Genomic DNA, 1,045,209 nt, shown 5'->3' with positions numbered 1-1,045,209 from the left:
ATTGATGAAATGCAGTGTGTGCTGGATGTGAGGATCCAACTCAATGCAGGGCCATTCCCTCTTTGTGGACAAGCCCATGTTTTTGCAGTGAAGGGGGCTGAGGCAGAGAAGGGCTTGAGGACGTGGGTTATGCTCTGGTGAAGCTATCGGGGAAGTCATCGATTCAGGCCAAGCTCCGCCCTCCATGTGCTCCTTCAGGAAGTGATTAAAACACTAGAACTGACAGTAAAATGAGTCATTAGGTTCACAGAAAAGTTAGGCAGCAGCGATGTAGTTATGGAACCGCAGGTCATAGCTTTTTCTCATTTTTCTTTTATTTTGTGGCATCGTTGCTGTTTTGTGGAAAATTTTCTTTCTCGAAGTTGTCCAGCTGTGAGTCAGTTTCTTTGCCTGAGAACATTGTCTGCGGCAGCAGCAGAGCTATATTTTTCCTTCAGCCTCTATCACTTTTTTTATCCCCGCAAAGGAAAAAGTTAGCTACATTATCTGACTTGTGGATTTGATTTTGGGTTTGTAATTGGCTGATGAAAGCTCTCCTGACTGGGAGTGGGAGGGAAAATAGGAGAGGAGAAGAGGATTTCCACTGGGAAGCAGTGGTCCCTACTGCCCAGAGGGGCCATAGGTAGTGGTTGCCCTCAGTTTTGCTGGGGCAGTAGTTGAGTTGAACATGCACAGTCCCTGGGTTTTCTCCCCCTGGACTGCCCTATCCTTTAAGAAGTAATGGACTGAGTGTTGACTCTGTGCTGAGTACTGTTATGTGCTTTATGTATTCTTTCTGTCCTTCCAACAACCCTGTGAGGTAAGAATGAGTGCCCCTATTTGAAAGCTTTCTTACGGAAAACTAAGGTTTAGAGAGGTGAAGTGGTTTGCTCAAGATCACACAGCAAATTAGCAGGAGACCTGCGTGACATACTCTAGTTCTGTCCAGCATCAAAGTCATAGTGCTCCCCTATTTATGCTACCTCTTTACCTTGCTAACCTATACATAACTGAAGCTCAAGTTCTACTATATCCACCTACCTCTCTCTGATAATAACAACCCAGAGATATTAATAGTGTTCTCTATTTACTCACAGCACCCAATTAGTATTTAATGATATTACGTTTTATAATATTATAATTTAAATGACTATATGAATATAGTTTCTCACTTGACAGCCACTTGAAGACATGATCATGAATTAGGTGTATGTCTACTTACAGTGCTCCGTTTAAAGGAGGAGGGAGAATGACAGTGGGCTTGAGATTTGACAAAGACAGAAATAGCGTTCGCTATAAAATAGAATGAGCCCAGAGCAAGCTGTCAAACTATAAATGGACAGAAAATGAAATGCAACAGGATGTTGTGAAAGAAAGATAATTAACACAAGATAGAAATATGTTTGTAAGAGGAAAGTAAAATTCTGAAAAATAAACAAGGATAAGTGGCTTATTTTTGCTGAGATGACAAGATGAGTATATTGAAAGTATTCAGCAACATATCTTGATTTTGTAGTAAAGTTTTGTTTCTTTATATGAAATCTGTCTAGCTTTAAATTTATTAGCTTTAAAATTATTCCTAGAAAAATCTATAGAAATGTATTGAAAAGAGGAGACTGTTCGCTATTATTTAGTTTACAACAAGCTTTAATTAAATTGATCTAGTAATTTGAATCAATTTTGGGTATATCTGGAATACATTTTGGTATATATGCAAAGCATATATATAACATAAGCATGATGACATATAATTTAACCTATTTAAAAGATTTATTTTAAAATCCTTTAAATAATTATTAGCATATATATTCACATATTATTATTCATTAATATAGTTCATGTTATAGTTGAAAATACTAAAGCATATTTTAAAATTATGTAATTAATATTGTTGAATACATTGGAATGATATTACTGCTAATTTGAATGAATGATAAAATCATCAAATCAAAAATTTTCTGAGTCCTGCTATGAACGAAATACTGTGGCAAATGAAAAGAAACATGATTTAGCTAGGGATGGTATTTAACAGTAATTACATTTAAGTAATAAGAAAAATTGCAAAAAAATTACAGTTGATACGAACATTATCAATGTGATCAGAAGATGGAAAGAGCATTGCAGGTTGAATGGATACAATTCATTCAGGGGCTTTATGGAGAAGCACTTTGAACTGATTCATGAAAATCGTAAATGTGGGTCAGGTAGAGGTGATGGATACAGTATGGGGGCCACTTTGGCAGTCTGTCAGTAGAATATTTTAGCATGAATTAAGATTTCTGTAGGAGGGAGTGAGAAGTTAAATTGGGGCCATAATATGGAGAACTTTAAAAGTTAGGGTAATACATTTAAACAATGAAGAGTTATTGAATGTTGCAATGGTCATTCCTTACCAGATGGTTTATCTACCTCCACTCAAAGTACATCTATTGAACATCAGGTACTTGTAAGGCACTGTACTGAGTGTTATAAGAAAATAAAATTAACAGTCACAACTTCTGCCCTCAAGTCATTTGCAGTCTACATTAGATACATATAGTTTATATTGGAGAAAATATGTGTACATGAATGACTATTACATAAATCAGAATATAGGTAGAATTATGAGATGTAAGTGTAAATCAAATATTAGACACAACAGGAGAAAAATAATTAATTCCAGCTGGGAGGATCAGCAATGAGCAGGCATTTAAGTTGGTCATTGAAAGATGGGGGCAACTTTGACAACACCTTCTCTCTATGAGGGGAACATGCTTTTTAAATAGGAAAACCAAGGACATAGGGGTAGGAAATTGCAGAACAAATTAAAGGACTAGAAAGTAGTTTAACTTGGCTAGAACCCAAAGTATTTAAGGAGGACAAGTGGGAGGTATGGCCAGAAATGGAGAATGAGGCCTGGACTTGAAGGGGCTTTAACGCCAAGCTAAGAAGCTTGACTCTTTAAAAAAAAAACCTTCCCTGGCATTCTCATAAGCACCTCCAGGGATTCATGTCCTGGTAATTGATATACATATGGTGAATGATAAGAACTGTACTTTTGGGAACTAATAGGAAAGGACTGTGAGTGGGATGAATTGGGGAGATTACAGGCAGGAAGAACTTTGGGAGCCGTCATAACAGTGCAGGTGGGTCTATGAGGATTAGAATTAGTAAGTTCTTAATTAACCTCTCATCAGTCTGCACTTTCCATAGGGGCAATGAGAATATTAAATGGGAAACAGATTTCAAAAAGCTTTGCAGGGTATAAGAAGGTTCAAAGACTGAGTAGATGTGGGGATCAAGGTTAAGGAGAAATTAAGGATAATTTCATGATTTAAATCCTTAACTAAAAGATAATGTCTATCTTAAAATTAAATAAAACATGAAGAAAGCAGAATAGAAGAGTTATTCTGGTTGCTTGGAAAATAGTGCATTTGGGTCCAAGATTTCAAAATGGCAGTCAAGCATGTTTATTTACTCATCTTTCATCTCTAATCCTGTTGAAGTCACAGTAAAGTAGTTAGGCTAGAAATTCATAACAACCAGGAGAAAGGGAGGCAGAGGTAATCAGCAGATGAGAGTTTTAACGCATTTCTGGATGATAGAACAGAGAGAAATGTGAGAAGAGAGAATGGAGGAGATAGGACTCATGAACATGTGGAAAGTGGAATGGAAGATCATCCAGAACTAAGTAGGCAGATGTGGGGTGCAGGACATGGAAGCCATGGATGAAGGTTGGTCTATGCAGTGCAAGGGGTGCGTCCTTCCCTACCTCTGTGTATGGAGCTGCCGGGAGGCCTGGAGTTGCCAGAGCTGCTGGGAGCAGTCTCTGGCTGGCAGCAAAGTGCCCCTTTGAAAAATCACTTTTTCAAGACCATCCTGGCTAACACAGTGAAACCCCGTCTCCGCTAAAAATACAAAAAATTAGCCAGGCGTGGTGGCAGATGCCTGTAGTCCCAGCTACTCAGGAGCCTGAGGCAGGAGAATGGCGTGAACTCAGGAGGTGCAGCTTGCAGTGAGCCAAGATCACGCCACTGCACTCCAGCCTGGGCAACAGAGTGAGACTCCATCTCAAAAAAAAAAAAAAAGAAAAGAAAAAGGAAAAAGAAAAATCACTTTTGATATATTTAATGGTAAGAAAGAGGTTAGCAAGCAGTGCTCTGAAGAAAACCTGGAGAAAACTGAGGTTTCTAGTGAACTAGTGTTCTCATTCTGGCAGTCTGAATGCCCACTCAACATTTAAAATCCTCCCAGCCCATACTCTTGCTGATGACCACATAATTTATGGTCATTCATCCCACTCAGGGAAGGGGCCTATCTGAAACTAGTATAGAGGAAACTCCTACAAGATATCTAGAATAACATATCTAGACTTTCATTCTTAAATATGAATGGATATTCAAGATACCAAACATTAAAGAAAAAGCAGTAGTAAGAAAATAAAATGGTATCAAAGTTAACAAAGAAAGAAAAAAACAACCCAAGACAAGCAAATATATGTTATATACATATAAATATAAACATATATGAAATGTATAAAGATACATATTGACCCGAGAGGAAATAGAGGTAAGTTAGGAAACAGAAGAAAACTTCAAAAAATTCTATTTTATTAGTATTGGTATTCATATTTGAGAAAGTATTACATCCATAAAACAAAAGCAGAATTTCATGAAAAAAGAAATAAGCAAAACAAGAAATTACTTTTATAAATTATAAGTGATTGTTGAAAAATAAAACTCGAAGAACATCAAGTAAAAACAAAATCAGCAAAATATGAGATAAGATATTATAAATCTGAAAAACCCCAAATCAGATTAATAGGAATTCCAGAAATGGAAAGCAGAGAAAAGAGAGGTAGAGAAATTAACAAAATATTGGAAGAAAATTTCCCAGAGCTTAATTTAAGATTGGGAGAGCTCACCAAGTAATGTAAAGGACCGTCAGAAATACCCTCACAGCGATACGTTCTTAAAGAAATTGCAGAACACTCAGGATGCAGATATGATCCTAGGGAAGTGTTTAAAAAGAAAAGTTTCTCTAAAAGGCAAGGAGAATCAGACTGATATTAGGCAGGCACACTGGGTGTTAGAATATAACAGAGTAATGCCTTCAAAGTTCTGAGGAAAAGTTATTTTGATACAAAAGTTCCATACTCAATCTATGAATCAAGTATTCGAGTAGAATCAAGATATTTTCAGACATGCAAGGGCTCAGAAAATTTACCTCCCAGCTGCACATTTTAAAGAAGATATTTCTCAATGATGGCCAGATGAGAGAGAGACCCAAGGAAGAAGTCACAGGTCCAAGCCAGGTGTGAACATAGGAAAGCCAGGCTGAGCGCTGTGTGGAGGCCCCACAAGCCATTGGTCCATGTGTGAGGAGGAGGGCCTAGGACTGTAGGAGACATGTCCCTGGGAAAAAGTAGATTTTGTCATATGGTTGAGAGTACATTTCAGGATATGGTAGAAGTATATGTTTCTTCAATTTACAAGGGAAAAACAAGATAATTAAACACCTCCTCCCCTCTGTCCTCCAAACTGAACCAAATATAAAAAGTATAAGAAAGCCATGGTTCAAATAGGAAGCTAACAAAAATGTGACGTGATATAGAACAACTGAGGCCACATGATAAAAGAGAATCCCTTTGTCTGGGATGACAGGAGTGCTTCCTTGTGCTGCCCAGTGTGGTGAAATGACACTATCGAGAAGGACAGGTAAACCAGTACATTTCTTGGCTTTGCAGTAAATAACATTTAAATAGTCATAAAGGCATGAATGGTGTTTATTGGTTTTTAAATTTTTAGAATTGATTTATGCGCCAAACATTAAAGATAATTATGGTTATAGTACAGAAGATAAATTATAAAATTAGAGGTTTAGATAATGGAATTTAGAAGAGAACAGGGGGCAGGAAAAGTGGAGGAAAGGGCAGGTGTGCTAATATCTTCATCACTGAACACACTGAGAAGTCACTAGATCATGTCAAAAGTTGACAGAATAAGACATAGAGGTTTTTAAAATATTTACATTTCATATGTGACAAATAAGGAAATTGATAATACCTACAACATGTAGGGAGAATGGGGGAGTGATGGATTGAGTGAGCTAAATGCTCATCTTTTATAAGCTTATCTTTGATAGTTAAAGAGGTAAACAACAGCAAAAGTAAAATCAGAATTGTTAGAAGTGCTTACCTCTAGGGATCAGGTGGTGTGGGCCATTTATTTTATTTAATAGAGTAATTTAGTAAAATTGAACAACTAAAAACCAAAAGAAAGACAATACCAGTTTGATGCAATGGTAGATAGGTCGGAAAAGTTTCTTATAAGAAAAATAGATAGATTTATAAGACTGAAATCTGCCTGTTTACTAGGCTATGACTGATGATATAGACAGCAGGCAAAAATCTCTCGTAGGTGAATTCCAGTGGTAAAGTTTGAAGATCAGAAAACGGAGTTAGAGTACCGATAAAAGCTAAACTTCAAGGTAAAGCCATTTTGGGGTAGTTAGTTGCTTTAGGAAGTGCTGCATTGTGTAGTAGTTTCTTAAGGATGTGGTGGCTCCCAGTTCAAGGACTTTGAAAAAATTTTCTTTTTCTGATTATAAAAGCAATAGATGTTCTTGTAGAAAATTGGAGAATTACAGAAAGTATAAAGAGGATTCAGCCTAATGAGTGTGTGGCACCCTACCACCCCCAGCCTTTTTTTTCTCTTCCTCGAAGCACCAAATGAAATAAACTCCCACCTCCATTACCACCCCCAGGTAAAAATTACCCCGCAGTAGGGCAAAAATCAGTAGTTAGGATAAGTGAAGTAGTTTAGCCTACTCATGGTATTCCCGAGCCACCATCCAAACTTTCTAGACTTGGAACACACCTCCTCCTACTGCCCTGTTGCTACTTCAGCTGTCACCAGAGAAATTCGCTAACATAGACTCAGGTGTTGCTACCTCGCAGAGGTGATGCAGCGAATTAAACGCTTCTCAAAATTTAGTGTGTATAAGAATCACCTGTGGAGCTGCTCAAATAGTGCTGATCTCTGTAGCTTCCATTGGCCAGAGGTGGGGCTGAGAAATCTGAATTTCTAAGTACTTGCTACTCAAGTGTAGTCCGTGGATCAGCAACGCTGGCATTACCTGGGAGCTCGTTGAAAATACAGCACCTTGGGCTCACCCCAGACCTACGGAATCAGAATATGTATTTTAACAAGATCACCAGGGGATTCGAAAAGCACGGGGTAGGTGATCTTATCATTGTTCTAGGTATCATTTTTTTGGTCAAACACCATCTAGCTGGTCTTAATTAAAGCACTCCACTCAGAGTCAGTAGCAGTGATTTCTCACCACCATCTCTTCTCCCTTCTTCTTTTCCTCTTTGGGGAGCTTTAATCTTTTCACTGACATCCAGGAAGACGGTAACCATAACATTTTCAGGTTTAACTTAAGTCAGTATCAAAGGAAGGAGGCCCTGAAGACACCTGTGGACTTCGTAGGATGACGGGTCAGCTGGAATGGGGGCGGGGGGGCACATTCACACAGGAGCAGCTCACAGGGACCCGAGGGTCCCTTTTCAGCTGGGTCCTCCTTAGATCACTACTGGGGAATATATTAGATATTGGTCAAAGGCGGTTATATGAATGTTTAGCAAGATCTGTGGCATTTTGTGGTGTTTTTGTGCATGCAGTGAGTTAGTTGATGAGGTAAATTAGCACTTGTTCTTAGCTCCCAGCCCCAAGAGAAAGGAATCTGTGAGGAGAAAGAATTCAAGTCCACAGCTGAGGGGATTTTGGTAGCTGATGCACACTTAAACATCCGGGGTATGACTTCTAGGACACTGATTATTATGGGAAAGATTCATGCAGGCCAGAAAATGTTTCAGTGGGACTAACATTTTTGAAACTATAAAATAGAACCCTTTCAAATCCTTTGATCTAGTTTGTTTTTTAAAGAGAAAATTTGGAGTTATGTTTTCTTTACATATTTTGCTTCCTTTGAAATTTGATTGAAAACAGTCTGGGTATGTGTATGTCAAAGTTGCATTTTACTCATTGTTGGTTTGTCTCTTGCCCCTGGGCAGAAGTATGCAGGATTCGTCCTGCCCAACAATAGGAGATGCATTTTCTACTCAAAGCATTCTTCCTAGGCATGGACTGTAGACGTTATTGTAGCATGTGATGATTCAGTTGCTTAGCACACAGTTCATTCCCTGGCTGCTCTGGAGATGGGGACAGCGTGCTTGTATTGGGTTTGAGCCAAGTCTGAGCCACGTCCGTCTGCTCGGGGCTGGCCGGCTGTGCTGTAACTCTGGTCAGCACTGGTTGTTACTCTCCTAGTCATCTTTTTATCTTCCTGGGTAATCTCGGGCTTAATTTGGTTCCTGCCTTTAATACTCCCATCTGGCTTCTTTCTTTCTTTTCTTTTTTTTTTAAAACATCTGTCTGAAGCTTATATAGTCATCCTCATGAGCACTTGGTTATTTAGAGTAATAATTCTCTTCTGTGTGGACCTGGGATCCATGTTAACTCCTTATATAGAACACAGAAGAAGTTAGCTGCAAGTTTCATGTAACTCTTTAGATGCCTTGAGAACGTTCAGGTCATTTTCTTCTTTGGTCTCTCTGGTTGGTTGGTACCTATTCAACAAGCTACTTTGGGGAGCAAAGAGTTTGTGCCCCCTCCTGCAAATATTAACCATCTCTGAAGATGATATAGTCTTTGGAAGAAGATATAGTTGTGTAGGCACTCTAATCAAACTGATACAGATAGAAGTAAGATGTATGTAAGTTCAATGTTAGATTACTTCTCTGGAGGCATTTGTCTTTTTATAGTCTATGCCTTTGTTATTAAGTATCATCTCTTGGTTTTTCATAATTTGTCTTGATACTTTTATTGAGGGATTAATTTAAGTGATCATTGTAGGTAACAGAGTTTGTCTTTCATTTACTTGGTGTTAACATCAGTGGCTAAATTGATCAACCTCAGGGCTTGCTTTAAAGCAGAATGATAAGTAAAAGAGGCATGTGGAACTTTCTGAAGTGGAGAATGTGCCCGATATGTTGACTGCATGGATGGTTACAGGATAACTATATATATGTTTCAAAACCCATAAAATTGTACACTTAAAATTGGTGAATTTTGATGTACACAAATAATATCTCAATAAAGCCGATTAAAAAGAAACATAATGCTAAGTAAAAATTACCCAAATCTGAGATTTTCCTACAACATTTTAGTTTGTTGTCCTCCAAACCACCCAAAGTTACATTCTTCCCTTTGCTCCTTAGATATTATAGTCATGATATCATCATCCACTAATGGTCACAGGTGATAGGGTTTCAGGGGCTGGACAGATTCACTGGATTTGTGCTTATTTGTCTTGGAGAGATTAGATAAACTAGCATAAGGTGGATCCTTGTAAACTGTTACTCTTACTAGCTAATAGGAATGGTCAGAGGAGCAAACCATTCGTTGATGATTACATATCTGCATGTATTAATACAATAATTCTCAAATGCCTACTGTGTGCCAGGCTAAACACCAATAAGTGTGCCTAATTTGCATTTCTCTGGCCCTACTTCATTAATCTATGGCCTAGGCTTGTTTTCCTGAATCAAACTAGTTTGGTTTTGCACTTCTCATTTGTCTTCCTTGAGTTAAAACAAACAAACAACAGACAAACCCCAAAACTTAATTGCTTCTCCTGTTTTAAAAAAGTGGTTGTGCATTGCTTTATTTGTATCACTTTGCATATCTGTTATCTCCCAAATGAGATGGTAAGGTCTCCGAGGGCAGGTGCCGGGTGTCCCCCATACACCAGAAAACAACGCCTTGTGTAGAGTAGGTTTTTAATTCATGTTCTACCCTAGCACTTGCATGCCTCTATTATTGCATTTACCACACTTTACTAAATATATCTTTGTGTTTGAGACCTCGTGAAATTATACACTCCTAAGTGGCTTGACTGACTGTGTGTTTTTATTCATTATTTTCTCAGCATACAGTACTGCACTTTGTAAGACATTTAAAAACCTTACTGACAAAGCAGGTTTATTAATGTAAGGGATGCTGAAAGACCCAACTAACCAAAATATTTACCCTTTTGTTCTGTAAATGTACTTGAAATCCCAGACTTCTTACTTTTGTTTTGTTACTGTACTGTGACCTATTTGGGACCGTATGTTATCTGAGTGGAATGATACACTAGCAAGCTAACACAGCCAGATTTAGTTTTTGGTTCAGTGTTTTTCAAATTTTTTGGATGGTAACCCATTTTAAGAAAATCATTTAACCTGGAACCAGGAATATAAAGATATATTACGTATATGCAGATATATGTATATACAGAAGCCATACTTACCCCCTTAGATTTACTTATTGTAGTGATATACTGTGATATTTTCTTCTCTAATCTGTTTTATTCAATTTCTATTTTCAAAAATACAGGTTGTCAAAACTCACCTCATTGATTTCATGACTCACTAATGCAGTTTGAAAAACACTGGCTCTGTTTATTGCTTAATCCATTATGATGATCACACATCTATCTATGCTACGTATGGAGAGGAAAAAAAAGAATTCTGAAATGTAGTTCTGGATGTTCAGTGTTGCTAGAGGAGTGATGGTTAGTAGAGGAAAGACCTGTGGGCCCCTGGATTAGATGAAAGAGGGGCATTCAAGGACAAAGGGATGTGAGAAGAAGGGGCAGCAAAGACAATTTCTCTTATTTCTCATTGGGCTGCTAGTCCAATGTACAACTATCTTTCCAAATGGACTGTGAACATTTCTAGGGCACTAACTACACATTATTCATATCTTCATTGACAAACAAGGGTCCTGGGCTTAATAAATGCCAAGTTGAAGATAAAATAAAGAGCTCATAATGATCAAGCACCTACGATGTGCCACATAGGCATGTGTGGTAGATGCTGTTGGTTTCTTGCTCGGCTTCCTTTACCTGCTTTAAAGATTGATTGTTAATACAGCTACCCTTTTCTCTATAAAATTACCATCTGGCTCCTCTGGTCTCTTTCTTCCTCTAAATCTCTAACCAGTGACCAATGGCCAACTGACTACAGAATACAAAAGTCCAGGCCCCTGCCTTAAGATGGGACCAATCTGCAATATAATCTGTGTTCCAGAACTCCCCATGGGGTCAGGCTGAAGCTAGTCTCCAGCCGAGACCACATCTTGCTTAGCTTTCTTCCCTTGCCCATTCTACTTCTCTTACTCCCTCAAAAAATCACATTAACGAGAATCCCCACCTCAAGCTTTGCTTTTAGGGAATCCATCCTAAGACAATATGGTTCCAAGCAACTTACAGTATTGTCTATTTAGTCCTTAGAGCAAGCAACTGTTGGAGAGAGCCATTTATAAATGAGAAAACTCAGGCACACTGTGGTGAACTGAGATCCACAGTGAGGCAGTCTGAGAGCTTCTTGGCAAAGCTCTTAACCATTACATGAACTGCACCCAGCATCAAGTTTGTGTCTGGCTACCAGGACACATGATGATTCTCTTGATGGGTCAATGGGCACTTGGGTAGAGGTGGTTGGTTCCCTAGCGCTGCATATAGAGCTGTTTACTAGTACTATTGAATGTATGTATAAGAGTGTTTAAAATTTTGAAAAGTATAACATAGAAATATTTATTAGTTCAATCCAAATTTTGTGGGTAGATGAAGGAAATCTCATCTTCTATCCTATCAATTTCAGTAACAGAGAACTAATTTTAAACATAAAACTAACGTGATAGATGATACTGGTGTATGCTCACTTTTTCATTGAACTTGACTAATCCACAGGCATTTGATTGAAAACCTGCCGGTGCTAGTGGTTGGAATCCAATTTGCAGTAAGTCACTTATTCACTGCTAAGGTTAACAGTTTCTAAGCTACAGAGAGATGAGGAAAACATTCGCAGTAAATTACCATTCTCTTTTTGAAAAACATGATTCTGGCTTTTTTTTGTTTCATGTATTAGCTGTGTGGTTGCTGCTACCTGCTATTCTGTAACTAGATTATCAATCACTGTGGCCAACACCAAACATACTGATCACAGTTTAGACACTTTTAGAGTTTTCTTTTTAACATTGAAATTTGGAGTATTGAGCACTTGGTTGTTTACTGCCTACAGTTAATTAGAGGAGTAGTGGTTAAGCAGTTTTTGTATCAGACCATGTTTCCATTTTCTGGTTGTGTGGTGCAGGGTATGTTATTCAACATATCTAAGCTCAATTAGGTAATCTTTAAAATGAGATAATATTTTCTGTTTAATAAGATCGTGATAATAGTTCAGTAAGATAATAGATGTAAGGTGCTTAACATAGTACCTAATATGTAGAAGGCACTCATTAAAAGCTAGATCTTCTTCTTCTTGTTATTGATATTTGTTGTATTTTAGCCACCATCATCCATTTTTTTTCTTTTGGTAACACTACCCTCATTTCCTTTTGGGGACTGACCTTTCTTCTGTTGTGGGGAGTCTTGGTGGGATTATCATTAAAGGTGGTTTGACCTTTCTTAGCTGATATATGCTGTAAGAGAGGCTGTTAGAGTCTCTTTTCTGGGACTCTGCTGCCTGAGAGGGTAGATACAAGGAAGGAAGCTAAACAAACATAAGATGGCTGGAGCACATTCATCCATATGGCAGATCTGATGAGCTGTGAGAACTCAAGAGTGGCTCTGTCTCTACTCTTGCTGAGCCTGCTTTTTCAGGCCTTTGGTTCTCTAAGCCACATGTATCTTTGCAATGAATTGCCATTTATTCAAATTACTTGGAGTAGGGCTCTGTTTCTTGCAACCAAAGAATGCAAAATGAAATAAATATTAACTATATGGATATGATTAAGGCCAATTTTTCAAGGCAAGAAAATTGTGCTGTGAGTCTGAAATACATTATTTCTTGGACCTATGATACCATTAAACTTATGACAGTATCAATGAGCAACAAATAGGACTTGCATTGTGGTAAGATTCCCACTCTTGTTCACTGATGTACCCTGAGTACAGGACCTGGTGCTCAGTGAACATTCGCTAAGTGATTGGAGGAATATTCTTAGCCTGCCTTCTTAGGTTACATCATTCTTGCAGTTCAAATGATGTTCTGATTCTTTTGTAGTGGGTGGAACTTTATTATGTAGAGCTTCTTTTGAGGATGGAATTCAATAGTTCTTTAAATGTATTGCTTCACGAATCCTCATAATGATTCCAAGAGATAGGTGTTTTAAATTTCCATTTTAGATTAGTTAACTGATGCTCAGATAATTTAAGAAAATTGCCTAAGGCCACACACTTTGTAAGAGGCAGAGCCAGAGTTTGAACACTGCTGTGCCCAATATCAAGACTTTATGTGGTTTCAGTACCTCTGAATTATCCTCTTTATTTCATACCCTTTTCCTTCCTATTCTTTTCTTTCACAAACTTGTCTGGCATCCTATTTTTGTGCACTTCTTTGGGATAAGTACAAAGAATGATGTTATGACTATCAAGTATACAACTGACATCTAAACAAGTATCTTAAAACTTGTACAGCCAAATGAGTATTGTCCCTCTTGAAGCGGTCATCTTGGGAAGTTGTGCTCTCTAATGCTTGATATATTGTTTACAGGCCTGCCTCCCATTCTCTCGAATGCTCTTAATGTGGCAACTCATTGTTTTTTGGGGTGAGATTTGATCTTGAAAACAGCCAAAGGCATTTGGAGGGCAATCTAGTGAAGTCATGCTGGAAAGGACCATTTTAAATGAAAAATGAGGTATGAGCATAAGTGTTGAGACTGGGCCAGTGCGTGGCTTTTGAATTGTTTTGAAGGCTGTTCTCCACTGGGGATCCCTAAAGTCTTTCCTGTCATCTAACAAATGTGATGCCCTGTGCTAAGCCCTGAATATACAGAGACAAGCAAGACGGGTATGAGCTTGGTCCTCCTGGGGATCCCAGTGTAGCACCGAACACGGATATAACAACAAATGATGGGTTTTCATTACATTTGTGACACATACACTAAAGAAAAGCCCAGGCTGTGATGAGAACCCATCCCAGAGGAGTCACGGAAAACTTCTGAGTAATTGCCATTTAAGCCAAGGAGGGCAGGGCAGGGTTTCTTAACCTCCACAAGACTGACTTTTGAACCAGATAATTCTTTGTTGTGGAGGGATTCTCCTGTGCATTATGTGATGTTTAGCAGCATCCTTGGTCTCTGCCAACTAGAGGCCAGTCAGTAGCAACTCCCTCCAGCTGTGACACCCTTTACAAATCTCCAGACATCATTAAATGTCCCCCAGTGGACAAAATCACCCAGAAAAAGAACCACTGGTGGAGGTGAGAAAGGAGTGAGAATATTCCATGCAGAGTGAATAGCATGTGCAAGGCCTCAAGATGGGAAGGAAGAAGACAGGCATTTTTGTGGAACTGAAGGAATGCTAGTGAATTACTGGTGAGACAGCTGTGATGTTGGGATGGTTTGTAGCCTCCTTGTAATGAAGACAGTTGTCCCTGGCCTATTTTAAAAATAGTTCAATCTCCTACTCTTATGCTGCATACTTAGTCTCTGCCCTTATCTTTCTGTTCCTTTTCTTTTCTTCCTTACTTCCGTATTCTTTCTTCCTTCGGGTTTTCTAGAGTCTACCAGACAACTTAGGTGACAAGAAGTATGCCGGGTCATGCTGAATCCATTCATTGAGTATTCAGGCAAATATTTTAGTAGCAGCCTTTTCCTCAATTGGTTTGTGATCTTATAATAAACTGAGCCCACTTTGAGTTAATTAAAATGAAAATAAAAGCATACTGATAAGCTGGGAAAAATCCCTGTAGGGAGAGGGAGGCATCTAAACCAGAGGTTATAACAAAAAGCAGGGGGCTGCCCTGTGCGTGTCAGGATGTTCGGCATCACTGGTGTCCACCCACTAGATGCCAGTGGAACCAGGGTATTTACATATTTTAACACAATAAAACAACTTGTTGATGTTGTTGAATGAGGAAAACAGCTATCTCCCCTTAACTTTCTGGCTGTAGTAAAGGAAACAGGCAGCACAGGCACTGTGGGAAGCATGTAAATTACATGTGGGAGTCGATACTAATCCCTAAGCCCTAGGAGGGACCAGGGTGGCCAGAGCTGTCAGGTGGTTGCCTTTGTTCGCAGCCTTGTCAGCTTATCCCAGGGTGCAGTATAAGTATAATCATTATCTCTATTGTCCATACTGTGAAAACATTAGAAAGCAATGCTAGGTAAGCAAACTTGCTAGAACATTATATAAAATAGTATATATTGGTCTTAAATGAATAGTCTTGGGCTCTTTCATTTCTAAAAGGTTTTGTGTTACAAGGCCACAATTTAGCAGCTCTTCTCAGATACAGTTATTCATATTTTAAGTATTTTATTCTAATATCATTCACATGGATGACAATTTAGTTGTCTGCTGTTGTTGCCAGAGCACTGCTTCTGGCATACTACCTTTGATGTGACCCATTGCTATTTGTTTATTAGAAACCACTTTGATACTCAGATGAATGGAATACTTCCTTTCATTGGAAAAATAATCAACTTTAACTTGCTTTTTCTTAAAGGGATGGGTTTTGAGCCTCTGCCAGTTATTTTTGGTTGCTGTAATAAGTCTCAAAGACCATGAACCTCTCTGTTTAAAGACTGTTTAAAGTCTTCACCAAGACTTTAAGCTTCAAGAGGAAGCAGCCACTTTTCTTTTGTTCATGTAGCATCTCCATCGTCCAACAGACATACAATAGGCTCCCTGTAAAAAATGGGTTGAATTATAATGGTGTCTTAGTCTGTTTGTGTTGGTATAAAAAATACCTGAGGCTGGGCAATTTATAAAGAAAAGAGGTTTATTTTACTCATGGTTCTGCAGGCTGTACAAGAAGCATGGCACCAACATCTGTTTCTGATGAGGGCCTCAGGAAGCTTCCGCTCATGGTGGAAGGCAAAGGGGAACCAACATGTGCAGAAGTCACATGATGAGAGTGGAGGCAAGAGACAGGGAAGGTGCTAGACTCGTTATAACAACCAGTCCTTGAGGAAACTCTTGTGAATACTAATAGAGTGAGAACTCACTTGGTGCCCCCAATCCCAAGGAGGGCATTAATTTCTTCATGAGGAATCCATCCTAAAGACCCAAACACCTCTCATCAGGCCCTGCCTCCAACATTAGGGATCAACATCCAAACCATAGCAAATAGTCATTAATTTAGGAAAGTGGAAGAACCTAAGTAAAGAGGACTCTAAAAAGGATAAACAGGGAGGTGAGAGGAATTACATTCTTTTACTGGACATAGGATATTGTCTTGGGCGATTTTTACTACCCCCTTAAAAGTTTGGCTGACTTCAGCTCATGTTTGGCTGACTCCAGCTTAGATGTGATAAGAATTTGGTTATAGTTTATGAAGACTAAATATACATTTGCTATTTTTAAATTGCTTATTTGTACTGAATAAGTGCCCTACCACATTGTGTGAATATGAAGTTCACAGGCTGGTATTCCATATCAGTCTATTCATACTTGGTTGGCTATGCATGTAAAGCAATTAAGGGGGGGTGGGTCACCTCACAGTAAGAGAAGAAAACCTTCTTTACTGCTGTCAGCCTGAACTGTTAAGAATGACCTTCTAAAGGTGGAAATTGCCCTCTGTGGTATCAGGCAGGGTTGGCGGTGGGGACCGGCAGCCCCCTCCTCTTCTGCTCAACTTGAGTTTAATTTCTTAGCCAGTTTGTTTCTCTTCATGTTTCACTGCTTTCCCACCCTCCATCTCAAAACATGTCCGAGACAACAGATAATTTTGGAGTGGCTTTTATATTTAAGGGCAGGCCAATACTAAGAACATATTAATTTAAACAGTAGCAAATTAGCATTTTGTGAACATAAAAGGATTACGTAGGAAGTTCTGGCCATGCAGTCCAAAGCTTTCCCACAGGAAGGAATGTATGTTGTGTTGAGGAGAATGTCTCTCTGAAATACATAAGCACAAGTCACTGGTGGTTAGTGAATCACTCCCAGTCAGATTCATGAACAAAACCCTCTAGGTTGGGCAAAATTGGGCAGGATTTCAATTTAATTCCACAAACACTTGTTGAGCAAGACTTGGGTTTCTGTTTGCTCTGCCCCATATATATGAATTGTTCTCCATTCTGTGTTGAGGTAATGTGAGGAGTAGAGAAATTGCTTTAGACAAACATTACTGTTTGGAAATACTCGACCTAAGTGGATTCAGTTACTTTCTGAGAGTTCAGCGAGGTTGGAATGAAGATTGTAATTTGAGTTGTATATAAAACAGAGAAAGAAAAACATTTTGCCAACTCTTGCATTCATATATATTTTCCATCCCTGACATGATTATGTTTTTATATTTCCCCAACTAGATTTTAAACCATTTGTAGGGAGGAAACTGGGTTTCTTTTAACAAGGTCTCCCAGGCACGTACCACAGGGTTAAGTACCTTACAGACTCTCGGTAAATACTGACTGCCTGAGGGGAAGTGAATATTCCCAAGGGTGTTTCCTTAGGGCTTGGTATTTTCCGTGAGAAGCAGACCTCGTGTGGAAGCGTTGTTCCTTTAAGTTGGGATGGTTTCCTGAAAGGTTTCAGCACAATGACACTGATTAGCTGCCAGACTAATTGCTCACCACCACCAACCTTGTTTTGTAGGCAAACTGGGCCCGAGGGTAAAATAACATGCACACTGAGCCAAACTTTCCAACATGTGCTCCTAACCCTTCCCCCTTGAATTCAGAAAGTGACCTTTTGGTGAACAAATGTTCTTTCACCTTCACTGTTTAGAAGTTGTTAACACCGGGCCAGCGACGTGATTGATGCACGTGCTTTCCCCTCCTCTGGAGTAGGTTCCACTGTTTCCCCCTCGGAGCTGTGAGCTTTTATATTGTTTTCCTTTGATAAGGTGGCTGGGTTGCCCATAAATTTGAATGTATGTTTTAATGACCTGGTGGTTGCTGAAAGAGTGTTATTCTGCTTTGTCGGCTTCTGGCTTTTCTTCTTCAAGGCACACTTCTGGCTAAACGTTTTCTGAACATGGCCTTCTCTTAGTAATCTGTTTGAAAAGTCTGTGATTTCCCACCCTCCCCCCACACCTCCACAAGCCCACCTGGGTCTCTTGTTTGCAGTTTAATTAGTTTAATTCTCAGGCAAATGAGAAATCTTTTTTGAATCTAAGGATGCCAGATCTTTAAAGTCAGTTCTTTCAGCAAGCTTCAGTTTTCCAAGTAGAAGAAACATCAGAAAGGATGGAAAGATCAGTGCTGATAATTCTTAGTTATTTTTAATTTTGGGGGGTGGGGGCGAGTGTGGAGAGTAAGGGTAAATCCTTCCTCAAAGCCCAACATTGCAGATACCAACAAAAGGGGAGATGGAGGCAGTAGGGAAGAGTGATTAAAGGTACCAACTAGGAGGTTAAGTGTGTGACTTTGGGCAAATTACTTATCCTGTCTGTGTCTCAATTCCCTTTCCTATAAAGTGGAAATTATACTAATAGTACCTACCTCACAGGGTTGTTATGAAGAGTAAATGAGTTAATATATACAAAGTGCATAGGCCAGAGTGCCCGGTGCATTGAAGGTGCTACGTGAATGTTAGCTAGTATAGATTCTCCAACAATTCTGGAATCCCAACAGTTTTGACATCAAACAATGGTTATTTTTCAGTTTTTTAAAGTAATTTATTTGATGGCAGAACTAACCTGAACTGTTGAGAATATTTTTGTCTTGATTCCATTTAATGTGAATATAAGTTTTGCTATGGAAATATTAATGTGTTTGATGTGGGGCCTGCCCCAGTCTACTAGGTGGGTTATAGATATACGGTATATGCACCATATTACATTTACAACATCAGAAACATGCTGAATTCTGAAACATATCTGACAGCACAGGTTCAGATAAAACACTGGATGTATGCTGAGATAGAAAAATATATTGGCAAAAATACTTCCTATTTATTACCTATCCTGCTTCTTCTTGGTTATACCCCTTGGTGTTTTTCTCATAGGATTGAAAAAAAATAGAAATTTCACAGGCTGTTATTTTATTTGTGAATATTTATTGAACCCATACCATGTGCTAAGCAGTCAAGGTCCTCTGCTGTCAGGGAGCTGATTGGCCAGTGTTAGCTATATATTATTAAGGGCCTATAATGTAAAAGGCCTTAATCTAGATACATTATTCACATAATCTCTAGTTCTAACAATAATCAGTTCTACAAATAAAGGAAAAATGCTCTGAGGCATTAAATAACCTGCTCAAAGCTAGTCACCCATTCAAAGCTGGTAAATGGTTGAGCTGGGACTTAAATTCCAGTCTGGGTGGCTCCATGGCCTGTGCTCTTTCCACTTTACCACATTTCCTCTTGCTAAGAGCACTCAGATCTAATGGCTCTTAAAGAGAGTCTTGTAGACTTTAATCTCTTTCTGACATGCCACGTTATGTGAGGCCTGACAAACAAGAAAAGCTCACTGGTGCACTTGACCTCCCTGGAAAGGTTGTGTCACCATGTGCAGGGGACACGTCAGCAGTCAGTGGACAAGTCAGGCAAGTCACAGATGAACATTATGGAATGGGGCATACATGAAATACTGGAAACTAGTTTGTGTAACAACAATTTGTAATTCTTATGGAAGTAAAATTTATATACCATTGAAATCACAGATCTTAACTGTCCAATTCAATGAATTTTGGTAAGAATTCCACACCTGCATATCCACCACCCCAGAAAGTTTCCTTGACTTCTTCCAGTCAAACCTCACCCCTTAGGAACCACTGTTCAGATTTCTTTTCTGCGTAGTTTAGCTTTGGCAGTTCTTGAGCTCCATATAAATGGAATCAAACAGAATGCACTGTTCTGTAAATGGCTTCTTTTGAACTGTCTACTATTTTTAAGACACATCCAAATTGTTCATGCATCAGTAGCTCATTCTTTAATATTCTGTGTAGTATTGCACTGTCTGAATAGACCACAATTTCCATTTTCCCGTTGTTGGATATTTGAGTTGCTTCCAGTTTGGAGCTATTTAATAAAACTGCTACAAACATTATTGTACAAGTCTTTTATGGATGAAAATTTTAATCTCTCCTGGGTACATACCTAGGATGGTAATTGATGTATATGAATTATAATAATATATAATTTTCATAAGGCAGATGTATATTTAGTTTGACAAGAAACTGCCAAACAGTTTTTTTTAAAGAGCTTGTTTACATTTAATACCATCGATATCTGAGAGTACCAGTTGCTCCACATCCTTGGCAATTAGGTGTCATCAGTCTTTTAAATTTTAGCTATTCTAGTGGGTGTGAAATGATAAATCATTGCAGTTTTTGTTTGTATTTACCTGATAATTAATGATGTTAATTAACTATATTTTTATGTGCCTATTGGCCATTTGTATATTTTCTTTTGGGAAATGATTTTTCAAGACATTAGTTCACTTTTTGCTGGTTGCATTTTCATTGATTTCAGGAGTTCTTTATATATTGAGATAATAGGTCTTTCTCAGATATATCCATGTATGGCAAATATTTTTTTCCCCGTTCTGTAGAAAACTTCCAAGTTGGATTTTTAAATCTCTGATTTCCTAGGTGAGATGACCTTGGGTTTTGGTTCCTGTCTCATGCTGATTGTATTATTTGTTAGGATGGTTTCCTCTTTCTAACAAGTTTATTTGCAATTTACAACAGGAGGAACATTTGCAAAAAGAAGCCCATGTTGCTTGTGGCCCCCAAATTATTCCCTTTCTAGACACTCCTCTGAAGTTATAATGAAAATATGTGATTCCTTCTTCAAAACTGCTTTGTACCCTGTTTAGGATCATACTTATTTAATTATGTAAAATAAAAATTACTGGACAAATTAAAAACACAATAGCTAAAAACTTTTATTTTTCCAAAAAAAGAGACTTTTAGAAGGGTGTGGTAATTGTTTAGAAGTTTTCTTAATTATAAAAGTAAAACACATTTCATGTAATGTAAGTTGGCAGTTTTGTTTTAGAAAAGGAAAACTGAGTGCTGAAAGTTAAAATTAAAGTTAAAAAGTTATTAAAAAGCAAATAAACCACTCATAGATTTCTGACTTTCAGGATTAATCTGTACTGCACTTTTGTTCGACAAAGTATGCTCTATTTTTTTCTGAAGGTAAATGTATTAACAATTCAGGAGATATCACTGGAATTGGCTCCTGCTCACATAATTAAGCCAGATCCTTCAAAAGGCTGAGAGGCAGAATTGGGCTCATTAATTTCTAACATCAAATCTACTTCATATATGTTCCTGTTCGAACTCTCACCTAATTTAAGAGGATCAAATCACAATCTAAGGTCACAATTAGGGGAAGGAAGCATGAGTTTCAGCCAAATTTTATCCTCTTGGGTTCATACTAACTGCAGTGATGAAGCATTTTTCCCATTTGGAGAGTGGCGAAGTTGGGCTATTATTCAAAGAATTCTCTCCTATCCTCTGGATCCAATCCCTTCAGAAAGAGGTCACATCTCCAACCCAGGTTTCCTAGCTTCTTTGGCACATTCCTGTTCGTCTTAGTGACTTTTTCTTAATTCACAGGCCATTGCTTCTGTTATGGGGTAAACTGTGTCCCCTCAAAATGCATATGCTGAATGTGACTGTGTTTGGAGATACAGTCTTTTAAGGGGCTATTAATGTTAAAATGAGGTCATTAGGGTAAGCCCTAATCCAATGTGACTGATGTCCTTATAAGAAGAGAATATCTGGACACAGGTAGATGAACAGAGGGAAGACCTTGTGAAGACACAGAACGAAGATGGCCACCTGCAAGCCAAGGAGAGAGGCCTCAGAAGCAACCAATCCTGCCACCCTCGATCTTAGATTTCTAGCCTCCGGGTCTGTGAGAAAAATGCAATTCTGTTGTTTAAGCCACCAGTCTGTGGTACTTGACTGTGGCAGCCCTATAGCAAACTCATATAGCCTCTAATGGACCATCACTCCAATGCTGTGAATATTAAGTTCTACTAGGTTCAGGCAGACCCTGAGCTAAATGGCAGCCTATGTATTACTCAAAACCTCAGAACATTTACACCAATCAATTCTTTTAAAAAAATTCTAGTCGATATTTAAAAAAAATACTTATTTGATGGTTTCGAAATATTACATTAAGTTTGGCTGGGCGTGGTGGCCCACACCTGTAATCCCACCACTTTAGGAGGCCAAGGTGGGCGGATCACTTGAGGTAAGGAGCTGGAGACCAGCCTAGCCAACACGGCGAACATCCATCGCTATTAAAAATACAAAAATTAACCAGACATGATGGCTGGCAACTGTAATCCCAGCTCCTAGGGAGGCAGAGGCCGGAGAATCATCTGAGCCAGAGAGGCAGAGGTTGCAGTGAGCCGAGGTTGTGCCACTGCACTCCAGCCTGGGCAACAGAGTGAGACTCAGTCTCAAAACAAAAACAAAAACAAAAATACAAACCAAAATATTATAGAAGTTTGGATTAATATATATCTCCTGAATTCTACCTGATTTTATATAAAATGTAAAATATCACATTTATTTTAGAACTTAAAAAAAATCTTTTTTTGAGACAGGGTCTTGCTCTGTCACCCAGGCTGGAGTGCAGCGGTGTGATCACGGCTCACTGTAGCCTTGCCCTCCCAGGCTCACGTGATCCTCCTACCTTAGTCTCCCGAGTAGCTGGGACTACAGGTGTGCCACTACACCTGGATAATTTTTGTATTTTTTGTAGACATGTGGTTTCGTCACGTTACCCAAGCTGGTCTCAAACTCCTGGGCTCAAGCAATTGCCCGCTTTGGCCTCCCAGAGTGCTGGGATCATAGGCGTGGGCCACCACGCCTGGCCTATTTTTGAAATTTAGAATGACAAACAAAAATCTTTCTTTAGATGTTTAGCTGTAAAATTATTTTATTCCTGGGAGAAGTTGCTGAACATTTCTGTGCCTCAATTTCTCCTCTAAAATGGGAGATAATAACAGTGCCTAGCCTAGTTTATGGAATTTTTGGGGAATCAAATAAGATTTTTACTCAGAATAGTGTTGGCACATGATATTTATTAGATAAAATACTTTGGAATCATACTGATTAGAAGATCAGCTCGGGAATACATGTGTATACATACACACCATTTTTTTTTTCTTAATATACTTATTGTGTTGAGTTAAAACCAGGACAGAGGGAAAAGTTTTCAAGGTGTGAGAACCCACTCTGAGAAGCAGTGGTGTTTCCTGTTTGTTTTCAGCACTTCTGAGTGGCTGGCTTCAGGAGAGAGCTTCGGACCCATTCATTAGGGGCCACAGGTGTCTTTCTGCTGCTCTCCATCTGGGCTCCATCACTGGAGGAGGCACCATGGGACCACTCCTGGGCGATGACTTTTGGCCCCCTTCTCTCCCCCTCCTGCCCTTTGCTTCCTGAAGCCTCCAGTTTATTAATATGAAATTGAGGGAGGTCATCTTCTCCAAAGTGAATACAAATTGGCTGGTCGCAGTTCTTCAAATGTGTGGAAGCTTGTTCTGCTCAGAAATGTAGCCCTCCTTCAGGGAATTCATTAGAGTTGATAGCTCTTTAAGGAGTACACAATTTCTGGGAAGTATCCCTATTAGCCATTCACCCCCTCAGAGTTTGTTTCTGAAATCAGATAATGGCATTTTCTCCTCTGATACCTCACTGCAGGAACTGGAGGGTGCAAGCAGGCAACGAGGCTGGAGAAGCAGGCCTGAGCAGCAGAGGAGGCTGAAGGGGCAACGGGCTGTGGGGAAGAAGAAACACAGCCCTGGGAACTTGGAAGGGAGAGCTTAAAGGGGCAGCAGGCCCTTTATACACGTTCTCGCGATAATACTGTTTAAGGTTCTGTGGAACTTTGTTGTTGCCTAATAGGGACCGAGTATACCAGTTCCCCTCGCCATTATTTATTTATGGGAGCATCTCTGGCCTGAGGCCCGGCACTGCTGGAGGTGGAAGCTACCCTCCTCAACCTCATACTGTGTTTACCTGCCCTCCCCGTTTCTCCATCAGCCCCCACCCTGCTGTGCCCACCTCATCTCCTTAGTTCAGGGCCTACTGTTGGTCCTACTTAGCCAGCATCAGGGTTCCCTCTGGGATCCCACATTCAGACTTGTGTTCCCTCTGCTAGAAGTGCTGAGCTGTCCTTATCTCTTTGCCTGTTTATCCTCCAGAATCTACACAGATGTCACCTCCTTAGGGAGGCCTTGTCTGAGTCCCCTGAATGGGGCCAGGCTCCTCTCTCTTATAGCTCCCAGCAACCACAATCCCATCCTTCCCAGTGCGTACCTCGGCTGGCAATGACACATTTGTCATTGTCATTAATATCAGTAGATATTGACAATGATATTTGTCATTGTCATTAATATCTACTTCTTATGCTAGACTGTAAACCCCGTGAGGGAAGACACATCTGTCTTTTCCAACATTGTGTCCCCAGGTCAAGTATAATGTCTGACATGAAGTGAACTCTCCTTAAATGTTTGTTCTAAAGACTAAACGAGGGCCCCTTGGGGCATGCTTGTTCTTCCTCTGCCTGACATCTAAACAATGAAGCTATCTTCACCTTATAAGGAGGCTGGCATGCACATGTGAACTAGAGTAATTCCGAGGAGCAGACCAGGTGTTTCCAAGGCCTCCTGAAGCTCTGGCCCAGGTGACTCCTGTGCCCATGAATCTTGGGAACATGCACTAGGCATGGCGGTATCATAGGCGGCAGGGAGCAGAGGAACTGGCTCTCCATGGGTCTCCTGGATAGTGGCTATGGAGAGCACAATCATAGTTTATGTGTTTATAAGACCAGTTCAGAGGAGCAGAAATTCATTAGATGCAACTTTGGTCATTTCCCCTGTAATTTCAACTGTGACTTTGTCCCATTAGGAAGGACTATAATAACCTAAAAACGTTATTTGAGCTGATTGTACAATTGTTGACAAATGATGCAAGCTTGCATTTTCTCTGAATTTTGCACATTTCTAGTGTATTCATGACTTTATATGGATGTAGCTCTAAGGCTTTAATAGAATGTCTTATTTCTCATTCCTGTGGTTAGTAGAAATAGAAAAGCAAAGTCTCACTTACTTTTGTACTCTATTGCGAAATTTTGATGATTTATTTTAAATGAGGCTGATTTTTTTTTCATGACCACAAAACAACTGCCAAACCTCATTTCAATGTATCAGATGCATGAATTATAATGATGAGAACTGCCTGCGTGTCTGTTACCTACAAAACTTGTGTTTTATAAGCATTAAAAAGTACCAGTGAGAAACTGGAGTTTTAGAGACACTTGCAGCTATTTGGCATGTTCTTTTCATTTTCTGAGATTGGAAGTCTGACTTTTGAGTGCTAAGCATGAGTTTAGAGTGCTCTGTGCTCCAGAGTGAGGGCATGGGCAATGGAGACTGGTCTAAATGGAATGATTCATGGTCTACAGATTTAATATTTAGGGAGTAAGATATAATTACATCAATGAAAACCAGAGACCTTATCTCCTGGTTAAAATGAATTTCATTTTATTGAGGATCTGAGGTTCATAGTCTATCCTAACATTTCATATTTGGAAGAGGCTCTCTAGGTCAATGAGAGCGTACCAGAAAGATACTAGATCAATTCCAGCTCTGCCATTCCCTAATTATGTGACATTGGCCAAAACACATTTAACTCTCTACTTCTTACTTTCATTTGGAAAATGGGAGTTGTAAAATCTGTCCTAATCTACCTCACAGGATTTGTGGTGATGACTAAATAAAACAATGTTGGTAAATTTCAAGGGTGTGCAAAGGTAAGAAATTGTTTTCCTATATCTTGTAGTTTTCTTTTTCTTTTTTTTTTTTTTTTTGACATGTAGAGTCCTATTTCCTCAACCAAGTTATAAGCATTCTAAGACTTAAAAATTGGCCATAATTATTAGCTGGGGTTCAGTTACAGAGGCAGAACAACTAAAAAGGTGTAATATGTGAGGTTTGTTGTCACAGGCATTTAACTTTACACAATTGCAGGAGCTGATTAGGGAGTAGTCTTTGTGTCTGTTGCTGCAGCTTTAAGTCCAGAAAGTAGGCCACCTGGAAGGGAAGATGGGCATAAAATGGAGGTGAGCAAGAACAATTGGAAGCCACAGCACATATCGGAACTCAAGTCCACCTTGCTATCTCCCACCATGATGTGTGTGTCACATGGGAAAAGTGGGTGCCCCTCGTCATGGAGCTAAAGACATAGCTGGCCCAGAAATTGAAGAAGCTGATGGAGGATCCAGGTGGGGCATCTGTAGGCCCAATCTCTTCCCTGTGCTTGTGTGTTAAGCCAGAAGATACATGATAATGTACCTGTGCTGCAAAAGCATCTTCCTCTACCCTTTGAAGGTCAAAAACAATATAACTGCTTTACTTTCTTGCTCTAAATCTTGTGCAAATATATCTATCATGGCACATCCTGACACATGAAACACAAATGAGGCAGCTACTTGCTACATCATTTGTGGGACCAGTGTAAAATGAAAATGTGGGAGCCCTTTATGCAAAAAAGCAGGACAACTGCACTTTCTTTTGCATTCTCTCTCTGGACCTGTCATGGTGTTTATTATTTACCATTTAATGTCACAGTCCCTAACACGTGGGATACTTGGCAGGTAAACACAGACCTCATAGGCAACTTGGGCCCTGACCCTGAGTGCATGCCTGTCTCCACTCTGCCATGCTCTGTGCCCAGGACCCCACTGGTTTGGAGGGAAGTAACAGTCAATATGGGTGGAAGGAGAGTGGGTGGCTGAGAACCAATCAGGGAGGTGGGGAGGAAGTAAGAGGCAGGACCATGCATGAGCCAATTCTTCAAGCCTCCAGAACATGCTCCAGTATCTCACTGGACTGCACTGATAGAACATGAATTGAAAGGCAATAAATATTCCCATACTGAGTATTAAACCAAAAGCACAAGGCCCTCCTTCTGAGGACAGGTCACTGGGCATCTGCACTGTTTGCATGTCCATCAAGCCAGCCCTGCCTGCAGGAAGGGCATTCTGGAAAAGGCAGTTCAGCCTAGCCAAGCTGACATGTTACAAGCTCATGACACCCTGCTCACTGTCTATCTCCTGCACTTTTCTCAAAGGGCTATCATTATGTGTTAAAGCAAATATAACAGAGGGCTATGAACACAGCCTTGTTATTTTTCTGGGGTAGTCTCTCAGACATGGACACACACCACATTGTGGCATTGCTACTAGTGTTTCCCAGCCACTGTTTCCCTGAGGACCAAGACTTTTTTTTTTTTTTTTTTTTTTTTTGAGACAGAGTCTCACTTTATTGCCCAAACTGGAGTGTAGTGGCATGATCTTGGCTCACTGTAGCCTCTGCCTCCTGCGTTCAAGCGATTCTTGTGCCTCAGCCTCCTGAGTAGCTGGGACTTCAGGCATGTGCTATCATGCCTGGCTATTTTTTTTTTTTTGGTAGAGATGGGGTTTTGCTATGTTGGCCGGGCTGGTCTCGAACTCCTGACCTCAAGTGATCCACCCACCTTGGCCACCCAAAGTGCTGAGATTACAGGCATGAGACACTGTGCCTGGCCGAATCAAGACTTATGATGTGACATTGTTAATGATATGCTATTACTCACCTGTGTCAATCCTTTATAATTGAGAGAGATTTCGTTTTACAGTTGGATTCCACAGGCTGATGGGGATATTTGCATGACTGAATTTTTCATTTCAACAATGCAGTCTTTAAGATTTCTCCGATGGGATGTTGCAAGATACATGCTGAGCATCTTGTTGAAGGAGACAGTCCCCTGTGGAGCCCTACACCTCTACCTGTCTTACAGGGTATGCCAAAATGCAAGGCCCTGGTTGCTCTCTACCTGGGCCATTTCTCAAGGTTGTGTTTGCAGCCAGAATCCTTAAGAGATGAGGTAATGTCTCCCTCTGTGACAAAGAGCAGGCTGCTACAAAAGCAGCAGATTCCCCATGTTCAGCATTTGTATTCATTTGCTAGGGCTGCCACAACAGCGTATCAGAGACTGGGTGATTTCAACAACAGAAATTTGTTTTCTCATAGTCCTGGAGGCTAGAAGTCCAAGTTCGAGGTATCAGCAGGGCTGGTGTCTTTTGAGGCTTGCAGATGGCTGTCTTCTCCAAGTCTTCACATAGTCTTCCCTCTGTATCTGTTTGTGTCCAGATTTCCTCTTCTTAGAAATACACAAGACACACTGGATTAGGGCCACCCTAATGTCTGACTTAACTCAGTTACCTCCCTAAAAACCCTATCTCCAAATACAGCTACATTCTGAGGCACTTAGGGGTTAAGGCTGGAACATATAAATTTTGGGGTCACAATTCAGTCCATACCAGTGTTCCTTCCTGTAACTCAACTTACTGCCCTCCATGTCAGCACTGTAGGACTTGAGGGTAAGAAGAACTAACACCATCACACTGTTTGCTGTGCTATGAGTAACAAGGCCTATTGTTTTGAACTTAGGTGTTTGGTGTCTTCTAGCATCAAGGAAACAGTAATATGCTAATAATCAGATTATAGACAGGCCAAAATAAAATCCCAGACCTGATATACCTTGCATGTGGCATCAAAAACAACATTTCCAGTAGTATCTCATGACGGATCCAAATGTAACAGTGGGAGTGACTTTAATAGTAGCCTGCCTGTTGAGAAATCACTACTGGTCCTATTTTTTTCCTTCTCATTGGAGTGAAATTTGTCTCTCAATCTTCCATCCCTACACAAGGTATTTAAGCCTTTCACTTTCTCGTCCTAGGGCGTCCATGTGTCTAGGACCCCTGAATAATGGCCTGTCTGTAGCAGGACAAGGCGCAGACAAAACCTCTCAGACACCGAGTTAAAGAAGGAAGGGCTTTATTCAGTTCAGAGCTTCGGCAAGACTCAAGTCTCCAACAACCGAGCTCCTCGAGTGAGCAATTCCTGTCCCTTTTAAGGGCTCACAACTCTAAGGGGGTCCACATGAGAGGGTTGTGATCGATTGAGCAAGCAGAGGGTATGTGACTGGGGGCTGCATGCACCAGTAATTAGAACGGAACAGAACAGGACAGGGATTTTCACAGTGCTTTTCTATACAATATCTGTAATCTATAAATAACATAACCAATTAGGTCAGGGGTAGATCTTTAACAACCAGGCCCAGGGTGTGGCGCCGGGCTGTCTGCTTGTGGATTTCATTTCTGCCTTTTAGTTTTTACTTCTTCTTTCTTTGGAGGCAGAAATTGGGCTTAAGACAATATGAGGGGTGGTCTCCTCCCTTATGTCCACAGATGGTGAGTTGCTGATGGGCTTCCCTGGAGAACAGCTTCTACTGCACTTCATTCCCTCCTTCTTGTGGCAGAAGAGTTTGTTCCCTCACCCCTGACCTTCAGGAGCCCTCTTCCCTCCTGTATGCTTGTCTCCCTTTTGGGTCATAACTCTGTCTCATCTCCACCCTTCCCTAGCTTCATCTAGTCTCTGGGACAGGGAAACTGGCTTCATAAGCAGGAGTAAAAGACTCTTCACTTTGCACTTGGGGCAGCAGTTTCTTTGGATATTTGTTTTGGCTTTTGTGGAGGAGGAATGCTCTCTTAGGAATGCTCTCTTCTGGTGCCCATGAATGAAAAGAGGAGGAGGGATGTGCACAAGGACAGCCAGATAAATATCTCAAGCTATGATCTGCTATGCAGCTTTGACATTTCCATGTCTTTCAGAAATGAAAACAATAGTTGCTAATCTAAGTGCTATTCCTAGCACACAGGCAGAGTGCTCTAGACAAGGTCAGTTGCTTTAGAAATAGAAGCCTCAGCTCAGATTCAAAGATACTCAGATCAGATTCTGGACCACTTTGAGAATGCGTTATTAAAAAATGACCAGACTAAATGTCAGAAGTTCTGATAGGAGGCCTTGTTACATGGGATTTTAGTAGCAGCAATCTCAAATGACTAACAAGTGCAGAATTTATAACCCAGTCTAGGTGTGGTGCTTTGTTCTGAGTGTTAAATAAGCACAGCATTGGTAGCCATCTCAGCCCATGCTCTATGGTCCCCCAAGTTGGAGGTAATTAGACTTTGGTTACGATGGCATCTGAACAGGCAGAAAGACTGTTGGCAACATTTTCTCACAAAGCCGTATGCCAGCATCACTGGAGTGACTGCATCTCCAAGGACATGTGTGCCACTGTGGGAGGACACCTAAGCTGTGTGTAGAGGGAAGCCACTTCACTAAGAGGCCTCCACCCTTCAGAGTTAGAGGATGGTGTGAAACCTCCTGCCAGAAAGGCTGGTAGAGAAGGCCTTCTAAGTTCAGAATTTAATCCTTCCTTCTGTCTCCTGTTATCCTCTGAATTGTGACCCCAAAATTCATATGCTGAAATCCTAGTTCCTAATACATAAAAATGTGATTGTATTTGGAGAGAGGGTCTTTAAGGAAGTAATTAAATGAAAATGAAGTCATTGGGGTGGGCCCTAATTCAGTGTTACTGGCATCCTTAGAAGAAGAGAAAATCTGGACACAGATAGGTACAGAGGGAAGGCCACGGGAACAAGATGGCCACGTGCAAGTGCAGGAGAGATGCTGCAGTAGAAATCAACCCTGACAACCTTGATCTTAGACTTGTAGCCTCCAGGACTGTGAGAAAATAAATTTCTGTTGTTTAAGCCACCTGGCCTATGGTATGTTGTTGTGGCATCACCAGCAAATTAAAGACCACCCCCACCCCCACCCCCATTTATACTCCAAACACATAAAATGATAGATAAAATAGAGCAAGAGGTAAACTAGAAATATCTAGCCATGTTTTAAGATAAGGTAAATATCTCAATGGATGAGATTTGCAAAATAGCCTGAGGGGCTAAAGCTGTGTGTCTGCTGGATGTCAAGTCAGGTAGCAGGCCGTGAATCTAACATGTGATAGGGTAGGAATAAAAACACCCTTTCCAACTCACTCAGGTGGGGACCAGAGCCAAGCTCACTGCTTGAAGCCAGGGCCTAATGTGATTCATCCACCTGTGAGTGGGGGCTGCTAACAGAAGCTGTTACCAGTGACTACCTTATGCTAATTACTACATGCCTAGTGAGTGGGAGATGGAAGGACACATATAAGGCAAATGTACATTGCCTTGAGATTAACATTTGAGCCAAAATGCTCCAGTTAGATCTGTGATATCTCCAATGTCATTAAGAGACAAGAGCTTCAAAGCCTCATTTCTAAGTCTCTTAGTTCTAGACTAGGAAGTCAAGGTCACTGCAAAACTGCTTTACAGGAGGGAGGGAGGCAGAGAGACAGAGAGAACTTCTCACTCAAGGAGAATCTGCAAACTAAAATCCCAAGCATGTAAAGAAAATTAACACCTGAACTAACAGCCTATCCCTTTAAGAGTTGAAAGGAGGACACTGTTAGGTCTTTTTCTCCCTCGCAGTGGAGTTTTTGCATGATAGTCTCTTCCATTCACTATTTCAACCTTGTAGTCTGGTGGCAAGATGAAAACTGAGGGGGACTGCTTAAAGACTCTCCATAACCTGTCAGCTACTTACTGTTCTTGCAGATAAAAGCGTCCTGCAACAAAAGATCTTATTTAAAATGTACCAGTGGCATGCTTTCCAGGATGCTACTGTAGACACCCGAAGAATCATTTCCTTGTATAGAAACTTGACAAGAAAAATCTTCTGACATAGATTTTTTTGTTGTGTTTTACCCCTGAATAGTAACCAGATGTACAAAATGATAGAAATAGCTTGGAAATGCTAATTATTGGAAATGCTGTACTGGTGTCAAGAGCTTTATCTGGGCCAATTGATATATGGTGATAAACATAGCCTTCCATGGCTGCCCAAGTATTGTGTACCTAAGGTTAAGGGAGGAGACCACCCCTCATATTGTCTTATGCCCAATTTCTGCCTCCAAAGAAAGGAGAAGTAAAAACTAAAAGGCAGAAATGAAATCCACAGACAGCCCGGCGCCACACCCTGGGCCTGGTTATTAAAGATCTACCCCTGACCTAATTGGTTATGTTATCTATAGATTACAGACATTGTATGGAAAAGCACTGTGAAAATCCCTGTCCTGTTCTGTTCCATTCTAATTACTGGAGCATGCAGCCCCCAGTCACGTACCTCCTGCTTGCTCAATTGATCACGACCCTCTCACGCAGACCCCCTTAGAGTTGTAAGCCCTTAAGAGGGACAGGAATTGCTCACTTGGGGAGCTTGGTTGTTGGAGACGTGAATCTTGCTGATGCTCCCAACCCAATAAAGCCCTTCCTTCTTTAACTTGGTGTCTGAGGGGTTTTGTCTGCAGCTCGTCATGCTACAAGGTGATGGTGGTACCTTTACTACTGGATTCAAAGTGATCATGTGGCTTGTGAGTTCCTGTGGTGTATGCAAGATTGATTTAAAGTGGGAGTGCAGTCTCTACCTCAATGAAGTGTTGGTTGTTAAAGGTTTACTTCCTCTATGCCTATTTTAATGCTCCTTACTTATAAGCTGAAACTGAAGGAATGCATTTGGCCAGGATCCCAAATTGCCAACTCATTCATCAGTCATTGCTTCATGTTCCTAGGAGGTATGTATATCAAATACTGCACCAGATGCAATTACTGTATAGCGAGTTATAGAAATCTCATGAGATAACTCTAGGACCCGCTCTGCTGGTGTCTCAGCAGAACCACACATAGTTGAGAGGATTCCTTTTGCCTCTCCAGACTAAGGTGTCTCCTTGGTCCCTCTCTTCTGGATTCACTCCTTATCTTAGTCTTCTTGACACTGCCATTCTCCCTAATGAAGAGGTGTAGAAAAGTGAGTTCAAATAGAGAATTTCCCTGTAAGATCTAGAATAGAGCTGGATTAAGTGGCTTACTTCCTAATAATAAAGTTTCCAGTGGAAAGGTGACACCAAGATATTTTCCCTTGGAAGATAGAAAAATGCCATCCCAAAGTTTACAAACATGGATGTCTTTTAAATTTGAGATTGTAATTTATTTTTGCAGAAGCTTAACATTTTGATGGGAAAAGCCACTTGAGTTAGCTCTTTTACTTAAACACGTATAAGGCAAATACCTTTTTTCACCCTATCATTGGGGAAAAAACTAGAATGCATTCATATAACACAAACTAGATGCTTTAGCATCTAGTTAAATGTTTTGTTTAGTAATTGGAAGAATTTTGCCTCTGCAAAATTAGGTATAGTTTTCTCTTAAATTTGGAGTTAGGCCACTCTGTACTTGAAATTATAATTTTTTTTGTAGGGGGGAGGTACATATGTGTATATGAGTTTGTGTTTCATAGCATGTGTGTTATTCAGTTGCTTCTAGGAAATTGGAAGTAGGACTTTGATTGTGGCAAAGGCAACATACAGAATTGGTCTTCTTGCCTAATGTTAGAGGTGAAATCAAGATTTTGACTAAGCTGGTATAAGACTTGCTAGGCTGGATTACTGGTATCCTACATTTGGTGTTATCTCAGATTGACTAATCCACACTTTGAAAAATACATTCTCAAACTTATGGATTCCTACAGGGTTTCTGGCCTAGTCTTTGACGTCAGATCAAATGCTTGGGTAGTTAAGCAACTCCAAGGGAATGGCTACTCCTAAAGCTCAATATCCTAGGAAAAGGCTACTTTTGGATAAATACAAGACAGCCTTGGATTTGGAGGACAAAAAGATGCTATTTTCTTTCTAGGGCTAGTGAACTCTGGGGCATGGGGATTAGTGTGGAGATAGGGCAGGAGCCAGATAGGGAGCTGGCCCAGGAAGCGCCTCCGAGGTCATATTCAGACCTGCGGACTCTTGGAGTGATAAATTTTAGCAAGAATCATTAATTTACTCTGGTTTGCTTCTATTATCTCCTAGCCACAATTAAGTATTATTAAAAGTTACCAGCTGATCTCTGGTGACTGAGGAGCCCTGGTGCATGTTTCAGGACTGACAAAAGTGGGAGAATTTTCCCCTCCCTGAGGCCAGAATAGGAGGACCGGGAGCAGGCACAGCAGACGACAGTTGAGTTCGGCAGAGAAGCCTCCCATTAGGGTGTGGTTAGAAAGGACAGAGTGTGACAGGACAACAAGGAAACTCCACTAGAGGAAGCTGGGGACTTTCGCTAGGGCAGAAATTAATAAGCATTCTTGGAAACTGCTGAGCTGATCTAGGCCTAGATTCCAGGAATTGGGGTAATGGGAACTTATGTCACAATAATTTGGGAATACAAAAGAAGTGCGGACTCATTTCCTAGTCACGGGCTGGCGAGGAATCATGAGGTTACGTTGATTACTCGATTTGGAATCTCATCCTGCATGTCTTAGGTCTCCCAACAAATGAGGGGCTTTCCTTTGTGGGAGGAGGCCTAGGCCCTTCTGCTTGTTCCAACTGCATAGAAAGGAGGAAAGAGAAGAGCTTTAGAAAGGGAGAAAATGTACATGCAGGAGTGGAGAAAACTTTTTTTTTTTTTTTTTTTTTTTGAGACGGAGTCTCGCTCTGTCGCCCAGGCTGGAGTGCAGTGGCGCGATCTAGGCTCACTGCAAGCTCCGCCTCCCGGGTTCACGCCATTCTCCTGCCTCAGCCTCCCGAGTAGCTGGGACTACAGGCGCCCGCCACCACGCCTGGCTAATCTTTTTTTTTGTATTTTTAGTAGAGACGGGGTTTCACCACTTTAGCCAGGATGGTCTCGATCTCCTGACCTCGTGATCCACCCGCCTCGGCCTCCCAAAGGGCTGGGATTACAGGCGTGAGCCACCGCGCCTGGCCGAGAACACTTTTAATATTGTATTTTCCTCCCACTAAAGATTTTAGCTTCTAGCGCTCCTTAGCCATGATGTACTGAGAACTGCATTGAATCTGTGACCCACTTCAGACCTTTTCCTCTGTGGGTGACATAAGCTGGCTAATGTCAGACATGGAGGCCACTACCACCTAGTTCTTTCTGTTGCTGATGCCCTTGGCCCCTGTGGTCCCTCGCCTGCTTCTGCCACCATGTCTGCATCACTCACTCACTTTCTCTCAACCAGGGCCCAGCATCCATCAGGCACCATGAGCATGGTGTTGAAGACCCAGGGATTTTCAAAGGCTTACAATGATGATTAAGTCATGAAAAAATCCTATTGCCTCCAAAATACACCATGAAAAAAACTGACTAAACAAACAAAACCTTCAAAGTAAGAAATAATAAATCTTGAATTAACAGTCCATAAGTCTTCTTTCATCACTATATATAAATTTCTTTTAATGTGGGGCATAGCTGCATTTGAAAACATTTGTTGTTATGTAAGGTGGGTGTGGTTTCCAAAACTGAGAGCTCTTGGGGTCTAAGAGGGCCTTAAAATAGAAGCTAGTTTTCCCTGCCCCATTTAATCTCTTACCTCCCCTCAAATCTTTTTCATATTATCCTGTCGTCCTCCACCACTCAGCTTTTTTTCAGCTAAACAGCTGGGATATCATCCAGCAGAAAAAATATAATAAAAGCCCAGTGAAGAAAGAAATGCATTTTCTTCCCAAGGCCAAAGTCCCTGGTGCTTAGAGGACTTGTACTACAGGACACCGACTTGAAGCTCTTGCCATCTGGCCTGGGGTTAAACAGGTGTTCTGTTGAAAGGCAAGTAACTCAGGCTGGAGAGAAAAGTGAGATGCTGCATGGTTGATTTCTTCTCAGCCAGTCCCCGGTGAGCAGGATCCTTTTTCAACCTGCACCTGCATCTTCCATCCATCCAAAGCTGGGGTCGTGTGGGGATTGGAGCAACTGGTTGCTGTTTTGCAGTATCCTTGGGGGTTGGACTTTCCTGGTACCAAGAAGGCACTTTCCCTTTTTTGATCATGGAGGGCCCGATTCTAAATATGTAAAACTGAAATATATAAAAAAACTGGAGAGAAAGTTTCTGAATTACATTTTTCATCAATTCTTTAGATTTGCAGTTACTGTTTTGGGTGTGGGTAATACATGAAACAGGTAGGGCTTGGAGATCTGTCCTTTCTAATCAATACGTCATTCTGTCTAGCTCCCAGGCTCAGGAAGCAGAATCTCAAAGCCCCCTTGGGGAACTGAGTATTTAGGCTGGAAGATGCAAGTTGTGAAATACGAACCATAGACGAGTCCTGGCAAGGTGGCAATTTCTAGCAGTAGAGCATTAAGACCAGTAAGCTTAATCTGAAGTACGTTGTATTAGTCTGTTCTCACACTGCTGTAAAGAAATATCTGAGACTGGGTAATTTATAAAGAAGGGAGGTTTAATTGGCTCACAGTTCCCCAGGTTGCACACGAAGCATGGCAGCATCTGCTTCTAGGGAGGCCTCAGGGAGCTTTGACTCATGGTGGAATACAAAAGGAAAGCAGTCAAGTCTTATATGGCCAGAGCAGGGCAAGAGAGAGATAGGGAGGGAGGAGGTGCTACACACTTTTAAACAAACATATCTTGTGATAACTCATTCACTTTTACAAGAACAGCACTGAGGCCAGCTCTGGTGGCTCACACTTGTAATCCCAGCACTTTGGGAGGCTGAGGTGGGTGGATCACCTGAGGTCGGGAGTTCGAGACCAGCCTGACCAACATGGAGAAACCTACTAAAAATACAAAATTAGCCAGGTGTGGTAGTACATGCCTGTAATCCCATCTACTTGGGAGGCTGAGGCAGGAGAATCGCCCGAACCCGGGAGGCGGAGGTTGCGGTGAGCTGAGATGGCACCATTGCACTCCAGCCTGGGCAACAAAAGCAAAACTCTGTCTCAAAAAATAAAAAAGAAGAAGGAGGAGGAGGAGGAGGAGGAGGTGGAGGAGAAGGAGAAGGAGAAGGAGAAAAAGAACAGCACCAAGAAGTTGGTGCTAAACAATTCATGAAGGATCCACCCCCATGATCCAATCACTTCCTGCCAGGCCCCACCTCCAACACTGGGGATTACAATTCAGCATGAGATTTGGGTGGGGATACAGATCCAAACCCTATCACACATGAACCACTGGAAAGTGAAAAATTCACCTGGCACTATGTCAACACCATCACTCCAAGTCCAGTGTGCTGGTGCCAAAGACGGATCATGGTCTGTCTACTTGGCCTTACTCCAGTCCTGGCCTGATTTTATATCCCATTCCTGTTAGTGAGTCATAGTTCAATGGTTGTTGTCATGATCCCCAAAGATCAATGGATTGGGACCTCAGGTGACCTGGATTATGGCCATTAATTAGTGGAAGGATTTGGTGCAAAACCCTTAATCCTTCTGTGTATAAATTTCTCATCCAATGAGCACAGTCATATAGTACATGTCTTACAGAGTTGTATGAGAGTAAAATGGGGTAGAATGCTCTAGAAACTTTGGTATAGATGTAGGAACATCCTGTGTAAGGGAACTGTGGTCACATGGAAAAATAATGAGGGGAGGGACCAAGGTCCTAGTTTGTGCTTTGCCATTCACTAATTGTTGAGTTTAGTGCTTCATTTTAGCTGGGGCTCTGGTGTCTCAAGTGTGCATAACCATTATTATATCTCAAAAGTGTTGCAAAGGATAAATGAGATACTGTAAGTGAAAAGGTCCTTACGGACTACAAAGTGCTATGCAAATGTTAGTTAATCAAAATAGTGATTAATTTGGTGCCTTGCTATTCTCAAGCTGATTAGCTGGCTTATTTCGCTTTAATTAAACATTTTGGTTATTATAGTCCTGATAAATCTCAGATTTATTGAATGTTGGATTCACAAGGCTGGCCTCTAACATGTTCCCAACCACACTGGGAAGAGGAGAAAGCAGGACTGCTGTTCCTGGTAGCCCTTTCCATGTGCAAGCACTCTGTACAGGTCCTTGGGGATGCCAGCATGTTCCAACACTGCCCTTTCAGCTGCTTTTGCAACTGGAGGCTCAGAGGTGGGTTCCAGGAGGATGGTCCCCATGATGCTTGGGAATGCTGTGTTTGGCATCACTGCTTGACTTGGGGATTTCTGTTGGAACACTTGACCACAGCTTCCTGGAACTTGCCTGCTGTCTGGCTGGATGCAAAGTAGGGAATCAGATTTAAAATGTTTAGACAAAGTCAGGATGACAGAGTCCCAAACTTGTTGGCCTCCAGGTCGGGGGGCATGACTTTTGTTTTGCTTTGTGGGTTGCTTATCCTTGGAGTTCTGTGGGTTTTCTGGAAAGACATTGCTGGGTGGGGACCGAACCACTGAGTGGACTTTCTGTTTCCTTGTGTTGTGCCCTTTCTCCTCTGGCTCATCAGAGGCCACGCTGTTGACATCAACAGTGTGTAGGGAAGAAAGCTCAAGATTGCTGCTCCTGCTTTTTTCCCTTTCACCTGGCTTTGCTGCTTCGAGATTTGAAGTATGCTGAATTTCAGTTCCAGATTGTTAAGGCTGCAAATGGATAATCTTGCTCTCGGGTCTGAGAAGCAAAGCTCTATAAGAAAACTGCCTGTTCTATCTTTCCATCTGTTTAGCCCCACAATAATCCCACAGAGGGAAACTGTAGCAAGTTGGGCAAAAAAAAAAAAAAAAAAAAAAGAAAAGCCACTGTTTGTCTACATGATAAAATCTCAGAAGCCCCAGCAATTTCAGGAAAGATGTTCTAGGGCTTCAAGCAGGGCTTCAAGACAAACCAGTGGTCATGTTAATGGAGTCATGGGCCATGTGCAAGTAAGAGAAAGTCAGAAATAAACAAGTAGAAGTAGTCATTTCCCGAAGATAGATGATTGCCTATATTTATGTGACTTCAAGCAGAAGAATAATGAAAGCAGGTTCTCTTGTTCTTATATCTTACCGAAGACTGGAATAAAAAATATTGGAGGGGTTGAGATTGGCTTTTTGCTTATAGGCTATAGTACAAATGGTGCAGCCAGAATGAGTAGTGTTTACAAGAAGTTAGTCAATTGCCTTTGGTTGATTTTGTTTCTGGTACAGTTCGCTGTCTAGTCACCATGTAAATATCTTAAATAAGAAGTGCTGAAAACAAACAAAACAAACAAAAAATGGGAAATAAGGCAGGAACTAGGAGCTCAAAAATTCACAGGTTTATTGCAAATCCATGAAGGGATACAAGACAGTTATACAAGGATAGATTTTTCTACCTCTTTATATCATGAATGTTCTTTTTAAGTACATTTAAATGTGATTTTATAGAAGAAACTTATATGATCTTTTCTCTTTGGAGAAGAGTTGGTCCTTGATCTTCCTCTTTGCCTCCCTAAACTGAGAGCCTCTTCAGAGGGTATTTAAGTTGGAGGCGACTCAACATTGGGAAGACTTGACATACTGCCTCAGTTGGTCAGCTGCAGGTGTCATGGGAGCTAGAATCGTAGGCGTTGAAGCATTGTAGGGGGAAGCTGATTCCTTTCACTCCTACTGGAAAGCTGTTCTTGGAGTAAGAAATAGGAGTGGCAAGGGGTTTTGATGTTGAAAGGTATCTGCAGAACAGTTGCCCTGTTTTCTTGGGTTGACCACATTTCCCTCAGGTCAGGCTGTGAATCAGCGAGAGTTGGTTCTCATGCTGTTTGGACTCAAAGAGCCCCTTTTTGCTCTGCTGATAAGAGATAGAAGCAGAGAAAGCAGACCAGAACCAGAAGCACATCTTGAGGACAGCCTGTTCTCTCCAGTTCTTCCTGCAAAAGAGAGAAAAGTAGGAAAGCATCTTCTTCCTCTTTTTAGATGGACTAAACGTGGTGATAAAGGCAGTGAAGTTTCTGGTACTGCTGTTGGCAAAGGGGCAGCATAGTACAGGGAACTCCTGTGGTTTCTGCAGGGCAGAAGCTATTGTCTAGAAAAGCGGTGCAGTGGTAACTTTCAATGATAAGTATATGAACTTTCTTGTCTTCAGTTGGTGACAGAGGGCAGTGCCCAGTAGTGAAGCACAGAGACCATGAGAGCAGGAGAAGAAGCTGACTTGTACAAAACACTCAAGCCACCTAAAACAGACTCCTATAGATGCCACATCCACACACAGGTAATAATGGGATTTGAAACTTGTACAAAACACCTAGCTGTGTGTAAAAGGAGGATGGTGTTGGCAGAGGGCTCAGGCCTTGGCTTGTGAAGGACTACATTTAGCTCTGAGTAACTGGAAAAGGGAATCTTAGTGTGGCTGAGGCTCATCAAACTATCATCATCATTATCATCATTGTCATCATCATCATCATTCCTTCTATAAATAGTTCTCTTTGTTTGTTCTGTGACAAATAGTGTCCTAAGTGTTTTATACATATTATTTCACTTTTGGTAAATGTAGAAACAGACCCACGTAGAGAGAGTTTCATCCAATTTCTTGTATAGCTTGTATGCAGTAGTTAGAGTTTGAACCCATGACACCTGGTGGCCAGGCCTGGGCCTTTGGCAACCACGATGTGCTACCTCTGAAGTCATGTTGTGCAGCCTTATGTGAAGGAAAGAACCAAGAAGTTTCCTTTGTGCAGGATTTGGGACTTTTTCCAATCATCACCATGTAGTTTATCTTAAGAAGTACTGAAGCACAGTCTCCCTGGTTGGAGGCTGCAGTCTATGAGAGGTAGGTGTGCCCTGGGACCATCTTGAGACTGCTGCTGAAGGAATGCAGGACCCACCTTTGTGTCTAACCTGCTGCCAGTGAGGAAGTGAGAGACTGAGGTGATGGGGGACCTTTGTGTTCCAAGTTTCTTTTTTTTGTTAGGATTTTTTTTTTTATTATTATACTTTAAGTTTTAGGGTACATGTGCACATTGTGCAGGTTAGTTACATATGTATACATGTGCCATGCTGGTGCGCTGCACCCACTAACTCGTCATCTAGCATTAGGTATATCTCCCAATGCTATCCCTCCCCCCTCCCCCCACCCCACCACAGTCCCCAGAGTGTGATATTCCCCTTCCTGTGTCCATGTGATCTCATTGTTCAATTCCCACCTATGAGTGAGAATGTGCGGTGTTTGGTTTTTTGTTCTTGTGATAGTTTACTGAGAATGATGATTTCCAATTTCATCCATGTCCCTACAAAGGACATGAACTCATCATTTTTTATGGCTGCATAGTATTCCATGGTGTATATGTGCTACATTTTCTTAATCCAGTCTATCATTATTGGACATTTGGGTTGGTTCCAAGTCTTTGCTATTGTGAATAATGCCACAATAAACATACGTGTGCATGTGTCTTTATAGCAGCATGACTTATAGTCCTTTGGGTATATACCCAGTAATGGGATGGCTGGGTCAAATGGTATTTCTAGTTCTAGATCCCTGAGGAATCGCCACACTGAATTCCACAATGGTTGAACTAGTTTACAGTCCCACCAACAGTGTAAAAGTGTTCCTATTTCTCCACATCCTCTCCAGCACCTGTTGTTTCCTGACTGTTGAATGATTGCCATTCTAACTGGTGTGAGATGGTATCTCATTGTGGTTTTGATTTGCATTTCTCTGATGGCCAGTGATGATGAGCATTTTTTCATGTGTTTTTTGGCTGCATAAATGTCTTCTTTTGAGAAGTGTCTGTTCATGTGCTTTGCCCACTTTTTGATGGGGTTGTTTGTTTTTTTCTTGTAAATTTGTTGGAGTTCATTGTAGATTCTGGATATTAGCCCTTTGTCAGATGAGTAGGTTGCGAAAATTTTCTCCCATTTTGTGGGTTGCCTGTTCACTCTGATGGTAGTTTCTTTTGCTGTGCAGAAGCTCTTTAGTTTAATTAGATCCCATTTGTCAATTTTGTCTTTTATTGCCATTGCTTTTGGTGTTTTGGACATGAAGTCCTTGCCCATGCCTATGTCCTGAATGGTAATGCCTAGGTTTTCTTCTAGGGTTTTTATGGTTTTAGGTCTAATGTTTAAGTCTTTAATCCATCTTGAATTGATTTTTGTATAAGGTGTAAGGAAGGGATCCAGTTTCAGCTTTCTACATATGGCTAGCCAGTTTTCCCAGCACCATTTATTAAATAGGGAATCCTTTCCCCATTGCTTGTTTTTCTCAGGTTTGTCAAAGATCAGATAGTTGTAGATATGCGGCGTTATTTCTGAGGGCTCTGTTCTGTTCCATTGATCTATATCTCTGTTTTGGTACCAGTACCATGCTGTTTTGGTTGCTGTAGCCTTGTAGTATAGTTTGAAGTCAGGTAGTGTGATGCCTCCAGCTTTGTTCTTTTGGCTTAGGATTGACTTGGCGATGCGGGCTCTTTTTTGGTTCCATATGAAATTTAAAGTAGTTTTTTCCAATTCTGTGAAGAAAGTCATTGGTAGCTTGATGGGGATGGCATTGAATCTGTAAATTACCTTGGGCAGTATGGCCATTTTCACGATATTGATTCTTCCTACCCATGAGCATGGAATGTTCTTCCATTTGTTTGTATCCTCTTTTATTTCGTTGAGCAGTGGTTTGTAGTTCTCCTTGAAGAGGTCCTTCACATCCCTTGTAAGTTGGATTCCTAGGTATTTTATTCTCTTTGAAGCAATTGTGAATGGGAGGTCACTCATGATTTGGCTCTCTGTTTGTCTGTTGTTGGTGTATAAGAATGCTTGTGATTTTTGTACATTGATTTTGTATCCTGAGACTTTGCTGAAGTTGCTTATCAGCTTAAGGAGATTTTGGGCTGAGACAATGGGGTTTTCCAGATATACAATCATGTCGTCTGCAAACAGGGACAATTTGACTTCCTCTTTTCCTAATTGAATACCCTTTATTTCCTTCTCCTGCCTAATTGCCCTGGCCAGAACTTCCAACACTATGTTGAATAGGAGTGGTGAGAGAGGGCATCCCTGTCTTGTGCCAGTTTTCAAAGGGAATGCTTCCAGTTTTTGCCCATTCAGTATGATATTGGCTGTGGGTTTGTCATAGATAGCTCTTATTATTTTGAAATACATCCCATCAATACCTAATTTATTGAGAGTTTTTAGCATGAAGGGTTGTTGAATTTTGTCAAAGGCCTTTTCTGCATCTATTGAGATAATCATGTGGTTTTTGTCTTTGGTTCTGTTTATATGCTGGATTACATTTATTGATTTGCGTATATTGAACCAGCCTTGCATCCCAGGGATGAAGCCCACTTGATCATGGTGGATAAGCTTTTTGATGTGCTGCTGGATTCGTTTTGCCAGTATTTTATTGAGGATTTTTGCATCAATGTGCATCAAGGATATTGGTCTAAAATTCTCTTTTTTGGTTGTGTCTCTGCCCGGCTTTGGTATCAGAATGATGCTGGCCTCGTAAAATGAGTTAGGGAGGATTCCCTCGTTTTCTATTGATTGGAATAGTTTCAGAAGGAATGGTACCAGTTCCTCCTTGTACCTCTGGTAGAATTCGGCTGTGAATCCATCTGGTCCTGGACTCTTTTTGGTTGGTAAGCTATTGATTATTGCCACAATTTCAGATCCTGTTATTGGTCTATTCAGAGATTCAACTTCTTCCTGGTTTAGTCCTGGGAGAGTGTATGTGTTGAGGAATTTATCCATTTCTTCTAGATTTTCTAGTTTATTTGCGTAGAGGTGTTTGTAGTATTCTCTGATGGTAGTTTGTATTTCTGTGGGATCGGTGGTGATATCCCCTTTATCATTTTTTATTGCGTCTATTTGATTCTTCTCTCTTTTTTTCTTTATTAGTCTTGCTAGCGGTCTATCAATTTTGTTGATCCTTTCAAAAAACCAGCTCCTGGATTCATTAATTTTTTGAAGGGTTTTTTGTGTCTCTATTTCCTTCAGTTCTGCTCTGATTTTAGTTATTTCTTGCCTTCTGCTAGCTTTTGAATGTGTTTGCTCTTGCTTTTCTAGTTCTTTTAATTGTGATGTTAGGGTGTCAATTTTGGATCTTTCCTGCTTTCTCTTGTGGGCATTTAGTGCTATAAATTTCCCTCTACACACTGCTTTAAATGCGTCCCAGAAATTCTGGTATGTTGTGTCTTTGTTCTCATTGGTTTCAAAGACCATCTTTATTTCTGCCTTCATTTCGTTATGTATCCAGTAGTCATTCAGGAGCAGGTTGTTCAGTTTCCATGAAGTTGAGCGGTTTTGAGTGAGATTCTTAATTCTGAGTTCTAGTTTGATTGCACTGTGGTCTGAGAGATAGTTTGTTGTAATTTCTGTTCTTTTACATTTGCTGAGGAGAGCTTTACTTCCAAGTATGTGGTCAATTTTGGAATAGGTGTGGTGTGGTGCTGAAAAAAGTGTATATTCTGTTGATTTGGGGTGGAGAGTTCTGTAGATGTCTATTAGGTCTGCTTGGTGCAGAGCTGAGTTCAATTCCTGGGTATCCTTGTTGACTTTCTGTCTCGTTGATCTGTCTAATGTTGACAGTGGGGTGTTAAAGTCTCCCATTATTAATGTGTGGGAGTCTAAGTCTGTTGTAGGTCACTCAGGACTTGCTTTATGAATCTGGGTGCTCCTGTATTGGGTGCATATATATTTAGGATAGTTAGCTCTTGTTGTTGAATTGATCCCTTTACCATTATGTAACGGCCTTCTTTGTCTCTTTTGATCTTTGTTGGTTTAAAGTCTGTTTTATCAGAGACTAGGATTGCAACCCCTGCCTTTTTTTGTTTTCCATTTGCTTGGTAGATCTTCCTCCATCCTTTTATTTTGAGCCGATGTGTGTCTCTGCTCGTGAGATGGGTTTCCTGAATACAGCACACTGATGGGTCTTGACTCTTTATCCAATTTGCCAGTCTGTGTCTTTTAATTGGAGCATTTAGTCCATTTACATTTAAAGTTAATATGGTTATGTGTGAATTTGATCCTGTCATTATGATGTTAGCTGGTGATTTTGCTCGTTAGTTGATGCAGTTTCTTCCTAGTCTTGATGGTCTTTACATTTTGGCATGATTTTGCAGCGGCTGTTACCGGTTGTTCCTTTCCATGTTTAGCGCTTCCTTCAGGAGCTCTTTTAGGGCAGGCCTGGTGGTGACAAAATCTCTCAGCATTTGCTTGTCTGTAAAGTATTTTATTTCTCCTTCACTTATGAAGCTTAGTTTGGCTGGATATGAAATTCTGGGTTGAAAATTCTTTTCTTTAAGAATGTTGAATATTGGCCCCCACTCTCTTCTGGCTTGTAGGGTTTCTGCCGAGAGATCAGCTGTTAGTCTGATGGGCTTCCCTTTGAGGGTAACCCGACCTTTCTCTCTGGCTGCCCTTAACATTTTTTCCTTTATTTCAACTTTGGTGAATCTGACAATTATGTGTCTTGGAGTTGCTCTTCTCGAGGAGTATCTTTGTGGTGTTCTCTGTATTTCCTGAATCTGAACGTTGGCCTACCTTGCTAGATTGGGGAAGTTCTCCTGGATAATATCCTGCAGAGTGTTTTCCAACTTGGTTCCATTCTCCCCATCACTTTCAGGTACACCAATCAGACGTAGATTAGGTCTTTTCACATAGTCCCATATTTCTTGGAGGCTTTGCTCATTTCTTTTTATTCTTTTTTCTCTAAACTTCCCTTCTCACTTCATTTCATTCATTTCATCTTCCATCGCTGATACCCTTTCTTCCAGTTGATCGCAGTAGCTCCTGAGGCTTCTGCATTCTTCACGTAGTTCTCGAGCCTTGGTTTTCAGCTCCATCAGCTCCTTTAAGCACTTCTCTGTATTGGTTATTCTAGTTATACATTCTTCTAAATTTTTTCAAAGTTTTCAACTTCTTTGCCTTTGGTTTGAATATCCTCCCGTAGCTCAGAGTAATTTGATCGTCTAAAGCCTTCTTCTCTCAGTTCGTCAAAGTCATTCTCCATCCAGCTTTGTTCCATTGCTGGTGAGGAACTGCGTTCCTTTGGAGGAGGAGAGGCACTCTGCATTTTAGAGTTTCCCATTTTTCTGTTCTGTTTTTTCCCCATCTTTGTGGTTTTATCTACTTTTGGTCTTTGATGATGGTGATGTACAGATGGGTTTTTGGTGTGGATGTCCTTTCTGTTTGTTAGTTTTCCTTCTAACAGACAGGACCCTCAGCTGCAGGTCTGTTGGAATACCCTGCCGTGTGCGATGTCAGTGTGCCCCTGCTGGGGGTGCCTCCCAGTTAGGCTGCTCGGGGGTCAGGCGTCAGGGACCCACTTGAGGAGGCAGTCTGTCCATTCTCAGATCTCCAGCTGCGTGCTGGGAGAACCACTGCTCTCTTCAAAGCTGTCAGACAGGGACATTTAAGTCTGCAGAGGGTACCGCTGTCTTTTTGTTTGTCTGTGCCCTGCCCCCAGAGGTGGAGCCTACAGAGGCAGGCAGGTCTCCTTGAGCTGTGGTGGGCTCCACCCAGTTCGAGCTCCCCGCTGCTTTGTTTACCTAAGCAAGCCTGGGCAATGGCGGGCGCCCCTCCCCCAGCCTCGCTGCCGCCTTGCAGTTTGATCTCAGACTGCTGTGCTAGCAATCAGCGAGACTCCGTGGGCGTAGGACCCTCCGAGCCAGGTGAGGGATGTAATCTTGTGGTGCCGTTTTTTTAAGCCGGTCCGAAAAGCGCAATATTCGGGTGGGAGTGACCCGATTTTCCAGGTGAGTCCGTCACCCCTTTCTTTGACTTGGAAAGGGAACTCCCTGACTCCTTGCGCGTCCCGAGTGAGGTAATGCCTTGCCCTGCTTCGGCTCGCGCACGGTGCGCGCACCCACTGACCTGCGCCCACTGTCTGGCACTCCCTAGTGAGATGAACCCGGTACCTCGGATGGAAATGCAGAAATCACCCGTCTTCTGCGTCGCTCATGCTGGGAGCTGTAGACCGGAGCTGTTCCTATTCGGCCATCTTGGCTCCTCCTTCTGTGTTCCAAGTTTCTAACTCCTGCCTCAGAGCTGTAATGAAAATGGAAGTTCGTGTCTTCACACAACCAACGGATGCTTGCCTTGCTGTGACTTGCTGTGAGCCAATATAGGTGCAGTTACGTGCATTTTAAACTTTTTTGTTCTACAGATGTCTGTTCAGTCTTCCTGTGGTAAGACTAATTTCTTTCCTAGAAGCATCTGAATACTATCATGTTTCAAATCCCATTATTAGCTGTGTGTGGATGTGGCATCTGTAGGAGCCTTACGGTTTTAGATGGTTTAAGTCAATATCATTGTGCATGAAAATTTAGAATTTTTCTAGCTCCCTGGTGCAGTTCCTTTCCTCATAACATAATAACCATCTTTATCCTTAACAAATTTTTTGCCTCAAACTCCATTTATTTTGATATTAACATAGCTATTCCAGTTTTCTTTTGATTTGTATATTCCCAGTATATGTTTTTTATTCTTTTTATTTAAACATTGATTTGTTCTCTTGATTTAAATGTGTCTATTCTAAAGAGCACAGAGGATGATTTTGCTCTTTTAATTAAATCTAGCAATCATTTTATATGGACAAGTTTAGTCCACTTATTACTGAGGGATTTTGATTTATTTCAATCATATTGCTTTGTCTTTTTCCTGCCTTTTCTATGTTTTTCTTTTCTTCTTATATTTACTGACAAATGTTATTTTATTTTTGTCTAATGTTTTAGTGCCATTTTGTATTCCTGTTGCTTTATTAGTTCAGGTTCTCCAGAGAAACAGAACCAATAGCATGTGTGTGTGTGCATGTGTGTGTGTGCATGTGTGTGTGCATGTGTGTGTATATACCCTCACCCAATATATGAATATATATGTGTGTATGTGTGTGTGTGTGTGTCAGCCTCCACAATTGTGTGAGCCAATTCCTTAAAATAAATCTCTCTTTCTCTCTCTCTCTCTATATATATGCCAGCCTCTACAATTGTGTGAGCCAACTTCTTAGAAAAATATCACGTTTTCTCTCTCTCTCTATATGAGACATATGTCATATATATATAACACATATATATAAAATATGTCAGCCTCCAAAATCATGTAAGCCAATTCCTTAAAATAAATATCATTTCCCTCCCCCCACCATCTGAGAGAGAAGCTGAAAAGTCCAAAATCCTCAGGGTAGGCCCGCAGACTGGAGACCTAGGGAAGAGTTGCAGTTCGAGTCAAAGGCAATCTGTTGGAAGAGTTTGCTTTGCCCTGGGGGAAGTGAGTGTTTTTCTTAAGTCCTTCAGCTGTTTGGATGAGGCCCATCTACATTATGGTGGGCAATTTGCATAGTTCAAATGTTAATCCCATCCAAAGAAAATACCTTCATAGAAACATTGGTGGAGTTTGACCAAATACTTGGGTACCATGGCCAAGCCAACTGACACATAAAATTAACCATCACAATTACTCATTGGTTATTATTATTATTGGTACTTTGTAGAGTCTGAGATTTGTTTAGATTTACCTACATGTTTACCTTTTTATTTTCTGCATGTAATTCACTTTTTTTCCTAGACTTAAAGTACTGAACAAAAAATAACTATCAAACCCACAATTTCTTTTTTTGCCCAGACATGCTATTGTGAGTTAGAGACAATATGAAGACATTTTATCAGACATTTCAGAAAGTTTAACCTTACCAGAACTACTAAAGGTTTACTTCAAAATGAAGTACTTTGAAAATTATTCCATGACTTCAGGATTTTAGTTTATTTTAAAAAGCCTGCTGTTAGCCTAGCTCTTGCTTCCATCCCTTCTTCCTTTTTGGTGGGTAATCCATTTTTTTCTCTCTAGCTGCTTTAAGGTCTCTATTTCTTGTGTCCTATGGTTTCACCAAAATGAATTTAGATATGAAAGTTTTATTTATCATACCTTGAAATTATTATGCCTAATGTGTCTAAAAATCATGTTTTTGATCAATTCTGGAAAATTCTGAAAAATTTTCAGATGTTATTTTAAATGTTGTCTCTCCCCTAATTCTCTCTCTTTTTTTAAAAAAAAATTTTAAGTCCCATGGGACATGTGCAGGATGCGCAGGTTTGTTACATAGGTAAACGTGTGCCATGGTGGTTTGCTGCACCTATCAACCCATCACCCAGGTATTAAGCCCCCAGCATTTTTCCTGATGCTCTTCTCACCCCTACCCGGGCCTCCCCTGACAGGCCCCAGTGTGTGTTGTTCCCCTCCCTGTGTCCATGTGTTCTCATTGTTCAGCTCCCACTTATAAGTGAGAACATGCGGTGTTTTGTTTTCTGTTCCTACCTTAGTTTGGTGAGGATAATGGCTTCCAGTTTCATTCATGTCCCTGCAAAGGACATGATTGCGTTCCTTTTTATGGCTGCATAGTATTCCGTGGGGTATATGTATCATATTTTCTTTTTCCAATCTATCATTGATGGATATTTAGGTTAATTCCATGTCTTTGTGAATTGTGAATAATGATGTAGTGACATATGCATGCATGTATCTTTATAATAGAATGATTTATAATCCTTTAGATACCATCTCATGTCAGTCAGAATGGTGATTATTAAAAAGTCAAGAAACAACAGATGCTGGTGAGGTTGTGGAGAAATAGGAATGCTTTTACACTATTGGTGGGAATGTAAATTAGTTCAACCATTGTGGGAGACAGTGTAGTGATTCCACAAAGATTTAGAATAGGAAATACCATTTGATCCAGCAATTCTCTTTTTAAGATTAGTTATTTTGGATCTTTTGCCATTCTTTCCTTCATGATTCTTAACCTCTTTTTTCATATTATCTCTTTTTTATTGCTCTATGCTACCTTTGGAATTATTTACTCATATTTATTTTTAGTTCACTTTCTTTCTTTGATACGATTCATTGGAAGTTTGAAATGATTGAGCTTTTAATTCCAATGCCTTTTACTTCTAGAAGCTCTATTTTTCCTTCAATTATATCCATTCTTTTTAGATATTGTTTTGTGTATTTTTCTTGCTCTTAATTTCTCTTTTAGGTATTCTTTTAAACATGTTAATTTTATAGTTTCCTTCCTTTTAATAGTTCTAGGATCTAGTGTTATTGGAGTTTAATACTGCTCTTTGCTATATCTGCTTCAGTGGTTCATTCTCAATTGTTTCCTTCAGTGCTTTGTAATTTTGGATTGTAAGAAATCTTAAGGCGGGCTTTGCTTGAAGACTTTTATCTGGCCTGTGTTGAAAGTATGCCCCTCAGGACTGGTTCTATGTCTGTTTATGCCAGGCATCCCAAGGGTATCATTGTCCCTGGGTCTATTTATATGTTATTTCTCACCTGGCAGATTCTGGACCAAGCCAGAAGTATAAATTTGAACCCCAAACCCAAGTGTGGCCTGCCTAGGGTTTGGCCACTTATGTAAAGTGGCCACTTACGTAAAGTCTTTTCTTTCAGGAAAGACCATTTCACTCACTCAGATCCCAGGCCCAAATAGACAAGCTTGCTTCTTATTTCCCTAGGCTAGTGTAAGAATTTTTTTCTAAAATACCTTTTCAGTTAAGGTATGGATCTTCCAACTTTATGTGAAGGTCTTAATTCCACTGCCCTACCTGTTCCTATGCAGAGATTAAAACTTCAGCTCTTTGGATTCCTGGGGCTGGCAAATCATTCCAAGAATTATCACTGTGGTTTTTACTTTTTCCTTCACGTTTGGCCAATAGAGATTTTCTTTACCGTTTTTGTGAAATCAGCTACATATTTAAACATTTTTCTTTTTTTTTTTTTTAAAAAAAAAAGCAGGAAGTTTTTGTGATTATTTAGTTACACAAAATTGCTAGAAAGAGAATTATAAATGACTCTGTAAAGCTCCTACCATGACTTTCTGCTGGTCAATAGAGCAGGATGATGCCTCATGTTTCACACCACTTTAGAGACTTTGCTGGCTTTTCCTAAATGTACACTTTCCACAAAGATGCATGTTTGCCTGCCTGTCTTTCTCCCTTTTTCTGCCTCTATCTCCAAGAAAGATGAATAGAGATAGATGCAGAAAGGCCGGATGTGGTGGCTCACACCTGTAATCCCAGCACTTTGGGAGGCCGAGGCGGGTGGATCACGAGGTCAGGAGTTCAGGACCAGCCTGGCCAAAATGGTGAAACCCCGTCTCTACTAAAAATACAAAAATTAGCCGGGCCTGCTGGCAGACGCCTGTAATCCCAGCTGCTTGGGAGGCTGAGGCAGAGAATTGCTTGAACGTGGGAGGCGGAGTTTGCAGTGAGCCGAAATTGTGCCACTGCACTCCAGCCTGGGCGACAGAGCGAAACTCCGTCACCAAAAAAAAAAAAAAAAAAAAAAAATCATTGTTTTCTCCAGTAACCGGCTGGCCTTTCTCATCTTGTCAAAGCTATTTTTTTTTTTTTCACCTTAACAGGTTAACATAAGGCTCCCATTCAGTAGATCAGAATCTCCCAGTAGATCTAAAAGTTGCTTCCTGCTGGAGCAAACTTTCTCCTGTTCTTTATTTTTCCTTGAATCCTAAAGACAAGCTGAGCATAGTTCTCAGTGTTGTCCTGCCTCTGTTTCTAGAGAATGATGGCTGTGACCAATTCAGAGTCATGTCAGTCAACAGCACAAAGAGTACAAAAAGAATGCTTTTTGACATGAATATACTGTTCAATTCCAAGAAAAAAACCTCAAATGCCCACGAACTTTAGAAACCGAAGTTTAGGTCGGTTGCGAAAGGTATTTCTAAGTGACCCTCAAGGTTTATTTTTAAGTAATAAATTGCTTGTTTCAGAATCATGTTATTCTGAAACTGAGCAAGTACAGAAGCCATTGGGGAAATTGGTGAATTCACTAGATTTTGGCAGAGTATGTAGTTCTGTTGCAATCTTTACTTTTGCTGCATTAGACATCAGGAAACTACTTTGTATATGCTGAGCTCTTCTTCTGTTTGCCAAGAGAAAAGTTTCACAAGTAGAGCAGATGCATATCTATTAATTTATAGCCAAGAGGTTAAAAAACTTAGGGTCTGTTATGTCTAAAGCTCATGTTTTAAATGTGAGAGATAAGTTACCAGTTCCTATAAAATAGGAGCATATTTAGCATAGTCAATTTATTATTATTATTTTTTTCAAGATGGAGTTTCACTTTTGTTGCCCAGGCTGGAGTACAATGGCACGATCTCGGCTCACTGCAACCTCCGCTTCCCGGGTTCAAGCGATTCTCCTGTCTCAGCCTCCCGAGTAGCTGGGATTACAGGTGTGTGCCACCACACCTGGCTAATTTTTGTATTTTTAGTAGAGATGGGGTTTCATCATATTGGTCAGGCTGGTCTCGAACTCCTGAGGAGGCCGAGGCAAGGATAGTCAATTTCTGATTATCATTTCTCCATGAATTCCCCACTTACTTCTTCCTATATTAGGTGATTAGAAATTTTGTTCAAAATATTTCTGGAACTCGATTTTTGTAAACAACTGTATTTGCTCTCTACATCCATTAGCCTTTTCTCACCATTTATGTTGCTTACTGGCAGGTATCCTCCAGTATCTATTCTTCCATCCTCCTCCTGTACCTCCTTTTCCTTCTCTTTCTTTTAGTATGACAACCCATGCATTTAGCTTGGCGTTTGGCCAATAGCCAGAGATTACATTCCCAGCCTCCTTTGAGGCTAGGTATGGCCAATGGGATGTGAGCAGAGGTGATGCAAGCATCTCCTGGTTCATGATCTTAGAGGGACTTCTAGACACTAAGGGTACCCAAAGATCTTGCAAGAGACTACAGAGAAAAAGAAGAAAGAAAGAAAGGCCCATGAGTTGCAGGAAAGGGGCAAAAGTTTTGGAGACTTTTTTAGGAGAAGGCAAAGGATTTTACAGAGTCTTTTGATTTATATTTATAAACTTTGAAATATTCTCATATACTTTTATATAGTATTTCCTTGTATATAATTTTTTTTCTGAAAGAAATTACATATAATTTTATTTTACATAATTAGACAACTGTAGTATGGTGGGATAAGGTCTGTAACACAAGTATGAACCAACACTGCAAGAGCAGAGGAGGGGAGAGCAGCCCAGACTGGTGAGGCTAAGGAAAACTTTCTGGAGAAAAATTAGCTCAACTATGAAGAGTGAATAATCTTATCCAGGAGATGTCCCCATGCAATCAGTGAGGGGAAGGGCACTCCAGGTAGAAGGGACAGTGTAGGGAAAGCCATGGCCACAGGAGAGAGGATGGAGAATTCTGGGAACTGCAAATGATGCATTATCATGAGGACATAGGGTAGGAGTAGGGGAGTAAAGGTGGTGTAGGACAGGGGAGAAGGCTTTGTATGCTATGCTAAGGTGTTTTGAGTTTTATATGAAGTCTATGAAGATGGAGGGATTCTGAACAAGGAAGTGACATGATTGGATCTACATTTCAGAATGGCCATTTTCTGGCAGCATTGTGGAGAATGTACAGACAGGCCCAAAGGCTAGAAGAAGAATTTAAAGTATTATTTTGAAAATCATTCCTAAGGATAAAGTTGTAAGATATCTTCATGAAAAAAGGGCTTTGTTGATTAGATTCACAAAAGAGAGAGCAAGATGGTTGTAATGATACGAGAGTCTGCTGCATTTTTTTTCCCAGACAAGAGGGGAGCTTGATATCTTTCTGCTACATAATTATGAGAATCTACCCCTTTGAGATGCTACCTCTTTGAGATTCTTTCCCAAAGGGCCAACCCTTTTTCATTCTGTGTCATGGACTTCTTGATAAACTGCAATAAAGTTTCTCAATGTCTTTATCCTTTTAAGAAGTGAGGACTTCAATGTGACCTTATGCATGTGTCTCTCAAGGGTATTGGGAGGGGAGATGGGAAGGTTTTTACTGTCTATCTTAATTTACTGTTTGACATTATTGATGCTAGTTTATAAGCCCATACCCTAAGGTGTTAGTTAAACATTTAATGCCAAGATTATCTCCTATTCCTCCAAAAATGGATCAATTAGGTATCTTATTTTGGCTTGGAAATAAATGACGAGGTCACAACTCTGCATATAGTATGACAATTTGCTGAGTATGTTTCCATTAGCTAGAAAGACTTTGAGGGCATGAAGAGTAGGCACTTTTTGGACTAACACCTGGTGTTATGTGAGCAGTGGTGTTGCTCTAATTTATTGAATGTCACAATTCTGTAAGGGAACAAAGAACTCTGTTAGGCAGATATAACCTGGGACTATTGCCAAATTGCTTTCTGTGGTGGATATCAAAATCAATGAATAGGGTGGATGTGCAGCATAATCATTGGAAATGTGCTTGATGTTGGTCACTGGTATGTAGCCCTCTTGCAGGTATATTCAGGGAAAATTCTACCTATGACATACTTGTAGAAGTACAAGGTGAGCCAACATTTTTGCTGTATGTTAGCTGGCATTAAGTAAGAAAACACCGCTGGATTTTTTGCAGAAAAAAGTCACTAGACTCAGAATTTTGGAAGATGGTTTTAGTCGTTTTCTGGATATCTGCACACAGGAGGAAGTCAGGTTGAATGATCACCCTACTGTTTGTCACACATCCAATCACAGGCTATCTTTATATGTGAATACAACCTAAGAATAACTCCACATCCCAAAATGGCTTTGTGGTCAGCAGAAGAGATGGGACCTTGGACATTTAGGTAGGATGATACTGTGACATTTAACAGAGGCATGTAAGCTAGACCCGAAGTCACAAGTTGGAAAACCTTAAAAACCATTAGACTGTAATCCTAGCACTTTGGGAGGCCGAGGCGGGCAGATCATGAGGTCAGGAGTTTGAGACCAGCCTGGCCAACATGGTGAAACCTTGTCTCTACTAAAAATACAAAAATTAGCTGGGCGTGGTGGTGGGCGCCTGTAATCCCAGCTGCTCAGGAGGCTGAGGCAGGAGAATCATTTGAACCCCTGAGGCAGAATTGCAGTGAGCTGAGATCGTGCCATTGCACTCCAGCCTGGGCGACAGGGTGAGACTCCATCTCAAAAACCAAAACCAAAACCAAAACAAAAACAAAAAAACAAACAAACAAAAAACAAAACAAAAACCATTAGAAAAGGGAAAGGGATAATCTATACTTGGAAAAGATGTAGTGCTTATCTGTTAAAACAAAAGGAGTCCTAACTGTTTTCCAGCCGAAAGAAGGGAGAGTATAACACTGAAGATTGCAAAGGGGTGGCAATATTTGTTCATGGCAGTAAAACATTAGAAGTCTTTTGTTTTAGTTGAGATTTTAACTGCATATGTGATATGAAGTTCTTCTAACGTGGCAGTTGCTTTCTTTTGTAGAGGCTTCCAGGTCCTCAGAGGTTCCTGGAAGAGCTCAATGCCAGTCACAGGACCAAACATTGCAACCTGAGATGCAATCTCAGGGGTGACCCTCTTTAACTTCTGGTAGACCTCCCCCAGGGGTCTGTAGTATACTTCCCAGCTGTGACCGATTCCTATCAGTAGGTTTCCTGGTAAGTGGAGTAGGGTTGGGGAAGCAGGGGATAATGGAGAAAGAAAACTTTTCTTCAGCCTTGTATTTCTTTTAATATTCCTCTTTGATTGAGGTTGATTTTCTCATTTGGTTCAAGAAAGCATTAGCTGTGTCCTCATTTTGGGCATATAGAAAAATTTTCTTTTTACAACCTAGATTCTTCCTTTGAGTTCATGACTTCTCTCCCTCCTTCTAGCAACAATTTTGGGCAAAATGAGGTCAGCTTGGTTTATATTTTTAGAAGGAATTGCTGATAAAGTGGCACTTGGTAAGTCACCCCCTTCTTCCTGTCACGATAATGGTCTTGGCATCATGAGGGCTTCATCGCAGAGTTTTGCAGTGGTAACTGGCTGGAGAGAGGATAGAGACAGACAGGCATGCAATATGCACATACATATGAACACATGTAATTGAGGAATGAAAACATATATTAATAAATGTGCCAGTGGTTGGACTGGTGGATAGTTATATGTTAGGAAGTGGGTGACTTCTGACAAGTTTGAAATTTAGAGCAAAGCTTGGGGTCAGAGACAGTATCCCTGTAGCCAGGACAAGTGGGCTACTGGCTTGGCCCTGTGCTTCAGAAACTCTGGGCTTTGGATTCATGTTCTCCAGCTTTTCTAAGTGTCCCTCTGGTGCTTGGGAGAGCTGGAACTGGCAATGTACTTATGGGTGGGGTGATCCCAACTAGATCACTCCATTGCCCAGCAGGGTCTTTCTTTTTTAGAATGGTATGAAATTAGGCCACCAGAAGGGTGCTAACAGGCTGATTTTTGGGCGACTCAAGTTGTTTATATAAACAGGGATAGGCAAAAACCATTTACCCAAGCCGAGTGGCCCTGGCTGAAGACACAAATGTGGAAGTAGTTTGTTAATAAAAATCATAAATATAGATGAGATCATCCAGGAGTGAGTGTGGATAGAAAAGGAGCTCACACTTTGGGGGTTGTGGGGTTGGCATGTCTGTGTTCTTGACTTCCTCTGTTGCATGCTTTCAATTGAGATCCTCTCTAGTAGTGATGGGAGGTTCTGCTTTGTCCAGGAGGGATTTTCTTACACAGATGGGCTGCCAAACAAAAATGAGACCTTCATAGCAAATGCAGGCAGGCACAGAAGGCCATCTTCATGTGATTGCCTGGCCAGATGGCTTTTAAGTTTAATTATTTCCTCTCCTCATTTAATGTGGGTAGACTGAGCAAATATAAACCAGCTTATAGGTATAATTATTTAGATAAACCACACTAAGTTATTACTATTCAGAACAAGGGGAGAGGTTTTATAGGGGAAAGAATAGGACAACGAATGTGTATGACTTGGAGGGGGCAGAATGGAGGCTGATTTATTTGGCTTTTCTATTCATTTCTACTTATTTCGGTCTATTTTACTTACATGATTTCCTGGAGCCTGGATTTATTATCTGGATGGACCAAAAACAACTGAATATCTAACGCTTTACTTTTGGTTTTGTAGATATAGAACTGGCATTTTTATCTGAATATTTTTAAACATTAGCCAGTCTGCCATTCTTCCTTCAATTGTCTGGAAGTTTTAGTTTTGGATCAGAATTATCAACACTTGCTTGAATTCTTTCCTTGACTGCTTATATGAAGTAAACACCTTTCCATTTTCCTGGTTCCTAGCATAGGGACTTGCAAAAAAGGGACCTCAATTAGGGTTTACTGATGCTCTTACCACAGTTTGGTAAGAATTAAGCACAGAATAAGAATTGGAGAAGGACGATTTTCTACAATTTACATGTATGAAAGCCCAAAAGTTAAAACAATCATCCTTCCCAATGAACGCATAGCTGCTTGAATTAAATAGGTCAAAAATATTTTCTTTGAGGCAGTGGTTTTGTATGAGATGCAGCTAATTAGAACAATTTTGGCTTTCAATTCAGTGAAGTTGGTACTCTGGAATAATGCTCAAGGAGTTTCCATGTCAAACAAAGCATTTGCTCCTGATGAATTTACCCTTGGCTTCCTGTGCCTGTTGTACTCTAAGCTTTCCAAGATGACATCTTAGCACCAGCAGGACAGGGAGATTTACTGTATGTGAATGAATCTATCCAGAGTTGTCTGGGAAACATTAATCACTCCAGGACATCCCTCACTGTCCACTAACTGGGTCACACACAGAAAAGATCTAATGGGCCGCTCTGAATGGAAAGAAAAGCCACAGAAGAACATAATGTAGGTTTTTTATTTTTCCTGAGATAGGAGAGTAAAGGCAACTGCTGACAGTGTTCTGGGTGTGATCACAGGCAAAGAGGAGAGCTTGGTCTTCCAAAGTCCAAAGGATTATATCCTCAGACAAGGCTGATCGAAGGCAAGAGTGTAGGTGAGGGAGTGAACAAGGAAGAAGAAAAATGTTGTTGGGAGAATGGGACTGGGATGCAGTCAGGGTCAGATGCCACATATATTTAGACTCTAGATTTGCTGCTTCATGTGTATACAAGTTGAACTAAACACTCTTGATAGCTATAGGATGAGCCAGTTATTGACCTACTATGAGCTGTGGGCTCTGCCCGACTGGTCTTAGTGTAAGTGGGTGATGAGGTAACCAGGTGTCCATCAACCAGGCAGTGTGCCATATGATTCCCTGTAATTAAATGTATTCTTTAGTCATCTGTGTTGGTGCTGCCTTGTTGTTGTTGTTGGGGTGTGTGCGTGTATGTGTGTGTGCATGTACGTGTGTGTATTTGAGTTACCGGTCTGTGTGGAGCCTGTAGAAGCTTCATGCAGCATTAGGATACCCAACATCTAACGGCCTTGGAAGGAGGCTGTGTATCTACCGAGGGTGGGAGATGGGGTGGGGAAACAGTTTTCTTCATTTACAGTTTTGCCTAGGCTGGCTTTCACCATTGGGGGTCAGTGCTCCTGGGATGAGAAAGTCCTGAGGTAAATAAGCTTGTGCTATTAAAAGAAATTTCTTCCCAAGGGGATCTTTATTCATTTTTGGATTTTCCTCTTGTAATTCTCCAGCTGAATTCCTTTGAGTTGAGATATAAGGAAAAAAGAGGTAGGAAACATCCAAAAGTGAGCTTGGGGAACAGTAGTTTTGCAACTTATTAAAAAGAGGACTTCTGGGAATGTTGTTCTGTTGAAATAAACCCAACCCTGTTTGGCTTTACAGAAAACATGATCTTTTCTTGAACAGATACTCTCCCCTAGCAGTTTAGAAGACTATTAGCTTCCCTTCCTTTGCCCTTTTAACTGGGGGAAGGCTGTTAGGTTGTCTTTGAGTCCTGGTTACTCCTGCAAATCCTGATGGACCTTCCACATGGAAAATGCATAATTTCTGAGTGGGGATTTGGGAACATAGGCATCTTTTTCAGCCAAAGAATCACATCAAACCTGGCTCTGAGAAGCTTGAAATATAAAAATGAGGCCATATTCCTTCCCCCTTTCCTTACCCATTTCTTTTATGAGATGTATAGTCATATAGTCCTTTTCCCTAGGCAGGTGATGTGTTGGAGGGAAAGTTGATGGGCTGTTGTTTATGAGAGGTTTTGTCTGAATCCTGACCCCATCGCTTATTTTTGATGCAAAGCAGACACCAACCCCTCTCAGCATCTGTTTCCTCATCTGTAAAATAGGGATCATAATATCTGCTTAGTTGTGTTATTGTGTGGATTAAATGAGAGAGCGAGAGAGAGAGAGACAGAGAGAGAGAAAGACAGAGACAGAGAGAGAAGAGAGACTGGATAGAGAAGGGCTAGGAACATGGACTCTGGAATCAAACTGCCCAACATCCAGTCCTGACTCAACCACTTGCTAGCTGAGGATCTCAGCCAAGTCACTTAATCCTTCTTTGTCTCCCTTTCTCATTTGTAAAATGATGATACTAGTATCTTCCTCACACGTTGTTGTAAGGAATAAATGTCATAATATATACAGAGTGCTTAGAAGCCTGGCACATAATAAGGGTTGGCTGTTGTTATCGAAATGGTGTTCACATAGGAACACGTGAGCAGTTCAGGAGGTGTTGCTCAGCTCCTGTGTTGGTGATCTGTATAGGATGGTGTTCAGTACAGGATGGCTGTTAGAATTATTATTAAACCGATAGGTTTGACTTTTCTTGCTCATTTGAGTAACAATAGCCGTTTCACAAAGACCCTCTTTTGCTCAGAATTTCCACCAGGATCAGTCGTGGATTTTCTTCATCCTTTGCTCCAGATTACTGTATCTTGTGTGTGTATGACCTCATCTCTCCTGCCTCTGATTAGGAGTGGCCTCTGCCTTCCTTTCCAGGATCATATCGCAACTGTTCTCAGCGTCCCATTTCTAAGTGTGTAGGCAATGAACCCCGCTAGCTTATGAAGCCGCGTGTTATTGAAACATGTTGCTCACCCTTCTGTCCCTTGCTTTCTTCATCCCTCCTTCCCTCTAAGCCCTATTTGTCCCCTTATGTTTTATGATGCCTCTGTCTAATAAGGGAACTTGAAAGGCAGCCCCTCTGGTATTTCCAGAGCTCTATTTTGCAGGTAAAAGGCAAAGATTACTTTCTACTGCACAATTAGAAGGAAGCCAGCACATAAAATCGTCCATTCATTGATTCTAGCTGATTTGTGGTCCTTATGCACCAGCCACATATTTCAGTACTTTAAACTGCCACTTCTTCAACACTCTATTCCCTTGGCTATGTTACCTTTAGTTTATTAGGAACCGTGTAGGAGGTTAGTGAGAGGCAGTGGAGCCACTGTTCCTGGAGTAAACACCACCCAGGAGTGTAAAGGTCCATTTTACAAAGGCAGGGGGAGGGCTCACACTTTACTCTCTTCCAAACAGACTCTAGCAACTCCAGCCATTCAGAAAGAAGACCTGGATGCAGGGAGATAATGTAGAAGACAGAACTGGGGAAAATTCACCTTGCAAATTATGACAAAGGAGTCTTTCCATTTCCTTGGTCTGCTTTGGAAAACAATGAAGCGGACAGTCAAGAAAGAAAATGTTCGTGTTGAGAAAATGAAAACACCTTACATTTGTGAAGGATAGAAGGTTACTTATTGGGGGCTTAGGCAAATCACTTAATCTCTTTGAACTTTATTTTCCATCTGATAAAATGAGAATAATATTGGCTGAGCTCACTGAGAATTAAAATAATACGTATACATATATATATACTTTACAAACTATGAAGTTCCATTTAAATGTAAGAAACTATGTTTTTCTTTCTTTTTTCTTTTTCTTTTTCTTTTTCTTTTTTTTTTGAGAGGGAGTCTCGCTTTTCTGCCTAGGCTGGAGTGCAGTGGCGCGATCTCAGCTCAGTGCAACCTCTGCCTCCTGGGTAGGTGTCTCAGTCTCCCGAGTAGCTGGGGTTACAGGTGCGTGCCATCACGCCTGGCTAATTTTCTGTATCTTTAGTAGAGACGGGGTTTCACCATGTTGGCCAGGCTGTTCTCGAACTCCTGACCTCGTGATCCGCCCACCTCGGCCTCCCAAAATGCTGGGATTACAGGCGTGAGCCACTGCGCCTGGCTGAAACTATGTTTTTCAAGGTGCTTTCCAATATTTAATGTGTTTTGCTTTCTCTCATTTGTTAATTTAACAAATGTGCCAAGGACTCTGCAGGATGCTAGGGACACTGATCTGGCCTTGCAAGAGCTCATGGCCTGAAGTGTGGATGTGTGTATCAGTTGGGTGGGCTGTCTGTGGGGTTACAGACACATACAGAAGCACTTAAATACTTGGGAAATGCAGAGTATTATGCTTCTCACAATTATCCTATTTTACAGGTGAGAAAATGTTGAGGCGCTACAGACTGGACCTCAATTTGAGTAGATTTCTTGGCTATTAGTGTGGTCTTTACTGTCTCATGTTTCCTCTTGAGTTTGGGCTGTAGTGAAGACCCAGGAGGACAGTGGCTGGCTGGCTATAGGTCTAGGTTGGGGGTGGGTAGTGGGGATGGAGTCCTTCTCCCATAAGTATCTCCAGAAGAGCTTTCTAGTGTGTTTCAAAAGGAAAACAGCCAGAAAGTCTTCAGCAACATAATCTCCAGAGAGCACTCCCAGTTGTACTAGTCTCTGAAAACATACTAAAATCGGCCTCTGTCTCCAGGTGTAGTAACTCTGTAACCAGGTTGTTCTGAAGGGGCTGGGAGAAATGCCTCTTCAGGTGTCTCAAAACAAGTAGATTCTCTAGGGATGCAGAGCTGGACTCCAAGTTGTGGCCAAGTTGGTTTCTAGGGAGTTAAAACTCACCTATACAGTTATTTTTATGTAGTTATGTGTGTGTGTGTGTGTGTGTGTGTGCGCGCGCGTGTGTGTGTTACAGTTTTCTCACCTGTAAAATTGACTCAGTAATTATCTGCTTCAAACTCTCATTATCTCATCCTGAAAACTAATTTTTAAAAAAGCCATTTATTTATATGTCCATAATAGCACTCCTTACTTAAAAAATTTCATTGTCACCATAGTAAACATTAGAAATTATGAGACCAACTTACACTGCTCCTTTATTGTTTGATAGCATCACAAATAATAACTTTGTGAACATAAAGGAAAAACAAAATAAAGCATGAGATCAACTCAAAATTGCAACCTGCATCTTTGCTCATTCCAGAGAAAATTACACTAACTTTATCAATACAGTCATGCATTGCTTAATGATGAGGCTACATTTTGAGAAATGCATCCCTAGGAGATTTCATCCTTGTGCAAACATCATGGAGTGTACTTCACAGATCTAGATGGTGTAGCCCACTGTACGTCTGAGCTATATGGTGTAGCTGATTGCTCCTAGGCTACAAGCCTGTACAACATGTTACTATACTGACTATTGTAGGCCATTGTAACACAATGATAAGCATTTGTGTGTCTAAACATTTCTAAACAAAAAAGATACAGTAAAAATATGGTATTATAATCTTACAGGACCACTGTCATATATTTGGTCCATTGTTGAGCAAAACATTATGCAGCATGTGACTGTAGTTTTAAATAGCAATGTAGATGAAAGTCTTGTGTTTTGGGCCTGAGTTGGGACTGGAATGCTGTGAGTCCTGAGTAAACGTAGTCTTCAAGTTTGCAAATGATACTTAACATTTGTTAATAATAAAATGCCAAGTGGGGATTAAATGGTAGATCTTTTGTGTATTATGTGCTAGGACTTCTATCCTTGCATCCTTCTAATGTTGATACTGGAACCTATTTAGGCCCCATCTCAGACTCAGCTTAGTCTTAGAGAGTAATCATTGTCTTTTGCAAAGGGGTTTGGGAGGACTATGGGCAGTAACTCCTGAGATCAGCATCAATGTAGGCTTGAAGCTATTGCTGGTGTCACCTTAGTACCAGTGCCCATTACTTTTGTTGATTTTTTGGCTCCATTTCTGTATTACAAGGGGCTGGAAGCCTGTGAACTACATTTATTTTATTTATTTATTTTTTAAATTATACTTTAAGTTCTATGCTACATGTGCACAACATGCAGGTTTGTTACACAGGTATACACGTGCCATGTTGGTTTGCTGCACCCATCAACTCATCATTTACATTAGGTAGTTCTCCTAATGCTATCCCTCCCCCAGCCCCCACCCCCGACAGGCCCTGGTGTGTGATGTTCCCACCCTGTGTCCATGTGTTATCATTATTCACCTCCCACTTATGAGTGAGAACATGCAGTGTTTGGTTTTCTGTCCTTGTGATAGTTTGCTGAGAATGGTGGTTTCCAGCTTCATCCATGTCCCTGCAAAGGACATGAACACATCCTTTTTGATGACTGCATGGTATTCAATGGTGTATATGTGCCACATTTTCTTAATCCAGTCTGTCATTGATGGACATTTGGGTTGGTTCCAAGTCTTTGCTATTGCGAATAGTGCTGCAATAAACATATGTGTGCATGTGAAATTTATAGTAGCATGATTTATAATCCTTTTGGTATATACCCACTAATGGGATGGCTGGGTCAAATGGTATTTCTAGTTCTAGATCCTTGAGGAATCACCACACTGTCTTCCACAATGGTTGAACTAATTTACAATCCCACCAACAGTGTAAAAGTGATCCTATTTCTCCACATCCTCTCCAGCATCTGTTGTTTCCTGACTTTTTAAAGATTGCCATTTTAACTGGTGTGAGATGGTATCTCATTGTGGTTTTGATTTGCATTTCTCTGATGACCAGTGATGATGAGCATTTTTCCATATGTCTGTTGGCTGCATAAATATCTTCTTTTGAGAAGGGTCTGTTCGTATCGTTTGCCCACTTTTTGATGGGGTTGTTTGTTTTTTTCTTGTAAATTTGTTTAAGTTCTTTGTTGATTCTGGATATTAGCCCTTTGTCAGATGGGTAGATCACAAAAATTTTCTCCCATTCTGTAGGTTGCCTGTTCACTCTGATGGTAGTTTCTTTTGCTGTGCAGAAGCTCTTTAGTTTAATTAGATCCCATTCGTTAATATTGGCTTTTGTTGCCATTGCTTTTGGTGTTTTAGTCATGAAGTCTTTGCCCATTCCTATGTCCTGAATGGTATTGCCTAGGTTTTCTTCTAGAGTTTTTATGCTTTTAGGTCTTATGTTTAAGTCTTTAATCCATCTTGAGTTAATTTTTGTATAAGGTGTAAGGAAGGGATCCAGTTGTAGCTTTCTACGTATGGCTAGCCAGTTTTCCCAGCACCATTTATTAAATAGGGAATCCTTTCCCCATTTCTTGTTTTTGTCAGGTTTGTCAAAGATCAGCTGGTTGTAGATGTGTGGTATTATTTCTGAGGTCTCTGTTCTGTTCTATTGACCTATATATCTGTTTTGGTACCAGTACCATGCTGTTTTGGTTACTGTAGCTTTGTAGTATAGTTTGAAGCCAGGTAGCATGATGCCTCCAGCTTTGTTCTTTTGGCTTAGGATTGTCTTGGTGATGCAGGCTCCTTTTTGGTTTAAAGTAGTTTTTTCCAATTCTGTGAAGAAAGTCATTGGTAGCTTGATGGGGATGGCATTGAATCTATAAATTACCTTGGGCAGTATGGCCATTTTCACAATATTGATTCTTCCTATCCATGAGCATGGAATATTCTTCCATTTGTTTGTGTCCTCTTTTATTTTGTTGAGCAGTGGTTTGTAGTTCTCCTTGAAGAGATCCTTCACATTCCTTGTAAGTTGGATTCCTAGGGATTTTATTCTCTTTGAAGCAATTGTGAATGGGAGTTCACTCATGATTTGGCTCTCTGTTTGTCTGTTATTCGTGTTTAGGAATGCTTGTGATTTTTACACATTGATTTTGTATCTGGAGACCTTCCTGAAGTTGCTTATCAGCTTAAGGAGATTTTGGGCTGAGATGATGGGGTTTTCTAAATATACAATCATGTCATCTGCAAACAGGGACAACTTGACTTCCTCTTTCCCTAATTGAATACCCTTTATTTCTTTCTCCTGCCTGATTGCCCTGGCCAGAACTTCCAACACTATGTTGAATAGGAGTGGTGAGAGAAGGCATCCCTGTCTTGTGCCAGTTTTCAAAGGGAATGCTTCCAGTTTTTGCCCATTCAGTATGATATTGGCTGTGGGTTTGTCATAAATAGCTTTTATTATTTTTAGATACGTCTCATCAATACCTAATTTACTGAGAGTTTTTAGCATGAAGGGCTGTTGAATTTTGTCAAAGGCCTTTTCTGCATCTATTGAGATAATCATATGGTTTTTGTCTTTGGTTCTGTTTATATGCTGGCTTATGTTTATTGATTTGCATATGTCGAACCAGCCTTGCATCCCAAGGATGAAGCCCACTTGATCATGGTGGATAAGCTTTTTGATGTGCTGCTGGATTCGGTTTGCCAGCATTTTACTGAAGATTTTTGCAGCGATGTTCATCAGGGACATTTGTCTAAAATTCTCTTTTTTTGTTGTGTCTCCATCAGGCTTTGGTATCAGGATGATGCTGACCTCATAAAATGAGTTAGGGAGGATTCCCTCTTTTTCTATTGATTGGAATAGTTTCAGAAGGACTGGTACCAGCTCCTCCTTGTACCTCTGGTAGAATTCAGCTGTCAATCTGTCTGGTCGTGGACTTTTTTTGGTTGGTAGGCTATTAATTATTGCCTCAATTTCAGTGCCTGTTATTGGCCTATTTGGAGATTCAACTTCTTCCTGGTTTAGTCTTGGGAGGGTGTATGTGTTCAGGAATTTATCCATTTCTTCTAGATTTTCTAGTTTATTTGCGCAGAGGTGTTCATAGTATTCCCTGAAGGTAGTTTGTATTTCTGTGTGATCAGTGGTGATATCCCCTTTATCATTTTTTATTGCATCTATTTGATTCTTTTCTCTTTTCTTCTTTATTAGTCTTGCTAGCAGTCTATCAATTTTGTTGATCTTTTCAAAAAACCAGCTCCTGGATTCATTGCTTTTTTGAAGGGTTTTTTGTGTCTCTGTCTCCTTCAGTTCTGCTCTGATCTTAGCTATTTCTTGCCTTCTGCTAGCTTTTGAATGTGTTTGCTCTTGCTTCTCTAGTTCTTTTAATTGTGATGTTAGGGTGTCAATTTTAGATCTTTCCTGCTTTCTCTTGTGGGCATTTAGTGCTATAAATTTCCCTCTATACACTGCTTTAAATGTGTCCCAGAGATTCTGGTATGTTGTGTCTTTGTTCTCATTGGTTTCAAAGAACATCTTTATTTCTGCCTTCATTTCGTTATGTACCCAGTAGTCTTTCAGGAGCAGGTTGTTCAGTTTCCATGTAGTTGAGCGGTTTTGAGTGAGTTTCTTAATCCTGAGTTCTAGTTTGATTGCAGTGTGGTCTGAGAGACAGTTTGTTGTAATTTCTGTTGTTTTACATTTGCTGAGGAGTGCTTTACTTCCAAGTATGTGGTCAATTTTGTAATAAGTGCAACATGGTGCTGAGAAGAATGTATATGCTGTTGATTTGGGGTGGAGAATTCTGTAGACGTCTATTAGGTCCGCTTGGTGCAGAGCTGAGTGCAATTCCTGGATATCCTTTTTAATCTTCTGTCTCATTGATCTGTCTAATAGTGACAGTAGGGTGTTAAAGTCTCCCATTATTATTGTGTGGGAGTCTAAGTCTCTTTGTAGGTCTCTAAGGACTTGCTTTATGAATCTGGGTGCTCCTGTATTGGGTGCATATATATTTAGGATAGTTAGCTCTTCTTGTTGAATTGATCCCTTTACCATTATGTAATCTCTTTTGATCTTTGTTGGTTTAAAGTCTGTTTTATCAGAGACTAGGATTGCAACCCCACTATTTTCTTTTTCCATTTGTTTGGTAGATCTTCCTCCATCCCTTTATTTTGAGCCTATGTGTGTCTCTGCACGTGAGATGGGTTTCCTGAATACAGCATACTTGATGTGTCTTGACTCTTTATCCAATTTGCCAGTCTGTGTCTTTTAATTGGAGCATTTAGCCCATTTACATTTAAGGTTAATATTGTTATGTGTGAATTTGATCCTGTCATTATGATGTTAGCTGGTTATTTTGCCTGTTAGTTGATGCAGTTCCTTCCTAGCATCAATGGCCTTTATAATTTGGCTGGTTTTTGGGTGGCTAGTACCAGTTGTTCCTTTCCATGTTTAGTGCTTCCTTCAGGGGCTCTTGTAGGGCAGGCCTGATGGTGACAAAATCTCTCAGCATTTACTTGTCTGTAATGGATTTTATTTCTCCTTCACTTATGAAGCTTATTTTGGCTGGATATGAAATTCTAAGTTGAAAATTCTTTTCTTTAAGGATGTTGAATATTGGCCCCCACTCTCTTCTGGCTTGTAGAGTTTCTGCGGAGAGATCAGCTGTTAGTCTGATGGGCTTCCCTTTGTGGGTAACTCGACCTTTCTCTCTGGCTGCCCTTAACATTTTTTCCTTCATTTCAACTTTGGTGAATCTGACAATGATGTGTCGTGGAGTTGCTCTTCTCGAGGAATATCTTTGTGGCATTCTCTGTATTTCCTGAATTTGAATGTTGGCCTGCCTTGCTAGGTTGGAGAAGTATTCCTGGATAATATCCTGCAGAGTGTTTTCCAACTTGGTTCCGTTCTCCCCATCACTTTCAAGTACACCAATCAGACGTAGATTTGGTCTTTTCACATAGTCCCACATTTCTTGGAGGCTTTGTTCATTTCTTTTTACTCTTTTTTCTCTAAACTTCTCTTCTTGCTTCATTTCATTCATTTGATCTTCAATCACTGATACCCTTTCTTCTAGTTGATCGAATCGGCTACTGAAGCTTGTGCATTCCTCATGTAGTTCTCGTGCCATGGTTTTCAGCTCCATCAGGTCATTTAAGGACTTCTCTACATTGGTTATTCTAGTTAGCCATTCGTCTAATCTTTCTTCAAGGTTTTTAGCTTCTTTGTGTTGGGTTTGAACTTCCTCCTTTAGCTCGGAGAAGTTTGATCATCTGAAGCCTTCTTCTCTCAACTTATCAAAGTCATTCTCCATCCAGCTTTGTTCTGTTGCTGGTGAGGAACTGTGTTCCTTTGGAAGGGGAGAGGCACTCTGATTTTTAGAATTTTCAGCTTTTCTGCTCTGTTTTTTCCCCATCTTTGTGGTTTTATCTACTTTTGGTCTTTGATGATGGTGATGTACAGATGGGGTTTTGGTGTGGATGTCCTTTCTGTTTGTTAGTTTTCCTTCTAACAGTCAGGACCCTCAGCTGCAGGTAGGTCTGTTGGAGTTTGCTGGAGGTCCATCCCAGACCCTGTTTGCCTGGGTATCAGCAGCGGAAGCTGCAGAACAGCGAATATTGCTGAACAGCAAATGTTGCTGCCTGATTATTCCTCTGGAAGTTTCGTCTCAGAGGGGTACCCAGCCGTGTGAGTGTCAGTCTGCCCCTACTGGGGGGTGCCTCCCAGTTAGGCTACTCGGGGGTCAGGGACCCACTTGAGGAGGCAGTCTGTCCGTTCTCAGATCTCAAACTCCGTGCTGGGAGAACCACTACTCTCTTGAATGCTGTCAGACAGGGACATTTAAGTCTGCAGCGGTTTCTGCTGCCTTTTGTTCGGCTATGCCCTGCCCCCAGAGGTGGAGTCTACAGAGGCAGGCAGGCATCCTTGAGCTGTGGTGGGCTCCACCCAGTTTGAGGTTTCTGGTCACTTTGTTTACCTACTCAAGCCTCAGCAATGGCGGGCACCCCTCCCATAGCCTCACTGCCACCCTGCAGTTGGATCTCAGACTGCTGTGCTAGCAATGAGTGGGACCCTCCAAGCCAGGTGTGGGATATAATCTCCTCATGTGCCATTTGCTAAGACTGTTGGAAAAGTGCAGTATTAGGGTGGGAGTGACCGAATTTTCCAGGTGCCATTTGTCACAGATTTCCTTGGCTAGGAAAGGGAATTCCCTGACCCCTTGGGCTTCCCGGGTGAGGTGATGCCTCACCCTGCTTCAGCTCATGCTCGGTGGGCTGCACCCACTGTCCTGCATCCACTGTCTGACAAGCCCCAGTGAGAGGAACCCAGTACCTCAGTTGGAAATGCAGAAATCACCCATCTTCTGCGTCACTGATGCTGGGAGCTGTAGACTGGAGCTGTTCCTATTCAGCTATGTTGGAACCGCCACTCTCACATATTATTTTAAACATAATTTTAAATGAAGGTATAACTGACCACTGAGATTTTTCCAACGATGCTTATTTTTTTTAAAAAGATTCCCTTCTTATTGAACATTTAGTTTTTATACAGTATCCATCATTATTATTAATATTGTAATAAACTTCTTTGGCTATAAAGATGTTTCCATATTTTAAATTTTGGTCTTAATGAGGCTTCATAGATGTGAATTACTGGCTAGAACATAGAAAATTATAATCCAAGAAATGGCACTTGGAGAATGGAATGTGATTCATTCCTTTAAGTTTGCCCAACGTGAGGCTATGGTAAAAATTCTGAACCCAGATCGCCTGTGTGCACATTTGGCACATGTGGCTCTACCCCTCCCTTGTGACCTGGATTAAGTTACTCATTTCTGTGAACCTCAGTTTCCTTATCTGTAAAACTTTTGTAAGTTGTCCTGAGGTTTAAATAAGCTAATATCTATAAAGTGCTTACAGTCATGTCTGGCACATAATAAACAGTATATAATATTATTCAATGTTTTTTTATTAATATAAAACTGAAGCTATAAACAAGAAGTTGAGCTGAGATTCTGGAAGCTTTGACCAAGCTGACAAAAAAAGTGGATTGGAGGCTTTTAATGTGCTTCAGCCACTTAAAAATAGCAAGATAGTGCATAAAGATCAACTCTGTGAGCTTTAATTCAAGAAGGAAAATGGGAATCCACCAGAATTGTAAAGGACACCCAGATCCTTGGGAATACTGGTAAACAGCCCTTGTGATGGCATCTGGCTGATAAAAGTGACTGAAACGCCAGCATGTAAGAGAGGCAGTGAGCCTCCCTCTGTGACTCACCTTTCCACTGGGGACCCAAGCAACCCAGGTAGAGGGAGAGCATTTTGTTTCTCCAAAGCCCTGGAGCTAACATGGTGAGTGCCTTGGAGATGCTGTGAGGGAAAGACGTAGGGAAAAGTTGCAGATACTAACCCCAGACCTGGGACTGACAGCAGGATGTCATTTTGAATTTGGGCATATACAAAGTCAGCCATTCTTTGGTGACCTAGCAGCATAGCTGCTTGGCATTTTAGTCTTGGGCCAGAGACTAGAGTGCCTTCTCTGGCAGGATAAGGGCCTTCATAGCCAGAACTGTGAAAAACACCTCAGTAGTAGGCTGTGGGATGGTGCTCTCCTCCATCGCAGGCCAGGGATAGAAGGAGAGCTGCTATGGCTGAAGTTTCTCCTTGGTGATGAGATTTGCAGGCAGGGCCAGATTGGCAACCTGGAACCTGTCTGCATGTGCCATTGCTGGTTGTCCCAGTCTGCTCCCTTGAGATCGAGGTGCAGTGGGGCTCTCTCTGCTCCACCCCCAGGCAGAAATGTAGGCATTTGGAATGCTCAGTTGCCTGGAACAGCATGAGCCACCCCACCCTTCATGGACATAGACCCTAGTACAGTGAGGCACTCTCTGCTCCACACCCAGGCAGATCTCCAGGCATTCAGAGCACCTACTCATCTGGATCAGCAGCTTGGCCCACTCCACACTTCCTGTGCAAAGGTCCTAGTGCAGGGAGGCCCTCTCTGCTCCATGCCCATGTAGATCTCCAGGCATTTGGAGCGCCTGCTCTCTTCAATCAGCAGCCTGACCTGCCTCACCTTTCCTGTGCAGAGATCCTGGTGTAGGGCAGGGGGACCTTTCTGCTACATGCCCAGGCAGATCTCCAGGCATTCAGAGCACCTGCTTGCCTGGTTCAGGCTTGGGTCATCCCACACCTCCTGTGAAGAGATGTTGGTGCAGAGGGTCCCTCTCTGTTGCATGCCCAGGCAGATCTCTAAGCACTTGCAGTACCCACTGCCCTAGATTTTAGGAGTTTAGGCTGCTCCCATCCCCATGTAGAGATCTTGAGGCCAGTGGAGTTTCCCAGTTCCACGCCTAGGCACAGTGCTGGGAGCTTGGTGGCTGGCACTGGATTCTCCCTTGGTGCTGGTGCTTGTGTCTGCCCTTTCTGGATCTGTAGGCGAACCTGTCTGGTTCTGCCCTGCCTGTCATGGTCTCCGTTCCCCCAGGGCTGAGCAGGGAGCTCAGATCACTGTCTACTCCATGGATCAGCCCATTGCCTGAGACAACGAAGAGCTTCTGCCAGTAAACAAGGATCAATTATATACCCAGCTGCATTGGCCATAGTCCACTCTTACCTGTAAGCACTATCTACTGGCTCGTAGGTCAGACTGCACAGCCCAATATAAAACCTGGCGAAAGAAGTGCACAGAGCTATAGAAGCAAAGCCAAAAGATCCTACACAGCATTCTCTACAGTTCCACTCCCTACAGAGGGAGGGAAAGGGAAAAAAATATAGAGAAAGAAAAAAAGGAAAAGTCTTACCTGCATGAAAATGATTATGAAAATTAGAAGGGCAAGTATCTTCAGATGAGAAGGAACAGTGCAAGAATTCTGACACCATGAAAAATCTGAATGTAGTGACATCACCAAAGGATCGCACTAGCTCTCCAGCAATGGTCCCTAACCAAAATGGAAACTCAGAAATAACAGATAAAGAATCTAAATCATGGATTGGAAGGGAGCTCAATGAGATCCAAGATAAGGTTGAAAATCAACAGAAAAAAACTTCTAAAGGAAGAGATAAACATCTTAACAAGAAATCAATTAGAGCTTCTGGAATTAAAATACTCACTTAAAGAATTTCATAATACAGTTGAAAATTTTGATAGACTGGACCAAGCAGAAGAAAGAATTTTGGAACTTGAAGACTGGTCCTTTGCACCAACTCAGTCAGATAAAATTAAAGAAAAAATATTTTTAAAAAGTGATGTAAGTCTTTGAGAAATATGGGATTTTGTAAAGTGACCAAACATACAAACTATTGGCATTCCTGAGAGAAAAATACACTTAAGTACATAGTTCACAGACCCTATAAAGCAACCACATAATAGAAACTACAAAGCAACCAGCTAATAACTTCATGATAGGATCAAAATCGCACATATCAATATTAACCTTGAATGTAAATGGTCTAAATAACCCACTTAAAAGGCAGAGTGGCAAGTTGAATAAAAAAACAAGACCCATCTATCTGCTGTCTCCAAGAGACTCATCTCACACATAATGACACCCATAGGCTCAAAATCAAGGGCTGAAGAATGACCTACCACACAAATGAAAAACAAAAAAGAGCAGAGGCCACGATTTTTATATCGGATAAAAGAGTATTTAAACCAATAACAGTAAAAAAAGGACAAACAAGGGTATTATATAATAATAAGGGTTCCTAAATATATATGCATCCAAAGTTGGAGTATCCAGATTCATAAAACAAGTACTTCTAGAACTGCAAAAAGACTTAGACAGCCACACAATCGTAGTGGGGGACTTTAACACCCCACTGACAGCATTAGACACATTATCAAGGCAGAAGGCTAACAAAGAAATTCTGGACTTAAACTTGACACTTGACCAGTTGGACCTAACAGACATCTACATAATGTAGATGTTGATGTGCTGTTGGGTTTGGTTTGCTAGTATTTTGATTGTCCACCCATCAACCACAAAATATACATTTTTCTCATCTGCACTTGGAATATACTCTCAGATGAAACACATGGTTGGTCATAAAGCAAGCCTAAATATATTTTCAAAAAAACTGAAATCATGCCACCATACTCTCAGACCATAGTGGAATAAAAACAGAAATCAATACCAAGAAGATCTCTCAAAACCACACAATTACATGAAAATTAAACAACTTGCTCCTGAATAACTTTTGGGTGAACAATTAAATTAAGGCAGATATACAAATTCTTTGAAATAAATGAAAACAGAGACACAGCATACCAAAATCTCTGGGATGCAACAAAAGCAATGTTAAGAGGAAAGTTCATAACACTTAAACGTCTACCTTAAAAAGTTAGAAAGATCTCAATTTAATAATCTAATATCACACCTAGAAGAACTGGAAAAATAAGAACAAACCCAGCCCAACTCTAGCAGAAGAAAAGAAATAACTAAAATCAGAGTGATACAAAGCATCAGTGAACCCAAAAGATGATTCTTGCACAGCATAAACAGGATCAATAGAATACTAGCTAGGTTAACAAAGAAAAAAGAGAGACAATCCAAATAAGCACAATCAGAAATGACAAAGGTGACATTACAACCGATTCCACAGAAATACAAAAGATCCTCAAAGACTATTATGAACACCTCTGTGTATACAAACTAGAAAATCTAGAGGAAATAGATAAATTCCTGGAAACATACAATCTCTCAATATTGAATCAGGTAGAATATGAAACCCTGAACAGCAATATTGAGTTCTGAAATTGAATCCATAATAAAAAACCTACCAACCAAAAAAACTCTAGACTAGATGGAATCACAGATGAATTCTTCCAGATGTACAAAGGAGAGCTGGTACCATTCCTACTGAAACTATTCCCAAAAATCTAGGACTCCTCCCTAATGCATTCTATGAAGCCAGCATCACTCTGATATCCAAACCTGGCAAAGAGTCAACAACAACAAAAAAAGAAAACTACAGGCCAATATCCCTAATGAACTTAGACACAAAGATCCTCTGCAACATACTAGGAAATCAATTCCAACAGCACATCAAAAAGTTAATTCACCATGATCAAGTAGGCTTCATTCCTGGGATGTAAGATTCGTTCAACACAGACAAATCAACAAATGTGATTCACTACATAAAAAGAATTAAAAATAAAAACTATATGATCATCTCAATGGATGTGAAAACATCCCTTCATGAGAAAAACCCTGAAGAAACTGGGCATCAAAGGAACATACCTCAAAATAATAAAAGCCATCTATGACAAACCCAGCGCCAGCATCATACTGAACAGGCAAAAATTGGAAGCATTCTCCTTGAGAACTGGAACAAGACAAGAATGCCCACTCTCACCACTCCTATTCAACATAGTATTGAAAGTGCTATCCAGATAAATAAGATAAGAGAAATAAAGAAAAGTCATGCAAATGGGAAAAGAAGAAGTCAAACTATCTGTCTTCATGGACAATATGACTCTATACCTAGAAGACCCTAAAGACTCCCTCAAAAGGCTCCTGGAACTGATAAACGACATCAGTAAAGTTTCAGGATACAAAATCAATCTACAAAAATTAGTAGCATTTCTATACACCAATATCATTCAAACTGAGGGTCAAATCAAGAATGCAATCCCATTTAAAATAGCCACAAAACAAAATACTTAGGAGCACAGCTAACCAGGGAGGTGAAAGAGCTCTACAAGGATAACTACAAAACACTGCCAAAAGAAATAATAGATGACACAAAGGGAAAAACATTCTACACTCATGGATTGGAAGAATCAATATTGTTAAAATGGCCATACTGCCCAAAGCAATCTACAGATTCACTGCTGTCTTATTCCTATCAAACTACCAATGTCATTTTTCACAGGACCTGAAAAAACTATTCTAAAATTCATATGAAACCAAAGAAGAGCCCAAATAACCAAAGCAATGCTAATCAAAAAGAACAAAGCCCGAGGCATCACATTACTCAATGCCAAACTATACTATAAGGCTACAGTAATTAAAACAGCATGGTAGTGGTACAAAAACAGACACAGACCAATGGAACAGAGTAGAGAACCCAGAAATAAAGCTGCATACCTATAGCTATCTGATCTTTGATAAAGTTAACAAAAATATGTAGTGGAGAAAGGACTCCCTATTTAATAAATGGTACTGAAATAGCTGCTTAGCCATATGTAAAAGAATGAAACAAGAATACTACCTTTCACCATATACACAAATTAACTGAAGATGAATTAAAGATATAAATGTAAGACCTCAATCCATAAGTATTCTAGAAGAAAATCTAGGAAACACCATTCTGGACATTGGATTTGGGAACAAATTTATGACTAAGTCCTGAAAAGCAATTGCAACAAAAGCAAAAACTGTCAATTGGGAGATAATTAAATGAAAGAGCCTCTGCACAGCAAAAGAAACTATCAACAGTGTGTAAACAGACAACCTATGGAATGGGAGAAAATGTCACAAACTATGCATCCAACAAATATCTAATAACCAGAACGTATAAGTAAGTTAAACAATTATGCAAAAAACAACCCCATTAAAAAATGGGCAAAAGTCGTGGACACTTCTCAAATAGAAGACATACAAGCAGCCAACAAATAAATGAAAAAATACTCCACATCACGAATCATCAGAGAAATGCAAATCAAAGTCACAATGATATATAAACTCACACCAGTCAGAATGGCTATTATTAAAAAGTTAGAAAACAGGCCGGGTGTGGTGGCTTATGCTTGTAATCACAGCACTTTGGAAGGCCCAGGTGGGCGGATCACCTGAGGTCAGGAGTTTGAGACCAGCCTGGCCAACATGGCAAAACCCCATCTCTACAGGAAAATACAAAAATCAGCTGGATGATATGGTTTGGCCGTGTGTCGCCACTCAAATCTCATCTTGAATTGTAGCTCCCATAATTCCCTCATGTTGTGGGAGGGACCAAGTGGGAAATAATTGAATCATGGGGGTGGTTTCCCCCATACTGTTCTCATGGTAGTGAATAAGTCTCACAAGATTTGCTGGTTGGGAGGCTGAGGTGGGTGGATTACTTGAGGTCAGGAGTTCGAGACCAGCCCGGCCAATGTAGTGAAACACTACCTCAACTAAAAATACAAATATTACCCAGGCGTGGTGGCATGTGCCTGTAACCCCAGCTACTCAGGAGGCCAAGGCAGGAGAATTGCTTGAACCCGGGAAGGGGAGGCGGCAGTGAGCTGAGATCATGCCACTGCACTCCAGCCTGGGTGAAGAGCAAGACTCTGTCTCAAAAAAAAAAAAAAAAAAAAAAAAAAAGAATAAAAGAAGTCAGAAAACAACAGATGCTGGCAAGGCTGCAGAGAAAAGGGAATGCTTATATACTGTTGTTGGGAATGTAAATTAGTTCAGCCCCTGTGGAAAGCAGTTTTGAGATTTCTCAAAGAACTTGGAACTACCATTCAACCTAGTAATCCCACTACTGAGTATAAATCCAAAAGGAAATAAATCATTCTACCAAAAAGACAAATGCAATAGTGTTGCATGTTCATTGCAGCACTATTCACAATAACAAAGATATGGAATCAATCTAGGTGCCCATCAACGGTGAACTGGATAAAGAAAATGTAGTGCATATACACCATGGAATACCATGCAGTCATAAAAAGAATGAAATCGTGTTCTTTGCAGCAACGTGTATATGGTTGGAGGCCATTATCCTAAACAAATTAATGCAGAAACAGAAAACCAAATACTTCATGTTCTCACTTAGAAGCAGGAGCTAGATGTTGGGCAGTCACGGACATAAAGATGGCAACAATAGAAACTGGGGATTATGGGGTTGGGTGAAAGGGTTGAAAAACTACTGGGTACTAATTATTTGGACCCAAACCTCAGCATTGTGTAATATACCCAGTTAACAAACCTGTACATATACTTCCTGAATCTGAAATGAAAGTTAAAAAAAGAAGGGATTATCCTCCAATTGTATGTCTTTTAGAGTACCAGTTCTCATAGAGGAAATCCAGGAAGAGTATATTAGAGCTGTGTGAAGTACAGAGGGCTCAACTTGTGGAAGGTTTTACAGTTTCCAAAGTCTTTTGATGTTGGTATTCCCAGACACCACCTCTCCCACCCACCCACAACATTCTTGTGAAGTGTGGGTCATATTTGGTCTATTTTACAGATAAGAAAGCTGAGGCTTAGAGTCATGGAGTGACTGAACAAAAATCCATAGTTACTAAGTGGAATATCCATGACCTGACTTCAAGTCTTCTACCTGCTATCGTAACAGTTGATGACATTACAGAATGAGTCCAGACAAGCGGAATATGAATGAATTTATACAAATTCTCGAACAATTGAATAAAAAGGCAATTTTAGGATAAATGATAGAAAATATTCCTATTTGCCTATAAAAATGGAAAATGCTAAATGTCTAATTCCCCACAGGATAAATTCTTGAAGAAATTCCATAAATGTCATGGCTTCACATCAAAACACTTCAATGGCAAAATTAATTGTCTCTAAATCCTTTGTGTGATGGTTACATCATAGGGTTGGTTTACCATAGGTCAAATCCACTATGGTTTTTTTTTTTTTTTTTTTTTGAGATGGAGTTTTGCTCTTATTGCCCAGGCTGGAGTGCAATGGTGTGATCTCGGCTCACTGCCCTCTCCACCTCCTGGGTTCAAGCGATTCTCCTGCCCCAGCTTCCCAGGTAGCTGGGATTACAGGCATGTGCCACCACACCCGGGTAACTTTTTTGTATTTTTAGTGAGACAGGGTTTCACCGTGTTGGTCAGGCTGGTCTCAAACTCCTGACTGCAGGTAATCCGCCTACCTCAGCCTCCCAAAGTGCTGGGATTACAGGCATGAGCCACTGCGCCTGGCCTGCTACTATATATATATATATATATATATATATATATACACACACATATATATAGTATATATATAAAAATATATATTTATATATAATATATATTATATACTATATATATTATATATAATATAATATATATAAAATATATATAATATATATATAATATATATATAAAATATATAATATAATATATATAAAATATATATAATATATATATAATATATATATAAAATATATATTATATTTATATATTATTATATACAATTATAATATATTATATATTTTAATATATAATTATATATTATATATATTTTAATATATAATTATAATATATTATATATTTTAATATATAATTATAATATATTATATATATTTTAATATATAATTATATATTAAAAAATATATATATTTTACAGCAGAAGTTATTGCTCCCAACTTACATAGGTAGTAAGAATTGTTCACACCTGATGTGTTTTATACTAAATTAGATACAGACCAAAGAGCTTTTATTAATTGCTAAAACTTTGAAAATTTATACCTTTCTGGGAGAATCGGCAAGTAGGAAAACATAATAGCAATTTAATTAATTAATTAATTTCATTAGCCTTCACAGAGCACTTTGTATAGAGTGAGGCACAGAGTGGCTAGTGAAAGAACTAAAGGTGACAAATGGAGGAGTTTTCCAGGCAGTGAATCGGTGCATCTTTCCAGATTATGAGCAGCAGAGCCTGTGGTAGGTAACACTGCTCTGATTCTATGCCTGATTCTGTCTTTATGGAAGAGCTTAAAATTGGTTTTGGAAGAGCGAGTGTGTGGACATAAAGTTTTCATTTGGTTTCATTTTCCTGAAACCAACTTAATTCTGATGTGACCTTTCCAAATGAAACGCTGCTCCCCCGCATGGCCTCAGAGAGGCCCAGCATCCATCTGTGTTGTATTAAAAGGAAAGACAAACAGTTTTGGACTTCACATTCATGGTGGCTTAGTTTTCAACAGAAACGGAAGATTTAAACAAAAGGTTTCTTGTAAGGAAAGCCTTTTCTCCTTTATTGTTAGATATTATAAAAATACAAGCTTTTCCTCAAGTTGGTGTCATTGTACTCCCACTCTTAATAAAAGAAAACAGAATAGAAAATTTAAATAGCCCTGTATCTATTAAAGAAATTGAATTTGTAATGAAAAACCTTCCCGTAAAGAAAAGGAAATAAGACATGACTTGATGAATTAACATTTTGCTTTCAGAAACTGGTTTGTGTATTTTGGCAGTTGAATAAAATTCTGCTAAACTCTGGAGCAAAATGAAGGTCCCTGTAATGGCGGCTAAATAGGGATGTGGCGATTCCCTGAATGGGGACGCTGACTGTATCACCCTCACAGAGGGGCCTATTCCAGACTTAGCTTACACATGGCTGAAATGGTCAACTAAAGGGTTGTTTTGTTCCATTTGGTCGCTTTAGTGTGTGAAGATACAGTTCAAGCGTCATCAGGAAAAAAAAAAAAGTGTAATACAAAGAAAAGTAGTAAATAGAAAATTGACATCTTGAACGGTGACTGAGTCTGTGAACTCCAGCCCTTGCCACACATGAGGTTCATTGAAGGTCTGGGTTTGCACGATCTGGTGGACTTTTGGAAGAGCCATTTTCTACACCCTCCATCCGACTTCAGCCTTTACCTCTATGCTGAAGATGTCCACATTTAAAGTTCATTTCTTAGTCTTGCCCTCAAGATCCATTTTCCTGTGGCATATATTTTATCTGTCACAACAGACCTTAAAATCAAGATGTTTAAAACTGAAATTTTCATTTCCTCTCATACATTCTCTCTTCTCAGTAATAGCGTGTCCATTCTTCCGGTCACCCACATTTGGAAATCTAAGCATTCCCCCTGCCATCACCTTCTTAGCTGACTTCCAGGCAGCTGTTAGGAGAGTAGAATACACTTGCATCTGCAGATCCTTGACATTTCCTGGGAATGGATTCCTAAGACTTCCAGAACCTGTAGATATTCAAACAGTACTGTAATAGATTTTTGTACCATAAATTGCAGCAAAATTAAACTTTTGCTACTAAAGACAAAGAAAACAAAAAGCCATGGTATAGAGAAAAGACTGAGCAATCAGCTGATCTTACTCACTGGCTAAACTATTCCTTCCAATGTAATGTGCCTGAGCTAAGCTACCAACTTAGCAAAATGGTATATTACAGGGGGCCCTTGGAGATGTAACTTCTGGGCTTCGCTGAGTATTGGGACTCTGAAGGTCTGTGAAGTTTATTAATTTTGTTAGGCCAGTATAACAAAGGCATTGCATGAAATGACTCCAGCCATTGCTCCAGCCAGCACAAGAATTGTTCAACAGGGGAGGCATTAAACTTCAATGAAAGTGGAAAAGGCAGTTAACTTGTGGTGTGAGGATATGCACAGGAGACACACAACTCTTAATGGAAATGAAAATAAAATGTTGAAAAAGCCAGAAGCGCATGTAAATATTTCTGTGAAGGACCAATGAAATTGTTTCAAATTTTCATTTATATGTTAGTACTTTTTGGGGAGAAATTATATGTGAAAGGTGCACTGTGACTGGGATTTTTGACTGTCTGGAGATGTGTTCTCTCAGAGTGCTAAGGAGCTACAAAACTATATGTTGTGAATCTTTGAGGTTGCTCACAAGTATTAAGATCTATAATATTTCAAAATAAATATGCATATATCCACATATACATATATATGTATAAACACACATACATAGATGTACTTTTATACTAAATGCATGTAGATTTCCTTGATTCTTTTGGTGCTCTTATGTGTCATAGGTGAAAATTCTCAGTCAATCCTGCAACCTAGCATTTGTGATGTGTATCAATCCTAACATGAAATAACTAAATTAATCCTTAGGCCCCCGTTTAGACTCCCAAACATTGTAGATGTTTATTTTCCTTGCTAAAAATTGAATTTAGCCCCCCATTACACTTCATGAAGATTAGTGGATGGTAATTGCTTCCCAGTTGAGTTGGGTTGGGTTTGAACCAATGACATTTTTTTTTTGAGTCTCTTTATTCAGCCATTTGCCTGGTTAAAATCTCAAAGTTGAAAAAAAAACTCTTGAAAATACTCCATGGGTTGTCTTGATCGTTAAGTTGCATGTCCCAATATAAAATCAATTTATAGAGCAGCTTTGCTAAGTGTCCTTTTACTCCTGATGTTTTAGGACAGTTTTTTTAAAAAACAAGTTTTATGGTAGGAATTCAGAATGACTTTCCAAATGTTATGTAAAGTGGGAGGCAGGATAGGTTGTTTTAGTCTTGATATTTTATTTAAGTGCTGTTTTCTATAAGCACTTAAAAGTTTATTGTGCAGGGAACTGAGTTCCCCAAATGAAGCACGGAGTAGTTCCAATGAAATTTACTGAGAATTTCAGGCTACTGTGAAATCTCAGTGTCCTTTTAAAAATGGAAATGTGAGAAAACTACTGTCATGGTGGTCTTTAAGTTTTTCCCTTTGACCTGAGCATTTGCCATGGGAATAAAGAAAAAACAAACACAAGAAGACTTATTTTCTATGGCTTGTCAATATGGATATCAGAAGCTTGATTGATTTGTGTAGGGATCAATTAGGTCATGTGTAAAAGGCTGATGGATTTCTAGACCTTGTTGCTTCAAACATTACATAAACCAGGTTATATCCTTCCCAGAAGCTGTAGTCTGGTTACAATTCAAGGTCTCTGTAATTAACTCATGACCCAAACTTCTTTCTGGTGGAAAATAGTGCTTTTCCTTTTCTCAGTAAGAAAGCACACTGGAATGATGAATTTGAGTAGATCCACTGAACAATAAGGTCTTCCTAAGCTGATCTGTCCTATATCTGCTGCTACCAGTGCTGACTCATGGCATCAACTCTGGCAGCATTTCCTTCACTGCACCTTTCCATCTAATTGATCCTTGAATCTTCCTTTTTCATTTCCCCTTCTCTCCAGGACTCATATCCCTCCAGAGGCCCGCTACTTAATCTATCAGAAGCTCTGTAAACTCTATATTTAGTATAGATTCTGTCTGGTTTACTTATCTGTATTTTCGCTATCATCCCCCTTGTTCAGGACAAGGGTGTGGGTCTTTGCTTCTCTCCTGGGCCGATACTACAGCTTTCTAATTGGAATCTCTGTTTCCCCTCTTGTGCTTGCAATCTATTCTTTACACAGAGCTAGTCGTCTTTTTTTTTTTTTTTTTTTTAATGTGCATTGTGAATGCAGCTGGAGGCCATTATCCTAAGCAAATTAATGCAGGGACAGAAAACCAAATACTGCGTGTCCTGACTTAGAAGTGGGAAGTGGGAGCTAAACATTGGGTACACAGGGACATGAAGATGGGACAACAGACACTGGAGGCTACTAGAAGCAAGGGAGAGGGAGGAGACAAGGGCTGAAATCTGCCTATTGGGTACTATGCTCACTCCAAAGGTGACGGAGTTATTCATACTCCAAACCTCAGTGTCATGAAAATACCCATGTAATAAATCTACACACATACCCCCTGAATCTAAAATAAAAACTGAGATTATAAAAAAGTACATCAAATTATATATCTCTCCTGCTTTCCACTTCCATGTAGCTTAAAATTCAAATTCCTTAACCTTGCAAGATTTATATCCTATCTCAATCTATGCCTCTTTCTTCTTGGACCACTGTGCTTTATCTACTCTGATTTTTTTTTTGACTTCTCAGAAACACTAGACTTAAATCTAGACCTGTGTACTAGAGTTTCTCTCTAACAGAGACTATCTCTCTGTTCTCAACCTCCTTCCCACCCCATATATTTATTTCATAGCTGCCTCTCCTTGACATTCAGATCATGTCAAATGATATAGCCCCAAAAGTCTTCCTTTGACCACCCAGTACACAGTAGTTATCAAGTCACTCTCAGACAAATTATCCTATTTTAATCATTAACATCATATGATATTTTAAAATCTATCAATCTTCTATTTATCTAATCTGTCATGTATCTTTTTATTGTCTTCTTTTACAGAAATGGGTTATTGTAACCTCCATGAGAATATGAATCTATCTTTAAGGTTCAGTGCCTAGAACTATGAGCTTGGTACATAGTAGGTGCTCAATAAATGTTTGTTAATAAATAAACTTGTGGCATCTAGGCTAGTTATGATTCATCAAAGCTAGAAAGATGGGTTTGTTCATTTTTCTGCCAGGATCAAACAACCCTGTTATTGCAATTTTTCCCCAAAATACCTCCATTATTATCCTTTATTCTCTATTCTCACTCCACACCCTGATCTAACTCCATGTCACTTCCAGCCGGGAATATGTTACCAGCCTCCTATTTAGATTTTATAACCGTAGGCTCTTAATTCTTCAATAGATCCTGTTTTTATCATATTATTGCCATGAAAAAACATTAAAATTCCGTAACAAAAAAAGGATTTATTAAAACACTATTAAAAGTGTGAAGGCAACATTGAAAGAGCACAAGGAAAAGAAATCACACTTAACCAATATTCTAATAAGATTGTCTTTCCTTTCTTAGTATTTATGTTCCAATCTATCCATTCATGAGTTATTTTTACATGGCCGTACATGTGAAAATAAGTGTGCACACACTTTTGTTTTCTACATTCTACTTAATAGGTCATAAACAGTTTCATGTTACTTCATAGTTTCCCTATTTTGCTTGTTATGGTCACATAATGCTTCATTGATTATGTTCATAATTAAATGTCCAATAACAGGGAATGATTGGACTATTTCCAGTTTTTTCTTAATGTAATATGGCTATGAATGTTGTTCAAATGCCTTTTTTCTTTTCATTTTTTTTTTGGAGAAATTCAAAGTGGTAGGATTAATGGGCTATTGGTTATGATCATTTTGTCTATTTATCTGTCTATCTATCTACCTACCTGTCTCTGTGTATGTATATATGTTATATATAATTATAATATACATGAATATATTATATATAATTATATATCAGTACATAATATATGATTATAATATACGTCAATATATGTTATATATGATTATAATATATATCTATATATTATTATATATATAATAACATATAGAATAATATTATATTTATATATAATATAATATATATAATATATGATATATATATAATAATATATATAATATATAATAACACCAAGTCCTCCATTAATAAATAGACAAAATGTGTGAACAGTTGAACTCACATGAGGGAAAAACAAATAAGAAAGAAACATATGGAAATACATTCAACTTTACAACTCAAAATTAAGAAATAGAACTGCAAATGAAAACCAGAATTCAACTATTAAATTAGCCAAAATTTTACAGAGGAAACCCAATCTAGGCAAGTTTCAGGAGAAATTATTGTATTTATACATGGTTTATAGCATTGAAAATTTGTATAAGACTTTTGAAGGGGAATTTAGTAATACACTCATGCAAAACCACTATATATATATGTATTATATATTTAATATATATCGTGTGTTCAGACAATACATTATATATATTCAGTATATATATGTATATATATATACACACACACATATACTGTGTGTGTGTATTGTGGATTCATTGTGCTAACTTTCATGTTAGCAGAGATATAATATATATCGATATAATATATATCGATATATATTATAATCATATAATATAATATACTGATATATATTATAATCATATAATATAATATACTGATATATATTATAATCATATATAAAACTAATATATATGATTATTATATATTGGTATATATTATATGTGATTATTATATATAGGTATATATTATATATAATTATAATATATAGGTATATATTATATATAATTATAATGTATATCGATGTATGTATGTCACCAATACCAATAAGATTTTATTGGAATATAGAATGTGAACAGATGTTTTAAACAAATAATCTACCCTTACAAAAATACATGGCATTATTAAATAGTTAATAAAGAAATCTTAAAGTGTGATGTGGTAGACACCTCTAGTTCTAGCCTAGGTGTGTGAAGTCCCCAGAGCTGTGACATGGCCCTGCAGCTGGGGTGAGGGGACTGCCTACAAACCATGTTGGTGATGAGTCCCCAAAATGAAATCAGCCCTAGTTTTTTTAAACAAATTCTAGCTTTCTCTGCTAACATGAAAGTTAGCACAATGAATCCACAATACACACACACACAGTATATGTGTGTGTGTATATATATATACACATATATATACTGAATATATATAATGTATTGTCTGAACACATGGTATATATTAAATATATAATACATATATATATAGTGGTTTTGCATGAGTGTATTACTAAATTCCCCTTCAAAAGTCTTATACAAATTTTCAATGCTATAAACCATGTATAAATACAATAATTTCTCCTGAAACTTGCCTAGATTGGGTTTCCTCTGTAAAATTTTGGCTAATTTAATAGTTGAATTCTGGTTTTCATTTGCAGTTCTATTTCTTAATTTTGAGTTGTAAAGTTGAATGTATTTCCATATGTTTCTTTCTTATTTGTTTTTCCCTCATGTGAGTTCAACTGTTCACACATTTTGTCTATTTATTAATAGAGATCTTGGTGTTATTATATATTTATATTAACCCTTTCTTGAACTAAATTTTTGCCATACTTGTCTGCTTCTATTTTCTAACGTGGCTTCACCTTACCTCCCAGCCCCATTGACAACTGCTCTACTACAGCTGGTCAGGTCAGCTTTGCTGACTTGCCTTCACCAGGTTTCGGCAAGCTTGGTGTTTATTCTTATTGCTGCTCATGTTGCAATCTTGCTTCCTTCAATTTATGTAGCCATTTTATCCCTTTTCTAAGTCTTTTTACATCCACAAAATTCCAGTTGATGAAAACTTCCTCAACTTCACTCTGTTGACTTCTTCTCTTATAATCTATAGCAATATAGCACTTACAATGATAAAATCCAAGATTAGAGACCCACAGAGCATCTCTAATAGAGAGATGCATAAACATAATTGACAAGATTCCCACTTTCTACTTTAACACTCCTTTAATGGTGGCTCATTCGTAACTTCTCTCCCAGAGACTTAGGGTAACTAAAATCAGGTCAGAGTGTGTGGAATCGCAGGTGACAGATCAAATATGATCTATGCAATGGAGTCCTTAGGTTTTTATTGTTTTAAATTGTTATATTTATTGTAGTATTATTTGCTCATGATCAGAGAAAAAATACATTTGTGATATATATTTCACAATTTGTATAATTCATTTAATGTAATAACATTATATTTCCAATAGGTGAAACACATTTTTTTTTTTTGCCTCTGGCAAAGTAATATAGCTCATTGGACTATTGTGGAAAGCCAATTGTGGTATGTGGAGTTATATCCTTTTTTCACCACTGCACTGTTCCCTGATACTACCTTAATTTATGTTTTAACATTGGATTTAGTTTTGCCTTCTTATACATAATGGAAACATATCTCCTTCATTTTTTAACACATGCCAATCAGCCCTTCAAATATTTGCATATAATTATCAGTGTTCTATTTCCAAGACCCTTTTTCAGGTTCAGCTGCTCCAGTTTCTTCAACTAATCTTTGTATATCATGATCTCCAGTTTTTATCCTCTCTGTCTTCTTCCTCTGGTCTTTCCCTCCTCTCTCTCTCTCTCTCTCTTTCATTTAAGGGATATCCTTAAAGAGTAGTACCCAAACCGAGGAAACCATTCTAGTCACAGTTAGAGCATTACTAATTGTACCAAAAATATGGCATTACTCTTTTTCCTAAAAATTGTGTAGTTCAGGACAGCATGAGAGGCATTTGTTGAACACTTTCTCTGATAAACATTGCGCTAGACACTGTTTACGTGGGTTTCACATGTTACTTATCTCTCACATTAGGATGCAAGCACTTTGACAGTAACCAAACAATGATCATGTTTGTGACATCCCCCTTCATATTGTCCGCAGGGCTGAGCCATGTAAGGTGCTCAATAAATACTTTCAGATTACTTGCTCATTTCTTTGAAGCTGTTGTAAGCTTTTTAAGAAACTGTTCAGAGGACTGACATAATATTGCATGTTGCTTTCTTCACAAATGCCGTCAACCAAAAGGATGGACATTGTTTTCCCAAGAATAGAACAAGAAAGGGAAGCCGAATCTAGAAGGGAATTGAGGAAGAGTCATGTGAATGAAAACAGACCACTTTAAACTAGCCTTTGACTTCTGAATTTCAAAGATCAATCTGTAAAAAGGACTCAGCACATCTTAAAAAACAAAAATTTCCTGAAAATGAGCCAAATCATCTTTACTAATGTGAAAGTCTTCTATCAGTACATCTATTGTTTATGGTGTATCCTGTCATTTACAGTTCTTCTACAAACAACACAGAGAAGGAAAACTACAAAGACTGCACCTGGAGCAGTTGAGCAAAGGGAACATGTCAAATTATGACAGGCAAGTAGAAAATTCCTAGGTCAGGGAAGCCTGTGGTCACCTGGTCTAGCCCTCTCATTGAACATTTGAAGAGTTTGAGACCCAGAGAAGTAAAATGACTTGATATAGATCACACAAGTAGGAAGAAAGGGTAGAAATAATGTAGGATACAAGTATCCTGACTTCCATATAAATGTTTTCTTTAAAGTACATTGTACTGTTTTCCATGTTTTATTTGACAATAATTTCTTATTTAACAATAAAAGATGTATAGTCTAATCTGAAAATCTAAAATCTATCTAAAATCCAGTAATATCTCACTGTTAAAAATGTTCTAGCTATGAATGCCAGGCAGATCTCAAAGCCATGTATCAGACCTGGTTACTGTTGTGCTTTGAGGGTCCCTAGGGTTACTTGACCTTCATCATTGAACCTCAGGAAGCAGACAAGGGCTGCCACTAATGGCTTGTAAAACAGAAGCGGCCACACACTGTTGCTAAATAATTTACAACCTGAATTGGAAAGTGAGGCTTCAGTAAACTTTAACTGTGAATACTAATGGCTGGATTTTTATAAGTTAGAAAGCACCCAGATACAGTTGGGTGAACATTTAGAGAATAATTATTTATTTCATAGGTTTATACAAGTTCAGAGTGAATTGATTGTCTCTTAGGGAAGCTGTGCGGCTGGGTTTTAGTTTTTCAAACTGGATGACTGGACTTTTTGTCTGTCTCTGGTATTAGTTTCCTCTTAGCTTTCAAATTAGATGATAGAGTAATCAGGTAGATTATGGACCAGCCAGACAGAAGAAATAAAAAAATATATAAGATGGTATTTGGCTTTTGGAGAAAGTTTTCAGTCAGATCTTATTGTTATGTATATATTATTTGGTTTTCCATATCAATGCTGAGGATTTTCCTTTTTAAAATAAAAATTGTGCTGGGCATGGTGGCTCACGCCTATAATCCCTGTACTTTGGGAGGCTGAGGTGGATGGATCACTTGAGGTCAGGAGTTCAAGACCAGCCTGGCCAACACAGTGAAACCCTGTCTCTACCAAAAATACAAAAATTAGCTGGGCATGGTGGTGGGTGCCTGTAATCCCAGCTACTTGGGAGGCTGAGGCAGGAGAATCGCTTTAACCTGGGAGGAAGAGTTTGCAGTGAGCCAAGATAGTGCCACTGCACTCCAGCCTGGTGACAGAGTGAGATGCCATCTCAAAAAAAAAAACAAAACTGAGTTCATGAAGAACAAAAGAATTAGTTTCTAATAGATTTGCTGATGGCTTTCAGCCTCTCTTTCTGAAGGGGGCCAGCTTACATCACTTACTGTTTGAGGTGGTCTGAGGTACTCACAGGAGAGTGGTGACCTGGGATACAGGCCCCCTTTCTGCTCTTGTCACTGAGTGGACAGTCTAAGCTTGTACAGGTCATGTGATTTCTCCCCTCAGGCTCAGTTTTCTCATCAGTAAGTAGGGTATGAGAACTGACATTCCAGCATCCTCTGACCCATTGGAAGAGCCAGCTCATTCCAGGCAGGCAGGTGCACAAAGCTGGACCCCAAACATCTGAATGACTCTAACTCTGAATCCTGGAGTACAGTAGGCTGTAGGGAGCTGGGCTTCTCATCTCCTGGGCCTTAGAGGGAGGAAAGAGACTGTGATCCCATTGACCCTTGGGAGAATGGTTTTCTCTTATATATCAATGTCTTGGTCTTGGGGATGCCAAGGGTGGGGAGCGGTCATTGTCTTTTTTCTCATATCTCCAAAGAGTAAATATGTTCTGTTTTTTGTTAATCATTGAGTTACATGATAGAGATGGAAATATCAAAGTTGAACATGGTTTTTGTTCCCCAAGGTTACTGATTAATGTTTTACATTATCCTCAAAGGCAATTTTTAAATTTAAATTGAAGGGATGAATATACTTTTTATTTTCACATTGTAGTCCTCTACTTTCATTGTTTTTCCGTAGCTAATGTCTCCCATTGTTTTAGCTTCTTTCTTTCTTCCACTTTGGTTTATTAGAGAAAGTCTTGGTCTCCCACACCTCATATCCACACTTCATATTAGAAGACCTTGAACAGCTCTCACTGATGGCTAAAGAGAGGAAAATGTTTCTTGGCACATTGTTAGCAGCTAATTAGAAAAGGTTTTGTTTTTAGTCTAGGAAAGGCACTAGACAATCATTCTACAACTTTTATTCGAAGTTATGTATTAGAGAAACTAGCATTATTCTAAAGCAGATGCTATTGGAAGAGAACAGCTTTGTGTAGCTATCGAGTACATTTTGTCACTCAGGTTTCATTTTCAGGACTACATTAAAAAGGTCTCCATTTAAGCTACTTTGCCTTCCTGGCAGCAGCTAGTTTATACACCCTAGCCGTGGCAGTCCTGATAAAGTTAAATGTGCCTTGGATGTGAGGCAAGGTAAGGGGCTGGGAGAAGAGGGATATGGGGAGGTGACGGGGTAGATATTGGAGTTTCGGGACCAGAGTGGTCGAAGAAAACTGTATTAGTGTGCTAGAGCTGTGGTAACCATATGCCACAGACTGGTGGCTTAAACAACAGAAATTTATTTTCTCATCATTCTGGAGAATGGAAGTTCAAGATCAAGGTGTTGACAGGGTTGGTTTCTGGTGAAGTCTCTCCTTGATTTGCAGAGGGCTGCCTTCTTACCATGCCCTAACATGGCATTTTCTCTGTATGTGTGCTCTGAGAGAGAGAGAGAAGAGATCTCTGGTGTCTCTTTCTCTTATAAGGACACTAATCCTGTTGGATTAAGGCTTCACTTTTATTATGTCATTTGACCTTCATTACCTCCTTAAAGACACCATCTCCAAATGCAGCCACACTGCAGGTTAGGGATTCAACATAACCAGGACCCATATAGCCACCCTGGCCTCAACATTCCCTTGCAGTCGTGCAAAGGTTGCCATGGCTCTGTCAATCAGTTGTAACCTAGTTCAGGGGTAACAACCAGATGTGCTTATGTTGAAAAACCATACCTGGGGGATAACCATACCCATGTAAGGGACTAAGGCCAGGTAGCCTTCAAAAGTCTCAGGAAATCTTCAGGATTGGAGAAATCCTATGTGAATTAGAAATCCTGGTCGGGCAAGGTGGCTCACACCTGTAATCCCAGCTCTTTGGGAGGCTGAGTTGGGCGGATAACTGAAGACCAGCTTGGGCAACATAGCAAAACCACATCTCTACTAAAAAATATAAAAATTAGCCAGGCCTGGTGGTGCATGCCTGTAATCCCAGCTACTCAGGAGGCTGAGGCAGGAGAATCACTTGAACTTGGGAGGTGGAGGTTGCAGTGAGCCGAGATGGCACCACTGCACTCCAGCCTGGGAGACAGAGCAAGACTCTGTCTCAAAAAAACAAAACAAAACTATAACAAAAAGAAATCCTCATTCATTTCCTGATACCTACATGCCAGGAGGAAGACGAGGAACCTCACCAAGTGACCATGTCAGTGGAGGTGAGCGTTCTAGAATAACCATTTAGAGTGTGCTGCACCATGCATCTAGTTCATCATATTGCTTTCCTCCTATGTGCCCCAAGTTTGGGACATCTGTTAATTTCAAATGAGGCCTTTTCATTGACTCCATGCTTTGTGGGTGACTGATTACCTCATTGAGGGTGAGTTTGAGATTTAGTAATTCATTTAAGAAATAGGTGGTGGGAAATTAATGTCTCCTTTAGAATATGTGGCAGCTAATTTATATAAATCATTATAACCTGCTGAGCATATACGTCAAGGTCTCCTACAGCCAAGATGTTAGATACTGCTAATCAGTCTTTTGACACTTGGGAGATGGAGACAGTCAATCTATATTTGATGATGATTACTTCAGATATACGATGCAAGGCTTTTGTGTTTTCATCTAGATTTTAAAAGTATTACTGAAATTGGGCTATAAAAGTGCCTCTCCTTGAAATAATAAAGTCCTGTTTATATGATATTCACAGCACATTCCTTCAATGACTTTTTGGAGCAAACCTATTTCTGGAGGTTCAACATTATCTTAGGATAACACTCTCAGAAATAAAACTTTGATCAAGCATTAATTCTTTGATTTGACACACATATATTGAGTGCTTATTCTGTGTCAGGCACTGTGCCTAGTGTTGACAAGAGCAGACAGACAACTTGCTTATTTTTGGAGCTTACATTTTCATGTGGAAATAAACACTGAGCAAACAAATAAATACACAAAAGAAAGATCCAACAATAGTTAGTACTATGCAGATAATTAAAACAGGGTGATTTGAAAAGTGGTCAAGGGATGTCTTAAATGCTTAAGGCACCAGCGGTGCACCAATCAGGGGAGCGGTGTGGCAGGCAAGGAGCCCAGCAGACGAGAAGTTTCCACAGCTGGGACAAGTGTGGTGTGCTTAAAGAGCTGAAAGAAGGACATTGTTGCTGGACACAGAGGGTGAGAGGAGAGAGTGGTATAAAATAGTGATGGTGTTGGAACTAGACTCTGTAGGAGAAGTGGAGAGTTCAGATTTTGATCTAAGAACTGTGGAAAACCACTTGAGGTTTTTGAAATACCACTTTTCCTGCTGGCAGGGAGAAAGGATGGGAGAGGGACAAGAGTGAAAGCTGCAAGACATGCCGAAGATTTTTGCAAGAGGTCAGGCTGCGGACGAGAAGAATGGTTTAGACTACGGTGGTGGAATTGAGACTTGAAAGAAAGTCATGGGTTTAGGTTGCATTTGGGTTATGTGTGGGTGGATGGTGGCATCTTTAACTGAGCTGGAGAAGGCAGAGAGAGGGGCAGGATTAGGTGGGAGTAGGGAAGGAGTGGAAACCAGGATTTATGTCTTCCTTCATAGAAGGCATTCCTCCCCCAATGTTTGATATTTTATTAAAATCTTAAATTGTTCTTTTCAAAATGGCTTGCTACTAATCAGTACTCTTGCTTTAAAAAGCAATTTAAATGTATTGGCTGTGCTCAGGTGTTTTATCCTCTTTGTAAGCGTTAAGATTATTTTATCCAACTACACCTTGTATTCCCTGTCTACCAACATAAAATGACAAATGACCTCCATTGAAAATTCAGTTAGAATGACATTATCTTTATTTATTAATTTTGAGAAAATTAATCTTTTTAATATGCTGTCTTCCCATTAATGAACATGAACATGGTGTATCTCTCCCTGTGTTCAAATTTTATGTCCTTTAATATAATTTTATAATTTTCTTCATGTAGGTCTTGTGCTTTACTTGTTAAATTTATTCATAAGTATTTTTTAGTACTGTTTCTATTTCAAACTTTTTTTAAAAAGCTATCTTCTTCCTTTAGGTGATTATAGATAAAATGAAGAAAAAAACTATTTCTTTTTTTTGGTATTTATCTTGTATTCTATGACTTAACAAATTTTCTTATTAATGCAACTAATTTTTTCATACCTTAGATTTTCTAGTCATTCAGTTATATCAACAAAAGAGACATTTTTATTTCTTCTGTTCTATGTATACCAGCTATTTAATTTTTTTGTATTTATTAGAACTTCTGAAACAGTGCTAAATAATAATAGGAATGACTAATTTTAATTGAAATTATTTTAGTGTCTCATGATTAGGAATATACTGTTGTTTTTTGTTTTTAGTGAATTATCTTGATTCTATTAATTTTATTCTACTGATAATTTTTATCACTAATATTTGTTGAATTTTATCAAATACATTTTTCAGTATTTATTGATATAATATTTTTTCATTTTGTAGGTATGATAGGTTATATTGATAAAATTCCTGAATATGTTGATATATAGATTATGTTGATAATAAGTAGTTCTTGGTCACACAATGTATTAATCTTTTGATATATTGCTGAATACTATTTGCTAATACCTCATTAAGCATTGATATATAGTCGGATAAATCAAACTGGACAAATATGAATAAGGACATAAATGAAAATGAAAAATAAATGAGGATATAAAGAAATGTTAGGCCAGATGTGGTGGCTCATGCCTGTAATCCCAGCTCTTTGTGAGGCTGAGGTGAGGGGATCACTTGAAGCCAGGCATTTGAGACCAGCCTGGGAAACATAGGGAGACACTCCACCCCATCTAAACAGAAAAAAATTAAAAACTAGCTGGGTGTTGTGGCACACACCTGAGTCCTAGCTACTCAGGAAGATGAGGTGGGAGGATCACTTGAGCCCAAAAGTTGGTGCTACAGTGAGCTATGATCATGCCACTACACTCCAGCCTGGGTGACAGTCAGAGCCTTTCTCTAAGGAAAACAAACTCAAAACTTTGTATTTAAAAATTTAAAATACAGCTTATAAACTGGATTGAGCAGATACATAGAAAGACCCTTGCAATCCTCAAGTATAATATACCTTTTCAAACTTATAATATTTGAATATTTATAAAGATTGATTTTGTACCTGCCTATGAATTTCAAAAATGTCAATATTTTACAGGCTACATTTTTCTTCATAATCTAATGAAATTAAAATGAATAGTTAAGTATGGTAAAAAAATATCTATTTGAAAAACAAGAAGCACATTCCCTGACAACCCTTGAATCAATTTTTAAATCAAAATTATAAACTCTATAAAAGCAATGAAAAGGAAAACGCTTTATACAAAAATCAATGGAACGTAGTGAAAGATGGATTTGGAAAAAGTTTTGTCTTATGTGCTTTCATTTTTAAAGAGATGAAAAAATCTTTAGAAAGCACCATAAGAAATTAGAAAAAGAGCACAGATTTTCAGGATTTATACTTCGTCACCTCTTTTTCTTTCCAATGTCCATCTTTTTGTATTTCTGTGCCATGCTTTAACATATATCTTCCATATGGTCTTCCAGACCTCTAATATGTGTCTGTAACTTCTCCTTCAATACATCCACTCGTTATTACAGTAGAAATTACAAGATGATTTTCTTTATATTCAGAAAATATTCCTTTGTACTGTATTTGAATTTGTTTAAGTCCCTCAAAGAGCTCTTTTAATTTCCCTTCACTTATGCTTCAGCCATTCTACTGAGCTGGGGTTCCATCCATTCTAACTGATTTTTCTCTTTGTTGAGCTGGCATGCAGTCTTCTGACTCTGGAGAGGAAGACAGATCTGACTAGGTAGTGGGGGAAAGTGAGTTGTGTCTGGGCTTCTCCTCCTCCTCCACCTCCTCCTCCTCCTCCTTTAGAATTGTCTACTCTCCTTTGACTTAATTACATCTTGTATTAGGCATTTTGGTTTGTGATAGACATGGCAAATGTGACCAGCCAGTTTTCACCAATGATGGAGGCAACAATGTTAGGGACATGGTAGAAATTAACCATGGGTACTAAGAGAGAAAAGATCATAATACATACAAGTGGTATTTGGAGGAGATGGAAGGTCGGCGTGTGTTAGATAGCAGGTAAAGCACCATGGCAAATGTGGAACTTGAGATGGCAGGTTATGAAGAAGGAAGGAATAAAGTGAATGGGTGGAGACAAGTAGTGTTATGGAGAACCATTAATTCCAGGCTAGATGCTCTTGATCCTAGAGGCTTAAGAATATTTCGTTAATGTTTTGGTTAGGTGTTATAAAATCAACATTTAACAATATTAGTAAGATGGCCTGGAGTGCAGTGGGAATGAGATAAACACATCTTATGGGTTGAAGAGGAGGACTCCAAGTTGCCTGTAAGGAATAAAACTTCGTAGCTCATGAATTCCATTATTTATATCTATCTTTTCTTATTGAGAAACATCTATTTGATTTTATTAAGAATATAGTATTTTTATAAACCAAAATGTCATAGGAGAGGAGTTCATAGCAAGCCACTGTGACTGGAAGTGGTGACTGGAAGCGGGAGCCAGTGAGGGGAAGTGGATCTTATCCAGGGTGAATAGGAAAATAAAAGGCATTTCTAAAGCAGGGTAAAAAGAAGCGGAAAGTGGGAATCCAAGGAGAGCCATTAATTACAGGTTCTAGAGATGCACGAGGACCACTTACTTTCCCAGGCTTGGGTTTAGTATTGAGCTGGTTCTTTGGCTGCCAGCTCCTTCTCTGATATCAGAAGGTTTTCAAGAAAGGATATTGGTTTTCTTTGAAAATAAATATACTTTCACGTATTAATATCACAGGAAAGGGAAAAGTATCAGGTCATAAAGCATCAAAGAATTACTTTATCATCTGTCTTACTCTATGAAGGGTCTTCAAAAAGTTTATGGAAAATGCATATTATGAAAAAAGGATTGATGGATTTCATTTTTTTTGCAACAAAATAAATGCATACTAACTTGTTATAACATGTCTGAACAGCATCTAAGGCACTAAGAGGGATAAAATACTAGTTTAATAAGAGTCCCTCAGGAGGCTGAGGCAGGAGAATGGTGTGAACCCGGGAGGCGGAGCTGGCAGTGAGCCGAGATTGCGCCACTGCACTCCAGCCTGGGCGACAGAGCGAAACTCCGTCTCAAAAAAAAAAAAAAAAAAGAAAAAAAGAAAAAAAAATTAGTCCCTATCAGAGCCACATAAGTTCTACTAAAATTGAAGCAAGAGCAAACATCGAATTTATAGTCAATCTTGGGTGGAAAAATGATGAAATCTTCCTTGCTTTATAGAAAGTTTAGGGGGACAATATCCTAAAGAAATCAGCTGTTTATAAATGGATAGTTTTAAGAGGAGACCATGAATGGAGCTGGAGGCCATTATCCTTAGCAAACTAATGCAGGAATAGAAAACCAAATACTGCATGTTCTTACTTATAAGTGAGAGCTAAATGATGAGAGCACATGGACACATCGGGGGAACAACAGACAATGGGGCCTATTGGAGGGTGGAGGGTGGGAGGTGGAAGAGGTTCAGGAAAAATAACTAATGGGTACTAGGCTTAATACCTGGGTGACAAAATAATCTGTACAACAAATCTCCATGACACCAGTTTATCTATATTACAAACCTGCACATGTGCCTCTGAACTTAAAAGTTAAAAAAGAGATGGGATGAGACAATGTTGACAGTGAAGCCCACAGCGATAGACCATCTACATCAATTTGCAAGGAAAAAATTAATCTTGTTCATGCCCTAATTGAAGACGACCAACGACTAACAGCAGAAACAATAGTCAACACCATAGTCATCTCAACTGGTTCAGCTTACACAATTCTGACTGAAAAATTAAAGTTGAGCAAATGTTCTACTCAATGGATGCTAAACCCACCACACCCAGATCCACTGCAGACAAAATCAGAGCTTTCCATGGAAATTTTAAATAAATGAGAGGAAGATCCTAAAGCATTTCGTTGAAGAATTGTAACAGGAGATAAAACATGGCTTTACCAGTACAATTCTGAAGACAAAACACAATCAAAGCAATGACTACCAAGAAGTGGAAGTGGTCCAGTGAAAGCAAAATTGGACCAGTCAAGAGCAAAAGTCATGGCAACAGTTTTTTGGGGATGCTCAAGGCATTTTGCTTGTTGGCTTTCTGAAGAACCCCAAAATGGTAACATCTGCTTATTATGAGGGTATCTTGAGAAATTTAGCCAAAGGTTTAGCAGAAAATCCCCCAGGAAAGCCTTACCAGAGAGTCCTTCACCATGACAATGCTCCTATTCATTCCTCTTATCAAACATGGGTGATTTTGCAAGAGATTTGATAGGACATCATTAGGCATCTATCATCTTACAGTCTTGATTTGGCTCCTTCTGCCTTTGTTTCTAAATCTTAACAAGTTTTTAAATGGCTCAATTTTTCTTCAGTTAATAATGTAAAAAGACTCTGTATGCATGGTTCCATTTTCTGGACTCTATTCTGTTCTATGGGCCCATTTTCTATCTCTGTACAAATACCACATCATACAAATTACCATAGCTTTATATTATATTTTATACTTGCCCTTTGGTAGAGTAAGACCCTCATTTTGTCATTTTGTTCTTTGTCTTCAAGAGTATCTGTTTTATCTATAAACTATCATCATCTCTTCTTTTTTCCCCCTAGAAGTTAAGGGACAATCAATCTGTCATTTTTAAAGCAAGGTGACCTAGAATTTAATCTATCACTCGTTACTTTTTAAAATCATCTATCATTCTTTAAAATTCTTTATTTGTAAATGGGAAAATTAATAGTATCCTTTCAGATGATGGATGCTAATGCATTTGAACTTAGCAGTTAGGATTGTAATCGCACACTGTCTGGGTTTGAATTTCTACTCTCCCGTTTACAAGATGAGACCTTGAACAAGATTCTCAACCTTTTGAAACCTCAGTTTCCTCATCTGTAAAATGGGGATAATACATTATTTTTTAAATATGAGATTATATATCAACTTAACCACAGTATTAGTATATAAACAATAAATAAATGTCACTATTTTGATTTGTTCTCTATTGAAGTCATGAATCAAGATATGGAGGTGGGAAAACTAAAGGCATATACAGAGGTTTTGTGTAGGAAAAATAATATGGCAAAGAGTGATGAAAATTGCAGAACAATAAATTAGAAAGGAAGATGGGGTCAGATTATAAAAGATATTCAAAAGTTGGTGAACTTAGGGAAGAGAACAGACTGGTAGAAAGCATTTATTATTTGGTTATGGCTTTTCATATTTATTTATTTCTCTACTCACCCTGGTGAGATTTGATGATTATACCCATTTTATACATGACATCAAACAACTTAGCCAAGTCATGCAGATGGTAAGTGTTTGAACCAGGGTGTGGGCCTGTGTATGATTCTAAATCTTTTGTTCTTCTCTCTGCGTAAGGCAGAAAGAGTTTGGGCTACATCATAAATGTTTTAAAAAGAAGAAAAATGTAGTAAAAATAATGTTTCACCTAGATGGATTCGGCAGTATGTGCAGATTGTCATGTGAGGTGTGGCTGGGAAGTGACACTAGGGGCTCAGAGGTAGAAGGGCCAGGCTATTTCACGCTTGTGGAGACAAGGAAATGCAGGCTTAGATGCAGGCAATGGCAGCAGGGATGGCAAGAGAGGGCATGCAATCTGTCAGACACTTGTCCTGCTTGTCCTTTGTGCCTTGTCCGTTAACACTGGACTAAAGATATGTCACCTATTCAGTTAATGCCTTTTGATTCACTAAGCCTTTTATTTCAAGATTCCTTTTGAACTGAACTTTATTTGAAGTGTCTTTTAAAATTTTATTTTCTTCTAAAAGGCTAGCTTACAAGTGATTATACAAAAAAAGAAAGCTATTAAACTAAACTATACTAAATCCTAAAATATTACTAAATACAACACTAAAATCTGAAAAGTATTCATAATTTCATGGAGGGTGAATTATAAGAAAATGAAAATTTGCGTATAATAGAGAAATACCTTTTCAATATTTTTAGATCTGTAGAGTATTTAGGGCATTTTGTTAGTTCAGATGTACCGATACTTTCCATTTGAATTAAAAAACAGAAGTTAGATTTTTAAGGGGAAATGAACACTTCCTTGGTTTGTAGTTCATTTTGATGCATGTGAATTTGTAGAATTTTTGCCCAGAAGACAAGCAAAGCAAAATAAGCTGTGGTGACTCCTCTTATATTCCCTATTGTTACAGACAAAAGCAAGGAAAATCTCGCGGACTCATTTTGGTTTTAAATAGTAAACCTTCTATGGAGCTTCTGTAGTTAACTGCAGACAATCAAAACTAAACCAAAAACCAACCAAACAAATAAATAAAAAAACTACATTAAATTAAAACATGGATGCTAATAAAAGTACTTAATCTTTCAAAAACCTGTTAGTAGATTTCACACCATATTTATTATGTTAATTAATTGAGCCATTTTCTGAAATAAAACATTTTTAGTGTTCAGAATTATTAATGATTTCATTTCTTTCTTTCTTTCTTTTATTTTCTTTTTGAGATGGGGTCTTGTTCTCTTGCCCAGGCTGGAGTGCAGCGGATGCAATTGCGACTCACTGCAGCCTTGACCTCCTGTGCTCAAGTGACCCTCCTGCCTCAGCCTCCTGAGTAGCTGGGACCACAGGCATTGTGCCACCATGCCTGGCTAGTTTTTGTATATTTTTTTGTAGAGGTGAGGTTTTGCCATATTGCTCAGGCTGATCTCAAACTCCTGAGCTCAAGCTTGGCCTCCCAAAATGCTGAGATTACTGAAAAAACCAAAACCCTAGCTTCAAAGGAGACTGAGATAGGAATAAAATGTAAGATGATAACTACATTTCACTTTCTTTTAGATAATATTATTGCAAAAGAAAATTAATAAAGACCAGAGACCAAAGGTTGAGTTCTGAATGGGGAAGTTCTGCTGCAGGTAGGGTGCCTGACCCAGCGCTCAGAGCCCAGTCCCTGGGGAGGAGATTTGAGAAGGGGAAATGGCCAGCAGGTCTTTCAGAGCCAGAAGACCATCATTTCTCTCCCACGTTGGGAAAGCAAGGCCTGTGGGTGTTGCGGATTGGTTGGAGCTCTCTGGGATCATATCTTAGATGAGCTCTGAGCTGACTGGAGGTGGGCTCTTGTGTAAGTGAGGAGTGTGTCTCACTCAGGATTCAGGATTCCAGCTGCCTCAGCCACGTAGGGGAGGGTCTCCAGTCAGGAGAATGGCACACGGTCTGGTCTGCCTCACTGTTAGCTGGCTAGACAGCTGGTTGAGATTTGTCATTATCTTAGGATTCCTTTGCATGCTTCTTCATGAGGGAACAGCGAACTTTGGATAGTTTCCACATTTGGATAGAATCTGACTACTACCTATAATCTTTCATGTTTCCTTTCTTTTTTTTTTAAGACAGAGTTGTCACTCTGTCGCCCAGACTGGAATGCAGTGGCACAATCTTGCCTCACTGCAACCTCTGCCCCCCAGGCTCAAGCGATCCTCCCACCTCAGCCTCCCAAGTAGCTGGGACAACAGGCGTGCACCACTACATACAGCTAATTTTTGTAGTTTTAGTAGAGATGGGGTTTTACCATGTTGCCCAGGCTGGAAAGCCACCATGCCCAACCATGTTTCTTTTTCTAAATTGGGTAAATTGTATTTTTATTACCCAATTTTGTGACTATAAATTAAGAGTATAAGAATCATATAGTTACAAGTCAATGAACAAAATTCATTGTCCATATTCAATGAACAAAATTTAGAAAACACAGATATGTAAATTTTTTTGATTTTTTTTTAAAATTATACTTTAAGTTCTGGGATACATGTGCAGAACGTGCAGGTTTGTTACATAGGTATACACGTGCCATAGTGGTTCGCTGCACCCATCAACCCATTATCTATATTAGGTATTTCTCCTAATGCTATCTCTCCCCTAGGCCCCCACCCCCTGACAGGCCCTGGTGTGTGATGTTCCCCTCCCTGTGTCCATATGTTCTCATTGTTCAACTCCCACTTGTGAGTGAGAACATGTGGTATTTGGTTTTCTGTTCTTTTGTTAGTTTGCTGAGAATAGTGGTTTCCAGCTTCATCCATGTCCCTGCAAAAGACATAAACTCATCCTTTTTTATGGCTGCATAGTATTCCATGGTGTATATGTGCCACATTTTCTTTATCCAGTCTATCATTGCTGGGCATTTGTGTTGGTTCCAAGTCTTTGCTATTGTGAACAGTGCTGCAATAAGCATATGTGTGCATGTGTCTTTATAGTAGAATGATTTATAATCCTTTGGGTATATATCCAGTAATGGGATGGCTGGGTCAAATGGTATTTCTAGTTCTAGATCCTTGAGGAATTCCCACACTGTCTTCCACAATGGTTGAACTAACTTACACTCCCACCAACAGTGTAAAAGTGTTCCTATTTCTCCACATTCTCTCCAGCAACAGATAAGTAAATTTTAACAGTGACTATAAAAATCAATTGCTTCTCCTATCTGTGGAATTCCTACACATTTTCACTTTCCTCAGGTCACTTCAGCCCAGCTTCTGTCCCCTGCACCTCCTCCCCAACTCCCCTCAGTCTAATTTATCAAGGCTGTCCCATTTAATGCTCCACCTACGTTTACCAATGTTTAGCAAGGGTCAAAGCCCAAGGACTAGATCTATGTAGTGGAGACCAAATTTTTTCCCACTGTTACTGAGATTATGGGCTAATAAATGACACACAGCAAATAGGTAAATGAAGAGACAATTTCATAATTACAAATTGCAAGGACTGCTGTGAAGGGAAAGATCCAGGGGCTATGAGTGGAGTAACTCTGTAATTCATTATCCAAACTGGGGCACTCTTGAGAGTGGAAGGAGGCATCATTAAGTATTATATTGGAAAAACGGGTGAAAACCAGGACTATGCCAGGCAAGTCAGGATCCATGGTCACCATTCAGGGAACTTGACTTTCATTTGACTATACAGAGAAGAGAGACCCAGAGGATCAGGACTTAGCCATGCAAAGAGTCTCAAAAAGGACAATCTGGGCAGAGGAACAGAGAATCAAGAAAGTTTGTGAGTTTGAGGAACTGCAAGAAAGAGTGTTTGGAACAAAATGATCAAGGCATAAAGTGATGTCAGGTGAGGCTGAGGCCAGATCACTCAGGGCTGTAGATCGAATTATGCAGATTGGATTTTTTATTTCTAAATATAGTATTTGGCCAGTGAAATATTTTATTAAGCAGGGAAGGTGATAACAACCAGAGTTTTTTAAAAAAAGATTATTGTGCTTATTGATATAGGAAGGATTTCACAATTCATTAAATGAAAAAAATTGGACTGCAGAGTTGTCTGCATAATATGATTGCATTAGTGTGTTTGTTTGTGTACATGTTAACATATACATAAGCAAACAGATAGCAGATGGCCTGGAGAGACCTTTAGCAAAATGAGATTACCCATGCTTAAAAATGTTACTTATCTATATTTTCTAAATTTTATTCATTGTATATGAACTATACTTGTGATAATATTTCTAAACTGGGCAAAACCAAAACCAAAAGGTTGCTTTGATTACTTTTGGAAAATAGACGGGAGAAAAGTCCTGCATCTCATCTTCTCACAGCTCTTCTGGGATATCGCCCATCAATTATTCTTCTTCTAGACTACAGCTTTAATCTCCATTTTTCAGGCTCATTTTTCACTGAGAATTCTCCCAAATTGATTTGTCCTACTCTGAAAGAATCCTTCCATCTACTTCACCTTCTCCCTTCTTTCTCTCTACCAAATGTCTTGAAAAGGAGCAATCTGTACTCATTGCTTTCTCTATCTCCTCCCATTGACTCCTTTTCGGTAAAGCTTTCATTCTCCCATTCTCCTCTTTCCTCCAAGGTCACCATTGCCCTCCTAGTTGCCAAATTTGATGGCAGTTTCTTGATTCTTATCTTGCTGGAGTATCTGAAATGATCAAATATCATTTTAAAAAATGTTTTACTATAGAGAATTTCAAATATGTACAAATATAGAGAAAATATTATTAATAAACTCTCATATATTCTTTTGGAGAAATGAGGCAATCCTGGCCCTGACCCCTCTGTACCAATATAGAATAAAGCAAGAGCACAATTTATTATTGGGTAAGCACTAGCAGATTTATGTACATAAAACAGCACAAAAATGACTGCAGTCTGGACGGAATTTCACACAAATTTATACAGTAAAGTAGGAGAAAGAATAGCTAAACTCTTTTCATCTTCTTGAGAGATAAATGTTTGCTCCTTGGGACTGTCTTCTGTATACCTCCTGGGAGACTACTGAGTTAAATTCATAAGTAGGTGCTTACAGTTCCAAGGGTCAAAAAGCCTACAACTTGGCAATAAAAACCAAGAGGTTGGGCCTCTTTGGGGTGGATTATGTTTTCAAGGAGAGAAGAGTGAGAAGCACCTGCCTTGTCCTGATTTCATCATGTTACCCTTACAATCCATCATCTTGCTTCAGCTACGATCACAGCATGGTCTATCTTATTTCATCTATACTTCCACTGGTTTCTCCCAGACCCCAAACTTTACGCCATTGTGTTGTAAACATTTCTGTATGAAACTTCTAGATATTGTCTAAAATTATTACATGTAAATACAGTACATTCTGTAAACTCCCCAAACATCAATTCATTAATATAATCAAACATTCAGTATTCACATGGTCCTATATTTTTGTATCCCCGCTTCTCTGGATAATCTAGAATATTCCTCATTTCCCAAGGAGTTTGCATATTTTCTTCCCCTCTACCTTTGCTTCTGCTTGTTTTTCTGTCTGGAACATCCTCCTTTGTCTCTGCCATAGGTCACCCCCCAGCCTTCAAGACCTACCTGAAATATCTGCATCCCTCTCTTTCAGATAGAAGGTACTAATCCTTCTTTTGAACTTTCACAGCATCTTTGTAACAGGTATGCATCCTAGTCCCTACATCCAGAGGTGCGAGAAATACCACCTTATTGCCTTTAATTTAATTTGATTTCAACTCTGAACCTATGTGATAGGGCAGGTGTCCCCAACCCCTGAGCCACAGACCAGTACCAGTCTGTGGCCTGTTAGGAAGCAGGCCACACAGCAGGAGGTGAGCAGTGGGTAAGTGAAGCTGAGCCCTGCCTCCTGTCAGATCAGCAGCAGCATTAGGTTCTTATGGGAGTACGAACCCTATTATGAACTGTGCATGTGAGGGATCTAGGTTGCATACTCCTTATGAAAATCTAATGCCTGATAATCTGTCACTGCCTCCCATCACCCCCAGATGGGACCGTCTAGTTGCAGGAAAACAAGCTCAGGGCTCCCACTGATTCTACATTATGGTGAGGATGTAATCATAACAGAAGTAAAGTGCACAATAAATGTAATGCACTTGAATCCTTCCCACCCCTCTCCCACATCTGTGGGAAGGTTGTCTTCTATGAAACCTGTCCCTGGTGTCAAAAATGCTGGGGACGGCTGTCATAGGGAATAGACAGTAAATTCCACCTCAATCATTATTGGAGTCCCTTCTGCCTCTCAGCATCATACCTCTCCATTCTTTCATCTCTTCAATTTCCCAGAAGATGGGGAAGTACCTTTAATCTCCCTCTCATAATATCCCTGATGACTTTATAGTCTTGGGTCTTGGTGGCCCCTTGAGGTTGAGAAGCTCTTTCCTTCCAGATGGCATGTGAGGCTCAGGAATCCTTGCCAAAGCTGGCAACTCACTGCCGAAATTCTTGCTCTGTTATCCCAGGAAGCAGCCAGCCTGACTGAGATTGCACCATGAAGCACAGCATGGGTACCATTAACCTCCAGGAACCACAGTCCTCTCTCTCCTTCCCATACCACTCCCCTGGTATGTCTCTCCCTCTTGCCTGCCCTTTAATAACTCCTGGTGTTAATCTCTTCCAAAAGCTTTCTAACTTACAAAAGACAGCTCTTCTTTTTGCTCCTGCAAAAATAATTCCCCAAGTTGCATGGTACAAATTGGAGTGATATCATGAGGCTCCATATTATGTCATCTTCCTGGGACAGGTGTGTTCAAGTTCCATTTCTTTTCATTCTTATTTCTTTAGTTAGCCATTTGCAATTGCAATCCTGTTCTGTGTTTGCTAAGATGACAACAGTATTCTGTCCACTATGCATAGTGAGGTGACTAAATCTCAACCTCAGAGCCAGACACCCTGGGAAGGAAGACCTGCTACACACCTTACTAGTTGTGTGATCTTGGGTGAGATAACCAAACTGCTCTTTGCCCCAGTTTCTTCATCTCTAAAGAGGAGATAAAAATGTTTCTCAGCTCAGGGAATTGTTACAAAGATTAAAGAAATTAATATTTGTGGTGTGCTTAGAAGCCTTGCACTTGGCATCATATAGGTCAATAAGTAAAATATGAGGTAAATTGCTACTATTTCATTTTAAGATGCGACAACTTAACATAGGAAAGTTAATTGCCCAGGTTCACACAGCAGATAAGTGGGAGGGCAGAGAAGGGATTATAACCAAGTTAAGCAATTGAAATATCTTATGCTAACTAACTTTATTTAAAAATCCTTAACCTTCAAGCCATATAAATTATGCAGTAATTATCCTAATAAATTGTTAGTCTTATGTCCTTGCAAATAACTTGCTTTCTAAATCCAAACACAGTTTGCTTCCCTTATATATAATTGAATGACATTTTCTTCCAAATTACACAATCTCTTCTCATTGTTTATAGGGTCCTATTATGGAGTGAATCTATACCTAATTATAGCGGTTTGCTATTTCAGGATTTGCTTTTTTGACTCAGTAGATTTCAGAATATAGACTGATTGGGTATTTCAGCCTGTCAGTTTATAGAATTGATATGGACCAAAAGTTTTCCATTCCACATGAGAAATTTCATTCTAGTCATTAGATTTGACTAGTCACTATATTTGGTTTGCACATGCAGGGTGATCAACATTGCTCTGATTTTGAGAGTTCCCACAGCTGTTACTTCCTCACTGCTGAGTGGGTTGTCAGCACCCTTGCGATGTCTTCTCCCTGTAATGGAAGATTTAAAAAGAAGAATTATGATGTTACCAGCCTATATGATAAACTAGGTGTATTAGTCTGCTGAGGTGCCTTTAAAAATACCATATATGGAGTGACAATAACATATTTCTCACAATTCTCGAGCCTGGAAAGTCCAAGATCAAGGTGCCATTTGATTTGCTTCCTGGTAAGGGCCTGCGTCCTGGCTTGCAGATGGCCACCTTCTTGTGTTCTCACATGGTAGAGAGAGAGCTCTTTCTCCTTCTTTCTCTTACAATGCCACTAATCTCATCATAGGACTGCTACCCTCATGCACTCACTTAACTCTAATTAACTTCCAAAGGCCTCATCTCCAAACACCATCAAATAGAGGGTTAGGGCTTCAGAAGATAAATTTCTGGGGGACACAATTCCATCTATAGCACTAGGTTCAGGAGTTTATCATTTAGAGAATTAACAAGAGCAGTAAATGAACACATTATTGGTCTCTCAGAGCCCTCTCAGCCATTCAATTCATACAGCACAAACTTGCAAAATTTAGATTTGAAGTGAAGGCTGTATGTACATGAAATGTGTCAGAGATCCTAAGAGATCATTCGTTTGTTCATTTTTTAACCCATGATTTTTAGTGTTAGATGCTGAATATATTCAATGACCTGGCTGCCACTGGCCTGGTACAGCTTGTAATTTTGCTATTATATGACATCAATTTTAACCAAACATTCAGCATTCTCAGAGAAGATACAGTACTAATGTAAGTGTCTAGTTTGTATTTAAGAGAGGCATCTGAAACAGAGTTACCTGTTTCTTCTAGATCTGCATAATCCTGAAGAGTGGAAGCTATCATCATAGTGTGAATTTAGAGACCTAGAAATATCTCCTGCCCCCTACAGGAGGCAAACTTGACTGAAATGGTATTATTCTATCATCATACCACAGACTCATTTTTAAAGACATTTTGTAAACAAATAACTTGTATTACTGAATGCTTCTTTTGTACCTGATAATATACTAGATACTGGGAATACAAAGTGAACAAGACAGACAAATGCAAGACAGATACTGGGAATATAAAACTTCCTGCACTGAGAGAGCTTACATTTGAGAAGGCTGGGAGTGAACAGTTACAAATAAACCAATAAATCAAAAAATAAATAAAATTGTAAATAGAGTAGGAAGAAAATAGAATGCAAGGATAGCATGGGTAATCAAAGATGATCTCTCTGAAGAAGTAAAATTAAGCTGAGATCTAAAGAATGAAATGGAATAATTATGTCAAGAGCACAGGAGTAAGTGTTCTAGGCCGAAGAAATAGAAAGTGCAAAAACCTTGATGGAGAGAGAGGCAAGAATTTGTAGGAGTCCAAACTACAGATAATTATGGTTTGAACTAGGGAACTAGGGTAGTGGTAGTGATAATGAAGAGAAGTGGAGAGTATAAGAGTTTTACATATGCAATAAGATTTTTATGGCAGGAAAGTCAGGTCTTGATGATTTGGATTTAGGAGTGAGAGATGACTCCTAGGATTTTGATTTGACAACTGGGTGTATAGAACTCCTTTTTACTGTCAAAGGGAATAAGTGAAGAAGACCCATGTCTAGGGAGAAAAACCAAGAGTTCCAGTTTAAGTTTGAGAAACCTCTAGACATCCAGTGAGATGTCATGTTGTTAACTGGATGGATGAGTCTGGAACCCAGAGTAGAGGTCTGGGCTATAGAAATAAATTAGAGTGGTGAGCATGTGACTGCTATTTAATGTCATGAGAATTAATGGAATCACCTCAGAGGAGGAAGAAAAGGAAATAGAAAAGGTGGCCTAAGATAGAACTCTGAGGACCCATTTAGAGGTAAGAAAGAGAAAAAGATGACAGCAAAAGAGACTGAGAATAAACGGTTACCAAGGGAAGGAATTTAAAAAGGGGAAGAGGGGGAAGGGGTGGAGCATTATAGCAGAGCTAAGTGAGGTGATAGTTTCAACATACAAAAAATGTCCAAAACAAGAACATTTCAATGAAGAGATAAGGCTAGATGTCAGGTTAGAATGGGTTTAAAGGTAAAGTAGGACTTTAGTTTCTGACAGTATAGCAGACTAAACACCAGAAACCTTGTCCCAGTAAAAACAACAAAAAAAAATTCTGGATAAAAATTTTTTTTGAGAAGCTTTATAATTACATAACTAGCAAGAAAGTAAAATCCTCAAATATGAAATGGACAAGGAAGCATGAATTCAGAGAGGTCAATAAATCATCTCGGACAAATGCAAGTCTTGGGTGGGATGGAGTTTGGGTTTTTGGGAACACCTATTCCAGCCTATGGCTGATCTAAGGTGGGATAATAAATCCAAGACCCATGCACAAAACTGAGACTACTGAATGACAATCCCTTTAGAGGCTGAGTTTAAAACAAATCCCACTCCACAGAAAGCCATAGCAAGGAAATGTGCCTTCTTAGCCTTGCTTCTGAATAGAGGGGGAGAATGTCTACCCTTGAGAATTTCCAACCACAAGACCACCCTTATGTATGCTTGGAGAAATAATTTATGCTATTCCCAAGTAGCTCAAAAAAACTTGAAGCTGAAAATTTAAAGTAGTGTTCAATTGGAAATATACTTCTTCTCCCTTTCCAAGCTTGGCAGTTGCAAATACAACTTAACTCTTAAAACCAAAAAATTTTAAAGAATTCACATAGATAAAGGTCCAAATAATTAACTTCACAATTTTAAAAATTACGAAACATCTGAAGAAATAAACCACCAAAAGCTAAAAACAACAAATTGTAGAATCAGACATAAAAATACTATAGATATTGGCTAACTCAGATTCAGTTGTATAAGTTTACTTGTTTAAATAAATAAAGTATAGAATTGAAAATGTTAGCAGAAAATAAGAAATTATCAAAAATTACCATACAGATTTGAAAAAAACCATAATTGAAACTAGACACTCAATAGACATATTAGACACAACTTACTAGGGAATTAGTTTGGAAGATAAATCTGAAAAAAAAAAAAGCTAGCATTCATGACAGGGATAGAAAGAGTTGGAAATATGAAAGACATATTAAGTGACATGGAAGATAGAGAGAGATGGTCTACCATATAGTTAATTGGCATACTAGAAAGAAAATAGAAAAAATGATTAAGAGAAAATCTGCAAAGAAATATACCTGATGATTTTTCAAAAATTAATGAAATTTACAGATTTAAGAAATATAAAATAACATGTTTATCTAGAAAAAGTTTAGCAAAACTGCATAATATCTAAGAGAGATCTTAAAAATATCTTAAAAATATGAAAGACAAATGACCTACATTGATTTATAAAACAATAGTTTTAAGATTTAATTTGTGGAGTTAATGAAAAACAAGCTAAAATGCTGAAGAAAATAAATCTTGTAAACCAAGAGGAAGGATTAGGTGTAAAACATACTAATTCCTTGTATTATTTAACAGGAAAGAAAAGTAAATAACTTACACTGTTTATATTGGATTATGTATGTATATTAAAATTTGTAAAGCCATCAACTAAATGAATGTAAGAGGGTATATGTGTTTTGAACAATAGGAAAAAATGAAATTTATTAAAAAAGTAAGAAAAGAAGGCAAGAAACCAAGAAAGAGAAGAAAAATGAATGCAGAAATGTTGGGACAAAAAAAAAGCACCCTAAATAGGTAGTAATAAATCTGAATATATCAATAATAATAGTTGTAAGGTGAGCTCTCTAGTAAAAGGTATAGATTATCAAGACTGGATGTTAAAAAATCCAACCATATACTGTTTGTAAGATCATATCTAAAACATAAAGACCAAAACGTTTTAAGTAAAACAACAGAAAATGATAAATGCAATAATATAAGTTATATAATAATCGTATAAACAATAAAATGCAAACCAAGAGAAAGTTGGTATAGTTATATTGTGAAAGATAAAATCGACTTCAAGAAAAAAAGCATTATATAAGTTATGAGGTCATTATATCGTGATAAAAGTTTTAAATCACTGGTAGGATGATTGTGATGTGCTACCCATATCCCTCTTCAGGATTAAAGGACTTATCATTTCAGTGGCTGGGAGTGTCACCAGCAGATAGCCCTCAACTGCCAGTTTCTTAAGAAGACGGGGGCCTCCTCAACCAACTTCACACCCACTTTCCAGGGCAGCTCAAACCAAATGACTGATAGACCAACATGGTGCACTCCGAATGGTCAATCGATCTTTAGAACTCCCCACATGGTCAGTTCAGGCTTTCCATTGATAATGCATCACATCTTGACTTCCCTCTCTGGCCAATCCTGCTCCCTCCCCTCCCCTCCCCTTCCCTTTTGAGACAGAGTCTCGCTCTGTCATCCAGGCTGGAGTGCAGTGGCGCAATCTTGGCTCACTGCAACCTCCGCCTCTCAGGTTCAAGCGATTCTCCTGCCGCAGCCCCCCGAGTAGCTGGGACTGCAGGTGCAGGACACCATGCCGAACTAATTTTTGTATTTTTAGTAGAGACGGGGTTTCACCATGCTGGCCAGGCTGGTCTTGAGCTCCTGACCTTGTGATCCACCCGCCTCGGCCTCCCAAAGTGCTGGGATTACAGGCATGAGCTACTGCGCCTGGCCTTGCCTTTCTCAATAAACCTCCTGCATGCTAATTTCTGTCTCAGTCTTGGCTTCCTTGGAAACCCAATCTGCAACAAATGGTACCTGAGTGGCCAAAGAAAACAAACTTGGGAATGAGATTTTAAAGCTGTATCATTGACTCTCAGCTGGCCCTGGAGACTTCAAAACTGATGGTAGGTGGAACACATTTAGCTCCTGGCATAAAATAGAAAATGGTTTAATTGTTAGAACTTTCTGTGGTGGAGAGTTGGAATGATCTATCAATGGAAAGAAATGCACTAGTTTGCATGATGTTTCTAGCACTTGAAAATTACAGGAAAATAGTAACTATAAGGACAATGGAATTGGATGACCATTGCTAAGCTCAACTGATGCTCTAGAGAAAACAACAAAAAGCTAAGACCATTTAATTGACAATTAAAAGCTAAGTGTGAAAGCCAGAGGGTCTCCTTGGTAACATATAAAGCAACAATTCATCTTCTACAGTAGAAAGGCAGAGAAAGCCCAACACTTAGTTATGAAATTAGTAGAGCTCCAAAGTGAGTTAAACATCCAGCCAAAACATATCTGGTATGGTAGGACTTCAAAACTATAGAGGCATGGTGCTAATATATATTTCTTTGGACTCAAATATTACAATGAGTGGCAAGGTTGGAGGGGCTGCTACAGGAGCCTGAGCCACAGAGAGTTTTGGAGATGGCTAATAGAACATGAGATCCCTAGGGGCTAAATAGATGGGCAGCCAACAAGGACATTACAGAATCTGTACTATCAAATGGAACCAACGACAAACAATCAGGAGGCTGAGGGCAGGCCACCCAAAAGTCATAATCCCTTGCCCAGCTTCTGGACAGGAGTCAGTTTTTGAATTCAAAACCCACTGAAAATCAGTTTTAAAGAAGTCAAGAAAAGGTTTATTCCCAATCCATAGTTATAAAACCACTAGTCGAGGAACATGCTTTTCACTATAATCAGAGCAGAAAACCATATCCTTTAGTTTTCTTCAAAAGAGCCGTCAGCACATTCTGAGTCACTTTTTTGCCCTTTGGACAGCCCTAAAAGAACATTTCTTTAGAAAACTGTTTCTGAGATGCAGTCTGGAGGTTTACTTTAGATGTGGCCACCTGTGTGAGGTGCAGGGGTTATTTTAAAAGGAGTTCTTTCATTTGTCTTTGTGGGAGAGAGGTTACTCCAATCAAAATGACATCACATTCATGGGGCACCTGTGAAACTGTGCAGAGGTTGGCTCAAGACAAAAGAGTTTGTTTCCTTTTTCTTTCCTATGGTAGTTAACTTGATTTCTTCTTTTCATAAATTCTTTAATTAGTTTAATAAAATACACAGCAAACTGTGAGTGCGCTTTTCTATTATTGCATTGGGTCCATTTATATAGTTAAGTTCAACTAACCAAAACATAGCATTTTGTGCAAAAAAAAAAAATTTAAAGGTTTCAGAGCAGCTAGAAAATGCTTAAAAGAAGATAAATTTTAAAGCAGTAAAGATTTCTTTGATAATTCTCACGTTCACATTCATTGCTCTTACATAAAACCTCCTGTGGCATTCTGCAGGCAATGAAGAAAGCATAATCCCTCTTTATTTTTATTTCTGTAGCATGTGAAGTTTTACTACTGAGGGTGTTAAGCTTTTTTTTCTTTTCTTTTCTTTTTTTTTTCAGATAGAAACAAGAGAAGGGATTTATTATTAATTATTGCTGTGCCCTAAGGTTAATCAGTCAGCTGGGGACTGCCCCCAAATTAATACAAGAATATAGCACTTTCCAGGAAAGGCTTAATTTTTCTTTTGAGGGGGGATCTCATGCAATAAACAGAAATAGTGCAGGAGGTCAGAATTTCAGATTGATTATGTGGTCAGATTCATTACTGACCCTTCAAGTGACTTCAGGTTAAGTTTCAGTTATTCTTAAGAGGTAACATTCAATAGCTTCCTTCTTCCCTTCATTCTGCCCTTCCTTCTTCCCTTCCCTTCCCTCTTTCCTCCTTCTCTCTGTCTCTCCCTCCCTCAGTTTTGTTTGTTCCTTCCTTCTTTTTTTAGCCAAACTCATAAGAATTAACCTTTCTTTCTTTCTTTTCTTTTCTTTCTTTCTTTCCTTCTTTCTTTCTTTTTCTTTCTCTTTATTTCCTTTCTTTCTCTCTCTTTTCCCTTCTACCTTCCCTTCTTCCCTCCCTTCCTTCCCTTTTTCTTTCTTTCTTTCTTTCTCTCTTTCTTTCTTTGTTTCTTTCTTTCTTTCTCTCTTTCTTTCTTTCTCTCTCTCTCTTCCTTCTTCCTTTCTGCCTTTCTTTCAACTTTCAGTTATTATTAAAATTCAGCTTTTTCCTTCCTTCCTTCCACCTTCTTCTGCACCTTTTACTTTGGCAAAGTGTGATTTTGCATATTTGATGCAAGCTCTAAACCATTTCAATTCTATAAGACCATTTTCTATGCCAGGTCTCTTAGTGTCTAAAATGTGACTACATAGTGGAGGTAGAGATCAAGATGATGAAAAAGGGAGGGAGCAATGAAGAAAGGAAGGGGGGAAGGTAAGAGAAATCAAGAAAATGAAAGAGAAAGTAGAGAAGAAAAAAAAGAGAGAAAAGAAAGAAGAGCAATAAAGGGCAAGGAAAAGGGAATGGTGGATTAAGTATGCTGCTTGGAGAACAAGTGAATGAGAAAATAGACCTGGTCTTTATTTAAGGTTTGATCTTCTGCAATTGGCTGCTACTTTATGTTCTGAGTCTGATATTTTGTAAAAGAAGCCTTCTTTGAGGTGGAAAATCAATCAATTATATAGTCAAGACTAGGATGATGTTGAGAAGATGTGTATTAAACAGAAACAGGAATGGATTCTGATTTTGTGGACCTAAAGCTTATGCCATTTGGGCGATCCTCTTTGAGAAAAATAATTTAAAATTACTAATTCAAAATTAGATCTAAAAATGAATATTTATTTACAGTAAGAAATAGCCAAGTACACAAACTTTCAAAGCTAATATCATGAACATCACAAACTCCAGAAAATAACATATGTATATTAACTGCCTGACACACCTTTATAAGAACTTTTTAATCTACATTTTTGACTACATACATTTAACTGCATTTTCATATGATAACAATTTTGTATAGTAAGAACAGAAAGATGTCTCAGGTTCTAGCATGGTTAATTGAATTTTTTTTTTTAATTTACCATTTATAGTTTAGAAAGGTTTCTTTCTGTCTTACAAATTGTCACTGGTGATAGCACAAAAAAATGTTAAAGTTAAAATACAGTTTACATATAGTGAAATGCACAGATATTGTGTGTATACTTATATGAGTGTGGAGAACGGCATGAACTGATGTAACCTCTATCTCTGTCAAGATATAAAATGTTTCCAACACTCTACAAAGATCTTTTATGTTCTCTTCCCAGTCAACCCCGAGACATTCCCCCTGAAAAGTCAACCAGTATTTTGTTTCACCATAGATTATTTTTGCTAGTTTTAGACCTTCTTGTAAATGGAGTCATAGAGTATACATATTCTTATGTGTCTGGACTCTTACTCAGCAGAATGCTTCTGAGGTTTATCTATGTTATTGCATGTATCAGTAATTCATTTCTTTTTATTGTTGTCTATTATTTCATTGCATAGATATACCATCATTTGTTTATCCGTTTTCTTTTTTTTATTTTAATTTTTTTATTATTTTATTATTATTCTTTAAGTTTTAGGGTACATGTGCACAATGTGCAGGTTAGTTACATATGTATACATGTGCCATGCTGGTGCGCTGCACCCACTAACTCGTCATCTAGCATTAGGTATATCTCCCAGTGCTATCCCTCCCCCCTCCCCCCACCCCACGACAGGCCCCAGAGTGTGATGTTCCCCTTCCTGTGTCCATGTGTTCTCATTGTTCAATTCCCACCTATGAGTGAGAATATGCAGTGTTTGGTTTTTTGTCCTTGCGATAGTTTACTGAGAATGATGATTTCCAATATCATCCATGTCCCTACAAAGGACATGAACTCATCATTTTTTATGGCTGCATAGTATTCCATGATGTATATGTGCCACATTTTCTTAATCCAGTCTATCATTGTTGGACATTTGGGTTGGTTCCAAGTCTTTGCTATTGTGAATAGTGCTGCAATAAACATACATGTGCATGTGTCTTTATAGCAGCATGATTTATAATCCTTTGGGTATATACCCAGTAATGGGATGGCTGGATCAAATGGTATTTCTAGTTCTAGATCCCTGAGGAATCACCACACTGACTTCCACAGTGGTTGAACTAGTTTACAGTCCCACCAACAGTGTAAAAGTGTTCCTATTTCTCCACGTCCTCTCCAGCACCTGTTGTTTCCTGACTTTTTAATGATCGCCATTCTAACTGGTGTGAGATGGTATCTCATTGTGGTTTTGATTTGCATTTCTCTGATGGCCAGTGATGGTGAGCATTTTTTCATGTGTTTTTTGGCTGCATAAATGTCTTCTTTTGAGAAGTGTCTGTTCATGTCCTTCGCCCACTTTTTGATGGGGTTGTTTGTTTTTTTCTTGTAAATTTGTTTGAGTTCATTGTAGATTCTGGATATTAGCCCTTTGTCAGATGAGTAGGTTGCGAAAATTTTCTCCCATTTTGTAGGTTGCCTGTTCACTCTGATGGTAGTTTCTTTTGCTGTGCAGAAGCTCTTTAGTTTAATTAGATCCCATTTGTCAATTTTGTCTTTTGTTGCCATTGCTTTTGGTGTTTTAGACATGAAGTCCTTGCCCATGCCTATGTCCTGAATGGTAAAGCCTAGGTTTTCTTCTAGGGTTTTTATGGTTTTAGGTCTAACGTGTGAGTCTTTAATCCATCTTGAATTGATTTTTGTATAAGGTGTAAGGAAGGGATCCAGTTTCAGCTTTCTACATATGGCTAGCCAGTTTTCCCAGCACCGTTTATTAAATAGGGAATCCTTTCCCCATTGCTTGTTTTTCTCAGGTTTGTCAAAGATCAGATAGTTGTAGATATGCGGCATTATTTCTGAGGGCTCTGTTCTGTTCCATTGATCTATATCTTTGTTTTGGTACCAGTACCATGCTGTTTTGGTTACTGTAGCCTTGTAGTATAGTTTGAAGTCAGGTAGTGTGATGCCTCCAGCTTTGTTCTTTTGGCTTAGGATTGACTTGGCGATGTGGGCTCTTTTTTGGTTCCATATGAAATTTAAAGTAGTTTTTTCCAGTTCTGTGAAGAAAGGCATTGGTAGCTTGATGGGGATGGCATTGAATCTGTAAATTACCTTGGGCAGTATGGCCATTTTCACGATATTGATTTTTCCTACCCATGAGCATGGAATGTTCTTCCATTTGTTTGTATCCTCTTTTATTTCGTTGAGCAGTGGTTTGTAGTTCTCCTTGAAGAGGTCCTTCACATCCCTTGTAAGTTGGATTCCTAGGTATTTTATTCTCTTTGAAGCAATTGTGAATGGGAGGTCACTCATGATTTGGCTCTCTGTTTGTCTGTTGTTGATGTATAAGAATGCTTGTGATTTTTGTACATTGATTTTGTATCCTGAGACTGCTGAAATTGCTTATCAGCTTAAGGAGATTTTGGGCTGAGACGATGGGGTTTTCTAGATATACAATCATGTTGTCTGCAAACAGGGACAATTTGACTTCCTCTTTTCCTAATTGAATACCTTTTATTTCCTTCTCCTGCCTAATTGCCCTGGCCAGAACTTCCAACACTATGTTGAATAGGAGTGGTGAGAGAGGGCATCCCTGTCTTGTGCCAGTTTTCAAAGGGAATGCTTCCAGTTTTTGCCCATTCAGTATGATATTGGCTGTGGGTTTGTCATAGATAGCTCTTATTATTTTGAAATACGTCCCATCAATACCTAATTTATTGAGAGTTTTTAGCATGAAGGTTGTTGAATTTTGTCAAAGGCCTTTTCTGCATCTATTGAGATAATCATGTGGTTTTTGTCTTTGGTTCTGTTTATATGCTGGATTACATTTATTGATTTGCGCATATTGAACCAGCCTTGCATCCCAGGGATGAAGCCCACTTGATCATGGTGGATAAGCTTTTTGATGTGCTGCTGGATTTGTTTTGCCAGTATTTTACTGAGGATTTTTGCATCAATGTTCATCAAGGATATTGGTCTAAAATTCTCTTTTTTTGTTGTGTCTCCATCAGGCTTTGGTATCAGGATGATGCTCGCCTCATAAAATGAGTTTGGGAGGATTCCCTCTTTTTCTATTGATTGGAATAGTTTCAGAAGGAATGGTACCAGTTCCTCCTTGTACCTCTGGTAGAATTCGGCTGTGAATCCATCTGGTCCTGGACTCTTTTTGGTTGGTAAGCTATTGATTATTGCCACAATTTCGGATCCTGTTATTGGTCTATTCAGAGATTCAACTTCTTCCTGGTTTAGTCTTGGGAGAGTGTATGTGTCGAGGAATTTATCCATTTCTTCTAGATTTTCTAGTTTATTTGTGTAGAGGTGTTTGTAGTATTCTCTGATGGTAGTTTGTATTTCTGTGGGATCGGTGGTGATATCCCCTTTATCATTTTTTATTGCGTCTATTTAATTCTTCTCTCTTTTTTTCTTTATTAGTCTTGCTAGCAGTTTATCAATTTTGTTGATCCTTTCAAAAAACCAGCTCCTGGATTCATTAATTTTTTGAAGGGTTTTTTGTGTCTCTATTTCCTTCAGTTCTGCTCTGATTTTAGTTATTTCTTGCCTTCTGCTTGCTTTTGAATGTGTTTGCTCTTGCTTTTCTAGTTCTTTTATTTGTGATGTTAGGGTGTCAATTTTGGATCTTTCCTGCTTTCTCTTGTGGGCATTTAGTGCTATAAATTTCCCTCTACACACTGCTTTGAATGCGTCCCAGAGATTCTGGTATGTTGTGTCTTTGTTCTCATTGGTTTCAAAGACCATCTTTATTTCTGCCTTCATTTCGTTATGTATCCAGTAGTCATTCAGGAGCAGGTTGTTCAGTTTCCGTGTAGTTGAGTGGTTTTGAGTGAGATTCTTAATCCTGAGTTCTAGTTTGATTGCACTGTGGTCTGAGAGATAGTTTGTTATAATTTCTGTTCTTTTACATTTGCTGAGGAGAGCTTTACTTCCAAGTATGTGGTCAATTTTGGAATAGGTGTGGTGTGGTGCTGAAAAAAATGTATATTCTGTTGATTTGGGGTGGAGAGTTCTTTAGATGTCTATTAGGTCTGCTTGGTGCAGAGCTGAGTTCAATTCCTGGGTATCCTTGTTGACTTTCTGTCTCGTTGATCTGTCTAATGTTGACAGTGGGGTGTTAAAGTCTCCCATTATTAATGTGTGGGAGTCTAAGTCTGTTTGTAGGTCACTCAGGACTTGCTTTATGAATCTGGGTGCTCCTGTATTGGGTGCATATATATTTAGGATAGTTAGCTCTTCTTGTTGAATTGATCCCTTTACCATTATGTAATGGCCTTCTTTGTCTCTTTTGATCTTTGTTGATTTAAAGTCTGTTTTATCAGAGACTAGGATTGCAACCCCTGCCTTTTTTTGTTTTCCATTTGCTTGGTAGATCTTCCTCCATCCTTTTATTTTGAGCCTATATGTGTCTCTGCACGTGAGATGGGTTTCCTGAATACAGCATACTGATGGGTCTTGACTCTTTATCCAATTTGCCAGTCTGTGTCTTTTAATTGGAGCATTTAGTCCATTTACATTTAATGTTTATCCGTTTTCTTGCTGATGATTATTTGGGCTGTTTTCTAGTTTTTAGTATTGTTACAGTTACTATGTATGGCTGCATAAAAGTGATTTAAAATATCATTTATGTTGCTCATGAATCCGCAGCTGGGGCAGGGCTTAGTGGGGATGGCTTATCTCTGCTCCATTCAGCATTGGCTGGAATGTCTCCAAGTCTCGGACTTGGAGTCTTCTGAAGGCTCACACATTCATATGTCTGTTGGCTTTCAGTTAGCTGAGGCTTTGGCTGGAGTTGTTGGCCAGGCAATTCAAACAACCTCTTTATGTGGCTTTGGTTCCCTACAGCACAGTGGCTGGGTTTCAAGTGCTAATGTCCCAAAAAAGAAAGAGAGCCAATCACAAGCCATTCTGCCTTCTGTGACCTCTCCTCAGAAGTCACAGCAGCACTTCCAGCATTTCCAGAGCATTTTCTTTGTCGAAGTGGTCATAGAGTCCTGCCCAGGATCAAGGAAAGGAGAAATAGACTTTACTTCTTAATGGGAATGGCAGTTATAGAGGTGTGGCTATTTAAGCAATACATAATCTATCTTAGCTATGATAAGCAAAGATGCCTTTCCTGAACATTTTTGTATGGGTCTCTGACAGTAACAAAACTAGCTTATATTTTCTTTAATATAATTACTTATTTGCTAAGTGTGATGGTTTATTTTATATGTCAGTTTGACAGCACCACAGGGTGCCTTGATTTAATTTTGCTTGTCGTGTGTCTATAGGATTGTTTCCAAATGAATTTAACATTTGAATCAATGGACTCAATAAAGTAGATTGCCCTCCTCAATGTGGGTGAGCATCACTCAATCCTTGAGGACCTGAATAGAACAAAAGGCAGAGTAAGGAGTAATTCACTGCTTAATTTCCTGCCTCACTGCTTGAGCTGGAACATCTTATCTCATGTTCTCCAGCTCATGGCCTGGGATTTACAGCATCAGCTCCTTTGGTCCTCAGGTCTTCAGACTCAGACTGAGTTACATCACTGGCTTCTCTGGGTCTCCAGCTTGCAATTGGTAGATAGTGGGACTCAGCCTCCATCATCATGAAACTACCTTTGAAAAGATTATGACAGTGAGAGAAATCTAACATGGCTGGCTGTCCTCACTCATTCCTGGGAGTAGGCCAGGCTAACCATGGGAGGAATTTAGTTTATAGTTTAAAGCAAGGTTAATAAGAGCCCTTCCCAAAACTAAACTGCCTTTGTAAAACTAATGAAAGTACACAAGTTTAGGATTATGAGAGGCTCCTGAATTCTGCTAAGATATAGGCACAGTTAAACAATGACCAGTCATTGTTCCAGAGGTTATAAGATTTGTGACTTCTCCAATTGTTCATATAGATAGTATCACTATTGTAGAACCTAAGATTGGTCTTTTGAGATGTTTTTCAATCTTTTGCATTCTGGTAATTGACTAACCCCACCAGGGCACATGATGGTGGCCCCCTACTCAGAGGCAGACTCAGTGCACAAAGACCGTTTTCCACACCCCTGTGATTACATCCCCAACCAATCAGTAGCACCTATTTCCTAGTCCCCGTGCCACCAAACTATCCTTGAAAAACCCGAACCTCTGAGCCTTCAGGGAGTCTGATTTGAGTGATAACTCCAATTTTCCCATGTGGCCAGCCTTGTGTTATTTAAACTCTTTCTTTACTGCAATACTGTGTTCTTAGTGAACTGACTTTGTCTGTACAGCTGGCAGGAAGGCCCTGTCAGGTTACTACAATCACATCAGCCAGTTTCTTAGAACAAATATCTCTCTCTGGTGCATCTCTTCCACCATATACACATGTATACATATATGTGTGTGTATGTGTGTGTTTTTCCTGCTGGTTCTGATTAATACAGGAAGTAATGGATTTCTCTGTGTGTAACCTGTCTTCTACTGCTGCTGCTCCTCCCACCCTCCATCACCCTTCTCACCCTGCTGGGGCTCCAACCCCTCACAGTTGGCAATCCTCTTGTGTGGACACCTTTTCATCTCTCCCAGCCTCTGGTTCTCTGTGCCTGGTCCCACTCCCACATGGATGGCCTTCTACCCTACTTGTGCGGTGACACCCTTACTAGGCCACTTCTCCCCTGGGATGCCCTCTTTTTCCTGCTTGGGCTCTGACACTCTACAGTGGACTACACCAAGTTAAGACAATGGTCTTTACTGATTGCCATTAACATATCTTACTTTTGTGAATGGAATATGTGTGACTATATGAACAAATTTCTAGATTTCTCTCAGGGCCCTGAAAGGGGCCATGCAAGTGAATGACCCTTTCATCATAGAGTTATCTTTAGTCTTATTAATACTCCTTCCTGCCATAAACATTGTTAAAGAAGAAATGATTGTGGCTCATATCTTCTGCTTCTCACATTACTTCTATGACATATTCATTTTGTGGTGCTTGATTCTGCACATACTTAGGCCATTTATATATACAGTCGTCCATCAGTATCCATGGATGATTGGTTCCAGGATCTTCCTTGGATACCCGAATCCACAGATGCTTAAGTCCCTGATATAAAATGGCGTAGTGTTTGCATATAACCTATGCACATCCTCCCATATACATTAAATCATTTCTGGATTACTTACAATACCTAATATAATATAAATGTTATGTAAATAGTTGTTATATTGTAACATTTAGGGAATAATGACAAGAAAAAAACATCTATACCTGTTCAGTACAGACACAATTTTTTTTCCAAATATTTTCCTCCTATGGTTGGCTGTGTCCGCAGATGTGGAACCCGTGAATATGAGGGGCTGACTGTGTCTGGCACTGCCTCAGAATGTCCTGTCATCTTGGGTAGAAAACAACCCTGTTTCTAAAGTTTTTCCAGTTTACCATTTGAATATTTTACTTGACTTTTAACCATATTGTGGGTTAATTCAACATTTATTAAATACAAGGGCATTTTACTCCTGTGCTGATGCTATAGGGAATCACAAAGAAATAGATGGTCTGGGCTTTGAGTCACCTGCAGTCTTGTTAGAAAGTCAAGAATATTATTAACAGAAGCCTCTAAGGAAATAAGCCAATAGCCTAGAGGAAATATATTACCTTACACATATACATCAGGGTTCTGACAATGTCCTAAAAAAGAGATTTAACTGAAGAGAATTTCATAGAGAATTTCACATACAGCTTTTATTTTTTTCCCCCAGAGATATACACAGACAATATACACAGATACGCAATATATTTGGCTACTTGAGTCTAGCTCCACATGAAGTCAACACCAACTCCAAGCCTGAGGGGCATGAAAAGGAGGGAGTGTGACTAGAGCCTGGTGGCTGCATTGTGGACAAAGGCTGCCCAGCAGGAACTGCAGTCTTAGTTGGGGGTGCAGTCCCTGAAAGGATCACAGCGTCAAAGTCGAAAGAGACTCAGGGAAGAAATACCCTGGCACTTTTCTCTACTCACTGTCAGATATCCCAGAAGCCAGAAGGCAAGGGAGCCTGGGTGTGCAGTCCTTGTGGTCAGCCACCTCCACTCCCTGTACATAACAGGGCAGAAAATGTAGAGCATGGCTGTTGGGGGTGGGTGGAGAAGAACCAGCATTTCAAGTTTCCTCATTTCTTTTTACCCTGCATATGAGTATTATAGTCCTGCAGTTACAAATTGTCACAAATGTAGTGGCTTAGAAAAACATAAACTTATTACCTTACAGTTCTTGAGGTCAGAAGTCTAAAACGGGTCTCACATGACTAAAATCATAGCAGGGCTCTGTTCCTTCTGGAGACCCTAGGGGAAATCTGTTTCTATGTGTTTTTCAGCTTCTAGACACTGCCTTTGCCCCTTGATTCATGGCCCTATTCCTCCATCTTCAAAGCTGGCAACAACAGGCTGAGTCCTCACATTGCCATATCTCTGGTTCTCCCTCTTTCGTCTCCCTCTTCCACTTATAAGGACCCCTGGGATTACATTGCGTCCACTTGGATAACTCAGAATAATCTCCCTACCTCAAGGTCATTGGATTAACAACCTTAATTCCATCTGCAGCCTTCAGTCCCTCTATGCCATGCAACCTCACATACTCACAGGTTCTGGGGATCAGGGTGTGGACACATCTGGGGGGATTGTTATTCTCCCTTCCACACACTATTAGTTCAAAGAAATTTCCTAGGAATATTGTGACTCTGCTTTTGCCTCACAGTCTTGCAGGTAAGGCAATGATCAAGGGCCCAACTAACTACACTTTGAGGATTGTCACATACCTCCTCTCCTGGTGTTTGTTATTAAATGTAACATAAAGGTGTCACTAGCGGGGTGAGGAGAGTCATAGATCTGCAGGAATTCCATTTGAACACAGCGTTGAATTAGAGAATTTATCAACTGTTCCTTCAGTTGGCACTCTGTGATGTTTCAGGTTCTGGCCTTAGGAAAAGATCACATGATAAGGCAATCCTCTTCAACAGGCATTCAGTCAAGTCTCTGAGGGAAGACCAGCCTATATAGTGAGTTATGTGTCTTTCCAGCCTGAGGGAAGGAAATCTGCCCTAACTACTTCATATTTGTACTTTCAGGACTTAAAACTTCTTTACAAGTTACAGATTCATTTGAGGACTAAAGAAAATGCCCATTTTGCCCTGAGGGAGACTGGAGAGGCTGGTGGTAGCCTTTCTCTATATTCCTAACTGACGGTCCCTAAGCTGTCCAGGCTCCCTTAGGGCAACTGACTGCTTCAGATTGAAGCTCAACTAACTGGTACATGCGTAACATCACGCTGTGTATGTTAAAGTCTTCAAAACTTTATGACAGGCACCATAAAAATCAGCAGTGAAACTTTTAAAGCCCACTAAGGAAAACTGCAGAGCTGACTTTTTTTTGTTGATCAAGAAAAAGAATTTGTGGCCTGTGAAGTCGAATTTTCCTGGCTAGTGTAGGTCTACCATACTATAAATATGATATAGATTAGATGGAAACTGATTAGTATTTGCTGAATTATAGTATTAGGTAGTATAACCTTTTCTTCAGGTATAGCTTCAATGGAGGAATTACCCTGAGCCTTTGATTAGATGGGCGTTGGGAATTTTAAGAGGGCCCTGTAAAGAGTATCCTTTGAACAAACTAAGATTAAAGATAAAAGAGGAAGGCAAATGGAAGGTTAACTAGTATATCAAGTGTAACTCCTTTAGCGCATGTGATACATGGAATAGTGGTTAGAGCCTGGACTCTAGGACCACACGGACTACATTTGAATCTCAGGCATGCTGCTTCCTGGCTGTGTCATCTTAGGGAAAATTACTTCCACCCTCTGTGTCTCATTTTCTTCAATGTAAAATGAGGGTCACAAGAGTATGTCTACAACTGATCACTGTAAGGATTAAATACATTTGTACGCAAAGCACTTAAAGTTCCAAGAGGAGAAAAAAATGCCTGATGTGTAGTAAGCAGTATGTATTAGCTATTATTGTTATTATTATTATTTCAAAGGGTAGATTGGAGGATATGGTTCTCTTGGTAGGAAAGTAATCCTACTATTACTGAATCCCAGAATTAATGAGATTAAACATCCTCTATCCCCCAGTGGAGTCATGGCAGTCCTGGACCAGGCTGGCCTTGACTGAGGAAGGCCTACTCGGGTGAAACTTGCAGCAGAGAGGCTGGGAAATTCCTCCCACTGCAGGAAGCTTGCTCTCAAGAGAACAAAAGAAAGTAGCTAAACTGAGCATGCTCTGTTTATTCTTCTCAAATTTACAGATAAGATGAGTTAGTCTATGTCCTCTGAGATGAAGTGAAAAAAGACAGGGCGGCCAGGAGTATTTGGAAAATACCTCCCCTCATAGAAGAAGAGAAAAAATGTTCCTCATGGCAGTTAATTTTTTCCATAGGATACTGCAAGTTTCCTTTTAATTGGAATTAATAAAAAACCAATTTTATCATAAGTGTAACATGGATTTTTGAACTTGCAACTGAAAAGAATTGGAGTAGCAGGCTTCAGGCTTAGAAGGTGCAGATATTTAAACATTTTGAAAAAACTCCGTTTCTTTCTTATTCCTGCTTGTCTTGTTCATGTTCATTATCTCCTCTTGCCAGCAAATTTTTTTCACAAGGCAAGGAAGAAGGTCTTTTAACTCTGTGACACAAAAGTCAAGACCCCTTCAACCTGGAAAACCCTGAGCAGATTCTCTGATTGGTCAACTTGTCACATGCCTGCCTCTGAACCAATTCTTTGGCCAGGAGAATGGTCCGGCTGGGTCACCTAACCATCTCCCTGTGGTCAGAGAATAGTGTTTTGTGATTGGCAGCTCCACAAGAATCATGCTAAACTTGGGAACCTTTTAGCTATTTCCGAGGTTCCTGGGAGGGTCCCAGGTCTTCCCCCCTCTGCTTGCATTGTACCTGGTGCAATATTGAATTAAGGAGTGAATAAATGAATGAGTGAATATTACTTGGCCATCTCTGACTCTATCAATAGTTTTTATATTTTAGGCTATTTGCTATCTATTTTCCTAATCTCTAAAATGTATTTTAAAATCTACTTTTCTGGATCTTTAATAAATAGTTATAATTATAGCCTTCGGTGGGGATTTGTGGAAATAAAGAATATGCTTTCTAATATGTCTTTCAGCAATCAATTAATCATTAGGAACATCTCTGAGTTCCTGGAAATCTCTTAAATCAAGGGAGCCATTTGGCCAGATAAAGAGTGAAAAGAGGCCAATGTAGTTCAATGTAGTTCAGAAACAATTGATTTTTTTTTTGAGAGTCTCACTCTGCCACCCAGGCTGGAGTGCAGTGGTGTGATTACAAATAATGGATTTTTAAAACTTATTTATATTTGAGTCTCACCAGCTTCCCATGTACTCTTTGTCCAAATACAGTTTTGTGCCATAAGATAAAATAATGTTCAACCTATTATTTGATAAACAATAGACTATAATGCTTAACTTAAATCCTCCCTTGCAAATGGAAAGATTTTTTTCACTCTCTGATTTGGATGTAAGAACAGAGCCAGAAATTAAGAATGGCAGGGCAGGTGGTTTACTTGGGAACACAATCCTAGGGAGCAGGAATGCAAGGAAGGAAGTGAAATAACACAGGAGAAAATTTTGGCCACTGTTACAGGTGACTCTTCCTTCTGGGGACACTTATGAAATGTGTCTGGGAGCGCATTCTCCACTGGCCAAGGCTGGCTCCCAGGGCATTAATTTTTCTCTCATTCCTTATGTGTACACATGTGAGTTCCAAGTATGTTTTTCTGAGTAGCCCGCCCTGGGATGCCACAGAAATTCCAGATAGGAGGAAGAGGTATGCCATGCAGGCCCAAGCAGAGGCTCTGTTCTCTTGTCCTTGTAGAATCTGGCCAGACTGTGCTGCCCTAGTTGCCATAGCAGCAGCTGGAATAAGAGGTGGAGCGGATCAGGAGGACTTGGAAGTGGAGCACAAGAGGTGTGTGATGTGCTGATGCCTTCGGCTGTACATTTCTCTGATGAATTTATTTAAAGTCAGCAGCCTGCCTCCTGACATTGTTAACAATCTCCCTCATGTTTTCACCCACAACTAGTGTATTAGCCAGGGAGTATATTCTTAGGCAGGGGCTATGCATGGATCTGTTCTCAGAACTTCTTCATAGGCTCTTCCCTGAAGTTCCCAGAATCTACTAACAGTTACTAATTTGCTCTTGTCTCTTCTAGTCTGTAGTAGTTGTGATAATTGATTTTATGTGTCAACTTATCTGGGCCTCAGTGCCCAGATATCTTGTCAAATATTATTCTGGATGTTTCGAGAGCATTTTTGGATGAGATTTGCATTCCAATTTGTGGGCTTTGAGTAAAGCAGATTGCTGTCCATGATGTGGATGGGCCTCATTCTATTAGCTGAAGGTCTGAATAAATAAAAAGCTGACCTCCTTTACCACTTCCAAAGAAAGAGGGAATTCCCTGGAAGACTGCCTTTGGACTCAAATTGCAACTGTTTCCTAAGTCTCTAGTGTTTTGGGCTGCCCATCAGATTTTGGACTCACCAAGCCTCCACAATTTCAAGTGCCAACACCTTAAAATCAATATCTATCTATCTGAAAGCTTTGTAGTTCATTTGGAGAATGATTTGCCATAATTGCACATACACATATATATATGTGTGTGTGTGTGTGTGTATATATAGAGAGAGAGAGGGAGAGAGAGAGAGAAACAAATATATATATTTTCCAAGAAGAAAAAATATAATTTTTTCCAAGAAGTATATTTTCTTGGAAGATTTTCCAAGAAGGACTGTGGCATGTTGGGTTGAGATAGAAGCTGATGTCAAACAAGGATGATAGAGGTAGAAATAAATAGAGTGATGTTGATTTGTCAATGGTCTGCTCTTCAGAGTTATAACTATGTTTGCTTCCTCTGGAGGAACCTGTAACTGCAGGGGCTCAGACAGAGAAACAAGGACTCATTTTATCTAAAGACCACTAAAGGACCTTCAACTAAGTCTATCTATCTACAGCTCCCTAAGACTGGCAGAATCCCAGTTCAAAATCATATGCCCCACAGGTTGCTGGCCACTGCTTCAGCTGTTAGCTTTCTAGAGATTATTTGTAGCTTTAGCTCCCATTCTGTGTTAGCTTGTAATAGCTTCACTGTATTTCAGATTTTACAGATATGTCAAAAATGGATAGGTCATGTTGCTTTTGGAACAGTTTACCAAATTCAGCTATTTTATCTGGGATATCCATAGAGACTCCTTCAGACAGGAGCCTGTGTACTTGGTAATGTTTGTTAAGCAAGTTGATAGAGTTGATGAACACAAGCCACCAATTCAGAAAGTCTTTGATTTTCTTTGTTCGCTTGGATGCAAGGTGACTTTCATCTAGAGCACACACAGTTTTCAGGAGCTTTAGAGCCTGTGATTTCTGCAAAGTGGTTATTTCAACAAATGGCTTTGAGAGCCTGAGCTAATATGTCCTTTGACAAGATGGTAGGAAAACATATGCTGATATATGTTGGGGTCAGATTCAACTCTGTGAGGAAGTAACCTTCTTTGTCCGAAAGTCTACCTGGACAAAAGTATCTGTTATTTGGCCTATGGTATAATCATTAAAGAGTGGTGGCTTCAGAGTCAGAAGGCTGTGCTTGAACAACAGAGGCATTTTGTGATCTTTGCCTAGCCCTGTTACTGCCGGAGTCCTAAGTTCCCTTATTTGTAAATTATAGACATGAACAGTACCTGCTCCGTTAGGTTGCTGCAAGGATTACAAGAGATAATGCACATAAAGGGATGCAGCAGATGTTCCCAGATGTTCTCAGTTCATGAAGCCCTCAGGGTCTCAAGCCAAAAGAAATACCCAAGAGTTCCATGTATTAAGTAGTTAGGTCCATGTAACTTAATACATATTTTTGTCCTAACAACTTACTGGCTTCTTTAAAAGGTAATATATGTGCACTGAAATTAAAAATATACGTTTCATTCTTAACCACAGTTTCTTACCAATGTGAGGTATGTGTCTATTGGGCACTGATAAATTTCTCAGACAAAATCAGATTGGACATTGCTGCTCTCACTTCCTGTTCTACATTGATTTTCCAGCACCACTTGCTTTTTTATCACAGTATTTGTGGGACACCCAGCTTCACCAAGATTTAATGTCATCCCAAAGAATGTAGCATGATCTAATGTTGAAACTGTTAACTTCCTCCAATTAGTAGCTCATGCAGCATTCTGTAGATGGAGAGGATCATGATTATCATGTAAAATATCCTCCAGAGCTCCTTTAAGCTCACTATGATGACCTGAGGCAGGATACTATTTGACCACCTCAGGATGACACGGTGTCTGGCACTTTGGTGTCCCTTCTGGAGTCCACCTTTCCTACTCCAGTTGCATATGTTCTTAAAAGTTCTGGGCTGGGTGCAGTGGCTCACGCCTGTAATCTCAGCACTTTGGAAGGCCGAGGCAGGTGGATCACCTGAGGTCAGGAGTTTGAGACCAGCCTGATCAATATGGTGAAACCTTGTCTCTACTAAAAATACAAAAATTAGCCGGGCGTGGTGATAGGTGCCTGTAGTCCCAGCTACTCGGGAGGCTGAGACATGAGAATTGCTTGAACCCAGGAGGTGGAGGTTGCAGTGAGCCAGGATCACACCACTGCACTCCAGCCTGAGTGACAGAGCAAGACTCTGTCTCAAAAAAAAGAAAAAGAAATTTCTTCTGGGTGATTTATATGTATAACATGCCTTGTTGTGGAAGGATGACATTTCAGCAAAGACAATGACAGGCTTATGTAATCTGATTAAATCATCATTACTCAGTATGGGTAGCTGCTTTGCACAGCACCATTCTGGATGTCCTTTCTGTCTGTGTTGCACTCCTGAGAACACAGCATGAATGATGTCCCTGGGAGTACAGACTGGAGACCCTGGAGAATAGGGCTATGGGCATGTTGCTAAAAATTGCTATGGGTTTTCTCATTTTATCATTTAGAATACCTTAATAGGCTTAGGAGAGGCAATATAGCTTAATAATAAATTTGTTTCTGGAGGTTGTGTTAAAATCTTGGCTCTGTTGCTTAACACTGGTGTGATCTTGATAAAGTTGCTGAATGTCTGTTTCTCCATCTACAAAACAAGTTGGTAATAGTCACCTACCTCCCTATTCTCAGGAGGATAAGTTATTGAGTGCATACAAAGTCCTTAGAATAGTGCCCGACACCTGCTAAACATTAGCTTTTATTTGTAAGTACTATTATCTTTCTTTTATATATTATTATTTATAATAGAAAATTAAGGCTTTAGAGATATTAAATAGCTTGTCTGAGTTTTATGGCTGGTAAGCAGTGATGCTGGTGTTTGTCTTTTTCCCATTACAGTGTTCTGGAGGGAATGTTTTTCTCCAATTTGAGAGGGCTAAGTGTCACCTTCTAGATAAACAGTTATAACTTCAGGGTACCAAAATACCTTATTATTTAAACCCTTATGATTTAGGGAATGTATAACCCATTTCAAAGTCTGTTATCAGCTCTTTTTACACGTAGCTCTTTAATTTTGCCAACCTGTGGCTCAATAGTAAATCAATACAACAATGTTGTATTATAACATTTCGCCATGACCAGCTTATTTCTTTACTTAAGGGAAGTCCAATGTCTAGTCTTGTACTTTCCTCTCGTACAACAAGACTACCAAGGCCAGTCAAAAAATTATGGCATGTGCATATCTAGTTTCCCTTGTGTGTTTCCATCCATGCCTATCCGCCTTAAGAAATAACAGTGAATGATCTCATTTTACACAGCATCTTTTAACCAAATGGCTATACTGAAAAAATGGTAAGAGGATTTCAGACTTTTGGCTTGGAGGAGATAGATAGAAATATGCAAAGCCTGAGCCCTTTGGGCAATACCATGGATATGTTATTTCAGGTAGTCTTACCTGCAGAAAGAGCCTGAGATCCTAATGCTCAGGGTGGGACACTGGGACAGGGACCTGAAGGAAAGGGAAGGACAGGGAAGAAGGGGAAGAAGCAGTAGACTTTTTCTTTCATAATTAGCTGAGTCCAGCTTCATAGGCAGCCATTTAAAGGGGAGAAAACACAAGAGAGAGGCTACTGACATTTACTGATTCCCTGTGCCAGGTATTGTGCTAAGCATTTTCACTTCTTAACCTTTTATGTTCTACAAAATAATACTGCAATATATATACTATTAAGCAGAATATACTGTTGAGGAAATCCAGAAAGCTCAAGTAAGTTGATTAAGATGCAGTGCTTGCTCACAAGTGATATAGCTGGGGTTCCAAAGAATCTCTGCCCCTGCATTGTATTATGGAGTACTTGACATGGCTATTAAAAACGCTCCTATTTATGTTTGTTTTAATATAGCCAGTTGTGTGTAAATTTGCAAGAGTTAATTATGCTATGACTTCTTAACTCTGAGTTAAGTGACATCACATTGGTAGCTTGAAATCAGCCAGCATAGTGTCTCAGTCTTCTTGGGCTACAGTAACAAAACACCACAGATCAGTGGCTTAAACAACAGACATTTATTTATCACAGTTCCAGAGGCTGGGAAGTACCAGACTAGGAATTGATTTGGTTCCTGGTGAGGGCTCTCTCCCTGACTTGCACACAGCTGCCTTCTTGCTATGTCCTCACATGGCAGAGAGTGGAAGCAAGCTCAATGGTGTCTTTTCTTAGAAGGGCACTAATCCCTTCATGATGGTCCCACCTTTATGACTTCATTTAAACTTAATTGCTTACCAAAGGCCCCATATCCAAATGCCACTGGAGGTTAGGGCTTCAGCAGGTGAATTTTAGGGGGAAACAAATTATTCCATAGCATGGTGGCAGCTTTAAATTGCATATTTACACTATGGAAATTGACAAACATTGCTTGACTTCCTGGAGTAATATACCAACCTTTTCCTTGGGATGATGCATAATAGTAAGGTTTGGGATGGTAGAAGGGTATGTTTCTATATGGTAAAAAAGGAGAAGGGCATCTGTGGAAGGGCACAAGAAAAAGAAAAACACTAGTGAATTATCAGGCAGATTAATTTTAGGAAAAAGATTTAGGAAAAAGCAGGGGCAAATGCTGCAGATGAAAGTTGAACAACTGAAAATTGATTCCCGTGAAATTATTATATAGGTGCTTGCATTTACCCTAGACAATCTTTGTGTATCCCCAGAGATACGTGTAATCTAGTTTGAAGACTACCAAAGAAAAGATCTAGTATTAAAAAGAAGAAAGACACGGTCCCTTTAAGTAGCTCACAGTGTAATGGGAGGGATAGATAAGGAAATAGACAATTCAAATAAGGTATAAATCATGTTACAGAGTCTCGTCAGGTCCCTTCTACACGAGGTGAGAAGTTTGCAAGGCTCAGAGGATATATTCATCCACAGCATGTTACCCTTCCTTTGGGTCACGGTCAGAATACCTGGGATCCTGGAATTCTAACTCTGCACAGCCTCTTTCCTGGACTTGTCCTCCTGAGGACACTTGTGTGCACCTGCTAGGCCTGAAGGGTGGGGAAGGGAGAGCTGTTTGTGGGGAATGTGGGCAGAGGGTGAGATTGCAGACCGGGATATCTACATATGGACATGAGTCACCTGATGTGCTGGATGAAGCCAGGGGTGAGAGGATAAAGGAAGAGGACTCTGGGTTAGGGATGGCTCATTGTGTGCAGCCAAGTACTGGCAAAGAACATTGCAGAGCCTGAGAAGGCTAAATCTGAACCAAGCGTTTCACATTATGAAAGTTTATTCAAGATAAAAACAGAACATATTTAATGGCTTGTTAGCTGGATTTATAGATTTCAAATATTGAGGTACATAATATGTGCACCTCCATTTCTACTCTTACTCTAGACCCCAGCAATGTTGAGGTGGGGAGTTTGGGGCAGCTACATAAGTTTTAAAGCATAATATTTCAGAGGAATAAAATAACCATTGGATTTCACAAAGATTAGGAGCAGTCAGACTAACAGAGATTAAGGTTGGAGAGAGGGAAACAAGAAACAAGAAACAGGAAAGGCAGGCAAAAAGTGACAATTAATTAATATGATGACAGTGAGAATAAAGAAGATGGATGGGTTAAAGAAATAATTAGGATGTATAATCTACAGAGCTTACTTGTGACATTCAATTACTATTCAGCTTGAGATACCCCGAAACCAGTTGCCTACTTTGGCAAGGATCTTAGGAGAAAAGTTGGGGCTTGAGGTATGAATTTGGGGGTCATAAGTGTGTGCAGGGGTTGTTGAAGTCATGGGTGGAGAGTGGGGTCCCTTGAGAGGTGTGTAGCGTAAGATGAGGAGAGCCCTAAGACCAGATCCCTGGGGTGCACCATTTAAGATACAAGTAGAGAGAGGAGAGACCTTGAAGAATGCTGAGAACAAATGGCTAGAGAGTACAGGAGAAACCCTTAGGCTATAGTGTCAGAAGCCAAGAGGGAAGCATCTTTAGAGGAGAAAGGTCAACAGGTGCAAATGCTGCAGAATTGCCACATAAAATACATACGGGATAGTGTCTACTGGATTTGGCGATATTTCACATTGATTTAATCTGCTCGGTAAATATTCTTAAATGATTATGTATTGGATATCAGGAATAAAGTAAATGTGTAACAAAAAAAAGACACAAAATATTCACCACCATGTAGGACTGTTTTCTCTAGGATGTAAATATAGCCATGTTCTTCTAGTTACATTGAACTTAAATCATCATTATATAGCCAGGTACTTGCCACTGGCCAAGAGCCTAGCACAACGTAATTATTGTGGAGATGTTAATATCTGGAAGCAGGTTGACTTTTAAAGAAGGGGGAAATAAGATAAAGTAAAAACAGATGAATTTGTGGGCAAAATTTTCTAAAATTTCATGTCAGTCAGTGACATTTGAATAATAGAACAGGAAGTCTAAAAAATTACTGAATTCTTCCCAATTAAGGAAAGCCAGAACCACTGCAGTCTTATACTACCTGCCCCTATTTTACTGGAAAGCCTTATGGCATGCTTGCTTTAATAAACAAAATGCTACCAAATAATACCTCAGCTGAAAGGGCATCATGATTATCATATCAAAATCATTTGGCCAAAGAGAGAAGAATCTCAACAAGTATTCCCCGAATCTGAGAAATAAACCTGTTCCCCTTTATGATAGTATGCTCCTGGTGTTGAATTATGTGTGTATTTCTGCCTCCAAATCGTGGTGCCTGCACTTCTTTCTGAACTGCTATTCCCAGCCAAACCAAATACCACGCATCCTCCACAACCTGCAAAAATCCCACTTCTTCCAAAACTTCTTTTCCAGGCTTGCCCTCTGATGGTATATTCTGCTCATTTGGCTTTCCTCATCGACTGCTTTTTGATATCTTGTGAACCATTACCCTACATTAGTCATTTATTTGGACTATCTAATCTCCCTTGTCATCTTCTCTCTTTCCCACAGTACCTATTACTGTGGTTAGGAGATTCTAAAAAAATATTTTTCGAAGGAATATATGATCAGCACAGGACAGTAAATATGCCAAATGAAAGGTGTTCTTGCATAGGTGACATGAACAAGGGCTACTTGTTCATGTCTTAGAAATGAATAATCAACGGACTGTTAGAGTCAAAAGGGGCCTGGTCTAGTTCTAAGGTCAATTTCTGACTTTAATTCAATGTTTGGAGTGATCATGTTGGAAGAGAGCTTTGAGGAATGTCCTTTATATCTAGGTAGGTGGAGCTTTAGGGACTGGGACAGTCAGTTTCCAGCCTCTTGCTCTCACATGCATTGCTTGCTCCTCTTTGTGCATGACGGATAAACTGACCTTGTAGACTGCATTTTTCAGGCTTCCAGCTGAGTTCAGCTGATGGGAGATTGGAGGGTGGGGGAGAGGAACCAGGGTATCTCGCCCTTGCTCTAATATTTCCGGGAGTGGTTCTATCTCCTTCATGGCTCCATATCCTGCTGGACAAGCTGCTATGGCTCTGGTTTTGCTGGCTTTCAGGATCTGACAATCCTGTGTCCACCTTTGAGTGGTAGTGGTTTACTGTGTTGCTAATCTCTGGGTGCCTCACTGATTCCTATTTGGTTTTCTTAAAAAACATTTATAGGAGGCCATTGATTTGGACTGTGCTTCTGTACTAGGTCCAAGTAGGCCAAACCAAATGGTGTCACTCATGCTAAAGAGTTCCATGTCACTAAGCCGAAATAAAATTGTTTGTCTGGTCTTCCCAGGAATCAGGAAAGAAGGAGGGATAAACAGAGGGAGAGAGTAGCCAAATTCCCAAACCAGCCAGTTTTAGCCAATATGACAAGGAAGTTCCCTAGTACCCTCTGCCATAACCTTTACAAGAAAAGTTACTTTGAAATGACCGAACTGTTTTTGTTGTTGTTGTTCCTTGTGTCTGCTTTCTTCAGCCTTTTCTTTTCTCTAAATACTCACTGCCTGTGTTGCAGAGAAGAGCTCTCTGAACCTCTCCTGGTTCTGAGGGTGGCCTGACTCATGAATTGTTCTTTGCTTAAATAAACTCTGTTATATGTGTTTTGTCTGAAGTTTTTTCTTTTATCAGCTTCTAAATTATGCCATCAGCGAATAATCAAATTTCTTTTATCAAATTCCCTTGTTTGAAATATATGTTATATATTTCAAAGGTGAAGAGGGGTTTGGAGAAGAAGAAAAGCACAGAAAAACGAATGGTCTCTTCAAGAAAGAAATACGGGAATAGGTTACTGAAAACAACACGTGCAAAAACATTGACAACAAATGTGAGACTTCACTAGAATTACCAGCAGAAAAAAGATTTTATCGTTGGAGTAATTTGAGAATCGATTTCTCTGCCTGAGCTCAGTGGAGCCAGAAAGGAGACAAAGGAGAGCTTGTGATCTGATGGAGATGAGCTGGGAAAATTGACTTTGGCACTTTGGCCCGGGGAAGGAAATGAACCGTACATAAGTAGTAAAAAGGGAGTCAGCTGCTACTTGGATGAGTCTTGATTTTAACGTGGTGCCACTGACAGGTCTTTGACATCGTGGGAAGTTTCTACCTACACAAGACTGGCAATGCAGTGGACTGAATAGCCATGAACACTTATTGGTGACAGAGCAGAATTTCCAGATTAGCACCCTTTTGCCTTATTTGTTTATAAATCACCAGTAGATACATTTCTTTCATAGAAAACCTCCTACATCTAAAGATGGTCTTTAGGCTGTGTAATTTCCCTACTGTGGGCAATTTCAGTGCCTGTATCTTTTTTTTTTTTTTTTTTTTTTTTAATGGAGCTATGAGTTGATGTTCCTTGAATTGGAAAATGAGAGTATGCCGAGGGTCCTAGAGACCATACTCCTAGATAAAAGAGAAAAATATTCTCATGAAAACAGCAACAACAACATAAAAGAATCTAATTTATCCCTTTCTCTAACCTTATTTTTTCAATCAAAACTGAGGCTGTAGAAAATTAAAGCAAATTTCTAATCTGAAGAAGGATACATCATAGGGTGATTTGGAAAATGTAGCCAAGGAGATCAAATCTGGGAACAGGCTGGTTTCCAATTAGTTGAAAGCATTTAATCTTTGCAGATTTTCTAGGAAATGCCACCTAGACATTGGTTCTTTCAAATCCTTTTGTTTTCTGGTTTTCCTAGGGTTGAGAGTGGTTTGCTGGTTGGATTAGGATCAGGTGGACTTTTGTGATGTAAATGGAATGTTAGTATTCTGCCAAAGGCAACCTTTGCATTATTTGATGACATTTCCTCAGGATCCTCCAAAGGAAGTCAGAGGCCCCCAGACTTCCACATTGAATTGGGGTGGCACCATTTGTTCACATTTTGAGGGAAATCAGTCTTTGCCCCTTAAGCCAGAGCTGTTCCGGTTTTTGGACCCTGATTAGCAAGGAACTTTCCAGAAATCACATCTTGTTTTGGTATTTTGCTTCTTTCTCTTATTTATTTAGTTTTTAAAGGCTTCATTCAAGACCTAGATGAGGTGGTATGTGCCTGTATTCCAGGCTACTCTGGAAAATGAATGGTCTCTCCAAGAAAGAAATATGGGAATAGGTTACTGAAAACAACCCGTGTGAAAACACTGACAACAAATGTGAGACTACTACTCTGCAGGCTGAGGTGGAAGGATCACTTTGAGTCCAGGAGTTCTTCCCTCCTGGGACCATGCCTCTAAAAAAAAAAAAGAGAGAGAGAGAGAAAGAAAGAAAGAGAGAGAGAAAAAAAGATAAAAAGAAGCTCTATTCAAATGCTTCACAAACTTCTCTTTTAACCTCTTTTGACTGAATTTTTATAAGGGAGATGTATACAAATATATGATTTTCTATATATCTTACATAAATTTCTTTTTCTAATTAACTTTCAACCTGCAGTGTGATTTCAAATACTAATACAAGGCTCAAGACCTTACTAATAGCAGCAGATTTCCAATTTACCAATAATTTGGATTTGTATATTATGACATGTCATGGATTTCAGGAAAATAAATTGCATAAATCCTAAAAGAACAGGGACCCAGGACTGTAGATCAATGAAAGTGGAAGTGCTGAGGGCAGTTTGTTTCCATCCTTCCTTCTCTGTGCGCTTGCTCTGAGGCTGGAGGCTCCGGGCTAGGCAACAGGGGTCTGGAGCTGAGGCTCTTAGACAATGGAAGTTCATAACAGAGACAGAAAACAACTACAATATCAATTGCTTCCCTTCTTAAAGTCTCAGTTTCTTCATTGCTTACATGGATCCTTGTGAAATAATTATAATAGTAATAATAGATAACATTTTTTGAGTATTCCTTCCTTGCAGTATTTTAAGCATTCTTCACGTATCAGCTTATTAAATCTTCCAAATAATCCTACAACGTAGGTCCTTCTGTTCTGCCTCCTCTCTCTTGTCTCTCTCATTCCCAAATCTCTTGAATGCTGACTACTTCTCTGCAGAGTAACTCCTGGTCTCTCAGTTCAGTGGAGTGACTTCAGGTTTTTTTTCATTGTGGGCAATGGCTTCTCCAATCCATGTAATTTTCCATAGCTTACCTGTAAGTTTGGAAAGGGAGTAAGCATGCAGAACCTCCCCTTACTAGCAGCAAGTCCTCAAGCATTCTTTTTAAGGGGCTTTGTGTCCAAAGAGGTGATGAACATACTCTTGGATTTTGTTATCTATTGTCTATGGAAGTGCCGTGAGTACTATATATAACTGTAAATGAAACTCAGTTTGCAGCTATATACCTTACAAGCCTACACAGCATTTAATCTCTTTTCATCTCTTTTAGGAAAGCTGTGCTTTGAAAGCTCCCATCTCTCAACACGCCATCCATGGCCACACAAGCTGTCTGCCCACCAGACTGGGGTCTCTTCTGTTGAACAGAAGGCTGACCAAAAGCTGACCCAGCACAAAGTCCAGCTTTCCACACCAACAGTTACTATTAGCTAGGCTCTCAATTACAGTATCAACTTTCTGAAGGAAGACTAGAAAAGAATCACTCTCCTCATTTCCAGATATATCTGAAACAAGGGCACAATGGTAGTCATTAACCATAAAGATAAGGTTAATTTGCTTTCCTTCTAAATCTGAATGCTAATGTAACCATTTAAATAGTGCCAACAATGGAAATAAACACAAGGCTGAGTTAAACCACAAATGTACAGGCCTGTATCATTTGGCAAAACATAAGGGCTAGCGGTATTGAAATCACAGCATTAAAGCTGACATGTAAAAACTAATTGTAGGACTATTTGGGGCCAGCAGAGCAATTTATCAAATGGTACCAAGGGGACCCTAGAGATAGGAATGTGTCTTATTTGAAATAAGGAAATACAATGTGGTAACATTACTTAGAAACTGAGTACTTGAAATTCTTCTAGCCCAAATCTCCTCTCTTGTACTCCACATTCTGCACGTTTTTGGAGTTTTGAGATGTAGGTTGGGAAGAACTCCCAAAGTGCACATGAGTTGCCCAGAGGGAAAGAGAGGAAGGTGATGTGGTGGGAAGCCAGTAGGAAATGGCTCTGCCCTTCAACCTGCCCTGGGTCACTGCTGAAGAACAACAGGTCCTTTCTTCTGCCTGGCATGTTTTCTACACATTTTCGTAACCCTAAATTATATGGTACTCTTAATCCTACACGGTAGAAATGGACGATGATTTCTAGAGGACTTCTCTGCAAATAAATGAACGATATATGTGTGTTAAAACACAGCATTCTGCATGAAGCTTCATACACCTCAGTGTGAACTGGCCTAGTTCCTGTGCTTTGGCCAAGTGCTTGTGCAGTCTACCATGTGTAGTAGGGGTGTTGTGTGGTGGTTAGTGTAGCTAGTAGGAATTGTGGTGATGATATTTGGGGCCAATCACTTGCAGTTGTATAGCTCCATGCAAAATGTTTAGTTTGTCTCTACCTCAGTTTCATCATTTGTAAAATGGGTGTGATGATCTCTACTTCATACACACTCTACTTATCCTAACAGAGTGTGTGTGTTTATCTATTTTACTTGCAATATGTCTAGTAATTATTAGTTCTCAACAAATAACTGTCACACTAGTATTGCTGAAAGCCAGTGCTGCCCCATAGACTTAGAGAATCTGGGGGAGGACATAGGATATTTATCTATGAAACAGTGAGTAAGCAGGGCTTTTTTTCACTTTCTCAAATTGAAAGTCATTTCTCTCATTTTCATTTTCCTGTGTCGGTTTGTTTTCCTAAGGATGGATTGCTGGGCAGCCTGCATGGTGCTCTTGTAGGCACAGGACTAGAAGTGGAAGACCTAATTATCTTCCCATTTCTTGTTGGCTGACCTTGGCCAAGTTCCTTAACTCTTTGGAGTCTCCATTTTTTTTAATCTATAAATTGAGAATAATACCATAGTTCTCTATTTGTGAAGTCCAAAGAGATCATGAAATACTTGTTTCCTGCAATTTATTATAAAGCATAAGGCTTTATTATGTTGTGGTCATTTATGAATGTGTCTTGCTTCTCACACTAGACAGAAAGATTCAGAGCATAGTGACTTGAGCAACCAGTTTTCAAAAGCTATAAGCTAATGAGGGAAACCCACTGTAAAAATTACAGTAGAGTAACTATTATTAGATAGGCATTTCTAGTCCACTGTTTTGTCCATTGAGGCTTGTTGCCTTTTTCCATATAAATTGTTTTGATTTTTCCAAAGAAAATCCAACAAAGGAGAAAATGGATGGTTGGTATTATCAGGGAGAATTTCCAAGATCCAGGACTAGGAAGGGCAGACAATCAACAGTAATGACAGGCTCAAGGTACCCTCTTACTGGGGTGAGTTTTCAGTTATGATATTATATGGGGTACATTTATCCTCCTGTTCCCAGAACAACAACAACAACAAAAAACCCAAACCAAAACAAAGAAAGAAAAAAAGCAACCAATCACCAACAACTAACCAATCAACAACTCCCCTAGTCAACATCAGAGAAGCCAAATACGAGTAGTTTTAAGTTGCTGCTCCTTGGATGGCACAGAATTAAATCTCTCTGATGCTTAGGTCAAGAGTGTTCAATTACGGACAGCCACAGTCTGGGACTCTGATGATGTGTATTTGGTGCCCTCACACTGGGCTCCCAAGAGAAACCGACAATGCTTATTGAGTAACTGTAGTATAGTCCTGTAGAGACTAGGGATGAAGTTTCATTCTTTCTTATTACCACCTCCTGTGATCCTAACAGGGATCCTTATTTGGGGTAATCTAAATCTCAAAGTTGATTAGTTCTTTGGAGTGATGTTTTGTTAGGATGTGTAAGTGTTCTTGTTTGAAATATATAAGCAACAGTTATTTACACATAAGATCTAAGACATCTACAAACAGTATGTTTGCCTCTAGCCACATTGCTCAGGAAAACTATTAACCATTGTTAAATCTACAGTTGCCCATGTAAGAAGCTTCTTGATTACAGATTCTGAGAGACTACCCTTGTGACTTTGATTGGGACTCATATTTGAAACCATAGAGTCTTAAAATGCCTTCTAATAAATAGATCTACTGGATTTGAGTACTCCAGTGTATTAGTCCATTCCCACACTGCTAATAAAGACACACCTGAGATGGGGTAATTTATAAAGGAAAGAGGTTTAATTGACTCACAGTTCGGCAGGGCCTCAGGAAACTTACAATCTTGATGGAAGGGGAAGCAAACACGTCCTTCTTCACATGGCAGCAGCAAGGAGAAGTGCAGATTGAAGAGGGGGAGAAGTCCTTTATAAAAGCATCAGATCTCGTGAGAACTCACTATCATGAGAACAGCATGGAGGTAACCATCCCCATGATTCAATTACCTCCCACCAGGGTCCTCCCATTACATGTGGGGATTATGGAAACTACAATTCAAGATGAGATTTGTGTGGGGACACAGTCAAACCATATCATCCAGTTTCAGCTGTTCTGTAAAACATGAAGCCATTCCTCTAAGCTTCCATCCCCAGGCCTTGCAAAGTGAAATTCCTCAACACTTCTTAGTTTTTAATTTAAAGCACATCATCCCAGACATACTGTCTACTCAGTTCTTGCTACATAATGTGATAACTTAATTTTTATTTATGTAGATTTTGTGAGTAAAAGGACCCAGATGACCATGGTTAAAGAGCATACCTGAAAGATCAGTTTCAATAAAAATGACAGAATGGATTAATATGCAACAAAGGGTAGCTGAACAGCTACTATATGCCCAAGGCAGTGGTGGAGAATTTCACATTATCACACTTTAACAATCTGTGAAGGAGACATTATTATTTTTGCTTTACTGATAAGAAATATAAGGATCAAAAAAGTTAGGTAACTTTTCCAGTGTTACATTGCTGGTTAATGATGTAGCTAAATTATTAAATTTTATCTTGAATCCACTGTTTCTGGAGGAGATAGTTTTTTTTTTTTTTTTGCTTTTATTGTGTTTTTTTTTTCTTTCTTTTTTTATTATACTTTAAGTTTTAGGGTACATGTGCACATTGTGCAGGTTAGTTACATATGTATACATGTGCCATGCTGGTGCGCTGCACCCACTAACTCATCATCTAGCATTAGGTATATCTCCCAATGCTATCCCTCCCCCATCCCCTCACCCCACCACAGTCCCCAGAGTGTGATATTCCCCTTCCTGTGTCCATGTGATCTCATTGTTCAATTCCCACCTATGAGTGAGAATATGCGGTGTTTGGTTTTTTGTTCTTGCGATAGTTTACTGAGAATGATGATTTCCAATTTCATCCATGTCCCTACAAAGGACATGAACTCATCATTTTTTATGGCTGCATAGTATTCCATGGTGTATATGTGCCACATTTTCTTAATCCAGTCTATCATTGTTGGACATTGGGGTTGGTTCCAAGTCTTTGCTATTGTGAATAATGCCGCAATAAACATACGTGTGCATGTGTCTTTATAGCAGCATGATTTATAGTCCTTTGGGTATATACCCAGTAATGGGATGGCTGGGTCAAATGGTATTTCTAGTTCTAGATCCCTGAGGAATCGCCACACTGACCTCCACAATGGTTGAACTAGTTTACAGTCCCACCAACAGTGTAAAAGTGTTCCTATTTCTCCACATCCTCTCCAGCACCTGTTGTTTCCTGACTTTTTAATGATCGCCATTCTAACTGGTGTGAGATGGTATCTCATTGTGGTTTTGATTTGCATTTCTCTGATGGCCAGTGATGGTGAGCATTTTTTCATGTGTTTTTTGGCTGCATAAATGTCTTCTTTTGAGAAGTGTCTGTTCATGTCCTTCGCCCACTTTTTGATGGGGTTGTTTGTTTTTTTCTTGTAAATTTGTTTGAGTTCATTGTAGATTCTGGATATTAGCCCTTTGTCAGATGAGTAGGTTGCGAAAATTTTCTCCCATTTTGTAGGTTGCCTGTTCACTCTGATGGTAGTTTCTTTTGCTGTGCAGAAGCTCTTTAGTTTAATTAGATCCCATTTGTCAATTTTGTCTTTTGTTGCCATTGCTTTTGGTGTTTTAGACATGAAGTCCTTGCCCATGCCTATGTCCTGAATGGTAAAGCCTAGGTTTTCTTCTAGGGTTTTTATGGTTTTAGGTCTAACGTGTGAGTCTTTAATCCATCTTGAATTGATTTTTGTATAAGGTGTAAGGAAGGGATCCAGTTTCAGCTTTCTACATATGGCTAGCCAGTTTTCCCAGCACCATTTATTAAATAGGGAATCCTTTCCCCATTGCTTGTTTTTCTCAGGTTTGTCAAAGATCAGATAGTTGTAGATATGCGGCGTTATTTCTGAGGGCTCTGTTCTGTTCCATTGATCTATATCTCTGTTTTGGTACCAGTACCATGCTGTTTTGGTTACTGTAGCCTTGTAGTATAGTTTGAAGTCAGATAGTGTGATGCTTCCAGCTTTGTTCTTTTGGCTTAGGATTGCCTTGGTGATGCGGGCTCTTTTTTGGTTCCATATGAACTTTAAAGTAGTTTTTTCCAATTCTGTGAAGAAAGGCATTGGTAGCTTGATGGGGATGGCATTGAATCTGTAAATTACCTTGGGCAGTATGGCCATTTTCACGATATTGATTCTTCCTACCCATGAGCATGGAATGTTCTTCCATTTGTTTGTATCCTCTTTTATTTCGTTGAGCAGTGGTTTGTAGTTCTCCTTGAAGAGGTCCTTCACATCCCTTGTAAGTTGGATTCCTAGTTATTTTATTCTCTTTGAAGCAATTGTGAATGGGAGTTCACTCATGATTCGGCTCTCTGTTTGGCTGTTATTGGTGTATAAGAATGCTTGTGATTTTTGTACATTGATTTTGTATCCTGAGACTTTGCTGAAGTTGCTTGTCAGCTTAAGGAGATTTTGGGCTGAGACGATGGGGTTTTCTAGATATACAATCATGTCGTCTGCAAACAGGGACAATTTGACTTCCTCTTTTCCTAATTGAATACCCTTTATTTCCTTCTGCTGCCTAATTGCCCTGGCCAGAACTTCCAACACTATGTTGAATAGGAGTGGTGAGAGAGGGCATCCCTGTCTTGTGCCAGTTTTCAAAGGGAATGCTTCCAGTTTTTGCCCATTCAGTATGATATTGGCTGTGGGTTTGTCATAGATAGCTCTTATTATTTTGAAATACGTCCCATCAATACCTAATTTATTGAGAGTTTTTAGCATGACGCGTTGCTGAATTTTGTCAAAGGCCTTTTCTGCATCTATTGAGATAATCATGTGGTTTTTGTCTTTGGCTCTGTTTATATGCTGGATTACATTTATTGATTTGCGTACATTGAACCAGCCTTGCATCCCAGGGATGAAGCCCACTTGATCATGGTGGATAAGCTTTTTGATGTGCTGCTGGATTCGTTTTGCCAGTGTTTTATTGAGGATTTTTGCATCAATGTTCATCAAGGATATTGGTCTAAAATTCTCTTTTTTGGTTGTGTCTCTGCCTGGCTTTGGTGTCAGAATGATGTTGGCCTCATAAAATGAGTTAGGGAGGATTCCCTCTTTTTCTATTGATTGGAATAGTTTCAGAAGGAATGGTACCAGTTCCTCCTTGTACCTCTGGTAGAATTCGGCTGTGAATCCATCTGGTCCTGGACTCTTTTTTGTTGGTAAGCTATTGATTATTGCCACAATTTCAGATCCTGTTATTGGTCTATTCAGATATTCAACTTCTTCCTGGTTTAGTCTTGGGAGAGTGTATGTGTCGAGAAATTTATCCATTTCTTCTAGATTTTCTAGTTTATTTGCGTAGAGGTGTTTGTAGTATTCTCTGATGGTAGTTTGTATTTCTGTGGGATCGGTGGTGATATCCCCTTTATCATTTTTTATTGCGTCTATTTGATTCTTCTGTCTTTTTTTCTTTATTAGTCTTGCTAGCAGTCTATCAATTTTGTTGATCCTTTCAAAAAACCAGCTCCTGGATTCATTAATTTTTTGAAGGGTTTTTTGTGTCTCTATTTCCTTCAGTTCTGCTCTGATTTTAGTTATTTCTTGCCTTCTGCTAGCTTTTGAATGTGTTTGCTCTTGCTTTTCTAGTTCTTTTAATTGTGATGTTAGGGTGTCAATTTTGGATCTTTCCTGCTTTCTCTTGTGGGCATTTAGTGCTATAAATTTCCCTCTACACACTGCTTTGAATGCATCCCAGAGATTCTGGTATGTTGTGTCTTTATTCTCGTTGGTTTCAAAGAACATCTTTATTTCTGCCTTCATTTCGTTATGTATCCAGTAGTCATTCAGGAGCAGGTTGTTCAGTTTCCGTGTAGTTGAGTGGTTTTGAGTGAGATTCTTAATCCTGAGTTCTAGTTTGATTGCACTGTGGTCTGAGAGATAGTTTGTTATAATTTCTGTTCTTTTACATTTGCTGAGGAGAGCTTTACTTCCAAGTATGTGGTCAATTTTGGAATAGGTGTGGTGTGGTGCTGAAAAAAATGTATATTCTGTTGATTTGGGGTGGAGAGTTCTTTAGATGTCTATTAGGTCTGCTTGGTGCAGAGCTGAGTTCAATTCCTGGGTATCCTTGTTGACTTTCTGTCTCGTTGATCTGTCTAATGTTGACAGTGGGGTGTTAAAGTCTCCCATTATTAATGTGTGGGAGTCTAAGTCTGTTTGTAGGTCACTCAGGACTTGCTTTATGAATCTGGGTGCTCCTGTATTGGGTGCATATATATTTAGGATAGTTAGCTCTTCTTGTTGAATTGATCCCTTTACCATTATGTAACGGCCTTCTTTGTCTCTTTTGATCTTTGTTGGTTTAAAGTCTGTTTTATCAGAGACTAGGATTGCAACCTATTGTGGTTTTCAAGAAGCACCTCAGAGATTTCACCTTGTCCTTTAAGCAGTACTTGAGGGACTTAGATTGATTGCTTCAGGACACTGTGACTAGTGAGAGACATATGCAAAACTACTTACATTATGATAAACTTTTCAAATGGAGAGTCTACTTTGTGGCTACTTTCAATCTATATTTTAGAAAACAATTCTTTTTGTTTGCCTTCTACATATTCCTGTATATATGTTCAGCAGCAGGGCAGATTCTTATAAGAAAGGCAATCATAGATTAACTTTTGAACTAATCAATAAAAAAATTTCAACTCTAGTCCGAAAGACTATCATGATTTAATTGTAGATAAAATCCAGCATGCCTAAATGAGGCTACTTGATTTCTTTTTTTTTTTTTTTTTTTTACATTGTGAGCAGCTGTTTTTTTGGTTAACTGATTTTTTTTTGGAAGAAAGTGTATTATCATATGATGAAGAATTTTCTTCAAAAATGGGATGATTTCCTTCAACAGTTCTCTAATATATATAGTGTGTAGCAAAAGTAGCATCATGGAACAAGATACTTGTATTTAAAATTCTATTTAAAAGGCTCTGGAGATATTTCCTGTAATGTTTAATAAAACTTTTAAAATTAAACCTACATACTGTTTGCTTAGTTAAGAGTGCTTTTCTATTTTTGCATAATTTAAGACACTGTAAGGAAAATAGGATTCTTGAATCTGGGAAATAAATTCCTTTCTCTTGAGCCAGTCTGATTTTGGTGGTCAAAGTGCCTTCCTCATTTCCCCTGTGATTGAACACCAAAGGTGTCTTCAGGGTCATCACTCTATGTGGGACATTAAAGGTCACTTGTATATAAATAGAGAGCCAAAAGCTTGTCTAAGTGTTTTAGGAAAGTTCAGAGTCTTTCCATAGGCTAATTTATCATAATTTCTACTAAGTCTCACCAAATGAGAGAGCACAATGCATGAGGATGAGAATCTGACAGAAGTGTAAGCCTGGTCTGGGCAAAATTGTGAATTTAGCCAAGTTTGTCCTGGGTTCCCCTCCTTTCTCTTTTCCTGCAGTCCCTACCCACTGAGATCAGTTACCCTGTTGCTTAACATTGCATAACATTCTTCCACTGAAAAGTCTTATCCTGAGTGAAGCCCAACTTTTCCATCTCCTTTTGTCCAACAAGAATCTTATATGCATTGAATACCTTCAAGTCAGATACTCGACATTGTTTTATCCTTTCAACAACCTCAAAGTAGTGTTAGAGGACATAGTTTACATTTTATGCACAAGGCTCATATATATTAAACAAATTTCCCAACTCACATCACTAATGATTAGTAGAACTAGTGATATGGACCCAGGTATGTTTGAGTGACATCTCATATGCTTACCACCATAAAATGCTGCTTCCCAGTCTAATTTACTAGTTTAATTTTTCTACTTCTTTAGAGGCCAGCAAAGTGAGAACAACTCACAAAACAGCTCCACATAAGGTATTAATGGCTGATATAATCAGTGGGAGCATGGAGGAGGGCCACCATTTGTCTGCAAGTATTATAGTTCTTCCTCCTGAGGTCAGCCATTCTTGCCCTTGGGTGATCCTGCCCTTGTAATGAGCCTTGATCTCAGGAGGTGAGCTTGTGGCCCTTCACCCAAGGAGAAATTTCATCTTCTCACTTGCCCCTTCAACAGTTCTTATTTGTTGAACATCCTAGCTCAAAGTATATTCCTCTCTGATAATCTTCATATGTTAAAAGTAGCCTTAAATACCCTAACCCAAGTGATAGAATTGTGTAGATATTTTAGGCACAGGACAAGGGAAACAGCACTTTTGTCCTGGTGCTCCACCCCGCCTACCAAGCCCATCTCCTCCCAAAGAAGTGACCTACATCACTTGCATACAGAGTCAGCCCTTGCATCTTCCTCGAAGCATCATCAAACCTAATCTCCCTGTATTAGTCTTCTCATGCTGCTGATAAACACTTACCTGAGACTGGGTAATTTATAAAGAAAAAGAGGTTTAATGGACTCACAGTTTGACATCACTGGGGAGGCCTCACAATCATGCAGAGACAAAGGGAGAGCAAAGGGACTTCTTAGATGGTGGTGGGCAAGACAGAGGGAGATAACTTGTGTGGGGAAACTCGTTTTTATAAAACCATCAGATCTTATGAGACTTATTCACTATCATGAGAACAGCATGGGAAAGACCCATCCCCATGATTCAATTACCTTCCATCGGGTCCCTCCCACAACATATGGGAATTGTGGGAACTATAATTCTAGATGAGATTTGGATGGGGACACAGCCAAAGCATATCACTCCACCCCTGGACCCTCCCAAATCTCATGTCCTGATATTTCAAAAGCAATCATGCCTTTCCAACAGTCACCCAAAGTCTTAACTCATTTCAGCATTAACTCAAAAGTCCACAGTCCAAAGTCTCATCTGAGACAAGACAAGTCCCTTTAGTAAAATCAAAAGCAAGTTAGTTACTTATTAGATACAATGGGGGTATAGGCATTGTGTAAATACAGCCATTCCAAATGGGAGAAATTGTCCAAAATGAGGAGGCTACGGCGCTGTGCAAGTCCAAAATCCAGTGAAGCAGTCAAATCTTAAAGTTCCAAAATGATCTCCTTTCACTCTATGTCTCACATCCAGGTCATACTGATATAAGAGGTGGGTTCCCATGGTCTTGGACAATTCCACCCTTGTAGCTTTGCAGGGTACAGCATCCCACCTGGCTGCTTTCATGGGCTGGCATTGAGTATCTGCAGCTTTTCCAGGCACATGGTGCAAGCCGTTGGTGGATCTACCATTGTGGGGTCTGGAGACTGTGGCTCTCTTCTCACAGCTCCACTAGGCAGTGCCCCAGTGGGGCCTTTGTGTGGGGTCTTCAACTGCACATTTCCCTTCTGCACTGCCTTAGCAGAGGTTCTCCATGAGGGTCCTGCCCCTGCAGCAAACTTTTGCCTGGGCATCCAGGCATTTCCACACATCCTCTGAAATCTAGGCGGAGATTCCCAAACCTTAATTCTTGACTTCTATGCACCTGCAGGCTCAACACCACATGGAAGCTGCCAAGGCTTGGGGCTTGCACCTTCTGAAGCCATGGCCCAAGCTGTACCTTGGCCCATTTTAGCCATGGCTAGAGTGGCTGAGATGCAGGAAACCAAGTCCCTAGGCTGGACACAGCAGGGGGACTCTGGGCCCAGCCCTCGAAACCATTTTTTCTTCCTAGTCCTCTGGGCCTGTGATGGGAGGGGCTGCCATCAAGTTGCAAATTTTCCGAACTTTTATGCTGTGTTTCCCTTTTAAAACTGAATGCTTTTAACAGCACCCAAGTCATGTCTTGAATGCTTTGCTGCTTAGAAATTTCTTTTGCCAGATACACTAAATCATCTCCTTCAAGTTCAAAGTTTCATAAATCTCTAGGGCAGGGGCAAAATACCACCAGTCTTTTTGCTAAAACTTAGCAAGAGTCACCTTTACTCTAGTTCTCAACAAATTCCTCATCTCCATCTGAGACCACCTCAGCCTGGATTTTATTGTCCATATCATTCATTATCAGCATTTTGGTCAAAGCCATTCAATAAGTCTCTAAGAAGTTTCAAACTTTCCCACATTTTCCTGTCTTCTTCTGAGCCCTCCAAAGTGTTCCAACCTCTGCCTGCTACCCAGAGAGATTGGCTGGAGAGGCCTCACAATTATGGTGGAAGACGAAAGAAGAGCAAAGAGACTTCTTACATGGTGGCAGATGAGAGAGAGACAGAGAGAGAGAGACAGAGAGACAGAGAGAGCTTATGCAGGCAGGCTTCCTTTTATAGAACCATCAGATCTCGTGAGACTTATTCACTATCCTGAGAACATTATGGGAAAGACTCACTCCCATGATTCAATTACCTCCCACTGGGTCCCTCCCATGACATGTGGGAATTGTAGGGTCTACAATTCAAGATGAGATTTGGGTGGGGACACAGCCAAACCGTATTACTCACCCAGCATCAGAAATTAAGTGTAGAAATGTGAATGTGGCAAAGACAGTTAGTATGAGCTAAATATTTCCTGTGCTTTTCTAAATCACCTCAGTTCCCTGCAGTTAATTTCAGACCATGTGACCAGTTTGGGCCCATAGGCTATGAATACAAGCTAAAATTAGTGTTCTTCCTCTATCTCTCACGCCCTGCTTAAGGAAAGGTGGAGAAACCTAGATCCCTGAATTCCCACATGAAGGAGCATGAGCATGGAAAATTTGTCCCATCCACATCAGACTTTTCCTGAGAGAGAAAAGCATCTTTGCTTTGTTAAGTTACTGAGATTTTGAGGTTTATTACTGGAGCCTATCATGTTCTGGAGAAAACAGGGCGATTTTTGTATGAAATGTCCTCCTTATTCTCAGGTTATCTGCTCTATGAACTGACCTTGCAGAAAGAGACATTATTTGAAGGAAAATCCTGCCTACAAATTTGGAATTTGTTTCAGCTTCACAACGGCAGTCTTCAAAAACCTTCAATCAGCAGTCTAGCTTATATTAATATTTAGGTTATTGAGGCTATTGAGTATTGAGGAACAAAATTAGTTGCAGTCTTAGAGTATAGGTAATAACTATCATTCCCTCATAGATGCTGTGATTTTACCCATTCCTGCAGATAGCTGGCAAAGGCTGATGTTTGACACGTAATGCAGTATTGCAGACACTGCTTTTCCATGTTGAAATGGCATGGATGATAGAGCTGCTATTTAATGACAGATGCTACTATGGCCTGTAATAGGTAGTTCTGGCTTTGGCACTAGTTTCTCTTCTTTCTCAGGGATTTCCAGGGTTAAAGTAATAGATATTTTCTGTATTATTCTTACAAAGACAAGAACAAAACTATAGATCACTATAAAGGAAGTTTACAACATTGCTCCCAACCCTCCCTGGGCCATTTGGCCAGGACATTCCTGTGTGTTTGACAGAAGGCTCTGCCTGCCTCTCTCAGCCTCCAAGCTTTGTGTCATGCTCCAAGGAACATGCAGATGGCAAAGATGCCAGATGCCCCAACCACATTTTTCTGGGTTGAAGATGTTTAGAAAATTGTAAGCAATATTTTTTGTGTTTTTTTTCTTTTTCTCCGTTAAGTTTCATCTCAATTATTTTTATTGGTTAAAATTATCTCCTTCCCTCAAATTGGAGATTTCTATTTCTAGAATTTTTTCACTTAGGCATTTGGGTTTTTTTCTGTGTCAGTTTTTTCTGTAATAGTTTTAGCCTCATCTCTCAAGGGATATCTTGTCTTCCATGAGGACAGTTCTATGTTGTCTCAGCAGGGCCAGCTTTTGAACTCATTGCCTTGTTTGCATTGAGGTTTACCGCACCAACATTTGCTGTCTCTTCCTGTTCTGTTTTTTTTTTTTTTTTTTTTTTTTTTTTAATTTTAACATTTTAGTTGTCTCCACTGGGATCCAGTTAGGGCTCCCTCATGTGTGTCTATTCCAGCTTCATTATAATCTCCATCCTGCCCACTCTCAATTGACTCTCAGCTCTAACTCAGGTTAGAACCTGAGGTTAACTCACTCAGGTTCCATCTGTTGTGTTTTTGGAGAGAGGCACTAAAGCAAATCTCAAAGATGGTTGGTCACCTCAGTATCCAAATTCTGTAGAGTAGCTGAGAAGTAGTGTTACTGTATTTTGGAAGCATCTAAACCCTGACTCTTTTAAGGGCTATTCAGGAATGACACTGATGCACATTTTAAAGGTAAGGAATTAACAACTCTTATGAAATGTTACAAAGCCCTCAAAGGGCTGAATGGACTTGATACCATTCTTAGATGGAGGAGACACTATGTCACTTTCAAATAACACTTTCATCATGCTTTACCCATATTTCTACACCTTCCTTAGGGTGGTCCATAACCCAGACTCTCCAGGAGTTCACAGGGAAAGTCTGAAGAAGATAAGTGGTAGCTTTCCTGATTTAGCTGTTTTAATCTATTGCTTTAGGACAATGTGTTGGGAGATAGACCACAATGATTTCTCAAACCTCAGTCAAGAATGGACTACAGTAAAGTCATATGGTAAAGGGGGGATTAGATTCCAAAGGCAGTGAGTAAGTGAAAAATCACATAGAGACAGAATAATTCTTGGAAAGCTTTAAGAAAGATTCTCTGTTGGAAACCAAGATAGAGCCAGTTTTAGTTCTGATTTTCAAGCAGATGAGCACCAGATGAAGAGGTTGGCTTGTGTTTTGGGGCCATGCTATTCCAAAAATATGTGTTTTTATAAAAAATTATCCAATCACACTGAAGGGAAAAGTGGATTCACCTCTTTCATCTCTGGGGCATTTTCTCATGGAATAGAAGGCAAGTAAGATTGCCCTCAATTGCAATCTCAATGGCAAACTCAGTTGCCAAATTTGTATGCCTAACTTTGTGTAATTTAGATACACATGTTGATGTGGCTCCAAGGTAGTTTCTTGAAGAAACATTGTCAGTTCCACTTTGGAGAGATAGAAGGGAGGTCCAGAGTCCATCCTGTTAAATGTCAGTAGCACGGATAGCGGAAATGCTGTAATGAAGGAATTAAAGAGCATGTCCTCAGTTCCTCAGTGCAGAGACAAGACTCCTATCTTCTCAATGAGTCTTTGTTCTTAGAGAAGCTTCTGAGATGAGAGGGAATGAGGCTTCTGTGGAGAAAATTTCCAGTTAACTGTATTAGAGCTGAAGCTCTAAGTGGATGAATTGTTAGTACTTGCCGATTCAGGAGGGGAACTGAAGGGAACCCTCTCCTAAAGTCTGAAGAGCCCAGGCAGTGCTGTGGCTGCCGGAAGCCTGGAAGACCCTTGCATCCCATGATGTCAGACTTCCAAGCAGGTTATTGTGAGGAAAGCACCAGCAGCAACGGGGGATCTCAGCATTGGAATCCCTGCTCTGGAAAGATTCTCTTTCTTAGAGTTTTAAAAGATATTTGGCCGCCGGGCGCAGTGGCTCACGCCTGTAATCCCAGCACTTTGGGAGTCCGAGGAGAGCGGATCACGAGGTCAGGAGATCGCGACCATCCTGGCTAACACGGTGAAACCCCGTCTCTACTAAAAAAATACAAAAAAAATTAGCTGGGCGTGGTGGCGGTCGCCTGTAGTCCCAGCTACTTGGGAGGCTGAGGCAGGAGAACGGCGAGAACCCAGGAGGTGGAGCTTGCGGTGAGCGGAGACAGAGCCACTGCACTCCAGCTTGGGCGACTGATCGAGACTCTGTCTCAAAAGAAAAAAAAAAAGTTATTTGGCAAAGTTTTGCTGAAGGAGTGTGCTAATTTTAAGTTACTGTAACTCACTTTGGAGATTTCCACTGTAGCCAGTAGAATCTTTTTAAGTACTTTCCCTTTCACCCAGAGTAGGTGCAAGTGGCTGTCCTGAGCAAGTAAGAAGAGACATTTCTATAGATTTCTGGGTAGGACTTGAATGAAAGAAACTTGGTTGACTTGTCCAAGGGCATTTCTGCCATAATGTGGGCAGAGGAAACAGGATGTCTATGAATTATGTCCTCTAGACCTCATCACTGGAGGGTGTACCTGTGAGCCTGCCTCATACACCAAATTGGGATCCAAGCCCTGACCAGAAGTGATTGCCATTTCTCTAATGAAGAAACTCGAGACACCAATATAGTCTGTGAGCTTTGACTGGGTGACAAATCAGTAGCATGGTTGCCATGTGGCCTCTAGGTCACATTTATCTAGTAATGCCAGTGAGCAAGTTTGTGTGTAAGAATTCCATATTCAGGAAAACTCTCCAAATTTAATCAGGTATTGGGAGACCCCAGATTTGATTTTGGATTGCTTCTAAACTTGAATGAATAGCGGGGGGACCACAACAACTCACTGGGTTTTTTTTCCTTTGCAAAGTAAGGTGATGGAGATTGGGCTGGTGGAGAGCGGGTGGGTGTTGGGTGTGGACTAGTCTAAGATGTATTGCTGGGCTAGCATTTTATGAGTCTGTGATGGGCAGCTCTCTTTGTGTAGAATACAAATGAAATGTGTTCTGAAACATGTTCTTTAATTAGTGGCCCTTGCAGGAGCGTTTCTCTGTTGATAACTACAGTTCTGTATTTTGGACTTCAGTAAACAAAAAGAACCATGTGCTCTTTAATAATCCTTGTGCTATTTGATTTCTGATGAGCAATGTGGCTCCAGAGCTGGAGTCTGTGAGCTCTTCAGGGCAAATGTGTAAATTAACTAGCTGAGGCCAAGTTGCAGAAGAGAGAGAATAGTGACTGAATACTGACCATGGACCAAGCGTTCTATCAATTGCTCTACCTGCTTTGTTTTATTAATGCTCACAATAACCCTAGGAGTTTGAGATTATTTTGATCTTATTTAATAAATAGTTGTAGTCAGGCTTAGAGAATAATTTGTCCAAGCTCACAGAGCTAGAAGGTGGCAGGGACAAGATTTGAATGCAGGTTGCTTATTGCTGAGAAGGCTCTTTTAAACATAGTGTGATGGTCTGTTGACTTTTTATGTTTATTCCATTAAACTCATTTCTGCAATGCTTTGGGAAAATTGAAAATATCTTTAAAAGCTACATGTGATAAATGTTTTAAAATTGCCATCTAAAAACAAGCATGTAACTTAACCAACCATTAAAAAATTTATATAAACTTACTGCACAATAAAATGTTGTTCCAATTTTAAATTAAACAGATTAAAATAAATATCCAGTGTAATTCCCAGAACTGTCAGCTACTCACTATCTGTTCAGTCAATTAAACATCATCAGCTATTTGTGTACTCAAGAGTTTTATTGAATTAACCACCAGGCTTTTGGTGTTTTGATTGTTACTACAGATGCCACTGCTTTGCTTCGCTTTGAGAACTGCTGTCAGAAAGACGCAAGCACACAGAGCTAAACTGATGGTCTCTTCAGAGAAAATACTTTAAATGGAAGACTGGCTTATTACTAATTACTTTTAATAAAGACTGCAGACAGTGAAACTTGCCTCTAACATTCTCACACGTTATCTTTCTCTGCATGCATACGTAAAACCTCAAACAAAAGCCAGTGTCAACAACAATATTCCCAGATAGCTTATTTCTTTCACAAAATGTCCCGAAGCCTCGAATAGCTCAGTTTTTCACACCTGAGTTGATACATTTTTAAAGAATGGGTGAAAAGCACTGAAGGGGGCAGATTCAGAAAGGTGCATATGAGGCTAGAAGGAAGAGTGACGACTTCTTATGTTTGTATTTGCTTTTCCTTCCAAATAGGTTTTGTTCATGGGGACCTATTTGGGCAACCATGATGTTTTCTTATTTTTCATGGTATGGCAAAATATTAAAATTTTCTTACTGCTGAGCAGGAAGAGTTGTCATAAAACACATTAAGGACATTTTTGGTTTCAGTCTACCCTAGTTTAATGTCCTCCTATTACATACCACAAAAGCCAGCCCCCACCCTCTCCATGGGGTTCAGGATATCGCTTCCATCTGTTCAGTTTCTGATCAGGCATGTGTGAGATAAGGCAGAGAAAGCATTCTCAACATGAACCACACTTCCTTATGAATCCACAATAGCTTAGGAAGACAAGCTTCATGTTCTTAAGCTTTATAGATATGTTTCCCAAGCCTCCTCTGTCTTTCCCATTGTTTCTGCTGAAATAAGGCCTCTCCTGTCTTGCCCTGGCTGCTCCTACACTGATTTTCTCACTGCATTGGCTGGTGAGCATGTTAACTATCGTGAGAATAAGCTGCTCCCTGTCCTGGCACTGCTTTTTGAAGAAAACATTTCCTTCCCTTGTGCAAGCCAAGGAGTTACTTCCGTGGGGAGAAAGCTGCAGTGCTGATTGGAAACATGCGTTATTGCTGGTTTAAATTTGGCTTATTTGCAACAGACAGAGATTGGGAGAGATAGGAGAATGGGCCTCTCCTGGTCCTGAGGTGGTTCCCACATCTGCTTCATATTAGGTGCACTGTGGAGAAAAGACTTTGAAATTAACTTTAGTTGTGGAATAATAAGGTAGGCTTCTTAGTGTGGGGGATTGTGAATGATTACCCTCCAAAATGAAGGGTTGATGTTTCATCCTCTGGGTACTTTTTCCAGGGTGGTTTGGCACTAAATAGAAACTGGAGAGGTGTCCTGCACCCTCTCTATCCCCAGTGGATGAAGGTGCTATTTTACTTCCTCTTCCTCAGAAGACTAGAGTCTGGCTTTCAGGGCGTAGCATGCACAGCCATCTGGAGTCATCACCTCCACTTCCCTAGTCCTCTGGGACCTACAGCAACCAGGGGTATTCTTGATGACATGTGCAGATTTGTGTCTACTGGGGATAAGGCAGACCTGCTGCTGGTCTTACCTGTTCTAGAGTTTTCAGATGGCGCTCTAGAAATAGTCACTGTGGCACAGGTCTGCAAAAAGAAAAGGATATATTTTAAAACTTTTTTGACTATCTTTCTCATCATTTCAGATCTCAACCTCTTTTGAGATAATCTGAAGAACACACCCAGACACTCATGAGTAAGTTATTTTCTGTATATTCTCATTTCTCATTTAATTGTTTTTATTTTTCTCTCCTTATATTGAATGTAAGAGCTGTCACAGCAAAGCTCTTGTTACTGTCTCGTGTTCCCTGGGCCTAAGCAATGTTTGGATATTGTAAGTACTTCAAGATTGAAGGTTGACTAAGTGAACCAAAGAATAAATGAAGGGAAGTCTCTACCAATAAAGGGTACTTCTGGAAGCTGCATTAGACCCTTGGATTCTTGATGGAGGGGACATTGGCACTGGGACAAAAGCTCTGGAGTTGCAATAGATCAGTCTGACCCCTCTGAGGTCAACTTAACCAATATCCTGGGATTAGACAGGAGAAAGACTGGACAGAAGAAATTAGAAAGTCGATGACCTTCCAGACTACTTTCAATAACCATGATTTGGGGAGCTTTTACGTTCACTAGGATCAGCCTCATCAGAGAGCTTTCAAAATAGAAACAACAATCATCCATTGTGTGTGGTGTAAGTTTGCAGGCAGAGGCCTCAATTAGTTCTCTTCTTTAATGACCATCTAATTCTGCAGTTCTCTGATTTCCCCTCATTAAAGTACCCCTAGATAGTTGATTTGAGAGTTGTTTTAACTAGTCTTTTTTGATTTTAAGATTCTGATCAGAAAATCACTCAGATTACCCCAGAAAATGAAAGTTTATGGTAAAGACAGATTTTACATTTTATCATAAGGATTTTCACATTGTTATTTTATATTTGCCCTGCTAGAGAGTTAGGAAGGTAACCTCTTCATGCCTCATGAGAAGAGAAGTTGTAATTGAAATCATATCTGTTGGTCCTTGTGGAAGTGGAAGAAGGAGACAAGTCATTCCACATAAAAGAACCCATGACAGGTCCAGCCTCAGCCCCCCGAAGACAGGGATGTCTCCAGGCTGTACTTGCATTTCTGAAGCAGTTATGGAGGGAAATCTCACCACAGGTGGCTGTGACTAATCACAACCCTTGTGACTAATAACTCATTTTTAAAAAATATTATCCCGAGGAGAAAACAAAGGGGCCTTTTGGAAATAATCTGAATAATGTCTGCCTCAAAGAATTCCAAACCTTCTATGTGCTAACTTATAAAAAGTCTAATTAATGTGGTACTAGCGATAATCAAGCCTCCCTAATCTTTGAACAAAATTATTTGAAATTTCTTGAGCTTGCATATAATCCACCATGGCCTTTCCAGCTTCTCTGCTAGTAATGACTATAGATCTCCAAATCCTATGAGTAATTGACTTATTCTTTTGTCTAATTCAAAATTTCCAGGCATTCAGAGAACCTTATTGGCCTTCCTCATTGAGTTGCAAAAGAACATGGCCTGGATTCCTACTTATGAGCCAAGTGGCCATGTTGGATTCAGTCATGTTGACTTCCATGAGGCTGGCCCTGGAGATGCCTAAACAGGAATTTTTCCTCAGAAGGAGCTATGCACATGGCAGTGATTCAGAAGCTTGTTGTGTTCAGTACAGGGTAGAATCAGAAACGTGGCTTGTTTAATTCTGTTCATTCTTCCGTATCAACTTATTAAAGAATAACGTGGAAGAATTTAGCTTCTATGGAAGCTGAAAGCAACTTTGGATAGCATTTAGATGAACCTCCACATTTTAAAGATCAGAAATCTGATAAACAAATGCCCTGGCCAAGATCACAAAGGCAATTAAAGGCAGAACCAAAATAATTCAGGTAGACTCACTTGAAGAGTGATGACATGGCTTTGGCAAACTATCTCTGAAACAGTTGCTCCTCACATCTACCCCCTCCCCATTTTCTTCGGTAAAGAGCAGAGTTTAATTTCCAAATAAGTTCATTAAAATCATAATTAGAAAACCAAGTTAGAAGGCAATAAATAATCCAGTATCCTGGAAGGTTTTAAAATGTTTGCCTCATTTATTTTGTGAAGTGAAAATAACTTTATCCAAATTGTGGTAATATTTTTTAACGTTGTTTAGACCCTTTGACTTCTCACTATAAAATTGAATAATATACCCCTGACTACTTAAATGGAGGAAGAAAAGATGAATATTAGTGGTAAACCCCAAAATTTCATTTATTTTAGAGAGATACATGAGTTGATAAAAAAGAAATAATTTGTAGAACAAAGAAGCACAATTCATTGCCGTCAAGTACATAAAACAAATAGAGCCAGGCCAACAAATTTATCTAATGGTGTTTTTAAGGAGACTCATTATAAGTATTTAATTACTATACTATTTAATATGTTTTTTTTTGTGGTCATCAATTGTGCTTTTGGAGTATATATAAAATCATCCAGAAATGGGGATACAGTAAAACTAACTTCATTCCAGACCTTGTTCTAATAAATAGCAATTTTTAGTATGCTCAGACTTAAAAGTTTATATAGTTTTGAATATTTTGGTTTTAAAATCATGTGTTTCTCTGACAGATCTCAACATGCTTTAATATCATTAGATGAGTGTCATTATTATCTAAGGACTACATTTTGCTGATGGGAATCTGAATCTCAGGACAAAGGAGGAAGGGGAGGGTGTTGTTCTCCAAACACTAATTCTTAGGCTAATAACTGACTTAGGAGATCATACCCTGCTCTTTCCATTTACTTTTCATTTAGTTCTTCAGGTGTTTGGAATAGAAAAGTGGGAAATAAAATATGGTAAGGGCAATTTATTATTAGACTGTAGATATTTTAAAGAAAAACAGCCCTTTATACTCTTTGACCCTATGACATATGTTAAAAAGCAGGAAGAACAGCAGTGCCCTGTAAGTTGATATTTAGGACCTATATGATTCATGCCCACTCTAGTTCAGGAACAACTTAATATCTACTGGTAAACCTCTGGAAAACAACAAGGCCAACCCTATCACTTTTTTCCTAGTTGTGGATTGCTGACTTTTCATCCTTAATCTTTCAGGAAAATTTAACTTTGTTGAATTTACTTTGACAGGTTAGCTCGATGTAACTGCATTAAAAAAAAATCACAATTTTTTAAATGCACAACTGCATTAAAAAATCACAATTTTAACTGCATTAAAATTTAATCACAAGAAATGGAAGAGGAGAGAATTCACTAATGGCTGTTGCTGTTACAAAGGTAGTCATAGCAGTTTTTAAAATAGTTTTCTTCTGTTTTTTTTTTTTTTTTTTTTTGGCCATTTCAGACAGTCCAAAAAGGAAAGAGGGCCTGCTGAGTATATTGCCAGGGAGCTAGAGAATGAGACAAAGAATGCCAGTGATACATGCATTAGTTTCTCTTGGGAAACCCAGGCTGTTTTAAAAAGCCATGAGCTCAAGGAATCTTGGTGAAACCACTTAAGAAAAAGCTTATCAATGTTAAAGGACATTGTAAAACTTTTTGGAGATATTTATTTCACCCTATTAAAGAATACTTTATTAGATTGAGTCTATTTTATGTGTAGGGTCAACAGAACCAATCTCATCCTTCCTTCCCTTGTCCTCTTTAGACAGCCCTCAGGACTGACTCCAACTTGAGTCATTACAGAATATAGTTACAGGAATCTCAAAAGGAACAAAAGCACTAATATTGAAGCATGCTCCCTAATACAGTTTGCATATTTGTCCTCACCTAAATGTCATGTTGAATTGTAATCCCCAGTATTACGGGTGGAACCTGATAGGAGGTGATTGGATCATAGGGGTGGATTTCTCATGAATGCTTTAGCTTCCTTCCCTTGGTGCTGTCCTCACAACAGTGAATTCTCACAAGATCTGGTCATTTAAAAGTGTGTGGACCTCCCCCTGAACTCTCTTTCTTGCTCCTGTTTTTACCATATGAAGTGCCTGCTCCTGCTTCACCTTCCACCATGAGTAAAAGCTTCCTGAGGCCTTTCCAGAAGCAGATGCTAGTGGTATGCTTCCTGTAAAGCCTTCAGAACTGTAAGCCAATTTAATCTTTTTTCTGTATACATTACCCAGTCTCAGGTATTTCTTTATAACAATGCAAGAATGGCCTAATACAGAAAATTGGTACAAGGAGTGGGGTATTGCTATAAACATATCTAAAAATGTGGAAGAAACTTTGGAAGTAGGTAATAGGCAGAGGTTGGAAATTCTTGGAAGGCTCAGGAGAAGACAAGAAAATGAGAGAAAGCTTGGATTTTCTTAGAGACTGGTTAAATGGTTGTGACCAAAATGCTGATAGTGATATTGATAGTAATATCCAGGCTGCTGAGGTCTCAGATGGAAATGAGGAACTCATTGGGAACTGGAGCAAAGGTCATGCATGTTATACCTTAGCAAAGAACTTGGCTGCATTGTGCCCCTACCCTAGGGATCTGTGGAAGTTTGAACTTCAGAGTGATGATTTAGGGTATCAGGCAGAAAAACATTTCTAAGCAGCAAAGTGTTCAAAATGTGGACTGGCTGCTTCTAACAGCTAATCCTCAGATGCAGGAGCAAATAAATAACTTGAAGTTGGAGTAATATTCAAACAGGAATGAAAATGTAAAGTTTGGAAATTTTGCAGCCTAGCCACGTGGCAAAAGAACAAAAAGCTTTTTTGGGATAGGAATTCAAGTAGGCCATGGAAAAACCACTTGCTAGATATTTGCATAACTAAAAGGGAGCCAAATACTAATATCCAAGACAATGGGAAAGGCCTCAAAGACATTTCAGAGATCTTCAAGGCAGCCTTTTCCATCAAAGGCCTAGAGGCCTAGGACAGAAAAATGGTTTAGTGGGCCAGGCCCAGGGCCTTGCTGCCCTGCTCAGCCTCAAGACACTGTTCCTCATATCCTGGCCACTCTGGCTCCATTCTCAGCTCAAAGGGGCCCAGGTACAGCTCAGGCTGCAGCACCAGAGAGTGTAAGCCATAAGCCTTGGCAGCTTCCATGTGGTATTAAGCCTGCAGTGCACAGAGTGCAAGAGTTGAGGCTTGGCAGCCACTGCCTAGATTGTAGAGCATGTATGGAAAAGCCTGGGTGTCCAGGCAGAAGGCTGTTGCAGAGACAGAGCCCTCACAGAGAACCTCTACTAGGGCAATGCCAAGGGGGAAATGCGGGGTTGGAACATCCACACACAGTCTCCACTGGGGCACTGCCTAGTGGAGCTGTGAGAAAGTGGCTACCACCCTCCAGATGTGAGAATGGTAAGTCCATCGGCAGCCTGCACCCTGTGCCTGGAAAAGTCATAGGAAGTCAACAACCTGTCAGAGCAGACTTGGGGCTGAACCCTGTAAAACCTAAGGGATGAAGCTGCCCAAGACTTTGGGATTCCACCCCTTGTGGCAGTGTACCCTGATGTGGGACATGGAGTCAAAGGAGATTATTTTGGATATTTAAGACTTAATGACTGCTTTGCTAAGTTTTGAGCTTGCATGGGTCCTGTAGCCCTTTTCTTTTGGCCAATTTCTCCCTTTTGGAATGGGAATGTTTACCCAGTGCTGCTACTTCTATCATATCTTGGAAGTGAGTAACTTGTTTTGATTTTACAGTTTCATAGGTGGAAGGAATTCATTTCTAGATGAGACTTTGAATTTTGTACTTGGGACTTTTGAGTTAATGCTGGAATGAGTTAAGACTTTGGGGGGACATTGAGAAGTGATTGTATTTCAAAATGTGAAAAGGATATGAGAGGCCGGGCATTGTGGCTCACACCTGTAATCCCAGCACTTTGGGAAGCCAAGGTGGGCAGATCATGAGGTCAGGAGATCGAGACCATCCTGGCTAACACGGTGAAACCCCATCTCTCCTAAAAAATACAAAAAATTAGCAGGGCATGGTGGCACGTGCCTATAGTCCCAGCTACTCAGGAGGCTGAGGCAGGAGAATCGCTTGAACCTGGGAGGTGGAGGTTGCAGTGAGCTGAGATTACACTACTGCACTCCAGCCTGGGTGACAGAGTGAGACTCCATCAAAAAAAAAAAAAAAAGAAAGGACATGAGATTTGGGAGGGACCATGGGCAGAATATGGGTCCTGGTGGGAGGTGATTGGATAATGGAGGTAGATTTCTCATGAATGGTTTAGCACCATCCTCTTGGTGCTGTCCTTGTGTGGTGAGTGAGTTCTCACAAGATCTGATCATTTAGAGGTGTGTGCCACCTGCCCCTACATTCTCTCTCTTGCCCATTTTCACCCTGTGAAGTGCCTGCACCTGCTTTGCCTTCCACCATGAGTAAAAGCTTCCTGAGGCCTTTCCAGAAGCAGATGCCAGTGCTATGCTTCCTGTACAGCCTGCAGAACCATGAACCAATTAAACCTCTTTTCTTTATAAATTACCCAGTCTCAGGTATTTCTTTATAGCAATGTAAGAATGGCCTAATACACTCCCTGATATATCACAGCCTCCACCCCACAGTGAACAAATGCTCTTAATGAAGCATATAGGGTCTTTTTTAAAACTGTCTTTGAGACAATGGATAGAACAACAGGTGACACTCTAATAGCAGCTCTGGTGGCCAGAGAATTATTGCTTTCTTCACTTTGTGGCTCTATTGAGCTACCCAAAAATAAGTGAAAAAATCACAGGCAGATGACTTTGTTCTATAGGAAATGCTCATTATGATTCTGCCGTAGTTAGTAAGGCATTTACAAATAATCCACCTTCCTCTATTTATTTCCTTGTTCATATATTAAAAAATATTATTTAGTGCCAGCTTGTGTGAGACATTATGTTAAGTGGTATGTAGTAATTGTGAGTTGAGCAACAAGGAACTCCTTCCTTCTCTTTCTTCATTTCTTCACTTACATATATTGTAACACTAAGTCCTGTCCTGGTCACCCTGTTCATAATTACAACCTCACACACACACTTATTATCACTCTTCCCTGCTTTTACTATCTTTAATCCTTACTCACATCTAATATGTGATAAATTTGATTTATTGACTACTTGTCTCTCCCACTATAATGTAAATTTCATGAAGCTAGGGATTTTTATTTTTTTGTGTTCACAGACCCAGCATTTAAAAAAAATGCCTGGAAATAGGCTGTCAATAAATATTTCTAACCAATCAATTAATGAATAAAGCAACTGCAGACAAAAACATAATAATGAAGTGGCACTAAAGACCCCTCTTGTTTTTTATTTGGATCCATTAATCGGTACGAATTGCATCTGTTTTTTTCAGATTTCTAGACATTTTATCATCTCTTCTCCAAAAATGTCAGGTATGATAGTGCCTGAAGACTTGGTGAAAATACAGTTAATTATATCTATTTTCCTCTGATCTACACATCAAACATGCATGGCAATAAAGATCATATTTTCCTGGAAAAACTTGATAAATTGATAACCGTATGCTTCCAAGAGGGCTCCAAAAATCATCTGCTAAAATTTATTACTAGGGTTGATACTGCTTATTTTGCTGGGTTCCTGTGAAAACTATGTGGGATAAAGTTTACAAAAACCTGTTAAATCTGGCATTGGAGATCAAGGAGATGCAGAAGAAGTAGTAAAGGAGACTGAACATGAACTTCCAGAGAGGCAGAGAAAACCAGGCTACAAAAGTGTTCAAGGGCAAGTGATAAACTTTGCTGGTCTAGTTTATAGCTCAACTAATGAACTAATAGTAAGGAGGAGGTTATTGATGACTTTCATAAAGGAAGCTTCAATAGATTGGTTAGGCAAAACTTTACTGAAATAAATTTAAGATAAAATGAGAGTAAATACATATAGGGGACAATTGGTATAGACAATACTTTCATAAACTTTTGCTATAAAGGAAAGAAGAGACATGGAGTGTAAGGTCATAAAGAGTTTTCTGTATTTTTTATGGTTCCCCAAATAATAGCCTGTTGGTATGAGAATGATTCAGTAGAAAAGAAAAAAAATATTGATATGATTTATAGAAAAAATGATGCCTGGAGGAATGTTCTTGGTGGATGAGAGGAATGGGGTCTAGTGGACAGGTAGCAATACTGACCATAGCTAGAACAGAAAAGAAGCCTCAACATTTTCACCCGTGACCTGGAGGAAGACATTAATAAATACTGCAAATTCAGTAAAAATAGCTGATATACTAGATAGCAACATTGAAATTTAAAATATCTGTCATGTATAAATATAAAATAGGGCCAGATAATCTGAAATATATGGGCTTATAAAAAGGTAAATGAAAATACAGATAATCAAAAGCATGTAACTTGGGAGGGAAATAATTAAGGTTAAATTGTTATAAGATTTGTATATAGTTTTTCAAGGTGGATAAAAATTTTTATTAACTTCACAATGTTAAATTAATTATGAAAGCTAAAACTTTTAAGTGCAATCACTAAAACAAAAAAATAAAGTATGTATAATAGTCTATTACAGGAAAAATAATGGAATTCCAAATATAAAATAGCTTTATCTACTAGAATAGTAGATAAGGAAGAGTAACCAGATTGTTCAAGGGTCTGAAAACAATGGTTAAAGGCATAAAATATATAGTTTTGGTAAGAAAAGTCATTTTCTTTGCAGGACTTAATGCTCAAATTATTTCTTCAATTTGATAGTCTTTAAATATTTTAAGATCTATCATAAGTAGGGGAAGGGATTAAATGTACTCCTTATTTAATGTTAGAAAGTTGAACAGGCTATGGATATGAGTTATGGGGAGGTAGTTTGGGGGTTTATTGTAAGAAAAATATTTATAAAAATGGAATGGCTACAGGTGAGATACTGAGCTCTCCTTCAGAGGTCATAGGATCATCTATCTGTCAGGAAATTTTGATATGGGTTACTGTAGCAAAAGTTGGACTAAATGAACTGAATAAACCCTGTGCCAACTCAAAGATTTTAAAATAATAGTAATGATTTAAAAAAATGTTCTAATCACCTTATAGACATTACTTTATTCAACCTTTGCATCAACATCATCAGATAAGTATTATTCCTGTTTTTGAAGATGTTAAATTTAGAGGTTTAAGTGCCTTGTTGAGGATGTGCAGCTTGTGTGGGGATAGAAATCCAGGAATGCCTCATTCTAAAGTGGGAGACTTTTCATTATGCCTCACGGAATCCCAGAATGAGAGTCATCAACTCATTTCTAATCTTGCCAAATTCCCACAAAGAAGTCCTTTCTGTCTCATAATAGTGGTGTAAAATATCATAAGCCAAAATCAGCAAAGGTAGATATATATATATATATATATATATACACACACACATATATATGATATATACATGTATTATATGTACATATATTTCATGCATACACACACACAATTTCAGTAAAGACTTTGCTCCTTCTTCTTTTCCAAAAACCTAGAACCTAAAAGAAGCCTTCTTCATGCATAAAAGTAAATTTCTCCAAATGAATTTTGGCAGTAATTTTTTTAGAACTAATTGTTTCCAGTATACAAAGTGAATCTTTATTAATTTTTATGTAATTTCTCTTCTTTTGTATTTGGTCCACAGATAATTGTTCTTTTTTTCTTTTTTTGCATTTGATTCTTTTATAAAGTCTGATGGTGTTGGATATTCTTATACAAATTCTGATAATAAACCTTAATATTGATTTGTCTAATAGGAGAGGCACAGCTTGAACATACTACTACTGAATGAAAATAAGCATAACTCGGAAGATTTCTTTTAGTAAATCAGTTGGTGTATAGTGACATTTCAGAGGGAAGTGGATAGAAGATGCATGGATAAAAATTATTTTATGCAAAATAAAAATTGAACATATCTCTACTCTGAATTTGCACTAACTTAAAACTCTAAAGACTACTAAATGCTAAAAGGATTCATTGTGGTCCTGAACTTGGTGGACAGAAATGTGACATTCTGATATTCTGACTTGTGATGCACTACTTCCAGTGTATTTTCTACAAACTTAGCTTGATGGAACTTTCCTGGGAGCAAATTTTCTAGTGAGATTTCCAAGCCAAATTTGATGGCATTTGGTTGAATTGGATGAGCTTCAAAGTAAACACGCCAAATCTGAATCTTTGTTTGAATTGGCTGAAACCCATTGGGTTCATGTCACTGGTGAAAAATGGCTTTGTTTGGATGAATAGATTTTGCTGAGGCTTCCAGTAGCTATCTCGTGGCTAAGGAAAGGCATGGAAAAATTTGGCCTCAAAAACAAAAAACAAACAACAACAACAACAACAAAAAACAAAAAAACCTGAGAATGTGGAGCAGTGTTATTGGGATCTCATCATCCCTAAAGTTCTTGCTGACATTTAGGATGAGTGTAGACTCTGCCCTTCAGTTTTGTAGGGGTTGAATTCCAACTTTGCTAGTTGACTTCTAAGTATGTCATTTTTACTTTTTAATAACCAATACCTAACAATTACTCTTATTGTGATTGAATTTTAGATCTCTCTTTACCCTGAAAACACAAAACTTATTGTGGGACCATAGGGATGGTGGTGGGGATGCTCTTTCCCCTTCCTTCTTGCAAACTGAAATTTGGAGGTCAAATAGGAAGAAAGAGGAGTCCCTTGCTGAGTCACAGTCCACTTTGGCTTACTCAGTCATAAAATAGGTTTCCCAATTTGGGGTGTGTGTCTGTGTGTGTGTGTGTGTGTGTGTGTGTGTGTGTGTGTGTGTGTGTGTATGTGAGCGTAATTGTTTTGGGTATCTCTTCTGAAGAAATATTCACAGAACTTCAAACATGTGGCTCATTAAGACCTATCTTAGAGGACTTGTTCTCATCTGCCAGCACTCCTTTCTTGGAGAGTTGTACCGTTCTTGCTTTTATGTAGTAAGGCACAGAAAGCTATGCTAAATAGGAAAAGCTAGTGTTAAAATATACCTCCCTCACTTTATGCAGGTAAGCAGAGGAAGCTACTGTTAGGTTAGAAAGTTTTGAGACTTCATCTGTCAACGGTCAACTTGCCTCCAAGATGGAGAAAGTCTACATGTACAAGAAAGTCAAGCAAAGAGAATTGGAGTTGAGAGATGGAGGGAGAAGCTCTCTGCATATAGTTTTGCCTAAATACAGCACTATCTCTTGATATTTCAATTACATGAGCTGGTAAACTCACTTCTTTTGCTTAAACTTAGTTTGAGTTGCAGTTTGTCACTTACAACCAAAACCATATAACCTCCACGAGGTTATAAAATAGGTAAGAGAGACCCGTGATACCTATTTCATTTGAATGACTGTGATGGCAAGATATTATATTTATCCACAGTGTTAAAACTGGCATCACCAAACCATCACTTAGGATTTCCAAATGACCTTACCTTTGCATTGTTCACAGAAGGTGGTGACTGACTCATGAGTATGACCTGAAGTTCTATAAAACACCATATACTCAGCACTTCAATATAAATGCATGGATATCATAATGCAATGAGGGGCTACTAGGGTGCCTGACAGCCTTTGGTCATTTTGCAGTTGTTTTGATTGAGGAGATTTCTTTCCTCTTCCTTGACATACTGTTTCATGGCTCCTAGGTACTGTCAGATGCTATATTTCTTGTATTAGTGAATTTTTTTCCTGAATGCACTACGGTTTTCTGTAACACTATCCACCTATCCTCTTCTCCCACTCCCTTGTTAAAATGGTTTTTAGGGAAAGATACTCTTTAAATTTTCAGTAGCATTGGAATATTACAAACATGGAATGCTAAGTTAAATCTGACATTCTTCCTCTTAGCTCACTTTTTTATTACAAGCACATAAGTTAAGAATCCACTGTGAGCTTTAATTGAATTTCTTGAGATGTTTTTATGATAACCCTATCCTACAATTAGAATTTTAAAAATATGATTCACATAGTTATCTTTACTAGATTTATGTTTATGCTCATGTTCACTTTCACCAATTCTTCTGCCAATATGGCAGGTTTTCATTTGAGTACCATAAAAATGCATTTGTTTTAGTGGACAGAATAATGGAATTACTGTATTTTAATGATGTTGTTTTCTTTGTTCAGCATCCAGGCCATTGCTACAATTTTCCAGTCTGGTCATGGCTAAAATGTTTTAGGCAGTATTTAGGATGGCTTGACTCCACCATGCTAAAACATGCTGCTAATATTATAAACCCTTGTAACTTTGGAGATTTTTCTCAATGTATAAATACAGAAGTGTGGAATGGATTTTGCTTTTGGTGGTTTCAGAGGGGTGGCCATGCAAGAAATTGTTTTCAAAACAATCACCCCCACCATCTGTGCTGCAGAATACAGATTCAAGGGGCTGATAGAGACCCTTGGGCCTCCCAGCAGAAAAGAGCTCATGAAACCTCTGAGATCACCTACCCTTTGTGAGAAAATCACTGGGCCGGGGGTGGGGTGGGGGTGGGGTGGGGGAATGGCTTTACAGAACTGACTTTACCCGATGGGAGGACATGTTCAGGTTTTCAGGATAATGCTTATTTTTGTGGGTTTTGTTTACACAACGTGATTTACTGCTGCCTTACTGGCTAAGTATTCTCTTCTCTTCTCTTTTTAGTGAAAGTTTCGTACCTATGCTATTAGGAGGTTCTGTAAGAGGTCCAACTTTTTAAGACAATAAGGTATCAGTGAGTAAAGAGCATGGAAATGTTGAATTTACAAAGATAGACTGTTTTCCTTAGGAGAAAATGTCCTCCAAATTTCAAACCCTCTCCAGAGGGCTAAGGAAAGCTTTAAATATCCATTCAAAATTCTTCACAGCCAGACATCCCTTTTAAAGGAATTAGGTTACATCAGTTGATGTAATTAACTCAGATTGTTTGGGTGATCCAAATCCCAAAGGCAGCAATACATCTGTGCAGCACACACATTTCCTCTTCTGTGCAAAGGCGCCAGTGGTTTCGATTCTGGGTGTGTATTTGAGGGAGTTGACGAAATGGGGGCAACAGCAGGAGCTGGTGAAAGGTAATATAGAGAACAATCATGTACCAAAAATGTTTTTTTTTTTTGATGCTATCTGATTTCCTTTTAAATCTTTGTTTGAAAAAGGAATACCAGTTTGGAATCTCTCAATAATCAAATATATTAAAATAAACCATCTTTTGTTTCATTAGCCCAGTTATTCATTACTGCTCTTTGGGCATCTGGCCAGCAGCGTAGAGCTGGAGGGAGAGGTATCTTTTAGTCAATCAGTGAACTGGAAGATGTGCCATTTTTTCACCTCTGACTTGCAGGAAGAGGGCTCAAGAATCTGTGTTTGCGAAACGAATCCAGTTGCTTTATATTGTATGTGAATATCATCTCACATCGAATCTTGACGCTATAAAGGTATATTTATGCTTCAATACTTCCATCTCCAGGTGATGTTGCACCTGACCCATTTCATATAGTTTTCTGTCTAATTCTTTTAAGAATTTGAAACTCAGAGCGTCAGAGTATGCTGTCTTTGAAAATCTCTTTCTGATAGACTCTCTTTCAATTATTACAAAGCTTCATCTCCATAACACTCTATTTCTTGACCAGATTCTACATAGGTTGTCCAGTTTGTATCTACTCTTAGTGTCACATCAGCAAATGTGAAATACAATTATTGCTTTCTCTATATATTAAATTCTTTCTGATATTTTAAAACTGCAGGTCTTCTACGGTGAGAAGAGTTATAACAAGAGGTAGAGATAATGCACTAAATTAATTAAGAACATGTATATATTAAGAGACTTCTGTTGACTATGACTAGATCACTAAAGATAAAACATAATTTTTTTAATAAGACAAATTTCTATTTATATTTTATGTTGCTCTCAGTTCTGCATATTCATTTGTAATAGGAAAACATTATTTTAAGCAAACATAAATAATTGCACAGCTTTTTCAAGACTTTTTTTGGCTTTGAGGTACTTTTCTGGAGTAAAAGGGCTTTTTAAACATCACTATTTTGTCCATGTTCTTAGGAATGTCTGGTAAGAAGATATCTGAGTCTTAGTGAAAGGATATAAAATATAAGTCAATTGCATTTGAAAGAAAAACTCCCACCTAAGACTGACCACAGTATTTAGGGGGCTTAGGTGTTTTCAAATAACTGTTTCAGTTTTGGCCCATTTGTCTAGACAACACAAGGGAGAATGCTTTTTTCCATCAATTCTAGGTCTAATCTATACAGTTCTGTTCAGCTTTTTTTCTATCTCTCCCATCCAGTCCGGGGAACTTTCCAGATTGGTAATGGTACACTGAATTCACTCTTATCCCTGGAGTTGTTCAATGTTACGGTTGGAAGCATCTTTAGGGATTAGTCCAACTCTTACTTTTTAAAAACTTTTGTATTTTCTTGTAGTAAGAACATTTAATATGAAATTAACCCTCAATAGATTTTTAAGTGTACAATACAGTATTGATATACAATGTTGTACAGCAGATTTCTAGAACTTATTTATTTTAATAACCGAAACTATATATCCATTGGTAAGCAACCTGTCCCTGGCAGCAACAGTCCCTGGCAACCACCATTTTACTCTCCGCTTCTAAGAGTCTATTTTAGATGTCTCATGTAAGTAGAATTATACAGTATTTGGCCTGCCCTAACTGGCTTATTTTATTTAGCATAATGTCCCCATGGTCGATCCATGTTGTTGCATATTGCACTATTTTCTTCTTTTTTAAGGCTAATATTCCATTGTATTTACATACCACATTTTCTTTATTCATTCATCTGTTGATAGAAATTTAGATCGTTTCCCTATCTTGCCTATTGTGTATAGTACTGCACTGAATTTAAGAGTGCTAATGTCTCTTGGAGATTTTGATTTCAATTCTTTTCTAAAAATACTCAGAAGTGGGAAAGCTGGATTATATGATAGTTCTATTTTTAATTTTTTTGAGGAAACTCTATACTGTTTTTCGTAGTGGCTGTACCCTTTTGTATTCCCAACAAAAATATACAAGTTTTCCAATTTCTCTACAGCCTCACAAACACTTGTTAGTCTTGAGTTTTTGATAATAATCATCTTAACACTATCTCACTGTGGTTTTGGCTTCCATTCCCCTAATGATTAGTGATGTTGAGCACCTTTTCATATACCTGTTGGCCATTTGTATGTCTTTGGAGAAATGTCTGTTCAAGTCCTTAATCCACTTTTAAAATTGGGTTCTTAGCGCTTTTTTTGCTATTAAGTTGCAGGGGTTCCTTAAATATTTTGGAAATTGACTCCTTATGAAATATATGGTTTGCAAATATTTTCTCCCATTCCATAGGTTGCCTTTTCATATATGACCTTTACTGTGTTGAGAAAATTTCCCTCTATTCCTTGTTTATTGAAAGTTTTTATAATGAAAGAGTATTGATTTTTATCAAATGCTTTTTCTGCATTTATTGAGATGATCATACAATTTTCATCCTTCATTCTGTTATTCCAGCCTGATCATGGCTAAAATGTTTTAGGCAGTATTTAGGATGGCTTAATTGATCTTTGTATGTTGAATCATCTTTGCATCTTAGAAATGAACCCCACTTGGTCATGGTGTGTGGTCCTTTTAATGTGCTGTTGAATTTGGTTTGCTAGTAAGTTGTTGAGGATTTTTGCAATTATATTCATCATGGATATTGGCCTATAGTTGGTTTTCTTGCAGTCTCTTTGTCTGTTTTTTTTTTTTTGAGATGGAGTCTCGCTCTGTTGCCTAGGCTGGGTGCAATCTCGGCTCACTGCAACCTCCACCTCCCAGGTTCAAGCCATTCTCCTGCCTCAGCCTCCTGAGTAGCTAGGACTACAGGCATACTCCACCATGCCTGGCTAACTTTTTTATTTTTAGTAGAGATGGAGTTTCACCATGTTGGCCAGGCTGGTCTCGAACTCCTGACCTCAAGTGATCTGCCTGCCTTGGCCTCCCAAAGTGCAGGGATTACAGGCATGAACCACCATGCCTGGCCCTCCTTGTCTGGTTTTATATAAGGGTAATGCTGGCCTCAAAAATGAGTTTGAAAGTGTTTCCTCCTCTTTAATTTTTTGGAAGAGTTTGAGAAGGATTGGTGTTAATTCTTCTTTAAATGTAGAATTCATTGGTGAAGTCGGCTGGTCCTGGGCTTTTCTTTATTGAAAGGTTTTTGATTACTGATGCAATATTCTTACCAGTTATAGGTCTGTTCAGATTCTCCATTTCTTCATAATTCAGTCTCAGTAGGTTGTATGTTTCTAGGTTGTTCATTACTTCTAGGTTATCCAATTTGTTGGCATATAATTGTTCACAGTAGCCTCTTATGATTCTTTTTCTTTCTGTGGCATCAGTTGTAGTGTCTCCTCTTGCATTTCTAATTTTATGTGGGTATCATCATATCTTTTTTCCCCCTTAGTCTAGCTAACAGTTTGTCAAGTTTGCTTTTCATAAAACCAGCTCTTAGTTTTGTTGATTTTTTTCTACTCACTATTTTGTTTGTTTCTACTCTAATCTTTATTATTTCCTTCCTTCTGCTAACTTTGGGCTTACTTTATTCTTTTTCTAGTTCCTTCAGGGTGTACCAGTAGACGATTGTTTATTTTAGATCTTTCTTTTTAAATGTAGGTATTTATCACTGTAGTTTTCTCTTAGTACTGCTTTAGCTGCATCCCATAAGTTTTGGCAAGTTGTGTTTCTATTTTCATTGGTCTCAAAATATTTTCTAATTTCCCTCTTGATTTCTTCCTTGACCTATTGGTTGTACAAAATATGTTGTTTAATTTCCACATATTCATGAATCTTTCAGTTTTTCTTTTGTTATTGATTTCTGGCTTCATTCTTTTGTGGTTGGAAAACATATTTGGTATAATTTAAATCTTCTTAAAATTTTTAAGACTTGTTTTGTGACCTAATATATGAACTATCCTGGAAAAAGTTCCATGTGCATTTGAGAATAATGTATATTCTGCTGGTGTTGAGTGAAATGTTCTGTATATCTCTGTTAGGTCCATTTGGTCTATAGGATTGTTAAGTATTGTTTTCTTGTTGATCTTATGTCTGGATGTTCTGTTTATTATTTAAAGTAGGGTATTGAGGTCTCCTACTATCATCATTATTTTTTCTATTTCTACCTTCAGTTCTATCCATGTTTGCTTTATGTATATTTAGGAATTCTAATGTTCTCTGTATCATTTTATATTCCTGTATATACATTTTATCACTGTATACTGTCCTCTTTTACTCTTGTGACAGTTTTGACTTAAAATCTATTTTGTCTGATGTATCACCATTCCTGCACTCTTTTGATTACCATTTGCATGAATATCTTTTCCACCCCTTCACTTTCTTCTTAACCTAAATCTAAATCTAAAATTAGCTTCTTGTAGACAGCATATAGATAGATTTTTAAAAATATATTCAGCCATTCTATGTCTTTTGATAGGGGACTTTAATCCATTTATATTAAAAGTAATTATTGATAGGAAAGAATTTACTATTGTTAATTGTTTTCTGTTTGTCTTTGTTTTTGGTCCCTCTTTTCCTTTCTTGTGATTTCCTTTGTGTTTCATGAAATATTTTTGTATTAATATATTTGATTTGTTTTTCTTTTTTCTTTTATGTAGCTTCTATAGGTATTTTCTTTATTTTTATTTTATTTTACTTTATTTTACTTTTGAGACAGGGTCTCACTCTGTCACCCAGGCTGGAATGCAGTGGCCCAATCAGCGTTCACTGCAGCCTTGAACTTCTGGGCTCAAGCAATCCTCCTGCCTTAGCCCCCCTGAGTAGCTAGGATAGGACTACAGGCACATGCCGCTGTGCCTGATAATTTAATCTCTGACAGTGCTGAGATTACAGCTGTGAGGCACCATGCCTGGCCAACAGGTGTTTTTTGTGATTACCATGGAGCTCACATAAAATATAACAGTTTGTTTTTTAAGCTGATGAAAACTTTAGTTCAATGACCTAGGAGAATGCTACACTTTTACTCCTTCCCCCACTCTTTGTGTTATTGATGTGATATTTGTATAGTGTACCCATTAAGATATTTAAATTTATACTTATTTTGAATACTTCTCTCCTTTAATTTACTATGCCATAATTAAAAGTGATTTAACAACCATCGTTACAGTAATATTCTGTATTTGTCTATATATTTACCTTTATCAATGTATTGTATAGTTTCTTATGCTGTTATGTCACTATTTAACATCCTTTGGTTTCAAGTTTAATAACTCCCTTTAGCATTTTTTATAAGGTAGTACTAGTTGTGTTGAACTCTCTTGGATTTTTTTGTCTGGTTAAGTCTTTACTTCATTTATGAAGGACAGCTATAGTATTTCTGATTGGCAGTTCTTCTATTTTAACACTTTGAATATCTGATTCTACTCCCTTCTATCCTCCAAAATTTCTGCTGAAAAAGTCACTGATAGTCTTATGAGTATTGTCTTGTATGTAAATAGTCTTATGAGTATTGTTTTGTATGTAACAAGTCTCTTTTCACTTCCTGCTTTCAAAATTCTCTTTGTCTTTGGACAATTTGATTATAATATGACTTGATGTGGATTTCTTTGGGTTCATCTTATTTGGAATCCTTTGGGCTTCCTTGATTTGGATGTCCATTTCCTTCCCTGTATTTCAGAAGTTTTCGGCCATTATTTCTTTGCATAAGCTTTCTGGTGCTGCTGCTGCTTCTTGTTCTTGTTCTTGGTGTTATTGTTGTTCTTGTTCTTATTCTACTTCTTCTTCTTTTTCACATCTCATAATGCATATATTGGTCTGCTTAATAATGTCCCATAGTGCCTTAAGTTTTGTTCATCCTTTTTCATTCTTCTCTGCATTTCTCCCGATTGGATTATTTCAAATGACCTGTCTTTGATTTTGAGGATTCTTCTGTTTGCTCTAATCTTTGGTTAAACCCCTATATTGAATTTTTCAGCTCAGTTTTGAATTTTTTTAGCTTCATGATTTCTGTTTGGTTCTTTTATGACTCTTTGTTGAAATTCTCACTTTGTTCCTGCATTAGTCTCCTGAGCTCACAGAGTATTTTTATGATGATTATTTTGAATTCTTATCGGGTAATTCATATACTTGATATAGAGTCAGATTCTGGAGTTTTATCTTGTTTCTTTGTTTTGATTGTGTTTTCTTGTTTTCCTTGATTCACTATGTTACTATCTGTACATTAGGAAAAAAACTGCCACTTCTCCCAGTCTGGATTGGCCTCATACAGGAGAAGACCTTCACCAATCAACTCAGCCAAAGCCTCTGTGGGCCTCTAAAACTTTTGTGCTGGTAAAAACCACTGTCTTTGCTCTTAGTGTTCACTGGACATCTAGAGTATACTAGGATTTGTCAGTGCTCCAAGACAGGTGAGACAGAGGCAAATCCCTTGGAAGCACCCGAAGTTGCAACATTGGATGTGGCATCCAATTCCATTTGGAGGTTTTCACCTGTTCACTTTCTGCTGGTCCAGGGGGAGGACATAGTTCAGACTGCATCCTTTATTCTCCGTGGCTCCCAGGAATGTAAAACATGCTGGGTCATATCAACACTCTGAGATAGGTAAGAGAGGAACCAGTCACTCAGGCAGCACTCCAAAAATTGAGATATTGGATATGTGGCACAACTCTTTTTTTCCTCAGAGTGAAGCTACAGTTGGGAGTTTCTTCTTGATCATAGGACACTATAATGAGAGTTGGGATTATAACAAGGGGGTTGACTCCAATTTTCTTACTGGGTTTGATGTAGACTAAATGCCTGACCACCCTTACCTGTCACAAAGAAAACTTAAAAATAATAAAACTAAAATAAAAACTTAAACTTTAAAAACTTAAAATAAAAACTTAAAAATAACAAGCATAAAGTAACTAGTTCACATTTGCTTTATATTTGTCTTTGTCATATGTCAGGTCTAATGATATAAACAGGTATTACATCCGAAATTATTAATGATATAAATAGGTATTTCATCAGAAATTATTAAATCCAAATTCTGTTTTGAAAAATGATATATATATATAATTTCCAGAAAAGTCTGCAAAGCAAAATCTATTCCAACAGTTTCTAATTGCCTTAGTTGCTTTGATTTTACACTTACACACACACACACACACACACACACACACACATGCTTTCAACACATTTTTTTTCCAAATTTTAATTTTGACTTGGTCAGCTCAAAGAGTAGCTGTTTTATTTTCTAAAAATGGTGTGGAGATTAAATTTACCTTAATCTCAGAAATCTATTTAGATGTGTAATCAAAACAATAACTTCAAATAAATTAGCTAGGTTGCTACTATAGACTTCCATCTTCGAATTCCACCCTTTGGCCCATGAAGAGTCACCAAACCACTTTGATTATTAAGAACACATGTTTGGTTCTGTTTCTTGACACTAGTATCAGTGGATTCTAAAAGTGGCTTTACTTACTTTGTTTTTAATAGATAGTATACACACACACATTCACACTTGTGCACTTAGGCTTGCTTTCTAAAATGCTTAGTAGTATACAGGATAAGGCAGGTCAAATAATAAAATTATTTTCTGATTCTGTTCTATTAAAAGAATCCAATAAAGTAGAATACTACTTGGAGAAAATTTTTTGTGATAGGCAACTTACTAATTATGAAGGTATTGCAATTTTGCAGAACTCTGACTTTTAAGAAGTCATTTTTATAATGATTGGAAATCAATTTTCCACTAGACTGTATAGCATTAGTACAAGTTTGTGTCTTTGGGTCCATCCAGAATGAGGTTAATATGTAAGAACGCTTCTAATGTTTAAAGACAAGTGTTTAGTTTACCTTCCCTCTCCAATCCTGTTACTTCTTAAATATTTAGGTTGTATCTCCATTTATTTTACCCTCCTTGTCTTAGCTCTGAATGTGTTCCATTACTATATTAAATGGTAGTGCCTAGTGCCAGAGTTCAATGTGATTATACTTGGAAATAATTCTTGAATTTCAAAAATAAAGATTTTAGTTAGGTAGGAATTTAAACTTTGCAGTGAAACACTGGTCTCTGAGAGTATGATTTGAAGAGTAGCAATGTTCACACATACAAGGAAATAATCCTGAACTTGGTGGTGACTAAATTCTGACGGAAGTCCCTAACCTCCTTCATTTTTGCTAGTTTCAGATATGATGTGTGGAAGGGGCAGTGACACATACAGCACCATCTTGCTTCATGCCATGGCCACTGCCATCTCACAGAAACCCCACTACTCTGCAGTTGTAAATGATGAGCCAATCATGAATTGGGCAGGCCAGCTGAGAAAAGCAAGAAACACCATCCAGGCAGATGTGTATCTTGCTTCAATTCTTTCATTATTTCTCCAGGTTGCAATTTTACTCCTGGCGTTCACTGAGTACTTAGCTCCAGTAGATGAACAATATTTTGGCAGTGCTGAATACTGAATGAAAACAGAGTAAGGATTAATTTTAAGGGTACTTCCAAACCATAGAATTGGTGGCAGAATGCCAGCTCTTCTAAATGCCTTTCCCGACTGCTCAAATCAGCAAACCCTTGGCAGTTCCAGTCAAATGAACGTTGCAATTTTCAGGGGTACCTGTTATATTAAATCACATGTTGATGGGGAAATAAAGCAGAAACATCACGCCATTGTGTAGAAAAAAATGAAGTCTAGAGCTTTTCTGCCAATAGTAGGCTTTTTTATATGTGAGAAACATTTTTGGGGTTTTATGGTACTTCTATTTAATTGAATATAAACCAAAACAGAATTTTTCAAAGTGTTAGCATGAGTTTCTATGTTAGCTCCAAGGCTGTTTCTCCTCTGGCACAAGAGAGTCCTGGAGATCACGTTTTCTACACTCCTAGGTGTAGAAAGCAAACAGGTACATAAAACAAATCCCAGAATCCTAGTTAATAATTCAGTAAGCTGGCAGGCAGATTGGCAGACAGATTATTAACTACAGTGTTACCTTCAAATAAATCAGTAAGTTAACAGCACACTGTTAGATGTGCTAGGCATAATGACACAGCCCAGATTTAACTTATGCTGGGCAATGTGGAGTGGATTTGTGGTATTCAAAGTCATTCTCATTCATCCTTTCTCTCCATGTCCTGAATAGTCACTTTTCTAACCTGGTCTATTTTTCCTGACTTCTCTCACACACCATTCTTGTTATTTACTCTATAACATGGCCAATATTGTTCCTGCCACCCAGAAAACACCAGCCCTTCTCTATATTTCTGTTTGGTCTTCTTGAGACAGTGGTTTCACTTCACCATTTCCTCACCTCCTGCTCATTCAATCAACAACATGTTCTATTCCCACTACTTTATCACAGCTGCTGTTGCCCAGGGCTCCAAGGCCTAAGTTGCCATTTCCAAGGGACAGTTTCTAGTTCCTTTGGCTTTCTCTCCCTCTCAGGCTATGTTCTCAGGTTCCTGTGTCAGCATCACCTTCTATACTTAACTTTAAATGTTTGAGTTCCTCATGGATCTCGCATGGACCCGCATCTCATTTTACACACATACCCTAGTCAATTTCATTTGTTTGTGTGGCCTCGTTTAAACCTATATCGCAGATTCACATTTCCTGACAACAAGTTTTTTTGTTTGTTTTTGTTTTTGTTTTTTTAAATTTTCAGCTGCATGGTAGACATCTCTACTTGGCCTCATAGTAAATATATCACAAGACTATAACTGAATTCATGGACTTGCCCTGTCAAACTTAATCCTCTTGCTGCACTTCTTATTTCAGGGAATAATGCCAACATCCACCCACTTGCTCATGCTAGAAATCCTGGAGACAGCCAAGTTTTTCTGAATTCCCTCCATTTTTTTCTCAATCCCTATTTTAAAACTGGAACCAATTCTGATGAACTTTACTGTATGAAAATCTCTTGAATAATCTGCTTCTCCCCATATGACTACCTCTGTCATTATCACCTCTTATTAGGTATATTAGTTTCCTACTGCTGCTATAACAAATTACCACAAACTTGGTGGCCTAAAACAACATAAATTTGTTATCTTATGGTTCTGGGGGTCAGTAGTACATGGGTCTAAAAGGGGCTAAAATAAGCTTCTACTCTATAAACAAGAAAATAATAAACCAAGAAGTAGTAATGCAATGAATCCATAACAGTAGTAATGTATTAATTTCCTATTGTTGCTGTAATAAATTGCTATACTTAGTGGCTTAAAGCAACACAAATTTATCTTATAGTTCTGAAGATCAGAAATCTAAAATGAGAGCAGTTTGGCCAAGATGGCTGACTAGAAGCAGCTAGTGTGCACCACTCTCATGGAGAGAAATGGAAGGGGCAAGTAAATACAACACCTTCAGCTGAGACATCCGGGTACACACATTGGGACTCATCAAGGAAACAACTCAACCCACAGAGAATGGAGAGAAGTAAAGCAGGATGAGTTCCCACCTGGGCGTGACACAGAGCAAGGGGAACCTCCCCTGCCCAGGGAAGCAGTGAGTGAGTGAGCGACCTTGGGGACCTATGTTTCTCCTATGGATCTTTGCAGACCATGGATCAGGAGATCCCCTTGTGAACCCACTCAACCAGGGGCTTCAGTCTGACACACAGAGCTACATGGAGTCTCAGCAGAGCAGCCACTCAGGCACCTGTGGAGCCCCAAGAGCCTTAGATACCTTGCAGGACTAGACTCACTGGCTTGGGAGTCCAGCCAGCCTCTTGTAGCAGCGCTATATCTCCCTGAGATGGAACTCCTAGGGCGTAGGGTGGGCCGCCATCTGTGTTGTTTTGCAGCCTTAGCCATTGTTGCTTTTGGCCTCTAGGGAGTCTGAGATGACTAGGGACTGGAGCTGTTCCTTGGCACAGTCCAGCAGCAATAAGGTGAAGCAGTCAGACTGGTTTTTCATGCAGATGCTGAATCCCATTTCTATTCACTGGGTGGAATCTCCCAACCGGGGTCTCCAGTCATTTCCATTGGTGTTTCCCAGGAGACAGCTGTTTCAAACTTCCCTGGGATGGAGCTCCCAAAGGGAGGGGCAAGCTGTTTCTTTGCTGTTTCACAGCCTTAGCCATTCTTACCTTCAGGCGTTGGAGAATCCAAGGCGACCAGGTGCTGGAGTAGACCTCCAGCACAGTACAGCTGCTCTATGAAAAAGTGCAGACTGCTATTTTACATGGGTCCCCAATCCTGTTCCTCCTCACTGGGCAGGATCTCCCGACTGGCATCTCCAGCCACCTCCTGAAGGTGTGTTTGGCCCAGCAACGGGTCTGTACCTCCCTGGGATGCAGCTCTGCAAGGGAGGACCAGGCCACCATCTTTGCTGTTTTGCAGCCTTCACTATTGATACCTTCAGGTACAGGAAAATCCAAGGTGACTAGGTACTGGAGCTGACCCCCAACATACTGCAGCAGCCCTGTAGAAAAGTGGCCAGACTGTTTATTACATGGGTTGCCAATCCTGTATCTTCCCACTGGGTGGGTCCTTCAGGCCTGAGTCTCCAGCCAACCCACAATGGGGCAAGCCAGTAGAAGCTCTGAAACTCCCTGAGACAGAGCTCCCAGTGGGAGGCATGGGTTGCCATCTTTGTTGTCTTGCAGCCCTCACCCTTGCTGTCTCCAGACTCTGGAGAGTCTGTGAGGACCAGGGGCTGGTCTGGACCCCCAGCAGAGAGCAACCACCTCACAGAAAACTGTCCACATTGTTCTCCAGGCAGGTCCTGGTCCTCACTTCTCCTCACTGGGCAGGGCCACCCACCTGGGACTCCAGTACAACCACCTTGCCCCTGCCTGATCACTGCAGTCAGAGGCAGCCCAGCATTTCTCCAAGGAGGAAATTCCAGAGTCAACCCACAACCTCTTCACCACTACAGTTGTAGTGGTACTGACCTAACAGCCCTGAGGCTGGGAAAGAAACAAAGGGCCAAGTCATTACACTGGCACCTCCAGCACACCATAGCCACCATATGGAGAGGAGTCCAGCCCCTCTTCCCTGAAAGCCCTCATCCCCACTCTTCACCGGGCAAGAGTCCCAGCTCTTGAATGCAGAACAGTCACTCCATCCACGGCTGAGCATACACACTGGTAGTGGCCCAGAGTGTCCCTGGGGAGAGGCCTCCTGAGGCATACAACAGCACCTCTGCTGATGCTACAGCAACAGTCCTATCCATGCTGCCCTAGTTCTGGGGAAGAAACAAAGAGTCTGAGGGCTACACTCGAGCTTGCAGCATGCCGCAGTCACCATACAGAGAGGAGACCAAACTCTCCTCCTGGTGAGCCCTCAACCCCCTGCTCCCAAACAAGTGGAACCCGAAGTTCATGTCAGCAGTGCAGCCACCCAACCCCACTGACTGAACAGTCCCAGTATGAATGGCTCTGCATTTCTCAGAAGTGGAGCACAATGGGCAAATAAAGCCTCTCTGCCACTGTATCTGCAGTGGTACTACCCGTGCTACCCTTGGAGTTACAAAGGAGAAAAGACCCTAAGTACTTTATCCACACCTCTCACAAGCAGTAATCAACTCAATGAGAGGAGGCCACTCCATCTCCCATGGATACCACCTACCCTCTCTGCTTGTCACCAGGCAGGGAACCCCTGGCTTGGGCCCACAGCATAGACACCCCCATCCTGTTGATTGCACTGAGAGATTGCTGCCCTGCATTTCTCTGGGGTGGAGCCCCAGGAGACAAGCAAAAGACCCTCAAAACCTCTATAAGGTCCCTTTCTATGCTGCCTCCAAGTTGGGGAGGAAATATAAACCCTGAGATCACCCCTGAGCTGTGGTGGGCAGCCTGAGAGTGCCAAGCCATGATCTACAGCTGGCACTCAAGTGGGAGAGGAGCCCACATTTCAGAGCATTGAAAGGGAGCATGGCTACAACTCTAAGGAAATATAGGGGAGCTACAAGATTGAGCAAGAGCCTACCAACTGACCTCTATGACTAAGTGCCATTAACTAATTCACACTCCAAAGCTTTAACACCAAAAATACCTCACTAATATACTCCCTTGTAAAACCTATGACAAGTCAGCTACAAATAAAGACCCTGAACAAAGCCTCAGCCCTGTGAAACCATCCAGAAAAGAACTATATTGACTGTACTCAAGCTACACTGCAATTAAAGGAACACCCACATGCAGAGATAAGAAAGAACCAGTGCAAGAACTGGCAACTCAAATAACGAGAGTATCTTATGTCCTCAAAATGATCATATTAGTTCTCCAACAAGGGTTCTTAACCAGGCTAAATTGGCTAAAATGACAGAAATAAAATTTAGACTATGAATAGGAACGAAGATCATCAAGATTCAGGAGGATGGCAAAATCCAATCCAAGGAAATTAAGAATGACAATAAAATGATACAGGAGCTGATAGATGAAATGGCGAGTATGAAAAAAGAACTTAACTGATCTGACAGAGCTAAAACATACACTACAAGAATTTCACAATGCAATGGCAAGTATTAACAGCAGAATAGAAAAAGCCAAGGAAAGAATCTTGGAACCCAAAGGCTGACTCTCTGAAATAAGACAGTCAGGCAAAAATAAAGAAAAAAAGAATAGAAATGAACAGAAGCTCAAAGAAATATGAGATTATGTAAAAAGGCCAAATCTACATAACATTGGCATCCCTGAAAGGGATGGGAAGCAAGCAAATAACTTGAAAAATATGTTTCAGGATATCATCCATGAAAACTTCTGTAACCTTGCTAGAGAGGACAACAGTCAAATTCAGGAAATATGAAGAATCCCTGCAAGATTCTACTCAAGAAGATTATCCCCAAGACATATAATCATCAGATTTTCCAAGGCTGAAATGAAAGAAAGAATGTTAAAGGCAGCTAGAAAGAAAGGGCAGATCACTGACAAAGGGAACTCCATCAAGCTAATGGCAGACTGCTCAGCAGAAACCCTACAAGCCAGAAGAGACTGGGGGCTTATATTCAACATTTCTAAAGAAAAAATCTTTAAGCAACATGCCTAAAGAAAAAATCTTTAACCAAGAATTTCATATCCAGCCAAACTAAGCTTCCTAAGCAAAGGAGAAATAATATCCTTTTCAGATAAGCAAATGCTGAGACAGTTCATTACCACCAGACCAACTTTATAAGAGATCTTGAAATAAGCACTAAGTATGGAAAGGAAAGGCAGTTACCAGCCACTACTAAAACACACTTAAGACACTATAAAGGAACCATACAAACAAGCTGGCATAATAACCAGCTAACAACACAATGACAGGATCAAATCCACACACATCAATACTAACCTTGAATGTAAAGAAGCTAAATGCCCCATTTAAAAGGTACGGATAAGCTGGATAAAAGAGGAAGACCACATGGTGTGCTGTCCTCAAGGGATCCATCTCACATGCAATGATACACATAGGCTCAAAATAAAGGGATGGAGGAAAATCTATCAAGCAAATGGGAATCAGAAAAAAGCAGGGATTGCAACCCTAATTTCAGACAAAACAGACTTTAAACCAACAAAGATCAGAAAAGACAAAGAAGGGTATTACACAATGGTAAAGAGTTCAATTCAACAAGACCTAACTATCCTAAATATACATGCACCCAACACAGAAGCATCTGGATTCATAAAGCAAGTTCTTAGAGACCTAGAAAGAGCTTAGACTCTCACACAATAATAGTGGGAGATATCAATACTCAACTGACAGTATTACACAGATCATCAAGGCAGAAAATTAACAGATATTCAGAACCTGAACTCAACATTAGAGCAAATGGATGTGATAGACCTCTACAGAATGCTTCACTCAGCAACCACAGAATATACATGTTTCTAATTGCCACATGGCACATAACTCAAATAAACCACACAATTAGACATAAAATGCTTCTCAGCAAATGCAGATGAACCTAAATTATACCAAACACACTCTTGGAACACAGCACAATAAAAATAGAAGTCAAGACTAAAAAAATTCCTCAAAACCATGCAATTACATGGAAATTAAACAATATGCTCCTGAATGACTTTGGGGCAAATAATATAATTAAGGCAGACATCAAGAAATTCTTTGAAACTAACGAGAACAAAGATACAGCATACCAGAATATCTGGGGCACAGGTGAAGTAGTGTTAAGAGGGAAATTTATAGCTCTAAATACCCATATTGAAAAGTTAGAAAGATCTCAAATTAAAAACCTAACATCACACCTGAAAGATGAGAAGTAAAAGCAAATCAACCCCAAAGCTCACAGAAGATAAGACATAACCAAAATCAGAGCTGAACTGAAGGATATCGAGACACACACAAAAATTTAAAAGATCAACAAATCTAGGAGCTGGTGTTTTGAAAAAAACTAATAAGATAGACCACTACCTAGACTAATACAGAAGAAAAGAGAGAAGATTCAAATAAACACAATTATAAGTGACAAAGGGGATGTTACCACTGACCCTACAGATATAAAAATAACCATCAGAAGCTACTAGAAACACCTCTATGCACACAAACTAAAAAACATAGAAGAGATTGATACATTCCTGGACACATACACCCTCTCAAGACTGAACAAGGAAGAAAGTGATTCCCTGAACAGACCAATCATAAGCTCTAAAATCGAATCAGTAATAAACAGCCTACCAACCAAAAAATGCCCAACATCAAATGGATTCACAGCCAAACTCCACCAGATGTACAAAGAAGAACTGGTACCATTCCTACTGAAACCATTCCAAGAAAATGAGGAGGAGGGACTCCTCTCCAATGCATTCTATGAGGCCAGCATCATCCTGACAGCAAAACCTGGCAGAAACATAACAACAACAAAACAAACTTCAGGTCCATAACCTTAATGAACACTGTTATGAAAATTTTCAGCAAAATACTTGCAAGCTGAATCCAGCAGCACATCCAAAAGCTAATCCACCCCGATCAAGTAGGCTTCATCCCCAGGATGCAAGGCTGATTCAACATACGGAAATCAGTAAATGTGATTCATCACATAAACAGAACTAAAGACAGAAAACACATAATTATCTTAATAGATGCAAAAAAGGCTTTTGATAAATTCAACACCTCTTCATGTTAAAAACTCTCAATAAATTAGATATCAAAGGAACATACCTCAAAACAATAAGAGCTATCTATGGCAAACCCACTGCCAACAACATATTGAATGGGGAAAAGCTGAAAGCATTTCCCTTGTAAACCAGCACAAGACAACGATGCCCTCTCTCACTACTCCTGTTCAACATAGTATTGGAAGTTTTGCCAGAGCAGTCAGGCAAGAGAAAGAAATAAAGCGCATTCAAATAGGAAGAGAGGAAGTCAAACTATCCCTGTTTGTAGACAACATGATTCTATATCTAGAAAATTCCATAGTATCAGGCCCAAAGCTCCTTTATCTGATAAATAACTTCAGCAAAGTTTCAGGGTACAAAATCAATGTAAAAAAAACTAGCATTTCTATACATCAACAGCCAAACCAAGAGCCAAATCAGGAACAGAATCCCATTCATAATTGCCAAAAAAAGAATAAAATACCAAGAAATACAGCTAACCAGGAAGGTCAAAAATGTCTACATTGAGAATTATAAAACACTGCTTAAAGAAATCAGAGATGACACAAACAAATGGAAAAACATGCTCATGAATAGGAAGAACCCTTGTCATTAAAGTGGCCATACTACCCAAAGAAATTTACAGATGCATTGCTATTCCTATCAAACTACCAATGACATTGTTCACAGAATTAGAAAAACTATTTTAAAATTCATATGGAACCAAAAAAGCCTGAATAGCTAAGGCAATCCTAAGGAAAAAAACAAAGTTGAGGCATCACATTACCCAACTTCAAACTGTACTACAGGGCTACAGTAACCAAAACAGCATAGTGCTGGCACAAAAATAGACACATAGACCAATGGAACAGAAGATAGAACCTAGAAATAAGGCCACACACCTACAACCTTCTGATCTTTGACAAAGCTGACAAAAACAAGCAATGGAAAAGCATTCCCTATTAAATAAATAATGCTGGGATAAGTGGCTAGCCATATGCAGAAGACTGAAACAGGACCTGTTCCTTACACCATATACAACAATTAGCTAAAGATGGATTAAAGACTTAAATGTAAAACCTAAAACTATAAAAACCCTGAAAGACTACCTCAACAATACTATTCTGGATATTATCCAGAATACTATTCTGGATAATATCCAGAATACTACTATCCAGAATACTACTATTCTGGATATATCCAGAATACTACTATTCTGGATATATCCAGAATACTACTATTCTGGATATATCCAGAATACTACTATTCTGGATATATCCAGAATACTACTATTCTGGATATATCCAGAATACTACTATTCTGGATATATCCAGAATACTACTATTCTGGATATATCCAGAATACTACTATTCTGGATATATATAACTGGCATAGATTGTCATCAAATCTGGGGAAACCTCTTTCAAAATTCTTTCATAGCTATAAGACTTCTTGGGCAGGGACTAATCTTAAACATGCTTCCAGTTGATAACACACGTTAACCTGTTTTCCATAATGTCTTTATTGTAGTATCATGTTAGGAATTTTATATAAAATTCATTAATGTCAGAATTTTGGATCAAATCAGCAAAAAAATTTAAACATTTTTCCAATATGTTTATACTATTCCTTTCTCTTCTCTAATTAGAGTATCAAACAAAGAACCTGCTCACTGTTTCTACTTGCAAATTTCCTCTTTTTCTGAATGAATTATTGCTTTTGGTAAAATTTATTTTTTTTTCATTACTCTTTGGTTCTTGATGTCAGAATAATTTGTATTAGTTTTATTACTCATCTTTATAATTTCAGTTTGTTATAAATCTTTAGTTTCAGTAGTCTTTCAATTCTTTAATAAGTAAAATCAGCAATTAAAAACAGTTCCCTTCATAAACATCTAAATCAGGAGTTTGTGAAATATTTATTTATTGCCAAATACTTTTGAATCCACTTTTCTATAACACCCTTGTGTAGTACTTAAGGGAAGAGTTCACACATGGAGAAACTGAGCTTAAAAGGCATTTCATATCATATATTTTGTCAGCAGTGGTATAGCTGAGAAAAGAAGTTACATTACTCACAGTATTCTTGAATTTTGTCCTTCCTAAGGACAAACTGCCAGAGCATTAACCATTGTCATTATTTCGAGATTTTAGAATTACAGTGCCTAGTTCTCATTCTATGGGGCTGATCTAAGATTTGAGAAGTTAACCTAAAAGTACAAGTTTTCAGCTAGGTGCGGTGGCTCATGCCTGTAATCCCACTACTTTGGGAGGCTGAGGTGGGCGGATCACTTGAGGTCAGGAACTCGAGACCAGCCTGGCCAACATGGTGAAACCCTGTCTCTACGAATACAAAAATTGGTCAGGTATGGTGGCAGGAGCCTGTAATCCCAGCTACTTGGGAGGCTGAGGCAGGACAATTGCTTAAACCTGGGAGGTGGAGGTTGAAGTAAGCCAAGATCGTGCCACTGCACTCCAGCCTGGGCAACAGAGCGAGACTCCCTCTCAAAAAGAAAAAAAAAAAAAAGTAAAATTTCTCACAGGTCACAGTACAAAGATGATAAATTGGTCTAGGATAAGTTCTAGTTTTGCAGTTTCCTCATTTCATAAAAATATTTAATAAGAAGACATTGATTGAAAGGTTTTTCCATAATGTGAAGCCTCAATATATTACCCAAGTCTAGGAACAACTTTTAAAGATGAAAATAGACTTTTGGATATGGGTAAGTTTCAAGTAAAAAATAGTACCAAAAATGGAGATCTGAAATATATATTTTTAATGATTATAGTTTTTAATCTGCTTTTACAAATTATCTTTAGGGCTACTTGAAAATTTGAGTTCTTTGAGTGTCTCAATTAAAGGAATAATCACAAAATTGTAGCAGAGCAAATATTATTTAATAAAAACAGTAAAGCATAAACAACTTTAAGTAATTCTTACCTGGAAATTTTACTAAACATTACATATTTGTAATAATGTTGATTATTAAGTTACAAGTTAAATGGGAGGGAGAGAAACAGAGAGAGAAAGAAAGAGACATACACATATACATGCACACACACAGAGAGGTAATAACCTCATTAAATGTATGCAGGTTTCTAGTCTAATTAGGCTGAGATTATTGATCCTCCTTGATGGATGTTAATGGGGTTTAAAATGAATACTTTATTAAATCGTTTACTGATATTTGGGGATTACCACAGAAACCTTAGAAAGAGAAACCATTCACTGAAATTTCTAGTGTGCATTTTCTGAGAGACTCCTTCAGCACAAAGGGGCTCACAGATACTTTGTCCATGCAATAATAGGCCCATAGCGGGTTCTCCATAAATGTTCAATGAATGTATAAATACTATATCTGTGCTATCTCAACCCCAAGTGTATTTCAGTTGAACACATGCACACAGAGGGTCTTAATAGCCTTAGCTATTATTGTTATTATTATAACTTTCAGATCAGATCTGTCCCCTTATAACTTTTACCAATTGGCCTAAGTTCAAGGCCTTGAGATCAAAAATGGCAAATCTAAACTTTTCTACCCATTCAAATGTGAAAAGACAATTATTGTGACCTCAGACACTTTCTGGTCCTTTCACCATATGGTAACAATGTTTTTGATGATCTAAAGCTTAAAATGCATAGAAGAGTATCCTTGTCCTATTAGATTAAAATAGGCTTTTTTTCCTATTTTCTCCTTAAAAAATAGTTTTTTTCCCTAAAACCAAAATAAGTTTTCTTTCCTAAATATAGCCAGAGGCAAGCGTATATTGAAGTCAGCTAATTTAATCTCAAGGAAACAAATTTTTCCTTATTTGCCATAGAAAGCACAAGTATCACCACCACATTTTAAGGAACTTTGAGTCTGTGGGAAATTATATCTTACTAGAGGGAGTTCTGTGTTCTTTCATAGGGTCATGTAATATTTTAATTGGAAATCCGGCAGAGATGGCTTGTTTAAAAGGTCAGGTGCCTCTGCTTAGCACTTGTATTATTGTGAAGTGATTTTGAGGTTCTCAACCTGAAGAGATTTGGTTTGCATTGCAGAATGTTCTCAGACTTTGGAAAAGGTTTGCAAATATGTTCTGAATATTTGAAAGGTTCCTAGGATAAATTGCCATTGAATTTGTTTGGGTCACTATGAAAGATGAGTTAATAAAAGGAGGGCTGACTTCCAATTTAGTTGGAGTAACTCATTAAGCCAAGACAGCATGCTATTAGATAATTGCAAATTGTTTAGCCATGACCATTGGATTAAAAACAGAGCAATGTGTTTTTATATACTCGTATGTGAGTAGAATATTGCTTTCATGGAAGTGATCAGTCTAATAGGGCATGTGCAAGAGACATCATGGAAATGCCAGAAATGTCATGGGCATGCACTCACTGAATTTCTCTCTCCCTCCTTAGCTCCCTCACTCACTTCCTTGTCTTGGTTATACAAAGGCAGAAATGTGTTCTCCTGTGCTATATATTGAGGTCATTAGACCCAGTGACCAGATTAAGTAATTTGTTTAGGTTTCACCTAATGTGGCTATGCAGGATTTGGTGGAAACTTCTCAATGCTTGGCTCTCTCCCACAGAAAGAGCTAGTTGTTGCAAGTGTGCAAAAAGACATCTCTTGGATGCATACTTAAGTGAAGGAAGTTCCTTTCTCTTTTCTAGCCATGGTATATGTGTACTTTATACATCCCTAGTAATGGCAGGGTTTAGGCAGAAACATTTGGCCTGGAGCAGCTAGCTTTCCTCCTGAATGATGCCTTAGCAAATACTGCAGAAAGGAAGAAAGCACTATGTATAATCTGGGGAACTGGATAGGCCCTTTTCTGGTAGCTATTCAAACTGGATAAAGGCTGACCTTTCTCTCCACAAATAGGTCATCCCACAGAGTGTTTTATTTCTCCATTATGTCCTGAAACTGCTACTCTTCCTCCCTCATCTTCTTATCCCCGTGAACATGAAATCTAGCACTTTCCATCGAGAACCTTAAACAACATGAAAAGCTTTCCCCAAATCAATGTCCTTCCAGGGTCATAGGTGAATATGCTTCCCAGTGTGCCTGTGGTCCAGAAGCTGCCCTTGTGGCCCTGGGGCAATCTACCCATGATTATGTTGGAGGGTGAAACAGATTGACCACAGGTAGTGTTTTGTTGTTAATTCTGCAAGGAGATTCTGAGAGGCTTTACATGTATCTGACAATTACCTAAAATGCTGCTCAATGTAATGATGTGTTGCGAAGTGGAAAATGCTGAGGGGGTCATTTAGCAATCATGTCCTGATAGTATTCTTTCAGCAGATTATAGGTTTCTTCCTTTCTCTTTAAAGTAATGTATGGAAGTAAATATAACAACTTTTCACAGCAACAGCAAATACATATCCAGATTACAACAGGTCTTTATCAACGTTAAACAATTAGAAAACTTATTTGAGAAGAGATCTTTTTGATGTATCCCGACTGTTCATTAATAAACCCCAGAGGGATGTGCATGCATCTTCCCCGTAAATACAGTTTTTGAGCTCTTCAATGTACACAGGTGTAAGTTCTTATGCTCGTACACGTTCCATTATTTCTCACAATTCCTTGTCAAAATTATCTTTGAAAATAAGAGGATATAAATCTGTGAATTTAACACTTAATTGTCATTCAAGGCTGTCCACTTTTATTAGAGATTGCTTAAATATTCAAGATTGTCTCCAACTCTGAAAATCAGTAATGCTCAAGGATACCAAGCTGAAGTCTTAACTTGCTTGAAAGTGGTATCTTCCAAATTTCATCTTAGCTTTTTTTTTTTTAAAAAGAGATTGATGTTAGAAACTCTTAAAAATGTTTTTATTTAAATATACAGTTCTATTTTATTGTTTATGAATTAATGATGCAATCAAATTGAGTTTTGACTAAAAAATAAATGTCATTACTATTGGATAAATAATCTTATTATTTTTAATCACTAATATAAATTAAATGTGTGATCAGATGCCTATCTGGAATCTCTAACTCAATTTTCCTCTTACTTAGTTTAAATCTGTTTTTAAAACAATAAACCATGCCAAGTAGTTTTACTTTCCTTAAATATCATATAAAAATGTATTTCTATTTTCTGAAACTTGATCAAGCATACTGTGAAAGAACGTTTAATTCCCATTCCTCCTTGAAAGTTAAATAAAAGCTATAAAGATTTCCTTCTTCGTTTGCTGTTTTGGTTTTGTACTGAAATCCCATGGACCATATTATTTACTGAATCAGGTCCTCAGAATAATCCATTGTTTACCAAGGCATGTAAACATGGTTTCTAGTTAATAGGTGCTATTTACTGAAGAGAACCACCGTTTATACAGCACAACACAGTTACAAGAGATGCTTTCTATCATGTGAAGAAAAGTTTCTCACCAGATTATTATGTTTTTCTGATTTTTTCTGGATAGTGGGTGGGGAGAATTAGTGGGCTGGAGAAAGATTACAAGTTCAATAGCATAAATGGTGTGTGTAAATAGCACAGGGTACTTTTATGCTGCCAAACATTCATAGAAGATTGCATTATTAAGCTAAAAACTTGTAAGCTTTTAAACACAAATTGGCAAAATGTCTAAACAGGCCATTCTTATATGTATTGATCTAAAGCTATGTGGTGAAATATCCAATTTGTTTATTTTTGGTTGTCTTCATGTTAGAATATGATAATTATTATAGTCAACATTTATTGAATACTTATTATGTGTCAGATACTGTTTAAGGGCTCCAGATGCATTATCAATTTATTTACTCATTGACATGGTTTTGCTGTGTCCCCACCTAAATCTCATCTTGAATTGTAGTTCCCATAATCCCCATGTGTTGTGGGAGGGATCAGGTGGAGATTATTGCATCATGGGGGTATCTCCCATCCTGTTCTCATGATAGTGAGTGAGTTCTCATGAAATCTGATGGTTTTATAAGCGGCTTCCCCCTTCACTGGGCACTCATTTCCTCTCCTTGCTGCTGCCATGTGTTTGCTTCAGCTTCCACCATAATTGTAAGTTTTCTGAGGCCTCCCCAGCCCTGTGGAACTGTGATTCAACTAAACCTCTTTCCTTTATAAATTACCCAGTCTCAGGTATTTCTTCATAGCGGTGTGAGAACAGACTAATACACTCATACCCAATCTTCCATGCATTATTTTTAGTCTCATTTGTATGAGGAAATAGGACTTGATAGCAATTTGCATAAAAAGGTAAAAAATTGTGCTCTCCAAATGTTCAGTATTTGTCTCATTTATTTTTCATTTTTGTCATTCATAAATAAGAACACTTCCTAAGGTTTTGTTTGAAATGCTCTTTGATTTGCTGCTTCTATTCCCTCCTCTTGTAAGCTCATTCACTCACAAAGTCTGCTGTCCATGTCAATTACTTCACAGGTCTTATTGCTCCCTCACTCTTTTCTCTCCCTTTCCTGCCTCCCACACCCAGCTCAACAGCAGTGCTGGAGCTTCTAATGATACAATGAAAATTTTTACATGGGCACAGCCACTGCTCAGGTCAATTTGATGGTCACCATAGGATAATGTTGCTCTAGTGTTGTCATAGTCTAGATTTTTAAATGAGAAGATAAAAATCAAAGTTTTTATACAAAATCTTTGACATTAGAATAATGGCTCAAGTTTAGGGGAAAAATCTGTGAACTCCCTTTGCCTCCAAAAACAATATGTCCTTGGGGATATATAGGCTACAAGTTCGAGGTCTCCATTTGGACTCCAGTCAGTACTTAGCTCAGTGCTCATGCTTGTAGGTGTTAATAAACAACAGCTATGCTTCCAAGTAGAAAACCTTCAATCCTACAAATTTAAAACCTCAAATATGTAAAAGAAAAGCCATACAACATTACAAAAGCCACTGACTTCAATAATTAAAAAATTAATTTAAGGACAATCAAAGTCTCTATTATAAGTCTTTTTGTTTTTTTATCTTTCTGCTTCTCTAGTCATATTTCCTGTTCTTTTAGTTCATTTAGGAGCATTCTTTAGGGACACTAGAAGTTTAACTAAGAATTCAGTGGCCATAATTTCAAAGAGAAAAGCAGAGAGAACTAAAGATTCAACAATGATGATTCCATTTGCTGTGTGGTCCACTCAGAGAAAAATTTCCAAATAAAACATAGCAAATGCTTACAGGTATGTCGGTTTGCCTCTGTGGCCTTCAACACCCCTCTGTCAAATGTGATTCTCACCTGTGCCTAGTATCCTTTAATCTTTCCTTTGGTCACATTCAGGACTCAAAATAGGAAGAAGATATGCAGGGGGAGATTATTGTTAATTTTTATCAAGACTCTTACCCAGAGCTTGCTGTCTTTGAGCCCATAGGAGTTCTTTCAGGGCCTATGTCTAAGACTGGATAGGCTAATAGTGTTTGATATTTGCCTTCTCTCTAGGTCAGCTTGGGCTGCTATAGCAGAAAATCACAGATTGAGTGGCTTAAACTACAAACATTTATTTCTCACCTTTATGGAAGCTGAAAGTCCAAGATTGAGGTGGCAACATAGTTGAGTTCTTGGTGAAGGACCTTCCCTGGTTTCTAGATGGCTGGTTTTTTGCTGTATCCTCCCATGGAGGGGAGGGGGAGAGACAGAAAGGGGGAAGAGAGAGAGAGAGAGAGAGAGAGAGAGAGATCACTTTGGTCTTTTCATGCTCTTTAAGGGCACAATCTCATCAAAGATGCCCCACCTCCATGACCTCCTCTAAACCCAATTACCTCCCAAAGGCCCCACCCGTCACACTGGGGATTAGGACTTCAACATAGCATTTTGGGGGTCACAAATATTCAGTCCACAGCACTTTCCATTGGAAAGTAGTAGAGACATTAAACTTAATCAGTTTGTGAATTTGAGTGTTACGGTTTCTCTTGTGTCTCAGTTTCCTCATCTTTAGAATAGGGATAATAATTTCACACACCTTATAGGTTTTTTGTGAGCATTGAAGAAGTTAATATATGCAAAAAGCCCTTGGCATAGTGGCTGCCACAGGTTAGTATTTGATAAGTGCTGGCTATTACTACCCACAGACCACAGTAAGAATACACCCACCCAGCTAGATACCACACATCAGAAACAACATCTTCCTTGCTCTTTTTTTGTGTGTTGAGAGCAGCCAAATAACTGAGGTCATGGCAAAATATTTGGTGGAAAACTCTAAACCAATATTTGCAATCTGGGTGGAACTGAAAAAGTGTTCTGTGTTTTGCTGTCCTAGTTAAGTCTGCAGTCACATTTACAAGCTATTCGCTCTTTCTCACAGGCTCTGGTCCAAGCAGTTACGTAGAACAACTAGGCAAGTCTTCATCGAGAGTTGCCTACTCAGAGAACATGAATTCCAGGGTGATCATGAGAGGTGGTGGGTGTGATTCTTCGGGTTGTATCATGAAAGGGTATCGAGGCTGCAGCCTCAAGGCCTTACTGTGCAGCTTGTGTTCAAATGTTTTTTGCACATCTACGGAGTGGGAAGAGGAGGGCAAGAGAGAAAGCTGGATGTTAGAGAAGAGAATAGATGCTAAACATTCTTCAGCAGAAGACCCCAGCAAGAGATTTGACACGGCAGCTATTCCTAAGTTATTTAGGCTGTCTTGTTAGTATGTAGAAAATAAAAACAATGCTACTGATTTTCCACAGCTTCAATTTCTTTAGCGATTTAATTTTGCTTTGTCATTTACCAAGCAATTCTTCAATATGTGTGCCTCTGATATTTTTTTCAAGCTGGAAAGTAAAATGGACACTGCTCTTTAAAAATTTTCCTACAAAGACACTTTGAAGAATAATGAATATCAGATAAGTGTTCTCTAAAACCTTAAACTTTTAAATGAATATACTAAAAGATGCTATTCCTAAAGAGCCAGTAAGCTCACAGATTCTCTGCAATATGCTCATTGCTCTTATCTCTGGAATACAAAGCAAAGAATTGAGAAGCTTTTGGTTTTGTTTATTTCTTTCACTTTTGGTATAAACGACGCATAGGGAAATATAATCTAGAATTGATATCACATGTCAAATACAGTTTGAAATGATTGGTTAAATTGTGGTTTGGAGAGAGGCTGAGGTGACATTGTTCTTCAACATACAGTCTAAGTTGGTGAGGCCCGTGGTGGGAAAAAGAATGCATTATTCTTTAATATCTTTGATAAAAATTATAGCTTTTGGCTAGGGAAATGTTCCAGATTAAAGGACACTAAACTGAGGCAGGAGAATTGCTTGAACCAGGGAGGCTGCAGTGAGCCGAGATCATGCCACTGCACTCCAGCCTGGACGACAGAGCGAGACTCCATCTCAAAAATTAGAAAGAATGACACTAAAGAGATTGGACTAAGGAGATATGGTAATATCAAATGCTAGACTAGATGCTGTAGTAGAAGAAAAAATCCTATAAAGAACATTATTGGGTCAATTTAGAAAGTTGGAAAAGGACACCCAATTAAATGATAGTATCAGTAATGTACAATTACAGTAAAGTTTATAGCTGTACAGTTCATGTAAGAACATATCCTTATTCTTAAAAAAAACATTGAAGTATTTAAAGGTAAAGACCCATGATGTATGCAACTTACATTCAAATGATGTAGAAAAAATATTGCATCTATTTTTATAGATGTGCATATATATAAATGTATGCAAATGCACACATATAAGTACACACACATATGTATGTGTGCATGTGTATGTGTGTGTGTATATGAATATCAGATAAGTGTTCTCTAAAATCTTAAACTTTTAAATGAATATACTAAAGGATGCCATTCCTAAAGAGTCTCAGCAAGCTCACAAAGGGTGAACTTCACCTTCAAATGGCCTTTGTGTATGTGTGTGTATATATATATGTGTGTGTGTGTGTGTGTACACACACACATACAGTTTTTTTTAAGTTTCAGGGTACATGTGCAGGTTTGTTACATAGGTAAATATGTGCCATCGTGGTTTGCTGCACCTATCAACCCATTACCTAGGTATTAAGCCCAGCAAGCATTAGCTATTTTTCCTAATGGTCCTAATGTTCTCCCTCTCCTACCCCACTTCCCAACAGGCCCCAGTGTGTGTTGTTCCCTTCCCTGTGTCCATGTGTTCTCATTGTTCAGTTCCCACTTATAAAGGGGAATATGTGGTGTTTGGTTTTCTGTTCCCACCTTAGTTTGCTGAGGATGATGGCTTCCAGCTCCATCCATGTCCCCGCAAAGGACATAATCTCATTCCTTTTTATGTCTGCATAGTATTCCATGGTGTATATGTACCACATTTTCTTTATACAGTCTATCAATTATGGGCATTTGGGTTGATTCCATGTCTTTGTTATTGTGAATAGTGCTGCAGTGAATGTACGCATGTATGTATCTTATTAAATTTTTATTTATTTTTATTTTTTGAGTTGGAGTTTCACTCTCGTTGCCCAGGCTGGAGTGCAATGGCACAATCTTGGCTCACCACAACCTCCACCTCCCAGGTTCAAGTGATTTTCCTGCCTCAGCCTCCCGAGTAGCTGGGATTACAGGCATGTGCCACCACGCCCAGCTAATTTTGTATTTTTAGTAGAGATGGGGTTTCTCCATGTTGGTCAAGCTGGTCTTGAACTCTCGACCTCAGGTGATCTGCCCACCTTGGCCTCCCAAGTGTGTATGTTTCTTTGTAATAGAATGATTTCTATTCCTTTGGGTATATACCCAGTAATGGGATTACTAGGTCAAATGGTATTTCTGGTTCTAGATCTTTGAGGAATTGCCACACTGTCTTCCACAATGGTTGAACTAATTTACATTCCCACGAATCGTGTAAAAGCATTCCTATTTCTCCACAACCTCACCAGCATCTGTTATTTCTTGACTTTTTAATAATCATAATTCAGACTGGAGTGAGATGGTATCTAATTTGGATTTTGATTTGCATTTTTCTAACGATCAGTGATGTTGAGCTTTATTTCATGTGTTTTTTGGCCACATGAATGTCATCTTTTGAGAAGTTTCTGTTCATGTTCTTTGCCCACATTTTAATGGGCTTTTTTTTTCTTGTAAATTTGTTTAAGTTCCTTGTAGATTCTGAATATCAGACCTTTGTCAGATGAAGAGATTGCAAACATTTTCTCCCACTCTGTAGGTTGCTTGTTCGCTCAGATGATACTTTCTTTTGCTGTGCAGAAGCTCTTTAGTATAATTAGATTCCATATGTCAATTTTTGCTTTTGTTGCAATTGCTTTTGGTGATTATGTCATGAAATCTTTGTTTGCACCTATGTCCTGAATGGTATTGCCTAGATTTTCTTCTAGAATTTGTACAGTTTGGGGTTTTACATTTAGGTAATCCATCTCGAATTAATTTTTGTATAAGGTGTAAGGAAGGGGTCCAGTTTCCATTTTCTGCATATGGCTAGCCAGTTCTAACACCATTTATTAAATAAGAAATCCTTTCCCCGTTGCTTGTTTTTGTCAGGTTTGTTGAAGATCAGATGGTTGTAGATATGCGGTTTTATTTCCGAATTCTCTATTTTGTTCCATTGGTCTATATGTCTGTTTTTGTACCAGTACCATGCTGTTTTGGTTACTGTAGCCTTATAGTATAGTTTGAAATCTGGTAGCATGATGCCTCCAGCTTTGTTCTTTTTGCTTAGTATTGTGTTGGCTATATGTGTTCTTTTTTGGTTCTGTATGAATTTTAAAATAGTTTTTTTCTAATTCTAAGAAGAATGTCAATGATAGTTTAATGGGAATACCATTGAATCTATAAATTACTTTGGGCAGTATGGCCATTTTCATGATACTGATTCTTCCTATCCATAAGCATGGAATTTTTTTCATTTGTTTGTGTCCTCTCTGGTTTCCTCAAGCAGTGGTTTGTAGTTCTTCTTGAAGAGGTCCTTCACTTTTCTTGTTAGCTCTATTCCTAGGTATTTTATTCTCTTTGAAGCAATTGTAAATGGGAGTTCATTCATGATTTGGTTCTCTGCTTGCCTGTTTTTGGTGTATAGGAATACCTGTGACTTTTGCACATTGATTTTGTATCCTGAGACTTTGCTGAAGTTGCTTATCAGCTTAAGAAACTTTTGGGCTGAGACCTGGGGTTTTCTAGAGACAGGATCATGACATCTGCAAACAAAGACAATTTGACTTCCTCTCTTCCTATTTGAATACCCTTTATTTCTTTCTCTTGCCTGACTGTTCTGGTTTGAACTTCCAATACTATGTTGAATAGAAGTGGTGAGAGAGGGCATTCTTGTCTTGTGCCAGCTTTCAAGAGGAATGCTTTGAGCTCTTGCCCATTCAGTATATTGGCTGTGGGTTTGTCAGAAATGGCTCTTATTATTTTGAGGTATGTTCCTTCAATACCTAGTTTATTGAGAGTTTATAATATGAAAGGATGTTGAATTTTATCAAAGGCCTTTTCTGTGTCTATTGAGATAATCATGTGGTTTTGTCTTTAGATCTGTTTATGTGATGAATTATGTTTATTGATTTGCGTATGGTGAACCAGCCTTGCATCCTGGGGATGAAGCCAACTTGATCATGGTGGATAAGCTTTTTGATGTGCTGCTATATTCAGTTTGCTAGGATTTTATTGAGAATTTTTGCAGCGATGTTCATCAGGAATATCGGCCTGAAGTTTTTGTTGTTGTTCTATCTCTGCCAGGTTTTGGCATCAGGATAATGCTGGCCTCATAAATGAGTTAGGGAGAAGTCCCACCTTTTCAACTGTTTGGCATAGTTTCAGAAGAAAGTGTATCAGCTCCTCTTCATACTTCTGTTAGAATTCAGCTGTAAATCCATCTGATATTGTGCTTTTTTTGTTGTTGTTGGTTGGTAGGCTATTTATTACTGCCTCAATTTCAGAACTTGTTATTGGTCTATTCAGGGATTCAACTTTTTCCTGGTTCAGTCTTGGGAGGGTGTATGTGTCCAGGCATTTATCCATTTCTTCTAGACTTTTTAGTTTATTTGCACAGAGGTGTTTACAGTATTCTCTGGTGGTTGTTTGTATTTCTGTGGGGACAGTGGCGATATCCCCTTTATCATTTTTTATTGTGTCTATTTGATTATTCTCTCTTTTCTTCTTTATTAGTCTAGCTAGCAGCCTATCTGTTTTATTAATTTTTTCAAAAAAACAGCTCCTGTATTCATTGACTTTTTTGAAGGGTTTTTCATGCCTCTCTCTCCTTCAGTTCTGCTCTGAGCTTGGTTATTTCTGGTCTTCTGCTAGCTTTTGTGTTTGTTTGCTCTTGGTTCTCTAGTTCTTTTAGTTGTGATTTTAGGGCATCAATTTGAGATCTTTCTAGCTTCCTGATGTGGGCATTTAGTGCTATAAATTTTCCTCTTAAAACTGCTTTAGCTGTGTCACAGAGATTCTGGTACATTGTTTCTTTGTTTTCATTGGTTTCCAAGAACTTCTTGATTTCTGCCTTAATTTCATTATTTTCCCAGGAGTCATTCAGAAGCAGGTTATTCAGTTTCCATGTAGTTGTGTGGTTTTGAGTGAGTTTCTTAATATTGAATTCTAATTTGATTGTGCTGTGGTCTGAGAGACTATTTGTTATAATTTCAGTTCTTTTGCATTTGCTGAGAAGTGATTTACTTCCAATTATGTGATCAATTTTAGAGTAGTGCCATACAGTGCTGAGAAAAATGTATATTCTGTTGTTTTGGGGTGGAGAGTTCTGTAGCTATCTATCAGGTCCACTTGATCCAGAGCTGAGTTCAAGTCCTGAATATCCTTGATAATTTTCTGTCTTGATGATCTGTCTAATATTGACAGTGGGATGTTAAAGTCTCCCACTATTATTGTGTGGAAGTCTAAGTCTCTTTGTAGGTCTCTAAGAACTTGTTTTATGAATCTGGGTGCTCTTGTGTTGGGTGAATATATATTTAGGATAGTTAGCTCTTCTTGTTGAATTGACCACTTTAGCATTATGTAATGCCCTTCTTGGTGTCTTTTGATCTTTGTTGATTTAAAGTCTATTTTGTCAGAAACTAGGATTGCAACCCCTGCTTTTTTCTGTTTTCCATTTGCTTAGTAAACTTTCCTCCATCCTTTTATTTTGAGCCTATGTGTGTCTTTGCACATGAGGTGGCTCTTTAGAAGATAGCATACTGATGGGTCTTGGCTCTTTATCCAGCTTGCCATTCTGTGTCTTTCAATTGAGGCATTTAGCCCACTTACATTTAAGGTTAGTATTGTTATGTGTGAATTTGATCCTGTCATCACGATGCTAGCTGGTTATTTTGCAGACTAGTTAATTGTTGGGAACAGGCCCCCAAATCTGGCCATAAACTCACCCCAAAACTGGCCATAAACAAAATCTCTGCAGCACTGTGACATGTTCGTGATGGCCACGACACCCACGCTGAAGGTTGTTGGTTTACCGGAATGAGGGCAAGGAACACCTGGCCCACCCAGGGCGGAAAACCGCTTAAAGGTGTTCCTAAACCACAAACAATAGCATGAGCGATCTGTTCCTTAAGGACATGTTCCCACTGCAGATAACTGGCCAGAGCCCATCCCTTTGTTTCCCGTAAGGAATACTTTTAGTTAATCTATAATCTATAGAAACAATGCTTATCACTGGCTTGCTGTCAATAAATATGTGGGTAAATCTCTGTTTGTGGCTCTCAGTTCTGAAGGCTGTCAGCCCCCTGATTTCCCACTCCACACTCTATATTTCCATGTGTGTGTCTTTAATTCCTCTTGTGCCTCTGGGTTAGGGTCTCCATGACTGAGCTGGTCTTGGCAGTTAATGTAGTTGCTTCATAGTATCACTGGTCTGTGTGTTCCTCTCTAAACTGGTTATTCTGGTTAACAGCTCCTATACTGTTTTATCATGCCTCTTAGCTTCTTTGCAGTGAGTTAGAACATACTTCTTCAGCTCAGCGAAGTTCATTATTACCCATCTTCTGAAGCCTACTTCTGTCAATTCATTTATCTCAGTCTCAGCCCAGTTTTGTGCCCTTCCTGGAGATGTGTTGTGATCATTTGGAGGAGAAGAGGTACTCTGGCTTTTTGAGTTTTCAGCATTTTTTTCATTGATTCTTTCTCATCTTCATGAGTTTATCTGCCTTTGATCTTTGAGGCTGCCGACCTTTGGGTGGGGTTTCTGTGGGGTCCTTTTCATTGATGTTGTTGCTTTGTGTTTTTCTTTTAGCAGTCAGGCTGCTCTACCATAGGGCTGCTGCGGTTTGCTGGGGGTCCACTCCAGACCCTAATCGCCTGAGTTTCTCCTGCCCCTGGAGGTATCACCAGTGGAGGCTGCATAACAGCAAAGATAGCACCTCTTCTTTCTCTGGGAGCTCTGTCCCAGAGGGGCACCAACCTGATGCTGGCTGGGACACTCCCGTATGTGGTGTCTGGAGACCCCTTGTTGGGAGGTCTTACCCAATCAGGAGGAGGGGGATCAAGAACCCACTTAAATAAGCAGTCTGGCTGCCCCTTGGCAGAGTGGGTATGCTGTGCTGAAGGAAATTCTCCTTGTCCGGGCTGCCCTGACTCTCCAGGGCTGGCAGGCAGAAAAGAGTAAGACCGCTGATCTACAATCCTGTAGCCACCCCTTCTCCTAGTGGCTCATCTCAGGGATATCAGAGATCTGTCCATAACCCCCTGACTGGGGATGCTGAAATTCCTGCAGGGGGCCTTCCCTGGTGAGGAGGAATGGATCAGGGTCCAGCTTAAAGAAGCAGTCTGGCCATGAACTGTCCCAGCCACTGTGCTGTGCTGTGGGGGAATTGCTCCCAGTCCAAACTGCCCAGTCTCACTGGCACCGGTGGCAGGGGAAAACAGCCAACTGGAGCTGCAGTGATGCTGGCTGCCCCTACCCCCCAGAACTCAGTGTTCTTGGGCAGTCTCCAGCCTGCTGTGCTGGCCGGTGGGGATTTCAAGCCAGTGAGTTTTAGCTTGTGGGGTTCCGTGGGTGTGGGGCCCGCTGAGTGAGGCTGCTTGGCTCCCTGGTGTCAGCCCCCTTTCCATGGGAGTGGATGATCTCCTGCCTCACCGAGCTCCTGGAGCTGGAGTAGGTAAAAACTCCTGCAGCTCTGTGCCTGCTCTGAGCAGCACCCACCTGAGAAGCCACCATAAGTCTGCACAGCTCTATGCTTTGGATCCAAGGCCCTGGTTGCATGAGCTTATGAGGGGACCTTCTGATCCATGGGTTGCAAAGATCTGTTGGAAAAGCATGTCTTTCAGTGAGGGGGTAGCACAATCCCTCACCACCTCCCTGGGGTGGGAGAGGGAGCTCCCTTTGCCCTGTGCAGTTCCCAGGTGGGCCCTCGCTCCACCCTGCTTTTCCTGTCTCTCTGTGGGTCGCGCCAACCGCCTAGTCAGTCCCAATGAGAGAACCTTGGTACCTTAATTGAAGATGTAGCATTCACTCACCATTTTCATTCTCAGTGGGAGCCGCAAAGTGGAGCTGTTTCTATTCGGCAGTCTTGGCTGCTCCCCCACATATACAGTTGACCCTTAAACAACATGGGTTTGAACTGTGCAGGTCCACTAATATGCAAATTTTCTTGCTCCTCTCCCACCCCTGAAACAGCAAGAGGAATTTCTCCTCCTCTTCCTCCTCCTCCTCAGCCTATTCAATGTGGAGAGAATGAGGATAAAGACCTTTATGAACATCTACTTCCACTTAATTATAGTAAATATATTTTCTCTTCTTTATGATTTTCTTAATCACATAACCTTTTCTCTTCTCTAGCTTACTTTATTGTAAGAATACAGCATACAATATACGAAATATGTATTAGTTGATGTTATTGTTAAGGCTTTTGGTCAACTGTAGGTTATTAGTAGTTAAGTTTTGGGGGAGTTAAAAGTTATTAAATGTGGATTTTTGACTGTGTGGGGCTCTGTGCCCCTAACCTCCAGGTTGTTCAAGGGTCAGCTGTACACACACACGAAGAGAGAGAGTGAGCATAAATATAAAGCAAATTTACAATGTTATTAATAAGTGCATCTGCGCTAAGGATATACAGGTCTTCTGTACATTATTATTAATTCTTGGAACTTTTCTCTGTGTTAGATTATTTCCAAATAAAAAGTAAAAAAAAAAAAAAAAAAAGAATTCAACAACAACCAAAAACAAGACTTTCTAATTTTCAGCATAATATTATTTGGATGGTTTTGGGGATGGTACACTTCACTACATCATAAGCAAGTTGTTTAAGAAAATATTACAGGCAGAAGGCAAACTTCAATTAACACTCTAAAGCTGGGCCCTTAAAACAGGCAAAAATACATGGGTGGTGTTTACAAGTTGACGAAAGACATACTGTGGTAACAAAGCTGACAGAGTCTTGAATGAGAGCCAGTGGGGCCTATAAGCAGAGGGGCTTCCTGTGCAGGGACTGTGGGTCTTCCTAGATGTCACTGACAAGCATAAGGCTGAGGCTGGGGAGACATGTAAAGGGAAAGGAAGGAGAAAGGAAGAGAAACAGAGGAGGAACATGGAGACAGAAAACAGGAGAGAACTGTAAAAAGTAGCTACTATTCCTTGAGTGCTTACAATGTGCTGACTTTGTTTTTGGCTTATTTACTTGCATTTAATCCCCTCCCCTTGTTCCTAGTAACCTTACAAGGCTCTTGTTACTGTTTCCACAAAAAAAAAAAAAAAAAAGAAAAGAAAAAAACCCCTGAGACTCAGAGAAGCGTCTATGCCAGTTAGGCAGTAGTAGAAGCTAATATTTAAACCAAAGTCTGTCTGACCTCAAAACTATTAACCACTATATTATATGCACCCCACCCCGATCCAATGTCTTTGTGGGGAAAGGTAAACAAGGAGTCCTAACTGTTCTCTCAAAGGCCTGTTGGCAGCTCCTTGGCTGGGCCATTGGTGTCAATATGTTAAGAACACTCACCTTGACTTTGGCTCTTTCAGCATTAAAATCACTGGAAGTCAATAAAAAACTACATGGTATGTCCCAGGGAGAAGCGTCTTAGACTGCCTATGCCCTTAAGCCAAAAGAAGCAATTCCATTTCTCATGTGGCCCCATGTAGTTCCAACTCCCTTTCCTTCCTTGTTATATAGACATGCACTGTGGGGTGTAAAAAGTTATTTAAGGGCCAAATACTACAGTACAGATGGAAAACCCTTGCCTCATGCAGAAGCAGCTGTGGAGTCCTTGGTATTATTCTTTCTTCTTAGACTGTCTGTTAAAGAAGCCAAGTGAAAATGTACTCTCTGGCATGACAGGCAGATTGTTTAAAGAGCTGCACACATCACAGAAGTATTAACTTGTCTACAAGGTTTTTGATAGGTCAATAGTAGCTTTCTAGGTAGAGGCAATGATACTCATTTATAAGATGGAGATTTTCAACTTTCAGGTTCTATTTTTCCTACTCCCCAAACATGAAACAAAATTGCAATTCAGCCTGTCTCCTACCATAGTTATGGTCTGTGAGTTCATTTCTGTTTTTCAAAAACCAGGACGCACAAATTTAAGAGGACTATTACGTTTCAAAGACTTAATCCTGCTTTTTTTTTAAAGCTAAAGCAAAGCTTATTATGCCCAAAGTGCAGACTGAAAAAAAGAGAATTGGCCAAACCAGCTGTTGTAGGGTGTGTAGCCCATTAAAAGTTATCTTGCTAATAAGAGGTAGTTACAACTTCTTCAGTCTTAGTTTTCTTGCTACTTTTCTATTTGCCAGATTTTAGATCCTTGTGTACAGATAATATATCTCATATATCTAAATGAAATCTTTCTCAAAGAACCAAAAGGATTATTACTACTAATCCCCAGTGTAGGCCCTAAATGCCAATTAGTTTGTCTTTGGTTTTTCATTTGTTGATTGATTGGTTAAGTTTTTATTTATTTGTTTTTCTTTGTTGTTAGTGCAAAGATCAAACAAATACTATAACTAACTAACTAATTAAATAATTTTAAAATGTACTGAACACTTATTCTGGGTTATATATGGTGACACCATGATTTACTCCCTCCCCCAGAAACTCTCATAGTCTGAAAGGAGAGACAGAGAATAGACAAACACCACATGAATATAAGTAGTCCTGGCTCTACCTTTAAGGTTGGCTACTCCTTCTCCTTCATTCCAGTGAAAATATCTTCCTAACAGAAAAGAAACACCCAAAAGCAAACTCTCCCTCTGAAGGTATTGCTTCTGATGAGAAAGGGGATTTGGGAGTCAAAGAAGAGAACTGACTTGATGTATGACATGTTCTTCCAGGCTTGTGGTAAGGCATGGACCTAGGAGTCTGTGGTCAGAAGCAGAGGATGGAGTCTCCTCTTATCTGGAGCAGCAAAGCTCTTGGAAGTTGGTTGCAATCAAAATTAGGGTGCAGGTAGAGCATTGGAACATTCATTTTAAGCCAATAGAATAGAAAGAACAAGGAATAAATACCTCTGAGAGCTTTATGAGAGGTTTTGTCCCAGTCTTCCTTGAGTGCAGAGCAATAGGAGTGATGAAAGGAGAAGTCTAGTTTTTGAGCTATAGTTTTCATTTTCAGAGTTCGAGTAACTGAACTATAAAGAAAAGTGCCCCCATGGAAGGCAAAAATTGGCTGTACTTTACTTTTTTTTTTATAGTGTAGTTACTCTATGGAAGCCTAACTAGTTTGACAAAGCAAAGAGTAATTGTCTACATATTTACTTCATGTGGAGAAGTATTATTTGGAGCACTTGCTGTAACTTCTTCACATAGGTCTCTGTTTGAGTCATATACAGAAATGTGACTTTGATGTATGGTTCATCAGCCAGAATAAAGGTTGTTTTTGACTTCTTGAAAGATGGTTGTGTGTGGAGATGAGAGGAAAAAATTATTAGTTGTATTTTTGGTTAATTTGAATTTAAATGGTAGAATCATGAACTGAATTTAGAGGCTACTTCAGCCAGTGTTTACTGAGAAATTCACCAGATGTTATGTGATTATAGGTGAGCACACGTGTAGAGGATTTTAAACACTAGTTAAAGTCTGAATCCAAAATTTTTCTGTAACATGTTTAATTGTTCTTTAAAAGACTCTTAAAACTAAAGAATAATAATGTTTGGGAGGTAAGCTTATCAAGGTCCAATCAGTGAAGCCAGATCTACGTGAAGCCTCAAATCAACTTCTTCCTGGTGGGGTTTTAGAATTGTCTTAAATGGCAGGAAAAGTTGTCCATAACTGCAAGTGGAAGTAGTCATTAAGACAGGCACAAACACCACCAAATAGACCACTTTTAAACTTAAATATGTTTCATTATTGGGCACTATAGTAAACTAGAACTGAACAACAGTGACACACTTAAATTTACCAGAAAGTTCACTTTCTGAGAAACTCCTTCCCTTCTCTATTCTCTCATACTTCAACACCTTATATGTGAGACATTAAAGAAAGCAAACTAAGAAAATATGCATCACACCAGACTTGATCATATATGGGAAGTAAGGTGTGGCTGCCAAAGTTTGTAGGTTTGTAGTCGTCCTGAACATATTTGTGCTATTCAGCCAGTCACTTTGATATTGTTGAGTCCATGAGGGACATTTAACAAGATCTAACTTGTCCTCTGGTCAGGACCAGAGGACTCTGGCCACATTGTGTCTGGAGCATTCCTCTTTCTTTCCTTGCCCTAATGTCCTCCCCACTAGTAAGCATGGTCTTTTGCTACTGGGGTCTCAACAATGGAAAATGATCCCATGCCTTTTTTGTAAATTTTTCTTCTGCAATTATTTTATTTACAGAACATTTGCAAAGACAGTCAAAGAATCTCTGTATCCCTTCACCTAGCTTTCCCTAACCTTAGCCATTCTGTGTATTGCTATTTCATTATGGTTGGAATTTATATTTCCCTAATGACTAATTATTTTGAACATCCTCTCATGTGCTTATTGCCGCCTAGATACCTTTTTTTGGTGAAACGTCTCAGAAATACATCCCAGTTTTTAAAATTAGGTTATTTGTTTTGTTATTCAGTTTTGAGAGTTCTCTATATATTCTGGGTATAAGTGAGTTATCATGCAGCTATTTCCTCCCACTGTGTGGTGCTTTTTCTTTTTGTATATATGAGTTTTGGTTTGATATATCTCTACTATCTGAAGAATTTCTTTTAACATTTATTGTAGAGTACATCTGCAGGTAATGAATTCCATCAGCTTTTATTTGTTTGGCAGAGTCTTTATTTCTCCCTCAGTTTTGAGGGTTGTTTTCACAGGTTATAGAATTCTGGGTTGGTGGTTCACCCCAACCCTGGCCTCTCCTTTCCTCCCCTAGCACTCTAAAGATGTCTTTCCATTGTCTTCTGGTTTACATGATTTCTGATGAGAAATCTGCTGTAATACTTCCCTGTATTCCTTCTTTTCTTCTTGCTTTCAAAATTTTATGTTTGTCTTTTATTTTCAGCAGTTTGAATACAGCAAATGAAGGTGTGTGTGTGTGTGTGTGTGTGTGTGTGTGTGTGTGTGTTTATATTGCTGGGTTTTCTATGGCCATCATGTACTTGCGTTTGGTGTTTGCCATTAATTTTGGGAAATTCTTGGACTTTTTCTTCAAATATTTCTTCTGCCCTTTTCTTTCTTTCTTCTCCTTTTTGGGATTCCAATTGTGTGTATATTACAAATATCTTTGTTCCCCAGCTCTTGAATATTTTGGTTGTTTTCTTTTTCTCACCTTTGTTTCCCTTTGTGTTACAATCTCCGTAATTTCTGTTGATTTATTTTTACGTTAACTGATGCTTTCATTGGTGGAGTTTAGTTTGCTGATGAGTCTGTCAAAATCATCCTTTAGCTCTGTTCCTGTGCTTTTCATGTTGAACATTTTCATTAGATTCTTTCTTATCTCTCTGATTAAATTACTCATCTGATCTTGCATGTATCTCACTTTTTTCTTTAGAGCATTTAATGTATTAATTATCATTATTTTGAAATTTTCTTTCAGATAATTCATATAGCTGTGTTTTAGCAAGGTCTGGTTCTGATGGTTGCTTTGCTTTGTGTGTTCTTTCTTTCCTATTTGTATACCTTTTAATATTTTTTGAAAGCTGGATAGCTTGTATAGGACAGAGGAGACTGAGGTAAATAGTTTTTATGCCTGAAAATGGGCATATCTTTCCTTCTGTTGGGTCTTTACATGGGAATTTGAGTTGGTTTAGTTAAGGGTGGAGCTAAGTTTGATATTTGCTATTGCTGTGATTACCCTCAATGCTCCAGATGACTCAAATTTCTTAGTGATGCCTTATGTTTAAGGTGGTGATTCATTATCCAGAGCAATGTCTGTTTGGTCCTGCACCCTAAGTCTTTCCTCTCTACTTTGCCTTACAGTGGGTCTAATTTGCACATTCTTGCTCCTTCAATGACCTTCTCCCTGCAGTATTCTTATTGTTATTTAAACTTATTTTCTTGGATGACAGTGGAAGAGAGCATTCTCTATTGTTATAAATTTCAGGCTTATGTAGAATTTTAGGAGTGTGGCTTTCTTAATGCTTCTTCTCCTTCCCTGGCTGTTATTTTTGGCGCAGTGTGTATTTCTGCCCCTGACACAAGATTAGGCTTTTTTCTCTTTTATTTTTTCTTCTCTCAGCTACAAAGAATTTTTACCTACGCCTTAAAGGCAAGAGTGATTTTTGTTCCTGCCTAACCATCTCTTTTCCTTTCCCCACCCGTATAGTTTAAGACTTTTGTTCAATAGAGGAGACAGACAAAAAACTCTGATGAAGTTTCCGGTTTCTCTCATATAGCTGCTATTTTTCCCCAGGTTTGCCTCGCAATTAAGACTTTCTATTTCTGTGAGCAGCTGGTGGGGTTTGCAGGGAAAGAGGGGCAGGAGGGTATGAACTCTTTAAATTTCTGTGTCTCTTAGTGGTTTCCTGCTGTCCTCCCAGTCTTGCTTTGGCCTTCATGAATTCACCAATTATTTGAGTCAGAATCTGATTGATGTTCAGTTACTTTTGATCTAGGTAAGAGAGTGCTCATATCTCCTATCTCCCAGCAGGCAACTGTTTTTCCTAAAATTTTGAGCCAGTTATTTGTTTGCAAACTCAGTTCTCTGATGGGTTCAAAAAGTGTTATGGATTTAAATCTAGTTTAGCTCATTTTCATTGTAAGATTAATAGTGATATTCCTTGCAGCTAACATTGTCAGATAAAACACAGGATATACAATTAAATTTGATTTTCAGATAAACAATGAATACTGTCTTAGTATAAGTATATTCTATACAAAATTTAAGTTTAAATGGGTGTTCTATATTTTTATTTCCCATATCTGGCAACCCTACTTTGAGCTCCCTATATCTTAGTGCTGAAGTTCCCATTATCATTATTTTCTTCTTTCTTCTTCTTCTTCTTCCTCTTCTCCTTCTTCCTCTTCTTCTTCTTCTCCTTCTTCTTCCTCTTCCTCTCCTTCTCCTCCTTCTCATCCTCATCCTCATCCTTACCTTCCTCCTTCTCCTCCTCCTCCCTCTTATTATTATTCTTTCTTTTTTTTTGGTGAAGTACTATCACAAACAAGTTTCATGATTGAAGAATGTTTTAAAACAAAGGGTATTTTAAAAAAGGAATTGAAAGAAAAATATAATAGTAAACACAAAAGAATCAAGTAATGGTGATATTTGGTGTTTCAATGAAGAGTGTATTTTTTAACTTGAATGATTTTTATCTCTCTGCTGCTCTCTCATGCATACTATATAAGCTGGACTGAAATTTAGCTTTAGTGATCAGTTTCATTTTTTCATTTATTCATTAATGATATGATTTTTCCTACTTTGGGATCATAGAGTTCTGCGACAACTGTGGGTAGTGATGAATATTCTTCTGAGAAAAATTTGTATAACACTTTCACTTATGATTTCAGAGGTTCACATATCTTGTAAAGACCTTCTATATAACCTTAGATGAGGCAGAGAGGGAAGAATTATTGAATGTTGCCTCAGCCTATTAATGTCATGTCAAACATACAGAGTGGTGTCATATATTATGGAATGTGAGACAGCATACTGATTGTTATCAGACTGGGACATATCTATTTTGGTCAAGGAGATACTTATTTTAGAAATAGCTTACTTTAACCATTTTCTGCTTGAGATAATGATCCATTTGCATTTTTATTTATTTCTATGTTTCACATAGCTATCCATTGCACACAGCAGCAATTTTTTTGGACTTCCAAACTCTAGTGGTCACACTGTGAAGCTAAACTTGGATGATCTATCAGAACAGACAGACCTGTATTATTTTCAATTGTGTTTCCTATCCTGGACATTTTTCAAAGTTATGAATTTCCATATTCACCACAGACATATCTCTCCACTTTCCATATATTATAATATACCCAAATATAGTGGCTGAGTCATGGGGACAAAAGAATTTCATAGGAACATAAAGATGGTAACTTCTTTCCATAGTTCTTTAAGTTTCTTGTTCTAAACAGGAGTTGGAAAGATACAGCTGGCAGACTAGCATTGTCTATGGCTGTTTCATGCTTAAAGGACAGAAATGAGCCATTGTGACAGAGACTTTATGGTTCACAAGCCATATTTGGTATATGGCCCTTTAATAGAGAATTTGCTGACTTCTCTTTTAGACAAAATACAAAGAAAGATAAGAAAAGAACAAATTAATACATGACCACAGGCTGTTGTGTGACTCATTTAGTTTCCACAGCAAGCTTGTTGCTATGTGAAATTTGCTTATTTATACTTAAATTCTTTAGAAGGCCCCAAGTTGCCCCGAGATGGTCAGAAGCAATTTGAATAGCCTCTTTAGGCTAGTTTGGAAAATTTCCTCAATTCTCCCTTCTATTTTCATCCCTCATTAGTTTTGGGATAAATATCAAGTACAGTTGAGAGCCAATCAGCTTGGGTTTTGGGATAAAAAATGAGCAGAGTTGAGAGAGAGAATTAGAAGTTTTATCTCAGCATGAGATCAGGAAGGAAAAGAGAGAACACTATGTAATCCAATAATAAATGCATTTTATTTGGTGGTCTCTTTTATCATTATTGAAAATTTTGCCAGTGATTTTAAAAGGAAAGAAATTTTCTTTCTAATTTAGAAAATCCTGAGAGGGCATTACATTTTTCTTTTTAAAAAATAGATCTATAGAATTTCTTGAAAGGTCAGTTGTAAAATGCTCTTTCTCACTGACACATACAGACACATACAGACACAGACACAAAGACACACACACACACACCCCTTTTGTAAAAATTTTTATCTGGATTCTGGGGCAAAGACTATGAAGCGAACATTTGGAATTTGGCCTTCTTTCTGCAGAGAGCTGTCAGGTATTACATAAGCTCTACAGAAACTGGTTTTGTTTGAGAAACTGAAATAGGCTACACATCTTAGAGTCTAGGTGCAGTTGACCAGATAGCTGATCCAAGCAGTAATCAGAGGTATTCTTTATACTTTTGTAAAAATAACGAAAAGATTAACTGGGAGTTAAACCTGCACCATGGAATTAACTTAAACAAATATATTTGCTAGGGGTTCTCAATTGTTATACTGTATATGATAAACTGATACCCTGCAAACATTTCAGGTTGGGCCACTGAATTTTGATCCAAGCATACAGTGTATTTGAGTTGTGATAGTGTGTATATGCTGTTGTGGCAATGTCTGTCAGAGGAAATGTTGGGCTGAACAGGTTTTGTGCCGGTAGGGTGAGAAATGCTATGAATAAGAGATAAGAGGCATCATATTGTACTATAAAGCCAAGGAAACTATATATATTTACTAGAATTTGCTAGAAATTTTGTTCTTCAATATATAAGAAACAAAGAACCATCAATACCTTAATCACTCCTTGACCTGTTAACATTGTGCTGAAAGGAGACAAAATGCCTTAGCTTGGGTTCCTACCCCTTAACCAAAAACAGTCTGAAACAAAGGGTTGAGTGGCAGTTTATTTTGCAAAATGACTTCTTTGAGAGGAGGTTAACAGGTAGGAGGGAAAGCCAATGAAGAATAGATAACTGAGTTAATCACTGCTGTCAGTAACTGGTGCTTGATGTGTGCAACCTATATTTCAGAACTGTCCATCTGTGAGACCGAAGAGGAAACATGTTTCCACTGGCTCCTACCCTTCACTGGTCAAGGGTTGCCCCACTGGGTGGTAACCCTCTCATAGTTCCAGGTCTGCACATGTGTAATGCTGAGCAAGTTCCCACAGGAGCCCCAGACCAGCGGTGTCAGAAAGTTCAGAACACAAAGTGAGCAATTAACAGTATTTACACTTAAGGAGAGGTGCTGTCAGACTATACCTGCGAGAAGCTGGTTGCCATAGCAACAGCTGGACTACAAGGTGTACTGTGAGGATATTAGGTAGGAACCAGAAGCATGCATTAGAGTTATTTATTGCTGGTAACAAATTACCCCAAAACGTAATGGCTTGAAACAATAGCATTTATTATCTCCATTTCTATAGGCCAGGAATTCAGGTGGAGCTTAGTTGAGTCCTCTGTTTCTCTCACAGGCTGCCTGAGAGTCCCAGGCATAGTTATAGTCATCTCAAGCCTCTACTTGGGAAATATCTGCTTCCAAGATTACTCACACGTTGTTGGTAGAATTCAGTTCCTTGTGAACTGGATTGGGTTGTTGCTAGTCCTTATGATTCCATATGATATGGCAAGGTGAAACATTGGTAGAGGCATACGTATAAAAATAGTCTCTCACTCCCTCTCTGCTTTCTTAACCCCTTAATTTTGGTGGTCTAGTTGCTGCTAAAAATAGTCTCAAAGACATTTATAGTTTACGTTGTGATGCTCTAGGGGTTCCCTCTCTGTACAGGACACATTCTAGGCAGCAGAGCTATTTCCTGAAGATGCTACTCCCTCTTTCTGAAATACCTTTTCCTTCCTGTTTACTAAATAAACTCCGATTTATCCTTTAAAGTCCTTCCCAAAAGCACCACCTCTGTGAAGCACTTCTGACTCCCCAGGCTTCATCCTCGGACTTACTTGGAAATGTATCTTCTGCGGCTTTTATTCCATGTTTTTTAACTTCCATTTCTGTCCTACTGGATGGTGAACACAAGAGTCCTGTATTTATTCTGAATGTTTTCTCTGCAATTGTAGAGCACACGTTTTCAGATGTTTGTAAGTTCGTTTATGTTTCTATGTCTTTGTGTGCTACTATGTTTAGAGCTATTTAGCTCTAGTGATAGAATCAAAATTGACTCACAAATTATAAATTTAATAGAATAAATATTTCCCATCCTTTCAAATTGTCTTTGTTGCTGGATTTATTATCTAGAATTTGAAATACATTTCTGGAAGTAAATTTGCATAATCAGAGAGTAAAGGGGGAAAAAATGGCAAAATATAAAACCAAGTTGGTCTAGTGTATAATCCAAGGGTGGTTTTAACATCTTGCTATACTCTGAAAATTTATTTTCATTTAACAATTCTGAATAGGTATATGTAAATATATATAGTTTAAATTATAGCTAATTTCCTTGTAAGAAGCTGAAGGCATAAAAGAGGGAGATGGATTCTGTTTCACTAAACCAAAGCTGACAGCTCTGGTCTGATCCCAAAAATCTTAAAGGCTACAAAGAGAGAGGAAACAGCCCAACTTGCAACTCAGACCATGAATGAGTTTGCCAAGCTACACGTTAACAGCAAGCTCCACTAGGTTTATAAACTGCCCAAACTTGGAACATACTGGACTCAGTTTTATTTTTAGGCTGTTGACACTTCAATATCATGTTTTAGAATAATCCAAAATATCATGCTTAAGAAAAGCAATATGGCCTACGTAGTGGATCACTGGAAAATAAGATCTCCCAAGTGACACCAGGGTGTCCACGTTTTAATTACATTCTACCCAGGGAATAACAAATGCTTCAAAGACAGCAAATAGAAACCCAGAAATAGTGTCCACCCTAAATGTTAAGTAGATATTCTACTAGGCTGAACTGATTTTTGCTTAAACTGTAAAATCGGAATTGCTAACTTTTAGGACTTCTCAAATGTGGGGACAGAAGGCAGTTTGCATTGTTTTACATTTCAAGATTTAACAAAACTTCCAGTGTAAAGCAACATATCTAATTTAGCCAGTGGCTGCCAGTGCTAGACCCTAGTTAACAAGGCCCTAATGCAGAGAAGTATCAATCAAGACAAAGCATGAATTAAAGGAAAATGAAGCAAATTCTCATTAACAGCTAAGTGCCAATAAAAATGAAAAATCAAAATGAAAATGAATCAGAAGGAAATTGTATGCCTAAAAAAATCACCAGGGAAAAACGGACTATCTGCAAAATCACATTGTCATTTCTTTAGATTCAGCTCTCCATTAGGAATGAAAAATAGTCCAATTATACTAAAAGTTGTTTTGGACAATCTTAGTACCTGTACTTGTTATTTTCTGCATACCAACCACCTTCCTAAATCAGATTCGTTCTCCACTGTTCCCTGCCCTACTGTGGGCTACAAGACACTGACCCCTAAGAACTCTATGACCTGGGCTCCTTGATGAACGGCCTTGGCCAATGATAAGCAGCAGCAGGATTAAAGAGGGTGCTGTGAGGCATTTTTTTCCTAAATGCTGCCTGCTTTGGAATGGGTTTTCTGGCATTGGGTGTACTCCTTCACCACTAGAGGTCCTTCCAGATGGACTACCCCTCCATGGCTCTTTCTGTCATTGGGCCTCAGCAATGTTAATGCCTCTCCTGCCCCTTCAAGCCTAGGCATAGTAGTGGTTTCCTACTGATAGTTTCTAGGGGATTCAAACATCTTTTTTCAATTTCCAGTTGCTAGTTTCTAGGGGAATCCAAACATCTTTTTGTGTTCCCGAGCCCTGCCTGCACCTCTGTAAATTATCCCTTTATTAAAATCTATTTTACCATGTGAGTTGGATTCTATTTTCCAAGGAAATTCATTGATCCAGTCCTTCTCTGAGCCCTGGGAGGTAGCTAAACTCACTCCTGAAGGATGAAGACACCTACTTTTGCATCCTTAATCTTTCTTTCTTGTCCAAGAAAATCTTAGTACCTGTGCTGTTTATTTTCTGTATACCCCTCTATAAACTGACTTCAGTAATATAAGAAAATGTGCTTGGACTCTAAATACTGCACTGTAGTTCTGTTCCTCAAACTTCATTTTACCCACACTCACTGAAACCGTGTCACCTCTATGTAGTTATATTGGTGCCCAGATCACCAAGCCACAAGTTTTGCCTCAAAGCTGATCTTATGCACAAGATGGTTGGGCAATGGTTGTCTAAAGGAGTTGGAAAGGACATTTTTGGATGTAGAGATAGGGCTTGTGTTGAGAGTGTCATTAGAAGGGAAGGTGACAGGCTGCCCAAGCTGAGAAAACTGCAATGAAATGTTTTTCTACCCCACACTGACATTTGAAAATTTGTTGAAGTGAGATTTCAGAGAGAATAGAATGTTATTGCTGGAGAGAGTAGAATTCATGTAGTCCAACAGCTTCACTTTATAGATAAGAAAACTGAGGGTCAGAAATATTAAGTGACTTTCCTAAAGTTAAGAAACTGCTTACTACAGAACCATGACTAAAACTCCAACTCCAAATCTGTACTGAGCTCCTTGTGTTCACTATACTGTTTAATATGATCTTATTGTGATCCTACACTCCCGGTTTATAAGAGTAAACAAAATAATGTGCCAAGTTTATAGCAAAAATAATTTATATTAACCAAAGAAATAAAGAATTAGGAATTGATCTTATTTCATTTAAAGATTGGATGTCAGAACTACCATGGAATGAGATAAAATCTCGGTCTCATGGTCTTGCTATATTGTAAGATGGCTTCTGGGGGACTAAGTTTTCAGTGATGCAAGTAAGAAAGGCAGGAAGAAAAGAAAAGATGGAGGGAAAAGCTAGTTTATCTAAAATTAAACTTTCTAAGAAATCAAAAAATGTGCATATCTAATAGTCTATATTATGTTGTCTGCCAAGTAGACATTGTCACTCATTCATGATGGGGCATGCTCGGTTTCTTTTTGAGTTCAGAAAGCTCCTGGTTCATTGAAAATAGCTTCAAATTCAAAATAATTTTCAGTCATCCTCTCACGTTTAAAGAAGTGTATACACTCAGCCATAAGTCTTCTTTTCATTTATTTAAGGTATCATGTCCAATTGTGAAATATTTATACCTACTTTCCATTATAACATACATTCCACCAAAGTCTAAGAAGTATTATGCAATGATACATTCACAGGTTTGCAGTCAGACAGCCCAGACACAGGTTCTCCCTGTGACACTTCCACTAATTATGTGACTGGGAAAATACAAAGCCTCTCTGAGCCTCCGTTGCCTGTCCCAGTAGTCAAATAAAGATGAGTACCTACCTTTTAAAAATGTTGAAATAAGATTTTTTAAAAAATGTACAGTTCTTAATATAATGTCTGGAGTATAGTATGTGTGCAATATAGGATAGCTATTACAAGTAGGAATAATTATTTATAACCACAGTCTACCCTCTTCTTACTTCTTAATTTCTCAATTAATAAGACAAAAAAAGCAAAATCCTATCCTTGTTGCAGCAACTGTATTTCATTATAGATATAGTATCTTGCTAATAGAATTAATTGCTAAGGATTTAACCTAAATTTTCTAGTTCTATACAAGTAATAATAGTAATTAAAGGGAGAGTTCCATGTTTAGATTTAACTTTTTTTATTGTATCAAAAAAATGAGTCAATTGAAAATATTATCCAGGAGAAAATTATCTTTGCCTCTTGTGTGGCTATGGAAGTTAGTATTTTTTTTTTTAATTGAAACAAATTCTACAGTTTAACTTGTTTTCATCTTGTGGTGAAAGTTTCCAAAGGCCATCAGGAAAATTGTCTAACAAGTAAAATATTTGCCTAGAAAATTGAAACATGTGTCTGCATAATTCAGACCTATATTCTTTCTCTCTTCCCACTATGTCCAGATAATTGAATAAAAGTTTTGACATAACTTTTTTGTGGTCATTTGCCAACAGAATTATTTAGTTCTTGCTCATCAAATACACTAGATAAAAAACAATGGAAGACATCTTAATATAAGATGCAAAGATCTTGAACATTTCAAAGATAATTTCCCAATAGTTACTAGTTACCATGGAAGTTTAACAAATCATCTTTGAGGTGTCCCTTTTAAAAATATAAATAATACCCTCATTTGTAAGTCATAAAGATCAATGAAGACTATTTCATAAACATTATGAATAACCTAACATTCTAATTTCAATTTGGTTTATGTTGCTCACACCATGAACAATTTTAGTTTGACTCCTGGAATAGAAGTTACACATGCAACCTATGACCAGGTTAGTCTGTTCCAGTTAGTAAAATCACCAAATCAGTCCATCATTCGAAGCCCTTTCATGATTCTCCCACTATGTATGTTTCAATCCTAACTTTATCCTTATTCCTATTTCTAAATTTGTACATGTCATCATATAGCAAAGGTATGACCTCTATTATACCTTTAATATATTAGCCAGAAATACTCTTCTGCATTGAAGCTAAGCATTGGTTGGTGGTTGCATTGAAGCATTATTGGTGGTTGCATTTATGTAAGAGCTAAACTTTTACTTCAAGCTTAGCCTATGGGATTTGTTATCTTTCAGAATCCATTCCATTATCAACAGCATCAGCTGGGATTAGGTTCAGCTGGCAGTAACAGAATATTCAAACAAGAATGGCTTTATCACAAAAAAGTATATTTTTATCAAGTTATAAGATGTTCAGGTAGGAATTTGCTGGCTGTTTCAGCACCTCTAAGATGTCTTGGCCAACATCTCTAAGATTCTCTTTGCTTTTTCCTCATGAATTCATGATGGCTACTGGAGATCCTGCAATAATTTTCACTTCCCAGGCAGCAGGATGGAAAACTAATAAGGTGGCAAAAATGGTTGGAATATTTCATTTTCCAGCTTTATCTGCAAGGAAGGCAGTAAAATAAACTATGTGTAAGAGAAAAGAAGAGTAGGCAAGAATAGATATTAAGGTAGCGACTAGCATTTTGCCACTCCAATCAGTCTTAGTTGATGTTAATTCTTCTACCCACACCCTCCTAGAATATAAGAATTCTACAAGTTTCCTTACTTAAAAGCAAGCCCTAAGCCTGTCATAAACAGGCCTTAAAGAGACTGGCCATAAACAGGATTTCTGCAGCAATGTGACATGCTCATGATGGCTATCATGCACACTGCTAAAAGTTGTTGGTTTACTGGAGCAGGGCAAGGAACACCTGGCCCCACCTGGAGCAGAAAACTGCTCTAACCACAAATTATAGCAGGAGTGGCCTGTGCCTTAACAATATGCTTTTGCTGCAAATAATCAGCCAGAGTCTGTTTCTCTGCTCCTCGCTAGGAATGCTTTTAGTTAATCTATAATCTATAAGAACTATGCTTATCACTGGCTTTCTGTCAATAAATGTGTGGGTCAAACTCTGTTCGTGGCTCTCAGCTCTGAAGTCTGTCAGCCCCCTGATTTCCACTTTATACTCTATTCCTGTGTCTTTGTCTTTAATTCCTCTGGTGCCACTGGGTTAGGGTCTCCACGACCGAGCTGGCCTTGGCAATTGCCATATTTTACATTATTCTTACATATTTGTTTTCTTCCTAAAATCTGTCCATGTTTATAAACTTGTGTTAGCTTCAAAATCCTCCAAAACAAAACAAAAATAGAACTGACGTGGAAATGAGGACCAAACATGTTACTTAGTCACAAATGAACAATAAACTGGCAGGGTGACCAAATGAATCCAATACATTATCTAATATGTGTGTGAGGGGAAATGAATGACTATTATAGACACAAAACGAGTTGCCCTACTAGAGCCCTAAAACATGTATTAGGGTAATTGCAATTCCTTGCACCTCTTGTCACACCTGCTTCTCATTTGACCCTGCATTACATGTGTATCTCAATCCATTTGTGCTGCTATAGCATAATATCCAAGACTGGGTAATTTCTAAACAACAGAATTTATTTGTCACAGTTCTGGAGGCTGAAAAGTTCAAGATCAAGGAGCTGGAAGGCTGGGGGTGAGAGCTGCTCTTGCCTTGATGTGGCATCTTGTTGCTGCATCCTTTGCAGGGGATGAATGCTGTGTCCTCAAATGGCAGAAGGGATGGAAAGGTAAAAATGGTCTTAAGCTAGTTCCCTCTAGTCCTTTTATAAGGCATTAATTCATTCACGAAGGAAGATTTAGTCACTTTCCAAAAGTCCTTACCTCTTAATACCACCACAATGGGGATAAGTTTCAACATAAATTTTGGAGGGGCCAAATTCAAACCATAGCAATATGTTTGGAGTTAGCTTGGCTTTAGTATGTAAATCTGCCTGCAATTCCTGAGCTCTATAGAATGATTGAATCTCTCTAGGGTTGTTAAAGTTCAAGCCAGTGAGTATTCATCCATGAAAAAGCCAAAATGAATTCCATGTTGTTTATAAAACAACAAAAATACTTAAATCACTTCTAAGAATCAGAGAACAACATCACATACTTGAAAATTCACTAACATGATTTACCTGGGAAATACAGGTAAAATGGACAATAGGTCGGTAGAATCAGGAACATTTAACTACTGAGATATTACATTTAACTAAGCTTGAAGTAAAAGTTTAGCCCCTACATAAATGCAACCAACAATTAGAAGTGACATTTGCCATACTGGCTTTATGTACAATGAAAGCAGTGTGTATTGCTGAAGTTATGATAGAACAAACATTTATTTCCCTTATATACTAATTTTTAGATTTAAAATCTGTAGCAGTTAGAGTTTTTGTTTTGCTTACAGTGTACCGATACATGTAACAATAAGCTATAGCATTATGGGGGTCACAAATCTATGCTTTATAGGATATTTTAGAGATTTAAAATTATGTTCCCATAGCTTCCCTCATGTTGGTCTACCTTTTGATGTCTCTGTTACTTCCATGAAATAAGAAAGTTTCACCTTCTTGGAGTTCTATTATTAAGCTCAAAGACACATATTCAACAGATTAATTTACTTCAATAAACCTCCTTGTGCTTGGTGGAGAAGATAACGATTCCTACCCTCCGGAAACTCTCCATAACAAAGTAAATGGCATTGGTCATTTTTCCAGCAGACACATGACTGTATTTCTGAGCAGCCTAGTTTCTTTGGATGAAAGATTTTGGAGAATGCAGTTATTTTTTAGCTAGAGATGTTAGCTATCACTAAAAATTAATGTGGCTTAAACAGTCTTTAGCATATAAAAAGATGTTCAACTTACTACCCTTTAGGGAAATGCAAATGAAAATCACAGTGAAAAACTTCTGGTTTCTGGTCTGACACGTATAAGGAACTTATAAGTCTTAATACCATCCTAATAAGTAGAACAACTTGTTAAAGTTGAACAACCCGAAAAGTTAAGAAGGCCTCTTGGATCTGTCAGTGAATTGAGGTCACAGGGCAAACCACTACCCCATAACTGGAGAGACACATAGGAAGATACAGAGAACAACAACTTACTAGAGCAGAAACCCTTGAGTAGAAACCAGTGTCAGAATGGGAAAACCTGAACTGACAAGTTGCTGGAGGCTCAGTGTGGACAAGTCTGAGAGTTAAAAACTCCAGGGGGGATCAGGCAGAGATGGTGGCTTCCACACTTTTGTGAGTTTTACCTCCAGAAGCTCTATTCAGTTCTCACGGTGAATATTGAGGAAAAAATTGCCTCATGCTTCTGGCAGTGGGAGGGGAAAAGGAACCATTTAAAAATATGCCAAATCATTCTGTTCTTTTCAACAAAGTTTGCCCACAGAAGAAACTTCAACCAGAGCTTAACCTGTTAGAACTTTATCAGAGACTAATCTACCTGGGGGAAGAAAAATAGCCAACTCCAGCCCCTCTAGACATCTTGTTAGAGAAACTAAGAAGTAACTAAGTTTTTCTTGTAAGAGAAAAACTAAGAAGCACTGGCGAGGTGCACAGTCTAGGGGCACAGGCTCACCAAAAGACTGAGACTTAATATTAGGACTATAGAATACTTCCCCCCAGCACCTTACCACCGCATTACTAAAGGCCCATCTACCACAGTTCCTTTTACCCTATATATCAGGTTCATCTTCCAACACAAAGTTGCAAGGCACACTAAAAGACAAAAAACAGTTTGAAGAGACTAAACAAGAACCAGATTCAGATGTGGCAGGCATGTTGGAATTATTAGATGAAGAATTTAAGCAAACTATAATTATTATGCTAAGGGCTTTAATAGAAAAAGTAGACAACATGCAAAAAAAATGGATAATGTAATCAGAGGTGGACATTCTAAAAAAGAATTAAAAAAGAAATGTTAGAGATCAAAAACACTGTAACAAAATGAAGAATGTCTTTGGGGCAACATTAATGGACTGGACATAGCTGAGGAAAGTATCTCTGAGCTTGAGGATATAACAATCAAAACTTCCAAAATTGAAAAACAAAGAAAAAATGATTAATCCCCTGCTCCGCCCCCCCAAATACGATGGAACAGAGTATCGAAGAATCGTGAGACTACAAAAGACATATCACACATGCAAGGGGAATACCAGAAAGACCAAAAAAAAAAAAATAGAGAAAGAAACAGATAAAATAATTGAAACAATAAAGACAGATAATTTCTTCCAAATTAATGTCAGACACCAGACCACAGATAGGAAACTCAGGGGACATTAAGTTAACATTAAGGATAAATAGAAAAAAATACACCTAGACATACCATATTAAACTTCAGAAAATCAAAGATTAATACAACATCTTAAAAGAAGCCAGAGGACAAAAGCCATCTCACCTATAGAGGAGCAAAGATAAGAATTTTATCTGAAGTGAGTAGAGTAAACTATTTAAAGTGTTGAGAGAAAAAAATACACCAACCTAAAATTACATACTCTGCGAAATTATCTTTCAATTGTGAAAGAGAGGAGGGGATTCAAGATGTCTGACTAAAGGCATCCGACACTCACCTCTTCCACAAAGGGAACAAAAATTGTAAAAAGATAGTTACACTTTCAGTAAATAATCTGAAAGGACCCTACAATTCAATAGAGAAATGAAAGGAAACACCTAAGGCAAGGAAGGAGAGGGAAGTGAGTGAGGCAACCTGCTTGGCTAGGAGCCTGGAGAAGCTCCCCAGTGTGGAGAAAGGGAAAGAGAGACCCCCCACTTCCCCCGCCCCCTGGCAGTCCACATTCCCACTACAGACTTCTGCAATCCGAGCCTCAAGAGAGGCCCTTGACCCTTATGGGCCCTGACACTAACATAGGGAGCTGCGTGGAGACCGTGTGAAGGCATTGCTCCAGAGAGGGAGCTCATCATGGGTCCCACAGAGACACTGAGATCTAAGCAGCTTCAGCAAAGCACCATTTTGAGAGTTCGGCTCCTACCAGATTATATCCTACCTTGAGGCAGAACAGCTCCTGAATAGCAACATCACTGGAACCACATTGATATCCTCCATCTGCAGCTGCCACCACTGCTGGCCACTGCCACTGGGACCAAAGCATAAGCCACTGGCAGTGACCCCAATACCTCCAGCACCAGGATGGTCATACATTTGCATATTCCCTGAGGACAGGCTCCCCTGCTCACAGCTGCTGCTGACTGCTGCCACCAGTGGTGGAGTGGAAGCCACTGACAGCAACCCCGCAGCTCCCAGCCCTCCACAGCAGAACAGCCACAGAGCACTTGCCCTGAGGGTAGGCTCCCTGACTCCACGCCTACCACTGCTGCCCTCACTTGAGCACTCTGCCAAGGCCCTGGGGGTCACCCAGTCCCTGCTCACCACAGCCCAGTGCTTGTATGCACCACCAGGTGCTTGAGGACAGGCCTGCCCAGCTGAGCTTCACACTCCATAGCACCTAAGCATGCCATTTCGGAGGTCTTGGGATTAACCACACCAATCCACCACCATAGGCACTTGAACACTTCTCCTGGAGGCCTGAGGTTGGGCCCACCCAACTTGTCACTGCTACTTCACCTGGCATCTACATGCCACCTGTGGGCCTAAGGACTGGCCTGCCCAGCCCCTTCACCACTGCCACCACCAACAGCATGGACTGCTTGGGAGACAGAGGTTTATCACACCATGACTACTGCCATCACCTACACTCTGCCTGCTGCCCAGAGGCCTGTGAATCCATCTGCCCATTCAGCTCTTTGCTACCACTACTGGAACCTGAGCAAGTTGTCTGGAGTCCCAACAATCAACTTGCTTGGATATACTAACACCAGTGCCACTGTGTGCCTCCCTGGGCCCCAAGAACAGGCATACTTAACCTACTGCTGCCACCACTGGGCACTGGCCCACCTGGGGTCTCCATCACTAGCAAAACATCATCACAGCCTTCACTAACAACTGCACTCTGAAGTCACCGACAAAATCGCAGATACTACCTACACCCTTTATAGCCAAAGAAATTATACAAAGACTACACTACTGCAGGCACCCAGAATCAAAGCCAAAGTGCCCTACATAACCAACATCACAGATACATCTTCATTAAGAAGTACATCCTTATGACTGCAAATCCAAAAGATTGGAAGAAGCAACAGTTATGCCAGATGCACAGGTATCAGTGTAAGGACACCAGAAACATGAAAAACATGACACCTCCAAAGGAACACAAGAAATCTCCAACAACAGATTCCAGTGAAAAAGAAATTTATAAAATATTAAAAAAAGAATTCAAAATAATGATATACTACCTCATTGAGTTAAAAGAGAATACAGATAAACAATACAGTGAAATCAGAAAAACAATTCAGGATATGAATCAGAAATTTAACAAATGGACAAATATTGTTTTAAAAAAACAAGCAGAAATCCTGGAACTGAGGAATTTCTTAAATGAAATAAATATATTCAAGAACTTCAGCAATAGACTAGAGCAAGCAGAACTTCAGAACTTGCAGAAAGGTATTTTGAAATAACCCAGTTAGACAATAATAATAAAAAAGATTAAAAAGAATGAACAAAGCCTATGTAGCATATTGGATACCATAAAGCAACCAAACTTTTGAAGATTTCATGTTCCAAAAAGTAAAGAAAAGATCAAAGGAATAGAAAACCTATTTAATAAAATAATAGCTGAAAATTTCCCAAGTCTGTAAAGAGATTTGTACATTCAGATACAGGAAGTTCAGAGATCCCCAAATAGATACAACTTAAGAGGTCTTCTCCATGGCAAGTTATGGTCAAATTGTCAAGTCAAAGACAAAGACAGAATTATAAAATAGCAAGAGAAAAGTGTCTAGTCATTTATAAGGGAACCCCCTTCAGACTAATGGTGAATTTCTCAGCAGACACTGTACAGGCCAGGAGAGAATGGGATGATATATTCAAAGTGCTGAAACTAAAAACAAACAAACAAACAAACAAAAAACCATCAGTCAAGGATAGTATACCCAATAAAGTTATCCTTCATAAACTAAGGAAAAATGAAATCTTTCTCAGACAAGCAAAAGCTGAGGGACTCTATCTCCACTAGACCAGGACTACAAGAAATGCTTATGGAAGTGCTAGACCTGGAAGCAAAAGGAAAATATATACAATCATGAAAATACATGAAAAATCCACTGGTAGAACAAACTCACAAATGAGTAAGAGAAAGGATTCAAATGTTACCACTACAGGAAACCACCAAACCATAATGATAAACAAGAAAGAAAGGAACAAAAGACATACAAAACAATCAGAAGTCAATTAACAAAATGACACGAACAAGCCTTCACATATCAATAATAACCTTGAATATAAGTGGATTATTTTCCATTTAAAAGATTTAGACTGCCTGAATTGATTTTTTTAAAAAAAAACCATGATCCAACTATATACTGCCAACAATAAACTAATCTCACTTGTAAAGACACATATAGACAAAGTAAAAAGGTGGAAAAAGATATTCCATGCAAATGAAAAACCAGGAGTGAGCAGGAGTGGCTATATTTTATTATATAAAATAGATTTTAAGTGAAGAACAGTGAAAAGAGAAAAAGAAAGTCATTATATAATAAGGGGATTAGTTCAGCAAGAGGATATAATAATTCTAAACATATATGCACCCAACACTGGAGCACCCAGATATATAAAGGAAATATTAGATCTAAAGGGAGAGATAGACTCCAATGCAATAAATGTTGGAGACTGCAACACTCCATTCTCAGCATTAGACAGATCATCTAGACAGAAAATTAACAAAGAAATATTGAATTTAAACTAGACATTAAACCAGATGGACCTAACAGACATTTACAGAACATTTGATCCAATAGCTATAGAATACACATTCTTCTCATCAGCACATGGAATGTGCTCCAGGATAGGCCATATGTTAGGATACAACACAAGTGGCAACAAATTTAAAAAAAAATCAAAGTCATATCAAGTTTTTTATCAGACCGCAATGGAACAAAACCAGACATCAATAAAAAGAAGAGCTTTGGAAGCTGTACAAATACATGGAAATTAAATAACAAGTCCCTGAATGACCACTGGGTCAAGAAAGAAATTAAGAAGGATATTAAAACATTTCCTAAAACAAGTAAAATTGGAAACACAACATACCAAAACCTATGAGATACAGCAAAAGCAGTGCTAATGGAGAAATTTATAGCAATAAATGCCTGCATCAAAAAAGTAGAAAGATTTCAAACAAGCAATCTAACAATCATGTCAAGGAAGTAGAAAAGCAAAAACAAACCAAACCTGACATTAGCGGAAAGAAAGAAATAATAAAGATCAGAGCAGAACTAAATGAAATAGAGACTAAAAACAACAACATCAAAGGATTAAAAAAAAAAGTCGATTTTTTGAAAATATAAAAATCAATAAACTTCTGGCTAGTCTAAACAACAATAAAGAGGGAAAACCCAAATAAAATCAGAAACGGAAAAGGAAACATAACTGATACCACAGAAATAAAAAGATTGTCAGACTATTATGAAATACTTTTTGCTAACAAACTGGAAAACCTAGAGAAAATGTATAAATTTTTGATCACGTGTAACTTACCATGATTGAAACAGGAAGAAGTAGAAAACCTGAACAATAATGAGTAAAGAGATTGATTCCATAATAAAAAAATCTCCCAACAAAGAAATAAATGCTCAGGAACAGATAGATGGCTTCACTGCCAAATTCCACCAAACTTATAAGAAGCTCTAACACCAATTTTCCTCAAACTCTTCCAAAAAATTAAGAAGAGGGAATGTTTCTTAATTCATTCTACAAGTCCAGCACTACTCTGATACCCAAACCGAAAAGAATACAACAACAACAAAAAGAAAATTGCAGGCCAATATCCCTGATGAACATAGATGTGAAAGTCCTCAATGAGATGCTAGCAAACCAAATCCAACAGCACATTCAAAAGATAAGACCTCATAATCAAGTAGGATTTATCCCAGGGATGCAAGGATGGTTTAACATATGCAAATCAATAAATATGATGCATCACATTAACAGAATTATGGACAAAAGCCATGCAGTCACCTTAATAGATGCAGAAAAAACATTTGATAAAATTCAACATCCCTTCATGATAAAAATTGTCAATGAATGAAACATAGAAGAAACATACTCAATGTAATAAAGGTGATTTATGAAAAACCCACACCTAACATTATACTAAATGGGAAAAGCTGAAAGCCTTTGCTCCAAAAACTGGAACCAGATCAGGATGCCCACTTTCACCACTTCTGTTCAACATAGTACTGGAAGTCCTAGCCACAGCAATCAGGCAAGTGAAAGAAATAAGGCATCCATATTGAAAAAGAGGAGGTCAAACTATCTTTCTTTGCAGATAACATGATCTTATGTCTAGAAAATCTAAAGACTACATTAAAAAACTCAGAGCTGATAAATTCAGTAGAGTTGCAGGATACCAAATCAACATACAAAAATCAGCGCATTTATATACACCAACAGTGAACACTCTAAAAAGAAATAAAAAAAGCAATCCCATTTACAATAGTTACAAAAATATAAAATATCTAGAAATCAATTTATCCAAAAAGGTAAAAAATGTATATAAGTAGAACTACAAAACAATCATGAAGGAAATTGATATGGATACACAAAAATGGAAAGACATGCCATGGTCATGGAGCAGAAGAATTAAAATTGTTAAAATGACTGATGACCATACTACCTAAAGCAATCTGATCTCCTTTGGTTTAATGAAAAGGAAGGGATCCAAAGGCTTAGGGAGATTGGGATGGTGGAGTGGATTAGTCACTTTAGACCTACTCATCCCAGCTGGGAGGGTCCAGAAGATATACCCCCCCTTTTTAAATTCCCTTTTCCTTTATCATGTGACATAAAATTTATTGACTTCATATCAGCATTTAAGTATTGTTAACTTTATGTAATAGCATTTGGGTTGGGGATTGGTGCATTTCTGGTTTTACGAAGGATAGTTGTATTATGTTAGGCATAATTATGACCTCATTATTGTCTTTATTTGAAGATTATGTATGATCTCAGGAGATGTGTATGGGTTCAAGTTGACAAAGGGTGGACTTGTGATGGTTAATACTAAGTGTCAACTTGATTGGATTGAGGGATACAAAGTATTCATCCTGAGTGTATCTGTGTGTGTGTTGTCAAAAGAGATTAACATTTGATTCAGTAGAATAGGGAAAGCAGATCCACCCTTAATCTATGTAGAGAGCCAGCAAAGGGATAGTGACCAACTCAGCATTCCACTGGAGGCTATATGATCAAACAGCAAACTGTTTATCATGAATGCAGGATGTGGGCAAACTCACACTGCGCCTGCCACCAAAATGTTTGCTTAGGGCCATCACTCCCTGGCACCAGGCTCCTTGAAGTTATCTACTGGGAAATCTAGCGCCTGTTGGTTGAAGGATGTAGTCTTGCAAGCCTGCTGTGAGATATCTTACCCCAATCAGAATGGCTATTTTTAAAAAGACAGAAATTTATAGGTATTGGTGAGGGTGCAAAGAAAAGGAAACTCTTATACACTGTTGATGGGAATGTAAACTAGTACAGCCAATATGGAAAATATTATAAAGATTTCTTAAAAAACTAAAAATAGAATTACCATCTATTCCAGTAATTCCACTAGTGGGTAGTTATCCAAAGGAAAGGAAATCAGTGTATCAAAGGGATACTTGCACTTGCATATTTATTGCAGCACTATTCACAATAGCTAAAATATGGAATCAACCTATGTAGTCATCGATGGATGAATAGATAAGGAAAACGTGATATATATACATAATGGAATACTATGTGGCCATAAAAATGAATGAAATTATGTCATTTGCTGCAACATGAATAGAACTGGAGGTCAGTATCCTAAGTGAAATAATCCAGGCACAAATACACAACTATTGCTATTCTCAATACTTGGCAGCCAAAATATTTGATCACATGGAGGTAGAGAGTGGAAAGATAGACAACTGAGACTGGGAAAGGTGAGTGGGGGTAAGGAGGGAGAATGAAGAGAACTGGGCTATGTGTACAAATACACAGTAAGATAGAAGCAATAAATTCAGTGTTTGATAGCAAAGTAGGGTGACTATACTTAACAAAAATATATTGTACTGGGGTGATGGACACACTAAATACCCTGAATTGATTCTTACACATTATATGCATGTAACAAAATTTCTCACATACTTCATAAATTTGTAAAAAACAATGGCTACTATTAAAAAGACAAAAAATAACAGGTAATTGATAAGGATGCAGGGAAAAGACAACTCTTATACACTCTTGGTGGAAATGTGAATTACTATTGCCATTATGAAAAACAGTATGGGGCTGGGCGCAGTGGCTCACACCTGTAATCTCAGCACTTTGGGAGGCCAAGGCAGGCAGATCACAAGGTCAAGAGTTCAAGGCCAGCCTGGCCATTATGGTGAAACACCGTCTCTACTAAAAATACAAAAAATTTAGCTGGGTGTGGTGGCACATGCCTGTAATCCCAGCTACTTGGGAGGCTGAGGCAGAAGAATTGCTAGAACCCAGGAGGCAGAGGTTGCACTGAGCTAAGATCGTGCCCCTGCACTCCAGCCTGGGTGACAGAGCAAGACTCTGTCTCAAAAAAAAAAAAACCAAAAAAACCAAAACAACAACAACAACAAAACAGTGTGGAGATTTCTCAAAAATCATAGAACTATCAGAAAATCCAGCAATCCCACTATTGGATATTTATCCAAATGAAAGGAAATCACTATATCAAGAGATAACTGCACCTCCATGTTTACTGCAGCACTATTCACAATAGTAAAAATATGGCATCAGTCTAAGTGTCTTTCAATGGATGAATGAATAAAGAAAATGTGGTATATATACATGATGGACTACTATATTGCCATAAAAGATAATGAAAATCATATAATTTTCTGCAACATGGATGGAACTGGAGGTTATAATGTTAAGTGAAATAAACCAGGCACAGAAGGACACATACCACACATTCTCCCTCATCTATGAAAACTTAAAAACTTGATTTCATGGAGATATAGAATGATGGATACCAGAGGCTGGTAAGTATGTATGTGTGTGGGGGGTGGGAGGGTGATGGAGAGGTGTGCTAATGGGTATTAACATACAGTTAGATAGAAGGAATGACCATAGACCACAACAATATGTTATATACTTCAAGATAGCTGGAAGAGAGGACTTGAAATTATCCTAACACAAAGAAATGGTAACTACTCAAGGTGACAGATACCTGCCCCAAATACCTTGAATTGATCACTACACAGTCTGTGCATGTAACAAAATATCACATGTACCCCGCGAATATGTACAAATGTGTGTCAATGAAAAGATTAAAAGATAAATACTCCCCCAGGCAAACAAAAATAGAAGGAATTTGCTTCCAGTAGACCTGCTTTGCAAGAAATGTTGAAAGAAGTTCTTCAGAGAGAAAAAAATGCCGTAGATCAGAAATTCTTATCTACATAAAGAAAAAAAAGAATGAGTGAAGGTAAAACAAAAACATTTTTTTTTTATTTTGAATTGATCTAACAGATAACAGTTTATTCAAATAATAATAGCAACAAGGAGGCTGAGGCAGGTGGATCATGAGGTCAGGAGTTTGAGACCAGTCTGGCCAACATAGTGAAACCCTGTCTCTACTACAAATACAAAAAAATTAGCCAGGTGTGGTGGTGTGCACCTGTAATCCCAGCTACTCAGGAGGCTGAGGCAGGAGAATCACATGAACCTGGGAGGCAGAGGTTGCGGTGAGCCACTGCACTTTAACCAGGCGACAGTGCAAGACTCCATCTCAAAATAAATAAATAAATAAAATGATAATAGCAACAATGTATCAATTATGTATGCTTATATATAAACAAACATTTATCTATGTATACTTATGTGTAAGTGAATTGAATGACAACAATGATACAAAAAATGGAAGGGAGAGATTAGGAATATTTTGTTACCATAAGGTACTTGTATTACCTGTGAAGTGGTACAGGGGTATTTAGTGGACTTGAATTATTTGTTAATGTATATGGCACACTCTAGGACAATCATTAAAATAAAGTTTAAAAAAGAAGTATAATTCATATGCTGAGAAAGAAAGGAAAATGGAATAATATGAAATGCTCAATTAAAACCACAAAATGCAGAAAATGTGGAAGACAAAATTGGGAACAGAGAACAAGGGAAACAGAGAAAACCATAATAAATATAGTAAATATTAATCCATCTGTATTAATAATCACTTTAAACATCAATGGTCTAAATATATCAAGTAAAAGACAGAGATTGTCATAGTGAATCATAAAACAAGATCCAACTATACGTTGATATTTTGCAGTGGGCAGGCCTGTACAAAACTACCTCCAAAGTCTGAGGAAGCCAAGAGGCTGAAGAAAGAGGCTGACACATCCAGCTTCTCAGAAAGAAACATTTAATAGGGACTTATAAACAGAATCCATGTCTGTGTCTTGGGTGTCAGCTAAACAAGATTGTGGATCCCTGTATCATTACCCTCTAGACCTAGGGCTTATGTACCATAGGAAAGGAATGTGTTGAACAATGACTGGGAAAGTCAAGAATGCTCTATGAATCTGCTTAAAGGCAGATTGACTGGACTTATGGTTAAGGTTGTCTTGATCTAAGAGCAGGAATTACGATAAATTCATGCTCTTATACAAGAAACAGTAGATAAAATAGAAATCTCAGAGGCTTTTCCAGAACTGAAGTTAATCAGAAGTCAACATGGTGGATTAGCATCCATGATGGAGTTGCTTTAGCCTCCACTGTTATCTGCAAGAAATCCCCTTTAAACATAAAGACATAGATAGATAAAAAGTAAAGGAATGTAGAAAGTTACACCGAGCCAACACTAATGAAAAGAAACCAAGAGTAGCTATATTAATTTCAGAGCAGACTGCCGAGCAAGGAAATTTGCAGAAATAAAGAGGAGTATTACCTAATGATAAAGGAGTCAATATTCCAAGGAAGCATAACAATTTGTAATGCATTTGTGCCTAACAGCAAAGAATCAAAATATGTGAGGCAAAAACTGATTGACCCTCAGAGAGAAATAGATTAATCTATTGCATTGGGCAAAAGTAATTGTGGTTGTTGCCATTACTTTTAATGGCAAACACCACAATTACTTTTGTGCCACACTAATACTATTATAGTTGGAGACTTTAACATCCTTTTATTAGAAATGCATAGATTCAGCAGGCAGAAAAACAGTAAAGATATAGTTAGCCTCAACAACACCATCAGTCAACTGGATGTAATTAATATCTGTAGTCTACTGTATCCAAAAACAACAGATTACACATTCTTCTCAAGCTCACAAGAAACATTCACCAAAAGACCACATTCTGGGCCATAAGACATACATCGAAAAGAACAGAAGTCATAGAATATCTGTTCTCAGATCACAATGGAATTAAGCTAGAATTCAATAACTGAAATATAGCTAGACAATTTCCAAATACATGGACATTAAACACCATTCTTCTGAGTAACACATAGGTCAGAAAGATGGATTAAAGACTTAAATGTAAAACCCTAAACTATAAAAACCGTGGAAGACAACCTAGGCAATACCATCCTGGACATAGGAATAGGCAAAAATTTCATGACAAAGATACCAAAAGCAATCACAACAAAAGCAAAAGTTGACAAATGTGATCTAATTAAACTTAAGAGCTTCTGCACAGCAAGAGAAAGTATCAATAGAGTAAACAGATAACCTACAGAATGGGAGAAAATATTTGTGAACTATGCAACTGACAAAGGTCTAATATCCAGCATCTATAAGGAACTTAAACAAATTTACAAGAGAAAAACAACCCCATGAAAAAGTGGGCAAACAACATAAACAGACACTTTTCAAAAGAGGGCATACATGTGGCCAACGATCAGATTAAAATAAAAGCGGCCAGGTGCGGTGGCTCACGCCTGTAATCCCAGCACTTTGGGAGGCCGAGGCAGGCGGATCACGAGGTCAGGAGATCGAGACCATCCTGGCTAACACCGTGAAACTCTGTCTCTACTAAAAATACAAAAAACTAACTTGGTGAGGTGGCGGGCGCCTGTAGTCCCAGCTACTTGGGAGGCTGAGGCAGGAGAATGGCGTGAACCCGGGAGGCGGAGCTTGCAGTGAGCTGAGATCGCACCACTGTACTCCAACCTGGGAGACTGAGCGAGACTCCGTCTCAAAAAAAAAAAAAAGCTTGACATTACTGATTATTAGAGAAAAGCAAATCAAAACCACAATGTGATACCATCTCACACCAATCAGAATGGCTATTAATAAAAAGTCAAAAGAGAACAGATGCTGGCAAGGTGGCAGAGAAAAAATGACGCTTATGCACTATTGATGGGAGTGCAAATCAGTTCAACCACTGTGGAAAACAGTGTGGCAATTTCTCAAAGACCAAAAACGGAAACACCATTCGACCCAGCAACCCCATCATTACTGAGTATACACCTAAAGGAATATAAATCATTCTATCATAAAGATATATGCATACATATATTCATTGCAGTACTATTCACAATAGCAAAGACATGGAATCAACCTAAATGCCCATCAATGGTAGACTGGATAAATAAAATGTGGTACATATACACCATAGAATACTATGCAGCCATAAAAAAAGAAAGAGATCATGTCTTTTGCAGGAACATGGATGGAACTGGAGGCCATCATCCTTTGCAAACTAACACAGGAACAGAAAACCAAATACCACACGTTCTCACTTAAAAGTGGGAGCTAAATGATGGGAACACATGGACGCATAAAGTGGAACAACACACATTGGGGCCTATCAGAGGGTGGAGGGTGGGAGGAGGGAGAAGATTAGGAAAAATGACTAATGGGTACTAGGCTTAATTCCTGGGTGATGAAATAATCTATACAACAAATTCTCATGATGCAAGTTTACCTATATAACAAACCATGTGTACCCCTGAACTTAAAGGTTAAATAAGAAGTAAAATAAATAATATTAAATAATATAAATGAATAAATAGATAAATGCAGAAAGCACCAGGCCTCAATGGGATTGCTGGTAAATTCTACTAAACAGTTAAGGAAGAAATTGTACCAGTTCTCTACAATTTCTTCCAGGAGATATAGGCAAAGGAAATACATCTTAACTCATTCTATAAGGACAGCATTACCCTTATACCAAAGCCGGACAAAAAGTTACAAGAAAAGCAAACTACAGACCAACATCTCTCAGGAACATGGATGCAAAAATTCTGAACAACATAGCAAATCACATCTAAAATTCAAAAAGACTCATAGAACACAATGAAGTGATATCTTAGTCCATTTGTGCTGCTCTAACAAAATACCTGATGTTAGTTAATTCACAGTAACAAAAACGGCATGGTACTGGTACCAAAACAGAGATATAGACCAATGGAACAGAACAGAGGCCTCAGAAATAACACCACACATCTCCAACCATCTGATCTTTGACAAACCTGACAAAACAAGAAATGGGGAAAGGATTCCCTATTTAATAAATCGTGCTGGGAAAACTGGCTAACCATATGTAGAAAGCTGAAACTGGATCCCTTCCTTACACCTTATACAAAAATTAATTCAAGATGGATTAAAGACTTAAATTTTAGACCTAAAACCATAAAAACCGTAGAAGAAAACCTAGGCAATACCATTCAGGACATAGGCATGGGCAAGGACTTTATGACTAAAACACCAAAAGCAATGGCAACAAACGTCAAAATAGACAAATGGGATCTAATTAAACTAAAGAGCTTCTACACAGCAAAAGAAACTACCATCAGAGTGAACAGGCAACCTACAGAATGGGAGAAAATTTTTGCAACCTACCCATCTGACAAAGGGCTAATATCCAGAATCTACAAAGAACTCAAACAAATTTACAAGAAAAAATCAAACAACCCCATCAAAAAGTGGGCAATGGATATGAACAGACACTTTTCAAAAGAAGACATTTATGCAGCCAACAGACACATGAAAAAATGCTCATCAACACTGGTCATCAGAGAAATGCAAATCAAAACCACAATGAGATACCATCTCACACCAGTTAGAATGGTGATCATTAAAAAGTCAGGAAACAACAGGTGCTGGAAAGGGTGTGGGGAAATAGGAATGCTTTTACACTGTTGGTGGGAATGTAAACTAGTTCAACTATTGTGGAAGACAGTGTGGTGATTCCTCAGGGATCTAGAACTAGAAATACCATTTGACCCAGCCATCCCATTACTGAGTATACACCCAAAGGATTATAAATCATGCTACTATCCAGACACATGCACACGTATGTTTATTGCAGCACTATTCACAATAGCAAAGACTTGGAACCAACCCAAATGTCCATCAATGACAGACTGGATTAAGAAAATGTGGCACATATACACCATGGAATACTATGCAGCCATAAACAAGGATGAGTTCATGTCCTTTGCAGTGACATGGATGAAGCTGGAAACCATCATTCTGAGCAAACTATCACAAGGACAGAAAACCAAACACCACATGTTCTCACTCATAGGTGGGAATTGAACAATGAGAACAGTTGGACACAGGGTGGGGAACATCACACACCGGGGCGTGTTGTGGGGTGAGGGGATGGAGGAGGGATAGCATTAGGAGATATATCTAATCTAAATGACAAGTAAAGGGTGCAGCAAACCAACACGGCATATGTATACATATGTAACAAACATGCACGTTGTGCACATATACCCTAGAACTTAAAGTATAATAATAATTAAAAAAGAACAGAAATTTACTTTCTCACAGTGCTGGAGACTGGGAAGTTCAAGATCAAGGTGCTGACACTTTCAGTTGTCTGGTGAGGTCTGCTCTTCATCTCCAAGATTGTGGCCTATTGCTGCATCCTCTAGAGGAGAGGAACACTGTGTCCTCACATGGCAGAAGGTTGAAGGGCAAGTGAGAGATGAATGCTCTGTGAAGCCTCTTTGATAAGATCCATAATCCCATTCATGACTGAAGACCTGTGATGGGCATGGCATCACAGAAGTCTCTGAAATGCCTTCAGGGTCATTCTCCCATTGTCTTGATGAACAGCACATGGCTTCCTCCTATCTGTACCAATCTCCTTATCAAATGATCACTTGGCCATATCCTTTTTTATTCTTTACATGGCCAGGCTGAGTGTTTTCCAAATCTTCACATTCGGTGCTTTCGATTTGAAATTCTGTCTTTAAATAATTTCTCCCTTCTCATATTTTACTCTAAGCAGGTAGGAGAAGCCACACAGAATCCTGAACATTTTGCTGCTTAGATATTTCTTCCACCAGTATCCCAGTTACTGCTCTTAAGTTTGTTTTCACAAAGTCCTAGGACATGGACATAATTCAGCCAAGTTACTCACCACTTTATAACAAGGATGGTCTTTCCTCCAGTTTCTAATATCTTGTTTCTCATTTTCATCTGTGGCCTCCTAAGAATAGTCTCTGCTACCTATATTTCTAACCTGTATTTCTATTTTGGTTACAACCACATAGGTATTCCCTAAGAAGACTGAGGCTTTTTTCTACAGCTCTTCTCTTTTTCAGAACCTTCACCAGAATCACTCTTAATTCTATGTTTATGGCAACACAGGTTTTTTTTTTTTTTTCAGTGTTCACTTCAAAACTGTTCCAGCCTCTACCCCTTAGACAATTCCAAAGCTGCTTGCACATTTTCAGGTACTTGTCATAGCAACACCCCAGTCTCAGTACTATTTCTATCTTAGTCCATTTGTGCTGTTCTAACAAAATACTTGGATTGGACAATTTAAAAAACAAAAAATTATTTTCTGATAGTTCTGGAGTCTAGAAAGTCCAAGATCAAGGCACAGTGGTTTCGTTGTCTGGTTGGGGCTTCTGTCTGTCTCCAAGGTGGCACGTTTCTGCCATGAAACACTGTGTTTTTATATGGTAGATGGTGGAAGGACAAGTGAGAGATGAATGCTGCATGAAGTTTATTTTACAAGGTTGTGAATGCCATTCACAAGGGAGAAGTCTTCATAGCTTAATCACCTCTTAAAGCTATCACATGGGCAACAACTGAATTTTGGAGGGGATTCATTCAAAACATAGCATGTGGGTTTTATCCAAGGTATGCAAGGCTGGTTCAACATTAGAAAATCAATTAACATAATTCATCACATCAGCAGGCTAAATAGGACAAATCATGTAATCATATCAATAAATGCAAAAGAAGCATTTGACAAAGTCCAACACCCATTCATGATAAAAACTCTCAGAGAACTAGGAATAGAGGGTAATTTCCTCAACTTGAAAAAGAACATCTACAAAAAAGAACATCTACACAGCTACCATCATACTTAATGGTAAGGAACTTGAAGCTTTTTCACTAATATGAGAAAGAAGGAAAGGATATCCCGTATCACCACTTCTTTCCCACATAATACTGGAAGTCCTAGCTAATAATACCAGAAAAAAGGTATACAGATTGGGATGAAGTAAATAAAACTGTATTATTCACAGATGATGATTGTCTATGTAAAAAATCTGAAAGAATAGACAAAACAAAACAAACAAACTTCTGGAACTGATAAGCATTTATAACAAGACTGTAGTATAAAAGAGAATGTGTAAAAGTCAATTGCTTTCCTATATGCCATAAATGAACAAGTGGAATTTAAAATGAAAAACACATTACCATTTGTATTAGCACTCCCAAAATCAAATACTTACGTGTAAATCTAACAAAATCTGTACAAGATCTGTATGAGGAGAACTACAAAACTCTAATGAAAGATATTGAAGAAGAACTAAATAAATAGAGAGATACTCCATGTTCATGGATTGGAAAACTTATCGTCAATATGCCAGTTCTTCTCAATTTGACCCACAGATTCAATACAATCTCAATCAACATTCCAGAAAATTATTTTGTGGATATTGGGCAACTAATTCTAAAGTTTATATGGACAGGCAACAGATTCACAATAGTTAACTCAAGATGGAAGAAGAACAAAGTTAGTGGACTGACACTGATTGACTTCAAGACTTACTATAAAGCTATGACAATCAAGATGGTATGGTATCCACCAAAGAATAGACAAAGAAACTAATGGAACAGAATAAAGGGCCCAGAAACAGTCCCTTTTAAACACAGTTAACTAATCTTTGACAAAGGAGCAAAGGCAAAACAATGGAACAAAGACAATTTTTTTCAACAAATGGGTGCTGGAACAACTGGACATCTACATACAAAAAAATCTATACACAGCTTATGCCTTTCACAAAAAGTAACTCGAAATGTTTCATAGACCTAAATGTAAAATTCAAGATGAAAATTCCTAGAAGACAGCATAGGATAAAACCTAGATGACCTTGAGTATGGCAATGACATTTTATGTACAACATCAAAGGCATGATTGATGAAAGAAATAATAAGGTAGACTTCATTAAAATTAAAAATTTATCTGTGAAAGACGATGTCAAGTGGTTGAGAAGACAAGCCACAGACTGGGAGAAAAATATTTATAAAAGACACATCTTATAAAGGACTGTTATCCAAATACACAAAGAACTCATAAAACTCAACAAGCAGGGTTGCAGTGGTTTGTGGTTTGTGCTTGAATCTCAGCTACTCAAGATGCTGACACAGAAAGATCTCTTGAGGCCAGGAGCTCAAGATCAGCATGAACAACACACTTTTTTAGAGTCAAAAAGTGTTGCTTTTTGTCTCTAAAAAGGTCAGAGAAGAGTATAAATCCACATTGATATAACATCACAAATCTAAGGCATCACCCTGAGTGGTCATGGGTCATGGTTAACCTTGCTGGGGGTGCCCCACCATTTCACAAGTCAGTAGAGGCAAAGATAAACAAAGTTTCTAATAGCACAATTTTGGCTTGAGTTTTTCTATGTAGCCACACCTCACTGATTCTCCAAATCCAATTTTATTGAGAAATCTTGCTATGAATGCTTCCCTTCTAACTGACACCAGTACTATATTTCATTTTATGTTGTCTGTGCAATTTCTGATTCTGAATTTGCTGAGTCTGAGCACAGTTTCCCTATAACCTTCTTTATTCCCTTTCCAAAAAGATTGAGAAAAGTGGGTGACTCGATGTGTTGGTGACACCATTGAACACATTAAAACTCTCTCACTAAGTAGACCTAAGAACAGCCCTGGAATTTTTTTTCCAGTGCTGGGTCACTAGTTGCTGATGAAGACATTCTCAAAAGCAATTATGACAACCTGGAGAAGTGCAAGCTGCGGGAAATGATGTGTTTCCACAGTGGCATATGAAAGGGAAGTCTTTCATTCAAGAGCGCAGATAATGGCACATAGGTATGAATAGGGCACCCTGCTAAGAATGCCATTAAATAAGCTTGCTATAGACTTTCAGAAATAGAACATTATTGCTTGGCACAGCCACCATTATACATTGGAGAGAAAAAGAATACATTTTTCACTATATGGCTTCTGTGTCCCTTCTATTAAGAGGATCAGAAGACTTTCCCCCGCTTGTGTTAAGCACTTCACCAACTTCCCATTAACAGAGAAAACACACAGTTTATATTGCCTTTCAGGACCCTAAGCATTTCTTCACACTTCTACAATTCAAAATTTCACGAAGACCATAATTTTAAAAAATATTTTCTGTGAATGGGTAGAAATTATTGACAGTGAGTCTCACTCAGCATCTCGGGGCAAACTGCTCTGTGTTCTGTTTTGCCCTAGTTTGTGGAATAAGCCCTCATAAAATTAACATGCCTAGGACCTGTGGTTGCCTGTGGAATTATTTCATCCAACAATGAAATATTTGGATGGCTGATGTGGGCTACCAGCTGGCTGAACATTGGTGAGACTGGGTGTATTGAAATGCTCTCAGTAGTAGAAGTTGGCAGACAGTTCATGGAGATACCAACCGCTATGGCAGGACTGTGTCCAGCCAATAACGGGGAATATTATAAGAGTGAAGGCAAAACCTCAAGCCTACAATATTTATAAAGTGTTTTGCAATTGCAAATAGATTTTCTAGAGTCATTTTTCTCACACTTAAAAGTTTGCTTGTATATCTAACATCATCCATATCCTGATATAAAAGTAAATATTCCTTTAAGGAAACAATGGTGGCTTGTTCAGGGCCCCAGACCAAATTTCCGGAGAGACCATCTCACTGTTATTGTTTAAGTCATGTTGACCTGCGGCTCAGAAAATGCATTCTCAGCAGCTGTCTTTATTCTTCTTACATGTTAGCTGTCTCCCATGACAAGCCTTTAGGGTTACCAAAAAAAAGATGTATGTTGAAAACTCTTATTGTTTGTTTTTCCTGCAGTTCCCTATAAAATGTCAGTATTTTTGAAGAGGTTCTCCTTAAATTGAACCCCCGAGGCTGGAGATTTACCAGGTTGATTTAGGAGTTTGAAATCCTGGAGTGTTTCCATAAAATGAGGATTTACAGTTCATAAATATAATGACAAAAGTGTGAAGATACATTTTTGTCCTTGAAAAACTACTGGAACAAAAGTACTTTTCATAAAAGGCCCACAAGCTGCCATTTCCTTCAGACAGAGGCCTATCCTGGCTAGGAAGAGTGAAGTGGCGTTTTATTGCCACTTGTTTAAGATGGTCTCCCTCTCTGCTTCTTGGGGAGCCACTTTCTCCTGACAGGTACACAGGTGGACATCGGAATTGAGCACTGCGACATTTAAGCAGTGACAAGTATAAAGAAATAACAGGAAAACATGTTAATAGGTAGAGCACATTTCTTTTATTTGCCCCATTCCTGCGTGGGTTCAGCTTCTGGATCACTATAGTCTGGTTGTGATCTTTGCTCTCAGATCGTTAGCTGAGTTTCTTCTTGCATATGGCAGCAAACAACCTGGTTAATAATTGACATTAAATTATCTGCTGTGACAAACTGTTTAGGGAAAATATATGCCATGCTTTGGCTTTATAAAATGTTAAGGGGGAACACTAAGGAAACTGTGTCACTAATGGACCTTGTTTTTTTTTTTTTTTTTTGAGATGGAATCTCGCTCTGTTGCCCAGGCTGGAGTGCAGTGGCACAATCTCAGCTCACTGCAACCTCCACCTCCCAGGTTCAAGTGATTTTCCTGTCTCAGCCTCCTGAGTAGGTGGGATACAGGCGCACACCACCATGCCGGCTAATTTTTGTATTTTCAGTAGAGATGAGGTGTCACCATGTTGGTCAGGCTGGTCTCGAACTCCTGACTTCATGATCCACCCGCCTCAGCCTCCCAAAGTGCTGGGATTAGAGGTGTGAGCCACCATGCCTGGCAAATGGACCTTCTTGATAGGTGATAGAAATGGTGTGAGGCTAGCAGTTATGTAGCTCTGCAGAAAATGGCCTAGGTTGAATAGTAGCAGTGGATTCGTGAGTCTGGGGAAAACCTCTGGATTTTCTTTCAATTTAGTTGTGAATTGAATTGACATAATTTTCAAACTTAAGATGAATGTTGGAGCTTACCCTGAGGTTAAAGAAGGGACAGCCTTCCAGATTTGCTTACTTTATCCCAATTCTTGGAAAGGCAGAATCATGTCTCCATTCTACTCTGACTAATTCACTTCTATAAATGTCTAGTAACCCAGAAGGAGGGGGGAAGTGTTGTGCCTACCCCACACCTACTTCCCTTAATGCTGATGTTTGGTTATAATTAGAAATAACTTTATATTGTGGAAAGAGCACTATGCCATGAGTCAGAGAAACTAAGTTCTAGTCATGGATTCACAACTGATAATAGTTTCCTGAGCAAAGCAAGATATATTGAGATTGAAAGGGAGTATTATTAACACTTATACTGGTCCACAGGCATTAACCAGGACTGTTGTGAGGAAACTGGGATGTATGGCCATTCTTCTACTTCCTGTGTGTTTGGGCAAGATAATATTCTAAGGGAATATTGAAGGAACCAAAGTAGGATGGGCTCCTTTTGGTAGTCTTTTCCTGTAAACCAGCATAATTTTTAAGAAGTAAGACCAATGTAAGGAGAGGGCTGTGTTTGAAGAGACATTAGGGAATACTGTAGATCCCGATGGTGCAGTTAAGCAAGCCTATAGCTGTGTATATTTGGCATCTAACCAGAAATATACAGTTCTGACATTTTGGGGAATTAACTTTGCTGTTAAGTCGTTGCAGCCCTGGAGACTAAAATTAAGGACTCTTGGTCCTCCTCATGTCATAATTTGACGTTCCTTGGCCTAAATCTGGCGATCAGCCTCAGGCCCTCTGCCTCATTGTGTTTTGCAGAATTAGAAGGAATCAAGATACTTTCTGTAGAGCTCCTGCTACCACACTGACAACTGTGTTCATGGCCCATGTAGCCCAAACCCCTTCAGCCATCTGCTCAGCCTACTGGCCACAGTTCTGAATTAAGCAACTGGAGGCCAGTCATTAACAAACACCTTCTGTTGGCTTATATACCATGACCAAGAAACTTCAATTGGCAGTTTGAGGTCATACAAGACACTTAACTTGAATATGTTTTATGCAGGAAAATCAACTCATAGGTACTGCCATGTAAGCATTATACATATTGATTAAATAATATTAATGCAAGGTCCATGGGCAGGTTATATACAAAATGACTCTGCTGCCACGTAAGGAGGTTCTGGCTGTATGAGCATCCCTTTAAATCATGCAACAATATTTTGGAATATCTTTCAAGTAGGTAACAGGGTTAATTAGGTCATCAACAAAGATTTGTGTTCCCCTTCCATAGAGTAAAGCTGGGTGCTGGGAGGCTGCTGTCCACCTAGGATCTAGATTTCCCTGAATACCAGGCATAGGTGGAGCCTAGTGTCTAGTTTCTTCATGGTGAAACATGAAGAGATATCTTTCTGTAGTCTTGTCTCCATATACCAGTGGAATGTGACTGTCTCCAGGATCCTGGAAGAAGAACCCTGGGTCCCTACATAATCATGTGAAATGCTGCTAGCCAAGGAAATTAATGTGTGAGAAATATAACTCTATTGTGTTAAGATTTGAGGGGTGATATGGTTTGGCTGTGTCCCCACCCAAATCTCATCTTGAATTGTAACTCCAACAATTCCCACATGTCATGGGAGGGACCCAGTGGGAGGTAATTTAATCATGGGGGCGTGTCTTTATTATGCTACTTGTGATAGTGGGTAAGTCTCATAAGATCTGATGGTTTTATAAATAGGAGTTCCCCTGCACAAGCTCTCTCTCTTTGCCTGACACCATCCATATAAGGGACTTGCTCCTCCTTGCCTTCTGCCATGATTGTGAGGCCTCCCCAGCCACATGGAACTGTAAGTCCATTAAACATCTTTATCTTCCCAGTCTCGGGTATGTCTTTATCAGCAACATGAAAATGGACTGTACAGTAAATTGGTACCAGTAGAGTGGGGTGCTGCTAAAAGGATACCCAAAAATGTGGAAGCGTCTTTGGAACTGGGTAACAGACAGAGGTTGGAACAATTTGTAGGGCTCAGAAGATGACAGGAAAATGTGGGAAAATTTGGAACTCCCTAGAGACTTATTGAATGGCTTTGACCAAAATGCTGATAAAGATATGGACAATGAAATCCAGGCTCAGATGGTCTCAGATGGGTATGAGGAACTTGTTGGGAACTGGAGCAAAGGTGACTCTTGTTATGTCTTATCAAAGAGACTGGCAGCATTTTGCCCCTGCCCTAGAGATTTGTGGAACTTTGAACTTGAGAGAGATGATTTAGGTTATCTGGCAGAAAAAAAATTCTAAGCAGCAAAGCATTCAAGACATGACTTGGGTGCTGTTAAAGGCATTGTTTCATAAGGGAAGGATAGCATAAAAGTTTGGAAAATTTGTAGGCTGACAATGTGATAAAAAAGAAAATCCCATCTTCTGAGGAGAAATTCAAACTGGCTGCAGATATTTGCAGAAGTAATGAGAAGCCCAATGTTAATCCCCAAGACAATGGGGAAAAGGTCTCCAGGGCATGTCAGAGGGTTCTTCATGCAGCCCTTCCCATCACAGGCCTGGAGGCCTAAGAGCATAAAATGGTTTTGTGGTCTGGGCCTAGAATCCCTGTGCTGTGTGCAGCCTAGGGACTTGGTTCTCTGTGTCCCAGCTGCTCCAGCCATGGCCAAAATGGGTCAATGTAGAGCTCAGGCTGTAGCTTCAGAGGGTGTAAGCCCCAAGCCTTGGTAGCTTCCACATGGTGTTGAGCCTGCGAGTGCACAGAAGTCAAGAATTGGGGTTTGGGAACCTCCATCAAGATTTCAGAGGATGTATTGAAATGCCTGGATGCCCAAGCAGAAGTTTGCTGCAGGGGTGGGGCCATGATGGAGAACCTTGGCTAGGGCAGTGCAGAAGGGAAATGTGGGGTTGGAGCCCACACACAGAGTCACAAGTGGAGCACTGCCTAGTGGAGCTGTGAGGAGAGGGCTACCATCCTTCAGACCCCACAATGGTAGTTCCACCAACAGGTTGCACTGTGCACCTGGAAAAGCCACAGACACTCAACCCCAGCCTGTGCAAGCAGCCAGGAATGAGGTTGTACCCTGCAAAGCCACAGGGGTGGAGCTGCCCAAGACCATGTGAAACCACCTCTTGCAATATGTGACTCAGATGTGAAACGTGGAGTCAAAGGAAATCATTTTGGAACTTTAAGATTTGACTGCCCCATTTGGTTTCAGACGTGCATGCGGCCTGTAGCCTCTTTGTTTTGGCCAATTTCTCCCATTTGGAATGGCTGTATTTACCTAATGCTTGTACCCCCATTGTATCTAGGAAGTAACTAACTTGCTTTTGATTTTACAGGCTTATTGGCAGAAGGGACTTGCCTTTTTTCAGATAAGACTTTGGACTGTGGACTTTCGAATTAATGCTGAAATTAGTTAAGATTTTGGGAAACTGTTGGGAAGGCATGATTGGATTTGAAATGTGAGGACATGAGATTTTGGAGGGGCCAGGGGCAGAATGATATGGTTTGGCTGCATCCCCACCCAAATCTCATCTTGAATTGTAGCTCCCATAATTTCCAAGTGTTATGGGGGGGACCCAATGGGAGATCATTGAATCACGGGGGCACTTTCTCCTATACTATTCTCATAGTAGTGAATAAGTCTTATGAGATCTGATGGTGTTATAAGGGGAAACTCTTTTCACTTGATTCTCATTCACTCTCTTGCCACTGCCACATAAGAAGTGCCTTTTGCCTTCCGCCATGATTGTGAGGCCTTCCTAGCCACATTGAACTGTAAGTCCATTGGACCTCTTTCTTTTGTAAATTGCCCAGTCTCAGATATGTCTTTATCAGCAGCATGAAAAGGGACTAATACAAGGAGTTATCTGTTAGAGAAGCTAATGTGTTATTAATTAATACAGCTAAGCATGGTTGATTTATTTATAATTTACTTTGTTTCACAAAATTTTTGAGATAACCTACAAGATTACATACATTTAAATGAAAATAAATATAAGAAAATAAAAATTAGAATATAAGGCTAAGATCAATGGACATTTGGAGCAGAAATTTTCAGGATATGCAGAAATATAAAGTTGAGCCACAAATTTGGTTCCCGACTTCCTGGAAACCAAAGCGATAATAAGAAATTCTGTTTCATGTATATAATTCATATTGCCCATAAGGAGAAAACATACTAATTTCTGAAGCACAGAAAAAAATTTCTGGCACTTCAGTTTGAAAGAAATTTATCTTATAGGGTGTCATATAAGAAATACTGAGGAATATGATAAACAGTGTCCTCTATCATATTTCTTAGTAAATACAGATAGTGACGTTTGTAAAGACATTTCTTGTAAGCTATTGGCATCCATCACGGGTCACTTGTCAATGTGATTATGGTGGTGGTGGCTAGACACAGAGATAAATAAGATCTATATCCCGAACCAGAGAAACTCAGTTTCTAGTGGGAAAGAAGGATATGTTATGCAGAAAATGATAATACAGAGTGATAAGTACTGGGAGAGAAGAATTAATTAGCATGTTCTGGTCAATTTTATAAAGGTTTTTGTTTCTTTCCTTAATGATTCAAAAAAAAAAACAGCCTTATTTTTCTTGGCTGTATTTTATTTTAATAACATAAATTTCCAAGATAAGAGTAGGGGACTAGACTTGTGAGTCACTCTTAAGGTGGTAGCTCACAGTTTCTGATTCTTGTAACTGGAAAACATGAGGATGGTAGGCAGAGGCTACAGAAAAAACACAGGTTTTGGGTCACATATTCCTGGGCTTGAGATCCAGCTTTCATATTTATTGGCTGTGTAACCCTAGTCAAGTTACTTCACATCTCTCAGCCATCTTTTGCATTAAAATAAGACAATAGAGGACAAGTACAGTGGCTCATCCTGTAATCCCAGCTCTTTGGGAGGCCAAGGCGAGCAGATCACTTGAGCCCAGGAGTTCAAGACCAGCCCAGGACAACATGATGAAACCCCATCTCTACAGAAAAATACAAAAATCAGCCAGGTGATATGGTTTGGCTGTGCGTCCCCACCCAAATCTCATCTTGAACTGTAGCTCCCATAAATCCCTTATGTTGTGGGAGGGACCCAGTGGAAGATAATTGAATCATGGCAGTGGCTCCCTCATACTGTTCTCATGGTAGTGAGTAAGTCTCACAAGTTCTGATGGTTTTGAAAGGGAAAACCTCTTTCACTTGGCTCTCCTCTTCTCTTGTCTGCTGCCATGTGAGATGTGACTTTCGCCTTTTGCCATGATTGTGAGGCCTCCCCAGCCATTTGGAACTGTGAGTCAATTAAACCTCTTTCTTTTGTAAATTGCCCAGTCTTGGGTATGTCTTTATCAGCAGTGTGAAAACGGGCTAATACAATGGGCATGGTGGCATAGGCCTGTAGTTCCAGCTACTCTGGAGGCTGAGGTGGGAGGATTGCTTGAGCCTTGGAGGCAGACGTTGCAGTAAGCCCAGATTGCACCACTGCACTCCAGCCTGGGTGACAGAGTGAGACCCTGGCTGAAAAACAAAACAAAACAAAACAAAACAGAGAGACAATAATACCTACCTCAATGATAATGAATGTGAAGAGTCTGACACTTCATCCGATCTCAAGTCCAATCATCTGAAAGCCTACTCTGGTTAAAATATAAATCTAAACTTCAATATTTTCCCAAAATTCAGCCTTCAACTTCCTTTTAGAAGAAAGAAGTGAACTTCCTTTGAAAGATGCAAATGAGTTTACATCCCTTGAATCTACATGTCTCCTCTAGTCAGTTCAAATCCAGCAGTGTTTCTCAAAGCGTGCTCTTCACATAACCTGTATAAAAATTCTCAGAGATGCTTGTTGGCACTTTCTCTTAAGCTTCACTCTCTCTTAATGAATCAGAATGTTTAGAGACAGTCAGAGAATCTGCATTCTAAACAAATTCTCCAGGAGATTTTTATGTGTATAGAAGTTTGAGAACCACTGCCTTAAACATTGAGAAATGGTAATATCTTAAATTGCAAAAGAAGAATCTTTATGGTCACCAGTTCATATGAAAATAGGAAAAAAATTTTTCATATTGTTTTAATATCAGTATTAAATATAAGATATTAAGGTATAGGTGGCAGAAGGATAAGCAGTTATTTAAAAAGTTGATTGAAAACATTTGAATTTTTAAAGAAATTAATCTGTCACATAGGCATGCCCTGAGGTCATTGTGCATAAGTACTCCTCATAAATAGATGTAATTAGGTTTACTTTTCTATAGCCACAATTTTAACCTTTCTCCTTTCTTTCATAAGTCTCCAGTGTCTATTAGGAACATGAAAATGAGTTGTTTTCCTTGGGACCATGTATAGTTTATTTATTTTTATTTTTTATTTTTTTGAGACAGGGTCTCACTTTGTCACCCAGGCTGGAGTGCAGTGGTGAAATCTTGGCTCACTGCAGCCTTGACCTCCCAGGTTCAAGCAATCCTTCTTCCTCAGCCCCTCCAGATAGCTGGGACTACAGGTGCATGCCACCACACCTGGCTAATATTTGTATTTTTTTGTAGAGATGGGATTTCACCATATTTCCCAGGTTGGTCTCGAACTCCTGGACTAAAGCCATCCACCCACCTTGGCCTCTCAAAATGCTAGGATTACAGACGTGAGTGACCGCACCCAGCGGTTCATTCTTGCCATATACACTGAGAGTTATACTTAGTTACTCAGTGAGAAGGCCTGCCCTTGGGAAGAGGAGTTTTAAGACTTGAGACTGCAGCAGAGGAAAACAGTTATTGTATGTCTCAGTCACTCCACTTTTCCCCAGACTTACAAACCAATTTCTCATCACCCCTATGTTTACTAACGTAGATACTTCAGATATGGATGCATCATCCATGTCTGAACTTTTCTTCTCTGCTACCCTACCACTTGACTGAATCTAATAAGTACAATACTGAATTATTTAGAAGAGTTCCAACACATCTCTCTAGGAAAACACACAGGAAAGAAGACAATGTAACATTTATAAAGAGCTAAAATAAAATATTTCCAACCTAGATTTCTATCCTAGAAAAAATGTCTTTCAAAATTGAAGGCAAAATAAAGATTTTTTCAGACCAACCAAATAGAATTCATAGCCAGCAGTCTTGCTCTATGGGAAATGTTAAAGGAAGTTTTTTTTTTCCTACTAAAAAGAAAATGATACTAGATGAAAGTTTTAATCTCCACAGAGGAGTAAAAACCTGCAGAAGTGGTAACCATGCATGTATCCATGTATAAAAATATTTTGCTCTCATGTTTAATCTCATCAAATGGTTTGACTAAAGCAAAAATAATAATAATGTATTGCAGGGCTTATAACATATGTAAAGTTGAAATATATGCCAACAATAGCACAAAAGAGAAGAGGGAGGAAATGGAAGTACACTGCTGGAAGGTTCTCATAATATATATAAGTTGTTATAAATATTATTGGAAGTCAGACTGTGGTATGTTAAAGATGTATACTGTAAACTTAAAGCAACCACTAAAATAACACAACAAGGACTTGTGAGACAGATTTCTTAGGACACAAAATTGTGAACTATAAAATAAAATGGGCCAGGCGTGGTGGCTCACGCCTGTAATCCCTGCACTTTGGGAGGCTGAGGTGGGTGGATCACCTGAGGTCAGGAGTTTGAGGCCAGCCTGACCAACATGATGAAACCCCATCTCTACTAAAAATACAAAAATTACCTGGGCGTTGTGGCGGGCGCCTGTAATCCCAGCTACTTGGGAGGCCGAGGCAGGAGAATCATTTGAACCTGGAAGGTGGAGGTTGCAGTCCTCCTTCCTCCACCGAAAGGATCATGCCATTGCACTCCAGCCTGGGCAACAAGAGCGAAACTCTACATCAAAAATATAAATAAACATAAACAATAAATAAAATAGATAATTTAAACTTTATCAAAATCAATATTTTTTCCCTTCGCAAGTTATGGTTTTGAAAATGGTTTGTAAGCCACAGACTGGAAGACAATGTTTTCTTTTTTTTTTTTTGAATTATACTTTAAGTTCTAGGGTACATGTGCACAATGTGCAGGTTTGTTACATATGTATACATGTGCCATGTTAGTGTGCTGCACCAGTTAACTTGTCATTTACATTAGGTATATCTCCTAATGCTATCCCTCCCCCCTCCCCCACCCCATGACAGGCCCCAGTGTGTGATGTTCCCCACCCTGTGTCCAAGTGTTCTCATTGTTCAATTCCCACCTATGAGTGAGAACATGCAGTGTTTGGTTTTCTGTCCTTGCTATAATTTGCTCAGAATGATGGTTTCCAGCTTCATCCATGTCACTACAAAGGACATGAACTCATCGTTTTTTATGGCTACATAGTATTCCATGGTGTATATGTGCCACATATTCTTTTCTTTTTTATTAAGACAGAGTCTCACTCTCGCCCAGGCTGGAGTGCAGTGGCGCGATCTCGGCTCACTGCAAGCTCCGCCTCCCGGGTTCACACCATTCTCCTGCCTCAGCCTCCCGAGTAGCTGGGACTACAGGCGCCTGCCACCATGCCCGGCTAATTTTTTGTATTTTTAGTAGAGATGGGGTTTCAGCATGTGAGCCAGGATGGTCTCGATCTCCTGACCTCATGATCCACCCACTCGGCCTCCCAAAGTGCTGGGATTACAGGCGTGAGCCACCGCGCCTGGCCTATGTGTCACATTTTCTTAATCCAGTCTATCATTGTTGGACATTTGGGTTGGTTCCAAGTCTTTGCTATTATGAATAGTGCCTCAATAAACACAGGTGTCATGTGTCTTTATAGCAGCATGACTCACAATCCTTTGGGTATATGCCCAGTAATGGGATGGCTGGGTCAAATGGTATTTCTAGTTCCAGATCCTTGAGGAATCACCACACTGTTGGAAGACAATGTTTTCAAAACACATGTCTGATAAAGGATTTGTACCCATAATACATACAGAATACTTAATCTCAATAGCAAGCATAGAAACAACTCAATTAAAAAATAGGCAAAGATTTGGATGTACACTTATCCAAAGAACATATACAAATAGAAAAATAAAGATAGCAAAGGATGCTCAATATTATTAATCATTTGGAAAATGCAAATTAAAATGACAGTAAAATATTCTGACTCATGCACTAGAATACCTAAACTTAAAAAGACCGACAATACCCATTGTTGGCTAGGGTATGGAGCAACTGGAATTCTCATATGTCACTGGTAGGAATGCAAAATGGCAGTCAGTGTGGGTGAAGTTAGGATAGTTATTAGAAAGTTAAACAATCACTTGCCATATATATCTTACCAAGAAAACTAAAAACCTATGTCCACATAAAGACACGTACGTGAATGTGCATAGCATTTTTATTCATAATAACCTTGAACCAATTGAGATATGTCCATATAACAGGATACTATTCATCAAGAAAAAGGAACAGACCACTGGTGTATGCAAGAACATGGATAAATCTCACAAGCATTATGCTGAATGAAAGAGTCAGACACAAAAATCGGGTACTCTATGATACAATTTAGCTAAAATTCTACAAACTATAGTGACAGAAAGCAGATCAGTTTTTGCCAGGAGCCAAGGAGTGGGGAGGATTAACGGCAAAAAGGTACAGGACAAGCCATGAAAATGACTTGACTCGGGCCATGGTTACAAAACTGCGTACACATTGGACTGTACAATTAAAATTGGTAAATTTTATTGTATGTGAATTATGACTCAGCAAAGCTGATTTTCTGAAAAACTTGGAGAAATGGTGAATCCAGTACTATGCAAGAGAAAGTACAGAATAAATCTAGAATATCTCTTTGTGTAAGAATATAAAGAAGTGCTCAATAAATAATGGGGGAATGTCAAAAGGAAAAAGGGGCCAATTTGAAGGGGCTCCCACTGAGCAGAGCAGCGATAATTTTAGCATCAAGATAAATAATAATATAATGAATTATAACTCATTGAACAAAATAAGAATCAGTTAATCCATACTGTTATAAATAAGTCAATGAAAAATAAGTCAATGGGAGCAAAGAGAATGCCATTAAAGTATAGAAGGAATGAAGGTATTAGAAAATCATCAGCAGAGAGTAAAAGTGGTAGGTTAAAGTTTTACAATCAACAGGCTGTTGATGTAGTCTCAAAGTATCCCACTGTTCATAATTCTTAGATATAAAGGGAATAATAGTAACTTTACAGTGAAGAAAGCTGGCTAACACTACCTTAACCAAGTGATCAAAGATAACAGGTGAGACATGAGAGAAGTACCAACAGAGATTTGGAAGGCATGGAGACTCCTTGGAGCAGATGGCTTTTGAGCTGTGCTTGGAGAGTTGAATGGTATTTCACCAGGCAAAGGAGGCACAAGAGGCTTCCAGGCCGAAGGTGTACCAAATGCAAAGAAATGGGAAGTATAAGGATACCCTGCGTTTAAAGACATGCAAGCAGTTAGTTGTGAATGATAGGGTAGGTGTGAAGGGAAAAGAGATGAAGTATGAACCTAGAAGAAGGCCAGTGTCAAATTGTGAGAATTCACAGTGCCATTTGTTAAAGGTTTTTCACTATATCTTGAATGTGATGTATTTGAAGATAGTCAAGTAGAGATGTTTTTTCAAGGCAGAAGAGTCTGTGGCTCAGGAGGAAGTTCTGGGCTTGAAATTAGATGTTTGGAAGTCGTTAAAGTACAGTTGTTAGTGAAGCCAGTGGGGTAGATGGGCTCAACAGGAAAGAGGGAGGCAGAGCAAGAATAGAAAAAAATACACATGCCCCTAACATCAGCATTTATAGGACACTAGAAGGGAGGAAGCAAACTCAGAAAATAAGGCCAAGGAGTTGGAGGAAAACCAGGAGAGAATAGGATGTCAGAAACCAACCAAAAGTTAACAATTTTATCCCCCAGATTAAAATTCTATATATAATGTATAAACTAAATATCCATTTTGTGTCATCTGCACATTCCTTGCATGTAATTTGCTGAGCTATATAGAAAAGTAGGCCAGTTACCATGCCTCTTTGTCAGTGGATCTTTAGCAGGAAAAATGAGGAACTATATGAGCTGATTTCTGAGGTCTTTTCTGCTTTAACTCTCTCTGATATTATTGATGCTTGGTCAGAATTCAGAACTCAGGTTTTCAATGTTAATAGAAAACAAAGTTAAATGTGTTTCATTTATACTATGATGTGGCAGGAACTGCAGCTGGGTATGACTTATTTCCAAAGAAGGCAGAGGCAAGCCTTTGGAAACATATTTCAAATCATTCTAACTCTGCAGTCATATGAAACTTAAGTGTTTAAGGCAGCAGAAGAAATAGCACTGCTATTTGTTAGAACTGCTCGACCACATGGCTTCATTTACATCGTTACATTGGGCTGAGTTGTGGGGCTGAGGTTAAAAGTTTAGTCTTCAGACAAAACAGGTGATTCAGACACTGTCACAGCTGAAGGGCCCAGCCACATACCCTCAAGCAGATTGTTTCTGGTTTTTCACAAGGATTCTAGTTATTCATTGACTTGAAAGTATTTGTACACATGTGTCATTTGTGTGTTTTTCCTGAATCAGTTTGCTCAGCAAAGAGCCAGTGAATAGGTACTTTGTGTAAACACTGTGCTATCCACTGCTGAGGAATAGAGAGATGAAAACAACATAGCCCCAGACAACAAGAAACTTACAGTCTAACAAGGGCAGACAGATATCTAAATATGTGTACTCTTTAAGGTAAAATAGAATTGATGCTATGGTAGAGGAAGAAAAAAAAATCTTAGCTCATCATTTTCTGCTACAGGCACAAATAGTACACCAAATCTCTTGATTTGTATTGTAACAGTAGAGGCCTTTGAAAGCAAGGGATATCGAACATTTGAACTTGGCTCTTAGCTACAGCATTAATGGGATGTGATTAAAATGTACCTGAAGACCAATATTTAAAGCAGGAGAAAATTCTGTTTCTAATTGTTCCCCTTCTCAAAAGAAGAAAGAAGGAGCTTCTAGAGGGATAAGGTAGTTGTATGTTGAGGCTTTAATATTCTGGTAAACTGTGAGATTCTTTAGCACCCTTGTTTACATTGTTTATACGGTAAGGAAGGTTTGGAAAAAGTAAAACATATATTTATCAGTCACTTAAATAGTACTTACTTTGTGCCAGGGCTGTTCTAAGTGATTTACAAATATTATCTCAATGGTCTTAATAGACATGTAAAACCTTATTCTTTCCATTTTGCAGATAAAAATGGAGATGCAGAGAGGTCAAGTAATTTAGCATGGTCCTATTTATTTTCTTTCATTTTGTTGAGAGGTCTCAGAGGTACAAATGGCCTACAGGACTGTTCAGAAGGCAAGTGCAGCACCTGACCAATGGCATTACAGATCATTCAGTATGCAGGATCACAACTTTGATGCCATCTTCAATGTCTCTCTCTCCACTTTGTGTGCAATCTTCAGAGCTTATTACTCATACCTTATGTCCCTCAAATTGCTTCCCTTACATCTGGGCAAGTGGGACTCCTGCTCTGGGTCCCACACAGCAGAGCCTCGTGCTTAACAGTGGCTTCCTCAACTTTCTCTAAGTCTCCCTTTGGTTCCTGGAGCTGTCTGCAACTATTAGTGCTATTCCAGGAGGTGACCCAAGCCCTGTAGATGGCCCCTGTGGTACCAGCTCCCTATTTCTCCCCACAGTGCATTATCTGACCCTCATTTGCCAGGAATCAACACAATGCCCTAAGGAACTTCAGGACTTCTGAATTTGGAGTCACCTTAGGGAAGATATCACTCCTGCCAGTTAGCATGATATTTCTTTCATGAAATCATACAAGTTTGGCTACAAGAATGATGCTGATGAACTGATTTTGAGTTATTCCTACCCATGAAATACACAAGATGAATTCTGGCCTCTGGCCCATCACCAACAATTTGTATGAGCCATGCATTGGCTTTCACTTATGCCTGTTCTGATCATGGTGCTGCAGTGGGAATGGTGGCAGCCCCCTTCTCCCTGTGTGTCTTCCACTGCTGGCACTCAGGGTGGTCCCTCCATCCATCCACAGCTTGGTGCTCCAAGTCAGAGATCTTCTGGGATGGCTGTACCTGACACATTTGAAGGCTTTCAAGATTACTGCTCTACAATGCCAACAAACCTTTCTGACTGACATCCTTTCTTGCTTGTGATCAATGTGGAGACATTGTCTTCTCCTGAGACAGTCTTAAGCCAATGTAGATGAGGGATGTATATTTCTTGCAGGAATGGAAGAATTATTCTTGATCTGTCCATGAGCTTCTTATTTGTCTTTTTGATTGCTGTTCATGCAAAAGGAAGTTTGAAAGAAATCACATTCCAAGAACAAAATTATTATAAAGAATTCAAGAGAAAAGTATGGTTGAAGGACAAATTGTTCTACATTTACAGTATAAAATCCAAATGGTAATTTAAAATGACCAGGACATGACTTATTGCTAACATTTTCCCACAAACTAATTGAAATTTGCACCATTAACAAAGAACAGTAACAATATTTGAGATTATCATTGGAATCCATTATTCTCAGGAAGTACAATGGATGGTACAGCATCTTAAATAATGATCTAACAGTATTAAATAAATGGTGCTAGGAAACCAGTGGCAAGAAGGGCAATATTGTTTCAATATAAATAGATTCTGGCTGGGCACGGTGGCTCACGCCTGTAATCCTAGCACTTTGGGAGACTGAGGTGGGCAGATCATGAAGTCAGGAGTTCGAGACAAGCCTGACCAACATGGTGAAACCCCATCCCTACTAAAAATACAAAAATTAGCCAAGCATGGTGGCACATGCCTGTAATCCCAGCTACTCAGGAGGCTGAGGCAGGAGAATTGCTTGAACCCGGGAGGCAGAGGTTGCAGTGAGCCAAGATCACACCACTGCCCTCCAGCCTGGGTGACAGAGCGAGACTGTCTCAAAAAAAAAAAAAAAAGAAAAAGAAAAAAGATTTTGAAGAGCTCTGGCTTTGTATTAACAATTTGCCTCCTTTTCATTATAGTGGGAGGTAAGAAATTAGGTAGGAACAATGTCTATGACAATAAAGAACATGAAGAAATGTTTCCTGAACACTACAATCTCTATATGCATTGACTAGACAATTAACAAATGTATATGTACCTCTTCAATACATGGCTATATTTCACGTAGATCTATAAATTTTGTAAAACAGTTTTTAAAGATCAGTGGTTTACATAGAGAAGGGCCTTGCAAAAAACAAAAAACAAAGAAAAAAAAACTGCCTGTGACCCCATGCATCTTAGGAGTGGCTCCAGTCCCATATTTCTATTTTTAAATTTTCATTCTCTCTGCCTTATTACCTTTCCCTTAGCCCATTGCAATACTTTTTCTAACTGGCTGGATGTTATCCTTTCTTCCCCTTATAATCTTCCTTAAACACATCTGCCTAATTGCTCTGGAGGTTTTGGAGTTACTTCTATACTTTAAACTTCCACTGACTCTCCATTGTTCTCTGGTGAAGTACAGACCATTCATTCATCTTCTGCAATCTAACTACAAACCACCTTTCCTACTCCATCTCTCAGTATGTAATGTTACCACACAGTAAGTCTGTAACGAAACTGAACCTCTGGCTGTTCTTCAACATGTCTTTCTCCTTCTCATCTTTACACATTTGCTTTTAATATTCCTGCCCCACTTCTGTCTCTCCCATTTCTCTCCATTACAATTATACCCAATCTTGAAGGCCTCAAATGCCTCCATTTTCCCAAGCCCTAAGTCAGATGCCTCCTTCTTTTCATCTACATGCTTATTTAGCTGTATCTCTTTTGCAGTTTTTTTTTGTTTGTTTTTTTGTTTTTGCCTCTTTACAAGCTGACTTAAGTGACATGAAGATGAAGGGACTTGGCCAGGGTTAGGGTTCAAATTAGTCAAATAATTGTTCATATTGGCAGAAACATATTTTTATTGCTTCCAACCATTGGCACTTAGATGATTAGTTTTATTAAAGAGAATCACAGACATTAAAGAGAACACAGACAAGACTGTGCTCTTAGTGGAAGCTGATAACAGAAATAAGCTTATGGTTTGCAAGATGAAAAGCCCAAATGCTACATTGAATAAAAACTAAGAACAAAAAAGGTCTAAAGCAAGAAGGTCTAGAAAACTTGTTAAACGCCATGCATTCACAAAGACATTTTTTCTTTTGAAAAAGAATAGAGTCAGAGGAAAGCAAGATTTCTATTTACTGCCTTTGTTGTCTTTAAAGAGCAGACCTTGCCAAAACTACAGCAGTCATGCAGATCTTGGCATCTGCAATCTCTAACAGGTTTCAGATTTCCAAAACTGACTTGAAAATCACATGTCAGCAAACTAAAGGGGCAAGGGGAAATGCTGATAGGAAACAAGTGAGTTTTATGTGCTCTTGAAATTCTATGAAAAAAATATGCTAAATGCTAATCAGAAAGTCTGCAATCTTTCATTTTCTCTTTATGACAATGATTAAGCTCATAATGTCTTTCAGAGACTTGAGCAAAGAAAACAAGCTGGAAAATCAGTGCAGTAAATGGCAAACATGCCACGGATGTGGATTGGACTGGGAACTAGAGTCAGTGAGAACATGGTATTTGGGTAACACTGTCCCTAGATTGGCAAATCTGTCTGAGATCTGTTATATTTTGAGTCTCAAAGACACTGAAACACAGATGTGGCCATAAAGGCCATATGATTAGAACAGGAAGTCTGCAGATGAAAGTTCAGATACTTCTGATTTAATCTAGGTCTAGCCCACCCCTATCACAGATGAGGAAAAGATGTCTCCAGAATAGTAAAGTGACTTGCTCAAGTTAACAGCTTAGCTGGAAACAGGCCCACAATTAGCATCTAGGTCTGTTGACTCCTAGTGCTGTCTGCTCCTTCATATTGCCTCTCCCTTTAAATTCCTTTTCACTCGCTTAATGAGTATTGTTAGAGCCTAAAAGCCTGTGTATGTGTTGTGGTTATATTGCTGTCAGGAAAGGACAATTAGAAAATAGATCAAAGTTGTATTTATACTTCAACTGTGAAGAAACGCAACTTGATGGTTTAAGGACGGCCTTATGCCAACAATCAATCAGGTAAGTCTGTGATGGTGCTCTTGGGGGCTGGTGTGCTCCGTGGGTCATCACACTGAGCCCTACTGAACCGCTGCTTTAACAACAGAAATTTAAATAGAGGACATTTTTATGTTTTGCAGACTTATTTTGTGTGTATTTGCATATAAATATATATAATTTGCACATAATCTATAATTACAAAAACTTTTTTTTTTTTTTTTGTAAAGGTCAGGACCTGATATTTTCTGAAATTGGTAGTGGTTAGGAGGTGCCTAGAAACAAAAGACTATCATCACTTAGCCAAATTGCTTTGGGACATGGACCAAGGGGTTGTGGAAAACAGCAGGGAAATATAGATCAGATTGGGATCAAGTGAAACATTTGAGTTTTCCAGGTAAACATATCACAGGGCCTTGAAACTAAATTTTAAGAAGATAATTTTACATTGTATTTATTTGTCTGAAATGCTTTGGAACTGATCTCTAACAGGAATGCTTTCAGACCTACACAAACATATCACTTGCAAAATTTAGACTCTCTTGTAAAACACAAAAGGTGTTTATGAAGTTGAATATAAACTGCAGAGTTATCAAAAGCTATCCCCCAAGGCACGTTAGTTTTTAACTGTAAAGCAGAATTCAAGGGAAGGTGTAAAACAGGGAATGCAGAGATATTTCTTCCTTGCTCACAATGCCCCTGGAGTCCAACATCAGATCCATGCTGCAGCAAACTCTCCATCAGAAGGGCCAGCCAAGGAGGAGGGTGTTTACTATATGAATAGACCAGACTGTCTCAAAGAGATTAGCCCATGCCAGTAACAGTTCTTAGACTAAATCGCTCTATTTCAGAAGTTCTTTCTAAAACCCTTATTTCTGAATCAAAAACATGCCCTTTTATTAATTTGTATCCGTGTTCTCCTGAAATAGGAACAATTGACAAAAACCATGGTCAAGGATTGCCATTTAACACTGACTTCAATCAAGCATAGGTTCGGGAGGGTGTGTTTCATATGAATTTCTTTTCATTAGGTCATATAGCTAGCATTAGATGCTAGAAAAGTCTGCAGCTCCCATAGAGGAGGGAGATGTGAAAATCTGGTGCTGGCAATGATGGCAACTTGCCATTCTGACAGAATTGCACAATCAGCTTCCAGGACACGTTTCACCAGTTTATTTTAGGAACCAGTGAGCTACACTAGAGGGCAGACTAACCTAGACCTTTTTATTCCCTTCCAATGAGAGTCTAATCCATTGTGTCTGACATGAAGCATTACAGAAATAGAATCCTACAAGTGAATAAAACTGTGACACTGTTTCATTATCATTGATGAGGATTGTGCCTCAGATGGTTTCTCCTTATTTAACTTTGTACTGAGGGCATTTAATATCTTAAATACTTAATTTAGAGAAGGTTTAAGGAAAACAAAACAAAAAGCCTGTGAAAATAGTGGAGGGTGTACGATTATTACAGCTATGTTATTGCAAAGACAAGCATCACTGTGAGAGTGTGATAATGACCGGGAACACACAGAAACCTTCTCCAGAGGAACATGAAATCTATAAGACATTGTCACAGTGAGATAAACTAGATCCATAATGGCAATTTTTGCTTAGTATGGTGCTTTGTAATTTCTCATTTTTAAAACTATGAAATCTCATTTTCTTTTCTTTTGTGTGACTGTGAAGCGGTCTAAGGGTCAAGAGGACAAGCTGTGTGGAAATGGGTTATCCTGGAAATAAATTTAGCATTGCTCTAGCTGGGATTGTCCTATACCACCTTGGAATCTTTAGTCCCTTTAGTGATTTTAGGATGTGGTGGAGGAGAGGGGTATGGAATTTTCAGGATTGTCATTGGGCATAGATGTTGTCATGAAACTGGTTGATTGACACAACTGCCCACTAGTCATTCTTTTAAATTATCCAACTCACGGGTGTAAGAAATAAATATTTTTCATAGCTAGTGTATTAATCAAGATTCTTCAGCGATAAAACCAATAGTATATTTATTTATTTATTCATTCATTTTAAAGAATTGGCTGATGTGATTATGGAGACTGAGAAGTCCCAAGATAGTAGTAGTCAGCAAGCTGGAGACCCAGAGAGTCAATGGTATAATTCCAGTCTGAGTTCAGAGGCCTGAGAACCAGGAGAACTGATGGTGCAAGTTCCAGTCTGAATTAGTTTAAACGCAATAGAAGATCCATATCCTAGTTCAAAGACAGTTAGGCACAGAGAGCATGCAAATTCTCCCTTACTCAAAGGATTGGGTGAAGCCCACCCATATTGGGTAGGGCAATCTACTTTACTCAGTCTACCAATTCAAATGTTAGTTTCATACAGAAGCATCCCACAGACACAACCAGAACAGTGTTTGACCAATTATCTGGGCACGTAATGGCCTAGTCAAGTTGACACATTAAATTAGCCATCACAGTTAATCTCTTGTTTGTGTTTACTTTGTGCTTACAGATTATAAATCACTTTCATAAACATTATCTCTTTGTCCTCACTACAAGCTAGGTAGGGCAAATTTTCATTAACGTTATCACAAGGGGTTATTATGCATAAGTAATTATTAAGACACTGAATGGTCTTCATGTCTTTTATGAAAATGAAGCATAGAAAGGTTTTGCAACTTGAGTAACAAGCAATTTGTATTATTTCTTTCAACTCTTAGTCCTAGGCTCTTTTGACTACATTTTACATTTATTTCAAAGTCTAAGCAACGATAGCTACAGCAACTGCCAAATCTCCTAAAGATGAATATTCTGACATACAATGTAAAAATTTCCCTTGCCAAATCTGTCCTGTGTTAAAATATACATAGTGCACCTGTAGTAGGCTTGGCACATTAAAATAAATGCAACTTGAAGTCAGTGGTGGCAGGGGTTAAAGTGGGCAAGAAATAAATGGAATAAGTATGTCAGTATAATTAATAATCACAGAACTCCAGAATGCTCCCTGCTCAAAGGCTTCTTCCCCGTTAATGATTCAGATTTGTCAGCCCTGTTAATGATTCAGATTTGTCAGAGATTTCCTTTTGTTTGTTACTTTTTCCAGACAGCATTGCCTCGCCTCCAAATAAAACAACCTGAGACATATAGCACATTAAGGTTATTGGATGTTTTCATTTGGTGACCAGGGACATCAGGGCACTTTAGCCACTCTGATAGCAGAGTGATAAAAAGGGGCAAAGAGCCCAGACAGGAGAAAGGGAAGGAAAGCTGACTTGGACAGATTTATTTATGCTCTTGATTTTATGACTATAGACTAGCCATCAAGACAATAATGTTAACTCACTAATTCATGTAAACTATTTCTTCATCCTGTAAGTGAGAGTTCACTGGAGTCACATCTTACTTAGGGACAAGATCTAAAGTTACCATGTAAGGCAAAAATCACTTACAACCAAAATCACCCTTGAAAACCTTAAATCACCATTGAATTAAAGTGTACAGGGTTCTGTAACTGTGTTTAACAATTATTTTATGTTATATAATGTATAGCATGTAATAAAGATGCATATGCAAGATTTTTTTTTTTTTTTGAGATGGAGTCTCCCTTTGTTGCCCAGGCTGGAGTACAGTGGCGCGATCTTGGTTCACTGCAACCTCCGCCTCCTGGGTTCAAGCGATTCTCCTGCCTCAGCCTTTTGAGTAGCTGGGATTACAGATGCGCGCCACCACACCCGGCTAATTTTTGTATTTTTAGTAGAGATGGGGTTTCACCATGTTGACCAGGCTGGCCTTGAACTCCTGACCTCAAGTGATCCATCCGCCTCAGCCTCCCAAAGTGTGGGGATTACAGGCATGAGCCACCGCACCCGGGCAAGATTTTTTAAATACAGTTTTATACCAGAAATACATATTTTGAAACAGTAGAGTGATACTGAGCATGGCATGATGCTCACATTATAAGGGACACATTAACTGGGGCTAACTGAAGATCTCATTTCCCATCTTCTCTTATTCCATGGCCTATATTCATTTAGTAGAATGGCAGGCTGAGTTGCAAGGTAATTCTTTCTTTTAATTATTTATTGTGACACAATTTGAGACTTACTGAAAAGTTGCAAGGACAGCACAAAATTCCCAGTGTTAACATTTTAACCACATTTGCTTTATTCTTTCCTCTTTCTCTCTCTCATGTCCTTTTATAGCCTATTTTCCCTCATTTGTGCATGTATTATTAAATTTGCATATTTTAAATGTACAAATGATGCAAACTTTATATCTCAGAGGAATTATGAAATTGGTTTAATCAATGTTGCTGTGCATTAGGAGCTGAAAAAAATGGATAAATATGAGTTAAGTGAAATAAAGATGTCCAAAATGTTGACCTGGCCAAGCAAAATGAATCCTAGCAACAGTAAAGAATAAAAACAGGCACTTCACTAAGGATGCTGTGTGGACCGAATTATGAAAATCATCACTAAACCAGAATAAAGTCTGCCTTTTGGTAATTTGCATCACTAATGTGCTATTACACTCTAGTGTTTTTTTTTTTAACATACAGATGAGAGTGACATGTATGATCTCATGAATAATTCAAAGATTCACTGCAAGTTCTCACCTCTGGTTTCTATTGTTCCTCGGCAGAGAAGGACGGCTTTCAGTTAGTGTCAGAGCTGGAAGAATTGTCACCATGCAATATTATTGTTATTAACATTATTGCCAGTGATTATTGTGATTACAAGTGATTATTCTTACAACTAATTATTAAGATCCTGTATTATCTGGTCTTCAAACACCAAGACACAACTCACGCATTTCAAAACATAACTCACTGCATCTTAATGTATGTTAGCCAGTGGGGCTGGTTAGTAAGTTACTACCTGATGGAGAATTTGCCTATGTTTGTGTCCTTGTACAGGCTTAGCATGTAAATTACACTTTCTTAAACAATTGGTTTCAGATTATAGAAAATGCTGAAACACTTCTGATAGCATAGTAAGAAATATCCAAAAGAAAAGGGAACCCCAGTGAATGAAACAAGTCAATTGAAATCTACTGCATCTCTAGAAATAATAGTTTGCCAGCTGGTTGCCTTATGGTTTTAATGAAATTCTCACGGTATAGTTCCCAAATCTGAGTACTTATCAATAATCTCCATGACTTCCTTTGTTTGTAGAACATATCATTTTATTTCAGTTAGCATGTCTCACCCTTATCCCCCTCAAAAATAAAAAAAAAAGTCATTGGTTGTTCCATAGCTTACAGAGAAGGTAGCTTTTCAAATGAATGTCTAGGGAATGTTGAGGAACACCAGCTTCTTGCTCTTCTCTATTACATAACATCGACTTTGGGCATATAAGTAGTGGAACTGCAATAAATGTTATGAACAGAAGAAAATGCCTTTTGTGATTATTGCATAGCACTGGCATATTGTGGAAGAGACTTGTGGCAAGCTAAAAACATAGAAGCAGAGGACATAGGTCTTGGCACTGGATCTACCATTTGTTAGCAGCATAACCTTTAGAAAATCCCCCAAGAGAAAGCTGGAGAGAAATAAACATCTTTTATGGAGTATTTACTGGGGCAAGAATTTAGTAAAAGTCATGCCATTTAATCCACATAATAGTTGCAGAGATAGATGTTGTTAGCTGCATGTTATCCATGGGGAAACTGAAACTCAAGGACGTTAAGTCACCTGCCAAAATTCATAGAGCAGAGTATATGGTGGAGGGTGGGCTACTGTAATTGTTAAGATCATGGTCTCTGAGTCAGACAGAAAGAGGGTCAAATTCTGCATCCGGGTGCCATCACTTATGGGCTGGGTGTCCTGAAGCAAGTTATTGATAAGCTTTATTTTTCTTATTTCTAAAATGGGAATATATTTCTATTTCTATCTCATAAGGTTGTTTTAAGCTGTAACTAAGATATTGTACATAACTGCTTACCTCAGCACCTGATTTTATTGTTTAATCCTTTAATTATATTATTTTACAGAATAACTGAAGGTTTTCAAGCCCAAAAGCCTGCATTGTCTCAGTTTTGCCAACTAAAAAAGGAAGATAAAAATAATGGCTCTCCTCTCCTTCCATATTATACGAGAATTACAGGACTAGTGAAATAATGAGAGGAAAGTATCTTGCAAGTGGATGTGTGTGCACGTCTTTACAATTGCTCTGAACTTGTTTCTTGTAGGTCTTGAGTCTCCAGATACAATGTAAGCTACTGGAAAACAGAGGTCATATTTTCACTTCTGCTGAATGCTACATTTCTAATTCAGATTTCTGAAACATGAAGTGCCCAATAAACCCTAATACAGTAACTCTTACAATCATTTATTAGCAGCACTTTCACTCAAATTAGAAACTGTTTTTGTGTTTATTATTTTTTTATGGAAAGCCATATAATCCATTTTGTCTTATGTAGAATGAGGGTATTATTGAGACCCACGAATGCTACTAGAGTCCAGCAATCACATTTTTATGATATTATAAATCTCCCTCTTCCATGTGTCTTGAATATTGTTCCTAGCAACAGAAATAATTTTAAAGGGGCATGTTACCATTTTTAATACCCACAGGTGTTTCATTCTTAAACCCCTTTCTTGCCCACATTAATTGCTACCCTTATCCAGTACTGAAATAAATGCATATTAATTTTAAGTGTTGTTTATTTTATTTCTGCAGGTGTGTATTAATTTCAGAGTTCAGTTAAGCCTGTCTAGACCTTAAATGCCACCAGATCTCTTAAGCACACATTTATTTTTTATTGTTTTTGTTACATTCTTTATTATCAGAATTCATGAATGTAGTTTTTATAAAGCTTGTTACTTACCCTGAAGACTGGATTTGAACGTGCCGTTCTGGTTGGCTGAGTAAATGGAGATTTAATTACAGATATTTAATTGCTTATTATGAACTTGATGGACTGGAACTGAATGAGCCCTTCTTCCCCATTTTCTGCCTTCAACTCCACTACATGAACTCATCGTGGGCTGGCTGCTATTCTGTACAACTTTCATTACCAACTTATGGATCGTCACTCCTTCGAGTTCAGTGTAAAAATTTATGTATGTCTGACAATAACAGGGGGTAGTCTCTAGCTTTCTTAAAATAAATGAAGGAGGAATATTTTATTTGAAAATAGAAAATGAGGTTAAGCTTAGGAGAAATAAATTCATGAACTAGCATGAGAGATAATCTTCAATTTGAAGAAAGCCTGATTGGAGTTTAGAAAACAGAAAGTGTATTCCCGGATTCAAGTAAAATGTAGAAGAAAATGCAATTCTAATATGTAGCTATATTTATTCTCTTAAAAGTCAAATACAAAATGGGGTATAATGGAATAGAGGAAGTTTAGTCGTACTAGGACATACGAGAACATGTAAAAAACTGTAGCAGTGATTGATTAAAGTTTGGTTACAGTTCCCTTTCACATTATTTTTTGATGCAATGTTATAAAGAAAACTATAATACAGACTTACCAAACTTAATTTTAGTCAAAAACTTTTTTTTTTTTGCACTAGACATATGTTTATCCTGCTGTATAAATAAACTTAAAATGCTTATGTGATCTTGCTGGTGGATCAGCATTTTAATCTGAAGGATTTTGTTATTAAGTTTTCACTTCAAATGACAGCAGGTATTCGTATTTGTACTTAGAATTTGGGTATTGTTTATGTTGGTATGAGAGTAGGGAGTTTAAAAAAGCTGGTTCCAGCAAAATTGTCTTAATCAATATGACTCCTAATGTAGTGCCAAAAATATTGTAAATTTACAAATAGTTTTTTACTTTAGGTGTTCCTTGAGTATTATGTAATGTTGTTGTTCCTTTTCGCGGTCAGGGATAATAGGCTGTGTGGAGGTTTCCTTTATGAGAAAATTTGTCTCCTCCCCTTGCCCCTCGCCCTGGTATGTCCAAGAATCCTTCAGGATGCTAACTCATGTTTTCTAAAGGGTAACCTCTGGAGCTGGATCCAACCTCAGCTAGGTCCGTGCACCCATGAGGCTGGAGAACTCCACAATCATCTTTAAAGTAGTTGTTTCAGATGGAGCTACTAAAGTAGATCTCAGCTCAAATCCAGATGGTCAGGGAATTGTCCTGCTTTCACCACTGTGGCCACTTCTAATATTGAAGAGCATCGCTGCTTCCTGTTCCACCCAAAGTGCTGATGCTGGGGCTGAGTTTTCTGTTCCAGTGGTTGTCACTGAGGCTAGTGTAAATTCCTCTCTTGGCTGCAGTAGTTCAAGGAGATGATACTGGCCTAGGGCAGCAGTGTAACTCTTTGATTTCATTATACAACCACATTCTCAGCATACAAGCTGGCTCCCTCTTGGCTGCTGAAATATGTTCTGGGGTTCAGTAGTTCAGAAATGTGGAACTTCCATCCCACCTTGACCTCCCTACTGATACATGGTTAGATGTTATCCCCTCTCTTGGTGATTTTATTTCAGGACTTTCATTGCCCTTCTTTGCCACTTGTCCTTTGTCAGGAGTATCCCATTTCACTCTGTTAAATTTCAATAAGATGAATCTTTTGAAACTTTATGAAGATTTACCAACTTCTGTCCACTTACCAACTGGAAGAAGGACAGAAGATTTACCAACCTCTGCCCTTCAAGATCTCTATCCAGCACCTACAAAATATCAGTTCTGCCTCCCTGGATTATCCTCTGTAAATGTTTTCATTGAAGCAACTGTTTTCATAAAATATATTCTGTTTCATGAGCATTTGAATTTATGAAATTATAGTATTTTTGGTTTTCAGATCATGGACAAGATTCGAGTTAAAGTTACCTGAAAGTGTAGTAACTTAGTATAAATGATTTTCATTTTAAAAACCTAGTACGGTTTTAAAAAAACTTAATTTGTCTCATTGAACAAATTTTGTAATTTTTCCACAAAAAGAAGAAACATTCATAAAAATATGTTGATTTATATTTGATGTAACATCTTTAGTTATTACTACACATTTTCTTTCTCACTTCCTATGAGGGTAACAAAAAGAGTTTAAACAGTACTCACAATATTTAACACTGCTTTTAACCTTTGAAAATTCAGATATACACAATAAACTTTAAAAAATAGCTCTGCATTATCATGGTCTACTGGGCACAAACCCAAAACCAGTTGACGGACTTCACCTATCCAGTTTGGGATGTAAAGGAATTGTAGACTGAGACATGGAAGGGGGCTCTGAATGTGGTGGGCTGGAGCAAATGGGTTGAAGTATGCAACATCATGGTGACTAAGGGTAAAGATATAAACACTTTCCTTCTTGTGCTATCCTAAAGGACAGATGGAAAGCTATTTGGATATAAGACAAAAGATACACCTAACTGTCACAAAAATATTCAACAGTATTTTCTGAGTGTGGGGAACAGGAAAACATTTTCTGCTTCATCTTTGACCCATCCTTAAAGAGTATCATGACAATGATTAGAGCATACGACGGGCAGTCAATGGCTGAAAAGTCCTGGGACATTCTCAGTACATTGGGGTTACAGTTGGTGATCAGCAAATACAAGCAAAGTCAGTATTAAGGACAGCACTTTTTATTAAACTAAAGCAGATTAAAAATGTATATGCTTTCTTTCTCTTGAATAATACTTTTATAAAGAATTATCTGCCAGACCCTTTGAGGGAAGGAAACATCAAGCATTCCATTATCTCAGGGATTATTTTGAATGATCAATTCAGTCAATTTGTTGGAGATATCAGCAGGGGAAGGAGGTCGACCTTCACTATATCCAGTTCCTATTGGTGGATATGTTATCGTGGACTCAGAATAATGGGAGTGATTTGCAACTCATATTTCTTCAACTCTGCACTTGGATGCAATTTTAGCTGATTACTCTTGGCTCTCTGACAGCCCAACATGTCAAAGTCACAGCCATGGGAATGAAATCCCATCATTTTTTAGTAGGATGAGGTCCCTTATAATTGTTTAGTCCAGCACTTTTATTTTAGAGCTAAGACCCATACAAATGACTGGTAACAAGAATAATAATAGCCAATGTTTACGGGCATTGTGTTAAGCAAATAACATTTATTATTTCATTTAATCCTCATGACAATCCTGTGAGGTAGGGACTGCAATCCCCATTGTGTAGTGATAAAACAAAGTCACAAATACATTAAGAAACTTGCCCAGAGTCAAGTTATTAATAAGTGCAAAGTGAAATTTGATCCCAGTAGTCTGGCTTCAAAGGCCAGACTTAACTACTGCACCTTACCACCCTTTTATTTTAAAAATCAAATTACTTAGAATATATTAATAACAGTTTAGTAGTACTGCATCCTAGATTTTCTGCTTCCCAGCCCTCTGAAATTAATGAATTGCATTGAACAATGGTGATAGCCACTGACTTTTAATATATTCAGTCATATATATGTATACACAGACGTACATTCACGCACAAACATACACACATACATACGCACATGTATACTCTCTCCCTCTCTCTCACACACATACACTTGTATAACCAGTAGTGCCTACTTCATTGTCCTGCTCCTTTCTCATTTCACCAGTATTTAAAGATCTTTGCTGGGAGCTTAATTTACTCAACCTTAGGAACTTTGTACAACCCTTTTATCTAAGTAGCTGCAAACTAGCAGCATCTTTCTGTCCTTTCCCAGCCCAATTTCCACATACGAGTTATCTTTTCATTTTTTCCCCTTTAAACAAAAGGCTGTTTCTCCTCTGTATTTCCCTATTGAAGAATTATTCTCCTCCAGTTCAAACACAAATAAATTCCACACCTTGCTAGTATCTCCAGGAATTGATTAGATGCTTTTTGTCTTACTTTTGAGCTTATCATACAGAAAAGTGCATGAACATATGACCTTCACAGATTAATTACCATGCAACGAAGCCACACAGGTCAAGAAATCAAACACTGCCACCATGGAAAAGTCCTTTTTGGGGACTCTCCCTCATTATAAGCTCCTACCTCGCAAAAGGCAAACTCTGTCCTTGGGGTTGTGTTAATTATTCCCTGGATTCTTTTTTTAACATATAGTTTTACCAGCCATGTATGCATACATTGGGTTTAATTTGATCAATGTAATCTTTGTTTTTTCTCTTTTCTTTGTCTCCTACGTGATGTCTTATGTTCTTTATTTTGTCACCTTCATATTTCCAGTACAGAAACCCATTAATTAACCTTTCTGTGGTGCATATATCTTTTCTTTTTAAAATTTCTGTGGGTACATAGCAAATGTGTGCGTGTGTGTGTGTATATATATATACACACACGTATATATATACACACACACATATATACATATATATGTATACACATACTATATATATATTTTTGTTTTGTTTTGTTTTGTTTTGTTTTGAGACAGTCTAGCTCTGTTGCCCAGGCTGGAGTGCAGTGGTGCAATCTCAGCTCACTGCAACCTCCGCCTCCTGGGTTCAAGCGATTCTCCTGCCTCGGCCTCCCAAGTAGCTGGGATTACAGGTGTGTGCCACCACACCCAGCTAATTTTTGTATTTTTAGTAGAGATGTGGTTTCACTGTGTTGGCCAGGCTGGTCTCAAACTCCTGACCTCGTGATCCACCCACCTCAGCCTCCTAAAGTGCTGGGATTACAAGCATGAGCCACTGCACCCAGCCAATAAGTGTATGTATTTATGGGATAAATAAGAGACTTTGATGTAGGCATGCAAATACATAATAATCGCATCATGGTAAATGGGGTACCCTTCCCCTCAAGCATTTATCCATTGTGTTACAAACAATAAAATTATTCTCTTTTAGTTATTTTTAAATATAAAATTAAATTGTTATTGACTATAGTCAATACAATGTTGTGCTATCAAATACTAGGTGTGGTTCATTTTTTCTAACTACTTTTTGTACCCATTAATCCTTCATTTCCCTGCATCGCCCAACGACCCTCCACAGCCTGTGGTATAACCATCCTTCTACTTTCTATCTCCAGGAGTTCCATTGTTTCTTAGCTCCCACAAATAAGTGAGAACATGCAATGTTTGTCTTTCTGTGCCTGGCATATTTCACTTAACATAATGACCTCCAGTTCCATCCGCACTGTTGTAAATGATAGGATTTCATTCTTTTTTTATGGCTGAATGATGCTTCATTGTGTGTAAGTATCACATCTTCTTTATCCATTCATCTGTTGTTGGACACTTAGGTTGCTTCCAAATGTTGACTGTTGTGAACACCAGGACAACAAACATGGGAATGCAGATGTCTCTTCTACATACTAATTTCCTTTATTTTGGGTATATACCCAGCTGAGGGATTGCCAGCTCATATGGTAGCTCTATTTTCAGTTCTTTGAGGAAAATCCAAACTGTTTGCCATAGTGGTTTTACTAATTTACATTCCCACCAACAGTGTCCAAGGGTTCTCTTTTTTCCACATCCTCACCAGCATTTGTTATTGCTTGTTTTTTGGATAAAAACCATTTTAACTGAGGTGAGAGGATATCTCACTGTAGTTTTGATTTGCATTTCTCTAATGATCAACAATGTTGAGCACCTTCTCATATTTGCGATTTATATGTCTTCTTTTGAGAAATGTCTATTCAGATCTTTTGCCTATGTTTTAACTGGATTATTAGATTTTTTTTCCTATAGAGTTGTTTGAGCTCCTTGTATATTCTGGTTATTAATCCTTTATCATATGGGCAGTTTGCAAATATTTTCTCCCATTCTGCGGGCTGTCTCTTCATTTTTTTTTTTTTTATCATTTCTTTTGCTGTGTGGAAGCTTTTTAACTTGATGTGATCTGATTTGTCTAGTTTTGCATTGGTTGCCTGTGCTTCTGGGGTGTTACTCGAGACATTTTTGCCCAGACCAGTGTTCTGGAGAGTTTCCCTAATGTTTTCTTGTAGTAGTTTCATAGTTTGAGGTCTTAAATTTAAGTCTTTGAGTCATATTGATTGGATTTTGTATATGGCAAGAGATGGAGGTCTAGTTTCATTCTTCTGCATGTGGATATCCAGTTTACCCAGCACGATTTATTAAAGAGACTATCTTTTCCCCGGTGTATGTTCTTGGCAGCTTAGTAAAAAATGAGTTTACTGTAAGTGTGTGGATTTTTGTTCCTTTGGTCTATATATCTGTTTTTATGCCAGTACCATGCTGTTTTGGTTACTATAGCTCTGTAGTAGTAATTTGAAGGCTGGTGTCTCCCTAGGTCATGTACTCCTCTAGTTCACTGGCTCTAAGCCCAACACAGCACTAGGACTTGGATAAGATTTACAGTCCTTGTGTCCTAGGCTGCCTTTCAAGTTGACCTAGGACCCCAGAGGCCTTTAGCCTGCAGTGTGGAGACTTGCTGAGAAACTCAAGTTCTGACTGTTGGGATGGGAAATTGCCCTCTGGCTAGGACTGGTCCAAATGCTCCTTTGGTGGGTGCACCCCGGCTGAGCCCAGCATGGCTTTGTCCTCCATTGTGACAGGGCAGCACTGAGTTCAATGCCATGTTCCCCATTCACTTTGATCTCCTTCCCCTAAGTGCATAGATTCTCTTTGCAGACTTAGCTCTGCTGCCAGGATACGGGGGAGGGATGGTGTTCATGATTCAAAACTATCTTTCCTACCCTCTTCAGTGTCTCTTTCAGTGATATGAAGCTTAAACCAGGTACTGTGATTGTTCATTTGACTTTTGGGCCTTATGATGGTGCTTTTTTGTGTGTAGTTAGTTGTTGAAATTTGGTGTTCCAGCGGTGGGGGGAGGTGGGGGTGGCGATCAGTAAAGGCTTCTATTTGGCCATCTTCCTCCACACTCCTGTGTTGCATATTTAATCACCATTTTAATCAAAGTTTGTCATAATCTCTGTCATAGTAGTGTACGCTCATTTCTTTTGAGTTCTCTGCTTGCCTTTCTATTTATTGCTTCATTTTTTTTCTCAGTACATCCCATCATTCCCTAACATCCTGAAAATAAAGCAGAAATTCAGAAATGTTAGGGAAGAAGAAGTGGCAGGGTTTGGCATTACTGCTTCTTGCCTTTGGAGACAATGGCTGGAGAGTAGAGTTCCACATATGGTGAGCTCAAAGCTCTAATCTGCGGAAGACTACAGATCAGCTTTTCCTACTCCTCAATGAACCTGCTGAATTAGGGCTTCTTCCACCATCCTACCTCAGAAAATTCTTAATGAAAAAATGAAATACACAGAATAAAATCTAGTAAGTACATGTACTTATTAGAAAAGGCCTATGATCTTATCCAACTTAAAATATTTCAACCTTGTTCCATTAAAGAAAATGACTATTCCACCATCCCAAATTGTATTTTGAAGACTACTTAGTGATCTGGGGAAAATGCTTACATTATAGGAAATTTAAAAAGCAGGGCCCTAAACTACATGGAGCATAATTCCAATTTGTTCACATAAATGCATGGGAAATAAATGATGGAAGAAAATACTTCACAATAGTAACAATGTTTATCTCTGGGTTATTTCTATTTTCTTCTTTGCATTTTTCTGTATTTACAGAATTTTCTATAAGGAGGATGTTACTTTCATAACTGAAGAAAAGGTTATATTTTTATTTCAAGAAAAGCTAATGGCTTCCTTAGATAGTTTTCTGCCTTTTAACCGACAAAAATAAAGGCCCAGAAAGGGTTGCAGACCCCTCAGTTTTTGTCTCAGAGTCCGAGACCTGGTACATCTCAGTGCCCACCACAGCTCACCCAGCAGGATCAAAGGGTGCAGCCTCAGTGAACAAAGTGCCAGAGCTGTCAAAGTCTCAACCTGGAGAAGATTTTTGTTCTGATTACAAGCCTGTGAACTGGCACTCCTTGCCCTTTCACTCCCATTTTCTGTATGCCGTGATCTCGGGCGCTTTCTAGTCCTGCTCACCTCCCGGACTTTTCACCTTACACACCTGCAAGTGTTTCAGAGGGACTGGAGAGTCATGTTTCCCTGATGAGTGAGGAGACCCACAGAAGAAAAACCTGCCTAACCTTGTCATCCTCTCCAGGCCAGAGCTGCGTTCTCATGACAGTGAGGGACACAAGGGGCTCAAGGGCACTAGAGCGACACTGACTGGGAACGCTCTTTATGCCTCCTCTGAGCTCATGCTTCCCCCTTCACCAGGGACTGCTAAGTGAGTGGCACCACCAGGAAACAACTAAGAGCACTGGGTCCCTGTGAAAATGGGAGTTTGGGTTGCAGTATTAATTACAGTTTTCATCAGGATAAAGATATCCAGATGTGAGAGAGAATCAAGTTCTTTCCCTGCCGTGGAACAGATGATTGAGCTAAAAGAAACATTAATTCTGTAAGGGAAGAAAATGAATACACCTGCACTATCTTTTTTCTACTCTCACATTCCCCACATTAAATAAAACCATTAAATTGGTCATACTCACTAATGGAACAAATGGTATATTGTACTCAAGAGCTTTTGATGCAAATTTCTTAATGAGGAAAGAAATATATTTATATGGTATTTACGGATATTGTAAGCCTAGCAAGAAGTATTTACAAATCCATATTTCCAAACCTACCATATAAATGGGCTGAATCCATTCTGTACATTTTATGTACAGAATATTTGTAAGATATTACAGGTGAGAACAATTTTCAGATGTGGCTTGTGTTTCATTACTTTATAGTAATGCCTTATAGAGTTAATGACTGAATCAGAGAATTTTGAGGTTGGATCTCAGTGATTGAGATCATGTACTTAATTTTTTATTTGAAAGAAGAACAACAAAAAAAGACACTACCACCAAAGTCCAGAAATAAACATGCATATGTAATGTATATGTGTGTATGAGTTAAAAGTTAAAATGAAATTATTAGACTGTTTTTAATATAAAAAATATGCCACAAGTTCAACACTATAATATTTATATTTGTCAACTGACTAGTTAATATCTTTTAACCATGATGAAAAAAATAATATTCAGCAAGAAAAGTAAGAAGGATTGAAATAAAAATTATCCATCTTGAAAGTGGAAACCATGACTTGGCATATGAAAGAAATAACATGTTATTTTTTGCTACTAGTTACACAGTATAATTTTTAGCAGTGTTCTCATCCCAGATGACAGAAATCACCATCACACCCTAAATAACAAACAGCATGGACTGTGGATGAAAAAAAGACATACAGAGAGATGAAGTTTGGGCCAAGTCTGCAGAGAAGAGGTTCAAATATCTTATAAAGTATCAGACCAAAATGAAGTCTTTCAAAATTTGGAGTGGTTTATTTTTGGCAAAGCCCAACTTCCTGTTCACAAGAGTGATGGCTTCAGATTATTTTTTTGAACATCAAACAGGCTTTTTGCAGGGCTTCGTTTTGATGAGTTCTAATGGGTAATCAGAAATACGTGGATTAATTCTACCTTCAAATAAACATGGGTTTAGCAATTGCAGAGACAAAAGCTTGGCACAGCATGTTCTGAGTCCTGCCAAACTCTAAACATGGGAGTAGTCAGTTCAGGATATTGGATGAGAATATGTGGTTGAACTTGGCCTCCTTTAGTATTATCTTAATAAGCTTCAGGTCACCCTGTTTTACTCAGCTCCATCCTGGCAGGTGGGGACTGGGGAGACTATGAGCTGACTGTCTCCCCACACTCTCTGCTTTCAGCAAGCGGCTCATTATACCTGCGTCCCACAGTGACTGGAGGGTGTGGAGACTGCATCTGTGGGCTGGTCTCAAGATCTGCCCCTTCACCTTCCCTGTAGTCTTCTCCCTGGCTGAGCTCCTCTGGATAATAAAGTGCGTGTTTTTTTGTTTGTTTGTTTGTTTTGTTTTGTTTTGTTTTAACTGCTTGTGCTACTTTTCTCATCTGAGTTTCGAGCTTCTTAGTTTATATGCCAGAAAACCAGCTGACAAGAAGACACCAGATAGATGGCTCTTTGTAGAGTGCCATGTTGCGAATCTGTGGGCATCATGTCAGGAGGCTTGCATTTTCTGACAGCTCTGTGCTGAGCTAAATGCAGAGGTCACATTGTGCCTTTATAGAGTCCTAAAGACATTGCACTAAATTCTAAATTTGAAGTGCCTCAACTTTTTGCTGGAATATTGCAAAGGTGCGAACTTCAGATTTAGTGCATTTCTATCTTACCATGCAGCACCTCTTTCCTAACTTGTGAGATCAACTCTTCCATCTCCTTTTCCTTGTGTGTTCTTTGTTGTCCTGGTGACTCTCAGCTATCAGCACTTCAAGCACCCACTTGGCAGTGGGACACATGTGGATTTCCTCCCCAGTCTCTCTCTTCTTTCCTGTTACGTTTTTGGATCTCAGGTTTAGAAAGCTGAATGAATCATACTACCCAATTCAGGGTACATTACATTATGATATTTCTTCCTTTTTTTCTCTTCTTCCTTCCCAACCTCCCTCCCATGGCCCTTCCCTCCTCTCTCTCTTCTTTTGCCTTATCCTTCATATCCATTCTCCTTCTTGCATAGTTAACCACTGATGCACATGCTTGAATTTTCCTGTGTCCATAAATACATGCAGTATTTTTGTGTGCATGATTTAAAATTTTACACAGAAGCTATAGTGCTTATTAACATTCTTGTTTTTTATACACAGCTCTATGTTTTAAGATGTATTTTTTGTTACTCTGTGAAAATCTAGTCCTGAGTCTCCAAATGCTGCATACTATTGCATATTCTGTATCTACTGGCTTTCATATATCCTTTCTGCCAAAATGGGCCTGGTGTTCATCAACATGCTATGCATGCCCTCATATGAATCTGTGTTAGCCGGGATATCTTTCTGTTCGCTTCTTTCATGACATATTCAGCTAACTGGTTAGTTTGGAAGGAAACTAACACATGAACTTGTTCTGAAATATTAATATGGATAAACATAAAAAATGGAAATTTGGAAAGAGCTCACTCTTAAATCATCATTCTCCACTTGCAAATTGTGGAAATTTGGGCAAGTTATGTAAGCTCCCTTGAGCCTCAGCCTCTCTGTCAATCATAGGTAATAAAACCTATCGAACAAAATTGCTGAAAGAAGAAAAGAGATAATGTATGTAGATAATCTGGTACAATTTCTGGAATATGGTAGGCACTCAGTGAGATTGTAGCTATTACACATTAGCTATTGCAGCTAAAAAGAAGAATACATGATAGCTAAAAATAATAATGATAATAAAAATGTGTCACACCTTCCAAGGGTTTTTCATTTTAACAATGTACAATGCCTTAATCTAGATGAAAAATTGCTAACACCGCAGTGGTATTTCAAATACTTCTCAGGGAAAGCTTTGTGGGGCAGAAGATGTCCTAAAAAAACACACCATATGGGCATTCACCTATGATATCTTTCAAAAGGCACTGCTTTTGACCTCTGCCAAGTTATAATTGCTAACTTTCTTAAGGCTGCTTATAAGAAGGAAATTCATGCTGAGAAAACTCTTGGTGCCGGTATATTAGAGACTATCTATTGACACCTATATGGCAGAGGTTCAGATAACTGAGACTATGCCGTCAGCTATCTACTTTTAGATATATGCCTACAAACCTTCTTAGATTTTTTTCACTTCACACGACAGTACAGAATGGTGGATAAGGGTATAGTTTCTGGAATAAGACTCAAATCCCAGCTCAACCACTTTCTACTTGTGGGACCTTCAGCATGTTACTTAACATCCCTCAGCTTGTTTACCTATAAAATGGGAACAATAATACCGCCTATTTCAGTGGGTTGCTGTGGCCATTTAATATGGTAATAAACAAGTGCCCAATACGTGTTAGCTATTGTCGGCATCTGACTGAGGAGTTGACTGTGATTTGTCAAAATTTGTGTCTCAGGCTATTAAAACTAGACAGCACTGTTAACTGTCTAATGGTGTGATATTTCCAAAGAGGGCTGGATGAGAAAAGGGTTAGTGTTCTTAAAGGCCACATTAGGTAAGAGACAGATATGGGAATGCTGTTATTCTCAGCACTCAGGGCTATGGATTTACAGTCTTCAGGAAGAAACCACATTAACTAGGTTGTGCATTGTCAGCGAAAGTACTGATAAAGTATGGAAAGTTGACAAGGAGGACAGTATGAATTTCTCTTAAAGGCTGATCTACATGAGAAAAGTAGACACTTGCTGCTGCAGTGGGTACTCAGTGAAAAAATAAAAAGAAAAAAGAAAAGTAGACACTTGAGATGTCTTTAGCTAAGCATTTCCCAAAGTAAGTTCAATTGAACACTGGTCCTGTCAGAAGCACCTTGAAAAAAGGGTTCTGTGGGAAATCTATTTGGGAAATGCTGATTTCCATTTTGACACCTTAGGAATTCATAATGTATCTTAGCTTATTAAAGGCTTTGATTAGGCCTGCTGTAAGGAAACTTATTTAACTTTAACCCAGTATTTCCCAAAGTTATCTGACTACAGATCCCAGGGAAATTTTCCATGCAACACATTGTGGAACATAGTGGTATATAATAGCTAAAGCAAAAACCATTACTTTGATTGTGCAAACCCAGACATGGTGGGAGAAGGCTGGAATACTTTGAAATCTTTCAGATTGTTACCTGAATGTTTAAAAATTGAGGAAGAAATCTGAAAAATTGTTTGGTAGAGTAGTCCTGCTTTGTTCGACCAGAAAGCCACACCTTAAGCTGCTTTTCCTCAACTGAGATTACAGAGAAATGGAAATTTCTGCAGGTAACCTCCAAATAATTGTACTTCTGTACTTTCAGAGTCATCCACTTAAATAAGCATTCTGTGTCCACTCTGCTTCCTCAGCTTTTGAAGTAATTTGGAGCAAGGGGTTACATATTCAGACCTTTATAGCTTTGACCAGAAAGCTAGTGGGTAGAAATCTACTGGGATTACAAACCGAAGACCATAATAGGAATGACAAAGTGCCAGCTGCCTCAGTTACTTGGAAGAAAGGGCCCTAACTCCCGTTGCCATTATAGCAGATGGAACTCATTCCTAGATGGGAGACTTTGGGGACCCCACAGGTGAGGGACCATTGCTCTATAATACAGCAGAAATGCTCAGATTTTCCTCTTTCCAGATTGCAATCAGTGCCAGAGTCGTTGGGAGAGGAAGCAGCAATGAAAACCAAGTCAAACAAATTCTGAGCCTCAGAACGTCTGAATAAGGCACTCTGCTGTTAGACCTGTTCTGCAGATTAACAACTGAGTGCAACATTGGTAGGGAACAGACCTAGACCTTCCCCTTCACTCTTTTCAGAGCTGGAGATGATGGATGGGAGAGGGGAAACAAAAGGTCATTCACGGTGGAGGAGCAGCATTTCATAGATGCTCATAGCTTTTCCAAGCTATGACTGTAACAAGGGCGAAGGGGTCTGGGTTCTCCAGATGTTCTTGTACTTAGATCAATAGGGATGGTTGCATGGGGGAGAGTGATCTGGCATCAAGAGCGCTGTGAGAAGGGGCAGCAAATACCCTTGAGACTTTCCCACCACTGAGCCAGGGAATTAAACTGATCTCACTGTGGGGATAAACCATAGATTTAATTACTGTCAGAGTTCCTTCCTGGCAACCCAAGAAAAATCCACTAAATTCTTGCTAAACTACTGTTCACTTGTTCACTTTCTGTCTTCTATCCTACTTATATGGGTGACTCTACCTTCCCCACTAACTGTATGTGCCTTAAGGGCAAAAGCTATACCTGATTTCCTTGGGTAATGCCTGCAGCTCTGAGCACAGTGCCTTTCAAATAGCAAGTACTCTAGCCAGTGCCTACCGAGTAAGAGTCAGTAGCACAGATCTTTCTGATCCTTAACTGATCCTAAGTGAGTCAGTACAGCCACTGAAAGGATCATGCTCACAGTAATGGAGCGTTAGGCCTTCATGGGGCTAGAGAAAGGTGTGGCACTGAGTGGGGTGTGACAGATGGATTCCCATGTGGCAGGAATGGAATGGCAGTCGTGCAAGGTGGACGGTGGGAGACAAGCTGTAGAAGGAAGTGCTGCAGATCCTGCAACCAAGCCTGGTTGTGAAATCATTAACCTTGGTTTTACTGTGGGTTAGGCTCTAATTCTAGAGTTTGATGGGAACGAAGTGGACTCTGAAGTCAGACCTGGGTTTGGATCCCTGCTCCATTGCATATGAACCATGTTCAAGGCACTGCAGTAGAGATACCGGGGCTCAGACACGGTTCTTGTCCCCGAGGATCTCAGAGCTGAGAAGAGCGAAGCAGACACATAAACAATAGCCAATAGTGGCACATAAAGAGGAGAGGTCAGTTCTGCTAATAGTGTATGAGGAAGAACAGGCTTCATTAAACTCAGCTTTTGCTGAAATAGACAAGTTAGTGGGTAGCTTAAATAATTTCAGGGTGAAAGGGCATTGTAAACAGAAGGAACATCATGGACCAAGGCAAGGAAGTAAATTACGTCAATGAGTGGGGAAGGCAAGTAGTTGAGAGGGCATAGGCATGAATAGGGGTGGTTGCAAAAGGCTGAAAAAGTCAACAGAGGCAGGGGTGGTTGCAAAAGGTTCTTGGAGGTCCTGGCATGTCTCCCTAAGGAAAGATTGGGAAGTCACTTTTCAGCTGGATTTGAAATGTGCATTTGAAAATGACCACTCAGCCACAAAGGAAAAATATAAAAGGCCAAGACTGCAAGACTAGAGACAGGAAGATCAGTTAGAAAAATCTGACAATAACTGATATAAAAGACAACAAGGGCCTGAAAGAAGCAAGAGAGAGAGAGAGAGAGCTGACACAGAAAAGTTAAGAAGACAAGAATATTAGAATTTAATTATCTATTGGTGTCTTGGCATGAGCATCTCTCTGATCAAATGTCATCTCTTCTAGAACATCCTTGACCTCCCTTTCTAAAATAGTGACCTCGACCTCTGCTGAGTCACTGTCCTTATCTTGCTGTGTTTTCTTCATAGCTCTATTCACTCTCTGAGAGAACATTTTTGTCTTCACTTGTTTATTGCCTATAAGGGCAAGGACTTGGCCTGATTCTTCATCTCTGTCTCCCTAGCACTGAGAATAGTACCTGGTAAGAATTAGACACCTAATAAATATTTGTTGAAAGAAGAAATAAATGATAGTGTTGTCCTTATTGAGACTCCTTCTAGCAGAGGAGGAGTACGTTTTTAGGAGGAAATAAAACAGGTTTAGTGTTTTCCATAGTGCTTTTGAAGGGAGTCATTAGACACAAATATTTGTGGGAGTAATAGGAATGAGACCTCCCATGTTAGCTGTGGGCCTGGAAGAGGGCCAAGTGCATCATAATAACAATAGCAGCAACAACAACAGCAGCAACAACTCTGTTTATTGAGGGCTTACTATGTGCCAGGAATGATTCTAAGCACATTCCACATACAAATTCATTTCATCAGCACAAGAGCCCTTGGAGGTAGGTATTATTATTCTTCCCATTGACAAGGTAGAAAATCCAAGGCTTGAGTGATTGAAGAAACTCATCCAAGTTTGCAGAGCTAGAAAGTGATGGAATGTGAATCCTTGCTATTCCCTTAGAAAAACTATCATTTAGGAGTTGGACAGTGGAAGGGGGAAAGGGTAAAGAACAGTGGAAGGAGGAGGCCAGGGGCATCAGTAGGCAGGAGAGTTTTAAGAAGGAAAAGTTGACACTATCAAATGCTGCAAGGTGAGAAAAAAGAATAATTTCTTAATTTGGAAGTTTTATTTACTTTCTTTAACGGCTCTTTTGGTGGTATCATTATCTGGACAAGGCAGTGGCAGTGGTTTGCAGAATAGCCGAGGGCAAGTTGGTCTATTAGACTATTCTTTTGAAGAGCTTGGCTGTCAAGGGTGGGAGAGAGATGGGGAAGTAACTAGAAGTAGGTATAGAGTATGGGAAGCATCTTCAGAAATATATAGAGTAATGGAGAATACGAGTGTGTGATGCAGGGAGGAAAACTGTAGAGATGGAAAGAATGAAATTACAGGAGAGAGAGAGAAAAGCCCTAGTTTTGAAAATGGTGGAAAGAGATGGGACAAAGAACCTGAGTAGCAGATAGATGATAGCCAGTGGGCTTGGAAAATGTGGTTATGATTTGGAATAGATACTCCATGAAATAGCAGAGAAAGATGACCAGGACCATGTATGCGGAAGAACTACAGGCTTCTGTGCTTTTAAATAAATTTCTCATGAACTCCATCTGAACCCGTGTGTGTTTGTGTGTTAATACATAATACTTAATACTATGTATGTAGAAACTAAAAGGCCAATAATGAAATTAAACCAAAATAAAGAACAGGGTGGCAGAGGACGTGAGAATTATTATTGAAGTGATATTGTGGGGTGTCTGAGGGTAGAAAAGGAAATGAAGGCAGGGTTAAGGACTATGAGAAGGCAGAGGAGGGGTTTTGAAGGTCTTTGCCTGAAGTGCAGTTACATTGGAATGGAAGAGGTGAGGCCGTGGGGGCTCAGGGTGTGCTCAGAAATTTCTAGATAGAGCAACCCTGGGTGATCTTGGGGCCTGTGATGTGTCCATGGGAGCCGGTGGCTGTGGTGGAGTAAAGGTGAGCATTGTTGGCTTGAGGAAGAGAGAAACTATGCAGGTGGGTGGATGGATTTGCCATTCACATATTTTGGAACCTGTCCAGGACGATAGTAGGCCTTGGAGCGGAGAGGAGAACTGTGACCTGGGGGCTGTGTTTTCTGTGAATGGGGTCTCTGGGAGATGTGGGGCCTGATAGGTGCGTAGATGACAGCAGCAAGGTGAGTGGAGTGGCTGGACGGCATTGACTGCATGGATGAGTGGTCATTCTGTGAAGGTGAAAGTGAATGGTCTGGAGGTGATAAGTAGAGAACTGGACAAATGCTGTAAGCTATTTCCCCATTCTAGCTCTTGCTTCAAATCAAATTTGACGTCTTTCAATTCTGTCAGTTTAGGATACTCTGAATATATCCATGAGGACCAGGCTTATGCGGATAGAGTGTAAGTGCTCTTCCCCTTACCCCCACCTCCCTATATAACAAATACAAGTTTTCCAATACAAGTGTCTCCAAAGACAGCTCCTATTTTAAGCTTTTGTTGACTAGGAACTGAATTCTGATCAACTTGGCCGCTTGGCTAGAAAACAAGGACCTGAGAGATGAGAAGAATGATGAACAAGATTTGCCAAGAAGGCACCAACAAGAAAAAGTCAGGCACAGAGTGCATTTTCTGGCCTCTCCAGTGATACCATCTATAAATATGAATTCTGACCCTGTAGCGTGCTGACATGGAGTTCTGGGCTACTGAAGGGCTGCATAAGTGCCCAGGGAAAATTCGGGGCACTTGAAAAGTGGGTGACAAGAGGTGAAGCCTCAACCATTCACAATATTGACTAAGCCTGTGTGGAAGCTTAGGGCTTCCTAGTTGCAGTACGTATGGAAGACAGTTTCCTTATAAATACAATGTTTATCTCACATCTACCCTTTCTCACATCTATATCTAACTTGTAAAGACAGGACTAAATATTGTCTGCACAGACGAGGTAGCAGCTGTGGGGATGGAGTTGGCAGAGTTTTTAAGTTCCTATTCTTTTGTGTGTTTCATTTGATAAAGAGATATGAGGTTCCAGGCCAGCCTCAGCTCTCCACCCACTGCTTGCTGCGTGCTGAGATCTCTGACCCTGTGTCCTGGGGCCTCTGTTCAGACACCTCTATAATGCCATTCTCAGTGAGCTCAGGGTTGTAGTGTGGCAGTGTAGCCCTCTATCGGGGCTCCAGGAACAAACTGCTCTCCTCCATTGGTAAGCCTCTCTAGTCCTCACTCTTTGTGGGTAGAATCAAACACAAGATCAGTGTTTGCACAGGTGCTGTGGTGAGATGCGGGTCCATTGTTAAAAAACACACAAAGATATTCAAGCACTGGGGCTCAAGAAAAATAGTCCAGCCAGAGACAGGCTAGAAAACTTCTCTCTAAATGTTCCATTATCATCCCTGTTATTTTTAATGGGTTACCCCAAAACAGGAGTAGGCAAACTGAGAGGTGGCAAAGCAAAAATATAACTTCAGAGTGCCTGATTTTATTGGGTGACAAATACACTGGGTAGCGAAAAGTGTCTTGGATGATTTGAACACTGAGCAGATACCATGAATATTTTGGTCGCAGGGCTTTTTCCTAGATGAGTAAACATCTGCTTCTTGCGGGTAGAACTGTGAGTAGCTAATACTCAAGCACTTCCTTGCCCTTTCACCTCTTGGAGATTCACCTGTTGATTTTGATTAGGGTCTCTCTCATCGTCTCAGCTTATAAAACCTTCACATTTTAAAGAATGCTCTCTCTCTAACAGGTGGGTTCACATTCTCACAGGTTTCTCCATTACTGACAAAACAGGTTAAATTTCAAGTTTCTAGCCAGAGGAAGCAATCGTTACTTCCATTACTATGGGAGATGTGGGAAAGGGAAGTGACAAGCAAATTAGAGTAGGTGGGCTTTCAGGTTCCTTCTAGTCCTGCTAGAATTCGCTTGATGTTTGTCCATTCGGAAGGCTCATAGATGCATTTTGTCACAATGGAGACGTTTTTCTCTTTCATATTATGTGGAACATTAAAAAAAATAATAGTCTGGCAATGCTTTGGGGAGTTACGCTTTTCCTAGTGTGTGGTTCTTGGCTGAAGGTATATGATGGTTGGGAAAAAATCAACAAAGGACTGCTCTGTATAATATTATGTCTCTGGTAGAAAGTGGTTTGGAGGGTTTTATGAAGCAAAGATTCTAAAGGTAAAATCTTTAACAAGTCACAACTCTGAAAGGCTGATCAAACCTTACATAAATAAACTAAAAATCTCCAAAAGAAGCAAGTCACCAAGTGTTCACATTTGATTTGAATATTTCATTTAAATATTTTCCAAGTTTGATACTTCTACCCTTTCTTTTATAAGGAATCAAATAAACAAATATGTTGGAAATGCATGCATCTTATTTATGTGATAGCTTCATGTTTGTTAGAATTTTATTATTCCCCTTCTAAAATTATTTGTTGCTCTTTAGTTTTCCCAAGGAGACTTGAGGCTAGACTCTGAAGCAGAGTTTGCTGAACAACACTTCCTCTACACTAAACTTCTATGATTTTTATATTTAATGGTCTTCATTTCACCCATATCTTGGGTTTCCTTCCTCTTACACTATATCAGAAATGTTCAGGGTAGTCCATAAAGCCCATTACTAGTCTGTGGCACAAAAGGATTATCAGGCACATATGGTTTTACATAACCCTGATGGTTTAAAGAAGGACTGAGGAAGAAATAACAGATTCCAGGGGTGTAGCAAGACCTTAGCCTAAGGTGGCGGATGTGGTAAGGAGGGCATAACACTTGATTCTGAGGCTAAATTGGTAAAGTGCAAGACAAATGTGGCTTCCGGAAGTGCTATCTCCACAAAGAAAGGGGTTTATTGGGAAAAATTTGGGAGTCATCCTTGACTCCTTCCACTTTGCTGTTATCCCCTAATATCCAATTACCTCCAAATTCTTTTGTTTCATCTAAAATATCTCTTGAGCCCATCCTGCTCAATCCACCTGTGTAGCCACTGATCTAGCTCAGGTTGTCATTCAAAGCTGCATTGCTTCTAAGCTCACTTGGCTGCCTTGGTTTCTCTCCCTTTCTACCTTCTCCTGTCACAATGAAATCTCAGTTTTATCAGGTACAGGTAACATCCCTGATGAGATATGTCACTTTCCTCCCAGTGCCTACTGACTAAAGGTAAAAAAATCTTTATATGTCCCACTAGGTCCTATGTGATGTGCTCCTCGCCAACCTACAGCTTCATCCCTCATTATCCTCCCCTCTTATGTCCATTTCCAGCCCTATCTCTCCATTCACATTTCAAGTCACAGCAACACGAAACTGGCTGTGGTTTCTGCCCAGTAATCAGGCCACTTCCATCTCTGGGTGTCTGCTAATGCTGGGATTTCTGTTTTCTTGCCCTTTTCTGTAAGTTTCTAGGCTCACTTCTTCCCCCTTTGCCACCCTAACTCATTTCTCATTACTGGACGCTCTACCAAGGGGGCTGCTTCACTAGGAAGGCTTCTGTAAGCTCCTCCCTGCCCATTGTCCCAGGCCAGACCAAACACCTCTGCCTTATGCCCCCAATGCTGTCTGTGAATCTCTCACCAACATGTTCTCCTTCTTTATATCCCTAGTACTGTACCTGGCACAGAGTAGGTATTTAAAATGATTTGTGGGCAGGCGCAGTGGCTCATGCTTGTAATCCCAGCACTTTAGGAGGCCGAGGCAGGCAGATCACTTGAGGTAAAGAGGTCGAGGCCAGCCTGGCCAGCATGGTGAAACCCCGTCTCTACTAAATATCCAAAAATTAGCCAGGCATGGTGGCACAAACCTATAATCCCAGGTACTTAGGAAGCTAAGGCAGGAGAATTGCTTGAACCTGGGAAGTGGAGGTTGCAGTGAGCTGAGATTGTGCCATTGCACTCCAGCCTGGGCCACAAGAACAAAACTCTGTCAAAAAAAAAAAAAAAAAGAAAGATTTGTTTGTTAAATAAGTGGAAGAAAGTATACATAATGAGAAATTGGTGAATACTTTTGATGCTGCCAAACAGTGGTTTAGGCAGAGTTTGTCTCCATTTAGCCCATTTTGACCCTGCCCCTTTTTTAAAGGAAATAAAATGTTATTTGAAGGTCTGGGTACCCTTCCCTGATCCCTCTCTTTCCAAAGGTAAGAGATATTCTAAATTTTGTTTATCATGTATATAAGAGATAGCTGTAAATAATGTATTTTCTTGCATATCTTCAGACTTCACATAAATGGTATCACACTTAAATGCCATTCTCTGTTCTCTTCAATCAGTATTATGTTGTGAAGATTTTTAAATATTAATGCATAAGACTCCAGTTCATTCATTTTAATGCTATGTCATATTGCATTGTATAATATACCACATTCTTATATTGATTAGAGTATTGCAAACACTGCTGCTATGAACATTCTTCCCCATGTGTCTAGGGTAAATATTCAGAGGAAGAATTGCTAGGTTGAAACGTATAGTATCAACTATACTAGATATTGTTAAATTTCCTACTCAGTCGTGCCAATGTATGCTTCCACCAGCAGCTTATGAGAGTATCTACGGCTCCAAATTCTTTAAATAATTTTAATAAAATAATTTACACTTGAAATAATTTAAAATAATTTTAATTTGATGAATTTGAAATGCGTTTCATTTTCTTTGGTTTAATTTAAATAACCCTGACTACTGATATTAAGCATCTTATGTTTATTGGTCATTCAGATTTTGTTTTCTATGAATAGACTTATATAATAAATAATAAAAAGTAAAAAATCCAATAGGTTGAATACTTGATCTAAACTGGGGTATTGTTGAAAGGGAGAAAGGATAGAAAGTGTTTAGTAACCCACAAAGTCTGCTACCGCCATTAGAGCATATCAATTACCAAAGACCTCTTGTGGTGGTGGCCCCTGTGAATCTCTCATGTTTTCCTGGTTTCCCTGCTTTAGAAATAAGGAGGAAGAAGAGCTGAAGATACAATCATATTTCATATTTCTATGAATCAAAGTGTCTCTAGTTAGAAAAAAACTAAGCCTCATAAGGGAGAGAAGATACTTGGATAACGAAACCAAAAAATAACAAGACTGATATTTCCTTCATGTACAATGCAATCAAAGAAACAAATAGATGCAAATACAAGTACATATTTTGGCATGAACCCATATAGCTCCAGGCACAGCGATTAGTTTTTTTCCCTTCCAATCTGCTTCTATCTTCCCTCTACTTCCAGCCCTACCCTTCAATCTCAGTCTTGCTTCTTGGCTATGCAATAGGGAACAGAAATCCTTCAGGGTCCATGTAAGGTCAGCAAATGTCTAAATCAACACCACCTGGTAAAAATGCAGGGTGAGCCACAGAAGTGATCTTAAATTTTTGAAAAGGCACATTTTTAAAAAGTAAAAAGAAAACAGTAAAATTAATGTTAGTAATATATTTTATCCAAAATATAATCATTTCAACATGTAATTAATATTAAGTTATTGAAATATTTTCCATAGTTTTTTTATACAAAGTCTTCAAAATCAATGTGTATTTTGCACTTATAGTTCATCTCAACTCATACTAGCCAAGTGCTTAATACCCAAGTGACAACTACCCGCCTTATTGGACAGCTTGGGACTAAATAATTTGTAGCTCATTGCGAAGTAATCCAACATAATTATCCATTCTTTACTTCTATTGTCTCACTTTCTCATAATCTACCGAAATTCTGTGTTCTGCATTCTGAGTACCTTTTCAAATCAAGACAAGGGCCCAGGGTTATCCCCCAAGAAAACCGTGGAACAGTATTTCTTCTCTTCAACAAAATGACCCCTATATTCATTGCCCATCAGTCATTAATTTAGCAGTTCAAAGACTCCTAAAACAGAATGTGGGGTCATCACTCTAATTTTAGTTGCCCTCAGAACAACTGCATTCTAGTGTGCATGAATGTTATTCATTCAGTGAGAGACTTAAAAATGATTTATTTACAAAAGATATTCATGGCTCCTTGTAAAAAAAAAAAAACTCTAGAATGTAGAACTATAAAGGATCATAATTTTTATCTAATCCAACTCTGAGGGAGACACAGCCAACAAGCAGATACACATCTAGAACTTATGTTCCTGAACTCCTGTACCAGTGTTTATTCTGTTACTCAATATGAATAATAATGATCTATAATCAGGACTCTGAGGCCCAGTAAACAGTGTCCCTCTTACCTCTCTAATTGCCCTCAGGGCTATGCAGCTTGATTTCTTCTTGGCAAACATGATTGGGAAATGTGAATGTCACATAGGTTAGATTATTAGGCACCCTATCTCAAATGCAATATTTCTTTCAGTATAGCTGAGTTAAATCTATAGCCAATCTTTAACCAAAATAAAGACTAAAAATTGTTCCTCTTCTAGGGATAAAGATGCTCTTTCCTCATGCATTCCACTACATTCTCTTCCTCCCATTTAGCTTCCAGTGAAGGGTATACATAAAGAATGGGATTTCCTTTTTGTGAGACTTAGCTGATAGACTCATCCCATGATGAGTCTTGGGATGAACTGAACGACCTTGTCAGAGAGTGAGAAGCATTCAGCTACTTCTATTTAATTTTTGCTTTTATTTCAAGTTTTTTTTTTCTTCTGTTTGGAAAGCACCAGACTCCTTATTTGTTCCACTTTCAAGTAATGTGTGAAAAATGCCATCATTACTGGCAATGGCTTCCCTGGGGCTTTTTTTTTTTTTATCCTGGTTCAGCAGCTGCAGGGTAACTAATCTGAAAATTACTTCCATGTTAAGTTCTCTCTTTTATGTTAAATAATAAAATAATAAACAATCAAGCATGCCTAGGAACTATTTACTTATTTTAGAACAAGCTTAGTGGACACAGCATCTTTAAAAGATGTGGGTTATGTTCAGTCTATGCTTGACTTATTCTAAATCACTAAGTGGGGAGAGCATAGTTACAGAATTCAAACCTGAGCTGTGATCTATCTATGTATCTATGTATCAATCTATCCATCCATCCATCATCTATCTCACATACTTACGCACACATGAAATTTAATTATGCAGTCTGAAAGGCACAAAAATCTCTTTATGAAAATAACTTGGGCAATTATTAAAGAGGTTTCTGTAGTGTGCCAGTTAAAACAAATAGAAAGGAGGCTTGGAGCATTAAACCATAAAACAGTCATCGGCACTGTCCTCTAGGCCAGATGTTTTTCAAAGATGGCTATGAAGATTTCTCCCAAAGAAAATTATCTGATGATTGACTATTTAGCCACTTCAATAAGTGGAAACATATTTCTTTGCAGGCACAATTTTCTTTGGAGTGGCACGCTTAAGATCCTAGAATGTTATAATTTTCCCATTGCAGATGGTAAGCTGAGGGACACAGCAGTTTTGTGACTTGAAAAAGGTCACTGTGTGAGAGAGTGGCAGAGCTGGGACTGAAACTCAAACCCGTTTATAACATTTCCTCAAAACCAGAGGGTCTGTAGTTTGCTTCAGTTTGTTTAATTCACTCATCAGAGATATTTTATGATGAGTGACAAGAGAAAATATACCAGATTCTTCTCACTGGAAAAGCATCTAAGTTTATACTAGGCATTATTCCTATCCACAGTCTTTGTTGAATGAAACAGAAAAACCATTTAGAATTCATGTTATTAATTCTGTCTTTATGCTTTCCCACTCTAGAAGACAGGTAAGCCACTGAAGCCACTGATGAGAAATCAGTTTTGTTCCAATCCAGCCAATTTAACCTGGGGGTAAACTAGATCGGGAGAATTATAACATGGCAGTATTTCCTGGCTCAGCTGTCATCTAAAAAACTGTGGAGACTTGATCTTCTTAAATTTCTCAAGTAGTTCAAGAAATCCATATGTGGTCATGTAAACAGTCCTCCTGGCCACTAGCTGAACTCTTCAATTTTCTCACATATGTACTTGGGAATGCTGGCCTCTTATTACCTTATTGTACCACTGTTTTATCAATTTTTGTCTTTGACCATATATCTGTTATAGTGATGTTGAATCTTCCTCACCCCATCTGATTCTCCATGATGCAGTATGTCCTCTGTCCTCTGGGACTTCCAAACAACTCCAGATATAGACTAGTCAGAGTAGTCTGGCTGTTATGACCTCTCCTGCTTTGCATCTTATGTTAGATTCATCTCCCAGTTCAAGATCCTGCTGAAGTAAAGGAAAATTTTCTACCCTTGGCCATGGTACACCATTACATGGGTCCCAAAGCTGATGCTTTCAATATCATATAGCGGTTTTAGGAAAAATTGCATATTTGCTTCTGCTCTTGCCCTTTCTTCTTCAGAAGCTTCATTATGCAGGACTCTGGCACAAACCTAAAGTGAAAGAAAGAGAAGTAGAGAACAACATACACCCAGCTGTGCTCACAAAAGTCATCCCCTCTCACACCCCTGCCCTTGAACCGTACTTGTGTGAATCACATTTTTCTTTCCTTAGGACGTGTTATTTTTCATGAAATTCTTCATTTCCTCATGCAAACATTGTCTTTGAGGCCCTACCCACCTTGCTCAGATAGGTGTGGATTTGTATGGTACATAACTCAAGTTCCTAAGTTGAGTACATTTCCTTCTACAACAATGAAAGAATGCATTTAACTTAAAGATGTTTCTGATTTCTACCAGAGTTCAAGACACAGAGAGGCTTTTTGTCAAGTAATTAATTTATTTTGATTCATAGTTATTCATAAAACTTGAAGTCAATATGGTATCATTTGTAGTACAAATGATGGAAAACTTTAGACACTGATGTGCTAATAAATGATCAGCAACCACCACTCTGGAGGGCAAAAACCTTGATTTATAGCAATTATTGACTTCTGCTCCATAAATGCCAGTGTTGATTTCTTGCCATCAACGTAACATCAGTGAAAGTCGAATTGGGAAGAGATGATCAGTAGAACACCACTATAGAGTATTTCCACCACATAGATATAATAGTTGTAAATAACCTTCAGGGCATAGATACTAGTAAAATATAGTAAAATAATTAGGAAGTAATGAAATTTGAGTATTTGTTACTTTTGCTTTGAATATATTGTAAATTTTTGGAAGGTAATTTTTAATAATGGCTGTGTTGAACAAGCACTCACACAATTCCTAAAAATTTGACAATCGGCTCTCACAAGCTAGCACATACCGGCTCCGGCACTCCACTGGGCATAATATAATGAGGCAAGTCTAACGCTTATCTTCCACAACTGTGTAAGCTTGCATTGCAGCTTTTTGGGGTGCACACATAAAATGAAAATGCCTATTATAATGCCTGGCACATTAGTGCTCAATAAATTCTGGGTAAATCCAGAAGGATAGTCTGAATGTTAGAAGTGGCAGGAAATAATTGGTAAAATGTATGAGTACTTGGTTCTCTGAAGCACATCAGAGCTCCCACTTTAATAGTTCTGAGACTCTGTGTATAGTTTTTGTTTCATTCAGGGTGGATCAAATCCTGCAGTTAGACAGGGAAAGGGAGGAGAGAGAGACCAGATGACATCATTTCACTTATGTGTCTCAAATGGTCCTCATTAAGTTGACTGCACAGACTATAAAGAGGGATTTTAAAAGCCTGGAAAGTTGAAGGCAGACAATCTCTTGCTCAGAGGATGAAATGGGGTAAACCATAACATATGTACCAAATAATATAGTCTTTGTTTCATGTAATAATTTATTTTCCTCCCTCTCCTTCCTCTACGTGGAAGAGACCTAACTCAAGGTCAATTCTCAGTACCCGTGAAAGGCTGAAGAAAGAGCTGGACTGATTTGATGGCTTCCTTGGCAGGCACACGGCTGGGGCCCACTGAACAGTGGCAGCCTCCCCAGTTAAATTACGATGACTGCTTTGACGAGACGAGGTTTCATGCTTTATGAGGTTGATAGTAGTCAACGTTTAAACCATTAAATTTGCATCTGGGAAAGCCCTGGTCAGGAAGAGGTAAAAAGGTCAAATTTTCATAATGGTTCTTAGAGCCAAAATGGTATATTTCCTGAGGGGCTGGCTGGAAAACATTCAGCTTTTTGTTGTAATAGAGGTCCTGCCTAATTGAAAATAAGTGAGATAAAAAGATCTTTTAACAAGAATACTTAAATTCATTGACAGATATTTTCCTACTAATCATTAGGACTAGTGGCTGAATACAGTGTGCTTCTGTGAACAGAATGAATCTTCACATTTAAACTTTTCATTTCCCTCGAGTTTTGCCAATATTGTCAAACTAAGCAGATAATTCCAAATCGGAATGAAAGTGTAATACAAAACCAAGAAAGACAATTTTTCAAACTTGTTTAGACACAACTCCATAATTTAATTGTGTTTTCATAATTTTATTGAGTCAATGACATCTTATATAAAGATGATAAGCTTGCTGTCCCAAGAGTTCTTAATTCAATTTCTCCCAAGTACAGTCAGTTCTGCTATAATGTGACATGTGTGTGCCTAAAAACCATCATGCTATGCAAAATCATGCAGTGGACACCAAAGCATGAGCCATAAAAGGAAAAATTAATAAACTGGACCTCATCAAAATGAAAAACTTTTCATTTGTGGAAGACCCTGTTAAGAACATGAAAAGACAAGCTGGGAAAAAAATTTTGCAAACCACATATCTGACAAGGGATTAGTATCTAGAATATATAAAGAATTCTGAAAACTTAACAGTAAAACAGCAAACAATCCAACCCAACTAGAAAATGAGTCAAAGACATGAAGAGATATTTTACTGCAGAGAATATCCAGATGCCATATATGTACACAAAAGATGTTCAACAACATTAGCCATTAAAGAAATGAAAATTAGGCTGAGTGCAGTGGCTCACACCTGTAATCCCAGCATTTTGGGAGGCCAAGGCAGGTGGATCACGAGGTCAGGAGATCAAGACCATCCCAGCTAATATGGTGAAACCCTGTCTCTACGAAAAATACAAAAAATTAGCTGGGCATGGTGGCACTTGCCTGTAGTCGCAGCTACTCAGGAGTCTGAGGCAGAAGAATCACTTGAGCCTGGGAGACAGAGGTTGCAGTGAGCCGAGATCATGCCACTGCACTCCAGCCTGGGTGACAGAGCGAGATTCCATCTCAAAAAAAAAAAAAAGAAAAGAAAAGAAATGAAAATTAAAATATTAAAATCACAATTAGATATTTATACACTTATCAGAATGACTAAAATAAAAAATAATGACAATGCCAAATGCTGGCAAGGATGTGAAGAAACTGTGTCACTCATACATTGCTGGTGGGAATGTAAAATGGTACAGCCACTCTAGAAACCAGTTTAGCAATTTCTTACTAAACTAAGTATTCAACTTCCGTAAGGCCCGGCAACTTTACTCCTGGGCATTTATCTAGAGAAATCAAGACTTATGTTCATACAGAAACTTGAACATGGATATTTATAGCAGCCTTATTTGCCATAGTCCAAAACTGTGAATAACTCAGGTATCCCCCAACCCTGAATGGTTATTTGTGTACCACAAACTATGGCACATCCATACGATGGACTATTACTCAGCAATAAAAAGGAAACAAACCATTGATAACTGCAGCAACTCTAATGAATCTCCAGATAATTACACTGAATGAATAAAGCCAATACCCAAAATATTACATACTATAGATTTCATTTATATAACATTACTGAAATGACAAGACTATAGAAGTGGAGAACAGATTAGTAGTTGCCAGGGTTTAAAGACAGGGAAGGGAATCAAGAGGGAAGTGAGAGTGGCTATAAAATAGCAACAGAAGGAATCTGTGTGGTAATGAAATTGCTCTATATCTTGACTGTCTCCATGCCAATAGACTGGTTGTAGTATCATCAGGGAACTAACTGGGTAGAGGATACACTGGATCTGTCTGTATTATTTCTTACTACTGCATGAGAATCTATTATTTCAAAATTAAAAAGTTTTATTCAGAAATTATAGGGACTATATGAAAAATGGGTTTGGGGTACAGTATTCAAAAACTTTGTCAATAACATTAAAAAATAATAGGAACCTTATAAAACTGGTGGCATAGGTTTACACACATTAAATGATTAAGAAACACAGAAACACTTCATTAAATACGGCCCTTTGCTTTGGAAAGACCTGTAGTTTGCTTGTGGAAGTGGGCATTAAGAAGGTTGCAGCCTGTGAGTTACTATGAGGTGGTGAGGGGAGGGTTATCTGAAATAGGATGGAAAGTTTTACCACCACATGAGGATTGATGGAGCTCGTAATACCCACAGTGAACTGAAGTAGCTGGTAGATGTTTGAGAACTGAGGTGTGTGCGTGTGCATGTTTTGTGTATTCTTACTCATCTTGTTGTTGATCTAGGTGCAGCTTTCTGTGCTCACCTACTTCTTCTTGTGGAAAAAATCACATATATACAAACGCAAAATCCATACTATGCTAAAATTATTTCCTAATATATTAGTTGCTTTAAAACAAATTTGCATCTTTCAAAACAGATATTAAAACACAACTAATTGCATATTCGGTATACTCAAACAACATACTGCCCAGATAATTGCTGGAATAGAAAGAAAATTCCACTTCTAATAATAGGTAATGCCATGGAAGATTTCAGAGACTTTTGACCATAATGATCCTAAACAAACTACTCTTTACACCTGGAAAGCTTGTTAAAAATTTGGCAAGATTTGTTCGCCTTTGTGTTCCTGTTGTAAACAAAATTGATTAAATTTAAAAATAAACAAGTAACTCTAATAGACTTTGACTTAAAGACAGTTATTATAGCCAGATATAATCTAAAAGAAAGTCAAAAAACATAAATTTGCCACAATTTTAGAAAAGAGAGAGGGCACAAAATATTTATGCTTTTCTTCCATTTTGTTGGTTTTCTTACCTATATTCTAGTCTAAGAAATAAGAGAGAGAAAAATGTGTATGTGTTAGAAAACAATAAATACACTTACATTGTTTTTTAAAAGAAACTGAGAATGTATTATACATATTTGTTATTAGAAGTATTATACCTATTAGGGTAGATGGAAAGATAAATAGACTGAGTTATTAGAACACGTTACTTATGGAATAGGAAACTGAGTCTGTGGTTGATTTGCTCATTTGGGTAGAAACATAGTGCTAATAAAATAAAAGTTATAGGTTTGATTCCTATGGCCTAGTGAACTATGTTTATTTCTGTTGATACAGATGGCTCACCTAGACCTGCCGTCTTGCTGTATGATCCATTGGTCACAAAGAAATTTATGAAATTATACATTAGTTCAAATCTGTTACTACTTGGAAACTCTATTGATATAGATCAATATTGTAAAGGAATTCAACTTAGAAATCCAGACAACGAGGCAGCTCATTAGACATTTCTATAATCACAAATTATTTTTGTATAACTGGCCCCAGAGCTCAGACATTGAAATATGATGTGATGATACACATATTATGGGGAAAATGGCACTATGGGATTTTCCTGTTTTTAATTTAAAGTTACTAACTCCCATACATAGTGGGAGGAAAACTGGTTGTGGAGAAAAATTCTGAGCCTAATGCTGACATTATTTCAAAAGGTGCAGTATTTTCTAGAAGTGAGAAGATGACAGCAACAATGTCAAAAAGAAGGGGATGTATGTGGGCAGGTTCGGCTCCAGAAAGGAAGAGCACTATGGGTCATAACACATGCTCTCACGAACCCAATGGTAAATAACAAGTTAGTCAAAAATAAAAGGGAAAAGATCTCCATTTTCAATATGAGAAAGAAACAGCCACAACCTCAAACCACAAATTATAAAGCAAACTTTCCGGTAACTGAGAGGTCTATACCAGTGAAAATGAGAGGAAGCTGAGTGCCCACACAAGCCCCTTCAGACATCAAGCAGGATACACATTTTCTTAAAAGTCAGTGTTACAGTCCTGAGAAGTCCAGCTGAAAATTCTTTAATTAAAGAGACAAGATCTCCAGATTGTGAGCAAACCTGAAAGGAAGTCTACTTCTTGAATATACCCAGTTCAAGCAGCTCGGAATGACCAGAGGGGTCATTATTTCTGATCTAGCCTCCTAAAGACAGGGCAAAGTGAAACATCAATCCAAAGATTCAGAAATCTTAACAAATCCCAAGAAGAATAAATTTAAAAATTCCTACCTACACACATTGATGTGAAATTGCAATCAAACCAAGGGAAAGATTTTGAAAGCATTCAGACAGAAAAGACAAGTTATCTGTAAAGGAAAGACAATTATATTGATGACTAGGTTTTCAACTACAACGGAAGTCAGAAGATAGTGAAATAACATCTTCAAATTGCTGAGACAAAATTATTGTCAACTTAGAATTTTTTCCTGAAGAACAAAAAAATAGGCCATTTTCAGATAAATCAAAACAGACTAGACTATCATGAACTCTCGCTATAGGAAGTTTTAAATGATGAACTTCACACACACACAAAATTGAACCTCGAAAGGACTCAGATTCAAAAAGGAAAGATAAAGAAATTATTAAACACATTGGTAAGTCCTAAAAAATATAAAACAATAACGACTTTTATTAAAAAAAGAGTATAAATGAATAGAAACATGAACAACAGTGAAATGTAAGATGAAATGGAACGCTTGTGTTCCAAGGTCTTTGTATTGTATGAGAAGAAGGTGGAAATGATTAACTTTAGGTTTTAAGTTAAAAATCAGTATGATAGTTTTATCGTAAGCCAAATGTTGTGTATGACTTAAAAACTAATAGAGGAGGAAAAATGGTGGGGGAAGCAGGGAGGGATAGCATTAGGAGATATACCTAATGTAAATGACGAGTTAATGGGTGCAGCACACCAACATGGCACACAGATACATATGTAACAAACCTGCGCATTGTGCACATGTACCCTAGAACTTAAAGTACAATAATAATAAAAAAAGAAAAATGGAAACAAAATAACAGAAACAAACCAAAAGAGGGCAGAGAAATTAGGGGGAAAGAAAATCATAGTGAAAATAACACAAATTATAATACAAAATGACATGTGAGAAGTAATAGCAAATAGATGAACAATCAAAATAAATTTAAACAGATCAAACTCCCTGGTTACTATATTGATATTATCATGTTGGCTTAAAAAATCTAGTTCTGTGAGGTCTGGGAGAGATATACCCAAGGTAAGAATATAGAAAGGCTACAGTTAAAATATAGGAAAGAATATACAGCATGAGGCAAACTCTAATCAAGAGAAATCTAATGTAAAATTAGTACCAGACACTATTTAGGAGTATGTCTAACAAAAGATGTATATGACTTTAACTGAAAAAGCTATAAATGCTTTTTTAAGACATCAAATATCTCAATGAATGTTAATAGGAAGACAATATTATAAAGATACCATTATCTTCTAAAGTCATTTGTAAATTCAATAGAATTGTAACAACAAAAAAAGTCAACAGGAATTTTCATAGAACTTTATGAACTGACTCCAAGAGTTATGTGAACCTTAATGTAAAGAACAACAATTTAAAGCTTTTTGAAGACAATATAGAACATATTTTTATGATTCTGGAGAAGGAAAAAATTTCTTGATAAAGACACACAAATAACAATTATTAAAGAAAAAGCCTTGAATGTAAAAATAATTAATATTTTGAATATTTATAAGTGAAAGAACAAGTTACAGACTGGAAGACGTGATTTATAGCAATGTAACTGACAAGAACTTACATATAATTTAAAAGGATATATAAGTTGTATAAAGAGCTTCTAAAAATCAAGTAAAAGTAAAACATCTTAATACAAAAATGAACAATGGAAGTTTATGTGTTCTGTTGATGGAAGTGTAAAGTAATACAAGCACTTTAAAGAATAAACTTTAACCAACAATTTCACTACTAGGTACAAACCTGCATAAGAATATATATGCACAAAAATTCTATAAAGCATTGTTAATAATTAGAAACATTTGTAAAGAACCCAAAGTCCATCCACAGAGGAATGGTTAAATAAATTATTAACTAGAGACAACAAAAGATACAAAAATAATAAACTCTCAAGTAAATCATTTGTTTATACATGGTGTCATTCTACAAATACTTGTTGAGATTTACCATGTTGTCCCCACAGTACAGTTGCCATTACAAGGAGCTAACACCTGGTAGCAGGAGGTGGGTACCACAAATAAACACAGTGAAGTGTTGTGTAGCCAGGATAGGCATGTGCACAAGTTACAGTGAGGGTACAAAGGAGAAAGTGCTTGGTTTTCTCTGAGTCAAAAAGGGCTTCATATGGAAGGTTTTCTTAAGTCAAGTATATCTAATTATTATTGTTATTGTTGTCATCATCATGATTAAATCACACAAAACAGAAATTAATAAACATGGTAAAAATTACCAATTAATATTGGTAAAACTAGTAACTTGGAAATTATATATTTGAACATATATTAGAGCAGCTTCAACAAATGGTGAGAACCAAGACAGAAAGCCAGGGAAGAAATACAAAGAATGGATCATTTTGGGGGCAGAATCTTCTATTCATGACTTTGTAGCTTGAGTTTGTATTTGTTTACTGTGACCCCACTGTTGTGACTTGGCATTGAAACCCGACAGTTTTGCAGGACCACTCCTGCCTTACTGCCCTCCCCACCACTCCTTTTGTCAAAGCATGAGTAGACCCAGTGTGCACACCTGTGAGATCAACTTTCCAGTCTAAATATCTTATATAAAATCTTTTGAGAGCAACGGGGTGCATTCACTTAAAGCTTTAGGACTGGGAGCCAATTTTTAATTTGTTCCTCCTGTTTGCTGAAAATATAGTATTTCTCTTTTAAAGACTTTATTAGAAATCTGGCTTTCTTATGGGAATATAGACAAGCAATTTACAGTGATGCATTAGTGATGACGGTTAGAGTCAAGAGGTTCTTTAGTTATTAGGAGTTGTTTTTCTGTTTTTTTATTTTTTAAGAAGGCTTTAAAGTTGCATAAAGATTTTCAGATTTTAAAGGAGCCAGTTCCAAAAAGAGAAAAAAGAACAATTAATGACAACCATGATGACAAATAAGGATGACAGTGACTAATACCATATTTGATGATATGCCAGGCACCATTCAAAGCATTTCACATATAGTTTCTTATTTAAGGATAAGTGCAAATGAATGGCATAGTCTCATTACAATTAAGTCAGGAAGTCTATTACAAAAACGTCGATGTCTGAAAAAAAGAAAACCTTACTTTAGGTTATTTTTTGAAACCATAAAGCAAATAAAAAATAGGTCAATAGGCACCCAAGGACAATGGTGCCATTTTGGAGGACACAAAAAGCCAAAATCCACGTGCTGTTTTCGTTCTCTCTTTTCCATCAAGGAGAATGATCTTGGGTTGGAAAATAGTGAGATGAATATAGAGAAGGGGAAGTAAACCCAATATAACAAAATGGATCTAAGAGGGCTTCTAATATCTCTAAAAGACTCTACCTAATGGCTGGAATGAATTCAACCACAAGTACAAAAACAGCTTTCAAAGAAGAGCAGCAGAAGTTACGGAATCTTGGAATACAGAGGGCTGCTGAGAAACTAGGGGTACGTGTAATTCTGCTCCTTTACAAAAGGAGAAAAATGTATTCCACAAAGTACTTTGAGATTTTAAGAAAGAATATTATATTTTCCTGATTTTAAATCACATTTTTATTTTTAGCATATTAACATTTTGGAAAATCAGAGGTGTCTAATAACAAATGACAAAATACACTCTTCAGCTACCATATTCAATATAAATTGTTACTGCCTACAAATGCTTTAGGGATGACTAGCTACCACATGTTCTTCCATGAAGTTATTTGCATTTAACACATGGGGTTGAACTTAAATTTGGATCCTTTTTGTCATATAAAATATCTTAAAAACCAATATAATGTAGCATTGGAATAAAAAGCTCTGGGGCATTTAGAACATGCATTACAAAGGAATGTAATTATGAGTGGTAGGAATGGTCACATTTTCTGGATTAGATTACAGAAATTTCAAAGTTCAAAGACCTTGGTGTGACCAGTCCAGGTGATGTTTCAAAAACCTCAAGATATATTTTGAAATGTTATTAGTAGCCAATTCTAACAATAATAAGAGATCATGATCATGAGTGTGGGTTTTGAAAAGAAGAATATCATAGCAAAAATGATTCCAAAGAATCCTTCAAGGTTCTGAATGTAAAGAAGTCTAAGATTTTCTAAAGTGGTATATAATTATAGGGTAACTATACATTTTTCAATAAAAAGAAAACAATTCCTCTCAAAATGTAATTAAATACCCTAGAATTAGATTTAAATGGCATTACAAATAAATTCTAATATTTATGGCCAAATGGTTTTAGACAAAAGGATCAAGACAATTCAATGGGGAAAAAAGTCTTTTCAAAAAATCATGCTAGTACAAGTCACCTACGTAACAAAGAATTAATTTAGGTATGACCCCTACCTCATACCATGCACAAGCATTAACTTGAAGTGAATTATATACATACATGTAAGAGTTACAACTACAAAACTGTTCGGAGAAAGCACAAGAGTGAATCTTCATATTCTGGGGTTAATCAATACTTTCTTAACTACAACACCAAAAGCACAAGATAAAAGATTGATAAACAATGCAGTATTACTAACTATAGTAACCATCCTATGCATTAGATCCCCAGAACTTAACTCATGTTATAATTGAAAGCTCGAACCCTCTGACCAATATTTGCCGATTTCCCCCACCCAGCAGCCATGGCAACTACCACTCAATTTTCTGCTTCCACGAGTTCAACTTTTTTAAATGCCACATATAAGTGAGATAATACAATGTTTGTCTTTCCGTGTCTGGCTTCTTTCGCTTAGCAAAACATTCTCCAGTTTCATCCATGTTGTCAAAAATGATAGGATTTCCTACTTTATGGCTGTATAATATTCCATTGTTTATATATACCACTTTTTCCTTATCCATTCTTTCATTGGTGGGCACTTGGGTTGTTTCTGTATCTTGGCTACTGTTAATAATGCTGCAGTGAACTTAGGAATGCAGATATCTCTCTGACATACTGATTTCAATTTCTTTGACTATATATCCAGTAGTGGGATTGCTGGATTATACGGTAGTTTCATTTTTAATTTTTTGAGAAATCTCAAAAAGTTATGTTTTCTATAATTACTGTACCAATTTACATTTCCACCAATAGTGTATAAGAAATCTAATATATAGCATAGCGACTATAGTTCATAATTCTGTATTTTTACTTGAAATTTGATGAGAACAGATTTTAATTATCTTTACCATACGCATGCACAAAATGGTAACTATAAGTGGCTATGGATATGTTTATTAATTTGACTATTGTAATTATTACACAATGTATACATATATCAGATCATCTCATTGTATGCTTGGAATTTATAAAATTTTTGTCACTTAAAAATTTTAAAATTTAGAAAGATTGATAAATGGGACTTCATCAACATTAAAAACTTTTGTGTTCCAAAGGGCATTACCAAGAAATTGAAAAGACAACCAGCAGACTGAGGGAAAATATTTACAAATCATCACCCTGTTAAGAGAATTCTAGTTATAATATTAAAAGGACTGTTACAAGTCAAAGGTAAAAAGATGAATAACCAAAGTTTTGAATGTACAAAGGATTTGAATAAAGATTTCTCCAATAAGATATATAAACAGCTAATGAGCACATGAAAAGATGCTCAACATTTTTAATCATTAGGAAAATGCTAATTGAAACCACATGATACTACTTCACACCCACTAGAGTGGCTATAATAAGCTACAGGCAATAACAAGTGTTGTCAAGGATGTCGAAAAGTTGAAATTCTTATCTATTCTTGGTAGAAATGTAAAGTGGGTCAACCACTTTGGAAAACAGTTTGGCAGTGCCTCAAAATGTCAACCGTAGTGTGGCACAGCAATTAAACTCTTAAGTATTTTATTCCCCTAGGGAATAAGAACACATGTTCACACAAAAATTTGTACACAAATGTTCACAGCAGCATTATTCAGAATAGCTAAAAAGTGGAAACAACCCAAATGTCCCTCATCTGATAAATGGATGAATAAAATGAGATGCATCTATGCAATGGAATATTGTTTCACCATAAAAATGAAGTACTGATACATGCTACATAACATGGATGAATCTCAAAAACATTATACTAAATGAAAGCAGCCATTCACAACAGAACACATATCATATGTTATTCAAAGGAATTATCAAGAATAAGCAAATCTACACAGAAAGTAGATTCGCGGTTACCTGGGGCTGCAGGGAAGGGGAATGGAATTGGGTGGGAAAGGATGGGGAGTAACTGCTGTCAGGTACAAGATTTCTTTTGAGGATGATAAAGATGTTCTAAAGGTAGATTACAGTGATGGTTGCATAATTCCGTAAATATACTAAAAACCATGGAATTGTTCATTTTAAAAGGGTAAGCTATATCTCAATAAAGCTGACTTTTTTTAAGGCAAAAAAAGTGAATAGGTCTTGAGCAGCTAGAAGAAAAATCAGGGGTTACCAGGACCCAGACTAAGTTTACTAGAAATAAGTCATATTGGCCTAACTCACTTTTTTCACAGATAAGATTACACATCTACTATATCCAGAAATGCTATAAGCCTAGTGTATCTGGATTTCATTAAGGTATTTTATAAAAATAACTCATAATGTCCCATTGGAAAATTGGGTAATTTTGGGAAATATGATTTAAAATCATGGAGAATTTGATGGATTCATAACTGAACAAATGTACTAAGGAGGGGTTGATTGATGAATATATATTATTGCTAGAGGAATGCTTCATTCTGAGAGTCAGCATTATGTATCAAATATTATTCTGATTAGCATTTTTGTTAATGACTTGGTACATGATAGACCATGGAAGAGAACCACTTGTACAATACCAGGAGCAAAATGCTAACTATCATTGAAAAAACATCTCAATATGTTGGCTAATAATTCTTTAGATGCACCTAGTGAAAGAAGCAAAATGAAATGAAAGGCAAAAATTATTTCCTGTGATTAAAGTTTTGCAGTTTATCATGTATTTATATGTTCCAAATAACTATAAACAGTTAAACTTCAGAAAAACAGGATCTCACATTATTTAGTTCTGTATTTCCCAGTGTGATCCCAAATTTCAATCCTGAATTGAGTAACCGAAGCCCCTGGAAGTTACATATATATGGAGCAACACTGTTAGTTTTGGCCAGGCACAGGCCCCCATGGACTGGAGCTGTGCACGGGCCATGACTAAATTGGGCTTTATTTCCAGACAGAAATCACTTCCTAAGCAAGAAGAGGGTAAGAGAGTCTTGGGGAGTTAACATCCTAAAAGAACCTATCAAGTCAACCTTCTCCTCATCCAGCCAGTTTGAAGCAAAATTGATGGTTCCATGCATATGTTGTCTTTCCCCTGGATTGCAGGCTGGCTGCTCTGTGATATTTATTAAAAGTAAAACAGCCAAGGACAGCATGTTTTGGAAAGTAAATACCTGGTGTTCTGACACACTTTCTGGATGAGCCTTGAGTTGGTGGCTTCCTCAAAAATACTGGTCTGTTTATTCAAAGTTTTTTGGAAACGATGTTTTCTCTCTCTTTCTGATTTTTTGTTGTTAGAATATATTTTTTCTTTGGAGCTTTGAATGAAGTTAGAAGCCCTAGTTCTGTCAAGACACAGGTTGCAAAACATCTCTAAGTGGTCTATGCTACCACACCAGACATGAATCACTGAAGTCCATGCTTTCAACACTTTAGCAGAACGGTCTTTCAAATACAGTGTTCTGTTCTCCCATGAAATAGATACTGTGTGCTTTTCTTTAGGGCTTCTCTCAGCAACCTGCTTCCACTAACAATGCAAAGCAGAAAAGTCATAGCATTTAACAGGATAAATGCTGAAGATTACATTTCCTCTCTAAAGAATATGTGCTATGTGAGGACTTTAATAATTAATTTAAAGTACTTCAGAATATTGTAATTTCTACCTAGAATTCTCCAATAACATTTTTTTCTTTAGCTATAATAACATAATTTAGGCCAAACCACATGATTGCTTTAGTTTAGGTATGGGATTACTTTGCCTTGATTCTCGAGTTTTCAATGACTCTAGTAATCATAACATGTATCGTACATTGAGAAAAGTGCCGAGCACGTGACAGGTAGCATTTCTCAGCCTTGTCACATTCCTGCAAGACAGATGTTACCATCCCCATTTTCCAGCTGAAGACCTTGGCCCTCAAAGGATGAAGTAACTTGGGCTGTCTTACAGCTAGTAAGTGGCAGAGTCAGGAGTTGAACTCATGTTTGTCTGACTCCAGTTTGTCCCCTCCTTTGAGTTGGGAAAGCCAGGCTCATATCCTTTTCCTTTGAGGTTTGCAAAGCTTTGTAATCATGTAAATGGGAATATGTAAGTATCCTTACCAGGCATATGAAAAAGAGCAACAAATTTTAAGTGAGGAAAAATATTCCATTCAAGAATGTTTACTATACATGATTTTAAGTCTTCATTTTATAAAAGTTATGATTATCTTGTCTGTTTTTCCATAGCATTAATTATTTTCTTAGTTTAAAAACCACACAATTATTCTACTTATATTAACTCCCAAGTCTTACATTTTGATATGATTCTTTGTTATCTTTACTTCTTATTTATTCTAAACTACACACTTCTTTTTCCCCATTGCCTTAACTCTTTCTTCACATTTTTCTCAGATAAGTTACACATAAGAAGAATATTGTAGGCCAAAAATATCAGAAAAGATGAAGCTACCAAGTTTTTAAAATTCTCTACATTCTCATGAATTTGGCAGTGATGTTGTTTCTGTCTTATCCATGCCTTATAATCAAATATTTAAGAAGTGCTAGAGTTGCAGTCTTTTTAATTAACAAAATACCCAAAATGTACAAAAAGACTTCCTCTAGAAGAGGGAATTAATAAGACTAGATTTTTGTTTCAGGAAGTATACTCTGAACGTATAAAACATATTTAGAAAATTAATGTAATGATTTAGGCAAGAGCAAGTGAGGTTTGAACCAAAATAGAGAGGACAGGGAGAGGTATCAGATGTGGGAGACATTAAGGAGATCACATCTACAGAGCTTGAGGACTAACTGGATGAGGGGTATAAGAAAGAAGAACAGTTCTCGGATGTCTCCCCAAAATAAGGAGGAGTAAGTTTGGGAGGAAGGCTGACACTTACAAATAGATTTTCTTATAGATTTGCTTACTGTTCTTCCATTAGACTGTAAGAGCCAGTAGGGCATGAACATAGTTTAGTCTGATGCCATACATGATATTTAAGAGGCATTCAATTTAGAGTAGGTTCAATGTTGGTTATGTTGAGTTTGGGTGTTAAAGGGTCATATAGAGATATACAAGAGACTAAAATAAAATAAACAAAGTACGAATTGTGATTCTCTCTAGTTATTAAAATTATGCTAATTTGTATATTATTATTTTACTTGTAACATATTTTTGAATATCCCAGATAGCTACAATGAACATATATTTACATTATTTTTTTTAAAGTTAAAAGTTATTTATTATTTTAAAAAATAATGAGGCTGGACAGAAAAATCTGGAATCATTAGGCCAGCCCTCAGAGACAAATAATATGTATCAGAGAAATTGTTAGAAGTTTGATAAGAAAGTTTATATTAATTTATATTCCCATCCCAATTTTGATAATATGATGGTCACCACACGATCCAGCACGGGTTTTGTAGCTCATATTCAAATGTCACACATTTCCTTATGATTTATTAGAGGAATCAGTGGTTCCCCAGACTCTAAAAAATGCAAGTAGCTGGTCACACACCTCGGTCATCAGCTCACCTCTTACTGTCTGCCTCTCTTTCTGAGTTTCTGAACAGTGTTTCATGTCAAGGCAAAAGATGTCACTCTGTCTGTAACTGCTCCAGTTGTCTTTCGAACGCACATTTTGTAACAAAATTTCTTACGGCAGGCAGATTGTTTTACAACAAAACTAAATATGAGAGAAATAAAATTAATACCACACATATAAATTAGACATTCATAAAAACAGGGTTATTTTTGCTTTTGTTTTTGTCTTTTTCAGCCTAGAGTAAAACTTAGAATTAAGTTTCTCTGGAGCAGAAAGGATAAGACCTAAATTTATGTAAACCAATATAGCTGCTTCCCATGCTAACCTGAAACCAAAAATTGTAAAAAGCCAAAGAAAGCTCTTCCAAAAATCATAGAAATAGAGAATTAAAGAGTGTATGTTACAGTGGAGGAGTGGTGACCCATATGAGGAAACAAACAAAACAAATAGATGAACAAGGAAGAGAATAGGTAAAATCCTCAGACACATTTTCTGTTGGCATTAATACATGAAATACTAAGTACTCATTAAAGGAAACATTGGGAGTAAAGTAGAAGAGATGAAGACAAAAAAGAACAAAGGTCGTCAAATGTCATATTGTATTTCTTGTCCTTAGCTTATATCATTTTAAGCTCTAAGAGGGTATATGATGCTTCCATTTTTTACTACAGGTCTGTAATGTGAACATATACATTTAATATTTCAGGAAAACCTGGTTTTTACTATCAACATCCTTCCTCTACAAGACGTGTCTTGGAGGCAGATACACATAGTTTTACTGAGAGCTGACATTTTAATAAAGTATGAAGTATTAGGAATAACAGACCTAAATGGTATCTAATGTCCCAAGAAGAGGAGAGGAAAAAAATTTATCTGTAGGGAGAAAGACCAATCTCAAACCATCCTAATAATTAATTCAGCATCAGAATGAAATTCAAAGAAGTTATCAAATGCATCCTTAAGGATTTTGCTGTGAGCATCTTCACTGAAAAGTCACTGAAAATATCACAAATTCCAAGTATAAACAATCATGATCTAAGGTTTACAGAATAAGGAAATTCATGACTCACTATTGAAAACCCATGTAGAAAGAAATAGTAAAAAGTGTTGGCTGTGTTCTCACTCATAAGTGGGAGTTGAACAGTGAGAACATATGGACACAGGGAGGGGAACATCACACGCCGAGGCCTGTCAGGGGATTGGGGGCAAGGGGAGGGATAGCTTTAGGAGAAATACCTAATGTGGATGACGGGTTGATGGGTGCAGCAAACCACCATGGCACATGTATACTTATGTAACAAACCTGCACGTTCTGCGCATGTATCCCAGAATTTAAAGTATAATGGAAAAAAGTGCTGGCTGGCAATATGCCATCAGGACATGGATATGTATTCATATATTATTTACAAGCGGAAATGTTGCTTGTGAGGCCATCATTGCATAAGCCTCATGGTGATATTACAGAAGTCCGCTGTGAACCAGATTCTAGGCAGATTTGAGGTATTTATGGAAGAATATAAATATATGGGGCTATTGTGACTAGGAACGACTAGTATAAACCATCAACCATGACTCTTTTCCATGATAATTCTGCAAACCTACAGGAGATATATTTGCCTGTCAGATAACCATCGTAAATTTGGGTTTTAGGTATACTTAAATTTGGCTTGTGCAAAATTTAAATGTTTCAGTTGCAGTCAACAGAGGCACACTAGAATGTAGAGAAAATATATATATATTATATTATTTGCTTGATCATAAAATTATAGTTCTTCTAGAGTAGGAGAAATGGAACCTAATTTGCATAAGATATCTTGTGAGATAAACTGATAAATACAAGAAAGATAAAAGGTGATCCAAGTGGCATTTAAAGGGCAATGCATGTCTACATTATTATATTATGATGCATGAAAGTTACTGGTCCAGGTTGTGAATTATATTAGCCTGATAAACTTTGTGGCAATGATCTACATGAACATGGGTGTGGCAGACTGGTAATATTAACCATTTCAGTTCTTCATCTTTCCCTAGGTCCATGTCCCTTACCATGTGACTTTGCAGCTCTTGCCCTCAGGAGTATATTTCTCTGCCTCTTGATTCTTAGCTTGGTGATTTGGCTTGCTTTCACGAATAGGATGTAGAAAATATAACCAACCGAGCTTGAAAAAGTGTGTGTGCCTTTCTGCTTGGGCTTTTGCCCTCTGCCATCACCATGACAACATGTCTAAGCTAACCTGGATGATAAGATTCATGGGAAGTATAATGGTGACATCCCAGCTGACGTAAGCACAGCCATGTCACATCAGCCATCAGTTAGCCAACACTGAGATAGGTGAGCAAACCCTGTCTTGATTATAGAAACGCTTAGCTGCAGATATGTGAGAAGTAGACACTTATTGTTGTATGCCACTGAAAATTTGTGGTTGGTCTTTATAGAGCATTTTAGTGGTTGAAGAAGACAGCTGCAATGAGTAAGGTGATTATATTTGTAAAGACCAAGATGGCCAAATGATTTCTTATGAATAGACAGACTGATGGTTTCCAGCTTCATCCATGTCCCTGCAAAGGACACGAACTCATCTTTTTTTATGGCTGCATAGGAAAACCGAGACCTGGAGAGATTAGGAAACTTGTTCAGAAACACAAAACTAGGAAGTGGTCAAGCTAGGATTTAGTTAAGGCTTCAAACTCCACACTTTCTACCACCACACTTCATTAGCATAAAAAATAAGGAAATAATTAAGTGCTGGATTTGGCAATACACTTTGCAGTTGTATTTTATTTTTAAGGCAGTATTTCAGTTTAAATGTATGTTAATCATTTGCAAATGTCCAATACTTGTAATAGCTTTTTAATTCAATAAACTGAAAAGAAAAAGTGTGGAGTTAAGCATTTTGGCACCTGCTGCAAGTTCTATCACCTTCATTTTTAGACATTTTTTACAAGAAGCTTAACTACTTTTGTTTTCATTTCCACCGTGTACATAATTAGGGCAATAGTACTTGCTTCATTTAAAAAATAGGGCTTTGCATTTCTTACATTTAAAGACACAGATAGTATATTTTTGTTGTTTCATTAATACTTAAGAGTTAGTAGTGGATGGCAAACTATCAAATCACATGATTCTGCAATGTGTCAACAGGGCACTGACATGTTGATGGTACCCCCATCGGTAGAGATGCCAAAACCCTTTGTACACAGTGTTTATGGTCCAAGGCTGATACATTACTGCCCTGTCATTTGTGGGCAGTCAGGACCAACACACTATTAAGCTTTCAAAAGATCTAGGCCTAATGAAAGCAGAATACACCACTTTTATTTAGTTAGTTAACTAACATTAGACACTTAGACACTTTAAACTCAGGCACCCTTAAAAGTTGCACCTCCAGCTACTGTGGAAGGAAGTTGCAATAGGGGATATGCTTGGCTTGGGTTGGTCCTTACACTGTAGAGGCCTAGAAGAAATAAAATGAGTAAAATATTTCACCGGGTTTTTGGCAATAGCTCAAGAAAATGAGTGATATGGATCAGGAATTTTTAATTCTCTTTCAAGCAGAGATTTCCTAAATTTGTTCTTGTTATTATTCTTAAAAATACTGAGATGTTCACATTATTTTTTTTTTAAAAGCAGAGGTCTTAAACAGAGATTCTTAACTTTTTCATATCATGATCCCCTTCAGCAATCTAATAAAATCTATGCATACCTTCTCAGAAGAATGTTTTTAATGCATGAAATAAATGCATACCACTACCAAAAATTATAATAAAATATAGCTAGAACATTTAAGAATATTGTGAGATGATAACTTATATGTTCCTTTATTAATGCATTAAATATCTAGGCAATATATTTTAAATATATTTAAATAGATTTTAAGTAAAGTTAAATATTATATTCTAATACAGTATGAAGGCTAGATTGAGAATATTAGGTAAAAGGAGATCTTTAATTAACTACCTTCAAAGTATTAGCACCAACAAATAGAGGTATGAAGTGCTGGAAGGTAACATAGATTTCTGGGTTACCAGAGTGAGAATCTTCAACTTCATTGTGTTGACTGCACTACAAAGCGCCAAATGCCCAGATAGTTCCTTTGAGCATCTGTGGGAAGGAAGGCTTCAACCACTTGCAATCCAGCAGTAATATTAAAGTACTCATACATATAAATGATGTTTAAGATATCTTTTTCTACTGTAAGGTGCTATGAAAATATCTTATTTCTATAGTGACAAAGTCACAGGTACTATGAGTACTACTGAGGTTTATTGCATACATTTATAATAGAAAGAAATGGTTAGTTAGAAGCTATAAAAATAAAGATATAAACTTTTTCCTAACTGTTCATGGATATCCTAAATTAGAACCATACACTTGGGTTTAAATAAGGGTTCTACTACTTATTTGACTGTGTGACTTTGTCATGTCATTTAAATTTTCTTGGCTTAGTTTTTCTTTTAATCTATAAAATGGGGGCATGAATGTGTATTTTATAATGTTGTCATGATCAGGTGAGATAACGAATGTGGGAAGGCTCTGCAAATTTTAAAGTGATAAATAATGTGAGCTAATTTTATTGTTTCTTTATGCTTGCTCCCTTAAGAAAATTAAATAAGGTTTGAATCCAGTTTGTTCTATGACCAACTCAAATGATTTTTCAATCTCCCATCACCTTTTATGTGAGATATGAAGAAAAAAGGTGAGAGAAAAAGAGATGAAGGAAAAAAAAAAACAGAAGTTAAATAAAAACAAAGGAAGGAGACTAATTAAAGCTAACTCTTTTGCTCTTTTTATTTTTAATTGAGACATTTATAAATGAAATTCAAAATTTCATATATGAAAGCATATACGAAGTACAAAAAATGTACTAATCTTAAGATTATACAGTTTGATGATTTTTTTTTAACTTATATGCAGACCTGGGTAACCACCACCTAGATTAAGCTGTAGAACATTTCCATACCCAGAAGCTTCCTTCATGCTCTTACCAAGGCATGTTTCACTCCTAATCTCCTGAGATAACCACTATTCTGACTTCAACACCATAGATTAGTTATGCCTGTTCTTGAACTTCATATAATGAATAATTCAATATATAGGTTTTTATGTCTATCTTTTTTGAACAATATAATGGCTGTGAGATTCATCCGTTTAGTTGCCTGTTATCAGTAGTTTATTGTTTTTATTATTGTGCAGAGAGTCCCCTTCACTTTTATCATTGGTTTCATCTTGCTCAGAATCCTATTACTTTAACAAATAATCTGTGTCTCCTTTAGAGGTGGTACAAATATGACGAACAATTGCCTTCTTAAAAGAAGTATAGTTTTTCAAAAGCAGTTCATAATTCCATTTTCTTTCCTATTCAGGAAGAAAACTCTTCCATTTCTTGTTTTCTTTCTCTAGGTCTGGAATGCATGAAAATGCAAATAATCTGTAGTGTTAAACGAGATGATATGAGCATTTGTTTGGTCTTTTCTTGTTATCTTAGAGCAATTTCCCAATAAATAAAATCAACATTGAATCAGTAATAACCATTGCTCATCATAAGTTAAAGAAAAAACAATTCAGATCTAACATTGACAGTAGAACAGCAGAAAATCAGCTGAGAATCTCATATAAACTTCTTTGGAAATTTGTGAGTAAAACCCTGGTTCCACCATATTAAAGATTGTTATGCTCGTAGAAATGCTGGGAGACTGGAATCTGTTTGCAATTACCAAATCAAAATGCAATTTACTAGTCACTGGGAATAAACAATGATGTCTTTAAATGCCCTTTTGGAAATGTAGAATTGGCAATGGAGATCAGGTTCCCAAGGTTCGGATGTTTTCACTTATGCATCTCCCTATAAAACATTGTTCTGAGGACCATTGCAATAGTTTCTTCTGTGAGGAGGGAGGAAGAGAGGGAGACATGGCACCTGATCCAAGCATTGAGGCTTCTCTACTTCAAAGAAAACTTTTCTGCTGTCCCCCCATCTTTTTGTTCTGATCTCACATACGATATAAAAATATATTTCAAACTAAGGATTGAATTTTGCTGGCACATGACCTTTTTTCCTTACAAAATTATTATAAGAACTGTCTCTGATATGGCTGAAGGGTGTAATTCAGGTTAAAAAAACTCTGCTGTGTTATGAAAAAAATTCTTCTTCTCTCTTTCAATAATGGCATAGCTGACAAGCCAGAAATATTCACTTTCACCCTTCTCCTTTGTAAAAGCATTTCTCTAGTGTCTGATTTTCTACATATTCATTTCATTTGTATTACCTATTTGTTGTATCTCCTTAAAATCGGCCTTTAGTCAGCTTTTGGCTGTAGCTTTTAATGGAGAGCAAAAACATTTAAGTAGATCCATAATAGTGACAATAATATTAATAATAGGAAAATAACATTTTTTATACTTTGAATATGTATCCATTACAAGGGACTATAGGTGAACTTAATGGCCATTCCCCTTATATTTCCTCTGATGCTGCACTGGTGGAGGTGGAAAAGAGCAGTGGAATGTCCAAAAACTGAGCCGAAAGAGAAGCTGTGGGAGCTTGGATAATCTATGAACTATTTCACACACTGAAGTTTAATTCATTAATGGCAAAATAACGATGGTATCAGAGAACGCGGAGGCTGTGAAGGATTCCCCTGGATTTGGTTGACTTCTCAGGCCAGTGATCTGCTCACTCAGAACAGTGGGCTTTAGCAGATGAGTTGACTCTAAGCACTTTATGCAAAAAAAGTAGGAAAAAAATCTTTTTTTTAAAGGAGCGCTTCCCTCAGCAATACAAAATAGCTGTTGGCTCACCTCTAATGATTATGGGCCAGGGCAAGAATACAAAGGAAGCCCTGAATACGTAAACATTATAACTCAAGAGAAAATACAGTTAAATTCAATGCCCTAGCCTCCTACCTTGACAACTGCACCTTGCTAATATGCTGGGAGGCCAGGTTGGAATTTGGAACTCAGTCTCCTCAGAGTTCCCCCAGGAAGGTGACAGGGCTGGGGAAGCTGGTCCAGGGTCTGGCCCCCCAGCCTGCAACATGTTCCAATTCTCTTTCCATCCTCAGCTCCATCCCAAAGCTCAAGGTGTCTCATGAGTTGACATGTGTAGACTCTAGTCCTCTGGTCCAAGGTCCATCTGTAATCTCTGCAAACCAGTAGTCCCATGACCAGTCTCTAAGCCTAGGGGTGCACAGACTTGTGGCTCAAAGGGAACCTCTAGGAGATGAGATCTGTGGAGAGGTCTGCTCAGGCTCTTCAAGTGTGTTCATGGTCATCCATCTGCAGTAGATCTAGAGAACCTGGGAGGGTCCCTGGATGGGCATGACTGAAGGATGTCAGCACAGATCACTTTATAGAAGGGCCCCCTCTTTCTAGGGTCTAAGACAGTACTGAATAGCTGCTCTTGATTATACATCAGGAATGTCAGACACCTCCAAAGTCTTCCCTTTAATTGTACTATGGGCTGTGCCAAATACTGCAGATTTGGAGAAGAGTAAGTTACCACCCTTGAATGAATTATGCCCTTCTGAAAAGGCCACTCTAAAATGCAAACACAGGCACAGAGGGGAGTTCCTTCCTCTCCTAGGACTACTGTAATGTGAATTTGTCTCTCAAATGGGCTAACTGTCCCCATTTAAGGGTAGCACAGAAAGCCAGACCCTGGTCATCACAACCACTGATTCATGTGTTAAAAGAGACACACATGCTCCAGTAATCAGCTCTCCACCTAGTTCTTGCTTGTCTTGGCCCACTGCCTGCTCCCCACCCTCTTTCCTCTGACTGCAGTTTCCTAATCACTAACTCCTGAGAGGGGTCCATTCCCTGCCAGCCAGTGCCCACATTAATGCATCTGGGATTTAGAGCCCTCTGCAGCTCCACCTGTCAGAAGTCGCCTTGATCAGCAGATACAAACAGGAGTGCTCTCTCTCTCTCTGGCTTAGACCAAGACCCAAGAGAGACAGCATCGGGGTCCCTTGGGTTTCCATCCCTACTCCCCCAACAAGATTACCTGAATAACCGGACAAATCTGGAAAGTGAAACACTCTATGAGACTACTGCCCCTGTCGACAAGTTAAAGTAAAAATAAAAAGACCATGCTTGACTAGAAGAGATGAAAGAGACCAAACAGCCAAATACAATTAATTTTCTTTAACTAGGTCCTGATTTGGACAAAAATATTTTAGGAACAACTGAGTAAATTTGAATATGGCCCCAGTATTAGATGAGATAAAAATATGGCAAAATGGAAAGATGGAGATCATTGACTGGGGGCGGTGGTGAGAGGAAGTTGGCTATATATGTGTTTGTGTGTATTAATACATATTTGTATGTGTGTATATATATATGTACACTAATACACATAGATCTATCTGGAAATACATGACTAGCAATTTACTGTGGTGATCATTGGGTTGTAGCAATGTGCAGTGATTTTTTTTGCTAATTATCTACAAAGATTGCATGCTTCTATAATAAAAGTATTACTTTAAAACAGGAAAATGTAATGTTACATTTCTATTTGTTTAGAAAATCACTACATTCTCTGTACCTCTCAGCCTATACTTCGACTAGCTCAGGCCTGGTAAGAAACCAATTGCAAGTTGTGATATAAAAATTAGGGGTTCCCAGAAGTTTTCTCAGACAGAACCACATTAATCTTTCACCCACATAAGTTTATGGAGTTAAAGTTTAATGTTATTCCTTCAGCTTTCACAGAAAGATGAAATGGAAACATCCATTTGAAGAATAGTTTTCAAAACTATAACAGAAGTAATTTTCAATTAATTCATGTGGTATCTCTTCAATAAGTACCTAATTTATGGATTCCTTTTTGAGTTCCGTGCCTGGGGAAAAAAAGTCTTTTTCTTTTATTGATTCTTTCTTTTCTATATAATAGAACTCTCTATAATCCATTTGGTTTCCTATTATCTTGGGTACTGGGGAGCTCAGATGTAAATTAAGCACGTAATTGCATTAACAAACTTATTATCTAGTAGCTGGAAAGAGTAATTTCCTTTCTCTTTACACTGCTTTATTATTTCATAAAAATCTAATTTAAAAGTGCCAATTCTAATTCCTCCTTTTTGCTCATATGATCATTTTCTACGCCATTTTGGAAGAAGGGAGAGTATAAATAAATAATATGCTGCCCTACAGATCTCTGTGGAATCTGTGCAAGCAACCTAACAAGTAGTTGACGGTTTTTTGTTTGTTTGTTTGTTTTTATGAGATGGAGTCTCGCTCTGTCGCCCAGGCTGGAGTGCAGCGGTGCGATCTCGGCTCACTGCCAGTTCTGCCTCCCGAGTTCACGCCATTCTCCTGCCTCAGCCTCCCAAGTAGCTGGGACTACAGGTGCCTGCCACCACGCCCAGCTAATTTTTTGTATTTTTAGTAGAGACGGGGTTTCACCGTGTTAGCCAGGATGGTCTCGATCTCCTGACCTCGTGATCCGCCCGCCTCCGCCTCCCAAAGTGCTGGGATTACAGGCGTGAGCCACCGCACCCAGGCTGTAGTTGATGGTTTTAAGGGTGTCTTCTCAACCCACAACTCTTCTCACTTTCTCTGAATGGGGAAGCCCACAGGGTTGAAAATCCCTCACTCCTGCCACAGTTGCAGTGTTGGATCAAATGGACACATGACCAAATCCAGGTGTGAAGAGTATCTATTCTGACCGAGCATTTGGAATTGATAAAGCAATTCTCTAATGCTGTGAGGCATACATAAGCCAATAATTTAAACAATCAGTTTGTAGTAGTCTCATTTTGTCTTTGAAAAAGAAATTTAGCTTAAAACAAACCATGCTGAATTATCGTATTTCACTTTTTCCCCCTAAAAGACAGATATTGAATATAGAAGAATATTCTAAGTTCTGGAATGAAAGAGAAGATTTACGTGGTAGTATAAATACCCATGTTGCAGAATTCAGTGACACAGCCTCAGTGAGGTGGGTTGGGTGGGTATTTACACAGTGTAGATACCCGTGCTGCAGCATTCAGTGACACAGCCTCAGTGAGGTGGGTTGGGTGGGAGGAAGATGACCATTAGTATCACCTGGGGAGTTTTTACCCAAAGCACACTTCACTCCTACATCTTCCACCAACCTGCAGAGGAGGCAGGCTTCAGGAAGATTTTTTTTTAAGGCCAAAGATAATCCTGATACCTACTTGCTTCCCCACCTTCTCAAAGAATGGATAAAGTATTTGTGTTCTTATGTAGACTGACTATTCTATTGAACATCATTGCAATGACCGTGATGTATCTATAGCAAAGTCCCTGCCAAGGAAAATGCACTTATTTTCTTTTCCTACATGTGATTAGCATTCTCAATCAGCTTCACCTTTGTAGATTCATACAGCAATTTTTGTTGTTGCTGATGTACTGTGGCATTTAGTGTGCTGCTTCCCAACTTTAGGTTTATTATGACCATTGGAGTTGTTCCCCAGAAACTATGAATTACACTAAAATTCATGTTTTGTGTCATCATTCCAGCCTATCTAACAAAGTAGGTTGGAATAGCAATTCTCTTTTCTCCAAAGTGGAACTAATAAGGTAAGCCTTCAATGAATGGTCACTGGTTTTAATCAAATTAGAATATTAAGACTACCCTATTTTAGAGGCATATGATAGCAGCTTGTTAAGTAAGTTTCTTCTGGTTTGGAAGAGTCAATGAGTTTCTCAGATGAAAAAGGCTCAGAGTTCTTATAATTCAACTGCCCAGAATGGGGCAGTGAGAGGTGGCTGGAGTTGGCTAAAGCTCTGCCAGATTAAGGATCTACTTACAGTGAATCCACTCCACTCCCACCCCCACTCTCACCACACAGACTCAGATTCTCTGCACAGACTTCTGGTTCCTTCATTTTCTGTTTTCACATGTATGTTAAAAAAAAAAAGAAGTGATATACTCTCAAAATAGAAACAGATGTGAGATCTAATTTCTTACTGGAAGTGACGAAATATATAAAGATTTGGCAAAATATGTATTCACATATTTCAAGATTTCAAAAATAGTCATTGAATAAATAAAAGAAGCACTAGATAGAAGGGTGGTCTTTTTTTGGTTTTTGCATGCTTTTGGTCAGATTGCCAAGATGGTCTATTGTCAATAAAGTATAGAACATACAGAAATGTCATATATAATAGAAGCTTATAATATAAATACATATTTTCAAAAATAATGATTTAAGAAAAAATAGCAAATTTTTTTTAGTTTTAAAGAAGAACCAAATTTGGTAATTTCTATGTTTTCATTTCACTGTGAACTTCTATCATCCCCTTTGACCAACTGAGATTTTTCTATCAAAAAAAGAAAAAGTTCAGAAATGAATAATTTCACTCATTAAATTTTAAGGGCAGTTGCTGTACAGAGCAAAGCAGATGTAATAGGTTTTAAGAAAGAAAGATGTGAGGAGGCATATACTGATGAGTATGTGTGATTGTGGTGAGTAAGTAAATTTGCATTTTTATAGCACCATTTTTCAGGTGAGACAATTGGTAATGTATTTGCTACAGTGCATTGCTGTGATGTAAAATCTATACCAAGGAGAAATGGTGTAGCTCTTTTTAAAACAAAGGCATTTGGATTTGATGAAAATTTATCTAGTGCCTTCAATGTGCCAGGCATTGTCTAACCAGGGAATTCTTGCTGTCCTTGAACTTTCATGATAAGCCTATTTGGTATTACTCCCTTCATTTTTGAAAATGAAGGAACTGAGAATCCAAAAAAAATGAAATGACTTGGTTAAAGTCACGTATTTGGTAAATTGAAGAGCCAAGATTAGAATGCAGATCTTTCCGAGTCTAAAATTATTTCCACTCTACCCCAATTAAATCAAGGAAAAATGCTGCAAAGTTTCAGAAGTCCTTATATTTAATTAGTGCTTAAAGTTCACAAGTTAATTTTACAACCTTTGTTTCTAACCCTTAAAATAAATTCATAAGGTACACAGACACCCATGTTGAAGATGAGGAACGTTCAGAAAGTTTCAGGGCCGTGCCACAGTTTGGCATGGTTTGTGACAGAACAGCCATTGGGCAGCTTTTGGTGACCTGGGTTAGTGCCTGACACCCCCACTCCAAGTAAGTTCCACCAGAAAGAAGTTATCGCATATGTCCCATGAAAAATGTTCTTTCCCCTTTGTCCAGGGGTTCTATGATGAGCCTCAGGTGGGAGGCTGGGAGGGAGATGCAAAATAGCCAGGGAACTGGGGTGGGATCTATGATGGGGCTTGAACTCTTCTCTTCCTTTAACCAGAGACGTTCTCTATCAATTTGCTTTATATAGTTAACTATCCCATAAGAGTCTACTTGAAGAAAGGAGTTCTGTGGCTTCAAAATATTTCAAAACTATATCTTTATTCCACATAGATATTGTGCCATTTTGAGGTTTTTATACTTTTTGTGCTCAGACATTTGAGGAACCAGTGATTAAGATAAAGACAAAAAAGGAAAGTGGAGCAGGGTTTTAAGAGTGCATATGCCACTGGGGTTGAGAATCTCTGCTTTAAAATGTGTGGTGACAACCTCTCTCATGTTCCAGCTACCCAACTGGGAAGTTATAAGGGGTTTGATGATTCCAGCCAGCACATTTGGCTCAATTACCTTCAGCTAAAAAAGTAGACTAGCAGCATTGCTGACAGCAGCTTAGAAAGTGACCTCTGAACTACCAGAAATTTACAGAGCCAAGTTCATGCGACTCTAAATGTTAGCGGTCAGCCTGAATTCACAGCTCATCACCTATCACACACACACACACACACACACACACACACACACACACACACACACACAGACACACACACACAATAAGCACATATTTGTTAAGGAATTGAAAGGAAAAAGGAGGATTCGTTAGGAGACAGGGGGTTAGAAGTATCTTCAAACAGGATATCTCTCATCTTCCCATTCAACTTACTCTGGAAGTGAATGTTTTCGTGTTTTCCTTTGCCTCCCGAAAGAAAGTCAGGATACAGATTTAACCAAGGGGTAAAGCAGGTACCCAAGGCAACTGGTACAGAGTGGAGAAGTGGTTAGAATGGCCCCTGTGACACCTGCGAGGCCGTTCCCTAGTAGAGAGATCTCTGGGTTGTGCAAAGTTATGGACCAGTAGGCAGATTTACCTACCTTTTCTGAGTGTCACAGAGAGAATGCCATCCCCAGGTATGCAACCCCATCCCTGAGATGCGCCATTGCACTCCAGCCTGGAGTGTCAATTCCTGAGATGGGGTTGACACTCAGGTAGTGGGGAATACTCCTTGAGTTACACAAGACAGACACCACTCCACTTCACTTCAACTGAATTAATTTTTAGAAAAAATGGAAAATAGGGCAGAAAACCAATGTACAACAATCATGATGGTTTTGGTATTGATAGTATATAAGCTTGGATGTTCTCCTAATACTCTTCTTTTCTCAAAGCTTCACCAGGCATCTATTGTGCATTATTTTACATGTATGTCATGTCACAATTCACCAGTTGGCTAATATTTACCAATAATTAGAAAAGTAACCAACTATGTCTATGTGACACTTCTGGTATCAAACCTAATAGTTCTTCCTAAGATGAACTTGTTAGCACACCCCAAAAACTGCCTGTGGAACCTGACAAAGTACACATCCTGCTGGTAGTGAGACTTTCAGTTTTTAGGACAACTGTAGGTCTTAGAAGTAAGATGTCCAGATTTCCTAAGAAAGACAAATAAATAGATCTCATTACAGGCATTTTCTGGAATTTATTAATCACTTGGGATATTCACATATGCACACCCTCACGCAGATACAAATACATACACCCATCTGTTTTCTTATGTCACTTCTGATTCTGTGCCCTAAAGGTGTTTGCATATACCTTCAGTACAGCCCTACTGCACAGTCTAGTGGTGTCTGTGTCTGTTTCTAACAGGAATTCAGAGTAGGTGACTGAGAATTTAAAGCTGAAGGCCATGGCATAAGACATGGACAATTTCAAAATATCTACTGTTTGCTTTTTCAGCTGAAGGTAGTCTACTAGTCTACCTTTTCAACTGAAAGCAATTGAGCCAAATGTGATGGCTGGAATCATCAACCACCTTATGACTACCCAGTTGGGTAGCTGTAACATGATAAAGGAGGTTGTCACCATACATTCTGGAGCAGAGGTTCTCAACCTTGATGGCACATGAGTGTGCCTGTAGTTTATCAGCCCAACCCTACAACCATCTCTAGGAGTAGAGCCAAGTCATCAGGGTTGCCAAAAAGATCTTCATCTGATTCCAAAGTACAGCCAAGCAATCACTCTTCTAGAAATAGCTATCATCTGCCAACAAAAAGGGTGATTGGGAACTAATTCATGAAACACATTTTATGCTTTATTTCTTGCTAACAAAATAAATATCCTAGATGAAAAATTTATCCTTTATAAATCTAAGTTACCATGAGAAAATTTGACCAAGCCTGATTCTGGTTTCTTTCAAAATTAGGTACATAATATAAATAGAACAAAGTTGAAACACTGCTCTCTCACATGAGCTCAGAGGTAGATAATATGTCTTTGTGATAAAAGAATACTACATTTAACATTTATAATTCATTTTCACTGCCATGAAAGATAAATTGCTCAATCACTGGTAATTCTAAGTTTCTTGACTTTTATATTAGATGATAGAAAACCAATGTGAGTGTCTGTTTCCCAAAACCCTTCTCTTATAATCTGCTTCTTTTCTTTTTTCCCCTCCTATGAAAGTTTGGTGTTGAGGATTAAGATTTATAAAGAAGTGGATCTAGAAATATCTAACATTTTTAAGGAACAGTAGGTGTTTAAAATAGCCAGTGTCTTATGCCATGGCCTTCAGCTTTAAATTCTTAGTCAGTGTTTAAAAAGGCATGACTTGTGTAAATGTCCAAGTATTTATCTTTTTATTCAAGCCCAGAAGTGTTTATTCTACTTTTTGGAAAGAGACATGGTAGAGATGTTTGCTATTTAGAACACTTCTTGCTGGTAAGAAAGCCTCCAAGTTTAGAATGGAGCAAAGAAAGACCCCAGAGAATCGATATCATAGAGCTGTAAAGCAGGCAAAAAAAAAAAAAAAAAAAAAGAAAGAAAAAGAAAAGAAAAACACTAGTTGCAGACATCACTTTAAAATGAGAGGATAAATTGGCTTTGTCAGATTTGATGGATGTGCCATAAATGGAAAGCCAGATTTGTCTCCTAGGAAATAACGATTAGTCTTTGATTGGTAACTACCTTCTGTGAAATACATTTCTCTTTTTTAAAAAATTGAATATAAGGCCAATGGTCTGGGCAGGATATTGGGAGGGTTGGCCTCACTGATTCTAACGGTTTGATTGATGACCGCCCAATCACTTTGTCTTTACAGTGGTAGAAAAGGACATTGCTTCCTCACTCCTCTAGATGCTATGTTAATTAATTAATTAGTCTGATAAATCTACTGATGTTACCCTTATTTTCTGGAAGAGCAAGGAGACATAAATCTAGAAATAGTCTCAAAACTGAGCTGAGAGATTCTTTTTATAAAGTAGCATCCCTCCTGCATAGTCAGACAATGATAAAAAAGAGGAGTCCTGCTTTATTTGAAAGAAATAGAATATATTCCCTTTTATTATAATGTGAAATATTTTGATTCCTTCTTTCCTGGAGAAGTTAGAAATCTATCAAGATTCCAGAGGTTTTCTGTTTTCAGTGCTGATTGTGAACATCATCAAGAAGTTTAAAAGGCTCTGCATAGAAAGGATCTCTCCTTGCCCACTCAACTTTAGACCCCTCCCTCCATCACATCAGACATACAGCATGTTTGTGATTCATAATCTCTACCTTTTCTGCATTCCTGTTGCCATGATTTAAAATGTTTTTATCTACAAAATTATTTATCATCTTGATTTATTTCTTTCGATCTGCTTGATTACTAACTTTCAGAGACTTGGACAATAAAATTGCTAGAGATGAATTGAAGTGAGAGACGATGTTAGTTTGGACCAGGAAGGTAACAGTAAAGGTGGTGAGAAATGGTCACATTCGGGGTATACTTTGAATGTAGGGCCACTAAGATTTGTAGATGGATATTAAGGAAAGTGAAATATAAAGGATAACTTCAAGATTTTTGGGTAAAGCAACTAGAAAAATAGAACTCTCATTTATGAATATGGAAAGAATTGAGGTAGAGCATTTTTTGCTGTTGTTGTTTTGTTTTGTTTCCCCCGAGACAAAGTCTTGCCCGAACACCCAGGCTGGAGTGCAGTGGTGCGATCTCAGCTCACTGCAACCTCTGTCTCCCAGGTCCAAGCAATTCTCCTGCCTCAGCCTCCCAAGTAGCTGGGATTACAGGTGCACACCACCACACCCAGCTAATTTTTGTATTTTTAGTACAGACAGGGTTTCACCATGTTGGCCAGGCTGGTCTCAAACTCCTGACCTCGTGATCCACCTGTCTCAGCCTCCTAAAGTTCTGGGATTACAAGAGTGAGCCACTGTGCCCAGCCAAGCATGTTTTTAAGGAAAAATAAGAGCTTCATTTGGACATATTGTTTGAGATAACTATTAGTTGTTTTTTTTTTTTTACAGTGTGCATAAAAGATTTAGTAATTACAGAGACAAATCTGGAGTTCAGAGCAGCTATCTGGGTTGCATATAAATTTGAGAGGCCTCAGCATATAGATAGTGTTTAAAGCCATCAGACTGTATGAAATTGATAAGGCAGGGACTGCAGACAGAGAAGGAGACTTCACTACTATCTTTCAGAGAGACTCCTGAGTAGGGTTCTAGTGCTTCTGGATCCAATTCTGGCTTGCAATCACATATGAAGCCAACTCATCTGTGACCCAATTTCACCCTTTATCCTCCTCAGTCAGCAGGAAATAAGGGAATCACCTCCCCCGAACCCTTTCCACATGTGGCCATAGGTGAGACTAGAGGGAAAGCCATAGATACAATATTGATGAAAGACATGAGAATCTGAGACACCTGATTTGCAGCTTGCTTCTGTGCTATGGCCTTGCTTGTGCCCAATCCTAGATGTACCATTTACCGCAGGGCTTACTAGACTTTATGAAATGGTGGGTCTGAGAGAACTCAGCTCAAGATGGGCTCAGGATGGGGTCATGGCTATGTAGTCACTTCATACACCATGGTCAGAACTCCATCTCTACCAGGGCCCAGGAACATACCAGTCGATATGGTGGATAATTTTCCTCTGCTGAGGGCGGAGTTTTGTTCTGAGACTCTGAGACTTGTTTTCCTCTGGAGGAGAGCTTGCACTACAACCGAGACCTGCTGTGGAACATTTTCCTGCTCTGGGTCCCATGCAAACCTGGAAGCCTTCCAAGTCATTCAGTTAATGAATTGAAGCAATACTCCCATGTGTGTGAAATATGCTGCCTCCAGACCATAAATAAGCTAACAGGTGTTGTGATTGCTTTTTAATGGTGTAAGAGGCAAGATGAAATAATTTATCCTTTACTCTGAAGAGGAGATTCAGGTATTCTGTAAGACACTGGATCCTAAAAACCTCATTGATGTGGCAGGCCCCCGAATCTTTGCATGGTTTATCTCTCAAATACACGTGTCTTCTAATGATCAATAAATTTTTCACAACCTGCTTATCTGGTCTAATTTGGAAGATGTCATTAATATAGTAAATTAGTTCAATTTTTGCAGAATGTCCAGAGAATCCACAACATCCTTTCAGACTATACTATGACAAAGAATGGGAAAGGTACAGCCCTAGAGAAAAATCATAAATGTGTACTGTTGTCTTTAATGGAAGTGAACACCTTCTGGTCCTGCCCCCTGATAGGAAGTGAAGAAAATGTGTTCTTAAGACCCATGATCACATATCACATACCTAAGACTGTGTTAATCTGCTCTATCAAAAATACACAGGAGCAGAAATTGAGACTTCTTTATTATTGAGTCCACTGTCATTTTTCAAGATCCTTCTCATCTTCATAGGGTCCACACCAGAGAATAAAATGAAGATATTATGGAACAATGGGCACTGCATCTCTTTAGATAACACCAGGCTATGCCATAAAGATATAATATTGGTTTTGATTTACTATGTCTAATGGTTGATTTTATGTGTCAACTTGACTGGGCCATAGGGTGCCCAGATATCTCATTAAACATAATTCTGGGTATGTCAGTGAAGCTGTTTGAGATGAGATTAACGTTTAAATCAGTAGACTGAGTAAAATAGATTGCCCTCTCCTATGTGGGTGGGTCTCATCTAATCTGTTGAAGGCCAGACTTGAACAAAATTTGAGTGGGGTTTTAACTTTTCTATTAGGGCATATTCCCTCAGCCTCCTTGATATCTTTTGATTATATGGATTAAGCAATATATTTGTTCACTGCCCATCTATCTTTCCCTTGGCAAAGTGGTCCTCTATTAAATGCATCTATGCCTCTCTGTGCATCCACACATCCTGGCTACCTCTCTGACTGTGATGCTCATGATAAATGTGCTCACCTTGCTTCTGATGACCAAGTGCTGCTACCTGGTCTCCATTAGTTCTGGATCCTTTCGTTTCCATTCCCATCAGGAAGCTTGGTTTTACAGTAGCATTTTATACATCAGCCCTCACCTACAGAGGAAAGACACCATTGAACTTCTTACCAGTGCATTTCTTATCGCTTTGGTAAATGGTGCATACACCAGACACTTCCATTAACATAGTCAGCTGGGTTTTTTTTGTTTGTTTGTTTTTTGGTTGTTGTTTTGTTTTGTTTTTTGCCTCACGCAGTATATTCACTCAAGCAATTCAGCTTTTGTAAGCTGTTTGATCCCTTCTCCTCCATTATCTATAGTGGCTTTCACACTTCTACTCCATTTGCTATGGGCCATTGCTTTTTCCAAGCTTCCAAGAGCCAACCCAGCAATCTGTTAGTAACACCTAGCAGTGTAGTATCAATGCTATATCACAGGAGCATATTCTCATATTAACAAACTCTTTCCTATTCAACTTTATATTACATGTACCTTAATCCAAAACCTTCAGGATACAGTCCACACATACACTCCTGGCTCCTATGAGGCCACATTAGCAAGGTCCTGCAGTTCCTTTGAGAATTTCTTCCATAAAGGCCTGGAAATTTTATGTCCAGGTAATGTTGTGACCCAATCTTATTCATTGTTCTCGTGGCCAAGAGTGGAGTTGGAGATAGATCTTAATAGGGGTGTTTCTTGCAAGACAGACATATTTTATCACTCAAGCAAGAAAAGAGTGCTGGTCTTTTTCAGGAAGGAGAGGGCGCCTTCCACAATCCAAAAGGTTCAAAAGAATCTATAAATTCAAGGTGTTTGAGTGTATTGATCTAAATGTCCCCACCCTAAGTCTCAGGGTCTCACTCTTTTCCAACCAGATTTTGTGATAGCAGTCTCAGTGGTGCTGAAAATTCAGTGTTCTCTAGAGATTCTAAACTTCAGTATTTTCTGCCTCTGGCTGAGTCGATGAGGATCTCTATATGTGGCCCTCTGCTTTTTATACTTTTTCTTATTTAGGCAATAAGTTTTAAGTTAACTTTCTTTAATGCACTCCTAGTCCTTAGCAGAAATCATCCAATGCAGTACGCTTTTCATTATCACTTGCCCTGAACCTCCCACATGCCTGGGATATTGCACCTGCCAGTGTATTTCCTTTCACCACAGATCCCACTCCCGTTCACTATCAGTAAAAGTTTTAACAATTCAACACTAGTGGCTGGGGCCTATTACTACTCCACTCATAATCATTACCTACCAGCTATTTGGGAATTCAGTTTCAAAATCTATTTTAGTGGCTCCATGGGTCACTATTGTACTAATTGTCCTAGGTCAAGCTCTCAGGGAAATAGACTCTGAGATGGAGTTTTATATGTAGTTGTGTATTGGAGAATGTTATCAGGAATAACACATTTGAGACACACACACACACACACACACACACACACACAGAGCAGAATTGCACAGAGGGAGAGGTTAACCTGCAAAGCGATGCCAATATTGGACTTCTCAAACAATGCCATGGAGAGATTTGAGGTTGAGATATCCTTTCTGAGACATCCTAAATGGAACAAGTAGGCTGGCCTTTACATACCTACACTGACCAGTCACTGGAAGTGGACTGTCCCTGGGAGAGACATAACCTTGGATGAAGCAGCTTTATTCAACTAAGGGTGATTTCTTGGGAGGAATTCCGCTATGAGCTTTCAGCAGGGGCAACATTCTTGGCAGCTAGGGGAGTGAGTATCTCTATCCTACAGGGGAATCTGGGAGTTATACAGCATCTGCTCGAACTAGCTTTAAGCTAATTAGCTAACCAACTCACCAAAGAAAAGTAAAAGACACGGAGAATTTTATTCTAAATTCTCGAGGATCCAAAAAGGGTTCTTGATCTTTTATTCTTTGCAGAGAATCTTATCTACACAATAGCGAGGAAGGGGGAAAAGGAGTCAAATGAACTAATAATTATCTGCTCTTTCATTTTTTAAATGAGGTTCCAGCTAAATTCATTTCAGGCCCAAGGCTAAAATGTTTTTGTTTTGTTGAGAACCCACCTATATTATGTGGGTAAGTCACTGGAAAAGATTAGAAAGTTGGAAAGTAAATTTGTACAGCCTTTTGAGGATCATAGGAATCTAGGATTTGTGTTGAATCACCCACTGTGACCACAGGTCATAAAATCTCTGGTATGAACACGTGCTTCTGTTTCAATAGTGGACAAAGTCAATACCTGCTGTACAACAATGAGAATCCTTATGGAGATTTGATTCACCTCTCATTTCTCTTTCCAGTGTGGCTCGCTTTAGCTGAGTCTGAACAAAGAGTAAAATTGCTTTTTTACAGATTTTAAAGTGTGGAAGAAATTACCTTTGTTTTTAAAGACTTATTTAAAGGAATTAAAGTCAAAATTAGAACAAATTAGTTAAAGCTGTGGGTATGAATAATATCAATTAGATAAAGATCAACTTTTACCTTCATTACCAGATATCTTATTTTGATGGTTCTTAAAATAAAAAATTAAGGAGATAAGGAAAAAATTATAAGTCCAATAATACTTGAACAAAAATGTAAATAAATGCAATATAGTGACCAATTACCTCTTTTTTGTTTTTTGGTTTTCTTTTTTTGAGACAAAGTCTCACTCTGTTGCCCAGGCTGGAGTGCAGTGGGGTGATCTTGGCTCACTGTAACCTCTACCTCCCAGGTTCAAGCAATTCTTGTGCCTCAGCCTCCCAAGTAGCTGGGATTACAGGCACTCATCACTGTGCCTGGCTAATTTTTTTGTATTTTTAGCACAGATGAGGTTTCACCAAGTTAGCCAGGTGGTCTCGAACTGCTGACCTCAGGTGATCCGCCCGCCTCAGCCTCGCAAAGTGCTGGGATTACAGGTGTGAGCCACTGTGCCCGGCCAATTATCTCTTTCTTGAAGCACTTTCTTCACTTGGCCTCTGGGACACCACCACTCTCCTCGTGTTGCTCCTAGCTTACCAGACACTCCTTTGCTGTCTTCTTTGTTGGGGTTTCCTTTTATTTCCGACGTCTACCCACACATATGGCTTAATAAGTGTATCTTAGTCTGTTTCATGCTTTAAATACTTCCTACAACTCTCCAGTGTCCATCTTTATTCCGACCTCTTGATTGTATTTCTGATTCACACATTCAACTAGTTACCTAGATTCACTGTTTGAATGTTTAAGAGACATGTCAATCATTTATTGTGTATTATCAAATAGCTAGAAGAATGGATTTTGAATGTTCTCAACATAAAGAAATAAGAAATACTTAAGGCAATGAATATGCTAATTACTCGGATTTGATAATTATACATTGTATACAAGTATTGAAATATCACACTATACTCCATAAATACGGATAGTTATTATGCATCAGTTTAAAACAATAAATTAAATTAACGGCATGCCAAATGAACATGTCAAAACCCACTCTTGCTCTGGTGCAGTGGCTCACACCTGTCATCTCAATGTTTTGGGAGGCCAAGGTGGGAGGATCACTTGAGGCAGGAGTTCAAGACCAGCCTGGGAAACATAGTGAGACTTCTTGTGCACCGAAAAAGAAAATGCACACACACAAACACAAACACACGAACTCCATTCTTAATTTTCTTCACCCAAACCTGCTACCCTACCAGTCAACCAACACATTTTTCTAATTTTAGGGAATAACAACTCCTTTCATCTAATTGCTCAAACCAAAAATGTTAATGTCTTCTTTGACTTCTTTCTCTCTCTCTCTCATCTAAAACTCCAACAACAAAAATTCCTCTTAGCTGTGACTTCAAGAAAAAGTTATACGCCCAGGATTTAATGAAGAGCCAAACTGACCTTCAGATAAAAAATACTGGAGCAAACCATATGATCATAAAATGATGAGTTCATGTCCTTTGTAGGGGCATGGATGAAACTGGAAATCATCATTGTCAGTAAACTATCACAAGAACAAAAAACCAAACACCGCATATTCTCACTCATAGGTGGGAATTGAACAATGAGATCACATGGACCCAGGAAGGGGAATATCACACTCTGGGGACTGTTGTGGGTTGGGGGGAGAGGGGAGGGATAGCATTGGGAGATATACCAAATGCTAGATGACGAGTTAGTGGGTGCAGCGCACCAGCATGGCACATGTATACATATGTAACTAACCTGCACAATGTGCACATGTACCCTAGAACTTAAAGTATAATAAAAAATAATAATAATAAAAATAAAAATAGAAACATTTTGCTAAGAGCCTTATAAATATTGTCCAGAATAAAAGAATATTACATAGAATTGAATTTGTATTAAGAAGCAGGGAGAAGGTGAGAAAACAATCTCCCTAGAAGATTTTTTTTTAATGAGAGGAAACCAGTAGACAACACCTAATGAAAGAGGAATTAAGAGTATTATATGAGGTGTTGTATTAAATGTAAATATTACCATAAAAATAAAAATCTTTCTAAATATCAAAAATATACTGAGAGAAAGAGAGAGGGAGGAAGAGTGAGAGAGAACAGCCTACATAGTGGTATCTATAAAATAAATGAGCTTAACATACCTATTAAAAAGAAAAACATTTTCAGGTTTTCTAACAAAGCAAAACAAAACCAAACCCAAAAGATTCAGAAAAGTTAAAAACACAAGGATACAAATATGTACACCAGACAAATACAAAGAAACAGAAAGCAGGATATTTTTATATTTGATAAGATAGGATTCAACCTAAAATGTCTTAAAATAATTTTTTAAAAGGATACTTTTAATACCAGAAGCTATAATTTATAAATATAAAATTGATATTAGTATTTATATACTCAAAAAATCAACAATTTTCATAAAGCAGAAACTATAGGAAATGCAAGAATGCAAGAAGAAATAGGTGGAAACACACAAAAAATAGAAAACGTTAACATATCACTCTCAATACAAGACAAATAGTCACACATTTAGTAAGAATATAGAAGAACAATTTATAAGATGTATCTTATAGATATATCAAACTCTGTACACCTGTAGTAGAGAATATATGTCTTATTTTCAGGTACACAGAGAATACTCATGAATACTGAGACAACCAAAAAATTAAAAGCTCAAAAAAAACCCAAAGAATAGAAAAAATATGAGTGGTACTTTCTAAACATAAGGCAATAAAATTAAGAATTACTAGCACATTTTATAGACCCTTCAACATGAAAATTATTCATAATCTTACTTTATTAAACTCTTAGGTCCAGGAAAAAAACAGACTGAACTTACATATTTTCTCTCTCCCTAATAATAAAATACATAAACACTTCTTGAAGTTAAGTAGGAGAAATCGACTCCAGTTTTAAATTATTGGTATATGCTAGAGGAGACCAACTGTTTTTTCTAATAAGTAAATAATGTTGAATGTGTTTTTCTTCCTTATATTTTTATATTTATTTTATATTTTTAGCTGAGTTGGTTAATGTTTCATTTTTTGAATATTTATAAAAATGTGACCTTAACAAAAACCGTTCAACTACTATCATAGTTTGCATCTTAGAGTGTAAGAAGAAATAAAATCAAACATCAACCAAGTGTCCAAAATAATGTTTCCATGACCAAAACTGAAAAGTAATGATCAAAGTTTGATTTAAATTATTACCCTGCAATGGCTTTTTTATATTGGTTGGCATCAACCAGTAAACTCACAATGTTTAAAAGCAATTATTTTCAAAACTTGACTGATCATAAGATTTTCCTTGATGTGACTATTAAAAATGCAGATTCAAGTCTCCCCTCTGTAGATTCTGCTTCCATTCCACTGGGCTGTAGGCTGGGTTGAATATTAAGCCAACTCACCAAGCGATTCTTACGATAAGTAAGGTTGGCAAAAGTCAAATCAAAGAGTGATCCTGTTACCATCCTAATGGGCTCACTTTAATGAATCCCAGGGGATGGAGAGAAGGAAGGCTTGCGTGGAAAAGGGAGCTTTTACCTTCACTCAGCCTCAACATCTGGATTGGAACTGAGGTGGGAGAGTGAAAGGTAAAGTTAGATAATTATGATTTGAATCAAAAGAATCTCTCCTCTAAAAAACAGAAAGTTATATACAAGTGGTTCTACAACTTGAATGAGCATCAAAATCCCCTAGGGTGAAACTCAGTGCAGCAGAACTGGGGCTTGGCCATGTGTTTTTTTAAACAAACACCCTAGGTAATTCTGATGCAGATGGTCCACAGGCCTCACTTTGAGACAGACTTCTATAAATTACTTTTCAGACACATAATAATCGTCAGCCTCCTCAAGCCTTTCCTGATGAATTCACTTGTCTTTCTCTTACTCTCCAGACTTGTTCAGCAGGAGTTTGTATGTGTGTGTTCTCTCTCTCCAAATATACTCAAAATTTGTTTAACAATGATGATGTATTTTATCTATTAGAACTCCCACATAGTAGATGTTAATGATACCTTGCTGATTGATTTCTTAACTAACATTTACCAAACACTATGTGTAAGAAAGGCATGGAGCTAAATGCTGAGTAAATGATATTTGATGATAGATGTTCCTTTGTTCCTCAGATGGCTTAATGTGTTTGGAAAGAGAGGAGGGGAGCCCAAGTGTAGACCAGTGTTTTCTTGTGTGTATTCCTTGAATGTGTGCATGTTTCCCATGTAGGCTCACACTCACAGCACAACCAGGGCTAAGGCTATTTGCAATTTTGGATGAGTATGGAAGGAGGATAAGTCCAGTGTACATGTGATGCCTTTGCCCCTTCTTGTAATGAAATACTATGAGCACCATGAATAGCAATTGCATGATGCTTCAGAGATGAGGGTTCTAGGAGAAATTCCAGATGTCTGGCATCATCTCTTCCTAATAAAAGTATTTATTGGCCTCTCATTAGGTACCAGACACTGATACATGATTTTCATTCATTATCTCATTTAATGGCCACAGCAACTCTATAAAATAGCATTACATCCATTTCAAATTTGCAAGAAGAAAATGGGAGCAAAGAAAATTAAGTAACTTTCCCAAGACAAAAAGAGGGTTGAGCTTGGCTTCAGAACCCACTCCAAATTCTCCTCCACACAATTTTAGTTCAAACCACTGGGGAGGGAAATGGCCCCGGGCAATGACTTTTAGAAGGCAGAGGAAGCAAGTTAATACTTAGACTTACCTCTATGCCATATCCTGTTCTTAGCTGTAAAACTCAAATCTCATCACTTTACTTAGTGAAACCTATCAATGGCTTCAATATTCATCCCAGACTCCTTAGAAAGATAACTAAAGCCCCTTAGCATTGGATTAAAGCTTTTCTCCTCAGCCCTCTGGAATCACTGGAATTTTTTCAAAAGTATTTTGCAAATATTATTCAATTTCTAGCTGAAATGGCTTCTTTCTCACCCCAAGTCTGCTCCTAGGGAAGAAATAATACAGCTCTCCTAACTGACTCTCTGGAGCCAGTTAAAACCTTATCTTCTCATAAAAATTCTCTCTGTTAGGTTCCCACCTCCCAATAACCCAAACTGAGTTAGGCTCTTCATCTCTGCTTTCCCAAACATCCTGGGCCTACCTTTCATTATAACCATGATTCACAACTAATTAATAAAATTGCTGTGGTTTCTCTGGGAATTCCTTCTCATTTCTCTGTTTTCCTCCAATGTCCATTGGCAGTTAGGGGTAGCATCTGGGCTCAGAGATTCTTTCTTGGCTCATAAGGTTTGGTGCATGTGAGTGTAAAACAGGATGTCTCTGGAGACAGAGAGCCAGGTTGGATGGTTAAAAGTTTCTCTATCTGAGTTTGAAGGAAGGGCTGGCTTCTCCTAGAGAGACTGCATATGCCAATGAACTCTGGTTCCTACTGGCAGAGGCCACTGGTAAGAGCAGTCTGAACCTTAGAAACTGTCTCCCTTTCTGGAGGTAGAGATACTTACCTTGTAGTCCTACAACCTCTTTCAAAATGTGTATTCTAGCCTTATGGCTATGTAAAAATATACTGAATACACATTTCTTCATCTTAGCTCTGATATCTGGCTACTTTTTCTTTCTTGTGAGATCCTCAGTCCCCTTCCTCCTCAAGGCATCCCCACATATAGCCCTTCTAGCCCATATTTTCACCCAGCTTCACCCTAAAATCCTCCACTTAGGCCAGCCTTCTGGTGCAAAATTTCCCATACCCAGAAACCTCTTGAATTGGTCATTATCATAGAAGAAATTAAGTCTCACTTTTTAATCCACTGTTTCTCTCTCTCTTTCTCTCTTTCTTCTCTCTCTCTCTTTCTCTTTCTTTCTTTTTCCAGTGTTTCACTCTGTCATCCAGGCTGGAGTGCAGTGGTTCAATCACTGCTCACTGCAGCCTCAACTTCCTATGCTCAAGTGACCCTCCTGCCTCAGTCTCCTGCATAGCTGGGACTACAGGTGTGCACCACCATGACCAGCTAATTTAAAAAAAGAAAAAAATGTGAGGTCCGGAGTTCAACACCAGCCTGGCCAACTTGGTGAAACCCAATCTCTACTAAAAATACAAAAACAATAGCCAGGTATGGTGGCAGATGCCTGTATTCCCAGCTACTTGGGAGGTTGAGGCAGGAGAATCAGTTGAACCTGGGAAGTGGAGCTTGGAGTGAGCCAACATTGAGAGGTGACAGCGTGCTGGTAGTCCTCGCCCCTATCCAGCAGGAAGTAGCTAGAGTGGTCATCGGCCAAATTCCCAACAGCAGTTGGGGTGTCCTGTTTAGAGGGGGGATTGAGAGGTGACAGCAGTGCTGGCAGTCCTCACAGTGCTCGCTCGCTCTCGGTGCCTCCTCTGCCTGGGCTCCCACTTTGGTGGCACTTGAGGAGCCCTTCAGCCCACTGCTGCACTGTGGGAGCCCCTTTCTGGGCTGGCCAAGGCCGGAGCCCACTCCCTCAGCTTGCAGGGAGGTGTGGAGGGAGAGGCATGAGCGGGAACCGGGGCTGCATGCAGCGCTTGCGGGCCCGCTGGAGTTCCGGGTGGGCGTGGGCTTGGCAGGCCCTACACTCGGAGCAGCCAGCCGGCCCGGCTGGCCCTGCCGGCCCTGGGCAATGAGGGGCTTAGCACCCGGGCCAGCAGCTGCAGAGGGTGTACTGGGTCCCCCAGCAGTGCTAGCCCACCAGTGCTGCGCTCAATTTCTCGCAGGGCCTTAGCTGCCTTCCCGTGGGGCAGGGCTCGGGACCTGCAGCCTGCCATGCCTGAGCCTCCCACCCCCTCCGTGGGCTCCTGTGCGGCCAGAGCCTCCTCAACAAGCGCCGCCCCCTGCTCCAGGGCGCCCAGTCCCATCGACCACCCAAGGGCTGAGGAGTGCAGGCCCACGGCGCGGGACTGGCAGGCAGCTCCACCTGCAGCCCCGGTGTGGGATCCACTGGGTGAAGCCAGCTGGGCTCCTGAGTCTGGTGGGGCCTTGGAGAACCTTTATGTCTAGCTCACGGATTGTAAATACACACCAGTTGGCACTCTGTCTCTAGCTCAAGGTTTGTAAACACACCAATCAGCACCTTGTGTCTAGCTCAGGGTTTGTGAGTGCACCAATCGACACTCTGTATCTAGCTACTCTGGTGGGGCCTTGGAGAACATTTGTGTCTAGCTCAGGGTTTGTGAATGCATCAATCGACACTCTGTATCTAGCTACTCTGGTGGGGAGGTGGAGAACCTTTATGTCTAGCTCAGGGACTGTAAATACACCAATCGGCACTCTGTCTCTAGCTCAAGGTTTGTAAACACACCAATCAGCATCCTGTGTCTAGCTCAGGGTTTGTGAATGCACCAATCAACACTCTCTATCTAGCTACTCTGGTGGAGCCTTGGAGAACCTTTGTGTCCACATTCTGTATCTAGTGGGGACGTGGAGAACCTTTGTGTCTAGCTCAGGGATTGTAAATGCACCAATCAGCACCCTGTCAAAACAGACCACTCGGCTCTACCAGTCAGCAGGATGTGGGTGGGGCCAGATAAGAGAATAAAAGCAGGCTGCCCAAGCCAGCAGTGGCAACCCGCTCGGGTCCCCTTCCACACTGTGGAAGCTTTGTTCTTTCGCTCTTTACAATAAATCTTGCTACTCCTCACTCTTTGGGTCCACGCTGCTTTTATGAGCTGTAACACTCACCATGAAGGTCTGCAGCTTCACTCCTGAAGCCAGCGAGACCAGGAGCCCACCGGGAGGAACGAACTACTCCAGACGCGCCGCCTTAATAGCTGTAACACTCACCGCGAAGGTCTGCAGCTTCTCTCCTGAGCCAGTGAGACCACGAACCCACCAGAAGGAAGAAACTCGGAACACATCTGAACATCAGAAGGAACAAACTCCAGACTCCCCACCTTAAGAGCTGTAACACTCACTGCGAGGGTCCGCGGCTTCATTCTTGAAGTCAGTGAGACCAAGAACCCAGCGATTCTGGACACAACATCACGCCACTGCACTGCAGCCTGGGCAACAAGGCGAGACTCTATCTCAAAAAAAAAAAAAAAAGGAAAGAAAGAAAAGGAAAGAAGAGGAAAAGGAAAAAAGAGAAAAGAAAAGAAAAGAGAAAAGAAAAGAAAAAATGTCTGGAGACAGGGTACCACTATGTTGCCCAGGCCAGTCTCAAATTCCTGGGCTTAAGCCATCCTCCTGCTTCAGCTTCCCAAAGTGCTGGGATTGCAGGCATAAACCACAATGCCTGGCCCTGTTTTCCTTATGTTTAGTTAATTAAAAAACAAACAACTTTTTATGACTCAATTTCTTTTGCTCACACCCCCTATATTCTATTTTTGTTTTCTTCTCTTTACTATTTTTTTAATCTTTCAGATATTCTTCCTTTCAGGTCTTTCATCATTTACCTTTTATTGGTCAGTTTCCTTTTAATAGGTCACTACTAAATGCCCTAATTGGCAATTTAATTTGTTTTATAACAAAAAAATTGACATTTGATACATATTCATTAAGAGAACAGACACTGTTACCATGAGGCCTTACGTTTCCCTAAATCTAATCATATCCTAAAATTATTCAAGTGTCACGTGTTTTGTTGAAGATTGTTTTTAGATTTGATCTAAAATATTTCCTTATATAAAGGGTTTTTTGGGAAGAGAAAGCACCAGTGAGTAGGAGCCAAGATTCTGGTTTAACATTTCACGATTTGGGACCCCAAATGAATGAACAATTCATTTATTACAAGATAAACAGAACAATCCCAAACTAAGTATAGTTTTGTTTTGTTTTCTGGGCCTTTTTTACATTTCCCCAATTCACTGATAGAATTTTCTTCCTCCTGGTCACCTTTCTTATGTTAACATATGGTGGAATCCTCCATAAATATTAGTTATCAAATTAAAAGAATCTCTTCTTTAACACTCTTGTTAGGTGGGAGAATGGTTGAATGTTGCATTTTTTTCTTATACAGAGGTGACAACAATAACCAGTCTTTAAGATTTTAAGAATAATGGAACTGATCCATTTATAGCTGAGTGCCTCATTCTCCTTTTATTCTGTAGTACATGTACAAAGTTAAAAACTTTATAAGACACTCGACTAGCCTACTATCACAGAGTAAGTATAAATTCTGGGATTAGTTCCATATCCTTGATCTCATTCGCTTTTTTCCTTTAGTTTTCATAACTGAGATATCATGGCAGAAGGAGAAAGAATTAGATCAATTTCAGGAGAACGAGATTATAGTTCTGATTCTACTTCTGACACGGAGTGAAGTGGTGTTTAGGTCACTAAATCTTGTACAGTTGTCCATCAGTATCTACAGGCATTTGGTTCCAGGACCCCCTGAGGATACCAAAATCCATGGATACTAAAATCCTTTATACAAAACAGCATGGTATTTGTATAAAACCTGTACACAGCCACCCATATACTTTAGCTCATCTCTAGATTACTCATAATACGTAATACCACATTACTGCTACATAATAGTTCTTTTACTGTATTTTTACTTGCATTATTTTTTATTGATATATTGTTATTTTTAAAATATTGTTATGTTGTTGTTTTTAAAAACATTTTGAACCCACAGCTGTTGCATCTGCAGATGTGGAACCCATGCCAACTGTACTTGGTATTCTTATCTGTAAGATGGTTTCAACAAGAGTGTTTCTTAAGATGCCCAAATTTTATGGTCATCAGAATTCTGTTAAGTATAACTAGTGATATGGTTTGGATCTGTGTCCCTATCAAATCTCATGTTGAATTGCAATCTCCAGTGTTGGAGGTGGGGCCTGGTGGGAGGTGACTGGATAGTGAGGGTGCAGTTCTCACAAATGGTTTAGCACCATCCCCTCAGTGCTATTCTTGTGATAGTTAGGGAGTGAATACTCATGAGATCTGGTTGTTTTGAAAGTGTGTAGCACCTCCCCGCTCTCTCTCATCCTCCTACTCCAGCCATGTGAAGTGCCAGCTTCCCCCTTGCCTTCTGCCATGATTAGAAGTTTTCTGAGGCCCTGTCAGAAGCTGAGCAGATGCCGGTATTATGCTTCCTGTACAGCACGCAGAACAATAAGTCAATTAAACCTCTTTTCTTTATAAATTACCCAGTCTCAGGTATTTCTTTATAGGAGTGTGAGAACAGACTAATAATACAACTAGTCAGTAGGCACTTTCATTACAAATAGTCTTTTCATTTTCCATGATATCATGTTATGTCTGTAACATGTCAATTCTATCTGTTTATTTAAGCCTAAACATGAGTGAAGGGAAGGAGAAAAGAAAGAAGGAGGGAGAGTTTATGAATAATCTAAAATATAAAGCATGAGAAAATTGACCTGATGGCAAGGTTTTGAATGCAATGTTATAATTTCATAATATAGGTTTTCAGAAGATAAATAAGTAAAATGTTTTCTTATATTGTCATACAGTCTTACGTCAAAAATGTGTCTGCTCTCAGAATCTTTCAGTGTCCATCTTAAAAGGATATTGGATGTAACCTCAATGTTATTTGAATTTTGTCTCCAAATAATAACTGAGGATTACTGTCATGTTTAAGAAAAATTTGCTGATAGGTTGATCTATCCTGATTTGAAGAAAAGTATAAATTAAAATCCTGAGTGAATTATAATCTGATCTCAATGCCAGTTCCTTTACCTGTATTTCATGTAAAATTAAGAAAGATGATAAAGAATCTCATTAGTTCTGCCTAAAACAAAAGCACTGTAGTAATATAGTGTACCATTAGAAAATTCTTCCATCAAACATTGTTTAATTTTATGAGCCTAAAGGATTAGAAGGTACCATTAAAAAAATCCCTTGAATAACCTTACTGTATGCACCTAGGGACTCAAAGCCCAAAAGGGTTATATGATTCTATATGCCAGTAACTTGTGCATAATGAGCAATCCGGAAATTCATAAGAATATCATAAAATATTGAATGAATCATGGCTTATGGATGTGGAAAAGGGGATAGTATGGAGTAAGAAAGAAGAAACGAGAGAAAGATCTTCACAATTAAAGTTGATTGTATCTACTTAGGTGATAATCTAGAACAAGGTCAACCACAAATTTAAATCTGAGTGGCATGATAGAAATTTAAAAGTCTCCATAAAAGGGCCTCAGATATGTCTCATACATGACATATGACTAGACCACAAATAAAAAATCATAAAATGTAGGTAGGTTTAAGTTAATGTTAAGTTTATGTTAATTTAACTAACATTTATTCAGTAACTAGTTTGCTGGGCCGTCTTCTAAATGTTTTATATGAAATCAATTCATTTGTTAAATTCTATGTAGTATATATCAATATTCTTATTTTATATGGGAGGAAACAGTCTCAAATGCTAAATTAATTTGCACAAGGTCATTGCAAAATGGTGATGCACAAGTCTGCTAGTTCTAGTTCCCAAATCCTTTTTATTATAAAGTGCTACACTGTATGAGGATGTGGAGTAGCAAAACTTCACAGAGTCTGATACAGAGTCAGTCACCAGCCAGCTGTGCTGTGTCATTACATCATCTAAACTTCTGAGCTTCCTCCTACTCATTTTTAGAATGAACAGTGGGGAATTAGGCAGCAATGCCAGCCACTGCTGACCTATTCACCTTGTAGTGAAGGCCTCACTACATAAAATGACAACAACAACAAAAGATCAGAAAAGAAAGAAGTTTAAGGATTAAAATAAAAATTGCAATTTTTCCACACTACTTACTTATCTTTCAAAAAAAATACAAGAGAACTTAAAGGATATATTTAACAACCGGGCTGACCTTTTTAATTAGTTTAACGCATTATGTTAAAATTAATTTAGAAGGTCAATGTATTAAACTAATTAAAATATATTAAAACTAATTAGAAAGGGCAGCCCAGTTGTTAAATATATTTTAAAATTAATAGCATTCATACAGACCAGCAAAAAACCAATTAGAAAATGTGAAAGGTAAAAAAACGTAACATTAGCAATTAGCAGTGAAAACTAGGAACAGACCTAAGAAACTGCAAGAGCTTTATACAAAAACTACACAATATTCTTGAGAGGCGTAAAAGACCTCAATAAACAGGGAGAGCTTCATTCCCTCATAAAACAAATATTTCATACCTATTCTGTGCCAGTCATACTTGTAGGCTTTAATTCTTAAGTAGCAAGACAGGAGAAAGACAGAAAATAAAAAATAAATATAATGTTAAGTGGGAGTGAGTAATAAAAGTGAAAATGAAGGAATGTAAGGTAAGTTACTGTTTTATGGAAGGTGATGTAAGCTTCTGGAAAGAGAAACATTTTACCAGAGATGTAAAGAGAGGAAGCAAGCTGTGGGAAAATCTGGGTAGATTCTCCCTCTACCCAGGCAGAGAGAGAACAATGAACAAGATAACATGCTCAGCATTGTTGAAGAGCAGCAAGGTGGTGCAGAATGAGGAATGTGGGTGGGAGATGAGGTCAGAGAAAGAGTAGGGAGCCAGATCGTTTTACTAACCAGCCAGATTCTACCATAAGAAATAATGTTAAAATGAATGAAATTATATCTTTGTTTGCTTGTTTATTTTCTTGAATAAATTCCCAGAAGGAAGCAGTCTGACTTTTAAGAAACAAACTAAAAAAACTTAATCCTGGATTGCTTACTGTAGGAACTGCCAACCTAATGTTCCCTTTCCCCTTATTTTTTACCATTAGAACTTTGCTTTTTCCGGGGTGGTGGTGGAGGGGGGGGGGTGCTATAAGTGGCACAATTACTTTTTCCAGCTCTTTTGTTGCTAGGAATTAGCATGTGACACACCAGCCAATGAGATTCGAGCTCTTTATCTGCGGCTGACTTAGCACGTTTGTCTCTTGTTCTTCTCCCTATTTCCTGCCTGGAACATAGTCTTGATGTCTAGTTGGGGTTGGACTGGGAGCACTGAGGGGATTGAATGGAATGGTGGAAATGGAACCATCTTGTAATCATGAGGAAAAGGGAACAGGAAAGAATGGCTGAGTAAACAGGGAAGGAGCCTGGGTTCCCACTGACATCATGAAGCTGTCCTGCTAATCCTAGACTCTTCCTTCAGACTCATTGTTATCCTTGTTTTGTGGGTTTCTGTTGGTGGCTAAATACAATTCTTGAAATTATTTATGTAATAATCATCTTATGTTTATAGATTCCCTAAAAATCCAGTGTTTTCTTTATATATTTCCCTTCTGGAGTAGCAATAAAGAATATTCTGTGACTTGTATTATGGGATTATAAAGAAGAATGTCTTCTGTATATCTTGGAAGTGACATTCCCTGGGAGCCTGAAACCTCCCTCATAACTCCCTAGTTGTGACTTCTGGTACTTTTTTCTTTGGTCCAAGGAAACGAACCCTCTAAAACCACATAAGACTGTACAATTCCAAAATAGTTACTTACTCAAGTTGATAAAGTCTGTCCAATTTTAAGGCAAATCTGATTGCAAATATATATAGAAAAATATATACATATATACATGCAATATATTATATATCTATCTTAATCATATTAGTTTTTCCTGCAGGTATTTGACTAGGCTTCCAAAAGAAATTTGTTGATTGATTGATAATAGGTTACTGTTAAAATGAGACAAAGATAATTCTCTTGAATAATAAATGAGATAGTTCTGAGGCTGTCTGAACAGTGCATGTGCAAGAGGAATGAGGAATGACCTAGAATAATATTTTTACACATGGGCTGAGTTCCTAGAACTATAACCCATTTCTGGACTTTGGTTTGGTTGATACTGAGAGGTCGGCTTTGAACTGGGAATTGGGGAAATTCAAGCTTGAGAGCTAGAGAAGATAGTGGGTGACCTATTCAGGGGTCCTTATCAGGGGTCCAGATTGGGGTCTAGGGTAGTCTTCCTAACAGGCACAGCACACCCAGCCAACTCACTAGGTGCAAGGAGCAGGGGAATAGTCACGTATGGTACTTTCTTTCTTTTCTCTTTTGAAAAAATAAAACCATAGCAAAATTATTGTTATCTGAAGTTAGTTCATTAGACTTTGGGGAGAATGGGGAAAACTACAAGAATAATGCAGGCTTTTTGTAATAATTCAAACAATGCTTAGGTGTTGTATTAAAAAATGTTAATATCTCCCTTTCCTGCCAAACCCACTCCATTCCATTAGACAACGTTCTCGGTCTAGTGTGATGCCTCACCTACCTTTTCCTATGCTATTTATAAACACATACAAAAATGTAGGATTTCCCCCTATTATTTTTCACAAGGATAAGAACATAACATATGCATTACTTTTAAATAATTCTTTATAGCAATTGCATAATAAGCTCTAGTATGAATGTACCACAGTTGATTCAAGCAGTCAGTTCCTTTTTACGACCTTGAAAGTATGTACGTGTGTGGAGAAATGCCATTTTCCTTTTCTTATAGGATAGATTCATAGAAGTTGTCTGATTGGGTCAAAGAACTGTTAAGTTTAATAGACACTTTTCCACATGTGATTTTTGATTTGAGTTAGATGTATGAAAATTAGCACAATGAAGTACAGCTTTTCCATTTCCCGTTCAATACGGTAAAGGAGTGCATGAAACATGTAAGTTCTCAAGCTCTTTATCTCAACTAAAGGCCTTATCAAAAAAATTGATGTGTGTGTGTGTGTGTGTGTATCTTTCATGGGTGTCTCTGTGTGTTAAGACAAATCTGGCTTCATAGAGCTTGACCTGGGAAGTTTTGGAACTCCTGTAGTTATGATATCAGTCAGGGTTAAATCAGAGAAGCAGAAACACTATGATAGAGATAGATAGTAGATAGATACAGACATACATAGCTCTGTCATCTACAATTATAGATATAGATATGCATTTATACTTTTATAGTGATCTGACCATACATAATTGTAGGAGCTGGCTATGCAGTCTCTGTAAGATTTGTCTTTTTATTTGAGGCTAGAGCCTGAAATCCACAGAGCAGGCAGTAAGGAAGGGAAGGTGGATGTAAAATGCGGGTGAGCAAGAACAAGATGGAAGTACAAGCATGTGCTGGAGTATGTGAAAACACACTGGAGCCCATGTCATTTCTCATTGTCTCTGATCTTTATGGTGTGGGTGTCCTACATGTGCTGGGGAGCATTTGTCATGGAGTCAAACAGAGACACTTAGCCCAGGAATTAGAGAAGCTGATCCCTGAGGGAGGATGTGGGGAAGGAGGAGTAATTGCAATCTCCTCAGGTGTGTGAGCTACAAAATGGCTGCTAATTCACTTTTGGTCTCCAAATCTCATTAAATCTCTCATGTGGTCTGCCCTAACATGAAATGTACAGAAAAATAAATTCTGGGAAATGTAGTTCATCATAGCCAGGCGAAAACCTTACACCTTACAAAGCCACTATAATTACCATGAAAAAACCACAGTAGCAACCACCAACCTACCCTCAGTATTTCTGCAATACTATTTGGTTACCTAGCCAGCCCCCAAGAAATTATGTAGTGAAAAACAACATTCCCAGGCCAGGCACGGTGGCTCACACCTGTAATCCCTGCACTTTGGAAGGGCAAAGTGGGCTAATCACCTGAGGTCAGGAGTTCAAGACCAGCCTGGCCAACATGGTGAAACCCCGTCTCTACTAAAAATACAAAAATTAGCCAAGTGTGGTGGCAGGCGCCTGTAGTCCCAGGTACTCAGGAGGCTGAGACATGAGAATTGCTTGAACCCGGCAGGCAGAGGTTGCAGTGAGCCAAGATCCTGCCACTGCACTCCAGCCTGGGAGACAGAGTGAGACTCTCTCTCAAAAAAGAAAAGAGAAAAAGAAAACAGAAAGGCCGGGCACAGTGGCTCACGCCTGTAATCCCAGCACTCTGGGAGGCCGAGGCGGGCAGATCATGAGGTCAGGAGATTGAGACCATCCTGGCTACGGTGAAACCCCGTCTCTACTAAAAAATACAAAAAATTAGCCGGGCGTGGTGGTGAGCGTCTGTAGTCCCAGTTACTCAGGAGGCTGAGGCAGGAGAATGGCGTGAACCCAGGGGACACAGCTTGCAGGGAGCCAAGGTCACGCCACTGCACTCCAGGCTAGGCAACAAAGCGAGACTCCATCTCAAAGAGAAAGAAAAAAGAAAAACAACATTCCCAGAAAGATAAGATTGTTGGTATGACACAAAATTACGTGCTTGGATACACACAGATATTCACACAGACAGAAACACATTCACTGATAATGGGTACTACAAAGTTTCCTATTTTTAACTTCTAATTCACCTGAGTTTTTACCTTAACCCTAAACCCCAATTTTTATTATTCCATGCACCAACAAAACCTAAAAAATATAACTTCTATATAATTTGAAAGTTAAAATACCTTATTTTATTTTTAAAATATGGTAGAATGTTTCTCAAGACAATTTTTGGCTCTTGTCGAAAGTTCTCAAAGTATCTTCATGCCATTTGTGTTTTGTTGTGGTATGTTAATACGCTATTAAACAAACTATACATCTCCTATCCATTAGCACCTTGGATAGAAGACAATCACTCTTCTGTTCAACAATGTCTTGTTGACAGCAATGTTGTCTCATGTGAGTGAGTCTTGATTCAAAGGATATTTCTGTCTTTTATGACTAATATTACATTTAGCTAAAGGCATCCTTGTTCTTGGGTCACTATCATAGGAAATGGCACAAGTAGTTTTGAAGATGCAGGAAGCTAAAATCTTAGAAAATGCTGAGGTGTTCCATTTGGGTGTTAGAAGTATTATTGAATTCATACCAAGTGTGGCTGTCTCATGAAATCTCGAAGACCTTTTCTTTTTTATTAAATTTAATGGTCTTTCTGGCTTCCTGTCTTCTCATCCTTCATTGTCCACACCACACATTTCAGCTGAGGTCACTTACAACCATACACAAGCCATTTTCCACCTCAAGTTCTGAGGCTGATACTTTTCTTAGTCTCACTAGACTAGCTCAGGTGAAGTACCTTCCAGTCAACCTTACCCAGTCCTGTTCTGACCCCATGCTCTGGTTTATTGCTGTTGTTGTTGTCGTTACATAATATATTGCTACTATTAAAAATCTTAAGATGGCTGGGCGCGGTGGCTCATGACTGTAATCCCAGCACTTTGGGAGGCCAAGGTGGGTGGATCTCCTGAGATCAGGAGCTTGAGACCAGCCTGGCCAACATGATGAAACCCCATCTCTACTACAAAAATGAGCTGGGCATGGTGGCACACATCTGCAGTCACAGCTACTTGGGAGGCTGAGGCGGGAGAATGGCGTGAACCCGGGAGGCGGAGCTTGCAGTGAGCTGAGATTGCGCCACTGCACTCCAGCCTGGGCGACAGAGCGAGACTCCGTCTCAAAAAAAAAAAAAAAAAAAGAAAAGAAATATGTACCACTTTCTCCGAGCTACTGAACATCCGTGTTTTCTAATGTCCTTATATTGAGAGAATCTATAAGAATCTTCCAGAAGCCACTGACTTCAAAAGCAGATTTAAGATGATGGAACAAGATCCATTTTCTGATTCTTCAACACCTATTTCTGTCCCTTTACTACCAATATTGCCTATTATTCCACTTTATCTCACACATTGCTGGGTGAAATTTGTCAACATTCAACCAAGACTATATTGTAACAAGAAAGGAGCTAACTCGGCCGGGCGCGGTGGCTCACGCCTGTAATCCCAGCACTTTGGGAGGCCGAGGCGGGCAGATCACGAGGTCAGGAGATGGAGACCATCCTGGCTAACACGGTGAAACCCCGTCTCTACTAAAAATACAAAAACTTAGCCGGGCGAGGTGGCGGGCGCCAAGTAGTCCCAGCTACTTGGGAGGCTGAAGCAGGAGAACGGCGTGAACCCTGGGGGGCGGAGCCTGCAGTGAGCCGAGATCGCGCCACCGCACTCCGCCTGGGCAACAGCGAGACTCTGTCTCAAAAAAAAAAAAAAAAAAAAAAAAAAAGAAAGGAGCTAACTCTTCCGTTCATAATTGGGTACAAAATGTGAGGAAGGAATGACCTCTGCTACCAGATAGGTAACTCTCCTAGTAATGTGGACTTTTCCATTCTGATGTGGTTATTGAGATCACAAGCCTTAGTTCTTATGGGTATCAGGATGGATATCCTCTTAGGGAATAGACATTCACATCTGTCAGTCAGGCTGAGAAGAAGTGCATCTTGGGACAGGAAATGAGAAAATGGAAGTTTGATGTTACTCCGAAGGGACATATAGGATGAGAAGTTCCTCTGGGTCTTCTCCGACCTGAACAGGAGATGTTCAGAGGAATTCCCAGATGGTGAGGGAAAGAGGACCTCACTAAGAACTAGGCAGGGAGCAAAATTTGTAATTGACAGGAAAGAGCCTATGGCACAGCATAGAGGCACCACAAAGGGCTTTTCTTACTTAAAATCAGCCAGAGTCTGTGGTGTAGGATCGATCCTATAGGTACAGAGCCAAGTGGTATCTCTGTGTTATAATTCTCTTTCATTAACTTGGAACCTTTACTAAAGTCTTGTTAAACTTTCTACACCGATCTTAGATATTATAGGAATGGAAAGGAATGATACGTTTCCTCACTCATTATAAGAGTCACAGACAACACTCCTATAACAAAAGACAGGTTAACGAGAAAAAAGCATAACAAACTTATTTAATCAAAGTTTTATGTGACACAGGAGCCTTCAAAAATGGAGACCCAAAGACCCAGGGAAAACTATCTTTTTTTTATGCTTACGTTTGATGAAGAATGTACAACCATAGAAATGTGATTGGACAAAAGGGTATAATCTAATGGTCATAGACAAAGGGGAGAATCCAGCAAGGCCTATCTGTTCAGAGTCCTCTTGGCCTCTCTGTGTTGCATTACTTCCGCCTACGTATGGGCCAGGATTCTTCAGAAATGAGAGTTTACAAGGGACAGAGCAGCATTTCTCAATTTTATGGCTTGCTTTGGGGGAAAGCAGTTCTAGTTTCATTGATTTGCCTAAAAGAAGAATAATTCTGGTTTCTATGACTCACTTTACAGAAGAAAGAGGGGTGGATGACAGGAGGACAGGAGAAGATCGGGAAGGCCTTGCATCTGAGGCCCTTCCAATTTTCAGTTCAAAATATTCCACATGCCAAGGTGCCATACTTTGAGATGTTATGTTCTGAACCCCAATAATATGCAGGGAAGACAAAACTTGCATTGCCTAGGGTTTTCTGGGTTGCAAGTGACAGAAAATATCTTGTATTCATCTAAAGTAATAAAGGCCATTTATTGGCTTACAAAACTACAAAGTTGAGGAGTCGGCTTGCTTAATTCCTTGCTAGATCTGGAAATGCAGATGGGTTGCTGGAGATCTCTTTCTATCCACCCCTTGGCTCTGCTTCTCTTTCCCATAATGGCTGTGTTGTTTCTCTCCTGCTGTAGCCTTTCCTAGGGTGGCAGAGGACACTTACTGGCCACCTTGAGCCCCAGTCTCTCACCAGTCCTTGTTCCACCTGACTTCTTGACAACCAAGGCTTCGAGTCCCAGTTATGGAAAAAAAAAAATCCTTCCATATGCTAAGTTCTTTATGTTTCAGATGGGAAGAACAAGAAAAGGAAAATAGAACTTCTGAATGTAAGAAGAAAGAATATCATGAATATGGCATACTGCCTTCCTTATGCATTAGAAAAAAGAGTCAACCTATCTCTTTCCAAATCTAGGTAAGAAGATGGCAAATGTTTCCAAATATATTATCACTGAAAACTGCAACATCAACGTTTGAAAATAAAATTTTAAATCAGTTTTATTGATTTTTAGTAATCATAGCAACAAAGGGAATATAGTCAGGACCTAAGATAAAGATGCAAAACTGCCATTTTCTTAAGGAAAAAAATTAGTGAAATGGAAATGAGATACATTTAGGCCATGGAAAGAGGTAAATCTGTTTTATATCCACAACGTGCCATTTCTGTTTTCCCCTCAGAAGTCAGTCTTTTTCAGCTGCTGATACCCTTTTCCTTCTGTAAACTGTGATAATAAATAGGAATGGGAAATCACTATGGAAATAGGATTATTACTGCTGTTGAGGGACCTCCTTTCCTCCAGGCATCATAATTCCATGTGGAGGAATTTAGGATTAGCACTGCTCACCTCTCACTGTCCTTCCCTCGCTCCTACTCAGAGGAGGGAGAAAGGCAGGGCACAGGGGTCTCAGAGTTTCTGAGCTGTCTCATCAGACCACCCGGTTTGTGCTCTGCCAGGCTCTCTGGAGCCCACCATCCCAGAGGAGAGCTGCAGGAGCCCAGCTGTCAGAAACTGCTGTGTGTACATTTAAGGGTATAAAATTACAACCCCTTTGGCTGCACATCTAAAGTGACATTGTGCAGTTTATCAGCAGCAAAAGTGATACTTTGGCTTTCATCTATCTGACTCTCGGTTCTTTTTCCCAACTGGTTCAGAACTCAAGTAGTCAGGAAAAGGGCGCTAGGTATTGACCCAACATTATTATTATTATAACAAACCACAGCAAAACTCATAAAATAAAGGACCATGTCTTCTAAAGTTGTTTTTCACAGTAGCAAGGGAATGACTACATACAAATAGCTTTAAAAGGTGTGGTTTCCAATACGGAATTGGAACACATGCCAAATCGTTTTCCTGCCTGTGGAGCCAAAAAAAAAGAGAGTAATTCAGGCTAAAATGCGAGGTACACCTCCAGCCTTGTGTGGAATCATGGAGCAGCCCAGAGATAATCAACAACTTTGCTGCTAGCTTTCTGCTTTGCTAATGTATGTGTCCTCATTTTTCTGAAAATTAGACCAATCTAAAAAAATTCCATAAACATTTTTTCTCTTGCTTTATTCTAAATACCTGCTTCAATATATAAATGACCATTTTGCCTTTATAAGGAGAAATGAAGATGGTATTTCACTGTAGAAGTTGCACCATTACCTCAACGCTTGCCTCTCCTGCCTCCCCTTCTACCTCCTCCACCTCTGCCACCCCTGAGACACCAAGACCAACCCTTCCTCTTCCTCCTCCTCCTCAGCCTCCCCAACACAAAGGATGAAGACCTTCATGATGATCCGCTTCTACTTAATGAATAGTTAGTATATTTGATCTTCCTTATGATTTTCTTTTTTCTAGCTTAATTTATTGTAAGAATACAGTATATAATACATACAGTATATAACACATAAAATATGTGTTAATCAACTCTTCATAAGGAAGGCTTCTGGTCAACAAAAGGCTATTAGTAGTTAAATCTGGCAGGACTAACAGGTTATACTGGGATTTTTGACTGTGCTAGGCATCAGTCCCCCAGCCCCCAAGTTGCTCAACAGTCAACTATGTTTGCTTGGTTGTATTTTTTGGCGCCCCTTTTCCTTAGTGCTTTTAAACACTAGGCAGGGTATAAGCATGGATATAGATTAGACAGACACAATTTATGCTGATAGTATTTAAAGGCATTACCGTCTAATTCTATGTCTCAAATTATGCTCCAAAACCCAGTAATATTGACTTTCCTTTGTGGCTTTAATACTTTAAATTGATTTTAGAAAGGAACTTGACCAAAGAGCCATTATTACTCAAGAACAATGGTTCTTACACATAATGTGAATCATTTTAAAAATTCTAGATTTCTGAGACCCAGGTTCTGAGGTAGGACCTATGCAATGTGCTGTGATTACAGAGGATGCTGCTGTCAGCTAGACTTGTCCCTGCAGACAGCACAAACCTACAAATATTTCAAATAGAAATTCCTGGCCAGAAGGTAAAAATGGTATGCAAATACAACCCTTACTCTCTGAAACTGGGTCGTTTACTTCCAGTTCTCCTGTCTTATGAGCACCTCCACCTTCCTCCCACTTCTTGAGATTAATACCACAAACACATCACACACACACACACACACACACACACACACACACACACACACACACACCCCTCTCCCTGGAAACACAATGTTACCATTTTCTTCTCTCTCAGGCTAGTCGGTGATAAGAACTATATTTAAAGGCCAAAATAGAACAAAGCTAACCTCCTTCGTTGCAAACGCACAAGATGCCATTTAGAAAAACATTGATGCAATCACCCTGGCCCTGTTAAATAAGGGGACCCTAATGTGGCCCGCGATCAAACTCACTTCCTCATTAAGAGCACAAGCCTAAGGTAAGACAGAGCCTCCTTTGTTTAAAAAGAGGCTGTGTGAACTCTGCCACGGGTCCCCAGACACCCCTAAGTCCTCTGTTCTGAACTTGCAATTAATTCGTAAGAAACCAGGTACCACAGCAGCAGCAGTTTGACAGTAGATTCATTCAGCACCAGCCAGATGTGAAAGGCTTTGAAAGGGACCAAAAGACACTCCTGTTGCCCAGGGAGGCAGGAAACGGTAACCTCTGGTTTGCAGCCCTACCATCATCTGATAATGCCGTTTCTAATATATTTCAATTCACTTTAATAATAGCAGCTGTTTTTTGCAAAACCAAAGGTTATTGATTAACCCAGAGCAAGTAGGAGGTCACTATTTGATTTGTTATATTTTTCAGCCTAAAATGACTTAAAAACAGCTCAATAGGAATGCTCACATCAATGATATTTTACTACTTTCTATGCTCTTTTTGAAGTGTGAATAGAGTTTCACAAATTAAAGGGAAAAACGTTTTCTTTTAAAAAAATTGTAGGTTATTTTCAGAGAATTTGCTCTATGGAGAGGCATAATAAAAAATCTTCCTCTGGGAAGACTGTATTAGAGTGTCACTAAATTCAGTTCTATTCAACCTCTATCAGCAATTTGGAAGATGTAGAGGTTGACTTTTTACTGTCTGAAATTACACAAAGCTTAGAGGGATATTTAATGTAATAAGCTACTTCAAGATGAAAAATTATCTTGACATTAGAATCAATAATACAAAATTTGTCAGCAATAAATATGAAAATTTACATTTAGGATTTAATAATCAATTATGCAAGAACGGAATAAAGGAGGCTGGGTTCCTTTGAATTCATATGAGAAAAATGCCTCAGAATTTACTTTATCATAAGTGCACTAGGAATTGGCCATATGGTTTGGCTATTTAAAAATCTAACATAATTTTGGACTATATTAATAAAATGTAATTTGTATATTTAATCATTTTGTATTTACCCTAGTTGGACCATATCTGCAGTATTACAGTAAACTCTGTACCTTGCATTTTAAGAGTGACTGGGCTTGTCCAGATGGTTCAAATATCAAGGAATTTTAAAATTCCATCGGAGAGTGTTAAACAAACTGAATACATTTCTTCTAATACTGCCTCCCAACCAGCATGGAAAAATACTGTTCAGCATCTATGCCTGATGGTCACTTATCTTGTTTAGAATATGTTTAGTTATACAGAGATCATTACTCTGCATTGTCAGGCAGGTCTCACTTTAAAGTCCTTTCGAACTCTTCCTCATGTTATTGCCACTCTTTAATTCTAGATTATTAGTAACCTATTTTTCCTTGCACTTTCTCTTGACAAACCATTATAAACTTGAAAGCCTACTATGGCTTCTTCAGAGGATGTAAAGAGATTCTTTCTTTCTTTCGGAAAAATCAACTTGCAAAAAAAAAGAAATGTATTAGTCCATTCTCATGCTGCTGACAAAGACATGCCTGAGACTGGGTAATTTCTAAAGGAAAGAGGTTTAATTGACTCACAGTTCCACATGGCTGGGGAAGCTTCACAATCATGGCAGAAGATGAAGGAAGAGCAAAGGGACGTCTTACGTGGTGGCCAGAAAAGAGAGAATGAGAACCAAGTGAAAGGGGTTTCCCCTTATAAAAACATCAACTCTCGTGAGACTTACTCACTACTATAAGAACAATATGGGGGAACCACTCCTATGATTCAATGATCTCCCACCGTGTTCCTCCCACAACACATGGGAATTATGGGAGCTACATTTAAAGATGAGATTTGGGTGGGGACACAGCCATACCATACAAAGAAAAGCTTATATTGATAAGCAAAGCTTATCAATACAATAATAAATACAGATGTCCATAAAGTATTTAAGACCCCATGGTAAATACAGATTATAATTTCAGAAGGCTATTATTTAATTACTGATAAATAATCAAATTTTTAAAATTTGATCAATTTTAAAATTCTTCACCAATTTTTATGTTTTGTCATTTGAGAGCCTTGACTGATCTTTAAACATGCTTAGTAAATTCACCTGAAAGACCGACTTCGAATTGGTACAGGATACTCCTCAGCATTCATTTCCTATCTATTCAATTTCATGACTAAAGCAAGCTGTAGCTGGTGGCTTGAGAATGAGTTTATTTTTGCCTTTAGGGAAATTTAACAAATAAGTAATGTTCTGACTGGTGAAAGTAATAATTTACTATTTAAATTAAATTATTTAATTAAATAATTAAAGGTCCTAATTACTATTTACTTCACTGAAGACTTACCACACACAGGTAAAGAGAAACCATCCCATGGAAGTTCAAGCTTCCCCCCTAAAGTGTAAGTCTGCTGAAATGAATTGACAATACACATTAACAGAAGAAAAGCCATAACAAAGTTATTCGATCATAGTTTTATATGACATGAGAGCTTTCACATTGATGACCCAAAGGCTCAGGGTGAACTATCCATTTTTACGCTTAGGTTCTATTAATCATGGACAGCCATGTAGGCATATGATTAGGCAAAAGGCTATGATCTAATAGTAATAGACCAAGGGGGAAACGTAGCAAGGCAGGTTAGAGCAATATTTTTAGAGTCACAGTTTTAGGTCTTATGGCTGGCTTTGGGGAAAAGGGATCCTGGTTTCTATGACCGCCTTAAGGAAGAGAGATTCTAGTTTCTATGGCGTGCCTCAGGGGGAAATGAAGGATGAGAGACAGGAGGGAAGGAGAAGGCCAGAGAAAAATTTTGTTACTTCTGAAGTGTTCGCTTTGGGGTATCATTGTCTGAGCCCAACACTATCAAAGATCATGGGTTTTCATGTCATGTCATGTTTGTAATTAATGATTTAAGGCCTATTGAGAGAAAGAGGAGGAAGGAACATGCAAGAAGTGGGAGCTAAATAATTCCAAATTAGAGCCAGCTCACTAATACCCCTAAGTATCAATATACCAAGCATGTTGAGAGAATCTCACACCTCAGCCCTCATGTGTTAAATGTTCCACCTGCCTCTGACACAGGCGATGATCTCAGAGGCAGTCCCATGTCCTTGGACTTACCTCCCAAAAGGAAATTTCTTATCCAGCACTCCCCTACATTCTTCAGACAGCTCTGGTTTTTCCAAGTAGAACTTTCTTCAGTCTATCTGTAGCAATAGCAGAAAATATTTCCTTGGCTTCCAAATTCAAGGAGACTTGTGCATAGAAATTCTATTTTTTTTTTTTTTCATTTTTGGTAAGTTTTAGTGTCAGGGGCAAATGTCAGGTTTCCCTGAGGTCATTTGGGAATTGAGGATGTCCCCATGTGAGATATTGCCGTACATGAAAAGGGCTCTGGGTGATAGAGAGACAAGAGAGGAAAAGAGAAAAGGAGCCATGTGGAGACTGGAGGTCTTGGGTGGGAGTGCTGACAGGCACTGGGTGGGGAGGCCGAGTTTATTACCCTGTTAACAGGTTCCTTTGTAAATTCATCATTTGAGGGGAGTCCTGACGCAAGGAGTGGGAACTGAGAAAAGAGAAAACAGGAAATACACACCAACAATAAAAAGCAGGCTTTCAAATGAAGAACAGAACATCCAAAATTTCAGCAATGAGAGATGTAAAATTCATGGAAACACTGACTCACGAGGTCAGTTAGCCATAGTTTAATGTCTTTAGTTCACTCTTTCTTTCCCTTCCTCAAAAGGAAGAATAAGGAGAAAATAAAAACTTTTATCCATAGTATATAATATCAAATGAAGTATATTTCAAAGCATTGCACAGAATTAACATCCTTGCTACTTTAATGCTGTAGTTAATTGTCTGGCCTATATGAAAAACTGAAAAATGAGAGAACAGTGAAATGAAGCAGATGCCAAAGGATTCTGGAATGAGAACAAAACACATCAATAATCCATGGGCAGATTTTCAGAAGTTTACAGATGATAATCCTGAAATATTGTTTCAGCATTTGTTTTGTTTAGGACAGTCTTAAGTACTTAGAAAAAAAAATCTTAAAATATATATGCCTAGTCAAAGATTCAAAGAGCAAAATGAAGCTATTTATCTCCAATCAATGTATAAGCATGTAAATTTTTTTTGTAGGTGACTAGATAAAGACAGAGAAATCTAGAAATGCCACAACCTTTTAAGGTTTTGAATTGCATTTCAGAGAGTCTGATAGTACACAATATTCAGAAATTAAAGAGATGGTTCCCTTCTACTTTCTTTTCAATCGCTGCCTCAAGAACAGGGGACCTTTGTTACACTCCATGGTATACTGAGCGTATGTATGGGAAATATCCTGTGTGGCTTAGGATGAAATAAATAACCTCCTGTGGTCACAAGCCACTCTACAAAATGGCACTAAGAAGACTGAGTTTAAAGGCAGAGGCCTTTAAGCATGGCCTTTGGAATCAATTGGTTATTAACACTGTTATAACACAGTTTAATTTTTATATGAACATTAAATAACACTTATTGAACAAGCTCAATTTCAGGACTTTTCTCCCCATTTATCTCACAAGTTTTTTTTTTTTTTAAAGCAACAGAAAAGGTCTCCCTATATTAGAAGTCCTAGAGTGACAGAGGAAATGAGTCATCAAGATAATTTATGAACTTTCCCATAGCTTGCAATGCACGAGCATAATAATCCTTTGTTATTTAGCCTACTCAGAGACCAAACTCCAAGACCTTGATGGAACACAATTAAAACAGGATTTCTGTAGACTCACGTCTCTGCTTCACATCCAAAAATGGTTTTACCTTATTGCAATATACTCAATTAATTTTTTTTTTTTTGAGACAAAGTCTCGCTCTGTCACCCAGGCTGGAGTGCAGTGGCGCAATCTCGACTCACTGCAACCTTCACCTCCGAGGTTCAAGAGATTCTTGTGCCTCAGCTTCCTGAGTAGCTGGAATTCCAGATGTGCACCATCACGCCTGGCTAATTTTTGTATTTTTAGTAGAGACGGGGTTTTGACACGTTAGCCAGGCTGGTCTCGAACTCCTGGCCTCAAGTGATCCACCTGCCTCGGCCTCCCAAAGTGCTGGGATTATAGGTGTGAGCCACGGTGCCAAGCCTCAATTAATATTATTTACTATTTTTCACTTTTCTACTGTAGTCACAACAAGCTAGTCTCGGTAAGAAATTATTTTTAAAATGAATTTTTAAAAAGTTTCTGGGTTTTAGGAACTTATAATTCATAGGAGAAAAAGAGAAGCCCCAAACAGCTGGCATACTCAGTAAAGTATATGGTGAAAGTCACAGGAGAGCTTCAAAGTATTAGAAAAGAGGTAATTTGCATTCCAACAGATTTTTGTTTTATTTAATAATTGAAGCTTCTGGATCAATGGGGAAAAACGAATCAGGCATGATGTTTAAAACTCTGGTTATTTTTGAGAATCTTTTGATAGGGAGTCAAAATGATGTTCTTCAACTCATTTCCAAAGAAAAAAGTGTTCAACAATCTTAACGACCTAAAAGGTGTGTAGAGACTTATATTGTTAAAGATAGTCACGTTTTCCATAGTTTTGTAAAACTGTACTTTCTAAATGCAATTGTACTTTCTAAATATACTTTCTAGGTATAGTACATATTACCTTAAATATTCTCCCGCCTGTGAAATGTCATTTAGCTTGACTGGGTGTTGAAGGGTGTCCTCCAGTCTCAGAGCAAGGATAGCCTTTCACATCCTGTCTCTTCTCAAACACTGTGTCTTAAGGCACCTATCCTCAACACCTTGGAAAATTGGGCAAGGCCTGGCCTTCTGTCTGCCACATTATTTATCATGTGGATGTGATCTATTGACAATTCTAGACACCACGCATGGGAATAGGGGTTTCTAAGTTAACCCATCAACTTCTCTCCTGAGCAGCAAGAAACGCCATTCTATTTGGTAATATTTGCTGAGTCAAATTCTGGTTTGGTAAAAATATGTTAAGAGTGGATCCAATTCAGTCCTGAAACACATCTATGCACTCCATGAGGACCACACTGGATATTGTTTAGGCCAGTGCTTTTAGTCCTGGCTATGCTAGCCCACTTACCTGCCTTCCAGGAGACCGCTAAACCGCATGTCTGCACATGAGCACAGGTGTGTGCTCATCACACACAGTTCTTACATTACATGAGGTTAGCTCCCAATTGCTCATTAGAATGTTAAATGCATTTTCCTAAAGGTTAAGCACTTACCAAATTATGCAAAACATAAAGATTAAGAATATTTTTTTCCCATTCCTAGACCATGGGCCTGTAGGAGTGAAAAGGTAATAATACCTTTTCTTCATATATTATGAGAGTCATGGCCAACACTCCTTTAACAAAAGACAGGTTAGCAAGAGAAAAGCATAACAAAATTATTTAACAGTTTTCTAAGACATGGAAGCCTTTAGAAACAGAGACCCAAAGACCCAGGAAAAACTGTTTTATGGAGAGTTTGAAGAGGAATGGACAGCCATGTGGAAATGTGATTGAACAAAAAGGGTATGATCTAATGGCAATAAGCTGAGGGTGGGGTGATGGGGAGCAGTGTGGGAAAGGGAGTGGTATCCCAGCAAGGCCTGTCTGTTCAGGATCTTCTTGGCTTCTCTGTCTAGCACTCCTTCCCACCACATATGGGGCAGAAGTCCTCTGGAATGAGGGTCTTATGACCTATTTTGAGGCAAGGTAGGTCAGATAATTCTTTTACAACCATGCTTCACACAGAAAGGTGGAGGAAAGGCAGAGTGACCTTGCTTCTGAGCCCCACCCAATCTCCTTCAGTTCAAAGCACTTTGGGATAGTGTTTTCTGAGCCTGACAGGCTCTAGTTTTTGGTTTGAAAAATGTGATCACCAAGTATATACAACAACGCTCCTGACCCACATTAGTAAGGCATACTTTTTTGCAGTTTCCTAGTAATAATCAATCCCACTTAATTATATGAGAATAATAAATGTATTTGTAAGATGCTTGGCTAGATCTTGAAATATTGTTTGAATCAAGTTACAGCCACTACGTGGAATAATTGGGGACAAAGGGAGTATTTTTTTGAAAATGATGCACTACACAACTAGGAAACAGTAAGATCCACATAAGTCCCACACAGGACCAACAACTCGAAAGAAACCAGTGCAATCACAAGATTCTACTCTATTTTCCCATCGCTCAGATGCTTATAATCCCTTTTCCAGGAAAGCTTTTCCAAAATATGATTCTTTTAAGGCATACAATTTGTGCACCCATGCACTGCTTCCAAGTTGGGCACTTCTACTTAGAAAGATTTCTACAATATGTGGGATTGACTCTTACGTTCATTGAGGTTAAAAAATTGCTAATTAGCCAGGGTGTTTAATAATAATAAAACACCTAGACCTGATGATTCAAGTGCTAAACCTAACTTTATATTATGTCAATTTAACAAATAATAAATAATTATTTTTTTACTTAAAGGATGAGGTGGGGTGGAAGAAGCAGATTTTTTTTAATAGTCTACTATGAGTTATGTATTTTACAAACAGTATCTTCCTTCCACTACATAACAAGTTCTGTTCTTATCCCTTTCTTACTTAGGAAGAGGACATAGAGACTCAAAGAAATTAATAGCTAGCCTGATGTCACACAGCTAGTAGTCAGCAGAGCTGAAATTTGGTATTTGCTTGGCTGCAAAATCCAGGCTCTTTTCAAAACTCCAAGCTGTTTCTTTCTTACCCAAGTTGGGTTGATATTGCCCAAATGAAGAATAGTAAGCCAAAAACCTAAAACCAAGGAAAGGCAGGGGGGAATGTCCCTGTGTGTTCCACGTATACTTTATTCTTTCCTGGCAGCTCAAATAACCACAGAATCCCTGGTGATCCTAAGCATTTGACGATGACTGTGAGAAGCGCTTGCATTGAAGAACTAACTAATCAACTAAATCACTCCAACATGTAGTACATTGCAGCCTTTGCTTCACAGTATGCCTGGGAAAATGAGATATAAAAGAGAGAAAGTACTTCAGGTCCTTTTATTGGAGTGGAAACATAAAAGAGGAGGTTAAGCAATAACACATATGAACAGTCATTTGCAATTACTTCTAACGCGATCTGGATCCATGGGTCATATGATCAACTAGCAGTTTGGGCACTTCAAGGCATAATAATTTCCTCTCTTTTCATAGATCAGAGTCATAGAATAACTCTCCCAAGTCGTAGGTTTCTACATGTCTCTATAATTAGCCTTTTGGCGCTACCCAGTCTGCTTTTTAGCCTTTTAAGTGATCTTCTAACACTTTTCTCCAAAACCTTAGGCCTGTGGTTTGCCAAATCTCCCACAGGTCTTTTTCTTAGGAATCACTTTCCTTTTTCTTATTTTTGCATTGTTCCCCCTTATTAATGACAGACTAAATTTACCAGTTGGGAATCTTCTTAAGGACAACATGTAAATCATGTATTTAGGATTAAAGTGAATTTCCAAAATGGTTATGTATACAGATGAGCCCAAAAAGTCCAGTTAATAAATGATCTTTCTGAGTTGTGGAACTGAGATACCATTGAGCCTATCTCTAAACATAATTTATAGCAATTTATAGCACTGTTTTTTTATCAGAAAAAGAGTGTGTTCCCAGTTCTATATCCATTTATTTACTAAACACATATTAATGAATGCCTACCTGGGGCCAGATTTTATGGATAAAATGGTAAGTAAAAACCATGAGTTTCTGGAGCATTCAATATAGTGGTTGAAATAGTCAATTAAACACATTAATATACACCCCAAAACATATGAGACAGTGCAGGATGCTACTGAATATACTGCAGGGATATGTCACAACCTAAATGATGGACAAGAGAAAGCCAGGTAAAAGTAGTGACAAAGGGAAGGGAAGAGGTGACAGGCAGAAAGAACATGTGTGAAAGATGAAGCAGAAGAGAACACAGTTCACTGAAACCACTTTGGAAAGCTGAGCAAACTGGAACTCAGGTACAAAAAAAATTAGTGACAGGTGTAGTGGGGCAGGTGAACATTGGTTGGAGTTCACAGGGTTTGGAAACTAAGTGAAAGGGTTTATAAACATATTTGAAATTTAATAGGACATGGCATCCTTAGCAGCAAGATGAATGGATAGACAACAACAATATTAAACTATATAGTAAAAATAAATGAAAGGGAATAGAGAAAATTAAATAGCCTGGAGGAAACTATCCAATATAAAGTCAGGATCCCTTTCCTGGTTTTAGGAACTGAGCCCATTTTTAGGCTCAGAGCTTACTGACTGTGGGAGAGGCCAGATTCCTAAGGAAAAGGATCCTGCAATAATATCATGGTAATTATAAGAAGTAATAATTCCCCCAACCTTCTCCAAAGGAGGCCAATTGCTCATTTAACTGTGTTCTTGAAAAAGGATAATACTCAGATATGATGAGGTCTACAGTACATAGGGTTGAAGTTGACATTGGTACCAAGGGACCTAAAGCATCAAGGTGGCAAGTTGTTTCCATCGAGCTTTTTCTATACTAGAAAAGTCAGTGACTTGTCTTGGCTGGAATTGTCATGAATTCTGAGACAGGGCCTCAACCAGCACCACTCTTTAAGGGCTTACAGAGTGTTTGATGCACTAACATGGCATCCTATCTATCACTCAATCAAACAAAAGAACACACTTTAAAATAAAAGTGAGGATGCAGTGGGCACATCCCCATGGGATTCACTGATCCTACCACATACTAGAGCACCTGGAAGTTGTCAGGCTGAAAAACAACAAAACATCCTTGTATTGATGCAGCTGAAGTAGTGGTTTGGAGATGATACTCATGAAGATGAGGTACATTCCTGCAGCACAGAGTCAACCACAAATCAATGACTATCATTTGTTGCTTTGTCCTCACTGAAATCCAGAAATCAAGAAATCAAGAGCAGAAACAGGAGTGGCCCCACTTATTATTGTGCCCAGTAATCCACTCCCTACATGGCTAGGGTTTACAAGCATGCAGTAGCTGCAAAGTCTTCTTAAGATGTAGGTATAGAGCTGGGACAGTGATGTTTCTGCTACATTTCACTGGTTAAAGCAGGTCACAGGGCTAGTCCATGGTCAACAGGTATCCACTGACCTTTCCAGCATAAAGAGGCTTAATGTAAAAACTCACCATCTTGATGCTTCAGGTCCTCAGGTGTCAATGTTAACTTGGACTTTGTGTCCTGAATTCCTCAAAATATTCCAGTATTCTCTTTTCCCTGGAATACAGTTACATGAGTAAATTGTTATAAGCCCCATTGGGGAAGTCTGGGGGAATTATTATTACTCTATATACGTACCATGATGCTGCAGGGTCCTTCCTCCTGGGGACCTGGCTTGACTATGTTGCCCTCTTTAGGGACAACAAAAGGGCATGAATACTGGGAGTGCAATTCACTGGGAACCACTAATGTGTCAAACTACAACACTCTCCAAGACTGAATTCACCATTTCCCTAACATTATTGATTGGAAATCAGATTCTATCCTGTTTCAAAGGCAGTGACTTAAGTAATCTTCCAACATTGTATAGGAAAGCACCTCTAGGGTAAAGTGAGGGCTCCCCTTCTGAGCACACAATACCTGTTGTCTCCAAGGTAGGATTACAGACGTGGGTTAATTAGTACAAATATCCTAGGTCTTTTCTTGTGTGGTCCTGTATTTCTGCCTTAGGGTTTTGTGTTTTTGTCAGGTAAACTTTTTCCTGGTAACTGTAGATCCTGTAAATATTCTTAATGTCTAGCTCCTCTGACACTTCTCTCTCTCAATTTTATTTATTAATATTTGTGGATAGGTAGAGGAGGGAGAATCAGGAGTAAATAGTTTCCTGTTTTCATAATTAAGAACAAGAGTTTGGTTCAGTAATTTAAGGCTAGGGTTAGTGAGGGAAGTCAGTGGGGAGAGGAGAGGATGAACAACATAATCTAGGAAACTTTTCAAATTATATACTTTGCTCTCTCGAGTTAGTAGAGAGCGGAGAGAGGGAATTTGAGGACCACCATTATTATCTTTTTAATGCAGAGCAGGTTGCAAATATAATCCTTACTTTCCCAAAGTTTATTATTGAGGGATATTTATCTATAATTTTCATCTAAACCCTAGTTTATCATTTATAATTTTAAAATTCTTTTAACCACAAAATGTTTCACAGAAGCTGACTTTTAGCAGTTAACATGAGCTATCATTGCTTTTTTTTTTTTTTTTTTTTTTAAGAGATGGGGTCTCAACATCTTGCCCTGGCTGGTCTCAAGCTCCTGGGCTCAAGCGATCCTTCCGCCTCATTCTCCCAAAGTGCTGGGATTACAGGCATGAGCCACTGAACCTGGCCTATCATTGCTTTTCGTGAAAGTTTTTCTTATGTCTGTACATACCTGATAGGTAAGATAAAGTATGAGATACAGTATGAAAATTTTGAAGACATAGAATGTTGTTTAGAAAGAAACTTAAAATTTGACAAAAAGTAAATGTATTTTCAGTACCCTATCTGTAGGCCTCTTTAGATACCTAAAATTACATTGTTAGTTTCTCAACGGGTATGATTTATGCATTTATCCTTTACACAGTGACTTTAAGGGATGTAGTCTCTGGGTCAAATTATTATTATGAGTGAACTGGAGGTTTCTGGGTTTTCTGCATACCACCAAAGTAGCTTGAGGCTTTGATCATGCTAAAAACCAACTGTCCTAAATCTGTCAGTGTACCCCTGCCAAACTCAGTGAAAAGGGTCCCCTTGATAGCTCAAATTCCAATTCAAAATTTGGATTCTAAATGGAACCCAAAATTAAAACATTTAACAGGAGATGATAAATGGTTGATAAAATATAAAAATATGCTTAACTCCTCTCAAAGTGAAATGGAAATTAAAACTAAGCCAGGATACTATTGTTAACTATTATATAGGCAAAGATTTAAAATATTCCTAGTAAACAATTTTGAATACTCTATAGGAAGACAGGCATGCTTACATATTGTTGACAGGGGCATAAATTGGATACTTTTAGATACAACTGTTATTATTTTTAAAGACTTTCTTTGTTTTCTACAAAGATTTCAGGAAGTGTTATGGCTCTGTTTTACTCTAAAATGCAATCTTGAAAACAAATTTTTAAAGTTTTTAGAAAATCATATTCAACCTAATCTCTTCCCACCATGTTCCCAAAAACATTTCTTACTTTTTTCTATCTATAGTCATCTCCAGATTCAACCATTTCCATCACTATTGACCTCTGCCTGCAGTCCACTAAAATGATCAGATATCCTGGAACTGAATCAGTGTGTTGATTAACTTGTTGATTACCAGTCCAAAAAATTCAGTAAGTGTTTTGCATGTCTTGCCAACGTTTTAAATTTGGGTACTCGGGAGGCTGAGGCAAGAGAATTGTTTGAACCTGGGAGTTGGAGGTTGCAGTGAGCTGAGATCGTACCACTGCCCTCCAGCTAGGCAACAGAGCGAGATTTCGTCCCGTCACCCACCCCCCCCAAAAAATCTGGGAGTGTTCACATAAAAACCTGTATTTCTGGCCATCCTTAAATACTGGCAACTGAGTCTATATTTCCATATAGTGTCAATATAATAAAGCTGATGAGCAGTCACTGAAGAAAGTCACATGTAAAGGAGCTTAGGAAATATAAAATCTGACTGCACAGCCATGTGCCCGGCAACAATTAACTCTACCCATATGCAAGAAGGGGAGAATGAGATCTTACGGGTTGCTAGTGATCTCCACAATACCATTAGATACACAGTTTATCTAAAGCAAAGACAAAATGCACTTGGTATTCAACATTTTTTAAATTATTTTTTTATTCATTAGAGGATGGCCTTTCAAGAATGAGATTCCAGTTCCAAAATGGCAGCAGAGAGGCAAGAAGATTTCTCCCTGTGCCACTATATATGTATATATATATGTGTGTATATATATATATAGTGGGTATATATACATGTGTGTATATATATATAGTGTGTATATATATATATGTGTATATATGTGTGTGTGTGTGTATATACGGTGCTGAGATTTTCACCAGTAACGTGACAGAACTCATATACGAGGATGAGACAGTTCCTAGGGCCACAGAGAAGTTAAAAAACTGACCAGATGGTAAGAGAATCAGATTCCATATATGAGATGTCCCTCTCCCATTCTGCCTGGCACCAAGCTGCTGGAAAATCTCCCCCGAACTCACAGTTTCTACACTGGAAAATTGAGTTTGAGGTGGACAACCAGCTTCTCCACCATCCTGAGTTCCCTGGCAGAAGTTTCTACACTGGAAAAGTGAGTTTGAGGTGGACAACCAGCTTCCCCACCATCTGGAGTTCCCTGGCAGAAGACCTGTCCCTGCTTTAACTCATGGAAGTACTGTGAGTACCTAAAGAAAGACATGTCCCTGAGGTTAGGCAGAGACAAACAGGGGAGGCAGAACTACCATCCCCAGCCCTGGAAACTCTGCTCTGTAAATAGGCCAAAGGAAACACCAAATTACATTAGCTGTTCAGCAGCGCCATGCTGTACGAGGTATGTTCCACAGGCCCCTGGATACAAACCTCCAGCCAGCCTTCCCACACTGCCAAGATAATCCCTTTGGGACCTCCCCCATTCAGGATAGGCAGCACTCTGAACATTTGCTACAGGTGAGGCCAACCTGGGCTTAAAGTACCGCCTAGAGCTGAAATGGAGGCAGCAACCTAGCAGTAAAGATTTGCTAAACAAACATATCCAATAAATAATGAAACAAGCTGTACAGAGAAAACTGGAGTAAATAATTAATCCTTCAATGCAAGGACGTAGACGTATACCCACAAGTGACAACATCACATAGAGAATCAAGAATGAGGACTTGCTATGGTTTAGCTCTGTGTCCCCACCCAGACTGCATATCGAATCGTAACCCCAACATATTGAAGGAGGGGCTTGGTGGGAATTGATTGGATCATGGGGGCAGCATCCCCCTTGCTGTTCTCATGATAGAGTTCTCACAAGATCTTATGGTTTACAAGTGTGGCACTTCCCCGCTTACCCTCTCCTGCTCTGCCATGGTAAGACGTGCTTGCTTCCCCTTTGCCTTTCACCATGATTGTAAGTTTCCTGAGGCCTCCCAGTCATGCTTCCTATTAAGCCTATGGAACTGTGAGTCAACTAAACCTCTTTTCTTCATGAATCACCCAGTGTCAGGTAGTTCTTTATAGCAGTGTGAGAACAGGCTAATACAAGACTCAAAGCACATGTGGAAGCTTGATGAAGAAAAATAGCTACGTGCTATAAAAATACCAACCCATTAAGGCTTGATGTCACCCAAAAAGCTGGTGATTCTCAGTGAGTCAGTGCATGGTGCACCATCAAACTCCTACTGTGGTTTACACAGGGTTTCTGGCACTGCTGACATTTGGGGCTGGATAATTATTTGTTGTGGGTGTTGTCCTGTGCATTGCAGGATGTTTAGCAGCATCCCTGTCTATACCTACTGGATGCTAGGAGCACCTTCCCATCCTCACCCTCCACTGTGGCAACCAAAAACTGTCTCCAGACATGGCTAGGTGTCCCCCAGAAGCAAAATTGTCACCATAACACTGGCTGGGAACCAGTGGCTTAACTATAAATCAAAACTATGATTTTTATAAAACATGCTTTCAGTTGACCTCTTCTTATGGATGTATTGCTAACCCTCCATTTAATATTTAAACAGGTTCAATACAACACCACCTGCATTCTGAAAGTGATTTCTGTTAGCATCAGTAGTCTCTTTCCTTACTTTAAATTGGATTCTGCTGCTTCAGATGTTTTCAATCACCGTTTATGAATCATTCTTGACATCAAGGTTTGGATTATCAGGTTAAGTAAAAAGCAATTTGAAAATGGTTCAGTGGTGGCAAAAATAAGACATTTATGATGAATGTAAATTATGCAGGATCTTAAGGTTGCAAAGAGTCAGCAACCCCTGTTTTTGAAGAAAGTTGACTGCGTATCAGTTGAGCTTTAACTCAATAGTAATACCTCGAGTCCAGAATTTGTCTAATCCTGTTGAGATCCTTGTTCATCTCTGACAAGATCAAAAAGCCACCAAGAAAAAAGGTTAAAAAAATTTTTCTACTTACTTTTTCTACGTTTGGATTGAAACAAATATTTAATTATCAAAGCACTAGCTAGATTCTATGGAGACTACAGGGTTCCTTCTTTCAAGGGGCTGATGGTAGGGGGTAAGAGAGGGGAAGGTGGTTGGGAGCCTTAGCAAGACTTCATGCTCCTTCCCACCAAACTCTTCTGAAGGATTTAAGGAGAAAGGTCTTGTCACCTAGGATTGAAGGGTATCTCCTTATGGCTTTATCCCCTTGCATTCAGCCTGACAGCAGTGCCTGCCTAGCTCATAGAAAAATTTCCACACCCACAGCCTCTTATGCCTGGGTAGCCACATTTTCTCTCTCCTGCATGCCACCCCCCTGCTGCCCACTAATGGCGGCTGATTGGATTGAGATGAACACGGGGACCCAAGGACATCTAATTATCTGGCAGTGACTTGTGACATTGTCTTGTCCTAAAAGATAAGCTAGACCAAATGTATTTCCTCTTGAGAATTTAATCTAGGAAATATCCAGTGGAAGCTGAAGTCAATAAACTGCATGGAAGAATGCGCCATGAGGCAGTCGGGGCTTTAAGATGGACTCAGAGCTATAAGGCATTATGTCAAACTAAAGTTATGAATAAGAAACACATCTATGAGCATACAGAATCTAAAAATTAGAACACATATATTCAGAGGAGAAGAAAAAAATAAATCACTTGGGATGAAAATAAAAAACAAAAACTATTTTTTAACTCCCCCCCTCCCTTTTCACCAGAATTATTATAACAACTCCAGCAAAAGATAATATTGTGGACTGGTTAAGTAGGTCTGCTGTGGAGTCAGGCAACCTGGGTTTAAATCGCAGCTTGTCTACTTAATAGCTGAAGGTTCATAATCATGCAAATTAGAAAACTCTTTATGCAGCAGTTTCCTCCTGCCTCAGAATCTGGAGAGGATAAAACTGAAAGGAGTGCTTTTAAGAATCATTTTCTTATTATTAGGTGAGATTTTGGGGATGCTCACCACCTTTTGTTTCCAAGTCACTGACATTTTCTGGAGACTTCAGTGTCCCAGTAACCTTCCTAGTCCCCGAGTATGTTTTTAAAAGCACCTACCCATTGGAAACTAGTCTCTAGCTGAGATATCACACTCTGCTAGGGGGCTTTGGAGCAAGATGTCACTTTAGAGGACACTGACTACTCAAAACCTCCTGTATTCCTGCACAATACAGCTCCACCTCTTCCAGCCTTAGCTCTTTTTTTCCAAGATAATTGCTCTAGTCCTGACAGAGTTATTGATTTCAAACATTTCCCTAAAATACAAGTTTCCAAATTCATTTATTTTCTATCTCTAACTGGAGTTTTCTGCATATGTCGCTCCTCTTCGCCTCTCCCGAATCCTCCCCTCCTATAAGGTCTTCCGTGAACTTTTCCCTACTCATTCCACCACACATTAGTCTTGCCTTCCTCGAGTCTCCCTGTGTGTGCAGTTCATTTCCACCTGTGTAGGCTATCTGTGGCATTATTTCTAGGCTGCAGGATCTACACAAGACTGCTCCATGCTGTCTAGTACTGTGCCTCAAACACTGTGTTTAGTGAACAACTGTTAATTCTTTGGGGGAGGATCATATTTCTGTCAGTTTGCCACAAGACTCAGCAATATGGTGAAAAACCACCAAAACCACCAAAAAGAAGCTTTATCCATGACTTGTAGGAGCAAGGGAAGATCATATTGTTTCAGGTTGGATTGTCTAGGAAGCAGATTCTGGGATGCAGGTTAATAGACAGGAGATTCATCAGGCAAAACTCTCATGGTCAATCACTGCAGAAGGGGAAGGAAGGAAGGAGGCAGGATTGGGCAGAGAGAGAAATCAGGCTGCAGAGCAATTATAACAAGACCTCTGCAGACCCCATGGGTGACTTTGAACCCAGCATAGCCCTTCAGAGACTTCCCAAATGGGAAAAAGGGCACAAGGCCTTTATACCTGTTCCCACCCCACTGACCAGTTTTTAGATGTGGACTGGCCTGGGAAGGGGCAGGTCTCTTCAACTGAGGAAAGACCCAGAGAGGGCTGACAATGGAAGCCCATCTGCTGGCATCATTCCCAGCAGCTGGAGGAATTTGTCCTTTGAGGATCTGGGAGACACAGCACAGAATCCAAAACAGACTTCTGCAAAGGCTTAAGAATCCTGGAGCTAAAAAGATCCAGTCTAGACAGTATCAGACAAGGTCCATATCTGTGGCAATAACCTGCTTTTGATTCTTCAGCAGGTTCTCTCTTGCCCATTTCATAAAGTACACACACTCTTCTGCCTGGCATCTAAGCCCCGCAAGGGACAAATCCAAAAACACAAGAATGATTTCTCCTTGGCTCATGGTTTTTCCTCCATATTCATCCTTTGACACCCCAAGCCCTGTCCACCATGAAAGCCAACTCATTTCTCCCATCTCTTCCTCCACTGAGCCCTTGTCCCAGCCTTTGCCGCCAGCTCCTGCCCGGGCACATGTAGATTCTTCCACCTGCTCCATTCATTTGGGTCCCTGAAAATTCCTACTGTATGTGGCTGTATACCTAGGAGATGTGTATAACCTGCTCTGCCTGTGAGATATTAAGCTCCTTGAGGGTGAGAACTGTGTTTCTAACACTTGGCAGAGAGCCGAGTGCACAACAGTCACCCAAAATATACTTACTCCTCAAAACCAGACCCATCTCAGGTCAGCAGTGTAGAAGAAAAAAATGCGCATCAATGAGCCTCACTTAGCTGTCTTCTCACGTGGGTTCCTGTGCTTCAGTAAGAACTCAGAAAGCACAGTTCATTAGACAAAGACAAAGGGGGAAAAATAAAGGAAAAGGCCCCTGCTCAGATGTTCTCCTCACTCACAGCATACTTCAGGACAGGAAATAGAAACTTCCTGCCAATTCAAACAACATTATTTTTGTAAAAGCTTATCCACAGGCATGTAGAAAGAGGTGCACATGAAATGAGTTCATCATATATCATATGAATTGGTTAAAATTGAATTCAAGTAAATCAGAAAATTTTGAAGAGCCACACAATTTTAAAATTCACAGTCATTTCCCGAAAGTACCGTCTGGTAAAATTGGCTTATCACCTCACTTTTAATACACATATGCGATTTCCTGCTTACAGCATTTCCCCAAGGAATGAAAAAAAAATTACAACTGAGAAAGTTTTCTAAGAGGGATTATCTATGGTTTCTGAATAAGAAGCCTTCTGCCTCTCCAAGCACACCTGCAGCTCCTAATGACCGATTTACGCAATTTTCCTCTCTACTTGAATCAAAAATGGTAATAAATGTTGTACATGTCTCAAACAGTGAATTTTTTTTAATTTTGTATTTACTGGTTCGTGGAAACGATTCCATCTAGTTTGCCAAAGTGGAGGGGTAGGTTTGCATGGAGCAATAAGGGATAAGATAGCCAAAGAGACAAAGTCAGTTGAAAAAAAAAATCTGTGTGTCTGGCTTTCTGTATGAATTATGACTATTCAAGGGGGGAAAAAAATCTGAACATTTGCCAAAAAGACTGGCGTGTAAAGGGACAGCTGGAGTTTTCTGTTAGAGGTTACAATGCATTGCTTGTTCTGCTAGGGCAGAATGGAATCACTTACCACAGCGACCCACACATTGCTTGAGACACTGGCACATCGATACCTCACGAAGCATTTTCTTCAAAGGAAAAGAACCAGATATTTCAGGAAGGTCATTGAAGATGCTTTGACCACAGACATGCTGACCTTACTGATAGAGATTTGTAGCCTTTGTGGCGTGTGGACTTAGTCTCTATAGATGCCTTCATTGTGCTATAACTTTTATACAGGATGTATTGTTTGAAATGCCAACCCTAATTCTAATTCCCTTGGGGACTCAGGAAATTCTAACTAAATAAAATAAAACCCCATTGTATTTTTCCTTGTTTGAGATGCAAATATGCAAATAACATTTTTAACAAGAATATGAATAAACACATAGCACATGACACACAGTTGGAACTTTCAATGGGACTCTAAAACTGAAATAATTTCAACAGCAAAGTAAAAATGAGGGAAGAAAAATGAAAATTGAACCAAAACCATGTTAAAACATCTCTCATCAGAACCAGAGACTCTGCCACCACTGTGCTAGGTGTTCCCAGCAGGTCTGTTTGCTCATCAGCCCTGAGAACACCACTAACCAATCCTGCATGGGCAACCCTCTTTACCGGGGTCAAATGCAGACACTTAGGGAGAATCATGTCTTTTTTAACCCTAGATTTAAAGAAACAAACAGAAAACTTTATTTTTTTAAATTTTACTTTAATTTCTGGGATACATGTGCAGAACGTGCAGGTTTGTTACATAGATATACATGTGCCATGGTGGTTTATTGCACCTATCAACCCTTCATCCAGGTTTTAAGCCCACATGCATTAGTATTTGTCCTAATGCTCTCCTTCCCCTTGCCCCCAACGCCCAATCAGGCCCCAGTGTGTGATGTCCCCCTCCCTGTGTCCATGTGTTCCCATTCTTCAACTCCCACTTATGAGTGAGAAAATGCAGTTTTTGGTTTTCTGTTCCTGTGTTAGTTTGCTGAGAATGATGGCTGCTTCCAGCTTCATCCATGTACCTGCAAAGAACATAAACTCATTCTTTTTTATGTCTGCATAGTATTCCATGGTGTATATGTGCCACATTTTCTTTATCCAGTCTATCATTGATGGGAATTTTGGTTGGTTCCAAGTCTTTGCTATTGTGAATAGTGCTACAATAAACATACATGTGCATGTGTCTTTATAGTAGAATGATTTATAATCCTTTGGGTATATATCCAGCAATGGGATTGCTAGGTCAAATGGTATTTCTGGTTCTAGATCCTTGAGGAATCATCACACTGTCTTCCACAATGGTTGAACTAATTTACACTCCCACCAATAGTATAAAAGTGTTCCTATTTCTCCACATCCTCACCAGTAGCTGTTGTTTCCAGACTTTTTAATGATTGCCATTCTAACGGCATGAGATGGTACCTCATTGTGGTTTTGATTTGCATTTCTCTAATGACCAATGATGATGAGCTTTTTTTCATATATTTGTTGGCCACGTAAATGTCTTGTTTTGAGAAGTGTCTGTTCATATCCTTCACCCACTTTTAGATAGGGTTGTCTGTTTTTTTCCTGCAAATTTGTTTAAGTTCCTTGTAGATTCTGGATGTTAGACCTTTGTCAGATGGGTAGATTGCAAAACCTTTTTCCATTTTAACAGAAAACATTTTAAAGACTGATTTAACAAATCGGTTTTAGTGAGCCAGGATCTGTTCACTGTATGTAATTAATGTTCACATCCTAGACTCCCCAAATTGGCAGAACAGTCAGACTCCATCTCATTGGTTAAGCATATCAGGACATATTAATTAAAACATTTATCTCATATTTAATTTGCCTTAGAAAGCCATATGTTTAAATAAGTACTCATGATGCCTACGGAGGGAAAAAATATTTGCTAAGTTCAGGACTTGGAGCATAAACCAACTTCAGGCCAAATGGAGCAGACTCCAGGATTTAGAATGAGAGACTTCTAGAGGGCTGTTAGCTGGAGACTCCATTTGGTTTCCTTAATTGTGGCGTATGTACCAGTGCTTGTGTCGTCTCAGACCATGGCCAGCAATGAAGCTGCAATAATGGCCCAAGAGTTGTTCAAATTCAAGGGCAACTCTGAATCACATAACTGAGAGTGGGCCAGTCTCTGGCCATTAAACAACCCCCAACATTCTTTTTAGATCTTTAGCATTTGTCGTGAGACTTAAATAGGAAGAAATAACTATAGTAGATAAATGATGTTTTCCAAAAAGATTCCAGCTACCAGAAGAATCTCCTATCATTTAAAATGACTACTGTCAGGTATACTGAATAAAAATAATCTATTACAAAATTTTTGAATGCTCATATTAATGATAAAAGATCTAAAAGAAAATAAGAGAAGTCCACATTATGTTTAATGCTTTATTTGTTCAGATCACATAATGTTCCAGAAAGTAGTTCATTATTATTTCTGTTGAAGAAATCACTTTCTACTTCATTCATGAGGTTTGCTTTCTTTATTATTCCACTGACTAAAGGAGTCCATTTAGCATTTTTGTCATTGATCTTTTATCTTTATTCACATTTTACTCTATAATAGCTTATATGACAGTATATATTTCTTAGAATGGGTATTGTCTGTAAATTTTTACTCAAAAAACAAAAAAGGACATCCCTAGTAATTGATTTAAAAACTATAGTTTGTAACCACAATTATTATCATCATCATCTAAGTTTTTTAAATTGTGGTCAAATATGTATAATATAAAATTTACCATTTTTAAGTGTACAGTTCAGTAGTAGTAAGTACATTCACATTGTTGTGAAAGCAATCTTGAACTGTTTTGATTTTATAAAACTGAAACTCTGTACCCATTAAACAACTTCCTATTCTCCTCTCCACCCAGCCTGTGGCAGTCACCATTCTACCTTTTTTTCTAGGATTCTGACTACTCTCGTTACTTCATATAAGTGGAATCATGCAGTATTTATCTTTTTGTGACTGGCTTATTCCACTTAGCATAATATCCTCAAGGTTCATCCATGTTGTAGCATGTGTCAGAATTTCTTTCTTTTTTAAGACTGAATACTATTCTACTGTATGTATATGCTACATTTTGTTTTTCCATTCATCCACCAATGACCATTTGAGCTGCTTTTATCTTTTGGCTATTGTGAATAATGCTGCTATAAACATACTTATGTAAATATCTCTTCAAGATCCTGATTTTAATTCTTTCGGAAATATACCTAAATGTGGAATTGCTGAGTCATATGGTAATTCTATTTTTAATTTTTTCAGGAAGCACCATACTGTTTTCCAAAGCAGCTATGCCATTTGACATTCCCACCAACAGTCCACGAGGGTTCCAACTTCTCCACATCCTTATCAACACTTGTTATTTTCTGTTTCTTTGACAGTAGCCAACCTGATGGATGTGAGAAGATATTTCATTGTGGTTTTGATTTCCACTTCCCTAATTATTTGTGATATCAAACATCTTTTTATATGCTTTTTGACCATTTGTATATCTTCTTTGGAGAAATGTCTATTCAAGTCCTTTGCCTATATTTTAATCAGGTTATTTGAATTTTTATGTTGTTGAGTTGTACAAGTTCTTTGTATATTCTGGATATTAAGCCCTTATCGGACGTATGATTTGCAAATATTTTCTCCCATTTTCTCTAGGTTGCCTTTCACTCTGTTGATTGTGTTCTTTGATGCACAGAAGCTGTTTATATTTTTAGAAGTTTTCAATTCTGATGAGGTTTAGTTCATCTAGTTTTACTTTTGTTGCCTAAAACCACAGTTCTTCAGTTAGCTTTTTACACTGTATACAAATTAATTAGAATTCTATATCCATCATTGAATTTAGTGCTGCTCCCATTTGGCAATAATTTCCAGTAGTTTTTCAATGTTTTTGCTTCATGGATGAGATGATGACATCATCATTTTAAAGTGTTAATTGAGTTGATGAAAATACAGAGATTAGGGTATATTTAGAGAAAAGAATCTTTTGCCCAGCCAAATTTATGCTACCCACTCTTTTCTGGTTACAAGTAAAAGGATTTTTAAATTACCATATATTTTAGCTTTCGTAAGCATAATAAAAGGGAGAAAATTGTGCTTTAAATATATAATCAGAAATCTATGCATTTGAAACCAATCAACCAATCAAAGCAAAAGATATTATTACTTTCTATAAGTACAATTAACACAGTCTGCCATTCTCCAAAAACCAAATCTTTTGATCTACATTGGGACTAAACAGGAGTTTCTTTGTATACTCTTAGAAGCCCTGAGTGCTGAGAAGCTAACTATGCCGGATAAAATATTAAAGAAGCTCTCTTTGTGTTAACAGAGTTATTTCTCAACATTCATGCAAGACTTAGTACCCCACTTTGGTGAAAGTACTACTGTAGGATCATAGTTTCCTGGTGAGAAATATTGTTGCAAACTATCAATAAAGCATATGTGTGTTTATAGGAAAAGGAAGAAAAGAGTAACAAGAAAGTACAAACATTCATTATTATTTTTTAATCACCACCATTAAAATCTTTTGCTTACTTCCCTCTATTTCTTTGTGGCATGTGTTCAAAGATCTACAATGTGGTGTACTGTGTTATTGTTTTTGGCTCAATGCTATATTTAAGCAATAAGAAGTATTTTAGTTTCCTTTTTTCCTTGATAATCTAACAGCTATTGGAGTGCATAAAGTTTAGGGTCCACTGTCTTTCATTGCAGATTCGTTCTTACAGGTCAAATTGAATTTGGTTTCTGCAGAGCATTCAAGGTCTCAAGGCTATCTCAGACTCTGCTGCCTTTTGTCACTTGATTTTCAATTTACTGGAAGAAAGTATATTCCTGCTGGTCATGAGTAACTTCTTGTTCCTACGTTTATGAGATTTATAAGGGCCAAAGTTATTTATTGATGACCATATGTCACCTCCTAGAGATGAGTACCTGGTCAGATGATGCATAAATGACTCTTAAAATAAATATTTGACTATCTATGGAAAGGCAAATTAGCCTGGTTAGATTAAAAGAAATATTTTCTTTCTTTGTGTTTTTTCTTTATTCTTTATTTTTTGTTACTTTGATATTAACATTGCTTTTATTTGATGTACTTTTGTATTAGAAGGAGAATAAATGTTATGGTGAGCAAATTTAGAAATAAAATGGAGAGTTAAGAGAAATGTAATTAAAAGAAATAATGGAGAGTAAAGAGAAGGGAGGGAGAATTGCTAGGAGAGTGGAGTAGGGAACTGAAAAAACAAAAACAAAAACCAGAACACTTTAACTTCCCCCTCTACTAGTTTCTTACAGCTTGGGGATTTATACAGTTTCGTTGTTGTGGTGGTGGTGGTTTTGTTTTTTTGTTTTTGTTTTGTTTTGAGATGGATCTCACTCTGTCACCCAGGCTGGAGTGCAGTGGTGCAATCTTGGCTCTATGCAACCTCCACCTCCCGGGTTCAAGCGATTCTCCTGCCTCAGCCTCCCGAGTTGCTGGAACTACAGGTGCATGCCACCACACCTGGCTAATTTTTGTATTTTTAGTAGAGATGGGATTTCACCATGTTGGTCAGGCTGGTCTCGAACTCCTGACCTTAGGTGATCCGCCCACCTCGGCCTCCCAAAATGATGGGATTACGGGTGTGAGCCACTGCACCCAGCCAGATTTATACTGCAGTTTTAATTCAAATAACTTTATGTGTTAGTACAGTGAATTCAGAAGAACTGATTAACTGGGAATTTCAGGTGAAGGAATCTTTGAAAGAACTTCATCTAGCTTAGCCCCACAATTTGCAAGAGAAGATACTACACTGTGAAATCGTTTTCCCAGATTCTCCCTGGTTGTTAATAATAGAACCAAAATTAGAACTAATGACCAAGTCACTGTTATAAATTGATAAATGGAGGGTAATCAAAATTCTAAGATTGAAACAACTCAAAATTTAATGAAGACCACTTTCCATATGTTATACATTCTAAATCATGTCATTGCAATCTGTGTGAATAGTGCCCCAGGAGTTGTACAACATGATGGGACTGCTTCAGAGGCCCTGAAAAAGAAATCAGGAAACTTGGGTTTAGGCCCTGCTACAGTAGGCAAATCTCTTCACCTTTCTAGGCTTCAGTTTCCTCATGTATAACATATAAGGGTTAGACAAATGTTTTCTAAAGTCTTTTCCAGGTCTGAAAATAAAGCTATAAGATTATCCTCATTCAAGTTCACATATAATTCCCCATATACCCTATCCTGGAACACTTTTCCCAGAGCAATCTTTGCCCAGTCGATTTCATTGGCATGTAGTCTGCCACATCCATACTCAATCACCTTGTTTGGCCAGCCAAGGTTTGGAAGAGCTTTGCTGCTTTACTCGCTTTGAAGCAAGCAGAGCTACGCTTCTTTTCTGCATCTATACCACCCAAGAATATATTCCTGATCTGGCCAAGCAAAGTTGCTGAACAGTTCAAAAGGGCAGGGTTTTATTTTTTCTTTTCCTTTTTAAATTCTCACTGGAGAACAAAGCAAAGGGCATTACAAGAACCACATATATCTCAGTTACTGGGCTATGCTCTGTACACAGTCCTAGAGAGAACAGGTCTCCTTCAGCCCTGAAAATATAAAAAGCAAATCTTAAATTTGTACAGCATGAAGTCAACTCCATTGCTCTGTGGGAAGAACCTCAAAAATAGACTTGGTTTATTGAAGAACAAAAGAATAAAAACAGATGTAAGCCTTTTGTAAACAGTAGAAAATGATCTGCAGATGATGCAGGGACGGCCATAAGAGCTGACAAACTTTTAACAAGTACAGTAAGCATGCATCCAGTTTGCCTGAGACAGCCCTGATTATTCCTGTTATCCCAAATTGTTAATAGTACCTCCTTTAACTGTAAAAATGCCCCAGTTGGAACATTAAATGACATGGTCATTTCTCAAATAAGCGACGCTGCTGAAAGGAAGTCTTCCCCATCCCAGAGGTGGCGGGGACAGCTCTCTTTAAGGATCCCTTTCAAGAACCTCACCTTGATTTCAGTGTTCAGGAACACTGGGCCCTGTATGCCTATAATGTTGTTCAACTCCAAGAGCACTATTCATGTAGACTGCAATGACATGATTTAGAAAGTATAACATATGAGGAATGGTCTTCATTAAATTTTGAGTTGTTTCAGTCTCAAAATTTTTGCTTATCCTCTATTGCCAATTTATTACACTGACTTGGTCATTAGTTCTAATTTCAGTTCTACCATTAACTTACCAGGGAGAACTTAGAAAAACCATCTCATAGTGTAGTTTCTTCCCTTGCAACTTGTAGGGCTAAGCTAGATGAGGTTCTTTCAAAGGTTCCTTCAGCTAAAATTCCCAGTTAGTCAGTTCTTTTACCACCAAGCTTTATTGTCCTACCTCAGTTGCCTATCAGCCAAAACATGAGAAAGCTATTTGATCACATATAGGGCTGATCCCATTCCTATCTAAGCCCACATGAGAGCCAGTTCCCAATTACAGCATATTCTTGGCCGTGTGTCGTGGAACTGGGAGGAGAAACCATCTTTGTTGAGACATATTGCCTTTCCACAGCTGAAGAACGACTTAGCCCTTATTCTTTCTTTTGCTGGGAGAGTTTTCTCCCAATAAGGGCTCCTCAAAGATAAGAGATAGGAGAGGCTGTAGTGTGGTAACTGTGAACATGCACCATATGCCAACAATAACTAGAAGGGACAGTTTTATACTGGCATACAAGAAATTCAAGAGCTTTTTTGTGGTCAAGGGAAGTGGACTGTCAATCCACTGTGTATTTTTATAAACAGGAGCCAAAACAAATCTTCAGATTTTTTTGTATGGATCATGTGCTTGGAGAGAGTGATGGTTGTCACTGGGCAAGACATGTAACATCATCACTCATAGGGAAAGTCAGATCATCACAGAGAAACACATGCACATAAAAGTGGCCTCTGTCGTTCACTGTGAGCCCAGACACATCCTGGGGGCACAAATGGGAAGAAAGGGAATGAACCATCCGCAGGAGGCATGTTTACTCTGTGGCTCTCTTGTGTGTGTGTATGTGTGTGTGTGTATTTTCTGACAGTGGGTTTTATTTTTAGTTTTTTAAAAGGAAACAATTAACTAGCCAATTCATTTTTGCTTTGTAACAAATGGAGTTTCTCTAAATAAGCAGGTATTCCTGCATTAGACAATAATCATCCATATCAAGTATATCTTCAGGGAAGAACAGCAAGAAGGATAAGATGTATACAATTTGTGACTACGTGAACAGAAAGAAAATTATTTTGCTTTGTTTTCTTTTGTTTTTATTTTTTTTTTTGTCTTCAGAAAATGCTAAATGGAAATTTTAAGTAACCATATCATACTCTAGGAGTTTTGTCTTTATTTGAAGCATTAATTGTATCAAGACATGTCAAAGTAACATAATCAGAGTTAAATAAATAATTCACCTCTTCATAAGATAACAAATATTAGTGCTATTATTATTGTTATGACTATTTAAGTAGAAGAGAAAAAGCCATTTGTTATGAAAATATTTTAGTAAACTCACACTCCATTTCCTGGAAACACACCACCACCACTCTCATGTCTGGCTTGTTCATCCTATCTAAAATTTCTTTTTTTCTTTTTTCGTAGAAATTTGTCATCACCCATAATCCCTGAAGCCATGACTTTCTATAATGTTCTTTTGATGACTTTGGAGTAAAGCTTTTCTTCCTCAAAGCTATTTTAGCGAGCTTGTAAATACTCTTAAAACTCACAAAAGGAGCTGAATTGAACTAAACCCATTCCTTTTCAACTTATGGTTATTTGTCCAATCGTTTCTAGAGAATTTTCCTGAGATACACAATGAAGACAATAAAATAGGAGGCCTTAAGTATTTGTGTATAACTATGTATTTGCATTGAATTTGCATAGGCCTCCATGGAACATTAAGTTTGTTTTCTGCCTAAAAATATTTATTTGTTAGGCTTAGATTTGTTTTCCCCTGATATTAAATCTTACCCATATTTGTATCCATCATGCCATTTATTTAAAAATATTTGTTGAGCCTAACTGTCCCATAAGTTGATGAGAATAAATAGGGAATAAATAAGTTCAGGCAGTCCTTGGGAGGCTCTTCATGGAAAAGATTTCAATCTTTGTCTGACATTTTTGTTTTTTTAAATTTTCTGTTTTTGTTTTTAAAAACTTTGTTTTGGTTCCAGTAAGGAAATATTTCAAGTAAGAGACTCTTAAATAACACTCTGGATCTAGTTTGCCTCTGTCCACATTTTTTTTTAAGTCTCTGGCTTGTTAAGAAAATCTAAAAGTGGGAGAGAACCAGGAAGGGGAAAAATAACTGGAGTGGGGTCAGGGGAGAGCCTTTGAGGAATACATTATAGCCTCACCTAGTTTCATGTCCACTACACTCCCGCGGTCCCTGAAGCATACCCTATCTCCCTGACAGCACGCATCACTGTGGTTCTAACTACTCTGTTACATGACCATTTTCCCTAATCTTTTAATGGTTCTATTGCTTTAGGAAAGATGTCCCCTGAGAATATAAATGGAAGAATCTTGAGCCATTCCTCATGATGTACCTTACTTATTAGAATTTATAACTGTTTTTTCAAAAATTAAATAAAAATCTGCTAAGTTAAACTGCATTATTGTCTCTTTTGCTTATAAGAACTAGGATGATTCGGTATCTTACTCTTTTTTTAGGGGAGAAGGGTGGGGATGGAGTCTCGCTCTATCACCCAGGCTGGAGTACAGTGGAGCGATCTCGGCTCACTGCTACCTCCGCCTCCCGGGTTCAAGCAATTCTCCTGCCTCAGCCTCCCGAGTAGCTGAGACTACAGGCGCGTGCCACCATGCCCAGCTAATTTTTGTATTTTTAGTAGAGACGGGGTTTCACCGTATTGGCCAGGCTGCTCTCAAACTCCTGACCTCGTGATCCGCCCACCTAGGCATCCCAAAGTGCTGGGATTACAGGCGTGAGCCACCGTGCCTGGCCCTGATATCTTATTCTTATTAAAACATCATACTGCTATAAAAATCCTTCTCAGTTATACTGTCTACTAGATGCTTTCTTTGCCCTTTAGACCAAAGTAGCAGTCTCACTTTCATCTCTGCTCTGGGTTTAAACTTACTTGAAGTAAAATAAAAATAATGTCCAACTTCTTCACACATCAGCTTTCTTCATATGTGAAAACATTTGCTTTCTTACTTCAGAGCAATGATCTGATTATTCTCTTTTTAAAAATATAGCCTTGGAGGGCTAGGGTTCATTGGTATTTGCATTTCATTTATTTGGATTATACCCCTTTGAGAAAATGGCAAATCCTTTCAATATGCCAGCAGGAGAGGTGGTGTGCTTATATACAAAAGCGGAAATTACTTTTGTTTTTAAGAAATAATTTTTTTCATCTGGCTTTCCATCCAAACATGGATTTCTGTACAAACCATCAGTTGATTCTACCACACAGTAAATTAGACGCAATTGTTTAATTGACAGGAAATTAGTTTGAATGGGTTTGGATTTTTTTTTTTCATTTTAAAGAAAAGGGTTCAACCTCCAGGAATACCACTTTAAAATCAGAACTTAATTTCTTTTCAGAATTACAACCACTCAATCTTCTCTCGTTCCTTATTCTTTTTTTACTTAATAGTTTTCTAAATCATTTGTTAACTATTTTACAACTATAATACAACTTCATGAAGCAATCATAATACATAACAGTGAAGAGCTATTTATAAATACTAATCAAAAGGGAACAACCTAATGATAGGAGCAGGAGGCAGGGAAATACTGGGTAGAAGAGGGCAGTCCCCAGTGAGGTCCACACCCTTAAGCCTGGAACCGCAGCCCAAAGTGAGAACATGCATTTGTTTTCCCGCTTGAATGTTGCTTTTTGGCCTGCCACCCCGCACCCCCAATCCTGTACCCATAAAAACCCCAGGCTCCACTGGCAGAGCAGCAGACCAACAGAGTGGCAGGAAAGGAGAGAAGAGAAGAAGCACCTTGACATCAGCGAGAAGCAGCTTGACTTCAGAGCAATGGCTTGATGGCAGGACCTCAGAGAAGAGTTCAGCAGGGGATGGCCAAACTCCAGAGGAAGACCACCTTCCCACTCCATCCCCTTTCCAGCTCCCCTTCCTGCTGAGAGCCACTTTCATCAGCAATAAAATCTTTCACATTTACTATCTTCAATTTTTTCGTGTGATCTGATTTTTCCTGGACGCCGAACAAGAGCTCTGATACAGAGGCTGTCACACTGAGCTATTAAATATTTCAGCTGGCTGTCCACGGATAGCAAAGCTAAAAGAGCACTGTAACACATGGCCCCTGGGGCTCCAGGGGTCACAGGCACCCCCAACACTGCGGGGGCTACACGGAGTTCTGCCCCTGCTGGAGCCCAGAAGCACTTGTCGCAGCCCCTGCACCCGCTCACCTGCATGCTCCCCCTCCCGCCAGGGGTTGAGAGCTGAGTAAGGGGCTGAGTAAATGAGCCACTCCCTTCATAAGTCCCACAAAGGGGTCAGGGAAATTGCCTGTTTCACTAACATTTTAATATTCATGTAGAGTATTATCCACCAAATAAATGGTTATCACCTGGTTTGGCTAGTCAACCATTTTGTGCGTTAAATACACAATACCCACCACTTTCTCCAAGTCAATTTGGCACTCATTTGCTGTGTTTAAAGATATTCTTAATTGACATGTAACTTCTAGTAGAAAATGGGAGGTACTAAACAGTACTGGAGAGATTTTTTTTTTTTTGAGACTGTAACGTTCGGTATTGATAGGAAAAAGGAATCTCTCTAGCTTCTGCATCTAAAGCGAAAGTTTATTTTTTATTTGTACAAATTTATGGGGTACATATGCAATTTTGTTACATGCATAGATTGCATAGTAGTAAAGTCAGGGCTTTTTAAGGGTATCATTACCCAAATAACATACATTGTACCCATTAAGTAAATTATCATCATCCACCTCTCCCTGACAACCTCCTGCTTTTATTTTTTACAGATTACCTTGTGGTGGTATTGAATTAAATAGGTCAGAGCATGTAGTGTAGCAGAAAGCACATTATAGTTGAAATCAGAAAACCTTTCTGGCATGTGATCTTGGAGAGGTCACTTGACTTTTCTGGAATTAGTTTCATCATCAGTGAAATGAGGACATAGACTAGATTTCTTTATAGATGTAAGTTTCTAATAATCCATTTTATTAAGTATAAATCCTTTTTATTAGGGCACTTTATTTTATACATTCGCTGGAAAATAACGATAGCCAACAGACACCATGCTGAATATTTTATTGTCTTGTTTAATTTACTTCTTAAAACAACCTATGGAATATATGTATCTCCATTATACATCTAGGAAAATGGAGGTTCAAGTTAGAATATTGTAAAATGTTCAGAACATCCTCTCTATGTAGAGCGCTTTAGGGAGGTGATTGTGAATCAGCAATGGTTGTAAATTAGACTTAGTGCAGTGCTTCTCAGTCTTGCATTTCGTGATGATTAATATTGAGTGTCAACTTGATTGGATTGAAGGATGCAACGTATTGTTCCTGGGTGTGTCTGTGTCTGTGAGGGTATTGCCAAAGGAGATTAACATTTGGTCAGTGGAGCTAGAGAGGCAGGCCCACCCTCAATCTGGGTGGACTCTATCTAATCAGCTGCCAGCATGGCTGGACTAAAACAGGCAGGAAAAGATGGAAGAGCAGACTTGCTGAGTCTTCCAGTCCTCATCTTTCTCCTGTGCTGGATGCTTCCTGCCCTCAAATATCAGACTTCAAGTTCTTCAGCTTTCAGACTCTTGGACTTACACCATTGGCTTGCCAGGGGCTCTCAGGCCTTTGGCCAAAGACTGAAGGCTGCACTGTCAGCTTCCCTACTTTTGAGGTTTGGGGACTCAGGCTGATCCACCACTGGCTTCCTTGCTCCTCAACCTGCAGATGGCATATCGTGGGACTTTACTTTGTGATCGTGTGAGCCAATTCTCCTTAATAAACTCCTTTTCATTTATACATATATCCTATTAGCTTTGTCCCTCTAAAGAACCATGATTAATACACACACATATTTAAATCCCCAGAGGATCCTGCTAAAACTCTGATTCCAATTTAGTATGTTTAAGATGGGTTTGAGATTCTGCATCTCTAGCAGGCTTCTGGGTTTTGCCAATGTTGCTCATCTGTGGGCCACACTTGGAGTGACCATCAGATTGAGGAAGTTTCCTTCTAGTCCTAGTTTGCTGCAATGTTTATCAGAAACGCATGTTGGATTTTGTCAAGTGCTTTTTTTTTGCATATATTGATATGATCATATACTTTCCTTAAATAGTCTGCTGAAATGATAAATTACATTGATTGGTTTTCTGTTGTTAAAAAAATGCATTCCTGACAAAAACTACATTTGGTCATGATGTATCATACTTTTTATATATGCTGAATTCAGGGTGTTATTTTTTTATTTTTTGTAACTATGTTAATGAAGGGTATTGGACTGTTTTCCTTTCTTGAAACCCTTTTACCTGATTTGGTATAAGAATAATGCTGGTTCATAGAATGAGTTGGGAAGTATTCACTCCTCTTCAATTTTCTGGAAGAATTTGTATAGAATATGTTTTTTTAATATTTAGTAGAATTTATTAGTGAAGCCATCTGGGTCTGGACTTTTCTTTGTGGGAAGGTTTTTTAACTACAAATTTATTTTAATGTTATCTATTTCTTTTTGATTGAGCTTTGGTAGTTTGTATCTTTCAAGGAATTGGCTCATTTCATCTAATTTGTCCAATTAATCGGCATAGAGTTGTTCATAATATCTTTTACCTTTTTGATATCTTTATGATTTATAGTGAAGAAATGTCTTTCATTCTTATTATTGGTTGTGTTTTCTTTCTTTTTTACTGATCTGTCTGGTTAGAGGTTTAGCAATTATATCAATATTCTCAAAGAACTGGCTTTTAGTTTCATTGATTTTCTCTATTATTTTTCCCTTTTCTAATTCATTGATTTCCACTCAGACTTTTATTATTTCTTTTCTTCTGCTTACTCTGCACCTAATAAGCTTGTCTTTTCTAACTTCTTAAGGTGGAAACTGAGGCCATTGATTAGAGAACTTCCTTTTTTTTAGGCATTGAAAGCTATAAATTTTCTTCTATATATGACTTTAGCTGCACCAGAAAGTTTGATATGTCGTGTTTCCATTTTTGTTCAGTTCAAAATACTTCGTATTTAAAAAATTTTTTTCTTTGACCCATAGGTTATTTAGAAGTGTATAATATGATTTGCATATCTGAGAATTTTCCAGATATCTTTGTTATTGATTTCTTAGTTAATTCCACTGTGGGCAGAAAATATATTTCATATGACTTGAATTGTTTAAAAATTTTTTGTCTTTAATTTTATTGAAATATGTTTTATGGCCCAGAATATACTGTGTTTTCATCAATGTTCAGTGTGCACTTGAAAATAATGTGTATGCTGGTGCTGTAAGGTGGAGTGGTCAATAAATGTCAATTAGATCAGGTTGGTTGATAATCTTCAAGTCTACTATATTCTTACTGATTTCTGTCCTTGTATTTATTGACTGTTGAGACTAGGTTTTGAAATCTCTGACCATGATTGTGGATATGTCTGTATCTTGCAATTCTATTGATTTTTGCTCCATATATTTTGAGGTTGTGTTACCTAATACATAAATAATAAATATGATTATGTCCTTCTAAAGAATTGGCCCTTTTATCATTATGAAATGACCCTCTTTATCTCTGACAATATTCTTTGCTCTGAAATCTATGTCTTGTATAAATAAGGTCATTCAAACTGAATTTTTATTAGTTACATAACATATGTTTGTCCAGTCTTCTAATTTATAGAGTATTTTTGTCTTTATATTTAAAGTATAATTATGTTCTTTTTAATTCATTTGAACAATCTCTGCCAAATTTGTTTAAACAATTTGCATTAAATGTGACTATTGATATGATTGGGTTAAATCTACCATCTTACTTTTGATTTCTATTTATCCCATTTGTTATTTGTTAACATTTTTCCTATTTTTCTGTATGCTTTTGAATGAATTGAATAATTATATGATCTTATTTTATCTTCATTGCTGGCTTATTCAGTATACCTTGATATATTATTCTTTAGTGGCAATTCCAGCATTTATAGTATACAACTTTTACTTACCACAGTCTACCTTCCAATAATACTATTCTACTTCCCATTTAGTATAGGAACTTTCAACACTATTTCTCCATTTCTCCCTTCCTATCTTTTAGGCTATCGAAGTCGTATATTTTAGTTCTATATACAGATGCTTGTCAACTTAACAATGGGATTACATGCTACCCAATAAATTCATCACAGCTAAAAATGTCACAAGTCGAAAATGCGCTTAATATACCTAGCCTACCAAACATCATAGTTTAGCCTAGCCTACCTGAAACATGCTCAGATCACTTACAGTAGCCTATAGTTGAACAAAATCAGCTGACACAAGGCCTATTTTATAACAAAGTGTTGAATATCTCATGTAATTTAGTAAATACTGAAAGTGAAAAACAATGATTATGTGGGTTCTCAAGTAAGGTTTCTACTGAATGTGTGTCACTTTTGCACCATTGTAAAGTAGAAAAATTGTTAAGTCAAACCATTTCAAGCTGGGAATTGTCTTTATACTACAGAGTATACCTGTTATTTTTGTTTTAAGTGAGTAATTTTTTTCCATAAAGTTTTCTTTTATTTAAAAGATCATTCACAAAGATTGTATCCATAGATTTACTTTCAGTCATATAGCTAAAGTATTTGGAATTCCATTCTTACATTTAAAAGGCAACTGGATTGCCTAGAAGTTTAGATGAATTCTTTTTGTTCTTTACTTTTTCCACATTGAAGATGTAATTAGGTCATCTGAAAACGTTAGGTTTGATTATAACTGCATAGTGCATGTTATTCTTAAGTATTAGTATAACATTGCACAAATGGTTCTTATCTCCAAAGCAGAGAAGATCACAGGTGGAAGGAAGGAAAGGAGAGAGAGTTCTGTAAATTGCTGAGAACTTGTAACATAAACAACGTAACAGAAGCCAAGGATGACAGCCAGTGATGAGCTATTATCTAAGTGCACCACACTGCACAAGCCAGGCTAGCCCTCAGCTCTGCAGTCATCCTAGTGAGGGTCTCCTTTCCTTAGGTTTCTAGCTGCTAACTGACCCTAAACTGCTCCCAATGGGACAGACTGTGACTCAAATGCTTAGAAATTTTTCATTTGTTTACACACTGGTGTGTAAGCTCAAAAGCTATTGCCTAACCTTCTACTCCTGGATGAGTGCTAAATGCTGTAGATGAGAACAATAAACTTTGTCCCAAAGATGAGGCAGCATACCTGAAAATTTATTGTCATCTACAGTTATTTTAAGGTTCTTGACAGCTCCACTTAGTAAAAATTTCAATTCATCAAGTGAAATAAAGTGTCAGATTCTAGGCCCATTTTCACTATGAATTAACAGGACAGTGGGAAGCACAGCATCTCATTATGCTACTTATACTAAAGAACAGATAAACACAAGACAGATGAAAAGCACAAGGACAACAGAGATTTGGGGGAGAAGCACTGTCAGCCTTATAAAGTTAGCCCAGTGCAGCTCCAGCACCACCAAAATGGGTGATTATTTTCTAAAAGCCCTTAAGTATTCAGAAAAAAACCTTTACATAAACCCATATAGTTGTGATTTCTGTGGCTTTCATTCCTTTGTAAAGATTCATATTTCCATCTGGTATTTTCCTTGAAGGATTTCCTTTACCATTTCTTATGGTGCAGCTTTGCTAATTTAAAAATAAAAGCTATTTTAGCTTTTATATTTAGGAAAGATTCTTTATTCTGCTTTCTTTTACAAAGATATTTTCACTGCTTAAAGAATTCTAGGTTGCTAAGGTTTTTTTCTTTCACTCAGTATTTTAAAGATCCTGCCCACTTTCTTCCAGTGTGAATTGTTTCTGATGTAAAATCTGCTGTCTTCTTTATGACTGTTCCTCTGTACATAATGTCTCTATTTTCTTCTGGCTCCTTTGATCTCTATTAATTAAAATGTGTCTTGATGTAGTTTTCATTATATTTCTCGTGCTTCAGGTTTATGGAGATTCTTGGATCTGTGGACTAATAGTTTCATCAGTTTAGACAATTTTTCTCAATTATGTCTTCAAATATGTTTTATGTCTCACCCCTCTCAACTCTCTTTTGGTTACTCTAATTATTTGGTCATTTGATGTCATCCCACAGATCACTATGCTCTGGTTTTTGTTGTTATCGTTGTTTAGCATTTTTTCTCTGTTTTTTTTTGGGGGGGTGGTGGGGAGGGAGGCAGGCTGTTTCTATTGCTATACTTTTAAGCTTCTTAATCTTTTCTATTGAAACGTCTATTCCGCTATTAGTCCCATCCAATGAATGTTTTAATCACACAGTGTGGTTTTCATGTGTACAAATTAAATTTTGGTTATTTTTATATTTTATATATTATAAATATATATAATATATAATATATAAATATATATTTTTATTTATATATTAACTTTTTCAATTTTGCCTCTAGCTTCTTTGGCTTATGGAATACTGATACGGTTTGGCTGTGTCCCGACCCAAATCTTGAATTCTAGCTCCCATAATTCTCATGTGTCACGGGAGGGATCTGGTGGGAGGTAATTGAATCATGGGGGCAGGTCTTTCTTGTGCCATTCTCGTGATAGTGAATAAGTCCCACAAGATCTGATGGTTTTATAAAGGGGAGTTCCCTGCATAAATTCTCTCTTGCCATCCACCATGTAAGATGTCCCTCTGCTCTTCCTTGATTGTGAGGCCACCATGATTGTGAGGCCTCCCCAGCCATGCAGAACTGTGAGTCAATTAAACCTCTTTCCTTTATAAATTACCCAGTCTCAGGTATGTCTTTATCGGCAGTGTGAAAACGGACTAATACAAATACAAATATAGTAATGATTGCTTAAGTATCCTAATCTACCAATTCCATCATCTGTGTCAACTACAGATCAGGGTCAGTTCCAAATGAGTGATTGATCTTCCAATTATTTTCTTATGTTTTTTTTTGGCATGTCTTTAGGTTCAAGACATTGTGAATTGTACCTTGCTGAGTGCTAGATATTTTTCAGTTACTTTGTTCTTGATGGATCTTATTTTTAAGCTTTATTAGAAGAATCACAGCAGCATTTCATTTAGGGTTAATTTTTTCCGCACAATTTTTGCAACACTCTTCTTAGTTCTCTAGCAGATGTCCTCTGAATTGTGAGGTTTTCCCCTGTAGCTGTTGGAAACAGGCAGTATTTCTGGCCCCTTGTGAGTTCCGCTTACTATTTCCCCCTATTCTTTCAGGAAAATTTTTCTTCAGGTTTGGGTACTTTCCTCACACACATGCTAATATGGTTTAACTCTGGGTTCCCACCCAAATCTCATCTTGAATTATAATCCCACGTGTTGAGGAAGAGACCTGTAATCCCCATGTATCGAGGGAGGGAAGTGACTGGATTATGCGGATGGTTTCCCCTATGCTGTTCTCACAATAGCAAATTCTCACAACACCTAATGGTTTAATAAATGGTAGTTTTTCCTGGACTCTCACACACTGTCTCCTGCTGCCTTATGAAGAAGGTGCCTGCTTCCTCTTCTGCCATGATTGTAAATTTCCTGAGGACCCCCCCACCCATAGAGAATTGAGTCAATTAAACCTCTTTCCTTTAAATTACCCAGTCTCAGGCACTTCTTTATATTAGTGTGAGAGTGGACTAATAGAGTAAATTGGTACTGCAGAGAGTGGGCGTACTTGAAAATGTGGAAGCGACTTTGAAACTGGGTAATGGGCAGAAGTTGGAACGGTTTGAAGGGCTCCAAAGAAGACAGAAAGATGTGGGAAAGTTTGGAGCTTCCTAGAGCCTGGAGACTGGTTTTGAGCAAAATGCTGATAGTGATGTGGACAATGAAGTCCAGGCTGAGGTGATCTCAGATGGATGTGAGGAATTTGTTGGGAACTGGAGCAAAGGTCCCTCTTGCTATGCTTTAGCAAAGAGACTGGTGGCATTTTGTCCCTGCCCTAGAGATCTGTGGAACTTTGAACTTGAGAGAGATGACTTAGGGCATCTGGTGGAAGAAATTTCTAAGCAGTAAAGTGTTCAAGAGGTGACACAGCATAAAACTTTTTAAAAAATGCAGCCTGATCATGTGATAGAAAAGAAAAACCCATTTTCTGGGGAGAAATTCAAGCCTCCTGCAGAAATTTGCATACAAACTGAGGAGCCAAATGTTAATCGGCAAGACAATGGAGAAAACGTCTCCAGGGCATGCAGAGACCTTTGTGGCAACCCCTCCCATCCCAAGCCTAAAAGGAAAAAATGGTTTCCTGTGCCCAGCCCAGGGCCACCCATGCTCTGTGCAGCCATGGGACTTGGTGTCCGCATCCCAACAGCCAGGGCTAAAGGGACCAAGGTATAGCTCTGGCCATGGCTTCAGAGGGAGCAAGCCTCTAGTCTTAGTGACTTCCACATGGTGTTGGTGACTTCCACATGGGCCTGCAGGTACACAGAAGTCAGCTATTGAGGTTTGGGAACCTCCACCTAGATGTCAGAGGATGTATGGACACACCTGGCTGTCCAGGCAGAAGTCTGCTGCAGGGGCAAAGCCCTCATAGAGAAACTCTGCTAGGGCAGTATGGAAGGGGAATGTGGGGTTGAAGCCCCCACATAGAGACCCCACTGGGCCACTGCCTAGTAGAGCTGTGAGAAGAGAGTCACTGACCTCTAGACCCCAGAATGGTAGATCCACCGACAGCTTGCACCGTGTGCCTGGGAAAGCCATAGACACTCGACACCAGCCCATGAAAGCAGCTGGGAGGGGGTTGTACCCTGCAAATCAACAGAGGCAGAGCTGCCTAAGGCCATGGGAGCCCACTTCTTGCATCACTGTGAGGTGGAAGTGAGACATGGAATCATTTTGGAGCTTTAAGATTTAATGACTGCCCTGCTGGATTTGGACTTGTGTGGGGTAGTAGCCCTTTTGTTTTGGCCAATTTCTCCCATTTGGAATGGGAGCATTTACCCAATATCTGTACCCCCATTATATCTAAGAAGTAACTAACTTGCTTTTGATTTTACAGGCTCATCAGTGGAAGGTACTTGCCTTTTCTCAGGTGAGACTTTGGACTGTGGACTTTTAAGTTAATGCTAAAATGAGTTAAGACTTTAGGGGACTGTTGGGAAGGCATGATTGGTTTTGAATTGTGAAAAGACATGAGATTTTGGAGGAGCTGGGGTGGAAAGATATGGTTTGGCTCTGTGTTCCCACCTAAATCTCATCTTGAATTGTAATTTCCACATGTTGAGGGAGGGACGTGTAATCCCCATATGTCAAGGGAGGGAAGTGATTGAATTATGGGGGCAGTGTTCCCCATGCTGTTCTCATAATAGTGACTGAATTCTCACAAGAGCTGATGATTTTATAAATGGTTGTTTTTTCCCGCACTCTCATACACTTTCTCCTGCCACTTTGGAAAGAAGGTACCTGCTTCCTGCCAGAATTGTAAGTTTCCTGAGGCCCCCCACTAGCCATGCGGAACTGCGAGTCAATTGAACCTCTTTCCTTTATAAATTACCCAGTCTCAGGCTGGGCATGGTGGCTCATGCCTGTAATCCCAGCACTTAGGGAGGCCAAGGCGGGTGGATCACAAGGTCAGGAGATCAAGACCATTCTGGCTAACATGGTGAAACCCTGTCTCTACTAAAAATACAAAAAATTAGCCAGGTGTGGTGGGGGGTGCCTGTAGTCCCAGCTACTCAGGAGGCTGAGGCAGGAGAATGGTGTGAACCTGGGAGGCGGAGCTTGCAGTGAGCCGAGATTGTGCCACTGCACTCCAGCCTGGGTAGCAGAGCGAGACTCCATCTCAAAAAAAAAAAATTACCCAGTCTCAGGCAGTTCTTTATAACAGGGTGAGAATGAATTGATACACATGCCCTAATCTGGACTCAGCTGAATGAATACTCTCAAGGGGGGTTCCTCTATAGATATCCGGAGTTCTCTGTGCAGCCTTCTCCTCTCTGGTACTCTGCTCTGTGATCTGTTACTACTTTGGTGTCCCCAGACTCACAGCTGGCTCTCCAGCTCATGAGATCACTGGACTCTGCCTGGGCTCCCTGTCCTTGCACTGTGACCTGGAAACTTTCTCCAGGCAGTAAGCAGGGCCATTGTTTGGCTCACTTAATTTGTTTTTCATATCTCAGACATCCTTCTCCCTGTGATGTCCAATGTCTTAAGAGTTGTTTTATATATTTTGTCTGGTATTTTAGTTGTTTCAGTCATAAGGGTAAATCCAATATCTATTCCTCCAGCAGAAATGGGTTTTCCAGAGTTGTTTGTGAAACATAAATAATTTTACATTAGTATCTTGCTGCAAACCTTCTAATAGCTTCCTTTCAAAGACTCCTTACTAACTTATCCACATCCACAGATTCTACATATTCTAATCTGTGCTTACCTTTCAGAGCTTATCTACCATTCTAACCCCACTTTGCTCTCAAAGGGTGTCTTGTTTTTTCCCAATATGCCAAGCTTGTTCCTGCCTCAAGGCCTTTGCTATAGCACAGCAGTCCCCAACATTTTTGGCACCAGGGACCAGTTTCGTGGAAGACAATTTTTCCACAGACCAGGGACGGGGGATGGTTTCAGAATGAACCTAGCACATTATATTTATTGTGTACTTTATTTCTATTATTATTACATTGTAATATAAAATGAAATAGTTATGCAACTCACCAAAATGTAGAATCAGTGGGAGCCCTGAGCTTGTTTTGCTGCAACTAGATGGTTCCATCTGGGGGGTGATGGGAAACAGTGACAGATCATCAGGCATTAGATTCTCATAAGGAACATGCAACCTATATCCCTGTGCAGTTCACAGCAGGTTTCCTGCTCCTAAGAGAATCTAATGCCCCTGCTGATCTGACCAGAGGTGGAGCTCAGGCAGTAATGCAATGGAAAACAGCTGTAAACAGAGATGAAGCTTCACTTGCCCGCCACTCACCTCCTGCTCTGCAGCCCACTTCCTAATAGGCCACCAGTACCATGGCCTGTGTGTTCGGGACCCGTGCTATAGCAAACCTGTCCACCTGGTCCATCTTTTCCCCACATTTTCCAATAGCTGACTCCGTCTCTACTTAAGAGTCCACTCAAATATCACCTCCTCAGCAGGGCCATTTTATCTAAAATAGGTGTGTGTCATCCCCTCACTATATTTCTTTAACTGCTGAGCTTTTCTAATGAGCCCTTATTCCTGACATTATTTTATATAATTAACTTATTTGCTTATTTTCTGTTTTCCCTATAAAATAAGGGAAAGGACTTTGTCTTATTCACTACTCTATCCTTAGAGCTTACAACATTGCTTGGCACTTAGTAGATGATCATTACATATTCATTGAATGGATGGCTGGATGGATGAATAGAACCTCAAAATTAAAGGGCAATAGAGAGGACCCTATACACTAGAATTCAGGTACTGGTTCACATCTCAGACAGTTCTTGTGTCATCAGCCAATAGCATGTGGCTGAAGAAAGAAATGTGTTTTTGTAGGAAACGGTAGTTTAAAAATTACTGTCTTCTTGCCTTTTCTGAATTCAAAGGAATTCCACAGTCCAGCAGTCAGAGGCTGGGAGTGTTGAAGATTTGCTCTAAGGACCTTCGACCCTGATTTTTGTTTCTTGTTGCTTCAGCTGTTGTTTTTCTTTCCTTTCATCTGAGAAAATCCTCTATGTGGCTCAAAAGGCAGGTTCCCTACCCCTATGGATGGCTGCATTCATGGTTCTTTTGTCTTAAGTCCTATAGGGATGCTTACTTTTGCCTGTTTGGCCCAATGCCCCATTACCTTTGTAGTGCCCGTCACATCTTTGTCACTTTATAAGGCATAAAAATAAGTCTTCAGAGCAAAATTTCCACGCTACCTTTCAAAGCCATCTTTGGGAAAACATTTTTTTCTCCACTAATACATCTGTCATAAGGCCCTAAAATTTGTCTGAAGTCGTTCTTTCACTGGAGTTTATTGCTGAAATGCCAAACATCCTCAAAGATGGCATGCTCTGTGCTCCATACTATAGTTTCAAGACACAAAATTGCCAAGTTGGTATTAGATATGATTAGACTGATGCACTGAATACTCTTAACAAAATTTTAAATACAAAAATGTATATTTTTCTTGATGAAAGCAATTCTGCTAGGAAGCGAATATGTGGATTTTATCCATCTGTCTTATTCATAAATATATGCATTTATAAAACATAAACCTGGAGGGAAGATTCTCTCATTCCCCACCCCAAACCCTGCAAAATAAACAAGTTGAACGTCTTATCAAGTTATGCACTGATCGGGGTATATTTACTCCAATATGATTTCCCAAAAATGTTGCTATAGCAGGACTGCTGGGGAGGAGATATCTATATATGAGGAGACAGTACCTGATTAATTCTTTGGGCAGAGAGAGAGGCACTGGATTTACAAGTCGAGATTTCCTGACTTGAAAACTCCTATTTCCTTGGTTACATATGATTACATTCCTTCAGGAATGTTTATGATGAAAGCTTTTCATGAATTGACCTGGGAACCTAACCACCACATATTATATTGTTTCTATAGGAGAGACATAATATTTGTACAAATAACTACATTATATCTGAACTTTTGAAACACAATTTCTTTATAAGCTGAAAGCCATCTATATTCAGGGAACAAAAAAACATAATAGCCAGTAAGTGCCCTTAGGAAGAAGAAACAGCACTTGCTTCCATAGAACAAAGTAAACCCAAGGAATGGAGAAGTGGTCTGGATTGTGGTCTAGTGGAGAATAGTAGATTGGGTTGGGGACCTGACTCCTTGTCCTATCTCTTTTGCTGCTAGCCTCACTTGGCTGTGGATGGCTGCTGCTCAGCCATCTGTCAGCCCATGGTATCAGCCTAGATCTGCTCTCTGATCCCCAAAGGCTTAAGGACCAAAAGAATGGCTGGATGGGGCCCTATTGTTACCCCGTTACCCCCTTGTAACCACTGAATCGTGTCTTTCCAGTTTCAGAAGTGGGAGTCTGTACCTACAAGTCTCCTGCGTCCAGCAGTCTGCAGAGGTCATCCTCAGGAATAAGATCTAGACAAAATTGAGAAGGTTGATTTAGTCTCTAGTTCCCCTTTCCTGTCCCTATCCTGGTGTTGTCCTTCCTGATACCCCAACATTCCCTCTGACTTTGCTGCCTTTTCTTCCTCTTTTAAAATACACAGAATGATTAAAGTGACTCAAATCAGCTCCATATACTCCTTCTTTCTGAAGTGTGTGCTTTATAACACAGAACAAGGTCAATGTTGGATTAAGCCAAAGGAAGACATCTCAAATTGTAGAATTTTTGTGCATTAAGGTGTAGGTAAGGGAGGAACTCAGGGGAAAGTGGATTCTTCCAGCACCCAAGAAATTGTACTATATAAATGGCTAATCCATCTTACCTGCCCTTTAAGAGGCTGATAATACAGTAGTGATTTTCAACCCTGGCAGCCTTTTAGAATCTCTGAGAGTTTTTTTTTTTTTTTTTTTTTAGAAGGAGTCTCACTCTGTCGCCCAGGCTGGAGTGCAGTGGCGGGATCTCAGCTCACTGCAAGCTCTGCCTCCCAGGTTCATGCCATTCTCCTGCCTCAGCCTCCCCAGTAGCTGGGACTACAGGCGCCCACCACCAAACCTGGCTAATTTTTTTCCTATTTTTAATAGAGGTGGGGTTTCATCATGTTAGCCAGGATGGTCTCGATCTCCTGACCTCGTGATCCACCCGCCTCGACCTCCCAAAGTGTTGGGATTACAGGTGTGAGCCACCGCGCCCAGCCAAATCTCTGAGAGTTTTAAAGACATATATGATGGCACAGGCCCTGCCCATAAAGATTCTGACTTCACTGATCCAAGTGGAACGTGGGTATTGATATAGTATTTTTAAAGTTTTGCCAGTAATTCTAACAGCGAGCCAGAATTGAAAACTATTTTATGTAGGTGCAAATGCTCCTGTGCCCTTCCCTCCAGAGACTCTTCTCTCTCATCCCTACCCTGGTCTCTAGACCCCTAGCAGACCTGACAGTTCTTCATTTTTCCTTCTCTGCTCACCTCTCTTTCCCTGCTCCACAGGGCTGAGTGGGCAAGTGTGTCTGTGCCCAACAGCCCTGTGATGGACCGGGAGTACTTCCTTGCCTATGAAGGAGTTTCTCTACAGGAGAAGGGTGTGTCCGCAGAGCAGCTGATTTGCCTCTGTGGGCCTGAGCAGGCAGAATGAAGCCTGCAGGATAGGATAACCTGTTCCTTATTCTTTGAGAATGTTCCTTAGGAGATAGACTTGCCAGGGGGATTTTCTGAGCAATTTGATTCCAATTACAACTTATTTCTGCCTCTGTAAGGACCACAAATCAATACAGCAGTTTCTATTTTAAGTCAATGAGCTTGAGCATTGGTACTAATGTTTTACGTGCTGACAAATCTATACATTTACTCAGAGATATTTTCAGAAAACTTTGATCATATCTCTTTTTGCAAATGCTTGAGAAAGGTATGCACATCAGATGGATATTTGAATGAATTAGGTAAAGTTTCCTGGTTCATAGCACTTGATTAATTAATTGTTCCTGCAGAAAACAGAATTCACTTGGGCCAGTTTCTTAATGGTTTCCAATTCTGACTGTACATGGAATCATCTCCAGAGTTTTTTAAAAATTTCTAATTGCCAGGCCCCATCCCAGAGGAAAAAAAATGTCTGGGAATGGGGCCCACGCAATGGTATTTCTGAACCATGCCCCAGGCCTGGAGATTTCTGTGTGGAGACAGGGTTGGAAGTTGCCACTCCTCAGCAACACTCAGCAGGCTGTGTTGGGGGCAAGCCTACCACTTCAGCAAGTTCACTGGCACCTGTCCCACATAGAATAGGTTGAATCTTCTCAGGGATGTTAGGTTTCATTTTGTTTTGTCTGCTTGGTAAATCCCATAATGTTAAATTTTGAGGAATATTGTTGACCAGAAACAAATGTCAGCAAACCTTTGGGAATGATCTATTTTTCTGTGTTTGGAAAGCTGTTTTCTACTTAATGTCATAGAAACTACCAACATTATTGCTTTTTCTGCACAAATTTTATTATAAAACTTAGCAAGAAAGAAACTGGCCCATTGTGAGAATGAGATATTTCTTTAGCACTTCTAAAACACAAGAATCCTGAAGCAACACAATCATCTCCCTCTCCACAGCCAGCAGAAGGGCGGGATGTCATATGACTTGACGTGAGATGTGAATATCAGGAAACTCTGAAATCAGAGATTATTTCTGGGAAGTTTTTTTTTTTTTTTTTTTAACCTGTAAGGAACAAGACATGAATTTTCCTTGCCTCTGACATTTAGGACAGCCCTTTAAGTCTCTACATTAAAACTTTGGACATTAGGATCTGAACGTTCTGTTTACCAGCCTTGCAGTAAATGTCCTGTACTACCACAATAGAGACTTTTCTTGGGGTAAAGAGGAGAATGTAATCTGATCGCTCCTGATTCCATGGAGGCAGCCAAACAATGTCAGCACCAATGACGGACTTTATTAGGTGTGCTGGGCAAAGACACAGTTGAATTTAGCTTTCTAGTCTATGCGGACATCTACCTAATGACATTTAGCAACCACTTCTAGTTGGAATATCATTATGACTACATAATTTTGTGGGGAAAAAAAGTATATATATATATATGCCACTTTTTACAAAGTATGAGAAACACACCATTAATAAGAATTATGGTTAAAATATGTCAAGAGAATTTTATTAGAAAACAAGATAAGGAAGGAAGAAGGAAAGAAAAAAAGAAAAAAGAAGAAAGCAAGAAAGAAAGAAAGAAAGAAAGAAAAGAGAGAGAGAACAAAGAATCTCAGATTTTGAGAAATTCTCTGTCTAGACTGGCCATATCCACCCAAGTTCTAGAAAACAATTTGAGTGCTGAGTGAATGCACTACAACGTAGAGAACTAGAGAGGTGTCTGGGAGTTCTTGGTTCAATGTTTAATCACCTGTATGACCTGAGACAGGTTTTTCTTCACTTCTCAGGGCCTCAACTTCTGAAAAAGGGCTGATTTTTTTTTTTTTTTTTTTTGAGTTCTGAGATTTCCTGGGAAGAGGAATGAGGAAACGAGCTTCACCTAGAAGGCAAAAGAAGACATTTGCTGACAAAAAGTCAAAAAAATGCTAGTTAAATTCAAAACAAGTAAAGGTAAGCTCCATTTTTGGGGAAAAGAGTATGTGTGAGCTTTCCCCTATCTCTGATGTATTGACATAAGCATTATTGGCATGCTTAGGTTAATTTAAACAGAAGAATTGTGCTTTATGCCACTGTACTGCTAGCCAGCAGCTTACAGAAAGAAAGGAATGTTTTAAATATATGAAGAAGAAACTGCAGGGGCATCGTTAAGCATTTTGAACCTGAAGGTTTTCCTGTTTTCTCTGGTAAATGTTAGGGATTTGTGTTAGCAAATGGAGGCCACGGCATATTATTTTGAGGAAGGTGGGGACATGTGTCTTTTCCTTGTTCCTCCTACATCAGACCTTCTAGGTGAGGTTCTAGAACACTTAGGATTTTCATCAGTATTAGTAGAGCGACTACAGAACGTTATCAATTCTATTCGTTATTCAATACTTGCTGTGCCAAGTAGGACTGTGCTCCGAGAAAACACATACAAAGCTGGACACATCCTGTCCCACCGAGGAGTAGCTGTTACTGGAGATGAAATGCGAAGCATTCAGTCTTCAGTAACCCCGTCTTTTCATTCGAGATTTGGAAGGCTCTTATGGTAATTAACAGTAGAGCCACTGGACTTAGTGAGATCCATCCTCTTGGGAAATCTGGGAAACTGCCCACAAAAAGCTGGAGCTTTTTGCCCAAGGAGGGGATTACATTCTGATCCTCTGGGAGAGACCCTCTCGTGTGTCCTTTGAAGTGACTGCTTCTCTGCAGGTGTCAAGTAGCTCAGATTTGGAGCTCTCTGCTAAGCACTCTGAGTGACCTTTCTCCACGGGTCTTTGGGAAATTCACATAGTAATCCCTTAAAAGCATTATGGCGATCAGAAACAGTTTTTAAAATAAAATGGAAGAAGGCTGCCCAGTACTGTCATTCCTGGCTTCAGTTTTTGTTGTTGTTGTTGTTGTTGTTTTTTGTTTTTTTTTTAAGGTGGGGCTATTTCAGGTAAGGTTTTTCTAGCACTCTCCCCTCACCCACCAGACATTCAATGCCCTGCCTGCCCATCCCTAGCCAAGCACATGGGTCCAGATGCAGTGTTTCCCAGGCTTGGTCGTTCTTTGCTAAATGTGCTATGTTGAGATTTGCTCCACCAAGAAGGATGCAGTAGGAGGTGTGTCCTATTCCTGTGTCTGTCTGGTGACTTCCCTATTCTAGCCTTAGGCTTTGGGAGCAGTCATTGCCCCAGAGTTAGGTCCTGGTGTTCACTGTTCCTGGTTCAACTCTCTCTCCTCAGCACCTGCCCCCACTACCTGCCAGCCAGGAAAAGGAAATGATGGCCCTGCTTGCTTCTCTCTCTATTTGGAATATTAGTATTTTCTATCCTTTGCTGATGATGCCCATTAGTGCTGCGGCTGGCACGGTAGGGCAAGGCCACACCAGAACACATCCTTTGCTTCTTTTCCCAGCTGTCACTTTTTGAAGTTAGCATCATTGGTTATGACCCTTTGTTTAGTTGTTTCTCACAAAGTTTTTTAAGCTCGGCCTTACTACTCTTTTAAATTATATTAAAAGATTGTACATAACTAATTAATTTCATTCATTATATTTCATAGTAGGGAAGGTAATGTTGTTTGTTTGTATTTAATAGAAGGAGTCTCACTATATTTCCCAGGCTGGCCTGGAAATCCTGGCTCAAGGGATCCTCCTGCCTCAACCTCCCAAGTAGCTGGGATCCAGGGGAAGGTAGATGTTTGATGGTTCTTCATTTCACCATCTTTAATCAGAATAATTGTTAAATAATTGCTAAAAATGTTTTTTGACTAACAAACAATGGACAACTTTATTTGATGATAAGATGGGTTTGGGTTCAAACTCTTGCTATGTGACTTTAACCAAGCTACTTCACCTCTCTAAGACTTAGTTTTGTCATATTTTAAGAATTTGAGGTAACTCACAACCCAGCAATGTTGGAAGTATTGCATGGAGGAATGGGGTCTAGCTTTCAGCAGAACACCTCACATATGGTAAGCCATCCATAATGACAGTGACAATGGGAATGATGAGTGAATGCACTTTGGGAGGAGCAAGGGACAGGGTTGATGGAAGAGGAAGAAATCAGTCTATTAGGAATCTGCAAGTTTGAAGCAAACATGCAAGCAAAAACAACAAGAAAACATTGTTTTTTAATGACTATGGTGATAAACAATAGAAAATAGCCGAAATAGCACCTATCACCAGCAGTGGGATAGAACCCACTCGCATATACATACACATCCACACAGATCCACACGCACACACCACACTCATGTACACACTCAGCCACATACACTCACTGACATATACACGTATATGTACACAGACTGCATGGTTTGGAAAGCTGTAGAGAGTGAGACCTTTTTAATTATGTGTTTAGCTTAAATATTCAACCTGCCCCAGTCTTACTGTCAGGAGTGTCCGGGGCTCTTTCTGACACAGTTCTACCCCAGATACAGGTCACTCACTTGACTACACTTTGACTTGACCTTGTAAACAAGCTTCTTCCCCTTCTGAGGTCCATGTGGTTTCTGTGGTCTTTTATTTTTTAACCTGTTAAAACACTTTTAAGTTCAATTTTGTGGTTTTGACATCCCTCTCCCGCTGGAACCTGACAGTGGTTTCCTATTTCTGGTTTATTGCTAAGGAATGATGAGAAATAAAAAGCATTAGAGCAAGGTCACCACAATATAGTAAATAAGAAATCTATCCATGGTGAACATTTCCAAAGAAGGCTTCCTCTCAGGGTGATTTTCTCTTTGTCCTGTCTTAGAAGATGAGCTATAATTCTCTGAATTATTTGCCACATTACTTACTTTATCAAGCATGATATTTCAATCTTCACATCTGCTTGTAATTAAAGAGAAGAGTCTCTGAATGTCACAAGGACACTGGAATACATGCAATGGGACCTGTAAGCTGCTGCAGGAAGATTTTGGTAGAATTTCCCTTGATTCTCAAAAAACAAAACAATGTCTTACTAATACATTTTCCCTGTGAGTGCTGGTAGACCTACAGCTGGTCTCTGTTTAACCAGATGATATTTGTTCTAGTTGTTAAGAATCAAGCCTATCTCCAGAGAGTTCAAGTGCAATAAAAGAGAAGGTGAGAGGGTAGAACTGATTTCTAATCTCAGAAATGCTTGGTAATCTGGATTAGGAACAAGTCAAACATACCCAAATGAAAGATGATAGTGTTACCAACAGAGGAGTCATTTGAAAAGTGCTTACGCTCATGAATTCTCAAAGTGTGAAGATCCATCTTTGTGGAACCTGTGTGCCTATTGTGTACCCACACTACTTCTTAATGGATTTAGCATGAATGAAATCTATGAAAACATTTCTAAATATCAAGTGGAGGCAAGCACAGGTGAAGGCAAGGTAGAATGTAGTAAAGGCCAACCTGGTACATTTGCATGATGTTCGGATGCAGGCCTCAGCAGAAGTATCCATGGAAATAAACTTTCTGGGGCTCTGAAGGAGCTGTCGATGGAAGCATATTCAGTCCTCACAGAACCAAATGAGTACCAGTTTATGGTTCAGAAAGCCAAGAATTCAATATAGAAGCACATCAAGGGAAGAAGATATAGGGGCCTACAATAACCCATTTTCTCTATTCATTTAAACATAACTCCACACATCATAAGGAAAATGTACAAGAAAATTTATGAAGCTATATGAAATCCAGTCTAAGGGGAAAAAAATTCTAAGAAAAAGGTACTTTTATTTTAAACAGAACGATTCCAAAATGTCTCTTGCCTAAAAGACAAATGAGGTAACTCAGAAGATAAGCATCCTCAGAGATTAGAAGTGTGCAGCAAACAGCTAAATCAAACAATTATAATCTCTGATTTTCTAAGATTTTTCAGATTAAGATAATAAACATATTGATCAAGAAATAAACATCCCACTAACATGCCAATTACATTCTCCGTCCTAAGGACACAATGCAATACATGAAGAAATGGCTACTATGCAATATGATAGGAAATATTTTCAAACTCACAAAATAATCGCAAAAACTTAAAAACAGAAGGAAATAATACCAATAATTAAGATTATGAAATCATACTGTTGCTCTTCTGATCTAGTCTTATTCCTCCAAGCAGCAGGGCTCCTAAACCATGTAATTATGTGGTGAACAAATGGCATAACAACTTTAAATATAGCCTGTTTCTATTCAGTGTAAAATATCTGGAGATAAATTTAATGCCTTCTCTTCTGTTTTTTGTTGCCTGTAATCCTACAACATGACCAAGTTTTATCTTCAAGGTCCTCTGCTTTATTTTTCCTTCAGACAGGACACTGATTCATTATTTGTTCACTCATTCAACATTCAACACACACTATGTGGCAGGCTCCACTGGCCTGAATGATCATGTTCTCTACTAGATAACCCCAGACCCTTTCCTTAACCACAGCTCATTGGACCTGATGCAACAACTGACCCAAATATGGTGGCTCCATTTGCTTCTAAAACTTACGGCTTGTGAGGCTTGGCTAAAAACTAGGTAGAGCCAATCTTCCCTGGGAATTTGGAGCCTGACGTCCTTGGCTAATCAGCAGATGAGGGTCAGAAACATAACTATAAAAGGTTTCATGATTTAACAAGGACTGGATCAGCCCCTCTAAGTTATGTACAAGCTGAATAAGAGGTAGGCAGAGATGAAGATGGATCATAGACACAGAGAGTAGCAGAGACCCCATAACCCTGAAGCCCCCACAGAGATAGAGTAACCTCAATTCCTGATAGCTATACAATTTTAGGTCCCAGGACCTGGTTACATAATGAATCTAATTTTTGATTTCTATCACCCTTACTATATTTTTGTAAAAATTTAAGTTCTTAAGCTATCTTAGGTGGGTTTCTGTTCCTTGAAACAAAAGAGCCCTGACAGGAACACTGCCTGATTACATATGTCCTGAAGAATATGGCTGAGTCCATGAATATGTGAAAGAGGCATTTCAGTGCAGGTCAATTGGAAGTTGGGCTCACTCTTTTCAGCTAGCCATTGTCACCTTTATAATGATGTCCATTTTAAAATCTATACTTGTAGCAAACCCAGCTATCCATTTATATGTAAAAATTGAATTTGCTATCCCATCATGCTAGGTACAATTTTGAACACACTACATATACAATATATAGCAACTTATGGTTGAAACTTATCTTACTGGCAAGTCTGAAGTAAGAGTTGGGTAAGAAACCAAAGTCCCTATGACTGTTACTGTGAATATAACACTATACATTTAAAACCTCTTCTACACTATTTCCTTTCCAAAATATAAACCTAGAACTCCTGCTATGCATCTGTGAGGTTATAGTCTTAAACTTCTGTTTCATCCCTCTATGACATACTTTAGATCATGAAACATGTTCTTTCATCTTGTTGAACATGTCATTATAATGTCTATTTTGCAGTAAATCTGAACCAATAAAAACTTCCAGAGTGAAATAATTCTTCAAGATTCTAATGTCATTTTTAAACTCAAAAATGGGTATATCTACAGTCCAGGAATATGTGTATGATCTGTGTTTTAGAAAACTAAATTGTGTTCTTCCTCTTTATATAAAATAAGTGGTAATATTTTAATAACATGGACATATCAGTAGAGTTTGCGTTGTTTCCCTGGAATTAAAAAAATTAGTCATTATATCAGTGTTTACAAATGAGCCCTAATGGTAAAAATAAAATATGTATGTAGTTTAATAGTGATGAGTCAATTGCAGCTCATGAGATACTTTTTATACATATTTATAAAAGGAAGCATCTTCCATAATACAAAACAAAGCAGTTAGAAAAATTAATTGGAAAACGCAACCAATAAATGTTTGTCAAATAGGGAAAAGCTTTTGTGGTCAAGAAAACCACATAGATAAGAAAAGTGTTAACAAAATGCTGGGTCAAAGAAAGATAGATGAATTAATAGTAGCTCTGACTACCGCAATATAATATATACATGGAAATATAAAGGACATAAACTAACCAAAGCAATCTTGAAAAGTAGAACAAAGCAGGAGGACTTAGCAATATCTGATTTCAAGAATTACTATACTATTGTAATCAAGACAGTATGGTGCCACTGTAAAGCGCAATGAAATAGAATAGAGAATTCAGAAATAGACTATGAATATTTGGTCAATTGATTTTTGATTAAGCATTTTCAACAAATGCTACAGGAACAATTGGATATATATATAGGAAAAAATTAACCTCAACTCTTACCTCCTACCATACATAAAAATTAACTTGAATGGATTATAAACCTAAATGTAAATAATTAAAGCCATACAATTTATTTTTTTTAAAAAGCATAGAAAAAAAATCTTTATGACACCGGTATGGGAAAGATTTCTTGGAATTCAAAAAGCACAAGCCATAAGAGTAAAAATTGTTCATTGAATTTCATCAAAAGAAATATTTCTGCTCTTAAATAGACACCATTAAAATATGAAATAACCAAGTCATAAGCTAAGAGGATATATTCACAATACATACATCTGATAAAAATCTTGTATTCAGGATATATTAAGAATTCTTAAAATTTAGGAATAAAAAGACAAACAGTTCAATTAAAATAAACAGGGAGAAGATTTAAACTGACATTTCATACACAAAAATATGAATGGCCAATAAACACATAAAAATATGTTTAAAATCATTAGTCATCAGGGAAATATAAGTTAAAACCATGAGATATCACTTCATACCCACTAAAATGGCTAATATGAAAAAGACTGAAAATCTTGGAAATGATGTGGAAGAACTAGAACTCTCATAAATTGCTGGTGGGAAAGTAAAAGTGGTGTAGCAAAACCAGCAGTTTCCTACAAAATGAAATGTACGCTTACCACACGACCGAGCAATTCCACTCAGAGATAGTTACTCAAAAGAAATAAAAACATGTTCTCATAAAAACTTGTCTGTAAATGTTTATAGAAACTTCATTCAAAAAAGCCAATAATTAGAAATAACCCATATATACATCATATGAATAGACAACCTCCAGTATGTCTATACACTGAAATATTGTACAGCCATCTAAAGGGCAACAACATGGAGGAAGCTCAAAAACCTTACACAGTTGAAAGAGGCCAGAAATATAATATTCCATTTATATGAGATTATAGAAAGAACAAAACTAATCTACAGTGAGTAAAAGCAAATCAGTGGTTACCTGGGGTTCTGTGGTCGTGTGTGTGTGTGTGTGTGTGTGTCGGTGTGTGTGTGTGTAGGGAGTGTGGTTGACTGGCAAGGTACACAGAGAATTTGGGGATTAATAAGAACATTCTATATTTTGCTGGTTATGGTGGTCCTATAGATCTATGCATTGAATACGTGAAGAAGGAAAACCCATCTTAAGAGTTATGACTGAAAATCTTTTGACCAAACTAGCAAAATTTAACTATACAGAGAAAGTTCAGCTAAATGACCTGTGTGTGCGTCTACTTGGAAGGAGCATCCAAGTTCCACTGTCTCAACAAGAAATTGATCCACTGATTATCCAGATCTTGTGGCTTATTTTGGCTAAGGAGGTGTTCTTTTTCTTTTTGGCCTGGTAATGTTTCTCTAACCCTAGGAATATGTTAACATTATATTCTTAAAACCTTTGGAAAATATCAAAATTAACATAACTAAAATGCCAGTCTCATATAGAAACTAACATATAAAAAAGAAGCGACTTTAAACCCATAGTGTTGGTGTTTTAGAATAAATTTATATATAACTGTATTCATTTGTGCATATTTGTCTGATTTTTAAAATATTTAATTTATGCAAACTATTCAGCAATACCAGTATTTTAGTTGTTTAAACTGTTTCAGGAAATTTAATTGATTAAATTTGTCATTAATGACCAGATGCTTCAGGAAAAGTTTCTAAAGTTTTTATCTGATGTAAGAATTTAATAATTCTTCCACTCAAAGTGTTATGTGGTTAAATGTCTTTACATCTTTATACAAGGTACACAAAACCATCTTGCCATAATTAAAGAACTACGGTTGACTCTTGAATAGTTTTGAAGTATACAGGTATACTTATACGACACTTTTCTTTCAGCTCTGCCACCACTCCTCTTCCTCTTCCTCCTCAGCCTGCTCAACATGAAGACTACAAGGATGAAGACCTTTATAATGGTCCATTTCCATTTAATGAGTAGTAAATATATTTTCTCTTCCTTATTGTTTTCTTAATAACATTCTCTTTCCTCTAGCTTATCTTATTGTAAGAATACAGTATATAATACACATAACACACAAAATATGTGTTCATTAACTGTTTATGTTGTCAGTAAGGCTTCCAGTCAACAGTAGGATATTCATAGTTAAGTTTTGGGGAAGTCGAAAGTTATACGTGAATTTTTGGCTGCATAGTGGGAGGCAGTACCTCTAACCTCTGCATTGTCAAGGGTCAACTGTACTATACACGGCTCCCCATGAAGCATCAAAGAATCTGGGATCCAGCATTTTCCTAGGAAAGGACTTGTCATTTGCATAGTTAGGCTTATCTCAATTTCAAGGAACAGAAAAGGTTTAGGTAAATAAAGAAATAAATTATGGGCAGCGTCTCAGCAGCCACATGCTTTTAAGCACTTCTGAGGCTGAAATATATAGCCATGACTTGACCAAGAATTGTGGGCACCCTGTTGTCATAGTTTGGGTTTACCCCAAACACAAAGCCTGAGCAGAAATTCAGGTGCAATGATTTACAAAAGACCAATAAGGGAGTGGGGAAGCAGGATAGGAAAGGGGAAGAAGCTAAGTAAGTGATTTTAGCCTAATCTCAAGGGCATCACAGGCTTGAGATGAAGGAACTGGACTTATATCCCACCCCGGTACATGTAGGCTACAAGCCACCCTGGAAGGACAAAGGTCGAGGGAGGCTTGAGAAGAAAAGAATGGGAAATTTCAGAAGAATGGCAGCTCCAGTGGCTCCAGTGGCCAAGGGCAGTTGTAAGTGACAGTTGTTAGGGACAAAGCCCAGCAGTTTGAGGGATGCACTCACAGAGCTAGTGATCCGGGTGGGATGGCAACACTGCCCACTGCACTCGTGCGGTCTAATAATGTCACCCCTTCAACCCAATATTCTCCAATACTAGGAGACATGCTAAGAATTACTTGGAAAAAAAGATAGAAAGGACAGACTTGAGTGGCAGGGCTTAATCAATTTTCCAAAGAAAACCAATTTTCCAAAGAAATTCAAGTTTGACTCCAAAATGCAAAATTCATCCAGGAAAGAGAAACATCCCCCAAATAAAAGCCTATAGATAAGAGATTTTTCCTTCTTCAACGTGAGTTTAGGAATTAGGTGAATACAATGTCTAAGAGACATTGATATCCCTTGAGATGGATCTCCCCGTACCTTAAAAACCTTTTTCAAGAATTCCTTTCAACCAAATATAATACTGTTTCTGAGAGAAGTTCTAGTGAGTACATCTTGTTACAGTTTTAGGGCTGTTTTAGCATCCCTTATAGATTGGTGCCACAGGCAACTACCCAGTGGGCCCCCTTTCATACAACTCAATATAGCAAACCTAAAAGTGGATTCGAACAGTGGGACATCATCTATTGGCTATCCATATACCTAACTTCATCACCTCCTTCAAGTGTTTGCTCAAACATCTTCTTAGTATGACCTGCTCTGAATACTCTGTTTAAAATTGCAAGCCCCCACCTATCAGCATTATGAATTCTCTTGATCCCCCCTTACCAAACTCTACCTTTCTTATCCATAGAATACTTACCACCTTCTAAGTGATAGTGCTATTAATCTATTATATCAATATCTTATTGTCTGTTCCTGTCCCCATTAAAAAGAAACTACATGAAGTTAGGGCTTCATTTATTATGTGTTTCAAGCATCTGGAACAGTGTCCAGCGCATAGTCAGTGCTCAAAAAATATTTACTACTTTAGTAATCCTACAGTTTAAGTGACTCAGATAACCTGTTGTTCTCTAAGAAGCATGAGCCCTTTGTTCCCAGTGTTGGTGATTGAACCATTCTCATAATTTAGCCACAGCTCATGGCTGAATAGGTGTGATCAGTTATCATTGATTTGAAACATCTCTAGGGGATATGCTTCTCAAGACAAACCAACGGTTTCCTATGTGTGTGCTTAAATGGTGTTTCCTAAGGTATAGATCCATGCACCAATCAACTGTGGCCACCATAACAGGACTACAGGACATGACACATAACAACTTTTGCAGAACAAATGTCCTGTGGTGACCTTTTCCCATGCCACAGGGTCTGTGGGTATAGACTGGTGTAGTATGAACTGGCCAATGCCGTTTAAGCTAGTCATGAGCCCTTTTCCACTGTGCTGAATTTTTGCAACAATTCATTTTCTTTTCCATCTAAATGAGGTCAGTGGGAAAAGTTCACACTTGGGCTGCACTTGAAATGTTCATTTTAAAATAAATATGTATGTAAATATATGTGGATATTAACTGATGACTTCAGGGCTTTGGCCCTCTGTCAATTGACTCTCAATGTTACCTGTTTCAGAAACCCTTAAGAAAAGTCATATCTTATGACAGAGTTGCTGGCAAGGAAAACAGCCCAGAAGAGAGGTTTGGAGTTTAGTAGAAAACTGCAATTGTATCTAAGTAAACATGTTTATAGATTACTGTCTAAATGTGGGATTAAAAAGTGATGTGGATATAGTAATTCCTTTGACTTCCACAAGTCCATAAAAATTAGAAAGGAATAAAATAAAATTTAATGTTGTGGAAAGAACTGTATACCAGTATTCTCATTTAGCTCTGTCTCTAAGAAATTATGCAACACTGGCTAAATACTTTAACCTCTCCAGGACCCCATTCACACATCTTTAAAACAATAGGGCTGGAAGAGAGAGCCTCTAAGGCTTGCCAGTCATGACCACTTAGAATTCTGGATTCAAAGTACTTGGGCAAACAGTCTGCTAAACTCCCCCAAATCCATCACCTACTCAGTAAGTACATTTTCCACAGATAGCATTTTGAAACCACTACACACATTTTACATTTTAAAAGCTCTATTCATGCAGAAACTAAAGAAATAATATTTACAAAATCAATTTCTGTTATTATCTGGCATTGTTTTATGCCATGTAGACTATTTTAACCACTTAAGAAAGATACTCTTTTATCCATAAAATATTAGATGTGGTACTAATCCATTGTAAACTAAATGCAGGCCATTTAGTTTACACAGGGCCACAGATAATCCTGCAAGTACAAGGTTACTGCATTATGCTGAGAGAAATAGATTATACAGCACAGTGCACTGCCTGTATGATTAGGTCATAAAATTCATGAGTTTTGTATTGCTTTGCAACAAGAATTGTTAGTCTTTTAACTAGAATCCTGCCATGTGCACCCTATAGTGCTGCAGACTTTGTTCAGTGGCTACTGTTCAACTGTCCTTTGCCCATGATATCAGTAAAACATACAGAAGTTTATCTAATATTTATTTAGTAAAATGATTCATTCTTTTGGTTTCTCTCTGGGACTAGACTGAGTATGCCATCAGAGAACTCATAACTCTTGTATCCTGATAATACAGCAGTTTGTCTCCAACCCTAAATCAGCTGTAGAATGATAGAACACAAACTTGGTGTCCAGCTTGTCTAAATCCATCATTTAACACCTGGGCAACCTTTTAGATGAAGTGACAAGTTATGATGTCATTTTTTAAAAGCCTACAGAAATAGTAACAAGTATTAATGCAGCCCTTATATGTGCCAAGCACTGTTTTAAGGGTTGTACATGTACTAATTTACTTAGTCCATTCTTCAACCTGATAGTTAACAATCCTGAGGGGCATGCTATTTATATCCTGTTTTACATATGTGGAAACTGAAGAAAGAGGTGCTAAGTAACCTGGTTAAGAACACACAGCTAGTATGTGAAAGGGCCAGTATTTGAACCCAAACAGTTTGTCTCCACATATAAACATATATGTATGTATTAGAAGAGAAATAGACTCCCAGTAAATAAAAGGCTTTTTACTAGAATTTAAACACACAAATATTCGTATTTCACTCATTTGCACTTCTACACCAAAAATAACAATCTGCTTTCATGGGTGAGTTTTCTTTTGTTGAATCATGAACATTATGCTGGAGAATTACGGTGGGTCTGAACTTATTACCAGCATGGCACACTGGGAACTCAGTTTGGATTTACAACATGCTCATCACACGTCATGTTAAATAGAAGCATTGACAGCTAACTTTCTGGCTTTTAGTAAGACTAATTATATAGGTTTAGTCTGCTCTAGGATTCAGTGAATGAATTTAACATAAGAAATATGCTATTTGGCACAAAGTAAGAAGATTTAAATTTGTATCATGATTCAAAGGAATGAGGAGAAAGAAAGCAAATCCTGAACCTCTTTATAAAATTTTAAGGAAGGAATAATTAAGAAGCAAAATTAAGCTAGTAGAATCTCTTTTATACAAGCTGACCTTCAGAATAAAGTCAGCTCAAATTATTTTGCCCTCTACCAAGGGTGAGTTTCTCCTTAATTCTTTTCCCTTTAAATATCTTCACAGTGATGGTTGTTGTAACGGTTAATTTTATGTGTCAAATTGACTGGGCCATGAGATGCCCTGATATCTGATTAGACATTATTTCTGGGTATGTCTGTGAGGGTGTTTCTGAAAGAGATTAGCATTTGGATTGATGGAGTGAGTAAATCAGGTGGCCCTCCCCAGCCAGTTGAGGAGCTAAACAGAGTAAAAAGGTGGAGGAAGGTTGATTTACTCTCTCTCTGCCTGACTGTGTGAGCTGGAACATGAATCTTTGGCCCTTAGCGTTCCTGGTTCTCGGACCTTCAGACTCCAACTGGAATCTATACTATCAACTTTCTGGCTCTCAGGCCTTTGAAATACACCACCAGCTTTCCTAGGTCTCCAGCTTGCAGATACCAAATTTTTGGACTTCTCAGCCTCCATGGTCACATGAGCCAATTCTTTGTAATCTGTCTCTCAATCTCTCTCTCTCTCTCTCTATATATATATATGGAACATATATATTTATTTATATTTATGGAATAGATAAATATGGAATAGATGTATATCTCTCCTATTGGTTTTGTTTCTTTGGAGAACCCTAATAAATTTGCCATTGTTCTTATAGATTTTTATCATTTCTAGTAAGCCTAGGTACTTTACATACATTGCTTCTTATTTCTTTTTTTTTTTTTCTTTTTTTTGAGATGGAGTCTTGCTCTGTTGCCCAGGTTGGAGTAGAGTGGCGCGATCTCCGCTGACTGCAAGCTCCACCTCCTGGATTCACACCATTCTCCTGCCTCAGCCTCCCAAGTAGCTGGGAATACAGGTACCTGCCACAACACCTGGCTAATGTTTTTGTATTTTTAGTAGAGACAGGGTTTCACAGTGTTAGCCAGGATGGTCTCGATCTCCTGACCTCGTGATCCACCCGCCTCGGCCTCCCAAAGTGCTGGGATAACAGGCGTAAGCCACCACACCCGGCCCATTGCTTCTTATTTCTAATCCTTACTATGATACCGCAAATTATTGCTATCCCCATTTTCAGTGTAAGAACTCGAGGTTCTAAGACAAAGTAACTTGCCTAAGGTTGTACCACCATTCTTCAGGATGGCAGAGTTTATCATTATTAATATCCAAACCTAACTGCACAATGAGGTATCACCTCATACTCATCAGGGTGCCCACTATTTAAAAAAGAAGAAGAAAAGAAGTATTGGTGACAATACGGAGAAACTGGAAACCTTGTGCACTGTTGGTAGGAACGTAAAATTGTGCAGCCACTATAGAAGATTAAATGGCAGTTTCTAAAATAATTAAAAATAGAATTACCATATGATCCAACAATTTCACTTATGGGTATACACCCAAAAGAACTAAAAGCAGGGCTCAAAGAGCTATTTGTACATTCATGTCCATTATAGCACTATCACGATAGCTGAAAGGTAAAAGCAGCTAGTGTCCACTGATAGATTAATGGATAAACAAAATGCGGCATATACAAACAATAGAATATAATTTAGCCTTAAAAAGGAAAAAAAATTCTGACACATGCTACAACATGAATGGACCTTAGGGTCACTACACTAGGTGAAATAAGCCAGTCACAAAAAGAAAATGCTGTATATATGATTCCACTTTCCTGAGATACTTAGAGTAGTCAAATTTATAGACATAGAGTAAAATGGTGCTTGCCAAGGGCTGGTGGGGGAAGGAATGGGAAGCTGTCGAATGGGTATAGAATTTCAGTTTTACAAAAAGAAGAGAGCTCTGCAGAAGATTTGCACAACAATGTAAATGTACTTAACACTACAGAGCTGTACAGTTGATAAAGGTTAAGATGGTAAATTTTGTGTATATTTTACCACAATTAAAAATTAGAAAGAAAACTAACTTTACTCAGAATGCATTACATGTGTCAAGCAGTGACACTGGCCATTTAATCCTTACAGTAATCCCATAAGGTAGGTATTATTATTCCTTTTCTACTGGTGAGGGTTGTGGTAGGCTGAATAATGACTCATAAAGATGTCAGTGTTCAAATCCTCAGAGCCTGTGAATATGCGCACTTTATAGATGTGATTAGCTAAGGACCTTGAGATGGGGAGACTAAACTGGATTTCCTGAGTGGGCCCAATGTAATCAGAAGTGTCCATATAAGAGGGAAATAGGAAAGACTTGATCATAAGAGAGGAGTCTGAGAGTGATGCAGCATGAGAAAGACTTAACTAGTCACTGCTGGCCTTGAAGATGGCAAAAGGGGCCACAAACCAAGGAAAGCATACGGTAGGAAACTCAAGGAAATGAATTCTCCCCTAGTTTCTCCAGAAGAAACACAGCCCTGCTTATTTATTTTAGGACTTCCAGTCTCCAGAACTGCAAGATGATAAATCTGTGTTGTTTTAAGTCCCCAAGTTTGTTATAATTTTACAGCAGCAATAGGAAACTAATTCAAGAGCTTCTATAACATGTTCAATATCATATAATTACTAAATTTTACACTTAAGATGCCAATTCAGATCTATCCAACTACAGAAGCTTGAGTTCTCAACCAGTGAGTCTATGACAGAGTCAGTCAAATGAACTGCGTGGTACAATGAAATAAGAATGTGTTCATACCAATCATATGGTGATATCCGCCTTACACTTACTCATATATACATTCCTCTTCTTAAGAGTTCTCAGAATGTTTGACGCTAACTTTTCAATTATTTGAAATTGATGTTAAGTAGCACCCACTGGGTAGAACACTGAAATATAAAAATTAATATTTCTGCCAAATGTCATCTATACAAAAATTTTAACTGAAAATAGATTACTTTCTTATTGGAATATTTTTCTGGAAATAATTGCTTGAATTAAAGAGAGGAAAAAATATCTGACAAAGAGGAGTTGCAAACATACCCTAATACTGCAAAAAAGTCAGATTGTCATCACCCTGAGAGATTGTCACTTATAACTTTAAAGCATCATTATTGTTTTCATTATTACATAACAATGTTCCCTGTTTCCTAATTTTTTCACTGAGGTATTACTGCATATAGTAATAGATCCTAAGTTTACAATCTGATGAATTTTGAGTTATATAGCCAATATCCCAGTCTAGATAGAACATTTTCATCATCAAATGATAACAAGGAAAGAGGCACCCTCTTCTCATGCCCCTTTCCAGTTTTGATCTTCAGGAAACTATTTATGATCAGATTGTAAGCAACCCATTTCTTACCCCCTAAGCCATAATTCTGCTATGCCCATAACTGATCATGCACGTATTTGGAATAGAAATTAGGGTTATATTATATATGGTACACAAAGGGAATACTTATTCACCTTTCAATATGTCATTTCATGCTCTCCATAGTTCAGCCCCTACCTGCCTCCATAATTTTGGTCCCCCTCTCTCCTTTGAGTTTTCTTCTTCAATTGTATGCTCCTATACCCAGCATAACCTCCTCCCCTCCCTATAAATCTACATAATACCTATTCCTCTTTTAATGTTGAAACTGCCTTTGCAAAATTATGACAGTAAGAGAAATCTGACATAGTTAACTCCATCTTGCTTCTAACCTCCAAGCTGTCCTTGGTCATTCCTGGGTGTGGGCCAAACTCACTTTGGGAGGAATTTAGCCTATAGTTTAACCTTAAAGCAAGGATGATAATAGCTCTTCCCAAAATTAAACCACCTTTGTAAAACTAGTGAAAGGCCAGAAGGTTAGAATTATGAAAGGAGCCTTAGTGCTGCTAAGATATACTTAAACACTAACCAGCCATTTCTCTGGAGGTCACAAGACTTGTAACCTCCCCCAGTTACTCCTGTAGATAATATCACTATCATAGAACCTAAAATTGGCCTTTTAAGATTTTTTTTCAGACTTTTGCATTTCTAATGACCAGCTGACTCAAGACTCACATAGTCCTGTGGCCCCCACTGAGAGGTTGACTCAGTGCACCAGGATCATTTTCCACACCCCTATTATTTCATCCCCAACCAATAAGCATTCTCCATTCTCTAGCCACCTGCCCACCAAACTATTCTTGAAAAAACCCTAACCTCTGGGCCTTTGAGGAGACTGATTTAAGTAATAACTCTATCTTCCACATGGTTGGCTTCACGTCCATTAAACACTTTCTTTACTGCAATACCACAGTCTCAGTGAACTGGTTTTGTCTGTGCAGTAGACAGGAAGAATCCGTCAGGTAATTACAGTGACAATTCAAGGGCTACTTCTTTATTGAAACGTTTCCTGAAGTCTTCCCCAATCTATGAAAAATTACCTCCTCCTTTTTGTCCCCAGTGTATCTTAATCACTATGCTCAAATAAAATCCAATATTGCATTTCTTTATACATGTTAGACCATAAAAGAGGGTTGCAAATCAAATGCCTTCATGACCGAGGGAGGCATAAGTGAGTGAAGCAGCTAGAATTAATATAATATGGAATGGTGAGAGTGTAGCAAAGTAGAAAGTGCATACCACTACCTATAGCATGCAAATAAATTTATTTTAGAACAAACAAAAACTGAAAAGTCTGGGAGCGAAAAACTTATGACACTATCTTTTTTAAATGTAAGCCACTAAAGTTGGTGTATACTCTTCAAGATGGAAGGGGACAAATACTAGTGACCAGCCAAGGTTTAAAGAAGTCTGTATGTTAAAGAGTTTCCCAGCTCAATCCCAGTCTAGCAATCCACTCTATTGCTTGTGAGAGTAAACCACAACTAATTGCCTTTACTTAAAGTTCTAAGTATTATCCAAGAAAACAGGAAACAATTTTCATCCCAATACCTTATTATGCACAGATTAATTTTACTTTCATAGAGAAAGTCAAAGATATGATTTCTCAAAAATGCAATATTACTCTGTTTGACATCATACAACAGCTTTTTCTCATTAAGCATTAAACTTGGGATTTTAAAGTATCTACAACATGTTCACATTTTATAGGCAACTATTGTATATCCTGTGTTTAATTGGGATCTAAATTTATGACATATAGTCAGATAATTTCCTCACTAATGCCCACAAATAGTCTCTTACAATGTTTATTCGTTTTGACAGCATTGCTTTCTTGGATCTTTTCACTTTCTTTGTAAGGGGTCTTGCTTCAAACTACATTTTATGAAGTATGTGCTAAGAAAGAAACACAAGCCAAAAGTTTGAGCAATGCCACTAGTTAGATGTTGCATTGAGGAAATCAAGTCTCAGAACTTCCAAGGGAAATGTGGAATGAAGAACGAACAGTTTTGGTAAACTCTCCTTAATCCTCTAAAAGACTATAATGAGTGATTTTTGTTAGAATTTTAGATGATGCTAATGTCATCTGAAACATCTACTTAGGTAGGCAACACAGTGCAGATATTAATGTCACAGACTCTGAAGTCAGAGGCCTCAGGTCAAATCCAAGGTCACTTAATCACTTGAGCCTCAGTTCCTCATCTATAAATTTGAATTTATCACCAAAACTATGATAGGAATACTAGCTACCTGTTAGGCATGTTAAAAAGTGCAAGTAACATAATTTGCAAAGTGCTTAGCATCACTTGACACATGGTAGGTGATATGGTTAGGCTTTGTGTCCCCACCCAAATCTCATCTTGAATTGTAATCCCCATAATCCACATATGTCAAGGGACAGACCAGGTGGAGATAATCGAATCATGAGGGCAGTTTCCCCCATGCTGTCCTCATGATAGTGAGTGAGTTCTCACAAGAGCTGATGGTTTTATAAGGGGCTCTTCCCCCTTTGCTCAGCACTTCTCCTTCCTGCTGCCTTGTGAAGAAGGTGCCTTGCTTCCTCTTTGCGTTCTGCCATGATTGTAAGTGTCCTAAGATATCCCCAGTCTTTCTGAACTGTGTGTCAAACCTCTTTTCTTTATAAATTACCCAGTCTCGGGCTGTTCTTTATAGCAGTATGAAAATGGACTAATACAGTAGGACCCAAGAAATTATAACATGTACTATTGCTATTTACCTGGAATTATCAATAAGTTAGATGACATTTAATTATTTTTGGTAATAAAGAAGTTTGCGTTCTACTATTTTTCATACTGATTGTTTAAAAGCTTCAACATCTGTTTTGTACACATACACAACCACATATGTGTAAACAATTTTTATAATAAGCCTATAGTATAAAAAAGGATAATTCTACCTAGAGTTATCATGAGGAGGGAATGATCTTTTATGCAAACCTCCATCAGTAGTGTTGGAAACTAGCAGGAAACTACAGTGTAATTACTACACATACAAGGCTCTGCATTCTTATTCAATTACTGCCTTCGCAGGCCTTTTATATTTTTACTCAAGCATAGTGAAGACAATATGGCATATTCAATCTCTACTTGGATAATTATAAATAATTAAATTTAATTAAGCCCTAATTATGCATAATGAAAAAAACCTAGCATTTCCCTGGGATGTTCATGCAATCCCATGACTAGCTTGGCTAACTGTACACTGCAGCACAAAACTTGAAAATTATTAAGAAACCTAAAAAGCAGCAGATACCGCTAATTTAAGATGTGTCCTGGAACAAGCCGCTCAATTTCTGTGGGACTTAGCTTCCTCACCTACATAGCCTTGGGTGGAATTAATTCTTTCCAAGACTTCTTCCAGACTTCAGAGTCTGTGTTTATATGATTATCTAGTCTACCTTTTTCTTATCTCAACACAACTTAAGGAAAGCAGCACAATCCCATCTTCAGTGGTGGCAGAGATCCTCAAATGACGTGATAGGTGCCCCCTACTGGAGTGTCTCAGAATTGCTAGTGTGGTGGGAAAGAGGAATTTGTAGATTGAAAAACAAATAAACAAACAAAAAAAACCCGCCAAGGGAAAGTAAAGTGGGGCTTTACTTCTGTTGTCCCTATTGACTAAAGTATTCCAACCATCCAAATACTAAATTTTAAAAATTATTATATTTAGAAAACCTTGTGGGGGCCAAGAGAGACTTCCCCTTTGCCCTCTGGGGAGTTGCTGAAAAATCAACTCACAAAAGGCAGATTAACTGGAGAAAAGGCACACATATTTATTTAATGTGCACATAGGGAGAATCACTGAGGGATGCCCACCATCCCAAATGGTTCAGAAGCTTAGATACTGCCCTGGCAAAACAGGTTACCTGAGAGGGGCAAAGAGAAATTCTGTTGAGGGGATTACTAGGGAGAATGAATGTCTCAGGGAACAGAAATTAGCTTGTCCATTATCTTGTGAAAGGGTCTGTTCAGGCATCGTTGCATTCTTGGTTTTACAGGGAGAAGAAAAAACAATTGTTCCTTTTGGTGGGCCTGGATCTTAGGCAGATAAAGGTTTTGGGAGAGACGGTGGGTGGAGGAGGGCACTCTCATGAGGTTTCTGCAGTTCAGCATGTCAAAACACCACATTTGGAGTTACTGACTTCTGAGCCCTAACAATCTCTAATCCAGGGATCATAGAAAAGCTGCCCTCAAACCATAAACAGTCTATATATGTGTTTTATACGGTCAAACAATGTTCTTAAAATATTGGAATTTGTCACCAAAACTTACAACCCAAGAGAATTCACAAAATCCGAATTTCTGGTTTGCTTTGAAAATTCAGAGGACCAGGCTACAGTAGGCTCACATTCTTGCAGCATGATAATGGTTGTAGCTGAGTAGCAGCTGACTCCCTGACTACCATTCTCAATGGCCTCTTTAGCATTTGTCACTATGTGTTTCTCTCTTTTTCTTCTAGTAGAGAAACATTTTTCTGTATCTCAGCTCTATCAAAGGTAGGAAATCTAAAGACAAACCATGTTTCTTATGCCATCCGATTTCATTCATTCATCGTCAGTGTCTCATATTTGACTCACCACTACTGTTTCCCAAAAATTGGCCAGTCAAATATCAGGGAACTTATTTTCTGCTTTGTCACTTTGAGAAATATCGATTTGACCAGTTTTTACTCTTACTCTTTTTATTCATTTACTCTCAGGATGATTGCCAGATTTTCCCTTTCTCTGAAGCTCATTTATTTTAATAAAGTATAATATACTTTATTACTAATTTACATTCCCAGAAAATATATGTACTATATAATATAATATATAAATATACATTAAATATACAATGTAGGTATATATAACATTTATATATTATAATATATAGTATATATAATACTTATAATATATAACATTATATTTTCTATAATATATACATAATATATGTATAAAATAGAAAAAAAGATCCACAACAGACACAAATACTGTCAGTCACACATAAAAAAATGAGCAAAACTTCCTATCAATTATAAAATGTTTCTAAAAAATATAAAGAGTATCTAAGTATAAGGAACAATATGCCATATTCATTAATAGGAAGATGCAATAATACGAAGATATCATTATCCTAGCATTCATTTATAACATCAGTAAAATGCTTAAAATTTTTTGAATTTTTTTCCATGAAACTTAATAAGCTGATTCTAAATTTATATGTAATTCCAAAAGGGTCAAATCTATTCAAGAGAATTTTCAAGAAGAAAAGGTAAAAAAAACTTATCCTAAAAATTCCAGGACTTTAAGCTATGGAAGTTAAGATGGTAAGGTATTGTGACAAGAATAAAGAGACCAAACATAAATCTACATGTATGTACCCCTAATTCAACAATGTAACTACACTTAGTCTCTAAATACCATTTCCTACTAAAATGAACAAAGGCTCCTTGGAGAAAGAGCTGAGTCCAGATCTGGAAACATAATTTACAGAATTGTCAGAAATATTTTGTCACTTTCAAGAGCAAGGAAGCTCTCCAAACTACTAGGGTCATGACAAAAGGACTTAGGAGCCAACTTAAAGAGGCTCCCAGTGGCCAAAAATAAGCATCAATAAGAATAATAACCAAAAAAAATTTAAGGTATTGAGGTATATATGTATAGATTCTTGAGATAACAATGTGTCTACACAACAATTACCACCATGACAAACCTTGTTCATCACTTTTAAAGGATGCCAGAAAGCCAACTCATTTTAGTAGCTTATAAATAAAGATAAAGAATCAAATATTCTTTCTGACTTTCCAATAAAAACCATAACCCAAGAGAACCAAATAAGTAATGAAAATTTCTCTTTACAAACGATTTCTTGCTAATAAATGAAGAAAAATGACAGAATGAGAATATCACCATTTTACAACCCTTATTGAAATAAATTAATGGAGGCAATGATTGCTAACATCACCAAAAGTAAGAAAAGACATTACATGCTTTCTAATAGAAGTACATGTGTCATGTACCCATGGGATTTTAATTTGTAGAGGTGGCTGGGTGACAACATAGAGAAGCTAATACCATTGAAAGATTTTTATTATTTACATTGCACAAGCGGAGTGGGTGTATCACAGCATTCAGGGCCACATGGAGAAATGCCAGGTTTGGTCAGTAAGCAGAAGGGGTGCAGGGACAGCACGGTCCAGAGCCTTTGTTGTGTTTTCCAAGGGGAAGGCAAAGCAGAGCAGTTTAGGTCGGGTTGTTTGAAGAATGTTGGCAGTTGCTGGACTATAGTGGTGGTCTTTGGTTGTCTGGTACTTGGCCCTCAGTGCTTAGGACAGAGGAACACTGCCTCTTGGAGATAAGAGCCAGATAAGAGGTGCCTCAGAGTACAGACTCTGGTTGGTTAGTTTACATGTGAAAGACATGCTTCTAGGCAAGTCTTTTACTATGTCTTGCTAGCCCTGGAGGGACAGTCTCTTCCCATTCAGAGAGGCCACTAATGCTAGAGCATTAAAAATACAAAAATAAGAAAACATAGTTAATATAATACATACTGCCATGTATGAAATATTACTGGAAATTCTTACATAATACCCTAGGATAGTACTGTGGCTTTCATGTGTGTCCTTCCAAAATTCATGCTGAAACTTAATCCCCAATGCAACAGTATTAAGAAGTGGGACCTTTTGTGAAGTGATAGTCATGAAGGCTCTGTCATTACAATAGGATTAATACCTTTACAAAAACGCTGGAGGGAACTTGCTAGGCTCCCTTTTCCCTTTTCCCTCCAGAGGACATAGCATTCATGGCGCCATTTGGAAGCAAAGAACAGCTCTTACCAGACATTGAATATGCTGGCACCTAGGTCTTGGACTTCCTAGCCTCCAGAACTGTGAGCAATACATGTCTATTGTTTATAAATTATGCAGTCTCAGATATTTTGTTGTCATAGCACTATTGGATTGAGATGGAAATAATCAGCAAAACTCAGACTATGAGAAACTTTATGTCAAATATCCCTGTTTCTTCAAAAAATGAATGTAAAAGTAATAAATAAATAGAAAAAGGGGGACATACAGATTAAAAGAGACAAGACATCAAAATTTGGATCTTATTTGGATCTCACACAGATAAACTATAAACATGTATAATACAACTGGGAAAATTTGAACACTAACTGGATATGTAACTACGTTAAAAGATTATTGTTAAAATTTTTAGGTATGGTAATGATTTTATCATTTTTTTGAAAGAATTTTTTTGATTTTATCAGTTTTTTTGAAAGAATTCTCATATTTTAGAGACATCAAATGAATTAGCTTCAGATGCAATAATGTGCTGTTAGTGACTTACTTTAAAATATCAAAAAATGATAATGGAGTGGGCGTATAGAGAGTGGCTGTGTGCCTAAACCAAGACTGACCATAAGTCAGTAATTATTGAAACTGTAAAAGAAGTACATCAAAGTTCATTATATTACATTTCACTGAGCTTAAAATTTTACATAATAAAAATTTTTAACAGAAAGCTCACAAAAATTAAATTAGAGTCTGAGAATATCTAGTTTTGCAAGGTTGTTGAGCACTGGGAGTATACCCACGACATGGAACAATTTGGCAATATCTGGTAAATCTGAAGACAGGTATACTCCATAATGCAGCAATTTCACATCCGGATATATACCTCAGAGAAACTTTTTCACCGATATATGAGAATACACATACAAGCCCAAAAAAAGAGAAAATAATCTAAATGTCTATTAACAGAAAAGAGGATAAATGCACTGATGCAAACAAAAGATATTCCACAAATGTTAAAAGTAATGAGTGAGAGCAGCATGCATCATCATGAGTATATACCAAAGCCATAATTTTTAGTAGAAAGAATGCAAGTTGCAGGATAATAGTTGTAATATCATTTACATGTAAGTTTATATAGAACTTTAAAATAAGCAAAATTATACTCTAGAACATTTATGAATATGTAATTATACAATAAATGTTTAAAATATATGCAGTTATAATAAACACCAAATTCAGGACAGTGATTTTTCTCTGAGAAGGAAGGGGATGGTATAGAATCTCAGAGAAATCTCCAGGGGATAAATGTGTAGGTAACACTTTTGTTTCGAATACTTCTTCTCTGAAACAAAAACAAAACTGAAGCAAATATAGCAAATTATGAAAATTCACTAAGTGGATGGTGGCTACTTTGTGTTTTGCTAAACTGTTTGCCGTAGTTGTCAGCATGTTTAAAATAGTTTAACATTCTAAAATAAAAATGGTGGTGTGTTCTGTGTCAATAATGCAATAATGGAATGTTGCAGCTGTCTCAAAAGTGTCTAAAATAATTAAATAATTTCAGCCAAGGCAAACATAATCATTCGAGGAAATTGAGAGCTTGAACCTCTGTGTGGTCAAATGGGCATTGTGACACCCAACTGGCCTCTTAGCAAAGGTTTAGCTTTAACCGCTGCTAGAAGGAGAGAATAACCTGTGTCATTACACTAGATTCTGTTTCTAGTGCACACAATGGAGATTAGCTGTTTATTTCTTCCCCTGACTTTTGAAAATCATAGTTTCCACTTGTAATATAAAACTTTTTTTTATCTTAGCTTGACTTTGTGGGGTGACTGCATGATAAGATACATATAAATCCTCACTTGTAAAACATTTCAAAGTGCCCAAATGAAACATTTGCTTCTTTTTTTACATTACATTCAAAACTAGGCTGTAGAAAAACAGACACTTTAGTGATGACTCTACCCAAATACTGAAGTCAAATAAGGAGCTGCAGAACAGTCTTTTCCTTGTTGGTTACAAATAGTTTCTTTCCTAATGACAAAGATATTTCAAATACTCAGGGTTTTTGTTTTTCCTTCCTCCTTTTCAAACTTATTTTCTGTCTTTCTTATTCGTTATTAGTGTTGTCCTATAAAGGATGACCTGTGACATCTCTTAAATTCTGAGCAAGTTTCTTTTAATACTGTAGCCATATTTTAACGTCAGCAGTTGGCACTTCACATGTTCATTCTCACGGAGTGCAATGTGTGAAATGTGCTGTAGAACTGCCCCATATGCATGACTCCACAAAGATGCCTTCTGTTGCAATCAAAGCCTGTCAGCAATATCTTTGGGGTGCAGCATAACACGTAGTGGTAAATGGAGACAGAAGGCCAGCCTCTGAGTACACTGCAAATGCTCAGCCTCTGTGAGGGTTATTCTCTGTATCTTGCTAAGGAAGCAATAGTAAGAGTCCAAATGTGTTTGGTAGAACCACTGAAAGAAAGCTCAATCAAAAATTTTTAGAATTCCCATCCCCTCAATTTCAGACTGTTAAAACAAGAAAGATCTACTTCTTTATTCAGGTGAGTGATGAAATGCCACAACTACCCTAGTGGCCTGCTTGAAGATAGTATTGCTTTTATAGTGTTGGATGATGTACATGATCTTCAGAAGCAAGATCCTATGTAACTATGTGTGTGTGTGATGTTCAGGGGGCATTAGCCCAGTGCTCTCTTTTTCAAACAATGATACAAAACAGAAACAAAACAGAAAATCACCTTCAGGTTTGGGAAGAATGGTCAGATTCTAGCCTCCTTCCTTTTCCTAAGTTTTTCCTAAACTGAAAAGCACTGAAAAATGACCTCAGTTATATAGGCAGCCACAGTATGTAAGACTAGATCTGTGCTTAAGCCAGAGAAAAGACCCTCCTCTGTTTCAGCAGCCTTCCTTTCTATAGAGGTAGTGGAATGGAATAAACTCTTCAATATCTTTTTATCTATGTTTATCTATCTATCTATCTATCTATCTATCTATCTATCTATCTATCTATCCATCCATAGCTTCTCAGCCTTTTGGCTAAGATCAGTGTATTTATCTACATATTTGCCTTCCATTTTCTTTCTAGTTATCTTCTCGTCCCTTTCTTAATTTTCTTTCTCTTGTATTCATAATAACCTTTTCATTTGGTTCCTACCCCAAACCACGTTTGTATATTTGTTCTTATAACTTCTGGTTATTGCAGTTGTCATAATTTTTTGCTGACTGCCTTTAACAATCTCATCAAACTTGGATATCTTTAGGAAGATAAAACAACATAAACTATCACTCATACTAAATTTCAATATCTCAAATTAATCCAAAACATCATAATTTTTCATGAAATCCTGAGATTTAATGGGTCAGTAAATAATTGCATGGTTTTCTCCAAAAAAAAAGTATTTTTACCACCAAAGTGAACAGAGAATGTGTATTTACCCCCCAAAAGACTCTGAAAAATATGTGAATAATTAATTCCTGCAAACATAATTCTCATCCCCTGGTTGGAATTAATTTGACTGAAACCTTAGATGTATTCCTGAGTTTTTCTTGAGTCTACAGAGTCTACAATCTAGTCCTAGGGGTCACAGTTTGTAACAGTTCTTGGAATAACAAGAAAATCACTGCATGTGTTCAGCTCCTCTTTGTCTCTGTCTATGAACTTTCATTGGTCTAATATTTTGTCAACAGTTCATCAAGGAAATTAATGAGCAGTCTGACAGTTTTAGCTCATGGGGCCACCATTTCCATCTGTGCGGTCTTCAAGTTGTCTCTCTGGGAAGGAGTGAATACACAGGATTGTTTTAGGGGCTGGATGGAAGAACAGCATTCTTCCATCTTCATGAGTCTAATCCAATGATGATAATAAGCCCAAGTCATTCACTCTTTCTCAAAATGTGTTTACAAAATAATATTTGTTTGTTCAAGCTCTGTTGTTTGTGCAATGTTATGGTATATTTACCAGCCAATTTTCATTTCCGAAGATCTTTGATAGTGAGCTGTTCTAACTGAAACCACATCTTTCTCATTGTTGCACCTCCACTGCCAGCACAGTGTTTAATTGAACAACATGGTATGTAGAACTTTACAAACATTAACTCATTTAATATCCAGAAAAGCCCTGTGAGATGTTTCATTCTTGTCTCCATTGTAAGGATTAGGAAACTAAAGCAATAAGCCATTTAGTGACCTTGCTCAAGGCCCAGATAGCAAGTGGCAGAGCCTGCTTCCGAAGACCCCACTACTGCTGTGCTAGATTATGCGTCAATGCTATGCTGCTTTGGGAGCGTCTGTGTATTCAGTACTAGTCTGTGGATGCAAGAGCAAGTGAAAAAGACTAAAAGAGGAAAAGGGAAGGGAAAAGAAAACAATTTGAAGAACAGTTGAAGCTAAAAATATCATTAGTAATTCAGAGACAAACTGGGATTTGAGTTTCCTTCTTATAAGATAGGATCATCTGAAATAAATGCTCTCATTTTATTTTAATATAATTTTGATAACTATAAAATATAGGTAACTTAATTTTTGGAGCATAATAATAATATAATGAATACCCATGAACCCACCATTTACCTCAAAACTAGAACATGACTCATCTGTGTGTTTTTTCTCTAGCTCATCTTCTGGTCTTCCCCCAGAAGTAAGAGCTACACTGAATTTTGTGCTTATCATCCCCTTCCCATTTTAATATAGTTTTATCATATACATAGGTAGCCTAAACAAGCTTTTCTTGTTTTTGGTCTTTATCAAAATGATATGATACTATTTAAAATTCTCTTTTGCCTTTTTCACTTAAAGTTATCTTAACAAGATTCATCTATGTTGAATAGAATGAACTCTCCTTTATAAAATGTCATAGGAGTTTTCAAAACACTTTGTTTGTTTGTTTGTTTGTTTTTGAGACGGAGTCTCTCTCTGTCGCCCAGGCTAGCGTGCAGTGGCGCAATCTCAGCTCACCGCAACCTCCACCTCCTGGATTCAAGCAATTCTCCTGCCTCAGCCTCCCGCATAGCCGGGACTACAGGCACGCGCCACCATGCCCAGCTAATTTTTATATTTTTAGTAGAGATGGGGTTTCACCATGTTGGCCAGGATGGTCTCAATCTCTTGACCTCGTGATCTGCCTGCCTCGGCCTCCCAAAGTGCTGGGATTACAGGCGTGAGCCCCCACGCCTGGCCCTCAAAACACTTCTATATAAATTATCTCATTTCATTCACATAAAATCTATTGGAAATAAGTAGATTGCTCTAATTTTTCCTATTTTTTTAAATTGCGATAGTACCAAAAACCATGCTGGCAGCCACTAACAAATCTGGGTGTTTTGCTGGGCCCGCCCACGTGCTTCAAGACCCACATGTCATTATGGGCTCCAGGTCTTGCAACAAACAGGGATATTACGAACTTTGCATATCAATAAGTCTGTTTGAATGCTTGTAACTGTGATTTTATTTTCCATGTGGTATGGGTGTTCTCTCATTATATTGAGAGAGAAAAAAAATAAATAAAAAAGCAATCAAAGCACTTAGGACTTCTTGGAAATTCATTTTATTTCCATATGTATGGCACATAAATAAAGCTTTATGTTCATTCCAAATGTGACTGTCATGTCCATTTCACCATAGCTGATAGGATGTGATAAACAATAGCACATGTAAATTCCCACCAAAAATATATATCTGGAGGAAGTTCTGTCTTTTATTACCTTGCAAATTTCTTTTTTAGACATTCTTTCAGCTGCCTGGCAAGCATGTGAGGCAGTAAGAGACCTGACGTTCCTGTGGTTGGCTTGAGTTTTGTGTTATTTATTACTCAGGGATGTGCTAATATCTACTACCTTACAAAATAACTACAGCAGAAAAACTAGAATTCTGCTTCCCACACGAAATATGCAAAACAAATATGCCAGTGGGCCATAACGCCTATGAGATTAAGAACTCAGAAAGCTCAGTTGACTAAAATGAAAAAATGCCCAATTCTCTGGTGGTTTCCTCCATGGCATTGGACTAACAGATAATTCCTCATCGGACACGGTATATTTAATGCAACATTAGATACTTTCTCCATAACTTTTTACTAAAGTTATGTCAGTATAAGGGAATTTATTAATAATTGAATAAACTAACATGGTAATTCAGAGCACACTTCCCTGACCATCAGGAAAGGGGTGAGGAATGGACTTTTCACATAAACTTTTCAAGTTTACTCTTACCTGTGGGTTGATTAGTCATTACTTCCAACGAGTAAAATACATGTATATACCACCATCAGAGTTGTCTGTAAAAGCAGTGAGAACTGCCTTGTGTTAAATAGTAAGACTAAAGCATTGACCGTCTTAAAGATAAAAACAAGTTGTTCTGTATCTTAAGTAGCCAAAAGATCTGCTTCCTTTTGAGGTCACATGATGTAAGAAAAAAATACTGAGCAAAAGTTGTTTTCCCTTGCCACATTGGCCTGCAATACCATGAAAAGTTTGGGAGCACACATTTAGAGTCTGCCGGACTAGGGTTCAAGTCCTATCTTTGCTACTTGATATATTTGTACCTTAAAAAACTGTCTTAACCTCGTTGAACATCAGTTTTCAATATCAAAAAATGGAGACTTTCTTCTGGTCTTTATCCACAGGCTTGTTATGAATATTAAAGGAGGTAAACCACCTGACAGTGTCTGACACATAGCAAGGGCTCCTTAGAGACAGTGTCTTCTTGGGCAATCTGATATCCTGCTGATATAAACAGCTCTATCATACTTGCCATTCTAGAACCATGTTTCCTGCAGACAGAGAGTTGGTGATTGCATTCTCAGACATCACTCAGCCTTTGGTTTCCATGTGTCCCACAGCTGGAGCTGGGGGACAGGAGTCAGTGCTCAGCAGCACATGAGCTGCCAGTTTGCACCAGAGCTGCACTTTCTGTGCTCAGCCATCTGACCTGCCGGAAGAGGTCCAGAAGCCTCCTGTCTCCTCAGTGTAATCCCTATGGAGAGTCTGTGTACACAACTCACTTTCATTTTGCCTCCACATGGCGATTGTTGTCCTTTTCTAGGGCTTTGTGTTTTCTTTCTTACTAGGTCCTTTTCATGTTGAAGTTGGGCAAGACCTACTTGCACAGCAGGCATACTCACTCCTCCTGAGGAGTATCCATCTCTTGTTTCTACCCAGCATGGTTAAAGATGGTTGTTTTGTGAAACAAACAGGCTTGGCCCAAGTTAGGGCTAACAGGATGTGTTACTCCTCAGGGGTGAAAGAATAGGAAAAGTCCCACATGAGGTGCTCTCTCACCCCATTACTCTGTTGGAAATGGTCAGGAAGAGCAAAGAAAATCTGAACAAAAGAAATAAAGTTAGATTTGCTAGTTTTGATCAGAGACTTTTGCCTCACAAACAAAACTGGGCATGATATTTTAAAGATAAAATTCACTTGGAAACTATAATCAAGTAGCATAAATGTACTTATGATATGAAACTGAAATTAGAAGTGCCATTCTCAAAACTGAGTGATCCCAAAGGGCTTCTGATGACTGGTATTTAACTAAACTATGATGATTTTACCTCACCACTGAATAACATGTATCACAGAGATGCAGAATGAAAAAAAAGGAGAGGGGACCTTCTGATTCTGTTCAGGAATGGAACTTGGAAAGAATAAGGGGAGAGTGGAGAAAGGGAAATCTAAAGGAAAGTCATGGAGTGAGTTGAAAAAAACGAATCTCAAACAAGGAATGGCTGTTCCCTGAATTCAGAGTTCTTTGGGAGCTTCTTCCTTCCCCAGGACTGAAATCTCAAGGTTATTTCTTGCCCACTCCTTTCCTTCTCTTTAGATGTGTATGGACAGGCAGTCAGTTAGAGGTGAGAGCCATGCCTGGCAATTTCTTAGGCCGTATGTTCCTCTCATGGTATAGCTTAACCTTTGGCTGTTTGGCTTGTCATTTCTTTTTCCCAGTATAATTCTTCTGCTTATGGTCATTCTTGAAGTCTATACAATAAGCTGCATTAGTCAGGACTGCCTAGGGTTCTCCATTTAAACAGATTTTGAACACAAACATATTTCCATTGAAATTATCTTCATGCACTCTAGCACACATTCCTTAAAACACTTAACTTTTTAAGAAAAAAATAACTATTGATTGTGATGGTGGTTTCAAAACTCCTAAAACTGTACATTAAAAAGGGTGAAATGTATGTAAATTACACCTCCATTTTAAAAAAGCTTTTTAAAAAAGTAAATGTTGCCACATTATCTGCTATAGACAAGTAGAGCACGTAGGGAATCATGTACTGAAACTAAGAACATCACAAGCCCTAGATTTTTAGGCCCAATAAGCTACTAATTAACTGTAGGATCTTAGGCATGCAATTTCGTCTTTAACAAGTCAGTTTTATCATCTGTAAAATGAGGAATGTGTTCAGATTAGCATTTGTGAAAGTATGTTTGGCAAAATACTAATTTTTCAGAATATTTTTTAAGATTTTTTTTTTTTGAGACAGAGTCTTACACTGTCACCCAGGCTGGAGTGCAGTGGCGTGATCTCGGCTCACTGCAAGCTCCACCTCCCGGGTTCACGCCATTCTCCTGCCTCAGCCTCCTGAGTAGCTGGGACTACAGGCGACCGCCACCATGCCTGGCTAATCTTTTGTACTTTTAGTGGACATGGGGTTTCACCGTGTTAGCCAGGATGGTCTCCATCTCCTAACCTTGTGAACCACCCGCCTTGGCCTCCCAAAGTTCTGGGATTACAGGCGTGAGCCACCACACCCGGCCTTAATTTTTTAACTATTATTATTTTTTAATAGAGATGGGATCTCACTCTGTTGTCCAGGCTGTTCTGGAACTCTGATACTCAAGAGATCTTCCTGCCTCAGCCTCCCAAACTGCTCGGGTTACAGGTGTGAGCCACCACACCCAGCCATGTTTGTAGTTTTTATGCGAGGCAAAAAAATATTTCCTTCATCAAATATTTTAAAGAATGGCTACATCAAGTAAAATGAAGTAGATTCATGAAGTACAGGACATGTCACAGCTTTTTCACCATGTGAAAATGTATACACCGTTTCCTCAGCTTATCCAATCACTATAGTCTTTATCTACTCCACCCCACTCAGCCTTCAGCATCTGCGGGTTTAATGTATAAATGCTGGGAAACACTTAAGTAATCCTTCTTGACAATCATCTCCCACAAAATGTTCCTTCCACAAAATGTTTCTCAGGCATCAATTTTATTTGCACTTAAATTGACACATAGGAGCAGAATGAAGTTATTAAGTGGTTATTCTAACAAAGTGATTTGCCATTTTGTTAGAGTCTGAATATAATTGGGAGAAATCTTTACTTCATACTGCATGTATAGACACAGATGTGGTCAGTGAATAATTGTATAAACACGTTTCAGAATTGCTCCAGCCTCTTTTGAGTGGAGTATATGTAGAAAGCAGGCTGAGGCTAGCAGAAGTGAGAGATAACAATAGAAGTGTAGGCAAGAGTCAAACGAAATTCTATTGGAAAATAAAAACAATGGTGAACCTGAAAAGTGTTTGAACCCTGTTACAAACTCGCATCAACGGTTTTCTTTTTTCTCTGCGACAAATGTGACAGCCAAGTTACTGTATAAAAAGAGGCCTCATTTTTAGCCCCATTCTGGGAGCCCATGTAATTACTACTGGAGTATAAAGCTGGGAATAGGGGATCATTTTGCACTGAATGAACTATAATCAGCACCCCAGCTTTGTGCAGTCATGTCTCCAAGGAAAAGTTCATCTGAACTTTTCCAAAGTTTCTTTCGTATATATCAAAATTATTTATATGCTGTCAAAAATTGGCTGAAACCCAGCTGTCCACAGCTATCCACAATTCCTAGAAAATTTAGCATATGATGTTTCTGGAGCATTTTTCTGCCTTTCTGCAAGGAACTTATCTAGTTATATTAATGATTATTGGCCTCTTTTACCACTCTTTTGCAAGAAAATCCTTCTGGACAATACAAATATTAAAAATGTAAATACAGTCACATATAATAAATGACTGCTTTTACAATACCTTGGCTATATGCTGTATATGATGAATCCCAGCAGCCTTCTCTCTTTCCTAGTTATATTTATTAGCAGTGTTTTTCTTATGTAACCATAAATAATACTCTACTAAGCAATTCCTAACACATATATTTAATAAGTTAAATACAAATAAAATCTTAGTAATTAAATTAATAGCATAATTTTCTTGGAAAGAAGTTGAACAAATGCATTAAGGAAAATTTCAAGTCCTCAAAGTTGCAGAAAATAAACTTGTAACACACACAACTGGAATCAGAAGGATAATAGTAATTTGTAGCCCCTCCAACGCAAAATTTCAGGAGTGGCCTCACTAGCCTTTTACCTAAAACTGATGACTTTAGGTGTCTACTCTGTCACAATACTACAGCTACTTATGTTTCCTTTAAGCCTAAACAGAAAAAAGGAAAACACAGCAAATATTTTTTGCCTTTATATTAGAGCAGTGTTTAATTATCAGCAAAGTGAACAACTGGTCTTTAACAATAGGCTGCTTCCTTCTACTGAAACTTCTACTTACACTGCTATACTCCAATTATCCTGCAAGTAAATAAAGTGGATCCATTAAGGTCCCTAATAAACATCAATAAATATCTTGAATTTATTTCACTGAACTTTGATTTAGTTCATTATAGGCTCACCTTTAGCTCCTGAGCTGTAACCTTTAACATTTCCATATTCTGCCTGGTCCCAAATGCTCCTGGGAATACTTAGGTAAAAACCACACCCATAATTGCAATATTTCTATGTTGGGTTTAATATTATTAACATGGAATTAGATATAGGTAATTAAATCCATTTGCAGCTAATATAGAGATATTAATTCTTGACTTAAAGGTCAAAAATAAAAATCTTATGAGATAAAATTGTACTGGTCTTTAGATTTTTATTTTTTAAATTGCATTCAGTTCAAATATTTACAGAAGCACTTAAAAATAATATATTTGAATTTCTGAGAGAAAATAACTATCAGCTATGTATAGTTATCTTCTTTCTATTTTGTGGAGGAAAGAAAAGGAAGACTGAAGATATTATTTCAGTTTCCTGGTAACGTATTCAACAGACACCACAAGGGATTTAAAATATTTATTGAATTGAAAGAATATCAGCTAATACATAACAATTTGATAATTAATATCTACAAACCCCATCAGTCCAAGGTTGCCAAAATTAAAGTACAGAGTAAAAAGTTTCAAAAAGCTCCAGAATGAAATAAGACACTGGACCTTCTTTCCTGATGCAGCAGAAAAGCAGACTGAACACATCCCAGGCACAAAGAATTTCACTATCCAGTGAATCTTCTACTGACCGTTTCTTTCAAATGCCAGCAAATTCTTCACAGAGGGAAACGCAGCAGCCATCTTCTTTGTCCTTGGGACAGAGCAAGAAGGGTCTGTTCAAGCTGGTGACCTAGATTTGAGGAGCAAGAAAAACAAATGATGATCCCTGTCCCAAAATATCTTCATTTTTCCTAAAATGAAATTTCCTAAATGAGCCCATTTTTCCTAAAAAGAAGGTATTTCCTAAATATCTTTCCTAAATTATTGCCTCCAACTCCTGCATTACTGTTTCAAGTTAAGACTTGGAAGACTGTTGTAGTAGTCTGTTCTCACACTGCTAATAAAGACATACCCAAGAGGTTCAATTGACTCACACTTCCACACGGCTGGGGAGGCCTCATAATCATAGCTGAAGGGGAATGAAGAGCAAAGTCACGTCTTTCATGGCAGCAGGCCAGAGAGCCTGTGTAGGGGAACTCCCCTTTATAAAACCATCAGATCTCATGAGACTTATTTTATCACAGCAACAGCATGGGAAAGAACTGACCCCATGATTCAATTACTCCCACTGGGTCCCTCCCACGACACATGGGAATTATGGGAACTACAATTCAAGATGAGATTTGGGTGGGGACACAACCAAACCATATTACCTGTTAAAAGGCAAATATTTGGGTGAGCAATACCCTTTACACTGCCATGGCAAATAGATTTGACCCCGTATGACATCTCTGATAAAGTGACAGAGGTTGCTGTAATGTGCTGAAAAGATTCTAAGGCCATCCCCAAGCTCAATAGAAAAGAATACTCTTTGAATAGCAATGTCCACTGTGAGCACAAAAGAGACTTGCAACATATAAGTTGACTATTTCCTGACTGTTGTTTTTCCTTATCCAGCATCTACTCATCTTTCTTTTGCCAATATCATGCTGATTTTCCTTTAAGTATCCACCCCTTCCCTAATTTGCATTCTCCCATTTGCATTCCAAATTTTTTCCATCTCTGTTTTTACACATTCAAAACTCACATCAGTTTGATTAAGCAAGAAATGTGTCAATAATCATAGATGTCCCCTCCTGGGAACCATGTAGGTGGGCTAATTTGTTGGTGCAGAGAAGGGAGATTTGCTCTAGATTCAGCCTTATAAGAAGTGAATTGAAGATAAAGCCTTAGAAGCTCCAGTAGTGCAGTTGGTTAGCACACGATACTTAAATGAAGATAAAGCGTTAAAAAATTGCATTGAATATTCATATGACTTGTGAGAACATCTGGCAATTACAGAGCATTTTGCCAAGACTTAATAAAATAAATAAGGAGAATAAAGATCAGAATATATTTCAAGCTAGTACAGGCTTGCTCAATATATTTTTTAATTGGTCAAGAATTATATAACAAAACCTTATGAGATAATCTGTAGCAGCAATTCTTTTTCTCAAAAATTAAAGAAGCTATTTAAAGAGAAGGGCTGTCCACCACAGCAACTTTCTAACACTGACCTACCTAGTTTCTACTGTAAGGGGATACCTTATTCTATTTAATGTACTCTAAAAATACATTTACTTCCATGTTATTGTTTTATCATGACCATTTATTTATTCAATTTTTTTGAGATAAGGTCCTGCTGTGTCTCCTAGGCTGGAGTACAGTGGTGCAATCACAGCTCACTCACTGCACCCTCAAACTCTTGGGCTCAAGCGATCTTCCTGCCTCCTGCCTAGCCAGGACTACAGGTGGACACCACCACGTTCAGCTAATTTTTTTTTTTAATTTTTTGTAAATTAGGGCCTCACTTTGTAGTCCAGGCTGGTCTCAACCTCCTGGCTTCACTCAACTCTCCTGCCTTGGCCTCCCAAAGCACTGGGATTACAGGCATGAGCCACCACACCCAGCCCTAACCATTTTTCGTGAGCATTTGATCTTGCTCTTCATGACACTTTTGAAGAAGTGAACCCAGAGTTTGTCAAAGGGATGTTACATTTTCCATAACACAATTTTTTTTTTAGGCAGAGTCTCACTCTGTTACCCAGGCTGGAGTGCAGTGGCGTGATCTCGGCTCACTGCGACCTCCGTCTCCTGGGTTCACACCATTCTCCTGCCTCAGCCTCCCAAGCTGCTGGGACTACAGGCGCCCACCACCACACCTGGCTAATTTTTTGTATTTTTTAGTAGAGACGGGGTTTCACCATGTTAGCCAGGATGGTCTCAACCTCTTGACCTTGTGATCCGCCCACCTTGGCCTCCCAAAGTGGTGGGATTACAGGCGTTAGCCACTGTGTTGGGCCTCCATAACACAATTTTTAAGGCTTCTTTAATAGAGCCGCTCTTGGGATCTATGTTTCCAAAAAGAAGTTCAAACTGTCCTTCCGTTTCATTGCCCTGTATTTTCCTTTATGATACATCACAATCTGTATTTATTTTGCTATTTGTTTCCTTGTTCTTTGTCTATGTCATACAAGCTGTATGAGGTGGCACTTTGTCTGTCCTTTTCACTATGTCTCCAACACCAAGCAGAGTGCCTGGCACAATAATTATGTGTGAAAAGAATGCTTAATAAATCAATGAATCTATGAATCAATGAAATAATTCATAAATGAAACTGATGGTGATACAACACAGTGGAGGTGCTTTTATTTTGTAAGCAGCTTTGTTCATAAATTCATGAGAGTTCAGAAGTGGAAAGCTCATAAGTAGAGGCACTTCTGTTCTCCTTCCTGCTTATCTCGGACATGGCATCAATACCCATCTCACGTAGATTCCTAGGCAGCCACTTCAAATGGATTCCTTCCATCTCTGGGATAAGGTACTAAAGCCAAAGTAGGTATTCATGCCTCTGTTTGCCCTGACCCTGCCTTGGACTCTTTATTCCAGTAAAGCAAGCTATGGTACATTTTCCTCTCATTGTCTTGCCATTCTGTCTATACAAAAGTTTGGACCTTTCTATGCGTTGCCATGATACACTCTTTATACCATTCATAACATCTGGCTCACAGCTTCTAATAACCCACAAATGCCTTGACATAAGCAACAGCTAATTTCGTATTATGCAAGGTTTTAGTTATATTAGAAAATGACATAATGTATATAAAAGCGTTTTATGAGCTAAAAATTCCCATGCAAATGAAAGAGATAATGATCATGATTATCACTATCATTGTTGTTGCCTCAGCAAAGACGGAAAACTCTTTGAAGAGTCTTTTCACATTCTCCCTTTTTGGCTTTTAAGAAATATTGAACTACATGCTTCCAGAGAAGAAATTGTTTCTTGGCATTAAAATGGAAATTTTAATAAAATCACATTAACTCTTCCAGGCACTGTTACATTACAGAGGAAAACAAACAAACAAACAAAACCAGATCCTATTGTCCCAGATCCACTATTTATCTAAAATGTGAAGAACAGGCATTTCTTAGTAGTTTACATTTTCTTTTTTTTTTTTCCATTAACTTTTATTTTAAGTTCTGGGGTTGAAGTGCAGGATGTGTAGGCTTGTTACATAGGTAAAGCTGTGCCATGGTGGTTTGCTGCACAGATCCACCCATCACCTAGGCATTAAGCACACAGTCCATTAGTTATTCTTCCTGATGCTCTCCCTCCCCCGCCCCTCAACCCTGACAGGCCCTAGTGTGTTTGTTCCCCTCACAGTGTAAGCTTTGAAACATACTTTCATTTCCTATGCAGAGGATGATTTTGATTCCCCACTTTACACAAACTACCCGCTTAGAGAGGAGACCCCACTAGGCCAGTCAACCCAGCAATATCTCAGATCACATCAGACTCATTGGAAGAGAGGTAGAAGTTGCCTAAACACTATAATTTGAAGCACATCAAAAAGGTCCACACATGGCTCTGCCTAGAGGTCTAGCCCTGGGGACTGAATAAATTAAATAATAAGCCTAATGTCCTTGAGCACTCTCAGCTACCAAACAAAAGCCATGCTAAGCAAATGGAAGTACAAAAATGGATGCATACAAACATGCTTCTTTCGCACACAAATGTTCCCAGAAAGTATTGAATTGCATGCTAGCAAGAGAGCTAGCCACAGAAAGGATTGTATAAGCAAATTCCTGTTTCCCAATTTTGACCTTTACTGACTGTTCAAGAATATTCAGCTGTCTCACACTACCTTGAGCAATATTACCATTTCCTATTTATCCAGATAAAAGAAAATGCATACCAAGAGTCTCTGGTAGCTATAACTTACTAAATGATACCATGGGAGCCTAAATAAGTTAATATAGATTTCACATGTATAATATATTCTTTGAACAATTGTACTTACAGCAATAATATAGCTCATCAGTTTTTGGAAGCACTTTTCAGGGCTTATTTTTGCAATATCACATGCTCTCCTAGCTTTCCTCCAGTTATGAGAAGTCAGAGGGGAAAATAATGAAACCCATCTCTGGTCATAGGCATCTGACTGAAGAACTTTGTTACTATTATTTGCAAGGATTTGACACTGACTTGAGGTTTCAGTGATGATTGGCATTTGTAAAGAAGCCTTTGCATAGCATTCAGCAGGCTGTTAAAAACATGTATAATTTAGCTTTGGTAGTTTCAATAAAGTAAAGGTTAGGTTCTGCCAATGACCTTTCTTGAACTTCTAGGAGTATATAGTCTTTTGGTGAAAAGGTAAAAAACAAAGACTATATTTTCCTACTTAGGTGGTAATTACACTTCAGTTTATGTAGTTCTGATGTTCGTGGGAGATCTTTATAATTTATCCCTGGGCAGGCTCTCACTGTGAAGCTTTTTTTTCCCCTTGAGAGAGTTGGTTGTTTTTTTTTTTTTTTTTTTTTAACTAACATTCTTGCAAATTGGATAAGTGTTGCATTACAGTGATTTGCAACTCATTGATAGACTTACATGTTTGAACCTTAGGAATAGCACTTGAAAGAAAGATTACAAATCCCCTTAACCTGCAAGCATTCACTTTCCAAAAATACCTGTTTGCAAGGCATGAAAGCACTGAATTTTGAAAGCCCTGGTAAATCCAAGCAAAGTGAAATGTACCTCTGCTCAAATGAGTTCAATGGTGGTCGGCCTTTAAGAAGACAACGTTTTTTGAGGCTTTCTACAGATAGCCAAAGAAACTCGTCCTTCATTCAACATCACAGGGTTCCTCTGCCATCATGGTAATTACACATGTTGCCAACTCAATTAAGATTGCACAAGGAAAGATGATTATTCATTGTAGCAATTTCACTTTATAGTCAGTGGTAAATTCTGTGAGAAAACTTCATCCGGCAACTTTCCCATCCTCCTGGAAGGGGGGTCCTTGGTGGTCAGCCAGAAACATGCAAAACTATCAGTATAATTCATGCTGCTTAGGGGTTCAAAAAAAAAAAAAAGAGGCATTTCCAAAGCCAGGGCAAATTAGCCTTTGGCATTGAAACTCTCGATTATTTATCTACTCAGGCGCATCTATACAATGAGAAACAACTGCCTTGAAAGGCAATAAAATGTTGCATACAGTTCCCAGGGGTCTGTCTGCCTGATGAAGCATTTAATCAACCAGGCCACAGAACCATTTGCGTTCTATGTATCTAGCTAGGGGAGGTAGTCAGTGAAACTCATTAAACAGTACTCAGAAGAAACTATCCAGCCCAGGTCTTTATTTTCTCCACAGGCTCTCAGGCAAAGTCCCAAAAGTCCATCTTTGGGCTATTGATGAGTGTTACCAACCTCCAGCTCCATTTTCTCAGAAAACTCAGGTCAGGAAGGTGTTTCTTCCTTTAATCTCTTCCTTAACTCCCAGGCTGTGGTCAGCATCTCATGCTCTCATTTTGCATGCTTTTGTTTTCTTTCCCCAATAATAATGCAATCTATCGAGTAGGAATGATGGCATTCTTCTCCCACAGCATCTAAAACGATGTTTGGATAGATCATTGGGTCTTGAAAAGTACATTTTCATTGTACTGGGCTGGATGGTTTCTTCTGAGCACTGTTTAATGGGTTTCACTGACTACTTCCCCTAGCCAGACACATAGAATGCAAATGGTTCTGTGGCCTGGTTGAATAAATGGATTTGTACTTCATTTTACTACTAGCGGCTCTTCACCTAAACAAAATTTCCATTTGGAAATGGGAATATCCCTCTCACTTATGTAAACACTACTTTCCCTTTCTTTTGATCAAGGACCTTCCTTCAACTTCAAAGTTTTTCATCTCCTCTGTACACATGATGCTTCCGGATTCTGAAGACTTGTAAGTCAAAAATTTAATGCCTAAAAATTTTTCAATGTACCATCTTTCATAGACACAGAGTAACTATGCATCAGAACAAAAGCACAACTACTTATTTATATAATGGTACTTTGTATATAAGAATGAAAGGGAAGGCCAGGTGCAGTGGCTCAAAGCTGTAATCCCAGCACTTTAGGAGGCTGAGGTGGAAGGATTGCTTGAGGTCAGGAGTTCAAGACCAGCCTGGGAAATGTAGCAAGTCCCTGTCTCTACAAAAAAAAAAAAAAAAAATAGAATAAAAGGGGAAAGATTTTTTGGAACTCAAGCTATTCATCCGTTGAGGAGTCTCTGTACAAATTATCTGGTCTCCTTATTGTCAGGAAGCACACAGAACCTTTCTTTATGTATTTGAGTATTACATATGCATTTATTTGAAGAAAATTCACAGGCTTTACAATGAGTTATAACACCAATCCCAGTTCCTTCTCACTGTGGAACTGTTAGCGACCCATTTGGTCATTTTAGGTGCACCATTAGGTGCATTAGTATACCTTTGAGATAACCTCAGATCTACTGCTTATTAGTTGCATGACGTGGCCACATTTTTTAATGTCTTTGCTTCAGTTTCCAAATCTGTGAAACAGAAGTAGCAATAGCAATCACCTATGGGTTATCAGGAGGATTAAATGAGTTACTACATGTAAGGCACATAGAGCCTGGCACTTGGTATGAACTCATCAAATAGTAACTTTTTTTTTTCTTCCAGATCTGGGGACATTCTCATGTGTCCCTCATGAATTTTGTTCCATTCCAACTGAGAGTAGTGGGAGGATGCCACTTCTTAATTCAGGGTCCTCATTGCTAAGTCTTCGGCCTTTTGTTATGTACTCGTTCAAAATACAGGCTTCAAGTGATGACTCTGTATTTCTATAATCTCCACTTAGACAGAGATTCCTAAGGACAGGAACTCGGTCCTAAGGTTGTTTCTATGGCCCACCATGTTTAAGGCAGTGTCTCACATGGAGTAAGAGCTCCATATTTATTTTTGTTGATATTTTTTACTGTTCCTTCCTCTCTGGTTACCCAACACTGATTATGGCAGCATTCCACTCTTTCTCCTCTTCCACACCACGTGTAATTTGATCCAATAGAGGTTACAGAGCCTGTAAGGCATACTACAAGGGACTTACCAGTAACCAAATATGTGATCCTTACCAGAACTCTTATTGTTTAGATAGGAGAAAGAGCAGATAATTTTTTGGACAGATGTGTGTCCTGGGTTGTGGGCTGCTTGTGGGTTTCTCATGTGCTGGCAAGCTGATAAAATTGAAAGGCAATGAAAACATTTGGACAAGCATTCCAGTGAAGCTAACACAAGAATTCTTGATTTTGACCAACTTTGGCTACATTATTAGGAAAAGATAGCCCATGAAGGTGTTTTCTATGGGAAACACTCTACTATAAGAAGATAACCAATGAAAATTTTTAATTCACTGAGCCAGACTTCTTTCCACATAGTCTCAAGTGATTCAATTACAAAACACGTTTTTCGGCAGGGTGCGGTGGCTCACGCCTGTAATCCCAACACTTTGGGAGGCCGAGGTGGGTGGATCTCAAGGTCAGGAGTTCAAGACCAGCCTGGCTAACATGGTGAAACCCCGTCTCTACTAAGAATACAAAAATTAGCTGGGCATGGTGGCACGTGCCTGTAATCCCAGCTACTCGGGAGGCTGAGTCAGGAGAATTGCTTGAACCGGGACCCGGGCGGCGGAGGTAGCAGTGATTGAGATCTCGCCATTGCACTCCAGCCTGGGTTACAGAAAGAGACTCTGTCTCAAAAACAAAATGAAACAAAAACAAAAACAGAGAACACTTTTCTCTTACCTGCTTACTGGCATCTTTGAATGCAGATTCAATAGTGAACTGGACTTACTCTCTTCAGAAGGTACTCCTACTGATGCTAGAAAATGCAGCCACAAAGGAAAAACATTGTAGAGGAATTTCACTCCAGCAGAAAGAAGCAACTCCCTCATTACCAGATTGTTGTTTTCAGTAATTCTGTGGAAAGTCCCTTCTCTTGTTCAGTCCCTTGCTTCTCCATTTGGCTTAATCCCCCCAGCTGTAGTTTTCAGAGTCTTATGATTATTATTAATGTTATTGACTGGCTATTTCAGATAGCGTAGGTTCAAGTCTTCATGAGTTGAAACTTAGCCTTTCTAATCCATCTGCTCACGAAGGTCCCTCGTGGATTCTTTTCCTTTAAGTTGTGACTTGGCACTTTGGTTTCGCCTGATTTGTTCTGTGACCTATGTACAAGCCATGTTTTTTTCAGTATTGGAAACGGGCTATTTTTTTGGTGATCACTTACACATGTTGCTGTTTTCCCTCTGTTTCTCTGCTTACTCCATTCTAAAATCCAACACATGATATGCTGAATTCAAATGGTTTTTGGAACCAGGTGAGAATTGAGCTTTGGTCTTTTTTTTTTTTAATGGGCAGGTTTTTCCAGTGAAGGATTTTCAAGCTTTTTTCTTTTGAATTTTGCTCCTTTAAAATCCAGATGCTGTTTAAAATTAGTAGAAGGCATTTGAACTGTATGACTAAAAAAACCATAAACTGTTAGTATTCATGAATTATATATTTCTTTCAGAGATGAAGGCTCCCTATGTTGGCCAGGATGGTCTCGAACTCCTGACCTCAGGTGATCCACCTGCCTCGGCCTCCCAAAGTGCTGGGATTACAAGTGTGAGCTACCATGCCTGGCCACTTAGTGACTTTTAAAAGAAAAGGATTTGGACCACAAGAAATTTATGCTATTGTAGAGCATTAATTAGTGAGGATATCTGAAATAATGAAATCTCCTTCCATTCAAATTGGCTTGAACATAAGAGAAGGACCATTATATATATTTCAGGCTGGTTTCAGTGATGGCTGCCAAAGTGGTCTAGAAAATCCTTGCATTAGTCCACTTTTATGCTGCTGATAAGGACATACTCGAGACTGGACAATTTACAAAAGAAAGAGGTTTAATGGACTTACAGTTCCACATGGCTGGGGAGGCCTCACAATCATGGTGGCAGGTGAAAGGCGTGTCTCACACGGTGGCAGACAAGAGAAGAGGGCTTGTGCAGGGAAATTCCCATTTTTAAAACCATCAGATCTCATGAGACCTGTTCACTATCCTGAGAACAGCGTGGGAAAGACCCAGACTCATAATTCAGTGACCTCCCACAAGGCCCCTCCCACAACATGTGGGAATTCAAGATGAGATTTAGCTGGGGATACCACCAAACCATATTAGTTCTTAACTATATGGGACTACGGTAGAGATAATTGCAGAAAACAGAGACTTCTTAGTTTCCTGAGCCTGAGAGAAACCAGGAGAAGAGGGTCTTGAAGATCTTTCTTGCCCATCCAATAAGCCATCTCTTTTCCACCAGAATCTATAAAGGGGCTAAAAGTCTAGCATTAAATGTTGAATCAAATTGTTAGTTTCAGTAAGAGTAAAAAGCCTGTCAAATCTCCCGGAAGTAACACTAGGTGATTCCCCTCCCCGACCCCTCACCTCCACAAACAGCAAAGTGTTAACCTCTCTGTGCTTCAGTTCCCTCATCTTTAAAGTCTCTGTAGCATGCCTCCTCATGACCTCCTACATACATAAACAAAAATGGCTAGACAAGCCCTGATTGTTTCACAAGCTATACAGCCTTGACTCTTCATCACAGGCTATTTCTATACAGCTAAAGGGAAATGGAGAATTGAAGCTAATGTGGAGAATTGACATCTCATGCTCAATTTTACTCTTGCAACATTCGGATAATGACTATTTTTTGAAAACCTATTCAAGTGTGCTGGAACCAGGGCCTGGATAAATAAATTTTTAAAAATAGATCTAATATAGGTGATACTTAGGAGCTCATTTGCTTCAGAATTCTACTGCCTCAAATCCACTGAAACAACTTGTGCTAAGATCACTAGTATTTTCCTAATCCTCAAACTCAATGGATACTTTGCATTTATTATCTTAATTGAATTCTCTGGACCATATGGCATTGTGCAAATGTGGGTCGCTGTCTCCACGTTGAAACTCTTTTTCCTTTGCTGAGGTATTGTAGAATAGACTAGGGTACAGATTCTGGAATCAGATAAATTTAATTCCAACCCCACCACTTTCTAGTTGGTAGTCTTAGGGAAGTTACTTGAATTTCCTGTGCCTCAGTGTCCTCATCTTAAAAATGAATGTAATATAACTTATTTTATAAGATTGTTCTATTAGTTGATTTACCTTATGCACAATGCTTAAACAGAGCTCTCCCACATAGATGGCATTCAGTAAATATTAGCTCAATTATTCATAACACCATTTTCCTTCCTTATTCTGATCATTGTCTCACGGTCTCCTTCACTGGTACTAATTCCTCTGCCTAGCCTATAAAACCAGTGTCCTTGTCTCTTCTTGTTGTACATAATCACCTTAGATGATCTCTTTTACCTCAAACCTTCACATACAATCATTAGGTGAAAGCTTCTTAAATCTCAGTGTCCAGCCAGACCTCTCTCTTGAGCGCTGAGCTCTCTCTCCAACTCTTTAATGCACAATTCACCCTTGGTTGCACCATCAATACCTCATATTTAGTATGTCCAAAGAGGAATGCACCCGCCCCTTTCCTGGAACTTCAGCCACCAGAGATGACAGCATGCCCCTCAAAGCAATGTGGTAGGGAAATCAAGATGTGGGTGTTTAGTGAATGGTGAGTGTTCTCCATCTCAGTTCCAGCAAAGGGTGGCTGTGGACAGGCAAAGAGGCTTGATTCTGAGTAGGTAGAATTAGCTTAGATTTTTACAAAACTTGCTTATAATTGGGAATTCCATTCTGTAGTAAATAAATAGAGAATTATTGAAAATGTATGATAGCACAGTTCCTAAAAAATATTGTCGCATGTTTCTAGCTCTCATTTCCATGAGCTATAGACTTTACTGACATCAGGGATAATCTCCAGTCTCTTCCTTTGTATCCTATGTATCTCTGTCAAGAACAAAAAGTCTGTTGCTCTTGGTTACTCTATGAGTGGCCGGGCAAGGTCCAATATATGAATATGAATCTTTTCCACAATAGAAACCCAAAAACCAGCTGACCTGACTTCATGCCTCTGAAATCTTTGGTGCAATCAGATAATCCATTTCCAGTTATTGGACATCAAGCTAGTCTGATAGCTGTTGTTTCATGGCCAGTTATGCTGTGCCATTTTAACTTATACATGGGAGGGTATTTTTCACAGATTTCCTGAGTTATGGTAGTGGTTTACTATCAGTCATCTCAATAGATAATAGATTCCTGTTTCTTCCATCAATATATTCATGTAGAAAAAGTCCTGAGGCCAGGATCCAAAATGTATGTTCACTGGTGATAATTTAAGTAATCCTACAGAGTTGGCAGGGATGCCTGACAACTCATAGGAAATGGCCTCAAGGCATCTTTGCTTTGTCATCTAGTAAGAAAATGTAACACAAGTCATAGAAGGTGTCCTGCTCCAAACCATCACCATAGCACAGGGTATATTAGCACCAGGCAAAAGATTATAACCATTCTGAGTGGGAGTAACGACAGGCACATTCATAGTGAGGAAGAGTAATTTCTGACTGTTACATGCCTGACACACAGAATTTACTGAGGAGGAACGCTGATATTCATACCACTTCATCCAACAACTATTATTTTAGCAACTACTATATACCAGACACTCTTCTATACACCAGGAATATACCAATCAACATGCAGACCAAAGTCCCCATGCTTATGTAACTCATACCCTATTGCACTGAGAAAGGTTTGAGACATGGGAGAAAGTTGGGTCGGAGATTTTTGCTTAGTTGTTTATTGAGACCAAGTTCCTTGATTGTACAACTATGCTCTAGTATTTTTTAAAAAGAGAAAAAAGTAAAGAAAGACACTACACACACACACATACACATATACAAATACACATAAATATATACCTATTTATGTATATATTCATGCATAATCATATATATAATTAACAATACCACTCCCCTCACCCCATATGTGTTTCTATGAGGAAGAAGGTATTCGTTCTCTCAGATGGTTTCACAGTTGAAAAGCAAAGCAGATGGCTCTTCTAGAGGAGGCAGCTTGCTTGCTAAAATGTCATGGATATACAGAAATAAAACCGAAAATGAAATGAAAGGCAAGAAAATATTCTCATTTGAATAATGAACTATCTGATGTTTCCTTAGAGCCACACAGCTCAGATAACAAAAAGAAACACTCTCAGACCCTTTGTTCTGCATTTACGACAAAACTCAAACCACATGTCTGTCATGTAATAAGCCACTCTGGATAATTTTTTGAAGAGTAATAATCATTGTTTGATGGAACCACTTGTAAAACACAGAAGGCACCCCAGAGAAGCTGGCACTCATAGTAAACTATCCAAGGGATAATTTGTGGCAACAAATGATACACTGAATATTGCATTTAAACTTTAAAACAATTGTTCACACACAAAAGAAAACTAATGGCTGAGCTCTCGCTCCACCCCAGCTTCCTGTCACTGTTCATTTTTCAGTTTCCCCATGGTTGAAGGAAGCCCTTGGGACTTATGGCAGCAGATAGCTCAAAACGATGCCTGTAGAGCTTTTGTAATTATTATTATGTTAAACACATAATTTGGTTGCTTTGTTCTGTGAGTATATGTGCTTATTTCAGCCTCATAATAGTTGCCAGATTCAGCTGTGTGATTTGTATCCTGCAATAAAATGCACCAACCACAAGTTTGCCTTTCTGCACCCACGTTTCCACCAGAACTGTGCAAACCAACAATGCCCATTATTGTCTCGGGAGTTTTGCGTAGACCTGAAGTGACAAAGGGGAGTAACTTCAGACAAATCAACAGAATGTAATTACAGGTAAGGAGTTTGGCTTTACTCCCCCTAAAGGTCTTTGAGGCCTGGGATAAATTTTGACGCAACAGCAATTGGACTGGTTTTAAGATCAGTTGTTTACTTAAATCTATTACATCCAGATTTCACATGAGCCAAGAGACCCACCTGCAAAGCCTGACCAAAGTTTGCTGTCTTTCCAACTACCTCCTGGGACAGGAAAAATCCCCAGAAAAAGATTAAATGAAAGATACTAGAGATGTGACCTCCAGCACTGTCAGTGTGGACTAGAACCAAGTTGTTAAGGCCCCTGGGATCTCCATGATAGGAAAGAGGAGCCAACCATTGTATAAACCCTTCTGATTGCCGTCCCACCCTGGGATCCCTCCTCCTCAAGCTTATTCTGAGAACAAAGCAATTTGCCTGCTGCTTAGAAACAAATCACCCAGGTCTGAACAAACAAAGCAGACACTTCTTTTATGGAGGAGAAGTTGAGAGACCCTAAAAGCACTGTGAGTTAGAAAGGGAAGAGGTTTAAAAAATTGATGAAATTGTTTTCCCTTAAGAGTAACTTAACTGAATAGTGAGCGGCCAATTGTTAGGATTTGAAAACAATTCAGAAGCTATAGAAATCCTTTTGACTGTAACCTCCCTTACCCAGACCTTGGTCTCATGAGAAAGAAAACTTTCTTAGCTTAGAGTCATAGCAGATAATGCCTCCACTAAAGTTCCCAGTAAGGGCAGATGAATGAATCAACAGGAAGCAGCCAGCAGTGCTTTGTGCTTTGACAAATCCTGGCTTTCAAACTCAGGCCTCTCTCCTATATAGTGGAGAAATCAGATAATATATTGAAGAGGTGATCACAACTTAAATTATCAAGGAGGCGTAGACAGACATTGGGTGCCTCTGGTGCAACATCCTAAGAAGGACATGACGTCACCTAGGTAGTCTTCCAGCAGAACACAGAAAAACTAAATCTAATCATGAGGAAACGTCAGAAAAAAATCAGAAGCATTTTATTTAAAAAATTAGAAGCATTTTATTTAAAAGGGGAGAGAGGCTGGAGGTTTCACAAACGGTGATGTGATAAAAGTCATAGTCACTGAAAAGTTGAGGAACTCTTGCAGATTAAAGAAAATTAAAGAGATATGAAAACTAAATATAATATGTGATCTTAGAGTGGATTCCATATGGAGGGGGAAATGCTATAAAGAACATGATCAGATCATTGAGAAATTGATCTGGCTGGCTCAGGAGTGAAGCTGCAGACCTTCACGGTGAGTGTTACAGCTCATAAAGGCAGTGTGGACCCAAAGAGTGAGCGGCAGCAAGATTTATTGCAAAGAGCAAAAGAACAAAGCTTCCACAGTGTGGAAGGGGACCCGAGCTGGTTGCCACTGCTGGCTCTGGCAGCCTGCTTTTATTCTCTTATCTGGCCCCACCCACATCCTGCTGATTGGTCCATTTTACAGAGAGCCGAGTGGTCTGTTTTGACAGGGTGCTGATTGGTGCGTTTACAATCCCTGAGCTAGATTGTATTTTTTGTATAGACAAGGTTTCACCATGTTGGCCAGGATGGTCTTGATCTCCTGACCTTGTGATCCACCTGCCTCAGCCTTCCAAAGTGCTGGGATTACAGGTGTGAGCCACCGTGCTTGGCCTTATAAATTTTTTTAAATGAACTCAGTAATACTATAATAGAGCATTTAGTAAATGTAAATCAATTTCTAAACTTAATAATTAAGCTTCCTTCAAGCCTGTGTCCTTATCCTGGACACCTCATTTCTCTGGGTCCTGGTTTCCTTACAGCAAAATGGAGATAATAAAGCTACTTTAACTTCTTCAAAGGTTTATATGAGATAATATATGCATCATCAGTGCCTACAGAAGCATAGGGGAAATATATCTATATGGTTGCATGTATATATCAGTATAACTTTTTTACTGTAAGGGACTGAAAACAGAACTCAAAATAGTTTAAAGAGTAAACCATTCATATCTCATTCAACAGGGTGTTCCAAAACAGCACATTGTACAAGAATAAATATGCTAACCATACTCTTCTTCCTCCTTGCCATCTCCTGCCTGTGTTCCCCATTGGTTAAAGCCAACCAGAAGCCAGAGGGCAAGAAATCCATTGACACAGACCATATAGGTCAGCCTTTCAGGGAAAAGCAGGGTGAGAAAAGTGAGTGATGGGTATGAGGACTGAAGAGAAGATATTTGCTGTAAAGTGGTTTCAGCTTGGTTGACTTAATACGTGACTCAATGACATCAAGGTTCTAGATCCTTGCATTAATCAGTTGCCCACAGCTAAACCCTTCCCCAAAAATGGGGGAAAATATTTCCTCTCAATCTGAATGCCCAGTTTAGGTCTCATGCCCAGCCATAATCCAAGGAGTCCTTAGGTGAATGCAATGCTCTGATTGGCTTAAGCCGAGGTGCCAGAATCCATCATAGGCAAGGAAATGGGTGAGTTACTATGATAGGATTAGACTGTAGATTCAACCTCAAGGTCCACAATAAACATAAAGCACCCACAAATCTTTTTACCCCTCCTTATTTAACAAGGCTCTGCAAAGTACTGTTCTTCATTCTGTGGACATTAAAACGCAATACATGATCTCTTCTTTTAGAGAGTTTACAATCCAGATGAAGAAAAAGAGGAATGTTAACAGAAAAATATAAAATATAACCTGAGAATACAAGATGGCATGTTAAGTGCCCAACTAGTGGTATAGATATGGAGCATTTAGGATAGTGGTTTCCCAGATATGATCTATTGTGGACTGGTGAACAGAGTAAGTAATTCTAAGGGTTTGGGAATTCAAATGCTCACCCAGGATTGACCGTGGGCGCTAGGCTGTAGAGGCAAAGTATAGCATATACTGTAGTAAAATAAATATGCATCCCAAGCACACACACATGTGCATCTCAGTCATGAAGTGGCCTCTGTGGTCTCTTCTGCAAACTCCGTGGCCTATCATCTCTGTCCCTGCCACCCATGATGGTGTGCCAGTGTTTACATCAGCCCACCAGCAGGAACACAGCAGCCATCTCTTCCAGTGGCTCATTCCCACTCATGCGTGACTATTACAAATGCTCCTAGGCTCCACTTCCACCAATGGCTTCTGTGGAAGTGTTTATTATTTGGGGATGCCATCCCCCTACCATCACCAGAGTCTCCCCAAGGCTGGTCCTAATCACTGGTGAGCAAGCTTCTTTTTGAGAAATGTATACTCCCATTCATGGCCACAGTATTGGAGTCCTCAGAGCACTCAGGATCTCCTCAGGTTTCCAGCTGCATGTCCACCCATGACCTGTCTGGGGAAGCCTTGAGAAAGAGGCCTGACCCACTTCTGGAGGTCCTAGGCCCATCACAGCCCTAGACTAGGCAGGCTGCAATGAGCTGAAAGCAGTTGGGTTATTTTTACGTCAAAGAGCAAAATATCAAAAAGGAAGTTGAGAGCACGCCACTCTTCACTATCCAAGTCACACCCAAGCTTACCTGATATCCTGTAACTATTTGTCTCGCACCAAGAAGAAAACAAACTTCCAGCAGCTAGCAAAAAATAATAAAATGAAATAAAATATTTTAAAAAATAAAACGATATTAGTATTTGTAAAAATGTTTAGATACAAGCTAAAGTATTACTAAATTCATTGTAGCTTTTTGCTATTATACATTTCACTCAAAATTGAAAAAAGAACAGCCATTGTCATAACACAATATCAAAATGCTTTTGTCCTTATAAGATATCAAACTGGAAAAAGTTGAGTCCCACTGCTTTAAAAGTTCTTAAACTGGAAATGATCATTGCCCTTTTAACCTTTCCCTATGCCAGCATATAATCATATGAGAATCATTTGGGCTGCTTCATTCTCATGAGGCTGCTCTGTGGCCTATCCACCTTATGCTGGAGCTTGTCTTAAATAAAGTACTGAGGAAAGGAAGAGATGGTGGCTTGAAGGAGATATTTTCCCTTAAAAGATTCTGCTGCCACATCCTTCCTGCTCAGCTTCCACCCAGACCACTGGTCTGGCTCACAGAGTATCCCATCTTCTCTCTAGAACACAAAAACACCCTGTCATATGTCTTGGGTTGGAGACTCACCTTGGCAAGGAACTATTTTCTGCCAGCCAATCAAGAGCTATAAGTATAAAGTATCTGGGGAAAAATTTTATTTTCCCTAATTTCACATTCTCAAAAGAGCAAGGTAATGTTTTTCCTGTAGAGACAATATTCTCCCTATTTTATTGTTTCTAGAGGATTTGGAATTAGATAGATTTTTGTCTCAAATCTTGACTGTCACTTACTAGTTGCATGAGCTCAAGCCTTATTTTCCCCATCTGTAAAAATGGGAGATATATATACACACACTTATGATGAAGGATGTGAATTATTTATCTTTATATCATCAAATATATAATAAATACTCAGTAAAGTGTTGAGCACATGAAAGTAGAATAAACACACATATTCCTACATCCCAGCCAAGCTATACCATGCTCTTTTTAAAGTTGTAATAATGAGACCTTGAGTGGCAAATATGGCTGGGGTGGTTTTGAGTGATCCAGAGAAGACGTTCTTTTAGGCCGAAAATCTCCAGCTATTCTGTTCTTGATACACATCTCAAAGAGGTTCATACACAGATCCAAGGGGACGTGTACAAGGATATGCGTTACAGCATTATATGTGGTGGCAAAGAGTTAGAACAACCTGGTTGTCTATCAAATAATAATGTGGTAGATAAACACCAGGTCTGTAGCTGTTAGAAACAACAGATTCAATATACACATGGCAACACATGAATGTATCTCACAACCATGGTGCTTAGGGACAATAAGTAAAACACAAACCCATTTACATATAGTCATGCAAAGCAGCAACGCTCATTTTGCAAGAAAAGCACACTAACAAAAGATTCGCAATAAAAGCATTAGAGAATTTGACTACAGGATAGAGAAAAATGACCAACTGGAATGGAGATAAAAGGAAATAGATAAAGTGGGGGGGGAGAAAGAAAGAAGGGAGGTAGGGAGGGAAGCAGATCCTTTGCTCTCAACAATGATTATTATGTGCCATGAACTGTGGACTGAAAGTACAATTAATTGTTCCTTCTGCATTTAGCTCAGAAAAGAAGAAAGAAAGAAAAAGAAAGTAAGCCTGTGGAATAGTTCTCAAATATTTTCCCTTCCATCACAGAGGTCCAATAGACTTCCATCAGGACCCTGATCCTCCAGGGCCTGGAGGAGAGGAGAACAGGAGGAAGGTGCGGGTTCTAGGGTTCTAGAGCAGAGATTCTCAACATTGTGGTCTGAGAACCACCTGTATCAGGTACACTGGAGGCTCTGGTTTATGTGCAGGTTAATGAGTGCCATCCCAAACCTACAAATCAGAACCTCTGGAGGAGAGGCCTGGGAATGCATTTTGACAAACTCCTTAGAAGATTCTCTGTCACCTGAAGTTTGAGGACCACCGCTGTAGAAGTATACCTCATTCATCTACTTAAATCAGACTGAGTCTTTTCTTAAGCTGAATTCAGATACATATCTTTCTGCCCATTTTTTGCTTTTATTATTATTTTTCATTGACACAATAATTGCACATATTAATGGAGTTCAGTGTAATATTTCAATACATGTATACAATGTGTAATGATCAAATCAGGCAAATTACCATATTGATCATCTTAAACACCTGTCATTCCTTTGTGTTGGGAACATTCAAAATCTGCTCTTCTAGGTATTTAAAAATATACAGTTAATTATTATTAATTATATTCGCTACAGAACACTAGCGCTACAGCGCTATAGAACACTAGAACTTATTCCTTCTATATAGCTATAATTGCTTTCTGTTAACCAACCTCTGGCTATGTGCCCCACGCCCCTTCCCTAGTAACCACAATTCTACTCTCTACTTCTCTGAAATCAACTTTTTTAGCTCCCACGTATGAGTGAGAACATGCGGTACTTGTCTTTCTGTGCCTGGCTTATTTCACTTAACATAATGTCCCCCAAACACATCCATGTTGCCAGATACATTTTTATAAACCGATTTGTGTTGCCTAGCTTCAGGCTGTGAACCTCTCAAGTGAGTAGTCATAGAAGCCATCTCCTTTCATTTTTTAACTTATTTGTGTCAGGCAAGATGGAAAAAAGAGGAAAAATCGGGCTTCTTAATCAGATGTTATAAAAACAGTGTACCATTCCTTTATACACAAAAGTAAAAAGCAAATTCAACAAATTAGTTTGCATTGGCACTTCTTGGGTGCTTTAAATCACTTGACAATGGGAATAGAACATCAGTGAGCTGGTATCTGCTATAATTACACCTACTGTTGCATGTTATTTCTTCTTCCATGGAACACATGGCAACTTTCCAGAAACTTTGTTCTGTTATTATACTGTAATATTCTTCAATGCAGGGGGAAAGAGTATTTTTAAATTTTTTCCCTTTCCTTTGAAATTATTTCCCATGCCTTTCATGGACCTTGGTAATGTTCCAAAACTTTTCTAATCAATATAACATTGTAAGCTGTCAGAATGGATTTTCTTCGCTAGAATTTATATGGCACTACACATTTAATATCTGTGCTACATAAATCGTTTTTTGGCATTATTTTCTTGTTTCTTCAGAGTCTTTTTTTTCAGACCTGTTGAATTATCTCCAATTTTAAAGGCTTTATTAAAGTAGCTCTAGAGTTCCATTTCCGGAAACACTGAACAGCAAAATCTTCTTGACAATTTGCTATCATGTTACTTAGAGACTGAGACTCATTCCATTTGCAAAGTGCCTAAAAAGAGGGTATTAGACATTTGAGGAGGATGAACTGCTTTGATCAAACTGGTTAGTACATTCAGTCATATAACCAGTGAATTCTGGTAGCAAGCTTGATGATTGGGGAATTGTTTTTTGTTCCTTTAGTATATTGAGTGGCTGCCTTCATGAATTTACGAAAACACTGGGGTTTTTTTTTTGGTTGCTTGTTTTTTGTTATTGCCTCATTGTAGTCCATAACCATAAAAATAACTTCTTATTGAACACAAAAATGAAGCTTAACATTGAACAGTAATGGCAACTCAATAATAAAGCAAATTAAAATGGAAAAAATCTACTCTGATATGTACCAAATAAAATATTATTCTTTATATAATGTCTTCGTAGCTGTGCAATTACAATTATGATTCAAGTTCTATACTGTGATATTTCAGCATTATAATAGTTTTGTGTTTTATTGGTTTTTTTCAAGAACATACGTTGAAAAATATATGCAGAATTACATATATTATTTGCATTTATTAATACCGACCAACCAGTGGAAAGATGTGGTAATGGATATGTACTGAAGTTTAAACCACTTACCTTTGTGCTATTCCTGTATTGTAATATGGAAATGAAAAAAAAGGAAATAAACGTTAAAGACTATGTGATGGACTAAGAATAATAGAGACCAGCCAGGTCAGTGCTCATGAGTGAGTGAAAATATTGGTTATTTTGCAAGATGATTATTTCTGTTAATTTGTTTCTAGGGCTAAATGGCACTGTATAAATACATTGAAGTTAGAATGCTGACAGAGTGAAAATGTTTTGCTTTCTGAGAATGCCACAGACTATTTCTGAAACATTTAAACTTTGGCATTAACTAAATACATTTTCCAAGCACCTTTCCTCTATTTGAAAATATGACTACATATAGTCCATATGTTTCTGATTCATTTGCAACTAATTTATCAAAATTGGCAAGACCTATTTGCTAACCACAAGTTCTAGGAAGCCAGTTTTTTATGTGTGTGTTTTTTTAAAGGTATTCTTAAATTTTCCATTTGGACCACTCAGTTAATTCAGAGGAGATTCAAACTCTGATTATGAGAGTTTCTTAAAAAACAGAGAAGCTGTTGAGTGTTTCCTTTCACTCTATTTTTTCTACCTAATCTATTTTGCCAACCTGAGAGACCCTTTTTTCCTTTAGATGCCCTATTCTCAAGGTAAGTGGAACGTGTTTATTGATAATATTAGTAATAACAAATTCAAAAAATATTTATTCTGGATAATGCTTCCATTCCCCATGGATCTTATATTCTAACAGAAAAAAGGTTATTATTAATAGAAGTCAACTGGCTGGGCATGGTGGCAGACGCCTGTAATCCCAGAACTTTGGGATGCCAAGGCGGGTGGATCCCTTGAGGTCAGGAGTTCAAGACCAGCCTGATCAACATGGCGAAACCCCATCTCTACTGAAAATACAAAATTAGCTGGGCATGGTGGCGCATGACTGTAATCTCAGCTACTCGGGATGCTGAGGCAGGAGTTTTGCTTGAACCTGGGAGGTGGAGGTTGCAGTGAGCCAAGATCATGCCATTGCACTCCAGTGTGGGCAACAAGAGCAAAACTCCATCTCAAAAAAAAAAAAAAAACAGAAAAAAAAAGAAGTCAACTGTATAATACATTCAGTGCATTTACTTTTAGTTTCTTTCATACTTAACTGACACTGTGTTTCAGGACACGTCTTTTATGTAAACTTTCCCCTGAAGACCCAATACAGAGACCGAACCTGCACATTAGCAATTAAACACTTGAATATCTACACATCAATCTATCTGTTAATTAATCAGTTAAATATTGCAGTTGTATTTCTCATATTATCCAATCTCCCAAATGCACCTAATCATAAACTTATTTAACACACAGAATCCCAGGTCCCTGCTCTGGAGGCTGGGGACTGTGCATGTTTAAATAATACCTCAAAGTGATTCTTAGCAATCTGGAACCCATAGACACCGTGCTGGCTAATTATACTTTCTGTTACACAGAGTTCTCATATGACCCTGATTTCAGGTCATTTTCATCTTTTCAACAATGATAATGTTTTCAATGTGCAATTATATGTGACAATATTTAAACATCATAAGACCTTTCCTGCTAATATATTTACCAACAGAAAAATTTTCTGTCACACTACTTGTCATAATTTTTCCTTCAGAAAAAGGATCTTTATAATATTAAGTGTGGTCTCTTTCCTTAAGAAGATTGAATGTGCTGTTTAGAAAGGAGACAGCAAATGATGGTGACAGCCACAACCTATTTTTGGGAATTTGGGGGCAGGTCATTTAATCTATTTGAAGTTTATCTGGATTTTAAGGAAAATATCAAAATTGGAAATAAGTTTTATATTATTTGAAGACAAAGCAACTCTTTATGTCATTGCTTTGATTTTTTTTGTCAAAATATTTTATTTTTATTTTAGGTTACACCATAAAAAGGGTTAAATGTATATATTTACATTTATGAAATGGAGCATGGATTAAAACAGATTGAAAAGTATTAGTTTAAAAGGTGTATTCATTTTCTATCGTCATAGCTAATTACCGCAAGTGTTAATTAATGTTAACAAATGTTAATTAATCAGTTAAATATTTCAAAGAACACACACTTAATAGTTTCTGTGAGTCAGAAATCTCGGCACAATTTAGTTGGGTCTTCTGGTCAAATACTAACCAAAACCTCAATGAGATCTCATAAGGCTGCATACAATGTGTTGGTTTGATTTGAAGACTTGGCTAGGGAAGAATCTACTTCCAAGCTCATTCCGGTTGTTGGGATAATTACTTTCTTTGTGGTTGTGTGACTGAGAAGTCCTTGCTTCTTATTGGCTGTCAGCTGAAGACTGCCTACAGTTCCCAGCCCTCTCAATAGGCAGCTCATACCATGGCTGTTTGCTTCTTCAAGATCAGCAGGAGAATCTCTCTCCCCAGTCCACTAAGACAGAGTCTTACATAACAAGACAATTACAGGGGTGCTATCCCATCACCTCTGCTATATCTTATTGGTTAAAGGCAGATCTCAGTTTCCATCACTCAAGGGGAAGGCACTATATACTAGGGCTGTGAATCATTAGCGATGACCCTAGGGCATAATTGGACTTCATCAAAATAAAAACTTTTGTGCCTCAGAGGACACTACCAAGAAAGCAAAAAGACAGCCTACAAAATGGGAGACAACATTTACAAACCTTGCGTCTGATAAGTCCTTTATGTATTCTACTTTCTAGAATATATAAAGGACTCGTCCAACTCAAAAACAAAAAGACAATCCAGTTGAAAATGGGCAGAGAATGTGAATAAACAGTTCTCCAAAGAAGATATACAAATGGCCAATGAACACATGAAAAGATATTCAACATCATTAGTCATTAGAGAAATGCTACTCAAAACCTCGATGAGATACCACTTTACACCCACTAGGATGCCTACGATAAAAAGGACAGACAAAACAAGTGTTAATGAGGATGTGGAGTTGGAACCCTTATATAGTACTGGACTCCCTCCTTGGTCAAACTTTAGCCAGCCTCCTCTTAGGCCTCTTCTCTATTAGGCATTATTGTTAACCTGCTCTCCTTGCTCTGCTGAGCCCACTTTAGCAAAAATTGTGCCAAGCCAGTTTAACTAGAATCACACACCCTTGGTGTCCAACCAGGTTCCTCTTGGTACTCTTCCATCCATGGACTCCCTCACTCTGCCTATTGCTATAAATCTCCAGCTGCCCCTGTTGTACCCAAAGTTCAGTTCAATTTCTCTTATTGCAATAGTCTTGAATAAAGTATTTCTTGCCTGTTTAATTCTATTCAATGCAATAGATTTATGATTGCATTACAAATGCATTTTTACCATCTAATATAATTTTTTGTGACGCTAGTGAGAATTTTAAATCAAACAGCTACTGTAGAAAGCAGTTTAGCACTTTCTCAAGTGGTTAAACATAGAGTTACTCAGCAATTCCACTCTTAGGTATATACTCAAGAGAATTGAAAACATATGTTCACACAAAAACTTGCATGTGAATATTCATAGAATAATTATTCATAATAGCCAAAAAGTGAAAACAACTCAAATCAACTAATGAATGGATAATCAAAATGTCCATAAATAACCATAAATGGAATATTATTCATCCATAAAAATAAATAGTACTGATATATGCTAAAACATGGATGACTATGAAAACATTATGGTTAGTGAAAGAAGCCAGACATAAAAGGCCATATAGTGTATAATTCCATTTCTATGAAATGCCCAGAAGAGGATAATCCATAGAGACAGATAAGAAATTGGTGGTTGGCAGAGCTGGGGGAAGACAGAAATTGAGAGGCACTGCTCAAGGGTATTATAATAGATTTATTTATGCGGTGATGAAAATGTTCTGGAATTAGATAGTGGTGATAGTTACACGACCTTGTGAATACACTGAAGGCCCCAGAATTTTACACTTTTAAGAGTGAGAATTTTATGGTATATGAATTTTATTTTAATCTGTTAGAAGTGTGGGGGCCAAGGGAAAACTTTCTTTTTACCCTCTGAAGTTTCACTGAAAATCAACTGAAAGATGGCATATTCATAAGAGAAGACATACCAAATTTGTTAATGTGCACCGAAGAGTCATACAAAATAGGAAAACACAAAGAGAGGGCCAGATGGTTGATACTTTTATATCATCTTGAAGTTACAGAAAGAACAGGGGCTTGGAGCATGGCAAGGCAAGTTATGGGAGGAAGAGAGAAAAAAGTCATGGGGCAAACGCAGTCTTGCAATGCAGATGAAACCTCACATGTAGCAGCTCTCAGAAAGAATAGACAGTAGCCTGCGGTTGAGTTAACCTTTTCAAGATCTGGACGCACCAATGCAGATTTTCTCTACAGATGCAAATCTCCTTCCTGCAAAAGCATCTTTTTAGCTATTCTGTGTTTCTTGCCACTGTGAATAGTTATCTTGAAATATGTCAAAGAAGTATATTTTGGGGTAAAATATTTTGGGGTGGTTCATTTAAAAGTATACAAAAAAAAAAAACAGTGAAAAGGCATCATTTTCTAAGTGAACTTACTCCATTGTATGTTTGTGTGGTGTGTGACATTTAAAAATTAATTTTAATTATAATGCTAAAATATAGAATAAGAAGTGTTAATATTTCTAAACAAGTACAACATCAAAGTTAGTTATCTTTGCTCAAGCACTAAACCTAACATTGCAGTAAGCTTTTAAGGATTCATCATTCCCAAACAGTCAATAGTAAAGGGAACAGTAACTAATGTGTAATGAATAAAGCAGTTCTGTAGCACATTGTCAAATATATATGTATTTTCTCAGGTATATAACTTATCTCTCTTGTGCTTCTCAGAAGGTTTGTGTTATCCAGTGGGGAAGGAGGCAGGGTGGAAGGAGCAGAGAGGGGAAGAGAGGAAAAAAGAAAAGAAGAGGAGACGAAATAGTCATTAAAGCTCATCCCTGATTTCTGCCTTAGGGCTTTCAAGATATTGCTGTTTTTCTCCAGCACCTAATTGAGATTAAGCATTTAGGCTGCAAAGCATTCTGTAAATTATTTTGCAATATTAATTTGTACTGGTTGAGCTGCATATCCAAGAGTTGGGAAGGAGACCACAAAACCCAGAGAGAAATAAACTGCTTTGCACAAGAAAGAAACAGGAAATTCATGGGTGAGGGCACACAGTTAAAAACAGCTTAAAGAGAAGAGGGAGAACCTAGGGAATAAGCAGAATCCTGGTAAAATAGTGAAACATCTGGCTCTGCCTGAGGTATTGGAAAGCAGAGGGACTTTTTATGAATCCAAATACCTAATGTAAGTTTAAATCACTTGCTGAGTGGTACCACAATTAACATCACTTTGGCAGACTTCAAAAACAAGTGATGTTATTTTGCAATACTAATATTATAATCATGAATTTTAAACCACTTATATCTTTATAAGAAGACTAAAAAACAAAACTGTGAAAAATAATAGCTACAACAATTTGTTAAGAGACAGGCCATACAAAAATGCAAATTGTGACATCAAAAATTCAAAATATTGCGGAGAAGGCACTTAATGTGTGCAGTTTTTTTGTTTGTCTCTTTTTTTGCAATCAAAGTTAAATTCTCCCATTAAAAGACAGAGTGGCCGAATGTATTAAAAAACAACACCCAATTATATGCTGCCTACAAGAAACTCACTTCACCTACAAAGACATACATAGATTGAAAGTGAAGGGATAGAAAAAGAAATAAATCAAAGGCAAGTTATTTGCTTCCAAGATTCAATGATGGAACAGACATTGGTAAATATTCCCATTCCAAGAGGAAAAAATCAGCCAAAATGGTGGGTAACAGGGCCCATGCAAGTATGGAACCCAGCAGAGCAAATATTACAGTTTAAAACTCTAAAATAATCCCTCTTGACTGCACATTCTGTATCCAGGGCACACTGGTGAGAAGAGTGGGCACCCAAGGCCTTGAGCAGCCGTGTTTCCATGGCTTTGCTAGATGCAGCCTACATGGTAGTTCTCACAGTTTGGAGTTAAATGCCTTTGGCTTTTCCAGACTGAAGGTGCACATTGCCGGTGGCTATATAACTCTGGGGTTTGGAAGGTAGTGGTCCCACTCCCACAACTTCACTAGACAGTTCCCCAGTGGGATTCTGTGAGGGCCCCAATCCCATATTTCTGCTCAGCATTGTCCTAGTAGTCTTGCCATGGGGACTCTCCACCGGAGTAGTCTCTCTTGTGTTGGTCTTCTGCCTGAGCACCCAGGCTTTCTGCTATATCCTCTGAAATCTAGGTGGCAGGTGCCAATTCTCCACCACCACTCCTACATTCTGCACACCTACAGACCTAACACAACATGGAAGCTGCCAAGGCTTATGGCTTGTGCCCTTTGTAGCAGTGGCTCCAGTGGTACCTGGGGCTATTTGAGCTGTGTCTGGAGGCAGAGTGGCCAGGATGTGGAGAGCAGAATGCCCAGGTGGCAAAGGACGGCAGCACCCTGGGCCTGGCCCTTGAAACCATTCTGTCTTCCTAGGCCTCTGGGCCTGTGATGGGAGGCTCAGCCTTGAAATTTTCAGAAACGCTTTTGGGAACTTTTCCCCATTGTCTTGACTATTAGCACCTGCCTGCCGTATATCTCTGCTAATCTCTCTAGCAAGTGCTTGCTTCCCAATACCCTAGGACTTCTATCTTGAAAATGCTCTTTTCTCCTCTAACACATGGCCAGGATGTGAATTTTCCGAATTTTTCCACTCTGTTTGCTTTTTCTCTACCAGTTTACCATAAGCAGTTAGAAGTAACCACACAGCAGCCTGAGCCCTTTGCTGCTCAGAAATGTCTTCTGTCAGATACTCTAGTCATCAATCTTAAGTTCCGCCTTCCACAAAGCCCTAGGGCATGCACACAATGTAGTCAAGTTCTTCGCTAGATGTAAAAAGGATGATAGCTGCAGTTCCCAGTAAGTTCCTCATTTCCATTTGAGACCTCATCAACGGCCTTTACTGACTGTATTTCTATAAGCATTTTGATCACAACCACTTAACTAATCTCTAAAAAGTTCCAAACTTTCTCTCAAATTCTTATCTTTTTCTGAGCCCTCCAAATTCTTCCCATCTCTACCCATTACCCAGTTCAAAAGCCTCTTCTGCATTTTCAGGTATCTTTAGTGTAACACTCCACCTCTGGGTACCAATTTTTTGTCTTAGTCTGTGTTGCTGTAAAGGAATACCTGAGACTGGGTAATTTATAAAGAAAATAAAGAGGTTTATTTAGCTCACAGTTCTGCAGGCTGCACAAGAAGCATGGTGAGAACATCTGCTTCTGATGAGGGCCTCAAGAAGCTTCCAATCATGGTGGAAAGTGAAGGGGAGCCAACATGTGCAGATCACATGGTGAGAGAGGAGGCAAGTGAGAGGAGGAGGTGCCAGGCTGTTTTCAACAACCATTTCTCAGGGGAACTCTCATGGAAACTAATATAGTGAGAGCTCAGTACCCCAAGGATGACACCATGCCATTCATGAGGGATCTACCCCCATGACCCAAACATTCCCATTAGGCTCTACCTCTAATTTTGGGATCAAATTTTAACATGCAGTCTGAAGGGTCAAATATCCAAACTATAGTCAGATAGATCAATAGGTGAAAAAATTGGAAAATGGCCTAATAGCAAAGTTGTAATTTCATATTGTAAGCAATAGATGAGGGTAGCAGGTGGGGAGTGCATCTTGTCTTAGTCTGCTCAGGCTGCCATAACAAAATAGCAAGCACCAGTATTTTTTACTTAAACAACAGACATTTATTTCTCACAGTTTTGGAGGCTGGGAAATCTGAGATCAAGGTGCTGATAAATTTGATTCTTGGTGAGGGTCCAGTTCCTGGCTTGCACATGGTAATCTCCCAGTATCCTCACCTGATGAAGAGAAGACACCCTGGTGTCTCTTTTTCTCTTGTAAGGGCATTAATGCCATCACTAGTGGCTCCACCCTCATGGTATTATCTAAACATAACTATCTCTCAAAGGCCTCAATTTCTAATGCCATCACATTGGAGATTAGGGCATCAAAATATGGATGTGGGGGGCACACAAATGTTCAGTCTGTAAGATGGCTGGTGAGTTGGCCAAGTCTTGTTAGAGTAATAGTTGACTATCCAGAATAGTTACCCTGTAGGCAATTGCGTGCACCATCATGATACTCTGCAAAGACTTACCTAAGTTCAGGATTTGGGTTTTTTAAGCCATCAACCTAAAGATGATGGTTTAAACCAAAGATGTACCTAAGGTGACACATGTAGACAGTATGAAGTGAACAAAGAAGAGGGCCAAAACCCCTGGATACTCCAAGGGACACAGAGAGAAAGGAATCTGCTTAGGAAACTAGAAGATTCTGTTAGAAAAGGAGGAGAAGGGAAATGTGGAATCAAAGAAGCGAGAGAAGAGTCAAAGATCAGGGAAGGGCTGAAAGATTAGGGTGCAGCCACAGTCCTTCCTATTCACCAACTATTTTGCTTGCAATTTTGTTATCTGATCATTCCAGATGCTAGTAACCTGATGATAGAAAAATGCAAAAGTATCTTGACTCAGCCTGTTTTCAGTTCAGACTTTGCTACTTTTTGTGTCACTGTCAGAGATGTTGGAACCAGAGCGACTCTATTTTGAGTGAGGGCTAGGAAAATGAGGCTGGGATTTGCTGGGCTGCATTTCCAGAAGGTTAGTCATTCCTAGCCTCTAGATGTCTATGGTTAAGGGAACAAATTAATAATGTTTACTAAACAGACCCAGACTTGGGCGTGTCCAGATATCCTGATATCTGGAGAACAAAGGCATTCCTAATTTTGCTTTAAAGATAATAATATCGATTCTCGCAAAATATAGTAATCAAGCAAATTAATCCTTTATCACAAATCCTTGTAGCAGAGCACATCTCCCCATATATACAAGTATTGTACTTAGGGTGGATGTGTTTCTCCTCTTACTTTCAGGAACATCCTACTCTGTCTATGGAGTAGACATTCTTTCACCACTTTACTCACTTAATAAACTTGCTTTTACTTTGCACTGCGGACTCGCCCTGAATTCTTTCTTGCACGAGATCCAAGAACCCTCTCTTGGGGTCTGAATCCAGACCCCTTTCCTATAACATCTTTCTGGCAAAACCTAAAGGAACTATAGTGAGGAAACCTTTAACCCAAAGGCTAACTTTGGGTAAGTGGTGGGGTCCTGTAACATCTTTCTGGTGACCACAGAAGGGACTATAGTGCAGAAACCCTGACCCAATGGCTACCTTTGGGTAAGTGCTGGGGTCCTGTAACATCACCATCAGCAAATCGTTTAGCCCTTCAGAAATGCAGTGTTGTCACCTACAAATGGAAATATTTCTAGCCACATCTTCTCCTTCACAGGGTTGTTGTGAATATTGGGTAACATCATATTGTGCAAAGTGATAATATTTCAAAAGTCTCCTGCTAAGCTGCAATACCTCAACTGAGAAGGGCTTATTATCATCCATAATCACATTCATGGATGACTAATTTCTCATCAGCTTTCTCTCGGAGATAGAACATAAGCTCAAGTGATCTCAGAAAATGTCCATAGCAGGAAATACAAAGCTGGACATCAGAAGGACGCTGAGAAGAGAGATGACAACAAAGGACAGGGGGTGTTGAAGAGGAAACTTGTCCAGGACCAGAATTACTGGGAACATGAATTTACAGCATTCCAAAGTCCTTACAGTTTAATGAAAGGAGAGGCAGTCCTTTGAACTCAAGTTTTAAAGATGTTACATTTAAAAGGCACATGCAACAGAATAGGCACATGCAACAGAATAGGCCCTTTCCAAGAAACAATAGCGTAAGTGCTGGCACAATTACCAGCAGGTTTTCTATGTTAAGTATATATTCTGAAAATAGAAAGGACATTTCATACAACTTTTTCTTTAACCAAACAATCAAGAAGCAAGTGGTACAGCTCTCAGACCTTCAGATGACAATTACTGAACTCGGGGAAGAGAAATGTTTCTTCCCCTGGGACCTCTAAAATTACTGGTAACATGACTACGGAAAATGCGTCAAATAAACCAAAGCACCAACTTCAGAGACTGAAAGTCATTGGCTTTCCTGTGAAAATATCAAATATTTCACAGTTACTTGGCCAAATGTATGCTCACATTAGGTAAACAGAACATATTGTAATATTTTTCATTTATCCTGCTCTGCATGTATTATTAACATATTACAAATAAAATGAAAGTGATAGGTAGGAGAGAGTGCAGACTAGATGTCTTTATGGTCTAATTCATTTTGATGAAGGCAGTTGCTATAAGGCACTTTCCCATTCAGGGGTTTAAGTCTTCCAGCCTTGGGCATAAGGAGCAGAAGAAATCCTTGGTGTAGAAATAAATGAAATAAAGAAAACAGGACTAAGGAGATGCTCTACCAAGTGGGGGATTCTAAGAGCCAAATTTTCTTCAATTTGTTTACTCATTCATAAAAGGAATTCACACATCAATTATTGATTGAAACCCTTTAATGTGCCAGACACATGGAGGGGGACATGTTGCAGGGAGAGCAGGAGGGAGGCGGATGAGGCCTTTGCTCTTAGGAAGCTTCCAATCTAGGAGAGAAGACTTCTATTAAAAAATTAATTAAACAAAGCACCACATCACTATTTGGATAGAGAATGGGTATTGAAGGGAGATGAACAGAAACTCAACTGGGGCTGTAGATAACTACATTAATGTCTTCGACCTCTTCCTTTCCTCAGATTGCTATATGCCTCCATGCTTTTGATTCTCTCTCTTCCTTTCCCTCTCTTCCAGTGTTCCACTGATTTTAACAACAATGAAAAAAAAAAAAAAAAAAAAACAAGGAGTGGGGCAAGCTTTGGGTTGTGTGCCAGAAGCTGAAGAAACTCCTTAGCTCAGCATAGAATCAAATGCTAGCTTCTGTGGCAGCCAAAGTGAATCTATCAGACTAATAACATTACAGTCTACATTGTGCTTCATCGTAACTAACCTTAAGTGGTTCGGGTAAATCACTTTAATTTGTTATGTGTGGGCAGAATCAAACTACTTTTTTTGCTTCTTCTTCTCTTTGCCTTTTAGTTTAATCTTGTTTATCATCAACATCATAGCTTATGCTAGGAAATTATCAGTGGAAGCCCCTGTTTTCTACTATCTGAAATTCCTTCCACAATGGAAAGAAAGGGGAGTGGTGTCTTGCATCTCAACATGATAGCTGGAATGAATGAGAGTGAAGAGCCTCTTTCCAAGCAGTTTTTGTGTTTTTAATTTCACATTCTTTTACTTGAAGAGGGCCCCCAAATCTTGGATCCACCCTCAAATGATATTAAGACTAAAAAAGTATATAACCCATAAGAATAAAAAATGTTGACTAAAATAGATTGATATCATATCAGTGGGACATCAGAGTAAAAGACATATTTGTGTGTGAGACAGAATAATAAAGGGAAGAAAAGGGCATAGAAATAAGCATAGCTGGGCTGGGCGCAGTGGCTCATGTCTATAATCTCAGCCATTTGGAGGGCTGAGAGAGGAGGATCCCTTGAGCTCAGAAGTTTGAGACTAGCCTGGGCAACATGTTGAGACCCCATATCTACAAAAAATTTTTTAAAAAATTAGCCAAATATGGTGGTGCATGCCTGTAGTGCCAGCTACTCAAGAGGCTGAGGAAAGAGGATCACTTGAGCCAGGAGGTTGAGGCTGCAGTGAGCTGTGATCACACCACTGCACTCCACCCTGTATAGAGAGCAAGACCCTGTCTCAAAATAAATAGATAAGTAACTGGTTTATTCTACCTTTGGTTGGGATGGAGCATTCTTCAAACATTCAATGAATATTTACTGTGCACTCCTATGTGCCAGGCACAGTTCCAGAAAAATGAGATACATCAGGAAACAAAACAATCAATAATGCCTGCCTTGTGGAGCTTACATTCTAACAAGGGAAGATAGACAATAAACACTAAGCATATTAAGTAAGCATATATTGCATTAGAAGGTGATAAGCACAATGGGAGGATTGGGAGTTTGGGATAAGGACATAGAAGATTTGAAAAACACAATCAACCAACAAGATAGATGCCATACTCTGTATATGAATACTCCACACAACAACAGCAGCAGTCACATTTTTTTCTTGCACCCATAGAATTTCAAGATAAACCATATCCTGGAAAATAAAATGAACTTAGATAATTAAAAAGAGAAGGAAGACATTTGGCTTTTACTGAGAATGAACTGAGGCTCATTGTAGGGTGTTGAACAAAAGGGACCTTGTAAGGCTGTTCTGGCTATTGCATTTCCTCTTGTTGGGGAAGAGAGGCACAAAGCTAGAGGCTAAGAGATCAGTTAGGAGGCTGTTGCCACCACCTGAGTGAGAGATGGTGGTGGTTTGGGGTCAAGGTCTTAGCTTTGAAGGCAAAAAAGAGTAGCCTGATTGTGATAACTTCAGGGAAGTATAATACAAAATTGTTTTAATATTGCTATCATTTGAAATAATATGGGGAATAGTAACACACCGCATCTCAGAATAGAAGCACTATTATGTCTTTTAAAAAATTTTTTAATTTAATTTTATTTATTTTTTATTATACTTTAAGTTCTAGGGTACATATGCACAATATGCAGGTTTGATACATAGGTATACGTGTGCCATGTTGGTTTGCTGCACCCATTAACTCATCATTTACATTAGGTATTTCTCCTAATACTAACCCTCCCCCAGCCCCCCACCTTATTACAGGCCCCAGTGTGTGATGCTCCCCACACTTGTCCAAGTGTTCTCATTGTTCAATTCCCACCTATAAGTAAGAACATGCAGTGTTTGGTTTTCTGTCCTTGTGACAATTTGCTCAGAATGATGGTTTCCAGCTGCATCCATGACCCTGCAAAGGACATTAACTCATCCTTTTTTATGGCTGCATAGTATTCCATGGTGTATATGTGCCACATTTTCTTAATCTAGTCTATCATTGATGGACATTTGGATTGGTTCCAAGTGTTTGCTATTGTGAATAGTGCCACAATAAACATACCTGTGCATGTGTCTTTATAGTAGCATGATTTATAATCCTTTGGGTATATACCCAGTAATGGGATTGCTTGGTCAAATGGTATTTCTCGTTCTAGATCCCTGAGGAATCACCACACTGTCTTCCACAATGGTTGAACTAATTTACACTCCCACCAGCAGCGTAAAAGCGTTCCTTTTTCTCCACATCCTCTCCAACATCTGTTGTTTCCTGACTTTTTACTTATCGCCATTCTAACTGCTGTGAAATGGTATCTCATTGTGGTTTTAATTTGCATTTCTCTGATGACCAGTGATGATGAGGACTTTTTCGTGTGTCTATTGGCTGCATATATGTCTTCTTTTGAGAAGTGACTGTTCATATCCTTTGCCCAATTTTTGATGGGGTTGTTTGATGTTTTTCTTATAAATTTGTTTGAGTTATTTGTAGATTCTGGATATTAGCACTTTGTCAGATGGGTAGATTGCAAAAATTTTCTCCCATTCTGTAGGTTGCCTGTTCACTCTGATGGTAGTTTCTTCTGCTGTGCAGAAGCTCCTTAGTTCAATTAGATCCCATTTCTCTATTTTGACTTTTGTTGCCATTGCTTTTGGTGTTTTAGTCATGAAGTCCTTGCCCATTCCTATGTCCTGAATGGTATTGCCTGGGTTTTCTTCTAGGGTTTTTATGGTTTTAGGTCTAACATTTAAGTCTTTAATCCATCTTGAATTAATTTTTGTATAAGGTGTAAGGAAGGGATCCAGTTTCAGCTTTCTACATATGGCTAGCCAGTTTTCCCAGCACCATTTATTAAATAGGGAATCGTTTCCCCATTGCTCATTTTTGTCAGGTTTTTCAAAGATCAGATGGTTGGAGATGTGTGGTGTTATTTCTGAGGCCTCTGTTCTGTTCCATTGGTCTATACCTCTGTTTTGGTACCAGTACCATGCTGTTTTGGTTACTGTAGCCTTGTAGTATAGTTTGAAGTCAGGTAGCATAATGCCTCCAGCTTCTTGGCAATGCGGGCTCTTTTTTGGTTCCATATGAACTTTAAAGTAGTTTTTTCCAATTCTGTGAAGAAAGTGATTGGTAACTTGATGGGGATGGCATCGAATCTATAAATTACCTTGGGCAGTATGGCCATTTTCATGATATTGATTCTTCCTATCCATGAGCATGGAATGTTCTTCCATGTCTTTGTGTCCTCCTTTATTTTGTAGAGCAGTAGTTTGTAGTTCTCCTTGAAGAGGTCTTTCACATCCCTTGTAAGTTGGATTCCTAGGTATTGTATTCTCTTTGTAGCAATTGTGAATGTGAGTTCACTCATGATTTGGCTCTCTGTTTGTCTGTTATTGGTGTATAGGAAAGCTTGTGATTTTTGTACATTGATTTTGTATCCTGAGACTTTGCTTAAGTTGCTTATCAGCTTTAGGAGATTTTGGGCTGAGATGATGGGGCTTTCTTTTCTTTCTTGCTTTCTTGCTTTTTTTTTTTTTTTGAGATGGAGTCTCACTCTGTCTCCCAGGCTGGAGTGCAGTGGCATGATCTTGGCTCACCGCAAGCTCTGCCTCCTGGGTTCATGCCATTCTCCTGCCTCAGCCTCCTGAGTAGCTGGGACTACAGGTACCTGCCACCACGCCCAGCTAATTTTTATTTTTATTTTTTTGTATTTTTAGTAGAGACGGAGTTTCACCATGTTAGCCAGGATGGTCTTGATCTCCTGAACTTGTGATCCATCCGCCTCAGCCCCCTAAAGTGCTGGGATTACAAGTGTGAGTCCCCACACCTGGACAGATGATTGGGTTTTCTAAATATACAATCATGTCATCTGCAAACAGGGACAATTCGACTTCCTCTTTTCCTAATTGAATACCCTTTATTTCTTTCTCCTGCCTGATTGCCCTGGCCAGAACTTCCAACACTATGTTGAATAGGAGTGGTGAGAGAGGGCATCCCTCTCTTGTGCCAGTTTTCAAAGGGAATGCTTCCAGTTTTTGCCCATTCAGTATGATATTGGCTGTGGGTTTTTTATAAATTGCTCTTATTATTTTGAGATAGGTCCCATCTATACCTAGTTTATTGAGAGTTTTTAGCATGAAGGGCTGTTGAATCTTGTCAAAGGCATTTTCTGCATCTATTGAGATAATCATGTGTTTTTTTGTCATTGGTTCTGTTTATGTGATGGATTACATTTATTGATTTGCTTATGTTGAACCAACCTTTCATCCCAGGGATGAAGCCACCTTGATTATGTTGATAAGCTTTTTGATGTGCTGCTGGATTCAGTTTGCCAGTATTTTATTGAGGATTTTTGCATCAATGTTCATCAGGGATATTGGTCTAAAATTCTCTTTTTTTGTTGTGTCTGTGCCAGGCTTTGGTATTAGGATGATGCTGGCCTCATAAAATGAGTTAGGGAGGATTCCCTCTTTTTCTATTGATTGGAATAGTTTCAGAAGGAATGGTACCAGCTCCTCTTTGTACCTCTGGTAGAATTCGGCTGTCAATCCATCTGGTCCTGGACTTTTTTTGGTTGGTAGGCTATTAATTATTGCCTCAATTTCAGAGCCTGTTATTGGTCTATTCAGAGATTCAACTTCTTCCTGGTTTAGTCTTGAGAGGGTGTATCTGTCCAGGAATTTATCCATTTCTTCTAGATTTTCTAGTTTATTTGCATTTATAGTGTTCTCTGATGGTAGTTTGTATTTCTGTGTGATCAGTGGTGATATCCCCTTTATCATTTTTTATTGTGTCTATTTGATTCTTCTTTCTTCTTTATTATTCTGGCTAGCCGCCTATCAATTTTGTTATCTTTTCAAAGAACAAGCTTCTGGATTTGTTGATTTTTTGAAGGGTTTTTTGTGTCTCTGTCTCCTTCAGTTCTGCTCTGATCTTAGTTATTTCTTGCCTTCTGCTAGCTTTTAAATTTGTTTGCTCTTGCTTCTCTAGTTCTTTTAATTGTGATGCTAGGGTGTCAAATTTAGATCTTTCCTGCTTTCTCTTGTGGGCATTTAGTGCTATAAATTTCCCTCTACACACTGCTTTAAATGTGTCCCAGAGATTCTGGTACCTTGTGTCTTTGTTCTCATTGGTTTCAAAGAACATCTTTATTTCTGCCTTCATTTCATTATTTACCCAGTAGTCATTCAGGAGCAGGTGGTTCAGTTTCCATGTAGTTGTGCGGTTTTGAGTGAGTTTCTTAATCCTGAGTTCTAATTTGATTGCACTGTGGTCTGAGAGACAGTTTGTTATGATATCTGTTCTTTTACATTTGCTGAGGAGAGCTTTACTTCCAAATATGTGGTCAATTGTGGAATAAGTGCAATGTGGTGCTGAGAAGAACATATATTCTGCTGATTTGGGGTGGAGAGTTCTGTATATGTCTATTAGATCTGCTTGGTGCAGAGCTGAGTTCAATTCCTGGATATCCTTGTTAACTTTCTGTCTCGTTGATCTGTCTAATATTGACAGTGGGGTGTTAAAGTCTCCCATTATTATTGTGTGGGAGTCTAAGTCTCTTTGTAGGTCTCTAAGGACTTGCTTTATGAATCTGGGTGCTCCTGTATTGGGTGCATATATATTTAGGATAGTTAGCTCTTCTTGTTGAATTGATCCCTTTACCATTATGTAATGGCCTTCTTTGTCTCTTTTGATCTTTGTTGGTTTAAAGCTTGTTTTATCAGAGACTAGGATTGCAACTCCTGCTTTTTTTGCTTTCTCTTTGCTTGGTAGATCTTCCTCCATCCCTTTATTTTGAGCCTATATGTGTCTCTGCACTTGAGATGGGTCTCCTGAATGCAGCACACTGATGGGTGTTGACTCTTTATCCAATTTGCCATTCTGAGTCTTTTAATTGGGGCATTTAGCCCATTTACATTTAAGGTTAATATTGTTATGTGTGAATTTGATCCTGTCATTATGATGTTAGCTGGTTATTTTGCCCATTAGTTGATGCAGTTTCTTCCTAACATCGATGGTCTTTACAATTTGGCATGTTTTTGCAGTGGCTGGTACTGGCTGTTACTTTCCATGTTTAGTGCTTCCTTCAGGAGCTCTTGTAAGGTAGGCCTGGTGGTGACAAAATCTCTCAGCATTTGCTTGTCTGTAAAGGATTTTATTTCTCCTTCACTTATGAAGCTTAGTTTGACTGGATATGAAATTCTGGGTTGAAAATTCTTTTCTTTAAGAATGTTGAATATTGGCCCCCACTCTCTTCTGACTTGTAGAGTTTCTGCCAAGACATCCACTGTCAGTCTGATGGGCTTCCCTTTGTGGGTAACCCAACCTTTCTCTCTGGCTGCCCTTAGCATTTTTTCCTTCATTTCAACCTTGGTGAATCTGACAATTATGTGTCTTGGGTTTGCTCTTCTCAAGGAATATCTTTGTGGTGTTCTCTGTATTTCCTGAATTTGAATGTTGGCCTGCCTTGCTAGGTTGGGGAGGTTCTCCTGGATAATATCCTGAAGAGTGTTTTTCAACTTGGTTCCATTCTCCCCATCCACTTCCAGTACACCCATCAAATGTAGATTTGGTCTTTTTTATAGTCTCATATTTCTTAGAGGCTTTGTTCATTTCTTTTTACTCTTTTTTCTCTAAATTTCTGTTCTTGCTTTATTTCATTCATTTGATCTTCAATCACTGATACCCTTTCTTCTACTTGATTGAATCAGCTACTGAAGCTTGTGCATGCATCACATAGTTCTTGTGCACGGTTTTCAGCTCCTTCAGGTCATTTAAGGTCTTCTCTATACTGCTTATTCTAGTTAGCCATTCGTCTAATCTTCCTAAGCTTCCTTGTGATGGGTTTGAACATTCTCCTTTAGCTTGGAGAAGTTTGTTATTACCGACCTTCTGAAGCCTACTTCAAAGTCATTCTTTGTCCAGCTTTGTCCCGTTGCTGGTGAGGAGCTGTGATCCTTTGGAGGAGAAGAGGCATTCTGGTTTTTGGAATTTTCAGCTTTTCTAAAAAGCTCTGGTTTCTCCCCATCTTTGTGGTTTTATCTACCTTTGGTCTTTGATGTTGGTGATCTACAGATGGGCTTTTGATGTGGATGTCCTTTTTGTTGACATTGATGCTATTCCTTTCTGTTTGTTACTTTTCCTTCTAACAGGTCCCTCAGCTGCAGGTCTCTTGGAGTTTGCTGGGGGTCCACTCCAGATGCTGTTTGCCTGGGTATCACCAGTAGAGGCTGCAGAACAGCAAAAATTGCTGCCTGATCCTTCCTCTGGAAGCTTTGTCCCAGAGGGCACCTGCCTGAATGAGGTGTCAGTCGGCCCCTATTGGGAGGTGTCTCCCAGTTAGGCTACGCAGAGGTCAGGGACCCACTTGAGGAGGCAGTCTGTCTGTTCTCAGAGCTCAAATGCCATGCTGGGACAACCACTGTTCTCTTCAGAGCTGTCAGACAGGGATGTTTAAGTCTGCAGAAGTTTCTGCTACCTTTTGTTTAGCTATGACCTGCCCCCAGAGAAGGAGTCAACAGGCAGCAGGCCTTACTGAGCTGTGGTGGGCTCCACCCAGTTCGAGTTTCCCCGGCTGCTCTACTTACTCAAGCCTCAGCAATGGCCGACACCCCTCCACTGCCAGACTATTGCCTCACAGGTTGATCTCAGACTGCTGAGCTAGCAGTGAGCAAGGCCCTGTGGGTAAGGGACCCACTGAGCCAGGCATGGGATATAATCTCCTGGTGTACTGTTTGTTAAGACCATTGGAAAAGTGCAGCATTTAGGTGGAAATGTCTGGTTTTTCCAGGTACAGTTTGTCATGGCTTCCCTTGGCTAGGAAAGGGAAATCCTCTGTCCCTTTGCACTTCCTGGATGAGGCGATGCCCTGGCCTGCTTCATCTCGACCTCCATGGGCTGCACCACTGTTCAACCAGTCCCAGTGAGATGAACCAGGTACCTCAGTCAGAAATGCAGAAATCACCCGTCTTCTGCGTCCATCATGCTGGGAGCTGCAGACTGGAGCTGTTCCTATTCAGCCACCCGAGAAGCTTATGACTTACATGACACAACTTGAGTTATCTTTCCCAAATGAAAATTAATAAGGGTTGCACCTCAAGATGTTAGTAAAAGGTCATTGCTTTATATTTAATTTTTCTAAATTCAATTATTGTGTCTTGGCAAAAACAGACAAAAGGAGGAGTTGGTCAAAGAGGAGGAAACAAATCACTTAAATTGGGTCACAATTCTGGCCTGCCATTTCACTAAATGACCATGAGATGAAAAGGAAGTTTGCTCTTCTCAGATCAGGCTTAGTTCTTGGTGCCTCTGAACATGAAGTTGTTTCAAAATGTGGCCTTTTGGTGTGATATGTTCCCTACAGGCAAACCTGCTATACTACTTAATGTTCAATCCGAGAAACCAACAATTTGTTTTAACATTGAAGGAAAAATTGACAGTGCTAGATATATTGAGAGGTGGGCTGTGGGTCTCCAAAAATGTTGCTTCCTAAGGACTTTCAAGAATCAGTTATGTTTAAATTCATTTTCCTTACTGATTGTCAAATCTAATCACTAAGTAGCAATGTAAGTCCCTTGTATTGAGATATAATACCATTAATATTGTATGCCAGGTGCTAGTATGTTCATTTATTCAATACTCATAATAAGTCTATACTTATATTTATATATCCATACTATCCTATGAACTTTTCATTTTAATTATGAAGGAACTGAGGAACACAGAGATTTGACAACTTGTCAGCATCATACATTTGGTAAGAGTAGAGCTTGGGTTTCAAACCCAGACAGTCTGGCTCTGAAGTCTGAACTTATTTAAGACTAGGATATAATTTTATGAATAAATATTGACTTAGTTTTTTAAACATTTTATTTATTTATTTATTTATATGGGTGCCAGGGCATAGGGATTGAGGGGAGGGGGTGCTCAGGGAAGGGGCTAAATATTGACTTTAGCAACCCAAAAATGGTTACTTACTTCCAAGCAAAAGAAAAATTCCTTCCCATCTTCTACCAGTCAGTATGAAGACACTGAATTCATTATGTAGCCAGAAAGGTAATAAAATGTTTGAAGATTGAAAAAGAAAAAAAAAGATATAGAATGGAGAGATCCCTGCTGCTGAGAAAAATGAAAAGCTCTTAAAGGCCATAGGCAAAGCTTCATTGACCTCCGCAGGGGCCCAGAGGTAACCCTACTCCTTTCTGGGAATTAATGGTCTGCTTATTCTTCATTCTCCATGTCCTTCCCCACCTAGATTGTGAACATCTCAATGGGTAGAACTCTGCTGTCTTAATCATACTAGAATCTAAAGTGCTTAGTACAGTGCCTGGTGCATAATAAATGCTTTCAAATGTGTTGAATGAAATACTAAATGAATGAAAAAGATAATAAAATTGTGATTCCTATGGTGACTGGATTTTTATTCTTTATCTCTCTCTAATAGACAAACGGGCAACGATACATTATTCAGTAACCTTGAGGCTGATGCTTTTCACTCTTACAAGCCTCAGGTAATTATGCTGTCCTGAAAACACCCATTAAGGACCTTATGCAGAATCCTCAGATGTTTATCTCCAGGGGCCGTAAGTGACCTAAAGCAATTTTTGGAAGCAGTGATAGTGCCATTAAAACTAGTAGAAAGTGGTCACTCTCTTTTCTGTATGTGGTAAGCTTACTGTCTTTATTGTCACCTTCATAATAAGAGAAAATATTTTATTTTATTATTATTTTTTTTTTTCTGAAGAGTGTGGATAATGAATTGGTGAGGGAGAGGCTAAATCCTTTGCTGACTTCTAATGATGAGCAAAAAAGACAATTCAAGTTCAAGGGTGTTTTCTCTGAGACAGAGTTTTTCACCTCAGGGCAATCTTTGCTTCTTTGTGAAACCAAACCTGCTAATTGGTATCCTCCTCTGACAATGCCCACATTGGGTCCCTGGAGCCCAATAAGTATCTAGGGCCCCCAGCTATCTAACAATCATGGGAACAAGAGAGGAATAAATTATCATTAAAGACTCATTGTTCTCCATAGCTGGGAGTTTGGGCTTTTAAAAACATCAAAATGTGCTAGGTCATTTAATAATTTACTTCCTGAAGTACATTCTAATTCTAATTGAAATGTGTGTTTTACTTAGGACTAGGTGGGAAACATAGAACCACACTCTTGAAGGTATCTCTTTGAGAGCCACTTGCTTTATTGAATAGCTTTGCCTTCAGCTTTGTAACTTTGTATTACAGTTCATATAGTCTTTATAAAGATAACTATTCCTGTAAATCTGGCATAGCCTTAGTTTTTTTCTCTAGGCTTTGCTCACAGAATTCAGACGCCTGACTCTGGAACAGAAAGTGAACATGCGTGCTTTGCAGATGATTCTGACTTAAACATATGGCTATTATGTTGTACATTTTAAAAAGTATATTTAATGCAGTGAATTCAACTGCTTTCCATATGGTTTGATTTTGTTTTTTCCCCCCCTTCCAACTCCATGCAGGTTAGTTCTTCCCCTACTACTTCACAGCCTTGTGGGGGTGTGTTCATCAGTGTCAGAGCATGACAACATGTCAGCTTGCACATTGTATATAGCTGGCACTCTTTTAGCTGGAAGCAACACAAGCTAGCTTAAACAATTGAGACAATTATTATCTCACTAAATAGAAAGTTCAGAGTCAGGGCAAACTCCAAGTTTAATCAGCAGCCCAGTATTGTCACCAAACCCCTGGGATTTTTCTCTCCATCCTGCTCATTTCAATGTCAGTTTCATCCAAAGTCTGGTTCTCCTCATAAATCCCAAGAAAGCTCATGGGTTGATCAGACCTTTATTCTTTCTTGTTCTTGCCAGCAGGAGAGAGAAAGATGATCTTTGCCAACAGGAAAGATCTTTGCTGTCAGCCTAGTTGGGCCATCATAGGCTTCACACCAATCATAGTTGTCAGGTGAATGTAAAATGGGTTTGACCGTCGATGTCCAATATGGTGGCCATTAGCCATATTGAGCCCTTGAAATATGGCTAGTCCAAAATGACATGCACTGTAAGTGAAAAAGATACACTGGATTTTAAAGACGTAATACGAAAAAAATGTAATATAGCTCATTAATAATTTCTATACTGATTATATTGACAATATATTTCAGATAGATTAAATAAAATACATTAGTAAAATTAATTTACCTGTTTCTTTCTACTTTTTTAAAAATGTGACTGCTAGAAAACTTTAAATTACTTATATGCCTTCCTATATTTCTATTGGATGGTGCTAGCTAACTAATCGAGATTCCCTCTGAAGTGGGGGTGAGGTACACACTCGAATGAAATTTAAGGTTTTCTTAGAAAAAGGAAAGCAAGAATCAATGTGAAGTAAGCAGCCACATGGTCTACTTCGTCTGAAGGACCATTTTTTAAATTGCTTTCTTGTTGTTTTTATTCTAATTTCTAATTGGTGACTGGAGGATATAAGAAAATCAGTAGTAACATGTGGGTTTTGTTGGGGACCAGGCCAGTTTTTTCTAAGCATTCCAAACTATGTACTATGTGGGAGTTTTGAGACAGCAGAGATGTCATATACTGTTCTTGATTGCCAAGTAAGTTCACTGGGAACAACGCTGGATTAAGCTCACAGGCCTGAATCCTTTTCCATTGCTTAGTCTTAAACAATTTTATTTTGTTTCATGTTCAGCATTTATTCTGTTATTAAAGCAATATGTAACAGTGGCACCAAATGTATAAAAATGATTAATACACTGTGGGGCACAGGAGACCTTTCCTGGTGTCCGTTGCTTGTTGCTTTCTACTCTACACCATTTCTCTTTTTTTTCCTTCTTGTTTCTTGCCTTACACTCATAGGCAGAAGGACTCCTTTTCACACTTACCTTATTGTAGGTAACCTCTGTCTGTTTCACAGCTAATTGTGCAACGAAGAACAAGGATTTGGTAGAGTTTGTAGAATAATCGGGAAGCCTGTAGACATTAGTGAAGAAAAATCAGCGTGAATTCTTAACAAATTATAAGTTACTGTCAAGATGGCCAATTGTAAAGCCAAGACTCTTCCTTGAGAAAAGTCTCTTATCATCAAAGGTGTGTGGGCAGGGCAGGACGATATTCTACTTTAGGTTCAACTCACCCCAGGGCTGGTATTCTCCTTGCACATAGCAGCACAGCCTACACCAGGAGCTGCACTACTGAAATACTTCTGCAGCAGTTACTAAATAGCCACTGCCCAAAACCTCCACATTCCTTTCTTACCACCCTGGCTTTTCTGGCCTCTCCCCCTGAAATCTGGCAGGGAAGATGCAGACAGGACCTCCAGGGTCCTCTTGGCGCTGAAGGGACCTCCAGGACTCTGCCGTACTTTTAAACAATGCTTCAACTGCCCAACATTTAAACCTGCCTTAAACTAGTGATCAGTTTCCATCTTAGCAAAGAGACAAAGGAAAACAAAATATCTGGAATGAAAACTAAGAAGGCGAAGGGCCGGGCACAGTGGCTCACGCCTGTAATCCCAGCACTTTGGGAAGCCGAGGCGGGTGGATCACGAGGTCAGGAGTTTGAGACCAGCCTGCCCAACATAGTGAAACCCCGTGCCTACTAAAAATACAAAAATTAGCCAAGCGTGGTGGCAGTCACCTGTAGTCCCAGCTACTTGGAAGGCTGAGGCAGGAGAATCGCTTGAACCCGGGAGGTGGAGGTTGTAGTGAGCTGAGATAGCGCCATTGCACTCCAGCCTGGGCAACAAGAGTGAAACTCCGTCTCACAAAAAAAAAAAAAGAAAGAAAGAAAAGAAAAGGAAAGAAAACTAAGAAGGCAACTTAATGTTTTCTTTGATGATTTCTAATAAAAAAAAATCATTATAATTTTTTATTCATACACTCCATTTAAAGACTTCTCTTGAAGAGTCATAGTGGAGCGGAAAGAAAACTGTAGCACTTTGTGATATGATAACTAGATTCCAGTTTTATCCTGACACTGGCCACCTGTGTGAACTTGGTAAGTTTCTTCATTTCTGCAAGCCTCACTTCCTCATGAGTAAAAAGCAATAATGCCAGTTCTTACTTCACAGAGTTATGAAGGTAAAAATCAAATAAAATATGAAAGCAACCGGCCCTGTTCTTGGCACATCACCAATGCTTGATAAGCTCTGGTCGAATTAGAATTTGAGAAGCTGGAGAACAACTGCATGAAAAAATTTTTTGTAACTTTGTATTGAAGTAAAACACACAGGCAGAAAAATTTAAATTATTGTATTTAGTGTAATAAATTCCTGTAGAGAGAACACATGTAACCAGCACCCCCATCAGGAAATTAAACGTTATCCATACCCCAGGAGTCCCCTCCTGCCTCCTTCCAGTCACCCATCTCTAAGGAACTTTTCATACCAGACTGATTGTTTTAATGTGGGAACAGAATATTGCACATGCCCTGATGGGCTTGAGTGCTTAAAAACAAACAAAAAAGGTTCAGGTGAGTTGTTCTCCAGACTGAATGGAGAACCTGTGATAGATTATGTAGAGGCGTGTTAAAGACAAGCACAAAATCTCTCACTCACTCATACACTCGCACAATCATACACTGCAAATGTGTAAGGACTTCCTTTTCTGTGAACAATGCCAGGTTAGGGATTGTGGCATTTGCAAACATGCTCCCTGTTCTCCAGGATTTTTTTTTTGAGAAGAAGTCTCACTCTGTCACCCAGGCTGGAGTGCACTAGAGTGATCTCAGTTCACTGCAACCTCCACCTCCCAGGTTCAAGCAATTCTCCTGCCCTAGTCTCCCAAGTAGCTGAGATTACAGGTGCATGCCACTACACTAGGCTAATTTTTGTATTTTTAGTAGAGATGAGGTTTTACCATGTTGTACAGGCTGGTCTTGAACTCCTGACCTCAGGTGATCTGCCCACCTTGGCCTCCCAAAGTGCTGCAATTACAGGCATGAGGCACTACGCCTGGCCAGGATTTTTACCAAAGGAGCAGCATAAGCAAAATGGGAAACCATTGTCTAGGGATCAGCAAGCCTGGTTTCTCCTATTCTGCTAGTGAACTGAAGCCTAGGGTTGGGGTAGACCAGTGAAGGCATGAATGCCAGGCAAAGGATGTCTGCAGGCAGTATGGAGCCACTGGATGCTTTTGAGTGTGGGGTGACAAGGCAAAAATATTTTTATTGTGGAGGATGGATCTGGGAAAAGAGAGCCTAGCCACAGAAAGTCAATGAGGAGGCTCTGCAAAACAGTCTAAGCCAATGAAGCCTCAGAATCACCTAGAGAGGTTTAAGCCACAGATTGCTGGGACCCTTCCCCAGGGTTGCTGCTTTAGAGGGTCTAGTTAATCTGAGAATTTACATTTTAAGTTTCCAGGTAATACACTTTGAGAATCACAGTTCTGAGCCAAAAGTTCTCAACACTCACAATACATTAGACTCACCTAGAGAGTGTTTTACAAACACCCATGCCCACGTCTCACCTCCAAAAAAAGACTAGGATTTAATTAGTCTGGGGTAAAGTCTGGGCATTAACATTTTCTAAGAGTGATTCTATCGCGTTGCCAATTTTGAGAACTACTTATCTAGACAGGGATTCTGGAATGTGGCTCCTTATCAGAATTACCCAGAGAGCATGATAAATAGATACCTGGGCACCACCCCAGATAAAGGACATCTAGGGTGGAGTCCTGGCATTCCTATGCTTGATCTTCACAGACTGGTCACTCTGATGCAGATGGTTCTCACACTGGCTTTTGGGAACTGCTGGTCTGGAAAGGCAGATGAGGACGCAAACCCTAAAAACAAAGTATGAGGAATGGCAATAAATGAGAGCTCCTAGGATTTTCTGACTGCTTAGATGGGCAGATCCTGGAATGGAATTGAAGCCCAGAGGGTGGGAAATCTACATACGGGTCACAAGAAAGCCTTGTGTGGCTGTCAAGGTGTGGCCACCGAAAACCACTGGTCGCACAAAGAGCCACCACTTGAATCAGTTATCTTCCTGCCAACAGCCTGACACATCCAGATGCCTCATCTTATCAAACCCTGACAATTAGTGGGTGCTAATTCATGCTGACTAAGCCCTAGGAGGTTCAAGTCTCTAACACAGCACAGCAACTGTTAATTTTCACTGAGAATCAATAACAACCAAGGTAGCCAAACACTTGTATTCTTCCCACGGGTAAATCACACAGAAAGCCAAATTGTCATCAGAAAGTTACTGGGTAGAGATGGAATCAGAGCGGAGAGGAGTTAATTGCATGATTCAAATGTTTAGGGGCATCAGGTTGTGAAAGCTGGGTGCCTCCTCTACAAGTGAATATTGGGAGGAGTCTGAAAAGACACAGCCTCTAATGGACAGTTCCTAATGGCCACAACCAGTATTTGCCCCAGTGACTCGGCTGGATTTGTGCTCCACCATCCACAGGCTAATTAATTCATTAAGTCTTTAGATATATGAATATCCTTAATCAAACGAGTCTCATCTTGCTCACCCGTGAGTCCCTATGTTTCTTAGGGTGATTTTGCCTATCTCTCATCTGAACAATGATGTAGTTTATAGTTTAGTTCTCAGAGGACAATTCCATTTCCTTAATACTACACTTCTGGAGTGGTAGTATTGGGGAAAAATACTGTCGCCACATACAGTTCGATTTCACTCTTTTAGCAACAATTAGTCTTATTTTATGTGGCAGAATTAGAGGCTAATATTTTAATTATTTTTATGTTTTTTCAAAGCATAGTATACTGTCATGAATAAAAGAGACATAGTTAACCCTGAGCATATGAGGCCTTTATGCTCAGATCATGAGGCCACAATACCTGGGTCACTTCTCACCTACTAAGAGCTTCCTCGAAAAGCAGGCAGGCAACTGTAGTTAGAAAACAAAGAATTAAGTTCTGCAAGTGTGCCTGGCAACCTAAACCTGCAAAATGATGGCAAACGTCCCAACCATATTTTAGCTTTACAGTTATGTTGATGATGAAACAGGCTCTTTGTGAGAGCCAAAAGTAGAACAAAGCATTTTTATCATGCTTGATAAAGATAACGAGAGAAATAAATCCAAACCATAGCATTTAGTTGGCTTCTTGAGGAGAGAGAAGGAGTGGGAGTGATGAGATGTGGACTCCCCAAGTGCACATTTGTTGCTTAGTGACATGAGGAGCAGCTCTTTACCAGGAGGGGGAAGAAGGCGCAGGTGGGGAATCCTTGAATCTGCTTTCTATAGAAGCAGACAGGATGTGTCTTCTCCGACCCCTTGATACTCTTCTATTTATGTCAGGCCTTCTGGGTGACTGTGCTCAGATTCTTATTTAAATCCAATTAAATCTGGGACTTGAGTAAACACAGATGTATATCATGCAGAAGATAGTAGTAAAGGATTCTGCATATAGGCCAGAGCAGCTGTATCTTTTCTGCTATTTAAGGTTTGGGTTTTTTCTTAGTATCTTGGAAAGAAAAAGTGGCAGTAAATATTGGCGGTTTTAATTTTATACAAAACCAGAGTGTCTCCTTTTTCTGGCCTTTTCTCTTGGCCTAGGCCAGATTGACTTTATTATAACAATCTGATTGGGCCCCTCTCCTTCCTGTGGCGACCCCACTATCCACAGAAAAAAGTTCATTCCCAGGGGGACCTCAGACTCCCTTCATGACGGGTTCCCCCTTGGCTACATAGCCTAACATCCTGCCACGTCTCTCCATCCAATGCAGACTTTTGGGGTGTCCCCACTTCAGAGCTCTTTCACCTCTGCACACTTTATCTACCTCCTTTACCTTGCCTGAAAGTGAGAATTACAGAGTCTGGAGCAAAACTGCCACCCATTATGGCTCTGCGCCTTCATTGGTGGTGTGACCTTAGGCAAAGTACTTAATCTCTCAGTGCCTCAGTTTTCTCTTGTCCAGTAAAAGAATGGTAGTGGCTAACTAGGCTCACAAGGTTGTTGGCCTTAAATGCATTAATGTGTAAAATATGCAGAGCAGTGCCTGGCACATAGGAAATAGTTAATATTTTTAACTTCTACATATCCCACAAGACTAAGCCTAAACATCATTTTCTGTGGGAAGTCTTACCTGAAAAAGCCTCCCCTCCCCTGTCTAGGAGAGTTGATTTGTTTAATTTTTCCATTTTGTCTGCATCTCCTATTACTGCATTTATGTCCCTCAACTACCAATCCACATCCTCTTACCCCCACATCCATTATCATCATGTATGTATGTGTGTACCTGATCCTCAAGTAGCATGTGGGCTCTGTAAGGGATGGTCCTCTATCTTAATTGGCCTATACTTTCCAGTGGGTAGTATAATAACCGCTACATTGTAGCTGTTTAGTGAGTATCCAACAAAAGCATATGCAAGCATGTTCCTGAGGAATAGGATTACACGTGCACTGTCTCAGTACTGAACTGTTTCTAGAAAGAAGGTGCTGTGGTTTGGATGTGTCCCCTCCAAATCTCATGTTGGACTGTGATTCCCAGTGTTGGAAGTGGGGCCTGGTGAGAGGTGACTGGATCATGGGAATGAATCCATCATGAATGGTTTACCACTATCCCCTTGGTGACAAACAAGTTCTTGCTCAGTTAGTTCACGTGAGATCTGGTTGTTTAAAAATCGGAGACCCCCTCCACAACCCTCCCTTTAAGGTCATCCTGTGCACTTTACCTTTATTAATTCATTTAACCCTAACAACAACTCTATAAGGTAAGTGCTTTATTACCCTTATTTTACAGACGAGGAAGCTGAGGCAAAGTGACAAAGTAGGGTTTGAACTCAGTCTTGCTCCAGAAATTATGCAGAGTCAGTTAAGACTAAGTTCTTCCATGCTGGGTCCCCCACTAGAAGTCATCTGACTTCCCATCTTAAATGGTTTTTAATGGTTGTTTTATTTTCTTTTTATTGTCATCTTTGGCAGAGAAATTGACTCTGGCTTATTCAGTCTTCTTAACAGAGGACCTACTGATTTTGAGATGTTAGACCGATTAGAGAGGAAAATAACAGCAACACAAAAAGGGGAATAAGAAAATAAACCTCTGAAGAATTTGATGTTTGAGTCTAGTGTTGTATGTAAAAGCACTTTGCAAGTTGCAAGGCAGTGGTTTTCAAACGATGATGTATTCAAACTATGATGTATTCCAGAACAACCAGGAGAGCTTGTTAAAAATGCCGACTTCCCAGTATCACCCTCAGAGATTCTGATTGCACGAATCTGGGGCCTTGCCCAGGAATCTGCCTTTTTAACAAGCTCCCAGGTGACCTTGATGCAGGTGGTCCAAGGTGCTCACCTTGGAAACACTGCTGTACATATGGGGCTTAGAAACGAGAGCTAGCAAATCCCAGAAGAATACTTGAGTTTTTGCCTGTACAATAATTCAAACCACCTGAGTGGTAGCTTATTAGTGCTTTTCTGGTTCCCCGGTAACTCACTAGCTTTCGGCCAAGGAACTTGATTGAGAGGGTATTGATGGGGAGGAAGGGGAGGAAAAGAAAGGAATAGGGCCAATTAAAACCACCTTCCCACTGAGGTGATTGTTTCTCTGTGGACAATGAAGGAGCTGTGGAGCACCTTCTTCCTTCAGTGTCTCCCTAATTGGCTGTTGTGACTATCATTCTGCCCTGAGGGAGGTTAATAGAAACAAGAGAGAGAAGAAAAGGATGCCAAGTAACTTAGAGCAGGAACAAAAAAGGAGCTGGAACTCATTTCCACCAGGACAGAGAGAAGCCCTGATTGGTCTCTTTCCCTAAGGTCCTCTTTCACACATCTCTACGACCTTTCCCCTCCTTTTTTCTTTTCTCCCTCAGAGGGACCAATAAACATGGGTTGTCTGGACAAGCAATGCTTTATTAATGATCCAGGGAAAATTCCGATGACCCAGAATTCTGCCATAAAGTGATATCGTGTTATTGCAAAGTGATAGTGTTCTTAACCTTCTTGCTGAACCACATTTTTTTTTTGAGATGAACAACAGCCAGAGGCTCTTTTATTCTGAGCATCTTTCCAAGAGAACAGTTGAGTTATTTGGATTTTCATACTGGACCATTACATGGCATGCATTAACAGTGTGTGCTATAAACAACTTACCTTTCGCTGAACTAAGTAATTTAAAGTAATTTTAACAACATAGTTTGGCATCGTGATTAAGATTTCCTGGCTTCAATCCTAGCTCTGCAAATCACTAACTGTGTGTCCTCGAAGGTGACTTTACATCTCTAAGCTGCAGGTTCCAATCTGTAAAATTGAGATAATAATAGGACCTCCCTCCCAACATACACACACACAAACACACACATACAACAGCGAATTGTTATGACCACCAAGTGAGACAATACATGTAAAATACAGTGCCTCACCCACAGTAAGCCCACAATAATGGTGGCCTCCATTGTTTTTTATTTTTCTGAATTATTATTTGATATTTCTAACATAATAATTGCTGAATTGCTGGACAAAAAAAAAAAAAAACAAAACCTAGAAAAAAAGGAACTTTTTAAAAAGTGTTTCCTCTCTATTAGCATTGAACTTCAAATGCTCATAGCACACTGTAAGCAGAGCCACAGATGGATTCCATCCAACGGGAAGGACACACAACTTAGGAAGCAAACAGACATAGGAGAGCAAGATAAATCACTTAGTTGCTTACCACACACATTGTGAGATACCGAATGTGGATTAGAAGTTTCTTACCAATAGTTGGGCCTCCGTTTCTTGAATGGTTTTATATTTCCAGACTGCAAACAAATGATTATATGTGTGAAAAAAATATGGAATAGGCAGGAGGACATATTCAAGTGAACCAGAATACCAGGGGCTCTGGTGTTCTCTTGGAGCTCTCTGCACCGGGTAAATCCTTTGAGTGTAGGCTTGCTGACAGCCGTCTCATTCACACGCAGGTTCCTCCCGGGTATAGCTCTGAGAGCAACAGCCCCTAGTCAGTGCAGGGTTACTAAGCAACTATACTCTCACTGAGGTATGCAATAAGAGAAAGTCTTGATTTTAAAAACAAAAGAAAACCAAAACACCATAGTAAGCAGAGCTAATAATACAACCTGCTCTTCTCCTTTGAGTATGTTAACCCTCAAGCTAGTTTACCTTTACCAGCATAACACAACCTCATGGAAATCAAATTAGAAAGCATGCTGCAGTTGTATAAAGTAACTTCAAGCAATGTTTTAAATTACTGCTAATACATTTCATGTTAAAATGGCACCTTATATAGTGAACCCTTTTGTGTGTATCATCTCTCAACAGGGCACCTTAATGGAGAGCGATTGTCATTTGAATAATGGTTTTAGCAACTAAGTCAATGTTTAGTTTTGGACTTAATTTTTTACTGTTTTTGTATTATCTAAGTTATACATTCTTATGACATAAATTATTATTTTTGAAGTAGCTAATACAAAGATAATGACAAGGAATCGTTGACTGGATCTTTAGAGTAAGGATTCCAAATAGATCTATACATGTTTACATGTTCCCTGCATATCCCCTTAGGAGGACACAGAGAAACACTTCCTTGTTCTGATTCTTACTTTGATTAACATTTGTTAAGCACTCAATTTGTGCAGAGAACTATGTGAGACACTGGAGTTGAAGAGGGAGAAGGAAGAAGATGTACAAGGAGACAATACAAGGTCCAACCATTCAAAGAAGTGTTGTATAGTTTTAATGAAGGAGATAAAATTGTACACAGATACTACAAGAGGCAATGAAAGGAGGAATTAAGATATTCTGAATGATGTAATAATTATAGAAATCACTAGCTTCAAATTGCCAAATCAGAACATTACAGTTCTAATCTACTGGGATAGGGCAGGAGAGCAGTACAGAGGGAATGTTAAAGAATTAGAGCTCTCAAATAGAAATGAAAGTGGGTATGACAGCATTCTATACATTCCAGCCTTTTCAACATCATGGTGTATGTGCATAGATAGATAAATAGATAGGTAGACATAATTTTATTTTTACAATGCCTCAAGGCGTAAAGGATTTGTGTCAGAGGAAAACAAGTCACCAGCGACCTAGGCCTTGTCCAGCTGCTTCCAAGGTTAACAGGACTGGTGCCCCTGAGGCCCACCATACCCACTGGGAAGCTCTGCATATTTGAGACATGCTCCTTACATGGATTTTCCCACTAGAGAGTCAGAATCTCAAATATAATATGAAGGAATGTTGGCCCAACACAGTTGACCACGGTACATGTGATGTGGCATGGTTAGCAAGGCGATATGAGCCGGGATGGAACTCCAGCCTGTACACTCACTAGCTTCCATCACCTTGGCAAGTTAGCTCACTTCTCTAAGCTTCATGAAAATGTCACTAATAAACTGGAATGCCCTGCTGAGCCATGTCGGAGCCTGAAACAAAACGAAGACTGCATGTTCCTATATACGTTATCAAAATAGCCCCCTTTATTGTGAATCAAACGGGAATAGTTAACTAGAGCTTTTCAGGGACAAATCATGACTTCTGTTTAAAGCTCTGCATTGCCCAATCTGTTTGCATGACATTATCAACCCTAATAAACTGGCTGGTGGGGCATGCTGCTGATTGGAAATGACTGTTCCTGTTGCACAATAACACAGAGTTGTAGAACAAAACAGCCTGTTTTTATTTAAAATTATGGTGTTTATGCTTTGCGAATGCTTGGCATTAATTTGTTTTTAAATATTTCATTAAAATATTATTTACATTGAGTGCTGGGTTTTTTTGGTTCCCCATTAAATGTTGCTTGCCCCTGTGGTGAATGCCTCACTCTCTTCACCCTAATTGAGGTTCCAAAAAATGTACTTTGAAGGACCACTATAACTACAAATAAAGACTATAAAATATCTTTATAAAATCTGTACTTAAAAATAATAGTCATTGCTATATGATTTTATAATACCTAACAGATTCCTTAGCTATTAGTGAATGTGTTTTCTGAGAGTCCCTGAAAAAGCAGTGTGAAAGAGAACAATACGCAGTTTATTCAACATGCTGAAAAGATACACAGTGAGTTCTGAAATCTGCCTCCGATCCTGTCACCAAGGAAATGCTGATGACCCTTAACCAGAATATACAAGGGAAAGGTGCTGGCCCAGCTGGGATTTCTCTTCTTCCAAGTTCTGGGAACTCTCTTGTGTATCCAAGACAATCTGCTCTCTGATGTCCCCTCTGTCGCTTTAGACTCCCAACAATTATACTCAGATAGCTTTTAGTCTTTGCTTGTACCAAAAATGCTCGAAGTACTGAGTTTACCAATAGATTTCCATAAAAAACTCTGATTCCCTCCTTTAGGTTCAGCAAGATGCTAAAGGACAGCTTGACTAATTGTACCATCATTCCTTCTGTCTTCCTCATAGGTAACTCTTCTTTCTGGGCCAATATTGATTCTCTATGGACAGACATGAGGATTTTAAATTCCCTCTTTGGCAGGAAGAATAACTTCCTGACAGAAGGGTGACCCAATGTGTTTCCCTGTTAGCAGGTTCGCAGTGGTGGCTTCTTTCCTCAGCATCAGCAGCAGCAGCAGCAGCTGGAAAGCATTCCTATTGAAGCACTTCACGTCCAATACCGGGAGAGCTACAGAAAATAAACTAACATGAAACATCATCTGCCTTTGCCTCTGAGAATGGTACCCTAGGGCAATTTCATGGCAAGCACAATAAAGGCACCAATGTGCAGTTGCATTAAACAAATACTGAAAAATTAGCACATTGACTATTTCTAATTATCTCCATTTATTCTGTAATGTGGTGTCTAGAGGAAATGGTTCTGTGGTAATTCTGCAAGATGTTGCTTTCAGCCTAGGAAGACAAATAAACAGGTACTACTTTAGCTTTTCCTTCTCTTGGTTGTTCACAGAGTGAAAAAAAAAACCCAACTTGTTTAAAAATTGAAAAAATATTACCCATCAAAAGAGAAAGTGCTTACAAAAGGAAAGACTTGACAAAATGTAATATGTAGACACAGCACCAGGCTTTTCACTTCTGATGAATTTGCAGCCTAAATACTAAAATATGCTGTTTCCCATTTCACCTTGTTTCCACAGAGACCACGGCTGACAAAGAGCCCGTCACCAACAGTTACCGCCCTTTGTCTGCCCTGGATGCTGAAGGCTGCATGAGCAGAGAATGAGCAAATGTGGGATAAATGTAAGCTGCTGATTTCATTCACACTTGGAACCTTATCTCTTTCATATTTCAGTCGCTAAGGAGTTCTCAAATTTGCCTCAAACTGACTCATTTTACACTCTGGCTTTTCTTCCATCTACCTTTTCTTCTTTGTGTGTAATAAAAATAACACATGGAAAGTTAGAAAGCAAAAAGTTAAGAATCACTGATAATTTTCCAAATGAATTTTAAATAATCAAAAAATAAATACAAACTAATATTTGGATATATTTTCTTCCAGATTTTTCCCTGGCTCCTTCTCCTTATGTATTTATTCTGTATGTTCTTTCCCACTTATCTGAAATACCACTGAGTAAGTGAATTCCCAAGTATTCTTAGGTCTGTTTCTAGACTCAGTTCCAGTGACTTTTTTTTCCATATTAACTTGCAGAGTTCTGAAGGCTCCTTAGATCCTTTGTAATGTGACTTCAGAGGAATTAGGGGAGAGGATCAGTCTGCTATAAGCACGAAGACTAGGTCTCCCAGCCCTCCTTTTACCAGACCGGCTTTTATTTTTTAACAAACTTTGGACTTCTGTGTTGGATTTTGTTTGAATAAAGGGCTTTGTGGCAAAACCAAAATAAAATAAAAACATCACATATTCTGTTTCATTTTTCTGTAGGGTACATGAAATTTTGATGTTATGCTTTTGCAGCGGCCATTTGAATGTGTCAATATTGATATTATTGTTTTCTAGTGATGATGCTTCCATACAGACTAAAGAGCAATGATACATATAAATCATACATGAGTACTATGTAAAATACATTCCCTCATCTACTCCCTGAGCCAACTCTGGCCATCGTCACCCTCTTCTGATGTCCCCTACGATGCCTTCGTCCATTCCAGGGAGAGAACAGAGTTCTCACAAGACCTGGGCTCATCCCTGACTGCTCTCAAATCATTAGTAATGGGAAATCCAGATGTACTTCCTAAGACCAGAGAAATCCACAGTGGCTGAACCCGACGTGCTGCCTAGAGACTGACTGCCCGCATGCTGCACTATTTTTCTTCTCATAGTAACTTCCATATGCAAAATACGGAACTTCCGTGTCCCAGTTGCTCCATGTCTGTCTTTATCACCACCCTACTGCTGGACCGTTCTCCCTCACATTCCCCATACTCACAAACAAAGCTCTTTAGGCCTCTCCACACTCATTTTCTGCTCCAAAAGTAATCATTTTCCAGGATTACTGAGAGAAGGACTATTCTTTCTGAGTTGGTAAAATATCCACTTTGTAAACCAGCATGTAGCCTTCCCTCATGACCCAAGCAAGAAAATAACGAAAAAGTTTTACACTGGCCTAACCTATTACCTATTTATATGTAATATGCTTTATCTATCCTACCCATGAATATTTCATCAGAGAAGTCAAGTAAGCAAAGAAATCTGTGCATCTTCTGAGAGTTTTTCTCATTTACATATTAAATGGTCTGGCCCTCAATACTGTGATTTCTCTCTTGATGTGGCTATGATCTTGTTCATTTACATTCAATTAGTGAATGATTTGACTGTTTACTAATGGCACTTACTGAAAATCTAAAAGATATACATTTCCATTTTTGTGGACTTTCTCATTATTCTAAATCTCTTTGAATGAATGCAAAGTAGGTACAATGGAGCAGTAGATGTGGGAATGGGGGGATAGTCAGACCTCATATAAATGATGACCATTTATTCAATATGTTCAATGATTATGTTAATTATATTTATAATCATAGTTAATAAGGATAAAATATATTATTGGAGGCTAAGTTATTACAGGCTTTTGAAATATTTTATTGAGTTAATATGACTGTAAAACTGATATATATTTAATTTTAAAATGCCAACAGTGTGGTATTAAACAAAGTAAAAGTTTTTCCTCATTGGTTTAAGGGTTAAAGATAGAATAAGGGTCAAGAATTTTTTCAATACACATTTCTTGGTAATACGAAATGTTTTTTATACTATAGCAGGGTCCTTTTGGTGTGATTATGTAAAAATATCTCAGTTTGGAGGTCTACACCAAAATCACAAGAGTTTCAATTGCTGTAGTTATATAAAGCAATTTAATATCTAGTGGGGCAAAGCTATACTATGAAATAATTACTGTTATTTTTTCCTTAGGATTTTATTGGTGGATCTTACTTGCTTAGTCTTCCAGATATACTTTAGAATCATTTGGTCAAGAAATGAATTAAACTTTGACTTTATGGAAGTATTATTTTGGGCAGCTAAGAGAAATTACAATATCTGTAGGCATGATCTTTAAACGCAACTCTATTAAATGCTATCGACATTCTGCTTCAGTGAGGATCACCAGATGCTCTGTTGACGTTTAATGCCTAACATTTGTCCTCATGGTAAATTAGAACTTGTGAACACAGTTGGTGGTTCATTCTATTTTTACACTCTATTTTTTCCAGAATGTCTGAGAGGTGTGAGCAGGTCATCCTGATCCATCAGCACCTCATGAAGGTGAGGTGTCATTAGACCCTCAGTTGACGGCTGCCGTCTTTATAGGGATCATATGGTATAAGCTGTTGTCAAGGAAAAGCATAGATGTGGAAAGGAGGAACAAACTTTAAACTACAAGTAGGGAGGTGGGCTATGAAAGACTAATTTTGGTCTTCCTGCTGGTTATTCTTTATTCTTTTAGAAAATATATTCAAACATATATGTACATGCAGTTTCTGGTTGGCAACACAAACTTACCACCTGTTCACTTGCCTCTTCGCCTTTGTCTTATGTTTTTGTAGGTGGCCATGAACAGGAACACACTTAAGTTACCTCATGGTTGTGGAATTTTATTTTAAAGAGTCCTGGTGAAATGAGCAGTCATTCACCTCTTTCAGGTTCTGAGAAAATGAGAACCTTGTAGTGGTAGTTAAATATAAGGATGCCCGTTGAAATAAGAATGACAGAAAATAACGAAAGAGTTTTATACTGATATATGTGTATTACATATTTGAAGTGTGAGTTATCTGTCCTACCTATAAATACTTTCTCACATAAGCAGAAAACAAAAATCCTGGGCATTTTCTGAAAATATACAAAGGACAATTTGCATATTAATCGGTCCACCTCTTGAATACTATGATTTCCCTCTTGACTTTATCATGGTCTTATTCATTTACATTCAACGACTACATTATTTGACAGTTTAATAGAGCTGCTCACTCAGGCTTCAAGGAACTAGAACAGGATTTAAAGTGGCATCAGAACACAATGCCTCCACTCTAATATGCTGTTCTAGTAGTGATTCAAGTTATCTGCTTTTACTTCTTCTGAGACTATTGACCCCTTCAGACTAATTCCCTCTACTCTTCTTTTATTTATTTATTTATTTATTTTTATTATTATTATACTTTAAGTTTTAGGGTACATGTGCACAATGTGCAGGTTAGTTACATATGTATACATGTGCCATGCTGGTGTGCTGCACCCAATGACTCGTCATCTAGCATTAGGTATATCTCCCAATGTTATCCCTCCCCTCTCCCCACCCCACAACAGGCCCCAGAGTGTGATGTTCCCCTTCCTGTGTCCATGCGTTCTCATTGTTCAATTCCCACCTATGAGTGAGAATATGCGGTGTTTGGTTTTTTGTCCTTGGCGATAGTTTACTGAGAATGATGATTTCCAATTTCATCCATGTCCCTACAAAGGACATGAACTCATCATTTTTTATGGCTGCATAGTGTTCCATGGTGTATATGTGCCACATTTTCTTAATCCAGTCTATCATTATTGGACATTTGGGTTGGTTCCAAGTCTTTGCTATTGTGAATAATGCCGCAATAAACATACGTGTGCATGTGTCTTTATAGCAGCATGATTTAGAGTCCTTTGGGTATATACCCAGTAATGGGATGGCTGGGTCAAATGGTATTTCTAGTTCTAGATCCCTGAGGAATCGCCACACTGACTTCCACAATGGTTGAACTAGTTTACAGTCCTACCAACAGTGTAAAAGTATTCCTATTTCTCCACATCCTCTCCAGCACCTGTTGTTTCCTGACTTTTTAATGATTGCCATTCTAACTGGTGTGAGATGGTATCTCATTGTGGTTTTGATTTGCATTTCTCTGATGGCCAGTGATGGTGAGCATTTTTTCATGTGTTTTCTGGCTGCATAAATGTCTTCTTTTGAGAAGTGTCTGTTCATGTCCTTCACCCACTTTTTGATGGGGTTGTTTGTTTTTTTCTTGTAAATTTGTTGGAGTTGATTGTAGATTCTGGATATTAGCCCTTTGTCAGATGAGTAGGTTGCGAAAATTTTCTCCCATTTTGTAGGTTGCCTGTTCACTCTGATGGTAGTTTCTTTTGCTGTGCAGAAGCTCTTTAGTTTAATTAGATCCCATTTGTCAATTTTGGCTTTTGTTGCCATTGCTTTTGGCGTTTTAGACATGAAGTCCTTGCCCATGCCTATGTCCTGAATGGTAATGCCTAGGTTTTCTTCTAGGGTTTTTATGGTTTTAGGTCTAACGTTTAAGTCTTTATTCCATCTTGAATTGATTTTTGTATAAGGTGTAAGGAAGGGATCCAGTTTCAGCTTTCTACATATGGCTAGCCAGTTTTCCCAGCACCATTTATTAAATAGGGAATCCTTTCCCCATTGCTTGTGTTTCTCAGGTTTGTCAAAGATCAGATAGTTGTAGATATGCGGCGTTATTCCTGAGGGCTCTGTTCTGTTCCATTGATCTATATCTCTGTTTTGGTACCAGTACCATGCTGTTTTGGTTACTGTAGCCTTGTAGTATAGTTTGAAGTCAGATAGTGTGATGCCTCCAGCTTTGTTCTTTTGGCTTAGGATTGACTTGGTGATGTGGGCTCTTTTTTGGTTCCATTTGAACTTTAAAGTAGTTTTTTCCAATTCTGTGAAGAAAGTCATTGGTAGCCTGATGGGGATGGCATCAAATCTGTAAATTACCTTGGGCAGTATGGCCATTTTCATGATATTGATTCTTCCTACCCATGAGCACGGAATGTTCTTCCATTTGTTTGTATCCTCTTTTATTTCCTTGAGAAGTGGTTTATAGTTCTCCTTGAAGAGGTCCTTCACATCCCTTGTAAGTTGGATTCCTAGGTATTGTATTCTCTTTGTAGCAATTGTGAATGTGAGTTCACTCATGATTTGGCTCTCTGTTTGTCTGTTGTTGGTGTATAAGAATGCTTGTGATTTTTGTACATTGATTTTATATCCTGAGACTTTGCTGAAGTTGCTTATCAGCTTAAGGAGATTTTGGGCTGAGAAAATGGGGTTTTCTAGATATACAATCATGTCGTCTGCAAACAGGGACAATTTGACTTCCTCTTTTCCTGTTTGAATACCCTTTATTTCCTTCTCCTGCCTAATTGCCCTGGCCAGAACTTCCAACACTATGTCGAATAGGAGTGGTGAGAGAGAGCATCCCTGTCTTGTGCCAGTTTTCAAAGGGAATGCTTCCAGTTTTTGCCCATTCAGTATGATATTGGCTGTGGGTTTGTCATAGATAGCTCTTATTATTTTGAAATACGTCCCATCAATACCTAATTTATTGAGAGTTTTTAGCATGAAGGGTTGTTGAATTTTGTCAAAGGCCTTTTCTGCATCTATTGAGATAATCATGTGGTTTTTGTCTTTGGTTCTCTTTATATGCTGGATTACATTTATTGATTTGCGTATATTGAACCAGGCTTGAATCCCAGGGATGGAGCCCACTTGATCATGGTGGATAAGCTTTTTGATGTGCTGCTGGATTTGGTTTGCCAGTATTTTATTGAGGATTTTTGCATGAATGTTCATCAAGGATATTGGTCTAAAATTCTCTTTTTTTGTTGTGTCTCTGCCTGGCTTTGGTATCAGGATGATGCTGGCCTCATAAAATGAGTTAGGGAGGATTCCCTCTTTTTCTATTGATTGGAATAGTTTCAGAAGGAATAGTACCAGTTCCTCCTTGTACCTCTGGTAGAATTCGGCTGTGAATCCGTCTGGTCCTGGACTCTTGTTGGTTGGTAAGCTATTGATTATTGCCACAATTTCAGATCCTGTTATTGGTCTATTCAGAGATTCAACTTCTTCCTGGTTTAGTCTTGAGAGGGTGTATGTGTCCAGGAATTTATCCATTTCTTCTAGATTTTCTAGTTTATTTGCGTAGAGGTGTTTGTAGTATTCTCTGATGGTACTTTGTATTTCTGTGGGATTGGTGGTGATATCCCCTTTATCATTTTTTATTGCGTCTATTTGATTCTTCTCTCTTTTTTTCTTTATTAGTCTTGCTAGCGGTTTATCAATTTTGTTGATCCTTTCAAAAAACCAGCTCCTGGATTAATTTTTTTGAAGGGTTTTTTGTGTCTCTATTTCCTTCAGTTCTGCTCTTATTTTAGTTATTTCTTGCCTTCTGCTAGCTTTTGAATGTGTTTGCTCTTGCTTTTCTAGTTCTTTTAATTGCGATGTTAGGGTGTCAATTTTGGATCTTTCCTGCTTTCTCTTGTGGGCATTTAGTGCTATAAATTTCCCTCTACACACTGCTTTGAATGCATCCCAGAGATTCTGTTATGTTGTGTCTTTGTTCTCGTTGGTTTCAAAGAACACCTTTATTTCTGCCTTCATTTCGTTACGTACCCAGTAGTCTTTCAGGAGCAGGTTGTTCAGTTTCCATGTAGTTGAGCGGTTTTGAGTGAGATTCTTAATCCTGAATTCTAGTTTGATTGCACTGTGGTCTGAGAGATAGTTTGTTATAATTTCTGTTCTTTTACATTTGCTGAGGAGAGCTTTACTTCCAAGTATGTGGTCAATTTTGGAATAGGTGTGGTGTGGTGCTGAAAAGAATGTATATTCTGTTGATTTGGGGTGGAGAGTTCTGTAGATTTCTATTAGGTCTGCTTGGTGCAGAGCTGAGTTCAATTCCTGGGTATCCTTGTCGACTTTCTGTCTTGTTGATCTGTCTAATGTTGACAGTGGGGTGTTAAAGTCTTCCATTATTAATGTGTGGGAGTCTAAGTCTCTTTGTAGGTCACTCAGGACTTGCTTTATGAATCTGGGTGCTCCTGTATTGGGTGCATATATATTTAGGACAGTTAGCTCTTCTTGTTGAATTGATCCCTTTACCATTATGTAATGGCCTTCTTTGTCTCTTTTGATCTTTGTTGGTTTAAAGCCTGTTTTATCAGAGACTAGGATTGCAACCCCTGCCTTTTTTTGTTTTCCATTTGCTTGGTAGATCTTCCTCCATCCTTTTATTTTGAGCCTATGTGTGTCTCTGCACATGAGATGGGTTTCCTGAATACAGCACACTGATGTGTTTTGACTCTTTATCCAATTTGCCAGTCTGTGTCTTTTAATTGGAGCATTTAGTCCATTTACATTTAACGTTAATATTGTTATGTGTGAATTTGATCCTGTCATTATGATGTTAGCTGGTTATTTTGCTCGTTAGTTGATGCAGTTTCTTCCTAGTCTCGATGGTCTTTACATTTTGGCATGATTTTGCAGTGGCTGGTACCGGTTGTTCCTTTCCATGTTTACCACTTCCTTCAGGAGCTCTTTTAGGGCAGGTATGGTGGTGACAAAATCTCTCAGCATTTGCTTGTCTGTAAAGGATTTTATTTCTCCTTCACTTATGAAGCTTAGTTTGGCTGGATATTTAATTCTGGGTTGAAAATTCTTTTCTTTAAGAATGTTGAATATTGGCCCCCACTCTCTTCTAGCTTGTAGAGTTTCTGCCGAGAGATCTGCTGTTAGTCTGATGGGCTTCCCTTTGAGGGTAACCAGACCTTTCTCTCTGGCTGCCCTTAACATTTTTTCCTTTATTTCAACTTTGGTGAATCTGACAATTATGTGTCTTGGAGTTGCTCTTCTCAGGGAATATCTTTGTGGCGTTCTCTGTATTTCCTGAATCTGAATGTTGGCCTGCCTTGCTAAATTGGGGAAGTTCTCCTGGATAATATCCTGCAGAGTGTTTTCCAACTTGGTTCCATTCTCCCTGTCACTTTCAGGTACACCAATCAGACATAGATTTGGTCTTTTCACATAGTCCCATATTTCTTGGAGGCTTTGCTCATTTCTTTTTATTCTTTTTTCTCTAAACTTCCCTTCTCGCTTCATTTCATTCATTTCATCTTCCATTGCTGATACCCTTTCTTCCAGTTGATTGCATCGGCTCCTGAGGCTTCTGCATTCTTCGCGTAGTTCTCGAGCCTTGGTTTTCAGCTCCATCAGCTCCTTTAAGCACTTCTCTGTATTGGTTATTCTAGTTATACATTCTTCTAAATTTTTTTCAAAGTTTTCAACTTCTTTGCCTTTGGTTTGAATGTCCTCCCATAGCTCGGAGTAATTTGATCATCTGAAGCCTTCTTCTCTCAGCTCGTCAAAGTCATTCTCTGTCCAGCTTTGTTCCATTGCTGGTGAGGAACTGCGTTCCTTTGGAGGAGGAGAGGCGCTCTGCTTTTTAGAGTTTCCAGTTTTTCTGCTCTGTTTTTTCCCCATCGTTGTGGTTTTATCTACTTTTGATCTTTGATGATGGTGACGCACAGCTGGGTTTTTGGTGTGGATGTCCTTTCTGTTTGTTAGTTTTCCTTCTAACAGACAGGACCCTCAGCTGCAGGTCTGTGTGTGGTGTCAGTCTGCCCCTGCTGGGTGGTGCCTCCCAGTTAGGCTGCTCGGGGGTCAGGGGTCAGGGACCCACTTGAGGAGGCAGTCTGCCCGTTCTCAGATCTCCAGCTGCGTGCTGGGAGAACCACTGCTCTCTTCAAAGCTGTCAGACAGGGATATTTAAGTCTGCAGAGGTTAGTGCTGTCTTTTTGTTTGTCTGTGCCCTGCCCCAGAGGTGGAGCCTACAGAGGCAGGCAGGTGTCCTTGAGCTGTGGTGGGCTCCACCCAGTTCGAGCTTCCCAGCTGCTTTGTTTACCTAAGCAAGCCTGGGCAATGGTGGGAGCCCCTCCCCCAGCCTCGCTGCCGCCTTGCAGTTTGATCTCAGACCGCTGTGCTAGCAATCAGCGAGACTCCCTGGGCGTAGGACCCTCCGAGCCAGGTGTGGGATATAGTCTCCTGGTGCGCCGTTTTTTAAGCCCGTCGGAAAAGTGCAATGCCTTGCCCTGCTTCGGCTCACGCACGGTGCACGCACCCACTGACCTGCGCCCACTGTCTGGCACTCCCTAGTGAGATGAACCCGGTACCTCAGATGGAAATGCAGAAATCACCCGTCTTCTGCCTCGCTCACGCTGGGAGCTGTAGACCGGAGCTGTTCCTATTCGGCCATCTTAGCTCCATATCCCCCTCTACTCTTATCTGCTTCGTTTTGGGGCTTCTTCTTACTCATGGTAAGTGACTACATCAACCCCTTCTTTCTCTCTGTCTCTCTCATCCTGTGCAACTCCACCCTGCCAAATCTTTCTGGATGTCTGGCCTTCAAACTCACCCAGAGAGAGAATCTGATTAGTTCAGCCGGTGACCATCCTTACTGAAAATTTTTGTCGTGGCCTTTAAATGGGCTATTTTTGTTTGTATTAGGCATCAGTCCCTAGTCCAGTTAACTGTGGCTGGGGCAGGGTCACATGGCAGAAAACATGAGTATCTGTGTCCAGGGAATCCCGCCCCCTGCAGCTGCTTTTCTCAGAAAGACACCATGCATGTGTCAGGCCTTCAGAGTGGAATGGCCTGTTTAGTATGGGAAAATTTTAGATTTTCGTTCCTTGTTGAAGACATCAACTCTTATTCTTCCATAAACATTGGTCTTGACATTGGTCATTGAAATGACAGAACATCGCAGAATGCAGCTCAAAGCAGCATGTGTTGGCAGCAGAGATTTCTTGGCCTTAGCCCCTCAAACAGAATCAGTGAGTGACTTCAGCCAGAAAGGTGTAGCTGCTGGTATGGTACCTGTTTCCTGTGTTTCCTAAGTCATACCAGCCTGGAGGTGGAACATGAAAATCAGCAGCCAAATAATGTTTTTCAAGGTCCACCCTCTTGTGCACTGAAAGAACTGCTCTCTCCCCCTTAAAATTTTCCCAGTAGAGCTGTGGTTCCCGGAGGGTTTCTCCTATGTGTGCTGAGAAGTAAGCCTCTCAACTTCTTGCATTCCTGCATTCTATACCTCCTTTGTCTTGAATCCTTGCAATGAATACCCTGGCTGCAGTTGATGCCAACAGTAGTAACTGTGTCTCCTGCCAGAAACACCACTGCAGCTGCTTCTGCTGCTGCCACTGCATTCCAGGCTGAGACTACTCCTACCTGCAGAAAAAGAGGTCACTACATAAATATCAAGGGTAACTATGTCCAATGTCGAGAGCACTGACATCCAGCCACAGCTGCAGCAAACTCTGCTTCCACTAAAGTTACTGCTTTCTTTGCCAGTTCTGCTGTCACCACCATCCATGCCACTCCTGGTGCCTAACAGCTTGATGCCCCAGAGACATCTAAGGAAAAACAGCTTTTTAAACTTGTTCTTTCATTAAAATTTTGTCTTCTACAAGCTCAGCATGAGTCCACAGAAATTGAGCCAGAGTATAGTCTAGGTGAAATTTGTGTTCAGAATCACCCCTCTTCTTCAATATCACTGTGCAGGCATCTCTACCTCTCTGTATTTCTTTGGGATGAGTTATTTCCCACAAACTTCTTGGTTCCTCATGAGTATCAGAACAGATAGGTCTCAGCCACCCCACAGAGTAGCGAAGTGATTAGCTACTTCAGGGTAGTTAACTCTACCTAATTATGTAATTAATTAATTCATAGTCACCCAGGCTAAAAAAAAATCTACAAGTATGTGTTTTAGGAGATTTAAGGATATCCTAATATACAAAATTGATATGAGGAAGAATTAAAATTTTATCAACTATACTCTTCAGTCTAAACAAAGAATACAGAAGGCAGGTGGTCTGCCTCAATTACAGAAATAGGAAGATCAATATGCAAAATGTTTACATTTTTTATTCAATATCATCAGAAAATGAAGACACAGAATCTGGTAGACAAGAAGATCCCAGTCACTACAAATGTGTAGTCTGTTTTAGCACAAATACCTCATTATATTTCACCATGGCCTCAGAATATTTCATCAAGATTATTAAAGTATTATTGTGGTATTTCTATCTTTATTAAAATATGCTTGTGTATTATTAATAGAGTTTATTCTGAGCACTAATAAATTTGAGGCAGTACAAATCACTCAAATGGACCTGTTGTGTAGATACCTGAATATATAGAAAGAGGACTGACCTAGAGATATAAATTGGTGCATTTCAGATATAAATTAGATGAAAGCAGGAGAGTAGATGAAATCATCTAGAGAAAGAATATAAAAAAGAGAATAGGGCTTCTAGTCAAGCCCAAAGGAACCCCAATATCTAAATAATGAATAGAAGGGAAGGACCTGGCAAACAAAATCAAGAAAGAGTGGCCCAGTGAAGTAGGAGAAAGACTAGAAGAATGGAATGTCATGGAAATTTAAGAGACTATTTCCAGCTGGAGAGAGTGGTTGGTGCTGTCCATGCACCTGAATGACCCAAAAGTACGATTTTCTAAAAGTTAAAAACATGACTTTCATAAAACTATAAAATTCGCCCAAATCAAATAATTTTTTCAATTCATTAATTAAAGAAGGAAACAGTATGACTGGTTCAGAGGAGAATTTGAAGGCCAGATATTTGAATAGTCAAAGGCATAATAAAATTAATTTACTACTAAACAAAAAATTGGTTAATATCCTACAGGCCAATAAACTGTAATGTTTGGGGTTACCTTTTCTACCTGATAAAAATAAGTTGCATCTATTCTAAACCAAATTAGTTTATTGCAGTAGGCAGGAATAATTTGCATTTCTCTCAGTCCAGAATCACTTGCATTAATACCAGTTTTTCTCTATATGTTAATCTCTATTACTATTAAGTTGCGAAATAGCCTAGTCAATAAAAACTCAATCAAATTTGCATACTCCTATAGAATTGTAGAATACCCAGATGAGTTAGACAATGACTACGTGACTAGTTTATTTCACTTAATATAATGACCTCCAGGCTCATCCATGTTGCTGCAAATGACAGGTTGTCATGGTTTTTGATGGCTGAACAGTACTGCATTGCGGATATATACTATTTTTTGTTATTTATTCATTGATGGATACTAAAGTTAATTCCATATCTTGGCTGTTCGGAATAGTGCTGCAATAGATATGGAGATGCAGGTGTTCCTTTGATACACCGATTTCCCTTCCTTTAAACAAATACTCTTAAGTGAAATTGTTAGATCATGTGGTAGTTTTTTTTTTGAGAAATCTCCATACTATTTTTTATAATAGCTTTGTTAATTTTACATTTCCACCAACATTATCGTTTTCTTCCATTCTACAGGCTGTCTCTTCATTCTGTTCATTGTTCCTGTTGCTGTATGGAAGCTTTTTAGTTTAATACAGTCTCATTTGTCTGTTTTTGTTGCCTGTGCTTTTGAAGTCTTAGTCATAAAATCTTGGCCTAGACCTATGTCCTTAAGCATTTTCCCCTGTGCTGTCTTCCAGGAATTTTATATTTTGGGGTCTTATGTTTAAGCCTTTAGTTTATTTTGAGTTGATTTTTTTCTACTAGTTTTATATTTTTGAGTCTTACGTTTAAGCCTTAATTCATTTGGAGTTGACTTTTGTGTATGGTGAGAGATAGGGCGTTAAATTTTATTCTTCTGTATATGGATGTCTAGTTTTCCCACCATCATTTATCATAGAAGGTATCTTTTCCCTAATGTATGTTCTAGGCACCTTTGTCAAAAATCAGTTGGCTGTAAATACATGGGTTTATTTCTGGGTTTTTAATTCTGTTCCATTGGTCTATGTGTCTGTTTTTATACCAATATCATACTGTTTGGGTTACTATTGCTTTGTAGTATATTTTAAAGTCAGGTAGTGTGATGCCTCCAGTTTTGTTCTTTTTGCTCAGGATTGCTTTCATTATATAATCACACAATCTTTTATGATTTCTTATAATTTTCAGGATTATTTTTTCTATTTCTGTAAAGAATGTCATTGGTATTTTGATAGGGATTAAATTGCTTTAGATAGTATGGCCATCTTAGCAATATTAATTCCTCTGATCCATGAGCATGGGCAGTCTTTCCATTTGTGTTCTTTTCAAAATTTTTCATAGTGTTTTATGCTTTTCATTGTAGACGTCTTTCACCTCCTTGGTTAAATGTATTCCTAGGTATTTTTACTCTTTTTTGTAACTATTGTAAATAGGATTACTTTCTCAATTTATTTTTCCACTAGTTATTGGTTTAAAGAAATGCTACTGATTATTGTATGTGATTTTTGTATCCTGCAACTTTACTGAATTTATTCTATCAGTTCTAAGCATTTTTGTTGGAGTATTTAGGGTTCTTTTAGCACACAAGATTATATCATCGCAAAAAAGGACAGTTCAATCCCCTCTTTTCCAATTCAGATGTCTTTTATTTCTTTCTTTTGCCTGATTGCTCTGGCTAGGACTTCCAATACTGTTTTGAGTAAGTTGGCGAAAGTGGGCATTCTTGCCTTGTTCCAGTTCTTAGAGGAAAGTCTGTTAGCTTTTCCCCATTCAGCACAATATTAGCTGTGAGTCTGTCATATATATCCTTTATTATGTTGAGGCATGTTCCTTCTATACCTATTTTGTTGAGAGTTTTTATCATAAAGGGATATTGAGTTTCATCAGATGCTTTTTCTGCGTCTATTGAGATGACAATACAGTTTTTGTCCTTCATTCTGTTAATGTAATATATCACATTTATTGATTTGCATATATTGAACTATCTCTGCATCCCTGGGATAAACCTCACTTAATCATGGTATATTACCTTTTTGATGTATTGTTGGATTCAGTTTGCTACTATTATATTGAGAGTATTTTTTTGCATCTATGTTCACCAGGGATATTGGCCAGTAGTTTTCTTTTTTGTTGTTATGTCCTTGTCTGTTTTGGTATCAGGGTCATGCAGGTCTTATAGAATGAATAGGAAACATTCTTTCTCCTTCAATTTTTTTTTTTGAATCATTTGAGAAGAATTGGTGTTAGTTCATTATAAATTTGGTAGAATTCAGGAGTAAAGCCATTTGGTCCTGGGCTTTTGTTTTTTGAGAGGCTGTTACTGATGCAACCTCACTACTCGTTACTGGTCTTTTCAATTTTTCTTTCTGGTTTAATTTTGGTGGGTTGTATGTGTCCAGAAATGTATCCCATTTTTTTCTAGGTTTTCCAATTTGTTAGTGTATAGTTGTTCATAACAGTCTCTAATGATCTTTTGTATCTGAGTTGTAATATCTCCTTTCTCTTTTTTTTATTTTATTTATGTGGGTTGTTTCTCTTTTTTCTTGGTTAGTGTAGCTAGCAGTTTATCAATTTTGTTTATCTTTTCAAAAAACCACCTTTGGTTGATCTTTTGTATTTTTTTTTTTTTTTTGTCTGTATGTCATTTAGTTCTGCTCTGGTCTTTATTATTTCTTTTCTTCTATTAGCTTTGGGTTGAAATTGTTTTTGCTTTTGTAGTTCCTTGAGGTATACCATTAGGTTGTTTATTTGAAATTTTTCTACTTTGTTGACCTAGGTATTTGTTGCTATAAACTTTTCTCTTACCACTGCTTTTGCTATATCCCATAGGTTTTGGCATGTTGTGTTTCCATTTTCATTTGTTTCAAGAAATTATTTTATTTTATTTTTACCTTTTTCATTGGCCTAATGGTCATTCGGAGCATGTTATTTAATTTCCATGCATTTGTAGTATTTCTAAAGTAAAAAAATCTTGTCATTGATTTCTAGTTTTATTCCATTGTGCTCTCAGATGATATTTGGTATAAATTTGATTTTTACAGATTTCTTGAGACTTGTTTTGTGGCCTAACATATATTCTATCCTGGAGAATGTTCTGTTTACTAATGAGAAGAAAGTGTATTCTGCAACTGTTGAATCAAATATTTGGTAAATGTCTGTTATGTTCATTTGGTCTATAATACAGATTAAATCCAATGTTTCTTTGTTGATTTTCTGTCTAGACTCTCTGTCTAATGCTGAAAGTGGAATGTTGAAGTCCCCAACTATTACTGTACTGGAGTCTAGCTCTCTTTTTAGCCCTAATAATATTTGCTTTATATATCGGGCTGCTCCCTTGCTAGGTGAATATATATTTACAGTTTTTATATTCTTTTTCTGAATCAATCTCTTTATTATTATATAATGGCCTTCTTTGTTTGTTTTTCTCTAACATAAATATAAAGAAAGTCTGTTTCCTCTAACATAAATATAGCTACTTCTGCATGCTTTTGGTTTCAATTTATATGGAATATTTTTCCATCCCTTCACTTTCAATCTATGTGTGTCTTTACAGGTGAAGGGAGTTTCTTGTAGAAAGGAAATAGTTGGATATTAAATTTTTTCAAAATCCATTCAATCAGGATGTATTTTAATTAATGGATTTAAACCATTTATATTCAAGGTTGTTATTAATAGGTGAGGTTTTTTGTAGTGATAACATTTGGATTTTTTCTCATTTGTGTATATGTTCTACCCATGAGTTTTATACTTTCATGTGTTTTCACAATGGTAGATATCTTCCTTTTTGCTTTCAGATGTAGAACTCCCGTGGGCATTTCTTGTAGGGCTGGTCTAGTGGCAATGAATTACCTGTTTTTGCTTTTTAAGGAAAGACTTTATATTTCTCCTTTAGTTTTGAAGGATAGAATTGTTAGGTAAAGTATTCTTGGCTGGAAGTTTTTTCTTTCAGTACTTTGAATATATCTCTCCATTATCTCCTGGTCTGCAAGGTTTCTGCTGAGCAATCCATTGCTAGTCTGATGATAATTCCCATATATGTAACTTGATGCTTTTCTCTTGCTGTTTTGAGAATTCTCTTTGTCTTTGACTTTTGACAGTCTGACCAAAAGGGGTCTTGGAGACCCCTTGTTGGTTGAATCTATGTGTAGATCTTGGAGCTTCCTGTATCTGGATGTATATATCCTTTGCAGGACTTCATAAGTTTTTAGCTATTATTTCATTAAATAGATTGTCTATGCCTTTTCCCATATCTTCTCCTTTAGGAACTCCAAAAATTGAAATATTTGACCACTTTAACATGTCTCATATGTCATATGGCTTTCTTCATTTTTAAAAATTCTTTATTTTTTGTCTGACTAGATTCTTTCAAAAGATTTTTCTTCAAGTTTAGAAATTCCTTCTTCTACTTGATCTAGTCTATTGTGGAAGCTCTTGATTGTATTTTTAATTTTATTCATTAAATTCTTTAGTTCCAAAATTTTGGTTTTGTTCTTTTTTTTATTATTTCTATCTCTTGATTAAATTTCTCATTCAGAACATGAATTGTTCTTTGTTCTTTGTATTGGTTATCTGTGTTATCTTGTATCTCACTGGTTTCAAAATACTAATATCAGTATTTTGAATCTTTTTCAGGCATTGCACAGACTTTCTTTTCTTTGGACTCTTACTGGATAATTATTGTGTTCTTTTGGAAGTGTCATGTTTTCTTGCACTTCCATGTTTCTTGTATTTTTAGGTTGATACCTGTGCATCTGTTGTAACAGTAGCTTCATCCAATTTTATGAATTTGCTTTTGTAGGTAAAGACTTTTTCCTGTAGATATATTACATTAGGTTGTTCTTGCATTGCTACAGAGAATACCTGAGACTGGGTATTTATAAAGAAAAGAGGTTTAGTTGGCTCACAGTTCTGTAGACTTTATAGGAAGCCTGATGCTGGCAACTGCACAGATTCTAGGGAGGCCTCTAGAAGCTTACAGTCATGGTGGAAGTCAAAGGGGAGCAGGCATGTCCTGTGGTGAAAGCAAGGGAGGGGAGGTGCCACACACTTTTAAAGAACCAGATCTCACAAGAATTCACTCACTATTGTGAGGACAGCACCAAGGAGATGGTGCTAAATCTTTCATGAGAAATTTGTCCCTGTGATAAAATTGCCTCTTACCAGGCCCCATCTCCAACACTGAGGATTACATCTCAACATGAGATTTGGGTGGGGACAAATGTACAAACTATATCATATATCTATACTGTTGGTTGGGTAGGGTGCTTTGGCTTTGATTCTGGGTGGGCACAGTAGTGTAGTCTCTGTATTTCTTTGGTTGTAATCAGCATTATTGATATCTGTGAGTTCCTTGGTGGCTTAGGCTGTAGGTCTTAGTGAAGACTGTGGTGAGGCTTTCCTGGGAAGATGGGCACCAGGCTGATCAGTCTGATCAGTCCTCTGGCACCAGTGATGGCAGTGATGGGCCAGGTGTGCTGGTCCTCAGGCTCCTTGGTGGTGTATGCTGGCACTGGCAGATGTAAGCCCAGAGGGGGTTGGTCCTGCAGCCACCAGGTAACATGCTAAAGTGCCAGCAGTGCCAGGAGCAGGCCAGGTGTGTGGGTCATGTGTGGCATTAGCAGTGGCAGTAGCATTGACAGTCCAAACCTTGGGCTGCTGAGTGGCTCATGTGGGCACCAGTAGCAGTGGGCTGGGCAGTTCAGTCCTTAGGCCCCAGGAGGCATGTGCAGGCACTGGTGATAGACTGGACAGGCTAGTCCTTATACCCTTGCACTACAAGTATATCAGTCAGTAGTGGCAGTTGGATTGAGCCTATACCCAGCCCCTAGACAATGTACATGGGCAGTACAGTGGGCAGGTTGGTAGTGGGTGGGGAGGGTTGATCCCCCATCCTCCAGATGGTGCACATGGGTGCTAGCTTTGGTGGTTATAGGAAGGGCAAGCCTGTCTTGAGATCCCTGCATGGTGCTCATGTGTGCCAGTGGCAGTGAGCAGGGCAAGTCTATTCCCAAATCCCTGGACAACATGCACAGACACTAGGGGTGGTGGGTGGGGCAGGTTAACCCCTAGGCTCCTGGATGATCCATTTGGGTGCCAGCAGCAGCAGCATTTGTATTGGGCCTGCCGTCAGCTATTTGAACAATTAAAATTTTCCTTTTTTAGTTCATTTTTGACTTCAGAAGCTCTAAAAAGTTCTGTGTGTTCTGCACAACTCCCACAGCAGCTGTGACAGAGAAACAAAGGAGTATGAGTTTCTATTTCACCAAGTGATCCTCAAGCCACACATCCCTTAAGAAAAATGGTTACATGACCCTGACACCCTAGGTGCTGCTAGTTAGATCAAGAGTAAGTTTCTGACTTAGGAAGAGACAATCTATAGGTTGGCCAATAACTAATAAGGTAGCTTGGTATAAGCACTCTCTCCAGCAAAGTTAATACCAACTACCAGAACCAAAAGATCTTCTCAGAAAGACTGAAAATTAGAAAATAATCAGCAGAGGAAATGAGTAATTGGAAAGGAAAAAAGAAACTAAAATGCACAAAGAAAGAAGAAAAAAAGCAACTGTGATTAAGTGGAAGTCTAAAAAAAGAAAGAAGAGTTTCTTTTTTTAGAAACTCTCACACCCAAATGGGGAGTGAGAGCAGTATTGGCAGAGAGAGCAATGGTAAAGAAAGAGATCAACTGCGTTACAAGTACAGTGAAATTGCTATGATAGGTATCAATAGTCATGAGCTTCTGAGAGGACCGCTACCAGAATTTCCTTTCTCTGAGTCTCCAGAGTGGCAGTTGCAAGTACTGCTGTTAGAGATGCTAGAGTGTAGTAATTTTTCACAGGAAGATATCTTTTTTATTTTGAGGATTAAATGATATTTTGTTAATGTGTCTTACTCTAATCAAGGTAATTTATTATTCTGATGTTTTCCAATAACAATCAGACTTTTTTTTTTAACTTTTATTTTAGGTTCAGGGCCGCATTTGCAGGATTGTTATATAGGTAAACTGTGTGTTTACCTATATAACACACAGTTATATGTGTATGTTCCTTCAATGCCTAGTTTATTGAGGATTTTTAACATAAAGGGGTGTTGAATTTTATCAAAAGCTTTTGTTGCATCTATTGAGATAATCATACAGCTTTTGTTTTTGGTTCTGCTTATATGATGAATCACATTACTGATTTGTGTATGGTGAACCAACCTTGCACCTTATGGAAGAAAGCTACTTGATTGTGGTGGATTAACTTTTTGACATGCTGCTGGATTTGATTTGCTAGTATTTTGTTGAAGATTTTTGCATCTATGTTCATCAATGATATTGGCCTGAAGTTTTCTTTTTTTAATTGTGTCTCTGCTAGGTTTTGGTATCAGGATGATTGCTGACCTCATAGAATTAGTCAAGGAGGAGGTCCCCCTCCTTAATTTTTTGGAATAGTTTCAGTAGGAATGGTACCAGCTCTTCTTTACACATCTGGCAAAATTTGTCAGTGAATCTGACTGGCTCTGGCTTTTTTGGGTTGGTAAGGTTTTTTAAATTATTATTGATTCAATTTCAGAACTTGTTATTGGTATGTTCAGGGATTCAATTTCTTCCTGAATCAGTCTTGGGAGGTTGTGTGTGTCCAGGAATTTATCTGTTTCTTCTAAATTTTTTAGTGTTCATAGAGGTGTTCTTAGTAGTCTCTGAGGGTATTTTGTATTTCTGTGGGGTCAGTGGTAATGTCTCCTCTGTCATTTCTGATTATGTTTATTTAGATCTTCTTTTTTTTTCTTTATTAGTCTAACTAGCAGCTTGTCTATCTTATTAATTTTTTCAAAGAACCAACTCCTGGATTTGTTGATCTTTAGTATTTTTTTTGTGTCTCAATTGTCTTCAGTAGTTTAGCTCTGATTTTTGTTATTTCTTGTCTTTTGCTAGCTTTGGGGTTGGTTTGCTCTTCTTTCTCTAGTTCCTATAGTTGTGATGTTGGGTTCTTAATTTGAGATCTTTCTAACTTTTTGATTTGAACATGTAGTGCTATAAACTTCACTCTTAATGCTACCTTAACTGTGTCCCAGAGATTCTGGTATGTTTTACCTTTGTTCTCATTGGCTTCAAATAATTTATTGTTTTCTGCCAGAAAGATATATTAAACCACTTTTAACTGATCATTTTTCCTCAACCAAGAACTGCAATTACATAGTCTGACAATAAATATATGCTTATAGGTTCAAGTAAATGAAAAAAGAACTATTCACAAAAATTTATCCTCATGCTTAGTGTTGGACAGTTTTAGCATTCTGTATAATATTAAGGACACACTATATTTAATGATTATTTTCTACCTTAAAGTTTTAGAAAGTAACTCAAACTAAACACTTCTGTAGGAATTGTGAACACTCTTGATTCACAAATATCTTTATCTTCCTAAATTCATCCACTTATGTATGATACTTACTTTAAATGGGAAAGCAGAGAGACATTGCCTAGTTTCTTTAAAAATAATTTTTCGGAAACTATGAAGTTTCTTTTGTGAATAAAAAACGTATTTACGCTTTTTTCCTCCCCAGGACTATTAAACACTGCGTGGTAGTCCTTTATCAGCAGTGTTTATACTGCATGATTTTGTTTATTTAGATGGTTGTAGAGTGTAAAATTACAGGTTTGGTGGTTTGTAACCAGAATTTTCTTCTCCACTTCCACCCTCCTTTTACTTGAATTTTAAAGGTTTATTTATGCTTTGGCGGGGGTGGGGATATGTTTGTGTTTTCCTCTGTAGAGCAGATGAAAATTGTGTGAACTCCCCAAGGAATGCCCCATTGATTGATAATTGGGAAGAATTCCTCTTCACTGTGGAGCTGCACAATTTTCAAGTCAAGTCATATAAAATCTTGGGTCAGACTGCAGATAGGATTTGTAATATCTACAGCTTTTTCATACCAAAATAGTTCATTGACTTTTCGTTAAAACTTCTCCGAAGGGATCCTATTCTCTTTTTAATTTAGGAAGCAATTTAGGAAGGCTGATTGACTCAAAGCAGGGGAGAATACCAATTTAGTTCATTTATTCTCTGTGTGAGATACATATAAATCTACTTTGAAAGAAGAATCTGTAACGGGGTTGTTCACCTTTAGTTCTCTAAATAAATATGTTGCTACTTAGACTATGTCAAACTCTTGGCTGTTCTCAGCTCATCTTAATTTTGTGCTGTCCACACTCTTAAATCTCATGGACTCTTGGAAGCTAAAGTCAATCTTCTTTTCTTAAGTCTGCATGGCATTATAATTGTAGAATCCACCCAGCCCATGCACATCTATGTGGTATCAATTATATTAGTTCTTATTTGTATTTTTGTTTTGGAAGGCCAGGAAGTTTTGACTTTTTATTTGTTTGCAAGTAACAGAAAATCAACTTCAACTAATTCAGACAGCCAAAATAGGCAAAGAGATGCATTGGTTAATGAAAACTCAAGATTGAAGAAACAGGAAGGATGCAAATGCATCTAGCCTTAGATCAACAGGACATCTTGGCCTGATTTTTGCAAGATCGCTTTCTCGCTCTCTCTCTCTTTCTCTCTCTCATTCTTCCTCACCTTGACTCACTTTTGCTCTTCTCAGGGGGTTGGTTCATTCTGTTTCACTGAAGACTTACCTTCTTCACGAGGTAAGCTGGAGGTGTGGAATGTGAGCTGACAGCTTCTCAATTTCCCATTGTGTAGTTCTTATGCACTGGAGAGGTACTGAGTCTCTTCTTTACCTGAGGGTTGAAATTGCTCAGGAAAGAGCTTTGAATGGCTGTCTGAAGAAGGTGTCTATCCCTGAACTAATAAAAAAAACTAATCAACAGTGCTGCCTTGTAAGAACTTCGTGGCTTTCATAGGAACCACAGGCTGGATTGAGGAGGGGAGAGGAGATTAGGAAAGAGGTTCCAGAGGAAGAGGAGGAGCAAGGGCAGTTGGTATTAACAGAAAGAGGAAACAGTACATGCCCACTAGAGAAACAATACGTGTCCATGTCATACAACTCTCTGAGTACAAAATATTCTTTATCTTTGTTTAAGTAAATGAGCTGACGTATGCTGATTTCTCACTACCCTACATCCACTCCCAAATTGTTTTTTTCTCCTTTTAATTATGTGGGGAAAAAAATAGGCTTATTTGTATGTACGTGATAATTCAGACTTTTTTATGTTATAAAATGTTGTCTCATAAAATTCAATTTTTTCCTTCATTTATTTGTTTGTTCATTGGCTATTCCTGGCTCCACAAAAAAGTTTGAAACAATTTAAAGAAAACACATTCAGACCCCTTCCATTATGTTGATGTGCTAAAAGTAAAACAAATCCTTCACATAGCCTGGGCTGAAAATAAACTATGATCTCAAATGCAGACTCAAAGCATCATCCTGAAACCCACCCTGCAGAAGTCTCATAAAACTGCCATTTGAGTCACTTTTTATTTCTTCAGACTTTACTCTAAAGGTTATGTAAGCATTGTGCAGCCCATGGCTCATCTCAATAATGGGTAAAGGAAAACTTCAAAAATCTCCCAGGAATTTCCTTTGGTTATAAATTAATAGAAAGGGTTGAATTGTTGACAGTCAATGGATAAATTTGACAAAGGATTACTCATTAAAAGCACAAACAAAAAGAAACCAAAACCACCCTGGTTTTGAGAACTGACCTCACTAGCAATATTTTTTTTCCCTTTTCTTCTCCTTTTTGCCCTTTTTTGGATGGCTCTAAAGTGTAAAGTACTGTTGAAAAATTGAACAGAGCAATTATTTTAGCACACCTTTCTTGCTTTACTTTCTCTGGCATTCATCTTTTCAGGAATAGTTGCAGAGTGTGTCCTGATAGGCAGAGAACATTGCCCACTGGAGGGCACTTTGGCATGCTTTATTCATGTAGTCGACCTACACTCATGAGAACCTACTGGGTGCCCGGTAGAGTTCTAGATGCTGAGGTTACAATCTGGAACAATCAGAGCAAGTAACAATCTCCATAACATTCATAATATTCTCTGGCTTTTCTTCTTACTTCTGTTCTTGGAGTTTTTTTTTTTTATTTGATCTCATTTGGTTATCACATACAAATTTCCAAATATATAACTTCCAAATAGGTAGCAACATGTGTCTAATAGAGTCCCATAAATCTGATGGCACGGAAATATGTCTGCATTTCTGGTTGCCACTTCAATTCAATATTTTCTAAAAAGGAATCATCGCCATGTGCTTTCAGTGTCCTCCTTCATTTGGACACTGTTCTCTAGTAATTATGGCTTCTCTATCCCCAGCCTGTCACTCAGACTTAAAATCCCAGGCACCATTCTAATGGCTTCAAACAGGTCTTTTTATCTCCAGTATTTCCTCTCTCTGCTCCAGATTAAATATTTTTGCCAGAGGAAAATTCATGACAAAAAAAATCGCTAAATTAGAGCATATATAGGAAATAATTTTGTAAACTCTGAAGGAGTGTCCCATGCTGGCTTTTGTTTGCTTGTTTGTTTAAATGACTGTGTTACTATCCAGCTGAGGAATTTTCAAACTCTTGAACCAGATGTTTGAGGCCCTATGAGATCTATTCCTTGTAATTATTTGCTTACAAATTTTCTATGAATTGGATGACTTTAATTGTTCACTGTATCTTTCACAGACACAATGAAGACACTTCTTGCTCAGATCATGCTTTTCCTTTGTCCTGGAATTCATATCTCCCAATACACTTCTTCATGCCTCTCTTCTTGCCAGCAACCACTTAACTCTGCCAGAAAGAGAGGCCATGTAATAGGAGTAATGGAATTCCACAGGGCACAGGATAACTGTGGCTTCATGGGTCAGTTAACATAAACCTTTATTTGAAAATGTCAGTCGTAGGAAGGCTAGAAAGAAGTGTTCTACTTTGGGGAAGGAGGGTGAGGTTTTATGAGACTTTAGTGGTAAGGGGCCAGTCAATGAACACTAGTTTCAGAAATAGGACTAAAGAGATTGTTCTTGCAGTGTGGATAGTTGGACAGTCTGGAGTTTATTGAGAGTGGTGGGGAGGATGTGTTAGGGGCTAAGGTTATTTGCAAGAAGCAGTGGGGAGAAGCAATGCAGGGAAAGAGGACAGGAGGGCTGCAAGGGAAAATTGTCAGGCCTCAAGTCCTTCAGGGTCTCACAATGCACTCCTATCTCCACTGTGGATTTGCCTTAGGGCACAGAGCTAGTAAGATTGCTTCCAAATCTCAGAGACTGACCTTGAAATTTTCAGTAAAGAGAAAAATAAATGAAAGTCTGTGTTGTAAAAATTTTTTGTGGTTGATTTAACTTGCACAGACAAAGAACAACTGAAATCTTGAAATTTCCCAAAGATTTATTGTTTGCGCTTGTCAGTACACCTGAGTAAAATCAAACTCTTAAGAATTATCTAATCTAACTTTACAGGTGGCTTCAGGTAGAAATAAACATCTAAATGCTTAGGGGCAAGTCAGGTGTAAAATATGCTTTGTGCAAACGCCTAATGAAGTTTGACATGACATGCTTTATTATAACAATGGATGATCTGATGGTAAGGGCCCTCGGGCTTTTGAGGCTCATTGGTGTCAATTTTGGGAACAAGGGTAAAAGATTATATCTTCAAGCTTCACTATTATGCTTTATTTTGAGGATCTCCTTAGAAATGTTTTTAGTTGTTGTGCAACAAAATACAGAAGACCTGTCATAGCATTTTTATAGGTAAGATCCAGGATTATCATCAAGCTATAAATTTATCTTATATTTAGTCTGTATAAACTCAATTTTTGAATGAATATAATAAAGCTAGATGTTTATTTCTTGGTTGCTCATATAAACTTTCCATTTGTATATGTAACAGATTTCTCAAATTTGGAATGTTTTATATTGAACTCCTGCTCTGTCCACCAACCTGAAGACATTTCCATCTCAGAAAGTGGCACCAACCTCTTCCAGTTGCCCAGGCCATAACTTTGGAATCATTCTTGACTCCACTCTTTCTCTTATTTCTCAGCATTCAAATGATAGGCACATCCTGTTGATTCTCTCTTCAAAACAGATCCAGAGTCCAATCACTTCTCATTCCCTTCACCACCACCTTCCTGGTCCAAGCAATCGTCATCTGTGACCTGGTTGATAGTAATGGTCTTATTTTGGCCTCCCTGTTTCACTCTTACCCTATAGTGTCTACTCTCAGTAGAGCAGTCAGAATGATCCTTTAAAAGTCTCATTTCTTCTGCTTATAACTTTCCATTACCTCCCATCTCTCCCAGAGTAAATAAAAGTCCTTCAAAGTCTTCTAAGGTCCTAGAAAATCTACCTGCTTCCCTCAGCATCCCATTCGTCTCTCTAACCTCACCTCCTGGTACTCCTTCCCTTGCTGGCCTTCAGCCACATTTGCCTTCCTTGCTCCTCTTCCATTCTGGAGGTGCTGGTGGCAACCTCTGTGGCTCTTTCCTCCAACCTGAGTTTTCTGCTCCTGACCCCATAGGACTCAGCATAAGAACTAGCAGTCTCCAATCTAGCAGTGTACTGCCACCAAGAGAGAACAGTTCCTATCACACTCCTTTAAAGTACCTAGTTCAAATCACGTTTCCTCTAAGCATGAAGATCAGCTAAATGTGTGATGAAGACAAAGGAAAGGAAATATGGGGATGCCAAATAAAACTGCAAAGTAATGAGAATGGAGCCATAGCTGCTGATGAGATTACTTCCAAAAGTACCTCATATTTATGTTTTAATCTCACCTTTCATTAAAGGTAGAAATTTCATGTGAGCCTTGCTGTACCATTTAGAAAAGAGGCAACCATTTGAGATTTCCAGCAGATAGCACATTTTAGCCAAGCTCTTGAAACACAAATATATGAAGAATATGGTTTCTAGGCATCCAACAAAAGCTGCCAGGGCAGGGTTTCCTTCCAGTTTCTGAGAAACTCTGGTTAGCTTTGGCAGCTAGAAGTGTTTTCATCATTGACACCTCTAGCCTATGCAAACAACTGAATAGAATCATGAGTGTTAAGGTCTTAGAATCTGACCAAAGAATAAAAGAAATCAAATAGCTAAAATAAAAAAGTACATGTTCTATGAGGCCCAAATTGAGAAGCGTTGATGAAATTCACCAAAACAAGCATTACTATTTTAAGTGTGTATTCCATTTTTTTTCTTCTTTTGAGACAGGGTCGCACTCTGTCACCCACTTTAGGGCAGTGGCACTCACGCAATCCTCCCACCTCAGTATCCCAAGTAGCTACAACCACAGGCATGTGCCACCATGCCTGGCTGCTTTTTTTTTTTTTGTATTTTTTGTAGAGACAGGGTCTCACTATGCTGCCCAGGCTAGTGTCAAACAGCTGGGCCCCAGCAATCCTCCCAACTCTGCCTCCCAAAATGCTGGGATTACAGACTTGAACCACCATGCCTAATCCCACATTTTCTTAACTTTTACTTTCAGTTCATGGGTACATGTGCAGGTTTTGTTATATAGGTAAACTCATGTCATGGGGGTTTGTTAATTAAAGAAGAGTGTGCACATGATCCATCTCTAGTTGCTTTTCAACAGAGATTCAGGATAAAGATCAAGTTTCCAGGACTGACTACATATGTGCTTATCCTTTGGGAACATGGGAAAGGAACTCTAATGATGCCAAATATTAATAGAGAGCAGCCAGGAAAGAAAGAGACCAGAAGAAGAATGAACTGGGCAACAAAAGGTACCCCAAAGTGCTTAAAGTTAATAGTTAAACACCTCCCCAAACTAAGCTTGATAATTTTAAGAGGTAACAGAAGTAAAAACTGATTGACATTAAACCTCACTTGTTTTTCAGATACACTGTGATTTTTGCTTGACTTTATCAATAAAAGTAAGCATTATCTCTGTCTCTTATAGCCAATTACTAAATCATTTTAAAATGGTCAAATTTTGTCATTGCCAGAAATTGGCATTCCTTCTCCATAGTTTTCATATTTTCCATACTCTCTGAGTTTCCTGAAATTCATAGCAAGAATTCTTGGTAACTTAGTGTTAATTTTATTTCTTGTTAAACATATGTATTTTTTTATTTGAAATACATTTTTAATCACATAGGAAATTCCCATGTGCAAAAAACATTTATTTTTTAATAAAAGTAATGCATGTATGTAATTAAAATATAAAACACTACAAAAGGGTTTAAAATGCAAAGCAACAGTCTCCCACTCTCACCTCCCACTCTGACTCCTCCTTTACCTTCCTCAATGCTCAAAGAGAACCACCTTTATTTCTTCCAGGTTCCTTGTATAGCTTTACATTATAATCTTACATGCTAGTTTTTGATTTATTAGTTATAATCTATTATTAGCTTTTCAGTCTGATATATTATAATTTAGCTCCATTACACATTTATATTGCCAATTTTTGTTTCTCTCTCAGTTGCCTTTATTTTTGTTTTTATTAACTATAAGCCTTACCTCTTGACTCCAATTCACTATTCCTCCCCACTTTTAGTCATTTGTATTTATGTATTTATATTGACAAATTGGATAACATTTCATTTTTCTTCTGTGTCAATAAATACTTGTGTGTGTTCTTGTTTCAGCTGACCCCTGTTGAGGCCTTACTATGTGTCAAGCACTACGCTACATACTTTGTATAAAGTAGCTCATTTAAGCCTCGCAAGACTATAACATAGATAACTATTGTTATTCTCATGTTACAGAAAGGAAATTGAGTAACATAGAAATTAAGTAAATTTCTGGATGCACACAGCCAGTATGATTTTTAGAGCCTGTATTTCTAATAATTGTATAATATGAACTCTTTACGTTGTCTATTAAATTTGAAAGTCATTAACCACTATTTACATTTTAATGGCAATAAGTCGCACTGTAGTGCCAAGTAGTGTATTATCATTACCCTTAGTTTCTTTTTTTTTTTTTTTTTTTTTTTGAGACGGAGTCTCGCTCAGTCGCCCAGGCTGGAGTGCAGTGGCGCGATCTCGGCTCACTGCAAGCTCCGCCTCCCGGGTTCACGCCATTCTCCTGCCTCAGCCTCGGCCTCCCAAAGTGCTGGGATTACAGGCGTGAGCCACTGCGCCCGGCCTACCCTTAGTTTCTTACTTGGTTTGTTTTGTTAAAAGTTCCTAAATGCTTTTCCTTCTTTCTTACATTGACTGCCTTTCTGTCTCCTAAATTATTTTAATACAAAAATAGTATTAAATCTCCTTTTTTCCCCCTTGATATCTTTCTTCCAAAGCTTTTCATTATTCTCCTCCAAGTTGTTCTAATTTCTCTTCATTGTGCTTGCTGCCCAGGCCTCTCCTGGACTGGATCATGTTTCGAGAGCTCATGTTTTCCTCTCTCTTGGTTTACGATCTCATCATGCTACAACATATTCTCCAATAATATTCTAAGAAATGGCAGCAGAAAGTATCTTCCAGGGGCCTTAAGGTTGAAAAAATGTGTCCTTCTTTGGACAGATAGTTTGACTACTTATGCTCTTCTAAGTTAAAAGTAATTTCCACTTTTAGCTTTGAAGATATTGCTCCATTACTTTTTAGCCTTCAAAATTGGTGAATGGATGACCGATGCCAAATTTACACTTATTATGTTGTTGATGTGCTATTTCTTCCCCTGGAAACTATTAGGATAACTTTCTCCTTGGAATTCTGAAATTTTTAACACTATGACTGTGACAATAAGAGTGGGCTCTAATGGTCAATGCACTGAGGACCACTGGGCTTTTTTAGTCAAAGGACATTTATCTCCCACTCTGAGAAATCTCTTCTTTTTATTTCCTTCCCTCTGTTTTCCTCTTCTCTTTCTAAAATTCCTAAATATAGGATGCTGACCTTTTAAATAAATACAGATGTAGTATGTGTCTTAACTTTTCTCTCATATTTTCTTCTTTTGATGTTTATCTTTCTTCTAGTTTATTCAACAATCTCTTCTAATGATTCAATTTTTCTTTCATTTCAGAAAACATTATTTAAGTATCTAGAGATATTTTTGCTCTCTAATTGTTCTTCTCTTGTTTGCAGCAGTCTGCTTTTGTTTTGGATGTAAAATCTCTCATTTCTCTAATATTAATTACAAGGATTTTTTTCCCTAAATTCTGAATTAACTACGTTTTCTCCAGAATCACTTTTTTCTTCTTGTTAATTTTGATCTTTCTCTTTATTTGTTGCATAATTTTCTCATTTGGTGAGCATTGTTTGCTTGTTTGTTTGTTTCTATTGAAGCTGGAGGCCATAAAATTTTGAGTCCATCTATGGGCTCTAGGAGAGTGGGTGGGGTTTACCAATTGGCAAGATACATTAAGGGTGAGTGGTTTTGGAGCCACCTTTCACACTAGGGGTCTTCAAAATGACACTACACAGAGGGCATTTGCTCCAGTGCCCTTCCTGGTTGTCTGGTTCTCCTTAGAGTGTTCACTTAATACCATGAGTAGAGACCTTCCTTCTTTGTTTATTTGCTGTAGAAGTACATCCCTGGCTTCCCAGAGTGCTGCATACAGGGGAGGAGAGGGCCATGTCAGGGTAGCCTGTTCAGTATTTGATACTTTTATTAACCTCCTATTCTGTGTCTCCTGTTTCACTCCCATTTCCTGCTCTCCCTGTAATCCTAAGAGCCACACCCCTCTGGTGCTGCGCAGGACCAATGGGCATGCTTCTTGCCTACAACCCTCTCCCCTTGCATCTCAGGCTTCATCTTCTTCTCTTCCACCTTAACAAACATCAACCATCCTTGCACTTCCAGAAAAATGCTGACATCTCTACTGGGATGATGGCTCCCTTACTGCTCTCCCCATCGTCACAAGCTTACACCTTTACTATTGCTGTTCTGAGACTACAGTCTTCACTAGCAGAATGTGCTGGGTGCTGTGAGTTGGCTACTGTACATTGTATGTCAACTTTTTTCCTCCAAATGTACCCCTCTTCACTTGCTGGAACTGAAGATATTCCTTTACAGTTCTCATTGTTCTTCCACCTCCATTTAAATACATCAGAAGTCCCAGGGGGAGGCTTAGATATGAGGTATTTTTTTTTTAATTCTGTGGAAGATTATAATATGCAACTGGGGCTGAGAACCACCAGTCCTGCTGCAGACACAGAGGAGGCAAGTGGCAGACCATCTCAGGGCTGATATTTGTCTCTTCGTATGATCTAAATCAAATTTCCTGACTTTATAGACATTTGTGAAAGACTTGCTTAATTATATATGAATAGTCTAACCAAAGTTTACAGAGTTCCCTATCAAGCTACTTAAGTGTTATTATCAAGTTCTGTTAGTGGTCAAATACAAGTAAGTGTGTTTAACAGTCGTAGGATGAGGACATTGCTGAGTTCCGCAAGTCCATGGTGTGATGAAAAATCTCCTGTGGTGCACATTCACAGGAAACTCAGGTCTCTGTGAACACTCATGAATGAAGTAAGGTTATATTACTTTTAAACTTTATGTAAGGAAAAGTATGTATTTCTTACTTTAGGCATATATCTGACAATGCCCAGTCTACTTTGCCAATGAGTTACTAATATGATTAAATTACTGTAAGATGCTATTGTAAACATACATTTTTAAGTGTATACATTTACAAAACTTCTACTTGAAGCATGGTTGGGTTCCCTTGGCTAGAAAGTTCTGAGTTCTCTGTCCATACCCCACTTTTAAGTCAAATGTGCTATTCTCTGGAAAATAAATTTTCCCACTATGAAAAAATCCTGGAATTCTAGTGTGCATCACCTGGTGGATTTACTGGGAATGCAAACTCCTGGGCCTCAACTCCAAAAACTCAGATTCAGAAGATCTGGGCTGGGACCCAGAAATCTGCATTGTACTAAGTTGTCCATATTATTCAGATGCAGAGGGTACTTGGACCTACCTTTGAAAATGCCACTCTAAGGCATTAAGGAGAAAGAGGCAGATTAATTAATAAGCTTGTGCCTTCTGACAAATAAGAGGAAACAGAGCAGAGAAAATCCATATGTAAAGGTCTCTAAAGTACCTGAGTCCCACTAGGGTTAAGTAGGTGGTAATTCCTCACATTATACATATACATTATACATCTGAAAGGATATTGATGTTATTATTAGGTTAATTTCATTTTTTAAAGAAAAACTTATTTATTTAGGTAAAGAACTTGCACCTATCAAACTACCAAACTTTGAAATGACAATGTTTGAGTTTGATATGTGAAATACTAATTCCACAGAATAATGTGTCTTCTGCATACTGATCAATTTGTCTCTCCTAAACACAAAAGGTATGTAGCCTCAATCTGACCTTTGAAAATAAATGGCAGTTTTCATACTTGCATTTTTCCAAGAATATCTCTTATATTCTGCACCCCTATGTTCTAGTGCATTGTGTCAGGGCAAACTGCAGACTCAAAAGTGAGCAGATAAGCATGTTGAAACTAGAAATCTTTTTTTTTTTTTCTGTCAACTATTTTCCTGAAAGGAAAGATCACCAAAGCAAGCTATTTGGTTGTATGTAAATATTTAAATAAAGACAAGATTACATTTAAGCTATTTTATTCATTTTTCTTAAAACCTGCTATTTTTCACTGTGTTATAAATGTAGGCAGGCAGAAACCTGCAAACATGAACTCTGAGGCAAGAGAATGTGACAGAAGTCTTTGTTAGATTCTTGAAGAAGATTGGCCCGTCTTCCTCTAGTGTCTATCCACCAGACAAGTAGTTATGATGGCTTTATAGATATTAATTTCTGCAGGGAAGTTACTCACCCTGATTGAAAAGCCTAATGTGATTGAACTCTAAATAACCATGGCCAGACGCCAAGTGAAATTTCCCCTTTCCCCCCTCCTTCTCACCCATTTTCACAATCCTAGACAAGGGCTGTTTCAAATCTACTCCCCACCCACTCATCCCTCTGCTAGTTAGAGCAAATGCCCTTGCTTTTCCTCCCTTGAGTTGTTTTCCCTAGCTTGTGTTTCCTACCAAGCTATGTTTGTGGGTGTTCAACAGCTGAAATGTAGACTGATTTAGCAGGGTTTAGATCTGCTCAGATTGCAGTTAAAAAATGTTTTTAATTCAAAAATGATTAATCTCTTTGTATGCATAAAAATTGTCACGTTTTTTGGCTAGTCACACAAGAAAGAGGAGAAAAAAGAGGAGGCAAAGGGGAAAAGAAAGGGCGCCTGGACAACCTCCACGATGAGGCCAGTCCTGGGTCTGTCTTTGAACCCTTGACCCACCTGTAACCTACCAGTTCATTCACTCCTCAGAGCTTAGAAATGGGCTTAGGTCTTCTCTCTTCATTATTTATCTCATTATTTACTTTTAAAAAAAGAATCAATTTATCTACAAAAGATTATCAACAAAAAGTAAAAAGCAAGACAAGTTGAATTATTCACATATATTTAATAGAGTGATGAGAGTATGCTAAGCCTTAAGCCAAGTGTATATTAGTAGGTCAATCATTTTTATTCATTAAAAAAAAATGCATTTACTGATTGTCTACTCTATGCCAGGCACTGAGTTTAAACAAAGGTACCCCTGATTCATCTCATCCAAACTTAGGAAAAAGTGTAATTTTAATTTCTACCTGCCACTTGTATTTATTCACTTTATCCTACAAAAAGTTTTTCATTTTCTTCTCTTTGCTCTGACAAAAGAATATTTCCTATGTTTTCAAAATCTTTTAGAATGTCACAATGTGTAATCAGTTCTCAGACTATGGTGTCTGCTGGAATGGGCCTGCCATCCAACGTCTCAGTGTATTTGGAGCATAGAGGAGTCAAAATATCACAATCCAGTGTTGTAATCAAATCTGCAATTTCAAGTTGAGGGTTTTTTTGTTTTGTTTTGTTTTTGCCTGATAGGTAACAATAACAACAACAACTAAACTATTTCCTACTTTTTTTCCTGGGCACTAATGGTATAATGTGAGTACAGACAACAGAAACTACTGATAATCAAAATATTCTCATTTGGTTTTAATTTTTTTCTTTTATCTACAATAGGACATGAGCTTACCTTTGTTTTACAATACTTCAAATTACAATATTTCAAATTTATGAAAATAGGTTGATTCTCTGTAGTCCTATGAGTGAATTTCCTGGGTCCAGGAGTAGGAAGGGGCTGCTCCATCACATGCTGCTAAATACCCCACAGCAAGCAAAGCTGACATGGAGAGGTATTGATGAGGTAATTAGGCTTATGAGTGAGGACCAAATAGTGTCAAATAATTTCATTCTATCCTTTTTCACTAATCTTTAAAAGCTAGGGCATGGGGAGTTTTGACCATTTCCTTCTGGTACCCACAAATTACAAGGGTTGCATTCCAAACTTCTGTTGCCAGCCTAGGTTTACAAAATAGCTCAGGGATTAGATTAGCAATGCAAGGTTTGAGAATATGACCTAAGATTTTGACTAATTGAATGTTCTTTCCATTACAATACAATATGCTGGTCTTTTGCTGGAATTTATTTTTTGTAGGTTATACAGGCAAATAATAGGATCTTTTATGGAATCCCTAATAGAATCCTTTAGCTTTAGTCTTCAAGATGTGGCCGGGCGCTGTGACTCATGCCTGTAATCCCAGCACTTTGGGAGGCAGAGGCGGGTGGATCACAAGGTCAGGAGATCGAGACCAGCCTGGCTAACACAGTGAAGCCCCATCTCTACTGAAAATACAAAAAATTAGCCAGACGTGGTGGCACATGCCTGTCGTCCCAGCTACTCAGGAGGCTGAGGCAGGAGAATCGCTTGAACCTGGGAGGCAGAGGTTGCAGTGAGCCAAGATCATGCCACTGCACTCCAGCCTGGACAACAGAGCTTGACTGTCCAAAAAAAAAGATGCAAGTCTGAGCAGCTGTCTCAAGCAGCCAGTTTTCAGTTAGAGATGTGTATGGACACAAGGGCAAGGCTGAGGTTGGAAGAAGTAAGAAGGAATGTTTTCCTATTCTTCCCTGTCCTGCCCCAGGCCAAAATGTACCCATGACTCTCATTTCAAAATCAGTTTTGAAGGAAAAATTAGCACCTGCAGAATAGCTGAATATTCACAGAAGCACTGCTCTTCCTTTTAGCATCTGCACAATCTGAAATCCAGAGCAATTGGAATCTTTGTTCATTAGATCAAACCACAGGATTTAAAAACAGCTTTATGAAGAGAGAGGCTAAACTACTGCTCTAAGTTATTTCCTAACCTATGCTACAATCAGGTCACAAAACCTGACAAATTTAAATGCAGCTTAACTTGCTTTCAAAATCAAAATCACAATGAGATATCATCTCACCCCAGTTAGAGCAGTTATTATCAAAAAGACAAAAAGTATCAAATGCTGGGGAAGGTATGGAGAAAAGGGAGCTTTTATACATCATCGATGGGAATGTAGTATACAGCCACTATAGAAAACAGTAGGGAGGTACCTCAAAAAAACTAAAAGTAGAACTACCATCTGATCCAGCAATCCCACTGCTGGGTATTTATCCAAAAGAAGAGAAATCAGTATATCACAGGGACATCTGCACCCCCACATTTATTGCAGTACTATTCCCAACAGCCAAGATATGGAATCAACCTCAGTGTCCATCAATGGATAAATGGATAAAGAAAATGTGGTATATATACACAATGGAATACTATTTGGCCCTAAAAAAGAAGGAAATCCTGTCATTTTCAGCAACATGGATGACCTTGGAAGACATTATATTAAGTGAAATAAGTCAGGCACAGAACGATAATTACCACATGTTCTAATTCATATGTGGGATCTAAAAAAGTGGAGCTCATAGAAGTAGAGAGTAGAGCTGTGGTTACTGGAGGCTACGAAGAGTGTTAGGGAGGGAGTGATAGGAAGAAGGTGGTTAAAGGATACAAAATCGCAGCTACATAGGAGGAACAACTTCTAGTGTTATACGTCACTGTAGGGTGACTATAATTAATAATAACTTATGGTATATTTTCAAATAGCTAAAAGATAGGATTTTGAATGTTTCCAACACAAAAAAAGATGGATATGCTGATTACTCTGATTTGATTTTTATACATTATACACATATATCAAAATATCACTCTGTACCCTGTAAATACATACAATTATCAGGTGTCAATTAAAAATTTTTTAATTAAAAAAACTTGCTTTTACTTATTATCATAAAATATATAATAATTATTACATTAGTTGTTCATGACAATCTTTTTCCTTTAAATGCTGCATTCTATTGAAATTTAAGAAACACTGACCTAAATGCACAAAGTTCTCAAACTTGAAGGCCAACCAAGCATAAATATTTACTTTAAAATAATTACTTTTGTAGAAAAAAACTAAATGATCTAATGAATACGAAAGATGTTTGAAAAGTTTTTAAATGCTAAGAATGAAATGTCAGTTGCTTGATCATCATTGTCAGAAATGTCTCCTGGCACAGCACTTTATCACTTGATAAGATGTACGTAAATGACTCGGAAAGAAGTTACCCTGAACTACAAAAACATGGAGTTATGACTAATTAACAACAACAACAGTAATGGTGATCCTATGAAATTAGTTATTTAAATTCAGTAAACACATACTGTAAGTGAGGAGAATGAGAGATTGCTAAAGAAGTTGAAGGAGAGAAAGGAAGGAAATAGAGGAGTTTGGATAGGACTATATGAACATGGTAATATTAAAAAATAGAATAGAGAGAATGCAAGTCAGAATGTAGAGTGAACGAACTAGTGAGAGCAAGAGAAGGAAGGAAGGAATTAAGGTTTGTCTTTTGTTTTTAAAGCAATCAGAAATGCAAGGTCTGGGTGCTGTTTTGGGATCTGCCCAATGTTCTATTTCTGGGTACCCCGTTCTTAGTACACTATACTTTTTCTCACATTTCTGTAGGTTCGTTGGTGGAAAGTATGGGAGACCAATTGCAAAAATATTCCCAAATGTTACCTTTTTTAAATATCCGTGTCTTTGGAATATGGATTGGATATTCCATACATTAAGACTTGGAGTCTATTTCCTCATCACTAGAATCGAAATTGGTCCTGTGACATACTTTGGCCTATAAAATGCACAGAAGTAATGGTTGATGGTGCCAGTTCTGAGCTTAGGCCTCAAGAGGCCTTGCATACTTCCACTTTCTTGAACTCTCCTGCTACTGTATGAGCAAGCCTGATCTATCCTGAGAGACCTAGTCATTCCACGGTTCCAACCAATAACCCAGACACAGCTGACTCCAGATGCTTGAGTGAGCTCACCCAAGATTAGCTAAGCCTGGTTCAGATCTTCAGCACTGCCTAGACAAACTATAGGCTGGTTATGCTTTGTCTATAATATGTCTATAAACCATAGGCTGGTTATGGTTTGTCTATAATATGTCTATAAACCATAGGCTGGTTATGGTTTGTCTAATAACAATAATACATCTTTATTGCTTGTGCTGCTAAATTTTGGATTGGTTTGTTACACAAGAGCTAACTGACAGAGAAAGGCACAGGTTTCTAAAGACTATCAACAAAGAGGATAAAAGGGACTTCTGTTATTTATTCAAGTATTTATTGAAAATCTACTGTGCATCGCGTATGTTTATTGCGGCACTATCCACAATAGCAAACATTTGGAACCAACCCAAATGTCCATCAGTGATATACTGGGTTAAGAAAATGTGGCTCATATACACCATGGAATACTATGCAGCCATAAAAAAAGGATGAGTTCACATCCTTTGCAGGGACATGGATGAAGCTGGAAACCATCATTCTCAGCAAACTATCACATGATCAGAAAAACAAACACCACATGTTCTCACTCATAAGTGGGAATTGAACAATAAGAACCATGGACACAGGGAGGGGAACATCATACACTGGGGCCTGCGGGGGGTGGCGGGCTAAGGGAGGGATAACATTAGGAGAAATACCTGATGTAGGTGGTGGGTTGATGTGTGCAGCAAATCACCATGCCACTTGTATACCTATGTAACAAACATGTATGTTCTGCACATGTAATCCAGAACTTACAGTGCAATAAAAAAAAGAGGCCAAAAAAAAAAAAAAAGAAAATCTACTGTGCATCAAGGACTGTATTAATTTGTTACAAAGAAACCTGGTATTATTCTTTGTAATTGGATTGAACTGCAAATTTTAGTCCATCCAATTTTCTCCTAACTTACTCTAAATTTCTATATTATTGTTTCATTCATCAGGGAATTTTATATGTTTAAGGCCTATTTATATTATTCTTTTAAGAGTGATCTGTTGATAGTTTTTCCTTACTTTTCTACTGAGCCATCAATTTTTTTTTAAATTAACTTCTAAAAACTCCTTATATATTAGAGAAGCTGTTGTTTGCAACACAATGGTGGTATTCTCCGAGATTAACATTGTCATTAGAATTTGTTTATATCTTTTTGACATAAAGATTTTTTCATAAATGTTATTTTATTTTATGTGTTTGACTATATTATATATTACTTATATTTTGTGGCATCTATATTTTTAGTAATAATTTTAAAATTCTTCCTCATTAGAAGGTTTAAATGAATTCTCCTATAGTAGTTCTTTTACAGTTTCATGTTTGACATCAAGTATTTCATTTATTTTGCATCTATCCTGGTGTTAACGTGAGACATGAATTCAACTTCGGTGATTCCTTTCTAGTTTAATTGCATTGTAAATAAAGTGTGCTCTAGACACTACTCCACCTTTTAGAATTTACTGTAGTTTTATTATGGCCCAATATTTTATGAATGTTCTAAGAAAGAAGGCCCGATCTTTCTTTTTAGTGGACAGAACTTGATTCATATCACTCAAAGATGTCTTATTTCTCATATTATTTTGGTCTTTCATATCTTTATTTTTTTGTCTATAGAAATGTCACAAACTGAAAGAAATAAATAAGATTTCCTATTGTTTGTGTGTTTCTACTGCTCCACAAATCTCTTTTATTTATGCTTTTTAAATGTTGCTGCTTAGTTATTGAGCCATAGATATTTTTATTGGTTTTAACTTCATTAACTATATACTGACTTTTCTATTATAAAAAGCCCTTCTTTGGTTCATTTAATGTTTTTGGACTTGAATTTCAAATTGACCACTACTTTATTTTTGTTGTCACTTGCCTGGTATACTACTACCAAATCTTTTATTTTCAATGTTTTTGAGTCTTTTTAAAAAAGTATACTTGTTTTAAATATTATGGAGTTGAGTTTGGCTATGTGGTCCAATGTGAAAATATACTTTTAAAATTAGGCTTTTTCAGGCCTATTATTTTTAATGATATAATAGATTGGTTTGGTCTTGATTTCTTTATATTATTTCATGTTGTATTGTGTCTTAAGCACTGTGACTATGTCATCCCACTGTTTTCTGGGTTCCATGGTTCTGGATGAGATGTCAGTTGTTAATCTTATTGAGGAAAACTTGCATATGATTAGTTACTTTTCTCTTGTTGATTTCAAGATTCTCTCTTTGTCTTTCAACTGTCTGTCTAGGTGAGTATCACATTGAGTTTATAATATTTGGAGTTTATTGAATTTCTTGGATGTGTAGCTTTTTCATCAAACTTGAGAAAGTTTTTACCATTTTTTCTTCAAATATTCCTTCTGCCCCCATCTGTCTTGACTTTCTGGACTCTTATTGTGTGCATGTTGGACTCCCATTGATGGTATTCCTTAGGTCTCTGAGGCACCGTTAAGTTTTCTTCATTCTTTTTTTTCTATTCTTTAGACTGGATAATTTTAATCAACCTATCTTAGAGTTTGCTGGTTCTTTCTTCTGTTGGTTAAAATCTACTATTGAGTGCTTTTAGTACATTTTTTATTTCAGTTATTGTACTTTTCAGCTCCAAGATAGCTATGTGGTTTTTTGTAAAAAAAAAAAAATATATATATATATATATATTTTTTTTTTTTTCTATCTCTTTATTGATATTTCTTATTTGGTGAGATATTATTCTCAGATTATCTTTTAATTCTTTACACATGGTTACCTTTAGTTCTTTAAACATTTATAAATAGCTAATTTAACATCTTGCTTAGTAAGTCAAACGTCTTGGCTTCCTTAGTGACTATTTCTATTGATGACTTTTTTATTTCTGTGTATGATCCATATTTTCCTTTTTCTTTGCATATATCATGGTTTTTTGCTGAAAACTGAACATTTTAAATCATAAAATGTGGCAAATCTGGAAATCAGATACCCCCCTTTCTCCAACATATATTGTTTTTACAGTTTGTTGGTTTAGTGACTTTCCTAGGCTAATTCTATAAAGTCTGTATTCTTTGTTTAGCCAGCAAACTTTGTACTAGATTAGCTCAGTGGTCAGTTAATGATTGGACAGAGCATTTCTCAAATTTCCTTAAACCATACATCTCCTAGCCTTTGCTAAGAGGCTCTGTGTGTATGTTAAAGTATGTTTTCCATATTTGGCAAGCAGTTTATAGCTCTCCATTAGCCTTTACTTCCTGCTTGTTCAGAAACTCAAGGTAACGAAGAAGTGAGAGAAGAGAACCTTTTAATATCTTCCTTGGGCATTCATACAGCCTTATACAAGTACATAATCTACTAGATTACCAGGAATATGTCAGAGCTTTTCAAGTCCCCCAAAGACATTTCATTCCCTTTATTCCTTGGAAGTTTTTTGGTCAGCCTCTTCTTAGCTCCAACTAGTAATGCTGTCTCAGGCAGCCACCATGTTAAACAATCACTACTGGTTGTTTTCCACAGATTCCCTGTGGGCAGATGTTAACAAAGTGTGAGCTCTGAGTAAGGTCAAATAAAGACAAGCCTTGAGAATTGAGATTTTCAGAAACTTGCCAGATAGGTCAAAGAGTGACAATTTTCTCTAGTGAGGCTTTTGGTGGGAGTTCCAAAACCATTCTGCTGCCTCCAGTGGCTTCAGGTCTTCAAGTCTGTACAGCCAACATGGTTTCGAGGCTGTTGGTTATCAAGGCTCCCATAGAGCTGGGAGAGGACGATGATAATAGGGAAGTTAAAAAGCCACAAAACCCGTTGTTCTTACTTAGATTCAGACATTTTTCTTGTTGGTCGCCAGTCTTTGATAAATTTTAAGAGCTCTAAAACATTGATTGTCCTAGTGTTCTCACTGATCTTTTTGAAGAAGGGAATTTTTGGAGGTTTTTACTCTACCATTCTTGGAGTATGGGTTGTGTTTTTATAGTTAAAAAAATCAAATATCTTTTATGTGGTCTCATATTTTTGCTTTGTTTTACTTATGCAGTAACTCTAAAATTTAGGAAGTTACATATTTTAATCAGGGATTTACTTTTTAAAGTAGCACTCTTATATGTACTTACTTTTATATGTAGCACTCTTTTTTTTAACTCTTTAGACAGTATATATGTTAGCTTCTTCTATAAGCAATGCAGGGTTGGCATTTTCTTCTCTTTCCTCTCCCTTCCTTTCCTCTACCACCCAAATTTTTATTGTTTAAATCAATAAACTTTATTTTTTAAAGCAGTTTTAGATTCACAGCAAGACTGAGTAGAAAATATAGAGAGTACCCATATATCCTGTCTTCTTCCCCCATACACATAACCTCCCCCACTGTTGATATCACATACCACGGTGGTACATTTGTTATAAGTGATGAGCCTACACTGACACATTATCATCACCCAAATTCTGTAGTTTACATTAAAGTTCACTGTTGATATCGTATATTTCATGGGTTTAGACAAATGTATAATGACGTGTCTCTACCATTATAGTATTATATAGAATAATTTCACTGCCCTAAAAATCCCCTGTGCTCTGCCTATTTACCCTTCCCACTCCATAGCCCCTGGAAACAACCAATCTTTTTACTGTTTCCATAGTTTTGCTTGCTCCAGAATGCCACAGAGTTGGAATCATACAGTATGTAAACTTATCAAATTGGGTTCTTTCACTTAGTAATACACATTCAAATTTCCTCCCTGCTTTTTTATGGCTTGGTAGCTCATTTATTTTTATCACTGAATAACACTGCATTGTCTAGATATACCACAGCTTATTTATCCATTCACCTACTGAAGGACTTCTTGGTTGCCTCTAGGTTTTGATCATTATGAATAAAGCTGCTATAAACATCCATGTGAAGGGTTTTGTGCGGACATAAACTTTCACCTCTTTTGAGTAAATACCAAGGAGTATGACTGCTTATAGATTGTATGATAACAGCATTTTTAGTTTTGTAAAAAGCTGCCAAACTGTCTTCCAAAGTGGCCGTACCATTTTGCATTCCCACAAGAAATGAATGAGAGAACCAAATCCTTGCCACCATTTGATGCTGTCAGTGTTTTGGATTTTGAACATTCTAGTAGATATGTAGTGGTATCTCATTGTTGTTTTAATTTGCACTTCTTTAATGACATATGATGTTGGATATATTTTAATATGCTTACTTTGCATCTGTATAGCCTCTTTGATGAGGTGTCCCTTCAGGTCTTTTGTCCATTTTTCAATCAGGTTGTTTGCTTTCTTATTGCTGATTTTTAGTAATTTTTAAATGTTTGGATAACAGTCCTTTATCAGATATATCTTTTGAACATATTTTCTCTCAATCTGTGCTTTCTCTTCTCATTCTTTTGACAATATCTTTTGCAAAGCAAAAATTATTTTATTTTAGTGAAGTCTAGCTTATCAATCGTTACTTTCATGGATTATGCCTTTGGTGTTGTATCTATAAAGTCATCTACCACAGATTTAATTAATAATATTATCCTTCTTAGCATTTAATTTTTCTGTTATATAGACTTACAATGTTGATTACTTGGTTTGTTTGATTTAAATGCTCTCCTTTAGCTTTAAAAGAGGTAAAGGGGAAATTTACTCTAGTTCCCTCTTTCCTTTTCCAATTTGTCTTAGCTGTATCATTTCTACATTTTCAGCACTTATAAAATTAACATTCTATTTGGTTACATTGGCTCCACATTTGTTTTTAATTTTGAATTGCATCTAAAAATATTCTGTGACCACCATGAACGCCTTTGTTGTAATTCCTGGACTTTGGCTGGCTGGAGTCTGTCTTCTAGCAATTTTATCAATAAGGACTTTGAAGGACAACATTTTCTGGATTCCAGAATGTTCAAGACTTTTTGTTTGTACCCTTTATATTTGAAGAATAGTTTGGCTATATATAAAATCTTTAGCTCACATTTCTTTCCTTGAGAATATTACAGGTGTTACTTTAAGAATTTTGGCATTGGATGAAGGTATGGAGAAGTCTGAGGAACACCTATACATTTTTTCCTGTTGTAAATTATCCGATTATTTTGTCTGCGATTCTTTCTTTATCTTTACATTCAGTATATTTACTGGATGGGTCTTGGTGTTAACTGTTCTGGGTTATTATTCCTGGACACAGAGTGTACTCTTTCAGTATGTGATTGTAGGTCATCTTTTACATTAGGAAAGTTTTCTTCAATTATACCATTAGCAATTTGTTCTGTTTTACTTGGTTATTTCCCTCTTTGACAGCTTCAAAGGACTATGTTGAATCTTCTTTACTTGTTTTTATGCTACACCTTTTCCCTCCAGTTCTCTCATTACTATTCTCTAAGTTTCCTACTTGCTTTTTACATTCTTTTCTCTGTGTGCTTCTTCCATTTTTTCCTTCTTTGTACTTCTCCTTTATAATTTTCCTTCATAAAGACTAGTGTTTTTTTTTTATTTTAAAATTCACAATAAAACATTTGGCTACAATTTTTATTTGCTCTGTGTCAACATTTTTTCTGGCTTGTGTCCTTTGTGTTTGGAAGGTTTACTGCTATTTCTTTCTTACATCTTCTCTTATATAATCTTGGTGTCAGTGCTATGCTAATTCCTTTCATTAATGAACAATTTGAGTTTTTCTGAGCAACTTTTTTTCAGAAAGTTCCATTAAGAGAAAAAACATAACTGTACCCTTTCAGACTCTTAATTCCTTTTTTTCTTTCTTAGAGACAGACTTCTTTCTTCCAATATGGCTCATCTGTGTGGTTATTCCATAGCCCTGCACTTTTGTTTCTCTGAGAGTCACTGGGTCCATGAAGGCTCTTGTTGCCACCCCCGATTACACAGGATCTACACCCATTGCTGCCAGCATGAATACAGCTTCTGCACTTCTCAGATAACCTCTCACCTGCAGGAAGTGCAATTTTCTGAAATCTGCCGCCATGGGATCCTCTCGTGCGTCTCTTTGCTTCTTCTCCTCATGTTTTATATGTGGCTTTTGTCTGGTCTTGTTGCTTTTGGCAGCCTTTAAACTTATTTTGAAGACTGCAGTAAATTTGCTTCCTAGTTTTGCCAAAAATGGAATATGTAGGTTCTTTTTGTATTTCTTATTTTTTTATTTGTTTGATTTCAAAAGTAGAAGAGGGAAATATTAACACATCTATGTTAATACCAGAAGTGCCTCTAATTCAAATTTAAGCTGCTTCAACATGACCTAATTCAGTGCTGTTTCTGTTAGGGCATTGAGACCATCCTGAACATGTATTACAAGACAGGATGTTGCCCAGATGGAAAATGTCCACCGTATTTTATGTATGGATCTGTAGATTTAAAAAAAATGCTAAGTTAAAAATAACATTGGAAATGATAATTTGAAATAATTCTGTTAAATATAAAAATAGAGAATATGGTTATTCAAAATAATTTTGTCTGGTAATTCTAGCGGTTAGAAACCATTTTAGAGAGAGTAAGAATAATTTACATGTAAAAACTAGAAGAAATTGTGTCTACAGAGATCATGCTCTTTTGAGTTTTTGTAAGGAAAAAAGTTATCCATGCATTTTCTTCAATAAAATTTGCTATAACTTAGTTGGGCCACAATTAGGATTGTAGCAGAAATTTGTAGTTTCCAGATAGTCTCACCGAGCTTATACATCTAAAATATTTTTAGAAAGTTTTGCTTTTATTAGGTCTATATTTTATCATGAGAAAAGGGGATTATATGCTTATAAAAATTATAAGAACGCTTAAGTCTTTTCTATGTAATACATAGCAAAATGAAAATATTCAGAGGGCTTTGAGTGTCATCTACATAACAGATGATGTTTACTCAGAATAGCAAAATATAGACCAAAAAGAATGAGATTTTCCAATGATTTCACAAAGCCAACTGTTGCTAGAATGGTCCTAAGAAGCCGGCATATAGAGAAAATACAGAGAGAAAAGGTATTTTCTTTCTGACTTAAAGAAAAAAAATTTCTTAAATGATTTGGATAAGTGTTTCTTCTGGGGTAATATGTGTTAATAATCAGGTAAATGAAAAATAATGTTCGTTCCTCTTCTAATCATTTCCAGATGTTTTGGAAGGGATATGTATGCGGATATATTTATTTTATAAATAATATAAATTATAATTAATAACTATGTAATAAATAAACATATATGTTATGAATTATATTAACAGATACACTTCAAGAAACTTTCCATGTCAATGCATGTGAGAAATATTTTACATATACACTTAGACCAGTTGTTGCATAGTATTTAGTTTTATGAATATATAATAATTAATTTAACCAAATCTCTACCTGGAAACATTTTTATTTTTGTATGCATAACTTTTTTCATTTGTATAAAAACTTCTATACGTGGCATTGCTTGGCCAAATTTTTATGTGTATATGTGTATAAATATACGTACATGATCTATAATGTGTGAGAGGACACTTTTCTGGCTGGAATAACAAGTGAGGTGGAAGCAGAAGAAGGGAATTAGATAAGAGGGGCAGAGTGAGATAAAGGAGCCAGATCATGCAGGCCTTTTAGGCCATTGTAAAGACTATCATTAATCTTTTTAATTTTGCTGTCTTAGTCAGTTCAGGCTGCTACAACAGAATACCATATATTGGGTGGCTTAAACAACAAACATTTATTTCTCACAGTTCTGGAGGCTTCCAAGTCCAAGATCAAGATACCAGCAGATCTATTGTCTGATGAGGACAGTTTGCAGACAGCTATCTTCTCCTTGTAGCCACACCTGGTGAAGAATAAAAGCTCTGGTTCATCCATCTCATAAGGGCACTAACCCATTATGGAGGCTCCACTCCCATTACTTAATATAACCCTGATTTCCTCCCAAAGCCCCCACCTTCAACTACTATCAATCACCTTGGGGGTTAACACTTTAACATATGACTGCTGGGGAAACAAACATTCAGCACATAGTACTTGCTGATCTGAGATATAAAAGAAGACTTCTCACAATATATGCATTGCTCATTTGTATGCCTTGGTACATAAATTGCTCATTTTGCCCCTGTTTTCTGTTGGGTTGTTCATATCATTCTTTTTTATTTATAAAATCATTTTTAAAAAATATTAGAAATATGAGCTCTTTGTGTCTTGTATGTTACCACAGTTCACTATTAATAGTTTTTCCATTCTAAAGGATCTTAAAAGGTCTTCCTTATTTATGACTTACATTTAAAATATATCTTTGGGGCTGGGTGCAGTGGCTCAGGCCTGTAATCCCAACACTTGGGGATGCTGAGGCAGGCGGATCATGAGGTCAACGGATCGAGACCATCTTGGCCAATGTGGTGCGACCCCGTCTCTACTAAAAATACAAAAATTAGCTGGGCATGGTGGCGTGTGCCTGTAGTCCCAACTACTCAGGAGGCTGGGAGAATCGCTTGAACTCAGGAGGCAGATGTTGCAGTGAGCCGAGATTGTGCCACTGCACTCCAGCCTGGGTGACAGAGCGAGACTCCATCTCTCTCTCTCTCTCTCTCTCTCTCTATCTATATATATATATGTATATATATATGAGCATTTTATGCCTATTCTTTGCTTTGTGATGTTTATCAGTTATGGTACCTGGCATCTAGTTACTAAATGTAGTTTGAATGAAATTAACACACATATTTGCTAGATCCTTAGTCACTGATGAAGATTAGACTTTTTGGTTGTCATTTGTGGTAGGCAGAATAATGCTCTTCCCTCCAAAAATGTCCATGCCCTACAATTCCCCAAACCTGTGAATGTTACTTTACATGGCAAAATAAATTTGAGTTTGTGATTAAATTAAGGATTTTGAGATGGAGAGGTTATTCTGGATTAGCCAGGTGGGACAAATGCAATCACAGGGGTTTGTATAAGAGAGAGGAAGAAGTGTCAGAGTCAGAGAAGAGACAAGACAACAGAAGCAGAGCTCATAGAGGAAAAAGATTTGATAATACCATGCTGCTGGCTTTGAAGATGGTTAATGGGGCCATGAGCCAAAAACTGCCAGTAACCTATAGATGCTAGAAAAGGCAAGGAAATGGATTCTCTCCTGGGACCTCCAGAAGGAATTCAGCACTGCCAACTCAGTTTGGGCTCCTGACCTCCAGAACTCTAAGATAACAAATTTGTGCTGTTTCAAGCTTGTGGTAATTTCTTACAGCAGCAATAGGAAATGAATGCATTACTCTATTTATTGACCTGGATTAATTACTTTACTACTTCTTGATGTATCAGTTTCTTCATTTATGGTGTGGAACTTCTATGATATTGTATTAGTCCTTAGATTCCTCTTAGATGAAGCCCTGAGGGGTTGTATGTTTTGTGTAATGAAGCAGAATGCAGATTTGTCACTCTTCTCACTTTATCATTCATAGGAAGGAGGCAGTGTGTTTAGTATAATACCCTCAGGGAATTTCTACCATGTGAGTTTGGCTCTGGTATACGTTGCTTGCTGTGCTCTACTTAGTAAATAAAAGCCTTGTAGAATCAGGATCAGAGGGGACGAGAAGCTCTGCTATCCTAAAAAAAAGTCCAAAAGAGGGTGCACAACATGCGCCAGGGCAGAGAAGTGGTGCAGTCGGTGCAGGTGGCTGTTAGTGGAAGCTTTGAACACAGGCTGACTTCCTGAAGGCTCTCTGGGTTTTCTGTTGTGTGTTCACTGGCTGTGTGAAATGGACTACACAGCCAGGTTAGGGGATTGCAGAGAGAGATAATGGTACAGGGCCCACAGCTGGTTGATCTCAAGAGCTGTTTTTTCACTAACAGGCGAAAGGTCCGGGATGAACCATCCATGAAGGTCCAATATCTTTTGTGTTCTAGTCAAGGCTGGCCAGACAGAAGTTTGTCACTGTATAAAATACATGGTTTCTAGAGGGACTGAACAAGCCACATGGCCATATTTGCACCATGAATGAGATGGATGAATGGACTTGATACACTGTGTGGACAATTTTTTGCTGCTGAGGCACTAACCAAACAAGCCCAACCGTTCTTCAGGCACATAAGAGATAGGGATGCAAGCCCACAAACTTTCATAAACCATCATCTCATGATTGAAATTTTAAACCTATAGTTATACAGAGAAAATATGTGTATGATAAGGAATATCATTAATATCATTGTCTTCCTAGGACCAAGAATAACATTTTGGTTAAAGTGACAAAACTATTAAGTCAAATACAAGATACATTCTCTGTACTTTTCTTCTGAAAGCCTCGTGGGATCTAGAATGAGTTTTCAATTCCATTGCTCATAGTTATACATACATAGTTGAATACAAGATGTCTAGTTTTTATTCTTTCTGATTAATTAGCCAGATTTGACTCTAGCCAGCTATGTGACTACCCTGTGAAAGGGACCAGATGTATCTGTCTTGTTATTTAAGGGAGGTTTTATATAATCTGACTGAATTGCACAGCCTGAATGTTTCCGTGTTCCCATAAGAGTGATGAATGAATAAACAACTGAAAACACTAAGCTAGCCATTAATTTATCTTGGGGACCACCACAAAATATAGTAAAAATAAAAATAGATATGGTGCTTTGTGACTTGATGGCAACTGACTTATGAAAAGTTTCACCCTATAATTGAGACAGTTGAATTCACTAACTTGTGACTCCAGGTTGGATTCAAGTATGGTTTTCTATTTTTCTTCTGATTGTTGGACAAACTGTGTGTTTCTCAAAGGAACAGTATTAGTCTTTTTGGTCCCTGGGTTCAGAGGCCACATTTGTGGCTTGTCAACATTTTGCCAAAAGTTTTGTTAAAATAAAATAGGCCATTATCTAATCTGTGTGGAAACTCTGGGGGTGGTAAGAAGGAGAATTTTCTTACTGGGGATAAAATAATTTTGCTTTGGTTTCAATAGAGTATTCATTTCTTATTTGACTCATGAACAATTTAATGTACAGCCTACTCAGTTTGGGATAATGTTTAATTTTAGGGTATTGTTAATAACAAATAACAATAATTCTTTGAACATAGTCTTTTATATTTTTAAAGAACTCATTATATTTAAATAAATTGTCTTTCTTTTCAGTTTTTATTTACCAAGAAATATAATAGTGGTCAAACGAACCTCATTCAATTCTAAACCAAAGTAAATAATGTTTTCTGAGGGTAATCAATTATTTGGGGAGTCCACAGGCTACCATTTAATGTGCTAATGGAAACAGCTCATTCTTCCTCATCATTTCTTCGCATTAACTATCACCTCCTCTTAGCATTTATGGCTCACGTTTGGTACGTGACTTGGGTTCAGGTGATGGAAATCATCTTTAACTAATTAACTTCTCTCTTCCTGAGAGCAGAATCTCAACAAAGTGCTCACTGAGACCTGCCCTGACAAATCTCCCAGGAAAGGCAGTGTGACGTGGAGCAAGGAACACCACAGTAGGACTCCAAAGGGCAACTTGTTTGTCTTAGCTCTTCTACTGGTCATATGATCATGTATGGATCTCCTTCCCCGTAGAGTGATGATAATACACGTGCCCTGCCAAGAGCACAGGCCAATGTGTGGCATAAATCAGATCAAGAATCTGCAAGTACTTTGTAGGTCATAATGTGTTGGGCAAATGTAAGATACCACTGATATTTGATTCCATGTAGGCCCTGCCCTAACATAGCTGAGTCTCTCTATGCTGCCTACCCAAGTATCTGGTCTCTTACCATGAATGGAACAGCAGGAGCCCCACCCTTGGTAGCCAGAAGGCAGAGTCATCCTCTGTTGGATGTTTCATTCAAACAGCTGTTTCACTCACACAGCTCATTTCTCCCACCTCCTCCAGCTCCCATCTGCTTTACACGGAAACCACCACTCTCGGGATGTGACCCAGTTGCCTCACCACACACAGAGCCTTCCTCCCAGAGCACACACACCCAGAGCACAGGAGAGTCACTTTGCTGCCCCTAAGCTCATGACCAACACATCTCATTATCCATATGGTACATCCAGGGTTTGCCCTTCGCTGCTGCTTCCATCTCCCAGTTGCCACTTAAGAGTGTTCCTATTTCTTGGAGGTGTCACTGTAATCTCCTTCTCATTATTGGTGTTCTCAGGATGTAATTTATTCACTAGGACTCAATGTAAATTCTAGCACTTCTAACAATGTTATTTACAAATTAGAAATTGGTGTTAATAATGTTGAAAAATGATTGAGTCAATTTTTTCACACTGCTCAGTCCTCAGCAGGCCCTAAACATGAAAGGGAATTGCAGGCAGACCTATGTGAGTCCTGAATGCAGAAATAAGTTACGTGACAAAGCCGGCAGGCAAGTGATATATTTTCGGTTGGGGCAGGATGACAGAGGTTGGTGATAGTACCAGTGGCTTTTTGATTTCGGTTGGGAGAGCACCTGTGGTTGGTGGTGTGGGGGCGGCTTCTTCACTGCGGCAGAGAAGACTTGGGTAAAGCAGGTCCTTTTCCAGGGTGGTCCTCTAGTGAGGCTAGGAGCTGGGTGTTACTCCTGGAAGCTCATTCCCCCTTCTGCTGAGCCTAAGGAGGCAAGCCTGTGTTGTGTGGGAAAGACTGTGTGTTTGGGGCGGGTGGAGAGTGGAGGAGGAGGTTCTCCCTTCTATGCTCCTGATGGATCATCATTCGCCTCACAGAGCAGGAGGTAGGGCTCAGCTCTACCCTTCAGCTTCTCTGTAGCAAGCTGCCAAGCCGCCAAATGGTTCCAGAAGTAGCTTGCTTGTTTCCTCCCCACATGTAGATCCATGAGTATCTGTAAGCTCCTTGATGGCCAGGTCTTCCACATATTTGTAGCCTTAACAGTCTTGAACAGTGTCCCAACATGGGAAGATGTTTAATAAATGTTCAGTCCCTGGCTAACCTATGTAAACATGAGCTTGTGTGTGTGTCTGGGTCAGAATTTCTTCTAAATTTCAGTGTTTTTCTTTAATTAATTATGCTTTAAGCTTACACACATCATGGTTTGCCAGTGACCTAAGAAGGTTGCACAACTATCATGCATTAGGATTTCCTGACACCTACATATATAAAAAAGAAATAATATGAAAGATTGAAAAAATCTTTTAATATTATTATGCAGTTGAAACAGCAAACATGTATATAGGGTTACTTTGAGAGAGGCACTCTTCTACAGGCTTTATATGCATTAACTCATTTAATCTTCACATTGATCGCATTTTACTAATGAGAAAATTGAGACATAGAAGGATTCATTAATTTACCTGAGGTCACACAGCTAGTAAATAGTAGAGTTGGTATTTAAACTCAGGCAGTCAAACTCTAGAGTCTGTGTTCCTAACCCCTATACAGACTCCATTTTACATTTCACTGAAGACACAGTGAGGATACATTGATTTTATAGTAAGTGAAATAGCTAGGGCTCAACATAGGTGCACTCCAAATTCTGTGGTACTTATCTGTAATGACTGGTATTTGTATAGCACCTCACATTTTCTAATACCTTTCACGATAGTATTACTTTATTGGTATCCTTTGTTTGCATGTTGCTATAGGTGTGTGATACTTTAGGAGATCCATTATCCCATCCAATCTTCCCATTCGTCCTGTCCTATAAAATAGAGATGAGTTGTTATTTAAGGATATAAGTAACATTTAAAAATCAAATAATACCAGCAAATGCTAAAAAATCAAATAATATAGAGCTAATATTGAAAAGCAAATCTATTACTCCCTCCCTCAACTCAATCCTGCTTCCCAAAAGCAACTTACTTTAAATTTGTTTTTAGTTATTCAGCTGGTTACATTTAAACTCTAAAGTAGAGATTTTTAAATCTATTCTTAACTTAAAATGTTCAGACATGATCCATTGGCTGCCTGCTACAAAGAATGAAAATTCAGCTCACTGCCAGCATCTTCTTTTCCTTCCAATGTTTATTACTTATATTAGAACTTTAATTTTTTTGAGGATGGATTATCTTTGTAACTTTAAATTCTATATATTTCTAATTTTTTTTGGTTCAACTGTATCTGGAACCCCATTCTAAATAAGGGAGGATTTTAGTACATGCACTTTCACTTTATCTTACCACTTTCTCTCACCACTTTCTCTCTCCCACTTTCTGCTGACTGTATCTTGAATACCATCAACGTTGCTGCTATTTATATTATGTAATATGTTGTGTAATTAGAATTAAGGCCTCTGTGCTTTGTCCATAAGTTGACTATAAAATTTAGAAGTCAAGAAATGGCCTACATATTATGACAGTATTGGTACTTTTTAGTACATAACCTAAGAATTACACTTTCTTTTCAGCATGTTCAAATCATGACTATTGATTGACCTACTTGAAAGAGACTGTTCTTGGGATCAAGATCAACTAGATTCTCAATAACTAAATAATCATGTCATATTTAAGGCTTCATTTTTGGAATAAGAGTATTGGTTTGCCCTGGGTTCCTTCAACTTTTCTCATCAAGCTTATTCAGTCTTTGACCATGATGGATAAATCTTCCCCTACCTGGACATGCACGGTGACTCATGCTTGTAATCGCAGCACTTTGGGAGGCCAAGGCAGGCAGATCACAAGGTCAGGAGATCAAGACCATCCTGGCTAACATGGTGAAACCCTGTCTCTACTAAAAATACAAAAAAAAAAAAAATTAGCTGGGCATGGTAGCGGACACCTGTAGTCCCAGCTACTCAGGAGGCTGAGGCAGGAGAATGGCATGAACCCAGGAGGCGGAGCTTGCAGTGAGCCAAGATTGTGCCACTGCACTCCAGCCTGGGCGACAGAGCAAGACTTCGTCTCCAAAACAAAACAAAACAAAACAAAACAGCTTCTTCTACCTTTTCCACCTCCTGAGATCATTATCCCCTTGTCACAGTCTGGACCAGGGCTCTGAAGATCAGTAGCAGATCTTCCATCCTTGGTCTCCTCTTTGTTGTTCTCCTAGGTTGAAACCTGTTTCCTGGATTCTATGTCCTTTCCCTAATCATCAATCCCATGTATGTTTGAGTACAGTCTTAAACATTGCAGGTTAATAGTCTTAGATCTTAATATTGAATACAGTGAGTTCTAAATTTCTCTTCAAAGAATCAGTATGTCAGTATGTTCAGTTCTTTGTTCTCCATTTTAAAGTTTAACTTCCTTGTTCTCCTCGCCCCTAGTTTCAGTAAACAACCTTTTCCACCAGTTCTAATCAGTAGTTCACATCTGTTCCCCTGGTCACCTCCTCCGTCCTGAGTCACCCCTGGTCACCTGCTCTGACCTGAATCATCCTGAATCACCTGTTCTGTAACCACCTTCCCACCAAACTACTCACTCCGTGACTCCAACTCCTACCCCCTCTCTCTTTAAAATAGCCAGTCAGAATTAGCTTAGACTGTGCGGTCCAACCCTAGCCAGCAGGGGAATGACACAGCAGTAGGGGCTACCTGCATCAGGAAAAAAAAATCTCTTCTCCTCCCTTGTTCAGGTGTGCTCTCACCATTGCTCCATCCGTGAGTCATACCCTTCTATAGAAGTAAAATTGCCTTGCTGAGAAAATTAATGTTCGAGTGCTATTTCTTTTGTGGCATTGAAAATGTATTTATAACATTAATGTTTCATGTTTCTAAGTGTATTAACTTTTCTTTCATGTATTTTATATTATGACTGTGCACAGAATTCTAGGTTGGAAACTATTTTCCTTCAAAATCTTGAAGGAATTGCTACACTGTCTTCCAATATCCAGTCCTTGCTGTTGAGATGTTTAAGACTAGTCTCATCTTTGTTTATTGATAGGAGACATGCTTTATCTTCAAAAATGTGTAGAATGCTTGGTGTTCTGAAATCCTACCACATAATGGTAATTGTTAAAACACACACACACAAACACACACACACATTTTTTCTGAAGATCTTTTTAGTTAAATATTAAACCTCCTAGATTGGTCTTTTATGTCTCTTAGTTTTACCTCATCTTTTCTATTTCTTTTACTTTATTTTCTTTGAGATTACTTTACTTTTATCTTCCAGTCCTCTAAGTCCTATTGAATCTTTCTTTTTCTTTTCTTTTCCTTTTTTGAGACAGGGTCTCACTCTGTTGCCCAAGCACTCTCTCAGCTCACTGCAGCCTCTGCCTCCTGGGTTCAAGGGATTCTCCTGCCTCAGCCTCCCAAGTAGCTGGGACTACAGGTGCACACCACTGCACCTGGCTAATTTTTGTATTTTGGGTAGAGACAGGGTTTCACCATGTTGTCCAGGCTGGTCTTGAACTCCTGAGCTCAAGTAATCTGCCTGCCTCAGCCTCCCAAAGTGCTGGGAGTACAGGTGTGAGCCACTGTGCCTGGCCCTATTGAACTTTTCTATTTTAGCTGTCATGTTTTGAATCTCTAAAGTTTCTTTATTATAGATGAACTGTTCCTTATTCATTGCATTCTATTCTTATTACATGAGTGTAATGATTTCTCACATCGTGACTAGGATACCAATTAAAATTGGCAGATAATTAGAGAGCAAACTCTGGGGCCAAGCTGACCTGGATAGAATCATGGGCTCCACCACTTAGCTATAACTGTGGGTAACTGTGGAAACAAAAGTGGCCCTATTTTCATGCTAATCTGCCATGTTGATTTCTGATTAGTTCCAGTATCATGAATGCTTCTTGATTCCTGCTTTATTTACTGTCCTTAGTGTAAGAACTTGGTCAACCTTGATGTTGTTGCAGAAATTATAGGCTGTGATGCATATAGTATTCTTGCCTCTTCTGGAGGGTGCCTTTGTGTTGCTGGAGCACATACACCCTTTCCCTATGGTCTATAAGCCTTGGATCTGGGGAGTAGCAGTGTGGAGATCTACCTGTCTTGCTGCTGCTCAAGACCCCATTTCTGTCTGCAAGTTCCCTCAATGAAGCACCCTTTATCGGCAAACTGAATTTGTCTGCATGGTTCTTTGGTTTCTCAACTCCTTCAGCATTTGGGGACTGCTTCCTGTATACAGCCCTTTCACACAGCAGTAACTCACTCCACCTCCCTGTGCTTCAGTTTTCTTATTTGTTAAATGGAGATGGTAAAAATTCATATTTTGTAAGATAGTTCTCAGGAAGAAATGAGTTAATATATATAAAGCTCTTGGAATAATGCCTGACTTCAAATAAGTGCAATATAAATGCTGTTATTATTAAGTTATCTTCTGTTTTCTGCAGAGTTGGTTTTTCTGTTTTATTATTTTGGTCTTTTACTTTGTGCTTTTGGTTTTCATACATATATATATATATATATATAACATATATATTTGTTATCCAATCACTTTTAAGAATAAAGAATGGGGCTCATTATTCTAGTTAATTTGTGTAGGTTTCCCGCGCTGCTGTGTGAATAGGTCTTTTCTCAAAAACTCCCCTTCACTGCTTTGAAATTCGACTGGCAGTTTATTTATGTAGGCAAGGGCTTGTTAAATGACCTGCTTTGTTTCAATATGAGTGATATGGATATCAGCTGACAGGTTGCAGTTTCCCTAAATGCTAAAACAAAGAGGTTTTAAACCTCTATACCCCCAATAAAAGCCTAAGCAGTTCAGCCACTTTATTTATCAAGGAGATTCCACTTGCTGGTGTAGGGAAAGCGGGATGAGAGGCACTGGGGAGCAATTTGGTTCAAAGACCTCTGGATAATCTTCCCATTTGCTCGACTTCCCATGTCTACCTTCTGCCTCATTTGCCAACTTCAGTTGGTGCCTCCAGTGAGAATACTGACTTTCACCTCCACCTCCACTGCAGTCTGCTCTTACTGGATTTGCATCTGCACTTTGCTCTGCTCCATTTCATATTTCAATAGGTTTTTATTCTCTTTCTGTATTTCAAAAATGTGTTGGAATCTCTGTTCAGATGTTAACTCTCTCCAATTATCTTCTTTGTTAATGAAATCTATTTTTTGTTACTTTTATATATCTTAAAATCACTAGGATTTCCAGGGAGTCCTGAGATTGATGGGAACTTTGTTGTTCATTCTACTCTCTTGATCCGGAACTGACATCACAAATATTATTGTTGAGATCACTGCAGATTACCAGTTAATGCCTCATCCCCCACCCTGCCCCACCCCGCTTCTTGATTCTGGAGCAATTGACAACAAAGCTAAAAGTCTTATGTCTCAAAAAAAAAAAAAGACCACACATAAACAGTGACAATTGATGCATTATCTCTTCCAAAAACAGAAACCATGACTAATAGATGTTTGACTCTAATTGCTTCAATCAGTTAAGTCATTCCTTCTTCCTAGGAGAAGGAGAAGTAAGAAGTAAAGAGAATAGCTGGTGCTTGATCCCTGTCTTAACCCATTTGGGGTGCTGTAAAGGGATGCCTGAGGCTGGACAGTTCATAAAGAAAAGAGGCTTAATTGGCTTATAGTGCTGCAGGTTGTACAAGAAGCATGGCACCAGCATCTGCTTGGCTTCTGGTGAGGGCTTTTGTGCTGCATCAAAACATGGCCTAGGAAGTCAAAGGGGAAGCAGGCATGTATGAAGTGGGACCAAACAGGAAGTGGGACCTCTCTTTATAACAACCCATGCTCAAGGGAAATAACCCATTCCCACGAGGACTAATTCTGTCTAGCCAGAAGGAGAATGTACACTCATTACCTGGAGGATAGCACCAAGCCTTTCATGAAGAATCTGCCTCCAGGACCCAAATACCTTCCACTAGGCCCAACCACACCACTACAAATTGGGGATCAAATTTCAACACGAGCTTTGGGTGAGGACAAACAAATAACCAAATCACAGCAGTCCCAAAGACTTGCCTGTGTGGTGAGAAGTATTAGTAAGTTCCTGTTTTTGAGCTGGGTAGGAATACAGAGTGGAGAATGGAAGCGATATCCTTTTCCATTTATTTTACAGCTAAAGTACCTGAAACTTTGGAGGTTAAATGACTGGCTCGAGGGTACGGAAGTGATAAATGATAAAGTTGGATTCTTAGATTTCTAACTTGGCGCCCTTTAATTCTTCAATGCTGCATCCCTGCTCTATGTTATGGTACTATGACCTCAAACATCAAAACACGAAATTTTCAAAGATGTATTTGATGAAGTTAAAAATATTTATTAATATTTAGAACTATCTTTTCTCACATGATCACAGTACTGTAATTCCTAAGGCAAGAAAGGGAACTAATATAGTTTAGAAATTCCAAAAAATATACTGGAAGCAAAAACATGTTCAAGTTCTCACTAATCTACACCATCTTATTAACCAGAATTTCTGTGCCCTTTGCCTCACTTTTCAGGCTTTCTGGTATATAGTTTTCTAACACAGAAAATATTTTTATTTTCTGAATTTCTCATTTCAGTCTTTGAGTTTCTTAGGAAATAGTTGACTCCATTCCTATAAGTGCCCAGTAGTAAATCACAAGTGTCTGTATTTCTTAGTGCCAGAAAAAGCACAAAACAAAAAGGCTCCCTCAGGAGACATACATGTTGTGAGCTTCCATGACCTGCAGATGGATGGAATTTGGTCAAAGTCCATTTTACATGTGGATGGCTCCTAACATAGCTCTTCTCACAAAATAGCTGGTGATGACATTTGGCCATTTTCATGAAGCATCTCATTTTTTCCTCTGCTCAGCTTGAGATTGGTTCCTGAATTACAATCTCTGGCAGCACAGCTGAAACAGGAAACATTAAGTTGCTGGCACAGAGAAACCCCTTTCCTTTACCCTGAGCTTCCATTAAAGCATCTCAGCTAAAAGTTTTTATAATAGGTATTTCCATGTATTTGAGAAAAAGGAAACAACTAGCTGAAATAAAGCTTTCTGATGTTTTGTCCTTCATAACAAAAAAAAATGATAAAGTAAAGAGAACATACTATCCAGGTAATTTAGCTAATTCAAAACCATATTTGTGACCTGACCATCTGAATAGTTTAGAAACAGTCTTTCTTCCATCATTTCAATATCTATAGAGGACCTCCGATGTGTTATGTAGTGGATGACCAGGGCTGAGACCCTACTTTTAAGGAGCTCATAAGTCTGGAGAGGGAGACAGAAGAATGAACTATTAAGTACAGTATTACATATTCCACACCACACTAGGATGTGCTTTAGGCAAGTGTAGGAATACAGGATAATGAAGAAGAGCAGCTTATCTATCCAGTGCAAAGGGTAGGGGTGGCATGAGAGATGAACATGATCTTTGAACTTAACCCTAATTTAAAAAAAAGAAAGACAGACTTTCCAAAAAGACAAGATACGAAAGGGTATCCTAGGCAGAAGGAGTGGAATATTTAGATAAGGAGGCATGAAAGAGGAAAGTGTGCTCTGAGCACAAAGCCTTTAGAGCTAGAGCAGAGCATGAGGTGAAGGGAAGGTAGATGACACCAGAGAATGGAAAAATGGTGTTGTTGACATGGCAATAGTTTGAACTTTGTCCTCCAGACCCATCTTTCCCAATATCTGTGAGTTTCTTACATGCTTTTGCAGACTGGAATTTCTGGTGGTGCAGTAGAATAAACTTGCATCTCTAGTTACTGCAGAATTTTTTCAGTCATGGTTTGAGCACAACTGCATCCTGCCCTGATCATGTGAAGAAGGAAATATTCCCTCATGTTCCATGGACACATGCTTTCCTGAACCCAGCCTGGCACTTCTCTGAGTGACTTCGCTTACCTGCAGCAACCTGCGCTGCTGCTGCTCCATCCATCTCGGGATCGCCTCCATTCAGTGTTTCGTGTGAGAGGTGGCTCTGTCAGAGGATTAGCCCCCGCTGGAGCTAACGAAACCACATATGTATGCATTGACCCAAATGTAGCAATATGCCTCTGAAAATGACAAATTCAGAAAATGACCCGTTGAAATTAAGTGGATGGTGACAAGAAAACATTTGTGCATTAGAAACTTAATTCTGAAGGATGAATTATCTACCTACATCATGGTCAGAACTTTAGGTAGTATCTATGGGATGAAAATGCACACATTTAAATTTATATAAATACACAATAATTTTAGAAAGCAGTATAGCATTGAGGTTAAGAGCCTAGGCTCTGGAGCAAATCAGCCTGGATCCAAATCACTGATCTCCTACTAGCCTATTTTTAATGACATTATATAGAGAATTATAAAACATCTCTGTACTTCTGTTTCTTTATCTGTAAAGTGGGGGGTTATAATAGCACTTATTTATTGGAGTTGTTGTGAGGATTAAATGTAATAGTACATATAAAGCAATTAGAATAATATATCTGGCACAGAATTTATGCTCAGTAAAAGTTAGCTGTTATAATAAGATAAATTGATAGGATAAAGGAAGAAGGAAAAGAGGAGACATAGGGTAACTTGAACAATGGGAATGATAATTGATTGTATGGAAGGAAGCTAGAAGGAGGTAAAAGCAAGAATCTAGAAGGAAAGAATCTAGAAGGAGGTAAAAATTGGGGGAAGATCATGAAAGAAGAAAGAATTTCAGTATTTGAGGTGTTAAATGTGAAGAGGTTGTGATATACATAAAGTGAGATGCCAAGAAGTCAGTTGGGTATATGTAAGTTGGAGGCTTATATGAAAGATGGGTCTGAGGATATAAATTTTGGGAACTCCAGTTTACAGGTGAAAGTTGGGGCCATTAGGGTATAGGAGACTGCCAATGAGAGAGTGAGGAGAAAACCCAATTTATCCTTAAGATAATTGCTTAAAATATTCAGATAATTTCCTCTTTTTTCCTCTTTAAGTTAATGTGGTTTTATTTTTCTGATGATGCAAGTAATACATGTTTTCTGCATAAAATTCTGGCTGATCTTCTTAATGGTCGTTTTTAAAAAATTGTGATTCTTCCCCACGAGTTAGCCTTTGCTTGAGGAGAAAATCTTCTTGAGTTACCCCACATTGGGACTTTCACCACAAGACAAAATGCAAAAGTACCTCCTGCTCTGTTGTCTTCAGTGAAGGCCAAACAAAAGTAATCAGCTGGAGTTCTCCCCTCCTTAGATGAAAGCCCAGCTGTGTCCTGTCCAGACAGGGAGCTTGGAGCCAAGCGGCGGGGGGATAGGCCACTTACTCTGTGATGGAGGATAAATAGTGGGGCCCTTTGTGCTGCTGGCACGTTGGCAGGACAGGCTGGTATTAGAGGAGAAAGCCTATGATTACTTCAAATACAGACATTTTCCCTCCAGTGGTGTTACTGTGCAGCCTGGAAGTTAAACTGCAAAGTGACCACCAGGGCACTTCCACGGCTCCAATGCAGCAGCCCCTGGTGAGAAGGAGGGCTACCGCCTGCCTAGGGGTGCTGAGGCCTAGGACCTGTGGCCCCTTCGGAGGGAAATGGATTCAGAAAGTCTTTCCACAGTGCACCTGTGCAAGCCTTATGAGTGCTGGCCCCTCTCCCTCTGCCATTTCCAGCTTCTGGATCTGGACACGTCCACGGTAGATAAAACAGCAGGCTGACTCAGCTTGGGCACAGACACTAGCAAAGCTGAGCCACCAACCCCATGCCAATGAGCAAAGTTAAGCTTCGTGAAATCACACAGCTTTTAGCAATCAAAACATCTAGAAAAAAGCAATTTTGATTTCAGCATTCCTGCAAGTTGTGCTTCACTCTTTAGGTCTTATTCTGATCACTAACGTGGAGGACTCATCATATTTTTATGCTAAGAGCTTCTAAAGGTTAATTGACCCTGAGCAAATCACCAAAACAAATGCTCAGTGTCGGTATTAGGGGGTGGTAGGTGGTGAGCACAGAATATCCATTCCAATCTATTTCTAAGACTATGACCATTTCCCTTGCATGTGGGGAGGAAGAAACAACCTAATGTTCTCTTTCCAGGCTCTTGGTCAGTTGTTTTCATGCATCTGGTCGCCCTCCTCAGCTGAGATACGAATAGAGATACAAATAGAGGATCTGCTTCTTTTGGCATTTTATTCCCTGCTGCCTCCTTACAGCCAGCTTTAGATTTACCACTCACCCTCAGTTACTCTCTTGGCTGCAATTCTACTCTGCTACTGCTTATAGACCTAACATTCCTTGGACAACTCCTCAGTATTTTAGGAAGTTTTCATGAAGTTATCCTGTATTCTCTCTCTCTCTTTTTTTTTTTTTTTTAGAGACAGGGTCTTGCTCTGTCACCCAGGCTAGAGTGCAATGGTGTGACCTTGGCTCACTGCAGCTTGGAACTCCTAGACTCAAGTGATCCTCCCACCTCAGCTACCCAAGTAGCTGGGTCTACAGGTGCACACCACCATGCCCAACTAATTTTTAAATTTTCTGTGGAGATTCGGTCTCACCATGTTGCCCAGGCTGGTCTCAAACTCCTGGCCTCAAGTGACTCTCCTGCCTCAGCCTCCTAAAGTGCTGGGATTATAGCATGAGCTGTGCCCAGCCCGTCCTGTATTCTTTGAGTATGCTTTGTCCAAGTGTCATTAAATGCTGCAGAGGGTTACTGATTACTATAAATCACACCAGGCAAGGCCAACACATGGTGAACTCTTTTCTTGAACCTCCAGAGAATCTAAGTATGTAAAGTTAAAAACAAACAACAACAACAAAACCATGGCCAGTCTGAAAGCAACTGCAAAACCCTCAAAGATTTTGCCTCTTGGCCATGAAAGCTTATTGTATGGGACGCCTCAAATTTTTCACCCACTCTTTCTTCTTACTTTCTTTCCTTTTGCTTTTCTTGGGGTTTCCGATTGCAGGACGGCAATGATGTCACCATACAGAGCTCATGGCAGTTAGTCGGAGGATGCTACTTAAATCCTGACACTTACCCTACATTTACCATCCTCAGTCTTTCCTCAATCTTAGAGTCATGCCTTCATCTCCCCAAATATCCCCTTCTCTCTCCTATTTTTCTATCACCCTCCCCCCTCAACACATTTCCATTAGGAAGGCCAAGGGGAAAATAACCCACTAACCTCTAAGAAAAAAAGACCTTTGGTTTTCTTGTTGATGTTGAAGGAAAAAGAGACATCAACAGGACACCTCCTCCATCCCTTTAAATCCTAGCTACTACTAGGATTTGACTGATTTCCAACTCTGAAAAGGCTTCAGAAAATACTCAGCAACTCTGCAAACATGAGTAAGAGAATTTTGATAGATTAGGAACAAATGTTAACAGTCAAGATATTCTAAGAATGTTCTGCCTTTTCTATCCAGAAATATTTCAGTCGTGCTCCCTTTAAAAGACACAATTCGTTGTGTAACATATCTGACCTTTGACCCTTAGGATGTGGGGTATCAGGTGGTGATGGTGGGATGGAGGCTTTTGCAGTCACTCTCTAGAATGAGCCTCTTCTTTAACAAGAAAAGGGTGGTTCTCGCACCAAACATGGGAAAACAAATATTTTGAAAAGCAAACCTTTTTTGAAAAGCAAAAACAAATATTTTGAAAGCAAAGACCTTGGAAAGAAAAGCTTTAATGTCTATAATTCGTTCATGTCGTTTATCGCAATCTAAGTGGGAGTTGACTTGAACACACTGTGTGTGTGTGTGTGTGTGTGTGTGTGTGTGTGTGTGTGTGTGTGTGTACAAGAGAAGGATTGGGTAGGATGTCCCCCAACTCTGTTTTTGCAGAGGAGTTAAGATGAATTATAGTAAGAGTTGTTTCACTCCCAGAAAAGATTAATTTGGAAAACATTTCTTTTGACACGCTGCTTATAATTAAAGTAATTCTTCATTTTTCTCTGTTTCCTTTAAGTAAAAACTTGTGGCTTTATTTAACCTTCCATCAATCAACTCTCTCAAAGAAAAATAACCCTGAGCCCCATAAACACGCATATTTAATTCTTTATTGACAGAGAACAGAAGAGCAATGACTGCCACTGGCTGCAGGGACTCCAGCATTACTACAGCTCCCAAGTCAGACACTCTGTGTGCAGCAACCTCCAGCTCCCAAGTCACATACCCTGTGTGCAGCAACCTCCAGCTCCCAAGTCAGATACCCTGTGTGCACCAACCTCCAGTTTCCTGCTTTCTCTGACAGGGGTTTTGATTCTGAAATCCTGCCTCCTACAAGTTTCACCAATGCATACAGTTAGATACAGTAATTCTACTAAAATTATGCGGTTGGAAATGTTTGCATAGGAACATTCTTCATTCATGAAGTATGTTTCGATCTCTTTTGTGCTAGGCACTGAGGACACACTAGTGAGCAAAATAAACATTATCACTTCCTTTGGCTTGTAGTCCAGTGGGGAAGAAAGAAATTAACCAAATAATTAAAATAATACACAATTAAAAATAATAGAAAGCATTATAAAGAAAAGTACTTCTTGCTTTGAGAATGCCACATTAGGGGAACTGACTTATACAGAGTAAGAGTGTGTTAGGGGAAGTTATCAGGAAAGTTATCAGAAAGGTCTTTCCTGAGGATACGTCTGAACTAAGACCTGAAGGATGACTGCTGTGTTAATACCATGGAATTCCATATAGCAATTAAGGACACATGAAGAAAAACATGTATTGAAATAGATGGCCTTCTAAATCTAGTGTTTGGGAAAAATCAAGTTGCAAGATGATATTATGATATATTGAATCATTTTTTAACTTTTTTTGTATGCCCTGTTCTTTTTGCCATGTGGCTTTGTAGTAACTTCCTCTAGAATTGTGGATTACATATCCTTGCCCCGCTGAAACTAGGTTTAGCTGTATCATTGGCTTTGGTTCGTGAAAAGTGGGCAGAAGTGACCATGTGTCAGTTTCAACGGAGACCTCAGAGACATGGCGTCTTTCTTCCTATCCTCTTATATTCAGGTGATCTTCTGTGAGATGAGCAAGGCTCAGGTAGCCTCTACCTCTTCATCCCAAACCCAGAACAAACACATATGGAACAGACATGAACACAACCACACCCAGAAGACCCACAGCCTACTCTGCACAGCTACCTGTCTGAGCCCATCTGATTAACCAAACTTTAGCTGACTTGCAACCTCATGAGTTTGGGAAAAAATGCTTATTGTAAATCACCTAGTTTTGGGGTGGTTTGCTAGATAGCATTGTTGTAGCAATAATCAACAACACAGTTATACAATATAATACCATTTACGTAAATTTTGAAAATCTGTAAAAGAAAGCTATGTATTATACATGAATACACATGTAATTTAATATCGTAAGAAAAGGAATGGAAAAGAGATGCACCAGAATCACAAGAGTCATTAGGGTACAGTGCTGCCTTTGACAGTATCTAAAGTGTTTCATTTCTTAAAAACAAAACCAAAACCCAGAGTGTGATTGGCAAGCTTTTAGACGTCAATAGGGCTAGACGGTAGATAAACAGGCTCTGGTTCAAATATATATATATATATATATATATATATATATATATATATATATATAATTTTTTTTTTTTTTTTTTTTTTTGAGACGGAGTCTTGCTCTGTTGCCCAGGCTGGAGTGCAGTGGCACGATCTCAGCTCACTGCAAGCTCCGCCTCCCAGGTTCATGCCATTCTCCTGCTTCAGCCTCCCAAATAACTGGGACTACAGGTGTCCGCCACAATGCCTGGCTAATTTTTTGTTGTTGTTATTGTATTTTTAGTAGAGATGGGGTTTCACCATGTTAGCCAGGATGGTCTCGATCTCCTGAATTCGTGATCTGTCCACCTCGAGCTCCCAAAGTGCTGGGATTCCAGGCGTGAGCCACCGCGCCCGGCCTCAAATTTAACTTTACCCTGGGGTCCATACTGCTTTGCCGTTCAATTTTCACCCACCACACCCTTGCCAATTTAATTTCAAATTGCTTTAAATTGAGGCTGAACACTATACAAATTTGGGGTGTTGTAGATATAATTTATGGGGACTAGCTGGAGAGCCAAAACTTTTATCAGATTATAAATGTTAATGGGACTATCTATATATAAGTGATTGATGGCATAATTTGACCCTGCTAATTGATTGTTTTTCACAGAATTACCTCTGCTTCTTGAAGTTCTGGTACCGTCATCCATCACTTCCAGAAGATAAGAAGAATGTGTTAAATACTTTCACTGAAGGGAGTATTTCCTGTGACTTCTATTATCAATTGTAAAAACTTAATTTCTGGTCTCCCTATTAGACTGTTAGTTTCACCAACTATTAATATTAACTACAATATTTATTATAATGCCAAAGTGTACAGATATAAAAAGAAATTAGTTGCAATCTCTGTTTTCTCACAGTTCTGACACAACTATAAAAACAGATTTATAAATAAATTTAAACAAAATTACAGAAATGATTTTAAAAATCAAAATTAACGGATTATGTGACAATATTTGAGGAAATGATGTTACCTCTCACAAGACAGAGAGCTTACATGCCCCACCTCTGTGGGCTTTTGAAGATTCAATTTGAAGTGATACCTAACTATGTGATTTGGTGTTTACTTAGTGCAAAGCCATTATTTCTAAATTATCTTTTCTTCCTTTTCTAACTAGCACATGACAGTAACATGGCATTTTTTGGTTCCAATGAAATAGTTGTAAGCACTAAAATCCTAAGGTATTGTTCAGCCATAAACATTCAGAATACCCAGATAAGCTTCTCTTAATTTTAGTTTGTCATTGAATTCAAAACACAGGATTTTAAAATTATGTTTAGTGATCAGAACCCCTTGAATGAGTAATATTAACTTAGATTTTTTTTAAAACTTAAAAATTCTTAATAACCATCTGTAGACAACCAGAATTGGTATGTTCATGGTGAGTGAAGTCTGATTTTAAGATGTCTCATAATTCCCACTGCCTCAGTATTATATTGGACAAAAAAGTACCACTCTGTGGCCTGGTTTTAAGGCTTACATCAGTATGGCAGTGTTAGGAATTTAATGTTTCACCTTTCCTGAGAGTAATAAAGGATCTGAAGAGTGAGAACTCAGGGTAAGTCTCTGCAGATTTAAGCAGACTTAGATGGGAATGGTGGCTCATACCTGTAATCTCAACACTTTGGGACACTGAGACAGGGGGATTGCTTGAGGCCAGGAGCTCAAGACCAGCCTGGGTAACATAGTGAAATCCTGCCTCTAATTTTTTTTTTTATTAAAAAAAAAAGAAAAAAAAGAAATTGAAGTCAATTAGAAGACCATACAAAACTCTGGGATATGTAGCTTAAGGTCAGTCCCAATAGACAGATGAAAACCCCTGGAGGTGGGAAATAATGAAAACAATAAGATACATAAAGATATAAAGTGTTATTACCATTACATATTACTATATGTATAGGACACTTGCAAATAGTAGGGGTTAGATCCAGAGCCACCCAACAAAGAGCCTGGGATTCCACCAGTCAACACCCCCAGCACTGAGTCTGTAGACTCTCTGGGTTTTTACCAGATGGCCTCAACACAGAAACATCCATTGGATACAGGAGCTCAGAAACTGCTTGTTGATCACAGTTGTTTTGCAGAAGTGGCTCTTTATGAGAAGTATTGTGGCCTGTTCTTTACCTCTCATCCTTTCGATGCTCACCTGTTCTAGAAAAAAACTGCTGTGGAAGTCCCTTCAAAGCAATGTCTTTTCTGAAGGACAATGGACAGCAGAAGGTGCTTAAAACTTGTTTTCTGCATGAGAATAATGATGGAAAATATCGTGGGTCTCTCTTAAAAGATGGAACGAAGTTAGCATTTAAGCCATGAGTAAGTAAAAGCCATAGACAGAATCAACTAGTTCTTGATCACATTCTGCATGTGCTTATAACTGATTGTAAAAATAATAATAATAATAATGATAAAATTAAAAATTGTTCAGGTTAAGAATGCCAGGAACTAGATTAGTTGTTGCTTTCAGTGCTTTGTCATGCAGGGCACTTTTAAGCAATAAGAACTGATAAAAATACTGGCTCCAAACAATATTGGTTTTTTTGTTTGTTTGTTTTGTTTTTCTATTGTTTTTTTTTTTTTTTTTTTTGAGACAGAGTCTCACTCTGTTGCCCAGGCTGGGGTGCAGTAGTGGAGCGACCTTGGCTCATTGCAACCTCCGCCTCCTGGGTTCAAGAGATTCTCCTGCCTCAGCCTCCTGAGTAGCTGGGATTACAGGCGTGCACCACCACTACTGGCTAGTTTTTGTATTTTTAGTAGAGATGGGGGTTTCACCGTGTTGGTCAGGCTGGTCTCGAACTCCTGAACTCAGGTGATCCACCTGCCTCGGCCTCCCAAAGTGCTAGGATTACAGGTGTGAGCCACCACGCCTGGCCTACCACATTGTTTTATCACAAAAATATGGAAAGAGCTGTCAGTGCAGTAAAAGTATAATAATTGTACAGATGTTATCATGCAAGCCTGGTTTACTGAAGGGAAATCTCTGGGTCAGGTCTAGACCCAGAATCTAGGTTTTCTAGTAATAACACACTGCAGTTCACAGAAGGGGGGCTTTATCCCCGCCTTTGCTTAAATTTGCTACACTAACTTAGTTTTTTAAAACACAGTGTGTCAAAGATAGGTTTACTTCCCTCGGGCTTTATTGCCAGATTATGGCATTTATTTCAGTGTTATTCCTAGTCTGTAACACACTAACAAAAACTTGTGATATACAAAGTAACTGCTAATATTCTAGAGAGTCCCATTAGCTGTGCCCTTACAGTAATATAGAGACTTAGCAACATACATTTTGAATAATTATGAATCACATATGGGAACAAACATCGTTCTGTAACATCTTGTTCTACTTTAAGTATTTTCAACATTTGCCCCAAGAAATTTTGTAATGAACTGCAAGTTTTCTTCTTTCCCCATTGTAGATATGGAGATATGGTATGACACAAGGTGTTTTCAGATACCTCCTGTGACCACTACCATTTTAAATGTCTGGATGGCACACTCCTCCTGCACTTTGCTATTGGAAGTGGTCCTTGCCAACTAAGGAAATAGCTTTGGTTCATGTATTACTCAGCTAGGGCTACCATAACTCAATGTTACAGGCTGGGTGACAAAAACAACCAAAATTAATTTCTTTACAGTTCTGGAGGCTGAACATCTAAGATCTAGGTTTTTCTCAGGATTGGTTTCTCCTGCAGTCTCTCTTTATGGCTTGCAGGTGACTGTCTTCCCCCTGTGCCCTCATATAGCCTTTGCTTTGTGCACGTGCATCCGTGCCATCTCTCCCTGTTCTCATATTGGATTAAGTTCCCACCCTTATGACCTCATTTAAGTTTTATCACTCTTCAAAAGCTCTATCTGCAAATACACACTAGGGTCAGGGCTTCAACATACAAATTTTGGGGGACACAATTCAATCTGTGACATTCCACAACCTCATGGAGATAATGGAGAGGTGTCTTATGACCATCTTCATAGGTAAAAGACACATCACATTTCTCCTCCAGACTTTACAGATCTCATGATGTATAATCTGACCACCAGGATGCCATGTTATTCCACCCAGTATTATAATGAAGCACATACTCCCAGATGTTCTCTGCTGCCTGAATCAGCCTACAGCTGGCTTCATCACCCCTTTTGTTGCCAGATTCAGAAATAATGCTATCGTGTGCTCCAACTGATTCGTGGATGGAGTTACTTCAAGTGGCATCTTTCTGTCTGACACAAAATTGAAATATAGCGTCATAAAACAAAGAAGGTCAAAATTATCCAGGTTAGGGATTAGAGACCACTCTTGGTACAGTCTCTGACAGGAGTTGCTCAAGCAAGATCCTAACGGTGCTCCAAGCCAACAAAGCATTCAGATCATGAGGGCGTTTCCTAACAAGTGTCCTTTAAGTTAAAACTAGGATGTATGCCCTTGTTTAAGTGAAAGGCTGCTAGGATTATCTTTTCATAAAATAAAATACCACTTGCTCTAGAGGCGGAGAGACTACACAAAACACAAAGACGTGAGTGTGATCACTTGGCAGCCGGACAGAAGTTAGGAAAAGATACCTGTGCTCTAAAATAAAGAATATTCTGTGCATACCAAAAAATGTAAACTATGTAGACTCTTGTCATTCCTTATCAAAATATACTGGAAGATACAGGGTGGTACAAACCAGGTCAGAAAAACTAAAAAGAACTGCAAGACTTTATTTCCTCTTCAGTAACCATTTGGGTTTCATTTTGAAGAAGAGGGAAAGAACCTTCCACAAAATAACTTTGTCATTGTTGATTACTCGCCAGATCCCAGATATGATTCATTCCTTTATTTGGAATCGGAAAAGAGCCACACAAGACTGTGAGTACATATAAAACCAGATAGACCAATGAGGTCAATGTTGATTTGTGCAATTAGCCAGACCTGGGAGCTCTCAGTAGAAACTGCTTTGATTTTTGACTTTCAGAAAGTTATTCTACCAGAGAATTATTATGGTAATTGAAATTAGGAATGGAATTACGGTTGAACCCTAAATAACATGATGTAGATGCTAAAACTGCTATTTAGCTGTTACACTGAACTATTTGGAACAATGGAAGGACAGGGTCTACTTGTGAGAGCACTAATTTTAATTTTGGGATTGCCAATTTGTTGGCCTTTCACTGCTTCCTTAAAGGAAATGCAGGGTCTGAAAGAACTTGCCTAAGGCCTATATTCAAGGAGAAAATTATGAGCTTCACTTCCTAAGGAGGAGACATTTAACTTCTTCCTCCTTTGAGGGTGGTGCAGGCTTCACATTCACGGGTCTCAAAATCTCTGCTACAAAATGAGAGATTCCCTATGATGGATAAGTTGTAAGAGCTAACTACTTTGGAAATGATCTTGTCCTTTACAAGTGTTTACATACCTCATTATTTTTCTGAAATAAAGAGGAGTGTGCAGGAGTGCTACTATTAAGATGTGACTTATAGATATCATGTATCCTAAAAGATCAGGGCTAAAGTTTGATTATCATAAAGCATAATTCTGACAGTTAATTTCTTTATGTCTTCATCTGTCAAGACATTAGCAGATATTTAACGAACGGATATCAAATGGCAAACATTTATCTTTATGAGATGATTGAGAGGATTATTACGGTGGTGAATTAAGAGTCACAAAGAAGCAAGTTAGAAAGTAGAGAGTCACGAGAAGCAAATCAGTGAAAGTTACAAAACACATTTTGAAAAAAGTGAGCATGGTTTGTCCTACGTTTTTCCCAAATTGACAACGAATTTTACTTTTTGTTCCTATCTTTTCGAAAATATAAAATACATGCATGTTGTGATATTCAAACACAATAGAACTAGATGAGAGTCCTTGGTAACAGTAGCCCAGAGAGACAAGCACTGTTAACCATATGGCGTCTTGTTTTTTCAAATTTATTTTACATATATATTATCAAGTTACTATTGTTATAAAAATGGGTATATGGGAGAGGAGCCAAGATGGCCAAATAGGAACAGCTCTGGTCTACAGCTCCCAGCGTGAGCGACGCAGAAGACGGGTGATTTCTGCATTTCCATCTGAGGTACCGGGTTCATCTCACTAGGGAGTGCCAGACAGTGGGTGCTGGTCAGTGGGTGCACACACCGTGTGCGAGCTGAAGCAGGGCGAGGCATTGCCTCACTCAGGAAGCGCAGGGGGTCAGGGAGTTCCCTTTCCTAGTCAAAGAAAGGGGTGACAGACAGCACCTGGAAGATCGGGTCACTCCCACCCGAATACTGCACTTTTCCCAAGGGCTTAAAAAACAGCGCACCAGGAGATTGTGTCCGGCACCCGGCTCCGAGGGTCCTACGCCCGCGGAGTCTCGCTGATTGCTAGCACAGCAGTCTGAGATCAAACTGCAAGGCGGTAGCGAGGCTGGGGGAGGGGCGCCCGCCATTGCTCAGGCTTGCTTAGGTAAACAAAGCAGCCCGGAAGCTCGAACTGGGTGGAGCCCACCTCAGCTCAAGGAGGCCTGCCTGCCTCTGTAGGCCCCACCTCTGGGGGGCAGGGCACAGACAAACTAAAAGACAGCAGTAACCGCTGCAGACTTAAGTGTCCCTGTCTGACAGCTTTGAAGAGAGCAGTGGTTCTCCCAGCATGCAGCTGGAGATCTGAGAATAGGCAGACTGCCTCCTCAAGTGGGTCCCTGACCCCTGTGCCCCGAGCAGCCTAACTGGGAGGCACCACCCAGCAGGGGCAGACTGACACCTCACATGGCAGGGTACTCCAACAGACCTGCAACTGAGGGTCCTGTCTGTTAGAAGGAAAACTAACAAACAGAAAGGACATCCACACCAAAAACCCATCTGTACATCACCATCATCAAAGACCAAAAGTAGATAAAACCACAAAAAGATGGGAAGCAGAGCAGAAAAACTGTAAACTCTAAAAAGCAGAGCGCCTCTCCTCCTCCAAAGGAATGCAGTTCCTCACCAGCAATGGAACAAAGCTGGACGGAGAATGACTTTGACGAGCTGAGAGAAGAAGGCTTCAGATGATCAAATTATTCCGAGCTACGGGAGGACATTCAAACCAAAGGCAAAGAAGTTGAAAACTTTGAAAAAAATTTAGAAGAATGTATAATTAGAATAACCAATACATAGAAGTGCTTAAAGGAGCTGATGGAGCTGAAAACCAAAGCTTGAGAACTACACGAAGAATGCAGAAGCCTCAGGAGCCAATGTGATCAACTGGAAGAAAGGGTATCAGCGATGGAAGATGAAATGAATGAAATGAAGCGAGAAGGGAAGTTTAGAGAAAAAAGAATAAAAAGAAATGAGCAAAGCCTCCAAGAAATATGGGACTATGTGAAAAGACCAAATCTACGTCTGATTGGTGTACCTGAAAGTGACAGGGAGAATGGAACCAAGTTGGAAAACACTCTGCAGGATATTATCCAGGAGAACTTCCCCAATATAGCAAGGCAGGCCAACATTCAGATTCAGCAAATACAGAGAACGCCACAAAGATACTCCTTGAGAAGAGCAACTCCAAGACACATAATTGTCAGATTCACCAAAGTTGAAATGAAGGAAAAAATGTTAAGGGCAGCCAGAGAGAAAGGTCGGGTTACCCTCAAAGGGAAGCCCATCAGACTAACAGCTGATCTCTCGGCAGAAACTCTACAAGCCAGAAGAGAGTGGGGGCCAATATTCAACATTCTTAAAGAAAAGAATTTTCAACCCAGAATTTCATATCCAGCCAAACTAAGCTTCATAAGTGAAGGAGAAATAAAATCCTTTACAGACAAGCAAATGCTCAGAGATTTTGTCACCACCAGGCCTGCCCTAAAAGAGCTCCTGAAGGAAGCACTAAACATGGAAAGGAAAAACTGGTACCAGCCGCTGCAAAAATCATGCCAAAATGTAAAGACCATTGAGACTAGGAAGAAACTGCATCAACTAACGAGTAAAATAACCAGCTAACATCATAATGACAGGATCAAATTCACACATAACAATATTAACTTTAAATGTAAATGGACTAAATGCTCCAATTAAAAGACACAGACTCGCAAATTGGATAAAGAGTCAAGACTCGTCAGTGTGCTGTATTCAGGAAACCCATCTCACGTGCAGAGACACACATAGGCTCAAAATAAAAGGATGGAGGAAGATCTACCAAGCAAATGGAAAACAAAAAAAGGCAGGGGTTGCAATCCTAGTCTCTAATAAAACAGACTTTAAACCAACAAAGATCAAAAGAGACAAAGAGGGCCATACTTAATGGTAAAGGGATCAATTCAACAAGAAGAGATGACTATCCTAAATATATATGCACCCAATACAGGAGCACCCAGTTTCATAAAGCAAGTCCTGAGTGACCTACAAAGAGACTTAGACTCCCACACATTAATAATGGGAGACTTTAACAGCCCACTGTCAACATTAGACAGATCAACGAGACAGAAAGTCAACAAGGATACCCAGGAATTGAACTCAGCTCTGCACCAAGTGGACCTAATAGACATCTACAGAACTCTCCACCCCAAATCAACAGAATATACATTTTTTTCAGCACCACACCATACCTATTCCAAAATTGACCACATACTTGGAAGTAAAGCTCTCCTCAGCAAATGTAAAAGAACAGAAAATATAACAAACTATCGCTGAGACCACAGTGCAATCAAACTAGAACTCAGGATTAAGAATCTCACTCAAAACTGCTCAACTACATGGAAACTGAACAACCTGCTCCTGAATGACTACTGGGTACATAACGAAATGAAGGCAGAAATAAAGATGTTCTTTGAAACCAACGAGAACAAAGACACAACATACCAGAATCTCTGGGAAACATTTAAAGCAGTGTGTAGAGGGAAATTTATAGCACTACATGCCCACAAGAGAAAGCAGGAAAGATCCAAAATTGACACCATAACATCACAATTAAAAGAACTAGAAAAGCAAGAGCAAACACATTCAAAACCTAGCAGAAGGCAAGAAAAAACTAAAATCAGAGCAGAACTGAAGGAAACAGAGACACAAAAAACCCTTCAAAAAATTAGTGAATCCAGGAGCTGTTTTGAAAGGATCAACAAAATTGATAAACCGCTAGCAAGACTAATAAAGAAAAAAAGAAAGAAGAATCAAATTGACGCAATAAAAAAATGATAAAGGGGATATACCACCGATCCCACAGAAATACAAACTACCATCAGAGAATACTACAAACACCTCTATGCAAATAAACTAGAAAATCCAGAAGAAATGGATAAATTCCTCGACACATACGCTCTCCCAAGACTAAACCAGGAAGAAGTTGAATATCTGAATAGACCAATAACAGGATCTGAAATTGTGGCAATAATCAATAGCTTACCAACCAAAAAGAGTCCAGGACCGGATGGATTCACAGCCGAATTCTACCAGAGGTACAAGGAGGAACTGGTACCATTCCTTCTGAAACTATTCCAATCAATAGAAAAAGAGGGAATCCTCCCTAACTCATTTTATGAGGCCAGCATCATCCTGATACCAAAGCCAGGCAGAGACACAACAAAAAAAGATAATTTTAGACCAATATCCTTGATGAACATTGATGCAAAAATCCTCAATAAAATACTGGCAAACCGTATCCAGCAGCACATCAAAAAGCTTATCCACCATGATCAAGTGGGCTTCATCCCTGGGATGCAAGACTGGTTCAATATATGCAAATCAATAAATGTAATCCAGCATATAAACAGAACCAAAGACAAAAACCACATGATTATCTCAATAGATGCAGAAAAGGCCTTTGACAAAATTCAACAACCCTTCATGCTAAAAACTCTCAATAAATTAGGTATTGATGGGACGTATTTCAAAATAATAAGAGCTATCTGTTACAAACCCACAGCCAATATCATACTGAATGGGCAAAAACTGGAAGCATTCCCTTTGAAAACTGGCACAAGACAGGGATGCCCTCTCTCACCACTCCTATTCAACATAGTGTTGGAAGTTCTGGCCAGGGCAATTAGGCAGGAGAAAGAAATAAAGGGTATTCAATTAGGAAGAGAGGAAGTCAAATTGTCCCTGTTTGCAGATAACATGATTGTATATCTAGAAAACCCCATTGTCTCAGCCCAAAATCTCCTTAAGCTGATAAGCAACTTCAGCAAAGTCTCAGGATACAAAATCAATGTACAAAAATCACAAGCATTCTTATACACCAACAACAGACAAACAGAGAGCCAAATCATGAGTGACCTCCCATTCACAATTGCTTCAAAGAGAATAAAATACCTAGGAATCCAACTTACAAGGGATATGAAGGACCTCTTCAAGGAGAACTACAAACCACTGTTCAAGGAAATAAAAGAGGATACAAACAAATGGAAGAACATTCCATGCTCATGGGTAGGAAGAATCAATATCATGAAAATGGCCATATTGCCCAAGGTAATTTACAGATTCAATGCCATCCCCATCAGGCTACCAATGACTTTCTTCACAGAATTGGAAAAAACTACTTTAAAGTTCATATGGAATGAAAAAAGAGCCTGCATCGCCAAGTCAATCCTAAGCCAAAAGAACAAAGCTGGAGGCATCACACTACCTGACTTCAAACTATACTACAAGGCTACAGTAACCAAAACAGCATGGTACTGGTACCAAAACAGAGATATGGATCAATGGAACAGAACAGAGCCCTCAGAAATAACACCGCATATCTACAACTATCTGATCTTTGACAAACCTGAGAAAAACAAGCAATGGGGAAAGGATTCCCTATTTAATAAATGGTGCTGGGAAAACTGGCTAGCCATATGTAGAAAGCTGAAACTGGATCCCTTCCTTACACCTTATACAAAAATCAATTCAAGATGGATTAAAGACTTACACGTTAGACCTAAAACCATAAAAACCCTAGAAGAAAACCTAGGCATTACCATTCAGGACATAGGCATGGGCAAGGACTTCATGTCTAAAACGCCAAAAGCACTGGCAACAAAAGCCAAAATTGACAAATGGGATCTAATTAAACTAAAGACCTTCTGCACTGCAAAAGAAACTACCATCAGAGTGAACAGGCAACCCACAAAATGGGAGAAAATTTTCTCAACCTCCTCATCTGACAAAGGGCTAATATCCAGAATCTACAATGAACTCAAACAACTTTACAAGAAAAAAACAAACAACCCCATCAAAAAGTGGGCAAAGGACATGAACAGACACTTCTCAAAAGAAGACATTTATGCAGCCAAAAACCACATGAAAAAATGCTCACCATCACTGGCCATCAGAGAAATGCAAATCAAAACCACAATGAGATACCATCTCACACCAGTTAGAATGGCAATCATTAAAAAGTCAGGAAACAACAGGTGCTGGAGAGGATGTGGAGAAATAGGAACACTTTTACACTGTTGGTGGGACTGTAAACTAGTTCAACCATTGTGGAAGTCAGTGTGGCGATTCCTCAGGGATCTAGAACTAGAAATACCATTTGACCCAGCCATCCCATTACTGGGTATATACCCAAAGGACTCTAAATCATGCTATAAAGACACATGCACACGTATGTTTATTGCGGCATTATTCACAATAGCAAAGACTTGGAACCAACCCAAATGTCCAACAATGATAGACTGGATTAAGAAAATGTGGCACATATACACCATGGAATACTATGCAGCCATAAAAAAATGATGAGTTAATGTCCTTTGTAGGGACATGGATGAAATTGGAAATCATCATTCTCAGTAAACTATCACAAGAACAAAAAACCAAACACCGCATATTCTCACTCATACGTGGGAATTGAACAATGAGAACGCATGGACACAGGAAGGGGAACATCACACTCTGGGGACTGTTGTGGGTTGGGGGGAGGGGGGAGGGTTAGCATTGGGAGATATACCTAATGCTAGATGACGAGTTAGTGGGTGCAGCGCACCAGCATGGCACATGTATACCTATGTAACTAACCTGCACATTGTGCACATGTACCCTAAAACTTAAAGTATAATAATAAATAATTTTTTTAAAATGGAAAAAAAATAAAAATAAATAAAAATAAAAATGGGTATATAATATATATTGCTCTGCAATATTTATTCACTAATCATATTATGGGTAACTTTTGCATACATATTAATCACACACTTACGCTAGTAAACACATTAAATTTGATAAAACAAGAAATTATGAGCTGTGCTTTGCTCTATTAAGTGGAAATAAAGATGAGTTGGAGGACTTTTAGCTGTCAACTTATACTCTTCTGAAGAATTTAAATTTTATTCACAACCATTTATTATTTTTATGATAGCTAGAAAAAGCAAGTGAACAAGAGAGAAAAAGAGAGAGGTTAAACTTAAAAGAATAAAGTAGAATAATAACTCACGTGGTTGGTTGTGATTTTTCTATTAAAAATATTTTTTGAAAAATTAAGCATTTAAATAGCAAATCTTTTTACCATTTGTGGACAAATCTACAAACACCAGGCAAAATTTTGTCCATATTCTCAAGAGAAATCATTTGCTCTGGTAGAAATCATGTCCACCCTTTTCCAGTTATCTTAGGTGAGTGTTCATTCTGAGTGGCCTGATCTTGCTTATTGTAATCATGTGTGCTCTCTTCCTGTGAGGGAAAATTCTGATTCAAAGCTTTTTGTTGTTGTTACCAACCTGACTAATGACTCTTAAGAACACAAGGTTCAGTAAATTCCCTGAGAAGTTTTATTTCTATGGCCTAGTTTTTTATTATTTTTTATTCTGAGGTAATGCCTGGACCCAGTAGAGGGAAATCTTTATTTACTTTGATCTTACTAAGAGCTCATGTAAAGCTGGGAACTGCATGCGAGGACAAATATACTAAAAAGTATGATTGTTTGGTATTGTGTTTCTTTCCAGTACATTACACAGAGTTTTCTCTATGAAGGCTCCTGGGAGAAGTTTCTTTCTGGTCTCAAGTACAGTTGAAAGCGTTTAAGCAATTAATGTGTTTTTACATTACAGACAATGTGGATTTTGCAACAAAGACAATTTCTGGCTTTTATATTACTTAAAATGTGTAACCTAGATGTCTCTAGACCCCACCAGCCTAGGGGCACAAATGAGTCACATTAACATTAATTCCCCTATACTATAGAGCTGATGTGCCTCAACCCCCTACAGAGAAGACTCCTACTCCAAACATACTGCATATCCCTCAGGGTGTATCATGCGTGCTTACATTTGTTGGTTGTAAGTAACAGAAACCAATTATTTCAGCTTAAGCCAAGAAAAAGACATTTGTTATAATGACTAGGAGATGACCTGTAGAAACTAAGGGCAGAAAGGCACCCTTGCCTCAGAAAAGACTGGAACCAGAGATTTGAGTGTCATCAGGAAGCGCCCTCTGTCTTTCATATCTGCTCCTTGATGCATAATTCTCTCCCCTTCCCTCCCTCTCCCTCTTCTACCTTTCCCCTCTTCCTCTCCCTCCCCCTTCTCTCTCTCTGTCTCTCTCTCTCAGCTTCTTCTGCTGGTCCAACTCAGTGACAGGACTTTGAAGTTTACATGACACAGATCTAGCTACCTGGAGAGAAACTGCAACTATTTCTTGGTCTCAATTTGAATGGGACTGATAGTCCTGTTACAGTAGGTAATTAGACAAAAGCAGGGCAGGAGAGCGTTCCCCACACACCAGGAATGTCAGGCAGCCATCAGATAATGGTCAGGTGGTTGTTAACTGTCGCTCTAAAATAATAATTGGTCACAGCTGGTGCCAGGGAAAGGCAGACTCTCAATAGACAGAAAACCTGAAACTGATGATCAGCAGCTTCCTGATAAGATTTCAGGAGTCGGGCAAGCAGGCTCAAGCATCCACACTAAGATGCAAAATGGCGGAGTTTAACTGGTATATGACCTTTCTCTAGGAACACTCGACTGGTAAGGGAAAAACGCCTCAAGTGAGCATACGTACAACTTAAACACACTGCATATGCAGCCCCTCCCAAGTGCTAGCAGGCCACTGCAGGTGTGGAATGCCAACATATCAAATCCCAAGTCAAAGGTCAAACCAGGCACTTGAATCTCTTAAGTAGCTCACTTCGCCCTCTTCCAACTGTACTTTACTTCCATTCATTACTGACCTAAAACTTTTTAATAAACTTTCATTCCTGCTGTAAAACTTGCCTCAGTTTCTCACTCTGCCTTATGCCCCTTGGTTGAATGGTTTCTTCTGACAAGGCAAAAATGGAGGTTGCTGTAGACCCATATGGATTTGCCACTCCTAACAGTCCTAGCTTGAGCAGATTGCCCACCTCTGTGCCAGCCCACTGTGGCAAGGGTGGCAAGTCATGTGACCCTCGAATGTCCTGGTGGCCAGGTGGGTGAAAGAGTATAGTTTCCAGAGAAGGGGATGAGTGGGACTACACTGACAGCACATGACAGCTTAAAGTGGAACTGTGGCTGTCTGGTCATGGCTTCTCATCTCATGGAGCAGTACCTTCCATGCTTCTCAAGACCATTCCACCAAGAAACATGCTGCTCAATTGTGATGCCCTTACAACAAATTGTAAAGCTGCAAGCTCTCAAGATGATGAAACATCAACAACAATCAAACATCAAGATGCTGAAACAAACAATCAGTCCTTTTGCTCTGGAGCCATCAGTGTACCCGCAGGAAGATAAGAAGAATGTCTGTCTTCCTAAGAGGCAGATCTCCTCCCTGACTCCAGGCTAGGTTTATTTTGCCCAAGTTTACACAACAAAAACAGAGTGAAAATAGTATTTGAGCCCACATCTGTCTGATTTTGAAATCACTTAGCATTGATTTTCCTGGTCCCTTGAAACAACCTCCCTTAATCTTTCTTGAAATGTAATAGACTACCTCTAAGCAAAATTGTGAAGAAGGAAAGTCATATCTCATTGCCCTATAAACGAAATATCCAAGTCTCTCATAACAGATTCCCTGGAGTCTGTTTCTCCAGGATCAAGCTCTTTACTATTAACACCAGGTATTGAATTAATCAAGAAAACATATGCTAAAGTACTCACCATCAAATGCTACTGCCGGCATGAAAATTGAGAGTTCACTGATATTGTTATGTGCATGTCTCTGGAAGAGCATTACAAAAACAATCCAATTTAGATCCTGTGTTAGGCAGGAGAAGTACCACCATGATTTTTTTCTCACCCCTCTAATCAACTCATAAAGACATCTTTTCCTACACATCAGTTTGCATTTGCTTTCTCACAACACCCCACTGAAATATTTAAAATAAAAAATAGAAAAAATATATATCTTAATGATAGAAAAGGGAGAAGAAAATCATCAATAAGTCAAATATTTTGAGGAATTTCTAAAAGTTAAGTGCACACAGGACTTCATTGGAAGATATAGCAAATTGCTAGCAGTTCAACAAATACAAAGAAAACAATCTTTATGGTCCAGATAGCTTTAGAGGTAAATTTTATTATTCTTCCTGAAATGGGATTCCAATGATACTTAAACTCTTTCAACAACTTAAAAAAGAAATTCAACTTCCAAATATACTGTATCGAGACTATAAAATTGTGCAGGATATTTAAAGTACTTATAGCTGTTGTCTAGGCAGTTCAAGTTTTAAAAAAAAGTAAGGTAAGTTATACATTTGGGGATTTAATTTTTTAACCAAATATTTTCATTGTTAATTACCCCTTGGAAACAAAAAGTGAGCATTATATTGACAAGTCTAGCCTCCACATAGTAAATATGTTCTTTTAACATACCATTCAACAAAGATAGTGTAGACATTTTAAGTCAGAGTCTAAAAGAGGTCATTTATATCACACCTGTTACATCCATTCTGGGAAAAATTGTGAGTCTCCTATCTGTAGACCACAGCTGAGAGAAGAGGGAAATGGACTATGTGGTTTCACTTTATTGTTTTACTTTAAGTCTAAAACAAACAAAGTACCTTCTTTTTCTTTCTAAGGACCTGATTGTAAATGTGTTTAATTTAATTAAAATATACTAGAAGGTTAGGAAGTTGAAAAGGCTATTTATAACTATTCAAGGGAACACCAGAGCTATTCTGTAACTCCAAGCTATTAGGACCTAATACCAAACCCACAGATAAATCACAGAAAGAAAAGCAGAATGTTAGCTTAGTTATTTATAGGTATAAAATATTAAATTAATATTAGTAAATCATATGCCCCAATATCTACACTATGTCTAAAATAGTTGGTCTAAAAAAGTGCCTATAAAGATAGTTCACTATTTTAAAAGCTATTAATAGACCAGAGGAGATTTTACCCTGATAGAAACTGAAAGGACATTTGGTGAAATATTGTTGACTAAAATAAAATTTTTGGTAAAACAAGAAGAAATATCTACTTCTTTAACACAATAAATGTTAAACAACTGAAAGTTTTCTTTCCTAGTTTTTCATTTCTGTTTTAACTTTTAAGTTAAAATTTAGCATTATACCAATTTTCCATTATAAGTACGAGTGCAGGTTTGTTACATAGGTAAACTTGTATCATGGGGGTTTGTTGTACAGATTTTTTCATCACCCAGGTATTAAGCCTAGTAGTGCCTCTTAGGTATTTATCTTGATCATCTCCCTCTCCTCCCACCCTCCAAAGGGCCCCAATATGTGTTGTTCCCCTCTGTGTCCATGTGTTCTCATCATTTAGCTCCCACTTATAAGTGAGAAATGTAGCATTTGGTTTTCTGTTCTTGTGTTAGTTTTCTAAGAATAATGGCCTCCAGCTCCAATTATGTCCCTGCAAAGAATATGATCTTGTTCTTTTTAATGGCTGCATAGTATTCCGTGGTGTATATGTACTACATTTTCTTCATCCAGTCTATCATTGATGAACATTTAGGGTGACCCATGTCTTTGCCATAAATAACTGTTTCAGACAGTCATCATTACTTGCAAAATACTAGAAACTTACCATTAAAGTTTATAACAAGATAAGGATTGTAAATTATTTTATTTAATATTGTTTTGGATGTTCTAGCCAATACAATTAATAATTAGTTAAAGAAAATAAATTAGTTAAAGAAAATAGACTGGGTGTGTTGCTCATACCTGTAATCCCAGCACTTCGGGAGGCTGAGGTGGGTGGATCATCTGAGGTCAGGAGCTCGAGACTAGCCTGGTCAACATGGTGAAACCCCGTCTCCACTAAAAAATACAAAATTAGCTCGGTGTTGTGGTGTGTACCTGTAATCCCAGCTACTCAGGAGGCTGAGGCAGGAGAATCACTTGAACCCAGGAGGCGGAGGTTGTGGTGAGCCAAAATTGTGCCATTGCATTCCAGCCAGGGCAACAAGAGTGAAATTCCATAAAAAAAAGAAAAAAAAGAAAAAAGAAAAAGAAGAAGAAGAAGAAAGAAAATGGTAGCAAAATTCTAAATAATGAAATTTTTTACCCAGTAATTTCAAAGGAACCTATTTTAAAACTTAAAAAAAATTAATGGTAGAGTTCAACATGGTGGCAAGCTATAAAATAAACACATACAACTCTTTCTTATATACCAATATTATGTGTTAAAAATTAAAATTTAAAAATTGACCAAGTTAAAAAATCCCAAAACTGGTTCAATTATTTATATAACAATTGAATTGACAAAGGTAGGATTTGCAATTAGTAAGTAAAAGATTAATAACGAACAGTAGGATGGCCAAATAGGAACAGCTGCAGTCTACAGCTCCCAGCGTGAGCAATGCAGAAGATGGGAGATTTCTGCATTTCCAACTGAGGTACCAGGTTCATCTCACTGGGGCTTGTCAGAAAGTGGGTGCAGCCCACCGAGTGAGAGATGAAGCAGGATGAGGCATCACATCCCCAGGGAAGCACAAGGGGTCAGGGAGTTCCCTTTCCTAGCCTAGGGAAACTGTGACACACGGCACCTGGAAAATCAGGTCACTCCCACCCTAATACTGCACTTTTCCAATGGTCTTAGCAAACTGCACACCAGGAGATTATATCCCACACCTGGCTTGGAGGGTCCCACGCCCACAGACCCTCGCTCATTGCTAGCACAGCAGTCTGAGATGGAACTGCAAGGCAGCAGCGAGGCTAGGGGAGGGGTGTCTGCCATTGCTGAGGCTTGAGTAGGCAAACAAAGTGGCCGGGAAGCTGGAACTGGGTGGATCCCACCACAGCTCAAGGAGGCCTGCCTGCCTCTGTAGACTCCACCTCTGGGGGCAGGGCATAGCTGAACAAAAGGCAGCAGAAACTTCTGCAGACTTAAGTGTCCCTGTCTGATAGCTTTGAAGAGAGTAGTGGTTCTCCCAGCACGGAGTTTGAGATCTAAGAACAGACAGACTGCCTCCTCAAGTAGGTCCCTGACCCCCCAGTAGCCTAACTGGGACGCACCTCCCAGTAGGGGCCAACTGACACCTCACACGCCATGGTGCCCCTCTGAGACAAAGCTTCCAGAGGAACAATCAGGCAGCAACAATTGCTGTTCTGCAATATTTGCTGTTCTGCAGCCTCTGCTGGTGATACCCAGGCATACAGGGTCTGGAGTGGACCTCCAGCAAACTCCAACAGACCTGCAGCTGAAGGTCTTGACTGTTAAAGGAAAACTAACAAACAGAAAGGACATCCACACCAAAACCCCATCTTTACGTCACCATCATCAAAGACCAAAGGTAGATAAAACCACAAAGATGGGGAGAAACCAGAGCAGAAAAGCTGAACATTCTAAAAATCTGAGCACCTCTTCTCCTCCAAAGGAATGCAGCTCCTTCCCAGCAATGGAACAAAGCTGGATGGAGAATGACTATGACGAGTTGAGAGAAGAAGGCTTCAGACGATCAAACTTCCCTGAGCTAAAGGAGGATGTTTGAACCCATCGCAAAGAAGCTAAAAATCTTGAAAAAAGATTAGACGAATGGCTAACTACAATAACTAGTGTAGAGAAGTCCTTAAATGATCTGATGGAGCTGAAAACCATGGCATGAGAACTACATGACACATGCAGAAGCTTCAGTAGCCGATTCAATCAACTAGAAGAAAGGGTATCAGTGATTGAAGATCAAGTGAATGAAATGAAGTGAGAAGTTTAAAGAAAAAAAAGTAAAAAGAAATGAACGAAGCCTCCAAGAAATATGGGACTATGTGAAAAGACCAAATCTACGTCTGATTGGTGTACCTGAAAGTGACGGGGAGAATGGAACCAAGTTGGAAAACACTCTGCAGGATATTATCCAGGAGAACTTCCCCAATCTAGCAAGGCAGGCCAACATTCAAATTCAGGAAATACAGAGAATGCCACAAAGATACTCCTTGAGAAGAGCAACTCCAAGACATAATTGTCAGATTCACCAAAGCTGAAATGAAGGAAAAAATGTTAAGGGCAGCCAGAGAGAAAGGTCGGGTTACCCTCAAAGGGAAGCCCATCAGACTAACAGCTGATCTCTCGGCAGAAACTCTACAAGCCAGAAGAGAGTGGGGGCCAATATTCAACATTCTTAAAGAAAAGAATTTTCAACCCAGAATTTCATATCCAGCCAAACTAAGCTTCATAAGTGAAGGAGAAATAAAATCCTTTACAGACAAACAAATGCTCAGAGATTTTGTCACCACCAGGCCTGCCCTAAAAGAGCTCCTGAAGGAATCACTGAACATGGAAAGGAACAGCCAGTACCAGCCACTGCAAAAACATGTCAAATTGTAAAGACCATTGATGCTAGGAAGAAACTGCATCAACTAATGAGCAAAATAACCAGCTAACATCATAATGACAGGATCAAATTCACACATAACAACATTAACCTTAAATGTAAATGGGCTAAATGCTCCAAGTAAAAGACACAGCATGGCAAATTGGATAAAGAGTCAAGGACCATTAGTGTGCTGTATTCAGGAGCCCCATCTCACGTGCAGAGACACAAATAGGCTCAAAATAAATGGATGGAGGAAGATCTACCAACCAAATGGAAAACAAAAATAGTGGGGTTGCAATCCTAGTCTCTGATAAAACAGACTTTAAACCAAGAAAGATCAAAAGAGACAAAGAAGGCTATTATGTAACGGCAAAGGGATCAATTCAAGAAGAAAAGCTAAATATCTTAAATATATACACACCCAATAGAGGAGCACCCAGATTCATAAAGCAAGTCCTTAGAGACCTACAAAGAGACTTAGACTCCCACACAATAATAATGGGAGACTTTAATACCCCACTGTCAACATTAGACAGATCAATGAGACAGAAAGTTAACAAGGATATCCAGGAATTGAACTCAGCTCTGCACCAAGCAGTCCTAATAGACATCTACAGAACTCTCCACCCCAAATCAACAGAATATACATTCTTTTCAGCACCACACCACACCTATTCCAAGACTGACCACATAGTTGGAAGTAAAGCACTCCTCAGCAAATGTAAAAGAACAGAAATTATAACAAACTGTCTCTCAGACCACAGTGCAATCAAACTAGAACTCAGGATTAAGAAACTCACTCAAAACTGCTCAACTACATGGAAACCGAACAACCTGCTCCTGAAAGACTACTGGGTACATAACTAAATGAAGACAGAAATAAAGATGTTCTTTGAAACCAATGAGAACAAAACACAAGGTACCAGAATCTCTGGGACACATTTAAAGCAGTGTGTAGAGGGAAATTTATAGCACTAAATGCCCACAAGAGAAAGCAGGAAAGATCTAAAATTGACACCCTAATATCACAATTAAAAGAACTAGAAAAGCAAGAGCAAACACATTCAAAAGCTAGCAGAAGACAAGAAGTAACTAAGATCAGAGCAGAACTGATGGAGATATAGACACAAAAAACCCTTCAAAAAATTAATGAATCCAGGAGCTGGATTTTTGAAACAATCAACCAAGTAGATAGACCGCTAGCAAGACTAATAAAGAAGAAAAGAGAGAAGAATCAAACAGATGCAATAAAAAATGATAAAGAGGTTATTACTACTGATCCCTCAGAAATACAAACTACCATCAGAGGGTACTATAAACACCTCTACACAAACAAACTAGAAAATCGAGAAGAAATGGATAAATTCCTGGACACATACACCCTCCCAAGACTAAACCAGGAAGAAGTTGAATCCCTGAATAGACAAATAACAGGTTCTGAAACTGAGTCAGTAAATCATAGCCTACCAACCAAAAAGTCCAGGACCAGAAGGATTGACAGCCGAATTCTACCAGAGGTACAAGGAGGAGCTGTTACCATTCCTTCTGAAACTATTCCAATCAATAGAAAAAGAGGGACTCCTTCCTAACTCATTTTATGAGGCCAGCATCATCCTGATACCAAAACCTGTCAGAGACACAACAAAAAAAGAAAATTTTAGGCCAATATCCCTGATGAACATCAATGCAAAAATCCTCAATAAAATACTGAAAAACCTAATCCAGCAGCACATCAAAAAGCTTATCCACCACGATCCAGTCAGCTTCATCTCTGGGATGCAAGGCTGGTTCAACATACATAAGTCAATAAATGTAATCCATCATATAAAGAGAACCAAAGACAAAAACCACACGATTATCTCAATAGATGCAGAAAAGGCCTTTGACAAAATTCCACACCCCTTCATGCTAAAAACTCTTAATAAACTAAGTATCGATGGAATGTATCTCAAAATAATATGAGCTATTTATGACAAACCCACAGCCAATATCATACCGAATGGGCAAAAACTGGAAGCATTCCCTTTGAAAACTGGCACAAGACAGGAATGCCCTCTCTCACCACTCCTATTCAACATAGTGTTGGAAGCTCTGGCCAGGGCAATCAGGCAGGACGAAGAAATAAAAGTTATTCAATTAGGAAAAGAGGAAGTCAAATTGTCCCTGTTTGCGGATGACATGATTCTATATTTAGAAAACCCCATCGTCTCAGCCCCAAATCTCCTTAAGCTGATAAGCAACTTCAGCAAAGTCTCAGGATACAAAATCAGTGTGCAAAAATCACAAGCATTCCTATACACCAATAACAGACAGAGAGTCAAATCATGAGTGAACTCCCATTCACAATTGCTTCACAGAGAATAAAATACCTAGGAATCCAACTTACAAGAGATGTGAAGGACCTCTTCAAGGAGAACTACAAACCACTGCTCAATGAAATAAAGAGGACACAAACAAATGGAAGAACATTCCATGCTCATGGATAGGAAGAATCAATATCGTGAAAATGGCCATACTGCCCAAGGTAATTTATAGATTCAATGCCATCCCCATCAAGCTACCAATGACTTTCTTCACAGAATTGGAAAAAACTACTTTAAAGTTCATATGGAACCAAAAAAGAGCCCACATTGCCAAGACAATACTACGCAAAAAGAACAAAGCTGGAGGCATCACACTACCTGACTTCAACCTATACTACAAGGCTACAGTAACCAAAACAGCATGGTACTGGTACCAAAACAGAGATATAGAGAAATGGAACAGAAGAGAGCCCTCAGAAATAATACCACACATCTACAAACATCTGATCTTTGATAAAACCTGACAAAAACAAGCAATGGGGAAAGGATTCCCTATTTAATAAATGGTGCTGGGAAAACTGGCTAGCCATATGTAGAAAGCTGAAACTGAATCCCTTCCTTACACCTTATACAAAAATTAATTCAAGATGGATTAAAGACTTAAATATTAGACCTAAAACCATAAAAACCCTAGAAGAAAACCTAGGCAATACCATTCAGGACATAGGCATGGGCAAGGACTTCATGTCTGAAACACCGAAAGCAATGGCAACAAAAGCCAAAATAAACAAATGGGATCTAATTAAACTAAAGAGCTTCTGCACAACAAAACAAACTCCCATCAGAGTGAAGAGGCAACCTACAGAATGGGAGAAAATGTTTGCAATCTACCCATCTGACAAAAGGCTAATATCGAGAATCTACAAAGAACTAAAACAAGTTTACAAGAAAAAAATCAAACAACCCCATCAAAAAGTGGGTGAAGGATATGAACAGCCACTTCTCAAAAGAAGACATTTATGCAGCCAACAGACACATGAAAAAATGCTCATCATCAACTTGGGGCAGTTCCAAGATGGCCGAATAGGAACAGCTCCAGTCTACAGCTCCCAGCCAACAGACACAGGAAAAAATGCTCATCATCACTGGCCATCAGAGAAATGCAAATCAAAACCACAATGAGATATCATCTCACACCAGTTAGAATGGCGATCATTAAAATCAGGAAACAACAGGTGCTGGAGAGGATGTGGAGAAAGAGGAACACTTTTACACTGTTGGTGGGACTGTAAACTAGTTCAACCATTCTGGAAGTCAGTGTGGCGATTCCTCAGGGATCTAGAACTAGAAATACCATTTGACCCAGCCATCCCATTACTGGGTATATACCCAAAGGATTATAAATCATGCTGCTATAAAGACACATGCACACGTATGTTTATAGCGGCACTATTCACAATAGCAAAGACTTGGAACCAACCTAAATGTCCAACAACGATAGACTGGATTAAGAAAAGGTGGCACATATACACCATGGAATACTATGCAGCCATAAAAAATGATGAGTTCATGTCCTTTGTAGGGACATGGATGAAACTGGAAACCATCATTCTCAGCAAACTATCACAAGGACAAAAAACCAAACACCGCATGTTCTCACTCATAGGTGGGAATTGAACAATGAGAAAACATGGACACAGGAAGGGGAACATCACACACCGGGGACTATTGTGGGCTGGGGGGAGGGGGGACGGATAGCATTAGGAGATATACCTAATGCTAAATGACGAGTTAATGGGTGCAGCACACCAACATGGCACATGTATACATATGTAACAAACCTGCACGTTGTGCACATGTACCCTAAAACTTAAAGTATAATAATAATAAAATTAAAAAAAGAAAAAGAAATGGTAGCCAAACCTAGCAATTTCATAAGACGAATATGCTTATCTTCCTAGATTATCAACTTTACTCAATGTTAAGTCATTTTAAATAGTCTATTAAAACAAATATATACCATGGGAAAAAAAAAAGAAAATGTGGCACATATACACCATGGAATACTATGCAGCCATAAAAAAGGATGAGTTCATGTCCTTTGTAGGGACATGGATGAAGCTGGAAACCATCATTCTCAGCAAACTATCTCAAGGACAGAAAACCAAACACTGCATGTTCTCACTCACAGGTGGGAACTGAACAATGAGAACACTTGGACACAGGATGGGGAGCATCACACACCAGGGCCTGTCGTGGCATGGGGGGAGGGAGTGAGGGATAGCATTAGGAGATAGACCTAATGTAAATGATGAGTTAATGGGTGCAGCACACCAACATGGCACCTGTATACATATGTAACAGACCTGCACGTTTGTGCACATGTACCCTAGAACTTAAAGTATAATAATAAAAAAAAAACTTATAATTTACAAGAAAACACAGTCCAGTGGATATGTGAACTAATACTACAGGGATGCAATCAGCAAAATCCAGGCTATGGAAACTATAGGACAAATGATTCAATTTCCTGAACGAATGAATTACAAGGAGGAAAGAAGAGATGGAGGAGCAATCTATAGATTAAAAGAAATTTCAGAAACCTGAACCAATCCAACATGTGGATGCAATTTGGCTCCCGATTCAAACAAACTAACATTTATGAGACAATTAGGGCAAATTTGGACCTGGTAATATGATAATATTAAACATTATTAATTGTAAAAGGTATAATATTGGAATTGTAATTTAAGAAAAGAGAAAAAATAACTAATAGTAAGATAATAGCCAAACATTTGGGAAAGTACAAAGTTATATAACCTAAAGGAAAATTAATTACATATGGATGAAAAATCAAAATGTAAAACAAAAAAAATTACTAAAACAATTATAAATAAAAATTTAACCTTGGATTATATAAGCTGTTTCTAAAAGAAAACAAAAAATAAAATTAAATGTTGATTATGCTCATCATTTATGAGTTTTTAGAATGTCTAAACAAACACCATAAACAATATTGAAAGTTCAAATGACAAAGTTTATATATGGAGAAGACTTAATATTTATACCATCTATAAAAAGATGATCACTGTAATTTTAAAATGCTCAAAAGGCATAAAGAGACAATCTATAGAAGATGAAATAGAAATGATTCATAAGCATATGAAACATAAAAAAATCCAACTCCACAAATAGTCAAATAAATGCACATAATAATGGCATTTGAGGGTCTTGTTAGTTTTTTCTTTTCCAATTGCAAAGAAATTTTAAAAGAGATTTTTAGATGAAAACAGTATTTTCCAAAGATCTCAGCAAAGTGGCACTCTTTGATATTGCTAATTTGTGAAAAAACTTTCTGGAAGAAAATTTGAAAATATGTATTCTTAAAAGCTTAAAATGAGAAGACCATCTGACTCATTTCAGATAAGAAAATAATTAGACAAATGTATTTGAGGTTTATCCCATAATAAAATTGTTTATAATGGAAAATTAGTATAATGCTAAAGTCAAATAGTGGTTGAATAAATTGTAGTAAAGTGTGTTCATGTCACGAACTATAATAATGTCTGCCTAAACATACAGTGTGGGTATTTATTGACTGGAAACATGTTTACATATAGGTTTAAATATGTAAAACATGTTTACAATAGGTTTAAAACAGAAAGAATACAGCATAATGTTAACTGCTTATCCCAGGTTGAACAAATATGGTTGGATGTTTATTTGCTTCAGATTAGCGTATTTACGTTTTCTAATTTGTCCTCAGTAATCATGCGTCAGTTCTATAATAATCCTTCTAACGCTTCTGAAAATTCACTTCAGTGATATAAATTACTTATATTCATAAAAGTTACCCCAGCACTGGAGATAAATATGTATGTACAACCTTCATTGTTTTAAAAGAAACAGAAGGAACAGCTCCCATAGTTATATATACTATGCTTAAGGCATACTCTCACTCCCTATAAATTCTTTCACGGTAAGTATTCAAAAATAAGAGAAGAAAGAAGGGAATAAAGAAAAAGTGAACACAGGTCTAGTCACAACCCTGCCCTGTTTAACACCTATCAGATCTCTATCCTTCAGTGGTTCTGAAGCAGGGATGGTATCACTCCAAGGGCTTTGGAAATACTGCCTGGAGGGCCTTTTCTGGTTGTCCCAATGGCTGGTCAGCATGACTAACATTTCATGGGTGAACAGAAGAAAGCCTATCCTGCCCTGCAATGCTTGGAAAGTCCAGAACAAGTAAGAATTGTCCTGCCCAAGATGTGAGCAGCATTCTCCAGTTGAGATATCCTGCTTAACTAAACCTCTTTTTGAGTAAACTTCAAGGCCTTCACTCCCCAGCCCCTGCCTGTTTCTCTAATCTCACCTCTTTCAGCTTCCCTTCCTATTTTACACCCCTTTCTCCCACCTCTATTCTTTTCCTTTCTCCTCTGCTCCATGCCTGAGCCATACCAAATTGCTGGCAATTCTCGTAGAGCACCAAGAAGTATTATGCTTCTCAGCTTTCATTTGGCTTAGATTATTTGCTCTGCCTAGATTATTCCTGAGCTGATCCTTTAATAATGCCCTATTTATTCTTGAAGACTCATCTTAATCATCTCTTTTGCAGAGCCTTTTTTGGGTCATGGATTTCTCCCCTGTTTTGCCCTGTTACTTGAACACATCTTCATTACAATACTTAAACTTAAAACTAAATACTTAATACTTAATTAACTTAAAAACTTAAAACTTAATACTAAATACTTAAAACAATGTACAGTATTTATTTTTTGTCTATATCCTCCCACTTTACTCAACAAGTTCTTGTTGGCTGAGAAAAAAAAGGTACATTGAAAGCACCATCTCTTTTTGCTGCCATTGAAAAAAGTAGAGAGAAAATAAATTCAATCAGTAAAAGAAGAGAATAAAGGTTGATTTCTACTTTCAAATTATTTACCATTTAATAAATATAATGTTTAGTATCTGCCTTCCAATTATTTACCATTGCAGTATATTGCCATCATATAAAGTGATTGGAAGAATCCAAGGGGATTCCTTTTTACTGACAGCAGAATCTTCTTCCTGCTTGCAGAACATATGGTATGTTAATAGTGATCACTGACTTCAGGTGATTTTATACAGGAACATATTGAGTAATTTAAAAATTAAGAGTCAGGGCTGGGCTCGGTGGCTCACACCTGTAATCCCAGCACTCTGGCAGGCCGAGGCAGACAGATCATGAGGTCAGGAGATCGAGACCATCCTGGCTAACACGGCGAAACCCCGTCTCTACTAAAAATACAAAAAGTTAGCCAGGCGTGGTGGCGGGCGCCTGTAGTCCCAGCTACTTGGGAGGCTGAGGCAGGAGAATAGCGTAAACCCGGGAGGCAGAGCTTGTAGTGAGCCCAGATCACACCACTGCACTCCAGCCTGGGCAAGAGAGCGAGACTCCATCTAAAAATAAAAATAAAAAAGAGTCAGGGGGCCAGAGACAGGGACCTCATTTTAGTTTTAAAGCTAAATGTTTTTCTCTTTCCATTAGTATAAACTGTTTCAAAATATACTATTTAGTCATTTACTAATAGGGAACATCTTAGTTGTACTCACATTTTAGGAGACAAATACAGTTCCTTAATCTAAGTAACAAATTGAAATAATTAAAACATAAGACTTATGAAGGGAATATCACAGCTATCTAATGTTTCAGCTACCTATTTTATCTCACATCACAGACATCACTTTTTTCCCTTGAAAATTATATAACTACAATGCACTAAGCATGCTGTATGTTACTGTGACAGATACAAAAAATAAGAATTCAAAACCTTCTAATAATTCAGACTTTAGTAGGAGGGAGGAAACTAATATATAGATAAAATATAGATAAGGTATAAGAAAGGTAATGACACTTGGGCCGGGCGTGGTGGCTCACACCTATAATCCCAGCACTCTGGGAGGCCAAGGCGGGCTGATCACCTGAGGTCAGGAGTTCTAGACCAGCCTGACCAACATGGTGAAACCCCGTCTCTACTAAAAATACAAAAATTAGCCGGGCCTGGTGGCAGGTGCCTGTAATCCCAGCTACTCAGGAGGCTGAGGCAGGAGAATCGCTTGAACCCAGAAGACAGAGGTTGCAGTGAGCTGAGATTGCACCATTGCACTCCAGCCTGGGGGACAAAGCAAGACTCCATCTTAAAAATAAATGAATAAAAAATTAAAAAAAGAAAGGTAATGACAATTCAGAGGAGAAAGAACCTTCTGGCTACAAGAGATACAATATCTGAGATGAAAATCAAAAGATGAGCAAGTTTTGGACTGATTGATGTGAATGAAGAATGTGACAGATTAAAAAGAAACAGTTCATAAAATCATAACAATTTCACAAAGAGTAAATTATTTTATTTGAAAGTTGTGATATATCAGTTATTTATTTGAAAAATTATGAATGGGATTTCTCCTTTCAGTCAAAATAGAGTAACAGGGACTGGATTTACCTGCCCGCCTAAAACAATAAAAAATCAGCAAATACTTGAAACGATGATGTTTAAGACATTCTATCAATCAACAAAAGACAGTGATCCATGAGAGATAGGAAACAAAGTGAGCCAATCGCCCCAGCTTACTGCCATGGGAGGGCGAATTTATAGGCCTTGGCACAGGGAGGGAGAACTTGGACAGTCCAGCAGATTTCCTGAGCTGAGACGATGCAGCTGAGGATCTGGGGGAATAAAGGTAACTAGAGCTTGAAGGACAGAAAAACAGAGAAGAGAAAACTGCACAGAAAACAGCTCTTGAGCCCTTTATAGGGCTCAGCAGAGTATTGTTAAGCACATGCATGTTAGGGAACCACCCAAAGCTGGGGAAAGAACTACTCAAAAAGATAAGAAAAAACAGAACTCGCCACTCACACAGGGTCAGAAACATTGTCTGTCATCACCAGTCAGACAGAAAAATCTCACAGTTCAGAGGTTATCAGGTAGAGTACTCAGAATGGTCTTACCTAAGAGTAGAGAACAATTAGTCTTAACTTATACATGAATCTAGTCCTGCCTAACAAATCTTAAAACCAAGACTCCAAAGGATCAAACTATTTCCTAAGTAACTTAGCACCCCAGAACAAGTCTCAATAATATTTTTAGGATTATAAAAATATCCAACACCTAACAGCATGAAATCCACAGTGCTTGGCATCCCATTACTAGACATAAAAAGAAAGAGAAAAATGTAATGAATAATAAGTGGGGAAAATCAATCAAAACCAGAAGAACTGATACTGATGTCAGCCACAGAAGACAAAGATATTCAAACTGTTAATATAACTATTCATATGGTCAAAAGCTACGTAGAGATGAAGAAAATATATAACAAACACAAGAAGTCAAACTCTTAGAGATGAAAACTATAATGTGTGATATGAAAACTACGCTGAGTAGAATAAATGGTAGATTATACATTGTAGAGAACAAAAAATAGCAAAATTAAAGGCACGGCAATAGAAACTATCCAAAATTTTACATAGAGGAAAAAGAGAACAAATAAATAGTATATCTATGAACTGTGAGACAACTTAAAGTAGCCTAGTATATCTTTAAATGAAGACCCCAAATAATAGGAGAAAGAAAAAAGACAAAAAAACGATTTCAAGAATAGCTGAAAATGTTCCAAATTTTATAACTATAAACTCACAGATATAAAAATATTAATGAACCCCAAACATCATAAACATAAAGAAAATGAGCAGCTGTGGTGGTTCACACCTGTAATCTCAGCACTTTAGGAGGCCAAGGCAGGCAGATCATTTGAGCCCAGGAGTTCAAGACCAGCCTGGGCAACATGGTGAAACCCTGTCTCTACAAAAAACACAAAAGAATAAGCCAAGCATGGGTGTGGTGGTGCACACCTGTGGTCCCAGCTACTTGGAAAGTTGAGATGGGAAGATCACTTGAGCCCAGGAGGTTGAGATTGCAGTGAGCCATGATTGCACCATTCCACTCCAACCTGGGCAACAGAGCAAGACCCTGTCTCCAAAAAAAGGAAAGAAAAAGAAAATTACACAGACACACATTGTAATCAAATTGCTCAAAATCATTGACAAGAGAAAGTCCTAAAACCAGCCAAAGAAAAGAGACAAATTACATGCAGAGAAAGATAAAATGGACAACATATTTCTCATTAGAAACAATGCAATTGTGAAGACAATGGAGCAACATCTTTAAATTACTGAAAGAAGAAAAAAAACTGTCAACCTATAATGTTATAGCCAGCAAAATCATTTTTTGCTGAAATAAAGTGAAAATATGTCAGACATATAAAAACTGGATGAACTAACTGCCTCCAGAAACATTCAAGCCTTTCAGACAGAAAGAAAGTAGTACCAAATGAAGATGTGAATCTACACAATGGAATGAAAAGCATTGGAAATGGGGATCATATCAGTAAATACATAATAGCTTTTTCTTGTAATTGAAAACAATCATCAATAGTTAATTGTTTAAGCAAAAATAATAATATAATATGAGGTATATGACATATGTAAAAGTAAAATGCTTGACAATACCACCACAAAAAACTGAAAAAGGAAAAATGGAAGTATACTATTTTAAAATTCTTATACTATTATGAAGGGCTATGATATCCCTTGAATGTTAAACTGTGTTAAACTGTGATAGGTTAAAAATGTACACTATAAATCCTAAAGCACCCACTAAAAATAACAAAGAGTTATAGCTAATAAACCAATGAAGGACTTAAAACGGAATTCAAAAAACAAAAAAAATTAAAACACTGCTTATCTTTCTGGCCTAATTACATAACTCCACACTCCCTTTATGCCGTAAACATGAATACACACTCCCAAGTTGACAAAATTCAAAGTAGGTCTCAGAACAGATAAATATTACATAGGATAAAGGAGGCCATTTCGTGATAAATAAGTTAATTCATCAAACAGATAACAATCTTAAAAGTTTATGCATCTAATAAACTTCAAGTCACATAAAGCAAAAATTGTTAGAACTGTAAGGAGAAAGAGACGATACTACAATTATAGTAAAAAAAATTCTAATACCTTTGTCTCATTAAGTGGGCAGAAAATCAGTAATATAGAAGATGTGAACAATACAATAAACACAAAAAGCAAACCACAGTAAGACCAAGTTGACATTTACAGACCATCCACTCAACAATAGCAAAATATAATTTCTTTTCTTTTTTTTTTTTTTTTCGGGACGGAGTCTCGCTCTGTTGCCCAGGCTGGAGTGCAGTGGTGCATCTCAGCTCACTGCAAGCTCCGCCTCCCAGGTTCATGCCATTCTCCTGCCTCAGCCTCCTGAGTAGCTGGGGACTACAGGCGCCTGCCACTACGCCTGGCTAATTTTTTTTTTGTATTTTTAGTAGAGACGGGGTTTCACGGTGTTAGCCAGGATGGTCTTGATCTTCTGACCTCGTGATCCGCCCGCCTCGGCCTCCCAAAGTGCTGGGATTACAGGCGTGAGCCACCACTCCCAGCCAATATAATTTATTTTCAAATGATCATGGGACATTTACCAAGATATACCATATTCTGGACCACAGAATAAGTCTCAATTCCTTTTTTAAAATTCCAGTTATACAAGGTTTGTTTTTTGACCTAAATGGAATTAATTTAGAATTAAATAATAAAGACATCTAGAAATCCTCAAATTTTTGGAAACTAAGTAACAGACTTCTAAAAAGACTACAAGTCATTAAAAAATCAAGAGATAAAAAAGAATTTTAAACTGAATAAAAATAAAAATATATAAAATATGTGACATACTGCTATGGGTAATATGTGACATACTGCTGAGGGAAATATGCATCCCTAAATGCCAATATTAAAAAAAAAATAGAAAGGCCCATCTTAAGAAAATGAAAAAAGGAAATCAAATGAAACTGGAAGTGAACGGAATAAAGAAACTGATAAATATCAAAATACAAATCAATGAAAACAGAAGCTGTTTTTTGGAAGATCAATAAAATTGATAAATCTCTATCCAAATTGATTACAGGAAAAAAGAGAAGACAAATTGGCAATACCAGGAATGAGAGAGGTAACATTGTTACAGCTATTAAGAGAAAAGTAAGGGATGATTGAGAACAAGTTCATACAAATAAATTTGACAATTTAGATGAAATGAACAAATGCCTTTAAAGATACCAAGTTACCAAAACTCCTTGAGAAAAAATAGACATCCTAAATAGTTCTATATCTATTTTTAAAATTGAAAATTATATTAATATTTAATATGGTGTATATTCTGGATGTAAAAAGAAAAAAATTATAGTTAAAAACTTACACACAATAAATTAACAAATTAATCAATTAACTTTATAAACCTCCATGCACCAAAAGCTTCATTGGTAAATTCTACCAAATATTTGAGGAAAATATTATACCAATTCTTTATTATTCCAGAAATAAAAGAAAGAGAAAATACTTCACTTATTATATGAGGTCAGCCTTATCCTGATACCAAAACCTGAAAAAGACATTGTAAGAAAGCAAAACTACCAAGCATGTATTTCATGAACATAGATGCAAAAGTTCTAAACAAAATATTAGCAAATCAAATCAAACATTATATAAGAAAGAATACATCATGCCCAAATGGGGATTATCCTAGAAATGCAAATTTTGTTTCATATTTTATATTGATCAATATAATTCACCACATTAGAAAACTAAAAAAAGAAACACCCAAAACCATAAAGTATGTAAATGGATACACAGAAAGCATTTGACAAAATCTAAACATATTCTTGATTAAAAAGAAAAAAAAATTATTGGCACAGTTGGAATTTAAGATTTATCAACCTAATAAAGGGTATCCATGAAAAACCTATAACTCACATAATTACTGGTGAAAGACTGAATGCTTTCCCTCCTAATCATAGCAACAAGAATGAAATCCACTTTCACTACTTCTATTCAACCTTGTACTGGAAGTTCTAGCAAGTGCAGTAAGGCAAGATAAATAACAGCATCCAGTTTGGAAAGGAAGTAAAACTGTCATTATTCACAGACCACATGACCATCCATGTAGAAAATACTATGATCTCACCAAAAACCCACTGAACCTAATAAATGAGTTTATCAAGTATGCAGGATAAAACACCAATAGACAATTTTTTTTTTCAGACAGGATTTCACTTGTTTGCCCAGGCTGGAGTGCAGTGGTGTGATCGGCTCACTGAAACCTCCAACTCCCAGGCTCGAGTGATCCTTCCACTTCAACCTCCCAGGCAGCTGGGACTACAGGCACGCACCACCACACCTGGCCAATTTTTGTATTTTTAGTAGAGATGGGGTTTTGCCATAATGCCCAGGCTGATGTCAAACTCCTGGGCTCAAGTGGTCCAACTGCCTCAGCCTCCCAAAGTGCTGGGATTACAAGCATGAGCCACCATGCCCAGCCAATAGAAAATTATTAATAAACAATATCAATTGTCTAATATTAGCAAGAATCAGAAATAGATATTTTAAAAACATAATTTACAATAGCATCAAAAATTAATACTCAGTAGTAAATCTAAGAAGATATCTAAGATCTCTATATTAAACACTATCAAATATTATGGAGAAAAATTAAAGAAAAGCAAATAAATGAGAAGCATATCACATCAATGAGTTGGAAGGCTCAATATTATAAAGATTTCAATTCTTCCCAAAATTAATCTATAAATTCAAGTCAATCATAATTAAAATGCTTATACTTTTTTCATAAATGGAGTAGCTATTTTTAAAATTTCTTTGAAAAGAAGTGCAAAAGGGCAGAAAGAGACAAGGTAATCTGAAGACAAACAACCAAGCCAGAGGACTTATAATATCAAATATCAAGACCTAAATTACTATAAAGCTTTAGTAATTATGAGAATGTTGTTGGCACAATAATAAATAAAAAATATGTGGGGGGAAATGTAGAGAGTCCAGAAACATTCACATATATAGTTAGTAAACTTATGACAAAGACAACAATGCAAAGAGTGCTAAAGGATGCTCTTTTGAATAATGGTTCTGGGGCAATTGCTGTGTATGTGCCAAAATAATGCATCTGGACCTCTACCTCATAACATGGAAAAATAATTAATTTTAGATAGAGGGCAGGCCTAAATGAGAAGTAAAGCATTTAAATTCAACTATAGGAGAAAAAATTGCAATCTTGGAGTAGGCACAATTTTTCTTTTAAATATGACACTGAAACGCATAAATCAAAAACACTTTTGCAAATGTTAAATTATACTTAATAAAAATTAAGAACTATTTATCTAAAACAACCATTAAGACAATAAAAAGTGAAAACTTGAAATGGGAGAAAAATATTTGCTATACATAGCTAATAAAGGACAACCATCTAGATTCTATGAAAGTCTACAAATCAATCAGACAGAGACAATTCAATTGAAAAGTGGCATAATATTTTAACATACACTACACAAAAGAGGACAGATGACCAATAAACATACGAAAATATCATTAAGTTGTGAAGAAGATGCATATAAAACTATGATGACAAAACACCGTGCACTCACTAGAAAAGCTAAAATGAAAAATAGAGAATATCATTTTTGGCATTTAGTGAGGGTGCGAATCAACTGACATGCTCAAAAATTGCTGGTGGAAGCAAAAAACTAATTCAGCCACTTTGGAAAATGTTTGGCACTATCCATTAAAACTAAACACACACATGCACGCGCGCACACACACACACACACATCTACTTTGTGATCTAGCAATTCTTCTAAGTATATATCCAAAGAAAATATATACATATGTTCACGAAAAGATATAAATTAGACTGTTCATAGCAACACTGTATAAACTGGAAACTATCCAAATGCCAACCAAAAATGAATGGATTAATAAATTGTGATATATTCACACAATAGAATACTGTGCAACAATTAGAATAATTGATCTAGAACTACTCATAACAGTATGCGTAAATATCACAAACATAATGTTGAATGGAAGAAACCAGACAAGAAAACAGGGGAAACTAATCAATGCTGTTAGACGTCAAGATTGTGATTATTCTTGGAGGTGGACATGGGGCAGCCTTCTGGGATACTGGTGATATTTTGTTTCTTGATCTGGGTATTGTTTACCTGGCTGTGTTCAGTTAGTAAAAATTCAAAGAGCTGCATAATTATGTATACTTTTTTGGTATTCATACAATAGGTCAATAAATTATTTTTAAAATGTACATAGGGTGTAACTTTGCTTCTGTTTCATATTTTTCTTTAGAATGGATTTTTTAAAGTAAGAATCCTAGGCAGTGGTCTTTTAAAAGTTGAGATTTTTACTCATTATAAATGTTCTTACTGATAACAAGTGACAAATAAATGATAAGAGGGGAAATAACAGATTATTAAACCAATTCTTACAGTTCTAATATATCCCCAAACTTTAGGTAGAAACTATCTCATTTAACTCTCTAATGTTCACATTATAATCATATGAAAGCTACAGAAATAGAAACTTGACAAAGAATCTTGCTGGGAGAATTGGAAATAGATTCTAGGAATCAAAAATCTTTGCTCTATCATCATTTGATAATTTGCCGATCGACAATATGAAGTGTGGTAGAGCCAGTCTGCCTGGGAACACTTAACAACTCTCCCCTTGCTATCTGGGTAAACTTGTGCAAGTTACTTAACTTCTGTGTCTCAGTTTCCACATCCACAAAATTGGGATGATAAAAACATATATTTCACAATCTTGTTTTGAGGATAAAATGAATTAATGCATGTAAAGCTCTTATAACAGTGGGTTATCCCTATTATCATCTGTTCCACCCGGTTAGAAGAATAACCATAACGTTCCTAGTGAAAGATTTGTACAGTTTTTTTTTTTTTTCACGAAACCATACTTCTTAGTTGGTATTAAGTGTTAAATGGTGTTTGAACACATGCATTTTCCTACTTGTCTTGCATCTTATTGAAAACAGAAATGTCTTCAGGTTTGTGTGTCTAAAACAGATTTAAAATCTATAACAGATTGCCTTATCAAAGAAACTGAAATCTCCCAGCACCAGAAGATTATGTCTGAAAATAAAACTGCTTATGACCACCATCATTTCAAAAAATAATTGCTCTTTCTCAAATGACTGCAGTTGAAAACCTGACTTTTCACTAAATGTACATGTGCTTTACCTCAAAAACCTATGACATTTTGCTGTGAGTTCAATAGTCTGTAAGTGCTCAGACCTCAAGTGTAAAATCACATTCCTGTTTTCCTCCAGTCTTAAGGACTGACCTGCATGTCTTCTAAATGTGCTCTAAATATCTCTATCTACATGTGGTAGCTTCAAAAAAAGAAATTATCAGAGATCAGCTGAGTAACAGGCATTCTGATAGGGACTTATTTCCATCTTTTAGGTTTTATGAGAATGAAACAAACTTGTGATGCAAATTTCTCCAGTAAATATTATTTGATTATCAAAATTAGATTTCTCACCAATCTTTCAAATTTTACATCAGAAAAAAAAGATGAAGGGAAGAAAGGCAATGTTTATATAGGGAAGCTGAACGGTTGCTCAGCAATGAGTTCCAGATGCTATCCCCATGAAGACCTTGCTTCCATGGAAGAACTTGTGTCTTTTATGGTATAAGAAGCTCAAGAGGATAAATTTCCTTTCAAAACCAAATGACTCAATCCAGTCAGTAGCTGCAACTTGAAAGAAGAGGATTTGCTTACCCTGTCAGGTTATGTCAATCTACCTAACAAGACTGTGGTGGGGCCAGATTTGTTAGAGAAATCAGACTATCTCAGAGGAATTTGCATGTATGAAATATCAATTTATTATAGGTTCTGCTGCTATTTTAATTCCACTGCTCATTTATCACAATTCAAAAGAATGAGAAGTTTTCTATAACCTCACATACGGAAAACAGCAAAAGTCAGAATTTTTTGGATGGTTTGCTTTTTGAGGCTTTTTCTTAGAGAAGTTTAACAGCTTTATAGTTGCTTGTTAAATAAAAAAATTATAATAGATACAAAATCTGCTTAAATAAGTCAAAGATAATTCTACCATTCTAATTTTCTGTGAATTATAACTTTTCTACCATGAGTTTTGTACATATTTTTATATCAAACATTCTTTATGTGATTCTGTTAAAAACAAGACTATTTGTTATCAATTTTACAGAGGTGGTAAGTCATTATGCATTTACTGAGCACAATTCTGTAGAACACTGATGCTCAAAAACTTGTTATTCCTCATACCCGGTGTAATAACTAGAAGACAAAAAAATCTATTAATAATTATTAATAAATATCTGATTTATGAGGAGATACACACACACACACACACACACACACACACACATACTGTCCTGGAAAAAAGCATGATCTTTGGAGTTACTTAGAGAATCAAAACCCAGCTCTGCCACTTCCAACTCTGTGACCAGAGTAACTCACTTACCTTTCTGAATCTCAACTTCTACTTAGAGACAGTAATGTTTATGCTGCAGGGTTTGGAAGAAAATTCACTAAGTCTGTGTATATTATGCATCTGGAACTCTACCTGGTCCCTAATAGTCTCTCAATAATAGGAAATATTATTTCTGATAATTTGACTTTAATAAATGTTTGTTGAGTACAATTATGTGCCTAGCATTGTTTAGATACCATGAATCAAGTGACAAACAAGAGTGTTAGAGCCGCAGCCTTCGTGGAGCTTATACTAGTGAGAAAAGAGTCAATGTGTAAACAAATAAATAAGAAAACTTCAGATTCTGATAGCTGCAAATGAAGTAACTGGAAGTGGAGAGAGGCTATTTTGGAGATGTCAGGGAAATGATGATAAGGTAACCCTTGAGCTCAGCCAGACTCAGCCCTGTGAAAACCTGTGGAAAGACCATTGAAAGCAAAGGGGCCAGTGAGCCCAGCCCTGGATCAAGAATAAGCATGGCCTGTGCAAGGAGCTGAGAGGAAGCCAGCATGTCTGGAGCACAATAGGCAAAGAAGAGAGTAGAAGATAAGGTCACGAAATAGGCAGAGATCAAACCATGTAGGGCCTGTAGGCCACAGAAAGACGTTTGAATTTAATTACATATAAAAAGCAAAACTATTGAAGAAGTTCAGACAGAAAAAAGTGATCTGATTCTAGTAACTGAATGAGGAATGGACAATAGCAGGGCAAAAGTGGAAAGTGGAAGACCAATTTGGAGGTTACTGCAGTATAACAAATAAACCAAAGATGATGACAGTGTGCCCCAGGATAGTAGTGATGGTGAAGATGAATATAAGAGGGTGGATGACCTACGGGAAAGAGTCCTGTCTCAGATCTTTAATACTCCACTTCTTTCAAAGTAAGTACATGCAAAAATTTTCCCATATACACACCCATATATTGTACATATACAACACCAAAGTGTGACCTAATCCGAGCAGATTCCAGAAGTAGCCTGGCACTCCGCCTTCTGCCAGTTCAGCTCTTTTGCTACCCTTCACTCCCACATCAGCACCAGACCAGACCCTCTTACTCCTAGGTTATGCTTAATATCATAGACCCCATTCCTGCAAAACTGACATCAATCAGAAAAGCCTAGCCACAAGACATGGTTTACATCCTTGGACCTTTCTTGTTTCATTCAACAAGCTTCTATGGCAATATACAGGATCCAAATGCAAATGGATATGTTATAAGGGAAGAAGGGTGAGTCATAACTGCTTCAACCAATGGCCTCTAAGCCCCAGAACCTTGAGCAGCCAAAAACTTTTTTGTAATATGCAATTTAACAATGTCATCCATAGTTATAACATTAAGCTTTATAAAAATTGAATGATATAGATGATTTTACACTGGTGTGCTGAGCTGAAGAAGAAATTTTTCCAAGATCAAGAACTAAAATAGTTTTTGATTGCTTTAGTATACTTGGAACACAATATCTCACCTTATCACCTCCATGCATTGTTTTGACCAAAGGTTACATTGTGGAGATCATGCTTACTCTTAGGTTCTGAAAGACCTGGATCTACCTGAGGACCAAAAAAGTGAACACGTTTGCTTTCAAGGACCTGCAAGTTTAAAAAGAAAGCATCTCACCTCCAACAGTAGTTGGTAAATTAGAGTTGGTGGATGATAGCAGCTACCAAGTAAGAAAACAGAATGATGGAAGATGGCATATATCCATAGTTTCTGTCAACAGTGCAAGTAGAAGTTTCCATTTTTGTGCAAATACGGGAAGATAATGCTTATTATAAATTAACAAACAACATGCATGCAAAGGAGTTCTTCTACCAGCGTACACTTTAAATATACCTGGAGAGCCTACTGTCTATCCTGCTTTTTCTTTTACTTGTGGACGAACTATACTCTTGTGTTAATATCCTCCTTATACACCATTGTTTTGATCGGTATCCTAAAGAAGAGATGGAGAAAAGTAGAGGTACATAGCTAAGAAGTCCTCTCTCAAATTAAAGCAGGTTTAAAAATTAATTTCTTATCATATAGACCCTTTCATTATAGTTTATTTTTACATTCACAGATTGAGATTAATACTTGGGAATTATCATAGGGGGATTAAAATAACAATTCTGGGAATCCTGGCCATGTTACTCTCATATTGTTTGACTCTGACTGGTTTGCATTTGCTTACTTATGAGGCAAGGAGAGAAAAGGGTAGCATCAGTCTGCCTTTAGGTTCATTTCTCCCAGTGGCCAACATGGAATATCTGTATCCACATTTGGATGTTAATATGATCTGTGTTGTTATTTTAAGTTTTATGTACATTAAATAGCAATCCCAATTTTTCAATTCAACGTCTACTACCCTTCAACTACCAAATACTGAGCTCTTGCTAAAAACTGGAATCTCATCTACATGGTTTAAATATGTTATAACAAAGCAACTTGCAAGTATTTTATAAAGTGAAATCATAGCAGCCATTTTATACTTGAGGAAACTGAGAGTTTAAGTGGCTTATCCAAATACATGCATCTGGTAAATGCAACTGGGCTGAACAACCAAGGAACTTTCTTTTATCCTAGACTGATGAGTATTTGTGGCTGATTATCTCAGCTGGTTAGAGGTTAAAGTTCAGTGTTAATGAGGTCAAAGTCATAAATGTGAACTTTAAGTGGAGGATTTCCCTTGATTCATAAGTGCAAGTTCAACATTTAACCCTAGCCAGTCACAAGGAACAGTGCATGGCTCAATATAAATCCATCACCAGTGCTGGAAGCAATACTCAGAAAACACGTTTCTTGTTAAATAGCCAAAGTCATCTTCTTTTTACAAAACAATAATAAGTTAAACTTACTTTAGTTTATTTAAGCTAGGAAGTCATCTATAGTTTTTAATTTAAAAGCCAGGCAATGGGAAAAGGAAAATCAGAGAATGGTTCAGCTGGATGACACTAGTGGGTCTCTCTCTCATACATCCCTTCATTTGGCAGAGAAAAGAACAAATTAAAATTCATGAGTAGGGATTATTGTATTATTTTCATGAAGTTTCTAAGCCAGAGACAGACAGCAGAAAATAGAAGTCAATTTTCTAATACCCAGTTTATGATTTTTCTACCAAACTTAGAAGGAATGCATTGTGGCCTCAAGCCTGAAAGAAATGATTTGCTGGCCACCTACTGAATGTGAAGAGCACATAGCTAACCTAGCTTTACATATGAAAGGATGGCGTTTATTGTTTCCCATAGGAAATGGAAAGTTCTGCTATAATCCTTTCTCAATTCCTAGTGAAATTCTCTACTTTTCCCTTAAGCTTATGGAATTTTACATTGAAAATTTTTCTTTGCTTTGTTAGTTTCCCTTTTCTTCTTCTCCAAATTCTAAATTATAGCATTATCTATAAACAATAACCCCAATATTGTCTTTCATCTATAAAACACTAACCAGTCTCTTTCAAAGAATGCGTATTACTAAAGAATCATGCATGTGGACTTCTGGTTCCAAAATGGAGGCACAGAAGCAAGCTGGCTTCACTGTCCCCAGCAGAAAACCAAAACTAAAAATATAGTGCTGGGATTATCACTAGCATATCCCAGAACTCAAACATGAGAATGAAATACTTCCTGTGGTCACAGAGAAGTATAAAAAAACAAACAAAACTCTGAGTAGATGGTAAGAGAATCAGATTTCTACACCAGTGATGTCCCTCCCAACATTCTGCCCAGCATCAAATGCACACAAAATTTCCTCTCAGCTCATGATTTCTACACTGGAAAAACTGAGATTGAGGTGGACAGAAAACTTGCCCTCCAGTTTGGTTTCCCTGGCAGGCGACCTGTCCTCACCTTACTCCATAGGAAACCAAATGAAGGGAGAAATATCCCTGAGATCAAGCAAAGACCAAGGAGGGAGGTGGGACTACTGTCACCAGTCTTGGAAACTATGCTCTGGAACACAGCCAAAGGAGACACCAAATGGGAGTGGCTGTCCTGCAGCATCATGCTGTAGAGGATTCATGCCACAGGGCCCCTGTGCAGGAATCCCTAGCCAGCCTTCCCACACTACCAAAATACCCCATTTGCAACAATCCTCACTGGGGAGAGCAACGCTCTGATTGTTTATAGAGCCATTATAAACCCGGGCTTAAGGTAAAACCTACAGCCGAAAAAGGAGGTAGTGATCTAGCAATAAAGAATCTGTAAGCAGGGCCGGGCATGGTGGCTCACACCTGTAATCCCAGCACTTTGGGAGGCTGAGGCGGGTGGATCACCTGAGGTCAGGAGTTCAAGACCAGCCTGGCTAAACATGGTGAAACCCTGACTCTACTAAAAATACAAAAAAATTAGCCAGGTGTGGTGGGGGAGCACCTGTAATCCCAGCTACTCCGGAGGCTGAGGCAGGAGAATCGCTTGAACTCGGGAGGCAGAGGTTGCAGTGACCCTACATCACACCACTGCACTCCAGCCTGGGCAAAAAGAGTGAGACTCCATTTCAAAAAAAAAAAAAAAAAAAGAATCTCTAAGCAAATATATCCAATAAAAACCAAAACAAGCCAAACAGAAAAGACTGGAATAAATAATCCTTTAATGCAAAGACATTAGACATATATCCACAAGGGAAAAATGCCCTCTCTAAATGGACAAAACAAGGAACCAGTGACTGACCCTAACAAGATGGCAGTATGTGAGCTCTCTCACCAAGAATTCAAAATACCAGTTTTATTCTGTGTAATCTCCAAGATAACACAGAAAAGCAATTCATAAATTTATCAGAGTCTTCTGCGTGGTCATGTCAAGCCGTGCCTGGGCCTGGAACTGAGCTGCAGCCCCTCAGCTTTGCCCATCACCTCCCAACCATGGACCCCCGCAAAGTGAACGAGCGTTGGGCCTTTGTGAAAATGTGTAAGCCAGATCTGACCATTCTGCACACCAAGGAAATGCACTTCCTGAGGGAGTGGGTGGAGATCATGGGGGGTGAAGTACCACCTGCTACTCAGAAAGCTAAATGAGAAGAAAATACCAAGGGGAAAAAAAAAACTGATAGTAAGAAGGTAGAGGAAGACTTAAAGGCAGATGAACCATTGTTAGAAATAGATAATCAGTGCCATGAAGAAAAGTCAGCATGGAGACAAATGATCTCACAACAAGGCCATCTTTACTTTCTGCAGAAAGTGTGCTCAGTTGTAGATGGAACAATGGTGAGAGCACACCTGGACAAGGGAGGGGAAGGGGTTCTTATTCCTGATGCACATGGCCCCTGCTGCTGTGTCATTCTCCTATTGGCTAGGGTTAGACTGCACAGGCTAAACTAATTCCAACTGGCTAATTTAAACAGAGTGACGGGATGAGTGGTTTGGCGGGAAAAATGGTTATGGAATGAGTCAGAGTGGAGGATGAGTCAGGGCAGAGCAGGTAATTGGAATGAGTCAGGGTGGAGCAGGTAATCGGAATGAGTCAGAGTGGAGCAGATGATCAAAAAAGGTTGCTTTATGAGGAAGTTAAGTTTAAAAGTAGAAGGCAAAGAATTGAACATACTGACATATTGATTCTTTGAAGAGAAATTTATAACTCATATCTAACATTCCCTCCTCTTGCATTTACCTTACAGCTCTTTCTCTTCAAACTTCTTTAACATGTCTTGGCTTAGTTGTTCTGCTTGATTTTCCAAAAGAAGCAGCTTCTCTGGATAAGGTGTAGGATAGTTAAAGGAGGTTCTAGTAAGAGCCATTTTTATGAGCCTCTGTACCAAACCATGGATGCATGATATGACACAGCACCCTACAAGAATAAGTAAACCCATTACGGCTGCGAGGGAAGTAAAAATTGAGGCTATTATTCTTTTCCATTTAACGAACCACTTTTCTAGCCATCCTGTAAAATGGTCGTTTACCCCTGAGTTGTTGGCTAACTTATTGGATAGAACAGTCAGACCTTGCAATGTCTTTTTTATACTTTCATCAGGGGCAGTGTTGTTTGGGATGAAGGTGCAACATTGAGTTTTAATTATGACACAAACTCCTCCTTTTTCTGCTAATATCATGTCTAAGGCTATCTTATTTTTCCCAAGCCATCTGGCTAGTAGCCCCTAATTATCCAGCTATTCCTTTAACAGCATCTCCAGTGTAATTAATAGATCGCTGTTGGTTGTAATAGATGTAGTTTATCCAATTTACATTTTCTTAATTGTCACCCACTAAAATATTGACTCAAATCCTGCAGCTATATGATTTCGGACTTTAAATTGATCTGGTATTCCCCATGGGACTCTAATTGTGTCTAAATAGACGTGATAGTAGAATGACCCATAAGAGGCTTCTTTTGCTTTACGATGTCTTATTTTTCCTTTCTCTGGTTGATGAAATGCCAGGGTGAAAGGGATAGCCAATTGGACTAAAGAATAAGTCCCACTTGAGTTACTCAGCAGAGTGTTCAGTAAAGGTCCACCATAATACTACTACACATCCGCTCAGGGAGGAATAAGGGCGACTGATTGGTAAGCTTTTGAAAATTTTTAAGCTTACTGCATCCCTTCAGGTCTCCAAGGAACACTAAGTTTCCTCCCTGTCGTGATGTTACCCGGGGGTCCTTGCTCCCAGAGCTCCCAAGATGGCGGTGGGCCACTTCCAAAATGGCGGTGGGCCACTTCCAAGATGGTGGCAAGCCTCGTGTTCTCTGACCTGGGGTTCTTGGCCTCGCGGATTCCAAGGAATGGAATCTTGGGCCATGCAGTGAGTGTTATAGCTCTATTAGAAGCCGTGGGTCACAGAAGAGAACCGTGGAACCCAGTGACTGGTGTTCAGCTTGATTAGGACAAACCCAGGCACTTAGCCATGCAGGAAAAATAGCAAGCCTTTAGCCCGATTGGGAGTGGCAATGGGCGCCTTGCTGGATCAGAAGCACAGCAGACACCCTGCTGGATCCGGAGGGATGGAAGTCAGCAGCGGGTCTGCAACACTGGCAAAACAGCAGTGGTGGACAGTGAGCGAAAGCTCAGCTAGAGCCATAACAAACAAGGACCAGAAGAGTGCAGTTGCAAGATTTAATAGAGTGAAAACAGAGCTCCCATACAAGGAGGGGACCCAAAGGGGATTGCCGTTGCCTGCTAGAATGCCTGGGTTTATGGCCTGATCCTTGTTCTTCCTGCTGTGCTCTCAGGCAATAGATGATTGGCTGTTTCTTTACCTCCTGTTTTTGCCTAATCAGCATTTTAGTGAGCTCTCTGATTGGTCAGGTGTAAGCTCAGTTGCAAGCCCCGTGTTTAAAAGTGGATGTGGTCACCTTCTCAGCTAGGCTTAGGGATTCTTAGTCAGCCTAGGAAATCCAGCTAGTCCTGTCCTTCAGTCTGAGATACTTAGTGAACTTTGTGTTGGGAGATGGAAGCTGGATGGCCCTCGGGGTCTGACCTGCAGGGTGTTGAAATTTGGGATATAGCAGAGAGAGAACTTGGCACAACTTGTTACTGCAGGCTGTAGAATCCTGTAAGAGAGCTGCCATGCAGCCCACGCCCGGTCGACTGGAGGACCGCCCTAGTAGAAAGGGGACAATCTGGGCCTCTGGCCTGCAGTGCACACAAGCATAACAATTGCCTTTGTTTAACATGTGGACGGAACATTTAATCCATTTTAACCAGGCATTTACATCTTTATACCCTGTTTCAATGGATATGGTTTGCCTTAGGTCTCCTATTTCTACTACTGAGATCTTGCTTTTGTCACTTGGCATGAAGCGAGTCATAGTTTGATTTCATAGGTTTGGGAAAGGGGCAGCCATAGGAGGTGGAGGAGGGAGAACAAAGCATACCTTGAAGAAGCCTATAGGATCCTTTCCAGTGACTTCTGCTCCTAAACCATAGAAGTGCTCTAAAGTGGGGTAAGAGTTGCTAGTGGTAGGAATAGTAATGGATATAAGCACTGGGTAAGGAAAGGAAAGGAAAAGATAGATGGACTAAGCTTTTTTTAGCTTTAATTTGGTAGAGGATTGTCCAGGAACAATGACCCATGATTCTGATGATAATGGCACTTGCTTGACTCGGGTGTGATGTGTCCATCCTTTTCTGCTGTACAAACAGCAGTCTCGGTGGTTAGCAGCACAATGCAGGGTCCTTCCCAGGCTGGCTCAAGTTTCCCTTCTTTCCACCCTTTGATGAGAACGTGATCCCCAGGCCAATGCTGATGTACTGGAAACTCCAAAGGCGGCGCCTCTGCTGAAAGACCTCTTGTTTTAAGGGAGGAGAAAGTGGAGGTTAACCCAAGTAAATAATTTCTAAGAAATTGATCTTTTGTTTTAAATGTGGGGACATCAGCAGTGGACTTTATAGTCCTTGGTGCCTTCTCGCTGAGAAATTTTCTTTTTTTTCTTTTTTTTTCAGAAGGAGTCTTGCTCTGTCACGCAGGCTGGAGTCTGGAGTGCAGTGGCACGATTTCGGCTCACTGCAAGCTCTGCCTCCCAGGTTCATGCCATTCTCCTGCCTCAGCCTCCCGAGTAGCTGGGACTACAGGCGCCCGCCACCACGCCCGGCTAATTTTTTGTATTTTTAGTAGAGACGGGGTTTCACCATGTTAGCCAGGATGATCTTGATCTCCTGACCTCGTGATCTGCCTGCCTCGGCCTCCCAAAGTGCTGGGATTACAGGCATGAGACACTGCGCCCAGCCTGAGAAATTTTCTTTAGCACCTATTTTTATTAGTTTTTAGACCAAAGAAAGCCAAACACCATTTTATATTTAACAATGCTTCCTGTATGATTTTATACCAGATGAACTAAATTTCACCTTTATATTAGTGTTATTAATGTTAAACTTAATTTTAATAAAACCTTATAGACATATTTATCCAATTTTAATGTCTGACCATAAGGTAAGATTTTTATAGACTCTTTTTAACCATTTATAATTTTTGTTAAAGAGCAGGTTAGTGCTTTAAGAAAAATCTGTTGTGCTTTTATTTTAATGTCCCGTTCACAGAAAAACTGGATGATACCCCTTTAACTTTAGCCAATATGTTTACACACAGAATTTCCTTTACAATTAACATTTCAAAACTTGCTTAAACCTTTAAAACAAATTTTTTTTTTTTTTTGAGATGGAGTCTCGCTCTTTTGCCCAGGCCGGAGTGCAGTGGCGCTATCTCGGCTCACTGCAACGTCGACCTCCCAGGTTCACGCCATTCTCCTGCCTCAGCCTCCCGAGTAGCTGGGACTATAGGTGCCCGCCACCACACCCAGCTAATTTTTTGTATTTTTAGTAGAGATGGGGTTGCACCATGTTAGCCAGGATGGTCTCAATCTACTGACCTCGTGATCTGCCCACCTCAGCCTCCCAAAGTGCTGGGATTACAGGCGTGAGCCACCGCGCCCAGCCAATAAAGTATTTTTTTAACCTTTTAATGTAGGTAAAAATCCATATTCTTATGCCTCCTTGTAATCCTTTTACCAAAAATACATTTTACTTTCCTTACACACCTTGCACATAAACTGTTTCTTCAATAGTTTTACATTCAGGAGGCCTAATTACTTTTAAATTATACAACATTTCCCTTTTATAACTTTTTTTCACGACTTTCACAGACAATTCTTCAATGTGCCTCAACTTTCTGACTTGTTGCAAACATCCCTTTCTTTAAACAACCAATTAATTTGTTTTAGGACAAGAATTTACCATATAATATTCTTTTTACATAAATTCTCCCCCATTTTTTGTTTTCAAAGATAACCATTCTTCTCCAAAGTGAACTTCCTTCATGTCTGTGGACTAGGCTGCCTTAGGCCACAAAATTAGAAGTTAGGATAATACATGTTACACTGTTAACTTTTAGCAAATTTTACTTTTGTTGAAAACTTTGTAAGTTTGGGATTTCAATTATTCTTTGCTATTAGTAAGACTTCGTTCAGTCCATATTAACTTAGAATTGGTATAGATGGCTCCTTCCTGATTCTGTAAGTATTTTAAGGCTTGGTTGAATGCAAACAGCTCACACGTTTGAGCAGACCAACTATTAGGCAATTTTCCTAACTCTGCTTCTACAAGAGTTTCCTTATCACTCACTGAATACCCATTGTGTCTTTTTCCCTCAATCACCCGGGAGGAACCATCTATTGTCCTGTCCTGAAGGGAGTTCCTCCTAGGTCTGGTTGGACCTTTGTATGGTAATCAATTAAGATTTAGATCCCCTGTTAGGAAGCCTGCTGGGTTAAGGGAATTTTCAGTGTTTAATGTTAAATCATCTTTTTCTAACAGAATAGCCTCATACTTTAAGGTTCTTGAGTCAGTATGCTACATTTTTGCTTTTTTTTTTTTTTTTTTGACTTAGGATAGTTCCAACCTGATGAGGTGTGCTCACAATGAAGTTTCCTCTAAAAGTTATTTTTCTACTTTCTTCTGTTAACAAAGCAGTCGCCACTACAGATTAAATGCATTTGGGCTATCCACAGGTTACAGGGTTAAGGATTTTTGATTAGGAAAGGCTACGGGTTGTCAGTGGCCTCAGTGCTTTCAGGCTACACCCTTGTTTACACTGACAACAAGGTGGTATTGGAATGTTATAGGGTCAAGGAGAAGACCTTCAATTATCAATTATAGGTTTTTAATTTATCCTGGCACTTAAAGGAATAGGGTACACTGTTTTCTCTTTACTACTTCTATCTCTCTCTCTCTCTCTTTGACTCTCTGTCTCTTTCTCTCTGACTTCCTCTCCAAGTTTCTCTTTCCTCTCTGCTGGTCTTTCCCTGCCTCTGCCAGCTGCTTATGCTGCTGTTTCCCCCTCTCCTTCCCCTTCCCCTAGGGGAGGGACCAGCAGGAGTGGAGCTACTCTTTCTTCCCCACAAGAAGAAAGGAAAGGGGAGTTCTGAATATTTTTCTAACTACCAGAGGTTTGTGTAAGGTTCAACCCCCTGAAATTTGTGGAAGGCTCAACCACTCAAACCAGGGGTGCCTTGCCTTGCCTGTCCTGGAAGTCTCAACCCCTCAAACCAGGGATGTCTTGCCTTGCTGCCCTGGAAGGTTGACCTGTTTCCTCCCTTTCCCCATCTGACGGTCCTTTGCACACTTCCCACTCATGTTGTCCTCTCTGGCTGCTCCCCCAAGGAAGAATTAGACCCCTCTTAGCATTGGTATGCCGGTGTAAATCCCACAGCAGGATCTGCCCTAAGCCGTATGAGGTAGCCACAGAACCGTGGAGAGGACCCACTCACTCCAGCAGTAGGACTTGTCACCATCCACATGAACAATACCATAAGAAGGGTTGTTTGTGATCATTCACGCACACACACATTTAGCCCTCCAGAATTTGACCACCAAGGAAGTACTTTACCAGCTCCCATGGTTTCTTCTTCCTTGGTCTGTGCAGAGTCATCACCGCAGTATGTGAGGATCCTTTACCCTACGTTGCTAGCCAGTTTCTTTCCACGTTGCTGAGAGTCCCAGTTTATTCATCACACTGGGTGGATCTCGGTTCCTCACACCTGAGGCTGCCAAAAACGAGGTAGTGGGGCATGCCTTCTCACAAGAGAGGACTGGAGACCCACCCTAGAGGAGACTGTAATCCTGGATGAGACCCCAAAATTGTTAGAAATAGATAATCGGTGCTGCGAAGAAAAGTCAGCTTGGAGACAAATGATCTCTTAGCAAGGCTATCTTTACTTTCTGCAGAAAAGGTGCTCAGTTGCAGATGGAACAATAGAGAGAACACACCTGGGTGGGAAAGGGGTTCTTATTCCTGATGCACGTGGCCCCTGCTGCTGTGTCGTTCCTCTATTGGCTAGGGTTAGACTGCACAGGCTAAACTAATTCCGACTGGCTAATTTAAAGAGAGTGATGGGGTGAGTGGTTTGGCGGGAAAAATGGTTATGGAATAAGTCAGAGTGGAGGAGAAGTCAGGCAGGAGCAGGTAACCGGAATGTGTCAGGGTGGAGCAGGTAATTGGAATGAGTCAGGATGGGGCAAGTGATCAGAATGAGTCAGGTTGGGGAAGGTGATCATAATGAGTCAGGGTGGGGCAGGTGATCAGAATGAGCCAAGGCAGGCAGGTAATTGGAATGAGTCAGGGTGGAGCAGGTAATTGGAATGAGTCATGGTGGGGCAGGTGATCAGAATGAGTCAGGGTGGAGCAGGTAATCGGAATGAGTCAGAGTGGAGCAGGTGATTGAAAAAGGTTGCTTTATGAGGAAGTTAAGTTTAAAAGTAGAAGGCAAAGAATTGAACATACTGACATATTGATTCTTTGAAGAGAAATTTAGAACTCATATCTAACGCCATCAAGTGAGGAAAGTGATCTAGTTATTGATAATGAAGGTATGATTGAACCAGACACTGATGCCCCTCAAGAAATGGGAGATTAAAATGCAGAGATAACAGAGGAGATGATGGATCAGGCAAATGATAAGAAAGTGGCTGCTATTGAAGCCCTAAATGATGGTGAACTGCAGAAAGCCATTGACTTATTCACAGATGCCATCAGGCTGAATCCTTGCTTGGCCATTTTGTATGCCAAGAGGGCAAGTGTCTTTGTCAAATTACAGGAGCCAAATGCTGCTATCTGAGACTGTGACAGAGCCATTGAAATAAATCCTGATTCAGCTCAGCCTTACAAGTGGTGAGGGAAAGCACACATACTTCTAGGCCACTGGGAAGAAGCAGCACATGATCTTGCCTTTGCCTGTAAATTGGATTATGATGAAGATGCTAGTGCAATGCTGAAAGAAGTTCAACCTAGGGCACAGAAAATTGCAGAACATCAGAGAAAGTATGAGTGAAAACGTGAAGGGTGAGAGATCAAAGCAAGAATAGAAAGAGTTAAGAAGGCTCAAGAAGAGCATGAGAGAGCCCAGAGGGAGGAAGAAGCCTGATGACACTAAGGAGCTCAGTATAGCTCTTTTCCAGGTGGCTTTCCTGGGGGAATGCCTGCTAATTTTCCCTGAGGAATGTCTGGAATGGCCAGAATGCCTGGACTCAATGAAATTCTTAGTGATTCAGAGGTTCTTGCAGCCATGCAGGGTCCAGAGGTTATGGTGGCCTTCCAGGATGTGGCTCAGAACTCAGCAAGTATGTCACAATACCAGAGCAACCCAAAGGTTATGAATCTTATCAGTAAATTGTCAGCCAAATTTGGAGGTCAATTGTAATGCCCTTCTGATGAATAAAGCCCTTGCTGAAGGAAAAACAACCTAGATCACCTTATGGATGTCACAATAATACAAAGCAGTGTACCTCTGACCTTCTCATCAAGAGAGCTGGGGTGCTTTGAAGATAATCCCTACCCCTCTCCCCTAAATGCAGCTGAGGCATTTTACAGTGGTTTGCCATTAGGGTATTCATTCAGATAATGTTTTCCTACTAGGAATTACAAACTTTAAACAATTTTTAAACCTTAAAAATATTTAAAACAAATTTAAAGGGTCTGTTAATTCTTATATTTTTTTACTAATGATTTTGGATTTGTTTTGAATTATTGGGCAGGGAAAACATTTATGTATGGAAGATTATTGCTCTAATTTGAGTGAAATAAAATTTATTAGTGTGAAGCAAACATAACTCATTTGAGGATAAAGTTTGTGCTGGATATGTCATTCCTGAAGCATTTTGACTTGTCTTTTTAAATGCTTTATCTTTTCTTTAAAGAATTATTTTAATAAAACTAATTGGGAACACCAGTATTTCAGTAGGACCTGGGTAGGGACTGGAAGTACTTGGCAGGGCAGTAGCAATCTTGTTGTGTTTTATATAACATGCATCCTTGGGCAGGCTGCCCTTAAATCTTACACTGTGGTGAAGGGATGAATTTTTTGTAATGCTGCGGTACAGTTGCAGTACTTAGTTCTGTTCTTGTCCAGTAGATCTAATAAATGTTTCATACTATTTCCACATAGGGAAAATAAGGGAGTACTTTTCTTTGTATATTTCTATGCTTAAAATTCTCTTTCCTAGTCAAAAAATGCCCAACTCTCTGTCTGATTTCTGCTTGTTACATTTTTCTCCCTTACTTTTCTTGGGCTAAAGACAGGTTTTTTCTACCAGCATCATCACTGCTATCATCATTAACAGCATAATTATACAATCATATTTCATGCTGAGTTTAATTTAATATGTAATACATACGTGAATTGTAAGGTAATACCCAAAACAACTAGTTTCTTACTTGGCCATGAGAATGCTTACTTAAGTTTTAGAGTTCAACTCTGGCAAAATCTTGTCATATCAAAAGACATTGGAAAGAGGGATTCCCTTTGATGTTTGGTCTTCTACTTAGAAAATACCTATTGCAGTAAGAGTTTATCTTGCAGTATTCATCTTTGTATTTTGAAGATAATAAGGTTTGAATTAAATTGATATATACAGAGGGGAACCAATTTTTTTGATCCAATGTGAATTATAAATGAGATAATCCACATTCATTGTGGAGTTGTTGAGACTATGAAAGACTCATTGTCTTTGTATTCAGCTCTTCCTTAAATAGTGTAACCATACCCCCACCTCTGTTTGCTTTCTTTCCATGCCCTCCAATGAGAAAGAAAATTATAAATAAAAACATAAATTTATCAGAGAAATTTAACAATGAGATTGAAATAACTGACAAAAAAATCAAACGGAAATCTTGGAACTCGGAAATATATTTGCTGAATTAAAAATTCATTAGAGGCCCTCAATAGCAGAATGGATCAAGCAGAGGAAAGACTCAGTGAGCCCAAAGAAAGGCCCTGTATATTTGAGAATACACAGGGGAGAAAAGAGAATGATAAAGAAAAAAGACCACCTGCAAGATACAGACAATTACCTCAAAAGAGCAAATTTAAGAATTATTAGTATTCAAGTGGGAGATGAGCAAGAACAAGGGGTAGAAAACTTATTCAAAGAAATAACAGAAAATGTTCTAAAATGTGAGAAAGATATAAATATCCAGGTTCAGGAAAGTCAGAGAACACTAAACAGATTTGACCCAAATAAGACTACTCCAAAGTATGCAATAATCAAACTCTCAAAGGTAAAAGATAGAGAGAGGATCCTAAAAGCAGTAAGGGAAAATACACAAATAGCAAAAGAGGTACAATTCATCTGGCAACAGACTTCTCAATGGAAACTGTACATGCCAGGAGGGAGTAGAATGACATTTTCCAAGTGCTGAAAGAAAAACCTTCCATCAAAAATACTGCATGCAGCAGTCATTCTTCCAATATGAAGGCGAGATAAGGTATTTCCCAGACAAACAAAAGTGCAGAAAATTCACCACCTTCAGACTCATCTTATAAGAAATGCTTAAAGGGAGTTTTTCCTGCAGAAAAAAAAGAAAGAAAGAAAGGGAGAAAAGAAGAAGAAAGAAAGAAAGAAAGAAAGAAAGAAAGAAAGAAAGAAAGAAAGAAAGAAAGAAAGAGGAAGGAAGGAAGGAAGGAAGGAAGGAAGGAAGGAAGGAAGGAAGGGAGGAAAGAAAGAAGAAAGAAAGACCATTAACATGAGAAAAAAGCATTTGAAGGTATAAAACCCACTGACAGAAGGACACAGACAAACACGGAATACTGAATTGCAGTGTACGATCCACTCTTAATTCTAGTATGAAGCCCAAAAGACAAATCTACCAAATAATAATAGCTACAGTAGTCTGTCAAGAGGTAGGTAATATAAAAAAGGTAGACTGAGACAAGTAAAAGTCAAAATTTAGGGGAGATGGAGTTGAAGTGTAGAACTTTTACCTTTTTTTTTTTCTTTTTATCTATTCTTTTCTTTGTGATCTAAGATAAATTGTTGCCATGCGCAGTGGCTCACGCCTGTAATTCCAGCACTTTAGGCGGCTGAGGTGGGCAGATCACGAGGTCAGGAGTTGGAGACTAGCTTGGCCAACATGGTGAAATCCTGTCTCCACTAAAAATACAAAAATTAGCTGGGCATGGTGGCGGGTGCCTGTAATCCCAGCTCTTCAGGAGGCTGAGGCAGAAGAATCACTTGAACCTGGGAGGCGGAGCCTGCAGTGAGCTGAGATTGTGCCACTGCACTCCAGCATAGGCAACAAGAGCGAAACTTCATCTCAGAAAAAAAAAAAAAAAAAAAAAAAAAGATAAATTGTCACCTCCTTAAAACAACTTACTATACCTACAAGGTATTTTTTGTAAGCCTAGTGGTACCCGCAATGCAAGAACCTACAATAGATTTGCTAAAAATAAAAGCAATGAATTAAAACATAGTACCAGAGAAAATCACTTAACCACAAAGAAAGATGGAAAGAAGGAAGAGACAAGTTATAAAACAACCAGAAAATAAGCAACTAAATGACAGTAGTAAGTCTTACTTATCAAGAATAACACTGAATATAAATGGACTCAATTCTTCAATTAAAAGCCATAGAGTGAGCCGGGTGCGGTGGCTCACGCCTGTAATCCTAGCACTTTGGGAGGCCGAGGCGGGCAGATCACGAGGTCAGGAGATTGAGACCATCCTGGCTAACACGGTGAAACCTGTTTCCACTAAAAATGCAAAAAATTAGCCGGGTGTGGTAGTGGGCACCTGTAGTCCCAGCTACTCGGGATGCTGAGGCAGGAGAATGGCGTGAACCTGGGAGGCAAGCTTGCAGTGAGCCGAGATCACACCACTGCACTCCAGCCTCACTGCAACCTCTGCCTGCCGGGTTCAAGCAATTCTCCTGCCTCAGCCTCCTGAGTAGCTGGGATTACAGGCACGTGCCACCATGCCCGGCTAATTTTTTGTATTTTTAGTAGAGCCAGGGTTTTACCATGCTGGCCAGGCTGGTCTCGAACTCCTGACCACCTACCTTGGCCTCCCAAAGTGCTGGGATTATAGGCGTGAGCCACCATGCCCAGCCAAAAGGTTGTGTTTTTATGAAAGATAAAAAAAGATGATAAGCCTTTAGTTAGTCTAACTAAGAAAAAGAGAGAGATGATACAAATAAATAAAATCAAATAGAAAAGGAGGTATAAGAACTGAGACCACAGAAATACAAAGAATCATTAGAGACTCTTAGGAACAACTATATGCCAACAAATTGAGAAATTCCTGAACACATACAACCTACTAAGATTGAACCATGAAGGAATAAAAAAGTCTCAACAATCCAATAATGAGCAACAAGATTAAGCTGTAATTTAAAATAAGATTCCCATCAAAGAAAAACTCAGGACCTTAGGCCTTCACTGCTAAATTCTACCAAACATTTAAAGAAGAAGTAATACCAATTATACTCTAACTCTTCAAAAAAAATTGAAGAGTAGGGAATACTACCAAACTCATTTTGCAAGGCCAGAATTACCCCAATACCAAACCAGACAAGAACACAACAGGACCAAAAAAAAAAAAAAAAAAAAAAAAAAAAAAAGAACACTACAGGACAGTATCACCAATGAACATAGGTACAACAATCTTCAACAAAATACTAGCAACCTGAATGTAATAAGGCATTATAAAGATCATTTACTATGATCAAGTGGGATTCATCCCAGGGGTGCAAGGATGATTCAACATATACTAATCAATAAATGTTATACATAACATTAACAAAACCAAAAGTAAAAACCGTATGATGTTTCAATAGATGCCAAAAAAGTATTCAATAAAATTCAACACCCCTTTATGATAAAAGTCCTCATCAAACTGGGTATAGAAGGAACATAACTCAAAATAATAAAGGCCATATATGACAAACCTACAGCAAATATCATACTGAGTGGGGAGAAATTGAAGGTCTTTCCTCTAGGATCTGAAACAAGACAGGGATGCCCACTTTCATTACTTTTATTCAACCTAATACTGTAAGTCCTGGACAGAGCAATTGGGCAAGAGAAAGAAATAATGAGCATTCAAATTGGAAAGGAAGAGCTCAAATTATCCTTGTTTGCTGATGATATATTCTTATATTCAGAGAAACCTAAAAATTCCACCAAAACCTCGTAGAACTGACAAATGAATTCAGTAAAGTTGCAGGATACATATCAGCCTAAAAAGTCAGTGGCATTTCTATATGCTAACAGCAATTGATCTGAAAAAGAAAGAAAAGAATCCCATTCATCAAAGCTCCAAAGAATATAAAATACCTAGATATCAATTTAACCAAAGAAGTGAAAGAAAACTATGAAACACAGATGAAAGAAATTGAGAGGGACACAAAAATAGAAAGACATTTCATGTTCATGGATTGGAAGAATTAACATTGTTAAAATGACCACACTACCCAAATCTATTTACAGATTCAATGCAAATGCCCCATCAAAATACCAATGACACTCTTTACAGAAATAGAAAAAACAATACTAAAATTTGTATGGAACTACAAAAGACTCCAAACAGCCAAAGCAATCCTGAGCAAAAAGAGCAAAGCTGGAGGCATTTGAAGACACTACCTGACTTCAAAGTTTACTACAAAGCTATAGCAATCAAATCAGTGTGGTACTGGCATAAAAACACAATGGGACAGAATAGAGAACCCAGATATAAATCCATACATTTAAACCCAATTCACCTTTGACAAAGGCACCAAGAATAAATGGGGGAACAATAGTCTCTCTAATAAATGGTGCTGTTAATATTGGATAAGTATATGCAGGTGAATGAAGCTAGACTTAAATCTAAGACCTGAAACTATGAAGCTGCTGGAAGAAAAACTGGGGAAACACTCCAGGACATTGATCTGGGCAAAGATATTTTTGTGTGTGAGATCTCAAAAGCACAGGCAACCAAAGTAAAAATAGACAATTGAGATTACATCAAGCTGAAATGCTTCTGCAGAGCAAAGGAAACAGTCAACAAAGTGAAGAGACAACCTACAGAATGGGACAAAACATTGGCAATCTTTCCATCTGACAAGGGATTAATAACTACACTATAGGAGGAACTCAAACAACTCAATAGCAAAAAACAATAATCCAATTTAAGTAAGAAAAATATGTGAATAGGTATTTCTCAAAAGAAGACATACCAATGGCTAACAGCTATATGAAAAAAAAATTCAAAATCACTAATCTTCAGAGAGATGCAAATTAAAACCACAATAAGATATCATCTCACCCCAGTTAAAATGGCCTTCATCACAAAGACGGGTGATAACAAATTCTGGTGAGAATTTGGAGAAAGAGGAACCCTCATATTGGTGGGAACGTAAATTAGTACAACCACAATGAAGAACAGTTTTGAGGTTCCTAAAAATACTAAAAATAGAACTACCATATGATCCAGCAATTCTACTATTGGGTATATACCCAAAAGAAAGGAAATCAATATATCAAAGAGGCAGCTGCACTCCCATGTTAATTGCATCATTATTTACAATAGCCAAAATATGGAACCTACCTAAGTACCCATCAGTGGATGAATGGATAAAGAAATTGCAGTATAGATACACAATGGACTATTATTCAGACATAAAAATGAATGAAATTCTATCATTTGCAGCAACATGGATAGAACTGGAGGTCATTAAGTTAAGTAAAATAAGCCGAGCACAGAAATACAAATATCACACGTTCTCACTCATATGTGAGAGCTAAAAAAGTGGATCTTATAAAGATAGATGGTAGATTGGTGGTTACTACAGGCCAGGAAGATTAGTGGGGAGTGGGAGATGAAGAGAAGTTGATTAACGGGTACAAATATGCAGTTTGATAGAAAAATTAAGACCTAGTGTTCAATAGATCAGTAGGTTGACTATAGTTTATTGATATAGACAATAATCTATTAAACATTTAAAATTACCTAGAAGAGAATAATTCAAGTGTTTCTAGCATAAAAAAGACAAATATTTAAGGTGTTGGATATCCCAAATACACTGATTTGATCTGCACAAGTTATATGAATTGAAAGATCACATGTACTGTGAAAATATGAACACCTATTTTTGCATCAATGAAAAAAAAATTCCCACCCAAGAAAGAACCATGCATGTCCTTTTAGATTCCTTTGCTTTTTCACATAGAAAATTCTAGAAATATTCTAGAAAGTGAGTGAAATTTAAAAGTACTGATTTCTAGCAGATGTCTGTCTACGTAGGTGAATTCTCCTTTTCATTTTTCAATTGTATAATTTGGCAGGCAGTTGACAATGACAAACAACAATCATACAGACTAGGCAGCTCTACGGAAAGAAAAATAAATCAAAATCAGAATTCAAACGTTTAGTATATACATAACTTACACTGTTTTCAGCAAGTTAGAGTCACCTTTTTTCCCTCAAATGAACTCAAAACAAGTGAAAAGAAAGGGATTTGATGGTGCTGCAATGCCATTAAGATTTTTGCTTAAATCAGAGTGAAGCTTTACATTTTGCTTTTAAAATTTGACTTCATATCTCCATATACCCAAGTGAAAATTATAAAGTAATTGTGTAGATTTTATTCAGATTTATGATCGCGTTGCTTTAAATTACTCATAAACTTGAAACATCAGGGTCACCCAAAGGGCTTATTAAAACACATTTCACTGGGCCCCCACTCCCAGAGTTTCTAATTCAGTAGGTGTGGTGGTGCTTGAGAATTTGCATTTTTAACAAGTTCCCATGTAAAGCTGCTCCTGAGACCACAATTGGAGAACCACTGATTTGTACTAATAAAAGTGTGAATTCTTTCTTATTGTAAATAAACACCTTAACACTAATCATTTGACAAGAATCAGATTTGGCTTCTATAACCACCTGGAGGAAATTACTGTACACAATTGTACTTTGCTTCTTTTTGACAAAGTCACTTGGTCCAGGTGAGCTTCAGGTTACTGATTCCCAGCCAGATTGTCAAATCTAATCCCAAATACTAGGCTACTTAAAAAATACAATAAAATGTTTATAAATGCAGTTGATCTCGTGAACACCTAACAAGTGTCCTTGGGAACTAACAGTTCATTGCTCAAATTATGAAAATGATTTATAATTTTCATAATATGCAAACAGGAAATACTAAAAGAAAGAAGAAACAAACTCTCAGCAGTTTTGTTTTACGAACTGCCTGGGTGGTATCGTTCATTCAGCCTTGTTCTCATCCTGGATGAAGTCAGAGGCACTTTGCCAAGTAGTCAAAATAAATATTAGCAAGGTTAGAAAGAAGGAAATAACAAAGAAAAACTTATGTAAATAAGTGCCTTGTAGTTACTTGCAATATTGCTGCAGTCTTTAGGCATAATAGACATAGTCCCAGCTTTGCTTCCATTTAAAAGAAAAGTTTCTGAATTGTAAATATAAATCATGCTCATTTACTTCCACCGTGACAGTGTCTGCCTCAACAATGCAGAGTGCAGAGATTTATCGTGCTAGACGACTGTTTTAGATCTCCAGAAGCTGCTAGGAGAGACAGATCAGCACAACCTGACTTAGAAACACTAAGGTCACTTCAGTCAGTGTGGTCTTCACGAATACATGTTCCTGAATGAAAAATCATCTGTTTTGCAGTAGATTTTAGTACCTTTTGTTAGAAACCCTCTATGCTCAAAACCTTAAGCAGGAACTTCAGGCTTCACTGCATCAGGCCTCCCTAGAAAGTCCAGTAACAGCCATAAAAGGGCTTTATAATTTAAGGTGAAAAGGCGTGATTACGAGTCTCAAAACCCTAAGTGCCAAAAAGCATTTTAAACAGGAGAAGACTGACAAGCCTGTCAGTGGTAATGCATCTGTATTTGCATCTGACCTGAAAGCACTTTCAACATCTGCAAGGAAAAAAACAACAACGGAAGAAAGGTTGTCTTGGAATGAAAGATTAACGACACAGCAAAATGCCTAGTTCTGGTGGGAAAGCCTTATACCCCAAATCCAGTTGTCACCTAGAATTGAACATTCTTTGGAATGAGCTCTTTCTTTAGGGTTATATATTTGTCTTCTTGCATGCTAAAGTAAGGACAAGGAGGACAAAAAGAATATATTTCACATCTTTTTAAGCTGTGAACCCACAGGCACTGGTTCAAAGATGAAGATTGAGCTGTCTGTCAACTTGGATAGATGTCTCCTTTGTAAACACTTTAGTGACTAGCTTCCTTGTGGTCTGGCCGTGGTATTTGTAATCACTTCTTAGCATAAGGGATTGGAAAAAAGTATCAGTTTCAATAGATTGACAATAGGTCGAAGTCTCTGTTGACAAAGTTTGGAGAGTGAAAGCCAAAAATATTTTAACCATCGACTGTTTATTTTGTTTAGCAAAATAAACCCATACATGAAATTAATGAATGGGTCTTGCAAAGGCATATGCAAACTAGAGAAAAAAATATTAACATTTCTTTTACAGTTACTGGCTCATTACTCTCAGTTGCCATTGTATCTGTAACATGATGTAGATTCACAGGTTTTGATATGGAATTTGATTATACTTATTATTATACTGTAATGCTGTGCAATAATCTTATTACACTGTAAATTGTAAATGTGTTATAAATTGATCAAATACATATGCCTTTGTAAAAAGGAAAGTTTTGAAGTAATTTTACAGTATTTTTCCAGATATGCTTAAGTCCAGTTTCAGCTGTAATTAACATAAGGAGAGCTCTCTTGAAGCCATTTACAGAATGAAATGTCTCTAGGGGTTAGTAAATTGCATGCTTTTGAGGTAATTTCCTAAGGAAGAAGCTTTTATACCTTACTATGAAATCTCTTAGCCACCTCCTATGGAGCTGCAGTTGACTTTCATAAACAGCATAATGACTACATGTCAAAGAAAGAGTGATAAACTGTGGCTCTTCAAAGAAATAAAAGGTGCCTACAAGCTTTCTTTCTTTCTGCTGACATGTATAACATAAAATTAGCTCACAAAGACATGGAAAATATACTTTCTTTTGCAAAGGTGGGCAATTATTTTAAACATTGCAAAGCAACTATAGTGTCCTTGTTTAAATTTTTTTTTTTTTTTTTTTTGAGACAGGGTCTCATTCTGTCGCCCAGGCTGGAGTGCAGTGACGCCATCTCACTCACTGCAACCTCCACCTCCTGGGTTCAAGCGATTCTCCTGCCTCAGCCTCCCAGGTAGCTGGGAACACAGGCATATGCCACCATGCCTGGCTAATTTTTGCATTTTTAGTAGAGATGGGGTTTCAACATGTTGGCCAGGCTGGTCTCAAACTCCTGTCCTTAGTGAGCCACACACCTCAGCCTCCCAAAGTGCTGAGCCACCATGCCCAGCCTTGTTTAAAATATTTTGCTTATTATTGTTTTATTAAGGAAGAAGAAAACTTCAGCCATGTAAGTATTTTTTTAAATACACCTTAATAAAAATCATATTATATATTGTGAAAAAAACAAGCAAAAAAAATCTTAACCAAAGTTCCCAGGAACTTAATAATTACAGGCTTAAAAGGATAAATTTACATATGTAAGTCCATGTTCTTTGCATTAAAACTTAGGGAATCCTACATATTCTTCCATGTATTTAACTAGCATCATGTCCTGTCCTATCCTATCCTATCCTGTCCTGTCCTGTCCTGTCCTTTCTTAGTGTGAATAAATGTGTCACTGCTGTTCATGAATGTCTCATCATTATATGGTGGCTTAGTGTAGATGTACATATTGCAGGTCTCGCATTTTGTGTGTGTGTGTTTTTAATTAACTGAGCTATTATAAGTGCAACCAAATACTATTCATCAAGATTTTAAGAAAGAAATTATTCTGCCAAAAGCAATTCATTGCAAGAATAGTAAATATTTTGAATGAACTAGTCTCAATAGTAAATATTTATATGTGTAATAGAAACAAAAGAAATAATCATATTATCTTGAGAATATAATTCAAAATAGAATTAAGATAAATAAAAAAATTGTTTTAGATTCCTAAAGTTAAAATGTTATATTTAAGAAATTTGGTGCCATAGTATTATTACATTAAATGTCTTTAGTGTTTTTTGAGTTTTCAAAACACTTTCAAATATACCATCTTTTCTAGTCTTCATAATAGCTTCTTAAGGCAGACAGGGTTAGTCACCATTTTCCAAATAGGAGATTGATGCTCAAAATGGTTGTTAGTTTTCCAAGTTTATGCAATAAAATATGATAAAGCCTAACACCTGTATTCCTCTTTTCCAACCCAATGTTATTTTCATATGGACTCCTAATATAAAAAGAAGACTAATATAAATAATATAAATAGAAAGACTAATATAGATATAATATAAATAGAAAGATACATAATATAAATAGAAGACTGTATAATTAGAACTCTATATAATTAGAATTCTATATAAATCAAAGACTTCTATATAAATAGAAGACTATATGACTATATATAATAGAAGTTTATATAATATAAAGATTAATAGACATAATATAAATATAAAGATATATAATATAAATAGAAAGACTCCCAAAAGAAACTCATCCCCAAATGTCTATAGACAAGGATTTATTTCCCATGGCCCCTATACATGTAAAGCGCTACTTATTACCTAAACCCTTGCTCACAACACCCTCCATCACCCCAGCTGCCACAGTCCCTGCCCTGGGAATCCAGGGACCTCTGCATGATCCAACAACTGAAGGATTAAGGCCTGGTTGGGCAGGAGACCTTGGGGATCTTCCTCCTGTCTTCTAGCTGGAGTGTCTTCTGAATGGTCAGTGGCATGGCAAACAGGTAATTCAACATTTTGAAAATCGCCCTTGGTTTCACATGCCCATCTCAAAATGACCATAGTCCAAAACATTTGGCATACAGAATATGGTAACTGTTCCCAAATTGCTTAGTTCTCTTGTATTTCCTATTATAGGGTGCTTCATGAGAGACTGATCTCTTGGTTTCTTTTTGTGTATGTGGTGAAAACCACTTTAGGGTAAAGTGTAAAAATGAAGAGAAGAGTATTTTCTGTCATTGACAAGGAACATGCGAAATCCGTGGTATATGAAACATTAGGAGTATATGAGGTCAACTATTAGACACATGAGATGAGGTCATGTTTAATGTTTGTACTTAATAGTTGCTACAAATAGTTAATAAAGACAAACAAGGACTAATGTCTCTAGGAGGAAATATAACACAATTTTTAACCAAATTCAATCAAAGTAATATTTTTTGAGGATCTCCACAGTGAAGTTACTTGGTTAGGTATTAGCTATTCAAATTTTGGAAAGAAGCCCACGGTTCAGTGGGGTAGAGACAAATTATAAATAAATCAATAAATGAGGCCCAATAGATCCACTATTCTCAAAACTAATTATTTGTTTTATATTAGGTCTTTCCTCTTAGTTCAATGATTAGTATACACATAATGAATGACAGGCAATACAAGGTAGCAAGAGAAGACAAATCTACAGTCAACACCAGTTGGAGCCCTGGTTTTGTCATTTCCTTGTCCCTTAACTTTGCAAAAGTACTTTAAATAGATTCAAACACATCTTTGACCCTCATATACCAGTTTCCTGGAATTTTATATCCTTTCTGGAGTGTGTACAATTCATGTAGAAAATGTTACAGATTTAAATCTAACAACTGGTCTAAGTGGTTGAGTTGAGGAGACAAAGGAGAGTCTAGATTTGAAGACATTTTTGGGATTAATTATCAGAATTGTGTGATCATTTGGATGTGGACTATGAAAAGGGAATAAAGATGACCCCTAGTTTTTTAGCTTAGGGAACTGCTTAGGTGACATTGTCGTTAATGCAAGAGAGAAGGCAGAAGGAACTGGTTTGGGAAAGAAAATAGTGGCTTATTTTTAGGACCTGTTATGATCGAGGTATCTGTGGGAGTCACTGGACTCCTTTTGGGCACCACCTTCAAGCCTCTCAGCTGTGCTTCTGATTCCAACCAAGTCATAATAAGCATTTGGTATAGGTTTTGACCCACTTACTGCTGACCATGCCCATCTTGAAATATCAACTGTGGAATGCTAGCTTCTTCCCATAGGGATTTCTCTGACACTATGGTGTGCGATGCCCATGGCCAGGAAGCCCACTCACATTCATACATACGCAACCAGAATGCAAGGGAATAAACACTAAGTGGGAAAATTGGAAAGAAAGGGGTGATGGCAGCGCATGAATAGATGGATGGATTTATTTTGGTTTTGTTTTTTATTAATTTTATTTGTTTGGTCTACTAAATGTGTCAACTTTCATGCTGTCACGTGGGATGCTGAAATTAAATGAGTTCACAGAAGTTAGTTGGTTTTCCCTGACAGGAACTGAAATTTTTGTTGTTGTTGTTGTTGTTTGTTTTTTTTTCTGAAGGTTTGACGTTTAAAGGGAATTTAGAATAAGAAGTGAAATTCTTGAACAAAAGGCTTTAATTTATAAGAGACAATTTGTGCCTCCAAAGGCATAGCTCTGAGCACTGCTAAGGATTTAGTGGTGGGTGAACCCTGTGGGTTTTAGGAATCTCTTTGGTTTATGGTGCAAGGCACCAAATCCCTTCTATTAGTGGTTTCCAACGCCTCAAAACTAAGAGCCCTTTCTACAAGAAATAAAAAACATCAGGAGAACTCTATGTAATAGCTGTTGATTAAGGAAATACATAATGTTAGTGAGCTATTATAAATTCACTATGTCTTTGAAATAAATGTTTTATTTTAATAGATTAGAGCAGCACCCACATAAGTTTGGAAACACAGGTCATATATCTGGGAGTCTAAACAATGAAAGCATCAAAAATGGAGACTTCCCATTTTTCTTTATGACCATCCCTTTAAAAAAATCACTGTAATAATTGAAGGGCAATTTGTTATAAGACATACAATAAAGACAACATATTACAGGAATAAATAAGTAATATTGACAGGGTGATATGTCTCAAACAATTGAAACACTGACACATCAGTTTTGCTGTTTGCATATTTTGGCAAGTAACAAATGTTTTAAAGATTTAAGCTGCAATGGTTAAAATGCATATTTTTATGCATCTCATTTCTTAATTTATATAACAGAAAGAAAATCCATAAGAAAACAACCAGAAAATTTGATAAATAAATCGTTACTTTTATCATTATGCCCTTTTTGAATTAACCTATCTAAACTCTGGAAATATCATTAATTTGGAACAAGTTATTTCTGTATAATCTGAGTAAACAATCTTCTACCGTACGTTTAAGATGTATGTGGAAGAGCAATGTTTTGAGATCGAATGTATATTTTGGTTACTTTTAAAATTTTTCCCTTTACTTTATTCAAGCATGGAGCTCAGTGTTATCAGTGAAGATTTTTCAGTAAGGACACTCCTTTGTAATGTAAAATAAAATCACCACAAAAGCTTATTTATTGGCTCCCCTGGAAAGTCCAAGCATGACTGGAACCAAAGCTCAAATGTTATCTGTCTCTTCCCATCTCTCTGCTCTGCTTCCCTCTGGGCTGGTTTCTTTCTCCTGAGGGCTCTCTCCCTGGCTCCCAGCAGCTCTAGGCCTATTGACGCCAGCAGAGACAGCCTCTATCCTACTGTCCCCATCATTCCTGGATTGGATCTTAACGGCCTAGCTTGAGTCTCCTCTCCGTCTCTTAGCCAGGGTCCAAGGAATGAAATGCCCTTATTGGCCAGGACTAGGTCATGGGTTTATTACAAGAAAAATTGCTCCCTTATAAGCAAAGGGAAGATAACAAGAAGGTATATTCCCAAAGGAAATTGAGTGCTTTGCCAAAATAAAGAACAGTTACTGGGCCAACAAAGGCAAAAATATTCAATTCACCTAGTCTTAAGAATTTTTAGAGGGATTAAAGCAGAAGTTTGCTTGAAGATCACATTCTGATAGATCCTGAGACCACAGGGATCCCAGAAGCCCAGGAGCCAGAGAGCAACTGGATAGCAAGTGGCCATAGACTGGGCCTTGCGGTGGTGACCAATGGGAAACACAGGGGCCTCCTCATGCCGTGGTGCTGTACAAAGCCCAAGGACCTTCACATAAACGTGGGGAAAGAAACCCGGTAGTGACTATAATGGGATTTCCTGTCAGCCTGGTCTGTTGGGTGCTTGGTGTCTGATGACTAAGATTTATGTGACCACTCATATTATTTACAGAAAGTACTTAGAGCATGTATGGATTTATGTCAACTTTGAAAAAATTATACGACACCCTAGGAACCTGTGAGCTATGGATTAGAAACTGCTCTTTAGAACGAGGTAACATTTCTCTGATCTGGAAACTGAATACATTCCTAAACATGCCTAGTTCTCTATCTTTTAATACAAAACTTTGGGCATTAACAGGATATGCAAGTCATAAACGTGGCGTCTAAGAATGCATATTTTGTAGTTGACTGCAAGAGTTCAAATCCCTACCTCAAAAACAAACAAAAAAATCTGTTTCATCACTTTGTAGTTGTGTGGTCTTGGTAAAGCCAGTTAACATTTGTAAGTCTCAGGTCCTCATCTTTAAAATGAAAATAAAAGCAGTACAGGTTGATGTAAAGATTTGAAAGGCTATTGCTTATACAGTGTTAACACACCTGACATATAGTAAATGCTCAATAAATGTCAGCAGCTATTATCAAGCCCCAAGAAAGTTGGAAAGGGTCAGGGTATATCTATCACCACATTTCAAACACCAACGCAAAATGCTTAGCTTAAAGACCTTCAGGTGCAGTTGGCTGAATTACTGAGGGACAGATTTGCCAAGCAGTGGAGAAGGGATGTATTGCTAGTTCTGTTTGTATTTATCATAACCCAGTTGTCAGCTGGATGCCTTCCTACCTCCACCTGCAGCCATCAACCAATCAACACATCTCCCTGGCCTTACCTACATGCTCCCAACACAAGATTTAGGTACACATGGCATACACTCCTCATTTTCATGACCGGGAAATTCCACGCTTTCCACTTATTTCTGACAACTCACTGCATCTTCTCCCTGCGCCTGTATATGCTGCCTTGTTTCAGCCTCTGCTGATCTAGATCCAAAATTCTGCTTCTTAGCTGATTTCTGCAAAAGATCAATTCAAACCAACAATTTCACACATTCTCAAACTTTCCTAAAGTTTCACAAGGTCGTGGGAAGAGGTCACATCTCATGCTGCCATTTGACTAGACCCACCCTATTCATGCTCTTCTTCCTTTGCTCTGACCTCTCTGGAATAACAAGCAATCCCTTGGAATGAAGTTTTTACTTCCAAGTAAAATTATCAAGATATATTTTCCAAACAAATACAGTTTTCTTACTGAGGAATTGTGTCACAGATGTTGGAGAAATAATGTTTTTAACCTCATGACATTATGTTAGGTTTTATTCTATACACCCATATAGGAGACACATAGTGTGCACTTACTTTGAAAAAGGTTCTATATGGGAGATGAAACCTGGAGCATAGATGCTACTATGACCGAATCTACCAAGAATGAAATTATATCACATTTCAATGTACCAATAATGAATGTCAAGGATATAATGAATCTGTAAGAATTTTAAAATGAAATATTAAGGTGTTTTAAAATTCAAAATGTGGATATTTAAGTCTTGACAACTGACAGACTTTTATCTCTATTTCAATGATATTTTATATAATTTGTATCTATTTAATTAAACTCGGGGGATTACATCTAAAAAAAAAACTTGAATATCTAGCCTATAGGAAATTGAGATTCTTACAGACAATCTGCATTTCCAAGAGGAGAGAACTCTGAAATTACAAAATTATTTACTTAGAAAGCTAATAAAAAATATAAACTTCAGGAAAGCAGCAGCTTTTTCTCTTTTGTTCACTAATATGTTCCAAGCTCCTGAAACAGACTCTGGCAGATAATCCACAATTGCAAATTAGTTAACACACAATAATTCATAGAACTTCATTTATCCAACACACATTTATTATTTGTCTATTTTATGTCTGACTGGTTCTAGGTGACTTGGAGATCTAATTTTATTTTTAAGGTCCCAAAATATTAAAATTTCTACCACTTTCTTAGGGAGATTAGTAGCTCTCAGAAAGTTTTCCCTGACAGGCTGTCGCAATGGCTCACACCTGTAATCCCAGCACTTTGGGAGGCCGAGGCAGGCAGATCACGAGGTGAGGAGATCGAGACCATCTTGGCTAACACGGTGAAACCCTGTCTCTACTAAAAATACAAAAAATTAGCCAGGCGTGGTGGCAGGCCCCTGTAGTCCCAGCTACTCGGGAGGCTGAGGCAGGAGAGTGGTGTGAACCCGGGAGGGCAGAGCTTGCAGTGAGCGGAGATTGCGTCACTGCACTCCAGCCTGGGTGACAGACTCCGTCTCAAAAAAAAAAACAATTTTTTCCCTGACAATTAAGTGTTTCATTTTTCTTTTAATCTTTCCTCATAACTCAATCCTTCAGTTTTCTGCTCAGTTGTTCTTTACTGACCTATGTGCAATTAGGCAGTATCTTTTTCTGAACTGTATGCATGCCCTAAACAAAGCATTATATTCCAGGCATGAACCCTCAAGTCATTTTGCAAGGAACTGTTCTCTGATTTTAGGCACAATAATTGTTAAAATGTAGTTTTTGTAGCATTGAGTTTTCTTTATTTTTCACTGACATAATTGCTATTGAAAGTTTCTTTTCTTACCTTCACTTGGAGCTCTTTCAGAGTAACCGCCTTTCGTGTCTTTATCAGTTCCATCAGTATCTTGCTACCGCTAACATGTAAGAAACATCTACAGCCAACTTTGAGAAATATTTTGCATATATTTTTTCATGTAATTCTCACAAAATAAAACCCTTATGGTGCAAATATTATTACTGTGACTTCAACATAGATAAGAGAACAGGGGTCACATATAACGAACTGAGATTTCAGCCTGGGTGTTCTGATTGAAGTGCTTAATCTCTCCGTTAATGTTGTCATACATGTTAGATTAAGTTTATTCACACCATCTTTCCTTTACTTTTGGATAATATTTTTAACTTCTGTGTCTTTTGTTGATCTATACCTCAAGACAAAATCTTGGGATTGTAAAGTTCTTATTTTTCTTCAAGGTTTAAGTAAAAATACATGTTCAACTTGGAAATAGATGTTTGTTAGTGGCCAAGTAAGTATCTACTCATCCATTCATGTCTTCCGCCATATTAAGAACATCCAAGTTTACCTTTGGGAATATCAGCCTTCTCCCGCTGTGTAGCAGAGTCCTGCCTCCAGGTATGGACTCTGACTGATGTTAATCTGTTAATCTAATCTCCGTTGATTGAGGGAGGAGCAGCAATTTAGATTAAAGTCAATCAGGATATAAAGATCATCTGACTTCAGTGACTGGCTCAGGTGGGTCTAGACTGTAATTCAGGCATCTATGCCGTGGTGGAAGGGAAAAAAGTCCGTTCTCTGGCTCAGAACAGTATGATGAACTGATATGCACTCTCACTTTTATATCTAAATTTAAATTTTTTTCTCTTTCACTTGATCGAGAAATTTCTTTCAAATTTCTTCTTTTGAACGATACCTTCTATGTTTAATTCTGTCCTAGGAATAACTTTTAAAAACTCATTCAAATTAATTTCTCTAATTTCCTAATCTTTTCTTTCTTGAAGTTCAGTTTACTTGAAAATCTTTTCCTGAAACTCATTTATTAGTGCACTGAATTATCACAGTTCAAGGTCACCAGTAGCAAAGTTGCCTCTTAAAGTCACATTGCAAATTAATTAGTTCCTGCCAATAAGCTGTATATATAATATGTCTTTGTCTCCATTCAGACCACAAAAACCATATAATGCTGATGGTGGAAGAAAACCTAGGGGTCATCTAATCCTACTTAATTATTTTACAGATGGGAAAACTGGGGCCAAAAGAAATTATGTGACCTGCCTAAGGTCACACAGTTAATGGGAGGTATCCTGTGATTCCTGGCTCTTTCCATTAAATCATGCCTTCTCATATTCAATGAAGCCTACCAAAATTAAATAAATAAAACCTTGTATTTCAGGAAATGAGTCCAATATCATAATGTCTGGTACAATCAGTATGCCATAAACCATGGAGGCAACTTAAAAGGGGCACTAAATTGAACTGAATTGATTTTCAACTCTCAATGCAAATTAATATAATTTTTCTGTGGATAAAATTCTATTTAAATTTTGACGCTCACTGAAAATTAATTTTTAAATAATTTTGGATCATAAAGTTGACTTGATGCTAGGAAACTATGTTGCAGATGCAATATATTTGCTTTTATAAGACAACAGAAATTCAGATGTAAAATAACACCATTTTTGGTAGACTTTTCTTTACCTGCTTTAAGATAGTGATAATTAAATACTAAAATATTTTTTCATGTGGTTCCTACGGAGCAGATAGACATTCTTCTTTTGTTCTCCTCATTTGCAGCATGGTTTTATTAAAAGCTCTCTGATCACCAGAATCAGTCCTGAAGCTTTTTTAAAGTGCGGATTTTCAACTGCATCCCAAATCAGAACCTCAGAGGGAGAGCTCAGATAGGTGTATTGTTTAAAAAGTCCTCTGGTAATTCTGCTAGTTGGTCTAGTTAAGAAGCATAGCGCTCTAGCATTTTATGAAATATGCCTCTGGAAACATTTTACTGTTAAAAAAGAAAATTCCATCATACAATCATACCCAAATATACTCATTCAGTGGACAATGGATAAGTGGAATATTATCAAGATAGTCACATCTTCTTCATTGGTAAAAATAAACATGTAAACAAATTCCAAATTTCATTGACTCTAAGATACCATTAATTGTAAGATGAACCATTATTTGTGCACCGCTAAGAAAAGAAGAACGTTGGTAGTTAAGCTGACGTGCCATTAATTCTAAGTTGCTTTGTGATTTAAAGTTGATAAAAACATGCATTTTAAAATTGATGGTGTACAGTAAGTTCTACTGTAGTAATTGAAGTTATAGTGGTGCCTGCCAGGTTGAAAGTGAGTAAAAGAGGGAGATCAACCTCCAGGATATGAGGAAAAGGGAAAACCCGTATTAATGATTCTAGCAAGTCATCTCTGTGGGTCTTATAAGCATCAACATCTAAGGCTTTCCTGATAGCTAGATATTCATCCTGCTGAGCTCTGAGTTCCCATGATGTCTTAGGGAGGAGCTTTGCATAAAACCGATGGCAGGATGGGGCCCTTCACCTACAGATCTGACTTTGATGCACACCCTCACCTTCCTCCACCTTCCACACACACATCTCTGAGAGGTCACTGAGAAGCAAAGCATTGAAGGCAAACCATGCTTTCAAAAAGTGATTTTTCATAAGGGTGACATTTGATCGTTGCTGTGTATCTAGGAGGGAGGATTTAATTTTAATAGGCATCATATTATCATTTCTTGTACCAAAAATGTAGGAGTTGAATTTCCTGTTATGGTACTTGCTTCTAGTTTGTCTCATTTTTAAAAGCCAAGATTTAAACTGAAAGTTTTTACTTTTAACAATACAGTACTTATTGGAAAAAATGGATAAAACTTGAAGCTAGACTTTTCCATTCTCCGTCCTTGATATTCAGTGTGAATAATGATACATTTGGATTTATCTGTCCTTTTCGTTTCATAACTACTCATACTGATTTCATGAACACAATATCCTTTTTATTTATAATCTTAATTTTATATATTTTAAATTCTATTCTGGTTGCTTTGCTAACTTTGTTTACTTTGATATTGTGTATACTGCCTCCATTTATGCTGTAGGCATTCCTTAAATATATTACAGTTTTGGATTGTGCATTCATGTGTACCACTGAGAGTCCTTATTAGATTGCTGGAAGCATCCATTTGTGTAGTTTATTTGGGAGAAAGTAGGAGCTGCTTCTGTAGCTTCCATGCCATGCTGTTTTTAGTGAGAAAGGGGGAGGGGCAAGATATGTCGCTGGGCAGTCACTGTTTTCATGATCATGGGTGTTCCCCCTTCATCTAAGCAACATCAACCATCAGGAGCACTGCCCTTTCTCTTCAACCAGGGTACCCCTTTTCATTGTTCCTAATTGGTGGCAGACTTCCTGCCTAGGTTTTGTGGTCCAAAGGAGAAACATGAACAGCGCACAGTATGTATTTCTGCTCCTTACTAATGACCTCCAAATAATGATCTTATCCAATGCCTAGGCCCCAACTATGCTGGGCTTCCACTGCCTCTGTCTGCGGCCCACCATTAGTGTTTCCTTTCACACATTCTTACCTACAATTTCTCTGTTCCGTTTCATCCCGTCTGCTTTCCAGTGTTCATGAATTCATCACAAATTTTGGTCTTCTGAGTTTGATGTCTTATTTTCAAGAGCAGTGACATATGTAGGCATGTTGTACGTGTATTTTTAGAGATAATGAAGGATTGACTGTCAATTTGATCTTTTATCACCTCTCTGCTTCATATTTCAGGGAACTTCGGTTTCTGGGTTCCCTGTCTACTTCTGGGCCACTTTGCAAATAACAGGCACTGGCAAAGATTACAAGATTGGAGAAGGGGAAAAGCCAGATTATTTCCCTCCCTCCTCTCTGCTTCTTTTGGCATTTTGAGCAACGGCTTTGTTTCCTCTGTGACATCAGCACCCACTCACTGCCTCCTTTTAGGGTCCCAGGTGAGGGTTGGGACCATAGCTGGATGGCTCTACCTCCTGAGTTCTATCACCAGAGTGTAGAAATAGTGGCTCTCTGCCGTTTTATATCTTTTATTTCTCTTTCTCCTGTTTTCCTTCTTTGCATTTCCATCATGTGGTAACCGATGTCCTGTATTAAATTCCTTTTATTAAAAAGGCAGAATGATTTGTTTTCTTGATGATCCCTGAATGATACAAAGTAGGAGACCAAAACCTGTTCTCAGTTCATCACCTTGAAATGAAGGCCTAGAAATGTTAATCCATTTTAAAAGCAGAGTTTAAATGCTATTTAAAATCATATATAATAGAAAACCATGTAAGCACCCGCCAGTTTAAGTCCAGAACTTCCTAGCTAAGTAATTTGTTAGAGTAGTTGGATTATTCCAGTCCTTACACAGTTCTCCATTTTCTAGTGTACTTGCAGTAGTGCCTTAGTGACAATGATTATTATTTATCTAATGCTGCCAATTTCCATTTAGATATTTGCAACCTGGTATAAATAAAAATCATTTTCAACTTGCACTGTACCCATTTTTCTACTTAAAAAAAATTGGATGTCAACTCTATCCAGGGTTTGGCAGTTTGTTGTCACTTTATTACTGCCATGTTTAGGATGAGAGACATTGATTCAGCCACCAACAGCCTTTAATCATCCATGTATTTTAGTTGCTTTGGCAAGCACTTTACCTGTTGTTGCTGCCTGTTCAACCCAAGAAATCAAAATCCTTAAAACTTACTTTTCCAAAGAGAATTCCCTGCCTGTATTCTCACTGTTTCATGACAGGCAAGGAAAAGACAGTTATCAAGGGACTGCTCTTATGCATGTCGTATTTCTCCAAGGCCCTTTTCCTCTCAAGAATCCATAAGTAGCTCTTCTTTCAATTGACTCCTTGCTCTTAACTAAAATTTGAAGTTCAAATCTGCTATTATGTATTACTTTGAATGATTCGAGATTATTCATTACTAGTTCAGCATAATGTTTTTGTTTAACTAGAGACTTTTTAATGGCCTAACTTCTCTTTTTTTCATGAATATTTACACTGTTGAACTATAAAAGCTTTCAGTCATCCAGGTGATGGTTTGTTCACAGGTGTTTGCAATTAAAGCAAATATTTTTTTCCTTGGATTAACTATCATTTATTGAGTGCCAATTATTATATAATTTCAAATATATAATTTATATATTGTTGCCTTGTTAGATATGTTATTACCCTTATTTTAAAACCAAACTCAGATTTAGCAAATTTATATAGCTAATAAACATAGTCCGGTTTCTTTTCTACTAAATTAAACTGTTAGAATCATTGATTTTGTTGATTTGTAATATTGGTAACTGATGATCTGGTGCATTTTTCAAATTTTGTATTGTTGTGACAGGACGTGATTTTTGGAATAAAGATTAAAATTTCCAGGGTCGCAGGTATTGGCTGCTTTTGTAAAGCAAATATATTTTAAAATGTTATTTTATATATGAATACATCTTGTACTATGAAGTAATAAACATTATAATTAAACCTGACAGCTAAAAATATTAGTTTGCGTCTTCCTTTTCTAAATTTCAGAAACAACTTCAGATTTTGTTAAGGCTCTGAGAAACCACAGTTTTATAGCCACATAGAAGCTTTTGAAAAATGGTCTATGACAAAACAACTTCCAAACAGTGTCCCTAGTGAGTTTTAAGAGTTCCATCACTTCTTTGTTAAAACACCGAATCAAAAAACCCTGTTGGTTTATTCAATCTAAAAGATTCCGTAGGACTAGACTCTTTGAAGATGGCCGAAGAACTGCTACCAGGTAAGAAAAAAAAGTTTTTACCTGTCATTCTGGAACTTAAAATAGACTCTTCTCCATTCTGCTCAATCTCACCTGCTAGCAGAGTTTCACCCACTGGTCTGACTGAGGTTACGTGCTCTGTCTCACGTATTTGTGCTGATGGAAAACGTTTTACTTCTGGGAGTTAAAACAAGACTCCATGGCATATCAATGCCAATATAATTAAGATTCTCTACACAGGAAACAGAAGATGTGCATCGTTTTCTATATTGATTTATTTTCCCCCACTTTCCATCTGGAACTACCATTTTCAAGCAATCACCACAAATATGTGGAGGGCCAATTTAGCAGCCTGTGTAAGTACTTACGCTTTGGAAAACTCTTTTTTATTTTTTATTTTTTATTTTGGATTCCACAGGGACAGCCAATGTGGGCACATTTAGCATCAGCTTTTAGTCCCAGTTCACTCCTTCCTGCCTGAGTTTCTAAGCCACATATGCTTTCATCATTCCAGCCCACTGACTCATTGAAAAATAAATACTGAGGTGATAATTAATTAGAAAGGCTGCATTTCCCTTTCCTACAACAAGTTAAGTGTTTCTTCCTGCCAGCATTCGGCTTTCAGGAAAGGAGGTGTGTAATATCCTTACGTTTGGGTTTACATTGGTTCATTTTTCATCAGATTCTCCAAGCTTTGATACCTGTGGCTTAATATTCATAACATTTTGCTTGGATTTTTAACTTTATTCAAAACCCATATAACTTCCACAACCAGTTGAGACAAACCAGATGAAAGATTCCAACCACATCCACTCACCACACCAATTTGTTGCTGTTTCCTTAGGTTTCTGGTCCCCCATCTGTGTGGCTTGGTTCGTGTGAGGCCAGATGCAGAAATGGGTGGGAAATTATTACCTAACTAAAGGAGTGTTAATCATTTCCACTTAATAGAGGGAGCGTTTTTATTGCTACTTTACTGATGGACTCTTTCCCCAAGGCAAGAAACAATAACAAAATCCCTCCTACCTGCCTGTCTCAAAGGAATTCTAATCTGTCTGGGAAATAACCAACACCAAGGGATGTTTATTGAATGCCCTCAGGGAGGTGGTACTCCTTTGGATGTCCTAGGAATTGTAGAACAGTTCAAACAAGCATTGGTTAAGCCAGGTGAAAAGAATAAGCACTAAACTTGGACTCAAAGGTTCCAGGTTCCAGTCCTGGCCTGTATTTATCAGCTGTGACCTTGGAACTCTCAAGAACTGTCACTATTTATCGAACAACTCAAATTTGCCAAGCATTTTACATTCATTTCTAAAAATGTCAGAAACCCTACAATAATTACTGAGCCCCATTTTGCAGATTAAAACAGAGTAAGGCACAGAGAGTTTCAATGACCTGTTCAAGTCCAAACAGCAATTTGCTGAGCCAGGAACTAGCTCTGGGTTTTATTTTTCTGACTCCAAAAGCTACTACTTTTCACGATACTATGACAAATAATTTTCCTTTTCTGAGTTTTAGTTTTGATTTACTTTAATCTAACAAAATACAGTGATTGGGCTAAACCTTAAAAATGCCTTTGAACTTGGATACCATATGATTCTATAATTGAGCCTAAGCCTTAGACCTGGGGAGATTACAGTTTGGTTCAGTTCAGCCCGAACAATACACATATTTATAAAGTAAAGCTGGGCAGCAGCACTGGGTAGGAAGGAGGTGGAGGTGGTATGAGATTAAGGGTCTGGTATTAATCTGGGAAAGCTTCCGGCCTAAAGGGTTTTCATCTGGTACAGGCAGGAAGAGGCACAATGTCAGGTGGCAGATGGGAGGAGGTCGGCTCAAGCCTAAGAGGAACTGGGGGCAAACACTGTTGCAGATGATTCAAAGTGAGAGACCATTAGCAGGTCTGACTGACCGAATAACAGACTCTCGGGATCAAGGCGCTCGTGCTGTGGAAAACGAAAATGGGCCCCTCACTCAGTATTCTTCCCTCCATGGGAATTCAATAAACATTATTGACCGACTGACAGGTGAACTGAACTGCAGAATTGCTTTGAAGCCCACAGCTACAAGCTATAATTGAGAAACTGTCAAGAGATTCAGATTCATGGAAAACCATGAAAGAATAATGTTTGCATGTTTCAGAGCTTGCCAAAATATAAAGTTTCCTTTCTGCTGTTAATTTCCTCCCCCTTCTAATTCATTTTTTAAAACTTTTCCATCAAGAAGAATTCTATTTTGTAACTATACATAATTAAGATTTAGCATTTTTCTTTTCAGAATCTTCAAAATGTTAGCAAATGTTGACAATATAACTTTTCTAGTATCCTAAGAGGAAAAGGGGCACTAGTTGTAGATACTTCTCTAGTTTTTCCTAAGGTAAAACACTATTAAGAAAGGAATTCTAACAGCCATTGGATCACAAGCTACAAAGTAGCTCATTAAAAAATGCAGGCTGGGAAACTATAGCAGAACTCTTTATTATGAGTTCTAATTGTTTTTGTTTTTTTTTTTCTGTAATGTGGTATTAGTCAATTGCTCCTAAGTGTGGCTTAGGAGATGCAATCTTTGAACCTATAAAAACAATCATATCTACTATGTGCCAGGCACCTTTTGCTAGAAACTTTATGTGTATTATCCTTAATCCTCCAAGCAATTCTCTAACGTAGAAGAAATTTCAGGACAGAGTGGTTCAATAACACCCAAAGCGGCAAAGCCAGGGTTGCAACTCTGGTCTGTTTGACCCCAGATTTTTTGCTGCTTCCATGCTGCACCTTATAAAACATAACTTTAGACTGACAAGTACCTGTGCTTGCCCTCTAACAAAAGTCATTGACATACATATTTAATAATTATTTCAGAATATCTTTAGACCTTTACAGAATCACTTGAAATATGCCATAAAGCACAGCCACTCCAAAATATTTCTCTTACCTTGACAGGAAGGAAATTTTCAATTTTGAAGTTAATGGGTCCACCCAGACCCCATCAAAAACTGGGATAGTTGTGAAGAAATGTTTACCAGAAATCTAAAACTGTTGTTTAAATAAGGGCAAAACCTGGGGTCAGGCAAATTTGCGATGAGTGGGATCCTGCCACATTTATTAACTGTCACCTTGGAAGATGGAAGATTTTGCCCTTAGTGGGGGGATAGCTAGATTTGGTAAGATTAGTTTCCTGCAGAAATGGGGTATGGAGTTAGATTTCAGGAAAGAAGACATCAGAACAGAACAAATAAATGGCTGGAATGAAAAATATCAAGGGTCCTCCATGGATTGGTGTCCATCCCCCCCAAAAAAATCTTTTACCTTTCCCACTATTAAATGAAAAGGGGGAGCTAAATGACTTTCAACTAAATAACATTCCTGTTCTGAGTTTCTCTGAATGTATTTTGCTGAGAAAGGAAAGTACGAGGGCCTGTGGCTTAAAAAAATTAAAAAAATTTTTAAAAGTGGCTACAAAACCCAAATTTCTCCAGAGAAAAAAGAGAAGTTACACAGCAAAGCACAGCTTGAGATTTTAGCCTAAAGCATCAATAGAACTATGGGTGCATATCCACAGACTCCTCTAAATCAGAGCCTTCCATGTTGTGCATGTGACATAGTCTGTATATTAACCTCTTTGGTACCTGTTACAACACCCTTTCCTCCTGCTTGCTTTGTCTTCAGATCTGAAAAGCATCTTGCATTGAAGCTAAGAATGGGCTTGTGATCTTGTGGTCAGTTCTCTCCAACAAGCTATAGGCAGAATTCTAGTGAAGACTTGCCTTCACATAAAAGAAGAAATCTTCCTTTTCTCCTTCCTGATGATTCCTGCCAGGAATTCAGATGCAACGCCACTTTGGCAGCATAATCTTGTGACCATGATTAGGAAAACCTCTCAGCGGGGATAGAAGAGTAAGAAGATAAGGCTTCCTTGATGACATTTGCTCCCAGCCTTTTTCCAGATTGTTGCATAAGAAAAGTAAACTCCCTACTGGTTTTAGACATTGCTTATTGTGTTTTCTGTTACAACCAAAAGCAATCCTAACAAATATGTGCATCTCTGAGATGCTTAATCCTATGTGCCCTATAGTCTTACAAACTTGCTTTGCTGTTCTCACACAGATTAATAATTACAATTATTACAATGTGCCTTGCAAATGTGGCACAGTGTGTAGATAATAAACTGCTCTAGGTGAATTCCATTTCTTCTAAATGTAAGAAATGACATGGATCACTATTAAAATCAAATCCATCTGCATGTAAACATCTATGCCTATGTGAACACAAATGTGTACCTATAGTTGGCCCATGAGCTCAGCGCTACACCCCACACTGAGATTTTTGCAATTCAAAACAAATGTGCGAACTAAAAAATATTTCTTGATGAATGCCAGCAACCTGACCATTCCCACAGGTACTCAAAAAGCCTCAGGTACAATACTGCCATAGAAGGGTTGGGTGTTTGAAGACATCAACTAGGGTAGCCTCAGTTGGCAGATAGGATTTGGGTCAATAACCACTCCAAAAATAATCACCACAAAAACAGTCAAAAGGCTTCTTATTCTTTATATCAGATGAGTTATTTTTGTATTTGTGCACTTACTCTTGCCACAAAATCAGACTCAAAGACTGTGAAAATATAAAATGGATGGAGTGGAATTGAAGCCAGTACATAAAGAAGGTTGCTGTCCATATTCTCCTGATTTCCTCATAGAATGTAGCTGACTTTCTGTTTTCTTAGCTTTGTCTGCTACTTACCTTCCCCATGGCAAAGACTGAGTTCTTTGTTCAAAGTAAAAAAACAGTCATTGTTTTATTTATTTCATGTCTTCATGTTTAATACATTGTCTTCTTTCTGTGCTACCAGTAGTAAGCTTTAATGTTCTTTTTTGTAAATGCTTGAATGAAAATATACATTAAACAAAGACAAAACATTTAAATTTCTTAACAGGTACATGGCCTCTGTTTTAGTCTTTTCCTATACAATTCTTCCTTTTTCTTGCTTTATTTAAACATACTGTTTTTAAATAAAGCAAGAAAAAGGAAGAATTGTATAGGAAAAGACTCACAAAGATTTTTTTTCAAATTCTGAAATTTAATTAGAAAACCTCACCCATTATACAGCAATTAGATATCATTTTAGAGCCATTCTTTTCCCCAGGGGGTTGGCAGTATACATGGGAGACTGAAATCTTCTGGCACATCAATCACCTAACACTTTCAGCCTTTCCTTTCAGGGTAGAACAGGCCCATATGAATATTTAACTACAGCTTTATTAAGGAAACTAGTGATAAATATAAGTTTGATATTAATCTAGGAAGGTAACTATGTACCTTGACCTATTAGCTCGCTCTTCTGAAAATTCTTAACATATATTGCCTTCATGTTTTAACTGCATCTTAACGAACAGACTGGCCTAGTCATTGTAATGGAGTAAAGACCACATTCTCAAAAATAACTGCTATAAATATCTGATATCTGAATAATTATTCGTCTCCCTCAGTAGCATTACATTTTATTACAAAGTAAAAACCAAGCCTTCATTTTATGGTACTGGATTAGTTATCACACAATCAAGCCCAAGAGATACGATCTTCCTGCTATAAGCTTCAGAAATAAAAATTATGTCTTCACATCACCACACATAACATATATTAATTCCATCAATGGGACCTAAGTCCTGTTTGGTACCATTAAAAAACATTTTTAAGTATTTTCACCAGAATTCTTTTCAGAGGATTCTTTTTTCATTCTAAAGAATTTTCAGAAATTCTTTAGAAAAAAATTCATGAACATTTGGGGCTGGTTGAAGGTGCAAATAAGATATTCTTCATAGTGTTCTACAAAACAAAGTGGAAGAATTTCCTGGTTATATCAGAAAGGTATGGAAAAGAGTGGAAAATGAGACACGGAGTAAGACGGGTGAAACTCTACAGAAAGACACCATTTCCCAAATATCTTCAATAAAGTTACAGGATCCTGATCTACTGTAGTGTGTGTGGATTAATTAATATATTCATTTACTTATTCACTGACTTATTAAAATGGTGACAAGGAGAGCAGGTTGGACCCAGGGCTTTAGCAGGGAGGTACAAGAAGTAGAAGAAAGGGAAGGAAATTTCAAATTTTAGGAGCTGTTTTACTAATACTTCACAGGGAAAAAAGCCACAAAGGAGTATGAGCTTCATAGGGTTTTTCCAGATCTTTCCAAGCACAACCCAGTGAGATTCTAAGCACAATCATCTCATACACGGAAAAATATTTGCTGAAGAATAATACCACTGCTATGTGCCCTAGATGAAAATTTTTATACTAACCTTTCTTAGTGAATATTTGTATATCATAAAGACTTCTTATGCCTATAATTCTGAATATTCTCCAGTTAGATCATACTGAGTTGGTTACGAACAAATAGAGGTATTCCACCAGGTGTCCTTTAATGCAGCTGGAATAGGTTTCAAATAATGTTTAAAATTTGTCAGGAATTATATATTTTCAAAGCATGAAGATAAAGTGAATTATAAATTCTCTTTGTGCTGTTACTATGCAGCAGTCCCACTTTAGCTGATAAATACTAAGTACTTGCCATCCTTTTTGATTCATGGGAAATTAGTTTGAATTATGCATGTTATTCAAGGTAATCGGGGATGCTTCTTAGGCAAAGACTGTGATCATCCTGCTATTAAAGAAATTGGGAAAAGCATCAGAGAGTAGCTAGAATGAGATATGGAACTTGAATGACAGGACTGTGACAGCAGAAATGGGAAGATGTCATTTCCAAAAGACAGAAGACACAGAGACAAGAAAACAGGGTGTGTTTGGGAAGGAGCCTACGGTCTCAGTCATCTGGAGGGTGATGTACGGAGTCAGCATTAGGAGCCAGTTTTTGGCACTAGTGTTGATGTTCTCATGATGGAACAGTGGTCAGGCGTCTTCAGTGAGTTTTTCATGCATTGGGCGTTGACAAGTGAAAGCCAGAAAGGAATAAGTTGGATGATGCCAAGTGTTGACTACAGCTGGCAAATGGGAGTGATGGAGACCAAAATTATTAATGTATGACTGTTGCCGTCTTCCCCATCTGCACATCTACTCAAGAAGAATATGACTTTTCTATACCATTTCTTCCTTTTCTCTACTTGCCTAGGAGAGCTCTGCCTTGTCAGTTCCGTTCTTTTGGCTCTCACAATCAAGAATGAAAAATAGATTTTAAAAAGTACACAATCAGAGAGGCCTGTGCCACTGTTATTGGAATGCAACAATCTTCAGAAAAACCCAATACACAAGTTGAAAACAGCTTTCCTTTAAAAAAAAGATCCACACAAAGTTAGATAATCAGAACCAGAAGTTTAAGGGATATTTTCTGCAGGGGGTAGCTCAGCACCATTATAATTTGGACATAAATATAATTTATATTCATTGGTTAGTGTGGTCAGGGGCTATTATGGTAGGCATAAATGAAAGGCTAGGGAGATTTTACTTAATTAGACAGGGACTTGGGAGCCATCGAGGGCTGCTGAACAAGGGGCTGATGTGATTAGTATTTTTAGGAAGAATATTCTAACAATTTATCCATTTAAGTGAAAGAAAAAAAATACAAGTGAAATCAGATAGGAGACTTTGAACTATGCCTGGTGAAAGATACTGAGGAACTGTAATAAAATAGGGAAGACTGAGAATAGAAAAGAGAAAATGGCAAGGTATTTGGAAAGTAAAATTAACAGAACCATTGTAAGAGGCAAAGGAAAAGAAAGAGTTGACATTTGGTGCTTGAGGTCTCAGGAGCTGAAGGAATGAGAGTGCCATTAACATATGTAAGGATGCCAGGAAAAAAGCTGACTTCAGGGTAGAAATAATCAGCTCAACTTTACCAAAGTTGTTTTTGATGTACAGGAAGAAATCTGAGTGAGGGTGACCAGTGAACAACTGGAAATGCAAGTGTGAGAGGAAAGGTGTGTGTCTGTGGTGCTCACTTTTCACCACCATGTGTATCTCCGAAGCTCAGCATATATTAGATGACCAATGCACACTGTGTGCATATCTACACCTATGCATACACATGAATGCAGAATGAACACAGGGCTGTCCAATACTCTATTAGAGTTTTTATGATATACTATTGCTGTTTCCTCATGCTTGATTCTCTTTATAGATTCTGAGTTTTACATATACCTCTTATATCTTCATTATCAAGTGCCTGGTAGGCATTAAATCCTCAATACATGTTTGTTGAATTAATAAGTTAGTAGATCCTCTTTTAGTTTATATACAGCCCGATTCACAACTCTCAACTCCCTTTTTTAAATTAAAATAAGATAGATTTGCTAAATGTCATATCAATAAATAGCTAAATGTACATATCTATAAAACTTATTTTAAACAAAGAGTAACATCATGGGTTTGTCCCATTGCTTTGGGAATATAATTTCAGGTATTTTAACATTTGGTAATCCTGTTTGGGCTAATGGCTTCCTTAAAGTTGTCAGAAATTGAGGCCTGGCACAGTGGTTCACGCCTGTAACCCCAGCACTCTTGGAGACCAAGGCGGGTGGATCACTTGAGGTCAGGAGTTCGAGACCAGCCTGGACATCATGGCAGAAACTGTCTCTACTAAAAACACAAAAAATTAGCTGGACGTGGTGGCGGGTGCCTGTAGTCCCAGCTACTTGGGAGGCTGAGGCAGGAGAATCCCTTGAACTTGGGAATTGGAGGCTGCAGTGAACCTAGATCTTGCCACTGCACTCCGGCCTGGATGACAGAGTGAGACTCCATCTCAAAAAAAGAGAAAAGTTGTCAGAAATTATATTTTCTTCCAATTACAAAAAGCCTAAAAATGACCTTTGAGCAACAACTTGGATATGATTTTTTAAGGTAAGTTTTTTTTGTTTCATGAATGGCTGAGCTTCCCCATAACATATGACTCACTTTTGTCCCCAGCACAAGCTTTCAGAGCACATACTGACTGCAAAAACAAAGTCTCACAAGTCTCCTGTGATGCCAAGTTCTTCCCAAGTTCCTCCGTCTCCCACTGCAGAGTGTGAGGGACTTCTTAAGGAACATGGCATTTCTACTGGGAGCATATTTTTATCCCATATTCTAGGTTAAAAGGATTGGACAATATACGATATATATATATATACACACACACACACACACACACAAACACATACATATAAACACACGCATATATACACACACACACACACACATATATAAAGGATCTCTTTTGTTATTATGGATCATTCACTGGAGATGTTCACCATAAGCATGGCTTAATAGCAAAATATAAAATTAAAAATTTTGGTCTGCAAGGAGTTCCCCCATCTCCCTTGGACTGAAATGGCTTCATGAAAGTTGAAAAAAAAAAAAAAAGACAAACCTTGAAAACAACATCTGGTGTTGAGTTCAGAAATGAGAACCAGATATGCTTTATCATCCGTATTTCAGTTCACATGATTAGCCTGCCAGTATGGTGAAAGGGAAAAGGTTTACTAATTTAATTTGTGTTTTGTTTTGAAGAAATAATAGAAATATTTTCACTCTTAAAATAGTTATGGGTCCTTTTTTAAAGTATGCAGGCCATCCCTAAATATACATAAAGAATATTAGAATTAATATGATTTTTAAAATATGTTTAGCATTATTATAATCCACTTTAAAGGATTCTCTGAAGGGTTTCCTCTAAGTAGCAACAACCAAACGATATTAAGGGTGCATTTAAAAAGCTTTAAAAGCTGGTTTTCCAAGTAACTTATGGTAGATGGGTTCCTGAAAGAAAAAAACTAAGAGCAAATAACCATTTGATTCAGCAATCTCATTGTCAGTACACATCCCATTCAGAGTGCCATCATAAAAGAACAAGTCGAGTTTTTGTTTTTTGAAAACTTCAGTGAGTTACATTATGAAAACGAAAAATTGAAGATATATGCAGACACTTTGGGGAAGGGGATTAGTACAATTATAAGTTGTTTAAAATTTACCAAGCACTATGGAGCCCTTTCTGTTTTACCTTTACAGTAAACTCAAAGAAAACCAAGCATATATTGTTATTCCTGTTAAGCAGATGATAATATTGAAATTGATAAACATGGTATGTTATACTTACTTTTATAGTGCTAACATGTACTAGAACCTAGAACTTCTGTACCTTAGATCTGGGCATTTTTTAAAAAATTATTTCATGCTATTTTTCTACAAGTTACTGAAAATCCAACAAGCTATGTCCCTGTATAGCTGGTTTTTGGGACCTAGAGTTTAACTGCACTCAATCCTAGAAAAATACACCTATGTGAAACATCAGAACTTAAAAACAAAGATATTAACATTGCACTTGGAATATCAATGTGGTAAAGAATCCCATAGATCTGGACCTCATGACTTTGATGGAATATTTTTATTAATGAATTTTTCTAATTGACTTTGTAAATAATTTCATGTTCTACTTTTTCATTTGTTTTACATGTAACCTTCTCCATAATCATTCCATTCCAAGCAATTCTATGGTTATAAAAATAGGTCCTTTATTCATTCAAGAACAGAAAAAGAATAAAATTGTCTAATGCATATTCAGCATTAATAAGATTTATTTCCTTTTTTTGAGGGGAGATGCAAAGACATCATTTAAAATATACTCTTAAATCTTACAAATGAGAAAATTGAAGTGGAATGTTTCTCTTTCTTAAAATGGAGCATTCTTTCTTTTTTTTTTTCTTTTATTTATTTATTTTTTTGATATGGAGTCTCGCTCTGTCGCCAAGCTGGAGTGCAATGGCACAATCTCAGCTCACCGTAACCTCCGATTCCCTGGTTCAAGCAATTCTCTTGCCTCAGCCTCCTGAGTAGCTGGGATTACAGACAAGTGCTACCATGCCCAGCTAATTATTGTATTTTTAGTAGAGACAGGGTTTCACCATGTTGGCCAGGATGGTCTCAATCTCCTGACCTGGTGACCTGCCTGCCTTGGCCTCCCAAAGTGCTGGGATTAGAGCCGTGAGCCACCATGCCCGGCCAAAATGGAGTTTTCTAAGTTTCATGGTGGCACAGCCCTTTGGCTATCCTGCCAAGATCAGTCCTAAAGTCTTATTCCAGTACTAAATTATCAAGTTTCCCAAAATGACCATGAACCCTGGAACATTTTTTCCTTTTTCTTATTCCCTCCCTAATTAATATATAGTCAATTCTGTTACTTTATGCAGGATTAGCAATAATAACAGCAACAATAATAGATGTCCATCATTATTACAATTTATTATTTCCATGGAAAAGCAGAATACTTGAGAAAATCACAAAATAATCACAATATATACTATTGTTTTGTACTTTATAATATATGCAGTTTGGCTTACTTCTCAAAACCAATTACATAAACAGTGAAGATTTTATTCTTCCAATGCTAATGAAATAGGGGCTTGGAGAAGGTCAATAAGATATACAAGGTTACTGTATTAGTCCATTTTCACACTGCTCATAAAGACATACCCAAGACTGGGCAATTTACAAAAGAAAGGAGTTTATTGGACTTACAGTTCCTCGTGGCTGGGGAGGCCTCACAATCATGGAAGAAGGTTAAAGGCACATCTCATATGGTGGCAGACAAGAGAAGAGAGCTTGTGCAGGAAAACTCCCCCTTACAGTAACCATCAGATCTCGTGAGCCTTACTCACTATCACAAGAATAGCATGGGAAAGACCTGCCCCCATGATTCAATTACCTCCAACCAGGTTCCTTTCACAACATATGGGAATTCAAGATGAGATTTGGGTGGGGACACAGCCAAACCCTGTCATTTACATTGTCAGTAAATGACAGAGTTGGATTAAGAATCTAGGCATCTCTGCTCTGCTGCGGATTTGCAGGGGGTTCACGATATCAAGTTCCCTAATTCTGAAGCTACATTCACTTTGAATAGCCAGATGAGTCAAGTGTGGACCAGTCTGAAATTCAGAAGCTCTGAATTCTTCTGAGCACTCCCAGCCTGACTTAGTATTCTAAGGTGATATGACATCACAGTTTAGGGCATGGGCCCCAGAGGCATCCAGACCTTGTTTCACATCCCTAATTCCTCCACTTACTAGCTCAATGAGCTTGAGCAAGGTAGTTTCAGTCTCAGTTTTCTTCTCTGTAAATGGAGATTTTCATGAAACTTAAATGAGATAACAAATGTAAAATTCTTGGCCACAATAAGTGTTGCATTAATCATTGCTACTAGCATTTTACTTTATGCTCATTTCTCTTCTCCCATTAACGCTCTGCAACTGTTAATATGTATATAAAAGTTTCTTAGAGGAAAGAAAATGAAAACACATATAGGTTTCATCACACACAAAACACTGAACACACATGGAGACTCTTTCCCCCAGGGACTTACATTCCACCTCTTGGAATTACTGCAAAGTCCCTTGAATCCAGATGTAACATAGCATTTCTTTGGACTGAATAAATAATACATCTTGCTTAGTCATGTGACTCCATTTTTTAATCTCTAGGTTTTTGCTGTAATAAGAAATAAATTCAAATATTTACTAAAAAGCTGTACTGAATTCCATTATGAATTTTCTTGCTCAACAAATAGTTAAAATAGCATTATAATTTTAGATGAGGTAGTAAAGCATTGCTTTGTGAAAATATTTGACATTATTCAAAAGGAATGGAAATCAATGTTCTAGGGCATTTTAGCTTTCAAACTTTAATCAACATGAATTTATAAGATTTTTAAAAATTATATAGTCTTACACTGATTCATAGAGGTTAGAGGATTCCTTTTTATTTATGGTTAGATCCATTCCCTTGAATGTATGCCAAAAACTAAATTATGATCATATTTGATGAAATAGTCATAGTTAACAATAAATACTTTGTTTTTTCCTTGTCTCCTTTTGATTTTATCATCCCCCCTATTTAGGATTAAAATACAGTAACAACGAATGTAAATGTCAGAAACTTGATCCTAATTCTAAGTGATTCATTCAAAGACGCCCCAAGCTCTTAATACGTATTTTAGATGGCAATGACTTCATTAACATACTTGTGTGCATAAATTCAGAATATTTCTGTATCTTTTAGCATGCTCTCAGTCACATGTAATAGAAAACTCAAAATGGCTTAAATATTAAGGACATTGTTGGCTTGCATAGCTGCTAATTCAGAGATAAGGTGGGCTTCAGGGAGGTATTAATCCAACGGTTCTGGCTGGGCTCCCCTACAGTTCTCTCAGCTCTGCTCTACTCCACATATAATATGGTCCTTGGGATGGAACAGGATAGCTTCTGAATATACAAGTTCTACGCCAAAAATGACCACAGCCAAGAGAAGAAAATAAAGTACTTTTCAGTACTCTTTCATAACAGAGAAAAAACTTCTTTCTGATTTGTCCAGTAACTGCCCTCTTCTTCAAATACTTTTGGTTAAAATTGGGTTGCATGCCCACTTGTGTGCCAATACTTGATTCAGTGGGGTAGTGGAATCACAAAGGTCAGTTTCCCCTGAGGTACTTGACTACATGACAAAAGGGTGATGAAAGAAACAAAATTGGGATTCCTTGTAAATGAAAAGAGGAAAACACATACTACTTCACAGGCAACCATCAGCATTCTCTACCTCTTTCCATATCTACCCATTCATTTTTCTGAGGGGTATTAACTAAGTTAATTAAGTTTCTGAAACAGAAATACCCATTCTGACATGCCCTTGGAAGGAAAGTACAAATGTTTTAAATACTAAATAAATTGGCTTGAGGTAAGAAATTCTTATACTGCTGGCAACAGACCACATCACAAGTCATGGATGAGATTAAATTTTAAGTATAATGGGTGGGATAAGTCCAAGCATAAGAAAACAGGTCTCTGCAAGTATGTTTTATGCATATATAATGGGAAATATCACCCTTTAAAAATATAAACCAGAAGATTTCATACAAACTAACATGAAAAAAGAAAAATGAGGTTTCTTATGAAAAGCACACTGGGATTAGGCATGCAGGTGTGATCCCGTATTAAGATTCCTATAACACCAGTTACTACTATAATCCACAGATAAATTTCAGCCAGTGATCTGTCCAAAACCCAGTAACAAAACTTCTCTGGAAATGAGATTTTACTTACAAGAAGATTTACACACTACTGGTAATGTTTACTGTAATTTTACAAAATGCAAAATGAGGGATTTTCAGAGCTCTAATAAAACCAAAGGAAAATATTGACTTTCTGGAAATGATGTTTTGGAAATTAGTGACCGTATCAAAGTAGAAAATTTTTTTTAATTTTAGAATTTCTTTTTGATCCACTGCCCCCATAATTGTTCCAAACTGCTTGCAAATATCTGCCCCAAAGAAGCAACTGGGCATTATTCTAAAACTAATTTAAGGCTGAAAGGTGATTAATTATTTATATTAATCGATTATTTCAGTATTCATAGAACAGATACTATATGCCTAGAAATAATTATAATACATACCTCCTGCCCTCAAAGAGTTTAAAATCTATTAGAGTCAATCCAAAACTTAGGAAACAATTAGTAAAGAATAAAACATTGTATTTCATTAACTATTAAATTATGAATCAGGGCATATTGATGTAGAAAAGTCCAAATTAGGAAAATTGTGTGGTTTAGACAAATTACAGAAGTCATCACCATCACATCAACATCTATTAAACACTCATCATGGACCAGATATATTCCATATCAATTGATCTCATAACAATGCTGTAAATTCTAATCATTATCATCAATATTTTATAGACAAGGAAATTAAGGCTTGGAGCAATAAACTTGCTCAAAGTTAAAAAGTTAATAAAACGCAGGATTAGGCCGGGCACTCTGGCTTGCACATTTGAGAGGCTGAGGAGGTGGATCACCTACGATCAGGAGTTCAGGACCAGCCTGACCAACATGGCAAAACCCCGTCTCTATTAAAAATACAAAAATTAGCTGGACTTGGTGGTGCGCACCTGTGCCCCAGCTACTTGGGAGGCTGAGGCAGGGAGAGTCGCTTGAACCTGGGAGGCAGAAGTTGCAGTGAGCTGAGATCTCCCCAGTGCATTCCAGCCTGGGCAACAGAGCAAAACTCCATCTCAAAAAAAAAAAAAAAACCAGGATTAGGAATTGAGCACATATAGTCAAATACTGGAATCTAGTTGCTTAGCTACTAAGGTATTTTGCCTTCAGAAGTAAGACAAATTTGGTAAGCACTTGCAGACTTAGCAGTCCTTAATCAAGAAGGAGATTGAAGGGCATTTTAGGAAGGAGGACCAATATAAGTGAAAGCATAGTCACTGAAGTGCATGGTAGGTATTGTGGTCCTTAAAGTAATTGCCCAGACTGAATCTAAAGTATGGATAAGGTAGTAAGGGGAGAAAATATTGGAAAAATCTAGTGGGGTTGGATTACAGAGGTTAATGAAAGCATTGAGCAGTTTTGTAAAACAATTTCTCAGTATAAAATAACTGTGCAAACTGTCTCATCTCCTCTCTTTCTCATCTTCAACTGCATTTTTAAACTCAAAGCACTTGAAATGAATCACCAGGGACCACCCAACATCTTTCAGATGTTTAGATTAAACTCAAAAGTGTAGATGTGTTCTTAATAGCTAAAAGGTTAATACTTTTCAAATCCTGGGTCAGACTACTCCAGGGAGAAAGCAAGAGATATTCTGATGACCTGGAAATCCCACAGGCCCCAGGTGGCTTCCCAGGACTGCTCCTTCACATTCCATACATTTTGCAGTCTGGCATTGCCATGTCAGCTTGAAATGGAATGCAGACTTACACCATGTCAGAGTCGAAGTTCTCCTCATAAACTGAAATGGAAAGAGCTCCAAAACTGAAATAGTTTATACATACAAGTTTATAAACATGTGGGTAACCTCTAGAAAAAAAAAAAAGGTCATTGTGATTGCCCCTGGGAAAGGTAGCTGGGAGGCTGGAGGACATTGGAAGAGAAGAAATGTATTTTTCCCTGTCACCTTGTACTTTTTCCATTCAGAAGGATATATATGTTTTATTAAGTATTCAAAAATTTGTATATTGAGAGTGAATTAGCTTTCTATTGAAGATTATGTTCAAGTTACCTCAAAATCTCCCAATTTTCAGGTGCAACTCCTCTAGTTTCTAGTTTGTAATACCCTTGTCATCCTGGTTAAGTCGTCTCTGGTTTGTTGCAGTGGATCAAAAATTTTGGCACTGGAAAGTAGACATAGCATTATAGGTATTGTCTGGTTCAAAAGAGAATAGAACTGTACCATATCTCTTAGTTGCTATAACTTTATCTATGCAGCCTCAACATTTAATTAGTTGTTTTGGCAGCTACAAATCTCTGTTGACTCATATTGTGATTGCAGTCAACTGAAACCCCCAAGTTCCATTAAAGCTCATCTTCTTCAACTTGTGTTTCCAGTTAGATATTCGAACTTTATATCTATCCCTGTTAAATCTCACTGTGTTTATACTGGCCCATTATTTCTTTTTTTTTTTTTTTTTTTTTTTTTTTTTGAGACGGAGTCTTGCTCTGTCACCCAGGCTGGAGTGCAGTGGCGTGATCTCAGCTCACTGCAAGCTCCACCTCCCGGGTTCACGCCATTCTCCTGCCTCAGCCTCCCGAGTAGCTGGGACTACAGGCGCCTGCCACTGTGCCCGGCTAATTTTTTGTATTTTTAGTAGAGATGGGGTTTCACTGTGGTCTCGATCTCCTGACCTTGTGATCCGCCCGCCTGGGCCTCCCATAGTGCTGGGATTACAGGCGTGAGCCACCATGCCCGGCCATACTGGCCCATTATTTCAACCTGTCAAGGTCTCTTTTTGGATTTGATTCTAGAACCCTTTCTTCTTGATTTCTGTCTCATAAATTTGATGTATATGTCATTCATTCTTTCCTCCAGGCCACTAATAAACAAGCAAAATAGAAAAGGAACCTAGCTTCAGGCTGCTAGTGCCCTGTCTCTAGGTTTCAAGATTAAAGCTGGTCCTTCAATATTTTTTTGATAATAGTCATCTATTTGTCACTGATCCACCCAACTCTATTGTCAGATTTCTTACTTTGTCTTCCAGAATACTGTGAAAAAATTATTGGATTCTTTGCTGAAATTAAAATAAACTAACAAGTACTCGGATGGATTTTATTGGATGTAGATGGGTTATACGAAAAATCTCTGTGTGTGTATACGTGTGCACATGTATGCATGTACATATTAATATGTGCTTTCCTTGGAGGTGGATATATAGTTTTCACTGGATTTTCAGAAATTTTCCTGAAATAAAAAGATTTAAAACCATTAATGTAGTCAATTCTATTGTGATATAATATATTAAAAATTCTCTGTTTGAAATTTCCAGTGATTCTTATTTACTGAGTGCCTACTTTGTGCCAGGACTGCTTTAGATATCATGGATCCAGATGTGAACAAAATAGACCAAGCTTCTGCCCTCACTGAGCTTACATTCTAGTGAGGAAGAACACTAGGTCATTACGACCAAGATGAATAAGAAAATATGTAGTATGTTTTATAGTGATAAGTGCTAAAGAGCAAAAATTAAGCAGAGCAGCATGTATAAGATGGCTTCCTCAATGAGAAGTTGACATGTAAAGACCTCGAAGAACTAAGGTGACTTGAGGGAAGAAGATCCCAGGCAACAGCAAGGGCAAAGTACCCTGAGAGCAAAATTCTTACCCTACCCAATAAGCAGCAAGCCTGTGTCAGAGTAACCCAAAAGGAAGCAGGTAGAGATGAGTTACGAGAGGATGTGGTTAGAGGAGCCAAAATGGTTTTCCACTAGGGATGGTATTGCCATCTCCAGTGCAGTTGGAAGTACATTGGGAACATTTTTTCATTGTTACATGAATATGGGGTTTTACAGGCACTTGGGGCAAGCAGGGATATCAAAAATCTTACAACCAGAAGGACATTTTCACATTAAAAACTCTTGTCCAGGCCGGGCGCAGTGGCTCACGCCTGTAATCCCAGCACTTTGGGAGGCCGAGGTGGATGGATCACAAGGTCAGGAGATCGAGATCATCCTGGTTAACACAGTGAAACCCCGTCTCTACTAAAAATACAAAAAATTAGCCAGGCGTGGTGGCGGGCGCCTGTAGTCCCAGCTACTCGGGAGGCTGAGGCAGGAGAATGGCGTGAACCCGGGAGGCGGAGCTTGCAGTGAGCCCAGATCGTGCCACTGCACTCCAGCCTGGGCAACAGAGTGAGACTCGACTCAAAAAAAAAAAATAAATAAATAAATAAAAAATAAAAAAAAGTAAAACCTCTCGTCCAAAATGTAAACAACATCCTCCCTGAGAGACTTAACAACTTAAGCCATCTTTTAAACCCTGGATTTTACTCTGAATGAGATGGGAAGCCATTACCGGCCTCTGTACAGAAGAATGAATGGTCTAACTTATATTTTTTGAGACTCAGTCTAGCCATTGTGTCAGAAGTTAGGGAGCCCAAGACAGAAGCACAGAGTACAGTTAAGAGGCCATCACCATCATCCATGCAAGAGATGGTGATGGCTAATGATGCCTTCCTACCAGGTTGGTAGGAAGGAGATGATAACTGATAGATTCTGCATAAATGCTTAAGATAGAGTCAGTAAGTATTAGAAGTATTGGAAGTGGAGTGTGAGAGAGAGAAGTAGAGAATGAATCCAAGATTTGTGGCCTGGATAATTGGAAAGACAGAATTATCATTTGTTGCCATGATTGAACACACGGGGAGAAAAGATTTGGTTGGAGTGGAGGGATTAGATGGAAAAACCACATCAGGCAGCTACTTAGATTAATAGACAGATGTAAATGTATAAGGATATGCATTGTATATAGATACAGTTGTAGAGAGATGAGGATATGGATATGGGTATTGACATGGTCAAAAATATAGATATAGAGATAGACAAATGTGGAAAGAGTTCTAAAAGAAACCAAAACTATTATATCAGCTATCTCTAGTTTTTCAGGTCATTGATGAATTTTTTTTCTTATATGTTTTCTAAATTATTTACATTAAACATGTCTTAATTTTGTGAAATGTATAATTTATTTTGAATACCCACAACTTCATAAAGCTCACTTGTAACAGAACTCTAATTTAATTTTTCTTTTTACTAGGCTCTTTCTCCAACTCTTTACTCATCAGCTACCAACCGATTCCTCACTTTATTGGGGGATTCTGCTTTGGGAGAGTTTAGATTTCAGCCTTACTCTACTATAGTCATTATAACCATGCAATGTATTTTCAGACCCCCAGGATTTTCTTTCCAAAGAGAAACAATGGAATTGTTAGCAGCTGGATGCTCTTTGAAAGAGCAAGCTGCACATATTTACTAGAGCTTTGGGGGATTGTAGGAGGAGAGAAAGAATTGTCACTTGGGTCCCCTTTGCTGGCAGCACCTCAAAGGTTACCAGGTGAGAACAGCAGTACCCAGCTGCCCTAAAAAGCCGAAGAGAGTGAAATGTAAAACTTGAATTGCCTCTCTCTTCTCATTATGTATTATTTGTCAATCATGGATAAAAGGTGGTTTTTGCCCTCCAGCTGTTAGCCCTGGGGTACATATATCACTCAGTGGTGCCACTTTCTTGCAGAACATTGCAAGAAAAATCAATGATTGCACATTTCTTTGAAAGGGAAGGTGGGCTTTTCCCCTCATTTTAAAATGTTTTTATTTTAACCTGATGGTTTAAACTAAGAAGGCAAAAGTCACTTGGGGAAAAAAAGAAAAAACCATAAACTTTGTTCTCATGGTGATGGACAACTTTAATGCCTATTTGAACACATATGAGGAAATTTTTCCCTCTTCCTATTCGAGCCAAAATATCTGAAATTTACTAGATTACTGCAGCTTGGTGGGAGAGGGATATTGTACTGCTTTACCAAGTACTGACCTTGCCAATGAGCAATAAAAGGCATCCTATCACTCAGTGTGAAACACAGACCTTTAAAAATAGATTCATTTTGATGTCCGCTTTCCACTTATTTTTACAATATTAAAACACATTGCCCTCCTGTGTACATTTTATTCATGTGATACAGAAAGTGCTTTCAAATATTTTTAGCACCATTTTAGGATAAATAACTTTTTATGCTACTATGAAGTGAAGACATAAAGCTCAGGTATATTTTAAGTTCGTGTAATAAATACACATTAAGCCATACTACACAAGTCTGTCTAATGTTCTTCAACAAAACACCAAAGCATCATGTAAATTATTCAAGCACATTCATATTAGACGCTCTTCAGCATCTATTTATTTCTAAAGTTTGCACCTTTGGTTTCCATAAAGAAGAAAAGTCCCAGTGGAGGCAATGCTGAACTTTTCTTAAGATTTATTAAACCAGGAAAGTGTAGCAAAAGCATTGCTAGTCACAGCTTTTATTCTTTTATAAGCTAAATACCATTCACAAAACAATTAGAAACTGTGATAAATGTATGTATTTTACAGGTAAATCAAAATGCTAACATAATTGATTACCTGCAATAAAATGGAGCCTGTTGAAGTAAGATAGAACATTTTCTCCCTCTCGTTCTCTTTTTTCTTTGTCTCCTAATTCCAGCTAGGAACAGAAGGTGTTGTCAATTTTAAAAATTCAACAGTGGAAGCCCCAGCAAGACAAGCTTCCCTCTCGAGCAGTAATTTACATGGAAATGTGAGGTGACTGAATCTGTTGTAAATTTTACAGAACATAGGTTTGAACAGTGAGCACAGTTTCATAGTTTCGACCCAGCTATTTCCTCAAGCTTCTTAGTTTCCATGGGCAGGTTGGGCATCCTGCTATACACTCAGGATCAATCGGAAATAAAACCACTGAGAGAGCCCCAGCGGAAGGCACAGAGCTGCCCAGGCTTCTGGTTGAAGCTGTGCAAGGCCATGACATTTCATATGGTTTCCATCTGAAGCTATGAAGGACTGGGGTTTGTCTGTCTGTACCTATGAATGTATGCATGTGGGCTTCCACCTCGGCTGGTTATGATTTATGCCTAACTCACTCCAGGCTCCATGGAAATGAACTTCGGTGAACTTCATACAAGTTCAATATTTGTAACCAAACCTGAAATTCCAGGAGTTTTGTCTGGGATCCAATTTCAAAATGAGGACATATCTTTCCAAGGTACATGCTTCCAGCTATTGTTGATTATTTGGCCTCAATATCTGTTAATTTTAATATTGTGCATTCCTGTGTAACTAGAATAACTTCAGATAATTGAAACTTACAGGACTAGCCCTGTGTGGTGGGGTAGTTGTAGAACACCCTAAATTTCAAAGCATATTCCATAAAGGAGCTTCCAAATAATGAGGATTCTGTGGTGGTCCTTGGCAACAAACATTTATTAGTCACTTATAACTATCCTCTTTTCTTTCCATACCTCTACCTCATCCCTAACCCACTCTATCAAAAATGAGATGAGAAGTCAGCCGGACTGAATGGTTGCTGCTCCTTTGTTGATTCTGAATTCCCAACTTTCTGCCTTTATTTTTGTGTCTTTTACCTGGAATAGCTTCTCTCCTTTTGCCATATGCATATAACCGCTCTAATCATAAGGCCCAGTTTACAGCTTCTTCATCCAGGGAGGCTTTCCTGACTCTGTTAATTGGAAATAACCTTTTATCTGTATTTTCATAACTGTATGGAGTGGCATAATCATCATGATGTATATACATATATTATCTCCCACCCTAGGCCATAGGATGCTTGAGGGCAGGACTAATGAATCTTACTATCATTCAATTGTTAGAAAGATGACTTAGTCAATTTATACTTATTGAAAGAAGAGTAAATGAATCAATAAATGAATGTTCATTGTATTCAAATATAAAGTAACAGGAGAATTTGAACATATCCTTTAAGTCCCATAAGAGAAGAATGGAGTGAAAGACAGTATTTAAGGAAGAAAGATATTTTCAGGGCCCTTATTGCTCTTGTGTATTGTCTAGTTAATGCTAACCTCTTCGCCACTGTCAGTCCTAGAAGGGCAAGCATTTCATTGTCCTCATTCACTGCTACATCCCCAGCCCCCAGCATAGTAATTGGCACATGACAGACACTCACTACATGTTTGCTAAATAAATTACATAGGGAATTTTTTAGAGCAAAGACTCGTTACAGAGAGGGAAATTTTTGAGGCATTAAAGGAAGATAATACAAACCAAACAAAACCTAAAGCATCTTAAGTCAAATCACTAAAAATGGTCTCCAAATTTCTCTGTGTCTGACCTTGTCTGAGCCTCACTGAACTTTGAGCTCTCCCCCTGTACAATGTCAAGCCAGGGAGGCAGCCATAAGTGATAATCTATGTAAACTCAACCACTCTCTCATTACCCCAGAGTAGATTGTAAAAACTGATACTGCCTCTTGAGAGTTCTTTTGGAGAGCACTCTCTACTTCCAAAGTAGCTCCCAAACTTGATAAGATCCAAATCTTTGGAGGAAAGATTAACATAGAACCCAGTGGGGATTTTTAATCACATTTAAACAAGATAACGCGTTATCGGAGTGAAAATTAATCCACACTTCTAGACTATGTTACTTGTGCAACTTGACCCATGGAAATTCATTTAACTAGTTATCTGGTCCTTTTCATGTCATAGGCTTTACTGTCTTGACATCTAAATATTTTTAATTTATGAGTATTCAAATGGCTCTTGATTATGAGAGCTAAAAATTTTATTATTATTTCTTGCTTCATAAAGTAAGTAAAACAGTCAAACTCCTAAAGGGAGTATATCAGAATCACATTTCCAATTAGAAGTGCAGTTTTATAACATCAGGTATCCAAAGCTGACAACACAAACAAATTCATTTAGTTCTGCATTCAAAATTTAATATCAGCTGGAAGAAATCTACATAAAATTACATAGTATCCTACCTTTATTCAAAGAGATGAAGAATGGTTGATGCATATTTTAATGAACTTTGTAAAACAACTAATCTCTCGCTTGAAATTGTTCACATTTCCAGACAGTTCTCGTGACTTTTTTTTTTTTTGAGACGGAGTCTCACTCTGTCGCCCAGGCTGGAGTGCAGTGGCGTGATCTCGGCTCACAGCAAGCTACGCCTCCCGGGTTCACGCCATTCTCCTGCCTCAGCCTCCCAAGTAGCTGGGACTACAGGCGACCGCCACCATGCCTGGCTAATTTTTTGTATTTTTAGTAGAGACGTGCTTTCACTGTATTAGCCAGGATGGTCTCGATCTCCTGACCTCGTGATCTGCCAGCCTTGACCTCCCAAAGTGCTGGGATTACAGGCGTGAGCCACCTTGCCCGGCCAGTTCTTGTGAATTTTGATGGCATCAGATCCTATTTAAAAATAGACAAAAACGTTATTTATAGTGCTACCTATTCACATCTCTTTCCACAAATGATTTTAAATGGAATTCTCATTGATATTTCATTAGAAAAAGAATAGGGAGGATTATCTTCACTTAACAAACTTTATTTACCTGGTTAATGGAAATGAAAATTATAAATACAATGACAGGAAAAAGAGCTTAAGACTTTCTAATACTTCAAATACCTTAATTCGATAAGCATTATTCATATGTCAACTACTCAGCCAGGAAACGTTTCTCAAACACTAATATGAAATGAGGAATGCACAGCAAAAAGTGGTTTGTATCCAGTTTCATGCAAATTATTACAGGTGAATTACTGATTATTTTTATTTACTTATTAAAAAGAAAGGCAGTTCCAAAAGATTTATCTGTTAACTTGGCTTGATACTGTTTATAATTATAATTATAATAGCTATCAAATTCTATAAAGTTGTTTTAAAGGCATATTAATATCACATTCTCAAACTTCTTCATTTTTACAATATCAAGCGCTAACAGGTGACAGTATAAACAAATTCATTTAGTTCAACCATTTATTTTACTTTAAAATGTCATAATATAATTCCAGCACTTTGTATATGATATGCATATGCAAACTACTCATAGGATGAATTCTAATCTCCAAATACAAACTATAATTACCTACATAATTGCATTTCTGAGTTGGACGAGTGCAGTAAAATAGCTTCAGAATTCTGATGAGAAAAGCCTTCACTCAATATTTTAGGTCTTTTTTTTTTTTTTTTTTTTAATGAGACAGGGTCTCTCTCTGTCAGGGTTGTTGAGGCTGCAGTGAGCTGTGACCAGGCCACTGTACCCCTGACCTCCTAGGTTCACGTGATACTCCCACCTCACCCCCAGAAGTAACTAGGACTACAGGTGCACACCACAACCCCTAGTTAATTTTTATATTTTTTGTAGAGACAGGGTTTTGCCATGTTGCCCAGGCTGGTCTCAAACTCTTAGACTCAGCAATCCGACTGCCTCAGCCTCCCAAAGTGCTAGGATTACAGCCGTGCGCCACCATGCCCAGTTAACATTTTAGGTCATTCTTAACTTTCTTTGAAAACACAAAATGGCTAATTTAGTGATGAATTTAAATATAATTATATTTTCTAAAGTGTTACATTAGTCAATACATGACAAATAGTCACAAAATCAGCATTTCTTCTCTACATTCATTTACTATTAGAAATGTGATGAATAGGGACATAGATGAAGCTGGAAACCATCATTCTCAGCAAACTAACACAAGAACAGAAAACCAAACACTGTGTGTTCACACTCATAAGTGGGAGTTGAACAATGAGAACACATGGACATAGGGAGAGGAACATCACACACCAGGGGCTGTCGGGGGGTGGGGGGCTAGGGGAGGGATAGCATTAGGAAAAATACCTAATGTAGATGACGGGTTGATGGGTGCAGCAAACCACAATGGGACATGTATACCTATGTAACAAACCTGCACGTTCTGCACATGTACCCCAGAACTTAAAGTATAATAATAAAAAAAAGGGAACTGTAATAAACAACAAAAAACTGAAGAAAAAACAAAGACAGAAATGTGATGAATAGGCCAAAACTATGTTATTACATATTCCCTGTTTTTTGGAAATCAAAACAAACCTATGATGTTCGCAGGGCAGGCATTTTCCCTCCTTTTTTAAATATGAGAAATCTGAGACATAGCCTGAGTTCCTCAAGATCACATAGTTAGTAAGAAGAAGACACAGAGAGCTACGTTAGAGAGAAAGGATCTGTCAGCAAAAAATTAATGAAACATTATGCATTTAGGTCAGCCAGAACTATTACCTCCATTTTCAATATTTTTTTCCAAGAACCCTGATTTGCTTTCTATGGATCACCCTAATTTGTTTTCCCTGTACTTATATGGTAGCATGTCCTCCACATGTGACCAGTTTATTCCAATCAGATTTCTATTTTCCATTGTCCTCAGATTCAAGTGCTGGCATATCCTTACACAGTTCTTTTTAGGTTGTCAATCAAAGGTCCTACAACTCTTCCTTTTGAAGCACTTTGTACCTCAGAGAAATCAGAAGGCCAGAAACAAAATTCTACCAGGTCAAAAACATGTTCTAGGAAGAAACTTGCTTTGTATATAGTCATTCAACAAACATTCACTGATTTTTACCATATATCTGACAACGGCTGAGGACATCACTCCCTAGTCAACAGATAACTATAGTGTACCATGGTATGTGCTCTAATAGAAGCAATACATTAGAGAGCTCCCAGGAGGGGGTTAGAAAACACTGAGGAGGTTAGGGAAGGCTAACAGAGAAGAGAACAATTGAGACAGCCATCAGAAGACGAAAAGGAATCAGCAAGTAAAGAAAGTAAAGAGCAATTCGAGCAAAGAATAGGGCTGGCCGGCCTGGTGTGAAACTGATAAGAATCTGACACCCTCTGGTAGAATGAGATAGGTCCCACAGAGCAGGAATTTAGGATAGGTCAGATGACTTGTAAATCCAAGTTTTATGCCATATTAAAAACCTGCCCTTGTTCCTGAGGTAAAGGTGAGCCACTGAAGGTTTTTAAGCTGCAGTGTGCTTAGACTTGCATTTTAGAAGGATCATTCTGGGGGCATATAACGAAAGGGAGAAGAAGACTGTAGAGAATTTGAGGACCTTTTTATACCCCCATTGTGAGAAGATGAAATTCTCAACTTTTGTGGTGGGAGGGGCAAAAAGGAGGAGATAAAGAGACAAGAAATATTCGAAAAATAGACTCATCTTATGCCTTGATAAGGAAAGTGAGTCAGTGAGGATTCCAAGGTCTCCAGCCTGGCTGTTGGTGAGTGCCGACAGCATCAGCATAGAGAGAGAGAGAGAGAGAGAGAGAAAGAGAGAGAGAGAAAGAGAGAGAACTCAGGAGCTGGTCTAAGAGACAAGACACTGAGTTGTGTTACAGCACTATGATCAAGCTTGCTTGTGTCCAGATTGTTCTTCCAAGTCAATATTATAGCTGAAATTTTTTAAAAAGAAAAAGTTACCTCTTAGAGACCTGTCAAGAGTGTAAATTACTTGAACACTAAGTCTGTGGGCTGTCCTTTCTGAGCCTGGCTTCAGTTTCTCTATTTACTCCATTTCTAGAATATTAGTAGGCACCAGAGAAAGAATCCACTGTTATCTTCCAAATCAGCATCTTGGCCTCACGGGGAAAGAGCCCACCCAGCAGGTTTTTAATTGCCTGTATAGCTAACCATTCAAATATCTTTGCTGTCTTCTCTTTTTTTGAATGGCATGACTCATCAGACCACCAGGTAAAAAGCCCCAGGTCAGCAACCCAGCAGCCAGGGAGTGCATACATAATGGTTCTTAAAGTCTCTCATTTCAAGTTTTTGTAGTTTGTTCTTGCCAAGCAGAAAGCAACTTTTACATAGTACAGATTTATTGAGATACCACAAGCCTCACCCAGTTGAGATTAAGCCTAATATGAAAACACAAATTGGTTTTCCATGCTAAGAAAACCAAAGCTATGGACATTTCCTCAGAGCCCAATATTTCATCACATGGACTAAAGCCTCTGTCTTAGTCGTAGGTCATATGTCAACAGGAGAGTTGTTTATTTTTTTAACCATGTGTCACATGACCCAACTACATCATCTGTAGTAATTTTCTGGAGTGAACGAGACAACTAGGACCCTCTTTCAAACACAAATCCTGAGAGAAGGTCAAATTGGCAGCTGTTGTGTTTCTCTGAATGGGCTGTTGTAATTTAAATGTCTCATTCCACGGGGAGCTAAGGAAAGTGACATAACCCAGAAGAAGCTCGGAAGTGAGAGTGTTTGTGGGGGTGGCTGCCCTCCGATCCTGAGTCTCTGGAGTCAATGAATGTGCTTCAGGAGTAGTACTAGGAGCTCAGGACAAGCTTCTTGGGAGGTTTCTTTAAAAGGAAAAGAGAAGTTAGGCTGCAAATAGGTGGATATGATGGCAGACTGTTCTTAATATTGTCTTCCTCAGAAAGTATTTTTAAGTAACTAATTATAGATGTCTGTTATGTTACATTCTCTATTGTGAGAAAAGAGGAAGTTGGACATCTTGAACCAAATCCATAATACAATGAATGGAAGGCGTCTAGACAGCAGTAACAGGCAAAGATCAAGCTGAGTCTAGTAAACTGCTTTAACTCAGCCAAGAAGAATATCACTAAGCACTCCCTAATTTCTTTCTTTTCTTTTCTTTTCTTTTTTTTTTTTTAAGTAGAGTTTGTTACAAAGGACCTAAAACCAGACATGCAAACTATCACTTCAATATGGTGGTCAAATTTTCTCATGAAGTGTGGATCTTAATTTTTATTCTAAAATTTCAATCTTTAAACTGTACACTGAATCAGTTTTTCTATACACTAAACGGTATCATTCATCTAGCATTCAAGAATGCCTAATATACTTGGTTTGTTGTATCATACTCCAAGTGGCACAATGCTATATTAAAACCCTTAAGGCATAACTCCTTTTTCTGCTTTTTTTTTTTTTTTTTTTGAGATGGAGTCTTGCTCTGTCGCCCAGGCTGGAGTGCAGTGGCGTGACTCGGCTCACTGCAACCTCCACCTCCTGGGTTTAAGCGATTCTACTGCTTCAGACTCCCAAGTAGCTTGGGTTACAGGTGACCGCCACCATACTCAGCTAATTTTTTTGTATTTTTAGTAGACACTGGGTTTCACCATGTTGGCCAGGCTGGCATTGAACTCCTGACCTAAAGTGATCTGCCTGACTTGGTCTCCCAAAGTGCTAGGATTACAGGCATGAGCCACCACACCCCACCAGGCATAACTCTTAATATTGGCTGAATACTCAAGGTAGGATTTTTACTACTTATTATTAATATTTTTTGAAGAAAACTAATTAGCATGATCTTTTGGTTGGGCTAAGAGCATGTTATAAATTAATATTTTATTAATTACATTGAACAGTAGTGTGTACAATAAATATCTTGGATATTTTCCAGTTAAAGAATTTCACTTATAAGATTAAGATTGCTGTTAAAGCTAACATTTATGATAGGATCATAATAAGATTAAGAAAGTTTTTAAAGACTCTGCCTCTGTAAAAGCATAAAGTTACTGAGTGAAAGGGTCTAATGATCGTGGTATAAGGTCATTTGCCATATTCCACACCTTACCATGAACTCTGAGTTTATATTCCAAGTGATATATAGTACCAATTTCAATTCCAAAGGATCTAGAAGTTACTCATATTTAATCATTTATGTTATATATTGAACCAATTTCTCATCCTCTGTGAGGACTGCCTCTTAAGTTTTATACGCCTGAAATTTCCCCCTGGGACCATGTCCATCTGTACCCAAGTGCTCTGCGTTTCTTGGATCAAGGTGTTCTATTTACAGGCTTTGAATTGCCATGCAGCGTCCATTGATTTCAGATCATGGGTGGAAGTTTGGATATAGAAGTCATTATCACTTGCCTGTGGACCTCCGTAGACATGGGGTCTCATCCTACTCTGTTCCTACCCTCATTTGACTCTCAAATCCAGGACTACTTCTTTAGCATAGCTTGGAAGCGGAGCACACCCAACGAAGCTTTAATGACTGATTCCAAAGTGATGATTTCAGAGTAAACATGGGAATCTCATCAGGCCTTCATCTGGAGCTCTTTTCCAAAGTAAATAGGTAGGTAGCTAGTCTGCTCTCATGGAGGTGAAGCATAGCTCCCTGCTAAGCTTGTCCTATAGTAGCTTCTTTCCAAAGGGCGCTATTTTTGTTTGCTGGACTCAGAATTGGAACAGAGGAGGAGGAGCGAGATGGCCAAATGGAAACCTCTACTGATTGTCCTCCCCATAGAACACTAAATTGAATAATTGCCCACACAAAAAAGCACCTTCATAATATCCAAAAATCAGGTGAGTGACCACGGTACCTGGTTTTAACCTCAGATCACTGAAAGAGGCACTGAAGAAGGTAGAAAAGACAGCCTTGAATTGCTGACACCACCCTACCCTCATCTCCCAGCAGCTGCCATGTGGTGCTGAGAGAAGATCTGTGCTCTTGGTGGGGAGAGTGCAGTGATTGTGGGACTTAGCATTGGAACTCAGTGCTGCCCTGTCAGAAAAGCAACACTGTACAGAACTTAGTCAATGCCTATGGAGGGAGCATATACACCAGCCCTAGCCAGAGTGGACTCACCCATCCCAGTTGTTGGACCCTTTCTTCTAGCAAGCCCCACCACCATGGGCTAAGATGCCATGGGGTCCTAAGTAAACTTGAAAGACAGTCTAGGCCAAGAGGACTGCAATTCCTTGGCAAGTCCTGGTGCTGTGCTGGACTCAGAGAAAGTAGACTTGGGGAACACGTGACCCAGCGAGACACTGGCTAGGACAGCCGAGGGCGTGCTTGCACCACCACTCCCAAAACCCCAGGTAGCACAGCTCACAGCTCTGGGAGAGACTTCTTTCTGCTTGAAATGACGAGAAGGAAGAATAAAGAGGACTTTGTCTTGTAACTTGGATACCAGCTCAACCACAGTAGGATAGAGCACCAGCCAGAGACTTGAGGCTCCCATTCCAGGCCCTAGCTCCTAATGTTATTTCTAGACACACCCTGGGCCAGAAGAGAACCAGCTGCCTTAAAGAGAAGGACTAAGTCCTGCCACAATTCATTAACTACTGACTAAAAAGCCCTTTGGCCCCGCATAGTTAGCAGTGGTAGCTAGACAGTACTTGCTACCGGCCTTGGGTGAGATTCAGAGACATGCTGGCTTCAAGTGTGACTCAGCACATCCCCAGCTATGCTGGCTATGATGAGAGACTCCTTCTGCTTGAGAAAAGGAGGGGGAAGAGTAAAGGGGACTTTGTCTTGAAGCTTAGGTACCATATTGGCCACAGAGGGATAGAGAACCAAGTGGGCTCTTGGGGTCCATGATTCCAGGCCTTGGCACATGGATGGTATTACTGGACTTTTCCTGGGCTAGAGGGGAGCACTGTCCTGAAGGGAGAGTCCCAGGCTCAACGGTATTCATCACAAGCTGACTGAAGGGTCCTTGGGCCTTGAGTGAACACTGATGTATTTGCTGCAGGCCTGGGGTGGTGGTGGGTCCTGGTTTTCTTTCTACTTTGGCTTTGTTTTTATTCTCTAGGTCTTGGCTTAACCTGGTCCCTGCCTCTCACTGCTTAAATAGAGTAGTTTAAAGAATACTGATTAATGGATTAATATCAAATTGAAAGGAGCACTTCCAAAACCTGTGCAGAGTATCTCCCTTGCTCTGTTCTCATACTCATCTATTCCAATGACTTGGAGAGGACAGTGTGCTTGTCAAATTTTCAAACTCTATACAGTAGAACTGACATTAATATATTTTATATTTATTCAGTGCTTTGCCACTTCAAAAAATTTCAGGATATGGTATCTCATTTGATTCCAAGAATGATAGGCACAGATGAAAAGATCAATTTCAGTTCAGTATGAAGGACAGCTTTCCATAAATTGGCCTGTCCAAATGAAACACCAAGCTTCACAAAGAAGTAAGCTCCACACAGTGAAGACAGTTTTAGTAAACAGTAAAAGTTGACTCTCAGGGATTTTGTGGAAAAATCCTTGGTTTGAGTGAAAGCTTGGATTAAATGGCTGTGTGTGTGTGAGAGAGAGAGAGAGAAGAGAAGAGAAATACACATTAATTTAAATATATTATCTAGGGAGAGAGAACAATTGAGAACACAGGCTACTGTTTTCTTAAAACCTTTGTTAAGATAACTCCCAAATAGACTTTTAATATAGGACCTTAATCACATGTAGTTGAACAATTCAACATTTTTAAGGTTTTATTTCAAAAGTTCAAGAAGTCTGAAGTAGTATAGGTCTAGATCATGGTTTCTGGATTACACCAGGGGTGCTGACTCTTCTAAACATGAAATAGGTCCCAAACTGAAGGGTTAATGAGAATATCTGATGGTTTAAGGGCAAGTGGAAGCAAGATGCATGTGAGGACTGAAGACATCACACAGGCATAGAAGGAAGGATGCGAGTATGGAGAGCAGCAGCCTGCAGAAAAAGCTGGGGTGGCCAGTTGAAGGGAGTGGATATCAAACCAGCATGGGGCAGGGCTAGCATGAGGTCACTGCCCTACTCAATTAGAAGCAGAAGAATTAAACCAAATACCAGAACTGGTTTGCTTTGCTTTTTCCATAGTTGGACTAAATGCCTCCCTTCATGGCTCCAAGACCAGCTCCAGTGGAATGTTTTAGTGAAATGCTCACTTGGCTTAGTTTAACTTTGCCTTAAAAAATGATCATTCCATGACTTCTTTGAAAATTTTGTTTAATGATTTTGTGATACTGGGGCAGGTGGGGCAAGAAAGGAACAGTATAAAGGATTTGGCAACTGAATAGACCAGAGTAAAATATTATTCAGTGTGAGCTTCTGTTCTTGTAAGAACAGAAAAATATCCTCTTAAATTTTTTTTGATTATTTGAATAATATTAAACTAAATGCTTATAATAAAGTTAGGCAGAAACATTTAGAAATTATAATTATAATCCAGTTTATTTAAGAAACACTTGTATGCTATATACCAGGTGTTGTGCTTAGAACAAGTTTTTAAAAAGTAATTTTTAAAGACCTTACAACCTATTCAGCACACACACAAACACCACTGCATAATTTTAATTCTTTTTCAGTTTGATAGTAGTAATCTTCCCTTGGGCCAACACATTTTCTTTTAGATTCCACTGAGGTGAGTTTTTTTTTTTTTAAGGTAGTATGTAATATTTTAATCTCTTGCCATCTTTCATATTTGACTCGTCAAGAAAAGGTTGTGAAAAGTCTTAGTTTGCCCTTTTTTATCTTACTTTTTTTTTTATCTTACATCTGCATTGCCACTGACAGGAATGCCTTAGTAATATTCCTAGAGATTCCAGATGTTCTTCAAATTTTACCGTATGCCTGCCACTTGGAAAGTGTTCAGTATAGTATATGTTGCTCTTTTTTTTTTTTCCAGAGTAACTTGATTATAAATTACAGACAATGCTCTGTAAGTAAGTTAAACACCTGGCACCCAGATCTTGGTTTTGTTGTTGTTTAACCATTCTACATTAAAAAGAACCAGGGTTCCTTGGAGAAACATCTGATTCTAGGACTGGGGCAGGAAATATACAAGATGAGCCTGGAGCATCTTACAGTGTCAGAAGGCAAGGCAGTTCTCAACAACAAAACAATAAAACAAACAGAACCCAAAGACCACAGTGATGGGGATCTGTCAAAAAGACACAGAAGCCAACTGAAAGAGCTCCTAATAGCCAAAGCTGAAACATTTGAGCAACAAAAGCAAGTAGTATTAGATTATAACCCACAGTATAAAATAAATATTTATGACTCCAAATGACATAAAAAAATGATTGAATAAAAGAATAAGTAGGCGAGACTAGACAATTTTTTCATGCAAAAGAACAAGTCTGCCCTCAAGGAGGTGAAGCATAACTCCCTACTCCTTAAGTTTGCCCTGTGTATAATAACTTCTTTCCAAAGAGTAAAATAAGGAAAGGTAAATTAGAGTCACTTTAGAGTATAGAACCCTGACAAACACTGCCCCAGCCAGGTGGTCAAGGTTAATATCAGCAGTCATAAGTCATAATAGATAATATGTACTCTTGATGTGATAAGAGTGGCACTTTACCTCTGTGCTCTTTCTCCCAAACACCCATAACTCTATGCTAATTATGAAAAAAAAATTAAACAAATCACAATTGCAGAACAGTCTATAAAATACTTAACTGGTACACCTCCAAACTATCAAGGCTAATAAAATCAAGAAAAATCTGAGAAACTGTCACAGCTAAGAAGAGCTTAAGGAGACATGATGACTAAATGTAATAGGGTATCTTGATGGGACCATGGAACAGAAAAAGGACACTAGGAAAAAGCTAAGAAAATCTGAATAAAGCATGGACTTTACTTAATAACAATATATCATATTAGTTCATTAATCATAACAAATATTGCATACAAATTTATTGTCATTAATATTTGGGGAAACTGGGCATGAAGTATATGGTAACTCTTTGTATTAGCTTCACAATTTTTCCCTATATCTAAAACTATTTTAAAATAAAATTTTATTAAAAGAAATCTAAATATGTGATCTTGTGAGTAAGTAGAAATTCTGCTATCCACCTTTCAAAGTTGTAAGATCTGGTACTATTTGAGATAATCTCAGTGTCCAGAATCACTGCATTTTGAAGGTATGAATGATTATATGTCTTGGTGTGTCTTGGAGGCACTTTGCTAATAATGCTTTTTAAAAAAACATTTGTGAAAACAAAAGGTAATGAACTGTCCATATTCAGAGACATTAATTCCTTTTGATCCCTCAGGCAGCATTACATGTCCTGGTAAAAAGCAATGGATTAACTCTGTTCTGTCCAATACTGTAGCTATTAGCATATGTGATTACTGAGCACTTGAAATGTAGCTGGATAAAACTGAGATGTGCTATTGGTACAAAATACATACTAGATTTTAAAAACAAAAAAAAAACCAAAATATTTTGTTAATAGTTTTTTATACTGTTTACATGTCAAAATTATGTTTTGGATATAGTGGGTTAACTTAATATATTGTTAAAATTTATAACACTTGCTTTTTTTTATTCTAGTATGGCTAATAGTAGCCACTTGAAATTTAAAAATAGATGTGTGGCTCACATGTCTATTAGACAGTGCTGGATTAAGTGGATCCTAGGAGACTGGAAGAGTTAATGGATTTCCCAAAAGCAAACAAGGTCCCTCAGAGAAATTGTCAGACTCCGTTGTGGGTTTCTAGGCTCTCACCACAAATAGCTGGATATGTGCAACATTAAGGCAATTTCCCGGAGATGACTCTTGCCACCATGAAAAGCCACCTGCAGTGACAAGAGGCTTTCTTGATTTTTCTCTCTTATTTCCTTGAAGATTGTGCTTAAAAAGGAATGTTGGAGAGTAGTTTCTTGAAGGATTTGTGAGTGAGGAAATTAAAATGTATAAGGAAATATGAACCACTATATAGAGCACTTCTAATGCTACCTTTTTTTTGGATGGGTTTGCCTTGAAGTTGGAGATGTAGTTTTTTCCAAACCTCTTTGGAACAACATATTTTAAAGCATGAAAATATTCTAAGGCAGTATCCACATTACAATAAAGCAACTGGCAGAAAAATGAAATGTTAACAACTTAGTTGTTTGGACTACAGAGACTATCAGACAACCAACATGAACAATGCACGGGAGACATCTTACTTTGCTAAATGTAAATTTCCTCTTGGTAGATGAGTGAGGAAGAACAAGTTCCAGCTGGTTGGCGGGCAGGGGGAGGGGTGTGGAAAATGTGTGTGGGTTTTTTTTGAAAAAAATTATTTTTAACAAAATTGTGTTTTTTAAACTGTATTTCCTTGAGTACATTATCTTGAGAAAAAAAGAAAGAAAAGCCAAACAGAGTGTTTTAGTTTTACATAAGTAATATAGGTAGATCTGATCATAAATTCCTAAATTTTACCAAAGTTTGTCATTATAAGCAAGATAAATCAATTGTCAGTAATTACTGTCACCCTCTGCTCTGAGTGGCTCTTAGAAGGAAATTATCTGAAAAGAGATAAGCCCTGTTTTTTCAAGTAAGAGCCTTGGGGAAAAGGGCTCAGGGTATAGTTTGCCTCACTCTGATGGGCAGAATTGAGTGTTGGATGTTAGGAGACGACAGCATAAAAATACTGTGTTATAATTTATGATTTGACTATTGCAATACCACTTACGTTGGCACTGCAGGAGATTTACCTTAAAATTATATCAAATAACCTAGGCTAGCAATCTATGTATTTACACATGCAAGAGGTAGATGAGAAAGTGGAGGCACAGGAAGCCAAGTTATTTGTAGTTGTATAGTCACACACGGGTTCTAGACCGGTGGTCTATAATCCTAGGCTCTTTGTATGAGCCTTCTCTGCCTCTCTTACAAATACCATGCACAGCTGTCACACCTAACCAGTGTACTAGAAGATTACAAGACACCTAATGCCAGGTTGGAGAAGCACAGGTTGATTGAGCTTGATTCTTTAAGCTGAAAGCAGAAAGTCTGCTTCTACCTTTTTCTGTAGTCTCCTGGCGAGACCATCCCTCCTCAGCATTATGGGAGCTGCTCTCAGGGCTTTGTTAAAGGCTCTGTCTGAGTGGTGTATTTTTGCCTCAGAGGCTCAATTTGATCAATTCATATGCCTATGTAAAAACCACCAAGCTTCTAAAGCGATCACATTAGGCTCACGGTGGGAGTCTCTACACATGAAGAGCAGGACATGTGTCCACTGCATTTCAGCATCTGTGCAGGACAGCCGTGCGTGCTGCTCTGCCCTGGGCAGAAGCTGTCTCAGTTGGCCTGCTTTATTCCAGCTCTGAAACCCAAGTCCCGTGCTAAGGGCCAGAGGAGAGGTTCATGCTGCATTAGGCTAGCTCTGCTGAGCAAGGCTGGAGAAACACATCAGTAATAATTTAGCACTCAGCAGCTGCAAGAGTGCAGGCCCCTGCCAAGTGCCAGCCTTTGGTTCTCCTCTCTACCAGGCAGTAGCTAGTTCATTCTCTGGGCACTCAGCCACATTTCAGAGAGAGCCGTACTGGTGATGGCTGGGACAGCACAGACACACAGGACAGCACAGACACACAGCCCCCTCAACAAGGCACTACTGTGAACTATCCTGCTGCACAAACTGTGTTTAAGAATTGAGCCATTAGCAGCTAAGAGGATACAGGGAATGGTTGACTTAAAGAATTATAAAGCCAGTGATAAAATATAAAGTTCTAAATAAACACATTATAATAAGCAGAACATGATTTAGAATACATGCTGCTGAGTGGCTACTAAATGAGACCCAATTTTAAATACACAGATTCTAGAGCTCAATTTGTTTCCTAACTGAAAAATAAATAAACAATCCACCATTTCCTGTCAGATCCCAGGGTGGTTTCCTGGAACCAAAAGAATCAATCATTCCAAACATAAGATAATCAATGTATTGGAGTGGGGGCGGGGGCAGGAAGGGGTGGGAGGAGAGATAGGGTTTATGAAGCCTTGGCTGCCTCAGCAGTGTGTAGAAGGCATCTCAAATCTACCCAACATAAAATCTCATTCATATCCCCCTAGTTTTTCACCCTTAATCTCATCTAGATCAGATCTATGATTTCAACAACAAACCTTGTTCACCATGGCATTATTGCAGCACTCTATTTTTATTGGAAATGGCAGCTCTTATTCCAACAGACCCCTTGGCTTCTGTGTGTGGCAATCTGAGTTTGTGTCAGTTGTCAGCCTAAGGGGTTAAAATTCATTTTAAATAGCAGCACGGTGGGTGCAATCCTTCCTTTCACTTGCCTTGGGAATAATTTAGCAATTTGCATTTAAAGTCACAGAGTCTATTTGGGTTTGAGAGAGCAAATTTTATGACAATTAGACTTGTTTTTTGAAGGTGCAGGAAAAACCAAAATGGCCATTTAATAGACATTGAGCTAATCTGACATGTTGCAGCAAAATTTTTGAAGGCTAACAATAGGTTAATTCTGTAATACTTAAGATAGATGATAATGCTATTGCAGTCAACATGTTTTTTAAATCTGTATACTTTTTTTTTTTTTTTCAAGAAAGAAAGAACCTTGAAGCATCCTGTGGTCTTAATCTCTTAGGCGTTCTAAGGAATTCTTCAGCCAATTAATAAAGTGCCCCTTCACTTGAAGTCTATGAAAGCCAACATTTGTGGTGAGCAGGGAACGTCAGTTAATCACATATTAGGGATGATTCCTTTGTTCATTGTGCAAAAGTGGTTTCTAGCAGACATTCTTATATTCCCATACACAATATTTATCTTCTGAAAGCCAAACGAATTCAAACAAGCCAATGTGACCTTTAAATAGTGTTTTTTTTCTGTCTCTTGGAAAACAATTAAGGGGTTTCACTATATTAGTGGGATTTCCCCTTTCTTCAGTTTTCAAAAGATTTTTCTTTCATCTTCTTTTTCTTTCTCTCCAGCTACAAAATGTGCTCATTACGGGCCTGTCAGCTACAAAAGGGAGACTTTTTCTTTTTCAGCAGGTATGAAAATCTCAATAGCTTCTTTAATCTCCAGAGCGTTCTCTTCTGCTCTATTTAATAAAACTCAGCACTTCAGTTATCAGAGTCATTAGAAGGAAGCAGGATTGGAAGAAGGAGCCTTAATTTATTTTGGTGTCATATGTAATTAAACCATTTTTTTCCCAATGGCTCTATATTTTTCCACTACCTTTTTTTTTCTTTCAGAATATTTCTGAAGAAAATCTCCTCATATGGAAAATGAAGATTAAGCAGCAATAAAATAAAATACCCACTCCTTCAGAAACCAAAATAATTCTATTACCAGGCAATTAGCACAAATAAGGGCCTGATGCCATTCACCCCCAAATAAACCCGATTCCCTTGAATATCATTGGCACTTTTTTTACTGTCTTTTTCTCTCAACTAATCTGAAACATATCTGATGAGCCAAGTTTGCTCGATGGTCCTGTACAAAAGGATGTGAGTTTGATAACATTAAAGGGCTAGAAATCTCTGTGCACTGTAGACATGACAGAGAAAGTGGATAAAGTGCATCTTCTGAAGCTACAGTCAGAAATCCAGCACTACGTTAGCACATGGCAACCAAGCTCAATTAATTATTTTTTTCTAGTTAATTATTCCTTAAGGAACCAAAAAAGTTAAAAAGTTGCAATTAGTTGAAAATACAAAATATTCTAAAAATTATCAACCTTAGGTCTGGGGGAAATTGGATTTCAATGGCTCTCCACTGTCACCCATATCTCGGTACCCCAAAATTTAGTGGGTGTGTTAAAGAATAAGCCCTCCCCCTAATCCTAACTGATGATTAATTCAAATGATTTTTTTTTTTTTGGAGATGGAGTCTCGCCCTGTTGCCCAGGCTGGAGTGCAGTGGCACAATCTCGGCTCACTGCAACCTCTGACTCAAGGTTAATCCATCAATTGATGATCATTCCTTGTACAGTCAGCTGGTGTTTTGTGACGTTCTTCACATGCAGTTGTTGATTCAGTGTATTTAATAAACAGAAACAGAAGCTTTGTAACACGAAGCAAAATTTTCTCTAACTTGCCCTTAGTGTCCAAGGTCAATTATTTTATTATAGCTATATAGATTAACCTGACAATCTTTATTCCCTAGAAATCAATGCTAGTTCTCAATAAATCTCTATTCTATATGTAAAATATATTTAAACATTAACTTCTATACATTTTTTTTCATATTTTTCCACTATATTATTAAAGTGTTCAGGGCTACAGTTTCTAGTCTTTATGGAATGAAATCAGAAACATGAATTTCATTGAGGAGTGAATTGGAAACCTGTAAAGATATGGATGACATATGCACCATATGGAAAACATTGTTCAAAATTCAAATTATACCTTTCAAGTGTCTCTCACATCTCAATATGGTTTTGTTTTTCTAATATAAAAAGGTCAAATCACTGGTATTAGGTGTCTTTTGCCTAGATTGGATATCCTGCAGTACCAAGAGTCTTTTTTGTTTTGTTTTGTTTTTCTACTTCCACATCTTCTGGTATTAGTTTATTCCTTCTCTCTCCCCAACCTACCTCATCCCATGCATTCTCTTCTTCCTGTTCAGCCTTCCTTACCAGAAAAAGAAAACAAAACTCATGATGTCATGGAAAAGTCAACCAAAGTAAACCATCCTGACAATTACGTGGAAAACAACAAAAACACAAGTAATTAAAACTAAATTGTAAAGAAAGAGCCAAGATTCCCAGTAATCTGAAAATAAGAGGGGGAAAATCTCACTTTTAAAATTTATTTAAAATGTACAAAGACAACAAAATAGGATATAGGGTAGGTGGCCACAAATGCTGGTGGAGTTTCCTCTAGATCTACTTAAGGAAACACCACATGTGTGGTATAGCCAAAACCAGTTTCCCTGGCAAGAAGAGAGAGTAGTTATTATACAAGTACCACTTTTTTTTTTTTTTTTTTTTTTGAGACGGAGTCTCACTCTTGTTGCTCAGGCTGGAGTGCAATGGTGTGATCTCGGCTCACCGCAACCTCTGCCTCCCAGGTTCAACAATTCTCCTGCCTCAGCCTCCCAAGTAGCTGGGATTACAGGTGCCAGCCACTACACCCAGCTATTTTTTGTATTTTTAGTAGAGACAGGGTTTCTCCATGTTGGTCAGGTTGGTCTCAAACTCCCGACCTCAGGTGATCCTCCTGCCTTGGCCTCCCAAAGTGCTGGCATTACAGGCATGAGCCACCACACCCAGACAGTACCACTTTTTTATACAAACATATTTCACTGGTTTCAACACTGACAGCATTCATTGTTGCTTTCTTCTTTTTAGTAACATTTTCATTTATCTAGCCTACAAAAATCTGAGGTATATGACATGAAGAGTTCTGACCCTGGTGTCAAACCGTCTAGGTCTCAGCCTGGAGCCACCACTTTCTAACACTGTGACTAGTCACTCAATCTCATGAAGCCTTATTTTATTTAGCTACAAAATGGGAATAACAATAGTATTTACTTCATAGGATTATTGTGAGGTGTTAATAAGATCATGAATGGAAAGCAACATGTCTGACACACCTCAAGTATGCCACGAACCTCACAGTTATTAGCAGTTATTTTTATTACTATTAAACTCTATGACTTGAGTTCTTGAATCAGAAAACACTCTACAGTGCCCATTCCATTGGGGTTGCAAATTTTTCATCTTAAAATCCTTCTATACTAGTGGTTCTCAGGCTTTAGTCTGCATCAGAATCACCTAGAAGGCTTGCTAAAATCACAGATTGCTGGGCTCCACTCTTAGAGTTTCTGATTTAAAAGTTTGGGGTGGGCCCAAGACTCAGCATTTCCAACAAGTTTCCAATAGTAATGATGCCACTAGTCATGGATCACGCTCCGGTGTTCTATATCAGGGATTGGCAAACTTTTTGTATAAAGTTTCAGATTGACCATTACTAAATACATCTCTAAAATATTCTAGTCCCTTAAGTCAAATGAGGGAAGTGAATTAGATCAGTGGTTTTCAAACATTTTCTAACAGTGAGGCCCTTTCTTTAAATAAAGTCTTATGCAGAATTCAAAAACTGCTACCCAAATGGGTGCCCAAAACTCTGCTTTCCTTCTTCTGCAATCTCAGGAATTATCTATGCCTTGGAGGAGAAAGAACAGTTTGAAAAATACTGGCAGTGGTGATCTGGAGACTGGAATTAGTCAAGAACACAGGGTTGGTGTCTGACAGACATGGATTCCGGTTCAAACTCTGCTGCATCCACTCTCTATCTGACCATGGATAAGTTACTTAACTTAGTAAACTTCATTTTTCTCATTTATAAACAGAATAATAACAGCACTGATCTCATTGGGTTGTTTCCAGAACTAAGAGATAGTGTATTGGAAGTCCCCAGCACGGTTTCTGGCACTGTGAGAGCTCACATGTTAACAGTGATTAAGGTTCTTTATACAATTCTTTGATTTAAGCAGCCATCAAAAAACTTCAAAAATCTTTCTCCCCTCCTCTTTTCTCTTGTGGGATACACTTCAATTAGGCCTTACACCCAGGAGTAAGGGATAAAAGAACAAGTGATTAAACCATTTCTACGATCTTAATTACCACTAATTTAATGAAACCCTTAGTGTGGTAGAATAAAATGGTTTCTGCAAGTCTGTTATATCAAAAGACCATTTGGGGAGTAGAGAGATTGTCAAGGTAAGCTGGCAGGAATTATAAGCATCTTTTGATTCCCATCCACATGTCGTTTCTCATTATAAAAAGTTGACCTATGACTTATCTAGAAACATCTGGATACTTCGAGGGATCTTCCAAGAACTCTCTTAAGAAAAGATTTGAACATACAAAGTGCCTGATAAATAAATGCATAATTATGACTTTTCAGGTAGAGTTAAATGCCACTTTAGTTAAGTCCTTCAGCATTCTCCAGGATTTAAAAGCATCACTAAGCTGTTGCTTGACCTCATCTAGTTGTTCGTCCTAGTAAGAAGATGGGAAGCATTCATGCAGCCACCTTTCTAGAGGATGTTATTAGGAGGGGCGCTTGACAATGAGCCCTTCCTAGAATCTCTGGTGGGTATAATACTGTGTAATTGTGAGAGTTTCTGGAGTGCCTTCATGTCCTTGAACTCGTGTCTGCTCCCCAAAGGGAGTGTGTTTGGTATAGTGTTTTTAGTTTCAAACAACGGGCACAAAATCAGCTAATTCAAGCAAAATAAATAAATAAATGAAAAGCAATAGAAAAGTTAAAACCTTTGAGGGTTTTCATGATTATCTGATCAGAGTGTTGCCATTAACACACCTTAAATCCACTTACTCCAAGCCAGGTTTCAAATACCTGGCAGAAAGAATCTGAGTGCCTAGGTGGGCTAGGTGTCACCCACACCTAGAAGAATTGGCCCCATGTGCGGCAGTTCTCAGAGAAGCAGGAAGATGAAGCTGGATTGGTGCCTCAAGAGGGTCCAGTACAGAAAACATGTGCCAACTACACATCACTGAAGTACATGTGATCTCCATGAAAGTGCCAGAGATGAGGGCAGAGACTTAACTTCTACAAAAGGAAGATGTCCATTTTTTTGCCATTGTTGTTGTTGAATTTAATCAGACTAAAATGTTTTTATTTACTAAAGAAAAACTCAGTATGGCGCTTACACCTGCATTTTGATGGCCAGGCCATAGCAGATGTTTCATGGCCTCTGTATTCAATAGTTCATTTACATTGAACTGCTAGGAATATGGAAGCTGTATTAGATGTTCCTTAGGGACTGGGTGAAGTTAATGGTAGATGCTCTCTTGAAAGAGTCCCCTGGAACCTGTTTCTTATCTGGAGAAGTGAGTATAACAAATGCTCATCAATAGCAATAGGAACAGCTTCTTATTTACAAATTTGAGCCCTCTTATGAGTCCCTTTCGCCGTAACAGTATTAATAAAATAACTGGCCCATCTCTAAGCCTTGCAGGGTTTTCCAGTGAATGACCCTAGAACTGTCTCCAGCAACAATCTAGATGGACCTTGTCCTGGTTGGAGGGGTGGGGGCCGTGTCTGAACTCAACTTCTCATAGGAACCTGAATCCCCAAAATCACCAGGTGCTGAGAGGCTTGTATCTTCTATCACTGCCCCCAACTAACTGACTTATTTTGCTTGGCAGCTGAATGTAAAACATTCATTCCCCCAACCAAAGGTGCTTTCACACCTGACCTGTAAAAAGGAGGAGGAAGCAGTGCAAGGTCCCTTTCCTGGAGCACAGCTGTGTACCGGCCCAACCATGCCTTTCTGAAAGGTGTGGTGCAACTGGTTACCCATGAACCAGCTCACCGCTTGGCTCCACATTCTCATCCTCAGCAAACTTGTGTTAACTCTGGATTCTTTGCCCAACACATACTTATGCCTGAAGTCACATTTAGAAAGGTTACAGAAATCAAGAGACTAGAGGTAGAATTAAATGAGATTTGCCTGTATTTTTGTTTTTGTTCTCAGAGAGGAGTACAAGTAATAATTGTTAAAGGGCCAAGGTCTCTCTCTGTTGCCCAGGCTGGTCTCAAACCATCCCATGGCCTTGGCCTCCTCAAGTGCTGGGATTACAAGTGTGAGCCACTGTGCCTAGCCCTAACATTCTTAAGAGGCAAAAAGGTGGTGTTTGGCAGAAGACTTCCATGATGTGTTTTCGAGGGAGTTTAATTGTTGCTCTTAGGTTACGTGTATGCAGGGGATTGAACATCTTTATGAATAAGAGTGTTCCTTTCTTTCCATTTCACATACATTTGCTTCCAGTAAGCCTGGGGTACAAAGACAAGAGATCAACAGAATATTGATTCAAGTTTCTGTGTGGATTCAGGGCAAAGGTCTTGCAAGTATGATTCTCCGTTTTTTGTTTTTGTTTTTTTTCTTGTTGTTGTTATTGTTGCTCTTTGAGACAGGGCCTTTCTCTGTCACCGAGGCTGGAGTGCAGTGGTGCAATCATTGTAACCTCAAACTCCTGGGCTCAAGCGATCCTCCTGCCTGAGCCTCTGGAGTAGCTAAGACTACAGGCATGTGCCACCACGCCCAGCTAATTTTTTTTTCTTTTCTTTTCTTTTTTTTTTTTTTTGTAGAAATTAGGTCTTGCTATGTTACTCAGGTTAGTCCTGAACTCATGGCCTCAAGTAATTCTCCTGCTTTGGCCTTCCATAGTGTTGGGATTACAGGTGGCAGCCGTTGCACCTGGCCACAAGTATGATTATCTCATTGTCATTTCTCTGCAGAGAATGTTTTCTCCTCTTTTCCTACTATGCAATCCAAGTCTCCAAATCCCTACTTTGATTTAACTTCCACTTTTCAGTTACGACACTTCTTTACCATCTACCTGAACACCACTGAAGAGAGAGTAAAAACATAATAATTAGCCACTTAGGATGCAAATTTGTTACTTTGATGGCTGCTCAGCATTTAAACTTTTTTGCTATATGAGGACTCTGTCATTGTGTGAATCTTGGCGGAGGATAAGGGCTTTCTTCTCTACAAAAATAGGACCAAATAACTTTCACTACTTATCCCTTGACAGCTAGGGCACTATCATAAGATTTGAACTTGACCAATAAGAATTATCACTGGAGGCTGGGTGCGGTGGCTCATGCCTGTAATCCCAGCACTTTGGAAGGCCAAGGCCGGTGGATCACTTGAGGCCAAGAGTTCGAGACCAGCCTGGCCAACATGGTGAAACCCCGTCTCTACTAAAAATACAAAAATTAGCCGGAACTAGTGGCAGGCGCCTGTAATCCCAGCTACTAGGGAGGCTGAGGCAGGATAATTGCTTGAACCCAGGAGGCGGAGGCTGCAGTGAGCCAAAATCGTACCACTGCACTCCAACCTGGGTGACAGAGTGAGACTCCATCTAAAAAAAAAAGAATTGTCAATGAAATAAATTAAAATATTAGTCCCAGTTCTTTACCCTATCCTGTGCCCATGACTTTTGCTATTGACTTCAGAGCTCTTTTCAGTGTTTTTCACTGCCCTTTGACTGGATTTGCCATACGACTTGCTTTTGCCAACAGAATGTCCGCAGATGTGATGTTGCAGAGGTGTGAAATGTACTTACACAATCTGGCTTGCCATCTAGAACTTCTGCCATCACAATGAGAAGAAATGTCAGGCAACTCACTGATCTAATAAGAATGAGAGACAGGAGTTGAGATTGAACTCACCTGAAGTCCAGAGCCAAGCACAGCCAAGCACAGCTTAGAGATCAGCTAATCCCTACCTCACCCACAGACAAATGGGCAAAAATAAATTGTGGTTTTTAAGCCATTGAATTTTGGAGTGGTTTTGTTACATAGCACTAATGTGGAAACAGTTGACTGATCCACTCCATCTTGGAAATTTGAATCTGTAGCCCTTGATGCAGAGAAACAGAGATGATGCAGAATTTATTTCATCCACAGTGGTACCACATTTGGAGACAAGTGTGGAATCCAAGTGACAAGATCCAGTGTTCAATACCTTGGCTGAGGTTTCAGCTACCCAGTTTTCTTATGTTCTGATTTTCTTCCCTGGTTTGCTGGCCTTCTGGGTTATTTTATAACTGACAGCCTTCCAATAAACTTATTTCCTGCTTAATTTTACTGGGCCAGTATCTGTTATTTGCAGATAAGAGCCCTGGCTGAGTCAGCCCTTATATTTCATGGGAAATACAGGATTGAGAAAAGCAGAGTGAAACTGGGCAATCGTGGAGAAAGTAGGGACATTAGTCCATGAGTCCACAGTTCTGGGGACAGGGTGTAGAGGATAATTTCTCTATACTATAGGCAGAATTTTCATTTTATGCCTCAGAGAACTTTCAACGGTTGCTATGTTCACACAAAGCATGTAAGTAATGAGGTAGGTGAGTAGGTTCCAATTCAAAAGGAGTGATCAAAGTTTTATTTTTTATTTATTTTTTAACCAGTAAACTATGGTCACCAAGAATCTGCAAACTAATAAATTGTGCCTCACTGAGACTTCTATTCATTAATTTTTGATACTTAGACCGCTTTCGGATATGCTAAGAACTCCTAATGAGGAAACGTAGAATAAATCATCAGGTAGGAAAAATATTTCAATGGAGAAACATAACCCTCATATAATATGCTTCTTTACCATGTCATTCATTAACCTGGATTCAGTAATTAACAGGATTACATAAAAAACATTTAAATGTCCAAAGCCATATTTAACTACTATAAAATCATTCATGTACAGATTTTCTTACTGAGTTGTCAAGAGAAGTATAAACATTTTTTACTAGTTGTTTTTTGTCTGGCTCTTGAATATTCTTCAGGCTTTCATGAGCCTCAAAGTGTACATAACTGAGTGGTGTAATAAATGCCAGATTCTCCAGGATTTTAGAAGGTATGTGAAGTGAATGTAGATATGTTTGCCATTATTGTCCTAAACCAGAAAATCGGGGAAAAGTATAAAGTTGGTATCTTTGTGGCACGTAATCTCAGATAGATGTATTTTATTTTAAGATAGATGAGAATTGAACTTCTTCACTCAAAAAATAAACTAATTTACTTAGCCTTAATTTTATATTTAACACAAGGCATTTGTTTCTGGAAATTGGATCACACTGTTGTATATGTAGGACTTTCATTGACTAGTATATACGCTTTAAGTTTATTATCTTTTGCCTTTACACAAAACCCTTGGCAGACTATTCTTAATGCATGTATTTAGGAGATAGCTGAGTCTGTTTCTTGTCAGTTCTAAATTTAAATGATTTACTTTTCTTGATGGTTGAAAATGCTTGAAGTCAGGGCAATGGAGGTAAATACAGTCCATTTGTGCTTCTTCAAAGAATTAAGAATTTACATAATAGATGAAAGTTTACTAAATACTGTGCACATTCTGGGTTTCCAAAGGCAAATAAGAATTGACCACCCTTAAATACTTTTAATTCCTATGAAACGTCTAGTGTGAGAAAGTAGGAGAGCGGGAGGAAAAAAGGGAGACAAAGATACAGATTCAGAGAGAAAATGACAAAGACTTTTCATTTTTCACGGGAATGAAACAAAGAGAAAATAATCATTAAAACAAGGTGTAATAAGGGTCTGATGGTCTGAAAGTATCAAGCATAAATTTAAAAAGTATGTCATGAAATTCAAATGTATATACTTGGTATTTATCTTATCACTTTTTTTAACCATAAAAATATAGATTTTAAAAAATAAAAGGAAAGAAAACTCACTGTTATTCCCACCTCCTAGAGAAAATTATTATGTTGGTATTTTTTATAATTCTTTTCTTATAAATGTGTGTGTGTGCATGCACCCATGCATAAAATATTTTGTAACATAATTTCTTTTCTTTCTTTTTCTTGTTTCTTAAAATTTAAGATGGAGCCTCACTCTGTCACCCAGGCTGGAGTGCAGTGGCGCGATCTCAGCTCACTGCAACCTCCACCTCCTGGGTTCAAACGATTCTCCTGCCTCAGCCTACTGAGTAGCTGGGATTATAGGCACACGCAATCACATCCAGCTAATTTTTGTATTTTTTAGTAGAGACAGGGTTTCACCATGTTGGCCAGGCTGGTCTCAAACTCTTGATCTCAAGTGGTCCCTCCCCCTTGGCCTTCCAAAGTGCTGGGATTACAGGCATGAGCCACCGTGCCTAGCCTGTAACATGATTTCATCACTAAATATATTGTGTCTATCCTTTCATGTTGAAAGTTTTACTTCAATATACATTTAATAGCCATGTAAATATTCCATTTTGTATAATAAAAAAATTATTTCAAAATGTTCTATAAATCAATCTCCTACAACTTCCATTATTAAAATGGAACTATAGCCCTACTGCACTCTGAATGAGTGAAAAATTGGAAGACTGTAAAATAGATGGCCACATGCCCTTCAGGCTCTCGCATCCAGGAGTGCTTTGCTCAGTCTGAATGTTCTGTGGTATGCCCACAGCCTCATCGAACTTTTCAAAGCTCCTGTCTATTACTTTATCACTTACCAGATCCTAATTTCTTTTCTCAGCCTGGGAGCATCAGTTTCTATACTGAGAGCATTGAAATTATCGTTGCACTTCTCCAGTTTGCCCAGTGTCCTGCAGTGTTTAATAGAATTAGATTTAAATATGATACTTCAGCAGATGATTCCCACATCTAATGCACCTCATTCTAATGTACTTCATCTGAAGATTCATGGTAGGAGGAGGGAGTTATTTAAAATGAAATATGCTCTACCACACTAAAAATTTATGAAACATAAATGGTAAGCTTTTTAAAGGTGTAATTTCAGGTTACAGGTAGGTTGGAGTGGAGATATATTTCCAAATCACATTGAAATAATGAGAAGTAAGAAGCAAACCCTTCTGCCTATATATACTTACCCTGAACAAAAGATCTGTTCGTGTAGATCTAAATAGAAACTTAGGATACCATGCCCATTTAAGTACATGTGATATAAATTAATCTTAACAAGACATCAATGTGATTTGTGCCATGTTGTCCTTTTAAATATATCACTTCCCAAGTGGAAACAATTTAAGTGTCCAATAACAGGGGACAGGTTAAATACATTTTATTGTATTCTATGGTGGGATATTCTCCAATTATTTAAAAATGGTATAATAGCAAAAATCTGTAACTTGTGAAAAGACATTCACAAAAGGGGGAGAAAAGAAGGCTACAAAATAGCATGAACTATTCTATCCCATAAAAAATATTTTTATCTGTACATGGACATCTTTATATGATCCATTATAGTGGTTATTTTGGACTGGTAAGATTACTGGAAGCCTTTTTTTTTCTTTGTGTATTTGCATTTTCTGAATTTTCTACAATTTAGTTTTGTAAGGGAAAAAATTTAAATTACTTTCAGGTATGAGACTAATGGTGTCATGGAAGTTTGTCTTCCATGTGATTCTGTAGGGGGCTTATTGAACCATCTCTCAAGCACAGGGCTTGTAATTCAAAGGAAAATAAGAAGCCTCTCCTGCTTAGTGACTCATACTGTGCTAGGATGATCACAGTTAGGAGCTGCTACATGAGTGTGTTGCCTTGGATCACAGCAAGTAAAAACACACGGAGGGCAGAGTAGGGGCAAATAATAAGCAATGAAAGGCCTAGAAGTGATTTTCTTTCTATTTTTTTCTCCTTATCTTATTTCAAGTTGATGTGGATATTTCCCTTGGCATAGTGTAGACAATGGATGAGTTGGTTTTGCCGGTATTCATAGGAAACAAGGTTGCTCTAAGAATTACATAAAGAAAAGAGTAACAAGTACATGTTCCATGAATGTTTCCTAGTGAAGTAACCACTGTTATAATCACAGAATGTCTCCTGTAACTCTTCAAAAAGCCCAAAATGAGCCCTGGCGTAATTTCTAGGAAGGTAAATTCCTGGATACATTTCACAAATGTAGAACTTCCAGCTACAATGGGATTTCCAAGATCATGGCTGGAAAAAACCAAATGTGTCTTCATTCTTTAAGAGTTCTTTGTCTATGTTTAAGCAACTGCTGAGAACCAGTGAAGAACAACTTGTACTGCCAATACAGGACAGTCATTGGTGTTCACAGCTGGGAAGGCTTTTGAAGGTCTTCTAACCCAAACCTGAGGGAGATGACACTTGCCCCTAAGTTCTGTGTCTCCCATAAGGATTGCAGCTCCCTCCCACTACTTTCCCATCATGTAAATGGAAAAGGAGAACTGCACAGTTTCTTAGGCTGAAGTTTTATCCCTCACTCCTATTTTCTCATAATGCCTTTTGGCATTTGTGCTATAACTGCAACTATAGCGACTTCAGTGAAATGAAGATGTGGTAGTAGGAATTGCAACATGAGCTTTGACTAGACTATGTGGACAAGAATACTAAATAGCATGGACTCAGTGATATGTGTCCCCTTTAAAATAAAACATAACAATTGAGAGCTTAGTTTTAAAACTCAACGTGTTTATTTTCTGAAACCTGCTTTATCTAGACTTCCATGACTAATTAAAAGATGACAAATTTGGATGGAGCAGAAAAGGTCCCTATGGAATAGATTAGGGAGTGTTAATATACTTAAGTAGAAAGAAAACTTCTGTAGAATCAGTGATACATGACTCAGATAACTGTCAGGTTCTGTAAAGTTTGCTGCTTACACATAACAACATAGCTCACCCGTACCTTCAATGCACTTATTTCCTTCTAACTCCATTGGGTGTGATACTAAGACTGTCCAAGATCATCTATCATTTTGTTGGACTTCTTCACAGCCCCTCTGTTTCCTGGCTGAGTTATTTATGTAACATTATTCCACATGGGAAAGCCCAGCTGTTAAAGTTTTAGAATCAGGAATAAGAACACATTTTTATTAGATCCTTCATCTTGTCTACAGTGGGTTTTTCTTGGTTTAAATAATGATAGCAGCATACTAGCTCCTCGTTATAACTCACTCCCCTGTACGTGCTTTTGGAGAAGAAAATGGCCTTTTCCTTCTTTTGGGGTTCCAGAAGGGGGGCTTGTATCAAACTAAATATGAAATCAATGTGTGGGATTGTATAATCACCTGTTGAGTTTGAACTCATCCACCTGGGATGGGCACTGCAGAGGTAAAAATGATAGGACTGTTATAGATTGGTGGTAGCATGAGAGGTATATGAGAAAGGAAAAGGGGGAGTTAACAAGATTAGAAAATTTTAAGCATAGAAGGAAAGTGGCACTGTTAAAAAACAAAATAGGGTGACCCAGAAGGAGAAGCAGGTTTTGAAGAATTCTGTTTGGGATATATTGAGTTGCTGGCAGGAAATCCAGGTTGAAGGGTCTTAGAGAACATGATGACTTTGTAATGTGTCAACTTGGTTAGGCTGCTCATTTCCTAGGACTGCCTTCCTTGTAAACTTCTGGTTAGTGTGGACCACAGGAGGGAGTCTTGGGTGAAATTTGTTCAACAGAGATAAAGCAGTAGTAATTTTGTAGCTCAACTGTGATGTCACAGATGTGCAGATTAACGTTGTTACTGTGAGGCAGCAGGTGGGCCTATAACTACTCTATCTTCCCCTGGATTATCCTTCAGCCTCTCTGACTTCTTGGCCACATATAGCTTCAAGAAGGGCACTGGCTTCTTTCTGCAAGACATCCACAGTACCAAGGTCAATGACAAGAACTGACACAGCTTCTACCCTTCCGTTCCCTGTGGATTTCAGGTCCAACATTAGAAACAAAGACAATAGTCTTACAGAGACTACTCTATTAGCTCCTTTAATTATGTAAGGTCAAATCCTTTGGATGAGTTGGCCAGCCTTCTCTATGGCTCAAAGCCCTGCATGATTTGGCTTATTTTTTCTTTCCAACTTACTCCATTCTTTGCCTCACTCAGTATTAGTAACATTAAATAGCATTCTTCATGCTAGTTTTCTATGAATTTCTCCACCCCTTCAAGTCCCAAGCTCTTTCCTGTCTCTGCCACTTTGTTCATGCTCTTCATCTGCAGTAGATCTTAGCCTAACCATCAACTTCATGGACTGGCATTCCCTTACCACCCCATCTAAACCGTCCTTTCCTTCAGGTGTTTCCTTCAGGGTTCTAGAGGTTGTGTATGCTTATCTAATTAGCTATTTGGTTAGTTGATCTTTACTAGACTCTAGGTTCCATGACAGCAACAGCTGTATTTGTCTTATTCCACATTGTATATCCTGTCCTAGCACTGTCTGGCACACAGCCTGTTCTCAAAGGATTCATGTAGGGATGAAATGGGAGATATGGAGGACTCTACTTTGTGGGTTTGGAATGATAGAGGGATTAATTTTCTATTCTTTGGCGGTGGGGAGGGGGGCAAGGATTATCCTGCATTCTAGCCCAATTTCTGTTCTTCTTGGCAGGTCAAACTAAGTGCCTAGGGATTCGCTAAGTTGTCTACATCGAATTTGTTACATGTTAAAAGAGTCAATAAAGCTTCTTTGAAGATGCCGGTCATCTTCAGAAACACTTTTTAAAAAGCAAGCAATGATCTTCTATTCTTTCAGAATCCAAAAGAATGTTGTATTATATTCTCTGTAACTTAATTTCCAAGGTCAAATCTTTTGGTATTATCCTGAGCCTCCAGATCCCTTTTAACACTTCATTACTGCAAAGATTCTTTGATGCTGGCCTTGAAATCCCTCATGTCTATTTTCTTACTTCTTTTTATTTTTTTCCAGTATTTAGCCTAGCTATAGAAATAAAAAAAGTTGAGGTGGCTGATAAATTACAGGTTTTAGCACTTTGGGAACAAATGCTACATCCCTACACATTTGCTTTTAGGCTACTTCCCTTGTCAAAGCTCAAACAGTAGTGTCTGGGTATCATGCAGTTTCTGAATGAGTGTTCTCATCCTCCACAAAGCGTGTGTGAAGTAACTTACCCTTGTTTCCAATATTTATGTTTTCTCCCTTGCCCTTGCCCTCCCTTCCACCCCTAGATGAATCTGTTATCGGTAAGGACATTAATGTAAACCCTCTGAATTAAAAACAGATTTTGCTTTCCTGGTTATATTAAATTCGGTGGTCTTAAGCAAAGCCATTTTGAATTCTTTTGACTTGTTATTAATATAAATCGGAAATTTAGTGATTTTCCTATAATGTCTTTTATCAACTGGTGGTTTAATGGGGCAGTGGGGTACGTTTACAATATTTACTGAAGGAAACAACTAAGATACTGCCTTTCAATTTATATCTGAAGTATTTTCTTAGATCTAAATCTAACTAAAAATACAATTGCTACAATTCATTTGGTTAGGTAAATTCCTTCTAGTTACAGGTCTGACAAAGGTTGGTCTGTGTTTATTCAGTTTTGGGAAGCTAACAGCAGGAAGACCACATTCCTCAAAGCAAGACAAAAGCCTTTTCATATTTCTCAGTAAATACTAATAATAGTATAAATTGGCTGAATAATCTGACTGATGGACAATGCTCACAAACAGATTTTAGACAGAAAATAATAGCCACTTGCCAGAATGTTTGGGCATCTGAAGGCTCCCAGTTGAGGACAAGGTTGAAAATAACTCAGTAATTGATAACTGTCACTTTCACTCAGGATCCGATTTCCACCATCTCTGGGAAAATTAAAGACTTCACACCCAAAGCAAACTGCTGGAGTCATTTAAGGCTCTTAAAAGCATACTCAATGATAACAGCAATATAGTAGATCCAATAGCTAGTAGGATGCAAAACAACAATAAAAATAATACCCCAAAACGAATCCTGGCCATCCATGAATGCAAATGCAGGTAGGAAAAAAAAAATAGAACATTTCTCTATTCTCATCCTACTAGAAAGGTGGAAATTTCCATTTTTTAACCTCTAAAAACTGCTTTCACATATCTGACAATAAGACAAAAGTAGGAGGCTCTTGAGAGTTCATCTTGACTTTTATTACACACTAGACATATATGAACTAACCAGAGATGTGCATGATTCTCTGTACTCTTAAAATCACAGGAAATATAATTCCACCTCCCCCTTTTTTTCTGATATTGGAGTAGCATTTCAGATTTTGGAGATTAGCTTAGGGCAAAGTAAAAGTCATGGAAGGCAGTGTATAAATAACATTAATTATGAAGCTACTTTTCAGAAGCTAGTAGTAACTTGCTTAGTAATAACCACAAGGTTGTACAGCGTTCACAATGCTGGTATTAATCAGCTACATATTTTGAACATCTACTGTTACTGGATACCAAAGAAAGTGAGTTATTTAAGAATCTTCCATTCTTGTTATAAGCTTCCTATGATCCAGTAACTTCTCAAAGGCTTTGCAAAAAGCCTAAGTCCTTGCTTTTTGAGAATTTTTTTTTGTGCACCCAGGAAATGTAAATGCAACCATCACTGCTTCTTGTGCAGGTGTGTGCTTTAACAATCAGGGCTGCTTTTGGTATCAAGAGTATGAGCTATTAAGAGTTTCTAAAAATACTGACCTAACTAGTCAGTTGCCTCCACCTTATATATTATTCAGGCAAGTCTTCGGAAAGTATACTACTGTATTCCTAGTCCAAAATAAGGTAGGCATGAATATATTCAACCTTCTTTGCACATACACCAAGGAAGAATTTAAATTTCTGCCCTTGAGTAGTTTTGTGTTAGGCAGGAGGAAAAACATATTCAATTTTGAGGTAGGTAATCAACAGGAATGAGAAAAATACAAGACAGTCTAAGATCTAACCTTTGTCTACCTTTCTAGGCTTATGTCTTAATACTCCCGAAGTGGCACAAGCTAGGTTATTTCTAGTTCTTAACAGACTACTGTGCTTTTGCACAATGCTCTCAAGTTCAGCTTAAGCAGTGCTCCTCTGGAAGTTCACACCCTAACTGAACTGTCACTCTTCTTTATTTTCTTCTAGAATCCTGGGATTATCTGAATAATAAATGCCATCACATTGTACTTTTAATACATACTTCATCTCTTTCACCTAGTGCACTATGAATTACTACGAGGAAGAATCTGTGTGCCTATCTTCCTGTCTTCAGTGATGATATACTGAAAGAATGGTGTAGGAGTAGAAATATTCTATTTACCGGTGCTAACTCTTTTTCACAAAACCAGGCAGAGATCTGCTCATTTTTACTCTGTAAACTTGGAAAAGTTAATTTATTCAATCTCTATTTTGTCCTAACTAGACTGATCATCTTATTACTAAGATGAAGGAATCTATTGCAAGTTACACGTTACTATCATCCCCTGGTATGAAAGAGCGATTTTGAACCTGAACATATAAAAGCATTCAAGATAGTGTCTGGCACAGTAGAACAGGGATTAACAAGACACTGGACTTGATCCTCAAATTATTTAAGCCACAGAAGGGATTCAGACTCTGGCCTTTTGATTGACCACCTTTTAAGATTGCTTGAAAAGACAACGCCCTTCCTATTAGCACAGCTGAAGCCAATCCAGAACTAAACATCAGCACACAAAAAATACCAGGATAGATGGAATCAAAAGACTCTGAAGCCAAAAGGAGGCTAGGGAGAGCAACTGAACTTAGCAAGCTGAGGACTTCAGTGTCCATCATCCGATCCTGCCCTGTAACAACAGGTCTATATGATAGAGATATTCCATCTGAGCTGGAGGCCATTATCCTTAGCAAACTAACACAGAACAGAAAACCAAATACATGTTCTCACTTAGAAGTAGGAGCTAAATGATGAGAACTCAAGGACACAAAGAAAGGAACAACAGACACTGGGGCCTACTTGAGGGTGGAGGGTGGGAGGAGGGAGAAGAGCAGGGAAAATAACTACTGGGTACTAGGCTTAGCACCTGGGTGACAAAATAATCTGTACAACAAAACCACTTGACATGAGTTTACCTATATAACAACCTGCACATGTACCCCTGAACCTAAAAGTTAAAAAAATAAAAGAGATAGTCTATCTGATGCTTAAATTGATCTTTAATAACCTTCTGCATCCCACCACCCCACCAAAACCACAAGAGAAATATCTCAATATTCTGTGGGCTTAAAACCACCTACACTGCCCCTTGGGTTAGAGAGAACAGGATTCAGTGGTCCTCTTTGAAAAATATACATTAAAGAAAATGTTAATTGCTTTTATTCATACTGAGTCTCTCCCTGACTTCTCCAAAAGCTTGTGTTTCAAAAGGTCAGAATGGTTGTTGTTACAAATATGCTGCCTCCCACTCTGTTTAGCATCTATACAAAGCAAAACGTTTTGTATGTTTCCACAAATTTTCCCCCAAAATTATCTCTTCCTTTACTTTCCACCTACCTCCTCTGAGATGCCAAATTAAGAAATGTCTTAGAATATCTAGAATATTCTTCCTCTTTTCATATTCGATTTGTCTTAGCATATAAAAAATTAGTTGACATGGCTTTCGGAAAGTCCAGTTGGCAGCAGAGCTGGACAACAGATGGCCACCCAGAAATTAGAGCCAGAAAGGTGACTTACTCAGCATGGATACACTGACAAGAATCCTATTTTTGAGAAACCCTAAAAATCCTTGACCTGATGTAAAGCCCAAGAGGCAGTTTAGAGGAAGAACAATGATTATAACCTGATTCCCTATCTAAAGCAAAATATACCACTTTTAACTGCCATAGACATGCCAAAAATATAAAACCAAAACCAAACCAAAACAAACAAACAAAAAATCCCCAGATAACAAAATACAGAAAATCAAACCAAAACCAAAAAACACCCCCAAACAAAAAACCACCACAGGCAACACACAAGCTTAAGATGTTTCCTAGAATCCATTCCAAGTGGTTTAAATTAGTCTAAAATAAAAATAGGTGGCTTTCAGTTCCATACTTTGTTTCTGCAGAAATAACTACTAGCCTATTAATCTAGAAATAATTTTCTTTTTTTGTTTAAAAAAAGGAAGAGTTTGTTCATTTTATCTTTATGATGAATTAATAGCTGCAAACAATCTAATTAATACTATCTACAACAGGTAATTTTTAGCTAAGATTTAAGTTCCTCGTAGCTCTGAAATTTTAACTGAATTTTAGTTGAACCTTAAGAAATGTTAACCATGACCTTAAAATAACTGCTCTATTGTAAAATTTAGAAGTCACATTCCTAATATTCCTCTTGCCTAGACTAAAAATTGTTGAAGGTCTCCTTTCACTATCAAAGTTCAAAGATACTTGTGCCACAGTATACAAATCAGTAGATTTGAAAACTATTTATCACCTCCAAAGTAACAAAAGAGATTCCAGTTCAAGTTGACAAAACACAAACTGGATTTAAAGTGCTGTGTTAAAAAACAAAACAAAAATACAGTTCCTTTACGGCAATTAAAATAAATGTTTCATTTTTGAAGCCATGACACTAAAAAGAATGAAAAACACATATAGGATAATTATTTTATAATTGTTCTTTTCATTCTAAGAATGTTGTGTTTTTCAGAGAAAGACAGCTTTCCAGCAAAAATTCATGCACAAAATACATATACTTGACAAGATGTTTCAGAGCCTACTATGTCATTTGGCTAGTCTAAATCCACTAATGTTAAATATCAACATTTTCCCAATAGTATTTTTAAGTTACATCTCATTTACCTTCGTCCTAAAAAACTGCATAAGCTTGTTTTAAATATTTTAAATACTTGTCATAAACTAGAGTTTGCTAAGAGTAGAGGTACTCTGGTTAATGATCAAAATGGTGTGCCCAGAGGAAAAGCAAGCACTATTAAATATTAATGCAATCCTTATCAACACAAATTGAGCCATTTTAATAAAAAAGCTAGTCCAAAAAAGGGTCTCATTCTATAAAGATTAAATCATTTCCAAATCACAGTGAAAGGAACTTGAGTAATTAACCAATTTTGTTTTCTACTATGTGCCTTAGAGATACCTCACTAAAATTTCGTATCTGATACAACAGAATAACATTTGCAGAATGTAATATTGTAGTGACAGTACTGAGGTTGATTGTTACAGACTATTAAATGGTTACATCTTAATTGTTTATACAGAACATTGGTCCAATAACATTAAAATAGAGAACAGCATCTGGAAATTTATCTCATTCAATGTTCGGAGATAAAAGAGTTAAACATCCTTTCCATTATTTTCTGCAGTCAGTCCTTGTTCACAATCAAATCTGATGGCAACTAAATTCTGGCATTTTCCCCAGCTACTGTATGAAGAGGATGCTGAAGGCCATTACTATACAGCATACTGCAACATAAGGACTCTTCCGTTCGCCTGTTGAAAAAAAGGAGATATTCATCTTGATTAACTGAGTGGCTAACCTGGCTATGACAAGGTTATACTACCATAAGAATCAAGATAACATTCTTCCCTAGGAGGCCCGCACATTGGGGGTGGGGCAGTGACAAAAACTAGATGCAACATAAAAAACAAGTACAATACAGAATGGGCTAAACTATTAATATATCAATTTATTTCTAAGAGGATCTTCTTTTCATATATTTAGAAAACCTCGAAAGCATCATTTCTTTGTCACTGTGTAAACTCAGACACTAAAAAATACAATGCAGAATGTAGGACAGAGATCCAAGAGAAACGATCTCGACTCAATTGAGGCCAAAGAAATATTGTTTATTTTCTGTCTATAAAAAGAACAAAACTTCCATCCATAAAAAGACACAACAGTTTTCCTTACTGGTAGCAATTTGTGACACTTAAAGGTACAGGGAAGGGGGAGCATTCATGGATGAAAATAAAGAGAGGATGGTCAATAAAACTGCATTTAAAAAATGGACAAATTAAAATGCTTAATTAAAAAAATTAGAAAAACTATTTCTGAGATAGTATGCTTACTCTGGGTTAGAAAAGTAGAACTAAAACTAACCACTTCTGTATCAGTCAATTTTTCACATGCATTTAAGGAATGCTTGTATTTGGATGCTTTCCTTTGCACGAAGTAAATCTAAAACTGGCTTGTGAATTGTCTCGCAAACAGATAGAGATCATGTCATCATGAGTTAACTCAAATTGATCTTATTCTTCTCTGTTCCTTCAATAACTGCAAGGCTATACTAATTCATAAAGCACCAGACATTTCTATGCTGCCATGAGGGCGGTATAAGAAAGGAAGAAGAAACTACTTCTAGAAATAATCCTGGGTATGTGCCTGGCATCCTCTAGTAGAGATGGTTTACACTACCCTCACCTGTGCTTTTCCATGATGTTTAAAGTCAACTCTTTCTTAATGAAACTCCTTATTCCACTTAGCAAGTTCAGCAAACTACCTCTAGAAAATGTTCATCCTGACCATCTTTATTAACTAAAATTCTCAAGGTCATTTTCATTTTTATAGCTTCCTCACTGACCTCACACTGCCATATTATTGAGTTTATGTCTTAGTGTCTGCTCATTGTTAATTTCCATAGAAAATATTATACACATACAAAAAAATAAACTTTTGGGGTTTTTCTGAAAGTATTTGTTTAATCCGTAGACATTTAATGGACTGCCTTCCGGCTAAAAAAAATCTAGAAAGTGAAACTGTTTTTACAATACCATCACCTCAACTGAAAATAAAAATCTTTTAAAATTAAAAAAAATCTTGGGTCACAATCTGTAAACAATGCTAATTCTCTTGGAGAAAAAAGCCCAAGTCACCAAACAAAACAAAAACAACCCCATTTGTAAATAAATTTCAGAAAGACTTCGTAAGCAAGCCTGTCACTCTTACTAGGGCTATATACCCTCATCTCATATAGTCTTATTAAATACTTAAAAGAAATTAATACTGTCCTAAGTTTTCCATATGGTGGAAATTAATTTTTGAGGAAGTTCCCCTTTTCCTCATCCTTCAACTTAGAATGCTATCATTTACATATGGATTTAATTTTCCTGTTTTTAATTTTCTTAAAAGAGACTGCCATGTGGTAGAGCTAAACATCTTTAGTTGAACTTGGGTTTTAATGTTACTTTTTGTCTGGTCTTAGGTCTGTATAAGTGAATGTAAAACAGTTGCTGTAATGTGATGTGTAACATGATAAGATGATTTGGCTAGGTCTTTTCCCATTAAAATTGTATCATTTCTTTGTGGATATATTCTGTGTCAAGATAAGAGAGGAGCATATGCTTGAGAAAGCAGCATATCAGCAACATTTTCTAAGTCACTCTGCCAAAATGAAAAGCTAATGCTTTCACAGAATTGGCAAGAATGAACATTTGAAATGAACCATTCAACCTATAGCATTCATACAGTCAAGAGAGGAAAATGGAAATAATAAATAACAAGCAAAAAAAAAAAAGGACACTAGACACTATTTATAATCAGACATAAAAACAGATCATACAACAGGAAATCATTAAGAAAGATACAAACTAGACATCTTAAACTCAGCTATGTTCTTTTCAAGCAATAATTGTGAACAAAGGGGCTGTTTGGGCTGGCTACTAAATGGAACTGTACACACTTCTCTCATTACATAAGATGGATTTAAAATACCTTAATATTTTCTTTATGCATTAGCGATTTAATAAAACTGAGATGAAAACGATGCCTCTTAACTCCAGACCTGCTCTTCCATTATGTTCTCTCTTTGTACTTTACTTGAGGTATTCTTAACCACTGTTTCTTGGCCATATTCTTTCTCAGAGTAACTTGTCTCTGAAGCATGCAGTTTGGTGTGTGTATATTTATATTTACCACTAACTACCAGTATTAACCATTGAGGATGCTATTTTGTCACTCTTTTCTTGGTTCTTTTTGAAGTGCTTAAGATTTCTCCTATTATTTCAGGGTTTGCAGTTGTTCATAACTGAGTGCCAGATAAGTCTGCACCATAAATTTCTGTAAATCTAGAGCAGCCCTTCTCACTCCAGTACTATGGACATTTTGAGCTTGATAATTCTGTTGTGATGGATTCCCTGTGCATCCTAGGATGCTTAGCAACATCCCTCACCTATACCCACTACCTGTCCCTGAGTCCAGCTGTGACTATCAAAGCTGTCTCTCTATTTTGTCAAATGTCCCAGAGTGGTAACTACTTATCTAGGGTATATCTGTGATTTTACCAGTTTAAGGTAATGATACTTATTACAAAAGAAAGACTCTTAGACCTATCACCGTAAGAGAGAACAAAGTATGACAGAACACTGAGGAAGAATAGCTGAATACGTTAAAGTCGTACTTATTTCTCTGGAAGATAAAGTCTGTTTCAATAGTCATTATATCAGAATTATGGCCTTGAAACAGGCACTTTTCTATGAAGTCTTTTATGCTTATACTATCATTTGCCATAACAAGAACCTGGAAAGGCCAAAGAACCTTATGATTTCATCATCACAGATTTAGAAAGGACTTCGGGATAATTTAGTATTATGCTTACAATTTCCACCATTAATGGGTCTTGCCTATCATTAAAAGCTTAAGGGAAGAAAACCTGCTCTCAAAATTATTTCAATGGCTAACAACATATGAACCTTATATGATGCTTTAAAGATTTGAAGACTAGTTTATGCTATAACCATCTTCAGACATATTACATCAATTCCCAGGTTTTCTCTAAAAAAATCTCTAAGTACAGACATATTTCATTTTATCGTGCTTTGCAGATATTGCCCCTTTGAAAAAAAATTGAAGGTTTATGGCAACCTTGCATTGAGCAAGTCTATTGGTGCCATTTTTTAAAAACAGCATGTGCTCAATTTGTGTCTCTATGTCATATTTTGGCAATTCTCCCAATATTTCAAACTTTTTCATTATTATTGTATCTTTTATGGTGATCTGCAATCATTGATCTTTCATGGTACCATTGCAATTGTTGTGGGGCACCATGAACTGTGCTAATATAAGATGGCAAACTTATTTGATAAATGATACACCAATGATAAGAAACTACAGCAAGTTATGCAGAAACTAGCTAAGATAACTGATGAAAGTAGCTACACTAAACAACAGATTTTCAATGTAGACAAAGTGGCCTTCTATTGAAAAAGATGGCATCTAGGAATTTCACAGCTACAGAGGAGAAGTCAGTGACTGGCTTCTACCGCTTCAAAGGACAGGCTGACTCATGTTAGGGGCAAATGTAGCTGGTGACTTTAAGTGGAAGTCAATGCTCATTCACCTGCTGAAAATTCTACAGCTTTTAAGAATTATGCTAAATCTGCTCTGCCTATGCTCTAGAAACAGAACAACTAAGTCTGGATGACAGCATATCTGTTTACAGCATGGTTTACCGAATACTTCAATGGAGGAAGTAACCACAGATGTGGTGAAAAGAGTAAGAGAACTTTAATTAGAAGGGGAGCCTGAAAATGTGACTGAATTACTATAATCTCATGATGAAATCGGAATGAATAACTGCTTCTTATGAGCAAAGAAAATGGTTTCTTGAGATGGAATTTACTCCTGGTGAGGATGCCGTGAACATTGTTGAAATGACAACAAAGGATTTAAAATATTACATAAACTTAGTTCCTAAATCAGTGGAGGGTTTGAGAGGATTGAATCCAGTTTTGAAAGAAATTCTACTGTGGATAAAATGCTACCAAATAGCACTGCATGTTACAGAGAAATCTTTCATGAAAGGAAGAGTCAATCCATGTGGCAAACTTCACTGCTATCTTATTTTAAGAAACTGCCAGTCACCCCAACCTTCAACAACCACCACCCTGATCAATCAGCAGCAATCAACACTGAGGCAAGACCCTCCACCAGCGGAATGATTATGACTCACTAAAGGGTCAGATATAATCATCAGTGATTTTTAGCAACACGGTATTTTTCAATTAAGGTACACACATTGTTTTTAAAGACACACTGCTACTCCACATTTAATAGACCACTAATGTACACAAAACTTTTATGTGTACCAGAAACCAAAAAAAATTGTTGACTTGCTTTATTGTGGTGGTCTGGGACTGAACATGCAGTATTTCTGAGGTATACCTGCATTACAAATACTCAGTTTGTATTTTTCTTTTATTATTATTATTATTATACTTCAAGTTTTAGGGTACATGTGCACAATGTGCAGGTTAGTTACGTATGTATACATGTGCCATGCTGATGTGCTGCACCCATTAACTCGTCATTTAGCATTAGGTATAGCCCAAATGCTATCCCTCCCCCCTCTCCCCACCCCACATCAGTCCCCAGAGTGTGATGTTCCCCTTCCTGTGTCCATGTGTTCTCATTGTTCAATTCCCATCTATGAGTGAGAACATGCGGTGTTTGGTTTTTTGTCCTTGGCGATAGTTTACTGAGAATGATGATTTCCAATTTCATCCATGTCCCTACAAAGGACATGAACTCATCATTTTTTATGGCTGCATAGTATTCCATGGTGTATATGTGCCACATTTTCTTAATCCAGTCAATCATTGTTGGACATTTGGGTTGGTTCCAATTCTTTGCTATTGTGAATAGTGCCGCAATAAACATACGTGTACATGTGTCTTTATAGCAGCATGATTTATAGTCCTTTGGGTATATACCCAGTAAGGGGATGGCTGGGTCAAATGGTATTTCCAGTTCTAGATCCCTGAGGAATCACCTCACTGACTTCCACAATGGTTGAACTAGTTTACAGTCTCACTAACAGTGTAAAAGTGTTCCTATGTCTCCACATCCTCTCCAGCACCTGTTGTTTCCTGACTTCTTAATGATTGCCATTCTAACTGGTGTGAGATGGTATCTCATTGTGGTTTTGATTTGCATTTCTCTGATGGCCAGTGATACTGAGCATTTTTTCATGTGTCTTTTGGCTGCATAAATGTCTTCTTTTGAGAAGTGTCTGTTCATATCCTTTGCCCACTTTTTGATGGGGTTGTTTGTTTTTTTCTTGTAAATTTGAGTTCATTGTAGATTCTAGATATTAGCCCTTTGTCAGATGAGTAGGTTGCAAAAATTTTCTCCCATTTTTTAGGTTGCCTGTTCACTCTGATGGTAGTTTCTTTTGCTGTGCAGAAGCTCTTTGGTTTAATGAGATCCCATTTGTCAATTTTGTCTTTTGTTGCCATTGCTTTTGGTGTTTTAGACATGAAGTCCTTGCCCATGCCTATGTCCTGAATGGTAATGCCTAGGTTTTCTTCTAGGGTTTTTACGGTTTTAGGTCTAACGTTTAAGTCTTTAATCCATCTTGAATTAATTTTTGTATAAGGTGTCAGGAAGGGATCCAGTTTCAGCTTTCTACATATGGCTAGCCAGTTTTCCCAGCACCATTTATTAAATAGGGAATCCTTTCCCCATTGCTTGTTTTTCTCAGGTTTGTCAAAGATTAGATAGTTGTAGATATGCGGCGTTATTTCTGAGGGCTCTATTCTGTTCCATTGATCTATATCTCTGTTTTGGTACCAGTACCATGCTGTTTTGGTTACTGTAGCCTTTTACTTTGGCTTTCAACTTCTCAGAGATGTGGAAAATTTAGAGGATGGTCCATAAAGGAAACAAACTTCATGAGATTGAAAAATACAAACTGTATAGTTTGAAGTCAGGTACTCAAACTATACAGTTTGTATTTTTCAATCTCATGAAGTTTGTTTCCTTTATGGACCATCCTCTAAATTTTCCACATCTCTGAGAAGTTGAAAGCCAAAATATAACACAATACTCTAAAGGGAACACAGTTTATCTAATGGAGATGCCTCTTCAATTCTCCATCCTATTAAAAGGGATTAGTTGAGAGAATTTAGGCTGTTGTCAGACTGGCTAACAATAAATGTCAAACGTAGAAAAAATATTTTTCATTATAAATGTCTAACAGCTTTATGAAAGAAAAGTAGTTAAGCATAAATTCAAAGTTAGAAGAAGAGTACTAAAACAAAAGAATTTTTCTTTGGTTATGCAAATGATTCCAAAGAGGACAGATAAGAAATATTCAATTTCAGTCCAAGTGGTATATGTACAAATGCCTGGAGTCTTTTTTTTTTTTAATTAAAAAGGTTAAAAAAGGGTGTAATTTATTATTCAAGAATACTGATGAATGGCTGGGCACAGTGGCTCATGCCTGTAATCCCAGCACTTTGGGAGGCCGAGGCGGGCGGATCACAAGGTCAGGAGTTGGAGAGCAGCCTGGCCGACATAGTGAAACCCTGTCTCTACTAAAAATACAAAAAATTAGCTGGGCGTGGTGGTGGGTGCCTGTAATCCCAGCTACTCGGGAGACTGAGGCAGGAGAATCGCTTGAACCTGGGAGGCGGAGCTTGCAGTGAGCGGAGATCGTGCCACTGCACTCCAGCCTGGGCAACACTGCAAGACTCCATCTCCAAAAAAAAAAAAAAAAAAAATACTGATGAATGATGCAATAAAATACATGTTAATTGATTCACTTAATCATTTGAGAGTCTACTATGTGCTGGGTACCGTGTTAAATGTTACATATACAGGGTGAATGGATAGGAGTACATTATTAACTATAAAAACATGTATGATGCTACTAATCTCTTATCATGGAAAGTTGTAAGACAACCACATCTACCTTAACTTTAATTGCTTCTTGGCCTTTTAGCTAAGATCAAGACTTTAACTCGAGTCATACAGTTCGGCTATGACCACATGGGTTCAATAGACAAAACAGTTAAACATTCTGTTACTTAAATAGGGCAATAAAGTGATTATGTTCAGATAGCTGCTCAGAAAGACTTTCATTAGATGGGAATACATCCTAGTTATCAAAATGGTATACATTATACACAACAGCATGCTCTATACTTCTATACTATCAACATGTGTGCATAAAACCACATACATTTATTTCCCCCAATACCAGGAATGCATGGTATTTGATATCTAAATTAGAGAGACTTTTCTGTCTCTGTGTTAATGAAGTATCCACCAAATCTAGTTTTATTCTTTTTTTATTTTGAGACAGAGTCTCACTCTGTCGCCCAGGATGGGGCACAGTGGTGTGATCTGGCTCACTGCAACCTTTGCCTCTCGGGTTCAAGAGATCCTTCTGCCTCAGCCTCCTGAGTAGCTGGGATTACAGGTGTGCATGCCCAGCTAACTTTTAGTAGAGACAGGGTTTCATCATGTTGGCCAGACTGGTCTCAAACTCCTGACCTCAGGTAATCCTCCTGCCTTGGCCTCAAAAAGTGCTGGGACTACAGGCGTGAGCCACCACGCCTGGCCCAAATGTGGTTTTAAATAGCATAAGGAAAAGAGCTTGGTACAACTTATAAACTTTTGCAAAAATGCATAAAATTGGGAAGCCTGCCCTTTGAAAATTAACATTTGACTTGTGAGATTATAACCTAAGTAAATTGGTCAACAATTTACAGCTGAAGAAATGGAGGGAGATTATAGACACTTACCAATTCTGGCACACTTCCAAAATATACCCAACAATCTGCATAGAATAAAAAAAGAAAAAAAGTAGCTATTGATTACTCGGAAAGGTAAATTATTCTCTTGATATCATATAGGGAATTAATTGTATATTAACATATTAACCTTTAACACTTTGCTTCAAATTTGAAATCTCCTTATTTGATGTTGAGCCACCATTCATGTATGAAAGTAGGACACAATGACATATCAACCATCAATGTACAGAAACTGCTATGAAATGGAATATAAATAGTGTCATAGGTCAAATCCAGGGCAAATTAGTGAGAGTGGCAAAAATTTGCATAAGGGCTTACTATTCAGTTGACTTACTCTACTTTCAAAAGCAGAAAATGTATATGGCAATTTAAGCATCAATTTTGATAAAATGTTAAATGAACATTTTTTGGTTGAATGTGACACCAAAAACACTCTTATAATAAACTTTAATTTCTTACAGAATGTAGCTCTAAAGTTAAATAATCTATAATAATGAATTCCAATGATGGTATTTACTTATCTGTGTCATTTACTAAGAAAGAATTAAAAATGTGCCTATATTTTCAATATAAGTAGAAAATCTTCTAGTTTAAAGGACACTCTATGTGAATTCACTAAATATGGCATTTAAAGCACATACTCTGGGAATAAGTATTAGAATGGAGATATATATTTCAACTGTATGAATGAATATATTATGAATTACATATTATATGGAGTTATCACTTATTTGGCATGTATAACAAATCATTTTTAAAAAAAGACCGAATCATCAATGAATAGAGATATCTTAAAAAATAACACTAAGGACACTACTTAGTTGGTCTGACAAAGTAAAAGAATTATAAATAGTGTCACATATGGTTGCAAATTAAGATAAATTAATATTATGTTACGTAAATTTGAATTATTATCTCAAGAAAATCAGAATACTTAAATTCCAGAAAATTTATAGTATACTTTTTTTTTTTTTTTTTTACCAAAAGAGATGGCTGGCTAGTGAATCATTACATCTGAATGGGTAAGACTGACAGAAAATTCTGGTTCAGTTAAGTTCTATATATGTTCCTCCTCTGAAGTATAACTTCCTGAACTCAAAGCAAAAGGTCTCTTAGCCTATCAACCATCAATGTATAGAAACTGCTATGAACTGGAATATACATAGTTTAGATTAAATGGAATTAAGCAAAAACATGAGTTTATTTCAAAGTATGAATATTCTGACAGGCTAAACAATTTTACCATAGAAATAAAATGACAAAGCCCATATACATTCCTGAAAATAAGCTAAAATAAAGGCCAAATTATGCTTAAATTAAATCCTACTCACTGGTTGCGTAACTGTGAGCAAGGTATTGTATCTCTTTAACAAAAGGACCCACCCTCAAAGGGTTGTTATGAGGATGAAATGAGTGATTACACGGAAAGTCCTTAGAATGGTGACTTAGATGTACTGTGTTCATATATAGGCTAAGGATACACGTGATAACTCTAGGTATCACTTAAAATTGGCTAACATTTCTTCATCAAACAATGGAATAGGTTAGGCATTTGCAAAGCCATGGCTCCTTCATTCTAGAACCCACTGAAAACCACAAGATCACAAACTCAAGGTCTTTTTGGGTCTAATATTCTAGAAACAAAATATCATTAAGAAACTGGTACAACAGGATTAACATATTAACAGCTTTTATAAATGAGTAAAGAACCCTAACTTGGTAACTCAGAGACTTAGCAGCACCACTTTGGTTTTTTCCACATATTTCTCTACCTAGATATATTTCTGTAATACCCCAATTTTACTTACACATGAGCACACACACACACACACACGAACCCTGTTAGTTGATTTAAAAAATGTAATTACGTTGCTTAGTTATTATGGCTAAATACCAATAAGTATATTTGCTGATAATGCTATCAGGTCTATGAAACCAGGATAAAGACCATGTAGTAATCTTTTTTTCTGCTGCTTAGTTCTATATTATTTGAAGTAGCAAAAACTGAAGTTATTTTAAACAGTGAAGTCATCAAGAACTTGCTTTATCCAATCTGTCTAGATATCTCCACCTAAGCATGGTATATATTCTCAGTATAATAAAAGATTACGAGTCTCATAAAAACATGTAATTTTAACAGAAAGAGACTAGGCCTATAAAATTTTCTATACAAAATAATTCTTAGTTATAAATCAACATAAAATGGTGCTTAACACGTATATAAGTAGAAATAAAGGTTTTAAAAAAAGCTTTCAAACAGTTGACTGTATTAGTACATATTTTAAAATGTAAAAATAGGCATGCTCTTTTTGGTCTTTTATGTTGGAGAAATATACTACCACTCAACCTTTACTAGAAGGTTGGCAGCCCTGAGAACTCCTTTGTTAATGTAGCATGTTATGAACATATTCCTGCTCCCAAGGAATAAGAAGCAGACATTTCCACATGCAACCTACTTGCTTTTGAAGAAGAATTTTCGTGATAGCATAGGGAAAGTATTCTACTACTATGTAATTATTCTTTAATGAGATAAACACTTAAATATCTTAGATGGACATTATGCATTATATTAGAATTCCAATAAAGTCATCAATAGGAATAAGTGTTTACTAGAGTCTACCATATGCTTTAATTCTAAGTTTACAGTTGGCGGGTACAGAAGGGAAAGATACAATGAAACTGTCTACCTGGATAGAAAGACTTCATGCACAGCCAAGCAACAAATAACGTAATTTCAACAAATGGGTGAATACTGAAGAATAAATTCAACAGGACTTTACTGAAAAAGGTGGAATGAAGAGAAGACAGTGTCTACAAGGAGATGGAGTATTATCATAAAAACTGATGGACAACTAACATCTATTTTCACCTTCAGTAGGTTAAATCCCTCATGCGATTTTTTACTCTTAACACATTTTAGGTCACTTCTGAAATTTACCTTTTAATTTAGTAAGATATTGTGAATATAAAGTTTTTGAATTTTTAACAGGAAGAAAATGAAAAAAGTTATTACAAAACCAAATTATATGTAGGAATTAAATTATCTAATAATTTATATGTTAACTTACATTGAACATCTGTAAGAACTAATTTGGGTGATTAGGCATCATTAGTAACATACCCAGTTTTATTTCTGTCCAGGAGGCTGGGTGCCAAGGATCGAATATAAGCACAGGTACATATAAGCAGCAAGATTACAGTCAATAGACTCTGAAAATTGAAAATGGCAGACTAAAAAGAAAAAAAAAAAGAAAAATTAATATCACAAGAAAAACTGCATAGGTAAAAAATGTTTGACAATTCCACATTTAGAGTCATGTTTTTATTTCTTCAAGAAGGCAAGCAGAATGACAAGTCTGGCAACACTTAAAACCAGAATCTTGAGGTCTTCTACAGTCTTCAAGCTCTGCCAATAGCTGGTTTTATGGCCTTAGCAGAATTACTAGCTTTTCTAAGTCTTTGGCTGGGCGGAGAATGGGCAGACAGACTTAAATGCTAGCTAAGTTTCTTTTAATTCTGAATTTTTTTAAGGATAAACATCCTTTAAATTTAAGCTATAATTTTCCGTGAGTTGACAAATACTAGGCTAATAGATTTTGGAGAAAGAAAGCAAGCACCTGTACTTTCACTGTTGGATTTTTAAAAGTTATTCATTACAGGTTGAACATCCCTAATCCAAAATCCAAAATGTTCCAAAATCAGAATTTTTTGAGTGCCAAAATGATGCTAAAAAAAAATGTTCATTGGAGCATTTTGGATTTCTGATTAGAGATGCTCAACAAGTAAGTATAATGCAATTATTCCAAAATCCCACCAAAAATTTGAAATCCAAAACACTCCTGGCTCCAAGCATTTTGGAAAAAAGATACTTAGCTTGTATTTAATAGTTTGAGTCTTATTCCAAAGTTAAAATTTAACACAAGAGTCATAAGAAACCATAAGTTTCATAAGTTTCCACAGTCAAACAAAATCATAGGTTTCCAGTTAAAGTAAATGGAGGTGGACTTATTCTATTCAAAATTCAGCTCTAGCATCACCTTTTTAAGGAAGTTTCCTTGAATCCATCTGCCTCCCTTCTCTTATTTTATGTAGAACTCTCTTTTCTAGTCTCATAGCAAACTGTTACCTTTATTATAATATTCATTTCTGAAGGGTAGACATTGTGTTATCAGATTATCAGACTCTGAATCTCCAGCACCAATCATATGCCTGTCTCACACTAGAAGCCCAATAAGAGAGAGTTGAAAAAAATAAAATGAAATTAAGAAAGTGCAAGAATATTACTGTGTATATATAACAAAGAATAACATTTTCATCATATACAGGGAGATAAAATATGTCAATCTCACACAACAGCCAGCAATATGCTTGTTTAGTAAACTTAGAGGCACTTTCTAAAAAACAAACAAAAAAATCAGGTATGAAACAAAGAATGACTCATGAGAAAACTTAGTTACACAAAATTGGTACTTGTGGCTGAGTGCTTACTTGAAAAGTCCTAAAGAATTTAGTGAAAAACAGTTATAGATCTTAAGGAAATTGAGTAAGGTGGCTGGGTACATAATTAAAATATATAAATCAATAGCCTTCATAATCATATTATCATTCAGGAGAAAGACAATGGAAAAAAGATAGCATCCAGAACGAACAGCTAAAATATCTCGGAATAAGCTTAACAAGAAATGTGCAACATTGGCATCAAAGAAAAAAACTGACAAAATCTTAAAACATATGGAAGAACATAAAAGTAGAAGAGACTGTTGCTATGGTTTAGAAATGGTTTTTCATCCCTACCAAAGCTCAGGTTGAAATTTGATCCCCAGTAAGGTAGTGTTGGGAAGTGGGGCCTAGTGGGAGGTATTTGGGTTTGGGGACTGGGTGGTAGGGGGTAGATCTCCCATGAATGTCAGGGTGCTCTTCTCATTAGTGAGATCTCACAAGACTGGATTAGTTTTCCAAGAAATGAATTCTTTCCGGAGAGAGCACGTTGTTATAAAGCCATGATGCTCCTCCCTCCTTTTCACCAGGTCTGTTTCCCCTTTGACCTTCTCAGCCATGTTGTGATGCATCATAAAAGCCCTTCCCAGGAGGGCCAAGCCCTACTACTCTTAGCCTGCACAACTGAGAGCTAAGTGACCCTTTTTTCTTAACCAATTACCCAATTTCAGTTTTTTTTTTTAAATAGCAACATAACATGGATTAAGAAACCTGGTATGCCAGATTTTTATATTGGAAGGCAACATTGTAAAGACAACCTATAAATTTAAAGTGAACCCAATACCAACAAGTTATCTTTTAAACAGACAACTAATTCTGAAGTTCATATGGAAAAAATAAGGCAAGAATAGCCAGGAGAATCTTAAAAACAAAAAAACGGACACCTAGAAACTGTTCCAATGTCATCTGAATCTTTTCTATATTTTTATGATAAATACATGCAAACTACTGAAAAAATTAAAAAACTATATACATTATTTACCAATATTCTCAAGGACAAAAAGTGCTTATGCACAATGCTAAGCAGTAGGCAAAAGGGGATCAAAGATTTCAGACAGCACATCTTAAGGTATGTAAACTTTTATGCAAAGAAAGTGTGAAAATGCTGTGATTATCTGTGGATAGTTTTTTGGCGGGGGGTGGAGGGACAGAGTCTTGCTCTACTGCCCAGGCTGAAGTGCAGTGGTGGGATCTTGGCTCACTGCAACCTCCACCTCATGGGTTCAAGTGATTCTCCTGCCTCAGTCTCCCCAGTAGCTAGGATTACAGTCATGCTCCACTACGCCTGGCTAAATTTTGTATTTTTTTTTTTAGTAGAGACAGGGTTTCGCTGTGTTGGCCAGGCTGGTCTCAAACTCTTGATCTCAAGCGATCTGCCCACCTTGGCCTCCTAAAGTGCTGGGATTACAGGCGTGAGCCATCTCTAGATAGTTTTTAATCTAATTCTCAACTTTTCTAGATTTCTCAAATTGTCTAAGTGATACTTTTATGGTCTGAAAAAGACAAAACTGATTTGTAATTACCAGTTTAATACTTTTTTCTATGCATTATTTTTTCATAGATATAACAAAGATAAAATTTAATGTATCTTGGGTTTTAATTAAATTGGGTTTTAATCTTAAACCTGTGAAAGCCAGTGATACACATTTTATAACATAAATCAACGAATTAGCTCATGATCAATTGTAGATAAAAAGCACGGTATCTCACAATGCTTATCTTTCAAAGGTCATATTTTGAATATGTATGTGAATATATTAATAAATAATATTGGATAATGACCTCATAGAAAATAAAGCAGATTTCCTCCCAACATAACTAAATGTGTATTTGGTATCCACTTTGTCTGAGAAATGAGGCAGTGGGGATTAAAAAAAAGGCACATGGTATGATTCCTTCCCTACAGGAGTTTATGGCTAACAATAGCAATTACTGATATTCACTGAGTACTTGTTTTATGTTATCCTCATGTATCTGGGGTAAATATTACCTGAATTTTATTCATGATTGTTATTACCTGTATTTTATACATGAGACTGAGGTACACGGCAGTTATAATCAAGTAATCAAGTGAAAACACAGCATGTACTTTAAAAAGTAAATAGTAACTCATTGTTGAATGTGGAAGTGAGTTATGCAGGCAAAAAATGCCATTTTTGTAAGAAAAAGTCAGGAAAAGCTTCATGTAGAAAGCAGGAACGGAGTCAAACCTTGAAAGGGCACCATTCAGATGGGCAAATAGCAAGCTCCAGAAGAGAAAAAAAAATGTGGGGAAAAAACCCTACAGAAAAAGTCATTAGCACGTTCAGGGAATAATGAGAATCTTACTGTATTTTAAGCAAAAGATTCCTACAGTAAAATGGTTGGAAAACAAATCTTCAAAGTAGGTTTATCATTTTCCTAATGCAGTATCTAAATTCATGACTTTGTAATGTGTTCTCTTTCCTTCTCCAAATGTGTTTTTAAAGAAAACATGCTTAAATGATATAATGTTCAGGATTGGTTTCTAAATAATCCAGTGCATGTGTGGTGGGAGAGGGGTAGGGTTGATGATAAAATGCTGAGAATATGAGGGTTCATTATAGGCTTCTACCTCTTTATGTTTGAATGTTTTCATAATAGAAGATAAAAAGGCACTTAAAAACATGCCTATTAGGAAAGTAGAGTGTGTATATACATTTGTGTGTGAAGCCATTTACAAAAGAAAACCATTTACAAGTATGAAATATATGATATATACAACTTTGTTCTGGGGGTTTAAAGCCTCTAAAGTTTAAAACAAATAATCTTAGGTGGTAAGTCTTTTAGATGTACTCAGACTCTGGTCAAAAGTGTGTTTCTAACTTATGGACATTAGCCTGCCACCTATAGCATTCCCCTTAATGCTTAGCATCTGTTGTCTGGTGATATAAAATTTTAGTCTCAGGGTTAAAGGAAACAGATGTTCCTCTTCAGTGAAAAAATAATTGCAATTTTCAACAGAAAAATGTTATTAAAAGGGAAAGGAGGAATCTAAGAAAAGGTAAGCATATTTAATCACAAAACAGAGGAAAAGATGATTAAAAGGTGGTAAGTCAAATTCATTTACCTTGTTTAATTTTTTTCAGGGCCTTTAAGTCATGAAACCTTTTCCAAGGTACTCTATTGAGTTTTGCACATGCTATCTGTTCTTGCCTGCTTGGTGAACTGACTCATGCGTCCAATCTCAACTCAAGATTCACCTCCTCTGATGTCTTTCCTGTTCCCACTCACTATACCAAGCAGAGTCAGGATTTTTGTATGTGCATAATACATACACATAACAATGTGTATGTTATAGAACACATCATACTGTACTGTGATTGTCTATTCTATTGAGGTTTTCATCAATCCCCTGTGACTATTAAAATATAGTACACAGAGAAGTCACTGAAAAGTGTCAAATGAACAGGAACTTGAACGCAACTGGCAATAATGAACATTTTAACAAATCCAAGCGCATACTTGGATTCCAAAGAAAAAAATACACATTCAAAAACCAGTGTAGATCAGATTGCTGAATACAGTATTTTGTTAACTCTTCAAGAGAAACCTCCATGTATGGCTTTGCGTATATGTTTACTTCTCAAGAATATTTTGGAAAATCAAGTAGAAAGATGCAAATTTCCTTATATTTACGTTAAGGACCTAGGCTGTAGGGTAAAATAAAGACCTGAGGTAATTTCCATTCAGTATCCACATCTTCTATCACCTCCTGGAATTCAGATTTTCTATTCTATCAAGCAGCAAGCTTTGAAGGTGCTTGCACACTGGAAAGTGTGTGTTCTTCTGACTTCTTTTAATTCTTAAGAGATATACACTTTCAAAAGATCTGTACGACTGAGTACGCAGGTTCTGTAAGACTGAGTACGCAGGTTATCTTGACCATTACTCTGAGAGCTATGTCATTCTTCTAAAACATGGCAATGGAGGCCTCCAAACGATTTGTCATCAAGGGCTCTTTTACTAACCCTCTGCATTGTAGACTTATCTGACAACTCATAATCAATAAGATCTTTTGATATGCTTGAAACAACTAGTGTTATCGAACTGAGTTAATTTACCCAAACCGAAAGGATATAAACTTGAGTCAGTTACTTTATTTGATCATTTTGAAGTAAATCACATTTGGTTAGGTGTTTTGAAATAATAAAAATAATTCACAGACTTTATTTGGCCACCACTACAGGAGATGCAATAATTAATCAATGAATAGATGCAAGGTCAGTGCAAAGCTAAGGAAGGGGTCTAGACATGAAATTACTTACAATGTTGACAAACCTCTAAAAAATGTTCTATTTTCAAGTCTATTTGAAAAATTAGAATTTTTTTTAGATTTTTAAAATCATTTTATTTATTAAGATGAAATTTTTCATTTTCAGAGTCATTTCTGAACACTAAAATTATATTCATTAAGTCTGATTATAAGTAAGAATTCAATATAGGAGATTTTTAAAAAAGACGAATAAAATACTTCTAAGTCTAAGAGCTCAAGGTATTTATTAACAAAACTTTCAAATAAGAAATCTTAAAAAGAAACCACTGAAAACATTAGGAATAGAAGAAAGAAAAAAGGAATTATCCAAGCAATATAAAAATGCAAAAAGAAAGAAACAATGAGAAAAGCAGAAGAAATATACACATCAATATGCTAAACAAGCTGTGGCTAGAGTGCTTAATGACTGGTTATTAAGCATACTTAATCTGCAGAAAGGGGTGACTAAATCTACAGTACTTTTATTAGTCTTGGATCACTTGGGCACTAAACAAATTGTTTAACAAATTTGTTGATTAAGGGGCTTATTTATACATAACACTGTGTTGAAGCTTCAAATGTTGACTGCCTCCTATATGGGGAATAAATTTTTACTGACATACTAATTCCTCCAGCTTTAAAACAAAAATTAAATATAAAAGACAACATTTAAAAACTCCAAATAGTAACAATTTTACTTGTATTAATACTTACTTCTTTTACATGAAACTAGTTTATCCCTTTTTGGGGGTGGAAGGGAACACAGAAATGACACTCCTGACCTAATTGTGATAAAAATTATTCAGCATTAGAAAAGTGGGTCAGCATTTATCATTTAGAAAATCTAGGTCAGGTCAGCATTTTCCAACTAGTCTCTTAAAATGCAAAACATGAAAATGCAAGAATGTTAGCCTGCATATGAATGCACAAACACACATATATATAATTTGCCCAAAATAAGTGACCAGAATTGGTTGAAAAGATTTCCACTAATACATAAAAATTATCAACATTTTCTTTTGGCATTATTAGCATATAAATTTAAACTTTGTTGCTTATCACATGGTAGGGTGATGATATTGCACCAAATAGACAAGTAACCTCAGTTTAATTTGAGAGCAAGAAATCAGGCTTGATTAATATTTAGATATGAACCCATCACCCATCTCTTCTCAGCAACAGTGGCCACGAAATATTTGGGTTAATGAAGTAATCCAAGTATAAAAATTTGACCTTAGGTGAATCAACATCTCACATCTCCACTTGTCAGTTTCATTTCATTTGTAAAATGTGGGGGCTGGATTAAACAACCATTTGTTCTCACCAGTCATATTTTAAAAATGTACAGAGACATTTTCCACTTAATACTTTCCATTTAACAACTTTCATGGATATGATGAGTAAAACTACAGTACAGAGTAGAAGCGCTTGAACTCTGTTTTCCACTGGCAACACTGATTTTGTAGTTATTTTCATCTCATTATCATGGTACCTACAATTAATTTGCTGTTTGTGCTGCTTTGTTTTGGAGCTATTTTATATACACCTCAGATCTAAAGATAAGGCAAAAGGGTGTCAAAAGTTAGAGAAGGCATACGCAAAACAATGATAAATGGTAGAGTGAAAAAAAATTAGAATAAATGCTCCATATATGTCTTTGATAAAAAGGTTGGACAAGAGACAGTATTCTGAAGAAAAAGAGCAAAGCCTGCTGTAAAGTCCTCTGACCTTGCAATCAAGAAAAAAACAAAGACTGATAAAATGTCCTATCATATGGTATGAAATCTAACTGCTTATTAGAACCACTTGGAGCTTAAAAAGCCATCATTGCCCAGAAATTTGGATTTAACTGGTCTGGGCACCTACAGTTTCTTAAAATTCCCTGAAAGCTTTTTTTTGAGATGGAGTCTCACTCTGTTGCCCAGACTGGAGTGCAGTGGCATGATCTCGGCTCATTGCAACCTCCACCCCTTGGGTTCAAGCAATTATCCTGCCTCAGCCTCCCGAGCAGCTGGGACTACAGGTGCACGCCACCAAGCCCGGCTAGTTTTTTTTGTATTTTTAGTAGAAATGGGGTTTCACCATGTTGGTCAGGCTAGTCTCGAATGCCTGCCTCAGCCTCCTGGAAGTTTTTCTTTGCAATCAGTATTCAAAAGCTTTGCTAGAGAAGATCAGCACCCACATCAGATTCCTATTAGCCTAATGAAGTGGTTATCAAAGGTGTGGTTCATGGAACCCTTTCATGGGTTCATAAGATCAGAACTATTTTTATAATACTAAGATACTTGCCTTTTAACTGTGATGCCGTTTTCATGGATGATGCAAAAGCAATATTAGCAACAGAATTATCTGAACTGCTACCTCCTCACCCACTCCTGACATAAAAACTTTGCTTTTCTTAATATTTTTGTGCAATTAATGGTATTGTTGCATAGTTGAAAGGTCACAGCATTTCGTGACAAATTGGTTCCGTTTAAATCTTAGCTCTGCTATTTATAAGCAGTGCGATGTTGGGCAAGACACTTGGCTCTCTGCATCTGTTTCTTCATATGAAAAATGTGGCCAATAATACGTCTTTAATAAAACCTTGTATGTAAAATAAAACACCTGTCAGAGTAGGTGCTTAACGAAAACAGTAAGTCCTCACTTAACGTCATCCACAGGTCCTTGGAAAATGCAACTTTAAGCCAAAAGATATATAACAAAAAAAATTTACCATAGGCGAATTGATATAAACAAGAGTTAAGTTCCGATGGCATATTTCTAGTCACAAAAGCATCACCAAACTTCCAAATCAATATCAAAACTCTTCTAATATTCAACACTGAAGTAAATGTGAGTTATACATCCACTTAAGAAAGATTAATAAAAACAAGTAAGATAGCTGGCTATTTGCTATTTCAGTTCAGTGTTGACGGTGCCGGGAGCCATCCCAGTAGCCTGGAGTATAGGACATCATTCCAGTGCAGAGCACTCAAACTGGGAGAGTGTAGACACCTCAACAAACCCATTGTATACATCTCTGGGATGTGGAAGGGAACTGGAGTACCAAGAGAAAATCCATGCAGACATGGGAAGAACAGACATGAAGACAACGTGCAATTGGGAATGGAGTTTCTTCCTCATACACGTTATTGAGGATCTGCTGTATTTCTTTCCCATCCAATAAATCATCCAAGCTGGAGCTGTGCTTCATCACCCTTCATTAAGTACCTTCAAAACGATTTTCCTAGTTTTCCTTTCCTTTCAACCCAACTGCTCATCAGAGTTGAGACATTCAATCATTGTATACCTGAACTACAGCACTTCTTTTCAAGCTGGTCTCCCAGATTCTAATCTTCCTCCATTTAAATATACTCTATGTTGTTACCAGTTGGTTTTCTAAAATGCACACCTTTTATTTCCCTGCTTCAAAGCCTTCATCAAGTAAGCAATTAAACATCTTCAAAATATAAAGTCTTTGGCATGGCACAAAGCTCTTCAAAATCTGGCCCCAATCTTTCTAGCCTCATCTATCACCAGTCCACTATACTTGACTTCTTTTTATTCCTGCCACATTGAGGCTCCATGCAACTATTGAACTTCATGCCTTTTGTTCCCATAACTGCCATTTCCTTTATCTATGGGATAGAGATTGCTGTCCCACCTCTAGCTAATGACTCCTTCCCTAATACTCTTTAAAGTACAGGTGAGAGAGAATTACTTCTTTCTTGGGGACATCTCTCAAGCAGTTCCCAGCCAGTACTACTCCTTCCACTGTGTTTAATGATTTTCTACATATCTTCTGCTACAAGAGGAGAGAAAATACTTCACATCTATTCTCTGGAGACTCAGTTTAATTATGAAATGTGGGCAATCATTCCTGCTTTGCAGAGTTTGTGAAAATCATTTAGCGCACCAAGAAAAAGACAGGAAAATAAACTCCCTTACAGTTAACCAAGTAAAGGATCGGAACTGGAAATGATTCTAACTCTGTTTGGCTCAGTCTAAACCCATGCTCTTTCTACTACACGTGTTGTCTTGCTACAACATAGCAGACAACAGATGGAATTTACTTATTTAATAATTTCCCCCACTGGACTGTGAAATCCTTGAAGACACTGAGCATGTTTGTATCCCCAGACTCTTTTTTTTTTTTTTTTTGAGATGGAGTTTCGCTCTTGTTGTCCAGGCTGGAGTGCAATGGCACAATCTCGACACACCGCAACCTCCACCTCCTGGGTTCAAGTGATTCTCCTGCCTCAGCCTCCCAAGTAGCTGGGATTACAGGCATGCGCCACCACGCCCGGCTAATTTTTTATTTTTAGTAGAGATGGGGTTTCTCCACACTGTTCAGGCTGGTCTCCAACTCCCGACCTCAGTTGATCTACCCACCTTGGCCTCCCAAAGTGCTGAGATTACAGGCCCAGACTCTTAATGGAGTAATAACTCCAGCTGGCCCTGTGACTGTAGAGATTAAAATACCTAGTCTTTAAGAATTCTGCCTAGAGAGGGAGAAATGCAGGCAACACCTTATTGCTGTTTTCTGTGAAAAGGGTTATGCTAGAGGGATACTGGAAGTATACATATGAACTAGGAATATCCCTATAGATACCTAAAGAGAGTAGAAGAAAATAGAAGGGGTTAAGGGAGGCTTTTTGGAAAGAGATGAGACATGAGAGAAATGTTGAAGGATGTTAGGTGTTGGGGGGAACAAGGCATTCTGAAATTCTTTAAAAGTATTAATTCACAAGTGCTACAATTACTGTTCATGCTGACAGTTGTAAATTATTACTGCTGATAAACATTTTGTCCTTGAAATGCTTTTTAAAAAGATTCTTGGCCGGGGACGGTGGCTCACGCCTGTAATCCCAGCACTTTGGGAGGCTGAGGTGGGAGGATCACGAGGTCAAGAGATCGAGACCATCTTGGCCAACATGGTGAAACCTCGTCTCTACTAAAAATACAAAAATTAGCCAGGCGTGGTTGTGCACGCCTGTAGTCCCAGCTACTCGGGAGGCTGAGGCAGGAGAATTGCTTGAACCCAGGAAGCAGAGGTTGCAGTGAGCTGAGATTATGCCACTGCACTCCAGCCTGGGCAACAGAGGGAGACTCCATCTCAAAAAAAAAAAAAATCATTAAAATACAGTAATTCAGGTTTATTAAGTCATTACCATTGGGTTACCTCACAAATAAACTAAGTTTAGATGCGAACTCAAAGATACTGAGACACTAATCCATTTCTTAAGCTGCTAAGTTAGCCCTCTTGAAACCTCACTTCGTAGCTCTGCCAACAATGTACTTTTGACATCCCAAGCTCACAGGAATAAAAAACCACCTGCCAGTTGTTTCCGTTTTCCACCTATGTCTGATATATGTACTTATATTTATAAGAAACAAATCACTAAGTCTTATTTCATCCTTAGTTATGTTGTGTTTCTATCGATAACAGCATGAAGATTTCGGGCATCTGGACATTAAAATAAGTTTGAGTACTGGCTTTACAATCTACTAGGTGTGATCCGAGGCAAGTCAGTCTCCTCATGTTTCACTTCTTTCACTTGTAAACATCTATTCAGAAGTTGCTGTGAACTTGATATTTCCATGCTTATAAACTGATTTTTTGAAAAGAGCCTGGTACATAGGACGTGATAATAAATGAAAGCATTTGCTACTTTTGGAAAAACAAGCATGACAAGATAGTTTATATACTGTTGATCTTAAGCACAGTATATGCATCTTATTTTTAGCTAGTCTGACAGTGAGATAATAAAAAGAGTTATCTTTGACTTGCACTACGAGTAGAAGAATTCAACTTCAGTTTCTAGAAAGATGTAAAAGAATTAAGAGTGGCAGTCTTCCTAGTCTCAACTGCCATCTTCCCACCAGGTGGTAAATTCGTCCAGAGAAGAAAATGAATTATTGCTATATGGGATTCTGCAGCAATTTCTGTGAACATAGGCTCATAATTTTTCACCATGGAGACTCAAGCTTTTTGGAGTCATAGTTGTTTTTGGGTCTATTCGCAGGCATGCATCCTTTGTCCAGAAATATACACAACATTTGGCACATGGACCTGGAGGTAAAAGAGGAGGAAGGCCTGAGGCTAGACACCACTCCAATAAGTACATTAAGCTCCTAGAAGGGCAATCCACCTTTGCAGAGAACTCTTAACTATTAAAACCTATAGCTTGTAAAGCAGCATTTTCAAAGTTAAGAGAATAAGGTGGAAGGGTCTTGAGAGGCTACTGACTAAACAGATGAAAATGAAGGTATGGAGTTTGGTGCCAAAAGAAACTCCCCCCAAAAATCAAACAATAACACCAGAGTAAAGCCCCTAGGGCGAGATAAGGAGTTGCAACCAAACAAGCGGAAACTCGAGAAGCGCTAATGCTTCAAAGGGTCAATGACCACACATAATCTACGTAGCCAACGTGTTAAAACACACCAACGCAATTTTTTTTCCTAAACAAAGTAGGAAAGCGGACTTTGCATGAGGGGCGGGCTCCTGACCCAGCAGTCTTCCTCGGACAGTCCGTCCTGATTCTTTCTGGTTGGCCGTGGAGGGACCACATGGCTCCAAGGCCTCTCAGCTCCGGGCCCACACACCCCGGGCTGCCGCACAAACTCCAGCCCTAGTCTAGATCCACAACCCCTTCTCGAAGATCAACCGCGACCTGGGAGCCCCACTTCTTACCATAGCGAGGCCGGCGATGCCGCAGCCACATCACCCTTCCGGGGCTCAGGCGGAAGAGGCTGCACGTCCCGTCTGCCCTTCTCGCCCTCTCCAGCCGTCCGGTTGGGCTTGTCACGGCACCGCCTACCAAGACGGGCGATTAAGACACTAGGATAGGCTCCTCTCCACCGGAAAAGGCGGGATTTAGATCACGTCCCGCAGGCCGGCGGAAGTAGCTGATACTCTCATTGGTTGCAAAACCTTGATCTGTGAAAGCGGGCGTTTTGGAAGATACCGGAAGTAGAGTCACGGAGAGGTAGGATCCGGAAGTGGGGCTGCCTCTTTAAATAACAAAAATCTGAGGTTCTGTTCTTTTTATCTTTTTGCTTTCTTTTTAAAAAAGTTCCCTGCTACTTACCCCTAGAACTCCACAATGCGAGAATCCCCCTCAATTTGTGAGCTCCCGCGACTTCCTCTTGTGGGCTTTTGGGGATGCTAGGGTTCTCGGCATTATCCTCAGGGTGCGACGTGTTCACCCCCTTTTCAGTTTCTCCGTTTGCATCTGAGGTATTCTTGGGAATGCGAAGCACTTTTGAAATGCTCTGTGTTGGTTGTGGGACTGGGAGGACGGTTGAATCCAGAGGGTAGTGTTGAGTAGGCTGTTTGAGCATTTCCCCAGCACTGGCCTGTCCTTTCAATCCCCAGATATTGGTAAACTGTGGGTTCCAGCCAGGCATCGAGGCTGAAACGTACTAGGCAATTTGAGGTCAGGAAAGAACTTTCTGTGGTAACCAATGGAAAGGAACTGCCGTTTGCGGACTGCAGCGATTGATTAGGTACTTTAAAGAGATCAACTGGCAAGACAAATGACAAGCAACTTTTAATCAGTAGTAGTACTTAGCTTTTTCTGATTTTAATTATCCCATTAGGTGAGGTTCTATTACACACACACGTTTTTCTTTCTGCATTTTATCGATGGAGAAACAGGCGCTTTGACATGTTTGAATTTGCGTAGTTCTTGGAATTCTAATAAAGTATTAGAAATGAGAGTTTTTCACTCTTTGCCCCCTTATGGCAAGCTTTTGGTTCTAAATGTGTGATGTATTTTTTCTCAGGCAGGAGAGAGTTCTTTTCAGAATGTTTTCAATTTTTTATTGACTTAGAAGGTGGATAGAGAGAAAGAGAGAAGGTAACTCACGTGAGATTTTGGTTTATGAACTGTATTCGGCCTATGAGACCCTTTTGTATTTAGGGCAACACAATGATTAGAAGATCTGGGATTCTGCTATTTGTGTTTACATTGTTCACTAGGGCACACAAAGGTTTTGTTTTAAACTATAACTAACTTGATATTTGAGTCTGTTATATAATGTTTATTGCATTTATGTAAAACATCAAAGTTAATCTGACGTGGTGAGTTTTTTTTGGGAGGTGGTAGTTTAGCTCCATTGTCTTACATAAATCCCCTACTTTTTGGTTTTCAGATTATATCACAATTTCTAAAATCTTTCTGGCAGCTTTGCAATGAATCCTCATTTAAAACCATCTTGGATCCTTTCCTTACTAGAAATAAAATCTGTCTGTGTTATTCCTTTGTTCAAAAATTATTATTTATTTTTATTTTTGAGACAGGATCTTGCTCTGTTGCCCAGGGTGGAGTGCAGTGGCACAATCATGACTCACTGCAGCCTCAACCTCCAGGGCAGAAGCGATCTATCCTCCTCCCTCAGTATCCCCAGTAGCCGGGACCATGGTTGCATGCCACCATACTTGGCTAATTTTATTTTATTTTTTGTAGAGACAGGGCTCACTATGTTGCCTAGGCTGGTCTCAAACTCCTGGGCTCAAGTGATCCTCCCGCCTCGGCCTCCCAAAGTGCTGGGATTACAGGTGTAGGCCACCGCACCACGTCTGGCCTGTTCAAAAAGTATTATCTCACCTGCATCTGGAAGAATATTTCCAACTTTGGTTTCATGGGTATATTAAAATCGTATGTAAAAATAGTGGATATTTGTAGTTTTCTGTGGCACCAGTGCACAGGTGTCCTCAGTGTTATGAGGATTACATGAGTTATTACAAGTAAATCATCTAGGCAAATGTTTGGCATACAGTAAGCACTCAGAAAGTGTTGGCTATTACTGTGCATGGCTTTGTCTTTGCTAAATTAAAAGTCCCTGGAGAGGAGGAATTATAATGGAGGAATGGTTGAATTGCATATATTAGGCACTAAATACAGTAGTCCCTCCTTATCTGAGGTTTTGATTTCTGCAGTTTCAGTTACCCATGATCAACCACAGTCTGAAAATATTAAGTAGAAAATTCCAGCCGGGTGCGGTGGCTCATGCCTGTAATTCCAGCTCTTTGGGAGACCAAGGCGGGCAGATCACTTGAGGTCAGAAGTTTGAGACCAGCCTGGCCAACATGGTGAAACCCCATCTCTACTAATATACAAAAATTAGTCAGGCATGGTGGCATGTGCCTGTAGTCCCAGCTAGTCAGGAGGCTGAGGCAGGAGAATCAATTGAACCCGGGAGGTGGAGGCTGCAGTGAGCCGAGATTGTGCCACTGCACTCCTGCGTGGGCAACAGAGCGAGACTCCATCTCAAAAAAAAAAAAAAAATTCCAGAAATAATGCATACATTTTAAATAGCATGCCTTTCTGAGTTGTGATGAAATCTTATTCCGTTCTATCCCATTCAGCCCGGGGCCATGAATCATCTCCTTGTTTAGTGTATCCCTGCTGTATAAGCTTCCTGCCTTTTAGTTGCTTGGTTATCAGATTGATGGAGGTGGTATCACAGTGCGTGTGTTCTAGGAATACTTATTTTACTTAATTATTGCTTCAAAGCACAAGAGTAACGACGCTGGCAATTTGGTTATGCCAAAGAGTAGCTGTAAAGTGCCTCTTTTAAGCAAAAAAAGGAAAGTTCTCCACTTAATAAGGAAGAAAAGAAATCCTATGTTGATGTTGTTAAGATCTATGGTAAGAACAAATCTATCTGTAAAATTGTGAATAAGCAAAAAGAAATTTATGCTAGTTTTACTGTCACACCTCAAACTGCCAAACTTATAGCCATAGTGCATTATAAAAGCTTAGTTAAGATAAAAAAGGAATTAAATTTGTGGTTAGAAAATGTGAACAGAAGCATGCTCAGATTGAAGGCAGTTGGATTCAGCCTCCTCACGGGGCCTTGGGATATACACCCTTGGATAAGGAGAGGACTGCTATAAAAGGTTTTAGTATTAAGTTGGTATTGCATTTATATCACCAGACCACTTTCTCCCCATTTTCTCTTTTTACTTTGTTGCTAGTGTTAATGATAGGGTTGATTTACATTACCTTTTACATTACCTACCTTTTTTCATTCACTGTTATTCACATATATTGAAAGACAATTGTTCTGCTTTTTTCCTCTTATCCTCAGCTAGCCTCCCTAACCTCAGGTAGAGGTTTTTCATGTTCCAGTGTTTGTCCTTTTTTTCTCCCCCCTTGTTTTTATTCTCTTCCCACATGGCTTTTCAATTCATACTGAAATGTACTTGAGGACCAAAGTTAATACAGTTTTATTCTGTTAGGGATTTTTGTTAAATAAGTAGATTTTCAGCTGCCCTTGTCACGCACAAAAAATAAGATAGATGATAGGTGTTAATCTCCTTGACTAAAATAACCATTTTACTATCTGTGTGTATCCTATAATGTCAACTTGTAAACCTCAAATATACACATTAACATTTTTTAAAAAAAGAAGTTTCACCAAAAAAGACACTTCTATTTAATGTATGTCTTATTTCTTTTACCTTAAGAAATGTTTCTCTTAACCTTTCTCCATTTTCAACCCCATTTGTTTGCTCTTCTCTGCAACAAAAATCCTCTAAAGAGTTTTCTATGCTCCATGTTCCAATTTCTCTTTTTCTACCTCTGCATCTTCATTGGTATATTTAAAAGATATCTTGAACTCAGATGTCCCAGACCGAACTCCTTTCCTCCCAAACCTTTCCCATTCTTTCTCATCTGAATTGATGGCAACTTTATACAGCCAGTTGCTCAGTTAAATCTTTGGAGTCATCCTTGACTCCTTCCTTTCTCTTGTATTCCAACAAATCTGTTGGCTTTTTCTATGAAATATATCTAGAATTCAACAGTTTTCTACTATTTCTGCTATTAGTATACTGATCATCTCTTGCTCAGATTTTTGTTATTACCCACTATCATTTCTTGCTTGGATTATAGTAATTGTGTTCTGTTCTCTCTGCTTTTTTCAGTCCTTGCCTCCCTACAGTCTATTCTCATATGTCAGCCAGAGTGATACTTTTAAAATATAAATAAAAAATTGTGTATTTACATGTAAGATTCTAAATGCAATATGTTATGCTAGATTGGATCCTGAAACAGAAAGAGGTTATTAATGGAAAAACTGGTGAAATCCAAATAAAGTCTATGGTTTAGTTGATAGAAATGTATCAGTGTTGGTTTCCTGGTTTTGATAAATGCACCGTGGTAGTATAAGATGTTAATATTAGAAGAAATTGGGTGAGGGGTATATGAGAACTTTCTATTATCTTTGCAACTCTTCTGTAAATTCAGAATTATTTCAAAATAATATACAGAAGAATATAACATTACTTTTTTGCTTAAAAACCTTTCGTGAATCATTTGATTCATAGTAGAAGCTAACAGCCTTACGTTGGCCTACAATAGTCTACATCAGTCTTGTCCAACTTACAGCTCACAGGCTGCCTGTGGCCTATGATGGCTTTGAATGCGGCCCACCACAAATTTGTAAACTTTCTTAAAACATTATGAGATTTTTTTTTTTTGAGCTCTTTAGGTATCATTAGTGTTAGTGTATTTTATGTGTGGCCCAAGACAATTCTTCCTCCAGTGTGGCCTAAGGAAGTCAAAAGATCGGACACCTCTGCTCTACATGATCTGGTCTCCCATTACCTCTCTGACTACATGTCTTTGTATTCTCTCTCCCTTTGTTCCAGCCATACTTACCACCCTGTTTCTTAAGTACACTAGGCCTACTTCTACCACAGGGCCTTTGCACTGACTGCTTCTTCTATCTAGAATGCTTTTGGATCCATACAGCTAATTCCTTCATAGCTTTTACATGTTGTTCAAATGTCACCTTTGCAGTAAAGCATATCCCAACCTCCCTATTTAAATTGAAGCTTTGCAACTTCCATAGCCCCTACCCCTATCTCCTCCACCCTGTTTTATCTCCTCTTTTTACTTCAGCGCTTATCATTATTCTGTATATGTATTACATATTTGTTACATGTATTTTTAATTGTGTTCCCCTATTAAAATGTAAAATCCATGAAGGCAGGCCTTTTTATCTGTTTTGTTGTCTTATGCCACATTATAAAGCATTTGTCTGAGGCATAGAAGTACTCAGTAGGTTTTGTTTGAATGAATGACTGACTTGATTGGGTGTTTGAATCTGTAATTTTTTTTTTTTTTTTTTTTTTTTTTGAGATGGAGTCTTGCTCCGTTTCCCAGGCTGGAGTGCAGTGGCGCAATCTCTACTCACTACAACCTCTGCCTCCTGGGTTCCAGCAATTCTCTCTTCTCAGCCTCCTGAGTAGCTGGGATTACAGGTGCATGCCACCATGCCCAGCAAATTTTTTGTATTTTTAGTACAGACGGGGTTTCACCATGTTGGCCAGGCTGGTCTCGAACTCCTGACCTCGTGATCCACCCGCCTCAGCCTCCTAAAGTGCTGGCATTACAGGCATGAAGGTGCTGGGATTACAGGCATGAGCCACCGCATTTGACCATGAACCTGTAATTTTTGATTTGCAGTCTGAAACACTGAATTATTTATCACTTCCATGTATCATGCTATTTCTTGCCTCCAACTCTTTACTCATGCAGACTCTTCTATTTGGAATGCCCTTCCTTATCTTTCTTCCTCTACCCCTAAGTTGTTTTCACCTGACCATTTCTCTTTAAAGATTCGTATAATATTAGATGTAACTCAAGGAAGCCTTCCCTAAAATGTCAGGCCAGGGTAAGTGCTGCTTTTCAGAGGAGCTCCCTTCCTACCTCTGCATTTTACAAACTTATATTATAGTTCTGTTTGGGTGTCTCTATTTCAGTAGAGAGTTGCGAATGTGTCTTACTGATCTTTGGGATACCAAATGCTGGTACATAGGAAGTAATCAGTGAATGTTTTAATGCATTAATGGCATGATCAAGGACACTCAGCTATGAAGCACAGTTTTGATTCCAACCTGGGTCTTTTGAGTGTAAAATCAATGGCTTATTTGCTATACCTTGTTTCTTAGGAAAAAGATGGCTGTCTTTCAAATAATTGAAAGGTACTGTATCCTTTTGATACAAGTAGGAGGGAGTTAATGCATTGTATAGCCCTGGACAATTTGCTCCTTGTTATTGTTGAAGCTGCCAGCCCTGATGAAAGTGAGCTGTGCTTTTTTCTAAGGCATTGGCTGAAATCATTGATCAGGGTTCAATTGTAGACAGCAAATTTTTAATGTTGATGAAATTAGGCACTTTTGGGGAGGAAAACATTCTTGAGATTTGTGTTGCCAAAAAGAAGAAATACTTGCCAAAGAAGAAATACATGCCAAAATTCCAAACTGTTCATGAGGCATTTATGTTTTTGCTAGATGCCATTACTACCAGTAACTTCATGTTACATTAAACTTCTGCTTGTGTACCACTGGGAAATCCCAGAGTGTTTAAAGATGTTGCAAAGATTTTCTTTCAGCAGTACCGAAATTTGCTCTTAAGATTGATTTAATTACGATTAGTTTGTTAACAGTATCTCTGACACGTAGCACAAAATTAGGTAAACTAATTTTGCATTTAAAATACTGTTTGTTTAATCCTAGATAATGAGCTAGACTTCCCAACTACTCTTTATGATTGGCATCCTGAGTTCAAACTGCCTTCTGAATATTATCATTATTGTCACAGCCTATAAACTAAAGCAGTTTTATCTTCACCTAGCCCTTAAGACTAACAAAAAAGGAAATAGATTAGCTCTATAGATTCTGAAAAGGCTTCCACATTAGTAATGTCGTTGCAAATGATAATTAGGCTTGAGATTAAGTAATCAAAAACAAATATTACCTGGAGGACATTGTATCCTGAATTTGTGTTCATTTCCATAGCTTTGCTAATCCTACAGAAGTGACTAAAATGTTGAAGTAAGCAAAGAGTTCAATCTGGTCTTGTGTGAGAGAATGCTATTAACTTACTTGTAATTTTACCTGAGCAGTGAATGAGAATTTTATTGGATAAAGAAGGAACTTGCTCATTTGAAACAGAAGCACATGGCTGCTAAGAAATGAGATGCAGCCATTGTTGAAACCTGTCAAAGTCTTGACAGTATAAATATTGACATGCTGAGACATGTCAATATTTACCATAGAATTTGGAAGTTGCCAAGTTCCTGTTTAAGAAATGTGACCCTAGCATTGGACACAGTATATCAATAAATACGGAACATGTCCAAATGAACAGCTGCTCAGGGAAAATAAAATTACATCTGTCTAAACGTTGAGGCACTTAAAAAGTTAAAGTTTAAAAGTTTATGATTTTTTTTGGTAATTTTTAGGTAGATGCTTGTATGATATAGTATACTAATAGAGTTCCATGTATGGGTTTAACATAAAAATGACAGTATCATTGCTATTTATAAATTTGTAAATTAGCTGTGCTGTGATACTCATCTATAAATTGAATTTTAAAGACTTGCCAAGTGTTGTGTTTAGGAACCAACCCTTCATTTTCAACATTGTTCTTAAGGAGAAATTGGCTCATGATGACTTAGATATTAATTTGGGGAGACAAAAGTTTATACTCTGATAACTTCTTAAATGGCAACATAGAAAATGGAAGTTTTTGCACTTTAGATGTGATAAGGGAATATGACTTTGTTGTCATTATCTGACAAGCATGTCTCAGTAGAAAATCATATTATAGATCACCACTGTTAATTCCCATCTGAATATCACTATATTTTAACAAAAAGCTTTTTGATGCAAAGTAGACATTTGAGCTTTTATATCAAGTCATTAGAACCACACAATCTTACATTGTTTTGCGGACTTCTAGAAGAAGTTTAAACTTAGCAATTCTTTGAACGACAGTCCTAAAACAATCTTAAGAACATAAAACATGGGTATCAGGACTTGTTTTCTCATTGCTTCTCCTTTCTAATGGTAGTGATAGGTGGCTTTTAAATAGTAATCTAATCATTTAACCAGTTCATAATATTGTATGAGTTCTTAGAAGAAATGAATGATTTATTAAGTCCATATAGTAGCATACATTGTAATTAGCTATAGAGTTGACCCTCGAACAATATAGGGGTTAGGGACGCCAACCTCTCACGCAGTTGAAAATCCATGTATAACTTTTGGCTCCTTCAAAACTTAACTACTAATAGTTTATTGTTGACCAGAAGCCTCATCAATAACATAAACAGTTGATTAACATATGTTTTGTGTGTTATATGCATTATGTACTGTATTCTTACAATAAAGTAAGCTAGAAAAAAGTAAATGTTATTAAGAAAATCATAATGAAGGGAAAATATATTTACTATTCATTAATTGGAAGTTGATCATCATAAAGGTCTTCATTCTTGTCTTCATGTTGAGCTGGCTGGGGCGGAAGAGGAAGAGAAGGATCGATCTTGCTGTCTCTGGGCTGGCAGAGGTGGCAGAGGTGGCAGAGGTAGAGGAGGTGGAAGAGGAGGCAGGAGAGGTGGACACACTTGGTGTAACTTTTATTGAGAAACTTTAGAGTGTAAGTGGACCCACACAGAACAAACCTTCAGTTGTTCAGCGATCAACTGTGTATGTGCCTTAATTTAATTTCTCAGTTTTTATCTAGTTTTTTTTTTTCAAAAACAGTTTCCTAAGACATTGGCTGGTTCTCTCTCTTTCTCATTTTGTCCTGAGTCAAAGAAATCCCTTAGATATTAAATCAGACATACCTGAACTGAATGTTCGTATCTAAATGCCTAACCATGATCTTTATGTTCTTGAATGTTCTAACTTGGTTGAATTTTTTTGGCCATCAGCTAAATAGATATCTCTGTTTTATATAACCTCTGAACAAGGTTTAATTAAAAAATCAGGCATTTCTAGGCCAGGAGTGGTGGCTCACACCTGTAATTCCAGCACTTTGGGAGGCCAAAGCAGGTGGATCACCAGAGGTCAGAAGTTCAAGTCCAGCCTGGCCAACCTGGTGAAACCCCATCTCTACCAAAAATACAAAAATTAGCCGGGAGTGGTGGTGCATGCCTGTAATCTCAGCTACTCGGGAGGCTGAGACATGAGAATTGCTTGAACCTGGGAGGCAGAGGTTGCAGTGAGCTGAGATTGCGCCACTGCACTCCAGCCTGGGCAAGACTGAGACCCTGTCTCCAAAAAAATAAAAAATAAAAAGGCATTTCTAAATAACAACAGCCCTATAAAATTTGTCCTGGTTGGCTGAGCACAGTGGCTCACACTTGTAATCCCAGCACTTTGGGAGGCCGAGGCAGGTAGATCATTTGAGGTCAGGCGTTTGAGACCAGCATGGCCAACATAGTGAAACCCCATCTCTACTAAAAATAGAAAAATCAGCCAGGCGTGGTGGTGCATGCCTGTAATCCCAGCTACTCAGTAGGCTGAGGCAGGGGAATCACTTGAGCCTGAGAGGTAGAGGTTGCAGTGAGCCGAGATGGTGCCACTGTACTCGTCTGGGTGACAGAGTGAGACCCTGTGTCAAAAAAAAAATTTTTTTTTTCCTGGTCATAGCGTGTTCATTGTTTCAGCAAGCAAGATGTCATACTAAAATACACAAAAAAATTAATACAATCTTATCTTTGAAAATTTAGTAATTTACTCATTTTTTTGGTGTATGTCTCTATTTGGTTTGGAGCTACATGCCTTGTTAAAATGAAAAGCATGTACCTCATTTTTCTGGATATTTTGTATTTCTGATGTTTCACTGGGCAGTCTTGTACCTTGGCCAAAGTGGAATATTTATGCAGGCAGAATTGAATTTAATAATATACATTTCAATTGTTAAGGAAAAATAATTTTCAAGGCATTGGAATTGTATTGTCATTGCTACTGGTGAATCTACTAGTTGATTGTTGGTATTTCATTTTCTGAACATTGGATTCCTCAGGCAAACCTTCTCTTATACCTCTTATTTTTGTTTATATTGGTCCTGTAATTTTTTTACCTTAGAAAATGCAGCATCTTTTTATGTCATTTAGCAGGTATTTGATATATCTTGTCATTATTTTATTACTACTTTAACTCTGCTGTAGCAAAATTATATACTACCTTGTATATATTTACTTATTTTTTAAATAACTAACAAGTTTAATTATAATTTATATAGAACTCTGTATGGTCATGTTCTCCTAAGTGGATGAAAAGTTTCTGGAGAGAAAGTGTCATTACTTTTTTTTTCTGATCTGCTAGAGTTCTCATTGAACACAAAGTTTGCACATACTGCTTCCTTAATGAATGACTGGTAGATGGAGTGGAATTTTTACAACTGACGTTCTGCAGGTTGATTTCAGTTCGTTATTTCAACTTAATGGGAAATTTTTAAAACATATTAAGTGACTATGAAACTAACTTGACTCTGAATAGCTTTTCAGATCAGCATTTTAAATTTTGCTGTGCAGAATTGCTTCTCTTGCACAAAGTAGTGTGGCTTCATTTGTTAATAAACATTTCATTAATTCTTTTGGGGAAGTGTTTGATTAAAAATAAATTTTTTTTTCTAAGACATGTAACATTCCCAGCTTCTCCCTAATAAGAAAATTATTCGTGATAGTTCTGTAGTTTGAAGATTGTTGATGCATATAACATTTCCAACTTCCTTCTAATAAGATAATCATTCTTGATTGTTCTGAAGTTTAAAGATTATTGATAATTTGACTTCATTTTCACTTCATTGTACTTTATAGGCAGGAACATGTTTGATTTAGTGCTATTTCAGAATCCTTTGAAGAAGTCTGACAATCTTTTTAGGATTTTGTTTCAAAATTGATATTAAGTTGTAGCCATAAAGAGGCCACCAACTGATTAATCTTTCTGATCAATAAGATAATTTAAAGATACTCTTTTAGCTGTGTGACCTTGTTTCACTGCTGCCTGCTGGAGGTGGTTGCCAATTTTGCAGGTAACTAAGTGCTATCAGACACTACCCTTGTAGAAGCACAGCCTCCTAAATTGTGATACCTTGATAACAAATGACTTCTAATCTGGATTAATTTTGTTGCTTGCTTCATTCAAATGTTGGAGAGGCCAGCACATGGGAATCTAACAGAATAGTACTAGAATTTTGAAACTATCAAAGTTCCATTTCTAACAGCCACTAGTTGAGCTTTCTGCTGAGTGATTCAGTGTATGTAATTCAGCTCCAGGCCCTTTCCATCAGGAGAAGAACTGGCAGAGAATCTGCTAAGCATGATTATCCCAATATCCTTCCTATATTAAACCCTCTTTTTTTCCCCCAGTGGGGGAATAAGATAATTGACTTGGGATCCTTGGAGGCCAATCATAACTCCAATTCTCTAACACCAAGTGGGTATTCAACAATTCAGTACAATTCAAACACCGTCTATCTAGGGTTAGTGTCAGATCCCACAGGTTTGTGGGCTCAGTCTCACAAAATTGCCTCCACTTCAGATGCCAGTCACAAGTCCTGAGTCACCTATACTTTTGACCAACCAGTTATAAATCAAGGTTTCCCTTGATTTATGCCTCACGAATAATTTTCTTATTAGGGAGAAGCTGGGAATGTTACATGTCTTAGAAAAAAAAATTATTTTTAATCAAACACTTCCCCAAAAGAATTAATGAAATGTTTATTAACAAATGAAGCCACACTACTTTGTGCAAGAGAAGCAATTCTGCCTCAGGTTTGATAATTTGCTATAATGGGTCACAGAAATCAGAAAAATATTTTATTTACCTTTACTGGTTTAGTACAAAAGATAGAACTTAGGAACAGCCAAATGAGAGAGGACACATAGGGAAAGTTATGGTGGCAGGGGAACAGGACTTCAATGCCCTTCTGTGGACATGCCACCTTTTAGCACCATGATGTGTTCACCAAGCAGGAAGCTGTTCACATCTCCTTGTTCAAGAGTTTTGTTTTTTTGAGACAGGGTTTCACTCTGTCACCCAGGTTGGAGTGCAGGTAGCACAATCATAGCTCACTGTAATGTCAAAGGCCTGGGCTCAAGTGATCCTCCTTCCTAAGCCTCCTGATATGGTTTGGCTGTTTCCCCATGTAAATCTGATCTTGAATTCCCACGTGTTGTGGGAGAGACCCAGTGGGAGGTAATTGAATCATGGGGGCAGTTCTTTTTCATGCTTTTCTCATGATAGTGAATAAATCTCACGAGATCTGATGGTTTTATAAGGTGGTGGGGTGGGGGGGGGGCTCCCTGCACAAGCTCTGTCTCATTGCCTGCTGCCATCCATGTAAGACATGAATTGCTCCTCCATGCCTTCTGCCATGATTATGAGACCGCCTCAGCCATGTGGAACTGTAAGTCCATTAAACTGTTTTTTTCCATATAAATTACTGAATCTCAGGTATGTCTATCAGCAGTGTGAAAATGGACTTGTAAACCTCCCAATTCAAATTTTTATAGAGCTCAATCTCCTGGTCTGGGTGCATGGGAGGAATGGAGGGTAGGGAGGAGGGTCTGAAAATCCCAGCCTACTAATCACTTGGTGTTTCTGGTGACCAGCTCCATCCTGAGGCTGTCTAGAGGCCTCACTGTAAGTCACTTCATTATTATAAACTCAGGTGTAATTGAAAGCTGTTCCTTATGAGTAACAAAAACATTCCTATCACTCAGGAAATTTCAAGGGTTTTGCCAACTCTGTGCGAGGAGCAGGGGACAAAGTTCAAACATATTTCTTATAATATCACACACACTCATTATTTTTTGTTTGTTAAATTTTATTTATATTATATATTATGTTATGGTTGTTTATATTTATGGGGTACAAAGTGATATTATAATTTTGAATGCAATGCAGAATGGTTAAATTAAGCTAATTAACATATCTATGCCCTGAAGTATTTAACATTGTTTATTTGTGGCAATATTGAAATGTACAGTACTCAATTGTTAGCTATGTTCAGCATGCTGTACAATTGATCTAAAATAAAAAAGTCAGACTTATTTCTCATATATAACTGAGGCTTTATACTCTTTTGACTGTTGTATTAGCCTGTTTTCACACTGCTATGAGGAACTGCCTAAGACTAGGTAAATTATAAGGAAAAGAGGTTTAATTGACCCACAGTTCTGCATGGCTGTGGAGGCCTCAGGAAACTTACAATCATGGCAGAAGGAAAAGCAGGCAGGCACATCTTACATGGTGGCAGGTGAGAGAGAAGAGTGAAATGGGAACTGCCAAACTATTAAAACCATCAGCTCTTGTGATAACTCACTCCACTATTATGAGAACAGCATGGGGGAAGTCGTCCCTGTGATCCAATCACCTCCCACCAGGTCCTAGGTCAACATCTGGGGATTACAATTCGAGATGAGATTTGGGTGGGAACACAGCCAAACCATATCAACTGCCCATCCTCCCTACCACCCAGCCTCTGGTAACCACCATTCTACTCTCTGCTTCTGTGAGTTCAATTAATTTAGATTATACATATAAGTGAGAACTGTGGCATTTGTCTTTCTGTGCCTTGCCTATTTCACTTAGGGTAATGTCTTCCAATTCCGTCTGTGATGTCACAAATTACAAAGTTATTTTTATTTTTTAAAGCCTGAATAGTGTTCCATTGTGTGTAGATGAATTTTTTGGTATTCATTTATCCTCTGGTAGACATTTAGGTTTATTCCATAACTTGACTATTGTCTAGTGCTGCAGTGAATATGAGACTACAGATGTCTCTTCCACATTCTGATTTTAAAACTTTCAGGTAAATACTCAGAAGTGGGATTGCTGGATCATATGGTAATTCTATTTTTAGTTTTTTGAGGATCCTCCATACTGTTTCCCATAATGGTTATGCTAATTTATGTTCCTACCAACAGGATACAAAGGTTCCCTTTTTCTCCACCTTCTTGCAAGTGTTTGTTGTTTTTGTTGATAGTGGCCATTCTCACAGATAGGAGGTGATATCTAATTATGATTTTAATTTCTATCTCCCTAATGATTAGTGATGGTGAGCGTTTTTTCAAGTATCTATCAGTTATTCAGATGTATTCTTTTGACAAATACCTATTCAGGTCAATAGCTCACGTTTTTATTGGATTATCTGTTTTGTTTCTATAGAGCTGTCTGATTTCCTCTTATACTTTGGATATTAGCCCTTTATCAGATATATGGACTGCAGATATTTTCTTAATTCTGTAGGTTGTCTTTTTACTCTGCTAATTGTTTCCTTTGATGTGCAGAAGCTTTCTAGTTTGATGTAATCTCATTTGTCTATCTTTGCTTTTGTTTCCTATGCTTTTAATGTCAAATCCATTTTAATGTCAAATAACAAAAAAGTTATGAAAGCACAGAACCTAATGGTATAAGTAATACTGATCAACATTCAGAATATTTTAGGATGGTAATGGTGGTGTGTAGAGTAATTTTATTCTTAGTACAGGGTTAAAGGACAAAATTATTAATTGCAACCACAGCTACAATAAACTTTCAAGGGATATATATATTATAATATGATGTAATTTAGACATTAGAAACATAAGATGGCTGGGTAAAAGTGTTGAGTTGTATTTAATCAATGTTAAGCTGCTATCAGGTTAAAATAGACAGAAGTGTAAGATATTCTTTGTAAGCCTCATGGTAGCCAAAAAGCAAAAATCTGTAGGAGATTCACAAAAAATAAAATTAAATTCAAAAGATTCAAGACATACCACACAGGAAACTATCAAACCACAAAGGAAAATTGCAAGAGATGAAGAAGGAAACAAAATATCTTCAAGAAAAAAAGACCCAACGATAGAAAATAATTAACAAAATGGCGAGAAAGTTAGTCCTTTCCTTACTTAACAATTATATTGAGTGTAAACGGATTATATTCTCCTATAAAAGACAAGGAGTAAATGAATGGACACACACACACACACACACACACACACACACACACACACACACACAAGACCTAACTATATGCTACCTACAAGGAACTCACTGCAGTTTTGAGGACACATATAGACTGAAAGTGAAGAAATGGAAAAAGATATTCTACACAAATGGTAACCAGAAATCAGCAGGAGTAGCAATACTTAAAGCAGAAAATACTTTAAGTCAAAAGCTGTAAAAAGAAGAAAATGAAGGCATTATATAATGATAAAGTAGTCAGTTTGCCAAGAGGCTATAACAATTATAAATACATATGTACCCAGCAATGGAGCACCTAAATATATAAAGCAAACATTAAAGGGTGTACAGAGATAGACTGTAATACAATAACAGTAGAGAACTTCAATGCACCACTTTCAATAATGGACAGATAATGTCAGAAAATTAATAAGGCAATGTTAGACTTAAGCAACACTTTAAATGAAATGAACCGTAACAGACATATACAGAGTATTCCATCTTAACACCAACAGGATACACAATCTTCTCAAATGTACACAGATCATTTCTGGGATAGATTGTATGTTAGTTCACAAAGCACATCTTAGGAAGTTGAAGAAGACTGAAATCATATCACATATCTTTTCTGACCACAATTGTATGAAACTAGAAATCAATTACGGGAAGAATTTCAGAAAATTCAGAAGTATACTGAAATTAACAACATGCTCCTGAACAACCAATAGGTCAATTGAGGAATTAAAAGGGAAATTAAAAAATATCTTTAGACAAACAAAAATGAAAACACGGTATGCCAAAATTTATGGGATGTTGTAAAAGTTTTGCTTGTCTGGGAAAGTTTTTATTTCCTTCTCATTTTTGAAAGACATCTTTGCTGGGTAAAGTCTTCTTGGTTGGCAGCATTTTTTTACGCCCCATCCCCCGAGCAGTTTGAATATATCAGCCCACTCTCTCCTGGTCTGGGGTTTCTGCTAAGAAGTTTATTGTTAGTTTTATTGGAACCCTTTTATGTGTGATTTCTTTATTATCTTTTGCTGTTTTCAGAATTTTTTCTTTCTCTTTAATTTTTGATAGTTTGATAATTACATGTTATCGTCAACTCCTCTTTGGTTTGAATTTGGTTGGAGATCTCCTTTCTTCATGTACCTGGATGTTGGCTTCCTTCTGATTAGGGAACTTTTCATTTGTTATTTCTTTAAATATGCATCTACCTACTTTGTTTTTCTACTTCTTAATTCCTATTATGTATAGGTTAGGTCTCTTGATGGTGCTCCATAATCCCCATAGGCTCCCCTCCCCTCCTCTCCCGTTCCCTCCCCTTCCCTCCCCTCCCCTCCCCTCTCCTCCCCTTCCCTCCACTCCCCTCTCTTCCCCTCCTTTCCCCTCCCCTCTCTTCCCCTCCTCTCCCCTCTTCTCCTCTCCCCTCTCCTCCCCTCTTCTTTCCTTTCCTCTTTTTCTTTTTTTCTTTGCTCCTCTGACTGATTTCAAATGTCCATCTAGAAGCTCACTGATTCTTTCTTCAGCTTCCTCAAGGCAGCTGTTCAAGCTTCCTATTTCATTTTTCAGTTTAGTCGTTGTATTCTTCATCTCCTGGATATTCATTTTTTAATTGTTTCTATTTCTTTGTCAAACTTTTCATTTTGTTCATGTATTTTCAAAATTTAATTTTCTATTTATATATTCTTGTGGTTAACTTTTTTTTTTTCCCAAAAGAGTTGAGGTTTCACTCTATCTCCCAGGCTGGAGACTGGAGTGCAGTGACAAAATCATAGTTCACCATAGCTTTGAATTCCTGGGCACAAGGGATCCTCCTGCTTCAGCCTCCTCAGTTGCTGGAACTACAGGTGTGAGCCACCATGTGCTGCCCATTTAACTTTTTAATAAGGATTATTCTGAAATCTTTTTTTTTTTTTTTAACCATTTTATGGATTCCATTTTCTTTGGGATTCATTGTTGGAGTTTTATTCGTTTCTTTTGGAGGTGTCATGATTTCCTGAGTCTTTGTAATCCTGTGTCCTTGTGTTGGTGTTTGCACATTTGTGGAGACAACCACCTTTTCCAGCTTTTACAGGTGTTCGTTGGCAGGGATAGAACTTTACTATTTATTCTAGCCTATACTTCTGGAGGGGCCAGCTAGCAATAACCCTTAGCAGACACAGCTTGCTTTTAGGTTCTGTAGAAAGCTGGCCTGCTACCTTTGCTCTGAATTTTTTTGGGGTAGCTACATAGGTTCTCTTATCTGACAGGACCACCGTCTGAGCTCTGCAATCAGGCTGAGCTGCTGAATGGACACAGAAATTTCCTCTGATCAGCCTTGGCCACAGGGCGTATTCCTTTATTTGAGTTCAGCAGTTGGACAGGGTTGCAGGAGGGTCCTTGAGGTTAAGTGGATTGGGGTGGATGGACCAATTTTTATGTTCAATAGAAATGCTTATTAGAAATGATCAGTGGGGTAGGAAAGTAGGCTTTGAGGCTAGGGACCACTCTGGTTAAACTCCCTCCTATGTCAGAACAAGTGCCTGCCTGTTGTCAAAATCTGCTGAGGATCTGTTGTGGGATGGAGGCTGGCAAGCCTGTCCCAGTTGCTCAGACTGGCTAGGCTTCTGGTAGTTCTCTACGTAGACAGGATTACTCCTGGACTGCAGCAGAGAGAGGCTGTAGCTAAGCAGAGGCCCTTCAGGATCTGCTGTGGATTGGAGGCTAACAAGTCTGTCCCAGTGCACAGATCATGAATCTCCTAGCAGATCTTTGTACTTGCAGGATAGTTCTTAAATTGCAGTGAGAGGGGCTGGAGCAGAGACTGGGCCCCTTCACAATCTGCTGTGGGACAGGAGCTGGCAAGCCTATTCCGGTATTATTAAGATGGATGCTTCTTTCAGCAGTTCCCTGTCCAGGCAAGATAGTTCCCAGCAAGAGGATTGGAGCTGAGACTGAGCCCTTCCAGGAGCTGCTGTGGGATGGAGGCAGACACACCTGTCGCAGTGGTTCAGACTTACACGAATCCCAGAAGTTCTTTGCATAGGTGGGATAGTTCCCTTACTGTGGCAGGGAGGGGTTGGAGCTGAGACTGAGCCCTGTCAGGATCTACTGTGGGATGGAGGCTGAGTCACCAAGCCTGCCTTGGTGACTCAGATATATGAGTCTCCCAGCAGTTCTCTACATGGGCAGGATATTTCCAGGGCTGCAGGACAGAAGTGCTGTAGCCAAGAAAGGTCCCCCTTGGGATCTGCTGTGGGATAGAGGGTGGCAATCCCATCCCAGTGGCTCAGATGGGTAAGTGTTTCTCTGGGTTTTTGTGTGACCAGTGATAAGCGGGAACCACAGATGAGTGGGGCTGGAGCTGAATTATAGGGTAACTTTTGGGTCCACTGCCAAGACTGATGTTGGTGGGCTGACCGGCCTTTGTGGGGCACTTGGGTGTGTAATTCCTCCAGGACCCCTTGGCAGGTGGTTTTGGTTGCAAAAGCCAAAGGGGGCTGAAGCCAAGCCGTTTGGGGAACAGGATTATTTCTGTGTTTGAACCCAGGAGCCCAATCTGTGTGTCTAGGTGCAAGTTTGTACCCTCAAAATGGCCTTCCTAAGTCTTGGGCTCCACTTGGGTTTTACAGCCTCCTACCTGAATCCCAAGACTCCTACAACAAGATTTTTGTTTGTGGATGGCTGCAGAATTCTTATTGTAGGTGTACACATATAATTTTGGAAACTTTATACTCAGTGTTTTGAAAAACAATATGAGCCAACATTTCAAAGCCAGTTGACTTCTACATAAAAATTGGCATTTGTCAGTTTCTTGAATAATCTGAATGACAGAACACTAAGGACCAATACTTACCCATAACAATCTGCTTTGCAGTGAGTAATGGCTACCACCTTTATATGGTACTTGTAGTTTCTAGTTTCCCACAGTCCCACTCGTCATGCAATGGATGCATATGACCTCACTCCTGATCTGCATGGCCCCTGGATATATTAGAACTTGTACCCTTACAAGAGAAAATAGAGCTTGACTTAAATTTTAGGTATAAATTTTAGTCCATTTTGAGAATGTATAACCCAAGGGTTATACTCAGAACAGAGTCTTGCTTATACTTTGGAACTTCCTCCTGCTGGAGTTGTCCAAAATGTATTCAGAGATGTGGTCAAAAATGACAGACTGAGAAATTGAAGCGTGGGAAATAAATATGTAATTACTCATCCAATTAGGAATGAAAGTCCTTATGTGCTATTTATAACTGTTACTATTATTTGAACTGTATGAAATTGTCATTTTTATAGGTTAAAAATTGTGAAATGTTGGTAATTTTATATAGTTCCTAGTTTTGTATTGCTGAATTTGAGGATATGTTATAGGTTTTTTTTTTTTTTTTCCTCAGACGAAGTTGCTCAGTCCTATCACTTGTCGTCTTGTTTGCCATTAAGAAATAGGCAGATAAACGGGTGCGGTTTTAAGTAAATGATGGGTTTGTGAGTGGGGGGAAAAAGTACATTGTTTGTAAGTCTTATTCCTTTTTCACACAAGTGCTTTTAGTTACATTTCAGTTCTGAAAAACACTTTTTTTTTAAGTAGAAAAGACTGTATATAAGCTTAATTGGTGATATTTCATAGGAACACCCTCACTCTTTTGGAATTGAAATAAGAGAGGTGTCAAAAATTTTGAGGCTTAAGAAATCATAATTACTGAGTTCTTGTTGAAAAAGACTGCTGCTTAGTTAATGCTGTTTCAGGTGCTATCTTATCTCTTCTCTTCAGTTCTGTTAAGTGTCATTCTCACGTGAAACTGCAATTAGAACTAAAGTGTTCTTGTGACAGTCTAGAAAGTTTCCAAAATGATAAGTGTACTCTCATCCTTTCTGCCAAGTTTATTTGTAATCAAGAGTGGCCGCTCGATGAATATGAAGGAAGTTATAGTCTTGGAACTTAGGGTCCAATTTTAAGAGCACTTTGGAGCTAGGTATTAAATAGTATGTGGGAAATTTGTTCATGCATTAGGTCATTTTATTGCTTTTTAATACCCACTTTATAGTGTTAGAGTAGGAAAGGAGAGGAAGTGAAATTTACGTTTATCACTGAAACTAATGATTATTAATGGTATTTGTAAAAGATAAGCAGAGGAAATGAGAAGTAATATGATATTTGGAATGGCAGCAACTGGCATTCCACAGTCATGAGAGGTAATTAAGAATGGACTGTGACCTCAACCAAGAGGCCTTATTTTTCTAGACTTATTTTATAGTACTAATGCTCTGTTCCTAAAGCATCAGATTAATTTAATGTCTCCCTTATACATCAGCTGTATATTACAAGTTTTTGAAAAAGATTATGTTAGCAGTTATAACTGTATTTTACTACCTTATGGTGACTAAACATTGTGGTTTGCCTGGAATTGAGAGATTTTCTAGGTCTTGGGACTTTGTTTGAAAATTAGGAAAATTCCAGGAATACCTGGACAGGTGGTTACCTTACTTTCAAAATTATTAAAATGGAGTTAATTCTCACATGATTAGAAGGGTATTTAGTAATCCTGTGAATTCTTTACACTTAATGTTTAGAAAAAAATCTAGCTCAAAAATACTATTTTAGGAAAGCACTTTTTATGTAGAAGTGTTGCTGGGTATTTTTGTTTTAATTGCTTTGGAAATTTAAAGGCAAACTGACTTTGTGGTAATTTTTTTCAAAAAAAAAAATCTTAATTTACCCTTTGGTAACACTAACCAGCAAGTTGGCAGGCTATTAATAATGAAAATACTAGCAATAAATTATTCAGTAAAAAAAATCTTTAATGTGGGGAGTGGGTATTCTGATAAAAAAGGAAAATGCAAATAGTCAGTGGTTTTAAAAAATACTAAACAAGAAATAATCCTTTTCTTTGCACTTAGTTTTCCTAAATTGTTGTGTGATTGTCTCAGAAGTGAATAGCCTAGTGGTAGTTTCATAAACCTTTCTTTCCTTTTTTCTAGCAATTATATATGTTCCTGTCTTTGAATTTTTATAATGTGATAAGACTTTAAAACAATCTGTGACCACACTTTTGGTTTGCAATTTAAATTTTCTCTTTTAAGAATAAAAATAATAAGGTCAAACAAAATAATGTAACCAGGAAACTAATTACAGACTATTAACAGCATATGCGGTGTGCTAATCTTTATTCTGAACTCACTTTAGGTATCAGCCTACTTTTCTCAACAAGGGGGCACTTAAGTTAATTGCTTCATTAGAAACATGCATTTAGCACTTTCTGATCTGTAAGTACAACTCTTTGGCAGAGCTGCAGAAGTTTGAACACCTGCAGCCCAAGCAGCTTAAAAAGAAGTCATAATTTACTATAAAGGAAAATAAAAGAAGCTCAAGTTCAAAATGGTGTTATCAATGATATAGTGTTGTAACTAACTTGAGCTGACCTAAGAGAGAGAGTTGGCTTCTGCACTGCTCCTTATCAGCATCCAAAAGGGCATACAAAATTCTTTGTAAACTAATTTAAAAAGTGTCTTGTTTATTCAGAAGCAACTGTGAATGGTATTTGTTCAGACCTTAGATCACATCAATTGCATACCAGCCAACAACTTATTTCTCTTCTAAGAGAGAGGCCAAGTATCAAAGACACAAAGTACTAAAGATAGGCTTCTCAATTCTCAACTGTTCTGAACTCTCAATAAAGCTACTGATGTACAAATTGGGGTGGGACCCAACTGTTTCCACCTGCAGGCTTGTCTTAGATCCTTGGCTCTGGCTGGGAGAGGTGCTGATACTAATGTGACCTTTAGTGCCCTTGGAAAACAAAACACAGGCTTTCTTATAGCCCTAATCAATCAGTCCCTCTGAAGAGGATTCCACCCCGTTTCTTCAAGTAGTCTTGGGGCAAAAAACTATGGCTGACTATTCCCATTTACAGGGCTGGTGAAAGCAAAGAGATCGTTCATTTGCTCTTACTGAATCTTAAAAGACATTCCAAGTCATCTTTTTTTCTGTTTCCATGGGTGATTCTTACTAGATGTTTTGTATTTGATATTTTGTAAGAGGGTGATCTCAGTAAGTAAAAGAATGAAGTGCTTTCAAACCTCATTCAAATAGTATGGTATTAGGAAATTAAGACTTATTTGATATAAAGAAAATTTCTGAGACTGCTGAGGCACAAACAAGTTACTTGTAGGATACTATGTTGTCACTTATGGGCTATTAATGTTAATTGCTTAAATGTGGTTCACAGGTAGTCTCCAAAGGTTCAAATGTGAGTTTACTAAATAATAGAATCTTTAAAATAAAATCATATAATTTTTGTCATGAGTACCTAGAATTAGAAAATTGGAAAATATTTGAAACATGAATAATTCAAAGATGTTCTTAAAACTGATCCCCAGATGTCTTTTTAACATCATTGAGATTAAAGCCCTTTATATTATTGTGAAAGTAGAAGAAGTTACTGAAAGGCATCTGGAATATTGAATTTTAAACAAAATTTTCTCTGTAATTAGAAATTTGTCACTTGGTTCAAATATGGCTTTAAAAAAAAGCAATGAAACCAATTGCTATTTCACAGTAATTATAAGTGCTGTATTTTCCTTTCACAAAATTATATTAATGGTAACAATAGCCATGGTTCTTAAGGTAAGTTTAAGACAAAATAATCTGCATAAGTATGTGTGCATCTGTGTATGTTTGTATGGAAATACTATAGAGGCAAAAAATGCTATGCCACAAGTAGTTCTTATACCCTCCCATGCACCCCACCCCCAAAATTGTGGGTTTTGAGCCAATTAGAATTATGTAAGCCTTGAACTATATGTCTTTTTCAATGATTGGCATAGAAAAACAGTAACACAGATTTTCCAGTAATTTTCAAATTTAAGGATTACAGAGCATGTGAGTAATTTACTGCACATTAAATGTATTGACTAATTGATCTAAAAGAAAATATTCACAAATGGATAAAGCATTTCAGAATTAAGCACATCTAGGCAAAGGACCTTATTGTAGGAGAAAATTTTGACTAAATGGAATATTTAAAAATTATTTTTTCAGTGATTATCGTATCAAACCTACAAACTTAAATATATTTAAAAATTTTACATGCCTAATTGATGGGGTTATAAGGATTACTTTATAATGTTTTTTTAAAGGATCATCTAATGAGAGATTCATGCTATGTGATTAAATAATAGTTGTAATGTTTTCATGTTGGAAGTTTGTGCTTTGTTCCTGATTCTGACTTTTTATAATGTTTTCTCTTTGCATATTTATAATTTTTATGTTATTTCTCTAGTTTTGTTTATTAGCTTCTACGGTATAAGCATCTTTTAATGAAGCTCACAAAATCAATTTTACAGTATCAGGCGTTACAGTATTAGAACAAATATAGTTATTTGCTTGAACTAAGTAATATGTGTCATTTTACAGTCTAATAAATTTGAAGTCAATCTGGGCAAGATTCTAGAGTGATTTACCAGAAGAATTGCTTTTGGATTAAAAGAAAAAGAACCTATCATTGTTACAAATAAGAGTAGGATCACTAATTAACAGTTTTAATTTCTTTTGTTGTTGTTGTTGTTCTTTTAAATAGTGTTGATAGACTGGTAGAGTGGATAGATTTTGCCAAGGATTCTCCTTACATTCTTGTGACTTGGAAATATAAGTGGTGTTCCCACGTAGTGTTGATGATTGATGTCTACTTGAGGGTGTTTCTAATGGCAGACTATACAGGTCTATGCCTGAGCTTGTCCTGCTCAACATTTTATGTGCATGACTTGAATACTTAGAAGAAGAAGTTTATCAGATTTCTAGATGACAAGGTCAGAGAGATAATAAACATGTTGGGTTACAGGAACAGAATCACTATTCAATGTAACCTTAACAAGCCAATATAAAACATAAAATTGAACCTCAGCAAACACATCAGACAACATCAACAAAAATTACAAACAAAGGATAGAGTAAAAGTGACTTAGTAATAACATACATAGAAAAACAACTAAACAAGGTTTAGTTGATATTAAACTCAAATAGGAATTTTTAGAATGATGTAGCTGCCAAAAACAAAATACCCTCAACACAACCCCTATCACTCTCACTATCACTAAAAACAATAGTTAAAACTGAATGTGATATTTCCTTGAAATTATAGAAGTGCAGTATTTAGGATGAAGTAATAGTCTTTGTCTATTTTTTAATTGTTTATAATACAACTAGACTACCAGTTGGGACTCAGTGAACTGTGCTTTGAGTGGCAGAGATTAACTGTAGAGAATTTTGTGGAGATTAATCAAGCTAGTGAGGGTATCAGAAATCAATATCTGTTTTGACTGCAAGCATATAGTCTTAAGAAGAGGCCTGTCGTGTGTAAGAGGATTTATACTTAATCTGTATGGACCCTACTGGTATTACTAGGAAAAATGGGTAGAATTCATGGGTGACAGATCTGAAATAATTTTAAATAAATCCAAGGACAAGTATTTGTGGAAAGCCTTCTTTGGGACAGGCATAGACTTTTCAAATCCTCAGCAGACATATCCAGAAGTCAGCAATAGGGCATAGGAGATCAGAGTTGGAAACTTTTTTCTTGTAACTTGTTCCAGAATCAGAACTGGCTGTTTTGTTTCCCACACATCTCATATGATTGCAGAATATAAGCTTGGTTAACTACCATTTGATGGGAGACTGGAAATAAAAGTCTTCGTTTTGTTTTAGAGTAGTCTTAAAACAACAGCTCCTTATCTGGCAATGCTGTCACACGGCAGAAGCTCCCTAAGCATACCTCTTTCATGGTCCAACCCTGTTTCTTTATCTGGTAACTTTAGAAGTCTGGTTTTTCTTAACATCAGATCTACTAGACTTCCACATTCCTACTGACAAGCAAAGTGCTGTGGTAAGAAGAGCAGGTGGTGGATTTGAGTCCTTGCACCACCACTTAGTGTGTGATCTTGGGTATTAAACTTTACCTCTGTTTTTTATTCATACAATGAGGATCCTGTTAGTTGCTATATTCATAGGGTTCCAGTAAAGATAGAGCTGATATATATATATATATGTCAACATATTTCCATTAATTATAGTACTTAATGGATTATTATTTAGTCACTAAGAATGCTAGGTGTAAAACTCTGTGCCACCATGAAAAAAGCTGTTTATAAGATTTATTTAAACATGCGTGTCTGTGGATAAAGACAGAGGGAAATGTTCAGATAATCATTGTTTTGGGAAGGGCAAGATTAGGTTTTTAGAATTTTTATATTATGTGGATGTCTGTTTGTTCAAGTAATGAAGTTCTTGTGCAGTTGCAAAGTACTTAACAAATGGATGATGGTGATCTTAGATCTGACTCCCTTCTAACTCTAACTTTCAGTATTACATTGTGTACCCCTAATTTTATTTTCTTCTTTATTGTATGAAGTAAAAAATTGGCTAACATGAAAACCATGGAAAATGTTTGCAAGAATGTGCAGTAATCAGAATTCTCATACATCAATTGTAAACTGGTACAACCCTTTTAGAAAAATATTTGCTGTGTAGCACCAAAATTGAATATATCCATATCCTCTGATCCAACAATTTTACTCTTAGATATATACTCAACAGAAATGCATATGTATTTGCTAGAGTGTTTCTGCCAGCAGTATTTGTAATAGTCAAAATCTAGAAAGTACCCAGATGCCTACCACTAGTAGAATGGATAAATAACCTGTCTTGTACTCATATAATAGACTACTATACTGCCCTGAAAATCATCTATCACTGTAACACATAGTGTGGATGAATCTTTCAAACATAATGTTGAGCAAAAGAAGCCAGACACAAAATAGAACATGCTGTATGATTATATTTACATAAAGTAGAGAAATATTCAAAGCCCTCATCTCTGTTAGAAGATAAGATAGTGGTTATTTGGAGAGGCCAGTGGCTAGATTGGAGGGAGTGTGAGAATGAATTTTGGGTAGTAATGTTCTGCTTCTTGATCTAGGTACTACTTACATGGATTTGTTCAATTGTAAAATTCATTGAGTTGTACTTTTGTACTTTTGATGTATGTACTTTTCTGTCTATATATAATACTTAAATACAAAACTTAAAGAATGCAGAAACATTTATTGGCCTCAGGCTGTGATAATCTGATGCAACTTATCTCTATTACAGAGTGCCCCTGTCTCAGTGGATAGGGTGTTTCAGTCACTGAGCCTGGTCATCTCTGTCTTAGACAAGGCATGACTGGATACTATCAGCTGTTGGGTTGTGAGATTTTTTTTCCCCCGTTGAATTATGCTTACTCAACTTTTTCATTCCAGACAGTGTCTCCAGACAGAGACTAAGATACTTGGTCAATTTTATCCTTTCTAATTACTGTAATATTTCAGTAGTGAGATCAGTTCCAGGTCATTCTCGCAAGTTCTTGCAACCATTTCTTTTGTGGTAGAAAAAGAGCCTATTGAATCTGGGGGAAAAGAAGTGGTAAAATTTACTCAGCATATTGTTGAGATGATAAATTTTTGTTTTTTTTAGTAGAGACGGGGTTTCACCATGTTGGCCAGACTGGTCTTGAACTCCTGACCTCAGGCAATCTGCCCGTCTTGGCCTCCCAAAGTGCTGGGATTACCGGTGTGAGACACCGTGCCCAGCTGAGATGATAATTTTTATCTTCATTACTTGGACAAATCATTTGCCATTTATGGGCCTCTTTTCTCATCTGTAAAAATTGTGAATTAATATTGAAGAAAACTGTGAATTTACTGAATGTATTATTTACTGAATTTAATGGTTGAATCTAATGGTTGAACCTATTATACAGTTTTTTTGTTTTGCTTATTTTCTTATTTCCTTGGTGTTTGTGTAGCTGAGAGGCCAGTACAGAAAACATTATTTGAGTTACAGTTTCTTTTAAAAATATTAATTGTATTCTCCCATTACAGGTATTAAGAAATGGAGAGAAAAATAAGCAGAATCCATCTCGCTTCTGAACCCAGTATAACTCATTTTCTACAAGTATCTTGGGAGAAAACACTGGAATCTGGTTTTGTTATTACACTTACTGATGGTCATTCAGCATGGACTGGGACAGGTAATACTAAAAACAAAGTTTTTATAAGTAAAATTTAAGTGTGCTATTCTTCAGTCCTCAGGGATACTTTTCCATTAGATATTGGGTAAAACTGATATTAATTTTACTTGCTATTGCTGTCAAATTTATACACAGGTTTGTAATATTTAATGCCACTTTCTATATTTAATAGCAATAGAAAAACAAACATGTGTCCTAGAAAATTCCGGTTACCATTTGAATCTTAGTAACTTGGATTTGTTCAGAGTTTTAAAATGACCTCTTTATAGAAAATATAAATAGTACTTTCTAAATACATCTTTTCTCAGGACCCCAGGGAAGAAGTCTGGGGCAGAGGAAGGAGATTGGTTAGGTAAATGGGTATGTGTGTTGCCTTGGGGCAATGGGGTAGTGGTGGGTTATTTATTTATTTATTTTCCCCAGTGAACATGTATTACATTTGTAACAAAACAGGACCAGAGTCTACAAATTTGTAATGCAAGGTTCACACCCACATTTAGGATCTTGGCTGTGATTTTAGGAAATAGATTTTTTTAACTCTTTGGTAATAATATTTTAAAAATGCTAATGACCCTCAAATCATGTATGGAACATGGTGGATATAAAGTAAAAATATTTAGCCTTATATTTTCCTTATATATGAAGTTTTAATACTCTTCTAAAGTATCTTATTGAAAGATTTAAAGAACTATTTTTATAATTATGCAAAAGTCTTTTCTAGAGTTATGTTGTGAATAATGTTTTCTGTAAGATAATTTTTACATGTTAATTTATATACTATTTATATCTTCTATTAACTTTAGAAATATTTCTCTAGAATTTGTTACCATGATTATTATATCGTCTTTAAAATTACAATGCATTGTAAAATTTTGTTTCTTTCTTGAGCATTATGAATTATGTTATACAACACAGTCAAATTGAATTTATACTTACAGAGTTTCAAAAAAATTGTCTTTTTTGACGCAGAACAGGTAATGTTGATGTAGGGATTCCTGTCAAATAAAGAATTTTCAGGGGTAATATTTGCAGTACTTATTATGATATCTATTTAAGCTACACATTTCTCTGTAAGAGAAAGCAGAAATCAGATTGGTTGTTGCAGTTCAAGAGTAGAAGATTTGTCAGCTTAGTTTTATGTATGCCAGAGAGATTATATCCAGAAGACAATATTTCTTGTTTTAGGGTGAAGAGTGTATAAGGCTAAAGACAAGGGCAATAGATTAATGCTGGTCATCTGGGTAAGAAGAGCAGTTCTAACAACACAGCTTGGAAGCAAGTCCTAGGGGAAGTGGTTGCTTGTATGTAAGGAATACTGTATTTATAACTTTAGGTATTTCTAATTGGCAAATGGCGTATTCTGTATACTAAGTTGTTGTCAGACAGATGACCTTAAGGTGTTTCAGGAGCCTTAATTATCAAAGGAAGAGGCTGAATTCTAATCTAGTCCATAAGCCTCATTCACCAAGATAAAAATCAGTGATAATATGTTATTTCAAATTTTTAAATCATTAAGTATTAGGGGAAAAAAGAACACTCCATTAACTCTTATCTCTTAATTTAACCAGAAATGTAAGAACCTTACATTTATGGAACATTTCGTTTATATCATACAATTGTGCTGGCATCATTCTTAATAATATTAACATGAATTATCATTTCACTAGATGGTACTGATTTATACTGAGGGTAAGAGACACATTTGGTTTGTCAACACTCTTTGCAATTATCTAGACCAGTACCTACAAAATACATTCTCAATGAATACTTTTTTGATTGAAAGAATGAAAGGATGTCTCAAATATATAAAACTGGTCTGCGAAAAAAGAAAATAAATTGTTCATTTTAGAGTTAGCATGTTTTTGAATGAAAACTCCAGTTTTATATTTACTTATTGTTGACATTTGTCATAACTGCAGTATATTCTACCATTTATTTTTTAGCTAGTGGAATTTAGTGTGACAAAAATGTGATATCAAACTTATGTATTCTCTGGTGGATTGTTACCATTTTGGCTTCCTGTACCAAACAAGCTTTAAAATAGAAAATTTTATAGTGCACTATGTGGTCATTTTATTTTCAAAAATATCTAATAGTGTTTAAATCTCTCATGTGTTTTATGCCTTCATTCATTTCTGTTTTCTTGTTTACATATCAGGGACAAAATAGGAAATCAAATAATATAACACTGTGCCCATGTTTAGTTAAGGCTTATTCCGTAAATGTGATCTGGTACTTTACATGTAGACAATAACATCACTAAGGACATTGAAACAATTAAATAATTGAAACATGGAAACGGATTTCCTTCCGATACCTCATCCTGTTTTTTTTTGTTCAACATTTTGATTACTGCAACCTTCAATTTGGACAATTTTTTTTCTCTTTTTATTTGAGTGAAATTAAAAGGATGTAAGTTTTCTTTTAATCTCCCCCACACTAAACTCACTGATTTCCATTAGCAATGTTTTATCTAATGAATGTTTTTGAGGTCCAATTATCTAATTATCATGTGGTCTATCATCACATCAGTATTACAGGCGGTTATATCACAGGGGTAAGTCACAAAGTGGGTTAATGATCGATGACTCTGACTTTCATAAGAATTCCTATTGGCAGTAGGAAACTTATATCACCCATCTCTGGAGTAGTTTGAAGTTTATTAAAGAGTAAATTAAACTTTACTAATTGTTTTATTATCCACTAATTAGATCCACTTATAATTATCTTGAGTGTAAATATTTTTTGACTTATATGGAAATAGTGACAGAACTCAGTGGAAAGAGGATTTTAATAAATCAAGCAGTGAAATGGGTTTATGATGCAATACCAACTAGAATCCTAATGGTATGATAAGACTGTATGTCTTCTGAGCTCCAGTACAAGCTTAGGATGTGTGCAGGCTTTTGGCTAGTTATATATAGGTATCTGAAGGAAAAAAATCTTCTTTCCTCACTTACATCTTCATCTACCTATAAACACTGCAAAAGTGATGCTTTTCAGTGTTAAAGTGAGTCTCAGTCTGACTCCTACCAGTTCCTTGTTTTTTGGTCATGTTGGCCTGCTCATGTTTTATGCCTTATTATGTGGTTCAGTTGCATTCTTGCTGAATTTTATTATTTCCATTGCCTTTATTCTTGGTCACTGAAGTTTTAGAGCATCGCGTGCTTACAGCTATACTTTTTCCAGATGTTCTTGGCACAGAATTCAAAACTGGTGACCAGGTTGGTTTTTTAGGATTGAAGCCCTATGTAGGCAGTCAGATTTCCATGTTTACTTTTATAGGAATTTTTCAAGTACATTTTTGAACAAATACCTGTTTTACATAATTAATTTCCTTTCATACGTTTTTTCTCCTTCAAAAATTAAATATTCCATAATAATCAGCACAGTATTTATTAGGAGAGGAAAATAAGAGGATATCTAGGATGATAACTGACAGATATCTAAAATGTTGTCTAAGATATTAGCACTTGAATTTGAGCTCCACAGGCTAGCATTTTTGGAATGAATGAATGATTACATATTTTCAGACAGGTATCTTTTCATTTTAATGAAATTTAGAATACTTTTAACTAGATGCTTTTTAAATAGATGTTCTCTGTTTTCTTTTGTGTTTTCTTCAAGTTTTTCTATGGCCGCATTAAAGATGGCATCTACAAATTTATTTCCTATTTCTCTGTGAAATAACTGTTCTTCCTAGGTATTGGTGAGTTAAAGTTAGATAGTTACTTTTTAACATAATGCAAACATAAAATATGAAATTATTCCTTAAATAGGAAGCATTTATCTTCTTTTTTTTTTTTTTAGAAGAGCTACTAGGGCATTTGAAAGATCAATAGGTTTGATAGTGATGATCATATTAAATGTGTCCACTTCCAATAGAGAAAATGTGAAAGTGTTTTAGAAGCTGTTAATATATGAATATAAGCTATTTTGATTCTTACCTCCTTCCAAAGGTTGTGTGACGTATGAGAATCATATTTTATTATCAAAACTTGTTATCAAAAATTGATCATATAAAAATATTGGTACCTTGCAAGACTCCCTTTTTCATTAACTGTCATGGGTCTTCCAGACACTTGATAGCATAGAGACCAAAGGTATGAAAATGTGTGTTCCATTTTAGGGATTCTTTAATCATGATTTCCTTATATTCTGTAATATTTTATACTAATGTTGTTTTTCAAAATTATGGATGGAAATAATTTATCCAATGTTTCATGTCTCTGCTTCACCTCAAAATAAAACATGCAGAGAGATATGAGTATTAATCCCAGCTTCACCAGTTACTTACTTCATCACCCTAGACCATTACTTGATCTCTGTGAGCCTCAGTTTTCTCTTTTGCAAAATGAAAATAATATGTTTTTCAGTTTTATAAGGAATTAAAATAGATAAGTGTAATGCATAAGTATGAAATTATATAACCATATGGGACTTTTATCATTACTGTGATAGCCTAAATTAACACAGGAAACCATCCAACCACACACACATTCCAACAAATACGAGATTGAATCTTGTAATTTTAAAAACAAACAAGTATGCAGACCCATTGCCACTTTTGAGTGTAAGAAAGGGAAAACCTCAGACACCATGTTTGAAGAGGTATTTCAAAACCAAAGTAATTGATGGGAATTAAAGCTTACTTGTAGATTCATGGAATATCTGAACTAGATATACTTCTAGATGACAGTGAGTATAATGTTTGAGTGAGGTAGAATGTTGAGGCTTCAGACCTCTTAGGGAATTGGAGTTGAGCTCTCAGCATAAAGAAAGGAACCTGGAAAATATATGCTGTTAAGAAAATAATCTTTTAAAAAAACTACTACTCTCTGTCCGGAGGATGCAGCATAAAAACAGAACAATCCCTAAGGACTATGAGTGAATAAAAGTCTCAAGAAAAATCAGAACCCTAAACCTGTGTTATGTGTGGATGGGAGGTTTAAAATGGAACACTTTGCCTCAAATGTAAAAATCGAGGTGAGAAATTAACTTTCAAAACTAGTCCCAAACTGATAAAACTTGTAATGACCCCCAGAAAGGCAAACCAGCAACCTTCATTTAAGACCACTTCTTCCCAGAGCACTTGCCACTTTGGCTAGAGGTGAGCTGCACTCAAATGTTACAAAGCATGAAAGGAAAACAAGTAAAACAAGAATTTTTCCACAGATAGAAGAAACAAAATTTATACCCCAGGAGCCACACATAAATACAGAAATGAAAGAGATCTTCAAATATGTTTATTTAAATATTTAAAAGAAGGGTAGGATAAGAACAGGATATAATGACAAAGGAACAAAGATAATATCTAGAATTGAAAATATAATGATTGAAACAAAAATCTCAATGATAGTAAAACATCAGCTTTAAAAATACCTAGATAAGAGAATTGGAAGCGGTCTCTAGTATAGTATGTGTTGCAGAGGAGATGCTCGTACATTTTAGTTTCCTTCCCATTCTTTCCTTATCATCTCCTTTCATCCATATTTTCTGTTGTTGGCACATGATATGAGAAAAGTGAGCTCCACTTTTGCTTTTGTTTTACTCTGCCCATATGAGTGAGAAACACAGTATAGGCTATTGAATCTTTGATGCAGGGAAGAAAGATGTTATAAAATACTGAACTTATTATTCATTGTAGGAAATTATCTGGCTTTGACCTAAGAGCAGTTACACTAAGTGGGAGTTTCTGTAATAATTTACAATGCGTTTCATCTGAGGACAGAGAAAGACTGTCAAGGGTTTAATGTATTTCACGAGATGTGAGTCTAAATTAATGCATTTCTCAAAAATTGCTAGTTCAGTAAAAAGGAATAATTTGATTTAAAAATGTGTAGTATAGGGATTGATTTTATTTGTTGTTTGAATTTCTGTTACATGTGATAAATTAGTACTAACAGATAAACTAATATTTTCTCATGTGTAGTCATTTACTTTTCATTTTAAAACTTTCGTTAATATTTCCCATAGTTTCTGAATCAGAGATTTCCCAAGAAGCTGATGACATGGCAATGGAAAAAGGGAAATATGTTGGTGAACTGAGAAAAGCATTGTTGTCAGGAGCAGGACCAGCTGATGTATACACGTTTAATTTTTCTAAAGAGTCTTGTTATTTCTTCTTTGAGAAAAACCTGAAAGATGTCTCAGTAAGTAAAACTTTCCAAAATGTTACATAGTAAAATGTCAGAGCATTTATTGAGGAATTATATTTAAATTTAAGTAACTACTATATTATTCCCAGAACACCTCAGAAGCAAAAGCTTGAAAAGTACTTGGTTTCCGAATTAGAAGAATGCTTCAAAGCTAAAGTCATTAAATATATTAATGAATCATGAAAAATAATTATTGGAAAATGTATTTAGTTTTTAATGCTTGAAAAATTTTAAAGTATTACAGAGTTAATTATACAAAAGAATAATCTTGAAAAAGGTGAGATCAGAAGTTTTAGGCCATCGTGACAGGTCTTATTGAAAAAAGTTTTGTGAAATATTGATTTTAAGAAATAAAATAATATATCTTTGAATATAGAATAATTATGACTTATTTTCTACTTTACTAGAGTATATTTGAAATTTAAAAATGCATAGTAAGGATTAAGGATACTTTATATTGTCAGATTTAAAAATATTAAAATAGAAATAACTTGAAGCCTAAGCTTTGCAAACAGGAGTATCTGCTACTTATTCTGCTCAGTTCCTGCACCAATTCAGATCAAGGCAGGTGGTTTATTTATTGAAGTCTGGCACTAATTATTTGTATATTTTACCTAAGTTTAATAGATACTGAATTTGTTTTTTTAACCAGTGGTTTTCAGTCATATATGAGATCTATCATTTCTGAAGGAGAGGGAAGGAAATGTTTGCTACATTAAGTTAACAGAAATCTATTGAGAATTTGTTTTAGTGCTCAACTGAGTTTAGGAAATTCTTTTAAAACAACCTTTTAAATTCGGAATAATTAAAGAGATTTCATTAATTAGAGAAACATTTGTAGAAACAAATGGAATCATTATAAATTTATATTATCGTGTAGGGAATAATGCAGAGAAACTAGCCTTAGTAATTTATATTTAAAATAAACATACTTTTTCTAATTAGCTGCCAATTTATATAAGTTTCAATATGCTGAATTTCTTAAAATGGTAATTTAAAATAGGTTCAGTAAGAAGGTTGGAACTAGCTACTACAATTTTGTTATTTATTGTAAGTGTTCTTTCCTGTGGCCCAAGCTCAATCGGATGATATTATATGTTACAGAAGTGCAGACTCTTCTAATATTTTAAAGCAGATCATTGCCAAATTAGGATTAATGCCATTTCCCATTCACTAAACATTTGCATGTAACAACTAGCATTATTTTGTGCAGCGATTTTCTAGTTTTTATCTGTTTCACACATATTGATACATAATAAATTCCAAATTAGTGAGGTACATTTTAGAAAGCTGAAAGGCTTTTGAAATTTTTGACATGCTAAAAGACGGGGCTTGGTACAGTTGGCATGTATATTAATCTGTTCTCACACTGCTAATAAAGACATACCCAAGGCTGGGTAATTTATAAAGGAAAAAGATTTAATTGACTCACAGTTCCATATGGCTGGGGAGGCCTCACAATCATGGTGGAAAGCAAAAGAGGAGCAAAGTCACATCTTACATGGTGGCAGGCAAGAGAACATGTGCAGGGGAACTCCCCTTTATAAAATCATTAGATCTCATGAGACTTATTCACTATCATGAGAACAACACAGGAAAGACCCCTCATTCAGGATTCAGTTACCTCCTGCTGGGTCCCTCTCATAACACTTGAGAATTATGAGAACTACAATTGAAGATGAGATTTGGGTGGAGACACAGCCAAACCATATCATTCTGCCCAGCCCCTCCCAAATCTCATGTCCTCACATTTCAAAACCAATCATTCCTTCCCAACAGTCCCCCAGAGTCTTAACCCATTTCAGCATTAACTCAGAAGTCCACAGTCCAAAGTCTCATCTGAGACAAGGCAAGTTCCTTCTACCTATGAGCTTGTAACATCATAAACAAGTTAGTTACTTCCGAGATACAATGAGGGTACAGGCATTGGGTAAATAAACCCATTTCAAATGGGAGAAATTGGCCAAAACAAAGAGGCTGCAGGTGCCATGCAAGTTCGAAATCCAATAGGGCAGTCATGAAACCTTAAAGTTCCAAAATGATCTCCTTTGACTCCATATCTCACATCCAGGTGATGCTAATGCAAGAGGCGGACTCCCACAACCTTGAGCAGCTCCACCCCTGTGGCTTTGCAGGGTACAGCTCCCTTCCTGGCTGCTTTCATGGGCTGGCATTGAGTGTCTGTGGCTTTCCCAGGGGCACAGTGCAAGCTGTCGGTGGATCTACCATTCTGGGGTCTGCAGGAAAGTGGCCCTAATCTTATAGCTTCACTAGGCAGTGCCCCAGTGGGGACTCTGTATAGGGGCTCCAACCCCACATTTCCCTTCTATACTGCCCTAGCAGAGGTTCTTCATGAGGGCCCTGCCCCTGCAGCAAACTTCTGCCTGGACATCCAAACATTTCTTTCTTTTTTTTTTTTTTGAGATGGAGTCTCTCTGTGTCACCCAGGTTGGAGTGCAATGGCGTGATCTCCATCTCCGCTCACTGCAAGCTCCGCCTCCCGGGTTCATGCCATTCTCCTGCCTCAGCCTCCCAAGTAGCTGGGACTATAGGCGTCCGCCACCATGCCCAGCTAATTTTTTGTATTTTTAGTAGAGACGGGGTTTCACCATGTTAGCCAAGATGGTCTCAATCTCCTGACCTCGTGATCCGCCCGCCTCAGCCTCCCAAAATGCTGGGATTACAGGCGTGAGCCACCACACCCAGCGCAGACATTTCTATACATCATCTGAAATCTAGGCAGAGGTTCCCAAACCTCAATTCTTGGCTTCTGTGCACTCGCAGGCTCAACACCATATGGAAGCTGCCAAGACTTGGGACTTGTACCCTCTGAAGCACAGCCCGATCTGTACCTTTGCCTGTTTTAGCGACTGCTGGAGTGACTGGGATGCAGGGAACCAAGTCCCTAGGCTGCATGCTGCAATGGGGGCCTGGACCTGGCCCAGGAAACCGTTTTTACCCCCTAGGCCTCTGGAGCCTATAATGGGAAGGGCTCCTGTGAACATCTCTGACATGCCTTGGAGACATTTCCCCCATTGTCTTGGTGATTAACATTTGGCTCCTTATTACTTATGCAAATTTCTGCAGCAGGCTTGAATTTTTCCCCCGAATATGGGTTTTTCTTTTCTATTGCATCGCCAGGCTGCAAATTTTCCAAACTTTTATGGTCTGCTTCCTGTTGAATGCTTTGCTGTTAGAAATTTCTTCTGCTAGATACCCTAAGTCATTTCTCTCAAGTTGAAAGTTCCACAGATCTCTGGGGAAGGGGCAAAATGCCCCCAGTCTCTTTGCATAGCAAGAGTGACCTTTAGTTCCCAACAAGTTCCTCATGTCCATCTGAGACCACCTAAGCCTGGACTTTGTTGTCTGTATTAGCATTTTGTTCCAAGCCATTCAACAATTCTCTAGGAAATTCCAAACTTTTTCACATCTTCCTGTCTTCTGAGCCCTCAAGTCTCTAGGAAGTTCCAAACTTTCCCACATTTTCCTGTCTTCTTTTGAGCCCTCCAAACTGTTCCAGTCTCTGCCTGTTACCCAGTTCCGAAGTTTCTTTCACATTTTCGGGTACCTTTATGGCAGCACTCCAGTCTACCGGTACCAATTTACTGTATTAGTCTGTTCTTACACTGCTAATAAAGACATACCCGAGGCTGGGTAGTTTATAAAGGAAAGAGGTTTAAATGATTCACAGTTCCACATGGCTGGGGAGGCCTCATAATCATGGCAGAAAGAGAAGGAGGAACAAAGTTACATCTTACATGGTGGCAGGCAAGAGAGCATGTGCAGGGGAGCTCCCCTTTATAAAACCTTTAGATCTCATGAGACTTATTCACTTTCATGAGAACAGCACAGGAAAGACCCACCCCCATGATTCGATTACCTCCCACCATGTTTGTCTTACAACATGTGGGAATTATGGGAGCTACAATTCAAGATGAGATTTAGGCTGGGTGCGGTGGCTCATGCCTGTAGTCCCAGCACTTTGGGAGGCTGAGATGGGCAGATCACCTGAGGTTGGGAGTTCCAGACCAGCCTGACCAACATGGAGAAACCCTGTCTCTACTAAGAATACAAAATTAGCCGTGCATGGTGGCACATACCTGTAATTCCAGCTACTTGGGAGGCTGAGGCAGGAGAATGGCTTGAACCCGGAAGGCGGAGGTTGCGGTGAGCCAAGATCACGCCATTGCACTTCAGCCTGGGCAACAAGTGTGAAACTCTGTCTCAAAAAACAAACAAACAAACAAAAAAACAAGATGAGATTTGGGTGGGGACACAGCCAAACCATATCAGCCTGGATGGAGTACTTGCCATGACTGGCAATACATCAGGTTTTACTCTTTCTATGAAGAAAGAGCTTTAAGTCCTCTTGATTCATGTCTTCTACAGTTGGTTTGGCATATATCAACATCAAAGACTCATAATAATCCTGAAAGATTTTTGCTTACCACCCTGAAAGTAAACAACTTTATCAGAGCCAGCATCTTGAACTACAGGTACTACCTTTTCAACAAGTGTTCACAAGTAATGGAAGCAGCCTGAAAGATTACCAGCAATGCAAAAAGTATGCTGGTTCCCCAGAGAATGTCTTAAAGCACTACATTGCAGTCTAAATATCTGTCTCCTTATTTATTCATTTATTTATTTGTTTATGAGAAAGAATATTCTCAGAACGGCTTGACAAGGAGGAGTTTATACATGGCTTGGCTTGAGAGATATTTTGGATATTTAGATGAGGTAAAACTTTCAGTGGATGGATGCAGCTGAGAGATCACAAGTTCATTTGGCCAAGGTGTCATGGGAGTCTTCCAGTATTCAGGATGTGCTTCTGCAAACTGATTTCAGAGTGACAATGTCTTGTAAATTCATCTGCTGGCAAAAAAAAATCTGCAGACAATGGGAAACATGGCAGACAGAATACTTTTTTAAAGCTAATTTTGCTTGGATGACCTAAAAATTGAGAAGGAGTTTGTAATCCTTTTCTTGATGATACAAACATCTGATTGTTGCCAAAAATGACCTCCTAAACTTAGAAGAAAGGAAAAGAATGAACATAAATTCAACTAAAAAAGTTGTGAATTCTGTTGTTTCTTAATGTAAGGTTGCTCCTCCATGACAAAGACTTGCTCCCAGATGCATACCTCTGGGAGTCAGGGTTTCAAGCATTTATTGCCATCAGTTCAAGAAATTTTGTGTATCTAATTGTGTGTTCACTGTGCAATTTGAACATTTTGAATATCTAACATATAAGAATTGTTTGAAATTTACATTTATAACAAATTTTCTTTTTTTCTTAAAAGGAAGTAACCACTATTTTAGTATTCAAAAATACCTGATATTTTGAAAATACTGTCTTATGTTTTGTCTGAGTGAAAGAATTACCAATTTCTCTCTCTCTCTCTTTTTTTTTTTTTTTTTTGAGATGGAGCCTCACTCTGTCACCCAGGCTGGAGTGCAATGGTGCAATCTCAGCTCACTGCAACCTCTGCCTCCCAGGTTCAAGTGATTCTCCTGCCTCAGTCTCCTGAGTAGCTGGGATTACAGGTGCATGTCACCATGCCGAGCTGATTTTTGTATTTTTAGTAGAGACGGGGTTGTGCCATATGGGCCAGGCTGGTCTCGAACTCCTGACCTCAAGTGATCCGCCTGCCTCGGCCTCCCAAAGTGCTGGGATTATAGGCATGAGTCACTGTGCCCAGCCAGAATTACCAATTTCTAATGTAGTGAAATATTTAAAATTTTTAGCTTGTTTGTCAATATTTATACTCATGTTTTGGGAGCAGTGGGTCAGCAATTTTCATGAGATTGCTTTTGAGCTTATCCTCCCAAAACTTCCCTTAGGCTTTAATTGGCTTTTCTTTATAGATAACATAGATCCTTTTATTTTAGCTTCATTCTCATTTGAATAAATGTTGGGCGAACAGCTACACGCTAATTTCTTTTCTCCATAGAGTGCGAACCCATGTGACCCTTCCTGCCTTAGTGCTCTTCATTTAACAGTAGATTGTTCTGGTTGAAAGCATACTATAGTGCCAGCATTTGGAACTCCTCATCTCTTCAGCACAAGGACTGTCACTCACACAAGAGATCATTTGTGTGCTTTGGGCCACTGTTTTCCCTCTACCTTTAACAATTTATCCTGATTTTGCCATACAGACTTTGTCATGCTAACAATGCATCTTAATGAATAATGTATTCATCTTCCTTTTTTGCTTTCATATCTCACTCTGTTTCTTTAGAAAAATATTCATTTATGAGTCAAAGAAAAACAATTATTTTTGATAAGAATAACCTTGGGCTAGTCATTTAACCCTAATTTCCTCATGATTCTGTTTTTTCATCTGTGCAATTTTTAAGTGATTTCTTAGATTAATTCCAGCTTAGCTAACATATTGTAGAGCTACATATATGTGTGTGTGTGTGTGTGTGTGTGTGTGTGTGTGTGTGTGTGTGTGTGTGTATGTATGTATGTATGTATAAACATTTTGGCTATAAGGATATGTCTTTTTAAAAAAATTAATTTAATTTTATTTTAAGTTCTGGGATACATGTGCAGGATGTGTAGGTTTGTTACATAGGTAGACGTGTGCCATGGTGGTTTGCTGCACTTATCAAGCCATCACTTAGGTAGTAAGCCCAGCATGCATTAACTATTTTTCCTGGTGCTCTCCCCTTGCCTGGACCCCCTGACCAGCCCCAGTATGCATTGTGCCCCTCCCTGTGTTCATGTATTTTTGTTGTTCCCCAGTGAAGGAAGCTATGAGGTTTGAAGAAAAATTAAACATGATTTAATACATATATATATGTGTATGTATATACATCTCCACACACACACACACACACATATGTATATAGTGAATATCTAAAACTCTAGAATTTGCTACAAGTCTCTAGTAGAATTAATGCAAAGTCTACTTCTATTTCTTTACCCTCATTTCCCCTACTACTTAAATAGCATAGAGGTTTATTTTTCAGTGATATAAAAATCCAAATAGGCAATCCTGGGTTAATATAATGGCTTTATGATATTGGAGACACAGGCTTCTTTGATCATGTTCCCTTGGCTTTTTTTTTTTTTCTTTAATTGAGACAGGGTCACACTTTTTTGCCTAGTCTGGAGTACAGTGATGTGATCATAGCTCACTGTAACCTCTGACACTTAGGCTCACAAGAACCTCCTACCTCAGTCTCCCAAAGCACTGGATTACAGGCATGAGTCAGTGTGCCCAACAGTCTACTTTGTAATTTTTAACAGGTAGTTTTTATTTCATAGTCCAAGATGACTTGTCTAGTTTTACTATTATGTTCACCTTTGAGGCAGCAGGACCCAGTTAAAGAGACAGGAAATAATATGTGCTTTTTCTTTAAGACAGTCACTCCCAAATTTGATACATTCCTTTTGCTCACGTCCCATTGGCCAGAATGTAGTCACATGGCTTCACCTAGCTGCAAGGGAATCTGTGAAATGTGATCTTCAGCTGTGTCTTGTGCACAGAAGTTTTCATTACTGTGTAAAAACTGGAAGATGGATATCAACGGTCAACTAGCAATCTATGCATTTAACATTCAGGGAAGATTGAAATATCATTCAGAAGGCTTTGCTGTTTTTGTTGCAAGGATGTTTGTTTAGTATTTCATTACAAATAAGGGTTTCAGTCATATTTCAATTTAAGAAATGTTACAACATAAAGTAAGTATATTTTAAAGGATAAAGTAAGTATCCTACTCTGTATCTTACTATATTTTAGAAGTTTTATTTATTTTTTAGTGGAAAATCCATTCTAAGTTTCAGACAGCCTTCCCACCATTATTTAATTGACATTTCTCAAATATATGAAAATGAGGTAAAACCAGTTTGCCAAAATAAACATCCAGAGTTCTTTTTAAAAACAGCAGTCCAAAATCCTATATTATTGCCATGTGTCCCTGTGGTTTGAGGGACTCTGAATTCAAAGGGCTATTTCCAGATGAAATATCAGAATTGTAGCATTTATTGTGTATTCTGCCAAAGATTTTGTCAAAAATAGTAATGACTTTCAGGTCTGTGGGAATATGGGTTGCAGATGTGTTGTTTGAATGCCTGAAAAGGAAATCATAGTATTCTTTATTTTGGTGATAAAAGTATTTGTGTACATGTGCCATTTTGATACTGAACACTATATAATTTTGTGATCTTTTTGGAATGTGAGGACTAAGTAATGTAAGTGGTGAAGAAATCCCATTAAAAGTATACGTTTTCTAGCTAAGCCATATATTAAATTTTATAATTTGAAAAACAAAAATATCAGTGTTTAGTTATACTGTTTTTTGTTTGTGGACCCATTTTCTTTCTTGCTTCATATTTTTCTGCCTTTATTTAAAATGTTTGCTTCAATAATAAATATTTTAAAGTCATTATATCTTAACTTTTTTGTTCAGAAAAGGAACAACTTAGCATAAGAACAGAGCAGAAGTAGGCATGGCATAGTGGCTCATGCCTGTAATCCCAGCACTTTGGAAGGCCAATGTGGGAGGATCCCTTGAGGCCAGGAGTTCAAGACCAGCCTGTACAATATAGTGGGACCCTTCTCTCTACCAAAAAGAAAAAAGTAAATTAGCTGGGCATGGTGGGACATGCCTGTAGTCCCAGCTACTTAGGAGGCTGAGGTGGGAGAATAACTTTAGCTGAGGAGTTTGAGGCTGCAGTGAGATAAGCTAAGGTTGTGCCAGTGCACTGCAGCCTGTCCAGCCTGGGTGACAGAGACAGAGTGAGACCTTGTCTCACAAAAAAAAAACAATAACAGAAACAAAAACAAACAAACAAAATTAAAAAACAGAAGTAGAAAATAGCATGTAAAAACTATGTTGTAAAAGGACATTTCAATTTAACAATATTAATATTTGCTTATTTTCAGTTAATCTACTTCAGCATGCAATCTCATACTTCATCAAGCGCACTTGGTATTGTCACTGTTTATACATGAAGCAATACATGCTGAAAGTATAAGTGAGTTGCTAAGGAAAACAGAGGTAGTAAGCTAAGCTAGGATAGAATTCAGGCCGCTGTTTTATGAATCCCAAATCAGTTTTTTAAAAAATTTGTTTAGGGATAATTTACAAACAATTAAATGTACTTATGGTGAGTATACAGTTTTCAGTATTCATAAAAGCACTTTCAAGCCTCTTTGCAGTCAGGCTCCCAACTACCTGTTTTCTTCTCCCAACCCTACCTACTCTCAAGGCCCCAGGCAGCCATTGGGCTGCTTTCTTTCGTTATAGATCAGCTTTCCATGTTTTAGAATTTCATGTGAATGGAACTATGCAATGTGTATTCTGGCTCATAACTTTATTTGCATAGTATAACATTTTTGAGATGTCTCATTGTGTGCTGTATATCAGCATTTCATTCCTTCCATTGCTGAGTAGTATTCCATTGTATCGATATACCACTTTTACTTTTTGATGAATATCTGGTGATTTCAAGTTGTGGGCTGACGTGAATAAAGCAGCTATATACATTCATGTCTAAATCTTTTTGTGGGTATGTTTTAATTTTTAACAACTTTATTGTGATACAATTAGTTTATAAAATGTGCATATAGAAAGTATACAACTGGGTAAATTTTAAAATGTGTACATACCCATGGAACTGTCACCATAATCAAGATGATAAATCCTCAACCTGCCCAAATGTTTTAGTACCCATCATAATTCCTTTCTCCCTCTTTCCCTCTTCACTCAGTCCCCAGAAAACCACTGATTAGATTTCTGTCATTATAGATTGGTTTACATTATCCATACATTTAACCATACAGTATGTACTTCTTTTTTCGGTCTGGTTTCTTTTATTCAGCGTAATTGTTTTGCGATTATTCCATGTTGTTGTAAGTTGTAATAATTTATTCTTTTTTTCCTGCTGAGTGGTGTTCCATTTTATGGATACACCCCAATTTGTTTATGCATTCACCAGTTGGTGGACATTTGGGTTGCTTCCAGTTTTGGACTATAACCAATAAAGCTGCTATGAACATTTAAATCTTTGTATGGACATATGTTTTATTTGAATAATATATAGGAGTAGAATAGTTGGGTTATATGGTAGGCATATGTTTAGCTTTTTAAGAAACTGCCCAACAGTGTTCCATAGAGTTCGTACTATTTTACATTCCCATCATCAGTATATGAGTTCCAGTTTCTCCACATCCTTGTCATTACTTGGTATGGTCAGATTTTTCATTTTAGACATTTTAGTGGGTGTGTGACCATGTCTCATATTTTAAATTAGCATTTCCCTAATGTCTAATGATATTATTTGCCATCTATATATCTTCTATAGTGACATATTTGTTTAAATCTTTCACATTTGTTTTATTTGGGTTGCTTATTTTCTTACTGAGTTTTGAAGAACTCTTCATATCCTTAACAGATACACAATTTGCAAATACTTTCTCCAAGTTTGTGGGAGAAGCAGATAATTTCTTAACTTTGAGGAACTTACTTTTTTTTCTTTTATTAATCATGCTTTGAGATCACTTCTAATGCATTTTTGCCTAACTTGTTGCAGACTTACGCTTTCATGCATGAGCGCTATAGTTTTAGATTTTACATTTAGAGTCTGTGATACATTTTGAGTTAATTTTTGTACATACTTTAAGGTATGGGTTGAAGTTCATTTTTTATATGAATATTTAGTCATTCTAGCACCATTTATTGAATTCCCTGCTGAATTTTTCTTGCACTTTGTTGAAAATCAATTAACCACGTATGTATTGGTCTATATTGGGACTCTATACTGCCCCATCAATCTATTTGTTTAGCTCTGTGCCAGCCATAATCTGTCTTGATTACTTAGGCTTATAATAAATCATGAAATCAGGTGAAATCATGTAGTATAACTTCTTCAACTTTGTTATTTTTGAATTTGCTTTAGTTATCTATTATTTCAAATATTTTTATGAGATGTAGAATCAGTTTCTCAATTTTTCCAAACAAGTCTGCTGGAATCTTAATTGAGAATGCATTGGATCTACAGAATTGACATCTTAACCATATTAAGCCTTCTGACTCATAAATATAATACATCCATATATTTAGGTGAGTGTTTCCTACCCAGGGGAGATTTTGCTCATCTAGGGTCACTTGGCAATATCTGAAGACATTTTTGATTGTCACGGCCAGCAGCTCCTAACAGGCATCCAATGGGAAGAAGGCAAGGATGTTGCTAAGTATTCTATAAGGTGCAGAGCTTCCCTCCACCCCAAAAATTATCTGATCCAGAATGTCAGTAGTGTTGAATTTATAAATCTTGATTTAGATCTCATCAATTACTCAGCAATTGTTTGTAGTTTTCAAATTATAGATCTTATGCATTTTATATTAGGTGTATCACTTTGAAGCAGAAAGTGAGGTCACTGAATTAAAACTTTCCTTTTTTCTGATATACAATTTAGGATCTAAATTTTATTCCAAATGCTTCATTTGGAATAACTTCATTCCTCACATTTTGGTATGTTGTGTTTTCATTTTCATTTAAAGTATTTCCTAATTTCCCTTTTCATTTTAGTCCTCACCCTTGAATTAATTAGTAGTTTGTAATTTTGTTTTCAATTTTGTTTGATATTACAGATATCGTGCCAATACTGGTTTTTAATTTAGGTCCATTGTTGTTAGACAACTTTATGTGACTTGAATCCCTTTAAATTTATTGGGACTTGTATTATGGCACTGAATGTAACCTTTGTTCAATGTTTTATATGCACTTGAAAGAATTATTCATTTGCTATTTTTGGGTGTTATTAGATGTTTGGGTATTAATTTTTAGGAATTAATTAGATCAGGTTGGTTGGTGGTGTTAAGTTTTCTGTATTCTTGCTTATTTTCTGTCTACTTCTTTTAAAAGTGACTGATAATGTATTAAAATCAAGAACTGTAATTCTATATTTGTCTTACTTCTCCTTGAAGTAATATCAGACATTACTTCATGTATTTTGAGTCTTTGTTAATTAGGTGTAAAACATTAAGCTTTGACATGCTCTCTTGATGAGCTGACCTCTTTTTCACTATGAAATGACCCTCTAATTCTATTGATGTTATTTGTCCTGAAAATCTACTTTATGCATGTTCTTATAGTCCTCCAGTTTTCTTTTGATTGGAATCCACGTGGAATATTTTTTCATCCTTTTGCTTTTAATTATTTTTCTCTTTATGTAAATTAGATTTCTTTTAGGAAGTGTATAGTTGGGTGATGTTTTTTTAATCCAGTCTATCAATCTGTGTTTTTCCATTGGGATGTTTAGGCCATTTATGTTTTATGTAATTATTGACAATTACATAAAAAATGGTGGTTTAAAAATCTACTATCTCTGTTTGTTCCATCTTTATTTTATTTACTTGTTCCTCTCTGTTTTATTTTGGGTTAAGTATTTTTTATCATTCTTTTATCTTTTTAGTTATCTTGTTATCTATAACTCATCTTTATGCTATTTTTATGTTTGCTTTAGGGTTTATAGCATACATCTTTACCTTATCACAGTCTACATTGAAGTGATATACTACTTCACAGATATTATGGCACCATACTTTCATTTCTCCTTTTATGAGCTTATGCTATTGTGGTCATACATTTTACTTCTACATATCTTATACACTTCACAGTTATTGTTACATTGATATTTTTTACTTTTAACAGCTAACTTACTTTTTTAACTTTTCATTTTGAAATAACTTTAGACTCGAAAAGCTTCAACAGTAATACACAGAGGTCCTGTGTACCCTTCACTCAGCTTTCCCGATGATAACAATATATAACTGTAGTACATTATTGAAAGCAGGAAATTGACTTTGGTACAATATTATTAACTAAACTACAGACTGTACACAGATTTTATCAGTTTTTATGTGCACTGTTTTTATTGTTCTTGTTGTTGTTTTGGCATATAGTTATGTGAATTTGGTTCCACATATGGATTCATGTAACTACCACCATAGTCAGGGTACAGAACTCTTTTATTACCTCAAAGAAATCTCTTTATTCCCTTGTGTTACCCCCTTTATATTCAGACTATCCATCCAATATAATCCCTGGTAGCCACCGATCTGTTTGTCACTGTAGTTTTGTCACTTTGAGAATATTAGTAGAATTGTACAATATGTATCCTTTTGAGATTGGCTGCTTTTCACTGACCCTAATACTTTTGAGATCCACCAAATCGTTGAATGTATCAGTAGATCATTTTCTTTATTGTTGAGTAGTCTATTCTTACCTCATGGAATGCCATGGATGCACCACACTTTGTTTATTCATTTATTCACTGAAAAAAACCTTTAGGTTGTTTCCACTTTTTTGGCTATTAGAAAGCTGCTTTGGACATTCATGTACAGGTTTCCATGTGAGCATAAATTTTCATTTATTTAGTACAAGGGTTGGCAAACAATAGCCTGTGAATTGGCTGCCCATTTTGGGAAATAAAGTTTCACTGGAATGCATGCATGCTTATATATTGTCTGTGTGTACTTTTGTGCTACAATGGCAAAGTTGAATAGTTGTAACAGAGTCCTCTATGGTGTGTAATGACTCAAATATTTACCTTTCGCCCTTTTAGAAACAGGTTGCTGACCCCTGCTCTAGGATAAATAAATATCTAGGATTGTGAATGCAGGGCTGTATGGTAAGTATGTGTTTAACTTTATCAGCAAGTGCTACATTGTTTTCCCAAATGGGTGTACTATTTTACATTCTTACCAGAAATATATAAGATCTACATTCTTATCAGCACTTGGTTTTGTCAGAATTTTTGCCTTTAGCCATTCTAATAGGTGTGTTATGGTATCTTATTGTGGCTTTAATGGACATTTCTTTAATGGCCAAGGTGCTGAAAAATCTTTTCATATGTTTATTTGCCATCTCTGTATCCCATTTGTTGGTTTGTTCAAATCTTTTACCCCTTTTTGATTGTATTTTTGTTTTTGTTGTATGTGTAATGTGAAACTATTTTCTTTTAGTCTCTTGCTGGTCTTATCATTTTATTAACAGGGTCTTATGTAGAGCAAAAGCTTTTATTTTTGATGAAGTCCAATTTGTTGACTATTTTTCTTCTATGCTTTTGCTTCTGGTGTCATGTCTAAGGACTCTTCCCTTAACCCTATGTCATACAAATTTTTGAATATGGTTTCTTTTAAAGGTTTTGTAGTTCTGTATTTTACATTTATATCTATAATCTATTTTGAATTCCTTTTTGTATAAAGTATGAGGTTGAGGTTCACTTTCTTGGCTATGAATGTCAATTGTTCTAACACCATTAGTTGAAAAGACTTCTCTCTCCATTGAATTGCTTTTGCATCTTCGTTAAAAATCATTGACTGGACTTGAGTGGGTCTATTTTTGTATTTTCTATGCTGCCTCATGGATCTATGTGTCTGTCCCTCCACCAACACCACACTGTCTTAATTACTGCAGCTACATCCTTACCCTTTAAGTTGAGTTATGTGGGCTGGGCGTCGTGGCACATGCCTGTAATTCCAGCACTTTGAGAGGCCGAGGCGGGTGGATCACCTGAGGTCAGGAGTTCACAACCAGTCTGAATAACATGGTGAAGCTCTGTCTCTACTAAATATTAAAAAATTAGCCGGGTGTGGTGGCGCATTCCTGTAATCCGAGCTACTTGGGAGGCTGAGATAGGAGAATTGCTTCTACCTGAGAGGCAGAGGTTGCAGTGAGCTGAGATTGTGCCATTGCACTCTAGCCTGGGCAAAAAGAGTGAAACTCCATCTCATCAAAAAAAAAAAAAAAAAAAAAAATTGAGTTACGTGAATCTTCCAACTTTATTCTTTTTAAAAATTTTATTTTAGATAATTTACTTACTTTGCCTTTCCACATACACTTTTAAAATCAGTTTTACTATATTTATTAAAAAAAATTGAGTCGTAGAGTTTGTCAACATGGTATGTCTATATAGGTTTACTTTGAAATCTTGCATCAGAATTTTGTAGTTTTTAGCATACAGATCCTATACATGTTTTGTTAGATTTATGCCTAAGTATTTCAGTCTTTTTGGCACTGTTATAAGTGGTATTATATTTTTAATTTGAGTTTACAGTGGCTCATTATGAGTATCTATTAATAGAAATTCAACTGACTTCTTTTGTGTTAACCGTATATTCTCCAAACTTTCTAAATTCCCTTATTTGTTCTAGGTGGTTTTTTGTTGTTATTGTTGTTTGCTTTTAAGATTCTTTGAGAATTTTTTCTGTAAACAGTGATGTTATCTGCAAATAGATGCAGTTTAAAGGCTGTTGCAGAGAGCTTCAAGGCCCAGGCAGAGACTTGCTATGGGGATGGGGCTGCCACAGAGCCCCCACAAAGTCAATGCCCAGGGGAACTGTGGGGTATAAGCTGCTACTGAGAGCCCCCTTCTCCACTACTGCAATGCCTGGTAGAGCTGTGGGAAGAAGGCCACCTGAATACTCCAGAACTAAGAGCCACGGTATGCAGTGCCAGCCTGGCAAAGCTTACAAGCATAGGTTTTAAATGTGTGAGAGCTGTAATGTGGGCTGTGCCAGCAAAGCCATGGGGGCAGGAATGTCCAAATCTTAGAGACTCAATCCTTCCAATGTATCTGGAAGGTGGGACATGGAACCACATAAGATTATTCTCCAGCCTTATGGTCTAACATTGTATGCCTTGTTGGGCTTTAGACATTTCTGGGACTTGCAACTCCCTTCTTTTTTCCTGTTTCTCTTTTTGGAATAGAAATACCTGTCTTATGCCTGCATTGTGTTTTAGAGCGACAAAACTTACCTGTTTGATTTTACAGGGAAATTTGCTTAAGGATTAATTGTTCCTTGAGTCTCACCCATGTCTGATTTAGATGAGCCTCTGGACTTTAGACTTTTGTGTTGCTGCTGAAATGAGTTAAGACTTTTGGGGCTACTGGGATGGAATGGATGTATTTTGTGTGTTATAAGGACATGAATTTGGGGGGCTAGGGGTGGAATACTATGGTCTGAATATGTCTCCCAAAATTTGTGTGTGGAAAACTTAACCCCTGATATGGTTTGGCTATTTCCCCACCCAAATCTCATCTTGAATTGTAGCTCCTATAATTTTCACATCTTGTGGGAGGGACCTGGTAGATGATAATTGAATTATGGGGGCAGTTTCCCACATACTGTTTTGTGGTAGTAAGTCTCACGAGATCTGATGCTTTTATAAGGTGATACCCTTTTCACTTGGTTCTCATTCTCTCTTGCCTGCCGCCATGTAAGATGTGCCTTTCACCTTCTGCCATGATTCTGGGGCCTTCACAGCTACGTGGAGCTGTGAGTCCATTAAACCGTTTTTGTTTTGTTTTTTTTTTTTTAAATAAATTACCCAGTCTTGTGTATGTCTTTATCAGCAGCATGAAAACGGACTAATACAATCCCCAATTCAACAGTGTGAGGAAATGGGGCCTAATGGTGCATGATCAGGTCTGGAGCAATTTATTCCTCCATATAGATCCAGATTTCCATGTAATAATATTTTTCTTCTGTTTGAAGGACTTCATTTAATATTCCTTATCATGTGGGTCTGCTTAGGATGAATTCTATCGGATTTTATGTATCTTCCAAAGTCTGTACTTTGTCTTTCTTTTTAAAAGTTATTTTCACTGGGTAGAGAATTCTAAGTTGACTCTTTTTTTTTTCAGTACTTTAAGAGCATTGCTCTGCCTTCTGGCTAGTTTTGTTTGTTTGTTTGTTTGTTTGCTGAGAAGTCATCTGTCATTTATTTATTTATTTATTTTTATTATACTTTAAGTTCTAGGTTACATATGCAGGTTTTTTACATATGTATACATGTGCCATGTTGCTGTGCTGCACCCATTAACTCCTCATTTACATTAGGTATATCTCCTAATGCTATCCCTCCACCCTCCTGCCACCCCACAACAGGCCCCAGTGTGTGATGTTCCCCATCCTCTGTCCAAGTGTTCTCATTGTTCACTTCCCACCTATGAGTGAGAACATGTGGTGCTTGGTTTTCTGTCCTTGCAATAGTTTGCTGAGAATGATGGTTTCCAGCTTCATCCATGTCCCTAAGAAGGATATGAACTCATCCTTTTTAATGGCTACATAGTATTCCATGGTGTATATGTGCCACATTTTCTTAATCCAGTCTATCATTGATGGACATTTGGGTTGGTTCCAAGTCTTTGCTATTGTGAATAATGCCGCAATAAACATACATGTGCATGTGTCTTTATAGCAGCATGATTTATAATCCTTTGGGTATATACCCAGTACTGGGATGGCTGGGTCAAATGGTATTTCTAGTTCTAGATCCTTGAGGAATCACCACACTGTCTTCCACAATGGTTGAACTAGTTTAAAGTCCCACCAACAGTGTAAAAGTGTTCCTAATTCTCCAGATCTTCTCCAGCACCTGTTGTTTCCTGACTTTTTAATGATCGCCATTCTAACTGGTGTAAGATGATATCTCATTGTGGTTTTGATTTGCATTTCTCTGATGGCCAGTGATGATGAGCATTTTTTCATGTGTTTTTGGGCTGCATAAATGTCTTCTTTTGAGAAGTGTCTGTTCATACCCTTTGCCCACATTTTGATGGGGTTGTTTGATTTTTTTCTTGTAAATCTGTTTAAATTCTGTGTAGATTCTGGATATTAGCCTTTTGTCAGATGGGTAGATTGTAAAAATTTTCTCCCATTCTGTAGGTTGCCTGCTCACTCTGACGATAGTTTCTTTTGCTGTGCAGAAGCTCCTTAGTTTAATTATATCCCATTTGTCAGTTTTGGCTTTTGTTGCCATTGCTTTTAGTGTTTTAGTCATGAAGTCCTTGCCCATGCCTATGTCCTGAATGGTAATGCCTAGGTTTTATTCTAGGGTTTTTATGGTTTTAGGTCTAATGTTTAAGTCTTTAATCCATCTTGAATTAATTTTTGTATAAGGTGTAAGGAAGGGATCCAGTTTCAGCTTTCTACATATGGCTAGCCAGTTTTCCCAGCACCATTTATTAAATAGGGAATCCTTTCCCCATTTCTTGTTTTTGTCAGGTTTGTCAAAGATCAGATGGTTGTAGATGTGTGGTATTATTTCTGAGGGCTCTGTTCTGTTCCATTGGTCTATACCTCTGTTTTGGTACCAGTACCATGCTGTTTTAGTTACTGTAGCCTTGTAGTATAGTTTGAAGTCAGGTAGTGTGATGCCTCCAGCTTTGTTCTTTTTGCTTAGGATAATCTTGGCAATGCGGGCCCTTTTTTGGTTCCATATGAACTTTAAAGTAGTTTTTTTCAATTCTGTGAAGAAAGTCATTGGTAGCTTGGTGGGGATGGCATTGAATCTATAAATTACCTTGGGCAGTAAGGCCATTTTCACAATATTGATTCTTCCTATCCATGAGCATGGAATGTTCTTCCATTTGTTTGTGTCCTCTTTTATTTCGTTGAGCGTGGTTTGTAGTTCTCCTTGAAGAGGTCCTTCACATCACTTGTAAGTTGTATTCCTAGGTATTTTATTCTCTTTGTAGCAATTGTGAATGGGAGTTCACTCATGATTTAGCTCTCTGTTATTGGAGTATAGCAATGCTTGTGATTTTTGTACATTGATTTTGTATCCTGAGACTTTGCTGAAGTTGCTTATCAGCTTAAGGAGATTTTGGCCTGAGATGATGGGGTTTTCTAAATATACAATCATGTCATCTGCAAACAGGGACAATTTGACTTCCTCTTTTCCTAATTGAATACCCTTTATTTCTTTCTCCTGCCTGACTGCCCTGGCCAGAACATCCAACACTGTGTTGAATAGGGGCGGTAAGAGAGGGCATCCCTGTCTTGTGCCAGTTTTCAAAGGGAATGCTTCCAGTTTTTGCCCATTCAGTATGATATTGGCTGTGGGTTTGTCGTGAATAGCTCTCATTATTTTGAGATACGTCCCATCAATACCTAATTTATTGAGAGTTTTTAGCATGAAGAGCTGTTGAATTTTGTCAAAGGCCTTTTCTGCATCTATTGAGATAATCATGTGGTTTTTGTCTTTGGTTCTGTTTATATGATGGATCACTTTTATTGATTTGCATATATTGAACCAGCCTTGCATCCCAGGGATGAAGTCAACTTGATCGTGGTGGATAAGCTTTTTGATGTGCTGCTGGATTCGGTTTGCCAGTATTTTATTGAGGATTTTTGCATCGATATTCATCAGGGATATTGGTCTAAAATTGTCTTTTTTTTGTTGTGTCTCTGCCAGGCTTTGGTATCAGGATGATGTTGGCCTCATAAAATGAGTTAGGGAGGATTCCCTCTTTTTTTATTGATTGGAGTAGTTTCAGAAGGAATGGTACCAGCTCCTCTTTGCACCTCTGGTAGAATTCAGCTGTGAATCCATCTGGTCCTGGACTTTTTTTGGTTGGTAGGCTATTAATTATTGCCTCAATTTCAGAACCTGTTATTGGTCTATTCAGGGATTCAGCTTCTTCCTGGTTTAGTCTTGGGAGGGTGTATGTGTCGAGGAATTTATCCATTTCTTCTAGATTTTCTAGTTTATTTGCGAAGAGGTGTTTATAGTATTCTCTGATGGTAGTTTTTATTTCTGTGGGATCGTTGGTGATATCCCCTTTATCATTTTTTATTGCATCTATTTGATTCTTCTCTCTTTTCTTCTTTATTAGTCTTGCTAGTGGTCTATCAGTGTAGTTGATCTTTTCAAAAAACCATCTCCTGGATTCATTGATTTTTTAAGGGTTTTTTGTGTCTCTTATCTCCTTCAATTCTGCTCTGATCCTAGTTGTTTCTTGCCTTCTGCTAGCTTTTGAATGTGTTTGCTCTTGCTTCTCTAGTTCTTTTAATTGTGATGTTAGGGTGTCAATTTTGGATCTTTCCTGCTTTCTCTTGTGGGCATTTAGTGCTATAAATTTCCCTCTACACATTACTTTAAATGTGTCCCAGAGATTCTGGTATGTTGTGTCTTTGTTCTCATTGGTTTCAAAGAACATCTTTATTTCTGCCTTCATTTTGTTATTTACCCATAGTCATTCGGGGCAGGTTGTTCAATTTCCATGTAGTTGGCAGTTTTGAGTGAGTTTCTTAATCCTGAGTTCTAGTTTGATTGTTTAGTGTGATGTGGTTCTGAGAAGAATGTATATTCTGTTGATTTGGGGTGGAGAGTTCTGTAGATTGTCTATTAGGTCTGCTTGGTGCAGAGCTGAGTTCAATTCCTGGGTATCTTTGTTAACTTTCTGTCTCATTGATCTGTCTAATGTTGACAGTGGGGTGTTAAAGTCTCACATCCTTATTGTGTGGGAATCTAAGTCTCTTTGTAAGTCTCTAAGGACTTGCGTTTTGAATCTGGGTGCTCCTGTATTGGGTGAATATACATTTAGGATAGTTAGCTCTTCTTGTTGAATTGGTGCCTTTACCATTAAGTAATGGCCTTCTTTGTCTCTTTTGATCTTTGTTGGTTTAAAGTCTGTCTTATCAGAGACTAGGATTGCAACCCCTCCTTTTTTTTTTTATTTTCCATTTGCTTGGTGGATCTTCCTTCATCCCTTTATTTTGAGCCTATATGTGTCTCTGCACATGAGATGGGTCTCCTGAATACAGCACACTGATGGGTTGTGACTCTTTCTCCAATCTGCCTGTCTGTGTCTTTTAATTGGAGCATTTAGCCCATTTACATTTAAGGTTCATATTGTTATGTGTGAATTTGATCCTGTCATTATGACGTTAGCTGGTTATTTTGCTCGTTAGTTGATGCAGTTTCTTCTTAGCGTCGATGGTCTTTACAATTTGGCATGTTTTTGCAGTGGCTCGTACTAGTTGTTCCTTTCCATGTTTGGGGCTTCCTTCAGGAGCTCTTATAAGGCATGTCTGGTGGTGACAAAATCTCTCAGCATTTGCTTGTCTGTAAAGTATTTTATTTCTCCTTCACTTATGAAGCTTAGTTTGGCTGGACATGGAATTCTGGGTTGAAAATTCTTTTCTTTAAGAATGTTGAATATTGGCCCCCACTCTCTTCTGGCTTGTAGCGTTTCTGCTGAGAAATCCGCTGTTAGTCTGATGGGCTTCCCTTTGTGGGTAACCTGACCTTTCTCTGTGGCTGCCCTTAACATTTTTTCCTTCATTTCAGCTTTGGTGAATCTGACAATTATGTGTCTTGGTGTTGCTGTTCTCGAGGAGTATCTTTGTGACGTTGTCTGTATTTCCTGAATTTGAATGTTGGCCTTCCTTGCTAGGTTGGGGAAGTTTTCCTGGATAATATCCTGCAGAGTGTTTTCCAACTTGGTTCCATTCTCCCTGTCATTTTCAGGTACACCAGTCAGACGTAGGTTTGTTCTTTTCACATAGTCCCATATTTCTCGGAGGCTTTGTTCATTTCTTTTTACTCTTTTTTCTCTAAACTTCTCTTCTCACTTCATTTCATCCATTTGATCTTCAATCTCTGATACCTTTTCTTCCACTTGATTGAATCGGCCACTGAAGCCTGTGCATGCGGCAAGTAGTTCTTGTGCCATTGTTTTCAGCTCATTCAGGTCATTTAAGGTCTCTTCTATGCTGTTTATTCTAGTTAGCCATTCATCTCATCTTTTTTCAAGGTTATTAGCTTCTTTTCAATGGGTTCAAACATCCTCTTTTAGGTCGGAGAAGTTTGTTATGACCGATCATCTGAAGCCTTCTTCTCTCAACTTGTCAGAGTCATTCTCTGTCCAGCTTTGTTCCTTTGCTGGCGAGGAGCTGCATTCCTTTGGAGGAGAGGAGGTGCTCTGATTTTTAGAATCTTCAGCTTTTCTGCTCTGGTTTCTCCCCATCTTTGTGGTTTTATCTACCTTCGGTCTTTGATGATGGTGATGTACAGATGGGGTTTTGGTGTGGATGTCCTTCCTGTTTGTTATTTTCCTTGTAATATTCAGGACCCTCTGCTGTTGGTCTGTTGGAGTTTGCTGGAGGTCCACTCCGGACTCTGTTTGCCTGGGTATGACCATCGGAGGCTGCAGAATAGCAAATATTGCAGAATGGCAAATGCTGCTCCCTGATGCTTCCTCTGGAAGCTTTGTCTCAGAGGGGCACCTGGCCGTCTGAGGTGTCAGTCAGCCCCTACTGGGAGGTGCCTCCCAGTTAGGCTACTCGGGCGTCAGGGACCCACTTGAGGAGGCAGTCTGTCCATTCTCAGATCTCAAAGTCTGTGCTGGGAGAACCACTACTCTCTTCACAGCTGTCAGACAGGGACGTTTAATTGTGCAGAGGTTTCTGCTGCCTTTTGTTTAGCTATGCCCTATCCCCAAAGGTGGATTCTACAGAGCCAGGCAGGCCTCCTTGAGCTGCGTTGGGCTCCACCCAGTTCGAGCTTTCTGGCTGCTTTGTTTACCTACTCAAGCCTCAGCAATGGTGGATGCCCCTACCCCAGCCTCGCTGCCCCCTTGCAGTTTGATCTCAGATTGCTGTTCTAGCAGTGAGCGAGGCTCCATGGGCATGGGACTCTCCAAGCCAGGCGTGGGATATAATCTCCCGGTGTGCTGTTTGCTAAGACCATTGGAAAAGTGCAGTACTAGGGTGGGAGTGTCCTGATTTTCCAGGTGAGAGGTGACAACATGGTAGCAGCCCTTGCTTGCTCTTGGTGCCTCCTTGGCCTTGTCGTCTGCCCTGGCTGCACTTGAGGAGCCCTTCAGGCCACCGCTGCATATGAGGGCCCCTCTCTGGTGCTTGCCGAGGCTGGAGCTGGCTTCCTCCGCTGGCGGGGCAGTGTGAAGAGAGAGGTGCTGGCGGGAGTTAGGGCTGTGCATGGTGCTCGCGGGCTGGTGTGGGTTCCAGGTGAGCACGGGCTGGGCAAGCGCCGCAGTCTTCACGGCCAGCTAGCTCCTTCTGGGCTTGATCGGAGGCTGAATCCCATGCTTGGACTGCTGTTCCCTAGTCGTGGAATCATTGACCATGATAGCAGGTCTCCGTCTCTTTCTCGCTTTCCCTATTTTCCTCTTGATTGTCTGGAACGAGCTCCCTCTGGGCTGCCGGAGTGTCCGGGGTAGGTGCCGCAAAGTCCCGCAGTGAGTGCCAGTGAGAGGTGAAGCTGGCTGGGCTTCTGGGACGGGTGGGGACTTGGAGAACTTTTGTGTCTAGCTAAAGGATTGTAAACACACCAGTCAGCACTCTGTGTCTAGCTAAAGGTTTGTAAATGCACCATTCAGCACTCTGTGTCTAGCTAATTGGGTGGTGACTTGGAGAACTTTTCTGTCTAGCTAAAGGGTTGTAAATGCACCAGTCAGCCCTCTGTTTCTAGCTAAAGGTTTGTACACACATCAATCAGCACTCTCTCAAAACAGACCAATCAGCTCTCTGTAAAACGTACCAATCAGCTCTCTGTAAAATGGACCAATTAGCTCTCTGCAAAATTGACCAATCAGTTCTCTGTAAAATGGACCAATCGGCAGGATCAGGGTGGGGCCAGATAAGGGAATAAAAGCAGGCAACCTGAGCCAGCAGCAGCAACTCACTCGGGTACCCTTGCGTGTTGTGGAAGCTTTGTTCTTTCATTCTTCGCAATAAATCTTGCTGCTGCTCACTCTTTGGGTTCGCTCTGCCTTTATGAGCTGTAACACTCACTGCGAAGTTCTGCAGCTTCACTCCTGAAGCCAACAAGACCATGAACCCTCTGGGCAGAATGAACAACTCTGGACACGCCACCTTAAAGAGCTGTGACACTGACCGCGAAGGTCTGCAGCTTCACTCCTGAAATCAGCATTGACCACGAACCCACCAGAAGGAAGATACTCCGGACACATCTGAACATCTGAAGGAACAAACTCTGGACACACCATCTTTAAGAACTGTTAACACTCACCGCGAGGGTCAGCAGCTTCATTCTTGAAGTCTGCGAGACCAAGAACCCACTCTTAAGTAATCAATTCTGGACACACAGGTACCGTCTGTCATGGCATCCCTTGGCTAGGAAAGGGAATTCCCTGACCCCTTGAGCTTCCAGGGTGAGGTGATGCCCCACCCTGCTTCGGCTCATGCTCTGTGGGCTCCACCCACTGTCTCACAAGCCCCAGTGAGATGTACCTGGTACCTCCGTTGGAAATGCAGAAATCACCCATCTTCTGTGTCGCTCACACTGGGAGCTATAGACTGGAGCTGTTCCTATTCGGCCATCTTGGAAACTCCTCCTACCTTATCTTTCTTATCTAAGGCAGTATGCCTTTTTTTTTTTTTCCTCAGCTGCTTTTAAGGTTTTTTCTTTTTTATCACTGCCTTTAAGCAAGTTGATTATAATATGCCTTGATGTAGTTTTCTTTGTTTATTGAGCTTTGATCTATTCGTTTATAGTATTTCTATTTTCTTTTCTCCTTTTTGGGGGATTCCATTTATATGTATATTATGTTTCTGAAATTTATCACACAGCCCACTGATCCTGTATTGCCCCCCCCGCCACCTTTTTTTTGCTTCCTGTGTTTTGTTTTGGATAGTTTCTATTGCTGTGTCTTTACATTCGCTAATCTTTTCTTCTGCTGTGCTTTGTCTAATGTGTTGTTTTTTTCATCTCAGGCATGGTGATTTTTATCTTTCTAAGTCTTTTAAAATATATTTCAAGTTTTGTTTACATTCTTGAACATAGGGAATAAAATTGTAATAACCTTTAATGACCTTGTGTATGAATATTTCTTAATCTTTGTTATTTTTGGTTTTGATAGATTTTTCTGCTCCATAAGTGTTCTGTTTTTCTTTTTCTTTGCATGCCTGTTTATCTTTGATTGTATGCTAAACATTGTGAATCTTTTTATTTGGTACAGTATATTTGTATATTCCTATACACTTTTGCTTTGTTCTGGGACATAGGTAAGTTATTTAGAAACAGTTATACTTTTTGCTTATGCTTTTAAGCTTTGTTAAACAGGAACAAACATTTATTTTAGGTTTAATTTTACCCCGCTATTGAGGCAAAATACTTCTGAGTCCTTTTACCTGATCCCTATTGTTTTTATACTAGAGGGTATAGTGAATAATTTTGTGATTATATGTGGTATTTTAGCTTTGTGTGTCAAATACATCATCTTGTCTTTAGCAAGCTAGATCACCAATTCTGATGACCCACCTATTAATAGATTTGTGCTTATTTTGCTCATGCAGAATCTTTGAAAATCTGAGATATTTTCTTCCTTTCTTGCCCTCTGCTCTGGCTTAGTCTTCTGGATACCATTGCTTCATTCCATGCACATAAGACATTCAGTGTCAGGAAAAGAATTATCCGGGTACCTGTTGAAAGTTGTGTTGCTCCTCATTGTTTAGTTACTGTTTTGGAATTTGGGTTTTCTTTTGACCATCATCGTTCCCCAACTTTAATAAAAACTTGCTATTAATTATTGTCGTTAAGTTATAATCATTTAAAATTAATTAAAGATAAAACACTTAAGGTGAACCTCAGCCTTTTAAATTCTCACTTCAAAATTTCAAATTTTCAGAATATTTTTGGTTACCTACATTCTGAATGCTGTTTCAAATTATTGCATAGAAAAAAAATTTTAAGATTGATTTCTGAAGCAATAAAGACCTGCAGTACTCTTCATTGATTTAATTGAATTATATTCAGTTATTTTCTTAAACAGGCATTTTCTTTATTTTTAAAAGCAAACTGTTTATTATGAAATTCAGTCAAAAATCATATTAATGGGTTCTGGAGATCTAATTTATACCATGGTGACTATAGGTACCAATATTGTATTGTATTTGAAGGTTGCTAAGAGGATGGATCCTGTGTTCTCTTCACAAACACACACAAAAGAGGTAACCGTGTGGTAATAGATGTTAATTAGCTTGATTGTGGTGATTATTTCACATTGTAGACATAGATCAAGTCATCAAGTTGTGTACCTTATATACAAAAAAATCCAGTTTTTATTTATGATTACCATCCAAAAGTTATAAACAAGTAACCAATTGAAAAAAGTAACAGAATCTAAGATATTTTAGGAACATCAAAAATCAGATGATGATGTTGATCATGATGATGGCACGTAATTATATAAAATAACTGCTAATTAAATTGGTTTAAAAGGGATATTTTATATATGAATGAAGAATAGAAATCTTCACTGATGATAAATATCACAAATTATATAATAATTAGACTTAACTGGGATGTTTCAGTAGGTGAGTTTGGAGGGGATGCAATGTAGTCTAGTTGTGTTCACACCCTCCAAAAATACTGAATTTAGCAAGTTTAGTGAGGCAGCTATAGAAATATTGTTCAAATTACATATGGTTATTAACCATTTTTGAATAGCTATAGTCTTATATTTCAAAATATTACTATTAAAACCGTTTATAGCCAGGAGAATCATATTGTGCATCTGTAACCCGTTCTTGGCATGTTATTGTCCACTGCCTAGGTAGTGATGAACCCTCCTGACTACCTGGATTTGAATCTCAGCACTGCACCTTTCAAGGTGTGAGATTTTGGCAACTTATTCAACTGTTTGTCCTCAATTGTTTTGTTTACAATTTAGAAATAGTACTAGTACTGGCCTTAGGAGGTGGTTGTAAGGATTTAATTAATTAGTGTGTGTGTGTATGTGTGTGTATTCTAGGACAGTTCTTTCTTGTAACAGATCCTTTAAAAGTCTTTGTTGTTAGTATTTACTTGTCTATTCTAGTATATAGTAAATTCCTTGAGGGAAGTGGTCATGTTTAGCTGGATTTCAAACTGCAGCAAATCCGTATGTTCTGGGGATGGTCTTTTATTGAAAGGACATGTTTGCATAGTGGACAGAACATAATATCTAGGCCTGACTCTTGAATTTAATTATTTCTAATCATATATTTCTCAGCAAACATTTATCTACTTTATAATGGAAGTACTTGAGTTCAGATAGATTAATAATGCTAACTCACAGGGTTTTATGCTTGTGGACTGTGCTTGTAAACTGAATTGGTGTACTACATGATGCCATTGGGGTGGTGTTTCTCATTTAGAAGGGCCTCAAACATATGCTTCTGATGTTATCTCTAAATGATTTTATACACATAGTCAGAGCACACATTATATGTACCTATTTAAAACTGTTTCCCATTACAAGCCATACTGCTTGAAGTGCACTATAAATAACATCATTTTAAATATGTCAATCCAGTTTTTATAACCTTTATAACCTTTTACTATATCTGGAGTCTAATAAATTGGGAGTGGCTTGGGTCTTCCTTGACCTTATGAGAGGCCTTGTTAGATATTTGTTATTGCTTGCTGTATACTTTATCAAATATGTTTGCTAGTAGACCCAGAACTTTCAATTTCTGTATTGAATTTTCTGGTAGAGTAACATAACATGCATTGATGGAAGTATACTTACAAAGTATACTTATACTATAAGCAAAGTATATTAGCAAAACCTAGCACACAACAAAAACTAGCACACTTTGCTAGTATACTTTATAGTATAAGTATACTTTAATTAATGCATATTATGTTACTCTGCCAGAAAATTCAACAAAGGATTATCCATTTCCATACTTTTTTCATTACATTTCCAGTCTTGTAATAATTAAAGGCCAGTTTCTTTATTTGTGCAACTCCTTGTAAGAATGTGATATTTTTAGCTACAAATGATTCAACAGCAGTTCAGTAGTGGGGAATTGCTCGTAGTGACTAGAACAATGATGGTGGATTATAGTGATGTTTTCTGGTTTGTTATAGTTCTTGGTCATTTATGTGTTTTGAGAGGTAATATATATTTTTTATTGCTTAATTTTAGACTTATAGAGAAGTTGAAAAAATAATAAAGAGAATTTCTGTATACCTTTACTTCTGTGTCCCCTAATGTTCACATATTCCATTATATAACTATAGTACAATTATTAAAACTAAGAAATTAACATTGACATAGTAATCTACAGATTTTATTTCAGTTTCACCAGTTGTCCCACTAAAGATCTTTTTCTTGTCTAGCATACAATCCAGTATCCCACATTGCATTTCATTGTCTCTTTAGTTTTTTACAGTTTATGGAAGTTCGTTAGTGTTTGTTTTTCATGACATTGACTATTTTGAAGACTACTGGCCATTGAGAGTTTGTAGGACGTCCTTCACTTTGGATTTTTCCTCAAGATTAGATTGAGTTTATACATTTTTGACAAGAATACCATAGAAATGATGTTGTACCTTTCTCAGTGTAACATATTAGAGGATACTTGATATTCTTAAGCATTACTGTGGGTGATATTAACTTTGAATACTTGCTTGAGGTTTTGTTTGCTAGGTTTTGCTAATTTCTCCTTTTGTAATTAATAAGTGTCTTGTGAAGAGATATTTTAAGAGAATACAGTATCTTTTGTTTCATTATACTTTTACCAACTAATTTTAGCAGAGTTAGCAAATACAGTCACATGTTGTTTAACAGTGGGGATATGTTCTGAGAAATCTTCGTTAGGTGATTTCTTTGATGATGTGCAAACATCATAGAGTATACTTAATACAAACCTAGATGACATATCACACCTAGGATATATAGTATGTATAGCCTGTTGCTCCAAGGCTACAAACCCGTACAGCATGTTGCTGTGCTGAGTACTGTAGGCAGTTGTAATACAGTGGTAAATCTTTGTGTATCTACACACACCTAAACACAGAATAGGTACAGTAAAAATAAGGTATTATAATCTTATGGGACTACGCTTTTCCTTGTTGACTGAAATATTGTTATGTGGTGCATGATTTTATGGTTGGTTGTATACTCATACATATACATTCACACATCTGCATTTGTCCATCTGTATTTATGTTAAAAGCCATTAGTTCAATGTAGAGTTTACTCTAGCCTTTCCTTCTTTCTTATTTGTAACTTTCTCTGACAGTGAAATCTGGCTTTCATTTTTCACAATATGTTCACTTATTTTCTCAGTCCTAGTATGCATGTGTATTAGGGTTCTCCAGAGGGACAGAACTAATAGGATATATGTATATATGAAAGGGAGTTTGTTAAGGAGAATTGACTCATATGATCACAAGGTGAAGTCCCACGACAGGGCGTCTGCAAGCTGAGGATACAGGAAGCCAGTAGTGGCTCAGACTCAGTCCAAAAGCCTCAAGAGCAGGGAAGCTGATAGTCTGTGGCCAAAGGCCAGAGATCCCCCGCAAACCACCGATGTAAGTCTAAGAGCTCAAGGGCCGAAGAACCTGGAGTCTGATGTCCAAGGGCAGGAAGCATCCAGCACAGGAGAAAGATGAAAGCCAGAAGACTCAGCAAGCAGCTTATCCCACCTTTCTCGCCTGCTTTGTTCTAGCCGCACTGGCAGCCCATTGAGGGTAGGTCTTCCTCTGCCAGTCCACTGACTCAGATGTCAGTCTCTGGCAACACCCTTAAAGACACACCGAGATACAATATTTTGCCAGCTATCTAGGCATTCTTCAATCAAGTTGACACGTAATATTAATCATCACAGCATGTAAAACAGTTTAAGAATTGCTAATGAATATCCCTGTGAAAAACAAATTTTTAAAATATAGTACAGTATTTCATATAGTCCTTTTTGTCTTTATGCATATATTTAAATTTTCTTAATTTAGTTTTATTCTTTCCCACCCCTTTCTGTTTCTCAATTTCATTTTGGATTCATCTCAATTCTAGCTGGTATTGATTAATTATTTACTTTTGGGTATGTGAACAATTACAAAAAATCAGAACTACCTAAAAAGGTATATTCAGAGATGTGCCACTGCACTCTTACCCTACTACACTCTGCTCATTTCCGGACATTTTACATTACATTTCCATCCAACCCTTTTATGTAGCCAAGCTCATTAGTTTCTGGTTTACGTGTCCTGTATTTCTTTTGTACAAATGAGTATGCATATTTTCTTACATTCTTTCTTAAATGAAGGGTAGTACGCTATAAACACAATTCTTTTGCATTTTGCTTTTTTACATAGCAGTGTATTCTGGAAATCACTCCACATCAGCTCATAAGGAACTTCTCCTTTTTTGTGTGTACAAGTACATAATATGCCATTTAGGGATATGTCAACTTTCAACAACCCTCCAATGTATGGGTATTTGAGTTGTTTCCAGTATTTCATTATGTAAACAACACTGCAATGAATAACCTATGTATTTTTGTATTGTTGAAGGTTTATCTTTTCAGGTGAATTCCTAGATGTGTGATTGGTAGATCAAAAAGTAAGTATGCATGTTGTTTTCTTAGATGTTGCCAAATTTCTCTCCAGAAAAGGTGGACCAGTTTGAATTACCACTAGTAACATATGAAATTGCCTGATTCCTCACACCCTCACCAACAGAACCCCATTGTTTTTACTTTTTAATTTTCTTTTCTCTGATAGGTGAGAAATTATATCTCAGTGTTGTTTTAGTTTGCATTTCTCCAGTTGCGAGTGAATTTGAACACATTTTCATGTCTCTAAAGGTCATTTCTGTGTCTTTTTTTGTGTGTATTGTTTGTTTGTATCTTTTTCCTCTTTTTTTTCTATTTGATTTTGATCCTTTGTCCTTCAAAATTGAAGATGTTGAAAATGTATTAGGGACATTAACACTTTATTTGAGTACTACTTATTTTGAAGTGTTCCAATATAATGTATTCATTGTGCTTCTTTGGTGTTGGACTTCCCAAAATATTAATCTGGAACAGGTAGGTCAGGTCTCAGATATTCTGAATCTTGTACAAAAAAAAAAATGCTGTTTCAATCTGTTTGTGACAGAAATGAATAAACTTAGGAAATGTGATTAGAAAATAGACCTCTGTGTGGCCATTGTTATTCTCTCTATATCTTTTACACCTACTGTCTTCTGGAAAGTTCTTATTGCATGTGTGGAAATACCTTTCAGTTTTCAGTTACCTTCTTTTATTCAAAACTGTTGTCTCCTTTCTTGGTATTCCTATAGATTTTTTATATTTCATTATTACATTTACATTGAATTGTGGGCTGGTGTTTTAGCTGCCTGAGGTTCAGGGCCTTGTTGTCATATTTCCCTCCTTTTCTGTGCTTAATAATGAAAGTTACTAATAATGAGGATGGCCACTGTGTGCTGTACGTGATACTCTGCCCTGTACATGAAACTCTGATGATATTATCCAGTAGGTCCTGTTACCATTTCAGTGTTATGGATGAGGAAACTAACTCTCAGTGGTGTTTAATTTGTCTACAGCCAAATAGCTAGTGAGTGGCAAAGCTGGAATTGAACACAGGTGGTGTGGCTTCAAAGCATATGGGACTAATTACAATACTATATATCAGATCTTTTACTTTTGTACTTAGTTAATGTGCTTAAATTTTTATTTAGTTGATTTATTAAAGTTCTGTGACATTCTTGATATTCCAGGTATAAAATTGGGAGGGCCTTGGCCAAGGGAGTGGAAGTGAAAGTAAAGTGTAACAGCAAGAGAAATTGAACATCCACATAGAATTAAGTTTGGTTAAGTTTGTAAGGATATTTGAAGTTTTGTGAGAGTGAGTCTCCTGTTTTTTTTTTTGTTTGTTATTTTTTAATTGTCATTAATTCTGATTACATCAGCAAAAGGAACCCGTTCTGTAGATGGCAACTATGTAGATGACATCTCAGAGTCACCAGTTCATTTGTACATTGTTTTAAAATTATTAAGAGATCTCAGCTGTGATGTTATTTTTATTTGCTAAGTGGTAAACATTAAACATTACTAAAATATCCATCGGAGAAATTATTTGTTTAAATAATTTTAACAAAGCCTTGATTAGCATAAATATTTCTTAATGGGGTTGCTTGCCAAGTTGAGATACAATGCTTATGATACAATTTTGAATATATAGGTGTTCCTTTACACTTGGTAACACTTAAATGTAGAGATTCAAATAGTTACCAGTGACAGTACTTTTTGATGAAAAATGATAACCTTTTCCATACTATTTTACAGGTGCCTCATAACTCTATGGAATAAGTGTGATTATTTGTTAGTATTATTTTAAGATTAAATGACTTACGAAAGTCCTGCTCCAGTGCTGTTTTGATATTTTGAGAATTAGTTTTGTTATTATTGTATTTTAATCTACCTTTATACTGAAAATACTTAGGTATAGTAAGGTCTATTACATTTATAAGTGAAGTGAAAATACCAAAATGTGTAGTAAAACAGCTACCTGACCAATTTTAAAGGAATGTACTACTTCATATTGCAAGTTCACCCACTTTGATCACTATATGTGTATCAAAATATCACAGGTATGCCATAAATATATAAAATTATGTAGCAATCTAAACAAAAAATAAAATTATAAGAAAATAACTGTTAAAAGCAACATTCTAACATTCTGTTGTGGAGTTGGTATTTCCATTTCTTTTGCTTCTTATTCCTTCCTGCTGATCCATATTTCTGTCTGGTATCATTTCATTTTATCCTGAACAAATTCCTCTAGCATTTCCTGTAGTACAGGCTGGCTGGCAACAAATTCCCTTAGTTTTATTTTAATTTTGCCTTCAATCTTGAAGGACCTTTTCTCTGAACAAAGATTCTAGATTGAAGGTTTTTTTCTTTCTTTTAGAAATTTCAATGTGTTGTTTTGTTTTCTCGTCTCCATTTTTTTTTCTGATAAGTTAGCATTCATTTGAATTATTGTTCTTTTGCATGTAATTGTTTTTCCTTGACTGCTTTTAATATTTTCTCTTTAACTTTGATTTTTAGCAGCTTGACTATGATGTGCCTAGGAGTTTTCTTTCTTTTTTTTAATTTCAATAGGTTTTGGGGTACAGGTGGTTTTTGGTTATATGGATGAATTATATATTGGTGAAGTCTGAGATTTTAATGTACCAGTTCCCTAATTAGTCTACATTCTACCCTATATGTAGTTTTTTATCCCTCATTCCCCTCTGCCTTCCCCCCTTCTGAGTCTCAGATGTTCATTATATCACTCTGTATGTCTCTGTGTAACTATAGCTTAGCTCCCACTTGTAAGTGAGAACATGAAGTATTTGATTTTCCATTCCCAAGTTACTTCACTTAGAATAATGACCTCCAGCTCCATCCAAGTTCCTGCAAAAGACATCATTTCCTTCTTTTTTCTGGCTGAGTAATATTCCTCTGTGTGTGTGTGTGTGTGTGTGTGTGTGTGTGTGTGTGTGTGTAAAATTGAATATCCACATGTACTCAGTATATACTGAACTAATTTGATCAAGTTTGTAAGGATATTTGAAGTTTTGTCAGGGTGAGTCTTCCCAATATCCTTACAGACTTCACCTAATGACGATTTCTCAGAACATATCCCCACTGTTAAATACCCATGCATACATATACCATATTTTCTTTTTCCAAGGAGTGGACTTTTAAAAATGTTTTCTTTTTTGTTTGTTTGTTTTGTGTCTCCCCCCCCCCCACCCCCATGGATTGGCTGAGCTTCTTGAATCTATGAATGTATGTCTTTCAATCAAATTGGGAAATTCTTGGCTATTATTTTTAAAATGCTTTTCTACCTCCATTCTCTTTTTTCCTTTTCTTCTAAGACTTTAAAAATCCTTCTGCTGTTTGTCCTGCAGATTGGATAATTTATATTGATCTTTCTTCAAGTTCATTGTCTCTATTTTCATCTCAGTCTAGTGATTTAAAAAATGTTATAGTTTTTTTGTTTGTAATATTTCCATTTGGTTCTTGTTTATAGCCTTTATTTCCCCCATGAGGTTTTCTGTATTTTCGTTTGTCATGATCATAAATTATTATTATTATTTGAGACGGAGTCTCACTCTGTTGCCCAGGCTGGAGTGCAGTGGCGCAATCTTGGCTCACTGCAAGCTCCGCCTCCCGAGTTCATGCCATTCTCCTGCCTCAGCCTCCCGAGTAGCTGGGACTACAGGCACCCGCCACCACGCCTGGCTAATTTTTTCTATTTTTAGTAGAGACGTGGTTTCACCGTGTTAGCCAGGATGGTCTCCATCTCCTGACCTCATGATCCGCCTGCCTCGGCCTCCCACAGTGCTGGGATTACAGGCATGAACCATCACCACGCTCGGCCCATGAATTATTTTTAATCCTTAATTACAGTGATAATAGCTAATTAAAAATCCTTGTCTGCTAATTTAAACATCTAGATAAACTTATGTCAGTTTCCATTGACTGTAGCTTTTCTTCAGTGTGTTATTTCTCTACTTGTTGAGAACTTTTAGATTTAATACTGAACATTGTGAATGATGTAGAGAGGAGATTCTCTTAGACTCATCTGAGGAGTATTGGTTTTTTGAGGTAAGGAGGAGTCTGTTTTCTGAGTCAGTTAACTTGGCTGTATTTCAACTTCAAACTTTGTTTCCTATGCGGTAGGTGTTAGCTGAAATTTCAGGTCAGTTCTTTTAACCTTAGCACTGTTACTTGGAGTCTGTCTCAAATATACTTCATTTAGAGTTTAGTAAGAGATTTGAACAGTTTATCCATAGAATTTAGAGCTTTTCTCCTCTGCTTCTTCCTTTCTAAAATTCTCTTCCTCACTTTTCAAGTGCTGTGATTTCTCTGAAAGCCTGTCTTCAGGATCTTCAATTTAATAGAACCGGTTTCTGCTAAATTTTAGCTGCTCTGCATGGCTGATATTTGAGCCCTCACTCAGGTTATGGGAATCTTATTCAGTGTTATTCTTTTTTTTCCCCAGAATCAATCTGCTTTCATTCACTTTCCTGTGCAGTCAGGTCTTTTTTTTTTTTTCCTAATATTTTGTGCTGAGTTTATAATTGTTATCTATGATAGGGTTGTTCCTATGGGAATGGCCTGACCATGACTAAAAGCAGAGCTCTATACTTAGCTTTTGAGCTCTCCAGTCCCTTATGTCTCATGACTTTTCTCTATATTTCAACAAAAGTATGTTTATATTATTGAACTTTCCACTTGTTAGGAAATTGGTACTGTGACCTAATTCCTTAGAATCAGTCTTTCTGCTGTCCTAGTTTATGCCTTGCCTAATTAAAGTCATGCCTGTATTTGAAAAGTGGAAAACTTCCAAGAAAAGTGAGCAGCTGGTATTGACACTCAAAAGAGTTTTATGAAATGAAAGTAAGCAAAGGGCCAGTTAGGCTGAACTTCAGGAAAAAGTATCTAATGGTGAGATTTGTGAGACTAAACAATCTGGCAAGGGGACTTTCTCTGAGCTATTTCAAACTGAATTGGAAAAGTCAGGGAAAAAACAAGTAATAAGCCCAGGTCATGCATTGGCAAATGGACAGTTTGTATGATCTCATACTTACCTTTCCCAGTGGCTATTTGGTTGTGGGGTCATTAGCAGAAAAGCGCTTTAGGTTTTACATTATTAATATGAATGTCTGAATTGGACAGAGAAAATAGATTTCTCAAAAATGCTTAAAATTGATGATGAAAATCTTTCTGGAAAGTAAGAAATCATATATTATTCATTTTTATGTGGTGAAATTCTGTGAGAGCAGGGACAGGAGCTCTCTCATTTATCACGGTATTGCAAGCACCAAGCATAGTGCCTGGCAAATAGAAGACGTTCAGCAAATATTAGCATTACTTCTACTTTTACTATACCTTACTAAAAAGTGACACACCCACAAACAAATGTCAACTATCAGAAGTGACAATTAAAGTTAATGTTTTCCATTATTTCTCTTATTTTTCTGTATGTTTTCTTTTTCCCCGAGTCCAGAAAGCCTGAATTTAAGGCGATTAGGTTTTCTTCGTGATTTTGTCCACAGGAAAAATCAAAAGGATTTAATTTAGTCCACTGTGAAATGTTACTGTAAGAAAACAAAGTATCAAAGATATTTGCTGGAAGAGAGAATATTAAGCAAAGCAGTTAATCATACTGAATCTGAAGTCAGATGGTCCTGACTTTTAATTCTGGCCACAAATTACACTCGTTCTGTGGCCTTTGACAAATACTTGCTCTGTGATCTTTAACAACTTCTCAAGCTTATCTGAACCTTAGTATCATCGTGTTTTAAAAATGCGGATAGAATCCATGGGGTGTGGTGATGGACACCTGTAGTCCTAGCTATTTGGGAAGCTGAGGTGGGAGGGTCTCTTGAACCCAGGAGTTCAAGTCCAGCCTGGGCAACATAGCAAGGCTTTGTCTCTAAGAAACAAACAAAAACTCCATACACACAGGAAAGAATCAACCCGGGTATCCATCAGTAGATGAATGGAGAAGGAAAATGTGATAGATCTACAAAATAGTATACTATTCAGCCTTAAAACACAAGGAAATACTGTCACTTGTGGTAACATGGATAAACCTGGAGGATATTATGTTAAGTGAAATAAGCCAGGCACTGAAAGACAAATACTATATGATTTCACATATATGTGGAATCTAAAAAAGTTGAACTCATGGAAGCAGAGAGTAGAATGATGGTTACCTGGGGTTGGGGGTGGGGTAGAAGATGCTTGAAGAAATTTTGGTCAAAGGATACACAATTTCAATTAGGAGAAATAAATTCAAGAGATCTGTTGTATAACACAGGGACTATAGAAATAACATGTACTATATTCTTGAAAATCACTAAGAGTAGATTTTAAGTGTTGTCACCACAAAAAATCATAAGTATGTGAAGTAATGCATATGTTAATTAGCTCAATTTAGCCATTGCACAATGTATATATATTTCTTTTCTTTTTTTTTTTTTTTGACACACAGTTTAACTCTGTTGCCCAGGCTGGGGTGCAGTGGCACGATCTTGGCTCACTGCAATCTCTGCCTCCCAGGTTCAAGTGATTCTTGTGCCTCGGCCTCCTTAGCTGGGATTACAGACACATGCCACTATGCCCAGCTAATTTTTGTATTATTAATAGAGATGGGGTTTCACCATGTTGACCAGGCTGTTCTCGAACTCCCGGTCTCAGGTGATTCGCCCTCCTCGGCCTCCCAAAGTGCTGGACGTCATCTTATATGTGATAAATCTATCAACTAACAACCGATAAATTCATCAACTTTAAATTAATCAGTTTTAATTTATCAGTTAAAATTAATTGATTAAAAAGCATGGATAGTTAGCACCTATTAAATATGGCAGTTGTGAATTTAAAATGAGATTAGTATATAAAATTGTTTTGCATTGTATCAGATACACAGTAGGTGCTTGATAAAATATAGCTGCAGTTTTGGTGGTTATTGTATTCATCTTAATCTTCTTTGTAGTTCCTTCTTTTTGTTTTTTAGATAATTTGATACTTTAACATAGGGCCAATTCGTGGCTTTGTGACCTTCAACATTTTTGACTTAACTGTTACTCTTCAGTTAAATTGTTTATGAAATGAGGGGATGAATCAACTCAGATTTGCTCCCCTGTATCAACTGTACTTGGTGGGCTTTTCTGGGAGAGTTATTCTTTGAGTACTCTGAGATTACTTCCATTGCTCACTAGAATACATGATGTAATTCTGAGTTTGTGAACCAGATATGACATCATTCACTATCCATTTATAGCTTCCGTCTTCAATTTTCAATAGGTGAGAATATAAAATACGTTTTTAAATACTCGTTTATATAACTTTACATTTTTAAAAACAATGATTAAGTGCTCAATTTATGTTATGCATTGTATTAGGTGCTTCCCTTGAGTTTGTGAGGGGTGAAGGTATCAGTGGTTGAATCCTGGAATAGATAGCTTACTTAGGACATCAATAATGATAATAATAATAATAATAATAATAAAGTAATACTGTTATAATGAAGATGTAATAATAACAATGAAGAAATAAAAAATAGTAAAGAGATTGTATCAAATGTACTCAAAATTAATACATTTTTTGTAACAGTGTTTAACAAACTGTAAGAATTTAAAACTACCAGCAAAAAGAAGAGCTTATGCTATATTATTTTTGCAACATTGTACAGTGAATAGCACTATCCAAAGCAAGACCTTTATTATTGAATCAGAATACTGAAACATAGTGCATTTTGCTTTAATTATCAAATAAATCATAATTGACATGGTAATATGACTATATTGATTTATATTTTCATTTCCTAATGGTATCTGTAGCCACGCATAGATTTGGATCAATCCACTGATGATTCTTTTTGTTGGATCTTGAAATGTGAGAAAAGTCTCTCTACATGGTATTCTGCTGTTCGCAGAGCTTACTTTGGCCTGTTTTTCTATAGAGTTACTAAGATTTAGCAGGTATTCTTCAAATGGCTGAATGACATTGAAGTGTGTTGCATTATCTTCTGGTCTACAATATTTAGGTTTTTTTTTTTGAGATACAGGATATATATGTAATGGATATTTCATTATGTGTTATACTTTTGTAATATGCTATACTTTAATAGTAGAATAATAATTAAAGGCAACTTTAAAGCAAAATGAATAACTCATTCAATACAACAAAAACTCCAAATTTTCTAGTGTTGTTAATTATAATTATTGCTCTTCTTTTTGTCTTTTGAAGCAGTGATCAAAGAAGTTGCATTTCTGTGTGATTCAATATTTTGAAATATTTAGTTCAACTCAATGTAGTATTTCATCAAAAGAAGATGGTGGTGTTAACACTGATTTATAAATGTACCAATATGCTAACCTGCTAAGCTGCTATCTGGCAGGTTGTAAATATTCTATATGATAGCAATTTTTTAGGGTTTTGGGTAGTGATAGCAGAACATGTTGTTTCTCCCTATTAAGATAACAATTTGGTTGGTATACTCTGTTACAACCCAGCTGCAAAACCAAAGTGGACCACCCACAGAGAGTCCAGTTAGAGATTACTGAGGTTTGGCTGGCTAAACTACTACCACCTAAACAAATATCATCACCAGTTCCGTGACTCAGTGCTTGATCTAAGTAAGTGATTACTTAGAAGAGAATTTTTCCAAGTGCCCAAGCTTCTGAGATTCTGTATTTAAAAAATAATAGAATAATAAAAGCAGGAAGAACATCCTTTGAAACAAATTTTAAAACCTGATAATTAAATTTAATCTTCTATTCGTGGCTAAATTATAATACTTTCCTAACTTTTGGTATAGCAAGCCTCTTATAATTATTTTAAATGTGACTAAATAGCTTCATGTGTAATACCAGCACTCTTCATAAAATATTTTTTGTATTGTCTGTGTTTTGCCATTACAATGAGATTTTTGAGAATATAAGAAATGCAGTTGTTACTCTGATATCATTTTATTGGATATCCTTGAATTGCGCACATTCATAGCAGTGTATCATAATGAAGTCAGTGTATTCCTTTTCTGGGGGAAGCTTCTTAATGTTAAAAGCTTCCTAAGCATTATTTGCTAGATCACAGTTTGAATGGCAGTGTAACTGTGTAGTCTGATGATATATTGTTTGAATAACAGAGGTCACATGGAGTTCTGAGTATTTCCCAGATAACTTAACTAACTGCTCAATTAAGAAAAAAAAGCTTGCTGAAAGATGAAGTGATGCTTTCAATGGTCACAGAGAATACAGGTGCAATGAAGATCTCTCTAGGTGTTAACTAATGACTGAGGGTACAACATAAATATACACACATGTTCTTATGTTGATGGAATATGAATAATGAGATTATTGGACTTGTGTGCTGTGTGATTTATTCCAAAAATGTATCCTAGCCTTTTTGAAATTTATTCTATGTTCTGTCATGACAGCCATAAATCAGCATGAGGAATTATTGGATTTACTATGGCTTGAATTGTTACCTCCATGATAAAGATAAATGTAATTATTCAGGAAATTATTTGCTTGTATAATTTATAGTTTGCTGGTCAAGAGGATTTTTTATATTGTAATTGATAGATAGATATCTTATTAGAAAAATAGCCTATGAGGGTTTTGTTTTGTTTCGTTTTGGAGTGAATGGATTGTTTATTCTGGTATGATTCCTTTGCTATCTCAATTTCTTTTTCTTTCTTTCAGGTGCAAGTTTAAAATAAGATTTATTTAAAATAAAGCTGTGCATTTTAAAATAGCAAGGCTTCATATATACATTTTAGACACAGAAAAAGTTACAAAAAATGCCAAATGTCTCCATAAAATTGAAATAGAATAATTAGTTGTATTTTGGTGTTAAAAAATAAATGTAGTATTTCAAAACTAGATTCTGAACTCCATGAAACACATAAATCATAAATATGACAGTATTTTCTTCATAGGGTAGTCTTTTATATGAATAGTTTATAGTCTCTGACAGTCACAACTAGAGGAAATAAGATGAAGAACCAGAATGAGTTTTATTAGGCAGGTGGCTTTCCTCCTAGTAAAATAGGCTTATGTACTGCTGAAAAGTGCCATATAAAAAGGAAGAACTGTTGATGTATTGAATCAGAAGAAATTATGTTTTCCTTTGCAAAAAGGTTCATAGAAAATCCCATTCATAAAGATTTTTTGTCGGTATATTATTTTTTATCAGGCCTTAAAAGTTGACCAACAGAAAAAACTTGAATTACTATAAACCTGATGGAAGTGGTTTTAGTTTAGTTGAGCCTATATTAATGATTTAAAATCTTCGTTAAGTTCCCATAACAGCCATATTGGATTGGGGATAAAAATAAATAAATAAACGAATAAATATCCATAACACAATTTTTCCATTGCCCTCACCAATGTTCTGTGTGCACTAATATATTCAACAAATATATTTCTGCCGAAACCTTACCACTAAGAGTTTGAAACTGACTAGAAGCAAAAATCAGATAAAAGGATATAGTAACATTAACCAAATGTGCAGTTTGATGTGGAAGAAGGTTTAACTTTTATTATACAAATTCAGTTCAGTGGAGATTATTCAATACTATGCTTCATTAAAATGTTTTCTGCATGCATTGCCTCCCCTACTAAAACATCACATCACTACAGACTTGGGACTTTAGCCCCAAGAAGTACTCCAAAGCGGAACCATGGTTAGCCAAGTGTTGGCATAACTAGTTATTATTTTTTAAACCTACATATTACAAAACATACCAACTAATGACTAATGTGATAGAAATGCAAAATTGAAGTAATAGTTCTCAGCAACTAAAGTATTGAATTAACTGTTACTAAGCAATAAAAGATTAACAAATGTTAATTCCATTGTTGTTAATGATAGTTTAATATTGATGTCTGATTAGTCAAATTAAAAAGATATAGCCAAACTTTTTTAAATTAGTGTTTAAGGTTTTTTAGGCAACTAAGGTTTTCTTCCTAAATTGAAACTTCATGCCTAAGAATATTTAATGATATATGTAGGTATAATTGAAATAGAACTTCAGGCCTGGCACGGTGGCTCACGCCTGTAATCCCAGCACTTTGGGAGGCCGAGGCGGGTGGATCACGAGGTCAGGGATTCGAGACTCAGCCTGACCAACATGGTGAAACCCTGTCTCGACTAAAAATACAAAAATTAGCTGGGCTTGGTGGCGGGTGCCTGTAATCCCAGCTACTCAGGAGGCTGAGGCAGGAGAATTGCTTGAACCCAGGAGGCAGAGGTTGCAGTGAGCCAAGATCGTGCCACTGCACTCCAGCCTGGACGACAAAGTGAGATCCTGTCTCAAAAGAAAAAAAAAAAAGAAATAGAACTTCAAATATATTTCAAAGACCTTTAAAAGAAGGTTTTTGGAAAGATCTATGTTCTTTTTAAAGTATTTCTCTTTAAATTTTGACATAATTGTAGATTCATATGTAGCTACAGAAGTAATATTTACAGAGATCCTGTGTGTACTTTACCCAGTTTCCCAAATGGTCTTGCAGTCGATCTACAGTACAATATCACAACCAGAAAACTGACATTGATAAAGCCTACCCATCCTATTTCGTCAGTTTTAAATGCATTCATTTTCGTTTGTGTATGTATTAAATTCGATGTGATTTTATCTCATGTAGGTTCCTGTGTCTATCACCAAAGTCACAAATACGTTTCTATGACCACAAGAATACTTCTGTTGTCCCATTCCTAACCCCTGGCAACCACTAATCCATTCACCATTTCTATGATTTTGTCATTTCAAGAATTTTGTTCTGTCAGTGGAATCACAGAGCATTCAATCTTTTAGGACTGGCTTTTTTTCACTCAGCATAATTCCCTTGAGAGCTGTCCAAGCTGTTTCATGTAACAATAGTTCATTCAAACTTTTTTTTTTTTTTTTTTTTTTTTGACAGAGTCTTGCTCTGTCACTCAGGCTGGAGTGCAGTGGCATGATCATGGCTCACTGCAACCTCCGCCTCCCGAGTTCAAGCAATTCTCATGCCTTAGCCTCCCAAGTAGCTGGGATTACAGGTGCCCACCACAATGCCTGGCTAATTTTTGTATTTTAGTAGATAGGGTTTCACCACGTTGGCCAGGCTTGTTATTATATATTCCAGATACTAGAGAATATATAATAATTCTCCAAATGTAACAGTAAAAAATGATTTAGAAAATGTGCACAAGACATGAACAGCCATTTCACCAATGATGATATATAGGTGGCAGATAAGCACATTGGAAATATATTCAGCATCATTAGCCATCAGTGCGCACCTTCCTATCAGAATGACTAAAATGAAAAATAGTGATGATGACAAAGGCTGGCAAGGATGCCAAAAAACAATCACACATGCATTGCTGGTTAGAATGTAAATTTTTAAATTTCCCTCCACTCCTCAATGTCAATGATTTTTTTTGTGAGTAATTTTCATATGTTGAATTTCTAGTAACAGATATAATCATATTTAAACTTGTGATTTATATACTCATGTTTTTGTCAAACTTTAAGTCTGGAAGATGTTTAATTTCTTATTTCCACCTAATTGTCACCATGTTGTTACTGGTAGAAGACACTTTTTATTCACATAATTGTGTTATTGTATATGTATTTTTACAACTTTTTTATTGGGTGAAGAAATATATGGTACTTCGGCCTCATTTACCTCTCATAATGTGCTGTGCACTCTGGAGAAAGCTAGTTGGATTTTTGGAAGCAGATATATCTTTATCATACAGTTAAGGAAAGTGTTGGCCACCAAGGCCATCATTCTAATTTTGAATACCTGTGAATTGGCCTTTTTGCTACTTACAGTTTTGGAATCTTTGGTGGGGATACAAATGCACGTCCCTTGGAAATTTTTTGGTTTTATTTTTTATCCTAGAAAATAACTGTTGTGAAGATGTCAATATGGAATTATTTTGTCTCAGGCATCCAAAGACTCATCATGAATTAACTTAGGGAAAAAAAAGGTTGTATTGCCAGTTGAGCATTTCAAAGACCAAAATCCAATATTTGAAATGCTTTAAAATCTTACATTTTGAGTACCAACATGAAATTCAAAGGAGATGTTCATTAGAGCATTTCAATTTCATTTTTGGATTCCCGATGCCAAACTGGTATAATGCAAATATTCCCAAATCTGAAAGAATCTGTATCTGAAGCACTTCTGGTCCCAAGCATTTCAGATAAGGAATATGCAATTTTGTATAAGAGGCATGGAATATCATAAGGAACTCAAGAACCGAAATATAGACAATTATTAACTATTTGTTCTTTCCCTGAGTCTTTCTGGTTTTTCTTTCTTATTCCATTTGGCTTTCTTTGTCTTTAGTTATATTATGGCCCAGGCATCAAGAGAAATAATCTTTCTTTTATTGAACTTGAGCATTTCAAAATTCCAGGAGAAGGATTTTTTTTTTTCTCTCGTGTTTTGATTTGATATCTACCCTTGACAAACCTATTGGACAAATTGAAAAGTAACCACAAGGTGCCTTTCAGTCACCTACAGGATATGGTTCAGCTTCACACAACCTTCAAGTCTCCATTATCTGGCCTGCGCCTTCATCCCACTGTCATCTCTTATCATTAGCAGTCTTATTCTTTTATATCCAACTACACTGATATGGCTTTTAGTTTCTCTGCAGAAATCACACTATTTTTCTATTCAGTGTTCTTGCTGCTGTTTTTACCTTGTCTGGAAATTCTTTACTCCTCTACTTATTCTTTAATACAAAAATTCTTAGTCCTGGGGCTGGGGTAGGAGAAAGAGGAAGGATATTGTTTCAACAAGCATATCTAATATTGTAATAATCACATATTTGGAAAATTAAGTTTGTTTCTTGGTTTTACATTTAAATTACTCAAAGCAAAGTTTCTTGTAGTCTTGCTTACTAGAAATACACTCATATCATGAGTGCATATGATTCTTGGTCAGACTTCCTTGGAGGACTACTCATCAGATTCTTTGAGGAGGAACTTTGATGTATTTCTAAAGGGGAAAAGTTGTCACTGTTAGGAAGAATGTTCTTAGTTCTTACATTTGAGCAAATCATATACAAAACTACTAATTGCTACATGCATACCAGTCAACTGCATATAGTATTTACTAGCGTAAAAGGTGTGTGCAGGCATTGATTTTATGTGATATTACATGATGTGAAATTGGAAACAGTTGTATAATAGGTATAAAATAAATGTATATTGATTGAATCTTGAACGCTGTCCTCAGTGGACTTAATTCCAGCACTTGAAGATTCATTGTAGACTAGCCTATACTAGTGTGACTTATTAGTTACTTGGATGATTATAGTGTACACATTTTTCCACTGTATTGAAAAATGCACCTAAAATACTGTTAAAAATTGTAAGAACAATTACAATATAATAAAGAATAATTTCAGCATTTAGAATATTTTAAAACATTTACACCAGTTTAATGTCAATATTCATTTCAGTACCAAGACAAAACCTAAAAAAACTGTATTTAAAAGAATGATTTCTTTCAAAAATAATTTAAAAAATAGTTATTTCTAGGATATTTTGTCTAAACCTATCGTTATTTTAGATGTTTTTTTCTCTAGCGTTAAATAGACAATATGAACTGAGTCTTAATGTCTTTTTACATGTTGATTTGTCATATAAATATTACTCTCACTCTCAAGCCTGGTACCAGTTCTCTGTCACAGAGCAAAAATCCTCACCTCTCATCCCCTTTTTAATTTAAATCTTTACATTCAAAGAGTTTTCTTTGCTGTATTTTTGAAAATGCTATTTTCCTGTGCTTTGGCTACCACCCTGTTTGAATATTGAGACTACTCTAAATTTGCTTAAAGAATTATGAATATGTGTCTGGTAACTGTAGTTTGTTTCGTAGTTAAGGAAATGTTGCTTGTGGTTACAATTCATGTGCAGTTATTTTAGTTAATTTTGGGAACCGTAAGTGAAATAAAATTGTGACTGTTTGCCTAAGTATTTTTTTTTTTTTGCTTTTTGTTGGTACCCTGTTTAAATTCTAGAAGGAGAAATTTGTTATTTAGAGAGAGAGCTGTAAAGGAAATTTTGGGAAAACATATCAAGATATGGATGTAATGAGTTTTGGAGCCTATAATGATGGGGAGAGAGAAAGTCAAATAAAATAAAATTTTCCTGATTGACAAAGAAAAAAAGACATTTTATTGTGATAATCGTATTTCATTCATTTTTTAATATCAGGGATTCTGGTTGTTTAGTCAGTATGTCTCAAATTTTTTTTCACTGAGCTATCCCTTCTTGGCCGAAGAGTACAAACTGGGTGTATGGCCTATTAGCCAGCATAAATGGAGAATATCTTTGAAGTGGCTTATATTGCCTTAAATAGTTCATGTGAGACTTTCTGTTAATATGGCAGAAAGCATAAACTTACAAAGCCAAGAATAGTAGAGAGGGTCTAATAAATATCTATACATTTTTGGAAGATGCAGATGCATAATTTGTAACTAAGTGGTATGGAGAAAGGGTATAGGTGCTTTTAGGAGAGGTTGCTAGAGAGGCAAATGGATTCCTAAGCAGAAACCCCCATGAATTGGGAGTACCAGTTACCTCTAAATGTGGACGTATAAAACAGTGCTGAAACCATGAGGATTTCTTTAAGGCTTGTAAGGGACACTTAGACCACCCAGGCAGCTGCACACCTAGTTCTCCCTCCTTTCATTTTTAGAAAAAAAAATCAGGATTCACAATACTAAACACTGGTAAAGGAAGATTGAGGGATGGACTGTACAAAGAACGTGAGGATTAAATGAAAGTCTGCATAATTAAAAAAGGGAACTGGCTCCCTTCCTTTGCTTAGTTGCAAGTCTTCTAGCAGCCTATCTTATAACTCCCAAGTAAAGAGTAAGCTGATCCAGAGGAAAGACCATCAGATATTGACAGTCAGGGAGGTCATTCAGTGGAAGGTCTCTGTGTGATCACACTATCTTCTATCCTTCCCACTCTATCCTGAAGCTTCCCTACTCTGTTCTGCCTATTGTCGGATGCCTGAAAAGTTACTTCATGTGTTTGTTTCCAGAGTAACTGTTACTCTGTAAATAGAGTTTATAATCAGTTTTTTAGTTCCTCAGTCTTAATTGTGAATGGATAGGCAAGGCTTGCCAGGCATTTGGGGAAATCCTGTAATAAAAACGCAGTGATCAAATAAAATAAAAAAAAAAACATGAAACAGGTTTGAGAAAAAGAGACCTTGAGAGAACAGAATAGCCTTTTAGTAATTTATAATTAATATTTCAGATAAACAAAAGAGGCTTGCATCAGTAAAGCAAAGATAGAATATATGCTATTAAAACAGAGCTGTCAGAGAAAGAAAAGAGTTGTTGGAAATTAAAATAAAGTTTTAAAAATATAGAATGGTAAAACATAAACAGAAGCAGTCTTCCAGGAAGTAAAATTAAAATAAAAAGAGATGAACAATGTAAGAGGAAAGTTAAGAAAATTTGATGATCAATCCAGGAAGTTTATTCTCTACTAAGAGTTCCAGAAAGAGGAAAATGATAGAGAAGTTAATTTAATAAAATTCAAAATATTAGTGTATGAATGAAAAATTGTTTAAAAAATACTTTGGTTATTCAGTTATTGAAAATGCCTATCCTTATTTTGAGGTTTGTTGTTTTCCCCACTTGCTTTTTATTAAGAATCCACCTTCAGATGGGTAGTACATTATATGGGTAATATTTACTCAAATGCAATTTGGAAGTGTTTGTTCATTGTTATGAGGAAGCACTCCTTAAATCTTAATGCTTATATGAGATTTTATCTCTTGAAAACAATTTGAGAAAAGCTAGTTACGTTCAATACCTTTAACTTTGTGAGGTGATGGCGTTTCTACCAAGTAAAGGACGAATAACATCATCTTCTGTAATGGTCTTTTATGTTTCTGTGTTAGGAGGAAGTGCAGACAACAAATGGATTAGATGATCTAATAGTTATTTTTCCATTTAAAAGGAATTCTTGTTTTCTTTTTAACAAATTGAGAAAACAACTATCCTACGTATAATAGTTTACAAGAGGGATTGGATCTCTGTAGATATCATGAAAGAATCATTGTCTATATTCCAAGACCAATATAAAATCCTTTAATTAATGAAAGATCAGTGTCAACCTATGAAAGATACTTTGAGTATATTTTAAAAATAAATCAATGTAACTTAGCTGATATACACTAAATAAATAGCAGTTATTGAATGCCAAATACTGTAAAATCATCATGGATTTTGAAAAACAAAAGAGGAAAGTGAGGAGGAAGTAATTCATGAATAGACAAAGACAATTTGAGGTTAGGCTTTCAAGATTCATAATAAATACTAAATTTTTTTCTCATAAGACAGTTGCACATTATACTAAAGAATTGCAAACAATTTTAATTGTGGGAGGCAGAAAGGAATGTTGCCCAGTTTTACTGTAAGAAACTGCTTTTTTCTCTTTAGTTATGAAATAGATAGTATGATAGCCCTAAAGAACTAATCTTATATAAAAAACATTGAAAAAAATACAAAATGTTTATTTTTTCTAATTGGCATAGTTATATTAATTCCTTTTATAATTCTCCTCTTTCACCTCTTGCCAGATTGCTTTACTTGTTCAAGTAGGGTTTGAACTGTGCTACTATGAACTGACGTCACTAACAGCCCCAGCTATTCTGTTCCTCAGCCATACAAATTGAGAGAAGAAATGTGTTGGAAATTAAATACCTATAGTGTAAGTTTTGTGGGATTCTTGTAACTACAGAATTCTGAGATAAATGAACAGAGGACTACCTGGAAAATATAAAAACAATCATTGGTTTGAGGTAGTAAGATAGTTTGGAACTTCACAAAAATATTAAAATTTTTCCATCTTTTCATTATTTTAAAAAATAATAATTATTCATTTCAGTTCTGCTTATATTTCCAAATTATATTTTATTATATTTGCAAGGCAGTAATTCCTTTCTTTGGGGAATTTATAATTTATTAAGACTGTTAGTCATTGAGATGGGGTTGATGGAGAACATAAGAAAGTTTGGGGGCAATGGGAATGTTTGACCCAGAGTGCTAGTGCATGCGATTAAATGATATCCATGAATGCCCCCAGAACACTGCCATGTGAGTGAAACAGATAGGCATAGTGAAAGGAGAAATGTTTAGGAAATTTGGTGAATATACAACTATAATACAGTTATGTATGACCAAGGTATGTGTATATGTAAAAGACAAGACTTTTTGTTCTGATGATAGGTGAAAAACCAAGGGGCCTCACATGACCTTGTTTCACATGACCTGTCTTCTTATATGGAAAATATCGGAATTATTCTGTAGTTGTGAAAATTTGGGACTGGGGTAGGATGGGAAAAGTAGAAATTCTCATAAATAATCAGAACTAAAATATATGATAATGAATCAAAATCTCTTAGCTCAATGCATTGAAACATTGTTGGTGGCAAAATTTACATTTGTAAAAGGCTCAAACTTAGACACTTTGGTGTTATTTCCAAATAAGATTTTTACCTATAGTCTATAGACACCTGATAGGATAAAAGAATACATTCTTTTACCACTGTAAAATTTAAGTCCCATTATCACCTGTATTGCACTGTGAATATTTTTAGAGCCTCTGAAATTCTGATTATAAAAGCATAGGATTTTATGTTAGTGAATGTTGTCAATGAGTAAATGTTAAATGTAAACATTTAAAAGAGATCTTAATTTTCAAGACCCTGCTAGATATTTCTTCATTTTTCAATGTGCCGTGAGTTTAAAATTTAAAAAGAAATAGAAATAGCCCTGAATCTTATCTTCCAAATTTTGTCCTTTTTCTTAAATTAAAGAACAATTAAATTTATCAAATAATTACATTTCTGAGAGCCATTTAAAATGTTAACTTTGAATGACAGGATAAACCATTTGAATTATATCAATCAGGGAATATTAAATTATTTCAGGGAATAAAGAGGAAAAAACTGAAGTCACCTATGCATATGAGTGTACAACAATCAGCTTTCAAATTTCTGATCCAATATATTGATCATATTTCACAACTCTTTGATGCATCTATTATTAATTATAATTTTGTATGTGCAGTATCTATTTGGAAAGCAGTATCATCAATTCTGCTTTCTTTATTAGTATTTTTCTTGAAATGTTCTAGGGATTGGTGGTAACAGCCTCTTTGTTCCAAGGTGTCAAATGTTTTATATTCCAAAATGAGATTATATGTGTGTTTCTGCAGATGCTGCTAGTGTACCACGTGGGATGATTGATAACCTTTTATTAATATCATTCTGTGAAGCTCTTAATTTATTCTTACTTCGGAAAGTATTCTTTCAGAATTATAATTAAGTGGCATGTTCACGTAGGAAGTTAGTTTTAGTTGCCTTTGCGTAAGGTTTCTTCTTTTCTTCTCTATGTATTTCTATGATGTATCTTTTGGTTGTTTGTAGACAAGTACCACCTCAGTGCCACAAGAGATAGTGCAGACCTCTACCCACCCCGCCACCCCCTTCTTTTAAGCTTTTCCCACTTAAGGAAGAGACCAAATTTAAATTTGGTTACTTGGAAATAATCATTTTTTAAGTTGGTCATATAATATTTTAATTTGTCATTTTCAGGCACTTAATATGGTGCTTATGTGGGCCAGTTAATTATTCCAAGTGCTTTGCAAATACTAGCTTATTTAATAATAGCAACCCTATGAGGTAGATGTTGTCATTGCCATTTGACAGATGAGGAAACTGATGCAGTGAAAGGCACATAGCTAGTAAGCGGCCACAGTGATTTCAGTTCTTTTAATTTTTTTTTTTTTTGAGATGGAGTTTTGCTCTTGTTGCCTAGGCTGGAGTGCAGTGGCGTGATTTCGGCTCACTGCAACCTCTGCCTCCTGGGTTCAAGCAATTCTCCTGCCTCAGCCTCCCGAGCAGCTGGGATTACAGGCACCCACCACCACACTTGGCTAAATACTTTTTGTTTTGTTTTGTTTTTCGTATTTTTAGTAGAGACAGAGTTTCACCTTGTTGGCCAGGCTGTTCGCGAACTCCTGACCTCAGGTAATCCACAGGCCTCGGCCTCCCAAAGTGCTAGGATTACAGGTGTGAGCCACCACGACCGGCCCTTTTTATTCTTCTGAGATGAATAATCTAAATATAAGTCATCTTTATCTTTTAATAGAGAGACTACCTTTTAGTAGATAAGTAAAATAATACCTGATTGTTGAAGTCTAGGGGATCCTTTAATATTTGTTAATATATCCAATTTCTATGTGTTTCATTTCAATTCAAATTAGTTACATTTGGCCATTTGTTTGTAGACGTAACAGAATTAGTTGCTAATAGAGGAATAGATTGCTGCAAGTTACTCATGAAATACTGTTCTCTCCTTCAATCAACATATTTGTTCGTCTTGTTTATTAAAAGCATAAGGAACTTCAATAAGTAGGCTACATTTTTATCTTGTCCTTGAATCTGTATTATGATTTCATGTGAATTTGCTACAGTGAACTTTTGATTTGCTGATAGCAGCAAGTTTTTGGAATTGTTATCTCAAATTCTGGTTTGGCATATGCCTTTAAAATGTTATTCAATCTTCCTGTAATCCCAGCATTTTGGGAGGCCAAGGCAGGCAGATCACAAGGTCAGGAGATTGAGACCATCCTGGCTAACATGGTGAAACCCCGTCTCTACTAAAAATACAAAAAAAATTAGCCGGGTGTGGTGGCGGGTGCCTATAGTCCCAGCTACTCGGGAGGCTGAGGCAGGAGAGTGGCATGAACCCGGGAGGCGGAGCTTGCAGTGAGTGGAGATAAAGCCACTGCACTCCAGCCTGGGCGACAGAGCGAGACAACGTTTCAAATATAAATAAATTAATTAGTTTTAAAAAATAAAATAAAATGTTATTCAATCTTATTTGAGTAGCTATTGAAGTCAAGTGCTTATGTAAAATTTAAGATCGTTTATTTTCCACAGTGAAGATGCTAATGCCCTCTTAAAGTTGGTTACCCTGCTTGCTGTTGTCATTTTTAACTGAATAACTAAACTTATTAAACTTCAGTGAGTTATTCATTAGTGAATTGGGGTTGGGGGTAGTGATAAGTAAAAGAAATGCATTTTATTTCCTCCCTTATTGTCAGATTCCTGTTTGAATTCAATGTGTAATAATGGCTTATGGAGTTTACCAGTTTTAGTGGAATCCTCACTGCCTCTTCAACTGCTTTGCTTATTGCTGAAGGATAGAAAAGTGTGGAAGCTTTTGATTAACTCTTATAAATCTACTGAAATGTATCACAGAGTTTACCACTGAGTCATTTTATAACTTTCTCCTTTTTGCTTTTAATATATTTTTTTCTATGTGAATACAGTTATTGAGTTTCTGGAAACATAAAGTTCTTGGGTTTCTAGAAACATAAATAAAGAACAGATGGCTGTTCACGCCTAACAATGAATACGATGGGAACAGAGGACTTTCATCTTGTCCCTAGTGGTCACCATGTCAGCCATCATGTGGTGGACATCTGTGACTGTTGAGCATAGTCCCTGCTGCTATTTTGGAGTCTCTCAGGTCTGGTGTTAGTCATATTTACATTAGCTTTATTTTTTTTTTCCTTTTTCTTTTGTTTTTTCTTTTTCTTTCTTTGTTTCCTTCTTTTTTTTTTTTTTGAGACAGAAGAGTCTAGCTCTGTCCCCCAGGCTGGAGTGCAGTGGTGTGATCTCGGCTTACTGCAACCTCCACCTCCCAAGTTCAAGCAATTCTGCCTCAGCCTCATGAATAGCTGGGATTTCAAGCATGTGCCACCACATCTGGCTAATTTTTGTATTTTTAGTAAAGACGGGGTTTCACCATTTTGGCCAGGTTGGTCTTGAACTCCTGACCTCAAGTGAGCCGCCTGGGCCTCCCAAAGTGCTGAGATTACAGGTGTGAGCCACTGCGCCTGGCCTGCATCAGCTTATTTTCAGGAACTGTCATTCTCAGTCATTTATCAGTCTGCAAAAAATATAATTCTGAATAAATGAGAATTGAGAAGGGTCCCAAATAAGGGTTACTTTCTTTTAAATTGACCCATAGTTGTACAAACTGATTGATTACTGTCGATTGATATGTCTTTATTCATCAGCATTGGGAAATTTAGGAATTGAGCTTCATTAATGAAACCATTTTATTGGACACATAGCTGTAAATTGCATGTCTGTTGACAGAGCACTGTAAACAAAATAAAGCATTAAAATTTAGATAAATTCAGGGAGAAGACCACATGTAAGCATTTAAATCATAACAGATTCCTGGTATTTATGGCTTTAATATCCAAATGATGAGCAACTCCTACGAGTCTATGACAGGGAATTGTCTGGAATTGTATATAGCTATGAATTTTAATTTTGCACCACTGATTCTTAGGTGGGCGGGTTGTCTATTCATCCACATATAATATGAGGCTTTGTTTTGTACTTGTCATTACAATAAACTTTGAAGTGTTTAACACATTGTGTCTTCATGGAGAAATGGTCATCAAGTAAGACAATTTTAGGGAATACTGAAAATGCTCTTAGCTTGAGATGTAGCAAATTGTATCAGAAACATGTCCCTTGAGAGCAGTGTGGCTTTGAAAATGCTAGGAGTTGGGAGAAAGATTTGTTTTTGTTAATGTGGAGAATTGCAAAAGTTTTAGAAAATCCACCCACCATGTCAAAGATCTTGTGTGTAGAATTTTTAAAGATGCTATAGTAGAGGGCATTAAGATTTTTAAGTAAAATAAAACAAAAACCTACTGGATGTTAACTTGAAGGATAATTTTAAAAACTTACCCTAAGTTCTTAGAAAGTCTTCTCTACCCTCATGACCTCTGCTATCTATATAAGAAATTAGTGAACTGAATAAATCTTTAGCCTCTCGCTATCTTAAATTACCATAGAATTAAAAACTCTAGAATATAATGAATTTATTCTATCAGTACAGCCCATGAGTGAATTTCAAACGTTTAAGTTGTGCCTCAGAGGAATTTTTGTTATGCATCTTTTAAATAATAATATTTTCAATAAATCATTCCTTATAAAAGTCCCCAAATTGTTGCTCTTTGGACATTACTAAAATCAAAAACAACAAATTTAAATATTTACAGTTTGGGACCTAATTTAAGCATGTATCACAGTTTATTAAAGTTATCTTCTGTTAGAAATAGCTCCCTTAGTTCTGGAGATCTGTTGTGCAGCATGGTGACTATAATAATAGTGTATTGTGTACATGACATTTCTTAAGAGAGATCTTAAATGTTCTCACTACACACAAATGAGAATGTGAGGTAATTGATATGTTAGTAGCTTGATTGTGGTAATTATTTCACAATGTATATATGTATCTCAAACATGTTGTACAACTTAAATATATACAATTTTTATTTCCCAATTATACCTTAATAAATCTAGAAGAAAATAAAAATGGTAAGTTAACCAAATTTTTTTCTCTCAGTCTCTCATGTTTTCTCCCAGATTAAGTAAGGGTACATCTGTGAATCACACTGATTTCATTTTGTTAAAAAGCTTAAGAAATTAAGAGTAAGCTATAAGTAGTTGTAGCTGACAATATAAGAACTGTTAGAAATATGAACTTGCTTTATGAATGCTATATTTATTCTGATTGTGTTGCATTAAACATGTTTATTTTATTTTAAATAAAATATTTTTCTCTTCAAGCTTCTAATAATGTTAAATGTTAAAGAAACAATTATCTGTTTAGGTAGGAATTTGACTTAATCTCATTATAAATAGCATCCTAAAATTTTACAGCTTTGAACAAACATTAAAATTAGTAATAATTTTTCTATTCAAAATGAAAAGAAATGTGAACCTTTTCTGACACAGGTCATAATGAAATAATTCCCCCTTTAAAAAAAAATCTAAACACACATAACCTATGAGAATAAAATTAACATAGCTGCTGTAAGAAGTTTTAAAAAAATTCTTAGCATGTCTTGAAGTAATAAACATGTCTCTGATTAGGTGAATCAATAGACATTATTGATTTATATATTATAGATACAATTCCAATATTATGAAAAAGATACTGTGGAACTAGAGAATTTTATATCTGACTGGAATACCAGAATAGTGGTAATATTGCTTATTGAAATTACTGAGGAGAATGATAAGTGATCTTCAGGCCATTTATTTATTTATTTTTAACTTTTATTTTAAGTTCAGTGTTACATGTGCAGCTTTGTTACATAGGTAAACTTGTGTTATGGGGTTTTGTTGTACAGATTATTTCACCACCCATGTATTAAGCCTAGTACCCATTTTTATTTTTCCTGATCCTCTCCCTCTCCCACCGTCTACCTTCCATCCTCCAACAGGCCCCAGTGTGTGTTGTTCCCCCACCACGTGTCCATGTGTTCTTATCATTTAGCTTCCACTTATAAGTGAGAACGCACAGTATTTGGTTTTCTGTTTCTGTATTAGTCTGCCAAGGATTATGGCCTCTGCTTCCATCCATGTCCTGCAAAGGACATGATCTCATTCTTGTGGCTGCGTAGTATTTCATGGTGTGTATGTACCACATTTTTCTTTTTCTTTTCTTTTTTCTTTCTTTTTTTTTTTTTTTTTTTTGAGATGGAGTCTTACTCTGTTTCCCAGGCTGGAGTGCAGTGACGCAATCTTGGCTCACTGCAACCTCCACCCTCTGGGTCCAAACAATTCTCCTGCCCCAGCCTCCCGAGCAGCTGGGATTACAGGCATGTGCTACCATACCTGGCTAATTTTTTGTATTTTTAGTAGAGATGGGGTTTTGCCATGTTGGCCAGGCTGGTCTTGAACTCCTGACCTCAAGTGATCCACCCACCTTGGCCTCCCAAAGTGCTGGGATTACAGGTGTGAGCCACCACACCCGGCCACATTTTTCTTATCCATTATATCATTAATGGGCATTTATGTTGATTCCATGTCTTTGCTATTGTTTCAGTTGTGAATAGTGCTGCAGTGAACATACATGTGCATTTGTCTTTATAATAGAAAGATTCATATTCCTTTGGGTATATACCTAGTAATGGAATTCCTGGGTCAAATGGTATTTCTGTTTTTATGTCTTTGAGGAATCCCCACACTGTCTTCCAAAGTGGTTGAACTAATTTACCCTCCCACCAACAGTATATAAGTGTTCCTGTTTTTTTTTTTTCTTTTTTTGAGATGGTGTCTTGCTCTGTTGCCCAGGCTGGAGTGCCATGGTGTGATCTCAGCTCACTGCAACCTCCACCTCCTGGATTCAGGTGATTATCAGGCCTCAGCCTCCCAAGCAGCTGGGTTTTCAAACATGTGCCACCACGCCTAGCTAATTTTTTTTTTTTTTTTTTTTTTGTAATTTGAGTAGAGATAGGGTTTCGCCGTGTTGGCCAGGCTGGTCTTGAACTCCTGGCCTCAAGTGATCTGCCTGCCTCGGCCTGCCAAAGAGTTGGCATTACAGGCGTGAGCCACTGTGCTTGGCCAAGCATTTGGTTTTTTTCCTCAACTTTGCCAGCATATGTTATTTTTTGACTTTTAAATGATAGCCATTCTGAGTGGTGCGAGATAGTATCTCATTGTGGGTTTTGGGTTTTTTTTTTTTTTTTGAGATGGAGTCTCACTCTGTCACCCAGACTGGGGTGCGGTGACACAATCTTGGCACACTGCAGCATCTGCCTCCTGGGTTCAATTCTCCTGCCTCAGCCTCCTTAATAGCTCGGATTACAGGCACACACCACCATGCCTGGCTAATTTTTGTATTTTTAGTAGAGATGGTGTTTCGCCATGTTTGCCAGGCTGGTCTCAAACTCCTCACCTCAAGTGATTCATGCGCCTTGGCCTCCCAAAGTGCTCGGATTACAGGCATGAGCCACTGAACCCAGCCCTCATTATGGTTTTGATTTGCATTTCTCTAATAAGTGATGTTGAGCTTTTTTTTTTTCATATGGTTGTTGTAGACTTATAAATTCCAAGTGGACAGAGATTGTGACGTTTCTTTGTCATTCACATGAGCAGAACACTCAATAAGTATCCAGTGATATTCATGAAAGTAATGTGAGTGATCAGATTTGTGTTGCATGAGATTCTGACAGTACGAGGAACTGATCTGTGTTGTAATCTTCTATCCCATTTCAGGTATGTAAAAATGCTGAGGAAAGAAAAGGGGAGAATATGCATGGGTCAGAAAGGAAAAGATAATTCAAAGCCAGGGCATGAGTTATGCTGCACTGGCCAGGGGGTCATTTGGTCTATACATAAACTCTATGGACTTTGGCTTGGGTTTTAATGCTTGTGTGGTGATAGGAGATAAGGAAATTAGGGATGGGTTTGGTGGAGGAGGAGGAGATGCACTTCTGCACATGTTTGAATGGAGTCAGAATTTACACTGTCCTCATATCACAGGGATCTCAAGATAAGAGATAGTGACAACTCCTGATACTCTTGCAAAGCAAATGCTAAACTATTCAGAAGCTAAGGCAAAGCCTGCACAGATGAGAATCTTATGGAAAGAATACCCCCTCTGAAGATAAGTTCATAATAAAAAGCTCCAGCCACATGAATTAACGTGACTAATATATTCAGCAGCCACAAGACAAAGGAGATTTATTACCATAAAACATGAAGTAATGTGACAAATTTAAAGGAATATAAAATATATTTGAAGTAATTAAGCAGATTTTTAGGGAATATTAAGCATAATTAAATGTAACAAAGGAAAATAAACTCAGAAAATAGGAAAACAAAAAATGATGGTAGATAAAAATTATTAAATCAATTATGCCAACATAAACTCTACAGTTAAAAGACAGATTCTAGATTCTATAAAAAGCAAAATCCAACTGTATGCTGTTTATAAGAAACATCTAAAACATAAGGATTGTAAACATTGGAAAGCAAGAGATAAAAATAACATACCAGACAAATACCAATCAAAATATAAGTGAGATAATTTTATTATCATACCAAAAATACACTTGAAGGAAATAAGTGCTAAGAATAGGGGAGACCAAATGAGTAGAAATACAAAATAATCTGGAGAATGTGTATTCACCTTACAATGTAACCTCAAAATACATAAAGCAACAATGGACTCAATTACAAATTGAAATTCAGAAATACAAAATCACATTGAAAGTTTTAAAAACACCTCTCTCAAAAACCAATATATTAAGCATATGAGAAAATAGATTTGTACAGTGTATTTTAACAAGGTTACTACTATAATGGAAGGAAGGATGGATGGACAAATAGATCTCTTCTAGCAATTAGAGAATGTACATTTTTTTCATGCATACTAAAACATGACAAAATTTAAGTATGTACTAGGCCATAAAGGAATTCTCAACCAGAGGCCAACATACGGTCCAAATTTCTGTAGTAACTTAATTACAAAAAAATTGTCCTCCTCACAAATATAAAGCACACAAAAACACAAACACAAGAAAATTAATGGGCCAAAGAAGACATTAAAAGAAAGATTATGAAACTTTTAGAATTGAACATCAGCCAAAATACTGCTTGTCAGAACTTGCCGCTAATGAATTAGCATAACTTTAAATGCATATTTTAGCAAAGATTGAAGATTGATGAACCAGGTTTTCAACTCATGACATATGATCTAAGAAAGAGGGTGTATAACAAAGAGAATCCCCAGAATGATGCTGATGGGAGCTCCTAGATGACCAAAATACAATTGACTCTTGCAGCAGGGGTTGGTCAGAGGGCCTGGAGGGATGAATTCAAGGGAGCTGTGGGTGGGGTTAAGTGGGTGATTATCTGATGTGCTCAATCATTTTCAATTAGAGTTAAAATTTGCCAAATCTGAATTGTTTATAATATTTTCCCCATTCTTATTTTCCATCTATTTTATGCTTCCATTTTTAAAGAAATATACTTTGTATTTATTTTCTAATTTCTTAGAAAATAGTCATTTTTCCAAAGTTTAAATATTATATTTCCTTTTGAAATTATAGATTCTTTTATTTCTTACTAAATTTAAAGGAAGTCCTCTTGTTCTATTTAAAATATATGCTGATTGGACAACTCAATTTCAGATTTGATTTTTCTCTATTTCTACATCATGGGAGTGAATTTAATTGATTTTCTTTTAGTATTTGATTTAGGGTAAACTGTCAGTTTTAATCTAAAGCGTTTTTTTGTTTTCTTTGAGAGAAGAAAGTTGACCTGAAAGATTAAACACAAAGCAAGTGCTGTGCTTACTAACATAAAATGAACAAAATGGACACATTATGTCATGGGCTGCTTGTCCCCCTCAAAAGACAAAGAGTAAGCCAACCCAGGCCATCCTTCTATTAAGCTACAACAGCTGGAGTCTGACATTTTTCTTCTCTAAATTTAAAGACTGGCTAATGTTCATAGTGGGTCTTACTTGTCTTTTACACATTTGGTCTCCTGTGTTCTTTTTGGCTTGAGATCCTTGTTAGTGTGCAGTATGACTTTGAGAGAAAAAAAAATCCTTTTCATTTTAGGATGAAATATTTAAAATAAACAGGCTGTGTGTTTATTACTGTGGAAACCAGACAGTAAGTGTGACGGTAAACAGAATGATTTCAAAAGAGTAAGTAATTAAATGCTAACAGACTGCAATAATACTATTATTATTTCATAAATTTTATTTCTACCCGAATTATTGAAATGCTTTCTGAAGTAATTTTATGATTTACATGTTAATCTTTTGCCATATGTGATTTTTTTAGTTTTAGTAGAAACTTAGCCATTTTTTCTATAGAATAGAGAAACTTGAAGATATACTTGGTTATAGCAGTTATGATTGCTAGAACCTTATGAAGGTATTTGATTCAGGAATGACATGGCACTTTTCATGTTTGTTAACTACCAATAACATACTTAGTAACATTGTGTCTTGTGAGCTTGCTACAACTGTATGCTTTCTTCTGTAGTCTGTTCATAGGTGCTTACTCTAAAAAAACCTAGTTGTAACTGTCCAACTCCTTTAGTATGTAATTTAAAATTTTATATAACACAAGTAGTTATTTCTCTTTGTACTGAATCATTTTGTGCCTTATATGACATTTGGATAAAACTGAGTGAAACCAAATTTGCTGTTAAAAAGGAAAAAAAAAATCAGCTTGACTCATTTGTGACAGTTCTACCAACCCCATCAACTGGGTTCTCTGCTCAGGATCTCACAAGGCTGAAATCAAAGTATCAGTTGGGCTGCATTTTCATGTGGGGCTCGGGTTCTCTTCCAAGCTCACATAATTGTTGGCAGCATTCAGTTCCTTGCTGCCTCTTAGCTAACTCTTCTCTCAGCTCCTAGAGGCCATTTTATGGTACCCTCCATATTCAAAGCCAGCAACAGACAAGTTCCTTCAAGTCTAATTCCCACTCCTCATGAAGAACCCAGTCCCCTTTAAGGGCTCACTTGATTTGATCAGGCCCAACTGGAATGATCTCCTTTTATAAGTCAGTTTTGCCATAGAAGCTAACCTAATCATGGGAGTGAATATCTCTCAAATCCACAATTCTCACTCACACCTGAAAGGAGGGGAATTATACAGGGCAGGGCGTATATACCAGCAGGCGGGAATCTTGAGAGCCATCTTAAGAGTTTTGCCTACTACTAAGATAATAGAAGCTTTTAGGTAGATATTTCTTCCACTTTCTTTTCTATCTTAAATGTGTCTGTATTCTTTTCCTCCTCTAGTTTCAGAAAAGGAAAAATCCCTATCTTGTTCTAAGTCCGAATTCTCCAGTGCCGGTCTTTCCCATCCTTCCTTAAATTCACTCTAATAGACCTGCATTCATTCCCATTCTTACACTCCACTTTTCTCTTGTATTTTAATTTCCCCACTCTGCTTGCTTCCACCTCTCAACTTACATACATGCCTAGTCCTCAATTCTTTTCACTCAAGTGAACCTCTCAGCACTTGCCCAGATTTAAGTTTATAATCTTTTCTTGCTGATACTTTTGCAAACAACTGATCTTCTTATCTCTGGTCCTGCCTACTCTACCACCAGAGGAGCATTTCTAAAATGCAGATCTAATTGAATTATTCTCCTGCTTAAAAATCACTGCGGAAGTCCTACCTTGTTGTCCTTATCAGAGGACAAAATATAGTCTGTAGATATTTTGTGTTTGGGCCTTACATGTAGAAAAAAATTTTAAATGAACTTCCAACAATTACAATTGGGAACTTAAACACTTAAAAAAAAAATCTAAGTTTCTGGCTTCTCTTGGAAAATTAGAAATCTGAGTATACTGGCACACAATTCCAAAAGACAACAATCTACTACCACTACCTAATAGCTGCCCCGAAGACGGGAAATGCTCTCTGTATTTTGCCATTCCATCAACTTGACTCATTTGCCGTACCTACCTGTCCTCTGAAGATACTTGACTTTGTAAGCCCTAGCCTAGAAAATAAAGGCCAAATGCCTTAGCCTAGCATTCATGATTTTTTTCTAACTTTATCCCATTAACTCTTTTCAAATTGTTGTTTTGGTTACATGATTGCATTTCAGTTTCTCCTGCCAGATTATAATTTTCACAAGGACAGAAAGTATACTTTATTTATGCTTTCATGCTAAGCCCCTAGCATGATTTCTAACACATACTATTGATTTGAATAGTACTAATTTTACTTTCACTGACGTATTGATTTTATGTGTCCATATAATTGGTCAAAAGGCAATATGGTAAAAATATGTTTTTACTTTCTAGCACTATTGAAAAATCTTAAAATGTTGTTTTCTGTCAAATGAATCAATAGAATTATTTTGATTTGCAAAGGACAATACATAGCAGTACTATGATGGTACAGTGGGTGGTGGAGAACCTTCATTATTTTCAGTGTCTTGATCCTTTCATTCTTTCATAGGAGTTTGGGAATGGGGACTTCCCTGTCAGTGTTTATATGTTCAGTCTTCTGAACTACACTGAGAGAAAATAGGGCTTCCAGTTGGCTCTGGATCCTTCTTTTGCAAGATATTGAAAAGCTTTCTGTTGACATCCATCGATCAGTTAATATTTATAACTTTTCCAAACAAGCCTTCTAACCATTGCTTGTCCCTAAAGACCATTTTAAACCGTGAATCTTTAAGGTCTTTTTGAGAATAATAGGTTTGGTTATTGGAGGATTTAATGCAGATGATTAATGGAATTTCCACTGTAGTTCTCTCTGTTTATAATTGAATTAACACATAAAAATGTAAATGGGATTATTAAACTATAAATCTAGAAGGATGAAGTTTATAGTGCTCTGTGTATTTACTTTGTTCTGTTAGATTTTGAGTATGGTCTTTCCTCTGCAGACTTTAATTCTATTTTTCAGACATGTCACATTAAAGTATAAGAAAATACATGTCTTTATTCAATATGTCACAAAAGTATTTTTTCATGAAATTAGAAGTAGCTACTCATGTTAAAAAGAATCATAGATTGCTTTTGGCAATGAGAGGAAATCATTTAATTCAAGACAGGGTGGTTCCTCTAGGTTACTCACTGATGAGACAACAACAATGGAAAAATTTGCATCATTGCTCTCTTTCCTCTCTGTTAAATTGTGAACAAGTTCTTTCTGTGATCCTGTTTTTGTGTTGTGTCTCACAAATTCAAAACATTCTGGACTCTTCCTTTTTTCAGTGGCTGTTCGTAGTGATGACATCAGTTGTCTACAAGAAAATATTTGCACTTGTGTTCTAACAACAGTCACTTTGTTATAGTCTCTGGTTTTATTTTCAGATATTGTTCCAGGATTTCTTTATTTTGTTATTTATAATATGAAATCCATGTTTATGAAAAAAAACATGAATAAAAGTCATTCTTATTTTCTTTACATCTTTCTATTGCATTACCTGGAGTATGCCCAGGGCACTGTAGGGGAATTTGGGAAATGAGCTATCCTTAGGATATAACCACAGATTAAATAAAGCTGAAATACTAGCCATTGCCAGTCTTGATGTTGGGAGTCTGATTATGTTCCTATATGTTGACATTTTGATTAATGTTTTACGCTGCTACTATTATCCCCCAAATTTGTTCATCTACTCTGAGATTGCTATACTTGTGAAAAAACACGGTATTAATGAATACTCTTTTATAACATTTCTCATACTATATAAGTTACTTGTTTATAAATCTCTTGCCTGCTTAACTGAGTGTTACTACACAGGGGAAAGGGTGTTGCTTTAGGAAGTTGCTTTTGAGGGAACTGTTGCAGATATTCAACTTCAAGAAGTCTTTCTAGATTGTATAGTCAAGTTAGATTTTCTAAAATCATAAAGAAGAGATCACCAGTGACCATTGAAGATGGAAATGTATTAGAAATATTCATACATATCAGAGTATGTTAGTCAGGGGAAGGTAAGGACAGAATGGAATATAGTTGCTTTTGGCCTCCAGTCACACCTGGCATCTAGTTCCTATAGGACTAATATGTAGTGAACTAGAATATTAGATCTGTCCAGTTGAGAACAACCTAACTAGGAACTGCCTTCTGTAGTTTCCCTAAAATCACCACTTGATTGTTAATTCTAAGAGGACATGGAATGTGACAATTGCTGTCATTTAGTACTTAGAATCTCTTTGGGAAGAGTTTAGAACAAGTCTCTTAAGAAGCAATCAGCTACCTTTATACTCAGTCTTTCTGTGGTTTTCTTTTTCTTGTGTGTTTATCCAATTTAGCAATACCTGGGTGTCAAATTTATTTATCCAAAACCTGGACTTCTAAAAACTTACCATGAACTTGTACATGTTTACTCGGTTTAAAAATTAAATAAACCTGTGGGAGCTACCGTGCTAAGAAGGGGCTTTGACTGTGACAGGCACACCAGGCATCATGGTGTCATCTTCAACTTATAGCCAAACACTGATTTATAAAATTATACTAATTTTTAAGAATGCATATTCTGTAGTTTTGTGATCTGGTTTATTAAGGGGAATGCCTTTTCCTAGTTAATTTATTTTTAACCATGGCTATAAGTGCCAAAGCATTTCTCATAATTGAACATAAATCTTTGATCTGGCCTTTTGAGTCATACAATCAAAGAAAAATCTTTAAAAACTTTTTTTGAAGAGTCGTTTTGTATCTGATACTGTTTCTCTATGGATATCACTTCTCATGTAACTATGTATCTTAATATAGACTATATTGTCAGAGTAATCCTTTCCCTTCCACTGCTCCTTTAGTTTTAGGAATTTATACTTTAGCACTCCATTGAATGAAATGTAGTTACTAAATTGTCAAAATACAGTAACTGCTGTACTATTTGAACATTTTTTGGCCATGGATAAGTGTTCTCATTTGAGATTGCTTTTTGAAAAACAATTCGCTGAAGTGGAACTGGAGTAATGCATAACAGTTGATTTCTTTTGGACTTAACTGAAACTATGTTTCTGGTTTTAAAATTTGCTAACACCAAGGCACTATTCTATGTAACATGACTTATTTACATAGTTACCACACAACAGTTGGTATTTCATACAGTAACATAATTTCATTGCAAACAGTAATTTTAGTACTGCAATAGTTCAACAGTTTTGTCTGGCTATATATGTAGTTAGAGCTTTTAAAAGTTAAAAATTCATGGTGTGGTATTATAATCATAGTTTGTATTATTTTTTATGAAAATCAATTTATTAGCATTGTAGGCCTTATACTACTACTCTCTTTTCATTTATATAAAGCAGATAGTCTGATTAATCGTTCTATAATGTAGACAGCCTTGTTCACATACATGGTAGGAACTAAAGAAAGAATGTTCAATTGAATTTCAAGTTTTCTTGTAGCATTCTACAGAAGCTTATTGAGTACACCTCATATATTCCTTATATTAGTTTAGTCTTAGATTCAGAGTTTGAAAACTGAACTTACTACTATTAACTCCCTCCTGAAACTTCTGTATTAACTGACATAATGAATGAAACATAGTAAGTACTTAGTAAATGTTATTTAGTAGTAAATGTTACCTGGTGGTATTGGTAGTAGAAAACATTATGGTATAATTTTTAAACTTTTCTTGTATCTCATTCCAGTTACAGCTCCTTATATTCAATGCTATTGAAACTAAAATGATAAAGACCTTTACATCCCATGATAGGAATATCTGGAAAAAATTTTTTAAAATATGTATTTAAAAAGTGACAACATGAATGAATGAATAAGAGTTATTAGTAAACTTTTGTAAATAAACTATTAGTAATTCAAGTTATTTTGACCATAGTAAATGCTGCTAATTAAAATTGGAGACTGGATGCAGTGGCTCACACCTGTAATCCCAGCACTTTGGGAGGCCAAGGTGGGAGGATTACTTGAGGGCCAGGAGTTTGATTTTTTGTTTTTGTTTTTTTTTGAGACATTCTTGGTCTGTCACTCACACTGAAGTGCAGTGGTGTCATCTCGGCTTACTGCAACCTCCACCTCCTGGGTTCAAGCGATTCTCCTGTCTCATCCTCCTAAGTAGCTGGGACTACAGGCATGCACCACCATGCCTGATTAATTTTTGTATTTTGAGTAGAGACGGGGTTTTGCCATGTTGGCCAGGCTGGTCTCGAACTCCTGATCTTAGGTGATCTGCCTGCCTTGGCCTCCCAAAGTGCTAGGATTATAAGCGTGAGCCACCATTGCCCGGCTGAGGCCAGGAGTTTGAAACCAGCTTGGGCAACATAATGAGACCAGGAGTTCGAGATTACTGTGAGCTATGATTCCACCACTGCATTCCAGCCTGGGCGACAGAGTGAGACCCTGTCTATATAAAATAATAATAATAATAATGATTTACAAAATAAGATAAAATCACATTAATTATGTCAGTAATAGCTACCCGTATCTTGATTATTGATTAGCGTAAGTTATAATCTATACTAAACATTAGAAACCTTTGGCCAATGTTTGTTATGGTTGTTACTTAGACATAATTCATTTACTCTTTTATCAACCTTCAAATACTTTTTGGGTGCTAAGGATATGCTGATAAAGAAGTTAAATATCTTTCATGGGACTTGCTGATTGTGGGTAGATGGTTAGACAGAAAATACATAAAGTAAAAAAATAGTCAAAGTAATTTTAGTGAAAATTGTTGTGAATACTTGGTGACAGATGAAGGTGCCACCTCTTATGTACCCATAAAAATTAAAAATAAAAATAAAATTTTAAAGATTGAGCAAGGTGCAGGGTAGAGGCCGTGGAAGGCTTATCTGAACTTTCTTAAGAAGGAAGGTTAAGTATGTGGTAGTTACTTTCTAGGGACATGTTTTGCGACACGATGCCTTCCTTTCCTGGGCTAATTTGCAAAGATATATGTATTTAGAAGTAATTTTAAGATACAATAGGCATATAAAGTATTGGATTTTTTTTTTTTTGACAAGGTCTCACTCTGTCACCCAGGCTGGAGTGCAGTGGCATGATCTTGGCTCACTGCAGTCTCCACTTTCAGCCTCAAGTGATACTCCCACCTCAGCCTTCTGAGTAGCTGGGACTACAGGGGCACGCCAGCACACCTGGCTAATTTTCCTGTTTTTTAAAGTGTTGGGGTTTCGCCATGTTGGCCAGGCTGGTCTCAAACTTCTGAGCTCAAAACATCTGCCTGCCTCAGCCTTCCAAAGTGCTAGGATTACAGACATCAGCCACCACACCCAGCTGGGAAATGATTCTTGGTACCAGTTAATGAAGTTGCATCATAATCTATTTTAGATAAAATTATTAAAATATTTGTTTCTTAATATTATAAATAAAGCAGTAATATTAGCATATATGATAGACATGAGACACATTTTAAATCAGCAAATTACCCCCTTATCAATTTTCTATTTGTAATTGCCTTTAAATATTATTTCTGTAAAAGGACTTAAATGCTAAATATGCTGTTTTTTTTACATTACCTATAAATTGATTTTTGTTCCTTTATTTTGAAACAGCCTTTAAGGTAGGTTTCAGTAAAAGCAGACCAAATGTGTGCAAATGCATTGACTTTAAAACAAGAATGGGGACAAGAAATAAGGAAGAGGAAACCTTCTGACTCAGAAAAGCGTTAGTTTTAGCATAAGCCTTAATTTTTAGTACTTAACAGAAGGAGAATTGATTACGTTGCTCCCAAGCTCTGTTAAGTAGTAAAGCAGTAACACTATCAGTTTGTTCATCAGAATAGCTTTAATACCTTTTTTTTTTGGTTTTGATTCTTTAAAAACATATCGAGCTTGGGTCTCATTGTATGAAGGGCATTGAGAAACGCGATGAACAATATTTTATACAGCAATTATGAAGCCATTTCTGCGTGTAGCTTTTCTTTATATTGAGACTCAATTCATTGAAATTCCAGGATAAAAGTAATTCTAATAGGGTCAGAGTGATGTGATTTAATTATGTAGCAAATAGATTTGTTCAGTGGTGTACAGAAACAAGAAAAGAGAACGTGAAGATTCAGGTTGGAATGGAGGGCTACAAATGTTTCAGGAAAGTGGATCATGGGCTTTGAAATGGGTAGTTGTGAGAGATAAAGCTTGAGAGGTAAGGTTCTGACCAAGAAGCCTTGTGGGCCGGGGAGGCTTTAGAATCTTAAGCCAGGATTGACATAATCAGATTTACATTTTAAAATATCACTCTGATAAATGTAGAGAAAGAAACAAGTCACTAGAAGAGTCAGAGAGCCTAGTTGGAAGGCTGTCACAGTAATCTAAATGGCATGCTTTGGGGATTGGAACTAAGATAGCTATAATTGAGATTGAGATAAGGGGGACAGAGTGGAGAGCTATATCAGATGTAGAATTGACAGAAACTGGTGACTAAATGGATGAGGGAGATAAGAAGGAAAAACAAAATCAAGGATGATGCTCCAGATTTTAAATTGGGTTACTAGATGGGTAGACGTTTCGGTTACTGGGGGTAAAGCAGGTTTTTTTGGGAAATGGATGTGTTTAGTTTTAGATATGGTAAATTTGAGGACCTTTTGCGACATTCAATTGGAGACAGCTAGTAGAAAGGTTAGTGTATGGATATGAAGGTCAGAATACTGATCTGGACTAGAGATACAGACTTGAAATTCATCAGCATATTGTTGGTGGGTGAAATCTCATGATCTCAAACTTGAGATCACTCAGGAAGAGAATGGGGAGAAAGAAGAGGAGTTGAGAATAAGAATGTAGTCAGCCATCACAGGGCTGGCACCAAAACACTACTACAAAAAGGAGACTGATCAAATGCAATAGATATAGGATGAAAACCAGGCAAGTATGGTGTCAGAAGCCAAGCCAGTGCAAGCAAAATAAAAACCGTGACATGTCTGTTGGTTTTGAAAACAAAGGGCACTGATGGCATTGGTAGAGAGAATTTCAGTGGAGAATATAGAAAGGGGAGGAGGAAGGTAGTAGTAAAGGGGGATTAAGGGAGATTTTTAAAATGCAAAACATTTGAATTAGCTTAAACATTCAAAGGAAAAATGTACCAAAGTATTAGAGTTTGCAAATGCTGGAGAGAGGATAATCGACATCAGAGTTTTTGATGTGGTTTTCATGACCTGGTCTTGGGTTACTTCTCCAGCCATGTCATTTCCTACTTGCCTTCTCAATCGCTATTTCTCAGTTATAATTTTTCAGTGACTCCAATGTGTAACATTCACTGTCACCTCTGAGGCTTTGCATGTGGTACTCCTGCCCAAAGTACTCCTTCTCTACTCCTTATTCCCCTTGCGTGGCTAGCTCTTATTTAGCCTTCAAGTCTCAGGTTGATACCGGTTTACTCCACTAGAATAGATTGACCTGCCATGTACTACTACAGCACTTGGCATTTCTCATAGTAACAGCCATCAAGCTTTAATGTAATGACTGATTTAATTATCCATCCCTCCTTCTGGTTAATGTGTCATGAAGAGAAGAAGCATTTTTACTGTTTTCACATTGTCTGTTATTTCTCTTCTCAAATGTCCAACACCTAACATATTCTTAGGTATGTATCGAACGAAGATGTGAAAAATGAGTGGGATCCCTAGAGTCAGAGCGAATGCTATCTAGAGCAATGTTGAAGAAATTATTCCTGCAATGTAATAAGAGCATGTCTCTCTTTTTTAAATATGAGGCAAAGACATGAAGGTGATGGAAAAATACTTGGTTTATCTTTGAAAAAGCTAGGGGCGGGGTTTGCCAGGGAAGTATATTATGGAAGTGCAGGGTTTCACAGAATCCAGTGGGATTAAGTAGAGCTGTGAATACCTGGGGTCAACGTTGTAAACAGTCGTTAGTTTTCCAGCATCTGCTTTAACTTCTTGGCTCTGTTTGCAGACTGACTTTGTCTGCTTCATTGTTCTCATGGCCAAAAAAATGTCTTCTATGCCCCACCTCTGTGGGAACCCACCAGCACCCAGCACTTACCCTCTACCAGTTTGCATTATTCACAGAGAACTGGATAGGCTCAACCCATCATAAATTGTTTCTTCTACAGTCAGATTAGTCTAATCCTGCTCCACTCAGCTCTGGCTAGGGGACTCATGAGATGACCTCTATGGAGGTCAACCTGGATTATAAGGTGATGAATTTTCTGAGAAAAAGATTTAGAAAGGCAGGCCATAATTATCTTTAATTAATAGAATATAGATAAGAGTCTAAGTGTCAGGAATCTGAAAGAGTTCATACTTGATCTGGAATTTTTTTACTGAATTAGAAGGCAAGGTCATCTGCTAAATATAGAAAAAGTGTAAGAATAGTGGTGAAGGTTTGGAAAATCTGGTGCAAGGAATAGTTAAAGGGCCTTACCAGGAAAAACCAATAACATTGCTCAGAGAAGCAGCTGATAATAGTGAATTTTTATCATTTCTTCAGTAGCTAGTGTTCCTTTGCCCAGTTATAGAAATGAGAAGGCAGATGTTTATATTGACCTAAATTGAAAGGGATTGTGGTTGAGGATGTTGTTAAGAGTGTGGTTGGAGAAGGATTTCATGGAATCTGGATTATATGGAGAAGCTTTGCAGGCAGAAATGGACTTCAGAAAACAGATGATCATAGTATAGGAGAGAGTATTGTAATAGAAGTCAGAGATAAGAGTGATATGAGGGTAAAAGGTTATAGTCAGAGTGGGGAACACTGGAATTAAGATTTGGAGGAAATCCAAATATATGAAATGACAAGGCTGAGCTAGGACTATGCTCATTAAAACATTTCAGCGGCTCAAATTTTTAAGTGATCGCTCAGAAGTAGGCCCCAAACTCTGTATCTACAGGGAGTTATCAAGTGTCTTTCTCCACTTTGAGAGAACCCCAAAATTGTTTCTGCTAATTTCAGATGTGACTTTGACTTTATATTCTTGGTAACAATAAGAAAGAACCTACTGAATAGCATTTTTTTATTATTGTACATTAGGTTGCTATAATGTGTTGGCCAAAAATAATTTTGCGTTTGGCATTATTAATGTTTAGAAGTTCTTCTAGAAAATATTTGGCTGGACACCATTAGCTTTTTCAGGAGGTCATTCATTCTATTCTTGCCTAGAGTATTGATGAGCTATGTTACCAGACTATAAAAGAATACTTTTATATTCATTTTTGATGTTACTCTATCAACAGTGAATGTTCTGTAGCCATAGCAAATAACCTAAAAGTAGAACTAGTTTACCTTATCTCAAACACTATTTGTTTTTGTTTTGTTTTAATTTTTATCTTATCAAAGTTATATATGCATGATAATTTAAAAAGTCAAATAGTTTCTACAAACCTTATAATGAAAAATTGGCAGTCCCGTACCCACCCCTCCCTGTCCCTGATTGTACTTTAAACTTTCTTTTTTTTTTTTTTTTTGCGAATTCTATTTATCGCAAAGGTTCTAAATAACTCCCTTGTTCCATTTCCTTTTTTTTCAATTTTAGATATTATCTATTATCTTTTTATTATGGAAGATGAGTAATTTTCTTATTTATTACCACCTCTAACAAACCTTCTCAATCTTCCCTTAATTTCCAGTATAATTATGGCTTAATTTTTTATATTTTAATTGTACTAATATTGAGTATTTTATTATGACTCTTTAAATATTATCAACATTAGAGATATATAGCAAACATTTCCTTTCTTGAAAAACATTCTAGAGTTTTTAAAAAGTAAATATCAGTTTTTTGTGTATCAATCTCTAAATTATATCCAAATTCTCTGACAGATGTATTAGTCTTCTCTCGGTACTTAGACATGGTATAAAATGCATCAGTTCCTTTTTTATGCGTTATTCATTTATTGTTTAATTCTCTGTCCTTGTTACTTTGGAGTGATATGTCTTTAAGCATCTGCATGCCTGTTTTCTGAGCTCTCCTTTCACTCTCTATATTAAACAAGGTTCAATCAGGAAACTAAACCAGAGTAGGTACTTCAACAAAGATTTAATATAGGGAATTACCAGGAGAATTGAAACAGCCAAAAGGGAACACAGGTAAGCCAGAGATTAATGATTACAGGAAGAAGCTACCACACCAAAGCAGTGGGAACAAAAGTGAAAAAATTGGCATTACCAGAACCAATGAGCTTACAGGAGATGTCTGGTGGAGCTCAAACTTGGACCTCTGAATAAGGGAGTGCTGCCTGGCTGTTGGTGCTTAGTCAGAAATACAGCAAATGTGCCTGTAGCTCCAGGGTATGGACTGCTGAAGTGGGGTTGCTGCCTATCGATATTTTTGAGGTTTGCAATATGGCAATTCTGGGAGAGCCAAAACAAGTAGGAAGTTGAAGCAAAATGCCCTTGTTGAAGTAATGCTGATAGATATATGTTAAAATAAAAACAACTCCCTTTCCCCAAACAGGAAGAAAACCTCTGGTTTTCTCATCCTTCTTTGTAATCTCCTCTAGTGTATCCTGTTACCAGAATGGAAGGGAAAACCAGGTGATATTAATGAGCAGAGTATAGAATAGTTGCTGTGGCCTGAGAGATAACCAGCACAATCCACAGCTACTCAGCATATTTAATACCCTCCTCTGCATATTTGAACTTCCATACGAAACAGCAATAACAATTTCCTGCTTCTGCGTAATAGGATCCAACTGTTTTTTTTTCAAATGAAGGTGCTCTCATGCTCACTCACATAAATAAATATATAGTATCCAACTCTTGGTGTATTAATTTATCTTCTAATTCAGGAAAAACACTCCCAAAAACCAAACATCTAAATATTGTGTAACTTAAAGCCTAATTTATTAAACTAACTGTCACCAAAAATCTTTATATAAAATTAACACAGGGAAAAGGAAGGAGGATAGAAGAAATGAGGTAATCTATACAAATCCCTTCACCATTGTTTTGAAGATTGTTTTTCTTTCTTTTGTACTGAATTCCAATATTTTTTGACCCAATGTTGCAGTGTTTGAATGTTTGTGTCTCTCCAAATTCATATGTTGAAGCTTAAGTCTTCTTATCTTAATGGGGTGGTATTAAGAGGTGTGGCTCTTGGGAGGTGATTCGGTACTGAGGGCCAGGTCCTAATGAATGGGATCAGTGCTCTTATAAAAGAGGCCTGAGCGAGGCTATTGGCCCTTTGTTTCTCCTGTCATCCTGTGTGGATGCAGTAAGACGGTGCCCTCTGTGAGGAACAAGCCCTCTCCAGATGCCAAATGTGCTAGCACCTTGATCTTAGACTTCCTAGCTCCTAGAACTGTGAGCAGTAAGTTCTGTTGTTTGTAAAAACCCAGTCTAAGGTATTTGGTTATCAGAGCCTGAATAGACTAAGACACATCTCTTACCTTTTCTTTGTTTATTTTGTCACACTAATGGAACATATTCTCAAATAGCTTCTTATCTGAATACGTATTTATCATTTTAAAGGCATTAATTCATTGACTTCTGGTATCTAGCACTGTTATAAAAATCCAGCACCATTCTAATTCATCATCATTTATCTGTAACCTATTTTATTGCTCTGAAAGCTTTTAGAATCTTCTTTTTTCCCCCAGTCTTCCAAAAATTAATGATGCTATATCTTGATATGAATCTTCTTTTAATCTGGTGTGCTAGGTTCTTAGTGGACCCACGTCTAAACATTTTTTAATTTATACATTTTTTCTTTTATGTCTTTTAAAATTCTGTCTCCTCTAACTCTACGGTGTCAATTTTAAGCTTCCTGTAATGACCCCGTCTTACATTTTGTCTCCTATTTTTCATTTATTTGTGTGTGTGTGTGTGTGTGTGTGTGTGTGTGTGTGTGTGTCACATCAAGCCTGTAAGTGTGGTTTCTACCTAAGCTCTAGCACTCAATATGTGGACTAGAGTGTGTCCTCTCGGGAAAAGCCATGTAAACATGGATCCAGTCCTATTTGAGTATCCGCCAGTTTCTGTCTGCTTTTGGTGATTTTCCAGTCCCTTGAAATAGTGTTTTTGCTGTTGATTTTTGTTTGTTTGTTTTGTTTGGTCCAGAGTTTATAATTGTTATCTTTGAAGGGTTAGTGTAATACAACTTACTTTGCCATTACCTGAACTGGAACTACCTCATTGTTAACTTTTCATTACTTTTTTTTGGCAAGAAAATTCAATTAAACGCATGGTTACCGTCTTATCATACTCCCTAGCTTCTCCCAGTCTCATTAAAAATAGATGTTAAAAAGATGCTAATAGATGTTAACTACCTTATGGGCAATTTTCTTATTAAAAACACTTTGAAGATTTTAAAATGTTTTTTAGACCAATAATTTGTTTTTATCTTGTCTCTAGGTAAATAAGATTATATAGCAAAGTAAATATTACAAGTTTTTCAGGGGAATATTTTGAATTGAAATGTATTTTTAGAAGTTTGGCATTAAATCGTAAGTAAAGTTTAAAAAAATTTTTAATAAATATTTTTGAATGAAAAAATTTGGCAGAATTTTTAATCCATTGTTTAGTAAGACAATTATTAAGGTTTGAAAAATTTCTTAGAAATAAGAAACCAAACATAAAATTAACATACTAAAATTTGATATTTTATTTTAATTAGGAATTTTAAAATACTTATTTTTATGATTTTTAAAAGATCACTAGTTTTGAGTTTATTCATTAATGATAAATAATAATGGCCTTATAGGTAACAGAGTAAGTTTTTATGAAAAATTTTTTTTTCAAATTTTTAATGTCAGTGTAATAATGCCTTTTAACCAATCATGCTATTTCATCAAATAAATTTAGTTCAGTGACTTGCATGGGGGAGGGGTGGTGGAGATTGGCCTTAATATCTGACATTTTTTAATGGGAAGGAGCTAGAATTTTATAGTTAGGAAAAAAAATTACTGTTTTAATTTAGTTTTTTTGGAGAATGTTATGAGAGACCTAATTGTTCCTAAACAGGGAAAACTGGTTTAAATTCAGAAGAAAATTACTCATAATATTTTACACTATGTTCTATTAAGTTATAGTTTCTGAGTATCCCATAGCATGATAATTTTATCATATTATAACTTTTGGCCAGTATTTGCTTACTCACTGTTTCTATGAGCAACAGAATCTACGCAACAGCAAACAGTGATCCCAGCCCCAGTTAGATTTTTCTCTTTCATAGGCACTCTGGAATGCTACTGTGTTAAAGTAATCAACCATTTTAAAAAGACAAATCAAATTTAAACTGACTCGAGAGTGTAGTTTTTTTTTTACCCATAGACGTTATTTTTGTTGTGGTTTATTTGCAAAACCCTTCACCAGTCATCTTTAGATATTGTTCAGAAGTCTCCTATGGGATAAATCATTACTTTGAATACAGAGGTTACAGTTGTTTATTCAGGATCCCACTATAAATTGAGGTCAATACTGGGATTCTAACGTAGAGATTTCTAAGGTTCCCGTATACTATAATTGTTTTGATATGACCAAGGGATAAAAAAAGAATAATAAAAGACTGAGTAGGCAATTACATTTATATTTCTACTTACAGATTATTTAATAGTGTTATCAGCTATAGTGTAGGACGTCTGAATGAAGAGTAAACGATGGAAAACATAACCAAAGGACATAACTATGGGCATCTTGATTAGATGAAAAAACATGATGGTCCTAAATGGGGGGAATTCAATATTACTTTGTAATTCATTTTGGAAAGAAATTAATTCCTTTCATAATAATTTGAAAATTAGTGTAGTTCCAAACCACATGCCCAGCATTAAAAAAAAAAAACACTTTATTAAGGTATGATTGATATACAAAAAAAGTATGTATTATATATATATATATAAAACTTAATGAGTTTGTTGATAAGTATACATGTGTGAAACCAGCATTTTTCTTTAAGTTGCTGTATTTTGTTTATTTTGGTTTGGATTTGTCTGAAATTCATAGTCAAAATTTCATGGGACGTTCTTGGTAAAACTAGATGATGAATGTTTGAAAAAAGAATTAAGAGCTGGAGTTTATAGTTCTTAATAATAAAACATAGTATAAAGCTATAATAATTAAAACAGCATGTTATTGGTAAATGGATAGAAACTAATGAGACTGAATAGCAAGCTCAAAAGCATACTTAAATATATATAAATACTTAATTTCTAATAGTGGTATTTCATATGAGTAAGGAGAGAATAGATTGCTAAATAACTGGTGAAGAAACATTGGTTAGGTATTTGGAGAGAGAAATTAAAAAATGAAAATATAGGTGAATAATCACTTTCTTTGATAGGCAAAGACCTTAAAACAAAACTATTTTTAGACTTAACAACTTTAAAATGTAACTGCTCCACAAGTAATATTGCCAAACCAGAAAAATACTTGCAGCATGTATGACAAAGTATTAATTAACTTCACTGACAAACACTTTCTGAACTCTTACTATGAGCATAGAGCTTATGCTTGGGGTGGGGAAAGAAAACAATAAACATTCACAAATTAGATAATTTCAGATAATCACAACTTTTATGAAGATTATAAAATATTGTTTCTCAATACTTGTACTATTGGCATATCTTTTTAGGACTGTTGGGAAGATTCTAGAATGATTATATCCTAGTTAAAGAAGCCAAGGAAAAAATCTCTAGAAAAGTAATATTGAGCAGAGAATTGAATATAGTAAAGGAGAAAACCGTGAATTTTAAGGAGAACATTCTTGGAAGGATCTGCAAAGACCCTCTATTAGTGTTTTGTTAAAGGTGAAACAAAGTAGTACACACTTAGTGGTTTCCTTGTCCCATCCAGCTACTAGAGGCTTTCAGCATTCCTAAACTTGTGACTACATCACTCCCAATTTCTGCTTTATTCGCACATCACCTTCTTACTGTGATCTCCTTCCTTTCTCTTGTAAGGACCATTGTGATTACATTGGGCCCACCTGGCTAATTCATGATTCTCTCTCCCTGTCTCAAGATCTTTAAGCTAATCACATCCCTAAAGTCCTTTTTGTCACATAAGGTAATATTCACAGGTTCTGGAAATTACAACACAGACATGGGGGAGGAGGGCTACTATTCAGCTTCCCACAGACCCTGATTCAGTGTGTTCATTTTCAATTGCTACAGTAGCAAATTACCACAGACTTAGTGCCTCAAAACAACATAAATTTACCAAACATAACATAAATATATATTTTACTTCTGTGGCATAAAGTTCAACATAGGTCTCACCTAGCAAACATCAAAGTGTCAGTAGGGCTGTGTTCTGGAGGCTCTACAGGAGAACCCATTGCCTTGTCTTTCCCCGTTTCTAGAAACCACATACATTTTTGGCTCATGGCCTGCTTCTTCCATTTTTAACGGTAGCAGTTTTGTATCTCTCTGTGTGTGTCTTCACCGCTCGTCCCTCTGACTGCAGCCAGGAACGTTTCTCTAATTTTAAGTATTTATGTGAATACATTGGGCTCACCCAGAAAATAATGAAGAATAATCTCTCATCTCAAAGATTATAACCTTAATCTCATTTATAAAGTCCCACTTTACTGTGGAAGGTAACATCCCAAGGTTCAACAATTAGCTTGTAGACATCTTTGGGGGAACATCATTCTGACTACCACATTCAGGAATATTTTGACCTATTCAAGCATAGAAAGAAGGCAGGTGGCTGGGGCACAGCAAAGGGAGGGAGAATGGTGAGAGATGAGATTGGCACGGTAGTCACAGGCCAGACTGCTGTCCATTGGAGAGTATTTCAAGAGAGAATAGGATGTCATAAATTAAAGAAATAGATCAACATTAATCTACAGAAGTTTCTGGGATGATAAAAAGAATGAGATGATAGATTCTGTATCTTACCTGTTTTTGGATGTATCCATACTGCCCACTACAGTAACCATTAGCTATATGTGGCTGTTGAACACTAAAATGTGACTTGTGTGACTGAGGAACTTACTTTTTAATTTAATTAAATTTAAATTTAAATAGTCATGTGTGACTAGTGATGACTGTATTGAACAGGACAGACAATAGATACATTTTGGGAGAAGTTTTGCAATGACAGGAGCAGAAAAATGGACAATAGCAACTAGAGGGATATGGGATTAAGGGTGTTTTTTGTTTTGTTTAGATTGGTAAAATTAAAGCATATTTGTATTCATTATGTATTATTGAGTAACACATTACCACAAATTTAGCAGCTTAAAACCATATACATTTATTAATCTCACTGTTTCTGTGGGTGAGGAGTCCAGGTATGGCATTGCTAGGAGTCCTAGCTTTTACATGAGTTTGTAAAAGCTGCAATTAAGGTGTTGTCCAGGGTTTGTGGTCTCATCTCAAGGTGAAGGATCTGCCTTCAAGCTCAGTGGGGTACTGGCACAGTTGAGTTCCTTGTAGCCTTTTGGACTGAGGGCCTCAGTTTCTTGCTGGCTATGATGGTTAATTTTATATGTCGGCTTGGCAGGGCTGTGGTGCCCAGATATGTGGTCACACATTCTGGGTGTTTTTGTGAGGGTGTTTTTGGATGAAATTAATATTCAAATCAATGGATTTTAAGTAAAGAGGATTGCCCTCTGTGTTAGTCCATTCTTATGTCACTATAAAGAAATTCATGAGAATGGGTGCTTTATAAAGAAAAGAGGTTTAATTGGCTCATGGTTCTGCATGCCATACAAGAAGCATGGTGCCAGTGTCTGTTCCTGCTGAGGGCCTCGGGAAGCTTCCAATCACGGCAGAAGATGATGGAGAACTGGCATGTCACATGGCAAGAGTGGGGGCAAGATAGAGAGAAGCAGTTCTCCAGTGAACTAAGTGAGAGGAGGCCCCACCTAGAGATACAGATTTGGCAGTTTTCAGCTTATTTTTAATAATGGAAGCTGTGATTGCGAATAACCCTTTCAACCTCTGTAGAGTTAAATAAGAAGAGGGCCAAGGAATTATTCCAGGAAACAATACTATTTTACCTCTGAGTAGACAATAGAGAAGCATACTGAAAAGATATGCCTAGAGACCTGTGATGAGATCTGGAAGAGTGTCAGGGAATCCAAGATTCTGTATAGAAGGAATCAAATCTGTATTTCTTCATCAGCACCTAATACCAAAAATAAAGTAGCAGGCAAATAATAGGCAACCCCTGCCCTCTCCCTCTGACCAATCCGGTTATTATAGGGAAAGCCTTCTAGCTGGTTGAGTCCATATACAATATAATGTTTCATTTTTAATTGTAACACCTAATTAAGCCAGGATATATACCCTAAATGTAACTATATTGTCCATGAACCAAAAGACTCATCATCTTTGTTTAAGACAACAATAGCGTGAATATTTATAGCCCTTCAATGTAAAGCCAACTTCTGAGATTTCTGTACTATGTAGACTTTTGTGGAGTTTTTTTTTTTTTGCTCTCAAGAACTCTCTGATTCCCACTATGACTTTTGCAATTATTAAGACCTAAATAAGAATTCTTAGATGACACACTTGAAATATTAAATCGTATAGCGTAGCCTTAAAATGCTTATAATTTTTGTAGCACAATAATTACAATTTTGCATACTTTTCACCCCTAGATTATTGCATTTTGATTTTAAGAACCTGTAAGATCCAAAATACATGGAGCTTGATTATATGATCAGCTTGAGATATATAAGCATTTTTTATTAGTTCTAAGAAATTTGGGCAATAATATGTTGTAGTTGGGAAGATGAGATTTGTAGTTTTACAAATATAGTTTTCTTATCTTTTTAGAAGGAGTCCTTATCAGTATCCTTTTCTCAGTTCCAGTTACCTTTTAAGATCAGTGTGAGCAGTTGTCAACTGAGATATGTTACTGTCCCTTTTAGGAGGTGCATTTGTGATGTTCTTTATTTAAATCTAAAACAAACATTTCAGGCCAGACTCAGTGGCTTACATCTCTAATCTCAGCACTTTGGGAGGCCAAGGCAGGCATATCAATTTAGGTCAGGAGTTCGAGACCAGCCTGGCCAAAGGGTGAAACTCCGTCTCTACTAAAAATTCAAAAATTAGTCAGGAATGGTGGCAGGCACCTGTAATCCCAGCTACGTGGGTTGCTGAGGCAGGAGAATCACTTGAACCCAGGAGGCAGAGCTTGCAATGAGCCAGGGTCATGCCAGTGCACTCCAGCCTGCGTGACAGAGTGAGAATCTGTCTCAAAAAAATAAAATAAAAAGTAAACATTTTAGAAAGTCACTAAACTGAAGAGTTCAGGATATAAAGACTTAGGACACATGTAGTTGATTCAAAACTACAACCAAAAGTTGATCAACTTGTAGTTGATGAGGAACATAGCTAGGTCAAGGTAATACAGTTCAGTCACCTTTTTTTAAACATATCTTGATCAATTTCCTATATTACTAGAATTTTACAACTATGTATCACAACTATATATATGCAACTGTGTATATATCTACAATAGACAATATTCTGCATTATAAACTGTAATGGATAGACTACTGTTTTTAGTATACATATATCTTGATACAGCTAAATTTTTCTCTGATGTGAATAAATTTAAAAGCACTCACTGTAACAAAATGAGATTCTATCTGGCCGTTATTCACCTAGTAATAACATCAAGATACCTTTATTTTTCATTTTCCTTTAGTTCCACATCTTGGTTCCCAGGATAGTAATGAACTTTAATTCTGCAAGTTTATTTAGTCTACTTTGATAATATATTGAAACTGAAACCCTTTAGTGGATATATTTTAAACAGGATATCAAATCACACCTTGATAATCTCCTCTCCTCAGAAACACTTAGAATGGCCACAATTAACTCTCTAGGAATTAAATTATTCATAGTATTTATTTTGTATGCTTTACTGATACTTTTATTTGTGTGGCCATTTAAAAGAACCTGAAAACTGAGTATATAACTATACATTCTTTAAAAAACATCTGTTTAATTATTTTCAAATCTATGTATTATGATAGCATTAAGTGCTATTAAGCAATCTTTAACTATGCCCTTTTTGTTTAAATTGTACTAATCAATAAATAACCCTGTCATGTCTTTATTTCTTTATTTGGACAGAATCACTGCCCAAATCCCTTACCTATCCTATTGTAGTTATAGTTTCTTAATGAGGATTATTACAATAAATAAATAATCAAAATTTTATCAAGCACATAGTATGGGCCAGAGCTTTGAAAGATAATTTGGAGGCTATGGAAGAAATAGAAAAGAGGGTCCCAGATCTCAAAAAGCTTGAAGTCTAAAGGGAAAGACTACATTTCTGAAACAACCAAAGAAAAATATAAGCAGGATATAACTGAATAATACATTGTATGAGACTGAAATATTAAGACTAGAGAGGCCAATGTAGGCTGATATCGTTTGGCTGTGTCTCCATCCATATCTCATCTTGAATGGTAACTCCAACAATTCCCGTGTGTCATGGGAGGAACCCGGTGGGAGGTGATTGAATTACAGGGGCAGGTCTTTCCTGTGCTGTTCTCATGATAGTGAATGAGTCTCATGAGATCTGATGGTTTTAAAAACAGGAGTGTCCGGGCACAGTGGCCCACGCCTGTAATCTCAGCACTTTGGGAGGCTGAGGTGGGCAGATCACGAGGTCAGGAGTTTGAGACCAGCCTGACCAACATGGTGAAACGCTGTATCTACTAAAAATACAAAAATTAGGGCGTGGTGGCCCACCCCTGTAATCCCAGCTACTCAGGAGGCTGAGGCAGGAGAATCACTTGAACCCAGGAGGCAGAGGTTGCAGTGAGCCGAGATCATGCCACTGTACTCTAGCCTGGGTGACAGAGTGAGACTGTCTAAAAAAACCCAAAAAACAAAAAACAGGTTTCCCTGCATAAGCTCTGTTTTTGCCTGCTGTCATCCGTGTAAGATGTGACTTGCTCCTCCTTGCCTTCTGCCATGATTGAGAGGCCTCCCCAGCCATGTGAAACTATAAGTGCATTAAACCCTTTTTCTTCCCAGTCTCAGGTATGTCTTTATCAGCTGTGTGAAGACCAACTAATACATAGGCTAACTTAGTTAAAAAGAACTTGGCCTGGGCTTTGAGGTGATGGTAAGGGAGTATGGCATTTAATCTTGGACTTGAAGGGTTGACAAAAAGATATCCGGAATAGACAAACCCCTGGCTAAAGAAAATGTATGTGTTTTCTGAAATTGATGATTTTTAATGCGGATTAAATTTTAAAAGCTAAAAGTATTTATTCTATCACTTAGAATGATAACTATTAAGAGTCAACTAGTGAAATCTACTATGATTCTTTATATATACATGTATACATACATATATGTATATACATGTATGTACGTACATATATGTATATACATGTATGTATGTATACGTATATATTATATATGTATATACATATATGTATGTATATGTATATATTATATATGTATACATATGTATACATATATGTATATACGTATGTATACGTATATATTTTATATATATATATATATTTTTTTGAGACGGAGTCTTGCTCTGTCACCAGGCTGGAGTGCAGTGGTGTGATGTTGGCTTACTGCAACCTCTGCCTCTTGGGTTCAAGCAATTCTCCTGCCTCAACCTCCTGAGTAGCTGGGACTACAGGCACACGCCACCACGCCCAGCTAATTTTGTTTTGTATTTTAGTAGAGACAGGGTTTCACCATGTTGCCCAGGCTGGTCTCAAACTCTTGAGCTCAGGCAATCTGCCCACCTCGGCCTCCCAAAGTGCTAGGATTACAAGCTTGAGCCACCGCACCTGGCCGATTAACAATATTTTAAAAGTTAATTGCTCTTAACTTCTTTACATAGAGAAATGCAGACATAGCTTAAACTCTTAGAAGATTATAGATAGACTGAGGTTCTTAACAAGATCTGTGTACTCTTAAATATTAATAAAATTGAGAACTAACTAGAAAAAAACTCTTAATTTTATCTGTTTCTAACAGAAGAGACATGCTCTCAAAATGTCTTTTATATGTGGTTTCTGACTGTGCTGTACCATTCAAAGTCATGGTTTTATACTGTAGATTATTTTGAAGTGACAGAACTGATAAATAAAGAACAGCTGTGACAGTAACCTTATATGTCAAACTAGAAACTGGAGTGAAAAATTTAAAAATTGACACAACAGTACGATATAGCTTTTGTGCTAATTTGCTGGCGTTAAAATGATACTTAAATTGCTGCTTTTCTTTTGTTGTGAGACAGAATAAAGATGGACTGGGTGTAGAGGTAGAACACAGAAATATTTTATACTTCTCAACTCATTAAGCCTGATGAGGCCCTTTTTGAAGTCCAGTGCATCTAGGCACGTGGCCCCTTGCATCTGTAGTAATGTGCACAGCCTAGAACAGCAGCAGTGAAGGTGAAAGAGTGCCTCCTGCTCCTGGCTATGAACCGTGTGTATATGGGCCAAATACTTTTGAGAATTAAAAAAAAAAATTAATCTGAGTATTTCAAGTAAAATCCTTTTCTTTGATTAAATTTCTAGATACTTTTAGTTTATTTTTATTGTGTAGAATAACAGATGTCCTTATCTATTGAAGGACTAGAAACTGGTGACAATAATTAGAAAATAGATATAAAAAAAGTTGTATACTTTTAAGAAGAAATGACATTTCATGTTTATTTTACACTGATTAGCTGCAAAAAGATCTAAGAGGGTTTTGGAATTTTTCATCAGTGTGTTTGAGTGATATTTTGAAAGAAGTTGTTATTAGTGATTTAAAATTAGTCCTTTCTTTGTCATCTGAGATAGAAGTGTAGAGGGCTGGACTTGTTTATCTCTTCATTTGTATTTTACTGATTATTTTATTTCAGGATCAAAGTGTGGGATGAATTCTTTATCCTTTTGGCATTTTGAAACTTTTCAAATGTTAAAAAAAACTTTTTAGTTCTAAAAATGTCCACTTCTCTCAAAGTTACCTGACAATTGTTATAATAAAAGAATACAAAACCACTTTGTGGGTTTATGTTTTGCTATTGTAACCTATTGTCTAAAATAAAGTAAGCTTATTTTTTTCTCCTTCTTTGTATCAACTCAAAACAATAATATTCTGTAGGTGACTTTTTTTTTCCTTTTTTTGTTTTTTTTGTTGTTGTTGTTTTTGAGACTGAGTCTCGCTGTATCGCCCAGGCTGGAGTGCAGTGGCACAATCTAGGCTCACTGCAACCTGTGTCTCGCGGTTCAAGTGATCCTTGTGCCTCAGCCTCCTGAGTAGCTGGGCTTATAAGCGTGCACCACCATGTCTGGCTCATTTTTGTATTTTTAGTAAAGACTAAACACTGTCTTTACAACACTGTGTTGGCCAGGCAGGTTTCGAACTCCTGACCTCAGATGAACTCCACCTGCCTTGGCCTCCCAAAGTGTTGGGATTACAGGAGTGAGCCACTGTGCTCGGCCAGGTGACATTTTCCTTTAACTTTGTGTGTATATTTACACTCAGAGAGGTTTCAAAAGGTAACTGTTCAAATTTACTTTCAATTTATTTATTCTTTATATAGGTAAAACTTTCTTATTTAAGCTTATATGCCTGTTAAGTGGACTCATATTTCATTGCATGAGAAAACTGCAACTGCTTTTTCAAACTGTACGAATGCAGTTTCACAGTGGATGTCTAAGTGAAGTCTGCTTTTATTTGTAAATTGTGTAATAAAGATTTGTCTCAGAATTCTCAACCATATTAAATATTTCTTAATCTGTATGTAATATATTTATAGAAATATTCTTTTAAAAGCAATACCTTTTGGAAATATTCTTATCAGATAAATGGCATGATAGAAATTCACAATCTAGGAGGCAAAAAACAAAAACCCAAAACAAAAACAAAAACAATTCTCATTTTACTCTTCTACGGACTCAGTGCTACCAGCATCTTTCTTTGGAATTATGTGTAGGTTCTTAACCTAATTCTTCCCCTACTTTTTGTCTAGTTGGGATACTCTCTTACCAAGAAACAGCACAACAGCATAGCATAGCAGAATCTTGACTTTACCCCTTCAATAACTTGGATAACTACTCTGAACCTGAGTTTACTGATCTATAATGTGGATATGATAATAGTTCTCTTACAGTGAAGATTTATCCTAGTTTATATTTTTGCTACACTTGAGTTACACTTCAACCAAAAGATGTGGTAACTGAATAATAATCATCATCATTTGTTATCTGTTATAATAATTTTAAGGATAAATATAATCATTATTACTAATCATTGTGTTTCAGCATCCTTATCAGCCAAATGGGGAATACCTGTGTTCCCTTCAGAATTCCATAAGTGTACTAAAACTATTTGAGTATTTTATTTTAAACTGTACCCTAGTAGAGGAATTAAGGTATTTTTAAGATTCTTACCTTTATGCAAAAGTACTAAAGCTTGACACTTAACTTTATTATTGGCAATTTATGGTAATAAATTATTGTCTTTAGATAAAAGAGTAATTACTGTGTAGCTACTAGTTTCCTAAAACTCTACCTTTCTCTTAGCTATAACAAAATTTTGAGCTTTCTTCAATAAAAGGTCAGTTATTCCATTTTAGCATTTACATGAACAGAAATTAGAGTTAAAATTATCATATATAATTCCTTTTCTTATTCTGAGCAGAGAGACTTAAAATTAGGCTTTAGCAAACAGATGGTAGTAAGCTTATACAGTATTTATGTTGCTTTCTTTTCTGCTAGGAGATGGAAGAGTGACTTACCACTTACAAAAATTATTCTTGGGCTATATGTTGATTTATATGATCAAGTAAGAAACTTTAGGTAGTAGCCCAGTTTTTTTGCTCACTGTTTGTATATCTTGTAAATGCATTGTATTTAAATCCTTCTTACACTTTTTTATTCTCAGAAGAAATTGTGTATGTTTAAAACCAGGCTTCTCAATCTTGATATTTTCCCCAAATTAACCATGTTTTTCTTTCATTTTAGTTCAGACTTGGTTCCTTCAACCTAGAGAAAGTTGAAAACCCAGCTGAAGTCATTAGAGAACTTATTTGTTATTGCTTGGACACCATTGCAGAAAATCAAGCCAAAAATGAGCACCTGCAGAAAGAAAATGAAAGGCTTCTGAGAGATTGGAATGATGTTCAAGGACGGTGTGTACACAGTTTGCTTGTGGTATAAAAATACGGAGCCCTCTTTATGTTGTTATAGCTTTAAGTTAATGATTGGTAAATTTCCAATATATGTGGATTAGCACATATATATTTACCTTAACTGAATATGATTAAACGAAATTATTCGTCACTATTGTATATTATAGGAATACATTAATACATTATGTCATTAGTATGTGGTGGCACCAGCAAATTTATAAACAATAAGGATTAATTGGGCATTGAAGATCAAAACCCGTTAATACTAATAAAAGATTTAGGTAGTAAATATTTATAAAGATTAATTCAGCTCAAATTATAGGATTAATAATGAATTAAAAAGAGACATGAAATAAAATAAGCATAATTGATTTCTCATTTGGGATCAGTGAGTGGCATCTATTTCAAATTACAGTGTTTTGGCTCCTAGTAGACTTATTTCTCTGGATTTATTGAAAATTTATACTATACCATTTTTAAAGGATGAGCTAATTGTGGCTACTGGATAAGACATTTGGAAGCCTTTTATTTTTATGGCTTTGCCTCTTTTTAAATGAGGAAGAAAAAAATAATTTTTTTTTAAATTATGAACTTTCTCAACTAAATCCTAATCTAGGCTGGCCCAATGTGTAACATTTATTATTCTATTAGTATAAGATATTTGAAGGAAATAAAATGCATGTTGTGAACACTTGTATCCTCACTTATAATATATATATGTGTGTGTGTATGCACACACATATATATACAGTGAGAAAGAAAATGATGTCTGAAATAATTATGTGGAATATATATATAATAATGATAATAATTATTAGTACATCCAGTAGATTTTTTAAATCTTTTGCTTAAATAACTCTAAAGCATGGGAACAGTTATCCAACATATTTAGGGTCTTTTTAGTGCAACCGTTGTGATTGCTCTGTATAGACGTTAGTGAGTATATGTGAAAGTATATGAAAAATGGTGACGATTTTACCACTATCAACATATGTATGTGAAAATGAAGCTGACTAAAAGATTATTTTTCTGTACATTCAATTATATTTATTAACTAATGCAAAACATGTAAAATTAAGTTCCTAACACCTAGTGTTATTTGGCTTTCATGTATTATATTAAGAAAGTGGTTATTTTGTTCTATCTTAGATCTACATTTTTATCTCCAATTATTTATATATGTTATATATAAATAATATAAAAATGAGACCAAATCCAAACTGTGTATCAGGAAACCATGCAGAAAAAGTTAATTTTTCCCTTTAACTGCTGTTTATTCATAAATAAAGACGAATTCAATGTCATAGTATGAATCAGTATCAGATATCTGTACTACAAAGCATTTCTTGGACCTGTATCTGTAGCTTGGGTGTATTTTCTATTTAATATGTGAAATAAATCAAATTAAAGGAGATGTGCTATGGTCGTGATAAGCCATTATATTTAAAACTCAGAATACCCTCAGGATGATAGGAAATTTGATCCACAAATTGCCTACAAAAATGCAGACTGGGTACTTGGTACTTGAACAAATTGCTTTAAAATGTCTGCCAGAGGTTGAAAGAGGTATTATCTCATCAGTATTCAACACCACTCCCATAGAATTGAAAGCAGCAGGGAACGAAGATGGGGAATTAGAGACAAATGCACCCTGTGCTGTAACTGTGTGCGAGGGGCACATATTATATGTGGCTCACAGATGCTTGATTTGCTATTTCTGGACTATCCAGCAAGTGCTTTTGTCTTGTTGTGAAGAGATTTCCTGTTTGATCAAAAGCACAGCCATGTACCCTGTCACCTGCTTTATTATGATCCAGCTATTTTTTTGATAGTACTGTGTCAGATGTCTTCTTCAGGGTCTATAGATGTGTGCCATTGGGTGGCCCTATGTCCTGAGAGGAAAGAGAGTCCACTCCAAAGAATTCTAGTCTCTTCATTGTATTCCAGATCTTAGATTAGTAGCTTTAAATATTTCCCAAATTTGATTTTCTTCCCTTTCAGAGGACAGAGGCCACTTTAAGGAGCTGTAAATACATCTTGATCATGGCCAAGCAGCAGTTTCTTAGTGTTCCCTCACTAGAGCCTTTGCATGCTGGAAAGGATTTACAGCTTTAGCTTCCATAAGGCAGTAGTTCTGATTAAGTGTCTTTAGGGAGATTAGAAATAGGACATGAGCATATGGAGTTAGGTAACTGGGGACATAGAAAGTAGAGAATCATTAGAGTTGGGGCCATGATGTTAAGCCTGGCAATAGTTAGTTTTGGGGGAAGCCTCTGATTATTTTTGGGTCAGTGTCCATTCATGATCCAAACATTTCTTCTATACTACATATGAAGGGATGGGAGGGTGGTGTTAAAATAGTGGGGAAGGACACAATGTAAGGGATGGGAATTCCCATAGAAGCGATGGTAGATGGGTCTGAGATACATTTACTACCCAATAGGATATTATATGAGAATAAAATAGTTGTGTACACATGTGTTTATTAGCATGGAAAATGTTGATCATATATTAAGGTGAGACATGTGCATCACCACAAATATAAACAATATCCCATTGTTTGCAAAAAAATATATTTATATAGAGTATCTGGAAGAAGAAAATTAAATGTTAATAGTGTACATCTGGAATTGTAGACTACATTTTCCTTTAATTTTGGGGAGTATTTTTTGTATATGTTTTAGTATTTAAATATGTATCACCATTATAATCAAACAATTATAAAGCTATTTTCATTTGGGATGATGGTGGAGAATAAACACTTGAGTGAGGAATGAGAAATTACAGCATAAGTAAAAAGTGTGAGCTTTAATGCATAGAATTTTAACATATATATTTGCTGTTATTTTTAATTACCACTTAATAATTGTGTTCTTGGCTCCATTTTGAACAAGTGGCATCAATGGATTAATTTTGTATAGTGTAGATAAAGGAGGAAACATTTAAGATGTGTACATGAATCCTTAGGTTACTGGCTATATTTATTTCATGGGTTTTCTACTTAATTACAAATAAAAACTCTCAAGTTCCATGTTACTGAATAGGTGTTTTGTTTGCACTCAGACCTCTACTTATAAATTACCTGCCTTTATTCTGAGTTATAGTTATTAAACCCATAATTGGAGGCAGTTTTCAGGGAACTGGGTTGACACTCACAGAATCATCAAAATAAAAGACCTTGAAAGCTCTTCTACTTCATCTCTCTGCCTTCAAGATACAATCACATTATATCCAGATGAATTCAGTCTGATTTTTAAAGACCTCAAGAGATATCTTCATCTCCCCTTGATAGCCCGTTACAGTGTTTAAGAACTGTCACAGTCAGAAAATTCTTTCTTCCATCTATGGGTAATCTGAATCCTTCACGGTATAGTTGAAGGCCATTTCCTCTTGTTCTCTTGTCAGAAAGGATGAGGAACAGCTGTTCACCATCTTTTTCCGTACTTAAAGCTTTATTAAATCTCTTTACCACTGCTTGCTTTTCCAGTTCTTTTTAGCTTTCTTTGTCTTCCCAACTCTATTCAGACTTTCTTTTGCCATACAACCCTGACCTGGGCCAGATATAATTTTGGCCAGAACTGATTATTAATTTAAGGATTACTGCACTGTGTCTAAATACCATATGTTCACATTTATATATCTATTATTTTATTTTGAGCTATCATTTAATCTGTTGTTTCATTTTTGGTGTTATTTCTGCATGAAATTGTTGTGTTTTTCCTCCTAGTTTGTTATTGTTTTGACATGTTATTCTTAGATTGTTTTCCCACCCAGAGACATTTTATTTTGAATATTCAGTATTTTTTTGTATTTTTTTATCCTTTTAATTTTTTAAAAAAAATTACTATTTTTTTGTCCAAGGTTTTAGATACCTCAGTGCTAGGTTGCTAATTAAATTTAGCATTATTGTTCTGTTTTCCTAGTTATTGTAGAAAGGATGAAGTATCATTAGACCTTTCTTGTTTGATGTTATTTGTGATTTCGTCCCAATTTGAGATTTGCCTGGATTTGATCCTTGGACTAGTGTGGTCTGATCTAGTTGTACATGGGCTTTTTGTTAGTGTCACCAGACTTAGCAGTGAATCCCATGTCTCTTCTCCACTAAATGTTCTCACCTAACAGTTCCTGTCCAATTTCTTGAGGCATAAGCTTGACAGGAAGCACGTAATGGAATGCATAGTAACATCATAATGCTCTAGGAGAGGATTGGCATTAAAAATTAGGTGGGAATGATACGACATACCTCTTAGTTACTGATTATTGGATAAAAGGATAGCATTCTCTGAGTCTTGAAAAATTAAAAGTTAAGAGTAAATTCATGTCATGCAACTGTTCACACTAATACTTTTTCTCCAGTCAGCTCCCACTCCCCCACTTTTCTAGGAAGTGTTGTCCAGTTTGATGATCAGAAGTTTGGTTGCAAAAAAATCCTAAAGCTTTGCTGAAACCAAGCAAGGTTAACTCACATGATACCATTCATTCTATTGACTGTGTTTTCCTGTCACAGAAATGTTTCCTTTGACAACATAGTTCTGATACTGGTTACTTAAGATTAACAATATTCTTTAGGAATATTATATGATATTTCGTTTTCATATTTATTTTCACTTTGAATGTGTCATACCAAATGTTAATTTTAATAAAGGTTTGGGAATTAGCTTGTTAGTTGTTAAGTACACATCATCATTCAATCAAGAATTATTGAAGTGACTTATATGGAAATTAAATATGGACTTAAACCAGATAAATTACTAATTGGTTACCATTCCTAAAATTTAATATAAGAAATTGTAATATATTTGTTTATATGTTTTCACATATTGGTTTTTACTTTGCATATGTTTGAAGTATGTTATTATATACTCAGGTATTTCAGTAATATGTACGTTTTAAAGTTTTTTGTTGTGTTTTTTTGAAAATATTATAGGAAGATGAGAATATCATGCTTACGTAACACTGAATCTGAAATATAAATGTAGTGACATGTCTTTGCTTAAAATAAACTATCAATATTGCTAGCTCCTTTTCAATATTCAGTTTTTTTCTAACATCTTTTCGTGTACTTCTTTCTCAGAGAACTTTGCTTAATGAAGGGAATACTGTTAGATTGATATTATTTGCCACAGTTTTTTTAAAAGCTGAAGATGAAAAACATTACTTTTACAATGGTGAATAGCTATTAAATGAGGGAAAAAATACAATATTCGGAATCACTGTTTTTCTGTTTCCTTATAAGATGTCAATATTAGCCATTCTCCTTGGCTCTTCTTCTTTGCTGGAGGGCTATAGTCAGCCATGGTGCCCAGCAGGAATGGCATAATCCTGAAGCCCCACTTTTGTAAGTACTGGTAGTGGCCTATAGCAATATGGTTCACCCAGCCTGCAAGGAAGAGCCACAGACATGAGACCAGGCAAGCCCACTGCATTGCCCGGTGCCTTGTATCTGGACCCATTGGCCCCTAGTAAAATGCCCCACATGAGGTTTCACACCAAGTACAAGCTGGCAGGGGCTTCAGCTTGGAAGAATTAAGGGTGGCCAGCATCCACAAGAAGATGGCCTGGACCATTGATTTCTCTATTGATCCAAGGAGGTGAGACAAGTCCACTGAGTCCCTGCAGGCCAATGTATAACAGCTGTAGGAGTACTGCTGGAAGCTTATCCTCCTTCTCTAGGAACCTCAGCCTCCGAGAAGGGAGACAGCTACACTGAAGAACTCAAATTGGCCATCACACTGACAGGACCGGTAATGTTCATATGAAATACCTATACGAAGGAGAAAGCCAGAGTCATCACCAAGGAGGAAGAGAACTTCAAGACTGCCACGTCAGGCCAGGTGCGGTGGCTCACGCCTGTAATCCCAGAACTTTGGGAGGCTGAGGCGGATGGATCACGAGCTCAGGAGTTCGAGACCAGTCTGACCAACATGGTGAAACCCTGTCTCTACTAAAAGTACAAAAATTAGCCAGGCATGGTGGCAGGTGCCTGTAATCTCAGCTACTCGGGAGGCTGAGGCAGGCGAATCGCTTGAAACCAGAAGGCAGAGGTTGTAGTGAGTGGAGATCGTGCCACTGCCCTCCAGCCTGGGCAACAAGAGCGAAAGTCTGTCTCAAAAAAAAAAAAAAAAAACCTGCCATATCAATGCCTGGCTCTTTGGCCTCTGGGCAAAAAGGACCAAGGAAGCTGCAGAACAGGATATTGAAAAGAAAAACTAAAGCACTGTTGAGGCCTTGTAATAACTCTGCAGAAAAGCTGGGAAAATGAATAAACCACTGGGAAAATAAATAAACCAAAAAGATGTCCATATTAATTTATTCACTTTATTCGTTTGTCTAATAAGAACCTACCAAACATCTGTCGAATGCTAAACACTATGCTGGGCACTGAGGATACAGTGGCCAATAAAACACACATGCTGTCTGCTTTCCTGGAGTTCACATCTTTGGCAAAGACTGTGCTATAAGAATTTGCTGAAATTGGTCCCAGAGAATATATTGCCATATTTTCCTTTTTATCCTATGAGACGTTCTAATTCTTTGCGTCTCTAGATAGGTAGATTGTTGAAAGTTTAAGGGCATGTATATAAAAGCTATCTAATTTGGACATTTGTGTTTCTAATTTCACTGAAATATATATGTGTGTGTCTATATATGTACACACACATATATATTACTACTGGTATATATGTGTGTGTGTGTTTATGTACAGTATAAAAATACTAGGATACCTGTAAAACAACAACAATGTAAATAAGCAGTATGAAACAACATTGAAAAGAATACATAAAATAATTTGTATTTGAATCAATAAAATAGGAATGTATTCATCATGTATGTGTATGCATATATTAAGTATTTACAACCTCAGCTATTTTGCTTTCTTTATATATCTCTTGGGAGCTTAAAATAAATACAATCCCTTGTTAGCTCATTTGAGCAGTATGGGATGAATTAAAAACAATAGAGAATTTTGTATGTTTTGTCTTACGTATCTAAATTTGAAGATATGTAGTGTTTTACATTTGCTGTTTTATTAATCTCTCCTTGAATATATCAAGTAGAATACTTTCATTGGGTATGTGTATTGCATTTCTATATGTATTTGTGTGTGTGTGTGTGGTGCTCGCTTATAAGAATATAACTGGATAAGTCGTGTTCTTGTTGTGGAGCAGTTTGTTGTCTAGTAGAGAAATCAGACAAATTAGCTATGTTGCCTTATCACAAAATAAGATTGTAGTTGCTTTTATAGTAATATTAACATAGTACTGAGGAAACAGGCTACGTTTACTCTTGTTTGAAATTTATCCCATAAAAACATTCTTTTGTAAATAAACCATGCGTATCAATAAATTATCTTTAGGCATTTTGATTTTCTAAAGGCTTATTTGTATCAGTTTTCAATTTTGATCCTTATCTCAGTATATAAATTACATTAATAACCAATAATTTCTAATTGTGTATTTAACCATCTTTATAAAACTTCCAAGTCAGTGAAAGCATATGTGAAAATAATCTTTAATTGTATTTTCCTTGAAATCTTCTTGATTATTAGACTGAATTATGTTAACGCTAAGCAGAACTGCATGACTAATTTGTTTACTTATTTACTTTTTTAGATTTGAAAAATGTGTGAGTGCTAAGGAAGCTTTGGAGACTGATCTTTATAAGCGGTTTATTCTGGTGTTGAATGAGAAGAAAACAAAAATCAGAAGTTTGCATAATAAATTATTAAATGCAGCTCAAGAACGAGAAAAGGACATCAAACAAGAAGGGTATTTTCGCTATCTTGTTTTTGGATGACAGATGAATACATTTAAGTGGAATTTCTTCCCAAAGTTAATGAACATTAGATGCCAACTTTTTGATCATATGAGATAATTTGGTAGTCTGGATGTGGATGTTCAGGCTGTTAGATAGGGGTGCCATGGGCTAGAGAGTTGTCAGCATGGTCTCTCTATGTCTGCTCAACTGTGTCACCTACACTTAAATTAAAAAACTGACATGAGGCTTATTAAAGTATTATTTAATTCTTAGACATTAGTAAGACATACTAATTTTAAAAAAAACTTTCATCTGCAGAACTACAAAAGTTGGATGCATATTTGTAATCTTGATGTCTAGGCAATGATTAACTTTAGAATCAAGTGGTTAATGTTAAATTCCAGGGAGCACTTATTTTATCTGATTAGAGTGTGATTATCAGTTTTATTCTTCTTTCACATTTTCTCTGAAAGTACATATGTACTTGATTTTTATGGAAGAATCCTAAGTGACAAATGGCTGATATGGCTTTCGACGATTATAACCTTTTTACGCATTAGCAAATACAAGTTAGGGTCTGTTGCTTTGAATCTTAGTAGAAGTACAGAATTACCAGTGACGTAGTATAAAAAAATTTGATATCAGCTAGTCCTAGCACAGGTACTGGTCTTGCAGTCATACCTATTAGTTTATAGCTTTGGACAAGTCACTTTATCTTCATAATAAAGGTAAAGATACCCATCTTAGGGTTTTGCAGAGATCAAATGAAATGCGAACTGTTCTGAGATTAGTAAAATGTTAAATACTCTGTGACTCACAGAGATAATTTGTTAGAAAAAGTATTTTGATGGAAGAATAGTACCTGATAAGAAACTGATTTAATATTAATTATAATGAGTACTAAATTCAGATTAAAATTAGGTAAAAGAGAAACTTGTTCTTAAGAGAGTTAATATATAGGTTTTAAGATGCTTTCATCTAAATCATATATATTTTCAATATGTTTGTCTAATTAGAATCTTTTTCTAGGAATATTTTCTCTAATTGCTTACTGATAAATCTGCTGCCTAGCAGGGGGTGAGCCAGTTATTTATAATTCTACCTTTCTCTGTTTCTAGGGAAACTGCAATCTGTTCTGAAATGACTGCTGACCGAGATCCAGTCTATGATGAGAGTACTGATGAGGAAAGTGAAAACCAAACTGATCCCTCTGGGTTGGCTTCAGGTAAGAGATACATACATTTATCTCCTCTGTTGAATATCTTATTTGGGCTTCTTATTCTAATGTCAAGAAACCATAATGGAAAAATGTTGTGAAAGACCTTATTCTATGAAAATTCTTTAGCATTTTTATTTTAAAAACTCAAATTTTTAATGTTAAAACTTAATATTATTTGTAAAATGCAGCAACTCATTAGCACAGCAGTGTGAGCAAGCATTCATACACATATACTCCAAGGTATACTCTTCCTGGTTAAATATAACCAGGAAAAGCATAAGCAATGAGGAAGAAACACCTTTATGCTAAATATCATCAGCTTAAAGCTGGTTGCCTTTAACATTTGAGATCTTATTTAGCTAAAGCCATGGATAGGCCACTGGAGCAGAGTAATCAAGAATGCTCTAAATTATACTGAAGTTGAGGCCTTCTTTCACTCTTCAGAAAAAAGATTGCAACAAGTGAGATGTAATAGAGGAAAAGAGAAGGGGAAAAATGGCAGTTTAGTGCAAAGTACCTATGACTTACTCAGTCCTTTGGATCAAGTTCCCAGCAAGTGTTTAAACCCATGAGTTATTTTTTAAAATGTTTTATAGATTTCCTAGTGACGGTGGAAACAGGAGTCTCTGAACTCATTTTATACTTAGATGGTTTTGACCTAAAACCAATACTGTTAAAATAAATGCTTGATTTATTTATTTAGAAAATATTTTTGAGTTCCTATTATGTACGAGAAACTTTGCTATGCATTAGACAACAAAACACAAAAATCTGTGCCATTGTGGAGTTTAAATTGTAGTCAGGGAAACATATAAGATGAATAAATATAAAATATGTTAGGTTGATAAGTGCTAAAGAGAAAAATAAACCAGAGAAGGCCGATAGAAAGGTCAGGGTGAGAATAAGGATGAGGGTTATGATTTTAGCCAGACTATCAGAAAAGGCCTCAGTGAGAAGGTGAAGGTGACATGCTATCTTGGGGAAGACCATGCCAAACAGAAAACAAAAACAAAAACAAAAAAACACTAAGTACAAAGTTCCTGACGCGTTTAAGCAATACTCTAGAGTGTAATCTGGATAAAGTAGAAAGATGAAGACTGGGAGAATTAGGAAATGAGATGAGAGAGATGATGGGACCTCATCACGTGTAGGGCGATATAGGCTACCATTAGAACTTCTCCTGTTACTTTGAATTAACTTCGAAACTACTGAAGGATTTTAAACAGTCAGGTGACATAATCTGACTCAAATTTCAAGAGGATTAGTCTGTGTATTGTGTTAAGAATAGACTATAGGATGACAAATGCGGAAGAAGATATAACAGATGGGAAGCTAGTACAACAATTCGGTGAAGGATGAAGCTGGCTTAGACCAGAGTGATGGAGAGGCGATGAGCAAGGAGCAGATTCTAGGTGTGCTTAGAGGCAGCAGGATTTGCTGATGAAGGGGTTATGACTGAGCAAATAAGACTGAGAGGGAGCAGCCAGGAGGTAAGAGGCAAAAATATAAATGTGGTATCCTGCTGATTGATGGATTTAGCAATACAAACATTATTAAGGATCTTAATAGAACATATTCACTGGATTGGTGAAGGAAGGGGATAGGAGAGAATAGGAGTTTCAAAGGGAATGGGAGGAGAGAACTGGAGATGAGACAGGCAATACTTTCAACAAATTTCACTGTAAAAAATGGGAAAGACATGGGGCAGCAGCTGGAGGAGGAAGTAGGATAAAGAAAAGTATTTTTGTTTGTTGTTTTTAAATAAAAGAAAGAATATGTTTGTATACTGATGAGAGTAACTAAAGAGAGCAGGTAAAACCATCAAGGCAGTAGACAGAGGAAAAACTACTGGAAATCTGTCTCTAAAAATGTAAGTGGATGGGATCCAAGGGACAAGTAGTAGATTAGTTTAGCCAGGAGCATAGTCACTCCCCATAATGACAGGAGAAAAGGTAGAATAAACAGATGAAGGCACAGGAAAGTATCTAACTGCAGTCACAGAAACTTATTAACATTGATTAAACTGGTTGATTCATCTGATTCTAATCAGATTTGAATCGGATTACACAATACACACACAATCATACTTTTGCACTTGGGAATGAAATTTCTTTTCACTTGGCAGTTATGCTTGTTTTACCCTAGTGTCCCTTTTAAAATGAAATTATTATTTAATAATCAAATAGAGAAAAACTTACAAAGATAATTTGTACTCTTTCCAGTTTAAACTTTCAGAATTTTTATTAAATACAATGACCTTTGGTCTTGTTTCTTAGAGTATCTTACCAATATTTGAAGTAGGTGAAAATTATTGATGAGAAAATACGTGGTTAAATATGGCTATATGAGAAAGAGGACTTTTATGTGTTCAGTCTATTTTAAGTAAAACTTTAAGCTACAATTGTACTATTTTCAATTTGGCAAAATTCTCCTTTCTCTTCAGAAATGTTTAGTTTATTTCATGTTCTTTCTCTATTTTACGTGTCTTTATTTCTTTAGCCCACATCTAGTTCATTACACATATGATCTACAGGTCTCTGTTTTTATTTTTATTTTTTGCATTTAACTTGCTTTTAGTAAGTTTTCGATGTCAAGAATTAATAGCATAATAGAACTTTACCCTTTTTCTTCTGCTGCAAAAAGAAATGTTTAGGAAACAGATGCTGACTGAAATAGAAAAATAAATCTCATCTCAAATGCTTGACACTGAATCAAGAACTAGATTTCATAGATCTGAGAAAGAAAATTGTAGATGTTAAACAACAAAATGGGCCACCCTATAATTTACCAGTTTCCACAATTAATTCTTCTACAGAGACAAAATATGTTTTTAGTCCATGAGAGATAATTCTGTTGAACACAGCTTTCTCTTTTTGGTACTCTATGTAGTATTACTATGTTTTTTGAGGCAGAGCAGTGAGAATTTCTTCCTGATCTTATTCTGCCATCTTGATAATAAATTACTTGCTCTTTGAATACAAATAAATTTGTGAATTTATTTTAGATATTGCAATTTCCTGTGTGCTTTTCCTACAATAAAAACAAGAAAAAGAGAATCTGATGGGGATTAATACATTTATTCAGACTTTCAGAAGGCTGTCTTTAAGTGGCTGAATATATAATTTGGTAGTTATTTTGTTATAGTAAATGGATTTTTATCATTAATTATTAAAATGCCCAAATTTCCTCTGGAGTTGGTCACATTATTACCCAATTTCTTGATGATAAAATAGAGGTTTAGTGAGATCAGGATCATTTAGTAATACGAAGATGAATATGTTAATCTGAATCTGAGTATGGTAAATTTGAATTGGATTACACAATAGGCATACAATCATACTTTTGTAAATGGAAATGAAATTTCTTTTCATTTGGTAGTTATGCTTGTTTTTACCTTACTGTCCCATTTAAATGAAATTATTCTTTAATAATCAAATGTAGAAATATTCACAAAGATGGTATGGTAATTCATTCACAAATATGAAATGGTAAATTCATATTTACCATATTCACTCTAGGGAAAAGTCTGGTTACTTTTATGCATATATCCAGAAGTAGAGTAGGGGTATTACAATTTGAAGGAAATTGTTAAGTTACATTTTTATGAATATGCAATCAATTTATGGCTTTTTTTCCTCTAAATTTTCATATTTTCCCACTGCCACTAGGATTACTGAGGAAATAACTAATGATAATGTAGATCAGTCTAATAAACCACATCATGCTCATATGTACTGTATGATATAGCATGAAAAACCTCAAAAAATACTCATTTTCTTGGCTGAAAGGAAATCCCCAAAGTATTCTGAAACTTGAATATCACAGTCAATATCACCGCATACTACATTTTATATTTTTCCATAGCAAGATTTACTTTTACTATGTCTTGGATTTTAGAATTTCCAGATAGATAGTGATTGTATTACTGACTTTATTGCTTAAGCTATGGCTGCATACTAAGGCCCTGGATTTTATAGGTATTTCACTTTGTTTTATATTAAGATTATGATAAATATAATAGTTGCTGTAGTCTCTATTTGTAGCTCAAGCTTTGGACTAGAAAAGTAGGGATCACTTTCACCCCTATCTAGTTGGTATTAAGTACTTGTGGCTTTAAAGATTTCCTGCTTAGTCTGGACTCCTCCTGCCTCCAAAGTGAGTGTGTGTGTGTGTGTGTGTGTGTGTGTGAATTTAATAGAAATCTGGTGGGTTATTATAGATACTGTGAAACAGTCTTCCCTATAAGAAACTCTTTTTCTTTCCAAATCAAGGTAAAACACGATGTCCCTATCTAAGGAGAAACATTGTTAAACTATGTCCACTAAATAACAGAACCTCAACAAAATATGTAGTGATAGAAGCACCATTATGTATAGCATTAGAGCCAAAATCTGCAACAACACCACATGCAATTGGCCTTTTATTTGCCCCAACCATATCAGATATAATCTAAGAACAGTTTCGCATTGTGCAGTTTTAAAATATTGCTTCAGAACCATTTTCATGCTGTGATAACAGAATTGTATGTGAAAACAATTTTAAAATATATATGAATATTCTAAGAATTTTAGCCATTATGAAACATTTCTTAGTCTTAACATAATTCAAAAAGCATGCAAATATTTAGTGGAAAATTTGAATTTATATGATAGAGTTAGGATTTTTCTTGTGAAACATTTTGAAAAGCTATGCTTAATTGGCTCCTAATTAGTTAGCTATCATAAGGCTAATGATTTTAATTCCTCACTAATTATTTTAATATATAATCAGTATTTCAAAATTATAGTTATTTCTATGAATAGAATTGACAATATTTATTACAATTATAGGATAATTAAGAGCATTACTAAAATACAAATAAGAAATCTTTTCTAGAATGTTTCACTCTTTTTAGCTGCATATTAAAGGTGCACAACCACTAAAAACAAATATAATAAGCTTTCCTACCACTTTTCTACATAATTGCTAGCCCAAGATTTAGCACATTAGTTTAATTAATCCTGCTTCTTAACCAACAGGAAGGTCCCTGTACAACTGCTATCAGTAATTTAGGCTTTCACTTAGTTGGTAGGCTTCCTGAAAGGAAGTGTGATTATAGAATAGCCTTTTTGAAAATAAATGAATGGCTATGTCCAACAGTTGATGAATACTGATATAGTAGCTTTTAAAAATAGAACAGAATCCAATATTTTTAAGTATCAAAGGGCTTGTTGCTTCAAACAGTGAATGTCTACTCACAGAGGGGATAACAACATGTACTGCCAAAGAGATTACTCAGAAACTCAGCTTTAGAATAACAGATTATGCTCTTAGTCTTGCCCAGCTTGTTTATCATAGACACATTTATTTATAAGTTTTAAATTAAAAGCTTGATTTAGTTAAACCTACCACCAAACTGGAAAAGAAATTTAAGTGTATTTCCTAGCAATAGTGGGCTTTTATACATAACCATTGTTGCTAGGAATAACGTTATATGCTTTGGAAATCTAGACTGTATAGTTCTAGATCCTGTTATTTAAGCTCATTGTTTTTCCAATGAGGGAACAGAGGCCTAGAAAGATTAAGTACGTTACTTTTGGTTACACAGGGGAAAATAATGAAAAGTATTTGCCTTGTAATATAATAATTAACCACATTAGCACGTCTACTCTTGAAATATTATAAAAACCCTTGCAAATTTTCTAACAATGAGGAAATTGCCACTGATACAAGAGAATAATGGGAACACTTTTTTCTCCTATATAGAAAAAAGATCCTATTTGTACATACATTCTCAAGAAAGATAGTCAACATCATCAGATTGAACAAGTAAGACTTCATGGTAGGTAGCTTGTGGAGAAACTAATAGAATGCACATATTTCTGTTGAAGTCATCCCTGTGTATATTAATTTCTTCAGATTTTGACTTAGTATTTATTCACCTGAGAACTCTCAAATGTCCCAAAGGTTGTTAGCAAATCTATGATGGTTTCTTATTTCCTAGTACTAAAATATAACTTTGATATGACCTCCTAGGCAAGTATCTCTACATCTTTATATGTTTGGGGGGAGACAAAAATTATTTTAATGTTATTTGTCTCTGACTATGGATGAGTGAGAAAACAGGCAAATCCTTTACCCCCAAATCAACTATGAATCTAAAATTGACCCAAAAATAAGCAAATAAGTACTTCCAAACATGGCCAAAGGCAAACAGCAATATGAGAACTGTTTATTCTTGAAAAACTGCTGAAGTTTGGGTAAGAACTGGGAGTCTGTGGATTTCTTGCTTGCCTAAGACTGCCTCTATCACTGCCTGCCCACATTCATGAGTTTGGTCAGTGTGAAAGTTATGCCAGCATCTGGCTGGCCATGAGGACTGGCAACTGCTGTACCTGAGCTAAAGAGGGCTCACTCAATTTGCAGCAGAGGGTGATACTCACAACCAGCAGCATTGTCAGTAGAAGTAATGATCTTGGTGTCAGTGGGTAGGTGTGTTAGGCCAATGGATCTACTAACCTGGTTGTGCTCATGGTTGGGGTAAACATATTCCTAGCTGAAAGTGTGCATGCACTTTTGCAGTAGAGACTGAAGAGAGGGCCCAAGTTATTTTTACAGTTCTGGCCTAACCTAGAGATAATACATATCTTCATAGGAGAATAGAAAAAGAGAGGCTAGACTTTCAACATACTCTTGTTCCTGCCACCCCCCCCTCCCCCAACAAAAGAAAAGAAACCTATCAGCTTGAGGTGTTTGTGCATTATTTCTATCAATTACTGGCTGACGTCAAAACTGTCTAGACACAGAGTAACCCATTTGGAGCTAGGCTTTAAAATTTAAAAATCAAGAATAAAATAAACTGTGCAGAAACATCAATTGTCACTCATCACAAGAGAAACAGATTTCATACATTTACCACAGGTAAGTTAATAAACAAACAAAAAGCAACAGTAGCAAACTTCAGAAGGAAAATAGTCAAAACCCAGAGTTGTTACAATATATTATTTAAAATGTTTAGTTTTCAACAAATTGGACATACAGAGAAACAGGAAAGTGTGGTCCATACTTGGGGGAAAAAAGTAGTCAATAGAAAATGTTTCAGATGTTGAATTTGGTAGACAGACTTCAAAGCACAGTTTATATCTATATCTATATCTGTATCTATATATATACACACATACACACATATGTATGTTTATGTGTATATGTATATATACACATATGTATGTGTGTATATATACACACACACACATTTATATACTAAACTAAACAAAAACATGTTTAAAGCCTTAAAGGAGAGTACGATATAAATGTATCAACAAGTAAAGATTCTCAATAAGGAGATAGAAATTATTTGAAATGAACAATATGAAAATTCTGAATTTGAAGAGTGTAATAACTGAAATGAGAAAGTTACTATAGCAGTTGAACAACAGATTCAAATTGTCAGAATAAAAAAAAATCAGTGAACCTGAATATAGATCAATAGAGTGAATAATTTCCTAGGAATGAAGAGCAAAAAAGATGGAAGAGAAATCAACACATCTTCAGAGACTTTTGGGACATCACATGTGCCAACATATGTGTAATGTAAATTCTGGGACAAAAGAGAGAGAAAGGTAGAAAAAAAATACTTGAAAAAATGAAAGCCAAAGCTTTCCAAAATTTTATGAAAACCATTAATCTAAGCATCCAAGCAACTCAGTAAACTTTAAGTGAGATAAATACCAAAAGATAGGCTGGGCATGGTGGCTCACACCTGTAATCCTAGCACTTTGGGAGGCTGAGGCAGGCAGAACACCCGAGGTCAGGAGTTCGAGACTGACCTGGCCAACATGGTGAAACCCCATCTCTATAAAAATTCAAAAATTAGCTGGGCATGGTGACACGTGCCTGTAATCCCAGTTAGTTGGAAGGCTGAGGCAGGAGAATCTCTTGAACCAGAGAGGTGGAGGTTGCAGTGAGTCAAGATCATGCCACTGCACTCCAGCCTGGGTGACAGAATGAGATTCCATCTAAAAAAAAAAAAAAAAAAAAAAACACCAAAATAAAAAAAAAACAAAAAGATACATTGAGACACATATACATAGAAAACATTTGAAATCCATAGAGGGAGACACATATAGGACAGCATCAATATAACAACAGACATTATCTGAAGCAATGAAGGACAGAAGGCAGCTGTATAGCATTTACAAAATTCTGAAAGAACAAAAAAAGAAATCATAACCAATACTTTTATATCCAGCAAAGTATCTTTCAAAATAAAGACGAAATAAAGACATTTATTAATTAACAGATTCATTGGTAACAGACCTATTTTGTGACGCATATTAAGAAATCTTCAGGGTGAAAGGAAACAACATGAAATGATAACATGAATCTACAGGAAGAAATAAAAATAATAAAAAATGTAAAATAGTGGATTAATAGAAAATATAAATACATATTTTCTTTTTTATTATTGTCTTTTATGCCAGATTGAACAAAGGAATAATTACAACACTGTGACATTGGGTTTATAATATAGATAGATACAATATACATGACAATAATAGGACAAATTGGATAATATAGCTATATGAGAGCAAAATTTCTATATTTACCACATATAAAGATATTATTAATATGAAATAGATTATTAAGTAAATGTATTGAATTAGTAATTTAAAATATTTCCACAAAGAAAACCCTGGGCCCAGATGACTTTACTGGTGTTTTCTATTGAAAATTTAATGAAATTATACCAATTCCTTATAAACTGTTTCAGAAAATAGAGGAGGAGCGAACACTTCCCAACTCATTTTGTGAGGCCGATATTGTCATAATATCAAAGCCAGACAAGACATTGCAAGAAAATAAAACTATAGACAAATATCCATCATGAACATAGATATAAACATTTGAAACAAAACACTAGCAAAAAGCAACCAGCTCCATACAGAAAGAATTATACACTGTGACCAACTGAGATTCATTCCTCTTATGTAAAGATACTTTTGCATCTGAAAATCAGTTAAAGTATTTCACAATGATAAAATAAAGCACAAAACCACATGATCATCTCAATAGATGCTGAAAAGGTACGTGACAAAATCCAACACACATTAATAACAAACACTCTCAACAAACCAGGAATATGAGGTAACTTCCTTACCCTAATAAAGGCATCTAGGCAAAAGACCACAGCTGTCACATACTTAATGGTGAAATACTGAATGTTTACCCCTCAATATAGGAAAAAAACAAGGTTGTCTGCTCCCATCACTTCTATTCAGTGTTGCACTAGAAATTCTAGGCAGGGCAATTAGGCAAGAAAATAAGATAAAAGGTATTCAGATTGGAAAAGAAGTAAAACTTCCTTTTTGCAGATGATATGATCTAGTGTATAGGAACACTACGGAATTCACTAAAAAACTCTTGGAGCTAATAAATTGACTCCAGTAAGGTTACAGTGTACAAGATCAATATACAGTAATCAGTTGTATTTCTATATGCTTGCAATGAATAAGCAAAAAATGAAATAAGAAAATTGCTCCTGGCCATGGTGGTGTATTCCTGTAATCCCAGAAACTCATGATGCCAAGGAGTTTGAGGCCAGCCTGGGCAACATAGTTGAGACACCCATCTTTAAAAAATAAGGAATTGGCCAGGCACGGTGGCTCACCCCTGTAATCCCAGCACTTTGGGAGGCCGAGGTGGGCAGATCACAAGGTCAGGAGATTGAGACCATCCTGGCTAACACGGTGAAACCCCATCTCTACTAAACAAAAAATACAAAAAATTAGCCAGGCATCGTGTGGGCGCCTGTAGTCCCAGCTACTCGGGAGGCTGAGGCAGGGAGAATGGCGTGAACTTGGGAGGCAGAGCTTGCAATGAGCCAAGATCGTGCCACTGCAATCCAGCCTGGGCGACAGAGCAAGACTCCTTCTCAAAAAAAAAATAATAAAAATAAAGAATAAAGAAATTAAGGAAAAGAATTGCCTTCACAATAGCATCAAAAAATACCTAGAAATAAGTCTAACAAAAGAAATTCAAGACTCCTACACTGAGAACTATGCAACATTGTTGAGAGAAATTAAAGAAGACTTAAGTAAATGGGAAAACATCTTGTATTTATAGATTAGAAATTTAGTATTGTTGGCCGGGTGTAATGGCCTACACCTGTAATCCTAGCACTTTGGGAAGCTGATGCGGGCAGATCATTTGAGCTCAGCAGTTTGAGACCAACCTGGGCAACATGGCAAAACTCCATCTCTACAAAAAGTACAAAAAAACTTAGCCAGGCATAGTGGAGCATGCCTATAGTCCCAGCTACTTGGGAGGCTGAGACAGGAGGATTGCTTGAGCCTGGGAGGCAGAGGTTACGGTGAGCCGAGATCACACCACTGCAGTCCAGCCTGGGTGACAGAGCGAGACCCTGTCTCAAAAAAAAAAAAAATTAATATTGTTAAGATAAATACTTTCAAATTGGTACATAGATTCAGTGAGATGCCTATCAAAATCCCAGCTGGTTTTTTAGCAAAAATTGACAGAATGATCCTAAAATTTATATAGAATTTCAAGCAAGCAAGAGTAGACAAAACAATCTTGGAAAACAAGAAATAATTGGAGAACTCTTTCTGATTTCAAAAGTTACTACAAAGATATAATAACCAAGATGATGTAATAATATTATTATAAAGATAGTCATTATATCAGACATAGTCTCACTGATAAAATGAGAATCTAGAATTGAGACTGTAGAAGTAAGCCTTCATGTTTACGGTCAATTGGTCCTCAGCACAGCTGCGAAGACAATTTAGTGGGGAAAGGATAGTCTTTTAGACAAACAGTGCTTGGACAAGTGGGTATCGACTTGAAAAACAGTTACACAGGTGTTTACCTCATATGAAACACAAAAATTAACTCAAAATGGATCATATGGATCATAGGTCTATATATAATAGCTAAACCTATGAAAGAAAACAGAAAATCTCTGTGAACTTAGTTTTAGGCAAAGAGTTCTCAACTATAATATCAAAAGCACAATACATAAATGAAAAAATTGATAAATTGGATTTCGTCAAAATAAAAAAAATTCTGCACTTCAAAAAGGTATCATTAAGAACATGAAAACACATGCCATGAATTGGGAGAAAATATTTGCAAATCACATATCTGATAAGGGATTTGTTTCTAGCATATATAAAGAATATTTACAACTCAATAATAAGAAAATAAACAACTGGGTCAAAAAATTTGCAAAAGACTTGAATAGGCATTTCATTGAAGAAGATATAAGAATTGTTAATAATCACATGAACAGATGCTTAACATCATTTAATCATTAGATAATACAAATTACAGTTAAAATCAGATACCACTACACACCTACCTGAATGGATATAATCTAAAAGTTAGAAAATAATGTGTAGGAAAGGATGTGGCAAAACTTGAATCCTCATACATTTCTGGTGGGAATGTAAAATGTTACAACCACTTCAGAAAACTGTTTGGCAGTTCCTCAAAAAGTAAAATACATACTTACCCTATAACCTAGCTATTCTACTTCTAAGTCTTTACTGAAGAGAAATAAGAACATACGTCCTCATAAAGACATATACTTGACTGTTCATCAGAGCATCAGTAATAATAACTCCAAACTGGAAAATTCTGAATGTTCATCTTCTGGTGAAACGTTAAATAAAATGTGGTCTATCCATACAATAAAGTATTATTTGGCAATATAAAGGAGTAAACTACTGATAGATACTTATTGTGGATGAGCCTCAAAAAAATTATGCTAAAGCAAAGGGAACCAGATGCAAAGGTTGTTTATTGTATGATCCTATTTATATCTAATATCAAGAAAAAGGGAACATATATAGGTACTGAAAACCGATTAAATGTTTGCTAAAGCTTGGAGTGGAAATGATGATTAATTCAAATGAGCCCAAGAGAATTTTTGGACATGATGGAACTGTCCTAAAACTGATTGAGGTGATCGTTGTACAAGTATAAATTGCTAAAATCATTGAATTGTACACTTATACTGGGTGAATTTTATGGTGTATCAATTGTTCATTAATAAAAACTTTCTAAGAGTTTCTTTCTAAAAAAAAAATAAGCATTTGATCATCTTGAGATATTTCAAAACACACACACACACCCCCCAAAAACCAATTGTGAGGTCGGGTAGCTCACGCCTGTAATTCCAGTACATTGGGAGGACGAGGCGGGCAGATCACCTGAGGCCAGGAGTTCAAGACTAGCCTGGCCAACATGGTGAAACCCCGTCTCTACTAAAAACACACAAAAAATTAGCCAGGCATGGTGGCGTATGCCTGTAGTCCCAGCTACTTGGGAAGCTGAGTCAGGAGAATTGCTCAAACCTGGGAGGCAGAGGTTGCAGTGAGCCAAGATCACTCCACTGCACTCTAGCCGGGGCAATGCAGAGCAAGACTCCGTCTCAAAAAAAAAAAAAAAAAAAAAAAACCATTGCGATAATTTGAGCTGTTCAGAAAAATTCTTGTACATCCTAGGCCAAGAAAGCCAAAGTTCGAAAGTGCAAGTTTCATTCAAGAGTAAATTAATCCGGAGGGTAATGAAATACAAGTATACTTCTTGTTTTTCTATTCTTATTAGTATTATTTTCTGTTCTTATTGCTTTGATAAATCCCTAATATTTTCATAAATCACTAGAGCTATTGAATAATGAAGTAGAGCTGAACCTCAGCACAAGGATGCAGATGTCAGCAGAATTCTGTAGCCTGTGTAACTCTTACCTGAAGTTTTTACTATACTCAACTTCAATGAATGCCTTCTCTCTCAGTGTATTTTTGTTGGTGTCTGCCTTCCCTCCTGCCCTTTCTCTCTAATTCTTACATTCAAATCCCAAAGGAAGTGGCTTAAGGGTGTCTTCAATGAGAATAGAACATCTTGTAGGTATAACACTTGTTCTGCCACCCATAAGACTGCTAGCCAGCCTGCTACTTGGTTGCATTTTTGCTGTTTTGCTCCAAGTATCTGTGACCAGGATTGTATAAAGTATAGCAATTTGACATTAACTTGTGTCATCTATAAGCTGTTTCAGTGGGCAAAATATATATGAGAAAAAGTATGTGGTCGCTTATTTAACTTAAACATTTAGTTTCTTGAACTTCTCAGTCTTTACCTTTTATATATATATATATATTTATTATATTTTAAGTTCTAGGGTACATGTGCACAACGTGCAGGTTTGTTACATATGTATACATGTGCCATGTTGGTGTGCTACACCCATTAACTCATCATTTACATTAGGTAGATCTACTAATGCTATCCCTCCCCCCTCCCCCCACCCCACAACTTCTCAGTCTTTAATATGCTAATTAATATGCATGGTGATAAAGATGGTACATACTCTGCAACATTTCTCAAACTCATAAAACTTTATGAACTTTTTTCAGTGGATATTAGTGTTCCCTGCAACCTATGTGAGAAATCCTGTGTTAGTTGGTTTCGACTTTCATATGAATGAGGTGAGAAAAGGGAAGGTATCTAAAGAAAACAGGTATTTCCTAGGACAGTGTTTGTATGTCTGTTTTAAGAGGACATGTACTAAATATGAGGAGAGGATCATATATTTGAGGATACAGTTTTAAAATGTAGCATAAAATCATAAGAATAATATTAAACCTCAAACATGCAAAAACTGGGAGGAATTCTGAAAATGGTTAAAAAATGATGTTTTGTTTTGTTTTGTTTTTTTACCATTGTTGTAAATGGTAAAAACATTCTCAGATCTCAGACTACTCTGAGAATTTACTTATCTTAGCACAAATGTCCATTGGCATAACTAATGTTAATAGATGACAGAAACAATACACAAATGCTACTTAATTTGATTTATTTTGCCTCAAGTTGAGTTCTTAACTTGTGGTTTTTAAGAAGAGTTTAGTGAAAGGATATCTGAACTCTTTGGATTTATGTGTAAAATTTTCTATGTTTATCTGTCTATATATCTATTTGTATATCTATATGAATATGTTAGTTTGCCAGGGCTGCTGCTGTAACAAAGTACATAAAGTGAGTGACTTGAACAACAGAAATATATTTACTCACATTCTGGAGGCTAGGATCCTGAAATTGAGATGTTGGCAGGGTTAATTTCTTCTGAGGGCTTTGAGGGAATGATTTATTAACCAGGCCTCTCTCCTTGGCTTATAGGCGACCAGCTTCTCCCTGTTACATCAAATTTTCTTCCTTCTATACCTATCTCTGTTCAAATTACCCTTTTTATAAGGGCACCAGTCATATTGGATTAGGGCCCACCCTAATGACCTCATTTTAACTTTATTACCTCTGTAAATACCCTACATCCAAATAAGGTTGCATTCTTAGGTCCTGGGAGTTCAGACTGCAAAATATCTTTTTTTGGGTGTGTTGGGGGGTGAGGGGGATTTCCACCCATAACAATGCCAATAGGTCTATATCTTTCTGAAGCAAGGATCCAAATCAAGATGTTGGCTGGGTTGCTGTTTTCAAAAGGGACCATATTCCAAAAATGATTCCAAACCATTGATCTAAGAGACTGATATTTAAACTAGAAAGAATGGAGTAAGACTTGTTAAAAGGGAACTGAAGTCTACAATAGATGAGATGATGAGATAAGAAGAGAAAGTAACAGCATTCAAACAGATAGCTAAATCACTGTCTGTCTGTGCATTAGATTGGAGGTTTGTTTAGAGCTGCAGTGTTCAGTAAGGTTGCCACTAGCTACATGAGGCCATTGAAGATAGAAATGTGGCTAGTCCAAATTGAGATGTGCTGTAAATGTATACTACACACTGGATTTCGAAAACCTGCTATGACTAAGTATGAAAAAAGGAATGTAGTATGTCTCATTAATAAATGTTTATATTATACGTTGAAATTGTATTTTGAGTATATTTAGTTAAACACATATTAATATCAACATATTCTGTTTCTTTTTCCTTTTTAAATGTGGCTAAATAGGAAATTTAAATTTTTATATGAAATATATATATTCAACGTAGTCATCTTGAGGTTCTCAAGTTTTATCTCATGCTGATTTTGTGGTTCTAGAATAGATTTATATTACTTTGAAGAAGAAATCAAATTGTACTAACAAGTCTTTATGGAGCACTTAATATTGAGGGTCTTTAGGTCATGAGATCTAACGACCCATATATGACTAGGATTGTGGGTATAATTGAGTATTTTTACCTAAGAAAGGCAAAAGGTATTGTACTTTACTACAATTAATCAATTTTTTTGATTAATTATAGTAAAACTGACTTAAGAATGCGTGGATCATTTATTTGTTTGTCCCAGGAACGTGAAGCTAGACGTGTTCATTGTCCCTGTTAAACAGCAAACCATGACTGAGTTCAGACAAAAGGTGATGTGAATGCAGCAACAATTTCTAAATCAGTTAAATGTCTATAATATAATATGTAGGATTCTTGTCTTTCTGGGATTGTGACTGGAATCTCTACCACAAACAGCACATCTGGTCCCCTGAGCCAATTCGTCAGCATCGCCTGTAAGCCATATTTAAGATCAAAAGGATAGACAAGGTTACCAATGATGAGGTTCTGGAATGTTGCCAGCCCATCAGCACTAACATGATACTTGCCACGACTTAACTCTGAGGGCCTGGGGATGTGTGAAGGATGGATATCAGCAGGCTCTCTAAGCAGATTCTGAATGCATGGTGTGGTGAAACAGAACAGTTACAAGTAGGGTGGCCAGAAGAAAAGCTCAATGTGAGACCCTTAGTGGCAAATTCAAGCCTTGTGGTAAAACTCAGGAATGCTGAGAAATAGTAAACCTAGTTAACACCCAGGATTTTTTGAGGAGAGAGAGAAAGGATATAATTTGGGGAGTGACAAAATAAAAAAGATCTTAGGTACTGATGGTCACATTGCTTTTCGAGCTATATTATCTTTTAATTTAAATGAATAATTTGGACAAAATCAGAAGTTGTAAATTGTTGATCCTTTCCGCGAACTAAGCTACATATTTTCTTTCTTTTTCGGTGACATCAGTGTTTTAAATAATTGATACAAATGCATTTAAACAGGGCATTGGTTTCCGGATTTTCTGTAATCTGCAACCCTCCTTATTATCTTAGATCTGGCTCACATTGTTTATTCTTATCACTTGCATGACTTCTAGAAGTATTTGTGACCCTTGGAGGAAGATAATGATACTGATGATAATGAGTACTGCTGCTGTACTAGTAGTACTTCTAATTCTCCTACTAACAATTATTGTTACTACTATTCACTACTACTTCTACTTTTTGAATTACTGTTATTTTTTATTATGGCATCACTACCACAACTGCTACAGACTCATTAATTTAGACACCTAAATTATTTAAGCACTATTTCATTTAACTTAACAATTCTATGAGGTATATACTATTATTATCACCCATTACAACTGAAAGAACTGATGCACATAAAGGTTAGAGAACTTCCTAAGGGTAAGCTGTCTAGTAATTTGTAGAGTTAGAGTTCTAACCCAAGCAGTCTGATTACAGAGCTCATCTGTGAGAGCCCTCCTATCCTAAAGTTCTTTATGTTTTTTGAAATAGAACACTCTGATTTATTAAAATCCTGTAGTTGAGTGTGGCTTTGTATTTTAAATTCAATTATATTCCATGCCTATTTTAATAAAATAATTTAGAGCTCCTTAAAAGAGGTGAAATATATTATTTCTTTCTCATCTTAATGGAAGAAGAGAAGGTGCTTTTTTGGTGGTTCTGTTACAATTTGATGGCAGAGCAAATAAAGCAGGAGAACAGTAATTTATGCTCAGTCCTAGATTAAAGGGCTTGTGTTAAAAGGTTATTAAGTATTTATTTAATAAATACTACATTTAATAATATTAATTAATTAATAATATTAAATGTCCATTTAGACATTAAAATAATAGATTTAGTTTTACATGTAGCCTTATATACTATTAATATTTTATTTAGTGGATATAAATTTAGAATTGTTATAGCTTATTGGTGAATTGACTTTTTTATAATTATGAAATATCTCTCATTATCTTTAGTAATGCTTCTTTCCTTAACATCTTCTTTATCTGATAGTAGTATAACTACCCCAACTTTCTTTTCTTTGGTGTTTACATGGTTTATCTTTTAATTTTTTTTACCATTATTCTTTCAATCTTTTATATATCTAAGATCGGTCTTTGTGTCAACATCATATAGTTGTTTTTTAAATCTGATAATCTTTGTATTTTGATTGGAGTATTTATTCCATTTATAGTTTATGAAGTTAATTATATAATTTATATATTTTAGGTTAGATCTACTAAGATTCTATTTGTTCTTTATTTTAACTATTCCAACTTTCTTCCTTTATTATTTCTTGTAGATTGTTATGATTTTGTTTTAGTGGTCACTCTACAGATGGCAACATATCCGTGATTTATTACAGTCTAATATAAATTTTCACTTTCACACTTTTTTAAACAACACTTCAGTGCATTATTGCATTGTTAGCTTGTATTTAAATTTGCCTTATATTTTTAGACCTCATAAAACATTGTTATTGTAGTTTGGATAGTCAGCATTATGTATATCTGTCCACATCTTTATCTTTTACCTTGTGCATTATCCCTTTTTGTTCATATGTGTTTTTATGTGGAATTCTTTTTCATCAGCCTGGAGAACCCTCATTTTCTTCTTAATTTCTTTATTGGCCAAATTCAGGAACATGTTGTTTAATTTTCATGCATTTGTACAGTTCACAGAGTTTTTCCTGTTATTAATTTCTAATTTTATTTCATCGTGGTCAGAAAATATATTTGATACAATTTTAGATGTTTGTGTTTTTTTGTTTTTGTTTTTGCTTTTTTGTACTTTTTGTTTTGTTTTGAGACAGGGTCTCACTTTACCACCCAGGCTTGAGTGGAGTGGTGCGATCACGGCTCACCACAGCCTCGACTTCCCTGGCTCAAGTGATCCTCCCATCTCAGCCTTCCAAGTAGCTGGGACTATAGGTGTGTGCCACAACACCTGGCTAATTTTTGTAGTTTTTGTAGAGATGAGATTTTGCCATGTTGCTTAGGCTGGTCTTGAATTCCTGAGTTCAAGCAATCTACCTGCCTTGGCCTCCCAAAATGCTGGGATTACAGGTGTGAGCCTTTGTGCCTGGCAGATGATTTTACTTTTGAAAAATTTGTTGAGACTTGTTTTGTGGTCTAACGTGTCATCTATCCTGGAAAATATTCCATGTTCTGATGAGAATAATGTGTATTCTGCAGCTGTTGGGTGAAATGTTCTGTAAATGTCAAGTCTATTTGGTCTAAAATGTAGTTTAACTCAGATGTTACTGTGTTTGGTTTTTGGCCTATTTTTGAACGTGGGGTTTTGAAGTTCCCTATTATTATCATATTGTCATCTATCCTTTTCAGGATACAGTTCTATTTCTTTCTATTCAAAGGAGTCTATTCAATCTCCTTTTCAGTCTATTAATATTTGCTCTATATATTTGGGTGCTGTGGTGTTGGGTGCAGATATAACAATTGTTATATCCTCTTGCTGAATTGACTTAATCATTATATAATTACCTCCATTGTTGCTTTTTGCAGTTTTTTTGTTTTGTTTTGTTTTACCTAAAGTTTATTGTATCTGATATAAGTATAGCTACTTTGCTCCTGGTTTTGGTCACCATTTGAATGGAATTTTTTTTTTTTCATCAACCCTCTTTCAGTCTGTATGACCTTACAGATGAAGTGAATCTATTGTAGGTAGACTTGGGTCTTGTTTTTTGCTTTGTTTTGTTTTTTGTTTTTTGTTTTATTATACTTTAAGTTCTAGGGTACATGTGCACAACGTACAGGTTTGTTACATATGTATTCATGTGCCATGCTGGTGTGCTGCACCCATTAACTCGTCATTTACATTAGTTATATCTCCTAATGCTATCCCTCCCCCCTCCCCCCACCCCATGACAGGCCCCAGTGTGTGATGTTCCCCTTCCTGTGGTCCTTGTGATAGTTTGCTGAGAATGATGGTTTCCAGCTTCATCCATGTCCCTACAAAGGACATGAACTCATCCTTTTTTATGGCTGCATAGTATTCTATGGTGTATATGTGCCACATTTTCTTCATCCAGTCTATCATTGATGGACATTTGGGTTGGTTCCAAGTCTTTGCTTATTGTGAATAGCGTTTTTTAAAATCCATTTAGCCATTCTTTTAACTGGAGAATTTAGTCTATTTACATTGTAGATTATTATTGATAGGTATGGAGTTATTTCTGCAATTTTGTTTATTATTTTCTAGTGTTTTTTTTGTGGATAATTCGTTCCCTTCTTCCTTTGTGCTTTGATAGCTTTCTATAGTAGAGTGCTTTTTATTCTTTTCTGTTTCTCTTTTGTATATTTATTATAGTCTTTTGTTTTGTGGTTACCCTAAGGTTTGCATAAAACATCTTATACTTCTAACAGTTTACTTTAAGCTGGTAGCAGCTTAATTTTGATTACATACACAAACTACACTGTTGCTCTCCCTCTTTATATGTTTTATGTTTTTGATGTCACACTTTATATGTTTTTATAATATGCATCCCTTAGCAAATCATTGTAGTTTTAGTTGTTCTTAGTAGTTTTGGCTTTTGACCTTTATACTGGAGATATAATTGATTTATCCAGCGGCACTATAGCATTAGAGTGTTTTGAATTTGACAGTGTACTTAATTTTACCAATGAATTTTGTACTTTTAAATGTTTTTAAGTTACTAATTAGTGTCCTCTTTCTTATGCTTGAAGAACTTCTTTAGCCTTTTTTGTAATGCATGGTGATAAACTCTCTCAGCTTTGGTTTCTCTGAGAAAGTTTTCATCACCTCTTCATTGTTGAATTCCTCTGCGGAATTATTCAATTCAGATATAGCATTCTTCAGATGTATGATTTCCATGTGGCACTTTAAAAAAAACTTTCTGTCTCTTCATTGAAATTCTCAGCTTGTTCTTGCATTATTATTGCCACTTATATGAGCATCTTTCAACCATTATTTTGAATTCCCTGTCAGATAAATCACAAAACACTACTTTATTTAGGTTAGTTTCTGGAGATTTATCTTGTTTATTTGTTTGGAATATATTCCCTTGTTTCTTCATTCTCCTTGAATATCTGTGTTGATTTATGCACACTTGATAAGACAACTACCTCTCTCCTTCTTGGTAGACTGGTCTTATATATGAGAATGTTTTCATGAACCCATTTGGACAGAGATTTTAAGGTTCCTCTCAAATCTTTGTGTTTGTCCAAACTGTTATCGCTGTTTTTGGTGAGCCCCTGAAGCTTATTATGTGCCTTGTCTGGTCAGTACCTGGAGACCAATGTAATAGGAGCCAGACTCTTAAGTTGTAGCTGTTATGGTTGGGGTGTTGAATGTGTGTTCTAGTTCCTTCTATCTTCATGATGCGGCTGGGTGTGGGCATTTACTTTTCACTTTTTCTGTACTGGGACAGGGAGAGGAACTATGGAAAATGCCCATTCTCATGTTCATGCTGTACCTTTTGATCCAAAAGGGATAGCTGCTGGAAGTGGGCTTATTATATGTCCACCTGCTTGTTTTCTGTGTTCTCCGGTTATTTAGTATCACAAAGCCCCCTTGACTTTCATGGCTAAGTTGTTAAGGAGACAGTCCCTTAGGTAGGAGCTATGGAGGTTGTGGAGCTTGGTGCATCGCCAAATTTATTCCAGAAAAAAAAAAAAAAAAAAAAAAGGATAGGCCTGGATTTATCTCTGGGGTGAGCTGGAGGAATGTTGCATGAAGTGAACTCTGGTTTCAGCTTCCAAAAGGCTATTATTGTTTGCCCTGTTAATTCCCCAGTGTAAGTTCATTGGAAACCAGGCTATCAATTAGCCACTGGAGATGTGTGTCCTAAGCCTCTGCTAAGAGATAGTGAGAGCTGCATGTTCCTGCCCCATTTCTGCACTGCTCTGAGTGGGTCTAGGCCCTGGAAATGTTTGAATGCCTGTTAAAAATCACCTCTTTTTTTCTTTGGTCAAGGGAGACTCTTATATGCCTTCTGCTCTCAGAGCTAGTAGGTTTAGGGTGGAGTCCTTCTGCAGATAGCTCTAAAAACTGGGGCTTTTAATGTGTGTCCGAAACCTCTTCAGGGGATAAACAGGGATCTGCATTTTTTTTAAGCCTCTTCTTTGTACCACTCCAGGGGATGAAGTCCCTGGAGGTGCTCGTGTGCTCACTTAAAAGTGCTTCTTTTTACTATGGTCTAGAGAGATATATGTGCTAGTTCCCTCTGCTTTTGGAGCTAGGAGATTTAGGATGCAGTTCCTTAGGTAGATGTTGTAAGAGCTGCGGTGCTTGGTGTGAGTACAGACACTTTCTAGGCTGGCAGCAGTTTATTAATTGACTTTCCCATTAATTCCTTGATACTAACTTAGTCAGAAACCAGGTTAGTAGGTAGACCCTCAAGTTGTGTTTCATAAACCCCTCTGGGGGTGGAGGGAGGGTGGAAAGAGAGCATCATACGTTTCTTTTTAAGTCCTTTTTCTATACTGGCCCAAGGGGTTTGAAGTTCCTGGAAGTGCTTGTGTGCCCAAATAAAACTACAGCCTTTTCCATTACATATAGGTGTCTTTCTAGATACACAGGTCTACTCCCCTCTGCTCCCATAGTTGGTGAATTTAAAGCCAAACTATGGGGAAATTTAGGATTAGGGCCCTCTATGTGGGATCCAGACCCTCCTCTCTAAAAGGAGAAGCTGGATGTTGGGGATTTCTTTCCCAGTTTTATGGTACACTGCCTGGGATGGGATCTGTGCCCGAATTTATCTCAGCTTTTTCTCTTCATTAAATGTAGATGTTTTCTCAGTTGCTCAGTAGGCTGAAAGTCTTTCAGTTGGTCTCTGACTTCCTCTCAGAGGTAACTGATCTGTAGACAGATGTTTATTCGGTGCATTTGAATCAGGAGTTTCCTATTCCACCATGTTTCTGACATTACTCTGGCTTGGTGTCTTTTGTCAGCTTTAGAAAAGTATTGGTCATTGTTTTTTCAAATATTGATTCTATCCTGCTCTTTGTCTTTTCATTTTCTGGGAATTTAATTACATGTATATTAGACTTTTCCCTGTATTAGAGTTTTTCACTTTTCCCTGTGTTAGAGTTTTTCTCATGTTCTTTTGCATAATTTCAATTCACTTTTAGTTCTCTGTGCTTTAGCTTAAATATTTTCTGGTGATATACTTTATTTATTAAAATTCTTAGTTTTTGTTCTTTACCCATTTCCCTTTTATATTGTAAATCAGTTAGGGATGTATTTTTATCTACTGTGTAAATATGTTTCTCTCCACTCCGTTGTCAGATACTTAAACGTAGTATTCCCTCATTGCACCTAGTTCATTCAGTGTCTTGAAAGTAACAGGAATGCTGTAATTTTTTAAACTACTTAAATTAATGAATACAATTTATATCTATGCCTCATATTGTTTGCTGATGGACGATTACGTAATATACCTTGAAAGTACATTACTGCATTGGTTATACATTTTGACATATACAAAAATGCCCAAACTAGTGTTGAACATGTTGTAGTTATATACTAAACAGGACTATAATAAACTATTGATATAATTAGGAAATAGTTGTCTGAAATTATCTACGTGATTTTTACTGGTTAACACTCTGCTTCATGAAACCCATTTTCAAGATCGTTATCTAAAGGTAGTTGTTAGCTTGTTCTCCAGTTGGTATTATTTCAGCTGCAAGTAACTAACACTCAATTATAGGTAATAATAAAGATTTTATTATCTCACATAACAAGTTTGAACATGAAGGATTTTCATAGTTGGATAATTCATTATAATGTCATCATGCACTCAAGTTCTTTTTCTATTCTGTTCTACTCAGGCTTTTTCTCTCATGAGAAAAAAATGCAACATTGCAGACATTCTTGAAGCTCATATTCATCATAGGTTTATACAGATTTCTTCTCAGGGATTCGTAAAGAATTATCCCACTTGTGATAATCCTGAAACCATCACTTGTAGGGAGGATAGCGTACCTTCAGTGACTTCCTTAGACAAATGAAGGTGTCCTCTCTGAGAATGAACAAAAATGGTTTTAAGGGGAGGAGGAATGTCCCCTGGCTAGACTTGGAAAAAAGTAAAACCAAGGGTAATTCCCTGAAAAAGTTCTGTTTTCTGTACCAGTGTCATGCTTGGAAAATTGTTGATTAACCAAGTAATGTCTTAGGAAAGAAACTAGGTATCTATATTTTAAAACTATGCGTTTCCTTTATTTATTAAAATGTTATTTATTTAGTTTTCATCCTGTGACAATATAAATAACATACAACAATCTTTACAATAAAGTAAATTCATTTTTTCAAAATTTTGAATGTATATGGTAGACTAAACTTTGATTTCAAATCGAATTTTCACATTGTGGTACTACTTTTACATAAGGCATCTAGATTATGAATTACTTGCAGGAAAAACCATGTGTTCTTGTGCCTCCAGAGTTTCTTTCTAGGGTCCCACTTGTGTAAAGGTTTTAATGAGGTAGATTTAGATCTCTAAGCCAACACTTGAAAAAGAATGAATATTTTCAAGAATTACTATTATAAGTTCAGTACTGCTCAGTTCATGAAAAATTTGAGTTCACACCTAGGATTTTAAAAGTTGGCCATTAATTAATGGTATTCATTTACAATGGTCACCCAGATCTCTAAACATTATTTTGAAGATTGTTGTGTTTCTTTATTTTCACTTAAACAAAAATACCATCTGATAGTTACATGCAACATGTAAACCTTGGTGGTAAATTTTATTCACTAAAAAAACAATTATTCCATTATGTTCTAAACTTAGGTAGAGTGTACCGGATACTGATTTCAAGTAGAAACTCACTTCACCAGTTTTGGCAACATTTTCTTCCATAAGGCCCTTAGTGATATCCCGCTTTCCCTTTTATTTTAAACATTGTACTGTCTCCTTTTTCGATTAAGAAGTAATCAGAGGTGATGCTCCTTACGATCCCTGTATCTGCAATATAGAATCTCTGTGTGTCAATAATGGCCAAATATTGGCACTATCATGTGTTTCAACCTAATATTTATAGTTCCTGTGGTGCAGAGAAACAGGACCCGGTTCCATTTGGAGACTTGTTGAATGCGGGTTAGCATCATAACTAACTCCTACCAAAAGACGAATAAAATGAACAGAAACAACTCTAGAATTTAAACACTATAGACTTTCCACTTCTCTTGATATAAAGTTCCACTACTTATTACTGGAGGTAGTTTTTGTGGTATTGGCAAGGAACTGGAAATGGTTTGTGATATGAACAACAAAAAATTGTGTGAGCTGGACTTGAGTTTTGGGGCACTGATGTATGCCATGATCCTCTCAGGCATTGTGCTGGCAGGTATTATGATGACTGCAAGGTACATTAACTAACATGATGCCAGTCAGCCTGAACTCTTTCTTTCATATATCGCCTTGGCAATCCTAAGATGATTAAAATTTCTGCGGCCAGTAACAGTGACAGTGGTGATGGAGGATCAGGGATGGTATCTAGTATTGTTAACTCAAAGACCAATGACGGGTTGTGAAGAAGATGCTATCCACCCTGCTCTGAATGCATTTCCAGTGGTTCTTATTTTGGGGGGAAAAAAAAGGTTAAAATTGAGTAGAAATAGGAAGATAAATTTGAACTACAGAAATATCTTCAGAGAAATTATGCTCATTCCATTAAAACTTTATTCCAGGAGACAAAATGTTTAAACATTTTTTTTTTTTTTTTTTGCTAAAGATGACTTTTATGACCAAATACATTTGGAAAACACCGAGTTAATAAAAACTAAACAGGTTTATTCTAAACTGTTTGGTCTTTAATATGGTAGTTGATATGCAGTTTCAGTCTCATTAAATACTGCATGCACCATTTTGCACAGTTGAATGTTTGCATTATTAGAAAGTTAATTTATTTTCAACAGATCATGAGATTATTGAAAATTAAATAAAGTGTGAAACAATATTTGATATATTTTACTTTTTAATTTGTGCTTCTATACTAGAATTAATTTTGTTGATATTAAATTATGTCTCTAATAAACAGTGTCTACTGAAATAGAGGCCCCCTTCCATTGCTCTGTGCATTTATCTTTTCTGTCTATTTTATCTTTTCTTTTTATTGGTTATTCTCTTCCATAGTAACATTTGCAGCACGTTTGATTTGGAAGTGCAACATTCTGAAGTTAGGTAATATATTTTACCGTAACAATTTTAATGGTTTAAGTTACAAGAGATTTCAAAGATAATAAGCAATTTTACCTCTCCTAATAAACTTTTGCCCCTTTCTTATTAAGAAACAAATTTCAAAGACTAATTAATGTGACCTTCCTTTTGAAAAATCTGAAGGTTGTTTTTCAAGATTTTTCAACTACATAGCAAACCTACACAGGCGTTCTATCTCTGCTATATTATCACATAGCTTTCCAAAGTGAAAGAAAATTAGGCTTTGCCACCACTGGAATCCACACTCACGTAAATAATTTCTTTATGGCATGATATGTGTGAAGTATTATGTAGTTATCATTTCTGTTACAAAGGAGATTGTAAATAATGAATTATTTCTTTTTAAAATTTAATTTTTTTAACTGACAGTCTTTCTTTTATGCTTTTTTACAACTTAAACAAAAATAGCATCTGATAGTTACATGGAGAGCTTCCTATAGACATGCTGTCAGTTGGAAAGCATTTATATTCAAAAACAAGTTTTTATAGCATATGTTACAAGGAGTGTGATTGGCACCTAGGTCCCTTGGCAACTCAGAATAAGAAGTGAATTGATTTATAAACATAAATGAAGATGGTGCACTTTATTAACATCTCTCTATTGATTTCATGTTTATGTAGGGGCCAAAAATTAAAAACTTTAACTAAATCTATGTTCTCTTGTAGAAGAAAAATGTGACATCTCTTGAACTACTAGTTCTTTGTAATTCTAAACAGGAAAAATTACCCTCTTATAAGAATTCATTTTTTTTTTTGCATAGGGTTGCTCGTGTCTTATGCTGCCTGCTTGTTTAAAACTCACGTAAATGATTACAGCCCACTGAAGGTAGAAGTCATACTTCTGATTTCAGTGTCAGGATTATGAAAGTAAAATACGTAAAATACATGTCTGTAAGGAGAGGCAGCATAGCCTATTTTAATGGAAAAGATTTAGACTGTGAGCTGAGAGCTCATGTCTAATCTTCTGTTTATTATTATGAATAATGATACTCATCTTTTTCCTACATGTCAGGCGGGGATTCTGGAAGCTGTATATATGTGAAAGTATTTGCATCCTATGGAGCACACAGACTAGTATTATTATTACCAATGTTGCTCATTACAGTAGGAATTTAAAGATCCCAGAGAACTTTTAGATTCCGTTTTCTGGGTTTCCCATATTTCATATTTTTGTTTTCTGTGTTCTAAAAGGCAGTTGAGTTTATTTAGCGTTAATTCTGCATCACCAAGCCCAGTGCTGTGCACACAGTAGGATTTTTAATGTTTGTTTATCAAGTGGTGAATGAATGCTTTGCAGTACAACTGAATAATTGAGACAAATACAGTAAATGGAGTTTAAGTTGAATGATTCTTTTTAAATCATTTTATCTGCCATGTTTAAATACCATTAGTAAAATGTTGACACATTTGGACTCTTATCGTTATTATCTGGCATAACATCAGGACTACCTAAGAGTTTATTTTAGCACTGTCACATTGCTAAACAAAGCTCAGCAGTTATTACTTTAATTTGGCACAATTTCCTACCTATTTCAGAAGGATAAAGTATGGTTTATGCTAGTTGTTTGTCTCCAACCTTCATAACACTTATTTAAACATTGCGTTATATCCAAATTAGCCTAAAAAGACTCCATTCATTCACTGTTCTTTGGCTGGTGTGCCCCTTACTCACTGATTCATTGACTGTGATTGATTATAAACTGCCAGTGGGATCCATTTCTATGGATTCATCATTTGTTACAGTTTAAATGCATCACAATTCCCTCTGCTATTGGACTTTATAATGTGTAATACGGTGTTTTTAATGACCTTCCCTGCAAAATACACTCCCTTGATCTCAGGTCAGCCTAGTTTAAATCTGTTTTGTTGGACATTACCCCCAAGAAAATTTGTGTCCCTCATTATTCTTCTCTTTCCATGAAACCATATCCTGCAATATTTTGAAAGCCAGAGTGCAAAATAATTGTGTCTCTATAAAATATTTTCAGAAAGATAAACATCCACAATATTTTACATTAGCCTCTTCACCAAAATCACCTTTTACAAAAATTTTCTTCATTCCTAATAAATCGTGTAAAGTTCCACAAAGCCACCCTTTTAGTTAGTTGTGTACTGGCCTGTTTGTGAACCCCTTAAGAAAAAGGATAAAACCACTTTTGCTTCCCACCATCATCACAGTTCTTTATACTTAACAACTTTAAAGAGCAGCCAACAATTTTCATCAAATCAAATTGCCCTAATACTTCCATAAAAGATTTATAAAAAATTATTTCTGGGACTGCTGCACAAAGGTCTTTAGGAAGACTGTTGCTTAAAGCCAAAAAACTACAAGAGCAGGAGCATAGCTGTCTTGCAGTTTTCAGACCAAGTAAAAGAGTAGGCATTAGAGCATTGAGACTTTCACCTGAAACTGCTTGTTTAGTTTGTGATGAAGAACTAAATACTGTGACATTTTGTCCAAATTCATCTAGATATCCTCCTATCTCTCTTCCAAAAAAATATCTAAATTAGGATGACTGGATCATTGTCATTAAATCTTGTTCAAGAGCAAAGCTATTAAATCTTGTAAATTTCTGGTCAAAAAAAATAATGGGAAAGTGAACTAACATTGACTTTATGCTGTTATTTTGAGATTCTGTGCAGCTAGTTGCTTTATATAATTTATCTCATTTCATCTTGACCACAATTAATATTAGGCCTTCATGGCTCTCATTTCAAGAAAGGTTAAGTAATTCGTGCAAGGTTACACAACTAGCAAGAGGAACAGCCATACTTCGAACCCATTTATGACTGACAAAAAAGCCCATGCTATTTAATTACCCACTCTGTTATTTGTGCTCTTTTACCTTCAATTAATAACTAGACTTGGTTCTTAAATGAATCTTAACCATTTTTTATGGGTGAACTGACAAGAGTTAATGTAAAGAATATTGAAGCCAAAAACTAAGTTGTCAATTATCATACTGGAAAATAAATAGTAATGTGGTCATCATTTAAAAGTCAGCTGGATGCACCGAAAGGATCAATCTGTAAAGAAACTTTCATAGTTTAATATGTCTGATGTCAATATAAATCCTACTTATTTCTCCAGCTTTGACTTGGATAACCACATCTTCTGTGGCTGGCTGTGCAGTAGGCAAATGGAAGTACCCTTGATTCTGACTTTTATCTGGAAGTGAATCCAGAGAGAAAATAAGCAGCTTTTCTATTCTTCCTCATCTTTAGGCACCCTAGAGGAGGTTGTTGATGTTAATAATCAACTATATCACTTTTGAAGACTTAGTTTAATATATGTTGATCGTTTCCTTACTGTTTGCCTTATTGGGGGAACCCATTCTTCTCCAGAAAAGGACAGATCCTCTCTTGGATTTATATATATATATTATGCAGAAACCTTTCTTCTAGAACTTCTATATATAAAAGAATTATAGGCCAGGCACGGTGGTTCATGCCTGTAATCCCAACACTTTGGGAGGCCAAGGCAGGTGGATCATTTGAAATCAGGAGTTCAAGACCAGCCTGGCCAACATAGTGAAACCCTGTCTCTACTAAAAATGCAAAAAAAAAAAAAGCAATTAGCCAGGCATGGTGGTGCACACCTGTAGTCCTAGCTACTCAGGAGGCTGAGGCAGAAGAATCGCTTGAACCTGGGAGGTGGAGGTTGCAGTAAGCTTGAGATCGCACTACTGCACTCCAGCCTGGGTGACACAGCAAGACTTCATCTCAAAAAAAAAAAAAAAAGAATTCTAGCTATCGACAATAATCACCGAGTGATAGACAGCACAGTTATTTACAGCACTATGGAGATCTAGGGTTTAGTTTTAGTTCTACCAATACCTTTGCTCATGAATACAGGCGTTTTATACGAACATCTCTAAATCTCACTTTTTTAATCTGTGAAATTTAAGGAGAAAATTAGGTAATCTGCAAAATTCTATCAGCTCTACATTTACAGTTTTCCAGCACATTTAAGGCCTACCTTTTGCTTTATAATGAGGTCAGGGAAAGTCTACAATGTGCCAGGAGGTGAATGTGTAATGCTGTCTGATGGAAGTATATTCCTAAGTTTTCCTCCACCTATTGCCATCCCAATAAATTTGAAAGGAATTATATAAGTGGCTTACTGCTGAAATCACAAGCTTTATCTTTTTCCATCTGATTTTTCATAATATGCATTCTTATTTATTTTACTTATTTATTCATTCATTTATTCACTCACTCATTTATTTAATTTTAGACATGAGGTCTCACTATTTTGCCCAGGCTGGAGTGCAGTGGCTGGTCACAGTAAAATCATACCACAGTACAGCCTCGAACTCCTGGGTTCAACAATCCTCCCATTTAACCTCCCTACCACAGATGTACTCTATTGTGCCCAGCTTCTTCTATCTGATTTTTGAGAGGTCCTATAGTATTCGATAATTCTGCTTATCAGGGAGGATAATCTAGAAATGTAATCAAAAGGAAACTTATGCTGGTTATGAAGTCATCCAGCTTGAGGTAGAACATTTCTCCTATGTCACAGGATAATGTATGATTTACCTTGTTTATATTGCTAAGGGATTGAGGGGACTATACTATATTAATCTCAAGCTTTGGAGTCTGACTTCACTAAAGGTATGTAATTTGACATTTAAAAAAAAATTTTAAGCCTTAGTTGTCTCAATTATAAAATAGACTATAGGTTTAAAGAGGTTTAAGTTAATCCTCTTTAAATAGATATATTTGTATATGATGTATAATATATATTATTAAATATACATATAATTTAATATGGTATCTATCACATACTTAAACATTAGCTTTTATCGCATTAATAATATTATTATTTTTATTGATAGTGGCATTGGTAATGGTAAAAAGTAACACTGTTGGGTGGGCATGGTTGGTTCACACCTATAATCCCATCATTTTGGAAGTCCAAGGCAGGTGAATGATTTGAGCCCAGGAGTTTGAGACCAGCCTAGGCAACATGATGAAAACCCATCTCTACAAAAAATACAAAAATTAGCTGGGCATGGTGGCATGTACCTGTAGTCCCAGCTACTTGGGAGTCTGAGGAGGGAGGATCACTTGAGCCCAGGAGGTAGAAGTTGCAGTGAGCCAAGATGGCACCACTATACTCCAGCCTGGGTGACAGATCAAGACCCTATCTCAAAAAAAAAAAAAAAGAAAGAAAGGAAAAAAAAAAGTACCACTGTTCTCAGGGATGCAAGGATGTTTCAACATATGCAAATCAATAAATGTGGTATGTTGTATCAACAAAAATGGCCAAAAATCATATAATCACTTCCATAGATGCCAAAAAAGCATTTAATAAAATTCATTATATTTTCATAATAAAAAATATCTCAACATCCTAGGTATAGAAGGAATATACCTTAACGTGACAAAGGTCATGTATGACAAACCCACAGCTGGTATCATACTGAACGGGAAAAAACCAAAAGTCTTTTCTTTAAGATCTGGAACAAAAAAGGATGCCCACTTTTATGACTTTTACTCACAATGTTTATTCCTGGCAAGGGAGTCCTAGGCAGAGCAATTAGGCAAGGGAAAGAAATTAAGGGCATTAAATTTGGAAAGGAAGAAGTTAAATTAGCCTTGTTTGCATGAGATATGATTTTATATTTAGAAAAACTTGTAGATTCCACCAAAAAACTATTAGAACTGATAAATTCAGGAAAGTTGCAAGATATATAATCAATATGCAAAAATCAGTAATATATTTATATGTTAACAGTGAAAGATCTAAAAAAGAAACCATGAAAAGAATTACATTTAAGGTAGCTACAAATGAAATAAAATGCTAGGAATAGACCTAACCAAAGAAGTGAAAGATCTCTACAATGAGAATTATAAAACATTGATGAAAGAAATTAAAGGGTCCACAAAAAAATGGAAAGATAATCCATGTTCATGGCTTGCGAGAATCAATATTGTTAAAATGGCCATAGACCCAAAGCAATCTACAGATTCAATGCAATCCCTATCAAAATACCAATGACATATTCACAGAAATAGAAAAAATAATCCTAAAATGTATGTAGAACCACAAAAGACTATCATAGCCAAAGGAATCCTGAGCAAAAAGAACAAAATTGAAGGCAACACATAACCTTACTTCAAATTATACTACAAAATTGTAGTAACCAAAAGAGCATGGTACTGTCTCATAAAAACAGACACATAAGCCACTGGAACAGAATAGAGAACCCTCAGAAATAAATCCATGCATTTACAGTGAACTCATGTTTGAAAAGGTCACCAAGAACATACATGGGGAAAAGAACAGTCTCTTTGGTGCTGGGAAAATTGGATATCCATATGCAGAAAAATGAAACTAGAACCCTATATCTCACCATATACAAAAATCAAATCAAAATGGATTAAAGACTTAAATGTGAGATCTCAAACTATGAAACTAGTAGAAGAAAACATTGAAGGGGCGATTCAGGACATTTGTCTGGGCAAAGATTATTTGCATAAGACCTCAAAAGCACAGGCAACCACAGTAAAAATGGACAAATGGGATCACATCAAACTAAAAAGCTTCTGCACAGCAAAGGAAAAAAAATCAACAAAGTGAAGAGAACAACCCACAAAATGAGATCAAATATTTACAAATCAGCCAGCAAGGGACAAATAACCAGAATATATAAGGAGCTCAAACAACTCAATAGGTGAAAAAAAAAAAATCCATTTTAAAAACAGGTAAAAGATCTGAATAGCAATTTCTCAAAATAAGACATACAAATGGCCAAAGGTATATGGAATGATGCTTATCATCACTAATCATTAGAGAAATGCAAATCAAAACTGCAATGAGATATCATCTCACCCCAGTTAAAATGCCTTTTTTCAAAAAGACAATAACTGATGCTGGTGAGGATGTGAAGAAAGGAGAACCCTTGTGTAATCTTGGTGGGAATGTAAATTAGCACAGCCTCTATGAGAGAACAATACAGATGTTCCTCAAAAAACTAAAATAGAACTACCTTAGAATCCAGCAAGCCCACTGCTGGGTATATACGTAAAAGAAAATAAATCAGTATATCAAAGTGATACCTTTATTCTCATGCTTATTGCAACACTGTTCACAATAGCCAACACATGTATCCAACCTAAGTGTCCATCAGTGAATGAATGGATAAAGAAAATGTGGTACATGTACACAATAGGATATTATGCAGCCATAAACAAGAATGAAATCCTGTCATTTGCAACAGCATGAATGGAACTAGAGGATGTTATATTAAGTGAAATAAGCCAGGCACAGAAAGACAAATACTGCATGTTCTCATTCATATGTGGGAGCTAAAAAAAATGCAAATCAAAGAGCTTATAGAAATAGAGAGTAGAATGATGGCTACCAGAGGCTGGTAATTATAATGTAGAGGGGGTGATAAAGAGGGGAACAGGGTAGGGTTAAGGGGTTCAAAAATACAATTAAATAGGAGAAATAAAATCTAATGTTCAGTAGTACAACAGATAAACTGTAGTTAGTAATGTACTGTATATTTCAAAATAAAAGGGTGGAATTGGAATGTTTCTCACACAAAGAAGTGATAAATGTTTGAAATCATGGATATCCTTACTACCCTGATTTGATCATTATACATTGTGTGCTCTTTTTTTTACAATAAATATCACATGTACCCCATAAATATGTACAACTCTTATGTATCCATAATAAAATAATTTTTAAACTACCTATATTACTATTTTATCTAAATTTTCAAATAATTTTAAATAAAATATGGTGATAGTATTCATTCCAGTAATTAAATATGTTTAAAATATTCTTGGAATTAATCTTAGTAGAAATTGATAATAGTATTATGAAGATAACATAAATTAGCCCAGTACAGCCTCAAACTTCTGGGTTCAGCGATCCTCCCACCTAAACCTCCCTGCTACAAATGCACTCTATCATGCCCAGCTTCTACTATCTGATTTTTGAGAGGCCTTATGGTATTCAATAATTCTGCCCATCAGGAAGGATAATCTAGAAATGTAATCAAAGGGAAACTTATGATGGTTACGAAGTCCTCTGGTCTGAGCTAGAACATTTCTCCTATGTCACAAGATAATGTATGTATGATTTACCTTATTACCTACTAGTGGCAGTCCTCAGAAAATGAGATCTTGCCTCCTTAATGAATGCTTTTGATTTTGGGAAAAGATCTGTCAGGCTTCAGAGAAATGTTGTTGGGAGAAACAATAAGCCTTCACACCCCTGGGTGTTTCCAAAATTTGGATGAAGCTGCTGTATTCTAATTATTTTAGTGTTTATCTCGGTCAGTAGATGTTACTAAATGCACACAAAGCTCTATCCTGAGCGAATTCTCTAGCTTGCAGCCTAATTTTAAATAAGACAAAAATAAATATTAAAGAATAAGATAAAAATATATAGTAATAAACACTAATAATTACTAAGACACACAAAGTAATAATTTGTGTATGTAAGTAAATGGAGAACTGTATTTATATGAGATTTTTCTGATGATGATGTTTGGTCTGTCTCTGAATCGTTTTATTTTTCATAAAAGAAGTAAGGTTGGGTCCTTTTAGCTAAATGGCCTTCGGGTTTATCAGTAACAAAAAAAAATTAAATAATTGTCACCAAAAATATAAAAGTTTTTAAGAAGAGATTTTTTGAAGTGTGAAGAACTAGGCTAAATAATGTCAACTTTTCCTTTAAGAAATAGTTAGCTGCTAGAAGACCACAAATGAGTGATAAGTTTCAGGCAGCTCTGAAGTAGGCTGGTATCTCTTTAGAAAAGATGTTTAATTCCTGTTCACACTAGACTGTGCAATTAATAATTAAATGTCTAATGATTCTGTTCTCACAGAATTTTAAATTTTGCTGGGGAGAATAGATGTAATTGCGGTGTAGAAGAAAATAGTGTGCTAGAAAGTATCAAATTAATGTTTTTACTCTAACATTTGTTAAATGCCTGTTAGGTGTTGGGCCTGATGTCTGGCTCCAGGAATGCCACATTGAATAAGATATTGTCTCTGCCTTTTAGTAGTTCACTCTCTAGTTAAGGAAAAGAAAAAATCTAAACAATTAGTTGGAGTGCAAAGTAGCAAGTGTTAACATGGTACTTTGTCATAGATGGTACTCAATATATGTTAAATGTGTAAGTGATTAATGAATGAATGTTTAACTGCTTCATAGAAAGTGCAGTGAAGAAAAAGAGGAAGAAATGACTCTCCGTCTGTGATTTACAGAGAAGATTATGCTACAACTATATATTAAGGAGTGAGCAAGAGAGCTACAGTGAGCAGGTCAAGAGGGTAGCACAGGACATTTCAGGTAGAGAGAATAACATATGCAAAGGCATGAAGATATTTTTCTGGCCGGGCGCGGTGGCTCACGCCTGTAATCCCAGCACTTTGGGAGGCCGAGGCGGGTGGATCACGAGGTCAGGAGATCGAGACCATCCTGGCTAACACGGTGAAACCCCGTCTCTACTAAAAATACAAAAAATTAGCCGGGCATGGTGGCGGGCACCTGTAGTCCCAGCTACTCGGGAGGCTGAGCCAGGAGAATGGTGTGAACCCGGGAGGCGGAGCTTGCAGTGAGCCGAGATTGGGCCACTGTACTCCAACCTGGGTGATAGAGCAAGACTCCGTCTCAAAAAAAAAAAACAAAAACATGTTTTTCTTTTTGTTTTAAAGTAAAAGAATAGTGTTGGGTGTGGTGACACATACCTATAATCCCAGCACTTTGGGAGGCTGAGGAAGGAGGATTGATTGAGGCCAGGAGTTCAAGACCAGCCTGGACAACATAGTGAGACCCTGGCTCTACAGAGGAAAAAAAACAAAAACAAAAACACTTTACCTGAGTGTGGTAGCATGCACCTGTAGTACCAGCTACTCAGGAGGCTAAGGCAGGAGGATCACTTGAGCCCAGGAGTTCAAGGCTGCAGTGAGCCATGATCTTGCCACTCCACTTCGGGCTGTGTGACAGAGTGAGACCCCAACTCAATAAATAAATGAATGAATGAATGTAAAAATATAGGACATATTCAAGGAAGGGGGAGAGGCTGTGTGACTGACTCAGAGTTTGTGTGGCAGAGTGGTGAGAAATGAGCTGGATAGAAAGCCTCAGAGTATTAAATTGACATTTTAGAAAGATAACTCTGACTGGAGTGTGGAGGATGTCTAGAGAAAGAAGACACAAGGGGTACTGGATCAAAACAAGAGAGAAGGGATGACCTGAACTAAAACAGTATCCTCAGAAATAGAGAGAGGGGAGAGCTGAGAACTATGTGGAGATAGAATTGACAGAACTTAATTATTTGCTAATTATTACAATTGGAGGCATTCTGACTTTTAGGTTTCTAGCTTAAACTAATAGGTAGATAGTAAAGATAGTAATCAAAACTAATGATGTAAAATGCTTACGTATTGAACTCTTACTTTGGGGCCACACAAAAAAATGTCCAGGAAACACTTGGAACTCTGTATCCAGAGTTACAAAACACACAAAGGTAGATTCTGTATTCTTGTGTGTACAAGATAGCTGAAATGGTGAAAGTGAGTGAGATCACCAGGAAAAACCAGTACCACGGTATATTGGGAGTTCTAAAACTTACCCACTAAGACCAGTGTGAGGAAGAAGAAAGATTGTATTTGAGGGGTTTCTAAGGTAACCCAAGTATTTTCACAAGTATGTAAAAACCAGTGATTATATTTAATTGACATCTTGCGAATGTCCCACTGCACTTTGTAAAAGTGATTCATTCACTGACTTAAAAATTCAGGGCCAGGCGCGGTGGCTCATGCCTGAAATCCCAGCACTTTGTGAGGCCGAGACAGGTGGATCAGTTGAGGTCAGGAGTTTGAGACCAGCCTGGCGAACATGGCAAAACTCTGTTTCTACTAAAAATACAAAAATTGGCAAGGCATGGTGGCACACACCTGTAATGCCAGCTACTTGAAGTAGGAGGCTGAGGCATGAGAATCGCTTGAACCTCCAGGTGGTGGAGGTTGCAGTGAGCCCAGATCATGCCAATGCACTCCAGCCAGGGCAACAAAGTAAGACTCTGTCAAAAAAAAAAAAAAAAAAGAATTCAGTAATATGAAGTAAATAAAATAAGAAAATAAAAATTTTAGTTGTAAGATTTTTAAGTTAATGCATTTATTAACTAATTGCAGCCATATTAGTGATTTATATTGAAATTCAAGAAGCACGACATAATTTTACACAAATCTATCTTTTTGTGTAATGAATATAATATACAAGTGAATTAATTCTGTTAAATAAAATAGTACTTCCCTACTCTCAGTTCACTGATCTTTTTTTTCTTCTCATTTCAGGAAAAAAGTCCACCTTTCAAAAGTGTCATATACTCTAGATAAGAAGGTTCAAAACTTTTTACTGAGACCCACAGTAAGAATATATTTCATCTTTCAACCAAGTACAGTTGATCCTTGTACAATGCAGAGTTTAGAGGTGCTCACTTCCCATACAATCAGAATACCACATAGAATTTTTGACTTGTCCAAATCTTTACTAATAGCCTACTGTTGACCACAGCCTCACCGATAACATAAACAGTCATTTAACACATATTTTATGTTTTATGTATTATATACTATTATATATTCTTACAATAAAGTAAGCTAGAGAAAAGGAAATGTTATTAAGAAAATCATAAGGAAGAGAAAATATATTTACTATTCATTAAGTGGAAGTGGATTCTCAAAAAGGTCTTTACCCTGGCATTCCCATTGAGTTGGCTGAGGAAGAGTGGGAGGAGGAGGAAGAGGAGGAGGAGGAGGAGGAGGAGGCGGAAGGGTTGGTCTTGCTGTCTCAGGGTGGCAGAGTCGGAAGAAGTGGAAGAGAAGGAAGGGGAAGCAGGAGAGGCAGGCAAATTCAGTGTAACTTTTATTTAAAAAAAAAAATTCACGTATAAATGGATCCTCACAGTTCAAATCCATGTTGCCCAAGGGTCACTCGTATACACGTTGTGTGTGTGTGTGTGTGTGTGTAAGCTGACACAAACCTTGCATGAAACTACTTACCCTTGTTTGTTCCTGTACTCAACACTTTTAATCTCCTTAATTTCTTTCCGTGTTTTGCTTCATGGATATTTATTCTGTTTCTCACTTTTGCTAAATGTATGAGATTGTAAATATGAAGTTCTGAGATTATAAGCATGCACAACTCTCCTTTATTTTAAAACAAATAAACAAGAAATATTTATCTCTTGCTCTACTTACTTCATTTTCCTTTTATTTTATTATTATTTTTTTGCCACAGGGTCTCACTTTGTTGCCCAGGCTGGAAAGTCGTGGTGTGATTGATCATAGTTCACTGCAGCCTTGAACTCCTGGGCTCAAGTGATCCTCCTGCCTCAGCCTCCCAAGTAGCTGTTTGGTCTACAGGTGTGCGCCGCTATGCCCAGTTTCTTCTTATTTTAAAAATTATTATTGAATGTAACCTTCATTTAACTCCAAATTTCTAATGTATATATAATCAACACTTGCTACTTTAACCTCCCATCACCGAGGCCCTTTTTCCTGCACTTACTTCCTTAGCAATCCCATCCAAAATCAATTTCCTTTGTAATAGCTAGCACTTGTATAACAACTAATGTGCCAAGCTAACTGCTTTACAATTGTTGATATAGTTTACTCACAACAAAAATATGAGGTAGGTTCCATTTTTATCCACAGTGAGATTAAGTAGTTTGCTCAAGATTACACAGATGGTAAGCAGGGCAACTAGGATTCAAAACCAGGTATCATATATAACCAAATCTTAAACTAATTTCTATAACACCACATTGCTATTTAGATTTTCAATTATGATATCTTTCATCTTGTTTTTTTCTCTCTCTCTTGATATATCATTTATGTTCAAAATTAAACTTTTCTATAAAGACTGGAATAATAGTCTAGAAGTAGCGGTAGTTGGTAAATGTTCTGACTACATGCTTGTATTACTTCAAGGGATGAGGATAATGTTTTAATGGAAGTGATGACATCAAGTTAGTTTCATAATGATAAAGAAGGTGAGTGAACACTTCAGGAAAGATGAAAATATATTCAGGAGTGTATGAGCTTGCTAGGGCTGCCATAACAAAATACTACAAATTGGGGACTTACCAACAGAAATTTATTTTCTCACATTTCTGGAGACTGGAAGTGGAAGATGAAGATGTTGGCAGATTTGGTTTCTCCTGAGACCTCTCTCCTTGACTGGCACATGGCTACCTTCTTCTCTGTACATGCACTTCCCTGGTGTTTCTTCCTCTTATAATAAAGACATCAGACTCACTGGGCTAGGGCCCACCTCCTTGACCTCGCTTAACGTTATCTACCTATTTTAAGGACTTTTTTCCAAAGGCAGTCATATTCTTAGGTGTGCTGGAGATTTAGGACTTAAGAATATTGGGGGAACACAATTCAGTCTTTTAAAAGAAATTTCTTACCAACAGAAGAGGCACTCTACAGCATGCGGTTACCTTGGAAAGGATTGTGGATCAGTTTAGTGAGAATGAGAGCTAGGAAAAAGATACCAGAAGGGAGGCTATTGATCCTGAAACCAGTGTCAGCTGGATAAAGGAAGCAAGAGATTGGAAAATTGGAAGCACATTTTAATGTTGTGGAGAAGGGAAGGACAAAACAGGAAGGTGTGTGTTAGGTTTGTTGACCTACCCGGCATTCCTAATTACAAGCAGAAAGTTGATGTTCAGGGTTCTGCAAAACTTAGAATCCCTGCTGCATGCCTGTCCCTGAGAAAGTTTAAATTAATAGAGAATGGAGGAAGTAATATTGGAGATGTGGCAGATGAAGGCAGGCTCTTAGAGCATATCTTTCAAATATAATGTGCAAAGTTAAAAATGGTTTTGGAATTGAAGTGGTGTAACTAATTTAAAAGATATTTTTATATTATTTCAAGGATTGTACTGTTATGTAATGGTATATATAGTAGAAAAGGAAATATAACTCTCCTCATTATGTACTTGAAGTATTAGTGATTTCTTCTTTATGGGTCACATTTTCCTGTTCTTTCACATGTCAGTAATTTTTTATTATATGCCAGACATTCTGATTGCTATGTTGTAGGATTTTGTTGTCTTTCTTTAAAGAGCATTGAGTTTTGTTCTGGGAGACAAATAATTTACTGGAAAGTCAGCTTGCTGTTTTCTTCTTTTTTGTAAGCTCAATTAGGGTGGGTCTAGACCTTTTAGGGGTGTCACTTGAGTGCTTAGCATTTTCAGTGAAGTTCTACATCTCTTACTATATGTGACATCTGGATTTCTGTTCAAATCCCAGCTAATGGCTCTTGAGTTAGCTGTTTTCTGCCAGGTCTTCAGCCTTGCTTTGTGCATGTGCAGCTTAATATGCATCCAATGACTTATGATAACTCCTTTTGGGGCTCGTTTTTTGTGTAGTTAATGCTTTCCCACAGCTTTGCCTTATAAATTCCAGCTATTTCAACAGCACCAAACTCTACTTTGTGCCTCTTTAGTTGAATGAGGTCATTGTGGTCTGCCTGGGCTCCACCTACATCCCTGTGCTGAGGTCTGGAAAGTACAGCAGGTAGAAAGAGAGAGTGGTCCTAGGGCTCACCTCTTGTATTTCTCTTCTTTCAGGAAGCACAGGCCTGCACAAACTGTTGTCCAATGTGGAAAACCAGTAATTTCTTCTTGAGAAATTGAAAACATCTTAAACATAAGTTTGGCATAGAATTAAATTCAACTTCTTAGAAATTGGTTTTTGCTGAAATCAGTTTTATATATTTCATACTAATAATACTGCTGTTTTGAAGTAAAATATGCATATATATTACAACATATAAAAGATAAATCACACCAGCTTGGAACAATAATGTAAACCACTTTGTAAAAACCCCATCCTGCGAAGGAGCAGCATGTTAAAATCACTTGTGTTGAGAAAAGTGTTCTGAGAATGGTTCTATTAAGGAAAGTTTGTTTTCTTAGCTTTTGATGTCCTCGGGTAACAAAATCAACATTTTTCTGTATTTAATGAAAATAAGTTGTAAAAAAGCAACAGGTGTTTTGGTTAAAAAAAAAAAACTATTCAGCGCTTAAATCATTAGAGTACCCTGTTTTCTTTATTACAATTACCGAAACAAGAGATTTTGAAATTAATCTGTTGCTGTGTAGACGTGGAGAAAGGAGTCTAGGAAGTGAGTTATATGACCTTATTGACCTTTGGACCTATCATGTTTAACATAATTACCCACAATTAGTAGATTTTTAAATAATTTATTGTCTGAAAATATAAACAAAATAGAAATATGTAGCTACTAGAAACCTAGGAATATAATTGTTATTGTCATATAAATGCATGATAAATATAAAATAAAGGAAAAATTAGAGAAAGATTACTTTTTGAATAATTGCATAAGATTTTTTGGCTGAAAATTAATAGATGTTAAAATGTGCCAGTTTATTTAGATTTCCAATAAAAATGTTCATTTGATATCCGTATTTAAAAGTTATTATTTACCTAAAAAGCAACTATGTATAGTGTAAATAATTGTTTGGAAGACATTTGAAAATATCTTATTTGATCAGGGAAGATAATACAGATTAACTTTAGAAAAGTTTCAGTAAAAATCTATTTCTCGATCTGTTCTCTTTCCCCCACTTTTCTCACTCTCCCCTCCATCTGTACATTTAATACCTCTCTCTTAATCTCCTCTACTTCCCTCTGCAACAATCACATTACCTACAAGAAATAGATTATTGTCTATTGAGTACTCATTCTTGAAAGTAACTGTTTCTTTCATCCTTGTTTTTCTATAGATTAAAATCTCTCAAATTATTTATCGAAGTTTCTTGCAAGTTAATTTTTTTCTATCATTGTCCTTTTTCCTATTAAGTTTGGCATAATATTTCTCACTTTTACTTACAGCATTTATATTTTTTATTTTCCAACTGATATACCAGTATGGATATAGATATCTATATCTATCTATGTATCTATTCATCTGTCTGAACAGTAACAAAAATACACTTTTTCTTTCTTCTTCTCTACTTTTCCAGCTGTGTTATGTTAACCTCCCTTGTGTAACTGTATTCCTTGGCTAAGATATCTGGTAACCATTATTTACAAATAATATACTCCTTTGTACAAGACTAGAATATTCTCCACAGGGACATTTTAAATGCCGACTCCAGTTAAATGTGTTAGGCTTTGAATTCAGTGTTGGCCTTATAATGAAAATTACAGACTTTTTTTAAGAAGTTATGTTTATAGATTAACAAATCTGGCAACATTTTAGTCTGTTACTTTGTCCACATTTAATTAGAAAAAGTTTTGTGTCTTTTATATTCTACTTATATAATCTTCAGTATTTTCTTTGGTGCTATTTTTATTAAACAATATTTTTTTGGGCATCTAATACGTACCAAGCAACATGATGAATCATTTTTCTAAATGTCAGTTTATTATGGAAGAATTATAAATTTAAAAATGTGAGCATACATGAAACATTTACCTCATTGGAAAGATGTTTCTTATTTAGGTAGTCTTTTCTCATTTTTTTCCATTTTATACAAAGTGGTAATACTACAAAATTATCAATCCTTTAAAGTAACAGTTTGTGCATTTTAACTTATAAGATAAATGCATTTTGCACAAAAGCACATTTTATGAATTTCAGAGATAGTAAGATAGATAACTTTATGAGGCGTACCATGATCTGATGTCCCCACTTCCAGTTTCAAGAGTAAAATATCTTATGAGGTTGAAATGTGGACTTCCTAGCTGTTAATGAATCATAGTGGAGTGACATACATACATTAACCTTTTTAAACTGTATTTGCCTTCTTTGATTGTGTTTGCTAGGTAAATACAGATTTTAGAAAGGGAAGAGAAAATATTTTAAAATAGTTCTGCTGATTGCCTGCAATTCTGCTTAACCAATTTAGTTCCACAAACAGTGGATTTAATCAAACCTGATAGAAGTTAATACCAGTTGGAAAAAACTTATGAACAAATATGCATAATTCTAAGGATTTGGGGCTATTGACAAGGAAATCATAAACACTATTTAGGTAGCCAACCAAGTAAGATGATGATGCCTTCATCCATATCTTACAGCAGGGCTCCTCAATACCCTAGCAGCAGACCAGTTCTGGTTCGTGGCCTGTTAGGAACTGGGCCGCACAGCAGTCAGTGAGGAGTCAGCCAGCGTGAATTACCACCTGAGCTCCACCTCCTGTCAGATCAGTGGCGAAATCATCCCCCCAACCTCACCCGGTCCATGGAAAAATTGTCTTCCATGAAACCCTGTTCCTGGTGCCAAAAAGGTTGGGGACTGTTGTCTTAGAGGAAGGAAAACAATGAAAAATTAATTGGGAACTATCAAGAAATCTGACCAAGGAAGCATCAGAGGAACTGATATGTCATCCACAGAAGATCAAGATGATGCCATCGTACTAGCAAGTTGAAGCTTTCTGTATTCATGATGTGTTTTAGATAATTGAAAACCTTGAGTGATTTTCTCTCTGAATACAGTTTTTTAATGAAACTATATACTGTGGTATTTATTAAATATTTATGCATGTAGACCATACTGAGTTATATGCATAGCACTAGGTATTACTCTACATAATGGTAATTTCAGAAACTTTCAAAGGTAGTTTTGATTAATTATGATTGCTTTGTGTACTGACTTTACAATAATATTCAACTCCAGTAAGAGAACTCAAAACATTTTTCATTTTTCTTGATTAATTATTCTTCCTAGTCAGTGACCTTTACCACGTCTTTATACTGCAGTAATAACAGTAGAGAAAGGTGCTAAGCTGTGTGGGCACAGAGGAGACTTTGGAATAGCGAAGCCCTCCTGACAGAAGTGATATCTTCATTGAGACAAGGGTTGGTGAGAGTTACTACTCTCACCAACTCAACTCTCAGTTGAGCAACTCAAGAGTTGAGCAGAATACTCTTTCTGGCATAAGATTGATCATATGTGCAAACCCAGGAGTAGAGTGAGAGAATGGTACATCTAACAAAATTCAGTATAATTGTAGAAGTAAGCTGACCAGGAAAAGAATGACATTTTAAAAAATACTTTAGGGAGTTTTATTTGTGTCTTGAAGGCAATAGAAAAGGATCTGACTTGATCAGACTTGCATTTTTAGAAAAATTCTCCTAGATGTTTTAATGAGAATTAATTTTATCTGCTTGGCCATGTATAAACTATAGCAGTAATCTAAGTAAGAAACTGTGGAAGTATTGGAGATGCGGATAATTATTAGACAGATCTAAGAACTTTTTATGTGGTACTGATTAGATTTTCAAGATGAAGTTTTGAAAGGCATCAAGACTGATTCCATCTTTGGGGCGTGACAAGTTTTGTGGACGGTAACATTAAGAAAGCTTTGACCTGAACACATTACTGAGACAGCATGCTCATAATAAGGAGTTCACACATTGCTAATAATCATTGCTAACTGTAATTTGAAGATAGCTAAACAGTCTTCATAAATACAAGATTTCATTAAAAAATACATTTATAATAAACCATGATAAATTGACCAGTTACTATTCTTGTCAAATTGATGCTCAAAGTAACCTTAGCTTTTAATTGTCTAATTTTGAGTATAAATAACCAAAGGATATACAAATTAGTCATTTAAAAAATAAAAACCTTACGAGATTTTTGTTGAAAATTTCGAAAAATCATAAGTAACATGAAGTGGTACAACATAAAGAAAACGTGGATGTTTGGAAATGAAAATTCTTAAGTAAAACTTTCTAATTTGGGCAATACTTTTTGACCCAATACTAACTTAAAAGTGCTTCAAAATGGTCTGAAAGTGCATTAGTCTGTCTTACCAAATCTGGATAATATAATCATTTTTAAAAAGCATAATAAGGTAAGTTACAGAATCAGGGATTTTTTTATACCAGAAGTAACCATGTAGTCTAATTTTTCCCCACGTAATTTTATGGATTTAAAAATAAACCTTTACAGAATTGTTATGTGACCTGCCCATAGTTATCGAGACAATGACTAACAGACTCAAGTTTGGAATTCTTCTAAAGTATTTTATTAATTCAGTATAAACATTTTCTTAGTTATTTGACCATTTGGTATAGAATTTTTCTTATTCCTTCTAAATGAAAGTGTTGCCTAATCCCATTCGGTTTTAAAGCTAGTTAGGACATGTCTAGTGTTGCAAATCCAGAAATCTCTTTTTTGAAAATCATTTCACAGTTTTCAAGGAATGCCTCCGAAATTTAGCCTTCTAGTTTCTTTTTCATAGAACAACTACAAACTGGCCAAATTATATCACAGAGGCACCAACCTTGTTGTAAAGGAGTTTAAAGAAGTGCAAATAGAATGTTTTTTCCTAATGTATCAAAATTATTCCAGAGTTTTCTGAGATTAAGCATGCATTGGCAAAATGAAGTGGAAAGGTTTATCATTGTCAAATTCAGTTAAGTTCTTCTTCCTACCCCTGTTAGTGATCAGAGAGAGAGAGTTTGTGGTATATATTACCGTTCCTTATCCACCAAATTCACCAGATAATCAATCATGCCAATAATTTAGTCTGCCAATTTTATCAGATTTTGATTTTGACTTACTAGTCAAGCTAATGATCTTGTCCTAGTTCTAACCAGGTAATGTAGAGTCACTGCAGGTAATATGCTGGTAATATATTATTTTCAAAAAATAACCTGAAAGATTCCCTCTACCATTTCTTTTACAAAGGTTTTATATTTTATTTATTTTGTCTAATTTTTAAATTTATCCTAGTTCAATGAAAGCCTCTCTAAGCTTTGTAAAAAGTCTAGATTTGATTAACAGTTGAGTAAAATAAAAAGCAATGAAAATTTCAAAAATCCTTAGACATCTCTGTGAAGAAATCACTAGCAAATGTCTTAGGTTGACAGAAGTGAACCTATGAAAACAATGAAGCTTTGTGTTGGCTCCAAACATTTCATGACATAGGTAGCTGTTGAAAGCTGAGAAATTGTAGTTTTGTTTTCTGAGAACTTATTAACCATTTAAAGTGCTCTCAAAGGTTTGTTATTTTTAACTGCAAAATGATATAAATTGAAGGCTTAATGTTGTTCTTTCACAAATTGCTTTTCCCACTAATGTTTTTCTTTTCTTAATGTTAACTGGAACTGGCACCAGCAGGCATAAATAATCAATAATATGGTATTTCACACAGATGCAAAATAACTTGTAAGTTATTTATTATTAGGTTCCATTAGTATTTAAGAATTTATAGCAATCATTGAATATTTATTGAGAAATTACTTAGTGTTACACACCATTCTAGTCTGTCTTGATCTATCAGTGGATAAGACAAACTAAGTCCCTGCCTTCATGGAGCTTATAAATATTAGATAAATTATTGCAAGTTTGATGAAATCTAAGGATGCTTGAGGGCTACCCAAAAGTTCTACCCAAAAAGGTGGTTGTATAGTTTCAATTCAGATTTGCTGTTTGAGTTCGTTCTGAAACATCCTGAAAACCTAATTTTAAAGCCAAGGCTTTTCTTAAATCAGTTTGCTCAGCGTGAGCTAGCCCTTTAATTTTCTCTTTTGGAAAATGTACTTCAGGGCCACCTGATTGTAAGGATTATGCTTTCAAAAAAAGCATCTATATAAGAAGAAAAGCAATGTAAGAAATAAAATTATAATAGATATTTGACAATGGAAAAGAAAAATCGAAGCTTCACAGATTAATTTGGGAAATGTAGTAAACAGCTGGAAATCTATGCCTACCTTAGGACTATTAAATTAGTTCCTTTTTAATTGCTTGTGTGGCTTATGGCTTCCTTACAAATAGTTGTGTCTTTCTGTCCTACTTAATTATAAACTTTTTGAATGCATGCTGGTAGTGTCTTCTGGATAGTGCCAGAGTTCCAGAGTTTTCAAGGAATGCCTCTGAAATTTACCTTAATATTTGCCTCTGCATAGAATCGTTCATAAAACACTCAATAAATATTGGTTGAATGAGTGGAGGAATAAATGAATTCTTAAGGTCTGAAGAACTGAATTCCTTTGGTAGTAAAGTTTTAAGAAACAATTTTAACAAATTAAACATTGAGGCCAGGCGCAGTGGCTCACTCCAGCACTTTGGGAGGCTGAGGCGGGTGGATCACGACGTCAGCAGATCGAGACCATCCTGGCTAACATGGTGAAACCCCGTCTCTACTAAAAATACAAAAATTAGCTGGGTGTGGTGGCGAGTGCCTGTAATCCCAACTACTCAGGAGGCTGAGGCAGGAGAATGGCTTGAACCCGGGAGGTGGAGGTTGCAGTGAGCTGAGATCGTGCCACTGCACTCCAGCCTGGGCGACAGAGCGAGACTCCGTCTCAAAAAAAAAAAAAAAATTAAACATTGAAATGTTTTGTAGGCGTAGAACAATAAATATCTAATATAATCAACTTACTCTTTTTTATGCTGCAGATACTTCTGGGGTCTGTGGTTTATCCTTAATGGCCCACTCTGCCTCTGACATTGAGAGTATTAGATTTCCAAAGATGACCTCCTGAGTTACCCCAGTGTCAGCAGGTATTTGTCATTAAGTCTGACTTATAGCTGTACTGGCTAAGAGAGGAGGCTGACGTTTGGGAAAGTCTATGTAAACAGATGCAGACACATACATTCTTAAGTGTTTGGTGCTATGTTAATAATCAGTTTATTTGGTGATTGGTAATTAATAGATTACACCATTGACCTGTCTTGTAAGATGGTCATCAGTTATTCAGGTTAGGTTGTGAAAACTGAGTAGCAACTGATTTACAGAATTGAAAATGGGCATTTGATAAATGGCATGGAAAAATAATGTTTGCTTGTTTGGTCAGATTAGAAATTTACTACCTCAAGATAGGTAACTTTGAGATACTGCCTATTGAAGTATGGTGTGCTAGACCTTATCTCAGCCTCTTTTCTTGATTATCTTTATACTTGTCAGTAAGACATACTACAGAGGCACAAGGTAGCCTGAGGCATTGGTTGGTTGTTTTCTCTTGGGAAAGAAGGAATATGTGTTTTGAAGTTTCAGACTCATTTAGGGTTGTATTTTAAGGTTTGGATTTTGTGCTTTTTTCTCTTAATATTTTATATCTTTTGAAGTGAAACAAGGACTTATTTATTCTAAATATTTTATAAACACTTGTGAAATGAATAAATAAATAAAACAGCCAAAAGCAGTCATAGTAGACTGAGTACTCTGTGTTCATAATAGATGGTGGTTCTGTGACAATTGGAATATTTTGAATAGGAAAACTAGTATTTATCTTACTTTTTTTTTTGTCTGTGAGAAGATATGGAAGATAGCCTAAATGAATATTAATTTGGTCTTTTGTTGACAACATACTCTTTTAAAAATAATACCTTAATGATGATATTGGATATTTCTGATACTTTTTTATTTAAAAATATTTGTAAATATGTACATTGATTTATAATCAATTTACATTATTATTTACTCTATTTTATCATCTCAGAAAATATGGTTTATATACATTTTCTCAGCTGAGAAACTTAGAGATTCTGTAATATACCCAAGGTAAATGCAGAACTGGAGACCCAAACCCAGGCATTCTCACTCCACTTTACCCTACATCTCATCTGGAGGTTTATAAGTAAGTTTTTGATTAAAAAATAAGATACACATTTGAAAATAAGAGATCCAGTCTTTATATTTATCTTGTATAAAATTACTGAGTAATATGTTAGGGTTTAGCACAAGGCATGGGTTCCAGCTATAGGGTATTCATAATTTAATTGGAGAAACGAGATAAACATAAAAAGAAAGTAACAATATAAGATTGTATGTATAAGATGAGTGATTCAAACTGTAAGTCCTACAGAGACAGGAAAGATTTCTGTGGATTGGGACTACTAAACTAGGATGACTGAAATGAGTTGGGCTGTGCTAGAAGGAGGCACATAGATGAGCCAGTAAAGGAGTAGAGGGCATTCAAAACAGGGGAAGTACAGAACAAAAGTAAAGGTATTGTTGCCCTGCAGCCCTTGGTATAGCTTACATATATGGTAGAAGATTTGTGGGAGATGTGGTTACAAAGGCAGGTGAAGGTCACATTGTAGAAGGATTTGAACGCAGGGCTAAGATCTTAGGACTTTATTTTGTAGGCAATGGGAAACCACTCATGGTTGGTTGGTTGGTTGGTTTGTCTGTACATGGCATTTGCAAACAGTACACATTTTTTTTTTCATGGTCAAGACACCTGAAGATTAGAGCTTCCTTCCTTCTATAAGCTACATTGCCACAACTGTGAATAACATGCTTCACTACATTGGGGTGTATGTTTGTGTGTGTGTGTGTGTGTATATGTATTTGAGGGGGCTAGAGATGAGCATATCTGTATGGCAGGGCAAGGGGAAGAGAGGTGGCAATCTTCATTCAAGTATTATAGACTCTTTCTGTGTGTCAAGCTATATATCATATGAAAAGAAAAATATAAATACAAGATAATAATGAAGGCCTTATAAAAACAAATTATAAACCTGAAAAATGATTTATAAAAATATTGAGATTTAAAGATTTCTTGGTCAGAGGCTGAAGTTTACCAGGTAATTTAACTTAGGAGATTCAGCCAAATTCCTGGCAGCTTAGCCAACAGTGTCATTTCATTCCGACATTGAGAGTACCCAGGGAAGCTAACTCCCTGCCTTTCTCATGTCTGAACTACTGTTGCCAAGATCCTGCAGTTCTTCTGTCAAATGAGAAGAAGTGTGGCTTTTTGTGGAGCCACCTTTCACAATAACAGGGCTTGTGAAAAGATTCCCCATTTTCAAGATGCAGTGAACCTAACAAGAACTTGAAATTCATCCCACGGCCATACCAATCAGTATTCCAGCTGTAGTAAGTTAATTGGCAATCGTTTTTTGTTTTTTGTTTTTTTCTTTTGTCTTCTATTTAAAAAAAAAAATCCTGGAAATGGTAAAAGACATGTTGTCGTGACAAAAAAAAATGATTGCAATATTAAACACTGAGAATTCTGGAGGTGGAATCTTAAGAAAAAACCTCCCCAGTCAATATCGAATCCATACTTTTCTGCCTGCATTTGAAAACTTGCAAGCTGATTTAACATATCCCTCTGCCTTCTTACTCCTTCCATTTCTTTTCTGCTGCCCATATTTATCCTGTCTCATTTCCTGCACCTTTCATGCATGCCATTACAAGGCCACCCTCCTCCTCATTACCCTTTGAACATTTGCCATTTTTTTCCGACTCTAAAAGTTCTCTCTCATATCTAAAATGAATACATATAACCTAATACACTTAATACGAATTGATTTTTTTAACAATGAGATGCCAGACTTGAAAGTGAAAACTTGAATTATTGCACTCAAATATATATATAAGGTAATGAATATTATAGACATTTTTGAACTCCTATCTGTGACCTCCTATTGATATAGTTGGGATCTCTTCTTTGTGTGTGAAATAGCATTGCTCATTTGGAGACCGACAGTCATTGTTCAAGGGAGCTAATTTCAGAGCAGAATTGTAGTATTTAGCATCAAGACCAAAGACAATGAAAAGACCAAACATTATCACAATTGGAGGAAAGAGGCAGGATGGGTTGAAATTTGAAAAATGTAGACCAGGCGCGGTGGTTCACGCCTGTAATCCCAGCGCTTTGGGAGGCCGAGGTGGGTAGATCACCTGAGCTCAGTAGTTCAAGACCAGTCTGGCCAACATGGTGAAACCGTGTCTCTACTAAAAATACAAAAATTAGCCGGGCATGGTGGCAGGCGCCTGTAATCCCAGCTACTCAGGAGCCCGAGGCAGGAGAATTGTTTGAACCCAGGAGGCAGAGGTTGCAGTGAGCCGAGATCACGCCATTGTGCTCCAGCCTGGGCAACAAGAGCAAAATTCCGTCTCAAAAAAAAAAAAAAAAAAGAAAAGAAATTTGAAAAATGTTCGAGATGAGCAATTTAATACTTAGGTACCAAGTATTGGAGTAGTGCCTTTTTATCCTGGTTTCAGGGTGGAGAGAGAAGGATAGAATGGATTGTTTTTGCCTTTTATTGAAGGCTAGATAGATAATGAAACTTCATTTTAAAGAAATATTTAAGTAAGAGTCTATTACAATATGGTTTGCTATTACATTTATGTGAAAAACTGAGGGGAACACTGTTTCCCATGGTGCAAACACAAACCAAAAAAGATGTATTCCATTTAAACTGTAACTAAGCTTATACAGCTAGCCCTTTTTCTTCATGCCAATTTTATAGAAAGGTTACACTGTAATTATCAAGAGGAATGAATCATAATGTGGTGAACTGGCCAGAAGTACTTGGTCACACACAACTTCAGTTTATTTGTGGTATAATAATGATAGTCACCAAGAAGTTTGAAGTATGAGAACATTAGACACTTCTCCTACAATTTTGTTTCAAGGCAATTAATAAAATTCTCAAATTAAATTTTGCCACACATACAATTATTAACTAAATATTTACTTGTAAGTAAGCACAAAATAATTCATGAACCTGTCCTATAGGTTTGAAAAAAAATTGCAAGCTCTCGGTCCTTTTGGGTGTCCCAGTCACTACCTCATAGAAAATGTTCATTTTTGACAAATGTAAAGATTCCTGAGCAGGAATGATGATTCTTCCTGACTTCAAACAACCACAGTTGTTCAGGGTTCATAGCTGGACACAGAACCATTTAAAAATTTAGCAGGTTATCTCTAGGTGTAAATAGGCCTCATGGGATTTTTACATCTTGTCCATAAAATGATGGGCAGTATTTCTAAAATATTTTAGCCAGTCTGTATAACACTAGTACTTTTAATTTACTCATGAAAACCCATATGTAATATTCATCAAGTTAGTTTACATGCTTTGTTTTTATCAATAGGCATGCATTTTGTCATTCAGTATACTGATTAGTAAGTCATCAGTTATTGATTGAAATATGAATAACGAAAGTACCTGGAGTGGCCTCCTTAGGAGTACAGATTTCTGATCCCATCAGCCTGCTTCTGGCCGGTGCATTCCTGATTAGATGCTAGAAACATCTTGGTTATAGTCCACCCTCACTAACATACCTTTAGTAACATTGTATTTTAAAGTAAGTTGCAGACATTATAATACATGAGGTAATCACTTCCCAAATACAGTATCCTTTTTGGTTGCCAATTTGTAAGACATCATTTGGAATTCTGAAATGAATGGCAGAAATTTTCACTAATTTTATTTTTAAAAATTTTGCCTTGTATTTTAATTTAAACTTAATATTCTTTTTTCCTAGATATCCGCTGTGACATTAAATATAATCTTTCTCCAGTTTACAAATCTATAACTGAAATGTCCTCTACCTCTAACAGTTTTGCTAGTTTTGTTCATAGACAAGCATATACTTGTACTTTCATTAGTCATCTCTTAGCTTAACAGCATTGGGAAATCTTTCAGCTTGAATGTGTTTAAAAAAAAAAAAACTTCCTTTTTAATTTACCCTTATCTATTCCCCATACATTTTTAGAGGCTAATAAAAAAAGTCCTAAAATTTAAACAGCTTTGGAAAGTAAACTATGCTTTGATGGGCTTTCACTTAGTATTTGATCAAAGAATAATTTACCAACTAGGAAAAAATATTTTTTAATTGTCATAATGACAAAATATAAGAATAAAGGCTTTGTGATTTGGGAAAGTCACTTAACCTCTCTGAAGCCTTGTTTTCCTTATAAATAAAATGAAGATAGTAATAATAAGTACTTTATGAAGTAATTTTAAGGATTAACAAGGTAATACATGGAAAACCCATAGCAAAGTGCCCAAAACATAAGATCTGGAAATTAATAGTTATTAAGAAAAAAAAATCAAGAGAGGAATTTCAGTAGAGTGTTCAACAGTGTCCAAGTTGTCTCGTAGAGATCAAGTAAAGCATGAACTACACAGAGTGAGAACTCAACATGCAAGCTTTTCTGCCAGAATGTAATATATGTGTACCTGAAAAACCACTCATTCTGCAAAATTACACAGTAAAAATAACAGGCTTAAGGGAGAAAAAATTAAGCTTTGGGCAATATATTCAAAATCGACTCAGTTTCTCCCATTCTGTAGCAATTTACCCATCTGACAAAGGGCTGATATCCAGAATCTACACAGAACTTAAACAAAATTTACAAGAAAAAAAAAACCCATTAAAAAGTGGCCGAAGGATATGAACAGACACTTCTCAAAAGAAGACATTTATGCGGTCAACAGACATATGAAAAAAAGCTTATCATCACTGGCCATTACAGAAATACAAATCAAAACCACAGTGAGATACTATCTCATGCCAGTTAGAATGGTGATCATTAAAAAGTCAGGAAACAACAGATGCTGGAGTGGATGTGGAGAAATAGGAACGCTTTTACACTGTTGGTGGGAGTGTAAATTAGTTCAATCATTCTGGAAGACAGTGTCGTGATTCCTCAAGGATCTAGAACCAGAAATACCATTTGACCCAGCGATCCCATTACTGGGTATATACCCAAAGGATTCTAAATCATTCTACTATAAAGACATATGCACATGTATGTTTATTGCAGCTCTATTTACAATAGCAAAGACTTGGAACCAACCCAAATGCCCATCAATGATAGACTGGATAAAGAAAATGTGGCACATATACACCATGGAATACTATGCAGCCATAAAAAAGGATGAGTTCATGTCCTTTGCAGGGACATGGATGAAGCTGAAAACCATCATTCTCAGCAAGCTAACACAAGAACAGAAAACCAAACATTGCATGTTCTCACTCATAAGTGGGAGTTGAACAATGAGAACACATGGACACAGGGATGGAAACATCACACACTGGGGCCTGTCAGTGGGTGAGGAGCAAGAGGAGGGATACCATTAGGAGAAATACCTAATATAGATGACAAGTTGATGGGTGCAGCACACCACCATGGCACTTATATACATATGTAACAAACCTGCACGTTCTGTACATGTATCTCAGAACTTAAAAGATAATAAAAAAAAAACTATGCAGTTTTGTTTTTGTTGCTATGATTTCTAGTTACAATCCTAATAAAAATACTATCTCCATTAAATCTCCAAGAACACGTTCACCCAGCATCAAAGATCATTTTGATCAAATTATTCCATGTGTACAATATACATAATGTTTTTTGTTGGTAGTAAAGTATCATATGGCATCTAACTGACTTGATTCAACAAATCTGCATAAAGATTTGAAAGAATAGTTTTGCTATATTTTAATTGTCACCTTATGTCAATGCTAAAACAGCAAGTTAATACTTACAAATGATGTGCATAATTTTGTTGGGTCACATTCTCATCTCATTTTATTTCAGCTGCTGTAAGTAAAGATGATTCCATTATTTCAAGTCTTGATGTCACTGATATTGCACCAAGTAGAAAAAGGAGACAGCGAATGCAAAGAAATCTTGGGACAGAACCTAAAATGGCTCCTCAGGAGAATCAGCTTCAAGAAAAGGAAAAGTAAGTCATTTTATTCTTTGCCAAGAAGTGAGATGACATTTTTGAAAATCTAGCATATGATCTTAAAAATTATGTTTTCATTTTGAACGTTTTTAAAGTTATTTTTAAGAAAATGCCATTTTGGAATTGTAAAATGTTTGAATCAATATATTGTTTCAGTATTTGGTTAATTTCTATTAATATTTAAAGCTGAAATGCTGAGAACGTAAGCAAAAATTTTTTTCTCATGGTTTTTATAGATTAATTAGAAATGGCATGTAGGATACAAAAAATATTGGAATCCAACTAGTGTTCAGTAAAATGTTTCAATCTAATTTACTGCTTGAAAGAGACCCGTATGGCATTCAAATTAGCCATTTAATTTGGTTATGCTTGGCATTTTTTTCAAGTAAAATGTCTCTTTCTCATCATCTGTTTATTTCTGTCAAGTTTTGGCATTGTGTACTTTATTTTCACTGTTTTTCACTCTTTGGTTCTGATTACCCTGCATCAGTCTGTATTTCAATTTAGGTGTGATGAGTTGCGAAGTTGAAACACTTAATATTTCGTTACAGCAAAACAATGAGCATTTATAAAGAATATTATCAGTTTAATCCAAAATGAATGTTCAAATCATTTGTATCTTTGGGTATGTGTATGTATGCTCTGAAAATTTATTTTTTCTGAAGTTTTTGTTAATTCAGTAAATAGTTATTGAATGATGATGCTGTGGCAGATGATTTTATAGTTCAGTGATTTTCACAGGATGGAATAAGGGTACCTGGGGTTTTCCAATGGCCCTTTGTAGGGGTCCATAAGGTCGTCCCTTCTTAAATTCCATACCTGTGTGAGGCTGGATTTTCTTATATCCTTCAATTAAAATAACATTTCACCGCTGATTGAATGCAGAAGCTGGTGAAAATCCAACTGTTTTCAATCAAACCAGCTATCAAACAGATTTGAAAAGTATAAAACAATGCCCTCATAACATTTTTTCCTGGAAAATACGTTTCATAAAGAATATATTATTCATATTATCATATACTGGATTTGTGTTATTTTTAAATGAATTAATGAATGTTTAAATTTTCTCAGGTTTAATTTTCAATATGACAAATAGTCTACATAAACTAAAATGTGGAGTCAAAACTCTTGAGACCCTCAAAAATTTTTTAAAGTATAAAGTATTCCTGAGAGCAAAAAGCTTTAAAATTCTGTTATAGACAATAAGGATGCAAAGAAGCACAATTCATGCCATCAGGAAACTGGCAGCCTAGTGGGAACATGTTTTAGTTTCTAGCGTATAAACATTGTATAGTGGGATTATTTTGTCTATCATTGTGTTTTTGTTCTCTCCACGATTGGCCTGATCTACATATACTTAAAAATGCTATCTCCATACTATGCTGTATCCCTAATGTCTTCAGACAATATATGCAAAAACCCATTGTGCACTAAATTCTTTCTGGTTTGTGTTTATCATTTGAATTTATTCATAGCTTATAACCCCTTGATAGAGCTCATAGAGTTCAAGGCATAGTGTGATCTCTTTTATACGGTGAACCAAAAATATTTTCAATTTACAGACATTGAAATAGCCAAACTATGGGAAAGAATAAAATTATAAGCAGTTTAAAACGTTCCAGAAAGTAAGTACTTCATTCAGTCAATTAGTAGACAAGTGAGTAATGAGTTGAAATTGAATTATGTGCCAGGCATAATATTGATCATGCTGAGGATCCCAGAAAGTAGAAAATAGACACAGCTCCTGTCCTCATGGAACTTTCAGTCCAGTTGTTTTGTCTGATAATGACTTCATGGTTTGCGGGAAGAAGGAAATATTGGTTTTATGTTGGAGAGCTGCATCTTAGGTCTTTTCACTCTATGTGTGAACCAAAGGTAAGGTTTTAGGTTGCTAACATTTTCTGAGTACACTGTGTTGCTTAAGCAGGTTTCTGATATGCATGATACAGAGATGAAAGAAGTTTAGCTCTGAATCAAGACTAAATATTTTTATTTAGCTTTTTAATAAAGATAATGTGTTTGTTTCTCCAAACATACAGACAATTAATATTATGTTCCTTTTCTTTTCCATGTTTAGGTAATCATGTCAATGTTTATGTTATATATTTTCACCATTTTAAAAGTTGACAAAGTTGATGTAAACCATATCAGCTTTTGGTAACGGTCTGCTAATTATATCATTGTAGGCCCTTTAGGCAGACTGCCCCTAAGTAGAAATGAAAAACACCTGTTAGATGTCAGTGAGCATTTTAAATATTAAGAGAAATTTAGTTTAGCATGTATCAGTCAGATGTTGAGTGGTTGATACCCTACTGTAGAATGCCTCCTCTTTTGCTCAAATAAAACAAAATGTTAAATTATGTATTTTTTTCTTATTTTTTTATACTATAGGATTTTTTTGCATTTTGAATACAGGAGACTGAAATTTTATGGCTCTTAAAAATTTTAAATACTAGTTGTACTTTCCCAATATTTTTAATAAAAAAAAAGAAGCTTCTATAAAACAAAAGCAAAAATAAGCCTTAGCTCTTAAAAAACCTCAGAGTAAGACGTTCTCAATTACTAATGGCTAGCCCTTATTTTAAGTTTTAAAATTAAAACTGCTACCTATTTTCCTCCCTTCCTGAAGCATGATTTTTTTCTCTGACAGCTTGTCATCAAAAACATAAACATCAATTAGGTCATGTACCCTATCTGTAGACTCACAAATAAACGCAGATGTGGTTAGTTTGCTACTTACGGGTGAAAATACATCAGTCCCTACCTCTAAACTTCAGTTTCCTAGGCCCTTCTGATTGCATGACCTTCAGTCCCTTCCAACATTCCCACCAGACATCTTACATGTGATTCCACTATTTAGCTTCTCTATCTCTGCAACTCAAGAACAAAGAAACAAAAGTAGGGGAAGGAGTGGTCATAAGTACTATGGCTTAATTTTTTTTTTTTTTTTGTCTACAAGACTTTGTGCAAGTCATTTTACCTTTCCAAGTTTCAGTTTTCTCATCTAAAAATGAAAGGATTATACTAGATGATCTGTAAGATCCCTCTCAATATTTATAGATCTATTGTATATTTAACTCTTCACCACTTTCAAAACATGAATGATTTAGCAATAAAATACTTCCACATTTATTAGCTATTATTGATTAAAATTCATGAAGCAATTAAAAATATGAAATATCCATGAGAAAAGTATTCATTTTTTAAATTTAACTGTTTATAGGTATTTTACAATGTAACATATTAAGTACTTTATAAATACCACAGGGTTATTTTGCATTCTGAGAAAAACTAAATACTTATCTATAAAACAAAATCATAATAATTTTTAAATTTAGTTGAACATTTATTGCAACCCTAAGTAATTGTTATAGTGACAAGGTATAGAAGGAGAGAGAGATATAAAAATAAATCAGAATTTTGATAAGTGCTTTATATGTTATCTCTCATTTAAATCTCACACAAACCCTACAAGATAGGTATTAATTTATCCTTCTTACAGATGAAAAGCAACCAAGGCTCATAAAGATATAGTTCTTTTGCCAGAGCAGCAGAGCCGGTGTTTTATTCCAGAGTTTGTACCTGGTTACTTCCTCAACTGGGTTTATAATCTTTTGAGAGACAAAGATATACACAAATAATTTTGTGCAGAGCGAAGAGAGTACATTGGTCATAAAGTTCTAAATTGAAATATTTGGAATTGTGTTCCAGATTTGTGAGTGCGCTATTATATGTGGGAATGGATTTGGGGCATTTTATTTTATCTGAGAACCACTTTTTTGGGGGGTGGGGAAGCTTTCCTTTTATTTTGACTCAATATACAGAGAGAAATGACTTCAGTTAATACCTGAAATACTCTGCAAAGCTTTTAGAGACTTCAGAACAAATATAAATCACTGTAAAAGGAATACAGATATAAAATAAATATAAATTATTAAATTCACAGAGCTTTATAATGAACTGTTTTATTAATCTTGTAAACTTTCAAAGTATCTAGACAAACTGTCTTTCAAATATAAAAGAAAATTTGTTGTAAAGTTGCTTTTACCAATAAAAATACTAAATAGTATTTCAAGTGAATACTGGATGCCAAAACAACACACACACCTTAGAGTGAGTTTTTTATTTAATTAGCTAGGACTACACAATCTTATCACAGTCTTTTTTTTTTTTTTTTTAATACTTTAAGTTTCTGGGTACATGTGCACATTGTGCAGGTTAGTTACATATGTATACATGTGCCATGCTGGTGCGCTGCACCCACTAACTCGTCATCTAGCATTAGGTATATCTCCCGATGCTATCCCTCCCCCCTCCCCCCACCCCACCACAGTCCCCAGAGTGTAGTATTCCCCTTCCTGTGTCCATGTGATCTCATTGTTCAATTCCCACCTATGAGTGAGGATATGCGGTGTTTGGTTTTTTGTTCTTGCAATAGTTTACTGAGAATGATGATTTCCAATTTCATCCATGTCCCTACAAAGGACATGAACTCATCATTTTTTATGGCTGCATAGTATTCCATGGTGTATATGTGCCACATTTTCTTAATCCAGTCTATCATTGTTGGACATTTGGGTTGGTTCCAAGTCTTTGCTATTGTGAACAATGCCGCAATAAACATACGTGTGCATGTGTCTTTATAGCAGCATGATTTAGAGTCCTTTGGGTATATACCCAGTAATGGGATGGCTGGGTCAAATGGTATTTCCAGTTCTAGATCCCTGAGGAATCGCCACACTGACTTCCACAATGGTTGAACTAGTTTACAGTCCCACCAACAGTGTAAAAGTGTTCCTATTTCTCCACATCCTCTCCAGCACCTGTTGTTTCCTGACTTTTTAATGATTGCCATTCTAACTGGTGTGAGATGGTATCTCATTGTGGTTTTGATTTGCATTTCTCTGATGGCCAGTGATGATGAGCATTTTTTCATGTGGTTTTTGGCTGCATAAATGTCTTCTTTTGAGAAGTGTCTGTTCATGTCCTTCGCCCACTTTTTGATGGGGTTGTTTGTTTTTTTCTTGTAAATTTGTTTGAGTTCATTGTAGATTCTAGATATTAGCCCTTTGTCAGATGAGTAGGTTGCGAAAATTTTCTCCCATTTTGTAGGTTGCCTGTTCACTCTGATGGTAGTTTCTTTTGCTGTGCAGAAGCTCTTTAGTTTAATTAGATCCCATTTGTCAATTTTGTCTTTTGTTGCCATTGCTTTTGGTGTTTTAGACATGAAGTCCTTGCCCATGCCTATGTCCTGAATGGTAATGCCTAGGTTTTCTTCTAGGGTTTTTATGGTTTTAGATCTAACGTTCTTATCACAGTCTTGTGGCTACAAGGTGCAGAAAAAGATGTAGCGTATTTCAGCCCAGTATTTCCCCACCTCCATAGAGTGCAGTGCCACTGATAGAGTTTGTATAAGGTATTGTCTTCCTGAACCTACAAAAGCTCAATTCTTTATTTTGTTATGCCGGATGCTTACAGTATTATCCTTGAAGAAATTGCACAATCCATGCACTTTTGTTTTGAGAAGTTATTATAAGCATCAGAATTTTTGTAGCTTCCAAACCAAAGTGACTATATCTATTAAAGCTTTTCAGGGTCCTAAAGAGCTCATTTCCCCACAGTAACCCAGTTGCAGTCACATAGAGTTTAGGCAATATTCACTCTTAATAAAGATTCTTCTTTTTAATGGAGTTTTGAAGAAAGTTATTTGTTTGCTTTCTGATATCTTCTTCCTATGTTTTTATTATTAATGTTATGAATTATAAAAATTAAAACAGTGAGGGGGTCAGAGTCTGGTATTAATTCATTTATTTTTTAATAAAATGAACTTTATTTTATTTGTTTCCCAATTATAAAAGCAGTTAATGCTCATTCCAGAAAAATCAGAAAACACACAGAAACAAAAGAATGAGCATATGGGAAACTCGTAATCCCACCCACCTGGAGATGACCACCGTTGAGACCTGGTACTCTGTGTCTTTGCAGATCCCTCTCTCTTCCACACTTCATTGACAAAACTAGGCTCACACCAGTTATGCTGTAACCCACAACTTTTTTTTTCTTCCATTTAGCAATCAATATGGTGTAATGTGGGAGGAAAATAATATCTTTGGAAGACTATGTTTTAAAAGCAGTTGATTAATTTGAGATATGTAATAGTTTATATATAGAGAGAGTTATACATGGAATTACACATACATGTATGTATGTTTTGCCAGAATTTCTCCAGGAAGGCTATAACAATTTGTACCCTCACAACAGTGTTTGCCTTTTGAGTTTTTTTTTGTTGTTGTTTACCAATTCGTTTTAGAAATACATATATAGAGAGAAGGAGATGAAATTGCATGTGCCAACTTAAAATGGGGTAGTTGACCATCCCATCTTTTCAAAAAGAATTTATTTTCATACCTTGATTCTTAAAAATTGCTAGCAATGTATTCAAAGTTTAAATCTCAAAGTATTTGAAAATTATGTTTTTTAAATTTAGATGGATAATATAATCATCAAATTCAAATATCCAATTTTTGTAGATTTTTGGTACCTGAACTTTTAAATGTCAAATTAGGTACATAAAATGAATGTTCAATTGCTATATATTTACTCTGGTCATCATGAGCAAACCTCATTTTTTACACAACTTTAATTTTATCATAATGTTTATCTTAGTTGCAAAAGTAAACATGGTGGTGGTTTTAAAACGAGATAGGTTTTTATTAGCTTCACTCTATGTTTACCTAACTGGTCAGGCTGCGGCTTTCACTTTGCTTGCTGCATATTTTGATTAATGGCCCCTTGGCCTTGTTCCAGAGTATACTGATTATGGTCAGTGCACTTCAAAGATGATTTATTAATTGTGTTTGTGACCCAAAATAATTCAATAAAGATTGATCATATGCATTATTATAGATTTGCCAATAAAATCAACAGTTACACTTTAAGAGTATGTTTGCCTGAATAGATTTTTTAAGTATACAAAAAGGACAAAAATTTTTTTTTAATGTATTCTGTATTAAACACAGATTTATGACCTTTTAAAGCATGATTATTAAATGTATCATAGGATTGGTCTTGTAAGTGCATGAATTGTAAGTTCTACTTTAACATAATTTCAAGATAATATGTTTCATTGGAGCTTACATAGGTGTTTTAATAAATATTTCGATGTTTATAACTCACCCTGGGAACAACCCTTACTACAATTCCCCCAGGCTATTACATACATTTAAATTTTAAATTACTGACAGACTCAGATGTCTGTTTTAAAAAAAAATGTTTATAGGAGACTTTTATAATCTTTCTGAGTTTTAAGTAAAGGGGATTTATCGTATGTTTCCTATATGTTATACTCTTGTCATTTGAAAGACTTTGATATGTACAATTTCTCTAAATTTGGCTTGATAATAGTTATTGTTTCAGGCATTTTAAGCACTCTACCAACATAGAATAATGTGTAAATATTCATTATACATGGCCGGCAAAGTTATTAATCAAAGGAAATGACTCCCCGCTCATAATTTATGGTTCAGTATTAAAGGAAAAATAGGAGGTATATATTTTTTGGTATACTGTATCCAAAATTTACACTGTAACAGTGAAATTCTGTAACTTAAATCATCTAGTATGATGTGTTACTCAATGTAAAGTAAGTATTTGGTCCGTAGTAAAAATTATGAAATAAAATAAAATATTTTACCCACTAGAAATATAGACTGTTTCATGTTATCTGAAAAGTATAAACTAATTATGCCAAAATAAGAAGATATGAACCCCCAAAGTAACAGATGTCAGCAAATGGAAGAAAGAAATCAGATATGAGAATAAAAAATAAACCTAAGAAATTAAAAATATATAGTGATCCATTAGTATTATTCAAGGACTTTGCTTGTTTTTGGAAAATTGTTACTAAAGGACAAAAGCACAAACATGCTTTATTTAAACATCATTATTCAAAAATACTTTTAGTAAAATTTTAGGACATAATATTTTGTTTAACTGAAAATCTTTTACAATAACCTTGTTTCTAAACAATTTCTAAAACTTATTTCTCTAGATCAAGTATGTATATGTTACTTTGTAAAATGTTATTTTTGTAGTAAATGAAGATAAATTATCAGTGTATTGGATAAAGCAATGTTATCATTACCACCATTATTGAATGTTTACTCCTGTATAAATCACTTCTAGAAATACAGAATAAGAAGTTGATACAGCCTCTATCTCTGTCTTTGTGTATGAATAGAACAATGAAGGAGGAGTAATGAATAGCACACATATGTTGTTTGCTTTTGGGCCACATTACATTTTCTGACAAACTATCTTTAATATGTATATGGCTAACTATAATATGTCTAGATTGTGCCAAATTCCATAGTAGGTATGAAAGCTATGAAATTTCAGAGGAAAGAGAGTTGCTAATCCTTTTGGAGCTATATGGAATAAGGAGCGAGGATAAAATCAGAGAAGACTGACCAGGAGGAAGTGTTCTTTGAGTCTGGCTTTGGAGATGAATGTTGTTTCTAAAGGTGTAAACACCTGAGGAGGTGTTACTGGAGTTTGGCTTTGAAGATGAATGTTATTTCTAAAGGCATAAACTGAAAGAAAGAGAGTTCTAATTGAACCCCATCCACAGCATCCCTTTATTTCCTTTAGTAACAGAACTCCTTTCCACCACCTGCTCTATCCACAGGGTTTAACAGTGCATGTGCCTATCAACCTAGAGGCTACAATTCCCAGCCTCACTAGCAGTGATGGGTGGCCATGTGACAAAGCCATTGCTAATGAGATATAAATGGAAATGATATGGGCAATTTGGGGATCTTGCCCATGAAACGATTGGGCATACATTCCTATGTCTCTTTCTTCCTTCTCAGCCATTTAACATTTAAGGAAACCATGGTAGGAGATGGGAAAGCAAGATAGGAGGAATCATGGTCCCTGGACAGTCTCAGGAAGCAGGGCAGCATACCCACAATGGACCACCCAGCTACCTCTGGACTGTTGTGTGAGAAAAATAAATGTCTAGCTTGATTGAAGCCATGGTGGTGGTTTGTTTTTGTTTTGTTCTCTTTGTTAGAGAAATCTGGGATAGTACCTTACTAAAAAGAAGGGCTATCCTATCAGGGGAACAGATTGTATAAAACAAATGCATGGAGAAAGTCTGAAAGATTGAGGACAAATGCCTGTATCATTGAGGTGCTTAGAAATATGAATAAAGCGGCCGGGCGCGGTGGCTCACGCCTGTAATCCCAGCACTTTGGGAGGCCGAGGCGGGTGGATCACGAGGTCAGGAGATCGAGACCATCCTGGCTAACACGGTGAAACCCCGTCTCTACTAAAAATACAAAAAATTAGCCGGGCGTGGTGGCGGGCGCCTGTAGTCCCAGCTACTCGGGAGGCTGAGGCAGGAGAATGGCGTGAACCCGGGAGGCGGAGCTTGCAGCAGTGAGCCGAGATCGCGCCACTGCACTCCAGCCTGGGCGACAGAGCGAGACTCCGTCTCAAAAAAAAAAAAAAGAAATATGAATAAAGCTGGCAAGGTAGGCAGAACGTAGAGCACAAAGAGACTTATTTATTTGGACTTCTTTTATGAATGCTACAAGAACTGTTAAAAGGTTTTGAACCAAATAATGGCATAATGAACAGAGCTTTACAAAAATTTTCCTGGAAACCATATATTGGATGGAAGGAAAGTTTACGGGTTGGCAGTGAAGATAGGAAGATACTCTAGTAGTAATCCAGGAAGAGTTACCTGAAGAATAGTGACTGTAATTGGTGTAATAGTGAATGTGATTGGAAGGAACAGCAGGGATGAATTGAGAAACATTCGAGGTTGCTATCCTCTTACTACCAGAGATCTGGGAAGCCTCATCAGTTATTGAAAGCTATTTGGTAAACTTAGTCTTTACCAAAATAAATCATCTATCTTACTTTAGAAATCAACCTACCACAAAAGATGGATAAACAAAACAAGTCATGGGGATTGACTTCTCAAAAGACTGGAAAAGCTCCCTTTTCCATGCTGCTATATTTATCTACTCAAATATATATATTGTGATGCATTGATATTATATCATTTTACATCATTTCATTTATTTCATTTTTGAACTTAATTGCACCTATAAGTAATTTATCAGCAAGCTTTCTTCAAATTGTGCTCTAAGAAGGGTTACTCAGGAAGGTGTATTGTAGCCTCTGAAAACCTTCCTTGTCATAGAGGTTCTTGTTTGCTCCAACCACAGGAAATATTTCCTCTGGACATGTGTTTTGATTGTGATCTGAAGGCATGGGGTTTCTCTTACTTGGGGTTATATGATATTCTCCTTATGGAATACGGAGAAAATCAACTTTTTCACTGACACATTCTGTTATGGATGTAGTGCTGATTTGAAAGAGTATTTGCCCTAGGACCATGATATATGATGTTCTAGAAATTTCCCAACTTTAGAGAATAAGATATGAATTGAACAAATCAATTTAGCAAACCAATGAAGTAATGAGATATTAATATAAAACCAAATGGACCTATATATCCCATTTCAAGGAAATCATGAAAATGATAATTTTCTATTGAGGTTTATCTTGGGTTAAGCAATAAATGGCACCATATAAAACAAAAACTGTTGGAGAGCATTTTTTCTGTTCTCAACTGCTATGTGGGCAAATAAGGCAGATGAAAATCTCAGTGTTCTCACTGAATAATAAGATGGTCTTTCGGGTCTCAAGTATATTTTTGGAGTCTTCCATCTAAGCTGTCAGGAACATACACCAATAACTTCCAGAAGAGGAAAACAAACCCATCATAGGACTGAAAATTTGGCATTACATATTATCCTTAGACAATGGTTATAGGCCTCTGCCTTTTATCTCCACCTTAATATAGTAATGATGTACCTACTGTGTGCCAAGCACTGTGTCCTATGCTGGGACTATAGCACCAAACGAAAGAGACCAGGTGCTTTCCCTCAAGGAGGATAGGATGTAATTTCAGAAACACACCAATAAATAATTACAGTACAATGTGATAATGAGGCCAATTGGTGTAATAGTTCCAAGTACATCTAGAATGCCCAATTAAAATGAATAGTAGAGGGAGGCACAAATAACAAAGAAAAAATTTGCTACTCTTTCTCATTAACCAAGGATGGATGCACAGATAAGTAACTCTAGGTGAGAAAATATATTACATTTGATAGAGTTCAAAAAATAACCTGAAATTGGGAATTCAGTAAAAATAGACAGTTACAAAAAAGAAAATATTATACACTAGCATAACCTAACACATAGTAGATATTCAATAATTACCAAGTAAATGAAGTAATAAATAGGCCTTTTGTGTAATACGGGAAAGAAAATATTTAGTAGATCTAACCCAGCAGAATCTTCCCCTTGTGGAAAATGGTACTACATCTGTACCAGAGGTCCCCAACCTTTTTGGCACCAGGGACTGGTTTTGTGGAAGACAATTTTTCCATGGACCTGGGGTGGGTGGGGGGATGGTTTGGGGGTGATTCAAGCACATTACATTTATTGTGCACTTTATTTCTTTAATTATTACATTGTAATATATAATGAAATAATTATACAACTCACCATAATGTAGAGTCAGTGGGAGCCCTGAGCTTGTTTCCTCTAACTAGATGGTCCCATTTGGGGGTGATGGGAGACAGTGACGGATTAGCAGGCATTAGATTCTCATAAGGAGCACACAACCTAGATGCCTCGCATGCACAGTTCACAATAGGATTTGTGCTCCTGTGAGAATCTAATGCTGCTGCTGATCTGACAGGAGGTGGAGCTCAGGTGGTAATGTGAGTGATGGGAGGCGGCTGTAAATACAGATGAAGCTTACTTACTCACCCACCACTCACCTACTGCCTTTCAGCCCAGTTCCTATTAGGCCATGGACCAGAGGTTGGGGACCACTGGTCTATACAGCAACTAAAGCCTTAAATTTAAGAGTTATCTTTAGCTTCTTCTTTTCTCTCATGCCTAGCTCTACTCCATTTGTCAGTCTCATACTTCATGCTTCTAAAATATCTTAGAATTTAATCTCATGTTTTCTACTTCTGCTGCCACTAACCTAGTCTAAGCCATAATCCTTTTGCATGCATGACTGCAGCCTACTCCCTTTTCTTCCCATTTCCACTTCTCTGACCTCTAAACTGTTTTCCACATAGTGAACTTCTGAAAACACAAATTGGATTATATCTTTATACTTCTCCGCATGTCTCCAGACTTCCCATCCCTTTCCTAGAGTATTCCAGTGCCTTCCCATTGTACTTAGTCTAAACTCATTACCATAGGTTACATGCTCTGAAAGACCTTGCCCCTGCATCATCCTGAAACAAATTGTGGGATTTATTCATTTTTTTGAGACAGAGTCTCACTCTGTCACCCAGGCTGGAATGCAGTGGCAAGAGCTCAGCTCACTGCAATCTCTGCCTCCTGGGTTCAAGCGATTCTCCTGCCTCAGCCTCCTAAGTAGCTAGGATCATAGGCGCCCGCCACCATGCCCAGCTAATTTTTGTATTTTTAGTAAAGATGGGGTTTTGCCATGTATAGGAAGACAGAAGGGGTTTTATTTAGCCCATTTAATCAACTACTAACTAAAATGCATTCCTGGATTGTCTTTCACAGGCACCATGAACTTGATTGAAATTTTCTGTTGGTTGAAGTTACCTGAAATTTTGAAAATTCTTATTTCTCTTGACATTTATATTATTTTACTTAATTGCTTACTGCCTTTGGCATTTTTTGAAACTTGAAAATTATTGTAATCCTGTCCTACATTTGAAATAATTTATAATGATAAGGAATTGAATCCAGCAACTCATTCATTCTGAATGTTTGGAATATCATAGATTATTATGTACTCTAAGAATCCTAAATTTATTACTAATTATACGCCCATTTGAATTACAAGCAATAAAGGAAATAATAATGTCAATCTAAAATAGCATAAAGTCATTCTTATTTTTTTGTTTTATTTTGTCTAGTTGTTCCACAAAAGTATTGTTATAATATTGGGATGGAATTTATTAATTATCTAATCCAAAATAATAATATATGGCATGTAACCATTATATAAATGCTTTGTGGGACAATAAGACATATTACTTTAAATGAAACCCTATTTTACCTGGTAATGTCTACTCTTTGATCACAGTTTTGCCTTCTGTATTATATCAGATAAATCTTCTACATTAAATTTACTAATATAAAATAGAGTCATGTTGAGTACATAAAATTTATGCAAATGCATCATATTCTCTCTATTCCCCTCTCCTACATAAAAAGGGGGAGGGAAGAGAGAGAGAGAAAAGGGAACAATTTAAATAGTGCTGGGCATTCTAGTCCAGCATATGCCCAGGAGTGAAAATGAAATGGGAAACATATATCTCCTTTCCCTAGCTGTTTGAGTTCCCACTATCTTTCTATTATGTGAGCACTGCATTTAAAGATAAACCTTTACATGCAACTAAACACAAGGCAACCATGTAACATTTTCTAGTGCTTCATGGAAAACAAATAGCCATAAATCCTAAAATAGGAGGAAACCTGTTGATCCTGGGGTGCTGGACCAATTGAAATTTGTGTAACATGCTGGACTATGGTATTTTCCTAAGGATTTTTCAGGATAATTTGATTTTCACATTAAGACCTACAATTAAAACTCTATCACTAAATTAGATATAATTCTATTTAACTCGAAGACCATTTTATACTCTGGAGTTTTTCTTCTGCAAGCTAAAAGAGCCTAAGTTTTTAACATTATTGTGTATAATATTGTTGTCACATATCAGTCTCTTATTTGGATTTGCTTTTCACTGAATGCATTTAATTTTCCAGTGTTCCATTAAAGTCATACCCCCCCAAACCCTGTTTATATCTCAGACATGGTGTGGTCTTTACAGAGAATAATGGGATACTACACTTCTGTTAGTGTGGGGTGTTCCCTTGTTGTTACACCTTTTTATTATTATTATGTATTATACTTTAAGTTCTGGGGTACATGTGCGGAACATGCAGGTTTGTTACATAGGTACGTATACATGTGCCATGGTGGTTTGTCACACTCATCAACCCATCATCTAGGTGTTACGCCCCGTATGCATTAGGTATTTGTCCTAATGCTTTCCCTCTTCTTTCCCCCCACCCCACGACAGGCCACAGTATGTGATGTTCCCCTCCCTGTGTTTATGTGTTCTCATTGCTTAACTCCCACTTTGAGTCAGAACATGCAGTGTTTGGTTTTCTGTTCCTGTTAGTTTGCTGAAAATGATAGTTTCCAACTTCATCCATGTCCCTGCAAATGGCATTAACTCCTTAATTTTTATGACTGCATAGTATTCCATGGTGTATATGTGCCACATTTTCTTTATCCAGTCTGTCATTGATGGGCATTTCGGTTGGTTCCAAGTCTTTGCTATTGTAAATAGAGTTGCAATAAACATAAGTGTGCATGTGTCTTTATAGTAGAATGATTTTTAATCCTTTGGGGATATACCCAGTAATGAGATTGCTGGGTCAAATGGTATTTCTGGTTCTAGATCCTTGAGGAATCACCACACTGTCTTCCACAATGGTTGAACTAATTTACACTCCCACCAACAGTGTCAAAGCATTCCTATTCCTCCACATACTCTCCAACATCTATTGTTTCCTGACTTTAATGATCGCCATTCTTACTGGAGTGAGATAGTATCTCATTGTGGTTTTGATTTGCATTTCTCTAATGGCCAGTGATGATAAGCTTTTTTTCATATGTCTGTTGGCCGCATAAATGTCTTCTTTTGAGAAGTGTCTGTTCATATCCTTTGCCTACTTTTTGATGGGGTTGTTTTATTCTTGTAAATTTGTTTAAGTTCCTTGTAGATTCTGGATATTAGACCTTTGTCAGATGGATAGATTGCAAAAATTTTCTCCCATTCTGTAGGTTGCCTGTTCACTCTGATGATAGTTTCTTTTGCCGTGCAGAAGCTCTTTAGTTTAATTAGATGCCATTCATTAATTTTGGCTTTTGTTGCAATTGCTTTTGGTGTTTTAGTCATGAAGTCTTTGCCTATGTCCTGAATGGTATTGCCTAGGTTTTCTTCTAGGGTTTTTATAGTTTTAGGTTTTACGTTTAAGTCTTTTAATCCATCTTGAGTTGATTTTTGTATAAGGTGTAAGGAAGGGATCTAGTTTCAGTTTTCTGCATATGGCTACCCAGTTTTCCCAGCACCATTTATTAAATAGGGAATCTTTTCCCCCTCGCTTGTTTCTGTCAAGCTTGTCACAGATTGGATGCTTGTAGATGTGTGGTGTTATTTCTGAGGCCTCTGTTCTGTTGCATTGGTCTATATATCTGTTTTGGTGCCAGTACCATGCTGTTTTGGTTACTGTAGCCTTGTAGTATAGTTTGCAGTCAGGTAGCATGGTGCCACTAGCCTTGTTCTTTTTGCTTAGTATTGTCTTGGCTATATGGGCTCTTTTTTTTTTTTGTTCTGTGTGGCCGTTACACCTTTTATTCCTGAGTTATCACTACTTTTCTAGTTGTAGATACTGCTGCTCCTGTGTCTGGGCTCACCACTATGTGAGCAAGCTACTTAATGAGTCTACACCTCAATATTATAATTTCTAAAATGGGAATAGCAATACCTACCTCGTTAAAATTAAAGACATGACAATTATATTATGCCAGGCACATGATAAGTGTTCAATATTGGTAAATGCCCCAACTCTTGCTCATGTTCATTCTGTTTTCCCTTTCCAGTACTCAACTGTCTAGGTTTGAATGTAAACTGTCTTCCAAGTCAGGTTAATTACTTGTGGAAAAATTACACTACAAAAGCATTTGTCTTTGTCATGTTTAATAATTTATAATCTAATTTTTATCATCTGAAATTACAGAATAATTACAAATTATCAAGTGTTGTGTTTTGTAACTTTTGTACCTTCCCTGCTCATGCCATGTACTTTGTGTATTTTGAAATCATAAGCATCTTTTCAACAAATATTTGCTGAGTACCTAATGTGAGCCAGACAGTGACTTAGGCACAGAGGATAGAAGACATGGTGGGGAGCAAAACAGCTGAGATTATGTTTTAGTGGTGTGAAACAAGTGAAAAAGAATAAATAAACATGGACACATTGTAAAATAATAAAGAAATATGCAGATAATTAAGGTGATGCAAAAGATAGTGATGAGGTGGTTCCTTTTTATATAGAATGGTCAGGAAATTGGCATTTAAGCTGAGCCTAAATGACAAGCAGACATCCTGCAAAGATTGAATGAAAGGTAATGCAAAGGCCCTCAGGTGAGCAAATCCATTGTATTGAAGGAGTAGAAATGTGTACCATGTAGGGGAATGAGAGGGAGTGGTCTGTGATGTATGTATCAGTGAAATAAGCTTTGAGGGCCAATGGTCTTTAAATTTTATTCAAAGTATAATGGTAAATTTTAAGGGCAATGACATGGACTGATGTTGTTTTTAAAAGATTGCTATTATAAGTATGTGGAAAATGGATTTGGAAGTAAGGAGTTATCACTGTGTGGAAAATGGATTTGGAAGTAGGGAGCTTGTGATAACAGACAGATCAGTTAGGAGGTTTTAACAGTAGTCCAAGTGGAAGTCGGTCTTAGAGTAGGCTAATAGAGGACCTAGTGAAGAATTCTTAGGTCATGCATATGTTTTAGCAGTAAAGTTCCCAAGACTTGCTAGTAGGTTTGATTTAGAATAAGGGAGAGAGAGGAATCAGGAGGATTCCTATGTTTTAGCTTGACAAACTGGGTAAATGGTGCAGCTTTCAGACATGGGAAGAACTCAGAAAGAAACAGCTTTGCAGGTCGTGAAAATAGATGGTTCTGTTTTGGCTAGGTTAGGTTTTAGAAACTTAACAGACATCACAGCAGAGATACCAAGATATATATGAATCTAGAATTCCTGCGACAAATGAGGTATGGAGATAAAGATTGGAGAGTCCTTGACATTTTGGATTTATGACCATGATCTTAAAGTGAGCACAGACAGCATGAGTGGCTGTTTCTCTTCAGCAATGTGTGGATGGTTCCTAATGTGTAGATTTACACAGCAAATGCAATGAAAGTAAAGAAAGGGATTATTGTAGTGTCAGATTTACATGCATGATTCTTTAATGGATTGTAGCATTTGTGGAAAAATGAATACAGTTGGTCTTTGAATAACTATTTTGTTGATTATACCTGGATTTGATACCCAGGTGATTCCACCCTGGGCTCTTAGCTCAATTTTAGTATGATCCCAGAACTGGATTTAAATACAGACAGTCCCTGATTTACAATGTCTTGACTTAGGATTTTTTGACTTTATGATGGTACAAAAGCAATATACATTCAGTAGAAACTCTACTTTGAATTTGAATTTTGGTCTTTTCCTGGACTAGCGATATGTGGTACAATACTTCTCAAGATGCTGAGCCAAATCATCTAACACAGAGCCTATTTTAATAATAAAGTGTTGAATAACTCATGTATTTTATTAAATACTGTACAGAAAGTGCTCTGAGCATGTCTAAGATAGGTTAGGCTAAGCTATGATGTTTGGTAGATGGTATGGTTTCAATACTTGTTTCTTCCAAAATCCATGATGAAATTTAATCCCAAATGTGTCAGTATTGAGAGGTGAGACCTTTAAGAGGTGATTGGGTTATGAGGGCTTTACCCTAATGAAGGGATTAATCCATTCATTTATGAATGGATTAATCATTCATGGATTAATGCATTAATGGGTTATCATGGGAATGAGGCTGATGGCTTTATATGAAGAAGAAGTGGAAGAAGAGAAATCTGAGCTGGCATGCTCTGCCCCCTTGCCATGTGATGCCCTGAACAATCTCAGGATTCTACAGAGGCTTCACCCACACAAATGGTCTCTCCAGATGTGGCCCCTCAACCTTAGACTTCCCAGGATCCAGAACTTTAATAAAGAAATTCCTTTTCTGTATAAGTTACCGTTTCCTATTTAATATACCTAACCTAGTGTCTTTGTGTGTTTTCTGTTGCTTATAACAGAATCTTGTTATAATTTGTTGCTTATAACAGAATCTTGTTATAATTTGTTGCTTATGACAGAATCTTGTTATAATTTGTTGCTTATAACAGAATCTTGTTATAATTTGTTGCTTATAACAGAATCTTGTTATAATTGTTTACTTATGAATTTTCAATTTGTGATGGTTTTATTGGGATGTAACCCATCATAAGTGAAGGAGCATCTATATATTTAGTATTGGGGGGAAGTTCTAAGAGGACATAATTTATTTATTTAAATCACACTTTATATTGAACTCATCTATCTATGTAGAATCAGTGAATCAAAAGAATTTGTTGGGAACCTTTCAAGTTGTAGATTCTGATTTCATAGTTTAGTCAGGCGGAGAAAACAAAGATATATGAAACCATAATAGAGCAATTTTTTGGGTAACTGTGATAGTCATTAGTTCTGTTCACCAAATATTTCCAGCTCTCTGCCTTCTGGGCACATGATGAAATTGCACTTCACAGCTATTGTTGAGTAAGACTATATTAGTTCTTGCCAGCAAGTTTTGATTAAAAGTGACATGTGTAACTTCTGAGCCAGAGAACTTTCTTCTGCCATAGCAACTGGCAAAGTTGGTGGCTGCCCTGTCATCCTGGATCCTGGAATAAGGAGACAGCATGGAGTGGAGCCCTCAGGCCACCCATGATGGACATGCAACAGAATGAAAAATTAAAGCTTTGTCATTTCAATCCACTGACATGTTGGGGTATTTGTTACTGTATATAACCCGACCTATTCCAACTGATGGGTTACAGAGACATCTAAATATAGCATATTTTTAGCACCATCACACTCCTATGTCCATTTAAAAATAAGAAACTATAAAACAACATCAGTTGAAAGTTTAATATCATTACCATGAAGTGAATATTGACACCTTCACTGTAAGCAGAATAGTCAAAATAAACTATTGTTTAGCTACCTTGTTACAAATTTACAAGTTTGTAACACATTTCTAAATGTTATAATCTGGAAGTTTTCTTTTCTGTCTGTACCAATGTGATTGTCTAGTACAGAAACTTTAGGATAACTATACATTCTTTGATGATTTTGCAGAAATAATTTAATATCTTGTTTAAGAAAAATACAGCATTTTCATTTAATATCTTGTTTAATAAAGAAAACAATATCTTGTTTAATAAAAGCATTTAATATTTTGTTTAATAAAGAAAAATACATCATTTTCAAGCAGGTAGTAGGAGTAGGTTTTGTTATTTATAGAGCTATTCAACAAACGCTCTTTTATTAGCTCATCAATTTGCCAGTCAGACAAATGGAGTCAAGCTCCCATCCAGGAGGTTAAGAGAGAAAACACTCAGATTTCACATCACTTCACCCCACCTAATGACTTCACTTTCCATTTGACTTGTTGTCTGGCTCTGTTAATTATTGAACTAAAAAAATGTACTAACCAGATTGAAGCGGTAGTCTTCACTCCCACTAAATATGCAGAGATTAACCACAATGCAGATGATCTGGAAACATAAATTAATTTTGGTCATAGAATTTTTGAGGTAGAAGTATAGTAAGAAAGACTTTTCTTTACTAAATATTTAGTGGTCTCTGTCTTAGTCCATTTTTACTGCAATAATAAAACACCACAGTCTGGGTCATTTATAGATAATAGAAATTTACTTCTCACAGTTTTGAAGGCTGAGAAGTCCAAGATCAAGGTTCTGGCATTGTGTCTGATGAGGGCTTTCATGCTGCATCTTCACAAGGTTAAAAAAGACAAATGCTATGTCTTCCCATGATGGAAGGCAGCAGCGCAAAAAAAGCGCCTAAACTAGTTTTCTCTAGCCCCTTTTTTAACTGTACAAAAAATAAATAAGTTAACATTATTAAGTTACTACTTCAGTCCTTATGTTGTTTTTTAAAAATAATCAGTTTGAGGCCAGGCGCAGTGACTTATGCCTGTAATCCTAGCACTTTGGGAGGCCGAGGCGGGTGGATTACCTGAGCTCAGGAGTTTGAGACCAGCCTGGGCAACATGGCGAAACCCTGTCTCTACTAAAATACAAAAGAAATTAGCTGAGCGTGGCGACGTGTGCCTATAATCCCAGCTACTTGGGGGGCTGAGGCAGGAGAATTGCTTGAACCGAGGAGGCGGAGGTTGCAGTGAGCTGAGATCGTGCCACTCCACTCCACCACTCCACTCCAGCCTGGGCGGCAGAGCAAGACTCCATCTCTACCAAAAAAAAAAAATATATATATATATATATTTTATAATATATTATATATTTTTATAATATATAATATATAATAAAATATATAATATATAATATATTATAAAATATTTATTATATATTATATAATATATAATATATTATAAAATATATATAATATATATTTATATATATATCAGTTTGAAACACATTATTGAAAGTGAATACACACAATAAATTGAAAAATAGGGATGCATAGTGCTGGATACATATCAACCAACTTATCTTCATTTGTTGCCTGCTGTTGTAGACAAAATTTGACACACAATTAGCATATTGACAGAGCAGCCAGAATACATAGGAGAAAGTGGCAAACTACTAGAAATGTAGCTTAGCTCTGGATCCATCACCAAAAATAATAAAAATAAAAATAAAAACAATTCATTGTTTATCTGGGAGCTAACCGCACTATGGCACTGAATTATCTACTACTCACAAAACAATTTTTAAAATATCAAAAGTGCCAGAGAACCTTCATTAACAGTGTTTTTAAGTCAAAGTTTTTACTTTAAATATGTGATGATTACTCAAATACCCTAAGCCATTTGGCAGGCCCTATCACAATAAGTTACAAATAGTCTGAATTTAATAACTTAAATGTGATATGGTTGCTGTAATATAAACTGTGTGAATATCTTAACCTCTTTCAGGTAGTTGATAATTAAAAGATTTAAATTTACAGTTTCAATTTCTGCTTAGAAGAATGATGTCAGTATTCTAGCAATAGTGATGGCATCCCATTATTGTAAATGCAGAACATGATAATGTCTGTACAAGTGAATCTATATTCTATGTGCAAGTTTTCAATGGTGCAAGTTTATAACCAAAGCTGGGTTTAACAGATGCTTTCTGACTTCTGAAAACATCATAAAAATCCTTCCTAAAGTGAACAAACTAAAGTTACAAGTAGGTGACACCAGTTGTTTTTTCCCTTTATGCGTGATGAACTTCATGAAGCATTAACTCCTGAGGTATATTTATTTCTGGACTATACAACTTACATCCTCTTCTTTCAAAGGCAGCTACCATCTGCTTTACAACTTCATCAAAAAACAATGTGGCAAGCTGAGAGTGTAGAAGAGATTGCAATTCAAAAGAAATTGAAAAATCAGAGGTACACATTTTTCAGTAGCCTGGAAGACCTGGGCTAAAATGCCAGTCTCCAAATGATCGAGAAGTTTCCCATCAATACAGGATGCCTTTCCAAAATGAGGTTTCACCAAGGTTACTACTGATGTATATTGCCCCAACACAGGTGGAAACCCAATTTCTAATTGTGTTTTACAATATCCGGATGTCTTTGATACTACATCTGATGTTTTACACTAAGGAATGACATGCTTGTAATCCTCTATTCCTGATACTACATCATGCATTTCCTTCATGTTTCTTGAATGTCTTAAAATTCTTCTCTCTGAATATTCTTTCCTTTTGTTTATTAACGGTGCCGCAATTTTGAAGAAAGTTCTTGCACATATCTCCTTAGGCAAAATTGAGGTATGTAGTAGAAGAGTTCTGCTCATCAGGATACCACAGGAAGCTAAATATCTGACATTCTGCACAGGCCCCTGCACTGGAGCCCACACTCCGACCACTGTAGCCGACTTCAGATGGCATCCCAAGACCACCCTTCTCAAGGCTGCCTGACTAGTCCAAGCTACCATGATAGACTCCTCTCCAGCCCTTTTATAAGACATGAATCCATTCATAAGGGCAGAGCCCTCATCACTTAATTACTTCCCCAAAAGGCCCCACCTCTTAATATCACCTCATTGGGGATTAAGCTTCAACATGAATTTTAGAAGGTCACCATCATTCAAACCATATCAATCTGTTTATCTGTTGTTTAGTTGTAAACTGGCATAGAAAGCCAAATGAAGTATGAGGGACTTTATTCATGGTCACTGTATTTGCCCACTGTGTATCTCGTCAGGATTTCTCTACATATCCTCTTTCCTGGAGTTTCTTTTAGTGCAAGGTTTACCTACGCTACATGATAGTTATAGGAAAAAATCCTGGTATTTCAAGCTAATGTTTGTGAAGAACATCCCCTGTATCTTAAGACTTGCATAATAAATAGCATTCCACTCAAAAGACATCTTGCAATACTGGTATAGTTAGCTATAAGAATATCAAGCAATATAAGGTAGGAGACCTGGGTTCAGGTTTCAACTGTGTAATTTACTAAACCATATGACTTTTTAACCTCTTTCAAATCTGTCTCCTTCTTTCCATGCCTCCTTCACTGCTTTGATTTAAGCCCTTCTTACATAGCTCCCTTTCAGACTTGACTCCAATACAGCTGCCAGAGTGATCCTTCTAAGATGTTAATCAGTGTCAAGTCTTTTTAATGAGTCCCTACAGTTCTCAAGATAAAGTTCAAACCCCTGAATATAGTATACACAGGCTTTCATGAGCTGCACTTTCCCTAACTCCCTAGTCCTAAGATTGTAAAGTGAGACAGGCTGTTAGCAAAATGCAGCTCACATATGTGTTCGGTCGAGTTTGCACTGTTTTTTGTTTTGTTTTGTTTTTTTTAATTTTGTACCATCATTAATTTAAAAATTGAAACCTTTTATGGCTTTGGAAACTGGAAGATATTCCCTCACATGGTGGCAATTGGTTATACTGACTGTTCTCTTTAGAATGGACATTCACTCTTAAATTTACTACAGTTTCCACCCACAAAGTTTTACCCCCTTATGTAACTTGTGGGCAATTTGCATTCGCCTCTGGCCTCATCTCTAACCACTTTTTTATGTTCATCATTTATAGCACTGAACTATGCCAAGTTCCTCCAATGTTGTCTGACTACCTTTGCCTGGAATTCTCTCCTGCCCTTTTCATTTCTTTGTCTCACTAAAAGTGCCAAGTAACAAAGGTATTCCCCCCCAAAAGGGGACTGTCTGCTTTTGATTAGCTACCTTCTATAGAAGCTGACTGCCTGGACAGATCATTGTCCAAAGACAACAAAAAGCTCATCCATTAGTCACCCAGTGGCATTTAACAGGAAGGAAATATTGGTGCTTCAAGGAGGGCATTTATTTAGCCTTAATACTAGCCTATTTGGCATCATAAGTAAGAGAAAGAAAAGATGAAGAAATATGTCAGAAATAGATTCTGATTCGAATGCTACAATTGGGGTTAGTTACCATTAAATAGCAGAATAGAAAATGGATGACTCCTGTGGCAAATGGTTTGGGGAGAGACAATGTCGAAGTTGCTTGGCATGACAATGAGTGCCTTAAAACCATTTGGCCTAGAAGTTTCACCTGCAGGAATTTATCCAAGGAAAATAACCATGAATGTACACAAATAACTGAATGATATTTATAATAGCAAAAAAAAGAAGCAATTTAAATGTCCAACATTAGAAAATTGGTTAAGTCATTAGTTTTTAGACAGTACTTCTTAAAGTATAGGATTCCATAGGAGTGTGTTGACAACCATGTCAGAAAAGCCACAGTCTCTTCATCACCACTTCAATCAGAGTAGTTTCAGTTTTATGTGTTGTACATATTAAGGTTCCATGTGAGACTTTGTTTAGAAAAAAAAAATCCGATCATAAAAATAAAAATTTGAGCCAGGCATGGTGGCTCACACCTGTAATCCCAGCACTTTGGGAGGCCGAGGCAGGTGGATCACGAGGTCAGAGATCGAGACCATCCTGGCTAACACGGTGAAACCCCGTCTCTACTAAAAATACAAAAAATTAGCCAGGCATGGTGGCAGGCGCCTGTAGTCCCAACTACTCGGGAGGCTGAGACAGGAGAATGGCACGAACCCGGAAGGTGGAGCTTGCAGTGAGCCGAGATTGTGCCACTGCACTCCAGCCTGTGCGACAGAGCAAGACTCCATCTCAAAAAATAAAACAAAATAAAATAAAAATTTGAAAACCACTGGACTCTGTAAATTCTAGTAACTTATACGACAATATATATTTGGAAACATGTATGTTAACAGCTCAGTTATCTTTGGGTAGTGACATTTTTGTTTGTTTGTTTTCGCTTGGATTTTTCTGTGTTTTCCATATTGTCTACAGCGAACATGGTACTTCTATAGCCATACCAAAAAAAAAAAAAAAAAGGTTTTTGCAAAAAAACAAAAAAGGAATTGACAACAAATAGTCCACAAGCCACTGAAAATTCTCCAGCTTACCATTTTTGGCATTCAAATAATAGGTTTGTAAACCTGCTGTAGCTATGAAATGTTTCCTACTAAGTATAGGTTATAAAGAACGTTGAAGATACAGTTCAACACCCTCATTTTACATTTGAAGAAACTATGTCCAAAATGTTTCACTTCGTCGAAGCTAGAGCTGGGACCTCGTGGTCTTCTGATTCCATTGCCTTTTCTGCTATCCACCTAATTTATAAAATGTATATTCATAATTCTCATTTCTTCCATTTATGTCTACCTAGTTGGAGCATTCATCATTGTGTTACTACTTTTTCCTTTGAGTGAAAACTATTATTTTTGAGGTGCCAGTGATCAAAATTTCTCTGTTTAAAAAACTTTGTCACAAACCTAGAACATTAAAACAGGTCCAAAAGCTCTCATATAACTAATTGTTCTGATATACACAATTGGAGTTTTATAATTGACTTTATTCCACTAATTCATTAAATGTGCATGTTTACTCAAATTTATAATTTGGAATTGAACTAAATTGACTCCAAATATTCTTACTGTTTTCATTCTCTCTTGGCATCTACAAGGAAGACATTAGAACATGTTCCATGTGCCCCACCTTCCTTCTCAGACATGAATGTACTTGTGAAGCACTCTGTCTTGTATTTTAGGGTCTTAACTCATCTCGGAGTTATCTTACTATGATCACATTGATCTAACCCCCAAAGTAATGGCTCTGTGTAATATTTTCTACATATGTATGTATGTCAGGACTTTCCCATGGTTTCTTTCGCATTTTAATGTTGAGAAGTGAAAACTGGGTATCCAGTCAAGCTTGGAGAGTCTGAAGAAATAGTATGAGGTAATGTGTTTCAAATAAAGGAAAATGAGAAGATTCATAAACTTAAGTCACTTCCCAAAAACCTTCTACCAACCCAGAGCAAAAAAAAAAAAAAAAAAAAGCGAATAATTCATGATGAAAGGTAATCAAATACATAAAATACATAGAGGTTTTTAAGGTGAAATTGATATAGTTTGTTATTGATGATCCTATTCATGAAAAAACTTAGAAAAGAGGGATTTTGTAGAGCACTCTTTTCATTTGATGTTTAATTATTCTGGTAAAAAGGGAAGTCCATATACCCAATAACATATTAGATCTATAACCAACCACACAATATTGTACCTTAACTCAGTGACTAAGAATTTTTTTAACCATTTTCTCTAAGAATCCTAATGTTTTAATTTACTTAAAATGTAAATCTTTCAGATGTGTATCTCATAGAGAACATTTTGCTTAAAAGAATTGTAATTAAAACTGAAATCATTTATAAAGTTGTTTGTACCCAAATAATTCCTTTGAACATCACATGTAGGAAATTTGGGGTGAATTTTTAAATATTTTTAAATGTCATAGTTTTATGACCTCTTCTGATTTAGTCATTCTCATTGTTTTAATGCACTTGGGCTGTTGTTCATTTACTCTAGGATTGAGCATAGAAGCTCATAGATGTAAAATGGAATTTGATTTGTAAACAATCAATTTAATAACTTGAATTTCATGTAAACATATTTTCTCATGATTAAACCTTTGTTGACATAATATGTCAGTGTTTCCAAGGAAGCATTCACATTTAGGAGTAACTATGCTATTAGCTAAAAATTTCAATATAGAAATATTATTGTGACACCTCTTAAAGTTTTAAGTTAAATACTTATATACTATTAGAATAGCACTACCTGATTATTTTCTAGATAATATTTAAGAATAATATTTTATGTATATATTAAACAGTAGTTTTCAAAGCACACACAGATTATTTCATTTAGTTTTGACATACACCCTGTGAAAGACAGAAATGAGGAAGATTATTTAAAAATTAGGATAGTGAGATTAGTGACAGACTCAAAATTTCATGGCTGTTATTTGATAGGGCAGGCCTAGAACCTGGTGCTTGCCCAGGATTATTTCTGCTTATCTTTTAACCTCTATAAATGAAGACATATACCCTAGAATTGTTTACAGCTTAATAAAAAGCAAGTTGCAGAATTGTACATATGTTCTAAAGCAAATAATATAAACAAAAAATACCAAATATTTTCCATTGTTACCTAAATAAATGTGTAGAAGTTTACATATAAACTGTTAAGATTGGTTATCTCTGGGGTATGTGGGGCTGGAATTGACACTGAGGGGTGTTTCAAAGGGGATTCTAGCCTTATCTGAAATACAATCTAAATATATTTCTGTATGGCTTGTGAAGTTAAAAATTTTTCATTTAACTTTAAGGTAGACTATGAGAGTTACTGAGCTATACCAGGAAGGAGTGGGAATGGATAGAGAGGTAAATGGAAGAGTCGCTGCTGTTTCATGAATAAAAACAGGTCATTACACTGTCTTTGGAATCCCTATGTAATTATTTTATGTCTTGTTGTAACCTACTGGTTGACAGAAATAAAGGAATCAAAAGAGCGTCTTTTCAGAATCATTCTAATTTGTTCATAGTTTTGGGAAATATTCCGCAAAGATAAACTGGCCATGGTGCCATATTGTGCAACTAATTAATATCGGTCAAGGGGGGGTTGTTTGTTTCATTGACAATAGCACTGGTAAATTAAAAGTAATAAATTCAGTTGAAAACCACGTGTAATTCTGAGTCGTATATGTTCTGATCCCATTGGTAACTCCTTTGGGCTTTGTTCAGCGGGGCGGAGGCATGGTTCATGATTCCCTCCACTGTCACTTCACCCTCCTGGAATGTAGCAACTGATTTTCAAAAGCTGAAACCATGACTTTTCACAGGAGCTTGTTATTCCTTTTTTCAAAGTTTATTTGAATCAGAGTGGGATTAGTCTAAGATATCCCCTGTGCTTGGCATGTGTTCCTTTAGAAAAGCTAGCTGATCCAGCCCTTAATTCCTGGTTAGTAAGATAATAGACATAGCTGGGTGAGGTTCTAAAGATGGAATAATTTGGCACAACACATCTCTGACTGAAATCTAAATGTGACTCTTGAGACCAATGGACTGAATTGGTCTGTCTGTGTGAATTTCACTTTCCTTTCTCAATTAATCAACTTCGTGTCTGAAGTGTCTAAAAGAAGCTCTTCTCTAACTTTTCTGGCTCACACATTTACTTTTCTGTCTGACAGCTTGTCACCTTTATTCTAGGCCCAAAGCATCCAACAAGTAGTTTTTGCCCTTGCTTAGTGGCTCTCTGATATGGTTTTCCAAAATGTACACTTTATAATCCAGGAAATCCTCTACATTCATGATAGCCATAACAGTGATGGCAATAATAAGAGCAGCTAACATTTATTTAGCCCCATGTGATTATGGGGGCTGGCAAGTCTGAAATATATATGGCAAGCAGGCTGGCTGGAAACTCAAATAGGAGTTAATGCTGCAGTCTTGAGGCAGAATTTCTTCTCTTGGAAACCTCAGTTTTTGCCCTTAAGGCCTTTCCACTGATTGGATGAAGCCCACCCATATTTTCTAAGGTAATATCCCTTACTGAAAGTCAACTGATTGAATATATTAACGACATCAACAAAATAGCTTCATAGCAACACCTAGAATAATGTTTTATTGAATAACAGGTACTCTTACCTAATCAGATGACACATAAAACTAACCATCACAAGCTAGGAACACAAAGTACCTGAGAAGATTGAGAAGGAATGTTGAGAGAGGTGGACAATGGGGGGTTATTGCAATAATACAGATAACTGACGACGTGCATGTAAAGTAGTTGAGGACTAGATGAAAATTATGGGACAAATCTAAACAATGTGAACGAGGTAGAGTTGACGGTATCTGGTGACCTTTTGGACAAATAATGTAATCAGTAGTAGGAGACTGCCACCAATAATAAATTCATTGACCATCAGTTTTCTAGTCTGGCCTGTGAAGGATTAAGATTCATGTATGTTGTGTATCTAGGATTTGTTAGGCATACTGCCTCGGTATAATGACACAGAGTTTTTGAATGACTCTTCTCCAGCCCATTCTCCTGCCCTCTTACCCTGCCTTTTCACATCAACATATTTTGAGGAAATTGAAAAAGAAGGGCATGAATTTTGAAAAGATCCATTAGTAGGCTTGGCATTCTGCCCATTCATAACATTTCAGGGACAATATGAGAAAAGAAGAGAAACATCTTTTGTACAAAATCATTGGCCGAAGCTTAGCCATCTTGGTTTACAAACAATCTAAAACCCAATATCCTAGTGTAACAGAGAGAGAATAGCACAGCTTTCTATGCCTTATTTCACAAATGTTAATGTGAAGGAGAAAAATAAAGCAAGTTAATTTTATTAATGTTGATATTTGACTATGCCAACCAGAAAACTTACTATTTTATAATTTACAATAGTTTTATTTGCTTACATTATAAATGATCCAGAATGGAGATGGAGAGAGGTATATAGAAATCTAATCATAAAATCTTCATGATACATTTCCATCCATATAATATTCAAAAGACTGGAATTGCTCTCAATGTTTTGACCATCTGTATAGTGTTAAGTTCCTCCCGAAAATGTGTAATTTTTTTTACTTGAACATATTTTAAATGAATGAATAAATGCATGTCATATATTCATCTTTTCAAAAATCAGTTTTTTGGTTTGTTGATTTTCTCAATTGTTTTCAATTTTATTGATTTCTGCCCTAATATTTATTGTTTATTTTCTTTTGCTTGCTGTAGGCTTAAACTGCTCTTCTTTCTCTAGTTTACTAAGATGAAAGCATAGGTTATTATAGACCTTAGACCTTCTTTTCAAATATATGCATTTAAGGCTATAAATTTCCTCTCTAAGCACTGCTTTCGTTGCATCCCACACACACAGTTAGCTGACTTGTATTTTAATTTTCATGTACTTCAAAGTGTTGAGTGTCTTCTTGACCCATATGTTCAGAAGTATATTAATCTCCAAATATTTTGGGATTTTTCTGCTATCTTTCTATTACTGATTTCTAGTTTCATTTTCATTGTGGCTTAAGAACACACTTTTTATGATTTCTATTCTTAATTTGCTAAGGTGTTTTTTATGGCACAGAATGTGGTCCGTCTCTGAATGTTCCATGTGAGCTTGAGAAGAATGTATATCATGCAGGTGTTGGATGGAAGATTCTATAAATGTCAATTAATCAAGTTTATTGATACTGCTCTTCAGGACAACTATATCCTTTCTGATTTTTTGCCTACGTGACCATCTCAGTTACTGAAAGCAGGCTATTGAAGCCTCCAACTCCAATAATGCATTTGTCTTATTCACCTTTCACTTCTATCAGTTTTGCCTTGTGTATTTTGACATGCTTGTTAGTTGCATACAGGCTTAGGATTATTATGTGTTCTTGTCTATTATGTCTTATTTGACTGAAAAAGTCTTTATTTCTCCTTCACTATTAAAGGATAATTTCACTGAATATAGAATTCTAGGCTGGTGGGTTTCTTTCTTTCAACAGTTTAAGTATTTCCCTCCACTCTCTTTTTGTTTACATGGCTTCTGATGTCCACTGTAAATCATACCTTGTTTCTGTGTATGTAAGATATTTTTTACCCTCTTGCTTCTTTCAACATTTTCTATTTGACTTGGGTTTTCTGTAGTTTTTAATATAACATGCCTAGGGATATGTTGGTTGAGTTTCCGCTATGGTGTTCTCTAGGCTTCCTGGATATCTGAATTTTGTGACTGGCATTATTTTTAGAAAATTCTTGATAATTATTACTTCAAATATTTTTTCTACTCTGTTTTCTTTTTCTTCTTCTGGTATTCTAATTATATATATACCTTTTGAAATTGTCTAACAGTTCTTGGATATTCTGTTCTATTTTTTCATTCTTTTATCTCTTTCAGTTTATATCATTTTTTGTTGACCTGTTTTTAAGCTTACTGATTATTTCATTAACTGTATTTATTCTACTGATGAGCCCATCAAAGGTATTCTACATTTCTGTTACAGTGCTTTTGATTTCTAGCATTTCATTTTGATTCTTTCCTGGAGTTTCCCTGTCTCTACTTACATTACCCATCTGTTCTTGCATATAGTCTACTTTTTCCATTAGTATCTTTAATATATTAATCATAATTACTTTACCGTGTCTGATGACTTGAACATCTGTGTCATATTTGAGTATGGTTTTGATGCTTGTTTCTACTATTAAACTATGTTTTATTCCTTGCTTTCTGGAATACCTTGTAATTTTCTGTTGAAAGCTGGACGTGTATCAGGTGATAGGAACTGAAGAGAATAGACTTTTAGTGTGAAGATGTTCATTTGGGTAAGAATTGTGCTATATTTAATGTTTGTTGTAGCTGTAGGTGTCAGAAGCTTCAAATTCCCTCCTGTTGTCCTTGCTTTTGTCTCTGCTGTGAAATTTTGGCTTTCCTAAATTCTTCTCAGAGATAGTCTGCATCTTCAGCTCTTTCAACTGCAGTCCGCTGTTATAATACTGGAGTCCTGTTGGTGTGGTGGTATGATGTCGGAGAAAAGCATTCTTGATTTTTGTGATTGAATCTTAGTCTTTTAGCTGACCTGTACCTTGGGGACTGTGACCTCTACAAGTATTTCTCTGGTGTTGTACCTTTTTTTCCCTTCTTAGGTGAAACAAGTTGGTAGAGGAGGTTGAAACATGAGCAATATACATATCCCACGTGGGATAGGGTTCACTTCTTTCCTAGAGAATAGGCCTTTGTTATGGAGAAAGACCTGGGCATATTTCACAATGATGACTCTCCCCCTGGCAGAATCAGGAGAAGCTCTTTCTTGGATCTTTACCATGAAAATCTGGTGGTGTTCCTGGACATAAACTGTAGGAAAGGATGGAGACTCCCTAAGACTGTGGCCTCCAGGAGTTTCTCACTCTCATGCTAGTCTACATTAAGTCTCCAGCAGTTCATTAAAATTCCCATTTGAGTGTTCCTATCAATTTTTGGCTCCAGTGGCCTCTACCCCAGGTAACCACATCTCAGTTGTGACTCTCTCGGTTTGTCTTTCTCCAGATTTTTGGATGGTTGTTTGCCCTGCAACCTCAGTTATCTAATTGGTATAAAAAAAGTAATTGACTTTCAGTTTGTTCAGCTTTTTCTTGTTAGGGTAGGAGTAAAGATTATCTTTACGTATTGAATATCTCCTTCATGTAATAAATTTATTTAATCCATAAATAAATGGAAAGCCACAATATTCTTATTTTGACTTATATATACATTGTATAGAATTATATATAAAGTGGATGCCCTTTTATTAATTCTATTTAAGAAAATAGAAACTTAAATATCTATATTTTATTCATTTTATAAATATTTATAACATTATTACTATTATATATCTTAAGTATTCTGATCATATTCTGCACTATGTGATTTGTAAAGATTATCTGCTAAAAATCAATCTTTAGTAGTTGGACACTGTAAAACATACTAGTAAGGCCCAACCTGGTGTTGCTTGTCTGAAAAATAATTTAAAAGAATCTGTTTCACTTTATCTGTTACTCACTTAAAGGGAAAATTTTCATTCTGACTTCTTGTTTAAGAGTTCATGTAGCAATTTGGAGAGTTTAGGGATTTTCTAAATTAGTATGAAGGAGTTCAAGTTCTCCACAATATTTTTCCCTAATTAAATAAATTGAATTTTTATCCTTTTGTCAATGCCCACTATGCAGAGATCTGTAAAGTGCTGTGCTACAAAATTACCACCCTTTATGAATATTGGCAGGTAAAGACTTACTCTTCCTTAGGCATTATAATGTGCCTTTATTGCAGGGGAAATGTAGTATACCCACAAAATCATTACTTTGTTGTTTTGTTGGGTTTTATATTTTTATTCAGCTTACATAGATTATTCATGTGTTTTCAAAACTTTAAAATCAACAGATGAATGTGAATACATTCTGGTAGAAAATAAAGTGAACTTTGCTGGTATCTTGTAATCTCTCTAACCATTTACATATGTAAATATTTGTGTATCTTTTTTTTCTGAAATGTATGACAGTTCTCAAAAGCAAGACAAAAGAAACAAACAAAAATCATCGGAGGCACCCCAGTGAACTGGAAAACTTAAAGGATGAGAGTTTAAAGACATATTCTAAGCCTTGATTTGCCACAAGTTTGTGTGACTTTGAGCTCCTTTACCACCTCATCCCCCTTTTAAAGTATCAACCATAAATGGGAATACTACACTAGGTAATTAGCAAGAGCACTTTCAGCTCATAAATTGTATAATTCTATGTCACAATCCACACTGAGATTATTATCTTTAAAAAATTGGTCATTTTTCTATAAAATTTGCCTGTTTCCTTTGTATATTTTTTCTTTATTTTGAGTTGGAAAGGATAAGAAAGAACAATGAAAAAAATAATAGCAATGCTTTTCTTAGATCAAAATCTATTAGTGGACTTACATGTAAGCCAGGTAAATAGATGCTTACATAGAATAGCTGGTGGAGCAGCAGAATAGAATACATTCCCTCACACTTCATCTGCCTTTGTGCCACAGTGCTATGTGTGCTCTACTTCTTTAGGTTAAGACAGCTGGGCCTGTTTTTTTCAAATTCATATGTACCTGACTACTTACCGACTTTATCAGCCAAGTCATCTTAATTTATTAGGTGCTTTCCTCTGTAACAGCTCATTTGGAGGCACTATATGTTACAACTTTTGATTTGGACATGATGATAAGAGAAGAAAACTGGATTCTGAGGCACTGCTCAGGCAGGGTAAATGTTGACTTCAGATATAGTTCAGATGGATGGATGGATGGACAGATAGATGAGTTATATATATGTTTATATTTATATAAATACTATATATGTTATATGTGTATTTCTGTGTGTGTGTGTGTGTGTGTGTATTTTATGGTGTAGTAGAAAGTGTAGGACTTGAGGACATCTTATAAATGAGATATCAAGAAAGGTGAAGTAAAACCAGCAAACTTTGTAGAGAAAAAAATGTAAACTTTATTATTTCTTATAGAGCAGCATCTCATAGAGTTTGTTCCTTGATATAGTGAAAATTGCCTGGCAAATAACAGGTTCCCTTGTCATATGCTTTTGGGAAACTTCACAGTCTATAGCCCTTGCCTAAGATTCACGGTGCACATTGTCATGTTGGCATTATTGAACCAACATTTTCCAAATGTGTTTGAATTGAGAACCCCTTTTACTGGAGTGTTTCATGGAATTTTGGAAAACAATGGCCTGAGCAGTTTCTGATTATAATTATTATAGTTTCTGCTAAGTATCCGTCAGTATAATTGGGATTGACTAAATGTTTTTCTGCTGAAGAATTCAGTGTTTCATGTTATTCCTTACCCACAAACTTAAGCTCAAAATCTAATTTAAAACAAATTTTTAAATATACATTTGACTTACCCACTGTTTGTTTTATGGTAATGAAATAGCAATATTCTATTTCATAAATAAAACATTTTGAGTAGTACTATATTCCCCAAATTAATGAAATTATTTAACTTTTGTAAATAAAATTAATGAATAGTTCTGCAAGTTAAACAAAGCAGTAATTTTTCTTTATTCTCACTGTTACAGGCTAGTTAATATCCCAGTAGACTGAATACACAAGAAACTCTTTTTCTTTTTCTTTTTCTTTTTTAACTTAGTTGTTTGAGCAATAGCATATTAACTAAATGATTTTTTATAAATTCATAATTTAATCAAATATGCATTTTTCTTATTTATTTTCTAGATTGGATGACAAAACTATATTTTGGATTTCTCTTAGTTTTTATGAAAAGAAGAAGTTAAGTCTTAATCTTATAGATGTGATGACAGGATAAAATACTCTTAAATCTCTGTATATGGTAATCTAGGTATAATTAGTCACAATTGTCATAAACAATAGAAATAACAGATTTATTATAGACTTTTTTTTACTTAATGTAATTTTATTTAACAATTATAATTTTACATGTAAATAAGGATGTGGAACTCAGGATTTGTCAGCTGACTAAGCCTACCTTCCCATGGTTTTGTTCCCAGGCCACCACACCAGAGACTGTGTCTCTAGCTGTGAACCCTGTAGTAGACATTCTTTACTCTTTCTTATTTACTGCCAGTCATATTTCTCTTATGTATCACCATAATGTCTTTCTTCCCTTCCAAAGGAAATGATATTCTTTTCTATGACCAAAAGTCAGCAACTAACTCCTAGTATAATACTACACTATGCTTAACCTATCAGTGCTTTTCTCAAGTTGGACGTATAGAAGTTACTCACATATATCTGTCATCTCATCCATTCATCCCTTCACATTTCTTCATGTTTCTTTTTTCCTCTTTTATTTTTCTTTCTTTTTTCTTTTTTTGTTTAAACTGCTCCCTGTTTGAAAATTCTTATTCCTTCACATCTTTTATAATTTAACCCATCAAAAGTTACCTCTTCTAATCAGACTTTCTTGGAAATCATGAGAACAATCTCCCTTTCCTCTTTGAGCTTGTAGGCTGCTAAGCACATCCTCTAATGTCGAACCCATTTTGCCCTATATTTATGTATGTGTCTTCCCTCCATTATCAGTTTGTAAATTTCAGGCAGAGATAGCACTCCTGCATTTTCTGTATTTCATGGCACTTAGCATGATACTTGTACATTGAGTGATAGGTGTGCAACAGATATTTTTTGAATTGATAAATGAGTGAATGAATGTGTGTTTACGTCAGATCCTATAAGAAAAAGAATATACAAGTACAGAAGCAACTCTGGTTTTGAACAGAGCAGATTGCAAAAGATACTTTTAAATTAAAACTATAAAAATAACTGATGTATCAGTATTCTTTTAAAAGTTGGTTTTATTTTAAAAATTGTAGATACCAATGACATTAATAGCTAACTAATTCTTCTGGTTTCTTTTAAAATCTCTTTTCCAAAATGTTCAAGGATGTTTGACTTTTGTTTTTTTTTCTCTCTCTTTTAATCATAAATAGGTATAAACAGTGCTTTAAATACTCTGAGTACTAAAGAACAAAATTATGACAAAAAGAAAATGACCATGACTAATTTTCAATACTATCTGTTGGTAGCAACCAGATACACTTGCATTCTAACCAGTGGCATGTATTTGTACAAAAGTTTCTAAGTACACAAGAGGAACTTGCAGGTCATTTTTTGCCAAATAGTATTTTGTGCCAAAGAAATATAATTGAAAGACAATGAGGATGATAGATTCAGTTGTTGAATTTCTAGAAATTTAAAATGTTGGTATTTTGAACAAAAAATATAAAGTTATGAAATAGTTCAAAGATAGAATGATAAAAATAGCTTTACCAATTACTTTAGCTGTATTGTGCTCTGAAAAGTCATGTGCTCCAATTACTCATGACTGTCAGTTAAACTTTGGTGAACTGGCTAAACAAAAATGTTTTAGGAGCATTGGATAGCTATGTAATATTTTACTAAAAAGAATTAGTGTGTCTTATGAGAATTATGGTTGCAGATTGCCATTAGCAGCAAATTCTGTCTACCTCAATAGCTTTTTAGGAATTAATTGAGAAGACTTCTGGTTGCCTTATTAGTTCATAGGCAAATAATAATAAAACTAACATAGTTATGGTTAAAAGATCATGTATCAAAAATAAAACATATAAAATACAATATCAGGGATGAGGCCTGAATTTTAGGTATTCATAATTTACTAGTGATGTATTACTAGTTCTTGTAAATTTAGTTAGCTTTTATGATAATGCTTTTTTTCTAGTGCTCACTTTTTAAAGTGTGATTTTATGGAACAAGAGGTTTCTTGGAAGCACCCTGTGGTGATATGATAAAAATCCTTGAATCCATTTAGATAGGTTAATAGCAAAATTAGTAGACAAATAATGCTTCCCTGGAGTTCTGGAGCATCATTTCTCAAAGTTTTTTATGTTAAGCATTATATCTTAGAAGGTTAGTAAATGCTAAATAAGGAAAAGAGTGAGGAGTTTGCAGACTCTTCAAATATAGGAAACAATGGACTGAGTAAAAGTAAAAGGATTCCTTCTTAAATCTTTTTATATACTAATGTGCATCATGAACTCTCAAGAGGGACATATAGTGAGCAGCACTTTCAAAAATTATTTGACCACCAGACCACTTTTTAACTGAACATCACTACCAGTATGGAACATGTTTTCTGAAACACTGTCCTCCTAAGTGTTTCTAAGTGAGAAAAACAGAAAAATGATATGCATATAGAATAATCTACCTTACATATCTGTCATAAAATGTTGTATATAATAAGATGCCATGAGAAAAGGCACCCACGTTGTCATCATAGAGCTTACATGTTAGGGGAAAAACTTTATAAATAAGCTGACAGATACAATAAATAATTGTACTCCATGATATATGCTATGAGGGAAACAAACAGGGAGTTGAGATGGAGAATTGCAGAATGAATCTGCCCTAGGTAAGATGGTCAGGAAGGACTCCAGGCAGGTAATATTTAAGCTGCATGTAAACAGAAAGTACTCATCTTTTTAGGGGTGAGGTATTCCATGAAGAAAGAAGAACATGCAGAGACTCCAAGTTGGGAAGAAACTGGCCATGTTTAGATAGAAGCATACACAGGAAGTAACACACACACACATGCACGCACACGCACAAACATGCACATGTACAAGCCTATCTAGCATGGAGAGGTAAGCAGGATCCAGGTCATGCAGAGCCTGGATGCCAAAGTGAGAGAGTTTGGAATTTACTCTGTATACTTTGGGAAGCTTTTGCAGGGTTTTAAAGAGGGAACTGTGTTATTTGATTTACATCGTGAGAAGATCACTTTTTCTACTCTAAGGTAGATTGATTAAAAGTGGCCAAGAGTAGAACTTTAGAGGACCAGTTAGGAGGCCGTTGTAATCCAGATGAGAGATGAAAGGGATACTGTGTTAACAGACTGAAGATAGAGTTTGATGCTTTCCAGTGGGAGATAAGAGGGAAGCAGCAAATAAGCATGACCTTGATCTCCTTTTCTTCCTCGTCTCTCCTTTCCAAATAGCACAACCAGAGATATTTAACACCACTGCTTTATGCCAAAGTATTAAGTATGTAAGTTACACATCTCTCTTGAGTTTGACTTTATTTGATGTAATGTTTGGAAGACTTCCAAAATGACCAACAGAGACAATGTGTAAAATCTCTTGAAGTCACATTTTCCCTTTGGCCTGTTTTATTCATCCTATTCTGACACTTTAATTTATTTCAACACACTCTTTCACTTTGAATAAACCTCATTTGCTTTCACCTTAATTATGACAGTCTTGCATAGGACATACAAATGAACAATACATTGATTCTATAAGAAATAAGAATTTCTTTGACAAGGATATGCCACCATGGCATTCTCTGCCATAGCTGTTCTTATTAGTATCATTTACACTAGCCAGATGTTATTTCCCCTAAATTTAAATCATGCTTAATACCATTTATGGACTTTAACTCAATGATAAAAAAATTTATTTATTTTATTTTTTGTGGTACATGAATTATATTTTATTAGATGGAAGGAGGTTGTGAAAGTGAGAGCAGAAATTAAAGTAAAAAACAATTAAAGAAGAGCAATAAATTAAAATTCTGGCCCTCTGGAAAGATTAAAAACATTGTTTTGGTGATATTTTGAAAGGAAACAAATTTGAAATATGGGAAAAGTAAGTAATATTAGTAAGAAAAAAGTAACAGAGATTAAAATTATAAATAGAGATTACTATGACCATTATATACCAATATATTTGAGTCTAAACAGAATAGACAAATTACTAGAAAAAAATAAGTGAAGAAGCAGTTTGAAATATTCCCATTAAATAAAAACAATTCGGTGCAATCTTATAGACAATTGCCAACAGACTTGCAAAGAATGGATCATTCAGATTGTACAAAAACCTTGAGCAAATAAAGAATGAACATCTTGGATAATAAAGGGAGATAATATTATTAACAGAAAGGAAAATTACAGGGCAATCTTATATATGCATATAAATGCAGAATTTCTTAACAAAATATAAGTAAACTGAATATGGTAACATTTCAAAAAATAAAACATCTTTACCAATTTGGAATTATACTAAAAGTGTTAGTGTCATTAAATATTATGTAACAGATCAAAATTTAATGATAAAATATTTAAAACAAGACTAAGTTATTGAGGAACCTCTTTCATATTGAGTGCTTGTGCTACACAGAAGTATTGTGAAGATTAATTTTAACTTCACCTATTGAAATTTAAATTACACATACTTTTATATGTTAGCCGAATTTTATGTATATGAGGATTGTAGAGAAGTTAGAGAAGTTTGTTTAGTATTTGCCACATGTGCATTTACAAACTGAATTTCTTCAAAACGCAATGCTTAGGAACATTTTCTCTTGAGTTTTCTACGATTATTAAATGAATACACCAATACATATTTTAAATAGCTATTAATATCAGTTAACAGAAATAACAAGTATTTTTGTTTTGGAGCTTGGTCGTGAAGAAGAAATACCTAATAGTGAAATTTATTAAATTTTAAATAATATTATAGAGTAAGATTATGTAATGCTTTAAAAGTAAACTTAGATATATGTGACTTAAGTATAATAGTAGGCCTAGTTTTTGTTATTTCTCTTTGGTACTGAAATTGTTAAATAGGAACATGAATATATGTGAAGATATGTCTTTTCATGCACGCTTCAAGTTCTCATTATTTCTCATCTTATTTATTATCTTTTACTCCTAATGCAGCTCTCTGCTCCCATCTCTAAGCAAGTCTCCACCTTGCTGCCAAAAACAGCAGATTAACAGAATCATTAACAAAAGATTTTGTCTTTCTAAAAATTTATGCCATTCCCACTTGAAATGTATTCAGTTTAAAATACAAACTTTTTCTCTTGCTGTGTAGGACCTTTTAATGCATCATTTCTTTATGCCTCTGCCTTACACAGCAGAAGCATATTATCATTATCATTACCATTTTGCACTTTAGGAGATTGAAGCTTAGAGAGGTTAAATAAGTTCAACAAAGTCGTAAAGCACATAAATGACAGTATAAATTACACACTGTATGAATCCAGTCCTTTGAAGTTTGTTGAAAACCGTCTATGGCACCATAAATGTTCTATGTGTGTTGAAAAAAAAAACTGTCTACAATTGGGTGGAGTTTTATATATATATGTATTTTTTTCAATTGATCAAATTTATTACTCTTGTTATTAAGATTTTCTGCTTTCTACCCATTTCCCTCTGTTTATCCTATGAAAAGAAATTTGGTAAAATCACCCTTATCTCTTTATAGTTGTCAATCTAAGGCTGTATAATTTGATCACATAGTTTTATCTTCCTGAAGAAGAGAATCTTTCATTATTATAAAATGACTCTCAGTATTTCTCATGTTTTTATCTCAGTCTGTTTAATCTGATACTAATATAGCCACATGAGCATTCTTTTGATTAGTGTTTCCCTGGTATATCTGTTTATTCACCCTTGTTACTTTTCTACTTTATGTGTCCTTACATTTTAGAAATCTCTCTGGCATAGTACATTAAATGGATTTTTTTTTAATCTCATCTAGTAGTTTTTATCTTTTCTATTTTGGAGGAAATACATTGTTTCTCTTCTTTTAGTATCTACTCTTAAATTACAACATGTTCTCTTAACTTATGAAAGTATAAAGTCAACCAAGTACCCTTTGCTCTTGTCAGACAACCAACAGGAGTCTTCTGATTTGGAAGACATTAATTCCTTTAAATGTTAGCTCCCTTAACTTCCTTTAATTCCAAGTAACCTGCTAACTTTTATGTTATTTTTATGTCCTTGGAAAAAGTTTAATTCTGTCTGTTTCTAAAGAATAAGACATTCTTATTGTTATTTTATATAGTCAATGCTCATTTTAATTTATCTGAAAATTTATAGCTTTCATTTTTTTTCTTCTTGCTTTTTAGCCTTATTATCCTAGATTATTTTACATTTGCATGAAGTACATTCTCTAGAGTTTCCTTCAATGAAGTTCCACTGGAAGCAAACTTCCCAATCTTAGTGGACTGAAAATATTTTTATTTTACTTTTGATTTTTGGAAAAAATTCTACTGGAGCTAGAATTCTGAGTTATTTCTTTCAGCATTCAAAGATTTAATTTCATAGGAAGTTGAGAAGTTGGCCAACAGTTTCACAATCACTCCTTTGGCGGTAATCCGTCTTTTCTTACTGGCTATTTTTAAGATTGCTCTTATGTCTTTGGTGTTGTGAAGCTTTGATATGATACAACAAAATGTAGGTTTCTTTTTAGTTATTTTGCTTGCAATTTGTGATTTTTGAGGTGAAGGTTTGGTGAAATTCATCAGTTCTGAAAATTTCTCAGCCATTTTTTGTTAAATAGCCCTTCTGCCTCATTCTCTCTGTCCCTTCCTTTGTAACTCCAATTAGACTTATGTTATATCTTCTCACTCTGTTTTCCATGTATTTTAACCTCTCTTTTATGTTTGTTACTCTGACTTTTTATGTTGAATTCTCCATAATTCTTCTAGCCTTTCTTTCAGTTTTCTAATTATCTCTCAAATATGAGCAACTAATCTCTATTAAACTTGACCATTCCATTTTGAATTTCAAGTATCATGTTTTGTTTTTAGATATTACGTGTTGTTTTCAAATGTGCTTTGTCATTTTTATAGTTTCGTGTTATCCTTTTAAGCTTATCTTTTATTTCTTTAAGTATCATCAACATGGTTATTTTATTGCTGTCTCTGTTAGTTATAATATTTGAAATCTTCACCACCAACTTTTGTTGCTTTTGTTTCTACTATTCTTACTTATGTGCTTTGCCTCTTTATGAGTGAAGTGATTATTTATTATGTGATAGCCATTTCATGGAAAATTACTTGTGGAAATTCTTTGAGGCTTAGTATGAAGATGTTTTTCCTGAAAAATATTTGTCTTTGCTTCTGCTATGTACGTACACTATGGGACCACTTCAATGATTTGAGGTTGTTTTGTTTTAAAACTACATGAATTATATTAATTTGGGCTGCAAACATATCCAAGTGATTTGCAAACATACTTTTTGGTTACAAAGTGAGTCAGTAGTGTCCCACCTTTATAGATGGTCTCCTATTAGACTCTCCACTTTAGACAGGCCCTAGGCTTTGTCTCTCGCTGATGTGCTTCCCAAGTCTGTAAAAATACCTCACTAGCTCTCCAGTGCTATTAAGAAAAAAAAAGTGTATGTATGTTCTCTTTCTCTCTCTCTTTCTCCAATTTTAGTTATTTTAAGCAGGAGATATTAGCTGAACACCTAACCTTTTATATAATTGGATGCAAGCATTCAATTTCATAAGCTTCTGAAACTTAGCAAGAATTGTACTAAAAGTATAACATAGAATAACCTTATGGGCAAAGTTTATTAAATGGATATAGCTGATTATGACACACTAATTTTATCTTTTGTTTGTGTATGTGTGTGTGTGTGTGTCCTTTTTTTTTTAATTATACTTTAAGTTCTGGGATACATGTGCAGAACATGCATGTTTGTTACATAGGTATACATGTGCCATGGTGGTTTGCTGCACCCATCAACCGGTCATCTACATTAGGTATTTCTCCTAATGCTATCCCTCCTCTTGCCCCCCACCCCTCAACAGGCCCCATTGTGTGATGTTCCGCTCCTTGTGCCATATGTTCTCATTGTTCAACTTCCACTTATGAGTGAGAACATGCAGTGTTTGGTTTTCTGTTCCTGTATTAGTTTGCTGAGAATGATGGTTTCCAGGTTCATCCATGTCCCCTGCAAAGGACATGAACTCATTCTTTTTTATGACTGCATAGTATTCCATGGTGTATATGTGCCACATTTTCTTTATCCAGTCTATCATTGATGGGCATTTGGGTTGGTTCCAATTCTTTGCTATTATGAACAGTGCCGCAATAAACATATGTGTGCGTGTGTCTTTATAGTGGAATGATTTATAATCCTTTGGGTATATACCCAGTAATGAGATTGCTGGTCAAATGGTATTTCTGGTTCTGGATCCTTGATGAATCGCCACACTGTCTTCCACAATGGTTGAACTAATTTACACTCCCAGCAACAGTGTAAAAGTGTTTCTATTTTGCCACATCCTCCAGCATCTGTTGTTTCCTGACTTTTTAATGATCACCATTCTTACTGGCGTGAGATGGTATCTCATTGTGGTTTTGATTTGCATTTCTCTAATGTCAGTGATGATGAGCTTTTTTTCTATGTTTGTTGGCCATATAAATGTCTTCTTTTGAGAAGTGTCTGTTCATATCCTTCACCCACTTTTTGATGGGGTTGTTTTTTTCTTGTTAATTTGTTTGAGTTCCTTGTAGATTCTGGATATCAGACCTTTGTCAGATGGATAGACTGCAAAAATTTTCTCCCATTCTGTAGTTTACCTGTTCACTCTGATGATAGTTTCCTTTGCTGTGCAGAAGCTCTTTAGTTTAATTAGATCCCATTTGTAAATTTTGGCTTTTGTTGCAATTGCTTTTGGTGTTTTAGTCATGAAGTCTTTGCCCATGCCTATGTCCTGAATGGTATTGCCTAGGTTTTCTTCTAGGGTTTTTATGATTTTAGGTTTTACATTTAAGTCTTTAATCCATCTTGAGTTAATTTTTGTATAAGATATAAGGAAGGGGTCCAGTTTCAGTTTTCTGAATATGGCTGGCCAGTTTTTCCAACGCCATTTATTAAATAGGGAATCCTTTCCCCATTGCTTGTTTTTTCAGGTTTGTCAAAGATCAGATGGTTGTAGATATGTGGTGTTATGTCTGAGCCCTCTGTTCTGTTCCATTGGTCTGTATATCTATTTTGGTACCAGTACCATGCTCGTTTGGTTACTGTAGACTTGTGGTATCATGGCTTTGTTTACCCTGTGAGGGGAAAACCGCCTACTCAAGCCTCAGTAATGGCAGATGCCCCTCCCCCTACTAAGCTCGAGCGTCCCAGATGGACTTCAGATGACTATTCTGGCAGCAAGAATTTCAAGCCAGTGGATCCTAGCTTGCTGGGTTCCGTGCGGGTGGGATCCGCTGAGCAAGGCCACTTGGCTCCCTGGCTTAAGCCCTTTTTCCAGGGAAGTGAATGATTCTGTCTCTCTGGTGTTCCAGGAGCCAATGGGGTACCAAAAAAAAAAAAAAAAAAAAAAAAAACTCCTGCAGCTAGCTTGGTGTCTGCTCAGATGACCACCCAGTTTTATGCTTCAAACCCAGGGCCATGGTGGTGTAGGCACCCGAGGGAATCTCCTGGTCTGCAGGTTGCGAAGAACATGGGAAAAGTGTAGTGTCTGGGCTGGAGTGCACCCTTCCTCATGGCTTCCCTTGGCTAGCGGAGGGAGTTCCCCGACCCCTTGCGCTTCCCAGGTGACACAATGCCCCACCCTGCTTCAGCTCTCCCTCTGAGGGCTGCACCCACTGTCTAACCAGTCCCAATGAGATGAAACGGGTACCTCAGTTGGAAATGCAGAAATCACCTGGCTTCCGCTTGGTCTCAATGGAAGCTGCAGACAGGAGCTGTTCTTATTCGGCCATCTTGCCTGGAAACCCTCAATTTTATGTTTAATAGAAAACAAAGATTTTATTCACGGAGAACAGCTCATTAGGGTTCTTGGGATGAGGAGGAATAACATCAATTACAAATATAATAATAGCTAACACTATTAAGGATTTGCAGTGTAACAATTTCTCAAAGTGCTTTACATGCGTTACGTTTTTTAATCCTTATAATAATTCAATGGGATAGTTAATATTTGTATCCCCATTTTATATATGAGGAGACTGAGGCACAGAGTCACAAATAATAAATAGTACAAAAGATGTCAGGCCGGGCGCAGTGGCTTACGCCTGTAATCCCAGCACTTTGGGAAGCTGAGGCGGGTGGATCACTTGAGGTCAGGAGTTCGAGATTAGCCTGGCCAACATGGTGAAACCCCGTCTCTGCTGAAAATACAAAAATCAGCTGGATGTGGTGGCACAAGCCTGTAGTCCCAGCTACTTGGGAGGCTGAGGCAGGGGAATTGTTTGAACCTGGGAGGCGGAGGTTGCAGTGAGCCAAGATGGTGCCACTGCACTCCAGCCTAGGAGACAGAGCAAGACTCCGTCTCAAAAAAAAAAAAAAAAAAAAAAGATGTCAAACTTGGGTAGTAAGAATCTAAAGTACTCTATATTAAGAATCTAAAGTATATTGTTGCCCTAGCTGTAAAATTAAGTGAAAGATATTTTTATTTATGCGCAGAGAAAAGTTTCAAATATATCTTATAGGGGATAGGATTAAAGCAAAACATTTGTACATTTGTAAGAACAGTTATCCTATAGTGTGGGAGCCATCACATAAGATCACATAAATGTTGGTTGGTGAATGAATGCTTTTATTATGAGAAATACTAATGACAATTGTGGTGGTATAATAATAAATTATAAGGAAAGTAGTAACAACAATTTACAATTCTTCCAAATTGTAAAAGAGAGAGATTACTCTTATAGTAAATCTTTCTAAAAATGAGTCAATTAAAATATATTTAATTTCATGCCTCTATAACTTCCAAAACTCAAATACTGTATAATGTAGTAAAAAATACAAACAATACAACAGCAAATTCACTTAGAGAGGCAGCACCACATAGACTACTTATATTTAGGTAATGTTATATGGAATAAACTGAGGAAGAAAGATCTAAGCTAATGATCCAAATGAGTGTAATTTCTAGCTCAAAAAATGGTTACAAATATTATTATAGAAAACATTGACAATATTTGTAGATGCATGGCAAATAAGGGAACAGTTTTTGAAAATATGGTAAAACTAATGACTTTGCACTCAACTACAGTCAACTCTTAATTAACTGGCCTAATTGGGGTGAGGTGAGGAATAGATAAACAGAAAATCACAGATTACCTAGAAGTGGTTAAAACAAAAGTAATTTAAAATATGACATAAGTAAATTTTTTAATAATCTAGTATTTTGGAACACAGTTCACAGATATGATCTGAAACTGTAAAAGTAATACAAGTACTTTTATTTAAGATCACATGAATCATCTGCCCAAAATTACTGGGCTGTTAAACAACTTTTTTTTTTTTTTTTTTTTTTTTTTGAGACGGAGTCTCACTCTGTCACCCAGGCTGGAGTGCAGTGGTGCAATCTCGGCTCACTGCAACCTCCGCTTCCCAGGTTCATGTGATTCTCCTACCTCTGGAGTAGGCGGGATTACAGGAGTGCCCCACCACACCCAGCCTTAAACAGCTTCTTGGTAAAGATCTTCGTATTCATCAGACTTGAGTTAACCAGACACATGACTCTTTTCTCTTTATTTGCTCTCTTACCTGAATTCTACCAAAATCCTTTGCTCTGTGATATTAGAATACATCTATAAGGCTGTATTAGGCACCTCTGTGTCATCTATTGGTTACTACAAATGTCTTTTGACATGTGGGTATTTTATTGATGTATAGAATTTTAATGTGTTCACAAATCTACTCTCTGTGATTATTACTTTAGTTATCTTCTACCAGAAAATGAAGATTTGAGTATCCATACAAACATGTAGTCATTTAGAGAAACTCTTGATCAAATTTACCTTTGCTTTGCTTCTGTAAAATTTATCTATAAATTTTCCATGTTAATTGATTTTTTCATAAGTTTAATAGATAAGACTGTAATCTAATTCTGTATTTAGTTGGATAAGACTAATTTGCTTTGTTTCTTCTAAAGCACTCAAATTGGCTAGTATATCTACCTAAAAATATCTGCTAAATTGAATTACTAAACTGAAGTTGTTGAATTTCTGAGTTACAAAATAAAATTAGAAGCAAACAAACTCTCATGTCTTGGTACCATTTTATAGTTATTGGGAAGAAAAATAAAGTTTCAGTAATTTAGTTTTAGTTACCTGAGCAAGGTCTCCCAGAAGCAACTCAGTAGAGCTAAGACTAGAAATCAGGTAAGAACTCTTATCTTAGTGTTGTTTCATATCCTATCAGCATTTTCAAATTTTTTTATAATAAGCTTTATTTTTAGAAAAGTTTTAGATTTACAAAAAAGTTGAGAAGATAGTACAGAGTTCCCATATACCTCATACTCAGTTTCTCTTATTATTAAAATCTTACATCAGTGTGGTATATTTACTACAATTAGTGAACCAATATTAATACACTATTGTTAACTAAAGCCCACAGTAACTTCAGATTTTTTTTTGTTTTATCTAATCCAAATCAATTTTACAAGATGTTTATGAGTGTTGTTGGGGCAGAGGGAGAAAAATGTATCTTGTGGTAAAATAAATTTAAGAAATGCTAAGTAAAAATTAGACATATTTCTTACCTGAAAAATTCAGAGCCTTTAAGATATATAATTTAAATCTCAAAGTAGAGTCTAAAATGTGTTATGTTTCCCAAAATGCTTGGGTAACTGAACTTTTATTATACAGAACACTTCAAAGAACTTCTGTTCTGAGGAATACCCTTTGGAAAATTCTGCCCTACACTATGGCCCGTGATATTAACTTAGACTGGATTAATTTAGATATAAAATTGGTAAAACTCAATTTCATTAAGATAATCTCTTAAAGGATGGCTGAGAAAGTGTTTAGTTCCTAGAGGTGGCTATTGAATGAAGGTTAAATCTACTCTCCTGACCCAGCTCCATGGTAACTAACTCTTCTTGATGTTTTACTCTCTGACTGTAGCTAGAGCTTAATTATACAAAGTCTCAACAATTAAACATTCAAACATAATCCATTAAAAGAGAGAAAGATGATATCAAGTATTTTTTAAACGAAAAATATCCATGGAATTTTAGAATAATCTCTTCAGAATCACAGCACAATGAGAACTCATTCTCAGGATGGTCACCGAAGATGTTACATTTTGATCTGCAGCTTCTGTTTATCAAGTCAGGAAAGTATAAGGATATATTTTGCAATAGTTTTTAGCCAACAGTTTTTGCTCAGTTATCCAGTTTTAAAAAATACTGTTAACTATACCAAGGTTAGCCCAGAACATTTTAGTGAATTCTCTACTGAAGGTTGCAGATTTCTAGTGAATAGAAACATGTGGTCCTCATCAAGTAGTTATGATACCTATGTGGGCTGATGCATAATCAGTACTTTTATATATATATACACACACACACAAACAGATATACATACATATTCATGAAGATCACAGAGCAGAAAAATGAGTAGTTACGAAAAACCATAGAATTTGCCATCACATTAAAATTTACCCAATATTAATTCGTCATTTGTATGTTCATCTCACTTCAAATACGAAGAGAAAAACATTTCAGTATATAAAATCAGAGAACATTATTGAATTTCATGTGAGATTTTCTAGCCACATTTTAAAATAGGGAAAAACAATATAAACATTCAACTTATCAAGTAAATCTCAGAATTGTATACTTTTCTCTTAAGAATGACTTTTAAAGCACCAAATAATTAAGATGTTATGTTAACATGAATAATTTCATAAGCAAATGGAAACCACAGAAATGCAGTAATACAGTTCTCAGCCATTGTTGTTTGATAATTTGTATGGTTTAGGCTTTTCAAATTAAGCAATACATAGCATTGATGAAGAGTGGATGATGTGAGCAGAGCCACACAAGCACTGTCCCTCCCTGACTCCAGCAATAAGACTGATCGGGCAACAGGAACCTGCCTCAGTGAAGTGCTTTAGCCCGGGCAGTGACTGCATTAGAGATGCTGGAAACTCTGACTCATGTTTTTGTGGCTTCTTTTCCCCTCTCTTGAGGCACAGAATAGAACAGAACAGAGAACAGAAAGCAGAAAGAAAAGGGGGGAACAGAGGAAGGGAAATTTCATAACTCTCTAGAATATTTCATTGTTCAACTGTGGTCATACCTTATTTCCATGGGAATAAGTAGTCTGAGTTGGTTGTGCTTGGGATTCAGAGCCTCTACTATGCCAGAGTAAGCACACACTTCACCTTTCCCCTGTTAACGTAGTCTAGCCTCACCCTGGCCAAATATTGAAAAGTACAAGACTTCCTTCTAAAGTATCTGAATCCAGTGCACACTGTCTTGCTAACAGACAAATTCTCTAAGTGCTGAAGGAATTCTGATGGGGTTTTTAATTTTATTAATTCAAACTAGTAATGTTTACTCATTTGTTCTAGACAGTGATCATACATTGTTCCTGCCAATTGTTTGATGCTTGGAGGGGCAGAGTCATAGAGAATAGGTAATATTTCTATCTATGGCCCTTCCATAAACAGTTCTGACAGATTCCACACTGTATTCAACACTCAGGGGCTGCCAGCTTTCCCTAATATAGCTCCCTGAATATACTTACAGTTTAGCTGAGGGATTAACAAATTCGCAAAATCTATATTTCTTAAGGCAAAATAGGATTTGTGTCTTAAGAGAACTATAAAGAGAATGCTTTTTAATTGAAAGTCTTTTAAGAGACTCGTAAGCAGAGTGTCACAGACCAAGGTTGGAAGCCACATTTAGTTGTGATTATCAGAAAGCTTTACATCCAAGTGGTAAGAATCTTGAGTTGGTGAATGGTGGAAGCAAGGCAGAATCCCTGACAGAGAATGACAAATTCAGAAGCACAGAGATAGAAAGAAAAAACAATTATTTAGGAGCAGAAAGCATTTATTTTTAGTTGGAACATAGCATGTACTGGGAAGGTTGAGAGAGAACTGGAAAAGTAACGTGAGAGCAAGGGAGCATTTTATGTATACACCTGTTTACTACATGTACATACTGTAAATATTGGCTTTCTAGAACCATATGGAATTCCAGACGGAAAATTCCAGATGAAATAATCAAATAGCTTAGCGTTAACACTAAATGATTGAACTTTATATTTTCAGTTTTGGCACAAAAGTTTTTATGAAGCACACAATATACTCTGTATCTTACCAGAACATATTATATTTTCCTCTTCCATGGAGCCCTAAAAATTCCTCAAATGTATTTTGGAGGACCAAGAAAAAGTTGTTAAATGAGAGAATGTTCCTCCTATTGCCTCTCCCTCATTCCCAGGGCAGTTCAACTTTTTACTGTTTTGCTTGTTAGAAGATATCTACAATATTTCATTTGAAGAAAGGGTTCCATCAATAAAACAAAGCTTGAGCCCTGTAAGAAATTCTTGTGTAGTCATATTACTAAGAAAGTATTTAATCATTCTCAGCATTCCATTTCATTTAATATAATAGACATAAATATCATGGAGAGATGAATGGATAGAAACAAGCACATGGATGGAGAGAAATAATAGTATTTGGTGTGGGATCTTTTCATGAAAAGTTGTGTATGCAGGAATAAGTTAATAACATATTATAAAATTGGGCCACTTTTAACCATTTATATTTTGGGGGGAATAGAAATCTTATTTTATACGTGGATTTAGCCATTTACAAAATAACTTCCCAGGTTCTTAAGAAAGATCAGTGCCAAATTTTCTCTACACTTTTGTACAGGTTTTGTCCTTAATTCAAAGGCTCCCTTTAAAAATATTCCTCTTTACATTCTAAGAACATGTAGGTACTTGTAATATTTGGCATGTGTTTTACCTAACAGAAAAGGATTCTTATTAAATATATATTTCCCAAAATTAAAATAACAGTGAATATAATTCTAGTTATATTTTTAAAATAAAATGTTTCAAACTAACATTTACTCTTTATATAATCACAAATCACTCATTAATATTTAGATTGCACAATTATTTAATATTTGTCCTATTTAGTCTCAATTCATAATTATTTCTGTTATCTAATATTTTTAATCCAAATATCCAAATTCCATTTCAAATTTTTATACTCATGTGTAGGAATTCATGACATGAGAACCGTATTTTTCATTTATTGCACAGCAAGGAACAAATCCTTAGAGAATATCATCCATAGAAATATAATTTGCAGCCCAGCACGGTGGCTCACGCCTGTAATCCCAGCACTTTGGGAGGCTGAGGTGGGTGGATCATGAGGTCAGGAGATCGAGACCATCCCAGCTAACATGGTGAAACGCTGTCTCTACTAAAAATACAAAAAATTAGCCATGCACGGTGGTGGGTGCCTCTAGCCCCAGCTACTCGAGAGGCTGAGGCACGAGAATGGCATGAACCTGGGAGGCGAGCCAAGATCATACCACTACACTCCAGCCTGGGTGACGGAGCGAGACTCCGCCTCAAAAAAAAAAAAAAAAAAAAAAAAAAAAATATATATATATATATATATAGGCTATGCATGGCAATCACATTAATTTAACAAATATTGAAATATCGACACTGAAATTTTCACTGGGCTTTATTAAGCCATTTCTATTAACATTTAAGGGAATGTGGTTTCCATATGCTTTTGAACAGAATTATATGTGGGTCTTCTAGAAAATGGATTAGGCCGGGCGCGGTGGCTCACGCCTGTAATCCCAGCACTTTGGGAGGCCAAGGCGGGTGGATCACGAGGTCAGGAGATCGAGACCATCCTGGCTAACACGGTGAAACCCCGTCTCTGCTAAAAATACAACAAAAAATTAGCCAGATGTGGTGGCGGGCGCCTGTAGTCCCAGCTACTCAGGAGGCTGAGGCGGGAGAATGGCGTGAACCCGGGAGGCGGAGGTTGCAGTGATCGCGCCACTGCACTCCAGCCTGGGCGACAGAGTGAGACCCGTATCAAAAAAAAAAAAAAAAAAAAAAAAAGGGATTAAGGTTTTAGGAACAAAAGGGATTTTTAAAATATACCATCTATCACATCTCTGCAGTTGTTGACTGGAATAAGTACAATGTGAAAGTACCACAAGTTAGTAAGATTTTAAAAACTAATCTTTATGTTATGGGACATTTAGAGAAAACATAAACGTGTTCAAAATATTCTTTTATGCTTAATAGTATACATTTTCTTTTAGTATATTCAGGAATGACAAATAATTAACTACCGGTGAATATAAAATAGAGTGTCTGACCTCAGGAGCTTACATTCCTGTTGGGGATAAAAGATGTAGTCATATTTAAAGATAACTGCCCAAGATCTTATATCTTATGCGGTAAAGGCATCTGGCTACAGGATCTCAAAAATCCCTTTAAGCTGAAGTGATGGGGGAAGATTTTAGGAAGCAGTAAGAATATTTTTTGGTCACTGCATTAATGGGAGAGGACTGAAGCTGTAAAGAGGAGGAGGAGGCCATTCAACTAAGAGGAGCAAGATGAGCCAAAGTAGGAAGGCTGGATCTACTCCATGTGTTTACTAATTTGTCGAGGCTTGATTGGCTCCAGTGAGAGGTTTCTCTAGGAGAACAGCAAGAGTCAGAGCTAAATAAGGAGGATGGGTCAGATATGGAGAGGGTGATCAAGAAAAAGAGCCTCCTGGCAGTACTATAAGTTTCATTATTATTATATAATATTTTCACATTTATTCTGTGTACCTTTCTGCGGCAAACAGAATAAGCTTCCCCATCTCCCTCAGAAAAGCCATCAATTTCCATTTAATGCCTGGAATCTATGGTGACATGTGAAAGAGGAAGGCATAATGCGATAGGCTGAATAATAGTCGCCAAAGATAATCAGGAGTGACTCCCTAGAATCTGTGAATGTTAGCTTTTACGGTAAAACGTATTTTGCAGCTGTGATTAAATTAAGTATCTGAGATGCAGGGGTTATTCTGGATTATCTGGATGAACCCTAAATGCAATTATAACTTTCCTTATTAGAGGGAGGAAGAAGGAGACTTCAGAGAAAGAGGCCGTGTGATGGAAGCAAAATCAGAGAGAAAAGATGCTAAGCTGCTGCCTTTGAATAAGGAGGAACGTGAGCCAACAGATCCAATAACTGAAGCTCTAGGCAGTGGAAAAGCCAAGGAAACTGATCTTCCCTTCGAGCCTCCGGAGGGAGTGTAGCCCTGCCAACACCTTTATTTTAGCCCCATAACAGTCATTTCAGACTTGTGGCCTCCAGAATTTTAAGAGAATGAATTTTTATTGTATTAAGCCATCAAGTTTGTGGTAGTTTGTGGTAATTTAGCCATAAGAAACTAATACACATAAGGAATTTGATGCTCATAAAGTCATAGGAAAGCCAGCACTGGGCTCTAGCAGGCCGGTGAGAGTGATCCACATTGGCTGCCATTAGAACACAAGAAGCCGGAGGATGAAGAGAGGTTGATTGATGGGTACAAGCACACAGTTAGGTAGAAGAAATAAGATGTAGTGATCAAAAGATCACCAGGGGACTATAATCAACAATAATCTATTGTAATTTCAAAATAGCTAGAAGAGAATTAATTTGAATATTCCTAGCGTTAAGAAAAGACAAATATTTATGGTGATGGATATCTAAATTACCCTAATTTGATCTTTATACATTATATGAATGTATCAAATTATCACATGTATACCCAAAATATATACATCTATTACGTATCAATTAAAAAATAGAAAAAAATCCTTAGAACCTTTAGCCACAGGAAATGAAATATTTTAATTTCAATTTATAAATATATTTTGTGGCAGAGAAGTATAATAATGTCAGCAATAAAAGACTTTCAACCATAAAAAAATTACCAACAAAATTTATCATCTAGTCATTTTGGTAGAGTTTCTCATGGAGCAAACATCAGAACAAAAAGTTGTATCTGTATCTGTTTTATATATATTATTAAACTCTTAAAATAATGCATACCACTATTTTGTGCACACTAATTTAAGTAGGCCCTTTATTCCAGATATAGTTTCTGTACCTATTTCTTCTTTATAATAAAGGCTATTTATTAAATATTCAATATAATATCAGTAATTCATATAGCCTTTTAATATATTTTATAAAAGATTCATAAATATGGAAAGAAAGTCTTTTGTGAAACTGAAAAATGTAAAAGAACACAAGAAGCCATGCTCTAATACAGTCACCAGGAAGCTCCTCTGCATGGCAGCCTCAAAATTGGTAAAGGGGCCTGGGAACATATATTCTGCCACCACCTCTACCACAACTGCCTCTTGCCACACAGAAAGCTTGAAGAATAGGCACAGAAATCTGCTACAGAAAACCCTCTCATATTCTATCAAGACTTTGCTTGTTGGGGCTAAAAAACAAAAACAGTAAAATGAGTTAAGAGGATACCCTTTGCCTTACTTTCACCTTCAAAATATCTCAATAATTTCACAGAGGAGACTGAGAAATACAATTTTTAGCTTTCCAGTTTCTACAGTAGCAAAAATCATCCTAGAAAGAGAGTGTAATGAAAGAGGAGCAGGTAAATCCACAGAATTTACACAAAGAGTTTGAGGTTATTAGACCACTCTAGGCACTATCATTCCCTATGTTTTTATAGAATTACTTTCTAAGCAATATAAATTAATAGAATTAACCATGGAGCGATCACCTGTTGTGTGAGGAGCATCATATTAGGTCAAGATGGGAAGATACATTAAGAAAGCCTTAACTTCTGCTCTCTAAGAGAGTACCTTAATACAGAAACAGAACTGATACCTGCATAGGGTTAATACAAATTAAATTATGTTTAGGAATGCTCCGTGATAAAAATGAGTTGGAAATGAATTTAGGAATTTTTCACATGGGAGGAGAGTTTTGAAAGAAGAGGCTTTCTCTGAGAGGAGAAGGAAATGCATTTCTGGGTGGTAGAAGACAGCTTATTGGCAGTATGGAGGCAGGAGTGAATGTGTTCATATGTGTGATTATAGTTGGTTGGTACAGGAGTCGGCATGGAGAAGTTGTGGAAATGAGAGTGCTAAGATGCACGTAGTTGCTAAGTAGCCAAGAAGCTCAAATTGAGGAACTGATTTTTCTTAGTGAAATTGTCTTGACTTTAGTAAAGTCATTGGACTAGGCTCTGATAAAGGAAGTTAGGAAACAGAACACTTGCAAAATTCATTTTGGGGATGCTGAGATGGCACTCCAAGGGCAAAAGGCAAAACTCTTAAATCTACTGCTGATGAGCTTTGACAGAAACCATGCCAAAAATGGCTCTTTTTTCTTTTCTTTTCTTTCTTTTTTTTTTTTTTACAATAAAAGTAACAATACAGGTGGTCAAAAAAACAAAAACCATGGTATAGAAAAACCACAAATTGAAAAGTAAAAGCTTTTCTTATATTCCACCCTGCCTCTGAATCTTCTGTCCTAAAGATTGCTGCTATTAACTTTCTTACGTATCCTTTAGAAAGCACTTTTCTGACATAAGGATCATGTATTAATGTACACAGAAGGGATCATGATATATGCACAGTACTGTCGCTGTCCATTGAAATCTTCTAATAGACAACACATTTACATCTAACCCATTCTTGGTAATGAGATTTCAAAAAAATCTCGTTGTATAGACTTTCCATAATACATGTAACCAGTTTACTGCTGTAGGATATTTATTGGGTTTTTTCCCCCCAGTTTTTACCTATTTGCCCCATTTACCTCTCCTGGCTCACATCTGATTACAGCATGATTTACTCAATATATTAGGCCTACTGTGGAGACATACTGCTCAGAAAAAAAAGATTCCTTTCATACTTTTCTCCCCAACGCTAACTCTGCTCCAGCCACACCAATCTCTTACATATTTGTCTAACACATCAGCTGTAATCCTGCTTTTTGCACGAGCATTCCTCTGCCTGGAATACTCTTTAGATATTGACTTGCTTCCTCCTTCACACCTTAGTTTCTGTTCCAACTTCTCAGTGAAGCTATTCTTGATCACAGTATTTAATATTGTAACCCCATCCCACTCCTAATATAATTCCCTTTAAAATTTTTCTCTGTAGACCATATCAATCTCTAAAATATTATATTCTAATTGATTGTACTCGTTTCTTTTCACTAAAATATAAGTTTTATAAAGACAGTAATGTATGTTATTTAATTATTACTACATAGCTTTCTGAGTAAAGAATTTCTAGACATCTTGTGTCCAACCAATAACACAATCTTTAATAAATCTTATTCTTCATTAATATTATTTTATTATTATTTAATCTCATTCTTGCTTCAAATACCTCCCCTTTCATTCTCAGATATATCCTAGCACTATAGATTTTTCCTTTAATAAATGTTACTTCAATATATATTCCTTGTAAAGCAAAGTAATAACATGTGGTAGGCACTAATTTAAAAAAATTGTATCAGTCAAATAAATAAATTATAACCCTTTCTCTAACAAAGGGATGTAAGTAATGCTGTTCTATACTTTGATAATTATCCTTTAACTTGATTTTTAGATAATTGTTGCCTAAAGAAAACCATTTGGTTGCACAAGGAAACATTCTAATTGTAGGTGAAATTGACATAGGATGTATATTAGTCCAGATTCTCTACATCCATAATGGAAAGAAATAGTAATGACTGCAGTTAAAATGTAAATGATATACATGATAACAGCTTTCAATAGGCAGTGTTATTTAATACAGGCATAATTCATTTTATTGTGCTTCACTTGTGGCACTTTGCAGATATGGCATATTTTATAAATTGAACATCTCCGGCAACCCTGTGTTGAACAAGTGTGTTGGTGCCATTTTCCCAAAAGCATGTGGTCACTTTGTGTCACTGTCACATTTTTATAATTTTCACTATACCTCAAACTTTTTATTATTACTATATCTGTTATGGTTATCTGTGATCAGTGATCATTTATTTTACTATTGCAATTATTTTGGGGTGCCACAAACCATGCCCATAAAATATTACAAACTTAATCAATAAATGTTGCATGCATTCTGACTGCTTCATTGCCTGGCTGTCTGCTCATGTCCCTCCCTCTCCTCAGGCCTCCCTATTCCCTGACCCACAATAATATTGATATTAGGCCAGTTAATACCCCTACAATGGCCTCTAAGTGTTCAGATGAAAGGAAGAGTTGCACGTCTTTCATTTAAATTCAAAAGCTAGAAATGATTAAGCTTAGTGAGGAAGGCAAGTTGAAAGCCAAAAGTCAAAAGGTAGGTCTCTTTCACCAAACAACCAAGTTGTGAATGCAAAGGAAAACTTTTTGAAGGAAATTAAAAGTGCTACTTCAGTGAACACATGAATGACAAGAAAGTAACACAGGCTTATTGCTGAGATGTAGTTTGAATGGTCTGGATAGAAAAATCAAACCAGCCCCAAAATTCCTATAAACCGAAGCCTAATCCAGAGCAAGGCCCTAACTCTCATCAGTTCTGTGAAGGCTGAGAGAGGTGAGGAAGCTGCAGAACAAAAACTGGAAGCTAGCCGAGATTGGTTTATGAGGTTTCAGGAAAGAAGCCATTTATAACAAAAATGCAAGGTGAAGCAATGAGTGCCAATGGAAACACTACAGCCAGTTATCCTGAAGATCTAGCTGAGATAATTGATGACAGTGGCTACACTAAACAAAATATTTCCAGTGTACACAAAACAGCCTTCTTTTGGAAGAAGATGCCATCTGGGACTTTCATAGCTAGAAAGAAGTCAATTCTTGGCTTCAAAGAACAGGCTTTCTTGATAGTGGCTAATGCAGCTGGTAACTTTAAGTTGAAGCCAGTGCTCATTTATCATTCTGAAAATCCTAGGGCCCTTCAGAATTAAGCTAAATCTATGCTGCCTTTGCTCAAGAAATGGAACAACAAAGACTAGATGATGATACACCTGATTATAGCATGATTTACTGATTATTGCAGGCCTACTGTTGAGACCTACTGCTCAGAAAAAAAGATTCCTTTCAAAATATTACTGCTCATTGATAATGCACCTAGTCATCCAAGACCTCTGATGGATATATACAAAGAAGTGTGTTTTCATGCCTGCTAACACAACATTCATTTTGCAGCGATAGATGAATGAGTAATTTTGACTTTCAAGTCTTATTATTTCAGAATTACATTTTGTAAGGCTACAACTGCCATAGATAGTGATTCCTCTGATGGATCTTCGCAAAGTAAATTTAAAATGTTCTGGAAAGGAGTCACTGTTCTAGATGCCATTAAGAATATTCATGATTCATGGGAGGTGGTAAAATTATCAACATTAACAGGAGTTTGGGAGAAGTTGATTCCAATCCTTGTGGATGATTAGGGGGTTCAAGACTTTGGTGGAAGAAGTAATTGGAAATGTGGTAGAAGCAGCAGGAGAACTAGAATTAGAAGTGTAGTCTGCAGTCTTACAGTAAAATTTGAATGGATGAAGACTTCTTATGGATGAGCAAAGAAGGTGGCTTCTTGAAATAAAAACCACTCCTGGCGAAGATTCTATGAACATTGTTAAAATTACAAAAAGGGATTTATAATATCCATAAACTTAGTTCATAAAGCAGAGGTGGGGTTTGAGAATATTGACTCCAATTTTGAAAGAAGTTCTACTGAGGAAAAAATGCTGTCAAATAGCATCCCCATGCTATAGAGAAATATTTTGTGAAGGGGTCAATCAGTGTCATGAACTTCATTGTCTTATTTTAAGAAATAGCACAGCCACTTAATACCTTTGGCAACTACCACCCTGATCAGTCAGCAGCCATCAATATTGAGGCAAGACCCTGCACCAGCAAAAAAGGTTACAACTTGCTAAAGGCCCAGATGATTATTAGCATTTTTTAGCAATAAACATTTTGAAATTAAGTTATGTACTTCTTTTTTTTTTTTTTTGAGACAGAGTCTCGCTCTGTCACCCAGGCTGTAATGCAGTGGCATGATCTCAGCTCACTGCAACCTCTGCCTCCCAGGTTCAAGCAATTCTTCTGCCTCAGCCTCCCAAGTAGCTGGAACTAAGGTGCCCGCCAACACGCCTGGCTAATTTTTGTAGTTTTAGTAGAGATGGGGTTTCACCACATTGGCCAGGCTGGTCTGGAACTCCTGACCCTGTGATCTGCCTGCCTCGGCCTCCCAAAGTGCTGGGATTACAGGCATTAGCAAGTTATGTACATTTCTTTAGACATAATGCTGTTGCACACTTAATAGGCTACAGTGTCATGTAAACATAACTTTTTCTGCACAGGGAAAGCAAAACATTTATGGGACTCACTTTATTGAGATTTTGACTTTATTGTTTTGGCATGGAACCAAACTGGCAATGTATGCAAAGTGTGTCTGTATTCACTAAATAATAGTTTTGAACTTTATGATTGCAGTAAGTTTTTATCAGTTTCACTTCAATTTTTTAGGGTTGCATAATTTGCCACAATTTTCATCAGATATTTTGGAATGATGTAGCAGAATACATCAAGAAAATCTCCAGTTCTTTTGACAATTTTTGTTAGAGCTTTTTGATTCTTACCCCCATGGAAATACTTGTGTATAAATATAGAAAATCTCAGATTAAATTATTTTCTTGGTAGCCTTGCCTGTTCCTATTAAGCCACAGAAAATATTAATAAGGTGAATATGTTAACTTTTTTATTTTTCAAAGTATTGTTAATCTCAGCATACTATAAAGAACATGAATGTACTGTACACACAAACAACTTGATGTCTCACTAAATGAAAGACACATGTGCATTAGATCCATCTACCTTTCAGGCACAGTCATGGGGTTTTTAACTCCACAACATTAACTGGAATTGTGGAATTCCTGTTTGTTTTTATCAGTGGTCTAAGATAACTCTTCTATTGATCAAACATTAAAAATATTTTATTCATGTAAATATCTTTGTCAATATCCTTATCCTTGTCAATAGATGTAAGAGGAAAAGTAGAAAGTGTTGATCAATATTTTGGGATTTCTTTTTTTAAGTACATAAGATGCCATTGGCTTTTGCCATTTCTGTAGCTTTTTAGTGTAGCTGAAAGAAGGAAAATATAGTTTTTAGTATTCTAGGAAGACAGACACATACTTGAATTCCATATATGTTCATGCCAGTGGAGTATTCCTATGACAGCCTTTGTTTCCTCCCAATACATTCTAATGATTAGCCCTAAGACTCTGCTAAGATTGTGAAGTATTTGACATTAGGTAGTACCTTAGGGAGAGTAAAGATTTTGATTGACTCAAGATAATATGCATAGAATCACCACGCAAATTCAAGAACAAAGCCACTTTATAAAAGCAAACTAAAAGTAATTTGAAAATAGACTTACTGGGAACTCAGAAGATTTACCTCAGTCTCAGGTGATCATGTAGAATGGACGGCCTCCCCACCTTTGGCTACTTTGGGAACCCTTCAAGTGATTTTTTTAAAGTTCCTTCCTAGAACAATGTAGCACAATCCCATCTTCTTTGGCAGGTAGGTGTCTCCTATTTTATTCCCTAGTATGAGCTTTTGCTAGTCAACATTTCCCTTTTGCAATGAGGCTGGAAATGTTTCTGCCTCCTAATAAAAGCTATCACATATTTGAGCATGCTGTTTTTTAGAGTCCATGACCTTATCTGCTTTCAGGCAGATTATCTTACTACTTATAGGCAATTTTCTTCCAAATTTCATTTTATTTTGTTATTATTCATAATGGAATCTGTCCTTAATTTTTTTCTTTTTTCCTATAAGTTTTATTTTAAGTTCAGGGGTACATGTGCAGGACATGCAGGTTTGATACATAAGTAAATGTGTGCCATGGTGGTTTGCTGCACAGATCATCCCATCACCCAGGTATTAAGCCCAGCATCCATTAGTTATTCTTCCTGATGCTCTGCCTCCCCCAACACCCCTCAACAGGCCCCATTGTGTCCATGCGTTCTCATCATTCAGCTCTCACTTATAAGTGATAACATGTGATGTTTAGTTTTCTGTTCCTGCATTAGTTTGCTGAGGATAATGGCTTCCAACTCTGTCCATGCACCTGCAAAGGACATGATCTCATTCCTTTTTGCGACTGCATAGTATTCCATGGTGTATATGTACACATTTTCTTTTTCCAGTCTATCATTGATGAGCATTTAGGTTGATTCCATGTCTTTGCTATTGTGAATAGTGCTGCAATGAACATATGCATGCATGTATCTTTATAATAGAATTATTCTATTTCTTTAGATATATATACAGTAATGGGATTGCTGGGTCCGATGGTATTTCTGGTTCTAGGTCTTTAAGGAGTCACCACACTGTTTTCCACAGTGGTTGAGCGAATTTACACTCCCACTAACAGTGTAAAAGCATTCCTTTTTCTTTGCATCCTCACCAGCATCTGTTGTTTTTTGACTTTTTAATAGCCATTCTGACTAGCATGAGATGGTATCTCATATGTTAGTTGGCTGCACTTATGTCTTCTTTTGAGAAGTATCTGCTCGTGTCCTTTGCCCACTTTTTAATGGGCTTGTTTGTTTTTTCCCTGTAAATTTGTTTAAGTTCCTTGTAGACTCTGGATATTAGACCTTTGTCAAATGGATAGATAGCAAAAATTTTCACCCATTCTGTAGGTTTTCTGCTAACTCCAACGATAGTTTCTTTTGCTGTGCAAAAGCTCTTTAGTTTAAGTAGACCCCGTTTGTCAATTTTTGCTTTTGTTGCAATTGCTTTTGGAGTCTTTGTCATGAAATTTTTGTCTGTTGCTATGTCCTGAATTGTATTGCCTACATTTTCTTCTAGGATTTTTATAGTTTTTGGGTTTTACATTTAAGTGCCTAGTTTACTTAAGAGTTTTTCAATACCTAGTTTATTGAGAGTTTGTAACATGATGTCCCTAATTTTTTAACCATGATTAAAAGAAATTTTAAAATCCTTCTAACCAAGCTTGAGCCATATCGCATTTAATATTCTTTATGGGAAAATTTGTTTGGGATCTATATATTCTACTAACATGACATTTTCCAGGCTTTGAACTACAATATGGTTTATTTCTTGAAGTTTTGCTTTTACAAGTGTAATTTTGACATTGCATAATGTGAGTTTTTTGTAATGTACAGTTACATTTCTTGTATTCTTATAGCAACCAAGTCATGCCAGAAAGCAGCTTGTAATCTATTTCTTAAAGATTGTTAAGAGAAGTAGAAAATCTAAAGAAGCATATTAAGCATCCCTTGACAATTTGACACTAGCAAACTGCCTTCCTCAATTGCTTGTCCCCATTCCCAGAGGATTGCTAAGGAATTCTTATTGCTGTTCCGTGAATATATATTTCACAATGAACAATACGCTGTTTTTAAAAAAATTGCTTTTTTACACCTAATGGCATACACCTGCACGTTAATCAGAGATAAAAGCTCATCATGAATATTGAATTGCTAGAAAATGCTCTTCAGGGGAAATATTTCTATCTATATTTTTAAACTTGTTTGTTTTGCTTATTGAAGTGTAATTAACATAAAGTAAAATTCATGCTTCTTAGGTGTATAGTTCTGTGAATTTTGACAAATTTATATAGTCAGGCTGGGAACATTTCCATCATCCTAAGTTTCCTTATAATTATTTGTAGTCAATCCTCTTTCCCCACACCCAGCCCTGGCAACTGCTGACCTGATTTCTATCTCAAGAGTCTTGCCTTTTCCAGAATGCTGTATAAAATCCTACAGTATATAGCCATCTTGAGTCTGGCTTCTTTCATGTAGCATAATGCCTTGAGATTTTTCCATGTAGAAATATATCAGTATGTATCATTGCTTTTTTATGAGTAGTAGTCCATGTGGGGATGTACCACAGTTTGTTCATCTATTCATTCACCTTATAAAATGGTTCACTAGTAATAATTTCATTATTATTAAATTTAGCTGTTATTTCATGTATTCTGATACAAAAAAGGTAACTATATGGGGTGACAGTTATGTTAATTAGCTTGATTGTTGTGGTTATTTCATATTGTATATGTATATAAAATTTTCAAATTGTATACCATAAATATATACAATTATTTGTCAATCAGTTATCAATAAAGCTGAAAAATATATGATGAAAAAGTTGAATTTATTTCAGGAAGGACTAAATATACCATGATGATTAAAGGAGTAAAACCTCAATTAGTGCAAAGAAGTTTAATAAAATTCAGCACTCAGACATAACAAAATGTCTTTGCAAGCTAGGATTTATGAGAATCTTCTTATGTATACAACACACAAACACAAGAAATAGAAACACTTCTTCTCAACAAGATGCCCATGATCACTACTTCCATTCCACACTGTATTGGAGGTCCTAGCCAGTGCATGCATAGCACAAAAAGAAATAAAATATATAAGTCTTGAAAAGAAAGAAACTTTTCAATATTTCTATTAGTCCGTTTTCATGCTGCTGATAAAGACATGCCTGAGATTGGGAAGAAAAAGAGGTTTAATTGGACTTACAGGTCCACATGGCTGGGGAGGCCTCAGAATCATGGCGGGAGGCAAAAGGCACTTCTTACATGGCAGCAGCAAGAGAAAATGAGGAAGAAGCAAAAGCAGAAACCCCTGATAAACCCATCAGATCTTGTGAGACTTATTAACTATCAGGAGAATAGCATGGGAAAGACTGGCCCCCGTGATTCAATTACCTCTCCCTGGGTCCCTCCCACAACACGTGGGAATTCAGGGAGATACAATTCAAGTTGAGATTTGGATGGGGACACAGCCAAACCATATCAATATTCATAGTGCATATTATTGACTACATAGAAAATTCAAAAGAATCTATAGGTAAATACTTTGAATTAATAAGAATATTTAGCAAAGTGGCTTGATACATGACAAAAATGCAAAAATTACTGCATTTCTATACACCAGCATCAGAGTTAGAAAATACTTTCAAAATATACAAGGATTAAACAATAAAAAGATGGAGCAAATTATAAAATTTAAAGGACAGGAATATTCAGTATCTTAAAGATTTTTATTCTTTCTCCATTATTTGTAGTTTCACTTATTTGTCATCAAAATTCTAACAAGATTTTGGCAAGCTGTTTCTGAAATTTACATAGAAGAACAAAAGGCTAAGAATAACCAAAGCAATTCTGAAGAAGAATAAAGTGGGGAAACTTTATCTACCAGAATCATGACTTATTATATAGGAATAATAGTAAAGCAAGATATTAGCACTGGGATAGACAACAGATAAAGGAAAGAATGGAGCAAGATACTCATGCATATATACAAATTTGGCATATGGCAAAAGTAACAATAAAATCCACTAGAGAAGGAATCAACTATATAATAAAAAATATTATGACAATTGAGTTTTTTATTTTTAATTTTTTAAATTTTTCTTTCAGAGGTAGGGTCTCATTATGTTGCCCAGACTGGACTCCAACAACTCCTAGCCTCAAGCAATTCTCCCACTTAAGCCTCCTTATTAGCTGGGACTGCAGACGTGTGCCACTGCACCCAGCAAGTTGATTTTTTATTTAAAAAATAATGAAATTTGATCCCCTCCTCACACCTACATGAAAACAAATTTCAAATGAATTTAAAATGTGAATATAAAAGGCAATAGTTTAACACTTTTGGAAGAAAACACAGGAGAATATTTTTAACGTCTTAAGAGAACATATTCTTAAATAAGGCTGAAAGAGTGCAACCCCACAAAAGAAAAATGTATAAATTTGACCACATTAAAATAAGAAGTGTTGGTACATCAAAGAACATTATAAAGAAAATGACAACCCATGTAGTGAGAGAAAATATTTGTAACCCATATAGCTGACAAAGAATTTGTATTCTCTAAGTCAATTAAATAAAAGCCAAGAAAACAATAGTAAAATGGGCCAGAGACTTAATCAGACAATCCCGAAAGGAAAAGCACAAATAGTTTTTGAAACATATAAAAATATGGCCAACATCATTACTTCTCCATAAAACACTTATTAATTTTAAAGGGTACAAGAGAAACTTTTCAGTAGAAAAGCATGGTAACCTTGTGATCAAAATCAACATCATCAGTAATGGTACAAATTGAAACCATACACCACCTTGATCAAATGCAATAGGAACACAGCAGCACTTCTGTAATAGTCCTACCAAAGGTGCACAACTTTAATCAAACCATGAGGAAATCTCAAACAAACTCAAATTAAGTACATTCCATTATATTAACTGGCCAATTATCATCAGAAGTACTTCAAGAAATGACTGAGGAACTAAGGAAGAAGCCTAAAGTGATGTAACTGCTAAAGTATTGTGTGATTTGGGACATTTTGAGGTAAAGGACATTAGTGGAAACTGAATGGAGGTTGAAAATTAGATGGCAACAATGTATCGATGTTAATTTTCTGTTTTGACGGTTGTATTGTGCTTAAGTAGGAGAATGTTTAGAAGGACATTTATGGTCACCAGATAACAAAACTATTCAGAAGTAACACGGGCATCATATTAGCAACTTATTTTCAAATAATACTCTTCCCATAACTTCTTTCAACATAAAAGGGAATTTTTTAATTCTACAAAAAGATATAATTTTAATCATTTTGGCAAATATTTAAAGTTCTGGCAATATGAGGTATTGAAGAGGAATTGATCAACAGGAACTCTTATACACTACTAAAGGAAGTGGAAAACAGTATGACCCAGGAATTCATACTATGCAAAGAGAAAATCTAGTACATATGCTCCAAAAATTCATATTAAAACATTCATAGCAGCATTATTTTAGCAAAATAAAATAAACTATATAATTATACAAGATAGTATTACACAACATTGAAAATTAAAAATATTTATAGATGAATCATAGTTTCTTAATGGTGAGTATAAGAAGAACACTAGCTACAGTGATTCCATTTTTATAAAGCTCAAAAATAAAGCAGCATTTATACAAGCTATTTAGTTAGGTATATGTATACATGTAATAAAACTTTTCTTTTTAAGGCAAGAGGATGATTAATGCACAGTATAAGAGAGGGTTATACCTATGTGGAGAGGCAGGGGGAGCAGATTGGATATAACTACATTGGTAATTTTGGGTTCTTAGGTGGTAGCTTTGCAGGAGTTTAATATACTATTATGCCCTATAACATGTATATTACATATTATGTCTATTATAACTATATGTATCAAATATTACATAAAATATTTTTGAGTAATTGAAATCATTGAGGAGCAATTTAAGATAGCAGTTTTGGGTTTTCCCTTTTAATGCTGGTAAGAAAACATTTTAAGGCTGGAGAGAAAGGGGAAGACATAGCAAGATCTATCTGTCAGGACATTTTTTTGACTAACATAGGCAAACAGTAAACACAAGAAAACCCTGGGACTGAAAAATTAAAATATTTCTTGGTATTATATCCCAGGGGCCCTGGTTATTTGAGACTATTTAAAACCATCCCTACCTACCTCATCATTAAAATACAGCAGGAATAGGTAGATGCAATACTCTAGTCATCTCTGATGCTGTGTGCCCTCCTGGTGTAGTTTAACCAAAGTTCTCAATAGAAGTAGATTCTGTTGTGCTGATTTTTTTGTTTGTTTTAAAGAGTCTCTCTGAAGCAGAAAAACTACTCCAAAAAGTCTTTGCTCTTAAGTATAGAGTTCCATTTCTATTTATCAGATGGTGCTCCAACACATGAAGAAAACAAGCAAATTGATTATGTAACAAGGTAGACAATTTTATAAACACAGACTAGTGACCCTTGGAGCTCTAAGACTCCGTGTTATAAAACATAGATGCTTCCTGACAGCTTTTTCATGTACTTTGTTTGCATTGAATCCATATATATGGTATTGGAGAGGAATTGATCAACAGGAACTCTTACACACTGCTAAAGGGAGTGGAAATTAGTTCAGACACTTTGAAAAACAACTTGGCACCATTTTGTAAAAGATGTTAAACATTCACAAATAGTATGACCCAGGAATTCATACTATGCAAAGAGAAAATCTATGTATATGGAGTCAGTGCAAACATTTAAACTATAAGCAAAAGAAAACTTTCATATCAAGCTCACATTCTGAGATACTATAAATGAATGTTTACCCTGCAGTCGTTGATTAGGTAGATAAGAGTTGTGTGGTCACTAAACATTTTATTTTCTGTTGAAATACAATTCTTTGAAATGGAGGTGATAGAATGTAAACTTTATTGGCACAACTTTTCCTAGTAAGCAGCAGCAATAGATATCTGTCACAAAGATAATTAACTGAAAAAATAAAATAATCGCTTCATCATAAGGATAATAGAGCAAAGAAGCAGCAGCAGAAGAGTTGATATCTGAACATCTCCAAGTACCCGTTTTTGTATTTTCCACTACTTCAGGATGGATAGTACCAAATGACTTCAACAGAAGTGGAGTGAACCTGTTACTAATAAACCTGGGACTGATGTGTAATTACGTTTTCAGTGATTCATCTGTGAAACACCCTGGGTTATTTTACATGGAAGCATCTGGTTCACATGTGTCCAATGGTTATTCTGTGGTGACTGACATCTGTATTCTTCTAATAAAGTCCCAGTTGCACAGATGTGAGCTGTTGCCTTCTTATAAAGACAAAACTTACAATTGAAAAATCCTAAGCTTAAACTCTTCTTGAATATGAACATTTCAATCTTCTACACACACACACACACGCACACACACACAGAGAGAGAGAGAGAGAGAAATGGACCACTTGCACTGTGTCTGGAACGTAATATAAATATTTCATGCAGTGTCTTTCAATCATTGGACATATGTATGTAGGCACCTTTATCTCTTTTTATGTTTGTTTATAGCATAGCATCTGTTTTAGATTGTAAGCTCAAAGAAGGCAGTTACCATGTCAATTTAATATTATACAGACAGTGTCTAGAAAAGCATAATTCACTTTTGAGTGCTTGCTAAGTATTTGTCAATCAAGATGGTGATGTTAATGACTTTCAGGAAAAATGGAGTTTATAATCTGACTGTAAACACCTTTTGCATGATAAGAGGTAAATGCTGTACATGGACTTGCTTCTTATTTCACTCATTATCATTAGACAGGTAACGCCTAAAACTTTGTTGTTTTGAGAAAAATTTATTTATGTTAGAATAATCCTCTAGTGATGTGTGATATATGAGATTTTAAAGTGGCAGACTTCAAGGCATGTTTCATGAGGGAAGTAGCATTTTAGCTCAGCCTTCGAGGGTAGATAGAATTTGGACACATAATAATGAAGGGAAAAGAAGGAGAGGCCATTGGTGAAGAGCATGGAGGAGACAGGCAGGCATGGGTTCAAGTCCCTCCTTGGCCAATAAGTTATGAGACCTCAGTGAATCAGTACGATATCTAAGGGTTTGTTTTCTCATCTGCAAAATAGACACATATTATTGTGACAATTACATACATAACAAGCTTAAACACAGCATTTGGCATAAGGAGAACATTTAATACTTGTGGACAGCTGTTACTCTTAGGACAAATTAGCCATTTTGAATAGACTTTCAACAGAATTTTGAATATTGAACTTGAAAAAAAAAAATACTTGGAGGGAAACTCTGGGCTATGTGTGAAGATCTAAAACTTCTAATGGAACTCTTATTTGCACAGAGAAAGTCAAGGTCCACTTCTTAAGACATCTTTTTCCATCTTAAGTTAGTCTTTTCAATTACATGTGTGGCAGAGTGACATCAAAGTATAGTCATGTATTCTCAAATTAAAATGTCAATACCATAATGAATAAAATACTTTCAATGTGTGAGTTACTTTTCTTTCTTAGTCCTTTTATTTATCTTCTGCATGCTAGACTTGTAAATATTGTGGGCTCTGACTCTGAATCCTATGAAAAACTCCTGTTTGCCTTATTTTCAAGTTAATAATAACCATTTATTTTATGTGTAAGAAAGAGTTTGTCCTATACACTTGCATAAGCAGACACAAAACACTTATCATCTGTAATAGGTCATGTGACCTCCTCTAAATTCCTCAAAGAGAAATTAACAAAAATAACACTCAGTGTATAATATTTATGAGGTCCACTTCTCATGCATAGTATCAAAACTTTTTATCACTGGCAAGGAAGGGGGACAGTGATCTCTAAAGAGAAACCTAAAGAATTTATAACCACGTTCTATTTTGGTAATATGCAAATATTTTACTAAATACTCTATTCCTCCAAGATTTAAACCTTTTTTTGGCGGGGGGGGGGAGATAGAGTCTTGCTCTGTCGCCCAGGCTGGAGTGCAGTGGCACAATCTCAGCTCACTGCAACCTCCACCTCCCAGGTTCAAGCGATTCCCCTGCCTCAGCCTTCCAAGTATCGGGGATTACAGGTGTGCGCCACCACGCCTGGCTAATTTTTGTATTTTTAGTAGAGACAGGGTTTCACCATATTGGCCAGGCTGGTCTCGAACTCCTGACCTTGTGATCTGCCCACCTCAGCCTCCCAAAGTGCTGGGATTACAGGCATGAGCCACGGTGCCCAGCCTAAACCTTTTTTTTCTTTCCAGGTTTATATTTATAGGAACAACCACTGTGATAGTTGTTTCCATTAATGTCTTTGTATCTATGTTGTACTTTAATCTTTCTATAGGAAAAATCACATCATATCAAAATAGAACTTTCATTTAAAAATAATTTAATTTCCAGGTAGTGAAAAGGCATATATGCTACTCTCTTGATTGTAAGACCTACTTCTTACTCTAACATTGCTAGGAATAAAAACTTCCAGGAACTGTAGTGTTATAGTTAACTATTATCCATTAGAATTCAACAGACCAGTTACCTTAGGAACATTACCTAGAAAGAGTATATTCAAGGATGTTCATTGAAATGTGGTTTACAATATGGGCATTTACCTTGTTTATGATTTTTGACTGTGAATAAATAATCAGTTATATTTTTAAGGTACCTCAATGTAACGGAATAGTATGAGGTTATTGAAAATGATCAAACTATTATGTAGACCTGTAATTATTGACAAAGGAAGATATTCACCAACAAATTATTAAGGGAAAAAATGCTATAAACTCTTTTATAACACAACTACTTTTAAAAATATTATGTACATACGTACATTATATGTATGTGTGTGCATATATATATATATAAGATAGACACTAAAATATCAACAAGTGAAGGCACAGATGATTATCTTTATTTTGTCCTTTCTATTTTTCTGAATTTTCTAAAGTTTTTGCAATGCATATGTAGTGATTTATATACCAAAAAATAAATAATTTTTGTGGTTACTGGGATCTGTATAGGATTTAGAATTTCTGTGGTGTTTGAAATCTTACTCTTCTTAAGAAATGATAAGGGAAATTCATTATTTGTTTTTAACCTAATATTTATTTTAAGTAGTAACTGTTTCACCTAAACAATATTTATTTGATTATGATTCAACACTCAAAATAAATTAAGGAGTTGAGAGAAGACAGAAAATTTAAATTTATGACTTTGGGTGAAACCTAAAAGCTGTGCTATTCTCCTCTGTCCTGAAAATACAATAGAATTTTAGACCTAGAATGGACCTTCAAATGCAGAAATTGGCCTGTTAACCCACCCTGCCTAAGTTTTAGATATTTGCATTGGGTTTGTTTGGATTAGAATGGTCTATCATTATTGTAATAAAATAAAATTAAAATATAAAACTTTTTCCTTAAATATATGGTGGCCTGATATAGCAATCAACTCAATTTTCGTTAAGATAAAAATTGCTCAGGAAAACAATTATTATTGTTAGAATAAGAATTACTTATAATTATTAACAACAAAGTATTTTTTACAAGTTATGGGAAATTGTCACATAGTACACATTTAATAGTATTTTATGTGTAACATGAGAAATTTTTTGTACATATCTACAAATACAAAAAAGCCTTCTGTAAGAGAAGATGTGTTCCTGTCATTAGATTTAGAACTTGAAATGGATTTTTTATCCTACAAATCAGTACTTTATACATTCTTCACTGTAGCATATTATAATTAATTGTTTAATATATTTTTGATCAACTAGATTGTGAGATTTTCAAGGACAGGAGTGTTGTTTATCTTTTCATCTCAGAGGCTAGCACAATGCCTGACATTTAGAAAATATTGGTTGAAGTAAGGAATATAGGAAAAACAGGATTTTACAATTGAGTTGACTATTAGTTAAAGTTTTATAATTGCTACCTCTAATAGCTCTTCTATATCATAGACTAAGTAGTCTTTATAGAATGGTCTGAAAATATCTGTTATTTATAACATTTCTGAAAAATCTGTCCTGAGTTTAAGTTTAAAAATAAGCTTTTTTTAAAAGAAAAAAAGACCATTTCTTAAGTTGCAAATCTCCTGTATGTGGAAAACTACACATAAACAACCATGGTTCCTGCCTTCTGAACACTTAATATTCTTACAGATGAGTTTTTTTTTAATTGTTCCTTTTAGTCACTTCCAAATTACATTGTTACAGAAAAGTGTTCAGTGATAAAAATAGGAAATATTGAACATCCTTTTTCTCTTATAATATGACAAATTGGCCTATTTTTATAGAAGGCAATAAAAGAATATACTTTAGCCATTTAAAACATTAAGATTTAAGTTTTTATCATCTGTAGAAGCCCAATAACATTTTGAAGGGAGTTTTGGAAGTTATGTATATTTTAAGGGAAATTACGATCAGACTGTTGAATTCAGCTAAATATTTTCTGTGCATATTTATAGCCTGTTCAGTTTTCATGGTTGTCTTTTCGGGCTGCATGTGAATTTATGTATGACAACTTTCCTAATTCCAGACAACTTTTAGAATTTCTTGGTTTAACATTTTAATTTCTGTTTATGCTTTCTGATTTTTGAAATCTGATTCTTTTTCTTGGTTGGTTATTGATTGTGAGATTGAGGGTAATAATTTCCTATTGATAATGGGGTCACATTTCAGAATAAAGGATGTCTAGAGCTGAAGACTTTATTTCAGCTTTCACTTACTTAAATTATCAAGAAAGAAGTATGATTGCTTATTTGCCCTGTTGTTTCTCAATAGCCAGATATAAGAGATTTAAATTGACTAACATTCATAAACCTTTAATAATAATAATTTAATGAAGCGTAGGTTAATAGAAAACTCAACTAACTAGTCTTCCAGTAGTTGGGTTGTGAGTGTACATGTGCTTAGAAGTTGACCAGCATTTGTTAGTGAGACTTTTAGCCATTAGGTTTGAAACGCCATTCATTTAACCACAACTTTCTCTTCCCAATCATTCCAGTAGGGTGGGATATAACTAAGTTAATGGTGTTAGTGTAAATTTGTAAACATTTAAATTTATAAACATCCAAAACTACTTGAAAATAAACAATTGAAGTTACCTCATAATGGAAAGTGAGCCAACTACTGACCAGCTATAGATGTCAGAAATTAAAATTTCATTTCTGAGCCAAAAATAAGGTTTAAATCTTTTTCTAAGTGATAACATTTCTAAAAAGTTTATAATGTTGTCCTTTGATTTAGAATGGATTTTATTCTGTGTAAATTGTATATGAAACTTGCTATAGCTTTTTTCACACTCAACTCTAAGAGAAAAAAGGCAAATACCCTTGACAAGAGGATTTTTGGTAAATTTATTCAACAGAACCTCAGTTCTTTATTATAAGGAACTATTCTTGAGGCAGGGGGAGGAGCCAAGATGGCCAAATAGGAACAGCTCCCGTCTACAGCTCCCAGCCTGAGCGACTCAGAAGACGGTGATTTCTGCATTTCCATCTGAGGTACCGGGTGCATCTCACTAGGGAGTGCCAGACAGTGGGCGCAGGCCAGTGGGTGCGCGCACCGTGCGCGAGCCGAAGCAGGGCGAGGCATTGCCTCACCTGGGAAGCGCAAGGGGTCAGGGAGTTCCCTTTCCGAGTCAAAGAAAGGGGTGACGGACGCACCTGGAAAATCGGGTCACTCCCACCCGAGTATTGCGCTTTTCAGACCGGCTTAAAAAACAGCGCACCATGAGACTATATCCCACACCTGGCTCCGAGGGTCCTATGCCCACGGAATCTCGCTGATTGCTGGCACAGCAGTCTGAGATCAAACTGCAAGGCGGCAGCGAGGCTGGGGGAGGGGCGCCCGCCATTGCCCAGGCTTGCTTAGGTAAACAAAGCAGCCTGGAAGCTCGAACTGGGTGGAGCCCACCACAGCTCAAGGAGGCCTGCCTGCCTCTGTAGGCCCCACCTCTGGGGGCAGGGCACAGACAAACAAAAAGACAGCAGTAACCTCTGCAGACTTAAATGTCCCTGTCTGACAGCTTTGAAGAGAGCAGTGGTTCTCCCAGCACTCAGCTGGAGATCTAAGAATGGGCAGACTGCCTCCTCAAGTGGGTCCCTGACCCCTGACCCCCGAGCAGCCTAACTGGGAGGCACCCCCCAGCAGGGGCACACTGACACCTCACACGGCAGGGTATTCCAACAGACCTGCAGCTGAGGGTCCTGTCTGTTAGAAGGAAAACTAACAAACAGAAAGGACATCCACACCGAAAATCCATCTATACATCACCATCCTCAAAGACCAAAAGTAGATAAAACCACAAAGATGGGGAAAAAACAGAACAGAAAAACTGGAAACTCTAAAACGCAGAGCGCCTCTCCTCCTCCAAAGGAATGCAGTTCCTCACCAGCAACGGAACAAAGCTGGATGGAGAATGACCTTGACAAGCTGAGAGAAGAAGGCTTCAGACGATCAAATTACTCTGAGCTATGGGAGGACATTCAAACCAAAGGCAAAGAAGTTGAAAACTTTGAAAAAAATTTAGAAGAATGTATAACTAGAATAACCAATACAGAGAAGTGCTTAAAGGAGCTGATGGAGCTGAAAACCAAGGCTCGAGAACTACGTGAAGAATGCAGAAGCCTCAGGAGCTGATGCGATCAACTGGAAGAAAGGGTATCAGCAATGGAAGATGAAATGAATGAAATGAAGCGAGAAGGGAAGTTTAGAGAAAAAAGAATAAAAAGAAATGAGCAAAGCCTCCAAGAAATATGGGACTATGTGAAAAGACCAAATCTACATCTGATTGGTGTACCTGAAAGTGATGGGGAGAATGGAACCAAGTTGGAAAACACTCTGCAGGATATTATCCAGGAGAACTTCCCCAATCTAGCAAGGCAGGCCAACGTTCAGATTCAGGAAATACAGAGAACGTCACAAAGATACTCCTCAAGAAGAGCAACTCCAAGACACATAATTGTCAGATTCACCAAAGTTGAAATGAAGGAAAAAATGTTAAGGGCAGCCAGAGAGAAAGGTCGGGTTACCCTCAAAGGGAAGCCCATCAGACTAACAGCGGATCTCTCGGCAGAAACCCTACAAGCCAGAAGAGAGTGGGGGCCAATATTCAACATTCTTAAAGAAAAGAATTTTCAACCCAGAATTTCATATCCAGCCAAACTAAGCTTCATAAGTGAAGGAGAAATAAAATACTTTACAGACAAGCAAATGCTCAGAGATTTTGTCACCACCAGGCCTGCCCTAGAAGAGCTCCTGAAGGAAGCGCTAAACATGGAAAGGAACAACCGGTACCAGCCGCTGCAAAATCATGCCAAAATGTAAAGACCATTGAGACTAGGAAGAAACTGCATCAACTAACGAGCAAAATAACCAGCTAACATCATAATGACAGGATCAAATTCACACATAACAATATTAACCTTAAATGTAAATGGAATAAATTCTCCAACTAAAAGACACAGACTGGCAAATTGGATAAAGAGTCAAGATCCATCAGTGTGGTGTATTCAGGAAACCCATCTCACGTGCAGAGACACACATAGGCTCAAAATAAAAGGATGGAGGAAGATCTACCAAGCAAATGGAAAACAAAAAAAGGCAGGGGTTGCAATCCTAGTCTCTGATAAAACAGACTTTAAACCAACAAAGATCAAAAGAGACAAAGAAGGCCATTACATAATGGTAAAGGGATCAATTCAACAAGAAGAGCTAACTATCCTAAATATATATGCACCCAATACGGGAGCACCCAGATTCATAAAGCAAGTCCTGAGTGACCTACAAAGAGACTTAGACTCCCACACATTAATAATGGGAGACTTTAACACCCCACTGTCAACATTAGACAGATCAACAAGACAGAAAGTCAACAAGGATACCCAGGAATTGAACTCAGCTCTGCACCAAGCGGACCTAATAGACATCTACAGAACTCTCCACCCCAAATCAACAGAATATACATTTTTTTCAGCACCACACCACACCTATTCCAAAATTAACCACATAGTTGGAAGTAAAGCTCTCCTCAGCAAATGTAAAAGAACAGAAATTATAACAAACCATCTCTCAGACCACAGTGCAATCAAACTAGAACTCAGGATTAAGAATCCCACTCAAAGCCGCTCAACTACATGGAAACTGAACAACCTGCTCCTGAATGACTACTGGGTACATAACGAAATGAAGGCAGAAATAAAGGTGTTCTTTGAAACCAACGAGAACAAAGACACAACATACCAGAATCTCTGGGATGCATTCAAAACAGTGTGTAGAGGGAAATTTATAGCACTAAATGCCCACAAGAGAAAGCAGGAAAGATCCAAAATTGACACCCTAACATCACAATTAAAAGAACTAGAAAAGCAAGAGCAAACACATTCAAAAGCTAGCAGAAGGCAAGAAATAACTAAAATCAGAGCAGAACTGAAGGAAATAGAGACACAAAAAACACTTCAAAAAATCAGTGAATCCAGGAGCTGGTTTTTTGAAAGGATCAACAAAATTGATAAACCGCTAGCAAGACTAATAAAGAAAAAAAGAGAGAAGAATCAAATAGACGCAATAAAAAATGATAAAGCGGATATCACCACCGATCCCACAGAAATACAAACTACCATCAGAGAATACTACAAACACCTCTACGCAAATAAACTAGAAAATCTAGAAGAAATGGATAAATTCCTTGACACATACACTCTCCCAAGACTAAACCAGGAAGAAGTTGAATCTCTGAATAGACCAATAACAGGATCTGAAATTGTGGCAATAATCAATAGCTTACCAACCAAAAAGACTCCAGGACCAGATGGATTCACAGCCGAATTCTACCAGAGGTACAAGGAGGAACTGGTACCATTCCTTCTGAAACTATTCCAATCAATAGAAAACGAGGGAATCCTCCCTAACTCATTTTATGAGGCCAGCATCATTCTGATACCAAAGCTGGGCAGAGACACAACCAAAAAAGAGAATTTTAGACCAATATCCTTGATGAACATTGATGCAAAAATCCTCAATAAAATACTGGCAAAACGAATCCAGCAGCACATCAAAAAGCTTATCCACCATGATCAAGTGGGCTTCATCCCTGGGATGCAAGGCTGGTTCAATGTACGCAAATCAATAAATGTAATCCAGCATATAAACAGAGCCAAAGACAAAAACCACATGATTATCTCAATAGATGCAGAAAAAGCCTTTGACAAAATTCAACAACCCTTCACACTAAAAACTCTCAATAAATTAGGTATTGATGGGACGTATTTCAAAATAATAAGAGCTATCTATGACAAACCCACAGCCAATATCATACTGAATGGGCAAAAACTGGAAGCATTCCCTTTGAAAACGGGCACAAGACAGGGATGCCCTCTCTCACCATTCCTATTCAACATAGTGCTGGAAGTTCTGGCCAGGGCAATCAGGCAGGAGAAGGAAATAAAGGGTATTCAATTAGGAAAAGAGGAAGTCAAATTGTCCCTGTTTGCACACGACATGATTGTATATCTAGAAAACCCCATTGTCTCAGCCCAAAATCTCCTTAAGCTGATAAGCAACTTCAGCAAAGTCTCAGGATACAAAATCAATGTACAAAAATCACAAGCATTCTTATACACCAACAACAGACAAACAGAGAGCCAAATCATGAGTGAACTCCCATTCACAATTGCTTCAAAGAGAATAAAATACCTAGGAATCCAACTTACAAGGGATGTGAAGGACCTCTTCAAGGAGAACTACAAACCACTGCTCAAGGAAATAAAAGAGGATACAAACAAATGGAAGAACATTCCATGCTCATGGGTAGGAAAAATCAATATCATGAAAATGGCCATACTGCCCAAGGTAATTTACAGATTCAATGCCATCCCCATCAAGCTACCAATGCCTTTCTTCACAGAATTGGAAAAAACTACTTTAAAGTTCATATGGAACCAAAAAAGAGCCCGCATCGCCAAGTCAATCCTAAGCCAAAAGAACAAAGCTGGAGGCATCACACTACCTGACTTCAAACTATACTACAAGGCTACAGTAACCAAAACAGCATGGTACTGGTACCAAAACAGAGATATAGATCAATGGAACAGAACAGAGCCCTCAGAAATAACGCCACATATCTACAACTCTCTGATCTTTGACAAACCTGAGAAAAACAAGCAATGGGGAAAGGAGTCCCTATTTAATAAATGGTGCTGGGAAAACTGGCTAGCCATATGTAGAAAGCTGAAACTGGATCCCTTCCTTACACCTTATACAAAAATCAATTCAAGATGGATTAAAGACTTACACGTTAGACCTAAAACCATAAAAACCCTAGAAGAAAACCTAGGCATTACCATTCAGGACATAGGCATGGGCAAGGAGTTCATGTCCAAAACACCAAAAGCAATGGCAACAAAAGCCAAAATTGACAAATGGGATCTAATTAAACTAAAGAGCTTCTGCACAGCAAAAGAAACTACCATCAGAGTGAACAGGCAACCTACAAAATGGGAGAAAATTTTCGCAACCTACTCATCTGACAAAGGGCTAATATCCAGAATCTACAATGAACTCAAACAAATTTACAAGAAAAAAAAAAAAAACCCCATCAAAAAGTGGGCAAAGGACATGAACAGACACTTCTCAAAAGAAGACATTTATGCAGCCAAAAAACACATGAAAAAATGCTCATCATCACTGGCCATCAGAGAAATGCAAATCAAAACCACTATGAGATACCATCTCACACCAGTTAGAATGGCGATCATTAAAAAGTCAGGAAACAACAGGTGCTGGAGAGGATGTGGAGAAATAGGAACACTTTTACACTGTTGGTGGGACTGTAAACTGGTTCAACCATTGTGGAAGTCAGTGTGGCGATTCCTCAGGGATCTAGAACTGGAAATACCATTTGACCCAGCCATCCCATTACTGGGTATATACCCAAATGACTATAAATCATGCTGCTATAAAGACACATGCACACGTATGTTTATTGCGGCATTATTCACAATAGCAAAGACTTGGAACCAACCCAAATGTCCAACAATGATAGACTGGATTAAGAAAATGTGGCACATATACACCATGGAATACTATGCAGCCATAAAAAAGGATGAGTTCATGTCCTTTGTAGGGACATGGATGAAATTGGAAATCATCATTCTCAGTAAACTGTCACAAGAACAAAAAACCAAACACCACATATTCTCACACATAGGTGGGAATTGAACAACGAGATCACATGGACACAGGAAGGGGAATATCACACTCTGGGGACAGTTGTGGGGTGGGGGGAGGGGGGAGGGATAGCATTGGGAGATATACCTAATGCTAGATGACGAGTTAGTGGGTGCAGCGCACCAGCATGGCACATGTATACATATGTAACTAACCTGCACAATGTGCACATGTACCCTAAAACTTAAAGTATAATAAAAATAAATAAATAAATAAGTCAGGCAGATAAAGACAAGGGGGAAGAGAGAAATAGGGAAGTGATGGTCAAATGGTACAATGTTTTAGTTATGCAAGATAAATAAGTTCTGAAGGTCTACTATACTATGCTGTAAGAGACTAGATCTTATGAAGTGTTGTTAACACACACCCAAAAACAATAATAGAGAGGGCAGGAGGAAACAGTGGGAGGTGATGGAAATATTTATGGCCTTGATAATGGTGATGGTTTCACAGGTGTATACTTATCCCCAAACTCCTTGAGATGTACACATTAAATATGCACAACTTTTAATGCAATATACCTCAATAAAGTGGTTAAAAAAAAGAAAATGTTCCAAAAAAAAAGGAACTATTCTTAATTCTGAATGAAACAATTCTAAATCATTGTCCCTGTTCTCAAGTTACTTACAATATAAGTAACAAAGATGTCCACAATTAAGTCTTTGGTTGACACTCCTTCCATGGAGAGGTAGTTTCAATATGTGTGGGATTTTTTGACTCATTTATAAATAGTAGAATACAGGAGAAGTGATGCTGCGTGATTTCTGGAGGCTACATCAGAAAAGGCAACTTTGTGCTTAGAGCCCCAAGTTGTTATATGTCAGACTACCTGAGACTTCCCTGTAGCAAGGAAGCCACACCAGTGTACGCTCTCCAGTGGGCAGCCCTAGTCTTTGAGGCCTTCCAACCCATCCACCAGATATGAATGAAAGAGCTTTTGGATGGCTCTCAGCCTTGTTTCGACCCCAGCTTTCTAGTGTTCTCAGCTAAGACACTAACACCTTGGAGCAAAGACAAGCCATCCACGCTGTGTCCTGGACAAATTGCAGACTCACAGAAAATACAAGCATAACAAAATGGTCTTTATTTTATGCCACTAAGTTTGGGGTGGTTTATTACACAACTGTGATTACTGGAACAAAGACTTACTTGATTTAGTATATACTATGAGTGAATAGGAGATAAGGACCTTCTTTCCTGGAGGAGTCATGGGAAGCTTCACAGAAACAATGACATATCTGCTTGGCAAGATAATGACCTTCTCTCCCGGAAGAGTCGTGGAAAGCTTCACAGAAACAATAACATAAGAACTTGGCTTTGAATGATGATACTACTAAGACATCTACTAAGTAGAGAAGGTAGAAGAGTCCTAAAACTGAGGAAGCTGTGTGGAATAGCCTGGAGGCTAAGAAAGAAGAGTGTGTTTGGTGAATGACAAGAAGTTTGGTGTGGAAAGAGCAATAGATAGTTAGATCCAGAATGGTGGTCAAGAAGCTAGAAGTTGTACAATAATTTTTTTGTTATGCCAAGGAAATTTCAGCTGTAGCCTTGTAGGACTAGAAAGTAATAATCAATTTGCCTTGTAGAAAGATAACTAATTATAAGCTAGGCTAAAAGGGAAAGAAGTGAAAGACAAGAACAGGTAATAGTTACATACATAGTTCGGATGACAGATGATTGAGGCTGAGATATGTAGCTTTCTTGTAATAGCAAAATAAGATCAGTTAGATAACAATGGTTGTTTGAATTGGTAAATTAATTATGTATTGAATTCATATGGTCAAGGCATAATAATCAAAGGCTACAGTCCACCCTGCATTTTGGCAAATTAAATCAATGCCTTTATAAAACATTAATTTTATTAAATGTATTAATATTGCTGAATGACATCTAAAAGCTTCCTCCACTATGAAGTTTGGAGAATTATTATTTTTTTAACTCATTTTTGTATTTCTATTAAGCCATTGATTATAGCAGGACATTTAAAGAAATGAGACATTGTATCAGTTAATGCACTAATGGAACCATGTGTTATAGGCACTCTGTTCCTCAAAATGAACATCAGTTCAGAGTAAAGTCCTGAAACAATTAGTAATTTGTGTAATCATAAAGATTTTACAGTGGGAAAATGTATATAGTGTGTTTAGTTAATATAGTTAAGTGAACATAACACACAGCTGTGGTCAACGGCTTTCTGTATGGATTTGATTGACTTTTAAATAGCATTTGAAATTGCTTCACATATTTTTAGTGTGATAAATAAAAGTTCAGTAGTGACATATAACTTTTTATTGAAATCATAATACCATACATATTAGAGACTTTTCCAGGGCAAAATCATGGCTGGATAGGTCTTTCTCCAGTAATTCTGAGCGTAGACTGTGTCCCCACAGCTTGTGTTGCCTCATCTACACAGCAAATTGCTGCCAATTGTGGAATACAGTGATCTGTTTTAAAAGCCTTCTGCCTTTCTGAACATTTTGGTTTTACTTTACAGTTTGGTTATATTTAAACATCAATTTAAAAGTTTAATATTTTTAATTCAAAATCAAAAGTGACAGAATTTTATAGATTATTTCCATCTGACTTCTTCTAGTGCTGACCCCTTTTTAATATCTTTAAGAAAGAACACCTTCCAGAATTTGAATAGTCTTGCTTTATAGACCCACTTTTCATTCACACATGAGTATTCTTTAAAAATTCAAGCTGCAAAAGTAACACAAGAAGAGAAAACCAAACACCACATGTTATCACTCATAAGTGGGAGTTGAACAATGGGAACACATGGACGCAGGGAGGGGAACATCACACACCAGGGCCTGTCAGGAGATGGGGGAGGGTGGGGGAGGGATAGCATTAGGAGAAACACCTAATGTAAATGACTAGTTGATGGGTGCGGCAAACCACCATGGCACCTGTATACCTATGTAACAAACCCGCACATTCTGCACATGTAACCCAGAACTTAAAGTATAATAAAAAAAAAAAAAACTTCAAGCTGTAGAATCATCCTGAGTCAACCATTTCATGTAAAGCCTAGAGAAATATTCAGCAGAGCATTAAACCAAATATGAAGCCCTTCTAAGCTTGTGGCCCTGTGCGATTGACAGCACAGGTCACATTCCCATGATGGTTCTTTAACAACCAGCCTTGCTCTTTAGAACCACTGTAGTGAAACACAGCATTCTGTTTTGTTATCCCCTAGACAAGGGCTACCGTAAGTTTGTATTTAAGGGAATTCAGAAGTTCAGCATTACTTCTGCCTTGGATTGATTGTTTGCTCACTTTAAATCCCATGTGTCTAGCTCAGTCTCTGACCCACAATAGACACTCAATAAATAGTGGATGGGGAAGTGATAGATGATAGTGGTCGCGAGCCTGTCTCAATGATTCTAGTTCAGTTATCTCTAGATAAGACCCAATGTCTGTTTCTTTGAGCTATAGATAATATTACACTAACCTTGCAGATCCCTCTTCCACCCAGCTTGGGGGATTTCTTTTAACTCTGGGCCTTGCATGTCTTGCTCTTGCTCAACTTCTTTCTCTATTCAGTTTTCCTGAAATCTATTTAATTCAGCATATTGGAATAATAATTGAGCCCTAATAACAAAGTTAAGACTAGAGTGGTAGGCAGAATAGTAAACCACCCACCCTCTTCCCCCAGAGATGTCTACGTCTTAATTCCTGGAACCTGAGAATATGTTAGACCACGTAGCAATGGGAAATTAAGGCTGCAGATGGAAATAAGGTTGAAAATCAGCAGACCTTAAAAACAGTGAAATTATCCTGGATTATCCAGTTAGGTCCAATATAATCACAAAGGTCCTTAAGTAGAAAAGAGAGGCAGAAGAAGAAAGTCAGAGGAAGAGATAAGACTAAGCAAGCAACATCAGAATGATGTGCAGTGAGAAGGAGTCCGCCTGCCATTGCTGGCTTTGAAGTTTTGAAGACAGGAAGGGAGTGGCCTCTACAAGCTAAAAAAAAAAACAACAACAACAACAACAGAACAGAAACAGCTTCTCCACTAGTGCCTCCAGAGAAGTATACAGCTCTGCCAACTTCTTGACTTTTGATCACTGAGATCTGTCAGACTTCTGACCTCCAGAACTGTAAGATGATAAATTGGCATTGTTCTAAGGCATTATGTTATGGTAATTTGTTGCATCAGCCATAGGAAACAAAAACAGCTCATCCCACGCTATGGTGAAACTATCCCCCTTGGTCCCAGTTTAGAAATCACTAACCTCCATGGCTAGTATTATTGTCTACCCATGTGTTTGCCACTTCTCTTGATAGCTAAAAGTAGAGTTCTGTTTTCCTTAACTGGACCACTAAGTTTATGGTTTCAGACTAATGGATGTTGTTTTCTCAGCGAAGAAGGTAATACAGCCTATTCCAGAAGACACTAGTTTCTTGGGATGTTAATGGTGAAGAGATTGTGAGAAAAGAGGCTTCTGCCACCAGATTCATTTGGAAAACCTAGGTTAAACAAGGTTCTTTTTTCTTAAAGCACTTACAAAAATATAATGTATGTATAAGGTTTAAAAAAAAAAACCAACAGTTTAAGAGAATATTCAGCAAAAGTATCCCTCTGAGCTAAAATTCCTCTCAGCAGTTACCATTTACCTGTGTATCCTCCCATAGCTATTGTAGACACATGAGCACATACACACACATACACACATATATACATGCACATATGGTATAATGTATATACACACATATTCTGGTTTTCTGTACACACTGTTCTACACTTTGCTTTTGTTTTTCCTAATTAACAGGTTTCCCAATTAACAGAAATTTTAGTGTATAATATGTATATGAAAGACTAAGAGAACTTAGTGGATGAAAATACAGATTTTCTGAACATTTTGGACCATAGATTTTTTTAGAGAATATCTTACAGAACTACCTTTTGAGACACACTGCACACAACCAAGCTGCCTTCCTCAGAAGAAAAAAACATCCTCTGGAGTAGAAGTAAGAGTTAGTGATGACCCCCCCACTCCCATTAGAATGGCCTAGTGTAAAGGGTATGGATTTTGGATTTTAACCTAGGCTAAAATCCTGGCTCCATTACCGACTTGACTGCCTGCTCACCTATGCTTACTGGCTGTGTGGTTTCAGGTACATTGCTTAACTTTACTGAGCCTTCTTATTAATACACTCTCATATATTCAATTATTTGTTATTTGGTTAATACATGCAATCAGTGGAACTTTTATGTGCTAAATATTGTTCCAAGTCAAATAAAGCAGAGTCCCCCCAACTGGAGAGGCTTCTAGGCTAGTGAGGGAAGTTTCATTTGTAGCACAGCAAGCGGCAGTCAGCTCACAGATCACCTGGCCTGTCTTAAAGGAATAACTTTCCACCAACGTGACAGTTTTCCACTTTCATAGGCATAGATCAACAGTAGCAAATGTCACCTATGTGACTTCAAAACTTGGAATTTATGCAGGATATTTCAGGTATTGATTTTTTAAGTATCTGTGTACTTTGGTATTGATTAATGAATTACCATAACAATTTTGTTTATCTGAATAAAGTACAGCTAGAGTAACAAAATCTTTAGTCATTATGAAATTATAACATTTCTGTGTAAGTGGCCAGCATCCTTGTAGATTCTGGATATGTTTACCTTAGTGGTTGACTTTAAAATTTGAATTCTCCAGAACAGATAATCTTATTTTTAAATCTGCAATATATGTGTATTTTACAGGAAAATTTTAGATTTCTCATCCTTTCCCAACGTCTATAAAGCATGTCAATTCATTTTAACATTAAGTGTATTCACTCTTTATTATTCTGCTGATTTTATTTCCATTTTCTTCCTGCTCTTGATGAATTTAAACAGCAAAGTCATATTCATTAGAAAAAGATATCTTTAGGAATTTAACTGAAAATAACAAATGCAATTTCTTTTATTTGCCATTTTGTCTGCCAGAAAGTTTCAGCTTCTCTTTTTATTTTCTAGGCCAACGAAATGACGTGTAGGCCTAGTGAATTCCAGGCAATGTTCAGCACTGGTTTTACTGAATCTGGATGACTTCAGTCTGTTAATTTATTTAGGAGATGGTTTTGGTTTTTATAAGGTCAACTAGAAATTTGTAGGCTACTTTTCCCACTTATTCTAAGATCAAATTTTTTTTAATACTAACATTTAAAATTTGAAAATACAGTGGTAACTTTGGTGATGTCAAGTCTTTAAGCACATTATTTAAAACTTTTCCATTTAAGAAGTGTTTCCACAATTGAGTTTATTTCATAATGGGAATTCTGTTAAGGTCAATCTGATAGCTGCTTAGTTACTTAATATCAGCAAGTACCTGGTATTTTGATTTGGCTGTTTTTTAAGGTCATTTTGATTAAGGTTTGATTTGATATGTCCTAAAAACAAACCGTAAAATATTTGACTTTTTTTTTTAACCAAATGATGTGTGCCCCAGCCAGTGCTTAGGATGGATTCTCAATTTGTACAGTGCCCTTACCTTACCCCTCATCTTCATCCCTTGCCCCATATCTGAGCTTTACCCTAGTCCTCATCGGTGATGAGGAGGAAGAATGCCAGGGAAGTTTGTGATAAAACAAAGATGTATCTACTTTTGTTATTTTAACATGAGTAAAACAGCTGCCTCAGAATGCCCTGCCATGGTGGATAGGCAGGAATTGACCATTTGCTGGATTTTTGCTGTGACTGCTGCAGTCCAAGAATTTGAGACTTCATTCTCCCCAAAAGAAAACATTGCCTGTTCTTCTTGTCTGTAATAAATCATGAACATAGCAGTATTCTTCCAGGCTATTCTTCTCAACTCCAGATAATTTATAGTGGGTGAGACTCATTAGCCTAAAGTGTATTTACAGGTTTGTCAGTCAGAGTTGAATAGAGAGCCAGTGTTTGGGTGGCAAGTGGAAACAGCACAAGCTGTGGGCACACAAAGTAAACTTGGCCCTTGGCTTCTGTACAACACTCCTCCCTGGTTTTACTCATTTTTAGAGTCGTTCCTTTTTTGACTCATTTCTTTCTCTAGCTCTCTGTCCCTACAATTTTAATATTCTCCACTATTTCTTGCTAAACCTTTTCTCTCTGATGGTCTCTTCTCTGGGTGATCATTTCAACTCACCCAGTTGCCTTATAGCAATGACTGCTGTCTTGGTTCATCTAGTCCAAACATCTCTCCTGAGTCCTATACCTCGGTATTTGTTAACCTACTCAAAATATATCTGCATTTGGATATCCTTCAGGCACTCAGACTTACCCGTTATGTCTGAAACTGAAGTCTTTATGCCTAATACTAAACCTTCTCCTCTTCCATGTCACCATCTTCACAATAGCCAAAGCTACAAAATCTAGAGTTCTGAGAATATTGTCATGGAAGAGAAATAATAAGATCCAGAACCATTCTCTCATGAAATAGCAGATCAGATCCAAAAGTATTATGTATGTACATACCCAGATACACTGACACAGATCACACACACACACATACACTTCGTTGTTCAAAGAGTAATATTGCATAGTTTTGCATGGTTTTGAAATTTAAATAAATATAATCATTTATTTAAATGTGTGTATTTTTTTTAAGAGACGGGGTCTCACTCTGTCACCCAGGCTGGAGTGCAATGGCATGATCATAGTTCACTGCATCCTCAAACTCCTAAGCTCAAGGGATCCTCCTGCTTCAGCCTCTTGAGTAGCTAGCACTACAGATGTGTACCACCACACCCAGCTAATTTATTTTTCACTTTTTTTTTTTTTTTTGTAGAGACAGAGTCTCACTGTCTTGCCCAGTAATATGGTCTCATACTTCTCATACTACTAGGCTCAAGTGATCCTCCCGCCTCAGCCTCCCAAAGTGTTAGGATACAAGTGTGAGCCTTTCCCCTTTGCTCAACATTATGCTTAAGATTCATGTATGTGTATAACTGTATAATCTAGTCCATTATATGAAAATTTAATAATTAATTCCCCTATTTTCCTGTGGAGAGACATTTGGGTAGTTCTTGCTTTTCACTGTTGTAAACAATGCATCTATGATTGTGTACCTATCTCCTGATACACATATGCAAATGTTTCTCAAGGGAATGTACCTATGAGTAGAATTCCTAGGTTATAGGTACATATACCTTCATATACCTTGACAGTTACTACCAAATTGTTTTATAAAATGGTTTCAAACATTTGCACTCCTACCAGCAAGAATTTATCTAGTTATTCCACATCCTCCAAAATATTTGATATTATTGTACATTTTAATTTTTGCTAATCTGGTGTAAAATATTTCACACTGGCTTTAATTTGCATTTCCTTGGTCGCTAATGAAGTTGAGCTTATTATCATATGTTTCTTTACCTCCATTGTTTCCTCTTTTTGGAAGTTCCTATAGTCTTTGGCATATGTTTTGGCTTTTAAAACATTGTTAATAGGAGTTCTTTGGATATTCTTTGTTACTAGCATATGTTGCAGTATCTCCTCACAGTTTGTGACTTGTCATTTCATTCTCTTTAAGGTATCTGTTGATAAACAGAAGTACTTACTTCAAATGCAAGTCATTGTATCAATCTTTATCTTAATGGTTTTCAATTTCTGCCTTGAATAAACTTTCTTATTTCAAGGTAATAAAGACATTCCCCTTTATTTTCTTCTAAAAGCTTTAAAGTTTTGCCTTTCTCACTTAAGTGTTTAATTCACCTGGAATCATGCTTGTTTGACTTCTGACACACAAAAAAATTGAATTGTATATGTGTTGTATAGGTAGAAATATAGTTAGGCCTCAAAAAATTAGTTATTTAAAATAACAATTGAGTTTTTAAATTTAAAATCATTGTTTTTGTCAAAAGTCAAAACAAGCATGATTCTTCAAGTGTTATGGCGCCATCAATCACTATTCATTTTCCCAGATCTCTCTGTTTGCACAGGTTGACACCTTGACGTATTTCAGAAATATTACTCTCAGAACATGTTATAAAACATAAGTCACTCTAAACAATACTAATGCTTCTCGTTTGAATAGGAAGCGATTGCTATTCCGGCCGTAGTGATACCATTTTAAACTTGGCTGAGAAAATGTCTTTACAAAATGAGATAAATATCATTTTAAGGATGCTATTAATTTAACTCCTATAAAGTTAAAAGAGAAGTCAATAATTTATTCTAACATTTTTAGAGAAACTTTCCCTGGATTAGACTTTCTTTTTAATAAATCTAGCTTTTGATCTATAATGTTCATAGTTAATTAGATGATGTAGTGCAATTTTTATTCAAGTTGTAGTTTGTGTATGTGTGTGTCTGTGTGTGTGTGTTTTAACACAGTATGAAATTAAACTAATAGAACATAGGAATCTCTGCAACTATATTTTTGAGAATATACACCACGTTTTAGTGAGAGTATCATCTGGAGAAGTTTTGTTATATTCTCTTTATTTGAAAAAAGACTTAGGCTTTAGCCTGTAACTTTAGTTTCTTATTCTATCATTAATGTTTCCTCTTTAATTCACATTAATCATTTATTCCACAAATATTTCTTGAGAGCCTGTATTTTGCAAAGTAGTCTATGCTGAACTATTCAAACATAACAAATTCAGATTCAGGAACTGGAAGAGCTCTAAGATCACTTATAATAACCTCAGCCTTCCACAAATGAAGAAACTGAGGTCAAGCAGTGACCTGACCAAAATTTCTATTGAGATTCAGAATATCTAGATTCAGAATATCCCCTATTGAACCACGTTGCCCACAGAAAACTATCCGAACATATACCTGAATGTTAAACATTGGTATAATATTTATAGAGATGTCTAAAGGGATAAGTCACGCTTTGTGAACAAATTATGTCATTTAGGTGTTACCTTCAAGCTATTTATAACATTTTTAAGATAAAAAGACGCACTTGAAAACATTAGGTAAAGTAAATGTTTAACTGAAAGCTTTCTGAGAGCAGGAGTAACACTTATATTTGTTCTATTTTCCTAACACAGTGAGCTGTTCATAGTGTATAATCAACAAGTACAGTATTGATTAAATAAACAAAACTATATGTTGAAATATAAGATACAGATATTAGGTACTATAAATGACCAGAGGAAATAAAAATTATGAATATGAAATGAAATAGGAACGTGGAAAAAAGTAAGTCCTTGTGGAAGGTTTAGAATTTAAACAGAGCCATAACTAATGGCTATAATTTCATTAAGAACACCCAAGTTTCTAATTATTTGTTTCTCTCACTTTCCATTAAAACTTTAGATACAGGTTCTCTGAGTTGTTTACTTCAAATTATACCTCTAAGCGTGATTTCTTGGAGAAAGCATGTTCATGAAAAAAATATGATAAATATGCTAAGATATATGTATAAGGATACTAATTGTCTAGTTTATAAGGGCATTTAAAAATTGAACCAACCCAAACCTCTATCAATCAGTGAACTAATAGTACATCAAAATTAAAATCAATGATGAATGTAGATCTAAATTTTTCAACATGAAAATACATCTCTAATATATTATAGAGTAAAAATATCAAGCTGCAAAACTAAAAATGTGTAGAATGATCATATTTTTGTAAAAAAAAAAGGCTGTGAATATACAAGTAATGCAAAATAGGATAGTAGACATTTGTATTCATCTTTTTTCACACTGCTATAAAGACATGTCGGAGACTGGGTAATTTATAAAGAAAAGAGGTTTAATTGTCTCACAGTTCTGTAGGCTGTGCAGGCTTATGCTGCTGGGGAGGCCTCAGGAAACTTACAATCATGGTGGAAGGCAAAAGGGAAGCAGACACATCTTCACATGACTGGCAGGAGAGAGAGAGCAAAAGAGGAAGTGCTACACACTTTTAAACAATGAGATCTCATGAGAACTCACACACTATCATGAGAACAGCAAGGGGGATGTCTGCCCCCATGATCCAGTCACTTCCCACCAGGCCACTCCTCCAACATTGGGGATTACACTTCAACATGAGATTTGGGTGCAGACACAAAGCCAAACCATATCATGCCATCCCTGGCCCCTCCCACAACCCCTTCTCACATTTCAAAACATGATCATGCATTGCCAAGAGTCCCCCAAAATCTTAACTCATTCCAGTGTTAACTCAAAAGTTCAAGTCCAAGGTCTCATGTGAGACAAGGCAAGTCTCTTCGACCTACGAGCCTATAAAATCAAAACCAAGCTAGTTTCTTCCAAGATACAATGGGGTTACAAGCATTGGGTAAGTTCTCCTATTCTAAGTGAGAGAAATTGGCTAAAACAAAGGGGCTACAGGCCCCATGCAAGTCCGAAAACCAGCATGGCAGTCATTAAATCTAAAAGCTCCCAGATAATCTCCTTTGACTCCATGTCTCACATCCAGGGCACAGTGATGCAAGGGGTAGACTCCTAAGACCTTGGGAAACTCTGCCCCTGTGGCTCTCCAGGGTACAGCCCCCATGGCTGCTTTCATAGGCTGGTATTGAGTGCCTGCAGCTTTTCCAGATGCATGGCACAAGCTGATGATGGATCTGCCATTCTGTGGTCTGGAGGATGGTGGCTGTCTTCTCACAGTTCCATTAGGCAGTGTCCCTTTGAGGACTCCAACCACACATTTTCTTTCTATCCACACTGCCCTAGTAGAGGTTCTCCAAGAGGACTCTACCCCTGCAGCAGACTTCTGCCTGGACATCCATGCATTTCCATACATCCACTGAAACCTAGGTGGAGGTTCTCAAGCCTCAGCTCTTGCACTCTGCACATCTGCAGGCTTAACACCACATGGAAGACACCAAGGCTTGAGGCTTGCACCCTCTGAAGCAATGGCCCAAGCTGCATGTTGGCCCCTTTTAGCCACAGCTGGAGCGGGAGCAGCCACAATGCAGGGTGCCATGTCCCAAGACTGCACAGTGTAGCAGGGCCCTTGGGCTGGCCCACAAAACCATTCTGCCCTCCTAGGCCTCCTGGCCTGTGATGGGAGGGGCTGCCATGAAGATCTCTGAAATGCCTTGGAGGCACTGTCTTGATTATTAACATTTGGCTCCTGTTTACTTGCGCAAATTTCTGCAGCCTTGAATTCCTCCCCAGAAAATGGGTTTTTCTTTTCTACCATATGGCTAGGCTGCAAAATTTTCAAACTTTAATGTTCTGCTTTCCTTTTAAATATAAGTTCCAATTTCAGGTCATTTCTTTGTTCATACAGATGAGAGTAGGCTTTTAGAAGCAGCAGGCCACACCTTGAATGCTTTGCTGCTTAGAAATTTCTTCCACCAGAAAAGCATAGCAAGAGTGACCTCTACTCCAGTTCCCAATAACTTCCTTATCTCCATCTGAGACCACCTCAGCCTGGACTTTATTGTCCATATCACCATCAGCATTTTGGTCACAACAATTTAACAAGTCTCTAGGAAGTTCCAAACTTTCCCTCATCTTCCTGTCTTCTTCCAACCCCTCCAAACTGTTCCAACCTCTACTTATTACCCAGTTCCAAAGTTGCTTCTATATTTTCAGATACCTTTATAGCAATGCCCCACTTCTCTGGTTACACACATACTATCACAAGAATAGCAAGGGAGAAGTCCACCCCCATGATCCAATCACCTCCCAACAGGCCCCTCCTCCAACATTGAGGATTACAGTTCAAAAAGAGATTCAGGTGGGGACACAAAGCCAAACCATATCAACATTTTTGTGTTCTTTTTTATGCTTTTCAGAATTTACAAAAAGTCTAACAATAAACATTTATTACCTGTAAAAATAATAAAACTTTTTTAAGAGTTGTGGAGAGAGTTCTAAATTTACTCTATTGACTTGCCATAGATATAAAAGCTCAATGATCTCCATTCGGGACAACTTTTACTGAGTACCTGTTATGACTAGGCACTATGAACAGGAGTCAAAATCTATTTCTTAAGCCCCTCATGACCTCAGAAGGAAATGTAAATTATAAGTGGAGCACCAGGAATCTATTTATCCTTCAGTCTGGTCACTTCAGAGTGGTCCTTTGGTCATATGCTGATTTTTTTAAAACAAAATTGATAGATCTCTGTGTTCTGGTTCACAGTATCTAAACAATGGACACAATTACAGAGATCTTTCCATGTCTGACTTTTTAAATATGATTTCAGCTTTTATTTTAGATACAGGGGGTACATGTGCGGGTTTGTTACAGGGGTGTATTGCATGATACTGAGGTTTAGGATAGGGATCTCATCACCCAAGTATTGAGCATAGTACCCAATAGGTAGTTTTTCAACCCATGACCCCTCCTTCCCTTCCCCATGTAGTAATCCCCAGTGTCTATTGTTTCCATCTTTATGTCCATGTATACCCAATGTTTAGCTCTCACTTATAAGTGAGAACACAGGTATTTGGTGTTCTGTTCCTGCATTAATTTGCTCTGAATTATGGCCTCCAGCTGCATCCATGTTGCTGCAAAGGACATTATTTCATTCTTTTTGGTGGCTGTGTAGTATTCCATAGTGTATATGTACTATATTTTCTTTACCCAGTCCACCAATTATGGCCACCTAGGTTGATTCCATGTCTTTGCTGTTGTGAATAGTGCTGCAATGAACATGCCAGTGCATGTGTCTTTTTGGCAGAACACTTTGGGTTTTTTGGGAGGTATATGCCCAGTAATGGGATTGCTGGATTGGATGATAGTTATGTTTTAAGTTCTTTGACAAATCTCCAAACTACTTTCCACTGTGGCTGAAGTCATTTACATTCCCACCAACAATGTGTAAGTGTCCCCTTTTCTCTGCAGCCTATCCAGCATATATTATTATTTGACTTTTTAATAACAGGCATTCTGATCGGTGTTAGATGGTATCTCATTGTGGCTTTGATTTGCATTTCTCTGATGACTAGTGATGTGTAGCATTTTTTTTCATATGTTTGTTGGTTGCTTGTGTGTCTTCTCTTGAGAAGTGTCTGTTCATGTCCTTTGCCCATTTATTAATGGGGTGATTTGCTTTTTGCTTGTTGATTTAAGTTCCATATAGATTCTGGATATTAGACTTTTGACAGATGCATATTTTGAGAATATTTTCTCCTATTCTGTAAGCTGACTCTTTACTTTGTTGATAGTTTCTTTTGCTGTGTAGAAACTCTTCAGTTTAATTAGGTCCCTCTTGTCAATTTTTGTTTTTGTTGCAGTTGCTTTTGGGGACTTGGCCAAAAATTCTTTGCCAAGGACAGTGTTGAGAAGGGTATTTCCTAGGTTTTCTTCTAAGTTTTTTATAGTTTGAAATCTTACATTTAAATTTTTAAGCCATCTTGAGTTAATGTTTGTATATGTTGAAAGGTAGGGCAATATGGTTTGGATTGGTGTCCCCACCCAAATCTCACGTCTAATTGTAATCCTCAATCTTGAAGAAGGGGCCTGGTGGGAGGTTATTGGATCCTGGAGACAGATTTCCCCCTTGCCATTCTCATGATAGTGAGTGAGTTCTCATGAGATCTGGTTTAAAAATGTGTGGCATCTTACCCCCCGCTTCCTCCTTCTCCGGCCATGTAAGACGGGCCTGCTTCCCTTTCACCTTCTACCATGAGGCTTCTCAGCCATGTTTCCTGTACAGCCTGTGGAACTGTGAGCCAATTAAACCTCTTTTCTTTATAAATTACCCAGTCTCAGGTAGTTCTTTATAGCAATACAAGAATGGACTAATACATAGGGGCACAGTTTCAATCTTCTGCAAATGGCTAGCCAGTTTTCCATGCACCATTTATTGTATTCACCTTGCTTGTTTTTCCATTTCTTACTTTTAATTGAGATAGTTCAGTTATCTCTTTTGTCTAGGAGGAGCACAAGCAACTCTAAGACATTTTGGCCAGAGAAAAATGTTTAACGTGTTTTGAGTTGACAATGAAAATGTATATATATAATAATTATACTTTTATCCCATACTGTATCATTTTCTCCTCCTTTGGAATATATTTTTAGATATTTAATTCCATGTTACAATAATTATGCCTGTATTTATTGTTAATTTTAACATCGCAAATCCCAGAGGGTAGTACTTGTCATCTTGAATGCATTAATGCCTAGCACCTTGGCACTCCTGTGATGATGTTGTCTGAAATTGGCTTGCTCAGAATAAGACAGAACATGTCCCAGGTCTAGTGGCAGCCAACTGTAGTTAATTGTCTCTAATCAAGATGCCAAGGAGAACTCATTTCTAATAATCTGTGCAACTAGGTAAGGGTGCAGGCTTTTAAAAATACTCATCACCTAAACACACTTGATATTTGGGGGTTTTCATTGGTTATTCTTCTCTGCTGTTAACGAAACTCTTACATAGTTTATGGGGTATTAGCAGGTAATAATAATAGTTTCCAAATACTTTGTGGGAATTTACAAGCATTTACATCAACTCATTTCATCTTTAGACCACCACTAGACAAATACTAATATCTCAGTTTTACAGTGGACAGAATAGAAGCCCACTTAGTTTAAATGACTTGCCTAAAGTTACATAGCTAATATGAAATAGACCTGGGTTCAAACTTGTGTTTCCTGACTTCACGTCCCATGCTTTCTCAGCTATACCAAGGTGCTGTGACTCTACCCCAGCCTTCGAACTTGGAAATAGAGGGGTATTACCAAGTATTACTGGGTTAGCTCAACCTAATCATAATTGCCCCAGAAGCCACCTCTAATTGATAATATTAAGCATACTTTATTAAGGTTCCATAGAGAACCACTGACAAGGTTTCTACAAGGATATTAACACACACTCCAAAGCTTTACTTCTGATTGAGCTCTGTTATTCTCTGGCAGTCTTCCTAAGACCAATTAATAGTGATCATGGCAGTCAGCCTGTTATCTTAGGATTCAAAGAAAATATCTACATAAATATAGCAGTCAAGCCATTGAAGTGGTGACTACAATACTGAACCTGAATAAAATTTAGTTTACTAAATGAAGATATGCAGATTCAATAAATGATTATGGACCAACATTTCATCAGCAACTGCTATAAATGTGAAAAATCATTATTTTTCATATATACACATGATCATCAGACCCACTAAAGGTAATTCATGTGACCAAAACTTTCTGCTGCTAAGAGATTAAAATGCATGTTAATCAGCAGAATTTAAGAAAGTCAGAGTAAAATGTAAATTGTGATGAAATCATTAAAGGAGTAACTTGAAAAACCTTCTATATCCTGGCATAAAAGTGATTATAGCACAGAGGATAGAATATTTTATTTCTTGACCTTGATTATGAGTATTGTTATAGGTTCTTGAATTTTCCTTAGGTCAGAATAGAGACATTAATTCTAAAGCAGTTAGAGAAATTAGTCTCTTTATCTCTTTCCTTATAGTTAATAGCATAGAGAAATAAATCTCTAAACCAATTTGAAACAGGATTTAACTGTCATTTCACTTATGTGTCTCTTCATTTTCTTTTACTCTATAACAGAAGTTTTTAAAAATAAAACTATTTTGATTCTCTTTTCGATTCTAGGCCTGATTCTTCACTACCTGAGACGTCGAAAAAGGAGCACATCTCAGCTGAAAACATGTCTTTAGAAACTCTGAGAAACAGCAGCCCAGAAGACCTCTTTGATGAGATTTAACAGTCTCAAAAAATACTTTGATGTTCACTAGACTATGTTTTCTATTTATTTCTTTAAAATGAAAAAGGAGAATTTCAAGTCAGCAGCCGCTATTACTGTATCTTACAATTTAATTACATACACACTGAATTGAAACCATTGTGCAAAATGGATTACACATGTATACGAAGATACGATTTGATGATGACACTGGCACATTATTCTAAACTATTCATTCAGCATGCCTATAATTACATAAATTGTATGAGACTTTTTGTTGCAAAGGACACATTTATCATATTCATTCACACATATTATATGTGATAGCTGTCTAACATCCTGTCTGGGAAGATTTTGAAAACAGGACAAAGAAAACATCATTTTAAAATGTCTTCAGCTTTTTTTGAATAGACGCATTCAAACATATTCTGAACATTGATGTTTGAACATTTTAATTTGTGCGATGATGTATAAAATATAATTTTAGTTTGTACATAAACATTGTGAAAATCTGATAATAAAATTTTTGATACATTGAAGATTTTGTGTTTTTAATAAAATGTGTTATTTAGGTTAACTTTTATTTTAGTAAGTAACAGGTTTTTAGAAACTGCTTATTAATGTAAATGTAACCCCCTGTGTGGCAAAAGAAAAGCATATTTTTCAGGGATTATTGATAAAAGATTTATCTTACACATACAGGGGCCCTTCTTGAAGACAAGGACCTTGTCATAGCTATTTATCTCCAGTAACATCTGGCACTATTATCTTTGTAGTCACTGTTTCTGCTTCTTAACCTTTCATTCTGTCTTCACTTCTTACCTGTTTAATATCCATTCCTTCCATGCTACTCAAAGTTAACAACATCAGAGTTAACCATGACCACCATGTTGCTAAATCCAGTGGTTGACCCATTCTTAGTCCTCACGTTACTAAGCCTCTCAGCACATTTGATATAGTTGATTGCTTCTCCTCAGTAAACATTTTCACTTGACTTTTGCAATAGCATATGCTCTTTGTATTCCTCCTTTCCAGTCACTAATTGTTTAGACCTTTTGGCTGATGCCTTCTCCTTTGCCCAATAGTTAAATGTTGGAGTGTGCTGGGTTTAATTATCAGCCGTCTTCTCTTCATTACCCACATTGTCACCCTAGGTTATTCTAGGTCGTTTGTGGTTTTAAATGCCATCTATATGTTAATATCTCCAAAATTACACAGTTTTCTTTGTAGTCAAATTTTATATGTACATACATATACATGGATATACATGGGTGTATGTATAATTTATCATTAACTTGTCACAAAAGGAGTTTCTTAAGATTTCTTAAAAATTGTTTGTATTAAATCTTGATACATCTTGGCATCTTTTATAAAATACAGACGAGTATAGCTATCTACTTATACCTTTCTTTAGATGTTTTAGCATATCCAAAGCAGAAATTTGATTATCCTTACCATCATTTCTTCTCCAGTCTTACCCATTTGGGAAATTTCACTACCACAATGCAGTTGCTTCAAGCTAAAAACCCAGGAATCTTCCTTGGTGTCTTTGCTTTCTTCTCCTTGCACATCCTGTTATTTTTACTTCCAAAATACAAATTGACTCTCCCTTTGTGTCTCTCTACTGCAGCTGCTGCAGCTACACTGCTTCCTCACTGGTCTCCCTGCTTAATTTTCTATTCTCCTACAATGAGGCCAAACTGAATTTTAAAATCTTAGATAAGATTATTTTCCTACCTGGATTAAAACCTACCAATAATGAACCATTGCCCTTTGAAAAAAGTCTGCACCTGTACCATGGCCTACAAAGTTTGATATGATGGCACCCCTGCTTACCTCCCCAACCTGATTTCCCACCCCTCTCTCTTTACTCCCCTTGCCTCTCAAGTAGGCCAGAGCTCAGAACCATTGTATTGCTAATCTCTCTGCCTAGAATGCTCAGCTTCACATGGTTGGTTTCTTTATCTTTCAGATTTAGAACCAAATGTCATCTCCTCAGGGGTGCATTCCCTGAAATACCCTTTTTAGGGTTGTCCACCCTCCCAGTCACTCTCTGTCCCATTAAAAGGTTTTTTTCATTATGCATATCACTCTCTCGAATTACTTTTTCATGTCTCCTCTCCCGGTGGAACATAAGCCCTATCACAGCAGAAACATGGCCATCTGCTTTACCTCTCTATCCCCAGTACTAAGAGCAAGGTTCATAGAAGCTTAATTAGTGTTTGTTGAATGAAAGAATGCATGTTTATCACATAGTAGGCACTCGAAAGTTTCTTTACTTACTAAACCATTTTGAAAGGATTGAAAGATTGAAATTTAGCTGGATGACTTGATACAAAGAAATAATTATTCAGAAAGCTCAAGTACTCTTTGTGAATAATGGTAAATAATAGGTATATATATGCATGCACATAGGTGTTTTGTTTTGTTTTGTTTGAGACAGAGCCTCACACCATCACCCAGGCTGGAGTACAGTGGTGTGATCACAGCTCACTGCAACCTCTGCCTCCCTGGTTCAAGAGATTCTTGTGCCTCAGACACCCATGTAGTTTTTACAGGCATGTGCCACCACACCCGGCTAATTTTTTGTATTTTTAGTAGAGATGGGGTTTGGCCATGTTGGCCAGGCTGGTCTCAACCTCCTAACCTCAAGTGATCCGCCCACCTCGGCCTCCCAAAGTGCTAGGATTACAGGCATGAGCCACTGCAGCCTGCCAGGTTTGACAGTAGAGAGAGAATAAGAAAAAAATTACACACATACACTATTAATCAGGAAAAGGATTTGACTAAGTCAATGGGATAGCAAAATATTTTAAATAGAAATTTTCCTACATTTTAATTTCTTTGATGGCTTATATGCAAAAGGAAAAAACTTTTAAATATATGAAATTTAAATATATAATTATAAACTATCAAATTCTACTCAGTCACTTTGGAACTTCACTGTAATACTGAACTTAGCACTATCCTAGATTTACCCTGTATCTTTCCAAAGTGATTTTGTATGTGAAATACCAAAATCTCAAAATAATATTATCTCACCTGAATAGACCACAAATGACTAACCAAAATTAGTATACAACTGTATATGTGTGTATATGTGTCTATCTATCTATCTATATATATAGATATAGTGAAAGAGAAAAAATTTTCTCATCTTTTGGCTATTAACTCCCTGGTGATAAGAGAGATGTAGGGAAGGTATTTCCCAAGTAATAATAACAAGTCTATAAAGGTCATAATATTTAGAAAATGTTTGTTTATATTTTTCTAAGGCAGCTGATCTTTTCAATCATTGCTGTGTGTCAGATTGATTGAGTTGGTTAGAACAGAACATAATAAGCCTATAATCTTGGGTTCCTATTTATATCTCGTGGAGAAATTGAAGACGTGGTTTTTTATATTTCTTACCTTATATAGACAGAGATCTATAGATCTGGTATAAACATCTCCAGATCCTATTATTCCATACCACGTTTTCTCCTCACATTTTTTTCATTGTCTATACTCTAAACATTGTTGCAGAATGCTGAAATGGAAGGCACAGAAATTGAGTTACAATGCAGCATGGCTTTTTTGACCTTATCATCCTCACCTCTAAGATAAGGAGATTACATTTCTGAAGGTTTTTTCATCTTAAAATGTATAATTTTTGGCCCTTGCATCAGATGGTATGGCTCCAGCCTCATTACAGAAGTTAATGAAAGAAAAAAAAAAGTCCCCTCTCAAGAGATATCTTTATTATGTGGTTTTAAAAGGTCAAGAAACTACTTTAGAAAAGTTTTTCTGAATGGCCTATAACTCAGATTTGTAAAATACAGGACCCTGTGTTTTTGAGCCAAGCAGCTCTTTATTGGGCAAGTTTGATTCAACAAATGTTTATTAAGGATCAGCTATGCACAAAATACAGAACTGGGCCATGTGAAAAATTAAAGGATAAATCGATCCTTTCAACAAATATTTGTAAGTATTTTTGCCAGTCTCTGTTCTGGACACTAGATGTGGCAGTGAATAGCACAGACAAGTGTCCTGTTTCTGTTGAGGTTATATTCTAGAAATGAAAAGAATGGAGTATATGGGAGGGGATTGCATTGAGTTTTACACATGAAACTACTATGTAATGAACTATAATATGAAGGAGTGGTAGTACAGATGGTATAAAAAGAACACAAAATTTAAAGGTATGGATAAGAATCCATAAAAGATTCAATTAAGAGATTATGAGAAATCGGGGGGGTTGGAGAGTGGGCTGAGGATGCGACTATCTTCCTCGGATCACATGAGAATACAGAAGGTACTGGGGCTGGGTTTGGGTGGGTACATGGCATTAATGCCTAAATTTGTCATTGTGAATCATTGGAATGAAGGAGACAAGTTACAAGGTATTCCAGAAGCAATGTTGGCCAAAGGTAGTTTAGTAGTGTGAACAGTGAGCGACGTTATGTCAAGAAGACATGACAAGAATTGAGCTCTGCAGTTCTAACTGGCACTTCCTTGGGAAGGTATGAGCTGCCAAAAAATCGAAGGTCATAGGGCCCTTCCTGGGTGTCCGGAAATTGGAAAGGAAAGCCAAACAAGAGGTCTCTTGATAGAGCTGCCCCGGAGAAGCAAGCAACCCTTGCCTTTTCATGTCTCTGTCATTCTTGCACTCAGTATTATTTATAGAATCAATTTTTAATAAAAGTGAAACTAGCTGACATCTAAATTCACAAAGGCCTCACGAATTTACCTATAAGACAAGAAATCCCCAAAATAGGTAGTTACATTTTGTATTCATTTCAATGATTTTGTGAGGGAAAATGATATAGTAACAAAAGAACTATTCATGCATCCATTTGTAGCTATTGTCTGAATTTAACATTTTCACTACTGATCTGACAGCTTCTAATAAACGCTTTTCGGGAAGGTAGACTTCATTTGTAAGTGTTCTATGAACTAACCTAAAGTGGTTTTCTCCGTATCTTGATTACTGAAAATGGATACCTTGAAAAATGCATTAGAGCAAGCATTTTATGGTTGCTTCATTAACTGACCATCCACCATCGCTGTTCCTGACTCCCAACTCCCTTTCTTATCTGCTCAAAAACACTCTCCAGCCTACATTAAACTCAGGTTCTTTCTTTCATATAGCCACATATCTTCTCATTTAGCTGCTATTTTCCTCTTTTTTTTTTCTTTTCCTCTCCTCTATTTAAATAAAATTCAATATGAATTTTATGTTAATTTTTCTTCCCTCTTTCAAAGGGCTTTCATTTAAAACTCTCATTTCACAATCTTACAAGCAGCTAAACTTTCTAAATGAGAGTCTCAATGCCCCTAAAGGCTCTTGGTTCTGCAGGGAAGTAAAGAGAGATTAGAGCCCTGCACCCATCTTGATACTGAATTTTCTTTTAAGGGCAGGAGCAATTTTGGTAGCTGCTGTTCCAGTAAATGGAATATAGACCAGTCTTGAACAACTTACTTTTGATTTAGAGAAAATCTCTAACTTAACTGCAATCTTAGAAATAACATAACTAGTCAAATTAATATAGGTGGATTAAACAATTTCTATAAAACCTGTTCATACAAGACCCTTCTAGGAATCTGTCTTTCCTTGCATTCCTCCAAAAACTGGGCCAGCGACAAGGGCATATATAAAAGCAATGTGGTGGGACAGTAAGCATAAAACAGGAAAGGCGGAGAAGCCACTGCAAGGATGCCTTATCAAGATGGCCACCCTGTTGATGACATATGCTTCATCCCACCAGGATCTTCCAAGGAACCTTTTGAAAGTTTTCTCAGAACTGTATATGCAGGGGTGAAAAGGAAAAGCTTTTATCCATCACTTGCTGTTTCCTAGTGGTCAAGGGTAGCCTGGAAACATTGTTCTCCCTACTTCGGGTTTCCCATGTGTGAATACACACCAGGTCTTGCAAATGACCTACGCTGCAGTCTCAGAGAAGCCCCAGGGCAGGAAACAAGAGAAGCAGGGGTGCCAGTTACACCTACTTATAGTAAGGGAAAGACTACCTGGAACTGAGTGCCAAAGGAATGGCTGCTATTGATATAGGGCTCAGAGGAGTTTGAAGTAGTGTACAGAAGAGCCCGATACAGTACCCATCCTTTATACCACATGACCCTCCCCCATTTCCCACCCCTAGCCAGAGTTGATTAGATCAGGGGAAGAAATGTTCTGGCTAACTTGAGTTCTTGGCCTGGCTGAACTTGGGTTTGCTGAAGAAGCCAATCTATAAATTACCAGAGAATGCTGTTAGAAGAGAGAGAAATGAGCAAATTTGCACACAGAAGCAGAGCACCCTGGGGACCGACAGGGGAAGTAGCCAGTGCCTGGAGTGGCCTTCATCCTTATATATTTCTGGACCAATTCTGATATACACATATCCTTAGAAATCACTGCCTCCTTTTCTGATGTTTTATTAGTCGAATGGTTCTTTGAAACAAACAAGAAATTACCTAATTAATAAGGAAACAGAATACATTCTCCAGAGAAGATTTCAATTAATTTCCATTAGCTTCAATTAACAAGTTTGTCGCAAGTTAACACTACCATTAAAAGAATATTTCAGAAGACCTTCAATCAATACTGGTAGAGACAATTAAACTTCTCGATATGATAGGAAAATAAAATCAATTTTATAATTAAATATGTGTAATTTTCCTAATATAAATGTTTAAGTTTATTAAAATGCCATTACATGCAGCTATGGTCTTATCTACATTAGATGTATCTTCTAATCACTGACAGATTTTAGTAATAGAGTGAAATGTCTGTGATCTTTGTCAACAGCATAGTACTATATATTTTATAAATAAGAAATGTCAAATACGAAAAACTTCACAAAGATGGCCACCATTGGTAGAATAATACGTATATTAATCCTTGAGACAATACAAAGCAACCTATTTTACTTCATCTTATCAAATAGTCAAGAGACTACTTCAGAGTTATAGCATTTTTATGTTATGACAAGGAGTTCTCTCTGTCACTGTCTCATATAAGATGTGTTTGAAGTCCTTAGTAGAGTTCTAGATAATCTACTGGGACAAGATGATTGTAGTGATGATGGGAGATGTATGCTTAAAGGTGATGGTTTCATCATTATACTTTGCAAATAATTAGGGAAATTCAACCAGGTGAAATTTTTCAGAAACACCTACTGATATTAGAAACAACCTGTTTCTGTCTGCTGAAAGAGGTATAATACAGTATATTTCTCTGAGGAACTAAGTTTACAGTGGTGTAATTATATTACTACCAAAGATTAAATGATTCTCATGAATATTTGCTCTTTAATGCCAAAATCCATTAACTTGCTTTGGCCAATAAAATGTGAATGAAATAACAATATGCCAGTTTTGAGCCTTGAACTAAAGAGGCATTACATGCTTCTGCTTGCCCTTTGGGAGAGTCAAATCTCTGCTATGAGGAGAACATGCCCCAAGTAGCTGCTGCCTCTCCCACCTGGGCTTCTGAAGAGTTACAGAGCAGAACAGAACCTGATTCACATGCTGGAGCCACACTCACTCCCCTGAAACCTTTAGAAGAGCCATCCAGCTGAGCCCAGTCTAGATAAGCTGAACCACAGTCAACCATGCTATCCTGTGACCATGAGTAATGCTTGCTACCAAAAGCCACTGAGCTTTGGGATAGTTAGTTACATAGCAGTGTTTTGACAATAACTGACTAATACTTATATGGAATAACAATTTTACAACATTTGTAGTAGCTTCTAGTATATTCATGGAACAGAAATCAGGTATTTTCTGGCTGGAACCTGGTAATAAAATAAATAGGAATTAGGAATGTGGGTTTGGGGACCAGATCAAGCCAAGTTTCTACCATGCTTCTGACAGCTGTTGACTGTGTGACTTACTTATTTTCTCTGAACTTGAGTTTTCTTATGCATACAATGAGAAATAAGATGATGCACATAAAGCAGCACAGTACCTGGTGCACAGTAAGTGAGGAATATGTGGAAGCTCTTTTGTTACTATCATACTATAAAATCAACACAGAATGGATCTGCAAGAGTTATGTATAACCAGATTATCCACTAAAGTGATCCTTTCTTTCAAACACCCTATCCTTGGACCTTCCTAAGTCTGATGCTGTCCTAAAGATTTTTATGAGTTTCTGTAGGATATATTTTCATAGCCACTTCTGCTGTGAATTCCTGTTTCTACAGGATTCTGAGCCTCATTCATGTTTTGTCAACCCTTACTTTCTTTTTTGTCAGCACTCTGCTGAGCCGTCATGGAACTTATCTCCCTTTCTTTCATTTCCATGACAACTTTCTGTGTGTAGCAGAACTTATTAAAGGTTTGGGTCAGAGAAAGCTGTTTATCCCAAAGAAAGCCAGCAATTTATATTTGATTTTTACCATAACTCTATTCTTTTTTATTTTTATTTTTATTTTTTTCTTGGAGATAGAGTTTTGCTCTTTTGCCCAGGCTGGAGTGCAATGCCAAGATCGCAGCTCACTGCAACCTCTGTCTCCTGGTTCAAGAGGTTCTCCTGCCTCAGCCACCCTAGTAGCTGGAATTATAGGCATCTGCCACCATGCCCAGCTAATTTTTGTATTTTTAGTAGAGATGGAGTTTCACCAGGTTGGCCAGGCTGGTCAACTCTATTCTTTAAAGTCTTCTAACTCTTTACAAGAATTTCCTATTGACAACGTATATCCATAGAGTCCAGACTCCTGCCATGTTATCTATTCCTTCCCTCTGTCCCTCCTTCCCCTCTCCTCTCTGCTTTCCCACAATTCCTGTTACCTTCTCATGCAAAGCAACTTAGCTGCCTTTCTTTTGCTCATCTCTTTTTATCAAATAGTCATGTAACATGTTTTTATGTAACACATTTTCCCTAGTACTAAATGTTAATACTTTTTACTCCCTCATCACACTTGCAATGTCATGTTAAAGATGGCATGACTTCCAGGCAAAGCAAGACCTGATTAAGGTATTGACCTATCTGGTGAAGTAATATGATTATCAAAATTAAGGAGAATTTGTGATTAAAGTATAAGAAGTGAAGAATTTTAGAGGAAAACATTGTCTGTCCAAGTGCTATTTAGGCCAAAAAAACAAAACAAAACAAAACAAAACAAAACAAACTATCTCATTGTTTTAGGTATGTTCATGTATTCACATATTGATTTATTTGTATTCTCCCCCAAAAGATAAAATTGGAATTCTTCTATAGTGACCACAACTGGTTGTCTTTCCTTAGAATTTGGAATTTCACAGTGTGGTTACGTCTGACTTGGAGATAGCTTTTCATTTGCAACAATTTATTACCAAAGGCTATGTGTATTTAACAATAATTTTATGTTGCAAGACTTGTGGCATTTGAGTAAAAGAAGAAAAAAGTATATAATAAAACAAACACTAGTGTTTTCTTGAGGAATTTTATACCAAATACTGCCATTTCTGAAAATCATTTCTCTCTTGGTTCAAGTTTTCTGTTATTGTCCTAACCTATCATACAAGATACCAGTAACTTTCACGATTTCCTACAATCAGCAAATATTAAGTTAGGGGTTTTTGGTGATGGCAAACCAATGTATTATTTCACTTTTATTATTCTCTGTATCAATAATCTTATTTATTTCAAGAACTTAAAATTTGGACTAAATGCAAGAACATGAGGCCTTGAGGTTATACACAAAGTTACCAACTGTGGTTAGAAGAACACAAGTCCTAAAGTGTATGTATGTGTGTTCACCCATTTATTGAACACTTTGTGCCAGGCACGCTGCTAGGCACTGGGGATGTTAAAATGAAGACATCACTTTTGGCTTCCAGGTTTTTGAAAGTCTAGACAAAGGAAGGAGGCAGACGTGTAAACAGACAATCAAGATACGTGGTAAGTGCTGTAAGAGAGATGTGCCCAGGATGCTTAGAGGCACAAAGGAGAATCAGCCTGCTCTTATTCCACTGGGAGAAGCGGCCATGCCCAAGGAAAATTTGAGAAGGAGATAGATGAAGTTTGAGCTGAACTTCAGGGAAGACCCAGGGTTTGCCAGAAGGCTTAGGTACTCTCAGCCACTTGTGAGGCACAGAGGAAGAGAGTGTGGCCTGATCAGTATCTTGTGGCAGGAGTGAACCCCAGGGCTGAGAAGATAGGGTAGGCTACCCACTAAGAGTCTTGAATTTGGCAATAAGAATTTACATTTTAACCTGAATAAGCATCTGTGAAAGGATCTTGAGGGCAGTAAAGGGACAAGCTCATTAGATTTGTGCTTTTGAAAGGGAGGTTTGAAGGTAACGTGAAGGCACAACCACACGCACTCAGACTCTCCTATTTCTTTGCTGACTGTGTAATCCGCCGATGCTATTCCCAGCCTGTCAGGGAAACTGTCAAACTTCACTTCATACGAAGGAGCATCCATAAATGAAATGTTGCAAACAGTCTTTGGAAGTTGAGAGACTACTGGCAGAGTGACGCTTAACCTGCCCACAACCAAGAGAGCCTCTTTCTAGTACTTGGCCCTTGGGCTTTGATAGAAGCAGAAGTGGTTTTATCATTTTCTTTAGAAGTGATTTGGGGAGAATGTTTTTAAGCCTCTTGTGGAATTGACTTCCTTTCTTGAACATTCCCAACCCTGCTTTGACATCTTTATTTCCTGCAGAATGCTGCTCCTGTATACCTTGAAAGTAATTGCTGTCACTGTTGTCATTAATTGGCTTCTCTTTGCACCTCTTTCTGGAGTCTGTAGGTGCAACTATGCTGTTGGAAGCAGTGTTCACATTTCTTTCTTAAGGCTTCGGCATTTTCTACAAAGGTACCAGATCTGGATCCAATCCATGTGGAGGTTTGAGGGGAGTGGGGTTCAATACACTGGTACCATTCAATGAATGTTAAATAACACAAAGCATTGTGAAAGAGGGGCTTAAATCCTGAAAGGAGACATTGTGAACTAACCTTTTATTCCCTGGGATTTTGATCCCAGGACAATTAAGAGCTATAGAATATCCTTTTTGCCCAAGAACAAAGTGGCAGAAATAGCACTTTTTAAAAAAAATCAAATTATATTTTGTTTTCAAGTTTCAACAGAAAATTTGAGACAGTATTTCTCATTGTCTTTCTAATAGACTCTGGAGAAATAGTGGCTAATATTTTTAACATGTTAGCCACTATTTCTCCACAGATTTTAATGGGCAAATGAATGAGGAGACACTTTTTCCACCTCCCTGATGATTTTTGCAATAACTGAACTTTATAAGAATACTAAAAAAAAATCTTTTATGAGTCAGTCTTCCAGTACACTTGAAAATAATTAGATTTTCTTTCACTTCCCTTCATCTCCTTATCAGGAGAGCACTTGCAACCAGGCCATCTATGCATGTGGCTGAATAGCATCATAGAATCATTGAGAATGTCTTAAATATTAAAATGACTACCAATGTCCCTGAAGCCCTGAAACAGGTGGCAGCATCCCCACTTGGGGTCACCCATCAGTCCTATGAAGAGGACACCTACAGCAGCCGTTCCTTATAAAGAAAAACACGGTTGAGTCTTCATTACACTTAATTAAAGAACAGCCGAAAATCCTGTCTTGCATTTTCAACACATGGTTCCAATTAGTGTCCCAAAGCAGGACGCTGACTTTGATAAAAGCATTCATGTGCACCTTTGGTGCCTGTACAATGTACTCTTTCATTTTACAAGGTGGCTGAAGTGCAGTTTTAAATATCTTTTTTAAAATATTAACAAAAAACCCAGGAGTATAAGTTTAGAAAGAGGTGAAGAGAAGTGAAAACAATTTTGTTAGAATGGCCTGCCATAGGCTTCTAGAACCCTGTATGCAGAGGGCGGTTTATTTGGTAAAATCTGCACTGCTCATTTGCAGGGCTGTGTGCAAGAAGCATTACAGTTCCTGAGAGTTGCACTCAGAGGCCATTCGCTGGGAGTTCTGTTACCTCAGGAAACACCACTTACTGTACTGTAAATTTGCTTCATATGACTGATCTGCTCAAAAGGCCCTGGAAAGCCCCATTCAAATAAATTGTTTCAGACCACGCTATAACTGATGGACATCCATCTTCAGTGGACTCTCTGGGTAACTTCTGGGAGGGTGGTATTTTTTAAGTAGGAAGGGAAAACTTGTGTCCTAGAATCTGGGAATTAGATGTGGAAATGCTTAAATTCGGTCATCACTTCTCACCTTTTGCCAAAATAAAGGGAAATAGCAAGAGGAAAAAGTAAGATAAAACAAGTAAAATGTTTTACGACTGCTTCACATGGTGAGTGTTCCACACTGCCCCAAGAATAGTGGAATGATTTTCCACTTTGGGTCATGGGAAAGCGTGATGTCTTTAGTCCCAGAAGGGTGAGACACATACGGTTATACAGCCCTTCGTGAAAGCTGAAAACAATCCCCTTTGTGCCTGGCTTTCATTTTCAGAGATACCATTCAATTTTTGGCAGATAATACACAAGTTAGAGAAATGTGCCCAGCAAGAACAATAAAAATCATCCCATAGATTCATTACAAATTTCATTATTAGGAAATAGTCTCTAAAAGTGCCAAGGCAAGAACAAAAATATGAGTAGAGTAAAACTGAGCAAATGGATTTCTTCAGACTAATTACAACTTCAGAAAATAAATAATTGAGATGATCTTTCCGATAGCTTCATTCTTGGAGACTTGGTGACAATAGATATACTATGTCTTCCCTTGGTTTTCAAAAGTATAAAATAGAGTTTGTCACTTTTCTAAAAGGGATCCCAAATAGTGACGGACTGAAACTGTGCAAACCTGTTCTTCTTACAGGAATCACTTTTCCCCTCCTTCAGCTTATGCCCCCTAGTAACCACTGGTGATATACCTTCATCAGGCAATAAAGAGAAGTATGCCATCTTCAATGAGTCCCTTTTTAACAGCCCCATTAACTCTTACTGAGTTGACTTATTTATACATAGGTGAGTATTATACATCATTAATGAATAATTCTAGACTTCAAATATCTCTAAATCTCCAAATCATTATTCAAACTGAACTGTGCTATAGGCACATTTCCTATTCACTCATGAAATCTTGGACTTCCCAACCTCCAGAACCATGAGCCAAATAAATTCAGTTCATTGTAGATCCCCTACGCTGTGGTATTCTCTTACAGCAGAACAAAACTTCCCAAGACGGATCCTTGATTCATCTATGTCTCTCACAACCTACATCCAATTCATAAGAAAAATACACCCAGAATTAAATTTTTTTTCTATCAACTTGAGCTAAAACAAGTTAGTATCCTATTTCAACTGGGTTATTTCAATAGCATCCCAACTAGTCACCCTACAACTCTTCAAATAGGAGGCAGTGACCATTTTAAGATGTTGGATTCATATTCCTTCTCTGCTCAAAGCTTTTCCATGCCTTCTTGGCACACTCAAGTAAAAGCCAAGAGCTTTACTGTGGCTTACAAGACTCTGAGAATAATCCTCTACCACTCCATTTCTCTGGTTGTATCCACTACCCTGCCCTGTTTTCCCCTCTTTTTGCTTCAGCCACACTCATGTCATTGCCATACTTTGAACAAACCAAACCACTCCTGCTTTTGAACATGCTGTGTTTCCTAGCAGGAAAGCTTTTCCCTTAGATACCCACAGAGTTGCTTCCTTACTTTTTTCACGTTATCAGGGAGGCCTTCCCAGACCACCCTATGTAAAACAGCACCCTCCTCCTACTACCTATCACAGAAGTATTTTCCTTGCCCTGATTAGTTATTTTCCACACCACCTATTAGACCTAGCATACTATATATTGTGTTTATTTGTTTTTTTGGCCATCTGTTCTCACCAGATTTTAAACAGGATTAGAACAGGGATTTAGTCTGTTTTGTTCTCTCCTACAACTTTGTTGCCTAGAACGATGTTGGGTACACAGTAGATTCTCAATCGATATTTTTTGAATTAATGATCTAAATCTACATTACTGATTAAATCAGTATCATGATGATTACAAGAGCAATAAGTCATAGAAAGGTTTGTTGATTGGACTCATTACAATTCTAGTACAACAAACCCTTTACTAAATCTCACTTGAGAGGTTGTCTAAAGTACAACATCAGACTCTCTTAGCATTGATAGTGTTCACATATTACATGTCTATGTGCAAATCATATGTCCAAGCCCCATCAATGTGAGGCTGAAAATAAAATCATATTAACTTTAAATATTCAAAATAAAACCTTAGCCTTCACCCTATGTGACTGTTGTGTTCTTCTCTTTACAAACCCATCCTGCTCATTGTTTACTGTGTCAGCCAGCCATCTGGCTCAGACCTTAGGCCTCTGCTCCTTGCACGGGCCACTCTGCTCACTTCTCAAGCTCCCTGAAAGGGCTTCCTCAGGCTGCTGCCACTGCCACCATACTGCCTCATCCCAAAAGTGGGCATCAAGCTTTCTCTTGAAACTTGACATACACACAGCACAGTGGAAACCAGGCTGTCACTTAAATAAGTCCTTATCAAGCTCTCCAGTGATCTTCATATTCTGAATCCAGTGGAGAAGATGGGAGAAGCTGGGATTACAGGAGCCCACCACCATACCCAGCTAATTTTTTTTTTTTTTTTTTTTTAGTTGAGATGGGGTTTCACTATGTTGGCCAGGCTGGTCTTGAACTCCTGACCTCAAGTGATCCACCCACCTCAGCCTCCCAAAGTGCTGGGATTACAGGCATGAGCCACTGCACCTGGCCTCTTTCAGTCAATATTTTAGTGGCCCTCAAGTGTACAACATAGGCAGCTCTGTATACCATACACAGGTATGGAACTGGTTCAGATGCTGTATGGAGAAAACACAGCTAATGCAAGTGCTTCACACTGTTTTTAAAACAGGGTGTGGATGCTTATTTCAATGATCTCTACACTGAACCCCGATAAGAAAAAAAAAAAAAGGAGTTGCTGTGATTGGGTAGGATTCTGTAGTTGTGTTCCCTTATGTTTTGTGAGCAAAATTTATTTTGCAAGCTATTGATTAAGAGAATACACTTAAGAGTCAAAGAATTGAGTTCAAACCCCAGTTCAGGGTGACCCTTGGAAAGCGTCTTTCTCTCCCTGAACTACAGTTTTGTCATCTCCAAAATGCAGTCAATCATCCCAGGTGGTGCTGAGGACTAAAGGAGATAACGTAAAATGGCAATGAGCACAGGGCCTGGTGCACAAGAATGGCCATGTGAAGTGTGAGGGATTGTTCACGTTCATCTGCTGTCACTTCTATCCTAGCCTAAAACTGTTAGGAGGGGAAGGATGAGTGTGGTGTGATGCCCAAGGCAACAAAACTTGGTGCTGGTGACTAACTAACCACTCTCCCAAGGGTAACAGAACAACTGCTTTTTTGTAAACTGGGTTAAATCACTCCCTGGTGTGGCTAACAATGACTAATACAGCAGAAGGGAGTGGGCTCCCCTGGTGCAAGGCACTATTGGGAAGTTGGCTGTGCTCTGCTTACAAAAATGTGGGTCATCAGCGAGCTCTAATTCTTGTAGATCCTACGATAGTCCTTAATTTGCAAAAAGTTTACTCATTTGCAGAAAGGATTTCAACCCTTACGATATACTAAATATAATTTCTGGGAAGTCCTTACAGACATCCTAAAGTGAAATACACTCCATTAATGGTGTGTTAATAGCCTTTTGACAAGGCAGGCTGTGTTAGTGTATAAGATATTAGAATGGATAGAGACATAGAACTTGGTAGATGATAGGTAACAGGGAATATTAACCAGAAAACTCATATTGAAAACAGAAAAATGGCCCCTTTTGACCACAATATTGAAATTCTTTTATTTTTGTCTCTCTAATAGCACAGCAAGGCACAATATTTCAACTAGAGGTATTAGAAACGTTACTAGCATTAAGCAAACATGTAGCAACTTGCATAACTTCTTAGAAGTGAGTAAAATTCAGTTCCTCATTTTTTCAAGATTCCTTTTTACATAGTGCTCTAGATAGGATTGCAAAAGCAATGATCTTGCAAGAAACGGGACCTTCAATGCAAATGGGATACACCGTTAAAATACACAAGAGAAAGAATTTTACTTTCTTTGTTTTCTTTTTAAGCTTTTATTATAGAATCAGAGGGCGCATGGGCAGGATTGTTACAGAGGAATTTTGCGAGATGCTGAGGTTTAGGGTATGACTGAGCCTGTCACCCTGGTATTGAGCATAATACTCAATAGACAGTTTTTCAACTCTTACCTCCATCTCTCCCTCCCCCGTCTAGTAGTTCACAGTATCTATTGTTCCCGTCTTGTGTCCCTGTGTACCCAATGTTTAGCTCCCACTTATAAGTGAGAACATATGGTATTTGGTTTTCTGTTTCTGTATTATTTGCTTAGGATAATGGCCTCTAGCTGCATTCAGATTGCTGCAAAGAACCTGATTTCATTCTGTTTTATGGCTGCATAGTATTCCACGGTGTATATGTACCACATTTTCTTTATCCAATCCACTATTGATGGGCACCTGGGTTGATGCCATGTCTTTGGTATTGTGAATAGAGAGCTGTGATGAACATACAGGTGCAGGTGTCCTTTTGGTGGAATAATTTACTTTCCTTTGGGTATATACCCAGTAATGGGATTGCTGGGTCAAATGGTAGTTAACTCTTAGTTCTTTGAGAAATCTCCAAACTGCTTTCCACAGTGGCAGGACTAATTTACATTCCCACCATCAGTGTGTAAATGTCCCCTTTTCTTTGTAGCCTTATCAATATCTGTTATTTCTTGATGTTTTAACAAAAGCCATTCTAACTGGTATGAGATGCTATCTCATTGTGGTTTTGACTTGAAAATATGAGTCTTTTTCTTCCCATATATTTAATCTTCTGTACTCATTTCAACCTGGTCTAATTTGCTAACCCAAACCTAGACTATATTGCCACATCCCTGCCAGGATTCTGAGAGAGGACAAGAGCCCCAAACTCAGGTATTAGCTATTTCAGAGGTGCTCTTAGTCCTCCTAAACTTTCCTTGACAACTGTGAGGACTTTGGCCCCTTAAATCATATTATTGAGAACTAGACAATGTAGTCACAAGACCTCTGATGCTAAGGATTTGATTCTTGTTGCAGATTCCCCAATACTCCAATTCTCCAAGCAGTGGATCTTGAGCTGTGACTTCTGTCTGTCATAGGAAGTGTCCTCATCCCTGGAAGAAAGGTAGATCCCCTCAGAACCATGTCAGTCCTCCTCTCCACATCTTGCATTGTGGCTCAATCAGACATGCTCCCAATAAAGTTCCCAGGAACAGAGAAATCATAATTATTTCCTCATTTCTTTACTTATCTCTGAAAGACACAGAGGAGGGCTAGTGCATGTCAGGTACCCTACTGCCTGTCCAAGTTGTTTCTGCTTTTTAGAAATGTCTAAAAACTCCAGCTGAACTCATAATTTCCCTTCCACCTTTAGCCTACCTTGTTCCTACTTGGGCTTCTTCAACTTGGTGTGTGTCATCACTGAATACCTGGTCACCAAAGTTGGAAACCTCATTGTGATTGTTGACTTTTTCATCTCCATGACTAAGCATTGTCCCCAATTCCAGCCCCCAATCCATCTTCAAATTCTATCGTTTCTTCCTCTGTAATAGCGAATTCTCTCTATTCCCACTAAAATTACCATCATGTGTTACCTGCATCAACATCACAGCCACGTACCAAGTCTGTCTTCCTCTAACTCTGCCCCGTGCCAACCCTTTCTCCTGCTTTAGTCACTTTCCATCTCCACATTCTTCATTCTTCTGCCTTCTCTGCTTTCCACTGCCTTCAGTAAAATAAGTCCAGTCTTCATAAATTATCTTGCAAGGCCTGTCAGCATATGGTGCCTCCTTACTCCAGTGACATTTTCAGTATTCTCCTCTTTGTCATCCACTCTGATTGACACTAATCCATCTCAGCTCTTGTGCTTTTTCTTTGCCTCCAAGCCCTTTCATCCACTCTTCTCTTTGTCTTGAGTATCCCTTCTCACTAAGCTCCCTTCATCCTCTGGCTAATTCCTATTTGTTTTACAAGTCTTGGATTCAGTGTCACTTTCTTCAGAAACCTGTTACTGACTTTCCAAATCCTGATTAGGCATTCCTCGGGAGTATTCTTTTACCATATCTTCCTCACTAGAACACTTAGCACATTCTATTTTAACTGCATATTTGTTTTTCTGATTATCTCAGACTATCAGTTTATAAAGACAAGAACCCAGTCTTTCTTTTTTACTGTTCCATTCCTTGTACCCAGAGCAAGTCTTCCTGAATGAATACATGAATAAATGAGTGAGTATAATGGAAATAAACAAGAAAACATGTTTAAAAATTAAAAGAAACAATCCACATGTCAGATGCATCTGAGAGAGCGAGGGAGCTGAGAATGAAGTGAACTGTGGACTCATAGGTAGATGGTCTATGACCACAGCAGGAGCACTTTCAGTGGAGTGATGGGACAGAAACCAGAGCCACGTGGATTGAAATTGGCTGGTACATGAGTGTGTGTAGACAGCAAATGTATGGACAAGTTGCTTAAAAAGTTGTGCCATGATAAAAGGAAGACATTGTTGATGCAGGAAGGAGAAGGGCTGACTGCAGGAACATACACATGAAAGATTGAAGAAATCCTTTGTAAGAAGGTCGGAATTATCCTTAGGGTCACCAAAAAGGCAGACACACACAAAAAAGGAAAACACAATTGGGCAGAAGTCCACAAACACATTTTAAATCAAAGTTCTGATAAAATGTGCTAGGACAAGTAAGAAAATTCCAGAAAGCACTAGCAAAGTAAGTTTACAATGTTGCTTAGCTCTGCTTTGTGCAGCAAGTAATAACTATATTGGTAGATTTTGTTGGCCTGTTGTGATAACAACATAAAGGGAAACAGCTGGCACTGGGGTGCAGGAAATCCTTTTGCTTTAATACATTATTAAATATTTAAGTCACAAAATTATGAAGAGTTATACATCAATCAACCATCTAATCACTTCCCAGGTTAAGGAATAAAAAAAAAAATTATAAATACAGTTGAACACCTAGTGAATCTAGAATTTAAAATGATATTTATCCCAAATGTGCAAATTTCCAAAGTGCAATTTATTTTTTAGCATGACAAATGTTTCCACTGTGGGAAGTCATAACCAACTTGTAGAAGTTTATACAGAAAATATTTTCAGTAAACAAAGTGGAGTGCAGAACTTCAAGAAGAAAATGTGAGGGATGTGATGATAAAAGCAAAGGAAGACTAGCAGATGTGCCCCAGGCCCTCCTCATTGTCATCAATCATAAGCCTGTCCTACTCCGTGGTTCCCAAGCAGTAGGTCTTGGACCCCTGGGGGTAGCAGAATTTATTGTGAGGGGTCTGTAAATCCATATGCACATTCAGTATGGAGAGACTAAATAAATAATATGTCATACACACACATTATTTTTAAACTGTCTGTAGTTGAGGTGATGAATAACTTACAAATTCAGTTACTTCCTTCACCAAATTAATAGCAGCCTTTGATCATTAATGTATTTTCTCAATCTACAGACATTAAAAGTATAATTTCTAGCATGACACAGTCCTCATACTCAAAAAACTGGGGGTTATTGCTATTGTTACTTGCTAGAAAACATGTGTAAAGCCACTGGACGATCATTTAAATGGGAAATAAAAGTTTGATTTAATGTTTTAATAGTTGTTTGCATTGTAAAAATATCACTTACAATACATTTCAAGGAATAAGCTTGCTTTATTCACTTTTTGTTTCTGTAGACTGCTTGAGTGCTAAAGCCCTTCTTAGTCCATGCTCAATAGCACAAGGCAGTCAGACCTTGGAAAATGAAATCGAACATCCAAGGGACCAGTTCTTTCGGATTCTGAGTGGAGTTTCTCTTACTCTTTTGAACACTGATATTCCTTCTTTTGGTGAGAAAAGGGAGGCGGAAATCTCACCTTCCTTCCACTTGCCTTCTGCTTGCCATGCCCTGAGCCCCACTAGGCAGCTCTACCCAGCATTGGCTCCTGTTTCTAATCCGTCTGCCCTTCTTTGCTTTATTCATGCAGAGGAGCTCAAGGCTCCTTGTGCACCCTCATTTGTCGAGGTCCTTAGCACGCACACTTCATTGAGTGTTGAATTGCTTTTTAGTCAGCTGTTTCAAATGCCTTTGTTTTTCCTCACCATAAGAGAATAAATAAATTGAAATATCTGAGCATAGAATTCATATTGCTTGTTGAATTAAATTGATTGTGGAGGAAAAGCAATGGCCCATTCTTTTCTCAACTTCTTTTTCTCACTGTTGTCTAACTGAACAATAGAAATGCTCTTTTGAATATAGTCGTGTTTTCCAAAAACTCTTCACTGAAATACTTTCTAAAGTGAGACAGCACAAAAGATGGCATACTGACCCAGCATCATCACTTTGAGTTCCATAATGAGAAATTGACTTCTTTATGAATTGTCTTTCAATCCTGATCACATGAAGAAGAAAATCTTAATTCAGTGTTGGTGTGTATTTAACACTCTTCACACTGCCCTTTGCCTTTTCTCTATTTTTTTTAACAGAGAGAATGTCTACACCTCACTTTTGGAGTCTTCAGCAGAAGATAACAGTATTTACCCAAACTTTAAAGCATTATTTTATATTCATTGTGTATATCTATGTATATAATAGCTACCTTCTATTTAAGTCCAATGATATGGTTTGTAAATCTGTTTACAGTAGTGATATAATCTTTTAAAATAATAGAAAAAGTGGTTCCATTTAAAGAAAAATATATGGATAATTGATGGTTTCATGGTACAGAAGAAAACATGTAAGTTATTCAAAAACAAAGTTTGTGAGGACCTGCCCTATCACAAAGCAAATACATTAGTGAGAAGCAGAGAGTATTAACCTGTGATCCTGAACTCTTTTGTCAATGTAGAAAAGGCATTCATCACCCAGCATCCTGTAAGAGGACCCAGAAGAGGTTACTTTTATGGCCATATGAGGTGAGTAGGTGATATGATTTGGCTGTGTCCTGACCCAAATCTCATTTTAAATTGTAGCTCCCATAATTCCCACGTGTTGTGGGAGGGACCCAGTGGGAGATCAAATCATGGGAGTGGTTTCCCTGATACTGTTCTCGTGGTAGTGAATAAGTCTCACATGATCTGATGATTTTATAAGGGGCTTCCCCTTTTGCTTGCTTTATATTCGCTCTTGTCTACCGCCAGGTGAGACGTGCGTTTTGCCTTCTGCCATGATTGTGAGGCCTCCTCGGCCACATGGAACCCTGAGTCAATTAAACCTCTTTTTCTTTGTAAATTACTTAGTCTCAGTTATGTCTTTATTAGCAGCATGAGAACGGACTAATACAGTAGGCAAGTGGGAGTCATCAGAGTCCTGACCAGGCTTTCTGCTACATGTGTATAAGTAGTTACCCATAGCACTGGCCCCATGTCTTTGAATGTGAAGAAGAATAGTAAAAGGAATGCAACTTTCATTACATTTTAACCTGGCAGCACATCACTTTTCCCATGCCACAGTGTCTTAGAAGCCATTCATACAAGGGGTTTATTACATTTTCAGATGCTGACAAAACAGTTCTCAAGTGCATTGCTCAACTCCAGTCAGACGTCACTGGCTATCATTTCAAAGTCAGTGGGTGTAAAACTTGCTGTTCCTTTCTATTTGTGAGATAATCCTGGCTCTCCCTTCCCCTCCAGGATATGGCTGCCAAAAGAAATTAATGCCATACCTACTCCATCCACGATGACCTCCAAGACAGAAGTAAATGTTTCTTATGCTCACTGAAAACATTTCCCCAAAAGACTGCAAATAGTACAAATGCCTACTCCAGTGATGGATAATTCCAGCAACATTTTTTTTTCAGCCAAGTAAAGATAGCATCACAAGTGGGGATAAAGTGAACTGGAGTCTCTGACTTTGACGTTCCAATCCTTGATCATTCACTGCCTAACTCTGCTCTCAAACTGACCATTCAACCTCTTTTTTGGAAGTCATCTTCCTTGAAAATGAGACCTACTAGCACGTACTTCTTGCCTAAGCAACAGATAACGTGGAAGCTGTACAGAGGCAGTAGCCATGGCCTAATCTACAGTGCAGAAGTTCTTTCCAGAATTTTTTTTCCCAAAAAAGTTCTTAAATAACACAGCTTCATCAGTGTCAAAGGCTACAGTCAGACAGGGGGCCCTTCCTTCTGCTAAAGACTAGGCCTTTGCCTTGTATGGGCTAATTTATCATACATTTTGATGTGCTTGTAGAAACAGTGGACACTTTCTTTTCCTTATATTCTTAGTTTGGTGAATATTATCTACATGAGTCATTTTAATTTTTTTTGTTTTAGTTCTCTGTTTTTGTGCTGTGAGACTCTGAATTTCCAGATAGCTGCCAAAAATGGAAAAAATATGCCTTACTTCCCAAAGACAGAGGATGCCATTTGTTACCCATCAAACATACTTTGCCTTTTGGCATCACTTGGAATATAGAAGAGACACACTCACATTTCTCCTAGGGCTGAGACTAGATAGCAAAACTTGATCTTGGAAATATACAAAGATGATACTGTTATCTTTTTCCTCAGCCATTGCTGAAGAACTGAATTTAGTTGAAATACATATTTGCTGAGCAGTAAGAAAAAGTGTTGAGAGAAAAATAGACTTCATTTAAAAGTGGCAAGACAGAAGTAGTGTCTTGTGTGGGCAAATTGGTTTGTATGCTTGAGCCAAATAGTTTACAGAGAGTAAGAGGCGTCCAGTTTTTTGGAACACCACGCCATACACTGTCGACTCCTGCTAGTTATTTCCTTCATGATTCTCTAGTGAACTGAAGAAACAAATTAACATCCAAAAGTTAACCTCTGTTTAAATAAAAACACAGCATACACCGAATAGTTAGTCATACTAAATGCTTTGATATCCCATCTTAATAAGGGACTAATTGCATTAAATTTTAATTATCCAGATATAAAGTAAAACATACAGTAGTGAATTTGTGTAACATTTATTACTATAAAAAGGATAAGTGGTTATTTAAAAAATAATGTGTGAACCTTTTCTTGATCCTGAGGGGTCAAAGGAACAGGTAATGACTAATAATACTGATAAACCGTATGTGGAAGACTGTGGTGAATAAAATAAAAAGGCCCCAGGGACATTTTGTTGTGCCTGATTTGGCCCAATCTGTTGACCACCTTGGCTTTTAATGCCTCTCATTAGGAAGAGTCTTCAGCAAAGATAGCCATTAGGCAAATTACAAACAGTGTGTTAATGTATTCGATGAGGTTTTCTACTTTTCTTGCTTTGAAGCTTTGAAAACTATTTCTGGTGATTATTATAATTGAAGTCCATTTGCACACTGATTTTTCTTTATTTCTCTTTAACCTTGATTTTGGTGTCAGTCTCCACCAAGGGGAAGTAGCATTGCTGCTAATCCCATCTTGGCAGAATTATTGGGTTCCACCCCAGCAGTCACCAAAACATTCAGGTTTAGTCAGAACGCCAATTCGTCACTTCATAAAACCAAATCTTTTCTCCATCCCACAATAACCTGTTCATAGACCAAAGGGAGAGTGAAAGAGATGTGAATCAACTCACTGAATAACAGGGCCAGGCCCTCCCAGATGTGGAGAGGTCTGAGACACTTCCATTTTGTTTTTCCTTGAAGATTTAAAATAAAATGAAGAAGAAAGAAGTGTCAGAACAGAATAGCAAACATTATAGCACATTTTAAGTACTTAAAATCATGCTTTAAACACATAAAAAAATAACCTTTTTGGAAGGCAAGAACAAATGGCCCAATTAAGGCCCTTTGTGAATATAAGGCCCTGGCTAAATGGCCCTCCTGAGGATCCTTATCTCTCAACCATCATAGCTGCTGCTCAGAGGTGGATAGAAGTTTCAGGACCAGTTAGACTAATTTTATAAATAAACAAATGTGAAGAATGTAAATGATGTGCTTTAGAGTACAGCCAAGTAGCTGATGAAAAAGCATATGGCAATGGGCTCTCTTTGCAGGTGGAAGAAACATGGAAGGCACAGAAGAGTTTTTGGGTGTGTGGAAGGACTACTTGGAATTGATAAGGTGATGAATACTGAGAGCATCATTGCAGTGAAAATAAATATTGGGCAAAACCACCATAAAATGGACTGAGTCATGCCCAGATGTGGCTAATCAAGACTCCAGATTGATATTTCCACATGATTTCAGTAAGAACTGCAATTATGATGTTACTTCCTGAGATGGAGGAAAGACAGCTTCCTTTTTTTTTTTTTTTTGAAATTTCTTATTTCTAGTATTCTTATTCCGTCTTTAGTTCTCCAGTTGGGAATCTATGTGAGAGCCCTGTGGAGACAGATGACAACCTTTTACATGGAATTATTAAGCTAGAAAGCAAGGATGTTAGGATTTGATTTTGATTCAGTCTTTCGTGAGACACACTCTTCTTTGAGTCATGCTTTAATAATTTGGAACTCAGCAATGACTTTATTTATTTCGGGGAATTTTACTTTTCTAGAGAGCCAGAATAATTCTTCCCTTTTAGATATCACAAGCAGACACTGGAAAAAGCAGACACTGGAAAAGCTGCTTTTTGTATCTTTCTCATAGGATTCTGGGCTTCTCAGCAACTTGGCCAGCCATCTTGAATCGAAAGTTGGGCAAGTGCTATTGGCTCTGTTTCTTCATAGATCATTTCCAGCTGTTACCTCAACACAAATATGAGACCTCCTGAATTCAAGAAAACTTGAACTTTTCATTGGATCCCCATATAAAGATTGGATGCGATGATTAAAAAGAAGTGTCCAATCCTATGCTGTGAGAATGTCAAGATCTGGATATCACTCTACCATTAGTGGGAATCTAACTTGATACAAATGTTCTAGTAGGCAATTTGGCAATACAAATAAAAATCCTCCAAATTTTTAAAATTCAAGATGGCAGACAGAACACATGCATTAACCTCCCATTTCTTCCAAGATTTTTGCATTAAACATGAATATATATAATAGAATACTCCTTTATATGTATATGTCTCAGAGTTGAGTAAGGAAAATTAAGTCAAATAGTTCAATAGAATTCAACACAGGGAGCTATGTGTGAAGCTGTAGGAATATGTAAAAAGCCAGATAAATTAGGGACACCCACTACCACCACTAGGGCTGAAGCAACCAAGGGAGAAGGCATTGCCAGAGCCCAAGATCCAGGACTGCCTGGCAGGAGCTGGAACCATGGATTAAGGGGCTGTTTGGGGTCTAAATGAGATGGAAGAAATGTAGCCACATCAAGAGAGGCTGCCCAAGGCAGAAAGAAATGGAAGAAATATCCTGCCTTTGTCATTCTTCCCTCTCTTCAATATCCCACCAGCATTTCCCAATGGCTGAAGCTGTTGGAAGCCAGTTGGCAAGAAAATGTCATTTGCAGGGGTCAGTTCCCTGTGGTAAAGAGCAGAGTCTGGCACAGCAGACAAGAGAGAGTAGCGTATGTGCATCCCTAAAGGATGAGACATTTAAAAAATTCCTGGAATATGAAAATTAAGTGGGAGCCATTTAACAGAAGCAAAGGGCAGAGAAACTGTCAGCCTACAATAGACTCTGAGAGCTCTGCAGAAGAAAAGAACAAATCTGCCTGTGGAATCCCAGAGATGCCCTGAGTGCAGAAGATAAAATCAGAGAGAGTACTTAAAGGTCTGACTGTCCCAGAATTCTTCCAGTCGGTGCCTCATTGCCAGTGTATACAACAGTGAGAAGTCTTCCAACAGTTTACCTGCAGGCAAAATATATGATGAATCCTTACTAAAGAAACTGAGCAAACTGTGAAAAGTGAAAATTTCTGAATTTACAGGTGCCTCAAAGAAAAGCCATTATCATTCGGGCATTTGCAGAAACTCAGCATGACAGCGAGCTCCCAATCCACTGATCCTACATCAAAGTTACCAGTCATTGCCTGGCCCATTGCAGCAACAAATTCCAGTAAGAAAAAAAAGAGATCTATTACGAAAACAATCTTACACAAAAGTGGAAACATCTACTCCGTCAGCTCAGTCCACTCTTCTTAATAAGAGTCAGAAATCACTAGCATGTAAAGAGAACTAGCAACATAAAAAGAGAAATAACAAATTTTACAAAGTAGAAAAATAACTTTGGAGTAAGATGAAATTATTTAGGTAACACAAAAGAAGTTAAAAATCATTCTTATAAATGTTTTCCAAAAGATTCAAGGAGGCCAGGCGTGGTAGCTCACGCCTGTAATCCCAGCACTTTGGGAGGCCAAGGCAGGAAGACTGCTTGAGGCCAGGAGTTTGAGACCAGCCTGGGCAACATGGTGAGACACCTCCATCTCTACAAAAGAATAAAAACAAAAGATTCAAGGAAATATTACACCTACAAAACAAGAAATAGAACAAGGAGAGAATGAGAAAGAGGTCTTAGAGATTTAAAGTATAATTTCCAAAACTTAAAATTTATTAGAGAGGCTGGAAAAAAACATCAAAGCAGGTTAACAAAATGTCAAACAAAAAAGTAAAAGATGGAAAATATGAGGAAGAAACTGAGAGGGCCTGTATTCAACTAACACAAAATCCAGAAAGAAGAAAAGGCAAAGTGTTAAAATTATTTCAGCAAATAATAAAAAGATACATACTAGAGCTAAGGACAAGAATCTTCCATTTGAAATGGCCCACCGAATGTCCAACTCGATGAATGAAAACAGATCTCCCACTAGCCACATTGTGATGAAGTTTCAGGACAACGTAATTTAAAAAGAAGAACCCAAAAGCTTTTAGGAAGAAAAAAACTCACAAGCCACGAAGGAGAGGGGTTGAAGTTCTGCAGTAAAATTATGTTCCACCTAGAATACTCTATAAACATAATGTCAAAGATACAAGCACTAAGTACACTTACCACCTGTGTATCATCTCTTATGAAGCTATTTGAGTGTTCTTCACCAGCAGAATCTGTAAACTAGGACGGTGTAAACAGAACTGACCCAGGACAAAGTAAAGGGATCCCCCAAGTTGTGGCCAACCTAAGGAGTGACCAATCTCGAGACTAGTAGGATAATAATCCCCAGGGGATAGGCTTCTGGGACAATATGTAGCTTGTTGAACAGCTAATATACCTTAGAGTGTGAAAAATCTAAAGAACACATAACAAGGGTGGGATGGGAAGTTATAGAAATTCCAGGGGAAAAAAATTGTACAAGAAAATCTTGGTCAAATATAAGCAAACTGAATGCTGCGATTTTTAAGGAATCTGTGGACCATCGCACTAGTATTCTTTAGGTGGCCCAGATTGCTGTACAAGTGCTCATAAAGAAGGTGCTGGAAGCCTAGTGCATCACTTGGCATGGCACATATCTGTTTATGCATTAAACTGTAACACTGCCAAATCAGTTTATTAGTTTTCTCCTTAAGAGACAACCTAAGGACATAACATGGAAGATTTATTCGTGTTTGCAGGAGAGCACAGAAATGTTAACTACTTAGATTACTTAAAAGTCAAAGCAGAAAAAAAACAAGAGGTGGAACACAAGTTTTCTGAGGCGAAAGATGGAAGAAAAAATAGAACTCCAATGATCTCATCTTTTCAGGGAATGGTCAAGTATGAAGAAATACTGTCAAAATTGGAGAAAAAAAACAGGAATTTAGCCATATTAACTAAAGATACAAAACAAATCAATATTAAAGCTAAAAGTAATAACATAACAAACATTGAGAAAAGAAAATAGGGGGGTGTAATTAAAATGAGCAAATCCTTATCTTCATCTCAGGAAGTCACTGCATATTGTCTAAAGTAAAGAAGTAAGTAGAAGAATACACATACTGTCTAGCCTTGATACTCAAATGTGTCGTCTGCAGACCAGAAGGATTGACATCACTTGTTAGAAAAGCCAAATCTTGGCAAAACCACTGAAATGGAATCTGCATTTTAACAAGATCCATACATATTTTATAAACACATTAAAGTTTGAATACCACGTTTCTGTAATAGTGATTCTCAGTCTTTGCTGTGCATTATTAGAGTCATATGGAGAGCTTAAAACATTATTTTAAGAAGAGCAAAGCCCAGTCCTTACCTTAAGAAATTATGCTTTAAATGGGGTGGAGCCCAGAAATCAGCCTTTTTTTTTTTTTTTTATGGTTTCTGAGGTGATTCTAATATGCAGTCATGGTTAAGAACCTGTGATCTAGAATAATAGTGGTAAGTGACCAATAGAATGAAAAAACTGATTTTGAAAATTTGCTTCTGGATCTATCTGGGCAATGTGCTGAAGATAGAGAAACATGGGGAAGAAGACTGTTATTTTAATCATGAGAAAATTTATAATCTTTCACCTTCACCATGCCACATGTACTGCTTTGATATATAGATTTATCTTGCATATATGCATATTTTGATTCAGCAATTATATTTCTGGGAATATTCTAAGCACAGTAACTTATTAACTATAAAAAGTGTATGTTCATGGAAATTCATCATAATATTGTTCATAATTTTAATAATTATGGTACAATATAAATGTTTATCAAAAGAACAATAAATAAAAATGTACAACAGAACACCATAGCACACTTGGATAATTATAAATACCTGATTAATGTATTGCTATAGGTCTACACTTGTAACAGAACTACTAGTTGTCCCTTAATATCCGTCTTTTCCCTCTTTTATTGTAACATAGCCTTTGATTTGGGGATGGTCACAGGGCCAACAGGGATGATTTTCCCACCCTCTTTTGCAGCTAAGAATATCCAGGCTACTAAATTCTAGCAATGAGATGTAGGGAAAAGTTGTGTGTGCAATTTCCAGAATGTGTTCATTATGGAGGAGGTAGGCCCTTTTGCCCCCGTTTCGTTCTTTTTGCTGGCTTGAATGTGTCACTGGAGCTGAAGAAGTCATCCTAGACAATAAGGTGATCCAGGAGTGGGAGGCCATGCTTGCCAGAGCAATAACTAACACAGAAATAGCCTAAGCCCCTGATGCCATGAAGCACCATACCAGTCCTGAAATGCTTTTCTCCAAACTTCCACATGAAAAAACAAATCAAGTTCTAGCTTTTTAAAGCCAGAATTACCTTTCCTATTCTACTACTTGTGGCAACCTCATTCTAATAATTACAATACTCATTAACAAGAAAAACAGTTTAAAATAAATGTATTGGGAAAAGATAAGTAGCAAATGATAATTTATTTTGGGAACAACCAGGTATAAGGTAAGTAAGAACACAGAAGACTTGAATAACACTATAGACCAATTAGAACCAACAAACACTCTGCCAAACAGCAGCAAAACCTATATTCTCCTCAAGTTCAAGTTCACATGGAATATTCTTCAGGATAAACCACAAACTAACTAGGCCACAAAACAAGTCTTAACAAATTATACAAAATGTATTTTCCAATCACATTGGAATGAAACTAGAAATCAATAACAGAAGGAAAATCCACAAATATGTGGAAAGTAAACAACATACTCTTAAACAATCAGTGAATCAAAGAAGTCACAAGGGAAATTAGAAAAATACTGTGAGACAAATGAAAATAAAAATACAACATACAAAAGTTTGAGATGGGCCAGGTATAGTGGCTCATGCCTGTAATCCCAGCACTTTGGGAGGCCATGGCGGGCAGATCACCAGAGGTCAGGAGTTTGAGACCAGCCTGCCCCACATGGCGAAACCCCATCTCTACTAAAAATACAGAAAATTAGCCGGGTGTCGTGGTGGGTGCCTGTAATCCCAGCTACTCAGGAGGCTGAGGCAATAGAATCACTTGAACCTGGGAAGCGGAGGTTGCAATGAGCCGAGATTGCATCACTGCACTCAGCCTGGGCGACAAGAGCGAAACTCCATCCCAAAAAAGAAAAATTTGAGATGCAGTGAAAGCAGTGCTAAGAGGAAAGTCTATAGCTATAGACAAACATTTAGTAAGAACAAAGATCTCAAATCAACAATGAAACTTTACACCTCAAGGAACTAAAAAAAGAACAAACTACATCCAAAGCTAGCAGAAGAAAGGAAATAATTATGATTAGAGCAGAAACAGATAAAATAGATTTTTTTTAAATCATGAAAATAAGACTACATGTTTTTAAAAAGATCAACAAAAAGAGATAAAACTAAAATAATTAAAATCGGTAATGAGAGAGGGGGCATTACATGAAATAAACAGGATTATATAAGAGTATTTTTAAAAATTGTATGCCCACAAATTGGATAAACTAGAAGAAATGGATAAACTCCTAGGAATACACAACCTACCAAGAGTGAGCCATGAGAAATAGAAAATCTGGACAGGCCAATCATTAGTAAAAATAGTGAATTTGTATAAAAACTTCCCCAAAAAAGATAACTCCAGGACCAGATGACTTCACTAGAGAATTCTACCAAACATTTAAAGAATTTACACCAATCTTCTTCAATATCTTCCAAAAACTGAAGAGTAGGGAATAACTCCAAGCTCATTCTATGAGGCTAACATTACCTTGATACCAAATTCAGATAAACACACTACAAGAAAAGAAAACTACAGACTAATATCCCTAATGGATACTGATGCAAAATCATCAACAAAATACTAGTAAACTGAATTCAACAGCACATTGAAAGGACTACACACCATAACCAACTGGGATTTATTCCTGGAATGCAAGAATGGTTTAATATACAAAAATCAATCAATATAATACATCATATTAACCAAATGAAGGACCAAAAACACACAGCCATCTCAACTGATGCAGAAAAAAGCATTTGATAAGATTTAACACCCTTTCATAATATATTAAAAAATAAACACTCAACAAACTAGGAATAGAATGAAACTACCTCAGCATATCAAGACCATACATGAAAGGCCCACAGAAAACATCATACTCAATAGTGAAAGACTGAAGCCTTTTCTTTTAAGATCAGGAACAAGACAGGAATGCCTGCCTGATATAAATATTTCTATTCAATATAGTATTTGAAGTCAGCCAGAAAAATTAGGCAAGAAAAATAAATTGGAAGAAGTAAACTTATCTTTCACAGATGACATGTATATGTAGGAAACTCTAAAAATTACACACACACACACATGCAAATAAACCTGTTAGAACTAATAAGATAATTCATCAGATTTGCAGAATACAAAATCAACATATAAAAGTCATTTGCACTTCTACAAACTAACCATGAACAATATGAAAAGAAAATTAAGAAAACAACTTACAGTAGCATCAAAAAGAATAAAATATTAGGAACAAAGTTAACAGATGAGTTGAAAGACTTGTACGATGAAAACTACAAAACATTACTGAAAGAAATTTTGAAAGATACAGATAAATGGAAGGATATTCAATGTTCATAGATGGGAAGGCATAACATTATTAAGATATCAATATTACCAAAGTGACCTACACAATCAATGCAATCCTTGTCCAAATCCCAATGGCAATTTTTTCACTAAAATTTTTTAAAAAGTTATCCTAAAATTCACATGGAATTTCAAGGGAACCTGAATGGTCAAAACAATTTTGAAAAAGAAGAACAAAGTTGGAGGACTCTTACTTCCTGATTTTAAAACCTATTATAAAACTACAGTAATCAAAACAATGTGGTGCTCGCATACAGACAGGCATCTGTACCAGTGGAATACAATAGACAGCCCAGAAATAAACCATCACAAATATTATGACATAATCTTTGACAAGGTTATGGGGAAAGAACAATATCTTCAACAAATGATGTTAAGAAAACTGTATATACACATGAAAAAGAATGAAGTTGGATCCTAATTTTATGTCATATACAAAAATTTACTCAAAATTGATTAAAAACATAAACGTAAGACTCAAACTATAAAACTCCTTGAAGAAAATACAGGGTAAAATCTTCATAATATTGGATTGACCATGATTTCTTGGATGTGACAACAAAAGCACAGGCCACAAAAGCAAAAATGGACAAATGGGACTAAATCAAACTAAAAAACTTCTGTGCATCAAAGGACACACTCAATACAATGAAAAGGCAATCTACAGAATGGGAGAAAATATTTGCAGATTATTTATCTGATAAGCAGTTAATATCTAGAATATGTATTTTAAAAGACCTACAATTCAACAACAAAAAATCAAACAATCTGACTTTATGGGTAAAGTGACTAAAGGACTTGAATAGGCATTTCTATGAAGAAGATGTAAAAATGGCTAACAAGCATATGAAAAGATGTTCACTATTATCAATCATCACAGAAATGCAAATTAAAACTATGAGCTATCACCTCACATCCATTAGTATGCCTAATATTTTAAAAAGTAGAAAATAACAAGTGCCAGTGAAGATGGAGAAAAATTGGAACATTTATGCACTGTTGGTGGGGGTGCAAAATGGTGAAACCACTATGGAAAACAGCATTGTAGCTCTTCAAAGAGTTAAAAATAGAATTACCATATGATCCAATAATTCCATTTATGAGTATGTATTCAAAAGAATTGAAAGAATTGGTTCTTGAAGAGATAGCTACACACCCGTGTTCATAGAAGCACTACTTGCAGTAGCCAACAGGTGGAAGCAACCCAAATATCCATCGACAGGTGAATTGATCAACAAAATATGGTACATATACACACTATAGAACAGTATTCATCCTTAAAAAGGAAGGAAATCCTATCACGTGCTACAATGTGAGTGAACCTCGAGGGCATTATGCTAAATGAAATAAGCCAATTCACAAAAAGACAAATACTGAATGATTTCACTTACACGAGGTATCTAGAGTAGTCAAATAATAGAAACAAAATAATAGTCAAATACAAAAAATAGAAAGTTGGCTAAAATGAGGGGAGGGAAAAAAGAGAGTTGTTTAATGGGTATAAAGTTTGAGTTCTACAAGACAAAAAAATTCTGGAAATCTATTTCACAACACTGTGAATAAACAACATTGCTGAACTGTACACTTAAGATTAAGATGGTAGATTGTATGTTATGTGTTTTTAGCACAATAAAATATGTATTTTGATAAACAACAACTCAAAGTCTGTGACTTTGAATGCACATGGGGGGAGGGGGGAGGGATAGCATTTGGAGATATACCTAATGTTAAATGACGAGTTACTGGGTGCAGCACACCAACATGGCACATGTATACATACGTAACTAACCTGCACATTGTGCACATGTACCCTAAAACTTAAAGTATAATAAAAAAGTATTCTAAATAGGAAAACAAAACAAGTATAGAAGAGTATACAAAAAAATGGTCATAATAACTAGCAACACTACAATTGAAACTTCTTAACTTTCTAAATTCTCTGAGATTTGTACAGTAGGCATAAAATATTTTTATAATTATAAAAAATGAAGCTGTTTCCACTTTTAAAAATACAAAACAAAACTTCTATTGGGACTTACTATGAATGAATGACTTATATATGGGAAACCTGTATTTGCCAAAGAAGCAATTACATTCTCCTGAGAAATTCAAGACTCACCACCCTCTAGGGGACCTTTGTGTGGTGTTTGATTCCTCTGGGACAGTTGGGTCTTCTGTCTAGTCCAGGGAAGAAGAAGCAAAAGCTAGGTAGCCCTCTATCACACAAAGTGAAAAAGCTAGCTGTTTTCAAAGAACAATTTTGTTTCACAAATTTATTTAACTTCAAAAACCTGCAAAGCAGAGGTGGACATGGCAGGAGGAGGAGCCGGTTAGGATGGGGTGGGGGGATTAATTGCTTTAGACAGAATTTCCCAGCCCAAGTGTACACTGACATTTTAGCTTTGTGTTGCAATTCTTTTATCTTGACCCAGACTGGGTACCCTGAGTCACAGTGACAAACAAGTGGGTCATTACATCATTATTGTTTTATGACTATTTGTGCATGTCCTTTTGGTTCTTGAAGCTATAGTCTGTCACTACACTGTCTTGTGCTGAAAGGGGATCATTAACAATTTTTCCCTTGTTTAAATGATTGGCCAGATGAAGCATCCATAAATGTGGCAAAAAAACAAGTTAAACTAGATAATAATCTCCGATATTATTAAAACCAAATGTTTAGAAAAGGAATGTCACTTTAAACATCAAAATGCCTCTGTTCCTCGGTGAAACTTTTTGATTCTACCAGATACTAAAGTCTATCAATAAGCTAATGTACATCACTATCAGCAAGTTCCTCAGTGATACTTGTCTTGGACTTCTTTTGTGGTATTTAACCATTCTAACAAGAATGGCACCATATACCAACAGTGTTTTCAACACCACCCCCACCCCCCAAATTAGATGGTATGGTAAGAATCTTGGCAATCCAGCATTACTAAACAACAAAACACAGAAAAATTAATAAGGGCATTGTAAAATAAAAGTAAGTTACTTATATTTCCATCAAAATACTTAACAAATCTTATCTTCAATCTAAGGTTAGAATTACAGCACTAGCCTATTTCCATTCCTGCTATGAGGTTTGAACATACTACTTTAGAACATCATCCCCATCTTTTCTCATTTTGGGGTCTTCTCTGTTTTTAAGAAAGAATTCTAAAATGTCACATTTCTAGCTCCCTTTTTGCTTCCCATAACTCATTTTCTCAGTTTGGAATACATTGTCAGTTTTTTGCAGGAGTGAATATAGTTGCTGAAGATAAAAGTTGTTTTGACAATTTAGTAATGGTTTTTGCACTATAAGTGATATTATTTTCTTTCTTTTCTTTTCTTTTCTTTTTTTTTTTTTTTTTGAGATGGAGTCTTGCTCTGTCACCAGGCAATCATTAATGATATTGGTTGTAATTTTAGATTTATTAAAAAAAATAAGAAAATGGGGAGAAAGAAAAGGGGGAAACAGGAAGAAGATAAAGGAGAGAACAGAGAAAGAAGAAAGGCAGGAAAGCAGGAAGGAAGCAGCAAGGGAGGAAGAGAAGGAGGAAGAGAGACAATCACAAAGCAGACTTTTCAGGTAACTGTTTCTTCCAGTATTAGCAATAGTCCAGACAAGTTAATTGAATTTCTGCCCCAAACCCAATTTGAACAAATTCTCAGATCTTCAGAATAAAAATAAAACACATATAAAAATGATCCACAGTTGTTTCATTCAATCTGTTTTTGCTAAATCCTAGAGACAGAGAATGTTGCTACAGTTTTTTAAAACATAATTTTTAAAAAATATCAAGTGAAGAAAAAATAAACACATTTTCTTAGTGCCTCCAGGATAATTTGGGTAGCAAGCCACATGAAATTTTTGAGTGAAACAGTGCTGACATAGAAAACATTCTCAGTATCTGGGTCTTTAAAAATTGTGCTAAGCTTGCAAGTCCACAGCAGCTCAAGAGTAAGAACTTTCTCAGGATGTTTGTTGGTTTTTCCTTAGTTTATATGTAGCCAGCTGGTTTCTGACCTCTTTGTGTAAATATCCAGCTTTTCACATAATCAGATTCCATATTACCTTGTTATGACATCATTCTGGGCAGGCTTTGATCCCTCACTAACATTTTCAAACTATGCACACAAACTTAAATAACAATAAGAAGACTGCTACTTATCCAATAAATACTACTGCTAATGTTGTATGTATATTGTGTGTGGATATGGATATAGACATAGATATAAATATTTGTTGTTTGTATATATTTGCATAATAACACATAGACCTACAGAGGGGTTAGCAATATACTGAAAAGTATATCCTATTTGATTCTAAATTATTGAATATTTGAAAATATTTTGCATATTTCTGGTGAAATATACATTTATTTTAAGTTCCCTTTTACTGCAATTGTTATTGTTTAATATTTTTGTTCAACTGATATTTTTTAAAACAGGTGAATTGAAGTCTAGGATTTAGAGACCCTGTTATATATTTTTCCACCTGGATAGATAAAAATAAAGGTTAAGCTATATTCTTTGGCAATCCAGGGGCCAAGATATAAAAGACACAATGATCTTCTAAATAACTAAAAAAATGGCTTATTTAGTGTCTGATTAAGATAAATGACACAAGGCAGCTGTAAAAAGAATTCCCACTAGCCATTGACCCACAAAACTGTGGAGTCATTTTTCATTTTTAGAAAAGTATCAAAATCAACTTAAATTCACAACAAACCTTTGGAGTTATAATGAAATGTCCTAAATTCTGCTTCAAATGGTATTGACTAATGTTATTTTTGAAGTTAAAATACACTAACACATTCTGATTTCTGTAGAACTTTGATGGCTGTTAAGCAGGAGTCATGTTTCTACAGGATTATTGTATCCCCAACACTAGAGCAGTGCATAGTACACAATAGTGGTCAATAAATATTGTTGAATAAATGAATGAATTAAATAGTAATAATATATTAGCTTGTGGAGATTTGAACACTAAAAGTAATGTCACCCATACCAAAAAGGCATAGAGCTAATAGATATATAATAATAATAAATGTTTATTTCCTGCTTTTCATGTGCCAGGCATTATGCTAAGTGCTTTATATGCATTCTCTTATACCAATGATCCTATTACCCCTATAAAAGGTAATGGTTAGGCTATCTCATGTGAGAAACTCTGGCTAAGAGAATAGTACTAATGTGCTCAAGGTCACACAGCTAATAAATGATGAAGCTGAAGTTAAAAGTTAAGTCATCCTGGCTCCAGAGAATACATTTTTTAAAAAACCAACTATGCTCTCTGTCTTGACACACTGTGGTTTCATGGTAACTTTATTATGGTCTTTAAGTTCAGTCATGAACTATAGCTATAAAGAAAAGAAAAACTATATTTTACTACTTCCAGAGAATGGCTTTCATGAAGCATTAAATTTTCCACTAACAGGTTAAATGTTTTTATTAATATAGTGTGTAGAAATTGCTCAATAATATTATGCTTTTTCTACATAGTACATAGGAATTTATCCTGTAAATACAATTTCACAAATGAGAAGTAGGTATAAGGATTTAACTACTGCATTTTTTTCATAATAACCAAAAACTAGAAATAATCTCAATTCAACTCAGTAGAGGCCTGGTTAAGCAAATTATGAATGTGTACTGGATTGCTACCCAGTTATTAAAAAGATTGATGGATGAAATTCCAAGATTGAAAAGAAAACAGCAAACTTCACATGAGTATGCATTAATCCATTTACCTATCTTATTGTGCACTATAAAAAATGTGTACTTTTTACCCACTTTGTAATCTTCTGTAATATTTAGATGTTTTCCATAAGTGTATAATATTTTTTCAATTAAAACAACACTTTTTATAAAAAGCATTTTATCTGCATAAGGAAAAATGAAATAGCACACAGTTCTGTGACATGTTTCAAGCTTCATGATTAGATTACATCTAAGGACAGTAAATGTATACCCACAGAAGCCCAGAGCAACCATAAGATTTATTTAAACATTCAAAAATTTGTTTAAAATTACCAAAATTAATATAAACTTTCTGGATGGAAAGTTTGCTCTTTTTGTGTTAAACAAACAAGAAAATAAAGATAATATTTTAAATTACCATTACAAAAAAAAATACTAACTAATCAATTTGTTTTTGGATAAGGTGCTTGGATTTTGAAGCAATAAAATTCAGAAAATTTTGCTGATACTAGGGATGATGAGGAAGTAATGTAAAATGGATGAGACTACAGACATTGGAATCAAGTAGATCTCGTTCATCCAAGTGCTTGACCACTTCTCAGATGTAACCTTAATTGAGTATTTAACTTTTGTAGGCCTTATTTTCCTCATTTGTAAAATGTGGGTATGAATCATACCCTGTGTGGAGCTTTAAATGATGTTGGTATACATGATGTTATAGGTCAGCAGGAAAGGTGGGGTGGGAGGGGAGAGGTTTACATGCTAGGTTCAGCATTTTTTTTTTTTTTTTCCTATCTTGGTGTCACAATATTTTAAGCATCTGGATTCACAGCAATAAGGAATTACCAATGGCAATGCTAAGGAAAGATGGCTGGCTAGATTACTGCCAACAGGTACAACGTTTTCACATTTTTAACATTTTTTAAATACTATTTCTAATATAAATTTTATATTTTACTAACTGTATCTTTTTATTTACCAGCCCAATTGCTTCTTTATTTAACATACTCAATGGACCTCCAATCAGGTTGTGTTACTGAAGGAGGGAAATATTCATCAAACAACATTTTCAGGGAAGAAAGATATGGCTGATGCTTTTTTTTCCTTTTAAATCATTAATACTGTTAATTACTGTCCAGTAAAAGAAGAGAGGCAAACATTTCACAGGAAGCAATGAGGTCAACTCTCTGCATCCAATACTCAAACTTCATTCACAGTTGCAGCGTTCCCGTCGCATAGTGAAACATTCGTAGTTCAGCCGTGGAGTTGTCAACTGACTTCGGAGAAAAGTCTACTAAATAGGCCAGCTCTCTGAGCCACTCTTTGTTATTAGAAGCACAATTAATTCATTAATCCTATTCAGAATTTTACCGTCTGTCATCATGTTATTTATTTATTTATTTATTTATTTCCTTCACAAGGAAAAACATGTTTCCAATCTGGACCCAAACACATGATCATCTCTTTACTTGGGATAAGCTAGTATTGAGTCTACATAAGTAAAGCCAAGTTTTGAAGTGACTTCCTATATTCACTCCAACCCCAAAATAGAAAATTACCATGTTCTCCAAAATGTACCATTTCACTTACATGGAGTTCATCCTAAAATACTGGGAGATACATGAGAAGTGATATGGTCTCAGTGTGAGGCAAAGGGTGCTGAGACACTCAGGCCTTGATGGGCAGTTTCCTCTTAGGATAAAGTCCAAATACTTTCCCATGACTTGTGTAATTATTCGTGAGTGGCCCCTGCTGTTTTCCACTTCATTCCTTCTTCTCATTTCATTTCTCAGTTTCTCTACATGGACTCATTTCCTCATGTGCTAGGAGGCCTTTGAAAGTACAATTTCTATGGCCTGGAACCATTTCCACTTTAACTATTCTATGTGACTTCTCTCTCACTCCTACTTTTTACTCTTTCTTCATCTTTCAGCCAAGTTGTCACTTTCTTTGGGAAGACTGCATGGGCCCTGACTGGGTGAGGTAGCTCTTCAATATGCTTCTTGTATTAGAGTTCTCCAAAGAAAGAGAACCAAAAGAAAATTTCTTGAGAAAATTCATGAGAAATGAATTGAGAAATTTCATGAGATTAGGAGGGCTGAGAAGTCCCACAATCTGCTGCCTACAAGCTGAAGACCCAGGAAAGCCAGCAGTGTAATCATTCAGAGTCCGAAGGCCTGAGCCCACGGGAGCCCATGATGTAAATCCCAGGATGAGAGCAGGGAAGGATAAGTTCAGATGTCCCAGCTCATGCAATGAGGCGGGAAAAAGGGAATGGATTTCTCCTTCCCTCGCCTTTTGTTCTATTCAGGACCTTAACAGATTTGATGATCCCCATGCACACTAGGGAGAGCAACCTACTTTACGGAGCCCACTGGTTCAGAGGCTCATTTCGTCTTTAACATAATTAAAATGCTGTTTAATCTAGGCACCTTCTGGCCAATCAGGTTGACACATGGAATTAATCATCACACTTACATGTTTACACATATTTTTGCTCTCCCAATGCAGTTATCACAATATATTAGAAGGTCTGTGAGGGAGGAGACCTCGTCCTTCTTGTTTACTGATGAATTCCCAGTGCTTATCACAGTGTGCCTGGCATAAAGGAGGAGTTTAATACATAAGTGAATGAATACTGTATTTTTTAATACTGAGCATCTAAAAAGCTTCTTTACTCCAGAGCTTCAGAAGAAAACATGAGATAAGTTGACATTGAAAAGTAGGATTTTTGTGTAACCTATTGATTCACTAATGATTCACACAACGGCATGTATGAATCTTAATTGCATTTTGTTAAATGAAAGAGCCAGACACAAAGGACTGCACAGAGAATGATTCCATTCATATGTCATTGTGGAAAATGTAAAACTAAAGGAACAGAAAATAGGTCAATGGTCTCCAGGGGTTCTGAACGGAGGGATGGGGAAATTCACTGCAAAGTGGCAGCACAGGGGCATCTTAGGATGGAGTTGTTCTGTATGGTACCTGTGGTGTTGGCTCCGTGACTCAATGTATTCATCAAAACTCAGAGCTGTACAGTGTCAACCTGTATGCAAATGCAAAACATATTAACTAGGATGTGGGAAAACCCAGGATATGAAATCTGACATTAACTATACTACAAATGAATTGTATCAGATAACTTCATTGAAGGGTATAGGGAAGAAAGAGCTGACCTAAGTAATTTTAACAAAATGTTTTGACTAATACTGTAAGATTAAATATAAAGGAAACTGTGTATCAAAACTAGGTGTTAGTTGGTAAATTTATTCTCATGGGGTACAGTTTAGCAGTCCTTAGTGTATATAAATACATTGTGATGCCGAGAGCCACTTTTCTCACTGTTAGAGAAGGAATCTACAAATAAAAGAGCAAAGGCTAGAATGAAATCTGTTATACTGATTAGAGTCAGAGACATCAGAATAAACTCCTGTTTATTTAAATAGAGCTATATAGATATAAAGCATATAAATTAAAATATATGTTTGCATCCATATAGGCAAAGAGATACAGAAATATATACATTTATACAGGTGTTTATATACACACAGATATGCATATAAATATATACATTTTCTGTGTGTGTGTGTATATATGTATATATATATACAGAAATAAATGTATTTCCTAGATATTTTTTCTGAGAGGGCCTAGAAATAGTGAAACATAAATAGAAACAAGCACTTCAAGCTCATTGATTTCTAAATACCATTCTCTAGTAAAATGAATTAGGATTCCTTGAAGAAATTGCTGATTCTAGGACTGTGGGAGGACAGATACATGATGAGCCTGGAGCATCTTGTAGCATCAGAACATAAGGAAATAGTCATGCTTAACAACAAGGATATGCTCTGAGAAATGCACCATTAGGCAACGTTGTCATTGTGTAAACATCGTAGGAGTACCTATATAAACCTAGATGGTATAGCCTACCACATACCTAAGCTATGTGGTATGGCCTATTGCTGCTAGGCTATATACCTGTACAGCATGTGGCCATACTAAATACTGTAGGCAATTGTAATAGAGTATTAAGTATTTGTGCATCTAAACATAGAAAAGATACAGTAGTAATACAGTATAAATGATTATTTTATGTATTTATTTATTTTTTTGAGATGGAGTCTCACTCTGTCACCCAGGCTGGAGTGCAGTGACGCAATCTCGGCTTACAGCAACCTCCACCTCCCAGGTTCTAGCGATTCTCCTGCCTCAGCCTCCCAAGTAGCTGGGACTACAGGCGTGAGCCCAACAAGCCAGGCTAATTTTTGTATTTTTAGTAAAGACGGGGTTTCATCATGTTGGCCAGGCTGGTCTCAAACTCCTGGCTTCAAGTGATCTGCCCACCTCGGCCTCCCAAAGTGCTGGGATTACAAGCGTGAGCCACTGCACCCAGCATAAATAATTTTTTTTTAATGGTATACCTATATAGGGCATTTACCTAGGAACTTGCAGGACCGAGAGTTGATGTGAGTGAGTCAATGAATGAATATGAAGGCCTAAGACATTACTCTGTGCAACTGTAGAATTACTTTATAAACACTGTATACTTAGGCTACCTTTAATTTATTCAATGTATTTTTTTCTTTAATAATAAATTCACCTTAGCTTACTGAAACTTTATAAACTATAAAATTTTCTTTTTTTAACTCTCTGACTCTTTTGTAATAACACAGCTTAAAAAACAAACATGTTGTATATCTGTACAAAAATATTTTCTTTATATATGTCCTTATTCAATAAGCTTTTTTCTACTTAGGTTTTTATTGTTTTTTTTTTTTTAACCTTTTTTAACATTTTTGACATAAACTAAGACACAGACAATAGCCTAAGCCTACACAGGGTCAAGATCATCTTTTACCTCCACATCTTTGCCCACTGGAAGGTCTTCAGGGGCAATAACATACATGGAGCTGTCATCTTCCATGATAACCATGCCTTCTGGAATACCTCCTGAAGGACCCATCTGAGGCTCTTTTACAGTTAACTTTTTTGTGTGTGAGTTGAAGGAATAAATTCTAAAATAAGATTAAAAGTACAGTATAAACAGTAAATACATAAACCACTAACATAGTTGTTTGTTATTATTATATACCTTATATAATTGTATGTGCTATAGTATATGTTGGTTTGTTTACACCAGTATCACTGCAAACATGGGAGTAATGCATTGCCCTACAACGTCATGATGGCTACAACATCACCAGGTGATAGGAATTTTCAGCTCCATTATAATCTTATGGGGTCACTGTTGCATATGCGGTCTATTGCTGACTGAAACATCATTATGCAGCACATTACTGTAATAATAAGTGTTTTATACCAGTATGCTGGCATGTCAAAAGTATATAAGAGACAACCTGAAAGAGCTACCAATAGCTAAGCTATAAGAAATTTGAGGCTGGGTATGGTGGCTCACACCTGTAATCCCAGCACTTTGGGAGGCCGAGGCAGGTGGAGCACCTGAGGTCGGGAGTTTGGGACCAGCCTGACCAACATGGAGAAACCCTGTCTCTACTAAAAATACAAAATTAGCCAAGGGTCATGGCACATGCCTATAATCCCAGCTACTTGGGAGGTTGAGGAGGGAGAATTGCTTGAACCCGGGAGGCGGAGGTTGCGGTGAGCCAAGATCACGCCATTGCACTCCAGCCTGGGCAACAAGAGCAAAACTGCATCTCAAAAAAAAAAAAAAAAGAATTTGAGCAACTAAATAAATAACTTTATTGGGTTATAAACCACAGAATAGATAATATCCATGAGTCCAGACACATAGAAATAAATGATTAAATAAACAAATAAACAGATGAGTGAGATTAGACAAATATTCATTTTGGAATAATTCCAGTTAATAAATATAGAAGGAATTAAGGAAATAGAAAATCATAATTAGAACCCACAGTAATATTTGCTGCAGGCAAGATCTAGGGACAAATGTAAAAATTCGTGAGTGAAATGTTAAGGTAAAACAGGATGTTTGTCCTCAAAGTATTTCCCTCAAAATATGTATTAATTATTGTGGTAGTTTAAAAATATGTCCACAAATCAAGGATGTGGAGTTTAATTTCTCTCCTTTTATATGTGAGCTGAACTTAGTGACTTGCTTCTAATGAATAGAATAGGGAAAAGGAAAAAAAGTAATTTTACATTCAAGAAACTTGTCAGACACCAGGTTAACCAACAGATCTTGGTTAACACCACCAGTAATGAAACATATCAAAACCATGTGCTTTTTGATATGATGTACTGAGAAGGGCACATCACTTCTCCATAGAAGTTTCTTCCCCCAAACCCATAACCTCAGTCTAATCATGAAAATACCAGAAAAACCCAAATAGAGGGACATTTTGCAAAATACTTGACCACATAGTGTTACTGTGATGAAAGATAAGGAAAGACCAAGAAATTGTCACAGACTGGAATACACTGAAGAGACATAACAAGTAAACCTCATGTGTTATCATGAACTGGATACCAGAACAGAAAAAGACGTTAGTGGGAAAACTGGGGAAACTTGAAGAGAGTTTAGTACCAATGTTAATTTCTTAGTTTTGATAAATTTGCTATAGTTATGCAAGATGTTAAGGATAAAGGGAGCTGGGTGAAGGGTATATTGTACCCTTCTCTGTACAATTTTTGCAACTGTTCTATAAATCTAAAATTATTTAAGGGAAAAAGTAAAAAAGAAAAAAGGAAGGATATTGGGAAGTTAATTGAATTCTTGAGTTCACAGGAGTATCAGACTCAAGGGCCACACAGCCATAAGTAATGTCCCAAATGATACAGTGAAACTGACCTGCCTGGTACAGTCCTCCCTCAGTATCTGTGGGAGTTTGGGAGATTGGTTCCAAGACCTCCCTCTTTAAAATCCACAGATGCTTCAGACCCTAATATAAAATGGCATAATATTTACATTTAAGCTATGCACATCCTTCCATATACTTTAAATTATCTCTAGATTACTTATGATATCTAATTCAATGTAAATGCTATGGAAATAGTTGTACTATATTGTTTAGAGAATGTTAACAAGAAAAAAAAGTCTGTACATGTTCAATACAGATGCAACTTTTCCCCCCAAATATTTTCTGAGAGTAGTTAAATCATGAATGTGGAACTCACAGACACAGAGGGCCTACCTACCGTATGTCACTACTACTGCTGCTTGAACTGTCAACATGACTGGCACAGGACATGAGATTCTTTTACAGGGATTGTGGCCACCACTGCCTTGGAAATGGGATCTTATTGCAATTGTCACTGACTCTAGAAATATTTATCTGAGACTTTACTTCCTTGTGTCAATGGCCCTCTATTGAAAATAGGGGGTGTGTCCTATGATTAGTAGAGGCCAGGTAATGTGCCTATGCTTAGTTTAAAGAGAAGCTGGGAAGAGAAGCATCAGGCATTTTTCCAGTTTCTCTAATGGGAGAAGGTCCCCAAATATATGACGGGATTTCAGATACTTGGCAGCCAAGAAGAATGAAAAAAAATCTAATGTATTTTGTGAATCTGATGTTGGTACAATTAGAACTTTCAAGCCATGTAAAAGAAATCTTTGAATAATTTGATTCAGTATATCTAATTGTGTCAACAGAAAACTAGATAGAAATATTAAGTAGAGAGAAGACTGCTTTTTTTAAGCTTTGTAAGGTATATGTTTTGATTTGACTTTACTTTCTAGTATTCACTCTCTTACAATTGCTCATTTTTCTGTATCATCTGTCCAGGCTCTTCACTGAAAAAAAAAAGAAAGAAAAAGAAAAAAGAGAGAAACACTGAGCTGTTTGTTCACAGGTAAAAATATTTCTTCCCCTCTCATTAAAGATAATTTTTCTGGTCACAAAGTTTCTTTTTAATGTTTACATACACATTGTTTATTATTTGCTAATAAAATGTATCAACAATGCCATCCCCATCAAGCTACCAATGACTTTCTTCACAGAATTGGAAAAAACTACCTTAAAGTTCATATGGAACCAAAAAAGAGCCCGCATCACCAAGTCAATCCTAAGCCAAAAGAACAAAGCTGGAGGCATCACGCTACCTGACTTCAAACTATACTACAAGGCTACAGTAACCAAAACAGCGTGGTACTGGTACCAAAACAGAGATATAGACCAATGGAACAGAACAGAGCCCTCAGAAATAATGCCGCATATCTACAACCATCTGATCTTTGACAAACCTGACAAAAACAAGAAATGGGGAAAGGATTCCCTATTTAATAAATGGTGCTGGGAAAACTGGCTAGTCATATGTAGAAAGCTGAAACTGGATCCCTTCCTTACACCTTATATAAAAATTAACTCAAGATGGATTAAAGACTTAAATGTTAGACCTAAAACCATAAAAACCGTAGAAGAAAACCTAGGCTATACCATTCAGGACATAGGCATGGGCAAGGACTTCATGTCTAAAACACCAAAAGCAATGGCAACAAAAACCAAAATTGACAAATGGGATCTAATTAAACTAAAGAGCTTCTGCACAGCAAAAGAAACTACCATCAGAGTGAACAGGCAACCTATAGAATGGGAGAAAATTTTTGTGATCTACTCATCGGACAAAGGGCTAATATCCAGAATCTACAATGAACTCAAACAAATTTACAAGAAAAAAAAAAAAAAAACCCATCAAAAAGTGGGCAAAGGATACGAACAGACACTTCTCAAAAGAAGACATTTATGCAGCCAAAATACACATGAAAAAATGCTCATCAACACTGGCCATCAGAGAAATGCAAATCAAAACTGCAATGAGATACCATCTCACACCAGTTAGAATGGCAATCATTAAAAAGTCAGGGAACAACAGGTGCTGGAGAGGATGTGGAGACATAGGAACACTTTTACACTGTTGGTGGGACTGTAAACTAGTTCAACCATTGTGGAAGTCAGTGTGGCGATTCCTCAGGGATCTAGAACTAGAAATACCATTTGACCCAGCCATTCCATTACTGGGTATATACCCAAAGGATTATAAATCATGCTGCTGTAAAGACACATGCACAAGTATGTTTATTGTGGCACTATTCACAATAGCAAAGAATTGGAACCAACCCAAATGTCCAACAATGATAGACTGGATTAAGAAAATGTGGCACATATACACCATGAAATACTATGCAGCCATAAAAAATGGTGAGTTCATGTCCTTTGTAGGGACATGGATGAGCTGGAAACCATCATTCTCAGTAAACTATCACAAAGACAAAAAACCAAACACCGCATGTTCTCACTCATAGGTGGGAACTGAACAATGAGAACACATGGACACAGGAAGGGGAACATCACACACCTGGGCCTGTTATGGGGTAGGGGGAGGGGGGAGGGATAGCATTTGGAGATATACCTAATGTTAAATGACGAGTTACTGGGTGCAGCACATCAACATGGCACATGTATACATATGTAACAAACCTGCACATTGTGCACATGTACCCTAAAACTTAAAGTATAATAAAAAAAAAAGAAATCAAATAGATATTGATGCATACTTAAGCCTTAAAAATTAGATAAGCACTTTTTTTTTCTTTTTCTTCTGAGCAATGAAGACAGTGCAGATTGGTGTTTGGGCAACTCTGAGCTATTATCATCAAACCAATATTGACAAGTTCTCCTTTGTCATTACCATATTACCTTCAGCCACATTCACGGTCTCTGCTCCTGCCTCATTTGTTCTCTTTAAAAACTTATGGATAGTCAACAGGCTTTTGAAATGGAGAGAAATAGAGCTGATAAACTCTGGCAGATAATTACATTCTTGCCTTCACAAGAGGATCTAGCTGCCACCATGATGAAGTGTCCTATGAAAGAGAAAGGCAAAAATGTCCTTCTCCACATTATATATTAACCATTGCCAAATTTGGAAGAAAAAAAGACATTAAGCATATTTTTGTGTGAAAAATTCAGTATAAATTCCACCACTCAACTGAAATCTTAGCTCATGATGGAGTTACCCATTTGTGCAATGAATGCTGACCTGGACTTTCCAATTATAACTCAGCCACATTGAAATATATGGCAAAGCCTGGGTAGGCTTAGGCAATACAGAGCTGGGGTTCAGATTCATGCCTTGGAAACATGCTCTCTCCGCTGTGGGAAAAGAAGACCTCATCTCCAGGTTATTGTTGCCTCGTGAATGTTTTAGTCCTAATTTAAATTTGGAAGTTTTCTTTCTTGTAAATCTGAAGGTAAAAACAAGAGAATATTCTTTCCCACTGACTGAGTGAAAACTCAGAAAATACAAATACAAACTCCAAAAAAAGGATTGTCACAAAGAAAATCCTTATTACTGCCTCCAGCATCCCTACACAATGGGGAAAAAGGAGAGCGTGCCCCTCGCCTAGAAAATAGCTAAGAGTTATAAATCTTAACACTCCAGGAAAGGGAGGGGGAACGACTCAAGTATTATGATACAAATGCTAATGATAACAATACAAATAGCTAACATAGACTGAGCATGTACCCTATGCCAGACATTGTTTTAAGTGCTTTATACTGATAAACTTTTTAATCCTCAAAATAACTCTAGGTACTACTTCCTGACTTAACAGGTAAGAAAGATGGGCACATCTTTTAATCAAATTGCTAAGTGACACAGCAACTGAGAGTGAAAGGCAGAATTTAAACTCAGGGACTTTACCTAGATCCCACGATGTGAGCCCTTGAGGAGTCCCAGGTCCTTCTTATGCTTCAGGGGAGGGCAACAGGTTTGTTAGTTCCTGGTCTGACTGCATGTTCTGCTCTGCCAGAGTGGTTGCTGGGAGCAGTCATAGCTCTTAAAATCATCCTGGCTTTTGCAGAGGAAGCCACGTGTACAAATCATACACACATTTTCTCAATTTACATCACTAAACACCAACCACCACCTTTTATTTCAGTAAAGCATTTGCACCAGTGTTGAGACTCCAGCACTGTTTTAGTCAGGGTAAGTCGTTGCAGCTGCTATAAAAAGCTTTGTTTGAGGGGAGTTTTCTTTGCTGTAAAAATCTCAGTGGCCTAATGTGATGAAATCTTACTTCTTGCTGTTGTTCCTGTCTGATGCAGCTTGTCAAGGGGGCCTTGCCCCCATCAATTCATTAGGGAACCTAGTTTACTTCCATTTTCAACACAAGGCTTTTTATTATCATCTAGCAGGTAGATGAAAAAAGAGAGAGAGAATAGAGGATCTCAAGAGAGGCTGTTAGAGGCCAGGCACATGGCTTCTGCCAACAAATCATTAGTCAGAATGTTAAGAGGTTAGGAAATGTGGAAAAAAGGACAATCATGGTGAATTTGTGAGCACTGGCCTTCTCTGCTAAAAAATAAACCAAAACCAAAACACAAAAAACCAACTAATTTTATGCACTGTATTTACATGGGAGGCTTCAAATAATTTAGGACATCAAACATCAAAGGGACAAAGTATCATTTCTTTGGTCCCTGGGAAGGAAAGGGTAAAGTTCTCATTACAGAGTAGCATAACAGACTGCAATCCACTCCTATCCTCTGGGTAACACTGTGATCAGCTTGTAAACCTGGCTCTTGGCTTACTTTTGACTTCCTCTTCAAGCTCTGGTGTCAATCCCTTAAATTCTGTCAATGAAATGATCCCACCACAGCTTTCTCCACCACTAAGACACTCATGTTCCTACTGGAGACTGTCTTTTTTTTGTCTCATTGATGTTATCTTAGCAAAATGTACTGCTATTAGCTGCTCAGATTTTTTTAAATTTTATTTTATTAAAAATAAAATCGACTAATTTTTTCAGATACATTTAGCACTATATAAACTACAGAAACATGAAAATTTAAAATACTCTGAAATCATTATTTTCAATATTTGTGCTGAGTAATATAAACTAGCTCCAAACCATCAGAAAAATGCTCTGAAGTTAGGAAACTATGAGCATGTTAGGACAGCAAAATGACTTATAATGGGTGGCTCACTTCATTAAAGCATTTAGCATTTCTTATTGTGTTTGCTTTGGAAGCATCCACCTTGCTTTCATGATAATAGAAACACATAGCTGATCATCAATGATTAGTCAAGGGTCAAGCTTAAAAATTTAGACTCTGGAGACAGACTACTGGATTTTATTAACTGTGTGTCTTTGGGCAAGTTCCTCAACCTCTTCGTGCCTCAGTCTTCTCAACCATAAAATGAAGATAATAATAGTATCTATCCCATTAGAGTTGATTAAAAAGAGTAAATCAATTTAATCCTCATGATAACCTTGTGAGATAGCTACTATTACTTTGTATTGATACACGTAAAAACATGTAGAGTAGTGCTTGGCACATATTGAGTAATCAATACATATTAGCCATGATCATCATTAGCATCATCGATATTATTTTTGTCACCCTCCCAATCAAAAAATAATTTTTTCAGTTTTCACATAAAAACTATTTATTTTTGTTTCAAAATAGTTGAATACTATAACTTTAGACTGTGGTCCCCAAAGAAAGGGTAGAATGAGGATTAGCCATCAATACATCCAATGGCCAAGTCAGTGGGCTTATGCACTCATTCTCAATTATTGATTAAGGCTAGGCATGTTGGCTCACAACTATAATCCCAGCACTTTGGTAGCCCTAGGCAGGAGGATCACTTGAGGCTTGGAGTTTGAGACCAGCCTGGGCAAAATCCCCATGGCTCTAAGAGCAAACTTTTGAAAACTAGCCAGGTGTGGTAGAATGTTCATGTAGTCCCAGCTACTTTGGAGGATGAAGTGGGAGGTTTGCTTGATTCCAAGAGTTCAAGGCTACAGTGAGATCAGTGAGATAGGATCAGGCCACTGCAATCCAGCCTGGACAACAGAGTGAGATCATGTCTCTGATAAATAAATGAATAAATAAATAAATAAATATTGATTGATTCATAAATTCATTCAATGAATGTTTATTACATACCTACTATGTGCCAATATTGTAACTTTACTACTTTCTAACTGTGTGTACTAGAGCAACTTTCTTTACCTCTCTGAGCTTGGCTTTCTTTATGTAAGAAATAGAAATAACAATATCTACTTCCATCATTGTTGTGAAGAGTAAATTCGATAAGAAGCTTCATAAAGCAGTGGCACAGCACCTGGGGCATATAATAATCTCTCAATAAATACATTATTATTCTCTCAAAAATTAATATGAAAAGGCTTTTGCTCTGAAACAGGGTTCTTTCACGCAGTTTTTCAAACTGTAGATCTTGTTTGATAATTGGTGAATCAATTTTTAAATAATTTTTTAAAAGAGAATCAACATCTTAAAAATACCAACATTTCTAAAAAGAAACAGTACAGCATAATAAAATAGAGTAAAGGAAGATATTTAAATAGGATAACGCAGATAAGAGTGCATCATATGTACAAAAACTTTAGTTTCACTTATATAAATACCTACATGTATATGGGTATTGGTTGTATGTAAACCATCTTTCTTACTACAGGCTTCAGTCAAAAAAGTTTGGAAGCTTTTTAATAGTATACGAAGAGTGCTATTTTGGTTCCTTTAAGTGCCCAGAAATAAGAACACTGTTTGTGTTTGTTATGATATGGCAGAAATAGCACACATAAGATTTTAAATAAATCAACACCAAGCTTGCTTGGTGGTTTGGTGGAAGGGGTTAAAACTATTGTCTAAAAATAAGATATCAAGATTATTGATAAATTGCATTTCTCTATGCTACTTCTGCTCACTGCCATCCTACAAAATCAAAAAGTTATTTGTAATTTATATGGACATACTATAACTTTGAAACATTCTGCATTAAACCTGCCTCCTTGTAGGTGAGGTGAAATCCAATAGTCCTCTGTTATTTCTATTATATCTACTAACACAGACTAAAGGGAAGAGAGCTGTCACCAGTCACCTGAAAAACTCAGTGAGTAATTGCCATCTCCTCAGAAGAGTCCCTTGCTCTAAAAGCCTTCAACTCCATATCATCTGCCGTTAGAGTTTCTTGGGCACATAGGCCTCCTGTCTCTTTTTCCAAATTAAGAGCACTCAACAGAGCTGCCCCACTGGGCACTAATGAATTCTCTGAGACTAATCTACACATTAATGAGAACTGGAATCTGTCACTCACGCTCCCAGGAGCTAGCAGTTCACACACTGCTACATCATCCTATTAAAATAACTTATTAGCTGTGTTGCTTGTCTGCTACTATTCATCATGAAGGTGTGAGCAGAGACATGTATTTGAACAACTGATGAAATTTAATTTAAATTGTTCTCCCTTTTGTTTTTATGGCTGAATGTGTACATGCAGTAAGGAAATGTAAGCATTTTATACAGGTCATAGGTACCTTAAAGAAGTATCAACAAAATTACTGCTTTCCACCAATTAGATGACACAAAAAAAGTGAAGTGAGAATCTGTATCTCAGTCAAAATATGTGAGGAAACATGTATACCCCCATTCCTTGCATTTTTTTGTCTACCAGGAAATATTTATGCTTTCACAAGAGGCTTTCATTATAGGTATAACATATTATGCCATGAAACCATTGACAAATCATTCTTGGAGCTATATTGGAGAAGATATATTTATATGGAATAATCAGGAGTTGGGTGTAATTTTTATCACAAATCCACCAAATTAAGTAAACATTTCTTTGCTGTTTATTTTTGTCAGTAAAATATCTCAGTAAGAGCATGGGCTTTGACCTTATATGGAGGTTAAGTCCTGGCCCTCTTGTTTGATAGTTGTGTGATCTTAGGGGAAATTATTTAGCTTTTTATCCACATTTATTTCATTTGTAGAAAAATAGGAAGAAAATAATACCTATCCCATACTTGAGGTTGTAGGGAGGATTAAATGTGCTTCAGCAGTGCTTGTCTCATGGTTAAGTCCTCAATAACACCCATTAATATTAGTATAGTCACCATCATAATCCAGTCCTCCTCCACCAAAGAAAATAATCAGCAAGAAATCATTTCGCATTTTTAAAATTTTTTGTCTGCTTTTCATGGAGCTATTTGAAAACTGCAACTAAATAGTGCAGCTCAAAAAATATTGGAAAGCAACATTAAGACTTCTGATCAGCCACCCTGCGGCCTCATTCTCAACCACCTTCACTGCAGAGAAGCATTTCTTACATGCAGTGCTATAGCTCTACCCATCATTAGCTTTATAATTTTGAGCAAGTTTCTTTAACTCTCCGAGTTTCATGTTTTTCATCTTTGGGAAAGGAGTGATAATACTTCGTTTCTTGTGGTGTTAGGAAAATGAGATCAAATGAAATAAACTTTGTAAAACATCTATCAGCATGCCTAGCATGTGTAAGTACTCAACAAGCTGCAATAGTTGTGATTGTTATTATTCGTGATGTCACTGACACACTGTCTGTAAGGCACAGCTCTAGATTATTTTCTGACAGTTGTTAGGTGCAGACTGTACCCTCTCTACCCTTGCTGGCTCTCTCTTATGTCCTCAAAGGCCCGCAGTCCCCAGAGGGCTACCTGGAATTGGACCGATTATAGAATAGAACTTTTCAAACTAGATCATGTCATACTTAAATAGAATTTGTAACTTTGGCCTCATTAGCTCAACCTTCTAGCAAACTACACAAAGTAGCCTATGCTGATGTCCTAGTTGTTTATTCCTAGATCACTAATTAGTTCAGTGCTGTTAAAACAATTTTTAAAATAACAGCCGAATGTATATTATTGGTGAATAATACTATTCACCATTATTTTAAACAACAGTTTTTTAAATAACAGCCGAATTTATATTATTGGTGAATACCATAAGCCACTCATAGCTTTTCAAAATTATTGGAATTTAAAGAATATTCCAAAAATAGCAATCACAAAGGCATAGTTATTATATAATAGGTAGAAGAGAGTTCAGATTTTGTTTTAGAATAAATGAATTCATGAACAACTAGCAATTAAAATCTCGCCCAAATTCTATCTAAACAAACTTAAGAAAGAATTCTTTCTTACACTTTGAGCATTGGCATGAGTAGGTCCTGAGGAGTTTTATAGCCACGTGGAGCATACAAAATGAAGTGTTGGGTTTCCATTGTTTCGCATGAAATATGTCTTTCCACACATGTGTTCCCCACAAATCTTATCACTGTTCTCTAAAATGCAATGTATTTTGTTTAAAAGAAAATTCTTAATAATCTTGAAAATGCATATAAAGAGATATCTTCATTTTTACTTTTTTTGTCTATACTCACACATCCTCAATAGGTAGCTCACTACTTTGAAGAAGAAGAAAAAATCATAATGAGAATATAATATTAATAGCAAATACTTCTATAGTGTTTCCACATGCGTATCACATACTGTACACTTTATGTATATTAAGTTATTTAAATCTTACAGCAACCTTATGAGGTAGGTACTATTTTTATCTCCATTTTTTACATTGTGAGAAAGTGAGCCACAGAACAGTGACTTTCATTTGCTGAAAGTCACACACGTAGAAATGTATAGAACCAGAAATCAAACATGATAATTCTTACCCTAAAATATCATCTGGTCAAAATTGTTACATGGCAAAAGCATTTTATATTTATTAACATTAAACATCAAATGTATAGAACATGATGATGTACATTCCTGTCTGGAAATACAGTACAGTCATGCATCACTTCATGACAGGGAAATTTTCTGAGAAATAAGTAGTTATGCAATTTCATTGTTGTATCATAGGGTATAGTTATACAAGCCTAGATGGTACAGCCTACTGCACACTTAGACTAGATGGTACAGCATATTGCTCCTAGGCTACAAACCTATACAACATGTTACTGTACAGAATATTATAGGCAATTGTAATACAAATTAAGTATTTGCACATCTAAACCTATCTAAACATAGAAGAGATATACAATAATACAGTATAAAAGATAAAAAAAGATACAGCTCTGTGGGACAATTACCATGCATGGAGCTAGCAGGACTGGAAGTTGCTGTGGTGAGTGAGTGGTGGGTGGATATGAAGGCCTAGGACATTACTGTGTGCTACATTAGACTTTATAAACACTATACACTTAGGCTATGCTAAAATTACTTAAAAATATATTTCTTTCTTAAATAATTAGTTAACATTAGTTACTGTAACTTTTTTACTTTATGAACTTCTAAATTTTTAGTTTTTTTGACTCTTTAGTAATAACAGCTTAAAATACAAATACATTGTACTGCTGTACAAAAATATTTTCTTTATATCCTTATTCTGTAAGTATTTTTCTATTTTTTTTTTTTTTTTACTTTTTAAATTGTTTTGATAAAAACTAAGACACACACACATTAGGCTAGGCCTACACAGGGTCTGGATCATCCATATTACCATCTTCCACCTCCACATCTTGTCCCACTGGAAGGCCTTCAGGGGCACTAATAGAAATGAAGCTATCATCTGCTATGATAACAATGTCTTCTTCTGGAATACCTCTTGAAGGCCATGCCTGAGGCTATTTTACAGTTACCTTTTTTTATAAGTAGAAGGAGTAGACTTCAAAATAATAAGTATAGTATAGTAAATACATAAACCAGTGACATAGTCATTTATTATCATTATCAAATATTATGTACTGTACAAAATTGTAATGTCCTGTATTTGTATTTGACTGGCAGTGCAATAGGTTTGTTTATACCAGCATCAGGACAAATATGTGAGTAATGTTTTACACTATGATGTTACAAAGGCTACAACATCACTAGATGATAGGAATTTTTTAGTTTCATTATTATCTCATCAGACTACCATTGTATATGCAGTCTGCCCTTGACCAAAAGGTCATTATGGTGCATGACTGTACTGTTATATAATTCCTAAGGAAAAAAATTCCTTCTTTCATATGGCCTGAGTTATCTTAAACTAAGCTATGTTTCTTTCCTGTTTGTGTGGTCTTGGATAATTTATATGTCTAGTTTAGATAATACAAGTAAGAGACCAGAATTTTTTAAATGGCATTATAAATATCTGACTCAAAATTGAAGGGGTTATTGGCCTTTGAAGGTGGAACAATGACTAAATGAAGCTCAGGAAAAACAATACCTATAGCTATTCTGGAAAAAGCTGGTTACAGGGATAAACCTGTTAGAGTTGACCCCCTAATATGCAGCATGCATGTGGTTTGAGAGGTGACCCTAATTCCAGCAGATGATTTAACACACATCTATCACAATGTAGGATCTTTCATATATATTGTTCATAAGTACCTTCACAAGTTCAAGTTGATTTGACTAAATCAATTGTGATCATTCCATTTTCCCTGTCACTATTGCTTGAGGAACTAATACTTAAGCCCATCAGAACTCAACGTTTTTCTGGCTGTCATTTGCTCAGGAATGTGTGACCTAAGTTGGCCCAAACAGAAACCAATGGAGAAACTTATTCCATGGTTGAAAGGACTTACTTTTGCTCCCATTGGAGAAAGAGCTTTGGGACAAAGTTATCTCTGTGGAAAACAGAGGAAAGAGAGAATTTCTTGAGCTGCTGAATCAATAAGCCCTGGGAACCACACCACCTTTCACTTCCTTTTGAGGGAAAAATACATCTTATCATAGTTTAAATTTGTTTTGGTCTGCCTTTCTGTTAATTTGCAATCCAAACTCAGCTAGGAAACTTGTCTTCACAGCTCAAAACCTGCAATATAGAGCTGAAAAACACAACATGAGAGTTTCACAATGCAACCACAAGTATAAGTAACTGAATAGACCAAGCAGAGGAAAGCATTTCAGAGCTTGAAGCCTATCTTGCTGAAATAAGACAGGCAGACAACATTAGAGAAAAAATAATGAAAAGGAATGAACAAAACCTCTGAGAACTATGGGATAATGTAAAAAGACTGAATCTATAACTGATTGGGGTACATGAAAGAGACAGGGAGAATGGAGCCAAGTTGGAAAACATACTTGAGGATATCATCCAAGAGAACTTTCCCAACCTAACAAGACCGGCCAACATTCAAATTCAGAAAATCCAGAGAACCCCAGTAAGGTATTCCTTGAGAAGATCAACCCCAAGATCCATAATTATCAGATTCTCCAAGGTTGAAATGAAGGAAAAAATGTTAACGGCAACCAGAGAGAAAGGCCAAGTCACCTGCAAAGGGAAGCCCATCAGACTAACAGTGGACCTCTCAGCAGAAACCCTACAAGCCAGAAGAGATTGGGGGCCAATATTAAACATTCTTAAAGAAAAGAATTTCCAACCCAGAATTTCATATCTAGCCTAACTAAGCTTCATAAGCAAAGGAGAAATAAAATCATTTTCAGACAAGCAAATGCTAAGTGAATTTGTCACCACCAGGCCTGCCTTGCAAGAGCTCCTGAAGGAAGCACTAAATATGGAAAGGAAAAACTGTTACCAGACACTGCAAAAACACACTGAAGTACAAAGACCAATGACACTATGAAGCAAATACATCAAGTATGCAAAATAACCACCTAATATCACGATGACAGGATCAAATTCACATATAACCATATTAACCTTAAATGTAAGTTGGCTAAATGCCCAAATTAAAAGACACAAAATGGCAAGCTGAATAAAGAGTCAAGATTCATTGGTGTGCTGTATTCAAGAGACCCATCTCACGTGCAAAGACACATTTAGGCTCAAAAAAAGGGATGGAGGAAAATTTACCAAGCAAATGGAAAGCAGAAAAAAGCAGAGGTTGCAATCCTAGTTTCTGACAAAACAGACATTAAACCAATTAACATTTAAAAAAAAAGAAGAAGAAGGGCATTACATAATGGTAAAGGGATCCATTCAACAAGACAAGAAGAGCTAACTATCCTAAGTATATATGCACCCAATAAAGGATTACCCAGATTCATAAAACAAGTTCTTAGAGACCTACGAAGAGACTTAGACTCCCACACAATAATAGTGGGGGACTTTAACACCCCACTGTCAATATTAGATCATTGAGACAGAAAATTAACAAGGATATTCAGGACTTAAACTCAACTCTGGATCAAGTGGACCTGATAGATATCTACGGGACTCTCCACCCCAAAACAACAGAATACACACGTTCCTCTTCGTGCTACATGGCACTTACTCTAAAGTTGATTGCATAATTGGAAGGAAATCACTCCTCAGCAAATGCAAAGGAACTGAAATCATAACAGTCTCTCAGACCACACCACAATCAAATTAGAACTCGAGATTAAGAAACTCACTCAAAACCACAAAACTACGTGAAAATTGAACAACCTGCTCCTGAATGACTCCTGGGTAACTAATGAAATTAAGGCAGAAATCAAGAGATTCTTTGAAACCAATGAGAAGAAAGAGAAAATGTACCAGAATCTCTGGGATACAGCTAAAGAAGTGTTAAGAGGGAAATTTATAGCACTAAATGCCCACATCAAAAAGCTAGAAAGATCTCAAATTCTCACCCTAACATCACAGCTAAAAGAACTAGAGAACCAAGGGCAACCAAGACCCAAAGCTAGCAGAAGACAAAAAGTAACCAAGATCAGAGTGGAACTGAAGGAGATTAAAACACAAAAAACCCTTCAAAAAAATCAATGAATCCAAAAGCTGGTTTTTTGATAAAATTAATAAAATAGACTACTAACTAGACTAACAAAGAAGAAAAGAGAGAAGAATCAAATAGACACAATACAAAAGGTAAAGGGGATATCATTACTGGCCCCACAGAAATACAACCATCAGAGAATACTATAAACACCTCTATGCAAATAAACTAGAAAATCTAGAAGAAATGGATAAATTCCTGGACACATATACCCTCCCAAGACTGAACCAGGAAGAAGTTGAATCCCTGAATAGACCAATAACAAGTTCTGAAGTTGAGGCAATAATAAAGAGCTACCAACTGAAAAACAAAGGCCAGGACCAGGTGGATTTACAGCTGAATTCCATCAGAAGTACAAAAAGGAGCTGGTAGCATTTCTTGTGAAACTATTCCAAACAACTGCAAAGGAGGGACTCCTCCATAACTCCTTTTATGAGGCCAGCATCATCCTGATACCAAAACCTGGCAGAGATACAACAAAAAAAGAAAACTTCAGGCCAATATCCTTGATGAACATCAATGCAAAAATCCTCAATAAAATACTGGCAAACCAAATCCAGCAGCACATCAAAAAGCTTATCCGCCAGAATCAAGTTGGCTTCATTCCTGGGACGCAAGGCTGGTTCAACATCTACAAATCAATAAACACAATTCATCACATAAACAGAACCAAAGACAAAAAACACATCATTATCTCAATAGACAGGAAATGCCTTGAATAAAATTCAACATCCCTTCATGTTAAAAACTCTCAATAAACTAGGTATCGATGGAACATACCTCAAAACAATAAGGGCCATTTATGACAAACCCACAACCAATATCATAGTGAATGAGCAAAAGCTGGAAGCATTCCCCTTGAAAACTGCCAGAAGACAAGAAGCCCTCTCTCACCATTCCTATTCAAAATAGTATTGAAAGTTCTCGCCAGGGCAATTAAACAAGAGAAAGAAGTAAAGAGTATTCAAATAAGAAGAGAGGAAGTCAAACGTCTGTTTGCAGATGACATGATCCTATATCTAGAAAACCCCATCATCTCAGCCCAAAACTTTCTTAAGCTGATAAGCAACTTCAGCAAAGTCTCAGGATACAAAACGAATGTGCAAAAATCACAAGTATTCCTATACGGTACCAACAATAGACAACCAGAGAACCAAATCATTAATGAACTCCCATTCACAATTGCTACAAAGAGATTAAAAAACCTAGGAATACAGCTAACAGTGAAGTGAAGGACCTCTTCAAGGAGAACTACAAATAACTGCTCAAGGAAATAAGAGAGGACACAAACAAATGGAAAAACATTCCATGCTCATAGATAGAAAGAATCAATATTGTGAAAATGGCCATACTGCCCAAAGTAATTTATAGATTCAATGCTATTCCCATTTAATTACTGTTGACATTCTTCACAGAATTAGAGAAAATTACTTCAAAATTCATATGGGACAAAAAAAGAGCTTGTATAGCTAAGACAAACCTAAGCAAAAAGAACAAAGCTGGAGGCATCATGCTACTTGACTTCAAACTATACTACAAGCCTACAGTAACCAAAACAGCATGGGACAGGTACAAAAACAGACACATAGACCAATGTGAATCAGAGATCTCAGAAATAAGACTGCACATCTACAATCATCTGATCTTTGACAAACCTGACCAAAAAAAGCAATGGGGAAAGGAGTCCCTATTCAATAAATGGTCCCGAGAGAACTGGCTAGCCATATGCAGAAAATTGAAATATGACCCCTTCTTTGCACCTTATACAAAAATTAACTCAAGATGGATTAAAGACTTATATGTAAAACCCAAAACTATAAAAACCCTAGAAGAAAACCTAGGCAATACCATTCAGGACATAGCAACTGGCAAAGATTTTATGATGAAAAGGTCAAAAGCAATTGCAACAGAAGCAAAAATTGACAAATGGGATCTAATTAAACTAAAGAGCTTCTGCACAGCAAAAGAAACTATCATCAGAGTGAGCAGAAAACCTACACATGGGAAAAAAAAAATTCCAATCTATCTATCTAATATCCAAAATCTACTAGGAGCTTAAACAAATTTATAAGAAAAAAAACAAACAACCCCATTAAAAAGTGGGCAAAATAAGACATTTATGCGGCCAAGAAACATATGAAAAAAAACTTAACATCACTGATAAATAGAGAAATGCAAATCAAAACCACAATGAGATACCATCTCATGCCAATCAGAATGGTGATTATTAAAAAGTCAAGAAACAACAGATACTGGTGAGGCTGTGGAGAAATAGGAATGCTTTTTACACTGTTGGTGGGAATTAGTTTAACCATTAGTTTAACAGAATTAGTTTAAATTAGTTTAACCATTGTGGAAGACAGTGTGGCAATCCCTCCAAGACCTAGAACCTGAAATACCATTTGACCCAGCAATCCCATTACTGGATGTATACCAGTAATAGTATACATTTATACCAAAGGAATATAAATTATTCTATTATAAAGATACACACCTGTGCATGTTCATTGCAGCAATATTCACAATAGCAAAGACATGGAATCAACCCAAATGCCCATCAATGATAGGCTGAATAAAGAAAATGTGGTACATATACACCATGGAATACTCTACAGCCATCATGTCCTTTGCAGGGACATGGATGGAGCTGGAAGCCATTATCCTCAGCAAACCAACACAGGAACAGAAAACCAAACACTGCATATTCTCACTTATAAGTGGGAGCTGAACAATGAGAACACATGGACACAGGGAGGGAACGACACACACTGGGTTTGTTGGGTGGGGGCCGGGGTAGGGAAGGTGGAGCATCAAGATAAATACCTAATGCATGCTGGGCTTAACACCCAGATGATGGGTTGATACAGCAAACTACCATGTCACATGTTTACCTATGTAACAAACCTGCACGTCCTGCACATGTATCCCGGAACTTAAAATAAAATAAAAGTTAGAAAAATAAATAAAAACACCTGCCATACAGCCCTCCTGCTTTTAAAGGAATAATTAGAATCTGTGCATTCTGAATCATTGTTAATTTAGTTCAGACCTATGAACTGACCCAGAAAAACATCCACATTTATTAAGCACATAATTTAATGCACGTCTATCACAATGTGATAATGTAACACACGTCTATCACAATGTGATGTCTTTTATACTTATTGTTAATAGGTATGTTCACGACAAGTTCAGGGACAGGGATATCATTATCCACATATTTTAAGTTAGATATTTCCTGAAGTCACACTGCTACTTGTTGAAAAATTCCCATTTGAACTCCAATCTTTGACATCCAGTGGCGAGTGCTATTACTCTGGCACTTTGACTTAGATGATTCAGGGCAGGCAGCGTAGGAATGCATGAAGAACTCTACACCATTTCAGTTGTAGGCCATTTCTATTCATGGAGTAGACTATTACTAGCTTATATATGTTATACTCTATCACTTTTTCCTGCTTATTTTATCTTGTGGGAAAACACCAAAATCATTAAGTGTATAATATTCTTTAATTCTGTGTAAGTTGAAATACAAATATCTGTTCTGGCATAGCTAATATTTACATTTCTCAAGTTTCTTTCCAGTTAAATCATAATATTATATATACCTACATATGTATGTGTGTGTGTTTCTGGAATTTGTATGAAAGATATTAATTTAGCTTCCATTCCATTTCCTTTATTGTCACACAATTCTTGGATTTGCTGTTTTACAACATTCTAATGCAGTCCTAAATGAAAATCATTTGTTATTCTAGGGCTGCATGCTGAATTAGGTTTGGATAACAAAGCAAGTAGACATGACTATCACATATGAGAGTGAAGCAATCCAAAGTAACAGATGACAAGGTCTCTATGGAACTTTGCTGCTTTTAAAAGCCTGAAGTTCTTCAGAGAGTGCTACTGCAGATTTTCTTGATTCTTACAAAACAATTGGTCTGGAAAGGTAAAAACTCAAAAGTCACCAAAAAATCTTTCCTCTGCCTTTCCCAACCAGTGCTTCCTACTGAGTATGTTTCTTTTGAAGCCAGGATAACTTGCTCTGTTGCAGTTTCAGAAAATAGTGTGAAATTAATTTTTATCATCACCAAGAACTGGAGTTCAAGCACAAGCCTCCCACGCAAATTGTCCATCCAGAGTTGTTGTAAACCCAGAACTGGGTCATGAGTCTCAACAAATGCAGGCACTCTGGGAAGCAGGGAGTTTAGACTTTGACCAATCATACTAGCAATGACTTAACTTCAAGGAGCTCAGTACCAAGAAAGAGACAAACAAGGCTGCCCAAAGTGTATTCTGCTGAATGGCAACACCACTGAATATTGATAGGTATTATGTTTAAAAGGACTCCATGGACATAGTGTGTAGAAATGCCTAAATTTATTTATCTAAGGAACCTATTAGTGTGTGTGAGGATGGCATGTTAACAGACCAATGCTCTATAAAACACACCTTGGGAAATATTGGGGTATGGCATGAGGAGCCCCATTTGAAATAAGTTATCTGCAGGAAATAAAGAGGGTACAAGAGAGAACATTTGTTTCTTTGTATCCATTTTTGTTTGGAAGTATTGTTTTGAACAATTGTTTAGATTGAAATAATAATAACATTTTTGCATCGCATGTAACATTACCTTTTCCAGAAGTTTCATCTTCATTTCTTCTTTTTATTGCCAAGGAACCCTGTGATGGTACTTCAGGTAGCTGTATTCAATTTTACAAGCTGTATTCAATTTTACAGTTGAGGAAACTGATACATAGAGAAGGTGAATGCCTTTTGCACTCAGGATAGGCTAAGTCAGGGGATCAGAAAACTAGGCCACACAGGCCAAATCTGGCCCGCAGCCTGTTTTTGTACAGTCTGGAAACTAACGGTATATATATATATATATATATACACACACACATATATATGTATATATATACACACACATATATATGTATACATATATATATATACACACACATATATATATATGTAAGGTAATAAACCTTTAAAGAGGAAGAGAAAAGAAAAGAATATATGACAGAGATCATATGCGGCCCACAAAGCCTGAAGTATTTACTGTCTGGCCTTTTACAGAAAAATTCTGCCAGCCCCCGGACTAGGTTATACGGTTATGCTCTGGTAACAAACAATACTCATACCTCAGTGATTTTGCCCAACAATATATATTTCTTGCTGATGCCACATGCCCAAGTCAAGGTGTCAGGAGTCTCTGCTTATCCGTATCACTCAGGAACCTGAGCCGCCAGAAACTTCATGTCATTATGTGCCCCATGGTCACCTCTGCAATAAGAAGGAGATGTGATGAGCTGCGTACTGGCTCTCAGAATTTCCACCTGGGTGTGAAACGCTCCACTTCTGCTCATAGTTCGCTGGCCAACCAAGTCACATGACCTCATCTAACTTCAAAGGGGTGGGGAAATACAAACTTACCTTATGCCTGGAAGAATGAAATCCAGAAATATTTGGTGAACAACAGTATTAATACTGGATACATGTGAATGTGAGTGTGTGAGAGAGAGATATATAGAGAGAGTGCGTGTGTATGTGTGTGTGTGTAGAAAGCTAGTTCAGAAAGTGAGGTGTTGAAATCCATAGCCTCTGAAATCTTTATTGATTTTCTTCATACATATGTGTAAGATATATATATAGTGATATGGCTTGACTCTGTGTCCCCACTCAAATCTCATCTCGAATTGTAATCTCCACAAAGTTCCTCCTTCGCTCCTCTCTCTCTTGCCACCATGTGAAGAAGGTGCTTGCTTCTCCTTTGCCTTCCACCATGATTGTACATTTCCTGAGGCCTCCCCAGCCACGTGGAACTGTGAGTCAATTACACCTCTTTCCTTTTTAAATTACCCAGTCTCAGGTATTTCTTTATAGCAGTGTGAAAATGGACTAATACATATAAGAACCTCTATTATATATGGATATGTAGATTTCTCTATTTTTACATATTGAATTCTTATAAATATATCTACTATATATTCTATATTGAATTCACATATATAAATATATATAATACAGATCTCTCCATAGCTATGTATTTATCTATAGATATATATTAACATATATTGAATAATATAAAATTCAGTATATGATCTATAGAATAGGATTTCTATATATATAGTAGAGATCTACCTATCTATCTCTTTGTGTATAGAGAGATGGAAAAATGAATCAATCAGGTTTCACCGGACATGGATGTCGGGTTTCAGGTGTGTGTACACGCATGTGAGCATACTCTACATTATGCTGTTGATCACCAAATATACATACAGAGCGCACATAAGAGAGAGGTGTATGCGTGTATGTAATCAAGACTCCATTATGTACAAGTTACAAAACGAACGTGAAAAAATAAATTTAAACTTTCTTTTGAAATGTAGTTTTCTAGTGTTAAAGGATTTAACATTTCTTGGCTTACAACAGTGTACATTGTCTTATGTTAACATGTTCCCTGCAAAGCTGTTTAAAAATTAAATAATACAATTTTTACTTTAAATATCACAACTTTGGGGAGCTCTTTTCCAAAAGAGAAGAAAAGAAAGAAGGAAGAAACTTCTAGTAATGTGAATAATCAGCTTCTAGTTACATCTTTGAAAGCTGGAGCTTGTGTGTAATAAAATGCTTAAAATAAAGGTGTCTCAATTTTTTAAGCAGCAAGAAAATACTTGGAGAATTAAAAGACAATATATATTAGCATTAGAAGAAAATCTACAGATGATTCTAGTCTACCTTCCTTATTTTATCAATGAAGATGGTGAAATTAATAATGACAGATCCAAAGTGCAAAGTTCTTAGAAGTTTTTTAGTTTTTGGATTCTCTCTCAACCATATACTTCTCTTAGATTAAACCTTTTTTTTTCTCTATGTAAAAGCACTGTATCATTTTCAAATCATGGTCAATAGATTTTTGGATGATTTCATGTTGAAAATTATTGCTCTGTGTGACAAAGGGAAGCCTGCTTCCTCTATCCCAAGAACAGTCTACTTGGTTTTTAAAAGGCATTGTGAATGTACAGCATCCTTACTGCACGGCTGCATGCACAAGGCCAAGCTGTCTCTGAAAGAATTCCACACCTGACAGGATGCTGGCCACACCTTTCTTGGCTCAGAGACAAAGCAAGGAAATTGTGGAAGGTAAGTAATTGAAGAAATCATTTTCTTCCTCTTCATGTATGCTTCTTTTCTTGGATCTGGGATTATTGGTGGGCTTATTTTTTGTCTCTTTCCATCTTTGACACTTTCTTTTTACTTAGGAGATGCCAAATGAGAGACACATAAATTATGAGGTTTTTTTTTTTAAACCCTGCAATTGACCATTGCATTGGTGTATGCTTTGTCATTTGCAAGATTCACAAATAACACAATTCCTGGTGTTGGGGGGCATCCTAAAAGGGACAATTTCTTTTCAGAATAATAAATCACAATATTTAAAGGGAAGAGATCTTGTGAAAAAGCTATGAGTGGAAGAGTCCAAGCCTGGCTTCCATCTGTGTTTGGGGAACAGTTAACAGCAATGTGTGGGAAGTCAAACAAAAATGGAGAGCCGAGATCTTTGCTTTTTAAAACAAGGATGTTTGTTTAAGAAAAGTATGTGTAGGGGAAGAAGGGGGAGGGCTGTGCCTCCTGTGAGAGAAAGGGGACATGGGGAGACACATGTCAGCATTTCAAAGGATTTTTGTGCATGCAGGATAGTAAATAAATTGAAGAGGCAATTTTTATAAAAAATATTTGCCCAGTCAAAGCGGGAAGTCAGTGAAATTGTAAGGTTGCTGCTGAGTAGTTAAATCCTCAGGTATGGCTTGGCTTGTGACCATCACTACTATCCATCTCAGTTGGCTTCTCGGGGCTTTTCCATCCTTTCTTGAGAGTCTCCATATTTCCATTCAGCTTCTGGAATTGACCTGTATCGCTGAGAAACGTGATTAAGCTGCTTTAAAAAGCCTCTAATTTCCATCTTGCGAAAGAAAAATATAAATGCAAAGATGGTGCCATAGCTACTAGCTCAGTTTCAAGGCATCTGGGTGTCAGACATCAGAATATAAATCAGGGAAGGCATTTTACCAGATAGTGTACATTGTGATGAATAAAACACAGAGGAAACGGGGACTTCATAAAAATAAGAAGTACAAATATCCAGTCATGAAAGGTACATATTTGTTAAAGATTATGCCTATTGAAATGATGAGTTGGAAGAATCATTTTATGTGACTTTACAGGCTCATGAATATAAACGACTTTATTGGCTCATGAATATAAACAACTTAAAATATGACAAATATATTCTTTAAAAGGAGTTAGCTATCTCTTTAGGTTTTCATTATCTTTCAAAGAGAAACAAATTTAAGAATCTTAGCTTTTCACCAATGAAATTACAGTCTATCTGATTCTCTACGAAGTTATGAAAATGGTAAAGAAACTTTAAAAGATCTTATCTCCACATATACAAACATTTCTTATTTGTGTAAATTCAAGTTAATATATGAATGTAAAAGCATAGTTCATATTTGTAGTGAAATTGAACTTCTTTCAAAGAAAATATCTCAACATATAGAGTATCAATCAATTTCAGAAAATAAAAAGTCTTCAAGCTTTACATATTGCAAGCTTGAGATATTGTGGGATCATATTTAACCAGTGACGGGTTAATGTTCTAAGCAAACTGTAATTAAAAATAAATAGGTCTCTAAGCTACCTAATCCTCAAGTGTGCCAAATGAGGCAAACATTTCACTTCTGTAAAAATAAACTTCTAATTCTAATCTAAAACATTAGTTGAGCCTCCCATCAAGGAATTTTGTGATGTTTGTTCATTTATCTAAGATGCTTTTTTCAGACTTACGAATATTTATGAACCACAGGGTTGAATCCAGTATTATAAGAAGTAAGAGGTAGTGTCTTCTAGATGTAAAGGATGCTTATAATTCTACTGCGTCTCCAGATACTCACTGGCATCTTGTCATGCTTGAATGAGCCATTCAAAATAAAGCTGCCGTCTAATCGAAGTACCTGAAGTGCAAAAACGTGAGAAGAATTTAATGAAGCATAAATTGTCATTTGGTTGAAGATACAGACCCCTTTACTGTAGCACAATTAAATAAAACATAATGGAGGCTTCTATTCATCAATCCCAATCGCCTTCTGTTTTGCAGACAGGAAAACTACAAGATCAATTAATGTCTTTATTGTGGACTGTGGTGCATGGAGAGTAAATGTGTTCTCACCCTCTCTCTTTTCCCCATCCTTCCCCCAACGAGGCACACATTTTGTATGTGTTTACAATTAAGAATTTGTCATGTATAAGACACTGTGTTCAATGCTAGTGGGAAATCTAAGATTAATCAAATGGCCCCACTATCTACAGAAAACGATAGCCTTTATCAAATACCAACAGGCTGTTTTATTTTTTTAAACAAAAAAGTTATTATGCAGCTCTCTAGGCTAAGACTGTGAAAGTCCCAGGCATTGAAATTTGGAGCAAATATAGTGGTTCAATGAAAAAAAAATCAAGCTATTTTAGGGATAATGAACTTTCCTGATTGTGAACTATGTTGAATTTCTCAGTCGTACGAGTGAGTCCATGGGGTAGCTATGGGCATGAAAGTGAGTGGTTTAATAATTGAGGGCAGAGGAAGCAGAGGGCTGTGGGAAGATTAACAAGAGTCAAGTATACGCACTTTCCACTTATAATTCTGCAGGAACCAGGAAGGAAATGGGAATGACAACTGGCTGAGAGGACATCAAAGTCCAGGAATGGAAATGGCAGCTGGCTGAGAGGTCAATCAGGTTCAGAAAATGAGATTAGCAACTAAGAGATCTAAAAATCTACGAATAGCATACTAAACTATTTGCTCATGCATTTGTCATTTTAGAAAATATTTCTTGAGCACCTATGTATGTAAAGTGCTTTGCAGGCCAGTTGCTAGGTATATAGGTATATAGTATCTTCCTCATGCCCCCTTAAATCAAATTTGTAATTAAGTTCTGTCAATTTTACTTTTGAAATATTTCAAATGATTATTTATTTCTCTCATTCTTCACTTACAACATTTTGGTACGAGACACTATTACCTGCCAACAAGCCTACTTGGAAAAATCTAGTTGGTCTTCCCGCATCCACTCTCACCCCTTCCAAACTTCCCCCATATTGCAAATGGGTAGATTTTTAAAATGTTATTTTGATCAAGTCACCATTCAACCCCACCCCAAATTCATTCTATTAAATCCCATTGCTCTGAGAATGACGATCAGAATCACTTAGGTCACATAAAGCTATACGGTCAGAATCTTTCAGTTCTCCACCCCATCTCAAACCACTAGCCGGCTCCCTCTCCCTCTGCCATCCAACTGCATTAGCCTTTTAAAGTTCCTAAAGCAACTCTTGACCCATTCAGCCTTTGTATATGCTGTTCATGTCATCTGGACCAAACCTCTTCCACTAACTTAGTTAAACTCTGATATTGTTTGCCTGTATGCCCACCCAAATCTCATCTTGAATTGTGGCTCCCGTAATTCCCATGTGGTGTGGGAGGTAATTGAATCATGAGGGCAATTTCCCCCATACTGTTCTTGTGGTAGTGAATAAGTCTTACGAGATCTGATGGTTTTATAAGGGGAAACCCCCTTCACTTGGGTCACATTGTCTCTTGTCTGCCACCATGTAAGATGTGCCTTTTGCTTTCTGCCATAATTGTGAGGCCTCCCCAGCCACGTGGAACTGTTAGTTCATTAAACATCTTTTTCTTTATAAATCACCCAATCTCAGATACGTCTTTATCAGCAGCATGAGAACAGACTAATACAAACCCCATTCATTTTTCAGATCTCAGATTCAGGGAACCCTTTCCTGACTACCTCAGAGTAGGTCAGGTTGTTCTGTTGTATGCCTTTGTAAGCTGATATGGCTTGGATTTGTGTCGCTGCCCAAATCTCATGTCAAATTGCAATCCCCAATGTTGGAGGAAGGGCCTGCCGGGAGGTGATTTGATCATGGGGGCAGATTTCCCCCTAGCTATTCTTGTGATAATGAGTGAGTGTTCATGAAATCTGGTTGCTTAAAAGTGCATAGCACTTTCCCTTTCACTTTCTTCCTCCTGTTCTAGCAATGTAGGATTCACCTGCCTCTCCTTTGCCTTCCGCCGTGATTGTAAGTTTCCTGAGGCCTCCACAGCCATGCTTCCTGAACAGCCTGCAAAACTATAAGCCAATTAAACTTCTTTTCTTTGAAAATTACCTAGTCTCAGGTAGGTTTTTTTTATAGCAATGCAAGAATAGACTAATGCATAGGCAGAACACTTATCTCTACTTGTAATTTTTAATTATTTATTGTGAGTATTAGAATAATATCTATTTTCCCCAGAAGAGCGTTAACACCACAAGGGCAAAGACTGTGTTTGATTTTGCTCACTTGCCTGTCCCAGCAGCACAGCACCTAGCACAGCACCTAACATGTAGTAGGTAGTCTATAAATATTTGTTGAGTAATTGAGTAACATAGCTGTAAATGTGTGCTGTACAGCTCAGTGGAATAAACAGTGGAATAGACATGAGCTAAGACAATCCATTAGGGCTAAACTTCTGCCTCAAGAAAAGCAATATGCCTTTAGAACTTTTGGGTCCCCAAACCTGAAATACTTATTGGGGCATCCCATCATAAACCAAAAACCATTGCTTTTAATCATGAGTACTGAGTGGTTTTAATCATTCTAGGAAATATTTCCTGAAATGTGCTGAGCATATTATTGATTTGAATTTCTCAGGGGGAAAAATATTTTTTTCTTGGTATTGACATAAATTTAGAAACCCAATTTTTAAATGATTAACTGATGAGTGAAGCAAGGATGATATTTCTATACGTACAATTTTTCTAAATAAGTCAATGGCTCTCTATTCCCTCAGTCTCAGTCGTGACCATCTCGCATAAGCAAAACAGCCTGATGACTTTAACTTCCACAGATTCTCTCAACACAACATCCATCAAGCATATGACTTAATTCAATTACTGTCTCCTTTCAGCCAACCTATATTTTTTCTTTGATTTGTGCAGATCTTCAGTCAAAATGTAACTAAGATTATTTTGCTATAATAGAGCTTAGTTACCAAAAGATTAGGCTAGGATCAAGACTTGCTGAGAAGAGAGGAAAGTTATTGCATGCTGTTTAAACATTTTCAGGCCATTGATTTTATTTGAAGATACCATTTATCCTAATAACATGTAGAAATGAATAACTTTAATGCACCTCAAGAAGCATACACAGTTGTGTTAAAATCAGTCTTGGTGAATCAGATTATTTTTTGAGTTTACAAACTGTGTTTGCTATTTTGAATAATATTACGGTAAACTTTTACAAGTGATATGCCTGGAGGTTGGAGTTAGGAGGGACTTTCTGGCTGGTTGCGGTGGCTCATGCCTGTAATCTCAGCACTCTGGAAGGCTGAGGCAGGCAGATCGCTTGAGGTCAGAAGTTCAAGACCAGCCTGGGCAAAACCCCATCTCTACAAAAAAAAAAAAGAAGGACTCTCAATATCTACGTTTCTGAGATTTTTGTAATTTTGTTTAATTTGAATTTTAATAATAAACATGTAATACTTTTGAATTTAGCAAAAAGTAATAAAATTTTTTTAAAAGAACCCATTTGGTGAATTATTTCTCAAAACTCAAAGTTTAGCTTCTGCTTTCACTTACAATTTTGTAAATCACGAGTTTGACTCTCCTAATGAACAATGAGAACAGTCCAGTTAAGCGAGAAACTTTGGTATTAAAACTAATCAGAGCAACACAAGATATTTAAAAAAAAGTAAGTAAACTTAAATCCAGAAAATGATTAGTCATTCCCAAGAAAGAAGATATTCTCAGCTACTTTCATCTCTGATGGAACAGTGAAAGAAGTTTGCCGTAGAAGGGAGTGACATAAAACCAGCCAAAATAAAAAAACTGTAGCAGTTGCCTGTGAGCTTGCAAGATGGATTAAAATCCCAAGGAGTTCCAGACTCAGAGAAAGTCTCCACCTATCCACTAACTCTTTCCCAAGGGGTTCACCTAGTGTTGGGGAATAGAATGCTGAAGGCTGCAGTCACGGCAGGAGAATGAAGACAAATCCTGAGGATCTCCAGGCCTTCTTTGAAAGAAATGTAGCATCTGCTGAAGGCTGGGAATAGGGCAGGAGAGTAAAATCTCTTCCAGGCTCTCAAGGCCCCCATCAAATGCATTATCTCAGACCTCCAAAGATGGGCCAGAAATTTCCTGGGATAAAAAGGCCAATAATTGCACTAGAAAGCAAAGAGGTTTTCCCAGAAATTAAAAAAGCTGGTAGTCACAGGCTGTAAAGGTGTCTCCCACATTCAGAAAGCTGGTCACCTGTCTATAGAGCACAAAGAGATCTTTGGAGTTTTATGAGTGGTCAGATCTCAAGTCCTGCTGGAGGAAAGGTCCTGATTCCAACATCAAATTATTAGAATCCGGTGGTGAACTGAATAACTAAAGCTTTAATGAAGCCCAGACACAACTAATCTATAGATTAGATTGACTCAGCCCCTCATATTAGTGGCATGACAGAAGTAGGATGTGCCTTATTCGGTGGGTAAATATTACTTAGCCTTCACTGTTGGCTTACACACAATGTTGAGTACACAATACAAAAATTTAAGTCATGCCAAGTGGTAAGAAAATTTGACCCATAGTCAAGAGGAAAACTGGTCAACAGAATCAGATGCAGAGATGGTCAAGTATAAAATATATCAGATCAGGACTTTAATAGTGCTGTGATAAACACACCAAAGAGTCTAGTGGAAAAGATTGAAAACAATGTTTTATTTAGTTTTGGCTATTTTTTTTCTATTGTGTCATATAAATAATTAGCAACATAGGACTCGCTACTTTTGCTTAATGTCATCATTCTGTGATTTATTCATGTTGCTGCACACAACTATAATTTGTTTTTTCAGTGATGTATAGAATACCATTGTATGACTATACCATAATTAATTTAACCATTCAATCATCAGCATACATTTGGGCTTCTAAATTTTTACTCTTACAAAGACTGTCATGATGCACATCCTTGTGTAAGTCTCCAATGCATACTCAAGTGTTTCTCTATACACTATACCTATGAGTGGAATTTTAGCAGATGGTACATTTTTTTCCCCACAGTAGTTGTACAAACGGGGCATGAGTTCCTATGCCTTTATATCCTCACCAACACCAGATGTCAAACTTTTTTATTTTTGTCAATTGATGGATATAAGTTGGGATCTCATAGTGGTTTTAAGCTTCAGTTCTCTAATTTCTCATGACATTGAGAATCTTTTCATATACTCATGGTCTATTTGTGTTTTCTCTTCTGAGAGAAACTTAACTTTTTTCTTATGAATTCATAGTAATTATTCATATATTCTGCAAACAAATCATCTGTCAGTTATATATGTTGCAAATCTGTTCTATTCCTTCATATATTACTGAATCCACAATACATTGCTATTATTTTACTTTAAATATTTGTTTTTTAAATGTTAAAAATGAGAAAATGTCTTGTATATTCACTGTTTCTGACAGTCCTCATTCCTTTATGTAGATCCATATTTTAATTTAATACCATTTTGTTTCTGTCTGAAGAACTTCCTTTAACATATCGGACGGTGTATATCTACTGATAATGAATTGCCTGCCGACACTAATTTGTCTGAAAAAAGTCTTTATCTAACCTTCCCTTTTGAAATTTATTTTCACTGGGTAAAAATTCTATCTTGATAGTTGTTTCCTTCACAAATTTAGTGTTATACCTACATTGTTTACTGGCTTGCATAATTCCTGACATGAAATCTGCAGTTATTCTTATTTTGTACCTCTATTGGTAATGATTTATTTTTCCCAGCACTTTAGAAATGTACCAGGATCTTATCGATTCTGTGGCTTCTCGTGATAAATCTGTGGTCATTTGAATTGTTTTTCCTCTGTATATAAAGTATCATTTAAGAATATTTTTCTATTCCCTCTTCTCCCTTCCTTCTGGGATTATAATTCCATGTAGATTAGACCTATTGATCCTGTCCTACAGGTCAGTAGACCCCATTATTTTTATTCTCTCCCCACCCTGACAGTCTGTCCTATCTGGTATTCTGTCTCATGAATTCTAACTTCCTAGGCTTCCTGAAACTCTGAACTCTATCTCCTCAACTCAGTGAAACTTAGACGTTTCGTAAGTCTCCCCTCTCCCCGGTGGCCTGTAAACTGCCTCCAGGAATAATTTCACTCCTTTGTGAACTCTGCGATTTCTTTTGACCAATGTCTTGACATCATTGTTTTAGATATTTTGTGACATTTTCTAATTGTTTAGGATAAAAAAAGATGTATCTGGTTCTTGTTACTCCACCAGAGCCAGAAGCAAAAGCCTACTATTATCTTCTTACAAGGAAAACTAAAGCATCAAACTTTTGGGGAGTGAGTAGATGCTAAATGCAGAGAATGATTACAGTTTCTGGTCTTCAGCAGTGCTTGGATGGAACCTGGAGCTTGATCTTAATCAGCCAGTCAGTCCGTGCCTCCACTTCACCACTACATTCTATGATCAAATCACCCCAAGGGCTCCTTTACTCCAATACCATGCAGCAACCACCTCTTCTCAGTTACCTAATACGGTGATATTTTTGCAGGTGCCCCAAAACTACCACCAGGACTACAGAACCAAAAAGGTGGCCAAACTTTCCACAGGATATTATTAAAGCTGATCTTGATAGTGGGAGAGCAAGCTGATTGTAATGGAATATATATAATACCTAGACAATGTATAAATCTTGTTCTTATTGGAACTGTAAAAACTAAACGCTGACAAAACTGACTCCCATATTTTTGACTTCCTTGAGACACATTACCTAAATAAGCAGGTAAAACACATTTTTAAAATAGATACTCATGTAGTAAACTTGTGCAAGAGAGGGGTTCTGCAATCTGGCATTGGAGTTTCTTTGACAAGCACACCTGGGAGATGGTGACAATGAGAGTGAAGCCTCAGGTTGGTTTCCCCATAGCCATGACAATAGCTTCCCATGTTGAATAATGAAGTACTTTCATATCTGTGTGATCTTCATACTTTCTGCAGGGGCTTACCAAAATATCCACCTCTGCTTTCTTCCTACATTTGCACTGTTCCATTCAATGAGTAATTTGGTACCAAAAATAAAAGATACTAACTTATCTATTAAAAATGTTAAACAGGCCGGGCATGGTGTCTCACGCCTATAATCCCAGCACTTTGGGAGGCTGAGGTGGGCGGATCACCTGAGGTCAGGAGTTTGAGACCAGCCTGACCAACATGGTAAAACCCCATCTCTACTAAAAATACAAAATTAGTCAGGTGTGGTGGCGCATGCCTGTAATCCCAGCTACTTCAAAGGCTGAGGCAGGAGAATCACTTGAACCTGGAAGGCGGGGGTTGCAGTAAGCCGAGATGGCACCATTGCACTTCAGCCTGGGCAATGAAGCGAGACTCTGTCTCAAATAAATAAATAAATAAAGTTAAACAAATTAGTAGCAGAGGTTAGCAACTTTTACATAGTAGTTGGTTATTGATAGAGGAATATTTGATCTACGTATTTTGACTTTCAGCTTGAGTTTTTTCTTTTAACTCAATAAAAGAATTTCATGACAGTAAAATACTTGAGATGTCAGTTTTAGGGCTAGGTTTTCTCTTCAGTATTTTAAATACATATAAAATTATTAGTTATGTGTTAATGTTTTAGACTTTCTAAAATACAATTTTTTTTTTTTTTGAGGCGGAGTCTCGCCCTGTTGCCCAGACTGGAGTACAATGGTGCTATCTTGGCTCATTGCAACCTCTGCCTCCCAGGTTCAAACAATTCTCCTGCCTCAGCCTTCCAAGTAGCTGGGATTACAGGCATCTGCCACCACACCCAGCTAATTTTTGTATTTTCAGTAGAGATGGGGTTTCACCATGTTGGCCAGGCTGTTCTCAAACTCCTGACCTCATGATCTGCCTGCCTTGGCCTCCCAAAGTGCTGGCATTACTGGCGTGAGCCACTGTGCCTGGCTCAATACAAATGATTTTTATTGAATACAGCTTCTTTGCTTTTCTTATTTGATTTTTCCAGGGTTAATTTGGTTATCATGAATGTTTAATCTTCCAAATTCATTCGCATAATGATAATCTTGCTTTCTAAGGATATTAGATGAGAATAAGCTTTTGAGCCAAATAATAGTTCATTCTTAGAAATAGGAAGTAAAACATTGCCAAGATTAAAACAAGCCCAAACACTGAGGTTCAAGGTCAGTTTGAAACAGAAACCACAAATTTTGATTGGATCTAACCTTGGCAGCATAAGACTCACATGAATTGTTTTTAGTATTGTATAGCAGAGATATGCATACATAGTCTAACAAAAGGAGACACAGAGACCAGTTCAAAGTAGCAGAACATTCAGAAAAGAATTAAAAACTCAGGTCTGTTTTAGTGAACATGGGTCTGGAGCCCCTGAGTCTATGTCCTGTCACTAACACACCTGGAGTAAGTTAACAGAAGGACAAATGCTGTTAGAGAAGTCAACTAAATGTTCTGAGGTGAATGAACGGCACACACACAGATGTGTGACAAGTACACATTCTTCCTGACAGATAGTCTAAGACTAAAAAATGAAAGCTCAAAAGATAGAATTTAAACATGAAAATAAGTCAATTTTGAAATTCTCATTTTCTTACTTTACATGATGTAACTAGGCCAAAATCCCCTTCTC

At 37.5% G+C, this 1,045,209-nt stretch overlaps 2 protein-coding genes, 1 non-coding gene and 2 pseudogenes across 9 annotated transcripts; 2 read left to right on the top strand and 3 right to left on the bottom strand.

Annotated features, from left to right (window-relative positions):
• Positions 1-465,620: 465,620 nt before the first annotated feature.
• TMEM167A (transmembrane protein 167A) lies at positions 465,621-695,652 on the bottom strand. Of its 2 annotated transcripts, XM_063604412.1 has the most exons (9): positions 695,515-695,641; positions 680,057-680,091; positions 659,452-659,518; positions 537,236-537,430; positions 535,991-536,142; positions 523,076-523,172; positions 475,095-475,138; positions 467,312-467,399; positions 465,621-466,471 (listed from the first exon to the last, which is right to left on the bottom strand). In XM_063604412.1, the coding sequence occupies exons 5-9, from the start codon at positions 536,116-536,118 to the stop codon at positions 466,424-466,426; spliced, it is 405 nt and encodes a 134-aa protein (XP_063460482.1). In that variant the 5' UTR covers positions 536,119-536,142; positions 537,236-537,430; positions 659,452-659,518; positions 680,057-680,091; positions 695,515-695,641; the 3' UTR covers positions 465,621-466,423. The 2 variants fall into 2 exon arrangements, with proteins under 2 accessions (XP_063460482.1, XP_003822295.1); XM_003822247.3 differs by lacking the exons at positions 465,621-466,471; positions 467,312-467,399; positions 475,095-475,138; ... (2 more) ...; positions 537,236-537,430; positions 659,452-659,518 and adding exons at positions 667,708-672,022; positions 683,190-683,299 and having other exon boundaries at positions 695,515-695,652.
• LOC100986250 (hsc70-interacting protein-like) lies at positions 582,668-592,031 on the top strand (annotated as a pseudogene).
• On the bottom strand, positions 682,386-682,519 carry LOC112440006 (small nucleolar RNA U109). Its single transcript, XR_003028216.1, has one exon. It is a non-coding gene; the product is annotated as a small nucleolar RNA U109 (small nucleolar RNA).
• A 31-nt stretch (positions 695,653-695,683) lies between the features above and the next one.
• On the top strand, positions 695,684-970,497 carry XRCC4 (X-ray repair cross complementing 4). 6 transcript variants are annotated; one of them, XM_003822245.5, is made up of 8 exons: positions 695,684-695,809; positions 722,476-722,624; positions 728,601-728,776; positions 813,045-813,211; positions 820,825-820,980; positions 822,088-822,194; positions 875,771-875,918; positions 969,868-970,497. In XM_003822245.5, exons 2-8 carry the CDS (start codon positions 722,486-722,488, stop codon positions 969,977-969,979), a joined length of 1,005 nt encoding a protein of 334 aa, XP_003822293.1. In that variant the 5' UTR covers positions 695,684-695,809; positions 722,476-722,485; the 3' UTR covers positions 969,980-970,497. The 6 variants fall into 6 exon arrangements, with proteins under 6 accessions (XP_003822293.1, XP_063460481.1, XP_024784539.1 ...); XM_063604411.1 differs by lacking the exon at positions 969,868-970,497 and adding an exon at positions 902,627-902,930; XM_024928771.4 differs by having other exon boundaries at positions 695,740-695,856.
• Positions 896,817-902,611, bottom strand: LOC129397753 (coenzyme Q-binding protein COQ10 homolog B, mitochondrial-like; annotated as a pseudogene).
• Positions 970,498-1,045,209: the final 74,712 nt, after the last annotated feature.

Source organism: Pan paniscus, chromosome 4 (genome assembly GCF_029289425.2).
Source record: "Pan paniscus chromosome 4, NHGRI_mPanPan1-v2.0_pri, whole genome shotgun sequence".
NCBI classification, from domain to species: Eukaryota; Metazoa; Chordata; class Mammalia; order Primates; family Hominidae; genus Pan; species Pan paniscus.
Note: the sequence above shows the minus strand (reverse complement) of the source record. Positions and strands in the feature narration are given on the sequence as shown.

What these genes read in the sequence shown, in the direction of transcription:
- TMEM167A (XM_063604412.1), bottom strand. Translation starts at nt 536,118, where the DNA reads ATGCATACATATGTGGTTTCGTTAGCTCCAGCGGGGGCTAATCCTCTG. An exon ending in AGCAGCGCAGGTTGCTGCAG is followed by an intron (nt 523,173 to 535,990) that starts GTAAGCGAAGTC and finishes ATTCTTCACCAG; the next exon opens with GTGTGGCTACAAGGAGAAGA. An exon ending in ACTTGGAAGCCTCCAGAACT is followed by an intron (nt 475,139 to 523,075) that starts GTGAGAAATAAA and finishes ATTTGTTTGCAG; the next exon opens with TCTGGAAATATAAAACCATT.
- XRCC4 (XM_003822245.5), top strand. Translation starts at nt 722,486, where the DNA reads ATGGAGAGAAAAATAAGCAGAATCCATCTCGCTTCTGAACCCAGTATA. An exon ending in AAGGACATCAAACAAGAAGG is followed by an intron (nt 820,981 to 822,087) that starts GTATTTTCGCTA and finishes CTCTGTTTCTAG; the next exon opens with GGAAACTGCAATCTGTTCTG. An exon ending in TCCCTCTGGGTTGGCTTCAG is followed by an intron (nt 822,195 to 875,770) that starts GTAAGAGATACA and finishes ATTTTATTTCAG; the next exon opens with CTGCTGTAAGTAAAGATGAT.